Genomic DNA, 1,096,658 nt, shown 5'->3' with positions numbered 1-1,096,658 from the left:
GTCGTGGAGAACCCACGCCCCGAATTTTCGTGCCCCGGGTCTCAGTTCAAAGCCCTCAGTTCCAGGACGCGGGCTGTAGCCCAGTTCAGTGGCGAGGGAATGGCGCCTTTTGCACCGCTCCCATGCCTGGGCGCCTGGTTCCTGCTCACTCAGGGAGGGACCTTCACCTCAGTGAGGACCTCCGCGCGTCTCCCCGCAAGCCTAGGTCGTCTCCCCACAAGCCTAGGTCGCAGGCGCGGGTACCTGGGCAGCCGCGATTCCGGTCTGCACTTGCTTTTCAAGCTCCCTGAGCGCGCCGCGTTTCCGCGCCAGCTTACCGGCAGCCCAGGCTGTGTGCGCGTCTCCCTGGGTCTTTGTTCTTCTCTAAAGGCGCCCGGAGCCGTTCGCTCACCGCCGCGGCGAATCCTGCAGGGTTCGCCTCAGCTCCCGTTCACGGGGTTTGGTGGCTGCAATAGTTCCTTTCCACTCCCAGTCCCGCTTGCTGCGTAGTTTGTTCTTGTGGGTTGTTTTAGTTTGTTGTTTCCCTCCTCTCTGCCGGTCGGAGAGTGCCGCCTCTGTGAGCGGGGGAGGGGAGCAGGGTTCCGTGGAGTGATTTTTAAATGTTTTGTTATCAAGAGACAAGTAATGCAATTTTCTGTAATGGCTCCATTTTAAAATGTCTTCACAGATGTCAGCTTTTCACAGGTATGTAGTGACATACTGTACCAATGTTGTTAGAAGGGCATATTACAAAATGGCAAAGCCTCAAATCTCAGTATTTTATTTTATTTTTTTTAAGATTTATTTATTTATTTATATATACAAGCACTGAGTACAGTCAGAAGCATAGGAGGGTGAGAGAATTCACCAGACCCAGAGAGGGGAGCAGAACAGGCAGATTGAGGAAGTACACTGCGGAAGGGAGCAGAGGGCGGCAAGAGAGGGTGGCAGGAGAGGTCTGTACACCATGTGAGACCCTTGCCTGGTGGCCGGGGATCGAACCGGCACTGCAGATGCTGCAGGCAGCTTCGCAGTCCAATGCTCAACTGCTGCGCCACCAGGGGAGGCCCTCAAATCTCAGTATTTTAAAAGGTCTTTTAATGTTGTAGAAAAGATTAGAGAAAATAACACCTGAGATTTATAGTTAAACTCAGCATTTCAGGACCTTCCCTGGTGGCGCAGGAGGTAGAGCACGGCACTGTGAAGCTGTCTGCAGTCTCCCGTAGTGCCAGTTTGATCCCACATAGCACGGCAGACCCCTCCTGACTTGCCCGCTGCTCCCCTCAGCAGTGTATTTCTTCAGTCTGCCTGTTCTGTTCCCCGCTCTGTTTCTGGTAAATCCTCTCACCTTCCAACTCCTCTGGCCTGTACCCCAGTTCTTGTATGTATGAATAAATAAATCTTTAAAAAAAAACTTTAATGCAGATTTATATTTAAGAAAAAAATAAACTCAGCATTTCAGTCTTATTTTTTAGTGTAGTAAAGGAGTATAATGAAAGGAATTTGATTCAGTGATGATGTATTCCTATGATCCACAAGAGAGTTTCTGTATAAGTATGAAGTCAACCACCCTTTATTCTGATTCTTCCATCCCCAGAAATGCCTCTGGTGCTTGGACTGATGGGTGCACCAGCTCCTGTGCACCTATCCTTACAGCCTGAACTGGGAGTCATTGAAAAGAGTGGTTAATGGACTCGTTTTCACCCTTATAATTGACCAGTGGTCCATGAAGAATGTGGGGTGACTCAGGCAGCAATGATTCCTTCCATGCACCTTTTTAAAGACCATATTTTGTGATTAACTTATTTTATCTTGGAACTCATTGCAATACTGATACAGGGTGGTGAGGGGCACAGAAGCCGGCAAAGGACACTGCACAAATAATTCACTAGTCACTGAATTCTTCCCCCATGCACACAATTGCAAGACTCTTCAGGCTCAGAGAACAACAACAGTGGGATTTATTTAACAAATGAGGAAAAAACAGTTCCCCTTTACCTCACCCAAAGCAATGTCCAGTGTTTTTCAGTCCTAAACAAAAGCAGCTAAGTGGTGTCTTCCCACCACTGCTGACAAGAGTATGTGGCAGTCAGACTATAGGCCAGTTTCCAACTCACAAAGACAACAGAAGACACAACAAGAGATGCTCCTGGAGCTACCAAGATGCCCCAGCACAGCACCAGACAAGCAACACTCAAAACAGCAGTTGCAGTGGCATAGACCTGACAAGTGGCCACACTCATGCAGCTCAGTGAGGCACCCAGCTCCAGGTCTTTGCCTTCTCTGTCAGGCTGTAACAGCAGCAAAACTGGGAGCAGTTTTAGTCGCTTGGCTAATTGCAAAGCCTCCGAACTTTTCCTCTCTGAGGTTGGCTACTGGAGGCCTCTCCATGTTCCTCAGAGGCCCACAGCAGCCTTCTAGAAGATTGGCATGGTGGGGGCCAAAATTGCTGACCCCAAAAATCTCTGAAGATCTGGAAAATGCTGAATCCCAAATGCTGAATGTGCAAACGCTGAATTCCAAAATGCTCAATCCAAGAACACTAAATCTTGAATACTGAATCTGAAAATGCTGAATCCTGAATGCTGAATAATCTGCGGTTGCTTCTGCAGTCCCTTATATTTCTTATCAGTTACCCCACCCCAAACTATGATACTTTTTTGTATTTTCCCTAGGGCTATCTATCCTCACCAGAAACCCCTTGTAAGGGGCACCATTTGTAACAGTCTTTGGCTTTAGACACAGGTTACAATATCTTTGAACAGAATCTCAGTTGAATTAATGTTATCATAAGGTCAGTGATGCTGCCTTGTGATATGACATAATTGCATAGTCTTCATCTTATAATTTCACATCAGAATTGCTTAAATCCAAATCCTATTTCCATCAATGTTAAAGATGCTACAACCCATAACTCTGCAAGGATTGTTAGCCAGGCTACCTTCAGGACATGTGGCCAATTTCCGGGTATGCTGTAATTGAATTAGATTTTAATATTCTTTTTTGAGACACAAAGTGTTGTGCAACTAGCTCAGGCTGGGTAGGTTCATTGTTAGTTCTTGTAGTTGAGAAGAGGATTTAGAGACTTTGGTGGATTTTGCAAGCCTTTAATGCTGACACCCAGGCCTTTAATGCTGCCTGTGTATAGATACACAGGCAGGCAGAGAGAGACTAAGAGAGACTCCAAGACTGAGAGAGGCAGAACAGCAACTCCGCTGCCTAGACCCATTTCCCCTGTTGAGGGCCCATAGCCACACACCTGATACATTCATTGATGCAGATGTGAGGCCCAGCTATTGTTTGGTAGATGTCTGAATGGTAGAAAACAACAAATCAAGGTGTGGAGTCTTTGCTGTGTGGAAGGTGAAAAATAGCCTGATTTATTCATTTTCCTTATGCAAAGTTACAACAAAAATCAGGGTTCAACTCTGTTATTGGAAATAGTGATGCAGAAAAAAATGACTCAGTGAGGAAGAATTCTGTCATGTGCTTGCTAGCAAATTCACATAATTTATTTTCATTCTGGAATTTTAAAAATGTGGATACAAATATCAATTATTGAATGGTTCAAATGAGCACTAGCCTTATCATTTTGTATGGAACATTTATGCTGGTGCTCTGAAGACATGAAAGCAGATTTACTCTAAGACTGACTCACAATGCCCTCTCTTCATATTCTGTTCTCTCTTTTATGTATTTCAATAGGAGTTAAAGAGGTAGCCATTTCCCAAGTCTCACACAGCAGGAATGTTAAGAGATATCTCTAGGATTCTCAATGAAATGAATCTTGCTGGTGGAATGCAATATCCATTTCTCCTGTTATCACTGCAGTGAGGCAATTTTCAAGGTGAAAAGAAGGAAGACTCAGAGTGAAGGAGAAAAAAGCTATTGAGTGAACACCTTATTTCCTTCCTTTAATTTTGGCTGAAAATAATTGACTTCATTCTAGAAATAACCTGGTATAGAATCAAAATTCATTCTTGACATGCAAACATTTATTTTTTTAAAGATGTATTTATTTATACAGACATGAGCTAGGCTACAGGCCAGAGGTGCGGAGGTGGGTGGTGAGAGGATTCACCAGAGACAGAGCGGGGAACAGAACAGGCAGATTGACTGAAACACATCGCTAAGGGGAGCAGGAGGCATGCCAGGAGATGTCTGCAGCACCATGTGTGTAGCTCCCTGGCCAGGGGTTGAGCTAGTGCTGCAGTGGCTGCAGAGAGCTTCATAGTTTGCCTCTTAACCCCTTGTGCCACCAGGAAGGCTCAAAAATATATTTTTTTATCTTCAAATTCTGTCATATATTTATTTGTTTATGTATTTATTTTATTTTTTTTATTTTTTGCTTTTACAGATCTGCACAGGAGTTTTGACCTGATCCATTTCTGACATAGGCTGGCTCACCCCTCCTTAGCAACCTGGTGGTCCTGCCATGCCAGGAGGTCACCATATTAATGCTAAACTTTGTGCAGATATCTGATGGTCACAGCACACCGTGGCCCAGAACTTCTAGACACTGGCGATCCTCCTGCCCTGACCTCCAGAGCAGCTGGGACTACAGGATCATGCCACCAAGCTGACTTTTGCTTTCTTACTTTTAATATTTCCCCCCCAAAACCAACTCTTATATTCCATTTGAAGCTTATTCCTCCCCTACTCATTCTTTTTAAATTAAGTTAAATTTATTTATTTTTTAAATTTTATTTTTATATTCCCCATACAATTGCAACCCCCTTATTTTGACCCCAATCCCTCCTTTCCCTGCCCTCCAAACCCATAGAGTGTCTCTGGTTGATAGTTGTTTGTTGATTTTGATCTTTTCTTTCTTATAGTTATTCTTTTTCCTGGTCCCTTATTTAAGTTTTCTAGATTCCTGCTATGAGTGAGACCATCCGGTATTTTTCTTTTTCTTTCTGGCTTATTTCGCTGAGCATGATCCCTTCCAGCGCCATCCATGTTGCTGCAAATTGCATGTGTTTATCTTTTTTGAATGCTGAGTAATATCCCATGGTGTATATGGACCACATCTTCTTGATCCAGTCATCTATTTTTGGGCATTTGGGTTGTTTCCAAAGCTTAGCTATTGTAAACAGTGCTGCTATAAACATAGGGGTGCTGGTGCTCTTCGGAATTGATGTTTCTGTGTCCTTTGGGTAAATACTAGGAGTGGAATTACTGGATCATATGGAAGCTCTATGTTTAGTAGGTCCAGAAATCTCCACACAGCTCTCCATAGTGGTTGAACCAGTTTGCACTCCCACCAACAGTGCAGGAGAGTTCCTTTTTCTCCACACCCTCGCCAACATTTGTTGTTGATAGTTTTTTTAATATGTGCCATTCTCACTGGTGTAAGATGGTATCTCATGGTAGTTTTGATTTGCATTTCCCTGATGACAAGTGATGTTGAACATTTTTTCATATGCCTGTTGGCCATTTGCATTTCCTCTTTGGAGAAGCTTCTTTTTAGCTCTTCTGCCCATTTTTTTTTTTTTTTTTGTTAATAGAGGCATGTTTTATTTATTTATTTATTTTATTTGTTTGTTTGTTTTGTTTATACATGCACTGGGTACAGTCAGAAGCGCGGGAGGGTGAAAGAATTCACCAGAGCCAGAGCGGGGAGCAGAGCAGGCAGAAGGACCAAAGTACACTGCTGAGGGGGGCAATGGGCAGCAGGAGAGGTCTGCGTGCCATGTGGGACCCTCCTCTGGTGTCCGGGGAGCAACCGGGAATCGAACCGGCACTGCAGAGGCCGCGGGCAGCTTCGCAACCCAGAGCTCAACTGCTGCGCCACCTGGGAGGCCCATCTTCTGCCCATTTTTTGACTGGATTATTTTCTTTGTTTTTGTGGAGTCTCATCAGCTCTTTGTAGATTTTTGTGATCAGTCCTTTATCATTGGTGTTGTGTGCAAAAATGTTCTCCCAGTTGGTGGGGTTTCTCTTTGTTTTTGTTATTGTCTCTTTTGCTGTGCAGAAGCTCTTTAATATGATGTAGTCCCAGCTGTTGGTCTTTGCCTTCACTATCACTGCTTTGGTTGATGTGTCTGTAAAAATGTCTTTAATGTGCATATCATGTAGTTTATCACCTATATTTCCTTCTATGTATTTTATAGTTTCAGGTCTTATGTCTAGCTCTTTAATCCATTTTGGGTTGGTTTTTGTGCACGGTGTTAGGTAGTAGTCAAGCTTCATTCTTTTGCATGTAGTGACCCAGTTTTCCCAGCACCATTTATTGAACAAACTTTCTTTGCTCCAATGCATAGTCTTTGCTCCTTTGTCAAAGATTAGTTGACCATATATCTCTGGGTTTATTTCTGGATTTTGTATTTGATTCCATTGGTCTGTATGTCTGTTCTTGTTCCAATACCATGCAGTTTTGATGACTATGGCTTTGTAGTATAGTTTGAAGTCAGGGAGTGTGATGCCTCTATTCCCTTCATTTTTTTTTTTTTCAGGAGCGCTTTGGCTATTTGGGGTTTTTGGTGATTCCATATGAATTTCATCAATAATTGTTCTATTTCTTTGAAGAATGACATTGAATTTTTATTGGAATAGCATTGAATCTGTATATTGCTTTGGATAGGATGGCCATTTTGACAATGGTAATTCTTCCAATGCATAAGCAGGGGATGTCTTTCCATTTCTTTGTGTCTTCTTCTATTTCTTTTAATAGTGTTTTATAGTTTTCTTTGTATAGGTTCTTTACCTCTTTTGTTAGATTTATTCCCAAGTATTTGATTTTTTTTGTTTCGATAATAAAAGGGATTTTTTTTCTTCTTCTTCAGATTCATTGTTTGTGTATAGGAAGGCTACTGACTTTTGCATGTTGATTTTGTATCCTGCCACTTTACTGAACTGATTGATGAGTTGTATTAGTTTTTCTGTGGAGTTTTTGGGGTTTTCTAAGTATATAATCATATCATCTGCAAATAGTGATAGTTTGACTTCTTCTTCTCCTATTTGGATTCCTTGGATGTCTTTCTCTTGTCTTATTGCTCTGGCTAGGACTTCCAGTATTATATTGAAAAGCAGTGGTGATAGTGGACATCCTTGTCTTGTTCCAGATCTTAATGGAAATGCTGTCAGCTTTTCACTATTGAGAATGATACTGGCTGTTGGCTTGTCATATATGGCCTTTATGATGTTGAGGTATGTTCCTTGTATCCCAAGAATTTCAAGGGCTTTTATCATGAATGGGTGTTGCACTTTGTTGAAAGCTTTCTGAGCATCTATTGATATTATCATATGGTTTTCATCTTTCTTTTTGTTGATGTGTTGGATAACGTTGATTGATATTTGGATGTTCAACCATCCTTTTGTCCCTGGAATGAATCCTACTAGGTCGTGGTGAATTATCTTATGGATACATTGTTAGATTCTGATAGCTAAAATTTTGTTGAAGATTTTTGCATCAGTGTTCTTTAGCGAGATTGACCTGTAGTTTTCTTTTTTTGTGTTGTCCTTGTTCAGTTTTGGTATTAGTGTAATGTTGGCTTCATAGAACATGTTTAATATTATCCCTTCCCTCTCAATTTTTTGGAAGAGTTTGTGAAGGATAGGCACTAATTAGTCTCTGAATGTTTGGTAGAACTCATTTGTAAATCCATCAGGTCCTGGGCTTTTGTTTTTGGGGAGGTTTTTGATTACCATTTCAATTTCGCTGCTTGTAATCTGTTTAGGTGACTGTTTAGGTGTTCTATTTGTTCTTTATCTAGCTTTGGGTGATTGTAAAGTTGTAGGAATTTGTCCATCTCCTTCTAGATTGTTGAACTTGTTTGCGTATAACTGTTCATAGTAGTTTCTGATTATTCTTTCGATTTCTGCTGTGTCCGTTGTGATTTCTCCTCTTTCATTTGTGATCCAGTTTATATGTGCTTTCTCCCTTTTTTCCTTTTTGAGCCTGGCTAGGGCTTTGTCTAATTTATTTACTTTTTCGAAGAACCAGCTCTTGGTTTCATTGATCTTTTAGATTGTTTTTTTTAGTTTTGATTTCATTTATTTCTGCTTTGGTTTTTATTATTTCTTTTCTTCTACTGGTTTTGGGGTTTTTTTGCTGTTCTTTTTCTAGTTCTTTGAGCTTCGAGATTAGGTTGTTTCTTTGAGTTCTTTCTTGTTTCTTGATGTGAGCCTCTATTGCTATATATTTTCCTCTTATTACTGCTTTTGCTGCATCCCATACATTTAGGAAATTGGTGTCCTCCTTGTCATTCAATTCAAAGAATTTTTTAATTTTCTTCTTTGATCTCCTCATTAGTCTAGTGGTCTTCCAGAAGTGTGGGTTTCAATCTTCATGAGGTAGGAGAGTTCCTTGCCCCCTTTTTATGGTTTATTTCTAGTTTGATGCCTTCGTGGTCAGAAAAGATGCTTGGTATGATTTCAGTCATGGTATATCTGTTGATGTTTGTCTTGTGTCCCAGTATGTGATCGATTCCGGAGAATGATTCATGTGCACTTGAGAAAAATGCATACTCAGATTTTTTTGGGTTTAGTGTTCTATAGATGTCTGTTAAGCCCAAGCGCTCTAGATCCTTATTTAGAGCTTTAGTGTCTTTACTTATTTTTTGTCTCGTTGATTTATCCATTATTGATAGTGGTGTGTTGAAGTCTCCTACTACATATGTGTTTTCTCTGATGTCTGTTTTCAAAGATGACAATAGTTGTCTGATATATTTTGGTGCTCCTTCGTTTGGTGAGTATATGTTAATGAGTGTTATTTCTTCTTGAAGTATTGTCCCCTTGATCATAACATAGTGACCGTTGGGGTCTCTTTGTACCTTTTTGAGTTTGAAATCTGTTTTTTTCTGATATATGAATAGCTGTTCCTGCTTTCTCTTTTAGTCCATTTGCTTGTAGGATTGTTTTCTATCCTTTAACTTTGAGTCTATTTTTATCTTTTGTAGCTAAATGTGTTTCCTGGAGATAGAAAAAGTTTGGGTTTTGTTTCTTAATCCAGCCTGCGACTCTGTGTCTTTTTATTGAAGAGTTTAGTCCATTTACATTTAGAGTTAATATTGATTTTAGCAACTCTATTTGCCATTGTGTTTGTCTTTCCTTTGATTTTATTTATTTATATTTTTAATAACTTTTTTTTGGGGGGGCCTTCTTTCGTTGTTATTTGTCCCTCTGAGGTTCTGGCTTTAGGACTCTTGTAGTATTTTTTGGAGTGGGGATTTAATCGTAATGAAATTCCAGAGTTTCTGTTTGTCTGAGAAGGTCCTTATTCTTTCTTCATAGAGGAAGGAAAGCTTTGCAGGACAGAGTATTCTTCGTTGGCATCTGTTTTCTTGGAGTCTGTTGACTATGTCCCTCTACTCTCTCCTTGTCTGTAGTGTTTCTTCGGAGAAGTTGGATGTCAGTCTGATTGGTTTTCCTTTGTATGTTATCTCTCTCTACTCTCTTGTCAGCTTCATTATTTTTTCGTTTTCTTGGGTTCTTGGGAGCTTTACTGTTATGTGTCTTGCTGTATTTTTCCTTTCATCATGGAAGTTTGGGGTTCTTCTTTCTTCTTGTATATCAATTTTCAGCTCCTTCATGTTTGGGAAGTTCTCTTCAATTATTTCCTTGAATATTTTCTCTGTTTCTAGGTCTCTCTCCTCTCCTTCTGGGATTCCTATAACTCTTATATTTCCTTTCCTCATGGCATCAGATAGTTCCCAAATTGTTTCTTCAGTCTTTTTCATTTGTACTTCTCTTTCCTTTTCTGTTTTGGTTCGTTTTGTTTCTGTGTCTTCAAGAGTGCTTATTCATTCTTCCATATCCTCTATACTGTTATCACTGCTTTTCCCAGCATTCTTTAGCTCTTTTGTTCATCCTTTGATCTCCTGCATTTCCTTCATTTCCCTCTTTAGGGACTCAATTTCATTCTTCTGAGCATTGTTTTCCTTAATGACTTCCATCAGTTTTTTCATCACGGCAATTTTAAATTCTTTTTCTGGAAGGCTCAGAAGTTCTTCCAAGTCACCATAGTTGCAAGCTGGTGGGTGTTTTTTTTTTTTTTTTTTTTTTTTTTTTTTTTTTTGGTGGTGTGTTTTTTTTTTTCTGAGGAGTTGTTACTTTGCTTGTAGTTTTTCTTTTCCCTGCTGCCTGTCTTCTAATTTGCCTTATGCATTGGGACACTGTGCCACTGGTACTGGCTGGCATCTTTTTGGTGTGTTCTTTCGGGAGTTTCAGAAACTGGCAATCCAAACGAGTCAAAAACTGTTATGCCAGAAGTCTAGTGAGACAGTGGTACTTTGAGTATGTTAATGGTCACTATCACAGAATCTCTCCTCCTTCTGTGTTTAGTTACAAAGGTGCGTCTTTAAGTCCCACAGACTTCCCTGGAGGTGGGGCAGCTGGATTGCACTCTGGGTTCTAAATCTCTGGATCCTACTCTGGGCTCTGACTTCCTGCTAGGTGGGACTGGGCTTGTGGTACACTTCATCTCACCTCTACTGTGCAGGGAACCTTCTCCCTCTGGCTCCACGGGGAGCCTTTTGCCAGATTCAAGCAGTCTTTATTGAAGAAAGGTCCCTGTTCTAAAATGGCACTTTGGAGACAGGCACACTCTTCCGCATGCCCGGTCTGCCCTGGCTGTGGGTGCCCGCTCCCCCTCTGGGCTAGGACTGCTGGCCAGAATGGTCCTGGCCTGGGCGAACTTCCCAGCTCACCTCTGACTCCTCCAGGAGCCTTCTGCCGTTTTCAAGCAGTCTTTACTGAAGAAAGGTCCCTATTCTAAAATGGTGATTCAGAGACAAGAACAGTCTTCCGCGCGCCTGGTCTGCCCCGGCCGTGGGTGCCCGCTTCCCCTCTGGGCTCGGACTGCTGGTCAGAAGGGGCCTGGCTTGGCCAACTTCCCAGCTCATATCTGACTCCTCCGGGAGCCTTCTGTAGGTTTCAAGCAGTCTCTACTGAAGAAAGGTCTCTATTCTACAGGGTGTTGGTGATTTTTTTCTGGTCGCTAGGTGGCACCAGAGATCTCTCCTAGTGTCCTCAGGGAGCTGTATTTTTTTACCTCGTGGGATGGGAGTGGTGGGGAGAGCCTCAAAGGCTTTGGGGTGCTGTGTCTGCCTTATGCCCCACCAACATGGGGATCCCATGCCCCGAATTACATGCCCCGGGTCTCAGTTCCAAAGCCCTCAGGTCCAGGACATGGGCTGTAGACCAGTTCAGTGTCCGCAGAAATGACGCCTTTTGCACCCCGCTCCTGTGTCTGGGCGCCTGGTTTCTGATTACTCAGTGAGGGACATTCACCTCAATGAGGGCTCCAGCACGTCTCCCCGCAAGCCTAGGTTGCAGGCATGGGGACCTGGGCAGCCACAATCCGCGTATGCTTTTTAAGTGCGCCGCTTTTCTGCATAAGCTTCTGGGCTGGCCTGGGGCTGTGTGTAGGTCTCCAGGAGTCTTTGTTTTTCTCTAATGGTGCCTGAAACTGTTCGCTCATCTTCGCAGTGAATCCTGCAGGGTTCTCCACAGCTCCAGTTCACAGGGTGTGGTGGCTGAAATAGTTACTTTCCACTCACAGTCACACTTGATGTGTAGTTTATTCTTGTTGGTTGTTTTAGATTTTTTTTCCCTCCTTTCTGTTGGTCGGAGAGTGCCGACTTTGTGGGTGGGGAGTGTAGCAGTGTTCTGAGCTTTCCTCCCTTCTAGTCCTCTTTTATGGCAACTTTCTTCTTCGGGCAGTTTGCTGGAGTCACCCGTTTATCTTCTGTGTCCCAGTTCTCACTGCTACCTGCCACTTTTTCTCCCTATTAACTTTTCTTTAATGGGAGATCTTACTCACAGAGTTTCTTTGCCGCCATGTTGATCCGCCCTCGAGAAACAGTCCCCTATTCATTCTTAATCTCACAAACCTCACTTAATTTACTAATGTCCTATCCTTTTTATAGGTATTTTACTTTGTCAAGTTGTTTGCCATGCAAGTGTCCATTGTTTACCTTTGTCATTCCAACTTGCTGTATCACACACACACACTTTCCCAGAACTCTTCCATTTTGATGTAAATGACAGTATTTTATCTTTCCTTACAGCCAACTATTATTCCCAGTTATGGAAATGCCACATATTCCTGGAGCCAATATTCTATTTGTGGGCACTTAGACTGCTTTCATGATTTAGCTGTTGTAAATTATGCTCAATAAACTTTGTAGAGCATATACTATTTTTAGTTGTTTAATGTAAATCCAGATAGCTTTCCATAATGACAAGTATGGAATTCCTACCAACAGTGTAATAATGTTCCTTTTTCTCTGCATCTTCTCCAGCACTGTTGTTGGGGGAATTTTTAATATGTGCAATTTTTGTTGGTGTGAAATAGTGTCTTATAGTTTTAATGAACATTTTTTTCATATATCTTTTGGCCTTTGGGATAGCCTTTTTGGTGAATTGTCTGTCCATATCTGCTGCCCACTTGTTAATTATGTCATTTGATTTTTTGTTGTTGAAATAGACACACACATGTATACATAGATAAGGGGTTAATATCCTCTATATATGTATCCACCTGCACCACGAGGGGAAGCCCTTACATGCCTTTAATGCTGAAACAGGGATCCAGGCACATAGGAAGCAGTAGCAGAGCAGTAGCAGAGCACATAGGCAGCAGTAGCAGAGCACACAGGCAGGTAGCAGCAGCAACCAGCAAACAGCAAGCCATCTCTGCTACACAGGCAGCAGCAAGCCAGAGGGAGACTCTGTCAGCCATTTTTATACTCTTCAAGGACAAAACTAGCCCAGGGCTAGTCACATAACTGACACATTTTGGCACATGTAGGTTATTTTCATGGTTACGGGCTATCTGCTGAGTCTGTTGAACCTACAGAAGGCCTCTGCAAGGTGAAAAAGTGCCTCTGTGGTCCTTTAATCTAAGTTACTCTATGTCTCTCTAAGTCCCTCTAAAATGTGTCCCTCTAATGTGTCTACTTTCTTTGCTGGAAACTTAACTTCAGTCATTTGTAAGAAGGCACAATGAGTTTCAGCCCCTTCTGGAGCAGAACAGTCTAACCCTCATCTGTAGGTTTATTGTCAGATGAAGAACACATCTGCTCAACCTTAGATATTGATGGAAAAACATGAAGTTAAACAATTTCTGACTTATCATTATCCTTCAGAGATAAAGAAGTCTACTGCTCCTATTTATATATGCATAAGGGAGAGAATTTCCCATTATGGAGAGAATTTCATTGAAGATGACTCATATTTTCACTTCTGGAAGGTTGGATGAATGGATGGATAGATAGCTGGTTGGTAGATAGGTAGATAGATAGATAATCCCAATTTGCCAAAACCCCACTTTGCATTTCATTGTCAATTTTTTTTAAGATTTCTACCATTTAAGAACATTTTTATTAAATGTATTGATAGTTTCAGCTTCAGTAAGTAGATTAGAATAAATAGAATTTTATTTTCAATGTTTTATAGTGCCTGAGGGCCATAGTGGTACATGATTTATAATTTTAGAGAAATTTAGCTGAAAAAAATCAGATCTGAAGAGGAAAAAAAAAAAGCATATATCAAGGTTTTGGGCCATAAACAATTCCAAGGTTATATCTTCAAATTGGGACATTGTCAATTATTTTATTACCACTTGTTTTTAACTCCCTACAATCATGTTAAAGAACTTGAAAGAGGTGGCACAAAGGTTAAGTCTCAGCACAATCAAGCTATTGCCAGCCACTGCAGCATGAGTTCGATCCCAGGCCCAGGAGATCTCTCCTGTCTCGCCCACTGCTCCCCTCAGCAGTGTCTTTCAGTCAGTCCACCTGTTCTGCTCCCACTCTGTCTCTGGTGAATCCTCTCACACATACCCACACCTCTGGCCTACACACCAGTTCTTGTATGCATAAATAAATAAAATCTTTAAAACAAAAGAAATTGAAGGAAATTTTTCCAAGTAATTTTTTGTGATTTTTGAATGCAACAATTTACTTCTCTCAGCATTTTTCCATTAGGATACAAATAATGAAAAATATTTGGTTTTGTTCTCACACTAGGAAAAGATATCTGATGATTAAGAGACAACTTATTTTGTGCCATTCTCACAGATATGAGGTGGTATCTCATTGTAATTTTGATTTTGATTTCTTAATGATAGTGAACATTTTTTTCATGTGCCTGTTGCCATCTGTATGTGTTCTTTACAGAAGTGCTATATAGGTACTTTTGATTGGGTTGTTTTCTTTTCATTGAGTTGTATGTGCTCTTTTTAGATATTCAATATGAGCTTCTTGTCAGATGTATGGTATGTAAACATTTTCTCCAATTCTAGGAAGTGTCTTTTTGTTTTGGTTACTGTCTCTTGCTCAACAGAAGCTTCTAAGCTTGATGTAGCCCCAGTTTATATTCTTCTTTGTTTCCTTTGCTGATGGATATATATCCACAAATATACTTCTGATGTTTATGTCATGGAATGTTTTGCCTATGTTTTCTTTTATGTATTTTATATTTTTAGATCTTATATCCATGTTTTTTTAATCCATTTTGAGTTGATTTTTGTGTATCCATTCTGAGTTGATTTATGTGTGAAGTGATGGTCTAATTGCATGTTTTTCTTCTTGTGGAAGTTCAATTTTCCCAAGACCGTTTATTGAAGAGCTTCTCCATGTTCCATTGCATATCTTCAGTCCTTTGTCATAGACTAGTCCATATATACGGGTGATTTTACTTCTGGGCTCTAAATTTTATCCCATTCATCTGTGTATCTGTTTTTGTTCCAGTATTGTGCTGTTGTAATTATTTTGACTTTATAACAGTTTGAAGTACAACCATATAATATCACAATTTCCCCCCTTTTTAGCTATTCAGGGTCTTTTGTGTTCCCACATGAATTTCCTTATGAATGTAATAATTTTTACATTTCTTTGAAGAATGCCATTGAAATTTTATTGGGGTTGCTTTGCATCTGTAAATTGCTTTCAGTAGGATGGTCATTTTGACAATGTTGATTCTTCCAGTCCATGAGCAGGGAATGTCTTTCCATTTCTTTGTATCTTCTGTTTCTTTTAACAATGTCTTATGGTCTTTCTTGTGCAGGCCCTTCACCACCTTTGTTAGATATATTCCCAGATATTTAATTTTTCTTTTTTGGTGAGAATGTAAATTGGATGGCTTTCCTAATTTCTTCTTTTTCTAGTTCATTGTTTGCATATATGAAGGCAACTGATTTTTGTGAGTTCGTTTTGTATCCTGCCACTTTGCTAAACTGTTTTAATTAGCCATTCTGTGGAGTCTTTATGATACTCTCTGTATATTATCATATGACTTCTAAGTAACGATAGCTTTACTTCTTATTTCCCAATTTGAATTTTTTATAACTTTCTTTTGCCTAACTGCTCTAGGTAGGACCTCTAATACTATGATTTTTAGTAATGGTGAGAGTGGACATCCTCATCTTAGTGGCTGACTTTCAGTTTTTCACCACTGATAATAATACTAGTTGTATATTTGTTCGTCACATATGGGTCTTATTATGTTAACAGATGTTGCATTTATTCCCAGTTTTTCAATGATTTTCATTATAAGTGGATGTTGATTCTTGTCAAATGCTTTCTCAGCATCTAGTGATATGATCGTATGGTTTTTTACTTTCATTTTGTTGATGTAGTAAATTAAAAAATAAATTTCTTGTGAGAATAAAATATTAATTGATAACAAACATTGGGACTTCTTATAATTTTTTTAATCAAAGACCCTCTGTAACAGATCTTGGACTTCTTTCATTGGTCTTGAGATCATAGTGTGATTGTTCTGGTTATATTTTATATGGAGTTGGTAATGGTCTAAGGATTCATTCTAGTTCACAGTTTCCTCACCAAATTACAAGATTGACTAAAACAAGCATGGCATGAAGAAATTTAGTGTAGGCCTTAATAAAAGGCGCAGATGGAGTGGCTCCTATTCTTTATAAGTGGCAGTCTCCAATAGGGTGGGACTAGCAAACAGTCCATGCCTTGAAATGAAGAGCAAAGAACACCAGTACTCTATGCAACTCTGGTCAGACTAGACATGCTGTGTATGGGACTCTGCTGCTGGCCTCTCCTCATTAATTGATTCAGGTGCCTCCTTTTACCCCTCTAAATTTCCAAAATTTACCCGCATTTAATCTTTGCTAGCATTCTTCCTCCTCAATGAAGCTTTTTATAAAACTCCGGGCAAAAAGTAGTTACTCCCTCTTTCTTTTGGTTTCTCTTAACATTCTAGTGTCCCTCCTGGTTTAGAACATGGCATTTTTCACCCTGACACTTTGCTGAACTATTTACTCTAAGCTTCCTGAAAATAAGTACTATATTATAAATAGTTCTTAAAATCTCCCACAAGGTACATGTGAAAACATTTTAAATGGATCCAATATGTATAGTAAAGTACTCTCAGAGCATAGCTTCTGCCACCATCATCACTACTGTCATCATCATCAGCAGCATCTTGGCATTTTCATAGGTGGCAGACACAGTCTGGAGCAATCAGGTCCAGTCTTGACTCACATTTAGGTATATCTTCCAACTTAATATTTAATAACATATAGGATATTCTGGATTTCCATCTAACTCCCTCATGGACTAATATCTTATTTAGTCTGGGTCTGGGCAGGAGAGGGGAAGATTATTTACCAGGTTCATTCAGAGATCTCTAAAAGGCCAGTGAGACTTTACTTGTTGGGGTAAGTGAATGTCTCTGGAAGAAAACACATCTTAAGGGAAGTAATAACAACAGGATTAAGCATCTAAAGACTCCACACTTAAAACATTGTCTCAATGGGATAAAATTCCCAGAAATTGAAGTCTGGATATCACAAAGTCTTCTCTCCTCCCATTACACATTACTTTCGGGTCTCAGATATCCTGCTATTATAATTGATAAAATGGATAGCTTTTCAGAGATTTTTGTACATTTGTGCATCCCATTACTATGCTGCCTATGGAAAATGGGGAAATTGTCACAAAATTCAATAACTTCATTGACTTGAATTTATGAACTCAAATTTCAATTGGCAGATTTGCCAAATCTGGCTTTTGACACAGGACTCTTGTATTTTCCAAAGCCATAAGAGCACTAGGAATATCTTCTGTCTTAGTAAAGTAACTCTGGGTAGGCTCATGGATATGGACTGGTCACCTGGAAAAGAAAGATCAAACCATGAGCAGAAGCTTAGAATTTTCAGTTCTATGACTAATCTTCCGGAGATGGGAGAGAAGCTAGAAATGGAGTCAATAATTGATCATTACCACATGAGGAAGTCTCCATAACATCCCAAAAGTAGGGGATTCTGGGTTGCTGAACACATCCATGATGGGAAAGTGACATGTTCCACCCCCACAGGAACAGAGGATATAGTATGCAGGATTCTCCTAGATCTCACTTTATTTAATTCTTTAACTGGTTGTGCTCTTTATCATCTCCTTTAATAAACTGGTAAACATAAATGTTTTCCTGAGTCTGTAAGCCACTATAGCAAATAAATTGAATTTAAGGTGGGGGTGGGGGAGATCATGAGAAATTTCTATCTATAACCAGTGGGAGAAAACCTGGGATTATGACTAGTATGTGAAGTATATGTGGGAATGTTTCAGTTATTTGGGACTGAGCCCTTTGACTGTGGGATCTGATACATCTCTGAATATATTGTTCTTTGAAAAAATGTCTACTCATATATATTATGTGATAGTTTCTCTATTTCTTTTGTGATATTAAACTGTGAGTTATTTATATATACAGTGAATACCAACCTTTCATCAGATACATGACTTGAAAAACATTTTCTCCCTTTCTGTAGGTTGTCTTTTCATTATGTTGATGATTCCCCTTGATGTGCAAAGCTTTTTAGTAATATGTAGTTCCACTTACTTATTTTTGCTTTAGTTGCCTTTACTTTTGGTTTCATAGATTTTTATTATTATACTTGAACAAATGTTAGGTAGTTACCTCCATCCCTGACTCCACATATGGGAAAAGTTCCAAAAGCAAAGGCTTGGTTCCTAAAGCATCCTTGTAGTTACAGGAGAGTATTCAAATGCAGGCAAGTGATGAATAATCTCCAGTGTAATCAATTAACTGAGCAGGCAGAACTTGAGAAAGGACCAGCAGAAACTGACATTGTTTTTCATAACTGTCCTTTCACACCTATTTTCTAGATGCAGTTCCAGGCTATTCTAATTATTTCCCAATCATTATTAGGCAAAAACAAAAGAGCTTCTGTTTTTCAAGTACTAAGTGTCCATTTAAAGTAATGTCAACACTTCGGTCTTTATTTCACTCACACATTAAAACTGACTGAGCCAGGGAAGTCTGCAGTAGGAAGGGTCATGGTTGATTTGCTTTCCCTTTCTGGCCCCACTTCCTCTCCCTCTCAATAGTTACTGTTTTGGAAGCCATCCAAAATTTTAGTTGAAAGTTGGGGAACAAGGTTAGGAATAGACATTGTCTTAACTACCCAGTAAAACTACAGTCTAGATCTTATGTATTCTGAGTTGATTCTTTCTTTCCTAAGGGATCTTCTAGACTATTCCCATTACTGGGATTCTTTAATCTTGCCTGTATCATGTCTTCTCCAATGATTGCTTATGATTTCCTTGTCAAAATCTTGGTCCTTTCTAGGTTCAATTCACCTTCCAAGCAGCCCTCATGGATGGATACTATCTCAAGATTACTTAGCTGACATATCAATAATGGGGTGTTCATCTGATCCACAGAACTTGCACAAACTCTCCTGCTTAACTCTGTCATTACCAAATTTCTACCCCTCCATACCCAGCCATCTCAAGGAAACCAGTCAGCTACCCACCTTTATAGTTTGTTGATATAAGCTACACCAAAGCCCTGAGTTCTTCAAATTTCAGGAAGTAGACACTACCCTGTCGCTCTCTGGAAGCAGCATTAACTTAGAGCAACCCACTCTGCCCATGGGATGGAAAATAAGTGGCCCAATTGCATTGATCTTCAAAGGAATCTTAATTGCTACTTTTTTTTTTTCTGGATCCACAGGAAATGATTTATTGCCTCCTTACATCATGGAAGTTTGAGATAGGCTAGTGCTGTAAGAATGCATTTTATAATCTCACCAGGAGATCATGGATGGTCTAGTGACCTCTCATGTTTTGTGATCAGATTTAGCATGTAATGCAATGATCTCAGACTTTAGACTTTTTTTTAAAGATTTATTTATTTATGCATACAAGAACTGGGGTACAGGCCAGAGGTGAAGGATTCACCAGAGAGAGAGTGGGGAACAGAACAGACAGATTGACCAAAGTACACTGCTGAGGGGAGCAACGGGTGAGTCAGGAGAGGTCTGCTGCATCATGTGGGTAGCTCCCTGGCTGGAGATAGAACTCGTGCTGCAGTGGCTGCAGATTACTTTCATAAGTTACGTCTTAACCCCTCGTGCCAACAGGGAGGCCCCTCAGACTTTGGACTTTTAACCAAAACTGGGACAGCAGAAGAAAATAGCTATAACTTTATATGTAACTATCTCACCCTTCTGATTAAAATAACATTGTTTATACCCCTGATTCCAATACAACTCCCTTCAATACCTGTATATCCTTTGTGCATTACTATGTGAAATATTATTTTATTAGAGGACAATATGTATAAAATTTACATATGCAGAGGAAATTTAATGAATATTGTTTCAACAATGGAGAAACATGATGAAGAAGAAACAACTAGTCCAGAAATGACAAATGCTGTTATCTCTGTTGGTTTTTAGGCATCTATTGTAAGGGAAATCATGGTCACTTTTTTTTGTAAGATAAGAATTTTATGATGTTTTAAATAAAATATTCAACTTATTTGTGTTCAAGAATTAGCATTTTCCAATACACTTTATCCACTTAGAATTATTTATTTCTTTTTAATGAAGAACATTGTTAAAATTTCAAGAAAAAATATTTCATTTGACAACATTTACTAATATTCTCACAATCCAAGTCAGTCATTTCCTAATACATACCTTTTTTAGCTTATGAATAGGAATGGTTCTTTGCTCATTTTATATGTGTATGTGTGTGTGTGTTAGGGGAAGAAGGGAGTTGGCATAAGCTAGGTGTATTGTGGAAGATAACATATAACTAACAACATAGATTATTTATAGTTGAGACACACAGACAGTATTTTGTCCTGGTTATATCAACAGTTATTGTAATGGTGCCCAGCAGAAATTATTACCCACTATCCCTGTCTGTGTTGCTATCCCTAATCTCTGTTCATATGACTGTTGTGGGAGATACCAACCTGGGCCATCATGTATTTGTTCAGGGGTGGGTATGAGATCCAATGGGTATTAGAAAAATACCCCATACAAGAATATTGGAAGGAAAAAAAAAACAAAATCAGACTCTTCTGGGAGGCTTCGTCCTATAATGTGAAGATTATGAACAGTTGATAGCCAAGCCAAGAAAGCAGAGGAGGCTGACTATGGAATAGTCCAGATGTACCAAAATGGAAAATCCTAACAAGACTTGAGTCTTGCCCCATTTGAGTCTGAAGATCAACCATTATCCTGCCCTCTGTCTCTAGCATCTAATATTTTCATCACAAGTAAGTTATTTTGCTTTATAGAACTTGAGATGAGTTTATATCATTGCACAATCAGAATCCTAAATGATCTGTATACTCAAATAACATAACATGATTCTGATCTTCAGCTGTATTTGAGCCCCATCTGTGAGTGTGTGCATGCCCCCACAGGAGGAGAAGAACCCAAACATTAACCTGTAGTTGTTGAAGTTGGTCATTTTCCTATTCAGCATGACATTTGTAATAAATGAACATACTGAAAAAAAACATGCAGGATTCCTAAATGTCACGTGCAAGAATATCCATAATTTGAAGTTGCCAGGAGTAGGTGAGGGCCTCCTCTGTAGAGAATGATGAGAGAGGAAAAAAACAATTAAATATAGGAGGGGAGTGAGTTGTCTGGTATCTGAGCGTAAAAGAGCCCAAGAAATGCTGAAAATTTATGACTCTTGGCTACAGAGTTTCTGGGACCTGAGAAGTAAAAATTTTGTAAAATTAAATTTTGCAAATAAAGCAGGATTTTAAAGCCTTCAATTAAGTTTTCATATGAAAGGTCCCCAAACAAAATGCAAAATTTTGGCAAGGAAGCAGGACAGGAATAAATAAAAGAGAGACGGGAATAAAAAAACGTGAACAATATAAAAAGACAGAGTACCAAATATTTCAACCCAAAAGCAGTGATGGCAAGGATGTGTGAGCAGAGGAAGGCAGATCATTTCCCTCTTCTATACTTCCTTGCAGTAGTTGTTTCATAATATTTAACTAAGGATCCAGAAACAAAGACTTTACTGATAACCGCAAAGGTTTGCAGGGCATGAAGTGTCTGTGTGTGTGGGTGTGGGTGTGGGTGTGGGTGTGTGTGTGTGATCCACAGTGGAGGTAGTGTCGAAGTGCTTAATTCACTGAGATTTGTTGTTTCCACTGAATGATGAATAAATTGTACAATCACTTCTGGGAACTTTCTGATAAGGCAGCCAGTGGAATCTCCAGCCCTCCTTGTTATCAGGGCTATCGTCTTGGTGCTCAGAGTTCCTGCTGGTCAAACTAAACACACAGTAAGACAGGGGCCTCTCACCAGGGCAAAAGTCCTGTTATGGGGAACATACTGGGTGACCAGCATCTGCTGAAAACAGAAGGCAAATATTATGGCCAGATTAGCAAGATCAGTTAGAATAACTCACTTAAAAATATTAGCAGAAAGTTAGGTAAGAATGGGGACTAGAGATAGTTTGCTTTGAGTAGTGCGAACAATGGAGCCCCCTCCCCCAAGAAATAGCCCTGGTCACTCCACCTTAGCTTGCACGAGACAATGATGCATCCCTGATAATGCACCCCCATATAAGTAGATTCCTCTATGTACTTGCCCACCTTTTCTGAACCTGGTTCTAAAGAAGACAAGACTGCCCATGGAGGGGGACTATACCTTTTCTGGAATAGTCCCACCAGGCCTCTTACTACTTGTACTTTGAGTAATCTTCCCTTCCTCCCATGCCACTCCCAATCCTGCCACACAGCGAGTTGACAGCTGCCTATGCCAGATTTATAGAGCAACTCTCCCCAAGAATTCTTTGTGCAAAATCCATTCATTCACTCATTCATTCCTGATTCACTTTTTTTAAGATTTTTTTTATACAAGAACTGGGGTACAGGCCAGAGGCTTGGGAGGGTGAGAGAATTCACCAGAGTGGGGAGCAGAACAGGCAGATGGACTGAAAACACTCTTGAGGGGAGCAGAAGGCGAGCCAGGAGAAGTCTGCCACTCCATGTAGGTATCTCCCTGGTTGGCTGGGAATCGAACCTGTGCTGCAGAGGCTGCGGACAGCTTCACAGCACTGCACTCAACTTGCTGCGCCACCACAGCGGTTCATTTTTTATTTAATTTATTGGGTAACTGTGTGATTGATTCTTGAGATTAACACAATGTAGTGCAAACAACTGACACATAATTCCAATTCCACTACAGTAAGTCAAGGGCTTATAGACCTGCATAAGATTATATGGAAGACCTTAAAAATTACACCTAATCAAGCCTTAGAGGGAACAGAGAAGACTTAAAGGAGACCATAACATATAAATGAAATCTGAAGGATATGAGGAGTCATCCATGGTCTGGAAGAGGAGAGAGCATAGAAAGCAAAGGGGGCAGCATACAAAGTCTCAGAGATGGGGGCCTCCTGGTGGCACAAGGGTTAAGAACAGCGCTATCAAGCTATTGCCAGCCATTGCAGCACAAGTTTGATCCCCAGTCACCAGGGAGCAACATGGCACAGCAGACCTCTCCTGTCTTTCCCGATGCTCCCCTCAGCAGTGTATTTCAGTAGATCTGCCTGTTCTGCTCCCCACTTTCTCTGGTGAATCCTCTCACCCCCTACACCTCTGACTTACACTCCAGTTCTTGTATGCATAAATAAATAAATCTTTTTAAAAAATGTCTCAGAGGTAAGAAAAGCATGGCCCATTTAAGCTCTCAATGTTGAGAAGTCCATTTCAACACTCAATTTGGTGAGATTGTGTGTGTGTGAGAGAGATCCAGCTAATCCATGGGACTTAAAGCATTTCCCTCAACAATGGAAAGTAGGAATGTAGGAGTGGGGATCTTCGAAATTTCCACAGGCCTTATCACTGTACACAAGGCAGGTCCCAATTAATGGCACCAAAGTTAATGTGGTCATCTGGTATTCATGCTCTCACAAATCCTCCTAAGAACACAAGTTGCATTTCATATACTTCTGTTAATATTTTGCAGACAAGACATTAAAAAAACCTCATAGATGCGCTGCTATACTTTACCATCATTTCACAGTAGTTCTGTGCTGGAGAGCAAATGTCTACTAGCCCTTAATTCCTTCAGATTTCATGTCTCAACTGTGGTGCTGCCAAGATGTTAGAAGAAAAATATGGTGCTATAAATGGAACATGCAATGCTTCTTAACGTGCACTAAGTAACTATGATGATCTGATGGTTTTTATTGTGTGCCTCCAAGTATTTGTGCTTCCTAACAAGAGGGTGTGTCTCAATTCCCTAAAAGGGGTTTCTGAGCAAAGTTAGTTGTTACTTAGTATCTTATGATTGTGATATTAAGAGGGATGCTTTCATTCTTGATTTTATTAAATAAATGTTGATAGCATCTGGATACTCTCCAGATGTAATTTTGCAGTCACTACTCAGTGCATAAGGGACTGCACTTTCTCCATTCCAATTTCCTTCTCTCTTGTTTCCCCTCCAGTGGATCATCCTTTGTCCAACTCATTGCATTACATCATTTCCATAAGCGGTTGTGGTGAAAGCAGGGAGTAACAAAATTCAAAGTGGTCATCTAATTTTTTTCTTTAGTAACTCTGGGAAATGGTCTGATAAAATCTGTATCAACTAAAACACACTTTAGGGTTTAACCTAATGTTGCTCCCTCTTTACCTTTTATTTTCTTCCTCATGGCCACCCTCACACACACACACACACACACACACACTGAGGTTTGAGTGTACAACTGATGCAGTTGTAGTGATATAGAATTCCTCATTAAGAAGTAGAAAAATATTTAAGAAAAACATTCCATACAAAACCTCTAGAATATATCCTTTTAACTATCTATGGTGGTAGATGTAGAATTGTAGTGGTATCATTTTACAATATAAATGAGAATCCAATTAAATTGTACATCTGAAACTAATATAAGAGTACATGTCAATTATACCTCAATGAAGTGAAAAGAAATAAAAACCCTCTAAACTCAAGAGTATGTGCTGGACCAAGCACTAATTAAAATTTTGACCTTGGGCATATAACTCACAATAACGGAGACTCAACTTTCCTTCCCTGAAGCTAGGAGTGTTGGATTAAATGTGTTTAAAGTCCCTTCCAATTCTGTGGTATTCATATGAACAAAATGAACTTTGTACCCCAACGGCATGAAGTATATTCATTTGACCCTTTAAGTTGGAGTGTTCTTTCTTTGCTTTCCAACATCTGGAGATAATTAATTGCAAATAAATAAAACTGTCTGCAGCCCAGCTTTAGAATTGAGACACTTCATAACTGGTGTTTTCATGAACCTGCAGAATTTGTTAGATGTGGAGTACAGGATGTTGGGCTTTCCTGAACCCACTTCAAAGATGGGACCAGGCAGTGCTTACTCATCAAGGCCCCTCTTGTGGCATTAGACTGAAGCGGCCTGCTCTACCGTCATCTTAGTTTCGTGCAGTTCTGCCCTCCAGTACAAGGTCAGAACAGGTTGGCTAATGAGTTATCTCACCTAAAAGGATGTAGTAAACCAGATCCTTTCAAATTAAAGAAGACCGGGATGCTGGATCGCCCTGGGACAATGAGTACGCATCACGAGGTATGACTGAACACCCAGGAGGCTGTTGACTGATGTATGGCCTTATATTCCCAGAGACTGACCAGTGGACTGCCTTGTTGATAAGACTGGAACCATGGGTGGGGGTCTGGGATATGGCTTCCAATACAATACTGGGTTATCAATGTATGGTCAGCAGACTCACCTCCTCCTGAAGTCCTAGATGAGATAAACACCTTTTCAGTCTTCACCCACGCTTCCCTTAGTTCTCCTGCCCTGTGTAATTGCACTGTATGATTATTCTATTAATAAAAAGCCAGGGTCTTGCTCTTTCAGCGGCATTGTGTATTTACAGCTTGCTCCACGACTCCTGTTTTGCAGTACGGTGTTGCCAGTGCAACACGCTCGGACCTGAGTAGTGACACTGATAATCAGAAGGGACCTGAGATCTTGGTTATAATTGCCATAGTAAGATTTGTAGAGGTGAAACCCACTAATTAAATTAAACGTGAAGATTTTTATTTGAATTTTTATCAGAAAAAGAAAAAAATGTTTTCCTTTATAGCTGGGGGGAATTTATTTGGGCATATTTAGATTTTCACTCCATCTTTCTAAGAGTAGATTTTATTTTCAATTCCACATAAAGAAAATAAGCCTATTAAATGTATTTAGACAAATGACAGCAAAAATGTTGATGACCAGACAACTGAAAGTGTATTCTTCAGAAGATGATTAGAAATATTCTTTATAATTCTTTTCTGCCATTAATTTTTAGATTAGTGGCAGGGATATTTTTTCAAACTATTCTATTTCCTTCCCTCATTTTATCTAAGAGCAAAATAAAGATGCAGGGTTTTCATAATATTTATACAAACATTTAGGAAAAACATTATTCGGTTTTTAATTTTTATTTTGAACATATTAATTTCTTGCTGGAAAGATTTTTCTGCTAAATATTTTACACTTTTGCTAGAAATGCCACAAAATAATGGGGGAATATGTGAGTATGTGTATTTCCATGTGTTTTTCTTGAGAAACTTTGGGAGTGTCAACATTATTAAAAGAAACTTTAACTGAGATTGGAATCAGGGAAGCCTGGGGAGTGTTCTCACACATTCTCACACACCACCCTTTGCATGCACTCACCTCATTTCCAGCCCAACATAAAGGTGCTCAGCCTACCACTTCCAAACAGAAAGAAGTGGACCCTGTTACCACAAAGAAAGATTATCTTGCCAAGCAACAACCCCACCAATAAAGCCAGTCAATGAGAAGCTGCCAGCACCCTAACTCTCTTTTGCCTCCAATGGACTTCCATTTAGACATTCTCTCTCTACTCCAACATTGTCCTCTACAGAGCAAGTTCCCCTCTTCTTCTCTGGATATACCCATGACCTACAAAACCTGCATTTTCCAAATTGCAATTCTTCTGCTATCCCTGTATAAAACCATTTTTCTAGTAAAATAACTGACTGCTTTCTTTCTTTCTTTTCTTTATTATTATTATTTTTTTTAGATCAACAGAAGGCAAATGGAATAAGATGTGATTTGTTGGTCAGTTAACATTAATTTTGCATATCCTTAACAAATACTTGGATTGTTTTTGGCTACTCTGATGGCTTAAGGGTAAGTCTTAGTGCTATCACCACTGCTTCCTGAGTTCAATCCCAGGTCAAGGAACTAAGCCACATATGGCACAGCAGAACTCACCTGTCTCACCGGCTGCTCCCCTTTGCAGTGTATTTTGGTAAACCCATCTGTCCTGTTCCCCACTCTGTCTCTGGTGAATCATACCTTGCACTTCTGTCCTATACCCCAATTTGTCTACACAAAAATAAAATAATAATTTAAAAAAAAATTTGGATTTTTTAACCTGTTGTCTAGTGTGTTTCCTCCAGTAAAAATAAGGCCTTCATAATTATAGAAATAAATTTGATTCAAGAATGCTAATTAGGTGTTTGCAATATTCTTTATTCAAGCACATTTTAGTGACTGATATAAAAACATTTACAATAATTATTTGCATCAGTTAGCTTTGATAAAGAAAGACTGGTCAACTGATAATTTGATTTGCCTTTCCTTTGGTGGCTTCTATTGCTATTTGTTAATTTACATATCCTATATCTCTTACCTGTTGCTGTCTGGTCTCCCCATTTTGTTATGATGCTTCTCAAAGTCTTGAATTGGCTTTTTATGGTGACTACTTTTTGCTGACAGGTTTTCCTTTATTCAAGGCTACAAACAAAAGTATTCAAGGTTATCCTTTTTTTGGCTCAATGACTAAATTCATGAGCATTGTTTTTAAGCAAGGATATCCCACTATTTTAGAATAATTTCTTAGGTTATTATGAGTCTGAATGGTTGATCTGTTGCCCCACTGATATCAAGTAGAGTTACTTTTCCAGGAGAGGAGACGGAAGTTCTACTACTATAACCACCATTTTGTGCACCATGCTGTGCCTGGTGACCCATTCACAATATATTTTTTTTCTCTGTGAACCTATGTGGGGAATAAATGCTTCACATTTGCTGACAAACTGAATTAACCTTATTAATGGTATCATTTTTGTAAACTATGACCCCTAAACTTTTGTGTTTTACTTTCCTGAATCTTACATTGGAGAATTATCTAGACATACGAATTGAATCAAATTAGCAAGTGAGGAGAAGAAAACAAATAAACTTTCCATATACCCTTTTTGGTTATTACTGAGGGTTCTGCAATATAGACTGACAAAATACATGTATAAAACAAACAAAACAATCAAATTTGATAGATATTAAGTTTCACATGACAAGGGAGACTTCCTTGGAGAAAAATGAAGATCCCAAGAAGTAGGTAAGCTTGGGAGCTTATATATGAGCAAAGAGTGAGAAATTATGGAGATGTGACACATTATGTGAAAAAGATTTTGGGATCCCAAGAGCAGAAAACTGCGGAAGCAAATGTATACAAGAAACTAATGGAAAACAAGGGTTAACATAGGAAGGTTTGTTGGCCCTCCCCTAACCGCGCTGCACTGTGAAGCTGTCCACAGCCTCTGCAGCGCAGTTCGATCCCAGCCAGCCGGCTGGCCAGGATCTCACATGGCGTGGCAGACCTCTCCTGTCATGCCCGCTGCTCCCCTCAGCAGTGTATTTCAGTCAGTCTGCCTGTTCTGTTCCCAAGTCTGTCTCTTGGGAATCCTCTCACCCTCCCACACATTTGGCCTATACCCTGGTTCTTGTATAAATAAATAAATAAATCTTTAAAAAAACAAAACAAAACACATAGGAAGGTTTGTTTTTGCATGTCCATCCAGTCTGATATTTTATCTTCCTGATCATAAAACTTACACTATTGAGTACTTATGGCAGTCCTTACTTCTCAGGAGTTACTGCTTGCAATTAGAAAAAGGAAGCTTAGAGAAAGTTTCTTTCTACATATGTTAACTCTCAAATGCCCACCGCTCAAAATTATCCTTATGCCAAAGTGATTTGTTCTACAATAGCACATTCTCATCCCTTTCACAATTTAACGTCCTGTTCTGTCTGACGTAAGAAAACTGTTGTTTTCCATTCTAAGCTCTTCTGAACTCTCTTAATTCTGAAAGATAATTTCTTATCTTTTAAAATTTATTCATTTCTTTCCATTTCTCTTTCTAATCCTATTAAGTGTTTTATTTCATCACTAGTTCATGAACATGTAAATTTTAGAATCCGTATTTCTAAAAATCTGTTTGAATTTTGATTGGAATTGCATCAAATCTATTTTTATAGTATAGTTTTCAGTATACAGATTCTGAACATGTTTTGCTAGATGCACACTGAAGTATTTTTTGAGAATTACCACATGTGATACAGTATTTCAAAAATTAGTTTTAGAGATCTACTTGATTTCTGAAACATCACCTTATTTTCTGTGGTCTTGCTAAACATATTGATTAGTCCTAGAAGATTTTTTTATAGAATCCTTGATATTTTCGTTGTAGACCTCCATCTAGTCTCTGAATAATGCCAATTTTCTTTATGTCTTGCATATCTGTATACTTTCTTTTTTTAATTTTTGCATTACTGTAAATTAGGACTTTACAATATTTACCAAGACTGGTAAGATTAGAAATACAAATAATCTCAAAGGGTAAGGCAGTCAGTATTTCACGATTAAGTTTTTTTTTTTTTTTTAAGTATTTTTTAAAGATTTTTATTTATTTATTTACACAAGAACCGGGGTACAGGCCAGATGCGCTGGAGGGTGAGCGGATTCACCAGAGACAGAGGGGGAACAGAACAGGCAGACTGACAGAAATACACTGCTGAGGGGAGCAGTGGGCGAGACAGGAGAGGTCTGCCACGCCATGTGGAATCCTCGCCAGCCGGCTGGGATCGAACGGGCGCTGCAGAGGCTGCCGACAGCTTCACAGCACTGCGCTCAACCACCTGCGTCACCAGGGGAGGCCCCATGATTAAGTATTGTGTTACAGATTTTTGTTGCTCTTTTATAAGGTTTAGGGAGTTTGGGTCCATTACCACTTTTTGAGAAATTTTATCGTGATTATATATTACATTTTTCAAATGCCTTTTGCTTTCACTTCATTTGATATCAACTATTCTTTTTTTTTCTTTTTCAGGTCTTAATTTGATAGTTTAACATTTGCTGAGAGAGAGCAAATGAGTATATCGAGAGAGGTTAATATCCCTGGGGAAAATCCTATCTGGCCATAGAGTACTGCTCATTTTACACATTGATGAATTTGATTAGATTATATTTTTGAGAAATTTTCTATAATCAAGAGGCATTAGTATGCAATATTATTGGAAAATCTGTCTGGTTTTGGTATAGCTGTAATTCCAGCTCATACAATATATAAAGTAAAAAATCTCTGATTCTTTAAATATTTGAACACTCAAAATTAAAAGGAATTCATGTATAACATATTTCTCACATCATCTTCATCAGTCTTTCAGTTGTCTTGTTAAAATAATACAACTCTAATATCATGAGAACTGGAAATCTCCAAATACTTGGAAATTAAGCAGCACCCTTCTAAAATATCCATGGGTCAAAGAGGAAGTATCAAGGGAAATTAGAAAACATTGAAATGAATAAACCGTTCCCTTATTTTTTCTGAAATAAATTGATTTGGAATTGTTAGTTTTTATTTAAAAGCATGTTAGTACTCCTGAAATGATTGCTGCATAGAAATTTTCTATTTAATAAGGCTTTTAACTAAAAGTTTGGCTTTTAAAATAGATATAGGTTTATTTAGGTTGTCTCCTTTATTTTGGGTAATCGTGGTCACTGTTACTATTCCTACTTTCAAGGAAGTGACTTATTTTTTTTTTTGGTTATTGAATTCATAAGTAAAGTTGTTAGTAATATAGTAAATCTTCACTCACCAACATTCATAGGTTCTTGGAAACTGACTATAAGTGAAATATCAATATAACAACCAATTTCACCAAAGGTCAATTGATAAAAACATGATGTAAGTTCCTAAGGCATTATTTCTAGTCACAAAACATTACATAACTTCCAAATAAAGTCCTTTTTTTTTCTATTTCACTTTTTATTATAGAAAACTTCAGAAATCAACAAAATCAACTTAATAGTCTAATTTAAATTCCAACGTACCCATCGCCCTGCTTTGATTGGTTTTGTTTTTGTTTTTGTTTTTGGACATTATTTGTCAGGAAAATTTGCATCCATGAAAATGTACAAATGTTAACTTTATGATGTTGATAAATGTTTATATCCAAGTCCTCCACATCCCTACCATAAAATGGTCAATTATCATTGTGCTGGAAATTCTATCCTGGTCCTTCCCAGTCTGTCCCACCACCTCCACCCCAAACTAATATAATTAAATAAAGTCTTAAACACATCTAACTTTAAAGAATCTTTACTATTAATTAACCATTCATTTTCCAATCCATTTATTCTGTTTAGAGTAATGAATGGCTGGAGCTTATCCAGACACCTCAGGGCCATGCAGGAACCAATCTTGGACAGGATGACTTCCCATTGCAAGACACACACACACACATGTGCACACACACAACACACATACTTAGATGTGGACAATTGAGATATATCAATGAATTGAACATGCATATATTTGAGATGTGGGGGAGAAACCAGATCATCCAGGGAAATCCCTTTCGAATATAGGGAAAACATGCAGATGACCCAGGCCAGGTATCTAAATTTTTTTATTTCTCAAGTTATTAAAGAAACTATTTTGAACAAAATGACCTGTTGTCTTTCCCTTGTTTTTTTATATGTACATGTTTTTAATGTTGTATCCTCTTTCCGATATGATGTTGGTATTTGTGTCATCTTTGTCAGTCTGGAAATAGATATATCAATTTTTTTTTCAAAAATCAGTTTTCATTTTCATTTAATTTTTCAGTAGTTTTTGTTTTCAATTTAAGATTTTCTATTCTTATTCACTTAATTTTTTTCTTCCTGGGCCCCTCCCTCTGAGTCACTGCCTTTTTTAACATGTAGGATTGTTTTTTATTTTGTTGTTTTTAGGATATCATTTGATATTAGAATTGTTTATTTTGAAACTATGTTTATTTTTGAACCTCATGTGGGACTCTTGGAGAGAGCAAAAAGTTGGGCTTACGTTCTGAAACAACCAGTCACTCAGTGCCTTTTGACCAGTGAGTTCAGACCACTTATGTTTCATGAATTACTGATATGTATTTATTGTCATTTTGCTATATTTTTTCTGTGAGTATTTGCAGTTTATTCTTTTGTTCTACTTTGTTGTCTCCCCTTGTATTTTCTTTTAGAAGAACAGAAGTGAGGCCAGAGGTGCAGGGGGTGAGTGGATCCACCAGAGACAGAGCGGGTAACAGAATAGGCAGACTGACTGAAATACACTGCTGAGGGGAGCAGCGGGCGAGGCAGGAGAGGTCTGCTGCACCATGTGGGTAGCTCCCTGGTGGGGGATGCAACTCAGGCCATAGTGGTTATAGTGTAGAGACTTGGCCCCTTGGCTACTAGGGAGGCCCCTGTTCCTTTATATTTTGAAAGATAGTTTTTTTGTAGTATTTGGAATCCATCATTCCTTTCTTTGTTATTTTGCTAAGTATTTTTGTCTTAAGGTTCTTATGAAGTTTATACTTACAATCTAAAGTTGATAGAATGCATGCTGTTAGTCTTTTTTCTTAGTTTGTCTATGCCTATGATCAAGGCAACTTAAGAATTCTGGAATAAGTAATAGTGAAAAACAATTCTGTGATGTTTGGATTGGACTGGTGAGTTTTGTGATTCTTCACTTTTTTTTTTTTTTTTTTTTTTTACTTTTGATCTATGGTTGAAGCTATCGAAGTAAAAGTAAAACCTCTCCATATTTCTGTGTGTCTGTTATTTAGGAAGGTCTTTCACTCTCATTGTGTAAGTGTTAAATATGTTCTTACCACCAGATGTTATTAACACATTTAATTATGTCACAAATGATCTCTGTTTGATTTATGGAGATAAATATGCATTCACATAAATATAGCATTCCTAAATAATAAATAGAACTTTCAGTTCTTTAAATATGCTATATTTTAAGGGGAACACATATATGCTTAGTAAAACTGACAGTTAAAAAAGTCTTAAACCATTCAAGTTTGTATAACGAAGATAAATCTTTGGCAATGGCAAATTCAACTGATATTTGGTTTAGGAAAAACACAATTATGTCTTTATTCTAGTTTTTAAACATAACACAAATACACACATTATTAATAAAAGTTAAAGTTTGCTTTACATTGACTTACCCAAACTTTGTATATCAGTTTACTTATCAAAAATCTATTACTATTACTGGTGCTACATCAATTTTAAGATTATGAAAGAGACAAATTTGTGTTCAAGTAAATGGAATCATTATTCTGGCTAATTTTATTATCTCGGTAGTAATTCCATTTTATAGTTTGTTAGCATTTTACAGTTTGTTAGTCCAGATCCTTAAATTGTTTAAACACTTGATTTAATATGAATTCAACATAATTACTAAACATAATTTAAAACTACATACTTTTGCTTATTATTTTCAGAAGTTGTGATTTTATGGTGATAAAATTATTAGATCACTTTGAAAAGAAAGAAACAGGATATTTGTGGCTTTGAAATGTTGCATTGATGTGCCTTTTTTTTGCTTTGCGGAACTGCACATGACAGGTAGTTCTCAATTTTCTACTCTCAATTTTTTGAGGTAATTAGCAGACTGTAGATCTGAGACTCTAAAGCATGGAGTGGGGAGAGAACAGTTGAGGGAGCAGACTGCAGTGGAGAGTGGTAGAGGCTGTGGTACTTTAGTGATGAGAAAAATGTGGTGACCACACCTGAGGTGAGAAATCCTATATTTCAAAAAAGATAAAGAGGGATGTTTAAAAATAATAATAATAAAGATAGTTGCTTTGATTAAAAATTATAATGGGTCTACAGTTAAGTGAAACTTCATTATGAGAAATGGTAATAGAGGAATACAACTGAATATAAGGGACATGTTCATTTTTTTAAGATTTATTTATTCATACATAGAAGAACTTAGGTATAGTTGAGAAGTGGGGGTGGGGGGATTGAGTTTTTATCCAGAGACAGAGTGGAGGGCAGAGCACTCTGATTTACAGAAATACATTGCTGAAGGGAGCAGCAGGCAAGACATGAGAGGTCTGCTGCACCATATGTGGGTCACCTCCCTGGCCAGGGATGGAGATCAGGCATAGTGGTGATAGCGCTGAGACTGAACCCATAAGCCACCAGGGAGGCCAGGGACATGTTCTTTTTTGATATGTTCTTGTTTGTCAAGTTATAAAGAGCAGAAGATTTGTGTCTTTAAGTCTCTGGTTGCTCCTGAACATGCAATTATGAAAAATATGCATGTATATTAAAAAGGGAATTTTTAGTTGCTTTGATTTATATCAGTGAATCTGAATGATGCATTAAGATACATTAAACATTTGCCAAAATTTTGGCTCATTTTTGATGGATTTATTCTAAAGAAGAGGGAAAAGTTTTTTTTTTTTAAAGATTTGTTTATTTATACAAGAACTGGGGTACAGGCCAGATGCACAGGAGGGTGAGAGGATTCACCAGAGACAGAGAAGGGAACAGAACAGGCAGACTGACAAAATACATGGCTGAGGGGAACAGTGGGAAGAGACAGGCGAGGTCTGCCACACTATGTGGGACCCTCGCCTGCCAGCCGGGATTCGAACCAGGGCTACAGAGGCTGTAGACAGCTTCACAGCACTGTGTTCAACCGCCTGCACCACCAGGGGAGGCACAGAAGGGGGAAATCTCTTATGAAACTTTTCCTCTCAAATAATATGCTAATTTGAAAGCATGAACTTGCTATTCTCTCTACTGAGATAATCAATCTTTCTTAGAACTTTTAACCAGAGCTTTAAAAATTCATTTATTACTTTTTCTCCTACATGCTTGATTAATTTTATATTTCAATGGAATAATTTTTTGTTTCGCTTTGTTAGTTTATTGGGCATAAACTAGTTATTATATGTAAGTCAATGTTCTCATTTTCTTATACTTGCCTTTGCTTCTAAAATGTTTTTTGTACTGGTTATGGCATCTTACTGGTCACACATACTGTCCCCCCCATTGAATTATTGAATTAAATAAAATCTTTGATACATACTCAATTTCCTATTTGCCTTAGAGTCATATTTTTACAATTTTGAAAATTATAGTTTGACATTTTATTATGAACAATGACTTAATATCTATTTTAAGGAAGAATTAAGTTCCTGATTTTCCATGTTAGTAGTCGATCACCACAGAGCCCAGTTTGGTTTATGTCTGGGTTTATGTCAGGCAGAGGGCTGGTGAGATAGGCAGAGGGCTGACTCAACCTATACCTAGCTTGTGCAGTGAGAACAAGTTGGGGGAGGCTTGTGGGAAGTAGTTTTGGCAGACATGGTCTCCCCATGCATAGTCATCTCCACAGTTAATGAAGTCAGTGAGGAAAATGTGACCTGTCAAGTTATATTTGATAGCGAGGAGGAAATTATGTGAAAGTATATATCATATACTCCCAAGAGTTTCAGATCAACACAAATAAATTTTATGGGAATTGTAAGTTTGTGGTAAAATCAGAGAAAATATGTTTTGTTAGTATTGTAGTGAAATTACATTACAACTAGATTGATGTGAACTTTTCAGAATTAAAGTTATTGACAAAATTTCATAATCAATTCTTTGACATGAATTTAAACAGATCCTGTAAAGAGCAGTGGTTTAAGAATTATAACCTAGGGCCTCCCTGGTGGCACAAGGGGTTAAGATGCAAAATATGAAGCTTATCCCAGCCACTGAAGCAAGAATTCATTCACTGGCTGGACAGGGATCTACTCACATGGTACAACAGACCTCTACTGTTTTGCCCGCTGTTCCCTTCAGCAGTGTATTTCTGTCAATCTGCCTGTTCTGTTCCCCACTCTGTCTCTGGCGAATCCTCTCATCACCCACAAGTCTGGCCTGTACCCTAGTTCTTGTATATATAAATAAATAAATCTTTAAATAAAAAGAATTATAACCTAAACCACAATTGATTATGATGGAGGATTACATGCACCTTGTGTGTAGTGGTAACATGCAGCTGAAGTGGTGGTAATCTATACCTTTAAATCACACACAATATTGTAAGCCATTGTTACATATTAGATATGTGGGAATAAACTTATCAAAGGAGGTGGGCGGAGCAACATGGCGGCGAGGAGACGCTGCGAGTAAGATCTCCCATTAAAAAAAGTTAATAGGGAGGAAAAGCGGCAGGTCCCAGTGAGAACTGGGACACGGAAGATAAACGGACGACTCCAGCAAACTGCCCGAAGAAGAAAGTTGCCAAAAAGAGGACGAGAAGGGGGGAAGCTCAGAACCTGCTCCCCTCCCCCGCCACAGAGGCGGCACTCTCCGACAGCAGAGAGGAGGGAAACAACAAACCAAAACGGCCAACAAGAAAAACGGACACAGCAAGCGGGACTGTGAGTGGAAAGGAACTATTGCAGCCACCACACCCCGTGAACGGGAGCTGAGGCGAACCCTGCAGGATCCGCCGCGGAGGCTGCTTGAAACTGACAGATGACTCCTGGAAGAACCAGAGGGGAACAGAGAAGCCCACCCAAGATGCCGGCCAGTCCCAACAACACAGTGTCCAACGCATACGGCAAATTAGAAAACAGACAGTAGGGAGGAGAAGAACCACACGCAACCTAGCAACTCTCCAGAGAAAAAGCACACCACAAAAAGAAAGCCAGCCCCCAGATTGCAAAGACAATAACTTGGAAGAATTTCTGAGCCTTCAGAAAGAGAATTTAAAATTGCCGTGATTAAAAAACTGACAGAAGTCATAAAGGAAAACAATGATAAGGGAAAAATAATCAACGATCAGAAGAATGCAATTGAGTCCCTAGAGAGGGAAAACAATGGTCAGAAGAAAGAAATTGAGTCCCTAAAGAGGGAAGTAAAAGAAATGCAGGAGATCAAAGAATTAATGGAAGAACTAAAGAATTCTGGGAAAAGCAATGAAAGCAGAATAGATGAAATGGAAGAACGAATAAGTAATCTTGAAGACACAGAAATAAAAAGAACCAAAACAGAAAAGGAAAGAGAAGTACGAAGGAAAAAGAACGAAGAAAGACTTCGGGAACTATCTGACTCCATGAGGAAAGGAAATATAAGAGTTATAGGAATACCAGAAGGAGAGGAGAGAGATGTAGGAACAGAGAAAATATTCAAAGAGATAATGAAGAGAACTTCCCAAATGTGAAGAAGGAGCTGAAAATTGATATACAAGAAGCAAGAAGAACACCAAACTTCCACGATGAAAGGAAAAATACAGCAAGACACATAATAGTAAAGCTCCCAAGAATCCAGGACAAGGAAAAAATAATGAAGCTGGCAAGAGGGAAGAAACAGATAACATTCAAAGGAAAACCAATCAGGCTGACATCAGACTTCTCCGAAGAAACACTACGGGCAAGGAGAGAGTGGAGGGACATAGTCAACAGACTCCAAGAAAACAGATGCACCCAACCAAAATACTCTATCCCGCAAAGCTCTCCTTCCTCTTTGAAGAAAGAATATGGACCTTCCAGACAAACAGAAACTCCGGAATTTCATTGCAACTAAACCCCCACTCCAAAAAATACTACAAGGAGTCCTAAAGCCAGAACCTCAGAGGGACGAATAACAATGAAAGAAGGCAAAAAAAAAAAAAGTTATTAAAAGAATAAATAAATAAAATCAAAGGAAAGACAAACACAATGGCAAATACAGATGTTAACATATCAATATTAACTCTAAATGTAAATGGACTAAACTCTTCAATAAAAAGACACAGAGTGGCAGCCTGGATTAAGAAACAAAACCCAACCTTTTGCTGTCTCCAGGAAACACATTTAGCTACAAAAGATAAAAATAGGCTCAAAGTTAAAGGATGGAAAACAATCCTACAAGCAAATGGACCAAAAAGAAAGCAGGAACAGCTATACTTATATCAGATAAAACAGATTTCAAACTCAAAAAGATAAAAAGAGACCCCAATGGTCACTACATTATGATCAAGGGGACAATACTTCAAGAAGAAATAACACTCATTAATATATACTCACCAAACGAAGGAGCACCAAAATATATCAGACAACTGTTGTCCTCTCTGAAAACAGACATCAGAGAAAACACATACGTAGTGGGAGACTTCAACACACCACTATCAACAATGGATAGATCAACAAGACAAAAAATAAGTAAAGAAACCAAAGCTCTAAATAAGGACCTAGAGCAATTAGGCTTAACAGACATCTATAGAACACTAAACCCCCAAAAAACGGAGTACACATTTTTCTCAAGCGCACACGGATCATTCTCCAGGATCGATCACATACTGGGGCACAAGACAAACATCAACAGATACACCAAGATTGAAATCATATCAACCATCTTTTCTGACCATGAAGGCATCAAACTAGAAATAAACCATAAAAAGAAGGCAAGGAACTTTCCTACCTCATGGAGATTAAAAACCACACTACTGGAAGACCATTGGACTAATGAGGAGATCAAAGAAGAAATTAAAAATTTTTTTGAATTGAACGACAAGGAGGACACTAATATCCTAAATGTATGGGATGCAGGAAAAGCAGTAATAAGAGGAAAATATATAGCAATAGAAGCTCACATCAAGAAACAAGAAAGAACGCAAAGAAACAACCTCATCTCGAAACTCAAAGATCTAGAAAAGAACAACAAAAAACCCAAAACCAGTAGAAGAAAAGAAATAATAAAAACCAAAGCAGAAATAAATGAAATTGAAACTAAAAAAACAATCCAAAAGATCAATGAAACCAAGAGCTGGTTTTTTGAAAAAATCAATAAAATAGACAGCCCCTAGCCAGGCTCACAAAGGAAAAAAGGGAGAAAGCACAAATAAACAGGATCATCAATGAAAGAGGAGAAATCACAATGGACACAGCAGAAATCAAAAGAATAATCAGTAACTACTATGAACAGTTATATGGAAACAAGTTTAACAATCTAGAGGAGATGGACAAATTCCTACAACTCTACAATCACCCAAAGCTAGATAAAGAAGAAATAGAACACCTAAACAGACCAATTACAAGCAGCGAAATTGAAATGGTAATAAAAAACCTCCCCAAAACAAAAGCCCAGGACCTGATGGATTTACAAATGAATTCTACCAAACATTCAGAGACGAATTAGTGCCTATCCTTCACAAACTCTTCCAAAAAATTGAGAAGGAAGGGACAATACCAAACACGTTTTATGAAGCCAACATTACACTAATACCAAAACCGAACAAGGACAACACAAAAAAGGAAAACTACAGGCCAATCTCCCTAATGAACACTGATGCAAAAATCCTCAATAAAATTTTAGCTATCAGAATCCAACAATGTATCCATAAGATAATTCACCACGACCAAGTTGGATTCATTCCAGGGGCACAAGGATGGTTTAACATCCGAAAATCATCAACGTTATCCAACACATCAACAAAAAGAAATATAAAACCATATGATAATATCAATAGATGCTGAGAAAGCTTTCGACAAAGTGCAACACCCATTCATGATAAAAGCCCTTGAAATTCTTGGGATACAAGGAACATACCTCAACATCATAAAGGCCATCTATGACAAGCCAACAGCCAGTATCATTCTCAATGGTGAAAAGCTGAAAGCAATTCCATTAAGATCTGGAACAAGACAAGGATGTCCACTCTCACCATTGCTTTTCAATATAACACTGGAAGTCCTAGCCAGGGCAATAAGACAAGAGAAAGACATCCAAGGGATCCAAATAGGAAAAGGAGAAGTCAAACTATCACTATTTGCAGACGATATGATATTATACATAGAGAACCCCAAAAACTCCACAGAAAAGCTAATTCAACTCATCAATCAGTTCAGTAAAGTGGCAGGATACAAAATCAACACGCAAAAGTCAGTAGCCTTCCTATACACAATAAATCTGAAGAAGAAGAAATCAAAAAGACCATCCCTTTTGTTATTGAAACAAAAAAAATCAAATATTTGGGAATAAATCTAACAAAAGAGGTAAAGGACCTATACAAAGAAAACTATAAAACACTGTTAAAAGAAATAGAAGAAGACACAAAGAAATGGAGAGACATCCCCTGCTCATGGATTGGAAGAATAAACATTATTAAAATGGCACTGGAAGGGATCATGCTCAGCGAAATAAGCCAAAAAGAAAAAGAAAAATACCGGATGGTCTCACTCATAGCAGGAATCTAGAAAACTTAAATAAGGGACCAGGAAAATGAATATAAGAAAGTGAAAATCAAAATCAACAAAAAAACTATGAACCAGAGACACTTTTTGGGGGGTGGGGGGCGGGAGGGAAAGATTGGGGTCAGAATGGGGCGTTTGCAATTGTATGGGGGAATATAAAAATAAAATTTAATAAAAAAATAATAAAAAAAAAAAATAAAATGGCCATCCTACCAAAAGCAATATACAGATTCAATGCTATTCCAATCAAAATTTCAATGTCATTCTTCAAAGAAATAAACAATTATTGATGAAATCCATATGGAATCACCAAAACCCCGAATAGCCAAGCTCTCCTGAAAAAAAAAGAAGGGAATGGAGGCATCAGACTCCCAGACTTCAAACTATACTACAAAGCCATAATCATCAAAACTGCATGGTATTGGAACAAGAACAGACATACAGACCAATGGAATCGAATAGAAAATCCAGAAATAAACCCACAGATTTATGGTCAACTAATCTTTGACAAAGGAGCAAAGAATATGCATTGGAGCAAAGAAAGTTTGTTCAATAAATGGTGCTGGGAAAACTGGGTCGCTACATGCAAAAGAATGAAGCTTGACCACCACCTCACACCATACACAAAAATCAACTCAAAATGGATTAAAGAACTAGACATAAGACCTGAAACCATAAAATATATAGAGGAAATATAGGCGAAACACTACGTGATATGCACATCAAAGGACATCTTTACAGACACATCACCCAAAGCAGTGATAGTGAAGGCAAAGATAAACAGCTGGGACTACATCAAATTAAAGAGCTTTTGCACAGCAAAAGATACAATAACAAAACAAAGAGAAACCCCACCAACTGGGAGAACATTTTTGCACCCAACACTAATGATAAAGGACTGATCACAAAAATCTGCAATGAGCTGATGAGACTCAACAACAACAAAGAAAATAATCCAGTCAAAAAATGGGCAGAAGAGCTTAAAAGAAACATCTCTGAAGAGGAAATGCAAATGGCCAACAGGCATATGAAAAAATGTTCAACATCACTTGTCATCAGGGAAATGCAAATCAAAACTACCATGAGATACCATCTTACACCAGTGAGAATGGCACATATTAAAAAAACTAGCAACAACAAATGTTGGCGAGGGTGTGGAGAAAAAGGAACTCTTCTGCACTGTTGGTGGGAGTGCAAACTGGTCCAACCACTGTGGAAAGCTGTATGGAGATTTCTGGACCTACTAAACATAGAGCTTCCATATGATCCAGCAATTCCACTCCTAGTATTTACCCAAGGACACAGAAACATCATTCCAAAGAAACCTGCACCCCTAGGTTTATAGCAGCACTTTTTACAATAGCTAAGCTTGGAAACAACCCAAATGCCCAAAATAGAATGACTGGATCAAGAAGATGTGGTACATATATACCATGGAATATTACTCAGCATTCAAAAAGATAAACACATGCAATTTGCAGCAACATGGATGGCGCTGGAAGGGATCATGCTCAGTGAAATAAGCCAAAAAGAAAAAGAAAAATACCAGATGGTCTCACTCATAGCAGGAATCTAGAAAACTTAAATAAGGGACCAGGAAAATGAATAACTATAAGAAAGTGAAAATCAAAATCAACAAAAACTATGAACCAGAGACACTTTTAGGGGGCGGGGGTGGGAGGGAGGGATTGGGGTCAGAATGGGGGGGCTGCAATTGTATGGGGAATATAACAATAAAATTTATTAAAAAAAAAAAAACTTATCAAAGGAGGTGAAGGACCTATAAAAGGAAAACCAGAAAACATTGGTAAAAGAAATAGAGGAAGACACAAAGAGATGGAAAGATATTCCCTGCTCATGGATAGGAAGAATCATCATTGTCTAAAAGGCCATCACACCCAAAATAATTTACAAATTCAATGCAATTCCAATAAAAGTACTAATGACAATCTTCAAAGAAATGGAATAAATAATTAATGAAGTTCATAAGGAATCACAAAAGACCAAGAAAGGGGGGGTGTCACACTTTAAGATTTATAACTATACTATAAAGCCATGGTAGCTAAAACAGCATGATACTCAAACAAAAATAGACACACAGACCAAAGAAATAGAATTAAGAGCCCAGAAAAAAAACTATATGATCAAGGAATGAAGTATGTACACTTGAATAAGGAAAGTCTCTTGAATAAATGGTATTAGAAAAATTGGACTGCCACATGCAAAAGAATGAAACTGGACCACTATCTTGCACCATGCATGGAATTTTGAATTGATACTCAAAATGAATAAAAGACTTATATGTAAGACCTGAAACCATAAAATATATAGAAGAAAACATAAGATAAACACTTTATGACATTAACTTAAGAAATATCTTTAAGGACTCTTCTCAAGCATCATGGAAAACAAAGGCGACTATAAACAACTGGTTCTACATCAAACTAAAAAGATTTTGTACAACGAAAGAGACATTATTAAAATGAAGAAACACCCTACTGAATGGAAGAAAATATGTGCACATTATACATCTGATAGGGATTGATTTTGAAAAACCATGAGACCTTATACAGCTCAACAAAACAGAACAAACACCCCAATAAAAAAAAATGGGCAGGAGAGTTAAATAAGCACTTCTACAAAGAAGACATGCAGATGGCCAAAAGACATGAAAAAATGTTCATTGTCACATACTATCAGGGGAATTCGGATTAAAACCACAATGAGATACTACCTCACATTGAGGAGAATGGTTCACATTAAAATTAAAAAAATAAAAACAAGTACAGGTGTGGTTGTGGAGAAAAAGGAAACTCTTACACTGTTGGTGAGAATGTAGGCTGGTCCAGCCCCTATAGAAAGCTGTGTAGAGGTTCCTCAAAACACTACAATTTAATCTAGCCATTTGACCCAGCAATTCCACTCCTAGTTATCTATACAAAAACATTAATTGAAAAGGAAAACTTGGGGCCTCACTGGTGATGCAGGGGTTAAAGACAGTGCTATCAAGCTATTGCCAACCACTGCAGCATGAGTTTGATTCCCCAGCCAGCCAGGGAGGTGACCCACATGGTGCAGCAGACTTCTCCTGCCTCATGAACTCCTACCCTCAGCAGTGTATTTCAGTAGAGCCACTCGTTCTGCTCCCCACTCTGTCTATGGTGAATCCTCTCCCCACCCTGCCTCTGGTAGCACAAGGGTTTAAGACACAACCTATGAAGCAATCTGCAGACACTGCAGCTACCCACATGGCACAGACCTCTCCTGACTCACCCACTGCCCCCCTCAGCAGTGTATTTCTTCAGTCTGCCTGTTCTGTTCCCCACTCTATCTCTGGTGAATCCTCTTACCCCCACACCTCTGGCCTGTACCCAGTTCTTGTATGCATAAATAAATAAATCTTTCAAAAAATAAAAAGGAAACCTTCACTCCTATGTTTATTGAAGCACTGTTTACAATAGTGAACATATAGAAAAAACCCAAATGCCTCCAAACAGATGAATGGATCAAGATGATGTACATACACACAATAGAATAATACTTAACAATCAAAAAAAGATGAACTCATGTCATCTGCAGTAGCATGAATGGAGCTGGAAGGGATTATACTAAGTGAAATAAGTCAGAAGGTGTAAGATAAATACCATATGGTTTCACTTATATGGAGGATAGAGAGAAACCAAACAGTGGGTCAGGAAAAAGGCAAAACTTGCAATCTGACCATAGATCTGAGGCCTCCAGGAGGGGAGGAAAGGGTAAAGACAACAGTGGGACGAGCACAATGGACTATGGCTAAGACTATTGGAAGGAACATAAGATGGAGTCAGAGCAAAGGGAAAAGAGGAGGTCAATGAATGATTACCGGGACTTCGGAGGTGGGTGTAATGAAATAGCATATATTTGTAGAGGTGTAAATCTGTACTCCTAGGATATACCATGATGTAAATGAACATTACCTCAGTAAATATAACTTTACAAAACATGTAAATAAATGTGTTTACTTTAAAATAAATAAGGAAATAGGACCTAACTTTAGTTCTACCTCTCAGTCACTAAAAAGGCTTTAGGAAAGATTTCCAGAAGTTCAGTTTCTCATCTTTGTTAAAGGTAGCCAGCTTCCCTGATGGTGTCATTAAATTGTTACAAGGATTACACAATTACATGTATGACATGGTAAGGGTCAATATTTACATCTCAAAATGAGCTCAGAAGTATTCAAGTGTTTTGTATGCATGATTTATTTATTCTCAATAATCTTTTGAGGATGTATTATTATAGTCACCATGTTACAGAGGAGGGTACTTGCCCAATATCATGCAGTTTTAACCTGATTTGTCATGATCTGAACACAGGGACTGTCTACAGTACCTGTGCAACTACCCACTTCATCATAGTCTTCAACAATGGAGACTCTTCAACACTTTGTAACGACCTAGGAAATAGAGAAACTATTATTTTTTCTGTTATCCTTGTCTTCAAAGAACTCATAATCTAATGGGGGTAGTGGGCTGAAGAAAACTGATAACTAAGAAAAACAGTAAAACTGGTCAATCCTATCAACATATTCTTGTCAGAGAGGTTTGGTTTACTTATTACTTTCTCCCACTGCATTTATGACAATAGACATCACAGTTTTTTTCCCAGTGTGATATTGTACAAACTTGAATGTGCATTTTCAAAAGACACATGGCTCTTGGAGAATCTGATGAGTGTCTCTAGGACTAACCCACCCTACCACTGACACAGAGGAGTAAATGTCAGGCTCAGACTGAGAAGGAGGGAAAGCAGCAATGTGAAATATTTCAGAATAACTAACAATCTTGAATTTCTAAACCAAAGTGCCCAGATTTACCTATGTTACTATGCACTGAGACTGTACAATTTTTAAGGAAGTTTAAGAAATGGTATGCATGCACTTTTGCAAATGGCCCACAGATGGGAATGTTGGCACTCAAAGACAGTCTTCACGCTTCACTATAAAACCATTCCTTTGCGGCTCCAGCAGTGATATTTGGCTGGCCCTTCGTCCGGCATGCATTTCAGTCCAGTGCCATTGGACGAATTCCAGAAATGAGAAAATGTTCCAGTTAGGCTGTCACATGTATTACCCATAGCTGGCTGCAAACTTGAAAATGATGGACCAAAAGATTTTCAATGGTCTTGCAACTAAGGGTCTTGCAACTAAGTCTCTGCTTTATCTGAGGTCTATTATGATTTTAATGTTTTGGGGCCAGTTTTCTATGTCTTGAGTTTTGTTATACTTAAACCACAGATAACATTTGTTCTCCCTTAAACAAGTTCAAAAGACACTGATACTGTCGCTGCACCCCTCAATAAACCGGGACTCCTTGGCTTTCTTGTGTAGCCCCAGCGCTCTGCCATTACAGCTCCCACACACACTATTCATAACTAGTCGTGATCTTAGGGAGGAAGCACTTAAGCCGCTTAATGCAGAATCAGGTCATGTGGGATCTGAATTCTTTCATGGTCTTGGGACATAGTTCTAATAACCAGACATTTGATTTTGCAGTAACGTACTGGTTTTCTGTTCATCTGTTAGCTGGGGTGCGTTGAGAGTGTGTTTTCTCTGTCCCCAGTGCTCTGCACATTTCCACCTTGTGGCGCTCCCTGGGCAGCCCAGGGCCACACTTCCTTCCACAAACCCCTCGGACACCAGTGGCCTAGATTCATAAACTTTGGTACCTCTGGTTTCCCTTACACCCTTATGCTCAAGTGGGGCTCAACGACTTCCATAATTCTAGCTTCTTGTACACTGAGCTCTATCAGAGGGCGGAGCTCCAGAGCCTATCTCTAGTCATTGAACTTTAAGTCTCCATGTTCCATTTCACTTAATATATATGTAAAATAACACCTGCCATATATGGTATTATATGTACACTATACTATGGTATATAATACAATATACCATATAATATATAATATAAATAAATCATATATATACCATGTGTATAAATCATACTATATACCATATGATTCAATATTTCATCAAATATGAATCAGCATTTTAATTACAACCCATTCAGAGTTTTATCATAAAACATCATACATTATTATAGAATTAACTCCTCACAAAAAAATATTGAATTCTGCCTTATGTGATTTGCAAAAATCAAGCTACCATTACTGAGTCTGAAACATTTTTACCCTTTGATCCTACTTATACTGTAGATGAAGATTTCAGATCGTTTCTCACCCTCTTCCTAGGTTCTTGTTTACCTAGATGCTTCACGAATGGTGGTGGGGCAAACACTGGGGTAGCTTGGGCTCACACTTCAGATTGTATTATCTTCTTCCACATAATAGAAGATGTTATTCTTTCCATGCTTCATTGGGGCAGGGTATACTTTATACTGATATCTGATTTGCTAGCACTACTGCAGTACAGCTGAAAACTCACCACCTGCACCCCGTGCAAACATCAGTTCTAAACCATACTGTGGAGGGGCCTCCCTGGTGGCGCAAGGGTTAGGACACAGCCTGTGAAGCTGTCCACAGCCACTGCAGCACAAGTTTGATTCCTGGCTGGCCAGGGAACAACCCACATGGCGCAGCAGACCTCCCTTGACTCTGACTCGCCAGCTGCTCCCCTCAGCAGTGCCCTTCGGTCAATCTGCCTGATCTGTCCCCTGCTCTGTCTCTGGTGAATTCCCTCACAATCCCCTCCACACACCTCTGGCCTGCACCCCAGCTCTTGTGTGCATAATAAATAAATATTTAAAAAAAATAAGCCATACTGTGGAGGGTGTACACTGGACCAGGGAAACCTGAGAGCAAGTATATAAAATAGTAACTTGGATCAGGTTCAGAAACCTCATGGTTCTCTGAGGACATTAGAGAAGTGAAGATTGCCAAAGTGGTAGTGAAATATATTTATGTCTTGTTTTATTTACATTTCTTAATTTTTTACATTCATCATATAATGTTAATTTCTTACATTCTAAAAACGTTGATGTTATTCACATCTCTACTGATGAGTTGATATTTTCTTTTGTGAGTAGTTTTTCATTGCACATTTTCCACTGATAGCTTTCTTTTTTTTATTAGTGTATTTGTAGAAACTCTTTGTTAAGGATAGTAAATTTCTATTGGCCATGCATATTTTAAATATTTTCCATTTTTCTCCTTTAACGTTGCTTGTATTATATTTTTCTTAAAAAATTTAAAAGATTTGGCTCATCAGATCTACCACTGTAATTCTTCTGGCTTTATCTTTTCTGTCATATAAGAAAAAAATATGAAAATATTTATGGTGAGTTTTTCAATGGTCTAATTGGGATATAATTCACAGAGCATATAATTCACCCAATTAACTGTACAATTTAAAAGTATTTTAACAGAGTTCTGCAATCATTGTCACACCTAATTTTATTTTATTTTATTTTATTTTAAAGATTTATTTATTTATGCATACAAGAACTGGGATAAAGGCCAGAGGTGTGGGGGGTGAGAGGATTCACCAAAGATAGAGTGGGGGAACAGAACAGGCAGAATGACTGAAATACACTGCTGAGGGGAGCAGCAGGCAAGTCAGGAGAGGTCTGCTGTGCCATGTGGGTAGCTCCCTGGCCGGGGATCGAACTTGTGCTTCAGTGGCTGCGGATAGCTTCATAGGTTGCGTCTTAACCACTTGCGCCACCAGGGAGGCTCAATCACACCTAATTTTAAAAATTTTCAGCAGTCTATAACAAACCCCAGACTTATTAACAATAATTCCCCATTTCTTCACCCTTTAACTCTAGACAACCAGCAATCTACTCTCTGTCTTGGTATAGGTGCTCATTCTGGACATGTGCTGTGAATGGAATCAAGATACAATGTTTTGTAAATGACTCTTTCTTTTACCAGGCTTTTCAAGCTCATTCATGTTGCAACATTTACCTTCATTCCTTTATATTGTCATGTAATATAGCATTGTGCATGTACCACATCTGATTTAAGCATTTATTAGTGGATAGACATTTGATTTATGATTTTTCTTACTATTTTGAAGAATGTTGTCATGGGCATTCATGTGCAAGATTTTATGGGGAGGTAGTTTTTTATTTCTCTTGGATAGATACCTAGGAGTCTATTCCAAAGTGACCATTCTTTTCCAAATTGACCTTCCAACCCACAATACATGAGGATTCAATTTTTTTCCTCACCAACACCATTATTGACTTTTTGTCATTGTTGCCACAGTCATCTTACAACTAGTGGTATTTCATGGTTTTGATTTACTTTTCCCTGTTGACTTACTTGACTTATAGTGTGGAATCTCTTTTCTTTCTTTTTTTTTTTTACAATGAAATAAAGATATTTTTTAAAATAGATTTGAATTGCTTCAGTTCTTTTTTTTCTTTTATATATTTTTACATCATTTTTCATTTTTGCACTATTTATGGATTTTCATCTTGGTTATAGTCCCCATACAATTCCCACCCCCCTTGTTTTGATCCTACTCCCTTCCCCCCACCCACCAGTCTGTCTCTGGTTTATAGTTGCTTGTTGATTTTCATTTTTACTTTATTATAATTAGTCTTTTCCCTGGTCCCTTATTTAGATTTTCTAAATTCCTGCTATGAGTTTGGCCATTTGTATGCCTACTATAGCAAAATGTCTTTTCAGATTTTGTCCTTTCACTTTCTCTTATTTTGCTTTTTCCAGAATGCCATAAAAGTGTACTCAAACAGAATGTGAGCTTTTCAGATTGGCACCTCTCACTTTGCAACATGCATTTAAGGCTACTTCATGTCTTTTTACCACTTGATTTCTTCTTATCATTGACTATTAGGTCATTGTATGCATATATCAGTTTGATTATCAATTCATCAATGCATTTGATTGCCTCCAGTTTGGGGCAATTTTTATGAATCAAAATTTTTTGTTGAAGAAATTTTGCATCTACTTCAAGAATGAATGGTTCTTTAGTTTTTCTTTCTTACAATGCCTTTATTTGATTTGGGTGTTGGGGTAGTTTTAAACTCATGAGTTATGAAGTATTACTCCTGGTTCTATTTTCTCAAACATACTGTAAAGAAAAAACCATCCCTTTTATTATCGAAACAAAAAAAAAAAATCAAATACTTGGGAATAAATCTAACAAAAGAGGTAAAGGACCTATACAAAGAAAACAATAAAACACTATTAAAAGAAACAGAAGAAGACACAAAGAAATGGAAAGACATCCCCTGCTCATGGATTGGAAGAATAAACATTATTAAAATGGCCATCCTACCAAAAGCAATATACAGATTCAATGCTATTCCAATAAAAACTTCAATGACATTCTTCAAAGAAATAGAACAATTATTGATGAAATTCATATGTAATCACCAAAAACCCCAAATAGCCAAAGCGCTCCTGAAAAAAAAAAAAGAAGGGAATGGAGGCATCACACTTCCAGACTTCAAACTATACTACAAAGCCATAATCATCAAAACTGCATGGTATTAGAACAAGAACAGATACACAGACCAACGGAATCAAATAGAAAATCCAGAAATAAGCCCACAGAGTTATGGTCAACTAATATTTGACAAAGGAGCAAAGACTATGCATTGGATCAAAGAAAGTTTGTTCAATAAATGGTGCTGGGAAAACTGGGTCGCTACATGCAAAAGATTGAAGCTTGACTACTACCTCACACCATACACAAAAACCAACTCAAAATGGATTAAAGAACTAGACATAAGACCTGAAACCATAAAATACATAGAAGGAAATATAGGCGAAACACTACGTGATATGCACATCAAAGACATCTTTACAGACACATCACCCAAAGCAGTGATAGTGAAGGCAAAGATAAACAGCTGGGACTACACCAAATTAAAGAGCTTCTGCACAGCAAAAGAGACAATAACTAAACAAAGAGAAACCCCACTGACTGGGAGAACATTTTTGCACACAATACTAATGATAAAGGACTGATCACAAAAATCTGCAGAGCTGGCGAGACTCAACAACAACAAAGAAAATAATCTAGTCAAAAATGGGCAGAAGCGCTAAAAAGAAACTTCTCTGAAGAGGAAATGCAAATGGCCAACAGGCATATGAAAAAATGTTCAACATCACTTGTAATCAGGGAAATGCAAATCAAAACTTCTATGAGATTCTCACACCAGTGAGAATGGCACATATTAAAAAAAATCTAGCAACAACAAATGTTGGCGAGGATGTGGAGAGAAAGGAACTCTCCTGCACTGTTGGTGGGAGTGCAAACTCGTCCAAACACTATGGAGAGCTGTGTGGAGATTTCTGGACCTACTAAACTTAGAGCTTCCATATGATCCAGCAATTCCACTCCTAGTTAATTACCCAAAGGACACAGAAACATCAATTCCAAAGAGCACCTGCACCCCTATTTTTATAGCAGCACTGTTTACAATAGCTAAGCTTTGGAAACAACCCAAATGCCCCAAAATAGATGACTGGATCAAGAAGATGTGGTACATATATACCATGGAATATTACTCAGCATTCAAAAAAGATGAACACATGCAATTTGCAGCAACATGGATGGTGCTGGAAGGGATCATGCTCAGCAAAATAAGCCAGAAAAAAAAAAAAAATACCGGATGGTCTCACTCATAGCAGGAATCTAGAAAACTTAAATAAGGGACCAGGAAAATGAATAACTGTAAGAAAGTGAGAATCAAAATCAACAAACTATGAACCAGAGACACTCTATGGGGGCTGTGGGGCAGGGAGGGGAGGGATTGGGGTCAAAATAATGGAATTGCAATTGTATGGGGTATATAAAAATAAAATTTATTATAAAAAAGAATTGATATTATTTTCTTTTCTAAATATTTGGTAGAATTCATCAGTGACACCACGTGAAGTAGGTGGTTTGTTTAGTGAAAAAAAAATACATTGTTTTTTAAAAAAAATTATTTATTTATTTATTATTTATACAAGCACTGGGTATAGTCAGATGTGTGGGAAGGTGAGAGAATTCACCAGAGCCAGAGAGGAGAACAGAACAGGCAGACCGACGAGGTCTGTTGCGCCATGTGGGACCCTCGCCGGTGGCCGGGGATTGAACCAGCGCTGCAGAGGCTGTGGGCAGCTTCGCAGCCCAGTGCTCAACTGCTGCACCTCCAGGGGAGCCCCAGATAATACATTCTTAATTCAATATATTTGATAGATATAAGCAAATTCAAATTATCTATTTTTCTTGTGAATTTTGGAAGCTCATATGTCTTAAGGGATTGATTGGTCCATTTTATTTAAATTATTTTTGTAAGCATTTAAAATTTGTGAGCATAGACTTATTCATCACATTCCTTATTATTCTTTCGATGTTCATGTGGTCCATTTTCATTTAAGATCTTAATAAATTTTATCTATTCTTTTCTTGGTTAACCTGGCTAATGCTTATTAATTTTTGTTCATTTAAATATGTAGAATATTTATTTTTTTCTAATATTTTTGTTTTAAAATTATTTTTCTTCTACTTTTAATTATTTGTTTTATTCTCAGGATTAAATTGCTTTTCTGTTTGTGGTTTCCTAAGCTAAACCTTGGAGTATTGTATTTCTTCTTTACTAATATATGCACTTAATATAAATTTCCTTTTATGCATTGCTTTCACTGTGGCCCACAAATTTTGATAAGTTGCCTTCTCATCTTATATAAAATGTAAAAATTTCTATTTAGATATCTTCCTTGCCCCATATGCTATTTAGAAGTATGCAAGTTAATTATAAACCATTGGGGTTTCCTACTTTTGTCTATTTCTGATTGATAGTTTTATTTATTTTTTTGTAGCTTACAAACATACTTTGTATGACTTCCATTATTTTAAATGTGTTAAGGTATGTCTTATGTGACCAAATGGTTTATCTTCATAAAAAGTTCCATGCGAGCTTGAATGAAATGTGCATTGTACTTTCTTGAATGGAATATTCTACAAATATCAATTACATCCAGTCAAATGATGATTGTTCAACTATATTCTTGCTAATTTTCTGCCTGATAGATCTATCAATTACTAAATGAGAGGTAGTAAATTCTATAACAATAACAGTGGGTTTGTCCATTTTCCTTTCAAGCTGTCAGTTTTCATGATCTGTTGTTAGGTGCATACATGTATAAAATTATATTTTCTTGGGGAATTTACCCCCTTACTTTGTCCCTTCTATATATGATAATTTTCTTAGTTCTGAAGTCTACCTTTTCATAAATGAGATATTTTTTGCCTTCTTTTGACTGATATTAGTATATTTCTATATCCTTTTATTTTTAATTTATGTCTTTATAAGTAGATTTATGTCTGTATAAGTAAAAAAATATACTTGTTCAATACTCACATTTTAACTGGTGTATTTAGAACATGTCTTCAAAATTACTATTAATATGGTTGGATTCAATTTATCTTATTTTTAACTGGTTTTGTGTTTTTGGCGTTGTTCCCTGTTGCTCTTCTTTAATCTTCCTTTTTTCCTGGCATCTCTGGTTTTAGATGAGTATTTTATATGGTTCATTTCTCTTCTCACTTAGAATATCAATTATACATTTTTTAAAAGTTGGCCTAGAGATTTGCTGTGCAACTGTCCCAGACCAGGCAGGTTCTTTGTCTATTCGGGCAAATGGAAGAAGAATCTTGGAGCCTTAGAGTTGTCTGACATGCCTTTAATGCTGAAACACCAGAATGGATATGCAGGCAGGCAGGCAGCCAGGCAGCCACAGAGAGACAGAAAGGCCAAACAGCAACTGCACCGCCTAGCCCCCTTTATATTGTTATGTGCTCATAGCCACACAACTGATACACAGTTGCATATGTAACAACAGTCCCATCTGTTGTTTGCTGGATGTCTGAAAAGTGGAAAACAGCATTTCAACATTTTGGGCTCTCTGCTGTTGGGAAGGCTAGAGAGAGCCTCATTAGCTCATTTTTCCTTCAAGATTACTGTGCACATTTGCAACTTTTATATCATTGCTTTCAGTCATTTTACTTATCTAATGCCTTATTATTATCATAATTTTGACCAGAATTATTTATCTGATCAATTAAAAAAAAACAAAATAAAACATTTTTTACAGCTTCAGAGATTGTTCTCTAACGTAAGAACAAACCTATGCACAAATATTTTATTTGGTTCTGGCAACAACTGAAATAAAGTCTTTTTTCTCTAAACTAATAGAGGGAATAAATAGGGGTAGTTCCTTTCCAGAGTCACTTGTGCAGAGAGGCAACAACATCCCTGAACCTTTCCCCCACACTATTTTACCCAGAAGAACCAATTTACTTTCCATATTCCCCAAGCCATCTGCTCAACTTAGCTATGCCTTTATCTTTTAAAAATATCCAAGGATGTTCCTATTTATTTTTTCCACACATTATTTGCATCGACTTTTGTAAGATATTCTCATGATACATTTTTTTAAAATATAACCATCCAAGAGCTTAAGACAAATAGCTTGTGTTATTAGCCATGATATTCATGGCTCACTGTCTTTTAGGCTCTGCCAACATCAGAATCAGTTAAGAGAAAAGGTCACTCAACTGACCCTCCAGAGGCCTGAACTTTCCAAGATGTCTGTCTACTGTTCCTTTGAGAGGCTATAAAACCACACTGGGATGCCAAAGAGATTTTGGCATCCTTCTCAGTACTTAATAATAGGCAAGCTGCCCACTATTCCTTTTCTATTTTCTTTTCTTCCTGGGAAGAACTCTGCTGTTTTGTTCAATGAAATAATGTTATAATTCTGGGGGAGTTGGGGAATGAACTTAATATATTCTAACTCAACATAAGTGTGGAGGATTTTAGTGAGATTTTCCCCATCAACCACACATATTTGGTTGTATGATATGGTAAACATGGTGGAAAGTTTGCAAGGTTCCTACTTATTTCATGGATTGGAAAAAAACAGTCGCATTAATTCATATGTTAATGTGGAATATTTTTTCCCTAGCACTGAATAATCCACTTTGGTGATTAAAAAATGAACTAGTCTGAGGGCCTATAATATGACTGCCAAGATATCAGGGTAAGTGACCCTCATTCAGATTCCACAGCTAAGAGCCAAAGAATGTGTTTGGATCTAGCTGTGTTAGCCTGGCACGGCTGAGCGTGATGGATACAAAGTTAGTTTATGATTCCAGGTATATCAGAAAGCTTATTATGTGTTGTACAACTCTGGAACTAATGAAGAACATCTGACTCTGGTGAGAGGATCTTTGGCATGAATCATCCATGTAGCACTAAAACAGGACAAAAATTTGAAGGGTTTATGTTAAATTGATCAATGACAAATGTTAAAAGCAAAAGTGATATGGTGGACCTGACTTCAGAAGAGCTTGACTCCAATTGTGACTATGCCAATAATGAGCCATAGCTAATGAGTAAAGCTACTTAATTATCCTGCACTTCATTCTTTACCCTACCACACAGAATGGGAGTTATAAATAATATGCATTTGAAGGTATCAAGTTACTTGAAAAGCATAAAACATAAAAGATGGAATGATCTGAGAGGAACATGGTGATGATAACCAAATAAATTAAATCTAAAAAGTATAACCAATATCTCCAGTTGAACATATCCAACGAATATATCAAGGGTGATTACTTAGAAGAATTTGTTTACCATAAGGCAATTTTAGACACCACAATTCCAGAGATTACATCCTTGTTATGGATTGCCAAGAATGAACTAATTGGGCATACACACACATGAGATCCTCCTGCACACCACCGCAGTGACTCTCCAGGCCTCTTCCTCACACTCTTACTCAACAGCTGAAGATCATTTCTTCCTAAAATACAGTTCCAAAGTGGCCTTGACAATGGCAAAGTACAAATAGCCAAGGTCAAATAAGAAAGAGAAAAATCAAAGGAAGAGAATGAAGAAATACTTCAAGAATGATTCAAATCCATGAGGGAAGATAACATAAGAACAATGGATAGTCTAAAAGGGGAAGATAAAAATAAGGAAACAGAGAACTTCCTCCAAGAAATAATAGAGGAAAACTTCCCAAACCTGGAGAAGAAACTGAATGTGAAGTCCATGAAGCTAAAATAACACCTGATTAGCTAAATGTGAAGAGGCCTACATAAAGACACACAGTAGTTAAATATCCAAGAGCTTAAGACAAAGAAAGAATTCTGAGACTCTCTAGTGGGAACAAAGCAGACAACTTACAAACATATCCCCCTTAGGCTTACGTTTGATTTTATTGAAGAAACACTATGGGCAAGGAGAATGATACATTTAAAACTTAAAGATAAAGACTGCCAGCAAGAATACTTTGTCTTGAAGGCTGAGTGAGAAATAAAGGTCTTGTGAGACAAATAGAAGCTGAAGTAGTTTGACAACACTAGACATTCCCTACAATAAGTGTTGAAAAGAACTCTAATATCTAAATCAAATAGTAGAACATCCACTGAAAGCTGAAAAGTAAACAGATAGGACCAGAAAACTAAGGACAAAACAGTCATAATAGACCCTCAAATATCAAAAATCACTCTAAATGTAAATGGACTTAAGTGATCAATGAAAAGGCACAGAATAACTGGTTAGGACAGAAAATAAAATCCGACTTTATGCTGTCTCCAGGAAATGTACCGGAGCTCCAAAACCAAATATAGGCTGAGAGTATAGGGTTGGAAAATAGTCCTACAAGCAAATGGAATCCCAAGAAAAGCAGGGACAGCCATACTTATATCAAATAAAATAGATTTATGCCTTAAAAAGACAAGAGACAAATAGAGACACAATATAATGATTAAGAGAACAATACAGTAGGGAAATATAATACTCATAAATATATAATCATCAAAGAACTATCAAAATAGACAAGGCAATTATAATCAAAATTGAAAACAGACTTTGATAGTAAAACAATAGTAGGTGGGGTCTTCAACACCCCACTTTCACCAATGAACAAATCAACTGGATAAAAAAATTCAACAAAGGAACTATAGTCTGAAACAAATAATTAGACCACATGGACTTAATAGAATTTATAGGGGACTGCACCCCCAAAATTCTAAAAACACATTCTTCTCAAATGAGCTAGGAATATTCTCCAAGATAGATTTTATATTGGAGTTCAAAATTATCAATAAATTCATATATACTGAAATTGTACCACGTATTTTCTCTGATCACAGTGACATCAAACTATAAATCAACCACAAAAAGGTAGCAGGAAAAACCTCTAATATGTGGAAAAAGGACACAATACTCAATTATTATTGGGTTAATGAAGATATTAAAAATTACCTCTAGACAAGTGAAAACAAGAACATATCCTGGGCCTCCCCGGTGGCGCAGCGGTTGAGCGCTGGGTTGCGAAGCTGCCCGCGGCCTCGGCGGCGCCAGTTCGATCCCCGGCTGCTCCCCAGCCACCAGAGGAGGGTCCCACATGGCCGCAGACCTCTCCTGCCGCCCGCTGCTCCCCTCAGCAGTGTACTTCGGTCCTTCTGCCTGCTCTGCTCCGCGCTCTGGCTCTGGTGAATTCTCTCACCCTCCCGCGCTTCTGACTGTACCCAGTGCATGTATAAACAAAACAAGCAAGCAAATAAATAAATAAATAAATAAAAACATTAAAAAAAAAAAAAAAAAGAACATATCCTACCAGAACACATGGAACACAGAAAAAAGCAGTATTACAAGTGATGTATATAGCAATACAACTCCTATTCGTGAATGAGGCTTCTCTTTACAAACTTGTAAAATTATTAATTTTTTTAAAGATTTATTTATGCATACAAGAACCAGGGTACAGGCCAGAGATGTAAGGGGTGATAGATTCACCAGAGACAGAGTAGGGAACAGAACAGGCAAATTGACTAAAATACACTGCTGAGGGGAGCAGTGGGCGAGTCAGGAGAGGTCTGCTGCACCATGTGGGTAGCTCCCTGGCTGGGGGATAGAACTCATGATGCAGTTGCTGCAGATAGCTTCATAGGTTGGTGTCTTAACCCCTTGTGCCACCAGGGAGGCACTATAATTACTAAATTTTTCAAAATTTTTGTGACACTATTTGTTGAAATTTTTATTTTAATTAAAGTGTCTCTCAAAACTATTGATTTTCGACCTCTCCTTGTAGATTTGTCATATGAAATTTCTCATATACTGTCTCATATATCTTTGTCATTTATACATTGTCTTAATTTTTTCCTTACATGTTCGATTAACTCTGTGTATTAAAATTGTTAAACGTTTGCCATAGCAAATAAAAAAGAAAAATAAAAAAAGATATGGGAGGCTGAAAAGAGAAAGTGCTATTCTACAAATAGCATTCAACAAATCAGTCATCTATCTTTTCAGATATTTGTAAATATAACAGATAAAACTTATAATGAATCTTGTCTTTTTGAAATATAATGATTTATTTACCAAATATTATATGACTCTAATTATTTTGATACAAAATTTATGCATTTCAATTCAGACTTAAGTTCACTTTCATAACTGCCTTAAATGCTGGTCCTCTCCTTCCTCACCAAAAGTGACAAGGGAATCTTGTCACAAGGCATCTTGTTACACCTTCTTTCATTTCTTTTTTTTTTAATAAGATTTTCCCAGTAGGTTTTTTTTGTTTTTTTTTTTAAGATTTATTTATTTATTTATTTATTTATACAAGCACTGGGTACAGTCAGAAGCACGGGAGGGCGAGAGAATTCACCAGAGCCAGAGGAGAGAGCAGAGCAGGCAGAAGGACTGAAGTACACTGCTGAGGGGAGCAGCGGGCAGCAGGAGAGGTCTGCGCGCCATGTGGGACCCTCCTCTGGTGGCCGGGGAGCAGCCGGGTATCGAACCAGCACTGCAGAGGCTGCAGGCAGCTTCACAACCCAGTGCTCAACCTCTGCGCCACTGCGGAGGCCCTTCTTTCGTTTCTTTAGAGAGGTGGGTTCTTGCTTTTATAAGCAGATTTGTCACCCACAGAAAAATCTCATGTTCATTTGCATTTATAACATTATTATTAGCAAATTATAAAAATCTATCATATTATCTTCCTCTTTTATTCAATAAAATACCTATCCACAAATTTCACAAAGCTGTACTGCATTCTATTTATCTGCTTCATGATTTCTCATATGTATGTATCATGATTTATCTCATATTTTATTGCTGTTTTGATGTGGTTGTTTTTACTGCTTTCTTATCACCCATTTTTATAAACAATGGTGTGATAGTGTATAATTGTTCTTTTGCACATGTGTGAAGGTCTCAAGATTAGATATGAGCAAGAGACATTGTGTTGTACATTTTAAACAGAGACTGCCAAATCTCTCAAAGCGCATAAGATTAAATCACTCTCTACAATATAGCAAAGACACCGATTTCTCCACATCCTAACTTATATCAATGCATTGAAGTCTTTAGCTTTTCCAAAATCATAGGTGAAGATAATGGAAACTCTTTATAGACCTAGTAAGCACTTTCTGTTTTCTTTTCCATTTAATAGATTCTATTTTATTCATTGATTATTTTGATTTAGTGGTCTTCCATTTCATATACATAGCTATATTACTATAAGATTATTTACCTTCATTTTAAAATTAAATTGTAGATATTCCTTATGTATCCTTCTACAAGTATTTTGTCTGTTTCCCATATTATTTTCTCTACTATTATCTTTTGCTGTACTCTTTCTATTGGACAGCAATAATACTAAATTTAGCAAGTTGTGAAGCAGGTACACTTAATATGACTTTCTTTTCTATTTAAAATATCTTTTATGGACCTCCCTGGTGGCACAAGGGGTTAAAATGCAACCTATGAAGCTATCTGAAGCCACTGCAGCACGAGTTCCGGCCAGGGAGTTACCCACATGGCACAGCAGACCTCTCCTGACTCGCCCGCTGCCCCCCTCAGCAGTGTATTTCAGTAGATCTGCCTGTTCTGCTCCTCACTCTGTCTCTGGTGAATCCTCTCCCACCCGCACCTCTGGACTGTACCTTAGTTCTTGTATGCATAAATAAATAAATCTTAAAAAAATTAAAAAAAAATATTTTCTGGTTTATTTTAAAAAGTACTTTTAAAAAATAGCACATGGGCCTCCCCGATGGTGCAGCGGGTTGAGCACTGTGCTGTGAAGCTGTCTGCAGCCTCTGTAGTGCAGGTTCGATACTGGCAGGCCAGGGAGATACCCACATAAGATACCCATATGAGGTGCGGCAGACCTCTCCTGTCTCGCCCACTACTCCCCTCAGCAGTGTATTTCGGTCAGTCTGCCTGTTATGCTCCCTGCTCTGTCTCTGGTGAATTCTTTCACAATCCCACATATCTGGCCTGTAACCCAGTTCTTGTATAAATAAATAAATCTTAAGGAAAAAAAAAAAAACAAAAAACACATGGTTACTAGTGGGCAAACTATGGAAAACTCCAGATATTGCACTTTGTGATTCAGACATCTTCACCTCAACTTCATAGTATGCTGGTATCATTTAACAAAGTGTGTGGAATGTGTCATTTAATGTTCTGTTCTCTAAACTCTAGGAATGGAAATTGTAATATGTACTCTGTTTAGGCTGATTTAAAGAATGTGGATAAACTTGACTTGTTTATGACATTTACAGTACACAAATTGCAATAATGTGGGTTTTAAAAGTGCTGATGTTTTAAAAAGTGATAGACCTTTAAATTGTTTTCATATGTTCTATGTGTTAAGCAAAGGGGCTCAGAGGGACATACTAATTAACTTTTGACATAATATATAGAAAAAAAATTTTGTCTAAATACAAGTGGAGTAAGTAGCATGGAAGTTCTGTCCAGAAGGGCCCCATCAAGCTGTACACCAGAATCTCCCACAGTTTTTTCAAAAAGAGATTCTGCTGTCCATTCTCTCAGGGTGTATGTAGCAGGGGAACTTCTACTGGGATGGAAGGACAGAGAACTGTCACTGTCTCTTGCATATCTTCCATAGAATCTTCATGCTTCCTGTGTAATGAAACCGGTTCAGCTGAGATGCCTCTTTCCACCTCTGGGTGTTACCTTCAGCATTGCATGTTGCAGTAGATGAATGTGCAGGGTGAGAGTTCCAGCTCCAAGGGTTTATCACTAGTGGGACCCTGCCTCAGGCTGCAGTGGATGGAATCCGGGATCTGCTGGGAACTCCATGTGACTTAGGGGCTCTGGGAAAAGGCAGATTCTACTTCTCACAATTCTTGGTTCTGGTGTTCTCTGACCCCTCTCATCCTTGGGCAGCGTGGGCACTGGAGAGCTGGAGAGCTTTCACACAAGTGCACTGAAGCGCTGTTGTGCGTTCGAACACAGCAGATTGTGGAGGGTGGTTCCTTGTTGCTGAGCTGGGTCAAGTCTACACTGGGATCAAACAGCTTGATCACTTATATGTGGGTGGATTGCTGAGGCCATTCTTCCACCAGTCATCCCTGTGTCTCCCTCATCTTCTTCTCCCACTAGTGGCTAGGAGGAGAGTGAACAGTTGGACATTTGCCAGTGTTGGCAATGAGGCAAGCTTGTTGTGGATGCCTGAGGAGGGTCTTCCCACTTCCTCACTCAGATGTTCCCTTTTCTCCAGCAGACATGAGGAACGATATCCAGCTGATCTCTCACCTTGGCCAGCTCCAACTCTGACTTTACCACTTTCACTTTTATCTGAAATATGGTTTAGGTATGGGGTCTGGCTGAATCAGAGAAGTCCAAAAGAGCCAAGGGTCATAAGTCAAAGGTCAAAAATTCCAGGACAAAATCAAAGGCAAGCTGCATGAGCAGCAAGTCCACTACCTGAACAGTGAACAGCTGACAGGCATTGCCACACCTCCTTCTGTTGTCCACTTTTGAGGATGCTAATGCAGTGGCTCCTGTTTGAAGCATAGGCAACTAGTTGCATCCTTCAAATAAAAAATCTATGCTTCTAGTGTAGGTTTCTTTCCCAACATTCTGATCAACTACATTCTGACTATTTCCATAGGATTATTTCACTGGTAAATGAAAGCATTGGATATATAATTAAATTCCTCCCTTTTCTGCTCAACTTCTTTTCTTATTGAAAGTTCTATTTTCTTCCAGTCATTCAGGCATAAAATCTTGGCTTGCTCTCAACCCTTATGTATATTGTCCTCCAAATCCAACCAGTTTCCAGGACCCAATAATATTTTCAATAACATCTATTATGTTATTCAGGGCCTCCCCGGTGGTGCAGCGGTTGAATGCTGGGTTGCGAAGCTGCCCACAGCCTCTGCAGCGCCAGTTTGATCCCCGGCTGCTCCCCAGCCGCCGGGGGATGGTTCCACATGGCGGGTCTCTCCTGCCGCCAGCTTGTACTTCGTCAATCTGCCTGTTCTGTTCCCAGCTCTGGCTCTGGTGAATTCTCTCACCCTCCCGCGCTTCTGACTGTACCCAGTGCTTGTATAAATAAATAAATAAATCTTTAAAAAAAATCTATTGTGTTATTCAGATCTGTTGCTGCTCTCATAAATTACATCTTCAAGCTTGACTGTAGATTATTAATATAGTCATATTTACTGCAAGACTACTTAGAAGCACAGCTTCAATCACTTACTTTCCTGCTATAAAACGTGGATTGGTTTCACATAAACTATATTTGAACAACAAAGTAGAAGTTATTTGGTCTGATGCTTGAGGTTTGCCATAATATTCTTTAGATGAACTTTGTGGCCTTATATGCCAATACTGTTGCTTATGTCCTACAGTGAAACTGAATTATATGCTGTTTGCAAATAGTCTATGCTCACTATCAACATTTTACACATACTGTACTTTCTTCATGAAATGTAAGCTCCAACACATGACTGCACCTATGGGTCCTGGAACGTTCATCTCCCATTAAATTTCCTACATGAACACATTCATCTCTCCCAGAGTCAGACTGTAACCTCTACAAAAGCAGGGATTATGTTTGTTTTCCTTACCTCTTCTATAAGTGTTCTTCCAGATGTGAAGATGAAAAGAGGTTTTTATTCCTCTATCTTAGTAAGATGCTTCTTTTATTCAATTCACAACCATAATGAAAATTCATATGATTTATATAGTTTGATGTCATCAGCTATAGTATTATCTACTCCAGTCCCTTAGGAGATGAGAAATGGAAATGCAAGGATGAACACTAATTTCCAGGGATATAGTGAATACTGAAGCTACTGTCTGGTTTGAATAAGTCACTTCAATTCAAGGGGTCAACCTCATTGGCATCCTATTCTCTTCATAAGGATTGCTTGGGAACAAGCAGATTACTCAGTTCTGCGCAATGAGTCATGAAGGGTAGTTTGACAGAGGCTCTGGGAAGGTCTTTCTAGACCCAACCTTAGGATCCTGGTATTTGGGGTTGTCCATGAACAAGGAGGCATGAAGAACCAATTTACTATTTTATTATTTAACCATGACAAACAGGTTTATTATAATGCAAGGCTGTAGTTGATAGAGAAAAGGAAAAGAAAGCATCTGGGTTGCAGATGCCATCACTAAAGAGTAAATCAGTCACTCTGGAATACAAACAGCCTCTGGACTTATATTTAAATTTAAGGAAATTCAAAGTAGGTTTCTGTCATCTATTGAAAACACCCTGGATGAAAAAATAATGAATGTATTCCCCTAAAGTTAAGGCTGGAGACTTTGAAAATGGAAGCTGGGAATCCGTCAGAAAGAGTCACTTTTAAGTGTCTGTTAAAGTTGACTTTGCTTCTGATAATTTATTTTATGGAGGGAGAACTTTAGGAAACTTACAGTTCATGAATAGATAGTTCCTATTACTGATATGGGTCCCAATGAAATCAAACAATTCATTATATACTTTTATAACCCATTCAAATATTTGAAGTAATATTTTTACCATCAGTTTATTTTTTTACAGTTTATACTTTAAACTGAAATAGTACAAACTCATCACCAACAATTTTTACAACTTCTGTTCTATTTTACCTCAAAATTTGTTACTTGAAAATTATATAATTTTCGTACTGAGTTCTTAGGGACCCAAAATCAATATTTCCTACATTGCTTTTCAACAACAACTGCATTTTTAGTCCCATGTCTTGAAGAAGCTCTTAAAATGTGAGGTCCAGACTTTACCCCATGTCCTCAAATCAACATCCCAGAAGAATCGCCCTAGTTATCAACATTTTGTAAAGCTCCCTGTGTGATTCTGCTGCATGAATGATTAAAGGGATGGATATGTGATTCTCTACCAAATTTACTGAGCTACAATAGATTTCTTGTTTCTTTCCTAATATGCTATGCTTATTGTCTCTGCAGTTCTACTTTGCTGGTATTGTTGGCATTTTTTTAATTAAATGTTAAACTCTTCAGGGTAATTCAAGATGTAATTTTATTTTTAGCTTTGCAACTTTTACAGCACCTTCCACATAATAGGTGAAAAAAGACATGCAAACTTGCACAAGGATACAAAATTCTGTTTGATATAATATTATAGTTTCTTGTTCATTCAAAATAAAAACTATAGGTGGCACCCATTGCCCTTGTCTACCCATCAGTGACCCCCCCCCCATCTTTATGCTGTCTTCCTAGCTACACATGTACACATGTAACAGAGACAGGACCAACAAAAGTCCTAATCTGCAAGCCACAGAGCTTAGGATGAAGTCACAGGGTTAGAATCAAGATGTGGCTGTGAGCTAAGTCAGAACTCTCTGGAGTGTCTGTAGGGGCAGGATAGACACTGAGCAGGTTTTCTAAGATCCAGCAGACCAGGTAAAGGAGATTTGCAGGCTTTTATTGGGATTTACTGGGTACATGGCAGGTAGGGGGCCTCCCAGCCCCTAGCAGAAGCCAAGAAAGAGGCAGAGAAGCAGAACCAGAAACCGAGAGAGAAGCAGAGCCATGAAAAGAGCAGAGAGAACGTGAAGGTGGCCAGAGAGCCCAGAGTGAAGATTTGCTGGAGGCTGGGAGGCTGGCAGGGTGCTCCCCAGCACCCCTGCCTGCCGTGTACCCGGTAAATTGCAATAAAAGCCTGAAAAGCCACTGAGGGCTCTAGGACTTGCCTCCTTTACCCCATCTGCATGGGATCATAGAAAACCTGCTCTGTGGCCCATTCCTGCCTCTACACCTCAGAAGACAATCTTCCCAGGGTTACAGTGTATTCAAAGAAATAACAATCAGATACAAGCATTGTCCATGCATAGCCAGGGTGGCAAAGTCCTTCATTCCTAGCAAATAGTTAAAGCCAAAAAAAAAAAGTAAATGGTTGAGAGGAAATAATTTTCTCTCACCTTCATTCCATATTTGTCAAGTAATTAAATCTAATTTCATTTAAGTGTAATTTCAATCCATTTGGTGTACTTTTGTATAAATTCATAGGGTAGAACAACTGTAGGATAAATGAAAAATTATCAGGCTTTTCTGCCCTCCTACCATTAGCATTAATAATGGTCTCACTCACAGCAGGAATTTAGAAAACCTAAATAAGGGACCGGGAAAAAGACTAATTAATACAAAGTAAAAATCAAAATCAACAAGCAACTATAAACCAGAGACACTGTCGGGGTGGGGAGGGGAAAAAGCCACGAAGGGCTCCAGGACTCTCCTTTACCCGTTGTAGAGGCAGGATGGCCACAGAGAAAGGACTAGGGTCAAAATAAGGGGGGGGTGCAATTGTATGGGGAATATAACCAAAATGATAATGCATACATTGTGCAAAAATGAAAAATGATGTAAGAATTATATAAAATATTAATTAAAAAAATAATAGATCCCTGCAGCCCTGATGGCGGGCTCCTGGAGTAGGGTGTGGGCATACGTAGGTGGGCATACCTGGGCTGAGACTGGGCTTGTAAGGGCAGTGTCATGGGGACACCAGCAGAGAAGAGAGCAGAACGAGAACAAGAGAATTAGAAAGAGCAGAGAGAATGAGAGCCGCAGACAAGAGCAGAACCAGCAGAGCAGCGAAGGAAAAGCAGAGACCACAAGAGAACACCAGAGAGCCCAGATAGAGTGAAGACTTGTCAGGGGTTGGGAGGTCTGCCGGCCTCCTGGCCCCCCAGTCCCCTTGCCTGCCTGGTACCTGGTTGCCACACTACTTGTAAAAGCTTGATAAAAGACTGAAAAAGCCACGAAGGGCTCCAGGACTCTCCTTTACCCGTTGTAGAGGCAGGATGGCCACAGAGCAGGTTTTCTGATCCGGCAGATGGGATAAAGGAGAGTGTGGAGCCTTCAGTGGGTTTCTCAGACTTTTATTGAGCTTTACGTGTATTATAGCAACCAGGTACATGGCAGGCAGGGGTTCCGGGGGTGTGGGGCAGGATGCTGGCAGGCCTCCAAGCCCCCAGCAAGTCTTCACTCGGCTTCTCTGGCTTCTTTCTCCCCTTCTCTCTCTTGCCTCTCTCCTGCTTCTTCTTCTCCGGTGGCTAACTCAATACTCCTCCCATGGCCCACAGAAGTAAACAAGACAGCCTGCAACAGGTGCCCCATCAGGTGGGCAATCCTAATGGTGGGAGGGCAGAAAAGTCTGAAAACCATTTACCCTACACCCTTCTGCTTGGATCATAAGAGAACCTGTCCTGTGCCTTCCTGCTGCTACAATAACCAAGCGGACTTTTTGTTGGAACTTAGATTGAACTTTCAACACTCAGTCTGCTGGCTTTGGGAGCCATGCCATGGAGTGGGCATAGGGTCAGTGAAGATTGATTGCACAGGCTTGTGCACAGCTAGCCTCTGGAGCTATCACTTGTGGCCTTGAATACCGGAGGCACTTAGAAGCAGGAGCTCCTGGTACACATGCCTGAGGGTGGACACATGGAGTGTAGGGTAAGGTAAAAAGTATCAGGCTTTTCTGCCCTCCCACCATTAGGATAGATGACGGAACCCTGCGGTCCCGAATGCATGCCTGATGGAGGGCACCTGGAATAGGATGTGGGCATATTAGATGGGATTCACCTGGGCTGAGACTGGGCTTCTATGGATGGCGTCACGGGGATGCCAGCAGAAGCAGAGAAGCTGAGAGCAGAGAAGCAGAGAGAACGCTGGAGAGCCCAGAAAGAGTGAAGACTTGCTGGGGGGTGGGAGGCCTGCCAACCTCCCGGCCCCCCAGCACCCCTGCCTGCCTTGTACCCAGTAAATCACAATAAAAGCCTGAAAAGCCACTGAGGGCTTCAGAACTCTCTCCTCCTTTACCCCGTCTGCTGGATCAGAAAACCTGCACAGTGGCCTTCCTGCCCTTACATGGAGTATGGTGTGGACATATGTGAGTGTGCACATTTGAGCCTGGAGGCTGAGCATATAAGGACAGCATCACAGAGGGTAGCAGAAGATGGTGTGCTAGAGAGCGATGGACAACAACTACAAGACTATGCCATAGAAAGCCGAGTGCATAAAGATTCGTTGGGGCCTGGGAGGCCTGACAGTCTCTGAACCTCCCACCCCCTGCTTGCCCGTTCTGCACCAGGTGGCTGGCACAGCAGTGGTCTCACCAGAATCTACCTCAGATTTCCTCTTCTTGAGGTTTTCAAACTTTTCACCTTGGGATCCCCTGGCCTACTGATGGAGATCAGCTTCCTCACCTTCCTTTGTTGTCTCTGGAACCCTACAGGTCAAATGTGAGGGCTTTTCTTCTTGGCTCTGCTTAATCTCAACTCCCAGAAGCAATCTGATTTCTACTCTAATATTCAAGCCAAAGCCTTGGTGATGTCAAATTCTCTGCTTAAGGAGAAGTAAATAGAATTTCCTGCTGAAATTATGCAAATAGGCACATTTCCATGTGTAATAGGAAAGTTCATTAGCATTTTTCCATATTATGATGGTATTAAGGAGAGAAATGCAAACACAATTCGGTTCTAATCTCAAAAATGTAATTTAACATTGCTATAGATCCTGGTCAACTAAAATGAAAAAAATTCCTTCAATAAAAATACATTTCAAAAAGTATTTCAACAAAATCTTATTAAAATTATGTTCCTCTCCAGTACTCCATCAGTCTCATATAAAGCTATCTCAAGCTTGAGTTCTGTTTTTGTCCCAGTAATTTCTCTAAAATAAATTTCTGCAAATATCAAAAACTCAGATAACCAAAACTAAAATGGGATAATATAAATAACATTAAATAATATAAAATAAAAAAAAATTGTTCAACATTAACTTATAATATCTCAGAATGACAATCAAAATTGAGAAGTGGTATTATATCAAAAACAGATCAAACACTTAAGTTTCACATGACAAATTTTAGAACAATTATAATATTCATATGTATGATAAGGTTAAACATTTCTATCAAGTGACAATGCTTCCCATTAAATTCCACTTACCAGATAAATGCCAAATAGGTTTAATTAGTCTAATATCTTTCCCATATAGAAAGGGAGAAATTTTTTGGAATGTCTCAGGAATTATATTTAGGGCCCATAAAATTTCTCTGCTCAATCAAATAAAATGTTAACAAATCTCCTTAATTTTTTCTGGGGAGTTTTGTTCTAACTACTAGGGAAAATCACCATTAATTACCTAACAATGAGTTTGGAAATACCAAAAAATCTGAGTAGTCTCAACCAGCTGGCTTATCTTATTATTTTGATCTCACAATTGGAATTTTTAACCTTCAAAAACCCTTAATTCAGGTCTCCCTGGTGGCGCAGTGGTTGAGCGCTGGGTTGTGAAGCTGCCTGCAGCCTCTGTACTGCCGGTTCGATCCCCGGCCACCAGGTGAGGGTCCCACATGGCGCGCAGACCTCTCCTGCCGCCCACTGCTCCCCTCAGCAGTGTACCTCATCACTCTGCCTGTTCTACTCTCTGCTCTGGCTCTGATGAATTCTCTCACCCTCCCGCGCCTCTGACTGTACCCAGTGCTTGTATAAATAAATAAATCTTTAAAAAAAAAAAAAACCCTTAATTCCCCAACCTCTGTTTACCTATTGTTTTTATTTATTTATTTATTTATTTTTATTTTTGTGGGACCCTTGCCGGCAGCCGGGAAATGAACCGGCGCTGCAGAGACTGCGGGCAGCTTCACAACCCAGTGCTCAACCTCTGCGCCACCGGGGAGGCCCTTCATTAACTATTTGATGAAGCTCCAATATCATACCAAAACTCTTTTGGTTATTCTCGCCAATAACCATTTCTTGTAGTGTTCTTGTCTTTCCATTGCCCCCTCATTGGAGTCCCAGTCTGGATCTACCATCAAACAGCTCTTTTCAGTTCTGAGGTTTCTGGATCCTCCTGGTAGATACAATGAACTTCTTTTACTAACTTGAAAAACGATTCTCTACTTATCAATGTTAATAGCATGTGCACAATGGATTTTATATGCACCCGGTAGGCCAATGGGAGGCAAAAAGGGAATCAAGCAAATTAACCATTCTTTGAGGATTCTGCTATTATGGAGGGACAGAATGTCTCTAATTTGTGAAGCCCCTGATATAAAATGAGTTATATGTCCAGCAGTATCCTGCAGGTTGCCCCTGTTCATTTAGTCCAACAATTAGAAATTGGTGAAGAGATTATTTTCTTAGCCCATAGAAGCTCCTTTGACCAAATTGCCAAAAGAGAAGAAAAAGCCATTCCAGGCCTATCCTAAGAGGGCAGCCAAGTCTGAAACCTCTATAGTCTTCCCACAAGGGATGCTGGTCTCTTGGAAGGGTTTCTTCTCTAGTGGGTTCAAAGTCACCAGTAGATGATATTCCTCCTATTCCTACATAACCTCTTTACAGCTATCAAAGATAGGACAAGGTTGTTTAAGTCATCAGATCAGCCTTTGGCTTTTCCAGGTCTTATTTAAAGGCTTGTATATCTGAGAATTTGTTCCATCTACCTGATCTTTTACAAAATTCCTCCAACTGTAAAATTGCAGGATGGTTCATAGATCTGCCAATAGGGCATTTTTCCTCCAGTGCATGCTCAGGTCAAGGAGTATTATAGAAAACACCATACATTTCCTGGACATTGACTTACCACTAAACTTGTTCCAATCATCCAGAATTTGTCCAAGTGACTTCTCAGATGGAGTATAAAGCACATCTTCTCTAAAACCAAAACAAAGTTGTAGAAAATATGCACACACATACACACACAAACACAACACTAAATTGCCCAGAAGCAAAAATTCTAAGTTTGAGGATAAAAATGAGCCCCAAACGTGTGCCCACAGAGCCGCTCAAAAGACAAAAATCACCTCTGCTCATCATCTTTATCAAATCACTTAAACCTAAAACTGAGAGAAGAAGTGCTTAACTGCATTGAACCCATGCCTGAAACAAAACACACAGAGAGAATTTTAAGTAAAGTCAAAACTCCTCTAAATTAGGAACAGAAAAATTCAGCTACATGTCCAGAAATTGTAACATGCTTATGGTGACCAATGCAAGCAGGTGTCCCTTGGGCTGGTCACCATGGGAGTCTGGCTCCGTACTTGGTGCCAGTTTGAAACATGACAGACCCAGGAGACCAATAATGGCTGGTTAAGGCCTTAACCACATACTTCAGAACACAGAACATGACCCAAAAGCAGAAATGAAAACAACGTTTATTAACACAGGAAGTGAGGAAAAGGGAGACTGTGGAGAGAGAACAGGAAAAGAAAATTTATTGACTGGCATTTGGCCAGATTCTACTTGTCCTACCCCAGATCATGTCTGCGGGGTAGGACTAAAGTCCAATCAGATCACTGGACTTCACTTATCTGACAGTTGCCTCAAATTTATAGGGCTTGTCTTCACCTCACAAGGTCACAAGAATCTGCCAGTGCTTACATCCTGCTCCACCCCCGGATCTCAGCAACCACTGGTTCAGGAATCCTGGAATTAGAACTGAGAGACTTATTAGTCCCTTACAACATGAGAACAGATCAATGTGGTATGAAGCAATTGATAGTACAAATGAATGCTTTTCAGTCCCCATGCAGAAAGGGAATCACCACATAGCTATGGTAATTCGCATTCCTGATTTTGTCTTTGTGTTATGTTAGTTTTCTTGCTTTTTATACAATGTGTCATCAGGCTATTTCATAGGTAATATCATCAGTCACTATATTGATATCATGAAGTTTGTTGCCATGTACTGTAAAACACTGGGAGATATATGTGGCAAACCCTATAAAATTTGAGGCAACTCTTACATCAGGGTGAACTAAGAGTGCTAAGACATTCCTTTCACTCTGCATCTTCTCCTACTAAGAGGGAAGTGTAGTGTTTGGAAGGCCTCTTTGGGTTTTGGAGCTAGTATGTATCATACTTCAGAATTTTGCTTGCATCTCAAGTGATTGGGATATCCTTTTAAAGTGGAATCCATAAGAGAGAAGGTTCTGCAGCTGGTCCATGCTGTGATGTAAATAAAAGATCTACTGTTACTTGGATAATATGACCTGGCAGATGCCTCAGGGATCTCTGCAGTACACAGATGTCAGGTGAGGTTCTGCCAAGTCCACTAGAAAAGTATAGGGCACTTCAGTTCTGCAGAAAGACCGTGTTGTCTCCTGAAGAAAGTTATATACCGACTGGAAAGGAGTTCTTGCCCTGTTATTAGGTTCTGGTAGAAATTGAAGCGGTTGGGCTTCCCTGGTAGCACAGAGGTTAAGCACAGTACTGTGAAGCTATCTGCAGCCTCTGCAGAAGAAGTTCAATCCCTGGCCAGGGAGCTACCCACATGGTGCAGCAGACCTCTCCTGTCTCACCTGCTGCTCCCCTCAGCAGTGTATTTCAGTTAGTCTGTCTGTTCTGCTCCCCAATCTGTCTCTGGTGAATCCTCTCATCCCCCACCCACACCTCTGGCCTACACCCCAGTTCTTGTATGCATAAATAAATAAATCTTAAAAAAAAAGAATTGGAAGTGGTGACCATCAAGTGACTTTGTAACCCAAAATGTCATTATGAGTTGTGTGACCATAACTTACTCTCAAAAATTTCCTCATACTCTTTTGAATTCCTAACATCTGTCCCTCTCTTCTTCAAGGGAAAATAGTACTCTGCTTTCTATTACTATAGGACAATTTGCATTTCCTAGTATTTTATATAAATTGAATAATATAAGATTGTGTTTTATCTGACTTTGTTCTTTTTCACTCACCATAATCTTTTAGATGCATCCACATTGTTGTATGTATCTGTGGTTCATTTTTTTAAATTTTAAGTTTTCCATGGTGTGGAAATACTGTAGTGTGTCTAGCCATTCACAAAAAGTTTAGTTCCATTTTTTAAATTATTACAAGTAAGATATTATGAATATTCATGTGAAAGCCTTGTATGAACTATGCAGTTTTTAAAGTAAATATCTAGAATTGAAATGACTGGATCATATGGAAGACATAGGCTTAATTATTTAAGAAAGTGCCAGCTTCTTTTCAAAAGTGTTGAAAAGTTAAATTACCACCAGGAGTACATGAGATTTCCAATTATTTCATATCCTTATCAAAATTTGGGATGGTCTCCCTTCAGAAGTAGAACCATTCTAGTAGGTGTAAGAAGCTATTTTATTGTGGTTGTAATTCGCATTTCCATAATAACTAGTAAGATTGAACTTTTTTTATATGGTCATTTGTCATTTTTTTGATGAAGTTTGTCCATTTGTGTTGTTATTTCTTTGATATTGACTTTCAGAATTGTTTAAAATTCTGAGCATTATTTTTTTGTTGTTGGTATTTTAATAATTACTTAAAATATTTCATAGGTAATTCTTTCAAGTCACTAAAATATTTATAGGTTTTTTTAAAAATAAATTTTATTTTTATATTTCCCATACAATTGCAACCCCCTTATTTTGACCCCAATCCCTCCCCTCCCCACCCCCCACTCCCCATAGAGTGTCTCTGGTTCATAGTTGTTTGTTGATTTTGATTTTCACTTTCTTATAGTTATTCATTTTCCTGGTCCCTTATTTAAGTTTTCTAGATTCCTGCTATGAGTGAGACATCTGGTATTTTTCTTTTTCTTTCTGGCTTATTTTGCTGAGCATGATCCCTTCCAGCACCATCCATATTGCTGCAAATTGCATGTGTTCATCTTTTTTGAATGCTGACTAATATTCCATGGTGTATATGTACCACATCTTCTTGATCCAGTCATCTATTTTTGGGCATTTGGGTTGTGAGCATTATTTTTTATTTATTTTTTTAAGATTTATTTATTTTATTTATACAGCACTGGGTACAGTCAGAAGAGCGGGAGGGCGAGAGAATTCACCAGAGCCAGAGCGGGGAACAGAACAGACAGACTGACGAAATACACTGCTGAGGGGAGCAGCGGGCAGCAGGAGAGGTCTGCGTGCCATGTGGGACCCTCGCAGCGGCCGGGATCAAACTGGCACTGCAGAGGCTGCGGGCAGCTTCGCAGCCCAGCGCTCAACAGCTATGCCACCCTGGGAGGCCCCTGAGCATTATTTTTTAAACCAATTGTAGGATACAGAATATCTTCTTATAGATTGTGACTTGTGTTTTTTTTTTTTGTTTGTTTGTTTTTGATTGTGATAAAGTTGAACTCATCAACTTATTTTTCATGGATTGCATTTTGTAACCATATAAGAAATATTTGACTAATCCATGGCCACAATATATACTTCCTGTTTTCATTTACAAGTTCTTTAGATTTAAGTTGAACTTTTGCATCCATTTTGAATTAATTTTGGTAAATGTTATGAATATTAACTGAAATTTACTCTTTCGCCTCTAGATAATCAGTTGTTCCAGCCTCATTTATTAAAAGTGCTGTACTTTCAGGAGTAAAAAGGTAACCTCAAAACTATTCGGACATATAAATGAATTGAATGATAAATTTAACAAAAAATAAATTAGATAAACTAAATAAGAAAAATAATTTCAAAAGTCTATTCTTTCTCCACTGAATTGTCTTTTATATTTGTCAAAATCAATTATTCATAAATATGTGAAGTTATTTCAAGAATTATCTTTGCTTCAACTGATCAAGCTGTTTTTAGAGATAATATTGCCTTTTTGTCATGGATACTTGTCTTACAATAAGTCTTGAATTCCGGTAGTGTTAGATTATGATTTGTTGAACACATTTTTGGTGATTCTAGTTACAATGCAATTCTATATGAATTTTGGAATCAGTTTTTCAAAAATGCTTGCTGAGATTTTGACTGATTGAATTTAATCTATAGATCAATATGGGGTAAAGCGATGTCTCAGCAATAATTCAGACTTCTGTCCCATGACCTGGCTTATCTCTCCATTTATCTACTTAGCTAGGCCTTCTTTAATTTTAATCAGTAGTACTTATTAATATAGATTGCACAGATTGTACACATATATTGTCAGATTTATCCTTATTTTTTCAAATTTAATTTTCAATTGTTCAATTTATTTAATATATATAAATAATTGGTTTTTATATATCAATGTTGTAAGCTGCCATGTTGCTAAATACATATATTAATTCCAGAATATTTTTTGTACATTCATGTTGCTGAAAGTAAGGACAGTTTTTTCTTCTTCCATACCAATATGGATATGTTTTATTTTCTTTTCCTTGTAAGATTGCATTGACTAGAATCTCTAATGTGAGAGCTGACATTCTTGGGGGGGGGGGGCTAGTCTTTTACCATTGAATATGATAATAACTCTTAGTTTTACATAGATTCCTTTTATCAGGTTAAGTCGATTCTTTTTTTTATGTCTAATTTGATGAGATTTATTTTTATCAGGAATAAATTTTAAATTATGTGAATGGGGGCCTCCCCTGGTGGCGCAGCTGTTGAGCACTGAGCTGTGAAGCTGCCTGCAGCATCTGCAGCGCTGGTTCGATCCCCGGCTGCCGGTGAGGGTCCCACATGTTGAGCAGACCTTTCCTGCCACGCCCACTGCTCCCCTCAGCAGTGTACCTCATCACTCTGCCTGTTCTGTTCCCCGCTCTGGCTCTGATGAATTCTCTCACCCTCCCGCGCTTCTGACTGTACCCAGTGCTTGTATAAATAAATAAATCTTATAAAAAAATTATGTGAATGATTTTTCTTCATGTATTATGTGGGTAACATAATTTCATTTTATAGTTTGATATCATGAGCAATTACAAGGTTATGAAAACCTTTGCTTTTGTGATAAACTTCATTTTGTCATGAAGTATCATAATTTTATATGGATTGGATATTTTTTCTGTAAAATTAGATCACTAACCTTTTAAACAATTGGTAGAATTCACTAGTGAATTCATACATTCCTACAGATTTCTTTGTGAGAATGTTTTCCATCCAATTTCTTTATGTATATTATAGGGATATTCAGGTTATCTATTTCTTCCTGAGTAGGTTTTGAGAAAAAAATTGTCTTATAAGGAATTTTTCCATTTCATATAAATCTTAAAATTTATTAACGTAGCTTTGTACATAGCATTGTTATTTTTTTCTAGTGTCTATAAAATATATGACTATGTTATCTCTCTACTCCAGAGTTAGGAATTCATGCCTCTCCCCTTTGTTCTTAATAATGGCCTGGAAATTTATCTATTTTTATAAAAGAATGATACCCAGGCCCCACTATAGAACACATTTATTCAAATATCAATATATGAATGTGGGTCCCTGGGATCAGTCATTTTTAATTTTATATATTTTACATCATTTTTCATTTTTGCACAATGTATGCATTTTCACCTTGGTTAAAGTCCCCATATAATTTCCACCCCCACTTGTTTTGATCCCACTCCCTCCACCCCAACTCCTGCAGTGTGTCTCAGGTTTATAGTTGCTTGTTGATTTTGATTTTTACTTTATTATAATTAGTCTTTTTCCTGGTCCCTTATTTAGGTTTTCTAAATTCTTGCTATGAGCGAGACCATCAGGTATTTTTCTTTTTCTTTTTGGCTTATTTCGCTGAGCATGATACTTTCTAGCTCCATCCATGTTGCTGCAAATGGCATGAGTTTATCTTTTTTGATTGCTGAGTAATATTCCATTGTGTATATGTACCACATATTCTTGGTCCAATCATCTTTTTTTTGGGCATTTGGTTTCCATATCTTACCTATTGTAAACAGTGCTGCTATAAACATAGGGGTGCAGGTGCCCTTTGGAATTAATGATTCTGTGTCCTTTGGGTAAATACCTAGGAGTGGAATTGCTGAATCATATGGAAACTCCATCTTTAGCAGGTTGAGGAATCTCCACACAGATTTCCATAGTGGCTGCAAGAGTTTGCACTCCCACCAGCAGTGCAGGGGAGTTCCTTTTTCTCCACATCCTTGCCAACATTTGTTGTTGCTAGTTTTTTTAATATGTGCCATTCTCACTGGTGTAAGATGGTATCTCATTGTAGTTTTGATTTGCATTTTTCTGATTACAAGTGATGTTGAGCATTTTTTCATATGCCTGTTGGCCATTTGCATTTCCTCTTTGGAGAAGTTTCTTTTTAGCTCTTCTGCCCATTTTTTTGATGGGATTATTTACTTTGTTTTTGTTGAGTCTCATCAGCTCTTTGCAGATTTTTGTGATCAGTGCTTTATCATTAGTGTTGTCAAAAATTTTCTCCCAATTGGTGGGGTGTCTCTTTGTTTTAGTTACTGTCTCTTTTGCTGTACAGAAGCTCTTTAATTTGATGTAGTCCCAGCTGTTTATCTTTGCCTTCACTATCACTGCTTTGGATGATGTGTCTTTAAAGACGTTACTGAGGTGTCTGTCATGTAGTGTTTCACCTATATTTCCTTCTATATATTTTATGGTTTCAGGTCTTATGTCCAGTTCTTTAATCCATTTTGAGTTGGTTTTTGTGCATGGTATGAGGTAGTAGTCAAGCTTCCTTCTTTTGCATGTAGTGACCCAGTTTCCCCAGCACCATTTATCGAACAAACTTTCATTGCTCCATTGCATATTTTTTGCTCCTTTGTCAAAAATTACTTGACTGTAAATCTGTGGATTTATTTTTGGATTTTCTATTCAGTTCACTGTTAAAAGAAATAGAAGAAGACACAAAAAATGGAAAGACATCCCCTGCTCATGGGTTGGATGAAATAACATTATCAAAATGACCATCCTACTAAAAGCAATTTACAGATTTAATGCTATTCCAATAAAAATTTCAATGACATTCTACAAAGAAATACAACAAATGTTGATGAAATTCATATGGAGCCACCAAAAACCCTGAATAGCCAAAGCTCTCCTGAACAAAAAAAGGGAATGGAGGTATCACACTCCCAGACTTCAAACTATACTACAAAGCCATAATAATCAAAATCACATGGTATTAGAACAAGAACAGACACACGGACCAATGAAATTTATCTATTTTTAAAAATCTCACTGTAACAGTTTTTGATTTTTAAAAATTTTTTTATTGTTTTTCTGTTTTCTATTTTATTTCTACTTTGGTTTTTTATCTTTATTAGTATTATATTACTGCATGTCAAATAACCACAACGGAAACTGTAGTTTCCATGGATCAGAAACCTGGAAATACATTAACAGGATCCCTTGTTCGAGTTCTCAGTGTGCCAAAATCAAGGTATTAGTTGCAACTATGATGACATTGGAGACTTGGGTCTAGCTCAGGCTCATTCATGTTGTTGGAAAAATTCTATTCCTTGTGGTGTAGTCCCATTTTCTTCCTAGCAGTTTACCCAGGATTATTCAACAAGTAGATGGCAACCATCCTCATGTAACATGACTATTGGATTTCGTTAGGATCAGCAAGACCATCTCGCTGATGCTTCACCTTCTTTTAAAAGTCAACCTTATTAGGTCAGGCCAGCCCAGGAAGATCATCACTTTGTTTAACTCACTGTCAGCTGACTAGTAACCAAATAACACATGCAAAATTAATTTGCCATATCTTATTCACAGAGCCTGCCTACACTCAAACGGAGATTATTACACATGATGTGTATACCATGGGGATAAAATTTTGGAGGACACTCTAAATTCTGTTTACCACATTATTGTTTCCCTTTGTCTTCTTACTTTGGATTGATTTGTATTACCTTTTTCTTGTTTATTGAGCCAAACACTCACAATTTTGTGAAATAAGATTAAGTTACATCCTCAAAAAATTGAAAAAAAATCAAGGTTAATTGAATTTAATGAATTAGTCAAAGATTAATCAGTTTGTAAGTCAAAGTCACCCCTATGTGTGGTTCAGCAGAATTGTAAAGATAGACCTTCAAAATCCCTACTCTACTGGTTCCATCAAAAGCAAAATAAATACTATTATGAAGAGAGTTTTCAGATATAATTAAAATTACTAAAAAGTTTATTTAAGAGGGAAAAACCATGCAGGTAAACCCAATGGAATCTCATGATCCTTCAAAACAAAAGAGCCATCAGAGAGCTATGGCCCAGGAGGACAAAGAGATTCAAACCATGAAAGAATTCAGACTGCCATTGTTGGCCTCAATAATCATCAATGATCAAAGAAGGGAGTCTTGAGTCAAGAAATAGTTGTCCTCCCAAAACTTAGAATGACTATTGATTGACAGCCAGCTAGGAACTACTTCAATGCTACAACCAGTGGGACCAAACTGCCAACAGTCTGCATGCAGGAAAGGATTACTCAGAAAAGGATTCATTTCTAGAGTCTTCAGCATTGATTTCAGCCCTGTTGAAACCTCTTGATTTTGGACTCATGAGCCTCAGAACAGAGATACAGCTGATTTGACGACTCTAATTTTAAGAGACTGTTGTTACTTTTAGTTCACAATATACAGAAAAGACCATGAGAAATTTGTTATACTTATGTGGGAAAAATTGAACCAATAAAAGAATTCAAACATATGGGAGATTTCAAATAGAAAAAAGGAAAGAAATGTTTCCCCTAAGCTCTAGGCTCCTGAGTATATTTATAGCTTCTTGGTAGCATTGTAGAGTAGAGAAGACCCCGACTTTGGAAATAGAAATGGATGGTGATTTAGAATCTTAACTCCATTTGATGATTGCAGAATCCAATAACTTTTTTCTCTCTCTTTAGAAAGGCTCTGCTTTCTAACATATAAAATAATAACAAAAAATTGTTAAAAGCTATGAGTTATAGTTAACAGTAGGCCTGGGTCCTTTACTCATTTCATAAAAGTTACTGTCATTAGTTTTCTAAAATCTTCCAGTTCTTCAAAAATTTGCCTATAAGTGAGTATGGCACATATTAAACAAACTAGCAACAACAAATGTTGGTGAGGATGTGGAGAAAAAGGAACTCTACTACTCTGCTGGTGGGAGTGCAAACTGAAGCAACCACTATGGAAAGCTGTGTGGAGGTTCCTCAGTCTGCTGAAAATGGGGTTTCCATATGATTCAGCAATTCCACTCTTAGGTGTATACCCAAAGTACACAAAAACATTAATTCAAAAGGACACCTGCACCCTTATGTTTATTGCAGCACTATTTACAATAGGTAAGCTATGGAAGTAACCTAAATGCCCAGAAATAGATGACTTGATCAAGAAGATGTGGTATATATACATAATGGAATATTACTCAGCAATCAAAAAAGATAAACACATGCCATTTGCAGCAACATGGATGGAGCTGAAAGTTATCATGCTTAGTGAAATAAGCCAGAAATAAAAAGAAAAATATCAGATGGTCTCACTTATAGCAGGAATGTAGAGGATCCAAATAAGGGATCAAGGAAAAAAACTAATTATAATAAAGTAAAAATCAAAATCAACAGGCAACTATAAACCTGAGACATACTATAGGGGTGAGGAAGGGAGTAGGATCAAAATAAGGGTAGGAAAAGGACAAGGGACCATGGTGATAGTTCACGGATGAATGGGTGGTGGGAATTTTAGAGGGACTATCACCAAGATGAAAATGTATACATTGACAAAATGAAAAATGATATAACAATATATAAAATAAAAAAATAATTTTTTTAGGAAAAGAGAACGTTTTTCCTGAAAATAATTATTTCATAATCCTATGTTACAGGGCTTGTCTTATCCAATTATAAGTAAATACAGCCAGAGAGGTAAAAACCATCCATCTGACAACCCCATTCCATACCCTGCATCTACATACTCACACACCACACTGCCCACCTATGGCAAGAAATTTTATAAATAGGGAAATTCTAAATGTGGTGAGTTCTCTACAATTGTTTGAATGTTGAGTTAACCCAGTTAAATAAAAAAACTGGGTCAATAATTGTTCAATAAAAATCTCTGTCAATGTCTCACATAAAACATTGTTCCTAGGGCCTCCCTTGTGGCACATGGAGTTAAGTCTCAGCACTATGATGCAATCCTCAGCTACTGTGACATGAGTTTGATCCCTGGCCACGGAGGTGACCCACATGGTGCAGCAGATCTCTCCTGTCATGCTGCTCCCCTCAGCAGTGTATTTCAGTCAACCCGTCTGTTCTGCTTTCCACTCTGTCTCTGTGAATCCTCTAATTCACTGCATTTCTGCCCTGTACCACAGTTTTTGTATGCATAAATAAATAAATATTAAAAAAAATGTTCCTGGGCCTCCCCGGTGGCGCAGCGGTTGAGCGCTGGGTTGTGAAGCTGCCTGCAGCCTCTGCAGTGCTGGTTCGATCCCCGGCACCCGTGTGAGGGTCCCACATGACACACAGACCTCTCCTGCCGCCCGCTGCACCCCTCAGCAGTGTATTTCGTCAGTCTGCCTGCTCTGCTCTCCGCTCTGACTCTGGTGAATTCTCTCACCCTCCCGCACTTCTGACTGTACCCAGTGCTTGCATAAATAAATAAATAAACATGTAACATAAAACATTCTGTTTCATAGAACATCAGTATCTTAACCTAAGATAATAGTCATTAAAAAAAAAAAAAGATGTCTTAGAGACAATTATGGAGTCCTCAAAATGCTTTCAATAGGAAGATGCCTATATTTTGAGTCAGTCCTATAAGTTTGCCCAAAATTCCTTTTCTCAAACAAATATACTTGGAAAGACATTTGGAAGGTTGCAAGACCTAGCACAGTGAGTATGGTGATGGGATATTTAGTCAGGGTTTTCCAGCAGATCATAAATTAGGGATGTAGGTACACCACCACACACACACACACACACACACACACACACACACACATATTATCTTTCCAATGACCGATCCTTCAAGTTTCATTTAAAATCATTAAACAAATTATATAGTCATGTAAATATAGTTTCTTAATTTAATTTATTAGTTAATAAAATACCTTAAAATAATGTTAAAGAAATACATATTTTCCTAATTAAAAGATCTCCCTTTCTTTTTACCCAGCCAGAACTATGAATGACACAATGCAAAATAACTTGAGGCCTGGCAACAGTGAGTAGCTACAAGTCCAATTCTTGGCATGATGGTAAGTCTTAAGTAAAATTATAGCAGCAGCACAAAGTGTCCTGGTCAGGATATCTTTTGTTTAGTTTTTTTTTTTAACATTTTATTTTATATAATTCTTACATCATTTTTTCATTTTTGCACATTGTATGCATTTTCATTTTGGTTATATTCCCCATACAATTGCACCCCCCCTTATTTTGACTCTAATCCTTCCTCTCCCCAACCCCCCACAGTGTGTCTCTGATTTATAGTTGCTTGTTGATTTTGATTTTTACTTTGTATTAATTAGTCTTTTTTCTGGTCCCTTATTTAGGTTTTCTAAATTCCTGCTATGAGTGAGGCCATCCAGCACTTTTCTTTTTCTTTCTGACTTATTTTGCTTTTTAGTTTTTTTTGTTTGTTTCTTTTACCTCGGGAATAAAGAAAAAAATTCTCTTTCTACACATAGCTTTGCTGACTTTTGGCAATAGAGTTTCTAGCTCTGAAAAAAAAAATAATGGTTTTAGTTCTTAAAATGGAATAAATGCAACGTAGAACTAGAGGAATGCTAATAAGAAAAGGACAGAGCCTTCCCGGTGGTGCAGCAGGTTGAGCACCATGCTGTGAAACTGCCCGAGCCTCTGCAGTGTGGGTTCCATCCCGGCCGGCCGGTGAGAATCCCACATAGTGCGGCAGACCTCTCTTGTCACACCCACTGCTCCCCTCAGCAGTGTATTTCTGTTGTCTGCCTGTTCTGTTCCCTGCTCTGTCTCTGGTGAATCCTCTCATCCTCCCATGCATCTGGCCTGTATCCCAGCTATTGTGTATATATAAAAATATATATAACCATAAAGGTCACTGAGAAAAAAAAAAAAAAGAAAAGGTGGGACAAGTGACTTGGTGGCAGAAAAAGAATCAAATTTCTCTCCTGTGGTATACTTCATAGCGATGACAAACAGTGAACATAAGATTGAAAACACACGAGAATGGAAAAAGGGAAATAGCTGGGAGTTGGTTCTACCCAAAAGAGAAATGATTCAATGCATTATTGTAGAGTGTAATCATATTCAGTTTTTCTGAGCTAGAGTGACAAAGTGGGATTTCAAAGTGTGGACTTTTGAGATTTCTTTGAGTTTTCTGAGGAATTGGTGAAGTCAAATCTATGTTCATAATAAAACTAAAATGATGCTGACCTTTTAATCATGTTGGCAATTGTATTAAAATGATGAAATGTTAGCATCTTACATGAATCAAGGTGGTGACAAAAACTGATGTAGTTTTCACTTACAGAAATTAATGATGAAATTGTATGAATTACTAATTTTATGACATTTTGGCCCTGTGTACATGTCTTTTAATATTATGTGAGGAGAAATGGGAAGTGCATCGACTCTATGTTCAAATTGAGTGAAAAACTAGAATTGGAAACATACTAGTCACCATGATCCTGACTTTCCCAGTTTCAAAGAATGTATATTGATATTTTAAATTAAAATAATTATGAATTTTATATTATGCAAAGAAATGTATCAACATTTATAAAGTTGTATCACTCTGTGAGTCAATATTTACCAAATGGTGAATGCATGTTTTAACACAATTCTGTATAGATGAGAGACGTATTCCAAGTGAAAGATAGATCAATGGACTATGATGTAACAAATATATTTTATCAATATGATTACAGATTCCTTAATGCAATTAAAGCTTAAGAAAGTACTTGCCAAGTTGTGGTATACAATTAGTAAAGAATACCTATAATAAGATGGGAATATTATTAAAATAATCTTCTATTTTCCAAATATATTATACCTCTTTCTGAAGCTGCATTTCCTTCATCCTAATATATTGCCTCATATTGAATGTTGTAAATATGAGAATCCAGCTACTTTATTACATTGTGTGAATATTGGGAGGGGGAACACAATGGTCTCACTAAGTGAAGAAAAGTAGTGAGCAAAGCTACTAGAATTTACGGAGAGGGGATACTTTGAAGAAATAGATTTACAGAGAAAGAGCCCATAATCTTCAGCTTAGTACAAATAATTGCAGGCATATAAGGAAAATATCCAATGTCGGGCAAAGACCCACACAAAAGGAGTAGAGGAAATGGAGCTGAAGCTCACACCAGATAGATTTATTTCTTCTTCCCAGTAGCCAGAGTGCAACAACTCATAATTCATGGGGCATTGGGCAGGATGCTGAGAAGTCCACAAGGAATACTTATCAGAATTGACCATATTCTGGGCAATGAGACAAATCCCTTAAAATAAAAGGAATCCAAGTATATAAAGTATGTTCTTTACTCACAATGTAACAATAAAAGAACTATCTGGAAAATCCTCAAATATTTAAAAGCAAACACACAAACTAGGCTATGGAAAGAAGGGGAGAAAGAGATAATAAGAAATATTTTAAACTTAATAACAGTGTGATTAATAATCATTTATTTATTTATTTAATTCTTTTTTTTTTAAGAATTTTAAAGAATTTATTTTTTAAAGATTTATTTATTTATTTATTTATTTATTTATACAAGCACTGGGTACAGTCAGAAGCACGGGAGGGTGAGAGAATTCACCAGAGCCAGAGTGGGGAGCAGAGCAGGCAGAAGGACCGAAGTACACTGCTGAGGGGAGCAGTGGGCGGCAGGAGAGGTCCGTGCGCCATGTGGGACCCTCCTCTGGTGGCCGGGGAGCAGCCAGGGATTGAACCGGCGCTGCAGAGGCTGCGGGCAGCTTTGCAACCCAGCACTCAACTGCTGTGCCACCGGGGAGGCCCAATAATCATTTATTTAAACTGATAAGAAGAAAAAGAACCCAAAGCTAGGCATACCACTCCTCAATGGCTGCATCTGCCTGCTTCTTTTCAGCATTACAGATGCCACTGTGGCCTTCAGCAAGGACCTTCTAGCAGATGGTGTGGGTCCACCATCTCCAAGACCACGGGTGTCCATCCGGTGTCAAGCTGCTGCTGCAGGTACAGCTTGCCAGGGAGCAGATCACCGCAGATTAGCAATACAAGGACATCATAATGTGTGGTATGTATTCATAAGATGCAGGGGTCCCTGACCAGATACTTCACCCAGGCTCTTTACTTGCCTTTGAAGATAATGACAAGCAGACCTTCCCTGGTGGTGGAAGAGGACCCAGTTTTGGCACTACCATGCAGGGGATCTGGAACAAGGCAGTACTGTTGGGGCCCTGTCCTTGTGTTTTGTGTGCCCTCTTGATTTTGCCCATAAGCATCTAGCTGCTGATGTGGGTGAAGTTGGAGCTGAAAAGGAATTCAAAGGCCTCGATGGTTAACTGCCTTGTTAAGATCGGATCCCAGATCTGAAGGGAATAGGAGCCTGTACCAAAGTTTAACGTCTCAGTGGAGGGAATTTGCAGCAACCAAACTGCCTTGGTCAGTATCTATGACACTGAAAAGGGAATACTTCCAGGTTCCAAGAACACCTACATCTTTGGCAGATCATTATGGGTCCCGGCTGTGACTGGATTGACTTCCTATGCACGGTGGCATGATGATGCAGTCAGGGCACAAAGAAACTGATTTTCATGAACACAGGCATGATTCACTGCTGGAGGAAGAACACTTCTGATGAAGAAACCAAAACATTTTCAAGGGTGCATGATCCAATATTCTCAAAGACATGGGTGGTGCTTTTGTGTTTGTCTTGTACTATAAAATCAAGAAGTTCATATAATAATTTCCTAGTTCTCCCTCTTATCTCCCCACACAACCGTGAGTGGGCATGTTGTATTATACAACATAGTATGATGTTTATATTATATGTAATTCCCATTGAAAATAGGAAGCAATAATATTTATCTGACTATTTTTTTTTCTTAAAACTATTAACATGATGATAAAGATGTTGGAACTCAATTATATATTTCATTTCAGTCACTACTGATAAATACAAATTTGAAGAGATAAAAAAAGTCTGAAACATAAAAGACAGTATATGTAAATTACCAGTAACAAAATGAGATAGGTGATATCACAATAGACTATACACATATTGAAAGAATAATAAGGGAAATTTGTGAAAAACTTTGACAGAAATCAATAATGTGTATGAAATGGACAATCTATGAAAGAAATAGCCTAACAAACCTCAGTCAAGAAGTAATTAAGAAAATGAATACCACTATATTTTTTAATGTAGTTGAAGCAAAAACTCTGTCCTCAGCTGTACTTTATTGGAATAGTCTACCAAGTATTTAAGGAAAGAATAATACCAACAATAGGCAAATTCTTCTAAAAAACTGATAGAAGATATTTCCAAACTGATTAATGAAGTCAACATTATTTTAATACTAAAGTCAGACAAAGACATTGAAAAAATGAAAGCCAGAGATAAATAATCCTCATAAATGCAATAAAAACTAAGAGAATCATAATAGCATTCAACCGTATATAAAATAATATTATATAGCATAAAAAATGAAATATACAATGTTAAATCTGACAGAAGATATTCAAGATGTACACATTAAGAACTATGACATAAGTATATGAAGCTATGTGTGTTTACAAATCAAGAATAAATATAGTTAATATGTCATTTTTTTCTATTCTGATCTATAGATTCAGCATAACACTGAGCAGAATCCCAGCTGACTCTCTGTAGGAATGAAAATATTAATTTTAAAATTCACATTGTGAGGCAAAAGGCCTGTGCAAGTCAAATAACTTTGTAAAAAATGGACAGAATTCAAGGATTTACATTACCCAATTTAAAATATTGTAAAGCTATTTTAATCAATTCAATCTGCTATTCTCTAGAAATAGAGAATTCTGGAAACAGACCCATACATACATGGGTCAATTCATTTTCATCCATGGTGCAAAGCTGTTTTGGTGGAGAAAGAATAACTTAGTCAATGAATGATCCTAAAAAAGTGCACTACAAACTTACACACCATTCAAAATTATTAAACCAGAGGGCCTTCCTGGAGCACAGGAGTTAAAGTCTCAGTGCTATTAAGCTATCACCAGCCACTGCCACATGAATTCGATCCTCAGCCAGGAAATTGACCCACATGGCACTGTAGACTTCTCCTATCTCACCCACTATTATCCTCAGCAGTGTATTTCAGTAGATCTGCCTATTCTGCTCCCCATTCTGTCTCTGGTGGATCATCTCACAATCCCCACACCTCTGGCCTATACCCCGGTTCTTGTATGCATAAATAAATAAAGTAAATCCTTAAAAAATTATTAAGCCAAAATTTAGAAAATTCAGCTATAAAGCTTCTGGAAGAAAACAAAGGGCAGCATATAGTTTTTAAAGATCTATTAATTCATGTATACAAGAGCTGGGGTACAGGCCAGAGGTGCAGGGGGGTGAGATGATTCACCAGAGACAAGAGTGGGGAGTAGAACAGGCAGACTTACTGAAATACACTGCTGAGGGGAGCAGTGGGCAAGACAGGAGAGGTCTTCTGCACCATGTGGGCTGCTCCCTGGCTGGCTGGGCATCCAACTTGTGCTGCAGAGACTGTGGATAGCTTCACAGTGCTGTGCTTAACCCCTTGCACCAGCAGGGAGGCCCAAGGACAAAATATTTTGAACACTAAATTAGACAAAGATCTGTGTGGACATTTGCTGTTATTTTTCTTGAGAGTTCTGAAAAAAAATATAAAGGGTCCTCAGTTTTTCCAGCTCAGAACAATTAATGCACACATTAGAAATAACTTCCCTTGATTGAACATCCAAATCAATCATAGAGGGTCAGAAATAATTCCTGTTCTGACCAGTCATATTGGAACTTTAGAAGAACAGTGTGGAAAGCTATCTGGGTTTTCTTTCAATGTTTTAAATATCCTAGAGAGAGAGCTCCAACTCAGAATTACTAACAAAAACATATTTTTTAAAAGTCCAAGCAAAGTATGTTCTTTCTCACTAAAGGACTGTAAAAGAGATTGCCAGTGGAAACTGCATCTCCTATATTGCTGCTCAGTAGAAGAAGAGTGCCCAGATCTGGTTTCTACAATTATGATAGTGATTAGTATAGAGAAATAAAGTTCTGGCTTTTCTCAACACATCACACCTGTTCCTAGTAAGACAGTGACCAAGACAAGTGTCTTCCTTTCCCTAGTAGTACTGGCAGAGAGCTAGTAGGCAGTACCCTAAAACCAAGTTACCTGGAAATCAGTTTAGTTATCTACCTACTTAGTAGACTGGAATACCAGAAAAGCGTCTCCGGACCCTCAGGGTGAAACCAGCAGGGTTTGAACATGAGCCTTGCCATGACCTACAGCCTGGAGTTCTGGGACATTTTTGCCACCTGTATCATTCATAGTTTCCCTAACAAAAATAGGTCAAAGAAATGCATTACTCCCCTGAAAATGGCCCAACAGAGAGTCGCAGTGGGAACAGGAGAATGAGATAGACTAAAATAACACAGTAAGGGTTCTGAAAGCTAAGTAGTCATTGGAATCACAGCTCTCAAAACAAACTAAAGTCTTTATATTAAACCTAAAAAGAGAGAGTGTATGCTAAAGTAGAATAATTAAATAGGATTTAGAATATTAAAACAATACCTGAAAAGGGCCTCCCTGGTGGCATAGGCTGTTGAGTGCCGCACTGTGAAGCTGTCCGCAACCTCTGCAGCACAGGTTTGATCCCGGATGGCTGGTGAGAATCCTACATGGTGCAGCAGAACTCTCCTGTCTCGCCCGCTGCTCCCCTCAAGAGTGAATTTCAGTCAGTCTGCCTGTTCTGCTCCCCGCTCTGTCTCTGGTGAATCCTCTCACCCTCCCGCACATCTGGCCTGTACCCCAGTTCTTGAATAAAAATAAATAAATCTTGGGCCTCCCCTGGTGGCACAGGTGGTTGAATGCCGCACCGTGAAGCTGTCTGCAACCTCTGCAGCGCCTGTTCAATCCCGGTCAGCCGGGAGGGTCCCACATGGAGTGTCAGACCTCTCCTGTCTCACTCGCTGCTCCCCTCAGCAGTGTATTTCAGTTAGTCTGCCTGCTCTGTTCCCCACTCTGTCTCTGGTGAATCCTCTCACCTCCCACACCTCTGGCCTGTACCCCAGTTCTTGTATGCATAAATAAATATATATTGGGCCTCCCAGCGGCACAGCGGGTTGAGCACAGTGCTATGAAGCTGTCTGCAGCCTCTGCAATGTGGGTTCCACTCCTAGCCTGCCAGGGAGATTCCCACATGGCGCAGAAGACCTCTTCTGTCATGCCCGCTGCTCCCCTCTGCAATGCTTTCGGTCTGTCTGTCTGTTCTGCTCCCCACTCTGTTTCTGGTGAAGCCTCTCACCCTTTTGCACCTCTGGCCTATACCCCAGCTATTGTATAAATAAAAAAATAAATCTTTAAAAAATTAAAAAAATAAATCTTAAAAAAATAGATGATTGGGATTATATCAAATTAAAACTCTCTTGCAAATGAGCACTCTGTATAGCAACTCAGGGTCAGATGGTTTTAAATTTGAACTTTATCAAACATTAAAAAGAACTAATTTTCATCTTGTTCAAATTATTTTTAAAATCCAAGAAGAGGAAACATTTACTAATGTATTTTACAAACCAACATTACCTTTATACCAAAATTAGGTAAACAGAGCACAAGAACATAAAATCTTTGACCAATATCGTCACTGAACACCCATGCAAAGGTGTGCAATAAAACAAATCAAATTCAACAATATTTCACAAGGATTATGTATCATGATCAAGTGAGACTATCCAAGGGATTCAAGGATGGTTTTATTATGTCAATCAATGAATGTAATACACCACACCAATAAAAATAAAGATAAAAATCATATGATAATACCAAACAGTTGCAGAGAAATTATTTGATAAGATTCACTGGTCATTTATGACAAACACCCAAGATGGGAAAGGAAGGAACCTACCTTAATATTATAAAGACAGCATATTTATAAACCAATAGCCAATATAGCATTTAATGGTGAAAATTGTTTTTGCCTTAAATCAGGAACAAGACACATATACCTACTGTAGCCACTTCTGTTTAAGTTGTGTTTAGAGGTTTTCAGCAGAGCTATCAATAACAAAACAGGAAATAAAGGGAATCAAATTTGGAAAAGAACAAAGGGAAGTATTTCCAACACACTCCACCAAAAAGCTATTTAAAACAATACAGATTACAAAATCAACATATAAAATCCAAAGCATTTTTATGTACAATATATAATCAATGAATGAGAAAAACAAGAAAATGACTCCCTTTCAATTGCCTTGAAAAGAACCAAATATCTCAGAATTAACTAAGGATGTGAAGGACCTACACCATGAGAACTACAAGACATTATTAAAGAACTTACATAGTTACATAAATATTTGTTATATAAATACTCATGGATGGGAGAATAAAAATAATCAAAATGGCAATCCCACCTTAAGTGACATACAATTTTAACACAGTCCTCATCAAAATACTGAGAGTATTTTTCAAAGAAATAGAATAAAAAATGCTGAGCTTTATATGGAATCATAATAGGCCTTGACTCTCAGTAGCAACCCTGAGGTAAAAGGAGAGATACAAAAGCATTATATTATCCAACTTCAAAGATTTTATGCTAATGTGATATTAGCACAAAAATAGATACAAGAATCAGTGAAACAGTACTGAAAGCCCAGAAACAAATCCACTTAAATATCATAAAACAACCTCAACCATACAATGGGGAAAGTATAGTCTCCTTAGTAAATCGTGCTGCAAAAAAAAAAAAAAAAAAAAAAACAAACCTGGAAGGTCACACAAAATTCCATATGGGTTAAAGGTTTAGATAGAAGCCCTATAATAGAGTATATAGAAGAAAACATTGGCAATATGTTCATTCACTTCAAGTTTTTGGAGGCTTGACCTCATTGCAAAAGGAGAATAAACTAAAATAGATCATTGGAATGACCTCAAATTAAGTCTTTCACACAGCAAAAAGAAATTAAGTAGATTAAAAAGATATCATGCTGAATGGGAGAAAATATTTACACAGTATAAAATTGACTGAGGGTTAATATCCAATATATATAAGAACTGTGTACAATTAAAGAACAGAAAGACAAACAACACAACTGATAAATAAGTGGCAGATGTGAACACACATTTCACCCAATCCAGAAGACTGATTAATACATGAGAAAGTGTTCATTATTTCTGGAGATCAGGAGTTGAAACTACAATAATAAAATACTATCTCACACCTGTGAGAATGGTACCTATTAAAGATAGTCCCCCTCAACAACAATTGCTGGAAAGGATGGGAAGAAAGAAGGAACCCTCACATTGTTGGTGGAAATATAACTGGTGCAAATTTGGTAGCCTCAATTCTACAGTCAAATTTCTAGTTTCTTTTGTTTCTCTATAATCTAAAAAACAAACAACTTTAAATATAAAGTATAAAAAGCATAAATAATTTCTAAGCAAAAGGATGGAAAATAAATAATATGGTAACGGCCCCCCCTCCCCCCGGTGGCTCAGCGGTTGAGCGCTGGGTTGCAAAGCTGCCCACAGCCTCTGCAGCACTGGTGCGATCCCCGGCTGCACCGCAGGAGGGTCCCACAGGGCGCGCAGACCTCTCCTGCCGCCCGCTGCTCCCCTCAGCAGTGTACCTCTGTCCTTCTGCCTGCTCTGCTCCCTGCTCTGGCTCTGGTGAATTCTCTCACCCTCCCGCGCTTCAGACTGTACCCAGTGCTTGCATAAACAAACAAAACAAAACAAACAAACAAATAAATAAATAATACATGCCTCTTAAAAATTAAATAAATAAATAAATAGATAAATAATATGGTAACAAATATACAAGGCTGAATTAATAACAAAGTAGATTTAAACGTCAAGAATATAATATCTATAAAGACTCATTTAATGATCATAAAGGGAAAAACTCAATTAATGAAGAGACAGCACTACTAAAAGCTTATGTACATGATTATAAAGACTTGAATGCATGAAGCAGATGAAATTATAGAATTTCAAAGAGAAATAGGTAAATCCAAAATTATAGACTTTAACACCTCTCTCAATAATAGAACAAAAGTACAAAGGGATATGTAGATAATTTAAATTATTCTTTCCATTTTACCTAATTGATATTTATAGAACACTCTAATATAGCATGAAACATTTACCACATAGGTTATTATTAGGCTATGTATCATGAATCTTAACAAAATTACAACTCAAATCAGAAAATATGTTCCCTTACAAAATGGAATTAAGTTAGAAATAAATATCAGAAAGATATATAGAAAATACTCAGTTTGAAATTAAATGATACACTTCTAAATAACTCATAAGAACAGGATAATAAAGAAGAAATAAGAAAGCATTTGAAGATACACAACATAACTGGGTGATGTGCACTTAAAGTAGAACTTAGAGGGAAATCAAATCACAAACACCTGCTTTAGAGAGAGAAATATCTCAGATGAAGATGAGCTTCTACCATAAGAATCCATATAAATAAGGCCAAGCTTTACCTACATAAGTAGAATTGACGTAAGGAAAATGAAATGAATGAAACTAAAAAAAAAAAAGAAATGAGAAAAATCAAAACAAAAAACCTAGTTCTTTAAAAAGAAAAATAAAAGTGTAAATTTCTAGCCAGATCATTAAAGAAATATAGGAGACACTAATTATGAACATAAGAAATAAGAGAGTTGACACACCTACAGATTCAAATATTAAAAGAATAATAAATGAACATTATGAATGACTTTCTGCCAAAAAATTCTATAACTTAAATGAAAATGGCATATTGTTTGAAAGAATTTACTAAAATTTCCTCAAGAAGATGTAAAAATTATGAATATTCATTTACATATTAAATAGATTAATTTTGTAGGTAAAATATTTCCAAATTAAGCTTTTTTTTAAATTTTGATATAGATATATGATAGAATACTGCTCAACAATTAAAATGAATGAATTACTGACACATTTTACAACATGGATGAATCACAAAAAAAAGTATGGTAAGTGAAAGAAATCAGCTACAATAAACAGAGCAAAAAAACAAGTATATTCTGCATAATTCCATTTATACATCTCCTCAGGAATTTCAAAATAATATGCAGACTAAAATTTGAGAATGTTTCCCTGCAGAAAGGGAAGGATGGAGAAAGAGGGAAGAATTATAAAGGGCCGATGGGAAAGGTTGAGGGTTGCTAAGTATAAACATACAAACTGTTGATTGTGAAAATTATCATACATGTACAGTTCTTTTTTTAAAAGATTTATTTATTTATGCATAAAAGAACTGGGTTACAGAGCAGAGGTGTGGGGGGCGGTGACAGGATTCACCGGAGACAGAGTGGGGAACAGAACAGGCAGTTCGACTTAAATACACTGCCGAGGGGAACAGTAAGCAACTCAGGAGAGGTCTGCTGCGCCATGTGGGCAGCTCCCTGGCCAGGGATCAAACTTGTGCTACAGTGGCTGTGTATTGCTTCCTAGGTTGTGTCTGAACCTCTTGCACCACCAGGAAGGCCCCCAAGTTAAGCTCCAATCTTGGATAGCTTCATTGGTAAATTTAAGCAACATTTACTATACTATACTGTGGTGGACACAAACTCTTTCAGAAAAAGAAAAAAGAAAAGAAAATATTTCCCAATTCATTCTGTAAGATACAAATTATCTAGAAACCAATCAAGAAGAAAATATCACAAGAAAACTACAGATAATAAATATTTTTTTTTTTTTTTATTACAGTAACATTGTATACAAGATGTATGATTTAAGGGAATAGGTCCACCTCTCCTCAGATGTTGTCACTGCACTGCATCTATCACCAAGCATCCATAGTCCATGACCACAGACCATGGGCTTCCTCACCCTTTTTCCCCTCTCCCAGCCTTCCTCCTTCTGTAATAGTTTCAATTTTGTGGTCAGATATCTACAGTTTTTGTTAAGTTTTGTCAGTTCCTTTGTTTTCTCTATTGTTTCACCTGTGAGTGAAATCATTCAATATCTGTCCTTTTCCTTTGTACTTATTTCACCTAACATATTTCCTTCAGTTCTACTCATGCTGTATTAAGTGGCAAGAAGTCATCTTTTTTATATCTGAGTAGTATTCCATTATGGATATATACCATATATTCTTTATCCACTTCTCTGTCATTTGGCACTTAATTTGTTTCCTTATCTTGGCTGTGCAAAGGGTGGCAATGAATTTAGGAGTACATATATCTCTTCAACTTAGTTTTTTTTTTTTCATTTTTCATTTATATACATAGAAGTGAAATTGCTGAATCTTATGGTAAACTTTTTTTTTTTTAATTTTTGAGAAATCTCTATACCATTTATCAAAGGAACTGGACCAGTCCAAATTTCCAACTGTATACCAGTGTTCCTTTTTCTCTATTCCTTCACCAGCATTTGTTGTTTTTGTTTTTAGATGTTTGGGCTTTTTTATTTTTTTTAAGATTTTTTATTTTATTTGTACAAAAACCAGGGTACAGGCCACATGCTCGGGACGGTGAGAGGATTCACCTCCCGACAGTGGGGAACAGAACAGGCAGACTGACTGAAATACACTGCTGAGGGGAGTAGCGGGCAAGACAGGAGAGGTGTGCCATGCCATGTGGGTTGCAGGCCGGCAGGGATTGAACTGGGACTGCAGAGGCTGCAGACAGCTTCACAGCACTTCACAGCACTTCACAGTGCTGTGCTCAACCACCTGCGCCACCAGGGAGGCCCAGTTTTTACGTTTTTGATTTATGTTTCCTTGATAAGTGATGTTGAACATTTTTTCATGTGCATATTATCCGTCTTTCACAAGCATGTTGTCCACTTCTTTTGGACAAGTGTCTATTTAGCACTCCTATATGATTTTTGCTTGGGTTATTTTTATTTGTTTTGCAGTTATATGAGATTTTTGTAGATCTTGGATATTAACTCTTGTCAGATGAATGATGCAAATATTTTCCCCCATTCAGTAGTATGTCTTTGTTTTAATAATTGCTTCTTCGCTGTACAGAAACCTTCTAGTAGTAGTCCCATTTTTGCTTTTGCTTTTTTATTTTTATTTTTTTGCCATTGTAGTTAAGTCCCCTAAAACATACTTGAAGCAAATGTCATTGAATGTTTTGCTTATGTTTTCTTCTACATGCTTTATAATATCTATTCTTGCATCTGTGTCTTTAATCCATTTGGAGTTAATTATGTGGTGTGGAAAGTGGTTTAGCTTCATTTTTCTGCAGATGGCTGTCCAGTTTTGACTGCACAAATTGTTGATATTCTTTTTCCATTGTATATTCTTGGCTCCTTTGTCACAGATAAACTAACCATATAAATGTGGATTTATTTCTGGAGTTTCAATTCTATTCCATTAGTGTGTGTACCTATTTTTGTTTGAATACAATACTGGTATTGATCATTATAGCCATGTGGCATACTTGAAAGTTAGGAGAAAGTCACCACCATTCCTATTAGTTTTTTTATTATTATTATTTTGTGTATATGGGATTTATTGTGGTGCTACATAAATGTAAGTAATTTTTTTAATAATTACATTGAAAGTTGATAGGGAATGCACTGAATTTATATATTGATTTGGATCAGATGGGCATTTTAACAATGTTAATTTTTACAATCCATGAGCATGGCATTCTTTTCCATTTCCTTTTTGCTTCTTATCTTTTAGCAGTAGCTTATAGTTTTCATAGAATAGTCCTTTACCTTCAGTGTTATGTTTAAGTATTTAACTATTTGATGCTACTGTAAATGGTGGGTAGTTCATATATGTATAACTATTATGTCAAATCTTATCAAATTGTACAATCCAAATGTGTATCATTAGTTATATGTCAGTTTCCCCTCAGGAGAATTATTTTTAGAAAGCAACAGAAAAGGAGGTTGTACATTGTCATTTAAGTTTTCAGAGGTTAAGGATTTCCTAGTGAAAATATAATCAAATGAGTGTACCCAGAAGTGGATCTATGAAGTCAAGTATGGGTGAATGTATAGTAATAGTATAATTAGGTTACTGAATGTAGATGTTAAATCCTCCAAGATACAGGCAGGACTACAGCATAAAATAATAATATGAGCCAGCTTTTAACATACAATAGGGAAATTAGGAAATGACATTGGCAAAAATGGACAGTTTTGCAGACCAAACTTTCAGGAGATTTCAAGGACAATTAGTTTCTACCTGAAGGTGAAAGAGCTACATAAAATCAGAAGATGTGGATAATCTAGACTTGTCTAGAAATAGTGTACTTCCTCAAAAAGATCACATTGTAGAGGGAGTTGGTTTACCATGAACAATTCTGTAATGAACACTAGAAAGATGTGGGAGAAGGATGGGTTCCTTTGTCTCAGGAAATTGGGAAAGTGAAGTAAGGGATGAGACACTGAAAGGACAAGGGGAAACCCAGGAAGAAGTGGCTGACAGGGCCTCCCTGGTGGCGCAGGCAGTTGAGCACAGAGCTTGTGAAGCTGTCTGCAGCCTCTGCAGCGCTGGTTCTATCCTGGCCAGCCAGCGAGATGCCCACATGGCGCAGCAGACCTCTCCTGTCTCGCCCGCTGCTCCCCTCAGCTGTGTATTTCAGTTAGTCTGCCTGTTCTGTTCCCTGCTCTGTCTCTGGTGAATCCTCTCACCTTCCTGCACATCTGGCCTATACCCTGGTTCTTGTATGCATGAATAAATAAATATTAAAAAAAAAGTGGCTGACATCAGATATGCTTAATGCAAGCACAGGTTTCTTTGGGGACAGAAATTATTCAGGCAGCTCTCCTCCCAAGACTGCCTATGTGACTATGTGACTATGCGGGTGTTCTTTTCACAGCTTGTCCCTTTCAGGGACAGCTCTTTCTGCCCACTTGTGTCTGTGTGAGCATCCCTCTCTGCCCTTTTCCTTTCCTTATATAATAAACATGATTTTTGAATATATAAAACAAAGAAAATATTTAAAATCCTAGGTGCTTCTGACATCAAAGGTAGATTGAGGGATGCTTCACAATGTACGAAGTATTCTATTTTATAGGGGGTTGTTGAATAAGGGTCTGAGGTTATTAGTGAAGCTGCCTTAAACCCTTCTCTACACATAGTCAGTTCCTATAAATGTTAACTGACATGATCTCTCATTAAACACAAACTAGACTTCCCTGAAATAAGGTTCTTTAGTTTTAATACAATCTACATCAGAACTGTTGGCTAGAGAATCATAGGATGAACTTTGGCAAAATTGTTTTAAAATGTCCAAATATCTTTTCACCTACCAAAATTTTCCATTGTATGTATATATACACACACATATTAATGCAGAAATATATTTAAACATAATCAATATGTAGAGATATTTACCATTATACATTCACTCGGGATTTCAGACTTACTGTATATTTACCATAAAATTAAAATCAACAATAAAATTTATCTTGTTCATGACATTCTAGACCTAATGGGTGTAACTTTTATGTCTGCAGCCTACAGAAATGTATAGACAAACATTTCAGATAAACAGTTACTTCCAAAGTTTGTAGTGTCTACAGCTGCTATGAAATCTTCAATAAACTGAGAATACCTACAATGCATTTTCTGTAGCCCTATGCTGTCTGTGATTTCTGACAAGGCTTTGATTTGGCTTTCTATATCTCTGCTCTTCTAGAGTTACTGCAGTTGAACACTCAAATTCCAGCACTAAAGCCTGTTTAGTTTTTTTTTTTTTTTTAATTTTCTTTAATTATCTTATAAGGTAATATTCTTCCTTCCCGAAGATGAGGCACAGAGGGACTCCACTCCTTCTATAATTATCTTTTCAGTGCAAACACGTGAATAGTAGATGCCATGCAGAAAACAAAGCTTCTGACCATTTTCCTTATGGCACAGGACTTTCTGCAGAGCCTGCATTTTTAGTCACAGGATGACGGCCCCTCCCGTGTACTTACTTGTCCTTCCAAACAAGGGGTCATCTAGAGCTAAGATACTTGGGCTGCCCAGTGTCCTGCCATGAGTATTTTGGAATCCGTCACATCCTCTGTACCATCCACCTGCCCACCACAGGGGTTTGCAACCAAAGCTAACTCCTTTTCCTCTTTAATTCTGCCATCATTTTGCATCAATCTCTATAATGTATGGCTTATTTCTTTCTCCCAAAAGCAACTGCAGTCAGCCAACTTTTCTTCCTTCTTACTTGAGTTTTTTGGAATTTAAAGCAATTGTGAAGTTGTCTGTGGATATGTTTACATTGTATTACTGGTAGATAGCATATTCATAGTTTTCATGGGAGAGAGATAACTGTCAAGCAACAACAACAAAACTGTTCACCTTGCACAGGCGGAATAACCCCTTTGAAACACGATCCTTACTGCCTTAACAAAGAGAGTGCATTTTCCTGGAAACACGGCCATAAACTCAAAGAATAATCTAATATTTTTGGAAGCAGGAAGAAGCTCAAAATATGTTGGTAGAAAGTCTTCCTGTGTAACCAAGATATTTTTTTCCTCAATTAAACTACTTAATCCTGCATTCTTCTGCACTTTGATTAGGATGTCACAATTTAGGAGGAAAAGAATCATACCCAGAAGATTTCCCCATTCCTAGCTTTACCTGTATGATCACTTTATTTTAGTAATTTCTTAAATAGGGATGCATTATATTTACCACAGCCAAACCTCACTATTTTAACCCAGTTTATCAACATATGATTTAGTTTTTTAAAATGTAATGAAAATAAATTTCCACTTTTGCATTCTTATATGATTTATTGGCTGTACAAAATGAGAAAGACTCCTAATAGCATTCTTAAAAGAATTTTTTCTGAAGTCTTGGGGTACTTTAGAAAAAATACTCAAAAAGAATCTACTAAAAATCATGCATTTGGTAGATTTACTCATGAAATCTTAAAATTGTGACATTCAGGGCCTCCCCTGTGGCGCAGTGGTTGAGTGCTGGGCTGCGAGGCTGCCCGCAGCCTTTGCAGTGCCGGTTTGATCCCTGGCCCCCGGCGAGGGTCCCACATGGCCCCACAGACCTCTCCTGCCACCCGCTGCTCCCCTCAGCAGTGTACTTCATCAGTCTGCCTGTTCTGCTCCCTGTTCTGGCTCTGGTGAATTCTCTCACCCTCCTGCGCTTCTGACTGTACCCGGTGCTTATGTTAATAAATAAATAAATCCTTTAAAAAATTGATTTTTTAGTATGGTGTGTGATAGTGATCTAATTTTATTCTTTTACTGTGTCAGGCTTTTATGGGGATTTACCAGGTACACGGCAGGCAGGGGTGTTGGGGGTCCAGGAGGCTGGCAGGCCTCCCAGCCTCCAGCAAGTCTTCACTCTTTCTGGGCTCCCTGGCATTTGCTAGTGGTCTCTGCTACTCTTTCACTCTCTCCTTGGCTTCTGTTCTCTCTGCTTCCCTGCTCTCTGCTTCTCTGCTCTTCCTGCCATCCCCATGATGCCACCCTTATAAGCCCAGTCTTAGCCCAGGTGAATCCCATCTACATATGCCCACACCCTACTCTAGGTGCCCGCCATCAGGCATGCATTTGGGACCACAGGATTCCGTCATCTATCCTGATGGCAGGAGTGCAGAAAAACCTGATGCTTTTTCACTTACCCAAAACTTGGCACACTGTACAGAGATTAATCTGATGAGATGATTGCAAGATGATAATCCTGACTTCTGTGCTGCATAACTAGATTTTGTAGGCTACAGTAATTTGTGAAGTCCCTAGTTTAATGTCTAGCAGAAAAATAAGCATTTAATAAATACTTGTTGAATATGTCAATTGCTACTGATCATAAGCTCCTTTTTTATTTTACTGCTACCCTGTTACTGGAAATAGTGCCTGTCACATAGTGGGCACTTAATAAACATTTATTGATGGACAGACTGTTTTTCTGAAAGCATGAGCTTTTAGCCAAGAAGAATCTTAGAATAGCTGAGAAGGCGTACTCAATATGCAGGTGTCAGGATTCAGATCATATGTAGGGTAAATAAATGCTATCAGGCTTTTCTGCCCTCCCGCCATTAGGATAGATGATGGATCCTTGAGGTCCTGAATGCATGCCTGATGGCGGGCACCTGGAGTAGGGTGTGGGCATAGGTAGATGGGATTCACCTGGGCTGAGACTGAGCTTATAAGGGTGGCATCACAGGGATGCCAGTGGAAGCAGAGGAGCAGAGAGAGCAGGAGTGAGAGACCAAAAGAGAAGCAGAGACAGCCAGAGAACACCAGAGAGCCCAGAAAGAGGCCTGCCAGCCTGCCAGCCCCCCAGCACACTTGACTGCTGTGTACCCAGTAAAATCCCAACAACCCTGAAAAGCCACTGAGGGCTCTAGGACTTCTCCTTCAACCTCATCTGCATAGAATCATAGAGATCCTGCACTGTCCCTTTCCGCCGCTACATCACAGCTCAGCCCTCAGCAGATATATTACCTGTGACAATAGACTACTAATGAACCTCTACTTTTATTTATTTTTTTTAAATACTTTTTTTAAAGACTTTTTTTTAAGATTTATTTTTATTCATTTATACAAGCATTGGGTACAGTCAGAAGCGCGGGAGGGTGAGAGAATTCACCAGAGCCAGAGCAGGGAGCAGAGCAGACAAAAGGATCGAAGTACACTGCTGAGGGGAGCAGCGGGCGGCAGGAGAGGTCTGCACACCATGTGGGACCCTCCTCCCGTGGCCAGGGAGCAGCCCGGGATCGAACCAGCACTTTAGAGGCTGCGGGCAGCTTCGCAACCCAGCTCTCAACCGCTGCGCCACCAGGGAGGCCCTGAACCTCTACTTTTATACAGATAAAAAGCATAATTTTTAAAATCTCATATGTGTAGTGCCAGGAAGGCACAGAGCTGTTTCTCTATGACCCGAGCAGACGGGTGAAGGAGAGTCCTGGAGCCCTCTGTGGCTTTTTCAGGCTTTTATTGAGTTTACCAGGTACATAACAGGCAGGAGTGTTGTGGGGGTGGGGTAGGGCGGGAGGCTGGCAGGCCTCCAAGCCCCCAGGGCTGTTCGGTGTTTTCTCGTGGCCTCTGCTACTCTGCTTGTTCTCTTCTTCTGGTATTCCGTTCTGCTCTCTTGCTTGTTCTTCTCATGGTTCTGTTCTACTATGACGCTGCCCTTATAAGCCCAGTCTCAGCCCAGGGAACCCGCCTATGTACGCCCACAGGCTACTCCAGGTGTCCTCCATGAGGCATGCATGCAGGACTACAGGGATCCTTTATCAATTCTGATGGCAGGAAGGCAGAAAAGCCTGACAATTATTTACCCTACAATATGGTAACAGTGAGATTGATCAAATTATAAGAATGGGTCTGCAGAATGTTTGAGGATAGAAAGCAATCAAGATTAGTGTGAGTATTTCATTTTAACATATTGGATACCGCCCTGACTCCCCTCAGCCAGCCTACCATCATCCACTTTCTTCGTGGTATTTGAAACTCACCTTCTCCCCAGATTTGCTAGAAACAGCAACACATGTTTCTTCTGTTACATAGATGATCTTGCAAACTGGCACATAATAAAACTGGATCTCAAAGAGATGTTGTGATATTAGTTTCTAGGAAGCAAATATACTGCTTACATTACCTTTTTTTAAAGATTTATTTATTTATACAAGAACTGGGGTACAGTCCTGATGCATGGGAGGGTGAGAGGATTCACCAGAGACAGCGTGGGAACAGAACAGGCAGACGGACTGAAATACACTGCTGAGGGGAGTAGCGGGCAAGACGAGAGGTCTGCCCTGCCATGTGGGCCCCTCACTGGCGGGTCAGGATCGAACCCGCACCGCAGAGGCTGTGGACAGCTTCCCAGCAGTGTGCTCAACTGGCTGCGCCTCCATTATTTCTTTATTGCTGTTCTAATAAAATAGTTTTTTATGATTGGTATAACAAAAAAGCATTATCTCACAGTTTTGTTCTTCAGAAGTATAGGGTAAGTCAAGTATCAGGCTTTTCTGCCCTCCTGCCATTAGGATGGATGATGGATCCCTGTGGTCCTGAATGCATGCCTGATGGCGGACACCTGGAGTAGGGTGTGGGCATACATAAGTGGGTACACCTGGGCTTAGAGACTGGGCTTATAAGGGTGGTATCATGGGGATGCCAGCAGAGCAAAAAAGAAGCACAAGAAAGGGAACCAGCAGAGCGGCAGAGGTCACGAGAGAACTTGGGAGAGCCCAAAAAGTGACGACTCACCAGGGGCTGGGAGGTCTGCCAGCCTCACGGCCCCCTGGAGGGGGCCTGCCTCTACCTAGTAAACTAAATAAAAGCCTGAAAAAGCCACCGAGGGCTCCAAGACTCCTTCACCTGTCTGCTCCGATTATAGAAAACCTGCCCTGTGGCCATCCTGCCGCTACAAGAAGTCTAACACAGGTGTCTGTAGACGGAAATCAAAGTGTCAACAAAGGTTGTTCCTTCTGGAAGTTCTAGGGAAGAATCTTTTCCCTCCTCCCAACTGCTTGCCTTGGCTTTTGACCTTCACTCCATATTCTAAGTAAGCAACAAACTCTATTTATCCTGCTTCCATCATCACATCTCTGTCCCTGGCTTTCTTTTTTGAACTCCTTATTTCTTTTTAAGAGTTATTGTAATTTCTTTGGGCTCACCGAGATAATCCAAAATCATCTGCCTGTTTTAAAGTCAACTTATTATCAACCCTCATTTCCTCTTTACCCTGTAACCCCACTCAGTTTCTGGGGACATCTTTGGGGTTCATTCTTCTTGCTAGTAATCAGGATTTAAGGGTTAAAGATTCTGGAGCTATTTTTTTTTATTAAATTTATTCATCTTCATACATTATTGGTAACTTTTGGACATATCCAATTTCTTCCTTCAGGTGTAGACCTGTAATTCTCCCACCACTATAGGACCTGTGAGACATCAGAGTAATCCCTGTGTTCTTCCTTCTCCTGTTTTGACCCCTTACTTCCCCCCCTACCCCCCCGCCCCGCCCCGCTGTATGTCTCAGGTCTACTGTCAGTATAGGGTAAGGTAAAAAAAGTGTCAGACTTTTCTGCCCTCCCGACATTAGGATTGATGACGGATCCTTGTGGTCCTGAATGCATGCCTGATGGCAAGCTCCTGGAGTAGGGTGTGGGCATATGTAAATGGGTACACCTGGACTGAAAGACTGGGCTTATAAAGGGTGGCATCACGGGGATGCCTGGAGAGCAGAGCAGAGCAGAAGAATGGAACAGTAGACAGAAGGAGAAGTGACAGAACAAGGCCATGAGAGAATGCCAGAGAGCCCAGAGAGAGAGAAGTCTCGCCAGGGGCTGGGAGGCCTGCCAGCTTCCCGCCCCCACACCCCTGCCTGCTCTGTACCTGGTAAATCCCAATAAAAGCCTGCAAAAGCCACTAAGGGCTCCAGGATTCCTCTTTTACCATGTCTGCTTGGGTCATAGAGATCCTGCTCCGTCCCTTCCTGCCCCTATGGTCACCTTGCAAGTTTTCTTTTTCCTGACCCTTTGTTTGGTTTCCTATATTCCAAACATCAGTGAAACCATATGCTATTTGTTTCCTTCTAATTTATTTCACTTAGCACTATCCCTCCCAGCTCTATCCATGTTGTCAACAAATGGCATTAGTTTACCTTTTTTGATCACTGACTAGTAGTCCATTGTGTACACAAGCCACATCTATTTGACTCATTCATTAATTTAGGGGGCACTTATGTTGTTTCTATATCTTAGCTATTGTAAATATAATAGTGCTGCTATAAACATAGGCGTGCAGGTTTGCTTTTGAATCAGTGTTTTTGTGTTCTTTGGGTAGATTTCCAAGAGTGGAATTACTGAATCATATGTGTAGAGGCAGGATGGGCACTGAGCATGTTTTCTGATGCAGCAGACTGGGTAAAGGAGAGTCCTAGAGCCCTCAGTGGCTTTTGTAGGCTTTTATTGGGATTTACCGTGTACATGGCAGGTAGGGGTGCTGGGAGGCTGGGAGTTCTTCACTCTGGGCTCTCCGGCTTTCTCTGGTGGTCTCTACTTCTCTGCTCTCTGCTCTGTTTCTCGTGGTTCTGCTTCCATTCGTTCTCTGCTCTCTGCTGGTGTCTCCGTTACGCCACCCTTATAAGCCCAGTCTTAGCCCAGGTGAATCCCATCTACCTATGCCCACACCCTATTTCAGGTGCCTGCCATCAAGCATGCATTCAGGACTTCAAGGATCCATCATCAATCCTAATAGCGGGAGGGCAGAAAAGCCTGATACTTTTTATTTACCCTACAATATGGTAGATCCATTCTGAGTGCTTCGAAAAATCTTCACAGAGCTTTCCACAGTGGCTGGACCAGTTTAAATTTCTACAATCAAAGATGTTATGGAGATTTACGTTATGGAGTGTTTTGCCTGTTTTCTTCTACATAGTTATAGGGTAAGTAAATGATGTGGGGCTTTTCTGCCACCCTGCCATTAGGATTAATGATGAATCCTGCAGTCCTGAATGCATGCCTGATGGTGGGCACCTGGAGTAGGGTGTGGGAATATGTAGGTGGGATTCACCTGGGCTGAGGATGGGTACATAAGGATGGCGATATGGGGATGCCAGAGAGCGAGAGACCAGAAGAGAACAGATGGAAAGAGAGCAGAGAAGCATAGCCAAAGGAGAATGCCAGAGAGCCCAGTAAATAGTGAGGACTCAGGGACCTCTCTGGTGGTGCAAGGGGTTAAGACACAACCTATGAAGCTATCCACAGCCACTGCAGCATGAGTTTCATCCCCAGCCAGGGAGCTACCCAAAGGGCGCTGCAAACATCTCCTGTCTTGCCTGCTGCTCCCTTCAGCAGTGCATTTCATTCAATGTACCTGTTCTGTTCCCCACACTGTCTTTGGTGAATCCTCTCACTCCCCCCACCTCACACACACACGTCTGGCCTGTACCCAGAATACATGAATATATAAATCTTTTTTGTTAAAAAAGTGAAGAGTATCTGGGGGCTGGGAGGCCTACCAGCCTCCTGGCTCCCAGGACCCCTGCCTGCCATGTACCTGGTAAAATCCCTATGAAAGCCACCCAGGGCTCCAGGACTCCTCCTTTACAACATCTGAATAGGATCATAGAAACCTGTTCAGTCCCTTCCTGCCGCTACAAGTTTATGGTTTCATATTTTCACATTAAAGTCTTTTATCCATCTTGAGTACATTTTTGTGTATGGTGTGAGATAGTAGTCTAGTTTCATTCTTTTGCATGTGACAATCAAGTTTTCCAATGCCATTTGTTGAAGAGGCTTTCCTTGTCCCAGGGTATATTCTTTGCTCCTTGTAAGGGATTAGTTGTCTTTATAAGTGTGTTTTTATTTCTGGACTTTCAATTTGATTCCATTGGTCTGTCTCTGATTTTGTTCCAATACCATGCTGTTTTTATTATTATGGCTTTGTAGTATAGTTTGAAGTCTGGGAATGTAATAACTCCATTCTTTCCCTTTTTAGTCATGAGTGCTTTTACTATTTGGGTATTTGTGTGTGTGTGTGTGTGTGATTCCATATGAATTTCAGCAACATTTGTTCCATTTCTTTAAAGAATGCCATTGAGATTTTTTATTGGATTTGCATTGAATCTGTAAATTGCTTTTTGTTGGATGGCCATTTTAATAATGTTAATTCTTCCAATCTATGAAATTGCAATGTCTTTACATTTCTTTGTGTCTTCCTTTAGTTCTTTTAACAATGTTTTATAAGTTTGCTTGTATAGGTCATTCACCTCTTTTGTTAGGTTTATTACCAGGTATTTAATTTTTTATTTTGGTACAATTGTAAATAGGATGGTTTTCTTAACTTCCTCCTCTTCAGACTGATTTTTTGCATATAGTAAGGCTACTGATTTTTGTGTACTGATTTTGCTTATGACCCCCAATGTAATGCAAGCCCCCTGCGAAGACCTGTCTTGTGCTCTAGTTAGCTGGGCAGTGTGGGCAGGCTACTGGTTCTAGATTTAGTGTTAATTTTCAACCATAGTGAAAATATTTTTTAATCATAGTCAAGCTAACAATCTGATTAATAGAAATCCTTTAAAGAAACTATGATGAGGAACCTCCCTAGTGGCTCAGGGGTTAAAGTGTCAGTGCTCAGGGGTTAAAGCCACAGTGCCAGCACTGTGGCATAAGTCCCATTCCTGGCCAGGGAGCTTAACCACATGGCACAACAGACCTCTCCTGTCTCACCCTCTCTTGTCTTTCCTGTCTCCCCTCAGCAGTGTATTTCAGTAGATCTGCCTTTTCTGCTCCTCACTCTGCCTCTGGTGAGTACTTTCAGTCCCATACCTCTGGCCTACACCCCAGTTCTTGTATGCATAAATAAATAAATGAATAAATGAGTGAATGAATGAATAAATAAGTAAATCTTTAAAAAAAAAGAAACTATGATGACTGCACCTGAGGGGAGAAATGCTATCTTGTGGAAAAAAAAATAAACAAAATGGGGCCTCCCCAGTGGCGCAGCGGTTGAGCGCTGGGTTGCGAAGCTGCCCGCAGCCTCTGCGGCTCCAGTTCGATCCCCGGCTGCTCCCCGGCCACCAGAGGAGGGTCCCACATGGCGCGCAGACCTCTCCTGCCGCCCGCTGCTCCCCTCAGCAGTGTACTTCGGTCCTTCTGCCTGCTCTGCTCCCCGCTCTGGCTCTGGTGAATTCTCTCACCCTCCCGCGCTTCTGACTGTACCCAGTGCTTGTATAAACAAACAAACAAATAAATAAATAAATAAATAAAACATGCCTCTATAAAAAAAAAATTTAAAAAAAAAAAAATAAACAAAATGTTTAAAAAAAAAGATAAATTCAAATAGGTACAATTGTAGCCTATAGGTAACTATGACACATCCACATGAGCTAAGAGTGCAATAGAAGTTCTGAATAAGGAAACCACTTCTCACCAGTTTTGGTTTTGACAAAACAGTTCTGAAGAAATTTGCAGGTAAAAGAAGCTTCTCTGAGATTTTCAGACAGGTCTTCTTAAGATGTATTATTTTGCATGTGGATAAATTCTAACAGGTCATTTGAGGTTCTGTAAGCACGAGGAAAAATTTTACCACTTTCTACATTGCCTAGAGGGATGAAAATTAGGACTATTACTTAGTTTTAAGGTTATCTCCAGAAATCACAGATGAATTAGAGCAGGCTCTCTAATTACAGAGCATCTGGTTGGTCAGATGAGTCATCCTTTCTTCCCCAGGTGAGTTCCCCTCTTCTCTCCTCAAGGCCCTTATCCCATTCCTTAGTTCAGAAGTATACATTTATTTGGCTCCATTACTTTAGAATTTGTAGTCATGTGGATTCTTCATATGTATAAATGTGCTTTATTCTCCTACTCCTTTATTCTTCTACTAATCTTACTCTCCTACTAATCTTTCTGATGTTAATTTGAAGAACCCACAGGTTTCTTCATTCCCACAAAATTACCCTTGTTCATCTACCCACATCTTTTCCATGTGTCTGTGATTTTTTTACCTAATAATGTGATCCAATGGCAAACAGTCAGGATTTATGGTGCTTCACAAAATTCTGAATATGATTGAAAAGAAATAGGGCCTCCCCTGGTGGCACAGCGGTTGAGCACTGGGCTGCAAAGCTGCTCCTCAGCCTCTGCAGCACTGGTTTAATCCCCAGCCACCAGCGAGTGTCCCACATGGTGCGCAGACCTCACGTGCCGCCCACTGCTCCCCTCAGCAGTGTATTTCGTTGGTCTGCCTGTTCTGTTCCCTGCTTTGGCTCTGGTGAATTTTCTCACCCTCTCATACTTCTGACTGTACCCAGTGCTTGTATAAATAAATAAATAAATCTTTAAAAAAAGCAAAAAAAAAAAAAAAAGAAAGAAATAGGAAGAAAGAATTTAACATACTTGAAAGTTCTAGTTTTACACATATAACTGTAATTTTTCCTTTTTAAGCTTACAATCTTTGTGCTATTTAACTGCAGATTTCTGATAAATCTCCAAGTATGAAATAATTATGAAATTATATTAAATGTTGTATTAACACATATTTTTCTGGCACAGAGAAAAACAATTTTAATGTTTCACACAATGTCATTTAAATAATATTTTTTTAGAAAGAAAATATAAATAAGCAAGGGAAGAAACAAAAAACAGTACCAATGATTTTTTATAAAGTATCTCTCACTACACTTTCTGCTAAATAAACACAACATTGCATATGCTACTGAACATTTAGGTTGTCATATTGTTATAATTACCTTTACTCTTGTCCCCAAAAATGAATTAAAGTCTCAATAGATCTGAATTCCTTGTTGATTTGCTGACTTTGCAGAGATCTGTGTAAGAAATTGACATAGGCTGAGAAAACAATCCTTATTGAACAAAAGCAATGTATCTTCATGTATTGACTTTTCTGTGATTCAATTTGCAGTAAGTCTGAAAGTAACCTTTATAAACTGCCCTGTGAACTTAAAAGCAAGTTTGCATTTTGTGGTTAACTTTTGTTTGACTACATGACTTCCAGACTGATGACCCAGCTTCTCTGAGCCTTTGAAATCTTTTAATTGAGTGATGGAAACAAAAGATCTTCCAAATAGTGAAAATCATAACCTAAAAATTGGATAGGGATTTTAGTAAAGGCAGATCTTATTAATTTATAATTACAATAATTACATTGGCTAAAAGACAAATTGTACTGTAGTTATTTGCCTAATAAGGCAACAAATAAGGCATTAAATCTGTCATTCTAAATAAAACCATTATGATAGCAATATGTAGATTTTTTTCATTTGAAAATCCTGTATGAATCATTTAGTATATTGGTGTTTTATTTTCCTTTTGCCTCTGTCAATGTGTAAAATTTTACACACTCAACATATACTAAGCATTATTGAAAACATGTTTGAACTAATACTTCTTCTGTACTAAATCATGGATTATTTTGAGACTAACATCTACTGACTTTGCTTTTAGTTCTATTGTTTTCTTTGTTTAATCAGTTCTGTTTGACTTATCACATTATTTTTAGAAATTGAGGGACTTTTCTTTCTGAGTTCTTATTTTATAGTTAATGAAGTTAGGCCTTTTTATACAACAGCAAATTTGGTAAAAACAATCATGTACATTACATTTTAGTATTGATTGTTAGTTTCCCGATTCTATGACACTTCTCAAAGTATTTCCTTATGAAAACAATGGTTCATTTTTGCCTACATGCTGTCAAAAGATATTTTAGTCTGGCAAACAGAAGAATATTGTTTCTACTCTCAATTCTGAATATTTCCAGGGAATTTTAGCATCATGATAGAATGATTTACACTGCTGAAATGTTTTAATTTTGTGTAGTTTTAAATAAAAATATTATCAATGTTTTCCTCTTTTTTGTTCAAGAAATCTCTTTACTTGGTCATGTCCTTGTTTAACCCTTTTAAAAGATGAAAATATCAAGAAGATTATGATTAGAAATATCATTCTTAATTATAAAGATCAAAGTAAATATAATAAGTTAAAAATTTACATATCTTGCTCTGAACCTTTGTAGTTTTTTTAAGGATTGTTTTAAGATTATTTATGCATACAAGAACTGGAGTACAAGCTAGAGATGTGGGGGCAAGAGGATTCACCAGAGACAGAGTGGGGAACAGAACAGCTGGATTAACTGAAATACACTGCTGAGGGGAGCAGCGGGCGAGTCAGGAGAGGTCTGCTGTGCCATATGGGTACCTCCCTGGGCGGAGATTGAACTCGCACTACAGTGGTTGCAGATAGCTTCATAGGTTGCATTTTAAACCCTTGCACCCCCAGGGGGCCCTGAACCTTTGTAGTTTTAACTGAATTTATTTATTTAAATTGAGGTACTATTTGGAAATCCCCTTTAGGTATTATCACCATAATATTAGTACCCTACATTAAATTACCCATAATCTACCAGAGTCCACTGTGCTGCCTTCTCTCTATGTTTTTACCCCTATCCCAAACCCTCCCCAACTTGGTGCTTCACTTCCATAGTAAGCTATCAAGGGTTAGTTTTGTCTTTATCTGACTTTTAGTCTAGTTACTTTATATTCCACATAGTAGTGACACTATCCAGTATTTATCTTTCTCCTTCTGATTTATTTCACTTAGCATTATCTCTTCCAGCTCCAGCCATGTTGTTATTGCAGAGTTTATCTTTTCTGATTGCTGAATTTATCTTTTCTGATTGCTGAATAATATTCCATTGTGCATATATTTCATGTCTCCTTGATCCACTCATTTGATTGGGACACTTAATTTGTTTCCATAATGTAGTTATAGTAAATAGCACTGCAATAGGCATGGGTGTGCAAGTTTCCTTTTGAACTAGTGCTTTTGAAATTTGGGGGTAGATGTCTAGCAGTGGAATTATTGGATCCAATGGCAGATCATTTTTTAACCTTTTAAGACACCTCCATACTGCTTTCCATTAGGACTGTACCACTTTGCATTCCAACCAGCAGTGTAGGAGTATTCCCTTTTGCCCACGTTCATGTCTTTACTAGCATTTGTTGTTTCTGTTTGTTCACAATATGGTCCATTCTCACAGGTGTGAGATTGTATCTCATTGTGGTCTTGATTTGCATTTTATGATAATAAATGATTATGAACATTTTTTTCACGTGCCTGCTGACCGTCTTAATGTCATCTTTGCAAAGATATCTGTTTAATTATTTTGCCCTTTTTTTGATTGGGTTATATGTTTATATTTGATATAAATCCTTTGCCAGATGTATAGTGTGCAATCATTTTTACACATTCAGAACAGTCTTTTTATTTTGGTTATGGTTTCTGTGACTGTGCCAAAGTTTTATGATTTGATATAGTCCCAGGTGTTTATGTTCGCTTTTGTTTTTCTTGTTGTTGGGAACAAATCCTTAAGGCATGACTAAAGCTTAAGTCATAAAATGTTTTCCCTATATTTTCTTCTTTGTATTTTAAGATCTCAGGTTTTACATTCAAATCTTTTGTCCATTCAAATTGATTTTTTAGGGCCTCCCCTGGTGGTGCAGTGGTTGAGCGCTGGGCTGCGAAGCTGCCCTCAGCCTCTGCAGCACTGGTTCGATCCCCGGCCGCAGGCGAGGGTCCCACATGGCACGACAGACCTCTACTTCTGTGCCCACTGCTCCCCTCAGCAGTGTATTTCATCAGTCTGCCTGTTCTATTCCCTACTCTGGCTCTGGTGAATTATCTCACCCTCCCGCGCTTCTGACTGTACCCAGTGCTTGTATAAATAAATAAATATATATTTTAAAAAAATTGGTTTTTTAGTATGGTGTGTGATAGTGATCTAATTTTATTATTTTGCTGTGTCAGTTCAGTTTCCCAATACCATTTATTGAAGAGGCTATCCCTGATCCAGTGTATGTTCTTGGGTCCTTTGTCACAGTTTAACTGTCCATATGAATGTGGGTTCATTTCTGAGTTCGCAATTCTATCCCATTGGTCTGTGAGACTGTTTCATTAGAGTACCAGATTTTTAAAAATCATTATGATGTTATAGTATAATTTGAGGTCTAAGGGTGTGATACCTTCATTCTTTGTTTGCTTGTTTATTTTTCTGGATTGCTTTTGCTATTGTGGTCTTTCGTGCTTCCATATCTATTTAAGTAGTATTTGCTTCAGTTCTTTGAAAAATGCCATTGATATTTTTATTGTGATTTCATTCAATTTGTATTTTGCTTTTGGTAGGATGGTTATTTGACAATATTGATTTTTCCAATCAATGTACAGAGAATATTTTTTTCATTTCTTTGTGCCGTCTATTTCTTTCAACAATGTTTTATAGTTTTCTTTTACCTTCTTTGTTATAGGTCTTCTACCTTGTTTGTTAGGCTTTCTTCAAGTTATTTAATTTTCTTTTGTGCAGTTATAAATGGGATAACTTTCTTAATTTCTTCCTCTTTGATCTCATTGTTTATGAAAGGCAACTGATTTATGTGTATTGATTCTTTACTCTACCACTTTGCTAAACTGATAAATTGTTATGATTAGTTTTTCCATGGACTCATGATGGTTCTCTATGTTTATTATCATGTCATCTATAAATAATGATAGCGTTGCTGCTTCTTTCCAAATTTGGATTCCTTTTATATCTTTCTCTTGTCTCATTGAACTTCCAATACTATGTTAAACAGTAGTGGAAATCTTTTTTTTTTTTAAGATTTATTTTATTTATTTATGCGTACAAGAACTGGAGTATAAGACAGATGTACAGGGGTGGTATGGGGTGGGGGCAGAGGCAGGGTGGTGGTGAGGGGATTCACCAGAAATAGTGGGGATCAGAACAGGCAGATGTACTGAAAAACACTGCTGAAGAGAGCAGCAGGTGAAACAGAAGAGGTATGCTATGCCATGTGGGTTAGCTCCCTGGCTGGAATTGAACTCATGCTACAGTGGCTGCTGATAGCTTCATGGTGCTGAGACTTAATCCCTTGTACTACCAGGGAGGCCCCAGTAGTGGATATCTTTGTCTTGTTCCAGATCTTAGTGGAAAAGTTTTCAGTTTTTCAATGAAATTGAAATCAATTAAGAATGACAATACCTATGGGTTTATTGTAAATAGCTTTTATTGTGTTAGTGTATGTTACATTTATCCTCAGTTTTTCAAATGATTTCATCTGAAATGATGTTGAAGTCTGGTGTTTGTTTGATTGGGTGGTTTTATAAGTTATCCACTTCTTCCTCTTTGCTAACGTCCATATTTTTTTGTCCTAAATTCTTAGAAGTTTCACTACTATGTGGCTTGTTATCAGTTTCACTTTATGTATGCTGGCATTCTTATTTTTTTTTAATAAATTTTATTTTTATATTCCCCATACAATAGCAATCCCCTTATTTTGACCCCAATCCCTCCCCTCCTCGCCCCCCACACCCCATAGAGGGTCTCTGGTTCATAGTTGTTTGTTGATTTTGATTTTCACTTTCTTATAGTTATTCATTTTCCTGGTCCCTTATTTAAGTTTTCTAGATTCTTGCTATGAGTGAGACCATCCGGTATTTTTCTTTTTCTTTCTGGCTTATATCACTGAGCATGATCCCTTCCAGCGCCATCCATGTTGCTGCAAATTGCATGTGTTTATCTTTTTTGAATGCTGAGTAATATTCCATGGTGTATATGTATCACATCTTCTTGATCCAGTCATCTATTTTTGGGCATTTGGGTTGTTTCCAAAGCTTAGCTATTGTAAACAGTGCTGCTATAAACATAGGGGTGCAGGTGGTCTTTGGAATTGATGTTTCTGTGTCCTTTGGGTAAATACCTAGGAGTGGAATTGCTGGATAATATGGAAGCTCTATGCTTAGTAGGTCCACAAATCTCCACATAGCTCTCTATAGTGGTTGGACCAGTTTGCACTCCCACCAACAGTGCAGGAGAGTTCCTTTTTCTCCACATCCTCGCCAACATTTGTTGTTGCTAGCTTTTTTAATATGTGCCATTCTCACTTGTGCTGGCATTCTTTTAGCTTCCCATATAAATAAATTTATTCCCTTCTCTAGGTTCTCTATTCTTTTCTCTAGGTTTAAATACATTTTATGCTCCTTTCTCTTAGCCCTCTCGTGTTCCCATTATTCTTCTGTTGCTTTTTTTTTTTTTTCTTCTTGAAATCAGATAGTTCTTGGAGTGTTTCTTCATTATTTCATTTGGTTCCTCTCTTTCCATGTCTAGCCTGGTTCTTTCTACATTTGCATCTTCAATTATACTGACATGTTTTTCCACATGATCTACTTTACTCCAGTGAGTTTCTCCTGAATTTTTCATCGTTGTATTTTCCTTTTGTATTCTGAATCTCCATTTTTATCTTATTTAAACCTTCATTTTCTGGGTCTCCCTGGTGGAGCAGAGGCTAACAACAGTGCTACCAAGCTATCGCCAGCCACTGCAGCATGAGTTTGATCCCTGGCCAGCCAGAAGCTAACCTACATCATGCAGCAGCCATGTTGAGACCTCTGGGTCTGCCCTGCTGCTCCCCTCAGCAGTGTATTTCAGTAGATCTGTCTGTTCCACTCCCCAACTCCATCTCTGTGAATTCTCTCATTCCTGCACCTCTGGCCTGTATGTAAGAACTCCAGTTCTTGTAGGCATAAATAAATCTTTTAAAAAAAACCTTCATTTTCTGTCTTAAGTTCATTGATTTTATTTCTATGGACATCCATTTGTATTTCTAAGTTTTGTACCATTTTTTTGAATTTCTTTATCATTGCAATTTAAAATTCTGTGTCTGATAGGGTGAATATAGCTTCCATGTCTTTGAAGATGGCTTTTGAAGGCTTGTTCTCTCTATATATTATACTATTCTTGAGGAGTCATGTTGCCATTTGTTGGGATTTTTCCTTCTTCTCACAATTAGAATTGGGACTCAGGGCTACCTCTGGGCTTGGATCCTCCCCCTTCACTAGTCTAAAGGTCTTGCAGGGAGCTGTGAGGCCTCTGGACATTCTGGCACCTTCCCTAGCATGGGTCTGCTGTCTCACTGATCTGGGTAGAGGCTGGCAGGGTCTCTCAGAAAGTTGCAAGGCCTCTGGACACTCTGAACTTCCCCTCATGTGAGTGTGTGGTCTCACCAGTCTGGCAGGTGCTGGTGAGGTCATGTGGGAAGTCATGAATCCTCTGGTGGCCTGGGCAGGTGCTGACAGGTTCTTGTGAGAGGTTGCAAAATCTTTGACCACTTTTGCACCTTTTTTGGAATAGGTCTGTTCTCTCACCTGTCTCAGTGTATGCTAGTAGGGTCTCATGGGAAGTCGCAAAGCCTCTGGATGATTTGGGAGCATGCTGGCAGGGTCTTGTGGGAGATCAAATGGCCTCTGGCCATTCTGGCATCTTCCCTGGCCTGAATCTTTGGTTTATCAAGATTGCTTGACTGAAAATAGAATATAGAAAGAAGCTAAATGAATTAATTGAGACAGAGATTAAGAAACTAGTGCAAAGTTTTTTTTCATATATTTAATTTATTTCTGATTTTACATTTATGAGCTTTGTAAAGTCTACATGTACTACATAACACTTTTAAATGTCATTGCTCTTTCAAACATTTTATAACCATTCCATAGGAGTTTCAAACATATAATTTTCTAAGGAAAAATCAAAAGAAGTGTAACATGATAGACCCTTCTTTGAATAAAATAGATTCCATCTTGTCTCTAACTGCCATCTTGAGATCTCTGGGTGAGTTGTTGAGCAGCATGTCTTAAATAGTCCCACTTGTTGAAATGAACTGGAAAGAAACAGATTAGAAACAAACCCCACACTGCAGCTTTCTGTCTTTGAACCAATCATTAAAAGATAAATGAACTTTAGACCCAATCTAAGAGTTTCAAAACAAATGACCCAATCTCATGCCACTTCCCAACTTGGTCCTTTAAAATGTCCCTGTGTAGGCCTCCATGGTGGTGCAAGTGGGGTTAAATGGCACAGGGAACAGAGTAGTAGAATGATTTTGATGCATGGTGGTGAAATCAAGATAGAAAATCTCTTCTCACTAAGATAAACTTTCTTAAGTAATATTTAAAACAGGCTTTACTCATTCTAGAAGCATTTATTGAGCTCTAAGTCTCAACCCATTAATAGGTTACAAACAAACATTTTAATGAAACAGAACAATAACAAAATTGACTATAGCATCAATAGTAAGGATACATATTGCTCATCAAAATTTTGTTGCTGGTTTTGTGTGTGTGCACGTGTGTGTGTGTTTGAGAGAGAGAGAGAGACAGAGAGAGAGATCTGTATGTACTATATATTTCTTAGAGTGGGTTGTGTTTGAAAGAACTTGAAGGTGAGTACTGTAGAACAGAACTACAGAGCCATTTCAAAATGAATCAAACTGCTTTTCAATTTACCCTGAACCCCACTTACGTTAGTAGAGAGATTTTGGAATTTTGCTTTTAGACAAATTTCCCCAGTTGATGCCACCTTTTGAATTAATTTGAAGAGGATTTTTCACTCTTTCAGAATTGTTCAGGAGGGGTGTGGTAGTTGGAGTCTAAGGGCAAAGAAATGAAAGTGGTGTCTGATGCCAGAGACTTTCAGGGTCCTTATGGTCCAGACTGATGGTCCAAACTGAGTTAGATCAGAGAGGGACTAACCCACTGATTTTTCACTTTGGTTGTGAACAGGTGACCTTCAAAGTGGACTCTACTTTTGAAACACCTATGTTTGAATATAAGAATGTGGTTATTGTAACAAGTTGGATCAAAGCCCAATGTTTTCCTAGAAGATATTGGCTGCATCTACAAAATGTCAAGATTTTGGTAAACAGTGAAAGCAAGGTCTTCTGCAAGGCTTTCCGAGAACTACAATGTTTCTTACATAATTACTTTCAAGGAAGCCCATCTCTGAGGTGAGAGGAAGGAAGGAGAAACTGCAAATCAGTGCAGTCTGATACAGAGAAGACAGTCTTAGATTTGGAAGGTATCTTAATAAGTGGAAGGTTAAGTACAATCTTCAAACCTCCAGACTCCTGGGGTCACTCAGTGTTTATGTACAGAACTGCTCTGAAGGTCCCTAAAAGATATATAGTATTCTTATTTCCAGAGCGCTTCAAGTGGCCTGTAATTCTCTAATTTTTAATATATAATATGACAATAGACCCTGTCGTTGAAAATTTTAGTAGCAAATGAAACTATGTAACATTCAAAAAATTCCTTTTGAGTGTCGATTATCATCAATTACATCCATTGTTTCACTCATTTATTTCCCATTTGTTCTAATACAAATGTATTAGTGTGGGCAGGGTCTGTGCAGATGGTCAGCAAAGTGTGAGCCAAACAGATTCCCTGACATCCTGAGACTGAAAGTCTAGTGGGTACCAAAGGCATTCGATAAATAACACAAATAATTAATTACTTTATTTACAGTGTGGGGGAAGCACATTCATTTCTCACTTGTGAATCAATCTTTCAAGTAAATATTCATCAAGTACTCTCCTGGAGAATGAAGTGGAAAGAAGTGAGAATTGCCTTTGCTTCTTCTTCCCCAGCCCCATTTCAGCAATAAGTCCCTAGTCCTATGAAGCTCCCAAGCTGCCTTTCTGTCTGGAGTCAGGCAGGGGAAGATGCCATCCGTGGGGGCTTGGTACTACCCACAGTCAACCCAGGTTCTGGGTTCCCAGAAACTGAACTTGGGAGCTATGACTCTACTTTTCCCCCTAGTATTCTGAGTTGGAACCTGAAGCCATTTGCTGCAGAGATATTACTTTAAACAGTAGTAGATTTTGAAGTATTAGAATTTAGCTGTGTAATGGATTAAGTTATCCAGAGAAATATGGCTTATTTATTGATATAATTATAACCCATTTCTTCTTATTCTGGATTTCTACATTTAAAGCTTAAATAACAGAAAAATAATTTAACTTTTGAAACACACATCATTTTGCTAATTGGCATTCTTCGTTTAAATGCTTAAAATAGATTATTCTCAAAAAGACTGTTACCACACATAGAATTTAATGTGTTAATCAAATGAATGGATTTACCATTGTGACAGCACTTTTAGAAACGTTAAAGACTTTTGCCATCTTCTTTGTCTTTTTATGCAGATATTATGACCTGTATAAATTTAGCATATACCTCTGTTAAATTATTCCTATATTTTAATATAGATTATTTGATGAGAGTGACAAAGACTGTATTCCTTGAAAATGAGATTTTTTTTTTTTAAATGAGTAAGTCTGGCTGAAAAATGAGCCAAAACTGACCTTTAAACCATTAGTTTTCCTTTCATTTCTGAATCAAATTTAAAGTAAACTCAAAATGGAATGGGAGCTTAAGGGTCTACAGTCGTTCACTCTCCTCAACAAAGAAGGTCTGTGCTTGCATGGAGGGTCTGAGAGCTTCCCCCACCCTACCCCCTACGCCCCAGTATTTGGTAGCCATGACAAATGCACTCTGAGGTGCTATGCCCCAAACAACCCTGAGACTGCTGCAGGTTTGACAGGTCCATAAATCATCTCGCCCACTTGGTTTTGCACCCTGTTGCATCACCAGCTGGGTTTAAGCATTAGGCTTTGCTGCCTGTTTTATAGGGCTAAGCCAGAATCCCCTCATGCATTTAGCTGCAACTGTCTTATTCACAAAGAGTGGGGCCATCTCGGGACTTCATGGTCATAAAGTCTCTTTTCTCTCCTCTCTCCTCTGTCTTCTCTCTTCTTTCTCTCTCTCTCTCCCTCTCTCTCCTCTCTTTCTCTTTCTCCTCTCTCCTTTCTCCCTCCTCCTCTCTCCCTCTTTCTCCTCTCTCTCTCTCCCCTCTCTCTCCTCTCTCTCTGCTCTCCCTTTCCCCTCCTCTCCTCTCTCTCTCTCTCTCTCTCTCTCTCCCTCTCTCCCCTCTCTCTTTCCCATTAGTTCGTCAAGTCACTGAATCACAGGTACTATGAAATGAACATTTTATTTTACACACAATGCAGTATTTCCCTCTCCTTGAAACAATTAGTTGTAAGGAAATATGTTTTCAAATTAAAAAAAAAAAAAAAACAGAATGGACCAATTCCAATAAAAGGAGAGCATCTTTTAATTAATTTACAAAGTTTTTACCTGTTATCTGTTAAGTGGTGCAAACCAAAAACCTCACAATTCCCTTGCCAACCCCTCTGAGGTCCTTAATTTCAAACTTGCACTGGGTGTCTGACTAGATGCCAGCACAGGGTCAGAGCAACAGGGTGCCTTCTCCTGCCCACACCCTGCGGGATGCTTGATGCTGGAGACATTCCTGCCTCAAATAAGCCAGCTCTGTTGTAAATGCTGACACCCTGAGTTTCCAGCTGACTGGATTGGGCCTCTCCCTGACCCAAACAGGACCACACACCTTGGTCTGGTTCTGAATGGGCACCAAGCCCCAGAGACACAGAAATGGCTGCCTTGAAACAAATTTGCCTTTTCTTCCCTCTACTGATGGTCAGATTAGCCAACATTTTTCTCTCACATCCCAGATTTCCAGATCAGAATTCCTTCTTGTTTAAACTTGAAATCTCATCACGACGACACTTTCAGTCACCAACCTTGTCTTTGCTGACAAGACAACCTTGTCTTTGCTACTCCTGAGATCCCTGGTCTGCCAGAACTTGGATCCTGAGCCTATGGTCTCTGTGCATGGAGACCCACCTTATCGACTCGGGGTCGTCTGACTCTTCCCTCTCAGTTTGGCCTGAGCCTGCTACATGGGATCCCACAGAAGATCAGGAAGCAAGAATTGCTGGGCATTTATTTCATCAAGAATGTTCTGCCAGAATGAATGAAATGGGCTATGATGATGCCCCATGTATCACTGGACCTGCAACCAATATCTTAATTAGAAGAGCCACAGGGCAAAAAGATAATACGTGGTTTCATTTTTCAAAATAATGAGTCTGACCACATATGGTACTGTACTTATGCATCAAGCTTTTTAAGGCTTCTACAATTTTTTATTCAATCATATGAACTATGGCCATCTTTCATCTTCTTTCCCTTCACCCCCATGTTCATTCATCTTTCTTGCCAGTGTAAACTCGACACTTGTCCCTCTCTGTCTCCAGGATCAATTCCACTCCACACTATTGCTAGGAAAAATTTTTCTAAACCACCCAGGAGAATGAGTCACACTGTGTGACGCTCTACAGGCACCTCTGTCAGCCAGAGAAGAGTTCATTCTCTCATGGGACTTGGAAGGGTTCCCCCCTAAGAGGCATTGATCTCCGGGACATACCTTTGTTTCCCCAGGCGTGTGCCCTTTTATAGCCTTCTTTTGCCAGTTTCTCCACTCTGTTCTATTACACTCAATTTAAGTATGTGTTACCCTTCTTTTACTCCCTATTTCCCTATAAGCAATAAACTCTGCTGCAGCTCACAGGAATCGGAGCCAGGGCTCATCAGGATGTGACACCTGGTCCTTGGTCACATGTGCCTTTCTTGGGTGATGTTCAGGCTCCTTGAAGGTGGGGAACATCTGTGGCTCCAGAGATGCTGATTCTGTGGTTCCTTAAATGCTGTGCATGACCTTGAGTGCGTTCTCTGATCTCCTTCTTCTGAATGTTTCCCTTGTTATTCAGGAACAACTGCAGAACTATTGTTGGGATCAAATGAAACAATGCAATACATTTCTGAACACACTGCTTGTAACACATGAAGTACTCAAAAAGATGATTTTGAGATGTCCACATTTCAACTAAATGCCTGATGAATTTGCCATTGAATATATATATATATTCATTCAACAATTCTCCATTGACTGCCTACTATGTGCTAAGGGCCCTACTATGTTCTGAGTAGACACAGCCCTTATCCTTGAGTTGGGATTGAGAAGTGAGAAGGGGTGGTTGGGGTGGGCCTCCCCCATGGCACAGTGGGTTGAGCACAGCTCTGTGAAGCTGTCTGCAGCTTCTGCAGTGCCAGTTCGATCCCCACAGGCCTCAGAGCAACCTACATGGCGAGCAGATCTCTCCCATCTCGGCCTCTGCTCCCCTCTGCAGTGTATTTTGTCAGTCTGCCTGTTCTGTTCCCTGCTTTGTCTTTGGTGAATCCTCTCACCCTCCTGTGCATCAGGCCTGTACACTGGCTCTTGTATAAATAAAATAAATCTTAAAAAAAAAAAGAAGAAGGAGGGTGAGAAGGAATTATAATTGTGTGTGGAAAGTTAGTTATATAATGAAACTTATAAAATGGGGAGTATGTGTAGTTAATTCCCACTTAGAGAAGGGAAGTACAAATCGATTTAGTCCATAGTAGGTGCTCAGTAAATGTTTTCTGAATATAGAGATTACTGAGGTTTTTAATTAAAATATCAGTACAGGATGAAGGAGGCGGGTTTGTTTGTGGTTTTGTGGTATTGCTAATATGGGGCCTTTTTACTTCCTTCTTGGGGACAGTCCAGTTTTTCTATTTTTCAAGATGTAATGCTTGTTTGATGCTTCCAAGGGGAATTGTCTGACCTGGACTTTAAAGAGGTTATTTCAGGACTGATGTTCCAAGGAAAATGCATTATCACCTGATGGTTCTCTTGAGCTTTATTCAGCTTTGCACTGACTTTGATGGTTTTTGCAGGAGATGTGAGACCAGGGATGGTCTGAGTCATATGGAATCACTTCAGTTGGCAATCCTGAGAAACTTGCAGAGGGAGGAGGTAGAGACATTCTGCCAAAACATCATGGAATTTACCAAGTGGCATAGCCCGAGAAAAACAAACATTCCAAGAGACACTTAATATTAACTATCCTGGATTAGGGGCACTTGCCAGAATGTGTCTGGAGCCTGGGTTACAAATCATCAGTTGCTATTACAGGTGTAAGATATTATGAAAAGAGCCTGTATTCCTACAGTTGTACTGAAAGGTATACATGATCAGAACTTAGGAATTGTTTGTTTGTAATCGCTCCCTCTTTCCTAGTGCAATGTTGGTTTTGCATTTGATATAATATGTGATTTTAAAGGTAAGAACAGCAATGGTGATTATGTGGTTCTCTTTACTTTATAGATAAATTTAATCCTTTCCATAATCTAGTCAATCAACTTATGTAAGACAGTTCTTATAAAATATCATTTGAAATTATGTTTAGTGTAGCATAGATTATCATCAAAAAAAATTGCGTGTAACAACATAGCAAATCAGGTAATTTTTAAATGCTTTTCAGTTTCAGAGATTTCATCATGCCTAACTTTTGAGTATATGTGGGTCCCTCAGGAATGACAGGAGAGCCTAAGAAGCTTGGTCCCAGGATTTTAGCAAGAGTGCTGTGATGTGCAGCACCTGCGGCTATCTTGGACTCTTCAGTCAACCAAGCACATTGAACTAATAGTGGATATTGAGCAGCAAGGGAGCGACAGAAAGAGGGGCAGGAGAGGCAGAAATAGAGGAGAGGAGGTGAAGGGAGCAGTGTTGCTCTCCTAGTAAAAAGTACAAGTGGTCTAGTGGCCAAGAATAAAGTGACACACTTGTGCTTGATGATTCTGAACTGTATCCCTGAACTTAGTTTGTATGTGATATCCCCAAAATATTCTGTCATTATTTTTCAACAACTCCTCTCACTTTCGTTTGCCCCATTTGCGTTTGTCCCATTTAGCGATGCTGCAAAAAGACTGAATTTCAGCTTAACAGTGAGAGCTATGAATTGGGAAGAGGAAAAAAAAAAGTGTGTGATGGAGAATCATGTGAACATTTTATTACAAGAGAAATTTTTATAGTTAGGGAACTTATTTTTTAATATTCACTTGTATTTGCAAATTCATGTTAATTTAACAATGGTTTCACTGTCATATTCTCTGGGAAAACAATGGGATGCAAAAGAATTTGCTACTTTTTCTCTTGGCTGCAGAGTAGCAGCTACACTCAAAAAACTTTAAAAATATGATGTCAAGTACCATGACTCTGTAATTACCATGCAAAAATACTAGGTACTTACGAAGCTGTGCAGTCATAAAATTGCTGCCTAGTTCACATAAACTTTATAAAACCTCTTAAAGAATTTAAATCCTTTTAACATTTTTAAGCTTTGAAAGATTCAGGAGAACCTTTCCTTTAGTTCCAAATGAGACATGGAAAATTTTAAGTGCTAAATTCATTTAAATTTATTACTAAATTATTTTATATAAAGAGACATCAAATCCTTGAAATTAAAAGGCATTTTGCTTTCTTAGTTCTCCAAGGTCTGGATGCTGAAAGGACCTATTTTTCTTAGAAAATCTGATTTTAGCAGCAGTTTGTCACTTGCACATAACTAAATTAAACAGAAACATTTTCAGGCCTACAAAGCGAGTGAATGTTTTCTCTGTTTTTGATGAAAACCCATGGCTTTTAATATTGTTCTATATTTAACGAAGAAGATACTTAAATGTTCACCAACTTATCAAAATTTTTAAACCTACAGAAAAAGTTGAAAGGATAATTCAATACCATATATCCTCCATGGAAATCTAAATATTTTTAATAATCATCTTTTTGGCCCCTCCTTCTTTCCCTCCCCATAAATAATTTCATACATCATATATAAGTTATCTTTGTTGCCTTTAACCATCTGAGAATAAATTGCAGACAAGATGAAACTTTACTCCTAAATAGTTCCGTGCGCATCTCCCAAGAATATGACTCTTCCTCTATAATATTATTATTGCAGCTAATAAAAAAATTATGATTTTAAAATGTCACAGTAGATGACTGGATAAAGGAGTTGTGATGTATATACCTAATGCAATGCTACTTAGCTATTTAAAAAGATGAAATCATGCCTTTTGTGACAATATTGATGGAACTTGAGAAGATTATGCTAAGTGAAATAAGTCAGAAACTAAATGACAATTACCGGATGATTTCAATCATTTATAAAATATAAAGAACAAAAACAAAACAAAGGAGACAAATGGGCAAAACGCAATAAAAGTGACTCTTAGATTGTGTGAAAAAATATGATAGTTACCAGAGAGGAGGAAGAGAGCAGGAAGGAGGAATGTGTTAGAGGGGCAAGGTGCAGAGCACTGCCCCTGGAGCTGTGTTGGAGGGGGCATGCAGTCTGTGCCCGTGCAGGCATGAAGCTGTACTTCAGAAATGATGTAGTGGTAAATCAGTTAAATTTCATTTAAAAAATGGCCATCCAACATGGTGACTATACTATTGTACTATGTATTTGAAAGTTGCTGAGAGCAGAACTTAAAAGTTCTCATCACAGGAAAAAAAAAAAAATCCTCACTGTCTAATGATGGATATTAACTAGAATTATTGGGATCGTTTGCAACATGTGCAACAAACTCCCAGTCAGTTGGTGGTGCTCACAACCAACTTGATGGGGAAGGTGGAGCTTGTAAAGCTCCACTCCCTGAGTGAGGGCTGATGGGACATTGCGGCGGGGCTGAAGTTTTTGGCAATTAAGCTGCTGGGCTTTGGGGTGGTTAAACTGATGAGGCTCTTGACGAGAGAAATTGCTGAGCTTTTAGTACCACTGAACCACTGAATTTTGGGGCAATTAAGCTTCTGGTGAGGGACGTGTCTGTGGAGAAGCCACCAGCACACCACATGTGCCTTTGTTTTGGACTGCAGTCTCTGCTCAGTGGAGGCCATCTGGGGTAGGACAGATGGCAACTGGCCATGTGCTACCCTGAGAATGCCCCCTTCCTCTCTCTTCTCTCCTTCTCTCTCTCTTCTTTCTCTTCCTTTTTCTCACTACCTATGTAAATAAGTTCTGTTTTGTTATTTTGCACTGTGTCTGCTTTGGGATCCTGTTCTGCATTTGTAAGCACATGGATGAGGACCCACCAAACAACCTAGTCCCCCCTGAATTCAAAACCATGTTGTACACCCGAAACTAACATAGTTTTATTTATATTTCAATTTAGAAAATACTGTTCATTCAACAAGCATTTGGTGAGTACTTACTAGGTATCAGGCTCCACCTGAAGGATTACAGGAATCTTGTGTTCCAACTGTGCAGGTGCCTCTTCAGACTCTGCGTGCTCTTTTAATTCATGAATTTGTTTCTGCTACTTCCTTGCATGAAATTCTCTCCCATGACAAATTTTTAGACATATTATTCATTGATAGCATTCAAGCCTCCCAAGGGAAGGCATGGGTATCTATTTTGTTCATTGATGTATCCCAGTCACCCAGGATAGAACATGACATGTAGTAAGATCACATAAATTCTTGAATCAGCAAAAAATTCTGTCAAGTCAATTCAGATATCTTGTGTCCTCTGAAGTCATTCTTAGTATATTCAGTCAGAACACCAACTTTCCCTCTGGAATTTAATAGTAATGTATTTATTTCCTATTATATCGCATAACATAGTATATTTTTGTGTTTTTTTGGAGTGGAGATGTAATTGACAATATGATTTATGTTTCATATCTGGCTTACTTCACTTGTAGGTCAAATTTTGTGAAATATTTTTTTCTGCATCTATTGATATAATCACATATTTTTTTCTGATTTATTGTATTATAGTGAATTACACTAATAAATTTCAAATTTGAAGCCATGCTGCAATTCTAAAATAAATGTTATTTGGTTATGAAATAGTATTCTCTTTACATATTGCTGAAGTTAATTTAATATCTTACTAAGGATTTTAAATAAATATTCCTTGGGGGATATTAATCTTTACATTTATTTTCTTGTAATGTCTTTGATTTTGGTGTCAGGACAATGTCAGGCTCATAAAAGACCCAGGAATGTTCCGTCTGCCTTTCTTTTAAAAAAAAATGATTATGCAGAATGCGTGATATTCTTCTTTAAATGCTTTGTAGAACTTATTAATAATACTATTTGGAACTGAAGTTCTCTTGCAGGGAATTTTTAATTAGAAATTCTATTTCTAATAAGAAGAATTCAAGTGTTCTTTCTATTTCTTCTTGAGTCTGTTTGGACTACACTCACTCAACCCCTGCCAACCACTGATTCTTTTATAGTCTTCACAGTGTTACCTTTTCCAAAATGCCATCTATCAGAGTTACATACTACGTAAATTTTGTTGATTGGCTTCCTTCACTTCATAATGTGCATTTAAGGTTCATCCATATTCTTTCATTAATCCCTAAATAATATTCCACTCGCTAGATGTACCAGTTTATTTATCCATTCACCTACTAATGGATATTTTGGTTACTTCCAAGGTTTGGAAATTATAAATCAAGTTGCTATGAATATCTGTGTGCAGATATTCATACACATATTTGTGTGTATGTGTTTTGCATGATTTGGGTAATACCAAAGAAAGTAAGTGCTGGATCATACAAGAATATGTTTTGTTTTATATGAAGTTGCCACACTGTTTTTCAAAGTAATTGTACCATTTTGCATTCCCACCAGTATTGAATGAGTGTCCTGATATTCCACATCTTGGCATATACATTTCTCTGATGACAAATTATGTGGAACATCTTTTCATGTGCTTACTTATCATATTTCTAACTTCTTTGGTAGTTTTTGAAGATTTTTGGCAACCTTTTGATTTAGTTGGTTGTTTTCTTATCATTGAGACATAAAATTTCCTCGTGTAATTTGGATCATAGTTCTTTATCAGATCTAACTTTTGAAAATATTTTCTCTCAGTCTATGATATCTTCTCATTCTCTTGATTCTGTCTTTTTGGAGTGCAGATATTTTTAATCTTTTTTTTTTAAGATTTATTTATTTATTTATTTATACAAACACTGGGTATAGTCAGAAGTGCAGGAGGGTGAGAGAATTCACCAGAGCCAGAGAGGGGAGCAGAAAAGGTAGACTGACGAAATACACTGTTGAGGGGAGCAGCAGGCATGGCAGGAGAAGTCTGCGTGCCATGTGGGACCCTCGCCGGTGGCCAGGGATCGAACCAGCACTGCAGAGGCTGCAGGTAGCTTTGCAGCTGTGCTCAACTGCTGCGCCACCAGGGGAGGCCCAATATTTTTAATCTTAATGAAGTTTCAGCATATCAATTATTTCTTTCATATATTGTGTATTTGATATTTGTATCTAAAAAAGCATTGCCATATCCAAAGTCATCTAGATTTTCTCCTATGTTATCTTCAAGGACTTCTATATGTCATATTTTATATATGGGTCTACAATTCATTTTGAGTTAATTTTTGTGAAGAGTGTAAAATCTGTGTCTAGTCCATTTTTTTTTTCTTTGCATACAGATGCTTGGTTGTTCTAGCACCATTTGTTGAAGAGACTCTCTTTGCTTCATGATTATTCCTTTATTTCTTTGACAAAGGTCATTTGACTATAGTTTTATGGCTCTCTGTTCCTCTTCCATTGATCTATTTGTCTATTTTCCAATAGCACACTGTCTTGATTATTGTAGCTTTATAGTAACCATATAGAGTCAGTCTTTATCTTTGTTTTTCTCCTTTAATATTGTGTTGGCTATTCTGGATATTTTAACTCTTCAGAATCAGTTTATAAATATTCATGAAATAATTTGTGATTTGATTGGGATTACTTTGAATCTACAGATCAAGTTGGGAAGAACTGATATCTTGACAATATTGAATCTTTTGCAGTTTTCCCTATGTAGACTATATGCATATTTTGTTAGATTTACACCCAGTGTTTTCATTTTTCAAGAGTGTTAATATCATTGGTATTGTATTTTATGCTTTAAATTTTGCTTCTTAATTGTTGGTATACTATGACTTTTTTTTAAAAAAAGATTTATTTACTATTGCATACAAGAACTAGAGTATAGGCCAGAGGTGTGGGGGGTGAGAGGATTCACGAGAGACAGGGTGGGGAGCAGAACAGGCAGACTGACTGAAATACACTGCTGAGGGGAGCAGCAGGCGATATAGGAGAGGTCTGCTGCATCATGTGGGTAAATCCCTGGCTGGCCCGGGATTGAACTCGTACTGCAGTGGTTTCAGATGGCTTCACAGTGCTGTGCTTAATCCCTTGTGCCACCAGGTAGGCCCTATGACCTTTGTTTTTTAACCTGATATCCTAAAGCCTAACTATTTTGTTTAGTAATTTTAGGGTATTTTTTGAGGATTATTTTGGATTTTTTTAACATAAACAACCATGTAATCTGTGAACAAAGAAAGTTTTATGTCTTTTTTCACTATATATACTTTTTTTTCCTTTTCTTAAAACTTTATTTTATTAGCAAAGACTTCTAGTATAATGTTGCAAAGGAGTGGTGAGGTGAGCTAGCCTTTCCTGATCACAGTATCAACTTTCTCACCAGGAAGTATAATGATAGCTACAGTGTTTGTTTGTTTGTTTGTTTATTATATAATCTTTATCAGTAGATGCTCTCTATTCCTAATTTACTGAGAATTTTTATTATGAATGGTTATTGATTTTATCTTTTTTTTTTTTTTCATCTATTGCTGGATGTGATGGAATATTTAACCAGCCTGGAATAAATCCCACTTGGTCATAGTAGATAATTCTTGTTATACATTCTTTTTTTTTTTTTTTTTTATAGAGGCATGTTTATTTCTTTATTTATTTGTTTTGTTTGTTTGTTCTGTTTACACATGCACTGGGTACAGTCAGAAGCGCGGGAGGGTGAGAGAGTTCACCAGAGCCAGAGCGGGGAGCAGAGCAGGCAGAAGGACCGAAGTACACTGCTGAGGGGAGCAGCGGGAGGCAGGAGAGGTCTGCGCGCCATGTGGGACCCTCCTCCGGTGGCCGGGGAGCAGCCGGGGATCGAACCGGCGCCGCAGAGGCCGCGGGCAGCTTCGTAACCCAGCGCTCAACCGCTGCACCACCGGGGAGGCCCTTGTTATACATTCTTGAATTCAATTTGCTAGTATTATATACCTATGTTCACAAAAGGTAATGGTTTATAGCTTTCTCTTCCTGGAATGTCTTTGTGTACGGTTGATATGGAATTTTCATAAAGTAAGTAATGAAGTGCTCCCCCTCATTCTATCCTCTAAAAGAGATTATAGGGATTGGTATAATTTCTTTCTTATATGTTTGGTAGAAGTTACCATGGAGTCCATCTGGTCCTGGTGTTTGTATTTTGTAATGTTATTGATTATTGATTCAATTGCTTTAGTATATATAGGCCTCTTCAGATCGCATATTCTTCTTGTGCATGAGTTTTGTCAGATTGTGCTTCTAGAAATTAGTTAATTTCAGTTAGGTCATTAAATTTGGGAGTATAGAATTATTTGAATTATTCATTTTAATTCATTATATTTTAATTTACACGGTATTTTAATTTACACAGTACCTGTAGTGATGTTCCTTTTTAATTTATGCTATTAATAATCTGTGTCTACTCTCCATTTTACTTATTTTTTCTTGATTTTTTTGATATTTTATTGATATTTTCAATATTATTGATATTTTCAAAGAACCAAACTTAGGTTACATTGATTTTTCTATTTCCTGTTTTCAAATAATTGATTTCTGATCTAATTATTCTCATTAGTTTTTTTTTTTTTTTTTGCTAGGATTTAATTTATTCTTTATTTTTCTGGTATAATTAGGTTAAAATTTAGATTATTATTTTTAGCTCTTCCTTCTTTACTAAAATATACATTTAAGGTTATAAATTTTCCACTAAGCACTGCTTTCATTGCATTCTATAAATTTTGAAATGTTGTGCTTTTATTTTTATTGATTTCAAGATTTTTTTTAAAGCCTTTTTTTTTAAGATTTATTTATTTATTTACACAAGCACTGGGTACAGTCAGAAGCGTGGGAAGGTGAGAGAATTCATCAGTCAGAGCAGAATTCAACAGAACAAGCAGACTGATGAAATACACTGCTGAGGGGAGCAGCAGCAGAGAGGACTGTCGCACCATGTGGGACCCTCCCCGGTGGCCGGGGATAGAACCGGCGCTGAAGAAGCTGCCAGCAGCTTCGCAGGCCAGCGCTCAACTGCTGTGCCACCAGGGGAGGCCCTGATTTCAAGATATTTTAAAACTTTTTCTTGAGATTTTTTTGAGCTAAATATTACTTAGGAATGTTTTGTTTAATCTCCATGTATTGGGGATTCTCCAGTTATCTTCCTGTCATTGAGTTATGACCTATTGACATCTCGTGATGTCAATTTTCAGAGGATCAAAGGTCTTGTGGAGCTCAATTATATTCTTGCTGCTTTTTTCTGCTTGCTCAGTCTGTACATTTCTGAGAGAGGGATATTGAAGTCTCTATGATAGTGGAATCATTCATTTCTCTTTGCAATTCTACCAGGTATTTATTTGTTTATTAATTTAGTTAGCCTCACATAACTTGAATATGCTGTTAAGTGCATAAATGTTAAAAATTGTTATCATTCTGGCCCTCCCTGGTGGTGCAAGGGGTTAAGCACAGCACTATGAAGCAATCCAAAGCCTCTGCAGCACAAGTTCGATCCCTGGCTGGCTAGGGAGCCACCCACATGGTACAGCAGACCTCTCCTGTCTAGCCCGTTGCTCCTCTCAGCAGTGTATTTCAGTCAGTCTGCCTGTTCTGTTCCCCGTTCTGTCTCTGGTGAATATTCTTACCCCCCCACTCTGCACCTCTGGCCTGTACCTCAGCTCTTCCATGCATGCATAAATAAATATTTTAAAAAATGTTGTCATTTATTCTGGAGAATCGATACCTTTGTCATTATGCAATTTACTTTTTCTTTGATAACTCTCCTTGTTTTGAAGTCTGCTTTGCAGTTCCCTAATGATTAGTGATGTGGAACATTTTCCCCTATACCTGTTGGTTATTTTTAATTCTCCTTTTAAGAAATATCTATTCAGATACTTAATTTTAAAATGGTGGTTTTTTGTTTCTTATGGAGGAGTCAGAGGTTTTGGTATATTTTGGAAATTGATTCCTTATCAGATACATGGTTTGAAATATTTTCTCCTATTCTGTAGGTTGTGTCTTGACTCTGTTGATAGTTTTTCTTTGCTGTGTAGAAGGTTTTTTTTTTTTTTTTTTTAGTGTGATGCAATTCCATGAGCTGTTCTTAGCTTGTGAGTTTATCCGTGACAGAGACTGAGAGCCTATTGATCTTGATATCTCAAACCCTGGTTACTGTTCTTGGTATACATAGGAACACGTAGTAAAAATTAACTTTTTGCAGACTTCATTGGTTTAATTTGATTTGATCATTTCCTTTCATTAAACTTTTTTTAAAACTATGTCACTAGTATGGAAGAAATGAAACTATAAAGAGAATAACACTTGTCTTCAACAATGTTTCGGTCTACTGTAGGCAATCAAATACCACAATAAACGTAATCCATTGACAACAAAGAGACCAGTAGGATTAAGAGCAGGGTTGGCAAACATTTTATATAAAGGACTAGATAAATACATTAGGCTTTGCAGGCCATACAGTCTGTGGTATAGCTAACTACTCAACTCTACTGTTGTAAAAATGAAATCACCATATATGACATACAAGCAAATGAGCATGACTGGGTCATAATAAAACTTTACTTATTAAAATGTAAAACAACTAAATTCAGCTTACGGGCTGTGGTTTTCTTATTTGTATCTAGATACTTGTTTTTTTTTATTTCTGTAAAGGAGAAAAGTAATAGAGGAGCATATAAAGTAATGTCTAGTGGTGCATCTTCAAGAGGGGATAGATCAAGGAAATCAGAAATTGGAGAGATGGAACAGAAGTAAGGCCAACCTGTGGTTTTTCCTAAAGTTCTTTCATTGACCTATATGCTGCTGACACTCTCTCCTCCAGGTTGCTAGAGCTTACTTACTTCAACCTTGTATCTTAAGCTGAAGATAATTAAATTCACCTTTGTTTCAGTGTCCCCTTCCAAGGAAAATGAAACAATGTTTTTTTTAAACAAAGAAGAAACAAAGATATGAAAGAATAACTTCTTTATTTTCCCCTTTTTTTGATTAGAATTTGTGAAGGTTTCCTGTCATAGGACCTTCAATATCCTTCTCTATGAACACAGGTGACGTGTCTGCTCTGCAGGCAAAACCTTAGGAAGATTATTGCTATAAAGCATGATGCTCAGAGTATTGTTAGAGCAATTGAAAATAAGCAATCTTTTTTCAAAAGGGACATTATTTAAATGTAAGTGAAATTTTTAAACTTCACAAACTGCCTCTAAAATCACGACTCTAAGCCCTACCTATACTTGTGTATGGGGAAAAATTTGACGAAGACAAAACCCTCCATCTAAAAAAAATGTTCTCCATAATTGTTTTGTGGTCAAATTCTCACTTTTTCTGTTTTCTTCCTATGACAGACATTGGCCTACTTTGAGCCTAGTTAGATTTTCTAGATTGTAAGTATCTTGTAAGCAGAAATACTTGGTGTTTCCACATGGAGTAAAATCAAAACCATTTGCCAAGCTACATGCCCAAGGCATTCAGCCAATATCAACGTCTATTTCTAATACTCTTTACTATAGAAAGTATATTAGAAATAATATGTGTTGCATTTGGCCTAAATTCATGACTACTTTGTAAACCACATTTGGGTCACCCTATGGAACAGGATTGGCTGCAAAACAGTCAAACACAGTGGTCCAGCTCCTAACATCTGTCTGAACCTGGAGAGTGGCAAAGCAGACCTAAATGGAGCCTGCCCATTGGTTGGCAAGATAATACCTGACATGAGGATTCCCAGGAAATGCACCAACCAAACAAGGAACACTGCCTTTGTGACTTAACACTTTTTGCTGTGGGGGCTGGCATGCTATGACAGGGGAAATAACTTCTAAAACATCTTACACTGGACTGACCATGGGGACAAGAACTACGTGGTTCAGGTCTGTGTGCTCAGAGCCAAGGAAAGTGCCTGACATATAGCAAAAAAAAAAAAAAAAAAAAAAAAAAAAAAAAAATGAATGAATGAAAGAAGGAAGGAAGGAAGAAAGGAAGGAAGGAAGGAAACAAAAAAATGCATAAATTGGTGGATAAGACTTAGACTAGTGGGGGAAAAGAGGAGTCACTGAGCCTTTGTATTTTGAAAATCGTGGAAATTTCATAGGTATGATTGAACACTTTGTTTTACATGACTAAGTGGATTTATATTTTGAATTTGGGTTTGTTGGAAGGAAAGAGATTTTATTGAGGAAAGGAGTCCCCCAAAATGTAAGTTCTGAGAGCGTCCATCAGAGGTCTCAATTGCCTGGTCACAGAGCAGAGCAAATGTCAGCATGTGTATACTCAGCACACATTTCCACAGAAAGTGAATCCACTTGCTAGGTACCATGTCTTTGTTCCCTCACCAGACATGCTGCAAAAGTTGGTTACCAGTGGTCACAGCTGCTCCTGCAAAGACCTTGACCCTTGCTGGGAGGGGGGACACCTTTCCAGGAAGATGAGGAGCACACCACAAAGCGTGAGCAGCTCAGGGCAGCAGCTGACTGGCACAGGAGAATGGCAGCAGCATCCTTTCTCCTAGTGGGGCCAACTCTTATGATATGATTTGCAGTTCTGAGTGCACCTTGCCACCAGGCAGAAGGTAGTCTCTATCAGAATCCCCATCCTTTCTTAGTTTTTTGACCACTGGCTTCCCTCAGCCCCCTTCAATCAACACCAGCATCAGAAACCCACTCCGGTTCTTCTTCTAGGGAACTGAAAGCAGCCAACTTTCATCATTTTTCCTGACAAGGCTTCATTCTCTGTCTGGCCTGATGCCCCAGCTGAAGGTTCATTTCCCAGACTCTGAGTCTAGGATCTCATATTTACCACCTCATCCTTGTGCCAAAAGCAATTGTCAAGAGAAACATTCCCTCTAGGAACTGCCTGCTAATGGGACCAAATATTGGCAGAATATCGATCACGGCTTCTTTTCTATTGCACAGGATTTATTTGGTCACAGGAAAATATTGCCTCCTGCTCTCTGTCCTTTTAAATTTTTTTATTGGCGTAGTCTTTCTTTGGATCTGTTGATCAATCAGGGTAGTCAAACCATGTTGATGTGCCTTATTTTGTGTATTTAAGGTGACTTTGCATTATTTCCAATCTTTGTATTTTGGGTCCACTTTATAGTTAGCTCTTTAAAGTTAATCACACTCCAACTATTGCCATGTGCTCAGGGAGAAAGATTGTCTTTACATATGTTAAATACACCCATAGGCTTGAATTTCAGTGATTTCAATTCTGGGAGGAAAAACCCCATAAATATGTTCATTTATCAAGAAATCAAGAAAGAAAACTTTTGTTATAATAACTTACCTTCTGAAACTTATGTGGTATCTTAAAGTTAACCAGAATCTTTTTCTTCCCTATATATAACTTGGCAATAGTATAATAGTATGCATTCCCGCAGAAAGTGAACTACTTTGCACAGAAAAGATATTTCAAGTTTTGATTCTTAGTAAAGTGATAAGCTAGAAACTTTCATCTGGCTTCTTTCCTACCTAATTCCCAGGAATGATTTGCAAATTAATGAGATAATGTCTGAGAAACACTTTCAGCTTTTATGAGAAAGGAACCAGATAAATGCAAGGTATCATCATTATAGTCCTGTATTCTGCTTAACTTTCACACTTCTGGGAAAATGATTAAGCTGCTTTTACTTTCCAGCAGTTCTTTACCCAAGTGGCCAACTCCTTGTTTTCTATGAAGATTGTGAGTTTACTGCTTTCTCTGGCCACACTTCACCTTCATTTTAAAAATGCAAAACAAATATTTAAGTAACCTCTCTTAGTTCATACAGATTTTCAGTGTACAGGCTGGGGAGGAATGTACATCTGTTTAACTTCAGATCCCCTTTACGCACCTCCCACACTTATTTTCCCACTGTAGGGATAAGAACTTGTTTCCTAACCCTCATATTTTTGTTGAGAGGAGACACTGAAAGAAATCAAATGAGGTAGAACAGTGTAGTATAGCAATTTCATTTGTGGCAGTTATATTTATCTTGTGAAGAGGACTTGGGAACAGAATGTGTTCATCTTAAAATGTGGTTTCTGTCATATTCCAAAAAAATATTTGTTCTCTGTAAGGCCCCATGTCCAGGAACCACCATATCTACAGAGGCATGTAGATGTACTTTGGGGTGTTTCTTCAAGGGCCATTCTCAAGCAGGCTATGAGTGCTTAGCCGGGAGACAGCCCACGTCCCCTACAGAATTAAATTGATGCCTTTGTGTGGCACATGTGGTGTCTGCTGTCCTGGAGCCAGTGTGAAACTGTGTAAAGGACATAGGTCCAGTCTGTCCACCAGACTGTTGGCCCCAGCCCTGCCTCACACTAACCTGAGACCTTGATCATGTCACAAACCTCCAGGCAGCCCAGGTGCCACAGGAGTCAGAAAAGAGGTGAAAAGAACAGCTTGGAGGAGAGAGAAAGGAAGTCACAAACTCTGAACCTAAGTTTTTCCTGGAACAACACACCTGGAACACACTAAATAGTTAGATGCTGGGCTCCCCTGTTGCTCCTTTCTTATTCCAGCCTGGAAATCAGGCTCAGGACAGAGGTGGTGCTTCCCTAGTATACAGATGAGAGTCATTATGAAGAGGAAAATTGACAATAAGATCAAAATAGGGCCACCCTGGTGGCACAGCAGGTTAAGTGCAGTGCTGTGAAGTTGTCTGCAGCCTCTGAAGCACCAGTTCGATTCCTGGCCAGCCAGGGAGATACCCACATGGCGTGGCAGACCTCTCCTGTCTTGCCTGCTGCACCCCTCTGCTGTGCTTTTGGTCTGTCTGCCTGTTCTGCTCCCCACTCTGTCTCTGGTGAATCCTCTCACCCTCCCACGCCTCTGGCTTATACCCCAGCTCTAGTATAAATAAATACAATCTAAAAAAAAATCAGAATAACCTGAGATGTTGTTGGTGATGTAATGGTGCCGCTTTGTCAGTCTAGAACCAATTTATGTCAGGATTTTGGCAAAGGAGAAAACTTAATTCCTGCTAGATTAAAATAATCTTAGAAGATTTTTATTAAACCAATTATCATTTCATCAGATCTAATAAGAACTGGACAGAAATAGTCAACCTCATAAATAAATGTTAAAAATATCTAAATAAGTCTTTGTCCTATTCTTATAATGTGTCTTCACACACACATACACACACGCACACACACTTCCATTATGTTTTATATATATATATTTATACATATATGTGACAATAGCATATATATAAGCAAATATGGGTGATATATGACTTATAACAATTACCATATATATAGCATATATAAATACTATACCATTTATAGTTGAAATACAGGCATGAAATCTTTTTTCTAAAAGTACAGATTATTTTAATTAGAACAGTAAGCTCTATGTGAATAGTGACACAAAACTTTTTAGGGTATAGTGTATTTGATCATCATAGTAACACTGGTGAATATGGGATAGTAATATAATTGCTAAGTTTTTATAGCTGCAGAATTCCTTGTTTAGGAGGTTTCTGTGGCTTGTTTTGTGTTCTTTGGAGAGGAAATGGGGAAGGTAACCCCCACACCCAGGCGCTCTGATTTCCTAGATCCTATCCTGTCCACTCAATTGTACAGTTTTTCCATTCTGAATTAGGACTTCCTGAAATCACTAATGCTGACACATCTTAAAAAAGATATTAAGCAACATATTGCTCACACCACACAGAAAAGAAATGCCTTACAGGCTAACATAGGTGATTCTACCAAGTTGCCAAGTCTAATAAGGGTTTGTTCTTCTAGAGCATAAAACAAAAGAGGGTAAAGACCCATGATACACATTATCTGTTGAAGAATTCTTCTCAAAGCTAATAGTTTTAAATGTAAAGCATTAACTAATAATTGCTATAATAATGATAATAATATTACATCTTGATTTATATTTCATGGTTCATAGATTATAAAGGATATTCAAACATGTCTCCTTATTTTATTTTTAACATGACTCAGCTGTTAAGTTGGACTTGTTATGCCAACTGATAAATCAAGTTTCACCATATAATTGTTGAGATAATTAAATGGTTTTTGATTTAAACTCTAAAATTAAAAAAATATATATATTGTGTTAAATTAAAGCCGACTAAAATGGTTCTTTGCTCAAAAAAAGAACTATATAATATGCTGAAAATCAAGGTGAATACTATAACTTATCAGTAAATGAATCACACTGTACTATGTATTCTGTTGTGTAACATACCTCATTTTATATAGTGTAATTATAGCTTAGATAAAATTTTGTTTTTCTTTAATATCAGAAATGTCCTCATATTTATGTTTTCATAATTAAAATAGTTGAATCCCATTATATGAGTGAATTATAAATGAAATGTAAATATCTACTTATTGTTAGATCATGAGCTTATTTTTAGCTTTCCCGCTATTACAGTGTCCCCACCACTCAAGCAGAGGGGCTTGTGGCTCTCTTGGTATCATGCTGCTTTAGCTCTTTTCACCTGTAGACAATGCCTCGGCCCCACAGCTGGGTTTGAATGTCAGGAGCCCCCAGGGTCTCTGGGGGTTTCCTCTTGGGTGGCTGCTGTGGGAATTTCCCCACCCCTCCACTCCAGGGCATGCAGCCCCACTGTGGCTGCAACATTTCTTATCCATTGAACATACCAGCCTTAGGGTTCCCATAGTACAGGCCCATGAGTGCTGGGCCAACATGGCAGGCTCCCAGCAGCCACCTGTCTTATAGTTACTGTGACTCATGTTCCAGAGCTGCTACAAGGTTCTCAGCATTGTCACACCCAGCACCCCTGAGGCAGTGTACCTCTGACCTCACAGAGGCCTGCTCCAGCCTGCTCCCTGAGCTTACCAGCATAATAGCCAGTATAAGTTGAGTCTGGGTACTCACTGGAGTTTTCCTTTTTGTATCTGGTGTCAGGATTGTGAATAGACCAATCAGGTTTGAGATCTCCAACTGTGATTCAAACCTCGAGCTAATTATGTGTGTAGAAGGGAGTGAACTGTTTGGTATTTAGCCAGCGCCAATCAAGCAGTTAGCATTAAAAAATGGTCCAATCAGACTTGTATGGTGGGAACTCTGAAGAGTTTATAGGTGGAGCAAGCAACTAGTTTGAGTCATTCAGCAGATGAACTCTGAAGAAGAAACATAGAGTAGATGACATGCATGGAATTGAGTAGATCTTTGTAGAACTTCACATATTTCCAGACTTTCATAGACTCCCCAGGCCACCATAGACCTTCTCAAAGACTTAACCTCTGTGCCTATCTCCAATCCTGCCTCTGCTTCTGCCTGAAAAAAAGTACTGTTGACTTGGCCCTGGTGTCTCAAAGAGCTGTTGGCTATTGGCTTATGCCAATAGCTCACAAAAAACTGTAATACTAGTGTATCTGATACCAGCTTCTGGTGACTGGTGATGACTGACTCTGACCAACACTATTTACCAGTGCAGAACTCTCTGTGTCCAGCCACCTTTGCAAGCTGTTCACCATTTCTGATCATCTGTCACTGCCTCCTGGTGCTGTTAAGTCTGGCACTGTCTGGTCTAGTGTCTTGTGCTATCTAACTCAGTCTTTGGACTGTTAACTGTGGGCTGCTACGGTGTTTCCTCAGCAGCCTCACCTGTGAGCACCTCCAGCTGCTATTGTGAGTTGGATCCCGGTCCACTGCTTAGTGGTGTGCCACCAGTTCTAGGACATCATTGATGGAACAGCACCATCTTGCACAAGTGGGACTCTGGAGACTGGGATTACTGGACACTGCAGACTGTCTGAGGTGAGACAGCCCAGATGTTGCCTTGGAAATGCTTTATTTTATTTTATTTTTTTTTAAAGATTTTTATTTATTTATTTATACAAGCACTGGGTACAGTCAGAAGTGCAGAAGGGTGAGAGAATTCACCAGAGCCAGAGCGGGGAGCAGAGCAGGCAGAAGGACCGAAGTACACTGCTGAGGGGAGCAGCAGGTGGCAGGAGAGGTCTGTGCACCATGTGGGACCCTCCTCCGGTGGCCGGGGAGCAGCCGGGGATCAAACCAGTGGTGCAGAAGATGCGGGCAGCTTTGCAACCCAGCGCTCAACCGCTGCACCACTGTGGAGGCCCGGAAATGCTTTATTTTTTCCCTACTCCCTTGTTTGTTAAATAAATCTCACTGTTGTTATAACCTGAGCCCGAATGTTCTTGCAATTGTCAGCGCACATGTGAGAACACAGACAGTGACCTGTTCCCCATCTTAGCACTGTTTTAAGGCCTATTGTACCACTATTACCAAGTAAGGATTTTTTTTAAAGATTTATTTATTTATTTGTTTGTTTGTTTGTTTGTTTATACAAGAACCAGGGTACAGGCCAGATGCACAGGAGGGTGAGAGGATTCACCAGAGACAGAGCAGGGAGCAGAACAGGCAGTCTGATGAAATACACTGCTGAGGAGAGCAGCAGGCGTGACAGGAGAGGTCTGCCGCAACATGTGGGACCCTCACTGGCTGGCCAGGATCGAACTGGCTCTGCAGAGGCTGTGGACAGCTTCACAGTGCTGCACTCAACTGCTTGTGCCACCAGAAGAGTCCCACCAAGTAAGGATTTAATGAATATTTTATGATGAAAATTCCTTCCCAGTTTTAGATTAGTTATTTTAGATAAATTTATGTAATTTAAGTGAATATATTTTCCCACATTCATTTATAAAAGGAATCTTCAAATTTACATTAGATTCAACAAGAAATGAATACTTCTGTTCAACCATAATATTGCTGATATTCGCCATTAGTGTTTTAAAGTTAATATTGATTCCATTGGTAAACATGCTTTGATTTTAATTTTTCTACTCTTAGTTTTTAATGAGGTTGAGTTTCCCATATATTAGTTTTCCTTTAGGTAAATTTCATGAATTTTTTAAAAATATGGATGTCAACTGCCACTCATTGTCACACAAGTGTAAATATTCTCCTCAGTCTGTTGCTTTTTTTCAGTTTTTATTCTCATCATGCTAATTCTTATTATATACATGCTATCAGGGAAGACTTACAGCATACACTTATAGCTTGGTTTTATAATAGAAATAAATATTTGTAAGCACAAGCACAATTGATTCAGGCAATATATTATAAGAATAAGGGAAGTTGCCCTCAAAACCTGGGTAGTTGACCAGCTCACAGTTTCACATTCCTATTCACTTCAAACTGGAGATTCCATCAGAGACACCAGGTGGGCAGTCAGCAGTCCTAGGCCATTGGGTTGTAGCTCTGGCAACCTTTCGTTAACATGGTGGTATTTCAGTCATTTGAACTTTCTGGATTTTGTGGGTTAAGCCCCCATCTTGTAATTTGTATGTACTTAATCTACTTAATGTATATATTCTCTGGACCTTAACAATACTGTAGCTGATAAAATGCTATTCATTGGCCCGAATGTATTCATGTTGCCAATTTACCTTTCAATAGCTGGGAGACATTGGTGATTATGAGCAATATTTTGCTGCACTGGCCAAATGAGCAAAGCAGACTTTGTTGATGAACTTCCTGACTCTGAAAAGTCCAATCCATTTTCTCCATGGGGTCTATGTGAGACTTTTTCTGGCTTTCCCAATGATTCTTTGAGGTTCTTTGAGTAAGTGATTTGCTTGTTTGTTTTAAGTTGGGAGGAAATAATCCCTCTTACTAAAATAAACATACTACACCAGTTTCCTTCCCTCCAAGTCTGAAACAAGACTTCTAGGTCAGCATCCCTCAGTGGAGACAGGTCTTCATCCTCATCTTCATCTAGCCAGTACTGGGGTTCACTTTCCTTTCCTAATGGGTGAGAAATGCCTTTTTTGGATTATGTTAAAAAGCTGAAAAACAGGCACTTTAAAAACAAGGCATGCTACAGAATTGAAGAATGAACCTTCGTAATGTCTTTACCATAATGCAAATTCCTTATGTTATACTTCTTAAAACAGTGACACCTTTTTGAGATGCCCCAAGACAATTAGTATCCCACCTCCAATGGGTCCATTGAAGGGCCAGTATACAATTTGAAAGTCTTGGTGTAAAATTAAAATGGTAAGCTCTTTGTTCAAAAAGCAGGGAAAAGTGCTACTAGGAGTGCTAATTTTTCTTCTTCTTCTCCCACAGTTTTTCTCTTAAGTTGCCAGGCATTTTTATTAGTCATTAAATGTGGTTCTATCTAAAGAAAAAATTAAAATTGTTAGCATGAACTTAACTACAAACGGTTATATATTGCAATGCTAATTTTGTATCCAAGTATAATTGCATTTACTTCATATGCAGAATCACTAATATCATACCATTTGTATTTTGTACCTTGTACATGCACAAACATTTCACTTTTAGGAGGACAGTTGACATGCTGTACAAAACCTAAATACATTATATACTACCAAGCCTCTTTCAGCTTACATATAAATCACAAAGGACTGAAAGGAAAAGGAGCAAGGGGTTGTCTTTTTTCTCATTCCCTCTTTTTTAGTTTAAATAGTTACTTAGGCCAGAGAAGCAACATGCTTAAGGAGGTGTGTGATAGACTGAGTTCATTAGTCAGTTGTGGTTCTTGCAATGTTGTTGCCTTTTTTCTGTATTAGAAGCAAATTCTTGTTCAAACAGGTAGTGTAGACAATGGAGGCTGTTTGTCTTCCAATGACAATTGGTAACATACTTACCTGGTACTCCTCCCCACTGAATTCCATGCTCATGAGCATCAGCAATGTCAAAAATGGAGTGCAAAGAACCTGCATGTTTCATGTCTCTCCTCTGTTCATGTCATACCGCATGGCCCTGTAGACTTAACTTGTGAAATGCAAATTCAGAGTAAACTCTTAATTTTTTGAGATAGAAAGAGCAGAGCATTAGATGGGGTGCTGAGCCCTACTGGTTTGGATGAGGGCAGTGTGACTGACTGGTCAGAGGGCCTGCCTGTGCAGCCAGTCTTAATGAGCCCTTCCCTGGCCCCTCACTCAGCTACCCGTCTTGGGCTGTGTGTTGCAACCTTGTGTGGGTCTTGGCATTGGTTTACCTGAAAATCTCAGCATGTAGCTTCATTCTACGAATTCCAGCCACTCATATGGTTACAGCCTATATGATCCCTCTGCTTAGAATACAACTGTGTATTTCCAGGTTCTGGTCTCAACAAAAGATTAGAGAGAATTAGAAACCCCGGAATCTGAAAAAAAATGTTTAATTTGTAGAGAACCCCCATTGTTGGAATATTGAATTTTACTCTGAAACTTCCCATCACTCCTTGAACAATCAGGTTATTTTCTGCCCCTACGATTTGGGCTATTATTCCTTCCACTTCATGTATTCCTTATCCTCACTAGAAAACACCTTTTTAAATTTATCACATACTCATAAAGTATCTGTTATGAACAGCATCCTGTTTTACATACTGGGGATGAATGATTAGAACAAAATCCTTGCCCTCAAGGAACTTACCTTCTAGAGAATTCAAAGTTACCCTTCAAGATGCAACAAACAGGGTTTCCCTGGTGGTGCAAGAGGTTAAGTCTCAGCACTATGAAGCTATCCACAACCGATGCAGCACAAGTTCGATCCCTGGTCAGGGAGTTACCCACATGGCACAGCACACCTCTCCTGTCTTGCCTGCTGCTCCCCTCAGCAGTGTATTTTGTGGATCTGCCTGTTCTCTCGACTCTGTTTCTGGTGAATCCTCCCACCCTCTCCTGCACCTCTGGCCTATACTCCAGCTCTTGTATACATAAATAAATAAATCTTAAAATAAATGCAACAAACACAACTTTTGTGAGGAGTTTGTTCTCCTTGGTTCATATTTTATAGTCTCCTGTCATGCCTAACACTTGTGTGTGGTCTTCAGCACACACATGCTATTTACTTGATTCCTTAAAGCCATCTGATTAATTCTCACCTTTCCTTACTAGGTGGCCACCTCACAAAGGCAGCAGCTGTTTTGGCTCCACTCACCTCACTGAGATCCTATCAGCATGGTTGGTAGCAATGTGTTGTTGATAGTGCCATACTGCTGGGGAAGTATGTGTAGTTTGTCAATATATTTTTAGCCAAAAGATGGCACTGCAGGAAAATAAGTGAATAAAGCTTTGATGAAGCTTACTCAACAGTCATTGAATGGTGTCCACAAATCCTCTTTGAGGACTGATGTTAATAGTTTGAAATAGTTAATTCTAAAATGTACACATACTCATGTGCAAACACATATCTGAAATCCCTTAAGATCTATGCATAAAAATCATTTAGACTTACTAAGAATATTGACATTTCTTATAACCATTTTAGGATTCTCATGGATCCAATAAATATAACTAGAACAAATAATTCTGAAATGTATATTTGCTGACTAACAAATATTTACCATGATATAAATAAGAGATTTTTTCCAGTTTCTGTTATTTAGGGAAAAAAACTATTATTTATTTGTTTAGTAACTTGCTTTGAATACTGTATTTCACTTCTGATTGTTCCCATATCCTTAACATATCTTAAAACTCTTCTTAGAGCTTGAGAAGATATTTTGATTGAAGTGATGTTAAAACCAGCAGCTTCTTCAAATGTTTAGAACCAAATACAAAGAGCCACACAACCCCTAAAGAAAACCCAAAAACAAACAAACAAAAAAAAAACTGCTCTAAATGTTGGCTGTGAATAATGAATGGTGGTTTGCATATTTTATTGTTAGCCATCAGGTGCCTGTGTGCCCCAGGCAACTCACTAACTTCAACATAACACCCTGCCCATGAATTACAATCTCTCTCATTATGTGTCAATTTAACAAGAAACATATGAGTTTTATATGCTCCTTTATTTTTATATGAGATCATTCTTAAGCAGTTATAGATATGTACATATATGTGTATGATGGAAGCAAAGAAATAGAATACAACTCATTTGAAAATAATATTTTGCTTTACTCTCAACTTTACAGCTTTATTTTTAGATGGAATTTTGTCCATGCCCTGAAAACCTATAATCTGGTTTGAAAAATTAAAAAAAAAAAATGTGACTTGGCTGATTTTTTCAAGATTCTTGAACAACAAACACAAAATCAACAGTCTACGTCAGATTCTGGACTATAATAGAACTCACAAATGATGGTCAGGTTACAGTATAAACTTTATGTATATCCATCAGTGAGGTTACATGCAATGGCCAGAGGGCAGAGACAGTGAAGTGTTGAACACATAAAGGGTGTTGTGCATTTTTACTATGAATGACTGTAATAAAAGGCTGTGTGCAGGTTAGACCTCTTCAGCAGAGGTATAACAAGATGATTCTCTTACATATTACTAGGAATTGTCTATATTTATGGAGTTTGGAGACTGTCCTTGAATATACTCATGCTATAAACATTAAATTGACAACTTAAAAAATTTTTCAACCACAGAATAATTAGCCAGAAAAAAAATTTTCCATTCTGCTCTCAAGTCAAAAGCTATGAGGCCGGGCCTCCCTGGTGGCTCGAGGGGTTAAGTCTCAGCACTGTGAAGCAATAAGCAGCCTGGGCAGTGGGAGTTCAATCCCTGGCCAGGGAGCTAACCCACATGGCACAGCAGACCTCTCCTGAATTGCCCACTGTTCCCCTCAGCAGTGTATTTCAGTTGATAGTCCTGTTCTGGTCCCCACTATTTCTGGTGAATCCCCTCACCACTACCCTGGCCCTGCCCCCACTCCACACCACCCCTGCACATCTGGCCAACACCCCAGCTCTTATATGCATAAATAAATAAAATAAATATATTTTTTAAAAAAGCTATGAGGCCATTAACTAAAATAAATTCCAAATAAATAATGTGTCTTATGGTAAAATGGCAATTATAAATAAAAACACAAAATGTGTATACCTAAACATATTATTTTAGTCCATGTGTAAAGAGAACACATGCTAACAGATCCTAGTAGACACCAAGTTGTCTAGAAGCACCACATTCTCCACAGGCTAGATGGCGCCGATGGATTTTGGCATAACTCACTGGAAGAAAAAAAATGCCTAGTTGACAATTTTTATATTTCTCTAGGAGTTATTGTTTTGTAAAATTACAATTTGAGACAAAGTCCAGCTCTGAGAGCTTCCAAAAGATGCTCACATATATTCTAGAGGACATGACTGACATAGGGCAAAATGACACTGGACTGAATAAAAGTTATTAACTCTGTAATTGCATATTAAGCCCCTTAAGGAAAATTATCATTTGGGACAAAGGTGGTGTTTCTGAATGATTCTGTCAATATTCAGAAAATATTGTCAAATTCAGAAAAAAGACGAGATGAAACCCAAGCAGAGCACAAGGTGATGTTCTCTGTTGTTAAAACTCAAGAGCAAATTTGGGAAGATATCTGTTGACTTTGCCACAGTTTTTCAACATATTGCTAGGAGTCAGCGGATATTTCTGGGTATCTGAATAAGTTACTGTGTTTCAGAATAACACAAAATAAGTTTCAGAAATGTAGGACCAATTTTTGTTTTCCGATAACGCAAATAGCAATAATAATGGTAACTGATATTTACCGAATGGTAAATATGCACCAGGCAGGCCACCAAGCACTCTATAAATTATCTCTTATCTTTACAACACCACATATTAGGTAATTTAATTACTCTTCTCAAATTACAGATGAGGAATCCAAGATGCTATAATCTCTACAATGATCAAGAGCTATTGATGGCAGAGAATCTGTGCTTAACTTGTCATTGTATGCTTAGGTATTCATCAAACATCAAAAAATAATTTTAGGAAAATTCAGTGTAGTAGATTTTCTTCCCAAGCATCCTTTGCCTCATGCCAAGTTTTGGGTAAGTTCATGCTCAGATTAAATATGAAGATCTCTAGGTAAGAGCTCCAGGTAGGCAGAACCCCTGAACAATGGGACCAATATCCTGCTGGATTGGAGACTCCTTAAAAACACAAGCCTGTCTAGATACCAGATACCCTCATCAGAGCAGGGAAATTTTAGGGTAAAACAGCCTTTTTTAAAGACAATGCCACTGATAACTGATCTACTTGCCTGCTTTAATACATGTGAAAATACAACTCCAGAAAAGTGGATCTGGCTTGGCAATGCTAGTTTTGAAAACTAGTGGCATGTTTCCTGAGTTCTAATAGTGAATGAGGACAGTGGTTCTCCATGCCAACTGCACACCTGACAATCACCTGAGAGCTTTTGCAAAAATACAGGTATGTATGGGAAGTGGCAGTGGGATTATCAGAATCTTGGTTGTGGAGACCAAACATTTGGATTTCAGAAAAAGGACCCTCCTCACCCAGTAACTATAATAGCCAGGATGCATACAGTACACAGGCATAGTCTAAACAATCAAGGTTCCCCCTTTAAGTGTATATGATGAAACTTAGAAGTGGGATTCAGATCGTAAAATCTCTTAAAGCCGAATAGATAGATGGGCATACAATGCAACAGAAAAAGCAAGAAGTATATTTAGTATTATAATTTATCTGCTGGGATTTTTGTACCTCCTGACGACCAGGTATCCAAGACAGTTATTTTGAAGAAATCTAGATCATTGTTAACATGGGAAGCCTGACAAGAACGTGCCAAATATTGAAAGGAGACTGAGGAATATAAAATCTGGGTGAGCTGTGTGACCTCTTAAGTCCCAAGAACAATTTGGGATAGGGGAAGAAAGACCACCTATGAACATTAAGTGCTATACTTTTGGGAAAATGAGGGTAGATTCACGTCAGAATTCTATAAAGCACAAAGCGTTCTTGGTAGTAGTAGGTGATGACTTGCTGATAATTTAGTTCCCGTAATCCCTTCTAGCTCCAACATTGGACTCACGACTTCCTTTGTATTTAGATATCTAAGCTTCTTGTGGGCTCCAGAGCAGAGATGTTCTAACCTTTAGGGTATCTTCACAAGATTTTGCTCTCTCTAGTGTTCATAAAAAAATGATTGACAGTTCATTTGTCATTTTCAGAGAATCTATAAAGGCTTTTCTGAGCTCAAAACATAGTTAGCATCTCAAAAATGGAAGACATATGGACCTCCCCGGTGGCGCAGCGGTTGAGCACTGGGTTGCAAAGCTGCCCGCAGCCTCTGCAGCGCCAGTTCAATCCCCGGCTGCTCCCTGGCCACCAGAGGAGGGTCCCGCATGGCGCGCAGACCTCTCCTGCCGCCCGCTGCTCCCCTCAGCAGTGTACTTCGGTCCTTCTGCCTGCTCTGCTCCCCGCTCTGGCTCTGGTGAATTCTCTCACCCTCCCGTGCTTCTGACTGTACCCAGTGCTTGTATAAATAAATAAATAAATCTTAAAAAAAAATTGAAAAAAAAAATGGAAGACATAGTTTACCAAGATTTGCCTAGTTTTCGCCAGCAGACTTTCCCATAGTGTCCAACTAATGCAAGCCCAGAATGAAGGTTCTGAATGAAGTCACATGCTTGCCTCCCTGTCATCTGGGTGGCAATGCTAGCTGGGAATGGTTTTGTGCACAGATGGGAAGGCCATCTGCATTCTGGCCTGAGGATCCCAGTGGACCAGCAGCTCTTCCCCACTCTTGGACAATCGTGGAGAAGAGTCCCAGACACACCAGCATCTTCTAGCCAGAATCGAATTTCTCTAGATTTAGGGTAGAAGGAAAAACCGAGGCTATTGGTTTTTTACCGCAGTCACGACATGCAACAAACCAACTGGACCTGTAAACAACACTTCCTCCAAATGCACAAAGGGGCCATATCCAAAGTCCTTGAATTTCCAGAACCCATTCAGAGTTAAATTTGGGGTGGGGGGCGCTGTCTGTATTAATCCCGGTTCTATTCTTAATCCACGAAAGTGGATGTGCGCGAACCTAGCACAACTGACCAAGTCCTTGCCCATGTCTATCTTTTTTCTCTGAGCATTGAAAGATTCCCTGGGTGGGGTTAAATCCGGGCCACAGCAGGTAGCTAGGATGCCAGAAGGACAGGACTAAGCTGAGTTGCAGGTTTGCAGGAACCCGCAAGGCCAAATCGATAGTGAAGCCCACTTAGTCCGCGAGGTAGAGCCTCTCCCCGCGCGCTGGCTCGGTGGGCAGGACTCCCTCTCCGCGCCCCTGCACGCGGGGCCCTGGCACACCGCGCGGGGCGGGCTCCTAGCGTCGGCTGGTGCCGCAGCCCCATTGGCCCGGGGGCACGCCCGTCCCGGAGTGAGGCTTCCAAAGTTTCATTGAAGGTGGAGAAGTGCGCGCCCGCCGGGGAGCCGGGGCTGCGCAGCCGGGGCGAGGCTGCACCGTGGCGGGCCGGGGCGCGCGGGCACTCGGACGGCGTTGGCTTTTCACTTCATTTTCTCTTTTAATTGAGACGGTGGGGGAGGGAGTTGGAGCCTGACCCTCTGGTTTAGCGCTTTCGTCTTGATTTCTGCCCACGCCCGCACGATTCCTTCCAGTGAGGAAGGACGCGAAGTGGCCCCAGCAAACTGCCCGCGTTCCCAGGCTGCTGTCTGGGATGTTTCCGAGCGCCTGGCCGCTGCCTCCCGGGTCTGTCGGCACCGAAGCTGGGGGTCGCAGAGGCTGAGCCGCACCGCCGCTCCGGATCGGCCGCGGGATCTTGCGGGGCCGGCGCGCAGCTCCGGAGCCGAGGAGGGCGGCCCGCTGCTGTCTGCGGAGACCGACGGTCGGGGAAGGGCAGCCACCGCTCGTGGGCTTCCGAGGGGACTCCGCGTGAAAACGCGCCAGAAATTCCCGAGCGACGCCCCCAAGATCCAGGCGAGAAGACCGCACACCCTTCTTGCCTCTTCCCTCTACGCAGCCACCCCGAGACCCTCCCCAAGTGCCTTCCTAGGCGCCTCGACCCTGCTACCCGCCGAGGGCGCCGGGGAATCCAGGAGTCTACACTTCATGGGCCTGCCTCGGGGGGTCAGGAGCCTGGCGAGGGGGGTCCAGCAAGCCTGGTGAGGGTGGGCCAAAGCCTGGTGAGAACGTCCTCGAGGCGGACGGCGCCGCGGCGGCCCCGGCCCAGGCGATGCTCGGGCGGCTGCGAGCCGACGGCCAGAGGCCCTAGGCGGGCATGGCGCTGGCCCCCCAGCCTTAGACACCTCGAACCCCGTCCCTTCCGCTCAAATTCGCCGGACGACGCGATGGCCTCCGAAGTGGTGTGCGGGCTCGTGTTCAGGCTGCTGCTCCCCGTCTGTCTGGCAGTAGGTGAGTGCGGGTGGCTCGTTGAGTTCCCTGGGAGCCTGAAGGGGACGCGGGGGTGGGGGGCTTCCAAGCAGGCTTAAGTTACACGCTCTGGTGTTCTGGACTCTGGGTAGTCCATGCTGCTGCGGTCCTGGCTCCCGTGACCCCTGGATCTCGGTACCCCAGGGCTGCAGCCCCGGAACTGGCACTTAACGAGGAGGCTCAGCACTAAGGTCTCTTGACCTTCTCACTCAGGTCACCTGCGTGCAGAAATGTTGGGGACTGTTACACTTAGTCACAGGTGTATGTTCTTTCTCTCTCTCTTTCTTTCTTTCTTTCTTTTCTTTTCTTTTCTTTTCTTTTTTCTTTTCTTTTCTTTTTTTTCTTTTTTTTTGGAGTACTGTGCAAAGGACACGAATCTGACTGAACACTTGTGTAGACCCCGCCTCTCCCTCCTAGGTACAGGCGAGGGTCTTGCTGGAGCCGCTCCTCCCCACTGTGCCCAGACAGCAGAGAGGCCCTCTCCCCCCAACTCCGTGTTTGAGCCACTATGACAGAAGTGAAAGACTCTACTCTTTTTAAAAAGAAAAGGCCAGAGAAGATACTGGGAAACAGTTTCTGAAGTTTCTTTTTCTCTCCCCACCACCCCCCTCCCTGAAGTGCTGGATACTGAGGCTACAGACCTACCCAGACCCAACCTGACCTTCCCATGCTGGCCCTTTCAGACCTTTGCAGGATCAGAAAGTCTGACTGGGCTGCCCTGGGAATCACGAGGGTTAAGGGAGGGCCAGAAGAGAACCCTCAGTCAAGGATTCTTAGAGAAGGATCTCAGTATTTCCACATGGCTGGCAGGGCATTAAAAAGTAACTGGGTGTCAGGTCTAGATAATGGAAGTTGCTGGGAAGAGCTAGTTTCTGAGATTCTCATCTGATAATCTGTGCCTGTTATTCTGGATCCCACTCTTAAGAATGGCAGACAGAGCCTTGTTTTCCCTCTCCCACCCCAACACCTGAATTGGAATATAAAACACCTTTTTTTCCACGTAGCAATTGAATTTACAAAGAGTATGGCAGAAAGGCTCAACTTTTTTGCATATTTCCAGATATTGAGAACTCAAAAGCACATCTGTGCCAAACATTTTATTTGTATAAGTAATGTAGAGGGGGAGGGGGAGAGACTTTAGCATATTTCCCGAGGATCAACCCCAGCTACGAGGAGGAATTTGTGTCCAGTATTAACACATAGAAAAGGTCTGCAGAAAAACCTAGAAGGCTCTCAGTTGAAACAATGTGTGTGCGCTGTGCGGGGTCCTCCGTCAGACACTGAAGTCAGCATGCTCCTGATGGCCTTAGCTTCTACTTTGTCATTTGACTTTCTAGGCAGTACTGTTTTGCAGGGATCTTTGTCTTCAACAATCACTCATGAAAAGGAGGAACACAGCTTCCACAAAGCTGGTGTGACCTGCAGACTGCACTCTCTCCATCAGTTTAAGTTTGAAAAGATAAAAAACCTTGCAAGCAATTTGGGGAAGACAGAGCATGGCTACTTCTGGTGCTTTTGCACACAGGTGCTCTCCAAGTCTGGGGATCATCTGCATATCTGAAGCACCTGGCACTGTGCCAAGCACATTTACTATTTGCCAAATGGAAGCTGGTGACTGAATTAACAAGGAACGTCCAGTGCGAGGACGGATGTGTGTTGACCCATGAGATGAGGGAGGAAACCTGAGAGGGACACAGGGTTAGGAGGCACTTTTTTCCTTCTGGGGAGCACCTCCACCATGCACCCACCTCACCTTCCCCTACAGTTCGTCCTCTCCCACCACCACCCTGCAACCTCACCTCTTCCTGCTCCACATCCTCCCTCTAGCTTGTGGGATAGCAGCTGCTGCCTGACCACTGTCAACCCCATCCACTCTGACATGCACAGCTAGCTGAGTGAAAGGACAGCAGGGTTACCCCCTAATTAGCAGCAACTTTTCTCAGGGCCTCTGTTCTTGCAGGGACCAACTTTCCTACTTGGGTTGACCAAGGCTGCTGAGTTTAGTGTCCTATCACTCTTTTTTTTTTTTTTTAATATTATGTTTATAGAGGTAATGTTGATTTATCACACTGTATACATTTAGGATTTAGATCCATAGTTACAAATGTATATTGTCTTACCATGCCTACCACCAAAGCCCCAATGATTTTTCTGCCCTCCCTCTTTGCTTCCAGCCCCTTTCCTGGCCCTTTCAGTACCCTCATTTATGCTATCAGATTTCAAGTATTTGCTTTGGCCTGCTTTTCTCTGTTACTTTACTTTGTTTTTGATAGTCCACATATGAGTGAAATCATTTGTGTTTCTTTCTGACTTTCACTTACCATCACCCCCTCCTCTTCTATCTACATGGTAACAAATAGCAAGATTTCACCTTTTTTACTAGTTGAGTAGTATTCCTTTATATAGTACACTATATCTTAATCCTTTCCTCTGTCACTGGGTGGGTAGGTTCTTTCTGTAGCTAGCTGTTGTAAGCAGTGCTACAGTGACTATAGGAGAGCATGTATCCCTTTAAATTAGTGTTTTTGCATTCTTTGGTTATTTAGGGTATCTAGTTAGGAGAGGGATTGCTTCATAGGGTAAATTGATTTTTCATTTCTTGAGGAACTTCTACACTGCTTTCTGTAGAGGCTGGACCATCCACATTCCCAGCGATAGTGTAGGAGGGTTCTTCTCTCTGCACCCTCACCAGCACTTGTTATTCTTGGTCTTATTGATATGAGCCAATCTTAGAGGTGTGAGGTGGTATCTCACTGTGGTTTTAATTTGCAGTTCCCTGATGATAAGTGATGATGAGCATTTTTTGATGTGCCTGTTGGCCATCTGTATGTCACGTGGTTCTCATTAGTCATTGGTGCTCTATACTGAGAAGCCACACAGTCAAACTATCAAGTTTCACCCTTCAGGGGCCTGCCAGAATGCTCAGCACTCCCAGCTCTGGTGACTTGCTCTGAAGAGTAGAACAGGGACCACTGTCTCTCTGATAGGGTCCTGACAGGTCTCAATTCCTCTCACCCACCTCCTGGTTTCATCCTCGACACCGGGCTCCTCACTACACAATACCCACAAGCTTGCAAAGGGTCCAGATCTTCCTGGAAGGAGAGCTGCTTCCAGGGATGTAAAGATGATTGCTCTGCCTTACTGTCCTGCCAGGCTGCAGGGTCAGCCTAAGTGCATCTAGGTCATTCTTGGCCTTCTCCCCTTTCTATTTCATTCCTTTGGATTCCCTTGCATCACACAGAAGCCAAACCAGGGAGTTGGGGGTTAGGGAGGGGGTGATGCAGGCCTGCAGCATACATACGTTGCTGTAATAGTAGTATCTGTTCACTTGTGTCAGAAGTGGTGGAGGTCCCCAGCTAGCTTTATAGCCTCCCCCACAACCTTGTGAAAAGCCATTCTAGGGGAAGGGGAAGGACTTGGACCGAGGACCTTGGTCCCTGTCTGGCAGAGATCCAGAGTGCCTAGGAAGACCAGGAGACTGACCTCTGACTCACCTCCTTACTTGTTGACTGCTGCTTAGGAAAGCCAACCCGCTAGGGAAGATTTGTGATGCCTCCTAATCATTGTGCTGGTAGGGAGGGGAGGGAGCTGGGGAGGTGTCTCTTGATTTGAACTTTCAATTCTCTTCCAGAGGAAGTGGATATTTTCAAGGTTATTGGAGGATTTTCAGGTCTGCCTACTCCCAAGGTGCTACTAAATCAAATATTCAGGTTTCCCTAATATCCTGTGCATGGAGAGTGCAATGATCTGTTGCCATTAGAATCGATTTTTACATTTTAGTCATCTATTTTTATATCTGGGCAAGGCAGCCTTCAAAGCCAAGCCTTATGTATTTGTTTCTCTTTAAACCCATTTCTCTAACATCAGTGTTGAAATTTTTTACCACAGGGATGCTCTAGCCTTCTTACCTAATGATGGACGTTAAAAATTAACTACTGTTGTGTTTAATCTGATGCTTAAGGTTTTCTTTCTTTTTCCCTGTAAAAGAAGTTCACAGAGCAGAAACAGTGAAATCAGGCCTCTTTTATGCAGGTGTTATATGGCCCTAAAGTGTTTAAAACAAAACCAAACTATAATATAATATGTTGTTAGTATTGGAATATCTAGCAAAAGATATTCCCCCATTAATAAAATTTGAAAATTTTAAAAAGCTCCAGTTACCTATGACTACTTGGGTAGCCATTTTGATTTTTTCTTACAAATACCACATAAAAGAGAATATTGCATAATATTAATACAGTCTTTAATAATTATAGTGATATATGATCATTGTTGAGTACTTTAGAAATATAGTTACATTTATTTTCTTTTAGTTTGATTCTGCTGCCCTACCCATTCTTAAGTATAGGACTTAAGTTTTTTCCTGGGTCAGGAATGGATTGATATTTTTTTTTATTCACACACTCCTGACAGATCCATTCTATTTTGCCTAGTGTTGCTTAGAGTTCCTTGTGTCTTTCCTAGAAAAGCCGACTTAACTATTTTCCAGGGATGACAGGTGAGCCCGGCTTGGACAGAGCAGACTGATCCATGTCGGGCAGAACCATCATGCTGTTATCAGCACATGCCTCCCCTAAATGCAGTGGCCAGAGTTTAGAGAAGAATAGGCAGAACAGGGGACTGTTCTGTGTAGCACACAGAATGAATCAACCAACAAACCAACTGAGAAAAATACCATACTTGAATGATTTTGCAAATGCAGGAAGAATCTCTAAAATTTCCTTTAGAAATTAAATTTTGAGCACAAAAATGGAGTCACTTTGAGTCACCCATAGTCACCAATGGGTGACTATTTCAATGTAAGTTTCTCTCTATAGCAGAATATATTTTTTCTTTAGGTAGCATTCATTTTGAAATCACATTTACATGCACCCCAAGAATTACAGAGTAGCCTGAATAGAGTTGCAGAGATTTCATGCTGAAGGATAAATTGACAGTGTTCTAAGTTGCATTCTTTTGTCACACCTTTTCAGCCTTATATTAGTAGATACTATTAATCATTTTAAAGAAGAGAAAAATATATAGTGTAAAAGATTAAAAATTGTAATTTATTCTCAAAGAAATTATTTCATAAACATAAATAGCATGGCCATTTGAGCTATGGAGACTGGAGCCACAACTCTCCCCTATCATTGTCAGTGGGTGTTGTCTCTTTGCAGCGAGGAGTGTTCCTTCCTATCCGAGGTGGGCAAGATCTTTGGGCCGTGCTGTTGGGAGAGGAGGGTGCGGTGCTTTGGCAACCTCAGAGACCTCTCTTCATCCAGGCTTTGCCCTTTACTATGTGACTGTAGAATTTTTTATTTTTCTTTTCCTTCTGTAAAATGGAGGGAGATATTAATGCCTCCTTTCTGGGGTGTTTATGAGAAAGTGTGCACTATGCACTTTGTGTAATGCCTCACACAGTGCATATGCTCAAAAAAGGTGTTATTATTGCATTCATGAAGAAGAGTAGAAAAACAGGGATGCTTGGGAACAGCTTAATAGAAATGACTGACTAACTGATAGCAACATGATTCATAAGGAGAAAGACGTGAATACCTGAGGTCCACCTGAAAGCAATGTAGTGCTTTCCTGGACCCAAATTATGCAAGTGAAGGTTGGTATGTGTGGCAGGAGAATTTTTAATTATTAGGACTTTTCTCACTAGTTACACTCACTATTTTACATATCTGCAGTTGCATTCTACTTAATTGTACTTCCTGGAACTATACTGACAGTCCTTACTTTTGTCTTTCTGACACTATAACATCATTTCTGTGGTTTTTATTTAATAGGATTCTATTTGTTTATCTATTTTTACATGGGCATTTTCCTTTTAAATCCCATGCTCCTAACAGTTAATTGGATATGAAGTTGCATATACATGCATATTCATATATATGAATACTTTTTTCTTGCTTTAAGTCTTTTATTTTTTTTTAAATAATAAATTTTATTTTTATATTCCCCATACAATTGCAACCCCCCCATTCTGACCCCAATCCCTCCCCTCCTGCCCCCCACCCCCAAAAAGTGTCTCTGGTTCATAGTTTTTTGTTGATTTTGATTTTCACTTTCTTATATTCATTTTCCTGGTCCCTTATTTAAGTTTTCTAGATTCCTGCTATGAGTGAGACCATCCGGTATTTTTCTTTTTCTTTCTGGCTTATTTCGCTGAGTATGATCCCTTCCAGCACCATCCACGTTGCTGCAAATTGCATGTGTTGATCTTTTTTGAATGCTGAGTAATATTCCATGGTATATATGTACCACATCTTCTTGATCCAGTCATCTACTTTTGGGCATTTGGGTTGTTTCCAAAGCTTAGCTATTGTAAACAGTGCTGCTATAAACATAGGGGTGCAGGTGCTCTTTGGAATTGATGTTTCTGTGTCCTTTGGGTAAATACCTAGGAGTGGAATTGCTGGATCATATGGAAGCTCTATGTTTAGTAGGTCCACAAATCTCCACACAGCTCTCCATAGTGGTATATGAACATTTTAAATTTTCCATAAATGTTTAGAACTTAGAATGTTGAAGTGCACACCTGTATATTTAAGAGAAATTGATTAAGAACAATATGATATTGGAACTGTAATATAAAATATTAACTTTTGCAAGATTTGTGGATTTCAGCAGTTATTTTGAGGATATGAAATCAGATCAACAAAATAAGGCAAATGCCCCATTGAGTTAAGACTAAACAAAGTTGTGTTGAATATCATTTAAGTGATATGTAGTGGTAAGAGAAGAGCCTTGGTAAAACTTCTATTTGTCATTCCATCCACTTGGCCTTTCAGACCATCCAGAACAAGGAAAGATGAGGAAGAAAGAGGAGATGTGAAATCACACACTACATATCTATGGAAAGAATGCTTTGACAGACTGTTATGAACAATTTCATAATTTTTGAACTTCCCAGTAATTATCTAATGGCATACATCCCATTAAATGTTTCAAATCATTTTTAAAATTTAAGAGCAGCCTATAATTTTACATATTATTCTATTTATTGGTAGATAAAAATTATGTATACTTATATATATATGTAATTTTAAAATGGTTTCCCTCTTTCTTGCAGAATATACAACTTCTATTTCCCTTGTTTTATCATAGAGGTCGGTGACATTTTCAGATTAATAAACTAAACTATTTTTGAATTCTCCCTTTTGCTGTATTGGTAGACTAAATTCTGCACTAAATTGGGATATTACAGATGGACATATTTCAACTTTTCTGTATATAATATCAAATTTTAAATACATTGTATAAAAAGGGCTAGATTTGGTATATTTATGTGGTTACATTGAGCTTTTTGTTGAAATTTTACCAGTCATCTGGGAGGTGAGATTTTACTAACACTTTTATCGCTCTGTTAGGAAGTTATTCTATTACAAAAATTCAAATGATTCTCTTTTCTGATTTTTTTTTTTTTGAACTCTGAGTTTTCCATTTCCCTTCTCCCTGCCTTCTTGACTAACTTGGTCAAACATCAAGCCTTCTTCTTCTCCCTGCAGCCTTGTCTGCACTTGTTGTCTGTGAACTTTTCCTCAGTGCCTTAGCCTACATATTCCCTCTAAGCCTGCTGGTGCTTCTGTCCCTCTGGTACATGTGCTATTTAATTCAAGTACCTCGTTCACAAGTGTTCCTGTGTTTGTCTTTGCTCTTTGATCTAGACCAACAGAAGTGTTGCCTGACTTCACCCATTTTGTGTCCTGCAGTGTTGAAGAAACTCAAGCCTGCGTCTTGGCCTCTTGACCTTTTTCCAGCCTTCCCATGTTCTGAGCCAGATGTGCCCTCCGATGCCCAGAGTTCTCTGGGATCTCTTCCACAGTTAAAAGTATTCTTAAGGCTTGTCTCCATCGACCACATCCCTGTTTATTCTCAGTCTAATCAAAGCAACCGTTGTGCCATTCCGCCTTTAATGTAGCGCCTGGTCAGCAGAAGAGCTAGTTTGTATTTCTGACCTGATAGCAAGAAGATCTTTTTCTACACTTAGTAGATGGTGCTGTCAACCAGTTCTAAGTACAGATCATTTTGTTTTCATAACTCCTCATTATGACAGAAGGTTCTCAGAATGGATAAGGTGAACCTTATTTCTTGCAATGACAGTCTAGAGGTAGGAGATCTGGAGCTGTGCCCTCTGCTCTGGGAGCAGGCAGGATAGCACTTATTGCTCTGTTTTCTTGTAGGTGTTGCATTCACCCCCCCTGGCTCAAGTCAATCCACAGGTGGGCCGACTCGAGCTGGAGAGTGGGGGAAGGAAACACAGAAGGGAGAAACTGCTTCCTCACCCGCTAAGGACATGATCTAGAAGTAGAGTGAATCATTTTTATTCACATCCCTTTTGTCTGGATTTAATAACTCTTTACCTTTTAATATTTTTCACCTACCCAACTGCAAGGGAAACCAGAAAAATGTGACCTTTATTTTGGTTGATAATGTACTTAGCTAAAAAAATAGGGAAGGTGGTTGTGGTGTGACTGTAGAGAGAGAATGGATATTAACTTACCAATATGAGTCTCTGCCTCCCATGCAGGAAGGTAACTTTGTCTTGTGGGTATTGCTGAATTTTCTTCTCCATCATCCCCACTTTGCTTCCAGGCTTACACTTAAATGCAAGTGTTAACAGGCTGTGCGAGGTGCCCTGTATAACTTAGGGGGCTACTCTCCATTCCATAGGAACTACATGATTTCCAACCCCAGAAGAAATCTGAGGAATATGTGTCAGAGTGGGGGTTAAAAGTGTGAGATATCGACAGGAAACTACACACACATTCTTTTTTTTTCCTTCTTTGCATTTTATGGTCTCTGACATCCATAGGAAAAGACTGTTTTCATTGAGAGTCTCATTTCTAAAATTTGGTTGCTTATGTACAGATCCTGACTGATCATAGTAGCTGTGTGACCTTGATCAAGTTGTTAACTGCTCTGGTCTTTGGTTATTTGTCTGTAAAAATGAGTCAGTGATATAGCATGCTCAGAAGGTTGTTACATGGCTTTGGTGGTAGTGCTTATAAAGCACTCGGTGCAGTGCCTGATGCATGACAAATGCTCAGTAAATCTTGCATCTAATTTATGAGTTCCAGACTGAGAATTAGGCTTTATTATTTGTCACAGGTTAGTGTGAGGGCCTGTTCCTCAGACATAGTTTCCAGGCACAGATAATTTAGAGTTCCGGTCAAATTCCAAGGAAGCGTTGGAACATGATCTGCAAATTGTGAACTGTCTGCCTGGCCCTCCCTCACTTGTTAGAAGAGGCCTCTGTGCTGTTGCTCTTTGTTAACTTTGAAATGGTGTGACATCTACTTGCCTTTATAAATTCTCCTTCCCAGCAGAATGGTTTCCTCTGTTTTCATCTGACACTTCATTCATTTTATCACAGTTTTGTACTTAGTTTTACAGGTGCTCTTTTCTCTTCCATATCAGCTAGCTCAGGAACCCTTTGTAATGCTTCTTGATAGCCCAGCACTAAACTTACTGCCAATATACAGCAGATATTTAACTATATATATATATTTTTTTTTTTCTGAATTGTAGGTTTGCTCACTGTGCATCTTATGTCTGATTGTCATACTTCCTCTGTCCAGCAAAGGCTGTAACACACAGCGAGCTTGGAAAAAAATATTTGCTATTGACAGATCAAGAAGCTTACAGACTCAATTTTTTTTTTCTTTCCAGTATCACCAAAATCTGAAAATAGTTAGCAGTAGCTCTTAGAGCTGTCAGTTTTTGCTTTTGAATATGAAATTCATAACATTCTAATTCACACACTCTGCAACTTTCACAAATGTGAATTTTATCAGAGTGGCAATTAATAAACATTTACTTGACTTGCAGTAAATAAAAAAAAAAAACAAACAAACATTTGATGATAGTAAAATTTACCAGAGCATCATACTTGAAGTGCATATTATTTTTAAAAAATATTTTCAGTTCTCCTGGAACCACACAAATTGATCTGTTTTCTGATGTGGTCAAATCAGCTAGGTCAGCAATTTTGTCCACAGGTACAGGGAAGAAGGAAGAATATAAAATCTTAGGAAACTGATCATTTTGAGCCAAACCTCCATGGAAATGTCTGTGAGAACATCCTAGCGCCTGCTAGTTCTCTCCTTCTGTGTTCCCCTGCCTACTGCAGCCTTCTGCTTTGGCGTTGGCACAAGGGCATGCACCCCTGTAAGATCTAAGCAGTGAATATTTTGGAAAAGGCCTGAAGGTCTAAGGAACAAGTCTCCATCCTGCGAATAATGAGCTACATGACTTTGCCAAGTCACGAAAAGTCTCTATTCCTTAATTGCATCATTTAGAAAATGAGATTTTCAAGACTAAGAAATATTTTCATCCTTCTCTGGTAATATTTCTGCACATTTTTTTTTTCAATATTAGATGGTAGAAATCACTACCTTAATTTGTTCTGGTCTCTTAATAATCATCATATTTATAATATTTCACACTTGACCTCAAAGAAATATTAGGAACTGCTAAGGAAAATATGTTTTTTTTTATTATTTAGATATTTGAGAATTTTTCAGTTGATCATGAAGAAGGGACATTCTAGTTTAAATTTGGCAAACTAATATTTTAGTGCTTCTTCCTTACTTGTTCCCAAGACAGAATCACATACACCATGCATGATTGGTGACAGTAATAACAGGAATGACAAAATGTGTGATCAATTTGGTTGAGAATTGACTGTGCATAGATTTGCAAAAATAATAGAATTTTACCATTCATGACTTATGATCCAACATCCCTATAAAGAAAACCAAACATGTTATTAATTGAAGTTGAATCATTTAGGCAGCATAGGACTATTGAAACAAACTATGAATCAGAAAAAGTAATTTTGAGTAACAGATCAACTTTTATCTCATTTCAATGATATTGCAGATCTTTTGAGATCTTAGCAGGATGGTTCTATTATTTAGAAAAGGAAATGGAAGTTTGCACAAAGTCTTCAGGTGTGTGCAGTCGCGTTTCTGTCACCTGGCTTCAGGACTAGCTCTGGGGTGTGAGCTTCCCGCACTTGGGAATTCCACACACACACACCCTTCCTCTTTGTCTTCCTCCTTCATCTTTTAAAAAGTAACCATTGGCGCTTGCCCGATCAAGCTAATTTTGACTCTTTTTGACTTTGGGACCTGAAGTCTGTGCATCTGGTAAGCAGTACAATGCTTTTACCTAGAGCCTGACTCCAGCCCTGTGCCAGCACTGTAGCTCACAGCCTCTGTGGGGGCAAAAAGGGGCATCTTCACTCACATAGGACTAAAGGATCGAATGTCAAACTACAGACTATGGGAGGTTAGATAATTTTAAAAAAATGTGTTTTTTTTTTTTTTTTTTTACTGGTGACTCAGTGTTTTCCAGAAAACTCCAGCTCCCCGGATTTTTTTTTTTTTTTATTAATAACCAAAAAAAAACTTTAGCAATAACCAATTATCTTCAGCAATAATTTTCAGAGCATCAGTATGTTTGCTGTTGCACTGCCTTAGAATCACACATGATTTTTAACCCAAGTGTCATTGCCTAATACTCCCCACCTCATTCACAGGCCTTAACTTATAATTATATTGGGCTACTTTCATACATTAAAACCACCTTCAACAATACAACCATTTCCCACTGGGGAGATAATTTAAAAGACTATGGAATAGACCCCAAAGACATTTCTTTCTTTTTTTTTTTTAATTCAAACAACTTCAGGCACTATTTATTCCTATCAAAATAAAGACAAATGTGATTCAATGAATATATTAATGGGAGTGGTGTGAAAGTGGTGACAGTATATTATATGTAGTTTTTTAAATTGTCTATTTTCCCTCTGGAAAACATGTGATCAATTATTATAGTAATTTACATTTCTTAAGTTGGATATCAACATATTTGGAGCAATTATTTTTAGGATAAGAGCACAGCTTCCCGAAGTTACTCACTTAGCAGGGAAAAATTCTCAGATATTATCTATCCCTTAGGACACTAATTGGCTATCTATTCTAATATATGCATACTTCATTCTGCATATATTAGATCTATTCCTGAAAAGTATATTTTGAATGTACTGATGGCCTACCAAAGACAGAGAAATGTGCTAGTCAAACAAACTCTGCTTAGAATACCTTTGCAATATGAAGCACACTATAACAATAATGTTACATAAATTTAAACATATACATAATGTATTTTCTTAAAAACATACTTGGAGTGTGGTTTTATTGGTGGCTTTGTTTCTTTCATCACTTTAAAAATGTTTCCTTTCATTTTGAACAATTTTTCTTTCCCCTTTCCCATTATACATTTCCCAGAATTCACTAAAATAGTGCAGTAATCCAAGACTGCTTCATAATGTGCCCGGCCTTTCCTATCTTAAAATAGCACTGGCTTTTGTTTACTCCAATGTCAAAGAAAGCGCGTGTCTGATATTTTTTGCTGATTCATATCACTTTTGATATTTTGCTTTCTAGGTTTCTTTTTAGTTATTGCCCAAGTAAAGTGAAAAAAATTAAAAAAAATCTTGCCTTGAAGTTCTGTAAATATTGCCATTAAAATATCTCCATCTCTGTACCCTAATTCTATTATTAACATTTTATTTGCATCTCAATTAAAACATAAGAAAATAAGATAATATTTGGGGGCGGGCATTATTTTCGCTTTCTTTTCCTTACAGGCAACACAGAGAGGCAAGAATTTTAAAAAGTGTGTACAGGTTATCCCTGGTGTGTGTAGCTTAGGGCTGACCCTCGACCCAATTTTCCTTCCTTCATCCTCACTAGATCATCACTCTGCCAGCTCTAAGCACATGTGTGCAGGCCTCAGCTTCTGGGCTTCTTGTTTCCATGCTAGCAATATGTTATTTTCTTCATTAAGGAACTTTGTCATTTATTCACTCATTTGTGTGTATTTCTACCCAACATAATTAAACTTCAGTTTCTTCTTAAACACACCCATTTAGCACCCATGGTTCTTGTGTCTTCTTGCTATCGTTCTTTGAAAGAGTCCAGACTAAACATAAGTTTTGGTTTGTTGTCAACATTTTCCTCTAGAGAACATCACAGATGACAGGTGACTATATGAACACAAGGTACGGCCTTATGTCATCAGGTAGGGGCCTAAAGTTTCTAGATTTTAAGAGTTACAGGTTTCTACCTCAAGAAATCCTAGGAAAAATATAAAGTATGCAAACACACTCTCCCTCTTTTGCCCCTCAATCATTATTTCTTCTCCATCTTTCCTTTCTGCTCTTTCCTTTCCCTTCCTCCATGCTGTGTTACTAAAGAGAGAGAAATTCTGAGAATGGGAATTTAATGACTGTTGAGAATAATTAAAGCAAATTCTATTTCCACCTATGATAATAAAGTACATTTTCTGAGGCATTCATGGGGTTTTAAATTCAGTCATTGGGCCTCCCCTGGTGGTGCAGCGCTGTGAAGCTGTCCACAGTTGAGCGCAGCTCTGTGAAGCTGTCCACAGCCTCTGCAGCAGCATTGGTTTGATCCCAGCCAGCCGGTGAGTGTCCCACATGGCGTGGCAGACCTCTCCTGTCTTGCCTGCTGCTCCCCTCAGCAGTGTATTTCGTCAGTCTGCCTGTTCTGTTCCCTGTTCTGTCTCTGTTGTATCCTCTCACCCTCCCATGCATCTGGCCTGTACCCTGGCTCTTGTATAAATAAATAAATCTTTAAAAAAATTAAATTCAGTGATAATTCTTAGATGGTAGGGATTAAAACTTAGGTGTGGATGAAGTTTATAGGACATTAAGTATCTCAGGATGCTGTGTTGTCAGGCAGTGCTGACATAATACATGGTGAATAAGACTTAACTTGCATGTGTCTTACTGAATATCACAGCTACATATGAAATTTTTTGAATATATCTGTTGAATTTTTACTGTTATTTTATTTTTTCTCATTATTGAGTTAGCATTGGTATACAACACTGTATATGATTTAGGAGAATGGGGTTCACATCTACTCAGATGCATGTCACACACCACACCCACCACCAAAACTCCCACAATCCTTACCCTCCTACTTTTGTTTCAACCCTACCTTCTCTGCCTCTCGAGTAGCCTCAATCATTCAGATTTCTTATGTTTGTTTTGATATAGTTTTGTCAATTCCTTTGTTTTGTTTTTCTGTATTCCACATATTACTGAACTCATCCATCATTTGCCTTTCTCTTTCAGACTTATTCCATTTAGCATAATCCCTTTCAGTCCATCTACATTGTTGCAAATGGCAAAAGTTCACTCAACAAATCTCTCCAATGCACCTGTATTCTGATTTTCTGGCTAGGAAAGAGAGAGTGGAAACTTTTGGAAGCTATCAAACTCCTTTTAAATCAGCCAGGTAAATGAGTTACATATGGTTTTCAGTGTTCATGGGAACTCCCAAGAATATGGTGAAGAATAAATGCAATCCACACTAATGCACAGAAACCTACCAACGGTCCATAAATTGTTCCAGCATTTGAATTTTATGTTGTGCACTATAAAATACTACACAACTTCTATTATCATTGCTTTGTATGTGCTGTACCTATCAATTCATCCTCAATTTCCAATAATCCAAACTAATCTTTAAAAAAAGTTCATTTTTTTTGATGCTGTTTAGTATTACATCATGTATATATGCCGCATCTTAATCTACTGCTTTGTCTTTGGACAGTTAGGTTATTTGCATATCTTGACTATTGCACACAGTGCTGCTGTGAACATAGGAGTGCATGTATTACTGCAAATTACTGTTGTCTTCCTCACGTAGAAACAGTAAAATTAATGGGTCAAATGGTAGATCTTTTTTTAATATTTTTAGGAACCCACATACTGTTTTCCATATGGGCTGAGCCAGTCTGCACTCCTGCCAACAGTGTAGGAGGGCTTCTCTTTCTTCACATGTTCACCCACCTTTGCTGTTTCTGATTTTTGTGATATGGGCCATTCTCATGGGTGTGAGGTGGTATCATATTGTGGTTTTGATTTGTTTCCCTGTTGATTAGTGATTTTTTTTTCATGTGCCTGTTAGCCATCTGTATATCTTCTTTGGGGTGATGATTCTATTCTACGTAGCTCTTCTGCCCATTTTGTTGGCTTATTTGTTTTCTTTTTGTTAATTTGTATGAACTCTTTGTAGATCTTGAATATTAACCCCTTGTTGGATGCATGATGTACAAATATTATATCCCAATCCAGTAAAGTGTCTTATTGTTTTATCTATTTTTTTAACTGGGGTATAGGCCAGAGGTATGGGGGAAGAGAGGATTCACCAGAGACAGTAGGGAACAGAACAGGCAGACTGACTGTAATACTCTGCTGAGGGGAGCAGTGGGTGAGACAGGAGAGGTCTGCTGCGCCATGTGGGCTGCTCCTTGGCCGGGGATTTAACTCGCATTGCAGAGGCTGGCGACCACCTCATAGTGCTGTGCTCAACACCCTGCACCACCAAGGAGGCCCCTCTTACTGTTTTTTTTTTTTTTTTCAAAGATTTATTTATTTATACAAGCGCTGGGTACAGTCAGAAGCGTGGGAGGGTGAGAGAATTCTCACCAGAGCCAGAGCAGAGAGCAGAGCAGGCAGACTGACAAAGTACACTGCTGAGGGGCTGAGGGGAGCAGTGGGCAGCAGGAGAGGTCTGCGTGCCATGTGGGACCCTCACCTTGCAGTTGGGGATCGAACCTGCGCTGCAGAGGCTGCGGGCAGCTTCGCAACCCAACGCTCAACTGCTGTGCCACCAGGGAGGCACCCCTCTTATTGTTTTAATGATAGTTTGTTTCATTGTGGAGCAGCTTTTTAGTTTGATTTAGTCCCATTTCTTTAATTTTATATGTTTTCTTTAATGTTTGAGTCCGGATAGATGCCCCTGAAGTCATCGTAGTCAATGTTTTATCTATGCTTTCTTCTATGTATTTTATGATTTCTGATTTCATATCCGAGTTTTTAATCAACTGGGAGTAAATTTTTGTTTATAGTGTGAGAGAGCAGTCAAGTTATATTTTTCCACATGGGTGGTCAAGTTTCCATAGACATGTGGTCCAGTTTTGGAAGAGATGTTCCTTTCTCCATTTTATACTCTTGGCTTCTGCCATAGATTAGCTGTCCATATAAATGTGGGTTTATATCTGGGCTCTCAACTCTATTTCATTGGTCAGTGTGTCTGTTTCTATTCCAATACCATACTATCTTGATCACTATAGTCTTGTAGTGTAGTTTGAAGTCTGGGACCATGGTCCCTCCATTCCTCTTCAAGATTGTGTTGATTAGCCATGCTTTTTTGGTCCATATAAATTTCAGTAATGTTTGCTCTATTTCTTTGAAGAATGCCATTGAAATTTTGATTGGGATTACACAGAATATATATATTTCTTTGGGTAAGACGGTCATTTTAACAATATTAATTTCCCCAATCCATGATCAGTGAATAGCTTCCCATTTCCTTGTGTCTGCCTTTCTTTTAACAGCATTTTATACTTTCTGTTGAATAAGTCTTTCACCTTTGTTAAGTTTACAACTAGGGATTTAATACTTTTTGATGCTACTGTAAATGAATATTTTTCTTGATTTCTTTCTCTTCTAGTTATTTATTTACATGTAGGTGTGCAACAGACTTTTGCATATTGATTTTTTTTTTAAGTTGTCATTGTTTATATTTTTTTTTTATCTTACAGTTTTTTTATTTTTTTTTAATCTTAAATTTTATTTTTATATTCCCCCATACAATTGCAAACGCCCCATTCTGACCCCAATCCTTCCCCTCCCGCCCCCACCCCCCAAAAAGTGTCTCTGGTTCATAGTTTTTTGTTGATTTTGATTTTCACTTTCTTATATTCATTTTCCTGGTCCCTTATTTAAGTTTTCTAGATTCCTGCTATGAGTGAGACCATCCGGTATTTTCTTTTTCTTTTTGGCTTATTTCGCTGAGCATGATCCCTTCCAGCGCCATCCATGTTGCTGCAAATTGCATGTGTTGATCTTTTTTGAATGCTGAGTAATATTCCATGGTATATATGTACCACATCTTCTTGATCCAGTCATCTACTTTTGGGCATTTGGGTTGTTTCCAAAGCTTAGCTATTGTAAACAGTGCTGCTATAAACATAGGGGTGCAGGTGCTCTTTGGAATTGATGTTTCTGTGTCCTTTGGGTAAATACCTAGGAGTGGAATTGCTGGATCATATGGAAGCTCTATGTTTAGTAGGTCCAGAAATCTCCACACAGCTCTCCATAGTGGTTGGACCAGTTTGCACTCCCACCAACAGTGCACAAGAGTTCCTTTTTCTCCACACCCTCGCCAAATTTGTTGTTGCTAGTTTTTTTAATATGTGCCATTCTCACTGGTGTGAGATGGTATCTCATGGTAGTTTTGATTTGCATTTCCCTGATTACAAGTGATGTTGAACATTTTCATATGTCTGTTGGCCATTTGCATTTCCTCTTCAGAGAAGTTCTTTTTAGCTCTTCTGCCCATTTTTTGACTGGATTATTTTCTTTGTTGTTGCTGAGTCTCATCAGCTCTTTGCAGATTTTTGTGATCAGTCCTTTATCATTAGTGTTGGGTGCAAAAATGTTCTCCCAGTTGGTGGGGTTTCTCTTTGTTTTTGTTATTGTCTCTTTTGCTGTGCAGAAGCTCTTTAATTTGATGTAGTCCCAGCTGTTTATCTTTGCCTTCACTATCACTGCTTTGGGTGATGTGTCTGTAAAGATGTCTTTGATGTGCAAATCCCGTAGTGTTTCGCCTATATTTCCTTCTATGTATTTTATGGTTTCAGGTCTTATGTCTAGTTCTTTAATCCATTTTGAGTTGATTTTTGTGTATGGTGTGAGGTAGTGGTCAAGCTTCATTCTTTTGCATGTAGCGACCCAGTTTTCCCAGCACCATTTATTGAACAAACTTTCTTTGCTCCAATGCATAGTCTTTGCTCCTTTGTCAAAGATTAGTTGACCATAAATCTGTGGGTTTATTTCTGGATTTTCTATTCGATTCCATTGGTCTGTATGTCTGTTCTTGTTCCAATACCATGCAGTTTTGATGATTATGGCTTTGTAGTATAGTTTGAAGTCTGGGAGTTTGATGCCTCCATTTCCTTCTTTTTTTTTCAGTAGAGCTTTGGCTATTCGGGGTTTTTTGTGATTCCATATGAATTTCATCAATAATTGTTCTATTTCTTTGAAGAATGCCATTGAGATTTTGATTGGAATAGCATTGAATCTGTATATTGCTTTTGGTAGGATGGCCATTTTAATAATGTTTATTCTTCCAATCCATGAGCAGGGGATGTCTTTCCATTTCTTTGTGTCTTCTTCTATTTCTTTTAACAGTGTTTTATAGTTTTCTTTGTATAGGTCCTTTACCTCTTTTGTTAGATTTATTCCCAAATATTTGATTTTTTTTGTTTCAATAATAAAGGGGTGGTTTTTTTGATTTCTTCTTCTTCAGATTTATTGTTTGTGTATAGGAAGGCTACTGACTTTTGCGTGTTGATTTTGTATCCTGCCACTTTACTGAACTGACTGATGAGTTGAATTAGTTTTTCTGTGGAGATTTTGGGGTTCTCTATGTATATTATCATATCATCTGCAAATAGTGATAGTTTGACTTCTTCTTTTCCTATTTGGATTCCTTGGATGTCTTTCTCTTGTCTTATTGCTCTGGCTAGGACTTCCAGTATTATATTGAAAAGCAGTGGTGAGAGTGGACATCCTTGTCTTGTTCCAGATCTTAATGGAATTGCTTTTAGCTTTTCACCATTGAGAATGATACTGGCTGTTGGCTTCTCATAGATGGCCTTTATGATGTTGAGGTATGTTCCTTGTATCCCAAGAATTTCAAGGGCTTTTATCATGAATGGGTGTTGCACTTTGTCGAAAGCTTTCTCAGCATCTATTGATATTATCATATGGTTTTTATATTTCTTTTTGTTGATGTGTTGGATAACGTTGATTGATTTTCGGATGTTAAACCATCCTTGTGCCCCTGGAATGAATCCAACTTGGTCGTGGTGAATTATCTTATGGATACATTGTTGGATTCTGATAGCTAAAATTTTATTGAGGATTTTTGCATCAGTGTTCATTAGGGAGATTGGCCTATAGTTTTCCTTTTTTGTGTTGTCCTTATTCGGTTTTGGTATTAGTGTAATATTGGCTTCATAGAACGTGTTTGGTATTGTCCCTTCCTTCTCAATTTTTTGGAAGAGTTTGTGAAGGATAGGCACTAATTCGTCTCTGAATGTTTGGTAGAATTCATTTGTAAATCCATCAGGTCCTGGGCTTTTGTTTTTGGGGAGGTTTTTGATTACCATTTCAATTTCGCTGCTTGTAATTGGTCTGTTTAGGTGTTCTATTTCTTCTTTATCTAGCTTTGGGTGATTGTAGAGTTGTAGGAATTTGTCCATCTCCTCTAGATTGTTGAAATTGTTTCCATATAACTGTTCATAGTAGTTACTGATTATTCTTTTGATTTCTGCTGTGTCCGTTGTGATTTCTCCTCTTTCATTTATGATCCTGTGTATTTGTGCTTTCTCCCTTTTTTCCTTTGTGAGCCTGGCTAGGGTTTTCTATTTATATTATTTTTTCAAAGAACCAGCTCTTGGTTTCATTGATCTTTTGGATTGTTTTTTTAGTTTCAATTTCATTTATTTCTGCTTTGGTTTTTATTATTTCTTTTCTTGTACTGGATTTGGGGTTTTTTGTTGTTTTTTTCTAGATCTTTGAGCTTTGAGATTAGGTTGTTTTTTGAGTTCTTTCTTGTTTTCTGATGTGAGCTTCTATTGCTATATATTTTCCTCTTATTACTGCTTTTGCTGCATCCCATACATTTAGGATATTGGTGTCCTCCTTTTCATTCAATTCAAAGAATTTTTTAATTTCTTCTTTGATCTCCTCATTAGTCCAGTGGTCTTCCAGTAGTGTGGCTTTTAATCTCCATGAGGTAGGATAGTTCCTTGCCTTCTTTTTATGATTTATTTCTAGTTTGATGCCTTCGTGGTCAGAAAAGATGGTTGGCATGATTTCAATCTTGGTGTATCTGTTGATGTTGTCTTGTGCCCCAGTATGTGATCGATCTGGAGAATGATCCGTGTGCGCTTGAGAAAAATGTGTACTCCGTTTTTTTGGGTTTAGTGTTCTATAGATGTCTGTTAAGCCCAATGCTCTAGGTCCTTATTAGAGCTTAGTTTCTTTACTTATTTTTTGTCTTGTTGATCTATCCATTGTTGATAGTGTGTGTTGAAGTCTCCCACTACGTATGTGTTTTCTCTGATGTCTGTTTTCAGAGAGGACAACAGTTGTCTGATATATTTTGGTGCTCTTTCGTTGGTGAGTTATGTTAATGAGTGTTATTTCTTCTTGAAGTATTGTCCCCTTAATCATAATGTAGTGACCTTGGGGTCTCTTTTTTTTTTTGAGTTTGAAGTCTGTTTTATTCTGATATAAGTATAGCTGTTCCTGCTTTCTTTTTTGGCCCATTTGCTTGTAGGATTGTTTTCCATCCTTTGACTTTGAGCCTATTTTTATCTTTTGTAGCTAAATGTGTTTCCTGGAGACAGCAAAAGGTTGGGTTTTGTTTCTTAATCCAGGCTGCAACTCTGTGTCTTTTTTGAAGAGTTTAGTCCATTTACATTTAGAGTTAATATTGATATGTTAGCATCTGTATTTGCCATTATGTTTGTCTTTCCTTTGATTTTATTTATTCTTTTAATAACTTTTTTTTTTTGGTCTTCTTTCGTTGTTATTCGTCCCTCTGAGGTTTCTGGCTTTAGGATTCCTTGTAGTATTTTTTGAGTGGGGGTTTATTCGTAATGAAATTCCGGAGTTTCTCTTTGTCTGGGAAGGTCCATATTCTTTCTTCATGGAGGAAAGAGAGCTTTGCGGGATAGAGTATTCTTGGTTGGCATCTGTTTTCTTGGAGTCTGTTGACTATGTCCCTCCACTCTCTCCTTGCCCGTAGGGTTTCTTCAGAGAAGTCTGATGTCAGCCTGATTGGTTTTCCTTTGAATGTTATCTGTTTCTTCCTCTTGTCAGCTTCATTATTTTTTCCTTGTCCTGGATTCTTGTGGAGCTTTACTATTATGTGTCTTGCTGTGTTTTTTCCTTTCGTCGTGGAAGTTTGGTGTTCTTCTTGCTTCTTGTATATCAATTTTCAGCTCGTTCTTCGCATTTGGGAAGTTCTCTTCAATTATCTCCTGGAATATTTTCTCTGTTCCTACATCTCTCTCCTCTCCTTCTGGAATTCCTATAACTCTTATATTTCCTTTCCTCATGGAGTTAGATAGTTCGAAGTCTTCTTCATTCTTTTTCCTTCGTACTTCTCTTTTTCTTTTCTGTTTTGGTTCTTTTTATTTCTGTGTCTTCAAGAGAACTTATTCGTTCTTCCATTTCATCTATTCTGCTTTCCTTGCTTTTCCCGGAGTTCTTTAGTCCTCCATTAATTCTTTGATCTCCTGCATTCTTTTACTTCCCTCTTTAGGGACTCAATTTCATTCTTCTGACCATTGTTTTCCCTTTGGGACTCATTTCCTTCTTCTGATCTATCACTTTTTTAATCATGGCAATTTTAAATTCTCTTTCTGGAAGGCTCAGAAGTTCTTCCCAAGTTGCTGTCGTTGCAATCTGGGGAGTGGTTCTTTTTTGTGGTGTGCTTTCTTTCCTGAGGAGTTGTTAGGTTGCGTGTGGTTTCTCTACTCCTACTGTCTGTTTTCTAATTTGTCCTATGCGTGCACCTGTGATGCTCGGACTGACTGGCACCTTGGGTGAACTTCTCCCGCTCCCCTCTGGCCTTCCAGGAGCCATTCTCCTTCTGGGGAGCTTTCTGCTGGTTTTAGGCAGTTTTTACTGAAGAAATGTCCCTGTTCTCAAATGGCGAGCGGGATGCAGTCCCTGCGCCTCCGGTTTCAGGCACACTCTTCTGCGCCCGGTCCTGCCCCGGAGTGGGCCTGCTCCCTCTGTGGGCTCAGACTGCGGTGGAAGGGGCCTGGCGTGGAATAACTCCCGCTGGCCACTGCAGAAGCCTTCTGCCCCTTTTCAAGCAGTCTTAAGAAAATTCCTGTTCTATGGGGTGTTAGTGACTTTTTTTTCTGGTCGCTAGGTGGCGCCAGAGATCTCTCCTATGTTCCTTGGGGGGTGTTTTTCGTCCCCCCACCCCGTGGGACAGGGAACAGAGCGGGAATGGTACGTACACCTCAACGCTTTGGGGGTGCTGTGGTCTGCCTTGTGCCCCACCGTCGTGGAGAAACCACGCCCCGAATTCGTGCCCCGGGTCCAGTTCAAAGCCCTCAGGTCAGGACGCGGGCTGTAGCCCAGTTCAGTGGCGCGGGAATGGCGCCTTTTGCACTGCTCCCGTGCCTGGGTGCCTGGTTCCTGCTTACTCAGGGAGGGACCTTCACCTCCGTGAGGACCTCCAGGCGTCTCCCCGCACGCAAGCCTAGGTCGTCTCCCCGCAAGCCTAGGTCGCAGGCGCGGGTACCTGGGCAGCCGCGATTCAGGTCTGCACTTGCTTTTCAAGCTCCCCGAGCGCGCCGCTTTCCCGCGCAGGCTTACCGGCAGCCCGGGCTGTGTGCGCGTCTCCTGGGGTCTTTGTTCTTCTCTAATGGCACCCGGAGCCGTTCGCTCACCGCTGCGGCGAATCCTGCAGGGTTCGCCTCAGCTCCTGTTCACGGGGTGTGGTGGCTGCAATAGTTCCTTTCCACTCACAGTCCCGCTTGATGCGTCGTTTGTTCTTGTTGGCCGTTTTGGTTTGTTGTTTTCCTCCTCTCTGCCGGTCGGAGAGTGCCGCCTCTGTGGGCGGGGGAGGAGAGCAGGGTTCTGCGATTCCCTCCCTTCTGGTCCTCTTTTATGGCCACTTTCTTCTTCGGGTAGTTTGCTGGAGTCACCCGTTTATCTTCCGTGTCCCAGTTCTCACTGGGACCTGCCGCTTTTCTTCCCTATTAACTTTTTTTTAATGGGAGATCTTACTCGCAGCGTCTCCTCGCCGCCATGTTGCTCCGCCCCCTCTGCATATTGATTTTTTAATCTGCCACTTTATTGTGTGGTTTCATTGTTTCTAATACTTTGTTTATTGGAGTCTTTAGTAGGATATTCTATGTATATTATCTAATTACCTGCAAATAGTGATAGTTTTACTCTGCTTTATAAATTTGAATGCATATTTGTCATAAAGATGTTTATGTTAGTCTCATTTGGTCCCCTGTATACCTGATGTCTCAGTTGTAACTTCTCTTTTATTTCTGATTCTATTTATTAGAATACCTTCTTTTTTTTCTGAGTCTAGCTAGAGGTTTATCTATTTTATTTATATTTCAAAGAACCAGCTTTTGATTTCATTGATCTTTTGAGTTGTCCTCTTCATTTCTATTCTAATCTTTATTATTTCCTTCTTAATACTTGCTTTTGGTTTCTTTTGTTCTTCTATATCTAGAGTCTTAAAGTGTAATGTTAGATCATTTATGTGCTCTCTTTCTTTTTTATGATGTGAGCTGTAATGGTATAGACTTCTCCCTTAGTACTGCTTTTACTGCATCCCATAACTTCTGGGAGGCCATGTCTTCATTTTGTTTGTATCCATGTATTTTTTATGTCCTGCTTTAACTTTTTCATGAACCTAATTGTAATACAATAGTATGTTTTCCAGTCTTCATATAGTAGAGGTTTCTCATTTTTTGTGGTTAATTTCTAGTTCAATACCATTGTGGTCAGAGAATATACTTGATATGGTTTCTGTCTTCACTAACTTATTGACACTTATTTTGTGATCCAACATATGGTCTATCCTGGAGTATGTTCCATGTGCACTTGAGAAGAATGTGTCCTCAGCATTTTGGGGTATAGTGCTCTATAAATGTGTAGTAACCTATATACATTTATTTTTTTCTTTTTAAGGTTGTTGTTTTCTTATTGATTTTCTATCTGGTTGATCTGTCCGTTGATATAGTTGGGGTGTTGAAGTTCCCTTCCACTATTAGGTCGTGGCCAATGTCTGTTTTTAGGCTTGTTAATATATTTTGGTAGTCCCACATTTGGTGCCTCTTACTGTTATTTTAAGCAGAATTTAGTGGCCTTAAAACATCGTATGGGCCTCCCTGGTGGCACAAGTGGTTAAGAAGCAACTTATGAAGTAATCGGCAGCCATTGCATCACGACCTCGATCCCTGGCCAGGAAGCAACCCACATGGTGCAGCAGACCTCTCCTGACTCACCCGCTGCTCCCCTCAGCAGAGCATTGCAGTCAATCTGCCTGTTCTGTTCCCCTCTCTGTTCCAGGTGGATCCTCCCACCCCTCCCACATGCCTCTGGCCAGTGCCCCAGTTTTTGTATGGATAAATAAATAAATCTTTAAAAAAAATCTTGTATTGTAAATTCTGAAAGTCTTAGTTTCCCTACCAAATTTTAGTTTTTCTATATTATGAGAACATTCCCAATTTGTGATTTAACTGATAACAATCAAGTAATTTCATTTTAAAAAATGGGTACAGTTGAGCCTTTTTATTCTCATCCAGTCTGATTTTATTTTATTTTATTTTTCAATTTTTGGTTTTGTTTTTTTTAACATTTATCATTTTTTAAAATTTTCAGACAACATTTGCTTCCCCTGACCCCTCAGATTGAGTCCCCATAGTGTTTCCTTCCCCAAGGCACCCGTGAACCATCACCTAAGTCCCCTGTGCTCCTCCCTCCCTCCCTCTGATCCCTCTCCCTCCTCCTCCCCTGCAGGATGTCTCTGGTTTATAATTTTCTGTTTTTACTTTGTTGTGTTTTGTATTGTTATTATTATTATTATTATTTTTACTAATGTCTTATTTGGTTTCCCTATATTCCATTCTGAACATGATTCAAATTGAGTGTGTTAGCTGTCAAACCAATGTTTCAAAGATCATCTTTTTAGTACTCCTGTAAGGATGCCTTACTTAATTGGGTAGATTTGATCATTATAGTTTTCTATTTTAAACATTTTAAGTACTTAAGAATGAATAATTTTATGATAAGTTATTAGGTAAGCTATATATTAAGAATTCTAAACCATATATTAAGAATGGCATAAAAGGCTTTTATTTTATAATCATATTTTGCACAATTAATAAAATAACTTGGAAGACATGATATAAATGTGATTCTCTGTGTATCTTACTTAAAAATTAAAAATTGTTGTAATATGTAAAAATGTATTAAGCAGAGTAAATACTTTTCAGTGTTAAATTATCTAACTTTGTGTTCAGAGGTTCTTTTAAGTATATTGAGTGTCAAGTGTTTCTTCACTTAATGATGTCTAAAATCCTGTTATTGTCAGCTCTGTGCCACAGATTTCTAGTACTTGGAGGCAGTGGGCTATGTATGATATTTCCGCCCAACTCCTAATATAATTAGAATGGGTTATATCATCATGAATTATTTGAAGTTCTAATATAGATGCTTAAATGTTTGAAGCTACATTTGCAAAGCCACAAGATAGCTTATACAACTTATTGTGAATTCTATGGTAGACTGTGCAGGGGCAGATACAAATGTAAGATCATGTTAATTCCCAGAAAATGATGTTAAGGGGTCAAAGTTGTCATAAAAAGGGCTCTTGTATTAAATAAAATAAATGTGAAAACTAACAAAGTTCAGAGTTTGTTTAGAATGTGTTTACTAACATGTGTGTGCCAGAGAGTTATCCACTCTAGCAGACCACTAAATGAACAAATAAATGAAGTAGAACTTTGAGTATTTTACCAATATGGAAAACAATAATTTGCTGATTCATATCTGATGCCTTAATTAGAGTAGTTAGATTGATGAAATCAGGAAATTCAAATACCCTTGTAAACTTCATACACATTTTCATATAGTCATAGGCATTAATTTGGGTGGTTCCAAACAAGACAAATAAGCAGAGTTAGATTCTACTTAAAAAGTAAAGTACTTTTCACACTTCATTATTTTTCTATTTTTTTCTCCTTACTGTCAGTTTCAATCTATGCCATGGCGAGTTATTAGCCAAAGTTAAACAGTCACCATTTTATTGGCAGCTGAGATTTTGTATGGAACCATCCTTTCTTGATCTGATCTTAACTTTGGACACATGGTATTTGTGGCAAGCAATGCCCCAGGGGACAATAGGACCTATCTCATAGGATTGTTAATAGAGTTTAACTTAGTGCCAGTACCTGACATATACAAAATATTCAGAATTTATTAGATGACTTTTCTGTGGAAAACTTGAAGTGTGTGAAATATGGAAACTTATGTGGAATATTTGATGGAGTGATTCATTTTTTTCACAAAATTTAAAAAGTGAATGCTTTGTGCATATGAAAAATCTAATGGCTATGAGAAACGCAAAACAAACATGTAATCCAAAGTAAAAAATATCTAAGTCCCAGGCATTTATTATTTCTTAATGGTACAACTTCCCAAAGTAGTTTTAAGTATTATTTTACAAATGAAATTTCTGATTCATCTAGTTCCCAGTGATTTTTCAAAAATCACAATTATAAAATTGCCACTTTATATTGAAGTGAAGTAAAGATTCTAAAAATGTTGGTCGTTTCTGTGCCCACCTGTGGCTTGTTATAATAGGCATGTGCAGGGTTAGCTGCAGTGGAAGATGGCTATAGCTGAGCTTCTCCTGAGGACTTGTAGAGCCAGCTGGATTCTAGAATTTGTTGTAACACATGCTACTTTGTGATCCTGGGAAAATTTGCTCTCAAACGCTTAACTAATAGAATATGGGAATATGGCTCTCTGTTCCAACTTTAGTGACCTGTGACTCATTTTTTCACATGGTAAGTGGAAAATGCAGGCTCAGCCATTTCTGGGGTGACCTTGTGGCTCTGAGAGAATGATTCTTATTAAATAATCTACTGGTCTTATGCTTACCCTGGTGGCGCAGGCGGTTGAACACCGCGCGGTGAAGCTGTCCGCAGCCTCTGCAGCGCTGGTTCTATCCTGGCCAGCTGGCGAGGGTCCCTTATGTTGCTGCAGACCTCTCCTGTCTCTCCTGCTGCTCCCCTCAGCAGTATATTTTGTCAGTCTGCCTGTTCTGTTCCCCACTCTGTCTCTGGTGAATCATCTTATCCTCCCGCACATCTGTCCTATACCCCCGTACTTTTGTAAAATAAATAAATAAATCTTTAAAAAAAAAATATCAACCTTTAAAAAAAATAATCTACTGGTCTTTCTTTGAATTTGATGATGTAATTCCTTTTGGGATATATTTTAATTTTACATAAAATTTCAATATCGTAATATGGTAGTTGTAACGGTGAGATATTAAGAAAGTTGCATGACTAGACATTTATTTTAGAAATGCTGGACTAAATAAATGTAAGTGTTCTCTATGACAAGGCTGTTCAGAATATAGTATCTAATATAAATTGTGAATTTCTAAAATTTTGGTATACCATGCAGGGTTTCCCAAACCTGTTTCATCATAGAACCTCCTGCTTGTATTCCCGTGGCATTATGCTTCTGGGAAGCACATTTGGAAAATTCTGTAGAAATTTTAGACTAACTGGTAGGCCAGTGAAAGAGTTTATTTTGGGATAAGGGGAACTTTTAGAATACCCCAGATCTCTTTCTAGGTGGGAGCCAACCCTCATTGGTGGTCACCACTCAAACCTACCAGAGTTTGTTCTAAACGTGATTGTGGTTTCCTGTAAAATGCAGATAACAATAGCACCTACTTTGTAGGGTGACTGAGGAGTAAAAATTAAATGTGATTGTGCTTTTCTTACATATGATTGCTGACTTGTATATGTTCAATTGTTCATTTTAAAAACAAAAGTGGCCAAAGGAGAGAAACCATTTTAGAAACTAGATATGCAAGATATTGTAGAATACTTGTAAAACCCAGGCTAGAAACACTTCTAGGTCTATCAGGATCATAGTGGGAAAGTGACAAGATGTTGAAATGAACTAGAACACTGCTTGCTATATCCCATCATCCCTGCCCTAAACACTTGGTAGCCTCCTACTTTGTAGACCTCTGTACCTGCCCTGATCCACATGCTGACCACATTGATGTTGTAGACATTGAAGTCAGATGTCATCCCTCCTACTTCATCCTCAAGTGCTTTTTTTGTTGCTCTAAATCCCCAATTTAGCCCATAAAGTGTATGGTTCTTACAATCTCCAAACATGCTGGAATTGGTTTTATTACCAATACAGCTATTTTTGCTTTAAGGCTTTTGTCTTCGCTCTCATGAGCATCTTCCCTGAGGTCTCAGCCTAAATGTCACTTTTTTTAAAAAAGATTTATTTATTTATTTATACAAGCACTGGGTACAGTCAGAAGCGCAGGAGGGTGAGAGAATTCACCAGAGCCAGAAGGGGGAGCAGAGCAGGCAGACCAACAAAATACACTGCTGAGGGGAGCAGCGGGTGTGCTGCAGAGGCTGCGGGCAGCTTTGCAGCCCAGTGCTCAACTGCTGCGCCACCAGGGGAGGCCCTAAATGTCACTTTTTAGGAATGTCTTTCCACATCATCTGTACATCCTACCTCTCACTCACCATCACAGCACACTTCTGTAATTATCTCACTAGTACTTAGTACCGTTTTATGCTGGTGGGTTTATCATTATTTACCTCTTACTTCCTCTGATTTACCCAAATGCTCAACTTTTAGCATATCCAATAGGGCCCCTCCTACAGTAAGTACAATTCAGTGAGATCTTACTGTTTATGCAACAATGGAAATGTCACCATGGCCATTCATTGCTTCACTTGTTTGCATCTCAGTTCCCCCCTCTTTAAAATGCATATAACAATAGCATATAGTTTGTAGAGTGACTGGGGAGTAAAAAAAAAAAATAAGTGCTGACATATACTAAGAACTGGGTAAGTTGTAAATATTATTTCATTCATTCATTCAGCAAACACTTATTGGTCAATCAATATGGCTAGATTCTGGAAATAGAAAATATGTGTAAAGTGTGATTTCCATGCTAGAGATTCTTCTTAATCTTGAGATAGCCCAGATTCACCTTACCATTCAGAATTCAGTGCTCAGAATAATGGTGTCCATCCAATTATGTCATGTCCTTATTTTGAATGATAGTGGAAGATGACCAAGGAATGGAATCAAAAGCAGAAAAAGGAATTCTTGATATATGGGCAACAGCTCTTTAATAGGTCTAGAGATTACTAAGGTGAAAATGTCAAGTACTTGCTACCTGGGACCTCAAGGTCTAGCGCAATGCAATGACATTTGTCCTTGAATGAAGTGAAAATGGAGGATGGGGGGGAAGTAGTGTCTGGCTAATAAGTCAACCCTTATCAGTAAGACCTATTTTCAGAAAATGACTTAATGAACAAAACTATGACTGAAAATGACCTTTGTAAAAATGCTTTTGGTAATATTTACTTTAAAGCAGGGGAACAAAAACTTTAAACCAAAAAGGAAATCTCAAGCACAAAGTCTCATATGTGAGTTACCTACTGCAGGCATTTTGTGAACCGGGCCTAAAGAAGGCAGCTTGGTCTCCCAACTCTTGCTGTTGTAGGAATTCTACTGCCTCACTATTCTCTTACAAGGCTGATTTGGGAGTTAGGTACAGACTGAAAGCACTTAGGCAAATAATTAGAGTGAAACATGCTTTCATCTGGGGTGAGGGCTGCACTCCATGGATAAAACCATAGTCACTTCTTGCTTGTCCATCTTTCAATTAGCCTGTATCTTTCCCCTAAATTTGTATAACAGTTTCACTGAAGGTCATGCATTAGTGGATGTGAATTATTCTATCTGTATTTCTTTTGGCTTATCCTATCTCAGAATGCCTCGTCACTTGATGCAACAAAGTTGATGAAAAGCCAATGCTGGCAGTAACGTCAAAACACTTCAGAAAAAAATGGCTGTGCTCAAAGAAAGCATCCACAGTTCCTGTCAGTCAGAACTAGAAGGCTGTCCTGTCTTGGGCTCCAGTCTCTCTTTTGCCATAGAGTTGCTTAATCCTGGCTTTGAAGTGTCTTTCTTTCTTGTCTTGTGGTTACAAGAGGACTTCAAAAAAACAGAATGCTCTTCTCTGATGGATAATCCTTTATTTACAATGGAGTGTGTCTTGTTTTTTTCTGATATGTTGAGGAAACAACTCAGCAACTTAATGAAGTGTGCTGGTCTTTTAGCACTAAACATGAGTTTTGTCAGCTAAACAGAGTAATCTAGTTGTATATGTGATAGGAATGACTAATTTCCTTCCTCAAGTATCTTGAGATAATGGCTAAAGTTGGATTTTAAAATTGTTGAAATTCCTCATTCATCATTTTGAGTGTTGTAACAATGTTGATGACTGAATAATAATGCCTTTTATCTGTTGGATACACTGCAGTTTATAAAACATGTGCACATACTTTTTGCTTAAGAAGCACAAGGATTGTGGTTTTCTTGTTCCCTGTAGTATGGGTCCTATCCCAGTTCTACAGCTTTGCATGTTGGCACATAGAGAACTCACTACATATGTGTGTGTGTGTGTGTTTTCTTTCAGTCAATACTTGCAAATGCTCTGTGATATAGATATTACTATCTTGAATTTACACAGCAAGAAATGGGAGGTGGAAGTAGGTCTTACATGAGAAAATAGAAACTCAGAAAAATTAAAATTAAAAACATTTTTGTGGTCCATTACCAGGAAGGTGGTGAACTTCGATCTGGGTCTTGGATATTCTTTTTTTGAAACTGTATAGTCTAGGGCCTCCCTGGAGGTGCAAGGGGTTAAGCACAGCACTGTGAAGTAATCTGCAGCCTCTGCAGCATGAGTTCCATCCCCGGCCAGGGAGCTACCCACTCCTGTCTCACCCACTGTTCCTGTAGTATAGTACTCATTCAACTACCAAAAAAAAAAAAAAAAAAAAAAAAAAAGTGTGTCTCAATAAGTGCTTAATCTTATACATGCTTTGAATCTGGGTGTTTACATTTATTTTCACCATTACCATCAAAGTGATCTGTTAAGTCTTCATATAGCTCAGTGGATAACATACAGCTGTAGCATTTATTTATTTGTTTGTTTGTTTATTTAAAAACAAGTATTTTATTTTAATTTTTTCCTTTTTTATTTATTTTGTACATCACTGTTCATTTTTAAACAATATTTGCTTCCCCCACCCCCTCAGGTGTAGTCCCCATAAAATTTCCTTCACCAGTGCACCTGTGCACCATCACCTCAGCCCCCTGTGCTCCTCCCTCCTTCCTTCTGATCCCTCTGGCTGTAGTTTTTAGATTAGGGTGTATCATTTATCTAAGAGGCAGGAAAAGGAACCATACTTCCTTGCTGGATTTTTCTGGACTCCTCCAACGGGAAGGACTGTGCTGTCTCCTCTGGGAGGAGCTCATCCTGCCCTGGGTTGAGCTTCTACTTGCATGCTGATGTGTGACCTGGCCACTGAGTAGAGAGGCAGATGCAGAGAGGTTGCGGTATTTCCTCTGTATTTGGATCTTGGCTTTAACTACTGCAGTGTAAGATGTCCAGCATTCTCCACATTTCTTCAGGGTACATGTCCTGTAGGTTATTTTCAGCTAGCAGTTTTGGATTGCTTTTTCTAATGCACAGTGGAGTTTTGTTTCTTTAGTCTAACACAACAAATTATTACTTGAATAATACGGAAAATGCGTAAAGAATGTAGAAATTTACTTCATTAATTGTCTTCATTCATTTGAGGCTCTTATAAAGTAGCCACTGTCATTCTTGAGAAGTAGAAAGTCTCCCAGTAAACTGATTTCAAGTGATCCAGTCTATGAGACAACTGCCAATTAACTCTCATGTTTAAAAGCAGTCACCTGAAATATTTTTAATAAACTGTCAATCATCTTATTAATTTAAAAAATTAAGTGTTGAAAATAACTACTGTTTGCCAGGCATGATATTACCTATGCTCATCTATGCTGATTTATTTCTATTTATAGTAAGCAAGACTGGGATTTTCTTCCTTTTGTAGAGATTAATTTAAATCAGTTTATGTTCTTGAAAATGAAAGGATTCTTTCCTAGTATCAGATTTTGGTGGTCAGATTTTATACTAATAATTCTGTCTACTAATTAATCTCATTTAGTGACTTTTGCTCATCTAGAAATTAAAAGCTATGGCAGATGTTCCTCCATAGTTAGCTAGTTTTTATTTCACTGGAAAGTGTTTATACTTGAAACATCTACTTCACTTGCTCTGCTTCCATTAGCACTTTATGGAATAGGAAGTAGCGTAACCTTGTATGTCTCAGTAAAGACTAATATTCTGTTTGCTTACTTTTTAAAAGAAAACACCTTTTACATATACTGATCAACTTGAATTCTCAGGTAGTTAAATGATTTAAGACAGCATCTTATTTGCCTCAAAATTCCATTATCTAAGGATTTTGTAAATTGAAACTATCAGCTTACTAGAATGACTCTCTGGCTGTTCTTGGATAAAAACAATTTATCCAAGTGTCTTAGAGACAAAGTTTGCTATGTTCAAGGACTAGCCTTCTGAGACTTTTCTCTCTCATTTGATATGTTACTAATGAGTTTCACATCATATTTTATTAATAAATAAATCTACTTGTGAATAATTATATTGAAAAACTTATTTTAAAAATTTGGATTGTGTCCTATGTTTTATTGCAATTAATTCCTGTGATATAATTCCTGTGTTGACCATATAAGATGGGAATGTTTGTGAATGTCTCTTTTTGGTTTAGATTTTTTGAGGAAAGGAAATTATAATTTTAATTTTCCTGATAAAATTTATGAAATAATATTTTTAATGATGGTATTCATTGCCATTTGCATCTTTTGTGGGAAATTACAAAAGGATTCTTAGCCAGTTGTATACATTGAAATTCTAGAAGATAAGTTTTGATATTTATCAATGGTGCTGGAATAATTGTTGTCCTAAATAAAATTGACAAAAGGCTTCTTATTTGATGCATGATTTTATAATGGAGTATATATCTTCAATTTACATTATAATTGAAAAGACTAAAGAGAACTTATCTGCAGATCAATAAGAGGTTGATTTCACCTATATTTTGATCAAAGGGATATATACAAACATTACTCTCATTGCTGAATCCACTGCTGTAATAGATATCTTTCTCACTGCTCACACATTTTTGGTATCAGAGAAGACTTTGACCTTTCAGACTGTAAAATCTTTTGGAATCCAAAGACTTGCCAAGAGACATTTGAGAATGTTGGGGAGCACAAACAATTATTGTGCAAGCTGAATTCTTAAGATATGTAATAATGAAATAATAGTCCATCAGCTTTATTGATTAAAGGAAATAAAACAGTGTTGACAGAAAGTTTTGCTGAATTTTTGATTTTTTAATATAATTTTATGTTTCTTCCAAAAGGTGATATGTTAAAATTCTTTATGCTTTAATTTGTATATATTCAATTTTTTTTAAAAAATACAAGTAAATAAAAATGAATAGAAATAAATGTATTCCCTTTTTAACCACAGGGCCCAAACAACAGGTAGATTAAGGAATAGTGACATGGCCTTACTGATATTTGATTCTTATTTCCATGAAACCCCTCAGACCCCTGTAGACCTGATTATAAAGATAGGTCACTAGATTTCAACTTGATTTATGTATTTTGAATTTCTAGCTATTGCTGACAGTCTCTGAAGCTTTCTTTTTAAGTTTATTCTATTTAAAGCTTGGGATCATAGTTTGCTTAACAATCTTTTTTTTTTAAGATTTATTGTATTTATACAAGAACCGGGGTACAGGCCAGATGCGTGGGAGGGTGAGAGGATTCACTAGAGACAGAGTGGGGAGCAGAACAGACAGAACGACTGACGGCACTGCTGAGGGGAGCAGCGGGCAAGGCAGGAGAGGTCTGCTTCGCCATGTGGGCTTCTCCCCGGCCGGCCGGGATCGAACCTGCGCTGAGGAGGCTGCAGACAGCTGCACAGTGTGGTGCTCAACCTCCTGGACCACCAGGGAGGACCTGCTTAACAATCTTTTAAATCAGAGGGTTGAATCAACTGTTTATTTTCCTATCTGGTAGCCCTCCCTTACCACCTGAGTATGTAACATAATTGGTGCTCAATAAAATGTGTTGTGTTGTTTTCTTTTTACCAATTTTCTTCATGGGAGCCAGGAAGTGGACATGGATTTGCCCTTTCAAAACACTGAAAGTGCCAAACTTCCCTCAGGATGTGAAGACGGCACCAAGGAAAGCTCAGCTAACAATGGGAAACAGCAGAACATTTTTTCTTTTTTTTTTTTTTTTTTTTTTTTTCGAGGAGAACTTATTTGGGGCAAATACTTTTTATAAAGTGAAAAAAAAAAAAACAAAAAACAAAACATGCTACCAAGGCTGCACTCCCTGGGTCATGGTAGTATGACCTTGCTGCTTTTTTGTAACAGCTGTGAGATTTAGGAGAGGGCTGGTGACTTATTAACCAAGTATTACTTGGTGTATTTCTGGATTGGTGGTAACTGTTACTGGTGGTCTCTTTAATAGTCAGCAGATGGAGAAGGCTGGCGTGATCACACAGATTGGGAGACATTGCCCAACTCCGATACAGCCCTCGATACTCTGATTATTGTGGTGCAATATAAAAAAGAATATGGAGCAAAACTGTCCTCTAAACTTATATTTTAATTATCAAAACTACTTTTATGAAATTTTCCAGTACTATGAAAAATCAGCTTTAGTTAATTCTTGAACAACACAGGTTTGATCTATGTAGGTCCATTTATGCAAGGGTGTTTTTTTATCCCTTGGAGTACACATTCATAGGGCCAATGAATCTCTGATGTTGCTAGGTTGAATCCATTGATGCAGGGACCAGGTATAAGGAGAACTGGCTATAAGTTACACATGAAATCCAGATGCAGGAAAGAGGTGCCTTTAACCCCTGCATTGTTCAGTGATTAACTATAGTTATAACCTCAGGCTGTGATTAATTTTTCTATTGCATTCAATCACATATATTTGTTTATTTACTGAAAGAAACTCTGAGACTGGGGCCTCCCTGGTGGCGCAAGGGGTTAAGACGCAACCTATGAAGCTGTCTGCAGCCTCTGTAGCACCAGTTCGATCCCTGGCCGGCCAGGAAGCTACCCACATTGCCTGTTCTGTTTCCCACTCTCTCCGGTGAATCCCCTCACCCCACTCCTTTAGTCTTTACCCCAGCTCTTATATGCATAAATAAATAAATAAATCTTTAAAAAAAAGAAACTCTGAGACTGTTTAGTATATTTTAAGCCACAGAAAGGAAAGTTGTTTAGAAACCATGGATTCCTGCATCTGTTTCCCCAGTGTAATCTGGACATGGCAAGAGGCAGTGTTTAGATTTAACTACTTGATGTATTTAACTACTTGCAGGTGGTCTGATGCTGCATTTAAGCTCAAGAACCAAGTTTTAGTCTCTCTGTTCTGAAATCCTTCTCTCTTCATATTTCATTGTTAATATTAACCTGTAAGGACAGGAAGGACCACTGAGCAGGTTTTCTGATCCAGCAGACCGGGTAAAGGAGGAGTCAGAGTCCTCAGTGGTTTTGTAGGTCTTTTATTTAGATTTACCAGGCATACAACAGGCAGAGGTGCTGGGGGGCCAGGAGGCTGGCAGTCCTCCCAGCCCCCAGCAAATCTTCACTCTATCTGGGCTCTCCGGCCTTCTCTCGTGGTCTCGGCTTCTCTCAGCTTCAGTTCGTTCTTGGCTTCTGCTGGTGTCCCCGTGGTGCCACCCTTATAATCTCTGTCTCTCAGCCCAGGTGTACCCAGGTGCCCGCCATCAGGCATGCATTCAGGACCGCAGGGTTCCCTCATCTATCCTAATGGTGGGAGGGCAGAAAAACCTGATACTTTTTACCTTAGCCTACATAACCTTAGAGGCCAAATTAGCTTTTAGCAGAGAAAGCTACAAATACAGTTCTTTTAAAACATAATTAGGCACAGTTATCAGTTGACAATTTCATAATTGAGCTGTAATAACTTGATTTTATTTGTAATCAAATGGTAATGTTTGTTCTATTGCTTCTGCAATGGGGCAAACTCTGGGGACCAGGGATGGCCCAGTTGGTGAGTTCTCATCTGCGTACTTGTAAGGGCAGGAAGGACACAGGGCAGGTTTTCTGATCCAGCAGACCAGGTAAAGGAGGAGTCAGAGTCCTCAGTGGTTTTACAGGTTTTTATTGGGATTACCAGGTGCACGGCAGGCAGGGGTACTGGGGGGCTGGGAGGCTGGCAGGCCTTCCAGCTCCCAGCAGGTCTTCACTCTGGGCTCTCCAGCCTTCTCTCGGCTTCTGCTTCTCTTGCTTCTCTCTTGGCTTCTGTTCGTTCTTGGCTACTACTGGCATCCCCTGATGCTGCCCTTAAAAGCCCAGTCTTAGCCCAGGTGGATCTCATCTACCTATACCCACACCCTACTCCAGGTGTCCGCCATCAGGCATGCGTTCAGGACCGCAAGGATCCATCATCTATCCTGATGGCAGGAGGGCAGAAATGCCTGACATTTTTCCTCACCCTACAGTAAGGAAATGCAGGACACACAGAACTAAGAATGGAAGGATTTATATAAGGAATGAGAAAAAGGAGAGCTAAGAGAGAAAAGGAGATGAAAATGTATTGACGAACATGCAGCCAAATGCAGCTGTCCTACCTGCAGATGGCCTCAGCTGAGCGGAGACCAGGTGGAAGCCAACAAAAATTAAAAAGAGGGAGAGAGACCAGGTACACCTGTGTTCCATGGTTTTTTTTTTTAATATTTATTTATTTATTTATACAAGCACTGGATACAGTCAGAAGCGCGGGAGGGTGAGAATTCACCAGAGCCAGAGCAGGGAACAGAACAGGCAGACTGACAAAATACACTGCTGAGGGGAGCAGTGGGCACAGCAGGAGAGGTCTGCACGCCATGTGGGACCCTCCCCCGTGGTCGGGGATCGAACCAGCACTGCAGAGGCTGCGGGCAGCTTCGCAGCCCAGCGCTCAACCGCTGTGCCACAAGAGGAGGCCCTGGTCCATGTTTAATGTTCGACATGGCTGTTCCCCTCTCCCTGTCTGTCTCAGTAACCCCAGTACCCGTAACCGTCCCACTAACCAGTAATACCAGTACCCCTGCTCAGGAAGTAAGGGAGTGCTGTTGGGAAAGCTCCAGCTTTTTCGATTAAGTTGCCCATAAGCTTCAACTACTGGCCTGGAGAGTGTTCTTCACTGTTTCTCTAACACCTCCGGAGCCCACTGTGGCGGCCGCAGCCCTCTGGACCCTGGCCTTGGTGGCCCTGGCCAGACTTGCACTTGCCCACCCAGGCATCCTGACTGGCAGGAGACCCTCCAGGCTCCCACAGCCCTGGGACCACAGCCCTGAGCCATCTGCCACTCATCAAAGAGCTATTCTCCTTTTGCTCTTTTTACTATTGTTAAAAGTTAGTGAGCATATAGGTTCAACTGTCCCCCCTTCCTTCTCCCTCCCAATTCATGTCCCTTTTGACATTCTATATGGCAAACGCATTTTGTAATCTCATGACAGCATACAAGTCGCCCTAGGGCGAGATTTTCTATGCTTTCATTGTTCACAAGGTGAAGAATAAAGTAGTGTTTGAGTTTCTTGCCCTGGGTTTTACCCTGTCTAGAATCAAATCTATAATATTTACTTGTACTGTAAATTCTTCCAACAGAATCAATTCCTCAAGTCTCTCTTTGGTGTAACTAGCTGACCTGCTGGATGAGAAAATTTTATTTGGTTAATTCTTTAACTTAAATCTCACTGGGAAATAATGTATCTGTAAAGGAAAAATTCCAGTTACTATTTTCCCTTTCTCTATGTAGAGAAAAATCTAGTTCTCCCTTATTGTGTGTTTCTTCCCTGTGGATCTCCTTTGATACAAAATACTTTACTTCTATTCAGCAAATGTGTGAACATTTTCCCACCAAATGATCCTCTATGACATCAACTAGGTGTCCTACAATTTAACTCAATTTTCATAACATCTATCCAAAGATAGCATCAGATCCCACAGATTTGGGGCTCAGTCCAGACTGCCCTCCTGAATGGATGCACATACTTCATGTGCCAATGGGAAGCCTACATTAGCTGTCACCTGTGCTTCTTATCCAGCAGCTATAGAGTGGAAACTCCAACAGCACCCTCGTGGGTCCTAGTAATTTGTCAGAGTCACTTACAGCACACAGGAAGCATTTACTTAATTTACCAGTTTATTAAAGGCCTTGCTGCAGGACACAGATGACAGGCAGGTGAAAAGATACTCAAGGTGGGGCCCGGGAGTGTCCTGACCACAGGAGGTTGGCCTCCTTCGTGCTGGGTCACATCACCAAGGAGGACATCCACTGCGAACCCTACTGGGTGCTGTACTATTAGGATTTTTCTGAAGTTCCCTCATGCAGTCATGATTGATCTTGAATTCCATTTTCAGCCTTTCTCTCTTCTTAAGAAAATGGCAGTCAGAATGAAAATTCCATGCATCTAATCATGGTTTTGTCTTTCTGATGACCATCCCCCACCAGAAGCCATCTAGAGCACACCCAGAACCCCCTCATTATAACAAAAGATGCTCTTTGTGCTCCTATCACTTAGGAAATTATAGGGGTTTTAGGAACTCTGTATCAGGAACCAGGGTCAAAAATTAAATTTTAGAGCAAAATATATTCCTAGTGTTCTTATCATGTAGGTATTTACAAGGGTTTTAGGAGCTCTGTGCCAAAAGCTGGGGACAGAGACCAAGATATACATTGAAGATAAATCATAATATCACAGTAGTCAGCTGTGAATTTGTATCTATGGTTATTCTTAGGAGACTATTTTACAATAAAATGAGGGCATGTGAAGCATTTTTCTTACTTTTCATTTTACTTCTTGATGCTACTTTTTTTTTTCATGTTTACATTATTTCTCTTATGAAACAGTCCAGCATTGTTTGGCATTTGAATGAAATCCAAAGGTTAGGTGCAATCGATTGTGCTTTACTATTTTGCCTAATGTTCTTATGCTGTATGGAATAGTTTGTTCTCATCTTAGACCAATTGGAAATGAATGATGCTAACACATCTTGGAGTTCTCACTGTAGCATCTCAATCAATTCTGTAAGGAAATAAAATGGAAACAGGTGTGTGAAAAGAGAAGCCTTGGACAACACCTGTGACTCAGCGCCCCTGGTGGGCAGAGAATGAGAGACAGCTTGTGCAGAGAGGGTCACACACTATGGAACAAGACCTTTTGGGTTCACAGTTGACCAGAGGGGGTGACCAATTTGCAGAAGCTGTGCCTCATTTGCAGTGATAACAGCACTCACCTGGAGAAAGAATTGACACACGAAGAATGAAGAATGAATAGATGATGGATTTAACAGGGAAAAATAAAAGTCAGCCTTGTGGAATGTGTCAAGAAGCTTATAGGGGTGGAAGGAAATATAAAAATTGTTATATGTGTGCTCACAACATACATTTTTAGCCATGCAACTAGTAAATAAACAGAAAGCTTATCTAGTAGTCTTAGTCAAAGAAGGGAAGCTGAAATGTTCTCAAAGGAACATTTTTGAATGTGGCTTCTGTATCCATGGTATTGGAGTAATTACATTTGAGCATCAATATCCTTGCAGAATTCAGTCTGTTAAAAACAGAACGTGCTGACTTCATGTCCTCTGGCAGGTGTAAGTATACTCCTGGTGAAGAGTGACATGTAAAACAACCCCATTGAGTCCACACCTTTTCTATCCAACATTTGAATACTTAGTTGTTCTTTCAAGTAGATGCCATATTTTGATCCCGCTGATAATCACTCAAAGGCAAATTTTCTCTCTCAACTAGACATATTTAAATTCTTAGACTTTATATAGAAACTTGAACAGTAACATAGGTATGAATAAAATGTAGAGGACACAATCTAGGCAAATGTGTTGTATTACACTGAATTTATGTGGATCTATACAGATCTGTACCACCTCATGCACTGAGAAAGTTTCACTGGTGCACAATTTGTGTCTTTTAAGAATGTTGTGAATAGGTAGTAAGTGCTTTTGGAGCCATGAACTTAAGGATTCTGAAAGACTCAAATGTTTTTCATCAGCCAGCAGGACTAACCCTTTATGTTGACTGTTTATAAATCTTATATGTTGTGAAATCTACTGGAATAATTTTTATACGGTTTTTAGATGGTGATTCAATTTCCCCCCAAGTGCTAGTAAACTTTATGACACATATAATTTTTATCATGTGGAATATTTCAGTTAACTTATTAGCAGTTGTTTCCACTTGAATTCTGGAGAAATTTAAGCTTGAAGATTACTTTGGGATTTAACCAGAGATCTGTTAACTTGGGTATCCTATTTTGCTTCTACACAAAACTATTTTCAACTCAGTACCATGATAGGAGACAAAGCTTGCCAATCACTTTCTTTCACATCCAAGGGACAGGTAGTCAAGTTTTATACAGGTGATTTTCATACCTTCTGGAACCTTCTCCAGGTTCCCATGTACATCTTCTGTCAGCATCTCTAAGAGTCAGAGGACTCTGTCTCTCAAGGAAGGGCACCACCTATCACCACCTATGTTAGAGTTTCTAAAATCTAAGAATTTAAATATTTCTATTTGAGAAAAAAATCAAATACTGAATACAATATAAAAGGTCAGATATTGAAGGCATTGGCATACTCTGAACATTGGTCACTTTTTTTCATAATTGTTTGAAAAACTTTTATGATAAATGGTAGAAAAACAATTATTACAGCTACTATATTTTATTTTATTTATTTTTTTTAAATAATAAATTTTATTTTTATATTCCCCATACAATTGCAGCCCCCCCATTCTGACCCCAATCCCTCCCCTCCCGCCCCCGCCCCCCTAAAAGTGTCTCTGGTTCATAGTTTTTTGTTGATTTTGATTTTCACTTTCTTATAGTTATTCATTTTCCTGGTCCCTTATTTAAGTTTTCTAGATTCCTGCTATGAGTGAGACCATCCGGTATTTTTCTTTTTCTTTTTGGCTTATTTCGTTGAGCATGATCCCTTCCAGTGCCATCCATGTTGCAGCAAATTGCATGTGTTTATCTTTTTTGAATGCTGAGTACTATTCCATGGTGTATATGTACCACATCTTCTTGATCCAGTCATCTATTTTTGGGCATTTGGGTTGTTTCCAAAGCTTAGCTATTGTAAACAGTTACAGCTACTATATTTTAATAAGGCAATTTATCAAGTTTATTACTATACTTAACATATATATGTACTATATAAACACTGTGAAAATACTTTTCAACTACTTATGTTTCCTCCAAAGATAGGTTTGAAAAATCCATCCCCAGTCATTGATAAAGTGAGGAAATCTGTTGATATTTGTTTTCTTTTCAAAATATTCATATGTATTTGCATTTTCTCATTCTGAGGAATAAAGTTTCTCTTTCTAGGCTGTGATGCCCTTCTTTGTCCTTGCCCTGTCCACTAGGATACAAACTTGTTTAATTAAATATGGTACTTAAAATATTTTGAATGTTTATCATTTAGTATAAACATTTTGTCTAATCTTAGACTTGCCAGAAACAATATAAGATTCTCAGTTATTTGAATTTCAGATAAACATCATGTTTTAATATAGTATACTCCTTGAAGTATTTTGTAGAGATATATATAGTTGTCTCCATGTTCATATATTAGTGTACAATTGTGACATTATATGTATGTAAATTATACATTCATCTTTTGCTAGTATTAAATTATAATATTTCTATTTTTGTTGTATAGTCTTCACAGTTATTATTCAAATGACTGTACACTATTACCATGAGTTAAATACCATACTTATTTAGGGCATAACAGTGTCTTGTTTTGGGTATTAGGATTTTCACTGAGAGCACTGATTTGAAAGTTACCTTTTTGAACTCGAAGGGATTTTGAAAATGCAGGAAGGAAAGAAATAAACATAAATGGGAAGCTTCATTCATTTATAACATTTTCTTCTCTGAATTTGGTCATGTAAACTTCATAACCATTTATAAAAATTAATTTTCAGTCTCCAAGCATATAAGAAATGAACATTTTTTTTTAATACATCACTTAAAAAATGAGCACTTGTTTCTGAATTCCATGGCTCAGTGAATACTCTTCATAACCAAACTATCAACCCTAAATAGCCTGGTTTACATATAGCAAAACTTCAAAGCTCTTAAATATTATGTAGAAAACTTGATTAACCTATAAGCCATTAGCTTTTGGGGAAAGAAAGAATACAGAGAAGAGATAATATCTTGTAGTTACAAATTTTTGTTTGCCCTCATCTATAACTAGACAGGTGATATCAAAACTCCTGATCTGGGGACTCCCTGGTGGCACAAGGAGTTAAGCACATCACTGTGAAGCTAGCCACAGCCTCTGTAACATGAGTTTGATCCCCAGGCAGGGACCTACCCACATGGCACAGCAGACTTCTTTTGTCTTGACCGCTGCTCCCCTCATCAGTGTATTTTAATCAGTCTGCCTATTCTGTTCCCCACTCTGTCCCTGGTGAATCAGCTCATCCCCTGCACCTCTGGCCTGTACCCCAGTTCTTGTATGCATAAATAATAAACAAATCTTAAAAAAAAAACAACTCCTGATCTATTTAGTTAAAATCAAATGAATACATTTGATGTTGATTAAATAGCTCAAAAGATCATTGTTTCCACAGATTCAGAAATAATTTGTGAACTTATCTGATGGTTTGAAGCCTTGTCTTACTTTTAGTTACAATTTTTGATGATTTATGAAATTTTCTATTTTCCAAGAGGAACAGTGTAGCCTTATTGTTAGCTGTTAACTGCCATTTTCACTAAGTGGATGGAAAAAAGACATATCTCCTACCCTATTCACATTGGAAGAAAATAAAAAAAAAATCTTTGAGTAGAATAGATATTTAGCCCATTGTAATCCACAGGTAATACAGTGAAAAATTAAAATAGGATTTGTTAATATAATTCATACAGTTATATAATTTAATTTATTTTATCTAATTTGTTTACATGTAAACATGTATACACGTTACACATGTACATGTGTAATATACAAAACATATCTATGTATACATGTGTGTACATATACACATAAATACATATATTTCAAAATAGTGTTGAGGTACATACTTTGTAAATTTGCTGCTTTGTATATTAACAAAAAGCTCCTATAATTTTCTGATTACAGTGTATCTCATCATTACCTCATCATCATCACCTCATATCTGTTAGAAATGCAAATTCCCAGGTCCCACCCCAGACCTACTGAATGAGAAGCTCTGAAAGTAGGGCTCAGGTATTTATTTGGCCAAGCATTTTTCCAGGTGATTTGAGAACCATTGCACTAAGGTAAGCATGGCCAAGTTTTTCATACATCAATTGGGAACTTTTAGAAAGAGAAAAATGTTTCTAAAATCATTGTTATATGTTAGTTTTGCACAATTTAATCAGTGTTAAGGGCATTTAAAACCTTTTACTTAAATCCAAGACTAAATGGTGAAGGAATTTCTGTAGCTGAGATGGAATAACCTTAGGCTATGGTGACTTTGAACACAAAAAGATAATGTAAGGTAATTTAATGTCTATTTAAATAGCTATTCTTTCATAATATTACATAAATAAACAATTTCAGCAGTGCAGATATTCCAGATTTGTTATGACAATACTTAAATCATCTTTTTTTTTTTTTTTGTCCTTTCAAATAGACTTTATTTTTTAGAGCAGTTAAATAGACTTTTACTTTAAGGAAGTTTACTTTTTAGAGCAGTTTTTTTAAGGTTCACAGCAAAACCAAGCAGAACATGAAAAGATTTCTGTAAACTCCTCTGCCCCCTTACATGCACAGCCTCCCCCATTATAGCAACATTTGCCAGGGCATTTGTTGCAATTAATGAAGCTACATTGTTATATTATCACCTAAAGTCCATACTTTACATTAGGTCAAGTTTTACAAAATGCTAAATAACATTAATTGTTAGAATGTATATCTCCCTATTGTTACTATAACATGGTTTTCTAGATAAATTGTTTTTCCCAAGAATAAGCGTTTATTCAAATTACTGTAAAATTATTTAGAAAGTAAATTGCCTAAGACCATCTATGGGTTGACAAACCTCCAAAATTACAGATATTCAATGTTAAAACATTTTTTTACAGGTTTGATTTTTTTATACCACTTAGAAATATTTTTTTAGATTTAAAATATGGCTTTCTTTCTACACCATAGGAGAAGAATCTGAATGTTTGTCGTTGTCATGAATCAAGCTTTAGGCTTATTTGCCTAATTTTATAAGCAGAAGGTTTGAGTAGACTCTCATCAGATTCAATAAACTTTATCTTAATTAATTTTAAAGGTATAATTTTGTGATGTATACTTAGAAGAATTGTATTCACTGAAATACAGTTCAACCACATATAAAATGTTTTCCTGTGCTTCTGTGTAAATTAATTTTAAGAATATTTATTACAATAAAGTCATCTTATTCCTAATTTAACTTAGTTTTTTTTTTTTCAATATCAGTATGTCATTTAATCATTTCATTTTCCTCTCATGGGATTTATTAAGAATAATTAATTTTTTAATTGGGCCTTCCTGGTGTCACAGGCTGTGAAGCTGTCCTGAACCTCTGCAGCTCAGGTTCGATCTTGGCCCACTGGGGAGATACCCACATGGTGTAGACCTCTACTGTCTCACCCACTGCTCCCCTCAGCAGTGTATTTCAGTCAGTCTGCCTGTTCTGTTCCCTGGTCTGTCTCTTGCGAATCTTCTCACGTTCCCCCCCACACATCTGGCCTGTACCCCAGTTCTTGTATGAATAAATAAATCTTAAAAAAATAATAATTAATTGTTTTAATTGGAAACTGGGTACTCATTTTATTTGTCAGCATGTAAAGTAATGGTTTGATAACTTTTCATATTATATGGAATAGTAGCTGCAAATTTACTAAAATGCGTTTTCCTTCCAAGATGTTGTCATAAGCACATTTCTCTCAATTCTAAAACTAGTTCAAATACAAAATATTTTTTAAAAAGATTAATTTATTTACGCATACAAGAATTGGGGTACAGGCCAGAGGTGCGGCGGTTGAGAGGATTCACCAGAGACAGAGTGGGGAGCAGAACAGGCAGATTGACTGAAATACGCTGCTGAGGGGAGCAGTGGGAGAGTCAGGAGAGGTCTGCTGTACCACATGGGTAGCTTCCTGGCCAGGGATCAAATTCGTGCCACAGTGGCTGTGGACAGCTTCACAGGTTGCCTCTTAACCCCTTGAGCCATGAGGGAGGTCCTACAAAATATTTTCATCTTATTTTTTTCAACATATTTCATGTTTTGTTAATTACACAACATAAATAACATGTAGCCACCTGCAGTACTTGTTTTATTTCAAGCCTTTTTTTTTTTTTAAATAATGTTGAAAATGTGCTCCCTTAAACAAGATACTATCGACAATGAGGATCAGTTATCTGGAGAAGTTCCTGGGGTTAGAAATCAGAGAAGCAGATCTTGCTTCTTTGCACCCATGGGTGGGTGGAAATGAAGGCAGTTTGGGAAACAACTTTATCCTGGGGTTGATTTCATGATTGCTTTTTGAAATGAAACATATTTATTTATTTTTAATAAATTACCTGGGGTTGATGCCATCTCTTTTGAGTGAAACCTATCTGATGAATCAGATCATGATTATTTCCTGAGCCAAACAAACTTGCACAGCTGGCCACATAGCAGCCAGACACCTCTAAAGTGCTCCTGCAGAAATGGCTAGTAGGAGTATTCCTTGTGGGGTGGTGATGGACTGACCCAAGAGAGCCTTTCTTTTGAGATCTCTGCATGTAAGCTGCACAGAGAGAGGAAGTTCCCATCAAAAGAGACAGCTTTTGCAGGGATGTTCAACTGTTCCTCTCAGGACTGGTGGCTTAGAATGGTATGTTTTTGGCTAAGAAAATGATTCTTCATATGACTTTATATTGCTTCTTCCTTATAATTGTAAAGAGCCTCTGTTTAATACAACTAAAGGTACAATCAGATAAGATTGAAAAGTAGTTTGAGAGGAAGCTTTGATGTCCTTAAGTGCCAGCCTAAAAAATCTGGAGTTTGTGCACTGGGGATAGAGTCTCTTCAGCCCAACATTTCATTGTGTTTATTTTAAGGTTGTGTAGTTTAGTTTAATGTAATAAGTTATTAGAAGAGGCATATGCTTTTTGAAGAAGATTACCAACCTGGAATGATAATTGATTGCTAGTGCATCCATTATATTAATGTAGTGGGCTCCATTGTACATCAACAGAGTTGTCATTGATTTAGCTTTGCTGTATGTGTCAAAACCATGACATTATTTTATAACCAGGTAGTGGTGTTATAATAAAATGACAAGCTAAACTCTTAAGTCTGAAATTATCAGGCATGCCAGGGACCAGCCTCCGGCAAAATGTCGTGTCAGGGGTTCCTGAAAGGATGAGACGGCGTCGGCGAAAACCAAAGGGCTGAGGGGAAGGGGATGAGGTAGAATGAGGAGCCACCGACACTAGGTGAGGTGTTAGTATCTTCTGCCAAGAGGCTCAGCAGGTTCTTTATTTATACATTTTTTGCAAGCAGTGAGATGACATTATCATGTGCATAAAAACAAAACAGAAACAATCAGTGCATCTCTTTTTCTATGGGCTTTTGGCCACTACGTGCTCTCAGCAAGAAGGCAACCTTCAAGGTTAATAAAAAACTAAGCCTTACGCTAAAACTCTGTTTACAATAGCTAAGCTTTGGAAACAACCCAAATGCCCAAAAGTAGATGACTGGATCAAGAAGATGTGGTACATATATACCATGGAATATTACTCAGCATTCAAAAAAGATAAACACATGCAATTTGCAGCAACATGGATGGCGCTGGAAGGGATCATGCTCAGCGAAATAAGCCAAAAAGAAAAAGAAAAATACCGGATGGTCTCACTCATAGCAGGAATCTAGAAAACTTAAATAAGGGACCAGGAAAATGAATATAAGAAAGTGAAAATCAAAATCAACAAAAAACTATGAACCAGAGACACTTTTTGGGGGGTGGGGGGCGGGAGGGGAAGGATTGGGGTCAGAATGGGGCATTTGCAATTGTATGGGGGAATATAAAAATAAAATTTAAGATTAAAAAAAAAAAAAAACTCATTGTTTTAGCTAAACAATAACCTAAGACAGTGGATAGCCGCCAGTACATCCCTATCAGCTAAAGCCCACACAAGAAAAGACTTTTCTTATTTGCATGGCCTTCAGCCGGGGACCGGTTGCTACTCAGCTATCAGAGCTCTTTTCTATTTAGAAACTCCTAACTCAAATAGCTTCATTTAAAAACTTTCCCAAGAAACTTCAAGAGAAGGCAAAAGAAGGACCCGCTACAATTGTTGTGCCGGATTGCTTGTCAAGCATGCACAACAAATCATCTCCCATTGTCAAGTGGGCCAAACTGCCCAACAACTAATTTCTAAACAGACAATTTTCCATGCTATTTACTTACAGTATGCTGATACATATAATTTATTGCCTAATATACATTCTGATAAATTTTTCTCTATGACCAAGAACAAAAAGCAAAGGATGCCAGATCTTCAGCCCCACGGTGTGAGGCCCTTTCTCTTAGCTGCTTGTCAGTATCCTATCTGGCTGGGGCAACAAGACCCCCTGCAGCACAGGCACATGCTGAGGGAGTCTGGATATCCAGACTTGGTTTCTGAACACACCAAAAAAGACCTGGGCATCCTGTGTGTCAGGTTCTGTCTACTTCTCATCTTTGCTCATTATCCCACCTGGGGCAGGTTGCTGGGAGGACCTGTACTGTCATAGATAATATGCTAAGAGGATAACCTATTTTCTAATATTTGAGTCTTTCATTAGATTTAAAAAAAATAAATTCAGACTTAAAGAGAAATTTTTTACAATAGGGAGGGCTAGGGTTACTTTACATGCCAACATCACAAAAGGCAGGGAGAAAGAGCTGTTCTTTCCTCAGGAGGAGTAAACAGTGAGCAAGGGTGTCCTGCTGGTGGGTGAGCACTGTTTGATTAGGGAGTGTGTTCCACTGAGATCTATTTTCAGAAGATCCCTGAAGGAGGGATGTTCTGTTCATGGGTGGTAAGTCAGGTGTAGGGTCCTGAGGGGAGGATGAATCTTGAATAAAGTTTGGTTAAGGCAAATAAGTAGATACTTTGTCCTTATTGGACACTTAATGATTCATGAGACAAATTTATGGGAACATGTAGTTTGTTTCTGGCTTTGTCCTGGCAGACAAGAGGAGTATTATGAGGCTCATCTTGATCATAGGAGAAGCATTTTGCACAAGTATTTAAAGATAACTTTAAACCCCTAATCTCTATTACAAACTGGCTACTGATATTCTCTTGCCAGGATCAAAACTGTTAACATCAAAGTCTGCAAATTCCACTCTCAGAGGTTTATTTTATACTATGTTGGGAAAAAATTTTGTTATATAAGTTTTTCATGCTATACCTGTGCATTGGTTTGGATCAAATGGTAGAAATGAAACAAATATGGACAGATTCCACATATACAAATATATCATTTTTAAAAACCTCTATTTCAAAAAGATACCATCTTAAAGGTTGATTTTACTTGCTGTCCTGAATCTGTTTCTCACTCTCCAAATCCCAAAGTGTGAGGAGGTTCCCCAGTATAATCCCAGATAAGAGAATTCTTAATAGTTGCTGTTTTCTGGGAACACAGGACTCAGATGAAGCTCATCTTTAATAAGCTTTAATAAGCTGGCTTTCATAAGTCAACCAGTTTGAGTCAATAAACTACACTGTGCTGGGCACTGAGTAAGAAGCAAACATGAGTTAACAAACCATGGTCTTTATCTCCAGGTCTGAACCTAGAGATCAGATTGAGGCAAAAAACCCTGGGAGGTATTTCCATATACACTGGACCCTGAGACTGTGGTTAAGAGTGGACTGTGAGGGCCTCTCCGGTGGTGCAGCAGTTGAACGCTGGGCTGCAAAACTGCCTACAGCCACTGTAGGGCCGGTTGGATCCCTGGCCACTGGCAAGGGTCCCACATGGCACGCAGACCTCTCCTGCCACCTGCTGCTCCCTTCAGCAGTGTACTTCATCAGTCCACCTGTTCTGCCCCCCCGCTCTGGCTCTGGTGAGTCCTCTCACCCTTCCACGCTTCTGACTGTACCCAGTGCTTGTGTAAATAAATAATAAATCTTAAAAAAAAAAGAGTGGACTGTGAGTTGTCTCTCATGCCTTCTTTTATATAGTGCTTTCTTCCTGTGTATGTACTATCAACAGAAGAGACAAGGCCCACACTTCTAGTTGAATCTCTGTGCGTTCTTCATTTTCACGTAGGGTGAAGGATCTTTAACATAATTTAACATAATTCTCAGAAAGCTATTTAGGTTTATTTCTGTATAAAATTTGGAATATGTTTACTTATAACTGTTTATTTCTTTTTGCAATCCCAGTGAGACCTTATCTAACAAAAAATATTTATGTGGTTTCGATAGCTACAACTAGGCCAATCTGTGATAATTTTGTCAACATAGGGCAGACCCCATCAGCATGCTATTTGGGGTCTTGAATTTTAGTAGCACTGTATCCATGAGTGCTGGTATTGGAGCACATTTTTTTTCGGTCATGACACTTAGATTCTGAAGTTGTTTGTCTATGAGTTCTTGGTTGTGTTAAAGCTTGGAGAGATTGCAGTCAGTAATGATGGTTTATGCCTTTAGTTGGATAGATAAATCAGGAATTCTTAATCTACCAAAAATAGTCATTCCAAATAACTCTTTTAATTGATTTTGTTTATTTTATTCCTTCCGTCAAAGCACCCATGCCTGTACCATCTTCCTCTCTTCCCCATTCCCTTCACATTCCCCTCTATTTCCTCTAGGAACCAATTTCTTCTTACTGAGTTCAAATTTTTATTGTGTTATTTGAGTGTAATTGTTTTTGGGGTATTTATATTCTTCAGATGAGTGAGACCATCCGAAATCTATCTTTTACTATGTGACTGATTTTTAATTGATTTTAAACTGAAACTATTTCCTGATACAAAAGACCCCTATTTAGTCAGAGTTTAAAAAACACCTTATCTTTCCAAATATACAAATGTTTGACCCTGTATACAATGAGTAGCCAGAAGATTAAATTTTAAATACATTATAAATATGAGTACCTGGTTGTTCATCAGAATTCCAGAAATCCTATCTTTAAAAGTTAAATTCATTTTAGTCTAAATCTTTTCAATTATGAAGAAAAATTGTTCATATATCTTCTTTTGGGAGAATAAAAGATTTGGTTCTGGTTTCTTGAACCCATGAAGACCTTCACTGTTCTGTGGGAATCACACAGAGGAACCCACTTATCCTCATGAAACCAAACAAAACAAGACAAGACAGCCTAAGATAAGACTTTCTTTGAATGTCTGGCAAGATGGTGGCAGAGAAAAGACACCTGCTCTCTTCCTTTGTAAATTCATAACGAAACTGACCAAAACTGAGTCAATAACCCCTGAGAGGTAAATGGACATCTACAGCATACGGTAGGGGCAATGGCCTGGCAGAAGGGGGTAGGAAAAGCTCGTTACAAGTGGGGTAGTTCAATCATGAGAGAAGGTGCGAGTATAGGAAGGAGACCCTGTCAGTTGCTGACTCTGGGGCGCATGTCCACATGGGGGACTTTGGAGACCAGTACTGTGCCAGATAAGAGGTGCACAGATTGGCTTGCAAGGCAGAGGATGCACTGTTGGAGAACTAGAGTAGTGAGGTGCGGTGAAGCTTATTGATCTGAAGCCTCTCCATCTAGAACAGCTGGAACCTGAGCTATTGGGAGAGCCACATGGGATTACCTGTGCCTGCTCATAGACAAGGCTAGTATTGACAGCTTGAGACTGGGGTATTGAAAATACCTGTCACCTCCTCCCCTGCCAACAGAATCCCCAAGACAACCAAATTCTCACTAGAAGCCTAAGCACCTGTTCTTTAACATGTGCAAATGCCCCAGGATACATATCTGTAGTGACAAAGGGAACAATTCCTGGTTGTGACCCTGTCTCAACTACAGTCCGTGTCAGAGCTGCATCTAGTTCTCCTGCATAGCATAGAGGAGGAAACTAACAATGAAGAGACAGAAGAACATATCACAAATGCTCAAGCCAAGCAACCCCAAAAGAAATCTCATTTCAGCACAACTGTGGAACATGCCTGAAGAGGAGTCCAAGATTACAGCAATAACAATGCTTATTGCACTTAAATAAAACAATGGATGATATAAAACAGGTACAGAATAAAGACTGATAAAATATGAGACTGTGACAAGTAGATCTAATGCAACCAAATGAAAACATATGATAGAGGACTTCAACAATGGGCAAAGGCAGGCAGTGGAGAGAATTAGTGAGTGCATAAACTTTATTTTGATCTTTTGTTTTAACTTAAAAGAGAAACACATTTCATTCTGCTTTATAACTTATCCCTAGTCAGCTTTTATTCACTTTTTAAATTAAATTAATTTATTTTCTTACATTGTTGATGCTGGCGAGGATGTAGAGAAAAAGGAATCCTCTTACACTGCTGGTAGGATAATCCATAGTTGTTTTGATCTAAAAATGTATTTTATGATACTGCTCATCAAGAGTAAAGTAACATTCAAGAAGCCTTAGGCATAGTGATCAAACTCATCATTGCTTTGAATGCACCTAGTGCCTGACAGGAGAAGCCATGTAAACTCACCTAAGTAGGGTTCAAAAATCATCTGAGAAAAGAGGAAAGTGCAGGGCTGGCTAGAAATTGACAGGATTCTCAAGTTCAAGTGCCTACAGGGCTCCAGGTGGGGGAGGTGGTGCAGAAAGCAGCATTGCTATCACCTGTTTCGGTGATATGCTGATCACCTGAGGTCTGGTGCTTCCCTAAAGGGGAAAGCTTTAGGGAAAATGTACTGTAGGTGAATCTAGTTTTGCCAGATGGAATCATTTTTAAAAAAGAAGTTGAAAAGCTGCATTTATTTATTTAACATTCCTGTTTTATAATTTGTGTGCTGAAAGTGTAGGTTTTCCCTTGTGTTCACCACTTCCCCACTTCGTTTTGCTCCTACTCCCACACTCTCCTTTGCTGTATGCTTCAGTATATGGTGATGGTTCACTGGTAATACCATGGTGGGAGAACTGTGGGGACTATACTGATGTAAGAAAAAAATTTAATAAAAGAAAAGGAAGTGAAGGCTGTCGTCCTCCAGGTATGGTTATTACACCACACCCAACACCAAAGCACCCACCATGCATCTGACAGGGGGCTGAGAACCTAGATCTACAAAGAACTCATACAGTTAAATAAAAAAAGAAAACAAACAAAACAGTTGCTTTACCAAAGAATATACACAGATGGCCAATATGCACATGGAAAAAATGCTTATCATCACCTATCAATAGGGAAATGCAAATCAAAAGCACAATGAGATATCACTTCCTACCTGTGAGAATGGCCCATTAGAACAAAACAAAACAAAACAAAACAAAACAAAACAAAACAAAACAAAACAAAACAAAACAAAACAAACAGAAACAGCACTTGTTGGCAAAGAAGTGGAGAAAAAGGAAAATGGAGCCCTCCTACACTGTTGGTGGGGATGTAGACTGGTCCAGCTCTTATGGAAAATGGTGCAGAGGTTTCTCAAAATATTAGAGATGGATCTTCCATACAATCCAACAATTCCACTCCTGGGTATATACCCAAGGAAAGCTACATTTTTATTTTTTTTTCATTTATATTTATATACTTTTACATAATTGTTCATTTTTGTACAATGTTTGATTTCTCCTCTCAGGTTTTGTCCCTGTAAAATTCCCACCATCAAGACACCCATGAACTGTCACCATGTTGTGCTCTTCCCTCCCATTTTGATCCCTCTCCTTCCCCCTCTCCTGCTGAATGTCTCTGATTTATAATTTGCCTACAAGTTTTGTCTTTTTTCTTCTTGATCCCTTGTATGGTTTCCCTATGTTCCTATTATAAGTGAAACCATCTGATATTTTTCTTTTTCCGTTTGACTTATTTCACTGTACATAATCCCTTCTAGCTCCATTCATGTTGCTGTGAACTGCATGTTTATTTTTTGTGACTGCTGAGTAGTAGTCCATCATGTGTGTGTGTGTGTGTGTGTATATATATATATATATATATATATATATATATATATATCTCACATCTTCTTGATCCAGTTATCTGTTTTTGGACATCTAGGTTGTTTCTATATTTTAGCTATTGTAAATAGTGTTGTAATGAACACAGGAGTGCAGCTTTCCCTTTGAATTAATGTTTTTGTGTCCTTTGGGTAAATTTCTAGAAGTGGAATTGCTGGGTCATATAGTAGATCCATTTTTAGTAATTGAGGGTCTGCCACACAGCTTTCCATAGTGGTTGGACCAGTTTGCATTTCCACCAGCAATGTAAAAGGGTTCCTCTTTCTCCACATCATTGCCAACATTACTTCACAGTGCTGTCCTCAACCCGTTGGGCCACCGGGTTTTGATCACCGGCCACCATTTTGAATTGATCTTTGTGTATAGTGTGAGGTAGTAGTCTTGCTTCATCCTTTTGCATGTAATGGTTCAGTTATCCCTGGACCATTTATTGAAGAGACTATCCTTGTTCCAGTGCATATTCTTTGCTCCTTTGTCAGAGATTAGTTGTCTGTATATGTATGCCTTTATGACTGGGTTTTTATTTTGGATCCATTGGTCTGTGTGACTGTTTTTGTTCCAGTACCATGCTGTTTTAATTATTTTGACTTTGTAGTATAGTTTGAGATCCAGGAGTAAAATACCTCCATTCTTCCTTTGTCTAGTCAGGAGCACTTTGGCTATTTGAGGATTTTGTGGTTGCATAAGAATTTCATCAATATTTGTCCAATTTATTTATTTATTTATTTATTTATTTATTTATTTATTTATTTATTTATACAAGCACTGGGTACAGTCAGAAGCATGGGAGGGTGAGAGAATTCACCAGAGCCAGAGCAGGGAACAGAACAGGTAGACTGACGAAATACACTGCTAAGGGGAGCAGCGGGCGTGGCAGGAGAGGTCTGTGCGCTATGTGGGACCCTTGCCCGGTTGCCGGGGATTGAACTGGCACTGCAGAGGCTGCGGGCAGCTTTGCAGCTCAGTGCTCAACCGCTGCACTACCAGTGGAGGCCCTATTTCTTCAATTTCTTTGAAAAATGCCATTGAGATTTTTATTGGAATCACATTGAATCTATAAATTGCTTTTGGTAGAATGGCCATTTTGATAATGTTAATTCTGCCAATACATGAGCAAGGAATGTCTTTCCATTTAATTGTATCTTCTTCTATTTCTTTTATGAATGTTTTGTAGTTTTCTTTGTATAGGTCTTTCACTTCCTTTGTGAGGTTTATTTCCAGGTATTTATTCTTTTTTTTTTTTTTTTTCGGTACAATTGTGAATGGGATGGCTTTTTTGATTTCTTCTTCTTGAGATATGTTGTTTGCTATAGGAAGTCTTCTGATTTTTGTGTTTTGATTTTGTCAACTGCTACTTTACTAAACTGGTTTATTGTTTTAATAAGCTTTTCTGTGTTTATTTATTAGGATTCTTTCTATATATTATTTATATCATCAAAGAATAGTGATAGTTTTATTTCTTCATTCCATATTTGGATTATTTGTATGTCTTTCTCTTGCCTAATTGCTCTGGCGATAATACTGTCAGTATTATATTGAAGAGCAGTGGTAAGAGTGGGCAGCCTTGTCTTGTTCCAGATCTTAAAGGATTTTAGTTTCTCACCATTAAGAATGATATTGTTGTAAGTTTTTCATATATGGCATTTTATTATGGTGAGGTATGTTCCTTCTATTCTGAGAATTTCAGGGGCTTCATCATAAATGGATGTTGGGCTTTATGAAATGCTTTCTTAGCAACTGTTGATATGATTGTATGTTTTTTGTTTTTCTTTTCTTTGATTGGTGAATTACATTAATTGATTTTTGGATGCTGAACCATGGTTGTGTCAGTGGTATAAATTTCTAAACTGAATGCAACAACATATCAAAAGGAAACTACATTTTTACACTTCTAAAATCCAAACCATGTAAACAAATGTTATATCATAATAAAGAAATAACACCACATTCAAATAAAAGATAAAAATATTTTATCAGTTCTGATTTGATCAGGGAACCAGAAACCACATTACTTAAGTATGGAGATTTTCAGGTTTTCATCCACCACTTTGGAAGGATATGAGCAAAGGAAAGGAGGTTCTTGCAGTTTTTCATTTCTTTTTTTTTTAAACTTTTTTTAGATTTATTTATTTATTTATTTATACAAGCACTGGATACAGTCAGAAGTGTGGGGGGGTGAGAGAATTCACCAGAGCTGGGAACAGAACAGGTAGTTGGACTGAAATACACTGCTGAGGGGAGCAGTCGGCGCGGCAGGAGAGGTCGCAATCCATGTGGGACCCTCACTGGTGGCCAGGGATCGAACCGGCGCTGCAGAGGCTGCAGCCAGCTTCGCAGCCCAGTGCTCAACCTCTGTGCCACCAGGGGAGGCCCAGTTTTTCATTTCTGACTCCAGGATGCAGCTGTGTCTTTGACCTTGGAACCATCACAGTAGGCACTCTGAGACAGTAGGCACTCTCTCAGGCAATATCTGCAGTTCTCCATGAACCTGAAGAAGTCACCCTGGGCTGTCTGGGTAGCTCTATCTCTGAAGTGGGTAGTTCCTGGGAACCTAAAGGAGATAGCTGAGGCTTTTGTGTTTGTCCTTTAATCTGTCTGCTCACATTTGTAACTGCTCCAGAAGCAGATCAGCTTCTGCACCCTCCTGTCTCTGCAAAGTGCCTCCCTGGCTGACTTTAATATAGCATCAGGGAGAGTAGCAGGCTCTTGGCAGAGCAGTTCTGGCCTCGCCTCTGTGTGAAGAACCCTCAGAATGGGGTGGGGGTGGTGACAAATGGAACTCAAACAATCCAACCCAGAACCTGGACTTAGTGTCTTGGCAAATAACTCACATTTAAATTGCTGGTTAGCCAATTCTGTGTGTTTCAAAGAAAAGGCATGTGTGGGCCACAGTTGCCTATGGTTAGATGGACAGCAAGCACAGGACCCACGTTGGCAGAATGATGATAGGAGGCAGTTTAGAAATGTCAAGGGATTGACATAAGGATTCTGCCCGGGCTTGGCTTATGGATCCATTTGGTTCCTCTGTCCCCAACTCCTAGTATTTCTAAAAAATGATGGAGCAACTATCATTCCCTCCAATTTTGTATTTCTGTTTCATTTGAAAAGTGCCCAGACACTTCCTAGGTCCAATGTGTGTTCTTTCCCGCATCACCAAGCAGTTAGCCCAATTCAGAAACTGGCTTTTTGGAGATGGAGTTGAGTCCCATAGTTAAGGACTCCTCAGTCCCTTAAGCCTGCCTGGTCCCCTCCAAGACCACTGCTAATTACAAGACCAATGCCAATCACCAGGTCTGCTCTTATGACTCTCTGGCTCTAACAGAGTTTCCCCTGACCCACTCCTCAGGTTTGATTAACTTTCTAGACAGAGATAATGGTTTGTGAGCTCTGCAGACTCTTTCAAACAGGGTCATGGCTGTGCTGTGTGATGTCACTTCGCCCAAGTCTCAAGAGGTAGGACCCTTCTGAGAGCTGCAGACACAGAGGGCTGGACCAGTCTTCCGGACAGGCCTGTGTTCTGTCCAAGGACAATTACTTTGTTCTGTTGAAAATCTTTTAGAATAAGTTTCTGTGCAAGATGAATTTCATATAGATGTAACACTTCCACTGTCCATATTTATCTTTTCACTGGAGATACTTATCATAAATGAGTGTTTTCGAGGGCAATGTGGAACAGTGGAGAAAGCTTTGGTCTTTAACTTGCTAGCCCTGTGCACTTCGCTGAACAACTGTGATATGGGTGTTAACAACCTGGGCACCTATGTGAAAATACATTCTAGGCTATAAAACTATATGTCAGTTGTTAATCTTGCACATTTTGTTTAAGCATGTGTCTTAGTCAGCACTTTGTATTGTGATGATTTTCCCTTTTAAAATTCTGCATGAAGGGCCTGCCCGGTGGTGAAGTGGGTTGAGCACAGTGTTGTGAAGCTGTCCACAGCCTCTGCAGCACGGGTTGGATTCCTGGCTGGCCAGGGAGAGAGCTACATGGCACGGCAGACCTCTCCTGTCCTGGCCGCTGCTCCCCTCAGCAGTGTTTTTGGTCTGTCTGACCGTTCTGCCCCCTGCTCTGTCTCTGGTGAATTCTCTCACCCTCCTGGGCCTCTGACCTGTACCCCAGTTCTTGCATAAATAAATAAATCTTTTTTAAAAATAAGAATTACTGTGGTGATCATTTAAAAAAAATAAAATTTTGCATGAAGAATCTATTTTTAAGAGTAAAAATATTGTGATTGCATGTGGTAAATGTGCAATATTCTGTTCTAAATCTTTCCTTGAACTAATGCAGAACCCCTGATACATTGGATGTAGAGTTTCAATGAGAACTTTATGTAGGTAATTTGAGTGGCAAAGAAGTGGTCCCAAGTCTGTCATTAGGTCAATATTGTGATTTAATAAACGAGTGAGTGTGGATGTTTACTGCTTCTTTGTTTTTGCGGAACCAGCTGACATTGATTCCTCCCACATCTGTACTACTTATAGGTGAAATCAGAACAAGTTAATATGAAGGATGCAAGCTTAGTTGTGTAAATCATATACTTGAAGCCACTGTCAAACTACAAATAATTATTCTGGATTTACACCCTTTATCTTGAAAGGAGAAGGATTGGTTTCCCTTTGCTGCTTCGAACTTAAATAATTAAATGATACTTGTATCCACCTTCCTCATAACAAAAATTACCTTATGGTTTATCTAGCTATATGATGAAATTAAGGGAGTTTAGATAGGGCCAGTGTTTTAAGATCAATAATATTAAACTTAGTTCTCTGTGATGTTACATGCTTTTTAAATCCATTAGGCACAAGAATGTCTACAAAGACAACATACTGACCACTGCCCAGTGTACCATATCATACTATATACATGTTTTAAGAAATTTCTTTTGAAAAATGGGACTCAACTGGATATTGGAATATTTTACCTTGGAGAAGTGGAAGAATATTTTCTTACCGATTGTTATGTATTATTTTTTTCAAAAAATTAAATTTTATCTTTTTAGTATACCACCTTTTATTCAGATTGATGATGTAATAACATCTTGTAGCATATTTCCTCACACTTTAAGAACAAAGTAAACTTGTCATGATTTGAAGTCTAATGACACCAGGAAACACCTTTTTGTGTACATTGGTCTATGCATGTTCTCAGCCTTCACATATGTTTAATCTTCACAGCAACCTCACGCAATGCATAATATTGATATGTCTCTTCCCTCTCATAGAAATATGCCGTCTTTAAATAACTCAGGCAGCATTCTTACCTATGGCCTCCTCCCATAAAGCAGGTATGTGAAGTTACAGTAATGGAGTTCAGAGGATAAAGTGTCTGGGATTTCAGCCAGAGTAGTTTTTGTCAAACACTGCCTGATTCAATGAAGTCTCAGTGGTCCTTACCCTTAAGGTTTAGAGTTCAGCCTGAGATGGTTTGTTTCTGAGTAGAATTGTATTAAGTCTTTCTAGACTCAGGAACCCACCAACTAGCTTTCCTGAAAAAATGTGTAGAAGTGGTTGATACTGGAAGTCAATCCTAAGTCATTCCTTCCTTGGAAGGTCTGATGAAAAGCATTTATTCCTGAAGGCATTTTTTTATACTTATCTGCCTTATACTTTGTACATAAAAGAGAATAAGGTTGAATAGGGCATTGTGGCTGAATGGCCATGAGAAGATGACCTGCTGATAGAAGGGGCTGCCATGTGAGTTTTGGTGTTATTTTTGGCCTTCCTGGTGGCGCAAGGGGTTAAGATGCACCCTACGAAGCTATCTGCAGCCTCTGCAGCATGAGTTCAATCCCTAGCCAGGGAGATACCCACATGGTGCAGCAGACCTCTCATGACTTGCCCGCTGCTCCCCTCAGCAGTATATTTCAGTTAGTCTGCCTGTTCTGCTCTCCCCACTCTGTCTCTGGTGAATCCTCTCACCCCCCACACTTCCAGCCTGTACCCCAGTTCTTGTGTGCATAAATAAATAAATCTTAAAAAATGTATTTCCCAGGGATGTTTAGGCATGTTTAGATGTTTTTCAGGTATGTTTAGAGCAATGCACAATTTAAACACTCATAAATGACTTTTCTTACCATGTGCCAAAAAGTGAATCTTGCACTTTCAAATAAACAGAAAATTTTGGTATTTTTGAGGAGCCCTTAGAATGACCTAATCAATCATATGGTCACACAGATACAGCAGAGGGACTACCTGTTTTGGAATATATGTGGTCCACTAGGCCATGATGATTCCAGCTCAGTCTTGCCTGGAGGGAATCCATCTGAATGTAACAGTGTGATATCCAGAGAAAGGGGAGCTTCCAGGTTCCCTGCTCTGCCTTAAAGAAGGGTGTAGATTGCAGAAAGAAGAAGCTGGAAAAGATTGGGAAAAGGAAAGAAAGAAGACTAAGAGGAGAGCTGGCAGAGGCATGTGGAGCAGAGGCAGGTGAAGAAGAAGCTGCATTTGCTTCTCAGTCTAGACTTGTACCAGGGACTTGGGGGACATGGAAAGAGACACTTGAAAGAGATATGGGTGGAGAGACCTGTGGAGTGGCTTGTTATAGGGCAGGGTGAGAGGCACCCCAAGCCCCCAAGCCTGCCCACTCTAGATGGGTTCTGCCATGTACCACGTTAAGGCAAAACATAATCTATTATGTTGACAGTTAATAGAAAGGAACTTTAATACAATTAGTGTGAGATAGAGAGAAGAGAAAGAATATAGTTAAAATAGTTTCTCTATGAAGCACCCAGAGTTGCTCTTCCCCTCGTGCACAAATGCCCAGCCAAACAGGGTTGGCCCAAAGCAGGGTCACTGAGGCCCAAAAGCCTGCCACAAGTCTAAGGCATCTTCTGGTGGGGACCCTTAGGAAAGGGGCATAAGGGGCCAGGCAAGTCTGGGAAGAAAAGGGTAAAATCAAAGCTCAAGTCAAGATAAAGTTTGCATTGTCAGCCTCCCCATGTGTCTCTCACCCATGTCTCTGTCTCTTTCAAGTATCTCCTTACATGTTCCCTAAGTCCCTGGTACAAGTCCAGGACTGAGAAGCAAGCACAGCTTCTTCACATGCCTCTCTGCTCCATCTGCTTCCCCCAGGTCTTCTTCCTTCTGCACTCTTCTCTAGCTTCCTCTCTCTGCCCAGCTCCACCTTCCCTTAGAGTGGAGCAGGGAACCTGGAAGCTCCCCTTCCTATAGCTATCACTCTGTTACAGGCTGACTATAGGAGCCTTTATCATGACTTGGGTTTTGATTTTGCTCTTTTCCTTCCAGACTTGCCTGGCTCCTTCCTCCCCTTTACTATGGGTCCCTCCCCAGAAGGTGCTTAGACTTGTGGCACACTTCCAGGCCTCAGTAGGCTTGCTTCGGGCCAACCCTTTTTGATTGGGCATTTACCCACCAGGAGATGGGTAACTTTGGGTGTTTCCTGAGGAAACTATTTTAAATATATCATTTCTCTTCTCTCCATTGCACACTAATTTTATTATTGCACACTAATGGCATTAAAGTTCTTTTCTATTGACGGTGTTATCCACTAGAATATGTTTTGTCTTTATGCAGTGGATGGCAGAACCCATTTAGAGGAGGCAGCTTTGGGGGTCCTGTAGTTCTGCTCACTTTGTCCTGTAACATAAATGCATTGCTGGTTGTTGCAACATAACTGTGCTTGTATTTCATAACATAATTATTATACATTTATGTAGCTCAAGTTCAAACCTCAAGAAATCCTTGCATTCAATCAAATATTCCCTATTCTGGGCCTTCCTGGTGGCTCAGGGATTGAAGACAGGGCTATCAAGCTATTATAGCCAATGAAGCATGAGTTTGAGCCCTGCTGGCCAGGGAGCTACCCACATAGCTCAGCAGACCTCTCATGACTTGCCTGCTGCTCCCCTCAGCAGTGTATTTCAGTAGATCTGCCTGTTCTGTTCCCCATTCTGTCTATGGTGAATCCTCTCACCACCCATACCTCTGGCATACACCCCAGTTCTTGCATGCATAAATAAATAAATATTTGAAAAGAAACAAACAAACAAAAAACAAATATGCCCTGTTCATATGGATGCTATAACATAGATCTGAACACACTGTTCTGTGGCTGCTTTCATATTTCTGTGGGATTCTGAGAGTCAAAATTGAGACTGCTGTGCAGATGAATATGTATATTTAGTCAAAACCTCACACCTCCTCAGCTTATCTCAGCTTATACCAAGCTGAAGAGAATGAGATAAGCAGTGCTAGAGACACATGCAGCAGTGGCACTATATGGGAGTGCGCTGAGATCGTGGAGCTCTTAGTACTGGAATGAGGTTCTGAGTCAATCACTTTACCTCATAACCCTAGAATCACTTTACAAATGAGACATACTCATCAATTCAGAATGGTTTCACTTTTGTCTCTTCTTCAGGCTAGGGCGAGATACCTTATTTTTAAGTTCCCTCCCATCTCAGATACTGGTTGTCAAGTGACAACACCAGGGAATGTGAATTAATTTTGGTTTGCAATTTTTGGCTCTGAACTAGAGCAAGAATGCTGGTAAGTTTCAGAAACAAATAAAATCTCTATTAAAGAAAGTGGGTGATTTACTGGTACTTCCTCAATAGTGCAAGGTCTAGGGTCCAAATTGCACTCATTTTCCCATTTCCTTGTTTTTTTTAAATATTTTTTATTCATGCATACAAGAAGTGGGGTACAGGCCAAATGTGCGGGAGGGTGAGAGGATTCACCAGAGACAGAGCAGGGAACAGAACAGGCAGACCGACCGAAATACACTGCTGAGGGGAGCAGCCAGTGAGGCATGAGAGGTCTGCCGTACCATGTGGGTATCTCATTGGGTGTCTGGGATCGAAGCCGCACTGCAGAGGCTGTGGACAGCTTCACAGCGCTGTACTCAACTACCTGAACCACCAGGGAGGCCCCACATTTCCTTATTGGTGTCATTTTGGTCAAGTTCTTCCTTGCCAAGTGACGGCAGGTGGAAGTTCTGTCCTAGTAGACCTAGAACTAGTGAGTCCCACAAAAAATATGTGTCTTTCCTACTAACTCTAACCAAAGTCCCAGACACAATGCTTCGTGGTCCTAATCACCTAATCATTGTGTCTGGGCGGGTGGGGGTGGGTAGAAGAGACCACATTGGCCAAATGGGGTCAAAGCTAGGACTATTGTCAATCACTTCTGAACTACAAAAACCATGTTAAAGGAGAAATTTTCCCCAAAATCAGTTGGTGTCGTTTTGCTACAGCAACATACCTCCATCTTGGTGGTTTGCAACAACAGTGCTTGATTTCTTACTTGCTTTTACATGTTCACTGCACCTTGCCTGCAGCCCTGCCCTGAAGTCACCTTGTTGGGGAACACATTGATGGAGTAATCTATAACATGGCACTACACTTCTCATGGTAGAAGAGCAAGAGAGGTAGTGGCCCATACATTACCCCTTAAATCTTCTGCTCAGAAGTGCACTTCTTTCTCATGCAGCTGGCAAAGCCTAGTGTCAGTTCAGTTCAGCAGGTGACCTCCTATGGTAGGGCTACAATATTGTGATTCATAATAAGAAATGTGTACGGCAGAGTCTCAAATAAACTTGTTTCATTCAGTCATTTAATCACAATATTTATGAGAAAAATAGAAAACTTCACTCATGTTGAACAATATGACATTATTCAAGGAACTGGTTTTATCATATGTCATTTCACTGAAAGTTGCACCTTGCAACAGTCTTTTGATCATGTTAAGAGAGGACTTAGTATGTTTGATCTTCACCCCCATTTCTTACAAAAACCTCCTAAAATTCTTGGAGTTTGCTAAAGTGATGAGAGCTGCAAAGCTGTCTTTTATTATGCTAATGAGGCTATTTTTGGGCCTGTGCCTAAGGATGGTTGATCACCAGTGAAGACAACCATTTGATTAGGGAATTTATAATCCCCTTACCCCCATTCCAGACCCTCTGGTAGAAGAAAGGCATTAGAAATTGAATCACCAATAGTGACCAATAGTTTAATCAATCATGCCTATATAATGAAACCTCCATAAAAATCCCAGAAGGACTGTGTTCAGAGAGACTTTAGTTTTGTGAACACATAGAGATTTGTAGAAAATGGTGTGCTCAGAAAAGATGGGAGTTCCATGCCATTACCACATACCCTATGCATCTCTTACATCTGGCTTTTGCCAAGCTATCTACTTATATATTAAACTGATGATCTAGTATGTAAAATGTTTCTCTGAGTTCTGTGAGCTGCTCTAGCAAATTAATGTAACCCAAAGGAAGGGTGGTTAAAAACTTCCAATTAACAGATAGTTTATCAGAAGCACAGGTAATAACCTGAACTTGCACCTGGCATATGAAGTTGGTGGGCAGGTGTCTGGGGTAATTCAGTCTTATTGGATTGAGCCCTTCACCTGTGGGCTCTGAGGCTATCTCCAGGTAGTTTACAATTGAGTTGAACTCTAGGACACCCAGCTGGGAAGATTGCTTGGTTATGCGGGCATTAACCACACGTAAACATTAAAATCAAGTCCCAAGACTCTCTAGGAGACCTGTGGAGGTTGCAGCACAATTGTGTGTAATAGGTAGATGCATTAGAACAGCAGTCAAAAAGTAGGAGGTGTAAGTGTCCAGTGATCGGAGATGCCTATGGGTGTAGAGACTGAAAGGTATAGGCACAGAGTGGGCTTTGCTACTGTACATGGTCTGCACCCTTGAAGAGTATGCACAACAGGTACAACAGAGTGACCATGATGAGTGCAGCTACCTGGGAATTTTGTCAGGTGAGAACCTCAGGAATGGGGGACAGCTAGCCAGGGCAAAGATGCGGCACTTTGCCTCTGGACACCTGAAGGACTCTCATAATCAACACAGAAGAGATTTGCCAGGCCTCCCCGGTGGTGCAGTGGGTTGAGCGCAGTGCTGTGAAGCCGTCCACAGCCTCTGCAGTGCAGGTTCGATTCCCGGCCAGCCAGGGAGATACCCACATGGCACGGCAGATCTCTCCTGTCTCGCTCTCTGCTCCCCTCAGCAGTGTATTTCAGTCAGTCTGCCTGATCTGTTCCCTGCTCTGTCTCTGGTGAATCCTCTTACCCTCCCACGCCTCTGGCCTGCACCCCAGCTCTGTATTAAAAAAATAAATAAATCTTAAAAAAAAGGACAGAATAGATTTGCCTTCTGAGAACTGCAAGATAGAATTAATACCTGCTGATTGGAAAAACGAGCAGAGATTTGGACTCAGTGAAAGGAAGAAATTTTCGCCGTTAAAAGATTCCAAGATAGAGCATTAACTTGGAAGATCTGAAGTTCCTTCTTCCTAGAGTGTCTGGTGAGTGGAAGGGTTTAAGGAAAAGGCTAGGACATCAGAGGATAGAAGTTTTTAGGGCTCCATCCATGAGAAGTTTAAACATAGCAATAGGTTCATTATTAAACTTTACGAGTGGTTGTCCACTACTTTGAAAGGCTAAACAGGAATTTTATAAGGCATGCCAGATACTGTGAAGTTTATTTCCTGTGACTTTGGCAATATAAATTCACCAGTGAGCTCATTTAAGACTTTTCTTCTGGGAGATTTTAGGTCCTGAGGGCTCGCTATTGCAAAAGAAAAGGTGAGAGAGTGGAGAACTGGCATCTTCTTTGACAGGTTAACTGTATTCAGAGCAGTTACACAGCTTCCTCAAGTACGAAAGCTAAAGTGAATGTTTCGTTTACTTAGATTTTTCTTTTTAATATCCAGAAATGTTGTCAGTTGTTACTCTTGGAACATGGCTGTTTGAGGAGAGAATCTTCAACATAAGTAAAAGTAACTGGCAGTTGCCTTGGGGATATTGCCTATTTAGATTTGTATATAATAAATCAGAACACAAATGATCACAGAGTTTTCACATAGCTGATTGTTTCCTGAGCTATACAGGATCCTCAGCCAATTAATACAACTATTGCTTCTTCTAACAGCCCCCGCCCCACCACCCCACCCCACCCCCGCCGCCGCCTCCTGCCACCATGCCTAAGGAAACAAGAGAATTGTTAGAGCTAGGTCTTATTTGTGAATGACCACATGAAAATTGATCTCTTTCCCCAATTTTTGTGAACCAGTCATAATTGCATTTATAGTTCTATGAGAATGCCCTAGACGTCTATAAAGTGGTGGGTAATTACACATATAATTGATCCCAATCTGCTTTAATATTTAAAATTAGAATGTAGGGTTCATATTTGTTTTTCTTTAAGATTGTTTAAATATTTTATTTATTTATTTTTGCATAGAAGAAGTGGGGTGCAGGCCAGAGGTGCAGGGGATGGGGAAGGAGGGTGATTAGAATTCACCAGAGACAAAGTGGGGAGCAGAACAGGTAGATCTACAGAAATACACTGCTGAGGGGAGCAGTGGGCAAAAAGGAAACAGGAAAGATCTGCTGTACCATGTTAGTTAGCTACCTGGCCAGGGATGGAACTCAGGCTGGGTAAATAGGCCTTTAAGTTGGTAGGATGGGAGCGCTGATACTTAACCCCTAGGGCACCAGGGAAGCTCCCTGTAGGGTTCAACTTTGTTATACACAAGTCCACAAGGTTTCCCTTGCTCCAAGTCATAGTTGTTTAACTCATATTAGTCTAGACAAAAAGAAGAAAGTTCTGGAATATGTTTCTGATAGCAGGAAGAGCAAAATATAATTGGCATCAGGAAAAATTAGAATCAGGGATTCCAGTGCTAAAAGGATTCCCCTTTTACTTTGCTTGTCTCTATTTCTCCTTCTGTGTAAACTACTAATATCATGTCAGATCCATATCCATCATTAGCAAATTTAGAAACTTGTCTGATTCAGCTCCAACAAACTGCATGCCCCAGTTTTGCCACTTGAAAGGAATTGTATCCGTTTTCCCAGTGCTAATTCAAAAAATGCCCTGGGAAGGATTCTCACAGATCTCCTGCAGGGCAAGGATATGTTCTCAGACTAATTATCTTTGTCAAGGCCAAAATTTAGTAGTTCTGAAACAATCACTAGGCAGAAATGTGTGGGAAGCCTCTGAGGGGAGGTTCCCCTAAATCAAAGGGTAGTAATTAATTCTGGAAGAGTGGAGGTGTAGAAACAAACTACAGACTTCTATATGATGTCAAAGAATAAATGTTCAACTCTGATTTTGGATATAGAGGTTATAAGTTCTAAAATTGCATATTTAATAACTGATGCTTAATTAAATGCACAACCCACATGACTTCATAACTTTTGATACATTAAAATTTGGGGGCCCTCTTGTTTCTTCCTCCTGGTACATAAAAACTTGTTGTCTTTCACAATTGATGGTCTCTTGTATAAAATGGTAAAAGAAATTGGTGACTTGTAAAAACAGATATTTTATATTATCTTACAACTTTAGCAGAGCCATTTCTGTCAATGGAAGTAGTTCTCAGAGGACTCTGGCCTGTAGAGGGTGCATGGAGAGAAGCATACAACTGTTCCCACAGCCCCATGATTGACTTAATCAAGTCCTCGTACTTTATAAAGTATTTAGGCATCTTCAGGATTGTTCTTGAGGGTTAGGGAAGTCATTAGAGAATTTAGATGAGCTCAATCAGGAGGGACTTGAGTGGGAGGAACATGACTTAGGATATAGTCCCCACCTTAGTCTTGGGTAGAGTTATAAAATGTCTGAACAAAACCCAAATCCTGTGGGACATCTAGATCTCTAGGATGCCACCACCATCTAATACTCTCCAAAACCACATCTCCAGACTGAAAGTTATTCATTCTATCTTGAGGGTTCCAGAGGTCCTTCTTGGAGCATTACAGATGTCAAAATGTGGTGCGAATGACCCTGGAAAGAATCAAAGTTGGTGTCATGATACATAAGAGAACACCACTGACCCCATGCAAATTGAAATTGTCAGTGGGTGGGGCAGACTTTTAAAATTCTGTCCTACTTGGCATTTGAGATGGAAGCTGGCTAGTTTCCAACCAGCTAGATCATCTGATCACTATTACTTTAGCTTCAATGACATTTGACTCCATGAATATTTTTTGTGATAATTAATTCCATTACTTTTTAAAAAGCATTCAAATGGAAGGAAAAATCAAAGAAAGTAGTCTTTTGAAACATCAATTGTTTTAACAAGATAATCAAATGATTGTGGATTTAGGGCATTGAGTGTATTCAATTAAAAACCTCATTCTTTGAATAATTATGGAAACTCTCTTCCATCTCTAAACGTTTAAATCTTCCCTGCAAAGCAAGATGCAACTTAATGTACAGGTCAGTGAGGAAGAAAATGGCCAATGTGATGATGTTCAACTTTCCATTTTATCCATATCTATTGAGTGCTTTATATTGATGCATTTTAAATTCCCTTAAATTTTTCTCAATATAAAAACAATAATTTAAAGTTCTATGATGAAAGTTTTCATAAAGTGTAAAGGCAAATGATATATTTACTGGGAGAAGACATTTGTTGTGAACATAATAAAGGCATGTCTTCTACAATGTGAAAGAATATATAATAATTCATCTGGAAAAAGAGAAGTACCCTGCAAACAAAACGGAAAAAGAACATTTATCAACAACTTAAAAATTGCCAATAAGTCATACAAAAATAAAATCAGACTCAATAACAGAACTGTCAATAATACGATCCCATATCTCACCTTTGAAAAACAAATGACAAAGGACAAAGCAAATGGACTGATTTGATAATGCTGAAGGTGACAAGGAACTTCTATGTGGAAAATATGTTTCTCAATGATTTTTTTTTTTTTTTTTTTTTTGGTGGGACCCTTGCGGATGGCCCGAGAACGAACTGTGCTGCAGAGGCTGCGGCTGCGGACAGCCTCGCAGCCCAGCGCTCAACCACCTGGCCACCAGGGGAGGCCCTGTTTCTCAATGATTTTTAAAGAAAGTTTAGTATTACCTGTGAAATTTAAAATATGCCAAATTTTGATCCAATGGGATGTTATAACAGAAACAAGCGAATAGAACAGAAACTAATGTGTAATATTATAGAATGTAGGACTCAAACTTAAAGTCCAGCCAAAGGGAATGGTTAAATGAATCTGGTAACCATGGAAACTATGCAATCATAAAAAAGCAATACAAACATATACATATGTATATACTGTCATTATAGAGTGTTTAATTGCAAAGTTAAATTATAGAATATTATCATTAATATATTCTTTCTTTTGTAAAAGAAAAACTGGTTTTGAAGAATACACACTAAACATTAACAATGTGTCGTTGAGAGTCACGGTATTCAAAGTAGAGAGTGAGTAAATTTTTATTTTGTGAACTTTTTAATAATGAACAATTTTATAAATAGCACTTATTGTTCATTGTAATGAACAATTAGAAATTTGGAAAATAAATAAACATAAGGGGAAAAGGTCACCCATAATTTTGTCACCTGGATATAATGATCATAACATTGTGAGATACCACTTTCATATATTTATTTCCACATATGCATGTGTGTGGAAGACTTTTAAGTTTAGTAAAGGAATGTATCAATATTTTCTAGAGAAAACACATCTTTCTTTGTAACAAAACATCATAATGCTGATATTACGTCCTGATATATAAATACCTGCTTATGTCTCTATTTACTTAAAGTAGATTTCTATAAGTTGGTTTGTTGCATTCACAAATTAAACCATTTGGTTTAATCACTGGTTCATTTTAAAAATAAAATCACTATATTGGCTTTGGAGTGAAACTAATCAACAGAGAAGAGAGGTGAGGTGGAGATATGATTTTTTTTTTTTTTTGTGGGTAGGCTGTATCCCACTTAAATAACTTATACATTCCTCAAACTGTAAACCAGTTCTGACCAACTGGGTTTTCTTGCCAGAAAGTTCTCAGCTCATTGCTTGCTCAGTACGAAATTCTAAACTGAATCACTCTGTGGCTGTGATTAGCAAGAGTCTTCTTTTCTGTGAAGGGCTGGACAGTAAATATTTAAAGTGGTTGCAACTGTTGCAACCACTCTATTCTGCCACCAAAACAAAGCAAAACCAAACAAAACCAAACAAGATCAGTCATAAACAATATTTAAAAGAGTGAGCATGAAACCAAACAAGATCAGTCATAAACAATATTTAAAAGAGTGAGCATGATAGCAATGTGCACTCTTACCATTCAACATGTTTTTAGAAATCTTTGTCACTGGAATAAGGTAAAGAGAAAACATAAGGAGGCAAATGCATGGTGGTTGACAGAAAGAGAAAGGGTATGGGGGAGGAGGCTAAATAGGGTCAGTTGTACAGGGGAAAATGGAAACTAGACTATTGGTGGTAGCCATAATGTAGCATATACAGATACTAAACTATACATCTGAAGCCTATATGATGTAAACCAGTACAACTTCAATAGAGATACTAGCTAGAAAAAGAATTAGTGAGTGAGAATGGTTGTGCAACCATAAAAGTGTATTTATGATACTGAAATTTGACTTTCACATAATTGTCACAGAATATTATTTTTTACTTTTTCAGTGATTTAAAAATATACAATCTTTTCTAGTTAGTGTGGTGGAATGTTACCCATGGGTGTAGCTTGCTGACTCCTGTTTGAAGGAAGTAGAGCTAGAATTTTTTCCAAGAAAACGATGAAATTGCCTTATCTACCAAAGAAAAGTTGTGCATTGGAGTCAGAATTGACTCAGTGGCTGTTTTTGTCTGATTGTGTCCTAGAGGAAGCACCTTATTGACTATAGATGTTTAAATCTTTCTTAGACAAAGCAAAATAAAATCTTTTATCTCCTGCAGTGGGAACTGCAGGGCAGGTAGAAACAAATTTCCCATTTTGCAAGTTTCCAATGGGCAGCAGGAAACACACAAGAATTATGTCAATTTTTTTTTTTCCTTGAGTTACACTGGATGCTCACTGTCCCTGTTTCTCTTTCTATCACTTGTTTTTCCCCAGTTTTCATACCTGTTTCGTTGACTAGAGGTAGTTGGGAGAGAAGAGACAATAGCACAGGAAAAAATAAATGCATTTTTGTTGTTTTTTAATTGTATTGTATTTTTTTAAAAGATTTATTTATTTATTTATACAAGCACTGGGTACAGTCAGAAGCGCGGGAAGGTGAGAGAATTCACCAGAGCCAGAGGGTGGAGCAGAGCAGGCAGAAGGACCGAAGAAGCACACTGTTGAGGGGAGCAGCGGGCGGCAGGAGAGGTCTGCGCGCCATGTGGGACCCTCCTCCGGTGGCCGGGGAGCAGCCGGGGATCGAACCGGCGCTGCAGAGGCTGCGGACAGCTTCTCAACCCAGTGCCCAAACGCTGTGCCACCGGGGAGGCCCAACTGTATTGTATTTTTATTGAAATTACTTTGTTTTAAAACACTGTGTATGATTTAGGAGTAAGGGTCACCCCTCTTCAGCTTTATACTAACTAGCCACCGCCAGAACCTTCATAATTATCCACCATAGTCCTTCCGGCCCCATCCCTCTTTGGTCGCCACCACCACCCTATCCCACTGGTAGCCTTAATTCTGCAGTCAGATTTCTAAGATTTGCTTTGATATAGCTTTTTCTGTCCCTTTGTTATGTTTCTTTAGATTCTACACCCAAGTGAAATTATCCAATATTTGTTTTTATGTCTTTCTGACTTATTTTGTCTAACATAATTCCCTCTCATTCTAGCTATGTTGCCATAAATGACAAGATACCCTATTTTTATAGCTGAATAATATTAATAATGTAATAATAATATTCCATTGTGTGTATATACTCCCTTTTATTAATCTACTCAAGCATCCTTGGGCAGATAGGTTGTTTCCACTACTTGGCTATTGTAAAGAGTACTGCAGTGAACACAAGAGTGCATATATTCCTTCAAATTAGTGTTTTTGCATTTTATAGGAAGATACCTAGGAGTGGAATTAATGGATCATATGGTAGATAATTTTTTACTATTTTGAGAAATCTTCACATGTTTTCCATTGGGGCTGGACCAGTCTGCAATCCCACCAACAGTGTACAGGGTTTCCTTTCTCTTTGTATCCTCACTAATACTTATTATTTCTGGGTTTTTTGATATGAGCTATTCTTAGAGGTGTGAGGTAGTTTTGATTTGTATTTCTCATTGTGGTTTTGATTTGTATTCCTGATGATAAGATAAGTGATGATGAGTCTGTTATCCTGGGCCTTTTGTCTATTTTTATATCTTCTTTGAAAATGTTTCTATTTAGATTTTCTGCCCATTTTTTAAAAGATTTATTTATTTATGCATACAAGCACTGGGATATAGGCCAGAGGTGTCGGGGGTGAGAGGATTCACCAGAGACAGAGTGGAGAACAGAACAAGCAGACTGACTGAAATACACTGCTGAGGGGAGCAGCGGGTGAGTCAGGAAAGGTCTGTTGTGCCATGTGGGTTGCTCCCTGGCCTACCGGGGATGAAACTCATGCTGCAGAGGCTGTGGATAGCTTCATAGTGCTGTGGTTAACCCTTTGTGCTACCAGTGAGGCTCTGCCCATTTTTTTAATTGGGTTCTTTGATTTATTGTTGTTGAGTATTATGATTTCTTTATAAATCTAGTATATTAATTAACCCCTTATCAGTTGAATGATGTGCAAATATTTTCTCCCATTCAGTAGGGTTTCTTCTCATTTTAATGATAGATTATTTACCTGTGAAGAAGCGTTTTAGTTGATATAGTCCCATTTGCTCATTTTTGCAAGAATGCATACAATTGAAAAATTCAGAATTTAAAGGTAGTATGCTCACCGTTTTCATGCAAAATCCTTGCTAAAAACAACTGGAAATGGCCCCACTGATCCATCAGTAAATCTTCTTTTTATTGATGAGGAAATTAAAACTTAGAAGCAGTGAGGTGTGTATCTCAGTTTGCCCATCTCTAATGTTGTCAACAGCAGGTATTGGGCTCCCTGGTGGAGCAAGGTGTTAAGCACAGCACTGTGAAGCAATCTGCAGCCTCTGCAGCATGAGTTTGATCCCTGGCCAGGGAACTACCCATGTGGTGCAGCAGACCTCTCCTGTCTCACTTGCTGCTCCCCTCAGCAGTGCATTTCAGTCAATCTGCCTGTTCTGCTCCCTACTCTGTCTCTGGTGAATCCTCTCAACCCCCGCACCTCTGGCCTGTACCCCAATTCTTGTATGCATAAATAAATAAATCTTTAAAAAAAAAAGCAGGTGTGGACTCAGGATTCAAGCTCGTATATTCCTGCTCTGGGCCTTCACCCCTTTGGACAGGGTTCAGCCTTAGAGCTGAACAAATAACACAGAAGCCCATAAAATGCTGTTTGGTGCAGGACATGGAATCTAATGCCGGGAACCCCCAGGTCTGTTTGGTGAATAGCTGTGGCTGGATTAAGATGTCTTGGTTTCTCTCGTGACTGCTTCACTCAGACCACAGGCCACTCCTGGGAAAGGCAGGAGCCTGGCAGTGCATCAGTCCCCGAGCCTCTTCTCAGAAGATCTGCCACTGCCCAGGTACCTTGGGGACTAAAATGAGGGATCCAAGTTGGCTTGCTGGGTTGAAGCCAAGAGAATGTGAATGAATTGGGGACCATTCCACTTTTTTTCTGGGCTCTTTATCCTCGGAGTTGGTGGCGTCGTGGGTCAAAGCGCTTTTGTCCCCAACATCTTTCATTCAGCATGAAAACAAGAAAGACTTTTCAATGTTGAATTTGGAAGGTTTGACATTTCTTCCTCACGGCATCTGAGTTTAATTTATAGCCTTCTACTTCAACTCACTACAAATAAACTAAAGGCTTTACTGAACAGCTGGGCCCCAGTATTATTTTTGGAAGTCATGGGGACCGGTGAAAGGAAGAGGAGACCAATTCATTTCTACATTTCCCCTAATCTACTGCAGGGGATTTCAGGGCTATTTAGACCAAATCTAACAAATTGGTTGACATTCTGTTTAGTGTTCAGGAATCATATAAAAGAAGGTTCATTCATTTCAAAGTACTAACATTTATGAGCTACAAAATAGGAGTTGCCTATTTCCTCCCCCATTTCCTTTTTGATTCTCACTTGGTATGAATAAAACAATTCTCACTAGTGCTTTGTGAGTTTGTTATGTTTTTGTATTGTTGAGAAATATCTTTGGCCAAATATTGAATCAACCCTAAAAATGGAAGGTGGAGCAAAGGTGTGGGATGGATTAAATGAGGTGGAGTTGATACTAATGGGTTAAATTAAACTCTGATCTTGGGCCAGTCCACTTTGCCTCACTGGGTGTCAATTTACTCACTTTTGAAGTAAAGTCACCTAATTCAAATACACTGTAATTCCAAAACACAGAGCTGTGTAGGTAGCATCTATCTCATGTCATTTTAAGGAACAGGAATTTTTTTGTTTGTTTGTTTGTTTCCTCATTGGCCTTCGGGAGAAAAGGAAGGAGGCCAATGTCTATACTTCAAAGCTCGGGCTGATTGAGTTTTAACTTCTGTTTATGAGCTACAGATGGAAAAGGCCTGGGTTACTCTTCCATGAGTCTCTGAACTTAGAAACCATTTTAACTTTCTCAACATAACAAATATTTGGGTCTATCTCCCATTTAAAGGAACACAGTTGGTGGCTCTTTAGCATTAAATGAGAAGTCCCTTCAAGGATGGCTGAGCATGGGCACTGGGTAGAAACCAGAGCAGGGTCTGTTTTGCCTCCAATTTTTGGTGGATTATGGTGGTATACTAACTGGGCCTTATGTCCCCTTCTAATGAATGGCTTTCAGATTCCAAGGAAGAGCTGATTGAGCTCCTGAGATAGCTTTCAGTTAAACCATCTCTGTGGTGCTTCACTTGACATTTTATTAAGTGCTTCTAAATTTGTAGTCTAATGTTTACAAAGAAATGACATTTTTATGAGAACTGGAAAATGATCCTAGGCAATGTTTAAAGATATTTTATAATTTATGTAGAATAATATGCTCTTCCTCTAGTGCCCATTTCCCTTTACTGTTTAGAATCTGTACATAAAAATTGAGAAAGCATGTCTTTACTTTATTAAAGAAGCAGAACAGATGGATCCACACAGAAAAGGGTAGGGGAGCCAGCTGGGGTCGTGGTGTCTGTTTTGGGAGTGTCAATGGGTAAGGTTTGTGAGTACCTGCAGAAAATAATTCATTTTGGAGAACTGTTGGGAAGTTGCTGCTACACCTGGAATCTACAACTATCATGATCTCCAGTATTTTGATTTTAGGTCTTTTTTTTTTTTTTTTTTTAAGAAATCCACTTCTTTTTTTTTAATTTTTTTTTTTTAATAGAGGCATGCTTTATTTATTTGTTTGCTGGTTTGTTTGCTTGTTTTATTTATACATGCGCTCAACCGCTGCGCCACCGGGGAGGCCCTGATTTTAGGTCTTTAAAAGAACTAAGTTGCCTTACCCAGTAAGGCAGCTGTAAAATGGTGGAAAAAATCAACAAATTGGAATCTAAGGTTTGGGGTTGAGTCATATTAATGCTATTTTTTCTTCAGATGACATTATGAAAGTTATTCAGCTTCCTCAATTATAAATGTTTAATGATAAATGGCCACCCAGTAGTTTGGGCAGGTTAACTACTACATGTATGTGGAAGGCCAAATGCAAAAAAGCTGATCAAATTATTAGAGCAAAAAAGTTGCATTTTTTTAGCCATTAAGTTCACTATACGTAGCACTATATTTAATGTTCCTTTGCTTAGTGTCTATTTATGACATTCAATGCACTAGGCTTTGTACAAGGGGTTATGGTATGGAAGTAAACAAAAAAACATTATTTACTTCATGGTATTTATAATCAGAGAGAAGGCTTTTATTGAGTTTAATGGTGCGAATTTTAAAATATTTGAACTTATTTTAAGGTAGGTTCGGGTTTTAAGTGTATAGATTTGATAACTAAGAAAATTCTGGTTTTTGTTTTGGTTTGGTTTAGGTTTGTTGTTGTTGTTTTTTTTTTTTTTTTTTTTTTTTTGTATTTTTTCCTTTGTTTTGTTTTTTTGGTATCTAACCACAAACTGTAAAGGCAGAATTTTGAGGAAGAAAATAGCTGATGCCGCAAACTTAGGTTGATAATAATCATTTGATTTACATCATCAGATCTTTTATTCTGATGAATTTACATGAGGTTGTAACAAGTGAGGAAATAAGATTAAGTCTGTTACTTGTGTATTCGGATGTATCTATTAAAAATAAATTATTTGGGAGGGCCTCCCCGGTGGCGCAGCGGTTGAGCGCTGGGTTGCAAAGCTGCCGGCGACCTCTGCGGCTCCGGTTCGATCCCCGGCTGCTCCCCGGCCACTGGAGGAGGGTCCCACATGGCGCGCAGACCTCTCCTGCCGCCCGCTGCTCCCCTCAGCAGTGTGCTTCGGTCCTTCTGCCTGCTCTGCTCCCTGCTCTGGCTCTGGTGAATTCTCTCACCCTCCCGCGCTTCTGACTGTGCCCAGTGCATGTATAAACAGAACAAACGAACAAACAAATAAATAAATAAATAAAAATAAACATGCCTCTAAAAAAAAAAAAAAATAAAATAAATTATTTGGGAACAATTTCATGATCTTCCCATTGGATCAACAGTGTTTAACATAGAGGATGTGGGTTGGGAACCAGTTTGCATGGTGGGTTTGGGCCGCTGTTTCCATTGGCAGACTTTTTTTTTTTTTTTTTCAGTCTACATATATTTCTAGAAATGGCAAATCACCTTATAGACAAGAAAGAAAAGATACTCTATATTTCTACATTACCTAACAATCTACTGCATATCACTTTTTTTTGAAAATATCATGGTAAGCAAAGATACTAATGTTAGAATGTTTCCAGAAATCATTCTCTGGTTTGAGATTTCAAGCCATTGAGGCCGAATGACCTCTACCTCAGACACATTCAATATTGTAAGCTCTTGGGCACATTAAGCCATAGTGTGAGAATGATGTGTTTTACAAAAACACCACAGATACACACTAAACCAGTTTTTCTGAAAGGGAAAAGATGGGAGGTTTTGAAAGGGAAAGATGGGAGAAAATGTAAGATCTTGTTACTTGTGCAAAGGATAGGTATGTGGGTATGTAAGGTTGGCAAAGGCTGCCAGTGGTGCTTGTATTTTTCTTAGTCCTAATCCTAATGACACAGGCTCAACTTCTAAATGGCAAAGACTGAACCTCAGTTGTGAATCTCTTCCTGGTTTTATAAAACCATTTTGTTAAAATTTCTGCAAGATCCAAAGTTCAATTCATATTGCCCTGCACTCTTTTTTTGTTAAAGATTTATCTATTTATGCATACAAGCTGGGGTACAGGCCAGAGGTGTGGGGGGTGAGAGGACTCACTAGAGACAGAGCGGTGAGCAGAACAGGCAGACAGACGGAAATACACTGCTGAGGGGAGCAGCGGGAGAGACAGGAGAGGTCTGCTGCACCATGCGGGTTTCTCTCTGTTGGCCGGGCATCGAACTTGTGCTGCAGAGGCTGAGGATTGCTTCATAGTATGGTGCTTAACCCCTTGCATCACCAGGGAGGCTGCCCTGCAATCTTGATTAAGTTTATTCTTGGTTGTATATATATATATATATAAAAAATGTGATACATTTTTCATGGGAATTTGAAAAATCCTTAAATTTAATAACTTCTTTTATTGGTTACAAAGCTAGTCTGTTAATTCTAGAATGCAGAAAGCAGGCTAAAATATGTAAATTCACTGTGTATATCAATCGTAATTTTACTAAGTGATATGTACTGCACCCATTTTTATGTCCCTTTACCCTAGTTTTTGTCAAATAAATATTTAAATATCACATTACTATGTATTAATAAAATTGAATCATATACTATGCATCTTTTGCAATTTGCTATATTTAATTAATAATCTCTTGGTAAATATTCATCCGCAGCAGGATTTCAAATGGGTGAATGGTATTCCATTAAAATGATCTTTCCTTAATATTTTTAACCATTTCCTATTGTTATTTCCAATTATTTGCTTTTGTAAATATTTGAGATAAATGTGTTTTTGATCTTGGAACCAGAATATGCTCCATTAATCTCTATCCTCAAATCTCTTTCCTTCATGAAGGTACCAGACAACCTTTTGAAATCTGTCTTTCTAGCTATCTGTGAGTGAAATCAAGCCCACATTAAATACCACATTTGCCACATCCTTCAAAGAGCCCTTTATTGGAATACTGGCTATATTTCACTAATAGCAAGGGAAAACCACTGGTCTACCCTTTACTGAACTGGGTGGAGGGCATGATAGGAGGTTGTTTAAGGGCTGGCAGAAGGACTTCTGGAGTGTGTCTGAGGGTGACTTAGTTTGTATTCTTGATTTGGGTTTGCTGTGATCTTCTGTGACTGACCCCTGACTCTTGGGGCTGAATCAATTAGCAGTTAACAAATCTTTATCCTAGAGCGCTGAGAGATTTCTGCTACCACAGCATTATGAAAAAGAACAAACACTTTGTTGTGCTCCTGATGGCCCAAACCATCTAGACAGACACACTCAGGTCTTCTTAAGCTGTCTTTTGTCATCCATAAACTTGATAGCCTTATCCTGGTGTTGTAGCTGATTTAACTGAACCAGAAAAGTTCACACCAAATAAGTAATTGTAGCAACATTTGTCTTGGAATAAGTTTTCAATATGAAAGAGGTGCAGAGAGGGCCACTGAAGGCCAACAAGGCAGGAGGCTGGATGGAAGGATGAAACAGTCACCCACCTGCCCGGGCTCTGAGACCAGAGAGCTGCCAAAAAGCCTCAAATGGCCAAAAGGCCAAAAACTAAAACCAAGGGCTACAGCAGTACAGCACCCACACAGTAGGGGTCTCTGGGTTATAGTCTAACAAAGGACGGCTCCTGATAGGAGGACAGGTCTCACCCGTGTGCACAATTGCAAGAGACCTCAGGCTCCAGGAAAAACCATGGGGCTTATTTACAAACAGGAAAACAAAGAGCTCACTGCATCCATAAGTGGTGGCTGCCTCACAATGATAGCATCAGTGATGGTCGCCACTGATTACCAGGAGTGCTGGACAGCACTAGCCAGTAGTGATGGCCACTCTGGCCTGCAGAGGTGGTGTCAGAGACACCTGGTGTTAACAGCTCTTTGTGAGTTGTTGGGCTATACCAATAATAAATAGCTCTTTGAGGCACCAGGCCCAGGGCCTTGGGTGCTCCTTTCAAGCGATGTCAGAGACAAGGCCAGACCCAGTCTGTGACAGAGTCCTTCTCCTCCCTCTTTGGAGGGCGGCTGCTGGATGCATCTTTTCCACTTTCTTTGGAGGCCAGGAACTGAGTCTTCCCCTTCTTTCTTCTTCCTTCAGGGGCTGGTGTCATCTCTCTTTTTGGAGGGCTCCCTCAGCTCCCTTAGATCCTCTTTCACCTGCAGTTCTAATTGGACCATTTAGCACCAGTCAGCTGGCAATTCACACCTGATTGGCCCATTACAAAATGGCAGTTACTGAGCTCTGGGGAGCAACTGCCGCAACCGACTTGTGGTGAGCAGCAGGGAGGGAGAGCGCCACTGCTCCTGCCAGTTGCCACTACTGAGCCGGCTGGGTTCCAGTAACAAATATAAGCATCCTCCATTAGTGCCAGTGTCCTAAAACTGCCATTTTTGGATTTTTCTTCACCTTTATCTGTTCTCTGAGAAATATTTATTTAATCCAAATAGTGGATGCAGAGGTGACATTTTCATGTGCATGGATATATTGATCCCTGAGACCTTATGTCTGACTTTCTTAACAAATTTAACTCCCCCAAGCATGTACAGTGTCATCTTTTAAAAGAAATGTGTTCCTTTCAGACTCTTAAAGGAAGTAGGGGAGGTGGTTGTGAAACTCTGATTGAAAATATAAAATGGCCGTGAATCTATTTTTTGCCTTGTATTCATACGTTAAGCTTATTGGGCAGTTTGCCAAGAAGTAATTGACTTCCCTCGACCTTTGCCTCTCCCTTGACCCCACCACCCAGTCAGGTCCAAAATAGGTTTCCATAGCTTGGTGGACATTGAAAGCCGTCAGACTGTGTTGAAATTGGCGTGTCCCACATTGAGTGGTCTCTCATTCACATCCATTTCCAAGCTTAAAGCCAAATATAAATACTTCATTTTTTTTTTTTTTTTGTACAGCAGTTTTGATCCTCTCCCACCCCTTTTTCTTCCCTCCCTCTCGTTTCTTCCTTGCCAATTAATCTGGTAGACCAAATTTGGCAGCCAGCTTATCGAAGGTCAGAGGGGACTTCTGCAGCCTGTTCCAGGAAAAAGGCCCTGTTTAGATGTTCTGTAATGGAGAATCAATAGAAAAGAAAAACTTTGGCAAGCTGAGCTGCACAAGAGGCAGAAACCAATAGAATCAGCCTCGGGACTCTTAGGTTCCTGCCTCCCACCCATAGTTCTCATCTCAGCACCCTATTTGGCACCCATCTTAGAATTTCAAGTTAAATGCTTTTATGCAGTCCCTGCTCTATATGAGAAGAGGAATTGGACAATGCTTGACATTTTTTGTCATTATTCTATGATCCCTTGTAAAGTCATAGCTCATGAGACCAATAGGTTCTTTTTGTTAGACTTGAGACGTTCTGGATTTTTATCAGAGCCCAAATAGTGGTTGCAGTGAAGGGATGGGATGGGGAATGGTCCATGCCCAGGGCTTAGCATGGAAGCACCACTTCCCTTCTCAGGCTCTGTAGCCCTAGAAGGAGCATCATCCCTTCCCCTTGGTAAGAACCTCTGGGAAGAGTAGTTAATCAGATGTAACGTCTGAGGAGGTGTGTCCTGCCCGTCCATCCGTGTGCTAGCAGCTCAGCAAATCATGTGCCGAGTACATGGCTTGACAAGGCCTCTGGCAAACAGCATTCTGAAATGCTAGTCGGTGGTTATCATTCCTCAGAAATGGAGTGAAGTTACACAGGTTTGTTTCTTATAACAAATTGAAAATGTTTGGACTGTCAAATTATCACACATGCGTCCTTTCTTCATTGTTCTCGGATCCTGGGCAGGAAGGCACATAGGGAGACTGTGGAGATCCTCTGTAATAGGGTCACCAGGCACTGCCGCATTACTCTCATCTCTTAGTAAATAAATTATTTCCTGAACGCAATTATATATCATCTCTTGAAAATGCTTTATTACACATTGTGTTCTCCTGTTTTAGCTCATTCAACAGGTTTTAACTCTCAGCAGGTAAGTCTTCTGTGTATCCTGTTAAGTTCTCTGTTATCAAGATGAATTAAGATGCATTAAGCTTTGAGTTTATAGGGATGGCTTACCGCCATGATGAAATCTGTACTGCCCAGAATACTTTGGAAAAATAGTTGCTGAGATGTTACTCCTGGAGATTTGCAGTCATAGGTATGGATGAAAACTGCCTAGAACATTCTTACATGTGTTCAGTTGTGAGGGCACAGACCAGAGAAGAGAATATGCATATATGCACATACCATTTACACTAGGCAGACTCATCATTGCTGTAAGTGATTTATAAACAGTGTGCTGGGAGGGCAGTTTCTATGATAACTAAATAAAACTACCTTTCATTTATTTATATTTTTTTTTGTGTGTGTGTAGTTACCTGGCTAATTAATTGCCATGGGCAGCACATATCTTGCACTTGTTGGTCTCCATGGTGATTAGACACTGTGTGATTTTCCTTTTGCTTGTTCTGACAGCTGGATACCCTTGTTCACTGGGAGGCTGCCTTGTGTGGACTATATGAAGGTGCTTTTCTACCCTTGGGTTTCTGGATGTGTTTGACAAATGGGATGGAGGCACTGGCAGGAGATCAGAAGGCAGGATGAGATAGATTGAGTGTTAATGGCTCCCCACTGCTAATAGCTTCTCTGCCATCCTTTGCACCATATTGTAACTCAAACTATACCACTGAATACAGTCTCTTCATTTCAGTTACCTGCTTTGAGTGTCACATTTAAAGTGCTGCTAGGATCTTGTTAGCAGTGGTCACAATTTGTAGTAAGAAATGATACATATGATAAAACAATTGATAAGCCGATTGTGGCAGGACTCAAAGGACAAAATAAAACACAGCAAAACCCATCAATATAATTCAAGTAGAGTCACTAAAACTATAGAAGGTCTTCACGTGAGCATTTCTTATTTCTGCACTGCTGAAGTGAAGAAGTGCTGGTTAATATGGTGAATAGAGTGTCACAGAATTGTCTAAACTTCTCACATAAGGAAATGTGTTACAACACTTAATTTAACTTTCCCCAATGAAAGTTATTAGAAGAGCATCTAAATGGCAGTTTTTCATTATTCTGGTTAACTTCAAATTCTGCTCTTTCATGTCCCTTTCAGATGTAAAGTACCAGATATAGGAACAAATGGGACATAGTTACTATACCTCCAGACACTTACAATTTTGTCCTGACAACAGAAAGACCTTAAACAAATCATCCAAGTTTGTAAGAACCCATAGAGGTCTGTACAAATTCCCTAGTGGGAACGTGGTCAAAGAAGTGCCTTCCTCTGAGGCATTCAGAAATGATTTCCTGAAGGAGATATTTCAGCTGAATCCTGGAGGAAACATAGGAAGTAGTATATTTGAATACAAAGGCAAAGGGAGAATTAAAAAAGAAGCAGTAGCAATGAAGGCTGAGGTTTTGAGTACGCTGATTGGGTGGTGGGTAGAAAGGCAGCAGAAAGCAGGGAGCACAAATCCATGGACTGCACACAAAGTTCCCACGCCACACTTTGCTTCTAACACTGGAGGAGCTCCCCATGAGAAGATTGAGCACTTAATGTAAAGAGAAGCCCAGATGAAAACCTAAGGTAGGGCTTTATGCCTGCTTGATGAGAAAGTATGGAAAAGTGAGGGAGAGACGGTGAGCCCAGAGAGATTAGAGGGTAGGAAGAGATACATTATGGTGGGGAATAAAATAATCAGTGCTCTTTGAATGCACCACACCATGCAACTGATCTCTTCTCATGGTATATTGCATTTATAAGGTGCTTGAGCAGGAGCCCTCTGTTTTTGTTGCAGAAGAAAATTGCTTCCATGATCTAGAGCCACATAACTAGATTAAAATGAAGAGCAAGTATATTGCTTGGGAGAAATGATGCTTATGTTTAGGGTTCTGCCTGCAAAGAAGGCAGATTGGCCCTGTGCTAATGTAACCCAAACTCTGACAGCACTCAGGGCTGAAATGGACTTGGCTGACTCCCTGACATGCCACAGACAGGACTGGCTGCTCATTTTTGTCCAAAACATACAAGAGTGACTTTATTCCCTGAAAAATACCTTGGAGATTGAGGTGCAATTTTGAATTAAAAATTTTGTTTCTCTTAAATATGATATTTTCAAACCTTCACTATTTGCCATTAAAAAAGTATCTTGAATTATTTATGTGCCTTTTTTTTTTAATCTTAAGGAAGTTTGGCTAGAGCAGCAGGAATCCATTATCACCACATACTCATGTTTTTTATAACTATCACTTCAGAATAGTTACTGGCAACTTTGTCAATAGGTTCTTATTGTTTGGGTATTATATAATGACACCAATTCTTCCTCCTATTTATTTTTTTCCACTTACTTACCAATCTCATTCATCTGCTATTAAGACTGTCATGTTGAATTTTCATATCACTATAATAATCTCAATGATGTTTTCAAAAGTCTACTGTGCATTAGTTTAATTTTATGGCAATTCATAATTTTATTTATTTTTAATTTTTTAAGAGGTACATTGATTTATAGCACTGTGTTAATTTTAGTAGTAAAACTCCACAGCTTTTCAAATATATACCACACCGCACCTACCATCAAATTTCTAATAACTCTTCACCAACATCCAGTCAAGCCCCTCTACATATTCCTCCTGCAACCCCTCCCCCTCTGATCACAATCATTTTGTTGTTAGTCTATGCATCATTTTGGCTTTGTTTTCTTTGTTTCTTTATATTCCACATGAGTAAAATGATCTGGTAATTGTTTTCCTCTTTCTGACTTATTTTGCTTAGTATAATCTCTTCAAGTTTCATCCATGTCATAAATTTAATATTTCCCATTATTGACATGTTACTGAGTTTCAAAAATTGTATATAACAGATAATAGTCACATCACAGTCACATGCTAGGGGAAGGAGATAACAGGCAAACCAAATGTTCAGATAATGTAATGTTTCTTAACATAAGAACATATAAATGATGCATAATAGATACAACTAATAATTGTTACTGTTGAAGGCAAATTGGGGTCATGATTGCATCAAGGAAGATAATTTGGGATCCATGTAGTCATTCCTAATTTCCTGAAACTTTTTTTTTAAAATGAACTTTTTTTTTTAAGATTTATTTATTTATTTATACAAGCACTGGGTACAGTCAGAAGCGCAGGAGGGTGAGAGAATTCACCAGAGCCAGAGCAGGGAACAGAACAGGCAGACTGACGAAATACACTGCTGAGGGGAGCAGCGGGCGCAGCAGGAGAGGTCTGTGTGCCATGTGGGACCCTCACCGGTCTCCGGGGATCGAACCAGCACTGCAGAGGCTGTGGGAAGCTTTGCAGCCCAGCGCTCAACTGCTGCGCCACCAGGGGAGGCCCAATTTTCTGAAACTTTTAAGTAAGAACCTCAAGTGTGCTGGTAGTGTAATGCCTACTGAAGTTTCCACCATCTCAAGTTGTTATAACAGAATTGATGGTAGAGTAATAGCCAATGAAAGTAGGGTAAAAGTTATTGAGGTCAAGCAAACTATATCATTTGGGAACCCAAACCCAACCTAAGTATGTACACTCAAAAGCGGCAGGGAGGAAAAAAGAAGCACACAGGACAAGGTTCTGGTGGTTGGGTTTCCATGGCCATGAAATGAAGGGAAGTTTCTGGAATCCAAGGTTTCTGACTAATTCTTGTGGGATCACATGCCCTTTAGCAAGTGAGTGACGACAATTGCTATTTCCCAGGACTATAGTTTTTATCAAATGTGATAAAAACTTTGCAACCTGAATAGGGTTAGCAAGTTATTTTCCCTAGCACCTAGAATGTGCTGTATATTATTTTATTCAATAAAAGATTATAAAGAGAAAATTTAATTCTACCAGATACCAAATAACTAGGGTTGTCACTCCTTTTTCCTAAATGTATTGATCAACTTTCTAATAAAAGAGTACCCACACTAGTTACTTTGGTCCAAATACACATAGAATCACTGTCTTATAGTCCCCCTAACCCCAGTTGCATGGTTCATAAGAGCTCAGAGCTCTCTGAAGATGGTTCTTCTAAATAACCTGTGCTTTCCTGTCTTGCAGTTTCATTCTTTTTTTTTTTTTAATAGATTTATTTATTTATTTATACAAGCACTGGGTACAGTCAGAAGCACAGGAGGGTGAGAGCATTCACCAGAGCCAGAGCAGGGAGCAGAGCAGGCAGAAGGACCGAAGTACACTGCTGAGGGGAGCAGTGGGCAGCAGGAGAGGTCTGCACACCATGTGGGACCCTCCTCTTTTGGCTGGGGAGCAGCCGGGGATCGAACTGGCGCTGCAGAGGCTGCTGGCAGCTTCAAAACCCAGCGCTCAACTGCTGCGCCACCGGGGAGGCCCTGTCTTGCATTTTCTTAACAGCTGTGTCTTATTTAGATTCTTCCTCATATCAAGTTGAATGCAAAACAGTCCCTTTGGGCACTTGTACTGAGTCTTCCATGACTCCCCCATGTCCCAGGAAGAGGCCACATTATGTCTTTCAAGACCCAACAATCTGAGTGGCTCCATGAGTGTGGGCTCAGACTTCTCTATATCTTCTCCATTTCTGAAGCCCAGACAGCAGCACATCCTTAAGCAAATTGCGAGCACCCTGACTGAGGCTCCTGGAGTCTCTCATTCTACAGCAAAACTTTATAAGGAAAGTGTCCCAACAAACATAGCTCTCTTCTCAAGAGAAATTCTGGTCCTGGCTACTAAAAGAATTAAATTATTTCCATATGAAATGAAAAAAAAAAGTTCAACAGTATTATTTTAGAGCAGTTGAACATGAAATAAAGTAAAAATACCTAAGGCATCCTGCCTTATAATCTTAATCTGTGAAACGAGCATTTCAGAGTTGCCCAAGGGAGGACACTAATACCAGCTGCTGGTTAGGAATGAAAGGGAAAGGAAAAGAGAGATGCAGGCTGGATCCTCCAGTTATGTGGCTTGGAGCATGGGGCTTGAGCGCTGGGCTGTGGAACTGCCCGCAGCCTCTGCAGTGCCGGTTCAATCCCCGGCCACTGGCGAGGGTCCCATATGGCGCACAGACCTCTCCTGCTGCGCCCGCTGCTCCCCTAAGCAGTGTATTTCGTCAGTCTGCCTGTTTCTGCTCCCCGCTCTGGCTCTGGTGAATTCTCTCACCCTCCCATGCTTCTGACTGTACCCAGTGCTTGTATAAATAAATAAATAAATCTTTAAAAAAAGAAAGAAAATGAGAAGCGAAGGAGAAAGTTGGAATTTGCAACTTTCTAGAAACTTGCATTTCTAGACAATCTGCTACAAAATTTAACAGATTCAGATGGTAAACAAAAAAAGAAGTACCCTTCTTTATTATTTTCACAGCTTTCATTATTTTCTAAGAAAAAAAAATATTGCTTTTCAAGATTCATTTGTACCAAGGAAGTGCTGATCAACTGAAAAGATACAAAAAAATCCTCAAAATGATAAACTTTCAGGGGGCCTTCCTGGTGGTGCAAGGGGTTAAGTAGCAGCACTATGAAGCAATCTATAGCTACTGCAGCACCTGCCAGGGAGCAACCCACATGGTGCAGAAGACCTCTCCTGCTCACCCACTGCTTCCCTCGGCAGTGCATTTCAGTCAATCTGCTTGTTCTGCTCCCCACTCTGGCCCTGTACTCAGTTCTTACATGCATAAATAATTTGTTTTAAAAAATAACAAACTTTCAAATAGAAGACAATTTTGAGATTTATATTTCTCTTCCCTTTCACTTGTGTCTAAGTTAATATTTTAATTGCATTTACAATAATATTTTAACTGATGAGGTGGTTGGATATACTTGATTATTTGCCTTTGTGTGATTTACCCCAAATTAAGTTTAATTTTAGAAAGTCCCTCCCCATTTTAAATGGAGGGATACAAACAAAAAAAGGTAAACAAATGTAGGGGCATGAAGGACACTGAGCAGGTATTCTGATCCAGTAGACTGGGTAAAGAAGGAGTCCTGGAGCCCTCAGTGGCTTTTCAGGCTGCTATTGGGATTTACCAGGTACATGGCAGGCAGGGGTGCTAGGGGGCCAGGAGGCTGGCAGGCCTCCCATCCCCCAGCAAGTCTTCACTCTATCTGGGCTTTCTCATAGTTCTGCTTCTGCTTCTCTGCTTCTCCTTCTCTCGGCTTCTCTGCTTCTGCTGGCATCCCCGTGATGCCATCCTGGCTTTTAAGCCCAGTCTTAGCCCAGGTGAATCCCATCTATATATGCCCACACCCTATTCCAGGTGCCCGCCATCAGGCATGCATTCAGGACCACAGGGTTCTGTCATTTATCCTAATGGCAGGAGGGCAGAAAAGCCTGATACTTTTTACCTTACCCTACAACAAAGTTGTGGAGGTTGTGGAGGGAGGATTCACCTTCTGCTCTCCAGAGCTGTCTTTTGGAAACCTCTGTCCTCAGAGCACTGAAAGTACTCAGCCTGTGCTCAAAGCAACTTATGAGGTCCTTCTCAATAGATACCTGAAACTTATTTTTCAATCACTCTGGGATAGCACTGCCCCAGCTGAGAACTCATCCTGCCAGCAAAAGCAGGTCTCAAAGTCCTTGTGACTCATTCCACATGTGATTTAAACACTTATGACCAAACTAGAATCTAGTAATAGAAAAATTACATGGGTAATTCCATTTTGTGAAGGGAAGTTGAAGTTTGGGATGTGTAGGGTAAGGAAAAAGGTATCAGGCTTTTCTGCCCTCCCGCCATCAGGATAGATGAGGGAACCCTGTGATCCTGAATGCATGCCTGATGGCGGGCACCTGAAGTGGGTACACCTGTGCTAAGACTTGTGCTTTTAAGGGCGGCGTCACAGGGACGCCAGAAGCTGAGAAAGCAGCAGCAGAAGCCAAAGAGAAGCCGAGATCACCGGAGAGCCCGGATAGAATGAGGATTTGCTGGGGGCTGGGAGGCCTGCCAGCCTCCTGGCCCCCCAGCACCCCTGCCTGCCATATGCCTGGTGAACCCCAATAAAAGACCTGCAAAAAGCCACTGAGGACTCCGACTCCTCCTTTACCCGGTCTGCATGGGATCAGAAAACCTGCACCATGTCCAGTCCTGCCCTTACAGGATGTTAATGAATTTCCTTAATACAGCTCTACTGGAATGAAAATTTTGATTTCCTCTTCTAGTTGTTGCCAGTTAGGAGTCATACTATATAGCTCAAAGTTTGCTAAAGATGCCAGTGGAAAGCATGTTTTCCACTTTGCTTAGTGTAACATATGAGGTTGTAGAGTCTTTCTACCCCCTGAAAGCTGAGCAAAGCCTCACAGAGCCTCTGTTGAAGTGAGATTTTCATTGAATTTGTGTGCAAGGAAATATGGTTAAAGCCCGGAGTTTAACTTTGTATATACCTTTTTCTTCCAAGATAAGCTTGCTAGAGCATAACTTTGTGACAGAAAGAAGTTCATAATTCAAGAGGTTCTTTTATTTCTTGTCTCGGATGTCTAAGTGGAAATTATTATCCACATATTTTTCCAATAGATCCTTTCATGTCACTCCTTTTCAATATTGTTGTAACATATCCTTATGTTAGCCCACTTGAGTATTGTAGCATAATCTGGTGAACACTATTAAACATTTACAGCTCTGGTCAGACAACATAGTTTTTCTCATACCCCTTTCTCTGAAAGTCCCACCTTTCATTCCTTTGTTCTGCTGTCATCACATGCTTATGATAAGTATGGAAACCTAGGTTCCCAAAGACAGAGCAATGGCAAGGACCTACTCTTAGAAGCATATAGTCTAATCAAGAAAAAAATATGTTTATAGGTGAAATACCACAAGACCATATGTAGTTAAGTCATAAGAGTGAGGAGGCCAAAATATTTTTCAGAGATGAAAGAAATTACTTTTTCTTAGACTTAATTTCATTTAAAAATATCTATGCATATACATTATGAGAAACATTAACAGCATAAAAGAAGCCACCAGCAGCAGCTCTCCTGCCCACCTGTGACCATGTAGGTGTTTCTCTTCACCAACTTTTTCCCTTTACAAAGAAGCAAAGGCTGCTCTCTTCCCAAGGCTGGTCACCTGGGTGACTATGCAGATGTCTCTTTTAGCAATCCTGTCCCTTTTGGGGCAGCTTTTTTTTTTTTTTTTTTGTCTGCTTGTGTCTGTGCAAGCGTCCTTGACTTCCCAACCCTTTTTATAATAAAACTGCCCTTTTGAATATTAAAAAATAAAATAAAGGAACCATTTTTCATTTTCTTTCAGTCTCTAATCCCAGAGGAAAACATTGCTAGCAGCCTAACATATTCTTCTTTTTTTTTTTTTTAAGATTTATTTATTTATTTATACAAGCACTGGGCACAATCAGAAGCGCAGGAGGGTGAGAGAATTCACCACAGCCAGAGCTGGGAACAGAACAGGTAGACTGATGAAATACACTGCTGAGGGGAGCAGCAGGTGAGACAGGGGAGGTCTGTCACACCATGTGGGTCCCTCACCGGTGGTGGGGGATCAAACCGATGCTACAGAGGCTGCAGGCAGCTTTGCAGCCCAGCGCTCAACTGCTGTGCCACCAGGGGAGGCCCATCTAACATATTCTTATAGATATTTTCTTTGTACATAAGAGGAAGCAGAGCAGAATGGTTAAGAATATGGTTTCTGGAGGCAGCCTGAGTGAGATTAAATCCCAAATTGCCTTTGATATTGGACAAGTTACATATCTTTCCTGAACCCTAAATGGATTATTAATATCCACCTCACATATATGTCATATTCTATGACCTAATTTTTATATAGGGTAATTTTATATGACCCAATTTACTTTTATGGCCTAATTTTTATTGGTTGTATTGTGAATATGTTCCAATCTTCATTCATATGTGCAACAACCGTTCTTTGTAATTATTTTTTAAAACCCCGTGATTTGGCAGTCCTTATTTTTTTTAAGGTTTAATTATTTATACAAGAACTAGGGTACAGGCCAGAGGCATGGGAGGTTGAAAGGATTCACCAGAGTCAGAGTGGGGAACAGAACAGGCAGACTGACCAGAATACACTACTGAGGGGAGCAGCGAACAAGACAGGAGAGGTCTGCCGCCCCATGTGGATATTTCCCTGACTGGCCGGGAATCCAACCCTCACTGCAGAGGTTGCAGACAGCTTCACAGCACTGTGCTCAACCCATTGTGCCACCCGGGAGGCCCTGGCAGTCCTTATTATATTGTTCTCTTATAAATAGACACACATAAGCTTTTATTCAGAAGCCAGTATTACTTTGGGGGGATTCTGAGGGCATTCTCTAGGAGGTGACACATGTTTGAGTTATGTTAAGAATGCTTAGGAATTTGGATATTCTATTGGACAGAGGTTTTATAGGTTTACAAAGAAAGGGCAGGAATCTATTTACTCATTGATATTACTCATAAATATTTACTCATAAATATTACTGAATGGTAACTACATGTAGGAATAAGAACAGAACTTAAAAAATAGATGAACTGTAAACTGTCCTTCTTCCAAAGTGTGTTAGAGACCAGTGACATGCATGTTTGGGGAGTGGCTAGCAGGAGAGTTTGGATAGACTCGAGTATGTTTAAGCTCACTTTTTCATGGTGTAAACTAAAAGTGACAGAGTTCCATAATCTCTCTGTCCTCTGATCAAAATTTACCAAGTTACCTAGCCAAAGTATTTGTAGATATAATGCATTCTCTGTAGAATTTTGATGCAAACCATGTAGTTTAGCTTCATACTGGCTCATGAGTTATATCTATTGATACTTTGGGGGAATAGACTAGGAAACCAAAACAGTCTCACTTGGGTACTTTGGGCAAAGTTCTGACACTTTATGGGTCATCTGGTAAATACAGAGCATAACAATAGGTTAAAAAAGGTTTCTATACAAAATGTCATCTATGCCTGGAATTTTAAGAGATTCCATATTTCTTTATCTATTGACCCAAAATTGAATGGTCTTTATGTCAAGTTCACGAGTTGATGAAGACACCTTTAGTAATGTTAAATGTATTACTGGAGTAGTTATTCTAATTGTCCCAATGAAGCACCCCATCAACAATTTTTTTTTTAACTACTGAAATTTTATGAAAAAGGCAGATGTCTTGTATATTGAAAAGAAGAGTGGTGAGAGAGAGAAGAGCTCAGGGAGTGGGATGATGTTGGGTGTGCAGCTTCAATATTTCTTTAGTTTGTTTCCAGTGATAATTCTTCCTCATGCTCTCCTCAGTAACTCTGCCTTTTTGTGTGAACTGCATTTAAGTGATGAGGAAAAGTCAAAATACGGTCAAAAACCAAGTAGAGTCCAGTAAGGAGGCCAGGAGGACAGTGAGACGTTAGTCCAGTCATTGCTATTTTGGATGTTGTTCTGGGAGTAAGGATTTCATGCTGTGGTCAGAGGTTGCTCCTCTGTAGTTTTGTATTAATCCCAGACATAATAAAGGCTGGATCCATGTCATAAAAGCTTTGTATAATTCTCAAGCAGCAGGAATATTTGTTTTTGTATTTTTTTAAAATATACATGTATATATTTTTTACATCATTGTTCATTTTTGTACAATGTTTGATTTCTCCTCTCAGGTGTAGTCCCCGTAAAATTCCCACCACCAATTCACCCATGAACCATCACCATAGTCTTCTGTGCTCTTCCTGCCTGTTTTAATCCCTCTACCACTCCCTCCCCTGCTGAGTGTCTCTGATTTATAGTTAGTTGTCTGATAGTATTTTCCTTTTTTTTTCCTGATCCCTTATTTGGTCCCCCTACATTCCTTCTATTTAAAGGCAAAAGTGATAGCTTCCTACATGCCAGGGTGTTCCAAAGAAAATCAGGCAGTCTTTCAAAGTAAATTTACCAACATACAAACAGTCATTTAAAATCAATTTTCAGCCATATTAGTTGTTAAATAAGATACAGTGTTAGGCAGCATCATGTGCTGAGATGGAAGAAAAATTACTTCATTACAGTTTGATGAATGCTAAAGCACAAATCCAACCAGGGAGGGTACTGCCAAAAATAATACAGGATATTTTAAAACCTACAGTGAAAATCTACCCGAAAAATCTAATTTTACTAAGTTTTGAAAAAGGGAAACTGTGACAGGCTATAAATTATTCCTGTTATTAAAAAGCCATTGTTGCTTACATGAAATCTACAAATACACATCCATAGACATTGATATTCTCCTCTCGCCATCCTCCTTTCTTCCGTAGCTGTCTCAGATCGCTTAGGGAGGATGTGAGGGCCATCTGGCTGTGACGTCTGTCACTCCTGATCGCCAGGGTTGGTCAGTTGATGTGGCTGGCAAGGCAGGAGTCCCATTCTGCCTTCACCATTCTACGCATGTCTCTCCTGAAGCTGTGTGCTCCGTGGAAGAGGAGGCCTTCCCAGAATGAGACGTGCTTTTTGGTCAAGGGTATAGGAGTAGCTGCTCCCTCCAAACATGTTAGAATCTCCAAACGTATTCTCAAGGTTAACCTGCTTAGGGATGAGCATGTGGGAGGCACTTGAAGAATGCAGATGATTTCTCTTATTTTTGAAAATGAAAATTTTGTTTTCCACTTGTAATACAGGACTGCAATCCATCCCAACTTATTTCTGGTTAAGTCATATCAACTTGTTAATATTTGGCCATTTTTGATGTATAAACCATCAAGTTCAGTAGTCAACCTAATAGTTTAAAGATACAGACATCGACATAAACAGAAGAGAGACTTTCCAGATTTGTCAGAGAATACTTAATGGTGCATAAGCAGCCAAACTCGAGCATGAGGATTTCTATTTTAAATACAACTTTCTATAGGTAAACTTATAAAGTGGTGAATAAAATATTAAAAGATTTTTAAAGAAGGAAAAAACACTTTTTCCTTTCTGTATACTTTCTTTCACATTTATTTCAGACACATTCTATAATCAATCAGGATAAGTTTAGAAAACCTGTTTAAATATTACTGTTAGTAATATTTTATCTGATATATATGTATAGAAAATGTATATCTATATAATTGAAATATATATGTAATTGAATTTAGAAACAGAACCCTATCTTTTGTTGTAATTAAAAATGCGATGGATTTTTCAAATCACCAGAAATATCGATCTAAGATTTTAGTGATAATCTGGTTAAACTCACATTTTATACAGAGTAGCTTATGTTGTTTGGGAGAAGTAGAAAACTGAGAACAAAGGCTCGGATCCTCTCTACGCAAGACACTTTTGCCTGATTTATATTTTAGATTGGCTTAAAAAAAATAGTAAACTGAACAGTGGTGATGATTTTCTGCTAATATAATTTGACTCTATGTCTTCTTCAACTTGAGGCTTTTACTCTAAAATTATTTTACTCAACATCTTTAATGAAATTAATGTGCAATAGAATATCTCTATTTCTTCTGTTTCTTTGGACTTTTTGGAAACATAATTTAGATTTCACAATATGTTAAAGATGTACAATTTGTTATTTGGACACACTTTGGTATTGCAAAATAATGATCGCCATGGCATTAGTTAATCCCTCCACATGTTACATAAATCTTTTTTTGCTTGTTTGTTTTTATGGTGAGATGTTTCTCTTTCTTGAAATATAAGAAATGCATGACAGATATATTCTACCTTGTGCTGACCTACTTGCTGGATCAGAGTCAGCTTTCCTACATCTCTGGATAAATATGTAATGTTAAAATATAAAGACTAATTTTAAATGTGATAGCACAAAATTTTTTCCTTGAAAAATATTTCTTTTAGTCTTTCGTGGCATAATTCACAGATATTTTTATAACATGCATGAAGAATATAGTGCAGGTGCTGCATAAGAGCAAGTGTGTAAGCATGCCTTGCCATCTGAAAAGTAGTGGAGAAATTCTGTGGTTTCAACTTCTTAAAAAAATAATTTTTGTAATTTGTGAAGACAGCATGAAGGACAAGATCTCTCATGGATGTGGAAGTCAGAGATGTAGGGAAAGGGAAGAGAGAATTCATGTGTTGGCTTTTGGCTGTTTTGAAGCATCACTGACTGAGACTCAATTATAACTAATGTAAAACACAGGAGTATATAATGGAGGAAAGCCCTCAATACAACTAGGCAGTGAATCAGATAACATAAAAGCCTTCTACCTGTCTGTCATTTCTTTGATAACTTTACTTCCTTAGGAAAAAATCTACAATTGTTTAATTTTTCCTGCCCCACTGATAATGCTTTGCAGCTGTTTCTGCTGTTTTTGTTTTTTATAATAAATTTATCAAAATTTTGAGAGGTTATCCCTTTAAAATAATTGATTGCTTCAGAATACAAAAGGAAAGATATTATTAATATAAACAAACAAATAATATCTAGAATCGCTGAAGGGACAGAACTACTTTGTCATTTGGTATTTAGAAGTTGCTTATAATGAATAATGTGTATCTACTGCTTTGGCAACTGTTAAAATAAACAAAGCTTCTTGAGGCAATAAAGGGCATTTAGAATGTACTTAGTTGAAATGGAGATTCTGAACATTTAAGCCGCTGTCTCCCAGGCCATTAATAGAGAGATGCTGTTCAGCCTTGCTAAAGGGTCTGAAGGAAGTAAGAGGACACATGTTGCTAAAAATTGAGCTCTGAGAGCACTTAACTTTAATAACATATTCTAAAATTATTACCTTCAACTATTAGGGAAGGGTCAGTTAAAGTGTGTATGAACTTTTCTGTGATCGTATCATGTAAATGGAAAATTATTATACATTATTGTGACACACCTGTCTTTATAAATGTTATATGGCCATCTTAGAAATTTTCATACTTGCAAAATATTTTTCCCCATTCAATATTGATAAATTATAGGCTGTCAAAGTCAAATCCATCATTTTTTTTTTGCTTGGCATGTTTTTCCAAAACCGTGCCAACTTCCATCTTTAGAAAATAAAATGTGTTAATGAGCTGAGTCCAATTGTATACAATTCAAATGGCAGTGTTAATGTTTATAAAGTACTTCACTTGATAACTTGTCATCTCACAATTTGCAATTCTAAGTTCTCTAAGCCTGCGAAAATCTCTTGTTTTGGGAATTATTGTTAATTTTTGTCATCTTTGGGGACACTTCCATGTAATTTAGATGGTTGAACCAGGCAGGAATAGTGTAAACTATACAGTGCATTCTTAGCTAAAGCAAAGAATCTTTTTCCTTTGAACATCTTGGTCTACAACAGTAAAATTCTTAAGGCAGAGGACAGAGGTCCAGGAGACTCGATGGCCCTAAAAGGTGTCAGGCACAAGCTGGAATATGATAGTTTACTAGGAAAATAATGAATGTGTCTCTAAGTGTCCAGAACAAAGGCATCATCATGCTTTGATAAAGAAGCAATTATTATTTGCCTTCTAAAGCTTTTTTCACTGCAGTATCCCTTACTGACAAGTTCAAAGGCATATATGCCCTTGATGGGGCATCTAACTTAAATATGGCATTTAAAGTCCCCTAAGCCTGAGTAACTCCTGGTAGTTGGTGTAGGAGAGGAAATAAAATTTTGCTTCTACACTTCTAGTTTCTTGCCTACGACTATAATAAAGGACAAAAGAAAAGGAGAAAAGTTATTTTTCCTTGAGACCCAAAAGATAGTCAAGTTGTTGGGGCTTATTGTCATCATGCACTAAGGAAAAGTGGCAGGGGTCTGGGACTTCAAAGGGGAGGAAGTCAATTCACAGGAAGATGAAGAACAGATGCTTGGTAAACAACATGTTTGCCAGACAGAGCAGATAAGTCTTCCTGATGTAAAAATTTATCTTTGATAAGAGCTCTTTTCTGGCTCACATACCCTATCTTTTTTTTTTTTTAGGCAGTTAAAGGGGAAAGTAAAGGGGAACTTTCCTGAGTTTTCTGGATCCAACTTGTCTTTGACCCAAAATAATCCAGATGCCAAAGCAGGTCATGGATTTAGCTGTTCTTCTATTAACAACGTCACATCTATAAAACTAAAGCAGAGAGTTTAGAAATTTGGCTGCTATTGTCAATCAAAAGGGAAATTTCAGATCAGGAGAAATGGGGTTGGATTATTAGAGGTGGCCTTATTAGGTCTTTTTTTTTAATGTTTGAGTATTAGTATTACTAATTTAATACCGCATGCAAACTTTCCAAACTATTAGCAGTCTAGAGCATCAAACACTGTCTCAGAGATTCTGGGAGTGATCCAGTTGTGGCTCAGCCTCTCCACAAGTCTATAGTCAGGATGTCTGTCAGGCAGCAGCTCAGGAGGCCCTCCTCCAAGCCCACTCCTGTGGCTGTTGACTGGCAAGGACTGGCTACTGGTTAGAGACCTCAGTTCCTTGCACTTGTACCTCAAGGAGAGCTTACAGCCTGGCAGCTGGCTTCCTCAGGGGGACTAAAGGGGGGGACCTAGTGGTAGCCAGCAGCGAAGCCCCTAAGTGGTGCCCTGAAGCCTTTATTGTCTTCTCTTTGCTGTAAGTGACTCACTAGTTCTACTTGATTGTGTGTTTATTTTGGGCAATGTCAATTGTCATGCCAACAGAAACGCTATACTTTCGGATTTCCAGTGTTTCCTTCTTAGACGCCTTAAGTATTCTTCACTCCTTTTTATTCATTCATTCCATTCTCATTCCTTTTGTGAGCACTTTCCATGAACTGAAACAACAAATGGCACTAGAGAAGACAAAGATAGTTGCAGACATGCAAACACATCCACTGAGGCCACCTGGGAAGTGTCCTAGAAGAGGCACCAAGGCATGAAACCTTCCTCCTTTGGGGGAAGGTTGGGGTCATGAACAACCTCCCGGAAGAGGAAATGGTGAGCTGTGTAGGTATATGTTGCTGGGGCCTTCCTGGTGGCCTAGGGGTTAAGTCTCAGCGCTATCACCTCTATGGCCTGAGTTCAATCCCCGGCCAGGAGAGTTAACCCACATGGCACAGCAGACCTCTCCTGCCTCATCCGCTGCTCCCCTCAGCAGTGTATTTCTGTCGATCTGCCTGTCCTGTTCCCCACTCTGTCTCCAGTGAATCCTCTCATCCCCCGTACCTCTGACCTATACCCAGTTCTTCTATGCATAACTAACTAACTAACTAAATAAATAAATCTTTATTTAAAAAAAAGAATATTCTGCTGGAGGAAGCCTGGGTGTGCTTATCAGAGGGACTGGTGCCTGCCAAGGCAAGGAGGCAGGAAGTAGGAAGGGGAAGATGCCAGCTGCTTAGCAGGTAGGGGAAGATGCCAGCTGCTTAGCTGGAGAGTAGTATGGAATGCAGGATGCATATTTCTGGGTAGTACAGTAGCAGACACAGGGAGCGGTCTGTGCTCTGGTACTGAGCATGAGAACCATCGCTCAACTGACCACTTGGAGTGACCCTTGCAGGTTCCACACGACCCAGCCCAACACAGGCCTCCTGGCACACTGGGCCTCCATACGCTGCTCTGGGTAAGTCCAAAAGGATAATCATGGTTCTGCTCCAGGGTGTGGGGTTTTAGACACTTATTCCACTTGGCCCACTTGTCCAGGAGTTGGCTGGGTCAGCTCACTCACCCACCTTACTTACCTCCTGGCTCAGATCTCACCTTCTCATGGAGGCCTATCTTCAGTGCACCTAGTGAGTGCGCAGCCAGCCTTCCCCACTCAGCGTTCCCGCTCTCCCTTTTCCTGCTGATGACTTTTTTTTTTAAGATTTATTTTTTTAGGGCCTCCCCAGTGGCGCAGCGGTTGAGCGCTGGGTTGCAAAGCTGCCCACAGCCTCTGCAGCGCTGGTTCAATCCCCGGTTGCTCCCCGGCCACTGGAGGAGGGTCCCACATGGCGCGCAGACCTCTCCTGCCGCCCACTGCTCCCCTCAGCAGTGTACTTCGGTCCTTCTGCCTGCTCTGCTCCCTGCTCTGGCTCTGGTGAATTCTCTCACCCTCCCGCGCTTCTGACTGTACCCAGTGCTTGTATAAATAAATAAACAAACAAACAAATAAATAAATAAAGATTTATTTTTTTAAATATATTTATGCATACCTGAACTGGGGCGGGCGTAGGCCAGAGGTGTGAGGGGGTAAAAGGATTCACCAGAGACAGAGTGAGGAGCAGAACAGGCAGATATTCTGACATACATTGTTGAGGGGAGAAATAGGGAAGGCAAGAGAGGTCTGCTGTGCCATGTGGATTAGCTCCCTGACCAAGGATCGAACTTGTGCCACAGTGGCTGGCAATAGCTTGATAGCACTGCCTTTCACCCCTTTGCCACCTGCTGACTTCTTGTTTTTCTGACATTTACCTTCCAGAGTACCATAACATTTGTATGTGATCACTGTTATATTGTGATCTTTGTTCATGTGTCTTGCCACCAAAATATTAGCTCCCTGAGGCAATAAGTGATGTGTGTTCTTTGATGTGTCCCCAACACTTAGAGTGGAATCTGATGCATGGTACATGTGTGTCATAAGAAATAATTGTTGGGCCACTATGGTGGCACAAGTGTTAAGACGCAAACTTTGAAGTAATCTGCAGCCATTGCAGCACGAGTTTGATTCCCAGCCATCAAGGGAGCAACCTACATGGTGCAGCAGACCTCTCCTGACTTGCCCGCCACTCCCCTCAGTAGTGCACTTCGGTCAGTCTGCCTGTTCTGTTCCCTGTTCTGTCATTGGTGAATCCTCTCACTCCCTACACCTCTGGCCTGTACCCCAGCTCTTGTATGCATAAATAAATGAATCTTTAACAAAAAGAAATAATTGTTGACTGAATGACTAACCTAATTTATTTGATATTTGGATATTTGAAACATCAACACTGGATAAGAAATAGCAAGCAGAACTGGAAAAACAGTTCAAACATATATTCTTCTATGTTTTCCTGACAGTCTAATATATAGTATAGGAGTTTCTTTTTGTGCGGGACCTTTCCACGAGGTTGGGAATGTAGATGGTGGTATCAAAGCTATATATTTGTTCACAACCCCCTTTGGGGTGAAAAAGCACTTTCTCATCCATTCCATCCTCACCTATCTCACCATCCCATATTGCACTCCATTTACTTCTTTCATTGTAGGCTTTCAGAATCAGTCACTGGAAATAGGGGGCCCATGGCTGTGTATGCTCCTATTTGTCCCAATTCTGTCTCTGGACTTGTGCCTCTCCATCCAGCCTTGTAAACCCAATGAGCATCCCACACTGGGCTGTCTGGTGGTCCCAGGGCCCTCACATTCTGTGACTAGGACCACCCAGGTCTCGCCACTCCATGCCTCCCCCTTCTCCCTCCTTATGGTTTCTTGACCCATTGACTTCACTTTGTGTTTCCTATTTCCTAGTCATGACTGTGCTCCTTATGTCTCCCCATGTGTCTGCTCTCGTCCTTTCTTTGGGCTGAAATCTTTTTGGTTTCAGGTTTTTGAGGACTTCCTTACTGATGATCAAATAACACATCCATTTCTCTGTTGCAGTGAACTTTCTTGGAAACTTTTCCTCTTGTGGAACTGAACTTCTTGGGTTTTCTCATTCTTTCTAAATTTTCTGCTGCATTTTCTTTCATACTTGCCAGATTTCTTTCATCCCCAGCACCAAACTTAAGCAATAGCCAGGACAGGTGCCTCCATCTTTAGCACTTTTCTTTGTTCTTGCCTTTGGAGAGTTTGCTATTTCTTGCCATTTCTGTGAACCCCTTTGTTCAGGACTCACCTCTTTTCCCCTCTAGAGTTATTAAGCAGCAATGCTGTCCATACTGTCTACCAAAAATTCCCATCCAATCTAAATTCCATGATCTGATCCCATGTATGTGTATAAAAGTAAACTTACAATTTCCTTCTTAAACATCTTCCTTTCCTCCAAGGCAGTTATACATATCCTTCTCTGGGTTGTAGGCCTTGGAGTCACTTTTGTTTAATTTCTCTTCATACTTCTCTACATTTATTTTAAAAAGTAAATACCTGTGGTTACCATACCATCTGAGTCTTCATTTATACCCCAATCACCACAGCAACCAAGATTCACTCCCACCAATCTCGCTCATGTACAATTGTCAAATTAATCTTTACAAGATATTTTTTCCTATCAAATTTGCCAGTGAGTTGTCATTTTCTTTTGTTTTCTTAGCCATTTTCTAACAAGTCAGCTCTGGATCCGCATGCCCTCTTCTTCTCCCCTAACCTCATTCCAACATTTCTCTGTTCTATAATGTCTGTTAAACCAATCTCCTCAACCCACAATTCATACTTACTCCTCACTTTTAGCCTCCTTTATTTAACCAATAAATGTTTGTTAATTGATATAATGTACTCATTTTCTTTCTTTTTGTAATGCTATACACTTTCTTCTCCTTAATATGAGGGTGCTTGCAATAATTGCTCATGTTTTTTTTAGGACTGGCTGTGAATAAGAACACAAATGTTCTAAATGAATTACTACATTAATTCATCATAGTAATTCTATAAGTTAGAAACACTTTGATACCCATTTCAAGAATGAGGAAATGGGGAAAGTTAAGGAAACCACTGAGACACATCTCTGGAATTCTGCCTATATTTAAGATGAGTCAGACAAACAAAAGAACATAGACTTGCGAGACAGGCTGACTTGAACTCAAGTCTAACTGAATCAAATCCCAGTCAGGGGAATTCAAGTATGTGGGTGAGTTCCTTTGAGCTTGAATATATTTATAAAATAAGCAAATCTAATACAAATATATACAAATATAAATTTGTATAAAAGCCTGCCCTAGAGAATAGAACAAATATTTTTATTTCTCTTCAATGTCATCAATCCATTGAAAGCCTTACTTGACCATTTCAAACCCTCAGTGAGTATGTCACCCTTTGTATTTCCATAGTGACTTGAATCTACCCAGGTTAATTTAAGACTTAATGATAACCTGCTTTCATTTTGTATTGCTTTCCTGGTTAAAAATTAAGAGCAGGTTCTTCCCTGGTGGCGCAAGAGGTTAAGACGCAACGATATGAAGCTATCTGCATCCTTTGTAGCACAAGTTCAATCCCTGGCTGGCCAAGGTGCAACCCACATGGTGCAGTAGTCTTCTGCTGTCTCACCTGCTGCTCCCGTCAGGAGTGTATTTCAGTTGATCAGCCTGTTCTGTTCCCCAATCTGTCTCTGGCGGATCCTCTCTCTCTCTCTCTCTCACACACACACACACACACACACACACACATCTCTGGCCTTTCCACAGCTCTTGTATGCATACATAAATAAACCTTTAAAAAAATTAAGAACAGGGATGATGTATTTTAATTTTCCATTTGTTAGTACATGGGACCACAAAACCCCAGAATAGTCAAAACCCTTCTGACTAAAAAGGAAGAGAATGAAGGTACACAGTCCCAGACTTTAAACTATACTACAGAGCCATAATAATCAAAACTGCATGGTACTGGAACAAAAACAGACACACCGACCAATGGAATTGAATAGAAAACCCAGAAATAAACCTGCAAATTTATGGAAAACTAATCTTCATCAAAGGAGCAAAGAATATGCAATGGAACAAAGAAAGTTTGTTCAATAAATGGTGATGGGAAAACTGGGCTGCTATATGAAAAGAAAAATGTGCATGCCTCACACCATGCACAAAAAACAACTCAAAATTGATTAAAGAATTAGATATAACACCTGAAACCATAAAATATATAGAAGAAAAATAGGTGAAACACTTCACAATATACAACTAGCAACATCTTTAAGGGCACATTACCCCAAGCAAAGATCATGAAGGAAAGGATAAACAGCTGGGACTACATCAAATTAAAGAGCTTCTGTAAAGCAAAAGAGACATCAACCAAAACAATGAGACACCCTGCTGATTGGGAGAAAATTTTTGCACACAATACTAATGATAAGGGGCTGATTACAAAGATCTACAAAGAGCTGATGAAGCTCAACAAAAACAAAGTTAACAACCCAGTCAAAAACTGGGAGAAGAGCTAAAAAGCATGTCTCCAACGAGGAAATGCAAATGGATAACAAGCATATGAAAAAATGTTCTACATCCCTCATAATCAGGAAAATGCAAATCAAAACCACAAGATACCTTCTCATACCAGTGAGAATGGCACATATCAAAAAAAAAAAAAAAAAAACTAGCTACAAAAAATTTTGGCGAGGATGTAGAGAAAAAGGAATGCTCCCACACTGCAGGTGGGAATGCAGACTGTCCACCCACTATGGAAAGCTGTGTGGAGGTTCCTCAAAAATGCTGAAAATGGAGCTTCCATGTGATCCAGAGATTCTACTCCTAGGTATCTACCCAAAGGACTCAAAAACATTAATTCAAAAGGATACCTGTACCCCTATGTTTATTGCAGTGTTATTTACAATAAGTAAGCTATGGAAACAACCCAAATACCCCAAAATAGATGACTAGATCAAGAAGATGTGGTATATATACATAATGGAATATTACACAGCAATCAAAAAGATAAACTCATGGCATTCACAGCAATATGGATAGAGCTGGAAGGGATTATGCTCAGTGAAATAAGCTAGAAAAAAAGAGAAAAATACTGGATGATTTTACTTATAGGAGGAATGCAGTGGGTCCAAATAAGGGATAAGGGAAAAAAGTAATAATAATAAAGTAAAAATCAAAATCAACAGGCAACTCTAAACTGAAGACTTTTTGCAGAGGAGGGAGTAGGGTCAAACCAGGGGTGGGAAGAGCACAAGAGACTACAGTGATGGTATATGGGTGAATTGGTGGTGAGAATTTCATGGGGACTATAACCAAGATGAGAAAGTATACATTGTAAACAATGAAGAATAATGTAAAATTAATTAATTAATTAATAAAAAGCATAATGAAGAACAGTCTTCATTTGTAACTGGCATGTCTATTTAGGCAGTGATGTGTCCATCTCAGCCATATCTGATGTAACATTTGTGTATACTGTGGTCCTGTCAGCTTGCTGTTATTTAATGTGTTCTTTCCTTTCTTTTCCAAACACAGCATGTGCATTCAGATACAATGGACTCTCCTTTGTCTACCTCATCTACCTCTTGCTCATTCCTCTGTTCTCAGAACCAACAAAAGTGACGATGCAAGGTAAGAGACATTTGTTTACCATAGCATGAATGCATTTTTCTGGCCTCCCTCTTTTCATTATCTGATGTAAGAGATGTCATCTTTGCAGCTTCCTGCTCCAGTGGGGAGCAGATGTCAAACACTTGAACCATTGCAACTAGGATGGTGTGAACCTGTTGGAGATATAGCATATCCCCGAATAATGGTATCTTGGTCAAAATTGATTCTTATAACTTTGATGAGAAGAAAGAGTCCTGGCTGACCTTGAGTGAAAACATGTTATTTGAGAACGTGGTTTTCTTATTTGTAATTTTGTTTAAAGTTGCTGTCTCCAAGAACTATCAATGACATTGAAGTTTTACTCTACATGGTCTCTTCACTTACACAGCTCATCTCCCCATACTAGATTCTTGTTAGGTATTTCTTAATGGGTTTATAGTATTTCTGGAATGATTTCATTTGTTAATGCTCAGAAAACTCAGTGTAGGATCGATAAAATAAGGTAGATGATGTGACAACATTGGCTCATGCATTGCATATTATTGATTGATTCCAATTGGGGGAGAATGTTGTAAGTGGAAAAGAGATGGAGCAGTGTGTTGTTTCTCAGCCATATAGTTAGGAGAACTTGGTAAGAAGCTGGATCCCAAGCATATCTGGTTTGTAAATCAGTTGAGATCTCTTACACATGTGCCTTAATCCACTCTGGAAAGGGAGTAATTTGCATCTGAAGGATAGTTTCTCCAGCATGTTAAAGCAAAATACAGATCTCTTATGCATTGTTTTATAATAGCCTGAAGCCATAGAAAGGAAGAGTTACTAGGTTTTCTGAGACTCTAATTAGAAAGCATGGTCTGGTTTATAAATATACATATACATACATATATTTGAATTCCGTGGACTTCTACGAGTATTAAAATTAAACCACATTCAGAAAAATTTAACAAGTTGTTTTTCAAAACAATACTATTGCGGGAAATAAAAGATATGCCAAATTCCTTCATGGAGTATGCTGACCATGTGTTACATGAAAGGGAAAGGAAGTTGTGTTTGCCCAACCTGCAGAGGCCTGGGAAAGCCCTCTGTGGACACTCTAACTTCTGGTGGTGATTCCTTCTCAATGATGGATTCTTCAGGAAAAGAAGTAAAGACCTGGTGTACATAGAGCCCAAACAATGACTCTGTCTGCCCCATTCATCCCATTAACTATTAAATTATAGTGCCTGTCACCTTCTCTCATCCAAATAGTTAGGACTGCAGATGATATGTTAATTTTCCTGCCTCCAGAAGAATCTAAACAATAGTTCCTCCAAGTCACTTAAGTCCTTAGTCCACAAACTTAAGAAAGACTAGAAAAATGTGAGTTTATATGGATACTCATCAAACCAAAAATGTGTTGTCTATGGGATCTCACCCATCCTACCCGCATTCCTAGAGTTCAACACAAACAAATACATTTAAACAGAATCATCCCTGGCCTCAGAACTAAGATAATGACCTACAGGAAGCTCCTATTTCATGTCGTGGGCTCATTTTACAGAGAGAAGATTCCATACACATTTAGAATAAAGTGCTTTAAAATGAGTATTTGTGTACATTCAATTAAATTATCTATTGTTTTATATTAAGGTGTCTCCTTATTGTTTTATCTGGAAATCAGATACCTGAGATATCCCCCTTCATACTTAGGTGACAGCATCTGGCTCTGTCCTCTTTTCAAACTAATCAGCTATGCCCTAATCTCTGTAGGGTCGGTGAGATTGTCAAAAGTGTGTTTACTAAGTCCCATTCCTCAGTCCAGGAGCGCGAGGGGCTGACACTGTCAGGAGGCTCATAAGGGAAACATCAAATCAAAGCAAGAAGCTTTCCTCTCTGTGTAGATAAATATTCTGAAAAACACAATTTCCAGGGCCTGCTTACTAAGAGAGCACAGTGGATGCACACTGTCTGTTGGTGATCTCCTAAAAGGAGAAAAGGAGCTGAGCTGGAAGGGCAACCCACAGGCATCTGTCCATTTACTATCTTGAAGCAGGTTATGCTTATTTATTTTCCTCTTTCCTGTATTTTAGTGCCAAGAAACACGAGTGATATTCAACATAACCTCATTTATTTGTTTGTTGTTTATGGAAATGCAGGAACTCTAGGAAAGTATGTCTCACATACTTTTTTTTTTTTTTTTTTTTTTTTTTGTAACACATGAGACACCTACTGTAGGAATTTCCAAAATCTGTGTTTTAAGATGTTCCCCACTGGGCATTTCTGTGGTGCGTGGTCAGGGACATCAAAACTGATGTGGAGCAGATGCAAGCCATGGCAGACCTTGGTGACTGTGGTGTGGCTCTTCAGGGAGACTTGTGTTCAGTTGCACTCAAATTTTCTAATTTGTGTTCACATACATTTCTCACAATTGATAAGAAAGTGTATTGGTAAATAGTATTATCAGTCTCTTCCCAGATTTCAAATGGTGACCACTTCTCTAATTCAGATTTAACTTAAATACACTTCTTTAGAAGTGCCCACCTTATTTCATTATTCTCAATGTTTGAACCTATCTGAAATTATGTGTGTAACCAATCCACATCAAGAGCTGCGCTTGACTATCCTGGCCATGCAGACTTCCTGTTTCTGTGGGACTAATCCTGACCTCTCTCTGCTGGTGAAATTCTAAGTAATCCACAGGCTCATCCGCTAAGTCTTAGATGATAAAAATGTCCCCTGGTTACTTTAGTGATCTAATCAGTCTCAGATGTTTATTTCATGTCCCCTTATCAGAGTAAGAATTAAAACTATAAAATATTATTTAAACTAAAACTTCTCCCCTCTGCCAATGTGTGCCCAAGGGTTTCTGGGACTCCTCCCTGGGACAGCTCCTTGTGCTTCTTCCCCTCCCCACTTCAGCATCCCCTGCCCTGAGCTAGCATGAACCTCTCCGGATGTGTGCTCTTCGGTAAGTCCCAGGCAGGTGGGTTCACTCCATCCACCAGAAGTGATTCTCTTTCATCTCCTTGGTCCAATATTGACCCCTTTCTCTTTCCCATGTTGAGAGCACTTGAGTGAAGTGATTTTGAATTGGCTCCAGGAAGGGTGATTCTCTCTTTCTCTCTTTACTTTCGGTCTGTCTGCCTGTCTGTCTCTCTCTACACATTAATGAGTGCTCACATATATACAGCATGGGGAATATGCACCTGTAACTTGCCATATTTAGTGTATCATTTGCTCCCGGCCCCCCAACTTCATAGCATGATCTCATCACTCCCTTGCTTGACTTGGAATTCTTTCCATATTTCCAACTCTCAGCTTCTCCAACATTCTCTTTTATATCCTCTATGAGGCAAGTGACAAGAAACCATGAATGGAAACAGATGCCATTCTCCCTAGAATTCAATGAGAATGAGATGTGTTTGCCACTAGGGTTTGATACCTCACTGGAAGCTAAACCAGAGCTCCATTTCTATGGATTTATTGACTAAATCTCTTTCCCATCTGATATGTAAACTTCAAGTTGGCAAAGATGTTGCTGTTTTGTTTACTGCTAGGTTTCCAGGATCCATAACAGTGTTTGATGTATAGTAAACAGTCAGTAAATATTTATGAAAGGAATGGATTTATTTTGAGAATTTAGCATTCTAAAATCATTTGTCAATGCAGTTATAAGCCTATGCTTACCTAAATCTCCATTATAGCAAACATCATAGAAAAACTTATTGCATAGGGCCTCCCATGGTGGCACAGCAGTTGAGCGCTGGGCTGAGAGGCTGCCCAAGACCTCTGCAGCGCCAGTTCATTCCCTGGCCACCAGCGAGGGTCCCCCCCAAAAAAAAAATTTGTGATCAGTCCTTTATCATTAGTGTTGTTTGCAAAAATTTTCTCCCAGTCGGTGGGGTTTCTCTTTGTTTTTGTCGCTGTCTCTTTTTCTGTGCAGAAGCTCTTTAATTTGATGTAGTCCCAGCTGTTGATCTTTGCCTTCACTATCACTGCTTTGGGTGATGTGTCTGTAAAGATGTCTTTGATGTGCATATCATGTAGTGTTTTGCCTATATTTCCTTCTATGTATTTTATGGTTTCAGGTCTTATATCTAGTTCTTTAATCCATTTTGAATTGATTTTTGTGCATGGTGTTAAGTAGTAGTCAAGCTTCATTCTTTTGCATGTAGCGACCCAGTTTTCCCAGCACCATTTATTGAAAAAACTTCCTTGGCTCCAGAGCATATTCTTTGCATCTTTGTCAAAGATTAGTTGACCATAAATCTGTGGGTTTATTTCTGGATTTTCTATTTGATTCCATTGTTCTGTGTGTCTGTTCTTGTTCCAATACCATGCAGTTTTGATGATTATGGCTTTGTAGTATAGTTAGCTGATGAGACTCAACAAAAACAAATAAAATAATCTAGTCAAAAAATGGGCAGAAGAGCTAAAAAGAAACTTCTCTGAAGAGGAAATGCAAATGGCCAACAGGCATATGAAAAAATGTTCAGCATCACTTGTAATCAGGGAAATGCAAATCAAAACTACAATGAGATACCATCTCACACCAGTGAGAATGGCACATATTAAAAAAACTACCAACAACAAATGTTGGTGAGGATGTGGAGAAAATGGAACTCTCCTGCACTTTTGGTGGGAGTGCAAACTGGTCCAACCACTATGGAGAGCTGTGTGGAGATTTCTGGACCTACTAAACATAGAGCTTCCATATGATCCAGCAATTCCACTCCTAGGTATTTACCCAAAGGACACAGAAATATCAATTCCAAAGAGCACCTGCACCCCTATGTTTATAGCAGCACCATTTACAATAGCTAAGCTTTGAAAACAGCCCAAATGTCCAAAAATAGATGATTGGATCAAGAAGATGTGGAACATATATACCATGGAATATTACTCAGCATTCAAAAAAGATAAACACATGCAATTTGCAGCAACATGGATGGCGCTGGAAGGGATCATATTCAGCAAAATAAGCCAGAAAGAAAAAGAAAAATACCGGATGGTCTCACTCATAGCAGGAATCTAGAAAACTTAAATAAGGGACCAGGAAAAAGAATAACTATAAGAAAGAAAATATCCAAATCAACAAGCAACTATGAACCAGAGACACTCTATGGGGAGTGGGGGGCAGGGAAAGGAGGGCTTGAGGTCAAAATAAGGGGGGTGTAATTGTAAGGGGAATATAAAAATAAAATTTAAATAATAAAAATAAAAAAAAAAGAATAACTTATTGTATATACCAGTCTTCTGGAGACGGAAGTTGCGGGTAAATAATCCATGGGGTTTGTTATTTAAGATTTTTTTTCTTTTTTTTTCTTTTTCTTTTTATATTCCCCATACAATTGCAACCCCAATTTTGATCCTAATCCCTCCTTTCCCCCTCCCAAAGAGTGTCTCTGGTTCACAGTTTTTTGTTGAGGTTATTTTAGATTTATTTGGGATCAGAGAATCAAGAGTAATTGAAAAAATAAAGATCTTTTATTTAAAACAGTAGGATTTTACTTAAGCATAGAATATTGTAGGGAGAAAAATCAGTGTTTTCTTGTTGTCCACTTTACGTTGTGCTCTGCATTTGGATTGAGACTGCTTTTATTAAATTTATTAACTAGTATATAATTAACTTTAGGCTACTTAAGGGTTTCCAAGTGATGAGATATTTCTTAACCAGATACATCATATAATCCCTATACCTTTGATGTATTGAATATAGTTCACTGGCAGAAAGGCTTGTATAGCGGGAGATATGGAAGAAGGCCTCAGTAAGTGCTCAATATATACTGGTTAACAATAATAATAAATTTGGTATTATTTGAAATGCAACATTATTACTCTGAATATCAGAGCAAGCTAGGTTAGAAATCTCATGTATCTGACCATAGGCAGTCTTTCCTTCAGGACTTTTCCTACTGCTCTCTAAATAACTGAGAATTATGTGTTTATAAGGTTTCTTGTTAAATAATATTTGGGGTAAACAACCTATTAATAGAGAGCCAGGAATACTGCCTAGTGTGTACATATTATTATTCTGTACATCAGTTAATCTAATTCTCACAATAATCTTTTAAGGAAGCTGTTATCCTCATTAAAATCTATTATCAAAAATCCTCATTATAGATGCAGACAGAGTTCTAGATGGGTGAAGAACAAACGCTTGGACAGGCAGGTGCTGTGTGGGTGAGCCACGCTCTTAGCTGCTTTGCTGTTCTGACTCATTCCCCTGACAGAACACAGTCCTCTGGGGATTTGCAAAGGAAGAGGGAAACCGAGTCACTTAATAAATACCTGTTGACTGATAGATTACCAGGTCTTGAATACAAGGATCCAGACTGATAATATTGGTATATTTAAGGGAGATATTTTAATATGCATTGGTGTGGATTGATGAACTATGTTTATGTTATATATACATGGTGTTAAGTGTGACTGGTATATCTTTCAACAAATATTAATTGAAAGACTACTCTACACAAAGCATTCTGCTTGGATTTGTGGAGAATAAAAGGGAAGAAAACACGGTTCTTCACTGGAGCAGCCGATCAAAAACACACTGGATCTTTTCCATCTCATTGAATGACAACCCTCTCGAAGAGGCCATTTTTGGAAACCGTGTACCTATCTATTCCAGTGATGCTGACAGTTTTCTGGACTGATCTCAAGATTCTCCTTTGCAGTTGTCTTAAGAGCTTGTCTTTGATAGAGTCAATGGTGGAAAACTACTTTTAAAGTAACTTCTATAGATTTTCGACTCAAACATTTTTTTTTTTTTTGGAGGGGCACAACTGTTGATTGAATTAGGTATGTCACTTTTAGGGGAAAATGAGAAAACACACAGTATTTAGTATAAAACAGTATGAAGGTCACTCTTTGTTATAAATAAGGACAATTAAAGCTTATTTGAATTAAAACTCCTTGGCGGATTCACATGACAAGACAAATATAAGTGGAGCATCTTTCTATGATAAATATATGTGGAGATATATGATGTAGGATGTTGTTACAAGAGATCCAGCCAAGAAAGCAGCAAGCTGCCAAGCAGTACCTACTTGACTCATAACAAAGAAGCAATATAATATCTGAAGTGGTTCTTGAAATGAGGATGTTAGTAATCATAATGACAGCCAAAACTTTTATATCATGTTTTCTATGTACCAGGTCCCGTTCTAATACTTCCTGTATACTAATTCATTTAACCAAAGAATAATAAAATTATCTATTGAAAGGATGGACTCTCCATTCTGGAATGTAAAAAAAAAAATATTTATGATGATGTAAACCTGGTTGTAAAACCCATTAACAAACTGCATAGTGAGATACGGATATTAACCCCCTCACCTTTTATAAAAGGATTGGTAAGAAATTTATACTAGTGAAACTTAGTCACATTTTGGGCCATTTAGATTCTTGATTTCCTTTTGTCATTCTCTTCCCTAACTTTTCCATGTGTCCATGGCACCTTCCCCACAAAGCTGCTTTAGACTGCCTTATTTAATGTATCTGGTCTTCAATTCTTCGATTTGATCTATAAATGCTCAGAGGACAGAGTCATTTTCAATTGGATTCAACAGAAAGTTTTATGTTCATCCATATATTCTTAATACAAAGTAGTTCTAGTAGTATCGGTGGTGTCTCCACTCTGAAATGGGGGAGATACACCTAGCTAGCTACAGTTCATACCTGCTACTGCTGGACCATGCTTCTGTCTGTTTGCTTGGTCCTGCCAGCAGGTTTTGCATTGATGTGTGGGTGACTATATCCTCTTACAAGCTAGAGTGAACAAGAGGGCCTTATCCAGTCCTTTTCTGGATGAGGCATTTAATTATTGGGAGCTAGTTGACAAGAAGCTCTACGTATTACCAAACTATAACATCACCTGAGCAGCAATAGCCATTGGCCTGCAGGAAGAGTTCCTTTCAAGCATCATCTGATCAGTTCACATGTAAAATGTTTACATTATACAAACAAATACTAAGGACTGTATTGATGATTGTTCTCTAAGTTGTGTCCTTTCTAATGACAAATTGTCACTTTGTCCCAGCACCCATATTGATCATGAGAGCCTTTATCCCACATGTTCCCTGAGCTTCCTGCCATGTAGGGGTTAAGTCTCAACAGCATCACTGCCATGGTCTGCTTTCAATTCCCAGCCAAGGAGCTAACCCTGTGGTGCTGCAGCAGAACTCTCCCATCTCACCCACTGCTCCCCTTAGCAGTGTATTTCAGTAAATCTTCCTGTTCTCTGTTCTGCTTCCCCCTCTGTTTCTGGTGAATCCTTTCACCCCCTCACACCTCTGGCCTACACCCCAGTTTTTCTATGCTAAAAAAAAAAAAAAAAAAGTTGGATCTCCCCTGATGGCACAGGCGGTTGAGCACAGTGCTGTGAAGCTGTCCACAGCCTCTGCAGCGCCGGTTCAATCCCGGCCAGCTGGCGAAGGTCCCACATGGCACAGCGGACCTCTCCTGTTGAGCCCACTGCTCCCCTCAGCAGTGTATTTTGTCAGTCTGCCTGTTTTGTTCCGCACTATGTCTCTGGTGAATCCTCTCACCTCCTCGTGCACCAAACCTGGACTGTGCCCCAGCACGTGTATAAATAAGAAATAAGTCTTAAAAAAAAAAGAAAAGAAAATAATATTAAAAAAAAAAATCTTTTTTTTTTTTTTTTTAATAGAGGCATGATTTATTTATTTATTAATTTATTTGTTTGTTTGTACAAGCACTGGGCACAGTCAGAGGCGCAGGAGGGTGAGGGAATTCACCAGAGCCAGAGCAGGGAGCAGAGCAGGCAGAAGAACCGAGGTACACTGCTGAGGGGAGCAGCGGGCGGCAGGGGAGGTCTGCGCGCCATGTGGGACCCTCCTCCGGAGGCCGGGGAGCAGCCGGGTATCGAACCGGTGCCGCAGAGGCCGCGGGCAGCTTCGCAACCCAGCGCTCAACCGCTGCGCCACCGGGGAGGCCCTAAAAAAAAAAAAAAAAAATCTTATTAAGAAAAAGATTGGATAGCACTGTGAGAGAGGAGAACCAAACTCCAATGCTTGAGGAAGGGCAAAGTCTGGGTTGCTTGTGTAGGTCTTTCTTTATATTTCTCTGTTCTCTATATGGTCTTTTCCCCTTACTCCTCCCCTGCCCCACCCTACCAAGTAGGTGAAACATGAATAGTGGGGCCAGATTTTTGCAGAGGCCAGTCAGCTTGCCAAGAAAATGCAACAGAGCTATACCTCGCCAACCTTTCCAGGCTTTGCTCTCAAAATATTTTTCAATATGTGGTTTTGAGATTTTCTTTTCCTTGGTTTAAAAGGAGCAGGTCTCTGAAATCTTTTTTTATTTTGAACAAGTTAGCAAATCCTTTAATATGTTTCCTTGTGTTTACACTCAAAAGTTGTTATTAAGAATGTATATTTCTTGGCTATTGGGATCTCTTTTGACTTTGGGGCAGGAAGATGGCATTAGAAGGGGGTTTTAAAGGAAAGGCTTGATGGTGCCTTGGTGATAATTGTGAGCAAGTGAAATCTCAGCAGACCAAGTTAACTTTTGTACATTGCTGCCAAAAATAATTCTAAGATGATTGAAAAAAGAAAAGATTTTTTTATTCTACTCAGGCCTGAACAACAGTCCCAGTTTAAGAGAAAATTGTACTAATCATAATTAATTTTAGTGCCGTGTGTGCTATGTGGTGTGGTATATAAAATAATCACCAAAAGGGCCTTATTTTGAGGTCCTGACTCAGTACATACTTAGTCAGAACCACAAAAGACACCCTGTAAAAGAAAAACGATGTTCAATTTGCCTATATAAAGAGGAAAAGAGGTCTGTAACTTGTAGAGACATGTTTAGACGTCAGAGAGGAAATAGTAGCAGATATTTAAAACTGCTTACATCTGGTTTTTGTTAAAAGCACTGTTAGTCTTTATACCATTAGGCTTATTACTACTATGTTTTATTATGTCATAATAAAGCAAAATTCAAGAAAGTATTTAATTGAGTAAATTTTAGCTATTTTATTATCAATAGGGATGCTAACAAAAGTACTCAGATGTTTGTTTCTTGACTTTTTAAATAAATTAATTTGAGGTCTTTAAGGTTATTTTGTCTGTCCTTTTGGGGGATGGTGCAATTGTCATATTCCATTGTTGTTTTAAATTTGGCAAACATTGTTTAGTCAGACAGAGGGAGTTTCAAGGCAACATTTGTAATTCTTAGCTCAGGAAACAGTGGGTCATATTATTATACAACTAAAGAGAGGATTTCAGAAGTCCTAACCTTTTGACTTTATTCAGCTATGAAAAACCAGGTCTACGATATGACCTCACTGTTATTTAGATGCTGTCCTGTCATTATAGTGAGGTCATTCCCTTGAATTGATATCAGTTTGTTGACCCACTCTTCAAATTGCTATTGTTTTGTTTATTCATCTGACAAACAGTCACTGGTGCCTTTCTTGTGAGGCCTGCTACAAGGCAATTGACATATAAGCATAGCTGGAACAGGCCATCTGTCCCAAGGAAATGGATCCAATTCTGCCATTATATTAACTGCATGGTCTTGGGAAAATTCCTTGAATTCTTGTAGTCCTGGTTTCTTCCAATGTTGAGTGAGCCCCCACTGGTGTGTGTGTGTGTGTGTGTGTGTGTGTGTGTGTGTGTTATGTGGTGTGGTATATAAAATAATCACCAAAGGGCCTTATTTTGAGCTCCTGACTATGGACATACTTAGTCAGAACAGTAAGAATTTTGTCCCTGGGGGACCCAGATGGGCACCTGGTCGTATGCTATGTATTGAATAGATAGGTAGAGGAGGAAATAATAGCTCATCCTTTACTTTTAAAATCTGTCTTCCCTTTGAACGTGCTCAAATTATTTGATGTGTTTGTGTTTGCATTTCAAGTCAATTTATTTTGATTTTAAAGTTGATTCATTTCACAGGCTGGACAAAACTAATTTCTGAATGATTCATTTGTTAGAGTCCGGGCTTTAGCTCATGTGCAACTTCTTAAACACACCCACATACATTTGTGTGGATTCATACAAAATAACTTTTTGAGATGACAACTTATCTAACGTTCAAGCAGTTTTAATAATTAATTATTAAAAATAAGTAGGTAGCATATAAGGTGTTTGGCTTACTTTATACTACCAATTAACCCAAGTTTCTACACACTAATTAATTTAATTCTCACAATTCCCCATGATTTACAGATATGGAAACTGAGAACCTAAGAAGCTAGTGAATAGTTCCTGAAACAGGCAATTTTTAAATTGATTCAATGAGTGAAATCTTCTAATATAAATAATTCAGCTACCTACATAGGCATTTCCCCTCATTCTGCTGTATTCTACTATAAAATGAATATAAAGTGAAAAGTGTAGCGATTATGTGGTTGTCCACTTGCCTTGTGACAATCTTAAGTGGATAATTATACTTTAAACAATGTTTTATATATTTCTACAGTATTAAGAAGGAAAGAGAAGTAAGTACATGGAGGTTATTGACACCAAATTTGCATTCATTTTATCTTGTTCTTTGAATACTCATTGCTGAGTGTCTAAAGTGGCCAGGCAGTGACTTGCCACCAGAGCCACAGTAACCTTTAAACTGGTCCTTTTAATCTTACCGTTTACTATTTAATACTCCTTTTCTCCTTTTTCTTCCTCCTCCCTTTTTCCTTTTCACACTGCTACCCCCTTCCTGCCCTCATTCTGTCCATCTATATTTTTTAAATTAATTTTGCCTAACTATGTTTTCCGCATTTCAACTTGCTAATACTGTGTCACTCAAGGGTTGTTTGGGGAAAACCACTAACAGGACCTGAGGCTGTGGGCTGTGTCACATGGTGCCGCTGTGCCCTCTGCTCCCCACACCCAGTCTCAGCAATGTCGATGGCTGGTTGGCCTGGAACCCTAGTCCAGAGTCCCAGACCTGGCCTGGAGTCTGGGGCATGCCTGTGTTGAAGATGGCATGTGTGTTTGGAGTGGTTTCAAGTCATGGAGACAGTGTCTTTTGTCTTCCTCCTCTACAATCTGTCTATCCATGACAATAGTACAGGATCCCTTTGCAATTGGGCACACTATTGTATATTGTATCATGTTCCTTTGGATTGGATGACATCTACAAAATGAAAACTGTTCTTTTAAGTTGTAAGGACACTTGCCAAGTTAGTACTCCAGTTGTTAGTGGGGAGTGCCTTCACTCTCCTTGCAGTAGATTTGTAGCTCCCTCCCCAAATCCCACTGCCCACCCCCAATACCCCTTTAAGACAAAGGCATCGCCAGTGTGTTGGTAGCAGAGGGCACATAGCCATGTCTGTCCATCTCTGAGAATTCTCCTCAGCTGAAAGGATCTGATGCAAGTTTGCTTACCCCCGCCTCCCCACCCCACCACGGTGGGTGTGGTACCCATTTCAACGTGCGGTCACTGAGTGGATCTAAAGGCCCTAACCCTTGTCTTGTTCTGGGAAAACCCCAACACTTTCTGTTGCAATCTCTGCTATGACTGCATTCTACCCAGATGTCCCCCTCGATCCATTCCCCCAGCCCTGTCTGTGACTGCATTGTCCGGGGATGTTCCTCCCAGGGACTGGGTCTATGGCATGAGCAGGCCTCTGCTAGCCTCTGACACATTTGTGTCCATCTTTAAGAGCAACAGTAGCAATTATGAGAGATTCTGCGGGGTAAGATGGGGTCGCTGGAGGCTTATTGGAGAGAAACGAACAGGTCAGAGGGCTCAGCATTACCCTGGGCCACAAGGCGCATGTGCCCAGTGGAAAATGTCCTGTGGGAGGGCTAGCAGTGGCCCTGCAGGAAAAAAGTTGGAAAGGGCAAATTTTGGAGCACATACTTTTCCTAAAGATGAATCTGTCTTACTCAAAATGCTCCTGTAAATGCCACTTCCTCAGTTCCTCAGCATTTGTGAGGAGAGCTGTGAGCCAATTGCACTGCCTAGCACTGTGCAGGATAGTCAGTCTGAAGGATTCCTGGCCAGCGAAGGGCTCCGGAACTAAATCCTTGAAATGATTCACCACTGCTTTAGCTCTTATCATTTGTTAAGAGTTAAAAGCAGTCAGATTAAAAGCACACGCAGAATGAGCACAGGAAATGGCTGATGGTAAAGCAACTACCTCGAGAAAGTGAGTCATGGGGCAACTGAGTTGCAAGAGGGTCTTCCTGGTCATGTGATGTAGTGCTCTTTGTTCCACTCAATGGCCAGGTATGGTCATGGATGCAAGTTGAGCTTGCCAGTTCTCATGAAAACAAGTGTTTAGGAAACATTTGTCCAAATGAGTGAGCCGAAAGCCATGACAAGGTGCTGACTTGACTGTATCTGACTTTGAATAGCAGTAACTGGGGCTGTCATTCAACCATATGTTGCTCATCAAATATTCAGCAACTACAGCTTTTACAAAGGCTTTTTATAAGCCTGTGCACATGCAGCAGGGAATAAAGAGATCTGGCTCCTGAAAGCTGTGCTGGACTTGGCTGTTTTGTTCGGAAATGGGGCACCAGCTAATTGAAAGGAGGGAGGGGTTGGGCATGGTTACCTGGGAAATTTAAAAATATTTGTGATTTGTGTGTGTGTGTGTGTGTGTGTGTCTGAAATTTTGACGATTTTTTGCCTTTGTGTGCAATACCCCAACAGAATATGAGTCAACAAATCCCTGACATTTATTCATGTGACAACCTTTAATTGGAAGATAGAATTGTATTGAGAGGTAAGACTGAAGTATTGATTCATTGGTTGATTCATTCATTCATTCATTTATTCACTCACTTATCTGACATGTGTCATGAGGCACCTGCACTTTATTTTTTTAAGATTTTTTTTTTAAATGTATGTATACAAGAACTGCGGTATATGCCAGAGGTGAATTGGGTAAGAAGATTCACTGGAGACGGAGTGGGGAGCAAAATAGGCAGATCTACTGCAATATACTGCTGAAGGGAGCAGCGGGCAAGACAGGAGAGGTCTGCTGTACCATGTGGTCTAGCTCCCTAGTTGGGGATCGAAGACATGCCACAGTGGCTGGCGATAGCTTGATAGCTCTGAAATTTTAACCCTTGTACCACCAGGGAGGTCTGGCATCTGCACTTTAAATATGTTAAAAACTGGAAATACAACAATAAACAAAAATAAACATAACTCTATAATCCAGAAATTTACTTTCTAGTTGGTGATACTAAAGTGTAAGTTCAACTTTTAGAAATTATTCTAAAGTCTAAATACTGCCAAGCCTCATAATTCACAGATCCTGTATTTTTGAACGCACCTACTAAATTTTATTTGTAACCTCCAAGAATGCTGGTAGTGCTTTCAACTTCATTCTCAAAAATCTGGAGCTTCCCATCATGCATGTTACATGAAGATGACGTTGCCTTTGTATCTTTCCTCTGGGACTATAAATAAGTATCCTTTTTGCAATCTATTTATTACCACATTTTTCATATTTTTAAATCTTTTTGTTGAAGAGTTTACTATTTGAAATGGTCCACTAGGTTAAGCACAAAAAGTCTGTGTTACAGAGCAAATACACTCATCAGGGTTTCCTTATGCATACACCATAGTGCTGTTGGCCATGAGTTTAATGTTAATGAATCAACAGACATTAAGTAAGTTGTCTTTAAACACACATATTCACATAGACAATAAGATTATTTATTGATCAGTTGATAAAAATGTTGTAGCCACAGGCTCCCAGGAACCTACTCCTGCATTTCATCAGGAGCAATATTCCAGAATTCCCTAACTCATTGTTCTCAGCAACATTATATCATGACTACTGCAAATAACCAGCAGACATTTCACACCAGAATGTGAGAGTTAGTGTTATAATGACATATGCTTCAAGAAGAAAGGTGTAACGGTCATGCTGTCTAAAGGGCATTTCCTGCACAGTGCAGTTAGGATTTTCTTCAAGGTGAAATAAGTTTTGGCAGATTAAAAAATAGTTTGGGGCCTCCCGGTTCATTCCCTGGCCGCTGGTGCGGGTCCCACAAAGATAATAATAATAATAAAAAAAAATTGTTTGGCCAAAGAGAGCCTCTAGAAAGTTACAACTTCCTCTTTGGTGAAGTGTTCTCTGTATATGATTATCTCTTCGGACTTTTTCCTTAAAGAGTTGTAATTTTAAACTTAAGACTCTGCTTTGTCTCCGGTGGTGCTGCACATGTTAGATGTGTGTTATCCTTACAGGTATGCCGTGGAGAAGGGATGCAAAAGGAACAAGTACATTTTAAATTTTCAATGTTTAAATTATTAATTGAATAGTAATGATATCTGTTTTCACATTTCACCAATGTATTATTCATTATTTCTTATAATACAACAGTATCCTAAGAGATAGTTCTCATTATTGTATTCCCACCTAACAAATGAGGAATAGATTCAGGTTAATTTGTCAGATGTTGGTGAGATATATGTGTGTGTGTGTGTGTATGTATATAGAATTTATAAAGACATCAATTTATAAGTAAATAATGTCTTCCTAAATGTTTGTATCAACTATGGATCTAATGTATCCTAATTATGAAATGGGTGAAATGAATATTAACAAGAATCTTGAATAATGTCAATACTAACATATTGATGAGACAATTTTCATTTACAGTAGAATTATTTTTAAGATATCAGCAAGTTCTCACTTTTTTTCAGGAACTATGTATTTTTAGAGACAATACATTCCAGTAAGTTCATGAATTTTTCTTATTCTCAGTTCTTATTTAACTTATACATTTGTTCCCTGTCTCCTTTTTCTCTTATATCCACACAAATCTCTCTTGCACACAAAAAACTCCAAAAATAACATAAAATTTATATACAGTCTATACATGCTTATATATATATATAATTATCAAGACCACTAGATAAAATTCAGGATGGCCGGTTAAATTTGAATTTCAGATAAGTCTTCTTTTGGTATATTTTAAATGCATCCCAAATTTTGGAACACACCTATACTTAAAAAGAATATGCCTTTAATTGAATTTAATCTGACATTGAAATTTAATTGAAAACCCCAATTTTATTTGCTAAATTTTGCAACACTAGTAGTAAATAATAATCATACAGGCAGGCTGTGTGTGTTTGTGCACATGTATATAGAGGAAGGAGGCATTTTCTACTTTTTCACAGTTTGCTTGGCTCTGTTTCAGCCCCATAATACAAGCATTTCTAAACTCTGTCTTTCAATTCAATGCAAAATGTTGACCTAGTCTAACAATTGCTTGTTTATGCAGATACAGTATGCTCACAGCAAGAGCACTGGAAGTCTAAGCTGGCTAGGATTAGAGTTAGATGACTGAACTTGTGCCTAGGATGACCCTCTTTATATGCCAAACAGTTTTTTTTAATAAAATGCTTTTGAGGTTAGGCAACTTGCTCATAAAACTAAAACTAAAAGTCATCAACAGAAGTATGTTTGAAAGAAATGTCTTTTTCCCCCGTGTGTCATTTAACAATTCATTTCAATCTAGAAGATTGATTAGTGTCCCTGAGTTTTTTATTAAATGCACCAGTCCTGCCGACAGTGACAATTGCTTTTCTGACAGATCACCTCCTTGCAGGCTTTCAAAAAGTACACATCTGCCAGACAAACCCCCCCACCCCGTCCCTGGCCTCCAGAGTCCTCTTAAAGCACCCCACTCCCCCCAGAAAATCATCCTGGACGGCATCACCACCGGGGCATCCTTGCTCTGTGGAGGAGCCACAGTGTTTTGTGTGGTGTTTATTTGTTCTCTGGCGAGTCTTGGAACACTTTTATTGGTGAAACAGTAAAACTTCCTCTTCCCACACTGGCTCTGACATTTGGCCACACAGGGGTCAGCAGGGCTGTGTGTACAAAGTGCACATGGTCAGTCCCCTGAGCAGGAGGCAGGCGAGCGGGGACTGCGGACGCGGCGTAAACCGGAGCTGTGAAGTCTGCGAATCCTCCTGAGATCAGAGAGGACGAGGACTGGGGCTGATGCCAACGTCCACCCTCTCGGATGTCATCTCTTCAGTGCACATTTCTTAGCATCTTTCTTTGGCAGGAATAGCTTTTGTCTTGGTCGACCTAGATGAAAATACATGTGTAACTTTGGGGAGATGGCTACAGGACGCTCCAGATTATCTGCCCTCAAAGAGTTGCCAAAGGACGGCCTCCCTGGTGGAGCAGCAGGTTGAGCGCAGCGCCGTGAAGCTGTCCACAGCCTCTGCAGTGCCGGTTCAATTCCTGGACGCCAGGGAGATTCCCACACGGCGCAGAATTCTGTCTTGCCCGCTGCTCCCCTCAGCAGTGTATATTTCAGTCAGTCTGACTGTTCTGTTCCCCGCTCTGTCTCTGGTGAATCCTCTCACCCTCAAGTGCCTCTGGCCTGTACCCAAGCTATTGTATAAATAAAAAATAAATCTTTTTTTTTTTTTTTTTTTTTTTTTTTTAAGAGTTGCCAAAGGACAGCTTCTTTCCTGGAGCGAACAGTTGGTATTTAAGGAGTCGTTTGAAAAAGAGTAGTGGATAGAAGACACTAGCCACCAGGAAGTCAGCTAAAATAGCTACCTAGACAAAGACAGATGGTCCATGGTAATGAGTCTCTGCTCAGTACTATGTGTGAATTTTAACAGAGCTGAGTTGTGCAGTAAGTGGCAACATAGATATTAAATGAGATGACTTTACTCATTTGGAGAATTAGATGAAGTAACAAATAGATTCATTCCTTATAATATTTCTTAATTTTCCAAATTATATAGCATTTACATTTTTTATGAGTTGTCAATTTGTAAGGTTTTCTCACATTAGGAAGACTCATCCAATGGACATAGCAGAAATACGATCAACAAATTTAGTTTAAACACAAAAGTCCACAGATGTGGGGAGATAATATGGTAAAATAAACAATGACTAACATCACAATTTCCTCCAGTTCCAACTATTTAGTTTAAAACCCACTGACCTTTAGAAACAATGAGAGTGGTTTTCTGGAACACAAGATGGATTCTATACTGCTATTTTTGCTTTGAAATAATTCTTTGTCCACTTATGAACTCGGGGCCACGCTGTCCAGCTCATTCCTCCAACAGTCTGCATAGACTTTTCACATTTCCAGGGTTTGGTATTTAATTGTTCTTTCTCTTCATTCCTAGAACCTTGTGAATAAATTTAGGGAATTTGTGAGTCATGTCATACCATCTACTTAGTGACTAGGGAGCAACTTCTCTGAATTTCATTCAATTCCCAAGTGTACCTATTTTCACATGCACAGCACTGCTTGGGTTTCCCCTGGCAAGTCACTCCAGGGGTTTTGAGACAGTTTAGTTGAAGGCTAACCATTGAATGATTTGGGATTTACAATTTTTTTTTTCAGTTTTTTCCCATGCCTCAGATTATCTAAGTACCAAAAACAGATTCCTCCTATTCACTCTGACAGTTTCAGAAATCTTCCTGAAGTTCAAGGTACTTAACCTTCCTGCCCAGACCGAGGACTCTTTTTACACCAGTGGCACCACTTTCCCCAACAAAATTCACCAGCTATGGTAGTGCAAAGCCTTTTTTACACTTTTTAAATTGACTTCATTCATAACTTTATCTATAAGCATAACTTGAAATAATCTTTTACTGTAGTGTTTGGTTTGAATTGTGAAAAAATGTTTTTGGAAAGGAGACTAGTTGAACTCAACTTCATGAAAATCAAACTTCCTGGAAGGAAAAATCACACTAGTGATTTCTGCTCCCTATCTTCCCTTATTTGTCATATTTTCTAGGACACATTCTTTCAAGATGAAAATAGGAATTGTTGTGGCCAATATGTAACTTTGTTGTAAATATATAACTTATCTTTGTTAATCACATTCATTAATTTTTGGATTTTGAACCATCTTTGTATCTCTGGATGTTGAATTTGGTTTGCTATTTTTTTTTTTGTTTTTAATCTTGGCATCTATATTCACTAGGGAAATTTGTCTGTTGGAAGCCTGCTGCCCTAAAGGGAGCTGGAGTTTTTGGAGAATACCTGTTTACTTTGCATACAGAGCTCCAAGATGTTAGAAATTCTGCAAACAGTACTTCTTTCCAGAATTGACTCCTGTTTTCTGAGGACATGCTGGCTTGTGCACATGTTCCCTACTAACCAGGAAAACTTGTTTTCAGCAGTGACTTATTAATCTGTATAAGCAAAACACAATTGTGTGCTATATTCTTGTTCCTTTGTTCATATCTTTAAGAAAAACTTGGGCTGGGAGAGTGAAAGGCAGAGCTGCTTTCGATGGCACTGTCCCCAGCACACCCCTCCTATACACTGCAAATTCATTTAGGCTCCAGGTCTTCGTTAATGACAGAGAACTTCATTGGCTGTCCTGCCTGCAGCAGTGGCACCTGAGCATTTGTCTATAATCCCTTTTGTAGCATTGTTCTTATCTGGTTTTGGTATTAGTGTTATGCTGGCTTCTTAAAGTTAGTTTGAAAGGGTCCCCTCTCAATGTTTGAGAAGAACTGGTAATAATTCTTCCTTGAATTTTGGTGGAATTCACCAGTGAAGCCCTCCAATCCTGCACTTTTGTTTGTTGACATGTTTTTGAGTACTATTTCAATTTCCTTACTAGTAATCAATGTGTTCAGATTTTTAATTTCATCATGATGTACCCAGTAGGAAATGCTATATTGTATGTTTCTAGGAATTTGTCCACTTATTCTAGATTGTCCATGTTTGCGGTGTATAACTATTCATAGAAAGTGTGTTACTATCCTATGTATTTATATATAATCAGTTGTAGTATTTCCTTTTTCATTTCTGATTTTATATATTTGAGTCCTGTCTCATTTTCTTGATATGTTGGAAGAAAGGTTTGTCAATTGTATTTATTCTTTCAAATCAATAGTTCTTAGTTTCATTGATTTTTTCTATTGTCCTTGTAGTTTCAATTTCATTTCTTTTTGCTCTAATCTTTGATATTTCTTTCCTTCTATTAAATTTGGCCTCATTTGTCCTTTTTCAGTTATTTGAGATATAAAGTTAGGTTGTTCATTGGAAACTTATTTCCTCTGGAAGAAGTGTGGTGTTACAACAGGAAATTTGTTGCCGCTTTGCCAGAATGCAATGAGGAATACAGCAGTTGTGGAGCAGGTTTTCAAGGCAAGACTGCTACTAGAGCAGTTCTTGTGCCATTTATTGAAATCATGCATTCTAGTAAAAGCTGATCATGTGACAGCGGTATGAGAGATAAGATCCAGGGGGTAGGATAGGAATGGGGGACAAAGTTTTATGAGGAACAGAGAAGGGGACTCATGACCATATGCTAAGAAACATCTGTGTCAGCAAAGTATTTGATGTTCTCCCAGGCAGAGTTATCCTGAGACCGTCATGGACATAGTCACGTGATCAGGTCAGCAGTGGCCTACAAGTCCCCGGGACTGCCTCATGATACAGGCTATTCTCTGCAGGTAGTCAAGGAATGCTCTACTGTGATTTATAGATACCAAGTAGGTCACAGTTGCTCATGAGTAGCCAGTGAGTAGCCAGCTCCTAGGAACCCATAGTCTGGAAATCCTTAGTGCAGTGACCTGGAGTCAGTTCTTATTCATCTTCAGTGAGGGAACACCTTGAGATGCCATGAATTCCATTCTCACATCCTCTTCATTAATAAATTGCTATGACTATTTCCTTATTTCTAATATGTGAGACAAAGTTGAGGGCCAAAAGGTTATATTTGCTTGAGGCTGTGGTTCTCATTACTGCAGATATAGTAGCATCAGCTGAGCCTTGAGGTGTTCAGTACAACCTGGGCCTTCAATTGGATCAGACCGTCTGCATGTGGTCCATTATTGCTGGTTCTGAGAGCTCCCCATGTGTTCCAGGGGTTGGCCAGGGATGCGCCTCTGTTATTAGGCTGTCTTTCAGAGAGGGCCAGCTCACTAACTGGCATAGAGAAGAATGGACAAAGAATTTGAGTTTCTGCCTTCTAACATATACCTGTAATAGAGAAATTCTTTGCTGCTCATTGTGAGAGAACATAGGTTTTTATAGTCTGGGCATGACATTTATTTGGGAGTTAGCTTATTTCCAAATATGTACCACACCAAGTCGGTATATCCTCCCACAGGTAATTAGTATTGTGGACTATTGATTTCCTCCTCATTTTCTTTATAACTTTTTGTGGACATTTTTCAGGGGCAGAAATGATTTCCTATTTATATTGGATGTCTTGGGTACATTTTTTCGACTTCCTGATATTTAACCTGTAAAGTTTCCTCTCTGCAGTACCTGCCTTATGCTGTGTGTCCACTCCCAAGAGGAGTCAATGGCAGCCCATCTTTGGCCCCATCCACACACTCTAGAATAACTGATTTGTTCTATAAAGGCACTGGCTTGCCATGTACTTGAGAAATGGGGTTGCTTCTTCTTTTGTTCCATGGGGTAAAGATCTTGAGTTACCGCCTGACTCATTTCCAGTGTTGGTGAAAAGGAATCTGCCTGGAAATCAGGAATCAGGAAGTTACAATTTGGTGAACACATTATACACAATTTTAAAATGAGTATGAGTGCCTGATACTTGATACTAGAGAGTTTTTTGTTTTTTTTTTTTTTTTTTTTTTTTTTTTTTTTTTTTTTTTAGCACACAAAAGCTTATGTGTCTGTTACAGTTCCACTAATGGGCAGTAGGGAAAGGTTTAGTAGGACTGGGTAGACAATCCTACAAAGATGGCATGTTTCATTTAATAAATAAACTTCACTTCTTTTCACTCCTTTTTTTTAATAGAGAAAATAATGGGGCTCCTGTTTGAGTCAGAAGAGGGTAAAGTTAAACTTTCACGTCAATATTCCAGGAGAGAGGAGCAGCCCAATGTGAGCTGATCAGAGCTACCTTGGACACCTGCAGGCACAAACTGGGTAGGGCCACTAATAAAGTTCTGTGAAAGCTCTGGGACTTTAAAGAAGTGTCATCACAATGTTAAGATTTTTGATTGTTGAATTATAACCCAACCCAGTTAAATATGCAGATGATATTTTTTAGTAGAAGGTTGGGAGGCAGGTTACCTTGTCAGCTTTGCACATTTTCTCCAGTCAGTAAATGTGATGAACATCCAAGTCTGTTCAACTTTGTGTCAGCTGAAACCAAATTTTGACTTCCTCTGAATGACTGTTTTGAGAACAATGTTTATAACCTCAGCACTCCAGTTCACACCAAAAGTATTTTGTTTCTGACAAACAATATAACTCTTGTTATATCGTTTATGTTTTGAGATTTTTTTTTCAGTGTAAGGCAGTTATTTTGACATTAGATATCGATATAGTTTCCAGGAGTCAAACATTTGTCATGGACTCTGCACCTCCAGTGTCTCCTGTACCTGTTGCAAAATCACAGCAAAATGTCCTTTCCTTTAAGCCAACATTACGCTAAGCTTTATGCTGCGATGCTGTGACGTTAATCACACTCTACACACAGATACCTGCCAGCCAGAATGCTGGCATGTGTCCAGCACCATGTCACCTCATACAGGCAGTCCACCACTAACCAAATTCAGCCCTAAAATTGCTGCTGGTCTAATGTTTCGACTCAGGAATTTCATAAGCTTTCAAATGAATCCTTCCTCTTCCACTGGCTATTCTGTTCTTTCGGCAAGTGACCTGGAGCCTCTGCACCTTAGCTTCTTCATTTGTTAAATGAAAGTAAGAACAGTGTTCACCTCGAGGTGGAGAGTTTTCAATGACATGTGTCGCCTCAGGGCAGATGCTCAAAGGATGTTAGTATTAGCATCTGCAATCTGTCCACATCTGACCAGCCAGAAGGGGAGTGGCTGGTGCCATGGGTAACTTGAGTACTGGTCCCTGTGTGCTGCCCTGGAAGGGAGGAGGGGACATCCACCCTCCCTAGTCCTGATCCTCATTTGCTGAGAGTCGACACTGTTATGGGTTCAAGGCTCTGGGGTATGATTCTTCTCTCTCTTTTGGCTCCTTGGGCCTGTAATGTGCTTAGGGTAGGTCCTTAAAGAGGCATTTCCAAAAGAGTTCTATACCTGACTTCAAAAGCATTTAGGGTAAATAGTTTATTTTTTTAAAGATTTTTTATTTATGCATACAAGAGCTGGGGTACAGGCCAGAGTTGTGGAGTGTGAGATGATTCACCAGAGACAGAGTGGGGAACAGAACTGGCAGATTGACTGAAGTACACTGGTGAGGGGAGCAGTGGGTGAGCCAGGAGAGGTCTGTTGCACTCTATGGGTTGCTCCCTAGCCAGCCGGGGGATTGAACTCATGCTGCAGAGACTGCAGACAGCTTCATAGTTTGCATCTTAACCCCTTGCGCTACCAGGGAGGCCCTAGGGTGAATAGTTTAGAAGAATATTCTTTATCTAGTTAACTCTGTATGTTTTGTACATATATAGACACACACAAACACATTCACACACACACACACAGATATATTTCTGCTTTTTTGTGCAGGTACACTTTAAGAGGCATGTTTCTTATTGCTTAGATAGCACTATTCCAGAAGCATCAGTGTCTGTTCCAGGTGCTTCTCAAGATCAGGGTAGCTGGAATCCCTACCCCTGTCCATGTGCAGCCAGAGCCACTAAAGTATTTATGGTCTAGGTAGTCTGAGAATAGCTTCCTAAACTAAGCACAGGCTGAAATTCAGCAAATCTTTATTCCCAGGGGAGGAAAGGATATGAGGGGCAGATGCTATTACCTTCTGTCTGCAGACAGGGAAATGAATGGCCGCTAGTAGTATAAGTGTCATTTAAACCTTTGCAGAAGTCCCTGTGGCCTAGTTAAGAGACCCTGAGTTTCATTTATTTCAAATGTAGTCCTCTGTCCTTTAGACCATGTTGGAGGTCTGGAAATTGATGTGGGGACAGAAGATGCTCTACTGTGCTTTTGGGTTTTAAATTTCTGCCTTTCATGAGAGGTTATCATTTCATAGGATTGTTGCTTAAGTTATATGAGTTTATTAATGTCAACAATGTCCTGACAGGTCCTAACTGTCAGTTCTTAATATCATCATCAGGAGAAGTTGTAAATATCTGTGTGAGAGAGACAGACAGACAGACAGAGACAGAGAGACACACAGAGAGAGGAGAGTGTTTGTCTGATGTTCTGTAGCTGTAATGGGGAAAGTAAGCGATTGAGCTGATATTGAACTGGCATGAAATTGTGCAGTCAGAGGGATACAGAATATTAAAACATTCCCAATAGATTAATAAATGGCCACTGCACTGAGCTTGCCAACTCCTATACCCACTATCCTAATGTCCCAGATTCCAAGTCCTCCCCAGGACCATGAAATCCCCTGAGAATACCTGCAACTAAAATTTTCATATGTCTTAGTTAAATACCTCCAGAAGAAACATGCCCCAGTGATACCTCTAGCATTAGCTCTGAGTAGCCGGTATGCAGGTCAAGCCAATGGTTAAATATCTTAGGTATTATTCCTGAAAAATATAATAATATAAAAAGTACAGTTTGAATATCACTTCTATGAAGATTATTAAAATATAAATGATATAATTTCCAGAGTTGTAAAATTCAACTATTTCTTAAAGATATTACTGGGTCAGTTACAAATTTAACAGTATTCATCAATGTTGTTTCTCTATTCTGATGTAAAATCTAAGAATTAAGAGTGGAGTATAATTTTAAAAGTTGTGATATATGAAATTATGCTATTGGAGATGAAAAGTAAGCTTAGTCATGATCCTAATGTGCCAACTAAAGAATTTAAAAAGTAAAATTTCATCATTGTGAAGTATTCTATTTGATATTGCCTTTTAAATCCTGAGTAACGTATAAATGCATTTCAGAGTGACTAGCTCAATCCAAATTAATAAAAAAAATGTGATATCTTAGTGAAATACCTTTTTTCTACATGATAGTCTTTATAGACAGACTTCACCACCCTGATCAGTGAGTCATCTCACATGTAGTAGCCTGGGCCCAGTCATGCCAGGCACTCATGTGGGCAGTACTGTCCCTGCCTGTGGGCTGGACTCATGCGTTCCACCCCAGAGAAGACCTGGCGTCTAGCTCTTCACTGGGGCACAGGTCAAACTGACAAGACAAAAGTAAAAGTTGATGGAGATATCAGGAAATAAATGCCAGAGCTTTCTAACTGATACCTGGCCTTCCTAATAGTCATTAAAAGTTGTCTTACCTTGGAGAGGTCACGTGTTTGGGCCTCTGTCTTCTCTATCCAAGCAAAGGAGCTGGACTTTGGAGGACTTAGGAATCCTTTCAGGTAATATACGAAAGGAAATACTAAACTAAAGGAAGTTTTATAGAGAATAATAGAAAACAATACTGTATTTTCTCAATTCCTGAATACAATTTCCCTCATTTTGAAATTTTGAAAGTGCAAAATATCTTATAACTAAGGACTAAGTTGCCTTATAGTTGCTACTTCCATCAAATCTGTTACTGGCCGTGAGCATTCAGTATATATTCAGACAAGACACCTGTTACCTTTGTTGCATTTATTTACATTAATAGTACTCTGTGGACTTCGTTTCTTGGTTAAAATTGTATGGCGATTTGTCACTTAAAATTCTTCAGAAATACCATTGTATGAGTAACAATGAAATTAAAATTTGTGAGTACAGAACATTATTTACAGGGAGTATAAAATCACCGAAATTTCAGAAGAGATAAAAGCATTTCAGTCTAATTAAGCTTGTTCAGATCAATTCATAGAGTTTGCAGCCAATGAGAGAGACAAACATCAACAAGTAAAGAGACAAAGTATAATTACAAATGGGGTTAAGTGCTATGAAGAAAATGAAGGTGCTATGGCGGGGCCTGCCTTCTTAGGGATAAGGGGAAGGCTCTTAACCAAGAGTGAAGCAGACCAGGGAGGGGGAGGAGATTATCAAGGCAGAGAGAATGGTAAATGCTTGTTGGTCTGTTGGCCTAGGGAGACACTGAAGCAATACAGAAAGGCTGGAACACACGAATGAGTGAGAGGTGCTGAGCTAAGGGGCTGAGAGGTTAGTGGTGTCACACAGGCATGGCAAGGAGCTTCGATTTTTCTCTAAGTTCAATGGAGACCCATTAATGAGTTTTAAGCAGGAGAAAGATAAAATCTTATTTGCTTGTTTAAAGCTCCATCTGAGGCCAGAGTGGAGGGAGGGAGCAGTTGGGAGGCAACTGAAAAGAGGAAGGGCCTGGGACCAGCATAGAGGCAGCACTGGGGAAAGCGCACTTGTTCAAAATCTACACAGGAGGAAAAGTCAACAAGACTGCAAATGGATTTGATATGGAATGTGGTAGGGGAGGCGGGGGAGGAACTTGGGAAAGTCCTTGGTTTCAAGTTTTAGCAATTGGCTGGGAGATGGCAACTTTACTGAAATGAAGGTGGATGTGTAGAGCAGAATTGAGGGAGGAAACTAAATACTGAGCTCCCTTTTGGACATGATATGTTTGAGTTGGCCAGGAATCTGCCAAACTGCGCTGTCATGGAAGCCAAGTCAGTGATATTTTAAATTGAACGTGAAGAATGCCTGGATTAAATTTTAACCATGATTGTGAAAATTTAATATAATATCCTGGTAATCTTATGCTCTTGTAAGTTAGTAACATTTTACAAATAACATGATGTTCCCTGCAACTTTATTTAAGTAATTAATAGAGCAACTCATAATTGTTGGCACTTTCAATACAAGATAAAAGTCTATGCCATCATAGTAAAATTATCTTCAACTCTATTTCCTGTGACACCAAACAGCATCTTTGGCACAGGGTGATTGAAGCTTATTTGCTCTAGAAATGAACCAACAGGTACTCTGATAAATTACCAAGCGAAAGAAAGCTGATGATCTTCTAGTTCCTGATTAGCTTCTAGTACCAGTTCCTTCTCTCCCCAAAATAAGTAAAGACCCATCCAACAGGACCTATAGCCCTAAAACTGCAGACTTTTAGTTCTCCAATTCTACGTCATCTCACTTTGTCAGAAAACATTAAGGTAAACCTCAAGGACAGTGTCAATGACTGTGCCATTGTAAGTCTGTGATGCTACTTCCCTCCCAAAGATGCCCCAAATGCCGCAAAACCTACGCTCCTTTGGTTTCTGGAAGCAGAATGGCAACTAAAGTTTCTAGAAAGATCAGTGGGGATTGCCACGGCTCAAGGACATGAATGTAATCATGAGATCTGTGAACATGTCCACTGGGTGTTCCTCCCTGACAGCACTTGTGTGATCATAGGGGTCCTTGCTGCCTACCCTGAACTAGTCATAAACATCAAATATTTCTGGTTTGGGGCATCATTCAGATACAGGTTTTGAATAATGGCCTAAAAAATGGCCTTAAAATAATGGCCTTAAATAATGGCCTAAAAAATGGCCTTAAATAATGGCCTAAAAAATGGCCTTACTTCCGTAAAACTCTTTTAGTCCACTTAACAATTACTTTGAGACTATTCTGTTATTAAAATATACCCTCTCCAATTGAAAATCCACTTACCAAATCATAAATTGAAATTTCAGTATTGAACTGAAACGCTAAATGATAGATCAAGGTCACTGTTAATCCTGCAGTTACAGTGAATAGCTATTTTCAGTTAATGTTAATGATTTTTCATTTATTTGTACAGCATAATTGTGAAAGAATACCCCAAATGGAACTAAACCCCACTGCACTCCCATTAGTCCATCAAACAATTACCTAAGATAAATGTTTAAATTACATTTTCTCCAGTTTTTTAAAAAAATGATAGCAGCAATGGTGTCTGAAGAAAACCATACAAATAAAATATGAAGTTGAAGATTATTCCAGATGATATTAAGGTATAAGTTTCATGCAAAGTCTAGATTATATTGAAAATTTAATTTTAAATGATATTTATTATTTCACTGTCAACTTGATTCTTGGTTTTTGTAACCCGTGCCTTATTCCCAGATCTCCCCACATGACCATTTGCTCTGAACCAGCAGTACCTCCGGTATCTAATGATTGATTGATTGACCCCATCCACCTTTATTCAAATATGAGGCTTGTGGAGCCCACTGTTTCCTAGACAGGAGGCAAGGGCTCAGGATTCACAATTTGCTCCTGCTATTTCTTCATTTCAAATGTCATTTGCTTTCATCTCTCCAAGTTTTACCTATGCTCTGAAATCTGTTCGAATTCTATCCTCACCCACAGTGAATTCTCGAACCTACTGTAGTTTGTTCAAAACACTATTATTGCAGTGTAACTGAGCCCACACCCCTTTTTACAGTTGGGCAGTTGACTGCTGTGTGATATGTCCTATATGTCAGTCTTGTGCCACCAAAGAATTTGTAAAAGACTCCCCAGCAGACTCAAGTGCATAAATCTTGCACAGAACTTAGAAGGGGCTCACATCAGTTCATATACTGCCAAGGCTCCTTAGGACTGCCTATTTCCAGGAGAGCAATCTTCACTTTTTTCTTTGTCCTCCTCTTTTGGTCCAGTGTCATACACTTTTAGTAAGTGCTTCTTTACCTTCATCCTATCAGGGAACTGAAAATACAGAGCTGAATGTGATGTGATCTATATTCTAAGACTCTTACAGGTTTGCTGGAGAGGCATCCATTAACAGAAAATTTAATACATAACTAGGTTTTTTCCTGGTCATTTATTTAGGTTTCTAAATTCCTGCTATGAGTGAGCCCATTTGGTATTTTTCTTTTTCTTTCTGCTTATTTCGCTGAGCATGATCCAAAAATCAATAAGCGACTATAAACCAGAGACACATTGGGGCGGGGGGGGGGGGCAGAGGGTAGGGGTGGGAGTAGGATCAAAACAAGGGGGGTGGGAATTGTATGGGGACTAGAACCAAGATGAAAATGCATACATTGTGCAAAAATGAAAAATGATGTAAAAATGTATAAAATAATTAAAAATGCATAACAAATGAGTAAAACAACATAATTTCAAAAAAGAGTGTTGGGATGCAGAAGCTGGGCATTTGAGTCTTTGAGAATTCAGGGAAGGATAGCAGAGCTGCACAAAGTATGGGCATCCTGAGACTGAGAGAAGAGTTCCCAAGTCTCCTGTCGGGATAAGGTCACCTGGATAACAGAGATGGAGGGAAAAGATCACAATGTTCCATGTCCTCTTGGAAACCTACTACCTTGTTCCAAGTTCACCCTGTACTCAGAAGAGCACTTGGATTTGGGAAACCTGAGTTCTGGCCCAGGCTCTACCGGAAAATAATTTGTTATGCATCCTGGGACAATCCACTTAAATTCTAAATCTTTCCATTAAACAACAGATACCGATACCTGCTTTGTTTACCTCACATAAAATTTCTGAGGATGAGAAAAATAAAAGATCATATTGGTGGTTTACTATTTAAATGACACTGTTTCAAGAGTTTTATAGTTAAATTGTAGTCCCCAAATGAGGTAGATGCTTTGATAATCATCTTTATTTTACTGATGAGGAAACTGGGCAGGGAGTGTGCCAGGACTCCTACTCCTCAGCAAAGGAGCTGAAATGTGGGCATAGCAGTTTGCATAGAGCCCACATTCCTCACCACTACAGAACACCCCTCCATAGAGCTTAGATGGCAAAAGTGTTTTGATGTAAAACAAGTTCCATTTTACAAGGTATGTTCTATAGTCAATTTGCAAGGCCGAAATTATATATTATAAAAAAAAAAAAAAACCCTAAGTAAACCACAGTCTTCCCTTCCCTGCCCTTCCTTTCCTGTCTGCCCTACTCCCTCTTACCTCCTTTCCTTCCTTTCTTTTTTCCTTTTCTTTCATGACCGGAACTCATATTTACGTTGGTGGAGTTACACAGAGACTTGCATGGTAAATGTCCAGCAATCTACTCATATGCAAGGCCACAGCATTATGTAATTTTTATGGCTGAATTGTGTCCCTTAAAATGCATGTGAAGCCTTAGCTCCCACTGTGACTGTATTTGGAAATAGCGCCTTTGAAGCGGTAAGTTACATGAAATTTAAAGGGTGGGACCCTAACCCAGTGGGACTAGTGTCCTATAAGAATAAGATATTAAGGGGGAAAAACTTAATAAATACATAAAATCTGCATGTGTACAGAGAAAATCTGAAAAAAAAGATGATGCCTCCAATGAAAAAGATACATTTAAGGAAGTTTTTTTATAATTAAAGGTGATTTCTTTAATACCTCAGGCCTGTTTTGACACACTTTAGGTTTTGCCTTTTTTTTTTTTTTAAGATTTGTTTATTTTTATATAAGAGCTGGGGTACAGGCCAGAGGTGCCTGAGGGTGAGAGGATTCACCAGAGCCAGAGCAGGGAGCAGAACAGGCAGAAGGACCGAAGTACACTGCTGAGGGGAGCAGTGGGCCACGCCAAGTGGGATTCTTGCCCGGCGGGGAGGGCCGGAATAGAACACTCACTGCAGAGGCTGTGGACAGCCTCACAGTGTGGCATTTCTTGCCAGCTTTTTTTTTTTTTTTTTTCACTATATTTCCCTGGCAAGCACTTTCACTCCCTAGCTCCTGTGGAGACTCGCAGTGTTTACTTTCTCTCCTGGTCATAGAATTGCCTGGATTTTGTTTGTTGAGGACCTTGCAGCCTGCTTTTCCAATCTGGATTCCAAGTTTTTGCTTCACCACAGCCTCTATTATCTCCTATATTCTGTCTGTGCCTGGTTTTTGCTCTTTCTTTTTAGCACTTTGCTTTTCCTACCTCTCTTCTTAGTATTATCATATTCATTGTCTTTCTGTCTGACCTGTTTCAGCCATCCTGTCTCTGTCTTTCCCTGTGGGATTGCAGCTTTCTAAAGAGGAGTCAAGTGTTCCTTCCCTACCTCCTACCACTGGTATCAATTATATTTACTACATCAAGGCATAAACAGGTTAATTAAAAGTTTCTATTTATTGTATATTTTGGTATACAAAAAATGATAGAGAAGGGGAGAAAACATTGAAGAAAGAGAATGATGTCAGTGCTGCCCAATTCAAAGCTGTTTCTCCACAAGTGTGGAGTCAGTTTTCAATGACTGACATTGCAATTGAAACAAAGCATGGTTTCCAGTATCAAAATAATACTTAAAACGTTGTAAGGAAAATGGAATAAATCAGGCTCTCTTTCAACTTGTACCACCAGCCACTATGGCTGCCACATGCAGCTTTGTTTTCCTCCCAGATTTCATTGCCCACCCACGATACTGTGTTGATGCAAAAAAGCAAAGCACTTAGGAGTGTGAGCATGGACATGCACACCTGTAATTCCAGACACCCAGGTGAGCGGCCTGAGAGCACAGGGTGTGTGCATATGTACATATGGAAAACTGCTGTGCTAAGAAGTGGCAGGGGAATGTGAGGGGGAGAGATTGAGCGGGGAGAGAGTGGGGCTCAGGGTTGGAAGCCTTGGTGCCGCCTGCCTCCTTGCCCCCTGCCTGCTGGCCTGCCTGTGTCCAGCATCCTGCTTCAGCATTAAAGAACTGTCAACTCTACTGAGGGCTCCAAAACTCTTTTTCCACCTGCCCAGCCCTGGATGGCTGCATGACAAACATAAAGTTGCCATATGGGTGCCTGTGATCAGTTCTGATTTAAATTGCCTGAATTAAAGGGGTGTGTGTGCGTGTGTGTGTGTGAGTGTGTTTTAATTTTTGAGAAGAAATTTGAGTCTTCCATAGAAAGTGATGCCAATAAACAGAAAAGCATATGCAGACTATAGGAGTGTTTTCCTATAGCTGTGCATCTTAGGGCTCATAAAAATTATACCTCCTTCCTCTCTTGGAGTGTAGGGTAAGGAAAAATGTCAGGCTTTTCTGCCCTCCTGCCATCAGGATAGATGATGGATCCTTGCGGTCCTGAATGCATGCCTGATGGCGGGCACCTGGAATAGGGTGTGGGCATAGGTAGATGGGATTCACTGGGGCTAAGACTATGTTTTTTAAGGGCGGCGTCACGAGGACGCCCAGTAGAAGCCGAGCGAGAAGCAAGAGAAGCAGAAGCCGAGAGAAGGCCGGAGAGCCCAAAGAGTGAAGACCTGCTGGGGGCTGGGAGGCCTGCCAGCCTCCCAGCCCCCAGCCCCCCCAGCACCCCTGCCTGCTGTGTACCAGGTAAATCCCAATAAAAGACTAGCAAAAAACCACTGGGGACTCTGACTCCTCTTTCACTCGGTCTGCATGGGATCAGAAAACCTGCCCTGTGTCCATTCCAGCCCATTACAGTGGGGAACTGAAAAACCTTTGTCAGAACACTTTTTTTTTTTTTTTTTTTTTCTGATGTGTTGAAAAACAAAGGTTTGGTGAAGCCAGATATCTCAAGAGAGGGAGAAGGGCTAGTTTATGTCATTTGGATTCACTCAGTACCTGGAGCAGGTGATGGACCCTGTGAACTAAATTTCTAGTACCCACAGCTACTCTGCGCTTCACTGGGGACTGGTTAGCTGGTCCACTTATGACCCAATAAGCTGTCACTTATCTCTCCATACTTCCAGGTTTCTCAGCCCATTTGCATGTTCTTAAAATCACATTAGATCTATTGCATCATTTCTATAAAACTGAAAAGATGGGAGCTTTGTGTTTTTGAGTGACCTCTATTTTAAGAGAAACAACACATTCAGGTCAGGAACAGTGTAGTCTTGTGCAACATTAAGCTATTAGGAGCTTCTCTGACATTTCATCTATGTGTTGAGTTTTCCATATCACCACTTGAAAAGGATTATGTCCTGCATCAGACCGCCCACATGGACTGTAATTATCCTAATGACTTAGAATGTTGCCCCCCATTCACCATTAGGTAGTTAACTCGGTAAATGCTAGGGACAGCAGCTGCTGCTTTCTTCACAACCTCCCAAATTGCTTAAAAAATGCAGGGGGTTTTTTTGTGGATGCCCTCTAATTAATAAATATTAATAAGAAAGTAAAATCAAGATAAAATCTTTTCTATTCTCAGTATAACAAATTACTTCAAATACAATGTCTCAAAAACGACACAACTATATTATATTAAGGCTCTGGGGCTCAGAAGTCTGCAATGAGCCAAAATTATGAGCTGCAGTACTTACTGGAGACTTGGGAAAAAATCTATTTTCTCATCTTTTCCAACTTCTAGAGATTCTTTGGCATTCCTTGGCTCGTGGCCTTTTGTACCTTCAGAGCCAGAAATGATTGGTTGACTCCCTCATGATGCCATATCTCCCTTCCTCCCTCTTTCCCCAGTAAGAACACTGGTTATGACACTGTGCTGCCTGGATAACACAAGATAACAGCCATATCAGCAATGTCCATTTCCATATAAGAAAAAATATATATATAGTCTCTGCTTTGAGGAATTAGTGAGCATCTTTGGGGTGACATTATTCTGCTGAAGTTTTCAAATGGGTAATGAAAAAAATGAAAGGTTTAATCAGAACATTGAAAATAATATATTGATAACCAGTGCCAGTAAGGTGAAATCAAATATTATACCAGTTTACAGACTGATGGATAGCAAAGAATAGCTGTCTGTTTTGTCATTGAACTTTTTCATCACATCATCTCCTACAATGAGGAATGTTAAAATACCCTTAAATCACTATCTGAGCTGGTGTCCTAGCATTTACATTACTTACATATTTACATCTATTACATTGTTAAATCAAAATTAAGCTGAATTAAAAGTTGTTAGACTCTGTAGTGGTATAATTAGACTTCTCAGTGAGTCCATCAAATTTAGATGTGATACCAGCAAGGACTGAATTGCTGTAAATGTGCTAGGAATATAGATGATTACTGAGACTTTAGTTTGTAGATGTGTTGGATTTGAGGGAAAAACCTCATTAAACTTTGTGGGTAGGGGGCCTCCTTGGTGGCCTAAGGGTTAAGTCTCAGTGCTACCACTGCAAAGGCCCTCCATGGCAGCCTGAGTTTAATCAATGGCCAGGGAGCTAACCCACATGGCACAGCAGACCCTTCCTGTCTCTCCCACTGTTCCCCTCAACAGTGTATTTCAGTATATCTGCCTGTTCTGTTCCCCACTCTGTCTCTGGTGAATCTTCTCAGCCCCACACCTCTGGCCTATACCCCAGTTCTTCTATGCAAAAATAAAAATCTTTCAAAAAAAAAAAAGCTGTAGGTAACTATTTTAACTGATAACTAGTAAAAAGTTATAAAAGATGCTGAAATAGATTTCCTGAAGTTATAAGTAGCAATCATCAGGTTTATATACCCTCCCAAATTTTATAATCCTCAGGAATTAGACACTATCTGCTAAATCCTCCCCTAAAATAATTTTCCTTTGCAAAGTGATAGGAAAAATGAATTACACCTGTTTTCAATTTTATAAATATGACTGGATGGATGGATAGATGATCAATAGGTATATGATAGGTAGGTAGATTGATGGATACAAACAGAGAGATAGACCTATGTCAAGTGTTGTGGTTTTAATTTTCCTTAAGAATTCAAGTTAAATATCAGCTAACTATGCTTTATCTTCTAAGGCAATGAAGTGCTCTATCCAGGCTATGGATCTTTCTTATTTAGTTAAAACAGTTGGATGATAGAAGATAAAAGAAATATGAATTTTCATTGCACAGTGTTATATGTATTTAAAACAAAGTCTTAATTCTATTACACATAAGAATATGAAAGTAAAATTTATCTAGCATATTTAAAATATAAACTTTGTCCAAAGATGTATATCTTTGTATGTGAAGGAAATATTCTAATATATCTAGGCTTAAATACACTACAAAAGGAAAAAGGTCAACATGAGTCATGCTCTGATTTACTTGATAGGAAGAAGTCCAAGTCTGATGTAGTAGATTTTGGTTGCCAGGAGAGGTGAGTTTGATAGTGATATTTGTAACCTTATCCCCATTACATTTTTTTAATTCTTGGTAATATAATTGAATGAAGACCCTTTTTCAAAGTACAATTATAGGAAACAAAGATGGTGTATGCACATTGGTTAAATAGATGAATGAATAAAAAGAAAGATTTAATCTAAAAATGAAGATGTCACAAGAGACAAAATGTGTTTTAAAAGTTTGTAAGTACTGAATCTTTGTAGTCTAGAGGCTGCTGCGTGCACTTATGACTAAGGCACTAGACATAACCCCTTGTGGTTGAGGGTATGCCTTCTTTTTTTCTTGTTCTACACCATATACATAACATCTTATTTGTGGTAAATACACAATGAATAGATGTTGAATGAGCAAATAAATTCAGTTCATTTAAAAACTAATCTAGGGCCTCCCTGGTGGCATAAGGTGTTAAAATGCAACCTATGAAGCTATCCGCAGACACTGCAGCATGAGTTCGAACCCTGGCCAGGGAGCTACCCACATAGTGCAGCAGATCTCTCCTGTCTCACCTGCTGCTTCCCTCAGCAGCGTATTTCAGTAGATTTGCCTGTTCTGTTCTCCACTCTGTCTCTGATGAATCCTCTCACCAGCCACACCTCTGACCTGTGCCCCGGTTCTGGTATGCATAAATAAATAAATCTTAAAAAAAAAAAAAAAACTAATCTAATATTTTAGCTGTTAATTCCATAACAAGATGTTCATACACTAATGTTCTCTGGAGTAGGTACACCAGTATCTGCAAATAGATATGAACCCCATCTTCATGGAAGATACAGTGACGGGCAAAATATAATGATCAACATAATTAGATTCTTGCATTATTTTATGTCCCCCAGCTGTCCATATATATATATATATATTATATATATATATATATATATATATTTTTTTTTTTTTTTGTCTTTTCTCATTTTCTCAGAGCAACTCATCCCAAGTTGGTGAGTTATTTTGGAGAAAACAAAGTGAGAGAATTAGTTTACTGTGTAAAATTCCCTTTAAATCAGTGACTTGATTGACATGCATATTGAGTGAAGAAGCTGCACTTCTATTCCTGGAGGTATGGAGGTACAAGAAGTATGTGAAGTTAGATTCTGGCTTCTGCATGACTAGTGATTAGGCATCTGTCAGGTTTGCACACAGCACATTTCATCTCGGAGTATTTTATGAACATAAAATCGTACTCTTCCAAGAATCTTGAGGAGGAGACAGGTCTCATTTTGAATGACTTGATTTTACAACTTTGGAAAACAAAGCATAGAGTGATGATCTCCTTAAGGGCCTTCATTTTCCTCTGCTTTGTGTGCTACTCAAAGATAGCCACTACCCATAATTAGCAAAAGGCTGGCACCTCATATATATTTGGCACATATGTATTAAACTAAATCTACATGGCACTTTGAAATGTGTCCCTTGGTTAGGAGTTTAATGATTAAGAGAGTCTTAAAGGTTCCAAAGTTCCTTCAAAATCTTTTCATGCAATGGCCACATGTATTCATGTGCTGGTTTGGAGACAGCAAGAGAGGAGGGTCTTTGGTGTCACTGCAGTAAAGAATTTTGGGTAGCACCAAGGTAGCAAGCAATAGAGTTTATTAAAAATGAAAGTACAAGATGTCTACAAGCAAGGACAGTCTCAGAGTGGGAGATCTTCCCTGAAGGGATAAGGATGATCCATCCTAATTTTATATATTTTGCTCTCATTACTCCTGTGATTTCTGGAATTTGAACTCTGCCCTCAACCCCCTCACTTTGAGTGAGGGTGCATCTGCATGGGAAGGGTAACTGTGGTAGTCCATGATAGTTGTTTTTCTCAGCTATAAGATACATGGATTCTCCCCAGGCCTTACCTGCTGGATCTTACATGGTCTTACAACAGGGTATGGGTGCCAGCTGATTTTTTCAGGCTTTCTTCCTGCCCCATCCCTGACACTGGGGCTTACATAACAAAGGACCATAGCCTGGGGAGCTTAAACAACAGATACTTATTTTTCCCAGTTCGGGATGCTAGAAGTCCCAGATCAAGGGATTGGCAGAGTTGGATTCTTCTGAGGCCTCTCTCCTTGACTTGTAGGTGATTGTCTGTCTTCTCCCAGTGTTTTTTCATGTGCTTTCCTCTGTGTGTGCCTGTCTCTGTGTGGCCTCATCTCTTCTGGTGACCAAGAGTCATATTGGGTTAGTAACCTAATTTGGGTTAATAACCTAATTTATCTTCCCTGTTTATAAACCCTAGCTCTAAATATATTAATAATAGGAGGCACTGGGTGTTAGGATTCCAATTTAAGAATTTGAAGGGGATGCAATTCAGTCCATAGCAAAATATTTAATTTTATAATGTCCACTTACATAATCACAAAGAAGTTTTAAAATATTTAGGGGGGCCTCCCTGGTGGCACAAGTGGTTAAGTTGCAGCACTATGAAGCTACTGTAGCACAGCAGGAGTTCAATTCCAGGCTGGCCAGGGAGCTAACCCACATAGCCATAGCAGACCTCTCCTGTCTCGCCTGCTGCTCCCCTTATCACTGTATTTCAGTCGATCCACCTTTTCTGCCCCCCTCTCTGTCTCTGGTAAATCCTCTCACCCCCATACCGCTGGCCTGTACCCCAGCTCTCATATACGTAATAAATAAATCTCTAAAAAAATTAGAAAGTAATACCTAATAGACTTCAGTAGTTCCACATCTGCTCCAATCTGTCTTTTTTCCCAGCCAGATCCAACCTTCCCTCATCTAGAATATTCTGCCCTGGCTCACATGCAATACCTGGGGAACCTTAACAACAAACATAATCCTATCTACCTCAGAGCACTGTAATCAGAACTTCTGAGGGTGCAGTCCAGATATTCTGTTTGTCAGCATTCAAGTGTTGGCTTGAAAATGTGTCTTTGTCTGACCCATTTTTTCCCCCTACGTATAAGTTGACACCACCCTCTATTTATCTCTCCCCTTCTGATTTATTTCACTCAGTAAAATCCCTACCAGAAATAGCATGGGTTTACTGTTTTGGACCACTGAGTAGTATTCTACTGCATGTATAGACCACATCCTCTTGATCCACTCATCTGTTTGGGGTGTTAGGTTGTTTCCATATCTTAGTATTGCAAATAGTGTTACAATAAACATAGGAGTGCAGGTTTCAAATTAGGGTCTTATGTTTTGGAGTAGATACCAATACTAGCTACATTTTGGGTAGATCCCATTTTGGGTAGATAACAATGTAATAGGTACATTTTTTAACTAATGAATTTAAATGAGGAGACAACTTCTGCTATTCCCTTCCCTATTCTATACTAATGTCCTGCTTCCTTTAATCCTGAACATTGGTGAAAGTTAAAGATTTAACATATGTCCTCAAAGATCCTAATCCACATGACTGTGTTAATAAGCACAAGTTACCTGCCACATTTAATTCAAGTGTTCATTTATTCAGCCAATATGCATTATGTGCTAAATATCTGCTAAGCCCTTTTTATGCTTCAGGAAGACAGTGGTAACCAAGAAGGTAAGCAGAATCCTTGCATTTGAAAGAGGGGACAGATGATAAAAAATAAAGAAAATATTGTCATTGCAAATAGGGAGGGTAATACACTATTGTGTCTATTTAACTTGGATGACCTGGGAAGATCTTTCTGAAAGGTTAGCATCTGATCTGTAGCCTGAGATAAAGAAAGGAGGCAGGCATGCAGATCTGATAAATGGCATTGTGTCTTGCCAGTTCGACTGATAAATTAAAAAATACCATTGTCATAATGAAGAAAAATTAAAAGAATTTGAAAATATGCTAGGCTGTTGCTGGGGAGGGAAGTTAGGTAATCGGTGCCTTTTGCTGGAGACCCCTTTGCAAATGAGTCATTCCTCTGTTGCCTGTGAGCACAAAAAACAAACAGAGGCAGTGGTGTCTGACAGCTGCCCTGGCCTGGCTTCTGCTGTGTTAGAGGGAGGCTTAGGGTCAGAGGGGATAAACATATCAGGTCACAAGGCAGTTAGTCATAGTAACCTGGTGCATGTTCCCTGTGGGAAAAAACAAGAAGATAACAGCACAAAAAGTCTCTCTTGATCAGCCAACAAGGACAGACTCCTGACCAACAAAGCTGGGTCGCTCATGCCAATGAAAAAGCAGATGTGCAAAAAGGTGGATGAAAGTGATGTGGACAGACACTCACCTAGACCTGCCATTGATGAACACCCCTCTCCCCTGTGGGGTGGTGTCCCCAGCACACTGGAGGTTCTGAATCTCTCTCCATGTGAAACTGCAGGCAATGACTCCTTTTTTATTCAGTTATTCATGCCTAACAGTCAATAAATTTGGAACCAAACTACTTTTGAACCAAGAAGTGAAAGAAAAAGACAAAGGCTAAGTTCCATGGGGCATAGGGAAATGAACTATATGTAGCAGAGGAGGCATTTATTTTCAGAGTCAAAGTCATTGTTTTCCTAAAGGAATTGCAGGATGACTTTGTGCAGGAGACATCTAAAGTTAATTGCTGGAAGAATGCTCCACAGGGAATAACCCTGCCATGGAAGGGAATGGACTCAATAGCCTAATTGTTTTCCCCCATTCATTATCATTTGTAGGTCCCTTGGTACAGAATTTGGCAAACTGGCCTAACAGAATAACAAGAAGTGTGAAGACTTCTTGCTGGCTTGATGCAAAAAGTTCTTGCCAACATATATTAAGAGAAATACACAATGACCACCATTTCCCATTTATGTGACATTCATTTATTATTATTATGTCCTTTTAGTAGGCACTTGATGGACTCTCTTATGACCAAAGCACTGTACTCGACATAAGGGAATGTCTACAGAGGTGTGATATTTGGATCCTACTTTCAAGAGGCTTACAGTTTGGTCAGCCTTAGGAAATGCTCAAATCAATTATCTGGAGCAATAGTTGGGAAGGATTATATTGTGCTGAATGCAGTAAGAGTTTTGGGGAAATGCATATTTTAGAAGGGTGCTTTCTCCTCCTTTGAATGATGAATTATTAAGATAACTGAAGTTCTGAGAAATTAGACACAGTGATCTTAAAATTTCTTAAAAAAATTCTCCCTTTTTATTTTGACATCTTGACCAACCAGAGCTATTTTCTTATTGTTGTTATAAATTTGAGTATTTTGTATTTTCTCCCTTCCACATTCCTCTCCAGCCCAACTCTCCAAGGCAACTAGTCTGAAAATAAATGTATAGACATCAAATCACACTTTTCATATTTTGAATCATCTAAAAATGATTAAGGCTTCTTGTTCCCAAATGGCTATTCCCTGATACAGGTGAGTCACTATGAAGTCTCTTTGAGGATAAATGTGGGGGGGGCAATTCTGTCTGAGAAATGTGTGAAGTCCCAGAAGCAGAGGTGGAAGGGGGCAGGGTCTGTCATCCAGACGTTTCAATGCTGTGCCAGACAAACATCTGAATGATCACCTTTTCTTTTGTTTCCCTCAGAAATTTGGAGGATTTGTACCCAGAAGGGGCCAGGGAGCTGGGCGGTGGCCCCTGACACCCGGTTCACAGGCATGTCACTGATAATGACTCATCCCCGGGTGCCATATGCCCATCCCTGGGGACTATGTTGCTGTGCAGCCACAGTGAGATGTCTGTGGTCAGGGTCAGGGCCACACTCATATCCTACCCACGTCAGGCCTTGGCAGTCAAACATGGAAACCCTGAATTATCCAGGGTCAAGGTTACAGTAGCCATAGAATGGCTTTAAAAAAAAAAAAACAGTAAGAGCAACAAAAAATAGTGACTCTTAACTCATTTCCCTGTGTCCTATAGCTTGTTTACTGAACTGGCAAAAAACCCAATTCTGAGGTTTCACTTTTACATGAAAACTTTTTTTCTTGCACATTCTGAACCTCATTATGTCATTTGACCTCCAAGTGCCATCCTGGCCTCAGGAAGGAAATCTTGGAAGGACAAGGGAACAGGAAACTGGAGCTGCCCACATGGGACTGACACTTCCTGTCACCTGTGTTTGAATTTCTGTTTGCTTAAGTCTATCAGACCTCGTTCAAAGGCCATTGCCTGGGGAAGCCTCCATGTTCACTGCACTTAGAAAAGCCTATCTCTGTTTGAGTGGACAGGTTAGTCAATTGATCCTATTAAATAAAACTCTTCATATTCACACTGGATGCCAAATCTGCCCACCAAGAGCCATGAGAATGTGCAAGAAAAGCCATTTTATTTTAGGTGCTTGAAATTGAATTATCTAATTGGCTACCTTTCCATAGTTTGGTTTTTCGGAGTCACAGTAAGTTTTTTTTTTTTTTTTTTTTTTTTACCAGAGAATTTACATTTTATTTATTTTTTTTTTAAATATTAAATTTTATTTTTATATTCCCCCATACAATTGCAAACGCCCCATTCTGACCCCAATCCTTCCCCTCCCGCCCCCCCACCCCAAAAAGTGTCTCTGGTTCATAGTTTTTTTGTTGATTTTGATTTTCACTTTCTTATATTCATTTTGGAGATACCATGATCACAGTAAGTTTTAAGTATTAATGTATTTTTAATTAATTAATTAAAGAATTAATGTATTTTTTAAACCTGTCTTTCATTCTCTTAAAAAAAAAGAAAGAAAAACAAGTTTGCAATTAGAAACTACCTTATGCTATTAAGGATTATATCCCATTAAGTTTCAAATATCTTTATAACACATCTTCTAATTTTTGGCCTGATTTTCTTTTAGAAATGGTGACATTAGAGAAAGTGAAAGTGCGTGGGGGTCTTCTCTGGGGACCGCAGCCGTGTGAAGCAAACAGTGAGCGCCGGTGTTTATGACCTGGTGCAAGGAGTGAACACGTGCTCTGCTTATTCCCCGTAAATTGGGAACGACCCTCAGACACCATGGGATCAGTGGAATGCTGTTAGGAAATTTCTTGAAGGTCAAAGCTTAGGCCTTTTTGTTTCTGTATATTTATAAACACTTGTCTTTCCAGGGTGCTTTCTTCAGCTAGAGCAAAGGAGATCACATTGCGGCAGAGATTGCGTTGTGATATTTTATGACCCATGGCATCATTAAAATGGTTTTAAAAAATGAAAATTTTTTCACGACATGAAAATTACCTGAAAGTCAAATTTCAGTGTCCACAAATAAAGCTTTACTGGAACAGAGCTACCACTGACTGGTTCACGTTGTCTGTGAGGGCTGCTGCACTCCCGTGGCATAGCCTGTAACATTTACTGCTTGACCCCCTGAGCTAGTGGACCTAGAATTTCCAATTCTGCTGAAAAATTTGGCTCCTACCAACTTACACGGGCTCATGTGCATGGATATATTTACACATATTGTTTCCTATTAGTTTATACAAAAATGCCACTTTCAATTTCTTTCTACTTTTTAACTATCTGTTTCATAGTAAAAGCATTTTCTCTGCTTCCCACTAGGCTGTCTAACCTCAAGGGTGCATATGGTCTCACTGTATGCCTATGAAGGCTTTAACAAGATGGCTCTAAAATTGTAGTTGTGAAATAATTGTTTGTTTTATGAATAAATTAACAATCATAGGAGACAATTCAAAGCTTCATGTTTCTTTCTATGTTTTCAAATTTGGTTTATTCACTCACGTGGAGCAAGAACATTTTCTTTGTCTCTGTCTCTCCCTCTCTCTCTCTCATTTTCATTCTAATGCTTTCTCCACACCTACATGCTCATCTCTTTATTTTTTATTGAGGTAAAATTAACATATAAAATTATATTCATTTCAGATATATACAACACAATGATTTGATACTTGTATATATTACAAATGATCATCACAATAGGTCTAGTTAACATCCATCATCATGCAATTACATTAGTTTTCTCGTCATGAGACTTTTAAGATTTAGTTTTAACAATTTATATATACAGTACAATATTATTACTTATAATCCTTATGTTTTACATACATCCCTATGTTATTTTATTATTGGAATTTTTTTTTACCATCCCCCATGCCCTGCCTCTGGCAAACACCAATCTGTTCTCTATATCAATGAGTCCAATGTTTGTTGTTTTTGTCTTTAGATTCTACATATACATGAGAATATACAATATTTGTCTTTATCTAACATTTTACTAAGCATTATGTGCTCAAGTTCCATTGATATTATCACAGATAGAAAGATTCTATTATTTTTATGGATAAATAATATTCCATTGTGTGTACATTTGTATTTCAAAAATTTATTATCTACTCATCCATCAGTGAACACTTTACATTGTCTCCATATCTTGGCTATTGTATATAATTCTGCAATGAATGATGGAGGTAGATATATCTTTTTGAACTGAAGTTTTCTTTAGGTAAATAAATGGAATTTCTCAATCTTAAAGTAGTTCAATTTTTAAATTTTTTGAGGAATGCCCATACTGTTTTCCACACTTGCTGCACAAATTTACATTCCCATCAACAATGTACAAGAGTTCCCTTTGCTCTACATTCTTACCAACCAACACTTGTTATTTTTTTGTCCTGTGATGACGGGGATTTGGGTCTGCTTAGTATGTCATATCTATATTCTCCCTCCTTCCTAAGCACACAACTCAAAAACTATAAACCATAAAGTAGTCAATTACAGATTATTTTCCAGCATGATCACAAAACCAGGGAAGCTAAACCCAAGCCCTTGTTTCAATCAGTATTCTTTTTTGCTTTTTTTTTCATTTTTTGCATAGGAAAACTGGGGGGTTGACCAGAGGTGCAAGGGCTGAGATAATTCACAAGAGACAGAGTGGGGTGCAGAACAGGCAGGTTTACTGAAATACATGGATGGCTAAGGGGATCAGTGAGCGAAATAGGAGAGGTTTGCTGCAACACAAGTGAGTTCACTTCCTGACTGGGAATCTACTCAGGCTGCTGAAGTGATAACACTGAGACTTAACCCCTAGGTCACCAGGGAGGCCCTCAATCAGTATTCATTTTTTTTAATATATTTTATATAATATAAACATGTCCTTTGCTCTTTTTTTTTAAAGATTTATTTATTTATTTTATACAAGAACTGGGATGGATGCACGGGAGGGTGAGAGGATTCACCAGAGACAGAGTGGGGAACAGAACAAGCAGAGTGATGAAATACACTGCTGAGGGGAGCAGCGGACGAGACACACCATGTGGGACCCTTGCTGGCCGGCCAACCAGCTGGCCGGCATCAAACCACTGCTGCAGAGGCTGCGGACAGCTTCATAGTGCGGCGCTCAACCACCTGTGCCACCAGGGAAGGCCCTCAATCAGTATTCTTAACAATGTCCTTGAAACTCACACCAAGCATGTAATTAAATGTTCAGCATGAAGCCAATTTTGAGTTCCATTGCCTGCTTCAAGGCCAGACTCTGCACAGCTTTGCATTTCTCTTCTATGTCTGACCCTAAATAAAATTTATCTGAAGTTGGTGGTCATACATTTCTGGTGATCTGCTTCATATTTAATGTATTATATCAATGTTCTGAGAATAAAATATGTGTCTCAAAATAAGAACTACACTGTCTTCCTTAAAGTCCCAGATCCCCGATATTTTCTGGAGTTGGAAAGCTGTTTCTTGACCCTTAGATATTTAGCCATGAGGTACCTGCTACATTGAGTCCCTGTGCTGGAATCAGCATCTGCTATCCAGATGCTTAAATGCTACCTAAGAACATAGATGTGTAGCATAAGACTACCTTAGTGACTCCATGGCATGCTGCCCTGATTTCCTTCCATGATCCTGGCACTCACTCCTCCAGGTTGCAGAAGTATTCATTGTACTCATGACTGTTCACAGCAGTTCCCCTGCATTAATTGCCTCTAACTAAAAAACTGCCTTGTTGAAGCAACACTCACCTCTAGGGATAACATACGTTCAGTTTTTGGTCAGTGAAGGGGTTAGATGGGGTAAACAGACTGAGCCACCTTGACTAAATTCCAGAAAACTGAAGGGTCATTCAAGTTCAAATATCCCCAAGTACTCCTTCAGCTGGGGTTCATTTAAAACTGCTTCCCTGTCCAGCTTCTCTGTCACCTCAATCTGGCCTCCCTCCCTCACCTTTGGATGGTGTTGCTTAGACCCCTCCAAGGCTGATTCCTGCACATCAATCAATATCAATCTGAGTTTGCTACCTAAGACAGCAACTAATATTATAAGATATATGCTGTTGACATTTTAGCAATATGGGAGTTAGGAGCACCAACCCCCACATGGTCAAAAGTCCATGCATAATTTTTAACTCCCCTAAAACAACTAGTTATTCACCAGAAGCTTTACTGAGAAACAGTTGCTTAACACAGATTTTTTTATTAAATTATTTTATTTTATATAATTTGTACATCATTTTTCATTTTTGCATAATGTATGCATTTTCATTTTGGTTATATTCCCCATAAAATTTCCACCCCCCTTATTCTGACCCTAATCCCTCTTCTCCTTCCCCCCCACATTTTAGTGTGTCTCTGGTCTATAGTTGCTTGTTGATTTTGATATTTACTTTATTGCAATTAGTATGTTTCTTGGTTTTCTAAATTCCTGCTATGAGTGAGACCATGTGGTATTTTTCTTTTTCTTTCTGACTTACTTTGCTCCATCCATGTTGCTGCAAATTTCATAAGTTTATCTTTTTTATTGCTGAGTAATATTCCATTGTGCATATGTACCACTTCTTCTTGATCCAGGCATCAACTTTTGGGCATTTGGCTTGTTTCCATAACCTAGCTATTATAAATAGTGCTGCTATAAACAAAGGGGTGCAGGTGTCCTTTTGAATTAATGTTTCTGTGTCCTTTGGGTAAATACAAGGAGTGCAGTTGCTGGATCATATGGAAGCTCTATGTTTAGTAGGTCAAGAAATCTCCACACAGTCTCCATAGTGATTAGTCCATTTTGCACTCCCACCAGCAGTGCAGGAGAGTTCCTTTTTCTCCACATCCTCACCAACATTTGTTGTTGCTAGTTTTTTTTTTAATATGTGCCATTCTCACTTGTGTAAAATGGTATCTCATTGTTTTGATTTCAATTTACCTGATCACAAGTGATGTTGAACATTTTTTCATATGCCTGTTGGCCATTTGCATTTCTTCTTTGGAGAAGTTTCTTTTCAGCTCTTCTGCCCATATTTTGACTGGATTATTTACTTTGTTTTTGTTGAGTCTCATCAGCTCTTTGTAGATTTTTGTGATCTGTCCCTTATCATTAGTGTTGGGTGCAAAAATGTTCTCCCAGTCAGTGGGGCTTCTCTTTGTTTTGGTTATTGTCTCTTTTGCTATACAAAAGTTCTTTAATTTGACGTAGTCCCAGCTATTTATTTTTGCCTTCACTATCACTCCTTTGGGTGATGTGTCTGTAAAGTTGTCTTTGAGGTGCATGTCAAGCAGTGTTTCACCTATATTTCCTTCTATATTTTTTATGATTTCAGGTTTTATGTCTAGTTCTTCAATCCACTTTGCATTGGTTTTTGTGCATGGTGTGAGGTAGTAGTCAGCTTCATTCTTTTGCATGTAGCGACCCAGTTTTCCCAGCACCACTTATTGAACAAACTTTCTTTGCTCCATTGCATATTCTTTGATCCTTTGTCAAAGATTAGTTGACTGTAAATCTGTGGATTTATTTCTGGATTTTCTATTCAGTCTATGTCTGTTCTTGTTCCAATACCATGCAGTTTTGATGATTATGGTTTTGTAGTATAGTTTGAAATCTGGGAGTGTGATGCCTCCATCCCTTCTTTTTTTTTTTTTTTTTTTTTTCAGGAGAGCTTTGGCTATTCAGGGTTTTTGGTGATTCCATATGAATTTCATCAATAATTGTTCTATTTCTTTGAAGAATGTCATTGATTTTTTTATTGGAATAGCATTGACTCTGTAAATTGCTTTTGGTAGGATGGCCATTTTAATAATGTTAATTCTTCCAATCCATGAGCAGGGGATGTCTTTCCATATCTTTGTGTCTTCTTCTATTTCTTTTAACATCATTTTATAGTTTTCTTTGTATAGGTCCTTTACCTCTTTTGTTAGGTTTATTCCCAAGTATTTGATTTTTTTTTTTGTTTCAATAATAAAAGGGATTTTTTTATTTCTTTTTCAGATTTATTGTTTGTGTATAGGAAGGCTACTGATTTTTGCATGTTGATTTTGTATCTTGCCACTTTACTGAACTGATTGATGAGTTGAATTAGTTTTTCTGTGGAGTTTTTGGGGTTCTCTATGTATATTATCATATCATCTGCAAATAGTGATAGTTTGACTTCTTCCTTCCCTATTTGGATTCCTCGTATGTCTTTTTCTTGTCTTATTGCTCTGGCTAGGACTTCCAGTATTATATTGATAAGCAGCGGTGAGAGTGGACATCCTTGTCTTGTTCCAGATCTTAGTGGAAATGCTTTCAGCTTTTCAACATTGAGAATGATACTTGCTATGAGCTTGTCATATATGGCCTTTATGATGTTGAGGTATGTTCCTTGTATCCCGAGAATTTCAAGGGCCTTTATCATAAATGGGTGTTGTACTTTGTTGAAAGCTTTCTCAGCATCTATTGATATTATCATATGTTTTTTTATATTTCTTTTGTTGATGTGTTGGATGACATTGATTGATTTTTGGATGTTGAATCATCCTTGTGTTCCTGGAATGAATCCTACTTGGTCGTGGTGAATTATCTTATGGATACACTGTTGGATTCTGATAGCTAAAATTTTATTGAGGATTTTTGCATCAGTGTTCATTAGAGAGATTGGCCTGTAGTTTTCTTTTTTTGCGTTGTCCTTGTTCAGTTTTGGTATTAGTGTTATGTTGACTTCATGGAACGTGTTTGATATTATCCCTTCCTTCTCAATTTTTTGAAAGAGTTTGTGAAGTATAGGCACTAATTCATTTTTGAATGCTTGGCAGAATTCATTTGTAAATCCATCTGGTCCTGGGCTTTTGTCTTGGGGAGGTTTTTGATTACCATTTATATTTTGTTGCCTGTAATTGGTCTGTTTAGGTGTTCTATTTCTTCTTTATCTAGCTTTGGGTGATTGTAGAGTTGTAGGAATTTGTCCATCTCTTCTAGATTGTTGAACTTGTTTCCATATAACTGTTCATAGTTGTTTCTGATTACTGTTTTGATTCCTGCTGTGTCTGTTGTGATTTCTCCTTTTTAATTTGTGATCCTATTTATCTTTGCTTTGTCCCATTTTTCCTTTGTGAGCCTGGCTAGGGGTTTGTCTATTTTTTTTTTTTTTTTTTTGAGGAACCAACTTTTGGTTTCATTGATCTTTTGGACTGTTTTTTTAGTTTCAATTTCATTTATTTCTGCTTTGATTTTTATTATTTCTTTTCTTCTACTGTTTTTTTTTATTGTTGTTCTTTTTCTAGTTCTTTGAGCTTTGAGATTAGGTTGTTTCTTTGAGTTCTTTCTTGTTTCTTGATGTGAGCCTCTATTGCTATGTATTTTCCTCTTATTACTGCTTTTGCTGCATCCCATACATTCAGGAAATTGGTATCCTTGTCATTCAGCTCAAAGTATTTTTTAATTTCTTCTTTGATTTCCTTATTACTCCAGTGGTCTTCCAGTAGTGTGGGTTTCAATCTCCATGAGGTAGGAGAGTTCTTTGCCTTCTTTATATGGTTTATTCTAGTTTGATGCCTTCATGGTCAGAGAAGATGGTTGGTGTGATTTCAATCTTGATGGATCTGCTGATGTTTGTCTTGTGTTCCAGTATGTGATTGATCCTGGAGAATGATCCATGTGTGCTTGAGAAAAATGTGTACTCAGATTTTTTTGGGTTTAGTGTTCTATGTCTGTTAAGCCTATGAGCCCTAGATCCTTATTTGTAGCTTTAGTGTCCTTACTTATTTTTTGTCTCATTGATCTATCCATTGTTGATAGTGGTGTGTTGAAGTCTCCTACTACATATGTGTTTTCTCTGATGTCTGTTTAAGAGATGATAATAGTTGTCTGATATATTTTGGAGCACCTTCATTTGGTGAGTATATGTTAATGAGTATTATTTCTTCTTGAAGTATTTTCCCCTGATCATAATGTAGTGACTGTCGGGGTCTCTTTTTTACTTTTTGAGTTTGAAATCTGTTTTATCTGATATAAGTATAGCTGTTCCTGCCTCTTTTTTGGTCCATTTGCTTGTAGGATAGTTTTCCATCCTTTTACTTTCAGTCTATTTTTATCTTTTGTAGTTTAATGTGTTTCCTGGAGACAGCAAAAGATTAGGTTTTTAACACAGATTTTGTGTGCTATATAATTTACATCCTGTATTCTCAAAGTGACGTAAACTAGAGAACAGAAAACATTATTAAGAAAATCACAGGAAAGCAAAAACACATTTATGTAATTCTTGGAAAATCCAGGTATAAGTCGAACTGTGCAGTTGTTTTTTTTTTTTTTTTTTCCTGATCTTAGTGGAAATGCTTTTAGCTTTTCAACATTGATTATGTTATTGGCTGTAGTCCTGTTATATACAGCTTTTATAATATTTAGATAGATTCAATTTCTTCCCATTTTTGGAGGGTATTTATCATAAATTGTTGTTGGATATTGTCAAATGCTTTTTCAACATTTATTGAGATGATCATGGTAGATGAGTCTCTTGATATGTTGCTGTATTTGGTTTGTTAGGATTTTGTTGAGAATTTTTGCATGTATGTTCATCAGAGATATTGGTCTATAATTTTCCTTTATTGTATTGTCTTTATTATTTTGTTTTGGAATCAGAATAATGTTAACCTCAAAGAATGTGTTGGGGAAATTTCCTCCCTCTTTAACCTTTTGAAGAGTGTGTGTAAGATCATTATAGGTTTGGTGGAATTCACTGGTGAAGCCATCTTGTCCTGAGATTTTGTTCCTGGGGAGGCTTCTAATTACTGTTTCAATTTCAGCACTTGTGATTAGACAGTCTAAGCTGTCTGTTTCATCCTGGTTCAGTCTTGGGAGGTTATATGAGTCTAAAAATTTGTCATTTCTTTGAGGTTGTTTAATTTGTTTACATAGAGATTTTTATAATAGGTTCTTATGATGCTATATAGTTCTGCAGTATCTGTTTTAATTTCACCTGTTTCATTCCTGAGTCTGTTAATTTGGGTTTTCTTCTTTTTAAGCATAACTAGTGGCTTATCAAATGTGTTTATTTTTTCAAAGAACAAACTCTTGATTTCACTGATCTTTTGGACTATTTTTTGTTTTCTATTAATTTATTTCTGCTCTACTTTTTGTTATTTCTTGCCATCTACTATTCTTTATTGGTGCTTTTGTTGTTCTTTTCTTAGTTTATTCAACTGCAGAGTTAACAATGTTGTGATCTCTCTTTTTTTTTTAATGTGGACCTGTATTGCTAAGAATTTCCCATGTAGTACTGCCTTTATTTTATTTTTTTTATTTTTGTAGTACTGCTTTTAAAGGAATCCACTGGGACTGGTTAACATGTCTCTCAATTTTCATTAATATCTAGTTGTTTTTTTTTTTTAATCTCTTTTTTGATTTCTTCCTTGACCCAAGGTTTGTGCAAAGCATTGTGTTTAGTCCCCACATATCTTGTTTTGTTCCAGGATTCCCTTAATGGTAAATTTCTAGCTTCATAGTATTGTGATCTGTGACAATTCTTTAGAAAATTTCTATTTCCTTGTATTTTCTGAGACTTATTTTATGTCCTAGTATATATTCCTTTCTTGAAAATGTCCCATGTGCACTACAGAAAAAAAAAAAGTGTAGTCATTGGTTTTAGGATGTAAAATTCCATTTGTACTTGGCTCTGAGTTGGTACTGTGTGTGTGCTGGGTGTTCATGTGCCAGCATTGCTAAGGCACCCACAACAGGTGTGTTGCTCCACTCTTGCCTCAGCTGCTCTTCTGCAGGGTTGGGAACTATATGTACCTTTGGGTGGGTTACCTTCCTAAGAGAATTTGTGAGTTTAACGTAAAATCCTTTTTTTCTGGTATAGATCTTTTTATGGAGTCTGGCCTGGCTCCATCTGGCTTTTCTTGAGCTTTGTTGGGTGTGATGGGAGGAAGATTTCAAAGGGCATGCCACCTCAATTGTGGGGATCCTAGTTTCCCCGGTCAGAGTCAGCTGAGCTCCACTGCCCTAGATTGAGCCCTGGTCCACTCTCCTTTTCAGGAAAGTATCTCCAAGGAATTTTGAATGTCCTGGGTTTCCCTAAACTTGGCTTGTAAAGATGACCCCACCCCGCCCCGCCAGCCCTGACTTTCTGCCCTTGGCCTCCTCTTATTATTTACCCTCAGTGGTCACCAACCTTAGTTCTTAAACTCAGTGGGGTCCTGAAGCTGTAAAGCTGGCTTGAGTGTTTGGGATTTTCTAGGAGCACATATAAGTATTTTTTTCTAGTTGTTTTCAAAGGAGAGGGTGATTCCAGCCTCTTTATTCTGCCATGTTGTGGGTAGAGCCTCAACTTGTCCAGTTTAAACCCATGGTATAAATGGACAGTTGTCCCAAATAGCAAGTATGCAGCACAGGAGTCAGAAAGAGATGCCTTTGCATTAAAGTGACAAGAAAAGATGTTGCAGAAGGAATAAGATCTGGCCATGAATGATAACTTTACAATGAGGGTGGAGTGGAAAATCATGATGCTGGCTACTTCATGTCCTAGTCTCTTCTCCCTAAATGTCATTTCTCTGTATACCCAGACTACTATTTTTGTGTCTGGCACCATTTTTTTTTTTTCTGATTATATAGGCTTCTGTGTGGAGAATCTTTTAGAAGAGATCACAACACTTTGAATGTTAATTAATAGCACATAACGTTGTCAGGGTAATACATGATAGATGCAAAGGGGAAGACAGGGAAACTTTTTTTTTTTTTTTTAGATTCCAATAATATGCCAGTAGATAAGCTAGAAATTGAAAACTGAGCTTTTTGGGAGGCAGGATTAAGAGGCAGGCATGGTGGAGAATTCCAAGTCACACTTGAAAATTAATAGAAACCTTTACACCAATTTGTGAATGTAAGAAGAACTCTCTGTGAAGTGGTTTTGTCTTTCATTCTTCCATTGGTTTTTTGTTATCAGAGAAACACCTACTGTGACCATTCTTTTTTTGTTGTTGTTAAAAAGTGTTTTGAAGGAAGCTAGAATGATGACCTCAATGAGATTTTAATAAAACAAGCAGTAGATGTGGATTTTTTCCTCAATTTGAATTGATTTGATACCAAGAAAATAAATATTTTTATAAGTCAAAATATTTAGTATTAGTACTATATAATTAATCAAAAAGTTTGACCACTTAGTTTACTTTAATAAATGTCTATGCTTAAACTCATTTTGAATTTATTTTTTTTAAGATTTATTTATTTATATATACAAGTACTGGGTACACAGTCAGAAGAGCAGTAGGGTAAGAGAATTCACCAGAAACAGAGTGGGGAACAGAACAGGCAGACTGACGAAATACACTGCTGAGGGGAGCAGCGGGCAGCAAGAGAGGTCTGTAGCGCCATGTGGGACCCTCACTGGTGGCTGGGGATCCAACCCGCAGCGCTGCAGAGGCTGCCAGCAGCTTCACAGCCCAGGGCTCAACCACTGTGCCACCAGGGGAGGCCCTCATTTTGAATTTAAAAGAAAACTCTCAGGCCTCCCTGGTGGCGCAGGCAGTTGAGCGAGCTCAGCACTGTGAAGGTGTCCACAGCCTCTGTAGTGCAGGTTAGATCCTGGCTGGCAGACCTCTTCTGCTTGCCCAGTGCTCCCCACAGCAGTGTATTTCAGTCAGTCTGCCTATTCTGTTCCCTGCTCTGTCTCTGGTGAATCTTTTCACCCTCCCTCACATCTGGCCTGTACCCTGGTTCTTGTATAAATAAATAAATCTTTAAAAAAAAAAAGAAAAGAAAACCCTCAATTTTCTATATCAGCTTGCTTTTCATTTCTCTATGTGGAGCAAAAAAATGTGGGAAATTTGTTTTATTATTAATACTTGTTTTTCTAGGTATTTTTTTTTCTAAATGTAATATACAGTGACTACATGGGACTTCTACTAGGTCTTTCTACTAAGTTGTAAATAAATAAAAATCTCTCAGGGGTAGGTTGAAGAGGTTCTTAGAAGTAGATATAGAAATCTTCAAACACTGTTTTTATATAGAATTTGTATTAATTTCATTGACTTATCTATAAATATATGTGAATGAAGATTTTTAGCTATCTCATTTTCATCAAAAATGAAACTTATCACAAGTTCAGAGCTCTCCTTTAAGAATTGCTAGAATTTTGGAATGCATTGCTTCTAAAGTGGAAAATTTCAAAATTAGTTTACAGATATTGGCACAATTTTGAGAACCAGGAATCTTGCACAACATGGTATTTCTTCTGTTTTGGCATTCTAATAATCAGAGGAAATAGAGAATATTAAAATATAGTCTGATACCATGTGATTCTGACATAAACTGTCTATTTTGTGAAACTGCTATCTTTTGTAAGTTTTTTTTTTTTTTAATAGAGGCATGCTTTATTTATTTATTTTGTTTGTTTGTTTATATATGCACTGGGTACAGTCAGAAGCGCGGGAGGGTGAGAGAATTCACCAGAGCCAGAGCGGGGAGCAGAACAGGCAGAAGGACCGAAGTACACTGCTGAGGGGAGCAGCGGGCGGCAGGAGAGGTCTGCGCGCCATGTGGGACCCTCCTCTGGTGGCCGGGGAGCAGCCGGGGATCGAACCGGCACTGCAGAGGCTGCGGGCAGCTTCGCAACCCAGCGCTCAACCGCTGCGCCACCGGGGAGGCCCTATCTTTTGTAAGTTATCTGGAAGTTGGCATACATAATTTTGATCCTTTTAAAAATATTCTCATTTTCTTTGTTGTTGTTGTGTTTTTTTTTTTTTCTTTTGTGGGACCCTCGCCGGCGGCCAGGGAATGAACCGGCACTGCAGAGGCTGCAGGCAGCCTTGCAGCCCAGTGCTCAACCGCTGCGCCACCACGGGAGGCCGTTCTTATGTTTTTAATTATGAGTATTTATTAGGTGTCATATCTTGGGTAATTCATATGTCTTATATAAATAGGATTGATTTGCCCAAAATTCACGGGTTATGTAATACCCTCAATTATTTCTGTACCCAGAATATTTTAAAACCAGTAAAACAATTATTTCTAGAAATACCATGAATTCATTGGAGCATGGCTGGCTGTAATTTGATGTGTGTGTGTATGTGCGCACACGCGTGTGTGCACATGTGTGTTTATGTGTGACAGAGATTGAGAGAGAGCAAATATATGTATATATATATATATATATATATATATATATATTTCTTTTCCCCAATTCTCTTGCTCTTTTTCATGACTAAAGTACTGAGTTTGCCTTTGGTAGCATTTACCTTCAGCTTGGAGTACTTACTTTAGCATTTGTTTTGGAGCAGATCTGCTGGTGACAAAAACTCTTAGCTTTTCTTCACCTGAAAATATCGGTTTTTTAACCTTAAATTCCAGACAATATTTTCATAGGCTATAGAACTCTGGGTTCATAGTTCTTTCATAATTTTAAAGATGTTGTTTCACTGTATTCTGATTTTCATGGGTTACAACGAAAAACAAGTAGTTATTCAAATGGTTGTCTATAGAAATCATATGACATTTTCCTCTGGCTCCATTTCTTTACCTTAGGTATGTTGTGGCTTCTTTGAATTAATCCTATTTAAAGTTTTCTAAACCTATTGAATGTGGAAATTATATCTACATCAAATCTGAGGAATTTTTACTATTATCCAATTATGTTGCACCAGTATCTTTCTTTTCCCTTTCAATAAATCCAATGACACAAATGTTACAAATAATTAGACCATTTGATCCTTAGTCTTTGAGAACCTTTACTTATTTTAATCTTTCATATTTTGCTACTTATATAAGTTGATTTCTACTAATCTCTTCAAATTTACCACCTTATTCCTTTGCCTTCTCTGTTGTACTATCAAGAGAATTTTAAATTTAAATTTTAAAATTCTAAAATTTTTATTTTATTTTTTAAGAAAATAACCCATCCTGAAGTGACTATTTTGGATTCTGTTCTAAGCCTGTTATTGTTAATACCCTTTAAAGACTGGGCCAATAATCCTGCATTGTTCTATTATTCTTTCTAAAAATATTTATTTTTATTTTCTTTTGTACTCACTGTTCTCTCCTGACAACTTTCTTCTTTCCAGTTATTTAAAATTGTTTACCTTTACCTCATGGAGTATGGTTTTAATTTATCTTTTAAAATAATTTTCTAGGAATTTCAACATCTGGTTTCAGGGTGGCTATATCATCTTTTCTCTTCACAATTAGATTTTCCTGAAGCTTTCTATGTCAAGTAATAAGGAATTGTATCTTAGACACTTTGAATAATATGTCACAACATGAAACATTCGCTCATGTTAATATCCTCTGGGAAGAGAAAAACTGAATGTGTTTGAGGACTATGGGTGCTTTGATAGTTGGAGAGCACCGATAAATACAGCTGAGGGGAGAAATCCTATACTGTCAAAAAATAAGCAAGGATATAAAATAGTCCTACTTGATTAAAATAAAAAATACTATGGGAATGTTGATTCCCGCCTGCCTCCCCCCGCCCCCCGCCCTCCTTGTTTGCTTCTGTGTTCTAGCAGGCAGTAATCTGGTTAGTTTTAGGTCACAAATTGTATCTCACTTTCTATGGATAATTACTCTTATGTCAGTTCAGTTTTTACAATGTCTGCTTTCTGCTTTGGGTCTTCCTGTGAATGTATCACTCAGGGGCCAGTTTGAAAGCTGATTGGTCTTTTTATCATAGTTCATTTCTCAGAGCTCTTTTGAATCTCTTCAATGGATGAGTAGTTTAGGGATGAGACCATGACTTGAATTAGTTAATAGCAGAATTTCAATTCTGGATCTTTTCTCATTCAGACATTCGGTTCAATCTTTGGCTTTAGCAACCCCTTCCCCAGTTCCTCTAATTAGAGAGAGAATTTACATTTGGTAGGGGCAGCCTTATGTGTTTCAGGGCAGTAGTAGTGGAGCTTTGCAACTGGGGTAGGCTTTAGAGCAGGATCAGGTGAAAAAACAAGGTTTTAAAACATTCCAATTAATTGTTCCAGACTTATTTTAATTAATAGGAAATTATGGGAATGCAACAAGACATTACTAATGGGATTTGCTGTTATTAAATTTGATTCACTTATTATGTTCCACCTCATTTATCCACATGTGTAATCATAGCCTATCCAAATAGTTTGAAAGAATATATATACACACTACATATAACAAATATTTGTAAATATGATAGATGAAAATAAAAAAAGTGAAACAAAAATTATTTTGAAACTAAAAGAGGACAATGAAAAATGACAAAATAGGTAGCTCTAAGGGGTACTGCTCCATAAAAAAAAAAATCCATGAATGAGGCAAAATAGAATACATGTTTTTTCAGAATTCTATAAAACAATCAAAGATGTTTGACAGCAACCAGAAATGCTGAGAAGATGGTGTCAGAGGATATTCCTTGCTTCACAATCTAGAGGATCATCTAGGTTAACCAGTAGAGTACTACACCCAGAAAGTCCTTTGCATCATGGTGAGACTGGAACATCTTTTGGCCAACAGATAACAATCAAACTGCAGCAAAATAGAATTAGATGAGATTCATGCTTCAGTGAAAAGGAGGTGGGTGGAGAGAAAAGCTTGAAAATTGTGATTGTGGGAAAGAGGCTGTCTCACCAAACAAAGACGCCACTCAACTGGCAGCCATGGGGAGGGGACAGTCAAATATGTGAGACACACACACTTGACTGAGAGGAAATACATGTGGAGATGCTAGGTTGCTTCCAGTTGGTCAGGTCCTGAGTTAAAGGAACAAAGAAAGTACACTGGACCCATTCCCCTACCCCACCATTTGAGACTGGTGAGGCTCACTGACAAAGTGCAGAGACAGCAAAATCTCAGGTCTGGAACTCCAGAGAGGAAGACTTATCAGTGGTAGCTCAAACATGAGACTGTCCCCAGAACATTTACACAAGCATCTTGACCACCTTAAGCCCCTCAACCACACTGACTCAGCAGCTGCAAGCTTAGATTTCAGATCTGTGGAAGCTCAGAGAAACCAAACATCCAAAATTATGTGAAAGTATACCTCCAACTGCTGGAAAGGTAGAAATAGTTCATATCTCTAGGATCTAACACAGCAAGAAGGGCTGACTAAAAACCACAACACATGGCAACTTGAGATCTCAAAGAAGTATGACACCGCAAGAATAGAACATCACTCCAGAATACCACCACAAGATATGAAAGGTTTTATCTTCCTATCAGAGTTCAAAATTGCTATGACAAAGAAGTGGAAGAAAAATGTAGAAAAGCTTATCAAAATGACACAAGGGAATTCTAAAAAGCTAATCTAAGTCAATAAAATTTAGCAAAAAAAAAATGAATTTCATGAGAAGTAAAAGTGATGAATAAAAAAAGTTGAAGAAAAGAAAAGAGTTGCAAGATGTAAAAAGATCAATAGAAGAGATAAAAAAAATTCTGCAGAAAGCTATGGAGGCAGACTAAAACAAATTTAGAATTGAATCAGTGACCTTGAAAACAATATAAAAATGGATTCAGATGAAAAAGAAAGAGAAAGCTGGGGGATGAAAAATGAAGAAACATTTTGAGAAGTATCTAATTTTTTTTAAGAAAAGCAACATAAGAATAATGGATATCCCAGAAGGGTAAGAGAGAGAAGGACCAGAAAACATATTCAAAGAAATAAAATAGGAAAATTTCCCTAACTTAGGGATGAACTAAAAAAATACACAAGCCCATGAAACTGAAAGAACAGCTGGTTATCCAAATGTAATAATTGTGAAATTACCTTGAATTTAATACAAATAAAAAATATTGAAATGGTCTGTGGGAAAAAAATGTAGTTTACCTAGAATGGTACTCATATCAGATTTATGTCAGATATCTCTGAGAAAGTCCTACAGGCAAGGAAAAGATGGAATGACATATTCAAAATAATTTTTAAAAAATTCCATCAATAATACTACATCTTGCAAGACTATCCTTCAGACATGAGGGGGATACAAAGGCTTTCCCAATAAGGGAGTTGTTGAAAAAGTTTGACATATTAGACAATCCCTACAAGAAATGTTGAAAGGGACTTTCCTATCCAAATTAAAGAAAGAAAATCTACAAAAATATAAACAAAGAAATAGACAGAACTTGAAAATTAAAGACAAGTTGGCAATAGCAAATCCTCACATAATAATAATCACCCTAAATGTAAATAGGCTGAAATCAAAAGGCACATAGTGGATGGCTGGAATAGCAAACAAAAACCAACTTTCTGCTATCTCCAGGAGCCTAATCTGGGGACCAAAGATAAGCATAGTTTAAAGTAACTGGTTGTAAAACAATCCTATAAACAAATGAAACACAACAAAAGGGAGGAACAATCATCTTTATATCAGATAATACAGATTTCCAACTAAAAAGGGTAATAAAAGAAAGATAAAGACATTATATTATCATTAAGAGATAAATATATCAATCAGAAAGACATACTCTTGGATTTGAATACTCATCAATGCATATTCACCAAAGGAGCATCAGAATATATGGCACATATTATCGAATTGAAAACATAATATTATGGAAGAAACATAATATTAGTAAGAGAATTCAACATCCCATTTTCACCAAAATATCAATCAACCAGACTGAAAATCAACAAGAAAATAATAGGCTTAAATAAGGGTTTAAGCCACAAAGGATAATAGAAATCTATAGGATACTGCAACCAGAACCACCTGAGTACACATTATCCTCTAGTGCGCACAAAACATTCTGCAGGATACATCACATGTTGGACCTTAAATTAGAATTCAAATTCATGAACATCAAAATCATATAAGTATGTTTTCTGATCAAATTAGAAATCAACCACAAAAAGAATATTAACCCCCAATATATGAAGAATGAAAAAATATACTAATAAATGACCATTGCATTATGAAGAAAATCAAAATCAAAATAAATAAATGCAGACAAATGGAAACTAAGAAACAACCAGTCAGAACCTATGGATATAGCGAAGGCAGCACTAGGAGGTCAGTATTATATAGCAATATGGGCCGACATCAAGAAACAAGACACTAAAATAAATAGCATTTTACCTTGGAACTTGTGAAAGAAGAACAAACAAAACCAAAAGCTAGTAAGAGGAAGGCAAAAATAAAACTTAGAACAAAATTAAATAAATATAAATCAAGAAGACAACCCAAATGAGTGACAGTACCAAAACCTAGCTCTTTGAAAAAAAAAAAAATAAATAACAACATAGACAAACCTCTAACTAGACTCACTAAGAAAAGAAGGGAGGAAACACTAATAAATGGAATCAGAAATTTAGAAAAGTTACAACCAAAATCTCAGAAATACAGAAGATCCTAAGAGATTCCTATGAAAATCTGTGTGCCTACAAATTTAATAACTAAGAAGAAACTGACAAATATTAGAAATATCCAACCTTCTGAGACTGAATGAGGAAGAAATAGGAAACCTGAACAGACCAATTACAAGCAAGGGAATTAAAATAGTAATCAAAAGTATTCACCCTCTTTCAAAAAGTCACATAACTGGAGAATTACACAAGAAAACAATCTCATTTATAATTGCATGAAAAAGAATTATAGACCTAGGAATAAATCAAGGCATTAAAGAATCTGTACAATGAAAAATATATGGCATTGTTTAGAGAAATAGAAGATAAAAAGCAATGTAGAAAAATCTCCTGTCATGGATTAGAAGAATTAACATTGTTAAAATGAACATTGTACTCAAAGCAGTACACAGATACAGTGCAATCTTTGTTTTGGTGGTATCCTTCAAAGAAACAGAACGATACTTAAACTCACAGAAACCACGAAGGATCTTGAATAGCCAAAGTAAACCTGACAATAAAGAATATTGGTATAATATTCCCAGACTTCAAACTATAATACAAAGCTTAGGAATTAAAATAGAGTGGTACTGGAATAAAATTAGGCACGTGGACAAATGGACTAGAATTGAGAGTCTGTATATAAACTCACATTCATATGGACAGTAAACCCGTGGCAAAAAAGTCAGGAGTATACATTGGAAAAAGGCAATTCTCTTCAACAAATGGTTTGGGAAAACTGGACAGCTACATGCGAAAGAATGAAACTAGACTACCTCCTCACACGATATTCAAAAATTAAATCAACATGGATTAAAGACTTGAATATAAGACCTGAAATGATAAAATACATAGGAAAAAACATAGCCAAACCACCCCAGGATTTTGATCTCAGTAGTGTCTCTGTGGATTCATACCCAAGGCAAGAGAAATGAGAATATAAATATATGGGACCACATGAATCTCAAAAACTTCTGCACAGTGAAATAAAATATCATTAAAACAAAGAGAAATCCTACTGAATGGGAAAATAAACTTGTACTTCATACATCTAAAAAGGCTTTGATATCTAAGATTTACAAAGAACACATACAATTCAAAAATAAGAAAATAAACAATGTAACTAAAAAACAGCCAGAGAACCTAAATAAACACTTTTCCAACAAAGGCATACAGATGACCAATGGACACGTGGAACTATGTCCACCATGGTTATTATTAGGGAAATGCAAATCAAAATTACAATGAAAATAGCCCATATCAAAAAGACCAGAAATAACAAATGCTGGTGAAGATATAGACATAAAGAAAATCTCATACACCATTGGTGGAAAAGTAGTCTTTTCCAGACCTTATGGAAAACAGTATGGAGGTTTTTCAAAATATTAAAATATATATGCCATATGATCTAGCAATTACACTGCTAGGTATCTACCCAAAGAATGCAAAAACAGGGCCTCCCCTGGTGGTGCAGTGGTTGAGCGCTGGGCTGTGAAGCTGCCCACAGCCTCTGCAGTCCTGGTTCGATCCTGGGCCACCTGAGAGGGTCCCACATGGCTCGCAGACCTCTCCTGCCACGCCCCCTGCTCCCCTCAGCAGTGTATTTTGTCAGTCTATCTGTTCTGCTCCCCGTTCTGGCTCTGGTGAGTTCTCTCACCCTCCCGTGCTTCTGACTGTACCCAGTGCTTGTATAAATTAATAAATAAATCTTTAAAAAAAAGAATGCAAAAACATTAATTCAAAGTGATATTCACACCTGTTTATTATAGCACCATTTACAACAGCCAATGAAACAACCTAAGTGAACAAGGACAAATGAGTGCATTAAGAATATGTAGTATATGTACACAATAACTACTAAAACAAAAGTTTAAATCTTACCACTTTGGACAGTAACATTGGAACTGGAGGAGATTATACTAAACAAAGTAAGTCAGAAGGAGAAAGACAAATGCTGGATTGTTTCACTTATTTGTGGAACATAGAAAAATAAAACAATGGGTCAGACAGAAATAAACCAATAACAAACCCCAGATAAAAGGGCAAAGAAGGGTAAGGGTAGAAGCAGAGTGTGACAGGGGCAAAATGGTCTATATTCCCAGTGTGGGTCTCTAGTCTCTGGTTCACAAGGAGCAAAGCAGATCTTAATCTCAAAGAATTTTGAATGTGTGTTCTACTTTGTGGACTGTCTAAAAGATAAGTATAAAGGCAGTTTACTTATTTTAAGTAATTCAATTAGGGGAGATTGGGACAGAGATTCAAATGAGGTAAGGGGGGTGTAAGAGTTGAGAACAGGATTTGGAGAAGACCCAATAGACTATTATGAACTTTTGCTTCCTTGGTAGTGGGTGTGGTGTGGTAACACACATTTAAAGACGTGTGATCCTAAACCATGGTATCATATACAGTGTAGTAGACCAATGTTAACTTAATTAAAATAAATAAATAAATGAATAAATAAAATGTAGTAAGAAGCAAAAGATCCTCAGAAATGCTAATCAAGATAAAAGTAATCCAATGATGGGAAAATGGTAAAGTCAATCAAAAACGATTGTGCATACTTTCAATTGTTAAGATATGTTCTGGGTATGTAATATACAGAATGATGATTACAGTTAATATTACCATAGTATACAGCTGAAAACTGTTGAGAGTAGATTTTAAAAGTTCTTAACCCCCCCCAACACACACACACAATAATGTATCTATGTGTGTTGATAGCTGGTAATTAATTGTATTTTGGAAATTATTTTGCTAAGTATATGTGAAATCATTATGTTGTACACTTAAAACCAATACAATGTCTTATGCTAATTATATTTTAATCAACAAATACAATATTTTTTTAAAAGTTAGCCATTAAACAAGATTAGAGGTAGCATACAATAAGAATGCACTAGAATTATTAAGACAATGGTATGAAAGAATATAAAATTATTTGATAAAGATTCTAGCATATCACTAAAGAAAGAAAAGCAAGTCTTGAAAACAGTGACAGTGTAGTGTTTTGGCATTTTATTTGCATTTTCTCCATGTCTATCCCCTGCATTTTGGTAGTATTGAAAACAGCAGTTTATATCCCCACTGTGATACTCTGGTCCTGGGTTCTAGAGAAAGCAGAGCAGACCTTATTCTTGAATTGTGTTTGTCTTTTCTACTATGTCAGTACTTTCTGAAAGATATCAATATAAGGCAACTTGAATTGTTTCACCTAACTCAGAACTCAGTCAAGGGAAGATAGGGGCAGCAGAGTTCCCTCAGAAAATATGTAATGCTCAAACAACTCAACAAAAAAAGAGGAAACATTCCAGTCAAAAAATGGGCAGAAGAACATAAAAACACTTCACAAAAGAGGAAACGCAAGCCGCCGATAGACATATGAAAAAATGTTCAACATCCCTCACAATCAGGGAAATGCAAATCAAAACCACAATGAGATACCACCTTACACCAGCAAAAATGGCACATATTAAAAAAACAAAACAAATGTTGGTGAAGATGTGGTGAAAAAGGAACTCTCCTACATTGCTGGTGGGAGTGCAAACTGGTCCAACCACTATGGAAAGCTGTATGGTGGTTCCTCAGACTATTAAAAATGGACTTACCATATGACCCAGCAATTCCACTACTAGGGATCTACCCAATGGACACAAAGACACTAATTCAAAAGAAAATATGTACCCCTATTTTTATTGCAGCCCTATTTATAATAGGTAAGACTTGGAAACAACCCAAGTACCCAAAAATAGATGACTGGATCAAGATGCTATGGTATATATACACAATAGAATACTATTCAGCAATCAAAAAAGATAAATATCATTTGCAGCAACATGGATGGAGCTAGAAGGGATTATGCTCAGTGAAATAAGTCAGAAGGAAAAAGAAAAATATCGATTGTTTTCACTTATAGGGGAACAAAATAAGGCGTCAGGGGAAAAATAATTACAATAAAAAAATAACAAAGCAAAACAAAAAAAGACAGACAACTATAAATCAGAGAAATTCTGCAAGGAAGGGGGAGGGAGAGGGATTAAATTGAGAGTGGGAAGAGCACAAGAGACTATGGTGATGGTTCACGGGTGAACTGGTGGTGGGAATTCTATGGGAACTACACCTGAGAAAAGAAAGCAAACATTATAAAAAAAAAGGAAAAATGATGTAAAAGATAAATAAATGATTTCTAAAAATAATTATGTAATGCAAATGAACAATTTATAGCTGCCTGTTGCAAATGATTGTAATTGGATTAAACGATTCACGGAAATTTGGGAGTTACCAACATTGTAATACTAAAAATATTTAGTTTTCAGCATAAAATTATAAAACATGCAAAGAAACTAGATAATATGACTTATTTGCAGAAAATGTTGCTGAGAAAACACAACGAACTTACTAGGCAGATACTTTTAATTACTGTCTTGAGTATCTTCAAAGACCTAAAGGAGCCATGGAAAAAGAGCTAAAGAAAATGTGAATGTTGTTTTAACAAGTAGAGAAAATTAATAAAGATATGGGAATTTTAAAGGTAAACACATTCTGAAGTGTATAATAATTGAAATTAAAAAACCCTTAAAAGGATTTTTGTGGCAGTTTTAAGAAGGCAGAAAAATCAATGAACTGGCAAATAGGTCAATTAAAATTACCTTGTCTAAAAGCACAAAGAAAAGAAAAGGAAAAAGAAATTTACAGAGCCTTAGAGTATTCTGTTTCATCATCAGTCCTATCAACATACTTTGGGTCCAAGAAAGAGAGGAGAAAATAAGACGGTGAGAAGAAAATTGTTGAAGAAAAAATTGATGAAAAAACTTGTGAAGCTTGGGGCCTTCCCTGGTGGCGCAGCGGTTGAGCACTGGGTTGCGAAGCTGCCCGCAGCCTCTGTAGCACCGGTTCAATCCCTAGCTCCTGGTGAGGGTCCCATATGGCATGCAGACCTCTCCTGCTGCCTGCTGCTCCCCTCAGCAGTGTAATTCATCAGTCTGCCTGCTCTGCTCTCCCCTCTGGCTCTGGTGAATTCTCTCACCCTCCCGTACTTCTGACTGTACCCAGTGCTTGTACAAATAAATAAATAAATCTTAAAAAAAAAAAAAAAAAAAACTTGTGAAGCTTGAAAAACAAACAAAACAAACCTGTTAAGAGTTTTATATCAGGTAAAATCATCCTTCATAAACAAAGGATAATTTAAGAAATTCCCAGATAAAAGTTGTGGGAATTTGTTACTAGTTGGACTGCCCTGAAGGAAATACTACAAGGAACACTTCAGGTTGAAATGAAAAGATATTAAAGACAGTAGCTAATAACTCAAGGAAATAAATAACACCAATACAAGTAACTGAACAGGTAAATATAAAATGCAGTCTTACAGTATGTAGTGCCAGGATGGGCACAGAGCAGGTTTTCTATGATCCGAGCAGACCGGGTAAAGGAGAGTCCTGGAACCCTCAGTAGGTTTCACAGTCTTTTATAGAACTTCACATGCAGTGCAGCAACCAGGTACATGGCAGGTAGGGGTGCCGGGTGGGGGGGGCCAGGAGGCCGTCAGGTCTCCAAGCCCCAAGCAAGTCTTCCCTGTGGGCTTCTCTGGCCTTCTTTCTCCCCTTCTCTCTCCTGCCTCTTCTCTTGCCTCTGCTTCTCTTGGTGACTATCTCAATACTCCTCCCATGGCCCACAGAAGTAAACAAGAGAACAATCAACAATATAACAACTGCAGGTGCCCCATCAGGCAGGACAACCCTAACGGTGGGAGGGCAGAAAAACCTGAAAACCATTTACCAAACCATTTACCCTACACTGTATCATTGATTTATTACTTCTCTTTTTAATTCCTGCATATTAAAGACAATACATAAAGCACAATTATATGACTATCCTAATAGGCATGCAACATATAAAGACATAAATTATCCTTAATAGCAAGGACAACAAAAACAATGGGGATGAAATATGGAAGCAAAGTTTTGATATGATAATGAAGTTAAGTTGTTATCATTTCAAACTAGATTGTTATGTAGAATAATAAACATAATACATAGAGTAATTAAGAAAATATTTTTTAAATGCAAGATAAAATGACAGAAGTCACTATCATATACTATAAGCAAACACAAAAGAATAGAAGAAATAGGGCCTCCCCTGGTGGTGCAGGTGGTTCAGCACTGGGCTATGAAAATGTCCACAGCCTCTGCAGGGCCAGTTCAATCCCAGCTGGCTGGCGAGGGTCGCACATGGTGTGGCAGACCTCTCCTGTCTCGCCCACTGTTCCCGTCAGCAGTGTATTTCACCAGTCTGCCTGTTCTGTTCCCCACTCTGCTCCAGTGAATCCTCTCACCCCGCAAATCTGACCTATACCCCGGCTCTTGTATATATAAATAAATGAATCTTTAAAAATAAATAAATAAATATAAATAAATAAATAAATAAAAATAGAAGAAATAAAAAAATATATAAGACATAAGACACAAAGGGAATAAGGATAAACATACCAAAGAAGATGAAAGGCATGTACAACAATAACTATAAGGCATTGTTAAAATAAAAGAAACAGTGGTGTCAGTCTGTACCTTGAGTCATATAGAGTGTTCTAAACCAATGTTGCATCAATAAAAAGTAACACAATGAGAAAAATAAGAAATAGAAGGGGACTCAAAGAAATGGAAAGATATCCTTGCTCATGGATTAGAAGAATTAACATTGTTAAATGGTCAATTTGTGATACTAATATACAGATATAATGCAATTATCAAAATTCCTGTGGCTTTCTTCAATAAATAGAACAATACTGCTGAAATTCTTCTAGAATTTCACAAACTCCTAAATAGCCCAAAGCAATCTTGAAGAGAAAAGTAATGGAGGTATTACACTCTCTGACATCATACTATATAATAATGCTATAAACAGTATGATATTGGGATAAAAATAGACACACAGATCAATGGAGTAGAATTAAGAGCCTAAAAGTAAGTGCACACTTGTATGGACAATTAACTTACAATGGAAAGAGTCAAGAACACACAATGGAGAAAGAAACTATAAAATACATAGAAGAAAACAGAAAACACCCTCCATGACATTGTCCTCAGTAGTGTTTTGGGGGACTCTACTCCAACTCCAATGGCAAGGAAAACAGAAATAAAAATAAATAAATGGAATTACATGTACCAAAAGTTTCTGCATGGCAAAAGAAACTATCATTAAAATTAAAATGCATCCTAATGAATGGGAAAAATATTTGCACATAATCCAACAAGGGGTTAATATCCAAGATTTATAAAGAACCAGTATAACTCAACCGCAACAAAAAATCCAGTCAAAAAAGACAGATGGGCTTTCCTGGAGGTGCAAGGGGTTAAGACCCAACCAATGAAGCAATCCACAGCCACTGCAGCATGAGTTCCATCCCTGGCTGGCCAGGGAGCAACCCACATGGCACAGCATACCTCTCCTACCTCGCCCACTGCTCCCCTCAGCAGTTTATTTCAGTCAGCCTACCTGTCTGTTCCCTACTCTGTCTCTGGTGAATCCACTCAACACCACCCCACCCCACACTTCTGGCCTGTACCCCAGTTCTTGTATGCATAAACAAATAAATCTTTAAAACAAACGAACAAACAAACAAAAAACTGAAAGAGACAGATGATCTGAAAAAATACTTTGCCAAAAGAAGACATACATATGACCAATAGTCAATGAAAAAACTGCCCTTCATCACTTGTCATCAGGGAAACACAAATCAAATCACAATGAGATATCACCTTACACCTGTGAGGTCCTCAAGAACAAGTATTAGTGAGGTAGTGAGGAAGTAGAGACAATGTAAACCTTGTATACTGTTGATGGGCATATATTCTGGCCCATACTCTGAAAAACAATATGGGATTTTCTGAAAATATTAAAAGTGGATTTGGGCCTCCCCTGGTGGCACAGCGGTTGAGTGTTGGGCTGCAAAGCTGCCCACAGCCTCTGCAGCGCTGGTTCAATCCCCAGCCGCTGGCGAGGGTCCCACATGGCATGCAGACCTCTCCCGCCGCGCCTGCTGCTCCTCACCGCAGTGTATTTCGTCAGTCTGCCTGTTCTGTTCCCTTCTCTGGTTCTGGTGAATTCTCTCACCCTCCCGTGCTTCTGACAATACCCAGTGCTTATACAAATAAATAAATAAATCCTAAAAAAAAAGTGGATTTACCACACAGTCCAGCAATTCCATTCTTAATATCTATCTGAAAAATATGAAAACATTAATTCAAAGGGGTTTATGCATTTCTATGTTCATTGTAGCACTATTCACAAAAGCCATTATAGAGCACCTAAAGTCATAACAATAGATGACTGGATTAAGAAGATTTGGTATCTATATGCATGGAATATTGTTCAACTTTCAAGAAATATGAAATCTTGACATTTGTTACAACACAGATGGAACTGAGATTATGAAACTTGCACTACCATATTCATCACAGCACTTTTCATAATGACCAAGATATGGAAACAAGCTAAATGCCCCAAAACATATAAATGGATCAAGATGAAATGGCATATATATATATTTATACACATATATACACACATAGGTATACATATATGCACATACACATACATATGTATGCATATATAATGTGCATTCATACACACACACTGGAATATTACTCAGTTATCAAAACATATTGCCATTTGTAGCAACATGGAGGGAACTGGAAGGGATTATGCTAAGCAAAATAAGTCAGAAGGAGAAAGACAAATAGCAGATAATTGCACTGATATATAAAATATATTTTAAGAAAGAAAAAAAGCAAAGAAGCAGAAAACAAAACAAACTCTTGGAATTTGAATAAAGTTAAAAGAGGGAGATGGTGGGGGAGGGAACAAAAGGTACAGAGGTTCCCATGAATTTTGGAGCAGGATATTTGACCTTCAGTGGTGGGTGTGCTGCGGTAATATACATTTGAAGAGGTATGAACCTGTACTCCTAATGCATATATACTTTTGTAAGCCAGTGTTACCACAATATAAACAAAAGCAAAAGTGAAAAATCCTCCCAATAAGTAAAAGCCCAGAACCAGATGGTTTCATAGGTGAATTCTACCAAATATTTAAAGAAAGATTAATTCTAATGCTTCTTTAACTTTTCAAAAAAAAAAAAAAATAGTAGAGCAGGGAACACTTCCCAACTTAACTCTACAAGACTAGTATTACCCTGCCAAAAAAGCCAAAGACAACAGAAGGGATAAAAAGCAGCTATCATTTATGCATATAGATACAGAGGTCCTCAAAAGAAAAAAAAAAAAAAAAACTAGCAAATTGAATCCAACATCACACTAAAAGGATTAGAGGTGACCAAGTGGCATTTATTCTCATGCAAAGATGGTTCAACATAAGAAAATCAACATAATAAACCTTAGGAGTAGAACAAAAAGGGGGGAAACACATGATCATCTCAATTGACACAGAAATTGCATTTGACAAAAATCCACCACACTTTTCATCATAAAAAAACACTCAGAAAACTATGGAACAGGAAAAAACTATTTCAATATGATAGGTTTCCCAATGTATGGGAAACCTAAATCTAGCATCATATTCAGTGATGAAAATCTGAGAGCTTTTCCTGTGTTAGGATGTCTGTTTTTATTGAGTAATGGGCTGAATTGTGTTCCATCCCATATTCATTTGTTGATGCCCTAACCTCCAAAATCTCAGAATGTATTTAGAGATAAGGCTTTTAATAATTGATCAAGTAAAAGTGATGCCATTAGAGTTGATCTTATTCCAATCAGTCTGGTTGTATAAAAAGAGAGAAATTGGACATACAAAGAGATAACTGGGATCCCTGAACACAGAGAAAAGAGTGGTGGGGACATGGAGAAGTGCCACTATCTGTAAACCAAGGAGAAAGGTCTAAGGAGGAACAACGCTGCAAACACGGTAGTATTTGACATCTACATCCAGAGCTGTGAGAGAATTGACTTCTGTGGTGTGAACTATCCAATTATGGCAGCTCTAGCAAATGAATGCATCTGCTTTAATCACTGCTATTCTACGTTATCACCAAGTACTTAGTCCAGAGAAATGTATAGAGAAAAACAAAAGACACTAAATGGAAAGGAAAAAGTAAATCTACCCTTACCTGCAAATGGCATGTCCGTATATAGAGAAAATTAAAAACAAATCATAAAAATGCTACTAGAACTAATAAATGAATTCAACAAAGCTGCAGGATACAAGATCAACACACAAAAATCAGTTATATTTCTTGTACACAGGCAATGATTTCTCTGTACAGGAAATTAGGAAGACTATTACATTGATAATGTCACCGAAATTAATAATATATCTTGTAATAAATTTAACCAAGAAAGTGAATGATCTGCATACTGAAAATAATTAAAATTCTGAAAAAAAGACCTCTTAAGTAAAAAGACAACCTATATTTATAGATTGGAAGACTTAAAATTGTTATTCCCCCAATTCTAAAAATGCAGTTTAATTCCTTTCAAATTTCTGCTGGCCTATTTTATAGGGAAAAAAAAAATATGATCCTTAAATTCACATAGAATTTCAATGGATCTCAAATAACCAAAACAATATTGAAAAAGGATAAAAAAAAATTGCACGATTCATAATTCATTAACACTTACTACAAAGCTATAGTAATGAAAAGAGTGTGGTATTTCCATTAAGTAGAATATAGACCAATAAAAGAAAATTGAGTGTCTTCTCCAAAGAAGATATGCACATGGCCATCAAGCACAGGAAAAGATGCTCAACACTGTTAATCATTAGGGAAATGCAGATCAGAACCACCAGACATCATCTAACACCATTAACATGTCTATTATAATAATAAATAACAATTAGGGCCTCCCTGGTGGCATGGTTTAAGTCTTAAGGCTACCACTGCGACCACCCACAGTCACAGCCTGAGTCTGATCCCTGGCCAGGGAGGTGACCTCCATGGTGCAGCAGACCTCTCCTGACTCGCCCGCTGCTCCTCTCAGCAGTGTGTTTCAGTAGATTGGCCTGTTCTGCTCCCTACTCTGTCTCTGGTGAATCCTCTCACCCCCACCCTGCACCTCTGGCCTGCACCCCAGTTCTTCTATGTAAAAATAACTAAAACAATTTTTAAAAAGAAATAATAATAATAAATAATTATGAAAAACTAGAAAATAAGATGTACTGACCAAGATGTAGAGAAATCGAAGCCCTTGATAGGGCTGTGTCAGGAATATCAAGTGGTTCACCAGCTATGGAAAATCGTTTGGCTGCTTCTCAAAAGACTAAATATATAATTAACATATAGTCCAGCAATTTCACTGCTAGGCATGTACATAAACTAATTGAATAAAAATATTCAAAAAATATATGTCCACACATGCTTATGCCAGCACTATTCACATTACCCAAAAGGTTTATACAACTTAAATATCCATCAATAGATGTATAGATGAAAAAATGTTCATATTCACAATGGAATAATATCCATCCAGAAAAGAATTAAGAACCAACATATACTACATTATGAATGAGCCATGAGTGAAATGCTAAGTGAAAAGAAGTCAGACCCAAAAGGCCACATATTGTATGATAACATTTACATTAAATATCAATAGAGACAGAAAGCTGATTTGTGGTTGCCAGGGGTAAGGAAGAGAGGAATAGAGAGTAAGTACTTAATGGGTGCTTTTGGAGTGATGGAGATGTTTTGGAAGTAGAGCAATGGATGTGCAGCATTATAAATACTCTGAATGTTACTAAAGTGGATACTTTAACATATAATTTTATATTATGTGAATTTTACCTCAAAATATCACCTTCAGCATCAATCTATATATCTGCCATCTATCTGTCATCTATCTGTCTATTCACCTATTTATCAGTCATAGGTGAGATCCTTTAGTGGTCTGAATTTACTGCTATAAGGTAACACTTGACAAATAAAACCTAATTGTTTATATGACATTATACACTATTTGCTGTCTATCTCTGCGTATCAATCCTTAGTTGTCCTCAATGAAAGCATAAAAACCACAGTAGAACAAGTGAATTAAGACTAATTCACTTGCCTTCTGCTTCCATTTATTTTGAACATTTCATTATTTTGTTTCATTTAAGCTATGTTTTTATTTAAATGACTACATGCCAAAATGATCTATGTAAAAGTTAGGCAAATATAAAGAATGAAATAATATGTTTCATTTTATGTTGATAACATTTTGGACCTTCCAGTTTCATTTTTATGGCAACTGCACATTTTACCTGAGAAATGTATGGGCCCCTCTGCCCAGGGGCCCTGTCAGCTGCATGCACCAAGACTTTCAAGTTAGTACTGAAAACAAAAGAACAAATGAACAAATGCCCTGAGTTCGCAGCATGGTAAGAGCCAATGAGCCAATGTAGGAGAACCACAGAGGCAATTACTCCTGGATGGATTGGCATTGGCGGTGGCCAAGAGGGTGACTGAAGAAGAGTTAGATATGAGGCGTGTGGTTTCTCATCCTATAGTTTGGCTGTACAGATAAATATTGCACAGGTTTTATCTATCTATCTATTTATTTATTTATTTATTTATTTATTTATTTATTTATTTAGGTTTATTTATTTATGCATACAAGAGCTGGAGTACAGGCCAGAGATGCAGGGTTGGGGGCTGTGAGAGGGTTCACCAGAGACAGAGTGGGGAGCAGAACAGGCAGACTGACTGAACTACACTGCTGAGGGGAGCAGTGGGCAAGAAAGGAGAGGTCTGCTGTGCCATGTGGATAGCTCACTGGCCGTCTGGGGATCAAACTCGTGCTGCACAGGCTACAGACAGCTTCATAGTGTGGTGCTTAACCCCTTGTGCCACCAGGGAGGGCCAAAATATTGCACAGGTTTTATGGAAACTTCTGGGCTGTTGAGAAGTTGCTCTCTTCCATATGGGTTTGTTGAATAAGAACTTGAGAGATATTCAAATTATTTTATATCAATATTTTAAGTGAGCTCTTTTTCTCTCCTGACATCAGATAAGTAATCAAGTCATTTAGTCAATATTATGTAATTTTCTTACCACTAGCATAGGATTTTATGTTGAAATAAGGCATTGTAATTTCTAGTTAGAGCTAAAAGATTTTTGTGTTTTTACACATGTTTATTTAAATATAAAACCACAGACATCATAAATATATACGTATATTTAAGTTAAATGTTTATCATTATATAAATTTAAAACACTTACAAGTATATAGATACACAATTATGCCATATATTTATCTTATAAATATTTGTCACATAAATAAAATATGTTTACATTAAAAAAGTTAAGGTTTCAAAGACCTTGGTGCTTATCAGTTCCCCAAAGTTGCATGAGCAGTGACAAACCAGGGACCAGAATGGTAGTATTCCAGATGAGTTTATTTATATCCCTGGTCCTCTCCATCTCTGGGTGAAGAAAGTTGAAGCAATTTACTATTCAATTCACAAAAAAGCTTTATCATCATATTAGTCAAAATATTAACAAATTAGAGTAAATAAATATGTCCATTCCTGTATCTACTGAGAAATTCATGACATGAGCCCACTAGTGAATGGTTTACACTTACAGATTTGTTAATCTTAGTACATTCTTGCTCTTTTTCAATGAACCCTAGTTTATATTGATGTATTATGTTACACCATGCTATTTCAGTTGGTTAGAAAATATATTTTTTAATAATTTCTGTCTGTTTATAAGTAAAATGGACTTAGAATTTCCATTTCTTTTCTTTTCTGCCCTTATTTAATTTTGAAATGAAAGTTACTCTAAGTTGTAAAATGTTTTAGGCAACTTCCTTTTTTTATTACTTTCTGGAACTACTTTTTATAAAATAAGGATTATCTGTTCCTTCAAAGTTAACAGAACTCCCTTGTAAAAATTTCCAGGCCCAGGGTTTTTTGTGGTTCTATTTTTGGTAACATATCATATGATAAATAGAAAAGCATCTTTATTTTACATTGAACTTTTAATCATTGATAATGGTGTAATTTCACAAAGTGAGAAACTTTTAACTTTAGATTGATAGAGTAATTTTTACACTTTGTACTTTTGATCAGTCTACATAACTGTATAGAAACATGATCTAATTGGAACTATGCTAAGCCAGAATGAGGATTTCATCTTGCATTCCCTCACAATCTCTGTGTTTTTTATCCTCTAGGTCATACGGGACGCTTATTAAAGTCTCTGTGCTTCACCAGTCTCTCCTTCCTGTTGCTCCACATCATTTTTCATATCACTTTGGCTAGCCTTGAAGCTCAGCACCGTATTGCACCTGGTTACAACTGTGAGTGTTACATATGTTTTCACATTATGTCTGAATAATAAGCTATGTGGATAATTCTCATTGAAATCTATGCAATAATTACATTATAATTTTCAGCCATTTGGTGATTCAATATACTAACATGAAAAAAAAAACCTTTGAGGCGGAGAATTAAGTAATGCAAGCAACTTATTTAGCAAACCTTCAAAAAGCTATCTGTATGCAGGATTTTATCATTGGGCTTACTCTAAAAAAACAATATTTACATACAATCCCTGCAGCTTCAGCTGTTGAGACATGCACAGTCTCCAACACATTAAAAAATATACAAATTGAAAACCATTATGTGACAGAGACTTTATTCTTATTCTAAAATATACAATAATATTTCATTTATCTTAATGGGAAGATGTAATGGCAAATAGTTTCCTTTTCAAATTTGGAGTTCTTCATTCCTATCCATAGAAAAATGATATTTCATACACATTATAATTTGAAGTATATTGCAATATATTATGATCTGAAGAAGTCAACATATATATGTTCTGTTTATGTAGTATCCTTTATTTAATATTAACCTGCTATCAGATAAACTCTGCTTCAAATTTTGTAGGATGTGTGATTGTCATTTGAAAAGCAGCGTTTCAAATAAATGGAATACAATCCACATGTTTTATGTGAAACAAGAAGACTTGAGATATTTGAATCAGACTATAGCAAAGCTTTAAATTGTCAGTTTTCCTCTGAAGAAACCACATGTGGGTTTAAATTCCCTAATGTGTAGTAAGTGACAGCATAAATAACATGAAATAAATCTACCTTTGTCTATAATATAGAAAGGTCAGATTTCTAATGGATTAACTTAAACATAGTGAGAGATATTTTAGTAAAATCTTTAGTCAAATTTTTCATTATCCCATACTGCATAATTCTTCAGTGCGAAACTTTATAGAGGTAAAGTTAGTATACATTTTGACCATTTTAATCAATTCAGAGTTCTTTTGATAACAATGCCTATAAAATGATTTTTGACTTAAAATACGTGATCTAAGATATGGTGATTGTTTTTTAAACTTCAATACAATTTGCATATCGTCACACATTACTCAATAGCATCTCCTTCAGTGACAGACAAATATAGGACAGTGATCCTGACAGGCTAGAACTTATTACCTGAGCATATAGTTGGCTATAGTAGCTAGGCTTGTATAATTATACCTTATCATGTTTGCACAATGACAAAATCACCTAATGGTGCATCAGAATTTGTTCCTATTATTAAGCAATGCATGACTGTTCCATAAAATTCATCTATTTAAGGTATACATTCCAGCAGTTTCTAGGTTGTACAACCATCACTATTATCTAATTTCAGATTGCTTTCCATTACCCAAAAACATTACAGCTATTCTCCATTCCCTCACCACCCATCCATAGGCAACCACTAGTCTACTCTGCCTCTATTAGATCTACCATTCTGGACATTGCCTCTAGACAGAATTATACAATGTGTGAACTTTTGTATCTGATTTCTTTCACATAGAATAATATTTTCATGTTTCATCCACATTGGGACATTTATCAGTAATTCATTCCTTTTCATGGATGGATATTATTCGAATGTTAAGATGTGGTTTTGATTTTGGTGTTTGTCATCCCATGATTAAGAGCTTGATAAAACAGTTGCAATATAATGAAGAGCATATATTTCATTTGGCTAGGTTCAAATATTTTTGGACTTCATAGAATTGTTAGCAGCAATATTTTGTAGCATTTCTCAATAAAAAATTCATTTTTATATATCTTAATAAGGCACTACCAGGACAAAAAGGAAAAATTTTGTAACCATAAGTGTCCAAATTAAAGGCTTCACGAATAATGAGTTATCCAAGTTCTCCATCACCAGAAGTGTTTAATCACAGGACACATTACATCTCATAAGATTTAAATTTATTTTTATTTTATTATTTTTATTGAGGTAACATTGGTTTAAAACAATGTATATGATTCAGAGGTATAAGTTCAAACTTCTTCAGATGTATGTTATCACACCACCCGGTCCACCAAGATACCTGTAACCCTCCACCATACCCTATTCTTCCCCACTTGGTTTCCCACCCTTCCATCCCCCTTTGCCAACCTCTGTTCTATACTCCCATTTTTAGGGTTTATTTTAGTTTAGTTTTGTCTGTTCTTTTGTCTTGTTTATATAAAACATGCGAGTGAAATCCTCCAGTATTTCTTATTCTCTTTCTGACTAATTCCACTTAACATAATCCACTCTAGTTCCACCCACATTGTTGCAAATAGCAAGGTGTTATCTTCTTGGATCTTTGAGTAGTATTATGTTGTGTATATATATGACATATTCTTTATCTACTCATCTGTCATTAGGCACTTATGTTCCCATATTTGGCTACTATAAATGTGTTATAATGAAAATAGAGTGCATATATCCTTTTAATTAGTATTTTAATATTATTTGTGTAGATACCTAGAAGAAGGATTCCTGGGTCATGTGATAAATCTATTTTTAATATTCTGAGAAACCCCCATGCGATTTTCCACAGAGGCTGGAAATTCCCACTAACAACAGGAGAGTTTGTACTTTACCATAAAGTGTTTGCTCCTGTTGCTAACAGATGCTTAATCTCTGTTTAGTGAAATGGCCAATTGTTATCTCAATTTTAGTCTTGGTGGTGGGGCAAAGGAGTTGGCAGCAGTTTTGAATAACTCAACCTTGGGCTGCAAGTAGGAGCAACTTCTATGAGATAAAGGTGATCTGACCTGGTTCTCATGACCAGTTTGGGCTCATCTGGTCTGTATTTGGGGAGCTTCAGGTTCAAGCCAGTGACCATCGCTCTGCACAACAAGACCATCACTCTTGTTTCTATCATTAACTGATAGTGCACCCTCTCTCCTGAATGACAATTCTGTGTACTCTTATGCAGCGCAGTTTTGGGTCTCCAAAGTTTTCCATGTGGGTATGTGTCCCCACCACAGCTGGTAGAGGTGTTCAGTACAGCAGCTACCCCTTTTGTGGGTAGTAATGCACAAGTATCACCATAAGCATAGATCAATTAAAATTTCTTCCTACTCCTTTCCAATGTGTTGTTGCTCTTGATGTGCACTGTAGTTGTCTATCTTTCAGTGGTTATTGACTTTCTTCTGCAGCAAATTAGTTGTGAGTATACGGAGGAGGTGAGCCTGATGTCTTCACTCTGCCACCATCTTGCCAGACATATAAAGAAATATCTTTCTCACTACTGCAAATAATTTTAGGTGCTAAAGTTGGAGAAACATCCACACAGAGGGTGTCTAGATTAGGAAGTGAAGTTCATCATTTTTTCCTGATCTAGAGAGTTTAAAAATCATTTTTTTATTTCAAAATGATTTTCTACAATTCCACAATTCTGCAAAAAAGTCCAATATAAAATGTTAAAACAATATTCCCTTCTCCACACTTACATTTTCTTTAGGTATAATCTCCCCTATAAGATATAGTCAGAGGCAGACAGACATATAGACATAATATATATACTTGCACACACCATACGCAACACACACACACAAACACACAAATTTATTCTTGCTTGTCTCCACTGCTCCAGACAAGGAGCAGAATTACCTAGATACTTTGAATGGATCCTAATCAACAGCATGAAGAAATCTATATTTATCAGTGATGATAAATATCTGTCTCAGATGTAATCAGAGCTGGCCTCTGGCATGCCTCTTTCTAAGCATTTCTTGCTGACCCAAAGTTGGAGAGTTAAATTTGTCTCTCTCAACCTCACATCCTAAATATTTGGACTTCTTGATACCATGTTATCTCCATGTCTCTGTCATGAAGGTAACATGCACAACTGTCCTTTATTTTTATTTGGCAATGCAGTGTAACCTGGCCATGTCCGAATCTAGTGTATTGTCTTCCATTTCCATTTTGATGTGCCCATAGAAGTTCTATCCTTTTCCACAGAGAGTCAATCTAATGGAAATCATAGAAGTCAATTTCATTTTTACCAATTTAAATTCTAATTTGAACTTTCTTTTAAAAAATGATTTATTTATTTGTTTGTTTGTTTGTTTGTTTATACAAGAACTGGGGTATAGGCCAGAGGTGCAGGGGATGAGAGGATTCACCAGAGACAGAGTGAGGAAAGAACAGACCAAGTGGATTGACTGAAATACACTGCCGAGGGGAGCAGTGGGAAAGACAGGAGAGGTCTGCTGTGCCACGTGTGTAGCTCCCTGGCCAGGGATAGAACTTGTGCTGCAGTGCCTGCCTGTAGCTTCATAGTGCTGAGACTTAACCCCTTGTGCCACCAGGGAAGCACCCTGAATTTTGTTTCTATGAAAGTTAAAGTTCCAATGATTTTGACAAGCCCACAGAGAAGATATATGGTAAAGATTGATTTAGGGAAAAAATGAGAATTCTTTACTTCCAACCACCAGCACATTGAGGTGAGTTTACAAAAATCATAAATTTCTTCTAAAATATGACTAATGCATGTAACACCACAGGTTCATAAAGTGTTACAGACTTTTTGGTTCACTTTCATGTGTAACATTTAAGGTGAAGACATTCTTAAAAAGGGATAAAAAAGGACAAACTTCAGGGCCATTCAAACTTATTTAGTCTAAGATTGACACAGACCAGGTTTTCAGCCTAGAGCAGTGTTTAATGATTAAGTTATATAAACCCCTGAAAATACTGTTAGTGTGGGTAATGGAAACACTGACTTTTAATTTAGAGTTGACTTCACCTCCCTAATGTTATTGTTTCTTGAACATTTGGAGTTTCGATTACACCATCAGAGTTGTAAATACCAACTCAGCAATTTTTTTTAAAAGATTTATTTATTTTTATACAAGAACCAGTGTATAGGCCAGATGCGCTGGAGGGTGAGAGGATTCACTGGAGACAGAGCAGGGCACAGAACAGGCAGACTGAAGAAATACACTGCTGAGGGAAGCAGTGGGTGAGACAGGAGAGGTCTGCTTCGCCATATGGGATTCTTGCCGGCAGGCAGGGATGGAACCCTCGCTGCAGAGGCTGCAGACAGTTTAACTGCCTGCACCGTGAGGCAGTGAGGTGCTTAACTGCCTGCACCACCAGGAGGCCCAACTCAGCTATTTTGATATTCCATATTCAAAGTTTAAAATTTTGGTATCTGCAGAGGTAAAGTAGCACAGTTTCAAATCAAAAGACAAAAGTGTCTTGGCCACCAGTAGTGCTGTGTGTTTTGTATGTTTTCTCTATGTTCAGGATTGATAAATTAAGTGAAATAATCCACACAGGTCAGGTTTCCCAATAAGATTCAAGTGGTATTCAAATCCAAGACCACCAAATGCTTATTTATATGTATTTGATTTTGTTTTCCTAACTTCTCCCTATTCAAAACTCCTTTACTCTCACCCTCATCATGCCAAAAGTTCCCAGTATCCCTCAGGAATCTTAGACACATGTTTGGGGGACAACAGTAGCTTTTATAAATATTGAGTCATTGAAAGTTCTTGTTTCCCCAGAGCCCTGTGAATATTAACTGGCAGTACTAAAGATTTTTCAAACCACCCTATTTAGTTTTTGACTAGCTGGCAGGTTTGTTAAAGGTGCCATTGTGCAGAAGCGAAACTTAACACCCATCCCCCTCTTTTTTTCATTTCCCAAAGGGTGCTCCTACAGGTAAGTGAGGAAACCAGTGTGGCACGGGAGACCCCTGTAAATTTTCCTCAAGTGTTTGTTGTGCCGCTTTCTAAAATATTTTCATTCCATCAAAACTATACTATTTAAATAAATGTAAGCCCGGTTTCAATTATGTCGTTACAGATTTCATAGAAGTAGTTTGTTTGACTCTGTGGTGGATGTGTGGCAATATGAGGAAATTTCAAAGCCAGTCTGGATTCCCGTGCTGTGCTAAATCATGTTATTGATTGGTGGGGTGGGGAGACTTTTGAGTTCAAAACTATGGAGGGAAAATTTATGGTGATAATCATTGCCATTTATAGGGTGCCTACTAGCTGTGGGATATCAGGGATGATGATATTCCTTTTCCAATTAATTCATTTCTTATTACCAATCAGTTAAAATATTCTTTAAGAGGGGCACTCCATAGATGTGTTCAATTGCATTTTCTAAACAAGTCTTTTTTTTTTTTTTTTTTTTTTTTTATAGAGGCGTGCTTTATTTATTTGTTTGCTGGTTTCTTTGTTTGTTTTGTTTATACATGCACTGGGTACAGTCAGAAGCGCGGGAGGGCGAGAGAATTCACCAGAGCCAGAGCGGGGAGCAGAGCAGGCAGAAGGACCGAAGTACACTGCTGAGGGGAGCAGCGGGCGGCAGGGGAGGTCTGCGCGCCATGTGGGGCCCTCCTCCGGTGGCCGGGGAGCAGCCGGGGATCGAACCGGCGCCGCAGAGGCCGCGCGCAGCTTCGCAACCCAGCGCTCAACCGCTGCGCCACCGGGGAGGCCCTCTAAACAAGTCTTTTAAGGTGGATGTGTCTGTGTACTTTATCAAGGCAAGGCCTGCAGAGGGCCATGAGAACTGCAAGTGTCCTTGGGGATGAATATTAGCCTGGGCACCTCTTCCAGGCTGGATCAAGCTGTAGATAGGGGAATTGTTTTATTTTTACAAAAAGGCTGGTGGGTTGCTAAGCCTCACCCCTACAGGGCTATGCCCTTTTATACTCTCTCTTCTCAAAAACTGTCTTTTGGGGTATAATTCAGTGCCCAGTTTGCACATTACATTGCAGTAGGGATGAGGGTAATAATAAATAGGGTATGGATGAGGGTAAAGATGTATGAATTAGGGCTTCCCTGGTGGTACAAGGGGTTGAGTCTCAGCACTATGAAGCTATCAGCAGCCACTGCAGCAAGAGTTCAATCCCCATCCAGGGAGCAGCAGACCTCTCCTCTCCCCAGCTACTTCCCTCAGCAGTGTATTTCTACCTGTTCTATTCCCCACTCTGTCTCTGGTGAATTCTCTCACCCCCTCACCTCTGGCCTGTACCCCAGCTCTTGCATGAATAAATAAACATATCTTTTAAAAAATATGAAGTAGAGGTGAGAGCAATGATGATGAGGTAGGAGGGTGATGATGGCTGAAGTGGGGTTAGGATTATGATGAGGTAGGGATGAGGTAATTATAATGAGGAGTAAGTGAGAGTAATGATGATGAGGTAGGGATGAAGGTAATGGGTGCATCATAAGGATTTGGTAGCAAGGAGAGTGGAGAAATCAGGTGAGTTCTTAATCTCCCTCGAGAGATCAGTGCCTCATTGAATATTTAGCTTAGAGTAATCGTCATGCAGTGAGCTTCAGTTTAAACATCGTTTTTCAAGGGGAATATCACATTTTTTTCTAAGAAATGATTTCATGAGAATTTGTATACTTCATATGTGAGTACATTTAGTATCTGAGGTGACTGTGGGCAAGTTATTTATCTCGACTATAAAATGAAGAAAATAATACTGGCTATCTCAAAGGTTGTTGTGAGAGTTAATAACATACCAAATATATAGAAAGCTTGTAGTAAGATCACAACATCTACAAAGTATCATTATTGTTGTTACTATTAAAGAAGTCACATTGCTTGTTCAAGGTCACACCTAAATACAAAGTTGCAAAAGCAATCAAATTCTGTCTCTAAATTAATACAGTCACATGATGAAGCTTGGATTTATAAAAATGTGTGAAATTTCACAGCACTGTGCTCAACCCGCTGTGCCACCGGGGAAGCTGTCCACACCCTCCTCGGTGCTAGTTCAATTCCAAGCCGGCCAGGGAGATTCCCACATGGCACAACAGACCTCTCCTGTTTCACCCGCTGCTCCCCTCAGCAGTGTATTTCGCTTGTTCTGCCTATTCTGCTCCCTGTTCTGTCTTTGGTGGATTCTCTCACTCTCTTGTGCCTCTGGCCTGTACCCCGTACCCCAGTGCTTGTATAAATAAATAAATCTTTTTTAAAAAGTGTGAAACTTTAATTTTACCAAATTTTTCTCTATTACAATCTTTACCTCAGTTTCTTACCATTTCTGTCATGTTAGGGTTTATGCCTGTTCTCTGTTGTGTGGTTGAAATCAAGATAATAGGGCTAAACAGGGTCTGGTAGGAAACACATGTCAGTGAAGTTTGTCTTTTGTGACCCTCCACCCTCTTTCCAGATACAGACACACCCTGTTTTATGGCACCTCACTATTGTGCTCTGCTGATATTGGCAGTTTTTACAAGTTAAAGATTTGTGACAAACCAAGGTCAAGCAACTCTATTGGCACCATTTTTCAAATGCTGCCACATTTTGGTAACACTCACTGTATGTCAACTTTTTAAAATTTTTATTAAAAAGTTTATTTAAATGTTTAATTATTAGTTTATACATTATAGAGACCTGTGAGCCGCCATCTTTGAAGTGACTACCACAGTTGTCTTGGGACACTATGAACCACACCCATGTAAGATGGCAAACTTAATTGATCAATATTTTGTGTGTTCTCACTGCTTCACTAACCAGCCCATTCCCCCATTATTTCCCCTTTCCTCAGCTCTGCCTGTTGTTTGAGACACAACAATATTGAAATTAGGTCAATTGAAGTGAAAGGAAGAGTAACACTTCTCTCCTTTAAATCAAAAGCTAAAAATGACTAGTTAGAAAGGCATGTCGAAAGCTGAGATAGGGTGAGATAGGTTGGCTGTTTGAAAGCAAAGGTAAGGTTCTTAAAGAAAATGAAAAGTGTTATTGTAGTGAACAGCTAAATAATAAGAAAGAGAAACAGCCCTTTTGCTGATATGAACCAAGTTTTAGTGATCTAGACTAATTAAACCATCCTCACCATTCCCTTAAGCCAGAACCTGATCCATGGAAAGGCCCTAATTCTCTTTAATACTATGAAGGCTGAGAGAGGTGATAAAGCTGTAGAAGAAAAATTCGAAACTTGCAGAAGTTGGTTTATGAGGTTTAAGGAAAGATGTTGTCTCCATAGCTTAAAAATGCAAGTGATCTAACCGAGATTATTGATGAAATGCAGATCTAACCGAGATTACTGATGAACATTAAACTTTCTATTGCAAGAAAATACCTTCTAAGAACTTCACTGCTCAAGAGATATCAATTCCTCACTTCAAAACTTCAAAGGACAGAATGCCTCTCTTGTTAGGGGCTAATGCAGCTGGTGACTTGAAGTTGAAGCTGATGCTTATTTACCATTCTGAAACTACTCTGCCTGTGTGCTAAAAAATAAAGCCTTGTTGACAGCCCATCTGTTGACAACATGGTTTACTGAATATTTTAAGCTCACTGGTTTGAGATCTACTATTCAGAAAAAAGATCCCTCTTGAAATATTATGCAATGCTAATTGACAATGTGCCTGGTCATCCACGATTTCTCATGGAGAAGAATGGGAGATTTATGGTTTCATGCCTGCTAACACAGCATCCATTCTGCAACCCATGTTTCAGAGTAATTTAGACTTTTCACATTGGTTCAGCTCTTATTTATTTAAAAAATACATTTCATAAGGCTATTGCTGACATAGACCAATGGGTCTGGGCAAACTCCATCCAAACCCTTCTGTAAGAATTTACCATTCTATATGCCATTAAGAACACTCATCATTCATGGAAGACATTCCAATATCAACATTAGAGTTTGGAACCCTCACAGATAATTATGAGGATGTTGAAACTTCAGAAGATAACTGCACATGTGGTGGGAAAACAGGAGAATTAGAATTACAACTGGAGCCAGAAGATATGGCTGAATTGCTGCAGTCTCATTATATATCTTTAATGTATGAGTACTTGCTTCTTAGGGATGAGCAAAGAAAGTGGTTTCTTAAGATGGAATCTATTCCTGGAGAAGATGCTGTGAACATTGTTGAAATGACATTAATCAACACAATGTTGAAGAATCACAATTAAATATTAATCAGAATCCAGTTCAGAATGAAGCTTAACTCCTATTTGTGACCAGGGTGACACATTCAACACTTGAACAGGTAGAGATTTCAAGGGGCAACCAACGTGGACATTATCACTGAATCTTGGATCCTGGCCCAACAGTGAGATTACAACCAAACCCTGGTGGGACCTCCGTTTCTGTTAATATCTTCCAGTCAAGCAGCCCCTGAAGTGGAACCATGTTGGGCTGATTTGGCTCATTGCACCTGAGGAAGATAACACCTGGGAAATATTAACAAGAGGAGCTTAAAAGTTACTTTTTTTTACATGTTTTTTTATTTAAATATTTTATTTTATATAATTCTTACATATTTTTTCATCTGTGCACAATGTATGCATTTTCATTTTGGTTACATACCCCATACAATTGCACCACCCCCCTATTTTGACTCTAGTCCTTCCTTCCCCCCCCCCCTCCCTCCCACCCCCATAGTGTGTTTCTGGTTTATAGTTGCTTGTTGATTTTGATTTTTACTTTGTATTGATTAGCCTTTTTCCTGGTCTCTTATTTAGGTTTTCTAAATTCCTGCTATGAGTGAGACCATCCGGTGTTTTTCTTTTTCTTTCTGACTTATTTCACTGAGCATGATCCCTTCTAGCTCCATCCATGCTGCTGCAAACTGCATGTGTTTATCTTTTTTTGATTGTTGAGTAATATTCCATTGTGTATATGTACCACATCTTCTTGATCCAGTCATCTATTTTTGGGCATTTGGGTTGTTTCCAAAGCTTAGCTATTGTAAATAGTGCTGCTATAAACATAGGGGTGCAGATGCTCTTTGGAATTGATGTTTCTGTGTCCTTTGGGTAAATACCTAGGAGTGGAATTGCTGGATCATATGGAAGCTCTATGTTTAGTAGTTCAAGATATCTCCACACAGCTCTCCATGGCTCCAGGCTCGTTTTTCATCTTTTTGTAGAATTTAAGGAAGTGTGTGGTTTTGCTATAAATTGGGAACTGTCAGAAGCAGAGGAAATTGCATGGTAGAGAATCTTCATAATTTTTGTCTCAAATGTGAGAACAAAGTAGTAGAACTAAAGATAAAATTGATCAAAACAAGAGCAGTTACTTATATTAGCTGAGAGACGCAAATGTCTGGTCTCTTTTGTGGTTTGTTCAGTGCTCTTGTTTTTGCCTATGCTCCAGCAAGATTAGGAAGAAATTTGTTTCTTGCACTGTAACAGTCAAAGTGGCCTTGTCTGATGTGGGCATTCTGTGGAATTATTTCTATTCAGCAAAGAAATACTAAGGCCTGCTATTAAGGCCAGTTCCAAGATGACTGGAGAGAGAAGCTGATTCGCTTTTTCTCACTTTGGGCAAACTTATTTTAGCTTTGCAATCATAAAATCATAGGAGTTCTATGAGAATTAAGTTGAACAATACACAGAGAATTATTGCAATGCAAAGACTATATTAACTCTTAATAAATACTTGCCAGTGTCATCTTTACCTACCATTTCATTGAACATATGTTTGTTTCCCTCCTGCTGAAGAATAACCAATTTGTGTTTTATCTTTATGCTCCCTGCACCAATTGAAGCAGAAAGTTTGGGAGCATGGAATCTGGCACTGGACTCCTTGTTCTGCTTCTAAACTAGCTTTGTGATCTTAGGATGAATACTTCACCTCCCTGTGCCTCTGTTTTCCTTATTTAAAAAAAGAGCATAAGAGAACCATGAAGTTGGGCCTCCTCTGTGGCAAAGCAGTTGAGCGCTGGGTTGTGAAGCTGCCTGCAGCCTCTGCAGTGACCGGTTCGATCCCCGGCTGCTCCCGGCCACCGGAGGAGGGTCCCACATGGCGTGCAGACCTCTCCTGCCGCCCGCTGCCCCCCTCAGCAGTGTGTTTCGTCAGTCTGCCTGTTCTCCTCCCCGCTCTGGCTCTGGTGAATTCTCTCACCCTCCTGCACTTCTGACTGTACCCAGTGCTTTTATAAATAAATAAATAAATCTTTAAAAAAAAAAAAAAAAAGAGTACCATGAAGTTGGCAGAAGTGAATACATGCAAAATATTTGAAACAATGGCTGACACGATATAAATTCTATATTGACTCCCTGAAAAAAATCACAACAAAAGATTTATAATATTATATAAATTTAGTTGATAAAGCAGAAGCATGGTTGGAAAGGATTGACTCGAATTTGAAAGAAGTAAAATTCTATTAGACATACCGCGTGCTACAGAAACACCTTTTGTTAAAAGAAAGAGTTAATTGATGTAGTAAACTTGATTGTTATCTTAAATTAAGTAATTGCCACAGCCGCCCCTGCCCTCCTGAACCACCACCTGGATCAGTCAGCAGCCATCAACAAGGAGGCAAGACTCTCCACCAGCAAAAGCCTACAACTTGCTGAAGGCCCAGAAGAGAGCGGTTTTAGCAATAAAATATTTTCAAATTAAGGTATGTACCTTTTGGAGGGCAGGCATAAAGATATCATACCATTAAGAGACTATAATATAGTATAAGCATAAATTAACAACTGCAAAAAAGAGAAATGAAAGTGTGACATTGATGAAATCTGATTCTCTTTGTTCTGTGAACAGTTTTCAGGGGAATCCACACCATGTAGGTCTATGGTTATGTCTCTGATGAGAGCAAGTGGTATATCTATGTCCTTTCTCTTCTAGGAACAAGGTCCCTCTCTTTGCCCTCCAGTAGCACATTGAAATCTCACTTTGGTAGTTGTTGCTATTCTTCTCTCTTCAGTTCATGAGGAAATATGAGGATGATGTATTCACTCCTTAGATTTTACTTCTCTTTAAAAATTACATATCATCAAGGTTTGAAGCTATACCGTTGAAATGTATATAATTTTGCAAGCCCATTTGGCAAATAAATAAAAAATAAAAATTATAAAAATTAAATCTCAAATTAAATTACCTGGTATTATTTTGCAAAAGGGAGCTTGAATTTCCATTTGAATTTTGGGAAATTAAGAGTGGAGAACACAAAAGACAAGCCTTGAGTGAGAAGTAGAAAAACAAAAGAAAGGGGGTTGTGGGATGTGGGTGTGCCTTAGCAAGGCAGCCTCATTAATAATTTGGGGGTGGGTGGGAAGAAAGAAATCTTTAAATGAATAATAGTCTTGCCATTCTCCTGGAGATACTCTGCTCCACACCCCACAACCACCAATCTTGCTGTAAGATAAATCCCAGTGCAGGAAATTTAAAATGATTTGTGATCGATTTTGTTTTTCTTAAATAACAATTTCCCTAACCTCAGTTTCATGATGCAGCATTTCTAGTGTAAATTATTTACAATAAAAGCACTAAGGCAAGTCTGTGTGGTGTGGGAGTAAACTTAACCTCAAAATTATAGGAGGACAACATAAAGCAATCACTGTATGTTTTCAAAATCATGGTATAATGGAAGGATGTTTCAAGGGCATAATGGAAGAAGTAAAATTGAGCCAAGTATAGTCATGGTATTACAGAAAATATTAATTGCATGGCACAAGTTTAGTTATTCTCCATTTATATGGATCTAGAGTGATTTTTAGGGCCTAAATATGTGGATTCATAAATAAAACACATTTTCCCTATAAAACAGAAGTTTGGGTTTAGAAAATCCTTCTTGATTTCATATTAAAATAAATTTTAGGGGTCAAAAGACTGCAAGGAAATTGTTATTATAATTAACATTTTTAGAGATATTTAAACATTTCCAAGGTTCCTATTGAAGGAAATATGTTCATAGAATATTAATATTAAATATTAATGTTACTATAAAATGTTTAGCAGCAAATATATTTTCAAGTTGATATATAATTTATTTTCTGAAAAAGAAAACTTTTTGCTGTGCAAACATGTCTCATGTTAATAAATATTATTCAATTGCTTTTCTTTTGTTACCTTGCATGGTTATTTAGTTTACAGTCTCTAATTTTTAAATGAGAATCCAATATTACTATTAAGACACAAATAAGTAGAATAAGATTTGATGACTGATTTGCAAAAATTTTCACATGGTGGTTGCATCTTCCCCACTGCCAATGGATGATATAAAAACACACCACTCATGCATACAAACCACATTAATCTAGTCAGGATAGACTGAAAAATGGCCTTCTTTTTAGTTCTGCAGAATCTGAAGAATAATTTTTTTTAAAGATTTATTTATTTATTTATTTAAGCACTGGGTACAGTCAGAGCGTGGGAGGGTGAGCGGATTCACCAGAGCCAGAACAGGGAGCAGAACAGGCAGACTGATGAAATACACTGCTGAGGGGAGCAGTGGGCGGCAGGAGAGGTCCATGCGCCATGTGGGACCCTCACCCTGTGGCTGGGGGTTGAACCGGTGCTGCAGAGGCTGCAGGCAGCTTCGCAACCCAGCACTCAACCGCAGTGCCACTGGGGAGGCCCTCTGAAGAATAAAATTTTAATGGCAATCTCATGTTTATTTTTATAATCACTCCTCAAAAATAGCATTTTATATTTTCTCAATTGAGACATTTGAAAGAATATATTTAAATAATAACAATGACAATTGGGATAGTTTGCTTTGTTAATTTTGAAAATATCTTTACATTAAGTAAACAAAGAAACAACCACAAAGAAAAATAGTTTTAAATGATTTGGGTTATTTATAAACCACAATCCTGTCACATATTAATTTGTTAGATAATCTTATTAAATGACTGTGGTGTGCATTCACTCAACGAGGCGCTTAGTTGCCAGCAGATATCACGTGCCCAGTCCTCCCAAAATTTGCAGTCTGTTGGTGAAAGATAGAAACAGAAAACCAAATAAAAAACAATAATTAAGCTTGTTATAGTGCTATTTCTGAAAACAAAACAAAATAAAAAAAAAAGAATGGTAGAAATTTACATAATAGGTCTGGGGTAGTAAACTCCCTGGAGAAAGTGATGTTGAAGAGGAAACTCAAAGTATGAACATGTGTGATCTTGCCAAAGCAAGTAGGAACATCATTCACTACTGAAGGTGAAGTAAGTACAAGCACTCAAAAGAAGGAAAGAACTCAGCACAGTTGAAGATTAGGAGAAGAAACACAGTATAGATCATGCATAGATGTGAAGGTGGAAGTCGCCAAAGATGACATAGACAGTGGGAGCTGGAGTGGAAAGGGCCATATATACATACATATATGTAACTTGCAAGATCACTTTTTCAAATACCTATGCTTGGACTTCACCTTAAATTAATTGAAACTGAATCTCTAAAATGGGACCTGGGTACTAATATATTTTAAAAAGCTGTCCTGTTGATTAAATCTGCAGGCAGTATTGCAGACTCCCAGTATAAATTGTGTTAAAACTATCTTAAATAGTTTTCTTAAATTCAATGGGGACAACATTTAAGCAGGGGAGAGAAATGTTAAGGTCTGTTCTTTGGAAAAAACACACATTGATCATATGTATGGAGAATGACTGAATGTGGGCAAGACTAGATGCAGGAAATTGCTTTTCAGATCATAGCAGCTTCGTACATAACACAATAGTGGCTTTGGCTATGGTGGTGGAAAGAAGTGAAGAATGACAGAGAGCTACTAAGGAGAAATCAGTCATTTGCTGAAGTAATTACATAGAAGTGGGGTGTTAGAGAATGAGAAAATGATGATCAGTTTCTGGCTTGGAGAAGGGGTTTGGGTTGGATTTCATATGCCACTGAAAAACTGGCTATTTTCATTTTTGCATATTGCATTTTACATGTCATAATCATTTTGTTTACATCCATGTTTGTTAGTTCATCCATTTGGCAAACACTGATATCTTGTTATACATTATGTTTGGATTTGGAATACCATAGTGAAAAAATCAAGGATCCCTATCTTCATGGATCTTATATTCCCTTAAATTGCATATTCATGACTGGAATAAATTTGGATGACCTTGAGGAAAATCAGAAATCTTTATTGGTATGCATAAACTTTATGCATTTCTAGATAGACTTTGTAGGTATTTCATTTCTGGCATAATTTTCCCTCATGTTGATAGAGAAACATGTTTCAAATATTTCCTTAGGTAGTATTGATTTTTGCTCTTCAACATTGTTGTGAATTTACACATGCAAATCTATGGTTTATTTCTTTATAACTTTCCAGGAATGCATTTAATAGGTTAAAAAAAAAAAGAATACTCTTTTTCCGCTACTATACTGTGCCATATTGCTCTTCGACATGCTAAACCTCTTGGAATGTTACCCACAAATTTAATAAATGATTTATAAGTGGGAAAATGGAGGCTTAGGAGCTTTGGCATCCCTTGAGACTTAAGAGCATTCTTCACTCACAACCTCATTATAATATACAAATAGCCAATGTAACACACAAAAACTATTCAACATCACTAGTCATCTGGTTATACAAATCAAAACTGCCATGAAAGAACATGCCACTTCTACTATGAGAGCTAAAATAGAAAAGACAGACAATAGCAAGTAAGGGTAAAGGTATGGAGAAAGTGAATCCTTATACTATGTTGGTGGAAATGTACAATCATACATCCTCTATAGAACCAAATATTGTGGTTCTTCAAAATATTAAATATAGAACTACAATAATTCCATTCTAGGTTTATACTTAAAAGAATTGAAAATAGGTCTTCAAACAGGTACTTATTCACATATGTTCATATCATAGCAGAATTATTCCCATGACCAAATGGATAAGTAAAAGGATGTGTGTATATGTGTGTGTGTATGTGTGTGTATATGTGTGTAGCAATATAATGGAATATTGGTAAGTCAGAGAAAGGAATGAAGTTAATATAGGCTACAACATAGGTTAACTTCAAAACTGTTATACTAAGTGAAAAAGCCATGCGCCAAAGTTCAAATATGATATAATTCTGTTTATATGAAGTATCCAGAAAAGGCAAATCCATTGGGATAGAAAACATAGAAAACATATTTGTGGTTGTTAGGGGCTGTAAGGAAAGGGTAATGGAGCATGATTATTTAATGAGTACCAGGTATTCTCAGGGATGATGAAAATGATTTAGAACTAAACAGAGGTGGTGGTTATATAACATTGTGAATATACTACATCCAAATGAATTCTTCATTTTCAGATGGTTAATTGTATAGCATATGGATTTCATTCCAACAAAGGAAAAAAGAATAAAGTCTCTACCATGTTCACTGAAACACATTAGCATTTGTGTATAGCATTTTTGCTACATTAGAAGATTTTAAATAATCCAGTGCTTTTTCTTTAAATGTTAGTAAAATATAGAAAATATTTTGACTATTCACCATTTACTTTTAGAAGAATTGAGCTCATTATTATTCATTTTATTGTCTGTAATTATATTTTACAAGGTTTATTTTAAAAATAATTTTCATTATATTGAATTTTTATTATTATAATCATCATTCACATTTTTCTTATTGTTTCAATGCTGTAAATTGGACATGTGTTGTACTCTCTTTTGCTGGTTGTTATAATTTAAAGTATATGTAACTCTTGTGCTCGCTTGGGCAGCACATATACTAAAGTATATGTAACTCTTTAGTTTCTCTGCAGTTTACTTTATATAGAGATTTTGGTGAGTGGTTTTTTTTTCCCCTAAAGGAGTACTCAATTTTCCCATCAACATTAATTAAATAATCTTTTACCTCTACTATCAATAAGTGACTTAATGCATCAGGTGCTCTTTCTGAGGATTTGCAGAAAGTTTGTTTCTGAGATACCTGTAGAGGTTTTTCTTTCTTTCTTTTTTTTTTAAGATTTTTTTTTTTTATTTATACAAGCCCTGGGGTACAGCACAGAGGCACGAGAGGGTGAGAGAATTCACCAGAGAGAGCAGAGAGCGGAACAGGCACAAGGGCTGAAATGCACTTCTGAGGGCAGCAGGGGGTGAGACAGGAGAGGTCTGCCTCGTCATGTGGGAATCTCCCTGGCTGGGAATCGAACCGGTGCTGCAGAGGCTGCAGACAGCTTCACAGCGCTGCGCTCAACCTGCTGCGCCACCAGGGAGGCCCTGTAGAGGTTTTTCATTAATGCATGGACTTGTATTCATTTACTTTCTCCTGCATTGTGTTCTCTCTGCCCATATTTGTGAAACATGAGATCTTATTTGGAGAAAATTCTGAGTAAATCTGGAAAAAAATACAAGTAGAAAATGTAGGTCTTGTGAAGGAGCAGAGGTTGGGTGGATTTAGATGCCCTTGAAAGAGGGAAAAACCTCAGGAAGAGCTAGGGTTCTCCACATATGTTAGGCACTTAGTATAGATATAAGCATATAGGCTCTTTGATCTGCACTCTCCCACATGGCACTGGTCCTTGCCTCATGAAGTGCAGTGAGAACACAGACTCTCCTGAGACTCTCATACTGAATATCAGAGAGGAGGGATATGGCAGTGTCATATGGCATGTGAATTGGCCAGTCCCACCCAATTCTTCCAACTCAGCAACAACATGAGGCCTTTTCAGACTTCTCCCTCAACCTTCTGACTCCTCATCTACAAAAATATCTTAGTATATACAGGAGCCAATAAGAATCAAAAATAAAATAAAGGAAATCAAGTAAGACAAACCACAGCACAATGTTCAGGAAAAGTAAAAGAGTTTAACCCTTTAAATTATAACTACAGATATTAAAAAATAATAAAACTGAGAGGTAGCAAAATGGGTAGACAAAAAAAAAATGTGACCCATGGAAATATGAGACATCAAAGAGATATGGAAAAACAAAGTGAAAATAATTCTTCAGTATCACAATACAAACAAGTAAAATATCATATCTCCCTATGAAGGAGTTTAGAACAGCTGTAATAAAGAAACTCAAAGGCACAGAAGAAAACTCACAATGGCAGGTCAATATAATGGAATAGAACACAGAAAGAAAAGTCAAGGAAATGCAAGAAAACTCAGATAAGCTGATCAGAGGTACAGCAAACTTCAGAAAAACAAATTAAGGTGCAAATGAATAAATCCAATGAAGAGAAGGTAGAACTTGAAGCTTTAACTAGAAAGTAACAAATTCGGGAGGTAAAAATTTCAATATTGTTCATGAAAACAATACATGCAGCATAAACCAAATGGGTGATCAAATCAGTGATCTCACAGATAGTAGAGCACTAAAGACCCAGGAGGAACAAGATACAAAAATGAGATTTAAAAAAAAAAAACAATAACGAGGAAATTTGATAAATGTCTGACATCATTAAAAAATTAATATAAGATTAAGGGATATCTCAAAGGGGAATGGGGTGGGGAGACAGAAAGCTGATTCAAGGAAATGATAGAAGAATATTTACCACATCTGGTGAAGATTTTGAATAGAAAATCCATGAAGTTAAAAGAATACCTGGTTGCCTAAATGCAGCTAGACCAACATCAAGACACTCAGTAGTGAAACTATTAAGAGTTCATGACACAGAAATAATATTGAAGGTGGCTAGGGACAAAACAAAACAAAACAAAACAAAAAAACAGAAAACCTCTAAAGTTATTCCCAACAGAATTATTTCAGACTTCTCAGCAGAAACTCCACATGCAAAGAGACAATGAAAAAAGATATTCATAATACTCAAATATTAAAAACTGCCAGGCAAGAATACTTTATCTAGCAAGACAATCTCAGATATAAGAGAGAAATAAAGGCCTTAATAGACAAGCAAAAAGTAAAGGAATTTGCAAACACCAAATCCCCCCTAGGAGAATATTGAAAGGAGCCACTATTATCTAAATCAAAGTGGATAAAATCCACAAAAAAATGCAAGGGGTAATAAATAGAACTGGAAACCAAAGATAAAATGACAGTAGCAAATCCTCATATATCAGTAATAACAGTAAATGTGAACAGACTGAACTCATCCATCAAAAGGCAAAGAGTGGCTGGTTGGAGAAGAAAAAACTAAATAACTTTCTTCAGTTTCCAGGAAACCCACCTGAGCTCCAAAGATATGTAGGTTCAGTAAATGTTTAGAAAACAATCCTGCAAGCAAATGAGACACAAAAAAGACAGACACAACCATGCTTACATCAGATAAAATAAACTTCCAGCTAAGAAAGATAACAAGAGGGCCTCCCTGGTGATGCAAAAGGTTAAGAAGCAACCTATGAAGTGCTCTGCAGCCACTACAGCATAAGTTCGATCCGGCTACCCATATGGCGCAGCAGACCTCTCCTGACTCCCCAGCTGCTCCCTTCAGCAGTGTATTTCAGTCAATCTGCCTGTTCTGTTCCCTACTCTGCCTCTGGTGAATCTTCTCACCCTCCACACCTCGAGTCTATATCCCAGTTCTTATATACATAAATAAATCTTAAAAAAAATAACAAGAGACAGAGATGGATATTTTATAATGCTTAATGGATTAATATATCAGGAAGACATTATAATCTCAATAGATATGCACCAAATGAAGGAACATCAATGACTCAAAAACCTAAAAATAGGGCCTCTCATGATGGCGCAGGCAGTTGAGCTCAGCGCTATGAAGCTGTCCGCAGCCTCTGCAGCGCTGGTTCGATTCTGGCCTGCCAGCGAGGGTCCCACATGGCGGGGCACACCTATCCTGCCTCGCCTGCTGCTCCCCTCAGCATTGTATTTCATCAGTTTGCCTGTTCTGTTCCCCTCTCTGTCTCTGGTGAATCCTCTCACCCTCCACGCATCTGGCCTATACCCGGTTCTTGTATAAAATAAATAAAATAAATCTTAAAAAAAAAAGTTTTTTAAATAAATAAATAAATAGCAATCTAAAAACAAACATTGACCACAACACATTAATAGTGGGATGCCAATACTCCATTTATAGCAATGACACATCAACCAGACAGAAAATCAACAAATAAATAATAGCATTAAGTTAAGAATTAGACTAGGTAGGCCTCCTAGACACTTGTATAGCACTACACTTGAAAAAGTGAGTATATATTCTATTTAAGTGCACATGAACATTCTCCAGGATAGGCTAATTTTTTTTGTCACAAAGCAAATGTCGGGCCTCCCTGGTGGCACAACAGTTGAGCGCTGGGTTGCGAAGCTGCCTGCAGCTTCTGCAGCACCAGTTCTATTCCCGGCCACTGGGCAAAGTTCCCACATGGCACGCAGACCTCTCCTGCCGCCCACTGCTCCCCTCAGCAGTGTACTTCGGTCCTTCTGCCTGTTCTGCTCCCCGCTCTGGCTCTGATGAATTCTCTCACCCTCCCGTGCTTCTGACTGTACCCAGTGCTTGTATAAATAAATAAATAAATAAATAAATAAATAAATAAATAAATAAGTAAACAAACAAATATTAAAAAAGACTTTTTTAAAAAATGTCAATAAATTCATGAAGATTGAAATAATATCATGTATCATCACTGATCACAATGGTATCAAACAGATTAACCACAAAAGGAAAGTAGAAAAACTTCAATATATAAAATACAAACTGAAGAACATATTATATATGACTATTGGGTTAACAAGGAACTCAAAGAAGAAATTTAAAAATACCTGGAGACAAATGAAAATGAAATTATAAGTTCCCAGAACCTATGGGATACAGCAAAAGCTGTAGTACAAGGGGAATATGTAACAATACAGGCCTACACCCCAAGAAGCAATAAAGATCTCACATAAAAAGCTTAACCTCATAGCTTAAAGAACTAGAAAAGAAGAATAAGCACAAATCCAGTAGATGGAGAAAATAAAACACACACATACAGAAGAAATAAATGCAACAGAATTCAAAAGATAGTTCAAAAAAATCAGTGAGACCAAAAGTTAGTTCTTTGGGGGGAAAAAAGCAAAATTAACAAGCCTCTAGTCACAGTCACTAAGAATAAAATGTAAAAACTATAATAAATAGAATTAGAAATTACAAAGAAGTTACAATAGACCAACAGAAGTGGATAGAATCATAAGTGACATAAAAATATGAACATCTTATGCCAACAAACTAGAAAATTTATAAAGACTGGATACATTTTTGGAAGCAAACAACATTGTGAGACTTAATGAGGAGAAATAAAATGCCTAAACATAACAATTACAAGCAAGGACATTGAAACAAAAGTAACCCAAAAAGCAAAAGCCTAGGATCAGGTGGTTTTGCTAGTGAGTGCTATCAAATCTTTAAGCAAGAACTAATACCTATTCTTCTAAAATTCTTCAATAAAATTGCTTAAAAGGGAATGCATCCAAACACATATTTTATGAGGCCATTACTTCGACACCAAATGCAAATGAGAAAACCATAGAACAATATCCCTTATGAACATAGATGTAAAAATTCTCAACAAAGTTTTAGCAAACCTAATTCAAAACCATATTGAAAGGATCACACAATTATGACAAAGTGAAATTAATATCTATAAATCAAGGCTGTTTCAACATATGAAAATCAATCAATGTAATTCACCTTATCAACAAAAGGAATGTCAATAATCGTATAGAATGCCTTTGGCAAGATTCAGCATCAATGTATGATAAAATTTTCAGTCAAGTGGGAATTGGATGATCATTCCTCAATAAAATAAAGGTTATATGTGCCAGACCCACAGCCAGCATCATACTCAATGGTTAGAAGCTATTTTTTCCCCTCTAAAGTAAGTACATAACAAGGATGTCTACTCTTACCACTACTATTCAACATAGTATCAGAGGAGTCCTAAGAAGAACAATTTGACACTTGAAAGATTTAAAATGAATCCAAATTGGATAATCAGTAAAACTATCATTATTTGCAGATAATATGATTATATACATATAAAACTTTAAGAAACTATTAGAAACATAAAATCATGATACTCAAATGGTGAGCTAGAAAATCCAAAAACAAAATTCTTTTGCATTCCAATATGCAAATAATGAATTAGAAGTGAAAGAAATTGAGAAAATACCATTTACAGTAGCATCAAAAAGTACTAAATACCTAGGAATAAACCTAACAAAGGAGGTGAAAGATTTCTTCAATGAACACTCTAATATTGGTTAAAAAAATAGAATTGAACCCAGGAAATGGAAAAAATATTTTATGCTTTTGGATTGAAAGAGTTAACATAGGTAAAATATCCATCTTATCCAAAACAATATACAGTTTCAATTAAATCACTAATAAATTTCCAATGGAATTCTTCAAAAATAGAGTAAACATTACTGAAATTTATATGAACCCTGAAGAGCTAAAGTGATCTTGTCATATGAGAAGAGAAATGAAGGTATCACATTCCCAGACTGCAAACAGTGCTACCAGACTATAGTAATAAAATCAGTATGGTAGTCAGATAAAAATAGACCAATGCAATAGAATTGAGAGCCCAGAAATAAATACACTTATATGGACAATTAATCTATGACAAAGGAATAAAGAGTATATCATGGGAAAAGGAAAGTCTCTTCAACAAATGGAATGGAAAAATGGACAACCACATGCAGAAAAATGAAATTAAACCACTCTCTTACACCATGCAAAAAAATTCATTCAAATGGATTAGACGTGGATGTGGGACCTGAAACCACAAAACACATAGAAGAAAACATGTGAAAAGCACTCCACATCTTTGGCTTCAGTGATATTTTGGGGGACATAATTCTAACAGCAAAGGAAACAAAAGTAAAAATAAACCAGTGGGATGGCATCAAACTTAAAATCTTCTGCACAGTGAAAGACATTATCATTACAATGAAAACATAGGGCCTCCAGGGTGGCGCAGCGGTTGAACGCTGGCCTGCTAAGCTGCCCGCAGCCTCTGCAGCGCTGGTTCAATCCCCAGCCGTCTACAAGAGTCCCACATGGTGAGCAGACATCTCCTGTCGCACCCACTGCTCCCCTTAGCAGTGAACTTCATCAGTCTGCCTGTTCTGCTTCCTGCTCTGGCTCTGGTGGATTCTCTCACCCTCTCACACTTCTAACTGTACCCAGTGCTTGTATAAATAAATAAATAAATCTTTAAAATAATAAAATAAATGAAATGAAATCATATCCTACAGGATAGGAGAAAATATTTGCATATTGCATATCCAATAAGATCACTTATATATGTATATATATATGCATGTGTGTATATATGTATATATATAATGATTATATATATAATATCCAATATCTACAAAGAACTCACAACAAGAAAACAAATAACCCAATCAAAAAAAAAAAAAGAGAGAGAGAGAGAGAAACTGAAGAGCTGAATATACACTTCAGCAAGGAAGGACATACAGCTGGCCAACAGGCACATGAAAAATTACTCACCATAATTTATCATTAGGGAAATGCAAACCAAAATCACATTGAAATACTATCTCTCATCTTGGAGAAACATCCATATACAAAAGTCCAGAAAGAACAAGTGTTGACAAAGGTATGCAGAAAAAGGAATCTTCCTATATTATTAGTGGTACTATACACTGGCCCATCCCCTCAGGAAAACATTATGGAGGTTCCTCAAAATATAAAGAATAGCTATACCATGTGATCAAGCATTTCCATTTCTTTTTATTTATCCAAATAATGAAGTGACATTAATTTGAAAGGATATATGCTCTCATATGCTCACTGGGGCACTATCACAATAGCCAAGTTATACAAACAACTTTAATGCCCTAGGACAAGATGAGTAGATTAAGTATGTGTATATACACAACAGAATACTATTCACCTATAAAAAAGAATGAAATCTTACCATTTGTAACAACATGGATGGAGCTGGAAGGAATTATGCTAAATGAAGTAAGTCAGAAGGAGAATGATAGATACCAATTTTGCTTATATGTGTGTGGACTATAGAGGAAAAAATGAACAGAAAAATTCATCCAAAACAAATATGATTATATGCAGAATTGAGACTATGAGGGGGGTGAGAAGAAAGGTGGGATGGCTTTTCATGAATTAGGTATGGGTTCTTTGTGGTAGGTGTTGAGTGGTACATCTTTAGAGGTGCAAAACTATTTATTTATTTTTGCATAGAAGAACTGGAGTGTAGGCCAGAGGTGCATGGGTGATAAAATTATATAATGAATAGTAAATAAGAAAAAAGGCTAGGGAAGGAGGGAAAGGAAGAGGGAGGGAGGAAAGAAAGAAAATGTAAGTCTTGGAGGACCTCAAAATACAGATGATAATAGTCTGAATTGGCATCTATAGCTATGCTATCATTTTAATTTCCAAGTAAGGCATAAACTGAGTGTATGTCTCAATACCAAATCATAAAATTGATAAATAGCTTTTGATTAAGATAATTGGCTTATCCTTAATTTCAGGTGTTTTTATCTGTCATTCTTCCTGAATTGTGTGACTAAGAATTAAATGTTACCATCTGTATGGAAGAAAAAAAAAGATAAATGTAGAAAAGAAAATGTGTTTTTTAGTGTAACCAATTAATGTGGTAAATGATCTTTGACTTATTCCAGATGTTATAAATCTGATTAAGCACTGGACTTTGATATGTATTTGGCAAAATTTTTCAGTTAAACTCTAGGCAGAGATACAGAAACACTGTTTTTAGTACATAGACTAAATGTTACTGTCTTAATAGCTGTCTAATATCTCATTGTTACAACAAATGACATATAGCAAAGTAATCCCTTATATTGCAAATGTATACTCACGGATTGTGATTGATAGAATCCCATTTAATAGGTTCCATTTAAATTGGTTCAATGACTGACATATCTTGGGGGAGGAATTTTAAGTTCCAGAATAAAAATAATACTGCTTCTCAAACTGATCACTGATTGTTAGAGAAAGGAAAGGTTGAGAATGGAGGGGAAATGTACACAGCTGTAAAACATTGTTCTAAGACAAAATAAACTAAGATCATCTGGCTGGTGTGAAGATGAAAGATGAAGGGCAGAAATTCACATAAGTGCAGAAACTGAATGAAAATTGACATGAATCCCCAGCCAAGCAGAGGACCAAGGAATGAATCCTATCTCAGCTAATGGGATTCATTCAGTCTTTATATATCAGTGCATCCAAGGAAAAGCTGTAGCATACAGAGGAGAGATACTGAACAGATGGCAGGAAGGGCAATGACTGTATATTTTACCTGCTGCAGACAGCATGGGAGGCCATGTTTTTACACTCTTTTAAGAGTCTCTTGTTAAACAAATTAATTTTAAATCAGGAATTAGAATTTTACTTAGGGAAATAGTTCAAATTCAGGTGATATTTGCCGTATAATCTCATTTTTGTCTTTGTGCTAATGTAGTTAATTATAATTATTAGTCCTCATTTCTTGGATACAAAATGTGTACATGAGGATGTAATGAGAATCGGGGGCACATTTCTTTACATTTACAGGTAGCCTGAAGAGTGCAACAGATCACTTAAATGTAGGTGCATCCTCCAAGGAAAGCCAACACTCTCGGTTTTTGTTTGCTAAGATATTTTCATTAACGAATTTCTAGGGAAAGTCATTGTGTCTTTTTCTTTATTTGTTTACATTTATTTTCTCTTAGGCATAACAGCCATCTAACTATTTTGACTTTTACATTTAAGGGTATATAAATGTTGCTGGGCTACTCATGAAAAATGTCTTCTCTACTGAACTCATATTCTCTCTGTGGAGCTGAATCTTGGCATTTAAGTGAAGAGTACAAAACTACGTTCACTTGTTGTTAACTTAAGAGAATTCCTAGAAACATTATTACAAGTGGGAATTTCCCAGGAATTGCATTATGTATATTGTGACACATTTTTAAATGTTTATTTCCTCAGAAGAATGGGGCTCCTCTACCAAATGGAGCGTTACATGTTATCCAGTACAACGTTTTAATTTCCAGGTTATGAAAACAGAGACAGTTTTGTGACTATTCCAAGGGCACTTGGAGGTGATCACAAAGATTGTACCATGCTAACCAGTCAATTTTTATCAATTAATATTATTTTTTAAAGATTTATTTATTTATGCATACAAGAACTGGAGTACAGGCCAGAGGTGTGGGTGGTGAAAGGATTCACCAAGACACAGTGGGGAGCAGAACAGGCATATTGACTGAAACACACTGCTGAGGGGAGCAGCGGGGGAGTCAGGAGAGGTCTGCTATGCCATGTGGGTTGCTCCCTGGCCAGCCAGAGATTGAACTCGCATTGCAGAGGCTACCGACAGCTTCATAGGTTGCATCCTAACACCCTGTACCACCAGGGAGGCCCTCAATATTATTGAGAAATTACAAAGTAATTTTTTTTAATTAGAACTATAGGACATTTTATAGTCTGAGTAAACTCAGGAAAAACAATAATATGCAGTTGATCCATAAAAATGAATCCAGTAAAATTAAATGTTCACCAAGTAGTTAGAAAATACTTTTTGTGTGTGACCACAGTAGTATGATTGCTACTTTTTTTTTTTTTTTGTTGCTGGTGGAATATTTTATTGTTTCTTTGCCTAAAAGAGAGATTCTTTTATCATGTTTATATCTTTTTTTTTCTTTTCTTTTCTTTTTTTTTAATTTTATATATATTTTTACATCATTTTCATTTTTGCACAATGTGTGCATTTTCATCTTGGTTATAGTCCCCATACAATTCCCACCCCCCTTGCTTTTATCCTACTCCCTCGCCCACGCCCCCACTGCCTAGTGTGTCTCTGGTTAACATGAGGTGTAATGAAATATTGCCTACACAAATTCAATTCTATGACTGGAAACGCTATCCTTCATATTTTAAATTGATTTTTAGGTTTTGAAGATAATTAATTGTATAAATACATAGCTTTCAGGCCAGAGAATTCCAGCTTCCATTGTAGAGTTTGGATTGAGTGTTTCTTGAAAAGATGTTAGAAATAGGACACTAGTGCAGCAGACCTCTTCTGTCTCACCCGTTGCTCCCCTTAGCAGTGAATTTTAGTAAATTTGCTTATTCTGCTCCCCAATCTATCTCTGGTGAATCCTCTTACCCCTGCCCCCACACTTCTGGCCTACACCCCAGCTCTTCTGTGGGATAGATAGATAGGTCTTTGTTTTAAAAGAAAGAAATTAGACAGGGCCTCCCTGGTGGCACAAGGGGTTAAGACGCAAACTATGAAACAATCTGCGGCCACTGCAACACTAGTTCGATCCCAGGCCAGGAAGCTGCCCACATGGCACAGCAGACCTCTCCTGACTCGCCGGCTGCTCCCCTTAGCAGTGTATTACTGTTGATCTGCCTGTTCTGTTCCCCACTCTGTCTCTGGTGAATCCTCTCACACCCTCCAAACCTCTGCCTGTACCCCAGTTCTCGTATGCATAAGTAATCTTTAAAAAAAGAAATTGGACATGTAAGAGGTTTTTTCCTTTCTATAAACTAAATCTTCTGATATATTTAAAATATTTGAAATAAATTTGATTGAATATAGCCAAAGTTAATATTTGAAGTATATACTCTTTGATTTTTATTCTTTTAAAATATTTCTCCCTCAAAGAACTGAGAATCTTCATTACAAGAATTTAATTTTTCCTTCTAGATCTTCACTAACTTTAACTTTCAGTTTATTAAAGATTGTGGAAAAAATACTAGAATTTTCCAGAAGTCACTCTGAATGTGAATGTAAAGCATTATACACATACAGTTCAGCCTGAATTTTAAGATGTAATGACTAGATTTAAACTCTTATTCTAAAATTAGTGAAAAACCTACACATTCAATTTGCGAACTTTTAAAAATCTTTTTGAAAATTAATTTATTATTTTAATTGAGGTAACCTTAGGATCTTTCCCATCAGGTATTGCCACTGTAGTGTGCCTGCCATCAGATCTCCCATAGACCACCACCTCCATTGTATTTCCCTCTTTGTTCTCTCCCCTTTCCTCTCCCTACTCTCAAATCTTTACTTTTGCAGTCAGCATTTAAGGTTTAACTTTTAATTTTTTAGTTCTCTGATTCTGAGTTTGTTTTCTCTATAGTCCACATATTAGTGACACCATATTTCTTATTAGTGACACTTATTTTTCCCCTTCTGACTTATTTCACTTAGCATTATTTCTTCCAATTCCATCAATATATATTGCTTCAAATGGCGAGAGTATACCTTTTTGATTGCTCAGTAATATTCCATTGTTGATGTATACCATATCTTATGGTATACATATGTGGTATACATATACAATATGTGGTTGTTTCCACATATTTTCTATTGTATATGATGCTGCTATGAACATAGGTGTGCAAGTTTTTTTTCAAGTTATGTGTGTGTGTGTGTGTTTGTGTGTAGATACCTAGTTGTGGAATTGCTGGGTGAAAAACAGGATAAGGCCTCCCCGGTGGTGCAGCAGTTGAGCACTGGGCTGTAAGCTGCCTGCAGCCTCTGTAGCGCCGGTTTGATCCCCAGCTCCCGGAAAGGGTCCCACATGGCGCACAGACCTCTCCTGTCTAGCTCACTGCTCCCCTCAGCAGTGTATTTCATCAGTCTGCCTGTTCTGCTCCCTGCTCTGGCTCTGGTGAATTCTCTCACCTTCCCATGCTTCTGACTGTACCCAGCGCTTGTATAAATAAACAAATAAATAAATAAATAAAGTCTTACAAAAAAAAAAAAAACAGGATCATTTTTAGTCTGTTCAGAAATGTCTACCTGCTTTCTATAGAGGCTGGACCAGTCTACATTCCCACCAACAGTGTAGTGGGTTCCCTTTTTTCATACTCTCACCAGCACTTGTTAATTATGGTAATTTTAATATGGACCATTCTCACTGGTGTCAAGTGGTATCTCATTGTGGTTTTGATTTGCATTTCCCTAATGATAAACTACTCTTCCATTTTTTGAATATGTTTGCTTTTTATTGAGTTTATTCAGCTCTTTGTAGATCTTTAATATCAGTTCCTTGTCAATTGTGTGGTACGCAAATATTTTCTTGTATTCTGTAGGGTGTCTCTTTGTTTCAGTTATGGTCTTTCACTGTGCAGATTCTTTTTAGTTTGTAGTCCCATGAGTGGTTTTCTTATTTCTTTGTCTTCTAGCCCATTTCTTTCAAGTAGGAAGGCAACTGATTTTTGTGGATTGATTTTGTAACTTGCTACTTTAGTGGGCTGGTTTAATGTTTTAATTAGCTTTTCCATGGATTCTTCAGGGCTCTCTATGTATATTATCATTATGTCTACAAATAACCACAGTTTTACTTCTTTCCCAATATGAATTATTTTTATGTCTCTCTCTTGTTTGATTGCTCCAACTAGTACTTCCATTACTTTGTTGAATAGTGACGAGAGTGGACATCCTTGTCTTTTGCCAGATCTTAGTAGAAAGGCTTTCAGTTTTTCAACACTGAGAATAAGTTTGTCATATATGACTTTTATTATGTTAAGAAATGCTCCATTTATCTCTGGTTCTTCAAGGGTTTTTATCATAAAGGGATGCTGGATCTTATTAAATGCTTTTTCCAAATATATTGATATGATCAGGTGGTTCTTAGTCTTTCTTTTTGTTGATGTGGTGAATTACAATTCTAATCTTAATAAATGTTGAAAAGCAGCAACTGCATTTCTGTAAGATCACACTCAGAGTCTAATATGTCAAATTTTCCAACACTAATAAATTAGTTTGATTTACTTCAATTCAATAATTTTTGGACTTTTATAATTATTAAAAAGGAGATTCCTTATGTAAAATGAACAAAATTCTCTGAAACTAGAAATATGGGAGTTTTATCAATTATTCAGAAAACAAACAGTATTTGTGACATGAGAGTTATTTCCAAATTACTTCTAAATAATATGATAGGGCCTCCCTGTTGATGTGAGGGGTTAAGTCTCAGCACTATGAAGCTATTGGCAGCCAAGACTCATGAATTCCATCCCCAGCCAGGGAGCTAACTCACATGGCTCAGCAGACCTCTTCTGTCTCACCAGCTGCTCTCCTCAGCAGTGTATTTCAGTAGGTCCACCTTTTCTGCTCCCCCGTGTCTCTGGTGACTCCTCTCACCCCACCACACCTCTGGCCTATACCCCAGCTCTTGTATGCATAAATTAAATAAATAAATAAATAAATAAAAATAAATAAATAAATAAATGCCTAAGATAGACATATTAATATAAATATTATATTAATGATTAAAATGAGTGATGATTAAAATTTATATTTGTTTGACTTTATTGAAGTTTTGAATTTTGAATGAATATTTTACCTCAAACAAATATATATGTTTCTTATATTAGAGCTATATATATTTTTTTGCTACTTCAGTAAAATTTCATTTATAAAATCAAACAGTCAGCTCATAGTTCATAGTTTGCAGTTTGAATTTTCAAGTATTATTGATCTTGGTTAATAATACTTGGCCAAGTATTATTGAGTTTTGGTGCTCTGGGGAATTATGCCTCCTGTCTCACCTGTTCCAGGCTCTGTGTGCAGTCAGCAAAGCACCCTACCAGCAGTGGCATCCTGGTGGGGGGCTTAGTATAGAACTATAATATGCATAAGAGACTCCTGTCTAAGTCTGAAATGTGCAATTGGACAGCCACTTTTCTTTTTTTTTTAAGATTTATTTTTATTTATACAAGAGCTGGGGTACAGGCCAGAGTCGTGGAAGGGTGAGAGGATTCACCAGAGACAGAGCGGGGAGCAGAACAGGGAGACGGACTGAAGCAGCGGGGGAGACAGGAGAGGTCTGTCTCACCATATGGAATTCTCCCTGGCCAGCCTGCAATCGAACCGGCCCTACTATGGCTGTGGACAGCTTCACAGCGCGACACTCAACCCGCTGCACCACCGGGGAGGCCTGACAATCACTTTTCTTTGGTAGACTTGAAAGAGGTGTTAGTATGATCAGGAGGTAATGAGAAATTACACAATAAAATGTAGAATGTTCATGACACATCATAAAAATTAATTCTTTATATCTGTGAATGTGTTACAACATACTTCATTTTAACCATGCCAGCAGTGAGTTATCTTTATGTGACCTTCTGACATAATAATAATGAATTTGTTATGTGACTTTTCCCTCAATATAAGCAATTAATTAATCCAAAACATAAATTAATTTTTAAGAACTTGCCTTTAGGTAATTTTAAGCTTAAAATAAAGCTAGGCTATGAAATTTTGATGGATTAGCTATCAAATCATTTATACTTTCCATTAATTCAGATGTATGAGAGTATACTGTTTTACTGTGAAGACTTTACAATACAATATAATAAAATACATTTTCCCTTTAAAACATCTTTTTGAGTCACTGGTTGACACTTTGATGGCGCAGCAGTTGAGCGCTGGGTTGCAAAGCTGCCCGCAGCCTCTGCAGCGCTGCTTGATTTCCCAGCTGCTCCCTGACCACCTGAGGAGGGTGCCGCATGGCGCTCAGACCTCTCCTGCCGCCCGCTGTTCCCCCTAGCAGTGTACTTCGGTCCTTCTGCCTGCTCTGCTCCCCGCTCTGGCTCTGGTGAATTCTCTCACCCTCCCGTGCTTCTGACTGTACCCAGTGCTGTATAAATAAATAAATAAATCTAAAAAAAAAAAAAAAAAACTTTAAATTTTGAACCAACAGGTTAGTGAAATACAGCAGACATGTCACTAATAAGATTAAACAATTAATAAAGCTTTTTGTTGAAATATATTTAATCTTCCTGTGTTTCATTTATAGATAGACATTATTTTCAACAGCAACTGACATTTACTTTACTCTTAGGATTATTATTTATTCTTAGATTTGAATTAGAGCAGTAAACATTCTTATAATGATGTAATTTTAAAATTTATTATGTTTAGTAATGATACTTTATATGTGATAATATACAATTCTCATTGAGTTGCTATTTTTATTTATGTTTTAAAGTCAGAGTGACCTAACTTATTCCCTCACATATGTCTACATTTTTATGACAACATTTATTTTGAATGATAAACTGTCTGAAGTATATGAATGCACTTCTGTGAAAAGTAGTTTTTTTTTTGTTTGTTTTTTGTTTTTTCTGTTAGGGTGAAACCAAGGAGTATTGTTATAAGGATGCTGGGACTGGTTGAGAAACACAGAACTGAATCATGATAAGATTAATCCCATAGAAATTCATTCTCAGATAGCAGAGTCATTCAAAGACTAAGTCTGAATTCCATGTAATAATGGTGAACACTTTATTTAAATGAACAATGATAGGATATCTCTCCCTCAAATCAAAGATGCCATAGAGCCCAGTCATGGAAAGTACACCTCAAGTTCATTCATTCATTGATTAAATATTTATCTTTTTCTTTTCTTTATTTTTCTGTTTATATCAAGTTATGGTTATTGAGATAAAGTTGGTTTGCATCACTATTTGCTTTTTTAGGAGCTATAGATTCAAAACCTCTACCACTCCTAGATTTCTACCCAAAGAATGCAAAAAAACTAATTCAAAGAAATCTATCCACTCCTATGTTCATTGTAGCCTTATTGTAGCCAACTTATGGAAATAATTCACAGTCTGGCTCCATAGTCTATTACTCTACTTTGCTTATTTTTTAGCTTCCTAGAATTCATACCCTCATGACATTTTTACCATATTGCCCTATATTTAGCCATGTGTATTTTCATGTATTGCCATATATTGTCATATATTGTATACTGTCATATATTTTACACAGGCAAGTTATGAAACCTACAATACATTATTATTTTTGCTTAAAAATCAGTCATCTTTTGAATAGATTTATATAGCAGTGAAAATGTCTTTTATCTTTGCAATTTCAGAGATTCTGTATCCTTTCTATACATCCACATTTTCATCTTACTGCACATTATAAACATTTTCATCTCCTCCTGCTTTAATGACTGCCTTTCATATTTCTTATAGTGAGAGTCTGCTGATGAATGTTAATTTTGTGTATGTGAAAGACATTTAACCTTCATTTCTTATTGATGTTTACCTTGGCTATCCTTGTCCATCCTTGTATTTTCAACCAACCTATTTTGTATTTGAAATGAGATGCTTGTTGCATTATGTTGTTGCATCATGTTTTTTTCTTTTATAAAAAAAAAAAAGTTATTTACTCTGCCAATCTCTTTTAAATGGTTTATTTAGAATATTTAAAGATACAGTAGGGCATAAGTCTTCCTTTTTGTTTATTTTTATTTATTTCCTTTTTAACCTTCCTGTGGGTCACTTGAAGATCTTGATTATTTGTGCTATTTTGAATATATCACTTAACGTAGTTTTCTTAGCGATTGCACTAGATACTACAATACACATTTATGGTATATCACAAGCTACTGAAATTGATACTTTAACACTTAAAATGAAATGTAAGTGGATAACATTCACTTAGGTCCCTTTATTTAGTTTTCCTTCATCCAAGATTGAATTTATTTTCCCTTCATTTCAAGAACAAATTTTTGCCATCATAAAATTCATGACTCACAGTTCTTTTCTTTTAATATTTGAAAAGTCTTGTGCTAATTTCTGGATTTCATGACTTCAGATTAGATATCTGTTCTAATTTGTGTTGGTTTTCTCTTATAAATAGTGTATCTTTACTCTCTGATTGCTTTTTTTGGTCTTTAATTTTCAGATGCTTAATCATGTTGTATTTTGTTATTGTTTTCTTTGGGTTAAATCTATTTGATTTTTTTTTCAGTGTTTTGAATCTGTAGGGTTATGTCTTTTGCCCAATTTTGGAAATTTTAACTCAATATGGTTTTTACTACTCTTCAGTTCCACTGTCCTTTTTATCTTGGACTCTGTGAAATGCATGTATCATTCTGTTCCTGGTCCAGAAGTACCTGAGATCTGATTACCTTTTTGTCAATCTGTTTCTCCATTTTCATTTCAGATACATTCTACAGTTCCTTTCCCTCAAATTCGTTATATTAATTTTATACACATGTCACCTCCCCTGTAATACTGAGCCCATTTAGGAGGTTTTCAAATATTAGGTTTATACATTCTTGGTTCTACAATTTACATTTATTTCTATTTTAAAACTTTCAATGCTTTATTGAGATTTTTTTCTATATTTTCATTTGCCTTAAGATAACTCATAATTGATTATCAAAACATATTTATGATCGTGGTCAATCCATGAAGGAATTACATTAGAGATGAGCAGTGGAAGTATAGTTTCCTGTTGACCCCAATACCACCTTCCTGGTGAAAATGGAGCACCTCCTCATACCACCTATTGCCTCTAAGTGTAAATTAAACTCCTTCATTAATACTAGTTATGCTGGGGACAGAGAAGTGGAAGCCTGAATCATAGTGCTTTCTTTCTGCATGGTGGAAATGAAATTATAATCCTCACTAGGAATCCCCTTCATTTGTTTTTAAAGATATTTTTGCAGAGTATAAAATTTCAAGTGGGAAGTTGTTTTGTTTTTTTTTTTTTTTCTCCAGTACTTCAATCATGCTGTGCTGTTGTCTTCTCACTTTATCACCTTTGATTAAAAACCTGCTATCATTTTAATTTTTGTTTCTCTGTAGGTAGCATATCTTTTGTCTCTGGTTGCTTTTAAGATTATCTCTTTTTCATAGAGTTTTAGCATTTAAATTACTACATATTATAGAGTGATCTTCCTTTTCTCCCCCCTGGAGTTCATTGTGCTTCTTGGATCTATAAGCATATGGTTTGCATACAATTTTGAATTTTATTGGTCAAATTTAAGAGTCCAATTGTACTTACTATGCCTCAGAACTCAGTGATACTGTCTTTGTTATTGCACTTTGTTCCTTGATTCTGTGTGTATTTTGGTTAGTTTCTGGTGTTATATCCTCATGTTCAGTAAGTTTTCTTTAGCATTATCTTATTCTTAATCACATTTAGTGTATTTTTCATGTAAGACATTATTGTTTTCATCTCAAGAAGTACAAGTTTTGTCTTTTATATATTCTATGTATTTATTTAACTTTTTGATCATATAGAATGAATTTATATCCACTGCTGTAATTTTTCTCTTCACTTGAACATCTGTCACAATTCTAAGAGGATTTTGATAGTTTTTTTTTTCTGTTAGTTATCAGTCTAATTTTTCTGAATCTTTATATACCTGGCAATTTTTTATTGGATGTCTAGCTTGTAAATTTTACCTTGTAGGGTACTGGATATCTTTTGTTCCTGTATATTTTCTTAATCTCTGTTCCTGAATTAAATTATTTGGAAACATTTTTATCCTTTTCATTATTATTTTCTACATTTGATTAGTCTGGGCCAGAAGAGCATTCAGTCTATAGTCAACTTTTCCCCACCACTGGGCAAAACTTTTATGATTATTCTATTCATTGCCTCCTGGAAGTATTGTTGACCTTTTGAGAAAGGTGGGTACTAACCTCACTAATCTTTGCAGATGGTTTCTTATTCAGACTCATGTAACCTCCTCGTATTTATTTGTTGACCCCCAAAAAGGTCCTTCCCCTATTCTGACTCCCTACTCTCTAAGAGTCTTCCCTATGAACTTTCACATCCTTGATCTCCTGGAAACTCAGCTCTTTCTCCTCCATGTAGGGTGTCATCTTTACTCTGGCTGTCTTCCCCTCCTCTGTCTATGCTGCATCTAGACAAAGTCTCATAGCAGTTATAATAGAGCAGTTGTTGGCTTTGCTTAGTTCATTTTCTTTTCCTCATGGACTATTAGCTTTTGATTTAGTGGCTTGAAAATCAAATCAGTGTTTCACAGTTTTATTTTGATATATAGTTTTTTTTTTTTTTTATTCTTGTTAGTTTCAGAAAGATTAAATCTGTTTCTTATAACTCCATCTTCAGTGAAAGCAAACTCTCTCTCATCAATTTGAAGTTATTATTATATATAGGCACTATTGCCGCTAACATTATATGGCTAATTTGTTCCTCCTTGGTAGGTAATCTGCCTTTGAACTAAGGCTGGTTTTATGATACCTTCTTTGTTTTCAGTGATCTCTATATTCGATAATATTTATATAAACAAATTTTAAACATCTCATGACATAACCTTTAGAGATGCCTTTAGGGATTCATCAAGAAATATAGAAGAGGCCCTTCTTGGTGGTGTAAGGAGTTAAGATGCAACCTATGAAATTATCTGCAGCCTCTGGCCAAGGAGCCACCCACATGCTGCAGCAGGCCTCTCCTGACTCACCTGCTGCTCCCCTCAGCAGTGTATTTCAGTCAGTCTACCTTTTCTGTTCCCTACCCTGTCTCTGGTGAGTCCTCTCACCCCCACCTCTTCCCTGGGCCCCAGTTCTTGTATGCATAAATAAATAAATCTTAAAAAAAAAAGAAAAAGAACACAAAAACTGGGATTGTATGAAACTAAAAAACTTCTGCATAATGAAAGAAACAGCATTAAAATGAAAAGACACCCTACTGATGAAAAAAAAATATGTGTACACCGTGCATCAGACAAAGGACAGATATACAAATAACTCATAAAGCTCTACAAAAACAAAACAAATAACTCAATCAAAAAATGGGAAGAATGAAATAGACTCCTCTAAAGAAGACATTTAGACTGCAAACAGGCACATGAAAAAATGTTCACAATCGCTTGTTAGTAAAAATATGTACATCAAGACCACATTGAAATGAGAATGGTTGATGTTGAAAAGACCAGAAACAACAAATGTTGGGGAAAGTATGGAGAAAAGGGAACCTTCTTACATTGAGGTGGTGGGAATGCAAACCAGACCATCCCTTATGGAAAGCAGTATGGAGGTGTCTCAAAAGATCAAAAGTAGATCTGCCTTTCAACCCAGTAATTCCACCCCAAATTCAAAAACACTAATCCAAAAGGAAACTTACACACTTATGTTTTTGGCAACATTATTTACCATAACTAAGTTATAGAAACAACATACATGCTCCCAAACAGATGAGTGGGTGAAGAATAAGTGGCATATATACACAATGAAATATTACTCAGTAATCAGAAAAAATAAATAAATAAATTCATGGGGGCTTGCATCCCTGGTGGCACAAGGGTAAGACACAATCTAGGAAGCTATCCACAGCCACTGCAGCACAAGTTCATGCCCCAGCCAGGGAGATACCCACACGGCCCAAAAGACCTCTCCTGACTCGCCCACTGCTCCCCTCAGCAGGGTATTTCAGTCAATCCGCCTGTTCTGTCCCCCACTCTGTCTCTGGTGAGTCCTTTCACCCCCCACACCTCTGGCCTATACACCAGTTCTTATATGCACAAATAAATAAATCTTAAACAAAAAAGATAAACTCATGGCATTTGACAACATGGGTGGAGCTGGAAGGTATAATGCTATGTGAATAAGTCAGAAGGAGAAAGATAAATACCAGATGGTATCAATATGTGGAATATAAAGTAACTAGACTAAGAAATACAGACAAGCTGAAAAACTAACCCTTGATAGCTTCAGTTTATAGAACTGAAGCACCATAAGGAGGTGGGAGAGTTAAAAACAAAGAAGGAAGGAAGCACAGGGGACTCTGATGGTGGACTATGGGTGATTTGGTGGTGGGTGCACTATGGTAATAATACCTGATGAGGGATCCAAATAACACCTCAATTAAAAAATAAAATTTATAAATAAATTGTCATTTAGGGCACATCTTATGTGAATGTCCATTAGAGAAAGCAATGATATTCTATAGATAAGATTCAATTATACTTGATGTCAGTGTAGCACTAATCCTATGATTTGAGGTCAATAGTTACAGTGACATAATTAGCATATGGGTTGAAGTAAGATGAGCCACAGGTCTCTTGATCCTCAGTTTTCTCTTTCTTTAGACCCAATACTATTGTGGGATTGAAATATGAGGCAACTGAAAATATGTCAGTCCATGAGCATGAAAGAAGAGTTAGGTTTATCGTTCCTGTTTATATGAGGGGTATGTCATATGCTCACCAATCCACACACCTTGAACACCACCAATTTCATCAATGACTACTCATTTTGGCATTTATTTAAAAAAATACAAATTCCTGTGTAATAAGAGATAAGGGGGCCAAAGCACAAGCAGCTTCCTTCCTTTAGAGTGTGACTGGATACCCAAGCCTGAAGCTCGTAACTGACATCCCCTGGGTCTAGATGAAAATCAGCTGCATATGTTCTCACATGGTCAATGGAAGCATTGGTAGTTGAGCTACAAGCCCTTATGGAGTACACACTTTCTGCTATACAGTTATCACTTTTGTGGCATACAATGTATGTTATTTTTGGATCCTCATTGTCAATCTTAATTCTACTGGCAAGAGTCAACATGCCTTCATGAGTTGAAATGTGATTCAGAATTAGATTTTCATACAGGAATACTCACTAAAGTTTGCACTTTTAAGATATCCTCTTGAAACTACTTTAAAATCGAAATTGTCTTTAGAAATATGAAAAACTATTGCCTAGTTTTCTCTTTTGTGTGTTGAAAAGGGAAGTCATAGCCATTGTTCAAAATAAGTGCATTTATAAAATGCATCAATATTCTCTTTTTTCCTGGTGATGAAGAATCTTTCAATATGTTCATTGTTTTCTATTAGAACAATATATTTTATTCATGACATGTGAATTCTAAATAATTAATTTTTAGTATTTTTCTGAACTTGTTCAATGCTAATTAAAACTGAAAGCTAAAAATGTTTAAATGTTTGCTGACTTCCTTAGGAGGCTTCTGAAGGAGACTGATTTATAGTCCTTTCCTTCCTCTGTCTGGCCCTGGATTTTTGGCACAAGTCAGAGTTTAAAATAAGTGTTTGCATGTGGTCAGATCTTGCTTCTATTAATACCTATTAGATGCCTATTATGTTAACTTTTGTTCAGTATTTTCATTTCTATTGAATTGAATTCTGCAAAACGCTCTTCACATTATTTTGATTTAATGCTGAGAACCACATGAATCTAGTATTATTAATCCCATCTTACAGAAGAAAAAGTTGAGGCCAAGTTGATTCCAAGTTTACCCTTTCTGTTATTTCCATTCCCATTTAGAAGAATTATAAAGTGAAACTGAATGAAAAGTAAGTCATTTCATATGTAATGTCAAATGGACAAGTTATTTACATGTTAAAAGCAGGACATGGGCCTTCTTGGTGGCACAAGGCATTAAGCACTGCTCTGTGAAGCTGTCCACAGCCTCTGAAGCATGAGTTTGGTCCCCTGGCTGGCCAGGGAACTCCCCACATGGTGCAGCAGACCTCTCCTGTCTCGCCCGCTGCTCCACTCAGCAGTATAGTTCAGTCAGTCTGCCTGTTCTGTTCCCCAGTCTCTCTGGTGAATCCTCTCCCACTCCCATACCACTGGCCTGTGTCCCAGTTCTTGTATGCATAAATAAATAAATATTTAAAAAAAAATTAAAAGCAGGGCCTCCCTGGTGGCGAAGGCAGTTTAGTGCAGCGCTGTAAAGCTGTCCACAGCCTCTGCAGTGGGGGTTCAATCCCAGCCAGCTGGGAAGCTACCCACATGGTGTGGCAGACGTCTCCTGTCTTGCCCACTGCTCCCTTCAGCAGTATATTTCAGTCAGTCTGCCTGTTCTGTTCCCCACTCTGTCTCTCATGAATCCTCTCACCCCCCCGCACCTCTGGCCTTTACCCCAGTTCTTATATATGTATAAATAAATAAATCTTTAAAAAAGAAATAAATAAAAGCAGCACACAGCTTACAAATATAATACTTATTCAAAGTTTAGGTGCATTATTTCATATTGTAAGTCTCTACTCATTTCTGCACTGCTTTCTGAAATCCACTATTTGTGTCACAACCAATTGGATTAAAGCAGTTCTTTTTTTCAAAGATTTATTTATTTTATGCATATAAGAACTGGGATACAAGCCAGAGGTATGGGGTGGGGATGGTGGGGTTGGTGAGAGGATTCACCAGAGACAGAGTGGGGAGCAGAACAGGCAGACTGACTGAAATACCCTGCTGAGGGGAGAAGCAGGTGAGACAGGAGGGGTCTGCTGCACCATGTGGGTAGCTCCCTGGCTAGGTATTGAATGCATGCTGCACTGGCTGTGGATAGCTTCATTGGTTGAGTCAACCCCTTGTGCCACCAGGGAGACCCCAAAAACAGTTCTTTAAAAGAACGCTCTTTTGTAACTTAACGTATCATTATCCTAAACAACAACATTCAAGAAAAAAGCCCTTGAGAATATGGAAGATAGCTCAGGCAAATGTTAAATGTTAAAGAAGATGTGGAGGACATCTAGAACATCATAAATTACTCAGGAGAGACCAGACATGGCACTAAAGATTAAGTCCTTGAAAAGACATTTCAAAAGTTTGGGAGAGGGATTATGAGTGAAACAGGAGGAATGGGGCTGCCCCGGTGGTGCAGCGGGTTGAGCGCCACACAGCCAAAGGCTGTCCACAGCCTTTGCAGTGCGGGTTTGAGTCCCAGCCGGCCAGCAAGAATCCCACATGGCTCAGCAGACCTCTCCTGTCTTGCCCACTGCTCCCCTCAGCAGTGTACTTTAGTCAGTCTGCCAGTTCTGTTCCCTGCTCTGTCTCTGGTGACTCCTTTCACACCCTCCCCCACATCTCTGGCCTATACCCCAGCTCTAGTATGCACAAATAAATAAAAAATCTTAAAAAAAAAAAAAAACAGGAGGAATGAAAAGCATAACCAGCTTTGTAGAAATCCAGTGTTGACTTTAATACAGGACAATTTTCAAATTGCCTTCATCTACCAAGTGGAACATAAAGAAATCTTGCAATGAGCTAGCTCTGCGTATAGGGTAAATAACAAAAATTTAGAAAAATCTGGCAGGATTCCCAATAATCTGTCCAATCCCAGCCGCAATGTAGATAAGAATTGGCCCTCTCTTTCCTATAGGAAATTCACCATCACCATTTTAGACACAACACATGAACATGTCATGTGCCCAAGATGATCCAAGACTATATATCCAAAAGGTATAGGTTGTCCAATTAAGATGCCAAAATCAGAAAAGAATTAATTAAGTCTCCCTGTATTGGTTCTGATAGAATGCTGAAGTCTGTAAAGTAAAATACTGGAAGTAGCCTTTCAATCACTCATACAGCAATCTATAGTATATTGACTCCATTCAGCTTTTCTGGGAGTCATGGTTAATTGTGTGCCATCTCTTGGTCATTACATGATATTTTCTAGCAAGTAGTTTACCCTTAATAAACTAAATAAATTCATTTTTCTTCATGATAGTAAGCTGGATTGTCTGTGTTAAATATATAAGTATGTTCATGACTTCCCATGTTTCCATGGGTGTAAAGGAGAAAGCCTGGGGGGACTTACAAGGAAGAAGCTAGTGGTGCAGCTCTAAGTACTGTCATGCGGGACTGAAGAGGTGACATCCATTAGAGGATTTGTGCCAAAACAGCTGTACCTCTGACAGGAATGCTGTTGGCTTGTGTCTGCATTATCCCCCAAACAGAACCCTGTGCAACCTAGCTTTTTTTTTTCTCTAAGCAAAGATGTGTTCCACTGAGTTAAGGTTTTGATTTTCTGGCCTATAGTAATGACATCAGGCTACTGCCTACCTATATTCAAGGAATGAAATTCTAACCTCAGGTATTTTAGTCATGGCAATAATTTACAACTTAGCGGATAGACTTTGAACTTCCCTGGTTAGGAAAAGTGTCAGCATATCAGTAGAAATGAAGGGATGGTGGTGAGCACTTTGCAGTGAGGGTTTGTTGTAAGCTGAATACTTAATGAAGCCTCTGTTCTATGATCCTATGACTTTTTTTTCTGTATTTTTTTTTTGTAATTTTTTAAGTAACTTCCATGAGTATAGACTCATTAGATTGATATAGAAGACATTCAAAACAAGACCCACCTTCATAAATCTAATGGAAATTTTTGAGCTCTAAAGTTTGCATTACTTAAAAATAAAGAAGGAATCGAGGCATTGCAATTTGAGAACTTTATGCTAAAATTATTATGACAGAAAATAGTCAAAGCCCCAAGGAGAGACATTCATCTACCAAGAAAGAAAGCATCTTTTTTATCTCCAGAACACAGCTGGGAAGGCAAATATTAGCCTGTAGCACTAAAAACTCACCTCAAAAGAACCTCTTCTCTGTTGATGCGAAAGGTAATTGGAATTTGGTTCCTATATGAAGACAGCCCAGGAAGCTTCTAAAGTTATCAACTAAGGCTAATGAGTAGATGAGAAAGATTTTAAAAGTGTCATTTTCTTTTATTTTTTAGGGTCAAAATAAGGGGGGCGGGAATTGTATGGGGAATATAACCAAGATGAAAATGCATACATTGTGCAAAAATGAAAAATGATGTAAAAAACATATAAAACTAAATAAATTAAAAAAATAAAAATGGACTAATAAAAAAATGCCATTTTAAATACATCACTTCCCACTAGGATACACTGCCAAATCGTTCCTCAAAAGTGACAGAAGACAAGAGAGTATTAGGAGTTGGAGTCTCTTTCCAAGTAAGTGTGGGTTGAAAAAGACTTGCATTCTGCAGATGGCTGTCCTTGCTGTCAGGGGGTGTCCTGGCTGTCAAGGTGATGAGCAATGTCTGCAGTGCTGTTGAAAATGAGAGAAAGTCCCATAAAAAGCAGGGTGTGCTTTACTGGCAAAAGAACTAAGAGTTTTGGCTCCTGGATTAGCTACTAGAAATACTTTTTGAACAATTTTTAATTAATTTATATACTTCTATATATTTTATATCACTGTTCATTTTTGTACAATGTGTGCTTTCTCCTCTCAGGTGTAGTCCCTGTAAAATTCTCACCATCAGTTCACCCGTGCACCATCACCATAGTCCCTTGTGCTCTTCCCTCCCCTGTTCTTATCCCACCCCCTCCGCCTCCCCTGGAGAATGTCTCTGATTTATAGTTGCCTGTTAATTTCAGCTTTTTATGTATTATTTTTCCCCTGATCCTTCATTTGGTTCTCCTATATTCCTCTTATAAGTGAAACCATCCAATATTTTTCTTTTTCCTTCTGGCTTATTTCACTGAAAATAAATCCCTTCCAGCTCCATCCATGTTGCAGCAAATGGCATGAGTTTATCTGTTTTGATTGCTGAATGGTATTCCATTGTGTATATGTACCACATATTCTTGATCTAGTCATCTATTTTGGGGCATTTGGGTTGTTTCCATACCTTACCTTTGTAAATAATGCTATAATAAACATAGGGGGTGCAGATATCCTTTTGATTAATGTTTTTGCATTCTTTGGAAAAAAATTTCATCTTGACTAAAGCTAAGATTTGTTAATAGTTCCAATAGTCTTTTTATGTGCATAAAAATTCCTTTTCATAAAATCTTAGATTCTGAAGGTTTATAGGAGTAATTACATTATCTTCTCTACATTTACACTGAATTTTGTCTAATCACCGATGAGAATACTTTAGCAAGCAATTGAGTTTATCATCCTATTGGAGAAATACAAATCAATCAGTGTTGTCATGTTTATCCAATAGCTTCTAATTCTGTCCTCTGGGTAACACTACACAGTCAACCTTTCTTCTGAATAACAGCATTAGATTATTTGCAAGCATTTATCAAGCTCCCTTCTTCTTAGAGCACTACAGGCTAAACAATCCAAGTAGCATCATGGGAAACATTTTTTGAGAATCCCCACAATGTAAAATTCCCAAGAAGAAAACAAAGAAATCTACCATGATAATCTTAGTTAAAAAAAAAAAAAAGACAAACTTTTATGATTCCAATTTGTATAACTTATTGGCATAGGTAAGGCCCAAACATAAACTGGTTCATAAGGAAAACAATACTGTGACTTTATGGTTATAGTTCCTTCCCTGTGACCTGTGCTGAAGTCAATACACTTGTGGCTGTGTGACCCAGGGCAAGTTAGTTCACATCGCTGTGACCTCAGTTCCCACACCTGTGAATGGATAGAGTACTACTATCCGTTTTAGAAAGAAAATATGAAGATCTAATAAAATCACTTTCTAAAAACCTGCAATAATGACTGGCACAAGGGAAGTGCTATGTAATTAAGTACTAAATAAGAAAGAAGAAGGGCAGGAAAGCAGGAAGGAAAGGAAGAAAGGAAGCAAAGAGGAAAGGAAGGAGGGAGGAAGGAAGGGCTTTTTATTTCTTTGAAAATTATAGGAATGTTCCTTAGGAATAGCTAAAGAATGGACTTATAGAAACAGTCTGAAAATATCCTATTAGATATGTTCTTAAAAGGGGCGAAGAGGTGGACATAAAATGAAGCTAATTGTTTAGGTGTTTAGGTGTCGATGCTCACCACATCAGTGAGGGCATTGTATACTTGCCAAAAGTAATACATAGTCTGTAAATACATGTATAATATTAACAGTGCCTAACAACTCATTTCTAATTCTTTGTAAAAGACTCATTACTCACTGAAATCAAAGTTTCTAAACATCAGAAAGCGCTTTCTGCAACTTAAGTGGGAATTAATGTGCATTTTCCATGTGATTTGCGAGGTTCCTTTTCATTGCTCCCTGCTGAAATGCAACTCACTATAGAACCAGCTGGCGTTTGCAGGCTCACAGGAGCCAGAGTGTCTGACCTCAGGTCTGACCGGCATTTCCACCTTTGGGAGGACACGTCAGTGAGAGACTGAACATCTCTCTCCATCCTGGAGGGAGGATAAAGTTGGCTGACCTTCATGTACTGCAGAGTTACAGTACTTATCCTGCTGAGAGACTTAAGAACATAGCAAGTTTTCATTGAGAACTCAATAACTTTCCTTATGAAAACAACTGAGAGGAACCTTGCTGGTGGCATCCAACAGCCAGCGAAGTCATGAGTGGCATTACTAGGGGGATTTTTTTTTTTTCCTCAGCTGGAACTTGGGAATGGGTCCTTTATACAACATGTGTGGGTGACAAGTAGCCACGTGCAGGGGTCTCAGATTCTTCTTTAAAATACGTTAGATAACTATAAAGGAGGTACAATTCCATCATCTCAAATAAATGACAAATGGCACATCTGATGTAGTTTGTTCCCGTGATAGTTGGAATCATTGAAACATGCAGCATGGTCCCTTGCATCAGGGACATGCTACATATTGAAATGCAGAAAAAAATTGCAAAATAAGTGAAAGATTATTAATAGCCTTAATATACAAGCTTAGAAAAGAATAAGAATTAATATTTCAAATAGTAAATGATCTCCAATAAAAAATGGAGAAAAGATCAAAACAGGCAATTAAGAATTCTCGGTGCCTCCCTAGTGGCATAAGGGGTTAAGTCTCAGCACTATGAAGCTGTCTGTAGCCACTGCAGCACGAGTTTGATCCCCAGCCAGAGAGGTGACCCACATGGTGCAGCAGACCTCTCCTGACTCTCCCGCTGCTCCCCTCAGCAGTGTATTTCAGTCAGTCTGCCTGTTCTGTTCCTTGCTCTGTCTCTCGTGAATCCCCTCCCCCCACACACCTCTGGCCTGTACCCCAGCTCTTGTATGCATAAATAAATCTTAAAAAAAAAAAGAATTCTCAGTGACTCATGTAATATAAAAAAAAGTTCAAATAATTAGCATAAAGGAAATACATGTTAAAGGAAAATTTAGATATCATTTTTTCTGTAAATTTTGTAGAAATGTACAAAGTAAATCACCCTTATCTAATTTCCAAACTCGTGATCTGCAGCCTTGTCCCCTGATTACAACTTCGACTATTTCTGACCTTTGTTCAGCCCAGTCTCTGATAGACTGGGGATTCTGTGCCAACAGCTCTTCTCCATGTACTATTCTCTTGGCCTGGAGCTTTCCCTCCACTTTTTCTCTTCTCCCTTTCTTTTGCCTTTTAAAACTTGCTATAGTTTTTGATCAAATAAATTTTCTTATTGCATCTTTTCTGTTCTGGACTATAAAGTACAAATGGGCAGTGACCGTGGTGGTGGGTTATACGCAGGGCCTAATATGATGTGTAGCTTGTGGGAGCTACCCCATACATCTTTTCCAAATGGGTGAATAAATTTAGAAAGGAGGTTGTTAAGATTCTATAAAAATTACTATCCTTGGAGCATGTTGAGTACTATGAAATTGTAGCTATAGGCAAAATAAAGTCAACTATCATCAAGTTCATAAGGCTCAATTATAAATTAATGAGATTTTCACAGGGCATTTTAGTTATACTACTAAAACTTAAGCAAAATCAACAAGCAACTATAAACCAGAGACACACTACAGGAGGGGAGGAGGGAATAGGATCAAAACAAGGTATGTGGGATTGTATGGGGACTATAACCAAAATGAAAATGCATACATTGTGCAAAAATGAAAAATGATGTAAAAATATATAAAATTTAAAAAATGAAAAAGAATAACTTAAGCATGTCCAAGCTCTTGTTAGTTTTTTGTTTTTGTTTTTTTAAGATTTATTTATTTATTTATACAAGCACTGGGTACAGTCAGAAGCGCGGGAAGGTGAGAGAATTCACCAGGGCCAGAACAGGGAGCAGAGGTACGGGGTGGGGGCAGGGTGTGAGAGGATTCACCAGAGACAAAGTGAGGAACAGACAGGTGGATCAACTGATACACACTGCTGAGGGGGGAAGTGTCGAGACAGGAGATGTCTGCCAAGCCAGGTGGGTTATTTCCCTGGCCAGGATCAAACTCATTCTGCAGAGGCTGCCAATAGCTTCACAGTGCTGAGACTTAACCCTCTGCACCACTAGGGAGGCCCTCTTGTTACTTCTTTAGCTATGTATTTATGCATATCTGATGATAAGGCAAGAGCTAGTTACATCAACATTCATAATTTAGTAATAACTTGCACAATTCATAAAAACAGAAAACAAAGAAAGCACCCGATTCAGAAGAAATAGATAATTAGTGTACATTCTTTCTCTGGAAATTGCCCTGTTTAAGAATACATGTTAGCAGAACATTTTTTTTTTCTGCATAAAGATAAGAGAAGTCCATTCTTACCATGGACATAATATTTCTGCTCTGAGGGTTTTTGGGGATGGTCCCAGAGGGTGACAGAGACAGCTGCTCTCACGACTGGCCAAGGACATTCTTCTTTCTAGTCTCTCAAAGCTGAGGCCAATGTGGGGGTCCAGTTCCATATCTGTGATTTATTTGAAATGGCCCCCAAATGTGAAACTTCTAAAATGCAAACTTACGATTTACAATAAGCAATTGGTAAGAACTTTTCTATTTTTCTGAATGTGTTGTTCAAACATTCCTGTTTTACTAGAAGATACAGGCAAAGGTGTAGGAATCAGAGCTAAGTAGTTTAGGATTTCCTTGCACCAATGGAATTTCTGCACCTTTCTGAATTATTTCAGTAGGGACAGATGAGGTGTACTGTCCCCATGCACAGGACACTGGGGCGCCTCAGTTTCCTCTACAGCACTCACAGTTCATAATACACACAACCTTTTCTAGTTTCTTTTATTGAGCTCTGCATTTCAGCAGGGCCATCAGCTGAGATGCTCCGGCCCATCAGATAAACAGGAGTATTTTCTTGGGCCCTGATTTACATTGCAGCTGTGGTTAATGCTGTGCGTGTTTACATAAAGATTGATGCATGGATACCTTTTCAGCAGCAGCTGGGAGCTTGCAGTCAGCCAAAACCTCACTAAAGTACTGTAAATCTTTTGAGTCAGCATAAAGACAAACCAAGAATCTTTTTTTTTTCTCTTCCCGTTAATGCATCTGAATTAAACCATTAAATGGGGAGGAAGGTGAAATGTTGTAAAAGTTTCATACAAATGGAACAGGGCAGTATTTAGCTCTGAAACTTTGTGAGCGGCCTGTTTTACTCTACCTTTCATCCCAAATGTTCCTCTGTTTTGAATTACAACTAGGAAAGAGATGTCTTGGCCAGTAAAATGGGCACAAATGGATGTTCTAGAGAAGATGGCTACAAATCTCTTTAGGTTGATAATAAATAAGGAGAGCTTTAGCTCTTGTAATGCTGGATTCACAAAAGCCTCCTGGTTTTAATATGTACCTGTGAGCTAAATCATGATATTAAGTGCAGAAATTTGACTGGCTGCATGATTTGTTCCATGTTTATCACACATATTTAATGAAAATTAAATATGATTTTTGTTTGTAGTCTTTTATTTTAATAGAGATTTTATTTATTTTTGCGTAGAAGAACTGGGGTGCAGGCTAGAGGTGTGGGTGATGGGGAGAGGGGTTGAGAGGATTCACCAGAGGCAGAGTAGGGATCAGAACAGGTGGATCTAATGACTCATAACTGACCCATAACTGGGTCATAACTGACTCACCTACTGACCCAGAACTGCTACATCCACTATCATCACCATCATCACCACTGCTGAAGGAAGCAGTGGGCAAGACAGGAGAGTCTGCTGCACCATATGTGGGTTAGCTCACTGGCCAGGGATTGAACTCAGGCTGTAGAAGTGATAGTGCTGAGACCTAACCCCTAGGCCACCAGGAAGGCCCCTTTTATTTGTAGTCTTTATGGGCCTGACGGTGGTTAAGTATTGGAAATAAAAAAATAATAATAATAATAATAATAATTAAAGCATTCTATCTCCTTAAACCCTCAAAGGAAGTGAATAGCACTTGGTAAGTAAAGAAATCATAATATAGCAAATCATGAATGCATAGTTATAAAGTCCTCAAAGACTTAACTATCAGATAAGCAGCAACTCTCCAGAAGTCCACTCTGTGCCTCTGTTTCTCCATAATACTCTGTCTGTTGGGTGTGCCTTATGCAAAATTTTCTCATGTGGCACTTCACTATTGAATCAGGATTCATAAATCTCCCTTTGCTTTGAAGACTTTTGTTTTTATTTGATAGTTTCTTTTCCCTTGCAATAAAATGGAGAAATTGATTTTTTTTTTCCAAAGTCAAAGACTTGGGAGGATTTTGTCTCTTCTTTCCTAATGGTCTGTGTGTGAGCCTGCATTTATTGCTTCCATGTGAAATCAGATCTGAAAAGGCAGATTTAAGGACTGTGTGTCGCCATGCAAATGTATGGTATTGTTATTAAGGAAGTGCATGCTTATGAAATTTCAACTCTTTTCTAGACTAAATATATTAATCCATGTCTCACTTCTTTGGGGCTTGGTCTCTTCTTCTAGTCATAAACATTTTAGTTCCCTAAAAATGCATTTTTTATATCTCCTATTTGACTAAAGAATCAAAAATCTACAATAAAATAAAGGAAGCCTGTTAGAGTTATCAGTCCCCAGAAAAACTGAAGTCTGCACCATGTAACTCTCATGGCTTGATTTGAGCTGGACTACTAGAAAACCACAGAGGAAAACCCTATATTTTGTCCAAGAAATCTTTACCATTCATTTTAGGTACTACTAAATATCTCAAATTTGCAAATACCATATATGTACTTTTTTTTTTAAAAAGTCTGATATTTGCTTCATTCTTTAAATGTGTATTGATTGCTTTTCAACTGGTTCTAACTTAAAAGTCAGGGATGCTGCTCTGCCAAGAGATTAGTCAGACATTCTTATATGTGAATGTAATGTTCATGTTATTTATCAGTAAAAAGCATGATCCTGAAGAAAAGGCTTGGCGGACACAAACCTGTGTTACATCAGCCACTCTCCATGGCTTGGGGGAGTCTGAGGAGACCTCTCCCACCTGTGGTCTACAAACTCCCCCAGAGGTCTCCCCATGGAATTGGTTTCAAGTTTCTGCATGGAAAGCAGAGTCCCCGTGGATGCTTTTTTTTTTTGGGGGGGGAGCAAAAACTAGTCTTTCAAGAGGGGTCTTCATCAAAAATAGTAAAGAAAAGAGAATCCTGACCTCTGAGCTGAAAGACAAGTCACATAACAATACTTGGGAAAATGGCTGCAGGTCCCTAGAGAGAAGGGAGGATGCAGATGAAGGACACAGGAAGTGTGCGGCTTGCCTCTTCCTACCGTGTGTGACCCGGTGACAGCCGCATGCAGCCCCTTGCTCCCCATGGCTGCACAGCAAAAATAGCAATGAGGAAAACATTTTTATTTTTTCTCTCACAGAAGCAGATTGGATGAAGGCCATGCAACATGAGGTGTGTGTTTAGCTGTCAGACTGTGTTGAGGAGGAAAAATTTTCCTTCTTCCTTTGTAGGCTATCTGGCTGGACTAATAATTAAAGTGACATAAGACAGATCACCAAGAGAAAAGAATTTTACTTATGTATGTACAGCGGGTGCACAATGACACAAGATACCCAACAATGTTAAGGCAAAATGAGGTATATATGCGTGCCCTAGACCAAGGAGAAAGGGGCAGGGGTTAGGGACTTCAAAGGGAAGGAAGGCAGTTCATAAGAAGATCATAAGAGCAATGCTTGGAAAACAAATGTTTGCTGGGCCATACAAAAGAATAAATGAGCCACAGAACTTTGAAAACAGACCTCACTAATTTCTCTGCTGTCTACCACAGTTAGCTTTTTTAGAAAAAAAAAAAAATTGGAAATTAATTCTGGTGATAGCTCACTTAGAGGAACCAGCTCTCTATCCAACTTTATTTTGTTAAAGGAAAAGGTAGAGAAAGTATTCCTGAGTCAACTGGATCCCAATAGTCTTCAGTGCAAACAGTCCACATGCCAAAGAGGCATATTTTGAGGAGACGGGCTCTGAAGCCTTTAAATTGCATCATTACTTAGTTGATTCAAATAAAACCTCAGGAAAAATGAGGATTAGTTCATTAGGGTAATCTGTTTGTGTTTTCTAGTCAACTGACACCTGGCTGTGTGGACCCTTGCTGATGCTCATCTTTGTAAGATGTCCTTGCTATTTTGCTATGCCAGGGTCTTCATGGCTGGTATCTTAATGGGCCCGTATCTTTGCAACTTGGTACTATCAAGAAAATGGGGGGTATTGGCTAAAGATGCAAATATTTGCTGGGAAATCATCTTTTTTATTAAATCTTGCTTTCAGTTTGTTTTATTTCAATTATTCATTTTTTTTTTTCCTAAAGGCAGAGCACTTGGAGGGAAATGTCTAACTTAGCAGAAAGTAGGTGCTCATTTATTGAGGCTTTTAATTATTAGGGTTCATTGTAACTGCTCTTCTCTATAGTTGATTTATTAGATCTAGCATAGCCTCCTCTTTCAGCCTGTTTCCTCTGCCTGGTAGAGTTGACTGAGCCTTTCCTGTTGCTCACATTTCTGACAGTTCAAAATATGACCCTCTCAGCAGTGCACTGGGACATTTTTAGTAACTAGATATTCAAGGAGAACTACTTGGTTTGTAGTGTTTGTGATTTCCATGTCTTAAATACCTGTCCATGAGTGACTCCAAGCTGTGGTTGTGATGCTAATGAATGTGGTGTAGGAGAAAGGTCCTGAGAAAGGTGTAGGAGAAAGGTCCTGAGAGATACCTCCTCTGTTCCCCTGCAGTGGTCAGCCAGAAAATGCCCCTAGGTCAAAACCCTGACTGTCTGTGTCCTAACTCAGCCTGACTTTGGAAGACACTAATTCTTTGTACCTTTGCCTTTGTAGTTGTCTACCCTATAATGCAAACTGCAGCAGAGAGGGGAAATTGGGATGCACTTCTTAATACCTGAAAAAAAAAAATCTCTAAGCAGTGGCAGTCAGTTAAGAGTATGACTGATTTAGAATGAGTGGAAAATGCCAAAGTAAAATCCTGGGTCTCAATTCATCACCTACCTTGAATATAGCACCAAAAACAAACAATCAAACAAGCAAACAAAAAATTAAACCTGGAAAGCATATACAAATTTCACTTTTTGTATAAATCATAAATCCTTCATTTTAAGTTTTATCTCCTTAACCCACTCTCATCTTTATGTTCTCCATGGTGTGTGTGTGTGTGTGTGTGTGTGTGTCCTGATTAGTTTTATTACTTTTCACCCACATTCACTGCTACATTCCCAATGGCTAGTATATATTAAGACTTGATAAATATTTCTTGAATAAATTGAATGTACATCTTAATTTTAACTGCTTAATGGATATCATTAAATCATGAATCCATTTTATTTCCACATTATTAACCCAGATATAATATCTGACATTTAAGAGCAAAGATAAATAAAATCATTGTGGAATTAATCACTTAGCTTATGTAGTGTTGTAAGGAGTTAAGTAACCTTTAAATCAATTTTTATTGGAATTTTACTTACTTTTAATCTAAAATTTTAAATGTATGGCAAATGATAAGCGATTTTTTAATACACATTTAATATTTTGTGATGCATAAAAGTATAATATTTTATCATTTTTAACTAAAATTAAATACAAGCCATCTGGCCCTCTATTTAACAAATATGTTTTTCAGTCTTTTGTCTGAGTTCCACATTTGGCCCATAGTCAGGGAAAGCAAGAACTAAGCTGCTATTGCAAGTTTAAACTCAATATGCTTCATGAATTTTTCTTTTTCATAAAATTTCCAGTGATCAAAGTATCTGCCAGGGTTTCTTTATTTAATTTTTACAAGTGAACATCACTGTTGGCACATATTTCAGGCAGTGGAGAATTTGTTAATGTAATGGCAGCCACAAACCATACAAAGGAACTGCAGTGCCATTAACAGATGCCCAGAGGAACATAAAAGTGAAAATCTTCATCCTATGAAACTAAACATCCTCCACTGAGATACTTGCCAATATTCTATAAATATTGGCAAATAAGAAAACTTTTAAAAACTTTCTACTTTCTTCTTCCATCTCTCAAAAGAAAAGTGAAATTTTATTAGAGAAAACTACAGTTGTTTGTTAAGACAATTTACTGGTCAACTTTGCATTTCATCATTCAACACTCCTTTTGTATGCTTGGCATATACCTGCACTGGCAGGCTGTGATCTCTTCTCTTTTTCATATGAAGAAATACCAGGATCCCAAACTTGTGATTCATATTCTCATGGGTAGAGAACAGCCTAATAAACACCAATTTAAATTCTTATATGAGGTTGGTAAGCTCCTTATGAAGGACAAGTTTAAGTGAAAGGAGTTCTTCTTGGATTTGACATAAATATGTATTCTATGCCCCCCCCAATAATTTTAAGACAGTTTGGCAAATACACACTAAAAGTAAAAATGTTATATAGTATGGATTCACTCAAGCATACCAAAAACATAAGTGTGATAAATTAAAAAGAGAAGTGATACTCAAGCTTATTTCTATACATTTGAGCGCATAGCTTTGCTGAAGTGTGTGTGTGTGTGTGTGTGTGTGTGTTTAGGGATAAAGGATGAAGAGGACATTTGACTGTGGTTTTTCTGTACAATGTTCTCAGGATTCCAGGTATTGCATACATTGTAGCATTGTTCACTGAAAACCTTCTTGAGAATCTTTTATTAGCAGTGGTTACTGCTTATCAACCACCTGCTACTTTGTACCAGACACCAACAGACATCCTCATTGTATTTGTATGAAGGTGCCTGTTGATCCCCATTTACAGATGCATTTACTAACCCATAGAAATAAAGTGACTCTCCCAACATCACATCTAACCATGCTAAATACTAGAGAGTTAAGGCTAAAGTTATTTTGCTGAAAGAGATGAGTCGTTACCATCTGCTCTGCTGAAATTTCATCATTCACTTTTGGTTTAGAGAAAAAACTGGCCCTCAGAAAGAGAAAATACCATCATTTGTGTAGTCTAATTTCTGTATATGAAATAATAAGGTCGTTTAAGAAAAGACCATCAACACTGAAATGTAGATCTTCATATTTATGATCTAGAAAATAAGTACCCATGAATTAAACATTCACTTGTAAAAAAGTTGTGACATTTGAGGATCAGTATTGTTAGGCTCCTGATGGATTCATTAGGGAGATTCTTTATCTTGGTCTCCAGTTTTAGTTTAGGAATTTCCTCTAATGGCCTGTCCATTAACTGTCAGGACATTGTTGTCCACCCATATACCCCAAAGCCCACCCCCTCCAGAGGTGGGTGGCAGAATGTATTTTAACAACTGGAATTTTCTTGTGATTTTCCACTTAGTAAATAATTCTTCTATGGACCTTTATATCTTTATTTTTTTATTTCAAGTCATATCATGAAATTCGTATAAGAATGAGCTGAGTGAGACCTTATTTCAGTGTCTTAGAATTTCAAATGAACTGATATGTGTTAGAAGAATCACATTTTATATATCTGAAGTCAAGATTAAGTAGATTTCTGGACAAATGTACTGTTTATGAGGCTTTGCAGGAAACTCCCATTCATCTGATTTCAAAACAAATGAAATTACAGTTACTGGAAATATTTTCTGTAGCCAACTTTTATGAGAAAGAGACTGAAAACAAATAAACAAATGGATATCAGAGATTTATTTCTTAAAGTAGGTTTCAAATTAATTCTGGATAACCTCCTACAATAAAGATTTATGCTTCATGATGAAGAATAAATTAATTAACTTCTAAATAATCTAAAAGATTCCTAGATTCTATTGTTGACCATCATATGTCTCTAATAACTCCTGCTGAAGAAGCAGCAAAAATAATTTGGAGATATAGAACTCTGGGTTTGAATGAGCTGTGATATCATGCCAGCTATAATTTTGATTAAGTCATGTAAAAGGGATCATGCTCAGTGAAATAAGCCAAAAAGAAAAATAAAAATACCGGATGGTCTCACTCATAGCAGGAATCTAGAAAACTTAAATAAGGGATCAGGAAAATGAATAACTATAAGAAAGTGAAAATCAAAATCAACAAAAAACTATGAACCAGAGACACTTTTTGGGGGGTGGGGGCCGGGAGGCAAGGGATTGGGGTCAGAATGGGGTGGGGCATGTGCAGTTGTGTGGGGGAATATAAAAATAAAATTTATTATTTAAAAAAAAAAAGGTTTCAGTTTCAGTGAGCTCATCAATTTTTATCAAAAAATATAATTTAATACCACATGCTGTAACATTATTTTTAAATATTATGTATAGGGCCTCCCTGATGGTGCAGGTGTTAAAAGTCAATGCTATCAACCTACTGGCAGCTACTGCAGCATGAATTCAATCCCCAGCCAGTGAGCTAATCCGCTAATCCACATGGTGAGACAGACCTCTCCTGCCTTGCTCACTGCTCCCCTGAGCAGTAAATTTTAATAAATCTGCCTGTTCTGCTCCCCACTCTGTCTCTGGTGAATACTCTTACCTCCCCATACCTCTGGCCTACACCCCAGTTCTTGTATGCATAAATAAAAATAAATCTTAAAAAAAGTAAATATTACATGTAAACATTTTTAAATTATTTCATATTAAGTCTATATTCAGTGTTCAGGGTATGTAGTGACCAGAGATTTTCAATCCTTAATATTCCTATAACTTTCACTGACAAGTACTGTGTCCCAAAAGACAGTGGGCCAACAAGATTCCTTTTTCTATTGCCCATCACATCACATCACACACACACACATAAGCACACATGCACACACACACACGCACATGCATGCACAGACACATATACACATACACAAATATATACACACAAACATATATATATATATATATATATATATATATATATATGTAGGTGTCCATACACACAACAACACATGCAGATAAAAACATAAATATGCACACATGTAGCAAACATAAAATCATGCATACAAACTCTTATGCACATTTGTTTCTGAAAGTTGTACTGGATGTAGAGAGATTCTGAAAGGAGGGAGGAAAGGGAAAGATATGCTTGAAGATGATGGTAATCATAGGAGCATAAGTTTCACTTCCTCAGAAAGAGGCACCTATGCAGTATACCTGCTCATTTTCAGGTTAGCATGGACTTGTGTTTCAGTACTAGGGGGACTGTTGTGAGAAAATAATGAAATGTACTTTCATCTTCTTTAAGGACAGCTGGTTTATTTGATTTCCATGGAAAATCATGTGCATTAGCACTACCAGTTGAGTTTCACATATCAATTCAATTGATCTGTTAGTGAAAGTTCCACAAAATTTTTTGAAAACAGATTTACTCTGAATGTATATGTGTGTGTTTCTCCTTTCCACTATGTCAGAAAATTTTAATGGGAAATTGGTAGAGGCATCACAGACTGCAAATCTGAGTGAATCTTAAGCCAGAAATTTTATAATTAAAGATTATTTTTTTAAACCACCATTTGATACAGAAATTAATTACTTAGGATTTATTTTTCATTTGAGAGTAATTTTTCAAAAGAAAATATTTTAATATGTTGCAACATTCTCCCATCCATAAATGAGATTTTGCATATTTGTGAATGTTGAATTGTTGAATATTTGTAAATAAACTACTCTTAGTCTATGCAAAGAGTGAAAACTGTTAATGAGTCTTGTTGCAGATTGATTAGTCCACTCAACACAGCAGTGTAAAACATGCGTTAGAGTCCTCAAAACCTCCTACAGCTGAGATAATTGGATTTTAAAAAGATAAATGAGGATTAAAGAAACGATTGTAATGTTTGTTCCCAACTTACTGGGGCAACAAATGTGTGAATTGAGAAACTAAAAGCAAAAATCAAAAATTGACTAATAATATGTAAACTTTTATGAGTTCTGTTCAGGATAATAAAATAATTAGCTATTGAAATTTTGAGCCTAAAAGATAAATCTGTTTGCTACCAACATATATCCTTCTCACAAATCAATAGGAAAAAAGACAATATTCTACTAGACAAAATGGCAATGAACAGACAAATCCATCAAAAAATGTTGAAGTTGGCGCACAGACCTCTCCTGCCGCCTGCTGCTCCCCTCAGCAGTGTACTTTGTCCATCTGCCTGTTCTGTTCCCCGCTTTGGCTCTGGTGAATTCTCTCACCCTCCTGCACCTCTGACTGTACCCCAGTGCATGTATAAATAAATAAAAATAAATCTTTAAAAAAATGTTGAAGTTGCCTATAAACCTAGGAAAATTTGTTTAATTTCATTATTAATTAAAATAAAATATTTTGTAAAAAATCTAAAGGGCTCAAAACTAAAAAACATGTATTTGACTAAAATTTTGGAATAAATTTTTAATAACATTAATAGAAAATATCCAAATGTATATATCATGTTAGTAATTCTGCCTTTAAGAATTTAAGAATTGGGCCTTCCCTGGTGGCGCAGCAGTTAAGCGCTGGGCTGCGAAGCTGCCCGCAGCCTCTGCAACGCTGGTTCGATATCCTGCCTCCGGGCAAGGGTCCCACGTGGCACGCAGACATCTCCTGCCCAGCCCACTGCTCCTCTCAGCAGTGTACTTCATCAGTCTGCCTGTTCTGCTCCCCGCTCTGGCTCTGGTGGATTATCTCACCTTCCTGCGCTTCTGACTGGACCCAGTCAGAATAAATAAATAAATAAATAAATAAATCTTTAAAAAAATAGAGTTTAAAAAAATAATTTAAGAATTTATACTAAATATTGAACTAATTTTAAAAGATATGATTTAAGAGGTATTCAACACATTATTATGTAGGTAGGTAGGTAGGTAGCTAGATATTATATACATATAGGTTATATATATATAACATAAATTGCAACAGGACTTGAATTTGTTAAATTATAGCATACTAGATAGGCATTAATGTGATTACATGGAGATTTTTATCCATATGCAAAGAGTTTAAATTATATATTATTAAGTGATTTAAGCAAGTATCAAAATAGGATGACCTCTATACATATAAGTGTGGATGTGACAGTCTTTTCCTTAGAGTATGGGAATGTTTATATAAAACTTAAGGATGGTATATCTTTTGCAATGTTCTATGTAATTTGACATATATGGAAAAACATGAAACTATACACTTTAAAAAGATCTGTTCAACATAGTGTATATATTCTTCCATATTGTTAATAACACTGATGAAGTCTAATCCTTATCTTTAATGATGACCCTTAAATGATAGAAGGTTAAGATTTATTATGAGAAGTACTAACAAAGGCTAAATTAGATGATAACTTAAATATGCAATGGGGGCCTCCCCTGGTGGCACAGGCAGTTGAGCATCATGCTGTGAAGCTGTCTGCAGCCTCTGCAGGGCCAGTTTGATCCCCAATCACCGGCGAAGGTCCCACATGGTGCGACAGACCTCTCCTGCCATGCCCACTGCTCCCCTCAGCAGTGTATTTTGTCAGTCTGCCTGTTCTGTTCCCTGCTCTGGCTCTGGTGAATCCTCTCACCCTGCTGTGCATCTGGTGTGTACCCCAGTTCTTGTATAAAATAAATTAATTAATAAATCTTTAAAAAAAATCAATCACTATCTGTTAAAAAAAATGCACTGGATTGACATTAATCATAGACATCGAATGGTGTTCATCTAAATATTAATGACCAGAAGAGTATAGTATGATCGACATTACAAAATGAAAATATCAGATGGGGTGAAAAAAATATATTCTTGGGCCTCCCCAGTGGTGCGGCAGGTTGAGCGCAGTGCTGTGAAACTGTCCACAGCCTCTGCAGCGCAGGTTCGATTCCCGGCCGGCCAGGGATATTCCCACATGGTGCTGCAGACCTCTCCTGCATTGCCCACTGCTCGCCTCAGAAGTATCTTTGATCCGTCTGTCTGTTCTGCTCCCCGCTCTGTCTCTGGTGAATTCTCTCAACCTCCCACGCCTCCTACCTGTACCCCAGGTCTTGTATAAAAATAAATAAATCTTATATTATATATATTCTTATAAATATATAGGTTATTTAACATAAAAATTATTAATTAAGGAATAGTAAAGAATGTTTATTCTTATAGTCATGACAATTCTCATCTGGTAATTAGGACTTAGATATTTTTTCAGATCTTGCAATTTATCCAAAATGTTAAAATGTGCATTGACTTGGAAAATTAGATTGCTTGGGTAGATATCATTCAGTAGAACAGACATATCTGTGGTTTACTAGACAACATAAGAACATCTTGATACTTGCATGTAAAATGTCACTACATGTCAATTGAGAAGAATCTATTTTTCTCTTAAAATTTCACATTGTGTTTAACATTTAGTGTGTGGTGAAATCGCAACACTGATTAGATATGAAAAGCCTTTTCCTTTCAAGATTTAAAAACAATATAGCTGATGAGACTCAACAACAAAGAAAATAATCCTGTCAAAAAATGGGCAGAAGAGCTAAAAAGAAAGTTCTCTGAAGAGGAAAGGCCAACAGGCATATGAAAAAAATGTTCAACATCACTTGTAATCAGGGAAATGCAAATCAAAACTACCATGAGATACCATCTTACACCAGTGAGAATGGCACATATTAAAAAAGCTAGCAACAACAAATGTTGGCGAGGTTGTGGAGAAAAAGGAACTCTCCTGCACTGTTGGTGGGAGTGCAAACTGGTCCAACCACTATGGAGAGCTGTGTGGAGATTTCTGGACCTACTAAACATAGAGCTTCCATATGATCCAGCAATTCCACTCCTAGTATTTACCCAAAGGACACAGAAACATCAATTCCAAAGAGCACCTGCACCCCTATGTTTATAGCAGCACTATTTACAATAGCTAAGCTTTGGAAACAACCCAAATGCCCAAAAATAGATGACTGGATCAAGAAGATGTGGTACATATACAGCATGGAATATTACTCAGCATTCAAAAAAGATAAACACATGCAATTTGCAGCAACATGCATGGCACTGGAAGGGATCATGCTCAGCGAAATAAGCCAGAAAGAAAAAGAAAAATACCGGATGGTCTCACTCATAGCAGGAATCTAGAAAACTTAACTAAGGGACCAGGAAAAAGAATAACTTTAAGAAAGAAAATATCAAAATCAACAAACAAGTATAAACCAGAGACACTCTATAGGGGGTGGGGGATGGGGAGGGGAGGGATTGGGGTCAAAATAAGGGGGTTGCAATTGTATGGAGAATATAAAAATAAAATTTATTAAAAAAACAAAATAGATGAAGTCTCCACCAGAAAGCTCTTAAATGATATAATGTCATAATGTTTGGGCATTTTATCATAAATTTATGTACCAATACACATGTTCAACTTCCTGTGCTATATGAAAATACTTGCATATTTATAGGAATATGTTGGCAAAATCTACCACTTCTGTAAATAGCTAATTGTTTTGAAAGAGGCAGAAGTGCAGATTCAAATTCAGATAGCTCTCAATGTCTGAGAATTCGTGGTCAAAAACTGTCCAATGTCTTCTTTGACCACCAGTTTTACCACAGCATGTAAAACTATGGGGAAATCCAAGTTACTTGTTTTTCATTTTTCTCTTTTTTTAAATATTTATTTATTTATGCATACAAGAGCTGGCGTATAGGTCAGAAATGTAGGGGCTGAGAGGATACACCGGAGACAGAATGGGGTACAGAACAGGCAGACTGACTGAAATACACTGCTGAGGGGTTGCTCCCTGGCTGGCTGTGGATCTAAATCATGCTGCAGAGGCTGCAGATTGCTTCGTAGTGTGGTGCTTAACCTCTTGTGCCACCAAGGAGGCCCCACTTGTTTTTCTATTAGACATTAAACAACAAATTGTTTGAGAGAATGATTGATAAAAATAATAAGGCAATACAATAACATGAGTAAACAATTTGCAACATACAGCGTTTTTGATTTTCCAATAATGTCTAGAAAAAGATAATGTTACAAATGAAAGGGACTTTTTGAAAATTTATTCATTATATTAAGGGAGAAGAAAGACCCAAGAGTAATTTGTTAAATGGAATGCAGGTGATTGATTGTAGGCAGAGCTATAATTAGAACTTAGATGTGTGATATCAAGTAGCAGAGCCCTGTGGTTTTTAACTACTACTACAGAAAAAAATTAGTAGAAATAAAAAAAAAAGTCTGCTTCACTATTTAAAAGTTATATATTGAGGTATGGCCTCTGTCTACATTTATTTGTAGAGCACAAACTCCTGCTGAGTGCACTGAGTGTCAAACAAAATTAATATAGAGAAACTTGTAGGCGATAAGATAACAGATGAAGTGAAAAGTGGTTTGGTGAGAAATAGTCTACTGTAGGAATCCCCCATCCTTCTAAAATTAAAAATTAGACACACAGAACCTTAAGGAATATGTATTTTTAAAATTTTATAGTATAGCCCAATCAGGGCTAGAGGAATATATTAAGAAGAATAAAAAAGGAGAGCAGTGGAAGGAAAGACAAGAATACAGTCCCAACATATATAAAAGCATAAGTAAAGAAGTTAAGGACATTGGTTCTGGAGTTCCCTAATCTCTAATTCTCAGCTTTCTTACCTGCAAAGGGGATATAATAATAATAATACCATTTCATGGAACATCTGGGAGGTTTAAACCATGCTTCATGCTTCAGATTTTTAACTCTGTTCTTGGGATTAGTGCTATAAAGGATAATTTTTTAAAAGTGATAATACATAATTCATTATTTGTAACTACTTCATTTAACATTAGAAAGGAAAACCACCTCTTCAAAACTGTATCCATTTCTCTGTGCTGTATGTGTTGTTTGTTGTTAATGTTGTTTGCTTTTTTCTGAAGAATACGCCAGGCTTTAGAGTCCTTCATATTATAAATTTCACTTTCAAAGTGTTGAATCAAGTAAATCTGCCAGCTACTTTTGCTTTTTTTACTTCTCTCTCTATGTTGGACTGTTCTGGCAAAGGAGAATAATATTAGCTTACCATGTAAAACATGGTTAATGGTTTTAAAAGAATTCCCCAGCAACTGAATAATGGACTGGCAAAAATATTCTTGGTGCCAAAGGATCTGGATATGTCTGTTCCATTTATTGTGTATTTTTTTTTGTGTGTGTTTCATCGAGGCTAAGTGCTCACAAAAGACATAAAAAACCCAAACCTCTAAGGGTGTGTGGTGGTTGAGGGCAGAAACCATATTTAATATATTCAGTCCCGATGCCTAGCATATGTTAAAAAAATTTTTCAACCGGGTAGATTTTAAAGATATTTTGACACTGTTCAATGTTTCATGAATCCAGCAGCATCTAATCTAGTAAGCAGAAAGGAACCCTGAAGAACTTTAGAAAATTAAAGATTTTTATAGGCCGATGGGAGAGGGACAAGGAAGATATACTAGTAAAAAGCAATTGGTCATGGCAAGATGCCCGTCCTTTAGCAGGCAGCAGGGGTCTCTCAGAGGGATGATCTCACTAGCGCCGAACAAATAATTCCTGGTTCACTGGTTTAAGAGCCCATTCCTGGGAGAGGCTGAAATTGAAATTAGAATTCAGTCTTAAGTCTTGGTTTAGGTCTTGGAACTTAGAAAAAGTGACTCCATTTTGGACCTATTGTCTCTTTTCTTTTAATAATTATTATGATGATTAGTAGAGTATCAATAGCAAATAATGATGAATGCTTGTGTTATGTAAGATGCTTAAGTTTTTTTGTTTTTTTTTTTAAGATTTATTTATTCATTTATACAAGCACTGGCACTGGGTACAGTCAGAAGCATGGGAGGGTGAGAGAATCCACCAGAGCCAGAGCAGGGAACAGAACAGGCAGACTGACAAAATACACTGCTGAGGGGAGCAGCGGGCATGGCAGGAGAGGTCTGTCGCACCATGTGGGACCCTCGCCGGCGGCCAGGGATCGAACCAGCACTGCAGAGGCTGCGGGCAGTTTCACAGCCCAGCGCTTAATCGCTGCGCCACCAGGGAAGGCCCATGATGCTTAGGTTATTAATTAAATTGACTTCTAGAGACTAGATGGAACTTGTTGCTCCAACATCTCTGTTGTGCTTGGTTGGGAACCCTAATCATGTTTATTCTAAGGAGTACTGGAAGCTTTTAACTTGTTCTGTCTGTTTGAATATCTCTACTTTTCTCAGAATTAAGAAGACAGGTTTATTTCTTAATAAATTCCCATGTCTCAAAGTTTGTCAGTGCAGTATGGCAAAGTTATTTATTTTTATTTTGCCTTGATAATAAGTTCAATCTATAAAGAATAATATTTTTTGAATATATATATAAATATCAAACTAGAAATATACTGAGAAGATCTGAGGGGGAAATGGAAATGTACAAAATTTGAAAGGTGTTTTGTTTCTCACTGGAAGCAAGGAAGTCAAAAGCAGCATCTACCCATACCACCTTCCCCCCCCACTCCCACTATCTTTTCCACATGAGCTGTGCTCACACTGTCTGGTTCATTCCAGTAGATGCCTCTTTTTTTTTTTTTTTTTTTTTTTTTTTTTTTCGGGAAATGCTGGTTTTATTTATTTTTTTTTTTACAACATTATTCATTTTTTTTTTTAAATATTAAATTTTATTTTTATATTCCCCCATACAATTGCAAACACCCCATTCTGACCCCAATCCTTCCCTCCCGCCCCCCACCCCCAAAAAGTGTCTCTGGTTCATAGTTTTTTGTTGATTTTGATTTTCACTTTCTTATATTCATTTTCCTGGTCCCTTATTTAAGTTTTCTAGATTCCTGCTATGAGTGAGACCATCCGGTATTTTTCTTTTTCTTTTTGGCTTATTTCGCTGAGCATGATCCCTTCCAGTGCCATCCATGTTGCTGCAAATTGCATGTGTTTATCTTTTTTGAATGCTGAGTAATATTCCATGGTATATATGTACCACATCTTCTTGATCCAGTCATCTATTTTTGGGCATTTGGGTTGTTTCCAAAGCTTAGCTATTGTAAACAGTGCTGCTATAAACATAGGAGTGCAGGTGCTCTTTGGACATTCCAGTAGATGCCTCTTAATCTCACCCACTTCTTGTTTTGGGCAGAGCTGTTGCCAGCTATCCAGAAACAATGTGGTTTCTGATTCAGGTTGTGTGTTTTTGCTCATGTCCTAGGATCCTGGAGACAGAGTAATTGTCTTCAAAGAATTCCTGAGATAGAGATTCTTAAAAGTTTTGCACATGATTCACAACAAAGATGACATCATATGGGACCCTTTCCCCTGGGCCTGGGACAATGAGGCATTAATTCCTCGGCTGCTTAACTAAATTCCTTGCCTTTTATACCTACTCAGTAAAGTTTATGACTTGCATAAGAGTGATTTCATCCAAGGAAATAAACCTGAATCTGTTTAAAATTTGTGTGTGCAAATGTGTGTATAATTCATATCCCAAATTTGGTCCTGATTTTCAGATGTTGAACAATCTGTGCATCCCTTCAATAAATCCCACTTGGTGATTGTCTATGATCCTTTTAATATATTTTTTGAATTTGGTTCCATAAGATTTTAATATCTATGTTCATCAGGGAAATTGGTCTGTAATTTTCCTTTTTTTAAAGGTATCTTTGTGTAGTGTTACTATCAGGGTAATGTTTGTCTATCTATTAATCCCATGTAATCTAATTTTTTGGCCCTTATTTATTTTCTGTCTTATAATGGAAAAATTAAAAATGCATTGTTTTTCCAATGGCAAAAGAAAAATTGACAAAATATACAGTTTTCTAGTTTTAATACAGGGAAATTTACTATATGCCAAATTATTTGCTAGATCTAGGCTCCAGGTTAAAAAAAAAAAAACAAACAAACCTGAGATCGTGTTACTTTTGGCTAAAAGCATCCTGAAACCAACATCTCTTCAAAAGAAAATGTAATTGAATCATTATAAGTCTGAAAGTCTATTTAACTCTGAGAGACAGAGTGACCACCTTAAGATAAACCATTAGAAGCAGGGTTCTCAAGAGAGAAACATCAAATCCTCATTTATGGTGACTTTCAGAAAATAAGCAGGGTTGTTTCTAGCTGCTCTGGAGACCAGTGCTAATCTACCATTTCCTGTTTGCAGAATGAAATTGTACACAAAAGTTGTAAATATATGTTCTGATTATCAGGCAACTAGTTCACAATACAAAATATGATTTTTGGCTAGGTGAATGTTTACCTTCAATAGTTACTGAAATCAAATTATTTTTTCCACTTACTGAACATCAGAAAAATATGAAACTATGTGTCAGTACAAACACTTAACTTTTGCCAAAGCAGAAATTTTATTAAAATGGGGTTTGATCTTATCCAACACTTAGAAAATTATTATGCCTAGAATGTAGGAAATAGCCATTACACGAAAAAATTCTGAAACTTGTTTTTATATCCGACATTTTTTGTGAATTTGCATAGATGATTCTTCAAACCATGTCACTTGACATAGCACTTTTGCATTCAGGAGACTTCTGATTCAAATGCTTAGCTTGAAAATAAGGGAATGGTAATCTTGTGCTTCAGCATTGGTTAGAAAAAGGCACGGTGTATACTGAGTTAAAATTTTAGAGTCTTGTAGCTTTCCATATGCTATATAAAATTAAAAGTTGCATTTTAACTACAACAACCTATCATATATTTTTTCCTTATTTTGACAGGAGGTTTTTGTCTGTATTATTTTGAATTGGACACATTTAAACTTTCAGAGATTGCTTTAGTGGCTTACTACATTACCAGAGGAAAGCGTGGTAGAACTTTGTCATATTGTAAGGCTTGAGGGGATGGGTGATAGGTCAGGGCAGGGGCTATGCCCTTAAATCCTTACGTGACTCATTCTTGGACAGGTCTTTTGGAATGGGGATTGCAATGACACATTTTAGAGAAAACAAAGTTATCCCACTTAAATGTAAAACCTAATATGTGATAGGATATGCAAAATCAGGACAAAACTCTTTGGATACTTAATGTACACTAATTATGTTCCTTCCTTTTGTTACAGGCTCAACATGGGAAAAGACATTTCGGCAGATTGGCTTTGAAAGGTAAGCATGTCTCTGTTTTTAGCCACTAATATCTTATTTTATTCCAAGCAATTTATTGATCAAAAATCAATAGTCTTATAACCACCACCACTTCAATAATTGCATGACCTGAAGATATCATTTTTTCTTCTAAATTCCAATTTCTTTATAAAGTAGACATTTGCTTTATAAAATTCTTGCTTTCACAGAGTGGAAATAAGGATGGAAGGAAGCAATATTTTAAAATTCTTCTTAAATAGTGAAATGGTACTTTACAAAGTTGTATAGATAACTAAGAGAAGTAAATTTGACTGTTCCCTGGCTACATTACCTCATAGTAATATTCAGTTCTCTGAATTCAGAGAAATTGACTATCTTCCTGATTATTTTTTAGATCTAAGCTCCAAGTTAAAAAAAAAAAAAAACAAAAATGAGATTGTGTTATTGTTAGCTAAATGCATTTCCACATCAACATCTCTTAAAAAGAAAATATAATTGACTCATTATAATGTCAGAAAAAGTGGAGGTAGGGTCAATAAAATGACTAAGCAACCTGCCTTTGGAATTGTTAACAGTATATCAGACAGATTCACCCCTCGGTAGTTAGCATCTTTTATTGAACTTGCAATATCAACACAGCTATTTAAATAAAATAATTTTAACTTTTTTTAACTTAAAAGTAGATTTTGACTAGCTTCACCATATTGAAAATGTGTTTTCATGTGTTTTGATGAAAGTAACAGATTGCTTTCAGCCTATAAAAGAAATAATAAAATATTTTAAAAGGGCATTGACATAAGGGCAGTTTAGTGGAGGGTGAATGGAACATGTGCACATATGGAGGAGCAAAAATGTAACACAATATTACAATAAGATTATATTATAATTATATTATAATATATTATATATATTGTATTATAATAAAAAGTATATTATAATATTATATTATAATATATTATAATAAAATCATAAAATTATATTATAATAAAATATTATAAAATTATATTATAATAAAAATATTATTAAAGCACAATAGTAATTAAAAACTTACAAATGCATTGTTTTTCCAATAGCAAAAGAGATCAACATACTACCAGACTGTGATAACAATTCATATATCTTGTTAAAATTGATTCGGAGACTTATTTCTTTCTCTACATATATTTACATGCAATGAGCACCATCACTGTTGCTCTCACACTAAGTTCTCATATTTAGTATTTAAAGCTATTGGGGAAAGTTGGTTGGTGTGAGTGGGCAGATTCTAACCACCAACTTCAAAGAATAGAAAATCACATACTTTTTATTTCATGTGAAAACCTTTCCCAGAGAAATTTTTCTCAATTCTTCTTTCAAAATATGAAAAATATCAAGCCAACCAACAGGGAAATTTGACATCATATACCCATTTCCCAGCTTTGAAAAGACTTGCCATACTTAACTTTTTCAATTTTTGTTGTTGAAACAATTTAAATAAAATTTCAGACATCATGTCATTTTGTCCCTACTAGGTCAGTATACAGCTCTGAAAAACATGGGTGCTTTCTTCCAGAAGCATAGGACCACTTGTAATATGGAGCACAAATAACAATAAGTCCTTAGTATCCTTTAATACCTAACCAGTGTTCAAAGTTCTTGCTTATTTCAAAATGCAGATACTGGTTTGAATCAGCATATTCCTGGAGTTTATACATTCAATTCCAAGTTCTTAATCCTCTTTTAGATCATTTCCTCCAAATCCTTCTCAGCTTCATTTTGTTTTTCTTCACATCATTCGACTTCTAAGTAAACAAGTTCATCTGTTTCTAGATGTCTCTCATTCTAGATTTGTATGTTTATGGTACCATTTAACTTGTTTAATCCCACTATTTCATGTAAACTCAAATTGTTCCCTTTCAGCCATTGAGAACAACTTCAAGTGACTTCTTGTCCTTCTGATATAGGTCCACTGGTCTGTTACACCTTCCATGTTTCTAGTACAACTAATGTACCAAATCTACCCAGTATTCCAGATCTGAGGAGGAGACAGCTCTATTTTCCTTGGAGAGTGGTTATTTTGAAGCACAGTCTAAATACTAGGGTGGCTCATTAATTTTGCAGTGGCATTGCTTCTCAATTGTTTCACTAGATGAAGTTAGGAAATACTTACATTAAGAAAAATATATCTTGAATTCTTACATTATTTCTATTTCAAATGTAGCTTTGCAGAATAGTTAACTTTTCTGAAATTATATTTATATCTCTTTTCATTTTTACTAAATATATTGATTCTTAACAAAACTTATTTGTTCAATTTTAATGCATATATAGTATATTCAAAACAATGCTATCAATAATACAAATATTACCACTAGTAATAAGACTTCTAAAGTTTTTAATATTTTAGCTCAATCCTAATTTTTATTTTCCAATCAGAAAACTAAAAACTATAGTTGCTTTTTTTTTCCTCCTGCGGTCATATTCTAAATTTTATATATAACTTTGTTTCCCTTTGAATATTTTAATTTTATTTTTCTTTTGATTTTATTTTTGAATATATTATATTTATATGCCTCCACGAACAAACTACATGACAATATTTTTCCAGAGAAATGTCACATTCATCCATTTCCCATTACCTGTTCATTCTTTCTCTGTAGTTACCTCTGTAGTTTATTGGTTTTTGGTTTAGCTTTGTGATGTTTACATTTATTTTCATCTGCAAAATAATAGTTATGTTTATCTGTATCCTTGCCCTGTTCTTGCATGAAGTGTCATATTATATACATTATTCTACACTTTAACTTTTTTCACTGAAAGTATATGTGTGTATGTATATACACATATCATTGCACATCAGATCACTGCACATCAGATCATTGCACATCAGCACACAGACATAATTTTCACTCCGTTACCCTGCAGGGGGCGCACCTTTGAGCTCACACACTGTAGGAAACTGGTTGAATCAGACTCACAAATTGGGGATCTTATCCAGTATGAAGCTTTACTATTAATGTCAAGGGTGCCATTAATCAAAGGACACTGATTGTGAAGGGAGAAATTCAGGACATCACATAGCTTCTGAGGTTGTTCCTGCTGACCAGATCTTTGTTTTCTGGGCCAGAGAGAAAAATGAGGATTCTAATGAGGTTGGCATGTTGCTTGCATAGCTGAAAGCATTTCATTTTGCAACCTTCCCAGTTTTACAGCTAAAAAAATTGAATAACTCACATGACATTATAGAGGGAATCATGCCTTATAAATCTATAAATAGATTTGTTTATCATAATAATTCTAAATCAGGGATTTTCTACTCAAAGCATTCTGAGGAGGAGAGATCTTTTCCCAGCAAAAAACAAAAACAAAACAATCTGTTTGCCCAGTGATCTAGATAATATGTTTATAAGGAAACTATACCAGGTCACTTACTTTCATGCCTCTTCTTCATATCTCCTTGGTAATCATGGGGAAAATTCATTACGAGACACTCCTTGAGCCCTTCAGTACCCTATGGGTGGGCATTTAGGCTGCCTATAGTCTTTTGGGCTTACTAAAAGCAAAATGTTGTAATGAATAACCTTGCACATGTATTTTTTGCCAGATATCCTAAGGATAAATTCCCAAGTAAAATCAGAGTAAATTCATATAGAATTTTGCTAAATATTGCCAATTTTCTCTCCCTAGAGTTTCAATAATTTGTACTCCTATAGCAGCATGGGTATAACCATTTTCTCAGATCTTTACCTACAGAGTATGCTATAATACTGGGGATTTTTGCCAATCTGATAGACAAGAAATGTTACCTCAGTGTCCTTTTAATTTGTGTTTATCCTGGGTAATTTCCCCATAAAGGAGCAGATTGAGAATTTTTGCTATCTCCTAAATGAAACACCTGGCAGAAACTTCTAACCTCATTTACCGATCAAGAGGATTTGGCAATTGAAATGCAATTGAAATATTTTCTTCCTAGCTTATATGACTCTAACCTTTTCTTTATTGAATAGCGATGCAATGAAAACAGCTTGTTCCATGTAGTGTTTAACAGTTTCTAACCCGTACAAGCCACTGAGCAGGGATTGACAAACTTTTTCTGCCAAGGACAGATAACGGGCACTCAAGAGTTACAGGCCATTCAATTTCTGTTGCATTTTCTCAATTTTACCAATGTAGCAGAAAGTCGCTGTAGAAAAGTATGCAGATATTCCGATAAACCTTATCTACAAAAACAGGGAAGTGGCAGGACTTGGGTGCTGGTCATCATCTATTGACATCCATTGGAGACTGTCATTGCAGCTTACAAGTAGAGAAACTCAAAGAAATCAAGTAGTCTAATCATACAGAGAGAGCCACCTGTGTTGACCTGCATTTACGTAAAGGTTTGCCTACTTTCAAAGACTAAGATTTGCGCCTAAAACTACATTGAATTCTTAAATCACAGGTCTCTTGTCCTGTGTTGCTTTATTTTTCCTATCATTATAGCTCTAAGGACATATTCTCAAGTCATGAGTCTTATTAATTATTTTCATTTTATAAATAATTTAAATAATGCTAGGTCATGTAAGTTCTATATTGCAATACCTCTGATTATAATTGTTATGCTTCCAATAGAAGTACAAATAAAATATTAAGAAATATATCAAATGTTATACTTTATTTTTGAAGTGTACTTTCACTTTGATGACCATTTTGATTTTTAGATCTTATTTTACAGTGCCATCCCATGTGTTCCCAGGCTAGTGCTTGCTTTCCCATTTAAGCGTTGAGAGTATTGTCTGCATTGTATCAAGTGTCTTAAGATATAGAACAGACATTGATCTTATATGTTATTTTATTTTATTTTTTTTTTTAAATAGAGGCATGTTTTATTTATTTATTTATTTGTTTGTTTGTTTTGTTTATACATGCACTGGGTACAGTCAGAAGCGCAGGAGGGTGAGAGAATTCACCAGAGCCAGAGCAGGGAGCAGAGCAGGCAGAAGGACCGAAGTACACTGCTGAGGGGAGCAGCGGGCGGCAGGAGAGGTCTGCGCGCCATGTGGGACCCTCCTCCGGTGGCCAGGGAGCAGCCGGGGATCGAGCCGGCGCCGCAGAGGCCGCGGGCAGCTTCGCAACCCAGCGCTCAACCGCTGCGCCACCGGGGAGGCCCTTATATGTTATTTTATACTTACAGTTGTAAAGACTGTGTGAAGCAATGCTAATAAATGTAGCTCTCCGTTTTATTCTAAAGTTAACATCTTTCTTTTAAAGGGAATTCTAGTTATATTTTAAATGAAGCCATCTAGTTCTTTAGAGCAACTGTTAGAGATATTGATCCTTTCATCACTATATCCTTTGAAGTTTTCCAATCAATCTGTTGACCGGTAGATTATTTTAAAGTGGTGACATCCAAAAGAAAGAAAATAAGTGACTGAGTCAGCTAAAACTTCAAAGCTTTTTCCATGAACAAGAAAGCAAAGATGCTTTTATGGTTCATTTTGTAAATGCAGGGAAGACCCAGGGGCTTGCCCACCTGCCCTCCTTGCAGTAATATTTGCAGTGAGATGGTGTTCAGCCATTTCCTTTGTGTAAACTCTGTGATTCTACACATTGTCTCAGAAAACATACACAGTATCACACTTGGCCATAGCTGAATTCATGATAATAGATCGTGTTCACCTTGCAAGCAATCACACTGCCCATCTCTGGGTATATTGAGTCTATTTTAGGACTTCATGACAGGAGTATTGTAACATGGGAAGGACATGTTGGAACATAAATTTATATATCATAGTGCCAATTCTAATGTACCCCTTACCAGGGCTGGTACTATATATGCCACATAACAAAAGATCACTCAGTTATGGTTTTTGTTTTTATTCTCAAGAAAAATTATCTGTACCTGACATTTTGTTTTTAATCAAAAAGTTCACCTTTCTGCATGGATATTTTAAGATTATGATTATAAAATTTCCAAATTATATTCATTAATCAAGGTCAAGGTGATGCAAGTGGGCTGGCTTTGCAAATTCCCTGGTACTTTGCATGTGCTAAATAAGTGTGTCAACTAGCTTGTGGTCCAAGTTCTTAGTGGTTCAGTAGAACAAATGTTTCTCATTCATGCAAAATCTGGGACATCTTTAAAGACAGCTTACTTCCATGTGGTGTGTCACTGGTTGGCTTTAATCTTGTGGCACTTCTGTCTTAATGTGGGGCTTCTGAGTTTGCTTAAGAGTGGAAGGAGAGGATTTCCTTGGTGGTGAAAGGGGTTGAGTCTCAGCATGATGAAGCTATCAGCAGCCACGGCAGCATGAATTTGATCCCCTACCAGGGTGCTAACCCACATGGCCCAGCAGACCTCTCCTGTTTTTCCCATTGCTCCCCTCAGCAGTGTATTTCAGTAGATCTGCCTGTTCTGTTCCCCAGTCTGCCTCTGGTGAATCCTCTCACCTCCCCGCCACTGCACCTTTGGCCTACACCCCAGCTCCTGTATGTGTAAACAAATACAATAAATCTTTAAAAAAGAGTGGAAGGAGAACTTGGAGAACTGCATACTGCATGCCCAACAGGAAATGGCTTTTCTCACTGTGTTCTCAGCTTATGGTCCAAAGTAAGGCCCTACTATGTGTGCAGAAAGGGAACAAGCAATGAAACTATTGCAAGCTCAACTAATATCTATCACTTTGAGCAAGGTCTAGTTTGCTTGCTAAAACTGCACTTTTCATTTGAGGGGGAAAAAAAAAACATTTCTTCAAGTAAATAGGCTCATGAATAGTAACCTGCCAACAGAAATAAAAGTTCCTGTTTTCTGGGAAATCTTATTACTGCTTATTTAAAAATAGCAATCTCTTACTGATCTCTCACCCCTTTTTACTTAATAAGTAAATAAGTTACTCTTAACAATTTTCTATCACCAGCACTGAACCTCTGGTTGCATTGCTAATGATAGTGTACATGACTAATTTGATGCTCTAGTTTCATTGCAGAATGAAATACATTGCTCTTCCAAAATTATTTTTTTTTTTTAAATCACACTGAAAACAACCTGCTATGGTTGTTTTCCATTTACATTACTAGTGAGCATCAAATAGCTGGAGGATCAAAATGTTTTAAAATTTGACCTTCAGTTTCCCATGGAATCTATTCATTCTCTAAAGGAAAAGGCCAATAGAAACTACAGGTTATGTGAAAGTGGGGGCTGGGTCAACAGAGAAATGGCATACTAACATTTATTTATCAAACATTTATTAAGTATCGTTTATTGTCCACTCCCTGGACCAGCACTGGAACTTATAAGATGTCATGACCTGGGTCTGCCTTCAGAAGCATAGGTCTGAGCAAACCTATAAGATTAGAACAAGGATACCTGAGGTTAGAAGCCTTGTTCTAACAAGGCTTAGAACAAGTTTAGACTGTTTCCCCCCATATAGACATAATTCAAAGGCATGACCATGCCTTTGGAGGACTTGACAACTTTCCTCAGCCTTTGAGTGGGCAGCCTCCCCCATGTCTATCCCACGGTGCTCCCATGTGCCCTTCAAGAATCATGGCTTTTGTGACCTTCCCTGATGATTTACTCCCAGCATCCCCACCTCTTTTTTAACATGTTTTACATTCTCCTCCTAGAGGAACTGAACCTATTTTCTTGAAATATTTCCCCCTCAATGTTCCTCTTCTGTCTTCTTGTCACCAACTGTCTTGTTTTAAAATAAAGTAAGTGCTCTATGACTACACCACCCTGAATGTCTGATCTTGAAACTAAGCAGGGTCAGGCCTAGTTAGTTCTTGGATGGGAGAACAAGGCTTCTAACCTCAGGTGTCCTTGTTCTAATCTCATAGGTTTGCTCAGACCTATGCTTCTGAAGGCAGACCCAGGTCATGACATCTTATAAGTTCCAGTGCTGGTCCAGGGAGTGGACAATAAACGATACTTAATAAATGTTTGATAAATAAATGTTAGTATGCCATTTCTCTGTTGACCCAGCCCCCACTTTCACATAACCTGTAGTTTCTATTGGCCTTTTCCTTTAGAGAATGAATAGATTCCATGGGAAACTGAAGGTCAAATTTTAAAACGTTTTGATCCTCCAGCTATTTGATGCTCACTAGTAATGCAAATGGAATTATGTTGTTTCTTTAGGCAATGTTACATAAAATTTTGAGAAACAATGAAAAGGGAAACGCCAATGATGAGAAGTTGGGCCTAAGATATGAGATGATAAAGTAAAATCAATTTTGATAGAAACAAACATATTAATTTCTACAGTTACTGCTATATTTTCTGAAGTTTTAAGGGCATAAATAGTAGAATAAGCTGGATAATTTGCATATCTGTTTATTTATGTCAATACAGGTATTTATTTATTTTGCTTCTTCGAGAGGTATACAGAAAGGAAAAAGTAGTAAGTTCAAATTGTGTCAAATCATGTAATCTTGTGGTGTCTGATTTTTTTTTAAAGAAGATAATCTTATTTGGGATTTACTACTGTGATGTCAAGCTTGTAACTTTATAAGCCAATACTATTTTTGCATATAGAGGTACACAAAACATGTTTCTTAATTAAATCATTTACTCTGTTGTTTACCTTCTAGAAAGATGAGCTTCTAAATACTTTAATTCTTTCAGACTATATATAAATAAGTATTCCTGTAAACTTCAGCAAGCTGTTTTGAAATTATGATATAAAATATTTGTCAAAGTAATTTATATTCAGGAAATGACCAGAGGAAAAGGATGTTTGTGTATTTTAGTGTTTAAAATTAAACCCAACTTATTTATTTATTCATTTATCTGAACATTTTTAAACTCCCATTTGTGCCCACTCTTAGGCTAGATTTGGATTTTCAAATGAACATGATAGGTCTTGGAAAGGGATTTATTAGATTTATTAAAATAGATCATTATATGCTGGTCGCTCTGCAAAGTATGTTGGTGTCAGAATGATTGAATTCTCACAACATTCCAGTGTCTGATTCTGCTGACTTCAGCTGTGCTGACTAATATATTCATATCTCAGTGATTTACAATACCAGAGGCTTAATTTTTACTCTTATTAAATACCAGCTGTGGATTCACTATGGCTCTTCACCAAGTTCCTTTTGGGATCCAGGCTGAAACAGAGCTTTCATTTGATATTCATCCTCCTTGTGACTGGGAAAAGAATTGTTATGACCAAGCCAAGCAACGACTCCTCAAGTGTTTGTTCAGACCAATAACTTCCACTTGTGCCACTTGCAGTCTCCGCAGTAGGTCACATGACCGGCGCCAGTTTCTATGGGCAGAGAAGCATGGTCTATTGTAGGGTGCAGTATAAGTCACATAGGAATGGGCAGGGATGTGTATTCTTGGAAAGGAGAGTCTCTATTGGAAGAAATAATATAGTAATACATGATGAAAGTAAAATCAGAGTGGTTAAGTATTGCATTTAAGATCACACAGCTAGTGAGTGTCAAAAACAAGATGTGAAATCAGCTTTTGTGACTCTACCTTCCATATAGTCACAATGCATCATATCAGAATTTATGATACTTTTTGTCAACAAGCATTTTTGAACACATTATAACTATACTTGGGGACTGAGGTGATGGGATGGGAATCTTGGTCTGATAGAAAATACTGATATGTGATCATAAGATATAAGCAGTGAGTTAATATTGCTAGTTGGTACAATCATTTGAAAAAATTATTTTCGAGCAGGTACTATGTACTAGGTACCTTTAGAATGATGTACGTGGGAGCAGGTAGAGGAGGGGAAGGATGTGTAGATGTATGATGAGGACAGGGGGCTGAGAGGACACCTGACCGCCTCACACAGAAGGAAGGGGGAATTGTTTTTAAAAGTTTCTGCCTATGCAAGATTTTGAAGAAAGATTACATTGGCATCCCTCCCATCAGATGTGAGAGATGGAGAATAAGATCACAAATGAAAACTGAAAACTGGGTGAAAATCACTTCAGGAAGTACCTTACAGACAATGCCAGCAAGTTCAGATCTTAGTTTAGTATCTGAGAGCCAATGAAGCGTGTAAAACCCTGGGAATATAAAGTTAGATGACCTTCCAGAAATATCATAGGAAGCAATACAAACAGGAGCTTACGTGAACAAGGACATCATCTGGAAAGTACTGCAGTGCTCAAGAGAATAAGTCCTCAAGAGAATGTCTGAATTGAGGTAGTGGCAATTGAATATGGTGAGGATGTGTGAAAATTGTGCTTAGGAAATAAAATTTGAAGTTATAACTTGGAGAATGATGGGATGTGGGCATTTGGGAAAATAAGGATTCTGGAATGAGCCATAATCAGTAGATTGATTCCACTCTATAGCTGCTGTCTCCCCCTTCAAGTCACTACTCCTACATCTCTTCTCTGCCCGAGGACTTTCTCACTTCCTAGGAAACGTACTCCACTCAGGTAGAGGGTAGTTTGGAAGGGCTTGAGATTAAAGGTCCAGAAAGCATAGTGAGCAACAGAAGGAAGAGGATAAGTGCCCCAGGTTTCCTATTCTTGGACAGTCCAAGGTTTACTCTGCAGTCTTCTTCAGAAACTTCCTAGCAACCCCTTGTGGTAATGACCTATCAACAATATCTATTTGTGGAGTACTGTGTCTTCTCCACCCCTCACTGTCATATCCTTGCTTGCTTGTACTTTTCAGGAGGGCTTCCCAAATAAGCCACCTGCACTCAAGGTCTCAGTTCAGGGTTTGTACTTTAGAGAACTGAGATAATAGTATTAAACTATCTTAACTGATAATAAATTTAAAAGGTTGGATTCCAAAATTATCTTTGAAATGGACTTATTTTATGAAAGTCAAAATTACACTATTATTTATAACATTATTTTAATCAAATATTGTGAAACTATAGTTTTTTGATTCATGACTTTTTTGGTGGGGGAGGGTAAAGTCATATCATCAAGTCTTAGAGAATTTGATGAAATGAATGAACTTGTTACCCAAAAAATTCCACATATACACATATAACATAAAAAATTTACAGTTTGAGGAGATTCAAAGAACACTGTCCATAAAGCTTAGCTTAAAATTCTGCTTTAGATGAACAACTTTATATTTTTTTCAAAATTTTAAAATGTTCATCCCTTCCCTGAATATATGATTTGAATTCTCCAGAAGTCCTGCAAGGATTTTTGCATGTAATTATACTCAGTCACAGAGAAATTAAACAGAAGAGCTAGACCTGAGATTTTTTTGGATTGGTCAAAACTAGATCTGAATTTTCATTTAATAAATTCAAAAAGATGAAATCTTATATTAATGAATTTGTTTTACTACCACCTAATAAGAATTATTATATCAATAATGACTATAATAATATCCAGCTAAGCATTGTAGACAATACTGTGTATGCATCATCTCTAGTAAACCTATCATGACACTACCATGTTCTTGTTAACACCATAACTAGCTTATGGATACAAAAGCCAAGACTCAGAATATCTCCACCCAGTGGTCATGTGGCTTATAAGTAGGGCACAAGGCATTCAAAATCTGAACACCATTCAACCTGCTTTCTCATTTTAGGTTACAGTGGCAGTTGTCATAAGTAACCCTATTGCCCTTCATTTGTAATATTCCTCGCTGTGTGTGGGTTTGTGTGCACATACATGACATGTGTACCAGCAGAAGTTGGTGATTTGCATTTCCTGCTTCACATCCTTCTACACTCACAAATGTCAGAATCCTTGCTTATCACAATATTAGAAAGGTTAATGGGGAATCCTGAAAAACAAAGAAATGTCCCTCAAGAAACAATGGGAGTGATTCTATTGTTGTATGCTCATAAAGTAAAACTAACACCTAGGTAGCTTTTCTTTGGGATAATCAGTCAAACTTGGAAAAACACAAGAAAATCAGCTGGAATAGATTTTTCCTGAATTCTATCATCATTACTTGATTTTTGCTAAACTTCTATTAAAGTCACAGAATTCAGTTGTCTCACACCAGGGCTCTGTACATATATTAAATATTCTTTAGCACCAACAAACTTTTTGTTTTTGAATAAGTCTTTTTTTTTTCTCTCTTACTTCCTTTACAAAAAAAAAGTCATTAAATAAAGAATCAAGCATAGTACTAAGCAATAATATTGTTTTCTCTAAGTGTGTATCCAGAAAACTTGGATTCACTACTAATGGCTAACTGAGGCACTCGGTTAAAAGGGCTTTAGTCACAAATAAATGCTGTAGTCAGATAACCACATTTCATTGTAATACAGTCAATTGTAAATTCATTCATTCTTAGTCTTCAGGATGCTATAACAAAAACACCACATACTGGGCTGCTTAAATACAAATATTTATTTCTAAAAACTCTAGAGGCTGGAAATTCAAGATTAAAGCACCAGCAATTTCAGTGTCTGGTGAGGGACCCACTTCCTGGTTCATAGATGATGTCTTCTTGTTGTATCTTCATGTGGAAGAAGGGTTGAGGGAACTCTGTCTCTTTTATACAGGCACTAATCCCATTCATGAGGGCTATACTCTCATGACCTAATCACCTCCCAAAAGCCCCAACTTCCTAGTATCACATTGAGGGTTTTAACATCTGAACATATGATTTTAGCATCTGAATTTTGAGGGGATACAAACATTACAGTCCATACTAAGTGCTTGTGGCTCCCACACAACCAGAAGAAAAGTTAGATCTTACACATCTGTGTGAAAATATATAATAGGTTTTTTCAAACTAGTGCCATACAGTTGATCAAATTTTCTGTTTTCTTCAAAACACAAATTAAAATTCACATGTATATTCAGATGTGTGAATGGACAAGTGGTGTGTGCATGGACATGTGTGACAAATAATTTACATTTCTTAGGCTGCTAGAATTTTCCCTAAGACTTTGACTTCTAATTGGAAAGTAATTATCTTAATCTTACTTTATTGAACTATTCATCATGTAAGTATTTGGTGAAGGGATTTACTTTTCTTCTAGAAAAAAAGAAAAAAACAACTATATCCCTTTATTTAAACTTCTCTTTATTTTGAAACATGACTGGAGGAAAAGATCCTCTGATTTGTTACTCCATCTTTGCCGTCAAGTCATTGTGAATAATCTAAACAGTCTTTGAGTTAATGAGTAATAAAGATCTGGTTCTATGAAAGTGCATTTTTGAACTAAAAACCTAAATCCCCAGGTGGTTACCTTGGCACTTTGTTCTGTATAAAATCAGACGTACCAGTATGAATGTTTTAGATTTCGTAATTAACTGTGTAATATATCACCTACAGATTTGCAGTCTTAGTGCAGACAGCATGATGGATAATAGGCAGGAAACTCATGCTGTTTGATATAGAGGTAAACTTTGGATGTTGAGTCTATAAAATGGAATGTTTTAGAGAAGTGTGTTAATAGTCAAATATTTCTAACCATAGATCTCATATTTATTATTTCTTTTGCTTCTTACTTACAAGTCTGAAATTAGCTCTTTCAAAGCTCCAACTGCTATAAAATCCTTTCTCCATAGCTCAGACAATAAAACACCTTAGCTAGAGATCAAAACTCTATTGATTGAACAAAGTGACAGATTATATTAGGCAGATCTCAGAGGAACTGCTTGCGTTCTCTGTCATAACACTTGGAAGTCATAGTAATGAACAAAAAGGAAACAATTCCTTTCTGGTTCTTCTTTCTCTCGATCTATTGCTACACATACACAAACACACACACACACACACTCACACACAGCATTCCACAGAAGTCCCTAGATTTACACAAAATATTAGAAGGAGCAAGCAATTAAAATATTGCACTGTGTATAGAAATCTCATTAAAATAGGTAACATGTAAATGAAGATTCAAGGAAGTAACTTTTTTTAAATAATAATTTATTATTTTATTTGTGGTAACATTGGGATTCTCTCACCTAAGTAACTTCTTTACACAGGAACAGTAGCAGTTAGATCTTTTAGGTGGTAAAACCCATGCTCTTCTTCTTTGCCAGTCTCCTCAAGATATCCTCAACCCTGTTACCAAAGCGGTGGTCATGCATGATATGATTGGTTGTGTTCTCTGCCACCACCACTTTCTTGGCTTCAATTTATGGCATGCTTTGTGGCTAAGGGGCCCTGGGGAAACTGGTCAGCAGGATTGCCAGCCTTCATGAATCTGTGGAATCCTTTCCTCCCACTCTCTTCTTGGTATCTTTGTTACCACACTAGTTTGCACATACCAGAAAACTCTCCTGCCTCTCAAAGACTATCCCTCTTTTCCATAGATTTCCTACAGTCATTACCTAGGTTGAAGCTCACTTTACTCTTTCTTGGGAATGTGGATGGTCTGACAACATATCTTTCTACCCTATTCCAAATATTATGTATCCCTTTCCTGCGCAAATATAAAGAAATCTTTACCTAATTACTGAATTAATTTCTAAATCTCCAACCTAATATTCAAAGCATCCCAACTTTGGTCCCCCCTTACCTACATTTCTAATCAAATCTCTCATTACTTCTTTCTATATATGTTTTAAGTTTTCTGATAATGGAAGTCTGGTTTCACACTTCACTTTCTCACCTTTCTATCTAGGGCACCCTTTGTTTCTTCCCTATTGTCAAAACTTCTATTTTTAAAATTGCATTTATTTATTTTCTTACATTGATGTTGATTTTTGGACAGTATTTGATTTCTCCCCTCAGGTGTGGTCCCTGTTGTTCCCCCACCAGCATAGCACCCATGATCCATCACCCTAGTCCCCTGTGCTTTTATCTCTCCTGTTTTGACCCCCCTCATCCCCCTCTCCTGCTGTATGCCTCAGATTCATGGCCAGCTTGCAAGTTTTCTCTTTTTCCTCACCCTTTGTTTGGTTTCTCTGTGGCGACATGGATGGAAGGCATTATGCTAAGTGAAATAAGTCAAAAGGAAAAAGATAAAACTCGCATTTGATGGATTTCCTCCTTACATCACCTCACTCCTAAAGCCTTTTTGACTCCTCTCTATTCTCATTTTATGCAGTCTTTTAGGTAAAAATTTACCTTTTAAATAACATCCATGCAAAAGCAAAAGTACAGTTGGTCCTTGAATAACACAGGTTTGAATTGCAGTTTCACTTATAGTCAGATGTTTTTCAATAAATGTGAATGTATTTCTCTTTCTTAAGATTTTCTATTTATTTATTTTGCATCATTGTTTATTTTTGTATAGTGCTTGATTTCTCCCTTCAGATGTAATCCTCATAGAGCTCCTACCACCACATCACCCATGAACCATCACCATAGTCCTTTGTGCTCTTCCCTCCCCTATTTTGACCCCTCTGCATTCCCCAGCGCTGCTGTATGTCTCAGATTTATAAATTGCCTGCTAGTTTTGCCTTTTATTTTTCTGACTCCTTGTTTGGTTTTGCTATATTCCTCATGTAAGTGAAGCTATCTGATTATTTTTCTCTTTCCTTCTGGTGTTAACTGAGTATAATCCCTTTGAGCTCCATCCATGTTGCTGCAAATGACATGAGTTTATCATTTTTGATCACTGAGTAGTATTCCATTGTGTATATACACCACATCTTCTTGATCCACTCATCTGTTTCAGGGCATTTAGGTAGTTTCCATATACCTTAAGATTTTCTTAAAGCTTTTATTTTCTATAGTTAACTTTACATACAAAAGAAGAGTTAACCAACCACTTATGCTATCAGTAAGGATTCCCATCAGACTATTAGTAGTTGCATTTTGGGGAAATCAAACATTATACAGGATTTTCCACTGTATGGAAGAACTGTATTGTTCAAAGGTTCATTGGACTACATTCATTACAGAGTGCTTAGCATAATTTCTTTTTTTATTTAAATATTTTATTTTATATAATTTTTATTATATTTTTTTATCTTTGCACAATGTATGCATTTTAATTTTGGTTATATTCCCCACAAAATTACACCCCCCTTATTTTGACTCTAGTCTTTCCTTTCCTCACCCCTCCCCCACAATAGTGTGTCTCTGGTTTATAATTGATTGTTGATTTTGATTTTCACTTTGTATGATTAGCCTTTTTCCTGGTCTCTTATTTAGGTTTTCTAAATTCCTGCTATGAGTGAGACCATGTGGTATTTTTCTTTTTCTTTCTGACTTATTTCTCTGAGCATGATCCCTTCTAGCTCCATCCATGTTGCTGCAAACTGCATGTGTTTATCATATTTGATTGCTGAATAATATTCCATGGTGTATATGTACCACATCTTCTTGATCCAGTCATCTATTTTTGGGCATTTGGGTTGTTTCCATAGCTTAGCTATTGTAGATAGTGCTGCTATAAGCATAGGGATGCAGGTGCCTGTTGGAATTACTGTTTCTGTGTCATTTGGGTAAATACCTAGGAGTGGAATTGCTGGATCATATGGACACTCTATGTTTAGTAGGTCAAGAAATCTCCACACAGCTCTCCATAGTGGTTGGACGAGTTTACATTCCCACCAGCAGTGCAGGAGAGTTCCTTTTTCTCCACAACCTCACCAACATTTGTTGTTGCTAATTTTTTAATATGTGCCATTCTCACTGGTGTAAGATGGTATCTCCTTGTAGTTTTGATTTGCATTTCCCTGATTATAAGGGATGTTGAACATTTTTTCATATGCCTGTTGGCCATTTGCATTTCTTCATCAAAGAAGTTTCTTTTTAGTACTTCTGCCCATTTTTTGACTGGATTATTTTCTTTGTTTTGATGAGTTTCATCAGCTCTTTGTAGATTTTTGTGATCAGTCCTTTATCATTAGTGTTGTGTGCAAAAATGTTCTCCCAGTCAGTGGGGTTTCTCTTTGTTTTGGCTATTGACTCTTTTGCTGTGCAGAAGCTCTTTAATTTGATGTAGTCCCAGCTGTTGATCTTTGCCTTCACTGTCACACCTTTGGGTGATGTGTCTGTAAAGATGTCTTTGAGGTGCATGTCATGTAGTGTTTCGCCTATATTTTCTTCTATGTACTTTATGGTTTCAGGTCTTATGTCTAGTTCTTTAATCCATTTTGAGTTGGCTTTTGTGCATGGCATGAGGTAGTGGTCAAGCTGTATTTTTTGCATGTAGTGACCCAGTTTTCCGAGCACCATTTATTGAACAAACTTTGTTTGCTCCAGTGCATATTCTTTTCTCCTTTGTCAAATATTAGTTAACCATAAAACTGTGGGTTTATTTCTGGATTTTCTATTTGATTACATTGGTCTATGTGTCTGTTCTTGTTCCAATATCATGCAGATTTGATGATTATGGCGGCTTTGTAGTATAGTTTGAAGTCTGGGAGTGTGATGCCCCCATTCCCTTCTTTTTTTTTTTTTTTTCAGAAGAGCTTTGGCTATTCAGGGTTTTTGGTGATTCCATATGAATTTCATCAATAATTGATCTATTTCTTTGAAGAATGTCATTGAAATTTTTATTGGAATAGCATTGAATCTGTATATTGCTTTTGGTAGGATGGCCATTTTAATGTTAATTCTTCCAATCCATGAGCAGGGGATGTCTTTCCATTTCTTTGTGTCTTCTTATTTCTTTTAACAGTGTTTTATAGTTTTCTTTGTATAGGTCCTTTACCTCTTTTGTTAGATTTATTCCCAAGTATTTGATTTTTTCTTTGTTTCAATAATAAAAGGGATATTTTTTTTATTTCTTCTTCTTCAGATTTATTGTTTGTGTATAGGAAGGTGTAAAGTCAGGACATGGGCACAGTGCAGGTTTTCTGATCCCATGCAGACCGGGTAAAGAGGGTCAGAGTCCTCAGTGGTTTTTGCAGGTCTTTTATTGGGGTTCACCAGGCATATGGCAGGCAGGGGTGTGACTGCCAGCTTCCAGCCCCCAGCAAGTCTTCACTCTATCTGGGCTCTCTAGCGTTCGTTCTGCTGTTCTCGGCTTCTCTTTCGGTTCTGCTGCTGCTGGCTGGGTGCTGCTGCTACTGCTGGCGTCCCCCCATGACACCGCCCTTAAAAGCACAGTCTTAGCTCAGCTGAATCCCATCTACCTATGCCCACACCCTATTCCAGGTGCCCGCCATCAGGCATGCATTCAGGACAAGGATCCATCATCTATCCTGATGGCGGAAGGGCAGAAAAGCCTGATATTTTCTTTACCCTACAGTCCACCCCCTCAGGGTTTTCTGCCATACAGTCTATACATATATATATACAATTTCTAAGCAACAAAACAATGCAGCCATGGCCCACAAAAGCAAATACATCAAATAACAAAATACAATATAACAAAATACAACAGAACACAAAATAAGTCCAGGCAGGGCACCAACCAAGTGCAAAAGACAATTATTGGTACCAGCAGATGAGCACCAAATCTGCTGCCGAAGGCACTGCTCATACGAGGGAGGGGAAATCACACACGGCATCTGCTATAACACACCAGGAGCCGTCAGGCTTCCTGGCCTTCTCTGGCTGTAGTCTCGGCTACAAGGCACACACAGCATCCACCCCCAGGATGCACTAGCTCTGGGATTGGCAATTTTATTCTGTTGGGGGTAATCGCCAAACCTCAGGGTTCTGTCTGCAGTCGCTCCAACACTCGGCCTTCATGGCCACCCATGCGACTCACAGACCCCTGCTCTCAAGCCAACCCACTGCACAAGCACATGGGTTGGGGATCAAACTTTGCATTTGGCTTGGGCTCCACCCCAAGCCACATTCCCCACCCGTCCCCCAAGGACGGGCTCCTCAGCTCCTCACCCTCACTCAAGAATGAGCAGGGCATCACCCATAGGTGATTTTATGAGACTCACAGGGCTTCGCATACCCAGGCTGCCAACAGCCGCTTTAGGGCTCTCAACTTAGCATCAAGTACCACTTTTGCCACCTTAGTTGGCTTTCTCCTCCACCCTGGCCACTGGGCATACACAGGCTGCTTTTGGCCATCTAGGCCCACTGGCCACCCCCAGATTCTCAAAAAATAAAGATAACCTGCTAAGGTCCTCCGCCTTCTGGCGGGATTGTCAGTCCAAAATCATCAGTTCATCAGTTCAAGTCCATTGGCCTCTCCCTGCGTCAGCAATGGCCTGCTGCCTCAGGGGTCATGGTGGTCCTTTCCGTGTCGTTGGCTGGTCCTATCCGGTGTCGTTGGCTGGTCCTTTCCGGTGTCGTTGGCGGTCCTTTCGGGCGTCTCCTTCACGCCAGGTCTCATCCGTAGCTCGTGGACTTATCCATCTTCTGTACCGCCATGGCGCCTCCAGCGTCGTCCACAGGCAGTCTTTTACTCCTTAGTCCCTCCAGGCCTTTGGGAGGGCTCCAATACCCGTCTGCATGGATCTTGCGACTTACGCCAATTGTAAAGGCAGGAATTGGCAGAGGCAGGTTTTCTGATCCCATGCAGACCGGGTAAAGGAGGAGTCAGAGTCCTCAGTGGTTTTTGCAGGTCTTTTATTGGGGTTCACCAGGCATATGGCAGGCAGGGGTGCTGACTGCCAGCCTCCCAGCCCCCAGCAAGTCTTCACTCTATCTGGGCTCTCTAGCGTTCGTTCTGCTGCTTCTCGGCTTCTCTTTCGGTTCTGCTGCTGCTGGCTGGGGCTGCTGCTGCTACTGCTGGCGTCCCCCCATGACACCGCCCTTAAAAGCACAGTCTTAGCTCAGCTGAATCCCATCTACCTATGCCCACACCTATTCCAGGTGCCCGCCATCAGGCATGCATTCAGGACAAGGATCCATCATCTATCCTGATGGCGGAAGGGCAGAAAGCCTGATATTTTCTTTACCCTACAGAAGGCTACTCATTTTTGTGTCTTGATTTTGTATCCTGTCACTTTACTAAACTGATTGATTAGTTGAATTAGTTTGTCTGTGGAGTTTTTGGATGTGGATGTCTTTCTCTTGTCTTGTTGCTCTGGCTAGGACTTCCAGTATTATATTGAAAAGCAGTGGTGAGGGCCTCCCCGGTGGTGCAGCGGTTGAGCACTGGGTTGCAAAGCTGCCCGCAGCCTTTGCAGTGTTGGTTCGATCCCCAGCTGCTCCCCGGCCATCAGAGGAGGGCCCCACATGGCACGCAGACCTCTCCTACCGCCCACTGCTCCCCTCAGCAGTGTACCTCGGTCCTTCTGCCTGTTCTGCTCCCCGCTCTGGCTCTGGTGAATTCTCTCACCCTCCCTGCGCTTCTGACTGTACCTAGTGCTTGTATAAATAAATAGATGGATAGATAGATAGATAGATAGATAGATAGATAGATAGATAGATAGATAGATAGATCTTTAAAAAAAGAGAGAAAAGAAAAGCAGTGGTGAGAGTGGACATCCTTGTCTTGTTCCAGTTCTTAATGGAAATGCTTTCAGCTTTTCACCATTGAGAATGATACTGGCTGTTGGCTTGTCATAGATGGCCTTTATGATGTTGATGTATGTTCCTTGTATCCAAGGAATTTCAAGGGCTTTTATCATGAATGGGTGTTGTACTTTGTCGAAAGCTTTCTCAGCATCTATTGATACTATCATATGTTTTTTTATATTTCTTTTTGTTGATGTGTTGGATGACATTGATTGATTTTTGTATGTTGAACCATCCTTGTGTCCCTGGAATGAATCCTACTTGGTCGTGGTGAATTATCTTATGGATACATTGTTGGATTCTGATAGCTAAAATTTTATTGAGGATTTTTGCATCAGTGTTCATTAGAGAGATTGGCCTGTAGTTTTCTTTTTTTGTGTTGTCCTTTTTCGGTTTTGGTATTAGTGTAATGTTGGCTTCATAGAACATATTTGGCATTATCCCTTCCTTCTCAATTTTTTGGAAGAGTTTGTGAAGTATAGGCACTAATTCATCTCTCAATATTTGGTAGAATTCATTTGTAAATACATCAGGTCCTGGGCTTTTGCTTTTGGGGAGATTGTTGATTACCATTTCAATTTTGCTGCATGTAATTGGTGTGTTTTGTTGTTCTATTTCTTCTTTATATAGCTTTGGGTGAAGGTAGAGTTGTAGGAATTTGTCCATCTCTTCTAGATTGTTGAACTTGTTTCCATATAACAGTTCATAGTAGTTTCTGATTATTCTTTTCATTTCTGCTGTGTGCTTTGTGATTTCTCCTCTTTCATTTGTGATCCTGTTTATTTGTGTTTTCTCCGTTTTTCCTTTGTGAGCCTGGCTAGGGTTTGTCTATTTTATTTATTTTTTCAAAGAACCAGCTTTTGGTTTCATTGATCTTTTGGATTGTTTTTCTAGTTTTGATTTCATTTATTTCTGCTTTGGTTTTATTATTTTCTTTCTTCTACTGGTTTAGGGTTTTTTGTAGTTCTTTTTCTAGTTCTTTGAGATTAGGTTGTTTCTTTGAGTTCTTTCTTGTTTCTTGATGTGAGCCTCTATTGCTATATATTTTCCTCTTATTACTGCTTTTGCTGCATCCCATACATTAGGAAATTGTGTCCTCCTTGTCATTCAATTCAAAGAATTTTTTAATTTTCTTCTTTGATCTCCTCATTAGTCCAGTGGTCTTCCAGTAGTGTTGGTTTCAATCTCCATGAGGTAGGAGAGTTCCTTGCCTTCTTTTTATGGTTTATTTCTAGTTTGATGCCTTCATGGTCAGAGAAGATGGTTGGTATAATTTCAGTCTTGGTGTATCTGCTGATGTTTGTCTTGTGTCCCAATATGTGTTTGATCCTGGAGAATGATCCGTGTGTGCTTGAGAAAAATGTGTACTCTGATTTTTGGGGGGTTTAGTGTTCTGTAGATGTCTGTTAAGCCAAGCTCTCCGATCCCTTATTTTCAAGCTTTAGTGTCTTTACTTATTTTTTGTCTCGTCAGTCTATCACTATTGTTGATAGTGGTGTGTTGAAGTCTCCTACTACTTATGTGTTTTCTCTGATGTCTGTTTTCAAAGATGATAATAGTTGTCTGATATATTTTGGTGCTCCTTCGTTTGGTGAGTATATGTTAATGAGTGTTATTTCTTCTTGAAATATTGTCCCCTTGATCATAATGTAGTGACCATTGGGGTCTCTTTTTACCTTTTTGAGTTTGAAATCTGTTTTATCTGATATAAGTATAGCTGTCCCTGCTTTCTTTTTTTGGTCCATTGGCTTATAGAATTGTTTTCCATCCTTTAACTTTGAGTCTATTTTCATCTTTTGTAGTTAAATGTGTTTCCTGGAGACAGCAAAAGTTTGGGTTTTGTTTCTTAATCCAGTCTGCGACTCTGTGTCTTTTTATTCAAGAGTTTAATCCATTTACATTTAGAGTTAATAATGATACGTTAGCATCTGTATTTGCCATTGTGTTTGTCTTTCCTCTGGTTTTATTCATTTATTCTTTTAATAACTTTTTTTTGGCCTTCTTTCATTTATTCTCCCTCTGTTGGTTCTGGCTTTAGGACTCCTTGTAGTATTTTTTTGAGTGGGTGTTTAGTCATAATGAATTTCCAGAGTTTCTGTTTGTCTGGGAAGGTCCTTATTCTTTATTCATAGAGGAAGGAAAGCTTTGAGGGATAGAGTATTCTTGTCTGGCATTTGTTGTCTTGGAGTCTGTTGACTATGTCCCTCCATTCTCTCCTTGCCCGTAGTGTTTTCTTCGTAAAGAAGTCTGATGTCAGTCTGATGGTTTTCCTTTGAATGTTATCTGTTTCTTCCCTCTTGTCAGCTTCATTATTTTCCCCTTGTCTTGGATTCTTAAGATCTTTACTATTATGTGTCTTGCTGTATTTTTCCTTTCATCATGGAAGTTTGGTGTTCTTCTTGCTTCTTGTATGTCTATTTTCAGCTCCTTCATGTTTGGGATCTCTCTTCAAATATTTCCTCGAATATTTTCTCTGTTCCTACATCTCTCTCCTCTTCTTTTGGGATTCCTATAACTCTTATTTTTCCTTTCCTCAAGAAGTCAGATAGTTCCCAAAGTCTTTCTTTGGTCTTTTTCCTTTGTACTTCTCTTTCCTCTTCTGTTTGGTTCTTTTTTATTTCTGTGTCTTCAAGAGTACTTATTCGTTCTTCCATTTCATCTATTCTGCTTTCACTGCTTTTCCCAAAGTTCATTAGCACCTCCATTAATTCTTTGATCTCCTGCATTTCTTGTACTTCCCTCTTTAGGGACTCAATTTCATTCTTCTGATTGTTGATTATTTTTCCCATGTCATTTTTGACTTCCTTCAGATTTTTAATCATGGAAATTTTAATTTATTTTATTTTATTTTTTTATAGAGGCATGTTTTATTTATTTATTTGTTTGTTTGTTTTTGTTTATACATGCACTGGGTACAGTCAGAAGCGCGGGAGGGTGAGAGAATTCACCAGAGCCAGAGCGGGAGCAGCAAACAGGCAGACTGACGAACGTAACACTGCTGCGGGGCGAGCAGCGGGCTGCAAGAGAGGTCTGCGCAGCATGTGGGACCCTCCTCCTGTGGCCAGGGAGCAGCCGGGGATCGAACCGGCGTGGCAGAGGCCACGGGCAGCTTCGCAACCCAGCGCTCAACCGCTGCGCCACCGGGGAGGCCCAATCATGGAAATTTTAAATTCTCTTTCTGGAAGGCTCAGAAGTACTTCCAAGTCACTGTCGTTGCAGTCTGGTGGGTGGTTTTCTTTTTGCGGTGTGTCTTTTTCCTGAGGAATTGGTAGGTTGCATGTAGTTTTTCTTCTCCCCGCTGCCTGTTTTCTAATTTGCCGTACGCGTTGGGACACCGTGTTGCTGGTACTGGCCGGCATCTTTTTGGTGTACTCTTTGTGTGATTTTAGAAACTGGTGGTCCAAACGAGTCAAATACTGTTATGCCAGAAGTCTAGTAAGGCAGTGGTACTTTGAGTATGTTAATGGTCACTGTCACAGAATATCTCCTCCTTTTGTGTTTAATGACAAACATGTGGCTTGAAGTCACACAAACTTCCCTGGAGGTGGGGCAGCTGGATTGCACTCTGGGTTCCAAATCTCTGGATACCCCTCTGGGCTCTGACTTCCTGCCAGGAGGGTCCAAGCTTGGCTTAGCACAATTTCTTATGCAAAATATGTATAAAATTTTTTGTTGCATTGAATTTTATAACTTGCAAGCTAGAATTTTATCTAAAACATGTTTCATCTGCTCTAAAGACAGAATATTTTATGAAAATGGAGTAATCTCTTCCTCTTTCTGAGTACTTTGGAAATATTTAAATCATTTTTTTTACATAAGAAAATTGTCCTTATTTCAGAAAGCTCATGTAAAATAATTGCAATCTGTTGGCAACAAAGATTGTATTTTCCTTTGACCTAGGAACACAATTTCAGAAGTTATTCATGTGCATGGAAACATGTGCTTAAAGTCATGAAAATGAAAATCCCCATGAATATTATTCAAATAGAAAAAAACATTATCACCAGGAATGGCTATAGGAGTAAGTGTGATGTTGAATATTTTTAGTGTTTCACTTAGGGTTTCATGATTCTATTGCTATAATGAATTACATGAGGCTTGTCGCATCCTGAGAAAGAGTATTTTTGGGGGTAGAAATTTTGTTGCAGCAAAAAATTCTGGACTCTCACCTCCCACAATATTTTGTGGCAAAATAAATGGTGAATAGGAAAAAAAAATCACATTAACTTGCTCTTCAAACAATTACTGGAGGCTGTTGACAAAAACTTATGATAGAGGAGTAAACCAGCATTATATATTTCTCCTTTCCTCTCTAGGGCAATAAAAATCCTGAGAAGGTGTCATTCACAGAGTAAATGGAAAATGCTGATCAATTAACAAGTCAATAACATAGGCAAGCACAAACATTAAATGAGAAAGTCAGAGAAGTCTCAGAGATGGTTTCAAATGTCTTGTGCCAGATGCTGTTTATTGATCCTCGGCTGGACATAAACAGAAAATTGTTTTCACTAGGTCTTCATGAGAAATGTTTGGGTTTGAAATTGTCTCTGTACTCTGCTCTGACTGATGAAATATATTTACTTAGAAATGCACACACATAATCAAATTCTTTACTGGAATCAATGTCATTTTAACAAATTTTCTAGTGTTTTGTATTAGAACACTAATGGGTGCATTGTGCAGAGGATAGGAGACCTTTGTCCTTAGAAATCTGAAACTAATGTTCGGGCTTTGTCCCCAGTTGTTGGGGTATAACCAATACTGTCCAGAAAACAGGTCTTTAACTTCCTGAAGGAAAATAGTGGCAAGATGTGAAGGTACTGTTTGACTGGTTCATTATTGCTAAGATACAATTGCTGAGTGGCTGGTGTTCATTTCCACCCCTGCTCCCAAACCCCAGAAATGCTGTGATGTTTTATAAGTAACCCATACATTGCCTTGAGTTATTTTAGTGAAGAACTCCTTCCTCATAAAAAAATAAACAAATATAAAAACAGGGTTGAGAAGAGCACAAAAAAAGCACAAGGGACTATGGCGATGGTGTAGGGGTGAATTGGTGGTGGGAATTCTATGGGAACTACACCTGAGAGGAGAAAGCAAACATTGTACAAAAATGAACAATGTAAAATATATATAAATAAATAAATTATATTAAAAATTAAAACAAAAGGGCCTCCCCCGTGGTGCAGCGGTTGAGCGCTGGGCTGCGAAGCTGCCCGCAGCCTCTGCAGAGCCGGTTCGATCCCTAGCCACTGGTGAGGGTCCCACATGGTGCGCAGACCTCTCCTGCTGTGCCCGCTGCTCCCCTCAGCAGTGTATTTCATCAGTCTGCCTGTTCTGATCCCCCCTCTGGTTCTGGTGAATTCTCTCACCCTCCTGCGCCTCTGACTGTACCCAGTGCTTGTATAAATAAAATAAATTAAAAATAAAATAAAATAAAATAAAACAAAAGAAACTCACAAACCCATCCCATCTTTTACTAAAAGGCATCAAGTAGAGATAAGGCTGTGGCTCAAAGGGATTATACTGATTTCAGTGGGTAATGTTCATTTTTGATTCCTACGCTATCCATCTTAGTTAGGCACTTGTTAAATGCAAAATTACAACCAAGTTAATTTAAGACCCAGTTGGCTCCATTATATGATTCACAAATTGGGCAGCATCCCATCTAGTAAGTAGAAAGATGCTCTGAAAAGTTATACAGAATGAAATGTTTTATAGACAGAAAGAGAGGAAGATAGGGAATTATTTCAGACTTAGGGAACCTACCTTCGGGGAATGGGAAAAGGTTTTGTGGCAGATTCCCTCATTTTCCTGTGGAGAACGGGAAAGATTACCTCACTGGTACTGATCAAAAAAGAAAAATCCATACTGGCCAGTTAGGATACATTCCTGGGGAACACTGAAACTGCAGTTAAATTAGGTATTTCATCTTGGTGGATTGAGTACAATTGGCTCCATTATAGAACTGTTGTTTTCTTTTTTTTAACATGACCTACATTTCCTAATCGCACTCAGGCCCTGACTCTACTCATGTATTTGACCCCCGGCACCACTCCTTGACACTCTGTTTTCTCAGTAGATCTTGTGTAGAACTGAGCAAACTCACTACCTCATAAGATTTATCAACCAAACAAGGTGGGAGTAGTCCGTAACTGGTGGCTTTTAAGCACATGGAGGATGTATGTTCTCTCTGGGCGTATACTTTGATGGGGAGAAACCCGGTAAAGTCATGGGTCAAGATCTTTTCTCTGATAATTTCCTTTCAGCAGAGAGGTGGAAGGATTATAGAATCTATCAACATATAACATTAAAACACTTCTGTATCAGGAGAAAGCTGTGGGACCATTACAGTGCTTAGCACTTAGTAAGCTCTCAAAGAATATTTAACTGAAGTGCTTGTTAAATTGCATAATAAAATGAAAACTTCATTATAACAAACAATTAGTCATTAAAGTGGGCCATCAGCCACACTGGGAAGTGCATCCCATTCAGCGTGCCAGTATCTCCCAGCACATGGGGCCCCAGCCTGGGCCTTGCAAGGTTTTGCAGCAACCCATCAGTGAGCACCCCTTTCTCCAGGCCCTGCCACCAGCTCTTTAGGATCTGATAGACACACGAGTTGCGACCTTGCAGCATATAACTATTTACAGCAGGCACCCCCTCACACCCGGGAGTGCATCCCACTCAGCCATAAAGGCTTCCTTCTGTATCAGAAAACTTCGCAACCCCCCACCCTCCCGATCACCAGAACAAAGTTCAGAAGAGCTTAGGGGGAGGCTCTAGCTCCATTCCATATCCTACAAGATCCCAGTAGCTATACTCACCATCAGGTAAACACCCAGAACAGTTGGGGAGAAGGACTCATACACAACAAAAGCTACAAGTACAGCAGAGTATAGCAAAGCAAACAGTGGGAAGAAGGTAAAATACAAATAGCCAAGGAGACCCACAGGGGATCAATATACCACAGATTGAAAATCAAACTCCAGAACCCAACCACACTAACACAGAAGAGTCCTTATTCCTGTCAGATGAAGAATTCAAAATCACCATGCTTAAGAAAGTAAAAGCATTCAAACAACACAAACAAAACTCAGAAAAACAAATCAAAGAATTATGAGAATATGAAGGCTATGAGAAATATAATAAACAGAAGATGAAGATTGGAACTTTAATATGAAATGTAAATAAGAAAATAGAGGAACTGCAGGATGTGAAAAGATCAATGGAAGAGGCAAAAAAATCTGGAAAAATCCATGAATATAGAATAGATGAGATGGAAGAAAAAATAAGTTCTTGGAGATACAGATATGAAGAGAGCCAAGAAAGAAAAGGAAAGAGAGATATGAAAGAAAGAAAAGGAAAGGAAGAGAATGAAGAAACACTTTCAGAATTATCTGACACCATAAGGAAAGGAAGTACAAAAGTCATAGGAATCCCAGAAGGATAAGAGAGAGATAACGGGAACTCCTTGGTAGTGCAGGGGTTAAAATGCAACCTATGAAGTTATCTGCATGAGTTTGATCCCCAGCCAGGGTGCTACCCACATGGTCCAGCAAACGTCTCCTGGCTTGCTTGCTGCTCCTTTCAGCAGTGTATTTCAGTCAATCTGCCTGTTCTGTTCCCACTTAGGCTCTGCTGAATCCTCTCACTCCCCACATCTCTGTCCTGTACCCCAGTTCTTGCAAGCATAAATAAATAAATCTTTAAAAAAAAAAGAGATAAGGGAACTGAGAAACTATTCAGGGAAATAATTGAAGAAAACTTCCCAAACATGATGAAGGAAATGAAATAGATATACAGGAAGTTAGAAGGATGTCAAACTATCATAATGAAAGGAAAACTACAGCATGACACAAAGTAGTAAAGCTTCCAAGAGTCCAAGACAAAGAAAAAATAATGAAGTTAATGAGAGGGAAAAAACAGATAATCTACAAAGGTAAAGTGATTAGGTTAACATCAGATTTCTCTGAAGAAACTCTAGAGGGAAGGAAAATAGAGTGACATATTCAAAAATTCCAAAACAAAAATGCTAGCCAAGAATACTTTCTCCTGTAAAGCTCTCCTTCCCATATGAGGAAAAAATAAGGGCCTTCTCAGACAAGAAAAAACTTCATAAATTTGCTACTACTAAACCCCCACTCCAAGAAATATTACAAGATGCTTTAGGATCTAAACCAACAGAGGAATGAACAGGAAGATCTGAACAAGGTATTGACTAGAACTACAAAACAATGGACAAAATGGCAATAACAGGCTTCCATGTATCAATACTACCCCTAAACATCAATAAACTAAGGTCAACAATAAAAAAGACACAAAGGGCCTCCCTGGTGGTGCCAGGTGGTTGAGCGCCGCACTGTGAAGCTGTCCCCAGCTACTGCAATGCAGGTTCAATCCCGGCCGGCCAGCGAGAATCCCACATGGTGCAACAGACCTCTCCTGCTTCGCCTGCTGCTCCCCTCAGCAGTGATTTTCATGAGTCGGACTGTTCTGTTCCCCGCTCTGTCTCTGATGAATTCTCTCACCCTCCTGGGCATCTGGCCTGTACCCCAGTTCTTGTATAAAAATAAATAAATCTTAAAAAAAAAAAAAGGACATAGGGTCTCCCCTGTGGTGCAGTGGTTGAGCGCTGGGCTGCGAAGCTGCACACAGCCTCTGCAGCACCAGTTCAATCCCCAGTCGCCGGCGAGGGTCCCACATGGTGCAACAGACCTCTCCTGCCATGCCCACTGCTCCCCTCAGCAGTGTGTTTCTTCAGTCTTCCTGTTCTATTCCTGACTCTGGTGAATTCTTTCACCCTCACCCTCCCGTGCTTCTGACTGTACCCAGTGTTTGTATAAATAAATAAATAAATCTCTAAAAAAAAAAAAAAAAAAACCACACACACAAAATAGCATGTTGAATTAGAAAACAGAATCCAGGGCCTCTCTGGTGGCGCAACAGTTGAGCGCTGAGTTGCGAAGCTGCCCGCAGCCTCTGCAGCGCTGGTTCGATCCCCGGCTGCTCCCCGGCCACTGGAGGAGGGTCCCACATGGCACACAGATCTCTCCTGCCGCCCGCTGCTCCCTTCAGCAGTGTACTTTAGTCCTTCTGCCTGCTCTGCTCCCTACTCTGGCTCTGATGAATTCTCTCACCCTCCGGCACTTCTGACTGTACCCAGTGCTTGTATAAATAAATAAATATATCTTAAAAAAAAAAAAAGAAAGAAAGAAAAGCATACTAAAAAAACAAAAAACAAAAAACCAGAATCCAGCATTCTTCTGCCTACAGGACACACAACAATGTTCCAAAGATAAATATAGATTGAAATTAAAGGGTTGAAAAAAAATTCTATGTGCAAACGGCCCTCTAAAAGAAGGTAGAGTCAAACATACTTATATCAGATAAAAATAGACTTCAAGCTAAAAACAGTGACAAGAGACATGGATGGACACTATGTAATGATCAATGGGACAATACACCAGGAAGATACAACACTCATCAATCTATATTCATCAAATAAAGGAGCAACAAAATATATCAGACAATATATTGTCTCCAACAGACATTGTAGAATGTCTAAAACAGACATTGGAGAAAAGTCACATGTATTGGAGAAAATACATATGTAGTAGGAGATGTCAACATCCCACTCTCATCAAGGGCAGATCAACAAGAAAAAAATTAAACAAGGACACAATAACCCTAAATAAAGATCTACACCACATGGGCCTAACAGACATCTAAAGGACACTGCACCACCTCAAAAATGAATACACATTTTTATCAAGTGCACCTGGATCATTCTCCACGATTGACCACATGCTGGGTCACAAGACAAACATCAAAGTACGTAAAGATCAAAATCACACCAAGTATCTCCTCTGATCATAAAGACATCCAATTATAAATCAACTACAAAAAGAAAACAAGATACCCCATTATGTAGAGACTGAACTGAACACACTACTGAAAACCATTGGGTTAATGAGGAAATCAAAGAAGGAATTAAAAAAGTACCTTGAGACAAATGATAATGAAGGACACAAGCTTTCCAAATGTACAGGATACAGTGAAAGTAGTATTAAAAGGAGAGTATATAGCAATATACTCTCAAGAAACAAGAAAGAACCCAAAACACAACCTAACCTCCTATCTCAAGAAAATAGAAAGGAAACAACAACAACAACAAAATCCCCTTAATGCCAGTAGAAGAAAGGAAATAGTAAAAATTAAAGCAGAAATAAATGAAATAGAAATTAAAAAAGACATTTCAAAAGATCAGATAAACTAAATGCTGGCTCTTTGAAAAATAAAATAGAAAAACCTCTAGGTATGCTTACACAAAAAAGGGAGAAAACACTAATAAATAGGATCATAAATGAAAGGGAAGAAATTACAAAAGACAACATAGTAATCCAGAGGAAAATTAGAGATTACTATGAACATTTATATGCAAACAAATTCTTATAATTATACAATCACCCAAAACTAAATAAAGAAGAAATAGAAAACTTAAACAAACCAATTACAAGCAGCAAAATTGAAAGAGTAATCAAACACTCCCCAGAAACAAAAGCCCAGGACCAAATTATTTTACAAGTAAGTTCTACCAAATGGTCAAAAACTCTTTCAAAAAATTGAGAAAGAAAAAATACTACCAAATGCATTTGATTAAGCCAATATTACACTAATAATAAAACCAAACAAAGACAACACAAAAAAATGTAAACTACAGTCTGATCTTCCTAATAAACACAAATGCTAAAATTCTCAATAAAATCTTAGTAAACAGAATCAAAACATTCATGAAAAGGATCATACACCACAATCAAGTTGGATTTATTCCATGGAAACAAAGATGTTTCACATCTGGAAATCAATCCACTTACTTCACTACATTTATACAAAGAAAAATAAAAAAAATATATGATCATATCAACAGATGCTGAGAAAGCATTTCTTTTTTTTTTTTTTTAAAGATTTATTTATTTATTTATACAAGCACTGGGTACAGTCAGAGGCGCAGGAGGGTGAGAGAATTACCCAGAGCCAGAGTGGGGAACAGAACAGGCAGAGTGACGAAATACTCTGCTGAGGGGAGCAGCGGGCGGCGGGAGAGGTCTGTTGCGCCACGTGGGACCCTCACTGGTGGCCTGGGATCGAACCAGCACTGCAGAGGCTGCGGGCAGCTTCGCAGCCCAGCGCTCAACCACTGCGCCACCAGGGGAGGCTCTGCTGAGAAAGCATTTCATAAAGTTCAACACCCATTTATGATGAATGTCTTTGAAAAACTCAGGATAAAAGTAATATATCTAAATGTAATAAAAAACAAAATATGACAAGCCCACAGCTAACATCATTCTCTCTCTCTTTCTTTTTAAGATTTATTTATTTATTTATTTATTTATTTATTTATTCATTCATTCATTCATTTATTTATACAAGCACTGGTCACAGTCAGAAACATGGGAGGGTGAGAGAATCCGCTAGAGCCAGAGAGGGGAACAGAACAGGCAGACTGATGAAGGACACTGCTGAGGGGAGCAGCGGGGGTGGCAGAAGAGGTCTGTGCGCCATGTGGGACCCTCAGTGGTGACTGGGGATCGAACTGGTGCTGCAGAGGCTACAGGCAGCTTCACAGCCCAGCACTCAACCGCTGCACCACCGGGGAGGCCCTTCTAACATCGTTCTCAATGGTGAAAAATGTAAAATATTTTCATTAAGATATGGAACAAGACAAGTATGTCCACTCTCACTGCTTCTAAATATAATACTGGAAGTCCTAGCTACAGCAAAAAAGGCAAGGGAAAAATACAAAAGGAATCCAAATTGCGAAGGAAGAAGTACAAGACTTATTATTTTCAGATGATATAATATATGTAGAAAACCCTAATATATCTAAAAATAAAAACTAATTAAAACAACAAACCAGTTTAGTTTTGTGGCAGGTTGTAAAATCAACACACAAAAAATCAGTATCATTCCTATATGCAAACAATCAGTCTAAAGAGGAAGAAATTAAGAAAACCATTCCACCTACAATCGTACCAAAAAAATTAAATACCTGGGAATAAACCTAGCAAAGAAGATGAAAGACTTATACAAAAGAAATTACGAAACACTGTTAAAAGTAACAGAAGAAGACACAAAGAAATGCAAAGACATTCCCTGTTCACAGATCAGAATTAACATTATGAAAATGGCCATCCTACCAAAAGCAATTTACAGATTCATTGCAATTCCAATAAAAATTTCAATGGTGTGCAAATCACGTAGTGTTTCGCCAATATTTCCTTCTATGAATTTTAGGGTTTCAGGTTTTATGTCTAGTTCTTTAATCCATTTTGAGTTGGTTTTTGTGTATGGTGTGAGGTAGTAGTCAAGCTTCATTCTTTTGCATGTAGCGGCCCAGTTTTCCCAGCACCATTTATTGAACAGACTTTCTTTGCTCCAATGCATATTCTTTGCTCCTTTGTCAAATATTAGTTGACCATAAATCTGTGGGTTTATTTGCACATCAAAGACATCTTTACAGACACATCACCCAAAGCAGTGATAGTGAAGGCAAAGATAAACAGCTGGGACTACATCAAATTAAAGAGCTTCTGCACAGCAAAAGAGACAATAACAAAAACAAAGAGAAACCCCACCAACTGGGAGAGCATTTTTACACACAACACTAATGATAAAGGATTGATCACAAAAATCTGCAAAGAGCTGATGAGACTCAACAACAACAAAGAAAATAATCCAGTCAAAAAATGGTCAGAAGAGGTAAAAAGAAACTTCTCTGAAGAGGAAATGCAAATGGCCAACAGGCATATGAAAAAATGTTCAACATCACTTGTCATCAGGGAAATGCAAATCAAAACTACCATGAGATACCATCTTACACCAGTGAGAATGGCACATATTAAAAAAACTAGCAACAACAAATGTTGGCGAGGGTGTGGAGAAAAAGGAACTCTTCTGCACTGTTGGTGGGAGTGCAAACTGGTCCAACCACTATGGAGAGCTGTGTGGAGATTTCTGGACCTACTAAACATAGAGCTTCCATATGATCCAGCAATTCCACTCCTAGGTATTTACCCAAAGGACACAGAAACCTCAATTCCAAAGAACACCTGCACCCCTATGTTTATAGCAGCACTATTTACAATAGCTAAGCTTTGGATACAGCCCAAATGCCCAAAAATAGATGACTGGATCAAGAAGATGTGGTACATATATACCATGGAATATTACTCAGCATTCAAAAAAGATAAACACATGCCATTTGCAGCAACATGGATGGCGCTGGAAAGGATCATGCTCAGAGAAATAAGCCAGAAAGAAAAAGAAAAATACCGGGTGGTCTCACTCATAGAAGGAATCTAGAAAACTTAAATAAGGGGCCTGGAAAATGAATAACTATAAGAAAGTGAAAATCAAAATCAACAAAAATCTATGAACCATAGACACTTTTGGGGGGGTGGGTGGAGGGAGAGGAGGGATTGGGGTCAAAATGGGGGGGTTGAAATTGTATGGGGAATATAAAAATAAAATTTATTAAAAAAAAAATTCAATGGTATTCTTCAAAAAAATGGAAGAAATATTGCTGAAATTACTATAAAATCACAAAAAAAACTCCGATAGCCAAAGCTCTTCTGACTAAAAGGGGGAAAAATAGAGGTATTATACTACCAGACTTCAAACTGTATTACAAAGTCATAGTAATAAAGACAGCATGGAGGCCTCCCTGGTGGCGCAGTGGTTGAGCGCTGGGCTGCAAAGCTGCCCACAGCCTCTGCAGCGCTGGTTCAATCCCCGGCTGCTGGCAAGGGTCCCATATGGCATGCAGACCTCTCCTGCCGCCCGCTGCTCCTCTCATCAGTGTGTTTTGTTGGTCTGCCCGCTCTGATCCCCGCTTTGTCTCTGGTGAATCCTCTCACCCTCCCACACTTCTGACTGTACCCAGTGCTTGTATAAATAAATAAATAAATCTTTAAAAAAATAAAAAATAAAGACAGCATGGTCCTGGAACAAAAACAGAAACACAGACCAATGGAATCAAATTGAAAGGCTAGAAATAAAATCACACATTTTTGGTCAGCTAATCTTCAACAAAGGAGCAAATAATATGCACTGGAGCAAGGACAGCCTCTTCAATTAATGGTGCTGGGATAAACTGGACTGCCACATGCAAAGAAATGTGGCACGCTGTACACAAAAATCAAATCAAAATGTGTGAAAAACTTGAATGTAAGCCCTGAAACCATAAAATACATAGACAAAGCATAGGCAAAACACTTTATGGTGTACACCTCAAAAACACCTTTGAGGACTCATCTCTAGAAGCACAGAAAACAAAGGTGAAGATAAACATTGGGACTACATCAAACTAAAAAGTTTCTGTACAGCAAAAGGAACACCAACCAAAACAAACAAACAAACAAAAAACCACACTGTTGAATGGGGGAAATATTTGCATACCATACAACTGATAAGGGGCTGATATTGAAGATCTGCAAATACAGCATACAACTCAACAGGAAAAAAAGCTAACAATCCAATCAAAAAATGGAAAAAGAGCTTAAAAGACACTTATTCAAAGAAGAAATGCAAATGGCCACCGGGCATGTGAAAAAATGTCCAGCATCACTTATTATCAGGAAAGTGCAAATCAAAAACACTGTGAGATTCCACCTCACATCTCTGAGAATGCCTCATATTAAAAACAAACAAACAAAAAAATACTAAAAACAACAAAGGCTGGTAAAGATTGGGGAAAACAGATCCCTGTTTTGGGAATGCAAACTGATTCACTCACTAGGGAAAGCTATCTGAAGTTTCCTCAAAACACTAAAAATGGATATACCATATGATCCAGTGAGTCCATTCCTGCAACTCTATCCAAAGAACACAAAAACACTAATTTGAAAGGAAATCTGCACTCCTATGTTTATTGCAGCACTATTTACAATACCAAAGATATGGAAACAACCGAAATGCCCCCAAACAGATAACTGAATCAAAAAGATGTGGTATATATACAAAACGGAATACTACTCAGTGATAAACTGATAAACTAAAAAAAGATAAAAAAGATAAACTCATGCCATTAACAGCAACATAGATGGAACGCTAAGGATTATGCTAAGCGAAATAAGTCAGAAGGAAAAAGATATATACCAGATGGTTTCACTTATATGTGGAATACAGAGAAACTGAACAAAGGGTCAGGAAAAAGACAAAACTTGAAAGTCGACCATAGATCTGAAGCATACAGCATGGGTAAGGGAGGGAGAGGTGGTCAAACTGGGATGCTAGAGCATAAGTGACAGGGGAGATGATGGATCACGGGTGCTATGGTGGTAGGAGAACTAGGGAATTGCACCTGAGGGAAGAAATAAATACTGTCCAAAAATTAACAATGATGTAATACATTTTTTTAAAGTAGTCATTATTGAATATTCAATCCCAACACATTTATAACTATAAAAAGATGATTTCTTGGGCAAACCAATAAAGAGGTATGTATTAAATCTATGTCTTTAATGCAGCATGGTGGTAGGCATGAAGAGGGTAGGAAAGAAGCGGAAGAAATGGTCTTCTCCTGAATTGCTTACCCATTCTCAAATAGATAGCCCAACACTCACTGTCAAGATGTATTGCTTTGCAGTAATTGTTGAAGAACTCAAACAGAGAGATCCTGGCTCTGGAGTGAAAGGTAGCAACCTAAAATGAGAAGCTGGTTTCACCTTGCTGAATCACAAGAAGTTAGTATTTGCTCAGAGAGTGAGGAGAGTGTGCTGGATGGTGAACAAAATTAATGGTGGCAGGCATGCCCTGCATGAGTGTAGCTAGGAAATCTAGACCAGCTGGCATAGAAGGCTCAAACCTTGAAAATAGAATGCAGCTTCTCACTCTTCAAATTTGTAGGCATACAAATCTTAGTGGTCACAGCTCACAAAGGCAGTGTTTATTTTATTTTATTTTTAATGAAAATAACAGTTCTTTGTTTAGAAGAAAGTCACTCAATAGCTTAGCCACAATCCCATAAATCAGTGAATTTTGTAATAGGTCTTGAACTGTTAAAACATAATTTCCCAGAATTTCAAGCAAATGGATTCACAAAAGTAACTGTTTCCTCTGCATCTAGCACTGTTAATTTTATCTTTGCCATAAATGTCTGTTAGGGAAATTCCCTGGGAGAAGAAGCCCATGAGGCAGCTTCTGTGGAAATACCATAGTGGAACACTCAAAGGAGGTGGGACCATCTGTCTTTTTGAATGTTGAGATGACAAGACCAGCTACTACACTTTTGGTGTTATTTTCAACAGTTACATATTTACAGATGCAGTTTGTTTAAAAATATGACATTTGTTTCTAGTGCTTAAATTTGGTGACTTGTTTTTTCATTTACATATTCTCAGATTTTAGTTTTCCTCCCCATTCCATCACTGTTAATTGCCTTTGTCATTTCATACTGGATCTCCCTCGTCATGTTTATTAAAGTGTGATTTACATTCAGTGAAAAGTTCCCCTTTCAGATGTGCAGTTCCATGTGTTTGACTAACATCTACAATCATGTAACTACCACAACCACAGTTAAGCTATAGAATATTTACATCATCCCAGAAATTCTTTTCCTGCCCCTTTAGAGTCAATCCTTTCTCCTGCCCTATGCCCAGACAACCCCTGTCTAAGTTTTGTTTCTATGGTTTTATCTTTTTTGGATTGTCCTGTGAGTGGGTCAAGAGTATGTGACCTTTTGTGTCTGGCTTCTTTTACTCAGCATAGAGCTTTTTAGGTTCATCCACAGGATCAAAAGGCCCCATACTTAGTTCCCTTTTGTTGATAAATGTATGGGTTGCCATAATTATAATTTGACTAGTTGGTGAACATTTGAGTTATTTTCAGTTTTTGCTCGTTATGAATACAGTTATTTGAAACATTTGCACTCAGGCCTTTGTGTGGACATAGCTATCTTTCTGTCACTCCAGGAGTTTATTTATTGTGCATTCCACCTTCAATTTGTCTGCTAGTCAATAATTCCTGCTTTACCTGAAATACTTACTGAACAAGCTTTTGAAAACTAAATAATGCTGTAGTTTTCAAATGCATTTAACTGCATGTTGAAGCATATTTAGAGATATTCTTTGGCAGTTCTAGGTATAGTGTGTGCCATCATGCACTAATTTGTGCTTTGCAAATTTATATTTCCATTTTTTGGATCTAGTTAACATAGAGTATACCTTTTCACAGTTAAAAGATTCAGAGATTCAGAGACTTTTTTTTTACTCTATTTACTAATGCTTTATTGCAGGTAGAATTTGGACTTGCTTTACAGCATAATATTCTAGTTTATTATAATATTCTAATATGCTTGATTATAGTTCTATATCCCTCACCAACAATTTTGAAATTGAAAATGCTCTAAAAAATTAGTGATTTATTCTAATTTTTTTCATGGGAGAACTCAACTTCAGTGAACTCACCAGGTAGCAAAGGGGTGATGGCTGCAGCCAGTATCAATTGGCCCTGATGTGTGTACTTACTTGCACAGAGTATGTGTGCTCCTAGTGCTACATCATAAAATGTAGCTGCAGCTGCTAGTGCTACATCATAAAATAAGAAGTGCCATTCTGAAATCTGGAGCAGTATGAATTTTGAAGTACATTTGACTCTCAGAGAATTGGAGAAAGGACTTCCTTACTGTGTCAAAAAGTAGGAAAAGCCTTAATAAATGATGAGCTCATGTCCTAGGGGCCAACTTCAAGGGGCTCTTCCAATTCTGGGGTAAGTTGAGCATCAAAATAAGTCATGGTAGTTGCAAAATACAACCTATCCAATAAAATACGAATCCATTGATATTACTTGGAAAATAATTAATTAATTAGGATGTGGGCAAATGCTTGCTTGCAGTAGAACACCCATTCATGAGAGACATAGATAATCATCCTTGGGAGACATCAGAATTGTATTGGATCCAAGAAGGAGTCATCAGTGACTGCTAAGGTGGATGGACAGGGCTTGCCAAAGAATAGGGTATTGGTGTAATATTGGAATGTCTCCCCACAGAATAAGAGTCAAATACAAGGAGGAACATGGTGACCACAGCAGAGAAAGCTGGCACTCACTTAATTGACCAAATCTGGAAGTTGGGTGTGTTGGAATCATGGGCATATTAGACTATGAAAGAATGGCGGCAGAATTAGTCTCCTCCTGGATGAGGAGACTGATGCAGTGTGAGAGCTTGATGCTGTGCCCTAGGCAGGTCCTGGAGCAGAGGCATAGTCAGCATTTTGGGTAAAACAGGAATGAAATCTGCCCTCTGATGGTCACGTTGTGTCCATGTTGGTTTTTTGCTCAGGAAGATTCTGAGGTGGCAACACAGAAAGAATCCTTATTGGGGGAAAAGTACAAGCTGGCATACAAAGAAGGAGGGAGGGCAAATGAAAGTGTCTTTTTAAAGATTTATTTATGTATACATAAGAGCTGGGGTACAGGCCAGAGATGTGTGGGGGGTGAGAGGATTTACCAGAGACAGAGTGGGGAACAGAACAGGCAGATTGACCGAAGTACACTGCTGCGGGGAGAAGCAGGCGAGCCAGGAGTGGTCTGCTGTACCATGTAGGTTGCTCCCTGGCTGGCAGGGGTATCGAACTCGTGCTGCAGTGGCTGCAGACAATTTCAAAGGTTGAGTCTTAACCCCTTGAGCCACCAGGTAGGCCCGAAAGTGTCTTGTCTTGACTCATCACACACAAATGCACCAAACACATCAACCCATGTCTGTTCCGCCTGGACTGGATATGTGCTTGCTTCTTGTCACACATTTACAGGTGTGTGCAAGTGTCTGCATACTTGTGTCTGATGTGATCACTTTATCCAATTCCCAGACTCCTTATTCTCTTTATCTCTTTTGTTTAAAGGTCTCCTCAGAGTCTGAATTATTCTACACTGCATTCCTTCGACTTGGTATCTCTTTTCTCCTGGTTTCTAACCCCCCATGATTGAGAAGAACAAATGCTGGTTCTTTGTTCATCCCTAGTCACAGCCTTGTTCACTCCCCAGTCCAGCTTGTGCCACTCATTCAGAGTTTGCCTAGCCAGGGGTCATAGGAAACCTTACTTTTACTATCACACCCTAATGAGGGATGTCATATTTTCTTTTTTATATAATTTAGGATACTGAGAAGTTAGATAACTTGTAAAACATTCACATAAAAGCAAATGACTTATAAATATTCACCAATGCCCCTCCAGAGGCCCTGGTATTGACATTTAAATGTCCAAATGATGTTCAAGGTCCTTCCTGACCTGAACCCCCTACCTTTCAAACATAGTCACTACCACCCATTTTCATCATCTCTCTCACAACATCAGTTGCTTGAAATTCCCTGGATGCACCATGCTATTCCAGAGACCCATTTCACCTTTTACCAACTGAGGAATGTCCCTATTGCCTCCTTAATTATTCCTTTTTTTCCCCCTTCTTGCTCAGCCTTTTACTCACCCTAATGTTGCCTTCACCTGTCTGCAGGAATTTATTTGCCTCGTGTCAATCTGCCCTACTTCCTGAGACCTCTCGCAGGTTCAGCCATGCGGGCTGAGGACCTGGCAAAACGCCTCTGACCTGATGGATAGTCATGCATGCTCGGTAAATTAGATTAGCAGGAATGCAGTTCAGTTTGAGGTCTGTAAGTCCAAAGTTCATGCTGTTTTCTTTATTCTGTGTTATCTTCCAGTAGTGACATACAAAGCCTCTTACATTTTTTTTTTTCTTATTCAGTGTTTATGAAGGAGAAAATGGTGCTACTCAGGTGCAGCCCCCACTGTGTATCATATTTCATTTTTAACAAAGTTAATTTTAGTTCATTTCCCCCAAGCTATTCAATGTAGCAGTTCAAGCAGAAGGGAACAACAATGGCCATGACTGCTTTTTGCCTGCATGGTTTAAGGATGGGCATTTCTGCTCTTCTTCTTGTGTTGTTCTTGTAACACCACCTCCAGCAGAGCCTGGTGGCCCAGCCAGTGCTTTGTTTTCCCTGGGATGGCAGACTCTTCAAAGTGTGCACCAGACAGTGCAACTCTGCTCTTGTGAATGTTAGGATGGGTTTTTCTCTCATGTTATGAATAAATGACTTTGGGACTACAAGATCAGTGTTGGCAAGGGAGGATGGAAAATCCTGTGCAAACTCAAAGTAACTAAGAAAAAGACAAATGCAAGAGACCGAGTGCATGTAGTTCCCAGCACGCAGCAGAGACTACAGGAGAAAGTTCTTGATCACTGTGTTTTTATCACTATATTTGGCAAGCAATAAGAAAGCATTTCTGGGGATCTTTCTGTGGCCTTTCCGAGGTGATAGCTTTGTTGTGGTCACAAATCAATACAAATGAAACACCTGAAGCGTCCTCAGATGCCTGAACAAATTACCAAAGGTGAGTTCACTAGATAAAATACATGATCTTTTATATAAAGACTACCACCAACAAGGTCCAACAGATGTGTGTTGTTTGATTGGGGCAAGTGTAGAAGATCAGGTGAAAATTCGAAATGATAGTGTAGTGGCAGGAGAGGTACAGTGCAGGTTTTCTGATCCAGCAGACTGGTAAAGGAGAGTCCTGGAGCCCTCAGTGGGTGAGGATTTTACTGAGCTTTACATGTAGTGTGGCAAACAGGTACACTGCACGCAGGGTTGGTTGGGGGGGAGGCGCAGGAGACTGCAGGCCTCCAAGCCCCTGGCAAGTCTTCACTCTGGGTTTCTCTGGCCTTCTTTCTGTCCTTCTAGCTCTTGCCTCTCTCCTGCTTCTGTTTCTCTTGGTGACTATCTTAATACTCCTCCATGGCCCACAGAAGTAAATAAGACAGGGCCTCCCCGGTGGCGCAGCAGTTGAGCGCTGGGTTGCGAAGCTGCCCACAGCCTCTGCTGTGCTGGTTCGATCCCCAGCTGCTCCCCGGCCACCAGAGGAGGGTCCCACATGGCGCGCAGACCTCTCCTGCCGACCGCTGCTCCCCTCAGCAGTGTACTTCGGTCCCTCTGCCTGCTCTGCTCCCCTCTCTGGCTCTGGTGAATTCTCTCACCCTCCAGAGTTTCTGACTGTACCCAGTGCTTGTATAAATAAATAAAAATAAATCTTAAAAAAAAAAAGAAGTAAATAAGACAGCTTGTAACAATGTAACAAGTTCAGGTGCACCATCAGGCAGGGCAATCCTACTGGTAGGAGGGCAGAAAACCCTGAAAAACCATTTACCCTACAGACAGAAATTGCAGTGGCCAGGGTCCGGAAGCTAGAATGAATATATCATTTTCAGAGGATGACTTCCTCTGAAAGAGGACTTCCTCTTTCTAGAAGAGGTACATGTTTAAAAAGAACAAAAAGGTACGACTGAGATTGGAGAACCTTAAACACCAGATAGAGGACTTTGGATTTGATGCTTTTGGTTCATGGTACTTTTTAGAATCTTTCCCAGGAGAGTCACATGGCAAAAGGAGTGAGTTTTATTTGTGGATTTTCTTCTATTTTCTTCTTAATTTCAATAACAGCAGAGTTTATCTGTTAAATATTGAAAAGCAATCTGGGGAGGGGGGTCACTGATTTGTAGCATTTTCCAATTTGTATGTTGTAAAATCTCCCGCTGTGGTCAATTTCAAACTAATATTATACTGTCACTGAGCACAGAGTTGGGAGCAGCATGCTCCTACATACTCCTGAACAGCCAATGTAACCGAACTTTTACCCCTTTCCTTTCTTTCCCTTTGTAAATATCTTCATGAAAACCAAGACCTTAACTAATCTGATGCCTCATAAATTACAGAAATGAAAAGCCAGCAGTACACAGACGTGCGAATGAAGGAGTGTGTCTACATGGAAAATAATAATGTATCACAATAAGATTAGTGGACTAAAATATTCAAGCAATGCTTGAACCTTATGTAATCATAAAAATCCATCCAATATATAAAAATTTATCCTGAAAACCCAACACTGATTCATACTTACAGGTTATTAGAATTGATATTGTATTGCTATTCTTTTTTTTTTTAAAGACCTAACACTTCTTTTTTTAAATCAAAATTTTTAAAGATTTATTTATTTATTTGTTTGTTTGTTTGTTTATTTATTTATTTATTTATACAAGCACTGGGTACAGTCAGAAATGCAGGAGGGTGAGAGAATTCACCAGAGCCAGAGTGGGGAGCAGAGCAGGCAGAAGGACCGAAGTACACTGCTGAGGGGAGCAGCGGGCGGCAGGAGAGTTCTGTGCGCCATGTGGGACCCGCGCCATGTGGGACCCTCGCCTAGTGGACAGGGATCCAGCTGGCTGGCAGCTTCGCAACCCAGAGCTCAACCGCTGCGCCACCGGGGAGGCCCCTCTTTTTTTTTTTAAAGAGTTATGAGCAAACTAGGGTGTAAGCCAGAGGTGTGGGGAGTGAGAGGATTCAACAGAGAGAGTGCGGAGCAGAACAGGCAGATCTACTAAAGTACACTGCTGAGGGGAGCAGCAGCTGAGACAGGAGCAGTCTGCTATGCCATGTGGATTAGCTCCCTGGCCAGGGATCCAACTCCTACAGTGGCTTGCAATAGCTTGACAGCGCTGTCTTTAACTCATGCGCTGCCATGGAGGCCTGTATTGCTATTCTAATGATAGAAACAGTTTCTAAATTCACAGATATGAGCTAATTGTTTGGATTATCTAATGGATCACCAACTGTGAGATCCATTAATTTGAATATTGTACGTGATTTCTAATAAATATTAATGTGTCTTTCTAGGGTTTCTAATCTAAGCTTGTATTTCTTTGCATCAAATATATTAGTGATAATGTGATTTGCTCCATGAGGTCAGATATTCAATTAGACATATGTGGGAAGCAGCTGAAATCAGAGTGTTATCTTCCATTAAATTTTACTATTAGGTATACATTCAATTTATTTGTCTGCTCTTAAGTTTATTAAGTCTAAGTGATTGATCAAAGTCATATTTAATTACTTTAATGTTTCTCTAAAGAAAAACTAAAGTATAGTCAGGTATATAAAATTATTGAGGCAAAAATCTATATTCTTGAAACTTATACAGTATTGTTAACCAATTCTAAATCAATAAATTTCATTTTAAAAAAAGAAATGAATTTAAATAGTCTAGAATAAAATAGAATCTAGTTGGATAGCTGAAAAAGAAAAACAGGAAAGAAAATATTGCCCAACTCTCAAATGGATGACTTTTAGAGGCCATCAGAGAACTAGACAGAACCACTTTAAAGTTTCTCACACATTAAATGTTTCTTTGATATTCGAATAACGTTATTATAATTCAGTTGAAGTTGATCCTCCAACCAACCCTGAAACACAGGGTTTGTCTTGCAGAAAGAATTGCATAAATTGAATTGATATTTTTGAACTTATGAAAATGATTGGTTATAGTCTTACGTGGATGCTCCTTCACCAGTACCTAAACTCCAACATTTGCTTCTTTCCCAGCCCCATCCAAATTCCACTGCCTCCTGATTTGGGGTTTGCCTAGTCAAAATTCAATATTAGAGTTGGATCGACCCTGTGAAGTCATTTTGTATATAAGGAACTGAAATTTAGAAAAATAAACGAGCTTACCCATGAATAGATGTGCCTGTTTTGCCACTTCTTTGGATTTTGATAGGAGGATGCTAATTGAATTTGACCAGTGAGTCAGTCACAACAAAAGTAATCCTGATTGTTACAACACTAATTGGTCATTATGTTTCCAGGCAATGTAAATGACTTCTTGTTTTTCAGCTATGTCTATACAAGGGTTTCTAAGCAGTATTACTGCTCAGACTTTAAAAAAATAATATGAAATATTAAATATATACTTGCCTATCAATCAGCTTTTATTCAGCTTAAGAACTGAATAATATGAGTGATGCTATGCCTCTCCCCTCCCCCAAAATAGGTGTTTGTCATTTTGGTATAATTTTTTTATGCCATGGATCCCTAAGTAAACAATACTTTGCACATTTTCCACCTCTATTTTTGTGTATGTGTCAACATTCTGTTTGTGAAATACACCCATATTTGCAGACTTAGCCACATACATATTTGCACCAATTTATTAATTTGTAGCACTTTATTTTATGACCATATCTAAATTTAATCTATTCATTGTCATCTTGAAATAATGTAGGTTATTCCCAGTTTTCAGCTTCCTCAATTCCCTTTCAAAGGGTGTAATCACTCTGAATAAATAAGATCACTAGGTTGTAACAAGATTGGAAAGGAAATGTTTGCCTGCTTAAGAGAACATGATGTTTTAAGCAGTTTAATGTATGCTTTTATATATGAAAAATGTAACTGTTATCTGCCAGGAAGGCAGCACTATGTAGGATAACGTTGCAAGGGAAATGTTAACATTGATCGCATTAGTTTATCAAAACAGTAATTCTTCTGTGTACCACCTGATTCCTAATGTATGCTTTACTTGAAATAAAATTTAAGTTATTGTTAAGAACCCTGACTATATACTGTAATTAATTTAGAGAACTGTATACATGCACTAACTGCATGCTATGCACAATCCCTAACTGCATGCTGTGCACAGTCTAACTTGCTCTGCTGACTTCAGCCAAAGTATGTGAAAAGAAAACTCTCAAATCTACCCTTCAACTGTAACTTCTTCCCCAGTCACAACACCATGTGGCTTGGAGCATGAACTCTCACTTCTGTACCTGAATGTCCTAACCACACCTCATACTTAACTTGGAAATACTGCCCCTACTACACAACTGAATCACTCCTGTCATCTGTTTCCCTGATTATGTTCCTCCTTTGCTCCAAAACCTGCAGTAGCCCTGGTAATGTGAATTTTTTTGCCCGAAGTCCAAGCTCACTGGGGTCTGACCATAACCCATCTTCCTGCTTATATCTCACATACCTTCATAAACCAACTCAGTGCCCAGGATCAGTGCCTGGCACATAGTAGATACTTACTAAATAAATTTGAATTCTGCTGAATCAAGTCACTTAATGTTTTTTAGATACACTTTATGTGTCTTGTTCTCAATGTGTTTTCTCCAATGTACATGTTTAGTAAAACTGCATATATATACAATTATTTATAATTTCCAATTAAATATTCATGTCCATGTAACTGAGTCTTATTTGTGAACCCCCCTTATTTCCATGCCACTCCTCAGACAACAGTGACATGTAGTCCTGTTTGGATATGTTTTATCTTCCCTGAATTATATTACTAGATTCTTTGTCATAAATATCTCAGGTCTTCAATAACATTTTCCACCAATTACTATCACAGGAAATAAAGTAAACATTTGACAGTTTCTTCCACCAACCTTTACTATATGTATGTGCATAGACACGCATATATATGCGTGTATATATATATACACGCATATATATATATATATATATATACTGAGTTAATGTGTATATGTAATGCGCATATGCACATGCATATATTGGCCCCCCACAATACAGAGAAGAAATAAACAGAAGCCTCAGTCAGGCAGATTTTTTAAATAACTGAGTGACAAAATGCTGGGCATTTTATAATTGAGTGTGTGCAAGTTATGACAGCTGTCTAAAGGACAGAATGCTCAATGCTATTAGAGAAAGATGGTGGAAGGGCTTCTCACTGGAGGTATAAGGAAATCATTCAAAAAATATGGCAACAAGATGGACCCCCCCCACCCCGATCAGCAGTGCAGTTAACAGACTCAACCTTATGATGCTGAAAATTAAACTGGTAGTAATGTGAAGTTCTGATTAGTAGAGGAGATAGCACAAGACAAAACAATAGGAAGCTATGATAAGGAATTCAGAACCCAGAACTGAACTGTGGAGATAAAGAGAAAGGTAGGTGAGAGAAATATAAAGACAGACGCTCCCATTTTTCAATTAGAGAAGGACAGGATCAAATTCTGTCTTGGTTGCTATATTTATGACAGTATAATTTTTTAAGTTTTGTAATATAGGAGGAAGAGCAAATTTTGGAATAAAGGTAACATCTACTTTTTAAATTTTATGAAGTCATGAAATACTGAAGATGGGATATCTAGTAGGAGTATTAATAACTACTAACGTGTCAGGAGACACTTTTGCACAGAAGATATAGATTTGAAAATCATCATGTAGATGCTGATTGGAGCATTGGGGATGAGTATGTCATCTAGGTTTATCATGTGAGTTAGAAGAAAAATGAATCAAGTACAGGACAGCCCAGCAATTCTAGTACATTTCCTACTAACATGAATTGTCTGTGTGTAAGTAGACAGACAACTAGAGAGAGAGAGAGGAAAACCAAGAACAGATTTGAGAACAGATTTGAGAGCAGAAAGTGTTGATCAACCTGACAAATGCAATGTAGAGGTGGAGTATGAAGAGAATTAGAATTAGGTATTTGGGGTGCTGGGGAAAGTGGACCACCACATGCAAAGGAATGAAACTAGACCACTACGTCTCACCATACACAAAAATCAACACAAGATGGATAAAAGATCTGGACATAAGACCTGAAACCATAAAATATATAGAAGAAAATATAGGTATAACACTACAAGACATACATCTCTGTAACATCTTTAAAGACTCATCACCAAAGCAAAGGAAGTCAAGGGAAAGATAAATACCTGGGATTACATCAAAATGAAAAGCTTCTGTACAGCAAAAGCGACATTAACCAAAACAAAGAGACAACCCATTGATTGGGAAAAAATCTTTGCACTCCATTCAACTGATAAGGGACTGAGCACAAAGATACACAAATAACTCACACAACTCAATAAAATCAAAGTAAACAATCCAGTCAAGAAATGGGCAGAAGAACTTAAAATATATTTCTCAAAAGAGGATATGCAAGTGGCCAACAGACATATGATAAAATGTTCAACAGCCCTTATAATCAGTGAACAGCAAATCAAAACCACAATGAGATACTACCTTTTACTAGTAATAATAGCACATATAAAAAAAAAAAAAAAACTAGCAACAACAAATGTTGGCGAGTATTTGGTGAAAAAGGAACTCTCCTTCATTGCTGGTGGGAGTGCAAACTGGTCCAAACACTATGGAAAGTTGTCTGGAGGTTCCTCAATATACTAAAAATGGAGCTGCCATATGACCCAGCAATTCCACTCCTAGGAATTTACCCAAAGGACACAAAAACTTTGATTTAAAGGAATATCATACCCCTATGTTTATTGAAGCACTATTTATAATAGGTAAAACCTGGAAACAACCCAAATGCCAAAAATAGATGACTGGATCAAGAAGATGTGGTATGTACACACAATAGAATATTATGCAGCAATCAAAAAGATAAACTGATACCTTTCACAGCAACATGGATGGAGCTAGAAGGAATTATGCTCACTGAAATAAGTCAGAAGGAAAAAAGAAAATATATCGGATGGTTTTACTTATAGGAGGACTATAGGGGAACCAAATAAGATATCAGGGGTCAAAAATAATAACAATACAAAACAAAAACAAACAGACAATTATAAACCAGAGACATCCTGCAGAGGAGGCGGAGGGAGAGGGATCAGAGAAAGCTCCTGGCAGATAGTGTTCTGCCACCAGTTGTGCAGTTGAGTCAGTCTTTAATCTTTTCCCCTTTTTTTTAAGGATTTATTTATGTATGCATACAAGAACTGGTTCAGGCCAGAGGTGTGGAGGGTGAGAGGATTCACCAGAGACAGAGTGGGGAGCAGAACAGGCAGACTGACTGAAATACACTGCTGGGGGGAGCAGTGGGCAAGACAGGAGAGGTCTGCTGTGCCATGTGGGTAGCTCCCTGGCCTGGGATCAAACTTGTGCTGCAGTGACTGCGAATAGCTTCATAGATTGTGTCTTAACCCCTTACGCCACCAGGGAGGCCCAATCTTTTTCCTTGGTGGTCTCTATAATCTCTAAGATGAGGAAATAGAGGAGAAAAATTCTTACTCTCTTCCAGCTCCATAATTTTATTGACATACTGAGTGAATTAGTGGCTAGCTGAGTGATTGGTTTTGGGAATGTAATGAGATGTCCCTGGCTTCTAAAATTATTGGAAGTTAAAAACTAAATTAGCTACATGTTAGCACACTTTCCAAATTATCCGTTCATTCAAGACCAATGAGCAAACAATGACCCAGCATTTCCCAAAATCTCTTCCATGAATATTAACTTGACAGAATGTAATTGGTATTAGTTAAGAATTTTGAGGAATTATTTGTGGTGAAATAGATTTGGGAAATAACGACTTATACTCAAAGTAGTAGAGAACTTCTTGAGGCTTTTATTTACTTAGTAATTTGCACTGTGATTTTCAAACCCTTACTTGACCAAAAACTATATTTTATTTTGTTTCACTTTGTTGTAAATTACAGCATTTCTGAGAACTGACATGCTGATAAATGTACATTAATAATCACTAGTCTAAACAAAGAAGTGCCAGGGACCAGCCTCCGGCAAAATGTCGTGTCAGGGGTTCCTGAAAGGATGAGACGGCCTAGGCGACCTGTAAGGGGCTGAAGGGAAGGGAATTAAGGAGACACTGATACTGGATGGGGTGCAAATCTCTTCTGCCGAGAGACTCAGCAGGTCTTTTTTTTTTTTTTTAAGATTTATTTTATTTATTTATACAAGCACTGGGTACAGTCAGAAGCACGGGAGGGTGAGAGAATTCACCAGAGCCAGAGCGGGGAGCAGAGCAGGCAGAAGGACCGAAGTACACTGCTGAGGGGAGCAGCGGGCGGCAGGAGAGGTCTGCGCGCCATGTGGGACCCTCCTCTGGTGGCTGGGGAGCAGCCGGGGAGCAGACGGGGATCGAAACCGGCGCCGCGGAGGCTTCGGGCAGCTTCGCAACCCAGCGTTCAACCGCTGCGCCACCGGGGAAGCCCTCAGCAGGTCTTTATTTATTCATTTTTAGTAATCAGAAAAATTACATCATCATGTGCAAAGCAGAAACAATTAGTGTAGTTATTCCCATGGACTCCTGGCTCCTACAGGTCTCAGCTAGACGGTAGCCTTCAAGGTTAATAGATAAAAAACCAAACCTAACACTAAAACTTATTATTTCAGCTAGACAATTACCTAAGACAGTTGATAGCTGCCAGTACATCCCTATCATCTAAAGTCTAAGCATCAAAAGACTATTCTATTCATATGGCCTTCAGCCGGAATATGGCCAGCTGCTACTCAGCTATCAGAACTATTTCTACCTAGAAACTCCTTAACACAGTTAACTTCATTTAAAACTTTCCTAAGAATCTTCTAAAAAAGCAAAAGAAGGATTTGCTATAATTGTTGTGCTGGATTGCTTGTCAGATATGTACAATAAATTGTCTCCCATTGTCAAGAGGGCCAACTTGTTTAATAACTAATTTTCTAAACAGATAATTTCCCATGCCATTTGCTTGCAGTATACTGATGCATATAATTTATTGCCTAATGTACTTTCTGATAAATTTTGTCTCTCTTTGTGACCAAGAACAAAAAACGAAGGAATGTTAGCTTCAGCCCATGGTGTGAGGCACAAGGAATCTTCAGCCCCACGGTGAAAGGCCCTTTACCTTCAGCCCCACGGTGTGAGGCCCTTTAGCTTCACTGCTTGCCAGTATCCTATCTGGCGCGGCAACAAGGCCCCCTGCAGCAAAGAAGAAAGTAACAGTGCTGATAAAATGATCCCCAAATCACATATCACTTAGAATATGACCTGTTCATTGTACATGCTCTTCATTATAGTCTTCAAAAGTCTCATTGTTTCTGGATTGGCAGTGTTATGAATGCACTGCTTTGTTAACGCAGCAAGCCAAGGGTAATAGTTAATAGGTTAGCACCTCTGTGACTAAATGAATGCATTCTAAATTGGATCACAGCCCAATCCTTGATCCAGCAGCTGAATTTTCTTACAGTGAGTGGAGTAATTGCTTTGACAAACTGATGTATAAATAAATATATGTGTGTATATGTGTATATGTATATATGTATCTATACACACACACCCCTACATATAGGTGTGTATGTATGTATCTATAAATAAATAAAATGTCTCTTTGGAGACCTAGAAGCACAAAGCTGAGACTGTTGTCCTGAGGTGACTGTTTGCAGTCCAGAGGCAGAGAAGCCCACAGTTCTGCTCTGGCTTCCTGAGTCTCTTGTGGTGCATGAAGTCACTGAGACCACAGCTGGAGCTCTGGTTACCTTTTTTTAAAACAAACAAACAAACAAACTCCCCCCCCCCCCCAACTTACTTGGTAGGTACTTTTTGTAAAATGTCACCATCAATTTGTTTTCTATGAGGAAAGCCATACTAATCAATCTATTCCCAAAAATTCACATGAATCATACCAGTTGACTCTCCTGAAGTTAGTCCCACACAGGAAACATCCCCCGAAGTGGCCTTTTCATCTATCCTTGATCCCCGTTCCTTCTCATTCTAATAATATTAATCCTCATTTGCTCTGTTTAATCACACTAGGTATACTGTAAAAACATGTACAAGAAACTTACATTTTCCTTTGATAAAATAAGTTATGAGATTTCTGTTTGGAAAGTTTTAGAGTCAGGTGTAAAAATGAAGTTTATTTAGGGCATGCCCTCTTCCAGACCATTTTTGAATAATAATAATAATAATAATAATAATAATAATAGACTAGTACCAGTGTAAGGATTTTTTGCTAGAACTACAGAAGACTCTCAATTAATATTTAACTTTTTTGTGTAGTGAAACAGCAAATAAATGGAAATATTCTAAATATAAAACAGTATTAGATTAAACAAATTCTGACTGAGTATAGTGACATTTAAAAATTACCAACTTTGGGCCTCCCCGGTGGCGCAGCGGTTGAGCGCTGGGTTGCGAAGCTGCCCGCAGCCTCTGCAGCGCTGGTTCGATCCCCGGCTGCTCCCCGGCTACCGGAGGAGGGTCCCGCATGGCGCGCAGACCTCTCCTGCCGCCCGCTGCTCCCCTCAGCAGTGTACTTTGCTCCTTCTGCCTGCTCTGCTCCCCGCTCTGGCTCTGGTGAATTCTCTCACCCTCCCGCGCTTCCGACTGTACCCAGTGCTTGTATAAATAAATAAATAAATCTTTAAAAAAAATAAAATAAAATAAAAATAAAAATTACCAACTTTGAAAATATTAGTGATGTATTAAATAAATGAATTTGTGTCCCAAAACAAAAGTCAAGTATGAGCTTAGTTTTGTTAAATCTAAATATGCATGTCTGTAACAGCAGGAATTTTGGAAGGGAAGACCATGTAGTTAGAAACATGAGAAAACAATGGTTGAATGAAAAAATTTGGATTTTTTATTATTATTTTATTTTATACGTACATCATTTTTCATTTTTGTACAATGTATGCATTTTCATCTTAGTTATAGCCCCCGTGAAGTTCCCGCCACCCATTCACTCGTGATTTAAATAGAACTTGAGTATAAGTCTGTTCTTTCTGACTATATGTGTGACTGTAGGGAAGTTAGTTTGCTTTTTACAGCCTACATCTTTTCATGTGTACAAGAAGGAAAAATAACAATGTCTAATTCTATGCAGTGGTTGGTTGGATTAAATAGTACATGCCAGTATCTTCACACAAAGCAATTCCTCAGTAATTTTTTAATTTACTAAAATGTTAACAATGGCTATATCTAGATACACTTCTTGTTATTTATTAGATTTTCATGTTTTACCAAATAAACTCTCTACCATGTAAATGAATACATGTATTTAATCACATAAATTTAATAATGTGAAAAATGCATGTATCTGCATAATACATATTTATATAATTTGCTTCATGTCTGTTAACAAGTTTTATCTTTGATAAACACTGAGTCACTTTTATTTGACTCAAAAAAGATAAAGAAGGCAAAAATATTATCTCTTCCATTTCAAGACAAACACATAACCATGAGAAATCCTGCAGGGGACTATGCCAGTGGATGTCATACTTGCATTTGGACTGAAACTGTCTCATTCTAAGTTCAATGTTACTTACTGCTCCAAATTTTAAGAAGGAAACAAAATAGATCTCTGCCTTCCTTGGAATAGTATGGAAAACAAAATCTACTAAATATGCAAAAACTGACCAGGGCTTGGATTCAGAAGTTGCTTCACCATTTTCCCCCCTAGCTTTGATTTACATCTCAGGTGAAATGTCTCTGAGTTGCTGATGTGTGTCAAGTTTTTAACTACCTTCAATTCAATTGCAAACACCTGTATTTCAACAGGACACATAGTTGAGCTAATAATATTAGCGCGTTTTAAGAGTGAGAAATCATTTAGGGCTTTTTATGATATTTCTCAAACTAGCAAAGCCCTGAAATGGTCCTGAATGAATGAATTACCTACAACTCTAAGGTCAAGGAAAAGCTGCCAGGCAGACTGAGCAGTCCTTAATTTAAATCATTAAGAAGACTCAGATATACTGTAGACAGTGTAACCATGGAAATACAAAATCAACTAAATTTCTTCCCCTTTTTCTCCCCTCCATAGCTTAAAGGGAGCCGACGCTGGCAATGGAATCCGGGTGTTTGTACCTGATATCGGCATGTTCATTGCCAGTCTCACCATCTGGCTCGTCTGTAGGAACATTGTTCAGAAACCAGTGACAGAAGAAGCAGCACAATATAACCCAGAGTTTGAAAATGAAGAATTGGTAAATCTGACTTCGTGCATCTTTCTTCTTTGATTTCTCAGAGTCTTGGCCCTGGCTAGGTTGTGGAGCATTGTAGTAACAGCTAAATATGTGTAACATTTCTGCTTTGCCGTGCTTGACTTAAATGTTACCTCACTTCGCACAACCCCCTGTCCTGATGGGCAGGTTTCTCATCCACACCATGGCCATGAGGAGACAAGTTCAGGGACTACCCTTTATGAACCCATGATCCCACAAGGGTCAGAATCTGACCCTTATTCTCTCAACTATACCAAATCATCACCTAATGTTATCTCAGAGTGTTAAACTTTCAAATTTATAGTATTATGGTATATTGTCTCAATACTTTAATTCCTGAAAAGAAGTAACACCTGGTAGTGTAATAAAATGCTATAGAAATGATCCCTGATAGTATAAGTTTTATAAACTTGGTAGTTTTAGGAGGAAAAATTAATTGGCTTTGGAGGAAACTGTCTGGCATGTGTCTTGCTCTTCAGAGAAGAACTGTGTTAAGTCAGTGTCCTGGCAGGAAGGCACAGAGCAAGATATCTATGATCTGAGCAGACCGGGGTAAAGGAGAGTCCTGGAGCCCCCGGTGGCTTTCTCAGGCTTTCATTGAGCTTTTACATGTAGTACAGCAACCAGGTACGCGGCAGGCAGTGTGCGTGGGGAGGTGGGGAGCCAAGAAGGCCAGTAGGCCTCCAAGCCCCCAGCAAGTCTTCACTCTAGGATTCTCTGGCCTTCTTCCTCTCCTTCTCTTTCCTGTCTCTGTCCTGTCTCTGCTTCTCTCCCGGAATATCTCAATACTGCAGTCAAGGCCCACAGAAGTAAACAAACAACTTTAACAATGTAACAAATGCAGGTGCATCCTTCGCAGGGCCATCCTAATGGCAGGAGGGCAGAAAAGTCTGAAAACCATTTACCCTACACTTGGCAACTTAGATCATGTTATTTTGAAACACTCCAGAGAATAAATATATTTTCAGTACTGTAAAAATTGCAAAAAGTGAAATAATGTATACAATTTGTGTTCATCTTTAGCTACCTTTTTTATTGGAAAGGTTCAGGAGTACCTGTCATGTAGACATCAAATTTTACTCCTTGGTGTTTTAAGCATGTCAGATAATTTGTCACACTGTCCCCTGATGTGCTTTGTTGTGTTCAATTTAAGTAGTAACTGATTTAATAATTGAAAATTGAAATTTACAAAGAAAAAAACTCATAAAAAGACTTAACTGGGAGATTATTTATTTATTTATTTATTTATACAAGCACTGGGTACAGTCAGAAGCACCGGAGGGTGAGAGAATTCACCAGAGCCAGAGCAGGGAGCAGAACAGGCAGAAGGACCGAAGTACACTGCTGAGGGGAGCAGCAGGCGGCAGGAGGTCATCGCGTCGTGTGGAACCCTCGCTTAACTGGGAGATTTAACGAAAGACATCACTACAAAATGTTCATTCATAAGCGTTTGCAAGAAATTAAAATCTAAAAAACTGAAGTTAGTTTAAATAAGTTATATTTAGGATATATGTTGATAATAGTAACCATGAAGGCATGAAAGAGGAAAAATGTCAGGTATGATAGGGGATTTATGTGCTTCACAAATAAATAACGAAGTGTCTTATGTACTTATTAAAAACAAAACAGAAAAGAGAGAATATGATTCATAGAAAAAACTGAATCACACTGAGTAGAAGTTTTACAATTACTCTGCATATCAATATTCTACTATTTTAGGTAAACATTAAAAAGGTAGTTGTTATAAAAATAATTATAAGATAGCAACTAACCACAACTTGCATTCAAATCTACAAAGTAACCACTTGTTTATGCCCTAAAAATAGATGAGTCTATGAAAGTTCTTGTCCTTCTTACTATCTTTATAGTTATGACAAGAAATTTAAAATTTTAGTATCTTTTTTCATTTGACTTTTGTAATATTTAGTTTTGAGGATCATCTGGTTTAAGTGATCATCACCAACAATTGTTCAAGTTAATATTTTTTCATTATTGTTATTTATAAAGGCAAGATTGTTTTTCAGTTATCCTCATATGATTGATGGAGGATGAAGGATATTTTTTGAAAATAGAGTGGACTCTAAAGTCAAAGTTGGAAGCTACTTACTCATGGTTGTGTGATGTTGAGAAAATTGTCTATTCTCCATTTGCTGCAAAATGGAGCTGATAATAATAATACCATCTCCTGGAGTATTACACTAAATGAAATGCCAAATCAAAGCACCTAGCACAGTGCTTGCTCCTTTGTGTTGCTTATTATATTGCTATTTGCTCTCCTGGCTGCTCTTCTCCAGTTTGAGGGAGAGAAATTTCAAACCCAAGATCCTCATCTTAAAATGACACAAAGTCAAATGGAGGGTACCTTTGAGGCCAATCCACTCAATTAAATAATCCCTTCAGTTATTTGCAGACAAGCATGAATGAATTACAGTGAACTACACTTTCCATAAAAAGAACTGTGACCAAGTGCAAATGTTGTTTTGCCAAAGGACTAGCAAAGTCTGCACTGATTAACAGAAGGCAATAGATATTAGATTATGGTTGAAGTCACACGGCTGGTAGAGAAGAGAGCACAAAGACATTAACATGGATTAATTTTAAAATTAAATGTTTTTTCCCCGACTTTCCTCAGTACTCAAACATAAATGTATAGTGTCTCCATTTGAGATTTGTTTAAATACCTGTACCCTATATATTATTAATCACATTATTTAATGATGACAAGTAGATGGCTAGATACTCTAAGCATTATTTATTTGGAGCTTTGAAAATATCATTATTATGAAGATTATTGCCTTCTCAGATGAATTTGTTTTGGCCTAATTTAGGTGGCAATTTTCATTCTCTTTGCACATTCTAGTACACCTGATAGCCAGGAGGAACAGGCTGGTGTGTGAATCTTCTGAGATGAATCCTCAACGAAATATTCCTTACATGTGAACAATTTGGCTTGAGTCTGAAAAGATAGAAGTACAAGGCCAAAATCAGCAAGGGAATTTATTTTATTTTTGAAGGTCCCAACATACTTCCTGCTGCTTATAAATCTTGGCTTTTGCACTCTAGAATGTTTGGTTTTTGAGGATCTTTTGAAAGAATAGTGTTTGCTGGCATTGTTTCTTCTTTCATTTATCTCAATGAAGAAATGGCAAGATTAATCCCCAGTGCCTGAGAGAAATTCCTTTTCAAATCCAGCATTGTTTTAAAGTAGCAACTAATCCCTAGAGAAGAGTCCTCTGCAGTCTTCAACGACTTGATGATGAGGCTCAAGTTGACTATTTTGAAAGGTATCACAAATCCAGATTCCCCTAAAGGCCCTTAAGGGAAACAGAATCTAGCTCTGGATGGAGCCTGCCTTGTTTGTGTTTTACAGAGCACAGGCCTCAGAAAGGAAAACAGCTTCCTCAAGTGCCATCAGTTCTTTTTCAGCTGACACATCTGCGGTTTTGTTTATTTGTTCATTTTATCTCAGAAGCTGATCTACAAATCATAACTAGAAGAAAGATTCCTATTCGTACATCTGAAAAAAAAAATGTTGATATGAAATTTGCATAGAAGAGTTTCCTTTTCTTATGCTTATTTCATGAGCTTTGAAATCTTATTTTTGAAGCATATATTTAAAAAAAACCTAGTGGTTTTTTAAAAACCCATACTCATGTCAAATTAAAGATGTCTAGAAGATATTTTAAACATGACTTGGTCTGCATAAAGAGACTCTTAATAGTTGAACGAATCAAATATGAAAGATAAAGAATATTCACGTTTAAGTCATCTCCCCATCTGGTAAAAATTCATGGATGAAACATTTAGATCCTGTTAATGTTATATGGAAGTTCATTGTGAACCTAAAAAAACTTCACTTTACTTTCTAATATCTTATGTCCATCAGGCTACCATGGCGTCTGCATTCTGGCACATAAAATGTCCATCTGGACTGTGTTTCAAGTTTCTGCTTTGAGACTCAAGTTATTCTTTTATGAATAACAAGAAACATAGAATGGAAGAAATGAACTGTTTTGTTGCCTTCTAATTAGACATCTCACCTGAGATTCAGTCCAGTCACCTGCTTTAACTTTTCTAGATGATAGAGTTTAAGCAAATAGATGTGATCATCTTGTTACAGGGCTGGGAGAGGGGCACCCCAGACCCCACAAACCTGCCTACTGTAAATAGGTTCTGCCATCCGCTGCATCAACACAAAACATATGAGACTTTAATAGGAATAAACTTTAATACAACTAGGAAACAATACAGGAAAGGCAAAGAATCTAGTTTCTGAATCAAGCACCCAAAGTTACCCGTCCCCTCGTGAGTAAAAGTCCACCCAAGCAGGATTGGCCCAGAGCAAGGCCCCAAAGCCTGCCACAGGTCTAAGGCATCTTCCAGTGGGGACCCACAGAAAAGGATCAGAAACAATCAGACAAGTCTGGAAGGAAAAGAACAAAATCAAAATCAAGATAAAAACCGTCATTGTCACCTCCCCACGGGTCTCTCACCCACATCTCTATCACCCAGTCCATGACCACAAGGCAAGTGCAGTTTCTTCACGTGTCTCTCTGCTCCATGTGCCTCCTCCAGGTCTCCTTCTGGCTCCATCCTGCTTCCTTCTTTCCTCAGTCTCCTTGCAGCTTCTTCTCTCCCTGCTCAGCTCCACCCTCCTTTTTGGGTGGGGCAGGGAAGCTGGAACCTCCCCATTTCCTCAGGACCACCCTGTTACAATCTGAAATAAGAACCATTTGAGTCTTTTGCTGCCTGTCCAGATCACCCTCAAAAACTGGGCAAGACCTTAATGTCCCTCAAAATGCAGCTCATTTGTTCTGCCTTCTTTGAGTTAAACACATTCACAACTCAGGTCTAACTTTTAATTCTATTGCTTCTAGATGCCATTAGTTTAAATAAAAGGGGATTTTTTTTTAACTGTAGGAAAGTATCAATGTTATCTTTGGGAAGTCTTCAAAATGAGGTATTGATCATAGAAACTAATTAACTTTAGAACATGACTAGCTCTTCCCTCCCCAGCCCCTCAGGGTCGTCCAGCTACATCTCACTGGAAAAAGGGTGAGAGCCTGGACACCCGTTTGTCCTTTCCTCTGACATGACCACATGTGTGGCAGTGTTACTGAGCAGGAAGAGGGGCACCCCAGAACCCCCAAACCTGCCCGCTCTAAATAGGTTCTGCTATCCTCCACATTAAGGCAAAGCATACTATATTGTGTAAGACCTTTAATGGAAAGGAACTTTAATACAATTAGTGTGCAACAAAGAGAAGGAAAAGAATATAGTTTCCAAATCAAACACCTGAAGTTACACATCCCCTCGTGTGTAAATGTCCAGCTAAACAGGGTTGGCCAACGCAGGGCCACTGAGACTCAAATACTAGCCACAAGCCTAAGGCACCTCCTTGTGGGGACCCATAAGAAAGGGGCAGAAGGGGCCCAGCACATCTGGAACAGAAGGAGCAAAATCAAGATAAAAGCTGCCATTATAACCCACGGGTCTCTTACCCACATCTGTTTCAACCAGTCCAAGGCCAAGAAGCAAGAGCAGTTTTTTCACATGTCCTCTCTGCTCCATGGGCCTCCTCCAGGTCTCCTTTTGGCTCTTCATTCTGCTTCCTTCCTGCTTCAGTCTCCTCTCTAGCCTCTCTCTCCTACCTGCTCAGCTCCACCTTTTCTTGGGTGGGGCAGGGCACCTGGAACTCCCCCTTTTCGTGGGGACCAGGAGCGGCATGCCCACCACCGTGTGATGGGTGGTCAGAGGCGCCATGGCCACATGAAAACAGGGACATTATTACTGACAGTTACAACGAGAAAACTTTGCCTAGATTGGACTTCAATATGTTCCCAATAGTAAAAATAAACAAGAATTAGCACTTGAGATGTCAGCTCAGATACTTTAAATTATTACAGTGGAACTATTATATTACAGTTTAGATACATTTTTTTTTCTGTTTCACCCATTAACATATATCAGGATGTACAAATATTCTGTTATTTTAAAGGAACCAAAGCTGGAGAGTAGCTTTTTACCTTTAACAATTTGTCTATGTTGTTATTTCTAGAAATTTAGATTCTTAGAACAATTATTTTTTTAAGAGATTCAACTATTTTGGAATATTCTGTGCTGTTCTGGGAAAATTTGGTAGGCAGCTTCACGCATTTGAAATATAAATAACAAGACAGCCACATGGGAAACTTGGTTGGGGAGACTGTAGAGAACCCAGGTCCTGTGGGTGGGGGCAGTGAGCAGGCCCCTGCCGAGATGGGAGGAGCCAAAGTGCTACCTCCCCTGTTCCTGCACCCCGCTCTGCCTCTGAGGGGCCACCTCACCCACAGGAATTGGAATCACTCCTTTGAGGTTGGTCATACCACCTATTCTTTACATGTTCAACCCCCTGAATGGAATTATCATCAATTTAATGTCAGTTATTGCCTGTGTTGCTCCCAAAGTATTGGTTTATCTTTGGGGACAGAAGACACACTTCCCATCCTACCTTGGCCCAACTCGCCTACCTACTCCTCCTTGAAATTGGAAGCACTCTCTCCCCAGTTACTGGACCTTGGGCCATTTTATAATGTTTGGTTACTTAGCCCTTTATCTATTATCATCAGCAAGTCATATGGATTTGACCTTCTAATTGTTCCTGAAATCTGAAAACTTTTCTCCATCTCCACCACCACAGTCCTCATCCCGGCAACCATCACATATCAGCTAGATCCTGAAGTAACCTTCAGATAAATCTCCCCACTTCCAGGTCCCGTTCTTTCCATGTCCCATTGATACCACAAACAATGTCTGAATTATTCCTATAAAATTTTTAAAATTCAAATCATATCACTTCCCTAGCTAGTATTTGTCTTTGAATTCCTATCAAACAAGAATCAAATCTAGGCTCCTAACCTGATGACCATGGTTCTGTAAGGCGTGACCACTTCCTGCCTTTACAGCCTCACCCACTCTCTTGCCCACCCCACTGTCTGCAGTGACCACCCTGCCCTTCCCCGGAGTCTGGGTGGACAGCTCTTCTCCTTCTGCCACGCGGTTTGTTCTCTGCTCTTTGCATGACTTGTCCTCCTCTATCATCAGATCACCTCCTCACAGAGGTCTTTCCTGACCATTCTTCCCTGTAAACTTTCCAGATTTTTCCATCATTATAACTACTTATGTCCATGACATTATGTCATGATTGTCTGCAAAGAGTTGCATCTTCCCCAAACTCTCCTAGGATATAGCAGGGCCAGGGCAAGCAGGCGTGCCCTCTCCTTGCTGCAGCTGAAGAGGAGGGTGTTTGCTTGCCTGGGGCACACTGGTTTACTCAGTACCTCTTTACTGAAGGTTTACTGTGGGCCCCAAACTAACATTTAACAAGGATGATTTTTGTTTGTTTTCTTTGCTTGCTAAGATCTCTGTCCTTTAAAAAAAAAAAAAATCACAATTTCTGTGGAAATACCAGGAGCCTGGCATTCCAAATCCCTGTAATCAGATGATATCTCTTCTTTCTCTGAGTGTGCTCAGCATCTTAAATTCTCATTTGATAAATGATTATAATGCCTGGTTGAGTTTCCCTGAGCAACTGCAGAATCTCTGGAATCTCAGGAAGATTTTCATTCATGTCCCACCCTGGACCCAGCACAGTGCTGGAAGCTGAGCTGGGCTGTCAGGAAGTGTTGTCAGGAGAGAGAAGAAGGATGGGCAGGTCAGGAGCACTATGAATTCCAGAGCAGGCCCAGCCTTTTGCTACTTTAGTAATAAGGATAAGAACATTGTTTTCATCTTAGCTCATTGTTAGAATTATATGGGTCTTGAATCTTTTAGGGAACGTTCGAACATCAGGAAGGGTTTCAATGCTGTCAAGATGCTGCTATTGTTACCACTCCCTGAATTCTTCATTTCTAGAGAGAACATCAGGGAGTGTCCTTAAGAAAATCTAAATTTAACTGGTTCCTGCATGAGAAAAAACGATTCATGGACAGTAATAATCTGTATTAAAAAAGATAAGCATGTGTCTATATGTGTGTACAAGTGTATATGTATAGCAATACATGCGTGTTTGGTGCACATGTGTTACATGTATGTACATGTGTGTATGCTCTGTTCACATGTTTCAGGCTGCTTTCATTTTATGGTATTTAGTGGTACTCCATTAAGTGACTTTTAAAAATAAATCTTGGGCCTCCCCGATGGCACAGTGGTTGAGTGCTGGGCTGCAAAGCTGCAGCACCGGTTTGATCCCTGGCCGCTGGCGAGGGTCGCACATGGCACTTTCAGACCTCTCCTGCCGTGCCCGCTGCTCCCCTCAGCAGTGTATTTTGTTAGTCTGCCTATTCTGTTTCCCGCTCTGGCTCTGGTGAATGCTCTCACCCTCCTGCGCTTCTGACTGTACCCGGTGCTTGTATAAATAAATTAATAAATCTTAAAAAAAAAATAAAAAATAAAAATAAATCTTAATGAAAAAAACTCCTTTAAAAACGTATTTAATCCAATTTGACTAATCTCCATTGCTGTGCATTTTCCTCTTAAATTGATGTTCAGATGATTTTTTTGAAAACGATGGCAATATCTAACTTGGTCATTTCACCTGGTCATTTCTTAAAAGTTCTGATACAGGGCCTGTCCCAGAACTATTAAGTCAGACTCTATGGGAAGCAGAGAAAAAGGGGTTATATGTGGTGGTACAAGGATTGATTTTAAGGCCTCCCTGGTGGTCTAGGGATTGAGTCCCAGTACTATCACCGCTAAGGCCTGAGTTTGATCCCCTGCCAGGGAGCTAACCCACATGTTGCAGCAGACCTCTCCTATCTGACCCACTGTTCCTCTTAGCAGTGTATTTCAGTAGATCTGCCTGTTCTGGTCCCCACTCTGGCTGTGGTGAATCCTCTCACACCTGTACCTCTGGCCTACACCCCAGTTCTTTTATGAAATAAATAAATAAATCTTGTTAAAAATAAAAAATAAAGGCCCCATCAATCTTGGTGCCCTCACTGAAAAAAATCACTAACCCACCTGGTCCTGTCACTCATTCGGATTGCTTTACCTGCCTCTGTGAACCTTCCATCACTATTTAGAAGGTAGCTGAGCACACACATACATTCTCAGTTATCCACATTAAAAAGGGGACTATTTCAAGTTTTCTGTCCTTCTATAGGGTAGTTTGGAAATAGCCTTCCTGAAGCAAGTATAGTAAGAGGATGCATCATTGGCTGCATCTGTGTGGCGTCACCCATTGAGGCCTGCCGGGCACACGTACACCACCATGGCTGCTCATGCGTTCCATGGGCAATACTGCAATGCATCCATCTTCTCCCATGACCACTTGACTGCCTTTTCCCGGGGCTCTTCTGTTGAGATGAGCCCATTCTGCTAGGATAAATTGTTAACTTTTAATAATAAACAATGAATAAACAACTCATGACACTACAAAAATGTCCTCTTTGCTTTCCACATCTTTTGGCTCATGATTAGTGACTTTGATAAACTCCCATCGAAATATTTTTAATAACATGGTTTAACTATGGCAAGGAGTAAAATGGGCTCTGCTGTATGAAATGCTTTGGTCTAATCACTAAAGTTTCATTGCCACCTGAAGGAGGTTCCACAGACAATTTGCTTCCGTATATTTTCAGATCAAGAGAGGCTGCCTCGGACATGATTCAGACACAGTCTTTCAAGTTTTGCCTGGTCCACTGAGTGCAGAGCTGGTTGATGGGAGAGGCAGGCATGGCCAGTGCTTGGGTTTTAGACTGGCTCTTTCACACTCACTCGGGCAGTTCTTGCATCACACAGATGTTTGTGGTTCATCCTCAAGAGTCTCTGATTTAGGAAATTTGAGGTAGAGCCAGGGAATGTGTCCTCTGAAGTTTGCCAAGTGATCCTTCAGATTTCTTCCAACCTAGGTTTAATCTTTTAATGCTTGAAAGTAAAGGGAAATGAAAGTTTGGGATCTATCAAAAAGAATTTATTGGGACTTCCCTGTCCAAAACTGAGTGGAAATGACTGTGAATGCCCTGAGTGGTGGGGCGGGTCCATGGGGTGAGGTGCAGGGCCCACTTAGCGTTCCAGATGCAGGTTCAGACGCTGGCAGGGCCTCACAGCACTGTCTCCAGGCCACCCAGGGCTTCCTTGGTAGAGACACAGATGCCAGCGTGGTACATCTGGCACACTTTGAAGTCAGGAACTTTTAAAGAAAGAGACAAAGGAACCAAGTATTTCTTCAAGTAAGTTTTAGATTTTGACATGAGCACTTTAATGCAAACAATAGCTCAGGAGCCGAAAGAATTAAGACTTTATTTACAGCTACTCCTTTTTAGCTTCAAGGCCAATGTAGGGACAGATCACAACCCCAGCAGACAAGACCACTTGTTAGTGCAGAGGCTGGGGGAGTGGACGCCCTTGCAGGGTGTCAGCAGCTGTGATCCTCCAGAGGGACAGACCATTCAGGGGGAGAGGCAAGCCTTGGTACTAAGCCGGCTAATGTGCTGAACGGCCCCTCTGGCACCGCAGGGATGGCCAGGCCTCCCGGAGCAGAACCTGTCTCATCTTCCGCTCTCTCTAAGCTTGGCAGCTTCATAAAGTGTTTCCAATGGAGGGGCCCCAGGGATTCCAGGACAAAAATGCTGAAAAACCTCAAGTACAGTGGTATGTTTATAAAAATCACAGGGGCCTCAGTCTCACCAAAAAGAGGTCAGGGAAATGCATTTGTCTAACCTCAGAAAGGTTCTTGACCAGAGCTTTCTATTTGATTTAATCTACATCCGTAGCAATTTTATAATTGAATAATAAGTCATTTATTATGAAAGCTACAAGTGTGTTTTGACTGTGACCCAGGTGGCTCTGGCTGTGTTCTCTCTCTCGTCTCCATTTTCAAGTAGGTGACTGAACATTTTGGTCAAACTTCCTTCCTGGAGAAGGATTTTCAGTGTGTCCCTCACTTGTTGTATGGATCAGCAGATGCCTGAACCTCAAACCTCCTGTATCCAGATGGCAATGTGGGGGAGTGGGGCTGAGCCCACAAAATGTTGTTTGAGGGAGATGGATTAGCTGGTAGGAAGGGCTGATGCGGGAACTGGGCCTTCAGAGCTGAGAAGGGGTCCCGGGGGTGGAACTGCAGTCTAAGGCAGAGAGGCCAGAGAGCATGCGGATTCCGGGGTCTCCACGTGATTCTGCTTCAGTGCTTCAAGACAAAGAGTGTGAGAGGAAAGAGACAGACTGGTCCCACGTGTGGCCACACCAGATAGCTGGGCATTGTCTCTTTGCTCTCCAGGTAATATCACAGATCCCAGAGTTTTTCAACTGTGGGCCTGAAGTTGTGAAATCTGTGGACCTAAGGACAGGAGAAAACAAAGTGTCATGCATCTAAAATAGGCTCCTTTTGTCTTAAAGAGATGGTTTGTTTATATAATTCCTCAAAAAAAATACTAACCCTTCTTGAGAAAGATTATATTTAGCAAAAAATGTTTCCCATTTATTCTTTAAAAGCAAACCAAACAAAAACACATTAGCATATCCAGTTAAAATAATACATGGAAATATGTGTATGCACTGTGTATGTTTCTTTCCTAAATGCTCAGTGAGCGTCCTCAGGTGCCCAGATTGAACCAGCATATCTTCTCTGAAAGAAAAGATAGGAAGTACTTATATATTTAGCCAAGCAACCCAAGCATGCTTACCCTCCATCATCAGGAAATACTAAAATAGTGAGCAAAGACTTTAGAAAGAAAAGTGGTTTCCTGAGCACTGATTTGGCTCACCTTTTGGTTAAAGCAGTGTATTCTTTCATCAAGCCTCCCATAGCCTTGATGGCAAACTATAAATTTGAGAAACCAAACCCAGATTGATAAATGATATGATTATTAATGGGTGTTTCAGACAGTTTCTTTTTCTGCCCATAGAAAATGAGCACATGTGGGAAAGATGACATGCTGTTAGGAAGTCTATCACTAGTGATGCTTCTGCTTATTTCTTCAGAAAAGAAAGTTCCCTTTCCTTCAGTATATGTGGGGTCTCGGGCCTGGGGGCACTGAAGTCGTGGTCTGCATTTTTCTCCTGATTTGTGAAATTCACCACATTGAACCACAAACAACAAGCCAGGTAATCTCCTGGGCAGAGGGGCAGAGTGATGGATTGCAGTGTCTTCTCTTTATATTTATTTAGGTTGAAGGAGAAAAGCTAGATCCAGAAGAGGCACTGATCTATGAAGAGGATTTAGAAGAAGGAGATGGAGTTGATGGGGAGCTGGAAGAAAGCACAAAATTGAAAATATTCCGCAGGCTTGCCTCTGTGGCTTCCAAGCTTAAAGAATTTATTGGCAACATGATAACCACCGCTGGAAAAGTTGTTGTGACAATTTTACTTGGTTCATCAGGTGAGAGCTTCTGATACAGGGTGCAGTACAAGTGGGTTTCTGGTCAACAATGGCAGAAATGATTAAAGAGGAGATAAAGAAGGAAACAATTCTATTCTAAGCCCCCCCCCACCTCTCTATGTATGTAAATACATGTACTGACCACATACAACAATACAAATGTTTTTTCCTGTTTGCACTAATTTTTATGTTTTCAGATGATTTCTGTTAACTTCTGTGAAAGCAGTCTTTTTCCATATATAAGTAATGTCATTTTCTATATGTAAATCAGAAATATCATTATTCTCCCTCAAAGTCTATGCATGTTGATGTGCTACAATGACTAAAAGTCCCCATTCAGCACTGCACATGTACACATGTACCTTCGGAGAGATGTGTTTACATTGAGTCACTAGTAATCTTAATTTAACTCTCCAGGATATACTATTTTCTTCCTAGTTAGATTATAATCTTCCAGCACAGACACTCACTTCCTTTAAATTTTGGCTACAAATTGCTTATTCCATAATAATGTTATCTTGATGTTTTCCTTCCTTCCATTCCTCTGTTCAGCATAGCCCCAGAGCTACAGTGAAGTTCATTCCATATTGCTTAGAGGAGATTTCACAAGATGAAACAACCTGTTTTTAACAGGAACAATGTAGAAAAGTGAACAGGATTTCTCAAAAAAATATAGCCCAGTATTTTGATCTTCACCATCTGGTATTTCCCCATACTTACAAATAACACTTTATGTATAATTTTTACTCATAATAAAATAGCATATATTTTGATTTTAAGTAAAATGTGATAGTATTTTTTAAATTTTATCAATACCTAAATCATATGAAGGAAATTTGCATAATTCCCAATAGTACTTATACTGAGTGATAGATGGCCTTCTCATCTACGCAGTTATTCATGATCACATCTCCTTTTCCCATAGGTATGATGTTGCCATCATTGACCTCATCAGTATATTTCTTTGTATTTTTGGGTCTGTGCACTTGGTGGTCCTGGTGCCGGACATTTGATCCATTGCTCTTCAGCTGTCTCTGTGTTCTGCTCGCAATTTTCACTGCGGGACACTTGATTGGACTTTATTTATACCAGTTCCAATTCTTTCAAGAAGCAGTTCCACCCAATGACTACTATGCTAGGTAAGAGAAATTAAGGTATTTCAGGGGAATGTCCCCTTCTTTGTGTGCTTATTGGATTTGCATGGATTCTTCTTGATACCAATGGTTGTGCTAAGCAAAGATTTGGCATGAAGGGAAGCAATTTAATGCTTTAAATTTTTTGAGTGATGTAATCTGGAAGGAATAGGAAGGTCTATTCAGACAGTAGAAGGTCTCTTCAGACAGAGGTGCTGCTGAGACTTGCTAGGGAGAAGTTTCTCTTTGTACCACGTAGAGCAGACACATGGCCTCAACTGTGAAAATTCAGGAAGAATATTTTACATCAAATATAACAACAATGTGCCAAAGAATCTAGCTAGCAGGATTTCTCAGAGGGAAAAAAAGAACAAATTGAACATAAAAAATAGCATTATTATTGATAACCAGTAACTATTTTTTTATAATAAGTAATTTATTTGTCTACAATACTAGAAGATACAAAATGACCTATAATGACAGAGAGCAGAATGGTGGTTACCTGAGAAAGAAAAAAATATATATGTTGTTTGGAAAAACAGCTTACAAAACAGAAATACAGTGTGACAGCTTTTTTTTTCATTAAGGTATATGCCTACAGGTAATTTATCTTTGAAAGATAGATTCCTAGTTAATTTTTGTTTCATTATTTTGCTAAATAATCATTAACATTACTTATGTTACTTTTAACATTTGAAATGTTTTAAGGAAAATAATAGTAACTGATTATAAAAATTTTAAAAAAATGAAATTTATTTCATAATGTAAGAGATAGAGATTTAAGTTGGTTCAATTGGATATGACTCTTATATTAACTCCCTTTTGTGAAAATGAGGAATAAAAGTAAAGAATCCAACATTTACTCTGACTCTTTAAAAGGAACTGTAAGCCATTCTTAATGAGGGAAATCTCCTTCTGCAGAGAGAGTGCCAGCTAATGAAAGGCAAAGGAATAATGGTTAGAAAATTACCATTTATCAATTCTTAATGAAATACTAAATTCTGGCCACAAACTGAAACCCTTACTAAAAAGGCTGTTAGGCTAAAGGATGCTTGCAAAAATGACAAAGAAAGACCTCACTGATTATTTGCTGATTGTAAAGGAAAAATCAAGTCTTTACAATGTTGGCCAACGTTGGTCAAGCAATTGATCATAATTCACATTACGTAACACAGAGTAACTCAGCATTTCACACATCTTTTTGTAATGCTATGTGCAGTAGAAAGTATCTTACTGTTAATCTCTTAAAATCTTTCATTTAAGGAAACAGGAAGAGGAGTAAGAGCAGTTTAATAGACTCCATGGGCAAACAATCAGAAAAATACAGACTGGGGATTTTACAAGGCAAATGATCTTATCTCTTCAACAGTCAGAATCATGAAAAAGAAGTATATATGCAGGGAGTGAGGGCAGGAGATGCTCTAATTTTAAAAATTAAACCTAACAAGCAAATGCAAAGCATGACTCTTAATTGCATCTTAGTTCAATGGCAAATATCGAAAAAATATTCTTGGGGTTAAATATAGGAAATTTTAATACTCATTGGCTGCTAGCTGATAATATAGAATTACTGCCTATTCTGAGGTTCATGATGGTATTGTGGTTATGCAGGAAAATATTATTTTAGGAAATACATCCCAAATTATTTGGGGGTGAAGTATCGCATTGTCTGAAACTTTCTTCTGATTTATAAGCAAATATAAGAGTGAGAAAAGTTATATTATTTGAACTAGGTGATTGGCATAAGGTTGTCTATTGTTATATTTGAACTTTTCTTTGTGGAAAAGTTCATAATTGAAAGTTATAAGAAAAAGAAAAAGGAACAGGCATAGTAGGAAAAACTGTAAAAGTGAGATGGAGAATGTGCCAGAACTCTCTCTGAAGCCATTGGGAAGTGGGCTAGGCACATTTTTTCTTCTTGTTCAGAGCTGAGGTATCTGTATTTTAAAAGAATAAGAATGTTATCACATCAACAGTATAGGTTGGCATCTCTCTTATAAGATGTCCTCATGTGATTTTTATGTAATAGAAAAAAATGAAGAGGCAATGTGTATATATATATATATATATATATAATTATTAGTTTTGTTTTTATCGATTTATGCATAAAATACAATCATAATAAAAGCTCATTTGTGTCTATGTCTACACAATGTTACAAAAAAAGTCAATCAAGTTCTAAACCCTATTATATTCTGTTAAATTCCCCCTGAATTCCAATTTTGACTTAACCTGAAAGCTCAACAAGTATAACTGCAATTCTATCTTAAAAGAGAAGAATGTTACATAGACATATAAAAATTGAAGAGTCAGTCATGGAAGCCACCTAAGTGTGTACTGATGGATGAAAGGACCAAAGAGATGTGGTATATACATACAATGGAATATTTTTTTCATAATAAAAGAAAATTCTGTCATTTAGAACATGAATGTAACTTGAGGGCATTGTACAAAGTGAAATAAGCCAGAAAAAAAGAAAAAAAAAGACAATAATTATATGGTATCACTAATATGTAGAATCTAAGAAACAGAATTGATACCCCTGACTGGTTGTCAGGGGCAGGGGGTAGAAGAAATAGTCAGAGATTGGTAAAATGGTATAATTTCAGTTATAAAATGACTAGTGTCTGAGGATCTAATGTACAGCCGGGTGACTATACCTAATAATACTGAATTGTATGCTTTAAATTTTCTCAGTGTAAATATTAAATATTCTTAACAAAAAAAAAAAGGTAAGGTGATATTAACTGAGGTAATCACTTCACAACACATGTGTATATCAAATCATCAGATTAGGTACTTTAAATTTATTATATTTCATTTCTCAATTGTTTCTCAACAAAACAAGGGGGTTGGGGAGCCAAGAAGCCTTTTAATGGTGCAAATTGACATATGATTTATTTTAGGCAAGAGTGAGTAAATGCTAAATTTCAAGTTAGACATTAGTCTAGACTAAATTAATCCTTTGCTTTCTTTTAGCTATTTAATTTTTAGCTTATTGAACACAAACAGAAAAAATGTTTTGTACTGTTAGAAGGGCTGAATTGGGGGGAATGATTTAATTGGGACTGTAATTGTCCTTCCTACTCCTTCTTCAGAGCAGTGGTCTTCTCACAGAGGCTCCCCTGCTAGTTTAAGGATCTTTTCTGCCATCTAGAGACTGATGACATGAAATACAAAGAATATTAGACCCACTCATATACATCAGCCAACCTTTTTCTGTAGAGGATTGCTTAAATAATTTAGGATTATAGGCCCCTGGTGTGTGTCAAAGTTCTTTCAAGAAGCCGTCATACTACAAAAGCAGCCATAGAATGAGTGTGGCTGTGTTGCATGAAATCTTTGTTTGTGGCCAGCAAAATTTGGATTCAATTATTTTCACAGTGCATGAAATATTATTTTTCTTTTTCTTTTTTCCAGCTACTTAGTATTGTAAAAACAATTGTCAATGCACAAGCTATAAACATTTGGTAACCTTTGCCAACATTTGATATAGATAATAACAGTTGTAATAGTGTAATATATTTATTTTCCCTTTGAATTGTCATAAACTTTATAATTGTAGACTTTGCTTAAATGGTACCCTTAAACAGTTTAAAAGGTCTATTGCTATGGGCCTCTCTGGTGGCCCAAGGGGTTAAGTCTCAGGGCTATCAAGCTCTCACAAGACACTGCAGCATGAGTTTGATCCCTACCCAAGGAGAACTCTTAGGATATATTAACAATGTTCACATATGCTGCACTGTTAACTGGAGTCATCATACTGTACATTACATCCCTAGTACTTACTTTATTTATAACTGGAAGTTTGTACCTTTTAACCATCTTCCTCTACTTCTCCCTCCCCCTTACCATATTTGTTAACCAAAATTCAAGGTCTTTTTCTATGAATTTGTTATCTTCTGTTTTGATTCTTCATATAAGTTTCTGTCTGATTTATTTCATTTGGCATGATGGCCATGGGGGCGGGGGGGGGGGTCCCTCCATCCATATTGTAGCAATTGGCAGAATTTGGTGGAATGGTTGTTTTATATATATATATATATATATATATATATATATATATATATATATACATGCATAGATACCACAGTCTCTCTTTTATTTTTAAAGATTTATTTATTTATTTATACAAGCACCGGGTACAGGCAGCTTCGCAGCCCAGCGCTCAACCACTGCGCCACTAGGGAGGCCCATACCACAACCTCTTTAGTCTTTCATTTGTCAATGGGCATTTAGGTTGTTTCCCTATTTTCTTAAAACAAACTTTGAGGGCCTCCCCTGGTGGCACAGTGGTTGAGTGCCGGGCTGTGAAGCTGCCCGCAGCCTCTGAAGTGCCTTTTCGATCCCTGGCTGCCTGCGAGGGGCCCACATGGCGCACAGACCTTTCCTGCCGTACCTGCTGCTCCCCTCGGCAGTGTATTTCGTCAGTCTGCCTGGTCTGTTCCCCGCTCTGGCTCTGGTGAATTATCTCACCCTCCCGCACTTCTGACTATACCCAGTGCTTATATAAATAAATAAATCTTTAAAAAAATAAAAATTAAACAAAACAAACTTTGAGGGGCCTCCCTGGTGGCACAAGGGGTTAAGCACAATGCTAAGGAGCTATCCACAGCATCTGCAGCACGAGTCGATACCTGGCTGGCCAAAGAGCAACCCACATGGTGCAGCAGACCTGTCCTGACTCACCGGCTGCTTCCCTCAGTATATTTCAGAATAGCTGCCTGTTCTGTTCCCTCCTCTGCCTCTGGTGAATCCTCTCACCCCCACACCTCTGGCTTGTATCCCAGTTCTTGTATGCATAAATAAATAAATCTTTTAAAAAAATCAAGCTTTGAATCACAGTGCACATGCTGCTTTATAACTCACTTTGCTCAAGCTCTTCATTTTCCCACTTTATAAAATGTTTTTCTAAAATGTGATTTGCATAGACTGGAAAATATTTGACTATATAGGTGTGTTATGATTTAGCTAATGCCTGACTTTTAACTGTGTGCATTTATATTTCTTCATGTTTACTGTCTTGGGACATGATATGGATGTGCTGTTTCTAACTTGAAGTAAAGCTCACAGTGAGCAAGCTGTGGCCTCAAGTCCCCTCAGCTGTGACAGAACACTACAGGGCCACTTGGTACTTGCTTTTGCTGGAGAATCTGCAAGTTTCAATGACCCTGGGCCCACATCATAATAATTAACCGATTTGTGGTCCCTCACTATACAAGTGTTGTAAATTAAGATATCTTACCCAGGTGTGGCATAGATTTGGGGATTCATTTTTCTCTTCAGGTGATGTCCTTTTTCAACCCAATAATCCCAAGAGATCATAGGTCTCCTCCATTGGTACCTGTAATGGAATATTCACATTACATTTATCCAGGGAAAGATGTAGAGAACATGAATGGGGCCCAGAAAATGCATGGATAGACAGGAGACCAAGTTTCACATGGAGGAGGAACAGGGGAGTGATATTGCCTTGGAGGCAGAATCTGTGATTTCCTTCCATTTGTGCACTGAGCAATTGCATCGCCATATTTTCCAGAACATAATTCAAGGCACATGATTTGATTGCTGTGAGTGTACTTATGTTAAGGCTAAGGCACTGTGTCAGAAACTGGGATTAGGGCCTCCCCTGGTGATGCAGCGGTTGAGCGTTGGGCTGCGAAGCTGCCCCCAGCCTCTGCAGCACCGGTTCGATCCCTGGCCCCTGGCAAGGATCCAATGTGGAGTGACAGACCTCTCCTGTCTCGCCCGCTGCTCCCCTCAGCAGTGTATTTTGTTGGTCTGCCTATTCTGTTACCCGCTCTGCCTCTGGTGAATTCTCTCACCCTCCCACGCTTCTGACTGTACCCAGTGCATGTATAAATAAATAAATAAATAAATAAATAAATAAATAAATAAATAAATAAATAAATAAATAAATAAATAAATAAATAAATCTTAAAAAGGAAAAAAAAAGAAAGTGGGATTATCCCTTGAACTTTCATGTTTTATTATTTAAAAATACATTTCAAAACATTATAGTCATCATAGATAGTAATTTCTCAGATGGGTCTAGGCAAAGGGCTTTAAAAGCCCCTGGAAAGCACTCAACATTCTACATGCCATTAAGAAAATTTGTGTTTCAAGGGAGGTCAAAATATCAATAATTTGGAATTTGGGTGAAGTTGATTCCAACTCTCATGGATGATTATGAGGTGTTCAAGCCTTCAGTGGAGGAAGTGACTGCAGGTGTGGTAGAATTCAAATTAGAAGTGGAGCATGAGGATGTGACTAAATTGCTTTTACCTCACGATGAAACTCTCAGGGGTAAGAACTTGCTTCTTATGGATGAGCAAAGAGGTTTCTTAAGATGGAATCTATTCCTGGTGAAGATGCTGTGAACATTGTTGAAATGGCAACAAAGGATTTAGAATATTACATAAACTTAGTTGATAAAGCAACAGCAGGGTTCAGAATGACTGACTGCAATTTTGAAAGAAGTTCCAGTATGAGTAAAACACTATCAAACAGTATCTTTTGCTATCGAGAAATCTTTCATGAAAGAAAAAGTCAATCATACAGTAAACTTCATTGTTGTCTACTAATTAATACAAAGTAAAAATCAAAATCAATAAGCAACTATAAACCAGAGACACACTATGGGGTGGGGAGGGGGGAAAGGAAGGACTAGGGTCAAAATAAGGGGGGGGGTGCAATCGTATGGGGAATATAACCAAAATGAAAATGCATTGTGCAAAAATGAAAAATGATGTAAGAATTATATAAAGTAAAATATTAAAAAAAAAGAAATTGCCACAGCCACCATGCCTTTAGCAACCAGCACCCAGCTCAGTCAGCAGCCATAACAATGAGGCAAGAAACTCCACCAACAAAAAGATTACGACTGGCTGGGGCTCAGATGATGGTTAGCATTTTTTCTAGTAATGAAGTATTTTTAATTAAGTTATGAACATTTATAGACATAATGCTACTGCACACTTAATAAACTACAATGTAGTGTAAATATGACTTTAAATGCACTGGGAAATAAAAAAAAATTGTTTAACTTTCTTGTGATGTGCGCTTTATTGTGGTGGTCTGGAAACCAACCTCAATATCTCCAAGGTATGTCTGTATATGAATTTATGCTATTTTTATATTAATTATAAAAGTGTCAATAATATGTAAGGAGTAATAAAGGACTCAGTGTTTTATATCTTTTCCTTCTAATTTGGAGAAGTAAGTGGGTCTTTTAGAAAATGAAACAATGCAATCAATTCTTCTGTTAGGTCTGCCACAGCATGCCTTGCTGCTATATAATATAGGTTATTTAAACAAATACACTTGCGCCTAGCCCAGGATTGCTTTGGTGTGCTTGTCTTGCATTAGAGTAATCTGAGGTTTAGTAATAGAAACAGCACAGAAACTGTTAGTGGAGACCAGTTGGCAGGAGCTTCTTGCAAAAACAGTCCATTGAGTGGAGAAAAATAAATGTAAAGCAGGTTATTTTAATGCTATTATTAATGGTTATTTTAATGCTAAGGAATGTAAATTAACCCAACCAAGTTAACACTTTCCCTTTACATTTTTGCTAAAAGATTACACTGGTAGTTGTTAATCTATAGAGTTACTGACTTGTAGAGTGAGTAAATGATAGTCAAGCATTTTATTTAATTTTGAAGACTACTAATGACTTAGTTGAATTATTCTACAGATTTCAGACAGAGTTCATTAGTATTCATCTCAAAGATGAAAAACAGACACCAAAAGAGATATCAGTTGACTCTGCACAGATACGTAGGAAATCAACAGAATATTAATACTGGAAACCCATGTCCATATGGGCAATTTTCCATATGTTATGGCCGCTTGGGGCCATAAGTAGTTGCGTTGTTGACCTCACATCCCTGGGAAATTAGGTGTCTTACCTTACCCAGCCATTGTACACAATAGTAGCTGCCACATCCAGCCAGGCCCATGCACTTTTGTAGAAATGTCTATTTATCAGACCTAAAACTTCCCAACCTCACTGCCAGAATGTTAGTTAGCCTTGACTTAATGTCTTGGACCACTTTCTCACCCTTTTTCTATTGAGGACATTTTCCAGGAAGGGTGTTTCTTACAGTCTCATGGAGAAGCTGCCCTTTTCTCTGAGGGTATCAAGAATGTCCATGGTGCCTGACAGTGGAGACTCATTCTGGAGGGTTAGTATTTACAAGAGCAGCTTACCTGCTCACACACAACTATAGGTCCAGGACTTTCTGCCCAATGCTCTCCCTCTGTCAAGGATAGGATGATATGGAAAGGATCCCACCACTACCTGAAATCTCCTTCTCTGGAATCCAACAGCTTGGATTGAACTTTGGCCCTGCTGCTTTCTAGAGAGACCATCCAGGCACAATGTTACTAAATTTTCTGCACTTGTGTAGCTGTGTCTATTTATAGAGAAAACAGTGCTTGTCTCAGAGGATGAATGTTGTATTAAAGAGGAAAACACATATCCACCTACTGGCAAAGTGAGGGGTTTATAAAGAAAAGAAGGTATACTAATTTTATTGCTGTAGTCATCATATTATGCACATCAAATATTTTTATTTTTCAAATGAATTCCCCCTCAACACTCATCAGGTCTAACACAACTGATCACATAGTGGGTTCTCAGGAAATCCCTGTAAAATCTTGGTTTCGCTCTCTGCCTCCTAAAACCCTTGCATTTTATCTTTCTCTATCAAAATAATACAAAACATGTCTCTGCTGATCCTGAATTCCCAGCCTCACTTGTGACCCCTGGCTAGAATATATGTAAGAAAATGACTTCCCAGAAAGGTCACTGTCAGTTTTAACACATGGTTGCAACCCACTGCACATCCTCTGGCTATTGAATATCTAATTAGCCGAAACTAAGGGGACTATGGTATCTGCAGTTCTTTAAATGTGGTGTTGGCAAATATTTTTTTTTTTTGGCTTGAGAAAAATGATGGTTTTAGATTTATTTAGAAAAATCAAGAATAGCTTTATTCCTCCCCGATGGTTAACATAAATGTGGTTAAATTAGTAAGTAGCTTTCACTTTTGAAGAAATGAGAGATTTCAGTTCATATTCAACATGTTTTTCAGGGTCCTTGTTTACCTCTTATTTAGAGATTTTGGGTAATGTTTACTAATTTCTTTGGGTTTTATCTGAGGCCTGAGGCTACCACCCCACTCCAGGTGCTGTGGTGAATGCTGGGGAGATGACGCATATGGGTCTGCAGTGCAGGGCATTAGAGGGTAACCGAAAAGTATGAGTTCCACTTGCCTTCTCCAGTTTTCTGTGTAGAAAACACACATAGTTGTGATATTTTTATTAAAATGTCACATGTGAGAGTAAGAATGCTTTCCTTTGCCAATTGATTTCCAATTATATGATATCTAGTAGTTTAGTAAAACCCCTATCAGTAAAATGCCTTTCATCTTCTCTTAAAAAGTCTCACCACAAGGGCCTCCCCGGTGGCGCAGCGGTTGAGCGCTGGGTTGCAAAGCTGCCGGCGACCTCTGCGGCGCCGGTTCGATCCCTGGCTGCTCCCCGGCCACCGAAGGAGGGTCCCACATGGTGCGCAGACCTCTCCTGCCACCCGCTGCTCCCCTCAGCAGTGTACTTCGGTCTTTCTGCCTGCTCTGCTCCCCGCTCTGGCTCTGGTGAATTCTCTCACCCTCCCGCGCTTCTGACTGTACCCAGTGCATGTATAAACAAAACGAACGAACAAACAAACAAATAAAAAAAAAAAAAAGTCTCACCACAATCTTTGTATTTCTGATACAAAAAAAAAAAAAAATCAATGCTGACGATTTAACAATGTTTCTTAGTATTCTCCTTACAAAACAAAACATGCTCTTTAAGCAAACCTAAGTTGAAATTATATATGTGTGTATTTATATATAAAATGGGAATGATTATAATAGGAATGGTACCTGCGGGCCTCCCTGTTGACCTAGGGGTAAGTGTCAGTGCTATTACTTCTACAGCCTGATTTGGATCCCCAGCCAGGGATCTAACCCACATGGGGCAGCAGACCTCTCCCGTCTTACCCGCTACTCCCCTCAGCAATGTATTTATGTCTGTCTGCCTGTTCTGTCCCCCACTCTGTGTCTGGTGAATCTTCTCACCCTATGCACCTCTAGCCTACACTCCATTTCTTCTACTAAAATAAATTAATTAATTAGTTAAAATTGTAAGAAATGGTATCTTCCCATCATGAATATTAAATGAATTAATGTGTTTAAAAAAAAAATCTCCTAGTACATAGTAAGAACTGTAAGGATGTAAGGATGCATGTAAACAAATTTGTTAAATATGTGGACTTAGTAATTAGGTATTCAAATCTCTAATCAAATTCAAATCTCTAACTAAAGTTCAAAACTTTAAACGAAATCAAAACTTTAGTAACACTATTGTAAGCATAGTATTTCATATACTTTATATGTAAACTTTGAGTTCAAACAAGAATTTGGATCTTAGGCAATACAGTTGTGCCTAACACCTAACTTAGATATAGTGATTGATTTTGGTCAGTTACACTGTATAAAGCACTTACTTTATGTCTGTATTTCTTACATAATTTTCATAGTAACCCTAGAAGATAGGTATTAATATTTCATGTCCATTTTTTAAAAGACAAAACTGAGACTTATAAGAGGTTGAGTAACACGTTAAAGTCACATACTTGTTAAATAACAGAACTAGAATTTGAGCCTATGGGCCTCCCCGGTGGCGCAGCGGTTGAGTGCTGGGTTGCGAAGCTGCCCGCAGCCTCTGTGGCGCCGGTTCGATTCCCGGCTGCTCCCCAGCCACCAGAGGCGGGGTCCCACATGGCGCGCAGACCTCTCCTGCCGCCCGCTGCTCCCCTCAGCAGTGTACTTCGGTCCTTCTGCCTGCTCTGCTCCCTGCTCTGGCTCTGGTGAATTCTCTCACCCTCCTGCACTTCTGACTGTACCCAGTGCATGTCTAAACAAACAAATAAATAAATAAATAAAAATACATGCCTCTTTAAAAAAAAAAAAAAAGACTATTTAGAATTTGAGCCTAATTTTGTGTCCCCAAAGCTTGTGCCCTATTATCTATACTGTGTATAACCCATGATCATAAAATAGTAAAGACATCTTGTAATGTTTTCACTACCTTCTAGAATATTTATGAACTTTACGTCATACTACCATGTACCAAAATGACTTTTAGGTGACCAGTCTTTTCACCTTCTTTCTCTCATAGAGGTCCTGGGCTGTACCTGGAGCCCATAGGGGACATTTGTAGCTATAGCAACATGTGGCAGCCCATTGATCTTGCCTAATGACGTTGGAAATAGCTGGTCCTTTTGGATACACAGCCTTTGGATTCAGGCAAGGGGTGTTAGATTTGCCTAACTAAAAGGCAGGAGCACATTTAATTTATCTTTGTGTTCCCGGAATATATGGTGTCATCCCTAACATTCTTCAGACTCCAGTGATCCCTTCCTAAGTGAGAAAAATGGTCTATTTTGCATTTAATCTTTCAGAATATGAAGAAGAATGAAGATTAGGCCTAGTTAGTTTACAGTTAGGTTTTTTCTAAATTTCCTCCAAATAACAGGTATTAATGAACATATTACAAGCTCTGTTTAGATGGTACATGTAGGTTCTTTTAACTTTTAAAATTAATAGCAAATTAATGATGGTAGAACTTCTTGTGATAGGAAGATGGGCTGTTCCTTCAAGTTGAGATAACAACTTATGAAAAATTAAATCCATAGTGATCTTTTGAGAAAGGGCATCTTGGAACAAAATAATGATTTTGCTATCAAACTTTTTATTGGAAAATGTGCCCATCATGTTTGTTAGAGTTAAGATTTTCCTCCGTGGTCTGGATTTTAATTGATTGCAGCAATGCTTCATTAATTTTTTAGTTTGATTGAACACAAGCCAATTTGGATAACTTGTGAAGTATTTTGAAAGTAGGTATACTGGATGATATTGCCTTGTAATTGCTGGACTTACTAAAGTTCAGAATGTTGCTTATGCTGTAACTTCTGCTGTTGTATCTCCATTTTAGTTCTAAGCATCTATGACTCATAGGTAAAAGATTAACTCTGAATATAAGAACAAAGATGCTATGATTTTCTCTTCATAGTTTCTCTAAGGAAGTTTTCTGCTGAGAAAATTTAAGAAATGGTTTCATAAATTTGTTAGCTCCTCGTTATTGGAGTAAGTGCTGTAATTGTTTATCTTAACAGCTTTCTTGACATATAATGGATATGTCAAAAGCAAAAGCTGTAAAATCTACTTACATTGTACAATTTGACAAGTTGAGACATAAACAGAAACCATCACAACAATTGAGTTAATAAGCACATCTGTGAAACCCAAATGTCTCCTCATACCCGTTAGTCTCATCTCTTTCTCCCCACCAGACCACTGGTTAACCACTGAGCTGCTATCTTTAACTAGAATTGTGTACATTTTTAGGATGTTATATAAATGAAATCAAGCAAGTATGTGCTCTATTGTTGTTGTTAACATGTTTTGCCTAGGGGACAGAAGATGGCACAGCCCTGACTTGTTCACCCAGTCTAGATGTTGTTTTTGTTTATTTGGCCATGTTGTATTTGAGTTGCAGTTCTTACAATTCTTACTGAGTATGGTTAATCTTTTTAAATTTTAGGCATTCTAACAGGTGTGTACTTGTAATTCCTTGTGGTTTCAGTTTAATTTTCGTTTCCTAATGACTAATGAAGTTGAGGAGCCTTTCATTAGCTAGTTTTACAAATATGTGTCTTTTTGATGAAATGTATGTTAAAATATTTTTTCCGCTTTTAAAAAATCAAAGCTGTTTGTTTTTTTGGTGTTACGTCTTAAGAATTATTTAGGAAATCAGGATACAAGTCATTTATTAGACATATGTTTTTGCAAATATTTCCCCAGTCTGTGAATTATCATTCTCTCAGTAGTGTTTTGCAAGAACAGATTCTTTTTTTTTTTTTCATTTCTGTTTCTTTGTAACCTTTTTTAATGGAATAATGCTTCTAGTGTGGGAGTTAAAAACTTTGTGGGAGAAGGGAGTAGGATTAAAATAAGGGGGGTGGAACTATAATGAAGATGAAAATGCATACATTGTGCAAAAATGAAAAATGATGGAAAAAATATTTATAACGAAAAATGCTCAAAAAAATAAAAATAATAATAAAATTAAGAGTTTTTGGGGAAAAAAAGAAATCTTTGTCAGTCCAGAGTCAAGAACTAAATTAAGAAAGATTGGGCAGAATGAAGTACTAGGAGACAAAATATTTAAAGACCTGTAAGAAAGGTTAAGAGACAAAGGTTAAAGTTAAGAGATAGAGAATAGGTAAGAAGGTCTAGCTTGCATTTGATTGGAAACTTACCCAGAAAATAGAGAGAATGGGGTAGTCAATATTTGAAGAACCACAGTGTAATTTTTTTTCAGGGTCAACAAATCAATTTACTGTTTTTTAAATTTTTTAATGTTTTATGAAATATTTTATTTTATATAATTCTTACATAATTTTTCATTTTTGCATAATGTATGCATTTTCATTTTGGTTCTATTCCCCATACAATTCCCACCCCCTTTTCCTGACCCTAATCCCTCTTCTCCTCCCCCCACCCCCCACTGTATTTTGTCTCTGGTCTATAGTTGCTTGTTGATTTTTACTTTATTGCAATTAGTCTTTTTCCTGGTCCCTTATTTAGGTTTTCTAAATTCCTGCTATGAGTGAGATGAGACTATCCTGTATTTTTCTTTTTCTTTCTGACTTATTTCTCTGAGCATGATCCCTTCCAACTCCATTCATGTTGCTGCAAATTGCATGAGTTTATCTTTTTTGCTTGCTGAATAATATTCCATTGTGTATATATACCACATCTTCTTGATCCAGTCATCTATTTTTGGGCATTTGGGTTGTTTCCATAGCTAGCTGTTGTAAATATCAATTTACTCTTTTAAGAAGTCTAATAAAATGAAAAATTATTTTTAAAAAATTTGTAACTTTGTGAAACCTAGATTCTCAAAAGCTCTTTTCAATATTTTCTTCTAGAAATTGTGTGGTTGTTTTTGGAGTTTCTTTTTTTTGGGGGGGCTGGGCTATAATTTCAAATTATTCCATAATCACTTGTTGAGATGATTATCCTTTCCTCACTGAATTTCTTTTGTATATTTGTTAAAAATCTGTGCCCATGTATACATTCTCAAATTTATATATGAACTCTAGTCTATAGCATTGATTGATTCATCTTTATGGCATTGTTTTGATAGCTGTAGCTTTACAATAACTTTGGACTTATGTAGTTTTTTTTTTAATTTTTAGTTTTTTTAAGTCCATTTCCATATGAATTTTAAGTCAGTTTATCAATTTCTGCATTAGTGTTGGGATTTTGACTGGGATTGCATCGAATCTTATAATGATTTGGGCAGCATTATGTTATGATGCAGAAGCTTGGTACAGCTCTCCATTTATTTAGAACTTTAAAAATTTCTATTAACAGAGCTTTTTAATTTTTATGCACAGATCTTGTACATCTATTTTCAGAGTTATCCTGTAACTATTTCTTAATTTTGATGTGATTATAAATGGGAAATTTTATTCCTATTTCTGATTGTTCATTACTAAGTAATAAAAATTTAATGACATTTTGTATATTTAACTTATATCCTGCTACCTTGCTTGACACTTAACACATTGAGTATACAGAATTTTTTCAATATACATTCAGTCAGGTTTTCTACATAGATAACTATGTCATCTGTGAATAAAAATAATTAATCTTCATCTTCTCAATCTACATAGCTCTTATTGCCTTTTTTTTCTTTTTTTATTTCTTTTTGTTTATTTTTATTTTTTATTTTTTAAGATTTATTTTATTTATTTATACAAGAACTGGGGTACAGGCCAGATGCTCAGGAGGGTGAGAGGATTCACCACAGACAGAGCGGGGAACAGAACAGGCAGACTGATGAAATACACTGCTGAAGGGAGCAGCAGGCGAGACAACAGAGGCTTGCCTCTCCATGTGGGACCCTCTCCTGCTGGCCGGGATCCAACTGGCACTGCAGAGGCTGCGGACAGCTCCACAGCGCAGCGTGCAACTGCCTGCGCCACCAGGGGAGGCCCTCTCATTGCGTTTTCTTGTACTATTACAATTATTTAAAAACACTCTGGTTTATTTTTTTAAAGATTTATTTATTCATGCATACAAGAACTGGGGTACTGGGCCTCCCTGATGGCGCAAGGGATTAAGCACCGCACTATGAAGCAATCCACAGCCTCTGCAGCACAAGTTCGCTCCCCAGCCGGCCAGGGACAAACCACATGGCGAGGCAGACCTCTCTTGTCTCGCCCGCTGCTCCCCTCAGCAGTGTATTTCAGTCAGTCTGCCTGTTCTGCTCCCGACTCTGTCTCTGGTGAATCCTCTTACCACTCCCCTGCATCTCTGGCTTGTACCCCACCTCTTGTGTGCATAAATAAATAAATAAATCTTAAAAAAAAATAGAACTGGGGTACAGGCCAGAGGTGGGGTGGTGAGAGGACCCACCAGAGACAGAGTGGGGAACAGAACAGGTGGATCCACTGAAATACACTGCTGAGGGGAGCAGCGGGTGAGACAGGAGAGGTCTGCTGTGCCTTGTGGGTTGCTCCCTGGCTGGCCGGGGATCGAACTCATGCTGCAGTAGCCACAGACAGCTTCACAGGTTATGTCTTAACCCCTTGAGCCACCAGGAGGCCCCAACACTCCAGTTTAATATTGAAGTGGTGAAAATGGACAAAGTTTTCTTGTTCTCCAATTTTTGGGAGAAAACGTTCAGTCTTTCATCACTAAGTATGATGTTGATTCTAGAGTTTTCGTAGATGTTCTTAATCAACTTGACAATGATCTCCATGTTTATTCTTAGTTTACTGAGAGTTTTAAACCACAATGGATGTTAGGTTTTGTCGAATGCTTTTTCTATACCTATTGAGGTTTTTTTTTTTTCTTCTTTCTCTTTTGATCTCTTAATAAAGTGAGCTGATTTTTGAATATTAAGCCACCAGGTATTCCTAGGATAAATCTCACCTGGTCAAGCAGGATTAACCCTTTTATATATTATATATTTTTATATATTATTGAATTTTAATTGATAAAATTTTGTTTAAACTTCTTGCATCTATGTTCATACTATATATTAATCAGTACTTTTATTGGGTTGGCATGCAGGGTTTGGGTTGGGTAATTCTTAGGAATTTTATCTTTAAGTTTTTGCATCACATCATTCCAGTCTCTCCTTGCTTGCAGTGTTTCTCTAGAGAACACTGATGTTAGCTTAATAAGGATTCCTTTTTAAGAATTGCCATCAATATCATTTCTTTGTCTTGAACTCTTGGAAGATCCAGTGTTCTTTATTATCCTGATTTGGATATTAATTTCCCTTTCCAAATTTTGAAAGTTTTTCTTCTATTATTTTTTTAAAATATATTCTCTGTTCCTTTCTGCCATTCTTCCCATTCTGGGGTACCTATTATTTTGATATTACCTTTCCTCATGGAGTTGGGTAGTTCTTGAAGTGCTCTTCATTTTTTCTACTTCATTTCTCTTTTTCTTCACTTATTTTGCAACTTCATATATTTACTTCTTAAATTTCTTTGATGTACTCTTTTATTTGGCTTATCCTACTTCCATAGCTTTCCATAGTATTTGTCATCCCACTCTGCTAATCTTTTTACATCCTGCAAGTCCATTATATTCTTACTAGATGATCATTTTCAATCTTCATGTCATTGATTTTGCTCCTCATTCATTTGTTTTTTCTGAATTTTCTTATATACCGTAGATCTGCTTTTGTGTCACTTTTCTGTGTTCTTAGAATTTCTGTGTGACAATAAGCATGAATTCTGTGTCTGGTAGAAGGAACAGATCTTTCATGACATTGTGATTGGGTTTTGGAGATTTGTTCTCTTTCTGTGGTGTGGCATTTTTAGGACTCAGGTGACCATTTGTTGTGTTTTTCCATCTCCCCATTCTTTGCTTTCAAGGCCATGATGCTGTCAGTGAAGCTTCTGCTGTACATGGCACCACCCTCATCTTTATCTGGGATTCACTGTGGTGGTTGCTGGTGCAGATTGGAGTCTTAGACAGCCTTGGAAGGGGTGAGCACCACCTCCCATAGCACTGCCACTGTGCCCAGGATCAAGGGTGCTCACTGGAGGGTGGCTGGGGTTGCTGGTGCTGGATAGGACCGTGGGTGGCAGGTGGTGTTGTCTAGGATTTGTGCCACCCTAAATTAAATTCAAATATAAATTTCTGCCTAAATACTATAATATCAGCATCCTACAAGTTTTGATATGGTTTATTTTTCATTCAATTCAAAATAGTTTTTAATTTCACTTGAGCTCCTCCTTTAATGTATTTATGTTTTTTGTATCCTAATATGAAAAATTTCAGATAGTTCACATTTGATTTTAATTTAATTCCATTGTTGTAAGAGGATATAATTTCTTCAGTCTGAATTTGTTTTACATTATTAAATGTTACATTTTGACCTGAAGGTATTTTTTTATGAATGTGTTTTTTAAATCATATGGAGATATTTTTTTTTTATTTTTATGTATTGAGGTAATATTGGTTTACAACACTAAATGTGCTTGAGGAGTACAAGTTCACAAGTCTTCTAAAGTATGTTGCCATACTAGGCCCAGCACCAGAGTACCAATATCCTTCACCACAGTCCATTGGAACCCCTCTACCTTTTGCTTCCATGTCCATATGTTATCCCCCTCTGATAACCTAAGTTTTGGAGTCAGAATACAGGAAATTGTTTCTTTTTTTTTCTTTGCTTCATTTATTTATATTCCACAAGTAAGTGAATTTATCCAATATTTCTCTTCTTCTGTCTGACTTATTTCACTTAGCATTATCCCCTCCTATTCCATCTATGCTGTTGCAAATGTTATTATTTCATTTTTTTTTAGCTGAGTAATATTCCATTGTGTATATGCACTAAATCTTTTCTTGAAATTTTATTTTATTTATGCATTGTTTTAATACAGAAAACAGTAATTTTAAACTCTGCATGTGATGCAGAGTTATAGAATCATATTTCTTCAGATGGATCCTATCACACCCGCCACTAAGTCAAAAATACTTTTCACCATACTCAGGCCCCCTCCACACTTTGCTTTCCACCTTTCCTCTATACCTTTATAGCCTCAAATTCTACATTCATACTTCTAGGTTATGTTTTTTACTTGTTTTTTTTTCCTGATCCTGTATTTTGTTTCTCTACATTCCACATATAAGTGAAACAATGTCACATTTATCTCTCTCCTTCTGACTTATTTTGCTTAGTATAATCCCCTCCAGTTCTATTCAAGTTGTCAAAAAGTCATTTCATACCACATTTTCTGTATCTACTCATTGCTATTGGACATGAATGAGTTTATTTCCATACCACAGTTATTACTGCAATGTAAGAGTGCATATATTCCTTTGAATTAGTGTTTTTGCATGATGCAGATAGATGCCTAGGAATAGAACTGATGAAGTTATATAATAGATTTATTTTTAGTATTTTGGGAATCCATTGTACCGTTTTCCATAGTAGTCAGAACAGTCTATATACCCAACAATGTACTTTTTTTTTACAACCTCACCAATACTTGTCATTTCGTCTTATGACATTACTATTGTCAAAGGTGGAGATGGTGTTTCATTGTGGTTTTGATTTGCATTTCCCTGATAATAAGTGGTAAAAAGCATTTTTTCATGTGTCTGTTAGACATTTGAATGTCTTCTATAGATGAGTGTCTATTTGGCAGTTCTGACCATGGTTTGATTGGGTTTCCTGTCTTTGCTGTTGTTGTGTTTAATGAGTTAATTGTAGATCTTGGATACTAGCTCATTGTCAGATGTATGATGCATAGATATGTCTGCCATTAAGGAGGGGATCTTTTCGTTTTAATGATAGTTTCCAAAGGTTAACAAAAGGTTTATTTACAAGGGAAAGGGGATGAGGAAATGTACAACTTAGGAAGAAAAGAGGGAGATAAATTCTTAAATGTGTCCTACCCGTTCCACCAACTTGGAATCCCAAATGACCCACTGAGACCAAACCTGCCTGGCCAAGAGCTTGAGCCAAGTGTGCCCAACCCCACTAACATGGCTAGTTTTTATTTACAAACAGAGAAAATGGCTTCTTAATTCCACCCTTAGGTCCTGGCAACTTCCCTTTGGGGATCCTGGGATTTGTATTTCCCGGTGTCTTGAGGGAGTGGGGGTGGCATCCACAAAGCCTGTATGGAATTAGCTCAGGACATCTTTTCCCCCTAACATTTCCCCCCTTTTGCTTTTTGCCACCATTTCTATGGTGTTCAAGATCAAATGTATGGATTCTGGAGTAGTCTCAGATGAAAATTTTTCTCAGGGTTCCCATTGGAAAGCAAACCAGTCTCTCCAGGTATTTTCCATTGTGGAAAGCAAAAGTCCTCCATTCCTGGGAAATAGTTTATCAGTCCAAGCTAAAAAAAAAAAAAAAAAAAAAAAAATCTGGAGGCATTAGTCAAAACAAAACAGCAAAGATATGAAATCACAGGAAAAATATTAACATTGATTCAACTTATGCAAAAATGGGTTTTTCTCAACCTTGATCCCAAATTGTTTCAACAGTGTAGCAAAAGTTTGTAAACCAAAGCTACTTTTAAACCGTATTACATGTTTTTGCATAAAATCTCAGGGAAAATAACTAAACAGCAATTTTAGCTGGCTTTGTTGAAATACTCTATAAAGCATCAGACCGAACTCTTGACATCCGGCCCATGTAGACTTCAAGAACAAAGTTGGTCTCATCAGACTCCACCTGGACATGGATTGGAAGAATTAACATTATTAAAATATCCATCCTACCAAAAGCAATAGACAGATTCAATGCTATTCAAATACAAATCTCAATGACATTCTTCAAAGAAATAGAACAAATACTGATGAAATTCATATGGAACCACAAAAAAACACAAATAGCCAAAGCCCTACTGATGGAAACAAAGGAGAAAGGAGATATCACACTTCCAAATTTCAAGCTATACTACAAAGCCATAATAATTAAAACAGTTTGGTATTGGAACAAAAACAGACACACAGACGAATGAAATTGAATAGAGAGCCCAGAAATAAAACCACACTTACATGGACACCTGATCTTTGAAAAAAGAGCAAAGAATATGCAATGGAACATGGACAGTTTGTTTGATAAATGGTGCTGGGAAAACTGGACCTCCACATGCAAAAAAATGAATCTAGACCACTACCTTTCACCATGCACAAAAATCAACTCAAAATGGATAAAAGAACTGAACATAAGACCTGAAACCATAAATTATATAGAAGAAAATATAGGTAAAACACTACAAGGCATACATCGCAATAACATCTTTAAAGGCTCATCACCCAAAGCAAAGAAAGTCAAGGAAAACATAAACAGCTGGGATTACATCAAACTGAAAAGATTCTGTACAGCACAAGAGACATTAACCAAAAACAGGGAGACACCCCACTGATTGGGACAAAAAATCTTTGCACTCCAGTCAACTGATAAGAGACTGATCACAAAAAATATACAAGAAACTCACAGCACTCAACAAAAACAAAATAAACAATCCAGTCAAGAAATGGGCAGAAGAACTTAAAAGACGTTTCTCCAAAGAAGAAATGCAAATGGCCAATAGGCATATGAAAAAATGTTCAACATCCCTGATAATCAGGGAAATGCAAATTAAAACCACATGGAGATACCACCTTACACTAGTGAGAATGGCACATATCAAAAAATCAAGCAACAACAAATGTTGGTGAGGATGTGGCAAAAAAGGATCTCTCCTACATTGCTGGTGGGACTGCAAGTTGGTCCCACCACTATGGAAAGCTGTCTGGAGATAGTTTCCTTTTTTATAATGTAGGTCCATTTGTTTATTTTTGCTTTTGTTTCCCTTGCTTTTAGAGTTAAGATTCTCTGAAGACATCTCTTCAAAAACATTTCTGAAGTCAATACCTAAGAATTTTTGTCAGTGTTTTCATATATGTATTTTAAGGTTTCTTGTCTTATATCCATGTCTTTAATTGATGTTTAGTTAATTTTTATATGGGTGAGATAGTTGTCTAATTTCATTTTTTGCAAATGGTTGTCTAGTTTTGCAAACCTCATATATTGAAGAGGCTGCCCTTATCATCAATACATTCTGTATAAGTATGGGTATGTTTCTGGGTTCTCAATTGAAATACATTGGTCTGTGTCTTTTTTTTCTTCCAAATGCTGTACTATTTATATTACTGTTGCTTTGTAGTACAATTTGAAGTCTAGGAACATAATGTATTCATTTTTCTTTTTACTCAGAATTTCTTGGTTATCCAAGGTCTTTTGTGATTCCATACATAAACTTCAATAATATTTGCTCTATTTCTTTAAAGACTATCATTGAAACTTTGATAGGTATTGCATTGAATCCCATTTTAGCAATGTTAATTCTTCTAGTCTGTGAATAGGAAATATCGTTTCATTACTTTGTGTCTTCTTCTTTCAAAAGTTTCTGATAGTTTTCATTGTATGAGTCCCTTCCACTCTTGTTAAAAAGTTACTCCTAATGATTTAATTATTTTTGATGGAATTATTTTCTTAATTTGTTTAATCTTCTAGTTCCTTGTTTGCATACAAGAATGCAACTGATTTTTGTAAATTGACTCTGTACCTCCCCATTTCACTGTACTTACTTATTTTTTGAATAGTTTTTTTTTTTTTTTTTTAAGATTTAGTTATTTATTTATACGAGAACTGGGGTACAGGCCAGATGCACGAGAAGGTGAGAGGAGTAATCAGAGACAGAGCGGGGAACAGAACAGGGAGACTGACTGAAATACACTGCTAAGGGGAGCAGCGGGCGAGACAGGAGAGGTCTGCCATGCCATGTGGGACCCTCACAGGTTGGCCGGAATTGAACCAGCGCTGCAGAGGCTGCAGACAGCTTCACAGTGCTGCACTCAACCACCTGCGCCACCAGGGGAGGCCCTATTTTTTGAATAGCTTTTTAGTGGAGTTTTTAGGGTTTTCTATGTATATTATGCCATCTGCAAATGGTGAGTTACTTATTCTTCCAAATTTGGATTCCCCTTTTGTCTTTTTCTTGCCTAATTGCTCTGGCTATGACTGCCAATACTATGTTGAATAGTAAATAGTAAAGTGGACATCTTTGTCTTGTACTTAATTTGAGAGGAAAAGATTACAGCTTTTCACCATTGGGAATGATAGCTTTCAGTTTGTTATATATGGTCTTTATTATATTGAGGTATGCTCATCTAGCTCCAGTTTTGATGGTTTTTGTCATAAATGACTGTTGACTATCACTAGATGTTTCTTTGTATCTAATGACATAATCATATGATTTTTTTTTTTATATTTCCTTTTGCCACCTGGTGAATTACATTTGTCAGTTTTCAAATACTGAAATGTACTTGAGTCCCTGAAATATATCCCATTTAATCATGATTTAATTTAATGTATTGCAGAACTTGGTTTGCTAAGATTTTGTTGACAATTTTTGTATCCATCTTCATCAGGAATATTGATCTGTTATTGTATTTTTGTTTGAGGCCTTTGTATGCTATTGGCATTAGAGTAGTTTTGACCTCATAAATGTAGAAGAATTTCCTCTTCATAAATTTCTTGGAAGAGTTTGAGAAGTATAGGTATTAGTTCATCTTTGAAGGTTTGTTAGAAATCACAAGTGAAACTGTGATCCTAGGCTTTTGTTCTTTGGAATACTTTCAAATTCTATTTCAATATCTTGCTTGTAATTGTTCTGTTTTGGGATTCCATTTCTTCCTTAGTCAGTCTAAGGAAAGTTTTATATTTCTAAGAATTTATGCATTTTTTCTGGTTTATGAATTTACTGACTTACAAGTGTTCATAGTAATCCTTATCATCCTTTTTATTTCTGAGACGTCTGTTTTAACCTGCTTTCTTTCTGATTCCATTTATTAGTGTTTTCACTTTTTATTGAGCCTAGCTAGTGTTTTTATGTGTTTGTTTATGAAAGAACCACCTTTTGCTTTCATGGATCTTTCAGACTATCTTTTTAATTTGTATTTCATTTATATCTGCTGTACTTTTTACTGTTTCCTTCTTTATACTGGCTTGTGGTTTTGTTTATTCTTTTATTAGTCTGTAAGATGAAAGATAAGATTAATTTTTAATAAATATTTTTTGTTTCTCAGTGCAGGTGTGATTTACTATGTACTTCTTGTTTTAGGACTGCTTTTGCTGTGTCTCTTATGTTCTGGAAGGTCGTGTCCTCATTTTCATTTGTTTGTGTACTTTTAAAATTTCTTCTTTGATTTCTTTAATAAGCCAATAGTCATTCAGTAGTATGATTTTCAGTTTCCACATCATAGAGGTTCCTCCTGCTTTTGATTTGTGTTCATTTCTAGTTTGTTACCATTGTGATCATTTACTAGAAATTTAGATATTTCTAAGTCTCTTATAGTAAATCTGATGTCTTCGTTTACTTAGATATTGTTTCTGCCAATTAATTTATTTTCCTTTGTATAGATCATACTTTCTTGTTTCTTTGTATGCCTTGCAATTTGTTTTTTTGAAACTTGGGAATATGCGCTTATTAATATGTTAGCTCTAGATTCCAAAGCTCAGAGTTTGCCGCTTTTTTTTTTTTTTAATTTAATGTGTCTTTGTGTTGGGATCAGTCTAAGATGTTTATGATCTTCTCTGGTATTTTCTGAATCTACGCTTTTTCCTGAGCATGAAAATTAACTTTCTAAATTCCTCCATACACATGGTTGTTCTAGAATGTCCAGAAAATTCAGGTATGCCTCTATTAAATTCCCAAGAGGCTGTTATAGTTGGTAGAGGCTGAAACAGTGGTGACCAGTCTCTGTACCTGCACTTCAGTGACCATAAACAGCAATCTACAATGCAAATACTAACATAGATATTTGGAAAACAAATACTTTATTGTCTACCCTATTTACTAGGTAAGTTACACTGCCATTGCTGCATGCCATAGAACTGGTAATTGGAACATGGGTGGCTGCTGCCACAATGAAGACTACATTTGACTAATATTAAACTATAATTTTGAAGATAAACCTCCATTTGGAAGCTTTGAGCTTTCAAGTAGACTCCAGAGTACTGAAATAGTTTTTTCAGACAATTTATGCCAGTAATAGTGTTGTCTAGATAGGTAGACAGACTCCTGGTGCTTTCTACACCATACTATCAATCTCTTTGACATCCAGTCTCTGTTTTTTAATTGGGAGTATTTAGATCATGTACATTTATTAAGACTATATCATTAAGTTGAGATTTATTATCTATTTCTTTTCAATTTTCTCATTTCCTTTCTCCTCACTTGTTCTTTTTCCACATAAATTAAAATTTCTTGTGATGTAATTTTATCTCTTTTGTTGACTTATAATCCAGTTCTCTGTTTTGGAAAATTAATTGCTTTAAGACATCATAAGTGCAATTAACTGACATACCAAGGAATAGAGACCATATCTTTAATATTCTCAGAATACAAACATTCTCTTACTAACCCTAGATGTGACATCAGAGAAGAGTAGCTAAATAGAAAGAAACTTCAAATGGCATAAACTTGCCCATCAACAATCACAATTCTAAGTAGAACATACCTATGACCTGGTATAAAATTGTTCTTTGGACAGTTTAGAAGGCAGTGTTCTGCACATATAGCATAAAGCCCAAATGAAGCAAATTGGCAAACAGTTAAGACACATATGTGCCAAAAAAGACTTCAAAGCCATGATGCAGAACCCAGGAGACTCAATGCAAAGTTTTTCCAAGCTTAAAATACGATGTAGTTAAAACCTGTCAGATTTCCACACCCACTCAAAAAAGTGTCTATGGTGCAGGGATACACATGTATTGAAAGCACAAGTAAGACACTAATGAAAAAAAAGATGGTTAAACATTGTGCTATGGTGCAATGCAGAAGGGGAAAGGGAGTTGGAAATTAAAGTAGCAAAAACCCAGGTGTAAAAAGCAGCATTATATTTATATGGTGGGATGCCATAAAAAAAGAGGAACAATCTTGCTGGAAAGATCACTGAAAGATAAATTCCATCTTGTTCCAACAAAGACATATGTCTAACATGGAGGATGTTTCTAAAAAGGGTTGAAACATTGCTTTCTGTTGACACCTGGCTTCCCTAGTCTTTTTGATGGTGGGTCCTTACTCTTGTTTACTCATTAAAAACTAAACCTGTTTCCCCCTTCCAGCAGTTACATTTTAGGCCTTTATTTAGATTGAGTGCACCATAAAATTTTGGACTCTAGGTCAGGAGAGATTCTGATGACATCCACAAGTGGTTCTCCAGTTTCTTTGCTGTCCTAACATTCTCAAGGACAGATTGCCCTTGGAATGTACTCTGGCACCTCCATCTCCGTCCAGGGATGCTAAGCATTCTGCAGGTGAATGTGTCAGAACATTGGGGATAAATGTTGAGAGCAGAAAGTGTGTGGGTGCAATTTGAAAAGGTGGCCCCAGGGGATTCTGCTGATTCCCTTAGGGAGGTTTTTTTTTTTTTTCCTTAAATATTGTTGAATCCAGGGCCTCCCTGGTGGCGCAGGCAGTTGAGTGCAGTGCTGGGAAGCTGTACACAACCTCTACAGTGCCAGTTTGAGCCCGGCCGGCAGTGAGATACCCACATGGCGTGGCAGACCTCTCCTCTCTCGCTGGCTGCTCAGTGTGTATTTCTGTCTATTTGCCTGTTCTATCCCCAACTTGGTCTCTGATGAATCCTCTCACTCCCCACAACTTTGGCCTGTGCCCCAGTTCTTGTATGCATGAATAAATAAGTCTTTTTAAAAAGTATCATTGAATCCACAGGCTCTCCCCTTTCTAGACTTAGACAATCATAAAAGAACAAAGTTCATGAAAACTATAGGAATCAATGCTTATGTGGCCTTGATTTCAACCATTGATTGCTGTAGTCTGTGAATATCCAAAACAAAACTATACATCACACTTGCCTCATCTACATCTACAATTAGAAAGTGGTTGTGGGTTATTTCTGGGCAAATATATCTTTGTATAATATAAGAAACTAACATACAGATTTCAAGTGTATAAGCATGTACCTATTCAAAACAACAGAAGAATGAATATTATGCAAAAATCAATGTATAATGATGGGTATCCTTCTGTGACCTCATTCCTTATTTAATCACATTGTTAAATGAAATTAATGGATTTTTCCTGGTGAAAGAACTAATATTAATAACATAATCTAGTAATTTTTTCACAGCCTTCCTCCAACTCATCCTCCAAACTCTCCCAAACTGTGCAAACATTGCATTTCTGTGAGTCTAGAAGAGATGGGGGGTTGTGGCTTTATTCCAGCTTAAAACAGACACTTACCTACCTATATTTGTTAAGAACAATGAGGTATTAAAAAAAAAAAGTTGTGTTCTTGGTGTAAACTAAGTTCATGTTATACTTCACAGTAATAATGATAGCAGCAGCCAGGATTTCCTCATCATCTTTAATGTGCCATGTTCTGTGGTATTGATTTATATGTGGATTGATCACAGCTTTCAAGTGCTCCTCCTTCTAATTCTAATTCTCTTTCTAATCCTCTTTCTGTTTTTATAAAATTCTTTTTTATTTATTTATTTTTACATCATTGTTCATTTTTCTTTTTTTTCTTTTTTTCAATTTAATTGTTTATTTTCTTTTTGTAATTTAAATTTTAGTTTTATATTCCCCATACAATTATAACCCCCTTACTTTGACCCCGATTCCTCCTTTCCCCATCCCCACCCCCCATAGAGTGTCTCTGGTTCATAGTTGTTTGTTGATTTTGATATTTTCTTTCTTATAGTTACTCTTTTTCCTGGTCCCTTATTTAAGTTTTCTAGATTCCTGCTATGAGTGAGACTTTGTGGTGTTTTTCTTTTTCTTTCTGGCTTATTTTGCTGAGCATGATCCCTTCCAGCTCCATCCATGTTGCTGCAAATTGCATGTGTTTATTTTTTTTTTTGAATGCTGAGTAATATTCCATGGTGTATATGTACCACATCTTCTTGATCCAGTCATCTATTTTTGGGCATTGGGGCTGTTTCCAAAGCTTAGCTATTGTAAACAGTGCTGCTATAAACATAGGGGTGCAGGTGCTCTTTGGAATTGATGTTTCTGTGTCCTTTGGGTAAATACCTAGGAGTGGAATTGCTGGATCATATGGAAGCTCTATGTTTAGTAGGTCAAGAAATCATTGTTCATTTTTAAACAATATTTGCTTCTCCTCCCCCAGGTGTAGTCCCTATAGAGTTTCCTTCACCAATGCACCCATGCACCATCACCACAGTCCCCTGTGCTCTTTTCTCACTCCCTCTGATCCCTCTTGATCCTCCTCCCCTGCAGGATGTCTCTGGTTTATAATTTTCTGTTTTTGTTTTGTTATCTTTGTATTATTTTTTTTTACACTGATGTCTTATTTGGCTTCCCTGTATTCCTGCTATAAGTGAAACCATCCGATATATTTATTTTTCCTTCTGACTTATTTCACTGAGCACAATTCCTTTTAGCTCCATCCATGTTGCTGTGAATGACATGAATGTATCTTTTTTGATTTCTGAGTAATATTTCATTGTGTATATGTACCATATCTTCTTGATCCAGTCATCTATTTTTGGGCATTTGGCCAGCAATTCCACTCTTAGGGATCTGCCCAAAGGACACAAAAACATTGATTCACAAGAACACTTGTACCCCTATGTTCATTGCAGCAGTATTTATAATAGGGAGGGGAGAAGTCAGTGATTGCTTATTTTATTTTTTTAAAGATTTATTTATTTTTATACAAGAATTGGGGTACAGGCCAGAGACCTGGGTGGTGAGAGGATTCACCAGAGACAGAGTGGGGAACAGAACAGGCAGATCTACTGAAACACACTGCTGAGGAGAGCAGTGGGTGGGACAGGAGAGGTCCCTCCAGCCATGTGGGTTTCTCCCTGGCCGACCGGGAATCGAACTAGTGCTGCAGTGGCTGCGGATTGCTTCATAGGTTGTGTCTTAACCCTTGCGCCACCAGGGAGGCCCAATTGCTTATTTAAATAGAATTCTAAGTCCTGCAATAAATGAGTCAGTAGACATCAGATTGTTTGCTTATAAGGAAGCACCTTGATTACTCACTATTCAGAATTAGCATTGTGAATTCCATTAATAATCAGTCAAGGTGGAAAAAGTTAATATAACTCAGGACTCTTAAATTTAGAGATCAAGAGAGTCATTCCAGGGATTAAGTTTGACTGAAATATATTTTACTCCATTTTGTGGGAATTTGTTAGTGTAGTTCAGTAACCAGGAGAAAGAATCTCACGGAGTATTTACAAAGCTAGAGGTTTCTTTTACATTCTAATAGGAAGAAATTGGAAGATTAATTGACATTGGCTTATTTTCACTTGCTTATATAAGTTTCTAAAAATGATGGTAATCACACTAACAGAATAAACAGACACTTTTTAACAAAGGAAGTTAATATAAAAACTACCATTCAGTGTTTGTGATGGACATTGCTAAGATACTGCTAGTGAGAATTGGCTCGTAGTGAGAATTATTGGGAATGTAAATGATTGATCTAAAGATTTGGTTAGGAATTTAGGTTTTGTCTGTAGTTAGGTTTTGTCACAGGGCATATTGCCAGTATAACAATATGTACATTTGTTAGTGAAACAATTATTAAATGCTGGAAATATATAAAACAGATATCTGAAAGTTTCTCTGTCTTTTTAGAAAGATCTGTGTTATATTTGACAGTAAACACTTTGCAGCAGTTTCGTGCTCTGTATTGTAAACTTGGAATGTCTAATGCTCATCCTGTATCTTTCATCTCCTTCCCAAAGAGCTCGAGGTGATTGTGTAGCTTTCAATTGAGCAGATCCAATGACTCAGTAAAGTAGGTTTTATTATTATCCCTGCTTTAAAATTAAGAAAATTGGGATATAAATAAGTAGAGTGATTCACCCCAACTCACATGATCAGAAGAGCAATGCCAGACTTGAAAGCAAGTCTGAAGCCCATACTCTGCACCACTCCCCTACACTGCTTTGCTGTCACACAGAGGTGATACACTCTGTACAAAAGTATTGAAAACAGGATTAGGGAGGAATGTTAGCCAGGCTATCCATGCTTTTACAAAGGAACCTTGTTTTAGGGACAGAGTAAACTAATGAGTTCTCCAAACAAAGGACTAGTAGATATGTTCTTTAAACAGAGTCTTGAAGCTGCAAACTGAGGAAAGGAAGCAGTTTGGCCGAAAGGTAAGGGGAAAGAAGGAATAGTCCCACCAGTGACATGAAACCCTCCAGGATCTTGTTTAAAGCCTGTGGATGGAAAAATATTGAAATTATGAGACAGGCTCTTGCATCCTCTAAGTTGATGTCTTCATTGTGTACACTTTGTACTGTAGAATTGGTACATCCTTACAATAAACAGTCATAGGTAATCAACTCTGATTGCTGCAGTCTAGTCACTAGCAACAAAGTAGTGTAATCAGTGGATTGACAACAGTTTTCCACCCACTGGGGAGCTTCAGCACCATTTGCCACTCTCAGCTCTGTGAGATAGATTTCAGGTGGTCTGGGGTAGGACCCAGCAATGGTGCTAAAAAAGACCCCAGGTGAGTCCATCTGGAGAGGGTAGGCTGCAGGTGCCACAGCAAGTTGCAAAGTGCCTGAGAAGAGTAGTGTGGGGAGAAAGAAAGCAATCCTGGAGTCTCAGGATCATATTCCATATTTACACAATCCTTTAGTCCCCTGGCTGCTTGTTACACTGATCAATATTCTCGAATCGCTCATCTGTTCCTAAAGAGTCACTTCCTAAATGATCAAAGACAGATTAGTGGATCAAGATGTGGTAGGGCCTCCCCGGTGGGGCAGCAGTTGAGCACTGGGTTGCGAAGCTGCCCGCAGCCTCTGCAGCGCCGGTTCGATCACCGGCTGCTACCCAGCCACTGGAGGAGGGTTCCACATGGCGCGCAGACCTCTCCGCCTGCTGCTCCCCTCAGCAGTGTACTTCGGTCCTTCTGCCTGCTCTGCTCCCTCCTCTGGCTCTGGTGAATTCTCTCACCCTCCCGCGCTTCTGACTGTACCCAGTGCTTGTATAAAAAAAAAAAAAATCTTAAAAAAAAAGCTTTAAAAACTTAAAAAAAATGTGGTATATATATATATATATATATATATATATATATATATATATGCAATGGAATATTACTCAGTGATCAAAAAGGATAAACTCATGCCATTTACAGCAACATGGATGGAGCTGGAAGGAATTATGATAAGGGAAATAAGTCAGAAGGAGAAAGATAAATACCAGATGGTTTCACTTTTATGTGGAATATGGAGAAACCAAATAAAAGGTCAAAGGCAGACCTTGAAAGCTGACCAGTGTGGCCTAGGGGTTAAGTCTTGGCACTATCATGGCTATGATGTGAGTTCAATCTCCTGGTCCTGCCTTTTGTAGCCATTTTCTCTGCCATACACCACCATGCCTTCCTCTGCTTCCTTCCCCTGGGTTTCCATTTATTCTATTTTCCAGTTATTTAAGCTCTTGGATTTTTGTCTTTTTCATCCTACAATTGGTTGAATAATACCTATGTCATGGCCTTACTGATATAACAGGCTGTGGATGTGAATTGTCTGACCTCTCGCAGGATCCAGTCACTATGCTCTGTTCTCTCCCAAGAAGGCTCTGTGACTCCTTGAAGAAGGAAAATCAGCTATCTGCCTCGCCCTCTGCTGCCCTTATATGCTCAACCGCCAGGCCCAGGTGTCCCCACTTACACATGCTCACACCACACTTCAGGTGTCCACCATCAGGCATGTGTACCCCAAGTCCATACCCGCAAGCAGCTCCTGCATTCAAGGCCACAAGTTTTAGCCACAGATGCCAACAGCACAAAAGCCTGAGCAATCTTCATTTACCCTAAACCTGGGTTGAGGAAATTGGTGAAATTAGTTTTAGTCTTCCAAGATAATTCCTCTCTGTTCCTCTTCAATAATTCAACAGATATTATTAAACATTTACCTACTTTCTTACTGAAGAAAACAAAGTACCTCTCCCCTCTGCATTTGATCAAATCGGTATATATTCAGTGTTGCTCAGAAACTTACAAGGAGCTGTATGTATTGGGTAAATTACCCTCTCTATGCATATTTCCTTGTCTCTAAAATTACTGCAACAATGCTACAAACTTGTGAGTTGCACCTTTATGACACATTTGATAAATAAGTAAAACTACTCCATTGCTTCTCCTAGCCTCTTATCTACATATAGGAGTCCTCTCTGCATAGGCATCCCCCTTTCTTTCAATTCTAAGGAGCAGATAGAAATTCTAAGTATTGTGGGTCTAAGGATAATTTTTCCAGGTCTGCTCAGAATTTTTTAGGCTGCCACTGAGCTAGTCCATGATTTTCAAACTTTAGTGGCAGAACAATTACTGATTTGGGGACCAAAGACTAGTTTTTCACACGTCTCCTGGGCTTCTCTGAGACAAAGGGACACAGAATACCTAGAGCTGGAATGTGGGAATGGGTGTGTTCACACCTTCTCCAGGTAATGTAAAGCTTCCCACTTAGAGAAATGTTGAACATTGTGTTGACCCAAACATGTGTGTGACCCAAAGAAGCATACCATGTAAAACTTGTTCTTACGAGAAGTTCAGGGATTGCTGAGATGAGTTCTGTATACCCGCAATTATTAGTACCCTTCTGTGGGGTGGGCAGCACAGGGCAGTTTCTCATGATCAAAGCAGATGGGTAAAGGAGAGTCCTGGGCCCCACGGTGGCTTTTTCAGGCTTTTATTGAGTTTGCCAGGTACACTGCAGCAGGGTGCCAGGGGACGGGGAGGCTGGCAGGTCTTCCAGCTCCCGGCGAGTCTTCACTCTTCCTGAGCTCTCCGGCATTCTCTTGTGGTCTCATTCTCTCTCTTCTGCTTCTCTTTCATTCTGCTCTCTCTCTTGGTCTCCTTCTGGTTGTTCTCTGCCTGTTCTCTGTGACACGCCCTCATAAGCCCAATCTCAGCCCAGGTGTACCCACCTACATATGCCCACTCCCCTCCCTCTCCAGGTATCCACCATCGAGCATGCATTCAGGACCACAGGAATCCAGCATTAATCCTAATGGCCGGAGGGCAGAAAAGACTGACAATCATTTACCCTACACCTTCACATGAAATAAGATGTGAGAAGTAACATCAGGTGCCAATTTTAAGTGACAACTATTGACTTATATAAATTGATCCAGAAAAAGTAAGTTTATTAAAGAATGAAGACTAAGGACTTGAGCCCTGGGACAGATGGTTCTGGAAAGCTTTCTGAATTCTGAGTATCACAATGAGAATTTTATACCATCTGCAAGGAAAACACTTTACATTTTCAAGGATTTTTATAGAGAAAGTCCAGAGGGGTGTCCAATTGATGTATCTATTTGATGTTGCCTATGTATTGGGGAAAATAAGGAGGGGGTGTTAAAATTTACCCTGTTTACTTACAGCCTTATCTTCTGGAAACTGGGAGTTTAGTACCTGGAAATCTGCCCCCCTTTTCATTTTTTTTATTTTTATTTATTTTTTATTTTTTAAACAATATTTATGTCCCCCCACCCCCTCAGGTTGAGTCCCCATAGAATTTCCTTCCCCAAGCACCCATGCACCATCACCACAGTCCCCTGTGCTCCTCCCTCCCTCCTTCTGATCCCTTTCCCTCCTCCTTGCCTGCAGTATGTCTTTGATTTGTAGTTGTCTGTTTTTGCTTTGTTGTGTTTTGTACTGTTATTTTTTTATACTGATGTCTTATTTGGTTCCCCTATATTCCTGCTATAAGTGAAACCATCCGATATTTTTCTTTTTCCTTCTGGCTTATTTCACTGAGCATAATTCCTTCTAGCTCAATCCATGTTGCTGCGAATGGCATGAGTTTATCTTTTTTGACTGCTGAATAATATTCCATTGTGTATATATACCACATCTTCTTTATCCAGGCATCTATTTTTGTGCATTTGGGTTGTTTCCAGGTTTTATCTATTGTAAATAATGCTGCAATAAACATAGGTGTACAGGTGTTCTTTTGAATCAATGTTTTTGTGTCCTTTGGGTAGATCCCTAGTAGTGGAATTGCCGGGTTGTATGGTAGCTCCATTTTCAGTAGACTGAGGAAACTCCAGACAGCTTTCCGTAGTGGTTGGACCAGTTTGCACTCACACCAGAAGTGTAGGAGAGTTCCTTTTTCACCACATACTCGCCAACATTTGTTGTTGCTTATTTTTTTTGATATGTGCCATTCTTACTGGTGTAAGGTGGTAATTCAATGTGGTTTTGATTTGCATTTCCCTGATTATAAGGGATGTTGAACTTTTTTTTTCATATGCCTGTTGGCCATTTGCATTTCTTCTTTGGTGGAGAAATGTCTTTTAAATTCTTCTGACCATTTCTTGACTGGGTTGTTTTTTTTTTTGTTTTGTTTGTTTTTTTTTTTTTGTTTTGTTTTTTGTTTTTTGTTGAGTCCTGTGAGTTCTTTGTATATCTTTGTGATCAGTCCTTTATCAGTTGAATGGAGTGCAAAGATTTTTTACCAATCAGGGGGTGTCTTTCTGTTTTGGTTAATGTCTCTTTTGCTGTACAGAAGCTTTTCAGTTTGATGTAATCCCAGGTGTTTATCTTTGCCTTCACTATCACTGCTTTGGTCTTTATTTTTTTTTTTTTTTTTCTTTTTTTTTTTTTAGAGGCATGTTTATTTATTTATTTGTTTGTTTGTTTGTTTGTTTATGCATGCACTGGGTACAGTCAGAAGCATGGGAGGGTGAGAGAATTCACCAGAGCCAGAGTGGGGAGCAGAACAGGCAGAAGGACCGAAGTACACCGCTGAGGGGAGCAGTGGGCGGCAGGAGAGGTCTGCGCGCCATGTGGGACCCTCCTCCGGAGGTCGGGGAGCAGCCGGGGATCGAACCGGCGCCGCAGAGGCCGCGGGCAGCTTCGCAACCCAGCGCTCAACCGCTGCGCCACCGGGGAGGCCCTGCTTTGGTCTTTAAAGATGAGTCTTTAAAGATGTTTCTGAGATGTCTTGTAGTGTTTTATCTATATTTTCGTCTATATATTTTATGGTTTCAGGTCTTATGTCCAGTTTTTTTTTTATCCATTTTGAGTTGATTTTTGTGCACAGTGAGAGGTAGTGGTCTAGTTTCATTCTTTTGCATGTGGAGTTCCAGTTTTCCCAGCACCATTTCCCAGCACCAAATTGTCCATGTTCCATTGCATATTCTTTGCGGCTTTGTCAAAGATTAGTTGTTCATATAAGTATGGCTTTATTTCTGGGCTCTCTATTCAGTGCCATTGGTCTGTGTGTCTGTTTTTGTTCCAATACCAAACTGTTTTAATTATTATGGCTTTGTAGTATAGCTCAAAGTTTGGAAGTGTGATACCTCCTTTCTTCTTTGTTTTCATCAGTAAGGGCTTTGGCTATTCATGTTTTTTGTGGTTCCATATGAATTTCATCAGTGTTTTTTCTATTTCTTTGAAGAATGTCATTGAGATTTTTATTGGAATAGCATTGAATCTGTATATTGCTTCTGGGAGTGACCTTTTTGGGAGTAACATTTTAATAATGTTAATTCTTCTAATCCAAGAGCAGGGGATGTCTTTCCATTTCTTTGTGTCTTCTTCAATTTCTTTTAACAGTGTTTTATAATTTTCTTTGTATAGGTCTTTCACCTCTTTTGTTAGGTTTATTCCCAAGTATTTGATTTTTTTTTTTTGTTTCAATTATAAAAGGGACGGTGTTCTTGATTTCTTCTTCAGATTGATTGTTTGTGTATAGGAAGGCTACTGATTTTTTTGTGTTAATTTTGTATCCTGCTACTTTACTGAACTGGTTATTATTTTGAGTAGTTTTTCTGTGGAGTTTTTAGGGTTCTCTATGTATAATATCATATCGTCTGCAAATAGTGATAGTTTTATTTCTTATTTCTCTTTTTGGATTCCTTGTATGTCTTTCTCTTGTCTTATTGCCCTGGCTAGGACCTCCAGTATTATATTGAAGAGCAGTGGTGAGAGAGGATGTCCTTGTCTTGTTCCTGATCTTAAAGGAAAGGCCTTGAGCTTTTCACCATTGAGAATAATATTGACAGTGGGTTTGTCGTATATGGCTTTTATCATGTTAAGGTATGTTCCTTCTATCCCAAGAATTTCAAGGGCCTTCATCATGAAAGGATGTTGGACTTTGTCGAATGCTTTCTCAGCAACTATTGATATAATCATATGGTGTTTATTTTTTTTGTTGATGTGTTGGATTACACTTACTGTTTTTCATATGTTGAACCATCCTTATACCCTAGAATGAATCCCACTTGATCGTGATGTACTATCCCTTTGATGCATTGTTGGATTCTGTTGGCAAGGATTTTTTTGAGGATTTTTGCATCAGTGTTCATTAGGGACATTGGCCTGTAATTTTCTTTCTTTCTTTTTTTTTTTTTTTTTTTTTTTTTGCGCTGTCTTTGGTTTTTGTACTGGTATAATGTTGGCATCATACAACATATTTGTAATATTCCTTCTTTTTCAATTTTTTGAAAGAGTTTGTGTAGGATAGGCACTAATTCATTGCTGAATGTTTGGTAGAATTCATTGGTGAAGCCATCTGGGCCTGGGTTTTTTGTTTTTGTTTTGCTTTGTTTACTGCCTCAATTTAGCTACTTGTAATTGGTCTGTTTAGGTGTTCTATTTCTTCTTTGTCCAGCTTTAGATTCTTATATCATTCTAGGAATTTTTACATCTCTTCTAGGTTGTTGAATTTTTTTGCATATAAGTACTCATAGTAATCTCTGATTATTCTTTTGATTTCTACTGAGTCTGTTGTGATTTCTCCTCTTTCATTTATAATCCTATTTATGTGTATTCTCCCATTTTTTTTCTTTGAGAGCCTGGCTAGTGGTTTGTCTATTTTGTTTATTTTTTCAAAGAACCAACTTTTGGTTTCTTTGATATTTTGGATTGTTTTTATAATTTCCAACTCATTTATTTCTGCTTTGATTTTTATTATTTCCTTTCTTCTACTGGCTTTAGGGTTTTTTAGTTGTTCTTTTTCTAGCTCTTGAAGACGTGAGATTGAGTTCTTGTTTGTTGATGTGAGCCTGTATTTCTATATGTTTTCCTCTTATTACTGCTTTTGCTGTATCCCATACGTTCTGGAAAGTGGTGTCCTCCTTGTCATTCAACTCAAAGTATTTTTTAATTTCTTCTTTGATCTCCTCATTAGCACAGTGGTCTTCCAGTAGTGTGGATTTCAATCTCCATGAAGTGGGAGGGTTCCTTATTTTCTTTTAATGATTTATTTCTAGCTTGATACCTTTATTTCTAGCTTGATCAGAGGAGATAGTTGGAATGATTTTGATTTTCATGTATCTGTTGATGTTTGTCTTGTGGCCCAGTATGTGATCGATTCTGGAGAATGATCCATGCTCACTTGAGGAAAATGTGTGCTCAGATGTTATTGGTTGCAGTTCCTCTAGATGTCTGTTAAGTCCATGAGTTCTATGTCTTTATTTAGGGTTCTAGTGTCTTTGTTTATTTTTTGTCTCATTGATCTGTCCATTGGTGAGAGTGGGGTGTTGAAGTCTCCCACTATATATGTATGTTCTTTAATATCTGTTTTCAGAGCTGATAATAATTGTCTAATATATTTTGGTGCCCCTTAATTTGGTGAGTATATGGTGATGATTGTTATATCTTCCTGATGTATTGTCCCCTTGATCATTATGTAGTGTCCATCTATGTCTCTTTTTACTTTTTTTAATTTGAAGTCTATTTCATCTGATATAAGTATGGCTTTTCCTGCCTTGTTTTTTGGTCCATTTGCTTGCAGGATTGTTTTCCAACCTTTTACTTTCAGTCTATGTTTACCTTTTGTGGTTAAATGTGTTTCCTGGAGACAGCAGAAGGTTGGATTTTGTTTTTTAATCCAGCCTGCTACTCTGTGTCTTTTTATTGATGAGTTTAATCCATTTACAATTTTAGAGTTAATATTGATATGTTGGCATCTGTGTTTGCCATTTTGTTTGTCTTTTTTGTGATTTTATTACTTGCTTTATTCTGTTCTTCTTGTTCATTCCTCTGTTGGTTTTGGCTTTAGGACTTCTTGTAGATTTTTTTGGAGTTGGGGTTTAGTTGTAATGAATTTCTGGAGTTTCTGTCCATATTTTTTCTTCATAGAGGAAGGAGAGTTTTGCAAGGTAAAGTATTCTTGGTTGGCATTTGCTGTGTTGAAGTTTGCTGAATATGTTACTCCATTCTCTTCTTGCCCGTAATGTTTCTTCAGAGAAGTCTGAAGTTAACCTGATTGGTTTTCCCTTATAAGTTGTCTGTTTCTTCCCCCTTGCCAGTTTCATTCTTTTTTCCTTGTCTTGGACTTTTGAAAGTTTTACTATTAGGTGTCTTGCCGTAGTTTTCTTTTCATTATGGTAAATGGGAGTTCTTCTCGCTTCCTGTATGTCTATATTCATCTCTTTTAACATGCTTGGGAAGTTTTATTCAATTATCTCCTTGAATAATTTCTCAGTTCCTTTGCCTCTCTTCTCACCTTCTGGAATGCCTATAACTCTTACATGTCCTCTCTTCAAGGAGTCTAAGAGTCTCCTCATACTGCTTCATTTGTACTTCTCTCTCCTTTTCTCTTTTGGCTCTTTTTTATTTCTGTATCTTCTATAGTACTGATCCGTTCTTCCATTTCATCGATTCTGCTTTCATTGCTTTTCCCAGAGTTCTTTATCTATTCTAGTAATCTTTTTATCTCCTGCATTTATTTTCTTTCCTTTCTTAAGGTCTCAATTTCATTCTTCAGTTCAGTGATTATTTGGCTCAACTCATTTTTTTCCTTTTGTTTTCTTTCTGTTTTTTAATCATGATGATCATTAATTCTCTATCTGATAGGCCGAGAAGTTTTTTCCATGTCATCGTTGAGCTCTGGTGACTGTGTTTCTTTTTGTGGTGTGTCTCCTGCTGGTTGCTTGGTTATTGGTATTTTTTCTTCTCCCTGTTGTTTGCTTTCTAATTAGTTCTATGCGTTGGGATGCTGTGCCACTGGTGTTGGGAGGCAATTCTTTGGAGTGTTCCTTTAGGTGTGTTGGAAACTGTTTACCAGACGGAGACCAGCACTGGTAGGCCAAAACTCCACCAGGGTGTTGATGCTGTGTTGCTGGGCTCTGTCTCTTACAGTTCCCTCCCTCTGTATTTACTCAGTTCCAACAGGGAATCAGCTAGTTGGTGATTTTGTTCTGGTCACGAGGTGGCGCCAGAGACCCGTACTTGCTGACTTGTGCTTTTTCCCAGTGGTTCTCTGAATAGCCGAGTGGGGACGGAGGGGAGAACCTCAACACCGGGGCTCTTATTCAAGCCAGGTGCTGTGTCTGACCTGTGTTCACCAGGTGGTGTTCCCACAGCTGTATGGATCCCATGCCCTGAAGTCTGCACTCTAGGTCTCAGTTCCAGGGCTATCAGATCCAAAACGCTGGCTGTCACCCTGTGCAGTGCCCGCTGCTATGGCAAGTCCCATTCCTCGAATCCTGTGCCTAGCTATCAGTTCCAGGATGGGGTGTTGCTCCATGCCTTATTTCCCTCCTTACCACCCTTTGCATGGCCCACCCTCTCTCAGCGCCTGAGGGTGTTTTTTGTGATCCCTGGTTTCCAACTATAGGGCATTGGTGATTTTTTTCTGGTCGCTAGGTGGCGCCAGAGATCTTTCCTAGTGTCCTTCAGGAACTGTTTTTAACCCCATGGGTCCCGGAACAGAGTTGGAGTGGCATGGAGAGCCTCAACGGTGTGGGGGTGCTGTGTTTGCCTTGTGCCCCACCGTCGTGGGGATCCTACACCCTGAATTTCGTGCTCCGGGTCTCAGTTCCCAAAGCCCTCAGTTCCAGGACTTGTAGCGCAGTTCAGTGTCCGAAGAAATGGCGCCTTTTGCACCCCCCTCCCGTGCTCCAGCTCCTGGTTTCTGATTACTCAATGAGGACATTCACCTCAATGAGGGCCCCCCGCATGTCTCCCCACAAGCCTAGGTCGCAGGCGTGGGGACCTGGGCAGCCCCGATCTGCGTATGCTTTTTTTTTTTTTGTCATGAATTTCATTTTAATTTTTAAAATAATAAATTTTATTTTTATATTCCCCATACAATTGCAACCCCCCCATTCTGACCCCAATCCCTCCCCTCCCGCCCCCCACCCCCCAAAAAGTGTCTCTGGTTCATAGTTTTTGGTTGATTTTGATTTTCACTTTCGTATAGTTATTCATTTTCCTGGTCCCTTATTTAAGTTTTCTAGATTCCTGCTATGAGTGAGACCATACGGTATTTTTCTTTTTCTTTCTGGCTTATTTCGCTGAGCATGATCCCTTCCAGTGCCATCCATGTTGCTGCAAATTGCATGTGTTTATCTTTTTTGAATGCTGAGTAATATTCCATGGTATATATGTACCACATCTTCTTGATCCAATCATCTATTTTTGGGCATTTGGGCTGTATCCAAAGCTTAGCTATTGTAAATAGTGCTGCTATAAACATAGGGGTGCAGGTGTTCTTTGGAATTGATGTTTCTGTGTCCTTTGGGTAAATAGCTAGGAGTGGAATTGCTGGATCCTATGGAAGCTCTATGTTTAGTAGGTACAGAAATCTCCACATAGCTCTCCATAGTGGTTGGACCAGTTTGCACTCCCACCAACAGTGCAGAAGAGTTCCTTTTTCTCCACATCCTCGCCAACATTTGTTGTTGCTAGTTTTTTTAATATGTGCCATTCTCACTGGTGTAAGATGGTATCTCATGGTAGTTTTGATTTGCATTTCCCTGATTACAAGTGATGTTGAACATTTTTTCATATGCCTGTTGGCCATTTGCATTTTCTCTTTGGAGAAGTTTCTTTTAACTCTTCTGCCCATTTTTTGACAGGATTATTTTCTTTGTTGTTGTTGAGTCTCATCAGCTCTTTGCAGATTTTTGTGATCAGTCCTTTATCATTAGTGTTGTGTGCAAAAATATTCTCCCAGTTGGTGGGGTTTCTCTTTGTTTTTGTTATTTTCTCTTTTGCTGTGCAGAAGCTCTTTAATTTGATGTAGTCCCAGCTGTTTATCTCTGCCTTCACTATCACTGCTTTGGGTGATGTGTCTGTGAAGATGTCTTTGATGTGAATATCACGTAGTGTTTTGCCTATATTTCCTTCTATGTATTTTATGTTTTCAGGTCTTATGTCTAGTTCTTTAATCCATTTTTAAATGTGCTGCTTTTCCGCGCAAGCTTACTGGCTGGCCTTGAGCTCTTTGTAGGTCTCCTGGGAGTCTTAATTTTTCTCCAATGGCACCCGGAGCCGTTCGCTCACCTCCGCGGCGAATCCTACATGGTTCTCCATAGTTCCCATTCACGGGGTGCAGTGCTTAAAATAGTTCCTTTCTACTCATTGTCCCACTTGATATGCAGTTTGTTCTTCTTGTTTTTTTTTTTTTTTTCCTCCTCCTTTCTGTTGGTCAGAGAGTGCCGACTTTGTGGGTGGGGGAGTCTAGCAGGGTTCTGAGCTGTCCTCTCATTGGCTTCTTTCATGGCAACTTTCCTCTTCGAGCAGTTTGCCAGAGCCACCAGTTTATCTTCCATGTCCCAGTTCTCACAGGGACCCCCCCGCTTTTCTTCCCCATTAACTTTTTTTTATGGTAGGACTTACTCGCAGTGTTTCCCCGTCGCCATGTTGATCCCAACTCCCCCCCCTCTTTTTTTTATGAGTTACTGCTTTGCTTGGAGACAACATTTGCTACTGCTGATACAGCTTCTTGCAAGGTCAGTCCAGATGTGTTTCGCTCTTTGGCTTATGTCCCTTAATTGAGACCAGGGAGAAGGGGACCCCTTTAATTGTTTATTTTATACCATAAAAATACAAGGGAGCCTTCAACATGAGGAAAATAAGGGATAAAATAAGAGACAACAATGTAGACAAAGTGTGCTGTGGCAATCCTTGATGGAGAAGGACTGCTACTATTATAGATCTCTGAGCGGGGGGATGTTAGGGGGAAAAGGAGTTTCTCTGAAGCTCAAGTGAAAGGGACAATGTCTGTGAGAGGCACTGAGCTAGTCCTGTTGGGGCGGTGTCCATGCATCCTAACCAGAACATGGGTTAATTTGGGGAATAGGGACGAAAGGGTAGGACAGAACTGTGAACCAAGGAAGGCCAGACTCTGAAGGAACCACCATTAGTATCCATGCAAAGTGAGGTCACCTGTGCACGCCTGCACTTCTCTTCTTAACATCAGCGTTGAACTCAAGAGAACACAGAGCATCTGCCAGAACAAAGAACAGGATTCTTTGGCACCAACATGGAGGAGATGAAACTTTAAGCCTTAGATACTAAGGGAGGGAGCTATGCCATGAGGCTCTGGTATGTCTATGATGCTCATAGTGTGGATGCTGGAGTTTTTCTGAACACATGACTCAAAATTGTCATAGCAGAATTATCATGTTATGCGTGATGGCAATATGGGTGATAAGTGGTAGTGAGTGAGGAGAACCAGCGTTTACACTGCATCACTGACTCCAGGGTCCTCTCAGGCATCAGCATCTCATACATACTCTAACTATTCCATGATCCACCTACAACTATTCTCTCTGTGTATGTTTTACCTCCAGTGCAGTTTTTTGCCAGAATCATTTAGGAAACCATGGAAGCAAAACTTCAATCTTTTAGTTGAAGAGAACAGTCACAATGCACCAAAATCCCCAACTGTTCCATTAAAATAGAGATTCTGGCAGAGCAGATTCTGACAGAGATAGAGATTCTGACAGAGCAGGAGCTCAATTTCTCATTCTGATTAAATTTACATTCCAAAGTAGTGAGTGGAAATAAAATCTCTAACAATCTTAAAATATAAAGGTTAGGGAACTTTTCCCATTATTTACAAACTCTTAGAAGGGAGGGAGTTTTCATCAAATAATACTTCAACATCCTATCTGAAACTATTAAACTTAAAAGTTCAGTGAAATGTTTAACTGTCTATTAAGTAAAACCATCATGTTATTTATAGTTTTTCAATGTTTATTCATGGCTAGGCTTGTCTTGAGGTAGCAACAGTTTATACATTTATTTTGTCTTTTGCTTATAAAAGCTGTTTACGTAGTTACCAACCTTTTAGATTGGACTGTTCTTTTTTTATGTTTTACATAGGACAGATTTTGACCAGAAAGTTATCGTTCCTTATGACATGTCAAAAAAAATTAAAATACTCAAAAAGAGGTTACAGACTTTATTCAACTCATGTGCATCAAGAAAGAAACCCCTCAAAATGTTAGCTCCCTAAACTAAAGTAGAATTAAAGATTTTATGAGCAGACAAGAGAAAGATGTGATTGTGGACTTCTGCAAGGGTAAAGTTAATATGTGATTGCTGCAAAATTTGTACTTGACATTATGGGAAGATGATGTCAGTTTTTCATGTTCTTTTCTCAAAATAGTTGATGTTATCATATTTTGGCAGTTCCTGGAGCATTTATTTTGTAAACCTTGTAAGTGTTGTGTTATCTGTTAAGGTTCAGAGTAGAGGTAATATAAAATTAAAAAGAAAAGGGCAAAGAACAAAGAGAGGGAATGAAAAGAAAGGGGGAAAATTCAAGTTTACATAAAGAAACGTGGGTTCATTTTGTAACTAGGGACTAGGAGTAACAACCTCACTAGTCTCACCACATGGCAGACCCAGACTGGTACCTTTGCAAAAATAAAACCTGAGTGCTGAGGGCTTCCCCTTTAGTGAAAGCCAAAAGCCCTATATCAGAATTCTAGAATCTATTATCAACCAATGGAGGGAAGACATGGAGAGGGGAGAAGGTTAGTGGGGGCAGGTGTGTCCAGAAGGTCAGAGTCTGAAGCACAGACTCAGGGCCAGAACCCGGGCTCCAAGGGAACAGCTCCACCAGCGGGAGACTCACACATGGCCAGCCGCTAGGGAACTTAGTCGTTTCTATTCTCAGTGGGTTAAAATTCTGGCTAATATCATTTTAGGAAGAAGAGAAACACCAACTACCCTCCTTTCAAGTTTTAGTTGCTAATAGGAATTTGGGCTCTGAAAAGTCAAAAATCATTTTTTCAAGATTATGAACAATTGTACAACTAGTCAAACTATCAGAGCAGGAAAGCTGAGCGTGATCATGTGTGTGTGGCTGGTGGGCAGCTTCGGGCTGGGTGCAGCACCACAGCTTCAACTCCTCCTTGGAACAGATGCTCCTGCTTGCAGGCCTGTTGCAGGCATCCAAATACCCACGGGATCAAGGGGTGAGGTGCTGGGAACAGATGAATCTGTCTTCCAATGGTAATGACTTGGGGGGAAGTTCTGTCACTGAACCCCTTTCCAGAAAAATAAATGGTCTGAGAACAGAAATGACTAAGTTCCCTAGAGGCTGGCCATGTGTGCGTCTCCCCTCGATGGAGCTGCTCCCTCGGAGCCTGGGTCCTGGCCCTGCGTCTGTGCTTTGGACTCCAACTACCTGGACATACCTGCCCCCATGCCCTTATCCCCTCTCCATGTCTTCCCTCCATTCAGGCCCCCCACTTATTTCAATCAAAGTATCTGAGGTAAAAATGAGACAATTAATAAAAGATGTTTTCTGGAGAGGATTATTTGGCCCCAAACAACCATTTTACCCTATTTGAAAAGAATTTATTTTCTGGCTTCATAGAGATTTAAAATGTGCCTCGACTTTTAACAATCTAATTGTATACTCTACCAAAAGCTTATTTAAGTCAAGAGGTCTCCTTGTGTTATTAGAGAGGCCTGCATCATAAGAGTTCTGGGCCCTTAAGAAGAAAAGCTCCGCAAGTATGTGGTATCCAACCTCATACATGATAGGATGGTTATAATAATCATAAAAAAAAAAAAAGAAACAGTGTCAGCAACAATGTGGAGATATTGGAATGCTTATGCACTCGTGATGAAAATATAAAATGGTACAGCCACCATGGAAAACAGCATGAAAATTCCTCAAAAAATTAAAAATTAAATCACCACTTGATCTGACTATCCTGCTCCTGGGTATATAGTCAAAAGAATTAAAGCAGACTGGGCCTCCCCAGTGGCGCAGCGGTTGAGCGCTGGGTTGCGAAGCTGCCCGCGGCCTCTGCGGTGCCGGTTCAATCCCCGGCTGCTCCCCGGCCTCCGCAGGAGGGTCCCACATGGTGCGCAGACCTCTCCTGCCGCCCGCTGCTTCCCTGAGCAGTGTACTTCGGTCCTTCTGCCTGTTCTGTTTCCCGCTCTGGCTCTGGTGAATTCTCTCACCCTCCCACGCTTCTGACTGTACCCAGTGCATGTATAAACAAAAAACAAACAAACAAATAAATAAATAAATAAACATGCCTGTATAAAAAAAAAATTTAAAAAAAAGAATTAAAGCAGACATCAGTGTAAAAAATAATAACAATACAAATCACAACAAAGCAAAAATGGACAATTATAAATCAGACACATATTGCAGGGGAGGAGGAGGGAGAGGGATCAGAGGGAGGGAGGGAGGAGCACCTCAGGGGACTGAGGTGATGGTGCACAGGTGCATTGGGGAAGGAAACTCTATGGAGACTATACCTGAGGGGGTTGGGGGAAGCAAATATTGTTTAAAAATGAACAGTGGTGTAATAAATAAATAAATAAGTAAATTTCAACCAACAAAATAATTAACAGCAGAATCTTGAAGAGATATTTGCACACCCATGTCCATAGCAGTGTCATTATAATAGTCAAAAGGTAGACGTGTCCATTCCTGGTGGAATGGATAAATAAAATACAGTGTATGCACACAATGGGGTATTATTCAGCCTTGAAATAGAAGGAAAATTCTGATACATGCTAAACATGACTGAGCCTTGAAGACATTATGCTGCATGAAATAAGCTAGTCACAAAATCACAAATACTGCATAATTCCACTTGTATGCAGTCTCTAAAGTAGTCCAATTCATAGAGACAGGAAGTAGTGACTGGTAGAAGCTAAGGGGAGGGGAAGTGGGGAGTTAATGTTTAATGGGTACAGAGTTTCAGTCTTACAAAGATGAAAAAGCTCTGGAGACCTGTTGCACAAAAATGTGAATGTAGTTAATACCACTACAATGTATACTTAAAATTTTAAGATGATAAATTTTATTCTATGTGTATTTTACCACAATTAAAAAATGTTAAGTGTGGTTTTATTTTCAGTATTACGTATTTCTTGCAAATAGCTGGATTTCTTCATGACTATAGGCCAAGCAGATGTGGTCCGGGGTGAACCTTCAAACAGGTGGAAGTTTTATAAATCTGCCAACATGTGCAAATAGAAACAAATAGCCTGCCAATTCATAATCACCATATGTTGTCAGAGGTTATGAATGCTCTGGAGGGAGAGGAAAAAAATGCAAAGCAAGTTCCCCATGAGAGGCAAAAGCATCTAGAAAGAGTCCACAGAGCCACAGAGCTAGGTCAGCTGTGCACTTGGCCCCTCAGAGGGGCCAAGGGTATATAACCATGATACCCTTTTATCAAAAGGCATGAAATAAATGTTTATACATAATAACCCAATAAAAATATTACTGTAGGATCTTAAAGGAATCATTCAGGTTGCTTCATATTTTTTTTTCTTATTGGATATTTGAATCACTTATTGTTTCTTAATTATAAACTTGGATTCTTTGGTTTATAAAGCTTATTTTCTAACTATATACATTTTATGTATTGATCCATCCAGATGGTAAAGTTTGAGATTCATATTGGTCACTGTAAACAACAAAAAATAGCATCTGCTGTATATGATCCAAGTCAGGACTTTGATGAACTACAACGATCTTGCAATACTTTGTGGTGCTCTGATTCTGTGTTCTTACTTCCCAATCCTGGATAGTGGGATCCAGACCACAGCTCTATATCCCTAAAAATTCTAGAATCCTCTGGTGAGCTATAGTTCCTTTCTACCCCTTCTCTCTCTTTTTCAAAAGCAGTGACTGTCATTCCTTATTTGTTATCATAGCTGTGATCATCACTACAACTTAATGGTATAACTTAATCTTTTACTTCAATTAAATATGCTTACCTTTAAAATCTCCTATACTAGGCACTATCATCAAGACAGGATGAGAAGAGGAGGTGTGAACCTATTCCCCGAAATCATGTACAGTGTTTTAAACCAATATTACCTCCATAAAGAAAACACGTCAGTTAATTGCTTTTTTAAAAAGACAAGATGAGGGCCTCCCCTGGTGAGGCAGCAGTTGAACACTGGGCTGCAAAGCTGCCTGCCACCTCTGTAGCACTGGTTCGATCCCTGGCTGCCGGCAAGGGTCCCACATGGCGCGACAGACCTCTCCTGCCACCTGCTGCTTCCCTCAGCAGTGTATTTCATCAGTCTGCCTGTTCTGTTCCCCGCTCTGGCTCTAGTGACTTCTCTCACCCTCCCGCTCTTCTGACTGTACCCAGTGCTTGTATAACTAAATAAATAAATCTTTTAAAATAAACAAATAAACAAACAAATAAATAAATAAAAAGACAAGATGAGAAGGTGTATCCTTTTTGTTAGAAGTTGAATCAAACTAGGCAGACAAACAAGCACAAACACTTAAAATAATAGGATTACAAACCATGACTGCAAATGCAGTTGTTGTGGATGCAGAGGGCTGGACATACTGATTTCAGTCAGGAGAAATCATAGGTTTCTCAGGGTGGTGACATTGGAACTTATGCCTTAATGATGTCAAGATGTCCAACAGAAATGAAGATGAAAAGGAGGCTGAAATAAAAATGTAGAAATTGGCTTTAGACTAAGAGTTGACATTAACTATGAAGAGTATCAGGACTGAAAGAAAGATTGAAGATGAACTGATGCTTGCAGCGGAAACCAATTGTTATAAATTAGCATAAGGGTTCAGATGATATATCATGGCAGTAATAGAATCATGCCTTCCCAGACGACTGGTATCCTGAGTGACCCCTGTAATAATGTGGGATAGTTGAGCATACCTGGAAGGAGCACATTAATATGTATATATTATGGGGTGCAGTTGCGGGTAGGACTGGAGTTGTCCTGAGAGATATGAGCAAGTCTGTGATGCCCAGCCCATTCTTCTGCCTTGGATTTGCATTACCAAGACTGGGCAAAGCCCACTTGACATATACACTCTTAATCCTTGCATTATTGATCCTAGAACAGCCGCAGTTATCTGGAAAGGAGCCTGGTAAAACAAGGAGTAGCAAGATCAAAGAGACTCAATTTTTTTTTTTAATAATAAATTTTATTTTTATATTCCCCATACAATTGCAACCCCCCCATTCTGACCCCAATCCCTCCCCTCCCACCCCTCACCCCCCAAAAAGTGAAGAGACTCAAATTTTATGCAAATTCCAAATAGTCCAATATGCTCACGTTCAAGGTATCTGGGAAAAGAAGAGTAAGACCAGGTTGCTGAAGGCAGGGAGATACTTTTTCTGGTACTTGGGGTTATTCTCCAGGCAGTGGAGGATATGAAATAGGAAGGAGTGACATGCTGAGTTTTCTGAAAGTAACTCTGGCAAGGGTCATAGTGGAAAGGAAAAAAGCTGGCAATCCCCCTCTGTATTGTTATTGTCCAAGAAGAGAGATGTGGACCTTTCTATGAACAGAGATGTTGACCTTAAATAGAGAGCAAAGCTAGGCAGAACAGGTGGAAAAGCAGGAGCATATGCCCCAGGGTCTGTTATGTCTCTCCTGGGAGCTGACTGTCAATCAGGGACAGCCATCCTCTGAGAAACAGGAGAGTTTATGAAATCTTAGGCATTTAGCATAAGATCTTCTCAAACGTGTCCTTTCTTTGTCCACATGGTTATAGCATCTCCCCATCCCCAAATCAATTAGATTTCATAAGAAATTAAACTGTTGGAGACAGTGAGTCACCTACCAAATACATGTGTGTTCCACCATTGCTAGAACTGGATCCGGGTACAAGGAATATTCCAAATGCATAAAAAAACAAAAGTATTATCTTTCTGCTTCTAAATAAGCAGTAAATGGAAATGTACTGTCCATATTATGTCCCTATATATTCCCATGCAAACACTTATTTTTTCAGGCAAACACATTTCTGTGGAGAGATTTAAGATAATCAATTTCAAGTGCTTTGAGTGACTGGTGAATTTTTAAAATGTAGATATCTTTGTTGAATACATTTGGTCTATAACCATTTAGATACACTAGTGGTTGTGTGGTAATCATCAAGGTAGACTGAAGTTTATTATATTCAATGATGCATTCATAAGGAAATAGAGTGTCTGCTCTTACCGTGCCCCATTTCTTTTTTTTGTTTTCTGCTTAACTTGAATTTTATTGTGAGGACTTACTGTTTCTCATATGCTTACAACCCACTAAGTATTTTTCACATATTAACCCACTTAAATCTCACAACATCTTTAGGAGTTCCGTCTTATACAATCTAAGTTCAAGAAACTGAGGCACAGAACTGTTAATTTTTCAATAGCCTTTTAACTAGTATTTTTATAAATATTTATTATATCAGCCTTCATTTTTGTACAATGTGTGATTTCCCCATGAAATCCCCACTGCCAGTTCACCAGTGCACCATCACCGTAGTCCCTTGGGCTCTCCCCACCCCGTCCTGATCCTTCTTCCTCCTTCTCCCCTACAGAATGTCTCTGGTCTATGGTTGCCTGTTGATTTTGATTTTTACTTTATTAACTTTTTTTTTTGCCCTATTTCTTACTTTCCACATCCATTCCAACCCATGAACATGCCAGCATCTCACCAGTCACTTAGGATATCCCTTTCTTCTCATCATTACTCATCTGGCCTATTTCTACTCTCTGACGCCCAGCATTCTCCTGGCATCCCTGCCCAGCACACATCCCAAACAGCCACAGACAGGAGGCCTTCCATAACAACTTGCTCTCTCCAAACCAAAAACATCATGCTGTTGTAGTTAGACTGAGGGTGAGTCCAGGAGGGCAGGTGCTGTGATGTTGCCTTTCTTTATATCATCAATATCAAGAAGCACTATTAAATTATGGAAGGACCCCAGTAAAAGTCAAGTAAATAAAAATAAGCTCCAGGACATACTAGTGTTTACCTGGAGGAAAGAGGGAAGGATAAATCTGGTAAAAGGGATCAATTGTGAGGCAAAGGATGGAATTAAACTTTTAGTGGTGAGCCTATGTAGTATAGACAGATGTTGATCTACAATGATGTGCACCAGAAATCTCTGCAATATTGTAATTAGGCTTGTAGTGCTAGAGAGGATGTGAAATTTCAACAAAAAACTTCTCATCTTCATGGGAATTCTTTCTATAGTATGCAGAGAAGAAAGTCTTACAGTATTTGCAAAACTCTGTAAAAAAAAAAAAAAAAGTCATTCTCCACATTGACCCATGTTTGTTAGTTCATGCATTAGTAGTACAGGATATAAGACTACTGATTACGCAGCATTCTTGTAGAAATGTGCAAAATCTGTTTTTGGTAACTGTATTATTACATGTCAAAGTAAAGTGCGGAGTGTTTGGACTCAACGTTGTTAAGGAGGAATATAGTTTCATTTACAAACAGCTGTGGTAGCTCTTCCTGTCTTTCTGATAGAGCAAAGCAGGTATTTTTGAAATGACATTTGATGAGGTACCAGGTATGGGTGAGAAGAGGCAGGATTTGGTAGTTAGAACTCACCTGTTGGATTAATCCAAAGACTATCTAGCTGTGATTGCAAATCTAAATAATTCTGTGTTCTTTATACAAGAAACGTACAGTTTAATCTAGGACTCCAAAGCCATGTTCAAAGTGCCCCACCATTCTAAATGGGACCTAACTCTTGTTAGCAGGAAATTTTTCTTCCTAATGCGAATATTAAAAAATCTGCCTACACCTAAAAGAAAGGATCTGTAAAAGCAAGTTCTAGCATAACTATTTTTTTCTTATAAAACTGATTGTTTCTATTTAGCTTACTTTAAATATGTTTCCAGTAATTCACTAATATTGCCCTTGCCTTGTGATAGAAAATGATATTATCCTGAGAAATTTTATGAATGGAAAACATGAAGATTTTATAATTGAATTAGGAGGGTTACATAAAATTTTTTAAATCACATATAAAAGATACAAACAATAGAAAGATGAGGCTAACTTAACATGTAAAAATTTTATTCACTTATTAAAATCCTTTCTTAGAAAAAATTTGTACAGCATGAATTTCTAAATGGATCATGTTTTATACAATGTCCCATTGTATAATCAAAAAATTCTAATTATATAACAGAAATTAACATAAGCATTTCAAAATTTAACAAATCTCATAAAATATTTCAAAAAAAATGAATTATAAAGCTTTGGAAAAAAATTAAATTGCCCATAAATAAAATTGGACAGAAATATATTGTACAGAACCTCTAGTATGCAATATCTGACTTTTATGGCTGAATAGTAGAATTGTGTTCAATTTCAGTGTTTGCCCAACTGAATAATATCAACATCAGCTGAATAGCTAATGATAATCCTGCTAAAACTCACATTTATGCTGACATCAAAAATGCAGGGATTTAATAGGCCTGATAGGCAATTAAAACACATTTCTAAAATGTATACAAGGATTTAGTATTAGTTAGGTTTTATTCTTTTTTTTAATTTTTTTAAATAGTTATATTTTTTTTAAGATTTATTTATTCATGCATACAAGAACCGGGGTACAAGCCAGATGTGCAGAAGGGTGAGAAGAGTCACCAGAGACAGAGCGGGGAACAGAACAGGGAGATTGACTGAAATACATCGCTGAGGGGAGCAGTGGGCGAGAGAGGAGAGGTCTGCTGCGCCATGTGTGTATCTCCCCCACAGGCCAGGATCGAACCCTCACTGTAGAGGCTGCGGACAGCTTCACAGCGCTGCACTCAACCTCCTGTGCCACCAGGGAGGCCCTAGTTAGGTATTAAAACCAATGTAAAGATCATCTGACTGGTCTTGTTATCAATTTTATACACATTACCACACAAACCAATATACATATAAATGATTTAAGGATATGTATGTATATTCATATGTATAACACATGAAGTATCCAGAATAAAATGGATTAATCTACAAATAGATCATGACTGTATTAAAAACAAGATGCTTTTAATTAATCTTTGTTAGGAACATATAGTGTTTGTATATTTTAATATTTTTCTTTGCTTTTAATCAGGTTGTTTGGTATCAAATCGGTAATTCGAACAGACTGTTCCAGCACTTGGAAGATCATAGCGAACCCAGACCTGTCGTGGTATCACCACGCCAACCCCATCCTCCTGCTGGTGATGTACTATACTCTGGCCACGCTGATCCGCATCTGGCTGCAGGAGCCACTGGTAAGGATCAAATGGTTTCCATGATCTTGTCTGCAAGTAAACTGAAACTCCACTCCAGGTGAAATGGCTCATTGCTAATAAACACTCACTAGTCAATACTATATTCCAAAATAACTAGAGCAGGGCTGTAGGGGCAGGATGGCCTAGAGCAGGATCTCTATGACCCGAACAGACAGGTAAAGGAGAGTTCTGGAGCCCTTGGTGGCTTTTCAGGCTTTTATTGGCGTTTTACCAGGTACATGGCAGGCAGGGGGGTGGGCGCCCCAAATCTTCACTCTTTCTGGGCTCTCCAGTGTTCTCTCATGGCCTTTGCTGCTCTGCTGCTTCTCTTCTGTTCTCTCACGTGTTCTTCTGGTTCCTGTATGCTGCTCTTATAAGCCAGTCTGCCCAGGTGCACCCACCTACATATGCCCACACCCTACTCCAGGTGTCTGCCATCAGGCATGCATTCAAGACCACAGGGATCCATCATCAATCCTAATGGTGGAAGGGCATAAAAGCCTACAAGGTTACAGTGTTTTTATTCTGCAGAAAGTACTAAGTGAATACAAATACCAACACAGCAAAGACTGGTTTTCCTTTCACATGCTCTAAGAATGGGAGGTGCTAAGAAGCATGTGAGACTCAATTTACAAAATGCCTGGTTATAAGCTCAACTGTTTACATATATTATCTTATTCAATCCACTGAAAACTCAGAATTGGTATTGTACTCAGAGATAACGAAAATTCGGTGAGAGAGGTAAGTTGGTCTAATAGCACATTTACTGAAGAGTAGAAATCCAATCCAACCCATGTTTGGCAACAAAGCGAGGGTGTCAGTTCTCCAAATCTTCTCTCAGACATGTGTCCTCTGAAGATGTTACAGGGATAGCTCAGCAACCAGTGACACCCCTTCACAAGCCCAGGGGTTTAGGATGTCTCCTCTAGGCACAACTGAGGCCTGGCTCATTTCCTGTGGGGATGTTGACAAGGACATGGCCCTTTTCAGGTCAGGACCAGAGGGACTGTGTGACTCCTATCTTTTCCCTTTCAGTAACAGAAAAACTCATCCACTTTTATTTCCGTCCCTAAATGACCAACAGAGCTCAGTTGCAAGATAGCATATGGCACATGAAGAAGACAAGTGGTGTGGACAAGAGTTATCATACCCTTTCTCCTCTACCCGCCAGAGGACAAGCCAGCACATTGGGGAACAGTACCAGTGAGCACTGATGTTCCAGTAGGGCCTGCTGATGGTGGTTGCATCGTAACAGAATGCCTTATAGGGTCCTAAAGGATCCAGGTCATCTTCTGCCACAATGTTTCTCCATATCTCTTCTAAAATTTAAGTGTGTCAGTGTAATCAGTTAAAGTGATTGTGTTCATTTCCTCCACAAACTCATATACAGACAAGTATATGCATCTGTGTACAGTTAATCCCTATATACAAAAGAAAGTAAAATCTATCATAGGAGCTATTTCTGAACAATGTCTAGTAAATGGTGAAATTACTGTAAAGCATTCAACTTAATAAGAATCCCTCTGCTTTAGCAGTGGGTCTCTCAGGCAGAGCATGTGTGCCAACTCTGTGATGCCGTCATAAAGGGAAAAGCTGTGTTGTAGCCCTGCAGACCCGAGAGACATTCAACTTTGTCTGTCACAGTCTGCCTAGGGACAAAGGGAGGCAGGCAATATAGCTGTGGGCCACAGAGTTAATAACAACACTATCAATTGATGTCTGGAGGAGTATTTGGACAACAGGGCCCAATTCATACACTTCAGCCTGTTGTATTTAATTGGGCCAGGTCACAGGACACAATAACGGAGGACAGCTTGCTGATTAGACATAGTTCCACTGACCTGGCTCATTTCACAAAAGATGTCAACCAGAAAGTGTTAGTTAGTTTTGTGGTAAGAGTCTACAAAACATGTGTGAGAAAGAGAAGTAGCTGTCATGATTTAACTGAGCTCTGTGGACAGAGACCTGTAAAGTGTGAATTCACACCCAGGGCATTGGGCACGCCCCACATGGGAAGCTGAGACTTGGGCTTAAGGCTAAGTCTACTGGCTCTGCCCCAGTATCAGTGGTGTTAATGCTTCTGTGGGAGCACCCAACACTTTCTGTTCTTTATAACTTCTTTTTATCTCTTCTAGACCAGTTGTCTGATTTAGGCCAATGTCCCATTAGGTAAGACACCAGTTTATGCTTAGCTATGTTCCTGTTTTAATAGTATGTATAGTTGTATGAGTCTGCCTTTAACAAATTTCTTAATTAAAAATTATCTCCATGGCTGGGTTACACAGTTAATAGTGCAATATTTCTTTGCAAACTTTTCATCTAAGATCCATTCGATTGCTATTTAGTGCAGTTTTGACTTTACATTGAAATGCAGTGTATACTTAATGTTAGGGCATACTCCTGTAATTTATGGGACTGAGTAGGAAACAGGACATGATATTGACCTGCTTAGCACTTACAGGGCAGCAAAATTGTCATTTTTTTAAAGTATCTTGATTAATACACGCATGCACACATATACATATATATGTTGTGTAAAGAACTAAAAATAATCATATTGAGGTGTCTGGGCTGCTGAGAGAACCACACTGGGGAGCACAGCTGGTCCTGTGGCTAATTCTGTATCTCAGGTACAGGATGAGAGGACCAAGGAGGAGGAGAGAGCACTGGCCTGCAGCCCCATACCAATCACAGCTGAGAGGAGGCGGAGCCTGTGGTACGCAACCCATTACCCAACAGACGAGAGAAAAGTAAGCCACCAGGAAAAGAATTTCCTCTTTCTAGTATTTCGCCATTTTGACTTGATGTTGCTGAGCATGAATTATAGGATACTAGCTGAAAACTCAGATTGTTCATGGTTTGTAGAAATAGTTTGATTGTAAAGTATTAGAGTTCTAGTCAGTGATGGGAACCCAGGGCTTTCAAAGAAAATACCATGGTCCAACCTCCTCAATGAGAAAATCATTTCATATTCCAGTGCTTTCTACTCAAATCTCTTAATCCTGATGAGAAAGAATGATCTTGATTTTTGAAAGCTAGTTTTATGTTAAGACGAACAAAAATTACAAAGTGATATATTAGCATTGGGTGGTAAAGATCTAAATGTTGAAACACAATGAAGCAAATAATTTCAGTTTATTGGGTAAGCAGTCACAATAATAACCACTTAAACCATATATATATATATATATATATATATTTTATATATATATATATATAATTATCACTGTTTTGAGGCTTCAGTATGAATTGGCAAGGAAAAGTGGGTCACAATTGGGGGAAGTCTATATACATAGCTTTTTGATTATTTATTGACTATTTTGACTTGTTAAAACTTGCAATGTTGTAAAAACTAATACTCATAACTCTTCGATGGAGTCAGAATTTGCTTTCCAACATGTTAGAGAGTTGAGGAGTAGATTGTCTGATGTATTTGCTAGGAGGTGATTTTCTTCTTAGATATGTGGTTTTATTTTGAGCATAACTGTCCTGTGCAAAGAGAGCACCGAACAATGAATGAGCCACCCCAGGGTGCTGACAGCATGTGGAGCCAATGTGCTCTCAGATCTCTCAGGGTATCAAGGTCCTCTTCTGTTTCCTCATGACTTGACAGAATAGTCTTCCCATTTCACTGAGTGATGCATGTATACAACAGTTTTAAAATCAGATCTGTGGAACTCTGGGAAATCCAGAGATCCATAAGAATAAAAATATTTTGTAAGATTATTAATATTTGCCTTTTTCGCTGTGCTGACATTTGCTCTGATGACACAAAGCCATAAACCAATACAGTTACACAAACCTGTATAGCCATGGCTGTGTTCTTCATGGCACACACTCAACAGAAAACAAAGCAGAAAGACCAGTTCCATTAAGAAGTTCCTGATGAACCCAAAATAGGTGTTAATTTTTTTTTTTTTTTTTTTTTTTTTATAAAGGAGAATGGGTGTTTTTTATTTTATTTATTTATTTTATAGAGGCATGTTTTTATTTATTTATTTGTTTGTTTGTTTTTTGTTTATACATGCACTGGGTACAGTCAGAAGCGCGGGAGGGTGAGAGAATTCACCAGAGCCAGAGCGGGGAGCAGAGCAGGCAGAAGGACCGAAGTACACTGCTGAGGGGAGCAGCGGGCGGCAGGAGAGGTCTGCGCGCCATGCGGGACCCTCCTCCGGTGGCCGGGGAGCAGCCGGGGATCGAACTGGCGCCGCAGAGGCCGCGAGCAGCTTCGCAACCCAGCGCTCAACCGCTGCGCCACCGGGGAGGCCCAAGGTGTTAATTTTCTTAAGACTTAACCTTGGAATTCACATATTTTAATATTCTGTGTGACAAAATGGGAAGTCCACATACAGGGCTAGATACTAAAGTTGAGCAACTTTTCATATGAAGACCACCAGACTGATTGTTGGAAGCTATTCCCACCGAATACCAGATTTATTTGCAAGAGCTGATAGATGAATGATGGTCATTCAGGTGTAGTTATTGAGCAGATAATTACTGGAAAAATAAATGAAATATGTACATCATTTCAAGGCATATCTGACCACATTTGCTGTGAATTATACAATTTGAACTTTTCAGTAAATATTAGAATATTGGAAAATTCCTATGGACCACTGAAAATATGAAAACTTCCCAGTACTGAAAGACTTTTCTTACAAGTGGTGATATTAACATAATGTGTTTTTTGAATATTGTGTAATGAAAAGTGTCACTATTTGGTAGAGCTGTTTCACCAATGATGGTATTAAAATATGCAAGTAAGATTCACTCAGCATCACTTATCATCATGTAAATGAAAAATCAAAACTACAATGAAATGCCACCTCACACCAATGAATGAATATAAGAAAAAATAGAAACAAGTGTTGGTAAAAGTGTGGAGAAAATGTAATTTTTATTCACTGTTATTTACAATAGTCAAGTTGTGGAAACATCCTAAGTATCCTGTAACAGGTGAGTGGATAAAGAAGACGTGGAATAGATACACAATGGAACACTACTCAGCTATAAGAACAGATGAAATTTTGCCACTTGCAATAACATGGATGGAATGGAGGGGGTTATGCTCAGTGAAGTAAATCAGAAGGAGAAAGACAAATACAGGAGGATTCTGCTCATATGTGGAATATAGAGAAATAAAACAAACAACAGGCAAAACTTATCCAAAACCAACCCTAGAAATATAACTGTAGAACTCAGGCTGCTAGAGGGGGAGGTGGCAATAAGTAGGTAGGGAAAAAAAAAAGGAAGAGGGCCCAGGCGTCTATGGTGAAGGATTCTGGGTGTTTTGGTGATGGGTGTAGTATGTTAACATACACCTGAAGAGTTGTGAACCTATTGCCCTAAATTATACACAGTATTGTAAACCAAAGGTACCTCATTAAAAAGAAGAAGAAGAAGAAGAAGAAGAGGAAGGAGAAGGAGAAGGAGAAGGAGAAGGAGAAGGAGAAGGAGAAGGAGAAGGAGAAGGAGAAGGAGAAGGAGAAGGAGAAGGAGAGGAAGGGGAGGAAGGGGAGGAAGAAGAGGAAGAGGAAGAGGAAGAGGAAGAGGAAGAGGAAGAAGGAGAAGGAGAAGAAGATCTATTCAAGGTGCAAGATTCATGAGTGGATTTTAATGTGACAAAGTATGAAAGTTTATTGAAAATGGTTTCAGGTTCCACATCACGAATAACCTTCAAGAAACGACCACTTGTTGAATTGGGGTAGTATCAATGATTCTTCACAGTTAGGAGGATAGACTGTTGAAATACTCTCCTTTCTCCAACAGCATATCATTGTGAAGCCAAATTTTCTTCATGTTTCAATGAAAAAGTAAAACAGATTGAATGCAGGAACAAGGGTGAAAATCCAGCTGTCTTCTTTCAAGTCAGAAGTTAAAAGTAATAAATAAAGCATAAAATAATACCACTCTTTTTACTTTGTTTTTTGAAAAAACACATCTATTGAGTAAAATGGCTTATGTTAACATGCAGTGGGTTTCAAATTTCTAATAAATTAATAAATATATATTTATTTATTTATTTATACAAGCACTGGGTACAGTCAGAAGCGGGGGAGGGTGAGAGAATTTACCAGAGCCAGAGCCGGGAGCAGAACAGACAGACTGACAGAAGTACACTGCTGAGGGGAGCAGCGGGCACTTCAGGAGAGGTCTGCACGTCATGTGGGACCCTTGCCCGGTGGCCAGGGATCGAACCGGCGCTGCAGAGGCTGCGGGCAGCTTCCCAGCCCAGCACTCAACCACTGCGCCACCGGGGAGGCCCAATAAATATATATTTTTATTTTATGTTATTTTTATGGTTATTTTTATTCACTTATTTTTTTCATCATTGTTCATTTTTAAACAATATTTGCTTCCCCACCCCCAGGTGTAGTCCCCATAGAATTCCCTTCACCAGAGCACCCATGCGCCATCACCTCAGTTCCCTGTGCTCCTCCCTCCTTCCCTCTGGTCCCTCTCCCTCCTCCTCCCCTGCAGGATGTCTCTGATTATAATTGTCTGTTTTTGTTTTGCTCTGTTTTGTACTGTTATTTGATGTATTTTCACATTGATGTATTATTTGGTTCCCTTTATTCCTCCTATGAGTGAAACCATCCTAAATATATATTTTTAAATGCCTTTTTTCATTTTTAGTATGGTAGATATTGACAGAACCCACGAAAAAATTTTGGGACCCTCATTGATTTTTAAGAATGTAAATGAGTCTTGACCCCCCAAATTGGGTGAACCATTGGCATATTAAGTAGCTGTTATTTGGGGGAGAGCCCTAAACACTTGACACTAATATAATTAAAGTTTATCATCACATAATTATTTTGTTGTAGACAATATGCAAATCTTTAAAAAGTCTTAAACTTCACAACAAATCAATGTGTCTTTATTATGAAACCTGTATTTCTTGAAAAGTTAAATACTTTCAGAACACTGCAGTGTCCCAACAAGTCTAGGAGTAAACAGCTTGTTCTATGAGAACAAAACACTTGAAAAACGTAATCAACTTTTAGAGTCATGTGGCTTATGACTGCTTATTTGCTATTATAATTAAAGGTTAATAACTGGAAAATGATTGTAATAAACAGCAACAACCAGTTCTATGCCATGGCAAGTTTAACATATTACCTTCAAGCTCATTTAATTTGTATGTGTAGAGTGAAACTTTATAGATATATAAATATTACAGTGCTTTCAGCTTACATATTAACATGCTGTCCTGCGTTGCTTTTTGCAGCTTTTATCCATGACCCAAGATGACTACAAGCCATCTGATGTTAGTATATCCTTAGAATTACCATTTATGTGTGTGTAAGGTATGAAAAAGTGACAGAACTGGAATGAACTCCTTTAGTTATATTTTAACTATATATAAAACTGCCATAATTTTGCTTGCAGAAACTATACTGGTTAAATGCTATTAAAATACTAACATATAGTATGAGCTCAAATATAATCTTAGAAAATATACTTAAACTTTTAAAAAGTCACATTGCATTTTGCTCTGCAGATATGCCTATTACATAAATTGGGTATTACATAAATTACATAAATCTTGCATGTGCATGGACACACACGTGTGTATGTGCTTATGTACATTTATGTGTATGTCTCAAAGACTGTAAAGCCACAGAGACAGATTGAGGGGAAAAGAAATTATATGAGTGTATGAAGTGCAAAAGAGGAATTGCAAGTTGGGAGGTGACATCTAGGTGGAGACCTGTTGCATTAATCATGGGGAGAGCCACAAGGGGTGTGAGCAGTTGGAGGGACTCCTGGGGCTCCTGGTCAGGGCCCAGGAGGGTCTGCAGTTCTATGTAGTTAGAAGGTCAAGCTGGTGGGACTGCTGGCAGCAGAACTAAAACTGGAGAAGAGATCAGACCAGGTCAAGAATCCTCAGCCAGGCCATTCCAGCATTTAAACTTTCTGTACTAAGGACAGAGGTTGTGTTGCATGGTGTTTAGCAGAGGGACAGTAGGATCAAATTTGTGCTTTATTTTGATTACTCTGGAGAATAGATTTGGAGAGCAATCATGCAGCACTCATCTGGTTACGTGTACAGCTCACCAAATTGTTCAGCTTTCTGTCAGTTCTTCATTGCTGAGTTATTCCTACCTAGAGTCAGGAAAGGCGGTATAACTGCACTGGAAGGTACGGCTGCTCTCACGGGTGTGCTTTCCCCCTGCCCCCTTGCCAGGGCCTGCTGGTGACTGTGAACGGCAATCCGGTGGATTACCACACCATCCACCCTAGTCTTCCCCTAGAGAATGGGCCCGCCAAAGCAGACCTGTACTCTACCCCACAGTACCGGTGGGAACCCTCTGATGATGCCTCAGGTAAGGAGCAGCAGGTTCTGTGGTTACATGTCACACTCAGGGCCCTGTTTTTCTAATGCATAAACTGGCATGTCTCCATCTTCTGTTTATCGGATTTAGTCTTTCTTTTTCTTTTTTTGGCTTTGTTTTTTCTGATAGAGGTGTTGTCTTCCACAGCCAATATGTTAAGGTAATTTCCTTAAATCCTGGCTATATTTTACCCTGTCACATTGCTATGTGTGTTCTATCCATGTAACAAAATAAGTGGCATAATTGGGACAAACTTTAAAAACAAAAGGGAAAAATATTTTCATTGTGTTTATCGTGTTAACATATGTGTATATATGTGTTTTGGTTTTTCTGTAATTTAAATGAAATCATAACTGCTTAATGGACAAATGTTTTCAGAAAGTATTCTACTGAAAACAAGAAACTTGTAGTAGGCCTTTTCTCTCAGTAGATTGCATGGAAGGTAAGTGGTCTGTTACTAGAAGTGACAAATTGAAGGCCTGGGGCAGAGAGCTTATCCTCAGACTTGTTTTTGGTTTACACAACACTTACTAAAAAAAGAAAAAATTGTAAACAAGATTTTAAAAGCTGCAGCTCTGGCCTAGAGATGGAAATTTCTGGCACCCCTTGAAGAATGTGACTATCTGGTGGCATCAGTCCTTCATTTCTGCCAGGCAGCCTTTAATTCAGTTGCTGTTGGCCGTCTCCCTGAGGGAGAGAAAGCATACCAGTCACCAGTTCACCAAGACAGAATTAGCTCAGCTTACTATTGGGGTGGGGAGGGGAGACGGGGGATCAAATACATGCAGGAATCTGCAAAGTGCATACAGAACTATTATTATCTCCATTTGTGTGGAATTAAGGCTTTAATTATTTTACAACATCTTATCTTTAATAAATGACCAGCAGCTGTCCAATTGAATTAGTACATGAAGCTCACTTTAATGACCTTTTTTTCATCATTCTTTATCAAGCTTATTCTAATATGCTGTTTTCATAGTTCCTTATCAGCTGGTCTCCTAGTTGCCCCATAGTACGTATCTATTTAGCAGCACAAATGGTTGGTCAGGTCACCCGATATCTCCTTGTAAGTTAGATCACAATCAGTGCCCTCTTCTTTTCCTCACAGCCCCCAGGCCCTCTGATCCACAGAGCACCAGATGTGTGGATAGTTACCCTTTTCTCTTCCTACTTGGAGATGTTGCAGTTTGCAACTCAGACTTAGCTGAAGGTTTTCACTTCCTAATCTCTTAAGGAAACACAGCACTTCCCAAAGTTCAGCCTTAATAATATTGAAACACAGAGGGCAGCCCAAGAAACAGCATTTGTGACTATTCTAAAGTTTGAGAGATGTCCAGGGCACAGTCAGACTTCCTTCTGTTTACATATTTACATGAGAAGAAATAAACAGAATTTTGACTGCTGACAAAGTGAAGTCACTCAAATCATAAATTGAACTTTCAAAAGTAAAACAGATGCTGGGTTGTTATTTTTAATTGAACCTATATACACAAAACAGTCACAACCAGAGACATAGCAGGCAATAGCTGTGAAGTCCATCAGATTTTATTTTATCGTCATCATCTCCTGATCCGTGGACATCCCCATATAAACCATAAGCTTACCCAACCCAACACTGAGGGATGGAAGGCAGAGGACTCCTGTGGGAGGAGACACACAACCTCACTCAGAGGCTTTCTTCCTGGCCTCAGGCCTATATATATGGTCACTGGATTTTTAGGAGTTTATGTTTCTTTTTCATGGTGGTGAACAACCCTCTGATAACCTCCCAATACATAGCACATATGATTAAAAAAAAAAGACAGAATGGATGCATTCACTTACTACTCTTTATTACTTCCACTTTGAAGTCGAAATAGCGTTTCTGACAATTGTAGAAGTATCTTGAGGAGAAATCCTTCACATCCAAGCCAGTAGTTTCCTGTTGCTGGCTCCTGTTCTCCTCACCCCTCCACATGTTCTCTCTCTTACTTTTACCTGATCTTTCCATCCCCAGTATGACTTTTCTGCCTTAACCTGAACAAAAAGGAAACTGTAGACCACTGAGCTCACTCTTAGAAAGTGGTTGTTGGTTGGTTGGTTTTCTGGTGTTCTGCATCTTTGTTAAATACATACTCTCTACACTCCTTGTAGTAGTGATCAATTCCAGGGTAACATTATCCTCAAACTTAGCAGCTTAAAACAACAGTTAGTGTTGTAGTGTCAGGAATGTGGTGACAAGGGTCTCTTTCAGTTTGCAATAAAGCTGTTGATTGCAACTCACAAGTGACAGTCTCCACTAGATTGGCAGTTGACAGGCTTCAAGTTCTTGCAAAATGCTGGCCAGAGACATCAGTTCCTTGCCACCGGCGCCCCTCCCTCAGACACTTTACAACCTGGCAGTGGCTTCTCTCAAAACAAATGAGTGAAAGAAATAAAGCGCCCAAGGCGAAGCCACAATCTTTGTAATCTTGGCGGTGATAATGCCATCCCTTCCCAAGTATTCTATTTGTTGGTCACTCACCAAAGGACCCACCTATGCTCAGAGAGAGGAGGCTCTGGGAGAACACTCATACCAAAAGGAGATGCTTAGGGCTCATGGAAGTAGCTGCCTCCCACACCCTCTCAAATTGAAATTTCCTTCCTGCAATTTCTGTGTGGCTGCATCCATTACATTTACCAGGCAGAATATGTATTGATTGTGTTGGAATTCTAAGAGCTTTGGTTAATTGGAAATAACCTCTGAAGTCTTAAATGTGCACTGCTTGGAACATTTATACAAAACTCATATACATGCATAAATGATTATATGAAGTATTTGTCCATCCAGAAAAGAAAGAGGAAGAAGAGGATGACAAAGATGAATTTGAAAAGGAAAGGAGCCTTGATGAAAAAAGAAGTGTTAAAGTTCATGCCATGGTCTCTGTGTTCCAGTTTATTATGAAACAAAGTTATATCTGTGCCCTGATCGCTATGATGGTATGTATGAGGGCCACTGATGGGCTGCAGGAATGGAAGACAAAAGTCTGCTCTGGTTCCCCCAACCTCTCAGGGCCAGCACAGTATCTTCATCTTCTCGATGTCTTGCTTGAGAATGGTTGGTTATGTTAATTTTTCATGGGAATTTTACATTATAGATTTCAAAACCATGTTCTCTGAGTTTCCTTTAACATACTAGCATATTTCTCTCAAATTAGGCTATCAAATCAGTCTTCCCAATTTTGCCAATTTAAAAGGACATATTGAATAGTTTGCCTAGGTGGTATTAACAGTGTTCAAGATTAACACAGGCTACTGATTTTCTTTCATTTAATGAGTCATATTCACACCTCATCTTACATATGAATGAGACTTTTTCCACATAAGCTGCATTTGTGCGGTATGAGTGGCAAGCAACCAAAAATGTCCAAGAGCTTGTTCTGATTGTTAGCTCTCAATTTACACATGTTTCTGCACAGCTCTGGGTACACCCTCCAACTTCAGCTTTATAGCTTGAAAGATAGCCTTGTATATAGAAAATAGAAGATCTACCAGGCTTGGAGATAGAAGATCTAATTTCTACCCTTTCTAAAAACAATTTCTTCTTGAAAAATGTGTTAGAAACCTGTCTTATTTAATGCAAAAATCTTCCAAATTTGATGTCAATAGTAAAATCTCCTAAACACCTATTATGATAAAATAAAATTGAAAATATCCTATAACTCTATGGAAAATTACCTAAGCACAGTTTCCACAGGTACTTCATCAAGATGTCTCCCAAATGAATTAGCATGACTCAGCTTAAGTTTCTAGTAGGGACCACTACCATATCTGTAAGAGGAGTGGGATAAAGAAAGCTCCTCAAAAATAAATATGACTCCTTTCGTGATTGTAAATTCTTTTCTTTAAATGAAATTAGTTCTGTGCTCTCTGGGTACTTTTTTAGTTGAGATATAATTGACATATAACATTATATTGGCTTCAGGTGTACCACATAACAAGTTGATACCTGTATAGATCACAAAATGATCACCAGAATAAGACTAATGAGTATGCATGGGTACAAATATTTTCATCTTATGATGAGAAAATTTAAGATCTTCTCTCAAGTAAACAAATATTACCTACAAATATATGGTAAGGTATTGTTAACTATAGTTACCATGTTTTATGTTTCATGACTAGGACTTATTTAAATTTAAAATAGCTCATCATTTAAAACTACCTATGCTTTAGGGCAGTTTTGTGAATTGCTAAGAGAAAATATTTATTCCATGTTGACTACATTCATCTTAGTATTTGTCTACTTTCCAAAAGTAAAAGACTTACAAAACATTTTAAACCTTATAACTAACTCTTGAAGACTTGTGATATTCAAGAATACAGTTGGGAATTCAGTTATCCACACTTGTCTAGAAAATGCATCTAAACATCTTTTCACAAAGATTTGTTATAAGATATGGAAAGAGATGGTATTTGTGAGTATAATGTACAGATTTTTTTTTCTGTTGCCCATACATTTATGATTATTTGGAAGTTTAATGTGAATGGAAGAAGATTTATCATTTGCTCAAAGGGTCTGGTGACTTTTTTTCTTACCCCTTAATGGATTGAAGCTAAAATTTGCCTTTAAATTAACTTGGCTTCATGAGTTATACAGGGTCCTAATACAGAGCTTCTCCATGGAAATTTTCTGTTCTATCTTGTAGATACCCATGCATAGCCCACTAAAAGTGGTCTCTGAAGCCCAACTTGACCTAACCAAGTGATTCCCACATCTGCTGTCCTGACCACAAAACAGGACCCACACTGTCTCAGCACTCATAAATAACAGCTGACTCCAAGATGCTTTGGAAAAAGAAGGGAGAAAAACACAGCAGCTTTTAATGCTGCAAAGCAGAGTAAAGATGTAGCTATTTGGGGCTGGAGGGAAGAGGATTTAAAATGAAGACCCCTTTGCCATTGACTCTGTCTCTATGGGAAGTTCAAAAGCATATTGTTCTCATCAGAATCAGCCTTTCTCTTCTTGCCCCTCCCTATATCACTGTGGGAACGTCCCTCCATGAATTCACTAGAACTCTTTCCTCTTCCTAGATTGAATGTCACTGACTTTTTATTTTGAGCAGGGAACTATATATTTTATTGGCCAACATCATGTTTTCTCTCCTTCTGCCCCTGGAGGCCTGGAGCATCACCTATCACAGCTGGCTGACGTTTGTGCTATTGATTTGGTCCTGCACCCTCTGGATGATTCGCAACAGAAGAAAATATGCAATGATCAGCTCTCCTTTCATGGTTGCCTATGGGAATCTATTGCTGATACTACAGTACATATGGAGCTTTGAACTTCCTGAAATTAAAAAGGTCCCAGGATTTTTAGAAAAGAAAGATCCAGGAGAACTTGCCTCAAAGGTAAGTGGGTAGGAAAAATAAGAAAACAAATCACTGAAACAAAACAACAATAACAATACTAATATTCAAGGAAAAACATACAAAATATTTCCAAATATTCATGCTTTGTAAAAATTAATGCAATGAAATGATAAATAATATTTCTTAGAGGTTTCTATAATTTAAACATGAATAAATATTACACCATGCTTTTAGATTTTATTTAAAAATGACAATGCTTTCCACTTAAAGAAAAAACTCATTTTTTTAAAATAAGTTATTTTTAAGTGAATTTTAATTAGTAGAAGTTAGGTGGGAGAAAGTAAAATGCAATGAAAAGTATATAAAGGTTGTAGGGTCAGGAATGGACACAGTGCAGGTTTTCTGATCCAGCAGACCAGGTAAAGGAGGAGTCCTGGAGCCCTTAGTGGCTTTTTCAGGCTTTTTATTTAGATTTACCAGGCACACAGGAGGCAGAGGTGCTGGGGAGCCGGGAGGCTGGCAGGCCTCCCAGCCCCCAGCAAGTCTTCACTCTGGGCTCTCCAACCTTCTCTCACATTCTCTCTGCTCTTCTCATGGCTCTGCTTCTCTCTTGGCTTCTGCTGCTCCTGGCATCCCTGAGACGCCGTCCTTAAAAGCCCAGTCTTAGCCGAGGTAAATCCCATCTACCTATGCCCACACCCTACTCCAGGTGCCCGCCATCAGGCATGCATTCAGGACCGCAAGGATCCATCATCTATCCTGATGGCGGGAGGGCAGAAAAGCCTGACATTTTTCCTTACCCTACAAAGGTATTGGAGGACTTTCTCTGATAGATATCAACTTGTAAAGTGGACTGAACACATTACTTTTAAATTAATGTGTTTTTCCCTTCTACTGATTGCATGATGCCTTCACTCATAATTAGAAAGTTCATAAATTTTTCAATAATTTATTATCATGGTCTATCTTAACAGTTTTTATTTCAGAATGTTATGTGGCCCACCTTTTCTTTTTTGTTAGCACAGTTGCAGACTCTAAACACATTTCCTCTGTGTTGATAACTTTGTGTTAAGTCAATGAAAGCAATCACATATACATACTGAGTGAGTCTTGAAAATTTTTCTCCTCTAGGCAGAGAGGAAAATTAGTGTCTCTGAAAGAGAAACTCATTCACATCACATGAAGTCTACTTTTCCTGGGATCTAGCTTCTTTACAGGTTCACAAACATTCCCTATCCATAAAAATCTGACATAAATGGGGTGCTAGATAGACTAGACCAAGGGTTTATTGGTCTCCATAATAGATTTCTGGGAAAGGCTACTGGAGTACAGGAAAAATCCTAACAGGTGAATTGTAATAACAGAAAATAGATCACAATCCCCTGTATTTATGGACTATGGCAATTTCATTCATTTATTTATTCATCCATTCTTACAAAACTCCCATGCAAGCCCTAACCCACTTTCTCTACAAACTTGACTCCATGTTATATCCTACATAATACTTGGACTCACAACCATCTTTATCTGACACTTCCCTGTCCTTTTCTCCCACCCAAACTTTCCTCTGAAAGACATGCAAAGTAACATACATACCAAAAACCAAACAAACAAACAAACAAAAAACCCTGGTACATTAGTCTTTTTCTGAAAAGGAAATTGAAAACCTCATCCTTTCGACTGTAAATCCATCATAACCCAACTCAGAGTATCAGTGAAACATCTAACAGTGCATGCCAGCTAACTAGTCTAGTATAAAATCAGTAATTCTTTGAGGAGGAAACATGTTGGAAGAAATGCATCTGTTTCTTGCAAAAAGAAAACAACAATGTGATTCTGGGGAAACTGGGGTCTGCACTTACATTTTAATTCACTTAGGAGCTCCAAAAAAGTGGAGGACTTAGTCATGGATAATAACAACAAACTCAAAACAGTGACATTCATCAAAGTCTGTTGTGAAATGCATTGTTTGTGCAGTGCTGGACGAGTCACTGTGAGAGAAAGGAAGACTAGGACCGGAATACTGAAGTCTGAATATCTCTGGTGGAGCCTGACTTAGCTACTATGTAACATTGTCAAAGTCTAGAACTTCTCTTTTATGACATCATGAAGCCATTGTCAACTGTTACCTTCAAAACCCAGCTTTTAGCTCACTCAACTTGGGAAAGATGTCCCATCAGCCCTGAATTATTCCTAAGCTCTCCACATATGCATTAGAGAAATAGGCATCTTTCTTAAATTGCAGCTATAGTTCAATTTGTTGTAACATCCAGTTTTGAAAGTGAGTTTTTGAAAGTGTAGGCATTCTAGTTCTTGACTTCATTAGGTTCTAAGTTTGTCTACTGGACATATTGTTTATGTTGAAGATAAATGATAAGTAGGCACCTATGGATAGTCAATTGGCCATTTATTCACAGTGAAAATGACCCATTCATTTGCTCATTTTTTTCTTGTTTTGGTACATATTTATTCATATCCTACTATAACCACACTACACACCCACTAGGATGGCTAGAATTAAAAAACAATAAAATATATTGGTGAAGAAGTGAAACCGGAATAATCATACACTGCTGATCTATGATTATCGGTCTGTCAATTATTCAAAATGGTAAACAAAGAGTTACCATAAGACCCAACAACTCCATTTCTACATATAGATACCCAAGAGAGCAGAAAACACATCTGTACACAAATGCTTGCATATAAATGCTCATGTCAGTGTTATTCATAATAACAACATATGTATAAATTATGAGTAACCTAAATGTCCATCAGGAAATGAATGGATAAATAAAATGCTATTTATCCACATGTAACAGGAACCCCACAGTTCCTAGATCAGGGTGCAGTGGGGTGTGCCCAGCTATGCTGCAAGCCCACCTCGACAACCAGGTGCAGTGCCTACCACTACTGCACCCTGTCTGCCCCCAAAACCACATCCTACACAAGCAGGGTTTAACATCTGACCTCAGAGCAGGTCAAGTTCATGTGCCTGTGGAGTTTCATTTTTGAAAATGTGCCAGTCAAGTTTGAGCTCTCTTGATTGTGCCAATCAAGTTTTGGAAATGGCACCAGTTTTAAAAATGGACCAATCAAGTTTGAAATCTGGATGCCCTGAAAGGGAGATAAGCCAGAGTAGCAGACAGCTTAGGGAATTCTGAGACTGTTGCTTCAGACACTCAGACTTATCAAGACACTCTCTCGGGACGACTTTCACTTCATATCCTTGAGAACTTTGGTTCCTGCCTTCAACTTGTTGTTTTGATTCAATTGCTGCTGCCTGACCTCCAGTACCACCAACTGACCATTTGACTGCACAGGCCCCTGCTCCTGCCTCCAGCTCTCCTTCCACATCACCTGCTGATAGGTGCTGCTGGCCTTGTGCCTGGTGGCTCTGAAAGAGCTGTACACTGGCACCTAATCTTTCGGCACCTCCTCTGAAAGTGTTGTCTGTCAGTACCTGGTCCTCCTGCACAACGTCAAAGAGCTGTCCAGTGCTTCTTGATTCTCCACATTGCCACCTTCTGACTGACACTTCTGCCCTTTACCTGGCCCCCCTGAGACCTGCCCTCTACTTCTTGGCACCACTGCCTGATCTCTATTCCTGCCCTACACATCTAGCACGCCTCCTGGAGCTGTTGTCTCTGGCTATGTCTGGTCCAGCCTCTGGATAGTTGGTGCTGGCTGTTGACACAGCACCGCCTGTGCCTACTGCCAGCGGCCACCATGAGTTGGGTCCTGGCCTACCACTTATTGGTATGCCACCAGCTCTAGGCTCTCATTGAAGGGACAGTGCCATCCTACATGAGTAGCCTTTGGCTTGCATTACTGGACACTGAAAACAATATCTGGGGGAGGACAGACTGCCATTGGTGGCCATAGTAAAGCTTTCCTTTCTTCCAGTTCCCTTATGTGAATCACCCCTTTGTAAATAGATCTTGTTGTTGTTACAGTCTGAGTTGTGTCTTGCAGTTGTAGGTACACAGGTGAGAACCCACAAACTATGACATTTCCCCAGGTATTCACAATTTCACATAGAGTAGAATATTGTTTAGTAATAAAAAGAAATGTACTACCAATATATGGTATAATAGGAATAAACCTTGAAAATATTAAGCCACTCACAAAGGAACACATATTATGTAATTCTACTCACATATAATGTCCAGAGTAGATGACATATAGTGAAAGTAAATTAATGATTGGCTGGGGTGGGGTGTGGAGAAATGGAACTTTGGGGTGGGGTGTGGAGTACTGTGGAACTATTTTGGGGGGTGATAAAAATGTTCAGAAATTAATTACAGTGATGGCAGCTCAACTCTGAATATACCGAAAACCATTGACTTGGACCTTCTTTCTAAGTGGTGAATTGTATGTTCTGTGAATTTTATTGCAATATGGTTTGTAAAAAAAAAAATGGGAAAAAAAAGCCTACTAAACACTAGATTCTGGGTCCTCACTGGTGGCGCAGCGGGTTGAACGCGGTGCTGTAAGGCTGTCTGCAGCCTCGGCAGCGCGTGTTCGATTCCCGGCTGGCCAGGGAGATTCCCACATGGCATGGCAGACCTTTCTTGTCATGTCCTCTGCTCCCCTCAGCAGTGTATTTTGGACCGGCACCCCAGCTCTTGTATAAAAATAAATAAATCTTAAATAAATAAATACCAGATTTTGTATTCCCTGAAGAACAGAGTTGCTGAAATCATAAGTTCCCTCAAACCCTCTCCTTGTCCTCAAGAAAATTTTAATATAAAAATGTGGGCATTTAGAATAATCCCTCCTTCAGCTTTGGGAGGTGGGTGGGGGATATTAAGGGGTTCTATTTCTAGAATGAAATGTTCTTTTTCCCATGTGTGGAATTCTTCAAAATAATTCTTCAACACTGCAGAGTGAAATGAGTATTACAGATGAAATATTTCTTCCTGTTTAATTGTGCTAATATCACAGTCAGCACAGGAAATCAAGGACTAGCACTTCTCAGGAGACTGATGACCATGGCTGATCTCCAGCACAGATGTGAGTGGTCTGCACTGCTGTGCACCTGCCGCAGGGCCTTGCTCAGTGCTGAGTATGTTCCCTGCACTTGACACACATGTGCTTATCCTCTAGAAAAAGGATTTGAATTCAATGACCAGGGGATTCCAGTTGAAATCAAGTGGGAACCTGACTCCATCTCAAGTAGAAGGGTTTATTTATTGTGGTCCTACTTAAATGTGGAGAAAAATGTGTATTTGCTGAAATGTGTTTACACTTTTCTAATTCTTTGCTTTTAGATACTTTTCACCATAACTTTTTGGCTACTGCTGAGGCAGCATCTCACAGAGCAAAAAGCTCTTCAAGAAAAGGAAGCTCTTTTATCTGAGGTCAAAATTGGAAGTCAGGAAAATGAAGAAAAAGGTAAACTAGTGTGTATAATGTGTGACTAGAGGTTTTTGTGCTCAGCAAAGTTATAAAGTGCCCTCAAAAGGCATCAGAAAATCTCTATACTTCAGACTAGAAAAAAGTCAAACATGAACTTGGAGAGATAAATTGTAGTTTTATAATACATGAGATTTGGAGTACACAGGAGCATTTACAAATATTGTGTCATTTAATTCTTGCAAAACTGATTCCCATTTAAGGGGTAAAGATGGAATCTCAGAAAAGATAAATGGTTTCTCAGAGGTCACCATTTTAATGAGTAGTAGAGCTGAGAAACTAATTCAAATGTTTTAAATTCCAGTCCTCTCCTTTTCAAAAATAACATGCCACAAAGTCAAAGAAAAAAGATGATGCTTTCATTTTCATTTTTATAGTTTTACATCTCTGTATAGGTAAAATGAGGAAGGACACCTTGTTCCTCACCTTCCTGACAATAAATGTAAATTTACTGTTTTAGTGAAGAAAGAGCATTGTCTTTGAAAAGAAAGTTGTAAATTTTTACAAAAGCTAGGCTAGTAACCTTAAGTAATCTATTAATGGTGAAAAACATCAACATAGACCAATTCATATTTTTTTCTTATAGATTCTCATTTAGACTTAACCACTGAGTTGTTTTGCAGCAAAAAAAAAAAAAAAAAAAAAAGCTTATAAGATTTAGATCTTGACTATTTGAGTTTGGATGTTTCTATTCAGTAGAGTGAGTATATTCAGTAGTTACTTTACACATGTTGTAATTAAATTTGAGATCAACAATTGTTCTGGGTCCTCACTTTCATTCCTTTCATTTTGTGATGCTATTGGTTATTTGAATAAGTTGTAGGTAGCCATGGCAACACAAAGATGAGTCCTACATATTAGCATATTTTAACATAAGACCAAGTAAATTTTTACTTCCAATGAATAAAGCTGTTTGAAACTTGGTTAAATTACAATTACTTTTTAAATCTAAATTAAATTAATTAAAATTTACTTTAACATTTACACGTTTGGGTTTTTAAAAGCATGCATGTTAGTTAACATTATTATAATTAACCACATTAAGCACTGCTTAGATTGTAAAAGTCATGAGCAATAGAATTTAGAATGAATATAGTAGTTATGATTTATGCTCATACTGCCTATTTATTTTTCTAAATCCTGGAAATGAAAAAGGTGTTAATGAAAAGATTAGTACAAAAAGACTACCAAATTCATTTCTTTAAACTGTATTTCAGGAAGATTATAAAAATGTCTTCAATTAGTTATGAATTCCTCTTTTTTATTAGAACAGTCTAAAATTGTTCAAATCATATAGTAATACATAAAATACATACTTCTACATACCATATATGTCACTCCAAATCAGAATATGGTTCTGGTCAGCCAACCAGAAAAATCTAACAGCAGGTTCTATTTTAAAGATGATGAGCAAGATACACAAGTAGAAGGAGAGGCTGAAGAGAAGGAGGAAGAAGAAGCAACAAAGGAAGAGAAACAAGAGAGAAAGAAGGAAGAAGAAGAGGAAGAGGAAGTGGATGAAGATGATGATCAGGACATCATGAAAGTGCTGGGCAATTTGGTGGTGGCAATGTTCATTAAGTACTGGATCTACGTCTGTGGGGGAATGTTCTTCTTCGTCAGTTTCGAGGGTAAAATTGTGATGTACAAAATCATCTACATGGTGCTGTTTCTGTTCTGTGTGGCCTTATATCAGGTAGGTAAACAATGGTCCTCTATCTTTTCAATTCTTGCCTGTTCCAGGGGTAATCATGAACTTTCTTTGTTGAGCTTCTAAATCACTATTATCCCATAATCATATAAAGTGATCATGAGAGTTAAACATTACATACTAAGAATCCTAAAGTGGGAAATAGCTATTTTCAGATTGTTCACTAAATTTTAGGTTCCTAAAAAGAAAAAAAGATCATAAGTTTTTTTAAATGTATTACAAAAAGATGCCCATATGATTAGATAATTTTTAATAGTAATTTAAGAACAGTGGGTAATCTAAAATACTGGATGTTGGGCCTCCCCGGTGGCGCAGCGGTTGAGCACTGGGTTGTGAAGCTGCCCGCAGCCTCTACAGCGCTGGCTCAATCACCGGCTGCTCCCCGGCTACCGCAAGAGGGTCCCACATGGCACACAGACCTCTCCTGCCCCCTGCTGCTCCCCTCAGCAGTGTACTTCGGTCCTTCTGCCTGCTCTGCTCCCCGCTCTGGCTCTGGTGAATTCTCTCACCCTCCTGTGCTTCTGACTGTACCCAGTGCTTGTATAATCAAATAAATAAATAAATAAATAAATAAATAAATAAATAAATAAATAAATAAAAATCTTTAAAAAAATAAATAAAATAAAATACTGGATGATAACTGTTTACTTGTATTGCAGACTTTGGAATCAGAAGTCTGTGTGCATGTTTTTATGTGTTGGTGTATGTGTGTGTATAGACACATGTATTGTTATATATCAAGGACTTTAGCATTTCATTAATTATAATTTATTAAATATTGTATTTAAATGAGTCAGCTTCTATAGAAAGTCAATGTTAATTAATGATAGAAGGGAACCCAATGATAGAAACAAATGCAACAGCAAAATATAGTTTCAGGTACCTCTCTGTGGAGTTTTCATATTTTGATTAATATAGTGCTGTTACTTCTCACCGTATATTCAGTGACTCCCAAGAGATACGGTTCTTCCAATCCACATCCATCTAACCCCATGAGTAATAGAACCTAAAAAGCAAAGAATAAAATCAACTTTATTTTCAAACATTTGTAGATACCATCACCTCCCTTAGTTGAAGAAACATGTCATTTTTGTGAATTTCTCCAAAGCCAACTTTTTTTCTTGTTTGTTTACTATCTGATCCACAGGTGCACTACGAATGGTGGAGGCGAATTCTAAAATATTTTTGGATGTCAGTGGTTATTTACACAATGCTGGTGCTTATTTTTATATACACATATCAGTTTGAAAACTTCCCAGGCTTATGGCAAAATATGACTGGATTGAAAAAAGAAAAGTAAGCAAATTTGGTGTGTGATATGATATGAAATAGCAAACATCCTTATGGAAGATTTGGGTAAAACATAATGTCATCAGTGTCTATAAATTCCTGGAGGATAGGATTGATATCTCAGTCATTTCGCATACTCTCTCTGAGGCCCTGAGTTTGGAACATAGTAGGTACTCGATGAATATTGACTGAAAAGTGAGTTTCAGCTTCATTTTGATGAAATGTCATTTTCTAAATTTCCATTTCAAATGAAACATACCTGCTTAGTGCTTTACTAAGCACTTTCTGCTCTCCAAATTGGAGCTCAGTTCTTCTGTTTTGAAGTGTGTTTATCGACTCATAATATATAGCAACACCCTCTCTTTGGTTATGAGCCAGTGATAAGATTATCAGCAACAGTTAGTGTCATAGAAAAAGAAATTTCTATATACTAATAGACTAAATGATGAAATTATTTTTCTTGGTCATACAATAATACTCTACCATTTCCTAATTTGCTTCTGTAAATTTTGAAAATTAGTTTAGAAATCCAACTGGAATTGGACAGAGAGCTAAATGTACTGAGGTGGCTAAGGGCAAAGCCTGAAAGGAAAGATCGCCATGCAGCCAGACTAACACATCTGTAACAGCTCTTGGACAAGTATTTACTGAATACCAGACACTGCTCTGTGCCTGGGGAGGCAACAGAAAACAAGACAGTCTTGAGCCCCATGGTGCTTGTATTCCAACAGGGGAAACAAAGAAAAAAACATCCTTAATGTTCACAAAGATTAACTACAAATTGTGACAAGTCTCTGATGGAAGCAATCAGGATGAGGTAGTGAGAAAGTGGGGCTACTACCTGCCCAAAGGACACCCAAAGGAGAAAGAGCTTGATTTTGGAAAGCATGTGAGCTGGGAAGTGGGATAACATTCCAGAAAAAGGAATAACAAGTGCAGAGGCCTGAATCAGGACAGAGTTTGGCTCTGTGAGGAACTGAAGGGCTCACTTGTTGGGAGAAGGGGGAGCGTGGAAAAGAAGTGTGAGTATCAGTAGGGCACCTGCGACATGCATGGCTAGTGCGGTTTGTATTTTATTCTTGGTGAAATTTTTTCAAGATTCCTTGACTGGCTCAGGAAAAGTGATGTTTGAGCAGGCAGAGTAGAAACAAGACAAGTTAGCAAATAACAGTAGAGGTTCTATGAGAAACGACAGTGGCTTCACCTAACTAGGTGGAAGGAGAAACGAGTTAACAGAAGTCAACAGATTCAAGAGAAGTACAGAAAGGGAGGTGGAGCACGACATGGCTGAAGTAAATTGGGAAATCAAGAATTCTATTTTGAAAACACTAAATATAAAAATACAGTCAAACCGCCGATTTCCAATGGACATTTTCGTATCAGAGTCCACAGGAGAAGTGTGGGCTGTTGACGTACATTTGCGTCATTGGTGTAAAGACGGCATAAAGTCAGCATCCAGGAGAGACCACGCTGGGCCCCTGACTATGTCAGCGTCTGGAGGCCCAATAGAAAAGGAGGGCAGAGTGACGAAAGAGGGAAACCAGGAAGTACGGTGACATCTAGACCAGGATTGTTTCAAGTTAGAGGTAGAATTAAATAAAGATAGAGGAGAAGTTACTAAATTTGGCAACATTGAGGTTGTTATTGCCAGTGTAAATCTAGCTGGTTGGACTGATGGAAAGAAAAACTGCAATGCATGGGAAGGAGGGAGGAATACTAACTGGTATAACAGAGACAGAGAAAGACTGTGATGTCATTTATAGTGAAGAGAATGTCTTCTTTGCCCTAAGAAAGGGTCTTGTGTTGCGTTTGTTTTGTTTTGTTTTACAGGCTTGAGGATCTTGGCTTGAAACAGTTTACGGTGGCTGAGCTATTCACTCGCATTTTCATCCCCACTTCCTTCCTGCTGGTGTGCATTTTACACCTTCACTACTTCCATGATCGCTTCCTGGAACTCACAGACCTTAAATCCATTCCCAGAAAGGAAGACAGTGCCATCTACAGGTGAGCAGCTCAGGAAGCACCTGCCTCCCTTCCCTCCCTTCTCTTGGTCATCAGGTAGGAAGCCATCATCTACCTTAAGGTTTCAGCCTTGTGGTTTCCATGACTGTCAATCTGTGAATTTAAAAACAAGAGAGAGAGATTGTGGGATATCTGATGACATTTCCTGAAACAATTGTTATTGATCTTGATAATCAGGTGAGTAGCTTCAGAGTAGCCGAACTGCCTGAAATACTTAAGAATTGGTCGTGTATATTTTGTGCTTAGGCTATAGATTTGTTTTTAGAACATTTTCAAAATCCGGCTAATACAGAGGAAAAGTTTTCTATTGTGTAACCAGTAAGATGTCACAGTATAAGATGATGTACATAATTTTCCTTTCCATTTTGAAAATAAAGATCCTTAGCCAAAAAAATAGAATCTACAATCTACTTGTAAGTGGAGTAACATTTAAGAAAGTGAAAACAATGTTTTCTTGTATCAGCTCTCTGATACATAACTTGTTTACAAGAGAAACATAACTTGTTTACAAGGAATAGATGGAATAGGGCTCTCTCTGCCCATGTGTGTTGACACCAAAATGGATTGTCACAAACTCATCCCAGGGAAATCGCATTCTTTTAGTAAATGTTGATACTAATTTTCTTCTCTGCTCCCTTTTGAACCTGTGGTCAGTTATCAAAAAAGCACTCAAAAGCAAGTGAGAAAGCAAAGGGCTATATTAAAAGGAGTACAGGGGCCGCCCTGGTGGCGCAAGGGGTTAAGACGCAACCTATGATGCTATCTGCAGCCACTGCGCACGAGTACAATCCCCAGCCAGGGAGCTATGGACATGATGCAGCAGACCTCTCCTATTTCACCCGCTGCTCCCCTCAGCAGTGTACTTCAGTCAATCTATTCTGTCCCCCTTCTGCCTGTTCTGTTCCCCACTCTGTCTATGGTGAATCCTCTCACCCCCCCACACTGCTGGCCTGTACCCCAGTCTTATATGCATAAATAAATAAATCTTTTTTAAAAAAAGGAGTATAGATGCCACATTTGAAAATTCCCCTTAATTATTTTGACTTTTCTTTAACTCTTTTCAAGGCAAAAAAAAAATGAGTACATCAGAAGATGACGGAGTATTTTATCATTTACAATTTATGAAAGTAAACATTTCTGCTGAAGTAGGGTCTGGAATTTTGGATAATTCCAAAATGTTTTTATTTGATGATTAAAAACATTTTATAATCTTTATTTATGATGAGAAAACTTATTTTCCTTGTTATGTTTCATTGAACCTAGGTTGTAGTTGTTTTCATTCTAAATAGACTGTAGATAATTGTTAGCATGTCAGTGACTCCAAGCAATAGAACCCAGATATAGGTCAGAATTTTTCCAGGAAAATAATAATTTTCAAAACCAGAGCTTCATAGAAGACAGTACAGCTCAGCAAAGGTTGGACCAGCCTCAAGAATTACAAGTTTTTAGACAGGGGGTATGCAAATTTGAATTTGTTCCTTAGAGTTCCTTCTAAGTATATAGAACATTGTTTAATTAGGTAGGTTCTTAGACAGGATTATGGTCTCATATCAAGATGTATTCTCCCTAGCTCTTAAGGGGCTGCATTCACAGTGCTTATCCTCCAAACCATGGCAATCAAAGAAGGAAGATCTAAATGACCTGTAGCAATCTGAGGTCCTCCTTGTGTCTGTGGCTTGCACCTGAGCATTTCCTTAAATTTTTTAATGAAATTTAAAGGATTAAGAAAGTATATACAGTGTCAGCTATCTCAGAAGCTTAAGGACATAGGATTTCATTTTTAGTTTAGTGAAAAATAAATTGTCTAGCCCTTCTAAGAAAATTGAAGATCTCCCTCAAGTTTGCTATTTGGGGATTCATGAGGAGTGTAGTGTAAAAGTCCCAAAATCTTAACATTTAAATATGTGGTATATATCCAATTAGCAACTCTTCCCATGATTAAGTGGTCTCCTCAATAATAACATACATCTCCAGTATTTTGCGTTCTTAGTGTCTTGATCAATAACTACATTAAATATCAAAATGCTGAAAAGAAATACTTTCAGAGTTGGAATTTACTGCCTTGGTTTGCTTTCTCTTCTTTTTTTTTTTTTAAGAAAAAAGCTTTATTTATTTTTATACAAGAACCAGGGTACAGGCCAGATGTGTGGGAGGGTGAGAGGATTCACCGGAGACAGAATGAGGAGCAGAATAGGCAGACTGACGAAATATACTGCTGAGGGGAACAGTGGGCTAGACAGGAGAGGTCTGCTGCACCATTTGGGATTCTAGTAGCTGGCTGGGATTGAACCCATGCTGCAGAGGCTGCGGACAGCTTTACAGTGTGGCACTCAACCGCCTGTGCCACCAGCAAGGCCCTGCTTTCTCTCCTTTACAAAAAAAAAAAAAAAAAAAAAAAAAAGACCTACAATTTGGGAATAATAATCCTTTGCATTCTTTGAAGTGATTTCAGCACTCTTGTTTCTGTAAATATCCAACTGTTCTTTTTCTGTTTTGTCCATTGTTTGTACATGCAATGTGTATTCATACACATATTTAGCAGTAAATGTAGACAAATGTCACTTATATCTGAAACAAAATTTATTGTTTAGTCTTACAAAATCCATAAAACTAGCATTATGAAAAAGTCTTATGATATACATAAAAAGAAACTTTTTTTTTCTATTGCTGTGTTTTGTCCGTGATTTGTTTTAGGAAGTATTGTAGTGCATATAGAAACAAAGTGATTTACAAGCACACCTTGGAGATTTTGCAGGTTTGTTTCCATCGCAATAAAGTGAATACTTCAGTAAAGTGCGTTATATAATTTTTTGGTTTCCCAGTGCATATAAAATGTTTGTTTATGTGATGTTATTGTATGATGTTATTGTATTAATAGACAATAACATAGTAATAACTAAATATTATCTATTAATTGAACACACATTTTTTTTAACTAAAAAATGCTAACCATCACCAGAACCGTCAGTATTTATAAGCTTTTTGCTGGTGGAGGGTTTTGTGATATCTACAAAACACAGTAAACAGAGGTACACTAAATGAGGTATGCCTGTATTTTTTGCTTCAGTTTAGAGAACAGCACAATGAATATGGTTTCTTAGGATTATTTTTTTCTTTTGATCTGGGAAAGGAGCAAGAATGAATCTTTTAGATTATGTTTTATCTCAAAAAATGTACATTGAAAATTTAAATGTTACAAATTTTAATAAGTATGTTAGATAAGGAGTGATGAGATAAACAGACTTGTTATCTTTAGCATTTTTCCTGAATATCTCTAACATCATGTTGTTACTGAATCTTGCTGCCTGGACTCTCCTTTAAAAGTGCATGCAACATGTATCAACAGTGATACAGCTGAGGATGGAAAACTTAGGAGACACAGTCTCCTTCATTCACCTCTAACAATCTTCTCTTTCTCTCTCCAACCTACCTACCACTGCCACCGCATGCCACCCTGTGCTTCCATCTCTCACCTGTAGCCATGCCAAAGTCAATGGGCGTGTATATCTAATAATAAATAGGTGGGTACTTCAATGTTTTCTGTCTTATTTTTGTTAAAAATAGTCTCTTGGTCTTTTAAACACTTCACTGTTTTATAAATGAACAATTGTGGACCCATGGTCTTCAGGTATGCTAATAGATGTATTTTGCAAACCAATCCATTTGGTGTTTATACTGAATGGTGCTGCCAAGTGGATTTGGAGGTTATCAAGGGTCTTCAGCTGGTGCTCAGCCTTTAGTCTTGGTTCAAACTTAAGCCCCATTCATTTCGTTCTTAAGTAGAATTAGTCCAAGGCTTGCCTGAGAGCTCATCTCCTGTTTGAAGATTTAATTGAGAGCTCAGCTCAAGAACCACCTCCTCCACAAAGCCACCCATAAATGCCAACATCCTCGCTAAAAGTCACTGCTGCCCCTCTGAACTCCCGCAGCACTTTATCACTGCTGCATCCTGGCACTCACCTTCTGGCCCTCTCTCTGCCCGCTTGTCTTATTTCCCTTGTCAGAGGCATTAACTTCTCAGGTATGGAGTTCCTTGCACAATTGACCAAAGTGTCCCTAAGTTCTCTACCTCAGGGCCTTACCTACAAGTTGGTCCTCAGTAAATATTTGTTAAATGATGTGAAAACAGTCATAACGATATACCACCAAAATAAAAACATCAACTATACATTTCTTCAACTATAACTTCCCTTGAAACGTTGCAGATTGGTGTTTACATATCCAGATTTCACAATGTATTTGCGAAAGATATGTAGATGAACACTGTGTGTACCTTATATACACATCACCTAGTGGGAGAAATAGAACATACTAAATGGCCACACACAATAAAAAGTCAGCTTTGATAAATGTTATATAGAGAGTTGTCCTCAAGTGCCGCTAAAGTACAGAGCAATGATCCGTTGGGATCTCATTTACAAAAACTATTCTTTCTTTATTAAGTCGGTAAATTAAAATATCCACTTCCATAACTTCATGCCATTAATAATAAAGCCAGTAATTTAGTTAATAAAACATATATTTGGTAATAAATCCAATTAACAAAATAGCTCTTTGAAAGATTCATTAGTTTTCTATTACATTTGCTTTTCTCTGAGGCAAACACCGAGACTAAACATCAAACCCTAGAAGACAGAAATTATAGAAGGATATTACAACTCAGTGCATCACTCTGCTAAAGAAGGAGAAATGAGGACCCTTCCCTTTGGGGCCCCTTTTGTTTACAGTCTGAGAAAGGCTTCAGGTTTCTGAACTTCAGGTTTCTTCAACTTCAGGTTTTTGGCTGATAAGAAGAGACTCTAGGTAGCAATCTTGAAAAACTTTTGAATCTTATCTTTCCAAATATAAGGAAATTCAATTATTTGCTTTATGTAGAGATAAGTGGAACACCAAGAGGGCAGAAGCTGGTTTGATGGACTCCACTGGCCAGGCTGATACAAATTTTGGTTCAGATTCTCCCATACATCTATCTTTCCCTCTTAAGAGGAAACCTATGCCTGTTATCCCAGGTCACAAGGTCAGTGAGTTCACTGAGGAGTTCTTAGAATGATGAAGATTCAAAGTCAGCCAAAATAATTAAAAAAAAATAATGCATACCAGCATTGTCACTATTTTCTTTCCAGTGGACTCTCATTCTTGTATGAATGTAAACATGCTAGGAAAGGCTAAACTATGCCCCAGGAGAAACATGGCCAAACACACCTACACAGCACAACAACCTGTGCTTCTGAAAGGCTCTATGTAGCACCCAACTTTGAACAGGGCTTACTCTTTATTAGAATCAAAGGATGAATGCTTTAACTAAAGGAATGAGTTTCCTTTCTCCTATACTTTATTATTTTATGTTCAATATTTTTATAAGGAGAATAATGGGTTTATATATGTGAGTTCTGAGTGAAAAAGTGAACTTATCTACATTCAACTTTTAGGTTGACTAAAATTTAGACATTACCTTACATGCTATGAGGTCAAGATAAATATCAAAGATAGTGGATAATTGATAAAATTTTCAATATATGAATGATTGTGAGGAATTCCAACCAAATTTGTAAACAGTGTGAATCATAATATTTTAGCAGGAATAGTAGTTATTCCATATATGTGCACACGCACACAGAAACACACACACATGCACACATGCATTAGCTGATAGATCTAATCCTGCCTGGTAGATTTTTTTTTGGAAGAATTGCTTACACATTTTGAAGACATGATATTAAATTTATAAATCAAATGCTAATTTGTGAATACAGTCTTCTAAAAATGCTTATGAATTTTAGGAAACAATCTTGAAGAGTGTAAATATTCTATTTTAAATATTACTTATAAACATCACTAATTTGTAAGACATCTCTTTTTTCCTAACAGTCTAATGAATGGATTAGTGCAATTGAATACCACCTTTTCCAAATTACAATAATTATAAATAAATGAAATTTAGACTAAAGAAATTTTACAATGGCAGAATTTCCATTTTCTTGAATGGAAACTTGCTTAATATGTAGCTCTTATAAGTAGTGGTCATCACCACATTCATGAGTTCCAATTAAAAACCCTAATAATGATTGAATAATTCACATGTGATCAAACAGGTATTATACGTTTCAGGGAATGTTTTTATTAGAATGTGGTTTTAAATTTCATTTTTGAAAAAAATCAGGATCCCTTCTTTAAATTTTCTAGAGTAAAAAAAGTTAAATTAAGGTGCCCAAATTTACATGGAGAATATGTTCCTGAAGGATGTTCATTAAGTAATTGCCTGTGAATTCAGCCATGCACAGACAGCCCTACTTCTGCAGTAGACCCACACCCTGTGAAATGCAGTGGGGGAAGTGATTTGCAGATTGGAGACAGATTCCAGATGAAGAAACATTTGCTTTTTCTTCTGGATGATCATTTTAATACACAAGTTCTGTTAAAGAATGTGCTGGTGACAAAATTACAGTCCAAATGAGTACCTGCCCTAGTACTGGTCTCATACAGTTCCTTGCAAAGGCATGTTTCTAACTCTATCTCTTTGTTGCATGAATGTATAATACAGATTTCAAAATTCAGGAAATAAAAATCTCCCATTAGCAGCTGATTCCTTACTTTATAAACACTCCTGTGTAATAAGCACCGTGCTAAGCATTTAATAGAAATCGTCTTAAATTTCCCAGTAGGCAATGTGATTCCATTTTACAAATCACCTGAGACAGGGGAAGGAGTTTTGCCAAGACACCTAACTAAACATGTTGTCTACCTGAGGTTTAAACCCAAATTTTTCTGATTCCAAAGAGTGTGCTTTTAACATTGCTCTTGTTGCCTCAAAAAAAGTGCTATGATAAACATGGAAAAGTGAAAGAATTCATACAGATGTTTCTTTTAAATGGTAAATGCCAATCATGCATGTAAAATATTTTCATCTATATGCATCATTTATTGTACACATATTTTCCTGAATGTGTAATACAAGGCACAACTCACTGAAATTTCTCAGTTAACACACTCTCAGATATTTGTTTGGCCTCTGTGATAAATAGGCTTGTGAGGTTGACTGTTCCAGAGGCTCTGGTGTTAGACGCTTGGCTTTCTCCCAAGAATTAGGTCAGGGGCAAAAGAGCAAAGAGCAGCCTAGGACTCAGAAATTTTCTTCTCTCGTCTCACCATCTCCATGTTACCCAAGATTGCTTCTGGACTATTACAAGTTTCCTCTGGACATTCTTCCATAGGGTTTACGCCAGTGTTTTCCTTTGGTCCTTCATTCGGTAACCCTTTCATGTGGCCTGCCTGTGGTCTGGTGTTTTGGGTCCCGCGTTGCTTGTGGACTTTTTGTTATGCAGAGACAGCTTCACCTCTGTGCATTTTGCTCCATAAATAACACTAGTTATTGGAAAGTTTTTCCTTATCAGTATCAAGTCATGGCAGTGTCAATGCAGATGTTCAAATGCAATCAAATGGTCATATTTCTACACTAAAAACTACCAAATTCCTTGCCATAATTAAAAGTATCTTCTTACATGGAAAATGCCATCCCCGCTAATGCTGACAAAAACACAGAAATATTACTTATTTTTCCATTCAATGCTATTTAATATGTAGTGTCCTGACAAAGCAAGGGTAACAAATACATAGTGTGAGATTTGCTGTGCAGCACTGGTGTAAAAGAGATGGTATTATAGTTACAAGAGTGGTGAACTTGGGACCTCTTTGGTAGTGCAGGGGCTAAAGTCTCAGCATTAAGAAGCTATCACCAGCCACTGCAGCATGAGTTCGATCCCCAGCCAGGGAGCTACCCACATGGCATAGCAGCCTCTCTTGTCTCACCCGCTACTCCCTTCAGCAGTGTATTTCAATCAGTCTGCCTGTTCTCTTTCCCGCTGTCTCTGATGAATCCTCTCAGCCGCCACACCTCTGGCCTAAACCCCAGCTTTTCTATGCATAAATAAATAAATAAATAAATATCTTTAAAAATATATATATAAAAAAGTGGTGAACTGTGTGGGGGGTGGGGTGGTGTAAATTGACTAGTTTATGAAATAAGAAAGTAGTGTGTCTCCATAAATTCTTCCGATAGTGACCCATCCCAGAATGTTCTTTATTCATTAAATTAACAATTCATTTCTGTACTTTGTAACATACTTGCTTGGCACCCGGTTAAAAGATAATATTTTTGAGTGATAACCTTCCTAAAAGTCCAAGGAAAATGTAGATCTGTTGCTATGGTTACCCACCATCATAGGTGTGATTCACATAAAAGTCAGAGTTACAAGGTAGCTTAGAACTTATCCAGCCAAACTTCCTGAGTTTATAGAAAATAAAGTACATTCCAGAAAGATTAAATAATCTCTTCTGAGCCCAGTGATATAGATAGAACAGTATTATTACTTGTCATTCCTGTCACCATCAGACTAGAATGTATTGATTATCACAAAAGGGAACTAACTACCAGCATTTCAGGTAGACCTTTTCTTAAGACCTTTTTATGCCATGAAGTTTCCTTCAGACATTCATTTGAATACAAATAAAAAGACATGTTTTTTTTTTAAATGCAAGAGAAAGGTCATGCTTGTGATTTTCCACTATGAGATCAGCGGTAGTGCCCCGGCGCTCTCCAGACCAGTGGAGCTGTGTCCCTATCCCTCATTTGGCTCTCACACCATCTCCTCATGACCGCTGCACAGTGGGTTACCCCAATGGCCAGGACTTCTAAAAGCATTTAACTTCCACTGCATATGCTTTAGTTGATGGCAGAGTGGGGTGGGTCTATGCAAAGGTTGACTGGAATTAAACATTATTTACAATTTTTTTTAAAGCTATTTAAAATGTGAATGACTTTGTTCTTGTGGGATGGTTTGCTGCGTTACTAAAAAAGCATGACATGATTTGCCTCAGCGATCTGTCCATTCTCTCCCTGACAACCCTCAGTCCTGTCCACTCCACAATCAGTCGCCAAGCAGAGGTTCCTAGCAAAAGCTCGCTGTTGATGCCCTCCTGGAATGCATTTGCCATTAGGAGTTACTGCAGCCTGCATACAGGAATGCAATAATGGATGATATGTAGCATGATGTGTGGTCTCTGACATTCCTTATAATTCCTCTGTTCTCATCTCCTTTTTTTCTTTCTATTTCAATTACTTTGAGCAGCATCAAGAAAAAATTACCAATCCACCAAAATGAGTAAGTCCCCCTGTGAAGCCATGAAATGCTGCTCTACATGATGCTGTTTCATGCTTCTACATCCTAAACTCTGACCATTTTCTCCTCTGGGAAAAATGTCAAGTTTAGGTGTTGATAGCTCTCATTACCGACTAATCGTTAGAACCGAATCAGAAAAGCTAACAAAACCTGAGTTTACAGTTTGTTTTTAGAAAGAGTTTAAAAAAAAAAATGTGACCAGACACGAACATCCCCACATTGCAAGGCCTGTGCACATGCACCAATTTTCATTCCTATTTATCCTCCTTTTACTTGCCCCACTTGGTCTCTCTTGGCGCCCTCTCCTCCTCTGACACGGCTGTTCTCTGCCCACAGACTGGCCCACCCTGAAGGAAGCCTCCCAGACCTTGCCATGATCAATCTGACCACCAGCCTGGAGAAGCTGGAGGAGAAGAGGCTGGCTGAACCTGCAGAGGAGAAACCCGAGGGGTGCTCTGAAGAAACAGAGAAGGAGGAGCTTGAGAAAGACAGTGAGGAGGAGGAGGGGGACGAGGAAGAAGAGGAGGAGGAAGAGGAGGACGAGCCATCAGGTAATCGGCCCGTACCCGTTACTGCTCAGAAATGCTGGGTGGCTGAATGAACAAAACTCAATATATATTTGACCCAGCCAGGAAAGTAAAAATTGTAGTGTAGATTGTTTGGTTGCTATAGTTATCATATTTCTGATGCAATAATTTCATTTTAATTCTGACTTAGAAGAAGGCAAGCAGCTGGTTATCAACTATTAATGTGCCAGTTGTGATCTCAGCCAGAACCAGAGAGACTGTTCACTCTTTCTGAGCAGACACATCCTCTCAGAGGCAGAAACAGGAGTTGTACAGCATTTCTGAGCGTGTTAGAGATGGTCTTTCCAAACGCATCCTTGAGGAAACTATTCTGAGACTTTCCCAGGACACTGATTACTAAGACTATTTCTAGTTCTTTCCTCACCCTCCAGACATGGGAACAGGAGGAGGACCAAGCAGTCGGGTAATTATCACTTCCAGTCAGCTCCTAGAGATGTTCGTGCTCTCATTGCTATTTTAGAATTTCTCCTTTTTATTCTTCAGGTTCCTCATTCCCATTTCCCTTCCTAGACTTGAAATCATTTTTTTTAAAGATTTATTTATTTATACAAAAGCTGGAGTACAGGCCAGATGTGCAGGAAGGTGGGAAGATTCACCAGAGACAGAGCAGGGAGCAGAACAGGCAGACGGACCGAAATACACTGCTGATGGGAGCAGCGGGCAAGACAGGAGAAGTCTGCCTCGCCGTGTAGGTTTCTCTCTGGCTGGCCAGGAATTGAACCCATGCTGCAGAGGCCGCGGACAGCTTCACAGCACTGTGCTTAACCCACTGTGCCACCGGGGAGGCCCATGAAATCATTTTTTAATAAAACATGATGAGACCTGGATGACCACAGTGGTCGTAGCATGTTATGTGACAGCATGTAAGGTGGAGCACACTGAATTAGGTCCCAGAATGTTTTGGGGGAACCAGAGAGCAAAACCATGTCCTGGGGCTGCCTTTGTGTCTGCTGGGGCAATGTTGAGAATAATAGTCAGCTTGGGGGTGGAAGATCCCTCCCAAAGCCAAGCTGCCCCAAGCCCATTCCTTCCATGTACTCAGCTCAGAAATCCTTAGGGAAGGCCCAGAAACACTCTTTCCATATCTGAACTATGTGCATTCCTCCATGCAAGGCGAGAGCAAATGCTGAGACAGTAGACACTCAGGACTAGAATTTTGTGAAACTGTTTTAAGACGGGTTTGAGCTTTATCAATACTGTCTCACAAAATAACTGAACTGCACCTTGTCCTCTCACCCCCTCAGCCAACTGCCTTCTCCACCTCTAAATTTGCTCAGTTATGACTGACAAACAAATATGACTGTCAACAAATATTCATGTTGACCTGATTCTCTTAGTAAACAAATGTTTTCACAATTACTAGAATCTTAGTTAAGCTTCCAGCACCAAGTATTACCCTGTTACAACCACCTGTGCCATGGAAAGAAGCTACTTAAAGAGACTCTGAGGTCTTGTCATCTGCTGGGCCTCATGAGCTGCTGTGGGAATTCCACAAAAAAGTCCTGTGTGACTTTCATCCAGATTAACCAGCATCTTCCTTTCAGATTGAAACAGACCCAGGTCTGCCAATATTGATCCCTAGCACAAAGCAGAATAACAAAAATGACTAATTCGATCAAAACTTTGCAATTAGATTGAGCCAGCCACAGAGGCTGGTGTTCATTCTCAGCTGAGAGCAGGAAGTGCAGTCTCTCTCTGCCTAAGGCTATGCAATGCCCACTCGCTCCTCCCAGCGGAGGCCAGTTTTATCTATTCCTGGAAGACTGGTACTTTGAAAATACAGTTTGGGTAAGAAAAATGTCATTTATAAGGAGCTCAGGTTACTTATTACTACTCTTATAAAATAGGGAATTATATAGCTCAAACTTAAATGAGATCAAAATTTGTCTTTACATTACTTTAAAGAGAATAGAAAAAGAACCTTTGATCTCAGAGTCCCAATATATGATGTCTCAGTCATGTGACCTGGACTCTAGACCAACTTCCTCCAAATTTTAGTATCCTTATAATTTACCTAATGTTATTATTTTGCAGCTTCTTGTTCCAATCTGTAAGTCACAAGAAATTCTTTTTTTTTTTTTAAAGATTTATTTATACAAGCACTGGGTACAGTCAGAAGCGTGGGAGGGTGAGAGAAGTCACCAGAGCCAGAGCGGGGAGCAGAACAGGCAGAAAGACTGAAGTACACTGCTGAGGGGAGCAGCGGGCACGGCAGGAGATGTCTGCGTGCCATGTGGGACCCTCGACAGTGGCCGGGAATTGAACCGGCACTGCAGAGGCTGTGGGCAGCTTTGCAGCCCAGCGCTCAAACGCTGCGCCACCAGGGGAGGCCCACAAGAAATACTTTAAGTAATAATGCAAAAAAAAAAATCCCATTTATCCTGTTGGGTGAATTTACTGTTTTGCAGATTTAAGGAACAAATGGCACCTGGTGATTGACCGCCTCACTGTGCTCTTCTTAAAATTCCTGGAGTATTTTCACAAGCTGCAGGTGTTCATGTGGTGGATTTTAGAGTTACACATCATCAAAATTGTTTCATCGTACATTATCTGGGTTTCCGTGAAAGAGGCAAGTGAACGTTTGTTGAATCATCAGAAAAAAATAGAATCACAATAGGTCATCATTTTCCTTTTTCAACACTCCATGATTTTTTTTAAAGTTTAATTGCCACATTAGGACAGGAAGGCTCTAAGATAGGTGCAGACACTGACATACAGAAAACCAAAGGACAGCTGTCCTGAGGAGTGAGATAGCAGGAGAGGCGTTGCTTCCTGGCTTAGCTCCTCATTGACCTGGTCATAATTCTAAGGTCATTTATGTCACCTGGTCTTTAGTTGAAATGTATGAGAACCTGCTTTTCTCCTTCACATGTGAAACTATCTCCTGTTTTCTCTTTGAGCAAAACTATAATTTCACAGTTTATATTACTAAGGAGTAAACTTGGGTTCTATAATTTAATAAAATCTTTAGTAGGGCTCACCATGTTTATTATTGACTTTCTTGAGACAAGACATATTGTCTTCAACATTGTAATTGTGCTTCTATTTTCTTATCGATAAAAGGGAGAGTCATAACTCAACCAAAAATTATTTGACATGGAAAAATTAACTGTAGAAAGATTTTATTTCTTTCAATTTACTCAACAAATAATTATTACACACTTTTAAGATTTCTGGACTGTTTTGGAATTGGTAGCAAATCAAAGAGTCTTTCCCCTCTAAAAATTAATTTGGGGAAATACTTTATAATTTTCATAAAGGTAAATAATAATAATACAGCATTACAACTACAATACTATAAACCTACAATGCCTCACAAGTTGGCTAAGGGATAAACCTTAATTTGATCTCTCCATTCTAAACCTGAGCAATCTCCCATTTTATACAAATGATCTGGAATCCATAAATGACCATTGCCAACCAGAAACATGATAGAAATCCTCCTCCCTCTGAGATTTGTAACAGAAGATAACATAGGGTCCATAGCTAAGTCACCAAGTCTACACAATAATTAGAATTTGGTTAAAATTTAGTCTAATATGTATATTAATTGAGGACAAAAGTTTAAGCATTTTAACTGTATAGGTGAATTTACTGATTCAGATAGAATTTGAGGGGCAGAATGTTAAAGAACAATGAAAAAAAGTAAAAGAAAGAATTTGGCTAGAAATGAATGAAGGTCATTTCTGAAATGACTTATCTGATGACTTCTGGTGGCATAGGAAGTTGTGTTTCAGAGCTGTGAGAACACATTACATCAATTTAATCATGGAATTGAGTATTAGATAAAAGAGAAATCAGTGTGATGAGAGTATAGAAAATCAATTATCTGAAATCCATCCTAGAGAGTGCAGAAGAAGAGAGGGTTAAATATTACTTTCTTGCCAATCCTAAGCAAAAGGCAGACATATATATATTTTAAAGACCATCCTTAATCAGTCTTAAGAATGTCCTGTTAATAGATTACCAAGAACATGAATGATCATGATCTATTACCTGGATACACCATCAGAAAAATAGCCTATAATGAGTGCCATATACTCATTGCCTTCTCTGTGATCTACACATTGTACAAATTTCCAGAATTTTCATCCCTAGTTCTGCCTCTCTCAAGTATAACTTAAAGCACATCAGAGACATATGAATCAGAGAAATTCCACTCTTTTTGCTGCTAGTTTCTGCCAGAATCCCATTGCTGTGAGATGGTTTAACATCCATGTGTACAGCCTGAGTTTCATTTTATATCATTCCATCCACATGGGAGGTTTCTTTTTTTTTTTCAGTAAATGAAAATGACATTTTATTATACATTTACTTAGTTGTTCCTCACCAATTATGCACCAAGGTTAGAGAATATAATTCTTGCAAGAAAAGTCTTATACTCTACCTATGCAGACAGATAAGTGAACAAGAAATTATAGCATATTCTGGAAGGTGATGTATAATCAAAGTCGAGTCTTTGTAGTCCTCCCTTCTCAGGTTTTCTTGATCTGGAGTCCTATCTTCTTGGTTTCACTTCATTAATTTATTTTTATTTTTTTCTTTATGGAGGTGACATTGGTTTACAGTACTGTATGTGATTTAAGGAGATAGGTTTACACATCCTCAAAGTTATGTCACCACACCACCCCCACTACCAAAACACTTCTAGCCCTTTAGCCTAAGCCATTGGGTCCCCCACCCTTTGTTACAACACTCTAGCAGTCTCATATCTGCAGTAATATTTCAAGGGTTATTTATTTTTTAAAGATTTATTTATTTATTTATATAAGCATTGGGTACAGTCAGAAGTGAGGGAGGGTGAGAGAATTCACCAGAGCCAGATCAGGGAGCAGAACAGGCAGACCAACAAAATACATTGCTGAGGGGAGCAGCGGGTGCAGCAGGAAAGGTCTGCATGCCATGTGCGACCCTTGCTGGAGGCCAGGGATCGAACCGGCACTGCAGAGGCTGCGGGAAGCTTCGCAGCCCAGCACTCAACCACTCAACCAGGGGAGGCCCTATTCTTTTTCTTTCTTTTTTTTTTTTTGCATAGAAGAACTGAGGTGTAGGCCAGAGGTATGGGGGTGAGAGGATTCACCAGAGACAGAGTAGGAAGTAGAACAGGTGGATCTACTGAAATAGATGCTAAGTGGAGCAGTGGGTGAGACAGGAGGGCTCTGCTGAGCCATGTGTGGGTTAGCTCCCTGGCCAGGGATTATACTCAGTTCATAGCCATGATAGTGCTGAGACTTAACCCCTTGGCCACCGGGGAGGCCCATCAAGGTTTGATTCTGTATTAGTATTTTCTGTTCCTTTGTTCAGTTTCTCAATTTTCCGCATAAGAGTAAAATTATCCACCATTTGCCTTTCTCTGTCTGACTTATTTCACTTATAATCACCTCTAGTTCCATCCTCGTTTTCACAAATGGCAAGAGTTTATTTTTTCTTATAGCTGAGTAGCATTCCACTGTGTATATGTACCACACCTTCTTGATGCATTCATCAGTTTTGGGGTCCTCAAGCTGTCTCCATAGCTTCACTATGGTAAATATTGCCATAATGAACATAGGAGTGTATTATACCTTTATGTTAGTGTTTTTGTATCAGTTGGGTAGATTCCTAGGAGTAGAATTGCTAGATCATAAGGTAGAACTATTTTCAATATTTTGAGAGACCTCCATACTGTTTTCCATAGGCACCAGACCAGTCTACATTACCACCAACAGTGTGCAAAGATTCCTTTTTCTTCACACCCTCACCAACATTTGTTGTTTCTGTTTTTTTTTTCAATATAGGCCATTCTGATTCTTATTAATGTTACTGGAGAACTGAGCAATCAGAACATGTGAGGTATAATCACAAAAATAGCTTTATTTCAGATCTGTACTACCCCCTTTAAAATGTATTCTATGGGGAAACTTCACTCCATGTCCCTGATTGCAAAAGATATGATCATTCCTAGGTAACAGAAAACTACCTGAAGTAGCAAGCAAAATCTCACTTTATTCATTAAAATTGCTCAGCTGTAGAAAAGAATCAAATTCTGATCTCTTACCCAGGCAGAAGCATCTCCATTTTTAGCTGCTGCTTCCTTTCTCACAAGAAATTGTACCTCTGAAGTACTGATTTATACCTGTAGGGGTTTCTGCAGCAGGAGAAGCCCATCAGCATATATATATATATATATATATATATATATATATATATATATATATATATATGTTTATATATATACACACATATATATATATGTCATTTATAGCTTATTAATTTTGATTGATACAAAATAATCCTTTCTCAAATATTGGTGTTCAGTTATTGAGAAAAAATAAGAACAAAGTTAACATTCTCAGTTAAATCTTCAAGAGATATGGCCACATGCTTTGGATTTATGCCGTCCTGATCCCAGACCATCTGCAAAGGACCTCCTTTCTCTCCACAAATACTAAACCTTTCCAAGCTTACTGTCCTGGGTCCCTGAAGAGGAAGAGGCCAAAGGGAAAGAATTTATTGCAGAAACCATTCTCTTATATTAGCATCTCTTACTCAGAGCCATACCTCTTTGGAAGGTCCTAGATTTAAAATACAGCATTCTCTTTTCCCTGTTACATAAAACTATGTTTCTAATTTCAAAAGTTCCCTAGAGAACTCTGTGAGATGGAGTTGTTTTTTCCTTGAGTTATTTGTTTCTCAACTCCTCTCAGAGAACCTGGCCACTTGTAAGGAACTTGAAAATATTTAGGGCCTGATGGAAGGACTTAAGTACAAGGACTTTGCAACCTTGAGATTTGTCCTAGGTTGATGTTTCATTATTGTTACTACTTAAACTCTCACTAAGCATTAATTTAGCCTTTAATATTGATTTGTTTTGAATTCCAATAAATTAAATATTTATCCTGAGCTAGATGCTGGCGCAAAAGGTGCCAAAATGTGAGTGAGACATACTTCTTGTCACAGCTCAGTTGGTGGTAGTGACTGATAAATAAAAGCAAAAGTCACATCCATAGTCCTTTGTGTTACTGCCCCCATTGGTTCTCACTCTTCCCCTTCTGCCTTCCTCCCACCGCCTGCTCCCGGCGGACACAGTTCTATATGTAATCAACTTTGTTGGGTTTGTTTTTAACTTGACTTTACCTGATACCTGTTTGGTATCTCTAAATTCCAGATTAAAGTAACACCATCTGGTATTTGTCTTTCTCATGACTTACTTTGCTTAATTGCCTCCAGTTCCATTCATGTTGCCACAAATGGCAAGACTTCATCTTTTTTTGAGAGCGGACTAGTATTCCATTGTGCACATATGCCACATCTTCCTGATTCATGCATCTGTATTTGTGCACTTAGGTTCCTTCTGTAGTTTGGCTATTGTAAATAGTGCTGCAATTAACATGGGAGAGACCATGTTTCCTTCTGAGTATTTTTTTTTTAATTCTTTGGGTAGATATTTAAATGTGGAATTTCTAGGTCACATGGTAGAGCCAATCTTTAATATTTTGTGAAACCTCCATACTTCCCACCAATAACAACACCTGAAGGGAGAGGCCCTATACCTCTAAAACACAAATAATGATGTAAACAATTATTAAATCAATAGTAAAAAAAGCAAGTCACATTACCTTCTGAGTTAGAAGTGTCCTTGGGAAACTTTGGGTGCACAGGCAGGAGGGTCTTATGCAGGGTTTGCATCATAGAGGTGATCGTTGATAGTTGAGTCTGAGTGAGGGAGGCCAAAGCTGGGAAAGCACAGGACTAGCCACACAACATTCTTAAAGACCATTTTCAAGTGATGGCGTTATGTCTTACAAATTTACATTCAGATAAAATATCAATTTGTATAAAGCTGTTAGGAAGGCATTGGGCATAAAATTGCTTCCCCAAGTTCCCTAATAAAAAAGAGTCACCTGGACACTTGTTACATACTTGGATTTCCAGTTATTTGCTAGAAATTCTTATTCAGAAGATACTGGAATCCAAGTATTTTTATTTTTTTTTAACATCCATTCCACAAGATTGCTATCATCAGGGAATTGAGACCATCATCAGATATGTTTGCACTGAATGAAGTGTCACACTTCTTTCCTATTTGAAAGAATAATAAAAACCAAAAATATACTCACAGAGATTTTTCTGTACTTATTTTATTTATCTCTGAAAGCATATATAATGATAATTTTCTGCTTCTCCATGAAACTCTCCCCTCTTTTATTTTCCATATTCATGTACTTTCCTGTCCCTTCCCATGAGTCTGGCCATTCCTTTCTGTCTCCCCATGGGCTCTTCCTCTTCACATCATCTTCTCTCCTAAGTTTACTTGAGCTTATACATGCAGGTACCTTCTCTGACTCTAGAGACTCTTATGGATGATCTCATGAGTTCCTGGGGTTCAGCTTCTGTCCACATGCAGTGAATTATCAATCTTCAACTCTCTTTGAACTTCAGACTTGCATTTCCCGTTGATAGCTGGACATGACCCTCGCTCCTGCATATCCCTAAGTTACCTTCAACTAAATATCTCTGAAACTGAACTCACAACCTCTACATCAATTCCTTTTCACATTATACCAACAGATTGAACTCAGGCCACAACAACAATAGTGCTGAGACTTAACACCTAGGCCACCAGGGAGGCCCTGTGAGGCATTTCTAGCTACCCTATTTTAGCATTTAATTCTCAGAGAAGACTAATTCTTAACATACAGTTAAGTGAAAAAGTAGCAGATAGCAAATGGCAGAATTGAATACCGCTCTGGAGTCCCCACATTTCTTCTATGAATTTGTAAGCCAAACAGGCAACCATACTTCTTGTAGTGAACAGTGCTTAGTACTTGGTACATGTTCATTAATAACATTCAAATATTTCAACAATATTCAGAATCAATGAGTGTTTTCTATGGCTGAATGAATAAGATAGTGATGCTTCATATCATCAATGAACTATTAATTGTAGAACTGTTAGAAATAAGTGGATATCTCACCTGATCAGCAAACTCTCAAACAGCCTAAAACCAAGTTGAAGTTACTGTTTTTCCCTCTTTACAGCCTCCCACCTCATCAATCCTACCCCTCACCCTTTGCATTTCCTGGCTCAAAACTAGTACTGTTATTCTCTGGGAGTTCTGACTCCCACCATCAGAAACCTGGGAAAAAATTTTTACTCTCTACTTAGTCCAAATCAATCTATCATCATATCCTGCTAATTTTGCTTCCCATCTCAAATCCATGATTCTTCCCTATTCCTGCCCCCTGTCCTAGTTTGAACCCTTGTCACTGTTCTCCCAAGCTGCTGCACAGGGCTGGGTGATAGTCTTTGACCTTAGGCCTAATCCCTTACATATATTCTACATTCTTCGGTTAGGGTTTATCTAAATATAGTACAAACTGTCCTAAAATTTGATCAAGGCACCTGATGGAAAATGGTGGCGTTTCCTCAGAACACTAAAAATGAATCTACCATATAATCCAGAGATTCCACTCCTAGGAATCTACCCAAAGGACACTAATTTGAAAGGAAACCTACATGCTTATGTTTATTGCAGCTCTATTTACAATAGCCAAGATTTGGAAACAACTCAAATGTCCCAAAACAGACAAATGGATCAAAAGGACTCAGTGACCAAAAAAGACAAATGCATGCCATTTTCAGCAACATGGATGGAGCTGGAGGAGATTATACTAGATGAAATTAGTCAGAAGGAAAAAGATAAATACCAGATGGGCTCACTTGTATATGGCATATAGAGAAGCCAAACAAAAGGTCAAGAAAAACTCAAAACTAGCAGCTGACTGTAGAACTGAGGCACACAGCAAAGGAGAGGGAAGGGGTGCAAAATAGGAGAGGGATGAACACAGGGGAATATGGTTATGGTTCACTGGTGATACAGTGGTGGAGAGCTATGGGGACTACAACGATGTAAGAAAAAATTTTAATTAATTAATAATAAAATTGATCTGAGGCACTCAGGAGGGTAGGAGTAGGAACAAGTATGGAGGACTAGGGAAGGGAAGCATGTTGGACTATGGTGCAGGACTATGGGTGCTTTGGTGGTGGGAATGCTATGGTGACAACACCTGAGAGGAGATACCCTATACTGTCCAAAATTAATGAAGATGTAAAACAATGGTACTTCATTATCAACAACACCAATAATAACTTTAATTACAAAATAAAATTTAAAAAGAGATTCCCAGTCTAGAGCCCCTTGGTGGCTCTTTTCTACAATATTTTTCTGTGTCATAGCATGGTTTTAAAAGCTTCCTCCAAAATGTAGTTCCCATTGGTTTACAAAACCACATAAATTTCATTAGTATAGTTCAGTGACTCAGTAAATGTATACACCACCCTGCATGCATGACCAAAATTCTAGCATCATTCACCACTATCAAACTGACCTCTGCCCATTCCTTTCATCCGCCTCGACTTGTCTGCTGGTAGAGGTAGACACTGTTTTGTTGAATGGAGAATTAAATTTTGAAAAATAAATAAACAAAAACTGTGGCTCCCAGATGTGTGCCCCCAGACTGACTTACTGTTGCAAATCGCTGTTTTTAACTGCAGATGTGTCAGTTTTCTCTGTGCTTGCTCCCATCATGCTACTTCATTCTTCCTGCCTTTGCTTGCACATCCCTTGGGCTTTACTTGCACATTACCTGGACTGCACTCCTTATCTCATCTTAGCTCATTTTGTGCATCTTCAAGGCTCAACTCAAGTGTCATCTCTTCTAGGAAATTCTTCCTGAAGCCCCAGAATGAGCCAAGGACCCCTCTGGCTATTCTTACAGAAGCCTGTTCACATCTGCAGTTTGCCGTGTGCCATGTTATATTGGCATCATCTGCCATCTAAGACCTATATCTCAGTGTCCCCCTCCCCAAGGAAATGTCCCACGCTTGCTAGAGCCACGATCAACTTTTACTGAAGTGCACTGACCTGAATGAATCAAGTTACATTTTATGGATGTTGTGCCATGTTACAAACTTTTGTCCCCATTTCTGATTTTATGTTTTCAGGTGTCCCTGTTCAACTATGTGTTTTTGATTTCTTGGGCTTTCGCTCTGCCATATGCCAAGTTACGCCGTCTGGCTTCCAGTGTCTGCACTGTCTGGACTTGTGTGATCATCGTCTGCAAAATGTTGTACCAGCTGCAAACCATTAAGCCCGAGAACTTTTCTGTTAACTGTCCCCAGGTGAGCCTCAAAGATGGTGGAATCTCCTTGACTGGCCTGAAGGGAAGGGAAGCAGATATCAGGGGTCCAACATCTCTAGGCACATTCTGTCTGATCCTGTCTGGCCTTTAATTCACTTTAGCCAGGTTGGATGTAGCCTCGGCCAGTGTGCTGTGCCCAGGTCTTTCTGGTGCTGATTTCCCCCTTGAAATTGATCTCTCCTTCCCTTTACCCTTAAGCCCTCTGCTTCAAGCTGCAGGAGTAATCTGAACCTCCTAATCTTTGGATCCATCTTTACTCCTTTTTCTCTCCTTTCCAGCCAAGTGAAAACCAAACGAATATACCCCTCCACCAAGTGAACATGTCTCTACTCTACAGCGGTCCGATTGATCCAACGGAGTGGGTCGGCCTGAGGAAGTCGTCCCCTCTGCTAGTCTACCTGAGGGTAAAGGCTTTGTGCAGTTTGTTCCTCTGTGGTTATTTTCTGGATTCTTTCACCTGAAAAACTTATACCACTTTTCATAATCACCTCATCTTCCCACATGGCATTTGGGGCCAACTTCAAAACAAATGACTAAATATTAAAATCAGCATTGCTGAGAAGAAATTAAGTGGTTTGATATGACTAAAGTGTGACAAACACAGTCACTGCAACAGTCTAGAACCACTCCAAAATCTGAATTAGACTGATGTCAGACATTAAAGATGTCCAAAATACATTGTGAAGTTTCAAAAAAAGGAAATTTCAAAACGTATGTATAGTATGTTCTCTTTTAGATGCAAATAAATATTAAGTAAAATTATCAAACGGTAAATAGTCATTATGTCTGAGAAATAGGTATGGTATTATAAGAAAGTTTTACAGTCCAAAATCTATTTCTCTGCAAATTTTAATAATAAACAACATGTATCACACTTAGTGGTAATCATATAAAAAGCATGTCTCTGAAAAAGGAACTTTGGTTGCAAATAGTTGTAACAAAGATAATGAAAGCAATATACTTCAGATTTTTCACACTTTACTTTGGTGGATGATATGAGTAATCTTAATAATATAAGCTGATAATATACTTTAAAAATAAAACACTTATACACAACACCTATTATTTTTAAATGTACCATTTTAAAGTACTACACCACTTTTCTTTGACTATGTATGTAGTTTTCTAAGTTTTATTTTTTCTCATATGGCAGATATCACTTATAATGGTACAAATGACAAGAATTACTATACAAATAAACTGATATTTGAAAATAATTAGAATAGTGTCTGGCACATAGAGTTCCATAAATGTTAACTATCTTATTATCACGTTTTATTTTTTTAATTTTATTTTTATATTCCCCATACAATGCATATTATCACTTTTTAAATTGTCTTTAGGACACTTATCCATCTACTGTGCTTTCCAGCTGGATTTCAGAAGTGTTCAAAAATTTCCCCTCTAACTGGTATCCCACCTCTCCAGCTCAGTCTGTTCCCCAGAGTGTCCTAGAGCACAGAAGTGTTTGGGGCTTCAAGTTGCAAATAAGATTGGACATTCTCCAATAACTGCCAGTGCCTGGCCTAGGCTGTGTGCTTTTTCAGAAACAGGAGTGAGCTTTCCCAGTCTTTCCTCAAGATTCTACATCCTATCATCTTAGAAATCAGCCTCATTAGCATAACGGAGATAACTCCCTTCTTTTACCATAAAACAAGGAAAAAGAATGTTGAACTCAAGACTGTATTTTATAGAGTTGGGAATCTTACAAAATCTTGTCCTTTTAGACATCAATAGTGGAATAAGATGATTTATAATAGGGATCCACATCCTAAAGCATTTGGCTTCACACGCTATTTTTGTATTTTTGTTCTTGTACTTTGTAGAATAATCTCCTGATGCTGGCCATTCTGGCCTTTGAGGTCACGATTTACCGCCACCAGGAATACTATAGAGGGCGAAACAACCTCACAGCCCCTGTGTCGAAAACCATCTTTCATGACATTACAAGACTCCATCTAGATGATGGAATTATTAATTGTGCCAAATACTTCATAAATTACTTCTTCTACAAGTTTGGTCTGGAGGTGAGTTGAAGCTTCCTTGCATGTTTCTGTTATCCCTGGCTCCTCCGATCAGCAGGAAGTGTTTCTGCTGAAGGGTATCCTGACCAGGCCGAATGTTTTCCAAGACCAAGTGCTGTGTTCCTGCTCCACAGCAGTGAACTTAGCCGCTCTGTGTCTCTGTAGTCTTACAGATGCTGGGTGTCATTTTTCATGATAGATGTCATTTTTCATTTGACTTCTTAGTAAGAATGGAGTTTTTATATGAATCTCTTTCTGTGTTGTGCATTCTGAGAGTGTGACCTCTAGCCAGAGTGATAATAGAACAGATTTGAGACAGTGATGTTTCATGAAGAGCTCATAGTTGTCATTCGATGTGAAGTGGTTCTGATAAACAGTACATAGTCATTTTTTCCCTAGGATGTAATTTGTACAATATTTCCATCTTTATGCTAAAAGACCCCAGGACAGAACACATCAGGAAGGTAGGGCTCTTCAACGTCCACCAGACTGGCAGTGACTCTACTCCTCTTCCCTGTAAACCCGATATGTTGCCTTTTTTCATCTTTACACAGACCTGTTTCCTAATGTCAATTAATGTAATCGGTCAGCGGATGGACTTCTATGCCATGATCCACGCCTGCTGGCTGATTGCTGTCTTGTATCGACGCAGAAGAAAAGCCATTGCAGAGGTCTGGCCCAAGTACTGCTGCTTCCTGGCGTGCATCATCACCTTCCAGTACTTCGTCTGCATAGGCATCCCTCCAGCCCCTTGCAAAGGTGAGTGTCCCTTCTGCAGCTCTTGCAGGCTGCACAAGGGCAAAGGGCAGTAAAAAAGTGTACTGATTTTATGCTTCGCCACTTCTCACCCCGCAGACTACCCATGGAGATTCAAGAGCGCCAGCTTCAACGACAATATCATCAAGTGGCTGTACTTCCCCGACTTCATCGTGCGACCCAACCCCGTGTTTCTCGTCTGTAAGTGCTGCCACCCCGAGGACCACAGAGCACTGTTTGGTTCTACATCTGCTTAGCTTTCTGTGCCGTATGCATTAGTGCCTTTGCTTCCTCCACTGCACGTTAGGATCATGTAAAGGCTTGTCTCTATGCATTCACATCACCCATCATACAGGGGTTCTACTTGCCCTATTACATTTGCAAAATTAATAAACATTGGAAACATTGGAAAATATTCATTTTCCTAATTTCTCCTTTCAACACTCATACCCACCATCCACCCCACCCCTGCCTGTCCACATACACACAAACACCTGTACATACCCATCTTGCTTTCTATTTTGTGAAATGGTTGCTTCTGGCTGCCACCACAGACGAAGCCTATGTGCCAAAGACATGACTGTGTTAGTCAAGAAGATGCTGCCCACACTGCAGATGGTCCTGAACAGAGCTGTGGTCCTTGTCCCCTCTCCCCCCACCACCTGGGCAGTCTGCTGATCCAGTGCTTGGAGCTACCCCACCTAAGTTGATAGGGCGTGCTGGGTGCAATGGAAAACCAGAGTGACTTTATGTCGGAGCACATTCAGGTTAAAGACCCGCAAAGAAGCATGGGACTGGAGGAAGCCTGCCCAGCTTGGTGTGAGGGCCTGTCCTGGGCAGCCAACCACAAACACAGCTCTAGCAGTCAACTCTCCTACCCCCATGAATCCATCCCTCCTCTTGGTGTCTTTGCTGTGTTGTATGCTCTGAAGAGTCTTTGGCTACAAATGCAAAGCTAGATGAGAAGATAAACAGATATATCTACATTCACCACATGCCAGAATATGAAGGACCTCTTCAAACTCTGGTGGATAGAGTACAGAGGAATTTTAGAGTAGTGAAATTGTATGATTATATGATGATTATGTGATGCTATAATGATGGTATATGTCATTATGCATTTGCCAAACCCACAGAATATCAAATACCAAGAGTGAATCTTAATTTAAGTATGGAATTTGCATGATAATGTCATGTTAATGTAAGTTCATTAATTGTAACAAATGTATCATTCTAGTGCAGTATGTTGATCATGGGGACAGGACATGTGTGGGAGCAGGGAATGTGGGGATTCCTTATGCTTTTGGCTTAATTTTGCAGCAAACCTAAAATGTCCCTGAAAATATAAAGGCTATTAAAAATACTATAGTTAGAGATAAATGCAAATAAATATTATCATCTAAGTCAGGAAGAGTAGACATTAGCACCAGGTCAGCATTCACCCAAGTGCAGACAAAATCCGGGACTCTCCACCTTGAGCCTGGAATGTTAAGTGGTCCCCAGGCATCCCCTATAGTGGGGAAGATGGGACTGGGCCCCCACACTGGAGTCAAAGAAGAACTGGCGATACAACTCCTGGAACAGTTGGGAAACAGTTTGCACACTGTGGGGACTCTATCTTACATTACATAAACCAAAAGGAGGAGTAAGTATTTGAATGAGCTTATGTCTGTCTTGCCAGATGACTTCTTGCTGCTTCTGTGTGCCTCCTTGCAAAGGCAGATTTTTGAGGATGAAAACAAGGCTGCAGTGCGAATCATGGCCGGGGACAACGTGGAGATTTGCATGAACCTTGATGCAGCCTCCTTCAGCCAACATAACCCTGTGCCAGATTTCATTCACTGCAGGTAATGAGAGTGACCCAGTGTCAAGGCCACTTTGGAATGTGCATTTCACTTAGAGAAAGAATAGACCCTTAATTGCAATTCTTTTTTTGCCATTTCTGGGAATCTGACAGGTGATTGTCCACACAAAGCTGAAAAATATCAGGTGGGTGGTTCAGATGTCCAGGGGCTAAACCTCTGAATTATACATCTGCTATGCTTTGCTCAGATTTTTAACCATTTTTTTAAAAATTTACCTTAGTCTTTGTCTTTTTCTTCATACATACTGTAATTCTGTTCCTTGATCTCTAGAGAGGATCCCTCATCTTTATCACCCCTCACTCCTCTTTATCCCTACCCTTCATCCTCATATTTGTTTTATATATATATACATTTTAATTATTTTTGGTCTTACATCGTCGTCATCCCCATAGTGTTCCCACCATCATATCACCCATGAACCATCACCACAGTCCCTCTTCCCTCCTCTGTCGTGCCCCTCCTAACTCCCCATCTGACGCTTGGATGCATGCTGGATGCCTCAGCTCCCTGGTCAGCTTGCTAGTTTTGACATTTTCTTGACCTTTTGCTTGGTTTCTCTATATTCTACATGAAGTGAGACTATCTGATGTTTATCTCCCCCCGCCCCGACTTACTTCAGCTAGCACAGTCCCTTCATCCTCACCTCTTTTAACCTCCTCCTCAACCCCTGTCTCTTCTCCACATCCCGTTCCCTCCCCCCATCCTCTATTCCTCCCCTTCATCCTGTTCCCCCTCATCATCATCTCCTATCCCTCCTTCTCAACCCCTTTCCCCCTTCATTTCCTGTCCCTCCTCATCACTGTCCCTCCTCCTCAACCCAGCCCCTCCACCTCACTCTGTTGCTCCTCATCTCCCCATCACTCCTCAATCCCTGTTCCTCCTCTTCACTTGCTTCTCTCCTCTTCCTTATCCCTGCTCATCCTCCTGATCCTGTCCTCCCTCCTCTTCTCTGTCTCTCCTCCTTATAGCCCCCTGCCTTCCTCCTCATCTTCTGTCCCTCCTCATCCTCCCTTCCTTGCCTCCCTCATTTCCTGTTCCTCCTCATCGCAGTCCTTCATCATCCTGTCTCTCTCCTTTTTGCCCTTACCCCTCCCCCCCATTTGAAGGGATGGTCAGAGAGGAGAGGTTACCCTATGACTGCCTGTTCTCCACTCCACTGAGCACTGTCCCCTGCGTGGCAGTGTCTAGGCTCTCTAAAGTCTGGTGACAGCTCCTCTTGCAGTCTGATAGTCCCCTCTGCAAGAGTTTATATTTAAACTAAACTAAATTTTTGTCTATGTATTCCTTCTGCTCACTCCTGGGCTCGCCAGCCCTCAGTTTTTGTCACCTACCACCCTTCCTTGAGGGCACTCCTGTCTCCCTCCCGTGTCAGCCCTTCCTTACTTTAAAGCCTTTAGAACTCAGCTCAGGCACCTACAGTAGGAGTGTGACAACCTATGTGATCTTTTTATGCTCACTGTACTTGATGTGTGCCTTTAGACTACTTACTGGAGCTTTCTGATCCTTTTTCATCAGCATCCACCTTAGGCACTGCTGTGAGGATACATGCCAGGATAAGTCAGTGAGGAGGCCTGTGGAGATTGTGGGGCAAGACAGTGGAGTCCCCACACCTGAAATTAGCTCCAGAATATTTTGTCTGCCTGGTGCTCACCACTTTCTGTCTGGAAGTGTTATGTGCAGAACCTCGCTTAGCCTCCAGCCTGAGGCATAGACAACTCAGGCAAAGTTCACTTCTAACTTATGCCACTTTTACTCCCCATCATTATCAACAGCTTCCGGCCTGTAGTACATATAATAATATTAATAGCTAGCAGTGATTGGTGCTTAATGTATACCAGGCTCTGTTCCAAATGTTTTGTATATATGAAGCCATTTTACCTTAATGACAACCCAATTTATAACTATTATCATCCACATTATAGATGAGGAAACTGAGCTAGGATCTAAAACCAACTAATCTAGTTAAAATCCAAATGCTTAAGCATCTTAATGCCTCTCAGCAGTATCAGTAGCTCAATACATACTGAATAAACCAATTAGTGAATTTACTTTAAAATTATCTGCTATGTTGGGCATCCCTGGTGGCACAAGGGGTTAAGATGTAACCTGTGAAGCTATCCGCAGCTACTGCAGCATGAGTTCCATCCCCAGCCGGGAGCTACTCACATGGTGCAGCAGACCTCTCTTGACTCACCCGCTGCTCCCCTCAGCAGTGTATTTCACTCAGTCTGCCTGTTCTGTTCCCCACTCTGTTTCTGGTGAATCCTCTCACCCCCCACACCTCTGACCTATACCCCAGTTCTTGTATGAATAAATAAAAAAATATAAAAATATATAAAAAAATCATTTGCTATGTAGACTTGAAGTTTCTTTGTATGAATAAAATACCAAACTGAATCCTAATATGATTTAGGATTTTAATTTTTACCTACTTTCTGAGAAATGAAGAGAAAAATCAGTTCCACTTTCTATAGAAAAAGAAATACGCACTCAACTCTATAATGTACTAATGAAAAAAAAAATTAACTCTAAAGATTTTGCACACCTCTCCCTCACCCTCTGTCCATCCTCCTCATCACCATCCCTCCACCTCACCCTATCCCACCTCATGATCCCATCATGCCTCCTCAACCCCATTCCTCTTTTTTAAAGCTGTATATATTTTTGATTTGATTATTACAAAGTTTTTAGATCTGTTTCTCAATTAAAACTGCCAGAAAGTGGATCAGAGAGAGGGAAGGAGGAGCACAGGGACTGAGGTGATGGTGCATGGGTGCATTGGGGAAGGAAATTCTACGGGGACTACACCGGGGGGGGGGAGAAATATTGTTTAAAAATGAACAATGATGTAAAAATTAATAATTCAAAAATAATAATTAAAAAATAAAATTTTATAGAAAGACAGCTACCAAAAAAAAAAAAAAAAAAAAAAAGGACTGCCGGAAAGTGATCCCCTCAGGGATCAAATACTGTCAAATACTATGGCAGGGGTCAGGCAAACCCCCGCCCTCCCATGTACCCTGCTCTGTAACTCCCAATAACTCAGCAGCTCGGCAAAGCACCAGAACATGAACAAGAGACACTTCAGTGTCCTCTGAACCATGGGTGCAGCATGACAGGAGCCCTCAGGATCCTCATTAGACTGTGTTGACCAGTGTTTTTGTGATTTTCTTACAAGCTCAGCCACACAATATATGAGCCTGAAGCCAGTCAAGAAGTAAGTTAAGTGTTGAGTGGAGAATGGGTCTCCCGAGCAGAATGCACAATTACAGGCAAGAAAGGGGAACTGATGAAGAGCTGACACACACACGTCAGCAGCCCAATTCCACTGGCTTCAAATCACACACGCGCACACACACATACCCTGAGTCCCTGTGGGCATTCTAATAGCGCTGTTTGACTGAATCATGGATTTTACCTGTGATGGGTCCAGGAAACTAAGCAATACTGAAATTTTACTCACTCTCTTCTGAGTATGAAGTCAAGAAAGGTGTGTTAGATTTAAAAAAAAAAAAGTGAAAGCATTTTAAATGATTGAATATTTTACCCCCCAAAACAGTGAAATTCAAATGTCCACTTACCTGACACTGTACCTTTAAGATCTAACTCATTCCCAAGTAGCGTTGGATAGCCCAGTTGCATAGTATATGTTTCATCAAGAAATTACTTAACAACTTGTACAAAATAACAGCTCATTAGTCCAATAACACACCCAGAATTGCAAGTAAAAATGAGATGTGGCCTCTGGATACAACTTCTGACAGATGTCAGTGACCCACACTAGGGAAAGTCCCACAGCTATAATTTGTTACAGACTATATGATGGAGACATCCACGAGCTGTCTCACCCTCCATCAGGAAGGTCAGAGGGGAGAAGTGACATCAAAAAAGATTTGACTCTGACTCAGCTGAGAGATATGCAGAGACTGAGTTTCAAGAAATCTAAATCCCCACCAAGACTGTAGCTGCTTTGTCAGACTCACTTCTCATCTGCAAGGAGAGATTTTTACCACCAGTAAAATGTTTGTGTAACATCTACATTTGTTTTAATCTATTAACTTCCAGCTCTTTGAAAGGAATTCATTCTTAATGGTTCTCAGGCATCTTTAGCTTAGAACTTCCTTTTTTCATACAATTATTCTTGCCTCTTATAGGAAGACAGAGAGGACTTTTGAGTACTCAACCGTAGGCAGAAAATGTTGCTTTCTGTGGAAAATTTGGCCCAAATGAAGTGATAGACATGCACATTCTAGACATAGACATTGACATTCTATCCAGATGAGGTGATAGACATAGACATTCACACTTTGCCTGTTCATCCAGTACTGGTTAGGTAAAGATTTCCTACAATCAGTGTTATCTACGAGATGAACTCAGGGCTCACAGTATGTCTTGCAAAGCGCTTTCACATAAAATCAAATATAGAGTATGACTTTTTTCCCATATTAAGGTAGAATTTTTGTTTGTTTGTGTTGTCCTGTGTTGGTTTGGTCCTGTATTCCAGATCTTACTTGGACATGTCCAAAGTGGTCATCTTCAGCTACCTCTTCTGGTTTGTCCTCACCATCATCTTCATCACCGGGACAACCAGGATCAGCATTTTTTGCATGGGTTACTTGGTGGCCTGCTTCTATTTCCTGCTCTTTGGGGGTGATTTGCTATTGAAACCCATTAGGAGCATCCTGCGCTACTGGGACTGGTTGATTGCATACAACGTGTTTGTGATCACAATGAAAAACATACTGTCAGTAAGTAGCTCCCACTGTATAACACATTTGTGGTTTGGTTACAAGAGTAAAAATCCATTCAGTGGTTATTGAAAATGCATTGCCTGTCATACCACTCTCTTAAAAGCCCCAAGTAAGAGCTGCAAATTCAGAATTCCAATAACCATTTACATTCTTTGTTTTGTCATACTGGGCAGAATCCTGTTTGCCATTTCCTCATTCTCAAGGTCACATGACAAGAGAGTATATATCTATAGGAATAAATTATAAAATGTGTTATTGTTTAAAATTCCAGCCCTTCTCAGGAAAATTTTTCATCACTCATACAATGAACTATAAAATGACCCATTCATGAGCCAAATTAGTCATTGAAGTTCTTTAGCAGTCTAAAAGTTGACTAAAAAAAATTCTCTTGTCTAGAAAGAATTGTAGAAGTGTTAAATAAAGTGAGCATAGTTCCCTATGACACCATGTAGGATGAGGAATGAAGTGGAGAAAATATTGTTACAAGAATGTGTTCTGAACAATGAGCTATAGGTATACAGAGGAAAAGGCAGCTTAACTGTTGCTTCTGAACATAGGTTTTCTCTGATCAGGAGACAATTTAGACCAGAGGTTTGAGGGGAAAAACACCTACTTCCTCTTTGGCATTTGTGCTATTAAATTTCCATGTCTCTTGGCACACTTTTCCCCTGACTTGTTAGATAATTCAAACTTCCTACTATTAATTCAAGTCTCATAAAGTCTTTTAGGCCACAAGGACACCATTTAATTTTTATATTGTCTCAGGAAATTAAATGACCTTCATGAACGGAAAGAGTTAAATGCTTCTCTAACTTACCCTAAGTTAGACCTTTGTCTGCTCACAGGCTATAACTGTAATGTGTTAGGGGAACAGTGATAAATTGGTTTCCTACTTCCCCCTCCCAGTTACTTAAAGATGAGCTCAGCAGGCAATTCAATTCTGAAAGCATTTGAGGTTTTTGTTTTTATTTTTTTGGCACATGCATTTCTGTATTTAAAGGCTTAGAAAATCAGTCTTATGTAGCTATGAATGCGTTAATATTTTTTTTTCTATCCACCATTGAAATGTTAATTTTCTGGTTGCCAATATGTGTGACTTTTATTCATCAATTTTACCCCATCCATACTTATTTACATTTGACATAGCACTGAGAGTTGTTGGAAGACTGAGATAAGACAATGGAATAAATTTCACTCTAAGTAAAAGTCTACTCATTCCAAACTCATTTCCTTCTAAAGTCAATCAGATGGTCAGGATTCATTGCTAGATATTGATCCCTATAACTGGTCCTCAAAAGGTATGGCTACAAAGTCTATTCACTGATTCATTCATTCACTCATTTATTCATTCATTAATTCCATAAATCTATATTGAGGATCTATTCTTTGTTGGATACTGTTTTATGTTTTGAAGATGAAGATATAGATAAATTGTAAATATAGATAGATAAATATAGATGGATAAACAGATGAAGATATAGATAAATAGTACTCAGGTTTTACCCTCAGAGAACTCACATTATTAAAAGGAGGGCAGATCTACTTATAATAATACAATATGTTAATGCTGGTGACCAGTATATTTTAGGAAAACAAACAAAACATAATCTTACTTAGATAAGTTGAAAACATGCTTCCTGAACCCATCAGACTTGAAAGATAGATTCAAGAATGTCTAGGAAGACCAAGCAGGGACACTCCCATAACCCAGACAATCTGCACAAAAGCATGGTCTTGGAGGACTGAGATGCTAATTTTGAAAGCATGCTCTTAGGGGCCAGGGCATTCACGCTGGGTAACTGCTATTTGTGGGGGGAAAAAAAACCTAATTATATTTTCCTACTTCACATGTTCCCAGGAAATATATACAATTCCACCATCCCCTTTGTAGCTTGCACCAAGTAATGTTTGTTTAAACTCCCCAGCCCCCTGCCTCCACCAATATGTTATGTGACAACTGCATGTCACTCAACAAAGGTGATTCCTTTACAAGACAGTTGGCAAAAAATGCCTCAAAACACATACTCTGTTTTATTCTAAGAACAGTATCTGGCAAACAATTGTTTTATGTTTGTGATGATTCCCTGGCAAACAGAATAGGTTCACTTTGTCTGACATGTGAGAAAAGAATCTACCACAATTAAAGTCCCTCAGTTCAGCTTGTTCCTGCCATAATCCATGATTTTCTCTGTGAATAAAGAAGTGCTTTTAAGCATAGCACAAATCACACTAAATACTCTTCCTTTACTCAGTGAGCTTAATTTCCCCCAGGAAATGGTGGTTCTCTAGAAGCAACTACAGCTGGTCACTCCATGGTGACTGAAATTTTAGGTACTATTGAACCTCACAGTCATTGGCACTGAGAAGTCATAAATTCTTAGATGTTGGGATCACAGGATGTCAACCATTTTTTGCATACAGAATCTCAGATGATGTCTTTCCCATCTTGTTTTCAGATAGGAGCATGTGGATATATTGAACAATTGGTTCAAAATAGCTGCTGGTTTATCCAAGCTTTCAGCCTGGCCTGCACAGTCAAAGGTTATAAATTGCGTAAGTATGGAAAGCAAATTTGAGAGTGGAAAGACAGAAAAGGAAGGACAATTGTATTATAATTTAAAAATTGGTCCAAAGGAACCAAAGAAAAGGAATAAGGAAAAGTTAGTTCTAGCCGTTGAAGAAAACTAGAGGCTCATGCTACCTTTTGAATCTATTGCACACAAACCCAGAGTGCCCCGACCCTAGGCACTTTAGACCTCCTCTTGAAAGCTTCCAAACTTTGGCAGGGCTGAGTGACCTACCATAACTTCTTGAGCTTTTTTGAGCTATAATTGGGAAGGGTTAGAGATGATCACTCAAACCTGTGATGGTTAGTTAGAATCTGGGATTGCCAAAGTGATTGTGACTTTCAGGTCCTTTTAGCTGGAAGCTCAGAGGAGGTCAAATTCAGGAAAACAATTGAAGTTAGACTCTTACCTGACAGGCAGGTATCCCATTTATACCCCTCTGCCTCTGTCGCCAGGCCCAGTGCACCACCACACTTACACCTCCAGTGCCCAGAACAGGGGCAGCTTGAACATGACATGCCCCCCACTGTGGCTTCCCACCCAGGCTACACAAAGATAAGGAGGCAACCCCTGGGAATTTGTTTTGACTTAGAATAAGATCTACTCTTCATTCCACTTTTTTCTAATGGACCAGGCTCTGTTAACTGCCCTGCTGGTTACACCTGGGTAAAGCCCATTCCCAGAATGAGAATGATTGTATGTTTGCATCAGAACATTTTCTCAGCACTAGGGCATGTAAACACATTTCTCCATGGCCAATTGGCCTGTTTTGGGGGAGGGGGAGGGGGAGTGGTCCCTTTCTCCCTAAGAGAGAAGCGTACTCAGGAGCCCTCCCTGACAAAAGTCTTCCTGTACCATACACAGTCAGGAGTTTACTCTGAGTTCAGCTTCATGAATCAATGTTGATATTGAATTTGAAGTGTGTGGCCTTACTGGTAAATAAATCCACTCCTAAGTGAGTCTGTGTATCAGAATGTTGCTCTCATTTCCCAAGTCTGATCATATCACAGATTTTATAAAATAACATTGAAAACAAATGTTATTTTCCATCTATTTTTTCTACTTTCTTGCCTCAGCTAATACTGATGGTTCATGTAAACTACCCAGTGGCGAGGCAGGAATTATTTGGGACAGCATATGTTTTGCCTTCCTCCTGCTACAGAGAAGAGTTTTCATGAGTTACTATTTCCTACATGTCGTGGCAGATATAAAAGCCTCACAGATCCTGGCATCAAGGTAGGTCAGGCACGGAATCCAGTGGTTTCACTTAAGAAATTTACTGATGGACCTCCCCGGTGGCGCAGTGGTTGAGCGCTGGGTTGCGAAGCTGCCCACGGCCTCTGCGGTGCCGGTTCGATCCCCAGTTGTTCCCCGGCCACCGAAAGAGGGTCCCACATGGCGCAAAGACCTCTCCTGCCGCCCGCTGCTCCCCTCAACAGTGTACTTTGGTCCTTCTGCCTGCTCTGCTCCCCGCTCTGCCTCTGGTGACTTCTCTCACCCTCCCGCGCTTCTGACTGTACCCAGTGCTTGTATAAATAAATAAATAAATAGATAGATAGATAGATAGATAGATAGATAAATAAATAAATAAATCTTTTTTTTTTAGATAATAAATTTTATTTTTAAATTCCCCCATACAATTGCAAACCCCCTATTCTGACCCCAATCCCTCCCCTCCCAGCCCTTTAATTTGATGTAGTCCCAGCTGTTTATCTTTGCCTTCACTATCACTGCTTTGGGTGATGTGTCTGTAAAGATGTCTTTGATGTGCAAATCACGTAGTGTTTCGCCTATATTTCCTTCTATGTATTTTATGGTTTCAGGTCTTATGTCTAGTTCTTTAATCCATTTTGAGTTGATTTTTGTGTATGGTTTGAGGTAGTAGTCAAGCTTCATTCTTTTGCATGTAGCGGCCCAGTTTTCCCAGCACCATTTATTGAACAAACTTTCTTTGCTCCAATGCATAGTCTTTGCTCCTTTGTCAAAGATTAGTTGACCATAACTCTGTGGGTTTATTTCTGGATTTTCTATTCGATTCCATTGGTCTGTATGTCTGTTCTTGTTCCAATACCATGCAGTTTTGATGATTATGGCTTTGTAGTATAGTTTGAAGTCTGGGAGTGTGATGCCTCCATTTCCTTCTTTTTTTTTCAGGAGAGCTTTGGCTATTCGGGGTTTTTTGTGATTCCATATGAATTTCATCAATAATTGTTCTATTTCTTTGAAGAATGACATTGTAATTTTGATTGAAATAGCATTGAATCTGTATAGTGCTTTCGGTAGGATGGCCATTTTAATAATGTTTATTCTTCCAATCCATGAGCAGGGGATGTCTTTCCATTTCTTTTTTTTTTTTTTATAATAAATTTTATTTTTATATTCCCCATACAATTTCAACCCCCCATTTTGACCCCAATCCCTCCCTCCCTCCACCCACCCCCCCAAAAGTGTCTCTGGTTCATAGATTTTTGTTGATTTTGATTTTCACTTTCTTATATTCATTTTCCTGGTCCCTTATTTAAGTTTTCTAGATTCCTGCTATGAGTGAGACCATCTGGTATTTTTTCTTTTTCTTTCTGGCTTATTTCGCTGAGCATGATCCCTTCCAGCGCCATCCATGATGCTGCAAATTGCATGTGTTTATCTTTTTTGAATGCTGAGTAATATTCCATGGTATATATGTACCACATCTTCTTGATCCAGTCATCTATTTTTGGGCACTTGGGCTGTTTCCAAAGCTTAGCTATTGTAAATAGTGCTGCTATAAATATAGGGGTGCAGGTGTTCTTTGGAATTGATGTTCTGTGTCCTTTGGGTAAATACCTAGGAGTGGAATTGCTGGATCCTATGGAAGCTCTATGTTTAGTAGGTCCAGAAATCTCCACACAGCTCTCCATAGTGGTTGGACCAGTTTGCACTCCCACCAACAGTGCAGAAGAGTTCCTTTTTCTTCACACCCTCGCCAACATTTGTTGTTGCTAGTTTTTTTTAATATGTGCCATTCTCACTGGTGTAAGATGGTATCTCATGGTAGTTTTGATTTGCATTTCCCTGATTACAAGTGATGTTGAACATTTTTTCATATGCCTGTTGGCCATTTGCATTTCCTCTTCAGAGAAGTTTCTTTTTAGCTCTTCTGCCCATTTTCTGACTGGATTATTTTCTTTGTTTTTGTTGAGTCTCATCAGCTCTTTGCAGATTTTTGTGATCAATCCTTTATCATTAGTGTTGTGTGCAAAAATGTTCTCCCAGTTGGTGGGGTTTCTCTTTGTTTTTGTTATTGTCTCTTTTGCTGTGCAGAAGCTCTTTAATTTGATGTAGTCCCAGCTGTTTATCTTTGCCTTCACTATCACTGCTTTGGGTGATGTGTCTGTAAAGATGTCTTTGATGTGCAAACCACGTAGTGTTTCGCCTATATTTCCTTATATGTATTTTATGGTTTCAGGTTTTATGTCTAGTTCTTTAATCCATTTTGAGTTGATTTTTGTGTATGGTTTGAGGTAGTAGTCAAGCTTCATTCTTTTGCATGTAGCGGCCCAGTTTTCCCAGCACCATTTATTGAACAAACTTTCTTTGCTCCAATGCATATTCTTTGCTCCTTTGTCAAATATTAGTTGACCATAAATCTGTGGGTTTATTTCTGGATTTTCTATTCGATTCCATTGGTCTGTATGTCTGTTCTTGTTCCAATACCATGCAGTTTTGATGATTATGGCTTTGTAGTATAGACTGAAATCTGCGATTGTGATGCCTCCATTCCCTTCTTTTTTTTTCAGGAGAGCTTTGGCTATTTGGAGTTTTAGGTGATTCCACATGAATTTCATCAATAATTGTTCTATTTCTTCGAAGAATAACATTGAAATTTTGATTGAAATATCATTGAATCTGTATATTGCTTTTGGTAGGATGGCCATTTTAATAATGTTTATTCTTCCAATCCATGAGCAGGGGATGTCTTTCCATTTCTTTGTATCTTCTTCTATTTCTTTTAACAGTGTTTTATAGTTTTCTTTGTAAAGGTCCTTTACCTCTTTTGTTAGATTTATTCCCAAGTATTTGATTTTTTTTTGTTTCGATAATAAAGGGGATAGTTTTTTTCATTTCTTCTTCTTCAGATTTATTGTTAGTGTATAGGAAGGCTTCTGACTTTTGCATGTTGATTTTGTATCCTGCCACTTTGCTGAACTGATTGATGAGTTCAATTAGTTTTTCTATGGAGTTTTTGGGGTTCTCTATGTATATTATCATATCATCTGCAAATAGTGATAGTTTGACTTCTTCTTTTCCTATTTGGATTCCTTGTGTGTCTTTCTCTTGTCTTGTTGCTCTGGCTAGGACTTCCAGTATTATATTGAAAAGCAGTGGTGAGAGTGGTCCTCCTTGTTTTGTTCCAGATCTTAATGGAAATGCTTTCAGCTTTTCACCATTGAGAATGATACTGGCTGTTGGCTTGTCATAGATGGCCTCTATGATGTTGAGGTATGTTCCTTGTATACCAAGAATTTCAAGGGCTTTTATCATGAATGGGTGTTGCACTTTGTCGAAAGCTTTCTCGGCATCTATTGATATTATCATATGGTTTTTATATTTCTTTTTGTTGATGTGTTGGATAACGTTGATTGATTTTCGGAGGTTGAACCATCCTTGTGTCCCTGGAATGAATCCTACTTGGTCGTGGTGAATTACCTTATGGATACACTGTTGGATTCTGATAGCTAAAACTTTATTGAGGATTTTTGCATCAGTGTTTATTAGGGAGATTGGCCTATAGTTTTCTTTATTTGTGTTGTCCTTGTTCGGTTTTGGTATTAGTGTAATGTTGGCTTCATAGAACGTGTTAGGTATTATACCTTCCTTCTCAATGTTTTGGAAGAGTTTGTGAAGGATAGGCACCAATTCCTCTCTGAATGTTTGGTAGAATTCATTTGTAAATCCATCAGGTCCTGGGCTTTTGTTTTTGGGGAGGTTTTTGATTACCATTTCAATTTCGCTGCTTGTAATTGGTCTGTTTAAGTGTTCTATTTCTTCTTTATCTAGCTTTGGGTGATTGTAGAGTTGTAGGAATTTGTCCATCTCCTCTAGATGTTGAACTTGTTTCCATATAACTGTTCATAATAGTTATTAATTATTCTTTTGATTTCTGCTGTGTCCGTTGTGATTTCTCCTCTTTCATTTATGATCCTATTTATTTGTGCTTTCTCCCTTTTTGCCCTTGTGAGCCTGGCTAGGGGTTTATCTATTTTATTTATTTTTTCGAAGAACCAGCTCTTGGTTTCAGTGATCTTTTGGATTGTTTTTTTAGTTTCGATTTCATTTCTTTCTACTTTGGTTTTTATTATTTCTTTTCTTCTACTGGTTTTGGGTTTTTTTTGTTGTTCTTTTTCTAGATCTTTGAGCTTCAAGATTAGGTTGTTTCTTTCAGTTCTTTCTTGTTTCTTGATGTGAGCTTCTATTGCTATATATTTTCCTCTTATTACTGCTTTTGCTGCATCCCATACATTTAGGAAATTGGTGTCCTCCTTGTCATTCAATTCAAAGGATATTTAATTTCTTTTTTATCTCCTCGTTAGTCCAGTGGACTTCCAGTAGTGTGGGTTTCAATCTCCACGAGGTAGGAGAGTAACTTGCCTTCTTTTTATGGTTTATTTCTAGTTTGATGCCTTCATGGTCAGAAAATATGGTTGGTATGATTTCAATCTTGGTGTATCTGTTGATGTTTGTCTTGTTCCCCAGTATATGATCGATCCTAGAGAATGATCCGTGTGCGCTTGAGAAAAATGTATACTCAGATTTTTTTGGGTTTAGTGTTCTATATATGTCTGTTAAGCCCAAGCACTCTAGATCCTTATTTAGAGCTTTAGTGTCTTTACTTATTTTTTGTCTTGTTGATCTATCCATTGTTGATAGTGGTGTGCTGAAGCCTCCCACTACGTATGTGTTTTCTCTGATGTCTGTTTTCAGAGATGCCAATAGTTGTCTGATATATTTTGGTGCTCCTTTGTTTGGTGAATATATGTTAATGAGTGTTATTTCTTCTTGAAGTATTGTCCCCTTGGTCATAATGTAATGACCACTGGGGTCTCTTTTTATCTTTTTAAGTTTGAAATCTGTTTTATCTGATATGAGGATAGCTGTTCCTGCCTTCTTTTTTGGTCCATTTGCTTGTAGAATTGTTTTCCATCCTTTAACTTTGAGTCTATTTTTATCTTTTGCAGCTAAATGTGTTTCCTGGAGACAGCAAAAGGTTGGGTTTTGTTTCTTAATCCAGGCTGCAACTCTGTGTCTTTTTATTGAAGAGTTTAGTCCCTTTACATTTAGAGTTAGTATTGATATGTTAGCATCTGTATTTGCCATTGTGTTTGTCTTTCCTTTGATTTTATTTATTTATTCTTTTAATAACTTTCTTTGGCCTTCTTTTGTTGTTATTCGTCCCTCTGAGGTTCTGGCTTTAGGACTCCTTGTAGTATTTTTTGGAGTGGGGGTTTAGTTGTAATAAAATTCCAGAGTTTCTGTTTGTCTGGGAAGGTCCTTATTCTTTCTTCAAAGAGGAAGGAGAGCTTTGCAGGATAGAGTATTCTTGGTTGGCATCTGTTTTCTTGGAGTCTGTTGACATGTCCCTCCACTCTCTCCTTGCCCGTAGTGTTTCTTCAGAGAAGTCTGATGTCAGTCTGATTGGTTTCCCTTTGAATGTTATCTGTTTCTTCCCTCTTGTTAGTTTCATTATTTTTTCCTTGTCTTGGATTCTTGGGAGCTTTACTATTATGTGTCTTGCTGTATTTTTCCTTTCATCGTGGAAGTTTGGTGTTCTTCTTGCTTCTTGTATATCAATTTTCAGCTCCTTCTTCGTGTTTGGGACGTTTCTTCAATTATATCCATGAATATTTTGTCTGTTCCTACATCTCTCTCCTCTCCTTCTGGGATTCCTATAACTCTTATATTTCCTTTCCTCATGGAGTCAGATAGTTCCCGAAGTCTTTCTTTGGTCTTTTTCCTTCATACTTCTCCTTCCTTTTCTGTTTTAGTTCTTTTTATTTCTGTGTCTTCAAGAGTACTTATTCGTTCTTCCATTTCATCTATTCTGCTTTCATTGCTTTTCCCAGAGTTCTTTAGAGTCTCCATTAATTCTTTGATCTCCTGCATTTCTTTTACTTCCCTCTTTAGGGACTCAATTTCATTCTTCTGGTCATTAATTATTTTCCCCTTATCATTGTTTTCCTTTATGACTTCTGTCAGTTTTTTAATCACAGCAATTTTAAATTCTCTATCTGGAAGGCTCAGAAGTTCTTCCAAGTTACTGTCGTTGCAATCTGGTAGATGGTTTTCTTTTTGCGGTGTGCTTTTTTGCTGAGGAGTTGCTGGGTTGCATGTGGTTTTTTACTCCCTACTGCCTGTTTTCTAATTTGCCGTATTCCTTGTGACACTGTGTTGCTGGTACTGGCTGGCATCTTGGGCGACCTTCCCAGCTCACCACTGGCTCCTCTGGGGAACTTCTGCTGGGTTCACAAGTCTCCAGCAAAGAAAGGTCCCTGCTGCAAAGTGGCGATGCGGGAACGTGCTCCCCTGCACACCCGGTCTGCCCCAGTGGTGGGTGCTGCTCCCCTCTGGGCTGGAACTGCAGGATAGAAGGCGCCCGGCATGGGCAAGCCTCCCAGCTTACCTCTGTCTCCTCGGTGAGCCTACTGCTGGGTTCACACAGTCTCCAGCAAAGAAAGCGTCTTTCCATTTCTTTGTGTCTTCTTCTATTTCTTTTAACAGTGTTTTATAGTTTTCTTTGTATAGGTCTTTACCACTTTTGTTAGATTTATTCCCAAATATTTGATTTTTTTTGTTTCGATAATAAAAGGGATGTTTTTTTTTGATTTCTTCTTCTTCAGATTTATTGTTTGTGTATAGGAAGGCTACTGATTTTTGCGTGTTAATTTTGTATCCTGCCACTTTACTGAATTGATTGATGAGTTGAATGAGTTTTTCTGTGGAGTTTTTGGGGTTCTCTATGTATATTATCATATCATCTGCAAATAGTGATAGTTTGACTTCTTCTTTTCCTATTTGGATTCCTTGTATGTCTTTCTCTTGTCTTATTGCTCTGGCTAGGACTTCCAGTATTATATTGAAAAGCAGTGGTGAGAGTGGACATCCTTGTTTTGTTCCAGATCTTAATGGAATTGCTTTCAGCTTTTCACCTTTGAGAATGATACTGGCTGTTGGATTGTCATAGATGGCCTTTATGATGTTGAGGTATGTTCCTTGTATCCCACAAATTTCAAGGGCTTTTATCATGAATGGGTGTTGCACTTTGTTGAAAGCTTTCTCAGCATCTATTGATATTATCATATGGTTTTTATATTTCTTTTTGTTGATGTGTTGGATAACGTTGATTGATTTTCGGATGTTGAACCATCCTGTGTCCCTGGAATGAATCCTACTTGGTCGTGGTGAATTATCTTATGGATACATTGTTGGATTCTGATAGCTAAAATTTTATTGAGGATTTTTAAATCAGTGTTCATTAGGGAGATTGGCCTGTAGTTTTCCTTTTTTGTGTTGTCCTTATTCGGTTTTGGTATTAGTGTAATATTGGCTTCTTAGAATGTGTTTGGTATTGTCCCTTCCTTCTCAATTTTTTGGAAGAGTTTGTGAAGGATAGGCACCAATTCGTCTCCGAATGTTTGGTAGAATTTGTTGATAGTGGTGTGTTGAAGTCTCCCACTACGTATGTGTTTTCTCTGATGTCTGTTTTCAGAGAAGACACAGTTGTCTGATATATTTTGGTGCCCCTTCGTTTGGTGAGTATATGTTAATGAGTGTTATTTCTTCTTGAAGTATTGTCCCCTTGATCATAATGTAGTGACCATTGGGGTCTCTTTTTATCTTTTTGAGTTTGAAGTCTGTTTTATCTGATATAAGTATAGCTGTTCCTGCTTTCTTTTTTGGTCCATTTGCTTGTAGGATTGTTTTCCATCCTTTAACTTTGAGCCTATTTTTATCTTTGCAGCTAAATGTGTTTCCTGGAGACAGCAAAAGGTTGGGTTTTGTTTCTTAATCCAGGCTGCAACTCTGTGTCTTTTTATTGAAGAGTTTAGTCCATTTACATTTAGAGTTAGTATTGATATGTTAGCATCTGTATTTGCCATTGTGTTTGTCTTTCCTTTCCTTTGATTTTATTTATTTATTTTTTTAATAACTTTTTTTTTTTTTTGGTCTTCTTTCGTTGTTATACATCCGTCTGAGGTTCTGGCTTTAGGATTCCTTGTAGTATTTTTTGGAGTGGGGGTTTAGTCGTAATGAAATTCCGGAGTTTCTGTTTGTCTGGGAAGGTCCTTATTCTTTCTTCATAGAGGAAGGAGAGCTTTGCGGGATAGAGTATTCTTGGTTGGCATCTGTTTCTGGAGTCTGTTGACTATGTCCCTCCACTCTCTCCTTGCCCGTAGTGTTTCTTCAGAGAAGTCTGATGTCAGCCTGATTGGTTTTCCTTTGAATGTTATCTTTTTCTTCCCTCTTGTCAGCTTCATTATTTTTTCCTTGTCCTGGATTCTTGGAGCTTTACTATTATGTGTCTTGCTGTATTTTTCCTTTCATCGTGGAAGTTTGGTGTTCTTCTTGCTTCTTGTATATCAATTTTCAGCTCCTTCTTCGCATTTGGGAAGTTCTCTTCAATTATCTCCTGGAATATTTTCTCTGTTCCTACATCTCTCTGCTCTCCTTCTGGAATTCCTATAACTCTTATATTTCCTTTCCTCATGGAGTCAGATAGTTCCTGAAGTCTTTCTTCATTCTTCTTCCTTTGTACTTCTCTTTCCTTTTCTGTTTTGGTTCTTTTTATTTCTGTGTCTTCAAGAGTACTTATCCGTTCTTCCATTTCATCTATTCTGCTTTCATTGCTTTTCCCAGAGTTCTTTAGTTCCTCCATTAATTCTTTGATCTCTTGCATTTCTTTTACTTCCCTCTTTAGGGACTCAATTTCATTCTTCTGACCATTGTTTTCCCTCTTTAGGGACTCAATTTCCTTCTTCTGATCATTGTTTTCCTTTATGACTTCTGTCACTTTTTTAATCATGGCAATTTTAAATTCTCTTTCTGGAAGGCTCAGAAGTTCTTTCAAGTTACTGTCGTTGCAATCTGGGGGGTGGTTTTCTTTTTGTGGTGTGCTTCTTTCCTGAGGAGTTGTTAGGTTGCGTGTGGCTCTTCTACTCCCTACTGTCTGTTTTCTAATTTGTCGTATGCATTGGGACACTGTGTTGCTCGGACTGGCTGGCATCTTAGGTGAACTTCTCTGCTCCCCTCTGGCTCCTCCAGGAGCCATCTCTGGCTTGTGGGGGAGCTTTCTGCTGGTTTCAGGCAGTCTTTACTGAAGAAATGTCCCTGTTCTAAAATGGCGAAGCGGGATGCAGTCCCTGCGCATCCGGTCTCAGGCACACTCTTCTGCACGCCCGGTCTGCCCCAGACGTGGGTGCTTGCTCCCTCTGTGGGCTCAGACTGCTGGTCGAAAGGGGCCTGGCATGGGCTAACTTCCCAGCTGGCCAGTGGGTCCTCGAGAAGCCTTCTGCCCTTTTCAAGAAGTCTTTTATTAAGAAATTTCCCTGTTCTATGGGGTGTTAGTGACTTTTTTTTCTGGTCACTAGGTGGCTCCAGAGATCTCTCCTATTGTCCTTGGGGGGCTGTTTTTCGACCCCCCACCCCGTGGGACAGGGAACAGAGCGAGAATGGTAGGGTAAACCTCAACGGCTTTGGGGTGCTGTGTCTGCCTTGTGCCCCACCGTCGTGGAGAACCCATGCCCCGAATTTCATGCCCCGGGTCTCAGTTCCAAAGCCCTCAGGTCCAGGATGCGGGCTGTAGCCCAGTTCAGTGGCACGGGAATGGTGCCTTTTGCACCCTGCTCCCATGCCTGGGCGCCTGGTTCCTGCTCACTCAGTGAAGGACTTTCACCTCAGTGAGGCCTCCACGAGTCTCCCCGCAAGCCTAGGTCGCAGGTGCGGGGACCTGGGCCGCCGCGATCCTGATCTGCGTTTGCTTTACAAGCAGTGCCAAGCACATCGCTTTTCCGCGCAAGCTTACCAGCTGGCCTGGGGCTGTGTGCGGGTCTCCTCCGATGGTCTTTGTTGTTCTCTAATGGCGCTGGAGCCATTCACTCACTGCCACGGCGAATCCTGCAGGGTTCTCCACAGCTCCCGTTCACGGGGTGTGGTGGCTGAAATAGTTCCTTTCCACTCACAGTCCCGCTTGCTGCGTAGTTTGTTCTTGTTGGTCGTTTTAGTTTGTTTTTTTCCTCCTCTCTGCTGGTGGGAGAGTGCCGACTCTGTGGGTGGGGGAGGGGAGCAGGGTTCTGCGCTTTCCTCCCTTCTAGTCCTTTTTTATGGCGACTTTCTTCTTTGGGTAGTTTGCTGGAGTCGTTCGTTTATCTTCCGTGTCCCACTTCTCACTGGGACCTGCTGCTTTTCCTCCCTATTAACTTTTTAATGGGAGATCTTACTCGCAGCGTCTCCTCGCTGCCATGTTGCTCCGCCCCCACAATAAATAAATCTTTAAAAAAAAAGAAATTTACTGAAAGGTGCCATTGTACTTAGCTGATGGAACCCACAAAAAATAAGAAAATTCCTCCAGGATAACCAATATAAGATTTGTGCACTTTCATGCATGACTTTTAAGATGTAAAATTGAGGAGAACCAAAGAAGTCTATGGCGCTGAGGCACCTTTCACAAGAGTTGAACCATCTGTGTATATATATATATATATATATATATATATATATATATATATACACCACCAGTCTTCCTGGGCCCTTTTACTTCCCCCTGCCAGAATAAACAAAATATTTGTTTCATAGGACATTTATATCAAGGCAATCCTCTGGCTTTTTTACCTCTCTTAGAAGCAAATAGAAAAAGCACCCAGTAAGGGACCTAGATTTAATCCAGAGTCTGGTGACATCATTAATCCTTACTATGTAGATAAACAATGACTCCGTTTTATGTGCTGTATTGGTCCTGGAATTTACCATTATAGTTGTTTTTTTAACACCCAGGACATCATCTTCATAACAGAGTCCAATGTCTCATCCCAATAGTAACCTTGTCTACTTGTACATGATAGCTGCTGTGTTTGCTGGTAAATGCATCTTTTTCCTTCCCTTAAACATCTGATCCTTAGTTGCCTAGGACATAATAGTAAGCCAGTACCTTTTTTTCAAAATTGACACAATTGTTTAGAAAGCTTACCCTCCATGTTACAGAAATAATGATGGCTTTGGTTTAAAGTGAAGCTCATACTGTTTGAAGAAAAGCCATGTCTTAATACTCATGGAATTTACAATGCATTTTCCTAAGAAGAGACATTCATTGATTGTCTCACCTGTTCATTTATTTGTTCACTCTGTTCACTCTGTTACAAGGGGGTGAATATTTGACCTGCCTCATACAGCTTAGTCTGCTACATAAACAATTACTATAAAGTGTGGGTAGTGTGAATGGTAGGGGATATTGAGGAAGCTAGGAAATATAGCAAGGATAAATAACCAACTTCCAGGGACAGGACTCATTCTAAGCTGCAACCTGAAAAGTGAACAGGAGTTAGAGACGGAAGGTAGGGGAGACAACTCTAGTGAAGTTACAAAGGGAAGTTTTATTAAGGAACTATAAAAGATAAGTAGTTGAAACACAGAAAGTTACAGATGAAGATAGGGGGTGATGAGGAATAAACTGGAAAAGTAAGGAAAGGTCAGATTATCAGAGATCTTAGAAGCAATGTTTATAACTTTAGCAGTATTCCCATAGAAAATAAGAAGGCATAGAAGTATTCAAAAAAGGAACTTTTACAGCTGTATTTAAACTCAGAAACTTACCCTGCTTGTGGTTTGAAGGATGATTGATTGGATATAGGCAGAACTGTAGGCAGAGGAACAAGTTAGGTGGTTGTTCCAATTATCCAGGAAAGAGATAATGGCCAGAACCAAGCTTGGATAAAGTAGAAAGATATTTTAAGTAGAAGATATTTGAGAAGACTTACTGTAATAGTGGAGGCATAGGCCTCATGAGTATATGAAACTCAACCTGTTGGTAAATCCTGAGGGTAGTTAAGTGGACAGACCCGGAGATGCTAATGCACTTGAGTGGCATCATTACATGGGTGGTACGGGAGAAAGTAAGCTTTGGAGCTGCTTAGAAGGCATGTGAAGAATGAGAACAGGACTCTGGAAATCATTCACATTTAAGAGATGGGCAAAAAAGGCTGTAAAAAAGACTAGAACTCTGAGCTAGAAAGGAAAATTGAAAAGTCAGAGAGCCTGGTGCCTTAGGAGCCTGAGGAAGGAAGACTTTCATAGTAGAAGTTCAGCAGGCAGGAGACATAATGACAAGACTGAAAATTGAGCAGTGGAATCAGTAACCTGAACAGGCAGAGATTAGAGCCAAACATCAACGGGCTGAGGTTGAAGGTTGTAGTCATTGGGGGCAATGACTACAAGATATTTGACTGTTTTGGAACAAGTATGGTGTAAAAGGTGTACATAGGAAACTCTGGGGTGTACATGGGTTCTTTTGCTGAGATTAGCAAGACATGAGCATGTTTACATGGTTATGAGCAAGATTCAGAAACAGGTAGAAAGAATGGACTGCAGAAAAATGGAATTCTCTTGGGCTGCAGGTGACAGAAGAGACCTGAGCACAGGCAGCCAGAGGCAATAGAATACCCCCTCTTCCACTGTCACTCCAGGAAAGTGCAGCCTTCTGGTAGGTGGCAGGCAGCTGGCTAATTATTGCTCTGTGACATATTCTCTCTGGTAAATAGGAAGATGTGTCATTTACTAGGAGGAAAGTTAGTTGGACAAAAATCTAGGCTTGATAAAAATGTAAGGAGTTTGAAAGGTCAGTAACAGAGAATTTCTGGAGAGTGGGGACGGGGAGGAACTCAGCAGATAACCTGTCTAGTAAGGTATTTTTTTCACACTTCTGATGACACCCAACCAAACCACTGAGTTACTATAGACTTTGGATTTGCCAAGCAAATGTGACTAGTGACAGAGAGACAGAGTTGGGAATGAGAGGTTGATAATATCCATGGACACTCAAGTTGGTTTGAAATGTGAGAAAAAGGAAAGAACTGGATTGGAAGGGTAGGAGGAGGAGAATCAAAGAAAAAGGCAAGAGACTAAAAATCTCATTGATGGGACTCCAATTTCAACTTTGTGACGCCCCAGCACCCTTTCTTATAATTTACTGAGCAATAAAGTCACCTAACTTAGTTCTCTTTGCAATTGTTTTCTGTAATAAGGCAGGTGAGTACCACCTGGCCAAATTATAAGGATATTTGGGACAGGTCTGAAGAAATGCATGGTCTTTAAGGTCTAAGAATACAGAAACCATTTTCTTTTTACTGCCTTCCGGGGACAGTGATAAACCCAAGCCCAGGGGAGGCTGTGCTATACTGTGCTGGTTCCCTGGGAAGGGGCTTCTGGAGGAACTTGGTGACTCCCCCTGCAGGCCAGGAGACTCCAGTCAATGCCCCAAAAGAAATAGCATGTCTTCTAACCCTTAGACATTGTTTTCAGCAAAAGGGAGTAACAATGATAGAAATACTAATTTGCTCTGTCTCCAATTTTCCTTCAGAGGGGCTGAACTTTTCCAGGCCACAATTGTAAAGGCTGTCAAAGCAAGAATTGAAGAAGAGAAAAAGTCAATGGATCAACTGAAGAGGCAGTAAGGATGCTTGGTTTTATTTGCCTTTGTTCTTTTATGTGTGGCTTATATGATCCCATTCAGTCAGCTTTCTGCAATCAAGGAGCCTCAACCCCTGACAATGCTATTCATGTTAACTTCCACATCTGCTCTGGGTCCCACAGTTGTTTGCTTTTGATAGACTGAAAATTAAAGTGCTTTAAAAGGAACATAACTACACTGTGGGGAAAAGAGGAGCCAGCTTGGGTAAAAGTGGTGTTACATCTGAGTTTGGAATGTTAAGAAATCATTTAAATTTTTTAAATTTCAGTTTCCTCTTTCTAAATTTGGACTCGCAATTCTCTCCAAGCCTTTTAAAGCTGAAATGAGTTGATGGATGAGACGTGGTCTTACCCAGTACTGTTCTCAATAAATGTCCATTATACCTGTGAATTAACGGGATAGATGTACAGTCCTCACTTTGGAATGATCTTTAGATATAATATAATCCAGTCTTCAGAAAGAAACAGAGGACCCAAAATATATATCCTGACTTAAACATACAAATATAGACAGCACTAGAAATAATGTCCTATATTCAGTTCAAAGCCTTTTCTATCACATATAGGGTAACTCAAGTAAAGTAATGACTTCTCTCAGGGAATTTGAGAACTCCCTTTTTTTTTTTAAATTAGTTCACTTTAGAGAATTTTCTTGGAGTGCAATTCCCAGCAGTGAATGAAACTCCTAAGGGTTGGTAGCACTTTCTATTTTTTTTTTTGGGGGGGGGTGGGTGAGCAGGATTAAAAACAGCCATAGAATTCAGAACCTAGTCACTTTCCCTAAGAAAATAGAGATACGTTATCATCCCACCAGGAAAATTCCCTGACTGTTGCAGATAACTTCATTCTATTTTTCTATAATTTCCTAGCCTTTTTCTCCATGCAAAAATATTTGCTAGGTTAAATTATGTTATCCTATGCATAGTTTCACAATCAAAGATACAGGTTATACATGTATATACATCTTTTGCAAATACAATATGGCATAAATATTATTACTGTTGCTTCTAACTACCTAAAACAGGTCTAGAGAAATGACAAATTTGAACCCATGTTTAAAATGTGTTCCTAATTTCCCATAAGTAAAACTGGTTGCCATAATTCACTTCAGTGAATTTTTTCATTTGTTTAAGAACATAAAACATGGAAGAATAAAGAAATTATATTTCTGGTATACTGTTTCCAGAATGTCTATTGTATAAAGTATAAGCGGATATAAAGTTGCATTTCAACACTTAGCATAATTATAATTGATCATCTATATAATGAAAAATTACATGAACATATTTTTTTAAATTTATTTATTTATACAAGAACTGAGATACAGGCCAGAAGCACGGGAGGGTGAGAGAATTCACCAGAGACAGATTGGGGAGCAGAACAGGCAGACTGACTGAAATACACTGCTGAGGGGAGCAGCGGGAGAGACAGAAGAGGTCTGCTGCATCATATGGGTATCTCCCTGGCTGGCCAGGAATAGAACCCACGCTGCAGAGGCTGTGGACAGCTTCACAGCGGAGTGCTTAACCCACTATGCCACCGGGGAGGCCCGAACATATTTTTAAAAGCAAGGAGATACTTGTTACTAGGAAGTAACCATTCACAATTCCCAAATACTGACAAATTTATTGATGATTATAGCTATATACATAAAAATATAAATCCAAAGTACTGACTATGTGATAACTATGATGTGTTGTTGGCATTGATGCTATTTCACTTTACAGGATGGATCGCATCAAGGCCAGACAACAAAAGTACAAAAAGGGTAAGGAGAGGATGCTGAGCTTGACCCAGGAGTCAGGGGAAGCCCAGGATCTCCAACAACTCTCTGAAGAGGATGATGAAAGTACGTTAAGACATTTCCCTCTTATTCAAGTACCTTCACATTAAATAATAGCATGCTAATGGGAAGGGCTATGAAATAACTTCCCATTCTGCCAATGTTTTCAATATATTGTTTTTTAACTTAGCATGTTTTATCTTCCCATTATGAATGGGATATTCTTTGTTTGTCTCATAAAGTATATTTTAATGAATGTGATTTTACTAATATCTCTATTCTTTAACAAGACAATTTTAATCAACAATAATCTAACTTCTGTTTCACAAACATATTTCTGAAGAAAATGAGTATGATTTTGCTTAATTTATTTCTTTATTATACAATCTACTGCTGCATTTTATTTCTGTCAATTTTATACAAAAACAAAATGTACAAGCATATTTTATATGACATCTGAATATAGTAGTTTAAATACCTTTCAATTGTCTATTCCAATGAAACTTGAGATCATATATGTGTCTATTTTATCTAATAATAAATTTGTTATATCCAATTAAATTTAAAAAGGTCTTTCCCTAGATGTTTGCATGCTTTTCTGTTTGGAGGGAATAGAGAAATAATGCATGATATTTTCCCAGTATATAGTATATGTTCATCACTAGTTATTTTTCAAACAAGAATAATCACAAGTTTTTTTTCTGATTATTGGAATGTATGCATTTTAATAAATTATTTGCCACTAACTTGTTTTATAAAATTTTGAGGATACTTCTTTTCTGTTAATTCAATGGAAAATTGAGTGTAAGATGGATTTCGGACTGCTAACTTTGTCTTTCTTATATTTTAGACTGATAATCCTGTCTTTCTTGTATTTCTTTATAAGCCCTCAGTTACTGCGATGTAAAAATGTAGCATAATGTTAACTAAACACTTAGGAAATACCTTATGAATTTGATTGCTAGTACATGTAAATTTTTCAGCTTCGATTCAGTTTCCTTTTCCTTACCGCTGATGTACATTTGCAATTTGTCTAGATTTGACAATTGAGTTGTTAAAGCGTGGTTTTCAAAATTTGTTTTCTCACTTTATAATAATTAATATTTGGACATATTTTATTTTAGGAGAAGCAGAAAAACAGAAAGCCAAGGGCAAAAAAAAGCAGTGGTGGCGGCCTTGGGTTGATCATGCTTCCAGTAGGTTTTCTCGATCCTTTTACAATTTCATCAATTCTAACCCTTATATCCTTGACCAGAATTCAGGCGTCCCCATAACCTATGTGTTCCATGCATGGTTTGATCCTTGTGACTTGATAGGGGGTCAGAGTATAGGAATATTGCAATGTAAATGGGTCTCTGAGACCTGTGGACTGATTTTTCTAGATAAGTTAGCTGATTTACCATGGCTGAAAAACGCCAAACATGCGTTTCATCAACTCCTGAGCACAATTTATGTGCTCAGGAAGGGAAGAAAAATTGGCTATTATGTTATCCAATTCTTAGGTTTAGAGCTCTGCTGATATGTTTGTTTTATGACTAAGAACCCTTATTAAGAATGAGTTTGGACTTCGCCTTAGACACTGATTTAAGAATGATCATTATGTTCAAAGTTTGACCCTCTTTGTAAGGCACTAGGCATGGATGCCAATGAGCCTCCCCTGCTCTCATTCCCAGAGCTTTGGTTTTATTTGCATGTAAAGTTTTTTGGCAATTTATTGAATATAAAAATAAGGATCACTTAAAGTGTATATAATTGGTGACTCTTCCTCCTCCCTGGTTTCAACAAGGTTCTAAAACTACATTCCAATACAATACCCAGCAGCCAGCCACCTATAATTCAGTCATGACCAATTAACAGCAAAGTCAAAACACAGGTTTTGAAAAACAGCTTTGATGACCACATAGAATTAATATGTTTCCCTCCAGATTTAAGAAAAAATGAGAAATGATGGAATTCAGTGTTTTTTTTTTGTTCTGCTTATCAAAAGAAATCTCATTCCCTATTAACTAGTGGTCTCATCATGGAATGATCCATTTCAATCTAACCCACCTTAAATTGGTTAGACTATTGCATATTAATTCATTGTTTTACAAATTACTTGAATTGTCTTAAGTCTTTTATGATTTTTACAGTGTCTTGATAATATAGTCAGATAAGGAATCTCACCAAGACCCATAAGATTACATGATAATGGCAGGACATCTACTAATAGGATATTCAGAATCACTGGAAAATCAAATTGTTCCAAATATTTTTCCATGCCTACCTCTTAGTGTCACCTAGATCTATTATAGATCTATTCTAAAATCAGAAAACCAATTTAATGAAATAATATTCAAAATTCAGTCAGTATACCTGGATGTAATTGAATCTAATTCCAAATATTGAATTTTCATATTATGGCAGAAATACAGAGTTATACAAAGTAATAAAGGGTTTTATTTCATTTGTTGCCCAAGTTAAAAAAAAAAAAAAAAAACAAGACAAAGATTCAAGTTAAAATTCCATGACTAATTTGTTTTTTGTCTATGTTAGAGATGCTAACAATATAACAATGCACTATATGCTTATTTCTATCAAGTCACAAGTAAACTGTGCCTATTTTCTGTTTCTGAAGGGCCCTTTGCTAGTTTAGAGAGACCTATCCATTTCAAAATTGTGAAATTGTGTCATATTGAATGTTGTGTCCTTGTTCACCTGGAGTAAATTCCCATTGCAACTCTTGTGGTTATCTTTCTTTTTCTCATCCAAACATTGTATCTTTTGAAAGAATTGGATATGGTCTTTGATAATCATCTTATAACTTGGTAATATTTAAAATAACTTCCTATGAAAGTTGTTGACTTTAGATTTTCTGATTCATTTCACCCTCATTATATCAAGTTCTTGAAGACTGGTGTTAAACTAAATATGCCTTGTTACAATTCCTTACAGTGCAATAATGCAGGGATGTGTGTAGTTCATAGTTTGGAATCAGGTTCTGACAGTAGTGTTTAAATTTTCAATAAGTATATTTCCTTTTATAAGCTTGTAAGAAGCAAAAAAGAATGAATATATAGTTTGTGTTTTAGACTATGATGAGTTCCAAAATTTATCTTTAGATCTAGAAGCACTTTATTAAAAAGCCCTATTCCAATCTGTTCAGTCACTGGGCTTTTAAATATATACCACTTAGAGATGCTGAGTACAAGAATAAGTGTAGCTGGATACCTTTGTATAAATCTGTTCACAACATAATAATGCTGCTGTGTTATTGATACTTTTGGTAAGCATCAAGATCTTAGCATGGTCTGTAGGTGACAAATCTCCCACTTCCATACCTATGTGCACACATACGTTGCATTATTGGTGTTCAATGATACCTTCCGTTCTGGCATTGTGTATCTGTGTCGATTCAGAACTGCCCAAATCAATGCCAAACCTCAATTTATTGCTCGTATCTGAAATGCAGGCCAATGTTTCTGTGGATGGGTGGTGGGATTTTAAGTTATTTTTTGTTTTATTTTATTCATTTATTTATTATTTTTTTAATTATATATATATTTACATCATTTTTCATTTTTGCACTCCCTTGTTCATCAATAGCATCAATCCATGATATATATCTGGACATAGGCTGGAAAAAGGATCTCAACTAACAAACATTGATGAAAGAGCTTCTCTACTTATTATAGCAGATAGCACTAAATAAAATGACCTTTTATTTTCTTAGTTTTATTTGAATAACATTTTATAAAGGGATGAGAAACCTTTTAAAGGAAGTATTTCCTTCTTTTTTCAATGTGTTAATTACACTTCGTATATACATATCAATAGTTTTCTAAGTGATGAAGTCAATGTTATGTGTGATGGAGATGAAAACTACTTGAGTTCATGGCGTCCACATAATACAAGTTACAGAAGGTATGATTGAATACAGTTTAAGCTACTGTTGATTTTAGAGCCTATAATGAGGGTAAAATGCTCAGTTTGTAATACTCCATTTTTCCCAATGACCATTCGACATAGAGTCCATGTAACTTTCCTGCAATCTCTGAGCTTACATGAAAGCATTACTTTAATGGTCTTCCTCACTGTCAAATGTAATGCTGTAACTTTGGTTTGTTCTTGCTTATTCTTACCTTATGTTGTATTGCATTTATTTCCTCAGGCCTGGACCCAGTACTCTGGGCCTGGTTCTTTCTTCAACATAAACACAATAAATTACAGTGCTTCTGTTCAAGGATATAAGGCCCAATTCATTCACTCTGCATCTTCACGGATGAAGGTTTCAGATACGTCTGAAATCACGGGCAAAATTATTTGTCTTTTGACCATGTTTAATAATATTCAAGCACCTAATTTTAAACAAGCCAAGGTTTTCCATTACCCTACAATGTATAATTCCAAAAGTTAACTGAAGACATCATTTATGTCATCCAAAAGATGCCTCAGCCTTTGAAATTTTGAATATAACTTGGAAATATTAATATGCTTTGCTGCAATGATATAACTGTTCTTGTAGCATCAGAAATATATATGCAGGATTTCTTTTCTCTGATAAACTTAAAACAGTGACCAAACTGACAAAACGTTGATGCTCAAATTGTTTTAAATCTCTGGACATTTCAGCTTTCTCTCCAGCCAAGTTGTAGCACAGCAAAATGCTCTGGAAGGGACAGTATTATATAAAACAATGATAAGCCATAGTATTGAACTTAATATCTTATTATCAGTACAGCTCTCATCAAATTTTAGTAAGTCACCGGGGAACTCCTTGTAGACCAGTAGCCTACCAGTGCTGAACCACACAGGCCACATCTACTGTGCCTCCTCTGTCCTGTTAGTGTAAGAATGGCCAGATGGGTGGTGGTGTTTTTGTGGGTGTATTTCTTTTAGTCACCTGCTCATTTCCTCCTCATAGCAAAGTGCTATATTTTTTTTTTACTCAGATATCTTGCCATGTATGTTATGTCTCTTGTGTCACATGTGAAGAAGCTAGGTCTGCCACAGTATAAAGTGAAGTAGAAGGTTGGTGACATTGATTCTTGGTCCCAAATGATGTTAATTGGCTTTTTGCAACACTTTGGACCCATCCAGAGAATGCCAAATCCTGCACCACCGTTTGGCCTTGTCTAATAGACCAAAAATGCTGAATTGTGAAGCAATAATGATTTTCAGTTCTTGTGATCTTCTTGGTAACAAAACAAGTTGCTGCAGAGTTGATCTAGGCATCTGCATAGCATTTTCAATGAAGAAGGAAGAAAGTGTGAGATGAAACCAGCAATGGCCAGTTCTCCTCCATGCACACACAAGACCCCTGTAGACCCAATCTTACCACAAAAAGTTAGTGCAGAATAAGTTCTTTTCATCTCTTGATTTTTCCTTCCTAAATCTCTTGTTGTAGGCCTTTTAAGGACAATTTGCTTAACTTTGGGGAGGGGAATTTCATTAATTACCTCGATCTCTTTCAAGAAATAAGTAAATATTTTGTTTTGCTTAGTGGTCAGGAGTGGAGATTATTATTTGTTTGAGACGGATAGTGAAGAAGAAGAAGAGGAAGAATTAAGAAAGGAAGATGAGGAACCTCCCCGCAAGTCAGCTTTCCAGGTAACTATGGGGCTGAGTAGCTCATAGCCTTTGCCATTGAAGAGCTTTTTCTTTTCCATAAGCCCTGATTGCAGGCCTTCTACATATTCATGTGGACATTAGCTCTCAAGGCCTCTAATTGACATTCTAAACTGCTCATTCCTCATGTTTTTTTTTTTTTTTTTTTTTTCTCAGCATCACCATCGTTATTACCATGTAAGAACAATATTCACCTTGGGTCTCCACATCAAAATTTTTTCTGATGTTATAAACAAAAAGCTTCCTTGGGTGAACTTGGCTTTTCCGTTTCAAGTAGGAGGGGAAGACAACTTCTCTTGCATTACTTTGCATTTTTCTTGAGTGGATTAATATTTCACATCTGAAATAATTGTTGAAATAAATTGCCATTTGAATGTTGTTGCGAATTTTGAAAATTAGTTCCATTTGTATTGATAGAGATTTGAGAAGTTGAAATAATAAAAATATTTAACACAGTTCTGATTTTCTAACTTAACTGCCTTTCTTTCTCAGAAGCTGCCATACCATTCTTGGAGATGTAACTCACCAGCGTATTATAGTGAATTCAGTGAATATGTGAACAGTATTTGTTAAAGATAAGATTGTCCTTAGAGTTACACATGGGATGAAAGTTTTGTATATATTTATGTCTTAAAGGAGCCACATACTAAGACTATTATTTCACATTTGTTATACCTTTGCAAAGTACATAGAATGACACCCATCAAACCACAAATGTGCCCATGGTAAGATATTATCAGATTACTGATTGGGTCTCCACAAGTTGGAAGGTGACATCCACCCGTTTCTTCCCAGTGAAACTGAAGAACCAAGTTGTTCATGGACACTCCTTGTTCTGATGCTTTTTCACATGGCCCAGTGCTACCCGAGTGATTTTCTTGACAATTTTAACTCTGTGCATGTGTGCAGCTGGCTTGTCAAGCACTAATGACATGATTGATTTATTTTTACTCTAACGAGTTTCATTCTAACCATCACTCATCATGCAACAAAGAAGAGAACATGATCGTCTTCAACATTTTTATGGATTACATGTGATGACTGACTATTTTCTTTATTCCTAACTGACCACAAAAGCACATTTTATTCTAGCTTCAATGATGGACACAATTTGACCTAGATGATGTAATTGTAGAGACAAACTCATATTCACCTCATATACAAAATTACTAATTTTTGGGTTTTTTTTTTCTACTAATTACTCTTGCTTTGTCCTTCTTTATAGAGAGCTATTGGGAAGTTTGCATCAGCCATTTTAGCCTTGCCAAAGTCTGTCATTAAACTTCCCAAAACTATTCTTCAGTATTTAATCAGAGCTGCAAAGGTATTTGAAGTTTTCTGATGTGTGGTGTGTGACCTTCTGCTCTGTAGAACTTTAGACAAGCAGATCCCTGTTACCCTACATCTGCATTTCCCCTGTTCTATAGATCGTACAATGAAGAATCTATAAGAATTTAAAATATCAAGCAAACTTTTCCAAAAAAAGTTCTAATAAGCCAAATTTCCCATTATGTGACTATTGTTATTCAGTTGACATCAGAGCCTATCAAAAAATAGAAAGAGAAAATGCAGATACACATCTAAGTTCTGTCTAAGTTTTGTCTAAGTCACATCTCATTTTTAAAGGGTCACATCTGGTTGCATGCATCAGTTATGATGTGTAAAACGTATGATAATTTTTTTTCTCAGAAAGCTGGTAAAATTACAAATAAGCTGCAAAATGACTCATTTTGTTCCATCTCCTTTTTGACTTCCTTTTAATTTCTTCTTCCTAAATTGGATCTCTTCTATTCATTATTCTGATATCAATACAGCATCTCCCAGGCTATGCTTCCGTGAAGACTGTGTAGCTCCTCTCTCCTATGTCATTAGTGTTAGCGCTAAATAAACTGTTTTTTTTTTTTTTTTTTTAAGATTTAGTTATTTATTTATACAAGAACCAGGGCACAGGCCAGATGCACGGGAGGGTGAGAGGATTCACCAGAGACAGAGCGGGGAATAGAACAAGCAGACTGATGAAATACACTGCTGAGGGGAGTAGTGGGTATGACAGGAGAGGACTGCTGCACCATGTGGACCCTTACCAGCAGGCTGGGATCGAACCTGCACTGCAGAGGCTGTGGACATCTTCACAGAGCTGCGCTTAACTGCCTGCGCCACCAGGGGAGGCTCTAACTTTTTTTTTTTTTTTTTTTAATAGAAGCATTTGTTGAGACCTCCCTGGTGGCCTAGGGGTTGAGTCTCACTGCTGCAGCCTAGTTCCATCCCCAGCCAGGAAGCTAACCCACATATAGCTCAGCAGACCTCCCTTGTCTTGTCCACTGCTTCCCTTAGGAGTTTATTTCAGTAGATCCGCCTATTTTGCTCCCCACTCTTTCTGGTGAATCCTCTAACCCCTCCCCCCCGACCCGCCACATGTCTGGCCTACACCCCAGTTCTTCTATGCATAAATAAATAAAAATAAAAGCATCTGTTAGTTAATCTAATACACCACAGAAATCATCCAGCTACACAGGCTTTGGGCCTCAGTAGCCCTGCTTTGGGCCAACCCTGTCTGGATGGGCATTTACCCATGAGGGGACGGGTAACTTCAGGAGCTTGATTTGGAAACTGTATTCTTTCCCTTCTCTTTGTTGCACACTAATTGTATTGAAGTTCCCTTCCATTAAAGGTCTTATGCAATAAAAAAAGAACAAAATCATCCAGCTTTAGGGGGCCTCCCTGGTGGTGCAAAGGGTTAAGTCACAGCACTATCAAGCTATTGCCAGCCATTGCAATATGAGCTGGATACCCGGCCAGGGAGCTAACCACATGGAGAGGCAGACCTCGCCTGTCTTGCCTGTTGCTTCCCTAAGCAGTGTATTCCAGTGCATCTGCCTGTTCTGCTCCCCACTCTGTCTTTGGTGAATTCTCTCAACTTCCACACTGCTGACCTATGCCCCAGTTCTTGTATGAATTAAAAAAAAAAAAAAAAGAAATTATCCAGCTACCTATGTTGTAGCCATGTTGTTATTTTTTTTAAAGTAATTTTTTTTTAAAGATTTATTTATTTATTTGTTTGTTTGTTTGCTTGTTTATACAAGCACTGGGTACAGTCAGAAGTGTGGGAGGATGAGAGAATTCACCAGAGCTAGAGCAGGGAGCAGAACCGGCAGACTGACAAAGTACACTGCTGAGGGGAGCAGCGGGCGCAGCAGGAGAGGTCTGAGCGTCATGTGGGACCCTCGCTGATGGCTGGGGATCAAACCGGTGCTGCAAAGGCTGTGGGTAACTTTGCAGCCCAACGCTCAACGGCTGTGCCACTGGGGAGGCCCAGTAGCCATGTTGTTATTGAAAATCATACCTAATGAGTTACTATTCTTGTAATTTATAGAAAACTGTTTCTCCTCATCTCATTGGGGTAGCACTTAAACTCTTAGGTGTTCATATTCCTCAAATATTATGCAAATGGTTTGGATAGTAACCAATACCAGAGCTCCTGGCATTTCACACAGAACCCTATTTAAATGCAGGTTATTTAGATCCATCAGGTCCACTGGGACCAGAAAATCTGTATTCCTCCCAAGTTCCCATTGAGCAGATCTGCTTGTCCACCTTGGTTAGCAGATTCTAGATCTCTATGTTCCCACCCTTTTTAAATGCCAAGATTCTCACTTTTTGTTTAATCTTCACTGTTGCTGCACTCTTAGGAGTCTTTCTTTTCCTTTTTATGAGTTGTATCAGTCTCTTCCTATTTAAGGATTTACATGAAAGATTACAATGTAAGTATCCCTATCTTGAATATAATCTTAAAAATAAAATAAAGTCCTAGATTACACCAGAATTAGGACACCTTATGAAATTTAACTAATTTTAGTTAAGATCTCTACTGCAATAGTATTTTCTCCTGTTTCACAGAACAAATGCTTTTGCATTGTAAATTTCCAGTACAATTAGCCCCATATTCCCTTAGTTTATGTGATAATTTTTATGGTGAAAAGACTTAAGAAAAAAATTAACATAAAATTGACAATACACATGAGAGAAAAGAGCAGTTTGAAGAAACCAAAGGACATTTATGTACATTTTCAGGTGTTTTTCTACGATGATTAGTAATATTTGTGACTGATTCCCCAGAGAGACCTATCAAATTGGGTGAGCATTACAGCTACCAAATAAGAATGGAGAAATTTCAGAAAGAAACTTCCATTTCTTAGTAAGAATTGAAATGTTTTCTCTTGTTCGTTAGCAAGATTTTCTTGACACAGTTGGATGGAGGCAAAACTGTCCTTTTTTCAAATGTCCTTGTAACTGTAAAACTGTTTGTTTTTCCAAACATCAACATTATAATAATTTATCTACAAATAGGGACTTGTTGTATGATTTTCTCCCTCTCCCATTTATTTGCATTATATAAATTCATATTTCAATGAGAAAGCAGTGATAAGCTTGATCACTTACTAATCAACTGTGGAACCAGGTGTTCCCTTTCAGTACTTCAAAATGTCAGAGCTATTAACCCTTCTGGCAAGACTTTTTCATCCTATCCTAACCATCACTTTCTTGCTCTTCTCACCCTCTGTCCAGTTGTTTCATTTTTCTTCAGAGCAAAAGATTCCCTCCAACTTGTACACCTATTACATTCACAAATCCTGAATTACCTTTTCATTTTCTGTTTGGGATTCTTGCATTATATGCAATCAATGTAAAAAAATTCTTTTTAAAGGAAATGTCACCATACACTGCTCTTTGGCCTAAAAATTTCCTACATTAGTAGCTCAGATAATTCCTTCATTTGGTTCCACTTCAAATTCTAGTTCCTCTTCTCATTTAAAAAAAAAAAATTATTTTGGCGTACAATAGGCTAAATTTTTGGGCCTGAGTTTATTATTCAGTAATAGTACAGATTTGACATTTATATTAATTGCCATTAAGATTCAGGTTTCTACAATGGGGAAAAAAGGAGAAATGTGTTTCCTTAGACCTATGACCTCTATATTTCCGTTCATGCAAGAATTGAATCCCTTTTTTATTTTCACTGACTTCACAATGACCATGGTTTCCTCACCTGTGTTTTTCAAATATTTCAGCAATCTGAAAATAATATAGAATAAAATGAAAGTGGCTGGGTTCACAAGAGTCCCCACAAAACATTTCTTTAACTTTATCATCATAATAGAAAACCCAGCTTCCCTGAGACCCAGGTGTGTGATGGGTGCATGAGGAGCATGCCTGCCTGGCTTGGTGATTACAGATGGCTGACTTTGTATAGCAAGGGTTTCTTTATATTCCTTCTGCATGACTCAGAGACTATTGGAGGGTGGCTGTTCAAATCTGCTCTATCATGGTTTTTAGTAATAATGTATTACACAACTATTTTCAGCTCTTGAATGAAAATGCAAAGGCAACCAAAAGCACGACAGTTTTTCTTCCACCCCATTCTGAAATAACCCCTTAACCTTAATATCACATGGTTTTTCCTCTGCCAATGCTAATTAATCTGCAAAGTCCTTTTCAAGTTGCTGGTAATAGCTGTTATTCACAAGGGAGAGTGCTAAATGTGCAGTTATTTTCCTAAAGTAAATGAATAAAAAATGCTGTTTTATTTTTGATTCAATTTTATTTGTGATGGGAGACAGCTACTCAAATATTTAGCCAGGCTTCCAGTTTATTCCTATGAGTGTAACGTAAGAGAATCAGTAACTAATGGTAACTATTTGTGGGATTTGGGAGAGATGATGGTTTGTGTTCCCAGAGTATCTCATGATCATCTGTGATACTAAATGAAATACTTTCCTACAAAATCTGTTTTCCTATTTTATTTCATGATAATGGAAATAGCACAGGTCAGTTCCGAATATTGAGGGACGCAGGAGAGCAATATTCAATTTGTGTTGAGAGTGAAAAAAAAGAAAAAGAAAAAGATTTTCAAAAGTCAGAAAACTTTGTGTGGGTCCTTTTTAAAAAAAAGTTCTAAGTATTAAAAATCTGGAAAATAACTAAATTTTCTCTCCTCAGTTTGTTTACCAAGCCTGGATCACTGACCCGAAGACGGCCCTCCGGCAGAGGCGCAAAGAGAAAAAAAGGTCTGCAAGGGAAGAACAGAAAAGACTGAGGAAAGCATCTGGGGAGGGTGAGTGCAGTGTGCGTGTAGCAGGTTCTGGGCAGCTCTCCCCCTCTGTGCAAATATGAAAGAGGAGCTGCAAAGGACAAAAAAATGGGGACTGAAACTCATAAATTCTAGAATTCAAGGATTCTACTTCCTCACTACTGATGTCTGACACCTGGAATAAATTAAAACATGAATTTAAGTGAAGATCCAACTTATAAGGTAGGAAGTGAAAGGAACAAAATAAAGCCAAAGTAGGAGGAACCAATATATTTTTTAAGTGGATATGTTAAGGCATAGAAAAGAAATATAAGACAAAACCTGATCATTGAGTAAAATGTTGTTCTTAAAAGAAGCTAAGAAAGATGAACTTTAGACAGATTGGTCAAGAATAAAAGTGAAAGCACATTTAAATAGCACTCAGGAATCAAAAATGGAACATTATTTCCAATGTCATATTCAACATTATAATAATCCATTTGAAAAGATATGACATGAGCACATTTCTAAGGGGGCAATATTTCAAACTACACCAAATCACCTGTGAATAGGGTACACAGGGAAAATATTTTCATTACATATACAAAACAAAAGACTCCGTTCTGGGTGTATCTAGAATTCCTAAAAACCAGTAAAAGAAAATTTTAATCCAGTTGATGAACAGATGGAAAACATTTCATAGATCAAACACAAACAAGTATTTGGCATACTGATTTTTACATGTTGGATTACCAAGAACCTAAACATTTGTTAGTATCCAGTGGGAAGATAAGTGCTTTCAACCATGATGAATGGTCTCATACAGTACGACCACTTTGAGGAGCAGCTGTGGAAATGTTAAAGGTCCTGTATTCCACTGCATACTTGCTTCCGGTCCTACTAGAGCTCCTTCCCACTTCTAAGTGTGTGGCTTTACCTGGAACAATGATTGCACATGTGCACAAGGACACAGATCTAAGAATGCCTGTCCAATGTCATTTGTTAACAACAAAAATTTAGAAACCTCCTCAATCCCCACATAAAAAGAATGAATTACACTACAAATGTATTATAGAATACTCACTAGTTTAAAAAATGAGATGGATCACTTTGAACTCACATGGAGAGCAATTCCCATCCTAAAAAAGTGAAAACAACATTATGTTGCAAAAATGCCTGCATATTTTGAAACCATTTATGAAGCAAAGGAAACCAAAGCTCCTCAAGGTAAAACGTTGTATTCTTTTTTTTTTTTTTTTTTTTTTATAGAGGCATGTTTTTTATTTATTTGTTTGTTCATTTGTTTTGTTTATACATGCACTGGGTACAGTCAGAAGCGCGGGAGGGTGAGAGAAATCACCAGAGCCAGAGCGGGGAGCAGAACAGGCAGAAGGACCGAAGTACACTGCTGAGGGGAGCAGCGGGTGGCAGGAGAGGTCTGCGCACCATGTGGGACCCTCCTCCGGTGGCCGGGGAGCAGCCGGGAATCGAACCGGCGCCGCAGAGGCTGCGGGCAGCTTCGCAACCCAGCGCTCTACCGCTGCGCCACCGGGGAGGCCCAAAACGTTGTATTCTTAATGAAATGAGTGCATGTAATAGTGTGTAAGTGCAGGAAAAAGATCAGAATACTTAGCAAATTAATGATAGTGATTACTTTTGGGGAGGGGGAATGGAAAGACAGATTGTGGTATGATTAAAAGGAACTTCAGGTTAATATGCTTTCTACAAAGAAAATAAATATTTGTTGTTGTGAAATTAAAAATTTATTCAAAAATCAAAAAAAGAAAGTGTAATTTCTAATGAAGGTCTAATTGCAAAATTTCTTTCCTTTTTTGACCATTCTGCCCCCTAGCCCCTGCTGCTAATTCTTGGTAACTTTTTTTTTTTTTATTTTATTGATTCAAAAAGACAAAATTAGAACACAGCTAGTGAAACAAGTGTACCAGTAAAGAGGTAGGTGCACGTCTGCCCTAGAAATCCATCCACCGAGCAACCAATTCTTCAAAGTGTTCTGTATTCACTTTTACTACTTTATCGTGTACATAAGCACAGGTGTGTGTGCAGGGCTCCCTTAGTTTTTTAAAACTGAGTTCATGTTCTACAAATTGTTTTTGTACATTCATTAGCAATGTATCATGAACATTTCTCCAATTAAATATTCATAACACTACATATCCAGTTTAATAACTACAAATTATTCTACAATATGGATATGCATAATTCATTTGACTATACCATCACTAATGGACAAAAAGATTGCTTCCAGATTTTTGACATATGCACACCACTATCATAAATATCTTTGCACAAAAATTCTTACCTAGTCATACTTGTGTGTGTGTGTGTATTTAAATGCACAGCAAAAGATCAGGAAATACAGGTACTCTCCACAGAATAGATTATCAAAAGTAGGATTTCTTAGTATGTTGCTTATATTTTTCCAACCCACTGTTTGTCTTTTAATTTAGTATATGGCATATTTACCTAAACAATTTTTATTTTTTCCTGATGTCAAGTAGGTGTATTTTTTTTATGGTTTCTGGGTTTCCAGGTTGCTTAAGAAAGTCTCCTTACCTCCCCCAATATTATACAAATATTTTCTCATATATTTCTTTCAAATTTTATTTACATTTTGAATTTTTTTATTATTCTATAAAGTCAAGATCTATTTTGCTTGCTATTAAAAGGATAAGACAAAATACTATCCCTATCTATTAAATTATTCTTCATTCGTAAGTGCTACTTTTGTCAATATTAAGCTCTCATTTCTTCTTAGGTATGTTTCTGGGCTCTGTATTCTGATCCACTATGCTACTGTCTAGTTCTCCTCCAATGCCATGTATTTTTGAGTGAGTAGCATTAGAGTTAGTCTTAATATGTGTGGCAAGCTCTCTTTGCCACTCACTTTTTTCAAAATTATGTTTGCTATTCTTAGACATTTACTCTTCCAAAATGATTTGATGAAGTTCTAAAAATTTATCTGTTGGTCATCTTGTGAATACTGCATTACTCTGTATTGTGAAGATTGTTTCATGTGCAGCTGCATCTCTGTTTACTAATAATTCTAAGGTAGCCATAATTAAAAGATACTGAATTACAGGGACTGGAGTAAATTTTTTTCTTTATTCCTTTAATAGATATTTATTCAGTACCTTCTTGGCACAGATGGAGCAATAGGTTCTGTCCTTCCAAAGTGTTAAGGTGCTGTTGTAAGTATAGTGTATGTAGTTACTCATCTGATCTTCACAGCAGTCCAGAGACATACTATGATCCCTGCCCTACAAATGAGGAAATGAGGTGCCTTAGTTGCCTAAGGTCACACAGCCACTTGAGTGATGTGTCTGGATTTCATTCTAGGCATCCTAGCTCTAGACCCTTCTATCTCAACCAACAGAGAACAGTTATAAGGGGGGTGGGAGATCCCCATAGGGATAGGAGCTGTGAAGTTGTGACCTACTTACAAAATAAAATGAAACAGTGTGAGACCACAGAGAGAAAGACTTACAGTCAAAAGTGTATGGAAATATAACACTTCATGACAAAGACACTGTTTGAATAGAACCTAACATTCTTACAGAAGAAAGCAAGAGCCGGTATGAAAAATAAAGAGCAGGTCAGTTTAGTTAGTAAAGACAAGATGTGAAACTGAAAAGTAGAAAATAGCATAAAAAATAAATTGAGGAATGTTAACTGGAGTCAGATTGTGAATAGTCCTAGTTAGAATTAACAAATAAATTCCTAGAAGCCCAGTCAAATTAGAATTTTAAATAAACAACCAACTTTTGTAACTCACATACAATTTGGACATATTATGTCCATACCTCAAGGGAGAAATTCTATATTGTGAAAAAATTAACAAGGATGTTTAAAAAATTAATTAATAATAATTTGAACATATTGCATGGGAGTCACTAATATTAAAAGTTATTTGTTGTTTATTATTTAAACAACAATTTTATCAATTTTATTCAGTTTTATCTAAGTGTTAGTTGGTAGACCAATTATAGTTTTAACTGGTCGATCTGATGACCTTAGCCTTAAGTAAGATGTTAAACCAAATAAAATCCTATGTCATCATTTTAGGAGGGTGACACACTAAAATTTGCAATATTACCCCAAGGTATTCAAAATTAAAATTCCATATTATAAGTCAGGAATTACCAAAGTTTTTCAGTAAAGAGATAAGTTTTGCAAGTGATAAGTGTCTGTTACAACTCAACTCTGCCATGTTAAGGTGAAAGCAGACAATATGCAAACTAATAAGTGTGACTACATTCCATTAAAAGTTGAATTTCATATAATTTTCACATGCAGAAAATATTCCTTTTTAGAGTTTTTTTTTCATCTATTAAAAATAGAAAAGCATTTTGAACTCACAGGCCATTTAACAATAGGAAACCGTGAAGATCTGTCCAGAGGACTAAGGTTTTCCTCTTCCCAGTGTACATGATTCTTATTGTAAAGTAAAGTAAAGGGAACCCGAAAGCTAGGAACTCCTACAACTTCTTTCCAGGAACTCTTAAAATAAACAGAATGTACTGGATTTTATTATAATACTACCTTTATTCCAGAGGTGTAGTGTTGCTATTTAGAACTAAAAGAATTTAACTTGTTTTTATTGACCACACCTGGCAGGTCCTGTGGACTGGGAAGACAGAGAGGACGAACCAATCAAAAAGAAATCCGATGGCCCAGGTAATGAAGTACAGACAAATGTGAGCTGGGGGATATTTAAAAATGACACTTGCCCAGAAATTATGAAATAGAAAGCTGCCTAAAAATAATTAATCAAATATTGTTTCTTGACTATGACTAAATAATCAATATGCCTTGATCTCATCCTTGGTGGAATTTCAAGAGCACACCTAAACATGGGTCTGACCTTTATGTTAGTGGATGAAATACTGGATTAGAGCCAGATTTTAAATCCCTTCATCCAAGCACTTATGAAAGGAGATATTTAGGGATCAAGTTATACATGTCCATTGAATTCATCGGAAGATAGGCACAAAAATAGTGGTTACTAATTATAAAGAACATTAGAAAGAAAAAGCTAATTAAGGGAAAGTGGAATTGAGGGACTGAAAAGTACTCTAGAAGCTTGAGCTAAGCTCTTCATTTTAGGAGAGGAATCCACATCCCAGTAAGTGCCCAGAGACAGAATCCATGCCTCCTAACTCCCAGCCCACAGTGCAATTTGAGTTCCACTGTGATTGGGAAGATTTGTCCACGCAGGAAACAGAAAACAAAGGCAAAACAAAAGCCATCGAATTAAATGAATTCAAATTCCTCCATTCCATAAACATGTCATTTCCTCTATTGCAGAGTTAGAACTCCGGTGTACATTATTTAGCAGCAAGCAAGATGACCAGACTTTTCTACTCTGGGCACAAACACTTCCAAAGACTCCAATACCCTTTGGGGCACCACTCTTAGCCATGGCCTCCATTTCCACAAAATTTGACTGTGGTGTATGTGGAGCCAAATTTCTATTGTTACTGCAAAACTTTATACAATAATAGTAGCTAATAATTTGGATGGCACATCTTCTTTTCAAGGCACTTTTCTAAGAGTTTTACACCTCATAATTTTGGATGCCCTAAAAAAACCCTATTTCCCTTTAACAAATAATGAAACTGAGGCAGAGAAACATTAGCAAACATAACCAATAAAGAGGGCCTCCCCTGGTGGCGCAGCGGTTGAGTGCTGGGCTGTGAAGCTGCCTGCAGCCTCTGCAGCACCGGTGTCGGTTTGATCCCCTGCCACCAGCGAGGGTCCCACATGGCAGACAGACCTCTCCTGCTGCCCGCTGCTCCCCTCAGCAGTGTACTTCGGTCCTTCTGCCTGCTCTGCTCCCCGCTCTGGCTCTGATGAATTCTCTTACCCTCCCGCGCTTCTGACTGTACCCAGTGCTTGTATAAATAAATAAATAAATCTTTAAAAAGAAAAAAAAAGACAAAATTAAAAAGAAATCATAACTAATAAAGAATAGAGCTGTGATTTGAACCCAAGGAGTCTGACTCCACTGAAAGGGCCTACTGCCTCTGTGTTTAAAAATAACATCATTTCATATGCAGGTGCCAAGTCAATGAAGTGCATGTTATTCATATCTCAATGTAGCAATTTTCCCATCAGGACCACCACAAACAAATATGTAATTATATTTATCTTTGCATCTCTAAGAAAATAATTGTAAACATGAGAAAAAAATAAGTTATCAAAAATATAAGATGCCACCATAATTTATTCACTTAGGTGTGTGTTCCCCAAATCCTCCAGCCTCCAGGGCTCTAATTTTCCTTGTATACCTGCACAGAATGACAAGTGGCCTTATCCACACTTTCCTAGGGAACTGAAATGTTCCTGCCCTGGTCCTTTCTCCCTGAACTGCTCTGCTGCGGGACAGCCGCACTCCTTCCAGCCAACAGGTGTTCCCTGCCCCAGGAGCTCTGCTCAATAAAAGACACTGCTCCTCTCCTTACTCCTGAAAGGAGCCCTTATGGGGGAATTAAATGGGCATAATTAAGAGAGGTTTGGGGGATGGACATGTGACAGCAGAGCCAGGAAACAAATTCCAAGGGAATGTCAGGCATCACTATTCCCACCTCAGCAGATCTCTAACCAGCTGGCTCCTCTGGGGCCTGGCCTTGTACCATGCCCTTCTCACTAGTTCATTCCCTGGCTCCTTTTCCAGATCACAGCTTTCCTCCCCAGGTGCCAACTAGCAGTTTCAATGTTCCTGTTCCCACAATAGGTTGAACTGTTAAGCTCTTCTTAATCTTATCTTGCCCATCTGAACTGTCTGGAAGTTAGCCCCCCTTTGTTAAACTCACAGCTAAACTCCCTTTGATACTTTAAATTTGTTTTGTTTTGTGACTTTACTTATATTGCTCAATAAAAAGAAATAAAACAAGGTATCAGACAAAACAGAACCAATAAATACCTCTGGAAATCTGACTGTAGAGTTGAGGCTACCAGATTGGAGGTTGGGGAGGGGAGAGGGAACTGAATTGGACCATGGTGGAGAACTACGGGTGCTCCGGTGGTGGGTGTGGTGTGGTGTGACCCTGGGCCTCTGAATCAGTGGCATACAGGTTTGTAAACTGTTATAAATCAATGTTACCCCAACAAAAAAAAAATAGCACAAAAAATGACCACAGTTAAATATTTGTCATATGCCATTGTCAGAATAAGTCTTGACATTTTAGAATTAGTTTTTTGGCTACACCAAGCACAATGGGATATTTCCCCTGCATGATTAAATGAACGGTGTTGGTGGAATGGAGCTGCTGACTGGAATCTTCTGAGGCTGTCATGAGTGCTAAGATAGGACAGCAACAGCCTGGACGTGATGACTGCATGTCAGCCAACTACTGGGGTGGTTCTTTCAATCTTCTGCTCAGACCTGCCCACATCTATGAGAAGATAAATGTGGAGAAATGACAGGAGAGTCAATTAGTGAAAATTGTCAGCCTTATAGGATGTAGTTAGGTGGTTAATTCTTTCCTAGTTTCTACGGCACAAGACAGTTTTTTTCTGCAAGGAGAGGCCATATTTATATGTAAATCAGTTAATAAGCAGTTTAAGTTCGCAGTATAGAGCTAAATGTAGAGTAATAGCTTTCTAGTAGCCTATGATAGTGATCATGACTGAGTAATGGAGGCGAAAATGTATTTCTTGGATAAATTTTGTAAACATTAACAAACTGGAAATGCAAATGTTAATTATCAAGATCATTTATAGTTAGGTAAAAATAAGGGAAAGAATATCTAAAAAAAAAAAAAAGATGCTTTTCTTTAAAAAGGGCAATCATTTACCAAGAGAGATTTTGCCTTCCTCCCAGACTACCTGACTCACAAATAGATTTTTTTTTTTATTTCTAATACAAAGTCAAATTCTGATTCACACTGTGGTCTCTAAAGTGGGGAGAAAATGAGGAAGACCAAGCTGAGTAGATGGGCTGGTTCAGTCTATTTACCCTAGGTCAGAGGTCAAGGAACTAGACAGGCCCTGGGCAAAATCCCACCTGCCACTTTTCATCTGCTTGTTATCCAAAGATGACTTCTACACTTTTTATTTTTTTTTATTTTTTATTTTTTGGTGCCGAAACCCGGGAGACTTTTACACTTTTTAAAGGTTAAAAAAAAAAAGAAGAAAGAAAGAAAGAAGGTATTTCTTGACATGAAAATTATGAAATTCAAATGTTAGTGTCCATAAAGTTCTATTGAAATCCCGGCTGTTGCTATTCTGCTTGCACAGCACACAACAGAGCTAAGTCGCTGCAGAGCAGAGTGCGTGGCCTGCAAGGTGGGAAGTACTTACTGTTGGGAAAGTTTATACAGAAAGTTTGTTGATACCAGCATTAAGGCTATGTCAGTTAGTTTGGCCCTCTTATATATGTGGTACTAATGACCTTTAAATTACAATTCCAATAATCACTAATCATAAATTTGTGAAGATTTCCCATGACATGAATCTGGTGTTTTTTTTTTTTTTTTTTCTGTGTTGGGAGAAAGAGATACAAGTTGTTTTTCTAGTGGCAGATTTGGTGTTTTTTTTTTTTTTTTAATAAACAATAAGGCAATTCTTAATTCATTGTCATGGTCACTAAGTATTCACTTTTTTCTAGTCAATGTTTGAAACAGTTAATAACACAAAAATTTTAAATTCCAAATAAAAAAAAAAATTACACAGACATTGGCTTATAAGACTGAGTTGTAGGACAGTTCATAGGATATCTTCCTTTTAATTTTGATTCTCGACTAAAATAAGGAAGGCCACAACATGGAACTTCCTCAAACCTAATTAGTGACCCAGGAGCTCATGTTGAATTCCCCCAGAGCACTGGAGTGGTGTGTGTGGGACTCTGAGACAAAATGACCGATCCATTGAGGGACAGAGGTGAGCAGGCCAGCTGAGGAAGGAATTCAAGTTCACCAGGATGCTTGGGGCTTCGGTTGGCTTGGACAGGACTGACCTGTGTGCACAACTTTGAACCTAGCACAGCTCAGTATGTTCAATAAGAATGATGTTGACCATTCAGTGGCATAAATCACTTTTAGTATGTGACCAGAGCACATACAAGATATCTTTTAAGTTGGTTAACCGAAATATAACTGCAGTAGGAAGCAGCAAATTCTTAACTGAATCAACAGAAATGTTTCCAACAAGAATTATTCTTAAGAAAAGAGGAGATATAGAAAAAGCATCAAGACTTGGTTACCTAGATAGATGCATTCTGTTTCTCTCCCTATGTCAATAAGAGGAATACCTTTGAGTACAATCTCTACTGCTAACCAAACCTATTATCTCTATCTAGACTAGTTTGATGATATTTTGAACCAAAACTTTAAAAAACAATCTATCTAGATTGGTTTTGATGCTGCTGTGGAGTGTCCTGTACTGCATTCCCCCATCAAGCCAAGTGCCAAGAGCCCCACTATTTGTTTATTGGGTACATAGATGAGAAGCCAGGTCTGGCTTTGGCAAAACCTCACCATGCACACAACAGAAGACTGGTTGTATTTTTTTTTCTTTGAAATCTTGGTGGTTTCTTTCCTCCTAGATAATATCATCAAGAGGATATTTAATATTTTGAAATTTACTTGGGTCCTGTTCCTGGCAACAGTGGACAGCTTCACAACCTGGCTGAACTCCATTTCAAGGGAGCACATTGACATATCTACAGTTTTGAGAATTGAAAGATGCATGCTGACCAGAGAAATTAAAAAAAAAGGTAACTCTGTTTGGTATAATCCTTTCTGCTTCTCCCACATTATAAAGCTGTTAAAAGTCAGAACTCCAAGTAGGATGAGGCAAAGTCTTTTCTCCCCAGACACTCTTAGCACAACCCTTTGGCTTTTCTATAGAGTTAAATCTCTGTCATATTTGGAATTAAAATAATCAGACACTTCTCTCCCCCATCCCTATACACAGCCCTGGGGTGGTGATGAGCTTCCTCATGCTTCCCCTTCCCTCACCAGATCTGCAGGTGCAGGGACTGGGCAGGTGCAGGATTATGTTTTCTAGCCTGGGAAGTTTACTTCTCATAGGAAAAATTATATCATGCAGAGAAATGATATAAAGTGACATTATCTGGCTTACAGATTATATTTAAAAATAATGCTCATTTCTGCAAATGACTTAGCAAAATTATCTACCTATCAGAAGAGACTTCTTTCTTGGTATTTCCCAGGACTACTGAGCACCATTGGTTCACCAAGTGGACATAGGTGCCCAACTTTACTAGCTTTGCTTTAATCCTTATTCAAGGTGTGCATGACAGTGAGAGTTGTCTGTGTGGAGACATGTCAGGTGGGCACAGGCCAGAATTTCCTTAAGAACCGGGGTGATTATCTCCCTCCCCACCCCCCCCCCGCAGGGCAACGTTCCCACTCGGGAGAGCATCCACATGTATTATCAGAACCACATCATGAACCTCTCCAGAGAGTCTGGACTGGACGCAATCGACGACCACGGTAATGCTGCCTCCAGCGCACAGCCAGCCCACAGAATGGACAGCCTAGACTCACATGACAGTATCTCCAGGTATTTTACCTTTTAAACAGCAGGCTTGCTTTGACAAAGGTAAAGGAGGTGGACTTCAAAAATATGAGAAATGAACGTGTGACATGAAAGTTAATCAAAACTTATATGATGTCCACCCTTGGTGAGAAAGTGGACTATCTCCATGTACACAAATAAGCAAAAAGGAGCATTGCCCTTCCCTAGACTGAGCCAGGTGAAAGTGCTACCCACAGTAAACTATTGTGTGAGTCACATGCCCAGCACAGAGATTTCCAAACTGAAGGCAATTAAAATGAGCCTTCTCGGGGCCTCCCCAGTGGCGCAGCGGTTGAGCGCTGGGTTGCGAAGCTGCCCGCAGCCTCTGCAGCACCAGTTCGATCCCCGGCCGCCGGGCAAGTGTCCCACATGGCGTGCAGACCTCTCCTGCCGCCTGCTGCGCCCCTCAGCAGTGTACTTCGTCAGTCTGCCTGCTCTGCCCTCCCCTCTGGCTCTGGTGGATTCTCTCACCCTCCCATGCTTCTGACTGTACTCAGTGCTTGTATAAATAAATAAATAAATCTTAAAAAAAAGAAAGTAAAAAAAAAAAAAAAAAATGAGCCTTCTCTATTGTAAAATGACTATTTGGATCAAGAGTTGCATCTTTAAGACCTGTTAAAAATGCTGCTTCACAAAGTATCTACTGAAATCATCTACTATCTACTACTATTCTTGATATTTTCCTTTCAGAACTGTTGCTTTACAGTTCGTAATAAAGACTTGAGAAGTCAGGGCCTCCCCAGTGGTGCAGCAGCCCGCAGTCTCTGCAGTGCCTGTTCAATCCCCAGCTGCAAGGCGAGGGTCCCACATGGCGCGCAGACCTCTCCTGCCGCCTTCTGCTCCCCTCAGCAGTGTATTTCATCAGTCTGCCTGTTCTGCTCCCTGCTCTGGCTCTGGTGAATTCTCTCACCTTCCCATGCTTCTGACTGTACCCAGTGCTTGTATAAATAAATAAATAAATCTTTAAAAAATTATATATAAAAAAAAAAAAAAAAGACTTGAGAAGTCAGCTTCGATCCCCACTGAGTTTTGTGATCAGAGACACTGATTCTCACCAGGGCCAGCACTAAGCACTGTGCAAGGGTTACCCCATTTATCTTTGTAAGACCCTTAAGAGATGCACACTGTCATCACACCCATTTTATAGAAAACAAAATTCAGTAACAGAGAGTAAGTAGCTTTCCCAAAGTCCCATGGTTAGGAAGAAAATAAAAGCAGACCCAAAATCCAAACCCAGGCAGCCTCCCTGGTAGCCTAAGGGTTAAGTCTCAGCACTATCACTGCAATGGCTTGAGTATGAGCCCAGCGAGGGAGCTGACCTATATATGAGGCAACAAACCCCTCCTGTCTCACCCACTGCTCCCCCCTCCTCTGGTGATCCTCTCACCCCCCACACCTATGGCTTACACCCCAGATCTATGCAAAAATAAATAAATAAACAAACAAATAAATAAACAAACCAACAAATAAATAAATAAATAAAATCTATCCAAACCCACATAGTTCTTCAGCTCAAAGCTCAAGTTCTCACCACTGTGGTAGCTAACTCACTCTCCCTGCATCTTCCTGCACCCCAAGACCTATCTTCCTTATTACCTATCCCAGTAAAGCCTCCGAATTCTTTGTCATGGAGCTCTCGATAGCTGCTCTTGGCTGCATAAAGTTAGCTTCTGAGTTAAAGCAGAAGTCCTATATTAGCAGAAAAATGACTTGCTCAAGGTGATTAGTTGCACTGAATAAATTACACTTTGCTTTCCACTTCATAGGTAAAGGCCTGTATCGCTGAGGACATTCATGTATTTATTGTTTTCATCAAACATGTTAAACAGTACCTGTTCCAGGCCAGCCCCTGGGTGGTGTCTGGCATGGACACATAAGGACAAGTGGTCTTGCAGAGGTTTGAGCCTGGGCGAGACTCCTCTCAGAGATGTTGGGCTGAGAGGTCCCACAGCTGGTTTAGAAATTCCTGGATTACTCGCTGCAATACTTCATATGCTGAGCAAGGCACTAAGGACCTGTGCTTCACAAATACTGAATATCTTCCAAGACAAAGTAGGGAGGAAGCTGAGACTATTTTATGGGTACCAAACCCAAAATAGAGAACTAGAAGTTGAAACTGCAACCTGGATAGGGAGAGGAGAGTAAAATCTCTTTTGCCTTGAAGTGCTATTTTTAGCTATTACTGAAGACTTCATTGGCACTTTTCCAGTCGTGCCTGTACCTTTGTTACCCAATAACAATCAATCAATACAGAGCTATCAATACAGAGCTATAAAACTTCTTGGTATGGGAAGATAGTCACCATATATGTGTACATATACCTTAGTAAAAACAAGTTTTATCAAAATAGCATGATACTATAACTTCAGGTTTATGCTTTAATAAAGCATGTAGTCAATTAAATATATTTTGTACAGATAAAATTTTGTATTTTCCTCCCATCCTCCCAAAATAGGTATTAATTTTTTTTAGAGATTTGTGAGGGATGATAAAATACATTTTGTTTTTCCTATAATTTTGTGATAACCTTTGCTTATTTATAAGTTTCAAAGAAACAGATATCGTTGTTACATATATTTTTGTGAACAGAAGAAAATACTAGGACAGAAACTCTTGAGTTTCAAGCTCCACACATTCATTTGCTAAATGAAATCCTGCTCAAGATGCCTTTAATTCCTAGAATAAGATAATTGGTTATTAGGATAATGGCCTGATAATAAAATTTCACTTCTCATTTTTTTCTACACAATCATACATACACACATTTCTCAATCATTAATTTCTGAAACTATTAGCAATATCAAAGATACAAAGTGAAAATTTAATGTTATGATCACAGTACCTCCTTGTGTATAGAGAAAGCATACTACGACCAGCAGTTTTGAAACAAGAGCTTCAGCGCTCTTTAGCAGGCTCCAGTGAGACAGAAAGTCATTGTTTCTTATATTTTATTTATATGTTTTGTTAACCATGATGTCCTATTTGAAAGCTGCCAACCTTCTTAAATTTGTTCCTGTTGGAACAACTCTCTCTAGTAGATCAGTTACTTACACTAAATTATTTTCTCTTTAATTCATTTTCACGTTAATACTGAATATCCATTTTACCCCCTTTCTTCCCAGACTCATGTATTCCAAGTTATTTCATGGTAGTGGTACTAATGAAGCCTGCGCAGGCATGCCTGTAAACATGCGCAGGTGTGTCAGCAGGGAGTTGGGGGAGGTAGGGTCTGACTGTAATGACTATTCAAGATGCTGGCTAATATTGCTTCTTAGTCAAGATGTGAAAATGGTGAACTGGGGTTGCAGGGAGGTCTAAAAGTTTCTGAACCAAACAATTTTATAGCCTATTTGTGACCAAACAACCATCTTTCAAAAAAAGGGAGAACAGTTGGATAAGAAAAATGCTGAGGTGCTCCATATATGCTCTTTCTAAAATGTTTCTTTTATGTATTTACTTACATGTTTATTTTGCATACCATGTGCAACTATACCTCTACACTCAGCTTTGGATAGCACTGCTCTGTGTATATTGAACTTGGAGTAGGCACACTGTTTCCCTTTTTCTGAACTCCAGAATAAAAGGCTTCAGACTGCTCTGGTTAACGTAACTGAAAGCCAAGGGCTTATTTAACTGGGAGTATTTGTGAAGACTACAGTTGTATATATGCATATCATATAATTTTGTTATTTCATATTTATGCTTATTTTTTTAAACATTGCCCCAAAATGTGATTTATAATATTTTTTCAAATGAAATTTTTGCTTTCCTTCTTGCTTTGTTTAATGAAACAGATTTTATTGTTATCTGGATCCCTCAATTTGGCAAGTTAAAAGGGAAATGAATAGAATAAATTTTCTTCATTAGTTTGCAATGCACTAACAGTGGTTGGTAACTTTTTTCATGAACCTCTTTTTGAAATTTTATGAAATTTTACAGTCTCACCAAGGTGGGGGGAGATTACACATAAATGCAAATTTTCCCATAAAATTTCAGGTATTTCACAGGCTTCCTGAATATTGTATATGACCCTGGCTTGAGACTAGCTTTTCCAGATCCAGACTCTGAATTAAACAAATCAAAGTGTGTATTAAAAAGTGAGTTGAATATAAATTTTGCATAAAATAGGCTTACATAATTTCTGCATTGTTAACTTTAAGCTGCATAACAATTGACAGTATGTCCATTTAAGAAGTCAACTACTGGGCCTCCCCAGTGGCGCAGCACTTGAGCGCTGGGTTGCGAAGCTGCCCGCAGCACCTGCAGTGCCGGTTGGATCCCTGGCCACTGGGCGAGGGTCCCACATGGTGCGCAGACCTCTCCTGCCGCCCGCTGCTCCCCTCAGCAGTGTACTTCATCAGTCTGCCTTTTCTGTTCCCCGCTCTGGCTCTGATGAATTCTCTCACCCTCCCATGCTTCTGACTGTACCCAGTGCATGTATAAATAAATAAATAAATCTTTTAAAAAAAAACTGTTAAAAAAAAAAAAGAAGTCAACTACTATACACATGTAGAGGTGGAGCTATATCCCTGCAATTTATATAGTATTGTAAATCAACAAAATTTTATTATAGATTGTTCCTGGGTTTCAGAACCAAAAGCAATTTTTATTAAAAAAAAGAAATTAGCTAAATATTATAAATCACAACTTAGAAAGAAAAAAAGAAGAAAGATTGTGTTAAACAAAATCTAGTAACTGCTGTTAAATCTGACCCAAGATTACAGTACCCATAATCAAAAGCCATGAGGCGGGAGGTATTTAAATCCATCGACTGCTTTTTAACAAAATAGTCCCCAAATTTAAAAATGGTAAATCCATCAATATGTTTGCTGGTAGAAAGCCAATATACATTTTAAGTTAATGTAATTTTTTTAGTTCTTAATGTATTTTTTACTTTTAATTTTCAAATTAAAGGAAGACCCTAGGTAGCTATTAAATGAATTAGTATTTTTGCCCTTTTCTTAATGGCTAAAGCACAGGTCCAGTTTCTTTGCCTTAGGAAACTTTCCAATCCCCACAGGGTAATATTTATATTATATTATATTTATATTATATTATATTATATTATATTATATTATATGTATATATATAGAGAGAGAGAGAGGCAATGTGGGTTTACATTATTGTGGGTAGTTTGGAAGTACAGAATCCCCCACTCACCTGCTACCCAAATCACCCAAAGTCCACAATGCCCCCATCCCTCTTTGTTCTCATCCCTCAACCCACACCCCTCTGGATACTTCGGGTCTATCATCAGATTTCAATAGTTAGTTGTTAGGTTTGTCGTTAGTTTGGTTTCTCTATATTCCACATATAAGTGACACCATCGAGTATCTTTCTCCTTTGGACTTATTTCCCTTAGCTGTTGCCCTTCTGGCTCCACCCATGTTGCCACAAAGATCTGGTATAAAACAAAGATGTCCAATTAATCAGTACTATTAAACATATTATTGGAAGTCCTAGCTAGAGCAATTAGAAGAGAGGTATATAAAAGGAATCCAAATTGAGAAAGAAGAAGTAAAGCTATCATTATTTGTAGACATGATAATATACAGAGAACCCTCAAGACTCCATGAAAAACTCATCAAAACAATCAGCTTACCAAAGTATTAGGGTATAAAATCAATACACAAAAACCAGTTGCCTACCTATAATTTGACGATACTGGCATGTACAAGAAGCCATGGTGACTGCAGGGAAGGCAGCAATCTTCCCCAGAAAAGATTGCCAGTGTGAAGGTTTGCTCTGGGACACCTGAGGCATTGGGCAAGTCCAGTGTCATCCTGAGGTGGGAATGCTGGCCACTTATCAGTGTGACCACACCCTTGGAGCATAAACAGTCTGGGTGGGGCCTGCTCCTGCTCGGCCATCATGATCACCCATGTTTACCTTTGGGCATACAGTAGATGAGGTGGGGTAGCAAATGAACTTTTATTCCCTTTGTTTTTTGAATAGTCACGATTCCTTTAAACCCTGATATAAAATGGCACTAATTATTTAATGGTTATTTTAATATATCAGATATCATCAACTTTCCAGAAATAAAGTATATTGTTACAGGAAACATTAGTGATAATCTAAGGACCATTCTTAGATATGAAAGGAGGAGTTGTCATTTGTAATATGTCACATAAGCCATTTGCTGTACACCCTGAAGTACCTCCAAGCCATCTATTTAGACTTGTGTCTGGGCCTGTTATTGCAAAGATCTTCCCCTTCTCTTTAACTTTCAATTCTGATCTCCTTGGGTGACAAATAAGCCACAATACAAATAACCCAATTGGTTGGATTGTGTCAGTTCTGAAGGTGGGCTAATGTGAAGATGACTAATGTAAACCAATGCAACAATTAATAGGATAAAAGAACTTTGCAATTAAAACAGGCAGTGTCTATGCAGAAAATCTGAGCAGTGCTATAGGAGAGTGTGCAGTGTCCTGCCTGCAAACCCCTAACATACGCAAACTCTAAAAATATTAAATGAAATAGAGAAGTTCAAATATCCAGAAGTGTTGAACTAGATACCCCAGGGATGGAAACTGATTTATATAAAGTTCAATAACTAGTTAATGTCAGTGTGAAGACTAAAACCCAGTCCTTGCACTTGTCTGATGAGTTTCTTATTTATCTTGCTATCAACATCAAGCTGTGTCTAAGATTGGTGACACCTAAAGGAGTGAGGGTCTTTCATAAAAATCAGGCTCTGTGTCCCCATTGGTGACCATTTGGTTGCTTCCTCTCTCATTGTCCTGTCCCCATCTTGGCCATGCAGCTGTGATATGCACATGGGGTGCCCCCCCTGCAGGGCTCGTGGAGTTGTGCTAAACTTCTTGAATGCGAACAAGCCTCTTCAGTGGGTTCCACAAGTGAGTGACTCACATTCCCTACTCCCCACCAACCCTCTAAGAGGTTGCAATTTCATTTCTGCCTCACAATCACTGACTGCAGGCCAGGCATACAGTACGTCTCCTTGGTGACGATGTGCTGAATTGTCATCGCTGTCAGTGGGAAATCAGCTGTCCTGTATCACCAAAGCCAACTCCTCTGGTTCAGCCAGGTTGTCAGCACTCAACTCAGAAGATTAGTATTCAGACAGCCTCCATCCCAAGCTCTTTGGGGGTTAAACTATGCCTATGATCATGCCTTTGCCACATCTCTCATTGCTTTTCCTTCAGTAGCATCTCAGTCCTGAATCTACTGCCATTCCCACCCCAGTTGTTGCTCCATTGGGTAACAGGATATGAGGAATTTAGCCAATGGGTTCTTGCCCTAATTGCATCCACCAAATGTGATCCAGAAGAAAAAAATTCATCAGGTAGTGAAGTTAACAGACAAAATGACCCTGCCATTGCTAAACTTCCTTTGATTTTTTTTTGTTGTATTTTCTTTCTTTCTTTTTTTTTTTTTTTTTTGGATGTTGGTTTATATCTAGTTGCATATCAAACCAGCATCTCTTCTACGTGCAAGGCATCTAGTTTGGCTTAACTGAATATCACTCAGAAAATGGGGTGGAAAATTCAGTTTCTTGTGGTTGTCCCTGAGCTTCCACCTCTCATTTTGGAGACTCTTTTAAAAAAAATGAATTTTTTTTCACATCCCTTCTACATCAGCAGATATTTCTGCTTAAACAATTTGGTTACAAAATTCTCTAAAAGAACTCAGGGAGCTCCAAATAAAGCATATTTTATTTAATTAACATAAAACTCAGTTGCAAAATCACAGTGACATAAATTCTGCTCTGTGACAGAAATGTTGGGATTGGTAATTGTACTATTTCCCTGTCCCAACCAGAGAATGACATTTCCTAATGTATCACTAGCCAGTATGATTTTTCAAGCCCAGTACTGTGATGTGTCTCCTGCCTAACTGGTCCTTTCCTGTCTCCAGCCCGCTGTGGTGGTCGCCGTTGTCGTGGTGGTGTAATGTGTGTGTTTGCTGCATGGCAGTGTGTTGGTCAATTGATCCGTGTGTCAACTGATATACCACTGGTGTTTTAACACTGTGTCTCTGTAACTGTTTGCGCTGCTAGCTGCTACACTGAAGCAACCACGCTGCTGTTCTCAAGGCAGTCTACCCTTGATGATTTAGATGGACCAGAAACTGTTCCTAAAACAAGTGAGCGTGCACGACCTAGGCTCCGTAAAATGTTCAGCATGGATATGTCCTCCTCATCAGCTGACAGTGGCAGTTTAGCATCAAGGTGCTTAACTTGTGCATGCTTTGTTCTGTAATTTTATCATCTTTTTTCCCTTCATGTCATTGCAAATATAAGTTCTTCTGATATGTTTTTTTTTGAATTTTTATTTTAAGAATTTGCATGACTAACAAAAGCATAATGGCTGCCTTGCCTGGGATGTAACTAGTTGTTCCCAGGACAGCGTTCTATTAACCTAACTTCTCTTTAGTTTTTGTCTGTTAGGAGTTTCTTTAAAATCCTTAGGATAAACATTGTCCTCCCTTTTGTAAGTATTTCACACATTACATTCGCAAAGAGATAAGCATGTTTCCTCCTTGCTTGAGAATTCATATAAGGAAAAATATGTGAAGAAAGATAGAAAGCCTTGCCTCATGGTTTAATCAAGACTCATGCATTGGGGGAAAAATCCAAAAACCTGCCCTATGTAGTCATTTTTAGTTAAAACATAATAAACCTATCTATATTTTACATTTAAACTGATATAAAATTCAGAATATGTTACCATTTTTAAATATTATTATTATATAGTAGAATATTTCATCTTTATAGAACATAATTTGTCTTGTTTGGGAAAAATTACTTGGGCTCAGGTTTTCTTATTCAGTCCTACCATAAAACAATAAACATTTAGAAAAGAAATGTTCTACAAATGGTCCAAAGCTCCTTTATGAATTGCCTTGGAATGGACATCAGGGTCACAAAAGCGTTAGTTGCGTTGTGCCTATCCTGAGACCAGTTAGTCAACCCAGAACAAATTTCAATTTTGAGTCTTCATAGTGTCAAATCCAATGGGTATTAATTTCTTTTTTGCTGGAAGCTACATATCTTAACACAGAGCTGCAGTATGCTGAGACTGGCATTGAAGGGAATAGCTTAGCCCTTCAAAATGACATCTGGCAGTCACATGCTATGCTATTCCATTTTGATGAATCCTGACATTAGCTTCAACCCTTCAGGGTCATATCTGATTTTAAAAAAAAAGCATGCTTATGTTTGGTTATTTTTCAAGTTTGGTTATTTTTCAAGTTGAAGTTAGACTGGTATGGGGTTGGCTCCAGTGGTCTGAAAATTCCCTAGGATGGTCAATTTCATAGCCTTCCTTGGAGGCTATATCTAACTGAGGTAAGTCTTTGCAAAACTCTGTTTTGGCTTGACATTCAAAGAGCCTTCTGTGTGATAGGTACACTTAGAGTCAAAGCCCTGGGAATATTAATCCCTCAGTGGGGATCAAGGGGCTCATGCAAATCTCATTCTTCAGTTTCAGAATGCCATAAATGTGTCCTCCAAGGTTCATTTATTCATTCATTCATTGACACATCTATTCCTAGTGTCTTTGACAAGAAAAATGGACACAGTCTTTCCATTTAAGAATCTCAACATTTATGATCACATGTGCTATTCTGATAACAGTATACTTTTCCAGAGTCTAACAAATTATAGTTCTATGTCCAGCAGATTCTACAAGATCAGATAACACTTACCCCTCTCCTTTATAGGAACTAGATAAACCTGAGATAATAATAAAAGACATGCCATGAATTTCACTAATGCGGCTGCCCTGTATACATTTCCAATTTTTCCTGCATAGACCTGGCAAGGATGTTACTAAGAAAAGGAAAGGAAGTTTACAAGAAAGAAGAACAGGATGCCTAAATAAATAAATAAATAAAATAATGGAAATTGGGTAGAGAAGACTTGGAAAATAAACACTAGAATGGGAACACGTAAAAGAAAATAAAATTGAGGTCTTTGGGAGGAGAGAAAGCAGGTGTGCACACCTGGGGGTAGAACAGTAGTCCCAAGGAGAGATCATGCAGGGGAGAAGACCATAAGTATTTCCATGGGTAAGGCAAATAACTCACGGGGAGATAGTGGCAAGCTGGGAAAGTGGTGAAAATTCAGTCAGATGTAATAAGCACTAGTAAGAAATAGGCTTGGAATAGAAAAAAAACAAAACAGGGAGAAGAAACACATTAAAAAAGTATGCCATTCTTTATAAAGCATGCAGTTGTTTAAGCAAGCCAATGTGTTGTTAACCATCATTGCCTTATGGGTCAGGGCAGGTCCACTCACAGGGTGAGAGTAGAGTACAGACCCAAACTGGCAGGGTTTCCTGTTCCCATATCACCCTTCTTTAAAGTATATGTAATGGTAGGTATGCTATGCAAATTTTGTTCTAATTTGGAAAACAATGCTGGAACCCTTGGCTGCGAATCTTGATACTATTTAAATACTCTGAGCATAGGTATGTCTAGCAATTTGTGAGTGAGGACTCACTCTGGTTCTCAACTCTGTGTGTGCACTAGTGGCTTTGCCTTTGAGAGGATGCTGTTTACAGTCTTTACAGACCAGATATGAATCTCTTGAAGGAATAAAGCAAATGGAACATGAGGGGAGAGGGGCATTTAATTTTCTCACATGCTTTGAAGTTTGTATTTGGGAGTACTGAGATGTTTTGAGAATTTGGGTGTGATCTGAGTAACCTGAATTATGAGACAGGGTTTGTACCTGTCCCTTTTTTCTGACAGCGAGCCCACGCAGTGCACCCTGTTGTACTCACGCCAGGGGACCACAGAAACCATAGAGGAGGTGGAGACCGAGCAGGATGAGGAGACAGGGGCCGGGGACACCGATGAAGGGGGTGAGGTTGAGGTGGACTTGGGGCCTGAGGAGGCTGAGGAGGCCAAAGAAGAGGTTGTCCTCACCCCAGACACTGAGTTGCTGCAATACTCCACCGAGGAAGGTGATGTGGAGGTGCCCCCCTCCTACAGCAAGGCAGTTAGCTTTGAGCGCCTGTCCTTCGGTTCTCCGGATGGCTGCACAGGCCAGAATCACATGACTGTCAGCCCTGATGACAGCCGTTCTGACAGACTGGAGTCCAGCATCCTCCCACCCCTGACTCATGAGCTGACGGCCAGTGAGCTACTGCTGAACAAGTAAGAGTCCCTTCTCTAGGAGTAACAGCTACAGTGCATGTAGGTTCAGTAGTGTAATAGTTTCTGTGCATGCTGTAACTTACCTTGAGAAACCAGACTGCTCCTGTCTTACCCACTGCTCCCCTTAGCAGTATATTTGAATTTTGAATCTGCCTGTTCTGCTCCCCACTCTGTCTCTGGTGAATCCTCTCATTCACCCCCCCCCACCATACATCTGGCCTATACCCCAGTTCTTCTATGCAAAAATAAATTTAAAAAATATATATGTCCTTGGGGCCTCCCCTGGTGGTGCAACAGTTGAGCACTGGGCTGCAAAGCTGCCTGCAGCCTCTGCAGCACTGGTTCAATCCCTAGCCACCAGCGAGGGTCCCACAACAGACCTCTCCTGCCATATGCCCGCTGCTCCCCTCAGCAGTGTGTTTCATCAGTTTGCCTGTTCTATTCCCTGCTCTGGCTCAGGTGAATTCTCTCACCCTCCCACGCTTCTGACTGTACCCGGTGCTTGTATAAATAAATAAATAAATAAATCTTTAAAAACATTTTTTTTAAATAAAATATAAATATATATGTCCATTTATAGAAATGAGAAGGTGTTGAGAGCAAACACAGTTTTCTGTACTTCTTAAGCTGCATGTAAAAAACAAACTGGCATGTCTATCACTGAATGAAAGAACTAGCAAAAACTATCAAAAAACACTTATGTTCACATTTTCTGTATATATATGGCAGTGGGTTGGTTTCCAAAGAAATCTGTGTGGAGGTGGGATAGGAAGGATCATGCAAAATGGAAATCCACAATTTGGAGAAATTAAGACAAGTGTATCATGTTTATCTTAACAGGATGTTCCATGATGATGAACTTGAAGAGTCGGAAAAATTCTATGTTGGCCAACCCCGGTTCTTGTTGTTGTTTTATGCCATGTATAACACTCTGGTGGCCCGCTCAGAAATGGTGTGCTATTTTGTGATTATCCTCAACCACATGGTCTCTGCCTCCATGATCACCCTTGTGCTTCCCATTCTGATCTTCCTCTGGGCCATGCTGTCTGTCCCTCGGCCCAGCAGACGATTCTGGATGATGGCCATTATCTACACAGAGGTAGGCCTCAGGTGGGACTTTCCAGCAAATCACACCAGGCAGTCATTCCAGACATGTCTGCCTGACTCCAAGACAGAGTTTCACGTAGAATAAACAGTTCAATGGATATTCTTAGATACACAAACATTAAAACTAACAGCAATCTAGTGCTGGTAATTTTATTTATCTTTCACATTTCTCTCCTCACAAAAGCTAGGTGCTAATATCAGTCATGTTGACCAAAAAGGAAATAGCATTAGTGACATAATAATTGGCCCAAAGTTTACCCAACTGGTGAGTGGCTGGTAGGCAAAAAAAAAAAAAAAAAAAGCCCTGCCCATTCAAAAGCCCTGCCCGTTCCCTCAGATAAACCACTGAGATGATGACAGTCTTATGCAGCACCAAGCATGGATGGCACCTGGTACTGATGGATGTTCAGCCAATGAACACTGAATTAAACAACATAGTAAGCACTTTGATTAGTTTGATGGAACATATTTTCCTTTTAAACCTAAAAACCAATTTCCACATATCAAAAGAAAAAGTCATGTAAATACCCTCTTCACAATATGAATGACAGAATAGGAGTATAGCCAGTCCATTTTCATCACACAGGAGGGGATTAAAGAGAGATATGCCTCGCAAATAGGTGACCTGCTTTTCTCTCCTGCTCTATTAAATATATAGAAGAGCACACATTCCCATAACACTGGGAGTTAAAGGGAAATTCAGTAGGCTTTGGGCCTTGGGTTTCATGTTCTTTTATTTGTGAAGAAGGTTAATTTTCTTATCTGACTCATAAAAAAAAAGTTTTCAATAAAAATGGTAGTCTAATTACTTTTCAAAGGATAGCACTTATAATGGATATGCACTTAGTATCTAGAAATGTCTGTGTATTAGTAGTTCCATAATAAAATTAGTTATATATTAATCATCTCAAAAGAATTCAGTTTAAAATATTGGTATAATAAGTCTAAATTCCATAATAATAAAATATGTAAAGTCACATATATATTACTTTAATTAGTTTGTCCATCACGATCTTGCTGAAATAATCATTATTTATTCCTCCCACTATTTCACTTCCACTATTTTTGTGGTTAGTGACACAGTGACTCCATATATAGGGAATGGGTACTATTCTCTAACAGCTGTGTGTGAGGGAATTTCTTACTTCACTTGGAGTGGAGAGTGGGAAATAATAATGTGGAAAAGAGAATGTGATCTATTTATACACAGTTTTTCTCTTAAAATCTTTCTGGTTGAATTAAATTGGGGTTCTCCATTTTCTCTGTCATGCTGAGGAGTGCAGAAGTGAGAAATTATTTCACTCCACAACTTGGACTATGTGCCAAAAACTAAGGACTACCAGGTATGAAAATATAACAATAACTTAAGAAATAGTTATTTCTGTTTGACAAGGGCTTGAAGACTAATGTGCAGCCAGCTCCTGTACAATGCAAACTGCTCTAGGCAAATCTGTGCTCATGCGGCCTGGCAGGGTGAAGAGAGGCTCTTACAGTGGCTTCTCAGCAGAAGAGAACTCAGAGCTGAGTCTTGAGGGATGAGTGTAAGTTCACCAAAGGAGGAAAAGCAACAGGAGGGCCAGTTGAAGAAATTATGGCAGAAATCAATCTGGCATGTGAAGAATGACAGCTGATTGACAATAGCTGGAGGCAGATTGGTGGAGACTCAGTGCAATGAACAGGGCATGTCACCAGAGTGTCCTAGGGTTTATGCACTTGGCATTGAAGGATTTGAACAGGAGCAAGATGCTATTGGGTTTTTATTTTAACACATTTTATACAAAATGAAAATGGAATCATGGAGACCAGTCAAGAAATTATCTTAACCATGTAAGTGAGAAAAAAATAGGGCCTACCCTGCTGCAATGGTGCTGATGCTGAAGATGTGTGACAAATAGATGAGATTTAGTAATTGACTAAAAGTGTGGGAGTGAGTGGGAAGGGAAGAGGCAGAATGAGCTCCAGTTTTCTGCTTTGGCATTGGCATGTGGGGATGCCTTTCAGCAAGATAAGAAAGACAGGATTGTCCTCTGCACAAGTGTGATTGCGAAAAGAAGTGAAAGATAAGAAGCTAAAAGGAGACTCTAGATCTTAATAAATTACATGTATTGCAATTACCTCCTTGATCATATAGATATTCAAGGTGTGCTTACACAGAGCTATCAGCATTATGATTTGTCCTAGCTCAGTGTACCACTTCTCTCCGGCTCTTGTACCATCCACTAGTTTTCAGCCCAACTAGCAAGTCTGTTTCACTGACTTTCATTTCATTTTGAGAAGAACGTCCAGTAAACAACAAAATGGTGAGTCGAGATTGGAGAAAAGTGAAAATTGTGTACATCAACACTGATATGCTGAAGATTTCAAATTAAAGCAATAAAAATATAAAGATATAAATATATTTCCATTCAAATCTGTTTGAATTGCCATATGTAGCTGAATAGTTACATAAATAGCTAAAGAGGCATAAATTAGTCAATTCCTCTAAAATAGAGGGAACGATTCAATCAGTTTCATGGGTAATTTAACTGGCCCTAATACATCGACTGTCAAAGACACTCTGAGAGTAAGGTAATGCTCTTTTTCTAAGGCCAGTGGTCTTTGAAAATGTTAATATTATTATTCCACATAATTGTGTGCATTTCTATCATCAAAACTATGAAATGGGTCTTTTCTTCCTCATTTTCTGTCACTATTTTTTTCATATGATTTCTTAAAAGTGGTAATATTTTTAATTGTATCATTCATGTGTAGGTAGCAATTGTCGTCAAGTATTTCTTCCAATTTGGCTTCTTTCCCTGGAATAAGAATGTGGAATTGAACAAAGACAAACCTTACCACCCGCCTAATATCATAGGAGTGGAAAAGAAAGAAGGTTATGTTCTTTATGATCTCATTCAACTCCTGGCGCTTTTCTTCCACCGATCAATTTTGAAGGTACTGCTCTTTAACAGTTAACCAGACACATTGACAAGTGCAGCCTCTGTAATAGCCCTGAACACTAAAATTGGTGATGGGGGAGGTGGTGACGACTTGTGTGATTTTTTTTAAACAATAATGTTCATGTAGTGATCTTTTCTCCAACACTGCGTGCTTAGTAATGGCACTTATAATAAATATGGAAGAAATTGTACCCATATTTTCACCCTGGCTTGAACATAATTACTCCAAATTTGTGGGAATTGCTTGTATAGTGTGCATATCTTAATGCCTGATACACTAATTTCTACTCCTAGTTTCAGCCAGAACATAAGAACTCTGTAATCTGAGGTGAATCATAGTGCCTCTGATCTCTATCCCAGTGTCTCCCTACCTTCTTCTAGTAGAATTGCCACTATTTGTGTAGTTTCTTGTCATGAAACATTAGCTTTTAATGCAATCACAGATTAAACAGTTCAGTATTCCTGTAAGCTTACTGTCAAAAATGTCATTCATTACACTGCTCTGGCAAGATGTATCTACAGAATAGACTCTGTCTTAGATTCAGTCACTCTTGTGATTCTCCCTAGCAGCTATGTGGATTTTTTCTTCTCAAAGACCAATTTATATGCGAGGCTTATAAATAGGCCACTCAGCTCTAAAAATTATAGTCAATTGTTGCATTGCATTTATTTTATATATTGATGTGCCTGTTGTCACAACCTGACTTTTTTCCTCTTATTTTACCCTTGCATCATTTCATGGCATACTCTAAATTTATTTTATCAAATAGTATCTTTATTTATTCCTTTTTAAAATAAGATTGGTCTACACATACACAGATACATACATGCACACATACATATGTAACAGTGTCTTCAGCTTCTCACCAACTCTTTCAAGCTGGCTTTCATCTGTGTGTACCAAGGCTAAGATCTCCACTCTATCTTCCATCGCCTTGCAAAGTGTCCAAGTCTCTAATACTCTTATTTGGGGGGAGATTTACCTAGGTCATTAGGCTGTGATACATTTGCAAAGGCATATTATTCAAGGAAACCAGTTAGTCAAAATTGAATTTGCCTAAATTTTCCAGTTTTTCTGATAAATCACCTGAATTTACCCAATCTACTAGTTCATGTTATAAATGTATCCTTAATACCTGTATTGACCTTATTTATTTTAGTTCTAGAAATTAAAGGTTTAAATTTCACAGTTAAGACATGGTAGTATAAGTCTGGCCACCAGAATTCTCTTGTAACATTTTTATACTTCTGCATGTCATTTGAAAACTGTATAAAATGTTAGGCATTTTTGCTTTTTTATTAGTATTTAAATGGCCTAATATATAAAACATATTTAAAGCATATGATAAACAAAATTTTGGTGTTTCATACTTTGATTACTTCTTTGAAAATTTCACTTATGTGGTAAATATATTTTAATTGGGAGGTGCTGAAACTTAAAAATATGTTATCAAGAAAGTAGTCTAAGAATCTAAATATGTTACAAAGTTGCCAGAAACCAAAGGCTTTTAAAATGATTTAAAAGAAATAAGTATAAATTGAAAAATACTATCATGAAGATGAAAAATGTTTATAAAAGTCCATTCATTGTATGTTTTTAAAATAATACATTAATAAATATTTAAGAATAATCTAAAAATGAGATGATTTGTCCTTTTGGCCAATTTCTTATTCTCCAAGTTGGATTTTAACCAACTACTTTTTGCAAATTAGTCTGGAACTTCTGAAATGTGTCAGAGGGATGATTAAGGAGGTTTTGGGAAATCAGTCCATAGCCTGGGGGTGTGGGAGCTCAAAAGACCTTGAGCTGTTAGGGAGCTTGGCCCAACATTACAACAGCAAGGTCATGGTAAGGCCACCTTGTGCTCCACATACATCTTGCTCCAGCGAGGTCCCTGGTTTCACAGTCCCCTCTTCTGCAAATCTCTCTCCTGTTCTTACCAGCCACTTTCATCCTGTTTCCTTGAAGCAAAATAAGGTTCTTCAGAATGTATCACAATCTCTGTTTCACTGGGGGCAGATAATTTTGTAATAAAGTATATGCAGATCTCTGAATCAGCCATGTCTGATTCAAGGGTTCATTTCTCACTGTGCAGGTTTGGGAAGGGACAGCATCATTATTCAAGTATAGAGAGTTGATGAATCTGGGGTGTTTGAATTCACCCATTGCTACTTCAACTTGATGCTTCAAATTCTACTTTTAAGCACAGAGAAATGTGTTCTTGAGAGTTCTTTAACTCAAGGAACAAGTCAAGTGACTACAACCTCACCTTTGTTTCATCTACCAAACTTCACCTGTATCCATCTCAATGATTCAAACTCTCATCATCTACCCCTACTCACTTCCACTCTGATGGCACCATCATAAAATTATAATAATAAGCTTCTTAGGATCCTCTTCCTATCTTGGTTTCCTAATTATTTTAAACCAGATTTATTGAGGTATAATTGAAAAATACATTTTTTTCTTAATTCTATTTTTATTAAAGAAATATCAGTTTACAGTGCTGTGTAAGTGTAATGAGTATGGTTTCACACCTTGAGAACAGTATGTACCACACTACACTCAATCCAAAGGTCTAATTACTATCCACCATCATCCATTCAACCCCTCCATACCTCTACCCACCCCACCCTGAAATAAGATATTTAAAGTTCGTGTCATGGTGATCTGATATGCAAATATATTTTAAAGGGATTTCCCCCACACACACACCTAGTTAATTAGGGTCCATTACCTCACATTTATTTATTTATTGTTTTTTGGGTGAGAATACAAGTTCTATTCTCTTAACAAATTTCAGTTATACAAATCAGCGTTATCAGCTTAATTCCCCATTTTACATTTTGTGTGAGGTATTGTAAGGCAGAACACAGCTACCTCACTTAAACCAGCATTGCAAACTGTCCCTCCCCGTCTCTCTCAGTGCCATGGCTTGTGGGATGAAGACGACATCGCTGACACTGGCACAGACAAAGAGGACTCAGATGATGAACTCTCGCTCAGTCGCAGCAGAAGAGCCTCTTCTGACTCTCTGAAGTCCATCAACCTGGCGGCCTCTGCAGAGTCAGTGCACGTGTCTTTCCCTGAGCAGCCCACAGCTGTCAGGAGAAAGCACTCGGGCAGCAGCTCTCCGAACTCCCCCAGATCCAGCTTTTCTTCAAATAGATCCAAAAGAGGTATCTGTCAACGTGGTCAGGCATAACCCCTCAAGTTGTGCTTCTGGTACCAATGGGTCTAGGCCTGTGCGGTCTGTTAACTGCTATCACAGAGACAGATAATGTGATATGAATAGACAGTGCTCTGGAATCAGACAGACCCAAGTTCAAATCCTGGTTCAGCTATGTGTGGGACCCAATGACTTCGGGTCATTGTGGAAAGTGGCAGGCATACGCATGCTAGACGCATGATGGTGTTTAAATCATGTCCAGAAATTGTGCTCGGTGTATGCAGAGTGGAATAAACACCATTTATTTCAAAAATATATTTCAATTTAATCAATGGAACTTTCAGCTAAATTGTTTCCTAAGCTAGTTCTTAGTTTCTTACTAAACTGTGAGTATAGTCTGTAAGTAGATATGTGTTACAATTTCACTCTTCAGAATTCACTTTTTGGGCAGACACTGGAAGATTATCTCATATTCATCTTATAGTTAGAGACATTAGAACATGAATAAAACAGCAGTCTTTGACCCAATATGGAAATTCTACGACCTAGGGCCCCAGTGAGCGCTATGAAAGCTGCTCTTCTAATCCATCTCTCCTAAGATTATATAACCACCAGGGAAAAGCCAGCATTGGATATAAAAACCCAGAGATACATGTTACAATGAAGCAGATTTCCAATTCCCAGTTGCCACTACTACAGGCACCTGTGTCTACCCTCGAAAACAGTTTCAAGCCAGTCCTGTGCCATGAGGGTTTCAGGATTTCTGCTTCCAATATTTATGCCAACAAGCCGGTTATTCACAATGCATACTGATTTTTTTGTTTGACAGTTTTTCATCTCCATTTCTTTTGATTTCTAGGCAGTACGAGCACCCGAAACAGCAGTCAAAAAGGAAGCAGTGTTTCAAGCATCAGGCAAAAAACCAAAAGGCAACTTTACATGGAAAAGTTTCATGAACATTTAATCAAAGCCAAAGCAATTACCTTAAAGAAGTGAGTGCATGAAAAAACACTCAGGTTGTGGACTTTATTTTAAGGTCAGGGAGCTGGTATCAATTATTTTATACAAACCAGAGATAAAGAACAGAGAAGTGACTTCTCATATAACAAACATCTGCTTATGGCAGAATAAAATGACCCATTATTGTATTATTTTAAAAATTACTTTCCAATAGTGTAATTCATTTTTATATCCATTGCCTTTATTAACATGGTTTTTCTATTTGAGGAGAATAAAAGTCATTTCAATTTCAGGGGCCCATAGTATGTATTTCCAGATATTATCATAGTAAAGTCTAACAGGACAGAAAGGAATTTTTTTTAAGGATTTTTATTTATTTATTTATACAAGAACCGGGGTACAGGTCCAATGCACGGGAGGGTGAGAGATTCACCAGAGCCAGAGCGGGGAACAGAACAGGCAGACTGATGAAATACACTGCTGAGGGGAGCAGCAGGCGAGACAGGAGAGGTCTGCCGCGCCATGTGGGACCCTCTCTGGTCGGCCAGGATCGAACCGGCGCTGCAGAGTCTGCGGACATCTTCACAGTGCTACACTTACCCGCCTGTGCCACCAAGGGAGGCCCAAGGAATTTGATGTCACAGTTGGAAAGGTCTCAGAGGTACATTCATCCTAGACAGGGGATATTGAGGCACATGGAGGAGATGTGGTTTGTTCCATATCACATAGTAAGTCTCCAAAAAAATTCACAGTCCTTCCCTCAAGTGCCAGGGAAAGTGGGAAGACTCAGATGAAGCATCAGGAGGAAAGGACTAAAGAAGGACTGGCTTGAGGGTGGGCTGAGACCAGGAGGGCCACCCACACCGAATGTGGCTTGGATTGAAGAACCCAGAGCATGTGAAAATAGGGCCTGGCTGCAGAGTTAAGCCAGAGGCGGGAAGACACGGTAACAACGGACAGGAAGGTGAGCTCTAAAACCAGGGCACCACATGGGAACCAAGAGGGTCACAGGAGCCTAAAAGAGCTGGAGTAGGTGCTGCCTGGCGTGGACCAGGCACTCAGGTCAGGTCTCCTGGTCTGAGCACTCTCAAGTTTTCCCACTTAGTTTACACCTAGTCCTGCACAAGAGGTCTGATGATTACTTACTTGTATTTTACAGAAGAAAAAAAAAAACACAGAGAATTGAGGAGGATGCTTTAGGTGGCAAACCCAGCAGCAAGTTCCCAGGGCTTGGTATCACTCAAAAATAGAAGAGGTTTGTGATGCCATTGTCAGGAAGGGCCACCATGCTTACTTTGACAATAAACTTGTACGTTATTCCTGAAACTCGGAGAGGAAGGTGTGACATGTTCAGAAAGTACGACATGGTCAGATGCAGAAGAACAAAATGATTGCAGTATCTGGCTCCCTCCATCTTTCCCTTCTTGAAGCAAATGGGGTCTCTGTTTTGCAGGACAAATCAAATTTATGTGCCCATCAAACAGTTCTTTTACAACCTCATCCACCCAGACTACAGCGCCGTGACAGATGTGTATGTGCTTATGTTCCTGGCTGACACGGTCGACTTCATCATCATCGTCTTTGGATTTTGGGCCTTTGGGGTAGGTTGGGGTCAAGGCTGCCATGTTATAGAGTAACTGAGAGTGACACTGTCCTGTGAAATGCCATTTGGGCCTAAACCTCTTGTCTCCTTCACAGAAACACTCAGCTGCAGCAGACATCACCTCCTCGCTGTCAGAGGACCAGGTCCCTGGGCCATTCTTGGTGATGGTCCTCATTCAGTTTGGAACTATGGTCGTGGACCGGGCCCTATACCTCAGGAAGACTGTACTTGGGAAGGTCATTTTCCAGGTCATTCTTGTGTTTGGAATTCATTTCTGGATGTTCTTCATCTTGCCTGGTGTGACTGAGAGGTAAGATCTGCAGAGACTGAGGCACAGGCACACTCTAATGCAAAGCTGCTTTATACAGTTATCACCACATTGCACTGGCCCCACAGAATTGCCAGCTGCAGACAAAGCTGTGACAGAGCAGTGCTGCAGGCAGGAAAGGTTAGAAGTTTTAATCAATAATAAATTAAATGTGAGTCCAAAGTGTGAACTGATTCCTCAAAAAACATTTGCTTTCATATCTAGGTGTATTCATAGAAATAGAATTTTCAGAATAAGAGGTGACATTCCTGATGACCAGAGCAAAGCTTGAGCCCTATTTTGGGACTGACCCAAAGCTTAGTAGACAGAGAGCAGTTGGAACACGGGCTTAGGTGCATTATTGAGAGAGAGGACAGGAGATTATGTCATATAAGTTGTGGGAAAAAAAGAAACTGTTTAACAGGTAGAAGAAAGTATAGAGGGACAGATGCTTATAGCATCTGCCACATAGGGTAGTTATGAGAGTAAATGTAACAGTTTGGGGAAAGTGTCCAACAAGGTCTCGGCACACAGGCAGCAAGAGTGCAGAGCCTCTGGTGTTGCTGGTTACATGGGGAGAGTGGTCAGGGGGGAATTTTAAAATGCAGCCTAGTAAAGGATGCTTGGATGGTGAGGATGGGGTGCTGACTTATATCTGGGTAGGTGTGAATCTATTTCCCTAAATACAATGTGTTCTAAAACAATGTTACCTCAATAAAGGAACAATTACAAAAAAGAGCTGCCTACAATTCGGTATGGGGAGGTTTGGTAAGATCCATGGAGGTGGCTGCCCTGCTTCCCTTGGCCACCTTGCATCCTGTGATACTCTTCTGCTCCCCGGGGAGGGTGCCATGTCCTTCTGCCCCTTGGAGCTCTTCCACCCCTTCCTAGCTCTCTTGCCTCCAAACCAATGTGCTTCTTCCTCCTCGCTCTTTAAAGCTCACTCCAGAAATCTAGCATTATACAAAAATGAACAATGATGTAATATATGTATACAATAAACATCACTTCTCTTAGCTCCTCCCAACCCCATGCCTCCAAAATAGTACTTGCAACCAAGTACTATTTGGTTGGTGCTTGATGCATGAACAAATAGCTCAATCAGTGAAAGGAAAACAAGGGCGATGTCTATAAATGGGAATTATCAGCTCCTGTTAGGTTATAGAAGCAGAGGGTCTCCAGAAGGGGAACACAGAATTATCCATATATGAAACAGGAATATTTTTTATAAACATCATTTAAAACCCTTCATTTTCAACATTAATTTCATCTTTTTATCACACTTCAATCACTTATAGTTACACTTTAAGAATAACATGCCAGCTAATTCTTAAATCTGGTGAGTGCCATTTTTTGAAAATGTAAATAAAAAGTAATGAAAACAGGGCCGTCCTGGTGGCACAGCGGGTTGAGTGCAGCACTGTGAAGTTGTCCGCCGCCTGTGCAGCATGGGTTGGATTCCCAGCCCACCATGGAGCTACCCACATGGCACAGCAGAACTCTCCTGTCTCGCCTGCTGCTCCCCTCAGCAGTGTACTTCAGTCAGTCTGCATGTTCTGTTCCCCATTCTGTCTCTGGTGAATCCTTTCACCCTCCCACGCCTCTGGCCTGTACCCCAGTTCTTGTATAAATAAAAATAAATCCTTTACCAAAAAAAAAAAAAGAAAAGAATGAAAACATTTCACATGTGACTCATATATTGACTCAAATGTATTTCCTAATGAGGAAATCCAAATCTCTTCAATAATGTTGGAGCTGAATGTCTACTCTTACCCCAATGTTTAGGCGCTCACCTTTTGAGTTTAACATAGGAATTATTGCCTTGTAAATGGTGAAAAGATCCCCATTCCACACAGTGTAGAGGGAGAGTAAATAGAGCTCAGATGATAAAAAAAATTCATAATAAGTCAAGATTTTATGAAAATATTAGAATTCACAAGCATATTATGAATCTTGTTAGTCTTTATAATAGAATAAATATACTTTTCTCTAAAAATATCCATTATAGCCTCCCCGGTGGCGCAGCGGTTGAGCGCTCAGTTGCGAAGCTGCCCGAGGCCTCTGCGGCGCCGGTTCGATCCCCGGCTGCTCCCCGGCCACCGGAGGAGGGTCCCACATGGCGCGCAGACCTCTCCTGCCGCCCACTGCTCCCCTCAGCAGTGTACTTCGGTCCTTCTGCCTGCTCTGCTCCCCGCTCTGGCTCTGGTGAATTCTCTCACCCTCCCGCGCTTCTGACTGTACCCAGTGCATGTATAAACAAAACAAACAAACAAATAAATAAATAAATAAAAACATGCCTCTATAAAAAAAAAATTAAAAATAAAAAAATTTAAAAAAAATATCCATTATAGTTGTCTTCCAAATGAGAAGAATAAACCAAATTCAATACTCAGGGTAGCAGGATGTTTGAGACTTACAAGCATCTCCACCAGTAATAAAGGTATTGTCCACTAACCCTTGTAGAAACTATTAATTTCAGAGAAGAAAAAGAACTTTAAAAATTTTATAGATCTACTTTATAAGTCAAGCAAATTTAGATAGCTGAAACCCACAAAGAAGAGCAATCTCCCCAAAGTTATTTACCTGATCATGGGTGAAACCTGATCCCAATCCCAGGCTTCTTGGTTCGTGGGCCAGCATATCATCTGTTACATGCTACAACACCACACCGCCCCTGCACCCCACCCCCAGGAAGCCTCCTGTACTGGTTTCCAAGCAGATTTTTTTAAAGTAACATCTCAGCATGAGGAGGAATTGATTCTTCCAATCTCAGAAGATACCTCCAGAATACCATTCATTGGATCTTTGCCATGTCCTCTCCGGAGCCCCTGCTGAGGCCAGTGCATACAGAAATATGACAATGGCAAAGCCTCAGAGGGTCATTTCAGCAAGATCAAATCACCAAATAGCTTAATTGCTACTATTTTTATTAACTTACTATTGTTGCCAAAACAAATTACTACAAACTAGAGTTTAAAACAATATGAATTTTTCAGATTGCAGTCCTGTCAGTCGGGATTCTAACACAGGCCTCACTAAACTAAAATAAAGGGGTCACAGGACTGTTTTCCATCCTAAAGCTTTCAGGGAAGAATCTGCTTCCTATGTCCCATAGGTCCTGATAGTTTTTGTTTTCATTTTTGTTTTTCTCCAGATACTTTTTAAATGTATTCTTTGATTTTCTTATTGATGCAATTTTCCTTTATGTGTTTTATTTCTAATTTGACACCATTGTGATTAGAAAAGATACTTTATAATTTCAATCTCAATAGTTATTGACACTTGTTTTGTGACCCAACATGTGGTCTTTTATGGAGAATGTTCCATATGCACTTGAGAAGATGTGTACTGAGCTGTTTTGGGTGCAGTGCCTTACAAATGTCCCATAAACCTATCTGATCTAATTACTCAGTTCAGGCTATTGTTTTCTGACTGGTTGATCTGTCCATTGATGAGAATGAGTTGTTGAAATTCCCAACTACTATTATGTTGCTGCTAATGTCTGTTTTCAGATTTGATAACAGTTGCCTTATATATTTTCATACCTGAAATATTGAGAAGTATCATATCTTCCTTATGTATTTTTCCTTTAATCATTATATAATGCTCATCCCTTTCTCTTGTTACCTTTTTTAGCTATAAGTTTATTTTATCTGATATAAATAAGGCTGTCCCTGCCCCCTTTTTTGTGGGGGGAGAGAAGGTCTCATTTCTTCATAAAAGTGTTCTCCAACCATTTACTTTGTTACTCAGATGGTTTTCCTTGAGATAGCAGAAAGTTTGGTTTTGGTTTCTAAGTCAACCAACAACTTGGTGCCTTTTTTTTATAATAAATTTTATTTTTATATTCCCCATACAATTGCAACCCCCTTATTCTGACCCCAATCTCTCCCCTCCCGACCCCTACCCCCCATAGAGTGTCTCTGGTTCATAGTTTTTGTTGATTTTGATTTTCACTTTCTTATAGTTATTCATTTTCCTGGTCCCTTATTCAAGTTTTCTAGATTCCTGCTATGAGTGAGACCATCCAGTATTTTTCCTTTTCTTTCTGGCTTATTTCACTGAGCATGATCCCTTCCAGCACCATGCATGTTGCTGCAAATTGCATGTGTTTATCTTTTTTGAATGCTGAGTAATATTCCATGGTATATATGTACCACATCTTCTTGATCCAGTCATCTATTTTTGGGCATTTGGGTTGTTTCCAAAGCTTAGCTATTATAAATAGTGCTGCTATAAACATAGGGGTGCAGGTGCTCTTTGGAATTGATGTTTCTGTGTCCTTTGGGTAAATACCTAGGAGTGGAATTGCTGGATCCTATGGAAGCTCTATGTTTAGTAGGTCCAGAAATCTCCACACAGCTCTCCATAGTGGTTGGACCAGTTTGCACTCCCACCAACAGTGCAGAAGAGTTCCTTTTTCTCCACACCCTCAAGGAGGACACCAATATCCTAAATGTATGGGATGCAGCAAAAGCAGTAATAAGAGGAAACTATATAGCAATAGAAGCTCACATCAAGAAACAAGAAAGAACTCAAAGAAACAACCTAATCTCGAAGCTCAAAAATCTAGAAGAAGAACAACAACAAAAAAAAAACCAAAACCAGTAGAAGAAAAGAAATAATAAAAACCAAAGCAGAAATAAATGAAATTGAAACTAAAAAAAACAATCCAAAAGATCAATGAAACCAAGAGCTGGTTCTTCGAAAAATCAATAAAATAGACAAACCCCAAGCCAGGCTCACAAAGGAAAAAAGGGAGAAAGCACAAATAAACAGGATCATAAATGAAAGAGGAGAAATCACAACGGACACAGCAGAAATCAAAAGAATAATCAGTAACTACTATGAACAGTTATATGGAAACTTGGTGCCTTTTGATTGATGAATTCAGTCTAGTTATATTTAGAATAATCATTGATTTGTGAGGATTTCATACTGTTATTTTATTAGTAATCTGGTTTAATCTATTTCCTTATTAAGTTTTTTAGTGGATTTTCTTCTCTTCAATTTAGGTATGAGTTCTCCTTTCAATATTTTTTGTAGGCGAGGTCTAGTCTTTGCAAACTCTGTCAGCTTCTGGGAAAGTATTTAGTTCTCTCTTATTTCTGAAGGAGAGTCTTGCACAATATGGCATTCTTGGCTGGCACGTTTTTATTTCTCTTTGTTTGTAAGGTTTCCTGAGAGAAATCTGATGAAAACTTTCTGAAAATACATTTTATTTCCTGCTGTTTTCCCCTAACTACCTTCTCTATTCTTTTTTTGTCTTGAACTAATGAAGGTTTCACAACTATGTGTCTTGGTGTAGGCCTAATTATATTTGGATAATCAGGTTATCTTTCAGCTTCATAAATTTGTATATTTATTTTTCTCCCCAGGTTTGGGGAGATTTCCTCTATTATTTCTACAAATAAGTTCTCTTTTCCCTTCTCTCTCTTCTCCTTCTGGAATATGCTGCCTTTTTTGCCTTTTTCTATGTTGCTGTTCCTAATTGAGTCAGGTAATTCTAAAAGTACTTCCTCATTTTTTTTTTTAAATTTGTGTTTTTCTTTGTTCTTCCACAAGTGTTCTTTGCACTTACTTCAGATCACTGATTTATTCCAGCAGTTGTTCCTTTATGCTACCATAGCTTTCTCCATAATCATTTTATCTTGTCTGTTAATGTTTCAATACCCTGAATCTCCATTGTTTTTCCTATTTAAAGCTTCAGTTTCTATTTTCTGTTCATAAAATTGAATTATCATGATAGTCATTTGTTTTTCTGAGATAGTTCCCATTTCTTTGAATTTCCTTAGCATGGTAATTTTGAACTTTGATAGGAAGATAAAGTATCCCAAGTCTTAGTGGTTGGATTCTGGAAAATTGTTTTTTCCTTTTAATGACATATTTCCTTTAGGTCTCAAGGTGCCATGTGTATTTTTGCATCTGGCCATTTTGCTTCCTTAGATTTCTGTGTTTTTATTTAAGTGCCTCTAGCAGTAACTTAGAGATTTTCAGTTCTTCTACTTTTCTGGAACATGGCACTGTAAGAGTTTTATTTTTGTTTTTGTTCTTTCTTAGCTTTTCCTCACTTTACATTATTGTAGATATTTGGTCTTTCTGGGCTTCTGTTCTTGCATCTGTTGAGTTGGTGGATAGGGGAAGGGACTGAAGGGATCTAGTTGCTAGTAAAGTGAGGGGTTGAGAGGGTGCTGTCTCTTGTTTGTGGTACTACCAATATCCCTTTTTTTTTAGGGTTCTAGACCCCAGTCTCTGAAATATGTGAGTTATCCACAGCTGTTCAGAGCTGCCTCATAAAGTCAGTACTAGTTCCAAGGATTAGAAGAGGGAGAGCAAAGCCCAGCCCACTGGAAATTCAACCCACAGGAGCACCCCCTTGGTCAAGGGTGTATACTTCCACACCATGCAGCCCTCCCTTCCTAGTTCTGTGGCTAAGTGGCACCACTTTGGTTTGTCTAGTAGCCTTCTACCCTGTACCACAACCTCCAGGCATTTATCCCCATTTGCCTATTGTTTAATGAAGACTGAATCTTGTCGGTGTCCCTGCTGGTGCAGTCCATTCTGGTCTCTGATGTCCAAAAGGTGTTCCAGTTTCATCCCAAGTCACAGAACCCTTTGGGTGCAGTGTCAGCCTGGGCTTACTTTCAGATTATTTTCCTGGGTGTGAAGGAAGTAGCCCCTCTGACCTCATCTTGGTGCTGTCTGAAAAAACAACTGTCAACAGTTATATCATCTACATTTTTTTCAAAACAAGAAAAGAATAGAGAAAAAATAGATAAGGAATATTTTAAGCTATACACATGAAAAATACCATAATTTTGAGAATCAGGAAGTTCCAAAATCATAAACAATTAATCTAAAAAATGGCTTTTTCCATGTATTTGCAATTTATTTAGTCCACAAACACCCAGTATTTGCCTACACATTACAAAGTGCTATACAGTAGGTGTCATGGACACATAATGATGAGTAAGCATTACTCCAGCCTCTAGCAATAAAACTTAGAAACAAAAAGGATGTCTTCCAGTACAGCATAACTTAATGACCCTAATTAGATCTAACATAATTACTGCAATAACTATAGATTAACCATTACTTATTCCAACTTATCAGACTAGAAGGCTGTGTGGTAGGGAATTTTTTTAATGGATAAAATATGGTTTGACATTTTTACAAGAGATAGAAGTCATTACAGTTTTATGTCTTTGACTATAATTAGAGAGATACAGAAGAGCATTATTCCCCATGTACTTTTCATATCAATTATCTGTAAAATTCAAGGAAATTTACCTGGAGAGCTAAAAGAATGTTCTACAAATATAGGCCATTCCTAGAAAGAGGAATATAGCTAAGTTAATATATATGTCATATATATATATATATATATATATATGTAGAGAGAGAGAGTGAGAGAGAGAGAGAGAGACAGAGAGAGACAGAGAGAGAGCACAAGAGCGCTAAGTTAACTCATTAAGACTTAAAATACCAAAGCTGGGTTTCTCTAAAGGGGAAACATTCAGTAGAAATATTTTTTAGATCTCTAGCTGTTGATGTCTACATAGAGTACATAGACCCCCAAGTCATATAAGCCCATCCATTCTTGGCTAGCTGTGAGAGCTTGTCAACTAAGGAATAGCTATATGTGTCTTCTAGTAGTAAAATTAAATTAAATTTGACGTTACATTACATACATTACATGAAATTAGACAATAAAAATATAATTTTATCCTTCATCAGTCAACATTTTCTACCCAATCAACCCACTTCCCTTCCATTTTGATAAAAATACTTTAATTATGGCCTAAACAACTAAATAATGCACTAATAAATTGCAGCCATCATTTACAAGCATTTGTTTTATTTTAATCTACTTTGTTATCTCACCTTTTGCCTTTGAAGTGATCCACTATGATTAGAGAAATTCCAGAAATGACTGATTTGACTTTAATTGCCAAGGGTAAAATTAGGCTTTTTTTAAATGTTAAATTTGTATCCTTTGTACCAGGAGAGTAGTCCATTCTCTCACTTTTCTGTGTTTTATCATCTTAGGAAATTCAGCCAGAATCTGGTTGCTCAGCTGTGGTACTTTGTGAAATGTGTTTACTTCGGGTTGTCTGCCTACCAAATCCGTTGTGGCTATCCAACACGAGTCCTTGGAAACTTTCTCACAAAGAGTTACAATTATGTCAACCTCTTTTTGTTTCAAGGGTAAGGAAACTCTATTCTCACAGTCACATAATGGGGAACCTGGCAATTGGAACACATTCTGTTCTCACCTGGGAAGGAAGAATGCAGACACAAAGCAGTGTAGAGCACCATGGAAATCTTACAATGTTCGGAAAAAAAAATACATTTTAATATCTATGTGTAGTTACCACACACCTGACCAAGATGTTGTTCTAAGATCATACATGTAAATTGATTTTCTACTTCTGTATTCTGCATCAACCCTGTGAAATTTTCTGCTTCCAAATCCTGCATAAATCCTGTGATATTTCAGGATGAAAATAGGGATATATGATCCTTAGGTATTATTATACTTCTGGGAATACTGAGCAGAATATTTGGAATCTGGGCTATCCCAAAATAACTTTGGAATTGTGTGTGTACAATAAGTTCATCCATTGAAGGAGGTCATTTATGCCACCTAATACCAACCTGAATGCCACATGACTCAATTGTTCCTGTTAGTAAACTACTGGAATGAAGCATAGTGCATTTTCCCACTGAGGATTTCCAACTGTAGCATGTCCTTTCTATTCCCTCAAAATTATATAACACAAAGAGTCAAGCTCCTTTCAGACCTATTGGCTTCTTGATTGTGCCAGATCTGGGAACCAGTGACTTAGTCACAGAAGAGGTGTTGGATGCAACTCAGATGTTGTGAACCACCACAGTGTTTCAATTATTGATGCCCTCTGTGTAACTTGATATTTCGTTCAAGGGTTAGGTTAGTACTTTCTTGGAGAGGTTTAAAAGAATCTCAGAGTGGTATCTGAAATTCCTGGGAGAGCCCTGTAATGAACATGGGTCTAACAGCCTGGGAGAAGCTTTGTGTCAGTCGGCCAAAGAACAAGGACAGTTCCCAAACCCCAGAGAAGCCTATGCTAGCCCATTCCCCACTGAAATTCTAAAGACTAAGCCAGAGTCCATTAGACTTAGTCTTTGAGTAAGTCCACAGGTACGGGATCTCCAATCCCAGCTCCCAACGACTTCTTCTGATCCTCTGACTTTTCTAATCTTTCACTTACTGGTTATATAATCTTTCTTAGTTCATTCAACAGCAAAATCCCAATAATTTGATCATCTTATAACCTGCAGATTTTTATAACATAAACAAATAAATGTTATTTGTTATTTGCAGATAATATAATTGTATATAGAAAAGTCTATGGCCTTGCCAAAAATACTGATAGAGCTAATCACCAAATTCAGTGATTTTGTAGGATATAAATTCAACATTTAAAAATCAGTGGTATTGCCATATGATAACAACAAAGTATCTAGATTTCCACATCAAGATTTATTGTCGGTACAAAGAAAACTACAAGAACTTAATGAAATAAATGGAGGATATTCAAAAACAGAATACAATTTTGTTGAAACCATCAGCTGTCTCCCACCAAAAAAGGTGGGGGAAAGTGGAAAATATTAATCTATATGTTGTACTTATAATGAAAATCAGTTAAATTCAAAGTTGAAATTTATTGTAAGGTTCAACTTGAGAATTCTCCATAATTCATTAGGACTAAAACAATAAGGAACTACATGAGTTCCCAGGGTTGGATGGGATTGGAGGTCATCCCACAACTGTCTCTTTAACAACATGATTCTTGCCAGGTTCCGCCTTGTCCCCTTTTTGACTGAGCTAAGGGCCGTGATGGACTGGGTGTGGACAGATACGACCTTGAGCCTCTCCAGCTGGATCTGTGTGGAGGACATCTATGCTCACATATTCATTCTGAAGTGTTGGCGGGAGTCAGAAAAAGTAAGCCAATAAAAATGCCTCTTAACTACTACTTGTTTTTCTTAGATATAAACTGGTTGTATGAGGGTTATTTTTTCTTTCTGTTTTCTAGGATGGTTGTAAGATTAATGTGAACTTCTGCAAATTTGTGGTCAGATAAAAGGAAACAGCGAGAAAAAATTCTAGAACCTTTAAATGTCCTATTGATTTTCAACCAACTAAATTGGAGATTTGGGATACACTGCTGCCTTAGTCAGCAACAGCATCCAGATGTGTTTGGCTTTTGGCAGCTATGCATTGTAGCTATTTTAAAGAAAATAAATGCTATAATACTGCATGACCCAGCAACTCTCAGATGGCTCATTTGGGAGCAGGAGGGAATGTGATGTGAGAGGAAATTGGGGTCAGGTTGCTTGGACTCAGGCTCACCCTCTGATTCACTCTTTGATCTGGGATGGACAAGTTAACCTCTTTCTGTAAGGAAATTGAAGTGCAAATATTTGCTTACTCTACTAAGTTGAATATTAAGGTTTTAAAGTGAAAGTACTGTAATGAAAAGATCCATAGAAAAAAGAAAAGTAAACATACTTAGTATTAAAGCCGAAGTAGGACAGTCCAAATGGTACTCTGGAAAGTGGAATCAGAGGTATGGAGAAACACATTAGCATGGGCAGAAGACATACCATCCCATAGAAAGCTAGAGAAAGCAGAATGCAGTGAACAAATTCATCGCAAATAGTCTGTCTTCTTCATGAAGTGATTGAGTTCATCCATGAGAGGTGGCATTTGTGACACAGAGCCCACCCAAAGAGCCCCAGAAACTGAAATGTTGCTTCCCTGAGATTAATATGAGGGATTCTGAGTCAGGACTGTTGTTCCAACACCCCACATAGATACAGGGCCACCTTTTGAGTGAGTGGTGGTAGCTGCTGCCCTCGTCAGTTGTACCTTTCACTGTCTTTGAGCCAACAGGTGATGGGCACCTTAAACCTCAGATTGGAAGCCACACCCACAAACCTGCCTCCTCATGAAGGACAGTGTGCTTCTGACCTGAAATGCTGGGCACTTACCCAACAAGTTACAGTTATCTTTTTTTATTTTTTAAAAAACAATAAAAAATATAATATATACAGGTAATAGGTATAGAAAGTAAATATAAAATAAAAAGATAAGCAATAGCCTCAAATAATGTATCACTCTATGTAAATATACATACTTCTACCTTATGCTAACACAGTGGCTATTTCAGAATATTAGCCTTTTAAATCACGCATGAAACTTCCTGAGAAATTTAGGGATGGAGGAAGTATTAAGGGAGTCTGAACTAATTGGACTCAAACAAATACTGAGGCTGAAACATTACCTGTGACAATCTAATATGAAGCAAAAGATGAAGAATCTTTTAAAAGTTATTTTGCTTGTGAACTATTTCATACCAAATGTAATATGCTCCCAGGTTTTATGGCTATATTTTGTGAAGCAAGAACAATTTTCTGAAAGGCAAGATATTAACATGGATACACACAATGCAGGCAACTCACTCCTGGTCATAATTTATGAAGATTTCTGTGGTGCCACTTCCCAAAACATCTTAAGAAGCTTGTAAATGTAGCATAACTGGAGCTGCACACTAGCTATGTGGTCTGGAGTAGACTGACCTGGGAAACTCAAGGACAAGAACATGACGGTCCTTTTGAAAAGTGAAAAGGAAAGGTAGCCTCATAACTGGGGCTGAGTCAAAGGTCTTGACCTTGTTCCACCCTGAGAAATTCATGAAGTGGAAAGCAGAGGAAAGAGATGAATGAATGGGGAGGCTTTGGGGACTTTTGAGATGAACCTCAAAGATACTGAAGGAGTGGTTGAATAAATTAGGTTCCTCAAGAGAGGGACCGACATTGTCCCACTTCAGGCAGAGGAGACCCAAACTATTCTTGGCAGAGATGAGATAAAATCCCCTTAACTCACAGAACTGTCCGTTATGTAATGCTGGAGTACAGGTAGAAGGGGATGAGCTGGCCTTGGTCTAACCTTGCCTCATTGAGAAAATAATGCAAGAGCAAATCTATGCATGAGTTTGTATTTACATATAGATGTGTGTGCATGTAAATGTGTACATGAATATATGTATTTCAATCTTCGAAATATTCTAAGTTTTCATTCAAAATAGAAAATGATGATCAACAGTATCAAATTCCATTGCAAAGATATCAAAATACACTGCTAAGAACTGAACTTCACATACCTTCCACAGTGCAGGGCACTGGAGCATTTGTGTCCATGCATTGTATGAGTAATGCTCTTCATGCTGGTTCCCATCCATCCTCCAGCCTATGTCCTTATGTTTCCAGGAGCATCCTCACCAATCACTGAGCATCAAGGCTTGTAGAGTCATTGCAGTTGTATCCTTAAGATCCGCAGGGATGTCCTAGCCAATTCCCAGTCCTCTCTCCTAGCTTGCAATCTGGAGCTCAGTGCCTAGAACAGACTATGCATCGATTTTTCCTTTATGTAGCAAAATGAACAGCTTCCTCCTGAGGGTGGGTGAGCCCCAGGATAAATCACACAACCAGGATGGTGAAAGGAAATGACCCAGTTATATGTATATCTCCAGGGACCCCAGCCTGAGTGCCATGTGAACTCTTCTGTTGCAGAGATACCCTCAGCCCCGGGGCCAGAAGAAGAAGAAAGTGGTGAAGTACGGCATGGGTGGCATGATCATTGTCTTGCTCATCTGCATCGTCTGGTTTCCTCTTCTCTTCATGTCTTTGATCAAATCTGTTGCAGGGGTGATCAACCAGCCCCTCGATGTCTCTGTCACAATTACCCTGGGAGGGTATCAGGTAACCACATGGTACTCCACCAGGTCTCCCCAGCTGCCAGTATAGTATCTAATGCTGTATTCTCACCTAACCCTAATGCAGGGCTCTTTCTTGAGAACCACTTACAGGTTGTTTAGTTGGGTTTTGCTGATCCACAGTTCCAATCTAAATTGTAGTGGGTCAGCCACTATGTGATATATGATTATAAGGTGCTGAAGACAGTGAGAAACAGCTCTGTTCTGGTTTTGAGCACTGGAATAATCACTGCAAGAAGCAATCTCTGGTGTCTATTTTATTCGTGGGTGAATGGCTGTATAAATATTTTTCTTTTAACCTAGGATGCAGAGAAGAGCTGGAGTATACTAACAAACTCTGTATGTCTTTATTTTCCAGCCTATTTTCACAATGAGTGCCCAGCAAAGCCAGTTGAAAGTTATGGACCAGTTAAAGTTTGATAAATTTATGAAAACTTTTTCTAGGGACACAGTAAGTAAATATGCATAGTAGATCTCTATGAAGATCTTCCATCTGGGTGAGCTTACTGGCTGTTCTGTTATTTACTTATTTTCCGTTGCTCATGGTGTTAGGAAGACATTTTAGGAATTATCAGTTTATACACAGCAGATTCCTGATTTGATAATTTAAGACATTGAAGTCTGTTAAGTTGGATGCAAATGTTAATGAACATAGTTTTAATTCAGAACATTTTCATGTAAGTGCAACAATTATTAATCCTTTTTATTTTTTTAATTTTTAAAAGTGCAGTAAATGTTGATTGGTAGATATACAGTGGGAATGTATCCTAAGGAATTAATTCCAAATATGGGGAAAGCTCTTGTATAGGTTTCTGCTTGTGACATCTTTCTCTATACTAATGAGAACTGGAAGCAAGTTGTGAATTCAACAACAATAAACATGATTTATTCAACAACCTGAGGTAGTGGTTGATTAAATTATGGCAAATTTATTATGTGAATTTAATTGGCACTTTTTCCCTAGAGAATTCTCATGGAGGAGGGGCTGCTACATTTTATTTTATTTAATGCTATGTTGTCTGTGTATTTTCCAAGAAACTTCTTTTATAATAAAGAGATGTTCATTACAAAGACTACACACAGCATAAAAAGTTCTCATAGTAAAATATAAGTAAAAAAAGAAATAAGGAAACTGTTCATTTTTATTTATGATAAACAGCAAGATCTATGCACCCCTACTGCAAAAAAACAGTAATGAATATTCTGGTGGCAAATTTGATACTGATATTTTTTCTTTTCTCTATAGTCCTAAATATTAAAATAATATAATGCCATTTAATAATCAAAATTAATCTTATTAATAATGCTATTTGTTTTAAATAATGATTAGGTTAACCAGTGTTTTCTCTTTTATGAAAATGATCAGCATATAATACATTGTCAAAATCAGTATATTGACAGTTGAACAGCATAAGGATGGGGCCAGGATGTCCTTGGCATATTAAACTTGATTATCTAATGAGAGGGCCATTCCCAATCATTCATAAGTTTCCTTCTTAAAACAGAAGGACAAGACACTAAATGATCTTATTTTTCTTTATGGCTTAATTGGAATTGTTCAGTAGCTGTATTGATGTGACAACATCACCGCTGAGGAACTACCTACATCTTTGGGTGGTGGTCAAGGTAGTGCCATGGAATATCAAGACAATCCACTGCAGAAATTTTTCTTTCATAGGAAGAAATCTTCTATATACAGTGAATTATAGGAAAGAGCAATCACTTGTTTAAACATTGTCATGTGTATGATATTTGTGTATATACAGGGTGCTATGCAATTTCTGGAAAATTATGAAAAGGAAGACATAACAGTAGCAGAACTGGAAGGAAATTCAAATTCTTTATGGACCATCAGCCCTCCCAGTAAGCAGAAAATGATGCAAGAACTTTTGGACCCCAATAGTAGCTTCTCTGTTGTTTTTTCATGGAGTATTCAGAGGTAGTTACTGTATTTCCATGCATAATTTTCTCCTTTTCCCAAATTTAACTCATGGTGGGAGGGAATAGAAGGCTAGAAAATTTCAATTAATGTGAACCTTAGTTCACATTATACTTTGGGGACATTCATTCAATGCTACAGCTAATATTTTGGTTTATTAAATAAATAAGCTTTGTCAATTTAATGTCTTAGTTAATTTTTGGTTAATGCTCAATTTTTTGGTTAATTTTAATAATTGTGGTTATTAAACAAACCATTTGGGAATCATTGACAGAACTGGTAACTTTTCTTTGTTCTACTAACTTTGGTTCTTTACAATAGGCTAGTGGTGAATATAAACAAAACAAGAAGTAGAGAGAAAAGAGAAGAATTATAAAATGAAACAGAGTCTGCATGAATTGTAAGACTTGCCTGAAAGGTTTAAGTTTGGTCTAGACAATAAATAACATGACTCTGGAACCCTAGATACTCACTTGCATGCAGCCAACATCAGGGGACCCCTAGCATATGTTTTCTCCAAGAATGAGTTGCAAACCAGGCCTGGCAGTTCCAGGAGAGAGTGGATTAAAGGACATTCTTTGTCACCTAACTTGAGCCATGACAGCACTTGCCACAACATCACTGGTTTAGACAAAGTATGTTGTAGGAAAATACTTGCATACAAAAGCCCAGTGTGTTAGTGAAGCTATTTGGGAACCTGGACACGATACCCTAGTTGATTAGCTTAGTCTTGTCTACATGAGCTTATTTGTCAAGTGATGTGTTGGGAGCCTGCTACAAATTCATTTAGACTCTGAGTCTTCATTAATGGCAGAGAACTTCATTGGCTGTCCTGTCCGCGGCTGTGATGGGCTCATTTGAGTCCAGGATAGAGTTTCTTGGTTGGAATTAAGAAAGAATCATGATGGAATAAAAGGAAGCCTTAAAATCTATAAAGAATTGGCAAGAGCATATAAAAGCATATTTTGAAGGGGGCTAGTCAGAATTTTTGAACTTATTGATCTTATTTTCTCCCTTTAAAGTCCCAAGTTCCTCTCATCAGATTCTGTGCTGCCAAAATTTTACTTCCTAGTCTTTTTTTTGAAGAGCTACCATAAAAATAACAACATTAAAGATCAACTTCTGGGGCCTCTCCGGTGATGCAGTGGGTTGAGCGAAGCACTGTGAAGCTGTCCGCAGCCTCTGCAGCGCAGGTTTGATTCCCAGCCAAAGAAATTCCCACATGGTGAATCAGACCTCTCCTGTTGTGCCTGCTGCTCCCCTCAGCAGTGTATTTCAGTCATCTGCCTGTTCTGCTCCCCGCTCTGTCTCTGGTTAATCTCACCCTCCTGCGCCTCTGGCCTGCACCCCAGCTCTTGTATAAAAATAAATAAATTAAAAAAAATTCAACTTCTGATTAAACAATCTTTTTAAAACATGGATTCTATTGTTCACCATGGAGACAACCATCACTGAGTTCAGGAAAAGTGTTTCAGAAATTCAGATGAGGCATCAGGACATGCCTTTCTGTAGTAGGCAGAGTCTGCCTCCTTACTTACAATCTACTTTAAAGGTGTTTGTGGCTTACCTGGGTTTTACTGACTTGTTTTCTAAGAAACAACAAAATGGTGAGGTGCACAAAAAGAGTTGGTGTTGACAACTGTGGACCAATGAAAACTTCATGAGATTAATAGCATGAAAAATCAAGGGAGTTTTTAAATCTCTCTCCCAGTCTTCTGAATAATCATTAAAGGTGAACTCTTTTTTTAATTATTATTTCTTCTTTCTCACAGAAACATGAGTCTGGGTGCAAAGGCAGAAATAGCAACAGATAAACTTTCTTTTGTTCTTGCAAATAACACACGAGAGAATATAGCTAAAATGATAGCTGGCAACGACTCAGAAAGTTCAAAAACACCAGTGTAAGTTGATTTTTCCTGTTAATACAGTTTTAGTGCATTTATGTATCTGGAACAAAAGCAATATTACAAATTCATGTTTGCAAGAAATTCGGCCTTCTCCATCCACTTATTGTTCAGCTTTAGAGAATTCTGGTTGTAATGGAAACCCATAAATTATGTGACTACACATTGTGTAGATATATGAAGAGGCTCACAGTTATTTGTTTAATATGAGGTCAGAAAAAGCAGCAAAAGAAATCATTTTTTGTGAATAAAGCAACTAAAACTTTATTACCACTTTTCTTTCCCCTTAATGAACAGGACTATTGAAAGAATCTACCCATATTATGTGAAAGCACCTAGTGATTCTAACTCCAAACCTATAAAGCAACTTTTATCTGGTAAGAATGAGAAGGAATTGTTTCAGAACTTTTTAAATCCTTCTTTTATTTAATTTCTACAGTTTGAATTTTAGTCTTTATCAAGCTACTTTTCAGTTACCTTTCCCTGCGTGACGCAGCTAGCAAGAAGCGCAAAACTTCTGGCCGCCTTCACTAACCAGAAGGTATCAGTTACTCATCCAGAGCAGAGTCTTAATTTTCTTCTTTTCATTGATACAGAATCTGATTTATGTAAATCCACATTTAGTGACTTTCATTACTGATTAATCATTTTCTTTGTTTCTACAAAAAACCACGTTTGGCAGAAAGCTGCCTCAGAAGTGTTAAATGTGAAGGTACTGAAAACAGGGACCAAAAAGCATCAGCAGGGAATGTACTTGGTTCAGCCCAAGAGTGATTAAGTATCAATGAAAGCACTCTAGGTACTGTGTTTTCCTAATACAGCAATAATGGTAGTGAATTGATATTTTAACATTCTTTTAATTATCAAGCATTGTTTGACTTAATACCTGGACCAGAGCAAGTGTATATATTTGGTAAAGGTAGAATGACAATGAATTTATCTAGTTCCTGTTCATTTACCAACGTGAATTACTCACTGTCCCCAAGCAGTGTGCCAGGCAGTGAAGACAGACTCTGCATGACTCACATTAATCTAGAAAGATATAGATGTAAAGAGTTATGATGCTCTTTGGAGAATACTGGAAATAGAGGTAGAAGGCCCAGAAGATGAGCACAGGTTGGAAACCACATGCCTTTCCCTCCAAAAAAGAATAAATAGGCATGTCTTCCAATGCAACTACATTTAAATGTATTGAGAACTTTGGTATTCCACTTTCAGTCAGAAATAGAAATTTTTACTCTGTGAGTGCATATTGCTCAACTATTCAGTCATATTCCTGAAACCATCTGTCCATAAGCAGGTTCATCCCAGCAGCTGTATCTCAGCAGCTAACCTCTTCTTATCTCCCAGAGTGAATCTAAGCTACCAGGAGCACTCCTTAAACTTCCCTCCCTTCTTTGGCAAAAGTTTTATATTTTCAAAGTTCCCTTCCTTCTCCTCAACCTCAAAGAAAGATGTGTCCTCTCTTCCTTCCAATGTCAACCTTCCCTTGTGCCCAGCAGGAATATTCTGTCTCTTTCCTCATGCTGGCTTGTCTACCTGTGAGTGATTTGAGGTCCAACCTCAAAATTCCTGTTCTCCAGACCATATGGCCCTGGTGCTATGAGATTTACCCACATTATTAGTTTATCTTAATGAGCTTACTGAGTTACCTCTGATCTTAGCACAAGGCATATTTATCATTGATTGGGGGTTTTCACCAGTTCATTGGTAAAGAAACTGAAGTTCAGGGTGTGAGTTAATTCAGCTGAAGTTATACAACCGGTACATAAAGAATTCTATCCAAACCAAGGTCTGTATGGGCCCAGAGCCAAATTACCCCTTCATAACTGTCTCTAGACTTCAAAACCAAGGATCTTCTGGTTCCTGAGTATTCCTAGTGAGTCATACTCTTCTTGGTTAAGTACTTTATCTTTACCAGTTCCTGCCATTCCCACCTTCTTCCCTCCATCTTTCATCCATCCTTTCATCTATCCATCCATCCCACCCTCCACTTGTCCAAAAGACATGCATTTATTGCCATGGACTCTCCTAGATTGCTCTGATTAGTAATCTAGCACAAAATAAGGCAGAGTCCCTATTCTCACAGAGCTTATATTTCACTGCTGTGATTCTCAATAGAGGACCCATCATCATTGGTGGAGTGACACCTTCTTAGGAAAAAAACCTGTACAATATAACTCTAAGACTTTTGTTTTTCTTGTCATTTACTATTATTTTACATTGGTTACACTTTTGGGGTTCTAAAATCTTTTCATAGCCTCATAATATCAACCCTTCCTGGAAAGAGTGTCCTTTCTCCACCCCACCTCCACCTATTGAATTTCTCACTCGGCAAGTAGCTTAGCTGTTATCTCTTCTGGGAACCCTTCATACATCATACAAATTAGAAGTGAGATCCCCAAGCTAATATGCCTTACTCATCACTGTAGGTTCTTTAGTGGTTGTTACATGCCCATAGATGATGCTTATGTACATGGTTTTATTCCCTTGGCATAGGAAACCATGTTGTGCGCAACTTGTAACCTCTTAGTACCTAATAGTGTGCCTTCCTCTTAGAAGACAATTAATATTGGTAATATGATTGAATCCATCAATTCAATCAAAAATCAGTGGTTTGGACATTTAAATGTCTAATTAGGGACCTCCCCGGTGGCGCAGCAGTTGAGCGCTGGGTTGCGAAGCTGCCCGAGGCCTCTGCGGTGCCGGTTCGATCCCCGGCTGCTCCCCGGCCACCGAAGGAGGGTCCCACATGGCGCGCAGACCTCTCCTGCCGCCCGCTGCTCCCCTCAGCAGTGTACTTCGGTCCTTCTGCCTGCTCTGCTCCCCGTTCTGGCTCTGGTGAATTCTCTCACCCTCCCGCACTTCTGACTGTACCCAGTGCTTGTATAAACAAACAAACAAAAAAATAAATAAATAAATAAATAAAACATGCCTCTACAATAAATAAATAAATAAATAAATAAATAAATAAATAAATGTCTAATTAGTTGTTTGGGATTATCAGCAAAGGTGCTTAGTGTGATGGGTGCTTCATTCTATGCCTATGATTTCACTGCCACACACAAGATCCCTTTAGTGAAAAAGAAAAACTTCATATGCATCTAGAGTCCACTTTTCATTTTCTAATCACACTGTTAACATGTCTACATATCCTAGGATCATATGCTATGGATAGTAACCAGTTTTTGCCATCTGAGAACTGTTGAGATATATTAAATCTAGAAATTCTCATGCTAATTTGATTTTATTTTTCTCCTCTTCCAGAAAATGATTTCATGAATATCACCATAATCTTGTCCAGAGACAATGCAACTAAATCTAACAGTGAGTGGTGGGTTCTCAACCTGACTGGAAATAGACTGTACAATCAACATTCTCAGGCCTTGGAATTGGTGGTCTTTAATGATAAAGTCAGCCCTCCCAGCCTTGGGTTCTTGGCTGGTTATGGGTAAGAATTTATTTAATAGTTAATAGTTTTAAGCTGCCACACAACCCAGCAATTCCACTTCTAGGCATCTATCCAAAGAAAGCAAAAACACTAATTGAAAAGGAAACTTGCAGTTGCTATGTGTACAGCAGCGCTATTTACAATAGCCAACATAAGTGTCAAAAAACAGATGAGTGGATGAGTGGATCAAGTAAATGTGGTATATATGCCATTTGTGGCAACACACATGGAGCTGGAAGGGATTATGCTAAGCAAAATAATCCAGGAGGAAAGATAAATGCTGGATATATGTCACTTTTATGTGGAATATAGAGAAATCAAACAAAGGGTCAAGGACAAACATTAAAACCAGTCCTTAAAAGATGACTGTAAATCTGAGGCATCCAGAAGGGGAGTGGGAGGGGTTGAATGGAGAGGGAGGAGCACAATGGGCTGTGGTGGAGGACTATGGGTGGTTTGTTGGTGAGAGAGCCGCAGTGACCACACCTGAGGGGAGAAATCCTCTACTATCAAAATATTTAGCAAGGATGTAAAACAATGGTAGTTCATTAAAAATTAAATAGCTTTGAGTTAACTGCACCATATAAGTTGAGGATTGGATCCTTTTATCGTCTTAGAATTATCAAATTTTATAGCTGAAATATCAAAATTTACAGATCTTTGATCTTTCATTTTTAAAAATGAGGAATCAGAGTCCCAAAGAGGTGAAAATGCCTTTGGTGAGTGGCACTGTTAATGACAGGACTAGAAGTTATCTTCCCAGCTTCTTTGCTGTAGTGTTTAAGCTTTGAAAATGCAAAAGAAAAAGGGTTACCTCATTTCTGCTTAGAATTCCCTCTTACCTTAAAAGATAGAGGATCAATTAGAAATCACAGTCTAAGCATGTCCTATGTTACCATTTCACCACATTCTGTTAATTAAATCCTAAGACATGTACATCTCCTAGACACTCATAGAAAGTTACACATTTCCCAGAATGATTCTCCGAAGAAATTATAGCCTACCCAGGATTTTATTATAAAAATGAATCTCAGAGAAATACCGTATTTTTGAAGAGAAAAGTGCTAGATGCAGAAAGTGTATAGCATTCAATTGCATTTTTACCAAGTATATATGTGGTTTAGTCATATATATGTGCTAGAATCGATTCAAGTTCATTGTATGAAGCTGTTAGCATTGCTTATTTTCAGAAGATTTGTGATATTTTAAAGGATTTTTCAAGTTTTTCATCTCTGTAATGTTAAAAATATTTTACAAAGAATATGAATTACCTTTTCATTTATAAAAAAAAACATTTATTCATCAAAGGGACAAATTTTAAACTTTGATAAGTTGGTCATGTCTTCTATGAAATATGAGGGGAAATGTTCTTTTTCTTTTAGATATGTTCTAGTAACAATATGTAACTGCTGAACACAATTTCTATTTAATTTTCTTTTCAGTATTATGGGATTATATGCATCAGTCGTCCTTGTGATTGGGAAGTTTGTCCGTGAATTCTTCAGTGGTATTTCTCACTCCATCATGTTTGAAGAACTTCCAAATGTGGATCGAATTTTGAAGTTGTGCACAGATATTTTTTTAGTCCGAGAGACAGGAGAATTAGAACTAGAGGAGGACCTCTATGCCAAATTAATATTCCTGTATCGTTCACCAGAAACCATGATCAAATGGACTAGAGAAAAAACCAATTGACACCTTAGGACACAGTCAAGTTAAAAATTGAATTTTTAGGGAAAAAAAGCACAATATCTCACAAGAGCTAAGCATTTCTACTTTGATGGAAATGGTTTCTCTTCTGACAGGAGGCCAAAGGAGTTGACTTCCTTTTGCAATCAAAGCTACCTTGCAAATTAAGGAGCTTTTGAAAAAAGTTATTTGTAATTCCATTTCTCTGAAATCAGGGCTACTCGCTTTATGTTTTAGTCAACAGTGTCTTGCATTCTGATTGATTATGTGAATGATTCATTTGCGGATCTCCTCCAGCAGAGAGACAGAAGAGAAGAATTGTGAAGGAAAGACAGTGCTTTCCTGAGTGGGGGTGCTTCCTGTCTCAGGAGATGTTGTGATGTGAAGGCAGCGTTGTCTCCTGTGGGGAAGCTGCTCTGAGGAGGACAGCTGGGCCCTCAGCGTACCCCCAAATATGCAACAGCAGCAGGAGGTTGAGAACTCCTAAACATATGTCTAAAGGGGAAAAGAGAGAGGGAGCTGATGACCCATGAGGAAGCAGGTGGAAGAATAAGCCTCATTCTAAGCAAAAAGATAACTTTAGTGACACTCTTACTGCCTTATCTTAACAGAAGACTAATAAGAAATCTTTCCATTAAACACCAGTGACTTCTCAGGAAAAAACAAAAAAGCAGCAAAATAAATATATGGACACCTGCTTTGTGGCAACCCAGCCAGTTACTCAATGGTAATGACTGATCCTCAGCTCCTCCTGAAACACAGACATGAAGTAGTAGAAAGTTTAAAAATGCCACCCAGGCGGATGTGGAAGACTTTGATTTTGTAACTCTGTAACTGGTCTCCGTCATGGTACTCTTCCATCTTTTCCCACCCCTTCACATGCTTTCCCCATTTCGATGATTTAAGGCAATGGTTTTTCCAGTATGTGACATTTTCCTTCCTGTTTTTCAGGTATATCAAAGAGTTTACATATTCCAATTCACATTTTTACATCTGAGACGGGTTTTTTAAGTTCATAGTTATGAAAGAAATATGTATATTGAGCTTGGGGGAATAAAAATGGTCTTTCTTAAATTATTATCATTGGTAATACAACTTCATTAAATAACAATGTAGCATGAAAATTTATGATTGAAATGTAGTTTTCATTCCATATTAAAATGCAGTTTCTGAGAAGAATCGTTGAATGGACTAGCCTATGTCAAAAATGATCCTATGTAGTTTGGGTTCAGGACTGATAAAATAAAGCACACCTTGCAAAGTTATTATAAGAATACTCTTCATTTTTGTCTTTTTGCGTGAAACAGCAAAGTGATTGTTTTCAATACTGTGTAGAAGGAGTCCAAAAAATTAACTGAGGTAAGAATCTACATCTTGCTGGTTTTATTGGGCATCTTCCTCATGTGGGTACTCTATATGAATAATATAAGCAGGAAGTAACAGGTAGCAAACTCATTTCCAAAGAGAACACAATTATAGTGAGTATGTGGCTTTAAAAATAAAAGTAACAGAGTTCAAATGATGTTCAGTATCTTTTAAAGAATTAGTGAATGTTTGTCCTGCAACTGGGAAAGCCAGCATACATCTACCTTGTGAAAATAAGTGCTTTAATCTTTGTAACAATAAAGTCAAACCACTTTGGGGAACTCACTGAATTGCATTCTCATTAATCTAGGACAGGAAGAATCATTGTTCATATTTCCGATTACTAATTCTTTCTTTTAAAAACTTCCACAGGGAATTTCCAGAGAGTACATTAAAGCACATTTAGGAAAGATAAGAAGTAGAAAAAATGCTCCTGAGAAAAAAAAATGTAAAGATCAAGGTTGTCATAATTGTAATACGCCTTAAGAAAACAATTGCCAGCGTTCAAAAAAAAAAATACCTTCTGATGTTGAATAGGGGGAGATATAAAAAGAAATAAAGAAAATGTGGACAGAAGTTCTCCTTTAGGAAGACATAACTAGAATGGAGTCACATAATGAGGTGGTTTCTATCAGCAGGTCATTTTCCTTCCTGAGTCTCACATGTCTGACATGAAGGGCTCAATAAGCTGTGACCAGTCGATCCTAAACCTCCAAAGAGTCTGCCATAGCCCCAGCAGATGTTTCTGCAGAAGCAACCTGCCACCTTAGGTTGGTTTTCTGGAGGCAGCCTGGGGGTGTGTTCCTGTGATTGACAGTGGTCAGCGAGGAAAGAAGATTTAAGCCGGACAAACTGAATTGCCCCTCAGCAGCAACTAGCTTCACCTACAGGACACTCAGGAGCTGGGGTAGTCCTTCTTGTCCCAAACAAATGCATGGCATCTGGATACCACCATCAGCAATTCACTGTCACAGCCTCCAAGGTAGTGGGGCTTTGCCTTTGATGAGGCAGCTCCCTGCAACAGGAGCTGATTGTCTCTGAAGGGTACAGCTAGCCCCTAAGAACAGAGTATGGATGTGCAGAGGGAATCCCAGGAGATGGCAGGATCCATCACTGTCTGTCCTTGGACCACTCAGACACACTGGTTCCTACAATAAAATTGTAATTTATTGTGTCATTGTCAGAGTAGAGTAGAAGGAAGGCGCTGCAGGCCTTCTGCTACAGCTGGTGTGGTGGTCACGTGTGCTCATCATACATCTGTTCTGGACCCCTCACCCTTACCAGCACCTCTGCAGATTGGGCAGTGAACCCACGGGGTGAGCCAGACACTTCCCTGAGGGTCCAGCATCCCGGTTACCAGCATTCCTCAGTTGCTGGCTCCTGCACTTTAGAAACCTCTTTATCAACCCATCTGGCCGTGGAGTGTCATGTCCTCCAGGAACCCCTGACACCAACATATTCTTCCCACCCCCTGTCCCTTGGCCTGGGTCTTTCACCCCCATGAGGAAGGTGCTCCTGTCCTTACCGAAACTAATTGTCCTTCTAGTTTTGTCATTTCCAAAGTAACTATTCTCTTTTTCCACTACTTTTCACATTGATTTCTGTTATTCTTTAGGTCTTCTATTTTCTTGATTGAATTTAGTTCATTTTGAAATACTGGATTATAGTTTTTGCCCACGTCATGGGCATATTTTTCTGGCAAATGTTTGTAACCTCTAAAAACCTGATGAGAATCTAGTACTGGGTTTATGCACAGTCTTTTCCGTTGCTCTCTCTGGCTCCTTCATGTGTTAGGCTAGTTTCCCGGCCTGGGGACACAGCTACTCTAGCCCTGGGCCTCCGGAGCACCCTCTGAAGTGCCCACATGACTGTTGCCTCTGAGCCTCCCTCCTCTGCTCTGCACACCAGTCTTCACATGGGCCCTCACTTCCCAGGGTGACTGTTCTTTGGGGTGGGGTGTGGTCTTGGGAGCATTTCAGTCTGTTCCTTTTAAAAGTTCACAGGCCTGAAAAGTTCACAGGCTGGCTGCCCGGGTTGGCCCTTTCAGCCAGTGCCCCGCTCCCACCCAGGATGGGGTGTGTACACCCCTCAGGGAGTGCCAGGAGTCCATGATGCAGACTGGGGCCCCGGTCTCAGCTCTGCCAGACCACCCACTGCTTCTCTCATCCTCCCCCTCCTTGGGTGGGGCCCCCACACATTTGTTGCTATCGCTGATTCTGTGGGATTTTTCCTGCTTACCTAGTTCTCATGTTTTTCAAGGAACAGAGAAGGAAGAGGGAGTGACTGAGAAAGCATTCAATTCCAGCTGCTAGGCCTTTACCTGCCCTACTTCCTCTAAGCAGGGTCTTTAAATACAATGTCCCACAAAGGAAGAATATATTTAATTTCACAAGTAGAAATATCTTAAATTGCAATTACTTGCTTAAAATTAATGATTTGGTATGAAGTTTTTCTAGTGTAATCAATGTACACAAAATCTAAGTCCCAGAGCCAAAATGTTTGAAACAAGAGACATTATTTTAATTAAATGGTTTTAATTAAAATACTATTTTAAGTCATAACTATTTGTGGTTATGTTCCTGTATGTTCTTTTTTAAAAAAGATTTATTTATTTATACAAGAACTGGGGTACAGGCCAGATGCGCGGGAGGGTGAGAGGATTCACCAGAGACAGAGTGGAGAACAGAAAAGGCAGACGGACTGAAATACACTGAGGGGAGCTGCAGGCAAGACAGGAGAGGTCTGCTGTGCCATGTGGGATTCTCGCCGGCCAGCCGGGATAGAACCCTTACTGCAGAGACTGCGGACAGCTTCACAGTGCAGTGCTCAACCACCTGCACCACCAGGGAGGCCCATGTTCCTATATATTCTTATTCATCAAGTTTGCCTCCTAGTAACCTATCTTGTTAGGATTTTCAAGGAGTGGTTAATAATCTTACTTACTGTCTCTTTGCTCTCCAGTTTATATATTTCTTCTCATGACTTTCTTATTTCATCATTTGAAAGTTCAATAGGTTTAATATTATACGCTTTTCCAGCTTTGTGCTGTATTTGGGACAGTGTGTGGTTGGCCTCTGCCAAACAAGCAGCTGACAGAGGAGGCCTCTCCATCACTCCTCCCTCAGATCTATGTCTATGGGGTTAAAGGTCTTCTCCTTTGTCACATTTGGGTATTCTCCTTTGAATGATCTAAAAATAGAATCCTTTCTTTTGCTGCTGTTCAGATGTGCAATTTGAAAATTAACGAGAGCCACTGCAATTACACAATAGTCATTTGTAGGCAATATGAAAGTTATTGGATCTTTGTTAAATTATTATCCTTTAATGATAAAAGTGCTTTTTCTAAGTTTGGAGTATTATACTTATAAAACTACTGCAGTTGAGATCTGCAGCATGATTTTCAGCCCCTCTGTTTTCTTTTGTGGGTGACTAAACTGTATACTGGAGGTTTTCATGGCTTTCTGAAAGAAAGGTGCGTATTAATAGCAGAAGTTGGAAATGGTAAAGGGAGAGAACAGAGTCTTGTGGAGGTGGGAGGAAGAAACAGAGGGGTTTCTGAAATCATCCCCTGACTCTAGACTAAGTTTGTTACAGTGTTCATAGAAAACTAGGTGAAAAAGCCATGCAAAATGGTCTTCTCACAACCAGACTTTTACTCTATCCAGGGAACCTGAGAAAGATTACTGGAGACAGGTGTGGGAGCTATTAGAAAATAATGCTAATAATAATAGGCAATGTTCAATTAGTATCAAGTCATTGTTATGTGCCAAACCCTGTGCTTAAAGCACAAGGAATCAGAGACAGAAAGAAACATAAACATAGATACCTGCTCACAGCACAGGTGGAGCCAGGACTTGGCTCATTTCCCATGGGAGCCCCAGTCTCTTGATGGAACCCCAATCTAGCCTCCATGTTTGTAGCCTTTGCTCCTACCCAGCCGAGCCCTCCTGGCCTGCCAATATGAGTATCCCCCCACTTGTCAGATCACTCTGATCCCTTAGGTCCCCAAATACCTAAAAAGTGTAATTGCTGTCAGGTTAGGTAGCATTAAACAATTTTTAATCAAGCCCATTATGTGCTTCCTGCAATATCTCCTTCCCAGGTTATTAAGTCTCTGGCTGGGAAATGGGTGATGACATATACTGCTGTCCATATAGAAGTTAAATGGAATTTCTCAAATAATGGAGAAGGAGGGCCAGGGAGGTGACTCTTGCCTATACCTCACTTGGCCTTCTCTGGAGCCAGAGAGGTCTGAGGTCAGAGCACCAGGTGGTGCTCTGAAAATGTAAGATAATATGCCGGTCCAAGTAAAACATGGATGACTGAATAATTCTCCAAGGAGTTTCAGACTCTCAGGTTTTCTTTAAAACTAAAATCTGATTTTCTGCCTAGGTCTTCCTTGTTCCTTGATGATTTTATAAATTAACTCAGATGAATAGAATAATAACTATAGATATGGGTTATATAGGAAAACATTACCATTTTCAATAACTTAATGGACAGCAATTTAATGTTATAACATTTCTATCACAATCAAAATGAGATGTGAGGAATTTTCTTTGATGGTGACATTGCTTAAATCTCCTATTGGCCCTCACTAGTTACTAGTACTAACAATAAGCATACATATATCAAAGCCATTAGTGTCAAAGGGAAAACAAACTGCCACTTTACTCCTGTCCCAAAAGAAGATCACATGCATCATTCATTTGGATAAGCCAAGCCAAGTTCCCTCTGTACTTTGGGTCACTTGCTTTCCACCCCATAAGGGAAGCACTTTTCTAAGCCAATGAAATCATCAACCACCCTTTGAGAACATTACAGTCAAAACACAAAGAGAAAAGAGGATACATTCCTTTCTAGAACAGAGGTTCTCTCTTTGTTTCTGACTGTGATGAAATTTCCAGAAGAATATTTTCATTGAAAGTGAGTCTGAGAGGCCTCCCTGGTGGTGCAAGGAGTTAAGACGCAACCTATGAAGCTGTCCAGAGCCTCTGCAGCACGAGTTCGATCCCCAGCCAGGGAACTGGCCACATGGTGCATCAGACCTCTCCTGTCTCGCCCGCTGCTCCCCTCAGCAGTGTACTTCGGTCAATCTGCCTGTTCTGTTTCCTACTCTCTCTCTCCGGTGATTCCTCTGACCCCCCGCATCTCTGGCCTGTTCTTGTGTGCATAAATAAAAAAATCTTAAATAAAAGAAGTGAGACTGAGGTGCTTTCTGACCTCTGGTTCACTAGATCCTCCTCCTTCACTGTGTCTCTCACAGAAACAACCACCACGTGTTAACATCTTAGGAGGCAGGCCTCTTACTAAAATCCACATAGATTTTAATGCTTGTAGCAAGCCCAAAGAATTAAGCAGGCATTGTTTTTCTTCATCTTACATATAAAAAATACTGAAGCACAGAGAGTTTAAATATTTTTCCCAGTGTAGCACAGCCACGGATAATAACCACCCATGCTTCCCACCAAACTTGGAATCACTATACTATGTAACCAACTCCCCAAATCAAACTTCTAGTTGCAAAGAAAACCACTATGAAAGTAGACAAAGAAAAATATCTGCACACCTGAAAGGTCATTCCCAAGTAACAAGATCAGAATATTAATTGTCTTGAGAATGGAGATTGCCTGAATGACAAGGTGATTTCTGTAGGAGTCTATTATTGAATAAAAATTACTAGGTGAACTAAACAAATGCTGTTTATCGGAATCAGAGACCTTCCATCCAGGCACAGGAGAGAGTAAGTGTGGCTTGCCTGAACTATCTCATCATATGCCCCACCAAGGATAGGTGAATCAATGACTGGAGGATGGACTCATTCCACCAGACATAGTAAAATAGTCATCATTTTATGTAGCTAAATTCCAACACATGCTCCTTTTTCAGTCACCAAGTCCTTATCATTTCTATGCATGCTTTTATTTCTAGACTTTTCTTCAATCAATCCCTGCAAAAAGCCATAAAACTCTATTAAGTAGTAACAGACTACTTAATAGTCTCCAGTATAATAACTAGAGCCCATGATATCCCACAGGATATATGCACTGAAATTTGTCCCACCAAAGGATGAAAAACACTCAAACATGTAGCCAAGATTTTCAGTAGCTTTTAAGTTATAATGGTTTTTAATTATTTGTGATTTCTCCAAATTCAGAAAATTTGTGGTTGTGGTAATTGAATAAATAAAATAGGCATGTTTTTTCTCATGAAGCAGAGATAATTAACTGTGTTCTGGATCTTGCCTGTAAAATCACACCTAAGAAATCCCTGAAATTTTCCGTAGTGAGATGTGTATTCTCAATCTGAGTAACATATTAGATAATCAAGAAGAGTTTGCAAATAAATGCAAATGTCCAGGTTAGCATTCACTTCATGGCTGCCAATCCAAATCTAAGGATGTAATGTCTTAGCAACTTGGGTTTTTAAAAAATCTTGAAGGATAATTCTAATTTTTAAACAAGGTTGAAATTACTGTCTCTGAACAATGCTTTCCTCATGGAGGTGATACTTTAGTAAAAAATGTGGGGGGAGGGCTAAATAGCACATTTTGAAAGCATCTGTTTTCTCTCCTGGGTTATGTAACCAACTATGAAGCAATAAGAAGGGGGAGTTAGTTGACACAACAAAATGTCAGCTGTACCCTTCACAAATACTAAAACTCAAGATGGATCACCAAACTAAGTATCTATCAATCACAATGTACTTCTAGGACATATACTTCTAGGACATAACAGAGGAGAAAACCTAGATGGCTTTGAGTATTACAATTACTTTTTTTTTTTTTTAGTAATGGAGTACCATTGTTTTATATCTTTGTTAATATTTTGACAATATAGCATTTCTCCCCTGAAGTGTAGTCACCATAGCTCTCTGCCTACCAAACACCTATAGCCCTCTACCACAGTCTTTTGTGCTCCCCTCCGTGTCCCTCTCCTTCCTTCTCTCTTTCTCCTTTGGATGCCTCACATCTATGGTCAGGCTTCAAGGGTTGGTTTTAAATTTTTTCTTTGCCGGACCTTTTGTTGACATCATTCAGTATTTCTCTTTCCTCCTGGCTTATTTTGCTTAGCCTAATGCCTTCCAGCTCCATCAATGTTGCCACAAATGACATCTGTTTATCTTTTTTTTGATTGCTGAGTAGTACTCCATTCTGTCCATACACCATATTTTCTTGATCCATTCACCTGGTTTTGGGTATTTAGGTTGTTTCCATATCTTGGCTATTGTAAATACTGTTGCTATAAACATAGGAGTGCAGTTTTCCTTTCCAATTTATGTTTTTGTGTTCTTTGGTTAAGTATGTATAAGTGGAATTGCTAGATCTTAAGGCAGATCCATTTTAAGTCTTTTGAAGAATCTCTACACATTTTTGACAGGTGCTAGACAAGTCTACATTCCCACCAATAGTGTAAGAGAGTTCCTTTTTCTCCACACCCTCACCAGCAATTGTTTCTGTTTTGTTTTGTTTTTTCATGTGCCATTTTCACAGGCGTGCAGTGGTATCTCATTATTATTTTGATTTGCATTTTCCTAATGATAAATAATGATGAACTTTGGAGAAGTGTCTTTTGGAAATGACTTTGTAAATACAACAACAAAGGCATAACCCACTCAACAAATAATTGATGGTGGATTGATCATTAGAAACTGCTTTGTGAAAAACAATGTCAAGAAATTAGAAGACAAATCACTTAAAACTGACAAAATATTTGCAAAAAAAATCAGTTAAAGGATTACATCCAAAATATACAATGAACTCTTAAAATTCAACAATAATAAAATAAATAACCTTATTTAAAATAAGGAAGCAAAGGCACCACACCTCAGATCATATAAGATGGCATATGAGCATATGAAAAGATGTTTTGACCTCACCATATGGCATCAGAGAACTTCAAATCAAAACACAATAAAAGGTGCTATAAACATAGGTGTGCAGGTGCCCTTTGGAATTACTGTTTCTGTGTCATTTGGGTAAATACCTAGGAGTAGAATTGCTGGATCATATGGAAGCTCTATGTTTAGTAGGTCAAGAAATCTCCACACAGATCTCCATAGTGGTTGGACCAGTTTGCACTCCCACCAGCAGTGCAAGAGAGTTCCTTTTTCTCCACAACCTTGCCAACATTTGTTGTTGCTAGTTTTTTTAATATGTACCATTCTCACTGGTGTAAGATGGTATCACATTATAGTTTTGATTTACACTTCCCTGATTACAAGTGATGTTGAACATTTTTTCATATGCCTGTTGGCCATTTGCATTTCCTCTTCAGAGAAGTTTCTTTATAGCTAAGATATGGAAACAACCCAAATGCTCAAAAATAGATGACTGGATCAAGAAGATGTGGTACAGGTCCTCCCCTGGTGGCGCAGCGGTTGAGCGCTGGGTTGCGAGGCTGCCCACAGCCTCTGCAGCACCAGTTCGATTCCTGACCACCGGTGAGGGTTCCACAAAAAAAAAAAAGAAGATGTGGTACATATACACAATGGAATATTACTCAGAAATCAAAAAAGATAAACACATGCAATTTGCAGCAACATGGATGGAGCTAGAAGGGATCATGCTCAGTGAAATAAGTCAGAAAGAAAAAGAAAAATACCAGATGCCCTCACTCATAGCAGTAATTTAGAAAACCTAAATAAGAGACCAGGAAAAAGACTAATCAATGCAAAGTAATAATCAAAATCAACAAGCAACTATAAACCAGAGACACACTGGGGGAAGGGTTAGGGAGGGGCAGGGAGAGGAAGAACTAGAGTCAAAATAAGGGGGGGGTGCAATTGCATGGGTAATATAACCAAAATGAAAATGCATACATTGTACAAAGATGGAAAATGATGTAAGAATTATATAAAATAAAATATTAAAAAAAAACACAATGAAAGGGCCTCCCCGGTGGCACAGTGGCTTGAGTGCAGTGCTGTGAAGCTGTCCACAGCCTCTGCAGAGCGGGATTGATCCCAGCCGGCAGGGGAGATACCCACATGGCGTGGCAGACCTCTTCTGTCTTGCCCGCTGCTCCCCTCAGCAGTGTATTTCAATCAGTCTGCCTGTTCTGCTCCCTGTTCTGTCTCTGGTGAATTCTCTCACCCTCTGGTACCTCTGACTATACCCCAGCTCTTGTATAAATAAATAAATCTTTAAAAAAAAAAAAACTACACAATGAGAATCTGCCAAGATGAAGACAGAGTGAAGACACCAGGTTCACTTCCCCCACATATTTACAACAAAATTACACTTTAACAAAGACAACACTACTTGAATCATAAATGGACAACTAGTATATGCATAAGGAATGACAGCCCAGTGGAGAAGGATAAGAAAAGTTGTGATTAAACTACTTTTGGAGAGATACTAGGTCAGTTCAACCTATGAGAGAGAAGGGAAGCTGTTACAAAGAGCCTCTTTGCTGTTGTTAACTTTAGGACACTAGTGGGGACTATAAAACTCAGAGGCTGCAATGGAAAAGGTGGTGCACAGAGTTTGTTTTGCACAGAGAGTACAACATGGAAGAATTGTGGAAGTAATGATGTGAGTGGCGATTGTCAATGGGAGCCTATGGCCCCTAAACAAGAACGGTTGGAACTTTAACTGGTGAAGAAAGTCAGATTGAATCACTGTGTCTCCTTAAAGAAGAGGTTATTTGCAATCTAAAGCTGTGATATGTGAAATACCTGCCTTACATTTGTTAGGTGAAGAGTATGTCCTGAATGAACTCCACCCACTAATGTTTTATGAATTCCACTCCCACCTCCATGACAAAGAGATCCCAGGCACCAAGGATTACAAATCCCATCAAAGCCATGAATCTGCCATGATCCTTGTCTTCCAAAATGGGGGATCGCTGGTAGCTAAGGGTGGAGTTAAGCAGCCACACTTGGTGTAAAACCAAACATATGTGGACCTGCTCTCTGTTGGTTTTTTGCTTGCCTTCAGCATGCTCGAAGGAAAACCAGCTCGGATAGGATTATTGGTAAAACAATTAATATCTGTCACGAGTGCTCACTCTCTCCCTGGTGCCTCCTTCTTTTCATTTCCCGCTTATAGACATATTAATAACCTTTGTATGTGTTCTTGCAGTTGCATCTTGTTCTAAACTTTTTTAAGTGCACAGATGAGGACTCACACTCAGGACATTTCATTTACTTTTGGGTTGTCCTGACCAAAGTGAAAATAACAACCAAATACTGTCATTAGCCAGAAACCAGAATTTGTAGAATCTGGATCATAAAAACAAGAGCAAAGACCCCAGACTATAGCTTTGTACTCAAAAGACAAAGAAAATTATCCTCAACTTGTGACCCTGTCTCAAATAGAATTCCCATCTGGTGGGGAATAAGGCTAACATAAAAATGTTCAAAGCATGGGGCCTCCCCAGTGGCGCAGCAGTTGAGCACTGGGTTGCAAAGCTGCCTGCAGCCTCTGCAGCTCTGATTTGATCCTTGGCCGCTGGGCGAGGGGCCCACATGGCGCGACAGACCTCTACTGCTGCCCGCTGTTCCCATTAGAAGTGTACCTCGTCACTCTGCCTGTTCTACTCTCCGCTCTGGCTCTGGTGAATTCTCTCACCCTCCTGCACCTCTGACTGTACCCAGTGCTTGTATAAAATAAATAAATAAATAAATCTTTAAAAAAAAAACAGTTCAAAGCATTGTCCTCACCTTTGGCATAAGGGAGGAGATCATGGTGTATCCTCACTATACAACTTGGATACCATAATACTTTGGGAAGCTTGAACTCATGTTCAGTGGAGGCAACCTTTAGGTTACTTATTACTCTCATTCCTGCCTGTTATCTCTAACAAGCACCACTAACATGGTCATATGTGCAGGCACAGAGGCATCAGTCTATGAAATAATAGACATTTAAATATCCTGCATAAAAATATTATGTTTATATTTGAAGGGAGGTTATAAGCCAACTTTCAAGAAAAGAAGCAAAAACTCCCCATACAACCCATGAAAATTAAATGAAGAGAAAAAAGAACATACCACAAATGCTGGAGAATAAAACCTGAGTGGAATCTGCCTAATGAGGAGTTTAAGGTAATTTATAACTATACTTGTCAAATTAACAAAACAAGGATGATAAAAATAAATACAGAAACGCACACAAAATTAAAGAAATATGAAACTTCTACAAATAGAATTAATGGAATTAAAAATTACTATAACTGGATTTAAAAATACAACAGAAGACTCAACCCTAGACAAATGTAAGCAATGGACACACATGCAACAAGAAAAATGAAAAAAGGAAAATAAATAAAAGTAAACAGTATAAAAGTTATTCAGAATAACCTAAAGAGATATTACACCTGTATCATGGGGGAGGGATGTCTCAGAAGGAAACATGAAATAAGAAGGCAAAGAAAAATTGAAGGATTTACTGCTGAGAACCACCTTAATCCTGGAAATGAACCAGATATCCTGATCCAAGATGCCCAAAGAGTTTCAAACAAAATACCAGAATGGAAATGGTGGAGCAACATGGCAGCAAGGAGACACTGCGAGTAAGATCTCCCATTAAAAAAAAGTTAATAGGGAGGAAAAGCAGCAGATCCCAGTGAGAACTGGGACACGGAAGATAAACGAACGGACTCCAGCAAACTACCCGAAGAAAAAAGTTGCCATAAAAGAGGACTAGAAGGGAGGAAAGCGCAGAACTCTGCTACCCTCCCCCACCCACAAAGTCGGCACTCTCCGACCAACAGAAAGGAGGAAAAAAACAAACTAAAACGACCAACAAGAACAAACTATGCATCAAGCAGGACTGGGAGTGGAAAGGAACTATTTCAGCCACCACACCCTGTGAACAGGAGCTGTGGAGAACCCTGCAGGATTAGCCGCAGCAGTGAGTGAACGGCTCCAGGCGCCATTAGAGAACAACAAAGACCCCCGAAGACCGGCACACAGCCCCTGGCCGGCCTGTAAGCTTGCGTGGAAAAGCAGAGCGCTTGAAAAGCAAACGCAGATCACAGCTGCCCAGGTCCCCGCGCCTGCGACCTAGGCTTGCAGGGAGACTCACGGAGGCCCTCACTGAAGTGAAAGTCACTCACTGAGTAATCAGGAACCAGGCGCCCAGGCACGGGAGTGGGGTGCAAAAGGCGCCATTCCTGCGGCCACTGAACTGGGCTACAGCTGGCATCCTGGACCTGAGGGCTTTGGAACTGAGACCTGGGGCACGAAATTCGGGGCATGGGTTCTCCACGACGGTGGGACACAAGGCAGACACAGCACCCCAAAGCCGTTGAGGTTTACTCTACCATTACCGCTCTGTTCCCTGTCCCATGGGGTGAAAAAACAGGCCCCCAAGGACAATAGGAGAGATCTCTGGCACCATCTAGCAACCAGAAAAAAAAGTCACTAACACCCCATAGAACGGGGAAATTTCTTCAGAAAAGACTGCTTGAAAAGGGCAGAAGGCTCCCGGAGGAGCCAGTGGCCAGCTGGGAAGTTAGCCCACACCAGGCCCCTTCCGACCAGCAGTCTTAGCCCACAGGGGGAGCGGGCACCCACGGCCAGGGCAGACCGAGCACGCAGAAAAGTGTGCCTGAGACCGGATGGGCATGGACTGCGTCCTGCATCACCATTTTAAAACAGGGACATTTCTTCAGTAAAGACTGCCTGAAATCAGCAGAAAGCCCCCTCAGAAGCCAGAGATGGCTCCTGGAGGAGCCAGAGGGGAGCAGAGAAGTTCACCCAAGATGCCGGCCAGTGCCAGCAACACAGTGTCCCAATGCATACGACAAATTAGAAAACAGACAGTAGGGAGTAGAAGAACCACATGCAACCAAACAACTCCTCAGGAAAAAAGCACAGCACAAAAAGAAAACCAACCCCAGATTGCAACGACAGTAACTTGGAAGAACTTCTGAGCCTTCCAGAAGACAATTTAAAATTGCCATGATTAAAAAAGTGACAAAACTCATAAAGGAAAACAATGATATGAGAAAAATAATCAACGATCAGAAGAATGAAATTGAGTCCCTAAAGGGGGAAGCAAAAGAAACGCAGATCAAAGAATTAATGGAGGAACTAAAGAACTCTGGGAAAAGCAATGAAAGCAGAATAGATGAAATGGAAGAACGAATAAGTACTCTTGAAGACACAGAAAAAAAAAAAAAACAGAAAAGGAAAGAGAAGTACGAAGGAAAAAGACCGAAGAAAGACTTCGGGAACTATCTGCCTCCATGAGGAAAGGAAATATAAGAGTTATAGGAATTCCAGAAGGAGAGGAGAGACATGTAGGAACAGAGAAAATATTCCAGGAGATAATTGAAGAGAACTTCCCAAATGTGAAGAAGGAGTTGAAAATTGATGTACAAGAAGCAAGAAGAACACCAAACTTCCACGACAAAAGGAAAAATACAGCAAGACACATAGTAGTAAAGCTCCCAAGAATCCAGGACAAGGAAAAAATAATGAAGCTGACAAGAGGGAAGAAAAAGATAACATTCAAAGGAAAACCAATCGGGCTGACATCAGACTTCTCTGAAGAAACACTACGGGCAAGGAGAGAGTGGAGGGACATGTCAACAGACTCCAAGAAAACAGATGCCAGCCAAGAATACTCTATCCCACAAAGCTCTCCTTCCTCTATGAAGAAAGAATAAGGACCTACCCAGACCAACAGAAACTCTGGAATTTCATTACGACTAAACCCCCACTCCAAAAAATACTACAAGGAATCCTAAAGCCAGAACCTCAGAGGGACGAATAACAATGAAAGAAGGCCAAAAAAAAAAAAAACGTTATTAAAAGAATAAATAAATAAAATCAAAGGAAAGACAAACACAATGGCAAATACAGATGCTCACATATCAATATTAACTCTAAATGTAAATGGACTAAAGTCTTCAATAAAAAGACACAGAGTTGCAGCCTGGATTAAGAAACAAAACCCAACCTTTTGCTGTCTCCAGGAAACACATTTAGCTACAAAAGATAAAAATAGATTCAAAGTTAAAGGATGGAAAACAATCCTACAAGCAAATGGACCAAAAAAGAAAGCAGGAACAGCTATAATTATATCAGATAAAACAGATTGCAAACTCAAAAAAATAAAGAGACCCCAAAGGTCACTAGATTATGATCAAGGGGACAATACTTCAAGAAGAAATAAAATTCATTAACATATACTCACCAAACGAAGGAGCACCAAAATATATCAGACAACTGTTGTCCTCTCTGAAATCAGACATCAGAGAAAACACATACGTAGTGGGAGACTTCAACACACCACTATCAACAATGGATAGATCAACAAGACAAAAAATAAGTAAAGAAACTAAAGCTCTAAATAAGGACCTAGAGCATTTGGGCTTAACAGACATCTATAGAACACTAAACCCCCAAAAAAACGGAGTACACATTTCTCTCAAGCGCACACGGATCATTCTCCAGGATCGATCACATACTGGGGCACAAGACAAACATCAACAGTTACACCAAGATTGAAATCATACCAACCATCTTTTCTGACCATGAAGGCATCAAACTAGAAATAAACCATAAAAAGAAGGCAAGGAACTATCCTACCTCATGGAGATTAAAAACCACACTACTGGAAGACCACTGGACTAATGAGGAGATCAAAGAAGAAATTAAAAAATTCTTTGAATTGAATGACAAGGAGGACACCAATATCCTAAATGTATGGGATGCAGCAAAAGCAGTAATAAGAGGAAAATATATAGCAATAGAAGCTCACATCAAAAAACAAGAAAGAACTCAAAGAAACAACCTAATCTCGAAGCTCAAAAATCTAGAAGAAGAACAACAACAAAAAAAAAACCAAAACCAGTAGAAGAAAAGAAATAATAAAAACCAAAGCAGAAATAAATGAAATTGAAACTAAAAAAACAATCCAAAAGATCAATGAAACCAAGAGCTGGTTCTTTGAAAAAATCAATAAAATAGACAATCCCCTAGCCAGGCTCACAAAGGAAAAAAGGGAGAAAGCACAAATAAACAGGATCATAAATGAAAGAGGAGAAATCACAACGGACACAGCAGAAATCAAAAGAATAATCAGTAACTACTATGAACAGTTATATGGAATCAAGCTCAACAATCTAGAGGAGAAGGACAAATTCCTACAACTCTACAATCACCCAAAGCTAGATAAAGAAGAAATAGAACACCTAAACAGACCAATTACAAGCAGCAAAATTGAAATGGTAATCAAAAACCTCCCCAAATGGATTTACAAATGAATTCTAGGACCTGATGGATTTACAAATGATTTCTACCAAACATTCAGAGACGAATTAGTGCCTATCCTTCACAAACTCTTCCAAAAAATTGAGAAGGAAGGGACAATACCAAACACATCCTATGAAGCCAACATTACACTAATACCAAAACCAAACAAGGACAACACAAAAAAATGGAAAACTACAGGCCAATCTCCCTAATGAACACTGATGCAAAAATCCTCAATAAAATTTTAGCTATCAGAATCCAACAATGTATCCATAAGATAATTCACCACGACCAAGTAGGATTCATTCCAGGGACACAAGGATGGTTTAACATCCGAAAATCAATCAACATTATCCAACACATCAACAAAAAGGAATATAAAAACCATATGATAATATCAATAGATGCTGAGAAAGCTTTCGACAAAGTACAACACCCATTCATGATAAAAGCCCTTGAAATTCTTGGGATACAAGGAACATACCTCAACATCATAAAGGCCATCTATGACAAGCCAACAGCCAGTATCATTCTCAATGATGAAAAGCTGAAAGCAATTCCATTAAGATCTATAACAAGACAAGGATGTGCATTCTCACCACTGCTTTTCAATATAATACTGGAAGTCCTAGCCAGAGCAATAAGACAAAAGAAAGACATACAAGAATCCAATAGGAAAAGAAGAAGTCAAACTATCACTATTTGCAGATGATATGATAATATACATAGAGAACCCCAAAAACTCCACAGAAAAACTAATTCAACTCATCAATCAGTTCAGTAAAGTGGCAGGAAACAAAATCAACACACAAAAGTCAGTAGCCTTCCTATTCACAAACAATAAATCTGAAGATGAAGAAATTAAAAAAACCATCCCTTTTATTATCAAACCAAAAAAAAATCAAATATTTGGGAATAAATCTAACAAAAGAAGTAAAGGACCTATACAAAGAAAACTATAAAACACTGTTAAAAGAAATAGAAGAAGACACAAAGAAATGGAAAGACATCCCCTGCTCATGGATTGGAAGAATAAACATTATTAAAATGGCCATCCTACCAAAAGCAATATAAAGATTCAATGCTATTCCAATAAAAATTTCAATGTCATTCTTCAAAGAAATAGAACAATTATTGATGAAATTCATATGGAATCACCAAAAACCCCGAATAGCCAAAGCTCTCCTGAAAAAAAAGAAGGGAATGGAGGAATCACACTCCCAGACTTCAAACTATACTACAAAGCCATAATCATCAAAACTGCATGGTATTGGAACAAGAACAGACATACAGACCAATGGAATCGAATAGAAAATCCAGAAATAAACCCACAGAGTTATGGTCAACTAATCTTTGACAAAGGAGCAAAGACTATGCATTGGAGCAAAGAAAATTTCTTCAATAAATGGTGCTGGGAAAACTGGGTCGCTACATGCAAAAGAAAGAAGCTTGACCACTACCTCACACCATACACAAAAATCAACTCTAAATGGATTAAAGAACTAGACATAAGACCTGAAACCATAAAATACATAGAAGGAAATATAGGCGAAACACTGCGTGATATGCACATCAAAGAAATCTTTACAGACAATCACCCAAAGCAGTGATAGTGAAGGCAAAGATCAACAGCTGGGACTACATCAAATTAAAGAGCTTCTGCACAGTAAAAGAGACAATAACAAAAGCAAAGAGAAACCCCACAGACTGATAGAACATTTTTGCACACAACACTAATGATAAAGGACTGATCACAAAAATCTGCAAAGAGCTGATGAGACTCAACAACAACAAAGAAAATAATCCTGTCAAAAAATGGGCAGAAGAGCTAAAAAGAAACTTCTCTGAAGAGGAAATACAAATGGCCAACAGGCATATGAATAAATATTCAACATCACTCGTAATCAGGGAAATGTAAATCAAAACTACCATGAGATACCATCTCACACCAGTGAGAATGGCACATATTAAAAAAACTAGCAACAACAAATGTTGGCAAGGATGTAGAGAAAAAGGAACTCTTCTGCACTGTTGGCGGGAGTGCAAACTGGTCCAACCACTATGGAAAGCTGTGTGGAGATTTCTGGACCTACTAAACATAGAGCTTCCACAGGATCCAGCAATTCCACTCCTAGGTATTTACCCAAAGGACACAGAAACATCAATTCCAAAGAGCACCTGCACCCCTATGTTTATAGCAGCACTGTTTACAATAGCTAAGCTTTGGAAACAGCCCAAATGCCCAAAAATAGATGACTGGATCAAGAAGATGTGGTACATATACACCATGGAATATTACTCAGCAATCAAAAAAGATAAACACATGCAATTTGCAGCAACATGGATGGCGCTGGAAGGGATCATGCTCAGCGAAATAAGCCAGAAAGAAAAAGAAAAATACTGGATGGTCTCACTCATAACAGGAATCTAGAAAACTTAAATAAGGGACCAGGAAAATGAATAACTGTAAGAAAATGAAAATCAAAATCAACAAAAAACTATGAACCAGAGACACTCTATGAGGGGGTGGGTGCGGAGAGGGGAGGGGAGGGATTGGGGTCAAAATAAGGGGATTGCAATTGTATGGGGAATATAAAAATAAAATTTATTAAAAATAAAGAAAGAAAGGTAAGGAGCTTAACTGACAACAAAATTTAAAAGAATATATCAACACAAGTTGGACATGGACAGATAAAGGGTGATTATAAAACAATAATAACAAATCTAGAGGGAACAAACACCTAAATTATAGAGGAGGAGGGTAAAAATGTGAATCTCAATGAGTTTGATCAGATACATATTGTAAAATGGGCTGCAAATATCCCATCATACACAAACAAAAATCAATAAAAGTAAAGCATAATACATGGAAATGGAACCTAAACAAAACATATAATGGAGGTGTCAAAATATTTATAAGGACAAATTTTAAAATATTGTAAAAACAAATAACAAAATGGCAATAAGCACATATGTCTTAATAATCACCTCAAATATAATTGGTTTGAATTTGCAAACTACAAAATATACAGTTGCTAAATGGATTTCAAAAAATGTCCCACCTGCTTTTATAGGAAACTCATCTTATAACCAAAGACAAGCAGACTTAGATTTAAGACTGGAAAACAATCTTACATGTAAATGGCAATCAAAAACATCAGGAGTAGCTCTATTTATATGAGAGAAAAATGATTTGCTGTTGGAAAAAAAGTAATGAGAGAGTCAAACATTACATTATAATTAAAGGCATAATACAACAAGAAGAAATAAATTACAAATTTCTATGTACCAAATGTTGGCTCACCAAGATATATAAAGCAAAAAATAAAAGTAAAGAGAAATACTGACAATAGCATAATACTGTTAGGGAACTTAATATAGCACTTACAACTGTAAATATATCACAAGGCAATGACTAAATAAGGAAACAATAGCCTTAAAAAGAGGAGATAATCAAATGGGTTTAAGATATATCTACAGAGTGCTCTAAGTAGAAAATACAACATATGCTATTTTTTTCATGTGCACCATGGAACATTCTCAAGACTTTATGTAACACAAGTCAATTATCAAAAAAGCTATGAAAATTGAAATCATATAAAGTACTCTTTCAACTATAATGTCATAAAGCTAGAAATCAACTATTAAAAAATTTAAAAATGAATATATGAAGACTAACATGATGCTTAATAGCTATGGAATTCAAGAGGAAATTAATCCAAAACACACACACACAAAAAAAAATACCTTGAGATTAATGAAAACAAGCATACAAGCATCAGAATTTACGGAATGCAGCAAAAGCAGTTTTAAGAGAGAAAATAATTGCAATACAGGTTCACATTAAGAAGCAAGAAAATTCACAAACAACTTAATATCACACCTAAAGCAACCTGAAAAAGAGGAACAGGACCCAATGTTAGTAGAAGGACATAGTAAAAATAAGAGAGAAAATAAATGAAATAGAAACCAAAGAAAACAAACAAAGTTGATAAAACTAAGAGTTGATTCATCAAAAGAAGATAAACAAAAGTGACAAGCCTTTAGTGAGGCTAATAAAAAAATAGAAAAAAAATTAATCAACATAATAAGAAACGAAAGAGGAGAGATTACCACAAATAGCATAGAAATACAAAGCATCATAAGATTGCTATGACAACTATAGGCAAAAATAATTTTTGATAACTTAAAGTATGGACAAATTAGTTTACCAATAAACAAATAACAGAAGAAGAGTTGAATGAAATCAAACACAATCATGGAAACTTAAGCAATAATCAAAAATTTCCCAAAAAATAAAAACCCAGGACTTACATAGCTTTATAAACAAATTCTGTCAAATGTTTAAGGTAGAAGTTCTGCCCATCTTGCCCAAATTGTTTTTAAAAATCTACAAGAGTACTCTTTAATATATTTTTTTGATGCCAATGTGACCCTAATCCCAAAACCGGACAAAGGTAACAGGAGCCAAGAATACTATGAACCAATATCCCTCACAAATATCACTGCAAAAATCGTTAACAAAAGGGGCCTCCTTGGTGGTGCAGCAGTTAAGCTCTGGGTTGCGAAGCTGCCCACAGCCTCTGCAGCGCCAGTTCAATCCCCTGCTGCTCCCCGGCCTCCAGAGGAGAGTCCCACCTGGTGCACAGACCTCTCCTGCCACCCGCTGCTCCCCTCAGCAGTGTGCCTCGGTCCCTCTGCCTGCTCTGCTCCCTGCTCTGGCTCTAGTGAATTCTCTCACCTTCCCGTGCTTCTGACTGTACCCAGTGCTTGTATAAATAAATAAATAAATATTTAAAAAAATCTTTAACAAAATACAGTAAACTGAGTCCAACAATACATTACAAAGATTATACATCATGATCAAGTAGATGTTCCAGAATGCAAGGAGGGCCTAATATAAATAAATCAATGTAACACTTAACATCAACAAAAGAAAATATAAAAATCATGTGAAAATATCAATAGATGCAGACAAAGCATTTGATAAGATTCAGCACCCATTCATAATCAAAGTTACCATATGTATGGTAACAGAAGGAAAAACTTCTTCAATAAAATAGAGGCCATATATCACAAACTTAGAATCAATACAATCCTTAATGGTGAATAAACAAAAACTTTCCCTGTAAGATAGGAAATAAGGAAAGAATCCCCATTGTCACCACTACTGCTTCATTTAGTTTTAGAGATATTCGTTAAGACTATTAGACAAACACAGGAAATAAAGGGAATCAGAAAATGAGCAAAACTATCATTACTTATAGATGATATGATAGCATATATAGAAAACCATAATTCTACCCCAAAAGCACATATTAAAAAGACCCCTAACAACAAATACTGAAGAAGACACAGAGAAAGAGGAATATTATCACACTATTGATGGAAGTGAACTGGTGCAGCTATTTTGAAAAACAATCAAATTTACTTGAAAAAGTTAAAAGTAGAAATATGATAAGACACAGCAATCCCACTCCTGGCCACATATCTGAAAAAGGATACCATCAAGTCAAAAAATTATATTCTTTACAAAGTTTAGGGCAGCATTATTTATAGTAGCTAAGACATGGAAACACCATCCACTGATAGAGGGTTGGATCAAGAAGATGGGTATATTATCATATTGGAAAACTCTTCAGTCATAAGGAAAGATGAAATATTGCCAACCACAGAAAAATGGAAAGAGTTTAAAGGAATTATGCAAAGTGAAGTCAGGCAGAGTGACAAATATTGGACATCTACATAGATATTTAACAGGGCAAAATAGTTATAAAAACTGGCAAACACTAATAACTGATGTGAGGCTTCTGAGGTTGGGGGGAGGTAGAGCAAAAATGAGTCAAGGGGACCTAGGGGATGAAGGCAGGAGAAAACAGTGATTTAACTTTCCTAATCATTAGTTTTCTCACCAGTAAAATAAGAAAAAAAGAATTTCTGCAGTTTTATAAAAATGATGACTGACAAGGGAGGTCTCTAGGCTCAGAACCAAGCAGCCAATAATTGGAAATGTCTGGTAATTGTCATTAATACAGGATAATAAATGAGGCAGAACCAGCAGCCCAAGTCTGCCTCTGAGCTAACTAAAAGCGGCAATGAGTCACCCGCTTGACACTGGTTCAGTAACACTGAACCCTCTCAGACCTCATGTGAAATTACTCCACTCCCACTGGATTATACCAGAAATGATTTTGAAAAGAAAAATAACTTTGTTATCCTTAACTAGAGAGAATGCCTAAAGGCAAGCACCGCTGGAAAAGCACAATGCCGTGAAGCTTTGCTAAAGAGTGGATCATTTCTTCAACTTCATTTTGACACATAGAGTACAGAAGAGCAAAAAATATGAAAAGGTAAGAAAGGGGAATCTGGAGTCACACCATGAAGTACATTATCTAGGGATGGTGACTCGAGGGCCTGTACCAGTGCGGAATACCTCTCTATTCCTTGGGCCTGCCCTCACTTTTCTATAGGATGCAATATAGAATTTCAATATACATAGTGCAATACACAAAAGTATATTCAAAATATAAAAGTTAGAAGCAATAGTGACCTTTAATCAGACTTAAAGTCATAACATAAGTCCATATAATCCAAGTGTGAAAAACAGATACTTAAAACCTTACCAAATGAAATTGTATTTTAGTACTAGCGTTTTTCATAATGCATTCATGTCTTGGTATTTTTGATACAATCTTAACCACAGCAAGTTTCTTCCTGCAGAATAGAGGCAGACTGATCTGTGGGAAGTTCTGAAGTCACCTCTCTTGACTTGTGGAGACTTTGGCTCATGGACTGTTCAGCTGGGTTGCTCCATGCAGTATGATTTCCCCTCCCTGGTCCAGAGAGACTGCCCAGAAGCTGACCTCTCAAGCTGCCAGCACATATGCAGAGTGCTTCCCAGGCCAGACCAACCTAAAACACTAACGATACTTTAGGGAACTGTACACCAGTGGTATTAAATTATGTTTATGTTGCTCCATGGCACCCAAACTAATGCAAGGCAGTGAAAAATTTATGAATTTTGCAGATGGCTGCATCTCACATTGTCCAGCACTGCCCTGAACCTGCAGCAGTTAATAACTACCAGCTTTTGTCCTGCATTGCACTTGGAATGAAAAATGTAAAAACAGGAAAAAAAAAAAAAACTCAGAAAAGATAGTAGAGTCAGAAAAGAAGAAAATATCTCTGATATCAGTCATATGCTGAAAACAGTCTTTCTACGAATGGGCAGAGAAGGACCCTTACAGATGACAGTCACTTAGGAGGTTAACCATGCACCAGGTCACCTCCCTAAATCAAGGTCTGGCTATAAAAGCACACTGCAGTCAAACAGGCTCCATAGAAACATGAATAAGTTAAGGTCAAAAAGTTCATGAGGAAGAGGTACAACATGAACCATCAGACTCAGGATGGCTGTATGGACCTCTCATGAGAATAACCTAGGGACTGAGAGAATGCAATGACCACTAAAAGAGAAATTACAACAGACAGTTCAGAAATACAGGGGATCATAAGACATTACCACAAACATATAATGCCAGTAATTGAAAAAATCTAGATGAAATGGACAAATTCTTAGAAATATACAACTCTCCAAGACTGAACCTAAAAGAAACAGAAAACTTGACAAGCCCAATCATGAGCAAGGAAATTGAAACACCCGTCAAAAGACTCCAAAAATAAATAAAATAATCCAGGCCCAGATGACTTCACTAGTAAGTTCTACCTGCCACCTTGCAGAGCAGCAGTGTTGGGAGTGGTACAGGATGAGAGAGATCACTCAAAATCCCAGTGGGTTAATGAGAAGCCTAGAGGGACTATACCAAGAAAGTTCAGGCCCAAACCAAGGGCAATGTTGTATTTATTTAGAACCAGATTCAGAGAAGAAGGGCAAGCATGTGGGGAATGTACAGGCATGGGGATGTGTTATCTTCTGGTGCAAGTTAGGGTGGATTGACTACGGCCTATTGCTTGGAGGGACTCCATAGTTCCTGCTACTCAAAGGATACTATCTCTAATTCTGTTCTTACCCAACTTTCTGCTAATCTTTTTAAGGTATGTTAATAGATCTTGCTAATCTAGCCATAATGTCTGCCTGCTGTTTTCAGCAAATACTGGCCTCCCAGTATGTTCCTCATATGAGGACTTTTGCCCCAGTGAGAGATCCCTTGCCTGACTATACATTTAGCTTGGCCAGCAGACAGTCAGACAATAGCTCTGAGAACAAGAAGTGTTAGGGATCCTATATTACCAAACCTCCAAAGATGGTTCTCAAACTCTCCCAAATAATAGAAAAATAGGAAAAGCTTCAAAACACATTTTATGATACCAACATCACTCTGATACCAAAACCTGACAAAGACTCACACACAAAAAAAGAGAAAATTTCAGAACAATTTCCTGATGAACATAGATGCAAAATTCCTCAACAAAATCTTACTAAACTGAATTCAACAATATGTATCAAAAGGCTCATGCATCATGACCAAGTGGCATTTATTGCAGGGACACAGAGATGGTCCAACACCCAAAAATCAAACAACATAATTAACCACATCAACAAAAGGAAAGATAAAAATTATAAATTAGATGAATAAAGAGAAAGCATTTGATAAGACTCAATATCTGTTTATGATAAAACCCCTCCAAAAACTGGGTATAGATAGAACATTCCTCAACATGATGAAGGTCATGTATGACAAACCCACAGCAAATGTAATGGTGAAAGACTGAAAGTTTTTTCTGTAAGACCTGGTATAAGACAAAGATGCCGACTTTCAAAACTACTATTTAACTTAGTATTGGAAGTCTTAGCTAGAGCAATCAGGCAAGACAAATATATAATAGGAATCCAAATTAGAAAAGAAGTAAAATTATCACTATTTGCAGATAATATGATGATATACATAGGTAACCCTAAATCTTCAAAAAGAAAAACTAATTGAAACCATAAATCAATTCAATAAAGTGGAAGGGTACAAAATCAACTTGCAAAAATCAGCTGCATTTCTATATATAAATGAGTTAGAAAAAAAAAATAATGAAAAAACAGTCCCATTCACAACTGCAAGGAAAATGAATTAAATAACTTGGAGTAAAGTAAACAAAGGAGGTGAAGTGAAAACTATGACATTACTCAAAGAAATGGACACACAAAAAATGGATAGATAGTCTAAGTTCTTGGATTGATAAAATTAACATTGTTGAAATAGTTATCCTATCCAAAGCAATATATTGATTCAATCCTTATCAAGACTCCAGTGGTATTCTTAAAATAAATAGAACAAGCAATACTAAAATTCATACAAAATCACAAAATACCCTGAATAGCCAAAATAATCCTGACAAAAAAAGAGGAAATGTGTCAGTGTCACATTGCCAGATTTCAAAAGACACTATAAGGCTATAGTAATAAAAAATAATATGATTCTGGAGAAAAAAACGGTCCACAGACCAATGGAATATAATTGATAGTCCAGAAATAAGCCCATGCATTAATTGATAATCCATGACAAAAGGGCCAAGAATATACTTTGGAAAATGGTATACAACACCACTCAACAAATGGTGTTGGGAAAATTGGAGAGCCACATACAAAAAAATGAAAATAGAGCAATATTTCACACTTTGCACAAAAATAACTCAAAATGGATTAACGATATGCATATAAAAACCAAAACTGCAAAATACAATGAAGAAAATATAGGCAAAAGACACATGACATTGTTTTCAGAGATGTCTTCAGGCAAAAGATACAAAAACAAATATAAACTAATGGTATTACATCTAACTAAAAAGCACATTGAAAGAAACCATCATTAAAACAAAAAGACACTATTAAATGGGAGAAAATACTTGCACATCCTACAGCTGACTAGGGTTTGATATCCAAGATCTACAAAGAACTCATGCAACTTAACAAAAAGAAAACAATTAATTCAATTAAAAAAAATTGTCAGAAGAGCTAAGTAGACACTTCTTCAAAGAAGACATAGAAATGGTCAATAGACACTTAAAAAAGTTCATCATCACTTATCATCAGGGAAATGTAAATCAAAACCACAAGAAGAGACTCCCTCACACATTTGAGAATAGCCCATATCAAAAAGATCAGAAACAACAAGTGTTGGTGAGGAGATGGAGAAAAAGGAACACTGTTGGACTGAATGTAGACTTTTCCAGTCACTATGGAAAACAGTGGGGAACTTTCTCAAAATATTAAAAATAGAAGAAAAAATAATGAGCTTCCTCTCCTAGGTATCTAACCAAGGAATGCAAAAAGTCTAATTCAAAGACATATATATGCATTCCTAGGTTCACTGAAACGCTGTTTACAATAACTAAATCATGGAAACAACCTAAGTGCCCAAGAACAAAGATATGAATTAGAAAAACATGGTATGTATACAAAATGGGATACTACTAAGCTATTTAAAAAAAAATAATAACTCTTGTCATTTGCAACAAATGGATGTAACTGGTAAAGGCAACACTAAGTGAAATAAGTCAGAAAGAGAAAGATAAATACTGATGGCTTCACTTATATGTGAAATACAGAGAAACAAAACAAAGGGTCAGACAAAACCAAACCAATGAGAAATTCATGACATCTGACTGTAAAACTGAGGCAACCAGAAGGGGAGGAGGATGGGGTGAGAACAGTGGAGGGAGTGGTCCAACAGTCATGGTGGAGGATTATTAGGACTTTGGTGGTGGGGCATGGTGTAAAAATATATAATTGTAGATGTTTGAAACTATAGCCCCTAAAACAAATACAGTGTTATAAACCAAGATTAGCTCAATAAACATAATTATAAAAGAAAAATAAAATCAACTTCATAATTGAAAACTATCCCACAAAGAAAACTTCACACCAAATAGATTCAGTGATGAAGTCTGTCAAAACTTTGAAAGGAGATACCAACCTTTACATAAATCTTTTTTAAAATAGAGGAAGAAGGTCCTCCCTAGTGGTGCAAGGGGTTAAGACGCAACCTATGAGGCTATCCAAAGCCTCTGCAGCACGAGTTTGATGCCCAGCCAGCCAGGGAGAAACCCACATGGCGCAGCAGACCTTTCCTGACTTGCCTGCTGCTCCCCTCAGCAGTGTATTTCGGTCAGTCTGCCTTTTCTGTTCCCCACTCTGTCTATTGAATCCTCTCACACCCACGCCTCTGGCCTGTACCCCAGTTCTTGTATGCATACATACATAAATAAATAAATAAACAAACAAACAAATAAATAAATAAATAAAATAGAGGAAGAAGAAATACTTCTCAACTCATTTGATAAGGTAAAATAATTTTAAAAATTGCAAAAATAAAAAGGAATCTAAAGAAAGATGATCCCCATGAATACACAGAATTTTTTTTTTAAGATTTATTTATTTATTTATACAAGCTCTGGGTACAGTCAGAAGCGTGGGAGGGTGAGAGAATTCACCAGAGCCAGAGCTGGGAACAGAACAGGCAGACTGACAAAGTACACTGCTGAGGGGAGTAGTGGGTGTGGCAGGAGAGGTCTGTCGCGCCATGTGGGACCCTTGCCAGCGGCCGGGGATCGAACCAGCTCTGCAGAGGCTGCAGGCAGCTTTGCAGCCCAGCGCTCAACAGCTGCGCCACTGGGGAGGCCCCAGACACAGAAATTCTTAATAAAAGATTAAGAAATGGAATTCTGCAGTACACTTAAAAAAACACCATCATGATCAAATGTGTTTGTCCACAAAAGGCAAAGTTGGCCTAATGTCAGAAAATATATCTTAAATAATAATTCATCATGTTAAGATAATAAATGGTGAAAATCTTATCATCTCAACAGATGAAATAAACATTTAAATATTTAACACCTTTTCACAATAAAAAAAATAAATAAATAAAATGAATAAAATAGGTAACCCTCTAAGAAGAGAAGGATATTTCCTCAACTCATTGAGCAGCTCCATAACCTTTCAGCTGAAATCTCAGTTTGAGATAAAACACTGCTCACTTTGCATCTGAAATGAGGAATAAGGCACGGATGCCTCTAACCACTTCTATTTAACATTGACTTGAGTTTTTAGTTTTTGTTATGAAAAATGGAAAAGAGACCAACTGGGAAGGAAGATGTAAACTATTTTTATTTATGGGTAACATGATTTTGTTCATAGATGTCCTAAACAGTCTAGTCTTAATAAGCTGCTATAACTAAAAAAGGAATTTAGCAAGGTTGCAGGATGCAATCTCAATACACAAAAGTCAATTGATTTCTACATACCGTCAACAAAAATGGAAAATAAAATTTTAAAATTATATTTACAATAGCATCAAAAGTGTCTCAGCATTAAATTTAATAATTATGCATCTAAAATCTATAAAAATATTGTTTACTAATTGAATAAATGTGCATATTATATTCATGAACTGAAAAATGCTATCTTCTTATCTAAGTTACCCACAACACTACTGTAAATCCCAGAAGCCTTTATTATTGAGAATGATCTGCTGTTTCTAAAATTTATAAGGCAATGTAATCTAAAATGGCCAAAAGAAGTTTGAAAAAGAACAAAGTTGGAAGAATTAAACTACCTGAATACAATACTTTTTAAAGTTGTAGTAAGCAAGACAGTGTGTATTTGTGATATACATATAGATTATTAGTATAAAAGAATGTCCAAAAACCCAAATTCAGTCAATTCATTTTCTACAAAGGGGTAAGGGAATTAAATTAGGAAAATATAATGTTCAACAAATGATGCTGAAACAATCAAATATCTATATAAAATTGAAGGGAAAAATCTTCCATCCTTCTGTCACACAACATCCAACACTTAACTTGAAATGGATTCTAGACTTAAACATAAGAACTAAAAATATGAAATTTATAGAAGAAAATATAGGAGAAAAGTTGTATGTCCATTCAGAAGGTAAGAATATTAATGTTTTAGGAAGGAAAACAATATGTCTTTATGAAGTTACTATTTTTACATACCGTTGACATAAAAATTAAAATCACATGTATTAATTTCTTTTAAGAGAAAATAATTCAAAACGTGGAATTATATATATATATAATGTTGTTCAATGTAGTGTTAATTATAATAATAAATTATGAAAAAGAAATGCTTGATAAATGGAAAGATGATTAAAGGGCACCACACATGGTAGGCCACCAGATCCCCACTCTAGAATTCAGGGACGGTAATTTTTTTGGTCTACACAGTGCGTTGGGGCTGGACACACACTGACTGAGCTGGCAAAGGACCCCGGAAGCTGGTCAGAAGGGCAGAAGTGAAACTGATTGATACACAACTGTGACCCCCGCAGAGGGCGTGAGGAACTTACCAGAGAACCACAGGATCTTCCCGAATTTCCACGCTTTTATCGGGAGAGATAAAGCCTAACTGAAGGCAGCTACAGTGTAAGGGAAGGCTGGCGGCAAGCTTTTTCCTTTGGTTTGTTTTTCACAGTCACTTGTGTGACTCAGCTGCCAGCAGTGATTTGGGCGCCTGGTAAGTGGACGGCTGTTCCTACGTTACTGCTGAAGGATGATCACCCAGCAGTGGGAGACTGTGAAACACCAGTGTGTAGGCAGGAAAGGCTCGGAAAGCCCCACCAGAAATAACCACTGGAATTTTCCCTGTGTAAGAAGGAGAAAAAAAATGAATAACTGATTAGGGGTGTGAAAGCTTGGCAGTCAGGGACAAGAAGGAAAGACTTGCCTTTTCAACATTTCCATGGTGGGAAGTTGAGCAAGCATTTCTTCCCAAGTGAAATTCACTTGAAACTTGACTGCCCTCCAGCCAGCACAGAGAGCTGTGTAAGGAGTGATCATACATTTGTTGACAAACCTAAGTTTGACTTTACGGAGAACACATCACAAATGCGGTTGGTCCCCATAGCTCCTGAAAAATGCTCTTCTCACAGAGTTTAAGAGATGCAGGAGCCATGAGATAAAGGAACTTTCTGTGGGCCAGACAGCCCGTGGGGATGAGTCAGTGCTTTGGACAGGAGCTGAGGAAAGGTCAGGGTGAAGGTGAGGATTTCAGCAGATCCCAGACCTGCAGCTTGCGCCAGCAGCTCCCCTCCAAGTGCAAAGCTGAACTTGGACTTAGTTTGACTTCTCAGTGGCCAAATTTCTATTAATAAAGCAGATGTATCTCTCCAGAGTCTTTCCAGGGTTGTTCCAAGAACTCCAGAGTGTTCCTCCTGTCTCTTCTTAGCACCCCCACTCCTTGAGTATCCCACCGTCTGGTTTATGGGGAACATCTCTCTGAGTGCCCTGAGTCCCTCCAGAGCTGTACTGGATCACAGCACGCCCCATCCTAGCAGAGGCTTGCACCACAGGAACTGCAGCCCAACAGAGGTCTCTCTGTGGTGGGGTGGGGTTAGGAGTGAAGGGTGGGGTGGCAGCAGCATGGGAAGAACCTAAAGCATAAAACCAGTTTCTACTCCTGTGATGGCCTTTTAGATGCATGCACTTGGTTCGGCTGCAAGTTCCAGTTATTCAAATATTGATCTGTAGGCATTTTGCTGATGTGACTGAGGTCCATAAAGAATTCACTTAAGGAAAGGAAATTAGCCAAGATCATCTGGACCAGTCTCACTCACTGAGCCAAAGGGATTAAGCTGTGTGTGTATACCAAGAAAGGGTTCTATTTTGGAGCATACTGGTACATCATAAGTTGGAACAAAATACCAAGGCAAATTTATATCTAGTGTTTCATCTGAAGACATCTTTACTATATTAAAACCATAGTCCACTTTCCATTTTTTCCTCATGTTTGCTTAAAGAACAAAGATAAATTTTAAATATCTGAAGGAATTATTAATGAAAAATATTTTCCATGAGATATTAAAATTTAAAACTATTAAAATGGGCTTTAAAAAACATCAGAATAACCAACTACCATGTTCTGACTCTAGATACAGAAATAATATAGAAAATACTTCTTTATATTTTCACTTTTACAAAAATAAAATTTCTATATCTTGTTTCCACAAAAATACATGATAATTTTAAGACCAGAATGGTAAAGAGAGCCAGAATTTAAAAACCCTATACTAAAAATTGACTGTTTATGTTAAATCCTATAATTGTATGTGCAATTATGAAAAAAATTATAACAGTATACAGTTGGGTTAGGTATACAATATTTCCTGTCAATTGTCTAGTCTCTGTATAGTGTTCTAAAAACTAAAGTTTAAATACACATGGTGTTGCCAGCTAGATAAGCTGTTCTTTGTAGAAAAATTCTGATAGTCTGTGCTCAAGAAGTACCTAAAATTGATTTGTATTGATTTTTAAGTCCTTCTAATAAGTTGTATGTTTCCTATCATTAAAAAAAAAAGGAAGGGGAATTAGCTGAGATCATCTGGGCTGGTCTGTTTCAATCAGCTGGAAGACATTGAGAGAAGAGTCAAGGACTCCCTGGAGAGGTAAACCCTGAGAGAAATTTCACTGTGTACACAGCAGTAGCCAGGCTTCCAGCTCCCTAGCAGAGGCCCGCCTCCAAGAGCTCGCTTGCCCAGTCAACCTAGAGACTGTGCACACTGAGTCCCGGACAAAGCCTGCTGCATGTCTACTCCTGTCCCCGCAGGCTCTGCTTCCCCGGGTGAGCCCTGCAGACAGAGCAGCACATTGCACTTCTCTTCTGAATGCCATGCAGAGAAGTCTTGGCTGAACAGCTGGGGAAAATCTAGTCATGAAAGGAAAAATGCTGCCTCTACATTTACATGGTTCAAGTGAAAGGAACACAGCAATCAACCTTTCTACTGTGTTCTACTATGTCCCCATATATTTTTTTTTCCATCTCAGTAGTACCTATCTTTGCAAGCATCCATTATTTTTACCTCTACTCACTTTTGAAAAAAAAAGTTCAATGCATACCCATACATGCCGATGACCAGCCTCGGCAGAATATTGTGTCAGGTGTCCCTGAAGGAATGAGACGGCCTAGGTGAAACTTTAAGGGCTGAAGGGAAGGGGATGAGGCAGACACACACTCTTCTTTTTGGTGCAAGTATCTCTTTCTCAGGGACTCAGCAGGTCTTTATTTATTCATTTTTTGCAAGCAGTGAGATGACATCATCATATGCATAGAAGCAAAGCAGAAACAATCAGTGCATTCTTTTCCCATAGGCTTTTGGCTGTTACGTGCTCTCAGCAAGAAGGCAACCTTCAAGGTTAATAGTTAAAAAACTAAACCTTACACTAAAACTCATTATTTCAGTTTAGACAATTACCTAAAGATAGCCAATAGCCGTCAGTACAATAGCCATCAGTACCCTATCAGCTAAAGCCTAAGCATCAAAGACTCTTTTTTTTCATTTTAAATATTTTATTTTATATAATTCTTACAACTTTTTTCATCTTTGCACAATGTATGCATTTTCATTTTGGTTATATTCCCCATACAATTGCACCCTCCCTTATTTTGATGCCAGTCCTTCCTTTCCACCCCCACCCTGCCCCCCCACCCCGTATAGTGCATCTCTGGATTATAGTTGCTTGTTGATTTTGATTTTTTTTAATAATAAATTTTATTTTTATATTCCCCATACAATTGCAACCCCCTTATTTTGACCTCAATCCCTCCCCTCCCGCCCTCTACCCCCCATAGAGTGTCTCTGGTTCACAGTTTTTGTTGATTTTGATTTTCACTTTCTTATAGTTATTCATTTTCCTGGTCCCTTATATAAGTTTTCTAGATTCCTGCTATGAGTGAGACCATCCAGTATTTTTCTTTTTCTTTATGGCTTATTTCGCTGAGCATGATCCCTTCCAGCACAATCCATGTTGCTGCAAATTGCATGTGTTTATCGTTTTGAATGCTGAGTAATATTCCATGGTGTATATGGACCACATCTTCTTGATCCAGTCATCTGTTTTTGGGCATTTGGGTTGTTTCCAAAGCTTAGCTATTGTAAATAGTGCTGCTATAAACATAGGGGTGCAGGTGCTCTTTGGAATTGATGTTTTTGTGTCCTTTGGGTAAATATCTAGGAGTGGAATTGCTGGATCATATGGAAGATCTGTGTTTAGCAGGTCCAGAAATCTCCACCAAGCTCTCCATAGTGGTTGGACCAGTTTGCACTCCCACCAACAGTGCAGAAGAGTTCCTTTTGCTCAACACCCTTGCCAACATGTGTTGCTAATTTTTTTAATATGTGCCATTCTCACTGGTGTAAGATGGTATCTCATGGTAGTTTTGATTTGCATTTCCCTGATTACAAGTGATGTTGAACATTTTTTCATATACCTGTTGGCCATTTGCATTTCCTCTTCAGAGAAGTTTCTTTTTACCTCTTCTGACCATTTTTTGACTGGATTATTTTCTTTGTTGTTGTTGAGTCTCATCAGCTCTTTGCAGATTTTTTGTGATCAGTCCTTTATCATTAGTGTTGGGTGCAAAAATGTTCTCCCAGTTGGTGGGGTTTCTCTTTGTTTTTGTTATTGTCTCTTTTGCTGTGCAGAAGCTCTTTAATTTGATGTAGTCCCAGCTGTTGATCTTTGCCTTCACTATCACTGCTTTGGGTGATGTGTCTGTAAAGATGTCTTTGATGTGCATATCACGTAGTGTTTCGCCTATATTTCCTTCTATGTATTTTATGGTTTCAGGTCTTATGTCTAGTTCTTTAATCCGGTTTGAGTTGATTTTTGTGTATGGTGTGAGGTAGTGGTCAAGCTTCATTCTTTTGCATGTAGCGACCCAGTTTTCCCAGCACCATTTATTGAACAAACTTTCTTTGCTCCAATGCATAGTCTTTGCTCCTTTGTCAAAGATTAGTTGACCATAAATCTGGGGATTTATTTCTGGAGTTTCTATTCGATTCCATTGGTCTGTATGTCTGTTCTTGTTCCAATACCATGCAGTTTTGATAATCATGGCTTTGTAGTATAGTTTGAAGTCTGGGAGTATGATGCCTCCATTCCCTTCTTTTTTTTTCAGGAGAGCTTTGGCTATTTGGGGTTTTTGGTGATTCCATATTAATTTCATCAATAATTGTTCTATTTCTTTGAAGAATGACATTGAAATTTTTATTGGAATAGCATTGAATCTGTATATTGCTTTTGGTAGGATGGCCATTTTAATAATGTTTATTCTTCCAATCCATGAGCAGGGGATGTCTTTCCATTTCTTTGTGTCTTCTTCTATTTCTTTTAACAGTGTTTTATAGTTTTCTTTGTATAGGTCCTTTACCTCTTTTTTTAGATTTATTCCCAAATATTTGATTTTTTTTGTTTCGATAATAAAAGGGATGTTTTTTTTGATTTGTTCTTCTTCAGATTTATTGTTTGTGTATAGGAAGGCTTTTGCGTGTTGATTTTGTATCCTGCCACTTTACTGAACTGATTGATGAGTTGAATTAGTTTTTCTGTGGAGTTTTTGGGGTTCTCTATGTATGTTATCATATCATCTGCAAATAGTGATAGTTTGACTTCTTCTTTTCCTGTTTGGATTCCTTGTATGTCTTTCTCTTGTCTTATTGCTCTGGCTAGGACTTCCAGTATTATATTGAAAAGCAGTGGGACATCAAAGACTCTTATTATATGGCCTTCAGCTGGAGACCAGCTGCTTTCTGGTTATCAGCTAACATAGTTTTCTACCTAGAAACTTCTTAACACAATTAACTTCATTTAAAAACTCTCCTAAGAAACTTCTAGAAAAAGCAAAAGAAGGACTTACTGTAATCGTTGTCCTGGATTGCTTGTCAGGCATGTTCATGTATAACAAACTCTTTCCCATTGTCAGGCAGGACAAATTTACAGTGTTTAATTTTTAAGCAGGGTAATTTCCCATGCCATGTGCTTATAATATTCTTATACATATATTTTATTGCCCAATGTATTTTCTGGGAGGTTTTTCTCTTTTTATGACCAAGAACAAAAAACAAAGTGATGCTTATAGGTTATAGATTAATCTTCAGCCCCACAGTGTGAGAGGCTCTTTGGAAATCTTCGGCCCCACAGTGTGAGGCTCTTTGAGCTTTGACCCCACAATGTGGGGCCCTTTTTCTTAGCTGCTTGCCAGTGTCTTATCTGGCTGTGGCAGCAAGGCCCCCTGCAGCACATACAGATATCCATAAAGACAAACATTAATTCTCTGAGACATGGCAGGCAGAGGAGAGAGAAATACCATTCCAGTTGCTTTGCAGTTTACAGGGTCATCTCAGCCCACTGTGGAATAGCCCTTAGTATGCAGTTTAGTGTTCATTTCTTCTGTTCAATCTACCAATTACAGTGCCTTCCAGATTGTGTCTTCTCTCACCTGTAAAGAAATGAAAGAGCCAAGTGCCAGTTACAGGCTATTTCCCAGCCACCCAGCTGTCAGACCAGACTGGCTGACATTTTAATCAGCGTGACAATGGCCTGATTAATGTGTAGAAATGCAGCAGGCTTTGTTGGAGCTCTTACTGGATGGAAGCTTAGAAAGAATGGGATTTCTGTGTCTTTATGTGACACATGCTGTAGGAGAGATTGTTTTTCACAATTTTGTCACACGATTTTAATTTATTTATCCCTACACTTATACATATATATATAGAGAGAGAAAGAGAGAGAGAGATCTTGACCACAGTTAAAAGTCTTCTTCACTTTCTCTCTTGGTGTTCCAGCCTGAGCTCCTTGCTAGACCACAATTTCTTGTCCAGGTGGTTCTAGGAATTCTGCAAAGGTGACCCCAAGCACTAGTGAATCGGCCCTTTATGTGTCCTGTTAGCATCCACCTGTGTCCTCTCCTCCATAAAGGAAGTTTACAAGAGACCGGAGCAGCCCTGCATCCCGTGGAGTACCAGATAAGCCTGTGGTCCTGTTTAGTAGGCAGAAAATCTTTTCTCTGTGCCCTGGGGATTCTTTCTTCGCCATATGTGAACCGCTGACATGCTTACTTGGGACCCAGTATGAACAAACACAAAGCCACAGACCAGTCTTCCTGTTTCCATTTTGTTTGTTGTTTTGTTTGAATTCATCCTCTTCCTAAGACATATATAGATCCAGGAAAGGCACAGTTACAAACAAGTCTGTGAGAATGTCTGTTCTACCACCCTCACCCTCCCATCTTTTGATATGGCAGGTAAGCGCCTGTCAGTGAAGCCCTTCTACTATAAGCCAGTGGACAAAAGACAAGGGGAAGAAAAGGAGGAGGAAAGAGAAGGAAGGAAGATAGAGAGGGAGGGAGGGAGGGAGGCAGAGAGGGAAGGAGAGAGAGAGTGAGAGAGAGTGAGAGAGAGTGAAAGAGAGAGGGAGGGAGGAACAGGAGGAAAAGTAGGAAATTCCGCCTGCAGACTCTAGCAAGAGAACACAAAGGTTGGCGCTTGGAATAATGAAAGGGCAATGAATAAGTTCCAGGTAAGAGATCAGACTAGCCAGGGCTGCACAGAGCAGATACCAATGTGATACCAAACTTTCTCCTCTGGCCTGAAGAAACAGACCAAGGCTTATCATCCTGAGGAAAGGGATGGGAAAATGTGAACAAGAGAAGGAAACCTCCAATTCTCTGACCCTCGAGCTAAGCACAACAGCAAGGCGACAAGCAGCCCTAGTCAAAAGGAAAGAACTAAACTGAGATTGAAGAAGCAGATCAAGAGACGGTTCTATTAAATCTGAGGTTCATTAGAGTAATATGGAGAATCTAAAGCCTCCACAGAACATTCACAATGGTCAGGACACAAACTGAAATGATCTAATTTTTAAAGAAGCTAGAAAATACGACATATGCTTAAGAGAATGGACAATAGTGGAGAACTCTATGATATGACCCAGATGTTAAAATTAGCAGGTAAGGCTTTTTAAATAGCTATGATAACTATGTTCAATGAATAGCAAGCTCCTAAATAATACAGAGATAGAGATTCTCAGCAAAGGAATAGAAGATATATATATAAAAGATGCATGTGATAACTCTAAAGCTCAGAAAATTATGCCTAAAATTAATAATTATTAGTTTAATGGGAATGACAAAAGAAACAGTGGACTTAAAGAAAGATTAGTGGAAATGATCTAATCTGCAGAAGAGAAAATGAATATGGGAATACATATTCATTTTGACAACTTAGATAAAATGAACCAAAATACTGGAAAATGAATCAGCAAATATGGCACAAAATGAAATAGAAAATTTGAATAATCATGTGTATATAAAAAAAATGAATTCACTTTCAGATTTTTTCCCCCACAAGAAATCTCCCTGGATTTGCCTGGACAATCCCATTTATGGAAGAAATAATACTAATTTATGCAAACTCTTTCATAAGGTAGAGATGGAAAGAAAGCTTCCCAATTTGTCTTATGAGGCTAGGATAATAATATCAGAACATGACAAAAAAATTAACAAGAAAATGAAAATAACAGCCAAAACAAATATTCCCCATGAGATAGGCATAAAATTCCTTATGAAAATATATTAATAAATTAAATCCTATAATATACGAAAAGGATAATGAATTATAACTAAAGAGGGTTTATCCCAGGACTGCACCACTGAAATTATATTCAAACATCAATTATTATTATATAATTCAGCAATTTAACAAAACAAAGATGAAAAGTAATATTATTTCAATAAATATAAAAAAGGTATTTAACATAATTCAACATGATAAAATCTCTTGGTAAAGTAGGAATAAAAGAAATTTTCTTTATATGTTAATGGGCACTTGTGAAATAACTACTATTGTATTGTGAACAATTGAGTGCTTTCCACCTAAAGCCAGGTACAAAGGAAGGATACCTAGACTCTATACCTGTATTCAAGACCATAGCAGAGCCTAGACAATGCAATGAGAAGAAATAAATATAACAAAAATCAGGAAGAAAAATGAACATTCTCTCTAAGAGCTCAAGTAATCATCAGTAGGAGATTAGCTCAACAAAATATGGTATAATCATACAGTGGACACTACTCATCAATAAAAAGTGATGAACTAATGATACACATAGCAGCATAGATTAATCTCAAAAACAACATGTTGTGCATGTTGTGTGAAAAACCTTACATGAAAGAATATGTACAATATACTTCCATTGATGTGAAATTCGAAAACAGGAAAAACCATGGAACTATGGAACTACGGTTCCATAGTTATGGAACCAGAGATTCCAAAAACTATGGAACCTCTGGGTGGTAGGAAAGGTGATTTAAGAAAATGGGTACAATGGAATATTCTTGGACAATGGTAATAATGTTTTATATTTTGATAGGGTTTTTGAACTTAGATTTCACATTTCAAAAGATAAAAACAATACTATATAAATATTGGACTTTGGTTACCAATTTACTTGGTAATGCATAAATAATAATATGGACTGATAGGTAGAGAAAAGAATGGATTGATATGTAATAAAGCACATATAGTAAATGCTAAAAATGATAGAACTTAGATGGTATACATATACATGGTGTTCAATGTAAAATTAATTTTACATTTCAATTTTGCTATTTGAAATTTTTCATCATTAAATATTGGAAAATATAAGAAATTTTCCTCCCTCTGACAACCTAAGTGTTTTACTAAGATAAGCTTGCTTCCATCTCTCCTTTATTCATTCAAAATATATTCAGTATCTACTGTGTGTTAGGCACCATGATAGACATTGCAGATGTAACAGTGAGCAGGACAGTCAAATCCCCTGTTCCCTGCTATATGAACTTTAAATTCCAGTGGGATTGGGATTGGACAATCAGTAAAAAACAAACAAACAAACAAACAAACAAGAAAAAAAAACTTGGGAATTACCTTCCTGTAAAACAAGAAAGTCATTCCAAAAGATAAGTTATGGTGTATCTGTGCCTGCATCTCTGTGGCCCCCAGAGGCTATGGAGCAAGGCCCACTGTCTGTGGATGTTTCTCCTCCCCCCAACCCAACAAGGCCATCTTCAACCATGACTCCTGGAGCCAACAGGCCCACAAGCCTGCCCTGACCTGAGTGCAGGCTGGGCTTGGCTTTCCCCTCTTTTATATCTGGTTCTAGGATCCTAAATGGACCAATCAGGTGCTGAATGGGGCTATACAGTTCAATTAGACACTTAGAATTGAAAATAGCCCAATCAGGTTTGCAGGGAGTGGGGCCCTGAAAGGGATATAAGGCAGAATAAGAGCCAGCTTCATTCTTTATGCTCCTGGCGTCTAAGGAAAGAAGTTTTCTGTTCCTGACTTTTGAAGAGGAAGCATTCTTAGGATCACCTCCGAAGAAAAGGATTTAGCAGATGGCCTCTTGAGAGAGAGAAGCATTGAGAACCTCCATGGGAATAGGCAGACCTCCATGGATTTCCAGACCTCTGTGGACTTTTACAGAGATACAGCCGCTGCACCTGCTTCCAGCCCTGCCTCTGACATCACTTGCAAGGAGCACCACTGGGTTTGGTCCAGCATCTCAAAGAGCTGATAACAGCCCCTGGTTCTCAGACACAACATCCTGGTGCAGTTGAGTCCATTGCTATCTGGTCTGGGATCTGGCCCAGCAGCTGCTGTGGGCTGCTGCTATATCACCTCACCTTTCACGAATGGACTTTGTTTGGGACTTCTAGACACTGTAGACACTGTCTGGGGTGAGATGCCAGCCACTTGTGACCTTAGAAACGCTTTCCCTTCCCCCAGTCTCCTGTCTGTTAAATAAACACTGTTGTGGTTGGATCCTGAGCCTGAGTGGTCTTGCAATTGTGCACATGGGTGAGAACCCACAGACAGTGACCTGTCTCACTGTGGCATTGTCCCTTGGTCCCCTTTTGCATTATTTAAGTGTTTTAAGTGTTGGTCTTAATGTGTCTCAGCACTAGTTCGTATCCACATAAAGAAATACTCTGTGGGTATAAAATTTGGTTTCCTAAATGTTTTTAACTGACACAGTAAAATGCTCACACATACAAGATTTTACATTTGGTTACAAAGCAAAATTTGGTAGATAATCATTTATATGAAGGGAAATTTATTACAAATATTAAAAATATACTATTTCCTACCAGTCATGGAGATCATCACCTAAATTTTCTGTGAATAAACCATAATGGACAAAATCAAATTTTCTCTCCCCAAAGAACTTTTCACAAAGCTTAACAAGGTACTTGTTAGAAGTTGAAATATCTTATATAAGGACAGACTGAAGCATGATTTGAATGGAAAACTGCATATGCAGGCCAACTTTGATGAAGAGATTACCACATAAAATACAAGTAGAAAGGATTTAGGTCTCCAATAACAAACAAAAGCAAATTTCAGGGACAAACCTATCAGCTGAATCCTTTTAGAGCAGGTTGCGATGAAACAAGGTGACTACTTGCCTCTGCTGGCCAGGAGACACGAGGTAGAGGACTGTGTGAGTTGGTTTTTAAGACTCAAGCTGGAGCAGACACAGGGGAGATTTCCTTGAAATTCCTAAGCCAGATATCCGCTCCCTTGTCTGTGCTTCTCATCAGATACTTGTGGCTTCACAGCCACATGTTAAATCTTCTGGCTCCTAAATGTCTCCCTTCAAATATTTGCTCCTCCAATCATTAAGTATGTCCTCTCCTTTCTCCAGCATGTCTGGATCCATCCACTAATGGGGACTATGCTTTTCTAAGGACAAAGTTTAGTGAATCCATCTACTAAAAACTTATAGGATTTAAGTGCTGACTTTCCATTTCCTCATGTAAAATATATGGATAATAAAATATGTCCCTCTCTTAAGCCTGTTGTCAAGATTATGGGTGTCAAAGTTTTGTATGCTGTGGGGTCCCAACAAACTTTCAATATTCTATATTCAGTTAATGTTGTGGCTTGCAAACACTGATGATTCCCTCGTTGTGGAAAGCTGCCTACCTATACATACATTCTCTGTGTGTGCAGAGAGGAGGAATAGTTTATTTTCATATGAGAAAATAGCCCATGGAATCTGGGCCTTTCATGGGACCTTATCTTTTCAACACACCAACAACATACTCTAACCCACAGGCAGTCTTCAGGTAGACATTTGTTGTCATATTTACTCTTTCCTGGATCATCCCCCGCCCCCCTGCTTTGCACTCATTCATTTTACAAACATACATGAGTGCTTACTATATACCAGACACAATGTTAGAGGAGTTCCTAGTGTAAAATGGGGATGGGGAAGAGAAAAATAAATCCATGTGTTATAACATGCGCTGGTCTGTGTATTAGTGATTAGACCGAAGACATCTCAGGAAGCACAGGGGCTTCATCAGGTTAAGCCATTTCCTCTACTTGATTCACTGAATCCTGCTTCCTATCATCCCAAAAACTTTTTTGTTCACATCCTCTGCATTCTTGCAGCTTATTCCAAATGATTCTTATATGAGACCTTCTCAAATCATGCATTTTAATTTTATTTGAATGCTAGACTTTTTTTTTTCCCCAATGGAGGGTGCTCAAAATATTTATAAGATGAATGAGGGATGGGTGCATGGAAACCCTGCCACCCCTCAACTCAGAGCAAACTTCTAGGTAAAAATGGAACCATCTAGATAGATTGAACAATTCCTATAACTCTTCTTTATAATCCACCTAACTGGTTTTGTAGGTTATGCTGGTAACTCTCTATGATAGTAACGTAATATGTTGAGGAACTGTAAAGTGTGGCAGTACTTAGGTTGCAGAAGTAACTCTAGATTATGATGGTCACTGTAGAAGCTGTGATAGTGACTATAAATTGTGATGATAATCATGTAGAATGTGGTAGTAACTCTGTAGGTTGTGATAATAACTGTAGGTTGTGATATAACCTCTGGGGGTAGCTCTGTGTGTGCAGATGATAACTGTATAAGGTGTTAGGGTAACTCCACAGGTTGTGATGGTAATTGTGATAGTAAATGTGGATTGTGATGTTAACTCTATAGGTTGTGATGGTAACTGTAGGTTGTGAAAATAACTCTGTAGATTGTGATGGTAGCTGGATAGGTTGTGGTAAAGGAAAAGGAGACTCATGAAGAAGGAGGAGAGTATGGAGGCCAGATCTCTCAGTTCATTACTCCACACTTTCTTTTTGGCAGACATGCAAGAATCCTGTTCTTCTGGGTTCCCAGGAGCCTTGCTCACCATTTCTCCAAGAAATGAAGCCAATGAATGCTTTTGTCCAAAGCCTCTGAGCTGCCAAACCATACACATGACTATCTCTTCACTTACACAGGGAATGCCAATGGCCTGGAAGTCTGCTTAAAGTTATCGAGTTCTCTTTATTCTAAGGGATATCGATGCAGTCCTAGCATGTTGGACCCACTGCCCCCCTCTGATAAAATATACACATAATTAATAATGCATTGCCCTTTAGTTTGCAATACAGGTATGTGTATTTCTGTCTCAGTTGGTTGATTTTGATACCAGACAAAACCAGAGAGTGAGTGCCCAATGACCCCAAACTGTTAAAAAGAAAAACTCTTGTTGCCTGCTCTAAGGGTCTGTGCCACCCATGTGCATAAAGGCAAAGAAAGCATACTCTAATATGCTCAAAGATTTGAAATAGAGAGACAGAAAGAGAAGCGGAGGGGCCTCCCTGGTGGTGCAAGGGGTTAAGACGCAACCGATGAAGCTGTCCACAACCTCTGCAGCATGAGTTCGATCCCTGGATGGCAAGGGAGCTACCCACATAGTGCAGAGACCTCACCTGTGTAGCTCCCCTTAGCAGTGCTCCCCTTAGCAGTGTATTTCAGTTAGTCTGCCTGTTCTGTTCCCCGCTCTGTCTCTGGTGAGTCCTCTCACCCCCCACACCTCTGGCCTGTACCCCAGCTCTTATATGCATAAATAAATAAACCTTTAAAAAAAAAAAGTGGAGTAGGGGAGGGAAGGATTTTGAAGTACAGGCTCCTGATCAAACTCCAAAATCACCCATACCCTTGTGGGCAAATGCCCAGCCAAACAGGCAGGGCCCAGAGCAGAGAGGACAAAGCCCAAAAGCAAAGTCATCATGAGAGCAAATCCAAGGCACATACCATCAGGAAGGACAGGCAGGCCCAGAGTGGGATGAGGAGAGACCCAAAGTTCACAATGTGCCATCCAAGCTGGATAGTCCACCACAAGGTCAAGATGACAACTGCCTTTGTCTCTTAAGAGAGAGTCGGGTCCATGCTTACTGCTCCAAGTGCTAAAGATGGAAAAAGAAAGTGAGGCCTGTCTTCACTTTTTAAAGGTCCACATGGTCCCTCAACTCTGCCCCTAGTTCCCAGCAACACCCTCTCACCCATTCAGGAAGTCAGATTTACAGCAAGCTGGTAATTGTAGTAAGATGTCAGAGGCAGGGAGATGAGGTCACCCGCATCAGCTGTCTGAGATCACGGGCACCACCTCCTCCAACAATTTGTTTTTGTTTTTTTTACACCTTTCTTCCTATAAACCAAAGTCTTGGTTGCCAAGACAAAGAGAGAAGGGTGATGAGGAAAGAAGGAGAAGAGGATGAGGGAGGGGGAAGAAAGAAAGAGGGAAGGAGGAGATATAGAGAAAAGTTGGAGAGTTTGATTGCTTCGATAGTCCCAGGACTTTAATCCACTCTCTGCTTCTGGATTTCCATCACCCCTGCACTCTGCAGCTCAGGTATCTGGAGCCTGCGGTGAATATGAGCCCCACTGGAGAAGTCACTTTCATACAACTTTCCCGTATGTGAGTCTCTGGGTTCATACATAATTCACAACCCTCTTTCAAGTATAAATCATATTTTCTGAAGCCAAACGCAGGATTTGTCATCAAAAAGACATTTTAGATGTGAAAGAAAAATCCATTAACTTGCTGCGGTGTTAGTCCAAACTACATTTGCTGGACAGCACAACTCAAGTTATTTTGCCTTAAATTTGAAAAAAAAAAATTGAATCATACTTGCTCAAATTAAACAGAAAATTCTCTGTGGTAAACTAATAGGGAAATTTATATCTTAGTCATCGGGTTCAGTTTCCTGAAATATTCAAGTCAGTTCCACAGTGATGGTCTGAGGTGAGAAAGAACTTACGTAAGGTGGACTCATTGATATCAAGTATCTATTCTGTTGTTTATGGAGAAAATGCTTGTGGGCCCTGAGGATTGGAAAATATAAGGACTTGGAATGGTTTATCCACACATAACAATTCTTGCCTCATCATAGACACACATCATCCTATGCTGATGACATGGGTATCCGGGCAGCGTTTGCATTAGATAGTAAGGTCAAGGGAATCTCCATCATTTGCTCTGCTCTGCCAAAAATAATACTAAAGCCATGACATGGTGGCCCACACAGCCATATTTTGGTGTTGGGGCACAGAACCGTACCTCTAGGCCCCACCTGTACCTGCCCTGCACTCCCCATCTACATCTGCTTCCCCAGGAACTCCTTGGCAAAGTTCTGCACCACCTCTGCTGCAGAGATGGCAAGTCAATCCTGAGGACCTAAAGCACCACCTCCCTATGTTTGCCATCAGGTGAGGCTTTACACTAAAGCCGATGAAGGAGGAAGGGGGACAGGAGCTCTCTTGCTCTCTTAAAATGGCACTATCACTTCCCAGCTTCAGTTTCCTCACCTATCAAAATAGAAAGATTACTTATTATTTTGAAAATTGTGTTAAAAAAGCCAATATAAGTAAAGTGGTTGTCAATTCTTTTCCTTCCCCCTGGATAATTTACCCTCAAGTCCACTGTGTGCAAATTAAGCTAGAAGCCAAGTTCTGCTTGGTAAAATAATATGCAAACTGAAGTGAGTCAGTGATAGGTCAAGCTGAAACAGGGCTAGTGGGGGGGGTATAACCATCCAAAGACAGTGGCCAGTAGAGCGCAGGTAACTGTCTGTGGGTTCTTCACCTGCGTTTACACAATTGCCAGACCACCCAGCCTCAGGGAACAACAATAATGGGGTTAAACAAACATGAGAAGCAGAATATCTAAAGCCACAACTGACCAGCTATCTCACCCTAAGTAAGTCCACAGTGTTCAGAAGTTCCAAACAAAAGTTTGTTCATCCTGGACGGCCAAGCTGCCAACCTGAGCCTGGAGTGCACCGCAGCCTGAGGTACGGGTTGGAATCCAACTCATGGTGGCAGCTGGAGGCGCTCACAGGCAGGGCCGCTGAGATGGCACCACAGCAGCCCACAGCAAAAAAGTTACTGGCAAAATACCAGGCCGTGGTCTTCGGTGCTATTTTTATTGGGGGAGAGGATTTCCTGAACAAACTCCCCAAATTCAGGTTTTTTGAACTCCACCCCCACATTAGAGAGCCAAGGCGCCATGGACTACAATTCCCATACTGTCATCATGAAGGGAGGATTGCTGGGAACTGAGGGTGGAGTTAAGCAGCCAGGCTTGGCATATAACCAGACATGTGGGCCTTGGGGGTGCTTGGTTTTTCGCTGGCTTTCAGTGTGCTATTGGGGTACCAGCTCAGTGGAACTGGTAGGAAGCATTCACCAATTTATCTCTCTCTCTTTCTCCCTGGTTTATTAATTTCTTCATTTCCCCTTTTTGTAAATAAGCCCTCTATTAAACTTTTTTTGTGTGTGCCTGCAGTTGAGCCCACTATAAATCCCTTTAAAACATGCAGGTGAGGACCCACACTCAGACCAACCCATTTCACATTGGGGTTGTCCTGTAACATTTCCAGGTGCTAGCAGAGATAAGACCAGAGGCAGGTACAGCTGCCAAGTCACTACAAAACAATTAGGCTTCTCTCTTCAGAGGTCAGGTGCTAGAAGTTTCTTTCTTCTTTTCTCCTTTTTGGAGGCCAGCTACAGAGTATGTGTCTGGGAGTCTAAACAGATCCCAATATTCTCTTCGAAGTTTCCTCACCCTACATGACACCTCCTTATTGTGTTGCAGGGCAAGGAGAGGGGCACCCCAAAACTCCCAAACCTGCTGTAGGGTAAGGAAAAATGTCAGGCTTTTCTGCCCTCCCGCCATCAGGATAGATGATGGGTCCTTGCGGTCCTGAATGCATGCCTGATGGCGGGCACCTGGAGTAGGGTGTGGGCATAGGTAGATGGGATTCACCTGGGCTAAGACTGGGCTTTAAGGGCGGCATCACGGGGACTCCAGTAGAAGCCGAAAAAGAAGCCAAGTACGAACAGAAGCTGAGAGAGAAGCAGAAACTGAGAGAAGGCCGGAGAGCCCAGAGTAAAGACCTGCTGGGGGCTGGGAGGCCTGACAGCCTACTGGCTCCCCAGCGCCCCTGCCTGCCGTGTACCTGTTAATCCCAATAAAAGCTTGCAAAACCACTGAGGACTCTGACTCCTCCTTTACCCAGTCTGCTGGATCATAGAAAACCTGCACTGTGTTCCATTCCTGACTCTACACCTGCCCACTCTAAATAGGTTCTGCCATCCGCCACATCAAGACAAAACATACTCTAGTGCATACAACCTTCAATGGAAAGGAACTTTAATACAATTAGTGTGCAATACAGAAAAGGGGAAGAATATAGTTTCCAAATCAAGAACCCAAAGTTACCCATCCCCTTGATGCAGTGAAACAGGACAGGTCTCTCTTCCTGCCCCATCAGATAAGCTCTCCTACCTGTTGCATTTAGCACGTTTGTCTTCTTGCAGTTTAAAAAATAGGAAGGACATCCCTAAGAGGATAAGGAAGTTAAACATCACGTGTTAACAAAGCAAGCTGGCGCCCACCTGAAATCTCCATATGGCTGCATCAAAAGGACATGCCAACCCTAGCCTACGTCCCTTTCATTTGACTCCTTTGTATAAACACCCCTGCCCTCTGCCAAAGAGCAGGATGGTGGTCTTTCAGACACGAGTCAACTGCCCTCCTCAGTTTGTCCACAAATTAAACTACTTTCCTTCTCCTTAAACTCTGGTTCCTTTTATTGGTTGAGGGAAATTGAGGCCGGTGTTCCATATCGCCCTCATGGGCAAACGCCCAGCTAGACAGGGTTGGTCCAAAGGACAGCCTCTGAGGCCGGAAAGCCTGCCACACGTCTAAGGCACCTCCTGGTGATGTCCCATAGGAAAGGGGCAGAAGGAGCCAGACAAGTCTGGGAGGAAAAGGGCCTGCTTGGGATCCAACCCTCACCAGCCTCTGGAATCCATTTCGTTTTACTGATATTCAAATTTATTTAGTCATACAAGAACTGGGGTATAGGCCAGAGGTGTGGGGGTGAGAGGGTTCACCAGAGACAGAGTGGGGAGCAGAACACACAGATCTACTGAAATACACTGCTGAGGGGTGCAGCAGGCAAGACAGGAGAGGTCTGTTGCGCCATGTGGGTAGCTCCCTGCCTGGGACTTGAACTGAGGCCACAGTGACTGGCAATAGCTTGATAGCACTGAGACTTAACCCCTGAGCCACCAGGGAGTCACAAAATATGTATTTGATGTCTGTAAGGACAGGAATGGACACGGAGTTGGTTTTCTGATCCCATGCAGACTGGGTAAAGGAGGAATCAGAGTTCTCAATGGTTTTGCAGGTTTTCATTGGGATTACCAGGTATATGGCAGGCAGGGGTGCTGGGGGGCCGGTAGGCTGGCAGGCCTCCCAGCCCCCAGCAGGTCTTCACTCTGGGCTCTCCGGCCTTCTCTTGGCTTCTGCTGCTTCTTTCTTGGCTTCTCTTTCGGCTTCTGCTGGCGTCCCCGTGACGCCGCCCTTAAAAGCCCAGTCTCAGCCCAGGTGAATCTCATCTACCTATGCCCACACCCTACTCCAGGTGCCTGCCATCAGGCATGCATTCAAGACCGCAAGGATCCATCATCTATGCCTGATGGCAGGAGGGCAGAAAAGCCTGACATTTTTCCTTACCCTACAATGTCAAAGGAGCAGTCTGGTTAATCTCTCCCTACTGGTGGGGAAAGCAGAAATTGGCCCCTAACTTAAGCTTTTTTGCTACCCCCCTGAACGTAACCTGTGGCTCACCACAATCTTCTGAAAGCTGACCCTGCCATTTTTTCCATCTAAAAGTGGTGTCACAAGGGGTTAAGCACAACACTGTGGAGCTGGCCGCAGCATGAGTTCGATCCCTGGCTGGCCAGGGAGCTACCCACATGGCACAACAGACCTCTCCTGACTCACCCGCTTTTCCCTCAGGATTGTATTTCAGTCAGTCTGCCTGTTCTGCTCCCCCTTCCGTCTTGGTGAATCCTCTCATCCCTCACACCCCTGGCCTGTAATCCAGTGCTTATATGCATAAATAAATAAATCTTTAAAAAAAAATGAAAACACTTAGGAACCAACTGCTATAGATAATAGCAAGTATCAGACTGCTATAGAGGTACAAATCAGAGGTGGGGATATGAGGGCTATTATAAAGACTCACCAGTTCTTACAAACCAACCTAGTCGCACCCTATCTGTAATTAAATTAAAAAATCCACAAAAGAGTGAAGCCTCCTGCAGGGGCAGGAATGGACACAGTGCAGGTTTTCTGATCCAGCAGACCAGGTAAAGGAGAAGTCAGAGTCCTCAGTGGTTTTGCAGGTTTTTTATTGGGGTTCACCAGGCATATGGCAGGCAGGGGTGCTGGGGGGCCGGGAGGCTGGCGGTCCTCCCAGCCCCCAGCAAATCCTCACTCTATCTGGCTCTCTGGCGTTCTCTGCTTCTCTCTCGGCTTCTCTTTCAGCTTCTGCTCCTTCTCTGTTTCTGCCGGTGTCCCTGTGATGCCACCGTTAAAAGCACAGTGATAGCCCAGGTGAATCCCATCTACCTATGCCCACACCCTACTCCAGGTGCCCGCCATCAGGCATGCATTCGGGACAAGGATCCATCATCTATCCTGATGGCAGGAGGGCAGAAAAGCCTGACATTTTTCCTTACCCTACAGTCTACCCCCTCAGGGTTTTCTGCCATACAATCTACATATACATAATTTTCTTAGCAAACAAACAATGCAGCCATGGCTCACAAAAGCAAATACATTACAATATAACAACAAAATACAACAGAACACAAATAAGTCCAGGCAGGGCCCCAACCTAGCGCAAAAGACAATTATTGGTACCAGCAGATGAGCCACCAAATCTGCTGCCGAAGGCACTGCTCACACGAGGGAGGGCAATCACTCACAGCATCTACTGTAACACTCCAAGAGCCGTCAGGCTTCCTGACCTTCTCTGGCTGTAGTCTCGGCTACAAGCCACACACAGCATCCACCCCCAGGATGCACTCACTCTGGGATTGGTGATTCTATTCTGTTGGGGGTATTCGCCAACCCTCAGGGTTTCTGTCTACAGTCGCTCCAACACTCGGCCTTCATAGCCACCAATGCAACTCGCAGACCCCTGCACTCAGGCCAACCCACTGCACAAGCACATGGGTCGAGGATCCAAACTCTACATTCGGCTTGGGCTCCACCCCAAGCCACGTTCCCCACCCGTCCCCCAAGGATGGGTTCCTCAGCAACTCACCCTCACTCGAGAACGAGCAGGGCATCGCTGGCCTCCCTCAGCTTACTTAGTGCTTAACAGCCACTCAGGGCTTCCCAAACTTAGCATCAGCACCAGTTTTTGCCTTCTCAGTTGGCTTTTCTCCTCCACCTGGCTGCCGGGCATACACAGGCTGCTTTTGGCCATCAAGGCCCACTGGCCACCCCCAGATTCTCAAAAAAAAAACATAACCTGCCAAGGTCCTCCACCTTCTGGAGGGATTGTCAGTCCAAGTTCATCAGTCCGAGTCCATCAGTCCAAGTTTATTAGGCCAAGTTTGTTGGCCTCTCCCTGAATCAACAATGGCGAGCTCCGAATTGTGGTCCTCTCTTCGCCGATGATTCTTGCTGCCTCAGGGGTCGTTGGCTGGTCCTCTCGGGCAACTCCTCCACACGAGGTCTCATCCTGCAGCTCCTGGACCTCGTCCATCTCCTGTGCTGCCATGACGCCTCCAGCGTTGTCGGGTAAAGAAAATATCAGGCTTTTCTGCCCTTCCGCCATCAGGATAGATGATGGATCCTTGTCCTGAATGCATGCCTGATGGCGGGCACCTGGAATAGGGTGTGGGCATAGGTAGATGGGATTCAGCTGAGCTAAGACTGTGCTTTTAAGGGCGGCATCACGGGGACGCCAGCAGCAGCAGCTGAAAGAGAAGCCGAAAGAGAAGCCGAGAAAGCAGCAGCAGTAAGCCTAAAGAGAAGCAGAGAAGGCCGGAGAGCCCAGATAGAGTGAAGACTTGCTGGGGGCTGGGAGGCCTGCCTGCCTCCCAGCCCCCCAGCCAGCACCCCTGCCTGCCATATGCCTGGTGAATCCCAAATAAAAAACCTGCAAAACTACTGAGGACTCTGACTCCTCCTTTACCCGGTCTGCATGGGATCAGAAAACCTGCACTGTGTCCAGTCCTGCCCTTTACAAGCATCATCACAGGCAAACACAGTCTGTTACTCTTTAGTTCCTCCAGGTCTTCAGAGGGCTCCATACCCATCTGCATGGATCATCTTGCCGACTTACGCCAATTGTAGGGGCAGAAATGGACACAGTGCAGGTTTTCTGATCCAGCAGACCAGGTAAAGGAGAAGTCAGAGTCCTCAGAGGTTTTGCATGTTTTTTATTGGGGTTCACCAGGCATATGGCAGGCAGTGGTGCTGGGGGGCTGGGTGGCTGGCAGTCCTCCCAGCCCCCAGCAAATCCTCACTCTATCTGGCTCTCTGGCGTTCTCTGCTTCCCTCTCGGCTTCTTCTGCTTCTTTCTCGGCTTCTCTTTCAGCTTCTGCTGCTTCTCTGCTTCTACTGGCATCCCCGTGATGCCGCCGTTAAAAGCACAGTCTTAGCCCAGGTGAATCCCATCTACCTATGCCCACACCCTATTCCAGGTGCCACCATCAGGCATGCATTCAGGACCACAAGGATCCATCATCTGTCCTGATGGCGGGAGGGCAGAAAAGCCTGACATTTTTTCCTTACCCTATACCTCCCTAGAAGAACACTATATCAGTATAATTTCTACTCTGACAAAACGCAGCTCTCCTGATAGCCTGTGACTATTCAGGTGGCTTGTTTTCTTTCTCCTTTTCCTAATAAACCTATCCTTTAAAAATGTAAACTTCACCTGCCTGTATCTGTACAAGTGTCTTCATCTCCTGAATAAACTTGCCATGTGCTGCTAAAAGAGGAACTCTCCCCAAACTTTTCTCAGAAATAACCCAAGGACCCTGTTCTCTGAGCCCAACACCTCTCCACAACACTAACAGACCTTACACTAACATTGCAAATGACTCCCACCTGGATCTGTTGGAATGTTTGTTCTTGGGACACTCCTTCTTAGAACAGCTGCCATGATGTATCAGCCCAGCAATGAGGGGAGACCATGTGTAGTCATTCCAGTTGACTAAGCATAAGCCAGCAGCCAGCATCAACTGTCATCTAAGAAGGAATTCACTATCTCTAATATTCAGCCACTTAATCCCATATCAGACTCCAACCTCTGTCTCCTGTAGCTGCAACCCAAGTGAAACTGACTCATTGAATCCAATCAATACACAAAACCAGAGGGAGAAAAAAAAATTGTCTGGATTAAGCTGCTAAATTTGGGGTTGCCTTGTGTTAAAAAAACAAAATTCACCTTGTAACCAAATGCAAGGGGGTTAATGTAGGAGTATCATTTATCAGAGTTGAAACTCAAAGTCTCTGCACTTTGCTCAGCTGAACATTGCCTGGAGATACAAAATAGAAAAGAAATGGAAACTGGATAAAGTTGCCCTGGGAGCCTAGCCTTGGGTCCACAACAAGGGGCATCGACTATGTATGTGTTTCTTTTCACCAACTCTCACCCTCTGCAGGGTAGCAGCCTTCCTGCCTGCCTATGACCTGCACCATCGCACCATGCCGGGACCTCTCTTCAGTGACCTCCCTCAGCAAAAGCAGCTGTCCTCAAGACCACCCCCTTGCAACCATGCAGGCAGGCCTCTCAGCAAACCTGTCCCTTTCAGGCAGCTCTTTCTGCCCACTTGTGTCTATGCAAGTGTCTTTTACTCTTTTTCCCTTTCTCTAATAATCATGCTCTTTATTTATTTATTTTTTAAGTTGATTTATTTATGCATACAAGAGCTGGGGTTTAGGCCAGAGGTGTGGGGGGTGAGAGGATTCACCAGAGACAGAGTGGAGAACAGAACAGGCAGTCTGACTAAAACACACTGCTGAGGGGAGCAGGGGGCGCATCAGGAGAGGTCTGCTGCACCAGGCTGGGGGATCGAACTCGTGCTGCAGAGGCTGCAGATTGCTTCATAGTGCGGTGCTTAACCCCTTGCGCCACCAGGAAGGCCCTAAACATGCTCTTTATTTTTTTTTTAATTTTAATTTTATTTTTATATTCCCCATACAATTGCAACCCCCTTATTTTGACCCCAACCCCTCCTTTCCCCGCCCCCCACACCCCATAGAGTGTCTTTGGTTCATAATTGTTTGTTGATTTTGATTTTTGCTTTCTTATAGTTATTCTTTTTCCTGGTCTCTTATTTAAGTTTTCTAGATCCCTGCTATGAGTGAGACCATCGGTATTTTTCTTAAATGTAACTAATGCCTCGTCTCTGCCTCATGGAGAAACTTGCCTGGGAAACTTGCTGTGTGCTGCTGAAAGAGGAGCTCTGGTGAAACCTTTCCCAGAGTGAAACGAAGGACCCCGCATTCCAAACCCACTGACTCCAAAAACGACATCAGTTGTGCAGGCACAGTGTCATGACCAAATCATGCCTCTTCATGGGCTGCATGTTCAAAAATTGATGGCCATGTGCCCCTCAATGTGACTTTTATTCTGTATATGAACCTAAGGTAAAGTTATATCACCAAGGGTCTTAGCTGGGCAAGTTGGTTTAACTGTTTTGGGCAGGAATGAATTCTAACCCTTAACTAAATATCTTTAAGGGGCTGTAGGGTTTTTCCCTGTAATGCAAGTTTGCTTTGTAGCGCTTCTATCTTCTAAGTAATAATCTGAATAAATATGGTGATGTTATTGGCTTTATTAAATGATTTATGAATAGGGCAACAGTTTCAACCCTCAAGTAGAGAGACTCTATAAGTGGTTGCACAAAATGGAAGATTTTCATAGTCACAATGGGATGAGATTATTGGCAAAAGAAAAGAAAGTTTATTTCAGATTAAGGCACTTCCCATTAGGGGGTTACTGCAATAGGGCTCTAGGGGGGCTACAGCCATCCAAGGACAGTGCCTAATAGAGGACAGGTCACTGTGTGGGTTTTCACCCTCACACAATTGCAAGACCACTCAGGCTCAGGGAACAACAACAAGAAGCTTATTTAACAAACAGGGGAAACTAAAAGAGTTTCTAAGGTTACAAATGGCCAGTTACCTCACCCCAGATAATGTCCACAGTGTCCAGAACAAATGGCTATTCCTCCAAGGTTACACTGTCCTGCCAACAAGGGCCTGGAGCAACAGCAACAGCCTGAAGGTCAGATGGACAGCACTGGACACTGGACCAGACAGCAACAGTGGCAATAGCACCAGGAGATGTTACTAGACAATTAATCAACAGCTCTTTGAGACTCCAGGCCTGGGGTCTTTGGAGCTCCTTTCAGGCTGTGGCAGCAGCAGGACCAGAGGCAGGTGTAGCAGTTGGTCACAGTGAAGCTCTTGGACTTTTTTTCTTTTCAGAGGTCAGCTGCTGAGTGCTGCTTCTTTCTTCTCCAGAGGTCAGGAATAGAATGGGAGTCTCAGTAGCTGGGCATCCAAGAGTCTGGGAGTCCCAAGCTGGTTCCTGTCCTGCCTTACATCCTCTTTTGGGGACCCTCACCATAGTTGATACATGACTGATGGGACCATCTTCAATTCTAAGTGTCCAATTGGACTATTTTAACCTGGCTGGCACCCTAGGAGGGGCTGCCCACAGGCAACAACTTTTGGTGCAGGCAGGGAAAACCCCCCCATTTTTCCAATAACTCTTGCCACTTAGGTGTTGTCCGAAAATGCCAGTCTTGCCCTTCAGTCCACACTGCAGGGCCTCGGTTTCATGTTCAGGGGATTTTAACATGCCGATTACCTCACTAGTGCTGACCAAGAAACTCCACATTGTTTAAATGTCCACTTTGGGGAGAGGCTGAACCTGTGCTTAGGTTGGGTATAAATGTTACTGGACAAAGAGTCTAAAATTAGTTACCAGATCAAAAACTCTACCTGCCTCTGGGTCCAGTCACCAGCTACCACAAATGCAAATAAAATGGTCTTTGTTGCAGCAAAAGGGGAAAAAATTAAATCCAACCAACAGGGTAAAGGGAGAACTAGCAGGTGGAGGGAGAGAGAAGTGTCCAGTACAGAGAGAGGTATGAGCAGGTGAGATGGTGATGTTGCAGCTGCTGGAGCTGGCAGGGTGAGACTGCTGTTCTGATGGGGTCGGGGGTGGGGGTAGGGCAGGGAGCATTGTGGTGGCAGCCTTCTGTTTCAAAAGGTCTCCCCCAAAATGGCAGCTCTGCTCCACCTCCTTCCCAAGCAGCCCCCTAGCTCAGGACATTAGGGATGGAATTTAGATGATGACACTGCCATCAGCATCCCATCTGGACATCTGGGAGCATGGGAACAAAACACAGTTTGCACCCAGCCTGGGGTGCTGAGCCAGAGTCTGAGGGGCAAGGCCACCCCAATATTAAGATTGGGTGTATCTGGGCCCTAATTACTCCATTTGGGCCTGTTGTCATCTTTTTTTAACATTTTTATGCATCAATATATAAATAAATCATATATTCACCCCTAGCTCCATGGCCTCATCAAGGCTGGCTGGTTCAGAGGGAAAACAGGATCCCTCCCTACCCCCAATGTCTCCTTTCCATGAAGCTCCCAGTAGGAGAGTTTTCTCTCCCTCTGATCTGTATTGGGAGTTTCTTCAAGGGCTTTGCACTACCTTGCAGCCAGAAGTCGGGAGTATGTGCTGAACCCTAACAGGAGCAAACTCCCCACCAATCATCTGTGTGACCGAAGCCAGTTCTACAGAGTTCACACACTTGCTCTCTCATGTAAGCTCTTTTCAGGGTTCCCTGTCTTTGGAAAAAAGCCCACTCTGAAGGAGGGAATGTGACCCATTGCCAGAGTTGCCCACAAGTCAGTCAAGCATCTTCAATCCACTTCAGTCAATCCATTCTAATCTCACTGCTTCCTCTGATCTGATGTTTGCACATGCAGTACTTTGCAGGATTTTTCTCACCACTGTCCAAGGAGGCAAATCCCTGAGATGACTCAGCAAATATCAAAAGTTATATAGTACTGAGTCAGCGGAATAAATCACCCAAGGGTTCAAGGATGCAGCTGACAGCTGAGAACAGAAACTGGGTATTTCACATCTCAGAGCATATTAGAAACACAGAAGCTTCCACAGAAGCCACGTTCTGGGCCAAGCAATGGGTCTTGAAAGATGATACTGCCTTCCCGCTCAGCTCGAATCACACTTAAAGATGAAAAATAATGAAAAGGATCACATGTAGAGTCTATGTTAGTGCATAGAATGAGGGGTACCCTGGGATCCTTATTAATAGGACTAATGTCAAGAAAGAGAAGAGAAGAGAAGTTAATGGTACCAAAAAAAACCACCCAAAGTTACCCAGCTCCTCGTGGGTAAATGCCCAGCTAATCAGGAGGCTGCTGGGGCCTGAAAACTTGCCAAGTCTAAGGCAGCTTCTTTCCAGTCATTCCTATGGCTGGAAAGGGACAAAGGGACCAGCAAGTCTGGGATAAAAACGGCAAATTCAAAGTACAAATCAAGGTAACAGGTGCCACTGTCAGCCTCCCCACGTGTCTCTCAGCCATATCTCTTCCAAGTGTCTCTACATGTTTTGACTTCACTTGTCTCCTTCCATGTCCCCCAAGTCCCTGGTGCAAACCCAAAGCCTAGAAGAAAGCACAACTTCTTCACATGTTTCTGCCCCACATGCCTCCTCCACGTCTCCTCTGCGTGTGCTCCCAGTGTTCTCTAAGTCTCCTTGCTGCTCAGTTTCACCCTTCTTTAGATGGAGTAGGGATCATAGACTCTCCTCATAGTTGGAGAGCCCTCTCTAGAACAATACGCCTAAATTTTAAGTAGGCAATTAACATCAGTAAAAGCAGAAGACAAAGTGTATCATCAGAGATTCTGCATAAGAAAAAGAAACTAGGCAAATAATTCTCCATGGCCTTAAAGAAATTGTACACACACACACACACACACACACACACAGTGACATGAACGGGAAAAGACATTAAAGTTCAGTGTCTAACGTTCCTCCTAGATATACAATGTCTTAAATATTAATTAGATATTAGAGTTCTTCTCTAGGAACAAATAGAAGACAAAAGTAAATTTTTACTGAAAACATCATTAGAAATAACATACATATAATTACCTGGTTTAAAACACTGAGAGCAAGAGCTTAGTAAGGCAGTTATCCTACATGGAAAACGTTATGCATGAGTCTGAAAGGAAATCCAGATGGCTCACAATGGGCAGTGCCAAAGCAGAAAGCAAAGCAAATGGAATAGCTGAGCCATTTGAAATTACAAAGGTGCAAATGATGAACATGGTGCGTGCAATGCTTGTGTCTAGTACTGAGCGCCCTTGTAGAACTTTACTAACAGGAGAGTGAAAGAATAAAACAGGGCTAACTTCCCAAAGGGAATACTGAAAAGACCACGTTGCATGAGAATTGATAATAAGATTTGCAGTTTGTGAAATAAGTAGAATAGAAGCATAGAGGATTGCTGGAGTAATGGGTGGGGGAGAGAGAAGTACCCCAACCCTCTTGGTTCTTCATGGGTAAGGCAAGTAATCAAAACAGCATTAGACCAAGAAAAAACATAAATAGCATTAACAACATTAAAAGCATTAACAAAGAAAAAAGCAATTTAACAATGTACTGTTATAAAAACAAAATTCACAAGTCTGAAGATCTAATTGGATATATTAAATTACGTTTTAATTCTACAGCATCCCCTCTAGGGGTACCAAGGGCTTACACAAAATGGAAAGTATTTATAGATAGAAAGAGGGTAGGACAGGTTATTAGCAAAAGAAGAGATTGTTTTAGTTAAAACCACTTTTGCTTAGCGAAAGGTAGGGGTTAGTGAGTGTCTTACACAGATGACCTCAAGGGTGCTGATTAAGAAAACTCCAGGTTGATTGGTTTAAGGTTATACTTTTGGAAAAGGCCAAGACTAAAAGTCTGAGAGAGGACCCAGCATAAAGGACTGTATTTTTGGCTTTTTTAAAAACAATACATATGAAAAATTTAGATGTTTATAATATCCAAGGAATGGTGGAGCAGACTAGAGATATTTACTTCTCAAGTAAATGACAGACAAAAGGGCACTGCTTCATCCTTACTGAGTGTAAGGATGAGATTCTCAAATAGGACATGGTCACCAGTAAACCCGGAACTGGATGAGACCCCCCCACAAACTACATTCTTCTAGGATATAAAGTGGGGGCCAGTGATTGCTTCAATGATCAGGAAAGGGGTAGAAGTTTAGAGAGTGATCATCTCTTTTCCCATTAAGGTAGACTAAGGACTCGGGCAAGGAAAAAGCCTTCTCAGCCTCCAGGGCCTCCCTGCTCTCAACTCAACACAACTTGCTTTAGTCAAGCAATGCCAACAAATATTGCAGCACTCACAGCACCTCAAGTGACCGTTAGTTTCTACATCAATATGAAAAGAGGCCTCTTCTGGGCACATTAGGAAAGGCTTATCTAATCCTTTAAGGATCAACCCCACAAAGTGATGCAATGAGAAAACCAGGAATGACAAAAAAATTTTCTGAATTATGTATCTGAAAAGAGGTTAATATCCAAAATACATAAAGAATTCACACAAATCAGTAACAAAATAAATCTGATTTACCAAGTGAACAGAGGATCTTAACAGACATGTTTCCAAAGAAGACATCCAAATAGCTGACAGGTACATGAAAAGATGGTCAGTATCACTAATCATCAAGGAAATGCTCATAAAAACCACACTGAGCTATCAATTCACACCTGCTAGAAAGTTTGCCAACAAAAAGAGAAGAAACAGGGCCTTCCTGGTGGTCTAGGGATTAAGTCTCAGCGCTATCACTGCAATGGCCTGAGTTCAATGGCCACGGAGCTAACCCATATATGGTGCAGCAGACATCTGCTGTCTTGCCCGCTGCTACCCTCAGCAGTGTATTTCAATAGATCCGACTGTTTTGTTCCCCACTCTGTCTCTAATGAATCCTCTCACTTCCCCGCACCTCTGGCATACACCGCAGTTCTTTTACAGGAAAAAGTCCAAAACCCAGGACTGCATCCCACCTGCCCTGCATGGACAAGCAAGTTCTGCTGTATCTGAATGGTGCCAGCAAGGTTAAAAAGTTGGGCACAGTGCTGTGGAGCTGTCTGCAGCCTCTGCGGTGCGGGTTCGATTCCTGGCCAGCCAGGGGGATTCCCACATGGCCCGGCGGGCCTCTCCTGTCTCACCGGCTGCTCCCCTCGGCAGTGTCTTTGGTCTTTCTGCCTGTTCTGCTCCCCGCTCTGTATGGTGAGTTCTCTTTCCCTCCTGCGCCTCTAGCCTGTGCCCCAGTACTTGCATAGATAGATAAATCTTTAAAAAGAAAAAAAAATAATAAAAATAACCCATGAGTCTCCAAAACTGCCATGGGTTTTGTCTCTCTTTTTTCCCCCTCAAACCCAAACCCAGCTGTGTTAAGTGTAGTGGCAGGATGACCACTGAGCAGGTTTTATGATTCGAGCAGACCACACAGATAAAGGAGAGTCCTGGAGCCTTCCGTGGTTTTCTCAGGCTTTTATTGAGCTTTTACATGTAGTGCAGCAACCAGGTACACAGCAGGCAGGGATGCCGGGCTGGCAAGTCTTCACCCTGGGCTTCTCTCTCCCCTTCTCTCTCCCCTTCTCTCTCTCCTGCCTCATCTCCTGCTTCTGCTTCTCTTGGTGACTATTTCAATACTGCAGTCATGGCCCACAGAAGTAAACAGCCCAACTTATAACAAAGTAACAAATGCAGGTGCCCCATCGGGCAGGGCAATTCTAATGGTAGGAGGGCAGAAAAGCCTGAAAATTGTTTACCCTACATAGACCGTGCTACCAAACCCAGCCACTGTAGCATACGCCAAGGTGATGCCACTCAGCTGGGGGCTCCAACACCATCAGAGAACCAGGAACCATAAGGGCTACTCTTACATAACAAAGGGAGTCAATCAACCCCACAGGTTCCCAGAAAGTCTTAAGACTACATGTGCCAAGAATCAGATGAATGAGGTAAGAGTAGAAAACAGGAAAACGGATCCAAACTCTGGCTAAGGCGCAGTTAGTTCCCACAGTCCCTGCTCTGTTGTGTCATCTGGGGTAAAGAATATCTCCTTATCAGAGAGGTTCAGGAAATGTGGGAGCAGGCATGAGGGATGGGAGGCTATATTCCTTCATTCATTTGCTCCTAGGACCAGGAGGGTGTCACTTGTGGAAAGACTGATGGACCCAGAAAAAACATTTTAAGTTCCTGAAGATCTAGGGATCCCCTAAGAAATTTCTAGATATTTTCCCAAATCACCCTGCAGTACAGTCCATCCATCAAAATGCTACAACTGCAGACAGCTTCTTATATGGCAGATTTTAGTGCCCACACCCAAATTTAGAGGGGAGTAACTTTAACTTGAAAGACAGAAGCAAAAACATATGCGAAAGTGGAATTCAGGAGCAGAATTTGAAAATCACAATAACATCTTCCAAAAGGTAAAATATAAAATTATATTTAGAAATAAAAAACAATCTATGTTAGGAGGGCAAGAAGGGGCAATTAGAAACTAAAGTGAGAAGAATGGACTCAGTGAAAATTAAAAATATCTGTAAGCTTAGTATTTGCTTCGGCAGCACATATACTAAAATTGGAATGATACAGAGAAGATTAGCATTGCCCCTGAACAAGGATGACATGCAAATTCGTGAAGTGTTCCATATTTTTAACTCTAAATGTAAATGGTTAAACTCCTCAATAAAAAGACACAGAGTTGCAGGCTGGATTAAGAAACAAAACCCAACCTTTTGCTGTCTCCAGGAAACACATTTAACCATAAAAGATAAAAATAGACACAAAGTTAAAGGATGGAAAACAATACTACAAGCAAATGGACCAAAAAAGAAAGCAAGAACAGCAAATCTTATATCAGATAAAACAGACTTCAAACTCAAAAAGATAAAAAGAGACCCTAACGGTCACTACATTATGATCAAGGGGACAATACTTCAAGAAGAAATAATATTCATTAACATATACTCACCAAATGAAGGAGCACCAAAACATATCAGACAACAATTATCATCTTTGAAAACAGACATCAGAGAAAACACATATGTAGTAGGAGACTTCAACACACCACTATCATCAATGGATAGATCAACAAGACAAAAAATAAGTAAAGACACTAAAGCTCTAAATAAGGATCTAGAGTGCTTGGGCTTAACAGACATCTACAGAACAATAAACCCAAAGAAATGTGAGTACACATTTTTCTCAAGCACACATAGATCATTCTCCAGGATTGATCACATACTGGGACATAAGATAAACATCAACAGATACACCAAGATTGAAATCATACCAACCATCTTCTCTGACCATGAAGGTATCAAACTAGAAATAAACCATAAAAAGAAGGCAAGGAACTCTCCTACCTCATGGAGATTGAAACCCACATTACTGGAAGACCACTGGACTAATGAGGAGATCAAAGAAGAAATTAAAAAATTCTTTGAGTTGAATGACAAGGAGGACACCAATTTCCTAAATGTATGGGATGCAGCAAAAGCAGTAATAAGAGGAAAATATATAGCAACAGAGGCTCATATCAAGAAACAAGAAAGAACTCAAAGAAACAACCTAATCTCAAAGCTCAAAGATCTATAAAAAGAACAACAAAAAAACCCCTAAAACCAGTAGAAGAAAAGAAATAATAAAAACCAAACCAGAAATAAATGAAATCGAAACTAAAAAACAATCCAAAAATCAATGAAACCAAAAGCTGGTTCTTCAAAAAAATAAATAAAATAGACAAACCCCTAGCCAGGCTCACAAAGGAAAAAAGGGAGAAAGCACAAATAAACAGGATCACAAATTAAAGAGGAAAAATCACAAAGGACACAGCAGAAATCAAAAGAATAATCAGAGACTACTATGAACAGTTATATGGAAAGAAGTTCAACAATCTAGAAGAGATGGACAAATTCCTATAACTCTACAATCACCCAAAGCTAGATAAAGAAGAAATAGAACACCTAAACAGACCAATTACATGCAGCGAAACTGAAATGGTAATCAAAAACCTCCCCAAAAACAAAAGCCCAGGACCTGATGGATTTACAAATGAATTCTACCAAACATTCAGAGACGAATTAGTGCCTATCCTTCACAAACTCTTCCAAAAAATTGAGAAGGAAGGGATAATGCCAAATATGTTCTATGAAGCCAACATTATACTAATACCAAACTGAACAAGGACAACACAAAAAAAAGAAAACTACAGGCCAATCTCTCTAATGAACACTGATGCAAAAATCCTCAATAAAATTTTAGCTATCAGAATCCAACAATGTATCCATAAGATAATTCACCACGACCAAGTAGGATTCATTCCAGGGACACAAGGATGGTTCAACATCCAAAAATCAATCAACGTCATCCAACACATCAAAAAAAAAAGAAATATAAAAACCATATGATAATATCAATAGATGCTGAGAAAGCTTTTGACAAAGTACAAAACCCATTCGTGATAAAAGCCCTTGAAATTCTTGGGATACAAGGAACATATCTCAACGTCATAAAGGCCATCTATGACAAGCCAACAGCCAGTATCATTCTCAATGGTGAAAAGCTGAAAGCATTTCCATTAAGATCTGGAACAAGACAAGGATGTCCACTCTCACCACTGCTTTTCAATATAATACTGGAAGTCCTAGCCAGAGCAATAAGACAAGAGAAAGACATACAAGGAATCCAAATAGGAAAAGAAGAAGTTAAACTATCACTATTTGCAGATGATATGATAATATACATAGAGAACCCCAAAAACTCCACAGAAAAACAAATTCAACTAATCAATTAGTTTAGTAAAGTGGCAGGATACAAAATCAACATGCAAAAATCAGTAGTCTTTCTATATACAAACAATAAATCTGAAGAAGAAGAAATTAAAAAAAAAATCCCTTTTATTATCAAAACAAAAAAAAAATCAAATACTTGGGACTAAATCTAACAAAAGAGGTAAAGGACCTATACAAAGAAAATTATAAAACACTGTTAAAATAAATAGAAGAAGACACAAAAAAATGGAAAGACATCCCCTGCTCATGGACTGGAAGAATTAACATCATCAAAGTGGCCATCCTACCAAAAGCAATATACAGATTCAATGCTATCCAATATAAATTTCAATGACATTTTTCAAAGAAATAGATCAATTATTGATGAAATTCATATGGAATCAACAAAAACCCCGAATAGACAAAGCTCTTCTGAAAAGAAAAGAAGGGAATGGAGGCATCACATGCCCAAACTATACTACAAAGCTATAATCATCAAAACTGCATGGTATTGGAACAAGAACAGACACACAGACCAATGGAATCAAATAGAAAAACCATAAATAAACCCACAGAGTTATGGTCAACAAATCTTTGACAAAGGAGCAAAGACCATGCATTGGAGCAAAGAAAGTCTGTTCAATAAATGGTGCTGGGAAAACTGGGTTGCTACATGCAAAATAATGAAGCTTGACCACTACCTCACACCATGCACAAAAATCAACTCTAAATGGATTAAAGAACTAGACATAAGACATGAAACCATAAAATACATAGAAGGAAATATAGGCGAAACACTACGTGATTTGCACATCAAAGACCTCTTTACAGACACATCACCCAAAGCAGTGATAGTGAAGGCAAAGATCAACAGCTGGGACTACATCAAATTAAAGAGCTTATGCACAGCAAAAGAGAGAATAACCAAAACAAAGAGAAACCCCACCGACTGGGAGAACATTTTTTTTTTAAAGATTTATTTATTTATTTATTTATTTATACGAGCACTGGGTACAGTTAGAAGCACGGGAGGGTGAGAGAATTCACCAGAGCCAGAGCAGGGAGCAGAGCAGGCAGAAGGACCGAAGTACACTGCTGAGGGGAGCAGCGGGTGGCAGGAGAGGTCTGCGCACCATGTGGGACCCTCCTCCAGTGGCCGGGTAGCAGCTGGGGATCGAACTGGTGCTGCAGAGGCTGTGGGCAGCTTTGCAACCCAGCGCTCAACTGCTGCGCCACCGGGGAGGCCCTGGGAGAACATTTTTGCACACAACACTAATGATAAATGACTGATCACAAAAATCTGCAAAGAGCTGATGAGACTCAACAAAAACAAAGAAAATAATCCAGTCAAAAAATGGGCAGAAGAGCTAAAAAGAAACTTCTCTGAAGAGGAAATGCAAATGGCCAACAGGCATATGAATAAATGTTCAACATCACTTGTAATCAGGGAAATGCAAATCAAAACTACAATGAGATACCACCTCACACCAGTGAGCATGACACATATTAAAAAAACTAGCAACAACAAATGTTGGCGAGGTTGTGGATAAAAAGGAACTCTCCTGCACTGTTGGTGGGAGTGCAAACTGGTCCAACCACAATGGAGAGCTGTGTGGAGATTTCTTGACCTACTAAACATAGAGCTTCCATATGATCCATCAATTCCACTCCTAGCTATTTACCCAAAGGACACAGAAACAGTAATTCCAAAGGGCACCTGCACCCGTATGTTTATAGCAGCACTATTTACAATAGCTAAGCTATGGAAGCAACCCAAATGCCCAAAAATAGATGACTGGATCAAGAAGATGTGGTACATATACACTATGGAATATTACTCAGCAATCAAAAAAGATAAACACATGCAGTTTGCAGCAACATGGATGGAGCTGGAAGGGATCATGCTCAGCGAAATAAGTCAGAAAGAAAAAGAAAAATATTGGATGGTCTCACTCATAGCAGGAATTTAGAAAACCTAAAATAGAGACCAGGAAAAAGACCAATCAATACAAAGTAAAAATCAAAATTAACAAGCAGCTATAAACCAGAGACACACGGCGGGGGAAGGGGAAAGGAAGGACTAGAGTCGAAATAATGGGGGGAGCAATTGTATGGGGAATATAACCAAACAAAAATGCATACATTGTGCAAAGATGAAAAAAGATGTAAGAATTATATAAAATAAAATATTTAAATAAAAAAAGAAAAAAGAAATAAATAAAAATAAAAATATCTGTAAGCTTAAATGAAAAATGCATTAAACTTTTGAAAGATAAAATTGAGGAAATCTTCAATTATATAAAGCAAAAAGATGAAAAATCGAGTGAAAATAATAAAATTAGTGGATTAAATAAAAATGTGTAACACCCACTATCACAAAGTCCAAAAAAAAAAGAGAAAAGTAGAAATTACTTTTTAAAATAAAAGAAATGATGGGTTGGATTTTTCCAAACATTCTCAATGAAAAACATTGTAAGGCATATCATCATGAAATTTTAGAACAGCAAAGTTAAAGGAAGCATCCTAAGCAATTCAAAAGAGAAAAGAAAAGAGATCAAATAGCAGAGGACTGCTCAGCAACACATAGAATGTCTTTAAATTTCTGAAGGAATGGAATTCCAACCTAGAACTCTAGTCCCAGCCAAATCACAAGCATTAATTAGAATTAAGAGAGTTCATATGTGCAATAACTCAAAAAAGAATCTCTCCCTGAATTTTTTCAAGAAGTTACCGGGTGTAGGGCAAATGGTTTTCAGGCTTTTCTGCTCTCTCACCCTTGTTGTGTTGTTTACTTCTGTGGGCCATGGGAGGAGTGTTGAGATAGTCACCAAGAGAAGGAGATGTAGGAAAGAAGCAGGAAAGAGGAGACAAAGAAAGCTAGAAGACAGACAGAGAGAGAGAAGCCCAGAGTGAAGACTTGCCAGGGGCTAGAAGGCCTACCGCCCCAACACCCCTGCCTGCCAGGTACGTGGTTGCTGCAATACATGTAAAGATCAATAAAAACCTGAGAAATCCACGAGGGCTCCCGGGACTCCTCCTTTACCCAGGTCTGCTCGGTTCTTAGAAAACCTGCTCAGTGTCTATCCTTCCTCTACACTGAGTTTCAGGACTGTGATAAGGAAAATCAAGAGTCCCATGTGGGAGGGAGTCCCATATAAAACTGCCAAGGATGGAATCACCTGAGGTTACATTATTACAACTTAAAGAATTGATATTCATGTCACAGAGTTCCCAAAATATGTGGGTCTGGAGACCGTCTAGGAAAAAGAATTCACCATATAGTTTCAGGTGTACCAGGCAAGCTTTATAGAGACTGGCAACAGAGGGCACCAGTGCCAGAAAGGGGAATTGTAGCTTGATTCCATGAAGGGAGTGAGGAGATTTTTAAAGGGGAAGGTCCACATATCAGGGCAGAAAGACCAACATCACAGCTTGTTCTGGCTGTACTGTGCCTAAACATATACAGAACAGTTACCTTTCAACTATTCATTCAGGGTTCTTGGCCTCTCCCCCACCTAGAAATTGTAAGATAATCATTAGTCAGGATCTAATGTGTTTTGTAATGGTTTGTAATGTGTTTTGTAATGTGTTTTGTATGGTAATTTTGGTCAGTGTGGTGAGCCAAATTGTTTGGACAGGCTATTGGGACAGGGCTTGCTGGTTCATGATTTAGATTTAATCCACCTGTTCAAACAGGACGTAAGGCAACTCTTATCCTAACATCTTGCAATAGCTTTTATCTAGGCTATCTCATTCGGAGGGGATTTCAATTCCTTTGGAAAGTTTGGAAATGATCAATTATTAATATGGAGAAAAAAATATATATGTAATCATAGCACTCTATATTATCAATATTCATTCACTTAGCAAGAATTTAATTTAATGAGGGTTCCACCCACAACATGGTGGAATAGAGAAAATGATATCATCAGTTCCCCTAAAAATAACTATAAAAAGGAAATTGCTTGGGCCTCCCGTGGTGCAGGGGTTAAACTCTCAGCACTCAAGCTATCATCAGCCTCTGCAGCATGAGTTCTATCCCCGGCCAGGGAGCTACCCACATGGTGCAGCAGACGTCTCCTGTCTCACCCGCTGCTCCCCTCAGCAGTGTACTTCAGTAGATCTGCCTGCTCTGTTACCCACTCTGCCTCTGGTGAATCTCCTCACCCCAAGCACCTCTGGCCTGTACCCCAGTTCTTGTATACTTAAATAGATAAAATAAGTTTCTAAAAAAATTATTTGCTCATAAGAAGACCCGGATGCTTTTTCCTACCTATACTGACTCAGTACTTTCCCACAAATTAAGATTAGTGACTACTGAGAGGAAGATGCTGAAGGAAGTGAAAGGGAACATGACTGGGAGGGTGGAAATCCCAGCCAGCAGAGCAGGGTGAGGGTTGAGCAGCCAAGTCATGACAGGGGCAACCAGGGGCATTGGGAAATGGTCTGGAGGAACTCTGCTGACACTTGAGTGGGCACAGACAGGCCCCAGGGGAGTAGAACTCTGGTTGGCATGGGAAACAAACACTCCCCACCCCCCTTCTGGAAGAAATCAAAGAAATACCAGACCAAGCCAGACAAGCCTCCATAAAAAGCCCAATAGCAGGGAAAAGGACTTGTGAGAAACCCTTGGAATGTTAACAAATGTAGCCCTGCAGAACTGGCAGCAAAGGCAAGGGTAAGGCTGACATCTTGGACTTCAGTATCCAGATCTGTGAGAGCCCCCAAGTTTGTGGCTCAGGAGCCCTAGGAAACAGTCTTCTTAACTAAACCCCACAATTTCCCAGGTACTACCTTCACAAAAGGGGGTTTGTGATGAACAAGACAACCCAGAATGGAAAGTGACATTCTTACCCTCTTTAATTTATAATATGGTACATTTGAATATTTTACCTGAATTTATATGATCACATTGCTAATGCAACTCCCCCATCCTGAAGGATCCCTAAATATAAGCTTCAGGTGCCAAGTACCCTCTGCCTTGGATCCAAGTACCTGTCTTTTGGGAACATCCATGTAAAGATCAGATCACTGATCAGGCAAAGGCATTCTCAGACACACACAACTACTCTTCACATGTTATCCTGCACAAATACAGATGCCCAGAATGGATTAATGAATGAATGAAAGAATGTTTGTATGTCAGTCACTCCCCTTAAGTGACTGACAGCCCAGATGTGTCAGACTGTACCCTGCAGCAGAATTTCATAAATGACATAAAGTGCATATAAACAAGTTCTCTAGGCACTCAGGGAAGGAAAGGACAGATGTGGGGAGCAGGTGCTGAACCCTTCCGGAAAAGGTAGCAGAAGATCAAGACCCTTAAAGATCAGGCAGTTTTTTTAATATGTTTCCATTTATTGAGGAAACATTGGCTTACTACACTGTATATGATTTAGGGGGGTCAGCTCTCAGCTCATCAGCTGTATGTTACACCCCACCCCCACCATACAAGCAGCCATAGTTCCTTTACCATAGAACATTGCCCCCCTCCCAGCTTTGTCTTCACCCTCACCCTCCCTCCCCACCTAGTAGCCTCAGCTCTACAGTCATATTTCTAGGGGTTTTTGTTTGTTTGTTTGTTTGTTTTTTGGTCAGTTCCTTTGTGGGGATTTGCTGTTGTCAGTTGTTTGTTTTCTCTATATTCCACATATGAATGAAATCATATGGAATTTGTCTTTTTCTTTTGGCTCATTCAACTTAGCATTATCCCCTCCACGTCCATCCATTCTTGTCACAAATGTCAAGAGTCACCATATTTATAGCTGATTATTTATTACATTACGTACACATATTGCAGCTTTTTAGTCCACAGCTTTGTCAATCAAGGTTGTTTCCATGGCTTGGCTGTTGTAAATAGTGCTGCAATGAACACCAGAGTGAATATATTCCTCTGAATTAGTGATTTTGTATTCTTCAGATAGATACCTAGGAGTGGAATTGTTAGGTCTTATGGTAAATCTGCTTTTAATATCTTGAGGAATCTCCATACTATTTTCCAAGAGGCTGGGCCAGTCTACATTCCCACCAGCAGTGTACACCTCCACCTCCTTGTACACACTTGTTTCTGGGTTTTATTTTGGGTGGGCCATTCTTACAGGATTGAATGGTAGCTCATTGTAGTTTTGATTTGCATTCCCTAGATAATAATTGCCATTGAACATTTTTTCATGTGTCTCTTAGCTATTTCTATGTCTTCTTTGGAGAAGTGTCTATCTAGCTTTTTGCTAATTTTTTCATTAATTTATTCTCTTTTTGTTGGAGTGTATGAGTTCTTTGTAAGTCTTGGACGTTAACCCCTTGTCAGATAAATGATGTGCAAAAATTTTCTCCAATTCAGGAGCGTGCCTTTTCGTTTTCATGATTGTTTCTTTTGCTGTACAAAGCTGTCTAGCTTGATGTAGTACCATTCATTTGGTTTGTTTTGTTTTCCTCCCTGTTAAAGTCAATACTCCAAACACATCCCTGAAGCCAATGTCATGCAGTGTTTTGCCTTTTTTCTTCTAAGTATTTTATAAATTTCTTGTCTATGACTGAGTCTTCTATCCATTTTCAGCTAATTTTTGTGTATGGAGTGAGATACTGGTCTAGTTCCATTTTTTTTTAAATAAATTTTATTTTTATATTCCCCGTATAATTGCAATCCCCTTATTTTGACCCCAATCCCTCCCCTCCCCGCCCCCCACCCCCCATAGAGTGTCTCTGGTTCATAACTTTTTGTTGATTTTGATTTTCACTCTTATAGTTATTCTTGTCCCTGGTCCCTTATTTAAGTTTTCTAGATTCCTGCTATGAGTGAGACCATCCGGTATTTTTCTTTTTTCTTTCTGGCTTATTTCGCTGACCATGATCCCTTCCAGCACCATCCATGTTGCTGCAAATTGCATGTGTTTATCTTTTTTGAATGCTGAGTAATAGTCCATGGTGTGAACAGAAAACTTTAAATGATGTTTGTCATTCTTTGGGTTTTATGAATTATGCTTTCAGAGTCTCTAGCAAGTCTTTTTTTTATAGTAAGAGTCCACAGCTACTCTTGTATTTTATTTTATTTTTTTTTAATAATAAATTTTATTTTTATATTCCCCCATACAATTGCAAACGCCCCATTCTGACCCCAATCCTTCCCCTCCCGCCCCCCCCCAAAAAGTGTCTCTGGTTCATAGTTTTTTGTTGATTTTGATTTTCACTTTCTTATATTCATTTTCCTGGTCCCTTATTTAAGTTTTCTAGATTCCTGCTATGAGTGAGACCATCCGGTATTTTTCTTTTTCTTTTGGCTTATTTCGCTGAGCATGATCCCTTCCAGCGCCATCCATGTTGCTGCAAATTGCATGTGTTTATCTTTTTTGAATGCTGAGTAATATTCCATGGTATATATGTACCACATCTTCTTGATCCAGTCATCTATTTTTGGGCATTTGGGTTGTTTCCAAAGCTTAGCTATTGTAAACAGTGCTGCTATAAACATAGGGGTGCAGGTGCTCTTTGGAATTGATGTTTCTGTGTCCTTTGGGTAAATACCTAGGAGTGGAATTGCTGGATCATATGGAAGCTCTATGTTTAGTAGGTCCAGAAATCTCCACACAGCTCTCCATAGTGGTTGGACCAGTTTGCACTCCCACCAACAGTGTAGAAGAGTTCCTTTTTCTCAACACCCTCGCCAACATGTGTTGCTAGTTTTTTTAATATGTGCCATTCTCACTGGTGTGAGATGGTATCTCATGGTAGTTTTGATTTGCATTTCCCTGATTACAAGTGATGTTGAACATTTTTTCATATGTCTGTTGGCCATTTGCATTTCCTCTTCAGAGAAGTTTCTTTTTTAGCTCTTCTGCCCATTTTTGACTGGATTATTTTCTTTGTTGTTGCTGAGTCTCATCAGCTCTTTGCAGATTTTTGTGATCAGTCCTTTATCATTAGTGTTGGGTGCAAAAATGTTCTCCCAGTTGGTGGGGTTTCTCTTTGTTTTTGTTATTGTCTCTTTTGCTGTGCAGAAGTTCTTTAATTTGATGTAGTCCCAGCTGTTTATCTTTGCCTTCACTATCATTGCTTTGGGTGATGTGTCTGTAAAGATGTCTTTGATGTGCAAATCCCGTAGTGTTTCGCCTATATTTCCTTCTATGTATTTTATGGTTTCAGGTCTTATGTCTAGTTCTTTAATCCATTTTGAGTTGATTTTTGTGTATGGTATGAGGTAGTGGTCAAGCTTCATTCTTTTGCATGTAGCGACCCAGTTTTCCCAGCACCATTTATTGAACAAACTTTCTTTGCTCCAATGCATAGTCTTTGCTCCTTTGTCAAAGATTAGTTGACCATAAATCTGTGGGTTTATTTCTGGATTTTCTATTCGATTCCATTGGTCTGTATGTCTGTTCTTGTGCCAATACCATGCAGTTTTGATGATTATGGCTTTGTAGTATAGTTTGAAGTCTGGGAGTGTGATGCCTCCATTTCCTTCTTTTTTTTCAGTAGAGCTTTGGCTATTTGGGGTTTTTGGTGATTCCATATGAATTTCATCAATAATTGTTCTATTTCTTTGAAGAATGCCATTGAGATTTTGATTGGAATAGCATTGAATCTGTATATTGCTTTTGGTAGGATGGCCATTTTAATAATGTTTATTCTTCCAATCCATGAGCAGGGGATGTCTTTCCATTTCTTTGTGTCTTCTTCTATTTCTTTTAACAGTGTTTTATAGTTTTCTTTGTATAGGTCCTTTACCTCTTTTGTTAGATTTATTCCCAAATATTTGATTTTTTTTTGTTTCAATAATAAAAGGGATGGTTTTTTTGATTTCTTCTTCTTCAGATTTATTGTTTGTGTATAGGAAGGCTACTGACTTTTGCATGTTGATTTTGTATCCTGCCACTTTACTGAATTGATTGATGAGTTGAATTAGTTTTTCTGTGGAGATTTTGGGGTTCTCTATGTATATTATCATATCATCTGCAAATAGTGATAGTTTGACTTCTTCTTTTTCTATTTGGATTCCTTGGATGTCTTTCTCTTGTCTTATTGCTCTGGCTAGGACTTCCAGTATTATATTGAAAAGCAGTGGTGAGAGTGGACATCCTTGTCTTGTTCCAGATCTTAATGGAATTGCTTTCAGCTTTTCACCATTGAGAATGATACTGGCTGTTGGCTTGTCATAGATGGCCTTTATGATGTTGAGGTATGTTCCTTGTATCCCAAGAATTTCAAGGGCTTTTATCATGAATGGGTGTTGCACTTTGTCGAAAGCTTTCTCAGCATCTATTGATATTATCATATGGTTTTTATGTTTCTTTTTGTTGATGTGTTGGATAACGCTGATTGATTTTCGGATGTTAAACCATCCTTGTGCCCCTGGAATGAATCCAACTTGGTCGTAGTGAATTATCTTATGGATACATTGTTGGATTCTGATAGCTAAAATTTTATTGAGGATTTTTGCATCAGTGTTCATTAGGGAGATTGGCCTATAGTTTTCCTTTCAATGAAACCAAGAGCTGGTTCTTTGAAAAAATAAATAAAATAGACAAACCCCTAGCCAGGCTCACAAAGGAAAAAAGGGAGAAAGCACAAATACACAGGATCATGAATGAAAGAGGAGAAATCACAACGGACACAGCAGAAATCAAAAGAATAATCAGTAACTACTATGAACAGTTATATGGAAACAAGTTCAACAATCAGAGGAGATGGACAAATTCCTACAACTCTACAATCACCCAAAGCTAGATAAAGAAGAAATAGAACACCTAAACAGACCAATTACAAGCAGCGAAATTGAAATGGTAATCAAAAACCCCCCCAAAAACAAAAGCCCAGGACCTGATGGATTTACAAATGAATTCTACCAAACATTCAGAGACGAATTAGTGCCTATCCTTCACAAACTCTTCCAAAAAATTGAGAAGGAAGGGACAATACCAAACACATTCTATGAAGCCAATATTACACTAATACCAAAACCGAATAAGGACAACACAAAAAAGGAAAACTATAGGCCAATCTAGTTCCATTTTTCTGCATTTGGCTGATCAGTTTTCCCAGCACCATTTGTTGAAGAGACTTTCCTTTCTTCATTGTATACTCTTGGTTCCTTTGTTGTAGATTAACTGTCCATATAAATGTGGGCTTATTTCTGGCTCTCAATTCTATTCCATTGATCTGTGTGTCCATTTATATCCCAATACCATACTGGTTTTGATTACTATAACCTTGCAATATAGTTTGAAGTTTGGGAGCATGATACTTCTATTCCTCTTTAGGTATTCAGAGCAGATTTCTTTATAGTTTTCTGTGTATTTTATCATGTCATATGTAAATAATTATAGTTTCACTTCTTTTTTCTGACATGAATTTTTTTAATTTTTTTAATTTTATATATTTCTTAGATCATTTTTCATTTTTGCACAATGTATGCACTTTCACCTTGGTTATATTCCCCATACAATTGCACCCCCCTTATTTTGACCCCAATCTCTCCTCTCCCCAACCCCCACTCCCATGGTGTGTCTCTGGTTTATAGTTGCTTGTTGATTTTGATTTTTTCTTTTTTTTTCTTTCTTTATTATAGTTATTCTTTTTCCTGTTCCCTTATTTAAGTTTTCTAAATTCCTGCTATGAGTGAGACCATCCAGTATTTTTCTTTTTCTTTCTGGCTTATTTCACTGAGCATGATCCCTTCCAGCGCCATCCATGTTGCTGCAAATTGCATGAGTTTATCTTTTTTGATTGCTGAGTAATATTCCATTGTGTATATATACCATATCTTCTTGATCCAGTCATCTATTTTCTTTTCCAGTTTAGACTCCTTTAATATCTTTCTCTTTGTTCTAGCTAGAACTTCCAATACTGTGTTGAACAGTGGTGGTGAGAGTGGACATCTTTGCCATGTACCGATTCTTAGATGACAATTGTCATCTTGTGGGTGACAGTGTTGAGAGCAGCATGGGATGGAGGAAAGACAACTCAAAGTCCAAGTAGAGACAGAGAGATCTAGGGGGGCTTACACCTTAGGGAGTGTAGCATCTATTTTCAGGATAGTCTCACATTCATTGGAAATCAGAATCAGGGAAGGTGTGGAGGGTGTGTGGAGGGATGTGCATGGTGGGGATGTCGATTGGAGATGCATAATAGTCTGTATATGGTGGGGATGTGGATTGAAGATGCATAATAGTGTGTATGTGGTGGGAATGTTTATTGTGGGTGCATAAATGTCTGGCACAAGCTAGGAGGGTAGTGAATAGGGGCTGTTGCCTGGGAGGCTCCATTGTTGCTGCTGATCAAAATATCTATCTCTAGTTCCAGTTTACACTTAACTTTCTGTCAAGGTCATCTAGCTGGTTATGCTAATCTGGCCATAAAGTCTGACTGCTGTTTTCAGCAGACACTGGTTTTTCCAGTATGTCCCTCATACCAAGACTTTTGTCCTGGTGAGAGGCTCTCTGCCTGACTCTACATTTTAGTTTGAGCAGCAGGACCTCTGGGCGCCAAGACAACACCCTGAGAACTAGGAGGGCTGGAGAATCCACAAAAAATTCTCTCACTTTCTCATCATTGAATATGATGCTAGCTGTGTGCTTGTCAAATGTGGCCTTTACTATGTTGAGTATGTTCTTTCTATCCCCATTTTTAGCATAAATGGATGCTGAATTGTGTCAGAGGCTGTCTCTTTGTTTATTTATGTGAACATATCGTTTTTCTCTTTCTTTTGTTGACATGGTGAGTTATATTGATTGATTTGTCTATTGTACGGTCCTTGAATCCCTGGAATATATTCCACTTAGTCTTGATGTATGATCCTTTCAATGTATTGTTGAATTTGGTTTCTAAAATTTTGTTGAGGCTGTTTGCATCTATATACACCAAGGATAATGGTCTGTAGTTTTTTTTTTTTCTTTTTTTTTTTTTTTGTTATTGTAATGTCCTTGTCTACTTTGGTAACAGTAATGTTGGCCTCATAAAATGTGTTTGAGACCATTCCCTCTCCTGCAATATTTTGGAAAGGCTTGAAAAAGGAGGTATTACTTCCTCTTTAAAGTTTTGGTAGAGAGGCCTCCCCAGTGGTGCAGCGGGTTGAGTGCAGCGTAGTGCTGTGAAGCTGTCTGCAGCCTCCACAGCATGAGTTCGATTCCCGGCAGGCCAGGGAGATACCCACATGGCACAGCAGACCTCTGCTGTCTCACCCGCTGCTCCCCTCAGCAGTGTATTTCAGTCTATGTTCCTGTTCCCCACTCTGTTTCTGGTGAATCTTCTCACCCTTCCAGGCCTCTGGCCTGTACCCCAGCTATTGTACGAATGAAAATAAATCTTTAAAAAAAAAAAAAGAAATGATAAAGTTTTGGCAGAATTCATGAGTAAAACCATCTGTCTTTGGACTTTTGTTTTTTGGGAGATGTTTTATTACTTTTCAGTTCCCTTGTTTATAATCAATCTGTTCAGGTTTTCTATTTCTTCTTTTATGCCTTTAACGATTCATTTGTTTTGTCCAGATTTTCTGATTTGTTGGCATGGAGATATCCATAATAGTCTCTTATGATCCTCTGTAGTTCTGAGGTATCTGCAGTAATATCTCCTCTTTCATTTGTTACTATTTATTAGAGTTTTCTATCTTTCTTTAATGAGATTAGCTAGAGGTTTGTGTATTCAGTTTATTTTTTTCAAAATACAAGCTTTAACCAAAGGTATTGTGACCTCCTCCAGCCTGATGCTGAGCAGAGTGCTTCCTGCCATAATGGAGCCAAGGCACCAACAGGGCCTGTTACTATGAACAAGTAGCCTGGGACTCCTTTATGTGTGATGAATACAGAGCAAATTTCTTGTAGCTATTGACATTGTGAAGTTTGGCATAGTGCTTAATGCCAAGCTTGGTATCCCCTAATGGTCTTTACAAGTGCAGTAAGTGCATATGACACCTAAGAAATGGAATTTTTATACCTGTGGAAAAGGAGGGAAAATAAATCAAAGCCAACCTGCAAGGAAGTGGAAACTAAGTAATTTTTTCATAAATATTGGGTCTTAGTCATTTAGGGACCTTGAAGTGCACCTGGTCCCAGTCCCTCTTTTCACAGAGGAGGAAAATGAAGCCCACGGGTCCAGTGACTACCCACACTCACAGCTGGAGGTAAGGTAACTGCTTCAAGTTGTAACTCAAAGCCATTGATTTTCCACAACCATTCTAGCTCTGAAACACAAATAACTGCTTTTACTGCTATAGACTGCTATAGACCAACCAGAGAAAAAATAACACATTTTAAGCTCAGTTTAACCCTGTCTGATGTAGCTGTACAGGTGACCATTGGTAGCCAGGTCTCCATGGTTAAACAATGTGGCAGTTGAATGTTTTCTTAAAGATAATGTAGAAAATCAATTATTCCAAAAGAGTGATCTATCACTTAAAACACAATTTTTTTAAAGATTTATTTATGTATGCATACTAGAACTAGGGTACAGCCAGAGGTGTGGGGGGTTAGAGGATTCACCAGAGACAGAGTGGGGAACAGAAAAGGAGGGTTGACTGAAATACACTGCTGAGGGGAGCAGCTGGTGAGACAGGAGAGGTCCCCTGAGCCATGTGCATAGCTCCCTGGCTGGGGAACAAACTCATGCTGCAGTGGCTGAGGATAGCTTCATAGTGCTGAAGCTATCCTTGTGCCAACAAGGGAGGGCCCCTAAAACACAATTTGAATGTTCTTTTCATTTCACTAATTGAGCTGACAGATGGATACTCTCACTGCTTTGAGCGGTTGTTTGACTAAACCATCTGCCTTACTTTGTTTTCTGACATAAACAATGCTCAGCTTTGCAGCTGGACCAGGACAAGGGGCATTGGGATGCAGTGGGATGATATCCAAAATTGCACTAGTGGGATACCAAAACAACTCATGATGATGGAGGAAATTAGAGAAAGGTGGTTTCCATGACATGTTCAATGATATATTTGCCAAAATCACACTGTGAGTGGATCTTTGTATTTTTTATCTGGTAAGACAGGCTGCTCTGTATTTATGAGTTCATTACTGCCATATATATTTGCCTTTTTCTTAAACAAGTGACACATGGGGAAGAGAAAGATTGATAGAGAGGAACTAGAGAGCCATTGGTGACATGAAATAGGGTCAGGAAATAAGAGATAATCCCTAATCTGGATTTTAGTGACTCACTTTACCTGACCCCTTCTGAGCAACTGAAAAGCTCTATTTCTGGACAATAACTAATTAAAATATGTTCTTATAGGTTTCGTGCATGTGAACAGATCTAAAGTGGAAAACTTCACACAAAATTTATCTGAAAAATGACAATAGCAATTTTTTCTTGGGATAACCAAACTGCACATCTTTAAATCAGAAGAATCAGGGGAAAATTTCTCCCAGATTGGCTACACCTATCAATTAAGTGAGGTCCATCTCTCATATAATCAGGCCATGTAATCAGAAATGGTGGTGCAAGGGGAGTTGTGTGACAAAGTGCAATCAAGCCAAGAGGTTTTGAAATAATTAAGATTTTTTTTTAAATGTGTTACACTGGAAATACATAGTAGCTACATTACATTAGTAGGAGAAGGAATAGCAAGGACCAGGAAAATCTTATATTAGGCAAGAAATCCACTTTTAACACAGCTTCATTCTTTGGTTAATTGTGGGGTCCCAAATGAAGACTCAGGGGGCACATTTTCCAGATTATAAAACTGATACGAGCCAGATTCTAGTTTCCTTACATCTGTTGGTATCACAGGGTTTAAGCTGAAAGTAGGGAGACCAATTACCTCATTTGTCTGGGACTGTCTGGATTTTAAAACTGAAAGTCCTAGGACCCGGTTATCTGAGATCAGACAAATCTAAATGATTGGTAACTCTTTAGACAATTTTAAAGTACAATGTGCTTGGTAAAGAAAATTAGAACACTAGTAAAATTTTCACAGACCTTATTATATCTTCACCCCAGAAAATCAATGAGATCATCTCGATATGAAATCTTAGGGAAGATTTTATTCTATATTATTTATACATGCCAAGTGTTCCTTTTTATGTTTGGGGGACACAGTCAAAGCAAGTCAACCTTTTTTCCTAAAACAGAAACCAAGAAATAAGTAATGAACTGGGTAATTGAAAGGATACAGTGCCTCCATTTCCTCAACTCCAAAACATAAGGGGTAATAATAAAATTGTTCTGAACATTAAAGTCGTGATATTTGTAAAGCACTTAGAATAGTTTCCAGTACAGAGGACGGCTTAAAGTGTTTGTAAAGTAAATAAATAATAACTCACATCAGTTAACTTTTGTTACTTTTATCATTCAGATATAGGTAAATACAGATACATAAATATGTATATATGCATGTATGTTTACACACAAATTATATAAGGAAAATGTTTAGATAAATAAAAATAAGATTTGAGGATATGTTAATATAAGGAAGAAAAATGAGGTTGATTCTTCTCTTTATTAAAGATTTGTTTAAAGGATTAATTTCTTCCATTATCTGACTCATGAATATCAGTGCTCACACCACTTTCAAAAAAAAGTATAGATATAGTGTAAGGTACATTGGCAGCACTCCTTTCTAGTTTTGACCTCCACACCTAAGAACTTCAAAGCACCTGCGCACACTCCTTTGTTCACATTTAACTGGGTATCCAAGGTGATTTTATTCAAAAATTTTCTAGATTATATAGGGGGTTATAATTTAGGAAGGAAGATAATACAGATACCTAGAGACTGGCACAATCAAGACAAAAGTAAAAGACAATTGGTCTCCATTTCTGTGTGTCCACCTTCTCTCCAGCCTAATTTCCAGTTATTGGAGGTGAAATAAAAGCATGCCCAGGGAGGGCATGTGGGGTGCACAAGAGGAAGAATTGCAGGGAGGGCGCCTGGGGAGGTACCACTTGAACTATCCCTTTAAGTCAGGGGGATTTGCATGTATGGAAGTGGATGGGAAGCAAACAGGGGTCCAAATAAAATGCACAGAAAAAGAGTGAACAGAGGTGGGGAAAGCCAAGAGTTTGATCAAAACATAAGGTATAGTGTTTTGTTGTTTAAAGATATTATTTTTATCTATTTATGCCTAAAAGAACTGGCATATAGGCCACAGTTTCAGGGGTAAAAGGATTCACCAGAGACAGAGTGGGGAGCAGAACAGGCTAATCTAATGAAATATACTGCAAAAGGGAGCAGCAGGAGAGACAGGACAGGTTTGCTGCGCCATATGGATTAGCTCCCTGGCCAGGGATCAAACTCAGGCCACAGTGGCCATAGCACTGATACATAATCCTAAAGCAACCAAGGAGGCCTCCAAAGTATAGTGTTAAGAGAGATAGTGGACATTGGAACAAGAGACCTCACTTGGGACCAATTCATGAAAATTAATATCCACCTAGCAGCAGGCTGAATTTCAGTACTTTGTTTAGTTCCTAAATAGTTCTCAATACATAGCAGCTATGTCTATAACAACCATGATGAAAATTATTATAATTAAGATTTGATAATGTGAGAACATTAAAAAAATCATCCTATAGTCCCCTTTCTTCTAGGTTCGCAAATAATCAAGCAAGCATTAGATAGATTAATGAGAAAAAATACTGAAAAGTAACATGTATACTGGGCCTCCCTGGTGGGACAGGCGGTTGAGCGATGCACTGTGAAGCTATTCGCAGCCTCTGCAGAGCGGGTTTGATCCCAGCCAGCTGGCGAAAATCCCACATGGCGAAGTAGACCTCTCCTGTATCACCCGCTACTCCCCTCAGCAGTGTATTTCTTCAGTCTGCCTGTTCTGTTCCCCGCTGTCTCTGGTGAATCCTCTCACCCTCCTGTACATCTGGCCTGTACCCCAGTTCTTATATAAAAATAAATAAATCTTTAAAAAAAATAAATCTTAAAAAAAAAAAAAACACACACACACAGTAACATGTATCCTTCCTGTGTACCTGAGAGAGGCTGAAACTGAGGTTAAATGGCTAAATTACTCTCAGACCCTAAAACACAAAAGAAAAAAACTTACCAAATTCACCATTTGAAACTTATTTTCACAGATGCACTTTATCTGCAAATGATACAACCTGACCAGGCACAGAAGAAGCTAACCTTGAGCTGAATCCAAGCTGGCTGTAGTTAAGGAACCACCCATGGGGAATTGGGAGTTTGGAGGGGTACAGAAGGGATATCCCAGACTGCATTTGTGGGAGGCAGTCCATTACCATGAAACATCCAGTGACTTGAAAGAAAACTTCTCCCCAAAAGGACCAATTTGTAATTAACCAACAATCTTCCACCAAATCCACATTCCTTTGTCCCAAAACAGATTAGCCGATAAAATTGAACTCCTTCATTTCCAACTTCACACCCCCACATTAACATAAACTCCTTCTTTTTCCTAGATTGGGAGGCAGATTTGAGTTTTCTTCTGTCCCCTTGTCAGCTTGTGTAGGGGCGGGAATGGCCACAGAGCAGGTTTTCTGATCCAGCAGACTGGGTGAAGGAGGAGTCCTGGAGCCCTCAGTGGCTTTTCAGGCTTTTATTGGGATTTATTGTGTACATGGCTGTAGGGTAAAGAAAATGTCAGGCTTTTCTGCCCTTCCGCCATCAGGATAGATGATGGATCCTTGTCCTGAATGCATGCCTGATGGCGGGCACCTGGAATAGGGTGTGGGCATAGGTAGATGGGATTCAGCTGAGCTAAGACTGTGCTTTTAAGGGCGGCGTCACGGGGGGACGCTAGCAGCACCAGCACCAGCACCAGCAGCAGCCCCAGCCAGCAGCAGCAGAACCTGAAGGAGAAGCCGAAGCAGAAGCAGAGAACGCCAGAGAGCCCAGATAGAGTGAAGACTTGCTGGGGGCTGGGAGGCATGTCAGCCTCCCAGCCCCCCAGCCAGCACCCCTGCCTGCCATATGCCTGGTGAACCCCAAATAAAAAACCTGCAAAACTACTGAGGACTCTGACTCCTCCTTTACCCGATCTGCATGGGATCAGAAAACCTGCCTTGTGCCCTGTCCTGCCCCTTACAATGGCAGGTAGGGATACTGGGATACTCCCAGCTCTCAGCAAGTCTTCACTCTGTCTGGGTTCTCTGTTGCTTTTGCTTCTCTGCTTCTCCTCTGCTTCTCGTTCTGCTTCTGCTGGTGCCCCTCATGATGCCACCCTTAAAAGCCCAGTCTCAGCCCAGGTGAATCCCATCCACTTATGCCCAAACCCTACTTCAGGTGCCCGCCATCAGGCATGCATTCAGGACCACAGGGTTCCCTCATCTATCCTAATGGTGGGAGGGCAGAAAAGCCTGATACATTTTCCTTGCAGTAAAAGTGGGTACACCTGGGCTGCGAGACTGAGTTTATAAGGGTGGTGTCATGGGGATGCCAGCAGAAGCCAAAAATGAACAGAAGCCGAGAGAAGAAGAAGAGAAGCAGAGAAAATGCCAGAGAGCCCAGATAGAGTGAAGATTTGCTGGGGGCTGGGAGGACTGCCAGCCACCTGGCCCCCCAGCACCCCTGCCTGCCATATGCCCGGTAAATCTAAATAAAAGACTTGCAAAAGCCACTGAGGACTCTGACTCCTTTACCCGGTCTGCTGGACCGGAAAACCTGCTCTGTGGTTTTCCTGCCCATACAATTGGCGTAAGTTGGCAAGATGATCCATGCAGATGGGTATGGAGCCCTCTGGGACCTGGAGGGACTAAGGAGTAGCAGACTGCCTGTGACAACACTGGATGTATCATGGTGGCACAGGAGATGGACAAGTCTGGGAGCTGCGGGACAAGACCTCAGCTGGAGGAGGAGACTGTAGGGTAAGGTAAAAAATCAGGCTTTTCTGCCCTCCTGCCATCAGGATAGATGAGGGAACCCTGTGATCCTGAATGCATGCCTGATGGCGGGCACCTGAAGTGGATACACCTGCGCTAAGACTGTGCTTTTAAGCGCAGTGTCACGGGGATACCAGTAGAAGCCGAAAGAGAAGAAGCCCAAAGCAGAAGCAGAGAACGCCAGAGAGCCCAGATAGAGTGAAGATTTGCTGGGGGCTGGGAGGACTGCCAGCCTCCTGGCCCCCCAGCGCCCCTGCCTGCCACGTACCCACTGAACCCCAATAAAAGACCTGCAAAAAACCACTGAGAACTCTGACTCCTCCTTTACCCGGTCTGCATGGGATCAGAAAACCTGCTCCGTGTTCATTCCTGCCCTTTACAGAGACACTCGAGAGGACCAGCCAAAGACCCCTGAGGCAGCAAGAATCGCCAGGGAAGATAAGACCACTATTCGGAGCTCACCAGTGCTGATGCAGGGAGAGGCCTAATGGACTTGCACTGATGAACTTGCACTGACAATCCCGCCAAAAGGTGGAGGAACCTTGGCAGGTTAAGTTTTTTGGACCCTGGGGGAAGATGCTATTGTTTGTAAACCCCAGGAGATGGGAATCTGGGGGTGGCCAGTGGACCTTGATGGCCAAAAGCAGCGTGTGTGTGTGCCCAGCAGCCAGGCGGAGGAGAAAAGCCAATTTTGAGAAGGCAAAAGCTGGTGCTAAGTTTGGGAAGCCCTGAGCACCTGCTAAGCAGCCTGAGTATGCTGAAGACCAGTGGGTCTTGTAAAATCACCTGTGGGTGATGTCCTGCTCGTTCTCAAGTGAGGGTGAGGAGCTAAGGAACCCGTCCTTGGGGGATGGGTGGGGAACATGGCTTGGGGTGGAGCCCAAGCTGAATGTAGAGTTTGTATCCAAGGATCCCCGACCCATGTGCTTGTGCAGCGGGTTGGCCTGAGTGCAGGGGTCTGCGAGTCGCATGGGTGGCTGTGAAGGCCGAGTGTTGGAGCGACTGCAGACAGAAACCCTGAGGGTTGGCGATTACCCCCAACAGAATAGAATCGCCAATTCCAGAGTCAGTGCATCCTGGGGGTGGATGCGGTGTGTGGCTTGTGGCCGAGACTACAGCCAGAGAATGCCAGGAAGCCCGACGGCTCCTGGTGTGTTACAGTAGATGCCGTGAGTGGTTCCCCTCCCTTGAATGAGCAGTGCCTTTGGCAGCAGATTTGGTGGATCATCTGCTGGTGCCAATATTTGTCTTTTGCCACTAGGTTGGTGCCCTGCCTGGACTTATTTGTGTTCTGTTGTATTTTATGTATTTTGCTGTTCTATTGTGATGTATATTATTTGTTTTGGTGGGCCACGGCTGCAGTGTTCTATCGCCAAGAGAAATGTATGTGACTTGTGTAGATTGTATGGCAGAAAACCCTGAGGGGGTGGACTATAGGGCAAGGAAAAAGTATCAGGTTTTTCTGCCCTCCCACCATTAGGATAGATGAGGAAACCCTGTGGTCCTGAATGCATGCCTGATGGCGGGCACCTGGAGTGGGTACACCTGGGCTGAGAGACTGAGTTTATAAGGGCGGTGTCATGGGGATGCCAGCAGAAGCCAAGAATGAACAGAAGCCAAGAGAAGAAGAGAAGCAAAGAGAACGCCAGAGGGCCCAGATAGAGTGAGGATTTGCTGGGGGCTGGGATGACTGCCAGCCTCCCGGCACCCCAGCCTGCCATATGTCCGGTAAATCTAAATAAAAGACCTGCAAAAGCCACTGAGGACTCTGACTCCTCCTTTACCCGGTCTGCTGGATCAGAAAACCTGCTCAGTGGTCTTCCTGCCCCTACACACCACCTCAGGGTTTTCTGCCAGACAGTCTATACAAATCATATATGTTTCTCTTGGCAAATATGAACACTGCAGCCATGACCCACAAAAGTAAAATACAACAGAACACAAATAAGTCCAGGCAGGGCACCAACCTAGTGGCAAAAGACAAATATTGGCACCAGCAGATGATCCACCAAATATGCTGCCAAAGGCACTGCTCATACGAGGGAGGGGAACCACTCACGGTATCCACTGTCTTCCTGGCCTTCTCTGGCTGTAGTCTCGGCTACAAGCACACACCGCATCCACTCCCAGGATGCACTCACTCTTGGATTGGGGATTCTTTACTCTTTGGGGGTAATCACCCAATCCTCAGGGATTTCTGTCTGCGGTCACTCCAACACTCAGCTTTCATAGCCATAAATACGACATGCAGACCCCTGCACTCAGGCCAACCCATTGCACAAGCACATGGGTCAGGGATCCAAACTCTACATGCAGCCTCTCTTGGGTCCCCTTTTTGGCTTGGGCTCCACCCCAAGCCACGTTCCCTACCCATTCCCCAAGGATGGGTTTTCAGCTCCTTACCCTCACTCAAGAATGAGCAGGGCATCACCCACAGGTGATTTTAAGAGACTCACTGGTCTTTAGCATACTTAGGCTGCTTATCAGCCACTCAAGATTTCTCAATTTAGCACCAGCTTTTGCCTTCTCAACATTGGCTTTTTTCCTCTGCCTGGCTGCTGGGCAGTACACAGGCTGCTTTTGGCCACTGAGGCCCACTGGCCACCCCCAGATTCCCAAAAAACATAACCTGCCAAGGTCCTCCACCTTCTAGCGGGATTGTCAGTCCAAGTCCATTAGTAACAAGTCCATAGGCGTCTTCCTTATGTCAGCACTGGTGAGCTCTGAATTGTGGTCCTCTTTTTTTCCTCAAAGATTCTGCTGCCTCGGTAGTTTTGGGCTGGTCCTCTCGGGTGTCTCCTGCAGGCGAGGTCTCATCCCGATGCTCCTGGACCTTGTCCATCTCCTGTGCTGCCCTGTTGCCTCCAGTGCCATCACGGGCAAACACAGTCTGTTACTCCTTAGTTCCTCCAGGTCTTTGGAGGGCCCCAATACCCGCCTGCATGGATCATCCTGCCTACTATGGCAATTGTAGGGGCAGGAATGGCCACGGAGCAGGTTTTCTGATCCAGCAGACCAGGTAAAGGAGGAGTCCTGGAGCCCTCAGTGGATTTTCAGGCTTTTTTGGGATTTACTGGGTACATGGAAGGTAAGGATGCTGGGGGGCCGGGAGGCTGGCAGGGTCCCAGCCCCCAGCAAGTCTTCACTCTGGCTGGCGTTCTCTGGCATTCTCTGGTTCTTCTGCTTCTGCTTCTTTGCTTCTCCTCTGTTCCTCATTCTGCTTCTGCTGGTGTCCCTGTGATGCCACCTGTGGGTCTGCTACTCCTAGGTAGCCTATTTGGCCACCATTGTGTCACCTAAACAAGGTTAAAATGGCCTGGCCAGTTAGATACAGGAGCCCAACCCTTCAGCTCTTCAAATCAAAAGAGCACAAAGCTGGATCAAGATGGGAAGATTATGCATCACAAGGTATTTCCGGAATGCCGGTGGGGGGGTGGGGGGGTGGCGCTGGGGACTGATGCTTAACATGTACTCCTGACTTATATATCATGAGGTATTACAGGGAACGCCTGGGGCTGCTGAGGACAGATGTATGACAAGGGACCCCAGAAGCTGATCAGTGGAATGCCTTGCTGATAAGATTAGAACCATGGCTGGGGGATTAGGGTGTGTCATCAAGTAGATAAGTGCCTGGAGGGCAGACTCACAATCCCTAATCTTCTACACCCTTCCCCTTTCTTTAATCGCCTTCCCCTTAATCTCCTTTTGCTCCTCCCCCTTACAACCAATACCATGTGTCAATAAAAGGGCCAGGATCTTGCTCTTCAGCAGCATCCTACATTGTGCAGCCTGCTCCATGACTCCTGTTTGTCAGTGTGGTGTTGTCTGATGCAACAGCCGCCCTTAAAAGCCCAGTCTTAGCCCAGGTGAATCCCATCCACCTATGCCCACACCCTACTCCAGGTGCCCGCCATCAGGCATGCATTCGGGACCACAGGATTCCCTCATCTATCCTAATGGCAGGAGGGCAGAAAAGCCTGATACTTTTTACTTTACCCTATAGCTTGTTATACAACTCTTCTCAGAACCCACTGCTGTGCTCCTCCGCCCCACCTCCTGATGCCCTTCAAGAAGCCAGGTTATAGTCTCCTTTCCCAGGCTGGCTCCCTCACATCTGAGTCTAATAATGCCTTACCTGATTCATCTACAACCAGATAGCCGTAGGTGATTCTTTCCTTAGAAGACAAAGTGTTACAGGACAACCCCCATATGAAATGGGTTGGCCTGACTGTGGGTCCTCACTATGTGCTTAAAAGTGACTTATAATAAGACTCAACCACAGGCACACACAAAAAGTTAATAAAGGGTTTATTTACAAAAAAAGCGGGAAATGGAGACATGAATAACTCAGGGAGAAAGAGAGGGAGATAAAGTGGTGGATGCTTCCTACCAGTTCCACTGAGCTGTAACCCCAATAGCATGCTGAGAGCCAGTGAAAACCAAGAGCCAAGAGACCCCCAAGGTCCACATGTCTGGTTATATGCCAACCCTGGCTGCTTAACTCCACTTTCAGTTCCCAGCAATCCTCCCTTCGAGGTGATCACAGTATGGGATTTGTAGTTTTTGGTGTCTTGGACCTCTTTGGTCTGGAGTGGGGGTAGAGTCCATAAAACCTGTGTTTGTAGAGTTTGTTCAGGGCATCCTTTCTCCCCAACAAAAGGACCCAGTCTTTGGGGTTGGGGCCCTGTAACAGTTACTGTGAATGTGCAAAGTGGAGCTGGCAGGACGCAGCAAGGTCTGCTGCATCTAGGGCCAGGGTCTGTGCACCCAGTAGGCAAAGTCTTACCAAGTCCTTCTGTTAGGGGGGAAGGATGTCCTGAGTGAATTCCATACAGGCTTTGTGGACTTCACCCCCACTCCATCAAGACACTGGGAACTACAAATCCCAGGATCCTCAAAGGGAAGTTGTGAGGACCTAAGGGTGAAGTTAAGCAGCCATTTTCTCTGTTTGTAAATAAAACCAGACATCTTAGTGGGGTTGAGCACTCACTTGGCTTATGCTCCCAGCCAGGTAGGTTTGGTCTCTGCAGGACTTTTGGGATTCCAGGTTGGCGCAATGGGTAGGACACATTTAAGAATTTATCTCCCTCTTTTCTCCCTGAGTTGTACATTTCCTCATTCCCCTTCCTGTGTAAATAAGCCTTTGTTAACCTTTTGTGTGTTCCTGAATTGTAAGTCCCCTTTAAGCACACAGGTGAGGACCCACAGTCAGGCAACCTGTTTTTTTGGGGGCGGGGCAGGGGCAGGATGCAGCAGAGGCCTGCTGCTGGTTTTGGGAGCTCCCTCTGCCCTAAGTCCCACTTGAGGGGGTGGGAGTGAAGGCCTGCTGCCCATCTGGCCCACTGCTGTCCACAACAGCTTGCAGACAAGGAGCAAGGCCACATTACTTACTGCCTTTTAACTGTTTCCAAAAAAATAAAATGGCTACTTCGTTCCACCTCTTTCCCAGCATTGCCCTTGCTTGGGATGTTGGGGGTGAGATTCAGACTCTTGTCAGCTCTGGGCCTCTTCACCACTAGGGGAGATCCTGGGTGGCTCCCGGATGCCACAAGAAAAGGGCCTGAACACAAGCCAAGATAAACATGCAGCTTGGGAGTGCACGTGTGAACAAAGATATACCTCAGAACCCATTGGAAGCAGTTCTATCTGGAGAAGCACATACTGGACAAAAGAAAGAAGACATTCTATTAACACCAATTTCAGCTGTTTCTTTTTACTTCTAGTTGTGACTATTAGAATAATAAAAATTATATTGACTCATATATGTTTTATCAGTTAGCACTGATCTAGATTGTTTTGTTCACCTGACTGATGATTCACGCACCTTATATAGAATATAAAAAATACCAGCACTACTCCCTGGGAGTGATGTCCACTCTCACATCACAGGTTCATGTAATGAACCTACAGCAAATTTACCTTGGCCTCTGCCCCCAATCCTTGGCACAGAATCCCTAAAATCTCTTTTATTCCCTAAACATAGTAGCATCTTTTGCTCTAATGAGGTAGCAACTCGCTAGCCTCCTGGGTGGGGAGTTATCACCAGAAAGACCATGCCATGATTAGAAGCTTGAAGTTTTCAGTCCCCCAGCCTCCAGGAAGGAGGAAATGGAGTTAATAATTGGTCATGCCAATAAGTGGAAGCTCCTTAAAATCACAAGCTTACTAGGTTTGGGGGAGCTTCCAGGTTGATGCACAGGAAGAGGTGCACCTGGAGAGGACAGGCAAACTCTGCACCCTTCCCACAGGCCTCTTCACCTGACTGTTAATCTGCATGCTTTAATAAATAAATATATCCTTTAATAAATAAAAGTGTTTCCCTGAAGTGCGGGAGCACCTCTAGCAAATTAAGTAAACCTGAGAAGGAGTCTTGGGAACCTCCACTTTATCACCAAATCAGACAGAGGTTGTGCACAAGCTGGGAATCTATCACAAGTGGTACTGAACCAAGGAAGGGGCTATCTCGTGGGGCTGAGCTCTTAACCCATGGGTTCTGATGCTGTCTCCAGGCAGAAGTGCTAACCCTGAGGTAAATTGTAGGACATGCTGCTGGTATCAGAGAGAATTTGATGTGGGAAAATCTCAACACATCTGGTATCAGAAGTACAAGAAATGAAGTGTTAAGTGTGAGTGTTTCGTATAAGAAGTAAAGGATCCTCATGGGAAAGAACACATAGGAGGGAAGAACAGAGAAGGAAGGAAACTGAGGCTTTTCCTTTATACCTATCCTCACCCAGATCCCATTGGACTTGATTTGTCAAAGCAGTAGGTACAAAATAAGGCAGGATACATAGCTGTTCTGGTAAATCACATGGAGAGGCTGAATTTTTTCCAATGCAAACTGAGACTATAAAATCTTCCACTTCTATTTCTAGGACCCTGTTTTTGCTATGGCATAGAAAGTGAATTGGAGTGGGAAGCCAGGAGGTCTTCGCATTTGTACCGATGGAAGATGGGAGCCACCCCATGGAGTGCTGACAAATGTTTAACAATTCGTTGAAGAAAAAAAAAGAGCTTTGATCAGTAAACTTTTGTTATTGCTTATACAGAAATGCCCCCACCATGCCTGATTTCAAGCTACCAACTTTGTTGTTGTTGTTTTTATTAAACATTTTTACTTTCTTACATCATTGTTCAATTTTGTACTATATTGGATTTCTCCCCTCAGGTATAGTCCCCATAAATCTCCCACCACCACATCACCCATGAACTATCACCATAATCCCCTGTGTTCTTCCCTCCCCTGTTTTGGCCCCATCCCTCCCCTGCTATATGCCTCAGATCTGTAGTTTGTTTAAAGTTTTGTCCTTTTTTTTTTTTTTTTTTTTGAGCCTTTGCTCAGTTTCCCTATAGTCCTCCTATAAGTAAAAACATCTTATAATTTTCTTTTTCCTTCTCATTTCACTGAACATAATCCCTTGTAGCTCCCTCCATGTTGCTGCAAATGGCATGAGTTTATCCTTTTTGATTGTTGAGTAGTAGTCCACTGTGTATATTATACATGTTCTTGATGCATTCATCTATTTGGGGGCATTTAGTTTGTTTCCATATCTTAGCTATTGCAAATAGTTCAAGCTACCAAGTTTAAGATTAAGTTATTGATGACAAAATTGGGAACAGGCATTAAACAATCAACTCTCAAGAGTGAGATGGTTGCATTTGGGGTTGATTTTTTTGTCATTTGTTTTGTTTTATTGAGATATCATTGACATACTTACCATTGTGTAAGTTTAATGCATACAATATGCCGATTTGATACATACATATATTGCAATATGATTACTTCCCTGGCCATTAGCTAACGTACTTGTATCATAACACATAATTATCACTACTTTCGTGAAATGAAAACAATTAAGATCTACTTTCTCAGCAATTTTGACATTTATAATATAATATGGCTTCTATGCAGTGATTATCCTATAATCACTGTAGAGTGCATTAGAGTTGCAAAACTTATTTACCTACCGGTTGCCAGTTTGTGTCCTTAAATAACATCTCCCGAGTTTCCCCAGAGCCCCACCTTTGGTAACTACCATTCTACTCTCTGTATATGAGTTTGGTTTTTGAGATTCTGTATGTAAGTGCTATCACACGGTATTTATCTTTCTCTTACATTCCCTTTCACTGTCTCACATTCTCACCAACAGTGCACAAGGATTACCTTTTCTCCACATCCTCTGCAACACTTGGTAATTGTCTTTTTTTAATATTTATTTTTATTTATTTATGTATACAAGAACTGCAGTACAGAACAGTAGTGTGGGGCATGAGAGGATTCACCAGAAACAGAGTGGGGAGCACAACAGGAGGATCTACTGAATACACAGTGGGTGAGACAGGAGAGGTCTGCTGCACCATGTGGGTCATCTCCCTGGATGTGGATCAAATTCATGCCACAGTAGCTGGCAATAGCTTGATAGCACTGCGATGTTAACCTTTGCACCACCAGGGAGGTCCTGTTTCTTGTCTTTTTTATTATAGTCATCCTAAGAAGGATGAAGTGGTCTCATTGTGATTTTGAATTGCATGTACCTCGTAGTTATTTATGTTGAGCACATTTACATGTACCTGTTGGCAATTTATAGGTTCTTTTTTGAAAAATGTAGTTCCTACGTCCATTTTTAAATCAGAGTGCTTACTTTTTGTTGACAAGTTGTATGAGTTCTTAATATTTTGGACATCAACCGCTTATCTAATATATGGTTCATGAATATTTTCCATGACATAGGTCACCTTTTTGATTGTGAGATGGATGTATTTTGGAGATGGACTTGACAGGACTTGCTAATGGACTGGATGTGGAAAGAGGAGGAAATTAGGAAAAGTTCTTGGACACTGACAGGGCACTGAACTGGAGCACATCCTTGCGATAGGGCAGAAGAAATGGGGCCTGGAGACTAATTCAGTAATCATCAGAAAAATAGGTCTTTTTATCCACTGGAAATGTGCTCACAAAGAGAAAAAGCAGAGTATGGAAGAGCCCTCCTCCCTGGAGAAAGGCCTGGAAGAGAAGTGGGAGAGAGCAGGAGGGTGACGGAGTCCCTTTGGAAAGGAGCGTGGATACCACCTCCCCCGCCGAGAAGTGACCCTGACCAGATTCTGCGTCTGTGGAAATGTGATCACTCTCCGCAGCCCAGACCAGGCCCATTGGAGGGCATCCACACACGCAGGTGTTTGGCGCAAACCCAGGGAACACCAATCTGGGTCCAAGAGACAAAATTAAGATTCCTGGACAGAGGATGGACTTGCTGAGCCAACACAGAGTTAGACATCAGATTTTCACTGTTGCCACTCTCTTTTGGGGTAGACACCAGATGTTTTTCTTTGGAGATTCAGAATTTGAAATTTGAAACTAAAAGGGCTGTTTGAACGTCTTGTCAGCCTTCTGAATCCTGCTCTACTGTAACTGCCAAACCGGCGTCCAAGCTTTGTCTCACCAGTGATATGAAAATGACATGGTGGGATTCAAGTTCCACTGTCCTTCCCCAAAGTGCCCCCTCACACCTATCCTTCGAGTCACAGAAATGTGTCAGGCATCTGTGTTAGTGGTGTGTGCATGTCACCTCCCTCAGCCCTCCCAGCTCTTAGACGGGTGGGGAACCATTTAAGCCCTGATTACAGATGAGGAAACAGAGGCCCAGAGGGGTTGAGTTAATTTCCCAGTGGAGCTGAGTTTCGACTCCAGCAGAGTGGGCCTGAGTCACTGGGAACCAGTGCATTGTGCTGAGTGTGGAGGGTGATCAATCTCATTTCCTTTTGGGCTTTTAAGCTCCTTGAATTTTGGACAGTGCCATACCATCTTCTACTTTAAGGTAGCCTTACAACAGCTATCCAAAGTAGGAATTAATACCAGTGAGAAAATTGAGAGGGTTAAGAACTTGAGAAACCAGTGAGGGTTAGGAACTTTTCCAATACCACACAGCAATATTAGTGATCATTCTGGAATCTAATCCTTAGTTATTTGTTCTGAAGCCTGTGCTTTTAACTACAGCAACAGAAATAGATATTTAAATCTAGAGAAAGAACGAGAATAAGTGAGTCAAATAAGCATGAAAATAAATGCCATCCCTGTATAACAGTTTGGTAAAGGAAAGTGCCAAGGATTTAGAAGCACAAGATTTAACATCCAGGGCAAATTGCTTCACTTTTATGAAGTCTCTTTCTATAATTGCAAAACATCCTTCCTACGCCTCAAGACTGTTAGACTTTAAAAAATGAATGAAGACATTTCTGTTTGCAAAGTGCTATATTGTTTTTGCATTGACCAAATGCAAAAACACCTTTTCTCACTTGGATTATGAGGTTATAAAATGGCTCTTTCTCATTCAAGTAAACCTTGTTCCAAAGGCCTCTCTCAGGCTGGTGTAGGAGCGGAGAGGAAACTTCCCCCTAGCCCTCTAGATTCTTCTCAGGCTGGTGGAGCAATCAAATTAACATCAGATTAAAGAACAAATTTAATTATATATGTATTGAGAAAATACATAAATGTGCATTCTCCCCTAGAAGTTCTCATATATTCTAGTGCACTAAAGTGAAGTTCCAGAAAGACAGTAGGGCCACATGAGGGTGCTCATCCTGAGCTAAGGGATGGGATAGGGGCCTGGGCCTTCAAGGGGAGGGGACAGGGGTCTCTTCTCTGACAAGGAGAAGGGGGGCTTATATGACAACGGCCAGATGCTCTGTGATTACATATTGGCCTGGCCATACAGATAGCTTTCTCTGACAGAAAGTTTATTTCTGGTAAAAACCCCAATATTGAGTAAGAATCCCCCGATTCTCATGCTTCTAGTAGTGAGGGGAGGAATAAACATTGTCTTGTCAGCCTGAAAAGCCTCACTTGACCTCAGTTCAAAATAATTAAAGGGGAGTCTTTTGGGAAAGTCTGTTGGGGAAAATTTTCTTCCAAGTCAGGAGCTCAGTGTTGTCGTCCTGCAGGGGGCGCTCAGAAATATCAGAGTTGCCTTCATAGGTCTGAGCTGAGCTGAACACCTGCACATAACTTAGGGTATCACATCTGTGTCTTTGAGGGACCCTGTCTGCAGCACATGGGTGGGTTTCCATGACAGATCATTAGCAATTCAGCTTTGGGGAAATGTGTAGATATATAATAGACACCTATTTTCTCCCCTAGAAGTTCTCATATATTCTAGTGCACTATAGTGAAGTTCCAGAAAATATTCGTTTCCTAAAAATTTTTTGCTGTTTGTTGAAATTGTTTTATCAAGGAGCTTCTCATGAAAATAATGGCCTATATAACACACCCTGGGAAATGCTCCATCCTGGAAAGATTTAAGAAACAAACAGCTAAGATGGGAAAAGAATGGGATGGGCCCTCCATTCCTCAAAGGGCGCCTATCTTCTGATGGGAGATGTTAATCTTATTTAAGACTTTCTCTCTCCTCACTCACTCTCTTGCTCTCTCATTTTCCTGATAGTTCATGTATTGTCTTGATTTGATCAAGCACCTAGAAAGCCTGCCTGGACAGGCAGTATTTGCATAAATATTTTGAAACCCACCCCACATTATTTCCTTGAAGGGTGTCCCTGCTTCCCTGCTCTCCAGCCACTACGCCTGATGCTTCCTTTGTAACTGAACCCCTGTGTTCTCTGCAGGGGAAGGGGGTGTTTCTTTCTTTTCTTTTCTCTTGGTAATTGAAGTAATTCCAATTCCATTACATAAATTTCATCTGTGCATCATTATTATAAATCAACAGCTATTTGTGCTGCATTAAATTCACCACTAAAATTCCAATTATTTTATTCATCACACAATTGACCCCTTTTACCCAGTTGACCCACTCCCCTCCACCTTCTGGCAGCCACTGATTTGATCTTACAGTTTAAAATCTATTTTTGTTTCACTTTTAGTTCATTTATCTTTTCATTTAATACTAGTTCATTTACACTTTCACAGCTACACATGGGTATTGCATTGGGCAGCAAGGACCTAAAGTTACGGTGCCATTGTTCAGCTGGGTTTCGGTAAGTGTTTAGAAGGTAGGGAAGAAGGGTATTCTCAAATCTGGCTTGGTTCCCAACAAGGGGCAGTACCCCAACCCTCAGTGAATACCACTAGCATGCACTGCACAGAAGCCAGAAAAGCAAAATGACCAGCACCAAGAGGAGCAGGGCCGTGCAAAGAGTGGCCCAAACACCATTAATACCGCACACACCACAATGCTGCAGGTGCCTGGAAAAGAACCTTCAGCCGCCCCATAAAGAACCATCTTCATGTCATGGCTTGGGGTTAGGAAAATGACAGCAGGAAAGTATAGCCAAGTGCTTGCCTAGGAGTACGTACACATGCAGGCTTTGGAGACAGACACCATGGCTGCAGATTTCCTCTTGCTTGAATTTAAATTATCTTACCTATCTGACAGTTTGTTTGCATCCTTTATTAGTAGTAACTCCGGAGCTGGTGTATGTGGAGGGATCCCTGCCCTTGAGAGCTGACCAGGCTCCCGGTACTGCTGTCTCCACCAGGCAAGCGCCAGACTTACTCTGCAGCACCACCTGGTGGCTGGAAAAATTCTGACTCTGGAGCCCTGAACAAGCTGACGCTCTCCTTGATAAACCTAAATTATGATGCCACAAAAAGGCAAGAGGGAAATAAACAACAAATGAAGCCCCATGACATTTCAAAAATACTTTCTTGTGGAAAACAGCATGCAGTGGGTCTTCAAAACTCTTTCCATAGGTGAGATGGGGAAGGTCTCCAAGGAGGGTGCCCATAAGGAAGGCAGCCTGAGCAGAGCTTCCCAGGACTTTCCCAGCCCCCAGCTCACCCACGGAAAGCTGAGGCAAGATGGCGGCACAATCCTGACTTGTCCCCAAACAACTCCTTGTCTCCCATATGGGTCAGTGGCTCCACCTGGCCTCACTCCTTCTTCGCTCTCTTTCTTTCTAGTCATTCTTCCTATTTCTCATCTTTCACCCACCATAGCATGTGGGTCTTGGACAGCTTGGGTGCACAGGCTCACGTACAGGGCATCTCAGAGAGCCCAAGGCGGTCATGACAAAGCCAAACATGCCTTGCCCTTGAGAACCTAAAGTAGAAACAAGGGATTAACAACATAGAAACCCATGAACAACAGCAGCTAAGAAAAGCACTCAAGGATTTGTTGATTTAAAAAAAGCATCTGATTTTCAGTAGCTTTTCCTTTGCATTTCTTTTGTACCTATAGATGGGTAAGAGTCTGGGTTTCTCAACCCAAGTGTCCAAAAACACGTCAAGAAGATGTGGTGTATATACACAATGGAATACTATTCAGTCATAAAAAAAAAAAACTCATGCCATTTCCGGGCCTCCCTGGTGGCAGAGTCAGTTGAGTTGCAGAGCTGTGAAGCTGTCCACAGCCTCTGCATTGCAGGGTCGATCCCAGCTGGTGGGGGAGATACCCACATGGTGTGGCAGACCGCTCCTGTCTCGCCTGCTGCTCCCCTCAGCAGCGTATTTCATCAGTCTGTCTGTTCTGTTCCCTGCTCTGTCTCTGGTGGATCCTCTCACCCTCCTGCACACCTGGCCTGTACCCCGGTTCTTGTATGGATGAATAAATCTTTAAAAAAAAAACTCATGCCATTTCCAGCAACATGGATAGTGCTGGAAGAGATTATGCTAAGCAAAAATAACCAGAAGGATAAAGATAAATACTGGATGGTGTCACTTGTATGTGGACTATAGAAAAGCCAAACAAAGACAAATATCAAAACCAACCCTTAAATTCTGACCATAGATCTAAGGCATCCAGAGAGGGCAAGCAGGGCCTGTGAAGCAGGGGGAGAGCCCAGTGTACTGTGGTGGAGGACTGTGGCTGCTTTGGTGGTGGGAGAGCTATGGTGACCACACCGGAGGGGAGAAATCCTATACTGTCAAAATATTAACAAGGATGCAAAACAATGCTACTTCATTAAATCTTATCTATAAACAAGAAGCAAGGAAAGGCCTTCAATAACAAAAATAAAAGCATGATTATGGATTGACATTAGTGTTTGTTAGTACCTACCTGTGTGAAAGAGTTTCAAAAATAAAGTTCTAAAATCTCAGAGTCTAGATTTCCTCAAACCTCCTTTCTACTCCTCAGAATCGTATTCTCTCCTCAGCCCCCAGGTCATCTCTTAGCTTCATATAAATCAGGAAAATTGTATTATGAGAAAGGATCAATATTGGTATGAAAAGTGTTATTTCTGTTTATTTTAATTGAAATAGAGGTCAGAGGCTTCCGCAGCTAACAGCCATGTTGATGTCTGGATGATCAGGATCCATCTTCACCCTCCTATGATGGACCCAGAACCATGATTGCCATGGCATAGGGTAAAGACCCCTAGGATGGCAAAACGTCCAAGTAGGAGTGAAAGGGCCTCCCAGGTGTGGGGTAAGAACTGCATGTCAGGAGGGGCCATTTTATACTTGACCAGAAACCCCTGTTTCCCAGACATACACATCAGGGCTTGGCTGAGACCTTTGGCTGGTGCAGTGCAGCTTACAGGGCAGGCAATTACTCTTGGGGTCACCTTGAATTTCTAAATAATTTTATCTTTGGATTTGTGTTTTGTAAGCAAAGTCCAGTGGGATGGTGGATGGTGCTCTGGGGGCATGGCACATTGGCTCATGAGAGGCCTGCATCCCCACCACCCCAGGATGGTTTCTCAGCAGCCACTCACCACCCCTGCCACCACCCTGCTGCTGTCTGCTGCTGGCTGGTGACCTGATGCAGGAAGGTCAGCATCAAGTGCTTTCTCCTGCACCCAGTCACAGGGTGGGGCCCAGGCCCTGTCAAGGGTCCGCCCCCCAAGAACCAACACTGAATAGCAAATGGCAAACACTCTGACAGGCAGAAAGAGATGGTGAGGAGTCAGCCTGCTCCTTTATTTTTGACAAAAAAAAAAAAGTCTTGTTCTTTTTTTCCATGAATGAGAGTTCTGTGGGGTTCCTAATACATTTGCTCTCAACTATTTAATTCAGACCCAAAACATTCAAAAACTGATGAGATTATAAGGCTTAGGCAACAGAGTACTATTCAGTTAGAATCCTAGAAAAATAGGAGCAAAGATGGCTTCATGATTCTTAATCTGCTGTTAAGCACACATGGCTTAGTTAAGACAGCAACACATAGTTCATCAGTTTTATTTTTTTCCCTTAAGTGTTAGAAACTAACATGTACCATCTTGATTCAAATAGCATCCTGAACAAGGCAATTTTAATAATGTGACTACTGAATAATAACTACTGCCTTTTTAAGTGTCTCAATAGTTAACATGACACTGATTTTAAATAATAATAAAGTTAAGCAACAATGATGGCTTACATTTAATGAGTATTATTTTTCACTTAGTTTTCCACAGATAAGATCACCTTATGGCCAAGGTTTCATTTCTGTGACTAGATTAAAAGTTCAGTTATCATAAGTCGCTAAGAAATGTCATATCGCCTGCATCACCCCCACTCTACCCCACTGCACTGGTGGGAGTCAGGAAAAGCCCCTCACAGCCTGCAGGTAGGTCCCATGGAAGCATTCCATGGGGTCGCTAATGCGCTTGACTACTCTTTTTTACCCACCCATGGAGGCACAGGTATTCTCAGAACGAGGAGTCAAAACCTGGCAACAGGCAGGTGTTTCAACTCCTTCAAAGTCAATGTGAGAATTATCTTACAGTCACTAACCTCAAAGAAGCCTAAATGGAAACATTAAACTTGGAATCGACCTTGAATGACCTAACACAGCATCAGTGAGTTTCCCTCTGATTTTTGCAAATATACCTGGCGTTTAACACAACTTTCTATGGTCACAAATTAGAGGGGATACTGAATGGGCTCCTCATTCAAAGGGAAGGTATATGAAGGCCTCCCCAAATCAATAAACCAGTCTTGGACACCAGTAAGGATCTGAGAAATCAGCACGATTTGGTCACTATCTGCCTGGAGACTGCATCCAACTCCACAGGTAAAGCGCTCTTCTCCCAAGATCGCTCTCCACTTCAGGTGCCAGTGTGCTTCTGAGGGCCTGACAGAGCGCCCACCATCCCTCCTCAGGTTCAATTAATTTGCAACATCGGATCACAGAACACGGAAAACCTGTTTACTCACTAGATTATTATGTAGTAATCTTACTACCCTAAATAATTTTTATTACAAAGGATATTAAAAACCAAGACAAATCAACAAAAAGGTAAAGAGACACATAGGGTGAGGTTTGTGGGAAGGTGCACAGAGCTTCCAAGACCTATCCTGGTGCCCATTCCCCCCAAATTTCCATGTGTTCCCCAACTTAGAAGCTCTCTAAATCCCATCTTTTGGAGGGTCTTATGGAGGCCTGTAGAGTAAATAAAGTATCAGGCTTTTCTGCCCTCCCGCCATTAGATGATGGAACCGTGCAGTCCTGAATGCATGCCTGATGGCGGGCACCTGGAATGAGGTGTGGGCATACGTAGGTGGGTACAGCTGGGCTAAGACTGGGCTTATAAGGGTGGCGTCACGGGGACGACAGCAGAGCAAAAGGAACAGAGAAGCAAAAGCGACAAGAAAACGTCGGAGAGTCCAGAGAGAGTGAAGACTTGCTGGGGGCTGGGAGGGCTGCCAGCCTCCTGGCTGCCCGGCACCCCTGTCTGCTGTGTACCTGGTAAACTGAAAAAAAGCCTGGAAAAGCCACCAAGGGCTCCAGGGCTCCTCCTCACTCTGTCCACTCTGGTCATAGAAAACCTGCCCATCCTGCCATTACAAGGCCTCATTATATAGATATGACTGATGTAGGGTAAAGAAAATGTCAGGCTTTTCTGCCCTCCTGCCATCAGGATAGATGATGGATCCTTGTCCTGATTGCATGACTGATGGCGAGCACCTGGAATAGGGTGTGGGCATAGGTAGATGGGATTCACCTGGGCTAAGACTGTGCTTTTTAAGGGCGGCATCACGGGGACGCCAGCAGAAGCCGACAGAGAAGCCGAAAGAGAAGAAGCCCAAAGCAGAAGAAGCCCAAAGCAGAAGCAGAGAATGCCAGAGAGCCCAGATAGAGTGAAGATTTGCCTGCCACGTACCCGCTGAACCCCAATAAAAGACCTGCAAATACCCACTGAGGACTCTGACTCCTCCTTTACCCGGTCTGCATGGGATCAAAGAAAACCTGCACTGTGTCCTGTCCAGCCTCTACAATTGGCATAAGTCGGCAAGATGATCCATGCAGACGGGTATGGAGCCCTCCAAAGACCTGGAGGGACTAAGGAGTAAAAGACTGCCTGTGACGACGCTGGAGGCGCCATGGTGACACAGAAGGTGGATATGGTCAGGGAGCTGCGGGACAAGACCTCGCATGGAGGAGACACCCAAAAGGACCAGCCAAAGACCCCGGAGGCAGCAGGAATCATCGGCTAAGAGAGGACCAAGATTTGGAGCTCGCCAGTGCTGATTCAGGGAGAGGCCAAGAGACTTGGACTGATGGACTGACAATTGAACTTGGACTGACAATCCCGCCAGAAGGTGGAGGAACTTGCAGGTTGATATGTATTGGGACCCTGGGGGTGGAACAGTTTCGTTTGTACACCCCAGGAGATGGGAATCTGGGGGTGGCCAGTAGGCCTTGGTGGCCAAAAGCAGCCTGTGTATGCCCAGCAGCCAGGCAGAGGAGAAAAGCCAACTGAGAAGGCAAAAGCTGGTGCTGATGCTAAGTTGAGAAGCCCTGAGTGGCTGTTAAGCAGCCTGAGTATGCTGAAGACCTGTGAGTCTCTTAAGATCACCTGTGGGTGATGCCCTGCTCATCGTCGAGTGAGGGTGAGGAGCTGAGGAACCCGTCCTTGGGGGATGGGTGGGGAACGTGGCTTGGGGTGGAGCCCAAGCCAAATGCAGAGTTTTGATCCCCGACCCATGTGCTTGTGCAGTGGGTTGGCCTGAGTGCAGGGGTCTGCGTGTTGCAATGGTGGCTATGAAGGCCGAGTGTTGGAGCGACTGCAGACAGAAACCCTGAGGGTTGGCGATTACCCCCAACAGAATAGAATCGCCAATCCCAGAGCTAGTGCATCCAGGGGGTGGATGCTGTGTGTGGCTTGTAGCCGAGACTACAGCCAGAGAAGGCCAGGAAGCCCGACGGCTCCTGGTGTGTTACAGTAGATGCTGTGAGTGATTCCCCTCCCTCGTATGAGCAGTGCCTTTGGCAGCAGATTTGGTGGCTCATCTGCTGGTACCAATAATTGTCTTTTGCGCTAGGTTGGGGCCCTGCCTGGACTTATTTGTGTTCCATTGTATTTTGTTATATTGTGATGTATTTGCTTTTGTGGGTCATGGCTGCATTGTTTAATAAGAAAATTGTGTGTGTGTGTGTATATATATATATATGTGTATATGTATATAGACTGTATGGCAGAAAACCCTGAGGGGGTGGACTGTAAGGTAAAGAAAATGTCAGGCTTTTCTGCCCTCCCGCCATCAGGATAGATGATGGATCCATGGGGTCCTGAATGCATGCCTGATGGCGGGCACCTGGAATAGGGTGTGGGCATAGGTAGATGGGATTCACCTGGGCTAAGACTGTGCTTTTAAGGGCGGCGTCACGGGGACGCCAGCAGCAGCAGAAGCCAAGAGAGAAGCCAAAAGAGAAGAAGCCCGAAGCAGAAGCAGAGAACACCAGAGAGCCCAGATAGAGTGAAGATTTGCTGGGGGCTGGGAGAACTGCCAGCCTCCCAGGCCCTCAGCACCCCTGCCTGCCACGTACCCGCTGAACCCCAATAAAAGACCTGCAAAAACCCACTGAGGACTCTGACTCCTCCTTTACCCGGTCTGCGTGCGATCAGAAAACCTGCACTGTGGTCCATTGCTGCCCCTACAACTGATTAAATCATTGGCCATTGGTGATTGATTTTACACCCAAGCCCTCTCCCTTTTCAAAGCAGTGTGTAAAGGCAACCTTATTAACATAAGATACCTTTATCATTCTCATCAGTTAGGAAACTCCAAGTGTTTTGGGAACTATAAATCAGGAATCATGGAAGAAAACCAAGTATATAGGAGAAATATAGTTTAGTGATCTGAATGACCAAATATTTTTTCTTATAAATCATAATATCACACTCAACATGGGTTACATACTGTAAAAATAGAGATAAAATAAACGAATTTTATTTTATCTTGTATTATTAAGTTTATGAGCCATTTGTCAATTACCATAGAATGGGAAATAAGGTGAGGGGATACACCAGAACTTCTCTTCTGCAGAGAGTCATGCAGTTATGTTTTGTTTTTTCTGTTTTGGGGTCTACATTTTTTTGTGGAGATATAATTGACCTATAATATTACATTATTATAACTAGTATTATAACAATATTACATTATTATATTATAACTTATATTACATTAGTTTCAGGTGTACATGATGATTCAATATACACATACACTGCAAAATCATCCCCTAAATAAGTATAGTCAATATCTATCATCACAAGAGTTGAAATTTTTTCTTGTGATGACATCTTTTGAGATTTAATCTCTTAGCAACTTTTATTTATGCAATGCAGCATTGTTAACTGTACTTACCATGTTATTCAGTTCATCCCAGCACTTATTTATAACAAGTTTGTACATTTTGAGCCCCTTTACCAATTTCACCTACCCTTTGCCCCTACACACTGCCTCTAGAAACACCTGTTCTCTCTATGAGCTCAGGTGTTTGAGTTTTGGTATATGTGCTGCCGAAGCAAACACAGGTGTTTGAGTTTTGGGATTCTTTTTTTTAACTTTAGATTCCACAGGGCCTAAGTGAGATCATATGGCATTTTTCCTTTGCTGAATTATTTCACTTAGTATAATACTCTCAAGTTCCATCCATGTTTTCAAAGATGGCAGAATTTCCCTCTTAATCACTGAATAAATTTCCATTATGTGTCTATGACACACATTACATGTGTGTATGTGGTCACATTTTTTTTTTTTTTTAACATAGAATTACTGGAGCATAGGCCAGAGGTGCAGGGAGGTAAGAGGATTCACCAGAGACAGAATCAGGGACAGACAGACCAGGCAGATTTGCTGAAATACACTGCTAAGGGGAGCAGTGGACAAGACAGGAGAGGGGTCTGCTGTGCCACATGTGGGTCATCTCCCTGGCTGGGGATCGAACTGAGAGAGTAGCAGTGATAGTGCTGAGACTTAACCCCTAGGCCACCAGGGAGGCCCTGTCACATTCTCTTTACCCGTTCACCCATCTATGGACACTTAAATCTTTTACCACATCTTAGCTATTGTAAATAATGCTGCAATGATCACAGGATTGCAGAGACTTTTTCATTTCCTTTAAAGAAATACCCTGAGGTGGAATTGCTGTATCATATGGCTATTGTATTTTTAAATTTTTGAGAAACTTTCATGTTGTCTCCCACTAATTTACATTCCCATTGACAATGCACAAGGGTCCCCTTTCCTCCACATCTTCACCAATACTTGTTATTTTTGTCTTCTTGATAATGGTCATCCTACAGCGTGAGGCATTCTCATTGAGATTTTGATCTGCACACCTTTTCATGTACCTGTTGGCTCTTTGGATATCTTTAGAAAAATGCCTATTCAAATTCTTTGCTCATTTTTTAATCAGATTGTTGTTGTTTGCTACTATGTTATATGGGTTCCTTATGTATTTTGGATATTAACGCCTCATCCAATAAATGATTTGCAAATATTTTCTTCCATTTCATAGGTTGCGTTTTCATTTTGAAGATACTAAGACAAATGTATTTTGAAGTAAAAGCTAATGAGATTTTGCTAGTGAACTGAACATAGAAAGAGGAGAAATCAGAGCTAAGTCCTAGGTTTCTGGTTTCATTTGCTGGGCAGTTTTTTAGTTGGCCTGTGTACTTGTTTGTTTGGCTTTTGGTGTCAAATCAAAAAAAAATCTCATCAACAAGACTAATGTCAAAGAGCTTCCTGCCTGTTTTTCTTCTAAGAGTTTTATGGTTTCAGTTCTTATGTTCTTGTCTTTGATCCACTTTGAATTAATTTTTGTGACAGTAAGTAAGACAGTAAGTTATCCACTTTCATTCTTTTTCATGTGGTTGTCCGGTTTTCAAGAACCAATTATTGAAAAAACTATTCTTTTCTCATTGTATATGCTTGGCTACTTCATCATAAACTAAGTAACCTGTATATTGCCCTTAATTTTGATAATTCAGCAGTTGAACACTCTGTCAAGCACGTCAAATAAGTTGGGCTAGGATTGAGTGTAATGTTTCTGCAGAACCAGATTTGGGAAGCCAGAGAATAGCTGTAGAGGCACTCCAACATCAATCTAAACAAGCAGAGAGTATGAGTCTTTATTCAAAAACCACCCAAACTGAGACACTGTTGTTTCAATTTAGGTATTTCTCTGGAAACAGGAGCGCTCAGGACGGCTGATTATCAAAGGACAACTTGTGTTAGGCGGGCACACAGGGAATGGGCAGTAAAAGGATCAACTTGATTCTGCCATGTTAGAGACTAGAGATAGAATATCCTAAGTTAATAAACAAATTCCTTTTAACTTCTGCAAGTTGACAGGATCATCTGGCTCCCAGTGGAGTGTTCATCTGTCTATACCTACACAGATGCCATGAATGTGGACCCGGACCTAAGCGGCTTATGAAAAGGTGGGATGGGAAAGTCGAGGATATAAAAAAAGAAAAACATTCTGAAGAATGCTGAGGAAGCTGTTGAGAATGTGGAACAAAGCAAATCAGTTACTGAACCACTTCCAGAACTCTAGTGATATATTAAAACATTTGTTGCTAATTCTACAATGTACTAAACATCAGTTAAATTATGAATTCAGGGCCTCCCTGGTGGCCTAGGGGATATGTCTCAGCACTACCACTGCAAAGGCCTACCGTGATGGGCTGCGTTCAATCCCCGGCCAGGCAGCTAACCTACATAGCATAGCAGACCTCTCCTGTCTCAGCCGCTGCTCCCCTTAGCAGTGTATTTCAGTAGATCTGCTCCCTGTTCTGTCTCTGGTGAATCCTCTCACCCCTGCACCTCTGGCCTATGCCCCAGTTCTTCTATGCAAAAATAAATAAAATCTTTAAAAATTAGTGAGTTTACTTAGAATGCTTGAAGTTAGCACTGAAATTAAAAATATGTACCCAAGGGCCTCCCCGGTGGTGCAGCGGTTAAGCGCTGGGTTGCGAAGCTGCCCGCAGCCTTTGCAGCGCCGGTTCGATCCCTGGCTGCTCCCTGGCCACCAGAGGAGAGTCCCACATGGCGCACAGACCTCTCCTGCCGCCCGCTGCTCCCCTCAGCAGTGTACTTCGGTCCTTCTGCCTGCTCTGCTCCCCGCTCTGGCTCTGGTGAATTCTCTTACCCTCCCGCGTTTCTGACTGTACCCAGTGCTTGTATAAATAAATAAAAATAAATCTTTAAAATAAAAAAAATATATATATGTACCCATGAATTCAGTGCAGGTATCTGTCTTGCTCTGTGACATTTATAAAGCATCGTCAACAAAAATTATCTCTCAAGTAACTAAAGTCGTAAGTAAAAGATAATGGCAGCAGGACTGAACCTACACCACACTAAAAACATGAACCATTATTTTAATTTTGCACAGAAATCTTCTGAAAAGAGAAGTTTACAAGCAATGAAATAAACTACTAAAATGCAAAATGTTCTCACCGTCAAGGTCTTTAGCATTAAGAATGTAAGATATAGAATGTTCTACTTAAACTGGGAAGATCACATTCCAGAACAGGCTTAGAAGTGCTTTAGAAGAGAGAACAGGCAAGTTTTCTATGTAAAAGTTCTAATATTTGAAGAGAGCAGTTCAAACCAATTTTGTTTCAGATATCTTTTTCTGTTCTACTTGTGAAATCACAACCAAATCTCATCTTAGCTTCAGGGAATAAAAAAACTATGGTTTGACTCTGAGATTTGAAAAACTTGGAACGCAAGAATCATGGAAGAAACCCTAGCTGGTGGGTGGGCCCCAAGAGGCAGGTAGCTCAACATAAGTCCATGCGTCCACATACCTTTCAGAGCACATCCTTAAATCCTAAATGTGCCTTGGCCTAATATTTGGTAAGATACATTCAAACCCTCTAAGTTAGGCATGGAGGCCTAGGGAAAACAAGGAGCCCCATAAGTTAAGGACTAAGTAATGTTACATCTATCTGGTTGGAATCATGTTAGATAAATATTGGTTACTAGAAATTAAGAGAAAAAGCATGACTGGAGGCCAGCTAATTTCAATAAAAACAAACAGAATAACATTTGTTGAATGCCTTTTTTCGTTGTGTTTATCAATAGTTACAAATGCCTTATGTGCCAAACACTGTTCTGGAAGACTCTCTGGCACAGAAAAAAATAAAGGTCCTCCTCTCAGGGAGTTCACATTTTAATGGGGGAGTCACACAATAAATGCATGAATGCAGAGCAAAATTCCAAATACTGAAAAGTATTCTCTCTCTCTGAAAAAAGAAACTACTATAGAAGTCACGGGTCTACTTTCTACATAAATGGCTGATAGCCACAGAAGCAGGTAGGAAGTCGGGGTGAAGATGTTAAGACACATAACCACTCATTCCCTCCAGCCCTGAGATTCTACTCAGTAGGTTCAGAGAAAGAAATCACACAGGGCAATTTTGAAAATACACCCCAGGCTCAAGGGTATTTTATGGAAACCCAAGGGCAAGAGGCAGTTGGGCCTAGGGGTGACACTGTTACAGTGATGGAGTGCTAGAAGCAATCTGGGAAATCAGGGTGCATTGCAGATGGCTTTCTATTTCCCCAACCACAAGAAAGAAGTCACTGTCACCCAATGCTCCTTGGTCTGGGGCAGTATTCAGGATAGTTAGGCCAGTTTCTGGGTAGTAAGAGCCAATCCCTAGGGTCTCTGGTAGGGAACCTAATTTGCTCAGCTGGAGTCAGAAGCCTATCTTGGGACCAAACAACCTTGCGGGGACAGAGCAGCTTCCCAAAGGAGTAGGGCATGTCTAACACATTGTCTTGTAAACTCACAAGCCACAAGTTCAGAGTCATTGGCCATGGTGAAAAGACAGGTAGGTGTGAGGCTCCAGACCACAGAGCAAAATGGGACCCAGACAAAAATTCAGGAAAGTGAGGGTAGGCAGCAACCTAGATTAGAGAGCCTGAGGGCTGAAGCCCATGAGTCACAGACATATAACTGGGAGGCGACCATAGGCAGGGAGACAGGAATTTCCTAACAAGGACTTGTCCTCAGGTACAATAAAGACCATGTTAAAGATAAAATGAGGTCTTAGATAAAATGACTTACACTATCGCCAAGGAAGTTTGACTGTCAAAACCGGAACTGTTAACTGACCTTCGCTTCCATAAAGTAGTCTCTTTCATTACCTTAATATTTACTGAGTACATACCACTTGACAGCTACTCTTTTAAGTGCTTTACATGTCATTTAATCCTCAAAACTATCCTTTTAGTAGATGTGATTGCACTCCTCCTATTATGGTCTTCCTGATAGGGAAGCTAGTTTGCCCAAATCCCATGAGGCAGTAGGAACCATGCAACAGTCTTGTCCAGATGCCAGCTTGCCTGCTCTGCAATACTGCTTCAACTGGTTTCAATGAATTCTATCTGTAAGGAGGGACAGATAAAATTTTTAAAAGGCCAAGGAAAATAGTTCCAACAAAATGTGCCTTACTCCAGGTTTATAACCTTAAACATGAGGACAACAAAACTTTCTAAGTCAACTTATGTACAAATCTTGGGACCTTCTTTACAAACTAAGATACACAGGAAACCTTCATTTTATGCCTATTTTGCAAAGCTGCTTCCCAGCCAGTCAAGCCCTGCATCCCAGTGTTTCAGATAATATAATTACTTGGATGAGGATTAAGATAAATATTGGGATTTGACAGAAAAATGTGAAATATGAGATCTAAGAGAAAAGGGAGGTAGAATTCCTCAAGATGACAGAGACCCTGCTTTTAGACTTTCCAGATGTCCAGGCACCAGTTAGCACAGGGGTACCTTGGGTTCACCCTCTGGGGGAAAGTCACAAACATCTGAGCTAAAAAAAAACAGCCTACCTGAGCCAAGTGTCTAATGTTTTTAACTGAATGTTCAAATTCCTATGTAAAAATTGAAAGCTCAAACTCCAAATTGGCCTGCTGAAATTGTTTTTCATTTAAATAGTTGATGGAAAACCAAGGAACCAGTTCAAGCAACATCTCCTGTTAGATATCGTCCAACACCAAAAACATTCAGAGTAAATTAATTCCTCAGGGTTTGCTTAATAACAGAATGATTACCAAGGGTAAAATGCAATGATATAGGTGAAATCACTATGTATGTATCTAACAGGATAACAGTAACCACTTTAGGATTGAATATGTTTTTATATTAAACTCCTATAATGAAAGGAAAAGTTTAAAAAAAAAAAACTTATTATTGGCCACAAATGCTCTTGGGCCTAAGTAGCTGGTGATAGACCCCACTATGACTTATTCTCCTTTCCTCGGCCCTTAGGATACAAAGGCTTGGTTCCATGTGATGAGTTGAGTCAAGTCAAGTGTATCCCTTCCGGGGAGGGGGAGCAATCACTGCTGGAAGGGTTCTCTAGAGCTTTCCCTGGCCACTGTGACCCTGAACACTCCCTTGTCCTGCCCTATGAGCAAAGCCCTCAGTTGACCTGTGGTGACCATGGAGCATGAATGAAAACAAACATTTATTGTTTGAAACATTCTGGATTGTTACTACAGCATCATCATGACCCTTTCTTGACTGACCAACTTTTGATGAAGTCAAGCCTTCCCTGTAGTCCACATCATTTTATCCATAGTTGCAGTTATTTCATTAAGTTTATCTATATAATTCCTACTAAGTTATGGGTATATTAATATAAACACTATTGAATCACAGCCTAAATCCACAAAATATGAAAAGGTGCAGAAAACATTTGGGTAATTAAGACAAAACTTGAATCAAAAAGGGTAGTTATTTTCACCGTTAGGTTCAGAAGTCTATCTATACCAATCAAATTATAAAATGCTGACTAAGATTATCAAAAACACCACCACCACTGCATAAGGAAGAAGCTTTAAATATGGAATTAAACCTTGGCCTCTACAGAAATAGCACAAGAATCCATGTTTACTCATCTGTGGTATGTGGAGAATCATTCTGCAAGTATGTAGCACCCACAGCACACATCCTACTCTATGAACAATAACTTATTGTGGTTCCAATAGCATTTGGCCCACTCAAGTCAATACATTAATTTTCCTTAGTTGGCTGAATTAAATGACTCACTCTGGGCAGGTATAAAAATAAGTATTTCATATAGATCGAGTAAATCAGCCCTATGGTGATAACACTTTGTCAGGTTAAGTTTTAAAATCATTATGATAATTCACATGCTTATAGTTAACAATCTGACATGCTTTCTTTAAATGTTTGAGTCACTTGAGAATTTAAGTCCACAAACAATATTTGAAAATTTGGAAACCTGATTTATGATTTATATGTATACATTAGATTTATAACTTTACAAGAATTAGTTCAGTGCTTACAAAGATTTTGAAAGTTAAGATTTAAGACTGCGCTACATTAGGCCCCTTGAAAGCTTTGGAAGAATCAGATATAAGAAATCTGTAAATGTAGTTTAAAATGTTTGAGCCTTATACTCTTAAGGTGATTTATGCAAGCGGGGCTAATGACAGAAATTTTATTCAATGACCTTATTTAGTAACTGTTAATTAACAGTCACGTAAGTTCTTTCCATGCACAAAGGCCTCTCAGACATTAAAACAAAACACTCCAATGGAAGAGGCTTACTCTCCTTTTTTAAAGTGTTTGTCTCCATTCTGTTTTCTTTCAAGAAATTTTTAATGTCCTTAAATTTTATATCTGGGCCTCCCCGGTGGCGCAGCGGTTAAGCTCTGGGTTGCGAAGCTGCCCGCGGCCTCTGCAGCGCCGGCTAGATCCCCGGCTGCTCCCCGGCCACCAAAGGTGGGTTCCACATGGCGCGCAGACCTCTCCTGCCGCCCGCTGCTCCCCTCAGCAGTGTACTTCGGTCCTTCTGCCTGCTCTGCTCCCCGCTCTGGCTCTGGTGAATTCTCTCACCCTCCCGCGCTTCTGACTGTACCCAAACAAACAAATAAAACATGCCTCTATTAAAAAAAAAAAAAATTTATATCAAAGTCACTACTGAGCCCTTAATTGGTCTAATGACAGCAACTGGTCAAATGAAGAGACAGATTATGCTTCTCTTCCCTAGCCACCTCCTCTTAGTGCTACAAATCCCAGGTGACCACAGAGCACGCACGGAACACCCCACGGTGTCCTTTCAGAAATGCATTATCACATTACAGGCAAGAACAGCTCCTTCCTCTGCGTTATTTCTAGCTCCTACTCCAACTTTTAAGTTCATGTATCATATGATCAATTTCTATCCTATGAAAGACAGATACATTACATAGCACACACTTCATAAATAACTAATTATAGGAAAATGACTGGAAATTAAGGCATTAAGTACATACAAATGCAAAACAATGCCAGTTCACACTAGTTTTCTTAGGCTCTTAATGGCATGACTTTCTCTTTTAATGCAGTGAAAGAATTATCCCCTTGAAATAAATACTAAAGTCTTCCATCTCCCCCAAGTAGAAGATAATACAGTACTATAGTAACTGAATGATCAATATCTTAAAAAAAAAATTCTAATAGTTTAAAATCATCCTAACTGCTGTTCTTGTATATCCTTTAATTAGAATCTTATAATTGAGAACATTCCCTTGGAAAAAAAGAAAATTAATGAGCAAAGCAAAATGAGTAACAGCAAAAAAAAATCATGCCCATAGTTTTAAATTTTATTTTCATAATTATCTTCCTATAGAGGCAATAATCTGCATTTCCATAACATATTTAATATCCTACTCATAAAAGAGCTGGAAAAAATAGGAATAAAGCACAGATTCCATACACAAATACCATACTCTGCATATGTACAAATAAATTCAATATATTAAATATATTTTGTAGACTGACTTCACTTATAATATTATAGAACATTGAATATTAGATTCTGAGCATATTCATGCAGACTTCCACTTTGGTAAAAGTGTAACACAAGTTCTGGAAAATAATTTCCTGTTGTAAACACCAAATTTTCCACTTCTGGCTAAACTCTCAGGATAAAAGACTTAAGTGGAAAAATAAAATACATAAAGGTAGAACAAATGCTCTTTACTAGACACCACATAAACTAACCCTGACATCAAAGAAAATTTACAAGTTCTTAAACTAGTCATTAAATGTTCTTAAACTAGTTCTTAAGAACTGCACACTAAAAAAAAAAAAAAAAAAGAACTGCACACTACTTCTGAAATGTGGATCAGGGAGGGTGGAGAGAGGTTACGCTTCTATAAAGCCTCTTAGGTTGATTAAGGCTCAGTCACATTGCTGCTACAGAACGCACTGAACTATTCCACATTTTGGGATTTTTTAATGTATAAGAAAAGTGTAAAAGTAAAAATAATTTTTCCAAGGCTGTAATGGGTAGTATGGTCTATAAACAAATGTTCTGAAATATCTCTTAAGTACTGCTAAATCTTTTTAAACAAATTATTAATTAGCTCAAATGGGTATTAATCAGACTCCAGAAGTTGCTGACCGGAGCTGCAGGGTATGACAGCAATGATGAGATCTCTGAAACATTAGTATGTCTTAAAACACAAATTCTTAAATACAGCTTTGTTGAGACTGTTCAAAGTTAATCTCCATACAATTATTGAAAAGGAGCTTTTCCCAGAAGTATGCAAGTAACTTGAGAAATCAGAATATTAAATTTATTAATGTGTTTGAGTCAGACCGTCAGTCAAGATTTCTATCCTAATATATTACCTGTCAAGCACACCTGCCAAACAAGGTGGTTATTCTGTCTAGCCAACTGTGACTAAAATAATTTACAATAATTTACCTTAGTGTTTGCAGGAAATCTTTTACAAAACTCACAAAAGGTAGGAGTCTATGATGAGTAGAGCATGAGAGAGACAAGTTACTCTGGGTGGCATCTGCCTGCAGAACTCACTGCTGGCTGGAGTCTCTTTCCAATAACAGATTGGGAGATGGGTCTAAGCCACACAGGGTGAAAAGGAATGCTTCAAAACTAACCTTTGAGGAAATACCATTAAGGATTAAAATATTGGCAGTATAGTACCTTAAATATATATCCTTTAAAAACAGTACTTTCTGGGCCTCCCCACCCCAGTGGCGCAGCGGGTTGAGCACAGCGCTGTGCAGCTGTCCGCAACCTCTGCAGCATGGGTTTGATCTCGGGCCAGCCAGGGAGATTCCCACATGGCACGGCAGACCCCTCAGCAGTGCCTTTGGTCTGTCTGCCTGTTCTGCTCCCCACTCTGTCTCTGGTGAATCCTCTCACCCTCCCACTCCTCTGGCCTGTACCTCAGCTATTATATAAATAAATTAAAAAAAAAAAAAAAAAAGCACTCCTTTTAAAAAAACCCAAAAAATAAATAAAAACAATACTTTCCTTTCAGCTAAATTTTTATAGTATATGACATTTCACATATTAAATTACCTGTTCAGTTACAACTCTAAATGAATTAGAAATTACTTTAGAGGAAATACATATATAAGCTGATGGAAATATTACTTTTTTGCAAGAATGCATTAAAAAGGCCCTTATTAGTTCATATTTAGTCAAGAACCAAGTGAGTTTAGAGACAGCCACTCTTTTGGTTGAAAAAATAACCATATTCCAGAGAGAACTGAAGACATTTAGAAAGTCATTTTAACGTGCTACCTCCAAAATTTTCAAACTCACATAAGACTTTAAATGTGTCTTTCACTAGGCTAAATTATTTTGTAATGCTCAATATAGCTTCCTGTCCCAATCTTGCCCCTTAACTATTCAATAATTTAAATGTATGTAATATCATAGGGGAAATTTTTCTTTTCAAAACAAAAGTTTAAATACTATTTTGTTTAACCAGTAAACTTCACTTTTAGCAGCAATAATTAAATAAAATACAAAGAAATTCTAATAGTAAATTACAAGAGCCCAAGTGAAAGGAGTATCTATGATTTTTGTTAAAACACAATCTCTAGCATTTGGCCGGAAAATTTTAAAATCAATTTTGATAATGCATTTTTCTGTTAATTCCTGCTGGTGTCTCAGAAAAATTTTTTATCATGAAAACAAACCGGAAAATACTTCACAGGTAGTGGGTACAATGGGTGATTTAGGGAAATGGAAACTAAAAATTGTTTTTATTAGCATTCAAAACCATGACTGCAATGAAGTCTGGATTCCCTGCGAGAAGTCGAAGTCCATGAGTGGTGTGTCAGCATCATTCCCTTTCTTTCTGTAAACCAAGATCCTAGCACAGCCCTCCTGCATATTCATCTTCATCTTCCTCGGCAGCAGTGGCAGTGGCACCGTCAGGCTTGGTCTGTGGTGTTGCTGCTGCTTTCTTCTTTATTCCCCCTCCTGGAACCACCAAACTCAGGCCAAGCTTCGCATACTGTAAATGACACAGCATAGTCTCAAAAGCTAGATCACTAGAATCCTGATAACCAAGGTTCAACAATAGTATCATAAAAACACAGAGCTACAGGAAGTTCTGTACTTCATGAAAACCAACACTCTCATTTGTTTTGTTTTTTTTTTTAAAGATTTTAAAAGAAGAACTTTTTTTTTTTTAAGATTTTAAAAGAAGAACTGGGGTGTAGGCCAGAGGTGCAGGGGTGAGAGGATTCACCAGAGAGCAGAGCAGGTAGATTTACTGAAATACACTGCTGAGGGGAGCAGTGGGCGAGACAGGAGAGGTCTGATGCGCCATATGGGTTAGCTTCCTGGCTGGGGCTTGAACTCAGGCCATAGCAGTGATAGTGCTGAGACTCAATCCCTAGGCCACCAGAGGCCCCAACCAATGCTCTTTTTTAGATGGAAAAACTACCCAAAAAAACCATTCAACACTACTTTGCCTTCAGCAATATGTCACACTTAGGAATGTGAGATAATCTGAACGTACTGAGTTACATAATACTAGTAATACCTATAAAATAAAGATCTGCTGAATAAATGACGAGTGTAAGCTAGGGACAACACTTAAAACAAATACAAATTTACAAATGCCTATGTGAGAATTTATTTATAATAAAACTAGTTACATTAGATACATCATTTATTTAAAAAAATGAAGGTCTTTAACTGGTCTGATGCCAGGACAAGACTAAAGCTGCAGGATCAAATGAACAGGAGCTCACAAACTGAACCACTGAAATGGAAGTGAACAAAAATAAAGCGCAAGAGAAACCCACAGTGTGGCACACTACATGAAGGGCATCCTGCAAGGTCACTTTTCACACACAGGCTAATCTTCATGAGAGGCTGGCAAGTCAGGGACAAGCTCTCTATGTTTACAGAAAGGGTAAGTGAGTTTATACACAGCATCATACAACTAGTTGTGACAGAAGTGGGATTCTAACAAGGCTACTGAGCTGTAGAAGCCACTACGGGATGGGCCTCTGTCACAAATCTAGAAGAAAATAAACTAAAAGCAGCCTATAAAGGCCAACAAATGGAAGGAGAAGCTGAGAAATGGGATTGAATTTGAAAAGGTAAGATCAAGACAGCAGTTAATTGTTAAATAAATGGCTAGAAACCCAGAGAGCTAATCCAGACAAACTAAATCTTTGGTAAAATTGAGAGTAAGGGTTTTTTTGAATACCAGTTTGAGATGAAAAGTAGAGGGAGAAAATCTCAAGTCCATGAGAGAAAAATAATCTTATAGCACAGGAAAATGCTAACCAAAAGGTCACTTACATCATTGTCCATGTACTTGAAAAGAGGTGAGTTGCAGACCTCTGAGACTTGATCTTGGTCTTGCTGGTCATATCCTTCAAGAAGTTGTTCTAGTGCAGCACAATCTTCACTACCATTGAACCCTGGAATGCTACAGCAAGGACGAATCAAACATCTCCAACTGTTCCTTCACAGAACGCTTCTCAACCAGGGATGATTCTGCCCCCAACAGATGTTTGACAATGTCTGGGGGGATTTTTAATCATTACAAGGGAGCGCTGTAGGCTCCCACACACGCTACATGGCCACACACCCCACACTACACATGACAGGTTGACAGAGAATCCCCAAAATGCTGACAGTTTTGAGGCTGCCCATTTTGAACATCTCTAACAAGAAAATCCCTCATTCTGATATTCCAGTAACACATAATACGAGAACTTTTCCTTGTTTTTTCTTATTTCTTAGAAAATAAATATAACTTCATCATTTCAGTCACTCATTCCCATGGAAGTTCCCAAGAGAAATATACAGGTAAGAACACAATTTGTGAAGTCTCTATTGTAAAAGCTGAAATGGTGGTCAAGCACACCTATCACTATGAAATTAAAAAACAAAAAAAGTTTCATGGCCACAAATATATATCTAAGGAGCAATCTCCAATTAAGAAAGAAAAATGGAAACAACACTGGCACCTTACCTGTAGCTCTCCCTGACACATCTTTCTGCAGCCACATAGTCGTTTCTGTGGAGATGAACTAAGACTTGAGCAATTGTTTTCTAAAACAAAAGAAATGATTATGTTCCAAACTTAGGTCTATTTATTTTCTGAAAGCTAGAATTTAACTATCAGAGCTTTGGTTTATAGAGAAAAAGCTTTATACTTTTGCAGTGATTTCAAGACATCTGAGGAAAAATATCCAAGAACATAACACTTTAAAGTCTAAAGTGCAAATACACCACCCAGTCTACTTAAAAAACAGGTAGAGTTTACAGTAGGCCCAAGGCCAGCCTATGATCCTACTGGGGGTTCTAGCAAACACCCAGATGGTCCTGACACAGCTGGCCTGAGGACTATAGCTGGACTAACAAAAACAAAGTTTTGGCACACAACCATGACATGTTTTAAAGAAAACTTATTTTAGCTATCTATTTGTTTAATCTTGAAAGGGGAATAAAAAGGGAGATGAGGAGGAATAACTACAATTATACTTTAAAATTATTAAAAGAACTACTAGGAAAAGATATATGAGTGAAAACTCTAAAGTCAATTAACTTAGGGGCCTCCCTGGTGGTGGCTCAAGGTGTTGAGACACAACCTATGAAGCAATCCGCAGCCTCTGAAGCATGAGTTCAATCCCCAGCCCCAGGGAGCAACCCACATGGTGCAGAAGACCTCTCCTGTCTCTCCCACTGCTCCCCTCAGCAGTGTACTTCGGAAATCTGCCTGTTCTGTTCTCCAATCTGTCTCTGGTGAATCCTCTCACCCTCCCACACCTCTGGACTGTGCCCCAGCTCTTGTACGCATAAATGAATCTTTTAAAAAAAAATAAAGTCAATTTACTTGTAAGTCAATTAAAGCAGCCATAGTATCAAAAACTAGTAAGATCTTATCAACAAATAGCTCTTCTTAAAACATTTTTCAATTTTTTTAAAATCTCTCGCTCACTAAGATAACTTATTGCTCTATCTTTAAATTCAGCCAATCTTTCCTCATCTCCATTATCCGATTAAGCCCATTCAGTATTTTACTTAAGACATTTGCTTTTCAGTTTTAGAATTCTTTTAGTTTTTATAGTTTCTAGAAAAAGTTTTGGTTTTTTTTTTTTTGTTTTTTTTTTTTAAGTCAGTCCTCTAGTCCATTAATTTTAGCTGTATTTACTTCTATCGCCTGAGGCAGTGAAGACAGCTGTTTCAAAGCCCTGATTTGATCATTCCAACATCTGAGTCATATCTAGTTGGTATCACTTGTCTTTTCTCTAGAAAACCGGCATGTAAACTGTCATATTGGTATAACCTAGAACTACAATCACCAATAAGGTAATCACTAGTCATGCGATCATTATGTACTTGAAATGCAGTTAGCTCAAATCCAGATTTAAATGTAAAATAGAGGGCCTCCCTGATGGCTCAAGGGGTTAAGATACAACCTATGAAGCTGTATGCAGCCTCTCCAACACCAGTTTGACTCCCCGGCCAGCCAGGGAGGAGTTGCCCACATGGTGCAGCAGACCTCTCCTGACTCGCCCGCTGCTCCCCTCAGCAGTGTACTTGGGTCAATCTGCCTGTTCTGTTCCCCACCTACGTCTCTGGTGAATCCTGTCACAGCCCACACCTCTGGCCTAAACTCCAGCTCTTGTATGCATAAATAAATCAACTTTAAAAATAAATAAATTAATTAATTAATTAAATGTAAAATACACATCAGATTTCAGTCTTAGTAAAAACAAACTGGAAATTTAAAAATCACATGAATAATTATTGATTAGCTCTTAAAATAACATTCTGGAGATACATAACTTTGGATATGTATAATATATTGGATAAATCACTAAAATTAATTTCACTTGTTAAACATGGAACTAGAAAACTTGAAATTCCTATGTGACTCCCATTTGTGGCTTACACTGCATTTTCACTGGACAACACTAATCTGAGATGCTTTTGTTGGGTTACTGCATGTATACACTGTTTTTCCCTGATGTTTAAGAGAATATTATAATTTACAAAAGTATCACCTCTATTTTCCTGTTAGCACATATCACCATCATGAATTTACTAATTTTTTAATTCATCTGAAAGGGCTTTCTAACAAAGATTTCTTGTTACTGATTTTTGAATGTTTTGACGATAATATACATATTTATCCTTTCATTTAAATACAAATTATGTGGCTACAACCTGGTCATGTTTTCCTGGTTCTTCCTATGCGAGCACTTAAGAGATTGTACCCCAGACACTCTTACGCTGCGTAAACCTTCCATTAATTCTCAGTAGAGTGTGGATGTTTTCAGCAGGCACTGGCCCCATTTAGGCTCAGACTGCTGGTTGTCTGCTTTGGGTGGACAGGACTTGAGTCTAGTCCCTCTCTCTGCTGTTCTGGCTCTGCCCCATGCAGAAGCCCTGCACAGTAATTTAATCTTATTTCAAAGCCTATGCTCTGCCATTCTGGGTGTGTCCCAAACACGCAAAGCTAAAATAAATCTACAACTTTTGATAGTGCACACATGTGCTCAGGGAATTCCCTTCCCCACTCTCCTTTGTGGGACTTTCTCCTTACTCTCTTAGCTGGTCTTCCCAGGTCTGCTGGCTAGAGACTGGGTTTCTTTGGTGTTCTATCTGCACCCCACAAAGCTGAAGATCCATCACAGGGGCTCATCACAGAAAAGCAGAGGAAAAGAAAAGGAAAATTCTTCTAGTTCGTCTGGTTAGAAAGATGGGGCAGATGGGATTCAGTGGGACTTTACCTACTGGACCTGTACTGCACACACAGGAGGCTTCTCTCAAGGCAATGTTGCAAGACAAAAGAGGGAAAACCCTGGAAATCAACTCCCATATTGGTTGCTTCTCCAAGTACTTACTCCTCTGCACAGTCGTCCTCATTTTAGTTACTTTTCAGAGTCCATGAGAAATTGCTGTTTGCACTTTGTCCAAAATTTTTAGTTGTGATCAGACTAGGCTATAGTCTGTTCATTCTATCTTAACCAAAAATATAGGACCATATGTATTATTTTAAAATATACACAAATATTCATGGGACCTGGACTGAGGTACATGACACCAATATGAAAAATTATCTAATGTAAAAACAAAAATAAGCACTTTCAAAGAATACCTTATAACAAGTTGGATAATTTTCAATTTCTTTATATATATTTTTTTCTTTCTGAATAGAGAGTGCCGCCTCATCAAACCTAAAGACGAAACAAAGAAATGTAAAACAAGGCAGGTGTAAATATTCCACAGCAGAGGTAACTTTTGTAATATACTTGACATCACATATTTTAGAAATAAAGGAAACATCAAGCCTTTAGCAACTGCTTCACATTTCCATAAGCTTTGCTCATCTGACTTGTCTTTTATTTTTTTAAATACTTTATTTTATATAGCTCTTACATTATTTTTCATCTTTGCACAATGTATGCATTTTCATTTTGGTTATATTCCCCATACAATTGCACCCCCCCCCTTTATTTTGACTCTAGTTCTTCCTCTCCCCGCCCCTCCCTTCTCCCCCCGCCACAGTGTGTCTCTGGTTTATAGTTGCTTGTTGATTTTGATTATTACTTTGTATTGATTAGTCTTTTTCCTGGTCTCTTATTTAGGTTTTCTAAATTCCTGCAATGAGCGAGACCATGCTCCATTATTCCTGCAGACAAAGCGAAAGCAATTAAGGAAAGATCACTTCAAGTGGGGAGTTTTAAGTCTGGCAAGGATCACCCATTAACAAGTATCTATCAAATCTATCTATGAAATATGTTAGACAATCCCTGATTCATCTCCAATTTCTTTCTTTCCACTAAAAGGCCATCCAGATGCTCTAAAAACAATGCCCCCTTGCTGAAGAACTACTTCTCCTTCTCTGTCCTTAGTCATATACTCCATGTTTCCTGCCTCTGTGAGCCCCAACACATCCCTGATGCCAGGAAGGGCAGCAGTGGACAGACAGGTGAATAGCCCAGAAGTCATTTCCTGACACCTTACATCTTCAATATCCACTTATTCATTTTTTCAGTCTGCTCTCACACATTTTCCTTATTATTTATCCCACTCAGATGGCAGAAGAGGAAAAGAATCACCAAAAATGTTCCCCTTTCCTCCAAGGCCCTACCCCTTTCTTACATCCCCAGACATGATCCCATGTTATGTGAGGTCAGGCCCTCATCTCCCTGTGAAGTTGTAGTAACTCTGAATCCAGGAATTCCTATCACCTAACTTGTAACTGGATAAACTTAGCAGTCTTCCCTATGTCTCTCATCCCATCAGTAAAAAAAGGGTAAGTAGTTTGCACTGTTAGGATACAGAAGAGGTATGCTATGATCCAAATTAAAAAAAAAAAAATTGTTATACTGTTTCCCTATATATTAACAATCAAAGTATCTGTATAGGTAAGACAGACAGATACACACACATACACACTCTCTCTCTCTCTCTCTCTCTCTCTCTCTCATGCTTAGTTTAACTCATGTTATACATTAAACTGAATTATTGTGGGCTCTGTCCTGGCAAATTACAGCCTCATAAAAGAACATTCATTGCGGAAACACATGTGGCAATTTGCAAAGACCAACCAGCTACGTTTTGGGGAATAAAGTTAGTTTATAAATAGGACAGGGTAGCAGAACTCTAAGAATGTACCCGATGTGTCTGTTCCTCATATACACTTATTGTATATAATCTCCCCTTGAATGCAGGCACAGCTGTGAAATATGATGGGACTTGTACCTATGAGTAGGATACTATAATCAATTGAATCAAAGAAAAATCAAGTAATGGGCCTGACTTAATTAGGCATGCCCTTAAAGGAACAGAGATGGAGTCAATAGACACCATTCTGTTCTTGCCAACCTGGAAGCAGCAGCAAATTACCATGCTGAAGGCACCCAGAAGGCACAGAGGAACTGCAGGCACTTCTGGAGCTGACAGCGGTCCTGGCTGACATCCAACAAGGAAACACAGAACACAGACGTGTGTCCCAGAGCAGCAATGAAAGGAACCTTGCCTACAGTCAGGAGCTGGAATGAGATGGCAGCCCCACCCATGATTCCAAACTGGAGAAACCTGAGGAGAGGACCAAGCAACAGGTGACTGTTGTAAACCACCATATTTGTGGTTATTTGTTGTGCAGAAATAGAAAAATAATATGGGGGCTTACATATATTTTTATCATTTGTAATTGTGACCACGAATTTATCACAGATTCTATTTTATAAAATAAATTATAGTGGAACATTCTGTGAGGCACGTCCAGATTCTAGTAGGACTTTCAGTAGTTCAAACTTTCATATACTAAGGCTAAATGAATCATTCATTTCCATGGCATAAAAAGAATATTTCCATGAACTAATTAGCTGCCTAACAAAACAGCCACCTATTATAAAGTACTGTATATTTATATGGGTTTGTAGCAAAAAAATAAAAATAAAAAATCCAATCAACTCTGATTCCATGAAATAGACATATATAAGTCAATCTATTTTCACACATATCCAGGAAGCATTTCATTACTTACTATAATGAAACCCAGAGGAAATGCTTAATAGTCCTAACAAAACAAAATATATTTGGTTACAGAAAAAAGAGAATAAATTGCTTTTCCGGTAATTAAAAAATGAAACAAAATGTAAATCACACAAAAAACTATGGGCACAGGATAGGAGATGTCACAGGACCTCACTCATGCCAGCAGTCAGGGAACACCTTCCTCAGGACACAAAACTCTTCCACTGGTCCCAATTAAGTCTTCAACTCCAATGACTATGCTAAATAGTCTCCCCCTCCTGCTACACACACATCTAGCTTTCCCAGCAATTCCATGTAGTGACTGTCAATTGGTGGCAAGTACTTTTCTTTAAGTGAGTCTTAGAAGTAGGGATGAGGAGGGTGGGGAGGGCAGGTAAAGGGTGGCATTGAAATGGAAATTAGAATCTCTTCCTACTAGGGAATCACAGCACAGCTCTAGGAAGGCTGTGTGGATCTGATGGGTCACTAAGAACCAACTACGAAGGGTACCAATCTGCTCAGCTACCTTAGATCTTTTCTGGAAGGCACAGGAACTTAAGTCTCACCAATAAGTCTATCAATTGCCTAGAAAGGTCTTTCCCAGAAGGGAACACTGCTCCAGGACTGACTTAAGGCCTCCCCCAAGCAACTACCTACATGAAATCTAAATCCTGTGACTTAATGGCTCAGAAAGGAGGAAGAGCAGGAGACAAATATCTATGTACTAAATGACAATTTGATTTTGCTATACTAAGATACAAACTAAAATACTGTTCAGTTAGGATCAAATCTTAGTCTTGTGTTAACTAACTATATGAGGTAACCATTTAACTAAATATAACAAAAAAATTTAAATTTCATGTCATTCTTTAGTAGATGCTATTTGCATAAAGTATAAAATTACCTGTTTTTGTTCTTTAAGGCAATTGATAGCCTCAATTTGAGATTATAATCAAAGTAAAGGTTCAAGATATTCAAATATCAAAGAAATGGTCTCAATTATCTTTGACTATTTTTAAAATGTTTTTATTATGTTTACTGTGATGACATTGGTTTACAACACTGTACATGTTTTAGGGGCACAGTTCACAAGTCTTCAAACGTATGTTATCATGCCCCACCCACCAAAGCCCCAATAATCCCCTACCATAGTCCACTGGGTCCCTCCACACTTTGCTTTCCACACCTCCACCCCACCCCACCCCCTTATGGTTATTACATCATTTCTGTAGCTAAATTTCAACAGCTTATTCTGGTTTGTTTGTGTCTAGATGTATCATACAATACAGTAATGCCTAGGAAAGGGATTACTGGATCCCTAGGAAAAGAATACAAAAATACTAGTTTAAAGGGATATATCCACTCTGTTCACTGCAGCATATTTACAGTAGCCAAGCTATGGAAACAACCCAAGTCCCCACACAGATGAGTAGATAAAGAAGAGATGCGATACAGACACAGTGGAAGATTCCACGATGCCTCTCCCAGTGCCCTGGTATTATTCCTGTTTATGCAAGACTGTTTCTTGGGCTTTCCTCCCTTTTCTGGTGGCCTCTGTCTCATCTCCTTGTGGAGACAATTGCCAAATCCTCAGTTCTGTCCCAAGGGCAACAACTTTGTGTGATCCTGGTACACTGTGTCCAAGGAGGAAGAGGACCACAAGCTACTGCTATTCTTTCTACCACCTTATATCAATCCTCAACTCTCTTTTCGTTAGTACAGATTCTCATGCTTTTCTTAGTCTGTACTGCTTAAATTCCTCCTAGAAGTACTGTGGCAGCTTTTTTTGGCATTTGGCTTTTAATGCTTTCATACCACACATACTCAGTGATACTTGTCAATTCTCAAATTCCTTAAATAAAGCAATTTTATACTGCTACAACTGAAAAATTTTTCCAATTTTGATCAAACACTGCTTAAAATGCTATCATTTTTAGTGCATTTTTACTAAAAAGTAAAAAAGCAATAAAATAAATTTGCAAGCTAAATAAAAGGTTTTATGGTTGCCCTAGATTTATCCACCTTTTAAACACATCAACACAACACAAGAAACTGCTCTCTCTCATGATGCTGAGCCGGGTCTCAAAAATAAAAGCAAAATCCATGATAAATTTTGGAATTATACATTAGAAAAACAGTATTTTAATAATATTTAATTCAAATGTGCCATCTAACAGACTTCATTTTTTCTACTGATAGGCTGACAAATCCATGGCTTGCATGAGAAAGATTAATAAGACATTCCCCAAATTACTCTAGCTGTGGCCTGAAGGCACATACACACAGACACATATGGACAGTTTTAGAAGACTTACCTGCGTCCTCGAACTAGCAGTCTGGAGGCTTTTCCTAGTAATTCAACTGCCTGTCGCAAACGTTCCTCATTCTAAAGAAATCAAAGAGAAGGGAGTATTGGCTGTTTTGATACAGAAATCTTTTTTCCCAAAAGTAACAGAACATGATTAGGGAAAGAGCCACCAAAGATGCTGGCCCAATTCATTACTCCAAGAGAAAGATATTAGAAATAGAGTTCAGTTGAGAGCATGGAAAAGTTTTAAAAAGTAGCCACTGTATTTCTCTCTATTTTCCTACATATTATGAATCTAAAATTTTAAGCACTTTGGGAAAAAATAAAAATCAAACTTACTTCAAACACATTAGCTGTCTGTTGATACAACTGTACAGCCTTTTCTGGATCTACATTTTCTATAAGCCTAAATTAGACAAGAAAATTTGACTTATATGAGGGAAAAAACACTTGTTTTTCACAGGACTTTATAATAAAAAGAGAATGACCTCCATACAGAGACTTGTGTCCCACACTCACTTTCCAGCTCGCTCCAATGCCATCGCTGCTGTGTCCGGGGTGCCATTTTCTAAATACATCATGCTGGCTTTCTCAATCAGCTGAACAGCCTCTGGGAGTTTCTGCATCTCCTGTAGGCAAGGGATATAGCACAGATCAGCAAATGTACAAACTTTAGAAATGGAGTTAACAATCTGAAACTTAATGATTCTATCCCTAATTCATGAAAGTAAATGATTCAAAATATTTTACAACAATAAATATATCTAAAATGAAATGCCTTCACATAGTTATTTTCCCCATCAACCTTCGTTAGCCAAATCAAAACTATTATCAGTTTATTTCTACAGAGTTCATCATGATTTCAGCTTCAGGAAAACTATACAAATAGTACAAACTTACTTATTACTCTTTTTAATCATTTACAATTCTTCAAACATTTACTGACTCCCTACCATATGAGGTCTATCTATGTCAAACGCTGCAAATCTGTAGGTAGCCCAAGGGCTGTATTTCATTTCCAAGTACATCTTGCTTGAACTAGTATTTTAAAGTCAGATACTTTTGCAAAAGTTCTGTTTTTTATACCTTCCTAAAGAGTGTGTGTGTGTGTGCGTGCACGCGCGTGTGCACATACATATATGTATCAAAAGCTATGGTATCAGCAAGTTTCCATGTCCACGGGACAATAAGAGAATGGGCCTCAGCTGTATCTCACCCCATTAAACCTCCTGGAAATGGTGGTATTTCCCCCCACTCCCTACTCCCTGGCACATCTAGCCTGTCCCCTTCATTTCAGTCATTCCCCTCTACTTTGGCTTCTTCCAAGTTGCATCCCTTTTCCATGCTGTATTGCATCAACCACAGAAAAACTCTGTATCTTATCATTATACCATAAATCTCAGCATCATGTGGTACTAGTATCTACTACCTCCAAATCAAAAATTTTAACCTGAAAAAAAAAAAATCACCTGGAACTTAGATGTAAAGTATATAGGCATTATCTATGTAGAATTGAAGTGCTGTATATCAAAGGAGGCTCCAAGTGCTATTTCATGGGTTGTTTTCAAATCTGCCTATTCAGCCCCTCATTTAGTTGAAAAATTCATTTGAATACAAAACTATGTTATCATTTTTATCAACTTCAAGATATTAACTTTTTATTACTTATCTATGGAGAATAACAAAACAGTTTGAAAGATACACAAAATAAAATTGCTACCAAATTCAAGTGGAATGATATCAGTTAATACATCCCCAAAACCCTGTGAAAAATCTTTTGTTATAGAAATCATAGGCCAATGAAAGAATAAGGAAATCTATAGTATATGCTTAAGAATGATTGAAAGGAAGGAAAGGTAAATCCAACAAAATTTACTTCACCCACTTTAGTCCTGAGGGTCACTGTACCCTTTACAGATTATTTCTTCCCCTAATTCACCTATCCTCTAATTAAAAACAAATATACACTGAGCATCCACAATATGCAAAAGACTTTTTTTTTTGGGGGGGGGATAAAAGGAAACATAACACAGGCCACTGTCCATAAGTTTTGCTCTAGTAGATGAGACATAAAGAGCAATAACTATGAGAAAGTAATATGAAGTACCATTTAAATCATATGCTCAAAAATTAAGCTCCTTGCTGTTGCATTAAATCTAGCATGATAGTGAATAGCAAAGGCCCAATCATAATATGATACCTTCCCATAAAAACCAATAGGCAGCCTACTTCAAAGTTACACTCTTATAGACTCTTTACTATGTTCCAGCACAGCAAAATTATGGAGAAAATTTAAATATGCCTACTTTCAGTGGCTTGTGTACTTAGTTGCATTATCACTTCTGTGGCCCAAACAGGATATGAAATTATACAGCTGTAAAATGACAGATCTCAAAGGTTGATCTCAAAGTCCCCAGGTCTTCCTTGTGCCTCCAGCTACAAACTGTTACTGGCTAAGCATGGCTGGGGGATGAACATGAAGGTGTGTATGACACAGAATTAACTGTGGCCCATACAGGTTAGACACCCATTGTTGCCCAGGACTGTCCAAGATGTTTAATTTATATGCCAGCACATGCCAAGAGGCATTTTCCTTTGTCCTTTTACCTGTCCAATAGGTTTACTTCCCTTTCATCCAAAGAAGTAAACCTTTCAAATTCTCAAATCAGGGCCTCCCCGGTGGTGCAGCAGGTTGAGCGCTGCGCTGTGAAGCTGTCCACAGCCTCTACAGCGGGGGTCCGATTCCTGGCCAGCCAGGGAGAAACCCACATGGCGTGGCAGACCTCTCCTGCCTCACCTGCTGCTCCCCTCAGCAGTGTCCTCCATCCATCTGCCTGTTCTGCTCCCCCTGCTCTCTCTGGTGAATTCTCTCACCCTCCCATGCCCCTGACCTATATACCCCAGTTCTTGTATAAATAAATCTTTAAAAAAAATTCTCAAATCAAATATACTACAGCAAAAGAAACATCAGCATAGTAACTGTTGATAAAAAGACTCATATATTATATTAATACGGCTGTTAGAATAAGGTGAGTCTGAGAATTTTATAGTGTTCTAGCATTTCTAGCATATTAAGATAGTACATCCCAATAACACGCCAAAGTCTACCAAGACAATAACAGCAACCCACCTGAGAGTTCCCTAGTTCTTGGGGGAAAGTATGAAAGAGGGCCAGGGCAGACACCTGGTTCTTTAAGCAAATAGAAATGTTCTAGTTGCTATGGAATTGCTTCCAATAACCTGATTAGTATCACCAAATATCAATTTGGTTTATGTTTCAATCAGAGAAGATTTATCACTATAGTTACATAAAAGTGTAGCTAGCTGCCTTCTTTCTAAAAGTATATAGCTGCCTTCTTTCTGTTAGTAAAAGTGTAGATAGCTGCCTTCTTTTTAAACATTGCCGCACGAAAAGTCTTATGTTTAAATCTATGCTATATTTTACTTTATGATAAATTCACAAAATTGGAATTCCTGGGTTAAAGGCTATAAAAACTCTTAAAGTCCTTGACATATATTAACAAAGAATTTTTTAAATGACATTAGAAAATCTTCATTGAAAGTTAAATGTTTAATATTTAACAGTAAGATACACAATTATGTGCAGAGTAATGGAGGAAAGAATAGAAAACCAAAAGGAGTCATCACAAAACTAAAACCTGACTCACACAAAGAGGTGAGGGTAGAGGGGATTAACATCACCATTAACCCAGTTATAGAGATCAAGATCCTTAGGTGCCAGTGCCTTATCACAAGGCATAAGGCCCAAGCAGGTTTCAGACTGCTGTAGGGAGTGTCTGGAGCACAGACCCAAAGGTAAAGACATAGAGATTGGGCCCACTCTGAAATCTCCAGTTCCTTTAGGATTCTGCAGTTATCCAAAATCAGCAACAAACAGGCTACTCCATGAAGGGGTGAGCCCCTTCCAAAAAGAAGACTGTATCAGTGCGGTCTCCTGCACTGGCACCGGGCAGCAGTCCTTCTGACTACCTCTGACTATGCAGGTGCTTCTTTTCTCCAACTCTTTCCCTCTGCAGGGCAGCAGCTTCCTGCCTGCCCGGGAGCTGCACCATGCTGGTACTTCACTGACCTCTCCTAGCAGAGGCAGCTCTCCTCAAGGCGGCCTGCGGCCTCTCTCAGCAAACCTCTCCCTTTCGGGGCAGCTCTTTCTGCCCGCTTGTGTCATGCAAGTGTCCTTCATTCTTCTGACCCCTTTCCCTAATAAACCTGCTCTTTAAATATAACTAACGTCTCTGTCTCATGGAGAAACTTGCTACATGCCGCTGAAAGGGGAGCTCTGGTGAAACCTTTCCCAGAGTGAACCCAAGGACCCAGCCAAACCCACTGACTCCAAAAACCACATCATAGAGCATTATGTGAGAGCGAGAGAGAGACAGACAGACAGACAGACATACAGACAGACTATATAAGAAATTGTATGTGTACAGTAAACTAACTGGGTGGAAAACATTAAACATGTTATTAACATTCTATAATCTTCCCAGTGTTTCTAAATGTTCTATAATGAGTATGTATTCACTTAAAAATTCAGTAAAATTATGAAAGTCATAGAAACTAAAAATAAAACATGTACTAAAATGTAAGTTCTTAAAATAAATCTTTATAACAATTCAAAACAGCTTTTAACATACTAGAGAACATAAAAACAAAATTTGAGTTGCCACTTGGCATACTTTCAGAGTCAGTGTCATAAAATGTCTGTCTCAACAAAACAAAATATTAATTTCCAACCTGATTTTAAGCAGAAATATGAAAAGTGGCATAGGCACATTAGCCAAATATTCCATTCAAAGAAAATCAGAGTTAAATAGCAAAGTTTAAGTCTGATGCTTTTTGATGCCCACTGACAGATTTATATAAGTCCTTTTTATAACCCATCAGTAGTATCAAATGTATATTTATAAGTTTTCACTACATTAAAAAGTCCTAAAATCCAAAGAGTAACCTCCCACACAGTTCACCGTTTAGTGGTACTCTCTCCTAGTTACAAGGCTTACAACATTCCAGAGTTCCCTCTAAAACATTCTCTCTTAAATTATACTTTTTTTGTGGGACCCTCACCGGCCAGGGATTGAACTGGCGCTGCAGAGGCTGTGGGCAGCCTCGCAACCCAGCGCTCAACAGCTGCGCCCCCAGGGGAGGCCCTCTTAAATTACACTTTTAAAATCCCATATCTGGGCCTCCCTGGGGGCACAGCGGTTGAGCGCTGGGTTGCGAAGCTGCCCGCAAGCTCTGCGCCAGTTCGATCCCCAGCCACCGGCAAGGGTCCCACATGGCACGCAGACCTCTTCTGCCGCCCACTGCTCCCCTCAGCAGTGTACTTGTTGGTCTGCCTATTCTGTTCCCTGCTCTGGCTCTGGTGACTTCTTTCACTCTCCCACGCTTCTGACTGTACCCAGTGCTTGTATAAATAAATAAATAAATCTTTAAAAATAAATAAATAAAACTCCATATCTTCAGATACACAAATGTACCCCACAGGTCCAATAAGCATTACTTTGGATGAGAAATCTTAACTAAGGATCCCTAACCTTACAACAAGGAGACTTTTCAATCTCAAGAGAAATTTAAGTTCACCATGTAGTCAATTCATTTTACCTATGGAACAGCTGGAACACATTACTGACCTTCAACATCATGCCGGCTTGCTCATAAGCTCTGCAAAGAGAATATAATTTCCTGGATGAGTTCTTAAAGATACAGGGGGAAGAAAAACTTTCTACCACACATAGTGGAAGTTAAAGCAACTAAAACTGGTTCAGGCTCCATATATTACTTCAGCCTGTACTACCACACAATATAATTTTTCTTCCCTGTACTTTTGTGGGCAATAATGTCTTAGAAACATAAACATCTGAGTTAAAGGGACTTTATTTACAGATGCAAATTTAAGTAAGGCTCAGAAAGGTTAAATCTTTCTACTTGACAAACTTAAATTCATGTATTGAAACAAATTAAGTACCCTCCATGTAAGGAGAAAGCTTCCTGTTTCTCTCCACAGGGAACTATTAAGAAAAAGGGGAAAAGAGAGTCTAACTTACTTGTTTTTTCACAGGTTACTGAACAAAATAACCCCCAAAATTTACTGTAAGTTTAACTTAAACACTATCTTAGAAATGACTTAGTTTTTAAGGTTCAAAAAAAGACTAAAACAAAAAGAAATGACTATTACATTTAAATTAATACAGAATCATTATTTATGAATTTATAACTTAAGCAAAACAGCAACATTTAAAAGAGTATTCTGTAAATACATGAAAATATAGGGAATATTTACTTACTTGGCAGCATGAAAAAGACTGATTAGATGTAACGAAGTCAAAATTAAGGAAAAAAAACAAATCAATAGGTTCTAAAGATTACTATTTAAGACAAAATTAAGTAAGTCACTGCCCCACTTGGTTCCAAAAGACAAATCCTACAAACAGGTAAAGAAGTAATTTAATGCCTGTTGATGTCTCTTCAAACTATACAATTCACAAAAATACTATCAAAATACAACACACTTTCAACTAATTTCATTATGCATTAATCTGATGTGTTTTACTAAAACGTAAGATTACAACTCTAATTTGGAAAGTGAAATAAACATTTTTTAGCTGACAAGTTTTAAAATACCCCAAGAAAATATATCACTTTAAACTATTTGTAAATCATAGTTCGAATACCTAAGGAAGACTCTAAAATACTAACATGATTTCTATATTTCCAACACCTGTGTACTTCTTTAATCCTTAACACCTGTCTGTAGATTGTCCTCACTTTATCCTAAATAAAAGCCATCACCAAGAAAATGCAGAAACAATAGAAATAAATTCCCAAATATAGTGTTGCAAAACTGTGGACCTTATGATCAAAAGTCTCATAAAAGCTCCCCTAGAGTTAAAAATGCAGAATTCTTCTTAACACTTTCTGATTTAATAGCATTGTAGTCCACACGCGGCAAATGTCTAACAAGAAAAAATAATGTGTTTCTATCAAAATCATTAAACTGTTGAATTCCTTTACAAAGGCTGAAAAAGATACGCCCTATTATTCTCATGAGCAACAGCTTCTCTCAGGCAGGCATCTTTTGCTTGTTCAAACTGTTTGGCATTTTTAAAAGCAACAGCTGAAACAGAACAAAAAACATACTTTCTATTTTGATCATTAAAAACATCTTAAATGAATCATTACCAAAATCTGCATTGTTGTGTAATATTAGAAAATATATTAACTTAGTTAAATATCACTTAGGAATTTTCACATACCTATAAAAAACTACTTTTCTGTATAGCATTTTTCCTACAACTGTTTCAGTTATCAAAAACTTGGAAGTATTTTCAAGTCTTTTTTTAATTGTAAGTTATTGGAAATAAATCAGTGCTACTTCCACTCAAAAACAAGAAGTCCTTCTAACATCAACATATAAGCTTCAAGAAAATAAAATCAATACAATTATCCCAAGTAGCAGGAACTATCACACAAGACAGTACCTTACTTCACCAGTTTTACAAACAATAATAAAAACAGTCCATTATTCACAGCTTATTGCATCTTTTAAATTATCTTACAACCAAAGACCAATAAATACATTAAATATTTTACTAAGAACCTTTTTGAAAAGCACGAACTTTAAATAAATGTCTAAAACACAATAGATTTTTTTTAAAATAAAGCTTTTACATTGCCCAAGTTTCTATGAAAAAAGATGTCACTGTCCAAAAGAAGCAAAATATTATGGTTGCTGGTGTGTACTCATTCCAACAAAACAATTAGGAGATGTCCGAAAATATGATCCTGCACATTTTGGAAAACTTACCAAAAGTTGCTTACAAATAAGTAAGAAGGACACTGCTTTAAAAAAATATTTATTAAAAATATATTCTTAAATTCTCTTTAATAAAATACAAGTAAACAGACTACTGAAACATTTTCATCCCTGGATTTCTATTTTACCTTTTCAAAAATTTATTGATTAAATACATTTTCTATAACCCCTTAAAGAAAATAAACAAACGAAAAAAATCTATCCTGAAATGCACTGCTGAGGGGAGCAGCGGGCATTCAGGAGAAGTCTGCTGTGCCATATGGGTTATCTCCCTGGCTGGGGATCATACTGCAGTGGCTGCATACAGCTTGACAGTGCTGAGACTTAACCCCTTATACCACCAGGGAGGCCCCCTATTTTATTTTCAATTTATCGCAGTTCTTTTTAATTTGATGCTACATAAAAGTAAAGTTTGTCAAAAGCACTTTATCTTTTGTTAAAGATATGCTAGTATATCAAATCTGATCTACTTGGGCTATTGGTATTGCTGAAACACAACTGCAAACTTGTGTTCAGGGTACTTCAATGGTGAATTATGCTCTATACCTGCAATAACAGTGAACAAGTTGAAAGCTATCACTCCACAATTCAAATCACTTTTATCTTAAATACAGGTAAATTTATTAAAAATATTTATATCACTTAACACCTGGTACATTTATCAGTGTAATAGTTATGCTCAAAAAACCACATGCCAACTTAAACATAATTTGCAGATCTGTTTAAAATAAAGGCTAGGTTTTTTAAAAAGGTTCACAAAAAAAAATTCAATAATAATGAGTATAATAAGGAATATGGTATAACCCCTGTAGTAATACACAACTTCTAAATTTCAAATATATATATAAATGATGCTAAAATCTGCAGCAGCACACCACACCCATGTCTACTGTCACAACACAGGGAGCAGTAGACTGCTAACTCAACCCTCAACACACCTGAAGAGAGCAAGTAGGAAAAATGCAAGGGCTTGGGCTGGCTCTTTTTTTCTTTCTTTTTTTCCCAACTGTTACAATAGGATAGGAAGCATTAAGAGCAAGATGAAGTTATCAGCCTCCTCTAAGACTACACATTGAAGTGACAGGGCTAGAGCCCACATACATACCTGCTTTTCCATATTCAGAGGCAGCACTGTCATAATCTGGCTTCCATTTTAAAAAACCAGTTTTCAAGCTAAAATGAAAAGAAGACACATTTAACAGAAGTTACCAACCACATTTAGTAGTCAGTAGTCATGACTGTAATGACCTTGTAGGTTATTAAGAAAAGATGGGGGATGGAGAGTCATCAGACCCTCAGTCCCCATCTCATCCACCTCCATCCAAAATAATTTCAACCTCTACTCTCCTTCCCACTGTCATAGGCATGGTTTTCCTCCTATTGATATATCTGCATAAAACCCAGATTGGGCAGAGGTTTTCAATGCATGGTCATCAGAGAGGCAAGTAGCAGCATTACCTGGAAATGTGCCAGACATACAGAACCAGAAATTCTGGCAGGAGCAACAATCCATCTTTAACAAGCCCTGAAGCACATAAAAGCTTGTCGCCCTTGAAGCAATGCATCAAATATGCTGTTGGATTGGTGAGACCATGTAAATACATGAAAATATGGGGAATATATATATGGCAGCATGAAAAAGACTGGATGTAACAAAGTCAAATTAAGGAAAAATGCAAATCAATAGGTTCTAAAGATCCACTATTTAAGACAAAGTTAACTAAGTCTGTCGCACTTAGTTCCTGAAATTCAGGAGAGGGAAGACACACACTGAAGAGTTAACAGTATACTCCAAGAATTGTAGAGAGATCAGAAAGACTAAGGATAGAAAGACACGGTACAGAGGGAGTCAGCAAAAGAAGCTGAGAGTCATTAATCACCACTGCGGGAAATCAGAAAGACAAGGAAGTTGTAAACAACAGATATACATGACTTCTAAGATCCAAACTGCAAGACAATTTTAAGTACTTACCTTATTTTTTTTTTTAAAGATTTATTTATTATACAAGAACCAGAGTACAGGTCAGATCTGCGGGAGGATGAGAGGATTCACCAAAGATAGAGCGGGGAACAGAACAGGCAGACTGATGAAATACACTGCGGAGGGGAGCAGCAGGCAAGACAGGAGAGGTCTGCCGCCATGTAGGATTCTTGCCAGCTGGCGCTGCACAGGCTGCGGACAGCTTCACAGTGTGGCGCTCAATCGCCTGTGCCACCAGGGAGGCCCTTAAGTCCTTATCTTATGTGTCCTTTCGGTAATATTTATTTTTTTAATGTCAAAACAATTTCCAGCCTTAAATTCCAGTTTAAACTAAGTCAGGACTGTCAAACTTGAATGTGCAAAAGTACTACTAAGTAAACACACATCTTAAATTTTAAATCAATTAGTGAAAGTCTGCTGGCTTCAAAGAACTGGCAAGCTCCCGAACTGAAAAAGAGGAAATCTGCAAGGGCTATCAGAAGTACATACAGTGATAACTGTCTGAATTGTCCAGAGACCCTAACTTTTAAGGAACATATTTTCTCCCAATTAAAATTTACTTACACAATTTTTCAAGCTTACCAAGAATTTTATTGCTCAGAAAAATAAAATCCTTAAATTTCAGTGTCTAATCCACAAAACAGACGCAGTTCAATACAGCAAACACTCCTACTCCAAAGCATTCAATATATACTGTATAATTAACAGAATTTTTAAAATCCCACCAAACAAGATACACTAATTTGATCACCGTATGTGCTACAGGTGTGCAGAGTCAAAGATTTAAAAATATAGCAAATCATCCCCACTCAACTAAACACCTCTGATTAGGAAGAGAGAAGGCATTCTCAATATAGGTTTAAAGGCCATTAGGGTTTTTTTTTAACTATTTTTGTCAAGAGTCAATAAAGAAAATTCTATTGAGAAAATAGTTTGATCAGTTTCCACTGGCCCAAACAAACAAAACAACTCACAAACCACAATCTGTTTGCGGGATTAATTATAATTACAAAACGACTTGGTAATACTGAACCACATTTTCAGTAGAAAAAAGAAGGAAATCAAAATCTTCTCGCCTGAACTCTTGGCCCACCTACTGACAATTCTGTCTAGAGGCCCTTCAAACATAACAAATTCAAACCTGAATTCAGCAACACTCCAGCCCTACCCATCCATCATCATGTGCCTTCATCAGTACCCCATCTTGGCTGAAGGTCTCTTCCTCCACTCCATCTCCCAAATCAGAAACCTAAAAATCAAGCCTTTCCTCCTATAGCCAGTCAAATCATTAAAGCTTGTCAACTCGATCTGGAAAATGTGACCCAGTCCTGCTTATACTTGCACTTATACTTTCATTCAGGAGAGTCATGGAAAAGTCACTGTTTCAGCTCTGTTCCCTCCACCCCGCAGATACAACTTTTCCTTACTTGTATCTCCACTGAAGACACTGTATATTCCATTCTAACATTTAATCCCTGTGAAAGAATGTAAAATACATACTGGTCTCTGTTCCACATTCCTACAGGGCTCCTCCCAAAAGCCTTATAACTTCCTATGTGATGACAGCACTGGGGGAATCTTTTTTTTTTTTTTTTTTTTTGAAGGTATAATTAACATTGTACTACATAACATTTCTATATACGTTTATATCAATGTTATAACATTTTAGTAGTTTCAAGTGCTCAACATAATGACTTGGGATCTGTATGTATTGCAAAATATCATCACAATAAATATAGCTAACAGAGCATCTTTTATTTTAATGAGGTAACACTGGCAGGCGCCTACTGTGGAGTGGTCACCAGAATGACCAAGTCATGATGTGAAGCTTGAAATTTTTAGCCTCAGCCTCCAGAAAAGGGGAGAGAGACTAGAAATGGGTTATTAATTGATCATGACCAGCTGAAGGCAGCGTCATAAAATCTTAATGGCAGCTTAGAGGTTGGTGAACACAGATATAACGCACTCTAACTCCACAGGGAGGGAAGCTTCTGCACGCAGAATTCCCCTAGTCCTTGCCTTATATTCAGTTGGCTATTAACCCATATGCTTTATCACATCCTTTAATAAAATGGTAAATGTGTTTCTCAGAGTTCTGTGGGCTGCTACCTAAATAAATTCACTGTCAAATAAATCAAACAGATGTTGTCAGTAACCTAGGAACCTCTGACTTGTGATTGACATCTGAAGTGAGTGGGGGCAATTTTAAAGGATTGAACCCTTAATCTATGGAATCTATGCTATCTCCAGGTAGTGTTAGAATTGAGACAGTTGTTCACTGCATAAGTGGAGCAAATACTCCCCTCCCAATGTAATTTGGTTTTAGAATCAATACCTTATGTTTATCTCTTTAGCAATGTGCCCGCCTGTGAGCTCTAAACTGCTACAGAAGGGGCTGCATTGGGTCACCCCAGTGTACCCAGTGGCTGATATAGGAACACAGAGAGAACTTCCTGAATGCTTGCTTATTAAATATGACAAAATACTCAATCCCCGGGCCCCAGGCCACTGTCCACAAAGTCACATTTGTCAAAAAATAAATCTAACCTGGTCCAACGGTTATTTAATCCTTAGAACTAAGGATCGAGTCCATTTTATAGTCTCACTTCCTCTTCTGTAAAATTAAGAATCTCTACTTAAGTTGTTGTGGAGAACTCACCTTGAGGTACATGAAGCATTTAACACAGGGAACGATACCGACTTTTCATAACTTCTAACTACCAAACAAAAATTCACTGAAGTAATGAAACTGAGGAAAAGGGAAGTATCAAAAGGATTGACTGAACAGAATCAGCTCAGTTCCAACAAGTATTTGTTGTGTGCCTACACAAGCTAACACAAGCAAAGAGCCTAAGAAAGCATAGTTCTTGCCCCCACGAACAGTGTGATAGGGAATAACAACGGTGCACCAAGCAATTTTCTGGGTAAACTTGTAGCCTCTTCTCCAACACAAAGGAGTGTTTTAGATCAATAATTCTCAAAAGGGCGACTTTATCTTCCAGGGGACATTTCTGGTTGTGACAAATGGACGGACAGAAGAGCAACGCTGCGGCCACCTAGCAGGCAGAGGCCAGTACCCCCTCTAACGACGCACGGGGCAACCCCCACAACTCATCGTCCAGTTTAGGGGACAGAGATCGTGAAGCTCCGCATAAGCGAGACCAGATGATACGCGCAGATGACCTCGAGCCGGGCAGACACACCACGCTTCCAGGAGAGCAGCGACCGGATTTCAGCCCCGGAGGTCGCCGCCGGGCGCCGAGGTCCCCGCAGCCTTCCGGGGACGGCGCGGCGGGGCCCGGTCACAGCTCCGCGGCGCCGCCACTTCCTCCCGCCCGCAGGGCGGCCCAACGGCCCGGGAAAGGCCAGGGACCCGGCCCCGCGCAGAGGCCCAGGGAGGATCTCTCACTCACTATTTCTCGGCCTTGGCGAGGTGCTCCAGGCCTTCGTTTATCTTCTGAGCCGCCATCTCCACGCTCGCGTCTTGGACGTGGACGGCGGAGGGCCGGCCCGCAGGCGTGGGAAGGTGGGCGGGCGCCCCCGCCCACGGCTACGGAGGCCTGCAGTGCCCCCACTTCCTGTAGCGGAGCGCGAAAGGGAGCCTGCGCGTGAGAGGCGCGGAGGCGCAGAGGCGCAGGCGCAGAGCGCCGGGGCTGAGGGCTTCTGCGCAGGCGTAGTGGAGTACTGAAGTGGGCCTTCACTCCTTCAATCTACCAATATTTAGTGAATGCTTGGGGCATGTGGCAAGCACTGTATTAGGGCCCAGAAAACCTTCACCGACTACAACAGACTAAAAAAAAAAAAAAAAAAAAAAAAAACTTCGTGGCGCCCGCTTCCGCGTTGGCATTAATTATCATTATCATTTTTACATCTGTTCCATACCTGTAATAGCATTCATTCATGCATTCTGCCCTTTAAGCGCCAATTATATAAGTCAGTAAGAAAAACAGAATTATCCTTGATTATTGCTTATTATTATTAAAAACAATAAGTGCTCAGAATGAGAAGTAGAGTTAAGATCCCTTGTAACAGTCTAACAGATATAATAGCCGGTAATGCAGTTGACTCAATTCATAATTCATTGTGATTTCGATAAGCACGTAGATGATTCCTGCAATGCCTATGCAACCTCTCAGTTTCTACATCCAACTAACTCAGCAACCTGAAACTCCTGGTCCCTGCAGCGACCTTTCACAAGGTATTCCCAAGATCATGCCCTTGACCTTACTAGTTATACTAGAAACTGTGTGCCCTCCATAGTACTAATTTCAAGCATCCACTTGACTTCCTCCTGTCATTCCAGTGCCACCCTTCCTAGTGACAATAATTCTTCATCTTCAAAAGAATTCTCACCTTTTCTTCTGCTGCTGCTGTTTTTCACACTTCCCTCTTTTCCCTGTGTTCCATCATTTTAGCTATTCTTTACATACCGCAACCTCATTCCTCTTTATCTCCATTCTCCTAGCCTAAAATAACCCCCTACTCTCCACCTACCCTGCGACTCTCCTTGAGTAAGAGTACATGATTGAGACAAACAAAACAGCACACTAACTTCACTCATTACTAATTTTATGATCATAAATATCACAGGGACCTTCCATGCTACTGAGCAACTGTACTACGCAGCTATACTACATTTCCCTGACCAAATAACTCTCCCATTCACTGGATGACGCTTCACATCCTCCTCCAACACAATCTCCCTTCCTGCTAACTCTTACTTCTTGTTTAATAGAAAATGACAGATCTATTTGGCCTTGCCACCTCATCAACCCATCCATCTGGGTGTTCCTAAATATTCTGCTTTTTCTGTGTATCAGTGGGTTGACGGGCATTGTCCTTCCCCCAGTCTATGTTTACTGCTCATTCAGCCTCATAAGTGTAAATGCCACGCACCCAGGAGGCCTCCACCATCCACTGTCTAACCTTAGATTCCTTATTTGAAGGCTTAAGTCTTCCAAGCTACAGGTTTCATAACACCCAGGCTCCAGGAGCAACTCATCATCACCACTGCCACAGTTAATTGGTCAAAGCAAGTCACAAGGAAAATGTAGATACAAAAATTTGGGAAATAGAGGAGTTGTAAAATATTGTAACTGTGACTTACAGTCCAGCAGAGCTATGGGATGATAAGTATATGAGGACGGTTGCTGGTGCCTTTATCAGGAAACAGGAAAGCTTCACATTTTAAAGTGAAATTAGACTTAATAACTACCCAGTGCCATCAACCTCTAAAACCTTTGAAAGTACCTGGAAACTTTTCTAAGGTGTCTACAGTAAAGTTCTACACCTTCTGCCCCATTCTCCCTTTTCCACATTCCTGAACACCTTCATAAGGCACTATACACACACCCAGTACACGATAATGAACAAAGAGATATAAAGAAGGAAGAATGAAATCTCTTCCTTGACCCATCTTAGGCTCTCGAGCTAGAGATGTGTAAATTAGCCTGGCAAAGAAAGAGCAATAGGTGAAAAGACAACAAATTTAATGTACATTTTATTGACATGAAAGCCTTCCTAAGGAAATGAGATATAAAAGCAGTTAAGCCTGAGTGTTTTTATGGTAGATTTGACAAAATGTGGGAAGTCATGGGATATATGATAAGACAAAAGGGTATGAGGGCCTCCCTGGTGGCGCAGAGGTTGAGCGCTGGGTTGCAAAGCTGCCCGCAGCCTCTGCAGCACCGGTTTGGTCCCCTGCTGCTCCCTGGCCACGAGGGTCCCACATGGTGCGCAGACCTCTCCTGCCGCCCGCTGCTCCCCTCAGCAGTGTACTTCGGTCCTTCTGCCTGCTCTGCTCCCCGCTCTGGCTCTGATGAATTCTATCACCCTCCCGTGCTTCTGACTGTACCCAGTGCTTGTATAAATAAATAAATAAATCTTTAAAAAAATTAAAAAAAAAAAAAGGGTGTGAGCTAAGGGTAGCAAACTGGGGTAGACTTATCAGTATCTGTTTGAATTTCCTGCAGCATCCCTTCATCTTGCAGCCTTCCTCCAGGTACAGTGAAGACATCTCTCACATGTGGGTTTGTATGCTTCAAGAAATGCAAACCCAAATTATGGTCTTTGGCATATTGTACATTTTAAGCTGAAGGAGTTTGTGGAAACAGTAGAAACATAAAGTATTCTCTTTCTCTAGCACCTTCCTTGTAATGTCTATTAGAAATAGCCATTTGAAGAATAAATATTTTCTGTTCCCACCCCTAGCCCCACCTTAATGTTATTACATGGAGATGCTTTCTTCCAACATCTTCTAAGAACCAAGTGTGATTTCATTTGCTACCAAGTTACCTGAATTACTTTATTCAACTGCCTAAGATCCCCAGAATAATTCAACAGTTCATCAGCATTTATCTATCTATAAATCTGTCTAGCTAGCTATCTGATTTAAATATTCCTTTCTGATAAATATTTCATTTAAATATTAAATATTTCCTAGGCAGAACTAGTTCTTCTGCTCTCTAGTCTCAAACAAGACTCATATACTTTGTAGCAAAAAAAAAGAACAAGAAAAAAAGATAATTAATGCATGTACTATTTATTATTGTATATTTTGATACTCCTTAATTTGGTGCATATATATTGATGAGTGTTATATATTCCTAATTTATTGATCCCCTAATCATAATAATCATCTCTGTCTCTTGTTACCTTTTCAGCTGGAAGTCTATTTTATTTGATAAGTATGGCTGTGCCAGCCTTTTATGGGTGAATTTCCCTGGATGATTGATTTCTAGTACTTTATTTTTCAGCCCATGTTTATCTTTGATTTTCAGATGGGTCTCCCTCTACCTATCAGCAGAAAGTAAGGTTTTGTTTTCTGATCCACCTAGCATCCTATGCCTTTTGTTTGGTGAGTCCCATCCATTTACATTTATTGTGGCTGTGGTTATATGAGGATGTTCCAGTGCCATTTTGTCTTTAATTTTCTGGTTTTAGCTATTTCTTGTTCAGTTATTGTGGTTTTCTTCCCTTGGAATTAGTCAGGAGAGCTCCTTTCACCATTTCTTGTAGGGCAGGTAGTGTTGGCAAACTCCTTCAACTTTTGTTGATCTGAGAAAGCCTTTAGTTTTCCTTATATCTGAAGGAGTATCCTGCAAGATATAGTGTTCTTGGCTGGCAATTTTTATCTTTAAGTATTTTGAATATGTCATTCAATTCTTTCCCTGCCCGTAGGGTTTCCTCAAAGAATTCTGATGTAAGTCTGGTGATATAGTATGTTTATAGGTTACCCACTTTTTCTCCCTTATCACTTTAAATATTCTGTTATTTCTCTATTATTTATTTTCTTTTATCTGTTATCCTCTATTATTTCTTCAAATAAGTTCTCTGTTTCCTTTTCTCTCTCTTTCCAGGTTACTTGTTATCCTTATGTTGCCTTCCTTAGTGGAATCACATCATATTCAAATTGTGCATTATCTTCAAGGTCATCAATTTGATACTCTGTTTATGTAGCCTGCCTTCATAGCTTTCTGCAGAATTTTTTTAAAATCCCTCTGTTCATCTTTTTATATCCTGCCACTCCTTACCCTCTTATCAAAGTTTCAAATTTGTCTTTTATGTTCATTAATTGAATTTTTCATGACATTTGTTTTTCCAAATATTATTAATCTCTTTGATTAGCTTTTCAGAGTTCTCTTGTATCAATCACTTTGAGTTGCTTTTTGCGTTTTTTTTTCCCTTCCTTTGATTTTCTTTAACATAGCATTTTTGATAAGATGAAATCTTCCATATCTTCCATATCTGGAATGTTGTTCTCTCCTTATTGGTGTCATACTTCCTTGAGGTATCAAGTTGCTCTGTGTTGTGTTTTGTTGTCTGCCCATTTTGCAGTTTTAGATCTTAGAAAATTGAATTACTTCTACCTTACCAGAGATGTAGTTTTATCTGATTTTGGATGTTTGCTCTTTCTGTAGGTCTGAAAACTGCTGTTGAATAAGTGGGTGGGGGAAGAACTTAAAGAGGTCAAGCTGCTAGTGTGAATGCTGGGGTGTGAAGGGAGGTTCTTGTTTGTAGCCCCATGAATAACCTACTTTTCTGAGTGGCCAGACCTGAAACTCTGCAGTCTCTGTGTGTTATCAGTATATCTCTCAAGGTCAGTATGAATCCTGAGGGGTGGGGAAATAGGACTGCCACCCAGTGTACTTCCTTCCTTTCACTGAGGGCCTGGCCAACTGGGAGCACCCCAGCTCTTTTGCACATGCTTTCCCTCAGTCAAGAATATGTGTTTCCGGGCCTCCCCTGGTGGCGCAGGCAGTTGAGTGCTGCACTGTGAAGCTCTCCGCAGCCTCTGCAGCGCTGGTTCGATCCCGATTGGGCGGGGAGTGTCCCACATGGCACGCCAGACCTCTCCTGTCTCACCCGCTGCTCCCCTCAGCAGTGTATTTCATCAGTCTGCCTGCTCTGTTCCCTGCTCTGTCTCTGATGAATCCTCTCACCCTGCTGTGCATCTGGCCTGTACCCTGGTTCTTGCATAAATGAATAAATAAATCTTTAAAAAAAGAAAATAAAGTCTATGAAATTAAAAAAAAAAAAGAGTATGTGTTTCCACACTGTTTAGCTCTCTCGTCCCCATGACCACCAGCTGACTTCCAGTGTTATGGTGGTTTGTCCAGCAACATCCCACTCCTGATCACAGCCTTCAAGTGTCTCTCTCCACCCACTCTTGCTCGCTGAAGCATGAATCTCCTCCATATCTTTTCTGGCACAGTCTTCTTGGTCTCTGATGTCCAAATGATATTCCAGTTTTACTCCAAGTCATGGGACTCTCTGAGGTGCAGTAGTCCACTGGTTAATCTTGGGTGCCCCTCTGGGGAACAAAGCAAGTAACTACCTCTGATGCCATGTTGATTTTCTCTCCCAGGGCATCTGGTTTTTATGAGTCACCCAGTCCACACCTCCTCCTCCTCTCATTGACACCTCAGGATCCTATCCCATTCCCAGCTCAGGATAAAAACCTTCAATCTGTTCCATTTACTCTAGAATTTACAGACTTATAAATTTCCCATATGTATTTGATTAAAATTGTTCTTTTTTTCCTACTAATATGTCTGATGTTGTTTTGATTACTAAGCCTGGGAAGGACCTAGAAGGATAGAGGAAAATTTCCCCTCCACTTTTCCACATCTGCTGTTTGTCAGATTCCTTCAACTTAAAATATTAAATATGCTAAGGAGGCATGTTTAGTGGTAGCATGTTCTGAACCCGAGAAGGACATAATGCCTGTCCTCATGGAATTTGTGATCAAAGAGGAAACACAGAATTAAATCTAATTTTATTTAAAGATCACAAGGGAAAGAATGAAAAAAGAGAAAGAAGGGCATGACATGGCATTAGACATTTTTACATTCCTGAAGATCTTAAACCAGGAAATTGCCAACTCATCTTACAGAAAAAGGGTAAGAGAAAAGGGTGAGGGACAGTAGAGGAATGTCACAGATACCTCTATTTCTTCCTTTCCCCTTCCCCACATACAGTGGAGATAGGAAATGAACAAGGGAATTTAAATTAGAAACCGAACAAAAGTTCGAGGAAAAGAAAAAACTAGCAAACTGACCATAGATCTGAAGCATACAGCAGGGAAGAAGGATGGAGGGGGTGCAAAACAGGGCACGAGGGAATATGGTGAAGGTTCATGGGTGACATGGTGGCAGCAGAACTATGGGAAATACATAAAAAATCAGAAGAAAAACAACAACAAAAAAATTGAAATAAATTAGGATGTTAGTTGGATGAGCTAAGAACGGAACGTTTACTCATATGAGCAAAGACTAAACAGTACAGTTTTCCAAACTAGACCTGGTAGTAGAACCCAAGCACTGGTGACCTATGAAAATAGTTCTTGACATTTCAGCAGCTGCCGCCAAATCCAAGTAAAGTTTGTCTCCATGCTTTCAACCCATCTTCTGCTCCCTCCCCTCCCCCACTTGTTCTCCTGGACCCCTTAGGGCACTTAACTTGGGAAACCCTGCCTTCCCCAGGCTGCAGGCTCAAGTGACCCCACCTGAGTCTAAGGTTTCCTCTTATTTTAAGCATTCATTTTATTTCTCCTGTCTCAATAAAAATTTATATTACTGAGTACTCTCTACTCTGTTGGATCTGATCAAAGTGATTCGCATCAAAGCATAAATGGGTTTAAAATAGAATTTGCTACACCAAATTGCTCTCTAGAGTAATTTGGGTAATTTGGGCTCAGTCTGGGAGATTTCTTTGCTTCTGGGTCCCCAGGTCCCTTGCACATGCAAACCTGTCCCCTCCCCTGGTCTGGTCTGTGGCCAAGAGTGAATATTCTTGAATTGACTTTATAAAGTTGTTCTTGGCCTTTGTTTGGATAAAACTAACAGATGCCATTAGGATCTGTATATTTTAGGGTTAGCATTAATTAGTTCATTGCTGAAAAAATACCCTAAATTTCTATGAAACTAACATAGAGAATTATCTCTCCAGATTCAGAAGTCCAACGCATGCTCAACAGTTCTACTCAGAAATCTCAAGTCTCACCTGGAAAGGATTATGCTAAGAGAAATAAGTCAGAAGGAGAAAGATAAATACCAGATGGTGTTATTTGTACTTGGAATATAGAGAAACCAAAGGGTCAGATAAAGACAAACATTAAAACCAATCCTTGAAAGCTGACCATAGATGGAAGGCATTCAGAGAGGGGGTGGAGAGGTAAGAAGCAGGGAGAAGGGAAGCATGATCCCCTGGTCCTCCAGTTCCCCTGGTCTCGCCTTATTGATTTTTTCACAGCATCATCAGTTTTAATTTCTTCATATTTTCAGAATTTCTTAAACAATAAGAGAGTGAATGTGCGAAATTGGAGAAAATCAGTGGGGGGGTCACAGGTCACCAGCTGCAGCACAAGCAGAGCTCCCAGCCATGCCAGCTTATGGGTAGGGGGTGGTGGCAGGGCTCCTGAGGGCCGGCAGCACTGTCCCGCTGGCTGAATCAGCAGGTTCATGAACGAGGCAGCAGCTGAGACCCCAACCCTGAGTGTCCTTGGTAACTGTGAAAAAAAAAAAAAAAACAGCTATTCAATAACTACTGTTTGTCAGAAAACTTTGCTAAGTATTTTATATATTTCACTTTAGAAGCAAAATTATTATCTCATTTCACAGAGGAGGAAAAATAAGAGAAACTTACTAATTTGCCTAAGGGCATACAGTCCAGTAAATGGGAAGGTTGAATTTGAGTCCAGGCCATTTTACTCCAAAATCTATAATGGACTGTTTTGTAGTAGTTTTATAACAGCTCCACAAGATTCCAGTTCAATTGCATGAACCATTATAGATTTCTTTAAAGAAAAATGTCACAGTGCACTTTACTACATTGCTGTTGCTGTTCTAAAACTTCACTCATAATTTAAAAAGTATAATTGGGAAAAATTATAGCTTATTATATAGGACTGAAGGTTGTCGTCAAATGGCTGCAAAAGAAATATCTTTAACAGGAATAATCAGCATATCCTACTGAGACTACATCCCGCTGAGTCATCTCTCCTGGATTCTTTTGGTCTTTGGGGTGGTATTGCAGTTCTCCCGAGTCAACACACGGTGGCACAACTTGCACATGCTTTTATAACCAGTTTCCAACAAGTGATTATTGCTACTTTGAACTGTAATCAGATACTGGAAACATTTTTCATTCATAACTGAACTTTTCACATAAAAGTGATATATCTCACTATTTTGTACACAGAGTAGCCCCAAAATTCAGCATAGTATAAAGTTAGATCTGTAGCATTAACATGTTTAATAACAGATATCTTTCACAACCACTTGAGAACACAATTATTTTGATGAACATTACTTTTCCAAAGAAACAGAAAGATATGGAACTTTTCCTCTAGTTACCTTTGAATGAAAGAGAAACCCATTCTACAAACTTGACTTAGTGGACTCCTAGGGTGTATTTTATTGGACTGCTTGCAGATGACTTGATTCCATCCTGTAAATGTTCTTTTCATAACTATATCCCATTAATACACCAAGTTAGGAATAAAGAGTTGTGAACTGAATTTATACCATTCACTATTTGCACATTCATTCAACAAATATTTATGGAGTAGCTTCTCTGCACCAGAGTCTAGAGATATAGCCATGAACATAATAGACACAACCCTGTGACAGAACTTACATGCAAAGAGAGGGAAGTAAAGGAGTAAAGGAGTGAGTAAAGGAGTAAAGAAGTGGCCAATGTGCAGGAAATAAGTCATTGCTGATGTAATATTAGATGGGATCTAGAACAGGAGAAAATCCAGGATAAGAGTCTGAGACAGTGCCAGGGTAAGATTGGGCAGCTACCTCACTGGGCAGGGGGCAAATAAAGGCCTGGAGACAAGACGGACTGGTCAGGGGCTTTCTGGAAAAACAGCACTGTTGATAAAAAGTAGCAAGACATGTTTGGGATAGTTCAGGGAGTGTAAGGGGGCCAGAGAGGAAGGAAGGATGGAGATACTGTCTTGACGAGTGAGACCAAGACTCTCCTTCCTTTATAAATATCCTTCCCAAACCAGGCAATGTTCTCATGTGTCTGAAAGTCTTCAGGGGCACATCTCTTGCTTAAATACAGCTTGCATTGACCGGTGAGATTGGAAGTTCAACAAATGTTAATGAAGAGGATAAAGAAGTCACAGGCTATAAGGTCATTTTCCAGTCCACCATTGCACTCAGGTTGCAAAGGCAGCGGCAAGACCCATTTTCTCCAGATTCTCATGGAGGTGAATAGATAGGCAGAATAACAACACCTTGGATCACATGCTAGGCAAGAGATACAAATGATAAGTCAGATGGAGAAAGAATTTAATAAAACAAAAAGTAAACTTTTTTTTAAAGATTTATTTATTTATGCATACAAGAGCTGGAGGTACAGGCCAGAGATGCGGGAAGGGGAGAGGACTCACCAGAGACAGAATGGGGGACAGAACAGGCAGATTGACCTGCTGAGGGGAGCAACGGGTGAGTCAGGAGAGGTCTGCTTCTTCATGTGGGGGATCGAACTCATGCTGCAGAGGCTGCGGATTGCTTCATAATGCGTTGCTTAACCCCTTGAACCACCAGGAAAGCCCACAAAAAGTAAACTTTAAGGCTATAAGACCAACTTATGGTTACTAGAAGGGGAAGAGGAGGGGGAAGCATTGGGTAGCAAAGGCTTCAATAGTATGATGAAGGATACAATTGAACTTTAAGGGTAAACGTAATGTGATATATACAGTCATTGATAAATAATGATGGACAGAAACTTATATAATGTTATAATGCAATTGCATTTTGATTTAAAAAAAGATTTAAAAACTAAAGATCAAGAGAGAACCTCAATCACAAACATCCGGTAGTAGGTTCCAGCAAATCCCAGATGTGAGCCAGCAGCCCCTGTCCTGCACTTCCCTCTCCTGCCACTGCGGGGAGCTCTAGGCACACAGCTGTGCTGGAGGAGGGTGCCGATTCAGAAACGGGGTGGAATAAGAAAGCATTTAGCACTGCTCACATTTGAAAAGAGACCTTCCAGGTCTGAAAAAAGTAAAAACCAAAAACAAACAAAAAATCTCTTCTTCCCAGTCCCCAACAAAATCAGGGATGAAAGAAGATGGTTTTAGCCCGGCAAATAAGAAAATAAACAAGAGCTTGCAATGGATAAGTTTTTCCTTTTCAATTTGTTTTTGCAAAGGGTTTTTCTTCCTTGAAAAACAAAATACTAAAATAGCAAGCTATGTTTTCATTTATAAATCCTTCTCAAGAGGAAATCTAATAATAACAAAGGGTTCCCATTGGATTCCAGCTTATTTCAAAATGTAAATCTATTTCTATCCTCTGGGGGAAAGAAATCTATCCTGAGCCAGGTAGTTCTCATTTAAATTGGTGATTTTATTCATTTGTCATTTTTTTCCTCTCTTTCCCTAAAACAACCTCTTAAACTGAAGAGAAGTTTTAGGTTCTACCGCTGTATATTGGACCTGGCCTCTGCAATTAGTGATGCAAAGTCAGGAATGACGGTGACCACGTGATTTGCTGTGCTTTATTCTACATCCTGTCAGGAAAGCAGTTTGCCTCTCAACACAATTGATCTTATTATACCAAATGTTCCATGTTGAGAGAGCAGCGCTGTGTACTGGAAAGAGAGAAGGTTAAGTTAGAGTTAATACTTTCCAACCTCAGGTGTGTTTCTTATATGATATAATGGATTTGGTTTCTCTGAGCCTGTTTCCTCTTCCATTAATAAGAATAATAAAAGTGTGGTGGACTAGAAAATGGTGGTTGAGGGCCTCCCAGGTGGCGCAGCGGGTTGAGGCAGCGCTGTGAAGCTGTCTGCAGCCTCTGCAGTGCCTGTTTGATTCCCAACCCGGCCAGGGAAATTCCCACATGGTGGGGCAGACCTCTCCTGTCGCACCCGATGCTCCCCTCAGCAGTGTATTTCATCAGTCTGCCTGTTCTGTTCCCTTCTCTGTCTCTGGTGAATCCTTTCACCCTCCCGCGCATCTAGCATATACCCCAGCTCTTGTATAAATAAAAATAAAAATCTTTAAAAAAAAATGGTGATTCAATCTCTGACAACCCTCCACTAAGAGTTGGGGTAGGTCACTGCTCCCCTGAACCTGAATGAGTCCTGCGACTGCTTTGACCAATAAGATGTGGAAAAATGATGCTGTCCTAGGGCACAGACAGTTGCCTGTTCTGCCACACTTGGAACCCTGAGCAGCCCCACTGCCCTGAGGCAGCCATGCTGTAGGGATACCTAAGCTAACCAGGAGAGGATTCGTGCTTGGAAGCAAAGAGCCAGCCCTCAGCTTCTGCAGATGGCCGATCATGCCGGCCATCTCAGCAGAACCTCTGGATATTATGAAGAAGTGAGCTCCTCTGACTGTGTCCCATCCAAGTTCCTACCTACACTGTCATGCAATATAGTAACGGCAAATAGTAATTTCAAGTCACTGAGCTTGAACATTGGTAAGTGCTCAAGTGCATCTTGTGGCACTACCATCAATTCTACAAATAATACCTACAAGTCTTCTAGTCCAGCGGTGACACAGAGTGAGCACTCCATAAATAGTAGCCACCATCATGATGGCTATTTTTATTTTCTTTCCATAAGACAGTTTTTTAGAAATGTGGGCAGAGAATCCTCCCCAAGCTTTCAGAAGACATTGAAATCCCTTGCAGCTGACTCACGTGAGAGCCCAGGGGCTTCAGGATTGTAAAGCCTCTCTGGCCTACACAAGTCAGATGCAAGGAGAATCATTAAGTCCAGCCACTGCTGGCACCTCCACCAAACACGTGCTTTCATGAGCAAGACGTGCTGGGTCCCGCATTCCAGGGACATCACCGCTCATGTGGTACAGCTCCACACTCATCTTTATTTTTCTCCTATAAATCTCCCTGACTACCTAAAGTCAGGAACTAGACACAATTGGTTTAAAGAAGGCACTGTGGCCTAAGAGATCTCCAGATGCAGCTGCTGATGTCAGATTGAGAGCCTCTCAGCACTCATGGTCCCCAAAAGACCTCATCTTCTGGTCACTTCCAGTGATGCCACTAGATCCCGGTACTACTGAGGCACTGGTAATATTAGAATAGAAAATATTTTGAATGTATTGAACTTTCGGACTCAGAATGCCAAGAAAAGGTGCGTGCCCATTCCCTGAGCTCCCCAGTCGGCCTGTTCTTGCATTGCCATTGCCCTCCTGGGCCATCTGCTTGGACTCCTGGGCTATCTGCTGTTACTGGTCAGCCCTGGGTCCCCACTGTGACTCTGTAGAAGCTATTGTCCACTCTACAGCACAGTCTCTTCGAACACAAATGTCACTTTGTGATGACAACACACCTGCCCCAGCTGCTCCAGTGGCTCCCTGTGGACAGAAGAAAGTGCAGCAACCCCGGAGAGCTGGGGCCTCAGCCTCCCAGGCCTAGGTCCTGTTTCACCCCTACCTGCTCTGACCGATGGCGTGGTTCCATGCTTTGCCCATCCCCAGAGAGGAGGGAATTCTGGAAAAGTGAGGGATGAAGGTGAGGATGGCGCAACCCAAAGGTGACAGAATCAGAGAGATCAGTTGGGGGCCGTGGGTAGGGAGGATCTGTTGCTTAAGGACTCCTTAATGTCTCTCAGAGTGCTCCTATGGGTCCTGACCTGAGAATGTCCAGGTAGGTTAAAGCTACCAGAACGAGGTCAGATGTGATGTCTTCCCTGCTATTGATAGTTCTTTTATTTATTTATTTTTTACAGATTTATTTATTTATTTATACAAGCATTGGGTACAGTCAGAAGTGCGGGAGGGTAAGAGAATTCACCAGAGCCAGAGCAGGGAGCAGAACAGACAGACCGATGAAGTACACTGCTGAGGGGAGCAGCGGGCGGCAGGAGAGGTCTGTGCTCCATGTGGGACCCTCACCCGGTGGCCGGGGATCCAAACGGCGCTGCAGAGGCTGCAGGCAGCTTTGCAGCCCAGTGCTCAACTGCTGTGCCACCGGGAAGGCCCTATTGATAGTTCTGCTTGAAAAAACAAAGAAAGAGCTGAAAGCAAAATGTATAAAGTCCAAAACTGGGAGAGGAGAGACTTCTAGTCAAGATTCATGTGTTGCCAGCCAAGCTGGAACCTGTGCTTTAGTTCCTGTGCAGATGCTTCAAACATCTCTGCTCCCCAAGGCATCAACTCTGCCCCAGGGACCCCATGCAGTCACGGTGACCTTCCACTCCCACCTGCGAACCAGACTTCTCTTCCCTGCTCTGCTCCTCCCATTGTTTTGTTCTCCCTGTTTCAGGTTTCCGCCCATCATTCTGGCTAATGTTCCGCTTTCGTATCCACAGCTCACACCTCCAAGTCCCCACAAGGCTGACTGTGGTTTCTGTTGTCTACTTGGCTAGCAGGCCCAGCTCACTTTGTTCTCCCGCTGGCCTCATTACCTTAGGAAGGACTCTCCCCGTGTGGCTTTGTGTTGCCCTTGCTTGGCTTTCTGCCACCCACCAAGTGTTCCCGGAGACAGAAAGGCAGATGAGCCGGCAGCTTCCATGTAGTGGATGACGCAGGCAACACTGAGCGCCCAGCTCAGATGGGCTGATAGGAGGGTGTGCTGTGCTCATGGAGGGTTCTGGGTAAAGCTTCTACCTTAGCAATGATTTATTCAAACTCTCTCCAACTCCAGAGATCAATGCTGAACCTGCACACAGAGGAAGCGCCTGCTCTGGCGGTGCAGTGTGAGGAAGCAGCAGAGTCTTCTGAACATGCAGGGCTCCCCTGAGCACGCCTGGAGCTTCCACTTTAGAGTCGCTCCCCAGCATCTGTGACAGCATCGCAGAATTTTAATTTTATGGTTTTTGACTTTTAAGTCCATGACTGGCTCTATAATTTAGATAAACATCAACCCAGAAGAGAATCTCAAGTCTAAATCACAGGGTACATCTTTGGTGTTCTAAATTGTCTTTCAAATTAACCCTCTTATTGAATTATAATCTATATATCATTTATTAAAAATAAAGATTATAAAAGAGGAAAACACTAAGATTAAGTGTAACATTAAGTATCAGTTTCTTAAGACTTTTGCATGTCAGCAGAAGCCTTTACTGTTCGCGTGGCCCTTGCCTTGAACTGTCAAGTTCGACAGGGCTAGAGCGCTTTGTTCTTTGGGCATTGAATAAAAGAGACATAGATCTCCTGGGACTATCTGTGTGTGATTTTCCCAGACAAGATTCTTTTCTCTGCCTCCTGAGGAAAGGATCATCACTGTGTTTCTTGGGCATGCACTGGATGTCTTTGCAGAGAGGAGCACTTCCAATTAACTTTGTTTCTGACAAGGGTTTCAGATGAACAATTATAGTAACATTCTCCTTAGCCAAAAAAGTCTATATGTTTTATACATACCCCAACATACTGAATTGAATCAAAAGAGTTTCTTGAAGCTAGGATTCTCTTGATTATATTGCCAGAGCTATGGGGAAATCTGTTAACTTGATGTTCAAATTTTGTAATATTCTGTAACCGTGAATTCAATCTAGGGCAGTTTTTAATGAAACCGGGCACTACCATTGCTGGGGGGAAACAGATAGCACATTGGATGTTTACTTTCTGCTCTAGAACATGTTTGCAAAGCACTGGCTCCATGGTGGGGACCCACGCTGGGTGAGTAGACATGGTCCTTTCCTTGGAGGTGCTCACTTTGTATCAAGGTGACAAATATGAAATAGCATCCAAAAAAAAAAAAAAAAAAGATGAAAAATGCCTCCAAAGAGGTGGAGCTTGCCAGGGGGAGGCTGTGAAGTGGGTTTGGGTGGGACAGGGCAGTTGTAATCTCAGATCAGTTAGGGAGAGGAGGCTCTGGTAAGATGCCCGTGAGCACCATCTATACTTCAGGAGTGGAAATGGAACACTGCACCAGGCCCCCAAGTGAAGGACATTTTGTTAGCAGATTACAGGTTACACCCCAAATCCTGAAAAGTTGGAAGAAAAGGAATAACAATATAAGAATAATTATGTTACATATAATAATATATAAGGATAATAAATAAAAGAAGTAGGGGAATATTGTATAAGAAATAGAAATAATATAAGAAATAGGAATGTAATATAAGAAATGAAGGAAAGATATATTCAGCTAAATTAGTATGTTTTACAGTGGGAGTTTGTTTTTTTAGAACAATTGATATTTGAGTGACTCGTAGGTAATTCCTATGTGGCTCTTGTAATTACACAAGATGAACTGGGACATGTATTGGGGGAAGGGAATAGAGGAGGGCGATGACTGGAAAGAAAATGGGCTTTTTTGGTTTGACTCTTGGATTTTTTTTGCAATTCCAGAGAAGGGGCATGAGATGTATCCTAACACTACTAAAAAGAAAAACACAGTGCTCGCAGCATGCCTGCTTCTAGTGATGAGATCCTCCCTCGCTCAGGCCGTGCCAGTGCAGAAACGGAGGAGGATGTGAAGAACTCACTTTTCAAGTCATTTTGAACTCATTTGGGTCCATTCCCCAGCCACTCAGCTCCTGTTTGGGAGCGAACGGTGAGCTAGCCAAGAACGAACCTGCTACTATAGCCCAAGACAGTAGTTTGTAGGACAAAGGGCAAGTTTTATGATGCAAAACACACACACACAATACACACACATATAGCAATATAGATACATAGCACATTATACACAGAATAAAACATATTACACACAGACACATCATGCACATAACCCAATACACATATGCATGACACACAGGCACACGTACATGCATTACACAGACACACATCACACATAACACACATGTATTACATATGCCCATTACAGGAACACATTACACACATTATCTATTCACACACCACATGTGAATGTGCACGCACATCACACACATATTTAACAAACACACATGCACACATAAATACCCTTTTCCCAATGAAGAACAAGGATTTCCCAGAGAAGTTGGCCTGGATTGAGGACGTTAAAAAAACCTCTCTGCAAGAAAAGAGAATTAAAGAAAGGGAAAAGATAGGAAAGCCAGGAGAAGCAGAGACAAGGGCTTGATTCTAGAAGTCCCATCATTTACTGTGTAGTACAAATTAGTGTTTCTGATATTCATCACTTTTCTGAGACGCACCTGTGTCTTCTTTTTTATTATTATTATTTATTTATACAAGCACTGGGTACAGTCAGAAGCACGGGAACTTGGGAGAATTCACCAGAGCCAGAGCGGGGAACAGAACAGGCAGACTGACGAAACACACTGCTGAGGGAGCAGTGGGTGTGGCAGGAGAGGTCTGTCATGCCATGTGGGACACTTGCAGACACCTGGGGATCAAACCGGTGCTTCAGAGGCTGCGGGCAGCCTCGCAGCCCAGTGCTCAACCACTGTGCCACCAGGGGAGGCCCCTCACCTGTGTCTTCATAAGGAGGTCGCATCATGCTTTGAGAAAATGGATCAATCAGGGTTAGACCATCTCAGCAGGAGCCATTTGGAGAAAACCTGACTCCCCACTGCCAACCACTTTATGAGAGGTCGAAGGCAGGACACCCACACCCACACAGTTCACCATCTGGAGAGAAGGAGGCCAGAGGCTGGCCAGTGCAAAACCCACCTGGCTGAGATGAACCCCAACTCCTCCCTCCACAATGGAATATATCTACAAAGGCATACATACCTCTGCTTGGAGGTTACACAATAAATGGTTTTTCTATAAAGATGTCAAGCAGTTTAGGGCTTGGTACATGGATAGGCTTAACAAAAAACACCAGATCAAATGCCCAGACTGTACTTGCTGCTTTATGCTTCGGACTGCCTATTTTGGCATTTATTGACACCTGATAATAGCTGACTGTAATTATGGGAAAGCTCTGGGGACAGATAATTAAGAGCCTTTGATGGGAATGCAGCCTCCTGTTTATGACTTGTGTAACTGGGAGACAACCTGCCTTTCATTAGCACATAATAATGTCGCACTTTTATGGGGCATTTCTTCAGCTGATTTTCTTAATTAGATTTAACTGAAGGATGAAAGTCAAATCTTGCTGCACAAAGAAAGGAAGGCTGCTGTGTTTACCATGGTAATTGAACACGAAAGCCACATACATCAAAGGTACACACAAATGAGAGAACTATGTTTTCCAAAGATGCGTGGACCAGTGAGGGCTAATTTCAGAGGGGCCCTGGCTTTTAAAATGGAAGTAAAAACTTCCATACTTGGACTGACTGCACAGCAGACATCCTTACTGCACCTTCTAAAAAATACATCCACAGCATCCAGCTCAGTGTCATGTGCAAAGATTATTAAGTCTCTGCATTCCTGAATGGAAATGAGGAATAAATAGGTGCATTCTTACTTATTAAAGAAATTTCCAGGAGGAGACTCTGCTTTCAGATTCAGATTTTCTTTTTCCTGAGAAATTAAATTTATTCAAGTCAGATGGAGATTTGTCATGTTACCACTTTGACTTCTAGAAAGCCTGACGTTAAATATGGTTCTTCTCCATCACAAAGCCAGGCTTTGCCATCACATCCTGAGAGCTCCAGGTCATGTCTGGATTGTTCTTGTATATTTTACATTATGTTTGCCCAGATGTACTCTGCAATTTTTATGTTCTATTTGGGTTCATTGAATTGTAGGTATTTCCATAAACTGCCTTGAATCATTTTTGGAATAAAGAGCAATATAAATAAGTAAATAAAGAAATGTTAATTGTAAATTAAAGAACTCAAACAATGCTTGAGTCATATTAAACTAACATTAAACTAACTTTCAGAGCACAAGCAATAAAGCACTAAGATAAGCAAGATATATGTTACTGACCACTTCTCTATGCTAAATGAAACACTTGCTATTAGATCAAAATGATATCCCCTATTTATCTTACCTTGAAAAGATATAAAATTCTTGAAACTTCCTGATCCTTCACGAAATGAAACCCAGTGGTCCTACCTCTGGTGATTCTCAAACATGCCTAATATCTTGTCCTGCACACCAAGTTGGTTGTTCCATTGCAATCAATTATCTTCTGCAGCCTTTGATTTGCCAAAGGTAAAATATTGTAACAAGTATCTTCAGGCGTAATTTTGTGCATAATATATTACATATGCCTTAGTTGCCAGACATGAGGGAGGTAAAGAAGAGATTGCATTGGAATAGCTTCTAAATAGACATAATTCACATGCAAATCATTCTTTATGAAACATATTAAATCTTCTCAAGTTGCTTCTTCTTGCAATGGTATGTTGAGTCCTGACACTTCTATGGTGTGTAACACAAAAGAGACTTTAGTTTCTAAATTTCTTAATCCAAATTGAATGTAAGTCTTTTTTTTTTTTTAAAGATTTATTTATTTATACAAGAACCGGGTACAGGCCAGATGCGCGGGAGGGTGAGAGGATTCACCAGAGACAGAGTGGGATACAGAACAGGCAGATTGATGAAATACCCTCTGAAGGGAGCAGTGGACAAGACAGGAGATGTCTGCCACTTCATGTGGGATTCTCGCCGGCCAGCTGGCCGGGATCAAACCCACGCTGCAGAGGTTGTGGACAGCTTCACTGTGGGGCGCTCAATCACCTGCGCCACCAGGGAGGCCCTGAATGTACATCTTATTCTTAAAATTATGACTTATTGATTCCACCAGAACTGGTCCAATAAAAGGGAAAAGGGTGGTACTAATATTATTTGCATTGGTCTACGTATGGTATTTTCTCAACATTTTAAAAGCAATGTTAATTTGTCAAACTGGAGATTGGCTAAAATGGAGTGATTTGAGGCATTGCTTTCCAAATCAATACAAAAGTGAGAAGAAACTTTAACAAAGAACAAAATTTGGAAGAATGGTTTTTGGAAGTCTAGCAAGTGAAGGAAGAATCTAATTTATTCTACCAGAACTAGAGCCATGGGTGGAAACTGACTGATTTCAATCAAGTTTAGGAAGACTTTTTAAAGAATGGCCAGTGTTCAGAAATGGAATCACGTCTTGGAGATTTGAGCAATGTATCTGGAAGTGTTCAAGCCAACACCGCATGTCCTTCTCTGGCATGAGGAGATCACTGTGTTGGCTCTGGAGTAGGGCTAGAAAAATTTGAATGTTCTTTGAGTATAAAATCCTCTATTTGTTGCAATGTCCTTGCTCTTCCCAGTGGTGGAAAAGCTTAATCTAAACATTCATCTTACTTAATGTTGGTCATGTAAAAATAAGTGACTAGCTATTAAAATAAATATTTGAACTTCAGAATAATTGATTTGGCCCCATCTAGGAACATATTTTTGTAAGGAAATAGCTATCAAAATGCATAGGTAACAGCTTGATAATTATTTCCATTACTTTATCAATACTCAGCTGCAAACTCTGGGAAGCCAAAATCAGGATATTGATAATTTTACTTAATAATTTTCCTTTTTTTAAATATCAGCTCTGAAATTATTTACATAACTACAGCAAAAAGAACAGTAAGTTTGGGAATTAAATTTACTATTCATGGCCATATACCTCAGCTGGTGGTGGCAGAAATTTGAGGTGTGCTATCGAGTAGAATAAAGTCACACCTCTCCAACTGTAATGCACGCAAATCACCTAGAGGAAGATCTTGAAATGCAGGCTCTGACTCAGAGGGCTGGAATAGGACCTGAACATGCATTTCTAACAAACTCCCAGGTGACACAGGGCTTCTACTCAGGGGTCAGTGGAACAAGGCAAGGATGCCAGGCATGGGCATCAAAAGGCTTGTTTGCCTTGGGGAATGAGAGCTTCCAAAAATGCAGGTCTATTGTGATAGCTCCTGTTCCACTGGGTTATAATTCTCATTAGGTAAGTAAGGAAGTTGAGCACAGTGAAGCTGAAGGACTTACCCAAGAGGGCAAGTGAGCAACAGACAAGCAGGAATCCAGATGCAGATGCATTTGTTTCCAAAGCCCATGCTAGCTCCTCTGAAGGCCTAGGGAGGCTGAAGCAGAGAGCACAGGAGCCTGTGGAAGGGCTGTGGGAGGCCATGGGGATTCTGTACAACTTGCTCAGTTGGAGCAACAAAGGTAAAAGAATTTTCCAAGGCAAGGTCTGTGACATTCTGACCTTCTTACAAATCATTAAAAGGGTCTGCTAAAGGTAGGACACTTTACATTCTCTTCCTGAAACTTCCATGTTGTCCCTAGGACTCGAGTTTCCAGAATTCTTATTCCATTTTATTTATTTTTATCACCACCAATGTCACTAACATCTGGGTGTTCTTCAGGTGAGTTGAAACTGAAAAGTGAACTTATTGGGTCTCTGCTGCCTGGAAAAATGATCAGAAACAAGTAAACAACTGGGTAAAGTAGGTATGTTAGTGCCTTAATCTTTCCCTAAGAGAAAGGTTGCTCCAGAAATAGAAAGTATTGTTTTTTGTTTTTTAAATCAGGTTGCTCATTTGAATTCATATTCACTGCTTCATTATGTTGAAAATTGCACATGATTTCTTTGGATCTTTGGCTCAATAATCACTTTGATGTTTTATTTATTGATGCAAAAAAGCACTTGCCTTTCAAGTTTGTTATCTCTCATTTCAATTGAATTTTTCAAAGTATTAAGAAACTAGCTCCATAGGATTGTCTACCCAGTTTGAAATTGGCACAAGATTCTGAAGTGTTATTGGTGCCCCTGGGTGTTTCCTGCCATTTAGTTTCAAGCTAATAAGGAAATGCAGAAGTTGGCTAGAATTTGCTATGAATACTGCAGATAGACATTTGTGCTGGAACACATTCAAAGAAGGTTCTTTAGAGAATGTATTTTATCGTACCAGGGCTTTGTTTTCTTGGCTATAGAAATGATTTGTATTTGGAAATCAGAGCTATTTCTCATCTTTGACCAACTCTTTTGTGAAGTCTGAACTTCCATGTTTATGCAATCCATCTGTGACATCATACATTTTGTTTCCATGGCAAAAAAGTAGTAAAGGGAGAGAGCATAAAATACAATATTTTGAGAAATATCTATTCCAGTCCTTTGTGTATTTTAACAACTGAATTATTTGCTTTTTGAAAATTGACTTCTAGGACTTGCTTTTATATTTTGAACATTAACTTCTTTTTAGATACTTGATTTGCAGAATTTTCCCCTTTTCATAGGTGCTTTTTCACCAACTGATGGTTTTCTTTGCTATGTATAAAGCTGATAGTTTCCTTTGCTATGTATAAGCTTATTTAATTTGATGTAGCCTTACTTGTTTATTTTTGCTTTGTTGCCTGTGCTTTTGGAGTCTGATCCAAAAACTCATTGCCAAGATCAAAGTTACTAAAGCTTTCCCCTGACATTCTTCTTAGGAGTTTTACAGTTTCAGGTCTTATGTTTAAGCTTTTAATCTATTTTGACTTGATCTTTGTAATAGTGGAAGAGTCCAATTTCATTATTTTGTGTATGGATAGCCACTTTTCCCAACACCATCTTTTGAAGATACCATCTTTGTGTATTCTTGGCATCTGTGTCAAAGACCAGTTGACTATAAAGTAGGGGATTATTCCTGTACTCTTTCTTCTGTTCCATTATCTGTGGGTATGTCTTCATGCCAGTACCACACTGTCTTAATTACTGTGACTTTGCAATATATTTTGAAATCAGGAAAATATGATGCCTCCAGCTTTGTTCTTCTTTTCCCAGATAACTTTGGCTATTCAGGGTGCTTTGTGATTCCATATAAATTTTAGGATTTCTGTTTCATATTTATGAAAAAAATGCCATTGAAATGTTAATAGAAATTGCATTGACTCTGTAGATCTCTTTGGGTAGTATGGACAATTTGACAATATTAATTCTTCTAATATTGCATGAGTTGGCATTGAACTTTTCATGTTGAAAATAAGAGTTCCAATTAGTTCAAAGTAATAGCGACTACTTATTTATGGGAAATTGATAGAAAATGGCAAATATAGAAAATAGCATGGGGTAAAAATAAAAAATACATGATATGAATTAAATTATCAGCTATATTCCTCCCCCAAATGAAGAGTGAAATCTGTATAATATGGAAAATATTTTTCATTTAACAAGCTTTCACAGAATCTCAGCAGCTTGGCTTCTTGTTTATACCTTCCTTTCTCCTTTGTTCATGCTCTTGTCCAGCAGCTAACCACAGAAACAGAGTCTGTGTGTGAAGGAAGACCATGCTTGTGAGCATCCAGTCAGTGAGAAGACTTTACTGTTTGTAAAAGGAAATACCTCCTCAGAAAGAGAGCCACCAAAGATGATCGGATGTCCTAGAAGCATTAAGGCATTATCTGAAAAGTTAATTCATAATCACATTTATCTGTTCATTTTATTTAGATTGATGTGGTACAGTGAGAGACTCAAAAACTGATCAAGAGGGGAAAATGAAGATTATTCATTAAAACATTACCAAAAATGTGGGAAAAGCAACAAGAGTCACCCGTCAGCCTGAAGGTGACGGACAGTATGGTTACTGTAACCCAGACAGGGCAACTGCTTGACAGGAGCTGTGGCTTCACCCAGACAGGGCAACTGCTTGACAGGAGCTGTGGCTTCTTGCAGTCAACCGATGGTGACCCAGCAGCTGAAGGCAAGAAGATAAATACCCCTCCTCATCTCCTCCTGCCTCTGCGCCAAGAGTACCTACAATTTCCCAGTTAGCTGACAGGGCAGAAAGGCCAGGGAGACCACGGCTGCAGTCTGTGTGGGGAAGCAGTGGACTGACCAACTGGGCTGACCAACGGAAGATAGGCCTGGAGTGCTTCTCTGGATTTCCCTCTTTGCCTGTTCAGCAGAGTGTGGCTCCACCTTCTGAGCACTTCATTCTCAAGATGGAAACAAACCTATATTGAAATGACAAGATCATGATCTGGCTGACACCACCCCATACATGGATGCCAGGGCTAAACTTTTGACTTGGGTATAAAACTTGGGAGAAACTATGGAGAGCCTGGTGCCTTATGGACTGGGCAGTGGGTGAGTTCATTAACCACATGCAAAGTGGCTTTACCTGGATGATGTGATAAGCCAGGGTCAAGGTAGTAGTGTATGATAACCTCAACTCAATGACATATACTGCTAGCGTGCAAGTGTAGAGACACTAGTACACACACTTCCATCCAGAGGATAACTCACTGGCACACATGAAGTCATCTACACAGTTTCACTGAGCACATGACATCTCTCTGCAGCTTGACCCAAGGTGCTCAAATTATTGTCAAGTAAGCTTGGGATATCAAGGTGTGCGCTGGGCAGGAACCAGCCAGACAACACCTTTAATCACTGGTTTACGGACTGAGAACCAGGAATGATCTGGAAGAAACACTTGTATTAAATGAGCAACTGAGGATCACTAATGCCTGAGAATATTTGGAATTTGAACTTGCAGCCTGTTGCAAAGAGGGCACTTGTTCTCCCCACATGATTCCCAAAGCCTTCTGGAGGAAAGAGATTCTCCTGGCCTTCCTAAATATGGGTGGGGAGAGTAGTATTAGGGTGGGGGGTTTCTTCTATGTAACTGAAAACCAAAGATATACATCTTGCTAATGTCTGCTTTCCTGAAGTCGGGAACTAGATGTAAGCTTTATAAGTCTTGCTGTCTCTCTCTGTTCTGAAGGGTGGTTGATAAAGGCCTTCAAGGAGTTAAACTGAGCACACTGTAAACCATAACTGGAGTTTTCTGTAAGAATTCTAAACTGTAAAGTACCACACTAGATTCTTGGGAAAATTAAAGAAGATAATGCACATTTAGAACCAAGTAGGGTGCTACTTATTTAGCATGGTAAGGTGGAAAGTCAGGCTGAAATTCTAGGGATTAAAAGGTAAATAATAGCACTTGGGTTACCTAATCCTAAACCTGAAGCAGCTTCCCTCCTATCATCTATAAAGTGAAATGAGTAATACTTTCTTGGTTTTCATTAGAGTAAGCAAAAGCTTCCAAAGAATTTAATGCTCCATTAACTAGCCTTATTTTAGTAAACATTTTTACAAGTAGTCAGATTTCTTGGGCAATGCAATCTGGAACATGTACTGGGGAAGGAGACTTGATCTGTGCATTGACAAAATACATGCATAATTGTGAAACAAAAAGATCTTCAAGTTGATATGGTGCTAAAAATGTACTGAAAATAGGTAAAGGTTTAAACTGGAGAGTAGATACCGGTTGCTTCTTTCTACATAAATGGCAGAGAACTCTATAAAGTACTGTTTTGCTTTTTTAGCTGACCATGGACTTGCAGTGCATAGCAGGGGAGGAGGAAGGGCCAGAATAGGGAAGGGAAGAGCACAAGGGATTGTGGTGATAGGTCAGGTGGTGGGAGAACTACGGGGACTACACCTGAGGGGAGAAATCAAATATTATACAAAAATGAACAACAATGTAAGAAAATACATTATTAAAAAATATAATTGTTTTTTAATAGATTTTAAGTTCTGGTCTTGTGCGCTCCATTAGGAAAAAAAAAAAATCATCTCAAAAGCTTAACATGTGCAAAGGCTTTTTAAGGCAAGTCAGCCCTGTTTTACGAAGGTCCCTTTATTTCCAGTTATATTAAGGCAGCTGTAGTGGAGGAATAAACACTATGTTCTCATTACAATTCACAGGATTCATTCATTCATTCCATAGAATTCTGGTCTACCTTACTTTACCCTGCCAAGCTGCTTGCTTCTAATACAATCCACATTTATTTTTAATGCTGTACTTACAAGCTATAAGGGAGCATCAATCTATAGATTGTTTACTTTGTATCAGAAACACTCATTTGAAGAATCAGTGTTTCAGACATATAAATCTCCTGCTGGTGAGAAAAGAATGCATATGTTTCTCCCCTCAACTCTAGAAATTTGTGGAAGGCATTGCAGCTACCTTTGTTTTTTGATGCAAATGTATGCTTAGGAAAATTTCTCAAAAGAGCCAGAAGAGTCTATGTGGGGCAGAGGACTCTGTGTTGTAGCAGACACCCTCTCCTTCCAGCCCATTCAGTACTCCCTTCTCAAGAACCTACCTCTGGCTGTCCAGCATTTCCCTCGAGGACAGTGTCCTGAGATGCCTAATTACATGCTATGTATCTGCTGGTCTTATCTTCCACTGCCATGTACCTCCTATGTCTTATAGGGCTCGGATGTACCTTTTAAAATAAAACACCACAATGTCTGTGAGGACTATTATGAACATCATCTTTGTTTTCAAGAATATGTTTAAAGAGTTGGCAGAATAGAGACAGACTCTTTTATTATCATTTAAGCTTTCCTTCAACCAGGAACTCCAAGAGTCTGACATTGAAGTCATATCATAAATTGTGTGGGGTGAGGCTGAGCTACCCTTTAGAGGCCACAGCCCTCTGATACTGCAGTGGGCTTAAGGATGCACATCAGCTGGATGCCACAGATAGTGAAGATGAGGTGCTGCCCCCCTGCAGCCCATGGTTTGAACAAACTACCTTCTCCTGTACTGGGTAGACTGAGATTCCAAGGAGCTCCTTTGTGAGCCATCGGGATTTGTAGGTTTTAGGGTGCGTGAAGCCTAGATTATATCCAGATTTTATTTTTGCTCAAGAATAGCTTGTAGTTCCAGGAGGCCACCAAGGATTCTCAGAGCCACCAATTTTGTGCTCACTACTTTCATCTAGTATTTACCAGAACTCAGGGTTTACTTGCCCGCACCTGGGTGCCTATTATGGACTGATCTAATTATAAAATACTCTAATCAGTCAAGCTTTCCTCAGAAATGTCATGGGCTTAAGTTAAACTTCTGATTCTAAAACCTGAATGGATTTTAAAAGCAGATCAACTGGTCCCAGGTTTCTTCAGGGTAATGGGTTATTTATGTAAAATGAAGATTTTCAAGGGCTTATTCAGGCAGTTTACTTTTAGAACCCCTTACTCATGTTAACATGACATAACCAAGATAAGATACAAAATACATGAAACAGTAAGCAAGAGGCATAAATCTAAAAATGTCAGAAATTTGTGAATTAATTATAATGGTCACTCTAATTTACAGTGTGTCCAAAAACGATGTGAATTTCATATCATCCTTATATATATATTTAATAAAACATTGTGTACATGTCAATAACTATATACTTGACTGTATGTATGTACATGTCATTTTATTAGGTATGACCAGCTAGGTCTAAGTGAAAGCTTTGAATTAAGTGGCTATTAACTTATCATTTTTACAGTAAATCACTGAGGTATCCCTTAGCAATGAACATAGTTTCTCATATAATTTTATTAGAGCCTTTAAAGACAAAATTAGTATTAATTAAATAGATCCACAGGTAAAATGTATTTTGTGGGAGTATTTTTGACATCTTTGTTTATTTAACTTGGCAGACAGACATTAAGTTAGTATTTGCATTTGAATAAACCCCCTCAATATGCACCACAACTTAAAATATAATCTAAAGATAAAGCACTTTGGTACTCCATGCCGTCCTTATTATAACTTAACACCACACTGAATGCTACAGCATTTTATAAAGTTAATTCTTAAATACAAGTATGACTCTTGACCTTGATCCTAGTTTCCATGTTTGCTTTTCAGGACATCCAGGCTTTCGGTCACCACTCCTTCCCTCCAGCAGTCTCCACCGGCACTAGCACTCAGTGTTCAGAGAGCACCATCTCCAATAATCCAAAGCAAGGGCAGACATGCCTCAAGCACCCTCCCAATGCCGGTGAGGAAGAAAGTCACGGGCTCTGTCCAAGGGGACCCTGAGACACTGCGTGACAGAGCCAAGGCAACAGCAGGACAGAGACCGAGTCAAACTGGCATGTCCGGCGACCAGGGGCTTTCACAGGAAGCCTGAGTGTTACACAAGTGCAGGGCCTAACGCAGCACCCAACTTGGCTACCCTGACTGCTCTGTCTGCACAGCCAGAGCACCCAAGCGTGGTGCGCGTAGTCATCAGTGAAGGTAGCAGAGATGCCAGGGTAAAGCTCCCTCTGCCCAGCCCTAATCAGACACGCATGGGCCAGGGCAAGGGTCGCATGCAGAGGAAACTTCAAAGTGAAGGGCATTGGCACTTAACTCACGGTCCCAAGCCAGGGCACCGCTGCTTGCAAGCCGGGCTACTTTTGGCATCTGCTTGACCGTTCTTATCTACCACCACCCAGAACCAGCACTAACAAATGTCTCTTTTCCCAACAAGTTAAAACAACAATAGTTTAAATTACTTTGAAATTTTAATTACAGAAACATTTCTACTCAACATTTGAAGTTTGGATTCTCTCCTTTTTCTGCATGAAGGCTGTCACGGTGGCTACACTAAGCTTTGTGTCTTTTCCTATGTACATATCTACACCCATGTCTCTTCTTTATTAACAAAAGGTATCTTGTGTGATCCCAAACCAACTCTGTACTAGGTTCTGGATTGCAAATCTCAGAGTAAAACAGTTTCACAAAAGGGTAGGAAGCAACTGCGGTAAAGTGGCAGGAAGAGCTGCAGCTTGATAACTGTTTCTTCTAAGTTCAACTCAGAAAGACAGTAACTCAGAGGAAGTGAAGAAGAAGACCTAGTTTTCACCCCTGCTCCCTATACCCAAACACACTAGCCCAAAACCCTCTGGTCTTAAAGTGCAAGGACTACTGTAAAGGCCCCTAGGCCAGGGATCCCACTGGGTGTTGTTCAGAGTAGAGACTTCAAACAGTGCTCTCATGACTCAGGCTGGGGTGGGGGTGGGTGGGAAGGCTGAAGAAAATAGGGCCATTCCAGACATTCAAGTGCATCATAATATCCTTTCTTTTGTTAAAAACACAGAGCTGTCAAATTGTAAGGAATCCTGACTTGGAAAAATAAAACTTTTTAAAAACTTCTATCTGAAGATGTTCCAGTGCAGCAGAGTCAAAAGGCCGGTGAGCAAGGTGAGGAGCAGAGGGTGAGCACTCCCCACCGAGGCCCTGCTCCCATACTGGGAGCCCCTGTGGTCTTCGGGGAAGTCCTCGGCTCTGGGCACGGAAGACGCACACTGGACCAAGGGCATCTGGTAGGATGTAGCTCTCTTCTCGGGCCTGTCTGGACTGGACCCGTCACTGGGCCTCTGGCCATTGAAGAGCAGGTAGCGGCCGCGGGTGTCCTGCTCCATTTTGAAGATCTCATACTCTGTGTGAGGTAGTTTGATTCCCAGCGCCACGCAGCCATTGGTGTGTGTCACGTCCTGCTGGACACCCACCTGCCAGGAGCCCTCGGCCCCACACTCATTCCCGTTGAAGACATTAAGCAACGAGGCCGTGGCAGCATCCATGGGGGTCACCTTCATGTGGTTCACTGTGAGGGAGAGAGAGTGGCTTTGTGACTTAGAGGGAGTTTGCAGGCAGCACAGAAAGCCCACAGAGAAAACACAGGTAGCACCTATCTCCGCACACTTCCCCACCACCCCAAAACACCCAACGGCCACAGTCTTCTTAAGCATGCTCACGGAGAAAGAGTCCCTCGTGTTCATTCAAATGGGGGTCAGACCAGGTGTACTGCAGGTGTGAGCGAAAGAAAGTCTACATTTAGCTCATAAACACTGAGCTGTCATGTCTGTTACACACAGACAAACACAAAAGTGTCTCCAAGGAGTTGTCTTTGGTAACACTGACTCTTTGGGACTGACAAAATATTCACCAAAAACGGGCATTCTATTTTTATAAAAAGGCTGTAAGGTTTGATTTTTTTTATAATTGTTAAGGTGTCTTAGACTAGTTAACATTTTTGCAAATTAATACTGGTCTATGAGTCAGATATCTAAAACAAATTAGGCTGCAAGCAAAAAAATGTGAGTAAATATAGAAAATAAGATCCCAGCACTTGCACAGTGAAGCTATTGAAGTCCCTCTGCAGGCACTACATTCTGTGTCTACCACAGGGCTTGGGGTAGAGTTAGATAAAGATGGCTATTTTCTAGGCCACCTTCTTCCTGGAGTGAATCTTCCTAAGAAAAGGGCCAGATTAGCTGGGACTTAGCTGCGTTGCAGAAATAGTTTATACTATATAGACTGAACCACAAAATGCTATCCCAGGAAGGGTCCCAGCCAGCGTCTAGGATACCCCACTTTATTTGGCCATGACAGGGCAACCACAAGACCTCCCTGGCTGACCACAGCCCAAAGAACCTCATCCCTCACCACTCTCATGCAGGTCATTATTAGGTAGCCTGAACTTCCATCGTCGAGCACAAGACAACTTTCCAAGAACATGACAAACTCTAGAAATGACAACTCCGAGGTGTAACTAATACCTGCTGTGTTCCCCGCTGAGAAAAGCACACTCTAGTCTCCAAGTGTGAGGGCACCTTAGGGGCAGCTCAGGACCAGCCATTATTAAAACATGCAGACTTGAGATTCCCTTCCCGGGAACACTCTCCGTGGCCACACCCACGGGTGAGCAGGAGGACTCCTGGTCACTGGTATCGGGCTGAGCCATCCATCCCCTGGCCCCACCCACAGTGAGAAACTCAAAGGACAGCCTTGAGGCAGAGGGTTCTCCAGAATCTTTCCCCCACACCTCAGGCAGAAAGAAGGCCCGAGGCTCTGCTTCATCAAAAAAACCTCACATCACTGCTCCCTGCCCCGCCCGTTGGCTGTGACCCGGAGATCTGAGGCCAGAGTCCTACCTTTGAAGACAAACTCCGTTCCTCCCATGACTCTGGACGAGTGCACGCCCCGGCTGTAGCGGCCTTTGGCGTAGATGGTAAAGGTGGGGTGCTTGCAGATGGGGTCAGAATAGTGGTAGTAGTGCCCCTCCCAGGTGTTGTTGTTGTCATGGAAGATGAAGTGGCGTGTGAGAAAGAGAACTTCGGGCCGCACCTCACAGCGCTGGCTCACCCACTCGCCGTGCAGCCCAACAGTCAGGTCGGCCTTGGGGGGCAGCAGGGGCGGGCGGTGCTCGTCTGAGCGGTGGATGATGCGGCAGGCTATGCAGGCGTGGTCGTGGTTCTGAAGCCAAGAAACAAACACACTGAGACTGTTGTCATTAAGGGAGAGACGTGTCCATGTGTTTCCCTCTAGTGGCTCACCCCGAGGCCTGGGCAAGCCCTACCCCCCACACTGGCATGGACATTCAGGGTATTGCTGAGGCACCTGGGCACACAGAAGAGGGGCAAGCAGTGTGCGTGTGCTTGCGTGAGTGCTCACATGTGCTTGGCTGACTTTAGAGCCTGCCTAATGTCCTGCAATGATATGGAATCTCTTTAGAATTCTTTACACTTTCACTCCTAGGTATCTCCCAAAGAACACAAAAACGCGAAGTTGAAAGGAAACCTGCACTCTATGTTTACAGAAGCACTATTTCCAATGGTCAAGATACAGAAACAACCTAAGCACCCAAAACAGATGTGGTATATACACACAGAGTGGACTACTCAACAATCAAAAAAGATAACTTGTTCCATTTATGACATAGAAATGAGCCAAAGAGAAAGAGAAATACTGGATAGTTTCACTTATATGTGGAATCCAGAGAAACCAAGCAAAGGATTAGACACAGATGAACTTTAAGACAGATCCATGAAAGCCAACCATAGATCTGAGGCTTTCAGGAGGGGAGGGGAGCAGACGGGGTCTGGGAGAACACAGTGGACTATGGTGGAAGACTAAGGGTGGGAAAAGTATGGCGACCAGACCTCAGGGGAGAAACCCTATATTGTGAAAAGATAAACAAGGACGTAAGATAATGATACTTGTTAATAAAAATAATAAATAAAAATAGAGAAAAAGATCCCATTCCATTTTGAGACCACAAGTGCTGGACACTAGATTTCAAAATGAAAGGTCACCTCAAGCTGTAAAAAGTTCTATAAATAGACCTCACTCTCATTAGGATGGTTACTATAAAAGGAAAAAAAAAACCCAAAATCCAGAAAATAACAGTGTTGGGGAGGATGTGGAGATATTGGAGCCTTTGTGCTGCTGCTGGTGGGAATGTGAAACTGTGCAGCTGCTGTGGAAAAGTTAACACATGACCAGGGATTCTACTTCTGGTTCATGCCCAAAAGAATTGAAATCGGTCTCAAAGAGATATTCAAACAGCCATGTACACCAGCATTATTCACAATCAGCCAAAAGCACCCAGTGCCCATCAACAGATGAATGAATAAACAAAATGTGGCGTATCTACAGAATGGAATATTATTCAGCTTCCAAAAAAGAAATTCTGACATCCTACAGCATGGATGAGCCTTGCATTCATCATGCTAAGGGAGATAAGCCAGTCACGACAGGGAAATACCATGGGGTTCTGCTTACAGGAGGCACCCAGAGTGGTCAAATTCACAGAGAAGAGAGCGGAATGGAAGCTGCCAGAGGTAAGGGGTGGGGAGTTAGTGCTGAGTGGGTGCGGAGCTTTGGTTAGGGAAGATGAACAGTTCCAGGCACTGAGGGTGCACTGAAGCCGTACAACTAGCAATGGCTGAGATGGCAAGTGTTACATGTATTTTCTCACAATTAATTTTCCATGAAATTATGAGATGAACATGCAAAAGGATGGCCTCCTAGCTGCTGTGGATGAAGGGGTGGCTAGAAAGGCAGGGGTCTGTTCAAAGGAAGGGTGGAAGGGTGCCTTAAAGAAGGCCCAAGGTCACCGAGAAGCTGGTGTGCACACCAGCCACCCATGTGTGTCTGCTGGCCTCGAGGGTTAGAAGGCTTCACGGGCTTTAATTTGCTTCTGGTTTTATAGCTTCAAGCCATTTAATTAGTGCATGATAGTGGTGGCTCTGTCTCAGGAGGCCTCTCACTCAGTCATTTCCATAATGTTAACAAATCCTGGAACCAGGGTTATGCAGGTTTTGAACTGAGCTAGCCAGGTAGCTATACAGGCGGGGTCGTGGTTCTACAGGCAGCAAAGACACTGAGCATGGGTCTTCACGGTAGAGCAATGTCCACGTGCTTCCCCTACAGAGGCTTATGTAAATGCTGTTTGGAAAAGTCAATGCTTAGAAAGCAGGAGAGTGTCCTTGACCTCAATGTCACTGTCAGCTGTCTGGCCTGTTATAGGGCCTATGAGCCAGGGGCTGCCTCCCCTGAATTGGGGGTGGGGGGCATCCATCCACTCTTCCCTCTCTCACGTGAGGTGCTGTGAGGCGGACTGTGCTCATACACACACTGTGGTCCTAGTGCATTTGGTGGCCTGTGGTTTCCTACAAAGGACTCTGGGGGCACATGGAGAAAGTGGCCTGCAGCATGTGGTCAGCACTGAGGTACTACATGCAAGCTACTGGGAGGAAACAGGGAAAAGCACCTGCACACAGGACAATGGCATTCTGGCTGGTCCCAGTGAGCAAGAATGCTAAGATGTGCAGAAGACCCTGGGGAAGAGAGAGGACTTCCTAGGAACACACTCAAGTCAGTATTAGAAGTGCGGTGCCAGAAAGTGTCCACGTTACCCCTGAGGACCCACACTGGCAGCTTGCTAACTGTTGCTCCTGCTCACCTACCAAACAGCCCAAGGAGACTGCCAGCCCGGCTTCCCCACCCCCTCCGGCTTCCACACCTGGTTTACTATAGGTAATTTGGGAATTTAGAAACATCAGTTGTGATCATTTCATTCCTGGTCCTTCTAGAAAGGTGTGAGTCTTAATCCTTGAAGAGATGTTTTTGTTTCCTCAATACCAATAAATCACTTTAGGAATTTCCCAGAAAGCTTTTAGGTAGGGTGGGAGGACAGGAGGGGGAGAACAGAAGGTCATAATTTTTGTAAGAGCTGCTTCTGGGGTAACCGCAGGGATCAGCTGCTCTTTGGTTAGTCAAGAAACAGGCTTGGTGAGGAAAGGTGGGCACAGGCGCCAGGTCCACGCTGTTCCAGAAGGCGCCATGCCCAGGGCATAGCATATGGTGTTCTATGGGTGCCTTTCTTTAAGAACAACAAGGCGTGGTCCTAAATCCCAAGATGAAAATCCAGTACTGACTGGTTTCAGGAGCATGGCGGTCCTGAGGAAAGAGCAGAGGCAGCAGAGGAAAGCATGCTAGGCAGTCCTCATTTGGGTCTGTGAGAATTCAGCAAGGGCAGGGAGCTACTGGGTGCTCAGGTATTGGTCTTGCCAAATTCCTATACTGGTTATGTCATTTAATCTTGGTAAAATACACCTCGGATAAACCATCTTAACCATCTCAGGTGTTAAGGTTCAGTGGCATTCAGGACACTCACATGGTGGAGCCATCAGCACCACCCTCTCCAAAACTCCTTCCCCTCCTGAAACTCTCCATCCATTAAACACTAGCTCCCCTCCCTCCACCCCACCCGCCAGCTACCCCCATCCTACTGTCTCTGCGAACCTGACCACTCTGGGTCCCTCACATAAGTGGAATCATACAGTACTTGTTCTTTTTTTGTGACAGGCTCATATCACTTAGCATAATGTCCTCCAGGCTCACTCATGTTGTAACATGTCAAAATTTCCTTCCTTTTAAAAGCTGTTATATATACACCTTACACCACATTTTGTTTATCCATTCATCTATTGATGAATACTTGGTTTGCTCCCACATTTTTATGGCTATAGTGAATAATATGTATTACCAGCATGGGTGGACAGATATCTTTTCAAGACCCTGCTTTCAATTCAGTTGAGTGGATACCCAGAAAAGGAATGGCCAGTAAATCACATGGCAATTCTATTTTTCACTTTTTGAAGAACGACCACAATATTTTCCGTAGTGACTACACACCGCTTGATAATTCCACCAGCAGAGTGCAAGGTTTCCAATTTCTCTACATCTTCACTGACAACTGTGATTTTCTTTTCTTTTCTTTTTTTTTTTTTTTGATAGCAGCCATTCTAATGGATGTGATGTGGTCTCCCACAGTGGTTCTGATTTGCATTTCCTTAGTGCTGAGTGATGCTGATATCTTTTCATGAGTTTGTGGGCTATTTATATATCTTCTATGGAGAAATATAGTCAAGTCATTAATGTCAGGTTTTGTTGTTGGTTAATTATTTGTTTTTAAAGAATTTACTTTTTATACATACAAGAACTGGGGTACAGGCCAGAGTTGTGGGGGGTGAGAGGATTCACCAGAGACAGAGTGGGGAACAGGAGGATTGGCTGAAATACACTGCTGAGGGGAGCAGTGGGCGAGACAGGAGAGGTCTGCTGAGCCATGTGGGTAGCTCCCTGACCTGGCATTGAACTCGTGCTGCAGTAGCTGTGGATTGCTTCATAGGTTGCGTCTAAACCCCTTGTGGCACCAGGGAGGGCCTGATTAATTACTTTTGAAAACAACTCTTTAGCTGGTTTTAAGAAACAAAAGATGCCAAAGCAAGGGTGGAAGTTCTGAACTTCCCGTGGATACTGTGAGTGAGGGAACCTATTTAGCCATGGTTGGTAAGGAGGACACTATTCTGTTTTATAGAAAGGTTTTTTCCAAATGCAATTTGTGCTTTTAATTACTACCATCCTTGGCTTGGATTAACACTAAATCACCTACAGGAACAACAATGGGAAAGTAGAAATTAATCCCTATACATTGTATTGGCTGTAAGATTTCTCCTTTCCAAGATGTTTTCCTTAAGTGGTAGTCTTTCAGTGTGTGGAGTTTTTCAACATGAACAGTGATTTGTACTATGAAATATCATTTGTTCAGGAAGTATCTCTTTTTTTTTTTGCCCAAGCTCTAATACCTGGTTCTCATCTTAGCAGATGTCCTCTCTCAGATCCTCCAACTGTATTTCACCATCACTCGCTTTCTCTAAAGCTCAGAAAGAGCTACCTAAGGTCAGGGTTATTATACAAAAAAGATCTGAAGGTTAAAGCAGAGGGACCAGAATGTGTGTTCTTGTTTCTGTTCTTTACATCAACTATAAAAAGTTTTAATTCAAAGGGGAGAGGACAGCAAAGAGCCTATAGAATTAATTTCTTAAAAGACAAAAAACAAACAAACAAAAAAAAAAACTCCAGCTCATTCTAAAAATGAAAAATCAATCTGAAACTTTGTAAGTCAGCAATGTAGCAGACACAGTAATGTTTTTACCCACTCTGCTTTCTGATCACACCCAGCGCCCTGGTCACACTGAGTAACCACAGCTTGTGAGTAAGGGGCACGTTATTCTAAGGAGTTCAAGCGCATCAACTCCTGAAGCTTTACAATCTCCCAAAGGGGTCATGGGTACTCCACAGATGAGGTTGCCAAGGCACAGAGACAGAATAATGTGGTTCCAAGACTTTATAAGCCCAAAGCAAAATCCGAGTATCATTTAATCAGCGGGCTTGCTGCGTGCTGTCCCCAGCCCCAGGCTGCCTCAGGCTGAGGACCTGCAAAGATAGTGTCTCCTCAGCAAGGACTCTGATCCCTTGAAAAGGTCTTCTCTGGCCAATGACTGACAGGGATCCTCCAGGCTCTCTCTTGCTCCCGGCCAATATTTATTTCTGGAAAGGTGGTTCATCAACAACATTTGCTGACAGTCTCCACTTGTTTCCAGACTTTCCCAGATTGAAAGAAATTACTTAATATGATCATGTGAATAAATCAACTAGAGAAGCAAACTGAATTAAACATTTCCTGGGTTGAAGCTTTGTTCAAGGATGAGGAGAAATGGGAACAGATGATGGAAACTTCCTAGAGTTTTGTTTCATGGGATTAAAAACACATTAATATTTCTCAGGAAGAAACCTGCTGTGGCCAGTGACCAATGTTGAAATCTTTTGTTTACAAGTATAATTCTCTACATGTTTGATTAAGTTTCTACTGTACGTATTCTTTGGCCCTCTCTGTTTCATTATAAATACCTGAAGCCAAGATCAAAGTGTTCTTCTTCTTGTTTCTCAAGATATCTTGAGAAGGGTAGGAAGAAGACACAAGACTGACAGACTGACTGAAAGAAAGCTGTCTTTGAATATTTAAAAATATCAATATGGTGGTCAGCACTTACCACTTATGATGAGATGGCTCCACCTTCAGGCAGGGACTCATGGGGTTCTTCCTGATATGCAATTCTAGGAGTTTTAGTAACTCAGGCTTAAAGGGACCATCATAATTCCACTTTCAGCAGGAAGCACAGTGAAAAGCTTTGACCATGTATGCTGGTCTCCACCTGCAGGGCAGGAGCCACCAGCGGGGCTGGCAGTCAGTGCTGTAACCCAGCATCTTCTTCCACTGGCAGGGGCACCAATACACAGCAGGCCCTGACCCCGCTCAGCTAGGTGCTGCCTGCCCGGAGGCAGAGGGCTTAGGAAGCCTCACTGTGTAGCAACCCACAGTCTGATAGTTACTCACAAAAGGGCCTGAGCCACAGGATTGGAGAAGGCAAGAAAGGTGGGCTGCTGAGTCCTCGGGTTTTGTATTTGGCTACCAAACACACAGGCAGCCAAAGTCAACTGAACTCTCTTCTGCACCTGGAAGTTAAGCAGCAGCACTTGGTGGATCTGGGGGAAACATTACATCTCTAGAAATGATTTTTCTAAGAAGTTTAGGAACCAAGAAGTCCGCTTACAGAGGTCTTTCCAGCTTTATGAAATATTTTTCAGTAAATCATGAAAAAAGATAATTTTGCCTTTACCATGCCTGTATATACAATGAGGAGATGTGAGCAGTTAGATAAAAACACAAGACACTGGGTATCGGGGCCTCCCCTGGTGGCGCAGGCGGTTGAGCGCAGCACTATGAAGCTGTCCGCAGCCTCTGCAGCGCTGGTTCAATCCCGGCCGGCTGGCCAGCGAGGGTCCCACATGGCGCGGCAGACCTCTCCTGTTGCGCCCACTGCTCCCCTCAGCAGTGTATTTCACCAACTGTCTATTCTGTTCCCTGCTCTGTCTCTGGTGAGTCTTCTCACCCTCCCGCGAACCTGACCTGTACCCTGGTTCTTGTATAAATAAAATAAATAAATCTTAAAAAAAAACAAAACACTGGGTCTTTAGTAAATCTCACTTTAAAAATGGTTTCATAAGATTTTAATTTATTTTTACTTGTTTCTTCCACTTCTATTAATTTTAATTTATTTAAATAGTCAAAGTAGACTCATTTTAATAAATGAATTAAACTGGCTGGAAATCCATTGGGCTCCATGGTTTGGACCATTTCTCCCTTTCTCCCCATACCACAGAGTCAGGACTCCCATACAGTAGGGTTAGTACAACTTCCAGAATGGCAGATATCCTGCGTGCCCAGCCTTCACCCTGTCCTCTCTGCTTTCTTGCCTTTTAAGGGATGAAATGTTTACCATTTGCATTGTCCCTGACAAGTATTTCCTGGTCTGCTAACTCCTTAAATAAAGCAACCTTGCATGCCTGTTTACTGGAATATGCTGGGAATCAAGAAATTTAAGGAACTAGTTCTGCAATTAAAATGCACACCAGCAGCTATGCAGTGTGGCAGCGATGTGATTCTTCATACCTTGGCCCAAATAAAATATCCACACAGCATGGCTTTCCAGCCCAAGCCCATCATTCTGCCCCAATTCCCAGCTCCATTTTTTTTCACATAATGTACATTTGCTGCTTTATAGTAAACACCCAGCCCCAGTGAGTGAGGCCACAATTTTCTTTAAGGTGGGCTTCTGAAACTGTTCTAGGTCATGACTCCTTGAAATTCCTCCTCCACCTGTTCCATCTACCATTGCCTCGTTGAACCACTCTCCTTTCCTGCTGGCAGAAGAGAAACAACAGGAATTTTTTGATAAGCAGCAGGTTCCTTCTACTGTTAGTCCAGGACACACACTCCCCTGCCCATGCAGGAGCCATGCCAGGCACATGCCTAAGCAGAGACCCCTTCCTGCAGCAGACCCGTGGCCCCAGCTGGGCTGGCCTAAAGCTCCCCTGATGTCACAGAGATCAGGAAGTCTCATTGCTAACATAGGATTTTCACATTCTTTGAAAAGACTTGGAAAGTAAGCTCCCCAAAAACAAATGCTAGTTTACAGTCTAGCGATTTCTACAGAATTCAAGAGAGAAAGCACTCGAGTATTTTTTTCCTCATTTACAAGGCTCAGCTCTTCTGAAAAACACTGGTGCTTTTCTCCTTCCGACAGGCAGCCCCGCTGCTGTAGAATATTCAAGATACAGGACTTGGGGAAAGTTGTCTGGTTTTCAGGCAACCCCTGTGATTTATGACTCTGTGGCTAAATCAGTACAGCGTTTGGAGAAAGACCAATTCTATTTGCTTACAAGTCTGATCCTGAGGCGCTAATGTTTCCAGCGACCCTAGCAATCATTTGCTTTTAATTATTTGATTCTACCACTGAAAGAATAAGCCTCGATAACCCATCAGCTGCCTAAGAATCCAAGCAGAGTAATGGCTATCCTGACGAAAAATTCAGGCAGGCAAACCATCTTCCTTCAAGGTTCTTTCAGGCGGTCTTGATTTCTTTTAATGAAGAGTAGCCAAATTTCATCCTGAAAGAATCCTCCCAGCACACCTGATTCTCTTCAAACATAATTTATTTGCCAAAGGACTCTGAACCTCACAGCAAAGCTGTATAAAGCTTAGAAAAACAAGTTGATTTAAAGTTTCTATTTTTACATGGTGTCCCATTTCCAGAGGGGTCGAGACTAGTGGTTTCAAACTTAATTTAGCATTTAAACTAATTTTCAGCCAGGTCTCTGTGGACCTGCAATTAGGGAAGGCAAAGTTCAAAGAAGGGGGCGGCTGGCTTGTGGATCTTTCCGGATGTGTGCCCGGCCTCCCTCCAGCCTGTTCCCAGTGGGGTGGCCAACCTGACCTGTCAGGCAGCAAGGGCAGGGATCACCTGCGGCTTTGAGCTTGCTGTGTCTGGAAAGACACCAGTGACCAATCCCATTAATTCCTTCTCTTAGCTATCCCTGGAAGGCTCTAAAAAATCCCTGGGACTCTGATGTGCACTGCAGGCCAAGACTACAGGCCGGGGACAGCAAGAGAAGAAGGGGTCCTTTCAGCTCCCAGAGACACACAGGCCTCAGGCCCTGCATGCCTGCCTGTGTGCTTCAGCCCGGCCACCAGCTTCATCTGTAACCATAGCACTCCTTGAGCCTAAGAGTCCTTGCTTTGTTAAGTTTATTTTAATTTTGATGGTGTTTAGATAATATATTGGACCATGGTGCAAACTGCAAAAGGTACAAAGAGGTACTACAGTGCCAAGTCTGCTCCACTGCCCCCTCCTCAGCCGCAATCACTGTTGTTTCCTACGTGTCCTTCCAGAAATAGTGATTCCATTGTAATTTCATTTTGAGTTTTATAGAATGGTACTAGGATATTCATGCTCGTCTGTTCCTTGTTTTTTTTTTTTTCTTTTTCACTTAACTATATGTCCTCCATGAGTTCCAAGCTCCTACAGTTTTTTCCAGCCTTAGTATTTCTTAAATCAGGGAGTTAGGCCCAGCATTTATCAGATTCTGGTTAATATTCCCCAACTGCCTCAGCAGAATAGAGAGCAAAGAGGGGAAAACGGGAGGAAACGCTTTACAGCTGGGCATCACAAAACGCCCAACACCCCATAGCTGAGACTGCAGTGTAGGGGGGGAAAGCCTTTTCAACTTTTTGTTTATAAGAATTCTAAGAAGGTCAGTCTTACAACTGTCATCTTTAATTCCCATGCCAATGTTTAATAACTCACTTTCAAGACAGTTTTCCCTCAAGAGACACAAGTGTGTGGCTTTGCTCTCCCCACTGACAGGCTCTGTTTAGCGAGAGACGCTGACCAGCGTGAGAAGTAGGGGTGTGAACAGGAGAGAATCATCTGGAGCTGCAAGTCTCAGGAATATGAATTTTACCTTTTAGGCTTCTTCCTGAAGAACCTCACCACAAGCAGTATAAGAGTGGAGGGTAGAGAGAAAGAAAAGAAAGGTGGTTATGCATAATCCTTTTTAATTTTTTTTTCAGTACTAACAGTGTTCAAGTGGGCATCTGCAGGCGAGGAAACAGAATTTGACCTGAGTGTGAGCAAATGACTTGTGTAAGGTCAGGGATGGAGCAGGTGAGTGGGGAGCAGTCAGACTCCAGCCCAGGCAAACTCCTCCTCGCCCAGTTTGCATTCCCATCCCTCCTCCCTCCCTCGCCTCCTGCTCCCAAGTTTGGGCTGTTTTGTTGCTCATTAGTGTCTCTCTTGAAGGGTGAGCCAGGCTGAAAGGCCTCTGCTTGCCTAGCAGATTTCAGAAAAGGTTCAGCATGAGGCAGGGGCTGGTGATCTTGGCCTCACATGAGGTTTCTGCCTTATCTATGCACCATTTTTATTCATGACATTCTTACCTCCCATTACAGAGGCCAGTTAAAAGTTGGCTAGATGATGCTCCAAGGAAGCCAAAGGCATGTAAACCCCCCTTCCCCAGTGTTATCTCACACTAGGGATTTCAGAAGTGTCGTTTAGCTACAGCATCAATGCCAGCTTGCTGACTCTGGACAATGCTAACAACTGGAAACGCCCCACGATGGAGCTGGAAGCCCAAAATTCCTATCTGTTTTCCCACTACAGCCTCCCCAGACACCACTTGCCCAGGAGCCAGACTGTAGCCACCTCCCCTCAACCATCTTTGTGCATGGACAGGCAGAACTCCACCCTGACCTGAGAGGGGACCTGGGATGGAGGTGGGCAAGCCACCCTCCCTTACTGCACTGACTCCCCTGTTCTCATGGTGCCTGGAGTTTAAAGACAGAAGGAACACTGAAGACTTGGCTCTGGTTCTGCATGGGGACCTCCCCCCAGTGGCTTCAAGAACAGCCAGAGTGCAGCGCCCAGGGAGAGTGGGGTCCAGGCCTTCAGCCTTCAGTTGCTTCACCTCACACTGGGGGCTAGGACCATCCCAGCAAGCTGATTCCACAGGAAGCAGCCTCCGCCAAGCTAGCTTCCTCAGCAGATTTCCCACAATTATAATAAAGGCGACTTTCATTACACGAGCTCACAATAACACAGATAAAAAGAAGATAACACCAGTGGTCTTTGGCAGGGGAAATACCCTGTGATATCTCCACCAGTCATGAATGAGCTCAAAGGACTAAAAAAAAAAAAAATTAAAAACCACCAAACTGTTCCAGAGGATTCCACAAAAGCCAGTCTGATGGTCAGGGAGCCCCTCCAGGAAAACTCCCTGCCCATCCTGCCCCCCTGTGACCAGAGCCCTCACACCTCCCTGCCTTGAACTTCCCAGCTCCCATGGTGGGAAGGATCGAGTTACATGCTGACATGGAGTCTCAGTCTGTGGGAAGGAAATGCTTTGTGAATTCCAAATATAATTACTGGACTATCATTCAAGAAAAGAACATTATAAGGTTTTAATTGTTTCCTGCCCGCTCTGTCTTCCCTTCTGATCACAGTGACTTCACATTTCACTTAGTCAAATGGAAAGAGTGTGGGGTCCAGTAAAAGTTTGGGGTTCAAATGTCAGTACTGAAACTCACTAGCCAAGGGACATTGGGCAGGACCCCTTGAACCTTTCTGCTTCTTCTGAATAAGAGGGTGGTGGTATTGGCCTCACAGGTCCATGTGAGGACTGAAAGCTGCCCAGATGTCTCCCTTTATGGCTGGGACATGTCCCAAGAATCCCCCCACCCGTACTGATACTGAGACCCAGCTTAGCACTGAAGCCTGTAAATATCATGTAATATCCTATATACACCTACCTAGAATAAGGTTGAATTTATAAATTAGGCACAATATGAGATTAATGGCAGTAGCTAGTAATAAAATAGAACAATTATAACAATATACTGTAATAAGTATTATGTGGTCTGTCTCTCTCAAAATATCTTACCGTATATAAATATTTTCAGAGCTTGGAAGATTGTAACTGGAACCACAGAAAGCTAAATCACCAGTAAGGGTGTGTCATGTGAGCAAAGATCTTTACAGGGGCTGTGGCCTCTGTGGCCTTTGGTCCAGGATCGAGAACACAACTGTTATTCCACTGTCTTTCCCCACTGTGATTAGAAAACATCTCCGTGTTTTCTTCAAGCTTTCCTCTCATATTCATAGAAGAGATTCCTACAATATTAGAACTGAAGCGAGCCCTAGGAACTAGGAAGTTCCTAAGTAGATCCTGAAAGCATGGCTATACTGAACCACAGCAAGCTCGACCCCCACCAACTCCGTTGCCACCACCCAAGTCAGAAAGGAAATCAGAGGCCCATGTCATAGTGCAAGCTGGTGGCCAACCCGTAGCCCGACTCTGGCTCCACATTTGTGCCCCAGAGCTGTCTCCTCTCTGCTCATCCCCAATAGAGAGCGAGAGCTCTCCCTCTCTGAGGTCCCCCTGATATCTGACATGCCTTCCCGCAGGGTCACCCATTTCACTTAATGGTGAAGAGGCTGCAGGGTGGGCAGCTACAGCAAGTACCTGGGCATTCTGCAGGGGTGGCTGGTAGCTGGATGGCCGGTAGAACATCCTCTGGGCGGCGTCAGTGTGAATGTCGCCAAGGAAGAGCTCCTCCACCAGGCGGTCCAGGTTGTGTTGGAGGTACTGCTTCTCCACGCGGATGAGCTGCAGCTCGTGCATGGCGAAGTTCATGGCCTTGGTACACTCACAGCCATTCTCCTCCCGCCACAGGTCATAGGGCACGTCCTGTACCCAGGTGGCCCCGGCAGGGATGAAGCCTGGGCACGTGCGGTTCACCAGCTGGCTGAGTCTCTCGGCCACAGCCTCTGTGTGGCAGATGACCTGGACATTGTGGAGTTGGTAGTCAGCTTCCGTGCCCCCACGGATGATCCAGGAGGCCTGGCGTAGGCGGATCTTACCCCGGATGATAAGGGTGTAGGTGGGGCTTGTGCAGCGGTTGCCACCATAATAGAACTGGTAGGCCTTGAAGGTGTTGTTATGGTAGAATCTGTAAGACCTTGTGATAAACTCTGGGCCTGACCTCACTTCACAGCTGAAGAAGAAGAAAAGGAGAAAGAAGACTTTTCCTTAGCCCACAGGCTGGAAGAAGAGATTCATTACAGTAGTAAGAGTAATCATAATAAAATGCCTATGCTGGGCCAGACACTGTTTTGAGTTCTTTATAAACACCAGTTGAATGAATCCGCACAGCAAGCTATGAACTAGGTAGGTACCATGATCATTCACATTTCATAGAGAAACTGAGGCACAAGAAATTAGTTAACATACCACGGTCACATAACCACCCAGCTCTGGCCAGACTCTGAACTTGGACATTCCAGCTCTAGCCCCTATGCTAAGTAATCACTTGACCCCAGAAGTTCTTTCATTCATTCTATGAACAATCCAAAGAGCAGAAACCCACCATACCCATTTTCACCTGTGGGCCCAACTTACAGTGATATTTCTTTCTTTCTGGTAGGAAGAAAAACATAGTCGAGCCCATAAAATAAGTGCCCTGATGCTAGTTTTAAAAAGGTTGCCTTCCTGGACACTTCCATTTCGTGCACCTTGTCCAGAGCAGGGCAGTGCCCGATGTCTCTTATCCTAAAACAGGCTATTCTTGGGGAGGTGTCACTTGGAGGCAATCAGAACCTCAACCTCACCCAGTCAAAATGAATTTTCTTTGAGCAGAAAAACAAAAAGGGAATTAGGGAATGAAAAACCACCATAACAGAAATAGCACCTCTATTGTTTGTGTTGCGGAAAATGACAACTTTTTTTTTTTCCTGTGGCTTAGGTAAAGGCTGGATTCCTAGGCCAAAGACACTTGGGCTGTGTCTACAGAGCACAGAGAGCTCAGTGGGCTTTGACTCAATACAGTCCTCCCAGGGGTGTAACTGACTTGTATCCATGCAGCACAGCCCACAGGAGAAAGGCAGGGCTTTTCTTTGACACACTGGCCAGAGACCTTATCCATTCCCAACCTGGCACTAGATCCTACTCTCAGTGACATCATGATTTCCATCTCATTAATTCTGACCTTATAACTCTGCTTCTGTCCATAGTAAATTATACAGAATACATACATTTAATATAGTACATAGAATACATATATATCATATACAATACATCTGTTTCATACCCACCCAGCACTACTAAATCAAGCAACAGGGCTGAAATTTCAAAGGCCAGTACTGCTCAAAATTATTAGCATTTCTACATTTTAGTTAATAAACTGGTGAAACAATATTATTTCAGAGTGGATACCTTTCATTGGGTAAAGATTGTCCACTGATGTCAAATAACACTATTTGGATATAAAGCCAGGCTTTGAGCATCCCTCATCTATGAAAAAGGAGTGAAAGGAGACTCAGGATTCCCCTGCCATCAAGAAAAGGGAAGTTTAGTGTGAGCCTAATAATGATTAATGCCTGATAATATCACTTATTTTTAAGTAATAAGATCACTTTAGATAAGCAGATCATTTTAGTGTTTGATGTAATAAACACTGATGATGGTTGATTTTGCCTTCTCCAAGGCTCAGCATGTCTCAAATCCATTGCAGCCCCACCTCCACCCTCACCTAAGACTCCTGCATCTGGAGCCAGAACTGTTGCAACAGACTTTTAATTGGTCATCCCCAAATCGCTTTTTCTGCTATCCATTTTCCATGGAGCAGCCAAAGTGCTTTTAATGAAGTTGAATTATGCCTTAAGCATGGTTGCTGTTGAAAATTCTTCAATGACTTTCTAGTTCTCTTAGATTAAAAGCCAAACTCATGATGAGACCTGGCCTGCAAGATGTCCTGAAGCCCTATCCTCCTCGCAGGCTTCTTGGGGGTTGTTCTTCCCTGGTATACTGCAGCCCAGGTATAGGGCTCTGGGTCAGTGATTTTGCCAATCCAGCATTTGCTAGTTCTTCCAGAGGAAAGCTCTTCCGTCAGGCTTTGGAGAGCCAAGGACATCTCAGCTCAAGTGTCCTCTTCTTTGGTAGCCTTTCCTAACCCCACCCCATCCTAAAATAGGGTCTCCTGGTCTCCTCCTTTAGCACCTGTTGTTTTCCCCTCTTCAGGGTGCTACTTTGTGTGTTTATTTGTAAAATTTCTAAAAAAGGGGTTGTGTCTGTTCTGTTCACAGCCTATACAGGAACCTAGAATAGTTCTTGGCACACAGTATATGTTTGTATACACTTGATAAATATTTGCTGAATAAAACGATAAATTATTTAAAAGAACATCACATTAAGACTATGCAAAGATCCATCATCTGGCTATTCTGAGAAAGCCCATTTTTAGAAGAAAAAAGTCTGGGTCTTCATCGTCTTATAAAATTTGTCTTTTTCTGTATTCACTTGATCCCTCCCTAAGGTATCTGGAGGCTGCTCAGTAGAAGGATCAGATCCCACAGTTAGCCTCGTTAATTCTCAACAATTTAAGGAGTAGAATAAAATCTGCAGGTCTGTCTCTAGGCTATTTTTAAAAGCTCTAATGGAAGATAAGCCAGTGTTCAAATGGATAAATCTCAGCTCTACAGCTTGGAAAAGAATCCAAGAACTATGCCCTGGCTACTAAAGGTAGTTTGAGTACCTTTTAATTTACTATTAGAACCCTGAAGCCATATTAAATTACCAGAACATGGCTATAATATCTGGACCATCATAAACTCATAAGTCACGTTTCAGAGTTGTTGAAACACAGACTCCTGATTTTCCTTGCTAATGGTTTCTTTTTAAACACAAGTAGTCCCACAGTTTGGTAAACAAGGACCCATTCACTCACACCTCATGGTGAACAGTGGCACAGTATCATCTCTGCTTTAGCTAAGACTTCTACCGCACTGAGCTGTTTCTTTACTAAGCAGAATTTCAAAAAGTTGCTTGCCATTTAGAACTCAGACAAATATAAATCACTTACATCTAAATCATACAGTCCTCCCTTCGTATCTGAGGGGAACTGGTTCCAGGACACTCTGGATTCCAAAGTCTGAGGATACTCAAGCCTCTTACCTATGATGGTGTTGTATTTTCACATAACCTACACACATCTTTCCTAAACCATCTCTACATTACTTATAATACCTAATACAATGTAAATGTTGTGCAGTTAACATACTATATTGTTTAGGGAATAATGACAAGAGAGTAAAATCTGTACAGGTTCAGTACAGACACAACCCCCACAGATCTAACTACATGGATTTTCTAGCCATGGCTGGTTGAATCCACAGATACACAGATACAGAGGGCCAGGCATGTATATATATATATATATATATATAGTGTCTAGGCATCTGAGAAGCCCCAAGGAGCTTCCATAGAAACATGCCCTCTGGTCCCACCCTGCCACCTCCTGTCCTGGTCCTCTTACCCAGTGGATACCCAGTGGCCTTCGATCGCAGGTGGCATCTGCACAGTGATCCTGGCGCCATTGTGGAGATGTTTCAGCATGTGATGACACTGTGACTCCTTGAAAGCCCTCCAGGCACTTTTCTCTAAGGACCTTGGGTGGGATCTGCTATCTGGATGAAGGAGGGCAGACCCCTCTCCCAGCCCTGGAATAGAAAAATGGAAATTAACCAAAAGGAAAGCTAGCGGCAGATAGGAATCAAGCTGGAGAAGCACCTCTCAGCAGGGAAGAGAATGTGTAGGAAACACACCCTACTATACTGGCTTTATCACTGTCTTTGTTCTCAGAGGATTCAGTTGAAAGTGGACAGTGTCCAGGGATATGTGGACATAACAAATATGACTTGCATGATGTCACATGGCTAGTTCTTGGCATAGCCTGAGTCAATTCCATGCACCTCTGAAATGGCAAATAAGGTCATGCATCTCCACACAGTTGTAGGGTAGAGGCAAATGAATGTAACAGGGGTTGTAAAAGAGAAAAATGGACATCAGTGAGAGCCGACATCTAGATTTGGAGATGGGACTGAGGGGAGAGGTAAGAAAGGCATCATTAGGAAGGACAGACTTGTGCATGGCACATGTAGATGAGAAAGGGAGAGCATCACTGATCAGGGCAAAGCTGGAGAGTTGTTCAGGGAGCACCTCAAAAGACTCCCAGCTGTGATCTGCTGCCTAGTGTGGATCCTACCTGCTCACATCAAGCCATGCATCTTCTGCTTCTCTAGGTATCCAAATCAATGACCTCCAATTAGCTGCCCAGCAAAGATTTGTGTATCTTACATCTGCTCAACAATGAGGCGGGGGGGGGACTGTGACATTTTTCCAGTTCCTCGTTCCAACAGAGTTGGTGACAAACTAAACATACATTATAGAGTTTACAATTAAGGGTAATTACAAGAAGCTTATTTTTATTTTCCATGGGTAAAAGGAAACTAGGAATAAATAGCTTAGGTTGGCCAAAATTTATACAGGCAGCCAGCCTCATGATCAGAAGAAAGCAATGCAAACAAATGAGGTATTAATCTGAAAGCCCAGCTTCCTCTGTGAATCACTCTTGAAGTAATTAATAAATCAGTAGGTTTTATTGTGGCTGTACTATGTTTTCAGCAAAAAGACACTAGACAAATGTACACAAATAAAATCAAAATACATGTAACATAAATTAAAATGCACCTGTTAGAATGCTAACTATGTGGAGGTAATTATATATTTTTTAAGGTCAATACCTGAGAAACTTCATACATAAACCATGGCCTATTTGAAAATGAAAAAATAGACCCAGAATATAGTGACTTACAATAACATGATAAAAATCTAGTAGAGAAGCTCAGACGCAGGGGTTGATAACATTTTGACATGTGTGAAATAATTCAGGTATTTGCCAGGATCCAGAGGGTGAAACTAATCTTTTATCACATGTCTTTGGCAGCAGTCAATGAGATTTGGAATCTCTCTAGGCTTTCCCAAGTAGAAAAGTAGGTTGCTTTTATTCTTGCAAATCTTAAGTAAAATGAAATGGAATTTGGAAAAGATACCAATGGAATGGGAATAATTCAACTAAATGAAAACTGCAAAGAGATTCTAAACAAGATGATGGTGCCCTGTTCAAATTAAATGCAACCTCACCACCAACCCCCCTCAGTCCAATCATGTGATTTGAATCTGAGCCAGAACAAAGAAAATGATACAGATCGGCAGTCTGTGCCCAGTGGTGTTGACATTAACGCTTGTGGTTATTAGGGAGAACCCCTCTCCTGTGACCTATACTTTCCATGAGGGTCAGCACTTCCCCAGAATGAGATCCCAGCTACCCTCTCCCTATTCCGCATTTAAGCCTCCCCAGCGTAGTGGTGTATATGTGCGATGGAGCAGGAAACAGCATGCTTGAGTTGGTCATTTTTCTTTCTTTTGCAAAACTAGGCTGTTTACACACATTTTTGATCAGTTCCCCTAGCCTCAAAGTTTGAAAAATTTAGAGGGGAACTATTAGCCGCCTAATCTGGATCTATATCTATACTGTCTTCTAATGGAGTTATTTATCATGATTCTGATGTTTCAATCCCCATTTGTATGACACCTGTGTTAATCTCTTTCAGCTTTGAAACAGGGGTAAGAACAGGGAAATAGTCTGTACCTCTGCCAACCCCAATAGTTGGACTTATTTGATGATGGGAAGCATTTCTAATTTTTCCCATTAGAAATCAGGGACTGAAACACAATACAAGTTGCTGTCTGGTGGGTCAGTTGTGTGATTGATTATGATGTGGCTAACTTAAAATACATACCAATTCAGGTCATGAGGCATGGGAAGCTGGAGAGGATTCTGCTTTAAGTGTGACACTCATTAATCAGCCATCACTCACTATTAACCAAGCTATGTTCCAAAAATTGATTTGTAAACTCCTTTAAACCCTGCAAATGTTTTCCCATGAAGATAATAAAAGCCAGGAGGCAGTGGATCTAGGTGAAATCTCCAAGCCAGGCTGCTTGAGTTCAAAACTGGATCTGCTACTTAATGAACTTCATTGTTTCAAGACTTCAATGATTGTTAAGATGCATCATTATATTATTATCAGTGACAAAAACACTTGCATTTAAATGATGACACAATGTCCTGACAACAGTTCTGAGATACCCATGAATCATGCACAACAGCCTCCAATTGCACTGACCTTTTTTTTTTTTAATCTACTTAGTGATTTGGCAGCATCTCGGCTCTTCTTGACAAGACAGTGCCATCACATGCGCCTGGTAGTCCCTTTGCTTTGCACGTATCTCCATAATAAAATACGACAGAGGCTCATCTCTTTGTGATTATCTTCCTTTCCAAGCAGTTGATTGAAGTTATGTGAGAAAATATGGAATTAATTACCCCTCCCATGATAAATATTTGCCTCACTAAAGTGACAAGCACACTCCACTTCTCTCTTACCAGACCTGTCTGATATTCAGTGGTTTCACAGTGCTGAGAGTCTAATTTATAAGTGAGTTATAGAGAGAAAAACCAAGCATGTTTGGCTCAAACATTTACTCTATTTTCAAAACCAGCCTATGTGTAACTAAACTCAAGATACAGAGCACCAGGAAAGTAAGTAAAAGAAGTAACGTATGACAGTATGAGCAGCTGTGTCCAGGTAGACACAGCCAAAGCCAGTGTCATCCATCCATCATGGCTCCTCTCATGCTCCCATAGGCCATTAGATGCACATCCACTACCAACATTTTAAGAAAAAAAAAAAAATACATGCTTACAATCGATGAAATACACTTAGTTTTGTGACCAAAAATAAATCACTTAACCTTCTATAAAGAGGGGATACCACTACCTACCTATTAGTATTGGTGTCAGGATTAGTTCTTTAGCACAATGTCTGGCACATGTTTTTTATTAAATGTTAGCAGCAATTATTTTAAACAATGACTAGGGTTTTAGACTGGCCTCAAGAAGGCCTTCAAAATTAATAGCAAAGTTAGAATAATGTGAAAAGTTATCCAGAGCTAGGCTCACTCTGAGTTCAGACTTTAGACAAGGGGCCTGTAGACAAAATTAACTGGTCACCCTGATATAGAAGAGGGTGGGACCCAAAGTAGCAGACTCTGTGGTTGTCGACAAGTTCTACTCAGTTTAACACCTATACACTGTTACTGTCAAAGTTTTAGGAGCCTGAAGGATAAAAGATAAAGTAAGTTTTCTGACCTTGAGAGTATTTCAATCTCACTGGCCTGGATGTCAAAGAACAAGGGTAGAGATGATGAAGGAGGGCTTGGGGAGGAAGCTGGAGTTGAAGGCAGAGGAAGAGGAAGTAGTGATCATATGCATGTACTTTAAGGCTGGATTCACACAGGAAGAAGCCTACAGGTATGCTTTTTAACCAGGAGTGGAAGAAGTAAGATCCCAAACCCACCAAAATGCAAATCATCAGAAATCAGACAAAAGATTAAGTTATTCCGGGCTTCTAAAGTCAAATTTCCATTTTGCTACTGCTTTTTTTTTTTTTAAGGCTTATTTATTTATACATACAAGAACTGGGGTACAGGTCAGAGGTGTGAGGGGGTGAGAGGATTCACCAGAGACAGAATGGGGAGCAGTGCAGGTGGACAGATGAAATACAATGTTGAGGGGAGCAGCAGGCTCAACAGGAGAGTCTGCTGCGCCATGTAGGTCATCCCTCTGGCCAGGGATGGAACTCGTGCTGCAGTAGCTTTGGATTGCTTCATAGTGCTGAGACTTAACCCCTTGTGTCACCAGGTGGGTCCCTGCTACTGCTTTTACTTGAAAACCCGTGAACCAGGCAAGACTATCAATGCAGAAGAGCATCAGAGTGGAGAGGAACTCGACCCTTCACACAGTTCCCTCAGGACAGAGTGATTTATGGTTCGCACATTAGGTGTGTGATTTCACCCTAGGTAAAAAAAAAAAATGGGGTTAGCATGTTCCCCTTTTTACCTTTTTCCTTTGAAGTACCCACCTTGATTACTCTGAGGGGTCAAAGTAGATAGATAAATAGATCAAGAGAAAACAGGAGTTGCTGTAAGGTAGGAGAACTGTCTCTTAGGTCTGCAATCAATTACTGACAGTGATCTCCAATACTTACTTGGCTTCACTGGTGTGGAAAATGTGGACTCCCTTCTTGTGAGTGCCACTTCTACTAAATGACAGATAATTCAAAGGTCATTTGAAGAACCAAGTTCAATTTCACAGAGGTCAAGGGTAACAGCTATATTTTTATATCCCAAGTCTTCCTTCTCAGAATCAACCTATTATTTATCATACTAAGTATGCTTATTATATATAATATCTTCTAAAAAATGCCGCTTAATTGGATTATTTGTGTAATTGAAAGTTTTTCCTAATCACAATATTTGGTTGTTGAAAATTCTGCCACTGTAAGTAAAAAGCAGATCTTTGATGCCCTCCAAGGAGGCCAGCCTTAGACTTCTGGTCAAGCCAGGGACCCCATGTTCACTGCATCACGGAGAGTGTGTCAATTCCAAATATGGAACAGGAATTAGCAACCCATTCATTCAAACACCAGGAAGGCTCTGAGGGTCAAACACTGTTTAGGTGCATAAACTACAAACATTATGCTTTCTGGGAGTCTCAGTTAAGTGATGAACCAGGTCCCCAGTAGGCTTATAAAAACTCATAAGGACAGAAAAAGAGGTTCTGAATGCATCTTTGGATATGTGGCTTCAGGAGGAAGTGGAGATGTGTTCTAGGCAGACGATACACAATCAAACATAAGAATGCAGGCAGGAGACGTTCATGGTGGAGGAACTGGAGAGGATCCGGGAGGGGGAAGCAGCAAAAGAGAAGTAGGGTTGTTACCAAGAGCACCAGGTGTGTCACAGTAAGTGTACATTTGACTGACATGAAACCACCAAAAGACTTTGAGCAATGTAACGGCTTGATAAGAATTCCACTTTGGAAAGATCACTTTTCCCCTTTTTGGAAGGATGAAAAGCAGACTGGAAGTAGGAAGATTGATTACGATACTTCTGCAATGACTTAGTGTATCACCTTTACCTGAATAAATGAGAAAGAGGAGAGGATCTCCTATCAAATAGCAGTAAATCCTTTTTGTAGTCTTAGATCAGTACCCACCATCTTTTGCATGTTTTGAGGGGGGAGGTATTATCAAGAAATCATACTAAAAGAAAGGAAAGGAGGAAGGTGCAGAGGGCAAAAAAGAGAAAGCAAAGTTGGAACGTGTACTAAGTTGGAGTCTACACTGTATCTTAAAAGAAACTTTTGCAAAATATTTGTAGTCCTACTTTAAAACATCTTAAATTGTGCAAATCAGTCATCCTGGAACTTAGCAATGCAATACACAAGCATGAAGACTAACTATAATAACTGTTCCTATCTGAGTACACCTATTATTTATCACAGTAAGTGTGCTTATTATATATAATAACTTCTAAAAACCTCTACTTAATTGGATTATTTGTGTAATTGAAAGTGTTTCCTAATCACAATATTTGGTTGTTGAAAATTCTGCCATTGTAAGTTAAAGGCAGATCTTTGATGACTCAGATTCTCCTACTAACTCAAAGTCATTCTCAGGAACACCAGCCCCCGTAGGTCAGCACTCTGGATACAGAGGAACTGGAGTAAACAGGTAACAACCCTGAGTAAGCTAGGAAAGGTTTTGTCCCTCCTTATTTTTCTTATGACATAAGAAAGGAAAAGTATATACATATGAGTACACTTACAAATAACATCGACATTTTGGTTAATTAAGGATTCTAGACATCTTGGTTAATTGAAGAGTTAATTGGGTTCCCATTCATTAAGATTTCGCTGTAATTAAATCCAAGGAAAGAGTATCTCAAAGGTTGAAACAACAACCATACAGTAAGAAAGTGGCTGTGACTTTTCAGTCTTCAAGGTAGATTTGGATAAGTCTTCTAATATGCACCTTTTTCATAATTATGTTATAATTATATATATGTTATAATTATAATAATGGTTATAGTAATTGATGTTTGTATAACACTCAACAACTCACTTTACGCATTTGTTATCTCATTTATCATATGCTAGTTTCTACAAAGGTACAGGAAAAAGTAACTAGAGATGCAGACTTTAATGTGAAGTATTCTATAAACAGCCAGTTGGTGATACCAACCCAACTGGAAGCACTCCATAGCACTTTCCCATGTCCCCTGCCCATGGAATGCAAATAAGTTTATCAAAATGACTTCACTATAATAGGCCTCCAACATCAGGTGTCCGTGGCCCAAGTCCAGATAATAGTATTATAGTTAGGGGGAAGTTCTTTTCAAGTGAGTGTGAGAGGAAAAATGGAGACTCTGGAAGGAAAATGTTAACCTGTTAAAAACATTAATTCCTGAAGGACTTTGGGAACAGTGTTATAGATTGCCACTTCCAGAGAAATAAATGAGATCCTGGGGCTCTGAAGGGTTTATTCACATGCATGTGCACATGTGCATGATGTGTGTGTATGAGCCATTTACTCCCAAGAAATAAAGCACTCTGCAACAGTAATCCTAAATGACTGCAGAGCGATCTTGAAGATATCATAACTGTAGCAGTCTGCTGTTCAGAGAGTGAAAATTGCAAGTGTTATCAAATAAAATATATTGAAAAATATAAGACTTCTGGAAGTGAAAGGAAGCAAAGGGTTGACCATTCTATAGAGATATAAGCCCTAAATACAAGGCCTATGTGGCCAGGTGGTTGTTTACATCACTGAATTCACCAGAGTTACAGCACTGAATGCATGCAGTGAAGTCCTAAACACAACTTTCAAAGGAGACAAGTATTTCTGCTGCAGTCGTCCACATTCCAGTTTATTCCAAAACCCATGGTGTTCTCAATAAGCAAGTGGGTGCCTTGGCAGGGACCAGAGCCTTTTGAAGGGAGAGGGAGACAGAAGGGTTGAAGGGACTTCTTGGATTTATGAAAGTCATTAGTCAAGAAAGGTTAGAGGCACAGACCACTGTTGACATTTGAATGTAAAAGTGAAGCAGAAGTTCCAAGTTCCTGATTTTTCAATAGTATTTTAAAATTCTGAATTATCTAGATCTATTCCACAGCTTTCCACCTGTTATTTAGATTGAGAACCAATAGTTTCAAAAGTGTTTTACACACAATAAAATTTAAAAGGGAAGAAAACAATTTTCAAGCACACTTGGGACTGAAATAATCTTTGATCAGGCTGGTCTCTATTTTATTCTCTATTGTATTGCTTTACCAAAAAAAGGGTGAATAAGTATTATGTCAAAATATTAATAATGGTTGTCTCTAGCTAGATAGAGAGTTTGGGCTATTTTAGACAATATAACATGTATTATTTTGGTAATCAGAGAGAGAAAGTGCTCTTAATTCAGAATGGGGGAGCAGGTAGTACAACTTAAATAACGAGAAGCAGATAAAATGTGACTGATTAGATTAAATGCAGGTAATTACTTAGCCATGAAATTGCCCTGCCCAATTAAATAAGCAGTCATTACTGTAAATGTGTGCTTTGAAGTGGATGCTGCTAGATAAACTCCAGCACAGCTTTCCATGTTTTGGAATAAAAACAAGTGTGTATCGCCAACACACTGGATTTTACAACCTGTGTTTACCAAGCTTTTGTTTTTATTTACTGTATTTTAGATAAAACTAAGAGAACTACTTTTGCTGACCTTTAAGCTTTTCTCTTTACAGGAAATACAATAAAGATTTCAAGTTCCTGGCTCCATCTAGTTTTAGTTGAAAATGTGGTAATCTACTATCCTTCTAATGCCATAGTCCCCAGCCAGAGACTGGGGCTGAATCCAGACTGGAACATTTGTGTGCTGGGTCTCTAACTTACTGCTGCTGCTGAACCCATGTTCTTTAGCACAGTTCACAGTGTGTGCATTGGGTGTGTTGGGTATGGTGAGTGCAGTGTGTGATAACATAGTGCGTGTACGCACATATGGTCTGCGTGCACAGTGTGTGTATGGTGTGTGTGCACAGTGTGTGTAAGCAGGGTGTGTGCATGTCGGTGTCAGTGTGGATCTGGTGTGGTGTGCTGGGACCCCTGGCAGGGAAAATATTGCAGGCAACTGCAGTATGCCATCCTCCCAACTCTGGGGCTTTACAATAAGCCTATCTCACTCACCCCTATATATTCTTTCGAACACTTCAAGGGTAGGGGAATGCTTTCTCACAACCCCTATCCCGAGTAAGCAGTGGCACTTGCCACATAGTAGGGCTTTATAAACTTATTTATTGAATGAATGGTTAGCTGAATGAACGAAACTGGAAAACCCGGACAGAAAAGAAGACCATTAACAATTTCAGGGTAGCACCATACCCTTTCTCTAGCCTGTATAACTATCACATAACTTTCCGGGAGAGTTTACTCCCAAATTGGAGAGAACTCAGCAACGACCTGTGCTCAAAAGTCTTGACAGTGTGAGGTCATGCTTGGACAATGATGGTGGGTTTTTAATTGAAGTTTTCTCTGCCACCAAGCTTTAAGTAGATGTATACAACCACTACATCTTTTTATATTTCTAGTCTTAAATGTTTCATGCTTTACTTTGATTGAGTCTATCAACTTGCCATCAGTCCATCACTAAACAGTATGCAATTACAGTTACATATCTTAGCTCTTTTCTCATGAAGGGAGAAAAGGAGTGACCATGGCTTAGTCACATGCTGGAAGCTAGTTAATTTACTTCTTAGAGAATAGTTAACATCGTTCTAATGTTCTTGCTCCCTGTTATGTACAGGTGAGTCATATAATTTTTTTCAAGATTTCATTTTATGACTAAGAGGCAACGGGTGCAGAAATTGTTCTCTTGATTACAAAAACTGTCTTCAACAAAATGATATTTCACAGATTTCTATTTAACCCAATTTAAATGTTTTCTCACATTTTGTTGTTTATCATTTGGTAATCTATAGCTTTTTAACATTTAAAGTTTTAATAGAACATGCTTGAATCAAAAGATATTTTCACCTTTCAGAAAAAGTCAATGAATTCTATCAAAGTAGACAGCATTGGAGAATAGAACATTTCTCTAAACATCAGCTCCAAAAGTTAAAACCAAACATTTCCATTAGCAAAGAGAATTAGCACTTTGCTGTGCATTAAAGCACCACTTATTCTGGCATACCTCAGGCTAATCTGTGTTTCTGAAGCTGAATGATTTTTGTGGTTTTTCATCTAAGTAAAGAAAACAGTGATAATGGACATTTTCCAGCTGCATACCTTCATGACATTCAATAGGTTTTATTTGGATTAAGAAATGCAATTGTTTTCAGAAGTTGAAGGGGTGGGAAATAAAACTGGCATGCACATTTTTACACCATCAAATTCTGAACTTGGGCCTTACACTACATTTACCATGTTAAAAAATAAACAACAGGCTGGAGTCTTGTCTGATTTACTCATCAATGGAACCTGGGGGAGATTTATGACCTGAGTAGAGTAGAAATAAAAGCAACCAACCAATTGAACAAAGATTGTATGCCAAATATCATAAATCTATAGCATCTTCCTACAAAATCTTCATGGAGACACTTATTAATCTTATTAAAGTGACTTGTTACAAGTAACTAATAAATGATGCCTGAAACTAAGCTTATTAATGTTTGTCACAAATACATTCATAAGCTTAGATAATTTGTTTTTACTCACTGATACCACAGACAAATGGCATTCTATCATTAGCAAAATAAAATGCCTATTTACCAGAAAAAAAATCATCAAGTCATTCTAAAATATTTCAGGTAATTTCCTTCACACAACTGCTACTAAAATATATGATCCAGGTCCATCTGTTACTACAGAATTTTTAAGATCATAGCAAAACCATTAACTATCAAGTAGTAAACACTCATCAAGGTATTCTTTTGAGTTAGGTCATTTAATATCCAATTTTCTGATAAAACTACTTCACTCAATTAAAAATTGAAAGGAAAAGGGGAAAGGGTGAATACCCAATTCTTTCCTGGTGTTTTACATTATCCTAACAAATTATAACAAGGCTTTCTGAAATCCTGAGGATTTATACACTGAATAACTATTCCCTGTTATTAACATTGGAGTTCCAATATGTACTGCTGGATTGAAGTACATCTTCGGACAACTTCAGGGTTAATTTTGCCATGACAAATTCATTTTGAAATTGGAAAACTTTTTATAGGATTATCCCTATCATCCAATTAAACCTTGCAAACTTCCTTTTTTATCTTATCTCCTCATCACATACATGTACACAGTGTGCATAACGTGCACACACATGCACACAGGCACAGGGTCTGGCCCCTACTATCCTACCACCACCATGTGTAATAGCCCTCCTCCATCCCCTCCACGCTGCTCTGTCCAGAGCCTACTACAGGTCTTGGTAAATCCCCCTTCCTAGATCTCAGAGAATTTTTAGGTCAACTCAAACTAGAATCTGGAGATTGGAGGCCATACTCAAACCTCACTAAGGACATACTTGGGCTCTTGTTACCAGCCATTATATCCCAGCTTGGATTGGGGGTGAAGTCTCATTACAACACTCACCTCTCAAAAAAGGTCAATAAAAGCTGTCTGAGTTGGCCCAGGCCACATCTCAGAGGGCTGTCTTTGTAGTCTAGAAGGCAATGATTTTATGTAAAAATTTGTTTATGCCAAAACTTAAAGTAAGTTTTAACTTTGAAGTGACGTGATCATATTATCATTTTACCTCACAGATATTAAAACAGATTTTTTTTAAGGGGACAATTTTCCCTGTTTCATCTCTCTTGCCCTCTTTTTTCTGGTGTGTGTGGCAGCTGCTGTTTGATCTGCTCATTGGCTCTGATTTGTTTCATGTTTCAGCCAAAGATTAAAACTGCTCTGTAATTCTAAGCAGATGGGCCTAGGAGTGCAGCCCTATAATTATACCTTCTTTCTCTGGCCCTAGAACTGCAAGTCTTCCATCCTGACTTTTAAAGTCTGGGATCACCCAGGCTCGGAGTGCACCTTGGCAATCAGGCAGGACAAGTCCCACCCCACAGGTTGTCTGCAAGGCTCTGGGAGCTCTGCTGTGTCCCAGAGCAGGAACCTAAAGAAAGACCCCTAAGGCTCCTACAGTGCTGGGCACTGATGTCTCTCCCCTTTTCTCCAGTGTAGGGATCAAAGGCTGATGCTGAGTGCTTGCTATAATGCATTCTGACACTCCCCTTGGTACTGGTCCTTCCTGCCCAGAAACTCTGAGCACCCTGAGAGTGCTGATCTCATCTGGGGAGGTTTGGGGTTGCCCGGGTGGGTGTTGAGGAAGGAGAGTCATGCTCCTGGTGGAGACACTTGGCTGCAATGTCTGATGTCCACCATCAAGGGAAAGTTAGCTCAGGACATCTGAGTCAGCACACTGTTCTGTCATCACCTGTCCTGACTAGCCACACCAATTAACCACAGAAACATGTCCTGGTGACCCCATACAATTCTGTCTTATTTTTCTCAGTCAATTTCTGGAGCTCTTAAAAGCGCTGATGTTTTCTGGCAAAGGGTTTACTAGAGCCCCTGAGAAAATGTGGCACATGAAGCACAGAAACGAAACGACCAAGCCAGAGCACGAGAGTAATAAGGAGTCAAGTTCCGGAGAACCGAGGAGACTGGTTTTAATTAGTACACCTTGGCCACGATAAGTCCCCTGCTCAGTGAAACTGCATCCAGTCCACTTGGGAGAAAACCCCATCACCACCCCTTCAACAAACACTAGTCCTCAGAAGGGCAGAGAGAGCCCAGAACTGTTTTTCCCCTTACAAGATCATAGTTTCTCTTTACAGCCCCATAAAAACTTGGACCACATCAAGTGCCTCTCCTGCACGCTGACACTTTGCAAAAAGAATTACAAAGCCTGCGATTCCCCGACAGCCTACAGCCTGAAAATCCAACGGTGCGAATAAGAACTTTCCCGGGGACTTGAAGCCACAGATTCGGGGGCCAGAAGGGGTGTGTGTGTGAGCGCTTGCACCCCTCCAGAAAGAAAAGTCCAGTCACAAAATAGCTCGGGGCGCGGCTGGGAAGAGGGGGCTCGGCGTCTAGGGAAAAACCGCCTCCGACAAGGGCGAGCAGGAGGACGCCGGGCTCGGACCGGCCCTACCGGGGGCGGCGGGGGAGCCGGGAGGCAGGAGCTCCAGGCGCGGGAGACCCGGCCCCGCGGGGCACGTCTGCCGGCCGCTCCCCCCCCCCCCCGCGCTGGGCGGCACTCACCGTGAAGCAGCAGGGCCGGGAACAGGTACGTGAGCAGGAGGCGGCCCGGCCCGGACATCTCCAGTCCTCCTCCGGGACCTCCGCGCGCGCCGAACCGCCCGGGTCGCTCGCCGTCGCGGGACCGACAACCCGGGAGCCGCCGCGGCGCCGCGCGCGCTCGGCCCTCCCGCCCGCCACCCGGGGGATGCGGCCAGGCGGCGGCGGCGCCGAGAGGGGCGAGCGGGACGAGCGCTCCGGCGCGGGCACCCGGGGCCGCGCCGCTCCTCGGCCAGCGCCCGAAGCGGCCGGGCCAGGCCCGCGCTTCAGGCGGCCGCGGCGCGCCCCATGCCCGGGGGGCGCGGCGCAGGGGCTGCGGGGCGCGCACTCCCTCCGCGCCGTCGGGCCCCGCGCGCCCGGCCCGGCCCTCTCCGCGCTCCCGGCCCCCGCGCGCTCGGCCGCCCCGCGCCCGGCCCCCGCGAGCCCGACCCCGCGCGTCCCGCCCCGGTCGCCGCGCGCGCCGCTCCGAGCTGCCGTGGCCGCCCGCGCCGCCGCCGCGTCTCTTCATATTTCCAGGGCGCCGCCAGCGGGGCGGCCGGGCCGCGGGCCGGGGGCGGAGCCGGGGCGGGGGCGGGGCGGGGCCGGGGCGGGGGCGCCCGGGAGGGGGCGCGGGGACTTGAAAGGGGTTCGGGCCCCGCCTCCCCCCTCGCGCCCCGCCTCCTCCCCCTTCCTCCCCCGCCCCGACCCCCAGCCTTCAGCCCCCCCCCCCGCCGCCCCTGCCGCGCTGGGCGGGGTCTCCATCCCGGGCCTCCGCTCCGCGCTGCCCTCTGCCCCCCGCACCCGGGTTCTGCGACCCCTTTCTCTCCGGTCCACCGCCGCCCACTCGGTGGGATCTTTCCGGAGGGGCTTACAGCCCTCGGCGCCCGGACCCTCCGGCAAGGAAAGAGAAGTTGCTTTCACGCTCCGCGCCTTCTCTTCCTTCACTTGTGGAAAGTGTTCCGAAGGGCCGAGGGGCGGTGAGGGGCGGCCGGCCTGTACTACTCAAGTGGGGTCGGAGAAAAGTCGGCGGGCAAAGATTTTAGAGCGTGTGTTGGGGGCCGGGCGGCGGGGGAGGGGGTTGCAGGAAGGGAGGGAGGGAGAGAAGAGGGAGGGAGACTAAGAGGAAGAGTTGGGTCCTGGACAGTTGCCCTGGGTGGGGACGCTGCCCTGCTCCGCTCCCCCGGGTGCGTGAGTGTCTCAGCTGAAAGTCGCTGCTGGGGTGAGTGCCGGGGCTCCCCTGGTGGGCACAGGAGCCCTCCCTGTCACAGGCCCCAACCTGTGCAGGGAACAGGGTAGGCAGCTGGAGCGCTTGCTTTTTCCTCCCCCGTCCAGAAAGCAAATGACTTGTTGAAACCTGGGAGATTCTGGGAAACAGTCTCCAAGAAAGTGCACCAGGGCCCTTTTCTGATTGCTCCTCTCTGCCGATCCAAATCTTTAATTTATGTCCTGTGGGTCTTTTGGAGGTATGTTCAATTTTGTATTGACTTTTAAGATCCGAGGGCAGGGCCAGCTTCCAGGCTCTTCCCTACTTCCCTGGGGCTCTGGTACAGACTGCTTTGTGGAGTCGTGGCTCCTGTGGGGCTGCTGTGCCCAGGACTCCAAGATTCTTCTGGGGGTTCCTCCCTCTGAAGACCCTCCTTGGGCCATTGACCCACTTCAAGGAGGAGGTTCATCCACTCTCCTATGCTAAAGGTCACCTCCTCCTCACTGTGGGATAAAAAGCAGCCTGGGACCAGATGGAATCAAGAGAACATTTCTTTACTAATTCTGCTGGTGTTTTTCATAAATAAAACACTTAAAAAAGAATCCCTGTCTCCCAAGAGAGTTTTCTGCCCCCTTAAATAATAATTCAACTCCGTATGCTTTAGACTTTCAAAACTACTCAAACATTAACATTGGAGTAAAACTTAGTTAAAAAGATGAGAGTACATTTGACAGTTTCTTTTTTTCTTTTTTTTTTTTGTTTCATGGAAAGTCATGGATCTTTTAATGTGATGGTACTGATACTGTTTGATGTGTTTTAATTTTATCACCATCATTATCATCTTTCCATCTTTAATATGAAGGATCATAACACATACCACCTGCCTAGCTCACAAGAATGTTATGAGGATTCATGTGCCAGTTTTTGCAAGTCTGGAAGATGAAAGACACTCTGTGTGTGATAAAAGAAAGCTCTCCTGGAAGCAGGAACGTTATTTTGACTTGATCTTTCTCTGCAGCATCTCTCTGGATGGACTTTTTTTTTCTGGTCTCTTGCTTTTCCCTGTTACAAGGTTTGGGTAGCAGATTGCGACTTGCAGGATTTGAACGTTGCCAAGGGTCAATTGGGTTTAAAGCAGGAACTTGATTTCCTCACCCATGCTGGGCAGTTAGAACTGATGTAAACAGCATAGTTGGCTGCTTAAGCAGAACATTAACCTTGTCATCAAGAACACATTCTAGGTGGAGTTCAGCTGTTTTAGTCATGTGATATCTTTTATTCTATCAGGGAATATTTGAAACAAGCAAATAAGAGTGTCTATGCACAAGCATCTGGGTTGATAGTACTTAGAAGCTGTTAAGGTCATTCACTTGTTAGTGGAACAGTGGGGTGATATATTACTCTAAACAATTATTTGATTTTGTTTTCAAAAGATAAAAAAAGAGTAAAACCAACAAGCCAGCCAGAATTTGGTGCCATCTTGAGAGTCAAGTTCATTTAATTTTTGTTTTTCCAACTGGTTTTACTGTTATGGTATAAACATAGCCCAAATGATGTCACCAGTTTGAAATTTGTTTTGCCAGTTTATTGACATGTGGTGTCAAAGACAAATGCTCAGCCCCTCACTAACATCCTGCTGGAGTCACTACTCCCAGAAATGCCCCCCTCACCTTCTGTGCCTAGAAGGTTTGGACTGCAGCTACAGGGCTCACTTGCTGCATCATTTTTCACTGTTGCTAGTGTACTAGAGTACTCATTCTGGAGAAGAGTGAGGAGGAAAAAAAAAAAATTTTGCCCGGTAGTGATTTTATGTGGATATATGCTAAAAGTAGTACAACTGGGAAAAAGGCATTTCCAGAGACATAAAAGGGTCGTTATTCATGAGCTTTGACTCAGAATCTGGTCCCCTGAAAATGATGCAGAGAGCCGCACTCAAGGGTGCTGATTACTTGGTCACCAGCTCACAGGACCACACATGTTTACTGAGTGGTCTTTTCCCATGAGACTGTTGATCCTAATGAAGAGCCTCTACCGTTGGCTTAGCTTTCAGTCAGAACCAGCCCCTTGCTCTTCCATAGGAACTCTGAATCACAAGCAACATTTCTAGAATGTAATGCTGGGCACAGAGCTTGTGTGATTACCCTGGCTTGATTTTCTTAGGAGGGTGCCTTGATTTTCAGCAGATAAAGAGGTAGGGAGCTCGGTTGCAACCTCAACCATGTAAAAACGGGATAAATACAGATGAGGGTCATTCAGCTGAGCATCCAGTCACCCTCAGGCCTAAGCTTGGAAGGGCCAATAAGAAAACTGAGGACCCGTAGCACTGAGAGAGTATGTGAGGCCAGCCAGGGGCAGGAGAAAATAAAGGACCTCAGTCCCATTTTTGTCTGTGCTTTCCTGGGACTCATTCTCTCTCATAGTGCTGCTTGCCTTGTATGCATCTAACTGTTTTATCTGCTTAGATCATTTGGCTCTTTGAAGGCAGGAAGAAAATTGAGTATTATTTGCATCTCCTCCCCCAGGAGAGTAGAAGGCCTTCACAAGTCCTTCCATAATGGGCATTTGTTGGGCTGGTAGATGAGGCGGATAAGATCAGCCCATCAAGAAAGTCTTTATGAAGCCGATACCACCCTAAACCACTGAAGCATACAAAGCCAGAAGAAGGGAAAACACAACTCCGTGTTGAATGGGAGCACCCCCAGGTGGTTAGGGCACACGGAGCAAGGTTCAAACACGCTGACAAATGAGGGCAGGATGGTGTCCTGGTGAAGGAGCCAGAGTTTCTAGGCTCAAATCTCGCAGTTGTAGGACTTTGGGTGAATTACTCTGCTCAGCTGTGAAGTGGGAGTTATATTCCCATTTTGCAGTTGGGAATTGTGTTCCCATTTTACAATTCCCTACATTAGCATAGTCAAGCATTGTGTGCCCTAAAAAATTATCTCACTAACTAGATGACTTCAGACTAGACCATACATTCTCAATAATGACAAAATTTCCCCCATCAGGATGAAGATTGATTCTTGGAAGGAGAATGTATGAAAAAAAATCTGTGGCCTTAAAGTGGACACAGTGCTTGTACAGATAGATACAAAGCACATGTGTCCAGGTCACCTGCATTTTAACAATGTAGAAAGGTTGAAAAACAGTGCGCTAGGGGAACAGAGTACACAATAAGTCTTATTATAATTAATCATATATTAAACAAATAATTTCATTAATTCACTGGATTTGTTTTAATTATATGAAAGCAGATATTTCTTACTTCCGTTGACCACCTGGGGTGGCATTCTTCCATCTGAGTAATTCACACAAGCAATATTGTTTGCCTTTGGTTTAGATCATTTAGATATTATTAGTGACTCTTTTCAGATGGGAAAATGAAGGCCAAGGAGAGTTACTTTATAGGGATAGAATTATGTGTTTTTGAACTCCCACTAAGGTTCTATTTTAAGCTCTAAGGCCACACCAAAAGAATGGCTTTTACCTCTCAGCCGTATAAAGTTGGTTTTGATGTGTTTTGAGTCATTCAAGCTAAAAGGAAATGTTGTATAAGCTAGTGGGACACTTAGAGCAGTTGGCATCTGGCTGCTTGTTGCGACAGCTCACTGTTTTATATGTAAAATACCCAGTTTATTATTTAGAACACTTGTGGTCTAAGATGTTGCCATCACACATGCTATCTGTGGACGCTCTGGACTCAGCAGGTGGGCCAGCCCTCCATTCCCACTTTGTTGTCCTGAATGCAGGCTGGTGGGCAACTCTAAATGGTCAGAAGGGAAACAACTGTCCATAAAAAGGATGGGAGAAATGGGTACTTGAAAACTCAGGGAGACTATGCCTGCCTGTGACAGGTGGCAGAGAGCCTGGGCTTGCAGCCCAGAGGCTTCAGAGCTACAAGGATCGTGAAGCCTCTTGATGTCGGACTTTCCAAAGGCATAGTCTTAGGGATTAGGTCTGAAGATGGTACCAGATTTGAGGTCACCCCATCTCATTTCATCACATCTTCCACTTCCATCTTGTGTATATTTTCTCTTTCACAATGATTAAAACTTCAGAAAGCAGACCCTCATGTAGCATTACATTTGTTAAATGAACCATGTTCTGTATTTCCTCTTGAATATATGCCTTCATTGCTACTCTGTCCTTCATTGCACTGATTCTGCCTCAGCTGCTTCTGGGGTCCTGATAGATACTTCTGGCCCATGCCCAAGAATTTTCTACTTCACAACAAACTCCCAGGTTTCAGATACTATATAAGTTCTAACTGTAAACTCCATGATTCAACCTTATCCATGTTTCTTGTCATTTTGGGGGGTGGTGTCTCCATTCCAACAGCAGTCTTTGTATGCCTCTGTGATTCTGTGAAGGTGGGGGTGAGTAGATGTACTGAAGTCTTCATGAACCATGAACCAAGGGCAGGCCTGGGGAGCAATGAGGCTGCATTTTGATATATGCATTGCAATATACATGTTTCACACCTGTCCAGATCCTCTGATCCATCCTTTCAGTATTTATTGCAAAAAGAAGTACAGAGACATTCCCTGGCCATTACATCGCTGGATATGCTGAGTTTGCAAGACTTCACAGCTCTCGAAGAACATGGCGGGTGAGGAGCGGAGCCCCTGTGTTCCATGCTTCACAGAGGAGGCTAAGGCGTTCTCCCTGTGGACTTAACATGGTGTGATGTTGTCATCAACTCCATGGCAGACAGACCACAAGAGGCCACACACTTTTTGAGGTGGGTCAGCTACCTAGAAGGTCATTTGAAGAGGTCTGACTCCACATAGTATACTAAGTTCAGTAACTTAGGTTTAAAATTTTGACCCAACTCAACCCCCTGCACAAAACTTTGCATGGAAGACTCTCCCTCTCCTACATACTCATGTTCCATTATGCCCTAGAGAAATGTCACTGCTGTAGAGTCCAGGCATTAGTGCAGGGCCAAGGCTGGGTGGAGACAGTGGGCATTGGAGCAGAAGAGCTATAAAACATCACAGACAGACAGAAGTAGTTGCCACAGCCATTGCCAGGGAGCAAGTCCACACAAGCATTTTCTGACTCCAACACTTAAAATCCTCACTTTGGATAATAAACTAGGCTGATGTAGATGTTCTATTGTTGGCCAGTTAATTCAAGGGGATCACTTGATAGTCAGCATGTCTATGGTCAGAGACCTCCACACACTGGTCCCTGTTGACCCACAGTAGCCCTGACCCAACCAACAGCTCTGAGTGACACTGGTTCACTAGATGGATGGCTATGGGAAGGCAGAACCTCAAGTTCCCATCCAGGACAAGGCGTGGCACACTTAGGCATTAAATAAATGTTCACCGAATGAGTACTGTGTTCCAGACATCAACCTGTATGCTAGAACTAGAAATGTGAATCAAATAGTATCTTGCCCCTCTACACAACGAGTGTGTAGAGTGTGTTGAAAATCATGTCTTATCCTGGTCATATTTTGTTGATAGCCTAAGAAGAGGCTACATGGGACCACGGGGAAAGCCAGCAGTTGATAAGGAAGTAAATAGAGGATTTTCTACTTTGCTCCTAAAAATTAATGGTCCCCATTTCTCCCTTTGTGAGATGAGTGCTTTCAAAGGCCCTTTCAGGCACTGAGTCCTGAAAGAGGAGCAGAAGGATACTTATAGCAGCATGGCTTAGGAGGGAGAAAAAATGTGGAACCAAGAGTAATTCTGATATCATTTGTTAATTTCCCAGCACTGTGCAGAAAACTCTTAGAAAGTCTTTGAAGGTATAACTCTTTCAACCCTTCTAATTTAGAATCAATGATATATGTGGCTAGGGTATGTATATTAGATAAAGAAAATGTATAACCCCATATGACGGTGGTTGAATGTCTAGTACCTGTCCTAACCTTTTGATTAGCATTAGCATCCTTCTACGAGGAGTAGAAATCTACCAGCTGAACTGCTGTGTTTCCAGTGTCCCTGTCAGAGAGGAGTGCAGTGAGACTTCAGTCTGGGAACTCCCTCTGTCCCTTGTCCTTCATGTTCCTCTGGATGCCCAGCACCAGCTACACTTGAAGTAGCTCATCTAATGTTTATAACCGGTGAGTTGTGAGCTGTTATTATCTCCATCTTGTGTACAAAGAAATTCGGAGTGATAATTACTTAAGGTTCCAAGGTTAGAAAGTGGCTAGACCAGGATTCAGATCCAGGTATTTCGGATTCCAGATCTTAACTGTGGCATTATACTGGGCTCAGTGCATGAAGAAGCAGAGCTAGTGACACAGAGAATAAAGGGACCAGAGGTGGTCAGGAAAAGTCTCACCAAAGAGGTGTGAGTGGGGCTGGTATAAGAGACTTCAAGCACTTGAACAGGTATGTGCTTCTCCCCAGGAGATGGGCAAGGTCACTCCCATGTGCAGAGCAGGAAGGACCAGAGTGCACTTGGGAGACTTGGGGCAGAGATGAAGGTGGCTGCTGGGGGACGGGACAGAGCAGAGCCAAAGATCACCCAGGAGAACAGCCATGCATACGCCACCCCATCCTGACGTGTCTGCAGATATTAGTTGTGAAAAAGGTACAAAGATACAGCATGTGTTGTACCCAGTGGCACAGTAACATCTGCTCTCTCTGCTCCTGCCCCCCCCACTTTTCATACACAATCAGAAGCATGCATGCATACACACATAACTGCATATTTTCACTTTTTCAACAACAGAGACTACATAACCCTGTGGTTAGGACTGGGACTCTGTCAGAACCAAACTAAAATCCTGACTACCACTTACTGTCTGTGAGCCCTAGACAGCCAAAGCCTCAGACTTCTCATCTGTGAAATGGGCATAATATTGAAATTGCTGACTTGAGGAACTGGTGGGTGGATTCAGGACATGGATGACACCAAGTCCTCTGAAGAATCTCACAGATGTTAAGGCACTGGGATCCTGGAGGGATGGACCTGATCTTCCTTCCTCTCATGTCTCACATTCTGGGCCTCCAGTGGTGACAATTGCTGGACACACACTAGCAGGCTGAGGGAGAGCCTTCTGAGTCTGCTTGAATGCATTTGTTTATTCAATAAGTATTTGTTTATCACCTACAGAGTTTTAGCCACTATCTGCATAAATATACCACTACTTTTACCAAAACCACAAAGAAGCACCAAGACTAGAAGAAGGATCCTCAACATCCACCTGGCTGGGCTTCCTGCTTTCTTCCATCCTCCCCTGAGACACCCAGGTGCCCTCAGACCCTCTGCTCTTCTTCCCTAAACCAAATAAGAATCAGTCTCACAAACTCATTCCTACATAAATGTAAATAATCAGTAAATCTGAAGTGTCAACCTTTAAACTGAAGATGAAGCCTCTAGCTAGAATGAAACTGGAAAGGTGGAATTTTCAGGGTGTTTGGAAGTACAGAGAGCACTCCAAGCACTGGCACAACCATGCCTACTCCAGGGCACTGTCCCTTTGCTGAGCTTTGCATTACCTGGAGCCTCTGTGCTGAAATCTAAAAGGTTGTTAGCCCCCAACCCCCTGGGGGGGGGGTGTGAGTGAGGAGGGAGTGGTGGAGACTTGGCCTTGCTGTGTTTATTTTGAATTTGAATTTCGAGGCCAGATTTCTCTTTCATTTACATTGAGCTCTGGTTGTTTTATTTATTATTTTTAGCTGGGGGTGGAGAATTTAGTAATACCATCAGAGGGTTGTCGTTTGGTTCTGTTCTAACTTGTAAACGTTATCTAGTTCTAATCTGTTTTCCACCTTACGTATATAATATAAATTCAGTATCTAAACTATTGAAACCATGAATCAGGTTGCAAAATCTTTCCCTTTTCCCTGTGAAAGGCAGAAGAAGGCGTGGGACTTGACTGCAGACAATCCCCACACACATGCTGTTAGATGATAGAACTATTTGCTTTTCATAGTGATTCTCTCTCCTCTCCTCCTTTCTATCTCCTTCCCTTCCCTACTTCTGTCCAGCCCTTCTTCTCCCTCCTCATCTCTTTTCCCTGTCCCCTCTCCCTTATCTTCCCTTCTACTCTCCTCCCTCCCCTCCCTTCCTCTCTCTCTTATTAAACTATCCCTTGGCTAATAACTTTATCTCCCATAAGGTATTATTGAGGAAACGACAACACAAGGGGTAGTAACTTAAAAATCTACTTAATTTTTATCCCATGCTCTGCCCTGATGCCTCTCACATTTTCTGGTGTCAGTCCCTCTATCATCAGCAAGTTGGGAATCTGAAATTTCTGTCTTCTGTTCCTACTGGCTAATAGGCACACATCTGACTGGTCTCCTATAATAGATGGGAAATTGGTACATTTCAAGAGCTGGACCATGAGTTGATAAAATTGTATATGTTGATGGTAATTCAAGTTGTCCAAGAACACTTTATGGGATGGGGACATGACAGACTTTACGTTTGTGACATGGTGGAATTTGCAGGCTCTCGGCAGATCTCAGGTGGGTAAAAGACTCAGAAAGCAGTGATCGTGGTTAGGACTGGAGTATGGGATGGCCCCAGACCCAAGAAAATTAATCTAAGAATTATTATTGCCTAAGGAAAAGATAAGTAGTTTACTTTTACATTCGGGATTTTGGTATCAGAAATGTCAGTTACAACTAACTTATAAACTAGTGTATTTGGCTTAAATGAATAAATAGTAAATAGAATGGATTCTAACAGATGTGTTATGATCACTTATTTTACTTTGGAAAGAGGTTTCTGTTATTGCATAAGAAAATAAAGACATCTTTGGACTAGAGCTCCAAAGCAATTTTTCACAATTTCTACTGCCTTAAGACAAAATCCTTTAAAGTTAAAATAAATAGAAATAAAAAGACAGAAAATAAACAGTAAACCAAAAGCATTTATGTAGAGAGCAGTAAACCTGACTCTTTAAGAGATAGGAAATGCAAAAAAAAACTTTTCCTTAGTCCTACTGAGAGGTGGGCTGTCCATGTTTATTTAAAATTTTCCCCCTGTTTATTTTCTTCTTTCAAAGTGGAACAACTTCTAGTAACATGAAGATGTAGCATCTTCAATGCATTAAGTTAATTTCATTTCAAGTAGAGACAGAAGGATTTACAAAGGAGAAATGGAATAATTTAGCTTTAACTCGTTTGCTTTTGGGGATGAAGTTTTACTTGTAGTCCATAACATATACAGGATGGCTGAAAACCGAACTGAAATTATGCACACAAAGAACAATGATAATAGCATTAAACAACATTATATCTTACTATACAATGAAGCCATCTTTAGGAAATTGCTAACCAATCAGACTTGGGTGTGTGTGTGTGTGTGTGTAGAAAATTTCCGTTAGTCCTACTAACGTGTGTGTGTAGGGTGTCTGCTTAGTACTTTCACAGAATACACATGGTAATATGATCGAACTGGAAAAAAAAAAAAAAAACAGAACTGCAGCCAGTTGACAATATCCTGTGAGTATTTGAACACTAACATTCAGACAAAAAGGGAAAATAGTAAAACCATATCGTACAGAACCAACTCCTTCTATGAAGTGCACAAAGGGTGGATGGTGTCACTGGATGAAGCAACATGACTTTGTAAAACTAAACTAAACCATCTGCTCAAGGCCAATGCTCAGGGAGCGCGAATGGGACTTGCATCTGCCTTGAATGAGCATTCAGTGTGCTCTGATTGACTATTGTCCCTGCTCCAGGGATGGCTTCACCCAGTCCCAAGACACACAACAAAAGAAATGTTGTTTGGTAATGCCCACTGGTTATGACCAGCTGGAATTTAGAAAACCTAAATAAGGGACCAGGAAAAAGACTAATTAATACAAAGTTAAAATCAAAATCACCAAGCAACTATAAACCAGAGACACACTACCGGGTGGGGGGAGGGAAAGGGGAGAGGAAGGACTAGGGTCAAAATAAGGGGGGGTGCAATTGTATGGGGAATATAACCAAAATTATAATGTATACATTGTGCAAAAATGAAAAATGATGTAAGAATTATATAAAATAAAATATTAATTTAAAAAAAAGACCAGGCAAGGTCTTCCTGGGACAAGGCTGGAAGACTCTTGATCAGATGCTTCAGATGACCCATAAGCTCAGCATACAGTGCCTGTTCCAGTGACTGTCAATGAATGCGTGCTTAGTGATGATTGCTGAGGTAAGTTTGAGATAAGCTCCTATGGTGCTACCCTGTGCTGGAGCCAGTCCTGAGAATTGATTGCAGTTCTTCCCATTTGCCTTGAATTAACTTATTTGAAATAACTAGCTAAGGTTCTTTGCTATAAAGCAATAAAAACCTACTGTAGCTCATTTAGAGTGAAAGCATGGAGCTGGGGTGGCAAATACAAGGCCATTGCTGCCACTGGCCCCACTGGACCACTTGTGCAGACCATCCTGTGGGCACATCCACACCGGACACTGGAACAGCCACTACAACCGTTGTCCCTGTTCCCTCTGAAGTGGGGACTCACCCACACCAGAATGGATTCCAGAAAACCCTCTTGTTACCCTGAGCTTCAGCCACAAACATGAGGGAGGTGAGATGGTTTGAATCCTTGGGATCCCTTGAAGTTATTCTCTGCAGAAAGTTGGTCACTTCTTATTCAGAGTGTCTACAGTAGTACCTGCTGGGTTCTGCCTGATTCTGCCTTCCAAGAATAGAACCTATTCCAGCATCTGGGAGCTGTGACCGAAGTAAAGTCTGAGGACTGGAGGGTGGCCCGGATTAGATACCCCACATGTTTTACATGGCCCACTTACCAGTGGGCCAACAGCCTCCGCCATCCCAGAAACTCAGAAGGCAGATACTCATTAGCCTTCTTACAGAGGGCATCTAGGGGGTTATATTAGAAAAAAAAATGGGAATAGAAAGCAATATGATGGGGTAAGAATATGGAAGAACAGATTACTGGCTGTTGAGAAGAGAGGTCTGTGGTGAGAATTTACTCAAATCCAAAAGCCCCATGGGTCTGTATTTCTGACATGTGAGCACCTGGGTCTCGGGGAGCTCAGCGAGAGCAGTGTTCCTTGTCATGTATCTCTGGCTTGGAATCTGAGTTCCAATCCTATGTTCTGGTGAGGGTCGAAGAAGTGCCTTGTGTCCCGACCAGGTGGGTGATCATGAGACTTTTACTCCCAGTTACCAACCAGGAAAGTCCATGAAAAGTCTTTAATGTTTCTCTTGTCCTTACATGAAGGGGATAGAGTTGTCACCGTCAGCTTTTTCCAGGTGCAACTGGCATGTGCTCATTCTACATTGTGCAATGTGGTTACATGTTTGCCTGTTCCCAATATTAGATTGGAAACAGGAGAATGGACCCTCAGGAACAGGATTGATTTCCAAAGTGAGACTTGACTTTCTTTTTGCATTGCCTCCTTCATATATTCTATACAGAAGGAAGAAAATAGAAGTACTTATACTTCAATTTATTCTTATTTAAAAATAAGGACACAGGACTCCCTGGTGGCACAAGGGGTTTAGATGCAATCTATGAAGCTATCCGCAGCCACTGCAGCATGAGTTGGATCCCCGGTCAGGGAGGTGACCCACATGGCATTGCTCACCTCTCCTGCCTTGCCCGCTGCTCCCCTCAGCAGTGTATTTCAGTCAATCCTCCTGTTTTGTTCCCCACTCTGTTTCTGGTGAATCCTCTCTCCCCCCACACCTCTGGCCTGTACTCCAGCTCTTGTATGCATAAATAAATAAATCTTTTTTTAAAAAATCTTTATTTCTAAAAAAAAAAAAAGGACAAAAGGTTTCCCTAATTTTTGTCTAGAGCTGACTCATCACCCTCATTTGATATGTGCAACAGGGGCTTCAAGTCACAGAGCAAACACATAGCCCTTGCAGGACCCTTGCAGGTCAGACCTCTGTCCTAGTTTCCCTTTCAGTCCGTTGCAACCAGGAAGTGTGTGTCCCAGGATGCCTTCAATGTGCTATTTCCACAAACTAAGACCTTTAAATGGGAAATATTTACACAATTTTGTAATGCAATTAATTATGAGTTACTGTGAAAATCTTTTGTACCACCTGAGGTTTGCTGGTATCTTATGGTAAACTTCTTAGGAGAGTTGTTGAATATAAAATAAGTAGTACATAATTTCTTATTAATAAAAGGCAACATCTTTAGAAATTCAGACCTTCTCTGTAATACAAGCATGTATCAGTGGAAAGCACCCTAAGACAGTTTTTTTTTGGGGGGGCTGAGGGAAGGAGGTACAGAGACAACAATCTCTTAGATCATGAGGGCTCAAAAATAAAGCAATTATCTAGTAACTTACTCTCAAAGTAAATGTGACTTAAAATGAAAATGAAGCTTAAATGAAATGAAAATGAAACTTAAAGTGAAAATGAAAAAGGAAATTGGTTTTCAGCGGAAATTTTTGCTACCAAGAAAAATTGAAAATAGATGTTTCATTAATACCTGATTTTATTGCTTACATAATAAAAATATATAAAACACTTTGAAAGAAACTTTTCTAAACTTTCCAATTTAATGTCCAAATATTAAAGTATAAAACCTTTTGATTCATTTGCAAAGAAACAGAATGGTACAAAATCTTGATTGACGTAAGGAAATGGAAATATTTCTAGCCAAGTCCAATGGAAACCTTGATAAACTTGGTGGATAGGTATTCATAAACTTGGTGGAGTATTGTCTTCTTAGCCCTCAGTCAAGAATCAAGACAAATATTGGACTCTTTATCACAAAGTACTAAAGTAACATTTTCAAAGGAAATATTTCATAAGTAAAATAGGATTGTGTATTATTAATCATGTTTAGGATGTTATTAAGTTTGTCTTTATTTCATCCTTTTCAAAAAACATAGTCTTTATGGGTGCTTTACTGAGGGCATAATAGAGTAATACTTTTTTTCTGAACATAACCTATAGAGATACAAGATATATAAAAAACAAAAAACTGCTAAGAGACCTTTATAAAAATCTTGGAGAAATTGTTTCCCTTCCAATAAGCGAGTGAGATAGAATCTAATCTTCCCTCCATTGGACAGAGCCTGCTTTCCTTGTACCATATAATGCTAAATTAAATCTCCTAAGGGAGATTATTGAACTTTACAATTTTGTGTCTTAAGTTAAAGACAATAGAGTATTAATTTGAGAACATGTATGATATTACATGTTGAATTATTCATAAACATTTTAAATATTAGAAATATTTGAACATTACCAGAATAAGCAAGAGTCAAAAACAGCTGGTAGCAGCAGATTAAAAATGATAATAAAGAAGTTGTTGGCCAATTGGATAAAAGGAACTATGATCTGCTTAATTTAATTACTATTTATTGTACAAGACTTGTTCTTAGCCTCTAATACTGGTGCGTTTTAAACAATGGTTTACTAAATAATATCAATGTTTTCTTAAAGGGATCCTATAAATGATATGCTTTACCATGGGAACATATTAATACTGTATTAACTTTATCACAAAGATTTATATATTTTATGTGTTTAGTGAAATCTAGTTACTTTAACTGTGATTAATATCTTCGTTGATTTTAATTATATAACCCTGTGGTGCTAATAATACAGAAGCATTTGAATTTTCAGTATATTTACATGTTTATTTTTGATCCCTTAATATACTGTGACTTCAAACTACTTTCTCATTAACCATCACCCCACATCTGAATGTTATTTTCACATCATGTCTTTGTAAATAACCAAGTCAGATAACCCTGAAAAATAAATATTTGGTCTGTTCAACTCCTATACACAAATTTAAGTGAAAAAGGCAATATACTACAAATTACTATCTGTTAGAAATTTACAATAACTCCTGAACAAGTACTAAAATTTCCAATCTATCGAGCATCCCTAATGAACCATTCTTTCAGTAATGAACCAGAAATTAAACCAATAAGTGAAATAGCTCATGTGATCCATCATAAGTATAGAACATTTTCTATCTGAACTATGTTGTAGGTAGTTATATGACTGTTTCTATTTAGCCAAATGGAACGACAGAGCTATTTTAACAAATATGATGAATACAACAGTCAAACTGAACAAATTCCAAACAAAATCACAAACTTTGTTATTGATGGCTTTAGGATAATTTAAAAGTTATTTTCAACTTATTGCCTTAAAAACATTTTACATTGTTTTGATCCTAAACTTTCTGAGTCTTTCAGAAATCCAGCTCCTAGGGTAGGATTTTCTTCCTACCAAGTATTGGGACAGTCTTGCCCTAATCGCTTCCAGATGCCTTTTCCTGACCCAAATGAGTGACTCTAGAACATGTGCACTTGTTTGGGGGAGGGCATAATCTTTCTGGAGCAGAATCTGTTTTTTCAGTATGAAACTAGATTATTAAGGCTGGTATTTGTGATGTGGTCTAAATCACATCTCTTCTTATGTATTTAATGAATGTTAATTAGTTGTTTTATTTTTTCTTCTAATGATTTACTTTAAGAAATCTTCCCACATGTATATTCTTGCAAGACAATGCCATATAAAACATACATCAGAAGAGTCACATGTGGTTTGCTGAAAACAATTATGTTTCTTCATTGAAAGTTTTTTTCTTTTTTTCATCGTTTCACTGACTCTTAAAATGTCAAGCAAAAATGCTAGAAAAAACAGATAAATTATATTCACATGAACAATAACAAGCTGCTCCGAAGGCAGAACTATTTATTGAACCACAACATAAAAATATCAATATAAATATACATATACACATATGTTTAGATGTATATCTTCAGACACCAAGTGGCAATCACAAACTTTGAAGATTAAGTCTATTTTAAAAAACAAAAAGAGAAAAACTATAAAGGAGAAGAAAGCTTTGAAACATGTCTGTAAACCATGTGAAATACATTTAGGTTTTTCAAAGAGAATTGAAGGCTTTCAATTTCAACAGAAGTAAATTGCTGTCATTATTAATAGCAGACATGTGGCAGTGTTTTTAATTGAGACCAAAAGTGTGGGTTCTTCCTAGTACAAAGTCCATGTAAACTCAGAGGTTGTGAAATACACAAAATCCACCAGAGTTGGTGCTTTTTCAGGCCTAAAAATTCACTGTGCAGCCTTTGAGTGCAAGAGATAACATATTTTGAAAAGTGATGATCTTGTATTGAACAGAAAAAGATTGTCTATCATTACAATTAAATGTGAGTAGCCATGACCTATGACTTTTAATGAGAATTAGGCAGCATGTGAACACCTGCTCCTGTGCCATTCTCTGACATTCCCTCTCCTAGGATTGCACACTTCTCTGCAACATGGTTTGACTTAAGAAATGAAATATAATTTAAGAAGTCTGTTCTCTGAATAAAAAGTTAATAAAGTTGCCAAGGATTTATACATAGATTGACATTTCCTGAAAAGCAGCAGATAGTGGCAACACAGCATTCAAAGAACTTCGGTCAGTTTGGGGAGATAAATAGGTAAGCAAGTCAGGTCAACTGAATGTAATGGGGAAAATAACAGAAGTATGCAATGGGCTTGTGATGATGTGTAATGGGGAATAGGAAGGGCTGCTTGGGGAGGATCCATTGGACAGGAAAGCTTCCTGGTTGAACCTGTCACAATTCAGGGGGCATCAGAATCTCTCACCGGACTTGTTAAAACACAGAGTGATGGGCTCAATCATATCTGACTCAGTGAGATTGGTGAAAGGTCCAGGGGTTTGCATTTCTGATGAGTTCATGGGGTACCATTCCCTCTTCTCCTTTAAGAACCACTTTCCCAGAGGGTTAGTAGGAGGAAAGGGAACCATGCTACTCTTACAAAATAGCAAGGGCGAAGTCCCAGCTAGGGAACCTCCAGGGAGCTATAATTAGCCCTGAGGGGAATGGAGAAGGTTGGGGTAAGGGTATCAATGCTCTTGGTTTCCCAGGACGTGGGACTAAAGCCAGGACTGTCCTGGATATACCAGGATGGTTGTTCACCTGGGAACATCGGGATGAGACCAGACAGGTGGGCAGGTGACATCCCTCGGGACCATGTCAAAGGGCTTTTCCTGGATCCAGGAAACCACTAGCAGCCATAAAAGGACCCTCAGTGGATCAGAATTATATAATAAGGTTTAAATTTTAGGAAAATCACTTCTAAAGTCACATGAATGATACATTAGAAGATGGTGAAACTCAGGCCAGGAGGAAGCTGCTGTTGAGTTTGGTGAGACTTCGTGGCTGGAGGCCAGGGACTTGAAATGTGATGGGTGAGGGGGAAAAGAAGCAAAATACACTAAGAGACAGAACTATCTAGATTGTTGACCTATTGAAGAATCAGGCATTGAAGACTAAGGGATGACTTCCATTTTGGGGATTTGGGGCTGAGTGGATGATGATTATGATGATATCATTTCACAGATGAAGAGACTGAGACTTTGGAAGTTTAAATGATTGGCTAAGGGTCAGCTGTCAACGAGTGGAAGAACTTAACTAAATGTTTCCTAACAGCACACGTGTTCTATTGCACTACTCCACCTCTTTTACTCATTACTAATATTTATATAGTATTTTTTAACATCCTCATAGGTGTTAGGCAGGTATGGTGTTTGTGTAGTGGTCTTTATAGGGACCATGAGGACAGAGTGGTAATGAGAAGCTGTTTCTAGCAGCTGCACTCAGGCCATGTCTTCAGTTCCCAACTTCCTTTAAGGGAGGCAGCTTGCCTCTTTTCACAGGGTGTGCACCATTTATTATATTTCCTTCATGGCTTCTTACCCTAATCTACCCCTGTGCATGTCTGCTTTTTCTAGTCTTTGTTCCAAGTTTCACATCAGTGAGGCGGTGCGCATACTTGACCTTTGTCAGTCTTTGGGTATACTCTAAAATGACTAATACTGGTGTTTAGATGAATTTATACTGCTCAAAATTAATCCCTTCTCCATTTTTGGCCCACTGGTGAATAGTGCTTCCAAATAATCTTTCTGAACTGTGTTGACACAATGGGAGTGTTTCAAGGCTGCCTGAGGAGCACCTTCTACTTAACATCCCTGCTAATTGGAAATAAATCCCAAGTTTCAGTGTGAGTCAGCCAGCTTAATAGGAGCTGGGTGCAATTTCTCTACTAGGGCTGTGCAAACAGAAGCCAAGCAGGCTTTTTACCTTCGGCTAGGGTGTACCAGTCTAAATGTCAGAAATAGGTGAGGGTCTTAGGAATGGATGTATGTGAGGAGTGTCCAGATCTGATATATCCCCTTGCCCTTATCCAAGGAGACCAGCTGCTTGGTGACTGAACAGATCTTTCCTAGTGACTAGTAGGTGACTTTTGTCTTGCTTAGTACAAGGGGTATGTCCTGCAATTTCTAACAGGGGCAAGATGAGCAGATATTGGGGAAAGTGAGAAGACTATGAAATTAATCTTTGGGCTTACCCCTCCTTTCAAGGTTGCCCTGCACCCCATGCTCAGCAGAGATCAGCCTCTGGCTGTGCCCAGGGTACTTTGTGATCCCCTTTGTGTTAGCCATTTCAGACCCAGACCGTGCCTACTATTTCAGCCTTATATACTTCCCAGGAGTCAAAAGCAGTACGCTGAACCTGTGATGGGAACCAGGGGCTTCCCGAAGAGTCCAGCAAACTCCCCCAAAGGAAATTTTTCTTAGTGTCCCCACCTCATCTTTATTCTCCCATCATCTGACCTTTAGTTCTTACTTTGGTTCTCAAACTGATCTCCTTTTGTACAATCATCTTTGAGATGTCTAATTTGCACATACATGTTCCGTGCTACTTCTGCCCACCATCTCTGCTTTCTCCCACCCCAATTTGCCCATGTTTGCAGGCTCCAGCCCCACTGCTGGCCTTGGGTAAGACTCTCCCTGGCTCCGTCCAGTCTACCAGCATATGTCTGTTATCCCTTTGGAACTTTGTCTTTTAGCTATTAGTAGATTATAAGGGAATCTGATAAATGAATTCATGTTGATGTAACCATCACTGATAATTCAAAGCAATAATAATTTTAGATGGGCTGATATGTTTTTGTATCCTTCAAATGATATGGTCTTGGGAAATGTGTTCCTAGCTTGTCTTTCTGGTTAGTTCTGTGTCCATGGAGCTCCTTTCATCTGGCTGTTGCATAGAGGGTCCATAATGTCATGAGACAGTAAACCCTTCACAGGGTCCATCATTAGAGGGGCAGAGAGTTGCCCATAAGAGGTTTTGTTCATGTATATCTCAACCTACAAAAATGTATGCATGTGCATCAGTTCCATGAAGGAACTTCAGGGATGCACAACTGTAGATTTTAGCCTCCTGGCAAACAGAAACGCCAGAGTGGAGGCTGCCTGGGAGGTCAGACACAGTTGATATAGGTGATCTCGATAAGCAGGTATCAGTGTGGTTGTGGCAAATTCAGGGAAGATCTTTTGTTGCCATTTTCCAATCTTGAAAAAGCAATAGTCTGTATTGCTATTTCAAAAGTTGCAAAGAAATTATGTCTAATAAAAATACTCAATCCTTTACTTCTCAGAAGCTAAACATGTCTTAGGGTTTTAGACAAGGGAAGATAGGGTATCAGAAATGCAGGCAAATTTCAAGAAGGAATGTGATAGTGGCTCTAGTCACGTGTTTTGTTGCCACACATATTTATAAATGTAGATTTCTACACAGACAACCATTTCAGCATTTTAAATTGGTGCTAGTTAGTCTCGGCTTATTAAGAGGATTCTTTGCCCTCAAAACTCATTTTAAACCCAAATTTCAAAAGCAAGACAGCAGAGAAATTTCAAATGTGGTGATTGTTTACTTGCCCTAATTTACTGTGCAGCACGTTGGCATATGGGGACTCCAGGGGCAAGAATTCTGGGGGAGGTCACAGCTAGGAAAGGAAAAAATCAAAAGCAGGAGCATGAAGTGATCAGAACATGGAAATCCTGCCAAGATACAGCTTAGTGTCTTAAAACTACAACAAATCAGTAGATTTTCCTAGTAATGAAAGGCATACTGTCTTTAAAGCATTCTGTCTTGTCTGGAATATTTACAGATCCTGAATTTGTATGTTCATTTGTGGGTTTACCATTCAAGAGTAGGTCCCTTAGCTGATGTGACTCCCCTTGTGTTCTCTGCATGTTTCCTGATCAGCAGTAGAATTGGCCAGTCAGGAAGAGGTCAAGGAGACTTCCCCCCTCTCCTGCCACCTCACTGTGTCATCCCTGAGCAAACTTAGGCAAGAACCTTACTTTTATCTAAAAATAAATTTGCATCTAAAGTCTGCCTAAAATCTAACGTTCTCAGTTACCACCTTCTACAATCAAGTACAATTGACACATTTTATTTCATTGTTTAGGATAATTTCCTCATATCATGCTTTTGAGGAGATCAAAAACAAAGCATTAGGGGTATTACTAAGTGTTACCTGGAACATGTTGTATGGTGGGCGCTGTGCTGGCACTATGGACCAATGGACATGATTTACAGGAGGCCACCAAGAAGGATGATTAAAAACAAAGTTAAGATCAAGACCAGATGACCATATGACCATATCTATCTATATCTATCTATCTATCTATACACAATATACATATACATTTCATACATACATACATACATACAACATACATATGTATGTATGTTGTATGTATGTATGTACAGATTCCTGAAAACCCCTAGCCATTCCTGGTAAGGAAGATGGTTACCTGGTCTTGACCTTTACTTTGTTTTTAATCCTCCTTCTTGGTGGCCTCCTGCAATCATGTCCATTAGTCCATAGTGCCAGCACAGCGCCCACCATACAACATGTTCCAGGAGACAGTCAGTGACACTTAGTAACACCCCCTAATGCTTTGTTATTTGTGTGTGTGTGTGTGTATGTATTTATAGATGGAGCCCCTCTTGATACAACTTGATTTAAACATACATTACAAAATTTTGTGGATCCATGGAAGTTATAGTGATTTATGAAAGCAGTTGTATGATAATGGAGAGAGAAAAGGTGTTCACTCACTCCCTTAGTGAAGGCACTTCATAGGCACTTCAATGACTTCTTCATTGTCAGGTCATCTTTCTTGGAGTAAGGCGCAAACTCTGAGTCTGTGAATAATGTCCTGAAAAAAACCCTCCCTTAACATTTTTACAAACTACACCTTCATCTCTGCACTGAAGACATTGCAGCCACTGAGGACTACAGCTTCCAGCATGCCATGAATCTGACTTCCTGAATGGTGGGTTGCTGGGAACTAGGGGTGGAGTTAACAGCCATGTTTAGTTTATAACTGAACAAGTGTAGGCTCATGGTTTTCTTGATTTTTCACCTTTAATTTGCACCTTGGTACTACTAGAAAGAGACACATAGAGGAGACACTTGAATGGAGACACATAGAGGAAAGACATGTAGAGATACATGGAGAAGAGACTTGGAAAATAGACACATGAGGCCCCTGGTCTTTCGCAGAGACAATGGTAGCTCTTATTTTGGCTTCATATTGTATTAGGTGGATGATGTGATGTAGTTGCATTTTCTCTCACTCCTTTTGTGCCAGATCTTTGAGACCTTCTAGCCCTTTTTCTGTGGTTCCTTGGCAGAAGATACCTTACACATATGGTAATCTTTTGGACCTAAGTGGCCCTTTTTTAGACCAAGTCTGTTTGTCTGGGAATTTGCTCCTAAGAGACTGGTTAATTTTCCAAGTTTGCTGTCATTTGAAAATCCTTCCTCATCCCCTTCCTCCCCAGGCCCCTCTTCCTCCTTCTGTTTCTTCTTCTCTCTCTCACACCAATTCTAGCAAAAATATTTCACACTAACAATCTGCTACTTTTGCCTTTATACACAGGGAAAGGCATATTCCTTTTAGAGCATGGACTCAACAGTTTGGGGTCCCTGGGTGCCCTTCAGGTGCACACTAACAATTCCTGGCTAATGTCAAACTCATTTTTGAGGAAAAGCAGCCACATGGGGGATGAGGGTGGTTAAGGGCCAGGGGGCTGAACATATATTTCACAGACTAAACCAATCCTTTGAGATACATGAGGTAATACAGCTGACATCAAGCAGAAACCCCTGATCTCTGTGGCAATGCAGAGTGCTGTGCTGGGTCCACATTTGGGGTAGGGCAATCTACCCAAATTAACTGGAACCTACTCTGTGAACTACATACCTGTACAACTTTTCAAGCACTCAGCAATAGATAACCAAAGTCCATCTTCCTAAACCATTTTACATCATCACACAGTATTCATGCACATATATAATTGAGATGAATATTTCATAGGAGGATTCTTACCCTTATTACTTATAACATTCTCTTATTCTGTCCTGTCTTGTCCTGTCCTGTCTGCCTTATCCAATTCTTCAAAAGCTGCCCTGGGATATAATCTCATGACATAAGGAACTTCTCCAAGTTTTACTGCTAGCCATTTTTCTGTCCAAATCTTGATTCCCTAGTGCCTGATTTTTTCAGTCCTATCCCCACTAGGAAGAACTGGTTCTTCCTAGTATTTTCTCTTACTGGTTCCCTTGTCTTTGAGCATCAGATCCAAGAGTAAGTCCTATCTGAACTGAACTGCCACACCCAGTGTTGGCACGCAGACCCCACCCACCTCAGCTCAGGTGCAGTGCCCCAGGCTCAGCTGTGTGGGAGGAGGGCTCTGACAGTGAGTGACACAGCTCCTGGGCTGAAGAACTGGGAGTCAGGTCCATACTTCCTGAGGCAGAGCAAGCCAACTTTGCCACCCTGAACATGAGGGCTCATTGTCTGGGTCTCTGGGGGAGCTCAGTGACCAAGGTTAAAAAGGCACCTCTAGTCTTCTTCTTTTTTTTCTTCTTGACTGGATCAAGAAGATGTGGTACATATATACCATGGAATATTACTCAGCATTCAAAAAAGATAAACACATGCAATTTGCAGCAACATGGATGGCGCTGGAAGGGATCATGCTCAGCGAAATAAGCCAAAAAGAAAAAGAAAAATACCGGATGGTCTCACTCATAGCAGGAATCTAGAAAACTTAAATAAGGGACCAGGAAAATGAATATAAGAAAGTGAAAATCAAAATCAACAAAAAACTATGAACCAGAGACACTTTTTGGGGGGTGGGGGGCGGGAGGGGAAGGATTGGGGTCAGAATGGGGCGTTTGCAATTGTATGGGGGAATATAAAAATAAAATTTAAGATTAAAAAAAAAAAAAAAAAAAAAAAGGCACCTCTAAATGACCCTGCTGAACTGACCACCAGCACGTTCTGGGCCAGATTCGTTCCATTAATCAGTTAGTGTTAGATGTTAGTTTTCCTTCTGCTGCTGCCTGTCTGTCCTGGTTAGCTATTAGAAGTGTTTTAATTACCAGCTGTACTGGTAAAAACTTTACTCATAATTTTTTAACTTACTATTCAGATACTTGTATGTAAAGTTACCGCAGAAGTACAGCTGTTACTCATATAACTCAGTTCAGATTTAGTGAATAGATCAGGGGCAACTTATCTCTCCCTGGAGGTTGGATGCCCTTTCCCAAACCCACCTAGAGGGTACTCATAAAGGCTGGTACTTCTTGTTTCTTTCCTTGTACTCAGGAAAAATGTAATACATTCCTTTTCTGAATATCTAAAACATTCCTTTCTGAGTTCCAGGGTTACCTCATACTAGAAACTAATAGATACTTTAATTCCAATGTATAGCTAGCTGTTTAGCTTTGACCATAGAGTTTTCTTTTTGGTGAACTCCTGAAATACCTACCCGTTTGTGTACACAGTCATAGATCTGCACTGTCTTGTTGTTGACAAAAAAAGTGAGAAAACACATTGTTTTGCAATGTAATTAGTTCTCTAGGACACAATATATCTATTTACACTTTCTGCCAGGTGAGGGTCTGTCTCATATAGGTGCCATTGACTCTGTATTACTGCTGGCTTGGCAGATAGACTTGTCACCCTGGAGACATAATAGTGTCATATATGTGGTGTCAGAAATCAAAGCTTGTCTATGAACTGTGAAATGCTGAACACTACTTAAATTTCAAAGACTAAAAAAGACAACCCATGAATTAATGGAAAATTTTTCCAGGTAATAAGAGAATTACTCAAGAGATTGATGTAATTGTTCACATAGGAACTATAGATTGGACACAGGGCTCTACATTGGTCCTGTGCTAGATATCGAACCCTGGGAAACTGACAACCTTCCGAGTTAGTGTCTCCCTTTGCAAGGAAAAGGAATAGGATGAGAATCAGTTTTTCCAAACTGAGTAGGGTATGAAGTTGATTTCATGAATTAGGGCCAGCCTTTTGAAGAATAGATGAGATAAGATAGGATAGGATAGGATAGGATAGGATAGGATAGGATAGGATAGGATAGGATAGGATAGGATAGGATAAGCTGGAATGAAATAGAATAGAAACTGCTAGAGGAGATTATTTGTAGCAAGCATACAGATTGTCCTGTGAAACACTCATTTCAGTTATGTTTATGTATGAAGTTCCAAGTTAGGATACATAATATAATTCTTATTGTGGGTCCTGGTTCAGAAAATGGTTTTAAAAGATCTCTGAGCTAGGTAGACAATCCCAAGCTCCCTTTCAGTTTTGAGTTGAGTCTATGGTCAATGATAATTTAAGACCTGAAAATTACCTTTTCCTCAGTCATCATTTTATATATATATATATATATATATATATATATATATACATACATACATACATATATATATATATGATCATATATATATATGATCAAGATAGCATTTTTGTTCTCAAAGATGCATGGTGATGTACGGAGTGATATATATTTTTGGAAGCAAGCTTAGTGTTGAATTGAGTGTCTTATAGGATACCCTAAGAAATAGAATGTTGTTGTGAAGGCCTGCAAGCAAGAATTTTGTTCTCGTGACTGTGTCCTTGGAACATATTTTCCACTTCTGGATTCAAATGGTCATATTTATTTTGCAATTGAATTTGAAGGTTTAGTTCCCATGTGTGGCCAGAATAGCACCAACAAAGAAAATTTGTATTCTAACGTGCTTATGAATAAATCATTGTGCCCATGTTGGGAGGGAGGGTTACATACACTGAAATTTGGAGGGAAATACTTATAGTGTTCCCTGTACCCATTCATGTTTCAAAAAAACAATAGTTTTGACTTGCTCCTAGGACTTGACAGAGGCCTGCTTTCATGGACCTTACATTCCAGCAGGTGAGAGGTAGACAATAGTAAATAATGAAAGGAAACAGCATGAGGTGGTAAGGGCACTGTAAAGAAAGGAATTAGAATGTGGTGAAAAGGTGCCTGCTTTAGTGTGGGATCAACACAAGCTTCTCTGATTGGTTAACCTAGCAGCTGAGATCTGAAAAGCAAGAACATGACAAGCAGGGAAAATGAGTTAATATTTGTTGTTTAGTTTTCGCCACAAATCTCTTGGTATATTGGTGTTGATTCGATAAATCAAACAAATAAATTTGGTGGAAGAGCACTAATAGGCCAAGGGAAAAGTGAGTTAAAGTTCTAAAGCAGGACTATGCTTGGCAAATTCAAAGGAAAGGAAGATTTGGGGGCTGGGGCATCCTGGCCAAGAGGAAGTGCCTGAGGGTGGTTGGGAAACACGGCAAGTTCATGTGCTATAGGACTATGCAAACTGGGGTGGAAGAGATAGGACATCTTTGCAGAATAAAGCCAGGGAGGGGCATGAGAAAATAACTGTTAAGGAGATGACTCTAGCTGCTGGGTGGAGAAAGGATTATGGAGAAACCAAGCTGGAGCAAGGAGATTATTTGACCTGTGTTGCCATTCACTCAGCAGTAGAAGAAGTGCTGGCAGAGACAGGATGGTGCCTGCTCTGGACTCAAGGCAATTAGAAGGCAAACACCCCTTGAGCCTCCCAGGTGGCCCAGGGTTAAAGTCTCAGTTCTATCAAGCTATCACGCCAGCCACTGAGGCATGAATTCCATCCCCAGCCAGCAAGGGAGCTAACCCACATGGCACAGCAGACCTCTCTTGCCTCAAGCCCACTGCTCCCTAGTTCTTGTATGCATAAATGAATTTAAAAAATCTAAAAAAAAGAAGACAAATGCCCCTTTCTTGGCCAAGTGAAGGGAGGGGAGTTTGTGTCCTGCAGTTACCCTTTGGATTCTTGTCTTTAACTTCCATAGTGTTCCATTTTGGAAGGGAAAACCAAAGCCCATTACCTTGCGAAAATTCAAACCGCCTAGTCTAGGAACACCAAACAACACCTTTGAGGGAAACTTGAGAATGTGGTGTGCACCAGCCTCTTAGCAGAGGCAATGGCCACATTTCTATAGCAGGAAATGTTAGCGTTGGAGCATGGTTGCTGCAGTCAGGTAGGCGCCCACAGCAGACCTGCAGTGACTATTCATCAGGGCACAGCTGCCAATGGTCTACATAGCTGCTGATGGAGCCTGCACAGGTAACCTCTAAGATCAAAGCAGTCACTTGTACTTAAAATTCTTGCTTTGGTGCCATTTCCAAGATGCTTCTGAATGCTGTTAACTTCAAAGAATCTACTTCCCCTATTTGAAAAATGGGTATTTTAATGTCTGCCAAGTCACAATTTTGTGAGGCATGATAATGTACAGAATGTTCTGGAGATTTCCAGAAGAAAGATCTCTAAGGACCAGACTTACTGAAGTCATGTAGGCCACCGCCAGAAACCCACAGATAAAGGCTATTATCAAAAAAGAAATAGAGATGTTCTTTGTCAGGACACGCCCCTTATCATTCAGCTTTGTTCCAGCTGGGTTGCTGTTAGAGACTGGGGGTGGGGGAGACCCCAAGTATTCTTGATATGGTGAAGGACAGCAGTGCTGTGAACATATAGGCACATTTCTCTCCAGAAAGGAGGTGATAAGAGGGTCAAACAGAAAGTTCTAAACTCGGAAACACCAGGAGCCTGCACCTGCTGCGAATGGGCAATCTAGCCCTTTCCAGTTTTGCAGATGATTTAAGGGAAGATCCTGTCACAAACAAAAATCTAACAAAGCCATCCTGCAATAAAGGTGAAGGGAAGCCTTCCCAGCCTTTTACAAATTGGAAAGACAAATGTGATGTGGGATTTCCTGGAGTTGGGACACAACAGGGAGGTTTTCCATCTCATCCTTGTGTTTACTCGGATTTAACTGCCACCTTTTAGGTTAGCCCAGGGGCAATGGGGCACCCACACGCATGAGAGATACCGGATTTAGCCAAGATCATTAAGCAAGGGTGCCCTTCCCACACAGTGATGCCTTGCAGGCACCAGGATGGGGAATTATGTGAGGAATGTGATAGCACCAAGTCTGAACACAGAGAGCATGGGACGTTGGCTCAGGCCTGCTCAGTCTTGATTTTAGCCTCCAGAGGGGCAGGAGGAGGTTGGCAGATATTCTGCCTCCTAGATTGGATTGCCAGGCTGCCCTGTGGCTTTTCTTTCCTCTGCCTAAGCAATACTGTTTTTGGAGAAGACATGTACACAGCTTACCATTTTGAATCTGCCATGTCCATTGGCAGCATAGGGAAGAGTTGGAATTAGCCAGTGGTGATGTACTGTAATGGGAGGGGCTGTAAGTAACTCTTTGTGCAAACAATTGGATCTTCCATTTGAGTTGCTCTTTTTCTATGCACCTGTGAGATGAGATCTGGAACATGCTTTTAGGAGGATATGTTAAAATATATCTAAGGGAAGAAGTAGAAAGCTTCTTTGTATCAGAACCTGGACACATGTGAGAAAAAAAAAAAAAGCAATAGTTGCTTGAAAACATTGAGGATTATTAAGAAAGGAAATAAGACTTTTTTTTAACACTCTAAATAATAACTGATAATAGGGTAGAAATACAACAAAAAGGTCCCAGTCAATGTAATAAAGAATTTTCTAACTATGAGAAGAGTGGAATAAAAAAGTATGAGGTCCCAGGTCAGGATACCCAGAATTCAAAGCCCAGGTATGTATTCGACCACAAGTTCTGTGACCTTGGGCAAGAGAGACCACTGCTCGGAGTTTATTTTCTCACTTGGAAAATAAGCGTTTGTTCAGTAGTTTTTGAACATTAATTGCATTCTGAGTTCAAAATATGGGAAACCCACATGTGGGGAAAAAACCCACAGTTTGTGTTTAGTGGGGGAATAAAGAACAGGAACTATAATATACACTATACTATAGAGCGGTAAGTATGCTGAGAATGATTAAACAGAAAAGGACTTAAAGGAAGGTTGTGTCTGGGTGCATTTCCAGTAAAAAATCTCTGCTTCCTCAGGTTTTAAGACCAAATGAAAAGTGTGTACTAAAGCCATCAACACTTACTAAACAATAAGCCATTACCTGTGACACCCTGGCCCTTCAGTGTCCGGTGGCACCACCACTTACTGGGTGGTGGGTGTGGTGAGGGCAGTGCCCAGCCATACTAGGCTGGGAGAATAGCAGTTATTCCTAGAACTGCTTCCCCTGCCCCCAACCCTTCCATCTGTATCCTCTGTGGTGGGTGGGCTCTGAAGGCGGCCCTTCTTCAGAAGGATGGGAATGCAGAACAGCCCAGAAGGCGTCCCCACCAACATCTGTCCAGACACCCTAAACAAACTCATAGCCGGTAGTGCTCCTTCCCTGGTAAAGGGCTCCTCTTTTCTTTTTCTTTTTTTTTAATAGTTTTTTAAAAAAAATATTTATTTATTTATTTAAACAAGCACTGGGTACAGTCAGAAACGCAGGAGGGTGAGAGAATTCACCAGAGCCAGAGCGGGGAACAGACCAGGCAGACTGATGAAATACACTGCTGAGGGGAGCAGTGGGCACAGCAGGAGAGGTCTGTCGCGCCATGTGGGACCCTCGCCAGCGGCCGGGGATTGAATGGGCACTGCAGAGGCTGCAGGTAGCTTCGCAGCCCAGCGCTCAACCGCTGTGCCCTAGGGCTCCTCTTTTCTTGAGGACCTGAGAGTGGGTGTCGCAAGCCATCTAAAAGCAGAGATGATGACAGAGGTAAAGCCTCTCTGGGAATGCTATAAAGGTAATCCCAATGGGAATATCATTGAAGGGAATTAATTGTTGATGGTTGATGGCTAAGGTATGAACAAGTAGGAGAAGATTCCATTAATTAGGAGGGACTCACTGACTAGAAATTTTGATTTCCCTTTGCACTGTTAAAGTCACCCAAACCCTTCTTAGCCTCTATCACTCAGTTGTCTGTTTCATATAAGTTTCAGTAATAGGCAACTGAGACAGGTGGCACCTGTCTGGTCTGGGCTTCCTCATTTGCACCATGAGGTCTGAAACCATGTGTGGCCTTTAAGCATTTCTCATCTCCAACATTGTATAGTTGGAGGTCCACATGCAGCTGAGGAAGATGAGTGGCTGAGCCAAGATCCAGTCCAAGGATCTCAGACGAGGGGAGACTGGGATGCTCCAGGTGGAAAGAGGTTCTACTCCATTTAGCAGGAGTTCCTTAGAACAACATCTTAACCTAGCTCAGTGGGGGGGGGGGGCAGAAACAACCTTTTTCACACCACTACTGCTACTGGTGATATTTAGTAAGCCCAAACTGTACTCCAGACCCACAAGCACTTTATTTGTCTGTCCTTTCTAACATTCACAATGATCTGCTGCGGTCACAACCATTATCTCCCCACTTATTGTGACCACCACAAAGTGGAGAGGCTGAGTAGTTTGCCTGGTGCTAGGAGCTGGAAGACAGGAAATGAACTTGAGAAATAGGATTCTAAAGCTTGGTTATGTAAGTTCTTTACTTTTTGAAATAATTTAGAGTGTAGTCATGGTTAGCCCTACTCTCTCTGGGTTGAGTCGGAGGAAAGGGGCCAGGACAGCACCCTCCGGCTGGGAAGCACACATTTCCACCAGAGTGGGTAACACTGGGATGTGTTTTTTTCTTGAACATTTATGTATATTCATTTGTTCAATTGTTTCTCTTGCACCAGTTGAGTGCATAAGGATTCGTCCTCATACATGTTGAAAATGATACATCACATAGCCCGTGATGGAGGAGGCAGGAAAGGGGAGAGTGCACGACAAGTTGAATGTTGAACTGGTAGTATTTGAGAACTGCCGGAGTTCCAAGGTGCTTGGAAAACTCCTTTCCTCTGAATGTTTAAACTTGAATTCTGAGTTTACTTTATAAACAATGGCTCCCAGGCTCCTGAGCATCCCGGCTGAAAGTGCTGGGGACTCAGGCGAAAGGACCCAGCTGGAGTATTTCCAAGTAAAGCCCTTGATGTCAGGGCAGAGTGAGGCATTCCCCTCACCCCACATCTCAGGGGTGGGTGTTTAGTTGGGGGAGGCTTCCTGCTCCTGGAGGAGGTGAGACTTCTGTAAAGGGGCTGTGGGGACTCAGCTGGCTTCCTCCTGGGGAGGAGGGAGCAACAGACACGCCACTAAAAACAGGCTCACATTGATGGGGAACTTCTGCTTGAACAAGGTCGAGGTGACTGTGGGGTCACTCTTGCTGCGACAGACATTTACACAGGTGCCAGACTGCCAGCATCTCTGGGTTCCTTTGTCAGCTCCCAGCCAGCACTTCCTGGCCACTTCAACAGATGGTTCTCTGAAGCTGGCTGGAGAAGAAAGACCTCTTGATAATGAGCTCAGTTTCTCTCTCTCTCTCTCTCTCTCTCTCTCTCTCTCTCTCTCTCTCTCTCTCTCTCTTTCCCTGTCGCTCTCTCTTTCTGAATTTGCATTCCTTGTCATGAAAGGTTGAAGCCCTTTTGCCTTTTGTCTTGCCCTACTGAAGGGACCTTGCTGGTTCCCTGTCCCCACCCTGGTGCCCACTTGAGACCCTGTGCACACCTGTTCATCAGTGCAGGTAGAGGGCACTGTCTGAACACGTGGGGTTAGCACTTTCCCTTGGATCACTTTCTATTTTTTCAAGGATGACTGCAGCAGGGGCTGTTCTCCCTCATGGAAAGCTCAGGTTTTCAGAGACAAGCTGTGAATTCACACGGGGAAGAGCTGCCTTGTGGCAGGTACCCACCCCAGGCAGGTACCCACCCCAGGTGGTAGCAGACCCTTTCTATGAACCCCAGGGATTTGGTCCTTTGGTAAGTGGATTCAGGGGAGCTGACAGCCATGGGAAATCTGTGGGAAAGATTTTGTTGGAAAATTCATATTGCTTTGGGGGTCCCAATCTCAGTTGTTTTTAAGTTTTGCCTTTGTAGATAACAATATAGAAAAACCCGGCTTTTGGGCTGCAATACAAACCTTCTGGTTGCCTTTAAGATATGTATCAATTTAGACCTTGCCCTTGCTTCTTCGCACAGAAAATAGAGCCAAATATCTTATCTTCCACTGACTCACAACACATTGCGAAAGTCACTGCTTTTAAGAGAACAGTGTTGGCTTAGCACTTGTCACTATCACCAGAGAACTCAGCCTTCATTCCAGATCCTTTCTTCCTTCTTAATTATTTCCTCTTTATTTTGATTTCAGAGATTCTTCACCACCAGTCGATAATTGATAATGAATTTGGAATACATTCACACGGAGGATCAGGCTTGGATGAGAGTAGGCAGCTGTCAGCAGAACCGAGCGAACCTGTGGGAAGCCATGGAACCCCGCAACCCCCTAGAGCAGGCCTCTGGATCCATGCTCTGACTTCCATAATCCACATTCAATTATGGGGTGCTGTTGAAATGAGTTGAAAGACCATCATTAGTGTGGGTGTACAATTCTATCACCTTGTACCAAGTTTTACTCACATCTCCTAGTAAAACATAACAACATGCACCATTTCTATCATGCCATGGAATGTTTCATTTGATCAAAATTACAGCTGCACAATGGACACATGCAAGTGAATGTTTTCACATGCAAAGCGTGAGCAGAAATAGCAAACTTAATGATAACTGCAGGCCTTTTAATATCAATACAAACTCATCTTTTGCTTTCAAATTCATTTTTCTTTTATAAGGGATGCACCATCTTATTTTTTTTAAAGATTTTTTTAAAGGATTTTTTTATTTATTTATACAAGCACGGGGTACATTCAGAAGCATGGGAGAGTGAGAGATTTCAAAAGAGCCAGAGAGGGGAACAGAACAGGCAGACTGACGAAATACACTGCTGAGTGGAGCAGTGGGCATGGCAGGAGAGGTCTGTCGCGCCATGTGGGACCCTCCGCCGGTGGCCGGGGAGCAGCCAGGGATCGAACCGGTGCTGCAGAGGCTGCGGGCAGCTTCGCAGCCCAGTGCTCAACCGCTGCACCACCCGGGGAGGCCCTGATGCACCATCTTATAATTAAAATTCTTTTCTGAGCTAAAGGATGGTGTGGAATGATCACAAATACCAACTATAAGCAGCATTAATTTATAACTGACTCTAATTTTGCAATATTTTGTGGTTTAACTTTGTTTCATATCATAAAAATGTCAATTTGAAAATTGATGACCCTTACAAATAAAATTACATTTTAAGGTACCTTTTAATGCTGATATGGGTTTAAACTGTTTTTTCTAATTAGCACAACTGTGAGCAAAAGAAGTGAGACTGGTAATCCTGTATGACTTCAGAACTAGAGTTATCACTCAGCATCTTCGTTTCCCTAATTTCCACTAGAATTGGAGGTGAGATAAAAGAGCGAATACTTGTAGCCTTCAAATATGTGAGTCCTCTGTACTATTTTCCTTTCTTCAACTCCTGCCATTTGTTTTCATCATCTCTCCTCACTGATATTTAATCCTCTTAAGGTTCCATTCTCTCCGGTTGCCCAGAACATCCAGGAACAGAAGAAGGAATTAGCTCTGATCAAATCCATTGGCAGGAAGACCAGACTGGACTTGTTACCTGGATCAGGGTTTCTCTAATCAGTGAAAAGACATGGAGAGACTCGAGTAGACTTTTAGGGACCAAGCAGAGAGATTTGGTCTAACCCTTCCTACTCCTTACATATGAACCAGGGTAACATTTCCTGCAGATGAGCCAGGCTAAGCCCTCCTGTAGGTGAGTCAACACAGCTCAGAGTGGCTGAAAACAAAGCCAAAGCATTAGTGTGGAAGCTCCTCTAAAAGTGAGCAGATGATAGTCTTAAAACGCCTTCTCGGTAACTGGTGACTTTGAGTTGAGGCAGTGTGCTTTAGGGATAAGGATTTCTCCAAGTATTCCTTTTATTTCTAATAAACCAAAGTGCTCTTGACTTTGCTGGGTAAAAGGCACTCTGAGCATATCGGGGATATGATTTGAGGGTGGAGTGCAACCAACTGCTTCAAAGCCTCAGGAAAGGAAACCCACGCAGTAAATTAGCCATAGGCTCAAAGCACTCCACTCCAGCCGGGCCATTCATGGGACCCCCGAGTCATGTGTTTCCACTGCTCTTTTCTCTGCCCTCCATGTAATCCCTGAAAAAAAAAAAAAGCTGCTTTATGTGCTGGTGGTGTGGGGGGAGGAGGGGAGTGGCAGAGTGGGGGCAGGGGCTGGCCTGCAAATCCCCCTGCACTGAGCATAGTGGGACAGGAGTTGCCAGGGAGTTTTTTCAGCCTTTGCAGAAATTAAGGAGCTCATGGAAGGAGCTTATTCCCCATTTATGGCGAGTTCAAGTGGGACAATAGGTCTGGTGGCAAAGGATTACCCAGCCAGTTACAAAAGCATCAGGACCTTTTAATCTGAAAATCAAAATTGTGTACCCAGTCAGCCCCTCACCAGAGGGGAGTGTAATGCTGGAATGAAGAAACATTTTTTTCTCATGATGGCAAAACTTTCTCAGAATGGAAATATGACTGCTAAGCTCTGACGTTTCTTTAGGCTTTTTAGTGTCCAGGCTCCAAAATGACATTCTCTCAGGGCCCTGCAGGGTTAGATATCACTGGGCTCCCCCGTGGCATCTAGGGAATGCCAGAGACAGCATGAGTTTCTTTTTTTTCTAAATTTTTTTATTTATTTACTTATTCATTTTTATCATTGTTCATTTTATACAATGTTTGATTTCTCCTCTCAGGTCCCAATGAAATCCCTAGCACCAAGACAACTGTGACCCATCACCATAGTCCGCTGTGCTCCTCCCTCCCATGTTGATCCCTGTCCCTCCCCTCCCCTGCAGAATGTCTCCAATTTATAGTCTGACTGCTAGTTTTATTTTTTTCTGATTCCTTGTGTGGTTCCCCTGTGTTCCTTCTATAAGTGAAACAAGTCAGAAGAAAAAAGAAAAATACAGGATGGCCTCACTTACAGGGATGAATTTCTTAGAGGTAAGAAGGATGCAGTTGATTCATGACCTGGGATTATTCATTCTTTCCAGAAACATCGGTTCCTTTGAAGATGTACACAGCATTAATTTTATTCACCAACTCACTTCTGGCCAGTTTTATTTCTTTCAACTCTAGGTGTTTATCTGCTGGGGAGGCCAACATATCAAAGCACAACTAGGAATTACACACACACACGCACAAACATATGAGGTGTGTGTATCTATGAGATATATTGCTAAGCCACGTGTAAATTCTTGCTAAATTTTCAGGATTCATTTGTTCCTATTCCTTTTTGTCTGTATGGAGAGAAGTACAGTTTTGTATATCAGGGGGATATTAAAAATTACCAATGAGATTTACTCTGACGAGACATTCTGAGAGCCTTGAACTTCTGCGGAGTTGACCCTCACTTTAACACATATGTCTTTAGTGATTGGGATATAAAGATAAACCTTTTTATATGTGTTGTCAGTCCGGAAGTCGCCAACTTCATCTCCGTAGTGTTAGAGAAGCAGCATCAGTAACACTAACAAACTCTCATGCCTGATCATGGGTGTTTAGAAGTTTTGTTTTAAAAGCTATGGAGTTGCCGTTCCTGCTTTATGAGTAGTTGTCTGTTGAAAAGACCACAGCTTGTGATCTGAGTGCCCTTCCTGGACCCAGAGAAACATGACAAATGAGTCTTTGTGTGTGAAGTCTATAGTAAAGCCATGGGAATAGACTTTCCTTCTAAGAGGATGGGCCCTGAGCACCTGAGCCTAGGGATTGCTATAGATGTGATCCCAGAAGTCATCAGCCCTTGCTCTGCACTCATCTAGAAGACTCACTGAAAGCTGACCTTTGTCAGGAAGAGCAGGAAGCTGGGAACAGTGTTCCCTGTTGCTACTGTGTCTGCCTGTGGTGGGCAGGGCTCTGAGGCCACTGGGAGGCATACAGGGGTGGTGAGGCAGTCAGGGAGAGCAGCTCCATGACAGGGCACCTAGGGCATGGCTGGTTTGGGAGGTGACAGCAGGATTAAGACATTCTCCCAGCTGGCTGTCACAGTGAAATGTGACAGCATCCTGGGAGGAAGAATAAGACAGATATAACTGACTAGTTTCTCATGAAAAGAACTAAATAATCAGAATGTTTAATTGATTTCCAGCATGACAGTGGCTCTCCTGAGTTGTGCTGCAATTTGTATCCAACATTTCTACTGATCTTGTCCTTACAATTGTGAGTTTAATGGATTGAAGTTTGCTTGTTTTTCAATCACAGAAAACTGCAAACATAATAACAGCACTATGTCCTAAAAATGGGTCATTTTTGATCAAATAAAAGTAAAAACAGATGGTAATAAATTTATCTAGTTTATTATTCTAAGAGCTGTTTCAGCATAAAAGAAGGCTTTATCATGAAAGCAAGGGTTAGGTCTTCCCCATCTCTGCTCCCCTCTCCTTTTCCACCAGTGGGGGTGCCTCTATGTATGTGGATATGACCATGGCAGTTTTCCTTAATGAGCTCACATGAAGGTTTAGAATTCTCAATCTAGGGCCTCCCCAGTGGCACAGCAGTTAAGTGCTGGGCTGCGAAGCTGCCAGCAGCCTCTGCAGAGAGTGCCGGTTTGATCCCTGGCTGCTGGGGAGGGTCCCACATGGCACGCAGACCTCTCCTGCCATGCCCGCTACACCCCTCAGCAGTGTACTTCAGTCCTTCTGCCTATTCTGCTCCCCACTCTGGCTCTGGTGAATTCTCTCACCTCCCACACTTCTGACTGTACCCAGTGCTTGCATAAATAAATAAATCAATCTTTTTTTTTTAAAAAAAGAATTCTCAATCTAGCACCTCAGACAGCTATTTCCAAAGTTTGGAGTTAATGCAAGAAATGCCAATTCCACCTTTATAGTTGAAGATTAATTTGATTTGATTTTTGATTAGATAATACGTTGACATGTTTTTAAAATCAGACAATATAAAAAATTATGCCCCGAATCTTCCTCTGAGTATATTCCCCATTTATCCAGTTTTTGCTGTTATCAAAATATAACAAAGCAACAAGTAACCATAATTATTGGCTTCTTGTATACCATCCCAACACAAAATATAGTTTGAAAATGTTACCCATATTATTATTTGCATGCAATGTAGTAATGTCTCTTATAGGCTGGTGTATACGGAGCTTTCCATTCTTTTGGCACTGGACATCATTGTCTGCTATGCACACACCTTGTAATTATCTAATATAACTGGTGAACGTACCAGTTCCCCTACAGATGGACATTTGGGCTATTTACACTATTTTACAATTGCAATGATATATTCAATAACTTTCTACATATATTATTTCCCATGTGTACCAATGTATATGTAGGATACTGTTCTAGAAGAATTTCAGGATGGAAGGATGAATTTATTTATAACCTAGATATTTCCAAACAGCCATTTCTAGTCATTTTGATTATTTACTACACACCTGGTAATTCTATATGAAAATACCTCCGCCCCGCCAGACTTAACATAGTACTTTATAAAACTTTCTTTGGATAAACATGCTACATTAGAAATCACATTTTGGTGGGTGTTTTATTTAGTATTTGTGTTGTTATGAGTGAGATCAAACACTACTTTTTTATCTTTCAAATGCATGTTTCTTACTTGTTTGCCTCCTCTCCATGTTTTCACTTATTAATGTGTGATGGATTATGTCCTGCTATGGAGCAGTATTATGTTTTGGGGTCACATGTCTGAGTTTGACATTAGGAGGACATGCAACCCTGAGTGGTTAGTAGGAGTAACACCTAGGGTGAGCAGGAGTCCATCTACAGGAGGAGGAAATGGCAGTCCCAGCTGAACATGTGACGCTCTGCTGGTGTGTGTATTGTTTGGAAGTGGACCTTGTCTGTATGAGAGTCCACAGGTATCCTGAGGTGGCAGATGGGACTAGACAGCTGCAGTGGAGTCACATCATGAATGGCCTTGAAGCCAGAGTGAGGAGGTTGGATTTTGTTCTGTGAGGGTAGCCAGGAACAGCAAGTTACTGAGTAGAAAATCAGATTCTTGACTGCACACAATTGCTAGTGCTACATGCACTGCTGTATCCTGGACATAGTATGTAAATCTATATTAGCAAACAGAACATGTGAAAAATCAATCACTAAAAATAGTATAGCTCCTGAGAATCCTGGAGAAGTGCAGGTTGCTTGCTGGTTTCTAGTGCTTTGGTCCACTTTCGGGTGTCCTGGCAGTCTTCCTACGCATCCTGTGTCTCACAACCTGCAGTCACTTGACCCCTTCGTGAGCTGAAAGGTAATACTTTCCGGATTGAGAGTGGAAAGAGGGGACATGGAAATTGCTAATACCCCAACCTGGGAGCAGTTAGAGGGCAGAAAGTTTTGCCCTAAGACATTTCTTTTTAAAATCAATTTCACTAGATTACTAAATAAAGAAAAAAGGAAAAAGATATATTAAAACAGCTGAAACCCAGAAATGTTGATTTCTTGATTTCAACTCATTCCTTTTTTAAAATATTTTTTATTTATATCTTTTATATCATTGTGTATTACATGTAAAATTCCCACCACCAGTTCACCCATGAAACTTCATCATAGTCCCTTGTGCTCTTCTCGCCCCTATTTTGATCTCTTTTCCTCCCCCTCCCTCACAGAATATCTCTTATTTATGGTAGCCTGCTAGTTTATTATTACTATTATTATACTGTTGTTGTTTTTGTTATTTTTCCCCTTGATCTCTTATTTGGTTCCCCTATATTCCTCCTATAAGTGAAACCATTTTATATTTTTCTTTTTCTTTTTCTAGCTTATTTCACTGAGAATGATCCCTTCTAGCTCCATCCATGTTGACTCATACTTAATAGCTGAAGTCTAAAATGTAATGATATTTCTTATTTTCGTAGATATGCAGAGCATATCACTAAAAAATGAAGGGTGCCCTTTAATATCTTTCAACTCTAGACATAAATTGATTTTCAATTGACTATCCTTTGAGTGATTTCTATGTGACCCCTTCTTATTAGCTTGAGTAGCACAAGCTGAGAAATATACACTGACTGTTTATTATGAGCAGGGCTGGGGAGAGGGGAGGAGGCCTTTCAATCTTTTCTGAAGCCCACATGTTCAGTCATTGTATCTTTAACAGAGAGGGGAAGAAACCAGGACTCTCTGCTTCAGACGATGACTTGAAAATATTTTATGAATTTCCTTTTTTCCTGTAAAATACAAGCTTTGTGTGGAAACAAACAGGTTTCATTTATTCAAAGTCTAGGCTCGTAGAAGTTGATTTTATTACACCCAATTATTCAAGTAATGTGCACTAAGGAACATGAACATCATTTGGAAATTTCTGCTTTACATTGGAACATTCTAGTGTGTGTGAACATGTATGTGTCTTTGTGAGTATGTGAGTGTATCTCTGAGTGTGTGTCTGTGATTGTGAATGTGTGTGTGTGTCTGTGAGTGCGTGTGTGGGTGTGTTATTTCTGTGTGTGTGTTTGAAGGGACCCAGGGCAGAGAGCTGGCTACTCAGTAACCCTCCATCCCAGAGCTGCCTCTTGCCTTGGCATCCTCCGTTACCTCCCTCGACCTAAGGAGACAGATGGTGTCTATGCTGAGCTTTGCCAGAGATAATTACATCAACTCTCGGCAGTTGTCAGAGTTCTGTATTCTCCTGGCTGGTGCAGCTGATGGTGAGGACTCCCTGAGTGGATAAGTCTGTGAGAAGTTGGCCTTCAATATCAAAATAATGAATAGGCTTTAATGTGATTCTAAAAACTCATTCAACCAGGAAAAGTTGGCTCAGATGAGAGAAGCAGTTTTCAGTGAGTTCTCATTTACATTTGGTTTTCCAACTGCATTTTCTTAAGAACACAGAAATACTAGCAGCTTGCTCAATAATTGAAGCAAAAACTATTTAATTTTAAGGTACACTGTACCAACCAAATTCCAGTCTTCTTACGTTTTATACTTTTCTTCAAGGTCATCATCTCAAATTATCAGATTAAAATGAAATCAATGAAGTGGTGGGTGCAGCTATTCTATTGTGTACTTCTGAACACTTAGCAATGCCAAAGCAGTAACAACACATGTTAGTTTATAGAGTGCAGGAGACTCTGCAAATATGTCAACATATCAATAATGCTGTCTTTCATATGATGGAAATAATCTCGTCATGGCTATTGAGTTTACCAAGCTTCCATTGTGGGGAGTGTCTTTTGTCTGAATCACTCAGTTTCTACTGTAGAGTGTGTTGTACTTTGGCACAAAATTTTAAATTAAAGAAGACCCCAGCTGTACATTTTTCTTTCATATATCTTATTCCTAGTGAGAAAGTACCCTTTTGTACATAGTACACCATTTTATTAATGTCCAAAGCAACAAAGAGCACATTTATGCCATTTTTAGGTGTGAATCTAAAAATCTATCCTCCCAAATCTCAGTTTTACTGGAACCACCTTCCTGTCAAATCTCACAACCCTGCCACAGCAATGCATACATGTCTGCCTACTTTTATTTGCAAGGTCTTCTTTACTTTTTTACCTTTTTAAGGAAGAATCATAGAAACCCCCAAATACGCATTATAAAGGTCAAAAAAGTTAACATGCAAAAAAAAAAAAGTTAACACGCAGTCATTTACTTGTTCTGGAAATAAAACATGTCAAGGACAATAACATTTCATCCACACATCCAGGTATCAACTCCCTCATCTCCGCTACTGTCCCAAATTTAGTGAGTGTCCCTCCAATTTATATTCCTGACTTTTTAATTATATATACACACACATAAAGATATATTCAGAAACATATAGTTACATAGTTTCTGAACTATATTCAGAAAATATAGTTCTGTTCTTTGTGTTTTAAAATTATCTACAAATGATATTGCCCTAGAAAACAACTTTCTTTTTTAATTCACCATATCTTCAAAATCTATCTTTATTCACATAATCCGCACATGATTGAATTTTAAAATTCAATCTATCTTTCAACATGTGAAATAAATTAACTTGTAGTTAATGTGATTACCAGATGTATTTGTATTAATTTTTGCAATTGTATATATGCTTTTCACCTACTGTGCTTTTTTGAGATACACCTTGTATTTATTACATTTGTTTAAGGAATTCATTAAAAGTGCATCCTTATGTATATTTTCATTTCATCCTTGAAGCAACCATTCTAGGAATGTTTTTATCATTGTACTGAGACCCAAACTCATGTGTGATCCTGGTCAAGTTTTCCCCTCCCTACTTCATTTCTTCATCCAGTTGGTCTAGTTACATAGTCAGGAGTTTATTTCCCCATCTTTATTAACGACATTAACCATAGTAGTAATGACAGCTGTCACTTAGTGTGATACCATTCTAATTTAGAAAGCATTTTTGAAAAAATAATCAGTTCTTAGTAAATACCAAGTTCTGAACCAATTGCAAAATAAATCCCCAAGTTAGAAAAGATCATCTTCCCAGCTGCACTCAGAATATGCTGTGACAGCCTGCTCCAATGAGGCTACTCACTGGCTCCTTCTCAGTCTAGATGGGAAATAAAAGCAAGTATCTGATTACATTGAGAATTTCTGGTTGCTGAAATTGTGAATATGCTCAGGCAGAGGATGGAAACACTGTAATAAAGATATCTAAACTCTCAGTTCGTGGTGCTGTCTCCATTTCCTCCTGTTTCTGTGATGAGGTCTTAAATCACTTTCATGTTCTGACCACCGTCAGGGTTCAGCAATGGATATCACACTCTGACCAACTCATTGACACTCTAAAGAAATCACCAAGTAGAAATCAAATCATAGCCAACCTTCCTATTTGTGTTTGCTTATGATCCAGAACATTCTGGGGAAACTAACCTATTTCTTGTTCAGTTGTGATATGTCCTAAGGGAAGAACTTCCTAAGAGATGATGTAGCAGGATCATTTTATAGACTACTATCTCTTAAACATGTGGACATTTGTAGAGCTTGAAAAAAGAAATGCACAAGCTTAAAATACCAACTTATGCTCATTGTTGGAAGATATTCTAAGAATGACTGGTGAATTGTTATTTTCTAACATAAACACTCAGTACCAAACAATCATCTCCTAGCACTTTGATATATTATATTTTCATTTTCATTTAGTACAATGTATGCTAAAATATTTTTTTTCCTTGAGACTTCCTCTCCCATCCATGGATTATTTTGAAGTGTCTTGTTTAGTTTCCAAGTATTTGAATAGTTTCTTATTTTCCTGTTATTGATTTTATAGCCTGATCCCTTTGTGGTCAGATAATATATTTTGTAAGGGTTCAATTCTTTAGTATCTGTTGAGGTTTGTTTTATGGTCGACGATGTGGTCTGTCTTGGCAAATGTTTTATGAACACTTTAAAAGAATATGTATTCTGCTATTAGGTCAAGTATACTATAAATGTTGATTACATTGTGTTCATTAATGATATTGCTCAGTTGTTCTATTTCCTTTTTGATTTTCTGCCTAGTTCTCATAGTTGTTGAGAGAGATATGTTGAAGCTTCCTATTATAATGGTTGAATTACTTATTTTTCCTTTCAGTTCTCTCAGTTTTTGTTTCATGTATTTCGTGGTTCTGATTTTTAATGCTTGAACATTTAGAATTGCTGTGTCTTCTTGGTGATAGGCGTTTTCATCATTACATAATGTTCTCCTCTGTATCTTGTAAATTTCTTTACTCTGACATATACTTTATCTGAGTTATAAGAATGACTCCTACTTTTTTTAAAACTAAAGTTTACATGGGGGGCCTCCCTCGTGGCACAGGCAGTTGAGCACCCCACTGTGAAGCATCGGTAGCCTCTGCAGCACAGGTTCAATCCTGGCCGGCCGGCGGGTGAGGGTCCCACATGGCTCAACAGACCTCTCCTGTCTTGCCCGCTGCTCCCCTCAGCAGTGTATTTCATCACTCTGCCTGTTCTGTTCCCCGCTCTATCTCTGGTGAATCCTTTCACCCTCCTGCACATCAGGCCTGCACCCCGGCTCTTGTATAATAAAATAAATCTTTAAAAAAATTAAAAAATTAAAGTTTACATGGTTCTTCTTTTCACTTACTTTTATTTTCAAGCTACCTATATTGTATTTGAAGATTATTCCTTTTTTTAGACAGCATAGAGTTGGAACATGTTTCTTTTCTTTTTCTTTTAAATCTATTCTGCCAACCTCTGTCTTTTAACCATTATATTTATATCATTTAAATTTGATGTAATTATTGATATGTTAAGGATTAAGCTTGACCTTTTTTCTTGGCATGTTTGTATGTTACTTGAACACTTTTAGAATTTAATTTTGATTTCTCTATAGTATTTTTGAGTATGATTTTGTATAGAATTTTAGTATTTTCTCAACTATTATATTACACATGTGTAATTTATCACAGTCTATTCATGAAGAAGTTATACCAATTTAAGTGAAGTGTGGAATTTTACTCCTTTTAAGTCCTTTTACTGTCCCCAATGATACTAGGATTGATTTAAATATTTCCTCTACATATATTGAAAACCAAAACAGAATAAGCTATAATTCTGCTCAAAATCAACCATAATTTAGAAAACTCAAAAGGGTGCGCCTCCTCTGGTGGCGCAGCGGTTGAGCGCTGGGCTTCAAAGCTGCCCTCAACCTTTGCAGCACTAGTCGGATCCCCAGCCGCAGGCAAGGGTCCCACATGGCACGACAGACCTCTCCCACTGCTCCCCTCAGCAGTGTATTTCGTCAGTCTGCCTGTTCTGTTTCCTGCTCTGACTCTGGTGAATTTTCTCTCTCCCACGCTTGACTGTCCCCAGTGCTTATATAAATAAATAAATAAATCTTTAAAAAAAATTAAAAAAAAAACTCAAGAGGGAAATGAAAATCTATCTAACAATATTTTTGCTATCTTCTTTCATCCTTCCTAATGTTTCCACGGTTGCATCTTTTATCATTTATTTGTTTATTTTGGTTTCTCAAGCTTCCACCAGCCATTCCTTTAGAACAGGTCTACTAGCGAACTTAGTTTTCCTTCATCTGAGAATGTTGATTTTCCCCTTTACTCTTGAAAGACATTCATTCGGGATATAGAATTCTGGGTTGAGAATTCTTTTAGCACTTGAAAAATCTTGTGATACTTTCTTCTGACTTCCATGGTTTCTCATGAAAAATCTGTTTTCATTCAAATTGTTTCTCCTTTGGTAACATGCTATTTCTCTTTTGCTGCTTTGAATATATTTTAATTTTTGTTTTAAAAAATTTGATTATGTTGTGTGTTGGCTTAAAATTCCTTGGAATTTTATTGTTTGGAGTTCATTCAGCTTCTTGATTCTTTTTGGGGAAAAAATATATATTACATCATTGTTCATTTTTGTAGTGTTTCCTTTCTCCTCTCAGGTGTAGTCCCCATAGAATTCCCACCACCGGTTTACCCATGCACCATTACCATAGTCTCTTGTGCGCTTCCCTCCCCTGTTTTGATTCCTGTCCCTTCCCCTCCCCTGCAGAATGTCTCTGATTTATAGTTCTGTTAATTTTGTATGTTTGTTGATTTTCTGATCTCTTATTTGGTTCCCCCATATTCCTCCTATAAGTGAAACCATTTGATATTTTTCTTTTTCTATAATGATAAATTTGGAAAATTTTAGTCATTATTTCTTTGAATGTCTTTTCAGCTCTACTCTCTTCTCTTCTTTCTGAGACTCTCATGACACAATTATTGGATTTTTTGTTTTACTACCACAAATCCCTGAGGCTCTTTTTATTTTGTTTTTTCAAAATGAAAATTTTTCTCTATTATTGAAACTGGGTTTTCTTTTATTTCCAAGTTTACTGATTCCTTTTTCTATCCTCTCTATTCTTCTGTTAAACCCATCCCTAGAGGTTTTCATTTCAGTTATCATACTTTTAAGTATTAAAATTTCCATTTGTTTCTTCATTTCTTTGTATTTCTTCTATTTATTTGCTGAGACTTTATACTTTTTAATTTGTTGAAAACTTGTTTGTAAATGCCAGTTGAAATATTTTTATGATGGCTGCTATAAAATCTTTGTTAGAGATCATTTCCACATCTGTGTCACTTCATTGTTGGCTTTTATTGTTTTCTCTTTCAAGTTGAGATTTTTCTGGCACATGGTATGATGAGAGATTTTCAATTATACTCTGGATTTTTTTTTGTATTTTGTTATAATATTTTGAAACTTATTTAAATCTTATTTAAGTCTTCTGTTACAGCAAACTTATGTGTGAATGTGTGCATAAAAGTCTGTGTGCATGTGTGCGTGGTGCTATTGTCATGTAGTTTTTCTTTATACAAGTACCATATTAATATTTTTGTCTTTGAAACTCAATTTTCTTTTAAAGATATTGAAAGTGAAAAAACTGTCTATTATAGTTAACATTATTTTATCATCACTATTTTATTATTTCCCTCGCTCTCCTTTTCTCTGTGTACATCCAAATTTCCATCTACCCCATTCTTTTTCTTAAAAAATCTTTCTTCAATATTTGCTAGCAGCGAATATTAAGGGTTTTTTGTTGTTGTTTAAAATGTATTTGTTCTTCCTTCATTTCTGAAAGATTTTTTCATTGAATATAGAATTCAGGGTTGATGCTCAATACTTGAGAGATGTTTCTTGATTTTCTTTAGTCTTGACTAATTTCTGATGAGAAATAGATGGTAATTCTCATCTTTTTGCCTATGTGTAAGTTTTCTTGATTTTCTGGTTTACTTAATATTCTCTCTCTCTCTCTCTCTCTCTCTCTCTCTCTCTGTGTGTGTGTGTGTGTGTGTTTTTTCTGCAGTTTGGTTGTGATGTACCTAGGTGTAGTTTTCTTTTTATTTATCCTGCTTCAGTTTCCCAGAGCTTCTTGAATCAGTAGTTTGTTGACTCTCATTAATTAGCAAAATCTCTCAGTCATTGCCTCTTAAATATTTCCTCTGTTCATTCATTCTGTCAACTCCAATTACATTTTTGATATTGTCCTGCAACCTGTAAGTGTTTGCTTTATTATGTTTTCTATTTGCTATCTGTGTTTTACTTTAATTTATATTTACCAGTTTTCACTGATTTTTTTTTTTATTCTGTTGTGTTCTGTTTGCTGATGAGTCCATTGAAGGAGTTCCTGGCCTCTACTTCATATATTTTATTACTTGCATTTCCACTGTAGTCTTTCTGTTGTTTAAATCTCTTTACCCAAATTTCTCATCTGTTCATATATGTATTGTACTAGATTCTTTAACATATTTAATATTTTTATGAATTTATTTAGTTAAATGTCTTTAAATTTATTTATATGAATATTTATCATTTCTTTGATAGTTCCAATGTCTGTGTCAAGTTCTATTGTAAATTATTATCATTGCTAGAACTTAAGTTGATACTGTAGCTGTTGGCCATCATTATCAAGAAAGAAAGAAAAAAAAAATGCGATGATTGAATGGGGAAGATAACTATTGTTATTTCCAGAAACTATGGTCATCGAAAATTCAACTTAAGCCAACATGAACAATAGGGGAATTCAGCAAATTCAGTTTAACTGAAGTTCACTTAAATTTCAAAAATCAATAATTTTTTTCAAACTGATCAACTAGAAAATATTGGAAAGGAAATAAGCTGACAATCACAACTGTAAAGAATTAAGAATAAACAAATCACAAATAAAGGTTATTTGAAAAATGCTAAAATTTAATTAAACTTTATAAAGTAGAATCTGAATAAATATAAAATTAAACATGTTCTTGGATTGAATGACTGATTTTTTGAGGATATTAAGTCTTTCAACTTTGTTCTATAATTTCAAATCAACTTCAATTAAATGACAGATAAATATTTTTATGGTACTTGGTAAACTAATTAGAAAATGTACTTGAGATAATCTAACTGTTAATGGTTAATTTCAAACTCAACTTTGAAAAAGAGGAGCATAGAGTGGACCTAGCTCTAAAAGGTATTAAGATATGCTTCAAGGATACAGTAATAAAATAGTATGGCACTACTTAAGGACAAAGAAATAGACCAATGTAATGGTATAGTCAGATACACACCCATATATATTTGGGAACTTACTTTATATAAATGAAAAAGTCAGTCAGTGGAGAAAGGACAATTTATCAGATGACTTTAGTGAGCAAAACATTTCTTTAAGAGAAAAAGAAGCCTGCTTTATTGCATCTACTGATTTACATGGTATAAGCATCTCCACTATAGCCAATTTCTATTTAACAAGAATTTAATAATCAGCTTGAAATTTTTTTAAATATTTAATAATCAGGTCTTGTCACCTGGCATAAACCAACTATCACATCACTGGATGGCTTAATTTAGGAGAAAATAGAACTGGATTCTCATCCAAAATCATTTATAAAAGTGTATTACAAGTTGATAAGAAACCTTAAAAATCTGTAAAATAATCAAAGAATGCAGAAGAATACTTTATTGATCTTTGCATGGAGAAGGTCTTATTAAACATAACCTTAAAAAGAAAAGCAAAAGCTACCTTAAAGCACTAACAATGATGAATATGATTACATTAAAGTTACATATTTATGTTCAATGAGGGACCATTGCAAAGTAGGCAGGTATGACAGAATAAGAGGAGATGTTTGAAATGGAAAATTAAAAAGAGACTACTATCTATGCCAGCTTGAACCTAGCAGAGATAAATAAAAGATTGGATCCAATATACAAGTAAACAAACAATGTATGTATGAAAATAAAACAAAAGATTGACAAACATAAAAAGAGCTATTAAAAATCATTAGCGATTAGGAAAACATGAATCACAATGACCATCAGCCATCACATTTTACTTAAATGAGAAACAAATTAAAAAGTGGGATAATGCCAACTATTTGTGGAAATGTGGGGTCGTATAACCCTCATTTAAAATACCTAGCAGGGTATTTGACAGATGGTAGGTGCTGGAAATGATAGTTCAATTTTATTCTAAAATTATTTTTTAAATATGCAGGAAAGAGTAGCTAGCATGTTTGTGACCCTGTGCAGTGAGTGTTGGAAAGAAGAAAGAGTATGCAGAGGCCTGGAGACCAGACCTTATGGTAGATGACCTGGGGGTGCTACAGTTATATAGGATTTTGCATGGAGGGTGTTTACACCATGATTCAGCTGGCAGAGGCTGGAGTTTGTCCCAACATTTGAACATTTAGCAGTGGAGCAAAGTATGAACTGGTTTGGAAGAGTTCATGGGTTGAAACTTGCTGATCAGAATTTCTAGTCCTGCCATTAGAAAAAAAAAAATAACACCCACCCCATGGACAGCAAGTGATGAGATGAGTGCAAAATTGGTTTCTGATTATTGTGCTTCAGACAAAATAGATTAAATGAATGCTAGCTTATTTGGATATGTAAAGACAATAATGATTACAAATGGACACGTCCCTGGTGATTAAAGAGGAACAAATCTAAAAATAAGTAATTACTAGAAAAGAGCTTCCATGAACATGGAGTGTGAGTCAGGCAAGGTGGATCTGTGTATTTCACCAACAACCTTGTCCATAGGCAGGCGCGTGTGTGTGTGTGTGTGTGTGTGTGTTTGTGTGTGTGTGATGGAGACACTGTCCAAGCAGCATGGGTGCATCTGAGTTTTTACTTAGTGTCCTTCCTGACAACTACCTGTTCTTCAGTTATCAAGTTCTCCTGGGTTCTGGTTGCCTTTGTATCCTCCTTTCCTGTTCTTCCCCTTGTCCTCATCCAGATCACACATATTTTAAAAACTGTCCTGGAAAATGAAAGTGTTTCCAAGTGATTTTACATATATTTGATCTCTTCTAACTGAGATTACATTTGTCAGATTCTAGAATTTGGGAGGCTTTTCAGAATAAAGGGTGTTGTTTCTTCCATGTAGCTTTGCTCTTTTGAGAGATCTTTGTTCTTTCATTCTCTCAAAAGTTCATATATGCATTCAAGTTACACATGGTATCTATTCATGCAACTCTGCATGAGGGAGGCTGACACTAATCTCTCACGTCACAGATGAGGAATTCAGCTAGGTTCCCCTCACCTAGCAAAGTGGGGGACTTAAACTTGAGCACACATTTATTGCCTTCTAGTCATTAATTGTTTCCAAATTGATGGACACATGCTTTTTCACACAAGGCCATCAAACAAGGTATATTTGTTCATTTCCACTCTAGAAAAATGGCCCCAATTATCATGCAGTGACAAGAAATTCGTTGAAATATTATTTTCCAGGAAGTCTTTATGATGAGCAGCAAGAGATTTAGCAAGATCATTTCTATTAGGATCTATTATAAAATATTTGTGGGAAATGATTGAACACAAAGATCTGCAAGTATCATCTGCTTAATTATGCTACAGCTTCCCATTTCAAATTTCTATCCTCTGTATGAATTCAGAGTTTCTTCAGCTCAATAGGAAATGATCCTTGTTGGATAAAGCACATGAAATTGTTGCCAAATGAAGCAGTTTTTGATGAGGTCACAGTTGGTCTGCTCCTTATGGAATCTCTACTACTGCATTTAGATAGAATTACCATGGCATCATCCACAGGGCATCCACAATTTGTGGTCTACAATGTGACCAGGTGCCACAAACCATGGCACATTATTCATCCACTGATACGGAGGCACACGTTTTAAAATTATTGTTCATTATCAAATCCCCATAGAATAGTTCTAGTGTGTGGATGCTTCTGGTGTTTGGGTTATTGGGCACATGGTCTTGTATTCTATTTTCTTCGGGACACTTGGATGTCACTTTGTAAAAATGACCCTTGTAACTACTTTTGACTCCCTGGCGATTGGTATGTTCATTAGACCACCAATGACCTAGCCTTTTGAGCATTCTTGGTCTTCTTGATGGTACTGGGTGAGCTGCTGTCTATGTTTATACTATGGGGTTGTGCTCCTTGGGAAATTCCCTTGCAGGATCTCATTGTACTGTGTGCTCATGAAACACCATTATTCCATTGCTATCATCTACTACTTTCCTGCTTACCTCAAGGGTGCTATGACTTTGGATTTGTTATCAGAGATTTCTATAGGTAAATATTAAGACAAATGTGGACTCTGCTGTATTAGTCTTAATTGGTTAGTGTTTTAAACAATAAGGTTTTTTTATTTGGGTTTCAAAACAGATCTGTTTAGTTAGTCAGTGCTTGGGGTAAATGTACTCATTAGTAAGCACATATTTACATTAATTTCAGTGAAAACACATTTGTTTGCACAAATATGGACCAGACTAAGAAAATGTTTACAACATCCCACTTGCCAACTCAGAAAGAACTTACTCTACAGATAAACTGATGAATTAATCTCTCCCTCCCTGGAGTGTCCTCAAGCAAGAGTCACAGCTTTTCATGGTTGACTTTTCAACATTAAATTCATCCCTTCCAAGGAACCCTGGCAGTCATCTTGGGTAATGTATCCAGCATCTCAGACAAGTGCTCCTCCAGCATCTCCAACTGCTCCTTCTGAACAAGTTCAAAAACACGATTCCTCTCACTTTATAGAATAATCATTTTTCTAAACAACATTGTTAGGATGTTCTTTTTATACTGATGCAAAGTTTGGATCCTTATAACCTCTTCCTATCTGTTCTAATTCTATCCTTTAGAGCCAAACAAAACAAAGCTTTTCCCTCCTCTAAACAATAGTACTTCAAACGTTTGAAAGACGATCTATCATCTACCGTTTGCTTTTTTGCCTCCAATAAACATCTAGTTCTTTAGACATTACATTTAAGAAATGATTTCTGGTTCCTTTACCATCCCAGGTGCCATGGCCTGCTTGGGTGGGCCTGGTACAGAAGTGAGGCCACCCCCCACTTTGCAATCTCCTTCACATTCCTATCCTGTATTCGGATTTCCTCTGATTAATTGTAAGCACCCAGCGATCAAATAAAGTCATAAAGCAATTGTTCCTGAATATTATTATTATTATTAAGTTCTAAAATGTATCTGATCTTCTGATTATGTTAATTCATAGTTGGGGTAGAGACTTGTACTCCGAAGTCATGTATCATGGACAAGACTAGAGAGCATATAGGGCGTTGATACTGATAGGCTACACCACAAGCCGAGGAGTGTAGTAGGCTGTACTATCTAGGTGTGTGTAATTATACTCCTTGAAGTTTGAACAAGATGAATTATCTAATGATGGATTTCTCAGAATGTAACACCATCATTAAGGGACACAGGATTCTTCTGCAGTTGCTCTTACTTCCCCCATTCTGGCACAGATGGCTGAAGTTTCCTGGGGGGGGGCGCACTCTGAGATGGGGAGTTGGGGGGTAGGCTTGGCCAGAAAGTTCTATCTTTTTAGAAGGGTGAAGGGTGAGAAAAATTCACAAAAGAATTCCAGGTGACTTTGATATGAACATGGCCTTTCCAAGATTATGAGCCCCTACCCCAAGGACTGTTCTGTCCTGTGAGGACAGACCCTTGATATGTTCCTCCTGGGCTCCACACAGGAATTCCAACTCAGTGGTCTAAGAGAACCTGTTCATATTCACTGCTCAACTTTCTCAGAATCCTGAGAAAAAAAATGTCAGGGTTTTGAAATTCATTCTATACTCTGATGTCCATGCACAAACTGTTTATTAGGAATGTTGCATCCATGGGGACACCCAGCACCCAACTGCTTTGTTCCCACTCAGCATGGCCTGTGTGTGTTCCCTCTCAGGAACCCCTGCCAATCTCTCCCTGGATGTTTTGGGGGGTGCAAATGATGTCCAGACCCAGGAGCAGAAGGGATTATAGTCGGAGATCATTTTGAAGTTTAATGTCTTGGAACATTTTTATTTCAAATTTGTTATTTTAAGCACACAGTGTGAGTTAATGGCTCTTTTGGGGAGTTCAGTTTGTGGTTGAGGTCCGAGCACTAAGGAATGCATGTTTAATTTTTTTCATCCTATAACCAGTGTTTCATCTTAGACTAAATAGATGCACATTTTAAAAATCCCACAGAATTGCTGAGAGAAACATTGCTGTTTATATAAATGTTTGCATGTTTAAGAGAATTTAACTAAAGGAAACAATCAGGGTTGGTTCCAAAGGCTTTGTGAAACTTCACTAAATCCTTAATTCTCCATCAAAATCAACTGTCCTCTCATATATGTCCTGAAGCTCTGATCTTTTTGACAACAAGACCATGTCTTAGGCATTTGGACCCAGGACCTAGTACAGCGAATATTCATTCATTGGGCTGAGGCTGAATTTCCGCTGAGTTTGGATGGATCAGTGGAATTTTTATCCTCTGCAAAGAAGCATTGAAGGGAACTGGATGGAGAAGCAGAGAGAGCAATTACAGCATGTTACAGACCTTTGAGAATGGAAAGGCTCTTTCTACCCCAGGAAGAATGGGCCACCACTTTAGTTTCCACACTGTCTCTACTAAGGCAAGGCTACAGCTTCACCAAATAATGTCTCTGAACACAGAAAGACAGATAACTGTTGGTCATGTAGGAAAGAATTACATAAAAATTTCTGTTTTGTTGGTTGTGCTTAGTGGACTGTGTTTCCAGTAAACAAATCCACACTTTATTCACTTCCGCATAAAGCATAAATAGCATAAAACATTCCAATCACGTTAGAGACACAGTAACAGTGCACCGAATTAAAAAAAAAAAAAAGCAAGTGACTGAATGCTCAGAATGGAATAGAAATACACAAAAATAGTTCCAGGGAACCCCTCAGCCACATGAGTTAAAAAAAAAATTAACAATATGCACATGATTTCCCTGTCAGGTGCACAAAACTCCTAGAACAAATTATTTCTGTTCCCACTCATGGACATGAATATTCACAAAGTGGCAATATTACCCAAATAGATGTAAAACATATACATAAAATGAGACATTACATATAAACAAATTTCAGTCCGAACACAGGTTCTCAAAGCAGAAAATATCCACAGAAAGATATCGTTTTTAAAAGAATCAGAAATTGAATGACTGGAGCTTTTCCTAAGTTTCAGTGCATTCTATGACAATTGGAGGGCAAATGTATTTTTTGGCAGAATTCTAAAGTGGGAATAGGTGGGGGAAGAGGGTCACTCCCAGGCCCACCAGCTGGCAAGGGAGTACGAGCCATTTAATAGCGGCAAGCAGAGCACTGGGTTTTAATAGTTGTGTGGTCAGAGTTCCCTGAGTAAATAGCTTCCATTTCCACTCTTGTTGCCAGCTGGCCAAGGGGAGACCACCTAAGTTGTTCCCCAAAGGAAATGGGAAGGCAGGTTCTCTTCTCCCACAATTCTTCTACCAACTACTACCTCTTGCCGCCTGAAATCCACCAATTAGAGTAACGGCCCTTTAACGCAAAATTTGTTCCCATTTAAAATTTACTACTCAATAAGGGGGGTACTTTAATTTTTCTGTTACTCTGTTCAAGCCCATTTCTGCTGAGGAGTAGGTATTAAAACCTGTTATCAAAATAACTATTAATTGGGGGAGGGGATGAGAGCAGGAATGTTCTGGTTAGGGAGCCCCCAATTGTGCTGGGTTGATTGTATTAGTGGCTCTATTCTTCACCGCTCTCTCTATCAGCACCTGACTTTGCAGCTTCTCTCATCAAGAGTATATTTGCCAGTCCCTGAATTCTGGCTTTTTGATTTGCTTTGGTCAATAGGACAGATTAAATGCTTGAAAAAGAACTGGGGAGACCAGGCTTGATTATTCTTGCATTTTTGCAATGCTCATGAGAACATGCTTTGTTAGACTGCTAAAGGCTGAAAGAAAGATCAAAGCCACACAGCACCAGCCGACCCAGCTGAGACCACACCATGGCCACAGAGGGTCAGCCCACTCCAGACACATGAGGAACTCACCAGATCAGCTGAGCGTTCAGATTCGTGATCTAAATAAATGTTTATTGCTATGTACCGCTGATGTTTTGGGGTTTTCATTGTGTGTCATTACTGTGGTACTAGATAACTGGTAGATTGGAGAGAAAAAAAAGAATACAGAATGGAGAAGATGAGAGATAATTAGGACTAAGTTTGCCTGCCTCACTATTATGAATTCATGAGCTTCCGTGTTCCAGAAAAGAAAAGAACCTACAAGCATGTTTGTAATACCACAGTCCACCTGTTCTTCACAGCCAGGGGAGACTGCACGTCTTCCCACAAATACGGACATGTGACATCTGTGTCATTTTTGAAGGGAGTGGGAGCGAGCAAGGAGGGAGAAAGTTTCATTCTGTGGCTATTACGTGCCAGTAACTATGCTGTTGTTTACATGTTATGTCATCTGATCCTGCTAGGGCTCTGAGTTGGGAATCATTTTCTTCATTCTACGCATGAGAGAATGGAGACCTAAAGAGATTACATGACCTAACTATTTAAGGAGGAGCTGAATAAACTTTCCCGTTAAGGAGCAAATACATTAGGTTGTGCAGGCGAGGGCTATCTCTGTCAACTCAAGTGTGCTATTAAAATGTGGAAGTAGTTACAGATAGATGCAAAAGAATAAGGGTGCATAACACACATATGTATTTATGAACAGAAAAGTGAATTTCATATGTTTTTTCACATGTCACAAAATATTCTTTTGACTTTTTTCTCAACTCATCTTAAAAAGGTAAAAATCGTTCTCATCTCACAGCTGTATGAAAAAATAGGCAGAAGGTCAGAGCTTGCCAACCCTTAATGTAAATGGCAGGGCCAAGATTGAAACCCACAAAATTTTGCAACTGACTGGGAGGCCAAAATAATCTTTGTGGGGTTTGAATGTTTCTTAGATCCTATTACTTTCATTACTGCCACTTAATATTCTCCTATATGAGAACAAACATTACAAAAGTGCCTCTCACTCTTAGAATAGCGTTATACAATTTCTTTTGGAATCAATTTAGATTCTCTAAGTGTGTATATGCATGTGCACATGTCTGTGTGTGTTCATGTGGGTGCACATGTGCCCATGCCTGTGTGAACATGTGCTGATAATGGGGCATCTGGAAAGCTAGCATACTCTGCTATGTACACGGTACTGTGATTACCTTCACATTGTAGATTCAAAAGCTGAGACTTAGAAACGTTAAGCAACTTGTTCAAACTTATTTTCCTCCTAAGGAAAGATAAATTTCAAAAGCCAGTTTTCCTTGTTCCAGAACCAACTTCTTAACCACACACCAGTACACTTCTTTCTCCTGGGAAATTTCAATTCCTTTTGGCCATAACTGTCCAATGAGGCCCTTGCCTGACACCAGTTCTTTCTGAATCATGTTCTGCCTTGGGCTGTCCCACAGAACAAAACAGGAAAAAAAATAGTCATGACAAGATAAAAGGACCAGCATGGGATCTTTAAAGTCATGAGTGGAAAGCAAACTGCTAGAAGACAGTTCTCCTTGTGAGTCTGTGTGCTGTTTATGAAGTTTGGAGACTTGGTGGGGTCTAAGGACGTTCCATGACAATTTGATTACTGTAAGAGAGGTTGAGCCAATGCAATTGTTTCACAAGCTGTCATGCCCCATAGCTGGAGCTCCACCCCAGAGACAAGCCAGGTGCCCTTTCTGACCCCGAATGACATGTGCATAGTCTTCTCTTCCCAAAGAAAGCACCAGCTTCTCCTACACTTGGTGTCCACAGTTCCTCCAGGTCATTTTTGCTCTTCCTTTCCTTGTGCTACCAGAGCCAGAAAAGTGGATTTGGGTGTAATCATAAGCCCTTTGCCTGTTACTTCACAATAGCAATACATAAAGCACACACCAGGTAATTTAGTTCTAGGTTCTTCTTTCCCATGTGTGACACTGTTGAACGGGACGTCTACATGTTCTAGTCTCTATTTCCCCACATACCCATTTGTTAGCCTTACGAATTTGGACAAGACATTCCAATTTCTGAGACTTGTTTTCTTTCTCTTAGGATGAGTGGTTGCAATCATATTTATAAAGGCATCTTAAAAACTCTAAAAGCCCATATGAATGAAGTTAAGCAAAAATTATATTAAACCCACAGAGTCCATAGCTCAAATTGCAATAGTACACACCAGCCATGAGGCTATTAGACTGAATCTGATCAGAGTGAAGTCACGAAACCCTCTGGGCTGGTCATTCAGTTGCAGGGCAAGGCACCCTCTCCCCGCCCCCAGCTATGGTTCCCGTGACCTGCTAGAGGTGCTCTACTGCCAGCATTGCTTCCATTCTCCAAATACTTTCAATGCTGATACATGCAATTTTTTACAAACCTATAGCTGATCACCTCTTTCCAATCAGATTCTACAGCATTACTAACTCTTCCTAGCCTATTAGAGATAAAAATGTGGAGTTATATAGTGTAACATGCAACCAACATAAGAGGTTTAGCAGGTTATACATTTTTGCTCGTTGTCTTTCAAGAGAGTTTGATTAATCATAAGATATATGATTTTATCTCAACAAATAAAGAAATAGTGATGGTGCATGGGTGAATTGGTGAAGGAAATTCTATGGGGACTACATCTGAGAGAGGTGGGGAAAGGAAACATTATTTAAAAATGAACAATATAAAAAAATAAAAATGAACAATAATGTAAAATATATATAATAAAAAGGAAAAATAGGAAAAAGTAAAGTAAAAAAATGAAATAATGTGAAGCATATTTATCTTTCCTTTTGGGTCCGCTATTCTCTTCAGGCTCTGGCAGGTACACTGTTTACCTGTGCGTTTTTCAGGCTACACACCCTGTGCAGCACAGTGCCAGTGATACAAAAAAGAAATAGTTCAGATCCCCCAGAATACCATTGTTCTACTGAGTGGACCTGAGTGGATATTATTAACATGCTGGTCAAGTTGTCAATGTTGGACAAGCAGATGGGGCCAGATAATAAGAACTCTTACCCTCCAAGATGATGTTAAAGGTCATGAAGGCTTACTGAGGTACTTAATGTACTAGGTTTATATGGATTTGCTGGCATCGTAGGAAGATTCCTTGGATGGAAGAATATATTAACTATGGTTTGTGTCAGAAAGGTGAGTTAGAAAGTGATTTGAAAAGCCCAGCAGAGGGAAAATGACTGTTTAAACCAAGAAAGTGAAGCTGGAGAAGAAGTGAGTTTGATGGTTTCTGAGGGAAAAACAACTGAAGGCATCAAATGTAGAACAAAGGAGTGTGAGAAGCCCCAAGTGTCTGCATTAGATAGATGGAGGAATGTAGCAATATTATCTACAAGAAGGAAAATAATTGGGAAAGCAGTCTGTGAAAGAATAAGATGAGTTCAGTTTTTGACATGTTGGTTTGAAGTGCTTTGGAGACATCCAAGAAGAGGTGTCCATTACTGACTCTTCCTAACCTGAAAATGAAAGCATGAGAGGCCACTGGGTCCAGTCCAGAAGGGAGTGCCCAGCTCTCAAATCACAGCAGGAGCCACGGAGTCGAGTGAAATCACCTGGGAAGATTGGATGTTATAAGAAAATAAGACTTGCAGGTGGAGTCATAACAAATTCCAGCACCTATGAAATGAGTGCAGGAAGGGGAGTCCACAGAGTAAGATGTGGAGCCGAAAGCACAGTAGGAGCAGGAACCTGAGCAGGACTGGGTCCATGAACATCAGGGGCAGCCAGAATGTCAAGTGGAGAAGTCCAGAAGTGTCAAATGTTGCAACAATTATGTAGAAGACCAAACAAAAAGTGTCTGTCTTTTATAATTCACTATCTAGAAGGTAATTAAAATTTGGTGAGAGTAGTTTCACTTGAGAATAAATGATCTCGAAGTTCTCATTCACTCTGAGAACCTGAGTCTGTGGTGGGTGAGTGTCATTCAGTCTTTGAAAGAACTTTCAGTTTGAGGTTTCAATTTTATATCTATATCTACATCTAACATTTATATTTTATACATATATATATTTACATTATATATTTACATTATATATATTTACATTATATATATATATTTGTTTCATAGAATTATATATATTTCTCAATCTCTAATAAGCATCTTCCTGTTCTAACCAAGTTATGTTCCAGTTGAATATTACTGAGAATTTCTTTTTTACTTTCTGCCAAATTGAAGAATGGTTAAAACTGATGTAATGCATGTGAAACTAGGGTTAATCACATCTAGGAACCAGACTCAGTGCTAAATGACTGCTAGTGTGTGTTGAGATCTTGATGTCAATTTTGATTTTCCATTCAGGGAAATAGCAATGAGCTTGATTTGCTCTTTAACTGTGGTGTCCAGTGTCCATGCCCTCAAGCAAATCCAATAGTTTTCCCAGTGCTAGATTAAGTGACCCCATATCTGACATGTCCTGGTATTTGGGGGTGGGAAGGCCGGAAATAATAAGCACTGATTTCATTTGTTTCTACAAGTTACAGAAAATGTGCCCTACCTTGGCATCTTATGTCAAAAGGTTTGGGTCCAGCTGTGACATGAGCAACAACAGCCCCTGTTCAACTCCTGTTGGCAATCAGTGCAATGTGTAGAGTGAACAAAATCCCTGAAATGCTTACCTGCCATGCTGAAGAATCTTAATAAGTCAAAAATTAAAAGCTATACATGTCCCTTCTTTAAATCACAGCGCAAAATGGTCTTTGAGGAATGAGTGGAAATGGGCTGCTGGAATTACACATGCACAGCCTGCAGAAAAAGGGCTGTTGATTAACTTTTCAAGCACCACGAAGACTTGTCTCATGAGCTGGGACAAGTCATGGGTTTATGATGATATTTCTACCCCAAATTCTTCACTTACTGCAGGAATCTTTACCGCTGTCTAAATTTCTTCTCAAGTTACTTCACTTTCTATTGTTTCAGAAAAGAAGCAGATTTATCAATTCAAAGATCATTTAAAGTGCATTCATTTATTTTTCAGATGTGCCTGTATTTTTGCCTCAAAGGCCTTCACAGACACACACTCATGGCTGCAGCCATCTGAAATCCAAAATGTCATCGATAGTGATATTATGCCATAAATGTTTAAGGACCAATTTTTAACAAGAATTAAAACATCTCATGACTTTCCTTGAAACATTTTTTTTTTAGCACCAGAAGAGTTGGCTTCAAAAGTCAGTCATATAACATTCATTCTTAAAATTTGAGGTCCCAAAATTTTTTCAAAAAGTGGCCAAAACTCAGTTCCCTGAGCCTTGAGCCTTCCTGACTCAGGACTGGATACACATCTCAAGCCCAGCGACTTCACCACCGTAAGCCTGTGCCAGGGATTCTAAAGTTTAACTGATTATCTCTTTTATTTTATCCACTGTCGATTTCCATTTGGTAAAGGAAGAATAATTTCTTTTTATCTCTCTTTCCTGACTAATTCAATTAAATCAGTCCTTAAACATACCATACGATTAGAACAGATAGAACTTTTATTCTTGAATGACACAGATCTAACTTTCTAATTTCTAATAAAAGTCTTGTTTTTACATTAAAGTTTGTTTTCATGATTTCCTGATAATTTAATAGAAAATTTCAGATATTATAAATGACAGTAATTCACACAGAGCTTATAAGTTCTACATACTACTTATGGGAGTATAAAACCCATGAAAAAAAATATTTGCTGTCAATGGTGTGATGTAGGTAATGAATAAAGGCCCAGAAAAGTCAGAACAAACTTAAGATTTTAAAAATTTAACAGATATATAAAGGTAAATTTTATCTTTGCTTCCATTCAGACATTTTCCTGAGTTACTCTGTTTTTAAACCAGAGTTGTGACATCTGAGTAGGACATGGCTCACCAGTTAATGACTTTTCATGAACTTGAGGAAAAATGAGTCTTCCCTTCCCCAATGACACCCGTATCCCAGTCTCCAAACCCCAAAAGGACAAGACCATGAGGATCCCTTTGTGTTCTCCAGGGGCTATGGAGCAGTGGTGCTAACAGAAATGTCAGTGGGTAAGGAACAGAGATCTATAGAATGAACAAGCTCACCCAACAGAAAGGAACCAGGCAGGAGCTTATATCTTTCTTGTGAGGCCTTGAACTTGAGCCTGCAAGAAAACCTTTGGTTCAAACACCATTTAGAGTTGGCTTCAGGCAACAAAATAGAAAAATGCAAGAGACTCTAGGGCACACACTGGGATTGAATGAGAAAAGTGACAAAAATAAACCCAAGAGCAGGCTGGGATCCCTCTCATCACAAGGGATTCTGAGGTTTCTGGAATAGTTTATGCCTCGCTTCCCATCAAATTTGGCAAAGGAGGAAAGAGAAGAAATAAAGGAAATACAGAGTTAATTCCCAAACCTCCATTTGAGCTAATAGTTTATTTTCCTTCTATGCCAAGCAAGGCTTTTTGTTGTTGTTGTTTGTTTACCAGAGTTGATAATGGGGGACAAAATAAAGCACTTTTACTTCAATATCCTTCTTGTGTGTGCAGATGGAAAAGGGAAATTGCTGAGGCAATTCCTAATTTAGACAGATCTGTGTGACCCCCACCTTGGAGGGGCTGGGGGCATGGAAGGAGGACTGACTCCCAACAAGCAGGGGGCTGCCTACAGGATCTATTGCTTAGGAGAACCTGCTGGAAGCTATAGTGCTGAGTGTGTGTGGCGGGGGCATTCCCCAGCAGAGCAGTGAGGAGCAGCCTGGGGAAGAAGAGGGAAGAAGCTGAGACAGTGAGAGACTGGGGATATATGTAGTTAGTATCCCTCTCTTCCTTGGACACCCACTAAACTAAAACCCCAGAATTGGACATTGCAAAACCAGCCCCTGATGAAAAGTGCATCATTACAAGTCAAAGTGTGAAGACAACTGCTCCAACACCGAAGCCCAGTGGCAAATGGCCTTTTTCCCACGTTCAGACTTGGAGCTTCTTACAGCCTGGGCCCCAAGATACCTTTTCTTTGGTGAGCCCCCTTTTGAGATGACTTCACCTGCTTCTGCTGACCTCCTCAAGTCATTTTGCTCAGAGGGGCTTCCACACAGAAGCACCCCCACACCTCCTGGTCTGGGCCTAACCTAGCTGTGTCACTCAGGAACTTGTCACCCCAGGGAAGTCATTCCTCTGTTCTGTTTCTTAATGTATCTAAAAAACAGAAATAAAATCAGCCCATCTCATTTTAGTTATATACATTGTGCAAAAATGAAAAATGATGTAAGAATTGTATAAAATAAAATATTAAAAAATAAAAATACATAAATAAATAAAATAAAAGAATAGTTAAAAAAAAATTAGCCCATCTCACTCCAATTCAGAGGGCCGATGTCAGTTAAGTCAACTTAGTCATTCTCTTTTAACTATTAAGGAATTAAACGTGGAGGACACATCTAAAGGATTCCCTTCCTGCCCCACCCTTCACCGCTTCTTCCTTCTGTCCCACGCTCCCTCTGTACCTCCCTCCTTCCTTCCTTCTTTCTTGCTACACATTTTTTTTCCTCTTCCTTTTTCTGTTTTTATTTTTGGCAGAGACCTGTGTCCATATGTATGCTGAATTTTCCAGGATTCCCCTTACTGCTGCTCTGATAGCTCTTCACCTTTTTCCATTTGGTAGTATTATACCAATGTGTTCTGGAAGGAAATGTAAAAGATGAGATGATAAAAATACAATGAAGCAGTGAGTGGACAGGAAAGTCAGACACTAAGTTGACTCTGTATAAGTTGGTGAGCTATTATTAAAGAACTGGAATCCTCTGGGGGCATAGGAAATAAGGAACTGATTAAGCGTCAAATGCCAAGCAGTTTCAATGAATTCCCGTATACATTTCTTCTAGAACAGGGAAATTCTGAACAGTCTGGGAAAGCCATTTCAAGCCACCTCAAGTCCTTTTCCTTTGCCTCTATTTTTCTTCTGAAAAAAGAAAAATCCTGCCCGCTAGTTAGTTGCTAAGCTGAAAGAGTTCCCAGTTCAAAGCAACAACTCATCCAGTTGTGTTACCCTCACTCTGAAGATGGAAAACGGGCCCAGCCCTTCCTAAATCACCCAGATGATCCTCTCTTCCCTCTGCTCCCCTTAGCCCAAGAGCCTGGAGTTAATTGGTTTCCTTTTCCCTCCCCAGGAGAGGAGGCAGAAGGAAGAGGTAGACAGCATTGCCTGCTCCTCAAAACTGATGGAGCAGACAACCAGCAAATGGGAGGAAAAAGAAAAGGGTGTCTCATGGTTTCTCAGGTCAGCCACAGACAGTGTGCCGGGGGTTCATCTCCTCCCTCTCACAAGCACCCCTGTTAGCCTGAGGGCCTCTGCTCCAGCTGGTCTCTAATCCCCTCCCAGTTTACTGTCTCAGAGGCCAGAGCTTCAGGGACACAGAGCTGTCTCCCTGCTCCCACTGCTTTCTAAGGAAGCTGACTCGTTGCTGAAGGAGATTTGCTGTCACTGAGAATCAAGGGGACAGAGCAAATCAAACATCTGCACATAAAAATTGGTGTTGGAAACAGCACTCCCACCACAGGAGTTTAGGCAGCTCTTCAGGGAAAAACAAACCAAGTAAGCTTGTCTCCCGTCCCCTCCTCCTTGTCCCATTCCATCCCCTCACCTCGCCTCACATCCTCCTCCCTCCTTTTTCTCTCTACCCTTCCTCCCCTCCCCTTCTCCTCTCTTCTCATTCTTGTGTTGGGACATTCAATGCAGCATGTCCACAGAACTAAAATGAAACTGTTGTTATCATTACTCAGTTGTTTTGGAAGAAGGCCGTGATGAGCCCCAGCTCTGCATGTCACCAGGGTGGAATCACCCCAAGTCACGGAGAGAGGATCTCCCGGTTTTATATAGACCTTTTCAGTCTTCAAGGTATTGGCCTGGCTTTGGCTCTTTGGTGTCCCTTGAAGGACACATTATAAAACACGAAACTCCCTTCAAATTAGGCATTTGAAATCCAACCATTTTTTTAAATTGCAAAAGAGATATTCTTTTGCAGACCATCTGTTATTTGGTAATGTGCAAATTACCAATAAATAATTCCAGATTCTTTTTTGCAAGCCTAGCTATAAACAAATGTTCCACATGCCGAAATGGAAGTTATTTTCCCTTTGAAAACTCATTTAATTCTGCAGGATTGGAAGAGATTGGGGAAGAAGCTTCCTAGCAGATGCTGGAGAGTGTTGTTACTGCCCACAAATAATATAACATGAAGCCAAACACTGACAAGTCTTCTGAAATTGTCCATTTGCTTCATCTGGCCGCTCCCCTCCTGCACATTCACTCCAGTAGTATCACCAGACGGTGCAAATGTGAGCCCAAAACCCCTTAGGGCCGATTTATATGGGATTGTCTCATTTGTTCTTTTAGCCAGTTAAAACATTGGCAAACTATGATTTTTCTCATATGAAACAATAGATTATTATAAATAAAAATTCTATTTGACTTGTTTATTCCCAAGAAGTTGTTGGGAAACCAAATTTCCTAAGTACTTCACTAAATAAGCCACTGCCATTTCTTAGGGGGACTCTGATTTGCATGTCTGCTGAAATGGTTCAAAAGACAGGGCTTATGGGAAGTAGAGGGAAAACACTAAGGAGGGAAATTTTAGCTGAGCAGATTGCAACTCTCATCAAAGTTAACTGTTTGTTCTCTTGAACCAAAATCAAATTTGCAGGGTCAGCATTTAGGCAGAGTTAGGATGTGGCTCAGGTTTCCCTGCACTGTCTGGGTCCCTTCTGAAGGCTGCCTGTTAGCACTCCAGTTTTCTTATATGTTCCAGAACAGTAAGACTAGAAAACAAAACAAAACAAAACAAAACAAAACAAAACAAAAAACATACTTTTGTCTTTGTTTCAAGAAAACCTTTTTTGGATTGAACAAGGAGTTCATTCTAGGCAGCTTGGGAAAATATGAATTCATTGGGAGTTAGAGGGCTGAGGCTTCCTGTAATGACTGAGTGGTAGGGTCTGATGGACACACCCACAAATAACCTTTACAAAATCTGCACAAAATTTGTGAAAAAATAAGTGACAACTAAAAGTCACTGGAGACCTACTAAAACCTGGCAGAAACTGAAGAATGTTCATCTTTGGAAGATGAGAACTGAGTAAATGGGTAAATGTATTAGTTTTCTAATGCTGCATAACCTATGACCACAAATTTAGTAGCTTAAACAATCCCAATTTATTATCTCAGAGTTTCTGTAGGTCAGTCATCTGGGTACATATTTGTTGGGTCCGCTGTTAAGTGTCTCCCCAAGCTGCAATCAAAGTGACAGTCAGCCTGCAATCTTGTCTAGGGCACAGAGTGCTCTCTCAGCTAATGGATTGTTGGCAGAGTCCAGCTGCTTATAACTATAGGTCAGAAGTGCTCTGATTCCAGAGGCTGCCTGCTGTGCTTGGCCACATGGCCCTCCCTGCAACACAGAGCTTGCTTCCTTCAGGTCAATAGGAGAGCATCTGCTTCTTTTTTTCTTTGATTTCCTTTCAGGGCTTACCTGACTTGGCCAGGCCCACCTAGGATAATCTCATCTTCAATCAACTTAATATCAATTAATTAGGAACCTTAGTTCCAGCTGAAATTCCTCTCATCTATCCTACATAATTAATCTGATCATGGAAGTGAAGTCCCTTCATAGTCACAGTTCTTTTCACACTCAAAAGGAGATTTACCAGAACATGTGAACTAGGGCTGGGAAATTTGGAGACCATTATTTTAGTATTCTGCCTACCACATAGATAATGCACTAATTACTTTCATTTTTTCTTTGATGTTCATGAGTTTTACAATATTTTCATTTTTCTACTCTTTTCTCTCTTCAACTCACTCAACCCAATATTGTCTCCAGTTATCCCCAAATATCTCCCTGGAGACATTTTGTCTTCTCCTTTTTTTTTTTTTTTAAGATTTTTATTTATTTATTTATTTGTTTGTTTGTTTATTTATTTATTTATTTATACAAGCACTGGGTACAGTTAGAAGCACGGGAGGGTGAGAGGATTCACCAGAGCCAGAGCAGGGAGGAGACCAGACAGACAGACGGAGGACACTGCTGAGGGGAGCAGCGGGCGTGGCAGGAGAGGTCTGCATGCCATGTGGGACCCTTGCCGGCCGGCCAGGGATCAAACTGGCACTGCAGAGGCTGTGGGCAGTTTCGTAGCCCAGCGCTCAACCGCTGCCACCAGGAGAGGCCCTCTTCTCTTTTTCTTACTTTCATTCTTCCTTCTTTATTTTCCCCAACATCTAGTTTTTACTGAGATATATATTCCAGTTAACACAAAAAATGCCTTATTGTTGGGGGTGACTTAATCAGGAAAAAGGGGATAATATTAATAGTATGGAAAAAGATAAATTTGGACATTTAGCGGTGAACTTAATGTAGTATATACATAGGTTGATTCTCACTGAACACCCAAGACATATAATGTTAGAATGAAATGTTATATTAATTAATTCATTAAAATGAAAACGGAAATCAATTTTGCCTTTTGTAATTTCCCTCATTTAAGTATTCTTATGTTGAATTTATATTAATAATCTTAGACAGCATATCATTAACTATTGGATTATCTGTGTAATCATTTATCTTTTTTCATTGTTCATTATTTTTCTTCTCCTTTTCATCTCTCCATATACATTTTGATTCACTTGTTCATTGATTAGAACTCTTTAAAAAATTATTTTCCCACTAGGTGGGAATAAGTGGTATAGTCTTTTTTAACTGACATTCTGGTTGTTATTCTCTTGGCAGAATAGTTTCTCCAAATTGAAATTAATTACAGTCAATTAAAACTGCAGTGACTCAAATACTGTTGCATTGATGGCAACAGAACACAAATTATGTAAAAATTTCAACTTAGAAATGGAAAGGTAATGTCAGTGCACACATATTCTCATATTCTCTCTCTCTCTTCCTCCCCTACCTGGGAAGAAAGCAAATTAGAAATACAGCAGAGCTGTAATTTTCCAAACAGAGTGGTTTAAGAGGCAGCCTCACCCGTTGGAGGATGGGGAGAGAGAGGATCAATGCTTTAGGTCCCTGGCCTTTCAGACCAGGGTAGCCCTGTGCTGTGCTATTCTCTGCCTCCCAGATTTCCCCAGGGCACTGTGCTCCAGGTGCCCATGGTGCTAACCTGTTGGTCCTGCACCTGGGGCTGGTTCACCTCCTGTAGCACTCTCTTCTTCCAATTCCCGCCCCATCATTTCCTCTGTCCTCCAGATGTCCTCTCACTTTGTCTGTTTGCTCCTAGGGAGATCTCCTGGCTCCTCTCCAGCACCCTCCCTGTGCTGTGGCCCGAAAACACCCCGCAGGCAGCGAGCTGGGGTGGTCATGTCACTTGCCTCATCGTTCCCCTATGCAGAAATACATGAGGTCTACCCAATGGAGGACAGCAAATGGCCTCCTTAAAGGAATTTGGTGTGGAGAAGCTATAAGCAGCTCACTAGTGGAAAAGTAGAGCATCCTCTTTGATTGGTAGAATATATATTTGGCTTTTTCAGTTTGGAATTGAATTGGAAGTGGGAGTAAAAATGAATAAGTTGTTGCTTATTGATCAAGTCTTGACTATCTGGATTAGTTGCTAGAAGTAGTGGTCTCACTATCTTCCAGGGCTGGTCACTATAGATAGTAGGTTGGACTCTTGGGCAGCTTACTGCCCAAAATAGGTTGGCTTTCTACACTGGTTAATGCAAGTTGTGAGTCAGAGTTCTATTTTCATATGTAGTCTGGCCATGGTCTGTTTGTATGGGCACACCTTACAGATATTGTAGGTTTAGTTCCTGACACCACAATAAAGTGAATATCACAATAAAATGAGTTACACAAGATTTCTGTTCCCCAGTTCACATAAAATTACATTCTTAATACTATAGTCTATTAAGTATGCAACACCATTATGCCTAAATCTAATCAATGTATATACCTTAATTTAAAAATGCTTTATTGCTGACAAAGGCTAACAATCATCTAAGCCTTTAGAGATTCATAATCTTTTGCTGCTGGAGGATCTTGCCTTGATGTTGCTGACCGCGGACTGGTCAGGGTGCTGGTTGCTGAAGGCTGGGCTGGCTACTGCAATTTCTTAAAATAAGACAATGATGAATTTTGCCACATTGATAAACTCTTCCTTTTAAGAAAGATTTCTCTGGAGCATGAGGTGCTGTTTGATAACAGGTAACCACCACAGACCTTTTTCAAAATGGGAGACAACCCTCTCAAACTCTGGCGCTGTTTAATCCACTAAGTTTATGTAACATTCTAAGTGATTTGTTGTCATTTCAACAATGTTCCCAGCTTCCTCAACAGGAGTAGTTTCCATCTCAAGAAATGTTTTTCTTTGCTCATAAATAAGAAGAAAGTCCTCATCCATTAAACTTTATCATGAGATTGCAGGAATTCAGTCAAATCTTTAGACTCTATTTCTCATTCTAGTCCTCTTGCTATTTCTACCACCTGCATTTTGCTGCCTCCACTAAAGTCTTGAAACACTATAAGTCATCCACTAAGCTTAAAAGCAACTTCTTCCAAACTCCTCTTAATGTTGATATTTTGATATCTTCCCATGAATCATGAATATTCTTGGTGGCATCTAGGATAGTGAATCCTTTCCATAAGGCTTTCAATTAGCTTTGCCCTGATACACAAGAGAAATCACTATCTGTGGCAATTAAAGCCCTACAAAATGTACTTCTTTAAAAATAGAACTTGCCAGTCAAAGTGATTCCTTAACCATGGTTGCAGAATGGATGTTTTATTAGCATGCTAATAAAATAATAAAATTAGCAATGCTAATCTCCTTGTACACCTTCTTCAGAGCTCTTGGGTGACTTTGTACATTGTCAATGAGCAGTGATACTTTGAAGGATTTTTTTTTTTTCTGAGCGCAGGTCTCAACAGTGGACTTAAAATAATCAGTAAACAGTGTTGTAAATAGATGTGCTGTCATCCAAGCTTTGTTGTTCTATTTGAAGAGCACTAGCAGACTAGATTTAGTATAATTCTTAAGGCCCCTGGGACTTTCAGAATGGCAAGTGAGCATTGGCTTGAAGTGAAAGTCACCAGCAGCATTAACCCCTAACAAGAGAGGCAGCCTGTCCTTTGAAGCTTGCAGCCAGTCACGCACTTCTCTGTAGTGTGACATTCCTGGAGACTCTGGCATCTCCTTCCACTAGAAGGCTGTTAGCTCGACACTGAAGATCTGCAGTGTGTGTAGGCACCTGCACCCATTATCTCAGCGCTTGCTGCTTCAGCTTGGACTTTCCCACTGTGAAGATGGCTTCTGCTCTTAGACCTCTTGCCCCAGCCTCCTCTAGCTACAGAGTTTCCTTATGCAGCTCCTCACCTCTCTCAGCCTTCATAGAATGGAATAGAATTAGGGCCTTGTTTTGGTTAAGGGAATGCTGTGGCTTGTTTGATCTTCCATCCAGACCACTGAAACTCTCTCCATATCAGCAATAGGACTGTTTTGCTCTCTTATCATATGCATGTTCTTTGAAGCAACACTTCATTTCCTTCAAAAATGTTTCCTTTGCATTCACAATTTGCCTGTTTGACACAAGACACTTAGCTTTCAGTCTATCTTAACTTGTTTTCCTAAACTTAATCATTTCTAGCCTCTGTTTTAAAATAAGAGATGACAGACTCTTCTTTCCATTTGAACATTCAAAGTGTTATCAATTGGCATACTTTCAATATTATTGTATCTCAGTGAGTAAGGAGGCCTGAAGAGAGGAAGAGAGAGAGAATTGCCAGTCAGCGAAAGAGTCAGAACACACATAACATTTACCAAGTATATTTGCCACTTTAGATGGCTCAGTTTTCTGGTGCCCCCTAAACAATTACAATAATATCATCAAAGATAAATGATCACAGATCACCATGATAGATTTGAAATATTGTGAGAATTACCATAATATGTCACTCAGAGGCCTGAAATGAGCATGTGCTATTAGAAAAATGGGGCCAATGGACTTGCTCAAGTAGGGTTTCCACAAACCTTCAATTTGTATAAAATGCAATATCTGCAAAGTACAATAAAGTACACAATGGAATGAGGATGCCTGTTTATTCACCCTCACCGCTCAGAGATTTCCTCTGGCTTGCTTTTTGTGAATGTCTGAAAACTGTTGTTTCAAATATTTTGCTCGGTTTTTTGTTGTTTTTAGCCCTGTGACTCTATAGTGGCAGAAGGAGAAGTCTCCAGCTCCCAGTCCATTTGCGGGTTAAATATCACTCTGTAGTCTGGTTATTGGCTTTGCCTCCATCCTCCTCTCCCACTCTTGGTGAGGGACCCCATCTTTTATCTTGGTGCCATTGGTACCTCCCTTCATCTTCTTTTCATGGGTCTTTGGAACCACATAGCCCTCTTTACCCTGCAGACTTTGGCTGGGATCCCAACATAAACAGAAAAGGCTCCTTCAAACAACCATGTCACCAGTCACCAGGGACTTGTTACTACTCTCCTCTGGCCTTTACCTGGGGCTCTGATTCTTCCCGGGACTGTGGCAGGACACTTTCCTTGGACTCACCCGGCCATCTATTCAGCTAGCTTATTTTTTAGCAGATCAGATGTCCCAAACCTAGTCTTGGTGAGCAGATCACTGCACTTCTTTTTCTGTGTCCCCAATAGCCCAGAAGACTTCCTTTAACTAGCATCTGTGCAGAACCCCAAAACATAACATAGGAAGTCCTCACCTTCATGTTTTCCAAATTCATTGATAGTAGACAATCATTTTAGCTGTGATTATTTTAGGACCATGATCTTTAAAACTTGGGAAAATACTGTTTCCCTTGTATAAACTATACAATTTATATGTAAATTGTATAACTAAATGGATTTGGTTATTAGATTTTAAGGTGTTTTTTAAAATATATTTTTGATGAAGATAGTTATCTATATAGAGTTAACCCTTGAATAACTTGGCTGCTAGAAGTATAATCAAAAATCCACATGTAACCTTTGATCCCCCAAAACTCAACTGGAAGTTGTGCAAAAATATTGTCAATTAATAAATATTTTCTGTTATATGTATTATATACAGTATTCCTTACAGTATATATACATTATATATCAAGTAAGCTAGAGAAAAGGAAGTGATATTTTTAAAAAATCATAGGAAAAGAAAACACATTTATAGTATCATCCGGTATTTACTGATACCCTAAGTTTATATCATCTGTTTATAAGATACTCCATGTAAAGTGGAACATGGAGTTCAAGCCCATGTTCTTCAAGGGTCAACAAGTGGATAGATATATAGAAAAATAGGTAAGTAGATGATAGATGATTTATCGACAGACAGACAGATACACGTACATACCTAGAGAGATAGGGGTACAATTCATTGAATTTCACTAATTAAGCACATTTCTGTAGCCAACATCCAGCTCAACAAACACAACACTGAAATTGCATTTTTTAAAAAATATCTATTTATTTATTTATATAGAGGCATGTTTTATTTATTTATTTATTTGTTTGTTTGTTTATACATGCACTGGGTACAGTCAGAAGGGCGGGAAGGTGAGAGAATTCACCAGAGCCAGAGCGGGGAGCAGAGCAGGCAGAAGGACCGAAGTACACCGCTGAGGGGAGCAGTGGGCGGCAGGAGAGGTCTGCGCGCCATGTGGAACCCTCCTCCGGTGGCCGGGGAGCAGCCGGGGATTGAACCGGCACCGCAGAGGCTGCGGGCAGCTTCGCAACCCAGCGCTCAACCGCTGCACCACCGGGGAGGCCCTGAAATTGCATTTTACTTACGTGTACTTAATCCCTGCTCTAAAGCTGACAGTAAGATCCATGAGGACAGGACTGCATCTTTGTGTGCACTATTGTGTTTTGTAGGGTGACAGAAGAGTATCTGACCCATAGGAAGGCACACTTTATTGGCTGATTTGAGGAGATAGAGCCATGCTCTTATTTAAAATAAATTAAACCACATCTGTAAAAAATGAAATTCCTTTCTCCTTGGCTGTTACTAATATATTTTTCCATGTATGTTAATGCATAACAGATCTCAGTAAAATTACTGTTATTAAAAGTAAATTAAAATAACAATTGAAAAACAAAACAAACTCATTTTCTCCATTGTACCTATGAGCAAAGCTGTCATGGCCCCTCCTGCTGTGGCAGATGGTGACAATGGAACATACTCAGGATGGTAGGAGCAATTGTGCAGTTATTAGTGCAAATATGTTTGGGAAAGAAAATGCACCGAGGTTGGTAAGATCCATTATTGTCTAACAAGTCAAGTGATGATAATAAGCTTATTCCACTCCTTTTGGATAAGAAGATGAGTCTAGCTGTTCAAAGCTGTGCAGGCTGACTCTGAAGTTTTATCCACGATGAATACAGCTCATCATCAAACAAAGTGCTCATCATCTAATATTTATTTAGCTTTGAGAGATGTAAAGGTAGAGAATCCTGTGGCCTCAGTTTGCTTGCCTGCAATCTTGGAAAGATGTGTTGGGTGGCTCTATTACCCCTATTATAGCTTTACCATCACTGAAATAATCCGGCTGGAAGCAGGTGAATATCCTGTTTACTTCAGAGAAGAAAGATGGGAAACAGCCTGTGGGAAGGTTTGGGCACCTTCTCTGAGCAAAAGAGAATGAACATGGAGAAGTAACTCAATGTTCCCACCACATCTAGTAGCTGGTGCTGGCACTGCATATTTTCTTTCATAAAGGCTGTCTTTGTTTACACTCTTAGGAGGAAGAACCAAGTTAGAATCTTATTTATCTTGTGTCAGAAATGCAGAATGCCTGGTATACGTGAGGAAAAAGCAACACCCCCTGGCTACTAAAGACATGTGGTGGAGGCCTCCAATGGGCCACCCCGCCAGATGTGGGGGTGGGCAGAGGTGGGGCTGAGTGGGTAGGAGAAAATGCACTGTGGTGTGAGCAGAAGTTGCACTGTATATGAATTGTTCCAAATCCTTCAAGCTTCCTGCCAGGACATTGAAATCCTTTGGCACACTGTGGAATTTGGATCTGGGTCAATTTGCTCTAAAGGAGGTTTGGCATACATAACTCATTATTATTAATAAACACTTGGTGAATGCCAACCATATGCCTAATGCAGAAATAAAGCTTTCTTTTCCCTTTTCTCCAAGTAAAGGAGAATGTTGCTCAGTCCCGTATTGTCCCAGAAGAGGCAATTTCATAGTCTTCCTGGTTCTACACCCTTGTCTTTGACTCATGGGTGCATTTTGTAAGGGTCTTTTCTAGGAGAACATTCCAGAACATCATAAGTGGTGAGTTTAAACTCTTCACCCCTTTCATTACCAAAAGAATAGATTTCAGAGAATATAAGTGTCTTCTGACATAGCTTTCAGTCCAACCTGCTCTTATAGGATGACTCATTTCATAGTGGCTGGGCTTTAATGCTATGTGGCATAGAGCGGGGCTGTTTCTAAATGACTGATCTTGAATTACATGGATGAGTCTTTAAAAATATATAGTAGAGTGTGCTCTGTTTATTTTTAGTGGGCTTCTCACATAAATGTCTATCTACATTTTCTCTGCCTGTACTTTTGATCACATATGGGAAGCAAGGAAGAGTGTGGTTCTCTAAGTTTCTAACATTCAAAAGATGTTTAAAATGTTTTGTGTCTTTATTTTCCAGAAACCATTTAGGTTTAGGAGAATTGATACCCAAGCAAGATAATTTGACTTTTTTTTTGTTTTGTTTTTTGAGTAATAAATGATTCCTTTAAATGACAGTGATCCCCATTGTTTGCCAAGCTGAGCATTAGAGATAAAATGTGAAGTATCATAACTTTAGAGTAAGATATGGAAAAAGTGTCAGTTCTTCACTGCCTATGTGACCCTGGGCAGGTGTTTAATAGCCATCATTTATAGAGCAAGGGCCATCTGGCAGTAAAGAGGCTAGGTATTTTATATACATGATCTTGTTTAATTCTCACAGCTATAGTTTAGTACTATTTCTCTCTTACAGATAATATATTAAGAGATTAAGAAGTCATATAACTTATAAATAAGTGACAGAGTGAGGAGTAAATTCATGTCTGTCTGTTACTAACATCCATGCTCTTGACTATAACCTATAGTGTTTAACATCTGTAAGCTTTGGTTTTCTCATTTTACAATGAGATAACAATTCTGTAAGTAACTCTACCACGAGAGTGTTAAGTCTGTTAAGTCTCCACCCATTTTGCCACTCTCAGGAAAACCCCTGTGCTCACTGGACTGCTGAAGTCACATCCTCTTTGGGGGTGAGTAAGGTGGGGATGCAGATTAGTCAAATTCACAATTTTCCTTTTCTGTGCCACCTACTGCCCTAAAATGTGGTGGCTTAAAACAATAGCTATTTACTGCTTCTCACAGTCCTGTTGGTTGACTGGGTAGCCTCTTAGCTTCATGTCACTTGGATTTACTCATGTGGCTCTACTCATCTGGAAACTTTCAGGAGCCTCACAGTCAATGCTGGCCTTAGGCATCTGAATCTCACCCTCAGGAGGATCAGTGAACTTTCTCACATGATGCTTTCAAGCATGCTGAAGCATGAGACAGATGTGCATAGCTCCTGAGGCTTTCTCTCTGAAGAAGTCTGATAGCATCACTCCCACACATTCTGTTATGAGGCAGTATAGATTCCAGGGAAATAAGAAAAGAGATACCCCTTTTGAAGGAGGAACAACCGAAGTCTCATTTTAAAGGAGCTGGGAGAAATCTTTAAAATAAAATTCACAAACAAAATTTCCATCAATGTGAAAAACTTCAGATTGTTTGTGTATAGGAAGGTTACTGATTTTTGTGTATTGATTTTGTATCCTGCTACTTTCCTGAACTGGTTGATTATTTTGAGTAGTTTTTCTGTGGTGTTTTAGGGTTCTCTATGTATATTATCATATCATCTGTAAATAGTGATAGTTTTACTTCTTCTTTTCCTATTTGGATTCCTTGTATGTCTTTCTCTTGTCTTATTGCTCTGGATAGGACCTCCAGTACTATATTGAAGAGCAGTGGTGAGAGAGGACATTCTTGTTTTGTTCATGAAAACTGAGAAACAATTATATATGATAATATATCATAGCAAAATTTGGAAGCAAACAAGTCACACAAAGACTAAAGCAGAAAATGAAGGAATAAAAACAAATGAAAGAGGAAGAGGTTAGAGTATCACCTATACACTCTTTCAGGATTGAACACACTGGGCTATGGACAGGTCAGAGTGACTGCGACACCTCTCCTAAGAGATTGCCTTGGGGATACTTCAACTTCTCCCCAGCATGTTTGTTAGGATCCTCGTTCCCCTGAGCTTACAGTTCTGCAGCTTGCTGTATTGCTTCCCTTGCAGTATTTGTTCTCCTTTCTGATAAAACACCTCACAAGCACACTTCAGCTACTATGGCTAACTGTCCATACCATGTAGCTTGAGCTGCGAGGCCAAGACCACAGAACATGAAGGAATGTAAAAGACTCTCAAGTGCAGGAACAGAGTCTGCCCACAGGATGTGAGCAGGCACAGCAGGAAGCAGGATCAGAGATCACTTGAGTGATTTCCAGTCTCTACCGGAGAGAAGTGAGACAGAGAACAGGGAGGGGGCTTCTCCCTTGGATGGAAACCCAGATGTCAACTTAGTAAAATGGCTACTAAAGCCTCTTAAGCTCTCTGGGATGATTTTCCTTTAATGAAAAGAAGACATTCTATGGGGCACTACACAAGGTTTATCTTTTCTTTATGGAATCATCAGGATTTAAGGTTGATAAGAATACTGGCCATCACTGTGGTCCACATGTCCCACCCGAAGGTCCTATGTGTCCAGAAGACACTGCATTTAACCAGAAATTTTCACAGGATGGAGGATATTTTCTTTGAAAATTCATATTTGACTCATACTACTTTTGCAAATTTGAGATCCTAACTTTTAAAAGATTTGGTTGTTACACTAAGTAATAGTGTCTTCTGTTTCTAACAAATAATGACTATTTAGGAAGAATATTCTTCCTAAATGTATTCTGTTGGTCCCTCATTTATCCCCAAGCTTGAATTTCTCAGATTAAGAAATGCAGATAAAGTGGAACCTCCCATTTTAAGTGAGGGACTGAGGTTCCAAGGTTGAGTGACCATCCTTGGTCAGAGAGTAACCTAGTGATTCCAGGCTGGGCAACTCCTTGTGTTGACCCCTGCCTGGACAACCTCCCTTCACTGATGTCACTTGCTGGGGGTCCTTCTCAGCCTTGTACTTGGGTTTGGTTGGAGTAAAAGGAGATGAATGGTAATATTTTCCAGATGTCAAAAAGATGACGTTACTTCTGCAATTTAATTGCTTGTAATAATGAAGGGGTTGAGAGAAGCAGAGAGTAATTAAAGATTTTGAGTAAAACAGAAGTTCAGGTTTAGCAAGTTAATGATATTGGCAGGCACAGAGGACAAGGAACTGCAAAGCCACAACCACCTACTCTTTTAAAGAAGAATGCAGCTATGGTGACTATATTTTATAAACCAAAAATATGGCCTGACAAAGAAACCAAAAACATGCTTTAAAAAAATCACTTTTGATTTAGGAATTTGTTTTGTATAAGCCTTAACAAAGGAATAAAAATAAATCTATATACTTACCCATTTTATACAAGGCTTTTTGGAAAAGAATAAAAGCATCTATAATTGGTACTCTCCCAGAAAATCTGCCTTATATATATGCCTCAAGAGAGAAAAATGATTTTTTTGCAGTGTTGTATATACAAATTTGTGAGTTTTAAGTAGTTTTCATTTTGCTATATACTTGTTCTTTTCCTCAAATCACTGAATTCCATGGGTCAATTCCTGTGTCCATAATATCACAGAATTATAAAAATTGCTATGAGCCTTTAAAATTTTGAAATTCTATGAATCTACATCTACCTCAAGCATTTCTTTCAAAGATTTCTTTTATATTTTATTTTAGTGGTTGGCAGAACAGGATCTGCTTAAAGGATAGACAAGTGCTTCATCCACTTGCTATGGCCATTGAAGAATCTCAAGAAAGGAAGGCCTTCATCTCCTGTTTATTGCTGGATTCTCATGGACTAGAAAGAGAGTGGAAAATGGCAGGCACTCACTGGGTATTGAATGAATAAATGGATGGATAGATGGATGGACAGATGATTTCTTTTATATTTTATTTAACAAATAATTTTAGTGGTTGATAGAACAGGATCTGCTTAAGGGATAGACAAGTGCTTTATCCACTTGCTATGGCCATTGAAAAATCTCAAGAAAGGAAGGCCTTTGTCTCCTGTTTATTGCTGGATTCTTAAGGACTAGAAAGAGAGTGGAAAAGGGCAGGCACTCTCTGGGTATTGAATGAATAAATGGATGGAGGGATGCACGCATGGACAGATGAATAGATGTGTTCATATCTATTTTACTGATACTTCATATCTGTTTCATTAAAATAATCTGTAAAATTTCCAAACTGGAACAAACATTCACCCTTGTGAGTTCACAAGTTACACACCAAACTAGCATAAACTAATATTCATTTTCAATATAAGGCAATGGGGGAAACTGCAAAGGAAATATGGAATATATTTTGTGAAATGTAGCAACTGAAACACATTTAATAGTTTTGTTGGTATGTAATTCTCACACCATAAAGTTCACTGATGTAAAGTGTACAATTCAAAGAGTCTATGTAGGAGGTCATCATCCAGATGGCAAAAGAGTAGTTTTCTTGCTTCACTCCTGAGAGGAAAATCTAATAGTTAAATAGAAGGACATTACATCCAGAGATCACCTGACTTACAGAAAACCAGGAACACATCTTGGGCATCAAAGACCAACACTGACAACACACAGGAGACCCAGAAGAGAGTCTAGCTTCATTGATTAAGAGATCAGTGGAGAGGAATGTCTCCTCTGATCCCAGGTGGGAGGCACACGTGGCAGGGTTGCTAGTTCAGCCAGGCACCCTAGGGGAGACAGTGAAGTGATGTAGTTACACATACCCTTGAGCAACGGGGATATGTATGGAGAAGCTGGGCTACTCCACCCAGGTTGGTCCATGGTAAAAAGATCAGAGACAGTGTTCTATATTGTACTCCCCCTCTACTACATTTTGGTACTTATACTAACATTATGAAGCATGCCGAAAGACCATAGACTGCAAAATCTCAGCTTTAGAACCCCAGAGAGGAGGGATATTGGTGGTTCCACAAATACAAGCCAGCCCTCACCCACTTCTCCAGCATATTTGCAAAAGGATGGAACACTCCAAATACCTTTGTCTTCTTGCTGACTCAACAGCTGAAAAAATAAATAAATAAATAAAATAAGTCTCAGTACTTACAGAAGTCAGCAAAGAACAAAAAATCAAATCAAACCAACCACAACAGCACCTGCAGGAAAAGTAAAATACTTAAATTCTCCAAGTAACTGCTACTGATGCTTAAAAAAAAAAAAAGAAAAGAAGAAGATCTAAAGCAACAAAACATACAGATAAAAAATAGAACACATAACACCTTAAAACCTCAAGGGATTGTGACATAAAGCAGAGAATAACTTTCTGGAATCCAATCCCAAAGACATGGAAGATTATTTCTTCCCATCAGATAAAGAATTCAAAATAGCTATGAAGACAATCAAGGCAATATTAAGGAAATGCAGAAAGTCATTCTACAGTGATATCAGAGAACTCTGAAAAAAATGAATCAAAGAGAGACACATACATTTTTCACAAATATGTGACAAGCAAATGAATAAGCTCAGAAATAAAATTAATAAACAGAAGGTAGAAATTGAAAATTTAAATTAAAATATAACAGAGGTTCGGCCTCCTTGGTGGCACAGGCGGTTGAGCACACCACTGTGAAGCTGTCTGCAGCCTCTGCAATGCAGATTCAATCTGGCCAGCCAGGGAGCTACCCGCATGGCCAGCAGACCTCTCCTGTCTCACCCGCTGCTCCCCTCAACAGCGTATTTCAGTCAATCCACCTGTTCAGTTACCCACTCTGTCTCTGGTGAATCCTCTTACCCCAAGCACCTCTGGTCTGTACCCCAGTTCTTGTATAAATAAACACATCTTTAAATATATGTGTGTGTGTGTGTGTGTGTGTGTATATAAAACCAGAGATTCAGGATGTAAAGAATTCAATCAATGAGATTAAAAAAAATCCAAAGAAAGTTATAGAGCAGAATTGAACAAATGGACAAGTCAATCAATGACCTTGGAGATAGCAATGCACAAAAGACCCAGGTTGAAGGAGACAAATGAGATATATATTTTTAAAATGAAGCATTTCAAGGATTATCCCAGAAGTGAGAGAGAGAGATGGGAGAACAGAGAGTTTATTCAAAGAAACGGTAGAGGAAAACTCCCCAAACCTGGAGAAGGAAATAAATATATAAGGACTATATATAATATATATGAATATATAAAATATAAATATATTAAAATCTATGAGGTTAAAATAACACCTAGTTATCTCAAATAATGATAACTACACCATGACATATAGCAATGAATCTATTAAAGGCCAAGATAAAGAAATAATATTGACAGTGACTAGGGGAAAAAGCAGGAAATTTATAAAGTTACTATTATCAGACTTTTATCAGACTCCTCAGCAGACCCTCCACAGGCAAAAGGAGAATGAAATGATATATTCAAAAATACTTAAAGGTAAAATCTGCAAACCAAGAATACTATATTCTATATGACTTTCTTTTAGATAGGGAGGAGAAACAAAAGATTAAAAGGACCTCTTATAGCTAAATGGAAGTAAAGAAAGTCCACCAAAAAATGAACAAGAAAATTGAAGCTAAAGATAAAATGGCAGTAGCAATCCTTCATATATCAATCATCACCTTTAATGTAAATGGACTGAACTAACCAATCAAAAAACCAAAAGCCAACATTCTACTGTTTCCAGGTGACATATCTGAGCTCCAAAGCTAAACATATGCTCAAAGTAAAATGTTGGAAAGCAATCCTACATGCATATAGGATCTTCATAAAGTCAGAAACAGGTATAATTATATCATATAAAATAGACTTTTAGCTAAAAAACGTGAGAAGGAACATGGCTGGTCATTATGCAATTATATAATGATTAGGGAATAGACATATATGCACCAAATGAAAGAATATCAGGATATACAAAGCAGCTATTAGCAAACCTACAAACAGATGTTGACAGCAACCAATAGTAATAGGGAAATTCATTAGCCCACTTTCATTAATGGACACCTCAAGCAGACAGCAAGGAAGCAACAGCCTTAAATGAGGAATTAGAGCACATGGGCTTAATGAACATTTGTAGGATACTGCACCCCTAAAATACTGAGTACACATTATTATCAAATGTACATGGAACATTTTCTAGGATAGACCACAGTTGGGCCACAAATCAAGTGTCAGTTCACAATGAATGGAATTATATCAAGTATCTTCCTAATAATGTTGGTATCAACTAGAAATAAACCACAAAAGGAAAATGGGAATGATTGAACAACATGATACTAAATGAACATTAAATTTCTCAAAGTAGAAATTTAAAAATACCTGGAAAGAAATAAAATAAAATAAAAACAAGTTACCAGAATGTATGGGACATAGCAAAAGCAGTACTAAGAGGAAAACATATATAGTAATACAGAGCTATATCAAGAAGCACAAAAGATATTAATAAATTATCATACCTTATACCTTAAGGAACAAGAAAAAAAGAACAAATAAAACCAAAAGCCACTGGAAAGAAGGAAATAATAAAAATTAGAGTGGAAATAAACAAAATAGAAATTTAAAAAACAGTACAAAATAACAATAAAACCAAAAATTGGTTCTTTGAAAAATATACAAATCTCTAGCAAGGCCCACAAAGAAAAATGGAAGAAAGCTCTAATGAATAGAAACAGAAATGAAAGAGGAGAAATTACAACAAACATCTCAGAAATATAGAGAATCATAACAGACTACTATGCACATCTTTATGCCCATAAATTAGATAACCTAGAAGAAGTGATCATATTCTTAGGATCATACAACCTCCAAGGCTGATGAAGAAGAAGTAGATGACCTGAACAGACCAATTGCAAGCAAAGAAATTGAAAGAGTAATCAAAAAGCTCCCCCACCAAAAAAAAAAAAAAAAAAAAAATTACCCAGGACCAGATGGTTTCAGTATTGAGTTCTACAAATCCTACAAAAAGGAACTAATATCTCTCCTCTCAAACTCTTCCTCAAAAATGAGGATGAATGCATACACATTATGAAACCAACATTACTCTGTTACCAAAAGCAACAAGGAATAGACATATACGCACACAAAATAGAAAACTACCCACCAATATGCTTGATGAACACAGTGAAAAATCCTCAACAAAATCTTAGCAAACTGAATTTAAGAATGTATTAAAGGAATCATACATCATGACCAAGTGGGATTTATTCCAGTGATGCAAGGATGGTTCAACATCACTAAATGATAAATGTAATTCAACACCTCAGCAAGAGGAAAGCAAAAGAAATCATATGATTTTATCAATAGACGATCAATAGCTACAGAGAAAGCATTTCACAAGGTGCAACATCCATTTATGATAAAAAACTCTCAACAAATTGGAGCTAAAAGCAATATGCCTTAACATAATAAAAGCCATATATGACAAACTACAACATCATACTTAATGGTGAAAAATCCCAACCTTAAGTCCAATTTCCAACCATTTTGGGGGTTCCCAGAACCTAGAATTTTGTCAAGTTGTATGAACAATGTGTGTTTGTAATAAATAACATTCACACCATGTAACTGCAAATCTGCTTTATGGTCCCTTTCCTAAATGTGACTCTTCTCTGGACAGAGTTACTTTTTAACTGAGGTTTATTTTTCCAGGACAGTCTTTCTCTGTACCTTGGGTCTTACTCGGGTCAATCTGGGACCTCTCTACAAACAGATGAGGTATCACCAGAAACACAGTTTCAAGAACTTAACTTATTTCAGACTTGTTCTTGAGGAGAAATATTTTACTCCCAGGCGCAAAGGCAGAAATAGGTAAATATAAATAGTTTGTTGAAGTGAAAAAATATGAAAATGGGCATTCTTTAAAAATGGTTTACATTTTGCTGTAAGTTTTCTGGTAATCTGATAAAAGAAGAAAATAACTTGAAAAAGAACTGTTAACTTTGTAGTTTCCAAACTCTTTTTAGGTTTGTGCATCCAAAACCAAACCAATTTCTACTTTATCAAGAGCAAGAAATCTGAACGCAGGCTCAGATTACAAATCTGTTAGTGATTTGTGTGTACACGTGTACGTGTATTAGGTGGTAATTCCAAAGATTGTTTCTAGCTCTCATTCTTTCCACAATCCTTCAACAAATTTGACTATCACAGCATTTTTCTTTCCTTTTTTCATGGAAAATATGTTTTCTGCAAAGCAGATATAATTTCTTCTCATTGATTTATGGAAAACAAAGCAATTTCAAGATAATTCTTTCTTATGTTGATACTCCTGCATTTTCAGATCTTTCTGAAACACCTTTCTCCTTTTCTTTTTTTTTTAAGATTTATTTATGTATACAAGAGCTGGGGTACAGGCCAGAGGTGTGGGGGGTGAGAGGATTCACCAGAGACAGAGTGGGGAACAGAACAGGCAGACTGACTGAAATACACTGCTGAAGGGAGCAGTGGGCCAGACAGGAGAGGTCTGCTGTGCCATGTGGGATGCTCCCTGGCCAGCCGGGGATTGAACTCGTGGTGCAGTGGCTGCGGATAGCTTCATAGGTTGTGTCTCAACCCCTTTCACCACCAGGGAGACCCATCTTTCCCCTTTTCTAATAGACCATTTTGTCCTGGTAATAATAAAGGAAGTGGTAGTAATAAAGGAAGACATCTAAATGTGTACGATTCAGGTGTGTCTCTAGGTGATTTGTGTATGCTTGTGCAGTATGTGTTAATATGTGTGGGTGTGTGAATATTTGTGCAAATATAAGATTGTGAGTTTGTTGTTCTGTAAATATCTTAAGATGAGTAAGATCTGTAAAACAAAAATGATTCTAGGGTCTTCTACCTTTAGGTAGTTGACTCAAACCTTGCTCTAGTTTAGTCAGTCTTCTAAGCTGCTATTTGGTGCTGGGAGCTAAGGGAGTCAAAAGGAATGGCCTGGGATCTAGTGACATGCTCAGTACCTGGAGGTAAGTTGTCCCCGTCCAGTTCAGCACAGTGGGTGCTGACAGACCCCTGATTAGCAGAAACCTCTGGAGCCCCAAGCCCTATCTCACCTCATTTCCAGTTACACAGGCTCCAATTCAAGACTAAACAGACCCCAGCCGCCCTGGCTTGGACATTTACTTTTCCTTCTCCTCAATGCTACAAACTTCCTTCTTCCTCATGACAGGATGCTCTGAGAAAAGATTCTGTCTATATAAATCAATTCACAGTAAATTGAGGGGCACAACTGGACTTCAGGGAGATTGCTCAGTCTGAAAGTTATTAGTATTTTAAGAGTGGTGGGTAGGCATCTCAGAGTAGAGGGCCAAAGGGTGGGCCTGCTGTAAATGAAGGGGCTTGGCTGGGGAGGGGCTGTGGTGCGGGTAGATCTCAGGGGTCAGGTGCTGGGCCAGGCCCCTGCCATCTCTGTTCTCTGACCCAGGTGGTCCCAACATGAGCCTCCTTGCCCACTGACATGCAAAGTAAGCCTGAGAAGGAACGAAAGAGGCCCATGTGTTTTGCTGAATCCCCTCTCTGGGACAAGCAGGTGCTTCCTGTTCTCACCTCGGGACATTTGCAGACAGAATCTCCAAAGGGCAGCGTAAGGCCACCCAGCCCTCCGCCATGCTCTTCCCTGCTCAGTCACCTCCACCAGGGCAGCCTCCCTCTGCACTCTGTCAGCCACCTCTTCTCTTACTGAAAAGCATCCACCCTCCCCCCCTTGGAATTCTTTTTGCCACAGCAGGGCTAGTGGCCAAGTCCTTCTCTAAGGCCGCCTTGTCCAGGCCTACGGATGCACACAGACAGCGATTGAGTGGCCACCCTGCCTGCAGGGCCCCGACCCGGCAGAGGAGGCCAGGCTCCGGTGAAATCCCCAGTGATGTGGTTGCCCCAGCCCTGGGGATGTGGTCGCAGTGGTAATGAAGGTAAGAGGAGGGGGAATTGCAGTTCCCTAGCGGTCACCCCAGAGTTACTGTCTCCTTGTCTCCTCCTCCCTCTCCCCTCCCCCATCCCAAACATTTTCTTTTTCCGAGAACCAGGTTGAATGGGTTCATTTTTGCATTCATTTCCCCCCATACACTGCACAGCGTCAGTGACAAATGGCTCTTTTTATCTGCCGTGCTGCTCCAGGAACACCATGGACACACAGGGAGCTCAAGGTCCTGCAAATGCTCTTGACCTGGAGCTGCCCCCAGAATCGCTTGCTGCTTCTCCTGCCTCTTTGCTCCTAGTGGTTTTCTCAGGCCACCCAGCTAAACCTTCTCTCCACTTCCCACATGTGCATGCCCCTCTTCTTGGCTTTCTCTTCCCCATGGCACTTGTCATTGTTTGGTTTGGTTTATACTCACTGTGCATTTTGGTAATCACTGTGCCAGGAAGAGCACCTGGCAGAAGCTGTGTACCCAAAATTACTCCTGCATGAGTAAAAAGTGATAAAGCTCTGAAAAATAAACATTACCTTGGTGCATCGGCTTTAATGCTCATTTTTATACCCTCCCGCTATCTCTTCAAACTGCCCCCCACAACATCCTCTTTGTTCATGCTCTGACATCAGCAAATGTTTATTAAGCACAAGCTTCATGCCTGCTAGCCTAGAAAGCAAATTCCAGCCTGGCTCTGGAGGCGTTCCCAGTCTCCTGGGAGGCCGCGATGTCAGCAGAGCAATGCAGTCCCGGTGTGGCAGGTAAGGCCAGGCATGAGTCAGGCCTTCCCCAGCAGCAGGAGATGAAGGAGAAGGCCTTGTGCTGAGAGGAGAGAGGGGCAGCCGTTCTGGCGGAAGCAGGATGCCACGGGTAAGATTCGGGAAGGAAAAGGTGAGAGCAAGGATGGGATTGGGCAGAGACCAACTACGCAAGAGCGGCACAGGGTGAAACCTGTCAGCTCAGTCACTTAGATGTGAGAAAAAGCACAAGAAAACAAGCTTCCTCAGACCTGTTGCGGCAGCTGAGAACATGCTGGTGGTGTTAATTCAGCAGAAGATACAGAAGAGGTGGTCTGGTAGGGAGATGGACGGTTCTGATGAGGACATGCTGAACCAGTGATGCCTTTGGGTGGGATGGCGCGGGCCATGGGCATAGTAGGGAAGGGCTTGGTAGGGAAGGCATGGGCTTTACACAAGAGGGAGCTGAGAGAGACAAGGGTGGCCTGGAGGTGGCTTGATCTGGGCAGACACAGGGCAGCCAGAGGACAGGGAGAAATAAAATTAAGAACAAGAAACTTATATATATATAAGTTAATATATATATATATATATATACACACACACACACACACACACATATACATATATACAGTATGTGGGGTAAATGCTGGAAATGCAGAGAAAGGGGTTAAGATTTAGTGATAACAAAAAAGATGGGATTGAGAGGGTGTCAAAGCATCTTCTTTTGTGACTTGAATATAGCCCCATTCAAGCCCTTTAGGTTTGGAGTAACTCCCATACAGTTCATCTGTGGGCTGTTATGTGGTCCCCACAGTAACTCTGAGGACTGGGGCTCACTCGCTGACAACACTTACTTGTGCTGTATCAGAACTGGGATGGTTCTCTGTCAAATACTATACCCCCAGAACAGTGGGAGAGTGGTCTTCACCCATGGAAGGGGTTATATGCCCAAGAGCTCCTTCCCCTCCATACATCATAACAAAGCTGAGTCATTATTCTTACCCCCATTAACCCAAGATACAGGAAAAGTTCTGAGAAATCTCAGGACATGAAGAACATAACTTCTCAGTGACCTTGAGGCCACCACATCCTCTTTCTGGACTCTTCCATGGGTTTTTCTAAATACCTGGCACTCTCCTATTGTGACCTGCAGGCTGAGCAAAGACCCCAGGCTTCCTGGCTTATAGGACTGATTTTTTTGGCATTTAAATTTCTTTTTTTCTCTTTGTTCCCATCAAAAGACTGGGAATTGGACTGGATTTCATCAAAAGCACAGCTGGGCCAGTAAACCCAAGTTTGTTGCCACTTCCACAACCTCAGAAACAGAAAGAGAAGAAACTTATCTCCAGATCCCTGAATAAATGGGCAGTACTCCAGGCTGAAAGGAAAACTTCCTTTTCCAAATGAGTCCCTTCCCCCATCTTGCACGGCTCCATTATCTATAAAATAAACATGTGGTGGGACCATCTCTAACAGCCTACACTAGTCATGGCTGCCTCACATGACAGGGTCCCAGGCTGAAGCAGGTGTCACTTGGGTTAGGTGTCCTCTGGAGTGCCCAACCACAGTGTGAGTTTCTAAAGCACTCACATGGAAAATGGCTTCTCCAGCTGCTTCCATTACCTTTCAATTATCATCTCAAAAGCTTCCTGGGCAGACACAGGGCAGCCAGAGGACAGGGAGAAATAAAATGAAGAACAAGAACATATATATATATATATATATATATATATACACACACACACACATATATATACACATATACATATACATACAGAATTTATTTCACCAATTCACCCATGACCATCACCACAGTGTCCTGTGCTCCTCCCTTCCTCCCTCTAATCCCTCTCTCTCCTCCTCCCCTGCAGGATGTCTCTGGTTTATAATTGTCTGTTTTGGTTTGTTGTGTTTTCTATTGTTAATATTTTTCCCTTGATGAATTAATTGGTTCCCCTATATTCCTCCTATAAGTGAAACCATCTTATATTTTTCTTTTTCCTTCTGACTTATTTCACTAAGCATAATTCCTTCTAGCTCCATCCACATTGCTGCAAATGGAATGAGTTTATCATTTTTCATTGCTGAATAGTATTCATCATGTATATATACCACATCTTCTTGATCCAGTCATCTATTTTTGGGCATTTGGGTTGTTTTCAGGTTTTACCTATTGGAAACTGCTACAATAAACACAGGTGTACAGGTGTTCTTTTGAATCAATGTTTTTGTGTCCTTTGGATAGATCCCTAGGAGTGGAATTGCTGGGTCATATGGTAGGTCCATATTTAGTACACTGAAGAAACTTCATACACCTTTCCATAGTGGTTGGACCAGTTTGCACTCCCACCAGCAATGTAGGAGAGTTCCTTTTCACTGCATCCTCGCCAACATTTGTTGTTGCTTGTTTTTTTGATATGTGCCATTCTTACTATTGTAAGGTGGTATTTCAATGTGGTTTTGATTTTCATTTCCCTGATTATAAGGGATGTTGAACATTTTTTAATATGCCTGTTGGCCATTTGCATTTCCTCTTTGGAGAAGGTCTTCTAAGTTCTTTTACCCATTTCTTGACTGGATTGTTTACTTTAGAACCAGAAACTTTTAAAGTAAGAAAGAGAGATGAGATGGCAAGAGCATGATGTTGTGTTGTAGACAGAGTCCCCAACTATGACTTAAAATTTGCCATGTGCCACTTCCTCACTGTGTGGCCTTGGCATATTACTGAATTCTTTTTTTTTAAAGATTTATTTATTTATGCATACCAGAACTGGGGTACAGGCTTGAGGTATGGGGGGGTGAGAGGATTCACCAGAGACAGAGTGGGGAACAGAACAGGCAGATTGACTGAAAATCACTGCTGAGGGGAGCAGCGGGTAAGATCGCAGAGGTCTGCTGCTCCATGTGGGTTGCTCACTGGCCAGCCGGGAATCGAACTTGTCCTGCAGTGGCTGCAGATAGCTTCATAGGTTGTGTCTTAATCCCTTGTGCCACCAGGGAGGCCCCCTATTACTGAATTCTTAAACATTCACACCTGGGAAAACCTCTGGTAATGATGTCTATACACAAAGTGCTTGACCTTTAATATGATCCTCACATATTTTTCTTTCCTAGTCATCTATCAACACAGTTGGACCCCAAATATGTCACATAAAATGCTGATCAAAATCAAATTGAGATATCACCTCACACCTGTGAAATGGTTATTAGCCAAAAGATGAGAAAAAAAGTGTTGAAGAGAATGCAGAGAGAAGGATGGTGGGAATGTGAGTTGGAACAGTTCAATATGAAAAGCAGTATGGCTGTTATAAAAAAGAATACTAAGGCCTCTCTGGTTGGGTAGGAGTTAAAGACAGTGCTGTGAAGCTCTCACCAACCACTGCAGCACAAGTTTGATCCTCCACCGGCCAGGGAGCAACCCACATGGTGCAGCAGACCTCTCCTGTTTCCCCTCTGCTCCCTTCAGCTGTGTATTTCAGTAGATCTGCCTGTTCTGCTCCCCACTCCATCTCTGGTGAATCCTCTCACTCCCCACATCTCTGGCCTACACCCCAGTTCTTGTATGCATAAATAAATAAATATATATTTTTTTAAAAAGAATAGTAATATCATATGATCCAGTAATCCCACTTTTGAGTATTTACACACACACAAATATGAAAATACTAATTTGGAGAGAGGTATTAACCCCTATATCTATAGTAACAGTACATACAATAATCAGGAGTCACTGACAGATGATTGGATAAAGATTTGGTTTATATATACAATGGAATACTACTCAGGTATTAAAAAATAGTATGAATGGACCCAAAGAGTTTATGCTAAGTGAAATAAGTCAGATGGAGAAAGACAAACACTGTATGTTTTCACTCATATGTGGAAAATAAAGAAACAAGACAAATCAACAAACTGTAAAACTCTTAGAACTATAAGAAGGAAATTGATTATCAGGAGGGAAGGGGAAAAAAGAATAGTAAAGTGGATAAAAGGGGCCAATTATGTGGTGAAGGAATGAAACTTAATTTTTATGGTGAACATAATGTTGATTTAAAAGGCCATATACTTGAAACCTATATTATGGTATAAACCAATATTATTTCAATAATAAGTAAACACTAATGACCATAAACAATAAACACGTCCCAAAAAATGTGAGCATGGGAATATAGTCCCATGGGATGACAGATAAGTGATTAACATGGGTCTGGTTTCAGGTACCTTTATTTTCTTCTCGTTTGTCCATATATTTTATTCTATCATTAACTAATTGGAGGTCACCAATTAATGAATTAAGGCACTCATTCCTCTGGACTCCAGTAGGTCTGATCCCCATCAGTTCTCTATCGACTTCAGACCTGCGCAGGATATGATGTTGGTGCTTAACACCTAAACACCAGGATGAGGAGATATGGTGTAGAATGGGAATTCTTTATGAACACTCTTTTAATTTCCTGAGCCATTAAAACAAGAAAAATAATACTGGGAGTTGAAAGTGGCATTCATCAATAGCTGACTGAGTATCAGGGAGCATGTGGGCGCTCTCTCACAGCTTCTTGAGACCATCCTATCAGTTTCACTTTACAAATGTGGAAATCGAAGGTGAATCGAAGTTGAGAATTTCTTGTATTCCCATGGTGCTTTTTGAGGACTAACCATACATAACCAGAAGGAAGCCCAGCCCCGGGATATCTCCATTCCATTACAGGTTTTCCTGGCTATCTGAAAATAGAGCATTCCTATGAAACCCACTGGAAGGTGAAATGGCATAAAATCAAAGAAGCAATTACCATTAATCTACATGGAAAAATTTTCATCATCCTCAGACCCAAGACATAATCTACCAAACCATACCAATAACACAGAAAACCTAAAATCACACTATCATATAGTAAAGGCAGGAATGAGATGTTAGGTGCCCAGTCAGTATAAAGTAGTTCTGAGAAACAAGCTGGGAGGAACCACACTCTCTTCTTGCGGTACCACTGCCTCTAGAACCACAGCTGCAAAATAAATCTGAACACTATTTTTGTTTTTCATCTTTGATTGTAAAAGTAAAAGCCCTTTTTAGATTTATTTGGTTAGTGAGAACAAGTGTTTAGGTAAATCTTTCATAAGAGTGAAATGGTATAATGCATTCTATCTGCTGGGGAAAAACTGAGCAGAGGAATAGGAGAAAGAAGTAGTACAACTGTCCTAAGTGGGTAGCAACAATGCACTTGATTTTGTTATTTTTGTGGTGCTCCCTTGTGCAAGCTTAGGAAATAGTCTGCAGAAAAATACACTCGCAGTTTACCTGTTGATAATTTTAGTATAATGCAAGTTTCCATGAACTGTATACTCCAAGAGAAGATGTAGAGTGGGGAGTCAAAAAATTCACCAGACATGGCAGCTTTTTCTGGTCGCTGTGTCTGTGCAAGTGTATTCTTTTCTCTTCCTTTTCCTAATAAACATGTCCTTTTAAAATGTAAAAACAAAAACATTCCCCAGTCTTACTGATCCTACTATTATAAGTACACATCAGGTTTCTTCCCATTCTCACTGCTAATCATTAATCCAGGTTCAGGTGTAGTCCCTTCCTGCCCAGCTAACACTGGGGTCTGTTCCAGCTACCTCCCACTCTATGCTCTGTGTGACCCCATGGTTCATGGGACCCACCATGCTTATATGGTGGGGAACACATTTGCCTTTTCCCTAGGGGATACTCATTGGCCTAGGGAACCTGATGGAGAAATGCAAACGGAAATATCTTAATCCGGGATGCTGGAAATAAAATATTGCAGAGTAGAGGGAAAATTTTTGACAACTCTCAGATCCTATTGGTTATAATTATATATTCCACCAATCTCTATGGCCAATTCCTTAACTAAAAAGGAAATCTTTGCCCTCAAAAGATTGTTCTGAACCCTCCATCATTATAACACAGTGTCCTTTTTTAGATAATGAAACTGAGGTCAAATTAACTCAATTTCCTAGGTTACGCAAAACTTACTACTGTTCTTTGAGACATTTTTAAAGACACAGCAGAGCCTGGGAGCTCATCAGCAGATGATACAACCTGAGCATGTACAGAGGCAAATGACCTTAAATCTGAGATACCAAAAACAACAGAGGAGGGGGGCTAAGAAGACGTGAGGTAGTCCATTGACAGAAATTCAAAACTCCAGTTATCTGAAGAAAAGTCTCTTCATACTTCTCCTTGTATAAATTAGCCAGTGAATTTAAGCCAGGTCCACATGTCTTTGTCCCAATTTACTTTTTAGCCAATAAAATTGAACTCCTTCATTCTCAATCATACTTTCCAAAATCAACACAAACCTCTACCCTTTCCTAAATTGGGAGGCAGATTTGAGTTTTCCTCCTGCCTATTTGCCATTTAACTTGACATGAAGCTATTTTTCCCTCAAAACTTGGAGCCATAGTAATCAGCTTCTATGTGCCTTAAGCAGAGAGTCCATTGTTCAGTAACACATTTACATTTATTTATTGGTTGGTTATTGTTTTGTTCATCTATTCTTCAATCTGTATGCTTCATCCTACTCCCTAGTCTCTTAATACCTTGCAGATAGAATTTCTTTAGTTAGGAGGAGTCCAAGTTGACAATAGTATGGGGATTCTTAAGGGTGTTGGATTGACTAATAGAAAAAGCAGAAACCACAGGAGAAATAAACATGGGCTAGGAAGGAATTGGCTTATGTTTATTCAAACCTTTGTCTCCAATGCATACTGTTTTCATCGGCCTATCTATTAAAAATGCAAAACAAAATCTCTTACCCAGAAAGGATAGAGATGCAGAAACCTGGCGGCAGCTGTGCTTTTCTGGGTTCCCAGGGTCACAGTCCTCTAGACTTAGGGTGGGATCTCCCATAAGTGGCTGTGTGCATCTTCCCAGTGGGCACCAGCAAGGTCTGTTGGAGGAAAGCGTTGTTCAACCTTGGTGGACTCTCTCTCAAGATTCTGCAAATCCAGGGCCTCCCTGGTTGCACAAGAGGTTAAGCACAGCACTATGAAGCAATCTGCCACTGCAGCACGAGTTCAATCCCTGGCCAGGGAGCAACCCACATGGCACAGCAGACCTCTCCTATCTTACCTGCTGTTCCCCTCAGCAGTGTGTTTCGGTCAGTCTGCCTGTTCTGCTTCTCACTCTGTCTCTGGTGAATCCTCTCATGCTCCACACCTCTGGCCTATTCCCCAGTTCTTGCATGCATAAATAAATAAATCTCTTTAAAAAAAAAGTTTCTGCAAATTCAGATGCTTTGAAAGGCATGCCTCACCCTATTTCCTCTTCCTAGAAGGTTCTCTCCCTCATTTGTCATATGGAGACTTCAGATTTTGTTTTAAAAAAAAAAAACAACTCTAATAATTTTTCTAGATTAACACTTAAATTTAAATGGACTTAAAATTCTCATAGGACAGAAAATTTCTGCCTCAAAGTAGTTCCATAGCTTCTGAAACCTAAAGAATTTAGGTTAATAATGTTATTTCCACCAGGGGGGTATTTTCCTTCTGTTGGTGTAGATAAAAATCTTTAATTTCCATTAAGCAGCATTTCCTAACAAGTAATAGATATAGTACCATGGTTGGTACCTGAAATGATTTTAAATTTTAAAGGCTACATATATATCTGAATGTAAAGTAGCAGGTAGGTTTTTTATAATCATACAAATTTACAAAAATGCAAACTTATGTCTCTAAAACTCTACCTTTTATCTTAGTTCTCATTCTGCTTACACTAGAAATCATCATCTAGTCACATCCCGGGTTTATTGTTTATTAAGAAGTATAAAAACTCTATGTGTAACTTAGTTGTGTAAATATATAAGTAACACTATAACAAAAAAAAGTTTAAGTCAACTGTAGGAAAACAAAGGAATATTTTCCCCTCAAATGGGGTCATATATTACAAACATTGAAACATTGGACTAGATAGTATTCACAAGGCAGCACAGTTCTGGCAATGGAAACATCTTGCTCTTAAACTTCCAGACTTATTTTGGTTGACTATTTTGAAGACAATTAATTACTTACCCCCTTGGAGTTTGGGCTGGAGAGTCTTATGAAGCACTCCCACATTCCTACCATCCCCTCGTCATGTGACTTGTGCACAAGTGCAAATGTCTGTCAGTGTGGTGAATGCCCAAACAGAAAGCCCTGGGCAGGGCCCGGACACATAGTGAGGAAGTGGCTGGAGTGAGGGCCTTTTGTTAGGTCACAGGAGGAACATTCAAGGACAGAGCATTCATCTCTAACAGGTTCCTGCACCCCATTTGGCTTTTCTTTTTGCCAGATAGGAAGAGTTGATTTGCTCAAACATACGTGTTCTTGGATTTAGGAAATGTTCTCAATTGTTCAAATTCCTTGAGAAAAGCTTTTTACACGTGTGTAATCTCTGCCCAGCTTTCATATTTACATATGCTTGTAGATTGATGTCATTTTTATACCTTTTATTTGATTACAACTTTTTTCTTTTCTTTCTTTCTTTTTTTTTTTTTTTTGAAGCAGTAAGCTCCTTAAAGATCGGTCCCACTTTTTTTTTTTTTTACATTGTTTATAAACTGCATAACATGAGGGTCAAAGGATGGTTTGATATACTCTTAGACACAGATAAATAACTCAGTGCTTTCTGGAAAACCTTTAAAATATTGGAAATGTGCGCTTTACAAAACCTCCCTAGAAATAATTTGATCAATAATACAAATTTTTCAAGCGATGGAGTAGAGATTTTTCCTACAAGACAATCAGATAGGTTCTTGGGAACTACAACTTTAAACAAAACAGTGCAAGAACATAACTAATTTAACTATAGGCTAATTGACTTAAAGAAGAGTCAAGTTCTAATGGCATATTTCTGGTCACAAATGCATCACCAAACCTCTAAATCTAGACCAAAATCACTTAGTATTGAATAAAAATTTGTATTCATTCATTCACTCATTTTCCAACCTTCTTATTGAGTTCAAGGTCTTCAGAACTTCTCCCAGCCCTCAGGAAATAAGGCAGGATCCAACCTTGGACAGACACCCTTCCATCACACACACCTGTGTGTCTGCACACACACACACACACACACACACACACACACACACATACACACACACTGATGGGGCAATATTGACACATGCCAATGAATCTCATGTGCACATCTTTGGGATGTGGCAGGAAAATGATGTCTTCCAAAAAAACTCATATAGAATGCAAACTCCACAAAGACAGTGGCCCTGACCAGGAATCAATTTCTTTTTTTCTCATCAAGGTCATAACAAAATAACAGTATTGAAGAACCTGGTGTAGTTAAGGAAAACTACTCATCCTTTGCCTTTTTCTAGGGCAGTAGTGAGGAAGAATTCCCTAGCGTTTGACACTACTACATTTTATCCACCAACTCTGTCACCATAGTACCATGACTTATTTCAGTTTTCAGTGGACATAACATAACACTCTATACTGGGTTCTATTAATGAAATATTTTACTTTCAAATATATTACAAACATATCTCTATAGGTTAAAAATAATGGCTTTCCCCTGTCCCCCATTCTAGGTTAATGGCACACCAAAGAATTAGAAGCAGTTGTTTTTTTTTTTTTTAATTATTACTGTATGGTGTTGTACTGGGTTAATGCAACATTGTGTATGAATCAGAAGTATAAGCTCTCACTCTTCAGATTCACATTACAACACCACACCTACCACCAACATACTCATAATCCGCCACCACAGACCATTGGGTCCACAACCCTCTCAGTTTGCCATCCCCTACTCTGCCTCTCTGGTAGTCTCAACTATACATATAATCATATTTCTAGAATTTGTTTTGATTTACTTATAGCTCTATTTTTTATTGAGGTAATATAGGCTTACAACACTGTACATGCTTCAGAAGTATAGAATCACAGATCTTCAGATGTTTGTTACCACACAACACCAAACATACAGGCACACGTAATCCATTGGATATCCTGCATACTGTGTTCTTCACCCTCCACTCCTGCTCTGGTAGCCTTAATTATAGTCAGAATTCTAAGAATTGGTATTGGCTTAGTTTTGTCTGACTCTTCATTTTGTTTCTTCATTCTGTTTCCACATTTAAGAAAATGCATCCAGTATGTCTTTGTATTTCTGACTTTATTCACTTAGCACTATCCCTCACCTTAATGCATATTTTTTCAAATGGCAAGAATTCATGCTTTATATAGCAGTGTAGTATTCCATTTCATATATTCACCACATCTTCTTAATTCACTCATCAATTGATGGGTGTTTGGATTGTTTCCATAACTTGGTAATTATAAATAGTGCCACAATGAATACAAGAGTGTGAGAACAAGACTGCACATATCCTTTCTCATTAGTGTTTTTACATGTTCAGGTAGATACATAGGAGTAGAATTGTTGGTTTGTATTGTAGCTCTATATTTAATATTTTGCAAAACCTCCACACTGTTTTCCACAGTGACTAGACTAGTCTACATTTTGACCAATAGTATACAAGGGTTCCTTTTTCCAGCATCCTTGCCCTCATTTGTTTCTGGTCTTTTTGATATGGGCCATTCTCATAGGTGTGAGGTGGTATCTTATTGTGATTTTGATTTGATTTCCCTGATGATAAATGATGATGAGCGTTTTATCAAGTGTCTGTTGGACATACATATGTCTTCTTTGGAGAAATATCTTTAATCCTTGATAAGGTAACACCAAGATTAAAGAAATACAGGGAACTACATCAGGAGGCAGCATCATTATTTTTAGAAAATATGTATATTGGTATGTAAATTATCTCAATAAAGTTTGAGTAAATAATTTAGTAGCATTTATTTCTCTCTTATAACATATAGTATGATTTTTCTTTTTTTCTGAGCAATTATTTTTTTTATTTTATATAATTTTTACATCTTTTTTCATCATTGCACAATGTATGCATTTTCATTTTGGTTATAGTTCCCATACAATTGCACCCCCCCTCCCTATTTTGACTCTAGTCCTTCCTTTCCCCACCCTTCCCTCCTCCCTGCTGTAGTATGTCTCTGGTTTATAGTTGCTTGTTGATTTTGATTATTACTTTGCATTGATTAGTCTTTTTCCTGGTCTCTTATTTAGGTTTTCTAAATTCCTGCTATGAGTGAGACTTTCCAGTATTTTTCTTTTGCTTTCTGACTTATTTCACTGAGCATGATCCCTTCTAGCTCCATCCATGTTGCTGAAAACTGCATGTGTTTACCATTTTTGATTGCTGAGTAATAGTCCATGGTGTATATGGACCACATCTTCTTGATCCAGTCATCTTTTGGGCATTTGGGTTGTTTCCAAAGCTTAGCTATTGTAAACAGTGCTGCTATAAACTTAGGCATGCAGGTGCCCTTTGGAATTACTGTTTCTGTGTCATTTGGGTAAATACCTAGGAGTGGAATTGCTGGATCATATGGAAGTTCTATGTTTAGTAAGTCAAGAAATCTCCAACAGCTCTCCATAGTGGTTGGACCAGTTTTCACTCCCACCAGCAGTGCAGGAGAGTTCCTTTTTCTCCACATCCTCGCCAACATTTGTTGTTGCTAGTTTTTTTAATATGTGCCATTCTCACTGGTGTAAGATGGTATCTCATTGTTATTTTGATTTGCATTTCCCTGATTACAAGTGATGTTGAACACTTTTTCATATGCCTGTTGGCCATTTGCATTTCTTCTTCAGAGAAGATTCTTTATAGTTCCTCTGCCCATTTTTTGACTGGATTATTTTCTTTGTTTTTGTTGAGTCTCATCAGCTCTTTTGTAATTTTTGTGATCAGTCCTTTATCGTTAGCATTGTGTACAAAAATGTTCTCCCAATTGGTGGGGTTTCTCTTTGTTTTGGTTATTGTCTCTTTTGCTGTGCAGAAGCCCTTTAATTTGATGTAGTCCCAGCTGTTTATCTTTGCCTTCACTATCACTGCTTTGGGTGATGTGTCTGTAAAGATGTCTTTGATGTGCATTTCATGTAGTGTTTCGCCTGTATTTTCTTCTATGTATTTTATGGTTTCAGGTCTTATGTCTAGTTCTTTAATCCATTTTCAGTTGGTTTTTGTGCATGGCGTGAGGTAGTGATCAAGCTTCATTCTTTTGCATGTAGCGACCCAGTTTTCCCAGCACCATTTATTGAACAAACTTTCTTTGTTCCAGTGCATATTCTTTGCTCCTTTGTCAAATATTAGTTGACCATAAATCTGTGGGTTTTTTTCTGGATTTTCTATTCGATTCCATTGGTCTGTGTGTCTGTTCTTGTTCCAATACCATGCAGTTTTGATGATTATGGCTTTGTAGTATATTTTGAAGTCTGGGTGTGTGATGCCTCCATTCCCTTCTTTTTTTTCAGAAGAGCTTTGGCTATTTGGGGTTTTTGGTGATTCCATATGAATTTCATCAATAATTGTTCTATTTCTTTGAAGAATGTCATTGAAATTTTTATTGGAATAGCATTGAATCTGTAGATTGCTTTTAGTAGGATGGCCATTTTGATGATGTTAATTTTTTCAATCCATGAGCCAAGGATGTCTTTCCATTTCTTTGTGCCTTCTTCTATTTCTTTTAACAGTGTTTTATAGTTTTCTTTGTATAGGTCCTTTACCTCTTTTGTTAGATTTATTCCCAAGTATTTGATTTTTTTTGTTTCGGTAACAAAAGGGATGTTTTCTTTAATTTCTTCTTCTTCAGATTTATTGCTTGTGTAAAGGAAGGCTACTGATTTTTGCATGTTGATTTTGTATCCTGCCACTTTATAAACTGATTAATTAGTTGAATTGGTTTTTCTGTGGAGTTCTTGGGGTTCTCTATGTATATTTTCATATCATCTGCAAATAGTGATAGTTTGACTTCTTCTTTTCCTATTTGGATTCCTTGTATGTCTTTCTCTTGTCTTATTGCTCTGGATAGGACTTCCAGTATTATATTGAAAAGCAGTGGTGAGAGTGGACATCCTTGCCTTATTCCAGATCTTAATGGAAATGCTTTCAGCTTTTCACCATTGAGAATGATACTGGCTGTTGGCTTGTCATATATGGCCTTTATGACGTTGATGTATATTCCTTATATCCCAAGAATTTCAAAAGCTTTTATCATGAATGGGTGTTGTACTTTGTCAAAAGCTTTCTCAGAATCTATTGATATTATCATATGGTTTTTATATTTCTTTTTGTTGATGTGTTGGATGACGTTGATTGATTTTCGGATGTTGAACTATCCTTGTGTCCCAGAATGAATCCTACTTGGTCGTGGTGAATTATCTTATGGATACTTTGTTGGATTCTGATAGCTAAAATTTTATTGAGGATTTTTGCATCAGTGTTCATTAGAGAGATTGGCCTGTAGTTTTCTTTTTTTGTGTTGTCCTTGTTCGGTTTTGGTATTAGTGTAATGTTGGCTTCATAGAACATGTTTGGTATTATCCCTTCCTTCTAAATTTTTTGGAAGAGTTTGTGAAGGATAGGCACTAATTCATCTCTGAATGTTTGGTAGAATTCAGTTGTAAATCCATCAGGTCCTGGGCTTTTGTTTTTGGGGAGGTTTTTGATTACCACTTCAATTTTGCTACATGTAATTGGTCTGTTTAGGTGTTCTATTTCTTCTTTATCTAGCTTTCGGTGATTGTAGAGTTGTAGGAATTTGACCATCTCTTCCAGACTGTTGAACTTGTTTCCATATAACTGTTCATAGTAGTCTCTGATTATTCTTTTGATTTCTGCTATGTCTGTTGTGATTTCTCCTCTTTCATTTGTGATCCTGTTTATTTGTGCTTTCTTCCATTTTTCCTTTGTGAGCCTGGCTAGGGGTTTGTCGATTTTATTTATTTTTTCAAAGAACCAGCTTTTGGTTTCATTGATCTTTTGGATTGTTTTTTTAGTTTCGATTTCATTTACTTTTGCTTTGGTTTTTATTATTTCTTTTCTTCTACTGGTCTTCGGGTTTTTTTTTTTTTTTTTTTGCTCTTTTTCTAGTTCTTTGAGCTTTGAGATTAGGTTGTTTCTTTAAGTTCTTTCTTGTTTTCTTGATGTGAGCCTCTATTGCTATATATTTTCCTCTTATTACTGCTTTTGCTGCATCCCAGACACTTAGGAAATTGGTGTCCTCCTTGTCATTCAACTCAAAGAATTTTTTAATTTCTTCTTTGATCTCCTCATTAGTCCAGTGGTCTTCCAGTAGTGTGGTTTTCAATCTTCATGAGGTAGGAGAGTTCCTTGCCTTCTTTTTATGGTTTATTTCTAGTTTGATGCCTTTGTAGTCAGAGAAGATGGTTGATATGATTTCAATCTTGGTGTATCTGTTGATGTTTGTCTTGTGTCCCAGTATGTGATCGATCCTGGAGAATGATCCATGTGTGCTTGAGAAAAATGTATACTCAGATTTTTTTGGATTTAGTGTTCTTTAGATGTCTGTTAAGCCCAAGCACTCTAGATCCTTATTTAGAGCTTTAGTGTCTTTACTTATTTTTTGTCTCGTTGATCTATCCATTGTTGATAGTGGTGTGTTGAAGTCTCCTACTATATATGTGTTTTCTCTGATGTCTGCTTTCAAAGATAATAATAGTTGTCTGATATATTTTGGTGCTCCTTCATTTGGTGAGTATATGTTAATGAGTGTTATTTCTTCTTGAAGTATTGTCCCCTTGATCATAATGTAGTGACCATTGGGGTCTCTTTTTACCTTTTTTAGTTTGAAGTCTGTTTTATCTGATATAAGATTTGCTGTTCCTGCTTTCTTTTTTGGTCCATTTGCTTATAGGATTGTTTTCCATCCTTTAACTTTGAGTCTATTTTTATCTTTTGTGGTTAAATGTGTTTCCTGGAGACAGCAAAAGGTTGGGTTTTGTTTCTTAATCCAGCCTGCAAATCTGTGTCTTTTTATTGAAGAGTTTAGTCCATTTACATTTAGAGTTAATAATGATATGTTAGCATCTGTATTTGCCATTGTGTTTGTCTTTCCTCTGGTTTTATTTATTTATTCTTTTAATAACTTTTTTTTGGCCTTCTTTCATTATTATCCCTCCCTCTGTGAGTTCTGGCTTTAGGACTCCTTGAAGTATTTTTTGGAGTGGGGCTTTAGTCGTAATGAAATTCCAGAGTTCCTGTTTGTCTGGGAAGGTCCCTATTCTTTCTTCATAGAGGAAGGAAAGCTTTGCAGGATAGGGTATTCTTGGTTGGCATTTGTTGTCTTGGAGTCTGTTGACTATGTCCCTCCACTCTCTCCTTGCCCGTAGTGTTTCTTCGGAGAAGTCTGATGTCAGTCTGATTGGTTTTCCTTTGAATGTTAACTGTTTCTTCCCTCTTGTCAGCTTCATTATTTTTCCTTGTCTTGGATTCTTGGGAGCTTTACTATTATGTGTCTTGTATTTTTCCTTTCGTCATGGAAGTTTGGTGTTCTTCTTGCTTCTTGTATGTTTATTTTCAGCTCCTTCATGTTTGGGAAGTTCTCTTCAATTATTTCCTTGAATATTTTCTCTGTTCCTACATCTCTCTCCTTTCCCTCTGGGATTCCTATAATTCTTATCTTTCCTTTCCTCATGGAGTCAGATAGTTCCCGAAGTCTTTCTTCAGTCTTTTTCCTTTATACTTCTCTTTCCTCCTCTGTTTTGGTTCTTTTTATTTCTGTGTCTTCAAGAGTACTTATTCATTATTCCATTTCATCTCTTCTGCTTTCATTGCTTTTCCCAGAGTTCGCGCCTCCATTAATTCTTTGATCTCCTGCATTTCTTTTGCTTCCCTCTTTAGGGACTCAAGTTCATTCTTCTGATTGTTGATTATTTTTCCCTTATCATTGTTTTCCTTGATGACTTCTATCAATTTTTTAATCACGGCAATTTTAAATTCTCTTTCTGGAAAGCTCAGAAGATCTTCCAAGTCACTGTCGTTGCCATCTGGTGGGTGGTTTTCTTTTTGTGGTGTGTCTTTTTCCTGAGGAGTTGCTAGGTTGCATGTAGTTTTTCTTCTCCCTGCTGCCTGTCTTCTAATTTGCCGTATGCGTTGGGACACTGCTGCTGGTACTGGCCAGCATCTTTTTGGTGTGCTCTTTGTTGGGTTTCGGAAACTACTGGTCCAAACGAGTCAAATACTGTTATGCCAGAAGTCTAGTAAGGCAGTGGTACTTTGAGTATGCTAATGGTCGCTGTCACAGAATATTTCCTCCTTCTGTGTTTAATTACAAAGGTGTGTCTTGAAGTCCCACAAACTTCCCTAGAGGTGGGGCAGCTGCATTGTACTCTGAGTTCCAAAAAAACTGGATCCCCCTCTGGGCTCCAACTTCCTGCCAGGCAGGACCAGGCTTGTGGGGGCCTTCAACTCACCTCTGACTGTGCAGGGAGCCTTCCCCCTCTGGCTCCATAGGGAGCCTTCTGCCGGTTTCAAGCAGTCTTTATTGAAGAAAGGTCCCTGTTCTAAAATGGCAATGCAGGTACTATAGTATGATTTTTCAATCTACAAATGGTGTACATTTATTTCTGCCTTCCTTTTTCTGATTCAGGCACAACTTTCATGGGAATTTGAAACATTTCTTGCAGTTGTTCTACTTCACAATGAATTTGAAAGTTAGCATGGATTTTTATGAAGTCTATCACATACATCTTTAAGAAACCACCATGAACATAAATAGGTAATATATTGCCTTTACTCCATTAGCAAACAAATCCCTTGATGCTTTTCTTCTCTTTGCCAGTTCTAGTCATGAGAAGGGAAATGTGTAAAATGTTTTCACCTGTGTCATAAAATATCCCAGTTTCTGTGCCATTAGCTTTATAAGCAGGAAAAATAGTGCATATATGTTAAATCACACCTTTTGTTTTAGGAAGTTCTGTTTAAATCCTGTATTGATTATAGCCATATAACTCCAGACTGGCTAATAGATGTGTGTGTGTGTATGTGTGTATAATACTAGTATATATGTATGTATTGAGCTTTTACTATAAACCTGTAATTTTGTATAGGACCTTTCTAAAATGGAATGGACCTTACACAGAATTGTGAGTGTGTGTGTTTATATGTATATCCGGATAAGGTCCATTTCATTTTAGGTCCCATATAAAAATATAGGTTTATAGTAAAAGTTCAACACATACATAAGTAATTTATATGTAAAACATAAACATATATTTATAAATATTTATAAATATATATTTATATATAATATATACATAAAATCTAGTTCATTCTTTTAGTTCATATATGTGTATATGTGTATATATATTCATTACTAGTATATATATACACATATTTATATACACAAAACAAAATGGAACAAAATAATTTCTACAAAAGAAGTAACATCAATTTTAGGAAAATTAAAAAAGGAAGAAAATGACTAAGGAAGACCTGTGAGCGTAACATGTGTCAACTATAGTTCTATTCAGGTCACAGAGGGACCTAGGCATGCATCGGTGAAATTATTACTCAAGAATCTGCTCAACTGAGGGTCTTACTTTGAAGTGGCAAGACCCTCCAGAAGATCCTCTGAAAAAAATTAAAAAAACAGGGCCTCCCCTGGTGGCGCAGAGGTTGAACGCTGGCTGCGAGGCTGCCCGTAGCCTCTGCGGTGCCGGTTCTTTCCCCCGGCTGCTGGCGAGGGTCCCACAATAAATAAATAAATAAATAAATAAATAAATAAATAAATAAATAAATAACTCTCCCAGGCCTCACCGTGGATTTTTGAACTCCTGATTCATGTTATACCCAGTGCAGCACACTTTCTGGGAAAGACAAGGAAACCTAAATAAGGTGTCAATTCCCTAAGTACTGTGACTAAAGCCTGAGGACAGTCCCAGATATGGATGGAAAGCCTCAGGTCAGTCCTAGATGTTTCCCACTGTGGCATCGCAGTGCTAGTGATCTGTAGTCATGCTACAATGCCACTGTATTGAGGTGTTGGTTATTACCTACAGGCATAGAAACTAACAGCTAATGGCATCCTCTGATAACATCAGACTCTGCATGGTGGGAAACACTGATCCACCTCAAGAGAGACTCTATGCAACTCATATTAACCAACTATCTACTTTCTATGAGGAAGACACCTCCAAGGGTTAGAAAGTGAATCCAGGGCCTCCCTGGTGGTGCAACGGTTGAGCGCTGGGTTGCAAAGTTGCCCGCAGCCCCTGCAGCACTGGTTCGATCCCTGCCCACCAGGCAAGGGTCCCACATGGCACGCAGACATCTCCTGCCTCCCGCTGCTCCCCTCAGCAGTGTATCTCATCAGTCTGCCTGATGATTGGTATAAGGAAAGCAACAGTAAATTACAAAAGCCTTAAAATCCAAACAAATGAGTTAATGAATATGAAGAACTGAACAAGGTATTGAAGAGAACCACAAACAATGAACAAAATGGCAATAACAGACTTCTATTACCAATAATCACACTAAATGTTAATGGACTAAACTCACCAATAAAAATCACAAAATAGCAAAACAGAAACCAACTTTCTGCATCCCCCAGGTAGCACACATAAACTCTGAAGATAAACATAGGGGCCTTCCTGGGGTTAAATCTCAGTCCTACCATCACAACAGCATGGGTTTAATCCCTGGCCATAGAAATGACCCACATATGGTGCATCAGACCTCTCCTGTCTTGCTTGCTGCTCCCCTCAGCAGTATATTTCAGGAGATCCACCTGCTCTTCTTCCCACTCTGCCTCTGGTGAATCTTCTTACCCTCCTGCCTCTGGCCTACACCCCAGTTCTTCTTTGAAAAATTAATAAAAAAAATAAAAATAAATAAATTAAACATACATTGAAAGCCAAGTGTAGGAAAACTATTCTTCAAGCAAATGGCCCCCAAAGAAAGGGGCAGCCATACTTATATCTGATAAAATGGACTTCAAGATAAAAAAGTGACAAGAGACATATATGGACACTATATAATGATCAAGGGAAAAATATACCAGTGAGACCTAATACTCATCAATATGTACTTACCAAATGAGGGAACACCAAAATATGTTAGACAATTACTATCATCTCTGATAACATACATTGGGGAAAATACATGTGATAGGAGATTTCAACACCCCACTCTCACCAATCACGCTAAATAAAGATCTAGACCACATGGGCCTAACAGACATCTATAGGACACTGCACCTCCCCCCAAAAAAAACTGAATACACATTCTTCTCAAGTGCACACAGAACATTCTCCAGGATCTACTAAATATTGTGTCACAAGACAAATACCAACATGAAGATTGAAATCATTCCAAATATCTTTTCTGAACATAAAACTAGAAATCAACTGTGAAAAGAAAGCAAGGAGCTCCCCTATTACATAGAGACTGAACAACATGCTACTGAAAGACCACTGAGTTAATGAAGAAATCAAAGAAAAAATTAAAAAATACCAATATCCTGAAATGAATGACAACATGGACACAACTTTCCAGAATATATAGGGCACAGCAAAACAGTATTAAAAGGAAAGTACATAGCTATACAGGCCTGCCTCAAGAAGCAAGAAAGTACCTAAAGAAACAACCTAATTTCCCATCTTGAGAAACCAGAAAAAGAACAGCAAAAAATCCAAGAGCCAATAGAAGAAAGGAAATAATAAAAATTAAATCAGAAATAAATGAAATAGAAATTTAAAAGTACAGTCTAAAAGATCAATAAAAACAAAATCTGGTTCTTTGAAAAATAAACAAAAGAGACAAAATTCTAGCTACAGTCATAAAGAAAAAGAGGGAGAAAATTCAAAGTAGTAGAATCATAAATGAAAAAGGTGAAATTACAACAGACACAGCAGAAATCCAGAGGATAATGAACATTTATAAGCAAACAAGTTAAACAATCTTGCTGAGATGGACAAGTTCTTAGATTTTTCCAATCGCCCAAAACTGAAAAAAGATGAAACAGAAAACTTAAGCAAACCAATTATAAGCGGCAAACTCGAAACAATAATCAAAACCCTCCCAAAAACAAAAACCTAGGCCTGGATGGCTTCACAAGTGCATTCTACGAAACATCAAAGATGAGCTAATGCCTATCCTACAAAAACACTTTCCAAAAATCAAGAAAGAAGTGACACTACCAAATATATTTTATGAAGCCAACATTACACTAATACCAAAACCAAACAAAGACAACACACAAAATGGAAACAGACCAATTTCCCTAATGAACAGATGCAGAAATCCTCAACAAAATCTTAGCAAACTGAATCCAACAATGCATCAAAAAGATAAGATACCATAACCAAGTGGGATTTATTATAGGGACACAAGGATGGTTCAATATCCAAAAATCAACGTATGTAATTCATCACATTAACAACAACAACAAAAAAAAACATATGATTTCATCAATAGATGTTGAGGCATTTGATAAAGTTCAACGTCCATTTATGATGAATGCCCTTGAAAAACTCAGGATAAATGGACATAACAACATAATAAAAGTCATATATGACAACCCCATAGCTAACATCATTCTCAATTGTGAAAAACTGAAAGTCTTCCCATTAAAATCTGAACAAGACAAGGATATCCACGCTCACCACTGCTTTTCAATATAATACTGGAAGTCCTAGTTAGAACAATTAGGCAAGAGAAAGACATAAAAGGACTCCAAATTGGGGAAGAAGTAAAACTATCATTATTTGCAATAATAATACATTATTAATGTATCATTATCATAAATATACATTTATTTATTTTATTTATTTTAGGGTTATCTCTATACATTATCATAAAATAAATCCCCAGAAAGACTAATTAAAACAATAAACCAGTTTCATAAAATAGCAGGTAACAAAATTAATACACACAAAACAGTAGCCTTCCTATATACAAATAATCAGTCTGAAGAGGAAGAAATTAAGTAAACCATACCCTTTACAATTACATCAAAAAACCAAATTAAAACAAATACCTGGGAATACACCTACCAAGGAGGTGAAAGTCCTATACAAGGACAATTACAAAACACTGGTAATGAACTAGAAGAAGACACAAAAAAATGGAAAGCTATTACCCCCTCATGGATTGGAAGAAGTAACATTATCAAAATGGCCACCTAGCCAAAAGCAATTTACAGATTCAATGCAATTACAATAAAAATTTCAATGGCATTCTTCAAATAAATGGAACAAATAATGCTGGAATTCATATGGAATTGCAAAATAAAAGTCCCAAATAGCTAAAGCTCTTCTGACTAAAAGGGAAAAGAATGGATGTGTTACTCTCCCAGACTTAAAATTATACTACATAGCCATAACAACAAAAAGAGCATGGTATGGGAACAAAAACAGACATACTGACCAGTCGAATCAAATTGAAGTCCTCAAAATACAAATACACATATATGGTAAACTAATCTATTACAAAGAAGCAAAAAATACACACTGGAACAAGGAGAGCCTCTTCAATGTGCTGGGAAAATTGGACTGTCGTCTGCAAAAGAATGAAACTAGACTATGATCTCACACTACACACAAAAATCTACTCAAAATGGATAAAAGACTTGAATGTAAGACCCTACACCACAAAATATATAGAAGAAAACATAGGCCAAACACTCTGTGACATACACCTCATAAACATCTTTGAGTATACATCTCCAGAAGCAAGGAAAATGAAGAAGATAAACAGCTGGGACTACATCAAACTAAAAAGCTTCTGTACATCAAAAGAGACAGAAACCAAAATGAAGAGACATCCTACTGAATGAAAGAAAATATTTGCCCACCATACAAATGATAAGGGAGTGATACCAAAGATCTACAAAGTACTCACACAACTCACCAAAAACAAAGTAAACAATCCAGTCAGCAAATGGACAGAGGATCTAAAAAGATGTTTCTCCAAAGAAGAAAGGCAAATGGCTAACAGGCATATAAAAAAAAAAGTTCAGCATCACTTATAATCAGGGAAATGCAAATCAAAACCACACTGAGATACCACCTTACACTTGTGAGATGGCCCATTTAAAAAAAAGTGGAAACAGTAAATGCTGGAGAGGATGTGGAGAAAATGATACCCTCTTACACTGCTTGTGGAAACATAAACCGGTCCAGTCACTATAGAAAGCTGTGTGGAGTTTTCTCAAAAGACTGAAAATGGACCCACCATATGAACCAGTGATTCCATTATTAGGAATCTTCCCAAATGCAAAAACACTAATTCAAAAGTAAAAGTGCACCTATGTTTATTGCAGCACTATTTACAATAGCTAAGGTATAGAAACAATGGAAACAAACTAAATGTTCCCAAACAGACAAATGGCTCAAGATGTGGTATATAGTCAGTGGCATACTACTGATCAAAAAAGATAAACTCATGCCATTTGCAGCAACATGGATGGAGCTGGAATGGCTTATGCCAGCCAAAATAAGTCAGAAGGAAGAAGATAAATATTGGATAGTTTCACTTGTATGTGGAATATAGTGAAACTGAACAAAAGATCAAAAAAAAAAGATAAATGTACAAGCCAGCCATAGATCTGAGGTGTATAACAAGGGAGAGGGAGCTGGAGGGGTCGAAACAGGGCATGGAAGAGCATAAGGGACTATGGTAAAAGATCATGGGTGCTATGGTGGTGGGAGAAATATGAGGACTACACCTGAGGAGAAAATCCAAATACTGTACAAAAATGAACAACAATGTAAGAAAATAAATAAGAAAAGAAAAGTAGGTGTATTGACACATACTGCAACCTAGTGACAGTGGAATTGGAGAAAACTTTGCTCCTGTCAGTCAGAGAGCTGATGGAGTCCTGAGACTGTGTTTCCTTCCAGGAGATCACTTATGCCAGACTGTCTCTCCATCTTTCCCATATTCTCCACTACATTGACTATTTTGGTAAGAGAGTCTTTCTTTAGATTGGTCCATACATTGACTTATTACACTAGAATCCAACTGCTAATCACATTGGCTTTAGAAATATTCCCTTCCTCCATTTAAGAGTTGATAGGATTATTTCCAGCTTCTTGGCAAGGCAGGGAATAAGGGAACATCTCACTAACACCTTATAAAATTACAATGTAGTTAAGTAACCAAGACATTTGCAAACATCGTTCATATTTCCATTATCTGTAGAGAACATGATTCTCCTCACATGCCTTATCGTATGAATTCTTACGGAAACTTTATAGACAGTAGAAACTGGCATTTATTTTTCACCTCCTATGTATCACTCTCTTCAGCTACTTTATATTTTTCATCTCATCTAATTCCTGTCCAATCCTACAGTGTTAATGCAATTTTTTCTAGTTTATATTAGAGAAAGTTGAAGCACTGGGGTTACCACAGTTTAGGTATCAAACAGATGGTGCAAGTTAAAATTAGGTAAGACACTCAGAGCTCCCAACTCTAAATTCAGAGATTTGCAGTTACTCTCATGATAGCTGTCTTGACAAACCCAGACAATACATGTGCAGGTCAGTGAGTGCAAGTGTCTAGCAGGAAAGAGCACAGGTTATCAGAATTGGGGGTTTTGTGGCAATGAAAAAGGGGGTAAAACTATAAAACACGATGATAAGACTGATGATAAGAATTAGAAATGTGGTTGCTGGTATTGTAATGATCCTATTGCATCTCTTTTCTAAACAAGGAGTGGAAAGGAAAATGTTTATTTTAGATATACTGATTTTACCTGTTGGCTCCATGTAGCTAGTGACTTTGTCTTTGTTGCTATTCTTTTCCCTCAAACCCAAAGCTTAACTTCATTTAAGTTAAGCAAAAATAAAATTCATTTAGTATAAATTGTCCCTTCTGTGTTTCCTTGAGCCCAATTTAATATTGTCACTGGCCTGCAGTCCCATGTTACTGAGGTCAGAAATGCAACCCTTCTTTTCTCTTCCATAAACCCAGAACACTTCAGAAAAAATGGTCATTTTCATCAGTGCGCAGGGCAATGCACAGTCTTTCTCTGAGAGCTGCAGGCACTGTCAGGTGGGTCCTTTCTCCATATGCTACTTGGCAGGTGTTGCCTGGTCTACCCAAAGTCTAATGAGAATCAGGAGATCCTGGGAAGCTTTTCAGCTCTATCCAGCGTTTGCAAGGACTGCTGATAGGATGCGAGAGTGACCCTGTGGACAGTTAAAGAGATGAAAGGAAGGCTTTCGGATTAAATAAGATTTAGGAAATAAAAGGATTAGCAGGACACAAAAGCTAGATTTACTGGTTTATTTAGCCAGTGCAGTGTGGCATGCTGGGATGTAGAACATCCAGAAAGAGATAAAAGAGACTAACTCAGGAGGTCGCAGGGCAGCAAAGATGAGCAGAGCCTCCCAAAAGCCTGCTAAATCTTCTGATAATTGAAAATGGGGCAGAAAGGGATACTTCCCCATTACTAATTCTGACTCCTCCACCAAGTAATAAGAAGAGATACAATGACGAGCCATTTCATGGGCAGGGGGTTAGGACTCAAATAAGCTTAGGAAGCAGAAAACTTATTTTATGATTAAGTCTCATTCATAGATTATTTATGTGACTTCATGACACATAGTGTTTTTAATTTGTGCGATGAAAAAAGTTTAAAATTAGGGGTAGGGGATTTACTATCATTTCTGGGGAGGAAAAATCCCAAATATTGCTGTCTTTGCTCAGTAATTCTCTTTTCCCAAATTGTTGGGCCAGAAGTACAAAAACCAGAAGGTACAAAAACATGTCAGGTCAAAGATAGGGTCAAGATAGAGTGTCCTTGACAGATGGCCTTCTGACATGGGCAAGCATCCCCTGTCTTGGGCAGAACAGTGTGCTTTAGAGACAAGCTACTTCCCCGTGAGAGAAAGGAATTTTTCAGCAGTTCCTTCTTTCACTATACCAAAATCTTCATCACCATTCGTCTGCAAGATAGAGAAACCTAGAACTAACCTAATTGCTCATCGACATGATTGCCATTCAAACATCTGAACATAACCTGTATGACTCCTTTCAATATTTCCTTTCTCTGTTTGAACTCATCTCCCTAGGTAATTCGGTGATTTGATGCGGTTCCTGTGCTGGAACACTGAAAAGGAGGAGGGCATTATTTTGATCCTCTTTCCACGCTGCCCTTGGTGCTGTGCCTAGAATCACTAACAAGATTTATCTCCCTAATTAGCTGTTTTCTAATCCCCAAAACAGTTTGATAACATATCCCAAAAGGCTATCCTCATCAAAATCTTCTTTTCTTTGTATGAAACTACAAAATCTGATACAAACCTACTTTAAGGTATAATTAATATATATCACCGCATTATTTAATTTGAATTCATCAGACATTTAGTGAGCCCCTGCTAACTATCGGGGACCTATTTAATGTTAGGGATGTGATGGAGATATGGTCATGGCCCAGGAAGAGCTCACAGCTTAGGAGAAAAAATGAACAAGTAATCACAATTAATGTGCTATAAGAGCCATACATTGAGGGCCTCCCTGGTGGTGCAAGGGGTTAAGCACAGCACTGTGAAGCTATCCACAGCCACTACAGCATGAGTTCGATCTCTTGCCAGGGAGCTACCCCCATGGCACAGCAGACCTCTCCTGTCTCGCCTGCTGCTCCCCTCAGCAGTGTGTTTCCATGAGTCTGCCTGACCTGTTCCCCACTCTGTCTCTGGTGAATCCTCTCACCCCCCTGCATCTCTGGCAGTTCTTGTATGCATAAATAAATAAATCTTTTTAAAAAGAGCCATATATTGAACTCATTACTCATTTCTTTATGATCATATTATATATGTATATACTCACACACACACACACACACACACACATATATATATATATACACACACACACATATGCTTCCAAAACAAGTTAGACTAAGTCAAATTAAACCAAGCCAAAGGAGACTTTGGTCTTTAATTAGTGAAGTGATTTTCAAAAGCTTTATTGAAGGCATCTTACCTTGCCACGGGAAAGCTCAGCTGCAGGAGGGACAGCTCTGAGAGTGTAGAGTCCCATCCACTGCTACTTTCATCCTTCTCTCTTGTCCCACTTTGCTCCTCCTAACCCTTCCCATTGTCAGAAAAGCAGCCTAACACATTTTTCACAGATGAGGAAACTTAACCAAAAGGCAGAAGTCAAGGGAAGAGAAAGTCCAATCAGTGACTGAGATAGGGCCAGAAACAGAAACTTCTCTTTAAAGAACCATGTTCAGATACAAGCCAATCACAAATGACCTGAAAGGAATTTGCCTAGTGGAAAAGCAATAATGAGTGACTAGTGCAGGTAACAGGTAGCTAACTCTGTGTCTTTTGTAATTGGGTTATGTATCTAAATTTGGGAGTAAATCTAGAAAACTTTGATGAGTACTTCTGTACAGTAAAATTAAGCAATAAGAAGAGCACGCTGTAAGTCATAGTATGATGACAAATAATGGTAACTTAATTTTTTTTGTCAATCCTTCATGTCACCTCTTCTACAAAACCTTCACCCTGAGAGAACACTCCACACGTGGTCTACATCAATACATGTGTCTTAGCTTACGTCATTAGCCCCCAGGCACTGTTTGCTGGGAATGCTTACCTCTTCCCAGGGGGAAGTGCTTCAATATAGGGGAATGCACACTTGTATCTGCATGGAGAGCCAGGGTCACACTCTTAAGAACTTAAGAATATTAATAGTGAATACATGGTTTTCTTCTTCACTGTTTCAATTGGATTTGTTTTGCTATATCACAGGTCTGAAGATATGCTATGATAAGATATCACAGATATGAAGAGTTTCATTTCCCTCTATTCGAGTGATCTATTCAAATGTTCAACATTCTCATGATTCTCTTTCCTCTCAAATCCCACAGGTTCCAAATCCCTTGCTGTAGGGTAAGGTAAAAAATCAGGCTTTTCTGACCTCCCTCCATCAGGATAGATGAGGGAACCCTGTGATCCTGGATGCATGCCTGATGGCGGGCACCTGAAGTGGGTGCACCTGTGCTAAGACTGTGCTTTTTTTAAGGGCGGCGTCACGGGGACGCCAGTAGAAGCCGAAAGAGAAGAAACCCGAAGCAGAAGCAGAGAACGCCAGAGAGCCCAGATAGAGTGAAGATTTGCTGGGGGCTGGGAGGACTGCCAGCCTCCCAGCCCCCCAGCATGCCTGCCTGCCACATACCCGCTGAACCCCAATAAAAGACCTGCAAAAAACCACTGAGGACTCTGACTCCTCCTTTACCTGGTCTGCTGGATCAGAAAACCTGCCCGGTGTTCATTCCTGACCCCTTCCACTTGCCCAAGAGCAAGCTGCAGGATCATTGCCCAAACTTCTGTTCTCTCCTTCATGCTAAAGCAGCGCTGGAAATTCCTCTCTTTCTTTCAGGGCCCAAATTTTGACTCCCACAGGGCTAACCCTGGCTTCTGTTTTTCCTTCCTGACTCCCAATACCTTTTATCCCTGCTTATGCCCTACAGTAATGACCAGTAATATGTCAACACTGAGCTGAAATCCACATGGTTGTCCAAAGGTAGAGACACTTATCCATTGGCCCCATAATTGCACTGATGGGGAATTTGCAATAAATGAACTTTTTAAACCTTACTAGAGAGCCCATTATTACCTAATTCTTAAAGTTTACTTAAATTTAGTGAAATTATTAAAATTTTTATTTAAGAAGAGAACTAAGTAAAAAATTTATTATTGTTATTTATATAATTGTTTTTTTAAATTTTTGATTACTCACTGTGACATTTTGTGCCAATTTTGACTTTTTAAAATATGGAATTAAAATATGATTTATCTTCGTAAGACCTGAAACCATAAAATATAAGAAAATATAGGCAAAACACCACAAGACATACATCACAATAACATCTTTAAAGACTCATCACCCAAAGCAAAGAAAGTCAAGGAAAATATAAACAGCTGGGATTACATCAAACTGAAACACTTCTGCACAGCAAAAGAGACATTAATCAAAACAGAGACACCCCACTGATTGGGAAAAATCTTTGCACTCCAGTCAACTGATAAAGGACTAATCACAAAGATATACAAAGAACTCACAGGACTCAACAAAAACAAAATAAATAATTTAGTCAAGAAATGGGCGGAAGAACTTAAAAGACATTTCTCCAAAGAGGAAATGCAAAAAGCCAACAGGCATCTGAAAAAATGCTCAACATCCCTGATAACCAGGGAAACGCAAATCAAAACCACATTGATTACCACCGTACACCAGTACGAATGGCACATATCAAAAAAACAAGCAACAACAAATGTTGGCAAGGATGTGGTGAAAAAGGAACACTCCTACATTGCTGGTGGGAATGCAAACTGGTCCAACCACTATGAAAAGCTCTGTGGAGATTACTCAACCTCCTAAAAATTGAGCTACCATATGACCCAGCAATTCCACTCCTAGGGATCTACCCAAAGGACATAAAAACATTGATTCCAAAGAACACTTGTACCCATATGTTTATTGCAGCACTATTTACAATAGATAAAACCTGGAAACAACCAAATGCTGAAAAATAGATGACTGGATCAAGAAGACATGGCACATATACACAATGGAATATTATTCAGCAATCAAAAAGATAAACTTATGCCATTCACAGCAACGTGGATGGAGCTAGAAGAAATTATGCTCAGTGAAATAAGCCAGAAGGAAAAAGAAAAATATCAGACAGTTTCACTTATAGCAGGAATATAGGGGACCCAATAAGACATCAGTGTGAAAAAATAATAACAGTACAAAGCACAACAAAGCAAAAACAGACAATTATAAATCAGAGACATACTGCAGAGGAGGAAGAGGGAGAGGGCTCAGAGGGAGGGAGGAAGGAGCACAGGGGACTGAGGTGATGTTGCACTGGAGCATTGGTGAAAAAAACTCTATGGGGACTACACCTGAGGGGGTGGGGGGAAGCAAATATTGTTTAAAAATGAACAATGATTTTAAAAAATTTAAAAAATAATATTAAAAAAGAAGAAAAAGAAAAAAAATATATGATTTATCTTGATTACGTTTTTTTTTTCTTTTTGCTCCCCTGTTAAATTTTATGCCAGCAGCACAGCAAAAGAGACAATAACAAAAACTAAGAGAAACCCCACAGACTGGGAGAACATTTTTGTACACAGCATTAATGATAAAGGACTGATCACAAAAATCTACAAAGAGCTGATGAGACTCAACAACAACAAAGAAAATAGTCCAGTCAAAAAATGGGCAGAAGAGCTAAAAAGAAACTTCTCTGAAGAGGAAATGCAAATGGCCAACAGGCATATGAAAAAAATGTTCAACATCACTTGTAATCAGGGAAATGCAAATCAAAACTACAATGAGATACCATCTCACACCAGTGAGAATGGCACATAAAAAAACTAGCAACAACAAATGTTGGCGAGGTTGTGGAGAAAAAGGAACTCTCCTGCACTGCTGGTGGGAGTGCAAACTGTTCCAACCACTATGGAGAACTGTGTGGAAATTTCTTGACCTACTAAACATAGAGCTTTCCTATGATCCAGTAATTCTACTCCTAGGTATTTACCCAAATGACACAGAAACAGTAATTCCAAAGGGCACCTGCACCCCTATGTTTATAGCAGCACTATTTCCAATAGCTAAGCTTTGGCAGCAACCCAAATGCCCAAAAATAGATGACTGGATCAAGAAGATGTGGTACATATACACCATGGAATATTACTCAGCAATCAAAAATGATAAACACATGCAGTTTTCAGCAACATGGATGGAGCTAGAAGGGATCATGCTCAGCGAAATAAGTCAGAAAGAAAAAGAAAAATACCAGAAAGTCTCACTCATAGCAGGAATTTAGAAAACCTAAATAAGAGACCAGGAAAAAGACTAATCAATGCAAAGTAATAATCAAAATCAACAAGCAACTATAAACCAGAGACACACTATGTGGGGGGGATAAGGAAGGGGTGGGGAGAGGAAGAAATAGAGTCAAAATAAGGGGGGTTGCAATTGTATGGGGAATATAACCAAAATGAAAATGCATGCATTGTACAAACATGAAAAATGATGTAAGAATTATATAAAATAAAATATTAAAAAAAAGAACCATTAGGAGAAGAATCAAAAAAAAAAAATTTATGCCAGCAGCAGTGCTTCATTTTCCTTGCCCAGGTCACTGCTTTGAACCTGAGGACAATCAGGATACTTAGATTTGGTCTCCAGGGGCAGCAGGAGAACCCAGGAGAGTCAGAACTGAGGTGGCCCATGGCTCCACTGCTGTGCAGAATGACTTGCACAGTTTTGATTCTGTCATTGTTATCAGGGGTGCTTCCCTGTGGTCCCTGCTGTGGTGTTAGATTTAACTTAGGAAGTCCTTAGGATCCTCCAATGTAGATACTTACTGTAGGAATCTCTCCTTAATTCAGAAGATCATTCTCTGGCCATGTTCCTCCCACTGATAACTAGCCTCTAGAATCCTTGCCTCGATTGGAAATACCATATTTCTCCTATTAGTCTCTTCTTTTCCTGAGTTAGAAGACTCAGCCCAAGGAAGAGTTTAGTTTCTCCATCAATACTACCTCTTCTTCTTTGAAACATCCTCTAAGAGTTCCTCCAGTGAGAGTAATACTTTTTTTGGATCTATTCTTTCGTAAAATTTTGTTCATTACCATATAATCTGGATTGGAAGGAAAGGCAATTAAATAAATGTTTGGTCTTCACCTTGAACTTGAGTTCTTTGGGATTTTTGTTTGTTTTGTCATGAGTTACCACTGTCAGCATGTATCTTGTGCATTTTGATCTTTGGCAATTTCTTCATGAAGTTCATGTTTTCTTGAAATTTTTTAAGGACACAATCAGTTGATTTGTAAAACTTCCTAAATTTCTCACAGTGAAATATTTATCCTGAGTATGTTTTTCCTTTGCTCTTGAGTATAATGAGCTGTTCCTGTGTAGATATAAAAATTTCATTGGTCTTATTTTTTTCCCATCTTGATTAAGGAGAGATCTATCCAGATGCTCACCAGATAGGACAGGTGAAAACTTCTAATGTTGATGAATAATCCTAGTTTCCAGTGCTATTAAGATTTTGCTTTCCTTTGTATAATTTTATGAGTAATTTGTTAGGAAGTTGGGAGAGTAAATGAGGTGACTGACTCATTACCAGCTTAAACATAAACATGGAATGGCCAAGGGAATGAATAGACCCTGGAATGTTTGAAATAAATCTTCTGTGAAAGACATACTCTTAAGAAGTGACTTGGAGGCTTAATATTTTATCCTACTCTATTTCTGGGCCTCTGTACAACAATTGGTTTTACCCTTTGGCATATGATATAGCTTAACATGCCAGTTTTCTTCACTAAATGATAAAATATTTTTGATAATCAATTGTCTCCTCAAGATTGCATGATTTCCATTAAATCTGAATTCCAGCACTGTCTGTAGTGGTGGAGAAAGTATTTTAACAGCCTGAACCCTGCTTGGTTTTCTATATAAGGGCAATGGGGAAAAAATCTCATCTCTGATCCACCATATAGAAAATGCAGGTGATAAATGAAAAATATCAGATGGTTTCACTTATAGCAGAAATATAGGGGGACCCAATAAGACATCAGTGTGAAAAAATAAGAGTAAATTCAGATGATCTTTTGTATTCAGTAATTTTTCATAAAATCATAGACCTCTAATCCCCCAATTTATGGCTCAATAGATAATAGAAGATAATTGCCACAAAATAGAAGATAATTGCCCAAATCACACAACTAGTTTGCAGCAGATGACAGGTTTTGTGGGGTCAATACTATTTTATTTATTTTATTTTATTTTAAGATTTATTTATTTGTTTATGCAAGCACTGGGTACAGTCAGAAGCACAGGAGGGTGAGAGAATTCACCAGAGCAGGGAGCAGAACAGGCAGACAGACGAAGTACACTGCTGAGGGGAGCAGCGGGAGGCAGGAGAGGTCTGCGCGCCATGTGGGACTCTCGCCCGGCAGCCAGGGATCGAACCGGCGCTGCAGAGGCTGCGGGCAGCTTCGCAACCCAGCGCTCAACTGCTGCGCCATGGGGGAGGCCCTCAATACTATTTTAATTGAAGTTCATGGCTGTCTATTTGCACCAGAAAACATGCCAAAAACATCAGTACTTAAATGATCTACAAGTTAATGGATGATTTGGGCATAAAAATTAGGTGAAATTTGGTAAGCAGAAATTTTCATAAAATTAGTATTTAATGACAAATTAAAGAACTTTTAAAATTGTGAGCAATAAACATTTTCAGTAGATTTTAGTAAAAACACAATACAAAGAAAGTTGATTAAAGTAACAATTATTTTATGCTTTCAATTTTTCTGAAAGAAGACCAGATTTTTAAGGCTTAAATTCTTAGTTCAGTCATGAATTAATATGTGTTTGGACTAAATACCTCTCAGGTTTCAGCTTGATCTGTAATATAGGGTACTGAATTGTATCAGTAGTTTTCTATTGTCATGTTACTCCACTCTATGTAACTTTACTGTTGACCATTGGTCTGGGCTTTCTTGTGCTCCTCTGCCAAATTTGTATATTGAAACCCTAATAGTCAGAATCTCAGAGTGTGACCATATTTGGAAATAAGGTCTTTAAGAAGGTAATTCATGTAAAGTGAATTCATATGGGTGGGCCTTAGCCTATATGACTGGTGTCCTTCTGAGACAAGGACATTAGGACACAAAAAATACACAGTAGAAAGACTATGTGAAAATACTAGGAGAAGGCAGTCATCTGCAAGTCAGAGAAAGGGACCTCAGAAGAAATTAACGCTACCAACACCTTGATATTGAACTTTCAGCCTTTAAAACTGTAATAAATTTGATTTGTTATTTAAGTCACTCAGTTTGTGAAACTTTGCTATGGCAGCCCTGAGAAACTAAAAGAGCCATAAACTAAAAGGACTACCATATATTGTACACTATGATTAATTGTACACCTTAAATGTATTATTTTATGTAGTGATTTCAACATATTTATGAAAAAGTTGCCATTATAACCCTCTTTTCACAGATGAGAAGATAGAGGCTTATCTACCAGAATTCAAAATCAAGGCCTCTCACCACTATCTACCAAAATTCTATAATGATTAAAAAATACCAAAATATAAAAATGATTTGTCTTTTAGATGATAAGCTAACTGGTATCTTAAGCATAGCCTTTAAATTCTATTGCTTCATATTTAATATGAGAGTAGAATGAATTTGAAGCTTTTAGTCATGTTTCAAATATCTGTTTTTAAATATTTAATCTGTTCTTGCATGTATTTATTATAAAAACATCTGTATTAAAATACATATTGAACTTTTTTAGGGTCATCTGGTAAATATGATTGTTGGCTAAACTAGGGTAAGAGTTAAAGAAATTGACAAGAGCAAACTACCACATACACATTATATATGTCGCACCAATAATTTTTAGTGCCTCTATTATTCTGCAAGTACTTTCATGCTTAAATGAAGTTCTTGGAAAATCTGTGCAAATTCTTAATTTTAAAAGGTCAATGCACGACGTTACAAATGTAACTTCTCTTTGAAAAAAGAGAATGAGAATGCATTATTGTTTAATGTCAAGTTAAGTTGCTTAACTTTGGAAGAATTTTCAAAAGATATTAAATTATAGCCTTTAATTAAGAATTCTTAAAAATAAAAGTTTGGCTAAATATTCTTTAAAAATGCATTGCAGGGCCTCCCCTGGTGGCACAGCGGTTGAGTGCTGGGTTGCCAAGCTGCCCGCAGCCTCTGCAGCGCCGGTTCAATCCTCTGCCGCCGGCGAGGGTCCCACATGGCACGCAGACCTCTCCTGCCTCCGGCTGCTCCCCTCAGCAGTGTGCTTTGGTCCTTCTGCCTGTTCTGCTCTCTGCTCTGGCTCTGGTGAATTCTCTCACCCTCCCATGCTTCTGACTGTACCCAGTGCTTGTATAAATAAATAAATCTTAAAAAAAAATTTAAAAAAAAATAAAAATGAATTGCAAATCTACATAGATGTATCTTTTATTACTTACAAGTGAACTGCGACTTCAAAGCACTATGACTTTTCTTTAATCTTTTTAATAAAATTGACACATTTAAGAAGATGGATGTTTTTGAAATGCACATAAAAAATTAACTATGAAATTTTCCTGCCATTTTTCAAATCACCAATCTCACTGCTCTTGAATAGAAGTATAGCACAAGAAATATTTTCTGAAATATTCAAAGTAATTCTCAACAACTGTCTCCTAAGAAGGCCACTATTCTGGAATTCTGAAAATTATTCACCTTTAGGTGAATTACAAAAAAAATTACTGCTGTTTTATGTTTAAATTAAATATTTCCTAATAATTTATCTGAGAAAGACAATTAAGTGTGCCAGACTGTGCAGAAAGTTCTGAGTATACCCATCAGTCAACAAAAAAATATCTGAATTTCATCAAGTTTACAAAATACTTAACAATAAATAACTATATGATCATCCAATATGTTTATCCTATAGCAATTCTTAGTACTATACATATAGTACATGCCATTTATGTAACTATAAATATACTTTTAATTAATTTAACTGTAATACATATTTACATTACTTAATGTGCATTAAATTTAAATTTAATGATATTTAATGAAAGTAATATTCAGATCTTTGAATTTTTTAGTATTTTTACATCATTTTTCATTTTGGCACAATGTATGCATTTTCATCTTGGTTATATTCCCCATACAATTCCCCCCCCCCCTTATTTGACCTTAATCCCTCCTCCCCTCCTAGTGTGACTCTGGTTTATAGTTGCTTGTTGATTTTGATTTTTACTTTATTATAGTCTTTTCCCCTGATCTTTATAATAGAAGACTTCAGCATAATGACCAAACTGTTAAGAGTCTATATTTTTAAAGGCATATTTTTCAGATATAGCACAAATAAATTTTGCTTGCTGTATTCTTACTAAGTGACTGCTGGTAAAACAATTTCTTCTGTTGTCTTAGCAATTACTGATTAACAGAGTTAGCAATTATGTTATCATATGTATCCATTCAAGGAAAGAGAGTAGACAGAATGAATAGCAAAATGCCAGGCAGTTTCCTGAGGTCACAGGATTAAGAAAGAAATGGGTACTGGACATAATGGTTAAAGTTGTTAACACTGTATTGCTTTTTTTAATAAATACTTTCCAAGCTTATTTGAAGAGGATTGATTATCCTTCAAATTCTCACCTACAGAATGTTATGACTGATGGACTGTGAATTGGTTGTTGGGAGTGTTTCTAACTTTAACTCTAAATGAGTGTGGTGGTTTGAGAATTGTGTTTCCACAATGGCCATTACATCTCTTCTTTGTCCATCCTTTACTACTTGATCCAAATGAGTATGTAATGCTACACACAGGTAATAACCTAATAAATTGAAGATTTGCTTTCTGCAAGTGTGTGAAATTAAATAAGCATTAAAATATTTATTTCAAATTAAAATGAAAAGCACATCTTAAGTTCAGAATTGTTCACTAATATACATTGTTTGTATAGTAAGTTTGGGTCTACAAAGTCAGTTTACAGAAACCAGATCATTTTTCAATAATTTTACTAGGTAGATGATATTATCAACTGTAGGGAAACAGAGTAGCTTATTAGAGTTTTCAGTCGCAAAGCCAATAATGACAAATCTGAGACCGCAGCTTTTTCTGTTGTTGGAATATTGTCTTCTCTACCATCTGGGCCCTCCCAGACCACAGATTCCCCCCCATACACACACACACACACACCCTGACAGTGGTAGGATGGGCATAGCTGACAAATGCCATCTTTCAGACATATGCTGTGGGGAAGCAAGTATCAGCTCTCTAGCTTTTTGCTCAGTTCTTCATTCTCACATGCATTTGCTTTCATGAAACAAAAGGCAAGGAAAACTACATTCAAATTCATGTATTGGTAACATCACCATCATTATTTGTTATTATTATTATTATTTTATTTTAGAAGGAAAGTAATTTGGATTTAGTGGTAAATTGTGGCAATTTATAGTATAGTTGTAGGAGTAAAAAGGTGAAGGAACCAGTCCCACCCACCCCCCAAATTAGAATCTTGTTTTATCTGTTAGGTTTACGTGACATAAAGACATCCAGAAACATAGGGATAGTCAGCATGTATTAGCTAAGTCACAGTCAGAGACTAGCAGCCAGTAAGATGTGAAATCAGACAGGTCTGTTTTAGACCTTGACCCTGTCGTGCATGGCTCTATGACCTTTGACAGGTTGCTTAACCCTTCAACCTCATCCCTCTTACCTATCAGCTATGTGATATATAATACTAACGTCTGTGATAATAGCAGCTACCTGATGAGTACTTGTGATGATCGAATGATTCAGTGCATGAAAGAACTTAACACAGTACCTGACAGGTAGCAAGTACTCAGGAAATGTTAGCTCCTGTAAACCTTCTAGAAATAAAAAAAAAAAAGTTAATAGCTAATATAGTTAACCTCACAGAATTTTGCAGGATATGGATGACTGTCATCACTTATTGGAAGTTTTCATCTGTTATCTTACTGTATCTTTGTATTATGCACTCAGTCTCATCCCCATGGGATAGATAAAATCCTGACACTCTGAGGAGCATGCATGCTACTATAGGGAGCAATTCACACCCCAGTCTTCTAGATCCAAATCTACAATATTCTCACTTCACCACATCAACTCACATGATCACAATGCAAAAGGGCAAGACAGAATAAGAAGATGGGACAGTGGTGATGGAGAAGACAATGAGACTCAGAGAAAGAAGAAAACACCAGGTGCTGGTCAGAGAAGGACTCTACGCCCCAAGCTTGGAAAAAAAAAGATGAAAGTATTTGTTTAGACTAAGGGGAAAGATGGCATTCAGAAAGTTTAGTCCAAGTCCCAAGTCAGAAGATCACTGTGTGTTTTTTGGAAGCCAAGTCCTTCTTTGTGAGTCCATCTGCCAGCCATGTTCTGTTGTAGGCTCATTAGTCAGAGAACAGGGTTTGAGACAGGAAAATATTGTTTCCTGTCCCCGTGGGACCATCCATCATGCCCTCTTACCCGAGCTGGGGAGGCCCAGACCCACTTCTGAGCCAGGCAGTAACAGCATTTATCAGAAGCCTAAGGGTGGGGGGAAGGCAATTTGGCCCCAACAGGTCTGACCCCCTCACTGGAAAGGGTAGGATCTGTCAGCAGAAAAGTTGGGAAGAGTTGACTTCTGTTGGGTCCACTGGCTTGGAGAAGGTATCAGTTAATGAACTGGTTGAATTCTTCCTTCAAAGGAATAACCAACATGTAACAGTAAAATAGCTTATCTGCACACCAAGAAGGACATGAATGTTCATAAAATTCTAGAGCCAGCAGGAGGCTCAGTGAGTACCTTACCACTCCCTTATTTTATAGTGGAGGAAACAGAGACTCAAGGAGAAAATTTCATGTAGTGAATAGTGAGGCTCCCTCAAGGCCAGAACTTCATTTCTCTCACCCTTAGTCCAACTTAGTAGCCAGTGCATGTTTAAAGTGTATCAAAATAATCTGGACAGCTTGTTCAAAATACAGATGCTAAAAATAAATAAATAACAAAATAAAGATGTTTTAAGCTTAACCCCAAATATTTTAGTTTAGTATAATTGAGGTGGATTTCTGGGATCATCATTTTCTTTGAGAAAAACAACCTGAGTTCAGGCTGACGAGCTCATCCTTTGGTAAAAACACTTGTTGTCCTGCATGAAAGAAAAGGATGCCTGTCTAAATCCCAGGAAAACATCTTAAAGGGCTGCAAGGAGGTATTAGGTAGGCATTTAACAAAACATTAAACAGTAGTGAAATGATTCTCTGTGAATGCTGACTTTTCTCCCAGAGCCTCTTGGAGTCACTCTGTGAATACATGTGCCTCAGAGCTGAACCAAGGTGCATGAGTTCAAACTCTTACCCTCTCCTTTCAGGGTGGTAAAAAGACACATTGACATTTATCAAGAACTCTTTGGAGTAACAGATGTCCACAGTTATACAATGAAACATTCTTCCCCAATAGCAACCCCAGGAAAGGTCATTGATATCTTGAGTCTCATACTGGAAATCGAAATAGTGGTAGATAGTAAGAGAATGTGCAAAAATGAAGTTTGGAAGGGATCCTTTTTCTTGTGCAAATGACAAAAGGAAACACTCCTTTAGATCCTCTATAATTCAGAAGCCACTTGGGTGGCATGCATGCTTTGAAAGAGAATGAAGAGAGACATCTGGCACAGATTTTTCTTGATTACTGTGTTCTATCTAAATGTCCTGCCTTCCATTCTGTTTCTAATGCTTTCCACGAAGAGTGTTAGAGCAGGGTCAAGAGGAGTGATTGAAAGCATGTGTTCTTGCATTAAATGGTATTTGTTCTAATTCTGAACTTGCCATATTTCCATATTTGTGATTTTGGATACCTCTCTGGGTTTGCATTTTTTCATGTATATTCTTACTGATGCCTCTGCTGACACCAGAGTGTGATGACTACAGGTAAGGTGCTCAAGAATGGTTACTCAGGTCAAATTCTGAGGGTCGATATGAACTCCCACACACCTCATTTGATTTAGCATCAGTACCTGCAACTCTCCTTGTGTTCTATTCTCATTGATCTTGCTGATACACCAACACGAACAAGTCCATCTTTTCTTACCTGGGCTGTGGCAGTGGCTTCCTAATTCCTCTCTGCTCTTGCATTCCTACTTCTTAGACTCGGTATAGTCAGAGTATGCCATTTATCTACCCAAAACCTCCCCTGTCTCCCCACACACATACTTGGAGTCATATAAAGTCAATCTTGCCTGCATAGTCCTAAAAAAATTGTTCTATCTTCTTATCCCAGATCACAGTCCCTCTCTATCTCTTACTGCTCTCCTTGCTTGTTCCTTTGAGCTACAAGGGGCCTCCGTAATAGAACACACTAGATAGACTTCTACTTCAGGCCATTTGCACTTCTTGTTCTTTCTGCCAAGATTGCTTTCTCTTCAGATATCAGCATAGCTCCTACCTGTACCTAGTCAGAGGGGAATTCCCTATAGCCTTATTTAAAATTTCACCCCTAAAAATACACCTTATCCTCTTTCCTTGAATTTTGCTTTTTAATATAGCAATTATCATCACCTTTCATACTTTAGCTCTTACATAATTATCTTGTTGGCTACTTGTTTCTTACCACATAATGGTGAATCCAAATATTTATTGAAGAAATAAACTAATTAGTAATCAACCTCAACAAATTAGTTAAGTCATCAAAAATCAGTTGTGAAATCCTTTAAGCGAAAGGGATTTTGAAGAAAAGATTATTGTTTGTAAGTTGTTTTATGGTATGATAGGACCATCGCAACTTTCTGTTTCCTTACTGATTCATGGGACCAGGTAAATGAAACTGCTACAGAGTGCTTTTGTCATGGCCTTTCTCATTTTTCGTATCTGTTGCCAGTATGTCTTTTGTGCTATTCAAGATATATTAGGATAGACTGTAATGACAAATGAATTATGAAATCTCAGTGACATCATACTGTAAGTTTATTTCTCATTCACATTCCATGTCCAACTTGATGCAAAGGATACTCTCCTCCACATGGGCATCCAAGGATCCAAACTAGTAAGGATTTGACCATTTGGCAAATGTTTGACTCTAATGAGAATCAAAAAGAAACTTCAGACTCATGCTGGGGCTCCCTCTATGCCTCAGCCCAGAAGTGACACAAGTCTCTTGTGCTCTAATTTAATTGGTAAAATCTAGACATATGGGTCCATTTACTATAAGTCATTGTAAAGTGTAGTCTCCTGAGTGCACAGAAAATAAAGGAGAACTAGCACTGTGGAACAGTGGTTCTTCTTAGCATACTTTCCATTAGGAATTGTTTAGGTCCTGTATCTGAGATAGATTATATATATATATATATATAATATATATATATATATATATATATATATATATGCACACACACACACAATAGCACTTTTTGATCCATTCGCTAGTCCCAAAGTAAAATATTATGGGAAAAGAATCTTATAAAGAAATTCAGGGAAAATAAAAATGAAATTATCATAGTTATACAAAGCCCCAACATCCTTTCTCAGTCTTAAAATGTATTTTCCACATATCCCTCTATGGGCATTATTAATCAAATATATAATACTTAAAGTTGTTTTTCTTCTTTATCCACTTAGTTTTACTAAATGTTTTCTGCTTCTGTAAACCACCAGCTACAAAGAATAGTTCTTATGTGCAGAAAATGAGTAAGGGCAGGAGACTTATGTTAACTAGAATATTCCAGGTTTTGAGGGAGGAACAATCACATGTGTGGTCCAACCCTCACCATGACTCAGGGAAGGTAATGTTATTTTCTTAATAACTTGTTCAGTGGCCACTAGATGTGGAGAAAGTAACAGTAGAGCTAGAAATCAAGTCTCTTGAACTCTAAGTGCTGTGTCCTTCCTCAGACAACATAGTATAGATTACTTACTTTCATAAACTAGGTGAAGTTCAGCCACAGCAGGAAATGACAATTAAGTAAGTAAAATCCTTACAGTGTGTTTTCCACAGGGTAGAAAAGGTCAAAACTTACTGCTTCAACATATATCAAGCACTTTGACATGCATTGCAGGGATGTGGGATGATATATTGAGACTCTACAGAGTGCTGAATACAAAGAAATATCTGATTCTTTGTTGAATTCAAGAATGAGATCAGAAGGTCCGAAAGCTTTCCAGAGTCTCCAAACGTCCTTGCCTCCTCTCCATTGCACATGTATTATCTCTCTGGACCTGAAGTGGATGGGGTGGAGGGAAAGAGTCTGAACTGAGGACTAATGTAATTTTGTTGAATGAGTGAAATGAAACAGTTCCAAGATTCAACATATATCCTCTGTCTCCTTTTGTCATTTCCTTTCTCTGCAGAAACAGGAGATGAACTATTTGTTTATATTATCCTCAAGTGACTATGATCAATAAGTGTGAGATAACTTGCAAAACAGCCTAGTTTTCGAGCAATTGTCTTTTGGGATTTTGTTTATTTGTTTTAAGAAATAAAGCTACTGTATATTAATATATTCATATCCTTCGGGCGCTCAATGATATTATTAATTAAAACCTGCATTTATCATCTATTTAATAAAGAGATTAGACTAAGTTTTTTCCAGTTCCCTTCTTGCTCATATACTGTGGTGTTAAAATTGGCGTTTCCTGCTGTGGCTGAACTTCACCTGGTTAATGAAAGTAAGTAATCTAGAGTGTTCTGGGTTCTGTGTCCATTTCCTTAGAGTAATATTCATTCTTCTTCAATTAATGCACTGCATGTGCTTGCTATTTGAATACAAATGTCACTTCAAGCTCTAAAACTTCAAGAACTTTTCCCCACTCCAAATTACACAGCATGAGATCTTTCTCTGTAATATTATAAAATATATCCATGCTCCTAATCATTGTACCTCAGAGAATTTCCACTTTATCATTTTATGCTCACTGGCTATCTGAAAGCTATCACTGCAACAAGGGTTACACAGAGATATTTGCCTTTTTTTTTTTATAAGTTCATATATTGTTTTTTTGGCTTAAAGGTACAAAAGCAGCAAGTGGGGGAAGTGAAGGGAGATGAGATCTTGGAGCCATGACATTGTAGTTATTAAATTACCTTAATCATCCAGCTAACAAATCAACAACAAAACCCAAGAATATGTCTGTGGTGGTAATGATATGAATTTCAATGCCACAACATAATACTGATTTTCAAGATAGAAACCAGCTTATCTATGCCAAAACTCTTGCAAGTCAATAATCCTCCGAAAATTATATAAACTCTTCAATATTTTAACATTAATTTATGCATTATGCTTGATTTTTTATAGAAAAATTCTTACCAGTTTGAATTTTTACAAATTCAACCAAACATATATAGATTTCTTTCTCAAATATTATGATTATAGCTTTTAATAGTGTAATATTTCCTCCAAAATTTAAATTGAAAAGAAGTACTAAAAGATGAATTAATATACAGAAAATGGTATGCACATACACATTAAAATTTCTTTTTTTTTTTTTGTTATTGTTGATGTCATGGAACTTTATTTATTTTTATTTTTTTACATCATTGTTCATTTTTATTTTTTTATTTTTTTTTAATAATAAATTTTATTTTTATATTCCCCATACAATTGCAGCCCCCCATTCTGACCCCAATCTCCCCTCCCACCCCGCCCCCCTAACAATGTCTCTGGTTCGTAGTTTTTTGTTGATTTTGATTTTCACTTTCTTATAATTATTCGTTTTCCTGGTCCCTTATTTAAGTTTTCTAGATTCCTGCTATGAATGAGACCATCCGGTATTTTTTTTTTCTTTTTTGCTTATTTCGCTGAGCATGATCCCTTCCAGTGCCATCCATGTTGCTGCAAATTGCATGTGTTTATCTTTTTTGAATGCTGAGTAATATTCCATGGTATATATGTACCACATCTTCTTGATCCAGTCATCTATTTTTGGGCATTTGGGTTGTTTCCAAAGCTTAGCTATTGTAAACAGTGCTGCTATAAACATAGGGGTGCAGGTGTTCTTTGGAATTGATGTTTCTGTGTCCTTTGGGTAAATACCTAGGAGTGGAATTGCTGGATCATATGGAAGCTCTATGTTTAGTAGGTCCAGAAATCTCCACACAGCTCTCCACAGTGGTTGGACCAGTTTGCACTCCCACCAACAGTGCAGAAGAGTTCCTTTTTCTCCACACCCTCGCCAACATTTGTTGTTGCTAGTTTTTTTAATATGTGCCATTCTCACTGGTGTAAGATGGTATCTCATGGTAGTTTTGATTTGCATTTCCCTGATACAAGTGATGTTGAACATTTTTCATATGCCTGTTGGCCATTTGCATTTCCTCTTCAGAGAAGTTTCTTTTTAGCTCTTCTGCCCATTTTTTGACTGGATTCTTTTCTTTGTTGTTGTTAAGTCTCATCAGCTCTTTGCAGATTTTTGTGATCAGTCCTTTATCATTAGTGTTGGGTGCAAAAATGTTCTCCCAGTTGGTGGGGTTTCTCTTTGTTTTTGTTATTGTCTCTTTTGCTGTGCAGAAGCTCTTTAATTTGATGTAGTCCCAGCTGTTTATCTTCGCCTTCACTATCACTGCTTTGGGTGATGTGTCTGTAAAGATGTCTTTGATGTGCAAATCACGTAGTGTTTCGCCTATATTTCCTTCTATATATTTTATGGTTTCAGGTCTTATGTCTAGTTCTTTAATCCATTTTGAGTTGATTTTTGTGTATGGTGTGAGGTAGTGGTCAAGCTTCATTCTTTTGCATGTAGCGACCCAGTTTTCCCAGCACCATTTATTGAACAAACTTTCTTTGCTCCAATGCATAGTCTTTGCTCCTTTGTCAAAGATTAGTTGACCATAAATCTGGGTTTATTTCTGGATTTTCTATTCGATTCCATTGGTCTGTATGTCTGTTCTTGTTCCAATACCATGCAGTTTTGATGATTATGGCTTTGTAGTAGAGTTTGAAGTCTGGGAGTGTGATGCCTCCATTCCCTTCTTTTTTTTCAGGAGAGCTTTGGCTATTCGGGGTTTTTTGTGATTCCATATGAATTTCATCAATAATTGTTCTATTTCTTTGAAGAATGACATTGAAATTTTGATTGGAATAGCATTGAATCTGTATATTGCTTTTGGAAGGATGGCCATTTTAATAATGTTTATTCTTCCAATCCATGAGCAGGGGATGTCTTTCCATTTCTTTGTGTCTTCTTCTATTTCTTTTAATAGTGTTTTATAGTTTTCTTTGTATAGGTCCTTTACCTCTTTTGTTAGATTTATTCCAAATATTTGATTTTTTTTGTTTCAATAAAAAAAGGGATGGTTTTTTTGATTTCTTCTTCTTCAGATTTATTGTTTGTGTATAGGAAGGCTACTGACTTTTGCATGTTGATTTTGTATCCTGCCTCTTTACTGAACTGATTGATGAGTTGAATTAGTTTTTCTGTGGACTTTTTGGGGTTCTCTATGTATATTATCATATCATCTGCAAATAGTGATAGTTTGACTTCTTCTTTTCCTATTTGGATTCCTTGGATGTCTTTCTCTTGTCTTATTGCTCTGGCTAGGACTTCCAGTATTATATTGAAAAGCAGTGGTGAGAGTGGACATCCTTGTCTTGTTCCAGATCTTAATGGAATTGCTTTCAGCTTTTCACCATTGAGAATGATACTGGCTGTTGGCTTCTCATAGATGGCCTTTATGATGTTGAGGTATGTTCCTTGTATCCAAGAATTTCAAGGGCTTTATCATGAATGGGTGTTGCACTTTGTCGAAAGCTTTCTCAGCATCTATTGATATTATCATATGGTTTTTATATTTCTTTTTGTTGATGTGTTGGATAACGTTGATTGATTTTCAGATGTTAAACCATCCTTGTGTCCCTGGAATGAATCCTACTTGGTCGTGGTGAATTATCTTATGGATGCATTGTTGGATTCTGATAGCTAAAATTTTATTGAGGATTTTTGCATCAGTGTTCATTAGGGAGATTGGCCTGTAGTTTTCCTTTTTTGTGTTGTCCTTGTTTGGTTTTGGTATTAGTGTAATGTTGGCTTCATAGAACGTGTTTGGTATTGTCCCTTCCTTCTCAATTTTTTGGAAGAGTTTGTGAAGGATAGGCACTAATTCGTCTCTGAATGTTTGGTAGAATTCATTTGTAAATCCATCAGGTCCTGGGCTTTTGTTTGGGAGGTTTTTGATTACCATTTCAATTTCGCTAATCGTAATTGGTCTGTTTAGGTGTTCTATTTCTTCTTTATCTAGCTTTGGGTGATTGTAGAGTTGTAGGAATTTGTCCATCTCTTCTAGATTGTTGAACTTGTTTCCATATAACTGTTCATAGTAGTTACTGATTATTCTTTTGATTTCTGCTGTGTCCGTTGTGATTTCTCCTCTTTCATTGATGATCCTGTTTATTTGTGCTTTCTCCCTTTTTTCCTTTGTGAGCCTGGCTAGGGGTTTGTCTATTTTATTGATTTTTTCAAAGAACCAGCTCTTGGTTTCATTGATCTTTTGAATTGTTTTTTTTAGTTTCAATTTCATTTATTTCTGCTTTTGTTTTTATTATTTCTTTTCTTCTACTGGTTTTGGGTTGTTTTTGTTGTTCTTTTTCTAGATCTTTGAGCTTCGAGATTAGGTTGTTTCTTTGAGTTCTTTCTTTTTTCTTGATGTGAGCTTCTATTGCTATATATTTTCCTCTTATTACTGCTTTTGCTGCATCCCATACATTTAGGATATTGGTGTCCTCCTTGTCGTTCAATTCAAAGAATTTTTTAATTTCTTCTTTGATCTCCTCATTAGTCCAGTGGTCTTCCAGTAGTGTGGTTTTTAATCTCCATGAGGTAGGAAAGTTCCTTGCCTTCTTTTTATGGTTTATTTCTAGTTTGATGCCTTCATGGTCAGAAAAGATGGTTGATATGATTTCAATCTTGGTGTATCTGTTGATGTTTGTCTTGTGTCCCAGTATGTGATCGATCCTGGAGAATGATCCGTGTGCACTTGAGAAAAATGTGTACTCCGTTTTTTTGGGGTTTAGTGTTCTATAGATGTCTGTTAAGCCCAATTGCTCTAGGTCCTTATTTAGAGCTTTAGTTTCTTTACTTATTTTTTGTCTTGTTGATCTATCCATCGTTGATAGTGGTGTGTTGAAGTCTCCCACTACGTATGTGTTTTCTCTGATGTCTGTTTTCAGAGAGGATAACAGTTGTCTGATATATTTTGGTGCTCCTTCGTTTGGTGAGTATATGTTAATGAGTGTTATTTCTTCTTGAAGTATTGTCCCCTTGATCATAATGTAGTGACCATTGGGGTCTCTTTTTATCTTTTTGAGTTTGAAATCTGTTTTATCTGATATAAGTATAGCTGTTCCTGCTTTCTTTTTTGGTCCATTTGCTTGTAGGATTGTTTTCCATCCTTTAACTTTGAGCCTATTTTTATCTTTTGTAGCTAAATGTGTTTCCTGGAGACAGCAAAGGATTGGGTTTTGTTTCTTATCCAGGCTGCAACTCTGTGTCTTTTTATTGAAGAGTTTAGTCCATTTACATTTAGAGTTAATATTAATATGTTAGCATCTGTATTTGCCATTGTGTTAGTCTTTCTTTTGATATTTATTTATTCTTTTAATAACTTTTTTTTTTTTTTGCCTTCTTTCATTGTTATTCGTCCCTCTGGCTTTAGGACTCTTTGTAGTATTTTTTGGAGTGGGGGTTTAGTTGCAATGAAATTCCGGAGTTTCTGTTTGTCTGGGAAGGTCCATATTCTTTCTTCAAAGAGAAAGGAGAGCTTTGCAGGATAGAGAATTCTTGGTTGGCATCTGTTTTCTTGGAGTCTGTTGACTATGTCCCTCCATTCTCTCCTTGCCCGTAGTGTTTCTTCAGAGAAGTCTGATGTCAGCCTGATTGGCTTTCCTTTGAATGTTATCTGTTTTCTTCCCTCTTGCCAGCTTCATTATTTTTTCCTTGTCCTGGATTCTTGGGAGCTTTACTATTATGTGTCTTGCTGTATTTTTCCTTTCGTCGTGGAAGTTTGGTGTTTTCTTGCTTCTTGTATATCAATTTTGCTCCTTCTTCACATTTGGGAAGTTCTCTTCAATTATCTCCTGGAATATTTTCTCTGTTCCTACATCTCTCTCCTCTCCTTCTGGTATTCCTATAACTCTTATATTTCCTTTCCTCATGGAGTCAGATAGTTCCCGAAGTCTTTCTTCATTCTTTTTCCTTCGTACTTCTTTTTCCTTTCTGTTTGGTTCTTTTTATTTCTGTGTCTTCAAGATTACTTATTCGTTCTTCCATTTCATCTATTCTGCTTTCATTGCTTTTCCCAGAATTCTTTAGTTCTTCCATTAATTCTTTGATCTCCTGCATTTCTTTTACTTCCCTCTTTAGGGACTCAATTTCATTCTTCTGACCATTGTTTTCCCTCTCTAGGCACTCAATTGCATTCTTCTGATCGTTGATTATTTTTCCTTATCATTGTTTTCCTTTATGACTTCTGTCAGTTTTTTAATCACGGCAATTTTAAATTCTCTTTCTGGAAGGCTCAGAAGTTCTTCCAAGTTACTGTCGTTGCAATCTGGGGGCTGCTTTTCTTTTTGTGGTGTGCTTTTTCCCTGGGGAGTTGCTAGGTTGCGTGTGGTTCTTCTCCTCCCTACTGTCTGTTTTCAAATTTGCCGTATGCATTGGGACACTGTGTAGTTGGGACTGGCTGGCATCTTGGGTGAGCTTCTCTGCTCTCCTCTGGTTCCTCCAGGAGTCATCTGTCAGTTTCAATCAGTCTTTACTGGAGAAAGGTCCCTGTTCTAAAATGCCGATGTGGGGACACACTCCCCTGTGCGCCTGGTCTGCCCCGGCGGTGGGTTCCTGCTCCCCCTCTGGGCTTGGACTGCAGGCCAGAGGGGGTCTGGCGTGGGCGAACTTCCCCCGCTCACCTCTGGCTCCTGAGGAAGCCTTCTGCAGGTAGTCTTTACTGAAGAAATGTCCCTGTTCTAAGATGGTGATGTGGGACACACTCCCTGTGCGTCCGGTCTCAGGCACACTCTTCTGCACGCCTGGTCTGCCCCGGCTGTGGGTGCTCGCTCCCCCTGTGGGCTCAGACTACTGGTCGGAAGGGGCCCGGCGTGGGCTAACTCCCCAGCTGGCCACTGGCTCCTTTAGGCGCCTCTGCTGGCTTCAAGTCGCTAGGTGGCGCCAGAGATATCTCCTGGAGCCCTTGGGGGTTGATTTTCCACCCCGTGGGACAGGGAATAGAGCGGGAATGGTAGGGTAAACCTCAACGGCTTTGGGGTGCTGTGTCTGCCTTGTGCCCCACCATCGTGGGGAACCCACGCCCCTAGTTTCGTGCCCCGGGTGTCAGTTCCAAAGCCCTTAGTTCCAGGACTCAGCCTGTAGCCCAGTTCAGTGGCGCGGGAATGGCGCCTTTTGAATCCCGCTCCCGTGCCTGGGCGCCTGGGCCTGCTCACTCAGTGAGGGCCTCCGCGCGTCTCCCCGCAAGCCTAGGTCGCAGGCGCAGGGACCTGGGCAACTGTGATCTGGATCCGCGTTTGCTTTTCAACTGCACTGCTTTTCCGCGCGCGATCCGGATACCAATCCGCACTTGGTTTTCCAGCGCGCCGCTGTTCCGCGCAATCCTGACCGCGATCCGCGCCTGTTTTTCCAGCGCGCCGCCTTTCCCTGCAGGCTTACTGGGCAGCCTGGGGCTGTGTGCTGGTGCTGGCCTCCTCCCCGGGGGCGGGGTCTCTCTTCAATGTTGCCCGGAGCCGTTCGCTCACCTCCGCGGCGGATCCTGCGGGGTTCTCCACAGCTCCCGTTCACGGGGTGTGGTGGCTGCAATAGTTCCTTTCCACTCCCAGTCCCGCTTGCTGCGTCGTTTGTTCTTGTTGGTCGTTTTGGTTTGTTGTTTCCTCCTCTCTGCCGGTCGGAGAGTGCCGCCTCTGTGGGCGGGGGAGGGGAGCAGGGTTCTGCGCTTCCCTCCCTTCTAGTCCTCTTTTATGGTCACTTTCTTCTTCGGGCAGTTCGCTGGCATCACCCGTTTATCTTCCGTGTCCCGGTTCTCACTGGGACCTGCCGCTTTTCCTCCCTAATAACTTTTTTTAATGGGAGATCTTACTCGCAGCGTCTCCTCGCCGCCATGTTGCTCCGCCCCCGATCCACATTAAAATTTCTTAGTGTAGTATGTGACCTCAATTCTGACATCACAATACCTTGGTTAAATCTTGGCTGCAACTCCGTCATCAATTAGAATCAAATTTAGCTACCTATAATAGCAAAACTCAAGAGGATAAAGTCATAAACACAACAGTAGTTTATTTTTGTTTCAGAGAGAAACCCCAATGAAGGCAGTCCAAGTCTCTGCAGAGTTATTAGCAACCAGACCATTTGTCAATTTCCACATCATTATTCACAGGACCTGACCTTCATCATAGGGGCATAAAATGGTTGTATGAACTCCAGCTGTGATAGTCATATTCCAAGCAATATAACAGAAGAGACAGGAATAAAGCCAAGCCCTTCTTTCTCACAAGACTTCTTGAATGTCCCACATAGCACTTCTTCTTGTAGATCAATATCCAAATCTTGTTCGTATGGCTACATCTAGAGTGAGTGAGACTAGAATGCATGTTTTTAGCAGGAAAAAATATACCTTAAGACCTTAGGAAAATACAGTAAAATAAGACTACTATTAAGGCTTCCGGAAGATTTCAGGTTGGGTGACTTAACCTCAAAGGATAGAAACCAGGTTATCTATGGATTGACTTGAAAGAGATGATAACAACTACACAGAAGTCCTGGGTGTTTATTTGGGAGTGAACACGTTTGGGGGACAGCAACTAGGCTTTTTTCTGTTATCTCTCACTCTGTGTTACAGTAATACAGGGGTAGTCTCATATTTTCTCAATACACTGGAAAGCCTCGTTTCTACTTCATTGACTTCTAATGTTGAATGTGCACCTCTTCACTTCTAGCCTCAGCTTCAGTTGTTTAAATACATTTATTTTGTTCTTAGAGATGCAGTTCATATGCTTACACTTCCATGAAGACTTTTTTTAATGTATTTATTTATTTTTAAATATTGTCTAAAAATATTTTTTTTTTTTTTTTTTTTTTTTTTTTTTTATTTTTTTTTTATAGAGGCATGCTTTATTTATTTGTTTGCTGGTTTGTTTGTTTGTTTTGTTTATACATGCACTGGGTACAGTCAGAAGCGCGGGAGGGCGAGAGAATTCACCAGAGCCAGAGCGGGGAGCAGAGCAGGCAGAAGGACCGAAGTACACTGCTGAGGGGAGCAGCGGGCGCAGGAGAGGTCTGCGCGCCATGTGGACCCTCCTCTGGTGGCCGGGGAGCAGCCGGGGATCGAACCGGCGCCGCAGAGGCCGCGCGCAGCTTCGCAACCCAGCGCTCAACCTCTGCGCCACCGGGAGGCCCTGTCTAAAAATATTTTTTAAAAATTTTTAAAAAATTTTAAAAATGATAAATGTTAAAATAAAAAATAGACCTTTTTTGTCATATCAACATAAATAAATCTCTCACTCCTTTGCCCTCTGTTTGCATTTTCTCTCCCATATCCTCGTATTGCATACATGTCAGTTTCTTTGATTAGACTTTGCATCCTTTGAGGGAAAATATTGTCTTAATTATCTGCCTGTCCTTCTCAGTGCTTGGTACAAAATATTAGTGCATAGTCCTCATTAAAAATGCATTGAAGGTCCTCCCTGGTGGTGCAGTGGTTGAGCGCTGGGCTGCGAAGCTGTCCGCAGCTTCTGCAGCGCCAGTTCAATCCCCAGCCCCCGGGGTGAGGGTCCCACATGGAGCGCAGACCTCTCCTGCTGCCCGCTGCTCTCCTCAGCAGTATATTTCGTCATTCTGCCTGTTCTGTTCCCCGCTCTGGCTCTGGTTAATCCTCTTACCCTCCCACGCTTCTGACTGTACCCAGTGCTTGTATAAATAAATAAATAAATCGTAAAAAAAAAACAATTGATATAATAAAAAAAAAAAAATGCATTGAACAGGGCCTCCCTGGTGGCGCAAGGCCTTAAATACCACACTGTGAAGCAATCCGTAGCCTCTGCAGTTTGAATCCCAGCTGGCCAGGGAGCAACCCACATGATGAGTCAGACCTCTTCTGTCTGGCCCACTGCTCCCCTCAGCAGTGTATTTCAGTCAGTCTGGCTGTTCTGTTCCCCACTCTGTCTCTGGTGAATCCTCTCACCTCCTGCAACTCTGGCCTGTACCCAGCTCTTGTATGCATGAATAAATAAATCTTTTTTAAAAATGCATTTAACAAACTAGCAGTTCATAAAGCAATAAGGAGAGTGCATTTATTCACATTTTTAGGATAATTTAAAATTTTTATAGGATGTAAATTCAGATACTCTGTATTGATATAATTCTCTGACATACAATTACTGAATTTCTTCATGTTGAATTTTAGTGCAGTTATATATTACTTCATGCTAACCTTTTCAGTAATGGCAAATAGATTATCAAATGAACAAACATGTCCACCAACAAGCCAGCAGCAAAGTGGGGACTAAACTTCATATTCATATTTATAACGTGCCATCTTTTCCACTAAGTTAAGCTTCCAGCCTTTCATAATGGCAAGCTGATATAGTAAGTCTAGTTGTAACATTTCAGTTACCTATTAGAGTAGAAGTTATTTTCATTTTTTGACCTTGTGACCATGAGAATCATGGACTGAGAAAAATGTCCTGTTTAAACAGAGAGGAGGAGGATATTAAAGATTTGAAGCCACAAAGGGTATTTAAATAACTCTCTGGAGGGCAAGTTAGATAAATTACACAAAGTGTATAAGTTGTGTTTGCACAGTGGTTAATGGAGTTGGCATATTTACAAAGTGTGCACCCTCACAGCCAAGAGACCATGAGATAAAGAAATCCATGTACTACCAGAGAGAGCCTGGGTTAAATTTGTAATGCTAGACACTTTAAAGGAAAACCTGAGAGCCCAAGGATGATACTTAAGAAGGGAGAATACCATAACTAGGAATAAATACAACAAAAGAAGTGCACAATTTGTACACCAAAAAGTGAATAATAGCATTGCAAGAAATTAAAAAAGACATAAATAAGTGGAATGACATCCCATGTTCATGAATTGGAACTATTAAGATGATAGCACTCATCAAAGTGAACCATGATTTACCACAATGACTATCAAAATATATATTGTCATTTTTTGCCAAAATTGACATAATAATCCTAAAATTTATAGGAAAGTGCAAAGAACTCAGATTAACCAGATCATCTTGAAAAAAAACATACTTTCTGATTTCAGAATTTATTCCAAATCTGCTGTAATCAAGACAGTTGGCATAATGATAGACATAAAGATCAATGAAATAGAATCAAGGGTTTTACATTTTCGCTCAGTTGATTTATGACAATGGTGCCAAGGCAATTCAATTTGAAAATAATATCTTTACAAAGACTTTGTGAGACAATTGACTATCCATATGCCAAAAAAAGAAGTTAGACCCCACTTCACACCATATACAAAAATTTATTCAATATGAACTATAGATCCAAGTTTAAGAACTAAAATATAAAAATCCTAGAAGCAAATATAGAAATAAAATTTGGTGTCCCTCAATCAGGCCATGGTTTCTTAGAAGCAAAAGCACACACACAAAATTGAACTTAATTTCATCAAATCAAAAACACTTGTACTTCAAAAGACCCAATCAAGAAGGTGGAAAAAACCCTAAAAATGGGGGGAGATTAAAAATCATATCTCACAAAGGTCTACTATCCAAAACATAATAGTTATTAAAACTCTAAAATCAAAAGAAAACTAACTCAACAAAAGCATCCAGAAACCAGTAGAAGGAAAGAAATAATAAAAATTTGAGCAGAAATAAATGAAATAGAAAACAAAGTCAGTCCAAAAGATCAGTAAAACTCGGAGTTGGTTCTTTGAAAAAATAAACAAAATTCACAAGCCATTACTTTGACTTAAGAAAAGAACAGAGAAAATCCAAATAAAAAGAAATTACTCCATTCATAAAAATTAATTCAAAATAAGTAAAAGATCTGGATATTAGAATTGAAACCAAAAAATACTAGAAAGAAAACATAAGGGACACGCGATAGGATATCTACCACAAATATATATTTGGGAACTCAACCCCAATGACAAGGAAAACAAAAGCAAAAATAATCACACTTATTTAAGTGTGATATTATTGACTGAAGAAACCATCACAAAAACAAAAAGAGAGTGGGAAAAAAATGCACATCACAGTTTTGAAAAGGGGCTAGTCTTCAAAATTTACAAAGTTCTTATACAATCCAACAACAAAACAAGGAATCCAATCAAACAATGAGCAAAGGACTTAGACAATTTTCTAAAGACATTCAACTAGCCAACAGATTTATAAAAATGCGTTCAGTATCATTTCTTATAAGGGAAATGCAAGTCAAAACCACAATGAGATATTACCTCACCCCTATGAGTATGATCCATACAAAAAAGAATGGAATCAACAAATATTGGCATAAAAAAGGAGTCTGAGGCACTGTTAGTGGGACTGGAAGTTGGTGTGGCCCCTGTGGACAATGGTATGGAGTTTTCTTAAGAAAATAAAAATGGGAATTCCATATGCCAGGAATATCTCTGTTAGCTATTTATTCAAATATGAAAATATTTATGGATGTCTATGTACATAGCAGCGCTGTTGACAATTGCAAAGTCATGGGACCAATCTAAGTGCCCTTCAACAAATGAATGAATAAAGAAATTGTGGCTTATATATGCAATAGAACACTACACAGGAGTGAAAAAAGATGAAATAGTGTTATTTGGGGAAGAATGGATGGATATTGAGGTAATTATGTTAAGTGAACTAAGTCAAAAATGAAGGATAGATATCATGTGGTTTCACTCATCTGTGGAATATAAACCAAAACCACAACAGGAAAAATATGATCAGAATGAATCTTGAAAATATAACATTGATAGTTACCAGAGAGAATGGGGGAGGAGGGAGGGAATGTAGGTCATACAGGAGGGAGAAAGATATTGGAAAAGGTGGTCTGGGAGAAGGTGAGTAGATTCTATGCACATATGGAAAAACAAAAATGTAACCCCCAAAAATAAAATAAAAATTAAAAACCAAATAACTATGAACAACTGAATTGCATAATTTAAATGGTGAATTTTATGGTATTGTAATTATATCTTTATGTAGTTGTTAGTAAAATGGTAGGGAGAGATGGTGGGCATGAAGTAAGGAAAACAAATATTAAACTATAGCTGACTCTTTCCTTTTGAAGGCCCAGACAGAGGTCTGTTCTCTCTATTAAAAGAATAAAAATATTAGTTATTTTAGAGATATTCTAGTGCATCCTAGCATAAGAGGGATTTGCAAAAGCAATATTCTAGGGGAGGATATTAGTGATGAGAGGGAGCACAAGGTGGTCCCACATGGTCTGGAAATACTCTTGTGTCAGTATAAGTGACAATTACATGGATATTCTAAGGTGTGAAAACTCTTTAGGTTATACAGCTGTGATTTATTCACTTTCCTTATACCACAATAAAATTTACTTTAATAAAACAAAGAAGGCAGGTTATTACCTTGTATTTTCAAAGGACATTACTTTAGAAAGTAAGTGCAGGTGCAATGCTTAATAGTCATTTGGAAAAGTAATACTTCAAACATAAAAGGGCAAGAGGTTGTAAGACCCATGTTCTCAGGAGCCAAGATACAGGCTTTTGAGACTGAGAATTCTGTCAGTTGAGCTCTATATTACACATGATAGAACACAAGCTCAGAATCAGGCTTTTCATAGCATTTCTGCAAAATCACAAGTGCTAAGAAGGCAGGGCCCATACATGTCTTGTTCACCACTCTGTCCGCAGTTCCCATTCACAATGACTGCAACATAATACACATTTTTAATGAATAAATGAATTTTTGATCATCATTGTCCAAGTTTACAACACAAGCACTTCCCCTTTTTTTAGAGATCCTCACAAAGGAGAGGAAATTGTTGTTCATTAAACTTATTCGTTGTGTGCCAAACAGCAAGATGGTGGCTACGTTAAGACCAAGACCACTTTTTGCCTGCCATGGAGAAAAGTGAGTGTGTATAATAGCCAGATGTTGCTTATGCAACAAGTTCACATGAAGTAAAATGGCAAACCATACAAAACCCACTAGAGACAGAAGATATCAAATGTTGTACAATTAACCCCTTTGGCACAATGACCCTCAGTCACCCTCCAAGAAGCACACCTAACCCTGAACCCAGACACCTCAGGAGTCAGCAGACAACCTAGGCTAGGATGTGTAGGGAATTGCTCATCACTGGCTGCCTTAATCACACTCAAGGAAGCACCATGACCCCATGCCCAGCTACCAGTACAAGGAGCAAGGTCATGCCCCAGGTCAGCCTGCATAGGGCCAACATCAGCAATACTCAGCCACCCTCCAGTAAGCTTCCCCTATCTTGAGACCAGGCAACAGTGTTTCAGGAGCCAGTGCAAATCCCAGTCTGGACCATGCAGAGATCCAACAATCACCAGCAATCATAGTCACCCTCTGGGGAGAATCTCCAACCCTCAAGCCCACCTACCACCACTTTGGAAACCAGCACATACCCCAGTCCATGCTGAAAATAGAAATGAAATAAAAACACTTCATGAATTATTTGACACCATGAGGGAAGGAAGTATAGAATTAATGGGTATCCAAGAAGGGAAAGAGAGACAAAAAGGAACATAGAACATATTTAAAGAAATAACAGAAGAAAACTTCCCAAACATGAAAAAGGAAATAAATATACAAATCCAAGAAGCAAAAAAAAAAAAAAAGAATATCAAGTTACCTAAACAAAATAAGACCAACACCAATCTATGTTCTGGTGAAATTTCCAAGAATTCTAAAGAAAGAAAGAAAGTTGAAGTTGGCAAAGGGAAAGAAGCAGATAAGTTAAATAGAGAATGGAAAGACATGACTAAAAAACTACAAGGCTCTCCTTCACATATGAGGAAGAAATAAAGGCCTTTTTATTTTTTTTTTAAGATTTATTTATTTATTTGTATAAGCACTGGGTACAGTCAGAAGTGCGGGAGGGTGAGAGAATTCACCAGAGCCAGAGCAGGGAGCAGAACAGGCGGAGTGACGTAGTACACAGCTGAGGGGAGCAGCGGGTGCCACATTAGAGGTCTGCATGACATGTGGGACCCTTGCTGGCAGCAGGGATCGAACCGATGCTGCAGAGGCTGCGGGCAGCTTCTCAGCTCAGTGCTCAACCACTGTACCACCAGTGAGGAATAAAGGCCTTTTTAGATACAGAGTAACTCAAGTAGTGTGCAAACATGAGACCACCCTCCAAGAAATACTGAAAGGAATTCTAGTATGTAAACCAAAAGGAGAAACACATGTGCACACACACAAAATCACTGAAAAGAAAATAGATACCACCACATACTAAAGACAAAATAGCTGCGACAGACTTTCATATTTCAATAATCACTCTAAATATTAGTGAATGAAATAACATTTAACCAATTAAAATATACAGAGTATCTGGTTGGATTAGGAAATGGAATCCAAATTTCTGTTGTCTCCAGGAAACATACCTGTGCTCCAAAGATAAACATAGGTTCAAGGTTGGAAAACAAGTGAATGGAATCCAAAGGAAGGCAGGAATGACCATATTAACATCAGACAAAATAGATTTCCCATTAAAAAAAAAGGTAATAAGAGACACTATATAATGATAAAGGGGGAAATATGTCAGGAGGATATAACACTCGTCAAAGTACACACACCAAATGAAGAAGAACCAAAATACATTAAACAACTACTACAACTCAGACAAGAAACATTGGAAATACAATTTGTGGTAGGAGAATGTAACACCCCACTCTCACTAATGGTCAAATCAACAAGTCAATAAAATGAATAGGGACATAATAGATTAAACAAATAATTTGACCATATGGACATAATAGACTTTCATAAGACCCAGCACACCAAACAAACAAACAAACAAACAAACCCAGAATATACATTTTTTTTCAAGTGCACATGGGACACACTGTCGAGTATTGACCACATATTGGGACATGAAACAAATATCAGCAGATTAATACAGATTGAAACCATAGAAAGTATCTTCTCAGAAGATAAAGATACCAAACTAGAAATCAACTACAAAAAGAAAGAAGGGGATACCTCTAATATGTGGATACTGAACAACACACTACTGAAAGACCCCTGGATCAAAGAGGAAATTAAAAATTACCTCAAAATAAATGACAACAAGGACACAATCTTCCAATACATATGAGACACAGCGAAGCAGTAAGAGGGACGTATACAGCAATTAGGCTCACATTAAGAAACCAAAAGAGCCCAAATGAAGAACATTATCTCTCATCTCAAGGAACTAGAGAAAAAAGAACAAAATAAATCCAAAGCTAATAGAAGGAATGAAATAATAAAAACCAGAACACAAATAAATGAAATAGAAATCAAAATGAGCTTTAAAAAGTGCACTGAAACCTAAAGCTAATTCTCTGGAAAAGAAAATAAAATAGAACACTAAAATAAAATAAAAAGTAAAAACAAATCTGTAGCTTGGCTCACTAAGAAAAAAATTGGAGAAAACTCAATAAACAGAATCAAAAATGAAAGAGGAGCAGTTACAGCAGAAAGGGTGGAAATTCAGAAGATAATAAAAGATTACTATGAATATTTATATGCTAACAAATTCAATGGCCTAGATGAGAGACAGATTCTCAGACTTATACAATCATCCAAGACTAAGCAGAGAAGAAATAGCAAACTTGAACAAACCAATTGCAAGCAAGGATTCCTCATAAGTGAGTTTTACCAAACTTTCAAAGGAGTACTTCTAAACATATTTTTGATGCCAACATTACACTAATACAAAAACCAAACAAAGACAACAACAGAAAAAGAAAACTTCAGATTAATCTCCCTAATGAACACAGATGCAAAAATCCTCAATAAAATTTTAGCAAACTGAATCCAACAATGCATTAAAAGGATTATACATCATGACAAAGTAGAACTCATACCAGGAACAAAAGGATAGTTCAACATCCAATAATCAATCAGTGTAACACACCACATCAAATAAAAAGAAAATAAAAGACATATGATTCTATCAATAGATGATTAGAAAGCATTTGATAAGATTCAGAATCCATTTATGAAGGAAACCCTTGAAAAATTGGAGAAAATGGAAAATATATAAGCATAATAAAGCCACATATGACAACCCCACAGCTAGTATCATTCTCAATGATGAAAAATGGAAAGCTTTTCCACTAAAATCTGGTACAACACAAGAATGTCCACTTTCACCACTACTATTCAACATTGATTTATAGGTCTTAGCTAAAGCAATTAGACAAGAGAAAGCTATAAAAGGAATCCAAATTGGGAAAGCAGAAGTAAAGCTATCATTATTTGCAGATGACATGATAATACATAGAGAGAATCCTAAAGATCCTAAGATCTGCAAAGAGCTCATACAACTCCACAGAAAGAAAACAAGCAGCACAATCAAGAAATGGGCAGAAGAGCTAAATAGGCACATCTCCAGAGATGACATACAGATGTCCAACAGGCACACAAAAAAATTTCATCATCACTTATCACCAGGGAAATGTAGCTCAAAACCTCGGTGAGATACCACTTCACACCAGTGAAAATGGCCCATATTATAAAACAAAACAAAACAGGGGAGTTGGGATCGACATGGTGGTGGGGAAATGCTGCAAGTAAGTCCTTCCATTAAAAAAAAAAGTTAATAGGGAGGAAAAGCAGCAGGTCTTTGTGAAAACCAGGACACGGAAGATACTGCCCAAAGAGGAAAATTGCCCTAAGAGAGGATGAAAAGAGAGGAAATCTCAGAACCTTGCTACCCTCCCCCACCCATAATGCCAGTACATTCCGACCAACAGAAAGAAAAAAACAACAATGAGAACAAACTACACATCAAGTGGGACTGTGAGTGGAAAGGAACTATTGCAGGCACCACACCCCACAAACGGGAACTGTGGGGAACCGTGCAGGAATCGCCAGAGAGGTGAGTGAACGGCTCCAAGCGCCATTAGAGATAAACAAGGACTCCGTGGAGACCTACAAATAGTCCAAGGCTAGCTGGTAAGCTTGTGTGGAAAAGCAGCATGCTCGAAAAGCATATGTAGATCCCGGCTGCCCAGGTTCCCACACCTAGGTTTGTGAGGAGACCACAGGAGCCCTCACTGAGGTGAATATCCCTCACTGAGTAATCAGAAACCAGGCGCCCAGACATGGGAGCAGGGTGCAAAAGGCACTGAACTGGGCTACAGCCCACGTCCTGTATCAGAGGGCTTTGGAACTGAGACCCAGGGCACGAAATTTGGGGCATGGGATCCCTATGACTGTGGGGCACAGGGCAGACACAGCACCCCCATGTGGTACTCCATGTGACCCCCACTCTGTTTCCCAGACCCACGGGGAAAAAACAGTTCCGGAAGGACACTAGGAAAGATTTCTGGTGCCACCTAGCGACCAGAACAAAATGGCCAACATCCTGATAGCTGGAAACCAGGAATCCCCAAAACACCCTCAGACTCTGAGAGAGGGTGGGCCATGCAAACGAGAGTAAGAAGGGAAACAAGGTGTGGAGCAAGACCCCATTCTGAAACTGAGAGCCAGGCGCAGAATCCGGGGCATGGGACACGCCATAGCAGTGGACACTGCACTGGGTGACAGCCAGCATTTTGGATCTGATAGCCCTGGAACTGAGACCTAGAGTGTAGAATTCAGGGTGTGGAATCCGTACAGCTGTGGTCATAGTACCGGTTGAATACGGGGCAGACACAGCACCCAGCTTGAATAAGAGTCCCTGTGTTGAGGTGCTCCCCTCCGCCCCACCTCTGTTTCTCAGAGAACCACTGGGGAAAAGCACAGGTCAGCAAGTATAGGTCTCTGGTGCCACCTCGTGACCAGAACAAAATCACCAACTAGCTGATTCCCTGATGGAACTAAGTAAACTCAGAGGGAGGGAACTCTAAGGGACAGTGCCCAGCAACACAGCATCAACACACTGGTGGAGTTTTAGTCTACCAGTGCTAGTCTCAGTCTGGTTAACAGTTTCCAACACCCCTAAAGGAGCACTCCAAAGAGATGCCTGCCAACACCAGTGGCACAACGTCCCAACGCATAGAACTAATTAGAAAGCAAACAACAGAGAGAAGAAAAAATGTAAATAACCAAGCAAGCCCTCAGAAGGACACAGCACAAAAGGAAATACAGTCATCAGAGCTCAACAATGACATGGAAGAACTTCTCAGCCTATCAGATAGAGAATTAATGATCAACATGATTAAAAAGCAGAAAGAAAACAAAAAGGAAAAAAATGATTTGAAACAAATAATCACTGAACTGAAGAATGAAATTGAGACCTTAAGAAAGGAAAGAAAAGAAACACAGGAGATTAAAAGATTACTAGAGGAGATAAAGAACTCTGGGAAAAGCAATGAAAACAGAATCAATAAAATGGAAGAACAGATCAGTACTATCAAAGAAACAGAAATAAAAAGAGCCAAAAGAGAAAAGGAGAGAGAAATGCAAATGAAGAAGTATGAGGATACTCTTAGACAATTATCAGACTCCATGAAGAGAGGAAATTTAAGAGTTATAGGCATTCCAGAAGGTGAGGAGAGAGACAAAGGAATTGAGAAATTATTCAAGGAGATAATTGAAGAAAATGTCCCAAGCATGAAAAAGGAGATGATTGTATACATACAAGAAGCAAGAAGAACTCCTAATTACCACAATGAAAAGAAAACTATGGCAAGACACCTAATAGTAAAGCTTGCAAGAGTACAAGACAAGGAAAAAATAATGAAACTGGCAAGGGGGAAGAAACAGATAACCTATAAGGGAAAACCAATCAGGTTAACTTCTGACTTCTCCAAAGAAACATTACGGGCAAGAAGAGAATGGAGTAACATATTCAGCAAACTTCAAGACAGGAAATTCCAACCAAGAATACTTTACTCTGCAAAACTTTCCTTCCTCTATGAAGGAAAAATATGGACCTTCTCAGATAAACAGAAACTCTGGAAATTCATTACAACTAAACCCCCCACTCCAAAAAATTCTGTAAGAAGTCCTAAAGCCAAAACCAACAGAGGAGTGAACAAGAAGAACAGAATAAAGCAAGGAATAAAATCACAAAAAAGACCAGAAATGGCAAATACAGATGCCAACATATCAATATTTACTCTAAATGTAAATGGATTAAGCTCATCAATAAAAAGACACAGAGTAGTAGGCTGGATTAAAAAACAAAATCCAACCTTCTGCTGTCTCCAGGAAACACATTTAACCACAAAAGATAAACAGACTGAAAGCAAAAGGTTGGAAAACGACCCTACAAGCAAATGGACCAAAAAAGAAGGCAAGAACAGGTATACTTATATCAGATAAAATAGACTTCAAATTAAAAAAGGTAAAAAGAGACATAGATGGATACTACGTCATGGTCAAGGGAACAATACATCAGGAAGATATAACACTTATCAACATATACTCACCAAATAAAGGAGCATCAAAATATATTAGACAATTTTTATCAGCTCTGAAAACAGAAATTAAAGAAAACACATACATAGTGGGAGACTTCAATACCCTATTCTCACCAATGGACAGATCAATGAGACAAAAAATAAACAAGGACACTAGAGCCCTAAATAAAGACATCTATAGGACACTGCACCCAAAAAAATCTGAGTACACATTTTTCTCAAGTGAGCATGGATCATTCTCCAGAATCAATCACAATCTGGGCCACAAGACAAACATCAACAGACACATGAAGATCAAAATCATTCCTAATATCTTCTCCAATCATAAAGGCATCAAGCTAGAAATAAATCATGAAAAGAAAACAAGGAACCCTCCCATTTAATGGAGATTGAAATCCACACTACTGGAAGACCACTGGACTAATGAGGAGATCAAAGAAGAAATCAAAAAATACTTTGAGTTGAACGACAAGGAGGACACCACTTTCCAGAATGTATGGGATGCAGCAAAAGCAGTAATAAGAGGGAAATATATAGCAAACAGGCTCTCATCAAGAAATAAGAAAGAACTCAAAGAAACAACCTAATCTCATATCTCAAAGAGGTAGAAAAAGAACAACAAAAAAAATCCTAAAGTCAGTAGAAGAAAGGAAATAATAAAAATCAAAGCAGAAATAAATGAAATAGAAATTTAAAAAACAACCCCAAATATCAATGAAACTGAAAGTTGGCTCTTTGAAAAAATAAACAAAATAGACAAACCTCTAGCCAGGCTCACAAAGAAAAAATGGGAGGAAACACATATAAATAGGATTATAAATGAAAGAGGAGAAATCACAACATATTCAGTAGGAATCAAAAGAATAATCAGAGATTACTATGAACACTTATATGCAAACAAATTCAACAACCTAGAAGAGATGGACAAATACCTAGAATGATACAATCATCCAAAGCTGGACAAAGAAGAAATAGAACAACTAAACAGACCAATTACAAGCAGTAAAATTGAGGCAGTAATCAAAGCACTCCCCAAAAACAAAAGTCCAGGCCCAAACGGCTTCACAAATTAATTCTACCAAATGTTCAGCAGAGAATTAGTGCCTATCCTACACAAACTCTTTCAAAAAAATTGAAAAAGAAGGAATACTACCAAATACGTTCTATGAAGCCAATATTACACTAATACCAAAACCAAACAAAGACAGCACAAAAAAAGAAAATTACAGGCCAATCTCCCTAATGAACACTGATGCAAAAATCCTCAACAAAATCCTTGCCAACAGAATCCAGCAATGCATCAAAAGGATAGTACACCACGATCAAGCGGGATTTATCCCAGGGACACAAGGATGGTTCAACATATGAAAATCAACACATCAACAAAAAGAAAAATAAAAACCATCTGATCATATCAATAGATGCTGAGAAAGCATTCAACAAAGTCCAACATCCATTTATGATGAAGGCCCTTGAAATTCTCAAGATAGAAGGAATATAACTTAACATGATAAAAGCCATATACGACAAACCCACTGCCAATATTATTCTCAATGGCAAAAAGCTGAAGGCCTTATCTTTAAGATCAGGAACAAGACAAGCATGTCCTCTCTCACCAGTGTTCTTCAATATAATACTGGAGGTCCTATCCAGGGCAATAAGACAAGTGAAAGACATACAAGGAATCCAAATAGGGAAAGAAGTAACACTATCACTATTTGCAGATGATATGATAATATACATAGAGAACCCTAAAAACTCCACAGAAAAACTACTCAAAATAATCAGCCAGTTCAGTAAAGTAGCAGGATACAAAATCAACACACAAAAATCCATAGCCTTCCTATACACAATTAATCTGAAGAAGAATAAATCAAGAAAACCATCCCCTTTATAATTGAAACAAAAAAATTCAAATACTTGGAAATAAACCTAACAAAAAAGGTGAAAAACCTATACAAAAAAAATTATAAAACACTGTTAAAAGAAATAGAAGAAGACACAAAGAAATGGAAAGACATCCCCTGCTCATGGATTGAAAGAATTAACATTATTAAAATGGCCATCCTACCAAAAGCAATATACAGATTCATTGCTATTCCAATAAAAATCTCAATGACATTCTTCAAAGAAATAGAACAAATAGTGATGAAATTCATATGGAACCACAAAAAAACATGAATAGCCAAAGCCCTACTGATGAAAACAAGGGCGAAAGGAGGTATTACACTTCCTAACTTCAAGTTATACTACAAAGCCATAATAATTAAAACAGTTTGGTATTGGAACAAAAACAGACACACAGACCAATGGAACTGAATAGAAAGCCCAGAAACAAAGCCACACTTATATGAACAATTAATCTTTGACAAAGGAGCAAAGAATATGCAATGGAACATGGACAGTTTGTTCAATACATGGTGCTGGGAAAACTGGACCTCCACATGCAAGAAAATGAAACTAGACCACTACCTCTCACCGTGCACAAAAATTAACTCAAAATGGATAAAAGAAGTGGATGTAAGACCTGAAACAATAAAATATATAGAAGAAAATATAGGGAAAACACTACAAGAAACACATCACAATAACATCTTTAAAAATTCATCACCCAAAGCAAAGAAAGTCAAGGCAAAGATAAACACCTGGGATTACATCAAACTGAAAAGCTTCTGCACAGCACAAGAGACATTAACCAAAATAGAGAGACACCCCACTAATTGGGAAAAAATATCTTTGCACTCCCGTCAACTGATAAAGGAATGAGCACAACGAACTCACAGACTCAACAAAAACAAAATAAACAATACAGTCAAGAAATGGTCAGAAGAACTTAAAAGACACTTCTCCAAAGAGGAAATGCAAATGGCCAACAGGCATATGAAAAAATGTTCAACATCCCTTATAATCAGGGAAATGCAAATTAAAACCACACTGAGATAGCACCTTACATCAGTAAGAATGGCACATATCAAAAAAACGAGCAACAACAAATGTTGGCGAGGATGTGGTGAAAAAGGAACTCTCCTACATTGCTGGTGGGAGTGCAAACTGGTCCAACCACTATGGAAAGCTGTTTGGAGTTTCCTCAGTCTACTAAAAATGAAGCTACCGTACAACCTGGCAATTCTACTACTAGGGATCTACCCAAAGGACATAAAAACATTGATTCCAAAGAACACCTGTACACCTATGATTATTGCATCACTATTTACAACAGGTAAAACCTGGAAACAACCCAAATGCCGAAAAATAGATGACTGGATCAAGAAGATGTGACACATATACACAATGGAATATTATTCAGCAATCAAAAAAGATAAACTCATGCCATTCACAGCAACGTGGATGGAGCTAGAAGGAATTGTGCTCAGTGAAATAAGCCAGAAGGAAAAAGAAAAATATCAGATGGTTTCACTTATAACAGGAATATAGGGGAACCAAATAAGACATTAGCGTAAAAAAAATAATAACAGTACAAAACACAATAAAGCAAAAACAGACAATTATAAACCAGAGACATCCTGCAGGGGAGGAGGAGGGAGAGGGATCAGAGGGACGGAGGGAGGAGCACAGGAGACTGTGGTGATGGTGCACAGGTGCCTTGGGGAAGGAAATTCTATGGGGACTCAACCTGAGGAGGTGGGGAGAAGCAAATAGTTTAAAAAAATAAAAATTTAAAAAAATAAAATAAAATAAAAAATAAGGATATCCGCAATGAAAAAAAATAAAATAAAAAAAAGAAATAAGTTTTGATGAGGGCATGCAGGAAAAGGACCCTCATTGGTGGGTCTGTAAACTAGTGCAGCCCCTATGGAAAGCAGTGTGGAGAGTCCTCAGAAACACTAAAAATGGATCTGTCATATAGCTCAGTAATTCCATTCCATTCTGAGTAGGTATCTACCCAAAGAACACAAAAACTAAATCAAAAGGTAAACTTTTCTCCTATGTTTACTGTAACACTATTGACAATAGTTAAGATACTGAAAGAACTAAATCCCAAAAAACTGATGTGTTTATCTAGATGTGGGATACATACAGAATGGAATACTACTCAGTCATCATAAAAGATAAACTCATGCCATTTGTGGCAACATGGGTGGATTTGAAAGGGATTATGCTAAGTGAAGTAAGTCTGAAGGAAAAGAGAAATACCGGCTGGTCTCACTTATAGGTGGAAGAAATAAACCAAAGGGTCAGACAAAAGCAAACTTTAAAACCAACCCTTGACAGCTGACATCTAACATCTGAGGCACCGAGGAGGGTTGGGGGCAGAGTGACAAATGGGGGTGGAGAGAGCATGATAGACTATGGTGGGGGACTACAGGTGCTTTGGTTGTGGATGAGCTGTGGTGACCACACCCAAGGGGACAAACCTTGTACTGTCAAAATATTAACAAGGATGTAAAACAACAATTTATTTTATTAAAATAATTAATAAAATATTAATCATGGGCCATTTGTTGCAATAACAATCAAGAACCTTATTAACAAAGGCCTTTAACCCTCTTTCCTTGGTGTTCCATACGTAAGGTTTCAAAGTTGGGGAACCGGGCCCAAGGGACTTTATGGCTCCTACCTGCTGGTTTTATTTGTAACTTGCCCTGGCCTGGTGAGCTCCTTGGACACAGATGGCTCATTGTGCCTTAGTCCAGTCTGTGTTTAGGAATTATTATTACAAGGTCATTGACAGCACATAGTTGGGTCTTTTCTGCAGACTCTGAGACCTTAAAAAACTAAAGCTTTAGGACTTGGTCTTCCTTGTTTTGACTTCTGTCTCCTTGCATAGACTGATCTTCATTTACTCCCTGCAGCTATTTAAATTCCTAACCAACCCACAGAGATTACTGAAAACTGGACTCTTTTAAGCTAATCTCCCTAAGGGTCAAGCCTGTGGTCTGAGAATGTTAAGTGATGGGAGACCTGAATTTTGGCCAAGACTCCTCAGCTGTTTCATGTGTGAACTGGGTCTGTAGCACAGAGCACCCCCCCCACCCCAAACTAATGTTGCGCAATCCCAGATCCCCACTGTTACTGAAATCATGCAAATCTGAGGGATGCCATGGAACATGGGTCTTCCCCCATGTGCTCTCAACTACAATACATGACTTGGGCTCAGAGTGAAACAGTAAGGTTTATTAACAAAGTGGAAATTGTAAAAAAAAAAAGAGTTGCTAAGGCCACAAATAGCAATCTCTCCTACCCTAGATAACATCCATAATAGTTAAACCAAGAACAGTTTGTGCAAGTTGGCACTGTCCCTTTGACAATACCCTAAGCTGGTGGCACACTGATAAATGGTAGACCAAGTCCCAATTCACATTGTCAGCTAGAGGTAGTCATAGGTGCCACTCTTGAGGCAGCACCACAGCAGCCAGCAGCAGCATTCCAAAGGCTTAGCTGGGCAGCACCAGGTACAACAGCAACAGAAGGCAGTGCCAGATATGCCAAAGACAACAGAGGTGGTGAGGTGATGGTACCAGAGGATCAGAAGTGGTGGGCATCTCTTAGAGGTTGTCAGGCACAGACCAGCAGTCCCAGTCAGCACCAAACTGCAGGCAGTGATGTGGAAGACCAGGGACCAGTATTACAGCTCCTCAGAGATATCGGGCACAGGTCAGCGGCAGACAGCTCTTTTAGAGGCACTGACCACAGGCCAATGGTGCTCTTGGGTTAGAGGATCAGGCACATGGCAGTTTGTAACAGATATCAGATATGAAATTCTCAATGAAATAGTGTTCCTTAATCCCTCTGCTGCCCTAACTTATGTCCCTTTCAGAGTGCCTACCTTTCAAACCTAATTGGTCTTTTTTAAACTGGTGCCATTTCCAAGATGTAATTGGCACTGGTGTAATCTCAAACCTGGTTGGCCTATTTTCAAAACCATGAGGGCTTCAAAATCTGAATGACACTTGACCAGGGTGTCTTCAAAAGTGGCATGGGATTCAAAGCCCAAACCCAGCCAACACATGAAAAATTGCCCTGCCCTGTCTTTGGCTGTCTCATATCCCGTTCAGTGTGCCACAGAGCAGACAGTGCTGCTGCATTTCCTAACCAGGAGCTACAGGGGCTCCTCCTACATTACTTTCAAATCTGTGTGTGACCTTGATTTGCTTACAACCTGCCACAGTCCTTGTTATCAGATTCCAAATCTGATGGGGTTGAAGATTGGAGGACATATAATAGGACATAGAACTATACTATTCCCTAGGGGGAAAAAAACAGAATGATTTGGTAGAAGTTACTAAAAAAAAAAAAAAAAAAAAAAGGACTTGGCAAATTGGATAACACTTACTCTAAAAATAGATGTAAAAACTGGCACTATGGGCCTCCCCTGGTGGCACAGCCGTTGAGCGCTGGGCTGCGAAGCTGCCTGCAGCACCCGTTCGATCCCCGGCCATTGGCACGCAGACCTCTCCTGCTGTGCCCGCTGCTCCCCTCAGCAGTGTATTTCGTCAGTCTGCCTGTTCTGTTCCCTGCTCTGGCTCTGGTGAATTCTCTCACGTTCCCGTGCTTCTGACTGTACCCAGTGCTTGTATAAATAAATAAATAAATCTTTAAAAAAAAACAAAAACTGGCACTAGCTTGACGTGGGAGGTAGCACAGGACTTCTTAGAGAAGGCCTACAGAAGAGGTTGGCACTTGTCACAGACATAGCACTAGTTTGGATAAGCGTGTGTCTTCAGTAAGACCCACCTGGGTTTGAATCTTGACTCTGAAACTTATACAAGCATGTGACATTGAACAAATTGTTAAACTTCTCTGAGATGTGTGTTTATAAAGCAGAAATTGTGCTATTATTTGTCCAGGGCTCCTTGAAGAGATTATAGAGGTAAAGTACCTGAAACGTTAAGTTCTTGCCTGGCTTTGTTGACATGACAAAGGGAATTTAAAGATAGACTCAAAGATTTAAGCAAGTAACATTTAAGGTGGATCACACATCAGGAGAGGAGCAACAACAGCCCTGAGCCACACTGTTGGCCTAAGAGTGGTGGGGTCCTCATTTTATGGGATTGACCAAGAGGTGGGGTATTAGGGAATTTGGGTATTGGAGGCTAGGGGATTTTGGTTTTCAAAATAAATAAGGACCAAATTAATTTGGTAACAGGAAGGTAAGGTAACAAACAACGATCAGATCTAGGGGCCTTGTAACAAACTCTCCCCTCTGTTGCATTCCAGTGCTCATTTTTTGACGGGGTTTAAGGATGAAGGTCTTCTTCTGTGGTTACTCCCTGCTGAAGAGGGCGCCATCACCTCAGAGGACTGGAATTTCAACTGAGTGAAGCACTGACAGGTCTGGGTATCACCTAGCTGAGTACCTGGTTGTTCTTAAGCACGGGAAAGGAGCTTCCAGTGGTGCAATGGTGAGGGTTCATTCATTACAGAGAAAAACAACATGATTATACAGCAGGTTAGAAGAAAGTTAGCCACCAATGATCTAGACATTCCTAGGATGTAATTATTTGTCCTTCTGGTGTCTTTTAGGTGAAAAATTGGATCACAGGAATACCCAGAGTAGACTCTTGGGACTCCTTTGGGGGTAACAGCAGGCTTTACTTGTGTTTGGTGGTCCAGAGTTCCACATCCTGTAGTTAAAAAGTAGAGCGGAAGTTAAGGTAACCATATATTCTTCCCATTCGGGAAAGACTTGGTTCTCTGGACTGCCCTTTTCCCCAGCTTTTAAAAGTATCCATCACTGGCCTGTAGGGGTAGAGCTCAGTTTACCCCTGGGCATAAACCTAGGGTCCATGAGCCCATAAGGCCTAAGCAAATCCCCTAAGGTAGGTAGCATATTTGAGGGCTTCCAGCTCCTGTGGGCTCAGAGAGGTTTTGCTGGAGGGGTGGGGGTTGGGCCTCCTGTGCAATAATTCAAAGAAGCTCAGTCTGATTTTTCCTTATGGGGACATCCCGACTCTGAAGAAGGCTACAGGCAACATTGTTAGCCAATTTTCATTTGTTTTCTGGCATAATTTGCTTATTTATTTGACTTTTGGAGTCTTATTTCCTCACTCAACCTTTCCCAAAGACTGCAACCTCCACAGGGAATGTAGGATCCACTTGAAGACAATGCCATAGATACAAGTTGGTTAGTCTAATAAATAAAAGCAGGATCATTATCACTTTGGCAGGAGGAAATATGGGGCCAAAGCGTGAGGCCAAATGTGGGGAGATTTGGCTATTTCTTGAACAGGCTCTGTTTGGGTTGAGAAGGCCTCTACCCACTTTGAGTATGTATCTGTGAACACAAGAAATATCACAAGTTACCTGGTGCTCAAGTCATCACAGCGAAGTCCACCTGCCAGTGGATTTCCCTGGCACAGTAACTCTCTGCTGAACAGCTTTTACAGCAGCAGGAATTGGGGGGCCATGGTTTGGGGGTTATTTCTAGTACAGGTGAGGTAGGACTAGCATACTTGTTCCAGAATGGATCTCAATTTGGGGGTCATCATGGAATGGTTGGCCTAATTATAGAGGGTCTATGTCCCATAGTAAGGGCTACTATAGACTCCCCTGACAAAGTACATGGCCACTACTGGTGGGACAAATAACTGGCCATGGGAAATGCTGTGCCAACCTGGTAACACCTGGTTTCTTGTTAGTTCCCAGCATAAGTCATAAACAAGTCTTGTTCTGAATATAGTGGGGGCAGGATACAGGTGGAAAGAGAAAAATCTTTAACGGGGATAAGGAAAAGTTGTAAGAGAGGGCCTGAAATGGCCTCCCATCTGCTCACCCAGTCTTCAAAATTTTTCCCCTTCTGAATAGTTTAATCTCCTTTCTTAAACCTCAGAATGACAGAAACCTTTGAGGGGGTCCATACATCATCCAGAATCTTAAGGGAAATCTCAGGGTTCTGGTCTCCTGAGTTTCTAGACCTTAAGAAAAACCTTTCCTTCAGAATGGCCATGTGAGTCTGCAAACTCATATAGGCTTACATAGAGTCAATATAAACATTAATGGTCTTTTCTCTTGCCAATTCCTGGGCTCTTGTTAGGGCAGTAAGTTCCACTTTTGGGGCCACGGTGCCGGGGGTAGAGATCCCTGCTTGATGATATCTGTTAGGCTCACAACTGCATATTCCACCTGCCTCTTTCCACTTGGCATGTAGCTATTCCATCAATGAAACGTTTTTCAAAGTCTCGCTCTCCAGGGTGGGCTGAGCAGAGCAAACTTGATTAAGGGTTTCCCAACACTTGTGGGCAAGTTCCCCTGAGGCAACAGGCAAGAGGGATGTGTGAGCTAAGAAATTACACATCTTTAGAGTTATAGGTGGATTGTCCATAATCAGGGTCTGGGACTGAGCTGCCTGGGAGCCAATCAATCTATTCCCTTCGTGCCTAATAGGATAATTATCTGGTGGAGTACCCAGATGACAGTAAGCCAACCATAAGTTTTTCTGCTTTATAAGATCAGGGCTGTGACTGCCACTGCCTGCAGGCAGGGAGGCCAGTTTCTGGTGGGCTGGTCTAGCTATTTGGAGAAATAAGACACTGGCTGGTGTACAAAACCTAGATGCCCTATTAGGACTCCCAAGGTCATTCCCTGTTTCTCATGGATGTGAAGCTCAAAAGATTTAGCAGAGTTGGGCAACCCCAGAATGGGTGTGCTCATTGAGGAATACTTTTAGTTGCTTGAAAGTGGTACCACCACTCTCATCTCAAAGGAGGGGATGCCTGTGTTGACCTTGAAGAGCCTGATATAAAGGTTTAGTTATCAGACTGATGTTGGGGTTACAGATCCAACAGAACCATGCCACTCTCAAGAATTCCCACAATGGTTTGCAGGGTTTGGGAGTGGGGACCTGGCAGATGGCTCCTGTTAGATCTGTGGGCAACCACCATTTCCCTCTTCCAGCTATAAAGTATAGATAGGTATGAGACTCTTTCTCAGGTAATCTGAGCTTTGTTCCTGGAAACCTTTTATTCCTTCTCTGGCAAGTGATTCAGAACCTTGGTGATATTGAGATCAGATTCCTGTTGGGAGGTACTGGCCACAAAAGATCATGCACATATTGTGACACAACCAGTGGGTAGCACCAGGTCCCACCAAGCTGAGGTTTATACCTCACTAGAGCTAGAAAGTTTTGAAACCCCTGAAGAATCACAGTGCAGCAACACCACATTGCATGGTCAGTCTGGGGAACCCACCCTTCAAAAACAAACAATTCCTGGGGATGAGGGTATAGGTTAATGCAGAAGAAATCACGTTTAGGTCTAGCATGGAATAACAGTATTGGCCAGGCGAATGACTAAAAGTGAGTGGGGCTTAGGGACCACTGGATGGATAGCATTCACTACTGTGTTAATCACCCACAAAGTCCTAGGGGATCCTATAGTTTCCACTGGGGTTTCTTCCAGTTAAGCTGGCAGAGTGGGGCAACTGAATTCAGCCTCAGGTCAGGACGTTCTCAATCACTCATCAAGTCCCCCAAGTCCTCTTTTCTTAGGGGGCATGGCTATAGGTGGGGCTTCAGGGTCAGAGGCTTGAGTTTAACATGGATGAGCAAGGTGTACCTGGCCTTTCCCATGTGGACCTGGTCCAAACCTCAGGGCTGGACCTGAGCAAATTCCCCCAAGAAAACTCCCCTCTATTTGAGGCTAGCAAGGAATGCCTCCTGGGGTTGCACTGGTGTATTTAGAGTGTAGTTGAGTCATGGGGACAGCACCACTTACCTCCTCAGAGGATCCAAACACAAATGAATCTTTACTGCCAGTTGGACCATCCAGGAGAGCCTGTGGCCCTGTTATAGGACAGGGAGAGGGGCACAAAAAGTGAAAGGGGGGAATTGTTAGGGGGAAAAGGCAGTCCCAAAGCAAATTCCATACAGGCTTTGTGGACTCCACCCCCACCCCAGGTCAAAGCCAAAGACACTGGGAACTCCAAATCCCATCACCACCAAAGGGAAGGTGGCTGGGACCTGAGGGTGGGGTTAAGCAGCCAGGTGGATACAAAAGGCAGACACGTGGGCTTTGGGGGCTCTCTCTCCATTTTGGGGCCCTCGGCCAGCTTGCGGCGTCCGTCTAGCTCGGAGAGTGACTTTGGGGTTTCCAGGTCGTCGGATCGGGTAGGACGCATTAAAGACTTTATTTCCCTATTTTTCCCCTGAGTTGTCCATTTTCCTTATTTCTTTTTCTCTTGTAAATAAACCTTTTATTAACCCTTTTGCGTGTGTCTGTAGTAGAGTATTCATAAGTCCCTTTAAAGCGCGCGGGTGAGGACCCACAGCCAGGAACCCGTTTAATATCGGGGTTGCTCTATAACAGCTCCATCCCAGCTTCACAACAGCTTCTGGTTTCTGAGCAGGGTTGAGAACTCGCTAGTGGATTGGGCAGAGCCCATTCAGCTTACCAAGGGATAATAGATCTACTGGGCAGCACGTCCTCAGGACAGCCACCAGTTAGGGAAAAGAACAGTTAAAAGAATAAGGCTTGTCCTTTGAAAGCTTACTTGATGACTTTGTAAATAAAAATTAGAAAACACACATAGATGCAGAGAGAGAAGAGTTGGTACTTATTTCAGAGGTTTGCTTAGGAAATGATATGGGGGAGTAATGGAGACAGAAAGACATAGGTATATCTAAGAAATATTTAGAAGGAAAAATTGGCAACTTTCAGGTTGGTGCATTTGGACAGTTGATGTAAATTCATTAGCCACTTTGGAAGAGGTTCAGCTTGGTCATGGGAAAGAGGTGGGAGAAATGTAAATTTCCTTTTGTTGCACTCGGGTTGTTGAGTTGACCTTGAGGCATGCAGGTAAGGATGTTAGATTGGGTAGATTCATGTAAAAGTCAAGTAAGAAGACTGGGGTGGAGATATAGCTCTGAGGGTTGTAAAGCAGGTTGTGGCCTGAGTTGTCTAAGGGATGTAATGTAGGCTAAGAGAAGGCAGTGAAGAATTGTTCAAGAAGACCTAATTAATACCATTAATGTACAGTCAGCAAAGGAGACTGAAAGGGCAGCCAGAGGGATGAGAAGACCCAAGAAAGTGTGGCATCCAGAAGCCTTAGAGAGGTGCTTTTCAAGAACTTGAGTTAATAACACAACATTTCAGGCTCCCTTACCCCTCCCGGGTCTGGTTCCACCTGCCTGGGAGTCCCACTTTATATCTGTTCCTTTTCTTCTCAATAAGCTTAAAAAAAAATACAGCATTTCTAATTAGAGAAAAGCTTTAAACCCTCTGATCTCACCAAGCAGTTCTCCAGGAGAGAGGAAAAAACCCTCTGCGCCCTCATCCCATCATTGGTAGCTGGATGATCTTGGTCAGTGAGCATATAAGGTTATTCCTCATTTATTAAATAGGCATACAGAATGTCTGTCTCATGGCACATGACGTACTTAGCTCAGGGTCACAAAAGTGAATAAACCCATCAGCTGTTACAACCTCAAACCATCTTCTCCAAGGGAGGTCAGGTTTCCCAACAACCCTCATTGTGGACCAATTGAGATTGTGGGTATTTCATTGCAGAAGGCACAGTACAAATAACAGCTATCCTCATCTCTTCAACTGATCTGGAAGATCTTATCTTATTCCATCTCCAAGAAGTCCATAGTCAGGTTGGGAAAATGAGCTTGATGAATGTGATGTATAAGAAGAACAAACATGGAACCATCCCAAGTCTGGTGACAAGTAGAGCCAAAAAGTTACTGAAGGTCAGGTCCGAGGCAGGTCCAGGAGCCCTAGCATGTTGGGGCATGCACAGATGCATCCACAGCAGAGAAGTGAAACCAAGGCAGCAAACCAGCCCATTCATTCACCACTGAATGAACCAGTTCATTCACCACTGAATGAACTCTCCATCATTCAGAACTGCATTGATTGAAAACCTTTTTTATATAAAGTTGACCCAGTACCGCCCTTTCTGCCTGTATAAGTAGCCTCCCTTCAGAGCTCTCTGGGCATTCAGCTCAAGTGCTCCTGGTATCTGTACCCCCGGATTGCTGTCATGAAGCCCCAAGTAAACATTTCCTGTGATACTCAAGCTGTGTAAAGAAAGAACTGCAGCAATACTGCCAGACCATTGCTGCTATAACAGCTCTAACACCACTGCTATGTCAGGAGAACTGAGATAAGGTTGCTATAACTCACTCAAACTCAACTCATATCTCAGTAGACAAATGAATAAGACAATACATTGAAAGTGCAAAATGAGTAGAGACATTGGGAGGGTCACAGAAACCGCAAAAAGTGACCACCGTGGTCTGGAGAGGACAGAGAATTCCAGGATGGTCTTTCCGAGGTCTCAAGTATAATGAGGTGAAAAGACCAAGGAGAGGAATTTTGAAGAAATCTCAAGGCAAAACCATGAATATACAGTAAAGGGCAATATTTCCGGTATTCAAACTTAGTAGAGCTATATTCAAATGTGTGGCCCATATCGAACCTACGAATATCCCTTGACGCCATCTCAGCCATTTTTGTAATTGTCCACATGGGCTTTTTATCTCACCTTAATGAACCCAGGCTTGCTGTTGTCTCCTCCTCCCCAACCACAGAGGCCTGGAGAACTACAAGAGCCTATACTTCTTTTTTTTAAAGATTTATTTATTTATGCATACAAGAACTGGGGTATAGGCCAGAAGTATGGGGGTGGGGGGTGAGAGGATTCACCAGAGAGAGCAGGGAGCAGAACAGGCAGATCTACTGAAATACACTGCTGGGGGGAGCAGTGGGGGAGTCAGGAGAGGTCAGCTGCGCCATGTGGGGTTGCTCCCTCGGCAGGGATCAAACTCATGCTGCAGTGGCTGGTGATGCCTTGATAGTACTGTCTTTAACCCCTGTGCCACCAGGGAGGACCGCAAGAGCCTACACTTCTGACAAGGTATTTAACGTCTTATCTTAAGCAGAGATCTTTCCCTGTTTCAAAGACATACTATATTTTAGAATCCTAAGACTTGACAAGGGACATAGGAGTTAGAAGATATTGGTGCCAAAGACCTGCCACACAGCTGTGTACAAACTGGGAAAGCCATTCCTGTGTCTGACCTCTCTCTCCTCAGTGATGAAAAGGAGAGAAAAACACTGGTCTAGCCCCCTTCATGCAGAATAACTGTCCACACGAGATGATGTGGCACAGGATGTGAAGGTTGCACCAAGACAGTTAGAGCTACTTCCAAGATTCTCCAGTTCTCCTGAGTCCTCATGGACCATCTCAGGGGAACGGGAGCCAAACACTTGGGTTGAACCCGAGTGCAGTCCACATTTCCAGCTGCCTTGTTTTGCTTCTCTATGTACATAGAGGCTTTATATAGCTATTAAAGAATTCCACTGATTAGAAATAAAATGGTTTAAAAAGATACTTGTGGGCCTCCCCGGTGGTGCAGCAGTTGAGCGCTGTGCTGCAAAGCTGCCCGCAGCCTCCACAGCAACAGTTCGATCCCCGGCCACCGGGTGAGGGTCCCACAAGGTGTGCAGACCTCTCCTGCTGCGCCTGCTGCTCCCCTTAGCAGTGTACTTCGCCGTCAGTCTGCCTGTTTTGCTCCCCACTCTGGCTCTGGTGAATTCTCTCACCCTCCCGCGCTTCTGACTGTACCCAGTGCTTGTATAAATAAATAAATAAATCTTTAAAAAAAATTAAAAAATACTGGAAAAGGCCTCCCCGGTGGCGCAGCGGTTGAGCGCTGGGTTGCGAGGCTGCCCGCGGCCTCTGCGGTGCCGGTTCGATCCCCGGCTGCTCCCCGGCCACCGAAGGAGGGTCCCACATGGCGCGCAGACCTCTCCTGCCGCCCGCTGCTCCCCTCAGCAGTGTGCTTCGGTCCTTCTGCCTGCTCTGCTCCCCGCTCTGGCTCTGGTGAATTCTCTCACCCTCCCGCGCTTCTGACTGTACCCAGTGCTTGTATAAACAAAAACGAACAAACAAACAAATAAATAAATAAAACATGCCTCTATAAAAAAAAAAAAAATACTGGAAAAGCTACCTCTTTAGTCTCTCACTGTACAGAGAGGGAAACTGAGGCCCAGGTACACACAGTGGCAGAGTTAAGACCAAAGGTTCTTTCTAATACTCTTGCATCAGTGCTTTGTCCACTATTCTGTTGCAACAGATGTTATCAGAGCTCAGGGGAAAATTCCCCCACCCTTTTAGGTTCTTGTCTGGCTGCAAGTAATCAAAACAACATCAGAAGGGTTGGCAAAGGAAAAATATTTAATAATATGGCAAGCAGGCGCTACGGTGATCACATGGATCCTAATTTCAGTCAGGGAGAACAAGGTTTAAATCCTAAACTAAAGGACGAGTGGCCAGAGTCCCAAAGAGAGAAGAGGGAACATCTCAGGGTGAGGAGAGGATGCCTTCGTGTTTACCCTTCAAGTAAGATGAGTTTCTCATAGGCCATGTCTACATATAATCTTTTTTTTTAATACAAGAACTGGGATACAGGCCAGATGTGCGAGAGGGTGAGAGAATTCACCAGAGACAGAACAGGAAACAGAACAGGCAGACTGATTGAAATACACTGCTGAGGGGAGCAGCGGGCGAGGCAGGAGAGATCTACCGCACCATGCAGTGTCTCCCTGGCAGGCCAGGAGTCGAACCCGCACTGCAGAGGCAGAAGATAGCTTCACAGCACTGTGCTCAACCCTCTGCACCACCAGGGAGGCCCTATACATATAATCTTACATCTGATAAAAGCCACTGCCAATCTTAATTTTCATTTTTCCAGTAGTAAAAGGGATCAATCAGGCAATTGCTTCTCTTATTAGGAAAAAGGCAAGAGCTTCTCTTTAGGGGCTTCATTGCTCTCAGCTCAAATTATCTGCCTGCTAGAGTGGGGCATCTTGAGGAGACCAACTCTGAGAATCTTGGCACGATCCGTTTCAAGCATCATCCATTCTATGAACAAACAAGAGAAAACTCCCAAATCCCTACTCCATGTGTAGCCAACACTCCAGGAAGGAACATCAGTGTGATTTATAAACCACAGCTCATGCAGGACCAGGGAGCAGCTTCAGAAGTGCAGGCTCACTTCCGGAGGGCCCACGCAGGCCAGGGCTCACTCTCCAGACCCCTGCTTCCCTCTCCTGGGCACACACCAGTTGCCTAGCAAACAGCCCCCTCCTGCTCCCTCACTTGCATACTTCAGGCCATTCAAGCAGATGTGTTTTTCTCTTAAAAATAAACATCGCATTAATTTTTACCAGCATGCACCCTCCTCACCAGAGCCCCAAGACACTCAAATTCCTCCTCTAGGCAAGCTCAACTCCATTGGGTTCAAAATTAAAGTTCAAACCCCAGATTATTATTTGATAAAACATTTGGAAAATCACCTCATTCATAAACAATTAAGGTTTTATAAAATAGAGTGTGTTGCTGAAAACATCTTTGTGATTCTGAGTCAGAAATTCCAGAACTTCTGTTTTGTCTCACTTTTATCTGATATTTCTTGTTTTCTACAGGAATGAAAGATCTTTTCCTGGAATATTTAAGAAGAAATATGCATACAAAATGTCAAGTCATGACATGAATATCTATCAATGACTGTCCTTGATCTCCAGTTGCTTCCACATTACGGGAGAGGTATGATCCCATGCAAAGTGCTTCTGTAAGTCTCCAGGCACATACGTTGTGTGTGTATGTGTGTGTGCGTGAAGAGTGTGTGCAGGAATGTGCGTGAGTGTGAGTATGCAAGGTTTTATGCAAGCGTATGCTAGTATGTGAGTGCTGAGTGAGAATACGTGTGAGTGTGTGCATGGGTGCGTCATGCCGCATGATCCTGACTTCTGTGGAGGCTTTGAAGCCATCGCAGGCTGGAACAGAAGCAAGAGCGCAGCATTGAAATGTGACAGGGCCTGCCCAAAAGCCTGGGATGCCCTGGGAAGGATATGCAGGGGTTCAGAGCCAAGAAGTAAGTGAACCAACGCACTGAGATGGGATCCAGGGCCTGTGTATGCAGGTGGAGACATCCTATGTGAATTACTATTCTAGAACCAATTTCAGGAGCAGAACCAGAACTGCAGCTCTGGCTAACTTCCCCTGTAAGGAGAACATCAGAAACTAATCAGAATCAAGGCAGCATGATGCTTACTCGTGCTGAGGGGAAGGAGGGCTGTCAGCTCACTGCCTTGCATATTGGCCTTGGTTTACCACCTGGGATGGCGTTGCGTGGCCCAGGCAAGCCCTGTGGAGTCGCAATATGAGAGCCTCCCCTGGCTTTGCGAAGGTGACAGTACTGCCCCTTGGGACCTCACCAGATACACCGGCACAGCCTATCTCATCTCATCTTCAACAAAAGAAACCCAGGAGGCAGCGATGATTATTGTCCCCATTCTGCAAAGGGTGAAAATGAGGCTCATAGAGGGAAATAATTTGGCCCAAGCTCACACAGCTCTACAAGGCAGAGTCCACAATTACAGGCAAGCACGTGCCTGCAAGGCCCACACCACTCGGGTCCCGCAGCCCTCCCCACGCCCACAGCGCCTCTGCGGGCTCGCCCTCGCAGTGAGAGTCAGCGTCTATCAAGCATCGGTGTCTCGAGGCCACAGTGAAACCCCAGTGGCACAATATAACCAGCCTCTCTTAGATGCTGTGAAGAGCCTCTCAATTGGCTCAATGTGTACATACGTTTGAAAAGTCTTGATTTGATAAATACATTTCACATTCTTTGGAACACTGGGTACCTCTTCACAACATGATGTTCTGGGGCTTAGAGAGTGGACGTGGGCCAGGCCCTGCACTCTGAGAGGCTGTCCCATGCACCACTGGCCATAAAAATAAGTAACAGAACGACAGATTCTGTTTCCTTTTGCTTTAGTGGGTGGTTGTGCCAATGAGGTGAAGGTATGGATGGCGGGAGCAGACAGGAGGAAAGAGGGTGGGTGTCAATAATAGCCTGGCAGAAGGACACAGGCTCAGCCCCGGAGCTCCTGTGTCTCTCCAATGCTCTGCACGCGGCAGCAGTGGGTGGCTGCTGCCTGCACAGAACTGGTGGGCCATATGGAGAAGCTGGTGGGCCATGAGGAGACGGTCCACCCACATTTCTTGTGAAATAGCAGACAAGGAAGCCATATGTTGTCTCCTAGGAACTGGTCTGGAGTTGAAGGCCCTTTGCAACTTCCAGGGCCTTTCTCTCTGACAAGTGTATATTCGAAAAAAAAAAATTAGAAATAGCAATGATATTTAACTACAGTGCATAAAGGATTATTTGCTGTGTAGTGATCACAGAAATTAAAACTCTGGAACATAGCCATTACCATAGGTGGTTAAGTGGGACAAGGGAGGGCCTCCTGGGTCAGCTTCTATGGAGAGATAAGGGAGGAGAGAAGGTACAACCCCTACCCAACAGGGCATCCCATCAGACTGCCAGGCCTTTTCCCTTTTTTTATCTCCTTATCCTCTTGAAAGAGATTTTTAATTTTCAATCTTAACCTCAACAAATATGGGCTGATGTCCTAAGCCATCTATATTAAAAGAGAAAAGAAATGGGGAGGGTGGGGAGCTGCCTGCCAGGAGCTGCCTGGAGCCTCTTTGCCATGAAAGCAGGTGCCCAGTGGACACTGGTTACTCTGTTTCTAGAAGCCCTGGGCTGAGTTGGGCCCTCGCACACAGTGGAGCTGGTCTTGTGCTGCCTCCCTTCTTTGACAGCAGGTGCGGCAAAGGTGTGACTCACAGTGAACAAGCCAGTGTGGTGACCACACAGGGCACCCCAGGTGCAGGTCTCTTAGTCAGGGGCTGAACCCAAACCAGCCTTGTGGTATGACACCAAAGGAATCCTTTTTCATATTGGAAGATGTATTTTTCCTTTGCCACTCAGGTGGATGATAAAGTCATAAGCGATTGAAATGGTACCTTTGGGCTGGACTCAAAATAGGGGCCAACGTTGGCCGGTGCCGAGGTGTGTGGAAAGTCCCTCTGCATTGTGATGCCCTTCAGCTGGAGCACTGTGACTTCTGAAACTGCTGTGGAAAGGAGACCCATTTTGATTCAAATGATCTGTTCATTTCTTAGAATTAGGTCTGAAGTAACTGTAACCCCCCAAGTAATAGAGAGAAGTGGGCACCTCTCGCACAGCCCAGAGGCCAGCATTCCAGGTATTATTAGTCTTATAATGCATGTGCCTTTCAGCTCACATTTCAACATTCCTGGGTGGCTTCTCCTCTTCAAAAGAGGGTGGCATCTGAAGTGAAAGCGGTGGGGTAGGGGTGTAAAGGGGAAGAGGAGGGCATGAAAAATGGTGCACACCATTTACCAGTGTCTCCTGTGGCGGGGCTGCCTCACAACTCTTCTGCTTACATTCTACCTGCTTGACCTTAGTCTGATGGCTGCCCCTCCCTTCAAGGGAGGATGCAAAACACAATATTTGGCGTTCTTGTGGCTCTGACTGAAACATCTGGAACACTGGAAGAAGTGGAGAGCAACTGCAGGAAAATTCCCAGTACCCACAAGCGCATCCTCCTTCTGGAGAACCTCATTTCCTCCCACCAGCATCCTGCATCACTTCGGGACTTCTTATCTCCTAAATCAGCCTTCCAAAAAAGCAGGATCTCATGTTCCTTTGCTGCTTTGAAACCTTCTATGACACTCCACTTTGAAAATTCTTATCCTGTCTTAGAGGGCACACAAGATTCAGACCACAGGTTGCTTCCTGCTGAAGAAGCCACCAGTACCCTGAGTGGTAGCCACCCATGTCCTCCTGAGCATGGCATGTTGTGGTCACCACTCTCACTCTAATGAGATGACACCAAACTTTTAAGTTTCATGAACGAGTGACAAACAACATGGAGACTTGTAAATGAAAAAGATGATGCACAGCTTGGTGCAAAGACTGCTCACCAGGAAAGAGACTCACTGCAACCTCGCAGAAGAAGCAGGGCTGCCAGTGTTCTGCCCGTCTCTCAGCAACCCACAGCTCTCAAGTTGCCCTGCTCTCTTGAGGACAAGGTGGGGAAATTACACGTGACTGCACTGTGGGTGCATTTATACAGCATGTACCCTCATAGCCACCTCGGCCAGGAAAAGGGGTCTACATGATGCCAGATAGGTCTTGTTAATGAGACAAAAGACAACAAGCCATGTTGTCGGGTAAGGGCCACATTCGCATGTTTGTGTAGGTCTGCTTCTCATAAATGATTGTTCTAAAAGCAGATCTTGCCCCCGAGGTATAAGAGTCTGGGAGAAAGGCCCACCTAGGGTAGACCAGAGAGCTCAAAGTATCACTTCTCTAATGACTGCAAATGAGTGTGACCTGTTTCTTCTTTTTAGTCAGAGATGGTGTCATCCAGTGCTCTACAATAACAAAGAACTAGTTCCTTCTGTACAGTTGAGCTTGCTGCCACCTGACTTTCTGCACAGATCCTTCAGGACTTGTCCTTCCTGCAGTTGTGAAGCATTGTTGTTAAGGCAAGCAGGGATGACCTGACCTGGACTGGCTTGTGAGCATAAAGTTGTAACTCTGAGGAAAGAACAAACCATATGTAAACAAAGAACACAAATCTAAATCTTCTCATGACTTAGACATCCCCCCTCATCTTCTGAGACTTTGTCACTCATGTCAGTCAGTTCTAGTCACCACTGTCCCTTCACAGGCTTAGTTACACTGGGAACACTTTCAGGCCTGAAGATAAAGTAGAGAAGAGATTATGAGGACTTCTCCCACAGGAGCCCATCATCAGAGAAAACTCAACATGCATGAAATGGTGGACATTTTGCCTTGGCAAATTCTAGAGACAGCAAATAGATTTGTGGTTGCCTCGTGCTGGGGAGGGGGAAAGAAGAAGTGCAGGTTCTTTTGGGTGCAGGTGTCTTTTGGGTGATTAGGAAGTTCTAGAGCTAGATTGTAGTTATCCTTGTGCAATTATGAATTTATTTTAAAAATGTTGGATCATACAATTTAAATGCATGAATTGTATAGGAAGTGAAGTACTATCTCAATAAAATCTATTCAAGCTAACAAAAGAAGCCTAGCCCTATAGTTTTCAGGACCAGCTCAATACCTACAATCTTCACATTCCCACTCCTCTGTGTTCCTTGGACATTGTCAAAGCCTCAGGCAGCTCAACTTTGAATTAGAATGTACAGCCCTTGGTACATGTACCCCATTGGCTCATCACAACTCTTCCATATCTCTAGGATTAGAGCTCTGGTTCAGTCCTTTAAGGATCACTTCTTCCTTACCCAGGCTAACACCTGGAGCTATTGTTTCAGCCTTTTCTTGTTCATGACTTAAGCATCCTCCTGCCCATGTTCTCCCTTCCAACCACCCTGCAAATACATTTCTGATACCACCTGGCGATTTTTCTATACTTCAACAACTGAGCTGCTGAAATAAAATCATACAGATCACAAATTGGTTCTCAAGCTGAGCTCTGCAATTACTGACAAGGCTGCATTGAGTTTCCATGGATTCCCTCTCAAATTCCAAATAAACTTTTGAGTTACCCAGCCCACAAACTTTTTTCTCTTCATAGCTGATTTGCCTCTAACTTCTGAGAGAACACTGAAGCAACCAGGTGTGAAGTCTCTGTGCCAGAAAAATAAAGCTGTATGCATCTGGATCCATCCCCACTGTCTCCCAAAGTCCCAAAGGAGGTCATCTCCTTCCTCCAGGTCGAGGGCAATCCCTCTGCCCATGCCCTTGACAACATTTGATCTCCTTCGGAAATTTGCTCTGGCTGTTTATACTTCTCCCATCTGCATTTTCATTCTTTTGTGAAGCTTCAGCCATTTCATCTACATGGTCTCCTTTCACACCACTTACAAACACAATCACATTATCTTAATTTATAAACCATCTTGACAACCTCTTCCTCTCTTGAAACTTGCATCTCTCTCTTTCCCTTCTCAGTCAAAGCCCTTGAAGAACTTTTTTCATTACTAATTTCATGGTATCACTGCCCATTAAGTCGCTGTAATGTAGCTCTTCCTCACCCACATCTGAAACTGTCATTGCCAATTGTCCATCATTTCCTTCCTTGGCATGCTGCAGCTGGTTCTGGGGACTGCTCCTTGATCTGGAAGTGGTTTTGCCTTGGTTTTCATGAACCACTCTCTCCTAGCCCTCTGCCAATTTCCCATCAGTCTGCCCACCCCCAGATGTGTGTTTCTGTTAGCTCAGTGCTGGCAACTGTTCTCTCTTTATACAATGACATCCCAATCAGCTTTTGCGCCAAGAGATACTCCCAGCCAAGGTCACCGCCCTGAGCACCCCACTCTCACTTATCCAAACACAGGCTCATTCCATTACCCCAAGGGGAAATGGTTTCCTTTCTCCCCACTCCCCAAACATATTCTCCCTCCAGGACTCCCACTGTTGTCCAGTCAGCAAACATTCTTAGGGCCTCCTATTTGGCAGCTCTGCATTTAGCCTCAAACACTCCTCACCCCCACTTATGACATGCCCTGATGTGTAGAGCCCAGAAACTCTTCCTCCTTGTTTTCTCCTGTCTTTCTCTTCCTTTCCATCCTTGTCATTGGTGCCTGAAATAAAGCCTTATCATCTCTCACCTGGGCTGTCTCTAACATACACCATTTTGATCTGTTTCTTTGCTCCCATTAAGAGCAACTCTCAAAAGAGCAAGTGTGTGTGTGTGTGTGTGTGTGTGTGTGTGTGTGTGTGTGTGTGAACTTCTTTTAGTATCTCTGCAACTTTATAGCATAACTGCATCTGGTGCAGTCCCCACTCCCCTGCCCCTCCTCCCTCACCTCACTTTCCTCTTAGAAGTCTTTGTTTGCAGGATAATGAGCAGCAATTTCCAGAAAGTGCCACAATGGTTCACATACCTCTGACTTTACTCACAAAGGACCCACTCCAGGATGACGTTCAACCACCTGACCTTGATTCTGAGCTGAAGTGAAGTGTGTTCAAATTTCATTCTCTATTCTCATCTTCTCAGAACTGCTGCCACTCCTGAAAACAGGGCTATAGCCTCCAGTCCATGAGGAATTTGTTGCCTCTCAAACTTCTAGGAAGATCTCCTCCATAGCCTGAGGACTGGCTTCAGTGTGAGTTGCTCCAGGAGAGGAGTTGGGTTCTGTTCCCTGGTGGGAGAGGAAAGTCTGGGGTCTTCTGCTCCCGATTGTGTTTTCCTCACAAAGATTCTAGAATCAGACATCTTTGCCTCAAAAAGTAATTTCTTCTGAAGCCACCCCATTCAGTCTAAATAGGCACTGCTGCTCCTCCTACAAAGGTAGCTTTGACTTAATGTTTTGTGAACTAAAACTCCCATCATGCCCCTGCCTCGATTTCATTGTAAAGCTCTTTTACATCAACCAGCAATGATAAGCTTTTCCCTACTCATTCCTCCCTAATCTCTAGCATTCTCCCCTGACCACAGGAAGGTATAATGATAGTATTAACTTTCTCTGTCCTGGAAAGAAATTAGGAAGAAAGGAAGAAGTAGTGAAGGGAGGAAGGAAGGGACAATGGGAGGGAAGAAATGAAAGGAGAGAAATGGAGCCAAAGAAGGGAGGAAATTTTCATCACTACTATGTTTGCATTTATCCTCAGACCTGAATTTCCTGGTGTTCTTATCCATATAAAAAGTCACCATACCCATTCCTTCTCAATTCTGTGGGTGAACCGATAGTCCCAGATTAGCATCAATGATTATTGCATTTTAAACTTTTCCTTTCAGACAAAATGTATTTTTGTTTAATTTGATGTAGTCCCAGCTGTTTATCTTTGCCTTCATTATCACTGTTTTGGGTGATGTGTCTGTAAAGATGTTACTGAGGTGTATGTCGTGTAGTATTTCACCTAGATTTCCTTCTATATATTTTATGGCTTCAGGTCTTATGTCAAGTTCTTTAATCCATTTTGAGTTGGTTTTTGTGCATGGTGTGAGGTAGTAGTCAAGCTTTATTCTTTTGCATGTAGCGACCCAGTTTTCCCAGCACCATTTATTGAACAAATTTTCTTTGCTCCATTGCATATTCTTTGCTCCTTTGTCAGACTGGTCCAACCACTATGGAAAGCTGTGTGGAGGTTCCTCAATCTGCTAAAAATGGAGCGTCCATATGATCCAGCAATTCCACTCCTAGGTATCTACCCAAAGGACACAAAAATATTAATTCAAAAGGACACCTGCACCCCTATGTTTATTGCAGTGCTATTTACAGCAGGTAAGCTATGGAAACAACTCAAATGCCCAAAAATAGATGACTGGATCAAGAAGATGTGGCACATATACACAATGGAATATTACTCAGCAATCAAAAAAGATAAACTCCTGCCATTTGCAGCTACATGGATGGAGCTGGGAGGGATCATGCTCAGTGAAATAAGCCAGAAAGAAAAAGAAAAATACCAGATGGACTCACTCATAGCAGGAATTTAGAAAACACAAATAAGGGATCCGGAAAAAGACTGATTATAATAAAGTAAAAATCAAAATCAACAGGCAAGTATAAACCAGAGACACACTACAGGTGTGAGAAGGGAGTAGGATCAAAACAAGGATGGTGGATATTTTACGGGGACTATAACCAAGATGAAAATGCATACATTGTACAAAAATGAAAAATGATGTAAAAATATATAAAATAAAAAAATGTATTTTTGTAAAGGCCTATAATGACTCAACTCAAAGAAATAACTAATAGAATCATTTTCGGAGTTATAGCAGGGCCATTACTGAGGAGGTGGTTGTGTATTTCAGCAGTATGCACCCACCTTCAGTCATAGCCGTTATCTCGATGTTCTCAAAAAAGTATAGTTTTCTTGCTTTTGTAGTGTCCTCCTGCTAATAAAGGCCTTCCTTATAAGGAAGTTACAGTTACATTGTTATCTGCTTAATGGAATTGGGGATGGGCTTTGGTAATTACTGAGAGGATTCTGGAAGCATCCTGCTTTTCACCATCCATCCTTTGATCTCCCCAGAGCTGCCTCCTCAGGGTCTATGGCCCTTTGAGATGCATCTGCAGCAGGGGCCTCACAGGGGAGCTCCCAGACACTTGAACACTCACTCCACGGTCATGTGCTCCTACTCGGACCCCACATCGGCCATCTCCTTATAAAAAAATAATGCTAGTTAAAATTGAGGAGCTTCCATAGTACATACCAGCTGCCATACTAAGAGGAAACTTAGGTTAGGTAGACAATTTATTATGTTTTTTTTTTTTATAATGAGGCTATGAGAGTTTTCCAAAGTCACCAGGCTTGTAAATGGTGGGTCACTGACTCAGGATGCCCACTCACTCCCCACAGGAGATGGGGGCTCTTGAGGTGAAGGGAGCTTGAGAGACTCCTAGAGAGCCCACATCTGACCACAGATGGGACAGTGGGAAATAACCTAGCAATGCACAGGAGAAGGCAATGTTTTGGGGCACTATATTCAGTGAGAGATTTCTTATAAAAATCGTACAACAACGTGCTGTCTCAGAGACTCTGGAAGCTGCATCTCCCCACCACAGGCTGAGCTATGCCCATGGCCCCTGAGCTGACTGTCCTTGACGGGGGGTTTCCGCTGGCCCTGGGTCTCCCAGCACCATCTTTGCACATTGTGGAGCATGGCCCCATGTGGCTGCAGGTTTCACACACGTTCTCATTTCCAGGACGGCTGGGTCTGTCCTGGACCACATGAATGGGAAGACAGCAGGGCCTAGTTCTGTGGAGCCAGTGAGAAACTCTTGAAAAGATGGCCCCCTCCTGTTAGCTGGGAGGCAGCCCTTCCCTCAGATTAGATGGAATATGGAGAGTGGCTGGAATTGGGCTATGCCTGGTCCCAGGGGGAGGGGGGTTCTGCTCATGAACTTTCTGGGGGCATCTCACCTGGCATCACCAATATCATAATTCCCAATTTCTCCAGAGGTTTTAACTTGATGGAAGCAAGAGTCCTAAAATCCTGAGATTACACAGGAACTAGGAATTTATGAAAAATATATAAATCTTTTCCAACACCTCTAGATGCTATCTAAAGATGTTTCCCACCTGGAAGCATAGTATTTACAAAATGGCTCTCACCACAGGGAGGATGGAAGTCCCCCCTCAGCTCTGTTCTTGCCAAACCAATTGTTCTTTCCCAGGAAATCTTCACACTGACATGAAGATTAGTGGGGATTATTCAGGCCCCTAGTTTCAAACATCCAAGCAAAACTGAGTATGTGGCTTGCCACCTCAGGGAAGCCAGTTTGAAAGAAGCCAGTTCTGCCCAGAGGGCTGGAGCCTGGTGTGTCATTAGCAGGTCGCCTATCTCCAGAGGTTCATGGGCTTCCAGATGAAAGCCAGGCCACATCAGTGTTGCCAAAGGGCAGCTGAGAGAAGAATTGAGTTCCGTTCCTCTCCACAGGCTGGGATTCTCCTGGTGAGTTCTGGGAGCTATGTGAGAATGTAATTTAGCACTTTGTTTCAGGACTAACCAATTAATTGCTTTCAAGTCTTTCTGGAAAGGAGGCCAATGATATGTTCTTGGAATTGTGAAGTCATTGGTTTGTGAAGTTCATGTACGAGACAACTATTCAATAGAGGAATGTGTTTCATCATAATCGCCAGTGAAGCTGTCCCTGAGGGACCTAGCCTAAAGCTGCCCTTAGTAGAGTCCTCCACTGGAGCAGTCCTGGCCTGGCCTATTCTGGTCTGGTGGGGGGGGGGGCGGAGCTGAGATGAGAGCCAGCAAGCAAGAGCGAGGATATGGTCAATGTTACAGGGGGCCGCCACTCCCATACATGGAGTTTGATGGTTAGACAGTGAGAGAAGAGAGTTTAGTGTTCCACGGAATGTGGCAGCTCTCCTGCCACCCATCTCCTGCAAGTGCCCCGTGGTCCTCTCATGTCCTGCAAGTTCATTCTTCACAGACCTTATCTTGTGGTAATATTAGTGAGGGCATATAGACCACTGACCAGTATCAGCGTCCTTGAGAGGGATAATGTGGATTTTCTTACTTAATTAAATAACTCATTAAATGGACAAATATCTGTGAGCAACCTGCTCAGGGCCAGGGACACACTGTCTGCAGAAGCTGCCAAGCACAGTGCCCCTCTCTCCTAGGGATGCCTCCCAGCTTCATTGGCTTCTTCTACTTTGCACATGCAAACCTTTGATTTTGAACAGAAAACCATATTATGCCAGAAGAAGAGAAAAGGCTTGGTGGGATTATTTTGTCACAAGAAAATTCCAATTCCAGAGACTGTCAATGCTGACAACAAAGGTCAAATAGTGTTTCACTCACATTATAATTGGTGTCTCCTATACCTAGTGGATAGTCAAGGCCAAGAAACCAGGACCTCTGATTGTCCACATGTTATCACTTGAGACAGTGTGGGACCGCTGTCCCCAATCATAGGGAGCGTTTCCTATTCCTTCATGGGTGCCTCCAGTCTTACCACAAAGGCTGCATGGCTCCCAAAATACAGGGGTGACCTCCAACAAGCAAACAGACAAATGCTTAAGGCATTGATCCTGGTGAACCCCCAAATTGGACCTTGGACCCCAAAACACATGCACACATGCACATACTCATATGCAGCATACACCATCGTCTTTCCTAACCATGAAGACTGACAGGGCAATCTTTGTTGCACTTACTATATCACACAAGTGCACATCCAGACTCAGTCCCCGGTCACTGGCACTTCAGGGGAGGAACAATTGTTGCCACGAAGCCCCACAGCCTAAGGGCCTGACCCCTCACCCCTCTGCTTGTCTCGCTAGAGCACCGGGCACAGATGGCGTGCACACAGACCTGGCCCTGAGTACTACTCACTCACATAGTACTAACACTATGTGTTCTTCGTAGTACTCTAAGATCACTCAGCAATTTCGCCAATAGTTTGGGAACAAACTATTCCAATGTTCTGAGAAACCTCACTCTAGTTCCACATGATAAGAAGGGAAGAAGACTTCTTTCCTCCCAGGAGCTTGTTGGCCAGGGAAGACCACATGAGGTGTTCTTTAGAGTGACGGCCAGAGTGGGCTGCCATCACGGGAAAAACAGCCTCACCTCAGGGTGCGTTCTTCTATGGACTTCCACTGTAAATGACCACAGGGGCACTGCACGGCCTGTGGATGACCCCTCCTGGTGACCTCTAAAATATTTGGAAATGAATTTTTTTTTTTTTTATAGAGGCATGTTTTTATTTATTTATTTATTATATTTGTTTGTTTGTTTTGTTTATACATGCACTGGGTACAGTCAGAAGCGCGGGAGGGTGAGAGAATTCACCAGAGCCAGAGCGGGGAGCAGAGCAGGCAGAAGGACCGAAGTACACTGCTGAGGGGAGCAGCGGGTGGCAGGAGAGGTCTGCGCACCATGTGGGATCCTCCTCCGGGGCCGGGGAGCAGCCGGGGATCGAACCGGCGCCACGGAGGCTGTGGGCAGCTTCGCAACCCAGCGCTCAACCGCTGCGCCACCGGGGAGGCCCTGGAAATGAATTTTGCACTATTGGAATGCCTGGAAAGCGTGGAGGGGTCCAGTTTGAATAAAAATGGGTTTTTAAAATAATGACAAAACTGTGTGGATACTTACTGGCTGAACAAATCCTAGAAAGTAGGTTCTAGAATTTGAGACTGAGGTCCATAATTAAGTCTCTGAAAAATAAGAACTGTTTGGGTCATTTCTGCAGCAGAGCACAGAGAAGTAGAGCATCGGGTCACTGCAGGAAAGGTGCCGCTGTGCAGAGAACAAAGCCTGTGTTAGAGTTGAAAGCAGAGCTTCTGAGAATGCAGACTCTTAGCCCCCACTGACTTAGAATGTGCACTTTCACAAGCTCTGGAGGTGCCCTTTTTGAGATGTTCTGGCTAGGTCCCTCCCCCCTTTCCAAGGCACTTATTTAAACAGTGAAAAATAAAGATAGCCCTGCAAATAGCCAGTTGGGGACCTTTGCAAAGCCGCTTAAATGCTCTGAGCCTCAATTTCCTCCTCTGGAAAACACTAATAATAATTGCTACCCTTTCAGACTTTTGTGAGGAGTAAGTGAGGTAATGCAGGTGAAATTCCCCCATTAAAACAAAGTGCCCCACAAATGTTATTGATTTACTATTCAAACAGACAAGTTACTCTTGGCCCTCTGGATAGGTATTGGCCCTGTTGGTGGTTTGGACTCTTCAGCTGCCTGTAAAGTCATCACAATGATAAATGGGAGTGCCTGAGGGGCTTAGGGCTCCGACAATCCCAAGCCCTGTGAGTGGAGAGACTGTCTACTCTCGGTGTCTGCTCAGAGTCTGCTTTCAACCACAAAGTCCTTATCTCATAACTCAAGCTACAGAGTCCTACTGCTAATCTAGCTTAGTTGTTGTGGGTTTTGTCATGTGGTTGTTGTTGAATTCTTCCAATAGTGGCGTCCAAGGTGCTCGCTCCCTCTCTGCTTTCTAGGAAAGACTGCAGCATGCAGTCACTCACAGTGGTGGGAGGAAAAACTTAGGGGCCTGTTTCAGAAGTCTCCTTGCAAAACCTCCACTTAGGAGATTGTTGTTAAGGAATTTACATTTGGAGACCATTAATCATAAACTGCAAATTTCAAACCAGAACATCCCTATGTTGCAATCACAAATTCTTAATTGTTTGAGGTCAACCAAGAGATGTTCAATGGAAATGACATTGTCATCAATTCTGCAAAGAGGCTAACACAAGGCTGGGAGAGCCCTAAATGAAACCTCAAATTTTTATTTAGAATGTGATAAAGCTGGATTGATTTTTAAGAAAATGTTAAAAAAAGAATCTAAAACTTGGAAACCAATAGGGGATGTTATTTACTGTTTTTACTGTTTAATTTCTGCAGATAGAAACAGGAAGGAAGCCGTAAAGAGACTATCCATTGAAAAGAGACCAAAGTAAGAATGCAAATAAATACTGGAAACCAGTGGTTACAGTAACTGACAAGCTCGGAGATTGTTCACATCCTCTCTAGGGAAAAGAATATTTTTATGTTAATTTTTGAATGATGATTAATGGCATTGAACCGAATATGTAGATCCTAATAAGAAAATAAAAATTTCCATGAAGAAAATATTTTTCTGTTCAGTGCCACCAGTTCCAAGGCCTCAATAGCTTAAAAATACAGAAGTGTTTTTATTCCAGTCAAACCTCATTGAAGTTTTAAATCGTTATAATTAAATTTTCAATTGTAATAGCATGCTCTCTGCTTCTAGTTTCCTTGTGTCAGGGCTTCTGAGGAAAATAAGGCTGTGATATTTCCTCTGGGACAGACACTAAGATGCCCTGGGATCTTTGGGTTTTCTTTTGTGTCCCTGGTTTATCAGAGGAGTGTCGCCGTACACCAGCAGAAGCCTCCATGGAAAGGAAAGAGCTCTTTACTTCGCCCACCCTGCCACAGGGACAGTGCGTGGATAGACATGTCACGTCAAGCCAGCATATGCCACCCCAATCACGACAGCTGTTCCTGTTTGGCTTCCAACTTCAAAGCTTCCTGCTTTCCTGAACATGCATTCCGAGTTTTATTTTCCAGTGTTACAAACCATGCAGTTCCCCAAGAGCGCTAAAGGTCAAGCTTTTATCCCAAGCCTAAAGGAATATGCACTTGGATCCTTTCCTTTCTTGTTTTCCTTTGGGGAAGTCATAAAAACAGCTTTGATAATTAGTAAACAGCCAACATTTTCCTAACACTCATAAAACATAAAGGCGATGTGAAACCCAGCTTTGCTTTCAAGTTTCTTAGAGGCTCATGTTCCAGGGACCACATTCTCCTGAGCACAAGCAAATTGTTCAAGCTACATAGCTAATCTGCCCGCATCACCTGATTCACACTGGAAGGAGTATGACCAGGTTCAGGATTCTGCCCTGTCTATGGTAGGTAAACTTACTGAAGGTAGAAAAGAATTGGATAGATTTCTGATAGATCTGAGGCTTCAGTCAAACTCTGGAGACTGAGACTTAGTTAACTTGTCAATAGATATAGGAGCTCCATATTTTTGTACTTTCATCTCTCTTCCTGGTAACCCCAGCAAAAGCACTAAAAGTACAGAGAGGGTTTTTTAATCTGTTTTAAATTACTTTAAAATTTTCAATCCAAAATTCTCAATCCAGCCTCTTCATTAACTCAAGAGAAAGAAAAATACTAGCAACCAAATTTGAATCCATAATCTGTGGTTGCCTGATGCCTTAATACAAGGACTCACAGACTGGTCACCTGCCTCACAGCTTGGCAAAGAATAGTCAGGCTGCAAATCTGCTGCAGCCACGTCTGCGTGATGCTGCTGTCTCTTCTGAGAGCCCTTGGCTATGCACAGGCAACATGAATGGGGTTGGGGGACAGAGTATCTCTTATGATCTCCAGCATGGAAAGTTGAGCTCTATGTGCCATTAATGTTATTTATCTCAAAACATGAAGATTTTCCGATAGTTTTGATTGCAATAGAAATGAATACACCAAGGAAGAAAAAAAATGTTGACTGAGCAGTTTGCAAAAGTAGTTTTCAATATTTTCAGTTCATAGACTACATGGGAAGTGTGCAGAGGGAAAAGAAGAAAGCTATATAAACAAGTAAATTAATTAAATTAGACAATGTCTAAGCAGTCTTGTTCACTATTAGCAAATTGGCTAATAGGAGCAGCAGATGAATTTTTTGAAACCTAAAATCACATCCCAGGCATGGCTGGTAAGGGCGCACAGAGCACAGGGCAGGCGTTGCAAGATGCCCTTGACCATTTCCAGCCTGATGATGCTACTGCCCTCCAGGAAAGGGTCTCTGTCCACTGTCATGGCTCCCAATTCAAAATCCAGGCTGAATTTTGTCTTCCTGGTAAACCCTGTGCTAGCTCTCAGGGAGACTAGGACAGTATCTGCCATTTTCAGTATCTATCCTGGGTGCTGGCTCCATGGAACTAACTGGAGAGTTTTCTGAGATCTGGAAGGAGTTAGAAAGGGAAAAAAAGATCGCTGTCTATAAATAGCTTTGCATGTCCAGCGTTAGCTTCACCCTATAAATATAAGGGAGTCCTCTTTTCCAAAGGGCAAAACTGACCCACCAAACTTACAAAGAAGGCAGTCTGTGCTCGTAATTCATGCTGCAGAGCTCTTGCCCTGCCTCGGTTGCCATGGACATGGTTGCACAGTCCCTCTGTCATCTCTTACAGTTAGCTGCCTTGGTGTCCTGGATGCAGGGCCCAACCACACTCTCCTCCCTGTGCACCTGCCTCTTTAATTGTGCTTTCTCAGGGCAACTTCTGCATGAATTAATGATTAGTGTTTAAACCTTATGCAATTTTAAAAGGTATATAACCACAGATTTTAAGCAAGATGAAATCTGTACCTCAATCTACCAAGTCTTTAAATATTACCCTTCAAATTCCCTTCTTAAAGAGAATATTTAGCCTGGGTTTTTCATTTTAAGTCTTTTTATATTCCACAGACACTTGCTGAGGACATATGCATGGTTGTAAGTACAAGGATACGTACATATACAGTTCCCTCCAGAAGAATCTGTAAGATAGGCGGCAAGAATCTTTATTTTATGGGTAGGAATGTGGAATTATGCAGGGCAAAATGAAAAGCCAGTCAATGAAGATTCATTTCCCAAACCCAGGATTCTCTGTTCTTTAAAATCTATCTCCAAGAAGCTATTCTCTTAAGGGACAGCTTTATCTAGCTACTTCCATCTACTTCCCACAACCTGACAGCAGGGAAATCCCTCATGTTCCCAATGTCTACAGTGGGGTTGATTATAATAGAAATTGCCTTACATTTTTTGATATAAATATTAAATAGAGGTTGATTGATAGGAGTTAACATGCAGACTGACCCTACATGGGACAGGGCCCCTCTGGCCCTATGTGGAAGTGGTCCCTGGGCTGTGGTCCCTCTGGGGAACAGATGTGTGAACCCCACTTGGTACTCTGTCAGAAAGAAGCAGGCTAGAATAGTCTTCAGGTCACACTGGGCTGGCAGAGCATGGCCCCTGGCTAGGGACGTTAGCAAGGTCTCTGGCTCTGAGTGCTGGGCTACAAGTCTTCTGGGGTCACTGAGGCTAGAGTTGACTCCAGAGTGAGGAAAGGAAGTGTTGTGCCCAACATTGACCAGTGCAGCCCCCAAGGACACAGACAGCTGATGCAAGAACACAAAGGAGTTTATTACAGGCTCGAGTCCAGGCTCACGACGTGCACTGATGCAAAGGCAGAGGTCGAGAGCCCCCAACAGAGGAAGCAGGGGTCTCTTATAGGGTCACAAGCAGGCACGAATTTTGAAAGAAGCTGGCAATTACTCATTGGCTACTACAAAGGCATTTTGGCACGCATGGTTATAGTTTCAAACTAATTGGACAGTTAGTGATGCTGTCCCATTTATGGATAGGACTGCCCTCATTGGTGGCTGGGGTGGTCTGCTTTTACGTCACCAAGTGGAGTGAGGGTTGTGACTGTTGAAACTATCTCCGGAATGCGGCTGTACAAAAGCTAACATATCAAGGTGGAGGATATACAAAATGGTGAAACCTTGGCTAAGCTTGATTCCACAGGAAGAATAGAAGCCTGGTGAAGAGGTAGAAGATTTCTCTCAATTCTACAAGTCAGATGTTGGAATGTTGGGTGGATTTACCAACTACCACTGCTCTCTGGAGCTTGCAGAAGCTTGCCTTTGAACATAATTTTAATGAGAAAGGGCCATTGGTGGCCCCTCCCTTCCTCTAGGCCTGCTGGTAAGGGAACTTAGTCCTGGCAGCAACGCCCATGAATTCCTGGTGATGAGAGGATGTGGCCCAGGACCCATCCTGGAAAGAGGCACTGAGATTTGGTGTCAGCTGCTGTGTCCGGATTGGGGTGCTGCAGACTTTCTTCAATATCATCATCCCAGAATCGGCCCTTTGGGCTCTGGGGATCAAGTCATGGAAGGTCTCCTGGGTGGCCTGTCTCACTGGGATGTGAACATTTTCTGTTCTTTGCTGAGCACAAGACCTTTATGAGCACAAATTTGCCTTCTCCCTGGCTTGCCTCTGGCCCTGTTGGGAGAATGCACTATTGCATCCCCTGCGGCGTTATTGATTCCACAGAGTTGCCTGTTAATCTCAGCATCATTCCTCAGCTCCTTGTTCTCCGTGCTGGCACACTTGCACCTCAGGACCTGGGCTGTCTGGTTTTGCACTGCCCCACCAGGCCCTCTGTAGAGGGTTGCTCTTCTGCCACAACCCCACTAAAAGCTTCCTGGAGACTAGTTACTCAGAAGTTTTGTTTGCTCTCCTGACATTTAGTACCATAGGGTAGCTGGAAAGGGGCCAAAGCTGGGCTGGTGGACTTTTCTTGGCCCTCACCACTGGTGTGCATCCCAACAGTTTGGCCAACATTGGCTCCCTCATACATCCTCAGTGCTGAAGCTTTTTCTCTTCTCTCATGTGGCTGAATTCTCTGAGAAGGCTCTTGAATCTGCTGGACTCTGTGTTCCTGTCAGTTCTCATATTTGACCGTTCTTTGCCTTCTTTCAGTATTGTGCCTATTCCCAGTTATGTCTGCCAGGCTCAGCCTGCTCCACCCCCAAGCCCTTTCTGAAGTAAGCTGTGATCTACCAGGTCACTGATGAAAATGAGCTGCCTTGGTGCTCCTGAGAGTCTCCTAGTCTACAGCTGCATCCCAGGCAGCTACTGAAATTTTGGGGTACTATGAGATACTATGAGTTAAAGCAAGTGCCCAATTTTCTATTGGCTGTCCCAGGGTCTGGGCAACATGGATGGATGTAACGACTCACCCTTGGCTCTGCCTTATACTTGGGGTGTGAAGGAACTACATCTGTAAGAATCTAGAAAAGCCTGATCCTGGATTCTTCAGACCTCAGGTATTTGTGTACTGGTCCACACTGTAGTGCTATTGCTGTTTGGGGGTCTGTACATGCATGCTTATATTCTAACCAGATTTTTGGGCTCCTCTACTCCTATTGTGTACTGGTTTCCAGTTCACTGGCTTCAGGATCAAGAGCCACTGCTAAGAGTCTATGTCTGGGAAGCCTAGTGGAGGGGAGTCCCCACCAGGACAAAAGGTCTCCAGAAATTCTATTATGGCACTTTTGTACAACTGGTCACACAATGCATTCTAGGCTACTTCCTGACTTACTGGATTCTGGAACTACTCCTACATTGCAACTTCCTGCCTTGGACATGACCTGGAGTCTCAGGGGACAAGACTGAAGCAGACTTAACCCAGCATCTGAAAGTACAAATACACACTGGGTCTGCCTGCACTGCTCTCTCACTCTCTCTCTCTCTCTCTCTCTCTCTCTCTCTCGACATTCGTTGGGAATGGTAGAAGTGTGATTCACTTAAAAAACCCTTCCGGTATTGGCTATGGCACCTTTAGAGTAGTAACTCTTTTCTCTGTAAGTGAAGAAATCTTATTCCAAGTCTATGGTATACTTGGATCTGTATTAATCAAGTATAGCAGAGACAGTCTTAATCCTACCAGTGAACCACATGTAAAATTAAGCATAAATTATTTAAATATAAATTTCATCAAAGATCCTCACTGATAAGCTGGTAGTATTCCAGACATGATGGCAGAGGCCAGAACAGGTAGTAAGTAAAGTGGGATCATTTTCTCTAAATGGGACTTTGTTTCTGATTATTTTTTTCATTATATGTCCATTTAGATGAAAAATCTTATATACACACATTTAAAAAAAAAGAAACTTTTGGTTAAAAAAAAAGAGTTAACTGGCCTCTCCTGGTGGTGCAGGCAGTTGAGCGCTGGGCTGCAAAGCTGCCTGCAGCCTCTGCAGTGCCGGTTCAATCCCCAGTCTCCAGTCGTGAGTCCCACATGGTGCGTAGACCTCTCCTGCCACGCCCGCTGCTCCCCTCAGCAGTGTGTTTCATCAGTCTGCCTGTTCTGTTCCCCACTCTGGCTCTGGTGAATTCTCTCACGCTCCCACACTTCTGACTGTACCCAGTGCTTGTATAAATAAGTAAATAAATCTTAAAAAAAAAAAAGAGTTAACATTCAACAATGTCTGGGGAGCATTTCTGAAGTGTCTGTTTCCAATTATCAGAAGGTATATTGGAGAAGAGAAGGTATTCCTTTCAGGGTGTTGTCAGCTCACAGGTATGAGGAACTTATGTTACCCACCATGCCAAAGACTTCAAAAACTACAGAATTGTAATAAGTCAGAATAAAATGCTTACAACCAAAAAGAAATCCATGAATGACATAGAGAGGAGCTACAGCTATCAAGGCTGCAGCAGCATGGTATCCTTAAGAAAGCAAAGAAATAAGGTTTTATTGAATCCTATCTAGCAATTCTTTTCCGGGGTAAGCAAACCATTTCAAGAGGGAAGGAGAATAAAAGTGTGGAAACTTAATGTCTGCATCAACAGGATTTACCTTTGACTAGTTTTCACATTACCTTCAAAAGCAGTCATGTTATTTACTTCAACATTTCTATACTTCAGATAATACTTAATTATAATGAAACTTTGCTAGTAAAATCCAGGGATTACAAAGAGATCCTTGTCTGGTGTAAAACTTGATCTTTCAAAATTAGCTGACTGCTAATTCTCCACTAGAGTATTATTGGTCAATACTGTCAATAACATATGGAATAACAGAATCATGCCCCAAAATAATGATTATTTACTATTTTTTGATTATGAAAGATGGACAGAACTGTTAGTTTTTCTGGGAAAGGCCCAAAAACTTGACATGGACTCTAGTGGACTTTGGTTTGAAAGGAGCCTGGAAATAGATAGAGCTTCAGAATTTTTACCTAAGCATTTCATGGCAAAGGAGGAAAAAAAAGTTTCATTATCACTAACCCCTTGAGAATTTTAAAACCCCCTACTGAAAAGGGGGCAAATCAGGCAAACCAACCTGCTCTGAAAGAAGGAAATCAAAGGATTTCAGAGCATGCAGTACTATCTGTGTGTTTTCAAGGCATTGTAGCATTAGGTATACCAGATGGCTCTGTTCCCACTCAGCTTATGGAGTGGATTCTGCCATACCTGGGTTTTATGACAACCTTAGCATACACTCTTTCTAGTATTCTATAAATTGAGATGTTCTGTGCTTGTTCTGAGCATTCTTTCTCTCACATAGTATTTAGAACAATGAATTCAGTTAATTCAAGACCCAACACAGAATGTTGGGAAAATTCTTGCTCTTTTTCTCTTTGCTAAATCTTTATATCCTCATCTGTGTTTCATCTGTGTTTATTTCTGTGTCAGACTATCCAATGTCATTCTGAGACTGGTATAGATAACTAAGCTTAGATCTCTAACCAAGCAGAACCTATCAGTCAATGTTTTGCTAAGGAAGCCCATTATAAAATGACACAGAATATTCTGGAAGTATAAGATTTAAACTGGGCTTGCCCCAAGTTATTTTTGACCCTCTTATTCAGGGTAGGACTCATTGTCACAAGCTGACATGAAGTATTAAGTGACATTACTTCTTTCTTGCTTAAGAGAGACCCACAACATGTGATAGGTCTCAGTTCCTTTGCTCAAACGACTCTTACCAGCTGTGGTGGGCAGGTTTCTCACATCCAGCCCCATGCCAAGTTAGCTCAATTTGAAAAGATATGATATAAAAGAGAGGAGAAAGGAGGAAGACTAAGCCTCTGGTCTCTTGAGTTAGAGTTAAATATCTCATGTTGCTAGAGTACTTCTAGTTCTAAAAGTGCTATATCATAAAATCACCAGAGATATTCCAAAACAATGGCTTAATAGTTTTTTTCTCTTTTTTATTAAAAACAAAGAAAATATCAAAATCAACAAACAACTATGAACCAGAGACACTCTATAGTGGATGGGGGGCGGGGAAAGGAGGAATTGGGGTCAAAATAAGGGGGTTGTAATTGTATGGGGAATATAAAAATAAAATTTAAATTAAAAAATAAAACACTGACCAATTAAAACAAACAAACAAACAAACAAAACAGTTCATCATGTTTTTGTTTTTTTTTTTTAAGTGAAAGTATAGAAAGATCAAAACAGGATAAAATGTTTCTTTAGGGAGTTGAAATCTTTAGTGGTTAGAAAATCTAAAACACTTATCCAAGTCCTAGGTTTTGTTAGGTATGGGGGAAAACCCCTGACATAGTCCAGCCTCCACGTCACTCAGAGGAGATAATGGGGTCCCCAGAGGATCTCAAAGGTTTCCTTCTCCACAGTCACAAGGCAACTCAGGGGCAAAGCCTGGTGGTGGAGCAGAATCTTCCAACTCTTCACCTGCCTCTTTCTACCCTCCTACTATATCCTCTGGTAATTCAATAAAATGAATCTCTTTCTGTCCACTCCTGAGAGCTGGAAGCCAGACCATTACTAAACCTTCATTAAACTCAAGTATATAGAAATCTAGGGAAGCAAAAAGACTTCTCAAGTGCAGTAGCCATATCTTTCTATCTCCTTCTTCCCCAGCACACGATGACCACATTTTGTCAATAATAAGGTAAAAAGGCTGCAAAGCTACTTCTCTGACATGGTCTACACAGGCACACAATTGAAAGCAACATGACAATTAGATTTCAAGAATCATAACAGAGTTCACAATATTTGATTCAATAATGTCTCTTGAAAATCTACTCAAGGGCCTCCCCAGTGGCACAGGGGTTGAGCACAGAGCTATGAAGCTCTCTGCAGCCTCTGCAGCACCAGTTCAACTCCCGGCCAGCCAGAGAGATACCCACGTGACACAACAGCCCTCTCCTGTCTCACCCACTGCTCCCCATCAGCAGTGCTTTCAGTCAGTCTGCCTGTTCTGCTCCCCACTTTGTCTCTGGTGAATTCTCTCACCCTCCTGCACCTGTGGCCTGTACCCCCATTCTTGTATAAATAAAATAAGTCTTTTAAAAAAATCTGCTCAGGAAAAGAGTCCATTGGTATAATTCAAAACAGAGAAAAGTTTATATATTCACTGTCAAAGTGTACATTCTAGTGGGATAGATAAAGAGAAAGATGATTGATGAATAGAGAGATAGATAAGCATATAGTTTGAGAAAAGTGCCATGATAGAAATAAGCATGATGACATGATGTGATGTGCTTTTCGTGTGGCACGTAAGGAAATCCTCTCTAAGGGGGTGACATTGGAGAGCAGATCTGAAAATAAGAATAAATGAGTCATGAGTCAAAATGAGAAGAGCTTGGTAAAGTCCATGCCAGAAAACAACAACAAACAACTTGAGGAGGTAGGAAGGAGCTTGTTAAGTCAAGAACCACATAGATAATATAATCAGGATGCAGTAAGCAAAGTAGTGAGGTAAGTAAAGTAGTGAGGCAAAGGTCAGGTTGAAGTGGTGGACAGTGTGATATGTGAAGCATTGGGATAGGAAAAGCACATTATGATCTTCACACTATGAAAATTTCATATGCTTATTAAATCAAACCAGAAGGAGACACAGGAATGATGTGACTATTTTTTTTCTTAAAATTGCTATTGATAATTTCATAATACTTTTCACATGAAAAAAATGAAGATGTCCTTAGTGGAATACGGAAAATCAGGCATTGATGGTGCACCAGCAGTGATGAAAAAAACTTTCTTTGGACCCAGCGTACAGAGTTGACAAGGATCTTCCTTAGAAATGTTCCCATTTGGGCCTCCCTGGGGGCACAGGGGTTAAAGCCAGTGCTATCAAGCTATGGGCAGCCAGTGCGGCATGAGTTTGATCCCCAGCCAGGGAGCTAACCCACATGGAACAGCAGACCTTTCCTGTCTCACCCTCTGCTCCCCTCAGCAGTGTATTTCAGTCAGTCTGCCTGTTCTGCTCCCCACTCTGTCTCTAGTGATCCTCTTACCGCCCCCCCCCAAACACACCTCTGGTCTACACTCCATTTCTCATTTGCATAAATAAAAATGATTCTTAAAAAAAATGATTCTTTATTTTTACAAAAAAAAAAAGAAAGAAATATTCCCACTCACTGAGGTGCATCCCACACTGACAACCACAACAGAATTCACATGGAACCCATTGAATTGAATTGAATTTACCTTGAGAATTCAGTTCACTTGGGCAAGCACCTGTAAACACAATTCAATGGACTTTATTCCTGTATTCAAGTTGCTAACAGTTAAAGGAAGAGGTCTAGCAACATGAAAATTCATTTATAAAAAGACAGAAATGGTAGGTCCCGAACCAGGGACCAAATTTACCTGCAATATGTAGAAAAAGAATAATTTCTAAAGAAAGTTAATATTTTCTAAGGAAAGCAAAGAATATTTTGATATCAAAAAATCAGTGGAATAGAGTTCGTTCTCATCTGTATCTATGTGGTCTCCTTTGCAGTTGGCTTGGTCATTCAACTAAACATAGTCTATGGTTGTGAACTACAGTAAGGTGTCACATACAGCCAGGGGTGACTGAGTGTCTAGTATAATTTCTCCATGAGTTCTTTCCCTGTCTACATGACACAGCACATAAAGAAGCAATAATGAGTACTATATAGAAGTGAGCGGCCCAGAATTGCTGCTGGACCCCATCGGACCCTGAGTAAAAGCTAGACTTTGTTGTGTTAAACTGCTGAGAGTTTTGCCATTGTCACAACATTGACTACCCTTTTACTCATGACATGCTCTATGAAATATATCTGTAAAGTTTCCCAACTTATTCTGATTGAAACTCTGTTTCCTGAAGATTTGAACTCTGTGTCCCTTTGGAAGACACCAATCTTATTTCCTAATCTCAGTTATTACATCTACTGTGGAAAGAGAAACCATAAGATTCTCTGAAATGTAGAAAACAAAGCATGGCCTAGTAGGCTTGTGTTGCCAACTGGATGTTGTCTATGAAAATCCAAAGAGCTCTAACTCAATTCCAAATGGTCTCTCAGTTTGGATTTTTGTTTTCCCCGCATGTTGTCTCCATTGCCCCAAGTGCCTTTTACCCTCTTTTCTGCTTGGCACAATCCCACCATGCTTCATGATCCAACTCAAATGTCAGCTCTTCTTTGAAGCCTTTCTCCAGCCTGCCCCAGGCAGAATTAATGACCCCTTCCCTCTGTGCTTACAAAGGTCATCAATGACTTCCCAGTTGGCAGCCCGATACCTTCTTTTCAGTGTCTATCCTATTTTGATCTCTTTAGCATTTGTCAGTACTGAACATTCTCTCTTTATTAATAAAAATAACTCTTATTCTTTGAGATTCTACTCCATATGTGTTCTCTGCCTGAATTTCTTCTCAGCTCTTTACCTGCCTACCCTTCTCCCCTTTCCTTCCATGTTAACTTCTTAAGTTTACACCCTTGCCTCTCTTCTCACTTCATCAACTCACTGACAACCTTCATCTTCTCCCTTAATGTTTGCAGCCAGCAATAAACCCATGACTTCAAAGGCTGTATATACAGTTGAATTCTCCTTTGGGCTCCAGCTGCAGAGTGCCAATTACCCTTTAGAAAGCTCTACTGTGATGACGCCAGGCACATGCACAAAAGGAACTAATTTATTCCTCTCCAAGAACACTCTACTTTGTTGCCTTTCTCTCAGCTGGTAGTGTCAATCGATAGCTACCCAAATTAATAACTTCAGGATTCCTTCTGTACTCCTCCCTCTTTCTCACCTTCCAGATATTTTAATCACCAATTTTTATTAAAAGATACTTCATGGGCATTGGTGGTAGAGAATTGAGTTCAAATTTTGACTCAGCTACTTACTAGTTATATGATTTGGATCAAGTTAATTTCTCTGAGCTTCTAATTTCTTGCCTGTAAAATATACATAATAATTAAGGAAGGAACTCCCAGGAGTGTTCTAAACAGTAAATGAGAAAACACTTGGAAAATCTGTAGTGTAGGCAGACCAGATACTGACAAATTCTGATCTCTTTTTTTCCCTAAAAATCCACATTCCATCTGCCTTAGTTTGGGACTTCATCATCTCTCACCTGGCTTATTGAGATGGCACACAAAAGATTTTCTGCCTCTTCTCTCCCTACCACAGCCCCAAGCAGTGGTGTTCTTTTTTTTCTCTCAGAGCACTGCATACTATGCCTTTCACTCATACAAACTAGCCATATCACTTCCCAACTTAGAACTTCCGCTGGACTCCCAAAGATGTAACTGCTTATCATCTATCCTCTATCATCTCATCTCACCCTGACCACATCATGCCTATTCCAGTTAGAGCTCTTTTGATTGTAAGGTACAGATACTTAAACAATCTTAAGTGAAGGAGAAGTTTCATGCAAGGATGCCAAGAGCTCTTGGAAAGACAATGACTTTGGACAAAGTCCAGACATAAGCTGATTTCTAAGCCCGCTAACCCCCTCCTGGCTCAAATATTGGAATGTAGTAAAATGTAATAAAAATAACTTTTTTGATCATGATCCATGTTTAAAATAAAGAGAAATTCCAAGGTACCAGAAATAAGGAATTTAAATTCACAGCACTTAGTAGGAGATGAAACCCAGGGACAACTCACACTGGATAGGTTTCCTTCTATTTGCTGCCTGCATAGCGGGCATGGGGTCATGGGGAGGTAGCCAGCACAAGGGAAGCTAGAACATGTCCACCTGCAAAATGCCACCTGCCTGAAGTCATAAAGGACCGAGAAGGCAGGGACAAAAATGCTGTCCATTGACCTGGATAAACACCAGAGAAGTGTGCCATTCACCAAAGTTATATGGTTGGAAAAAGGAAAATCTGGTAAAAATCAGGGTCCAGGATCATGCCATACAGGTGCATGGAACCTGAACCTTGATTTTCTGCATGATTCAGGGAGCCCCAGAGAAGAATTAAAGAGTGAAACCGGCCGGTCAGGCAGAAGAAAACACGAAGCTGGGCCTTCCCTGGTGGCGCAGGCGGTTGAGAGCAGCACTGTGAAGCTTTTCAATCCCAGCCAGTCGGCGAGGGTCCCACATGGTGTGGCAGACCACTCCTGTCTCACCCACTGCTTCCCTCAGCAGTGTATTTCATCTGTATGCTTGTTCTGTTCCCCGCTCTGTCTCTGGTGAATCCTCTCACCCTCCCGGGCATCTGGCCTGTACCCCTGTTCTTGTTTAAATAAATAAATAAATCTTTAAAAAAAAAAAAAAGAAAACACAAAACCTTCCTGTTGGGCCACTTCTTAAGCCTGATCATCTGTGGGTCACACGGAAAGTGGCACTTGCCAGAGAAGCTCTCTCAGGAAATGATAACAGGCACATCGAAAAATGAGTCTCAAATGTCACCAATGAGATGCCTGGTGTCCCAAGAGCTAGCTAGAAAATGGAATTATTCAAATCCAACACTTTAATGAGTATTATCACTAACATTTCTTATGATGTATATAAGAATTTATTGATCACTTCAGATTTCTCTTTAATTTGCCATCTGTGCAACCCCCTCCCCCTGCCCTCATGCCCCAGAATGTACATGTTCTGAAGCTATCTCACCCTTATCTTACACTAAGTGTTAGGCACTGAATTAATTTTGCTTGAGAAATAAAAGGGGCCCTACTGGTGTAAGGTGGTATCTCACTGTGGATTTAATTTGCATTTCCCTGATTATAAGGGATGTTGAACATTTTTTTTATATGCCTGTTGGCCATTTGCATTTCCTCTTTGGAGAAATGTCTTTGAAATTCCTCTGCCCATTTTTTTTTTTTAGAAAGTATTTTTTTTTTTAAGGAAGTATTTTTTTTTTAAAGATTTATTTATTTATTCACACAAGCACTGGGTACAGTCAGAAGCGCGGGAGGGCGAGAGAATTCACCAGAGCCAGAGCGGGGAGCAGAACAGGCAGAAGGACCGAAGTACACTGCTGAGGGGAGCAGTGGGCAACAGGAGAGGTCTGCGCGCCCTGTGGGACCCTCGCGGGGTGGCTGGGGAACAAACCGGCGCTGCGGAGACCGCCGACTGCTGTGCCACCGGAGAGGCCCCCCATTTCTTGACTGGATTGTTTATTTTGTTTTTGTTGAGTCATGTGAGTTCTTTGTATATCTTTGTGATCAGTCCCTTATCAGTTGACTGGAGTACAAAGATTTTTCCCAATCAGTGGGGTGTCTCTCTGTTTTGGTTAATGTCTCTTTTGCTGTGCAGAAGCTTTTCAGTTTGATGTAATCCCAGGTATTTATCTTTTCCTTGACTATCTTTGCTTTGGGTGATGAGTCTTTAAAGATGCTATTGCGATGTATATCTTGTAGTGTTTTACTTATATATTTCTCCTATATCACCTTATACCAGTAAGAATGGCACATATCAAAAAAACAAGCAACAACAAATGTTGGCAAGGATGTGGTGAAAAGGAACGCTCCTACATTGCTGGTGGGAGTGCAAACTGGTCCAACCACGATGGAAAGCTGTCTGGAGATTCCTCAGTCTACTGAAAGTGGAGCAACCATATGACCTGGCAATTCCACTCCTAAGGATCTACCCAAAGGACAAAAAAACATTGATTCAAAAGAACACCTGTACACCTATGTCTATTGCAGCATTATTTACAATAGGTAGAACCTGGAAACAATCCAAATGCGCAAAAATAGATGACTGGATCAAGAAGATGTGGTATATATAAACAATGGAATATTATTCAGCTATCAAAAAGATAAACTCATGCCATTTGCAGCAATGTGGATGGAACTAGAAGGAATTATGCTCAGTGAAATAAGCCAGAAAGAAAAAGAAAAATATTGGATGGTTTCACTTATAGCAGGAATATAGGGGAACCAAATAAGACATCAGTGTAAAAAAAAAAATAACACAACAAAGCAAAACAGACAATTATAAATCAGAGACATCCTGCAGGGGAGGAGGAGGGAGAGGGATCAGAGGGAGGGAGGGAGGAGCATGGGGGACTGAGGTGATGGTGCATGGCTGCATTGGTGAAGGAAACTCTGTGGGGACTACACCTGAGAGGGTGGGGGAAGCAAATATTGTTTAAAAATGAACAATGATGTAAAAATAAAAAAAATTAATAATAAAAAAATTTAAAAAATAAAAGGGGCCCTAAATAGATCTGCTCTTGACACAGCAAAGACCAGTCCCAAACCAGACAAATGACATCATTAGTAAGCTTTGAAAAAAAATTTTATTTGCTCATAGCCATGGATTCAGCACTAAAATTTTTTGATGGAAAATCTCAAACATAAAATAGAGAAAATAAAGATAATCCATGTACCTATCACCCAGCCCACCAATTATATACTCATTGTCAATCTCACTTCAAACATGAAAAAATACTTTTTTCATGTAAAAGATAAAAAAGAAGAAAAGGATGCACTCTGAGAAAATAGAAATCAAAATGAAAAACTATGAATATTGAAAGAAAAGAAAATATAAAACTATAATCATTAAAATTTTTTTAAACCTAACTTAATGGAGAGTTAAACAAAAAACTAAACACAACTCAGCAGTTAATCAAACAAGAAGATAACTCACAGGAAATCACCCAGAATGTAAAACAAGGGGCAAAAAGATGGATAATTAAAAGAAAGGAAAGCAAGTTGGAGGCTGGAATAGGGCGTTTCAGAATAAGCAAACAGTGGTAATGAAGAAGGCAGTGGGTTTTCCAGAATTAGGAGCAGAATTTCTTAAGAGTGAAGTAACATTTTGGAGCCTTATCAGAATCTATACAAATAAATGTCCCCACAGCTCATGGTAGTGAGGCTGCAGAAACCTGAAGACAGAGAAAAGCCTAAAATGTACCAGAGTGACAACTGTTATACAAATTGATAAATGTGTCTCACTGGCAGAATCAACTCACTCACTGCCATCCAAAATACATTCTCTTTTTTCATCTTAATAAGGCCAGTTTTGTTCCAAACAGTAAGTCAGATTAAACAAACAAACAACAGCAACAAAAATTCACTTTTTTTCTGCCACCCCCAGGCCATGTGACAGGTTCCAGTCAGTGAGGCATATGTGGAAGCTGGGACTTCTAGAGAATCTTTTTCTTTCCTGACACAGGCATTGCCCTTTATATAATATCCATGGATACAGGAGAAGTTTTTAATTGGTTGTTCTTGCGAAGACAATCAGAGAAAAGTCAGGGGTGGGGAGGGGGCACGAAGGAATAGTCAACTTTAAACTACATAGGTGTAGCTACATAGGTGTTGGTTAAAATTTAATCTATATATTTTTTTCACTTTATAAGATTAAAACCAAAATAAGGAAAAGGTCCCTAAATAAATTGCAAGGCCTCCTAAGAACAAAGTTGGAAGATTTGGGGACAGGAGCCAGGTCTTGGGTCTCACACAGGTGAAGGGGGGCTCTCTGCTTCCCTTCCTCCTCATCCTTCTCTCCCCCACCTCAACCATGGCTCATTCTTCTCAGGTCTCCGTCCACCCAGGTTTTAAACCTGATGCTGTCTCAACGCCCTTGTTAATGTAAATGCACTCTCAGCCCCTGATAACCACCAGCAGTCTCCCCAGTTCAAAATCCTGAGCAATCCTGACTTGGCTAGCCCAAGTTTGCAATTCAGGCCGAAAGCCATATGAACGGGCTATAACCAGCTGCTTTGAAATCTGGTATTTTCTCTGGTCTTTCTTGTTATGGACAAGACATACAGAGGGGGTGCACCAGCAGTAGGAGAATGGGAGATAATAGCTACTTTCCAAGTGCAATTCTTTGTGCCTAGGTGCCCCTTCTTCCTGGAACATGCTTTCCCTGCCTCTCAGCCCCTTCTCTGCCTGGCAATGAGTTGTCTTCAAGAGAGAACTCAGATTTCTCTAGAAATCTGTGTGGCTCCTCCAGGCACCCTCTCTTTATGCTTCTACAAGCAGTGTGCACTTACCTGTGTGTAGAGTGACAACACACACTGAATCACAGAGAAGGTTTACTCATGTGTCCCTGCACTAGACTGAGAGCTTCTCCAGGGTAAGTCTGTCCTTGTACCTCAGGGCCCAGCTCTGTCCCCACAGTGTGAAAGTGTTTCAGGGAGTGGCCATCATTTTATCTGGGAGCTAAGCCATCTGCACAGTCTCAAATCACCTCGTCAGCACACTACAGGAGTCCCATGGTGTGCGAGTTTGCAGGTCACTGGACAATGAGGCCATTCTCCTCAATGTAAGGAAAGAGAATGAGACCCCACAGCTGAGATAACTGCCTGGTAGCCGGCCTAGTGGATGGAGCACCAGGGAGAGAAGGCAGCCCCAAACCCCCAGCTGTGTGAGAGGGGTCTGTCCACAATACCACTGCCCCCAAAAGGCCGTACTGGCTAGACCCTCACCAACCTCCTCAGGTTCCAGTGAACAGCAAGTATAGGACAGCCCCAGAGCCCCCGCACCCCCAAGGTAGCTTCGGAAGTTGAAACATCCCTGAGACACACAGGCCACACTCACTGCTCTGGTTTTCAGTGAACCGCCCTCCATGCAAACTGGGTCCTGCCTGCGAAAGTTCCAGTGCCCCAGACTTTGAAGTTTATATCTGAGGCGCTTCTGGCAATCAGTGTTTCAGGCAGAGAAAGGACAGATGTGTGTCCGTGGCCCTGGCACAGACAGTTCCGGTCCCTGCCTCTGATCTGCCCTGAGCCGGCCCCACTGTGCTGGAGCCGGGCCCTGCGGCACAGGAAGCCCTGTGTGTCACTCGGCACCGTGGGCAGGAACCCTGCAAAGCCCTTCCTCTGACTGATAAACAATGTTTGATTTGGATCAAGAGGAAAAATAAGGCACTCAGGATAATAGAGGCGGATGGGGAAAACACACGGGACTCCAAAACGAGAGCAAAAGATTATTACTTTGAACCGCTAATGTGGTAGCTAAGTCTAGGAACAATGAGCACGGGGCGGAAACGGTGACACGGGGAGCACATGCTTCCTTCCACCAGCTGCAGCAAGGCGGAGGGTTCACGGGGCCGGGCCCTGGCAGCCGCTCTGTTATGGCTGTGGGAGGACAAACAGAGCAGGTCAAGAGAGTCAGCCCTTCAAAGGACAAGATCTTAGGGCTTAGATGACTTCAGCCTCGGCGGCTCCCAGGGAAAGGTGTTAGCTCATGTCAAATGACAACATGAGACCATCTGAAAGGAAGCAAGAGGCAGGCGATCGGGCAGTGGCTGAAACGGTTACAGCCCTCTGGAACAATGCATGTAATGGGGGGCCGCTTGGTGAAGCCCCTTCCCCAAGCCTCTTCATACAAGGGGCTTGTATGAGGAAGGTCGTGGCTGTGGGGCTAACTCCAGGAGATCTCGTTTCCCTGAGTGAGGGATTCAAGGTGAGGGACAAAGCAAAGTTATTCAGGATGTTCAAAGCGACTTTCAAGGGCCAGATGAGGGCAAGTAAGAGAAGAAATGGCAGGCCAGGGTGAAAAACTTTGAGGGGAATAAAAGGAATGCTTGATGGGGAATTTCACTTATTCTAAGGTATAAACTATGATTTTTCTTCTTCATCGCTCATGAAACTTTGCTAAAAGATTTACTAAACCGTCATTTCTTCCTAAAGGACGGTGTAGGGATTTTTTTTTTTAATGGGAAGTTTATTTTAGACTCAGGTGGATAGAGGCTGAAGACTGAGTTCTCTGCAGCCTACCCAGCTGGATTATACTTTTAAATTAATTGTTTCTGTGCAATTTCCCATGCCACAATCTCAGGCCTTTGACAAAAGTGCCAACTTGGCATGAATCAAGAAAAATAATTTCTTCCCTTATCTCTACTCCCAGCGCTCTGCAATTGTAGTTAAAGCTGAATGATTTATTAATAATTTAATGCAGTACTTACTGAGAAATTTTGTGCTTTGTTTTTCACTGTGGCAGGCTCATTAGGGAAGAATGGAGCTGAAAAAAGAAAAGTTGCTAGGGAGAGCCTTGGAGGAAAAGAAAACAAAAGAATTTTTATCCCTCACAGTCAAGGCCCACTGAGGATAATTAACACAAGTTGTCCCAGAATCAGTGCAAATAAAGATGGAGTGGTTAGAAGGCTGAAGGGGCAAAGGGACTGACTGATGAATAAAGTGGAGAAGGTACAGGGGTGCTGGGGTCCCCAGTGTAGGAAGGAATCTGCTGGCTGGCTGGCTGGAGCTGACTTGAGGGATGGCAGGGATTGTGAGGCCTGGGGGCTAGGTGAGCCCACATTAACAAACACACCCTGAAGTTACTTCTAGGCTCCACACGGGACGGGAGGTAGTCAAGCTGCTGTCAGTTAGGGCTCAGGCTGCTTCTCTCCAGGAGCTCTGCATTTGAGAACGCATGCCTTCTGCGGCCACTGCAGGAGAAATGAGGGGAAACCTGTACTGCTAGTATGGCACTCCAGATGTGCTGCCCCTGAGCATTCCCCAAATGTGGGAAACTCCATGGTGTAATTTGTGGTAGTGGGAGGCTGCACCACCAGTATGGGAGTCACTAGCCACATGTGACTATTTTAATGTAACTTAAATTTAAATTTAAAATGCAGGTCCCACAGGACTCATTGGCTATCATAGTGGACGTTGCAAATGTGGAAAATTTCCAACATGTCAGAAAGCGCCATTGGACAGAGCTGGTATGGAGGATCACCCAGCACCAGAGAAGAAGAGGGGCACTGGGGTGACCCTGGAAGGTGACTGCATCACTTTTGCCATATCCCATTGGCTGAAACCAGTCCCTGACCTCAGCCTCAGGAGATTCCCATGAGCCAAGAGGAGCAAGAGAAATTGGTGATTTCTAGTCTCTCCCAAAGGCATCTCCCCTGCCCAACTAAATGTGACCCAAGAGCTTCCCATCGCAGTAGATCAATGAGATCTGGCAAATTTCCATAGCAAAGCAGGGGCCATCAGATTAGTCCTCTTGGGCTTTTGTAGAATCCAAAGGTGCAGTGGAAACAGGGAAAAGGAGATAGAAGGAGAGAAGCCTGAAAAGTCATTGATAATGAATTTTTCTATAAGCTTGCTGAATAGGAAGTTAAGTCTGATTTCCTAATTAAGTTTATTAAACTTAATTTAATTAAGGACATTAAGTTGATTAAAATAAGAAAGAAGCAGGGCACATTTTGCTTTTATTACATCTACTCTTGGGCTGTGTTTATCTATTCCATTGTCCTCATGGGCGAAGGCACTGACACAGGTCACACATTATGCAGCTCTCACTCTCCTGCTGCCTGACCTGTCTTGTCATTTCAGTCTTGCAGGTGATATGGACTGAGGGGGTGGCATAGACTCAAAATCCAATAAGCCTGAGTTACATTCCTGGCACTACAGCGGGGGTTCCACAAGCAGGCACGGAACCCACCTACACTGGGCAGCCACAGCAGAGTCCCCTCCATGCCTGGGAAAGAACCCAGACTGCACGTTGGGACTGCAAAACCAAACCTCTGGCCACATGGGCAGCAAGACCATAACTGGGAAAGCAATTCAGGATGTCGGAAGCCAGGAAGATCAGGGGAAATTCAGGAAGCATGGTGTTAGGCAGGTCAGGCAAAAGGTTCACCCTGAATTCAGCAGCTGACTTAAGGGCCTCAGAAAACTAGCTCTTGCATCACCTGCCAAAAGGCAGGGAGCAGGACAGGCCTCAGGCAGTGCCCCAATCTCTCCTCTATTCCCCTATTTTGACTGATGGAAATCATCATTCCTGCCTCCAATGTTGCTATGAAAATTATATATCACCCAACAGTGTTCTTTGATTATTGACCTGTATTCTACACTAACTTTTAAGAGCTGGCTAACACCCTGCCTCCTTTCTGAAGTTCATGACATTTCCCTCTCTGTAAAAGATAAGAATTCTTTCAAATTACTTTGAATTTCATAAAACTAGAATCTGATTTTCTCATTTTCCCACAATTATTTCACTATGAGGATATTTGTTGTTATTATTATTATTTTATTTTCTTGAGTATGTGCTTATATACATGTGTTAGTGAGCATACTTAGTTTCTCTGACTAGAACTTGAGATTCACGGGATTGTTATAAGTAGGGAACTATCTTAGGTTCAATTTACTATGGGTTGTCAATGAGTTGTTTGGCTAATTTTAACACACTAGGGACCCTTGCTGATGAAGAGAAGCCTCATGGTCAACTGTGGCCTCTGTATACAGATCATGCTTACCTAATCCTGATAAATGCTTCATTAGCTGAAAATAACATCAAATTGAAATACACTTAATTTACCTAACCTAATGAATGCCATATCTACTTTAAACATGCTCATTACATTTTTATTAACCTTTAGTTGAGTGTAATCATCGATCACAAAGCTGATTTTATAATTAGGAATTTGATATCTCATGTAATTTATTCAAAACTATTCCATACACTGTAGGATATGGATTATTTAGCCTTGTGATCACAGAGCTGAATGGGAACTTTAACTTTAACTTTAAGTTTAACCTCTGTAGCATCATGAGAGTAACATCCAGGATACTACTAGCCCAGAAAATGTCAAAACTCAAAATTTCAAGTATGGTTTCTGCTTAATGCATCTTGAGCTCAAGCCATCATAAAGTTTTAAAATCTTAAGTCAAACCATTGCAAACTGAGGACCATTGTAATTTACATGACTTTTTGTTGATAATGCAAGCATTGCTCTTTGACACAGGAATTTCTTCTGAAAGACTGAATCTCAAAAGAAATGTGGCTGTCTGTAGGATGCTGTGGATAAATATGCCTACAAACATCAAGAAGAGTATTTAACAAAAATTCAGAGAGAGATAAGTAAGGAAATTACCTCATGATGTCATGGATGGAGCCGCTTCCACAAGGGTTGAGCTCCTGTACGTGATCAAAGCGGGAGCTGCAGCATGAAGATACCAGGAAGGGCCCAACTCAGTTACAAAATCTCAAGGCACTGAGCTCAAGGGCAAAAGACTTTTAGAGTTTGAGGGAGGTCATCTTAGTGACAAATAGAAATGTTGTTTATTACACTAGGTTGTAAATATATGGAGCAAATTATGGTGAGGACATCACAGAAAATTATAAATAGATTCAAAATGGATTTAGATAAATTCATGCATAGTAGTCCTTATTCATACAATCATAAGGCAAAATTGATAAGATTCTAAAGGTATCACTACACATCTATGTCCTATAGTAAAACTATGGTAGTCACCCATCATGCACTTCCTAGCACCTATATCAGAGATAAACACTGATATACATCAGATTGGAATCTTAAGAGTCAAGCACCATGGGGGCTGTGTACACTAAATGAGATTAAGTGAATTTAGGAGGGTTGGTTAAAAAAATGGCTTAAAATGGCTTTTGGGAGAAAAGATACTTTATCAATACTAAATAATTTATGAGTACAGACAACCTCTCCCATTCCAATTAGCCCAATTAAATCAGTGCTAGCATTTATTCAACTCCCAAACTGTCTAGTAATCCACAGCCAAGAAGAAAATGCAACAGAGAAGGGAAAAAGATAGCTTGCCAGGCCTAAACATAGAGAGAAGAATTAACTTGACTGAAGACAGGGAGCCTTTAAAATGAGAGAGCTTTCAGAATGTTCTAGAGCACACCAACTCTCTGGGTTTGCAGCTAAGGTGCAAGGAGAGATAAAAGAGAGTGGAAGAGGGGAGGGTATGGAGGGTGTTTGGAATGCTGTACAAGATTAGCATATTGTTTGTTATTTTTTAAATCTTGCATTCATGATTTTTTATATGATAAAGACCATTGCAACGACTTCCACTGGGGAGCACATTGCCAATACAGTAATATTTCAACTTTTTGACCTTGACCTATCATCATAAATATATTTCTTGACCCAGGACACACACACACATTTAGTCTTATACACAATTGAAATCAAGTTTCATTAAATAATACTTAGCCTCACTGCATGACAGCCACTCCAATATTTTCTGATCTAATTATTCATTTTTGAAAGTGCTGGTCACCATACTCCCCATGTCATACTAACTGCAAATGGTTCATGACCTGTAGTTTGAAAACACTTCATGGAAGAAAAATGCATGCCATTCAGTTCACTCCCCTCAGACTTTGTAGTCTCCTCTGCTAATGGAAAACCTCCAACCCCACCAGGCCAGAGGAACCAGTTGGCACTGATGGGTAATAGCATCCCCAAGGCAGCCTCAAACTAGGGCATTCTACAGGGCTTCCTCTCCTTATGGAACTCCCAGAAAAAGGTACTTTCACAACCCATACGTGTTTCTTGATGGAGGGATGAAACAGACAGTGGAACACTCCTATGACTGTGACCACTTCCAGATCTGACGAAGTCAGAAGTGGAGAGTCCAACCAGGAGAGAATGTGGAAACATCCACTCTTTATTCCTATATAAATTTGAAATCTTTGCATTCTCAACATGATGTACAAATCAAGCCTGCAAATGTCATAAAATAACTTACAGACACATGGACATAATCAAATTGTACCCAAACATAGCCTCATATGAGTGGATAAATATAATTTTATATATAAATATTAGAAAGAAATACAGGCAGACAATGAGATGGTTATAGGCAAAACAAAACCTCAATTAACTCACACTTCAATTATTTTAAAACTCTTAAATTGTTTTTAATAAAAATTATAATTATGCTTTTATTTGTAATCATATTTAGAAAAAATAAATAAATAAGAATCAAACAAATGGCAAAAGAAAATAAAACATCCACATGTCCTTACCAATTTACTCCCCAATGTCTAGCATATCCTACACACACACTACTGGATGAATACTGAAGGAACAAAAGATGTTGAATCTTTGAATTACTAAAACAAGAATTAATGAACTGACCATTTTCAGAAAGATTTGTTAATAATGACTGAACCAAGCATTTAATTTGACTTAGTTAATTTGACTTAAAGTGAATCAAAAATGTTCCAGTCATTGAAAGAAGGGGAAGGGAACTTGCATTTTTTTGAGAAACTACTAAGTAATTGTTTCGTGTTTAACACCCACAATTGTCTAATGATCTGTGTATCATTTTTCACCTTAAAGACGAAAGCACAGGCTCAGAGCTCAGTTCTCACCATCTGTGATTAGCAGGGCTCAGAATAAAACCCAGGGTTCCTGGGCTCCAAGCCCATGCTTCAAAAACAATTTACACCATGGGACCTCCCCAAGGATTGTTTGTTTAGGCTTTGTTATTTCTTTTACTCTCCATCTGTTGATGAATTTTACTCCATAAATTAAAACTTCTACTCCTTTCCTAGTGACAATATAAAATAAATCCAAATTGTAGATCAACCAAAATTTGATGTAGGATCCACATGTTTTCACCCTCTGTTGTCAGCAAACTACACAACCCCTCTTGGTGCCAGTCTCTCAGGATGGTCCCTCTGCCTGCTTTTCTTAGTTATATGGTGCACCCGAGCCTCCAGTGTCCCTGACTGGGCCCTTCCCAGGCGGGCTTACGTCCTCAGAGCTTTCCCATCAGCCCACACTTTGAACAGATAGACCAGGAGATCGGTTACCTCCTACAGTCTCCATCTCTGAAATCTGCCCCTTTTCCACTAATCAATCCCTCAGGGAAGGAGGTTTCTAATGACTAAAAGTAAATGAGGTTGGGTGCATATTTATAATGCAAATAACAAGGATAATTCTAGACCAAATAACACCTGCTTGGCCACTATTCAGCTCTCTAACTCACCATGCTGCGAAAGTTGACCTTATCCTCTGTATAAGGCTGGGCTGGAATTTTGCTGGACTGGGAACAAGACCAGCTCCTCCTTGGAGAGGCTCAGGGCACATCTCCCCATTTGTATACTCAAATTACTCTAAAAAGTCATTTCATTTAAAAACTGTTAGTGTGCTGCTTCTGTGAAATTTCACTTAATTTAAATGCTAAACAAACTTTATTGGGTTTCCAAAATGCCGAGTCCTTGGGTAGGACACCTTTGAGCTGCCAGGCCAGATTAGAAATGTAATGCTCCCTCTGCTCTCTCCTAGACAAATAGGAAAGACCCAGGGAACTTGAAAAGAAAAGGCAATGGTCAGCTTCTTGCAGGGGTTTAGAAACCCTCTTACCATTAGCACTGCTGAAAAATTGGAGGGAGCTCTCCAAGACCACGCAGGGACTCCCTGACTTGGACAGGGGGTCCTGGAGAACCAGAGTGAAGTATTCACACTTGAAGGGAGCGGGCAGAGACAGCAGTTTGGAATTCTGACTCTGTTCCTCTAATTATTCCAGTTGACTGAGGCCTTCATATCTTTTCATTTTCATCCTGAAATGATTAGTTTTGAATGTTGAGGTTTCATGTTGAAAATATAATGAGAACCTTCATGAGTTTGGAATGAGAAGCTGAAAATTGCATTGGTGGGATTTCTCTCTGGGGACTGGGGAAAGGAAACCCTGGAGGCAGGAAATGGAACTGGCATGTCCTGAGACCTTGGGGTTGGCGTGCAGCACCCTTCTTTGGATTCTAATTTTTCATTTCTTTTCTGGGAAATGCCTTTTGCCTTTTTGTCTCATAATCACAGAGGAGGGGAGACACACTATGGGAATGAGTGGTGTCTGGTACTACAAAGTAACTACTTGGAATGAAAGGTTTGCCAACCTTAAGCAACAGGGGGGAAAGAGAGGTCAATAGATGTTAAAAAGAGAAAAACCTCAATTTTTCTAGATGCTACCAAAAGAAAACCAGACAAGTGTTTGGTTCAGGCATTGTGGCTACCCAAACAATCAAGTAAAGCGTTTAAAATCTAGTTAATATAATTATTTTGAATCTGTGATGCTTGACAACTAGCTAATCTGGTGTTTTCCACCCTCTACCCTCCCCGCCCTCCCCCCTTGCAAAACAATCTCTGCTATGGAGATTTCTTTGACACATATTTTTGGGGACTTTCAGGGTAGAAAGTAAGTCAAGTCCCATTGCTTCAAAAAATGCTGACTGCAAAAATTCCCCCTTATTTTGTTATGACTTCCAGATATAACTTTATAAATTCCCTGTTCTTAAAGAATCTTCTGAATCCACAGTAGAGACAACTGAAATTTGTGATCTTCACCGTTGTGTGTTTTTGGTGAAAAGGAAACTAACCTGCTGAGAAGGTCCAGGGCTGGACTATGCTTTGGGAAAGGAGGGTCTGGAGCCTCCACAACCGGCCGTATGTATAACTAGATTGCAGCAAATGTCCCTGATCACAGGCTTCCTAGGTCTCTCCACACACAGATTTGACTTGCCGTCATGTCATTCATGAAAGACAGTACAATTCCTTCTGGGTAAGAGAGAACAGGAAAGGAGGAATAACAATAGAACAATAATTTCACGAGGGCCTCCCTGGTGATACAAGAGGTTAAGCATCGCATTATGAAGCAATCGGCAGCCTCTGCAGCAGGAGTTTGATCCCCGGCCCACCATGGAGCAACCCACATGGCACAACAGACCTCTCCTTTCTTGCCCGCTGCTCCCCTCTCAGCAGTGTATTTCAGTCAGTCTGCCTGTTCTGTTCCCCACTCTGTCTCTGGTGACTCCTCTCATCCCCCCGCATCTCTGGCCTGTTCCCCAGCTCTTGTATGCATAAATAAATAAATCTTAAAAAAAGAAAAAAACAATAACTTCACAAGAATGAAGTTGTTGCTATTTTCATGGGAGTGAAATCTGTGACCTTGAGATAGTAAAAGAGTCTGAATATGTTAAAAATTGAAACAGTGCTATAGAGATCAAAGGACAGTGCCAAAGTAGAGGACAGGTTACAATCTATGGGTTCAAACCCACATGCACAATGGTAAAGCCACTTGGGTGCAGGGAAAGATAATGGGGTTTAAGGAACAGACAGAGTTATCAAAGAGTTTCTAAGCTGTAAGCAACTGACTGTCTCACCTCACATAGTGTCCACAGTGCTCAGAAGTTGCAAACAAAAGACCACTCATTCAAGATGTTATTGTCCTGCTGAACCTGAAATTTGTTGCACGCCATTGCTGTTGCACACCATTAAGTAGTGGGCCAGGATCCAACTCATGGTGGCAGCTGGAGGTGTTCATGGGGGGGTGCCGCTGAGATGACACCACAGCAATAGTCTAGAGGCTGGGCTGGATAGCACTGGACACTGGACAGGACAGAAACAGAAACAACACCAGTAGTCAGTGCTGGAGGATCAGAAACAATAGACAGCTCTCAGAGGTGACCTGAACAGAGTGCCAGTCACCTATCAACAGTTCTGGATACTACTGGTCTCCAGAAGGTGGTGTCAAAGACACCAGTATTAACAGCTCTTTGTGAGTTGTTGGCCCACACCAACAATGAGCAGCTCTTAGAGACACCAGGCCAAGGCCTATGGTGCTTATTCAGGTGAGGTCAGAGGCAGGGCTGGAGCTAGATGGAGCAATCAGTTCTCTACAAAGATCTTCAGTTTCTCTTCTTTCTTCAGAGGTCAGCTACTGATCCTTTTCCTTTCTTCTTTCTTTGGAGGCCAAGAACAGAAAAAAAAAAAAAATTTTTTTTTTCTCCTGCCTGCAGGAACAGAAAATTTTAATCTGGCTCTTGCCCTGCCTTACATCCTTTTTCAGAGTTCCCCAGTATACAAGCCTAATTGGACCATTTTCAATCCTAAGTCACTGATTGGGATTTAGCACCAATAAGTTCATGTTTTTTCTCAATCCGAATCATTAACTAATGAGCTGAGTGTGAACCTGATTGGTTCCTTTAGCTCCCACCTGATTGGTCCATTTTGCAATCTAGGTGCAAATATAAAAAGGAAAACTTGGTGCCTGCACAGAGCAGGCTCATGGGCTGGTAGGCTTTGAGGACCCATAGCCAGAGCTAGGCTCAGTGAGGACAGAGGCACTCTGCACCCAGTACCCCTTGAGCAGGCTGGGTATAACAGTGTAAAAGGGGGTGGGGGGTCTTCAGCAGCACTGAGACATGGGTGCCAGCTGCTACAAGATGGGCTCTGCTGGGAGACCAGCATGTTGGTCCTGGACTCCAAGGACCTTTCTACTGCCTAAGGCTCCAGGGAGCAGCAACACTGGAGCTGGCCCAGTGGGGCCCGATCCTCCTCCCTGCAGCTCTGAAGCAGAGGCCACGGGGCTTGTTGATGCTGCTTCTGCCTGAGTTTTTGCAGCCCAGGGTAATCTTGTCACTGCAAACCCCATAAGGCTGCATGCCCTGAGGTGGTATGGTAGGAGAACCACTGCATCTAGCCATCACTACTGGCCTCTGCTGGCAGCCTGAGTCCCAGTTGGGTCACTGGTAGTGAGTGGTAAAATGCCTGACTCCCACTGCTGCTTGCGCTTTTGGTAAGCAGAGCGCTTCTCAGGCCAGGCACCTAAGCTCTCAGGGAGGTGGGGGTGAGGGGCACTCGGGCCCTCAATTCCAGTTAGCTCCAGGACTGGCCATCAAGCTTGACCCACTGAAATGGGCCTCTGTGAAGCCATCCTCCATCTTCCCACTGTCAGGCAGCCTGGGTGATGCCCAGGATTAGTGTTCTGAGCAGCCTGGGGGAAACCTCCCCTGCTGCATCTGGAGCCTTAAGCACTCCTGGCTCAAACCTGGCTTGCAGCCAAGAAGGGGCTGCCCACAGGCAGCAACTCCCACGCTGCTACTTTGAGAGGGGTTCGCGGGCTGCTAGAGCAGGCTGCTTGAGCACAAGGGTGGGAAACCACCACTGCTGCTGCCAGTAGTTCTGGGAAAACTCCAGCCACTACCCCTCCAGCTATACTCACTGGGGGAACCAGCAGCACCAGCAAAGCCACAAGTCCACTTAGGCAGCAAGAAAGAGTCGGTCTTGCCCCACAGCTTGTGCAGTGGTGACCCAGTTTTAAAATAAACTGTAGTTATTTTCGAACTCACAATGCCCTTTCCAAATGGTCAAAGTGGTCAGAAGCAAAACTTGGGCATCATTTATACATTAGAAAAAGGATGGAAATTGATCAGTTATCTGTAACTACAGTTCTCATTTACTTTTCCCAGGTTTCTTTGATAAATGTTACTTTTTCTGGTTTACTGAACCCAGACACACTTTGCCGATGTAGCTAAACGAGTAGATTATGACTCGTTCTTGTCACAGAAAAACACCTGCTATCTGAGCATCTGAGTCTGTGGAATCGGACAGAATCAGGCATGGGCAGTAATGAAGCGACCCCTGCAGGCTCCACAGAGCAGGAAAAGGGTGGTGCTGTGGAGCTCACCGAACTTCTGCCCTCAATACGCATTCAGGGCAAGGCGCTGCTGATTTAGATAATCCATGCAAGTTCTTGTGCAGCCCCAAGGCCCTAAGAAGGTCACGACCTTTGACACAGAGGACAGTTTCCTCCAGCTTGAGAGACACAGCACTTGCCCTTTCTCTCCTGCTCCTCCATGAGAATCCTTTTGCTAATGCCAACTCACCTTCCCCGTTTGAAGGAGAAAGGAGAAAGAAGTGAGCCTGGTTTTCTATAGGGGATGAGGGAGAACAGAAATATTTTACTACTTACAGCCTGTGTATCATTTGGTTCAAATCTTGAAAAGTCCTAGGCAGTCAAACAGAATCTGTTCCCTCTAGCCACCACGTTTTGAAAGATGATTCAGAACTGTAGCCAAGTTTTCTCACTTTGCTCAATTATACAAGATGGTTTTGAAGCTGCTGCAGAAGTTTCACTGTTTTATTTCTTTGATACAGGGAAGTGTCACATAAATAATAAATTTCATAACTTTGATCTATATGTTTATACTAATGTGTACATGCTATCAATTATAGATCATTTACTTTTGGAATACACTTTAGTCTCAAAAAAATCCAGAACAGTTCTGCACTAGCAAAGCTGAAAATGTTCTAGGAGAGCAAAAGCATTACCAAGTGAATGTGAGCCAGCCTTGGAATCCTGTCTCCCTTCAGGCTGGTAGACCCTCAGGCGCTGCAGAGAGACTGAGGTTGGCCCATCCTCCAAGGTGGGCTCCTCATGTAGCTGCTCAGGCTTGTGAGAACATGACTTGCAATGAAGGGTCTGATTGCAGCTCTGATCCGAAGCAGTAGATATGCTAGCTATGAAAAAGATTTCAAATGTCCGTCAGTGGTTAAGGAAAGGAGATGATAGCTGCTCCCTATGGCCACAGAGAGAACTCAGCTGAAAAAAGACCAACAGACACATGATCTAGAGGACTTCAGTGTGAGGCACAATGAGCCATACCCCCTAGGGACTCTTCTTTCATTGGCCTAGGCTGGTACGTAGGCCCCCTAAATTTATGAGAAGCTGCCCAAGTGATTCCAATGTGAGGAGCATGTGTAGTAAATCAAATCTCATTCCTAACATGATATGGCTCAGCCATTCTTAACAAAACCATTTGCTGCCATCAAAGTGCCCTGACTTCTTAATTCTTAATAAGATCAAATAAAATCCAATCTATTCTGAGTTACCATTCTTCACTTAACAGATTAGCAAAATTTCAAAGATCTGCCATCTCACACTGTGGGAGGGAGTGGAAGATTGGGCCTCCCTTATGACAAGGGTGAAATGAAAGATGCTAGAAACCCATCAAGGGAAATGTCTAGCAAAACTTCAAATGCATTTACTCTCTGACCTACCTACCTTTGGAAATTTATCCTAGAGAAAGAATTGCACACATACAAGATGATATATTTACAGTTATTCATGGCAGCATTATTTTTAATTAGGAAAGATTGGAAACAACCCAAGCGCCCATCTAGAGGAGACTAGCTGAATAAATTATGATAGGCTACACAATGGAATATTATGAAACTATTTTTTTTTAAACAAGAATGTGGTTGAAACAAAGACATAAAAATAAGTGAGAGTCAAGTAAAAAAAGGAGAGGTAAAGGCAATAATCAGAGAACAAGGACATGTTTGTTCACATATACATGAGAAAACACTGGAAAATAGAGAAGAAACCAATAGAAGTGGTTGTTTTTATCACTTCTAAGGGAGGAAAGGAAGATGAGAGGAGTCAGACTTTTCAATCTATACTATTTTATAATTAACTTCTGCATCATTGGACTATATATTGCCCCTTTCAAAAAAATTGTTGAAAAGGGAGGGGGCGGAGCAACATGGCGGCGAGGAGACGCTGCGAGTAAGATCTCCCATTAAAAAAAGTGAATAGGGAGGAAAAGCGGCAGGTCCCAGTGAGAACTGGGACACGGAAGATAAACGGGTGACGCCAGCGAACTGCCCGAAGAAGAAAGTGGACATAAAAGAGGACTAGAAGGGAGGGAAGCGCAGAACCCTGCTCCCCTCTCCCCGCCCACAGAGGCGCACTCTCCGACCGGCAGAGAGGAGGAAACAACAAACCAAAACGGCCCACAAGAACAAACGACGCAGCAAGCGGGACTGTGAGTGGAAAGGAACTATTGCAGCCACCACACCCCGTGAACGGGAGCTGAGGCGAACCCTGCAGGATCCGCCGCGGCAGTGAGCAAACGGCTCCGGGCGCCATTAGAGAAGAACAAAGACCCCGGGAGACACGCACACAGCCCGGGCTGCCGGTAAGCCTGCGCGGAAACGCGGCGCGCTCGGCGCGCTTGAAAAGCAAGTACAGACCAGGATCGCAGCTGCCCAGGTCCCGCGCCCTGCGACCTAGGCTTGCGGGGGAGACGACCTAGGCTTGCGGGGAGACGCACGGAGGTCCTCCCTGAGGTGAAGGTCCCTCCCTGAGTGAGCAGGAACCAGGCGCCCAGGCACGGGAGCAGTGCAAAAGGCGCCATTCCCGCCCCACTGAACTGGGCTACAGCCCGCGTCCTGGAACTGAGGGCTTTGAACTGAGACCCGGGGCACGAAAATTCAGGGCGTGGTTTCTCCACGACGGTGGGGCACAAGGCAGACACAGCACCCCAAAGCTGTTGAGGTGTACCCTACCATTCCCGCTCTGTTCTCTGTCCCACGGGGTGGGGGGAGGCGAAAAACAGCCCCCCAAGGACAATAGGAGAGATCTCTGGCGCCACCTAGCGACCAGGAAAAAAAAAGTCACTAACACCCTATAAAACAGGACATTTCTTAAGACTGCTTAAAAAGGGCAGAAGGTTTCTGGAGGACCCAGTGGCCAGCCGGGAAGTTATTCCACGCCAGGCCCCTTCCAACCAGCAGTCTGAGCCCACAGAGGGAGCAGGCACCCACGTGCCGGGCAGACCGGGTGCGCAGAAGAGTGTGCCTGAAACCGGAGGCGCAGGGACTGCATCCCGCTTCGCCATTGAGAACAGGGACATTTCTTCAGTAAAAACTGCCTAAAACCAGCAGAAAGCTCCCCAGAAGACAGAGATGGCTCCTGGAAGACCCAGAGGGAGCGGAGAAATTCACCCAAGATGTCAGTCAGTCCGAGCAACACAGTGTCCCAACGCATACGACAAATTAGAAAACAGACAGTAGGGAGTAGAAGAACCACACGCAACCTAAAAACTCCTCAGGAAAGAAGCACACCACAAAAAGAAACCACTCCCCAGATTGCAACGACAGCAACTTGGAAGAACTTCTGAGCCTTCCAGAAAGAGAATTTAAAATTGCCATGATTAAAAAAGTGATAGATCAGAGAGGAAATTGAGTCCCTAAAGAGGAAAGTAAGAGAAATGCAGGAGATCAAAGAATTAATGGAGGAACTAAAGAACTCTGGGAAAAGCAATGAAAGCAGAATAGATGAAATGGGAAGAACGAATAAGTAATCTTGAAGACACAGAAATAAAAAGAACCAAAACAGAAAAGGAAAGAGAAGTACGAAGGAAAAAGAATGAAGAAAGACTTCGGGAACTATCTGACTCCATGAGGAAAGGAAATATAAGAGTTATAGGAATTCCAGAAGAGAGGAGAGAGATGTAGGAACAGAGAAAATATTCATGGATATAATTGAAGAGAACTTCCCAAATGAGAAGAAGGAGCTGAAATTGATATACAAGAAGCAAGAAGAACACCAAACTTCCACGACGAAAGGAAAAACACAGCAAGACACATAATAGTAAAGCTCCCAAGAATCCAGGACAAGGAAAAAATAATGAAGCTGACAAGAGGGAAAGAAACAGATAACATTCAAAGGAAAACCAATCAGGCTGACATCAGACTTCTCTGAAGAAACACTACGGGCAAGAGAGAGTGGAGGGACATAGTCAACAGACTCCAAGAAAAAGATGCCAACCAAGAATACTCTATCCCGCAAAGCTCTCTTTCCTCCATGAAGAAAGAATATGGACCTTACCAGACAAAGAGAAACTCCGGAATTTCATTGCGACGAAACCCCACTCCAAAAATACTACAAGGAATCCTAAAGCCAGAACCTCAGAGGGACGAATAACAATGAAAGAAGACCAAAAAAAAAAAAAAGTTATTAAAGAATAAATAAATAAAATCAAAGGAAAGACAAACATAATGGCAAATACAGATGCTAACATATCAATATTAACTCTAAATGTAAATGGACTAAACTCTTCAATAAAAAGACACAGAGTTGCAGCCTGGATTAAGAAACAAAACCCAACCTTTTGCTGTCTCCAGGAAACACATTTAGCTACAAAAGATAAAAATAGGCTCAAAGTCAAAGGATGGAAAACAATCCTACAAGCAAATGGGCCAAAAAAGAAAGCAGGAACAGCTATACTTATATCAGATAAAACAGACTTCAAACTCAAAAAAATAAAAGAGACCCAAGTGGTCACTACATTATGATTAAGGGGACAATACTTCAAGAAGAAATAACACTCATTAACATATACTCACCAAACGAAAGAGCACCAAAAATATATCAGACAACTGTTGTCCTCTCTGAAAACAGACATCAGAGAAACACATATGTAGTGGGAGACTTCAACACACCACTATCAACACTGGATAGATCAACAAGACAAAAAATAAGTAAAGAAACTAAAGCTCTAAATAAGGACCTAGAGCATTTGGGCTTAACAGACATCTATAGAACACTAAACCCAAAAAACGGAGTACACATTTTTCTCAAGCGCACACGGATCATTCTCCAGGATCGATCACATACTGGGGCACAAGACAAATATCAACAGATACACCAAGATTGAAATCATACCAACCATCTTTTCTGACCGAAGGCATCAAACTAGAAATAAATCATAAAAAGAAGGCAAGGAACTATCCTACCTCATGGAGATTAAAAGCCACACTACTGGAAGACCACTGGACTAACGAGGAGATCAAAGAAGAAATTAAAAAATTCTTTGAATTGAATGACAAGGAGGACACCAATATCCTAAATGTATGGGATGCAGCAAAAGCAGTAATAAGAGGAAAATATATAGCAATAGAAGCTCACATCAAAAAACAAGAAAGAACTCAAAGAAACAACCTAATCTCGAAGCTCAAAGATCTAGAAAAAGAACAACAAAAAACCCCAGAACCAGTAGAAGAAAAGAAATAATAAAACCAAGCAGAAATAAATGAAATTGAAACTAAAAAAACAATCCAAAAGATCAATGAAACCAAGAGCTGGTTCTTTGAAAAAATCAATAAAATAGACAAACCCCTAGCCAGGCTCACAAAGGAAAAAGGGAGAAAGCACAAATACACAGAATCATAAATGAAAGAGGAGAAATCACAACGGACACAGCAGAAATCAAAAGAATAATCAGTAACTACTATGAACAGTTATATGGAAACAAGTTCAACAATCTAGAGGAGATGGACAAATTCCTACAACTCTACAATCACCCAACGCTAGATAAAGAAGAAATAGAACACCTAAACAGACCAATTACAAGCAGCGAAATTGAAATGGTAATTAAAACCTCCCCAAAACAAAAGCCCAGGACCTGATGGATTTACAAATGAATTCTACCAAACATTCAGAGACGAATTAGTGCCTATCCTTCACAAACTCTTCCAAAAAATTGAGAAGGAAGGGACAATACCAAACACGTTCTATGAAGCCAATATTACACTAATACCAAAACCGAATAAGGACAACACAAAAAAGGAAAACTATAGGCCAATCTCCCTAATGAACACTGATGCAAAAATCCTCAATAAAATTTAGCTATCAGAATCCAACAATGTATCCATAAGATAATCACCACGACCAAGTTGGATTCATTCCAGGGGCACAAGGATGGTTTAACATCCGAAAATCAATCAACGTTATCCAACACATCAACAAAAATAAATATAAAACCATATGATAATATCAATAGATGCTGAGAAAGCTTTCGACAAAGTGCAACACCCATTCATGATAAAAGCCCTTGAAATTCTTGGGATACAAGGAACATACCTCAACATCATAAAGGCCATCTATGACAAGCCAACAGCCAGTATCATTCTCAATGGTGAAAAGCTGAAAGCAATTCCATTAAGATCTGGAACAAGACAAGGATGTCCACTCTCACCTCTGCTTTTCAATATAATACTGGAAGTCCTAGCCAGAGCAATAAGACAAGAGAAAGACATCCAAGGAATCCAAATAGGAAAAGAAGAAGTCAAACTATCACTATTTGCAGATGATATGATAATATACATAGAGAACCCCAAAATCTCCACAGAAAAACTAATTCAACTCATCAATCAATTCAGTAAAGTGGCAGGATACAAAATCAACACGCAAAAGTCAGTAGCCTTCCTATACACAAACAATAAATCTGAAGAAGAAGAAATCAAAAAAACCACCCCTTTTATTATCGAAACAAAAAAAATCAAATATTTGGGAATAAATCTAACAAAAGAGGTAAAGGACCTATACAAAGAAAACTATAAAACACTGTTAAAAGAAATAGAAGAAGACACAAAGAAATGGAAAGACATCCCCTGCTCATGGATTGGAAGAATAAACATTATTAAAATGGCCATCCTACCAAAAGCAATATACAGATTCAATGCTATTCCAATCAAAATCTCAATGGCATTCTTCAAAGAAATAGAACAATTATTGATGAAATTCATATGGAATCACCAAAAACCCGAATAGCCAAAGCTCTACTGAAAAAAAAAGAAGGAAATGGAGGCATCACACTCCCAGACTTCAAACTATACTACAAAGCCATAATCATCAAAACTGCATGGTATTGGAACAAGAACAGACATACAGACCAATGGAATCGAATAGAAAATCCAGAAATAAACCCACAGATTTATGGTCAACTAATCTTTGACAAAGGAGCGAAGACTATGCATTGGAGCAAAGAAAGTTTGTTCAATAAATGGTGCTGGGAAAACTGGGTCGCTACATGCAAAAGAATGAAGCTTGACCACTACCTCACACCATACACAAAAATCAACTCAAAATGGATTAAAGAACTAGACATAAGACCTGAAACCATAAAATACATAGAAGGAAATATAGGCGAAACACTACGGGATTTGCACATCAAAGACATCTTTACAGACACATCACCAAAGCAGTGATAGTGAAGACAAAGATAAACAGCTGGGACTACATCAAATTAAAGAGCTTCTGCACAGCAAAAGAGACAATAACAAAAACAAAGAGAAACCCCACCAACTGGGAGAACATTTTTGCACCCAACACTAATGATAAAGGACTGATCACAAAAATCTGCAAAGAGCTGATGAGACTCAGCAACAACAAAGAAAATAATCCAGTCAAAAAATGGGCAGAAGAGCTAAAAAGAAACTTCTCTGAAGAGGAAATGCAAATGGCCAACAGACATATGAAAAAATGTTCAACATCACTTGTAATCAGGGAAATGCAAATCAAAACTACCATGAGATACCATCTCACACCAGTGAGAATGGCACATATTAAAAAAACTAGCAACAACAAATGTTGGCGAGGATGTGGAGAAAAGGAACTCTTGTGCACTGTTGGTGGGAGTGCAAACTGGTCCAACCACTATGGAGAGCTGTGTGGAGATTTCTGGACCTACTAAACATAGAGCTTCCATATGATCCAGCAATTCCACTCCTAGGTATTTACCCAAAGGACACAGAAACATCAATTCCAAAGAGCACCTGCACTCCTATGTTTATAGCAGCACTGTTTACAATAGCTAAGCTTTGGAAACAACCCAAATGCCCAAAAATAGATGACTGGATCAAGAAGATGTGGTACATATATACCATGGAATATTACTCAGCATTCAAAAAAGATAAACACATGCAATTTGCAGCAACATGGATGGCACTGGAAGGGATCATGCTCAGCGAAATAAGCCAAAAAGAAAAAGAAAAATACCGGATGGTCTCACTCATAGCAGGAATCTAGAAAACTTAAATAAGGGACCAGGAAAATGAATATAAGAAAGTGAAAATCAAAATCAACAAAAAACTATGAACCAGAGACACTTTTTGGGGGGTGGGGGGCGGGAGGGGAAGGATTGGGGTCAGAATGGGGCGTTTGCAATTGTATGGGGGAATATAAAAATAAAATTTAATATTTAAAAAAAAATAAAATAAAAATAAAAAAAAAATAAAAGCCTTAAAAAAAAAAAAATTGTTGAAAAGGTCCTGAATTAAACACAAACACACTGATGAGTGATCAAATATAAATGCCTATGCTAGATGAGTCTTATTTGATGATTATATTCAAGATTCTGGTGCCCCAAAAGTGTGAAAGCAAGTGATTAGTAGCCCCTCGAAACTTCCTTTAACAGGGATTTTTTTTTTTTTCACTTTGGGTTTGGTGTGCTCTAAATCAAGTTATAAAACAGTCGAATAGATTTTTTAGAATTCATAAGAAGCTTGAGAGTTGAAGAAACTTACAAATAACTTATCTTATTCACTTTTCTTTTGGTAAAGTACAGTCAAGTTCAGAAAGTCTCAGTTATCTGCCCAAGGTCACACAATTAGAGGCAGAAACAGCTTCAGAATTAATTTTTTTTTTAAAAATAGACATTTCTTTTATTTATACTTAAACATATAAACTAACCAGACAAACTGGTACATGAGTTAGTGAAATACAAAGCAGCTTTCTAAATATTAGAGTATTGAACAGGTTAGGGTTTATAGTAAAACAAAAGGGGCAAAGGTAATCAATGAAGCATGTTATACTTAATCCTTCACCTGAATACTGAGGTTTTTAACAAGAAAAGCCTTCTAATCCCAGAGAACATGAATAATCTCCTTCATAGTAAATCTTTGTTCTTTTACTTCCTTTTCTTAAGGTTAGATTCTGGATCCCAAAGATATTCAAAAAATGATTGTATCTAGTTAGCTATGGCAAAGATATTTTTGTCAAGTTTTCCAGAGCAATAGAGCCTATTGAAACCTCTGATTAGAGTCCAATCACCCCCTCCATCTTAACTGACACAATAGCGATATTAAGAAGAAGCATCTCAAGACAGGGAGACAGAGCCTTGAAGAAGAAAATGCCAGAAGTAACACAGCCACTGCCCAAATTGAGATTGAATAATATGCTCATCTTGAGACATTTTCAGACTGTATGTTCACGGAGTAATTTAGGAATAAATCCATGCTTTGCTGGGTACTAAAATTCTTAGTTGTCTGCTGTGTTATATTATGACTTTTTCCAGAAGTTTCCTCAAGGAAACTTGTTTTGGTCTCCAAGTCACTGACAGGAGAAATTGATTGGAACTGGACTGGGTGCAGCAGGGATTCCGCTCCAGAGTTGTGGGACTGACTGTTCCAGGTCTAGCTGTCCCCAGCTTGAGTACATGAGATCTGGCTGTTCCAAGACTGGCTGTTCCACGTGTGGCTGCTCTGTATTAGAGGGCTTTCAGGGGTGTTCTCCAGTCATCCCTGGTGACGGAAATAGAGGATGAGGTTTTCTGTAGGTGCCGAGAGCATCTGAATCAGCCTCTTGCTATTTTTTGACAAGTTGTTTTTCTTCTACCTCTTAGATTTTGTTCTCTCATTCTAGAACCAAGTCTTAATGTGTTTGTAGCTGAGGTTTAAGAGGTTGGAGAGTTCTTGCATCTGCTGGAGGTGGCAATATTTTTATCTCTGAAATCTATCAGTGAGTACATATAACTGGGACTGAGGGAACACTGTAACTTCCATCTCTACTGTGCTATTCCCTCCATAAGTGGAGAGTAGACTTACTTTGGGATTGGTGGAAGAATCAGGGTTGTCCTGAGTGAGCAGCTCCACAGAGTAAGCAGATCCATGGAGGGAGGAAGAGGAGAGATACGTGGGGCACTTCAGCAGAGCACTGTTATCCGTATGCATGATTTCCTTCAGACCCATAAATCTCAGGCATTGTTGAGAGTCTCTAGAATTGAATACTTTGGGGCAAGGCAGGTTTTAGGGACAAACTAGATCTACATCTTTACTTGAAGGGGGGAGAAAACAGAGCTGAAAGATCCAGGCTCAAGTATCTAGGTGGAAGAACTTAGAGTAATCTCAAAATGCTGTTAGCTATAGACTAAGAGAACATATGAGGAGAGTTGAGGCCAAGAACTGAGATAGTTTTAGCCTGGAAAGAGAAAAAAGGCAAAATTTAATAAAAGTGAATCTTCTATCATGTCTAATAAGTTGGAAAGGCCTCAACTTTTCTAATCTTTAGTGAAGAAACAACTAGAATATATGCTACAACATGAAACACAAGATAAAAAGACTCTAATCTGGTTATAGAGGAAGACATCATCAAAGAAAACTATGGCCTTACCTTCACCGGAGATGGTTAAAGAGAGAATTTTCATTCTCTTCAAATATTTTTCCTAACGACTCATCTAACATACCTCTACAATTTTAGAAGAACCTCACCAAAAATACCAGTCCTTCCCCACACCCACCCCATCTTGTCACCTATGCTGACTGTGGAGTTGTTGTCCACACTCCAGCTCTTCGGTGGCAAGATGAGGTGCATTGCATTCAGAGCTGTGACCCCCAGTCTCTGAGGTGGAGGTGCTGGGGTGTGGAGCATAGAGGACTGCTTGGTGGTGAAGTGTGTGTGCTCTGAAATCACACTGTCTGTTCCAGACTTCAGTTCTGCCTATTGGTAAACATGAACCTCACAAATGACTCTGCAAAGTGTGGGTCACTCAAGACTGCTACACTGAGTACAGGGTGTGGGGCACTGTATACCTTTCAAGAAATGTATCTGTGGTAGAACCTACTGTGTTGCTCTTCCTCCTTGGCACACAATGGGAGAGTTCCAGCATCCCCTGTGGTGTGGCAGGATGACTTTACCGAGTTTGGAAAAGGGAAGTGGGTGGTAGTCATGTGTGGCAGGGGACCTGGTCCTTTAAGACCGCCTGTGTGTCTTTCCCCTCCAAGCTTGATGCAGGTGGGCATAGAGAACCTGAAAGACTGGTGGTGAAAATGAAAGGACCAAACTCAGCCAGTAGATTGTCAGAGAACTCAGGGGTTGAAAATGATTTTGCTGTAAGAGGAAGAGGCAGGATTTGATCACTGCTCAGAGAAGAGTTATTCACTGACCAGGAAAACCTTTTTGGGACTTTTACATGAGAAACGAGTCAACTTCAATGTGCTGAGTCATTGACATTTCAGTTTAATAGGTTGTAGTAGCTACAATCATCACAGCTTATCTAAAAATCCCTTAAGGACAGTGGGCTGGGGTGGCTTCCTTGGTCTGGCATGAATTAGTGTTTCTTTCCATTCTCCAGAGTGGACAACAAAACCACAGACTATTTTCCACATGACATCGGCTTCAGTAAAGGATAGCCCCATGCAGCACAAAAAGAATCCCTTGTTCTGAGTAAATATTTGCTGAATAAATGAACAGCCTTCATGCCAACTCCTATAAAAGACAATTAAGACTCATTATTTTATGAATAATCTACTATTTGCTACAGATTTTACATTTAATACATTAAGTCAAATCATATATTTATTTTCCCTTGTGCCATTTCTTATAAAATATTTTGGCATATGATATTATTTAATCAATAAGAAACATTTATGTCAAAATTGACAAATAAGATAAATTAAGCTGACAAGTTCCCCTTTCACTAGGTGCCAAATTCCTGCTCATTTGAGTGTACTCCTCCTCTCCAGCCATGGCTAAAGATGAGAGAATAGCATTTTTTGATTCTTCTACCATATGCTTTCTTCATGATCATATGGCATCCCCATGGGAAACCACAATGGTTTACCCTCTTTGATGCTCTTCTCGGGTGCTCAAACAGTTTACACATCATAAGGGTTTTATTTTCAGTTTCAAGTCAGTTTCTGACTTAATGTTTAACATGTGAATCAGATGTTGAGCAGTCATGTTGGCTTGGGGAATCCCTTGAAGTCCATCTCTTCCATGAATGTGCCATACTTTATTTCCTGTCAGTAGAGGGTCACTTTTGGTGAACTTTTTTTGAAGATAGTTCAAAGACATCCCTCAACACCCCCTCTTGATGAATAAGCGAGTAATTGGAAGTTCACATGTATGGTGGGTGGGTGGGTAGGTAGATGGATGCATGCATTCATGCATACATGCATGCATGTATGGATAGATTCTGTTCTTTGGTAGACTCTACACCTACTCAAAGTAAACCTCAGAATCTTCATGGGCTTCTGGGGATGATGCTTCAGATGATTAGAATTTAGACCAGGTTGCCCTCTAAATGGGCAACTGTGCTCCTTAACCAATATTTCCAGGAATCACATTGAGAAATTCATACTACCAAGAAAAAGTTAAACTCTCTTACGATTTTCTTATAAAGACATAGCTACTTGGGGAAAGTTAGATAATGAAAAAGTTCATTCAACTTTTCTCTTCCATTTAGAAAATATGAAAAGCCTAATCTGAACTTTAGTTTATTTAGGTTTTAACACCATCTTGAGTTGGCGATAATATTTTCATGGAAAGTGCAATTTTTCTTCATTGTTTACTCCCCTTTGGCATGATTGTGGACTTCTCCAACCCATAAATACCACTTGCTTAACACCTTGATGATTGGTCTGTGATTAATTTAGAAAAGATGATCATGGGCTTTCTTCAAAGCATCAGCATTTGAGGTCAGGAGGACAATAACAACATTTGTTCATTCAAGCAGCAAGCCTAGCCAATTGGTAAGGCTCTCCTCACAATAAAACATTAATAGGAAGAAATAATCTTTTTATCAGCTAAGTTACTTTTAGCAGATTCACCGAGGAATTTTCTATATTCCCCTACTCATTCATATTGTATGGAATACACTGAATTCCATCTGCTTATAGCTCTGTGGGGAGAAATCATGGTGGCGTATATCCAACGCGTCTTGGCAGGCACCAGCTATACATTGTTATTTGATTAAGGATTTGGCATGTGAGCTAAGGTAAGCCTTTTTATGGCATTATCCAAAATGGGCTTCTAGTAAATGACATACTCCTCAAAGAATGTTTCCAAAGAGGCTACCATAAAGCTTTTCTGGATGTAGAAATTTCAAGTGGCGTCAGCCTACTTTATTTTGTAGATCTGGTGGAATACCACTAACTGCTCCAGGTTTTCACAAACTGGAACTTGGAACCCCTGAATATGAGGGTGGGAAAATCTACAGAGATTATACTGGAAAGCTATTTGGTAGTAGCTGGTACACATAGCAATAAACTGCAGAAGAGCAAATGGGAAGAAGCAGAAATGCTGTTTCTCAACCCTCTTCCTTCTCATTCTTAGAATCATTCTTCCTTCTCATTTTTAGAATCAGCTGTAACAGTGAAGGGAAGAATAGAGGAAAAGTGATCCTAACAGCTGTTGGTTATGGCAAGGCTGCAAGGAAAGCCAAGGAATTTTTTGGAAAGTTGAGGACCATAGAGTGATGAAAGATAGAAGTCATGGGGTTTGGCCTAAAAGGACCCAATGAATTTTAAGGACTCTGCCTGTTCAAGAGACCATCAAGTTATTCAAGAACACTGAGTCAGCCCCCAGAGACAGGTTTGTCCACACAGGAGAGCTTCCTGCGAGGGGCGACCCCACTGCAGCTGTCCTGAGCAAATCATTGGAAGAGGTGGAGCCAGGAGACAGGTGGCAAGTTTTGTCCTGAAACTCAAATCAACTAGCTCCACTTCTTTTCCAAATCTACCTTCACTTCACATTGCTCAAAATATTTCTTCTAAGTCAGCAAGACAAAACTCTCCCAGGAGGTGGATGCTAACAATATTAGAAACTATCTTTAGGATAATTTCCCTTCTGTAAATGAAGTCTCAGTGGAAGAGTCTCACTTGGAAAAGCAAAGTGCTTACAGCATTTCAGACTGCAGGGTGAGTTCGAAGTACAGAAACCACACTTCCCAAATTCCTCGGAAGAACTTTTTAGGTGGGTTTTTGCAAAATCTTATCCTTTTCCAGCTCCAGATCAGGGAGGTCAGAACACCTTCATTTACCAAGGGCAGGAGATGCCCCCTCCCAGGCTCTGGCACCCTCAAGGCTTTCCCACTGCTACTCTATAGCAGACAGCTTGGCTGCATAGAGTCCTGACTAAAAGACAGGCCCATGAAGAAGGCCTCTGAGCAGAAGGGTGACTGCTGGTCTTGTATTTCAACTCCATGGGAACTGGAGAGATACAATGACCTATGCATTTGAAATGCTCTGTTCATTTTTTTTTAAAGGTTTATTTATACAAGCACTGGGTACAGTCAGAAGCACGGGAGGGTGAGAGAATTCACCAGAGCCAGAGCAGGGGACAGAACAGGCAGACCGACGAAATACACTGCTGAGGGAAGCAGCGGGCATGGCAGGAGAGGTCTGCATGCCATGTGGGACCCTCTCTGGTGGCCAGGGAACGAACCGGCGCTGCAGAGGCTGCAGGCAGCTTTGCAGCCCAGTGCTCAACTGCTGTACCTCCAGGGGAGGCCCCATTGACTTTTTTTTTAATTTTTGAATTTATTTTTCTCTCGTCACTCTATCTCCTTTAGCTCCACTTCCCCTACAAACTGGTCAAGGAGAGTGAGAGAAAATTCATTGCCTGAAATTGTGTTTCTGCATCTCTAACCTTGAACAATGTTTCCAAAGTCTGAGCAGATGGCTCAAACTTCCAAATCTTATACTCACTTGATTATTTTTAGAGCCATTTGGGAGCTCTAGCCCTGGGACAGGATAGTTGAAATCAGGAATAGTGTAGAAAATCCAGATTTATAGTCTATACGGTTTAACCAGTCTCTGTGTCTGGTAGCAGGGAATCCATCATCAGTTAGTGACATGAGGAACAGGAACTTCCTTTGTGCCTGCCTGAAGGGTTCTGAGCACCATTTTCCTAGGACTGTCTGAGTCTCTCTCCAAGCTTCCCCTTTGCTTAGTTTCCTTGTCCCCTAGAATCTTGAATGCACAGACTTGAGGGCCCTTCAGACTCTACCGCCGACCCACAGTGACTTAGCGCACTTTACCTTAAGTCTCTAAATCTTTGCTTTCCTGGTTCACAGTAAATGCTCAGTAGATCCTAGTCTGTTAATTTCAGTAGACTGTGAATCACATGAGAACTGCGCATAGGACTTCTACAGAGAGGCAAGTATCAGAAGAATATAGGTAAAACTGGGATGGAAAGCAAAGCAAGGTTCCCAACTCTTTATATCTTAAGCTACTACTATGGAATGTACTCAGGGGGAAAGTCATGACCTTCTGTGCACTTTGCCCAGGAGAAAGTATTCAGGACCCCAGAAAAGTCAGCTCCTCCCAGGCTGACTCACGCCCTGGAGGCAGAGGGGTTGAGGAAGACTCATAACCAGAAGGTGGACTCAAGGTGAGAGAAAGCAGAGACAGAGAAAGACAGTAAGAAACAAAGAGACGCTGAAAGACAGAGAGAGAAGGAAAGACAGCCAGGCCATGCTTGAAATGACCACTGAAAGGACAGAGTTCTTCGCTCCGGGCGAGCAGAAATGCAGGGAGGAGAGGATGACTCATTCTGCAGGTGATGGGGGTTTTATTGGTCCTTTTGACAGAGGGTGGCTACACGATGGGCCTTCTTAGCAAAGAGGGCTAGCTCTTTGTTTGCTCCGTTCAATTCCATGCCAGAACCACCGGGATGAACATCCAGGAAGGCAGCAGACAGCAGAAACTGTCATCTGATCTGGTCCCTCATACACATGTGGCACTTGTCAGCCTGGAGTTCCTCCCTCCCTGCTCTTCCTTTTCTTCTCAGGCTCCTCCCAGTCTCTGCCACATTCCCTGCTTCCATCTGGGCTGAGGGCCAAGCCTCTCCCGGGAGGACCATGGCCGGAGGAGCCCTGTGCAGAGCGGCTGGGGCTGCAGGTTTGAAGACTTGTGGAGTCTATAAAATGGCTGCACGAGGTCAGCCCCCACCAAGTCATGAAGGGATAACCCAGACAAGTGTCCAAAGAGAAGAAATACAGAGCCCGCACCCCATGGCGATTCCCCTCAGAAACTTCCGGGGCAGAGTCAGGGTACTGATACACGTCAGATTAAAATGGACACAAAAATGGAAGCTGTTGCTTCACACCAGATAGCACTGCTCTCTCTCTATCTTTACACTGCTCACACAGCAGGTCGGCTCGCTAACAAAGGTGGGCATGGGCAGATAACAGTTCCAGAACAGAGTTCCTCTCCATCCGTGTGAGGGACTGCAAGATGCACTTGGGTGCAACCAGTGCTGTATGCTCCCCAAAGGTCATCTCATAGAGCCAAATGTGTGTGGTTCCCCACATTATCCTTTCCAAAGAATTCTTATTGCTCATTTGGCATCTTTGAGGCCCTAAATTTTACCCCTAAGAACTTACTCTCTTTTCCTCAGTTGACTTTTCCCTTTCATAACAAAAGTGCTTCAAGTGACTGCACTCCCATCAGGAAAAACATTCTCAAGTGTGCTCAGCACTGAAGAACAGAAAACGCTCTAAAATAAAATCCATTGTTAGGTTGCTGAAAGCTTCTGTTTGGGATGGGAGATGGGGAGGTGGGGGCAAGCAAGGGGTGCCAGGATGCCTTCAAAGGACTTTCCATCTGGAAATGCAGTACATGGGGATGTTTGCAAAACCCTGAGCACAGGAAATGTGAATTCCTTCAAAACAAACAAACAAACCAAACAACAAAAGAAAACTGCATCATTATCCAAAAGAGATCTGAATGGAACCACATGGCGTGTGCTAGGTGTACTGGCGAAGTCCTGCCCACCCCAACTCACAGCAGGCAGCTCTGGGAGATCCCACTGTGGACCTCAGTCCCCAGAGTCACTTCCTTTTGGTCCTTTCAGTCAGCATCCCCCACTACCAACCCTGTGAAGCCCCCGCACAATGTGATCTGTGGGATGAGCTCCTCCACTAACCTGTAACCTGAGGATGAGTAAAGGGCCTCATGAGGGACACCACAATCTCTTCAGAGGAAGCTTGAAGACAGAAGTGGGATTAAGGCTGGGAAAGTGAGGACCAGATTATAGGGCATCAGCCAGGTGGTGGCACTGCAGCACCCCCATATCCGAGGGGGGTGTGTTCCAAACCTCCAGTGGATGCCTGAAACTGTGACTAGTACTGAACCTCTGTATAGGGACTATAACCAAGATGAAAATGCATACATTGTGCAAAAATGAAAAATGATGTGAAAAATACATAAAATGAAAAAAATTAGGCACAGTAAGAGATGAACAACAGTAACAAATAATAATATAGAACAATTGCAACAATATACTATAATAAAAAGTTATATAAATGCGGTCCTCCTCTCCAAATACCTTATTGTGAGACATATTTTCAGAACACAGTGGACACCAGGTTAAAGAAACCACAGAAACAAAAACTGCAAGTACAGGGAAACCACTGAAAGGTCCTCCACAAAGCCAGGCTTCTTATGAGTGGGGGGTGAATTTGAGGGCTTTTTATCTGAGGACCTGCTTTCTAAAGGGTTCTCCATGCCCCAGCCCAAGCAATCTCTGGATTTAGAGTGACAAGTTATATTTGGGGAAAGGAAAAGTGAAAAGTTAACTTTTAACTTTGGCCTGACCTAATGGGCTGTCTGAAAGCTGTCTTTTCCCATGGGATGGCAGAAGTGTGGACCCTTAGAGCCAGAAGTGGCCTTGGCATTCATGCAGGCTGCTCTTTCCATCTTCCAGCAAGGAACTAACTCTGGAGGACAAGTTGCCCTAGCATCTAACTCACCCAGGCTTCTCACTCCCTGGGCCACAGCTCTTGTTTGACCTGTGATATCCTATCTGCAGCATCATAATGGTGCCATGAGGCAGTGTGGTCACCCATGGATCTTGCATGCAACCTGTGCTTAGTGAAGTTTCTTGACTAATGTCTAGAAAGGGTACCCAATATCCCCAACAGGCCAGACCTGCCGTTCTTGAATATAGACCTTTAAAAGCTTCTCGCCCAGATGTTGACAGAGGAGCCAGAAAGGCTGAGTCACGAGGGCAGCAGCAAATGGAGGTGCCAGGCCTGCAAGTCTGAGGCCCAGAACCATCTTTTCAGAGTTGCCTGGAGCCAAATGAGAGTCTCTGGAATTTGGACACATGACACAGACTCAGCAGAGTTGATTAGAGAGGGTGTCAACATAGTTCCTGGTAAAAAAAAAAAAATTCTAAGGAAGTGTTTGGCAATTTCGCTAAGTGGTAAACAAGTCAACAGAAATTAAACAGGGGACTCAGGGCTACTTGCCAGTAAAAACATGGTGGGTCAGCTTTTCCTCCCCAACCTTCCCCTGCCTCTACCCCATAAGTACAGTGACTATATGGCAACTATAGGGAAAGTGTCAGAAGATAGTTTGTATGGAGCATAAGCTTTTCTTTTTTTTTTTTTAAAGATTTATTTACTTTATTATTTATATAAGCACTGGGTACAGTGATAAGCGCAGGAGGGTGAGAGAATTCACCAGATCCAGAGTGGGCAACAGAACAGACAGACTGACGAAATACACTGCTGAGGGGAGCAGCGGGCGCGGCAGGAGAGATCTGTTGCACCATGTGGGACCCTCACCAGGCAGCCAGGGATCAAACCAGCGCTGCAGAAGCTGAGGGCAGCTTCGCAGCCCAGCGCTCAACCGCTGCACCACCAGGGGAGGCCCTGGAATTTAAGCTTTTCAAAGTAACCTTTCAAAAAATGAAGCTACTAAACTCTTCATAAGTAATTATGAAAGCTGAAGAATCCCAGACCACAACAGCCAGCAGTGTCCCATCCACACCAGGGGACTGATTCTGTACATAAATCTCCCAATACGCTTATTCTTGGAACCAACAATGAAGGCCCAGACTGAGCCAGAAGTCTGAATATGGTCCGCCTCTGTTATATGAGGGTGACTCTCCTGTGGGTGTCATGCTTTCTCACCTGTGAAACATCTGCCCTTCACAGGGCAACTTTAAAGACTGACCGAGATGGCACAGGCAAACATGTTCAAAACTCATGGAGCATAATAAAAATATCAGGCAATATTACATATAACTAAGGTCCTGGTTGGAAAAAAGTAAACATGAAGAAATGCTGAACTCCCTGTGGGTCAGACTTGCTTCCCTCCTTCTCACCTCCCTGGTGTCATTCTAGGTATTTTAAGCATGAGGGCTTAATACACGATATTGAGTGTTTAGGAAGCTATTGGAAGGGCCTATTCTTCTTAAGTGGACATCCAGAAGAAACTTTTAATACACTGCCAGAATGATACAGGAGAAAAGCTTCTGCCTCTGAGGACCCTACTGGTGCCTTGTTGCCCCCCACAACAGACTCCGGACCTGAAAATGTTGGTGGGAGCAAAGCACATGCTATTCAATAAACAAATGGAAGAAATCTAATCTCTACATATCCCTTGCTGTGACACAGCTAAAATGGGGCAGAAAAATATATGACTGCTGCCTTGTTTCTGCCCTCCAAATCTCCCTCCAATGCAATCATTTAGTAAAGCATAATTCACACTCAACATTTTAACTGCCAGTCACAGCAGGAAGTGTGCTCAGTGACTTCCAAAGCTCTCCAGCCAGGAGGAAGATGGAAGTGAGGTCCAGCAAGTTAATCTCTTTAGCTTCTCAAAACCTTGTTCTGTTGGAGAAGTTCAAGAGCTAAAAACATTTCCTAGAGTTCCTGAGGCTAAAATTAATATCTGGATTACTACAATGCAGGCTACGAAATAGTAGTTTTAATATGGTAGGTTTTTCTATGCTCTCTTTTAGGCCCCGACATCCCAGGTCTTCCTTTCCACAGTCTCCTGGAAGAGAGGAGAGAGAGAGACTTGCCATGATCCCTTCAGCAGTCTATGTTCACATTCCCAAGGAAGAGACCAAGGAAGTGAGACATACCAAAGGCCACAACATGGTCACAGCAATGAGGAAAGCGATGCATGAGGAGACCTCACCTCCAGGCTCCTGGCCCGCCTCTCCAACACAGCAAACTTGAAAGATCTGGGAGAGGCGTTATTAAGATAACCTGAAGTTTTTGGCCTAAATTTCAGTCATAATTCTACATCTTCTCAAAAACCAGAGCATTCTGAAGGAATGTGTATTAATTTCCACTGTCTCCTGTCACTCTGGAGATAGGAAGACTCGGGCTTACTTCTTGCCTGTTAACATCCACCACCATGAGCGCCAAAACCATGATCAGTACAAGGTCACACTGTAAATTTTTAAAAAACCTTTCTTAAAAAGATTTCTTCTAATTTCATTAAAATGCAAAACAAGCACCCAGCTCCGTTTCTGGTCTTTCCCTCCTCCTCATTCCCACATCTCCACTGTGGGCTGACTAAAAGGAGATTCTCCCCATGTTTAGCAAAGGAATCCTGTCAAAGACCCAAGTTTTAATTTTGTGACATCCGGCTTCAGCTCCATAGTTCGATTTCTGAGTTTCTGGTAATGTTAGGTTTGCTGCACCCTCAGTATTAATATCGGTTGTGTTTGCATTGTCTGAAAGTTGCTATTGAAATGGCAAATTGTGTCTTTCCAGCACTAACCCCCAGGTATGCCGGTGAACCCAGTGAACCCGTGGAGCCCCTTGGAGAAAGGTCAAGTATATTTTCAAGGAGCTGAAAGTGAGAATCAGGATCTACAATTGAGGCTTAGAGAAGACAATATTTTAGATGCCAAATTGATTCATTTTTATTTTTTAAAAGTTATATTGGGGAAAGTTCTTCATTCATAGCTCAAACCATCTAATACTGTTCTATGGTGGATATAATAGCAATAACATTACCACAGTTTATTGCATATTTTCTATTGGCTGGATACTTCATGTCTTTTGTAAAAGTCTTTTGTATCAACTGAACATACAGTAACTATGATAGAAATACTATTATGTTCATTTTACCTATAAGAAAACTAAGACTTAAAGAAGATAAGGGCTTGGGCCTCCCCGGTGGCGCAGCGGTTGAGCACTGGGTTGCGAAGCTGCCAGCAGTCTCTGCAGCGCCGGTTCCATCCCTGGCTGCTGGGCGAGGGTCCCACATGGCACGCAGACCTCTCCTGCCGCCCGCTGCTCCCCTCAGCAGTGTACTTCGTCAGTCTGCCTGCTCTGCTCCTGCTCCCCGCTCTGGCTCTGGTGAATTCTCTCACCCTCCCGCGCTTCTGACTGTACCCAGTGCTTGCATAAATAAATAAATAAATAAATAAATAATCTTTAAGGAAAAAAAAAGAGGATAAGGGCTTACCTGGGGTTTCATAGCAATTAGGGGTAGAGTCAGGATTCCAATCCAGTTCTACTTCATTCTGAGGCCCTTGTTCTAATCAATTTTCTGTACTCCTTATGTATTTGCACCAACCGTTCTGCACGTTAATAGTTTGCAAATACAACGATTACCTGGCTAAGCTCTGTCTAACCTAAATGCGGGCATGTGCCTCATCTGCCCATGTGAGAATGATGGCTAAGCTGTCTCAGAGGTAAAATGTGCTTTGCCAAAACTGGTACCCTAATTTAATAATCCTATTATTTATATTTGCAATTAACTCCCACTCTAACCAATTCTGTTTGCAAGGAAGACTGGCCCTCAGCAAACAGCATCCACCTATCTGTACTCTTGGTGGACCTTTATAAATTTTCTGCCATAGTTTTCTATGGCCAAGACTTCCAAATGTGAGGTTGACATTTCTTGACTAAGAAATGTCCATCAGCCAGAGTCACAGAAGAATGGAAAAATGAGCCATGTTGTATGCAATGCCTTTTATATTCCTGCACCCTACTTCCTGGCCCAGTGGCATCTGTCAGGCTGATGTTCTCTGAGGAGGCCATCATCTGAGGAGCCCACCCACTGCCTGTGAGCTCACAAGGCTGGGTCGAAGGCAGGCGAGAGCTCTTTCCTAGCCTTTGATTATGATCCCTGTGATTGCAAGCCTATGAGTTGAAGCTGAAGTTAAATTCTGAAGCTACTTTTTATAGGATACAGAAGATGTAGAAAAGAGAAAATACAGGGAGTATTTTTTAACATAGTAGCTAATTTATACAGTATGCAAGTATGTAGATTAGCAGTGAAAATCAGCGTTGAAACGGTGTATCCTCAATTTCCTTGCCTAAATCCTTCCTTACTCCATGGAAAGAAGAAAATGGAGCTAGTCAAGCTTTATGAAACGCACCGCACATGCTGTGATGTCATAGAGGGTCCTACAACAGCTAAATATCTGAGAAAAAAATTCAAATGTTATTGACTTAACAGGAACCAACTGTGTTGTTTTTATGAACAAATTTAAATCATACCAGATACTTCAAGACTAGTTTTGAAAAGAGGACCCAAGACCTTTTACAAAGTCATGTGTTGCAAAGTCATGTGCCTGCAAAATCATGTGCTGCCATAGTTCAGCCTGCAGGGGGCGCATTCCTGTCTGTGGCTGCCACTGGTCTCCCCCAGAACCCAACACTGGACTAAGGGCTTGCCTTAAATGGGCTGCCAGGTGACACATTTTCTTCTTTTAGCCTCTAGGAAAAGTATACACGTCTCAATTTCAGCATTTATCTCAACAGGTTTGGTGGGACCAAATGGCAAAAACCACACGGATACAGTTTGGCTGTGCCCTCAGATCCATAGTTCAGGGACTGTAGGAGCCCTGGAAGTGCCCACACCTACCAGAGGATAGTTAGCACGTGGGCCATGGTAGTGGGGTGGCTTGGGGGAATGGTCAGCTGTCATCTGGGTTAGGGGGAACACAGAAGACACAGGGGAGAGATCGACTCAGAAAGACTAAAGTTGCAAACACAGGAAAAGCTGTTCTTTCCTCTAAAGATTTTTGGAAAACCTGAAGAAATTCTGATTTCCACGTCAGCACCATAGCAGAGTTTCAATTCCTACAGGGACAAACGAAGACGATGAAGGTGATTCGTCTCACCTGGCTGCCCTGGGCGATGAAATGACCAGAGGCTCTGCCTTCTGCCTGGGTATCCTTCTGGTCACCAGGTCCCACAGACTTTTTCACAGACTCATCATTCTTTCCAGAGTGGACCCAGCTCTGCGTGCTGTGTGGAAACTGCCTGCTTACAAAACAATCTGACCATTGCCAGATGTGGGCACCTGGCCAGCTTTTACATAATTCAGACTTTTCTTTACTCAAGATGGTACAACTTAAAGGGGCCTTAGAAGTTGTGTTTTAATCCCCCCTCTCTGCCTCCCAACCTCCCTTCATTCTTTTCTTCATGTAAGCTGCACGTGCTCTCGCCCAGATGCGTGGCGGCACTTTATTGTATGAGCTGTACATCAACAGCGATACATTTGGCTGAGAGAGCAAAGCTATGCATTTCCCAATGCTTGTTCAAAATGAAAATAGAAATAACTCTGAGGCACTGTCTGCCTTCTGTGGCCCAGGCCTTGTTTTCCACGCAGGTCTTTCCCCCAGTTGTCAGCTTTCAAATACCCAGTTAGGAAGCTCAGTGCTCAGGAATGTGAGGGGGAGGATGCAAAGCCCAGCACGGTGAAAGCATATTAATTTTATTCCTGTCATCAAAAGTAATCTTTTATAATTTAAAGTTACTCTTCTCATGTCAGAAGATCAAAGGCTGCACAGAGCCTGGTTAAATGAGCAGCACCAAATTTATATTTTAAAGTCAAATCTGAGTTGGGACTTTCCCGTTGATCAAGCAGGGTTAGAGGTTCTGGGAATTTTAATTCCCATTTTATTTTTTCATTGTAGTGAGTTCGTCACATTGTTTTCCACGAGGGTTCAAGCCATGCTTGCTTTGTCATCTGGATCTCGTCTGAATGACTGTAGGGCAATGGAAGCTACAGCTTGGCTCTGAGATGGTCGCATGTTCTTGAGCATGTATGTCAAGCAATCTCTAGGGATGTCAGAATCAATCTCTCTCTCTCTCTCTCTCTCTCTCTCTCTCTCTCTCTCACACACACACACACACACACACACAAACACACACACACACACAGATACACTGTCATGGGCTCAGCCTTTCTCAGTTATAAGAGAATGTCAAAAGTTGATGTTTCAACATTCCCGCCCTCCTTATTGACTCCCTCTACTGGAAATAGCCAACAGAATTTGCCACCCATTCATAAGCAGAAACTGCCAGCATCCTCTGTTGGGGAAGACAGGCTACATATATGAACACCAAGTCTGCATTTACATAGCAATCTCTAGGCACCTTACACTGGCCATGAATTTTTCCTTGAGTTCTTTTACTACTGATAAATAATTGGACTGATAAGTAACCATGATAGTTTCCCCCAGTTTAGCCAACATTACATTCCACATATGTTTAGGCGACTGAAAAATGTTCAGATTTTCTGTTGGTCTGCATTTTGGAGCACAAGTATCTGAACATCTGTTGGTCTAACGACCTAGAGGCAGAAAAGCCAAGGCTTCTCTTGGGGCTTCTGGGCTGGTCACCAGCAGGGCGACTGAGCACTGTCCCCTACCTATGTTCAGCTTTATTCTCAAGTTTCACATCATGTGCAGTGGGAGGTGTTTAAATCCAGAATCATTCAACCACTGATGCCAGTCAAGCACAGAAATCAAAAGGAAAGGGGGGTTGAAGAATGATCCTCTCCAAAAGTGTGCCCATGGACTGGCATTGATTGTTATCTCGGTTGCCATACTGAAAAGACAGGAGAGCCATTCCATGATGAGAGAAACATTTCTTTGGTCAAATTTAAACTGCATAGAGGGCCTTCCTGGTGGCACAGCAGGTTGAGTGCAGTGCTGTGTGGCTGTCCACAACCTCTGCAGCACAGGTTCGATTCCTGGCCAGCCAGGGAGATTCCCACATGGCGTGGCAGACGTCTCCTACCTTGCCTGTTGATCCCCTCACCAGTGTATTTGGTCCATCTGCCTTTTCTGCTCCCCGCTCTGTCACTGGTGAATTCTCTTACCCTTCCGCACCTCTGACCTGTACCCCAGTTCCTGCAAAAAATAAATAAAAATCTGAAAAAAAAGAAAAGCCTTCCCTGGTGGCGCAGCAGTTGAATGCTGGGCTGCGAAGCTGCCCGGGCTTCTGCAGCACCGGTTCGATCCCCGGCCACCAGTAAGTGTTCCACATGGTGTGACAGACCTTTCCTGTCTTGCCCGCTGCTCCCCTCAGCAGTGTATTTCGTCAACCTGCCTGTTCTGTTCCCCACTCTGGCTCTGGTGAATTCTCTCACACTCCCGTGCTTCTGACTGTACCCAGTGCTTGTGTAAATAAATAAATAAATCTTTTTTAAAAATAATAAATATATAAATAGAAAAAAGAAAATAACTTCAACTGATATTAAATAAATAAATAAACTGTATAAATAAATAAATAAAATAAATAAACTTAGATTCATCTACTATAGGGCCAGTGATCACAGGCAGACGCTAGGATAAGTCATTTACATGCTATCTCATTTGTCCCTTAGGGCACCCTAGGGAAGTGAGTATGGCTATTATCCATCTGCAGATCCAAAAAGAATGTGGGGCTGGATGCTGCTTCTAAAACCTAGTGACTTCCAGGTGTTTTAGACCTGGCAGGCAGGTGTGTACAAATCAGCCTCCACACACCTGGCTCTGGGATTAGGGTTTTCTTCTCTCCCAATCTTGTCTCTCCAAAATCATTTTACAGGGACAAATAGGGTGACTCCAAACTTCTCAAAATGTGGTAACTATTTATTCTGTAATGAAAGTATTCAACATTGATTCTGCCATGAGTTCCTGATTTAGTCCTGAGTTACCATGGGAAGAAGGTTGAAATATGGTTACCTTGGAAGAACACTTGGAATCACTTTTCCAACAGAAGCAGAATTTGAACGAAGAAACTAAAACCTTTCTAAAACTGTTTTGGTGCAGGGAAAGAGCTTGAGTCCTGAATCAGCACTGGTTAACAGTCCCACCTGAATTCCCTTCCCTCATCTGCGCAATGGAGGTGACTGGACTGTGTGGTGCAAAGGTAATGTGGGTGGAGTTTCTGGTTCATAGAAAGCAATCAATAAATAGTGAATTTGATCTTTTTTTTTTTTTACACATTGGAGATAGCAATATGTTATGGTTACTTGAATTCAGGAGGTTATTTTGTTTTCACCAAAAAATTCCAGTTGTTTCCACCCTCCATGTGGAAGATGTTTCTAAAACGTATGTGTGCACTTATTTTCCTGCCATAGAACTGAACACAATTGAGTTTTTATGTGATGATGAAGGCTCTTGCTGTGCCTTGGGTGTTGTTTCAGAGAGCAAAGCCTCAATGTTAAGCACTTAGATGCAGATGTGGTAACCCTGCAGACCCAACAATGGGCATCAGCCCCTCCAAGTTAGCCAATTGTTTATATAAAATGAATCTGTGATATCAGAGCACTTTACTGGGTTTTGCCTTTTACTTATCAAAGCAGATTGGGAACTTTGTAGGGTTTGGCTGTGTTCCCAGTGGAAGGTTGGCTTCCAGTTAATCCAGGTTTTGTTTATCTCCATATATGATGTATACTAGTTTTCCCAAAGTCGAGGGAAAGTGGCATCACTGTCAGAAACCCAGAGTCAGTCGAACTCAAGATCAGGTTGGAGCTTTGTAATATACCAGTGTCCGAACTCCTAAAAGTCATCCATTTCCCCAAGTTTATTTGTTGTATTGAACACATTCTAAGGAAAAGAGACCTGGAAAGGGAGAAGGTAGGAAATCAGCTTTACTTATTAAATCCTTAGGAGGGCTTAGAGGGGTTCAGTCACAGATTCTAGGAAAGGAGACATGCATTTAGCTTGGCCTGAGACAGTTAGGTTCTGGTTGCCAACACTGAGGGCGGAGTTGGATCTGGCTCTGGATGAGAGGGCCACATGTGTCCCAGAACCCAGAGAACTCATGACAGCTCTCCCCAGTGCTCCCATCTCCAGTGGACCTAACCAGACAGCAGTCTGATGAGTTAAGTGTAAATGAGTCAGAAACATACGGATTGCATTTCCCTGAGAAAATAGATCATTTTGAAAACGAAGGGGCAAAGTGCTTGGGAAAATGCATTATGGATTTGTCAGGCCAAAAGGACGTAAACTACTTCAGATATTCTCCAAATGCCAAATGTGAATGAATGAGCACTGTGAGGCCCAGCACTGCCCGGGGGTGTGTAGACGGTCATGTAAACCTCAGCTTGGGAACCTCACCAGGGTGATGCACACCCCTGCGTCATCCAGAGCCTGGGAAGTGATTTCTGCAAACAGCCAAAAGAATATATACAGACAAGTTGTTTGTATGTGGGAATTTTAATAGCATTCGATAATGCTATTATCGAATGGGGGAAACTAGAATCTAACTCAGGGTTCTTGTGAGAAGCCATTCCCACCCCACCCCAACCCTATTTTTTAACATTCTGAGTTGAAAATATCCAGAGGCAGAAACAGTGCAAAGTCTTGCTATATGATTTTGACTGGCAAACAACAAAAAGCTTAAGTTGTATCTGTTTAATGGCACCAAATTCTAGCAATCTTCCTAAAAAATATTATGAAAATGGATAAAAGAGAAATCGAAAGAAGCTCTCTTCAGGGCAGGGGACAAGCCCCAGGAGAGCCTCCTGCACCCTTGCCGGCTGCTCAACAACTCTCAGACCAAGGCTTCAAGAAGCCCAGAAAGGCTTACTTTCACCTACACAGCCTGTCTCAGATGGCCTTTCACTAACTTCTGAGCAGTGAATCACCCACAACATCATGCTTAGGACTGAGGGGAGACCCTTGCAGACAAGCCCAGGGTACGGCCACCCCTCAGCCCACCTTCCAGCCATAACAAGTCCCCCAGCGAGGCCAGGATGGGCTCATTTGTAATTCCTGCCTGGGTTCCCCTAGAAAGCCTGGCATCTGGCTGCCTCTTTCCCTCACTGTTTCTCATTCATGCTCGGGCCCCAGTCCCAGTCTCCACGGTCTCCCAGGTGTTCTCCTTTCTGGGTATTTCCCCCTCCACTGTCTCCAGTCTCTCTTCATCCTAAGTCTCCTTATCGCTGCCATCTGATTCTGTCTGTCTGTCTGTCTGTCTCTCTCGGCTTCCCAGTCCTTGAGAAAACAAGGCCCATGGGCACCCCAACATGTAAGTGGGGCAGCCTTGTAAGTCTGGGCTGCTTCTCCTACATCTCAGCTGCAGGGAAGAGGTGCTTCCTGTTTCCTCCTGATGTTTTCTTCCACCTGAAGCCATTTCCACTAGCATCACACACTTGCCTCCACCAGCTTCCACACTCACCCCTTCCCAAGGAAAAGAATAGCTGCCCTTCCTTCTCCTGCCCCTCGAGGGTGTGCTCTGCCTCTTCCCCATGCCACATGCCCCAGTCAGGAGGCCAGGTCGGTGCCCTTTAGGGGCTCAGCACAAGGACATGCTGAGGCAGTCCTCGGGGTCAGCGTTATCAGAAATGAGGGTGACTCACCTGAATTCCATATACCTTCTTCATATGATAGACATGAAGTTGTATTTATAGCTAACATAGTTGCATTGACTTATTTGCAGCAAAGATGAGAGAACATCATTTGAAGAAGGAAATATTCAACACAAATATAAGAGAAATACTGTAAGTGCAATGGTCTGAGATGCTTAAAGTCTAGAATAAAAAACAGAAAGGATGTGTGTTTTCATCTCAAAGATTAGGTGGGAAGTGTTTGCAAAGCCTTCTCTTGTCCAAAATATCAGTCCCTGAAAGAGAAGCACAGGTAGATTTCTTGGACAAATTGAAAAGAAGCTACAGAACTCCCTGTTGTCTTGTAATCTTCAGTCCCCCAGTATTTAAGAAAAGAAATGGGGGTAGTAGAATGGCCTCTCAAAAGTTATTTTGAAAGTTAGTTCTTCCTGTTGAAAACTGTGGCTTTCAGAGGCAAATGAGATATTTTGGGGGTGGGGAGCACTCTCCTCCCTGCTAATGCAATAACCTTACAGTCCCAGCAGGACACAAGCCACATGTTGGTGTTGTGGATGAATTCTGAAAGCATCTGAGGGTAAGTGTTTAATTATACTTGGCAAGGCTACACCTTTTTACTCTCAGACAGGAAATCCCCTGACTATTAACTGCGTTCAACCTCAACAGACCAAGTGAGAGCCTTTCTGGCAACCTTTTCTAGGAGGGCCAATTCAGCTCCATTTCTGAGATTATGGGATTCCCTGTGGTTAGAGGCCAGGTGGACACCCCCTATCATTCCTCCATGGCACCAAATGAAAGTATTAAACCTGTTCCAGGCCAAGCCCACTGTGTTTGTCAGGGAGAGTTTAAAGCAGCTTACTAGAGAAATGGACTGTCCCACGACTGCGGGCTATTCTGAAGTGCTCGTCCATGAGGAATATAGTTGCCAAGGGAGAGGTGGGGGTGACAGTGATGGAGCCAGCCCCAAGCAGAATAGAAGTAGCCAGATCTTTTTATCCCATCCCCCCTGTAGATGACTCAGTGTCTTATGCACCTCTTTTTAGTTTCTTAATAATCAAGACAATTTTGTGACTAAAAACCCAGATTATATGTTAGATACTGACTATCTCTCCTTGAGAACCTCTGAGCTGGAATTTCGAGTCCTTTTGTTATTAGTGATTTTCACTTCATCTGCCTGTTTTTGACACCTATCCATGTGTACTAAATGCATTTATTCATTCAATTTTTATTGAATACCTATTGCCTGTTAAGCTGGGTACTAGGTGTTAAAAGATAAAGTAGAATAAATCAATGTTCTTGATCTACAGGAAGATAAACAGTAACATATTAATAACTGTAGTGAATGCACAGTGAAGGTTTGTGCTAGGTTAAGAGTCAGGCCCAAAGGAATCCCAAAGGTCGTGGGGTCAGTTTCAGGGAGTGAAAGACTTTCCTTTCTCGTTACCTCCTACCCGAACCTACTCACGAAAGTTTTCATTTATTTTCATTCAATTGAAAATGAAAATCATACAGTTTCACTAAATCACAGACTCTCAAGCATATCGATTTTAGTTTAGTATAGTTTTACCCAAATCCACAATACAGAATTTAGGTCTGTAAAGATCAGCCACTTATCTATGGTAACACCTATTCAGGAACAGAACAGGAACAAGAGAGATTACACCAAACAAGTAAGTGTTCCTCCTTCCAGGGGCTCATTTCTTTGCAACAAAATATCCCAAAACAACAGCAACCATTTACCCTGCTCATGAATCTGCACCCTGACCAGACTTGGCAGGGACAGTGTGCTCTGATCTGCTGGAGCTGGAAGATCATCTTGTAAGGGGGCTGACCTGGTGCCTGGTATTGGCAACAGCCCAGCCTGAGCTGCTCTCCACGTGGGCCCCTCCTGGGGGCTTCTTAGGCTTCTCACAACATGGCGGCTGAGCTCTAAACACAGTGTTGGGAGAGAAAGGGCAGTAGAAGCTGCAGATTTCCTAAACCTGACCCCAGAAACACTTATAGCCTCATTTCTGCCATATTTCTATTTGTCCAAACTTCAAAGCAGAAGACACATAGACCTCACCTGTCAGTGAGAGGAACAGCAAGAAGTTTTTGGCCATCTCTAATTCACTACATCAGTGTAGGTGGCTTTGTGTTTTGATGGACTTTGAAAACGTCATTAAAAGAAATAAAAACTAAGTAAGTGTAGAATAATGGGAGAAGCTTTTGGGTGGCCCCTGGCACTTGTACTGCAGGCATAAGCCAGCTGAAGAAGACAAAAGGGAAAGGGGAAAACCTAAAGATGGGACTTTCTAGATGAGGCAGCTGTGTGGTGCCCACACCTTACAAGATGTCATAATAACCTGAGACACTCCGTGAAAATATAGATCCCCAGTACCACCTCAGTTCTTTAAATGGCATTCCCCAGGGGTGCCGAGGAGATGTTTTTATGAATGACCCAGGTAATAATGAGGCCGCTCTGCCTCCTGAAGCTGTTTGCACATCCAACTTGGGAGCATGCTTTCTGGGTCTCTGGCATATGGCTGAGTAAGAATCCTACATATTTTCTTAGGTGTTTTTTAAATGATGGAATTAAAGTGCAATCCTCTCCCATCCCCCAATTATGAATTCCACTTTGTCTGTGAAAAATAGTCTCAAGATAACATAAAGAACAGAGGGAAACGTATGGCTGTTTCTTGTCCAAAAGCTCTGTACCGGGAAATACTGAGACAACTGAGGCCAAAACAAGAGCACAGAGAATGAGATTGGAGACACCTGGCTCATGCGTGAGCTCTGGCGTCATTCTTTTGAAATCCTTCTTGCTGTTGCATGAATCAAATCAATAATCCATTCTTTTCCATTGCTGAGCAGTATTCCATCATACAAACAGAGAAAAATTTACTTACCCGTGGTGGGTGGTATTGAGGAAAGAAAAGAATTGGGTCAAGAAAAGGATTCCACTATATCCATAGAAGGATAGAGAACACCCTGTATTACTGAGTAAACATTAATAAGCTCACATACATGTAAGAGAGCCTAAAAATGCCCATAGTTAGTAAAAAAAAAAGTCTGTTGCAATTTCTGAAACAAAGGAGAAGAAAGAACATTAATTTCTCTTTTCTTTAAGGAATAACTGCTCTTTGCCACAGTCTCCTGTATTTCTGAGAGTCTTGAGCTAACCCCAAAATCTGTCTATTCAGCCAAGCCAGAAAAATATCTTTATGTTGTAACCACTGGAGACTGGCCCAACCTTCAGCAAGTTGCACCTCGATAGAAAACAGAGCAAGGACTCAGATTCACTGTCTCTAGGAAAAGGTCAGTTGATGAGAGAAGGAAAATGGTCTATTTGCCCATTATAAATAGGAAAAATCATGTTCATTTACCTTAAAATGAACATTTGGATTGTATCCTGCTTGGTACCATCTCAAATAAAGCTGTTATGAACATCCATAGGCTGAACATGTATTTCTGTATCTCTTGAATAAAGTACTTAGGAGTGAAGGGTAGACTGGGTCATAAGATAGGTGTAAGTGGGACTTTTAAGGAAACTGTCGAAATGCTTTCCAGGGCAGCTGCACCATTTCACACTCCCACCAGTGGTGCTCCACATCCTCGCCAACATTTAACGGACTCAGTTTTTTACAATTGCAGTCAACAGTGTATGTACTTTAGAATTAGTTGTACATTTAATTTGCTTTCCTTTATACAAATTATGTTGTGCTTCCCTTCATGTGCTTGTTAGAAATTTGTGTTTCTTCTTTTCTAAGTATCCAAATCTTTTCAGCATTTTCTCATTGGGTTGTTAACAATTGAGTTTTAAGAGTTCTTAATATTTTCTCTATCCATTTCCTTCAAGATATTTTCTTCCATTCTGTGACTTGCTTCTTCATGTTCTTTTTTTTTAAAGATTTATTTATCCATGCATATAAGAACCGGGTACAGGCCAAATGTGTGGGAGGGTGAGAGGATTCACCAGAGACAGAGCGGGGAACAGAACAGGCAGACTGACTGAAATACACTGCTGACGGGAGCAGCGGACAAGACAGGAGAGTCTGCCATGCCATGTGGGTATCTCCACAGCCGACCGGGATCGAATTCGTACTGCAGAGGCTGTGGATAGCTTCACAGCGCCGCACTCAACCACCTGCGCCACGAGGGAGGCCTGCTTCTTCATGTTCTTAATAATATCTTTTAAAGAGGAAAAAATTAACTTTGATAAATCCAATTAATAAAGAGTAAAAGTGATTTGGTTGAAGCCACTAAGTTTGTGCCAATTTTTATAACAGCCCCAGGAAACTAATATAGCCAGAATGCTGGTTTGGAATCATCCTTTGCATAAGTAATTTAGGTGTGAGACTAAAATTTATGTGGAGTTACACATAGAATTGGGGAGTCCTCTGTCTTGGTTTTCCCCTCTGGGATTATATGCACCACTTTTCACCCCCAGGAACCCCTTGCCTAGTTCTCTGGAAAACATGGAGTTTCCATTTAAGATTGGGCTTCCATGACTCGGAGATGTCACTATATGGGATCATTTCTCCAAGTTGAACTCTCCACAAGCTGCCTGCTTTTGGTAACCTTCCAGCCTTCAAACAGTGTTTTATGTAGGTTGCCCAGAGTTTTGTGTTGTAATTAGGGATTGGGGTGGGTGCAGTGGGCTTCTCTCCTTTCCCCATCCCACCCTAGCCTACCAAGGCCAGCATCTTGCACAGGACATGGAAGAGCATGCCCAGAACACAACCTTGCATGTATTCCACGGGCTTTCTTAGAATTCTTAGCTGGGAAAGGAAAATGTCAGATTTAACCAATGTATTTCAGGGATAATTATAAACCCTTTGTTGTTTGTATCTGTACTTGGTGCACAAAATCAATTCCTCTCATAAATAGCTAATTAAGAAAATAAACCATTCTGGAATAAGGCAGAATGACTAACTTTTAATGACAACTCACACAGCTCACACCACCATGTCCCAGGCAGGATGCCTATCGCTAAAGACTGACATGAAGGTATGCATGGTCTCCATCCACTGGCAGAACATGTTTATGTGAATTTCCCTGTGAGAAGAAGTGGTATGCAGGAAATGGTCTGGTAACACAGAAGAGGGAGAGATTCAGTCCTATGGCGCTAGAGGTTTGGGAGGGTGGGGAATCTATAGGGAGGAAACATCGGAGCTGAAATTTAAAGGATGTTTATTTCCCAATAAGTGTAAGGTCAGCAAGTGCAGAGCATAACAGGGGCCAGGCTGAGTTTGAGAGTGCAGTGCTGAGGAAGGTGGTCTGGTGCAATGAGAGCCGGCTGGTGCCACACACCGGGGAATGCCGCAAACCCACAAAATGCCCAGTTGCAAAAATGTGAAGTTCTCAGCTCTACTGCATCCACCAGGTGATCTATCACGTCTTAGAATGGCAACGAGGTTCCATTTGAGTCAGAGACAAAGTGTGGCTCCTCCCATGATACTCTCTCTTCTTCTCCTTTAATACAGGAACTGGAAACAGCAGGAAGAGCACTTGGATTCCTTATGACAGAAATAGAGGGAGGCCTGTGGAGACAGAACTCAACCCTCTCCCATCTCCTTTCCTACTTCTCTGCCCAAGTCTTTCAGCTGGATATGCTGGGGCAGGGGACCTGACACACAGCTAGTCACCCTAAAGGAAAAATGTTTTTCTCTGACAAAAAGAAAATGGCATGAGGTAAAGTGCCAGCTGATGTTTCAAAATAATAGTAAAAACCGTTGCTGGCAACCATCCAGGACTGAGACAAGCCTTGAGTCTGGGCTAATACATCATCCTCTGGGCAAGACACCCAGCTGTGCTCTCTGTGGGCAAAGGGGGAGGGTCTCCAGCCTGTGTTTTAACATAATAATAGTTCATAAATACCACCATATGTTCTGGAAAGGAGAGACAAAAACAACTTATGTTCTTGAACTTTAATCTTTTGGCTCCTCCCACTAATCAAGGAAAAAAGTTACCAATTTGTGTATAATCCTAATTTCAGTGGTTTCCAGCAAGAATGAGCAATGCAAGCTGCAACTCTAGGCCCAAAGCCACTCCCATCTGATGAACAAGAAAGTGAAAGAGTACCTGGGTATTGTGGGTTTTTTTCCTAGCACACTGTGTATAACTTGTAATTCACTTTAGTAAGTTATAGCGAAACCAGAGAGACATACAGATGTGTAACTAAAATTGAAATTAGCTGCATTGGAGAGACTGATTTTGATCTTTTCTGGGGGAACCTACTTCTACAGAGTGCAATGCCCAGTGGGGTGTCACCTAATGCCATGACTCCACAGTTTCATCTTAAAAAAGAAGCTGCAGGGCTGTTGTTTCATTCCTGTACTCCTATTATGGACTGAATGTGTGTCCCACCACACCCACACCCCCAAATTCATGTGTCCACTCACCCAAAAGGTGAGTGTAAGATTATGGGGTCTTTGGGAGGTGATCTAAGCTAATGAGGTCATGGGGCGGGGTCCTCAAGAATGGGGTTAGTGCCTTGTAAGTGTCACAAGGAGTCAGCACTTTGGAGCTCTCTCCATACACTGGTCATCCTAGTACTCTGATCTCAGGCTCCCAGCCTCCGAAAGTGCGAGGAACAACCCCGTCCATGGCTGTCTGTTCTAGTAGCCTAATGACTGCTTCAGGGCATATTTTTCACCTCTAGGGTCTTCAGAGCGCCCAAGAGAGAGCCTGCAGTGACATTTGCAAGGCTTCGCTCTCATCTTTTGTATCCAAAATAACTCCACCTTGGGTGTAGTTTTTTAATTATTATTTTATTTTATATATTTTTCCATCATTTTTCATTTTTTACATTAGGTTCTCAACGCCTGGAGGAGCTTGAAATTTTCACCCGTCAAAATTTCCTTCCTGCATCCTTCCCACCATACATCCCACCCCGACCCCTCCTCCACCACCACAACTGGCCCATGAAAGAGAGAGCCTCCCACTCAACCCCACTCAACCCGAGACCTGCCGGCCAGTGCCCAACTTCCATTCTTTCCCTCTCTGCCACTTTCTCCAGCTCTGGTTCTGTGAGGAAGATCATGCATGGCCTTGTCCCTAAAAACCTCATGGTCTGAGGAGGGGAAAGCCTTCCGTCTCACCAACTGTATCACAACTCAGAACTTCACCTCCAGCACAGCTCAGCAACTTCACCTGTACTAGAGCTCAGCTGGACAAAGACCAGCAGAACACATCCCTTCCTACTTCCAGTGAGAGGGTAGGAGCAGGGAGACCCTGAAAAGTGAGCTGAGCTGCATTTTGTACAATGAGTAGTCCTGTACCAGGTAAGAAAGACAAAGGCATTAAGGAGGATGGGCGGAGCTTAGAAAGTCTATGTTTAGGAAGTAGGGAACACCCCTATTTGACAGACGATGCCCTTTCAGTTTAAGTAAAGGGGATGCTTTGCTCTCTTGCACAGATTTAGGTGCAGTTACGGGGTAGCAAAATTTTACAGTGGCAGGGAATTCAATTCATTCCTTTACAGGAAGATTAAGTGATTTGCCTGTGACACATAATAATAAGAGGAGAGGTGGCAACAAACCCAAGAATCCAATTTCATTCCTAACTCAAGACCATCAGAGGGTCTCCTCCATGCTGAGTTTTGTTTTTTTTTTTCCTTCCTTTTATAATATGGCTCCCTGGGTTTCCCTTAATGTATAGAAAACAAACTAAAGTTAATACTATCTCCATTTCCCTTATTAAAACTCTATTTAAAAGAATTTTATTGGCTTATTTCTGATACCTCACACAATTGCAATTGACCTTCTTCTGGTTATTAAACCTCAAATAGTCCCAAAGCTTATCATGGCACCTGATACTGTATCCTCTACATTGAGTATTTTTAATTGATTCAAAATTTAGCTATAACACTTGTTTAATGAAAATGATTATAAAAGGGCACTCTATATCAAAAAATGAAATCTTTCAGCTATTATAAATGCAAATTTCAGGCCAAAAAAATAGATCCTTAAAAAATGCTTAAAAAAATTTATGCCAGGACCTCCCCGGTGGTGCAGCGGTTGAGCGCTGGGTTGTGAAGCTGCCCGCAGCCTCTGCAGCGCCGGTTCGATGCCCAGCTGCTCCCCGGCCACTGGAGGAGGGTCCCACATGGCGCGCAGACCTCTCCTGCCACCCGCTGCTCCCCTCAGCAGTGTACTTCGGTCCTTCTGCCTGCTCTGCTCCCCACTCTGGCTCTGGTGAATTCCCTCACCCTCCCGCGCTTCTGACTGTACCCAGTGCTTGTATGTAAAAATAAATAAATCTTTAAAAAAAAAAAAAAAGTCCATAGAAACCTGTGACAAATTAGTATCCATTGCAGTAACATTTTACTTGTATTAATACTCCATCGTATTCCAAAAATCCTTTGAATTAAAATCTCCAAAACTCTTGCTGACAGATACAGAGACCTGAATTTCAAAAGTTCAGTTCTAAAGAGTTAAATCTAAGAAATTTTCTAAAATTGAATTGCATTTTGCCTCTGTAAGTATAAATGGTCACCAGTCTAATAAATTTTGTTTAATGATGATCTTCATAAGTAATTTTAAAAAATAAAAAAACACTGGAGGCTACTAAACTTTAATTTAATGTGTTTATAATAGATAAATATACATACACACTGTAAGGGCAGGACAGGACACAGAGCAGGTTTTCTGATCCCATGCAGACTGGGTAAAGGAGGAGTCAGAGTCCTCAGTGGTTTTGCAGATTTTTATTGGGGTTCACCAGGCATGTGGCAGGCAGGGGTGCTGGGGGGCTAGAAGGCTGGCAGGCCTCCCAGCCCCCAGCAAATCCTCACTCTATCTGGGCTCTCTGGCGTTCTCTGCTTCTCGGCTTCTCTCTCGGCTTCTGCTTTGGCTTCTGCTGCTGCTGGTGTCCCCGTGACGCCGCCCTTAAAAGCATAGTCTCAGCCCAGGTGAATCCCATCTACCTATGCCCACACCCTATTCCAGGTGCCCGCCATCAGGCATGCATTCAGGACCTCAAGGATCCATCATCTATCCTGATGGCGGGAGGGCAGAAAAGCCTGACATTTTTCCTTACCCTACACACACATATGCCATAAGAGTAATCTGAAAATATTAGCTTTTTATCATCTAAAAGAGCTATATACACACATTTGTAATATATACACATATATACACGAATACAATATGTGTATATATACACATACAGTAGAGAATATATAAATAATGTTTCCTCTGTTAATTAGGAGATGTTATTAGTGGTAGCAAAAGGCATTTTCAATTATGAATTAAACATGTCTTTTCTTAGAAAACATTTGGAGGAATTAACGTAAATTGCCTGCCAGTGATGTATTTTCTTCTTAGTTGGCTTTAATCATGAATTCATAAACGCATTCACTCATTCATTTTAACCACACATGAACAAGTGTCTTGGCTTCCTTAATTAAATTTTAGTTTAACAAGTCCATCAAGGTGGTTTTGATATAGACACCTGGATAAAAAAGACCCTATCTGACCCTGAAAACTGATGCACCAAATAGGTGTGTCAATTAGAAGGCACTACTACCTCACTACATTTCCTAAAGAGGGTTGTTTTTCTCTTGGGGCTACTATATATCACAGACAGAGGATAAAGGATAGACTTAAGGAAACCCTGAAACAGTACTTAGAAAAACTTATCAAGAGAGAAGAGGAAGGAGAAATTACTTCAACAAGACAGAAAAGAATGTGCGAAAAGTATTCCATATGAGAGAACGACACAGAGGTTAGTAGCCAATATCTAGAGTGGTCTGGAAGCTCCCTTTATTCTGCTTCTTCCCCAGGTGTAAAGTTTACTTCACTACTTTGGGGGCTTGGGGGATTTTTTTGCCTTCTTTCTTTCTGATGTGGTGGATGATAAAAAGATGTTGGAGTTGAAGGCCTGACACAAGATACAAATTACATCTTTGCAGTAACATTTTACTTGTATTAATACTCCATCATATTCCAAAAATCCTTTGAATTAAAATCTCCAAAACTCTTGCTGACAGATAGAGACCTGAATTTCAAAAGTTCAGTTCTAAAGAGTTAAATCTAAAAGGTATGACACACACAGAAGATCCAAATTTATTCCACTCCTTCCATCCATTGTTCAATCCTATAAAATTCTGAAAAATGTACACCCCAGGTTAACTCTGTTAAGAATCAGGCTGTAGAGTAAATAAAAATGTATCAGGCTTTTCCGCCCTCCCACTATTAGATTGATGATCCCTGTGTTCCTAAATGCATGGCTGATGGAGAACACCTGGAGTAGGGCATGGGCATGCATAGGTGGGTTCACCTGGGCTGGGACGGGGCTTATAAAGGTGGCATCACAGGGATGCCAGTGGAGCGAAACAGAGACCAGACGGAGAACAGAAACAACAGAGAAGCAAAGGCCACCATGAGAACGCCAGAGAGCCCAGTAAAGAGTAAAGATTTGCTGGGGGCTGGGAGGCCTGCCTGCCTTCCGGCCCCTGACACCCCTGCCTGCTGTGTACATGGTAAAATCCCAATAAAAGCCTGAAAAAGCTACCGAGGGCTCCTGGACTCTCTCCTTCACCTATCTGCTCGGGTCATAGAGATCCTGCTCTATGCCCTTCCTGCCATTACAAGGCAGTCCAGCAAGATGTCAGCAGAGTGAAGATACCAGTTGCTTCCTCCACATATTCACAACTAGACCACAGCAGAAAAAGAAAACAGTATATATCTGAAGATAAAACAAACAACCACAGTACATATTAGGAGCAAAAGTCCTATGGAAAACAGTAGGAAAAACTTTAAATGAGCCATGTTTATAATGATACCAGGTCAGCAGTGATACTCAAAGAGAGAGGGGTGACTGCTGCATGGAACCCCTACCATTGCTGACTTAGGGGTACACACTCAAGACACTGCACTGAATACAAGGGCACAAAGTGCCAGGTCACAGGACAGAGGATGCACTGTTAGAAAGCTACAGGAGAATGGGTGCGGAGGGAAGATTTTACTGGCTAGAGCCAGAGGCTCTCAATATACAATAGCTGGAGTCTGAACCTGCATGGAAAATCAAGTTAGATCACCTGAGTCATCACAGAGAAGAGGCTACTATACTACTGTAATCCAAGAATGGCAAAACACCTGCCATTCCCCAACCTCAAGATCAAAAGTAGCCTTCCTATCCACAAACAATAAATCTGAAGAAGAAATCAAGAAAACCATCCCTTTTATTATTGAAGCAAAAAAAAAAAAAAATCAAATACTTGGGAATAAACCTAACAAAAGGACCTATACAAATAAAACTATAAAACACTATTAAAAGAAATAGAAGACACAAAGAAATGTAAAGACATCCCTTGCTCATGGATCAGAAAAATTAACATTATCAAAATGCCCATCCTACCAAAAGCAATCTACAGATTCAATGCTATTCCAATAAAAATTTCAATGTCATTCTTCAAGGAAATAGAACAAATATTGATGAAATTCATATGGACCCACCAAAAAACCCATATGGACTCAATGAAAACAAAGAAAATAATCCAGTCACAAAATGGGCAGAAGAGCTAAAAAGAATAGCCAAAGCTCTCCTGAAAAAAAAAAAATGAAGGGAATGGAGGCATCACACTCCCAGATTTCAAACTATACTACAAAGCCATAATAATCAAAACTGCATGGTTTTAAACAGACACATGGACCAATGGAACCAAATAGAAAACCCAGAAATAAACTCACAGATTTACGGTCAACTAATCTTTGACAAAGGGGCAAAGAATATGCACTGGAGCAAAGAAAGTTTGTTCAATAAATGGTGCTGGGAAAACTGGGTCACTACATGCAAAAGAATGAAACTTGACTACTACCTCACACCATGCACAAAAACCAACTCAAAATGGATTAAAGAACTAGACATAAGACCTGAAACCATAAAATATATAGAAGGAAATATAGGCGAAACAGTGCATGACATGCACCTCAAAGACATCTTTACAGACACAACACCCAAAGCAGTGATAGTGAAGGCAAAAATAAACAGCTAGGACTACATCAAATTAAAGAGATTCTGCACAGTAAAAGAGACAATAACCAAAACAAAGAGAAACCCACCAACTGGGAGAAAATTTTTGCACACAACACTAATGATAAAGGACTGATCACAAAAATCTACAAAGAGCTGATGAGACTCAAAGAAAATAACCCAGTCACAAAATGGGCAGAAGAGCTAAAAAGAAACTTCTCCAAAGAGGAAGGGCAAATGGCCAACAGGCACATGAAAAATGTTCAACGTCACTTGTAATCAGGGAAATTCAAATCAAAACTACAATGAGATACCATTTACACCAGTGAGAATGGTACATATTAAAAAAACTAGCAACAACAAATGTTGGTGGGGATGTGGAGAAAAAGGAACTCTCCTGCACTGCTGGTGGAAGTGCAAACCAGTCCAACTACTATGGAAAGCTGCATGCAGATTCCTCAACCTACTAAATATAGAGATTCCATATGACCCAGCAATTCCACTCCTAGGTATTTACCCAAATGACACAGAAACAGTAACTCCAAAGGGCACCTGCATGCCTATGTGTATAGCAGCACTATTTACAATAGCTAAATTTGGAAACAGCCCAAACACCCAAAAATAGATGACTGGCTCAAGAAGATGTGGTACATATACACAATGGAATATTACTCAGCAATCAAAAAAGATAAACTCATGCAATTTTCAGCAAGTTATCTGGAAGGGATCATGCTCAGCGAAATAAGCCAGAAAGAAAAAGAAAAATACTGCATGGTCTTACTCATAGCAGGAATTTAGAAAACTTACATAAGGGAACAGGAAAAAGAATAACTATAATAAAGAAAGAAAAAAATCAAAATCAACAAGCAACTGTAAACCAGAGACACACTATGGGGGAGAGGGGTGGGGAGAGGAGGGATTGGGTCAAAATAAGTGGGGTGCAATTGTATGGGGAATATAACCAAGATGAAAGTGCATACATTGTGCAAAAATGATAAATGATGTAAGAAATAAATAAAATGAAATTAAAAAGATTAAAACCTGGAATTGCTGTGTCGTATGGTAGAAAATGGAGCTACCATATGACCCAGCAATTCCACTACTAGGGATCTACCCAAAAGACACAGAAACATTGATTCAAAAGAATACCTGTACACCTATGTTTATTGCACCACTATTTACAAAAGGTAAAACCTGGAAACAACCCAAATGCCCAAAAATATATGACTGGATCAAGAAGATACGGTACATATACACAATGGAATATTACTCAGCAATCAAAAAGATAAACTCATGCAATTTTCAGCAACATGGATGGAGCTGGAAGGGATCATGCTCAGCAAAGTAAGCCAGAAAGAAAAAGAAAAATATCGGATGATCTCACTCATAGCAGGAATTTAGAAAACCTAAAAAAGGGACCAGGAAACAGACTAATTATAATAAATAAAAAATCAAAATCAAACAAGCAACCATAAACCAGAGACACACTAATGGGGGGGAAAGAGAGGCGGGATTAGGTCCAAAATAAGGGGGGTTGGGTATTGTACAGGGAATATAACCAAAATGAAAATGCATACATTGTGCAAAAATGAAAAATGATGTAAGATATACAAAATAATATAAAATATAACAAAAAAGAGAAGTTGAGATGAAATGTTTGTAATAGAACAGTACTGTGTTTTTTAAAAATGCTTTTTTGTGTGGTAGGTTCACTAGTAATGAAATACTGACACCAAGTATTTTGTGAATTTGCCCAATAGAGAAAATATGCCCAGATATACTAATTTGTAGCATTATGTTGATTTTGCCAGATAAGATGAAAAATATTTTTTTAAATAGCCCATCATATACTCGCCTCATTAGGCCCGGAAACAAAAACGAATAAAAATAATACAGAAGACAATAGAGATGGAAACTAAACAAAACATAAATGGAGGACCTCAAAAAATAAAAAAGATAAGACAGGCCAATTTAAAGTTCAGCACTGATGACTCAATAATCACTTCAGTATAAAAGGCCTTAATTCACCAGTCAAAAGAAAGAGACTGGCTGAATAGATTTGAAAATAAAGTCCAATTCCTGCTGTTGACAAGAAGCCCATCTTACTAACACAAGCACAGACTCAGAACAGCTACACTTATATCAGTTAAAATAGACTTTTAATTTTAATAGCTAATAAGAGGTAGAGATGGACATTATATTATTATTATTAAGGTCCTAATAAATAATAAATAACACTCATAAATATATATGCAACAGATGATGCAAGGCCAAGATACAATAGACGATTAAAACAGAAATAAAGAGGAGGGTGGAGCAACATGGCGGCGAGGAGACGCTGCGAGTAAGATCTCCCATTAAAAAAGTTAATAGGGAGGAAAAGCGGCAGGTCCCAGTGAGAACTGGGACACGGAAGATAAACGGGTGACTCCAGCAAACTACCCGAAGAAGAAAGTGGCCATAAAAGAGGACCAGAAGGGAGGAAAGCGCAGAACCCTGCTCCCCTCCCCCGCCCACAGAGGCGGCACTCTCCGACCGGCAGAGAGGAGGGAAACAACAAACTAAAACGGCCAACAAGAACAAACGACGCATCAAGCGGGACTGTGAGTGGAAAGGAACTATTGCAGCCACCACACCCCGTGAACGGGAGCTGTGGAGAACCCTGCAGGATTCGCGCCGCGGTGAGCTCCAGGCGCCATTAGAGAACAGCAGAGACCCCGGGAGACCTGCACACAGCCCAGGCCGGCCGGAAAGCTTGCGCGGAAAAGTGGTGCTCTGGAAAAGCAAACGCGGATCAGGATCGCGCGGAAAAGCAGCGCGCTTGAAAAGCAAACGCGGATCGGGATCACGGCTGCCCAGGTCCCCGTGCCTGCGACCTAGGCTTGCGGGGAGACGCGCGGGGGCCCTCACTGAGATGAAAGTCCCTCACTGAGTAATCAGAGACCAGGTGCCCAGGCACGGGAGCGGGGTGCAAAAGGCGCCATTACTGCAGCCACTGAACTGGGCTACAGCCCGCATCCTGGACCTGAGGCCTTTGGAACTGAGACCTGGGGCACGAAATTCGGGGCGTGGGTCCTCCACGTCGGCGGGGCACAAGGCAGACACAGCACCCCAAAGCCGTTGAGGTTTTCCTTACCATTCCCACTCTGTTCCCTGCCACACGGGGTGAAAAACACAGCTCCCCAAGGGCTCTAGGTGAGATCTCTGGCGCCACCTAGCGACCAGAAAAAAGTCACTAACACCCTTCTTCAGAAAAGACCACTTGACCAGCAGAAGGCGGAGCCCGTGGCCAGCTGGGAAGTTAGCCCACCCCAGGCCCCTTCAGACCAGCAGTCTGAGCCCACAGGGGGAGCGGGCACCCACGGCGGGCAGACCGGGCGCGCAGAAGAGTGTGCCTGAAACCGGAGGCGCAGGGACTGCATCCCGCTTCGCTATTTGAGAACAGGGACATTTCTTCAGTAAAGACTGCCTGCAGAAGGCTCCCTCAGGAGCCAGAGGTGAGCGGGGAAGCTCGCCCACGCCAGGCCCCATCTAGCCTGCAGTCCAAACCCAGAGGGGGAGAAGGAACCCACCGCCGGGGCAGACCAAACACACAGGGGAGTGTGTCCCCACATCGGCATTTTAGAACAGGGACCCTTCTTCAGTAAACACTGCTTGAAACCGACAGATGGCTCCTGGAGGAGCCAGAGGGGAGCGGAGAAGCTCACCCAAGATGCAAACCAGTCCCAGCAACACAGTGTCCCAATGCATACGACAAATAAGAAAACAGACAGTAGGGAGTAGAAGAACCACACGCAACCTAACAACCGCTCAGGAAAAAAGCACACCACAAAAAGAAAACGACCTCCCAGATTGTAACGATAGTAACTTGGAAGAACTTCTGAGCCTTCCAGAAAGAGAATTTAAATTTGCCATGATTAAAAAAATGACAGAACTCATGAAGGAAATTGAGTCCCTAAAGAGGGAAAACAATGCTCAGAAGAATGAAATTGACTCCTTAAAAGAGGGAAGCGAAAGAAACACAGGGGATCAAAGAATTAATGGAGGAACTAAAGAACTCTGGGAAAAGCAATGAAAGCAGAATAGATGAAATGGAAGAACGAATAAGTACTCTTGAAGACACAGAAATAAAAAGAACCAAAAAAGAAAAGGAAAGAGAAGTATGAAGGAAAAAGAACGAAGAAAGACTTCGGGAACTATCGGACACCATGAGGAAAGGAAATATAAGAGTTATAGGAATACCAGAAGGAGAGGAGAGAGATGTAGGAACAGAGAAAATATTCCAGGAGATAATTGAAGAGAACTTCCCAAATGTGAAGAAGGAGCTGAAAATTGATATACAAGAAGCAAGAAGAACACCTAACTTCCACGACGAAAGGAAAAATACAGCAAGACACATAATAGTGAAGCTCCCAAGAATCCAGGATAAGGAAAAAATAATAAAGCTGACAAGAGGGAAGAAACAGATAACATTTAAAGGAAAACCAATCAGGCTGACATCAGACTTCTCTGAAGAAACACTACGGGCAAGGAGAGAGTGGAGGGACATAGTCAACAGACTCCAAGAAAACAGATGTCAACCAAGAATACTCTATCCCGCGAAGCTCTCCTTCCTCTATGAAGAAAGAATAAGGACCTTCCGAGACAAACAGAAACTATGGAATTTCATTAGCACTAAACCCCCACTCCAAAAAATACTACAAGGAATCCTAAAGCCAGAACCTCAGAGGGACGAATAACAACGAAAGAAGAAAAAAAAAAGTTATTAAAAGAATAAATAAATAAAATCAAAGGAAAGACAAACACAATGGCAAATACAGATGCTAACATATCAATATTAACCCTAAATGTAAATGGACTAAACTCTTCAATAATAAGACACAGAGTTGCAGCCTGGATTAAGAAACAAAACCCAACCTTTTGCTGTCTCCAGGAAACACATTTAGCTACAAAAGATAAAAATAGACTCAAAGTAAAAGGATGGAAAACAATCCTACAAGCAAATGGACCAAAAAAGAAAGCAGGAACAGCTATACTTATATCAGATAAAACAGATTTCAAACTCAAAAAAATAAAAAGAGACCCCAACGGTCACTACATTATGATCAAGGGGACAATACTTCAAGAAGAAATAACACTCATTAACATATACTCACCAAACGAAGGAGCACCAAAATATATCAGACAACTGTTGTCATCTCTGAAAACAGACATCAGAGAAAACACATATATAGTGGGAGACTTCAACACACCACTATCAACAATGGACAGATCAACAAGACAAAAAATAAGTAAAGAAACTAAAGCTCTAAATAAGGACCTAGAGCATTTGGGCTTAACAGACATCTATAGAACACTAAACCCCCAAAAAACGGAGTACACATTTTTCTCAAGCGCACACGGATCATTCTCCAGGATCGATCACATACTGGGGCACAAGACAAACATCAACAGATACACCAAGATTGAAATCATGCCAACCATCTTTTCTGACCATGAAGGCATCAAACTAGAAATAAACCATAAAAAGAAGGCAAGGAACTTTCCTACCTCATGGAGACTAAAAACCACACTACTGGAAGACCACTGGACTAATGAGGAGATCAAAGAGGAAATTAAAAAATTCTTTGAATTGAATGACAAGGAGGACACCAATATCCTAAATGTATGGGACAAAGCAAAAGCAGTAATAAGAGGAAAATATATAGAAATAGAAGCTCACATCAAGAAACAAGAAAGAACTCAAAGAAACAACCTAATCTCAAAGCTCAAAGATCTAGAAAAAGAACAACAAAATCCCAAACCAGTAGAAGAAAAGAAATAATAAAAACCAAAGCAGAAAAAATGAAATTGAAACTAAAAAAACAATCCAAAGATTAATGAAACAAAGAGCTGGTTCTTCGAAAAATCAATAAAATAGACAAACCCCTAGCCAGGCTCACAAAGGAAAAAAGGGAGAAAGCACAAATAAACAGGATCACAAATGAAAGAGAGAAATCACAACGGACACAGCAGAAATCAAATAATAATCAGTAACTACTATGAACAGTTATATGGAAACAAGTTCAACAATCTAGAGGAGATGGACAAATTCCTACAACTCTACAATCACCCAAAGCTAGATAAAGAAGAAATAGAACAGCTAAACAAACCAATTACAAGCAGCGAAATTGAAATGGTAATCAAAAACCTCCCCAAAACAAAAGCCCAGGACCTGATGGATTTACAAATGAATTCTACCGAACATTCAGAGATGAATTAGTGCCTATCCTTCACAAACTCTTCCAAAAAATTGAGAAGGAAGAGACAATACCAAACACGTTCTATGAAGCCAACATTACACTAATACCAAAACCGAACAAGGACAACACAAAAAAGGAAAACTATAGGCCAATCTCCCTAATGAACACTGATGCAAAAATCCTCAATAAAATTTTAGCTATCAGAATCCAACAATGTATCCATAAGATAATTCACCACGACCAAGTAGGATTCATTCCAAGGAAACAAGGATGGTTTAACATCCGAAAATCAATCAACGTTATCCAACACATCAACAAAAAGAAATATAAAAACCATATGATAATATCAATAGATGCTGAGAAAGCTTTTGACAAAGTGCAACACCCATTCATGATAAAAGCCCTTGAAATTCTTGGGATACAAGGAACATACCTCAACATCATAAAGGCCATCTATGACAAGCCAACAGCCAGTATCATTCTCAATGGTGAAAAGCTGAAAGCAATTCCATTAAGATCTGGAACAAGACAAGGATGCCCACTCTCACCACTGCTTTTCAATATAATACTGGAAGTCCTAGCCAGAGCAATAAGGCAAGAGAAAAACACCCAAGGAATCCAAATAGGAAAAGAAGAAGTCAAACTATCACTATTTGCAGATGATATGATAATATACATAGAGAACCCCCCAAAAAAAGTGGCAGGATACAAAATCAACACGCAAAAGTCAGTAGCCTTCCTATACACAAAAATAAATCTGAAGAAGAAGAAATCAAAAAACCATCCCTTTTATATTGAAACAACAAAAAAATCAAATATTTGGGAATAATCTAACAAAAGAGGTAAAGGACCTATACAAGAAAGTATAAAACACTGTTAAAAGAAATAGAAGAAGACACAAAGAAATGGAAAGACATCCCCTGCTCATGGATTGGAAGAATAAACATTATTAAAAATGGCCATCCTACCAAAAGCAATATCAAGCAATTCATATTCCATTCATCAATCAAAAATTTCAATGTCATTCTTCAAAGAAATAGAACAATTATTTAGATGAAATTCATGTGGATCACAAAAAAACCTGAATAGCCAAAGCTTCTCCCTGAAAAAAAAAGAAGGGAATGGAGGCATCACACTCCCCAGACTTCAAAACTCTACTACAAAGCCATAATATCAAAACTGCATGGTATTGGAACAAGACAGATATAGGGACCATACGCAATGGAACTGAATAGAAAATCCAGAAATAAACCCACAGATTTATGGTCAACTAATCTTTGACAAAGGAGCAAAGAATATGCATTGGAGCAAAGAAAGTTTGTTCAATAATAGGCTGGAAAACTGGGTTGCTGCTACATTGCAAAAGAATGAAGCTTGACCACGACTCTAACCAAACCAACACAAAAATCAACTCAAAATGGATTAAAGAACTAGACATAAGACCTGAAACCATAAAATATATAGAAGGAAATATAGGCGAAACACTACGTGATTTTTCACATCAAATGACATCTTTACAGACACATCACCCAAAGCAGTGATAGTGAAGGCATAAGAAGGCCAAGATAAACAGTTGGGACTACATCAATATAAAGAGCTTCTGGCACAGCAAGAGACAATAACAAAAAAAACAAGAGAAAACCCACCAACTGGGAGAACATTTTGCACCCAACACTAATGATAAAGGACTGATCACAAAAATCTGAAGAGATGAGCTGATGAGACTCAACAACAACAAAGAAATAATCCAGTCCAAAAATGGGCAGAAGAGATAAAAGAAACTTCTCTGAAGAGGAAATGCAATATGGGCCAACAGGCATATGAAAAAATGTTCAACATCACTTGTCATCAGGGAAATGCAAATCAAAACTACCATGAGATACCATCTTACACCAGTGAGAATGGCACATATTAAAAAAACTAGCAACAACAAATGTTGGCGAGGGTGTGGAGAAAAAGGAACTCTTCTGCACTGTTGGTGGGAGTGTTGCAACTGGTCCAACACTATGGAGAGCTGTGTGGAGATTTCTGGACCTACTAAAACATAGAGCTCCATATGATCCAGCAATTCCACCCCTAGGTATTTACCCAAAGGACACAGAAACATCAATTCCAAAGAACACTGCACCCCTATGTTTATAGCAGCACTGTTTACAATAGCTAAGCTTTGGAAAACCAAATGCCCAAAAATAGATGACTGGATCAAGAAGATGTGGTACATTTACACAATGGAATATTACTCAGCAAAAAAGAATGAAACTTGTGCAATTGTGCAGCAACATGGATGGGCGCTGGGAAGGGATCAGCTGCTCAGCGAAATAAGCAAAAGAAAAAGGAAATACCGGATGGTCTCACTCATAGCAGGAATCTAGAAAACTTAAATAAGGACCAGGAAAATGAATAACTATAAGAAAGTGAAAATCAAAATCAACAAAAAACTATGAACCAGAGACACTTTTTGGGGGTGGGGGGTGGGAGGGGAGGGATTGGGGTCAGAATGGGGAGGTTGCAATTGTATGGGGAATATAAAAATAAAATTTATTATTTAAAAAAAATAAAACAGAAATAAAGAGATATTTTTGACAATAACAAAAACATACTAGGGGATTTGAATACCTTACTTATATCAAAGTGCAAATTAACAAACCAAAGAATAAATGAACAATAGCCTTAAGTGAGGAGATAGCCCAAACAGGTATAACAGAAAATCCAAGCAAAAACAATTGCATATACTTTTTGTCAAGTGCAAATGGAACATTGTCAAGAAAAGGTCATATGTTAGGACACAAGTCAGTTGTCAATAAAACTACAAATATTGAAATTGTACCTAGTGCTCTTTCTGATCATAACACCACAAAGCTAAAAATCAACTAGTAAAAAAAATAGCTAGAAAATTATGATTACATGGAAATTAACCAACATGCTGCTAACAGCTATTGGTTAAAAGAGAAAATTAAAACAGAAATCAAAATATATCTTGAGACAAACAAAAATTGAGGGGCCTCCCCTGGTGGCACAGGAGGTTGAGCGCTGCCCTGTGAGCTGTCCGCAGTCTCTGCAGTGCTCGTTCGATCCCCGCCGGCCAGCGAGGGTCCCACATGGCGCTGCAGAGCTCTCCTGTCATGCCTGCTGCTACTCTCAGCAGTGTATTTCGTCAGTCTGCCTTTCGTCAGTTCTGTTCCCCGCTCTGTCTCTGGTGAATCCTCTCACCCTCCCGCATATCTGGCCTATACCCTGGTTCTTGTATAAATAAATAAATCTTTAAAAAACTTAAAAATTGAGGATACAGGGCCTCCCTGGTGGAGCAAGGGGTTAAGTCAGCACTGTGAAGCTATCAGCAGACACTGCAGCAGGAGTTCAATCCCCTGCCAGGGAGTGAACCCACATGATGCAGCAGACCTCTCTTGTCTCGCTGCTGCTCCCCTCAGCAGTATATTTCAGTAGATCTGCCTGTTTTGCTCCTCACTCTGTCTTTGATGAATCCTCTCACCTCTCTACACTTCTGGGCTACACCCCAGCTCTTATATACATAAATAAATAAATCTTTAAAAAAATAAATTGAGGATACAGCTACCAGAATCTATGGGATGCATCAGAATCTACCTTAGAAAGGAAAATAATTGCATAAAGGCCCACAATAAGAAGCAAGAAAAATCCCAAATAAACAATCTAATATTACACTACACCTAAAAAAAACTTGAAAGAGAGGAACAAACAGAACCCAAATTTAATAGATGGAAGGAAATAATAAATATAGTAGTTGAAATAAGTGAAATAGAGATTTTTTAATTAAAAAACTATACAAAAGATTAATGAAACTAAGTATTGACTCTTCACAAAGATTAACAAAATAGGCAAAATTCTAGCTATCCTAAGGAAAAGGAGAGAAAACATTAATAAACAGAATCACAAATGAGAGGTGAAAGCATCACAGATAGCACTGAAAGACAATGGATCATAAGCTATTACTATGAACAATTACATACCAATAAATTCAAGGTCTAGAGCAATACAAAGGATTTCTCAGATTGGACTTTCTAATGCATCAAAAATCTTCCCAAAACAAAAGTCCAAGACCAGGTGGCTTTGCAAACTTGGTACTAGAACTTTTGGCCGGACCTAACAGACAAACACCGAAAATAAAAGGAATCCAGATAAGAAAAGGAGAAGTGAAACTATCACTAAAGGCTCCATCAAAAGGTTTTTAGAAACAATAAATGGGTATACTAAAGTGGCAAATTATAAAATCAACACACAAAAATCCATAACTTTGTTATATACAAACAATAAACAAGAAGCAAAAGAAATTTAAAAAAAAACTCAATTTATAATTGCTTCAAAATAGTTAAATACCTCAGAAACCTAAGGAGGTAAAACACCTATACAAGAACCACAAGACATCATTAAAGGACTTACATATTACATACAGAATGGAGGGACATCCCATGGCCATGGATGGAGTGAAACAATAAAATCAAAATGTATATCCTACATGAAATTATTTATAAATTTAACATAGTCCCCATTAAAGAAATTAAACAAAATATATTAAATATATATGGAATCACAAAAGGCTTCGAATTGCAAAAGCAATTCTGAACAAAAGGGAGAGAAATATATCATAAACCTGCCTTCAAACTTTACTATAAAGCAACTTGACTAAAAATATATATAGATTTGACACAAAAATAGATACATGGATGCATGGAACAGAATCAAAGCCAAAAAATAAATCCATGCATATATCAGTACCCAATCTATGATAAAGCACCTAATCTATGATAAACAGCTATGATACAGAGTGGATAAAGGAGGGACTCTAATAAATGATGCTGGGAAAACTGAAAAGTCACACATAAACTCATGAAGTTGGGTTACTCTCTAACTCCATATTCCATACACAAAAATAAATTGCAAATGAATTAAATATTTAAATATAACACCAGTAACAATAAGATATATAAAAGAAAACATTGACAATACATTCCATGACATCAATAATAAAGTTGTTTTTAGATTCAACCCCTGTGGCAAGGAAAATAAAAGCAAAAATAAACAATTGGGATTACATCAAGTTAAAGATTTTCTACAACAAAAGAAAATACAAGAAGATCTAAAAGACACCCTTTTCACTGGAGAAAATATTCATATGATATATAACTAATAAGGAGTTAATATCCAAGATATACAAAAAATTTAGACAATTCAACAATAGAAAAACAAATGACCCACTTAGTAAATGGGCAGCAGATGTGATTACACAATTCACCAAAATGTTATCCAGAAGACAATAGACATATCAAAAATTATTCATCACCACTTCTAATAAGAGAGATGAAGTTTGAAACCACAATGAGATACCATAGTGCTGGAAATCATGTGGAGAAAGAGAAACTCCTACACTTCTGATAGGAATGTAAACTTGTGCAAGCATTATGGGACACAATCTGGACTTGACTTAAAAAACTGAAAATGGAAATACTGTAGGACCCAGCAATTTTGCTCTTATGCATCTATCCAAAGAATGCAACCATCAATGCAAAAAACCCCTATGTTCTACAATGTTCATAATAGCACTATTTACAGTAGCTAAGGCATGGAAGTAGCCTAAATATCCGTCAACAGAAGATAAGATCAAAAACATGTGGCGTGGGCCTCCCCTGGTGGCGCAGCAGTTGAGCACTGGGCTGCGAAGCTGCCCGCAGTCTCTGCAGCTCGGATTCAATCCCCGGTTCGATCCCCGGTTCGATACCCGACCACCAGCGAAGGTCCCACATGGCTAGCAGACCTCTCCTGCCGGGCCTGCTGCTCCCCTCAGCAGTGTATTTCGTCAGTGTGCCTGTTCTGTTCCCCTCTCTGGCTCTGGTGAATTCTCTCACCCTCCAGCGCTTCTGACTGTACCCAGTGCTTGTATAAATAAATAAATAAACCTTAAAAAAAAAATGTGGCGTGGCATATCCACACAATGGAATGCTATTCAGTCATAGGGAAAGATTAAATGCAGCCATTTTTAACAAAATGGAGGTAGCTTGGGAGAATTATTTGTGGCAAAGCAAGTTACAATGATTAAAACATAATATTAGATGTTTATATGGCAGATGACTCAAAAAAGTAAAATACTTACAAAACTAGTGGACATCAACAAACACTGTGAGCTGACATTAAGAGGGAGGAGGCAGAAAGAGATAAGAGGCTAGAAGGGATGGCAAAGGGAAAAATAAAATTAAATAAATAAAATGAACATTCCTCTTCTCTAATTGCAAAATAAAACATGTTCATAAAAAGGGAAACAAAAAAAAACCTGGCAGTACACAGTAATTATGAGGTAACTGAAGGAACAGAAATAAAATTTAACATTTTTTTGTTACCAAAACAAAAGAAAGAAACACAGCAAAAAAGATAATGATACATGAATTTCAGAATAAACTGTAGATCTGAAGATATTTGGAACCTTTTTGTTGTTTTCATACACAGAACTGTAATGGCTACACCAGATTAATAATAGGAGAAGACACATATGCAGAAAGAACTGAAGTATAATATGGTCTGAGTCTAGAGCATCATCTTCCTCCCTTTTCCATACTTCCTTCCTTGTTTAATTAATCAAAGCAAAAGAGTGTGTTTTGTTTCTCTGCTAAACAATGAAATGATTGCCGACATGATTATAGTTCCCAAGGATTTCTTGGATTGGGCCTTCTTTTTTTTTAAAAAAAAAAGATTTATTTATTTATTTATACAAGCACTGGGTACAGTCAGAAGCGCAGGAGGGTGAGAGGATTAACCAGAGCCAGAGCAGGGAACAGAACAGGCAGACTGACGAAGTACACTGCTGAGGGGAGCAGCCGGCTAGGCAGGAGAGGTCTGCGTGCCATGTGGGATCCTCGCTGGCTCCGGCACTGCAGAGGCTGCGGGCAGCTTCGCAGCCCAGCGCTCAACCACTGGACCACAAGGGGAGGCCCAGATTGGGCCTTTCTAAAGCAATATGTATAAAAGGAAATCTGGTTGGTTGGTTGGTTGGTTGGTTGTTGGTTGGTTGGTTGGTTCATTCTGTGGTTTGTTGGTTCATTCACTCATTTTGGTATTTTTATTTCCCCCCTGAATGGTGCTTACTTTATCACAGATTTGCTTGTTTGTTTGTTCATTTATCTGTTTGTTTGTTTGTTTGTTTGTTTGTTTGTTTGTTTGTTTGTTTGTTTTCAAAGAATGCTTAGAGCTCTGGGCTGGGAAATACAAAAGAATAACAGCACACAGAAGAGCTTACAATCTGATTTTTTTAATTTTATTTTTATATTCCCCAAATAATTGCAACCCCCTTATTTTGACCCCAAACTCTCCTTTCCCCACTCTCCCCACCCCCCATACTGTGTCTCTGGTTCATAGTTGTTTATTGATTTTGATTTTTCTTTCTTATAGTTATTCTTTTTCCCGGTCCCTTATTTAGGTTTTCTAGATTCCTGCTATGAGTGAGACCATCCGGTATTTTTCTTTATCTTTCTGGCTTATTTCACTGAGCATGATCCCTTCCAGCTCCATCCATGTTGTTGCAATTTGCATGTGTTTATCTTTTTTGATTGCTGAGTAATATTCCATGGTGTATATGTACCACATCTTCTTGATCCAGTCATTTATTTTTGGCCATTTGGGTTGTTTCCAAAGCTTAGCTATTGTAAACAGTGCTGCTATAAACATAGGGGTGCAGGTGCTCTTTGGAATTAATGTTTCTGTGTCCTTTGGGTAAATACCTAGGAATGGAATTGCTGGATCATATGGAAGTTCTATCTTTAGTAGGTTGAGGAATCTCCACACAGCTTTCCATAGTGTTTGGACCAGTTTGCACTCCCACCAGCAGTGCAGGAGAGTTCCTTTTTCTCCACATCCTCATCAACATTTGTTGTTGCTAGTTTTTTTAATATGTGTCATTCTCACTGGTGTGAGATGGTATCTCATTGTAGTTTTGATTTGCATTTCCCTGATTGCAAGTGACGCTGAACATTTTTTCATATGCCTGTTGGCCATTTGTATTTACTCTTTGGAGAAGTTTCTTTTTAGCTCTTCTGGCCATTTTTTGACTGTATTATTACAATCTGATTATTTTTAATGAAATCTGCTGGTGGTATGAGAATTGGACCATTGGGTTGAGATCCTCCTAACTGACTCATCAATGGTTTGTGATGGTTTTGGATTATGAGAAGCCCCTTGCTGTTATAATTCACTGGTTGAGCCCATTAACCTCTGCCATTTCTTTTACCACTGTTGGGAACTTAGTTTCCTTCCACCTAAGCTACACCTCCCCAACAAACACACAGAACTGGCAACTAATAGACTGAATATCATGACCCCGAAGAATTGTAGATATATGTATTGACCTTCATTGAGAAAAATTAAAATATGGGTGGGGGAAGTGAATAAGAGGGATAATTCCTATTCTAGGGTACTCCTGTTCTCTGAAGTGGTACCATATTGGTATTTATTCATGCATTTAAAGAGAAAATTATAAGAAACACCATCACACACCTTGCACCTAGATGCTGGGAAGGTGAAGATGAAGGATAAGCCCCAGCTTTAGGCAGTGCCTATGTAGACAGACACAAAGGCATCCAGCCATCACAGAGACAAGAACTGAGTGTGAGGTTGCCTAGGGGAGGCAAGGACTAACTCTGTCAGGAGAGTATTGAACCATAACAAATCAGGAAATTTTTTTTTTTAAATCCTCTAAATTCAAGACTGTATAAGCAACCAACTGGAAAACCCAGGATAAGCCTCTGGTTCCCACCCAGGCAGAATTAATCCAAGGGTCTTCTCTCTTAGCACTTTGTTTTTTTCATTAAGTAGACCACTATCGTGTTGTATAATAAAAAGCTGATTATCTGTTGTCTACTGCCATTCTTGCTTCACAAAACAAAACTCCTGGTTGGTCTTTAGTTTCGACTTGTATCAAGTAGACTATCCCATGAGCAATGCCAGTGCTACTTGTTTCCTCTCTGTCCTTACTGTACTATGAAAGGAACTTGAAACTGTCTTCATATATTTAAATCAACTTTTTTCCTCTATCCCTCTTCTCTTGTCCCAATATAAAAACTCAAAGACTAGGTCTGAGTCCTCTATTTCTTCTTTATTTCCTAATAGGTATTGATTACAATAGAGCTGGTCATTCCACAGCAATTTAATAAATGTTGACAATTTGATTAGCAGATTAAATGGGTCAGGAAATTTCACTGTCACCCACTGGAATACAAGTAGAATACATATTGATACTAGAAGTTCAAAATAAGCAAGATATGGGAATATAGATTTTTCTAGACCTGTTTACAGTATGCAAGATGAGCTAAATGGAGTCCTTTGAGGAATTAGGTTTTTGGGTTTTTTCCAAGCATTTCTATGTTCCCTTTTCTTTTCATCAAGGCATTAGTTTCCTACCTTTGGTTCAAGATTAAAAAGTCCTGGTGGTCCTGCCTCTTTGTGTATGTACAGAACAAACAGTGACTCATTGTGTGGCCAACGTGTCCAGACAAAATCCAAAGAGAGATTAGATGAGCATGTGCCCAATCTGTATATATTTGTGGGCCTATTCTGACAATTAACATTCTTTCTTCTACTATAGAAAATGAGCATTACTTGTATTTTTAAACACTGGCTTCTTAGAAAAGCTATGGAAAAGAAAATTCTTTATCAAAGAGTTGGTGAGTGTGTTGGAGGGTGTAAATTACCTTTTCATTTTATATTGGAGAATATAAACTATAAAAATTGAGCTCACTATGCATTAGATTTTTGTCCTTCTGATTTTTCCTATTATTTGAACTACATAAAATATTTCATATTTTTGGATTTAACTGTTTTCATTGCATTTTCTTTTGTTTATTAATACTGATGTTATTTTATAATATTTTTATATATTTATCTTTATAGACACTGGTTTGCCTTTGTTCACTATTGTATCATCTATTTAGATGATACTGAAGATGACGAAGATGTTGATGACATCAATGAGAGCCAGGAAATGGCCTCTCACCTGATATTAAACTTAAGGAAATGACACAGATTTTATTATTCTCCATTTTACAGATGGGAGAACTAAAACTCAGAGAAATTAAAATACTTGTTTCTAAGTCACCTAGAAAGCTGGTTCACATCCTGGGTTACCATTTCTCTCTATCTGGTTGCCTGAGAAAATTATTCATGTTCCAAGGTTTCAACTTCTACAAAAACATACTGACAATTCCTGCTTGAATATCTCTGCAAGCATAGGATTTATATATTCCACTGCCAGCTGGAGACTCTGCCAGCATACTGCAAAGCTCACAAGTCCAGATCTGGACTCATCATCAACACATTCAAATTTTCCTACTCTTATATTCTCTGTTCAATTGATGTCTCCTCCTTAAACCCAAGAACTAAGATTTTCAGTTTAGAAGAAAATGATTTTCTAAACTTACTTTGTTTAAATTTTGCATGGAGTATACTAATACCAAAAAAAA

General features: G+C 39.5%; 3 protein-coding genes, 1 long non-coding RNA gene, 1 other non-coding gene and 1 pseudogene across 12 annotated transcripts; 3 read left to right on the top strand and 3 right to left on the bottom strand.

Moving 5' to 3' along the window:
- Positions 1-144,923: 144,923 nt before the first annotated feature.
- Positions 144,924-645,430, top strand: PIEZO2 (piezo type mechanosensitive ion channel component 2). 7 transcript variants are annotated; one of them, XM_054694219.1, is made up of 56 exons: positions 145,092-145,838; positions 247,869-247,964; positions 321,105-321,230; positions 387,299-387,341; positions 439,960-440,122; positions 452,288-452,498; positions 453,424-453,637; positions 504,857-505,019; positions 507,650-507,769; positions 512,251-512,289; positions 513,211-513,349; positions 516,168-516,316; positions 518,498-518,728; positions 523,963-524,086; positions 525,511-525,803; positions 526,966-527,114; positions 528,939-529,112; positions 532,610-532,651; positions 538,256-538,288; positions 538,643-538,857; positions 541,302-541,462; positions 549,881-550,057; positions 550,356-550,481; positions 551,904-552,104; positions 552,656-552,860; positions 552,957-553,058; positions 554,539-554,704; positions 559,227-559,470; positions 561,930-562,026; positions 563,117-563,276; positions 576,643-576,732; positions 578,480-578,601; positions 579,660-579,731; positions 584,018-584,124; positions 585,368-585,466; positions 590,140-590,254; positions 594,845-594,904; positions 599,775-599,940; positions 600,590-600,757; positions 608,799-608,969; positions 611,495-611,902; positions 612,743-613,001; positions 615,761-615,943; positions 618,876-619,128; positions 619,978-620,110; positions 621,532-621,679; positions 621,777-621,991; positions 630,038-630,196; positions 631,829-631,976; positions 634,607-634,795; positions 635,168-635,260; positions 636,576-636,748; positions 638,521-638,649; positions 638,950-639,029; positions 641,920-642,103; positions 643,546-645,430. In XM_054694219.1, the coding sequence occupies exons 1-56, from the start codon at positions 145,775-145,777 to the stop codon at positions 643,796-643,798; spliced, it is 8,604 nt and encodes a 2,867-aa protein (XP_054550194.1). In that variant the 5' UTR covers positions 145,092-145,774; the 3' UTR covers positions 643,799-645,430. The 7 variants fall into 7 exon arrangements, with proteins under 7 accessions (XP_054550190.1, XP_054550194.1, XP_054550189.1 ...); XM_054694215.1 differs by lacking the exons at positions 538,256-538,288; positions 585,368-585,466 and having other exon boundaries at positions 144,924-145,838; XM_054694214.1 differs by lacking the exons at positions 532,610-532,651; positions 538,256-538,288; positions 585,368-585,466.
- Positions 645,431-704,013: 58,583 nt separating this feature from the next.
- On the top strand, positions 704,014-704,120 carry LOC119243908 (U6 spliceosomal RNA). Its single transcript, XR_005124892.1, has one exon. It is a non-coding gene; the product is annotated as a U6 spliceosomal RNA (small nuclear RNA).
- A 51,087-nt stretch (positions 704,121-755,207) lies between these two features.
- Positions 755,208-778,645, bottom strand: NAPG (NSF attachment protein gamma). Its single transcript, XM_037508849.2, has 12 exons — positions 778,532-778,645; positions 774,243-774,310; positions 772,354-772,438; positions 771,609-771,626; positions 770,955-770,985; positions 765,826-765,935; positions 765,646-765,712; positions 765,314-765,384; positions 760,612-760,690; positions 757,477-757,556; positions 756,798-756,927; positions 755,208-755,493 (listed from the first exon to the last, which is right to left on the bottom strand). The coding sequence occupies exons 1-12, from the start codon at positions 778,585-778,587 to the stop codon at positions 755,350-755,352; spliced, it is 939 nt and encodes a 312-aa protein (XP_037364746.1). The 5' UTR covers positions 778,588-778,645; the 3' UTR covers positions 755,208-755,349.
- Positions 778,646-802,923: 24,278 nt separating this feature from the next.
- Positions 802,924-837,434, bottom strand: APCDD1 (APC down-regulated 1). Of its 2 annotated transcripts, none has more exons than XM_037508847.2 (5): positions 837,314-837,434; positions 824,578-824,761; positions 820,731-821,262; positions 808,115-808,436; positions 802,924-806,784 (listed from the first exon to the last, which is right to left on the bottom strand). In XM_037508847.2, exons 1-5 carry the CDS (start codon positions 837,369-837,371, stop codon positions 806,333-806,335), a joined length of 1,548 nt encoding a protein of 515 aa, XP_037364744.1. In that variant the 5' UTR covers positions 837,372-837,434; the 3' UTR covers positions 802,924-806,332. The 2 variants fall into 2 exon arrangements, with proteins under 2 accessions (XP_037364744.1, XP_037364745.1); XM_037508848.2 differs by lacking the exon at positions 837,314-837,434 and adding an exon at positions 822,480-822,593 and having other exon boundaries at positions 824,578-824,615.
- A 66,907-nt stretch (positions 837,435-904,341) lies between these two features.
- LOC129145673 (uncharacterized) lies at positions 904,342-928,162 on the bottom strand. The gene is made up of 3 exons (XR_008551599.1): positions 928,111-928,162; positions 926,857-926,990; positions 904,342-904,991 (listed from the first exon to the last, which is right to left on the bottom strand). It is a non-coding gene; the product is annotated as an uncharacterized LOC129145673 (long non-coding RNA).
- An 86,423-nt stretch (positions 928,163-1,014,585) lies between these two features.
- On the top strand, positions 1,014,586-1,015,990 carry LOC119242824 (GPI mannosyltransferase 2-like; annotated as a pseudogene).
- The last annotated feature ends 80,668 nt before the right edge of the window (positions 1,015,991-1,096,658 follow it).

The sequence above is a fragment of the Talpa occidentalis genome, unplaced genomic scaffold, assembly GCF_014898055.3.
Source record: "Talpa occidentalis isolate TD23 unplaced genomic scaffold, MPIMG_talOcc4v2.1 talOcc4.13, whole genome shotgun sequence".
NCBI lineage: Eukaryota > Metazoa > Chordata > Mammalia > Eulipotyphla > Talpidae > Talpa > Talpa occidentalis.
The sequence above is the reverse complement of the archived record's forward strand: the minus strand, read 5'-3'. Positions and strand labels throughout refer to the sequence as shown.

Bases quoted from the DNA above. Each gene is read 5' to 3' on its own strand.
- PIEZO2 (XM_054694219.1), top strand. From the start codon at position 145,775: ATGGCCTCCGAAGTGGTGTGCGGGCTCGTGTTCAGGCTGCTGCTCCCC. The intron at 559,471-561,929 runs GTAAGTAGCTCC...TCTTGTTTTCAG, and splicing joins CAATGAAAAACATACTGTCA to ATAGGAGCATGTGGATATAT. The intron at 613,002-615,760 runs GTAGGCCTCAGG...ATTCATGTGTAG, and splicing joins TGGCCATTATCTACACAGAG to GTAGCAATTGTCGTCAAGTA.
- NAPG (XM_037508849.2), bottom strand. From the start codon at position 778,587: ATGGCGGCTCAGAAGATAAACGAAGGCCTGGAGCACCTCGCCAAGGCC. The intron at 774,311-778,531 runs GTGAGTGAGAGA...TTTTCATTTTAG, and splicing joins CTCGCCAAGGCCGAGAAATA to CTTGAAAACTGGTTTTTTAA. The intron at 755,494-756,797 runs GTAAGTGACCTT...TGTCATTTACAG, and splicing joins TCAAGTACATGGACAATGAT to TATGCGAAGCTTGGCCTGAG.
- APCDD1 (XM_037508847.2), bottom strand. From the start codon at position 837,371: ATGTCCGGGCCGGGCCGCCTCCTGCTCACGTACCTGTTCCCGGCCCTG. The intron at 821,263-824,577 runs GTAAGAGGACCA...CTTCTTCTTCAG, and splicing joins GGCCACTGGGTATCCACTGG to CTGTGAAGTGAGGTCAGGCC. The intron at 806,785-808,114 runs GTAGGACTCTGG...TCTCCCTCACAG, and splicing joins AACGGAGTTTGTCTTCAAAG to TGAACCACATGAAGGTGACC.